The sequence below is a fragment of the Bubalus kerabau genome, chromosome 13 (assembly GCF_029407905.1).
Source record: "Bubalus kerabau isolate K-KA32 ecotype Philippines breed swamp buffalo chromosome 13, PCC_UOA_SB_1v2, whole genome shotgun sequence".
NCBI classification, from domain to species: Eukaryota; Metazoa; Chordata; class Mammalia; order Artiodactyla; family Bovidae; genus Bubalus; species Bubalus kerabau.
This window is the reverse complement of record NC_073636.1, coordinates 55,560,231-56,713,663: the sequence shown is the minus strand read 5'-3', so window position 1 is coordinate 56,713,663 and position 1,153,433 is coordinate 55,560,231. Positions and strand designations below refer to the sequence as shown.

The following is a 1,153,433-nucleotide window of genomic DNA, read 5'->3' as shown; positions in this document are numbered from 1 at the left end:
CTCTGGCCTTAAATCATGAGACTCCCGTGAGAACATAGAGTTCAGAGGTCTGGCTACCATCTTGGAATGAGGAATGAGAACCATGGGGAACAAAACACAAAATAATATCTCAGTAAATCACCCTGCCGTGAATAGCTCTCCAAGCCAATTAGGAAACTGTCGGTTTGAGGCCGTGGGGAAATCACAGCCTCTAAAAGTATGAGGCAGCATAGTTTCCAGAGCCAGGCAGTTTAGTCAGGTGCCATCCCTGCTTGGCACAGATTCCAAAGGAGGAAAGTGGGCAGAGTTGAGAAATAGCTGCGTGTGTGTGTGAGCAGTGTCTTCTGTCCTCCTGATTGACTTTGCTCTTGCCAGTTTTTAGACACAGTCCTTGATGGTGTGAAAGAGTCTTCCTATGAGCGAGCATTCTGTACTGTCTGCTCTCCATCCTGAAATGAAATCTGTAGCTAACACACTACCTATTACATATAATTTTAAAAAAAAATCACAATAAACCCCTAACTGTGCCATTAGGAAAACAGAGGAGCATAACGTTAATAAATTGGAGAAGGAAATGGCAACCCACTCCAGTGTTCTTGCCTGGAGAATCCCAGGGACGGGGGAGCCTGGTGGGCTGCCGTCTATAGGGTCGCACAGAGTCGGACACGACTGAAGCGATTTAGCAGCAGCAACGTTAATAAAATGACAGGTGTTCAATATTTACATGCTCTATATGTTGAAACTGAAGCCAAAAGGCCCCCACAAATTTCAAAATCACCTCCTGGGGACATCACCTCTGTTGGGAACCTGTGATGTTAATTAGGGCTAAATAGCAAAGTGGGAACCATCGCATGTGGCAAGGGGGCGCTCCTGAGGGGATTTGAGACACTGAGGGCCTTGACAGCATTCTCAGCGTCACTCTGAACACGTATCCTCTCCGACCTACACTTACCCACTTACCGAGTCATCGGCCTCTCCCGCCGCCGCCCCTGGAGGCTGCTTGTTCCTGCACCGGGTGTGAACAGGGAGGGCCCAGCATCCCCTTCTGGGTCTAGAGACTGAGCCCAGTCCATTCCAGATGGGGAGGCAGGCAGACAGTGACAGCATCCCTGGGTGGGGCCGTGGGAAGAGAGGTGGTCAGGATTCTTTCTCAAAGTGCCCCTCCATCCTGCCCAGCCCACATGGGAGGAGTGTTTCCCCGAATCCTCCAGTTTGCCTTCAACCGTTTGGGTCTTTGTCTTAAACCTTGCCCTGAACGCATCTCTTGTTCTCAGTCAGTTCACACATGTTTATTCAGGTTTCAGTGTCATTTTATTGACTGTGTTCTGCTTAGTAAGTGTTTACCGAGCTCTCTTTCTGAAAGGACATGGTAAGTGAGGATCCGAGGAGTAAGGACCTGTCTTGTCACCCTAGGAGGCCAAGGACATCCAGGAGGCAGGGCAGGCTGGAGAACGGAGGTGGGCTGGTTCCCAGATGGACTTGCCTGTCGGACAGCAGAGGTGCTTCAGGACCCCTGACTTGGGGGATGTTTCCTTGGGTTGGGACTAAGGGAATCTGTTTTGAATGAAGCAGCTTAATCATCCTCTGCCCCTGCCTCCCTTTTCCTTCATCCCTCCCTTCCTTCATTTTTCCCTTAGACCTGCCGTTGTGTTTATCTGACACTTCAGCTCAAAGCACGCCATTTTTATCTATTTGTGAAAGTCTTTTTTCTGATTTTATTTTCCCAATTACCCAATAGCTCCACCTCTATCCCTCTTCTCCTTTTTGGGACCCACTGTAGTGTGACTGATGCTGGTCCTTAAAACAGAAAAGTGTCCTTATAAAATACGCAGGGTCACTATGATGTGCCATTGTGCTTTAACTCTCATTCTGGTTTCATGTCTTTCAATCATGACAACATTTTATTTTATTTTATTTTTGAGGATTATTTTTATTTTTATTTTTTTCATATACATCCACTCCATTTTTATTTTTTTAATATAAATTTATTTATTTTAATTGGAGGCTAATTACTTTACAATATTGTATTGGTTTTGCCATACATCAACATGAATCCACCACGGATATACACGTGTTCCCCATCCTGAACCCCCCTCCCACCTCCTTCCTCCCGGCACCATCCCTCTGGGTCATCCCAGTGCACCAGCCCCAAGCATCCTGTATCATGCATCGAACCTGGACTGGCAATTCGTTTCACATATGATACTATACATGTTTCAATGCCAATCTCCCAAATCTTCCCACCCTCTCTCTCTCCCACAGAGTCCAAAAGACTGTTCTATACATCTGTGTCTCTTTTGCTATCTCACATACAGGGTTATCATTACCATCTTTATAAATTCCATATGTATGTGTTAGTATACTGTATTGGTGTTTTTCTTTCTGGCTTACTTCACTCTGTATAATAGGCTCCAGTTTCATCCACCTCATTAGAACTGATTCAAATGTATTCTTTTTAATGGCTAAGTAATACTCCATTATGTATATGTACCACAGCTTTCTTATCCATTTGTCTGCTGATGGACATCTAGGTTGCTTCCATGTCTTGGCTATTATAAACAGTGCATCAATCATGACAACATTTTAAAACAATATAACAGTGCCTCTGCATGTACATCCAGTCTGTTGCTTCTCACTAGGTCACAGCATCGCACATGTATGTCCTAAAATTGCACATGTGTGCATCCACAACATCACATGCATACGTATCCATGACATCACATGGCCCAACATCTGGCAGCTATTTGCCCTCGACCCTGGGGCTGTAGAGGCTGTGCCCTGCACATTTCTGGGCTGTTGTGGACCAGCTCCAGGGCAAAGTTCAAGGGACTGATTCTGCCCCACCTGGATCAGAAGAGCAGAAGGCCCAAGCGTGGGTGAAGCTGTTTCCTTCATGAGAAGAGGCTCTGTCTGTCCTCTGTTGATGGGGAAGCAAAAGTCTCAGACAAGGAGGAAAGTGAGTGTGAAGTAAATGTGCTTCATGCGCTGGTGGAAGAGAGGCAGAGCCGAGATGAATTAGGGGACGCCCATGTGTGGTGCCTGGATTCCCAATGTTTGAAGAAATGCATGCAGAACTCTAAGCAACTCTCCTATAAGTAGGGAGGCCGAGAGCACCGTCCATTCCTGAGCTCACATCCCAGGATGACGTTTGAGCAGCTGAACCCGCCCTCCCCTCACATTTCCATATGTCCACAGGCTCACCCTGTCCATGTCGTCCTCCCTTGGCTGGAAGGACAGCGCCAAAAAGCAGGATGGCGTCATTGCATCTGCTTGGCCTCCATCACAGGAGCAGTTCCCTTAACCACTAGACAGCTCTGAGCCTGAAACTGAACTGGTTAATGCCTTGCTGGCTCCACTAAGGAGGCTTTAAATGAGCTGCTCAGTTTCTTGTTTGGGCCGTCAGAGGCAAAGGTGCTAAGGGCGGAGGAACCATTAGGAATGACAGTGCCTGCTGGCCTGTTGGGAAGGGAGGGCTGGGCTGCTGGGCTGATCTGAAGGCTGGAGCAGTGTTTGCAAACAAGGTGGGGTCTGTTCAGGGAGTCCACCGCCCCACCCCCACCCCTCCACCACAGATGCTGGTCAGCCCAGGGTCCACTGCCCACCTTCCTTCCTGTGAAGTGCTTGGTAAGCCTGTCTCTATGGCTAATAGTTACCAGAACATCAAACTGCCACCACGTTAGGCCAGCTCCACTTCCCTGGGGACCTAAGAGGTAGACCCATCACTCAGTTCATTCTGTAGGGTTCTTCAGAGAAGGACAAAAAAAAAAAAAGCATGTCCTTGATTACCAAACAGTGTGATCTCAGTGGAGTTTTGAGTCCGAGGATGGTCTTTGTTGCCCTGTGAGGAGCTGGGAGCCTGCTCAGTCCCTTGGGTGTCTGTGCCTGTCAAGGACAGAGGAGAGCCCAGACTTGGAGGGGGGCATCTGTTCACAGTGGAGGGAACATCCCGTGGGGCTCCCTGGAGGACCAGGAAGGAGGCTGTGCTCATAGAGATGTTATTTTCCGTAACAGAGAAGAGAGAGAGGACAGGACGACAGGTAGACTGAGCACAAACCAGTGGCAAGAGGGGGGAGACAATGAGAAGGAAAACATCAGATAGGACCTGGGGTCTGTGGCCAAGGGTGTCCTGAGCCCTGACATCGCCTTCCCAGAGTCCAACCTGGGAGCGGGTTCATCTCACATCTGCTTCCTCTAAACAAGGATGGCCACAGACATCAGAGCCTTTTGATAGTGGTTTGCCCAAGGGAGGGCTTCCTTGGTGACTCAGATGGTAAGGAATCTACCTGCAATGCAGTAGACCCTGGTTTTATCCCTGGATCAGAAAGATCCCCTGGAGAAGGGAATGGCAACCCACCCCAATATTCTTGCCTGGAGAATCCCATGGACAGAGAAGCCTGAGCTGCAGTCCCCAGGGTGGCACAGAGTTGGACATGACTGAGCAACTAACACTTTCGTTGTCCAAGGAAGGCACTGACACTGGCTATCAGTGGAGTCCCCCAAGTGTCATTTGGAAGGCGGGGTGCGAGGGCTCTGTAATCAGCAGAAAGGGCCACATCTGATTCCAGCACTTAGAATGAGGCCACAGTCTGTGGCGATTGATCGAGGAGCCAGCAGCAGACCTGCTGGAGCGAATCGCACCTGTCAAGGTGTTCTGCAGGAAAGGAACGATGTGAAGAGTGCCAAGTCAACAGAGAAGATCTGGGTGTCTCCTGGGGTCTGGTCCAGGAAGACGCACTCTAACAAGCTCCCGAGAGGATTCTGGTTCTAGATGAAAGACCCTTTCCATCTGCAAGACCTCACCTCCTTCCAGGAAAAACGAGATTGTTTTGTTCCCATGTCACTCCCCTCTTATATTTCCCCCAGCAATGGATTTTTGCCGTAATCTGTATACAAGGTACACAGCCCTATTGAGGATTTAGCCAACTAATGAAACCCCAAATTCCATTCCAAATCTCTCTTATTTATTTGCTTTCAGAAAGCGGGCCCTAATTGGCTATTAGGAAAGCATGCCATCAGTTCCTTTATGGGCCGCTGGATTTATGGAACTGGCTCTGGAGTTGGAGGGAACATGAGGCTCTCATTCAATGTCACAGAGCATTTAACTAACTGTTTCATTTCTTCCCAGGCCTAAAGGGAAGAGCACATTTATTAAAGTATTTTGATCCTCTGGAGACAGATTAATATGACGCTCATGTCAGTTTTGCAGGATACACTGAGTCAATAAACAGAAATGCACACTGACGGGCGATCCTCTGAGACACAGGTGGCACAATGCACACGTGTGTTGTCACAGAGAAAGCATTACTTAAGAAAAGTAATCCACCATACTGTACTTCTATCACTGAATGGTTACTCTACATCTCAGACTCTGTGTGTGTGTGTGTGTGTGTGTGTGTGTGTGGTGTGTTTGGGGCAGGTCTATTTTTTTTTTTTTAAACTGACTATAGTGAACACATTTGAATGGAGGCTTTGAACTCAATTCAAGCCTTGAACTCAAATTCATGATGCCATGAATTTCTGTTTAGCCCTGCCATGATTTGAGAGGCCATGTGGTCTCCATCCAAACTGCTCATCTGTCACAGTTCTTGTGCCAAAGTGAACACAGTGTGTTAGTTGCTCAGTCGTGTCCGACTCTTTGCAACCTCATGGACTGTAGCCTGCCAGGCTCCTCTGTCCAGTGGGATTCTTCAAGCAAGAATACTGGAGTGGGTTGCCATGCCCTCCTCCAGAGGATCTTCCTGACCCAGGGATCGAGCCTGGGTCTCCTGCATTGCAGGCAGATCTTTTACTGTCTGAACCACCAGGGAAGCCAGACACCACATAAACACATGATATGGCTACATTTCAATAAAACTTTATTTAAAGTAACAGGAGGAGACTCACGGAAGCCCGGAGAAGCCCCATATCTGTCCATCCTAAGAGACGATCTGTTTTCATGTCTCATTAACAAAGGACTGTTGATTCTTTGGTGATCTATCCTGACCTTGTATTTGAGCAGTCAGTCAACTCTCAGGAACTAGTTCAGGAAGAATATTCTTGTAACTAGAGACTCTTCTTAGCAGATGCTTTCTTCTAATTTAAATGGTTTCTCCTTTTGGAATGACAGTTTAACGTGGAAATAGTGTAGATTGTACTTTGCAACCAGCACCTTCAACCTGAGAACAGCCACTTGCTTTAATTCAGACCTTGACATCTTCCACTGTTAAAAAAAAATTAAATTGGAGTAAAATTTAATTGTGTTGAAATAGAGATTAGCACCTTGGTTTAATAATAACTAGGAAAAGGTCTTTCGTTTTGACTAGGGGACTCCTGAATTCAATAAATGACAAAGTTAATTAGATAACAAGGACAAAAGTGTCTGTTCATTAATCCTGTAAGCAACATGAAACTTGATGGGAATGCTGGCAAATTGGTGTTTTTGAACTTTTCCCCCAAACCCCCCACTTGTGTTCCCAACTTGGGGGAAAAGAAACTCAGAACAAGTGTTCCTACAGAAACACCAAATCTCTTTCTCATTTTTCTAATAATGGATTATTACTCATGCTTCAAAGGCAACATTATTAACCTCTAAAATTACATGCACAGGAAGAAATGACTCCCATCGGAAACTGGGAGCAGAATTAGGCTCCGGTTACGGTGTCTGTGGCTTCTCCCGATAACCTGTCACCTTTCTAATTAATTAGCCTCTCAGAACCAGGTGTCGCCAAGTGGGAGGGCATGTGGGGAGCTTTCCCAGGAATGTGAGGCAAACAAGATGTCGGCCAATTATGGACTTCCTCCTAGGGAAACACAAGTGTTCACAGCCCCTGTCTGTGTTTACACAGGGAAGGAGAGGTTGGGGGGTGGGGGTAGACAGAAAGAGGGAGAGATTTCCAAAGGGGAAGCCACTTCTGTTTCTAGCTGGGAAAAAACACATATTCTGAAGTTTTCCTCCGTCTGTGCAGCAGAAAATTATGACAACAAATATTCTCCATCACAACGTGCTTTTATGTATTATCATCCCATCTAATGATCACACACACCTCGGCAAGTAAGTGCTGATAGACCGAAGTCACAGGTGAAGAAACGGAGGCATTTAGGACTTTTCCTGGGCTCATAAGGGAGATCCTGAAGAGTCTGAATGTTCTGAGTCCAGAGTGATTGGATGCACTTTCATCACTATTGGTTTTGGCCAAGGGTTCTGGAGGAGGAAATGGCAACCGCTCGGGTAATCGTGCCTGGAGAATCCCATGGACAGAGGAGTCTGGTGGGCTACAGTTGCAAAGAGTTGGACATGACTGAGAGACTGAGCACACTCCTCAGATTCAAGTGCACGTAGCAGAGCCCGATTGGAACACACCTCACTTTGGGCTTCCCAGGTGGCTCTGCAGTAAAGAATCTGCCTGCCAAAGCAGGAGACATAGGTTCAATCCCTGGGTTAGGAAGATCCCCTGGGGAAGGAAATGGCTACCCATGCCTGTAGTCTTGCCTGAAAAATCCTAGGATTTTCCTCTATGAAAATCCCATGCCAGAGGAGCTTAGTGGGCTACAGTTGCAAAGAGTTGGACACTGCGAGGCTGCCATCTCCCTTGGTTATTCCCCATGGGATTCATTGGCAAACGAAAAACAGGGTGAAAAGGAGTGATTCCAGCACCCTGCTCTCCATCTGTTCCTCTATGCTCAGAAGATTCCCAGCCTGAGATCTGACTTTGCTGAGAACCCAGTCCAGGGAGCATACTACCTGTTACATCCCCCCTGGGTGAGGCCACCAAGGATGGAGATCTTGGGTTGACAGGTGCATTGCTGAGGGATCAAGGGTGTGGACACTGCAGGTGAGCCCTGAACCCCTAAGGCACTTCCTTGGGAACAGACATTTGCTCTCTCCCATCTCGGCTTCCCCACAAACCAGACACAGGCACCGTGCTAACCATGGGGCCAACTTTGATTCTGTCACCACATAAAGACATTTCCTCATGACTTTCCTTCCTACTTGCTATAAAAGGACAACTAAGACAACAACAACACTGATGCCTCTATGGCATTTAATGGTGTGACAACAGAACACCGGTGACAATTAGTGTTAGTCACGCTCACCATCAACCATCCTCTTTCACCCATCCCGTCACGTCATTGATATTTGTAATGACCTTCTGAGGAACAGGGTGTGTGTGGTTATTATTAGAATGACCATATGGCCTGGTTCTTCTGGACGAGTCCCCTTCTCTGTTGCATGGCCTGCTTGTCCCTCACCCCCTTTTATTCCTGAAGTGTCCCAGCTTGACAACAGGATGCATGGTCACCCTAACTTTCAGGTCCACACTTTATGATTCTAGACGTTGAGACCTGGAGAGACTATCTGCGTGGGGATACTCGGGACAAAGGGAAGAATTGGGATCCAAATGTGAGGAACGAGATTTTCATGTGGACCTCTTGTGAGACTCACATGATAGCACTTGGCACATTGCTGACCACAGCCCTCCTGACTGTCTTTGAGCAGCTAAAGGCAGGCCAGAGGGCCTGGGAATCCATGTGTTAACACAACAACAACAACCACAATTTGTGGAAATTGAGCTTATGAGCGAAGCACTTGCAGCACCTGACTGCTTTTCCTTATCCTGAGGTTCAGCCTCAGACTCTGGGCTGGCATCTGCTGTGCACAGGCCAGCCCTGCCTGGGCTACCAGCCCGGTCAAGAAAGTGGGAACAAGGCCTTTAAAAGCTGTTTCTGTTTAATAGAAGCATAAAGTCATACTTATGAGAAAATCAGATTTTTGATGGACCTCCTTCACCTTCGTTGGCAGGTCTGCTGTTTTAATTTTGAATGATGGATGGGGAAGTGAAGGCACCACATTTTTTCCCCAATACTGTGGGTTCCACAGGACTTCCTGGGACTCGACCTCTGTCTTGAAGACAGAACATCCTACTGAGTGGAATCTAAGATTGTGTCTGTGTGTCAAGCTGAGGTCAACTAGCAAAGGCCCCTCAGACATCAATAGCCAGCAAATTGGTGTGGATGAGTGTCCATGGTCTGTCTTAGCAGAAAGAAGGATTACCTTGCATGTGTGAACAGCAGGACACCTAGTAGATAAAGGGTGTTTGGGAGCTCTCAGGCTGGGCCTCTGAGAGAAGGGCTCTTAGGACCAGACATATAAAGAAATGGGGCTGTGGGGCCACTCTGCTCCTGCCTTTGCATCCATAGGTTTGCATTCAGAACTGGCCTCTTGACAGCACTGGGCTTCCTGCTCTTGACCTGAGCTGCATCATTCAAGGATCATCCCTCCAGGAGGTGTTGGGACCTCCTATTTCCCTAAGGTTAGGAGGCCCTATTCACTAGGTTCTACAGGTGGTGCTAGTGGTAAAGAACCCTCCTGCCAACACAGGAGGCATAAGAGACACGGGTTTGATCTCTTGTTGGGAAGATCTCCTGGAGGAGAGCATGGCAACCCACTCCAGTTTTCTTGCCTGGAGAATCCCATGGACATAGGAGCCTGGTGGACTACAGTACATAGGGTCACAAAGAGTCAGATATGACTGAAGCGACAGCATGCGCACACAGCTGTAAAATCATGTGATTCTTAACTGGTTTTTACCTGGGAGCAATTACCAACATTTTGAATTTTGTGCCTAAATCAAGACCTTACTGATTTATATATTATTTTAATATTGCATAATTCATGTGCCAGTAAAACATGACCCCATGAAGATGGCATGAAGACACCATTTACATGGTCTTAAGGTGGTCTGAACTGATAGTGCCCATAGACATTGATTTTTCTCTGGGTAATTAGTGAATTGCTATGACTACTGCCAGCGAAAAAAACAAACAATAGGAAAAGAGCAGATAGAAACACTTCTTTTCAGGGAAACGTTGGGAAGCCTGGAAAAGAACTCTGAGTGGATTCCTTTATCTACTCATCCACAGATAGACACTTAGATTTGAGTCCATAACTTGGTGATTGTAAATAGTGCTGAGATGAACATACGCGTGCCTGTATCTTTTCCAATTAGTGTTCTCATGTTCTTTGGAAAAATACCCAGAAGTGGAATAGCTAGACCATGTGGTAGTTTTATTTTTAATTTTTTTGAGGGTTCTCCATATTATTTTCCATGGTGGCTGCATAAATTTACATTCCCACCAACAGTGTGTGATGGTGGAAACTAAATTTTTGGCAGTGAACACACTGTCATGTATACAAAAGTAAAGATACAATGTGCATGTGAAACATATAATGTCATTAATCAGTGTCACTTCTCTATATTTTTTTAAAAAGGGATGACCCTATTGATTTGGGGCAGGGTTCCATTGGCACACACAAAGCTTCCCTTCAAAGGCTCACCTCCCCCAATTTGGAAGACTGAGCTCTCTGCCCCACTCTACGTTCATGAACTCTCATGAGGACATTTCTCTGAAAGCGTTGACAGAACTGAATGCAGGTGTCCAGACAAAACGTTCACAGCAACAGTGCTCACAACGGCCAAAAGGTGGACAGAGCATGGATTTTCATCACTGGATGAATGGATAAACCAAGTGTGGTCCACTCATACAATGACATGTTATTCAGCCATAAGATGGAAGAGATTCATGTTACAACACAGATGATTCTCAAAGTCATGCTAAGTGAAATAAGCCAGGCACTAAAGAAGACCTATGGTATGATGCCTTTTATCTGAAATGTCCAGATGGGCAAATCCCTAGAGACAGAAAGTAGATCTGTGGTTGCCGAGGGCTGGGGTGAGGGTTTGAGGATGGCTGCTCAGTGGGTGCAGGGTTGCCTTTTAGGATGATAAGAACATTCTCGAACTGGGTAGAAATGATGGATGCACAGCAATGGGAATTCACCAAATATCATTAGTAGCCAATTTTAAGTTATGTGTGTTTTACCACAGTGGGGAAAAAAGAGCATTGGCAACCCAAAATATCCAAAGCTATTTTTCATGTCCCTCTAAACTGGGTAGCTCTCTCACTTTAATTTTTATTTTATTTGTTTACATTAAAAGCCCATCTGTGAGCCCCTGGCTTATTTTCCTTTGAAAATGACTAATTTCATATTTCATAAGTACAGAGTGAATGCCGATAAGTCTTCATCTGTCACAGGGTGCCTGTGATTGGAGCAATCATCCCCCTAATATGTCTTGCAAAAGAGTCAATGGATCCATTGTTGGTGACGGTTGCATGTAAAGCAGGCTTTGTCCTGCCTTGGCCCCGTCCATCTGGTTCAGTGACCTCCCTGGTACCGCAGGTGTGTCAGCGTGATTTACGCTCCTACTTCGTGTGGTCCTCTGCCTATCTAATTGACTGGCCGTTAAAGAGGAGGAGGAGAGAACTTTGGGCATCTATACACATCCATTTCAGGATATACAGTCCATCAGCTTCTGGTGGCTAAAATAATACAGATGTCTAATACCATTTTGAATATTAATATTCATCCCCAATTTTCAACAACATTATAATTTGGCAGTGCTCAGTGGTGCTTCTGTCTTTCTAGCCAAATGACATTTGTCACACTCAAGTAGGAACAATTATTAATAATTTTCATTTCATTAGAAGCACTACAATGAAATGTCAACAGCCTTAAAAGTGCATCAGAAGTGTACAAATTAATTTTGATTTTCTGAAGTGTAATTACTTTTGTAAGTACTAGACTGTGTAATCACTTTGGGCGTTGTTACTTGCCCAATCAATTATACTTAAATGCACTTATCTGTTTTCAAACATGATTTTCAGAGGTCACCTGTTGGTGCTTTTTGCTATGATAATAGGAAGTTCCTATAGTTCATAGTGGACATGCAGTAACAAAGGCCCGGTAAAGGTAGTGATGAGATGAACAGAAATACAAGAATAAAAATTGTCTCGGCAAGAGACCAGCCCAAGCCACATAAGACTCTGGGGCTCAGTTTTGATTTAATTCTGGCTGGGGGGCATATATAGTGACTAAAAAAACATTTTTACATGGAAAACTAAAGGTGGTAGTTCCTATCTATTTCAGAACATGGATGTTGCCACGAGTACATCCTGGCATATCCGTTTATTGTGTTGTTGTTGTTCAGTCGCTTAGTCGTGCTGCACTCCTTGAGACTCCATGGATTGCAGCACACCAGGCTCCTCTGTCCTCTGCCGTCTCCCGGAGTTTGCTCAGATACACTTCCATTGGGTTCATGGTGCTCTCTAATCATCTCATCCTCTGCTGCCTCCTTTCCCTTTTGCTTTCATTTTTTCCCAGCATCAGGATCTTTCCCAAAGAGTCAGCTCTCTGGCCAAAGTTTTGGAGCTTCAGCTTTAGCATCAGTCCTTCCAAAGAATATTCAGGGTTGATTTCCTTTAGGGTTGACTGGTTTGATCTCCCTGTAGTCCAAGGGACTCTCAAGGTCTTCTCCAGCCCCACAATCCAAAGGCATCAATTCTTCAGTGCTCAGTTTTCACTATGGTCCAACTCTCACGAAGAACCATAGCTTTGACTAAACGGACCTTTGTCAGCAAACTGATGTCTCTGATTTTTAATATACTGTCTAGGTTTGTCATAGCTTTCCTTCCAGGGAGCAAGTGTCTTTTAATTTTATGACTGCAGCCACTGTCTACAGTGATTTTGGAGCCCAAGAACATTAAATCTGCCACTGCTTCCACTTTTTCCCCATCTATTTGGTATGAAGTGATGAGACTGGATGCCATGATTTTAGGTTTTTGAATGTTTAATTTGCTGTTGACTCACTCATAACATGAAGGGTATGAAGCACCTCCTCCCATGAAGCACTGTGCCTGCTTCTATCATTTTGTCTTTACCGCACAGCCTGGTGCAGTAGTAGATGCTGCATAGCAAGTAGATGCTAAATAGTCACTGAATCACGTCTGACTCTTGTGACCTCATGGACTGTAGCTGTCAGGCTCCTCTGTCCATGAGATTCTCCAGGCAAGAATACTGGAGTAGATTGCCATTTCCCTCTCCAGGGGATCTTCCTGACCCAGGGATCTAACCCCAGGTCTCCTGCATTATTGGCAGTCTCCTGCATTGCCAGTGGATTCTTTACCAACTGAGCCACTAGGGAAACCTTAATAACTACTAATTAAGTTATTTAATAGTTACTAAACTATTAAAAGTTACCAAAGAAGTAAATGAAGATGCATTGATAAAAATTCAATGAGAAAACATAGGACATGCTGATTTGCTGTTACCCAGTATTGTTAATCATCATAATCAATATAGTATTAATAATGATCATTTCAATCTTGGAAAAATCTATTGATCCCACTCATTTTGGCCAGGAAACAGAGCCAAACTCAATACACCCTTGGAGAGATTCTATACATCACTAATAATTACATGAATGCACAATGAAACATCAGTTGAATACATTTATTGCTTACAAAACATCCAAACGAGAGGTGGTGGAGTGGCAGAGACATGGGCGCTTCCATACGCTGTTTAAAGGAACATAAATTAGCTCAACCTTCCTGAAGCACTGACTTGGCTAAATATATCACAATTAAACATGTACACAAAGCTTTTACGGAGGAATTCTTATTTTTGGTATCTAAGTTATAGAAATAACGTTTAAGTAAAAAATGATGTATACAAAAATGATTTTTGCAGTATTAAATGCATAAAACGGATACACCATAAATATCCATCAATAACATATATGTAAATAAGTTATGGTTTGCCTAAGATGGTGCAGTGTTAAAGATCCCTCTTGCCAATACAGGAGATGTGGGTTTGATCCCTTGATCAGGAAGATCCCCTGGAGGAGGAAATAGCAACCCACTCCAGCATTCTTGCTTGAAGAATACCATGGACAGAGGAGCCTGATGGATTACAGTCCATGGGGTTGCAAAGAGTTGGACTCCACTGAGTGACCAGGCACAACAGCACACTTGTCCAAGAACAAAATTCTATATATACATTGTTCTTTTTTTTTAATTTTATTTTTTAGCTTTACAATATTGTATTGGTTTTGCCATATACCAAAATGAATCCACCACAGGTATACATGTGTTCCCCATCCTGAACCCTCCACCCTCCTCCCTCCCCATACCATCCCTCAACATTGTTCTTTATAGCATTGAACTTTACTTTCACCACCAGACACATCCACAACTGAGCATTGTTTCCACTTTGGCCCTGCTCTCTTTCTGGAACTATTTCTCTGATCTTCCCCAGTAGTATTTTGGACATCTATGAAACAGGGGGGTTTATCTTCCAGTGTCATATCTTTTTGCCTTTCCATACTGTTCGTGGGGTTCTCAAAACAAGAATACTTTGTGAATTGACATATACATTTTTCTAATAGGGTTAAGTGATAAAAGCAACTTGCAATCCAACATGAATAGTATGCTTCTCTGTGTTTTAGAGAGTGGACTAGATTGCATAAAAGCTAACAAGAAACTGTAAAGTGAGTTATGATCAAACATGAAGAATTATTACCTTTTGGGGAATGGATTGAATGTGTGTGGTTTTAACTTTTATTTATTATTTCACATATTTTATGTAGAGGCATTATGTGTGGTTTTAATTTATTTTCTGTTGATAAGATAAAGTAAATGCATCACATTTATTTAAAAATAGTTTTAATCCTGTAAGCACGCTCCTGGTAAGTAACCAACTGAATCCATAAAGGATGGATAACCAAACCAAACCCATCTGAATCACCCCAACCTGGTCCATGTGGGCTGTGTTCCCAGGCTTGTGCCTCAATTTGCTGCCAGCTAGAACTGATTAGCAAGTTTACCAATATAAATGGAAGCCTCCTGAGTAGGGGTTGGTAGATCCCTGTAATTTATATGGAGAACCATTCACTTAAACTTCAACATTCTCAGGACCTTCCAGTAATATAACTCTGAAAGAAGGACCACTCTCAGTACTCTTCAAAAATATGGATAAACTCTCCAAATTATGTCTTTGTCCTCAAAATGATTTCCTTAGCTGTTAGCTAAATTTCTGCCAAAACGTCATTATACTAAAATGGTGAGGTCCCGCCTCCATGGAAATGAAAATAATGACTCTAACGCTGTGAATAGGAACTGAAGTGGTGATTTCTTGTCTTTGTTAGGATCCATTCCCTTTGAGGTTCATGAACAGTGTGTCCGCCTCACTTTTACCATGTTGATTTTTAAGAAAGAATCACGTTTTAAAACATCGTAGTAGTAAGTACAATTGTAATTACAAGAAAAATGATGAAATCATAAAATAATAAAGTAAGCCCTATTTTTTAAAAAAAATTAATCTCCCGCTTTAAATAAAATAAAACCTTGCATTGACCTGAGAACTTGGTTAATGAGGCATTTGCCAAGTTGTTTAGTTTTTATGGCTTGCCAAGTGTGTAATTACTTTGCTTGGCACTTTTAGAAAATGTTATTATAAACCCTTCTTCCAAAGAAAATTATGCAACATAATTATTAACTCTAAAATTACACACACATTTATCTGCTAGTATTCGCTTTCATGCTTCAGCTGTCACTTAAACATTGCTGGCTTGAATCACGCACCTGTTCACAATGATGTTTTCAATGTGTTTCTACTAATTTCCCATTATATGGTAGAAAGCCAAACACTGGGAAAGAGAAAGTAGCAAAAACTGGGCTTTAATAGAAAATCACTTCCCGTAACATCTGAGACCCTGGTAGCCTTCACACGGAAAGAGCACCACTGAACCCTTGTCCACAGTGATCACATTATTCATGTCCCCTTCTGTGCATTTTCACCCATTTTGAATATTTCAACCGGAAACAACAGCTCTTCTGACTCAGATGCACAAAGGCAGGCTGGATCATGTCAGGGCTAGATTCTGTTTTTGCTTTCTCTCTAAATCTACTTCTGAAAAGAAAGAAAAGAATGTCCCCCCCCCTTTTTTTTAATGAACAGAAGAGAAAATGTCCAAGGACAAAGTCTCATGAATAATACTTCCATTTCAAGGTGGTCTTTACCCAGATTTCATCTTTGAATTTCCTTTGTGTGAGGCATCTGCCATCTGCTAATGCGAAGCTCCCCAAGGACAGGGCTGAGTGTCATTACTGCCCAGTCTCAGCACCTGCTCAAGTTTGGGGGTCCCTCCCATGATTATTTATTAATTAACTGCTTTCCTTTTGCTTAAATCCATCAGTGATCAGAGCATAAGGACTAGTACAGATTGGACTGTGTGCCCCACCAAGTGTATGTTGACATCGGAACCCCCAGGACCTCAGAATGTGATGGTATTTGGAGAAGGGACATTTAAAGAAGTGTTTAAGTCAAATGAGATCATGGAGATGGGCCCTCATCCAATGTGGCTGATGTCTTTATTGGACGAGGAGATTAGGAAACAGACTCATACCCAGGAGTAAGACATGAGGAGAAGACAGCCATCTACAAGATGAGGAGAGCGGACTCAGAAGGAAGCAATGCTGCTGACACCAGGCCCTTGAACTTTCAGCCTCCAGATGATGAGAAAACAAGTTTCTTTTGCTTAAGCCTCCTCCCCTAGTCCGGGGTCTGTTTTCACGGCAGCCTTAGCAAGCTGATACCTTGCTCGGTTTAGGAGAGATCTCTATATGAGTAGCTATAGAATGTGTTCACTTGTGTGCTCAGTCGTGCAGTTGTGTCTGACTCTTTGCAGCCTCATGGAATGTAGCCTGCCAGGCTCCTCTGTCCATGGGATTCTTCAGGCAAGAATACTAGGGTGGGTTCCCATGCCTTCCTCCAGGGGGTCTTCCTGGAGGAAGACCCTCCAGAGGGTCTTCTAACTTAAGTTCATTCCATTGAAGCGTCCCTTTGAATTTCAAGACAGAAGAGGAATGGACTCAACAGTGGCAGCACGGTAGGGTCTGCCCTGGGGAAGTGCCAGTCCCAGAAGCCCGGGGAGCTTGAGAGTCCTGTTTTGCTGGGCGACCACATCCAGGGAGACTGGAAACTGCAGAGTTATTATATCTGGACAATTGTGGCTTTCTTTGTAAGAGGTTGTGCCAGCATTTGCCTGGACAAGAGTGGGCAGTTTTACTATCCTATTTTAATCCATTTCCATTTACAAACTTCCTAAATTGTCAGATTAAGGAGCCACTGTAAATTGCCGGAAATGTCATGATTACAGCGCACATGGGTGCTGGCCTTCCAGGCCCTGAGCGGCAGCTGTCATCTTCTTCTTGTGATGTCATCAAGCTCCAGATGTTGAGTAGTTGCCCCTTGCTCTGTAGAAACAGGATAGTGGCTCCAACTCCAGCTAATCTTCAGGGGTCCCCATGTCAGTAGAGGGTCTGATGCTGAACATGTTGCTATTTGCATGGAAACAGCTTTTATTGAAACTTTACACGTTGAACTAGGATGTATATCATTTGAATAAAAAGAAATAAAAAAACATGTTTAGCATCTTGAGGCACAGTGCTGAGTTATTCCCACCTTTACTGACCCTTTGTTGTTGAGTCTCTAAGTCATGTCCACCTCTTTTGTGACCTCATAGACTGTAGCCCACCAGGCTCCTCTGTCCACGGGATTCCCCAGAAAAGAATAGTGGAGTGGGTTGGGTTGTCATTTCCTCCTTCAAGGTATCTTCCTGACCCAGAGATTGAACTGGCATCTCCTGCATTGGCAGAAAGATATTTTACTACTACACCACCTGGGAAGCCCTTTACTGACCCTACACTTTCTAAATTGATTGCTTCTTTTGCTTCTGGTTTAGAAAGAGAGATTCATATTTATTTCTCTGTGGGAAAAGGACATAATACAAAGCTCTGAGAACATACATTGTTTTTTCCCCCTGTGATCACTGAGAGTTTATCTATTAATATAGACCCACGTGACCATACCCTCTGGGGTTTTATCAGATGTTATTTCACTTTTTGCTGGATGCCTCCTTAGAAAATCCAAGAGAAAAACCCCATGCAAATCTGCATGCTGCATTCTTAGAAAACATTTTTAGGTCCCATTTTAAAGAAAGAGTGAGACATATTTTCACTTTTACACCTTCTGTTCCCAAAGGAAAACATTGACTTCAAAGCCAGGCTTGCAAACAGCTTCCCACTTAAACAATAAAAATGCACTGAAATCTTTCCAGCGAGACCAGAAGTTGTGTGTAAGACATAGAATTCAGGTGTCTATAAGCATATAGAATATATGGAAATTCACCAAATGAAACCAGTGAAACATATTCCTCTTCAATTCAAAACTATATATGAAAGAATAGCAACAGTTTGTGTTGGAATGTTCACTTAGCCCTCATGGAAATACCAGATTAAACCACAGAGAAAAAGATTGTTCTGCTTATCATCCATTGGATATAAGAAAAGAATACAACCATATACATTGTATTCATGGGAGGACCTCTGTGTTTCCAGGAAGAAGTGACCCTCCAAATTGAGGGCAATGTTTATCATCACAGAGTTAGCTCATGAGAACAATGAAATGTTCAAATAGAGACCCCTAGAGCCTTAAAAAAAGCTAAGATATCACTTTGTCGAGAAAGGTCTGTATAGTCAAAGCTATGGTTTTTCCAGTAGTCATGTACAGATGTGAGAGTTAGACCATAAGGAAGACTGAGTGCCAAAGAATTGATGCTTTTGAATTGTGGTGCTAGAGAAGAGTCTTGAGAGTCCTTTGGACTGCAAGGAGATCAAAGCAGTCAGTCCTAAAGGAAATCAACCCTGAATATTCATTGAAAGGACTGATACTGAAGCTGAAGCTCCAATACTTTGGCCATCTAATGTGAAGAGCCGATTCATTGGAAAAGACCCTAGTGCTGGGAAAGATTGAAAACAAAAGGAGAAAGGGGTGGCAGAGGATGAGATGGTTAAATAGAATCACTGATTCAGTAGGCATGAATTTGAGCAAACTCCAAGAGATAGTGGAGGCTAGAGGAGCCTGGTGTGCTGCAGTCCATGGGGTCGTAAAGAGTTGGACACGTCTTAGAAACTGAACAACAATGGAGCCTTAACAACACAGATTTCATAGTGATTACAATTAGAAACCTGCACCGTGCATTTCCCTTTGCCAAATGTATTATTTTTTCCCTAGTGATTATCGGGAGGAAAAAGGTAAAGTCAGGCACATATTAACTTCCAAGTTCAAATAAAGTGTGACACTGTACCTGGCCAGGCTCATTTTAATTTCCACTTGGTAAGAGGACATTCTCTTAGATTCATATCTCACTGTTCTTTTTTATCATTTCTCAAAAGCTTGCCATGTGGGGAAAAAAATCCTGCTGCTTATCAGATAGATTTGCTCTAATATGTCAGCCCTGGAAACATCTCGCATTTATGCTTCATAAAGCTCATCACTTTTTAACTCTTTCACTCAAATCAGAAACAAAAAGATGGACTTCTTCCTTAAGTCTATATGGAGTTAGCAAATTTACCTTAAAACCCACTGTCTACAATAAGCAATGCATATATTATATAGTGAAAGTTAAAGTGTTAGTCGCTCAGTCTTGTAGCCCACTAGGCTCCTCTGTCCATGCGATTTCCCAAGCAAGAACACTGGAGTGGGTTGCCATTCCCTTCTCCAAGGGATCTTCCCAACCTAGAGATAGAACCCGGGTCTCCATTGTAGGCAGATTCTTTACTGTCTGAGGCACCAGGGAAGCCTGTACATTAGTAGTAATGTGCTTATAATCCTGGGAAAGCTTCTTTGTTTAATCAGCATAATATCGTTCAGAGTGTATCTGAACGATAAAGGGCGTTTCAGGCACACGAAGAGAATTTGAAGCTAACTCTTTCACAAAAGTCACATTTGCTGAAATTTTTCTGGTTTCCCAAACCATGTTGAGATCACAGGATTTTCAGGTAATACACCCAAACTTTCTTTTTACCAGAGCTCTTCGTTTGGAAGACACAATTCTGAACATCAATAGTTTGGTGATAAATTGATGTTTAGCTGTGGCCACCATGATTTTTCACCTTCTCAGAGGAGTGTGGGGATGGGAGGATTGCTTGTGGAGGTGGGGTCAGTGTCTGGGCTTGAATGCAGTGCTTTAACGCAGAGATGGAGACAAGATGTGCTGGGAGGGTGTGGGTACGTGATGCTGGGCATCTTAAGGTCAGAACTCAGCATCAGAGGTTCCCTCACCACGTCCTCCTGGGGGAGCCTCCCCATAACGTCATCACCGAACCTGCTGGGTGAGGACCTGTGGGTCACTCAGCTGCCAGAGTGGTTCCTTATGCCCATGAATTCTTTGTCCCGCATCTGCTTCACAGCATCGTCAGAAGCAGCAAGCAGGACCGCCTCGGGTGGCAGGTCGGCCATGCATGCACTAGACCTTGGAGTGTGAATGAAATGCAGCTGGTCAAATTTGCACAGAAGTGATTTAATCTTGTTCGTCAACCCCCCACCCCACCCCCACTCAGCAGGATGCAGACTTCCCATGATCACACCCTGGCTCTCCCTGCTTTAACTAGCTGCCCTGCGCTCATACCTGCCCCTTCTATGCGACACCCAGTTTCTCAGGCTCAGTTTCTTCCTTCTTCCTCTCCTCCAGATGGTGCCAGGGCAGTGGGGCAATGAAAGAGTGGGTAGAAGAGTCTTCTGAGGTGCCCCCTTGGGTCTTGGTTGGCTTTTGTGAAGGTGCTGCCCCTGGTGCTTGGCCAGGCCACTGTCCAGTGCCAACCGTCCTGTAGTCCATCTTGGGTCTCACTGGCCCTTTGGGATCTGGAACATACTCCATCCTTGACTGAATGGTTCACCTATGTCTCTCTGTATATTGTCACTTCTGAACACCTTTGAGGGGAGCCCAGGCCCTCCTCTGCCTCACTCTACCACTCTGATGGCTCACCCTGAATGGTATCTCTGTGGGGCAGGAGGGAGCTACCCCTGCAAAGGGTTGTCCTCCCAGGAGGCCATGGGGTGTCAACTCCCCAACACGAGACAAGCTAGTTTGGTTAAAAAAAAAAAGATCTCCAATTTGGATTCCTAATTGCCTGTGTTGGCCTCTGGGCCACTTTGGACCTGTGGGAACTCAGCCCAGTGATTTACATTTCTGCACTTCATCTACAAAGTGCAGATGACAAGAATAGCAGCCTTGTGTATTCAGAGCAGTGAACACCATGTCATTAAGCTTCAAGAATTTCTGGCATTATTGCTAATATACCTGAGTCTATGGAGGTAGATGAGGTGGAGTAGACTCAGTGCTTTACTATTGGGTCAGGATGGGGCTGAAGATACTTCACACACACACACACACACACACCCTACAGCTGGTAACACAAAGCTGCCTGCTCAGTGCCAGGGATCTCGATTAATGAATTGTAATGCCTGGAGAGTGGCTCTAATTTAGCCCAATTTTATAGGCAAACCAGATCAGAGAAATTATGTTACCTGCCCTAGGTAAAGAAATCTATCTTAATTTTAATTTGTAGTTTGACTTATTATCTTCAAATTAAGATGTAACTAATTCAGTGCACATGTGTGTACTCATGTATTAAATATATACATATATCTAGGCATTCAAATTGGCTTTCTGCATTCATTATGCTGAGATGTTGAATACAGATGGGATTTAAAAAATAGCCATATTTCCAGGAAATAATAAAGTACAGCCTGTCATCTTAAAAGGACAACATTATGTTGGCATCCGTATTAGTTCTGTCTTGCTCTGTAGCCCCCAGACTTAGAAGGTTAAAGCGACAAACATTTGTTAACTCCCCTGGTTTCTGAAAGTCAAGAATCCAGGAGCGGTTTAGCCAGTGGATTCTGGCGAAGGGTCTCCCAAGGTCGCAGCCCAACTATCAGTACTGTGTTACATGAAGGCTTCACTGGGGCTGGAGAATCCTCACCTGGGCGTGGGCGGGACGCCTGGGAGGCCCCACCACCTGATCTGTGCACAGAGGGGCCTGACAGCCTGCCGGGATGGCAGCTGGCGCCCCCTATAGGCTGATCCATGAACTACGCAGCAAACAAGAAGTGACCCTTCTTCACCTGGTCCCCACCATCACCTCTGTTTCATTCTGTTCATTAGAAGTGCATCAGTAAGTCCTGCTGTTCTCAAAGGGAGGAGAATCAGGCCCTACCTTTTCAAGAGAGGATTATCAAAGGACCCGTGAGTGTTTTAAAGCCATCACATCCTCCATTCATACTGTTTTACGCCCTAGTACCCCACTGCGGTTTGTCCATGGCTTCCTCGGGCATGCACATTATTATTGTCTAGAGCCACCACAGACAGGGCACCACCCGGTTGGCTGCTGCGACAGAGGTACCTGGCTTTCCACCTCTAGCCAAGGACCCATAGCATCCTCTTTCTAGATTGTAAGTGCTACGAAGGTGGCTTTGTTTTAAATGTGACCCAGCATCCAAAATCGTTTTTACCACATAGTAATTGCTCAATAAATAATAGCCTATTGAATGAATGAGAGAGTGAATCAGTGACCATACTTGTGAATGCCTCTGTGTGTATATGCTTCAGTCTGACTCTGTGCAACCCCATGGACTGTAGCCCACCAGGCTTCTCCGTCCATGGGATTCTCTAGGCAAGAATACTGGAGTGAATTTCCATGCCCTCATACAGGGGATCTTCCCGACCCAGGGATCGAACCCCTGTCTCACGTCTCCTGCATTGACAGGCGGGTCCTTTACCACTAGTGCCACCTGGGAAGCCCTGTGAATACCTGTGGACATTCAAAGAGCTGCATGCTAATCTCAAAGAAGGAAGAAGCCCTGAAGGGGAAGGGTGCCTTGAACACCAGTGGGAATGAGAATATCCAAAACAGTGTGTGTGTGTGTGTGTGTGTGTGTGTGTGTGTGTCTCTGTGTGTGTGTGTATGTTCAGGCATCTACACAGATTATAGCTAAGAAAATTGGGAGATGTCTATGCAGAACTTGTCAGCTTCAATCACATTTCCCTGAACTTGTAGCTAAAAGATAAGAGCATCCCGCATCTCTGTTAGCACTCAAAATTATTAATTCACGGGCAGGCACTCCGGATGAATTCTAGATGAGAAGCTGAATTTTCAGGAACACAGCAGGAAAACCATCACTTAGCAGGGCTGAGAATAGTTATCAGTGATTAGTGTCCCTGTGTTTGATGTGGCAGCTTTCATACCACATGCAGCGTGGGGTGAAGTGGCCGACTCTCCAGATAAGACTCTCAAGGCACCGAGACCAGCCGCGTGTTCGAGGGAGCCTCGAGCAAGCTGGTGTCGAGGGCAGATGCAAGAGGTGTCTTTGCCTGGGAAAGAAGAGGGCATGCTGGCCGGGGCTCCACGCCCAGGTCAGAACTTGTCCTTCTGGGAATCACAGGGTCATGGGAAGGAGACTGTGGACAGAGCACATTTCATACCCAGCTTAGTCTGTGAACAGATGGACATTTTTCTAGGTTGAGATGATTTGCTGCATGGAGCCAAGATATGCAGCTGAAAATTGAGAAGTGCTGCCTCTCAGAATGGAGGTTGGCTTCCATGGACTGGAACCACGGGTAATTGGCATTTGGTCTCGGAATTGGCTGTCGGCTGGAGTGTTCAGCTTCGTGCCACTAGGGTATCTGTGAGCCTCCCTCACTCCAGGTGCGTGTAGCCCTGGAACTCAGCAGGTCAACTGCAGCCTGTGCCATCACAGGAATTTCTCTTCAAAGATGCCATGGTTGGTGCTTGATTTCATCTAAAGATTGAAGTACAGAAGTTGCTCCCTACACGTGCATGCCTCACAGATTTCAGAGTCCATGAGTGGACATGTGGATCCCTGTATAGGATACCAGGCTCTCAAAGTTGATAGTAACCCAGTTTAGAGACTTGGGACAATGCACTGACTCTTTCCTTGGAGCATGAATTTCTGTGGGGAATGATCTGCAGAAAAGACAGGCCAGGGTCCCCGGGGGTGGACTATTAAAGAGGGGAGTAGGCATTTGTGACTCATTGGCAGTTGGGTGTGAGGATTGTAGCTAAGCTTTGCTCCATACTTGCTGGAGGCCTTCAGATCATTTATCAGACAACAAATCCACATGGCTTCTTAAAATGCCTCCTAATCTTCCATAAATGGTTTTTAAAATTATTATGTTTCATAAGCACAGTCAACTCAGTTGCCTCTAAAAATACATACACTGCAGAAATTTATTTGAACAATTGACAGTTTCTCTCAAGCTGATTCCATTTTAATATTTACCAGGGTCTCTAACCAGGTTATAAATAATTATATTCCCTGTAAATTTATTTGCCTCAGTGAAATACAAAATTTAGTTTAAATATCTCGAATCTGTGATTGCTTTTAGGATATAAATATTCTCTCTGCTATGAAATACGTATGAACCATCAGGTACCAGTGGAATATATTACACAGTCATAATGCATACTGCAAAGGTGACTGATGACTGCTTATCACGACTTCTTTGGTGAGGTATTAGGCATCAAATGATTCATTAGTCATCTTGCAGGAATCTGTTTGACTAACAGGATTAGTATCATCTGAGCATCACAGCCCACTCACATTACTTCCAGTGAAGCTGCTCCTGTCTCTTCTGCATGCACCTGATGAAGTCTGCCATCTTTCCCACCTGCAACATTGGACATGCTCAAATGACAGCAAATAATACAGATGCTAGACGACAGTTCCATTTTCTTATTTAAAAGATTTATCACTCAACACTGCGTGTGGCATTTCTTCACTCGCTCATAAATATTTTACAGATTTTGAGAGCATCAAACTTAAAATACCAATCAGCTAAATTAACAACCCAGATAATTGAAGAACAGTATCCTTAGAGTTCTGGGTATTTAATTTTCATTTTTGATAGTCATTGGATTTGAATTCTCTAAAATTAAGCACTGTAGAGAAATCTGCATCTGCAGGGCATGTTTAGCCTTCTCAATAACTTCTTTAGAATGGCCCAAACTTGGTTGCCTATAAGTATCAGAAAAAAAAAAATTAAGAATGCATCACTCAATATAATTGGTAAAGACATTATGGAAGCTGCCTTTCATATTCCCTCCTGCATCTCTGTGGTTACTGGCCATTCCCTCTGCTGGAAGCACCTTTCCACACATAACCACTTAACACACTTGCTTGTCTTCACCAAGTACTTGCAGTGATATTCACCTTTTCACTGTGCTCTACAGACTCCATGTTGTTTAAACTGGTAACACTTCCCATCCCCTCCCTTAGGCCTCCTGCTTCTCCTTGCCCTGGTTTGCCTTTTATGGCCCTTCTCACTTGCTGACATGTCATGTTACTATTGACTGGCCATCTTCTCGCACAGGAAGGGAAGCTCCATGTGGGTGCTGGGTTTGGTCGTCACTGTCCCCTTGACTGCTAAGAAGGTGCTTCTCCCCTCTGGACACTCAGTTAAAGCCAGCCATCTGGGGTGACCTTTATCTTCTAGTTCATCCGAGTACCTGGCCAGATGACTGGAATCTCCACCTCTAGTGATGCTTCTTCTCTGGATTGCTTGAATGTCTTACATTTTTAGATTGAGAACAGAAATGTGGAAGCTTAGTATCTGGGCTTCCCTGATATCTCAGTTGGTAAAGAATCCGCCTTCAATGCAGGAAACCCCAGTTCAATTCCTGGATTGGGAAGAACCCTGGAGAAGGGATAGGCTACCCACTCCAATATTGGGCTTCCCTCCTGGCTCAGCTGGTAAAGAATCAGCCTGCAATATGGGAGACCTAGGTTCGATCCCTGGGTTGGGGAAGATCCCCAGAGAAGGGAAAGGCTACCCACTCCAGTATTCTGGCCTGGAGAATTCCATGGACTGTCTAATTCATGGGGTCGCAAAGAGTCAGACACTACTGAATGACTTTCACTTTCAGTATCTGGTGAGGAGTATCCACTTCTATGTACTTCCCAGGCGGCTCAACTATTAAAAAAAAAATCTGCCTTCCAATGAAGGAGACACAGATTTGATCCCTGGATTGGGACGATCCACTGGAGAAGGAAATGATAACCCTCACCAGTATTCTTTCCTGGAGAATCCCATAGACAGAGGAACCTGGCTGGCTACAGTCCACGGGGTTGCAAAGAACGACTTAGTGATTAAACAACAACATTCCCTTCTACATTCTCCATCCTCAGAGTGCACAGCTGTCTCAAAAATACTGCTGTAACCTTTCTGTAAACAAATTCCTACCCAATGCCAGACGCTGTTTAGTTATGCTAAAATAGTAGATGTGAGTCAAATGGATTTATATCTCAGGTTATAAAAATGGAATTTTGGCATGATCTCAGCCTTTTCACAAAAGACAACATTTTTTTTCCCCTCTTGTTATTGTGGACAGATTTGGGTCTAGAACTAATCATTTTCAGACTATTATCATGGTCCTGGAATCAGATCGTCCTTTCCACACCTGCTTCTGTTGTGAGCATCCAGAGAAAGACACTTCCCCCAGTGCCTTTCCTCCTGTATTTTCATCTATAGCCTCACCTCTTTAAATGTATGAATTAACACCAGGATGTATGCTTAACAGAAAGTCAAGATAAACTCTGTATAAGATGGCTACCTTTAGAAATATTTTAAATACGTTATTATAGAATAATCCACTTTGTGAGGATTTTTCCATTAATAGATAAATTGCTCTATTTGAGGAACCTAAAATAATGCTTTTGCTTCCCCATAAAACTCTCTCTAATCCTGGCATGACTGGGCTGACCTGTAAAGATAATATTCTAAATCTACCTTAAACTTCTTCCATTGTGGTTTAATTCTGATTCCTTTTCCTGAAAGGCAACTTTTGTAGTTTCTAGGGGCTTCCCTCATGGAAGGAGACCACTTGCAATGCAGGAGACGTGGGTTTGATCCCTAGGTCAGAAAGATCCCCTGGAGAAGGGAATGGCAACCCACTCCACTATTCTTGCTGGGAGAATTCCACGGACATAGGAGCCTGGTGAGTTACCATCCATGGGGTCGCAAAGAGTCAGATATGACTGGACGACTAAGCACGCACTGGGACTCTTTAGAATCTTAGATGGTGTGCTCAGCCCTCTGTGTTTTGTTCTATCCACTTCCTGCAGGACCCTGGACCCCCTGCTTTGTAAGGTGCTCCTTAGCTCCCATCCTTTCTCTCCCTGTCTCTTCTCTCCAATCTACTCCACAACTTCTACCCAAGACTCCTTCCCTTGTGTTTCTAGATAAATCTTATTTACAGTCCCTTCTGAACCCTGAACTCATAAGCTAAGTCTAAATATTGGAAAACTGGACTTGCCTGGTGGTCCAGTGGTTGAGAATCTGCCTGCCAATGCAAGGGACACAGGTTGGATCCCTGGGTTGGGAGGATCTCCTGGAGAAGGGAATCCAACCCACTGTAGTATTCTTGCCTGGAGAATTCCATGGACAGAACAGCCTGGTGGGCTACAGTCCATGGGTCTCAAAGAGCCAGACATGACTGAGTGACCAAGTACAGACAGGGCCTCCCAGTCCTAACACTGTTGACATTTGGGGCTGGAGAATTCTCTGCAGGGGGGCTGTCCTGGGTGTGGTTACCACGGTGTTGAGCAGCATCCATCCTCAAGATACTAATAGCTTCCCTTTGGCTGTGACACTGAAATATTTCAAATGGACAGAACTGCCTCTTGGAGGCAGAATTACCCCCAAGGTGAAGCTCTGGGCTAGCCCACCTGCGATGTTTGGGCTCTCAGCTTCAATGCCACTCAAGGTCATCCTGAAGATGATCCCACGACCCTGGTTTTAGTGGCAGGGGGCGAACTAAATGTCTTTAAACTGACATCTAGCTCTGACACTCACAAACCTTTAATCAAGAAGCTATGACCTTGTGGAAGAGGCAGGGTGAATGCAGAGTTAGCCTAAGCACCTTTCTGCTTTGTATTCAAGTTTTCCCTCCTGGGAGACGCTGAATCAAGAAAATTGCAGGTCCTCTCTGTCCTGGAGAAGCAAGGACACACTTTTAAGGGTCCAGTTACCTCTGGCTTTCATGAGGACAGCCCATGAAAGGTCTAGCCAGTTCCATGCCAAATCTCCTTGGGACAGCCTTGCCCTTGTAGGGCTTACAGGATCCCTCAGCCCTGGGCAGGACTAGGTGGTGGCTTCAAGGAAGGAAGGCCTTTGAACAGGGGCCTGTCCTGGCCACACACCTGCCTGTCCAGTCGAGGGACCACCTGCTGGCTTTCAGCCTGACATAAGGCCCTCTGCAACCACCTACATATTCAGAAGATGAAACCAAACACTTGAGGATTAAGCACTTCGGTGAAACTGAAATCCCAATTATAATATATTTTTTAACAGAAGTGAACAGGTGGTGTTTTAAATCTATCCAAGATTAACCCATATTCAACATTTTAAGCACCAAGGCTACTGTAATAAACATTGTCTAATTATGGATTCTTGGGAGTGCACTTTATGTTGGGTTTTCAAATTGGAATTTGGATCTGATTGGAGTTATCTACACAGTGCAATTTTTGCGTATAATAAAGTAGGGATTCAAAATAGTCAGTCTTTTTTGAGAAACTCCACTTTGGGGTCTCCTTGTAGCTTCTCCCTAGAAAGGAGTGCAGTTGGTCTGTCTAGCCAAAGCTATGGTTATTCCAGTAGATATGTACGGATGTGAGAGTTGGACCATAAAGAAAGCTGAGCACTGAAGAACTGATGCTTTCAAACTGTGGTGCTGAAGAAGACTCTTGAGAGTCCCTTGGACAGCAAGGAGATCAAATCAGTCAATCCCAAAGGAAATCAACCCTGAATCTTCCTTGGAAGGACTGATGCTGAAGTTGTAGCTCCAATCCTTTGGCCACCTGATGTGAAGAGTTGACTCATTGGAAAAGAGCAAGACTGGGAAAAGACTGGGAGAAACTGAGGGCAAGAGGAGAAGGCAGCAGAGGACGAGATGGTTTGTTGGCATCTCTGACTGAATGGACATGGATCTGAGCAAACTCTGGGAGATGGTAAAGCACAGGGAAACCTGGCATGCTACAGTCATTGGGGTTGCAAAGAGTTGGACACGACTGAGCAACTTAACAATGACAACATAGGGTGGCACTGCAATTTGCCATCCTCGGTTTTCCTCCAAATTCAGCTTCTTCTCCATGTTTGGTGATATTATTAGAGGTTCATCATGACAGTGGGATTCTGATAGTTTTTATTTTAAACACAGAAGCAATACACTTACATCACTTAAGCAAAAAGCATGCTGCTGCTGCTGCTGCTAAGTCTCTTCAGTTGTGTCCAACTCTGTGAGACTCCATAGATGGCAGCCCACCAGGCTCCCCTGTCCCTGGGATTCTCCAGGCAAGAACACTGGAGTGGGTTGCCATTTCCTTCTCCAATGCATGAAAGTGAAAAGTGAAAGTGAAGTTGCTCAGTTGTGTCTGACTCTTCACGACCCCATGGACTGCAGCCTACCAGGCTCCTCCATCCATGGGATTTTCCAGGCAAGAGTACTGGAGTGGGGTGCCATTGCCTTCTCCAAAGCAAAGGGCATGGTCCTTCCTAATTTCTGCTTCAACTGAAGCCCATAGCAGTAGGTGGTTCCCAGGTGATAACCATAGAAGTGCCTTATTTTGGGGAGGAGGATAAGGTGATGCCTTGCTGGCTCCCACTCTTTTGGGAGACTTCTTAGCTCCACCATGGGCTGAGCAATATTGTGAGCCCAGCTTATAAACAGAATAGTTTGAAAACTATTTTATAACCCTTTCCATGACCACACTTTGGGGGCTTGCCTGGTGGCCCAATGATAAAGAATCTGCCTGCAGTGCAGAAGATGCAGATTCGATCCTTGGGTCAGGAAGATTCCCTGGAGAAGGAAACAGCAACCCACTCCAGTGTTCTTGCCTGGAAAATTCCGAGGACAGAGGAGCCTGGTGGCCTGCATTCCAAAGGGTCGCAAAGAGTTGGACACAATTGAGCAATTAAACAATAAACACAGCATTTTAATGGTCCCCTCCTGTCTTCCCAACATCCACTGGATCATTGAAAAAGCAAAAGCGTTCCAGAAAAACATCTATTTCTGCTTTATTGACTATGCCAAAGCCTTTGACTGTGTGGATCCCAATAAACTGTGGAAAATTCTGAAACAGATGGGAATGCCAGACCACCTGACCTGCCTCTTGAGAAACCTATATGCAGGTCAGGAAGCAACAGCTAGAACTGGACATGGACCAACAGACTGGTTGCAAACAGGAAAAGGAGTAAGTCAAGGCTGTATAATGTCATCTTACATATTTAACTTATATGCAGAGTACATCATGAGAAATGCTGGGCTGGAAGAAGCACAAGCTGGAATCAAGATTACCGGGAGAAATATCAATAACCTCAGATATGCAGATGATACCACCCTTATGGCAGAAAGTGAAGAGGAACTCAAAAGCCTCTTGATGAAAGTGAAAGAGGAGACTGAAAAAGTTGACTTAAAGCTCAACATTCAGAGAATGAAGATCATGGGATCCGGTCCCATCACTTCATGGGAAATAGATGGGGAAACAGGGGAAACAGTGTCAGATTTTATTTTTGGGGACTCCAAAATCACTGCAGATGGTGATTGCAGCCATGAAATTAAAAGACGCTTACTCCTTGGAAGGAAAGTTATGACCAACCTAGATGGCATATTAAAAAGCAAGGACATTACTTTGCCAACAAAGGTCCGTCTAGCCAAGGCTATGGTTTTTCCAGTGGTCGTGTGTGGATGTGAGAGTTGGACTATGAAGAAAGCTGAGTGCTGAAGAATTGATGCTTTTGGACTGTGGTGCTGGAGAAGACTCTTGAGAGTCCCTTGGACTGCAAGGAGATCCAACCAGTCCATCCTAAAGGAGATCAGTCCTGGGTGTTCATTGGAAGGACTGATGCTGAAGCTGAAACTCCAATACTTTGGCCACCACATGCAAAGACTTGACTCATTGGAAAAGACCCTGATGCTGGGAGGGATTGGGGGCAGGAGGAGAAGGGGATGACAGAGGATGAGATGGCTGGATGGCATCACCAACTCGATGGACATGAGTTTGGGTAAACTCCGGGAGTTTGTGATGGACAGGGAGGCCTGGCGTGCTGCCATTCAAGGGGTCGTAAAGAGTCAGACACGACTGAGTGACTGAACGGAACTGAACTGAACCTGTCTTCCCAACAATGCATTTCCTACCAGGAGCATCCATTGGGGATGGGAAAGGGAACCTGTTGGGATCACCTTTAAGGTCTGATTCACTGCCCACACAACCCTGCCCACTCCTGCCCTTGAAGTTAAATAACTTGGATTCAACTTCTATTCTGTACTTGGTGAGAGTTTAAAGCCCTCCCAGGACTTTTGCAGTTGTCCTGGGGTTGTATCTATGGAAATCATGTCTAGATGGGGGAAACTCGATTCCTTGAGCATAAGTTGCCTCACCATTCTGCATGGGTTTTCTTTAAACAGCTGACCCAAAGCCCAAACTAGCCCTTTCTTTGGCTTCCTGCCCCCACCCGCCCAGAGGAAGCCAATCAAGCTGCTTTGTGTCTCTAGTACATTTTCCTTGGGTTTGGAGTGACTGAGCCCAGGCAGAACTAAAGCTGCAGGATCTCACACTTTGGTTTTCTTATGCAGATTAATCTAGATTGTTTCCCCAGTTTAACTCTGGGCTGCTCCCAGTACATCCAATCCCATCTCAGAGCTCAGAGCATACACACTTTCTCCTATGAGAAGGAGGCCACCAAGAAGGTCAGAGAACACTCCTTCCCTTGTTGGCACCAGCCTTCTATCCTTCCTCTCCATGGGTTCTTGGCTTAAAAAACCCCCCAGTTCTCACAGGAGCATCAGAGCTCTTTCAGATGTCACAGGAGCTGTTCAGAAAACAGCCTCACCCAGGGGGGAGCCAAGGGCAATTCTCAAACTCTTATCACCTAGGACAGCTCCCAGGGTCTCCCCATGCTTAGCTGCAGAAACAAGAAAGGTTCCCACATTATATACAACCTGCATATTAACCAGGGAATGTCACAGGCCATGCTGTTAGCTTCACATGCAGCCATAGCTTGTTTTATCGTGCTGCTCAGATACTGATTTTTTTTTTCTACTAATTGAAACTTGTGACAACTCTCACTGTGTTGGCAGATGATGATTAGTATTTATAGCAATGAAGTTTTTTGTTTGATGAAGGCATGTACATTACTCTTAGATATGATGCTATCACACGCGTAATGGGCTACAGTCTAGTGTACACTAATATTTCTATGCACTGGGAAACCAAAAACATTCTGTGACTCGCTTTCTTGTGATACTTTATTGCAGTGGTCTAGAATCAAACTGGTGGTAACTCCAAGGTGTACCTGTCTAAGGAAGCACAGGATACGTTATGGCACAAGACTGTTATGGTCCTGAATTTGATGAAAAAGGCAGAGCAATGTGGACTGGGTTATAAGTTTTAACTTTCAGTGACCTTGGGGAGGTGCTGGAATTTCCCCTCCCACTGTATTTGAAGCGTCTCCATGCCCTGAGCCACCCCCCACCAAAAGGTCCCTACATCACCAATTGACTCCTCAGATGATAAAGCCTTTCCCAGTGCAGAACCCTTAGATTGATATTTGTGATCCATAAAAAAATCATGAACAAATACATTTGGTAAATTATGCATTACGTGAGATTATATAACTTTTTTTTTTTAAGAGCCCCATTGCCAGAAGTAGTTAGCATAACAATTGCAATTGGATTATTCAAAGGAAGTGTGAATGTGTATGTCTCAAATGTTTTAAACAGAGAATCCTTTTTCAGAGTGGGGAAGGATGATGTCCATTAACCAAGACCAGAGTTGTAAGGGCACAACTGTGGAGATTCTGGGTTTGGGAAGAAGCACATGTTCTGGAGGTGAGACTCTGGCTTCTCCAAACCAAGCAAGAGAACTTGGTCTAATCGTGTCCATCTGGCTCCACCTGCACCAGCAAGTGTACCATGCCCCTCTGCCTCATGGCCCCAGACATCCTTTCTCGCCCTCCCGCCCTGTGTCTGCTCCTCTCCAGGTCTTTCCTCCTGTGTCCCACCCATCCGTCACTGTCCCTGCCTCCTTGGTTTCAGCCTTGGCCCCCTTCTCTCTCTGGTCTTCAGCTCCTTCTCAAGGCCACCAGCTTGCATTCTCCGAGGTTCTTTGTTCTTTACTCCGCATCCTCGTGTGGAGTGTGGGGTAAATGAGCTCCTGCGAAGAGAACAGACATTCTCAACAAGGGAAGCATCTCACATCATCCTGCCCCCTTAATAAGCTGAAGTTCAGCAATGAGAAAATGTTCTGTGGATGGAAGTTTGTTGGACTCCTGGTTGTCAGCCTAGAATCCCCTTCATAGTGTTGCTGAAAGTGTTACTCAGTCACGTCTGAGTCTTTGTGAGCCCACGGACTGTAGACTGGCCAGGCTCCTTTGTCAGTGGTGTTCTCCGGGCAAGAATACTGAAGTGAGTAGCCATTCCTTTCTCCAGGGGATCTTTCTGACCCAGGGATCAAACCTGGGTCTCCAGAAGTGCAGGCAGATTCTTTACTGTCCAAGGCACCAGACTCCCAGTGTCATTAAGAACATAGATTTGGTGCCCTCAGGTCTGTATTCATTCTAGTGTCCACCCTCCCAGGCACTAAGGGTCTTTGGGTAAGTCACACAACCTCTCTGGGCCTCAATACCTCTTCTGGAAATTAGCAATGAGTCTAAAAAAATCCTGCAAGTCTTTCCTGAGATAGTACATGTGACATTCATAATCTCAATGTTGGGCACGTAGGAAATGAGGATTATGGATTATCTGATACTGTTATCATTATTATCATTCTCAATTGATTCCAATGCCAAAACCCAGAGGACCATCCAGAGACCCAGAACCTCCCCCCTCAGGGCCCCCCTCCCCAGTCCAGGCAGCAGAAGGGAATGGACTCCTCTCCTTTGAGTCAGAACCTGCCCTCCCTGGGGGTCTCTTGCAGTGAGCTGAATCTCTCCAGATTAAACACTGCCGGAGCTTCGGAGCACACAGATTTATTTGGCTGTCACATTTGTTGGGTTGCTCTGCAACAGAATGATTGCTCCTAATTAACATATCAACACGAATCATTTTTGGAGTCCTAGCAGCACACACTGCCCAGCTGCTGGTCACTTCTTCCAGGAGACAATCAGGGAAATATAACACGCCTGCAGCTCTCACCCCAGCTCTGCACTCCTCCGCTGCCGCCCCTGTCTCCCCTGCTGTTCCCGTGAACATGACAGGCGCTGTGGGATGGGACGTGTCACCTGAGAGTGGCTGGAGGCTGCAAGAGTGACTTGGTCCTTCTGATGACAAATGTTCTCAGCTGGTTGCGGGACCCTGAGGGGGCAGGGGAAGGATTTTACAAGAGTATTCTGTCTTGAGGACAGAGTTGAGTCTTTTATTATTAAGGAGGCATTCCTATGTATCTGAATTGGAGTGTTGGTTCAAGTCTCTCTCTCTCTTCCTAAGCTCGTGAACCAAGTCCTCATCTTGGCCTATGAAATGTGCCTCCATGGGATCAGACCCAATCAGCATGGCAGGGCTGCCCAAGACAGAAACAGGCTCCTGGAAGGGGCTTGGGAAAGAATGCCTTCACACTGAGGAAGGTGGTCCCCAGGACAGTTGTGCATCCACCTGACTCTCAAAGTGTGTGTCTCTGTGTTGGATGGTGATTAGAAAAGGAAGATGTGTTTGGGTGTCCATTCTTACATTTAAATTCCTCTAGGACAGTGGTCCCCAGCCTTTCCAGCACCAGAGATTGGTTTCGTGGAAGATAATTTTTCCATGGACCGGGGGTAGGAGTGGGGAATGGTTTTGGGTTGACTCAAGCACCTTCCACTTACTGTGCACCTCATTTCTAATCTAACACCGCCCTGACCTGACAGGAGGTACTGGTTTTCGGTCCGGAGGTTGGGGACCTTTGATCTTCTATTACAAGAGACACATTTCCAGCCAAAAATCTCATTTAGTTGCACTTGTCATCCAAGTACAACTCCTATATTGATCATCACAATTACATTTGTGAAGAGAATCACAAACCTGGCAACACAGTGGTTGTTCTCAAATCTGCATGTTGCTAATCGTATGCACCGTATTTCCATCCCTAGATTCTGCAACAGGTTATCCCTTATTTAAGTGAGTTCTTAGTACATTCAGCCCATGAAGACTTCTCCATCTGTAAATGACCATAGATATGTCAGGAAATTGGAAGGACTGATGCTGAAGCTGAAGCCCCAATACTTTGGCCACCTGATATGAAGAGCTGACTCATTGGGAAAGACCCTGGTGCTGGGGAAGATTGAATGCAGGAGGAGAAGGGGACCGCAGAGGATGAGGTGGTTAGATAGCATCACTGACTCAGTAGACATGAATTTGAGCAAACTCCGGGAGATGGTGAAGGACAGGGGAGCCTGATATGCTACCGTCCACGGAGTCACACACTGTTTAGCAACTGAACAACAACAAAAGTCAGAACAGTGATGAGTAATGCAGGATTTGGATGATGTCTTTGTTAACTGCAACTAATGAATCAAAAATCCTGTTGTAACTTCTAAATTATGTATTGGCCAGTGTATTTTGATTTATATTGATTTCCTATGGAAATTGCATGTTTCATCAGAACATAAATGACATCTGGCTTCATGATTCTGTTATTATAAACTCCAAGAGATCCTGATGGCTTCCCTGATGGCCCAGTGTTAAAGAATCCACCTATATTGCAAGAGATGTGGGTTAGATCCCTAGGTCAGGAAAATCCCCTGGAGAAGGAAACGGTAATCCACTCCTGTATTCTTGCCTGGGAAATCCCATGGGCAGAGAGGCCTGGCAGAGCTATAGTCCAAGGGGTTGCAAAGAGTCAGACACGACTGAGTAACTAAATAACAAAAAACAAAGAGGTCCTGAACCACAGATGTTTTTGTTTCTTATTGAGTCACTAAGTGGTTAGTACTTAGTGGATGGCCAATATATATTAATTAGTCAAATATTTAATGAATGTATGGAGAGACGGATGGATGTGGCAACATAGGGGCTTTGAGACAGACGCTGGGTTTTAGTAATTTACAAGGGACCTTTTATCCAGGAGTTTGGAACACAGTCATGTGGCATCTGCTAGACCTTAGTTAGTGACCACCATACCAGCAGTGTTTGATTTGAACATGTCTTAGTGAATGACTTTTTAACTGCCAGTCTCAGGCCTGGCTACTCACTGCAATCACCCAGGAAACTTTTGAGATGATGACAATGTAATTATGATGATAGTTGCTCTATAAATATCCCAAAGGCCCCTCAGTTGTACACTTAGAACAGTTTAGCTGTAGGAGATGTAAATTATATCTCAGAAAAGCTGTTGAAGAATAGTGAATCCCTCGAACAAAAGTTCACTTTCAATTGATCTGGAGTGCAGCTGATAATGTGTCCCCAGGGGATTCTAATATGCAGCTAAGATTGAGAATTACTGGTTCCAGTCTAGCCAGGACCCTGTAACAAATCCATTTCCACAGACACCTGGGAGCCCACCACTGATCATTCCATTTGCATAGATCTAGCTACCCAGGGGCCCACAACAAATATCTCGTATTGTCAATAGTGTCTTAACTCCATTGTCCCCATACCTGGCCAAGGAGTCGTACATCTCACAAACAGGGAGATTTTGTACAAGATAGCTCCCCTCAACCTGCATGCCAGCTTCCCAGATCACTGTCCCCAAGTCAGTACCTGGAAATCTGGGTCTTTAAGAGCTTCTCCACGGAGCACAAGGCCCTAATCAACATTCACGGGGCTCCTGCATGCACCAGGGGTGTTAAAATCAGGTACCCAAGACACCAGCTAAACAGCATGTGTTCCCAGAAGGGTCCTGTGAGTCACCTTGCCAGAAACTATTTGCACTCACAGTCACAGGCTGGAGCAGAGTGAGAATGCAAGGCCACGGCCTTGAGAAGGGGTCTGAGGACCAAGGAGTTGCAGGACATCTGCATGACCAGAGAGAGTCTCAACCAGAGAGAGACTCGCCCCTGCCACGTGTGGACTGTCCGACCTCGGGATGTGTCTTCTCACTGCCAGCCCTGTTCCTCCTTGTCTCTCATATGGTGAAGGCACCAACTCTCCTTACACTGAGGTCTGCTCTCTTGTCTCTGGTCTGAATCCCATGCTTCCATAAGACATATAAATTCTCATCAGCACTTCTTCCATCCCAGAACCTCAACTGCTCAGTAGCCATCCTCTCTTCCAGCTTGAAATCCTGCTTCTTTCCCATCTTAACAACTATCAAACTGAGCCTCTCCCCCTCCCTACAAGGTCCCTCCCCACCAGCTCTACCCCAATCCTGCCTCCGTTCTACATCCAGACTGGAGCTGCCATCACTCAGGCTCAAAGTCTGTGACTCAGAGACCACTTTCTGTCTGTGCCTCCTGGGTCAACACCCCCCACTGTCCCCCCTCCGCTGCACCCCACCCCACCTACCCAGCATGGACCCGACTCTCTGACCTGCCTTCCTCTTCCTGGCCTACCTGACTCCATTTCAGGCCTACCTGACTCCATTTCAGCCACTGGAGGCTCTGGCCTCATTCTTGATTCTTTATTTGTCTTACTCTTCATTTTTACTTTTATTTGTCTCTTAGTCTTTATTCTTCTCTAGAGGTTCTCATCCACTTTAGTGCTTCAAATCAGTCTATAAACTGAAGACACCCAGATGATTACTCAACCCCATTGAAAACTTCCCAGCGGTGCTTTTCAAATGCTTCTCGAATTCTGTATCACCTGCCGTTTTCCCTACAGATCTCTGTCTGTGGTCCCAGCCTCAGTGCCAAGCACCATGCTCCATCCAGTGGGTTAGCGCATGCTGGCACCTTGGTGTCTTCCTTCTTTATCCTTCTTCATCCTCCTTGATCAGTGTTGCCTAAGTGCTAAAGGTTTTACCTCCAAGTATGTCTCAAATCTCTTTGGTGTTCTTCATCTCTGCAAACTCTCATTATACCAAATTGTTCTTTCACAATGCAAGACTCATCAAGCTCTTTTTCCTAAAAAAATATCCATTAATGACTCTCTGTGGCTCATTGGATAAAGAACAAAATTTCCAACCACTTCATTTAAGACCCTGAAGAGGTTCACCCTGCCTCTCTCTCCAGCTCCTGGAGGAATGCTCCACCTGTGCTCCCTGCTCCCTATCCACGCCAGCCTCTACCCTCCGTGGGAAGAGAGAGAGAGTGAGTGTTGGGTTTTCTGATACTGATTTGTCAGTTCTTAGCACAGTTGCATCCTTTGATGGGCCCTAGAAGAATGGCTGAGGAAAAGGTGATGGCACCCCACTCCAGTACTTTTGCCTGGAAAATCCCATGGATGGAGGAGCCTGGTGGGCTGCAGTCCATGGGGTTGTGAAGAGTCCAACAAGACTGAGCGACTTCACTTTCACTTTTCAGTTTCGTGCATTGGAGAAGGAAATGGCAACCCACTTCAGTGTTCTTGCCGGGAGAATCCCAGGACAGGGAAGCCTGGTGGGCTGCCATCTATGGGGTCGCACAGAGTCGGACATGACTGAAGTGACTTAGCAGCAGCAGCAGCAGCAAAAGAAGAAGAATGTCTGTGTATCAAATAAATACTGAATTACCTAAGCCTTAGCCTGCCAGTACATAAACTGGAGCTGAGGATTGTAGCTAACATTTAGGATAACTTCACAAAGATGCCACATAATAACAAAGGTGAGATACTCACACAGTGTCCAGCACATCATTAGGGCCCTGACACTGAACACTAATGGTGATGATGATGGTGGTGGTAATGGATCAGGGGCATCACGTGGACAAAACTCAGCTCACACTAGATGATGAATTACAGCCATTGCCATGGAAGCAGGATCCTAGACGGTTTGTGGATGATATACAATGTGGGCTTCCATGTCCTCTAATGTGAAATGGGTGTATGGGTCTTCTACTTTGATCCCAGAGACTTTGGGTGTGGTCATGTGTCCTGCTGGGACAAGCTGAGGCTGGGGATTTGGGGGCATCAAGGGCAGCCCAGCTGCTTGATTCAGAGCCTCACTCATGTCTAGGCTTCCATGTTTCCTGGTGGTGATGCTTAACTGTGGGGTGGTGAGGTTTGAGGCTGTCAGATGCGTCTCTGCTATAAGCAAACAAAACTCAACACAAATCAGCCTTGCCATGAAAATATTGACAGCTGGGGTGATCTCAGATTCAGGTCCCTGTCTAGGTTCCTTGTTCTGCCTTCTTCTGAGATGGCCTCGTCCCAGCCAGTCTCTCCCATCTCCTCCCAGGAAGTACTGAGGGGTCAGCTGATGCCTCAGCTCAAAGCTGCCACCAGGTGAAGGGTGCATCTCTGAGGAGTCCTGAGGTCCATTCTGATGGGCTGACCTGGGTCACATGCCCATCCCGATCTGCACCCTTGGGACTACAAGGTGCTGATGACACCCCAGCCAGGTTGGGGTTCTGCACCCCACTTTTTTGGGTAAGCATAAAACCTCCTGTGAACAAGTAAGGGAGGGTGTCAGAAGCTTCTCTGAGGGAAGTTACAAAGTGATTTCTGGAAGGATAAAGAAATGCTAGAGCAAAATGCAAAGCTCAACATCCTGACGCTTAGATGATTTTAAATCCTCAGAAGAATCTAAATTCACTCAATCCATTTCGGCAGAAATTGCTGCTTCAGCTCCAGCTGCCAAATAAAACTCCTCGCTGACCCCCCAGCACCTCTGGACTATCTCTCGGACGAAAGAATTTAAACTACAGTCTCAAGGCCCTCGGAAAAAACCAACTGGCCTTCTCTTAACTCCAGCATCGCTAACAGAATAGTCAGGAAATGAACAAAGCTTGCCAGAGTGCTGGTGTCGGCAGAATTCCAGTTGTCACATCTTCCTTCCCCGAGCTATTTGCTCGGCTCTTATCCTCTCTATCTTGAAGATCTTGACAAGTTCCTTACCCATTCAGGCAGCTCCCTAGCCATCACATCCTTGCTGACCTAGAATATTAGTCTTTTGTGTGCTACTATATCAAACGCTTACTTGAAGTCCAAGTAAATTACAGCCGGGCTTTCTCCTGTTGACTCTTTGTGCTGTTCCTTGAAAAATTCTATCAGATCAACCAAGCATGATTTTCCTTGGTGACTTCATGCTGACTACCTGTAATTAAGCCAAGGCAAGGATGGCTCCTGCTTGCCAGGTGGGGTCATGTTCCTTGCTGGCTTCCTCTGAAGCCAGAGTGGTGCCCAGCAAGGTCCTGAGGAAGTGAGATGCTGTGGCTCTTTCTCAAAGAACCAGCCCAGGGCTCCACTTCTCCTTTCCTGTGGATATTCCCATCATGCCAGAGAAGGAGCATCCCAACGGTTGCTCATCCCATCCAGGAGGCAAAAAGCACCTGAAATTTGGAGGCTGATGATTACCATGTCCCTCCCAGCCCTTCCTTCTCAACATTCACCTGAGGCTACGGGCGGTTAATCTGTTTTCCCAACTTAATTTTATAGATTGAGTAACTGGTAACTGGCTGATATAGGATTTGAACCCTGGCATTCAACTCAAGCATCTATGTCTTATCCGTTCTACCATCCTGCATGCAAGGACACTGTGTCCTGGAACAATGGATGTTTGGGAGGGCAAGCAGAGGGGACTGTGCCAACCAGGATAAGGGAGGCTCCTTCTGTGCCCCAGTGTTGGTGGGGATGGGGGGGGCAGTGGAGATCCTGTGATGACCAAGGTTGAGTGTGCCTGCCAGGAAGGACGGGGTGGCGCAGCATGGCTGAAGTTGCTGTGAAGACTAAACTTGAGGTTGATCTTTCTTTTTTTAAAAAAAATTGCTTATTCATTTATTTTTGGCTGTGCTGGTTCTTTGTTGCTGAATTTGGCCTTTCTCTGGGGCTTCCCTCATAGCTCAGTTGGTAAAGAATCCGCCTGCAATGCAGGAAACCCCAGTTCAATTCCTGGGTCAGGAAGATCTGCTGGAGAAGGGATAGGCTACCCACTCCAGTATTCTTGGGCTTCCCTTGTGGCTCAGCTGGTAAAGAATCCACCTGCGAAGCAGGAGACCTGGGTTCGATCCCTGGGTTGGGAAGTTCCCCTGAAGAAGAAGGGAAAGGCTACCATTCCAGTATTCTGGCCTGGAGAATCCCATGGACAGTCCATGGGGTCGCAAAGAGTCAGACACGACTGAGTGACTTTCACTTTCACATTCACTTGGCCTTTCTCTAGTTGTGGCAAATGGGGGCTACTCCCTGGTTGCGGTGTTCATGCTTCTCACTGTGGTAGCTTCTCTTGTTATAGAACATGGGTTCAGTAGTTGTGGTGCATGGACTTAGCTGCCCCTCAACATGGGGAGTCTTCCTGGATCAGGGACTGAACCTGTATATCCTGCATTGGTGGGCGGATTCTCAACCCTGGACCACCAGGGAAGTCCTAGGGATTCATCTTTCTTGTATGAAATTCATAGGCTAACATCCTCCCTGATGCCTCTTCTGTCCGTTAGCCACTTGAGTTCCGATTTGTGAGTGTGGCTGCTCCAGGGGCCTCAAAGTCTGGCTGGAATGTGCCCAGTGTCTCTATCTCTGCAACCTTGAAAAGATTTGTTGATTGCACCCATAGCTGAAAAATATTGGTATCCTAAACTGAAAAATGGAGTATCCTGTTGCAAGAAATTATTTGTAAATGATCCTCACAGTGATAATTTTGGAAAGTGATAAATGCAATGGTTATAAAAATGCACACCTTATAATATATAAAATGCAGATTCATAAATACATGTGGAAAGTGCTTAGTAAGTTACTTGATGAACAAACAAGACATGGATGTTTTGAATTTTTCACTCAACTCCCACATCTTGCTTCTTCACATCCACCAAGATTTTCATGTATATTTTTTTCAAATCTAATGAAAGTCCTTTGTTTTGTTTTAAGTAACTGTGTCTTTGCTAAAGTAGTATGTGTTGTGTCTTATAAAGAAACATGTACACTTCTTTGAAACAAAATGAATCTCTGTACTCACTCTGAACAGCGAGTATTAATTCATTGCAGCCTAAGGAGGGGAAAAAAGAAAAGAAAATATATATCTTACTAAAATCAATACTAAGGATACTTCAGTAAATATGAATTCTGCTGCGTGTGGCTTCATCCTTGCCTCATGAATCGGCAGTCAGACCTTGGCCGTGGAACAGAAACATAGATTATCCATTGATTGCTGGCACTGTTTATGTTCACAAGAGGAATTCTTCCTACAGAGTGGGATTACAACACTTCTTGTTGATTAAAGGTCTAAGACATCATCTCAGAATTATCATGCCATCAGGCAGGCTAAGCTGAATTCATATAGAAATCCAGTCACCATCAGATTTGCAACTGTAAATATTTTGAGAAAGAATTGGGAGAAACAAGGGATACTATTTTTCATCATCTGCATGAACTAATGTGTCCTGTGTTGCAGAACAAAGTGTGTGGTAAGAGGAGGCTAAATGAAGCACAAAGAAAGTGTGTGTTTCATCCCCCACAAGCGTAGCGCGGGAGGTGTTCTGACACGGTGTTCCCATGGCAGAGAGTTCAGCTTTGGGCCACTTCAGCTGACAGCTGCCTTCTGAGCCCACAGCACAGCAGTGTCTCTGAACCCAGCCCTGGGTTTCTCAGTACTGGCAGGGCCAACATTTAGGGTCGGAAACGTCTCTGCTGCAGGAGGCTGTCCTCAGCACTGCGGGATGTGTATCAGTGTCCCTGGCCTGGCCTCAGGCATCACTAGGTGCCAGCAGTACCTGCTTGGCTGTTGCAACAACCAGAAATGTCCCCAGACATGGCCACATCCCCCTGGAGCAATATGGTCCCTGCTGGAGAAAGGTCTAGCCCCGTGTCCTCTATCTCCTGTCTGGTGTCACTGGCCATCAAGCAACAGCACTGAGTGTCCCCAAGTCCATGTAGAGTGAGCCTGCAAGGGCAGCCTGTACAGGCACGTTCCTGCTCAACACAGGGGTTCCCTCTCCTCCATGAGCTCCATGCCCTGCTCCAAGGAAGAAGGGGCATTGCATCAACTCTCTCCCCCATCACCTGTCTCTGAAACAGGGCTGTCCTCCCATCACACATTCAGCCAGAGCTGGCCAGCACTGCAGCAACTGACACAGCTTTCAGTGCAGCCGGACGGGGTTCCTCACTGTGATACCAGCTCCCAGTGCAGAATTCAGACACTCTGTGAATATCCTCTGAACCAATGTGGTTCCTGCAGGTGGTCAGGGAACTTTGGGTGCCCCTCTATCTCCCCTCAACCCTGGCCACTGGACAAGCATGCCACACTACTAAAAAGTATGTCATATATACACAATCTTATATAAGTTATGGGCTTCCCCAGTGGGTCAGAGGTAAAGATTTCGCTGGCAATGCAGGAGACACGGGCTCGATCTCTTGGTCAGGAAGATCCCCTGGAGGAGGAAATGGCAAACCACTCCAGTATTCTCGCCTGAAAAGTCCCATGGACAGAGGAGGCTGGTGGGCTATAGTCCAAAGGGTCTCAAAGAGACACGACTGAGCGACTGTGCACACACACATTCACACATATAACTTAGCAATTATTTGTGAAAATTTAACTTGGTACAACATTCCTGCTGAACCACCAAGAAATACAAATTAAAATCTATAAAAATGGTCATACCTTTTAACCCAGAAATTTTGCTTTGAAGATTAGATTCTAAAAACAACTGCAGAAATATAACATATGTATAAGGATTTATATTAGAAGATGTTCACTGCATCATTATTTATGATATAAACAAACAGAAAAGGCATTTACATATTCTTTACTAAGAAGTTAGTTAACTCCAGTATGACATCATATTGTGATAAAATACACATGAATCACTAGAAATAATGTTGTGTAAAAAAACTGTTACATTGACAATGCATGTGGTGTTTTGCTTAAAAAAATAAAGATAAGGAACTGTATTTATAGGATGGTCCATTCCAGTCTCGAGGTCCATAGAAATCTATAGAGATTATGAGTGGATTTTAATTTTACTTTTGGTATCTGTGTATATTCAAATATTTGTATTCTGAAGGAAAAAATATTTCAGAATGAACATGGAGGCATTCATGTCAGGCAAGAATCAACCTTCTTCTTCATTAAACCTCTCCCGGAGAAGCGACACTTCTCCTGTTTGCCCCAGGAGCTGAGCTGTGGGGGTGGGACGTGGAGGAGGCAGAGGCTCTGTGGACACCTCCAGGAGGTGACTCAGCTTCTGACTCAGCTTCTGAGTCACCTGGAGTCAGCAGCATCTTCTTTTATAGTGTGTATGGGGGTGTTTGGAAGTGGAAACTATAGGTGGGTTCAAAGTCTGATGTGTTGAATAAGTTTGATGTGTTCAAAGCAGATCAGTGAATGAGTCAAGGGCTGGAGGGCAAGGATGTCAAGCTTCTCATTCTGTGGGGCTTCAAGGATGCAAGAAAGTAAAGATGACCTTGAGTAAGGGGTGAGGGCAGAGGACCTCCCAAAGGATTCAAGGTGAACAAGTTTCCTCAATGGCTTTGGGCACTTGGGATTACCCTCCCTGAGAGCGCTGGCAAGTTCCCTCCAGCCCAAGGATTTTTTCGTCTTCCCAAAAGGTACACAGGGGGTCCCAAGCCTTCCCTCAACCTCTGACCCACCTCTGTCCCCGACTGTAACAAACTCTTCTTTGATGTTGCTCTAACAGCATCTTTGTTCTCTCCAAATGACCATCTTTCCTGTCTATATTTCTTCTTAGCGTGTCTTATGCTTTGTTGTTTATGCCCAGAGATAATGGTGGCAAAGTTTCCCCTCTGGTATGAATTAGCACAGGACCACCTGGGCTCTTCCAGGCTCACCACTTCCCATCTCCAAGGTATCGGGGCAAGTCAGTCAATGTTTCTGCCACATGTTTTCCTCTCCTAGAGAAGGCAGATGTGATAACTGCTTTGTAAGACTGGTTTAGGAATTAGAAGTGAAGCACATGACATCACCAGTGTACTATCTGGACTGAACATGTTTAATGATGATTCTTATTACCATCATTATTTCCAGATAAATGTCCAGCTCAATCTGGTATGCAAAGCTAGAAAAAAGTCTGACTATATCAACTACTTCAAGATATTTCCTCAAATGTGATTCATGGAGTATATTCATGGATGTTGCTTTGGGAGCAGTGGGAGGATTTATTGGGTTGACAAAAAGGCTCATTCTGGCATTTTCGTAAGACATTATAGAAAAAACCCAAATGAATATTTTGGCCAACCTAATACCTTCAACCTTTATTTTCAAAAAATACTTTTTAGATATTTGTAACAAGACAGAAAACAGTTGTCTATTACTATGTGATATCCTAAGAAAAATAATCTAATAACTCATGAATGGCATACTATGTGCAGGTACTATTCTAATGCTTTGTACTTCATCTTTAATCCTGTAAGATTCTTATTGTTCCCATTTGCTGAGGTTCAGCGACGTTAAAGCATTTGCCCCAACACTCAGCTGCTAAGGAGCAGAACCAAGATCTGGATCTAGGCATCCAGTACAGAGTCACCACATTCCATCCTCTGCCAAGTATCCAAGGCCAAGCCTCCCAGTGCGAAGGCAGCATTTATCCACTGCCCTTCAAGTGAATGCTGTCCACTGATTGGCCACTGCTTTGTGCTGTAGACTTTGCCTGAATATTTCAGCATCTATCTGTGACATTATTCAACATTTATGGTGCCTGAAATATTTATACTGCACAAATCGCTTCTGCATAGACCTGTGGCTGGAGGAAGGCAGTTTTATCAAAACAGCAATGATGACAAAACCACAGAAATTCACAAGGTTCTCAAACTATCTAGAATGTCTAAGGCGAAAGCTTTGAAAGGAAGAGAAAAATGTGCAGATTCAGTTTCTAAAATATCAAGAGCAGACCATGAATACGCACATCAAGGTGAATGATTTGCACAGTAACCTAATCCAGATGCTCTCGAATATTGTGAAAATGTCATTTACATGTGTCTTCCTTTGCCACATAATTTGTGGAGAAGCAGAATGGTCATATTCCACTCGAATTAAAAGAAAAGTGGAAATGGATGTGATCCTGTACCTCATATGGGGATGAAGTTCAGCATCATCTTCACAGATTTTAAGTAGCTGCGTGTTTCAGAATAGATCCCCAAAAGCACTATTTAAGAAAACATTTTTTGGAGCATGTCTTCTTTTATTAGAAAATGCACATGCAAAAAATTACTTTATGTTGACATATTTTATTCTTATTAACTTATGCCTAAGCAGATTTCTCTAATTTGTTTTTTGTTCTGTGTTAAAGCTAAGTGAATGTGAATCAAATTTTTATTATTTCTTTAAGCTATTAATTCACCTTTGAGAACTTTTTTTTGGTGCTGTCTACTTCAATCTAACCTTACATTTATATTTCATGAACTCCTCTTGGTGTCCCATCAATATATTATAATTTAAAAATGTTTCATGGTGGGTAAGTTTAGAAAATGCTGATCTAGAGCTATCCAAAAGTGTTTTCTTGTCATGTAGAAAAGAAGTAGGATTTTTGTACCTGAGAACAATTTCACCATCTGTTTTGATAATCTCTGATTAACAGTGGCATGAAATAGGCTATAGATATAAAAATGATTAATAAAAGGTACCTAGAAAGAAAATGGTGCCCTTGCATTTTACCCTTGGTAAAGCCAGAAGCCACTGGGTCATACGCTTCAGCAGAGAATGGACAGGAACTGACTCCTGTTTTGAAAAACCCATTCTGGCTTCTTTTTTTTTTTTTTAAATTGGAAGATAGTTGCTTTAGAATGCTGTGTGGTTTCTGCTGTACAACAAAGTGAATCAGCTAGAAGTATGCATATATTCCATCCCTCTTGAGCCTCCCTCCCATCCCCCATCTCACTCCTCCAGGTCGTCACAGCACACCAAGCTAAGCTCCCTGTGCTCTGCAGCAGCTTCCCACTAGCTACCCATTTTATACACACAATGCTACTCTCTCAGTTCATCCCACCCTCTCCTTCCCCTGCTGTGTCCACAAGTCCATTCTCTACATCTGCATTGCTATCTCTCTATCGCTGCCCTGCAAATGGGTGAAAGGGAAAGTGAAGGGAGGAGAATGGAAGCCCGTAGAGGGTGGAGGGTGGTGGTCACTGTAATAATCAGGCAGGAGAGGATGATGGCTTGGTCCAGGGAGGTGGTGGTGGAGATGGTGAGAAATGGTCAGATTCTGGAATTGCTCTGAAGGGCAGAATTTGCTACAGATTGGACATAGGGCACAAGAGGAAGAGGGGTGCTGAGGCCACCTCAAAAGACGTGGCCTGTGAACCTGAAAAGATGGAGTTTCTATTTGCTGAGATGGAGATGACTGGCTGAATTTTAGAGTGATGGGCCAAAAGTCCAGTTGGAACATTTTAAGTGTGAGTTGCATCTCATTGCACATGCTGGATGGGAGTTTGGATCATCAGGGAGAGGGACTGGCCAGAACTCAAAGATCAGGGTCATTAGCATATAGATGATTTGGCAATAAACTGGATCAGGTCCCCTAGGAAAGTGGTTTTCAAACTTGACTGCACATAGCAATCACCTGGGAAACCTCGAAAACATACTGATATTTCTGTTCCACCCAAGAGACTCTGACTGACTTGATCTCAGGTGCATTGAGAGTTTCCAAAGTGCCCCAGGTGGTTTTGGTGCGCAGCCAAGATTGAGAACCACTACCTAGGGGCCTAACAGAAATCAGGAAGTAGCAGAATGGCACCCTGAGCCATGGGTATCTCAATATTTTGATGTTAGAGAAATGAGGAACCAGTGATGGGGTCCAAAAAGGAATATTAGTGAAGAAAGTGGGGATTCAAGCAGAAGGCAAGTGAAGACAGGAGACCGTGCTCCACTGTGTCAAGTGCTGCAGACAAATAAGAAACAAGAGAACTGAAAACCACTGGGCTTAGAAATGAGGAGCATTTAGAGTCCTTCTCAGGGGCAGCTTTGATGAGTGATGGGGATACAGGCTCAATGGGTGGGTTCAGCAGAGAAAGGAAAGAGAGTAACTTGATACAAGTTTAGACAGCTCTTTGCAGATAATTAACATAAAGGGAAAGTTCAGTGAACTGGAAATAGATAGGATGGGGAAAGTTCAGATGTTTGTCTGTTTCTTAGGTTCAGACAGGAATCACACTACTAACAGATTTGCATTATGAAGATGACCAAGGGCATGATAAAAACTTATGGGTTGCTGAAGCTATGTCCTGGGGCACTTCACAGGGCAGAAATCCAGTGCCAGAACAGAGGGGATGGCAGCAGATGAGGGCACAGGCAGTTCCCTGGATGTAATGAACAGGAGGCCAAAGATACGGCTCTGTCTGCACGCATGCTTGTGGGTGAGATGGTGGCAGAAAGTGGAAGGCCTTTCCTGAGTGCTTCTGTGTTCTTCATGAGAAAGTATGGTCTTCTGCTGTGAACGAGGAGGGAGGAGGGGGATCACTCTTTCAAAGAGAAGAAAGGAGACGAAGGGGAGCATGAGCCCCAGCCTTGAGCACACATCCGGTGAACACTGAGAATGCCGGGCCTCCATCCCTGGTTCTGATTCAGGAGGTGGCACCGATGCTGCTGGCTGGGGACCACACGCTGAGGATCAATGGGTTAGAAACCTGTCAGGCTGCCTAGAGCTCTCTGGAGGTGAGCTTGTGATTTCTGAGAAGAGAGGCACTTCTTAGATGAAAATTGTGTGTGTGTGTGTGTATACTTTAAAATTTAATATATTTGGAGATCATACATATTTACATAATTTTGTGTGATTTGCATATATGTAAATTATGTCAAAATCAGTCATGGTCAGACTCTTCTCAGCTTTTAGATTGTACCACAAACATGCGGTCTCTGGTAAGTAAAAACCTTTGAATGAGTTTGGTTTTGCAGCCCTTGGCTCTCCCGGTTAATACCATAAATTATCAGATGGGATGGAGTGCACTCACTGCCTGACTCTTTAATGAGTTTCCCATAAATCTGGGCCATTCGGTAGAGGTCAAATTGATAACCCTGAAGAACGAATACCAAAGCTTCCCTAAGTTCTACACGGAATGCTGTGGCTGTAACCGCCGGATGGCTTCTTTATCACACTTTCAGGAAGATTGGTACTTCACTCCTAACAGCTAACTTGAAAATCAGAGATCATTATTATGTTCATTGGCAATGAATCCAGACATGAAATCCTCTAATGGCACACTTTAGATACTGGAGGACCAATTCTTGATTATTCATTGCTTTGGGTTTACAATTGAATTATTTCTCCCGAAGCCTTCCTGGTGACTTTTAGTCTTGGGTCTGAACTTTTCAGACTTTAAATACTCAGGAATCCTCTTGATTCCCCTTGGGTTATTTCCTGTTAAAAACTGAAGTGCAATGCGCTTAAATTTCTGGTCTTTGTATTGGATGACGTTTCTAGCTTTTCAGGAGTATGCCTTGGAGCTAGGATGTAAGAAAGTCTGGGATTCTCTCTGTGCAAAAAGTGATTTGAAGCCCCGGAGACTTTGGAACTTTTCTGCTTGATTTTTCTTTAACTGTATGAAACAGATTTGAGAAAACAGTCAGGCAAAGGAGCACCTTTGTCTTCACACTACTCTTTCTCTTCAGAGGCAAACACCGTTAACAGCTTGCTTTGAAACTGTCTCCTCTAACATTTTGTCTCAGTGATATGGTCCTCTTAGAAATCAGTTCTAAAACATTATGTATCTTCTCTACCAATAGGATGGAGAAATTTGTGCAGGAGAGGAATCCTATTTGTGATCCGACTTGCGATCCTATACAAATTGCAAGTTCTACTAGTAAGTATTAAGGAGAGAAGCTGTTGTTATTGTTGAGTTGCTAAGTTGTGTGACTCTTTGAGACCCTGTAGACTGCAGCACAGAGAAGGCAATGGCACCCCATTCCAGTACTCTTGCCTGGAAAATCCCATGGATGGAGGAGCCTGGTAGGCTGCAGTCCATGGGGTCGCGAAGAGTCGGACACAACTGAGCGACTTCACTTTCACTTTTCACTTTCATGCATTGGAGAAGGAAATGGCAATCCACTCTAGTGTTCTTGCCTGGAGAATCCCAGGGACGGGGAGCCTGGTGGGCTGCCGTCTCTGGCTTCACACACGGTCGGACACGACTGAAGTGACTTAGCAGCAGCAGCAGCAGACTGCAGCACACCAGGCTTCCCTGTCTTTCACTATCTCCCTGAGTTTTCTCAGATTTATGTGCATTGAGTTGGTGATGCCATCCAACCATCTCATCCTCCATTGCCCTCTTCTCCTTTTGCCTTCAATCTTTCCCAGCATCAGAGTCTTTTCCAAGGAGTCAGCTCTTCGCATCACGTGGCCAAAGTATTGGAACTTCAGCTTCAGTATCATCCTTCCAGTGAATATTCAGTGTTGGTTTCCTTTAGGGTTGACTAGTTTAATCTCCTTGCAGTCCAAGGGACTCTCAAAAAGAAGCTGGCTTAAGGAAGAGGAGGGCCCTTTATAAAGAAAAGTGAAAGGAAAATGACACACTTTAGATATTGGAGAACCAATTCTTGATTACTTTTGCTTTGGATTTACAATTAAATTACTTCTTCTGAAGCCTTTCTTGTGGCTTTTGGCCTTGGTTCTGCAGCCCTCAGGATTGCACTGAGTATAATAATGATAATTTGTGATTATAACAGTTGTGATAGGCTGTGTATGGCTCCCGATTATTCACAGCCCTCCCTGTAACAGGATTGCAGGACCTCGCCCCGTTAACACCAGGCTTGTCCATTGGACTTGCTCTGGCCAATAAAATGGGGTGAAAACGGCAAACGCCATCCCCCTTATGTCAAGTCCACAGTGATGCCTGAATCCCATGGGAGGCTCTGAGTTCCATTGTGCAGTCCCCCAAACACTAGCCTTAGAAAGGGAACCCTGGTGGCGAGATCAGGGAGCAGAGTCTCAGAGGCCCTTGTTACCACCAGGGCCTGAGATGTGGGAGGGATCTATCACCATGGCACAACCCAAAGAAAATTAATCTAGTACTGTGCATGCACACTAAGTCACTTCAGTCGTGTCTGACTATATGCAACCCAATGAACTGTAGCCCTCTAGGCTTCTCTGTCCAGGGGATTCTCTGGACAAGAATACTGGAGTGGGTTGCCATGCCCTCCTCCAGGGTGTCTTCCTGATCCAGGAATTGAGCCTGTGTCCCTTAGATCTCTTGTATTGGCAGGTGGGTTCTTTACTGCTGGGAGCCACCTGGGAAACCCAATCCAGTAATGAAGACTGTCTTTACTGAAGCATGCATTATTCCAAGTGCATTTCTTGTATCAACTCATTCAATTTTCACAAGAAAGCTATTATTCTTTCTGTTTTGGAGATGAAGGGAAAGGTTAAGTAACTCACCCCAGGTGAGCAGGTGGTAAGGAGAAACTGTCACCATGATGCAGGCTGGCGGACAGTCAGCATCCAGCTTGGTTATTTGCTTTGTAGCCTCAGTTCTCTGATGGGTTAGAGAACAAGTAAGAACTTTCCCAACTTTTCTTCTTATAAGTGTGGGGATGGTACTCTGTCCAGCTCTCCACACCTCCAAATTGGAGCTGGCATCACTCTGTCTTTTTAAAAGAAAGCACATCTTTGTTCCAGAAACATCAGGACAAGAGACCTGATTTTAATAGGCAAGTGGACAAATGCTAAAGATTATGCAGAAGGTTGTCCATCAAATATGATAACAGTGAGGCACTGGAAATGATGTGGATGGTCACAGATAAGAGGAGGAGAGACATGTTACAGTACAATGGTGGATTTTAATTTCCCTGTCACCCACAGTGGTGTGCAGCTGTGACCATCAACGTGGACAAGCACCTCAGACAGATTATTAAGTGAAAATTCAGACCCCAATTGCCACCTATTCTCCATTCCCCATTACTGTCGCTAGAGTAGGTTCCCACATGAATGTGCATGCACCTCTGTCCCTGGCAATTATTTGCAGAAATTGAAAGCACCTCCCAGAAATGCTAAGAGCAATTGCCCACTGATGGTGGGCTTCTAGAGAAAATCTTACTTTATGCTTCTCTTCACTGTTCAGATTTTTCAGAGTATGTATTTAGAAGTGAGGGCTTCCCTGGTCGCTCAGTGGAAAAGATTCCTCCTGCCGATGTAGGAGGCATGAGTTCTGTCTCTGGGTCGGGAAGATTTTCTGGAGAAGGAAATGGAATCCCACTCTGGTATTCTTGCCTGGAAAATCCTATGGACAGAGGAGCCTGGTGGGCTGCAGTCCATGGGGTGGAAAAAGATTTGGACATGACATAGTGACTAAACAACAATATTTAGAAATGATCTTGTGTTGAGAATGAATGTAGTTAGAGAAAAGCCGTTTTCATTTTCAAGAGGAAAGAAGGCAAAGCTGGAGACCGTTTTCATTTTGAGCAAAGGGCCCAGGAGTGGACCTCATGTTTAGAGCAGTGCCGGCCAGTGCGTCCTGGTTGTGATGACAGAGCCTATGATGACTTCCACAGCCTCTTGGGGTGAAGTTTCTAGAATCTCATTACAGATGGAGAGGCCATGCCACATCTTCACTGGGGGTGCAGGCCCTGGAGTGCCCCAGACCACGGTCCTCAGAGCTTCGATTTCTCATCCATAACTACTAAGAATCAGAAATCTTCTCGAAATTGCTGGGAGGGTTTAAGAAAACAGCCCGTGTTCATCCCTTGGCACACTACCTGCACAGAGTAAGCACCAGTAAACCATTCACATTAACCCCAGGTTAAGCCTGCGTGTGGTAAATACGGTTCTTGAGATAACAGGGGGTGGTCCGCCAAAGGGTGGATTTCCCAGCCAGATACTGGCTCATTCACTTCTGAAGGTTTCTGAAGACCCTCCATCGGACCCTGGCCTGTGCTTGAGAAGGAGGTTTTACCCCATCCTGAGGCTGCTGGGTCAGCCATGCATCCTCCCACCACTGGCTCCGGTTAGGGGTGTGGGTTCAGTGTCCCTCTTGGCCTGGAGGCCATAAAGAATGTCAGGCTGGGGAATAAGCACCCTTCATTTTCTCCCTTTAGGAGAGAAAGGGAAACATTCATGTCCCCTCCTGTTCCCAGAAAGAGAGAAAAAGTGATGTCGCTCAGTTGTGTCTGACTCTTTACAACCCCATGAACTGTAACCTGCCAGGCTCCTCCATCCTGGTATTTTCCAGGCAAGAATACTGGTATGGGTTGCCATTTCCTTCTTCAGGGGAATCTTCCTGACCCAGGGATCAAACCTGGGTCTCCTGCATTGCAGGCAGACTTTTTATGGCTTGAGCCACCAGGGGCTCCAATCCTGTCCCCAACAAGATATCAGTTAAACCCCACAAAACCACTTCAGGAAGCAAAGAGATCATTGGCAGCATTCAGGCCTAGACCCCTCCACAAAGGCCACTGTCCACAGTGACTTTCTCAGCCATACAAACATGGCTGAAAGACGTTGTACAGAAGAGAGTCATGGGGAAATGCGGCATGAATGAGGATTCAGAACTGCAGAAATCCACCACACAGCCTCTTGACATCCTCCATCTCACCCCCACATCTTCCATGCATGGCTTGACCCAGAAAACACATCCGAGAAAACAAATCAGACAAGTCCAGTTTGCAGGTGTTGCCCAAATATGGTCATTTGATTCTTTTTCCTTTGAAATCTAAGCAGCTTGGGGAGACAGCAGCACATATGATTGACTAATTTCTACATTGTGCTGTGCTGAGTTGCTCAGCTGTGTCCGACTCTGTGCTACCCCATGGACTGTAGCCCACCAGGCTCTATGGGATTCTCCAGGCAAGAATACTAGAGTGAGTTGCCATGCCCTTCTCCAGGGGATCTTCCCAACCCAGGGATCAAACCCAAGTCCCCCACATTGCAGGCAGATTCTTTACCATCTGAGCCACCAAGGAAGCCCAAGGATATTAGAGTGGGTAGCCTATTCCTTCTCCAGGGGATCTTCCTGACCCAGGAATCGAACGGGGGTCTCCCATATTGCAGGTGGATTCTTTACCAGCTGGCCTACCAAGGAAGCCCAATTTCTACATTAGGCATTCCCCAGTGGATTTTTTTTTAACCATTAATTTTTTTTAATACAGGTATAATTGACAAGTGAAAAGCTGTCATATTAAATGTGCATGCGTACTCAGTTGCTCAGTCCTGTCCAGGAAGCAGCCTCGTGTTTCCAACCCCTCTCTAGGTGATGTCCCTGTCATTTCCCCCTACTGAAGCGGGGATGGAAACAAGAGGCTGCTTCCTGGACTCCAACTTGGAGGTTGGGATGGGACTGGATCAGAGGACTGGACAACAACAGGATGAAGCCTCTGAATGCAGGGTGGTAAGTTTGGCCTCTGTCTTTCAGTCCAGGAAACAAGGCCAGGCAAGGAAAGGTCAGACAGCCTGGGTACAGGACAGTGAGGGAAGACGAGAGGAAGATCGAAGAGGCCAGACAGGTTGGGCAGCAGGGAAAGAGTGAACCACGACTCAAAAGTCACTCTAATTGCACACAAGAGCTGAGGAAAGAGTATTTCTCATATTTTGTTTGTCCTAAAAACAGACACACACAAGAGCCCTGTGCCTGTCACAAAATACAGTATCAGTGAAGAAATGCATGTTGACTGAAGAAGGGATTTGGGGAGAACACCCTTAAGACAGTTGTGTATGTTTAGAATCTTACAACACTGAACTGGAGTGAAGCACAAAATTCAGGCAAAGTGAAATTATGCAAGATTTCACTTTCCGTTAGTTTTTTTTTTTTTAATTCATTTGATCTTAGAAGTGAGTAAAACTTCAAATATTTTAAAATACTAAGTAATTTTTTTTCTTCAGTTTTCTTCCATTAGTCCCTTTTAAAAAGTCTAGTTTGTATTTCAGCCTCAAAAAACAGGCTTATATTTTTAATGTAGGATAAGAAGAATTGGCATCAGAAGTTTCTGCAGCTAAATGGCAGTAATGTCATATCTGGGAAAAAAAAAAAAAAAAGAAGAAGCTGATGTATTGCAGGCTGCTCCAAGCACCCAGCAATTTTGATGCAAAATCCCTCTTTCTGTACTGATGAGCCCTCTTGACTAACAGTATAGTAACTGTGCATGTGTTTTCAGAGAACATCTTGCACCAGCTCCTTAAAATCGTTAGGAAAAATGGGAGAAAAATGTTCATTAAAGGTGATGAGGAAATTTAGATAAGACCTGAAACAGCCGGAATGAGAAAACAGCAAATCAAAGAGATCAAAGTTATGGCTGGCTGCTCTCGGCAGTGATGCCGGTGGAGGTGCCTGCTCAGGTAAGGGCTTAATTAGCGCTGTCAGTCACTCTAATTGCCTGCGATTAAAGGCCTGAGTCAGCAAGGCTATGAGCTTGCCCAGTGATGGGCGTCACCCATGAACTTGGAAGGGGAATTGAGGATCACGCCTCCTCAAGGGGGCAAACGACACAGTCGTCTGTTTGAAGACATTTTCCATCAGCACCTATGTGGCTCATCTGCTGGTCTGCTTTCTCCGACAACAAGCACTTTGTTAAATCAGTATCAATTCACAAGCTGGAGGAAACATCCAAGTAGCCTTTATTTGATTTCTGTGCTTCTGAGTCTGGGCCAAGGGTGTCAATTATCAATGAACAAAGCTCTAGGCATTGACTGCAAGTGTTGTGCCTTGTAACAGTACCAGGTCCTCATGTCTCCCCTTGAACATCTTCAGCGTCCTGTCTTCACAGCCCAGGTCAACTTGTGCTTCTCAGATGGTTTCTGGGGAGGGCTTCTATTTGGGTCCCCCCTCATTCGTTCTATATTTCCGGCCATGGTTGTTCCTTGGCCAAGAAACCCTGCCCCACCACCACTTATCCTTACCCATCTCCTCTTTTCCAAGTCTAACCTTCTGATCCAAAGAGCTGACTCATTGTAAAAGACCCTGATGCTGGGAAAGATTGAGGGCAGGAGGAGAAGCGGATGACAGAGGACAAGATGGTTGGATGGCATCATTGACTCAATGGACATAAGTTTGAGCAGACTCCAGGAGAAAGAGGACAGGGAGGTCTGGTATGCTACATACTATGGGGTCACAAAGAATCAAACACAACTGAGTGATTGAACAACAACAACAAAACCAAACTTGGTGGTGGGAGAGGGGTGTCTATCTCAAATCCTTTCAGGTGACGACCCCTCCTTCTCTCCACCCCAAGGAGACCCTCCCCTTCTCTGGGTTCCTGGGCACTGTCTCCAGCCCTAATGCCCTCTACCCAGGGACAGTCTGCATCCTCCCCCAAAGGCAACTATTGCTGCTTGTATCCTCTCTGGGGTTGCCATGCTATTTTTAAAACACTGTGATTTCAAAAATAGATTAAAATACAGAGTAGATGGTCAGGAAATGTTTATCTGGTCAAAGGAAGTAAGTACTGCTGGATAGAAACAAAGGATCCAGGGAGGGAGGCTGCAGAGGAGCCCACTGCAGGGCAGCAGGGCAGTTTTCATCTGGATGGCTTGGCTAGGATACCAAATAAAGCAATAAAAATGCTAATCTTCCCAGCCCCGCCTTCTGCTTCAGGAGAGCCTCGGAGGCAGTGACAGCAATAAAGTAGGTGGAAAAGTTAAAGGGGAAAACATAAATTAGGTCATGAGAGGATAAAGAGACGGATTTTCAATAGGCTTCAACCTTCAGAGTTGGGAGGGCCTAAATTAAGTGGATCATACGAAATTCAATAAACAAGGATTGTAGACGGCAGATGATTTATCCCATTATAATTTGAATTAAATTCAAGCATCAATAACACCCCTGACCCAAAGGTTATTAAGAGATGGCTAATAACATGAACCAAACCAGCACATCTGTGTATTATTGCTGGAAATTCAGGGTCAGGGAATTGATTGCCTGAGAGATGAATTTCATCCCTGGCGCCATGGAGCAGGGCTCAGGAGGACAGGGCACAGTGGTGTCCCCCAGCCACCAGCCTGCAGCCCAGGACCCCTCATCTGTGACCAAGACAACCTGGATGATACCCTCAGCGTGGAGAAAATCTAGACACATTTCTTCCTAGCTGGAGGTTTCTCACCTCCCTTTGCTGACAGCGTTTACTTTAGAAAACTTGCAAGTATAAATTCTTTCTCTGACCCTTTGCAAATTTCCCCCCAGTGCCTTGCCTGTGTGACAACCCAGAGCCTATCTTTCTTGAGGAGGTGGGAGCCACCTCCTTGAAGTGCAGACAAAGGAGAAAGCACTGTATACCCAGACTCCACAGGAGAGAAGTAGCCTGACTTCCACATCACAGAGAGAAACACTTGATGTACCACACAACCCACTGGGTACCACCTGGATGGTGGTCCCCTGTACTTTCCACTGGCCCACCCAGGGCTTAAAACCCTCCCGCTTTCGGTGTCAGTGGAGTTGAGCTCAGCCCTGACTGCACTAGTCTTGAGTAACACCTAGCTTCTCTGTTTAATTTTGGTGCCATTTGGACTTTGACATGTGTCTGTGGGCATCAGGGAAACTGTTTGCTCCAAGCCCAGACAGCTGCTCTCAGAAGCTCTCTTCTGCCTTGTGTATAAACTCGTGAGTGCTGGCCAGTTAATCCAGGCCTGTTGCTTCTATTTGTGTTAGATGATTCAGACTGTGTTCAGACATGGAAAACACACCAAATCAATCACAGAACCGGGCCCAGCAAATCTCTGAGAACTGCTTGACAGACACTGGTGTCCCTGCACACTCCCTTCCCCACTCTGGTCTAATTGTGAGCTCCCTGACAATGGCTGGGTATCTGTCACCTTCCTCATGGGGTCTAATGGGGTTTTGCCTTTTAGCACCACTGAGGTGCAACGTCTTAGATTCAGGTACATCACACCAGTGTGTACTTGAGCGCCTTCACGCCCTTCATCCTTTCATCTTATAGGACTCCTAGGAAACACTGCTGTCCCTTCTTCACTGGTAAGGAGGCCAGACTCATGCAGCATGGACAGTGTCAGACCTAAGATGTGAACCCAGGCAGCCTGGCTCCCCAGACTGCAGGATTTCACAATGAAATATTCTTGCTGTTGTTGTTGTTCAGTTGTTCAGTCATCTCTGACTCTTTGAGACCCCATGGACTACAGCATGCCAAGCTTCCCTGTCCTTCACCATCTCTTGGAGCTTGCTCAAACTCATTTCCATTGATTCACAGATGCCATCCAACCATCACCTCTTCTGTCATCCTCTTCTTCTTTTGCCTCCAATCTTTCCCAGTGTCAGGGTCTTTTCCAACAAGTTGGCTCTTCACATCAGGTGGCCAAAGTATTGGAGCTTCAGCTTCAGCATCAGTCCTTCCAATGAATATTCAGGGTTAATTTCCTGTAGGATTGACTGGTTTGATCCCCCTGCAGTCCAAGGGACTCTCAAGAGTCTTCTCCAACACCACAGCTCAAAAGCATCAATTTTTGGCATTCAGCCTTCTTTCTGGACCAACTCTCACATCCATACATGACTACTGGAAAAACCATAGCTTTGACCAGACAGACCTTTGTCAGCAAAGACATATCTCTGCTTTTTTTTATATGCTATGTTTGTCATAGCTTTTCTACCAAGAAATAAGTGTCTTTTAATTTCATGGCTGCAGTCACCATCTTCCGTGATTTTGGAGCCCAAGAAAATAAAGTCTGTCACTATTTCTATTGTTTCCCCATTTGCCAAGAAGTGATGGGACCAAATGCCATGATGTTAGTTTTTTGAATGTTGAGTTTTAAGACAGATTTTTCACTCTTCTCTTTCACTCTCATCAAGAGGCTCTTTAGTTCCTCTTCACTTTCTGCCATAAGGGTGTTGGAATCTGCATATCTGAGGTTACTGATATTTCTCTTGGAAATCTTATTTCCAGCTTGTGCTTCATCCAGCCGGGCATTTTGAATGGGCTTCCCTCTGGCTCAGACAAGGATTTAATTGTATGGAGTAGGAATCCTGGAGGGAATGTAAACCCAGCAGGGATATATCTAGATTGCTGGCGGGGCAGCTGGATCAGAAACCAACTTCCTGAAAGACCAAAGGGCACTCCTGCTGGAGGGAGACCCCTCCTGGCAGAAGCACTGGAGGAAGGGGCTAGGCACTAAGTGTCCAGGGCAGGCAGCGTGTTGTCCGGGAAGTAAGGAGGGGATGGGTTATGGCAGGACAAATGAACTAAGGTGTCTCATTGAATTCTGCAAGACTACAGGACCCTGCTCTACTTGTGCAACACCAGGGGGACAGGGCCACTCCCTTCCAATGGAAGGGCATCAGTGAACCTTGGAACATCAAAGGGCTCAGAGCTTCAGCAGCTAGGAGAGAACCAGGGCTGCACAAATATGGTGGCACCATTGGTCAATAGATACGAGGATGAAGCAGCAGTGACACCTGTAGAAGGAGTCTTGTTCATGATCACAGGTGAGTGCCCACCATCTGTGGACATCCAGGCATTCTTGCAGAGGAATGTTCTGGGACTAAAAGAATAGAGGGGCCACTGAGTATGGCTTTCCTGTTGTCCTGGTCTCTCCTCCACTCAGTAGCCATTAAGGGCTACAATGCAACTCTACTGTCTCTTTATCAGCAGTTTCACCTCTACCTGCTGAGAGTGGGATGCAGCCAAGGGAATTTTGGCTGTGCCTCCCACAGGTCAAATCAAAACCGCCACCTCCCTGGTGCTGCCTTTATAGGCGCTGGGCGTGTGGGATCTGCCGATGGAAGTCGAAATCTGTTGGGAGAATTGCACATCAGTCAGTGAAACTATTACCTGTTCATTTGATAAGAGAAAATTAAATTATTCAGCTCTCAATAAAACAGGCAGCATCCCACCATAATAGTGGAGTAATTGTTTTACAATTAAGGCGTGCCCAGAATGTACATTACCGAGTCATTTTAATAATGTGTGCATTGAGTTGCTTATTTTTTTTCCCAAAGAGAGGCAATTCAAATAAGTAATTTAGTGGTAGAAGTAAACTATGAATTTAATTTATATGTTCATTAATTGTACAATTAAACAGAATACTAATTGACTGTAGAATTATAGCTAAATGGAACACTGCACCCGGATAATTAGTTCTCGTCCTGTTTTTCATTGTGAACATAATTTTTGGTGGTCTCATCCTACCCAATTAGGTTTTGTTTGGCTTTATTGGAGCATAAATCATTCTGCTAGCACAAGATTTAATCCCCCCAATACAGCTGGGGTGTTACTCCCAAAGGTTATCTCTTAAAAGAAAGGACATCAGGTTTCAGTGATCAGGATGGGCAGGAGATAAGCTGGGCTTCGATTTCCAGTGTGGTCTCCACAGAAGGACTGATGTAGGCAAAGCCATGGGTCAGAGGTGATAGCATCTTGGTTATGCCACCTGTATCTGGGAGGGGCTGGGAGTCTGGACAACCTGCTCACCATGTCTAAGGTTTTTACCTGGAATGGACATTTTTAAGCCACGGTCCCTTGGAGCACACATAGGCTACTGGCTCCAACAGGAGAGAGCCTGACAGGTAGGAAAAATGTGTACACAGGAAACGTGGTGTCTTTTCATGGACATGAAATGTCTGTGATAAACTCAGGGCCACTTCCCTTTCTGGGCTGTACCATTGGGAGTTCTCACCTGGAGCTGATGTCATGAGCCAGAGGGTCTGGTTGTGATCCTTGGTTTATCCTGAGATTCATGCAGGCCGGCTGTGCTTTCCCCAGATTCTCAGAAAGAAAAATGGAAAAGGGAAGATGTGAAGTGGTGACTCCCTAAAAACACAGGAATGTACCTTCTCCATGTGGATGGGAGGCCCGGGCAGAGCCCCGTGCACGAACCTCTGGAGATACCAGGATCTCTCAGTTGTTTTGGGCAGCAGAGGGGCCCTCCCAGGGCTGTTTAAACTTCAGGGGCTTCTCTCTGGCACAGTCCCCGAACGTGGCAGAAAGTCAGACATGAAGCAGGCTATTGTCAACATCTCTCCTTTACATAGAGCATCTGTGGGACCAAGTTTGCTCAAGTCATTCCACAAATATCAGGTGCAGCTCAGACACTGTGATAGGTAATTCAGTTCAGTTGCTCAGTCGTGTCCAACTCTTTGCGACCCCATGAATTGCAGCACGCCAGGCCTCCCTGTCCATCACCAACTCCCGGAGTTCACTCAAACTCACGTCCATCGAGTCTGTGATGCCATCCAGCCATCTCATCCTCTGTCGTCCCCTTCTCCTCCTGCCCCCAATCCCTCCCAGCATCAGAGTCTTTTCCAATGAGTTAACTCTTCGCATGAGATAATTGGGTACAGCATTAGACAAGCCAGACCCAAATACCTGCCCATTGGCTCCACGGCTGAGACAACGGCCATAGGGAATGTGACCCAGGGTCATCTGGTGAGTATCCTTGGCCATCCTGACTCAGCTTCAGGGGAGTCCAGACAGCGGTCCTCGTATTGGCCTCCTGTGGCTACTGTAATGAACTACCACCAACTTAGCAGCTAAGACAACACGAGCTAATCATCTGACAGCTCTGGGAGTTAGACTTGGTCTGGTCTAAGGTGGGTCTCCTGGGATAGGACAAGACCAAGGGGTAGGCAGCACTGGTTCCCTCTGGAGGCCTCTGGGGAGGCTTCCTTGGCGTCTCCTGCTTGAGAGGTGCCTATGTTTCTTGGCTCGTGGCCTCCTCCTCCATCTTCAGAGTCAGCAGTGGTGTCATTCCCACCTCTTCTCTGTCCTCACACCTCCCATTCTGACCCTCCAGCCTCCCTTATTCACCTAAAGACCCTTGTGAGGGATATGGGTGCATCCAGGACACACTTTCAGCTCCAGATCTTTAATTGAATCAAGTCTGTGAAGTCCCTGTGGCTGTGTTGTGTAGCCTGGTTCCAGGGATTAGGGTGATGACATTTTAGGTGGAGCACTGCTCTTCTCACCACTCTCCCTATGGGGAAAAGGAGTGCGGTGGTGCCAGGTCTCAGTTTCTGGGGGAAATAGGTGTTCCTTCTAAGAGGGTTTAGAAATACCCGGTGTTAACTGTTCATCTCACCCTCCAGTATGCTCCCAGTGACACCGAAGTGAGATATGTGACATCCAGAAGTGACTGGAACGCTCAAAGGCAGAAATCCTTCCTGCCAGTTGAGAGGACTCAGGTGGAACCCGATTTTGTTTTATGTTTTTATTGCATCATTTAAACCATTGAAATGCAAATCCCCACAGAAACAAATTGGTACAGGTCTGGAAGGTAGAAGGGTGGTCTCCCAGCTGATTCCATTGTCCAGAGAAAGAGAAATGGCTCGGAACTTTATGCACTTTGGGGCTTCCCCAATGCCACAGTGGGTAAAGAATCTGCCTGCAATGCAGGAGACACAGGATATGTGGGTTTGATCCCTGAGTCAGGAATATCCCCTGGAGAAGTGAATGGCAAGCTCTCACCAGTATTCTTGCCTAGAGAATTCCATGGATTGAGGAGCCTGGCAGGCTACAGTCCATTGGGTCACAAAGAGTCAGACATGACTGAGCAACTAAGCATGGCGTGGCATGGCCTTATGCACTGTACCTTGAGAGTGGTTAGGTAATAGGACCTTAAACTAGAAAACTTCCATTGTTATTAGTTTACATGGAATAAATGATTGTACACGAGACATACATAATCAGAGAGCTGTCGGTGTTGGTTCCTAAGCATCAGAAACTGAACATTTAATACAGAAGAAAGCAAGCTTACATCTTCGGAGTCTTTGTCATATACACACAGTCCCCAAACCTTACTTTCTCCCCCTCTTTGTTTTATTCCTAAATACTTCGCACCTTCTGATACTCGCCATAATTTACTTACTTGTTTGGTTTATCATCTGTCTCCCCCATTAGATCAGGGACTTTGTGTTTTGTTCTCTCTTCCAAGAACTAGAAAAGTGAATGCTCTGTCAAAGGCAACCAATAAATATTTATAGAATGAATAAGTGATTTATACCATATGATCAGCATGCTGTATTTTGCGTAAGGGAAATGATCTCTCTATCATAGAATTAAGTCTGAGTCTTAACTACTGTTTTGGGGATAAGATTTTTCTTAAGTGTTAGGTCAAGCCAAGATGCCTCAGGACTTTTCCAGGTTCCTAAGTCAGGCCATGTTGCAGGGATGGGTCAGCATCCTCACCTGACCCAGGCTTTCTCAGGTCCCCACTAAGAGATTCATGAAGGCACCGAGAAAAATGGAGAATTTGAGACAGTCTTGCACAACGCTAATGAAGAAGTTGAAGAGATAAGATGAGATGGTTAATTATAGATAAGAAAACCAGTGCAAGGAATCATAGCTATTTCTAAGGAAAATACCAGAATGACTGAAACAGAGTCAATTATCCATGACACAATCACAGAAAAATTGCTGGAAACGTGATAAATATCTCAGAGTACAGGAGGCAAATGTCCTCCATTTTCCAAGGAAAAATCAGTCAAAATGGACCAAAGCTAGACACATTTCAGCAAACATTTAAAATGATAAAATAAAGATAAACCCAAAGACTGGTCTTAGAAGGAAAATATATGGCTGCATGAAAACAAGCACAAACATGTGCGGTCTGAGATCAATGCCACACTCCTGCCAGAAGGAAGTACAGCTGAGCTGTCGTTTATAAAAAAAAGTGGAAAATCTAAGAGCTTTACACCCAGGCATGGACTTTCCAGGTGTGGGGTTGACACCTAGACAGTCTCTACATCCACCTGCTCATGAAATACACACCCAGATACATTTTCTTGAAAGTGTGACAGAAACTGTCTACTTCAGTGACTGTAAGAGATGATTTAACAATAGAAGATCCTCTGAGAGCCTTTTTGAAGAAATGCATGATATAAGCACCTCCCAGCGACTCAGATGTGCCATGGAATCCAGTTGGATGGTTCTCATGCTAAGGTCTTGGGCACCTTCTCCACCCCGAAAGATTAAGGCTCTGTTCTGCTGTCTGGCCAGAGAACCACTCTTAACAGCCAATGAACCCTAATTTAAATTAAATAACTTTATCATAAATTACTACCTCTCATCTGGAGAGTTGAGCAAAATGCACCCAAATATGAAGCTGATTGCCTCTGCCTACAGAAAGCTGGGAAAAAAAAAAAAAAAAAGCTTTCCAGGCTCTGTTCTCTTGCATTTTCTAGGTTTTTAAAAGAAAATGTCTTCCCAGTGAAAACAACCAAAAAAAAAGCTTCACATAAAGAGAAGAGCCAAGTTTTATGGGTCACAGTGACCTGATACTACTAAATTCTAACATTCAGTTCTAATTGGAACAGAAAATCCTGTATTTTTATCTGGCTTTTACAAACCTCTTCAAATGTGAACTTCCAGATCTTCTCTGAAATTTCCCTTCTGTGTCACATTTGGTCAAATACATCTTTAATAAAAAGACTGAAAATGAGTTTTTAATCCAAGAGACTCCTGGAAACTTTGGAAGTTAATTTGTAGTTGAGAAAACAAACAAACAGATCAGGTTTGGGCTTGTCTGACTCTGCTGCCAGCTGACCTTGAAATTCAGTGTAGGTTGCTTACCTGCTCCGAGCCCTTCTTTCCTCATCTTTGAAATGGAGATGATTGTATCTGCTTCAAAACAGCTAAGACAGAAATAGCACAATGTGAGGAAAGGTCAGAGACCCTCCCTCTTGCTTGTAGACTCCGGTGATGGTGGAAGAATTGTGGCAGATCTTCACGTGGGCATCTGTGAAAGAGGTAACTCTTCATGCTCTGTTAACCTCACATTTCAGCAAAACCAGTAAGCCAGCAGTCTTTTGCGGGTCAGGAGACCCCGCCCTCACGTTCAGGGATCCACTGGAAGCAGTGGATATGCACAGGAAAGCAGTCAGGAAAGCAGTGATATGCACAGTTATGGTTTATCACAATGTAGGGATGCAGGTAAAGATGAGTGGATGGAAGACAATCACAGGGAAGCCTAGGAGAGGCCAGATGTCAGTGGCCAGGTGTCAGCACCCAGGTGTGTTCCCTTAATAGAGTCACTGTGAGCATTTACTTTTCCCAGCAATGATGTCTGATAGAACTTCCCTAGTGGCTCAGCTGGTAAAGAACCTGCCTGCCAGTGTAAGACGGAGAAGGCAATGGCACCCCACTCCAGTACTCTTGCCTGGAAAATCCCATGGATGGAGGAGCCTGGTAGGCTGCAGTCCATGGGGTCGCTAAAAGTCAAACACGACTGAGCGACTTCACTTTCCCTTTTCACTTTCATGCATTGGAGAAGGAAATGGCAACCCACTCCAGTGTTCTTGCTTGGAGCATCCCAGGGACGGGGGAGCCTGGTGGGCTGCCGTCTGTGGGGTCGCACAGAGTCGGACACGACTGACGTGACTTAGCAGCAGCAGCAGCCAGTGTAAGAGATGCAGATTAATCCCTGGGTTGGGAAGATCCAGTATTCTTGCCTGGGCAATCCTATGGATAGAGGAAGCTGGTGGGCTACAGTCCATAGGGCTGCAAAGTGTTGGACACGACTGAGTGACTAATACTTTAAAAGAAAATTACTTCAATGAGCTGTAAATATTTGTGGCTTTGCAGGTCTCATGGTCTCAACTCAGGAAGAAAAAGAGCAGCTTTTGACAACGTCAAAACAAATGAAGGAGGCTGGGGTCCCGTACAACTTTATTTGCAGACACTGCAATGTGAATTGCAGAGCATTTTCACATGTCATGAAATATTATGATCCTTTTGGTTTCTTGACTGTGTTGATGCACAGGGTATATTAGGGAGTTTATGATACTATTCTGTATGAAACTATAATGGTGGATACAGGCCATTATGTATTATATTTGTCAAAACATATAGAACTATACAACTCAAAGACTGAACCTTAATGTAAATGGTGGACTTGGGTTAATGACAGTGCATCAGTCAGTGCTCACAGCTGTAGAAAATGAACAGTAGTATGAGCTGTTAACAGGGAGAAGAAGTGTGTCCCTGGGCTTAGTGAGGAGGGAACAGGCATATAGAACTCTATATACTAGCTTCTCAGTGATTCTGGAAATCTAAAGTGAAAGTGTTAGTCACTCAGTCCTGTCTGACTCTTTGTAACCCCATGGACTGTAGCCCACCAGACTCCTCTGGCCATGGAATTCTACAGGCAAGCATAGTGGAGTGGGTTTCCATTTCCTTCTCCAGGGGATTGTTCCAACCTGGGAATCTAACCTGGGTCTCCCGCATTGTGGGCAGATTCTTTACCATCTGAGCCACCAGGGAAGCCTCAGAACTATATGAAAAAATAAGGTCAAAAATGTTAAAAGCATTCGTAGTTTATTGGTCATAGGATACCAGAGGGAGGTGGGGTTTGGCTCATGACATGTCATCGCCAACCCACAGGCAAGCAGGGGGATAAAGCTCACACATAACACCAGGACGTGGGCATGTAAACAACCTGAGACTCCTACAGTGCACACTGTATGAAGCTAATGATTTTAGCTTCTGCTGAGCTGGGAGCAGCCACCATACGTACTTGTTGTCAGCTTAAATAGCTGTATTATTTGTAGTGGAAACTTGGAAAAGTGGGCCTAAAGGGAGATAGAGATTTCTTCAGATATTGTGCTGCCTGTAATAAGCTGCTCACCCTCCTTTTTTCTTAAAGATGGAACAATCAATGCAGCATCCCTTTAAACAGAATAATAAGCATAATTCATTTGGTAAACGAGTATTGAGTACCCACTGTGTGCTCGTTACCTGCCCGGGCTGCTGGAGCTGGTGGCAATTATGGCATGAAGTCGAAAATGGCTGGACGACATGTGCAAGTAAGAGAAAGAGCAAGTGGGGTCGGATTGATTTCATGAAATATTTGCTAATAAACACATCCTGACACTTCCCCACGTGGCTGCCCCATGCCCACTGGACTTCCATCTGTGGCTGTTCCATCTTTTGTTGTTGCTATTCAGTCAATAAGTCATGTCTGACTCTTTGTGACCCCATGGACTGCAGCATACAAGGCTCCTCTGTCTTCCACTGTCTCCCAGAGTTTGTTCAAATTCATCTCCATTGAGTCAGTGATGCTGTCTAACCATTTTGTCTTCTGCTGCCCTCTTCTCCTCCTGCCCTCAGTCTTTCCCAGCCTCAGGGTCTTTTCCAATGAGTCAGCTCTTTGCATCAGGTGGTCAAAGTACTGGAGCTTCAGCATCAGTCTTTCCAATGAATATTCAGGACTGATTTCCTTTAGGATTGACTGGTTTGATCTCCTTGCAGTGCAAGTCTTCTCCAGCACCACAATTTGAAGGCATCAGTTCTTTTGTGCTCAGCTTTCTTTATGGTCCAACTTTCACATCCATACATGACTACTGGAAAAACCAAAGCTTTTACTATACGGACCTTGGTCAGCAAAGTAATCTCTCTGCTTTATCTGTCTGCCTACATCAAATAATGAGAATGCATTTATCATCCTCCACTCGACAGGATATTCATTTACTGCCTCTAATATTCCTGTTACATCCTCCGAGGGCATGACCTAGTTCCTTCCTTAAAGGCAGCAATGAAGCAAGTTGCCCACAGGAGAGATAAGGACTGAGGCTCCCAACTCCCCACTTGGAGACAGTCAGCAGAAAGCCAGTTTCATCCTGAAATCTTGATTCCGGCATTCACATGATCCTCTCACTGGGATTCAGAGGAATCAGAGACCTAATTACAATTTCTACTCCCGTGTTGAGCATTTACTCCAATTACATGGTCAATAACTCATTGTATATGGATGTAAATGCTACCTGGGGACTCCATTTTTCTCCATTTCCGAGGCAGTGAGAATGGTGGTTTTGTCCATAGAGGCCCCTTCCCTAGAGGCTTCTAACTGCTGGCTTAGTCCTTCTGTGGAAGCCAGGCCTTCAAGGGAAGAACAAGACAGCTATAGCAGACGGCTAAGAGCAGAGGATCCCTGGTGGCTCAGATCGTAAAGAATCTGCCTGCAATGTAGGAGACCCAGATTCTATCCCTGAGTTGGGAAGATCCCCTGGAGAAGGGAATGGCAACCCACTCCAGTATTCTTGCCTGGAGAATTCCACAGACAGAGGAGCCTGGCAGGCTATGGTCTATGGGGTTGCTAGGAATTGGACACAACTGAGCAACTAACACTCTGAAAGCAGGGCATCCAGGTGAGACTGTGGGTTCCACCAGCATCCCCGGCTCCATGAACACACTTCCCATGCCTCGGTCTACCCCTCTGCAAAATGGGAATGACATCAATGCCTATCTGAAAAGTCCTTAGGGTGATGTCCAACGTGAAATGTGCAATAAAGGAACAATCCATAAAGAGATCACAGCAGTGAAAGCTGTGTATCTCTAGAGCATGTTTGGGGAAAAGCATGTCTGAGAAAAGATGAGAGGCAGCTGCTCTCAGTGCCAACAGCAAGAATCTCAGAGCTGAAAGCAAAGCCAGGACTCTGGTCCTGTGTTTAATCACCACAGGTGCAGAAATGATCCTGCCTTCTGTTTACCCATCTCCTCAGGCCACGGTACTTTCAATGTAGAGACTCACTGCCTCCTGGAAGATGAAGAAAATCCCCACCAAAGGGGTGTTGACTTAAAAAAATAATCACAACATAAAAGTTGAAAGTTATGTTTTATTTGGTGGGAATTTTTAGGACCCCAAGCCCGGAAGATAGCATCTCAAGTGCCCTTGAAATAACTGCTCCAAGGAAGTTAGGGGGAGGAGCCAGGTTGAATAGAAGCTGTGCAACAAAGGGCAGGTAGTTTGAACATCAAAAGATTATTGTTAAAGAAAACCAGATATCCCAAGTTAAGGAATTTAGCGCATTTCTATGTATGGGAAGACGCAAGAGTCTAGACTCACTGAAATCATTCCTTTCCTGTGCATCTCAGCTCTCTGGGGCCATTGTCCTGCGCTGTTTTCACATCCTGAAATCCCTTGGGCTCACCATAGGGAGTGGCTGCAGTCTGATGGCTGTTAGATAACAGAATTCTTCTCCTTCCTGAGTGCCCTTAGAGCTCAGAAATTCATATTTGGAGGGCCAGAATCACTGATGACTGTGACATTCTTGTTTACTGATATAGCAGGATATATTTCCTTTCTCGGGGGTGGGGGGGGGAGGTCTGCTTCGTATGTACTCAGAAACACACATTCATTAAGAACCAGGCCACATGGCTGTGACAGCAGATTGGGGCACATGGGCAGGTGGGAGCTCTATGTCTTGGGGAGGGTGTTTTTTCTCTGGGTGACCTGGAGCTCCAGGCCTGCAGCCTCCTTCCACCCCACTGAGTGGACATCACACCAGGATACCGCAGCCATGAACACAGCCTCTCTGAGACCCAGTCTGGCTCCAGCACTGCTCAGCAGCCTCTCACCTGCTATGAGAAGTGAGATGTGAGATGTGTTCACATCTTAGGAGAGTGTGGCAGACAGCCCACAACTCTGCCTCGGGATAAGCTGGGAGGAACCTCTCCCACTTCCTCTTTACTTTCATCTACTTCAGAGTGAAGAGACTCCAAGGAGCATCACACATTGCCCTCAGAGGTTCCTCTGGATGCCTGGAGTGGTTGGCGGGGTTCTCATTGGGTGTAGGGAAGATAAGCCTGCAACAGGTCTCCAAGCAGATGGATGCAGTGGACCATCAGTGGGTGCAGAGTGAGTCCCTGCTCTTTGAAGATTGTAACCGATTCAGCCAACATGTTGCTATCCAAGTCCACGTTCTAAATGAGGGTGGGCTCAGGCTGCCCTTCAGGGTTGCAGAGAAGCTCACGAGGTCCCTGGGAAAGCGAACATGCACAGAGGTCAGGGAACCCTCTCTGTTTCTCATCTTTGCTCCCACCAGCCATCACAGCCTTACCCGCCACTGAGCAGAAGGCAAAAAAAAAAAAAAGATGGGGTTTGTTCCTACCTTTGAAAACATCACAGAGAGTCAAAGGAAATGTTTCCAGGCTGAACTACACATCACTGAGTAACACAAGCAATAGGAAAACACATCAAGACCGTCAGTCACGGCGTTTGAAGAGCAAATGTGGTCCATGTAGTGGATGAGTGTCAGCAAGTCCCCACCATTGAAAACAGGTGCCCCTTTTAACTGGAGGTCTAGCGAGGGTCAGGCGTGTGGAGATCTTGGAGAAGGGATATCCTCAGGGAAAAAAGGCAGAGAAATAATGATTTGAATTCTGACACCAATTCAGTGTCTGTGGACCAGTTAGCAGCCAGTGGGAGCGATAGCTTCATCCACCCTCAGTCAGCAGTGGGAACTGTAGTTCAGACACCCATGTTGACCTTTACAATGGTTCAATGAGGTTTGAGAAAGCAGTTGTGACAGGGAACCAAGAGAGGACAACAGAGATCAATGACATCCTATTGAGGAATGGCATGGAATTGGTCAATTTCTCTTCCTCCCACCCTCCAGGTAATGACCACCAGTGGGAAGGATGAAACAGAGCTGGTACTTCCATATCACTCCCAACAGGACTCAATCCTTGCTGTCCTATCTAGGCACTCTTTGTATTTTGAGGGTTTGCATTGCTAAGTCAGTCTAAACTGAGGAGGAGAGACGTGCTGCAAAAGGATAATAATACTAATGAAAGGGAGAGTCAAGCAGGCAGCCATTATAATAATGTGAGGGCAGTAGGGGGTGGGTCTCAGTTTTATTATTTCTGTGATCTCCTATGCATGAATGGAAGGCTCTCTTGGGTGTGACTGGATGTTGACAGAGCCCCGGATCCTTCTGCAAGGACTTGGGTGCCCCATACTTTGCCATCAACACAGCGATCCATGGAGCATCAGTTCAGAGCTGTCCCCAGACAGTGCTGCAGAAATTAGGTCCTAGTAGGTGCTTTGTGAGGAAGTCTCAATGAACAAATGAACAATAAGCTTCTCCAGAAACATATTGTCAGGCATTGGCTACAAATCTGCTCTTTTCTTTTACAAACAATAAATCAAATGTCCTCTCCTCCCATAAGCTGCTTCAGTAAAGTCTGACTCTTTACAATCCTACGGACTGTAGCCCATCAGGCTCCTCTGTCCATGGGATTCTCCAGGCAAGAATACTGCAGAGGGTTACCATGCCCTTCTCCAGGAGATCTTCCCCACCCAGGGATTGAACTCCCATCTCTTATCTCTCCTGCAGGCAGGCAGGTTCTTTACCACTAGCGCCACCTGTGTGTGTGCTTAGTCATGTCCGACTCTTTGTGACCACATGGACTGCAGCCTGCCAGGCTCCTCTGTCCATGAGGATTCTCCAGGCAAGAATACTGGAGTGGGTTGACATGTCTTTCTCCAGGGGGTCGTCCCAACCCAGGGATCGATCCCAGGTCTCATGCATTGCAGGTGGATTCTTTACCATCTGAGCCACCAGGGAAGCCCATGAATACTAGAGTGGGTAGCCTATCCCTTCTCCAGGGGATCTTCCCAATCCAGGACTAGAACTGGGGTCTCCTGTATTGCAGGTGTATTCTTTACCAGCTGAGCTACCAGGGAAGCACCATCTTGGAAGCTCCAAGTCAAATGTAGGTGATGCCATTGACTTACCTGTAGCTTCAGGCCTTAAAAGTGTCATTTGCAATCTTTCTGCTCTGTCACTGGCACCACTTTTCCCTACAAGCCTCACTAAATGTGTGACCAACACCTGGGTGAAAACTCGTGATCTAAGTTAAAACGTTCCTCTGCCAGACCTCATTTCTGTATAGATTTAGAGAACTTCCACTTCAGGGCTTCACTCCTGGGAATGGGGCCCCAGTGCCAGCAGACTCCGTGTCCCAGGGGAGCTTGTTAAGAGTGCAGAATCGCAGGTCCCACCAGACCTGCTAACCCTCAGACCCCTAGGTGGTTTATGTGTTCCTTAAAACTGGAACCACCCTGCTGTCGCACAGAGAAGCCCAGCTGAGCCATGGGTGGCTTCTGGCTCAAATCATATCACTTCCAATCAAATGACCTCCCTTTCAGCAACGAGACACCCAAGCTCAACAGCCCATGAGCCAACGAGTTAGAAATCCATGGAAGCCAGTGATTCAATGAACAGCAAATCGTTGTCTGCAATGTCTCACTTTGGGGCACACCTTACAACACGCTCCCTCAGTCTCGAATCCATGAACTGAAATGCCTCACAAAAAGCCCTCTAAGAAAATTTCAGGCTTCCCTAGTAGCCCAGTGGTAGAGAACCCACATGCCGATATAGGAGACGCAATGAGGGTTTGATCCCTCGGTCAGGAACAACCCCTGATGGAGGGGATGGCAACCCGCTCCAGTATTCTTGCCTGGAGAATTCCACAGATAGAAGAGACTGGTGGGCTACAGTCCATGGGGCCGCAAAGAGACACAACTGAGCGACTAAACAATAAGAAGAAAGCTCCATTTTAACAGGGAGGAGATCAGAAAACCTGGGGAGAACGTAGCCAGGCTGTACAGTGCTCTCCTGCTGTCTCCTCCCCTGGCCTCCTTGCTGTCACTCTGATGTGAGCAGTGTTTTATTTAACATTTTGTCATCGCAAAATGCATTTATACTTTATTTATTGAGTGTCTCTCCTCCTGCACTCTCTGCCTGCTAAAGAATGACGAAGGTGATACAATAGGGAAGCTGCTGCTGCTGCTGCTAAATCGCTTCAGTCATGTCCGACTCTGTGCGACCCCATAGATGGCAGCCCACCAGGCTCCTCTGTCCCTGGGATTCTCCAGGCAAGAACACTGGAATGGGTTGCCATTTCCTTCTCCAATGCATGCATGCATGCTAAGTCACTTCAGTCATGTCCGACTCTGTGTGACCCTATAGACAGCAGCCCACCAGGCTCCTCTGTCCTCGGGATTCTCTAGGCAAGAATACTGGAGTGGGTTGCCATTTCCTTCTCCCAGTAGGGAAGCAGAGGAAATGAATTAGGGGTAATGAGTTTTCACTTGACATCAGATGCATGGTTTTGTTTTACTCTCCTGACGTGTACTTGGTTAGGTGGCCATTTAGAATTACCAGTAATATCAATACTTCCTACTAGGCCATTCAGGATGTAGAGCACCTTTGTGGTCATAGGTATGCTTCCGCATTTTATAATCAAAAGTGATAGAGGAGTGCAGCTCAGCTGTTTGATTTGTGCTGATGTTTATTCCACCTACAGCCAAAATGAGAGATCTTTTTGAGAAAGAAAGGCACATTTTTATTCTTTATTGAAACATGTAATCGAGTTCTTTATATATCAGAGGGGCCTATTCATCTGTATTGAATGGTCATTGAGATGTTCTGTGTATTCAGAATTCACACAGCTCACTGCAAATGCAGGATGGACTCTGGCGATACCCAGGAAAACATAATGCTTTTTGGAACAACAGTTTCAACTGATTATAAAGTTTCAGGTTGTTTGGACATATTCATTTCTGAAAAGATGATTGACAGAAAGTCCAAAGGATTCCTTTGGATTGACATGAGTGTTTTAGATGTAACTGGAGGTTCAGACAGCATGAAGAGAGGGTCCGGAGCTGTCAATTACCTGTTAAAGACAGACATACACTTACTTTGAAGTAGGAAAGTGTATTCTATGTAAATTAACTCGAACGTTCCAAGATGATGGTTCATGATTTATTTTCAAAATAGTTTATCTGTGAAAAATTAAGAGCCACAAGGATCCAATTATCTCAATGGCAGTCTCATTTACGTGGCACGAGGCACTTAAAAAAAGTCGGGAGGGATGTTTAGTAAGGCTAAATTGGTGTTGCCTTGCTGGATCACAGCTTGAAGTCTATCTGAACGACGTGGATCTCATTAAACATCATCAACTTAAAATCACTCAGATAATAAGAAAGATGAAGATGAAGATCAGCCCAATAGAAGCCTCCCTTTTGTTCATAAATGTACTTCCTCTTGGGAGCATCTCCGACATCCGCAAGCAAACAGCACTTTGCAAGACGAGCTGGGAAGGTAGGTGGGCTGGGAGCATCTTTCTGCCAAGACGCCCAGGTCTCTGGTGGCCCGATTGTGAGAGGGGAGTTCAGACCATCAACTCCCTTTGTCCCAGAGGCTGAAGTCCTGCCCGCTCGCTGATATTGATTTTGGAAAGGAGCTTTGAAATCGATCAATATCTGTTGGCAGCCGAAACCTTCAGATATTTGTTGAAGAAACAGGCCGTCATGTTTCTGTGGGCAGAGAGGGTGGCCAGCGTTCAGGGTTACATGATTAAATAACGCCTGGTTTAGCTGCTGTCGGTAAGTGACAGGTCGACACAGAAGCGGGCACTTCCTGTGATTAATCTAAGCAGGAACAACCCGCATTGACCTGTTCCTTTGGCACCCGCGTAAGGGAAGAATATTTGTCATTTGCTACTTTAGAAGCACTTTCTCCCTTCTAATGAGCTCTACAGACAGATGGGGGCGGTGGGGGAGCTCCGGTAAAATCCTGCCACAGAAGTGTAGGACCCTCGGAGCAAAGCAGAGCACAGCTCATCTCCCCAAGTGTTCTTCCTACACTCTGTAAGGGGTGTAGGAAACAAAATATCAAAGTCATTAGGCAACCATGGGCTGCAGCCTTTCACAGCAACCCAGAGAAACACAAAGACCATCAGTTCCCCACAAGCCTATGTCTTGGGGGTGCATATGTCTCTACAAATTTATTTAACTAGCTTCATCACCTAGTGGCACAAGAGATGCTGAATTCAGAGTGGGCATTAAAATGTATTTCTCTTGTAAGGAAGAATTCCTAAACAGGCCATTGTTTACCATTTCGTCTTCTATGGGCTACTTCAGGACACACTGAGAAAATACTGATACTCTGTAATTGGCCCTTCTGCAGCATCTAGGTTTGTCAACCCATTCTGGGGTGATTTATGGTTGGGGAGGGGTATTCACAGATGCAAGGGAGGCAATTTAAGATACCCTAAATGCAACCAAGTCAAGTGAAAATACATCTGAGTTCAGGCGAAAAAAAAAAAAGTTAAGATTCAAGAGAATCAAGGTACGATACGCTAAAGTCATGGGGGTAACAGAACACTCAGATTTCATGTACAGCTTCTGTTGTTTGTTAAGACTTCTGGGCTCTCTGAAACACAGCCTAATGGAGAAAAGAGGGTTTGAATCATCTCCCATGTGTGATCTCTGTTCAGCCATGTCTCAGGTAACAGTGTGCCCTGAGTCTTAGGCGACTTATCTCAAGAGAGAAATGATAACTCCCAACTTCAAGGACCCATGTGTGGAGTGCATGAGATAGCAGTGTGGTACCAGAGAGCAGCTGTATAACAAATTGTATCTGGAATGGTGTATTCCCCCAACAAGTATCTGTTTATTTACCACCTGGCTATGCTACACATGGGGCTTCCCAAGTTGTGCTAGTGGTAAAGAACCTGCCTGCCAATGCAGCGGACACAAGGGATTGGGTTCAATCCCTGGGTTGGGAAGATCCCCTGTAGCAGGGCGTGGTACCCCATTCCAGTATTCTTGCCTAGAGAATCTCCTAGTCAGAGGAGCCTGGCAGGCTACAGTCTATAGGGTCACAAAGAGTTGGACATGACTGAAGCAACGTAGCACACACATATGCTACACACACACAATGGATACACTGGTGCCTTCATCTCATTGTGTGTGTGCATATATCCACTCTCAGAAACTCAGCATCAGACGAGGCACCCAACAGACTTATAACAGAACTTATCTTTCTTCTTGATCTTCTGATCTGGCATTGACTTTCTCCACCCAGGATCCCATGTGGTCTTATCTGATTCTTGGGATGCATTCATCTGGAGTCAAGTCTGGATAATACATCCTTGGGGAAACCCCTAAGCAGATACAGGGTGGTTGTTATTCCTGGCATTCAGCAAACGCATCCAGCTTATTATTTTAAGGGCAGCCTCCCCTTTGGAGGTGTAGGCTCTCCCTGGCAAAGGCGATCCCTCCCAGGTTCGGGGCAGCCATCACAGTTTGAGCTGAACAGTTTACAAAGGGCTTTCACATGTGTGACTCAGATCAATTGCTTTCTGCCCGGGGGTCAATGACAAACTGCGTCAGGCATTTCAAAGCTCACCCTCACGATCAGCAAAACGTCTTCCTTCTCATTTATGACTAGGACGGAAGTCACGTGGGTCAGATTTTCATTTCTCACTAGGCCAGTGTCAGAGAATCAACCAATAGTTTTAGTGGAGGACAAGTAGAAGGGCACCTTGTAGGGGATGTGGGAAAGGCAGAGTCTCCAGGCATCAGTAGAAGGCAACCCTCTGAGAAGGATCCTTTCCCTGTGGTTTCCACATGAATGGACTGTGTATACCCTGTGACCTACTGAAGGACCTGTGAATGAAGTATCTTTTTTCACGTGAAAGAGGCCCATTACCATCAGATGTCAGCCTCCCAGGTGGCTCAGTAGTAAATAACGTGTCTGCCAAAGCAGGAGATGTAAGAGACATGGGTTCAATCTCTGGGTTAGGAAGATCCCCTGGAGGAGGAAATAGCAACCCACTCAGTATTCTTGCCTGGGGAATCCCGTGGTCAGAGGAGCCTGGTGGGCTACAGTCCATGGGGTGGCAAAGAGTCAGGCACGACTGAGCACACAGATCTGCACACACCATCAGGTGTCAGGACAAGTTATAGGTCAGTGCCAGAAAAAATCCCCTCACAGTTACTCTGCTTTCACTCTCAAAACCCCTTTTGAAAACATGCATTTTTAGCCATGATAAAGATTTCCATTTTCTTTGCAATGTTTGCAAGGTCAGCACCAGTGGTGCTGTAGATCAGATGTGTGTATACGTATGTGTGCGTCTATATTTGTGCACGTGTGTGTATGTCTGTGTGTATGTCTGTGTGTGTATGTCTATGAAAGTGAAAGTCACTCAGTCGTGTCCAACTCTTTGCAAACCCATGGACTATGGAATTCTCCAGGCCAGAATACTGGACTGGGTAGCCTTTCCCTTCTCCAGGGGATCTTCCCAACCCAGGAATCGAACCCAGGTCTCCCGCATTGCAGGTATACTCTTTACCAGCTGAGCCACAGGGAAGCCCCGTGTATGTATATGTGTGTCTATATTTATGTGTGTGTGTATGTGTGTGTGTGTGTGTGTGTCTGTGTGTGTCTATATTTGTGTGTATCTGTGTCTGTGTGTTTCTCCCAGCTCTTTGCTTTCTCAGTCTGCCTTGCTCTCACCTGTCAAGTCTGCTGAAATGTTCTCCACTCAGATGTCTTACTCTGTCTATAGAAGCCCCAATGCTGCACTGACCCCGCCCTGGTTTTCTCACATCCCATAGCCTCCTTCAGAGCACTTTTCAGGATTAGACTCTCCTCTGCCCCCAGGAGAAGGCAATGGCACCCCACACCAGTACTCTTGCCTGGAGAATCCCATGGACTGAGGAGCCTGGTAGGCTGCAGTCCATGGGGTCGCTAAGAGTCAGACATGACTGAGCGACTTCACTTTCACTTTTCACTTTCACGCATTGGAGAAGGAAATGGCAACCCACTCCAGTGTTCTTGCCTGGAGAATCCCAGGGACAGGGGAGCCTGGTGGGCTGCCATTTATGGGGTCGCACAGAGTCAGACACGACTGAAGAGACTTAGCAGCAGCAGCAACAGCTGCCTCCCCAAAGGCAGACATCCCATCACAGGTAGGAATCCCAGGAATTATTTCACCATCAGACCCCAGGCCCTGAGCAGCACGCCTGGTACTGCAGACACATGCCTGCCTCTGAAAGGACATGAGGCAGGCAGAGAGGGAGGAGAGAACAGCCATGCCCATCTCTCATTCCTTCTGTTCCTGTCCTGAGGGGAAGGGAGGTCAGAAAAGCAGAGAAAATGCTGAAGGAATGGGAGTCAGGGTCACTGAGCAGCTGCCATGTGGCTGGTACACCCGTCAGGAGCCCCAAGGCCTGAGCAGCAGGCGTCATCCCCCCCAAGTTCAGGGGTGGATTCCTGCTCAAGGCTGTTAAGCTGTTGTAAGTGGTCAAGTCATGATTCAGCCTCCTGGCTTTGCCCAAGCTGACCACTCAGAGGGACCTGAGTTCTCTGGGAGGAAAAGGGCACCCAGGTGTGAGCACGAGTCTGAACAGGTGCACAGGTTCCTGGATCCTCCAGTTTCACCTTCCTTCCAGTGAGCTCCGAGCCTGGATGCTGTGTCCTCAAAGGCTGCAGAGAATGAGGGCTGGTCTTGCCAGGGCTCCTGACCCCACTCCTGCCCAGGGCCCACCTCATCTTCCCTGATCACCCCAGGAGCTCCTTGCGTGGAACCTGTCTCCCAGACCATGAGCACAGAAGGCTCTTTGTAACGACCATGGTAATTAAAATGGAGACGCATTGCCATCCTTGGACACAGTATTTCTGCCTATTCTTTAATGAAAGAAACTCCAGTCTCTGTCCATTTCTTGTTACCACAGTTATAATTACTTCTATGGCTTTGTGGAGAGTTTTCTGGAAGCATAGAGGCAAAAAATCTGTTTTCATGAAAGCTCTTCCTTTTAAATGAGGCTGTTGTTTCTTGTGGCTCTAATGCTACCCTAATTGTCCTTTCTGGATTAAATGGCTCCCTCTTAATTGCGGCACTTGTGTCTCTACAGAAGGTACTTTCTTAGGCTGCCCACAAAGTGGCTGGTGTGCTGTCATTGGGCTCAGCTGGCTTTTAGCTCCATCCTGACCAATGTCCGTGGAGCAGGGACTAAAAGAGCAATTTACATGCCTCACCTTGTGACGGTCTCATGGTCATTTGATGAGACAGATACCATTGTTGTCCCCATTGCACAGATGCAAAAACCAAGGCCTAGAGACTGAACAACCAACCCAAAGACAGACAAGCAGTCAGTACAACCAAGAAGTATCTGAGAACGGACTTGAGTGTGTGTGGTGTGTGGGTAAACCAACTTGCTGGGGGAACAAAACAGGGAGGGTTGGGTTTTTGCACTTGCTAGCTTCCATATTGTAAATAATCCCGTCATTTGTAGTTATGGGTGGTTTAACAGCTCACTTGCTGAATTCCTGAATACTTAACAACCTGCTCTTGCCAGGCAGAGTGTGTGGGCTACATTCACCCTCATTACTGGACCTGGGACACGGGCCCCTGGGTCCAGCCAAGGCCGGGGCCATGGGTTGGGGGATCTTTAGAACAGCTGGGAACAACATCCACTTAGATATCTCTACATTCAGGGTGTAGGGAGAGAGGGCAGTGCCTCTCTGGATATCATCAGCAATACTATGCAGCTTATGAAATTTTCCAAAGCTCCTGAAAGGAAGCGAAGTCTAATTTTAAATCTAAAGGAGTCTATAGGAGAGTCTCAAGAGTCAAGCCCCTCACAAGAAAGCTCTGCATCTTTCCAAAGGTAGGAAACACCTGACCCAAATCACCTTCTTAGCCGGACCCTTCTGTTTTCTCTTTCTATTATCTCTGGTTTGAACCGGGGCTTCACCACAGCATCTGTTTTCTTGGCTACATGAGGTCAGGGCAGGGTCTATTTTGGAGGGCCTGGCTCATCAGCAGGCCCCTTCTCAGACCAGCCCCATGTTCCCCAACATCTCTTCCCAGAGGTTATTTAGATCCAAGTAATGCAATGCAGAACGGCCTCAGACCCCAACAGCATAGAGTGGCCCTATGCTCTAGTTCCCATGGAGAAACTTTAAACAAAAACTGGAATTTCTTTTCCATCTCAAACACAGATTCCAATGTTTTAGTTTTTTTATTTTTTTCTTTCTAGGTTGGTATAGAATGGGAACATTTCAGACAACATTATCCTGTCCAGGGGAGGCGGTCTCATTGGCTCAGTTTAAAAGCCTCTTGATGACAGTGAAAGTGGAGAGTGAAAAAGTTGGCTTAAAGCTCAACATTCAGAAAATGAAGATCATGGCATCTGGTCCCATCACTTCATGGCAAATAGATGGGGAAACAGTGGAAACAGTGTCAGACTTTATTTTTCTGGGCTCCAAAATCACTGCAGATGGTGACTGCAGCCATGAAATTAAAAGATGCTTACTCCTTGGAAGGAAAGTTATGACCAACCTAGATAGCATATTCAAAAGCAGAGACATTACTTTGCCAACAAAGTTTCGTCTAGTCAAGGCTATGGTTTTTCCTGTGGTCATGTATGAATGTGAGGGTTGGACTGTGAAGAAGGCTGAGCGCCAAAGAATTGATGCTTTTGAACTGTGGTGTTGGAGAAGACTCTTGAGAGTCCCTTGGACTGCAAGGAGATCCAACCACTCCATTCTGAAGGAGATCAGCCCTGGGATTTCTTTGGAAGGAATGATGCTAAAGCTGAAACTCCAGTACTTTGGCCACCTCATGTGAAGAGTTGACTCATTGGAAAAGACTCTGATGCTGGGAGGGATTGGGGGCAGGAGGAGAAGGGGACGACAGAGGATGAGATGGCTGGATGGCATCACTGACTCGATGGACGTGAGTCTGGGTGAACTCTGGGAGTTGGTGATGGACAGGGAGGCCTGGCGTGCTGCGATTCATGGGGTTGCAAAGAGTCAGACACAACTGAGCGACTGAACTGAACTGAACTGAATCTAGACACGGGAGGTCAGGCCCAGGCCCCGAGTCTTGGCTCAAGGAAAAGCATCACTTTCGGGAGAGGATGGTGCAGAAAATCTGAAAGGACTCACTTCTCCTCCTGGGCTATAAGGCAGGTCAGAGGTCATTCCTAAAAGCAATAGTCTCGGTCCCGGTTCTAGGGATGTTTGCACATCTCTGTGAATTCACTAAATACCATTTAGGTGTTCACTTCAATAGGTGAATTTCTTGGTATGTAAATGATATCTCAATAAATATGCCTTAAAAGGTACATGGCTGGGAAGGCCACTTCCCTCTTCTATAATGGTTGTATGCTACTTAAACTTGGGTTAAATGTTTTTAAAAAATCAGAGCAAAACATATTCTCACAAGAAGGGATAGAATTAGCTTAGAACTTGAAACATTGGACTTGGAACCTTCAGGTCCAGGTGGATCCAGGTGTTATTAAGGTTCCCTTCCTCCCCACTGTGGCTCTCAGCTTTATCTACCCTGGTCTCATCCTGTGGTCAGGGAGCCAGGGAAGTGGACCACTGCCTAAGACAGTGCTTCTCACTGGACAGCCATCCAGCTCCATTAGTGTTCCCTCCTCAGAGCTCACCACTGTGGCCAGGGCGAAATGTACTGATGGCTAGTCAGAAGTCCTCCCCCGTCCCACAGCCAGGCCAAGACAGAGTGCCATGGGCAATGAAGCCCAGCAGGGCTGTGTGGGTGGGCAGGGGGCGTTTGCCCAGACAAAAGCAAGGAGGGTGCAGTTGCCATAAGACAGACAGACAGACTGAAAGCAGCAGTGAAAAAGCAGAGCTACCTGAGGTCATCTACACCATAGACCACTGACCACATTGTCTGGTAGTCCCAGAAGGATGGTCTGTATATGCATCAGGTTTGGGCTGAACTCATAGCCTGGACCTGCCTCTAGTCTGGGTCAGCTAAACTGAGGTTGACCCACAAACACACGAGTGAGAAATGAAGGCTGGCTGCTGTGAACCACCTGGGGCCCCTTCCTCTGTCTTCAGAGCCAGCAGCAGTGGGTGGAGTCCTTCTCACAGCTTATTACCCTGACCTCTCACAGCTGCCGCCTTCTACTTTTCAGTACTTGGCAATCTGTTTCCTCTAGAGATGCTGGGGATAAGGATGGGGTAGTTTGTTACACAGCATCAGTGTGGTGATAACTGACCAATACACTCCCTTATTTTGTAGCACCAGGAATCAGTGTTTTCTCCCAACCAGGGAGCCCCACCCGCAACAATGAAAAGTGGGGTGAAATCCTTCACACAGCAGAACTAAGAAGACCTCCAGTCATTGAAGCCACGTCTCAACTTTTAAGAACAGGCCTTGAGGAGGCCGTGACAAAGACAGAGTTTATGCTTCTAAGTCACCTTTCCTGTCTCTAAAACAGGCCTCTGAGCCCACCTGAACAGCAGAGTAAAACTGTTGTCCTTGGAATGACCTGGGTCCATACCCACCTCTTATCTGTGGGGACCACACAGTGGTCTATCTCCCTCCACCATTCAGATCTTCACCTTCTCCAAGGTCAGCATTTATAGTGAATGGGATGCAGAAATCCCCAAGTCATGTTCCCCACTTCCCACATCTGTTTGGTAATTTATTTATGAGATTTCAGCTGTACCTGGTGTCATATGTCCTTGGGGCCCTAGTGACTTCATCATGCGTGATTAAAACAGGACGAAGGAATCAGAGAGAAAGGTCAGGAGTCTTCGTGGGTGGGTGTAAGTTATCCTATCTCCTTGGATGTCCTGTGGGGACACTTCTGGATGGCGTTTCTTTTTTGTGTGTGTGTGAGTTATTCTTTCCATTTTGAGAGAGTTTTAGAGCTAAGAAAATCTGCAAAGATAATTCAAAGAGTACCCATATACTCTTCACTTAACTTTCCCTTAGGTTAATATCTTACACAGTTTTAATCAAAATTAAGAAAGCATTCTCACTGTTTTCCTACTAACTAGAGTCTGGATATTCTAACTCATGAACTTCATAGTTTTTTCCTTAACCCTCTTCCATTCCAGGATTCCACATTGCATTTGGCAATCATGTCTCCTTAGTCTCTTCCAGTTTGGCGCCACTTCTCTGTCTTTCCTCATCTTTGGTGACCTGGCACTTTCTCTGTCTCTCCTCATATTTTCTGACCTTGACACTTTGGAAGATATTGCTCAGTTATTTTGTAGAAAATACTGTATTTGGGGCTTGCTGATGTTCGCTCACGGTGAGACTGAGGTTGTGTGTTCTTGGGAGAAACACCCAGAAGCAGCGCCCTCCCCCCGTGTGTCCTGTTGGGGTGCATGGTGTCCACGTATCATCCCAGTGAGGCTGCCTTGACCTGAGCCTGACGCACCTGAGCCAGGTTCTCCCTGAAAACCTGCTACTTTTCCTTTGGATTGAATATTTGGGAGGGTGGCAATGCATATATCCTGTTTCTGCCTAGACTTTGAATAGCACAAGCAGTGCATGAAGATATGTGGATAACTCTTCTGCTCCAATCTGTAAATTCAATTGACTGTGGTTTAAGCCAAGGAAACTGAAGTCTGTCCCGTGTCACTCCACCTCTTTCCATCTCCTCCTAGCCCTCCTGTCTGACGTCTCCTGGTTTACATGTCCAGCCTCCACCCCACCATTCTCCCTGCCAACCTTTTCCTTTCATCTCCCAAGAGCATTCTCGGGCACCTGCGCCTTGGGTCAGCACCAGCCATATCCTGAGCAGGCTCATGTCAGGAAGCCATCAGTGCAGAAGCTGAATTCCAGCTTCAGGAAAACAGCTCCCAGAACAGAGTGATGTCCAGGTTTGGCATTTCAGGTCTCTAAGTCTGTCTTGTGCCCTACTCGGCACACAGGGTCCTCAGACCCTTGGCCTGGCAGCAACCCTTCCCTACCCTCAACCCAAGACATCCTTAGGTCCCTGCAGCTGCTCAGCACCACCTCGCCCGGTGAGGAGGAGGGTGAGTTTGCAGGGAGGCCATCAGAAGATAGAAGAGAGCACCCTGGATTCTTCCCAAAGCCCCCAAACAGAGCCCTGGGCACCCCCTGGTTTCCTGGTAAATGTCACACACCTAGCGTTGGCTTCCTTGGCTGATCTGCTGTGACAAGCACAGTTGGCTGCTTGAGTTTCTCTCCTTCCTTTTTTCAGCTGAACATAAGTTAAGGTCTCCAAACGGAGACATTGATCCAGGATTTCATTTTCCTCCTCTGCTGTTTCGGCTTTATGAGGACCCAAGTGGTTACTGTGGAAACTTTCGATGGGCCCAGCAGTCTGGCAAATTAAATCTTGCAGCCCTGGCAAATCCTGCCCTTGTGTCTCCACACAGTCCCCAGCCTTTTCTGTGGATTCATCTTTCTCTTCTGGGACGGGTATTCGTTTACCCCCATGGGTGCAGGTTAAATAATAAAAAGGCTGAAAACAAAACCAGCTCATATTATAGGCAACCTACTGCTGCTATCGCTTTTTCATTACAGTCCAGAGAAAAGGGACTACTAAAGAAAAAAAAAAAAGCGTTCTGGAGGAAGGGGAAAAATAAAGGTGAAGAAGGAGAAGGGAGTTTGCAGGTGGGCAGCGCTGACCTGCCATGAGATCACTCAGGGAGGGAAGAACATAGTAGACTTTCCGCCGTGGATGGGCGGCAGGCCCAGGTAAAGCACAGACCCCTATGACCCCAAGGACTGGCAGGGCAGGCGGCCAGCCAGCTGGCAGAGTTGATTTCCTGTAGGGGGACACATCCTTTTTCATTCACATCGGCCTCACCGTTCTCAGTAGGGAGATAGAGCAGCAGCCTAAAAATAGCTGCTTGCGCTGGCCTCATGGCCCCAGTCAAAGCCAGAGGCGTCTCTCCTGTGACACATTCCCGCCACCTTTGGCCCCGGGTGGAGCGGGGCTGGCCTCTTGCCAGGCTTGATGTGAGGAGGTGAAGCCGAGGGTCCAGCTGGAGCAGCTGGGTCAAAGACAGTCACAAATCTGGATTTCCAGGTCATGTGGGGTCAGGCCAGCCGTGTTTTTATTTGTATTATTTAAATATATATATATATTTTTTTTTTCATGTAAAAATATGGATTTCTGGTGAATCTAGAGAAACTAGGCCCCAGCTGCATGGGGTGTCAAGGGGCTGAGCCAGCAGGTGAGGGGCTTTGTCCGGTGGGCCACCCTCCTCATGCTACCTGTGCTCCACTGTTGCCTGTCATCCTAAGGTGTGTCTGTTCTGTTCCCCGCAGATGCAGCTGAGGAAGCTGGTGACAGCTTGGTGGTGGCGTGACCCTCAGGGTGGACAGCCCAGCCCCAACTCCAATGGCTGCCACCCGGGGGGCCCTGGTGGGGGAACACAGGGGAGGACCGCTTCATCCAGGGCTAAGGGCGGTGCCTTCACTGAGCGATCAGGGACCTGCCAGTCCTCCCCCTGCTCAGAATGTGGGTGCCTGCGAGATCTCTGGGAGGCCTGTCTGTGGGCAGTGGGTCCCTGCCTTTTGCTTCCACAAGGCACTCCCACCTCCCTAGCAAGACCCTCACACACATTATTGTGTTATTGTAACTCACTGGATGGCCTGTCCTCCCCGCCACCCACCAGTCCCAAGAGACCAAGGCCAGCCTGTCCATACCCTTCCCAGGCTGAGACCAGGGCCTGGTGCACATCAGACACTCAGGACCGTTAGTTTAATGAAGGAGCCAGAGACAGGCCATGCCTCCACCAGCCCCCAGCCCTGGGCATTTGATGGCAGCTTCTTGATAAAATCTGAACAAAATTTCAATGGCACCTAAGCCCTGCTGGCCGGTTTGTACTTTAACAAGGGATGTCAGGGTCACACAGAAAAGTCACAGGTGCACCTGGGCCCTGGAGACGGCTGTGAGTGCTGGGCAAGCGGGTCCACGTCCTGAGCAGTCATCCTGAACTTGGTGGGTGCAGTCAGAGCCTGTTTTCTTGTATATCTTTTCATTTCTGCTCTACCAGTCAGAGCCAAGCCATCCCATCATGTTTCAGTCTCAAAAGTAAGAGAAGAAACACCAACATTCCCTTTCTTCAAAATTAGGACTTGGCCTTATTCAAGGAGAAGGCCATGATTATGGAAAAACCATTCATAAGTTAAAACAAAAATTAACAAAAGAAGCAATTGTCTGAGATTTGCAGTCCTTCCCACCCCACTAAGAGGAGGAATAGGGGGACATCTTTTCTGAAATAACCATTTCAAATGGGATTCAACCATTTTCACTTATAAGCAGGATGTAAAGTGACTTTAAGCCAGAAATACTTGGAAAATATTAGATGTTTGTGTTTGACCAAGTGATGATGAGTTTATAGATGGGGAGGGGCTGGGGAGTCTGTTGGAAGGTGACTGATGCTAAGTCTGCAGGGAAAAACAGAAAACTATAAACTGAAGGGAATCCTACACTCAGATGCATCTTTCTTTGTGCTCTGAGATCCCCACAAGTGCCTCTCAGATGTCACTTCTTAGCCATCCAGATTGAAATGTGTAAAACAGCAAAATATCAGCCACAACAGGGAAACAGCAAAGACTCAGGAGAAACAGGGCCTCAGTGACATCATAAAAGCACCTAGATCCAGCCATGCCTGAAGCATGTAAGTCTAGTCACCAAGCTAAGATATTGAATTGGCTTTCTGTCCCTAAAAGTGCCAAGAGACAACAGATATCAGTACCTTGAAGTGGAGTGTAGCAAGTGACAGTATAAAAGAGACTGAGGTGAGGCGGAGAGGGAGACAGTGATGTCTAAGAGCTGGGCCCTCGGTTATGCAGCCATGAAGAACTGAACACCCTGGGAAGCAGATACCAACTCCATGGGGGCTCATTGGCCATAGCCTTGGAAAACCCTGAACAGAGGACACAGACAGGCCCTGCTCAGACCCCGACACTTGGAAGCTGTATTGTAATAAGAGTGCTTTGTTTCAGAGCTGTGTGCATGGTACTTTGTCAGATGAGAATAGGAAACTAATACAGGCTTCCCTAGTGGCTCAGCCAGTAAAGAAACTGCCTGGAATGCAGTAGACCCCCTGCAGCATGGGAGACCTGGGTTCGATCCCTGGGTTGGGAAGATCCCCTAAAGGAGGGAATGGCAACCCACTCCAGTGTTCGTGTCTGGAGAATTCCATAGGCAGAGGAGCCTGGTAGGCTACAGTTCTTGGGGTCTCAAACAGCTGGCAAGACTTAGGGACTAAACCACCACCACCACAGGAAATTAATACCGAGCTGGAAGGATCTGACGGGGGCAGGATGGCGGAACCCTCCCTGGCCCTAACGTAATCAGTCTTACTGTGCAGTTCAGACCTGAAGCTGTGGGCTGGAAGGTGCTCGGAGAACCGCTGGCCCCAGGGTAGACCTCTCCAGGGAAACCGTCTGGACCACCTTCCACATCCGCCAATTTCATTCCTACTCCGAGCACCAGCAGGTCCTTCACACACGAGCTGCTCAGCCCGTGTCCGGTGGAATTTATGAAACATTCCCCATCCGAACCCCTTGTCCCCAACCTTGGCTCATGCCTGTTTCCCCACTTGGCTCTTGGGGAACCTTGGCTCGGCTCTACCAGGAAGCCTCAACTCTCTCTGAAACAGTCATTAACTAGAGTGGATGCAACGTTCTAATTCCCGTACTCAATTATGTTAAATTATACATCCCCACAAAATCTTTCCCTCACTGCATTATTTAAGGAGAAAGAGCTAAATAAAGAAGACCTCTATTTTTCATTCTTAATTCTCAGATAATTATAAATATACTGACTTTTTCCCCCTTTAATCATGGACTTTTATGGAGATGGTTTATTTTCTTTTTGGAGACTTGATTTTGACAGAAGCCCACAACCTGTAATGAAGCTCAGGCCTAATACACTTCTCTGTGTGCTCACAAGAGTATCTCACCTGGGCATTTCTATAGCAACTATCACAGCCGAGGAAGAGGGGTTTGCTGCAAGAAACCCATTTTTATTCTTGACCTAGCATGTCATCATGTGACCCCAACAAGTCTGAATAAGGGTGGCATCTGGGTAGGAAACCCCCTCATCATTTCACTCAGGAATTTACAAGGGCTCGTGAATGGAATTGTAGCAAATTGAATTCAGTTTTCCCATTTACTTGCATTGTGCTTTCCCAAATGAGTGTCCAGAGCGGTTGAATGAGTGATTTTCCCCATCTCTGCTTCCCATCCTAATTGTGATAAACCAACAAGGGTGATGTTCACTATTCAAAATTCCGAGTCAATTAATGTTTGCATGAAGTGCAGACCCCTTTAGTAATGCAAACTATCAGACAATATAGGGAAATAGCATGATGTGCCTGAGAGTGCAGACTCAGGCACCCAGCACCATCATGGACAAGCTCTGTGACCTCAGACAAGTGACTCAATCTCTCTGTGCCTCAATTTTCCCATCTTCAATATGGGATCAGAGCAGTGTTTATGTTTTGTGCTTTACTAATATGTAAAGCACTTACAGTGGCGCTCAGCCTGTGATGAGTGTTTAGTATCGTTATTGTCATTTGTTTTTGAGATGGATTTCCTTGGACACCACAGAAGATTTACTAATGATCTCATCCACTCATTCTTTTGTTGATTCATTCATGCTGCAAGCATTACTTCTGTGCTCCCAGGTCAGTGAGCTCTTGTGACTTAGAGATTCATTTTCCCATCACTCTTCTCATCAGTGGGGAAGAGCTCAGGCTCACTCCTCCAGCTTGAGCTGACTCACGTCTGCCAACACTGAGCTTCTCCAGTCTGTTCCTACCAGTGACCAGAGACTACAGTCGTCATTCCCAGGCTCTGGATGCATCTGTAGAGAAAAAGTCACACAAATGAGGCCAGCGGGGAGAAAATAAGCTGGATGCACTGGTGTAGGCGTCTTCCCATCCACCAGCTTTCTTGGTACTTTGGAATCTTGGCAATTCCTGGGTTTTGTGAATCAAATGAGCAACAGATTCAGGATTGTATGTTTCCTTCTGAGACCTTATTTCTGAGCATAGGTAAGTTTTCAGTGACCACTAGCCAGCATGTAGAGGGCATCCTGCATCTTCATCTCATCGGTTGTGCTAAATCTGCTTTAGCGGGGCAGAGATGAAGACAGACCGCTGCTAGGGTCATGCAGGTTAGCACAGATGCATGGTTAAGATGACATTAAAGCCAGAAAAGATGTAACCAGCCATCCACCCAGGCAGCATCGTTAATTTCTATCACACCACACTGCCTTCAGCCAGACACTGCTTCTTCTTCTTACTTGTGGCAACAATTCTTCCATTTGAGAGGAAGGGATTATCTATGCCACAGCCACTCCATGCAGATAATCAAATTATGTGTTTTCTTTCTTCTTAAAATATAATCAGGGGCAGTATCTGTCTATCCAAGATGAGACAAACGTGCCTGGCACCAGCCTTAAAGCAGAGGTGACCTCAGCAGTTCAGCAAGTACTTGAAGACGTCCATTAATTACCCCATCCATCCTGACCCGGCGTCCCCACACTCTAGAGAAATCACATTCAAAGGACACAGACTGAATGAGAGGAAGGCAAAAGTTTTTAAGAAGTCGCTTTTAGGCATATCAATAATATCTCTTTGTTGGGAAAAAACTTTTTAATTAAAAAACAAAGAAAAAAAATCTATCATAGCATTTAGACCCCACTCCTAAATTTGTGATAACTGATGCAAGGTGGTGGTTCTCAATCAGGTCAATTTACCCAGCTGGGCGATATCTGAATGTTTGGAGAGTCTGGCTGTTGCTATTGAGTGGGTGGAGGCCAGGGATCCCTCACAACAGAGAATTGTTTCCCTGTCTGTAGTACTGAAGTCTAGAAACCCTGTTACCACAATATGCTACAATACAATAAGCTTATTTTTATGCAACATGAAAACATCACCTGCTAGACTATCTCATGATACATATGTTGAAGGTACATGTATGCTCAGTAAGGTCTGACTCTTTGCAACCCCTTGGACCATAGCCTGCCAGGCTCCCTGTCCATGGGATTCTCAGGCAAGAATACTGGAGTGGGTTGCCATTTGCTCCTCCAGGGAATCTTCATGATCCAGGGATGGAACCCATGTCCCCTGCTTGACAGGCAGATTCTTTACCACTGAGCCACCTGGGAAACCCTGGAAGTTGAAGAGAAACATTTAACAAAGTGACGGTCTGCTGGTGAGGACTTGAGTTATCACCTATCTCACTAAAAACCACTAAACATTTTTCTCTAAGTAATAAAGCTGCCCGAAATCCTCATTTTGTGCCATAAAAGTAATTATCATTATTGTAAAAATAGACATAAGTATTTATTGAGCAATTGTTACTGTCCACAAAATGGGGGTGTGTGCGTCGCCATGGGGACTAATGCCAGAAGGCATGCGAAGGGCTTGGTGCGGGAGGGGTCCAGGCAACGTGTGCCGCCAGCCAACAGCAAGTGCCTGATAAACACCAGGTGGCTCTGGGTGCTTGTGGTGTGACCAAGACTGCTCATCAGGGCTCCGGGTCTTGGAAGGTCATCCAGCCAGATGGTTGCAAAGCGGAAGCTTGAGCCATGATTCTTCCCACCTCAACTCTGATCCACAGATGGATCAGCAGTCAGCATGGACCCTGGGGGATCCAGAGTGAAGGTAGAGCAGGCCTGGTGGCAGGGCCTGTTACGTCAGCCTGTTTGGGGTGATACTGGTTTCCCAGCCATGTGGTTGCTTCTCCATGGGGACACAGACCATGCTTACTCACCCAGAGGTAAGCTCAAAGGCCCCAGAGGCCATGGGGAAAGGCAGACCTTCTGCTCTTTTGAGAGACTCAGTCCTGCTTCACTTCCTGGATCTTCCTTGGAAAGTCGGCATGACTTTGTGCCCTCTTGGTCCAGACTCCTGCAGGGAAGAGGGGTCAGGGTACAGACGTGGAACCAGGGTCACCCCATGACCAACTTCAGGGTCCCTGTTCCCCATTTGTGAGGCTGTGCTTCATCTCTCCCAAGCCCCCACAACCTGCCCCTTTGAGCAATAAATCCCATGGCTAGAAGCCCTTGCTTCTCCCCAGTCTCCTGAAGGGGCTGAGAGACCAGGGAGGAGATGACTCAGGGAGAGAGGTGGCTGTGAGTGATGTCACACCATTTCCTGGTCTGGACAGTACCTGCTGAGGTCAGAGTAGTTCTCCCCACTGCAGGCAGGAGAGCTGAGCTGCAGAGAGGTTAAGTAGGTGTCAAGGGTCCTTGAACTCCTTAGTGAGAAACCAGAATTTGATCTACACGATTTGACAACAGAGCCCAAACCCTGAGTTGCTGGTCAGTGCTGGTCAAGGACTCTGGATTCGGGCAAACCCTCAGCTACTTCCTAGACCATGTGGGATTGACAGGGCAGCCTGTGCTCTTTGCAGATGACAACAGTCTGTGAGGTTCACATGGAACATCTCAGGGACAGGGCTCAACCCAGGGCTGGGCACATAGCGAGCATGGAGGGATAGTGGCCCTGTGACCACGACTGCTGGTCTGGCATCCAGTGACATCGGCCATCCAGAACCTCGACGTGCAAAGGACAACAACCCCAGTCCAGCTGTGAAAGCAGCTCTCCCAGGAAATGGGCAGAACCGAGCCACTTTTCGGTATAGGCGAGACGCTCCTCTGTAAATGTCACCCCACTTCCAGGAGATAGTACAAACATGCCCCAGATTGCCTGCCCTAATGCGTTTATGTAGTTTTCCCCAGAATGATGTTAAACAACACAACCTCCATTTCATACCTGAAGTGCGATTCTTCAGCCTTTTAGCTTGACCACGGTTGTGAAAACTGGGGCATGTTATCTGGCTGCCCATAGAAAGAGCCCAAACATCCTTTTCTACATGTGGTGAATTCCTGTTTAATGTAATAACAGGGTGACCTAAAGCAGCCTCATTTCTTTAATCATTCTAATTAACTAGCATATAGAGTTTTACCTAAATACGCCAGAAAAAAATGCAGTAATGACAGATACGGTAGGCAATTAACAACACCGAGGTCTCAGAAAGCTGATTGGAAAGCTGTAAGCACTTTTGTTATTTCTCCTTTCTTAAAATAGACTCTGGCCACATAGAGGGAAGGAGAACGTATAAACCAAAGTCAAGGCTGCCTGGCTCTGTGCATTCTTGTTAGTCTCTCACTCTGTGATTTATGATCTTCACTCCCACAAATGAGATGAAGACTTTAGATAAAGTACAAAGTGTGTGCGTGCTAAGTTGCTTCAGTCGAGTCCGAGTCTTTGTGACCCTATAGACTATAGCCTACGAGTCTCCTCTGTCCATGGGATTCTCCAGGCAAGAATATTGGAGTGGGTTGCCATGCCCTCCTCCAGCAGATCTTCCCAACCCAGTCTTTTATGTCTCCTGCATTGGCAGGCAGGTTCTTTACCACTAGCACCACCTGGGAAGCCCTAATGATATGTGTGATGGATATATGAACCCTCTGGTTCCCAGCACAAAGGCCATCACATGGTTGAAGTGTCCTGGGTCAGAGAGTCAAATGAATGAAGTTCTGACCTCATCATCCACTTGGGTGTAGGGGACTTGAACAGGGCACTCAATCTGTCTCAATCTTGGTTCCCCATCTGTGAAGTGGGGACAATGGAATGGACCCTTCAGTGCCCTTGAGAGAATTACTCCAGTGAATGGCTCCAGTACGTCACCATACATGCCTGCTAAACACAGGCGGCTTCCCATCTTTGTTAAAGGTAATGTTTCTTCTCTGTCCCAGGGTAGAAAGGGGAGGGAGAAGATGAAGAAATCCTAATATATATTTTTAAAGATTAATTTTATTTATTTATTTTTGGCTGTGCTGGGTCTTCCTTACTGCACATGGGCTTTCTGTAGTTGCTGGGAGTGGAGGCTATTCTCTAGTTGTGGCTCACAGGCTCTAGAGCACAGACTCAATTGTTGTGGCTTAGTTGCTCCATGAGCCGTGGGATCTTCCCAGACCAGGGATCAAACCCACGTCTCCAGCACCAGCAGGTGGATTCTTTACCACTGAGCCACCAAGGAAGCCCAAATCCTAATATTTTAACTCAGAGGCTGGGGCTCCTGGCTTCCTGATTTCTGTTTCTGGGTGAGGCTTTAAGGAAGAATTTTCCCTTTCAGTGGTAAATGCCCATTGTCATTTTCACTTGGTCCACTTTTTTCCCTCTTTACTATTGAAAATATTAATTCTAGCTTTTACTTCACAAGAAGAAAGGCTATTGCTGTTACAATGATTTAAATGGTATCTCCATTCTCTAACTTGTATGCTTCTCTGGCTTTGATATGAAGGATGGAAACATTCACAGGGTTTGATTACAGCCCTGGGCAGGCTCCTGAGTGATTCTTCTTTGCTCTGATTTCTATTGCTTTGCAGTAGCAGCAGGTGAATTGGGGGAACGGATAAGGAAAAACAAATATGGGTAAATAAAGGCAGGATAAAAGCACCCAGGGGAGAATAAAGGTTATTTACACTGTGCCTTTTTTATTTTAGTAGGCCATAAGAAAAAAAAAGAAAAGCTGCACTTGAAAAAATAGATTTGGAGCCTCAATCATCTATGGTGAAATAGAAAGTATATGAAATATTAAAAACTAACATTATCCCTTGATTGTGTTTGCCATGTCCAGGGTGTACCATGCTATCGTGACTGTGATCTTATTTTTCTTCTAAATGTTTCTGTGTGGTCAGTGTCATTAACTCTTTCATGGATGACAAATCTGAAATTTAAAGAGATGAAAGCATTTTCTCTCCACAGCCAGGTAGCAGTGCTGGCTGGAAACCAGACATTTTCACTTAAAGCCAGTGTCTTTTTAAAGACCCACGGCTGCTCTGCAAATGCCAGACCAATCATTCACACTGCAAGATTTTAAGACATGCCTTAGGTCAGGGGCCTGTCTTAGAGGGACACATAAGATCAAAAAGGTGTGTACCTTCCCCTGGAGGAAGGAGAACATAGCTTCCCTGGGATTACATAAATATGGCATCTCTGAAAACTTAGTCAGATCAGCTTTTCCTTATTCTTGGCTCCTCAGCCTTGACACTCTTCATAACTGGCTGATTTGGGGCTGGATGACTCTGCTGTGCACTGCGGAATTCTGGCGGCATCTCTGGTCTTTGCACATGAGATAACGGTAGTGTCCCCCTGTTGTGACGATTGAGAATGTCTCCAGACCTCATCACCTGCCCCCTCGGTGACAAAACGGTTCCAGTTGGGAAACCCTCCCCTTATCTCTAGTGAAGATACAACTTGCGATTACATGTTACTCCTTTTACTATTTAATTGTTTTTTAATGAAACATTGAGGACTTCCTTGCAATCTCTTGAGTCTTCACTCCAAATCTGAAGGAAAAGGAAAACACAAAACTTACAAAATTGGCATGCCAAAAGCAAATAACCATGATGCCATATGGGTTTATGTCTGGGTGCAGAATTTTTACAAACATATTTCTGATTCAAATGTTCAAAAATATCTTCCTAATGATATGTAGTCTCAGAGTAAACACTTCATTTTTCTTCTAAATGAGCATTCAGTTTATAGAAATGGAAAACTAATGTATTTTTCTCCTGCCAGAAACAATCTCCATGGTGTTGGGAGACCTTTGCTGATTACTTCTGAGCTACATGATGTTTACATTATTCAAACCAGAAGTACCAAAATGATGGGCAGAAGGATTATCTTGGATTTGATTCCTCGTCTGGATTTAAAATCCAGTTTCACATCTAATCATAAAATGAAAGAGAGGCATCTTGATAAAATGGAGAACTGATTGTAGATATCTTGTGCCATGAACCAAATTTCTGCTGAAAGGAACAAAGGGAAACCTCCAGCAGCATTGAAATGGGAAACTTAGGGCCAAACTGATGAGGACTTCCTGCTGTATACAGTGCAAGGGACCATAAAGAGAGGTGGACCATAAAGAAGACTGAGCACTAAAGAATCGATGCTTTTGGACTTTGGTGTTGGAGAAGACTCTTGAGAGTCCCTTGGACTGCAAGGAGATCCAACCAGTCTATCCTAAAGAAATCAACTCTGACTATTCTTTGGAAGGACTGATGCTGAAGCTGAAGCTCAAGCTCCAAAACTTTGGCCACCTGATGCGATGAGTCAACTCATTGGAAAAGACCCTGATGCTGGGAAAGGTTGAAGGCAAAAGGTGAAGGGGGCTGCAGAGGTTGAGATGGTTAGACAGCATCATCGACTCAAGAGGCATGAGTTTGAGCAAACTCTAGGAAAGAGTAGAGGACAGAAGAGCCTGGCATGCTGCAGTCTATGGGGTTGTAGAGTCGGACATGACTAAGCGACTGGACAACAACAGTGCTCAGGGAACCATGTAAGTGAAACTGAGAGCTGGACCACAGCCCAGTATCTAGAGACACAGAGCCTGGGTAGTGAAAAGAGGTGTGTGTGCCTGATGAAATTACATGAGATCCAGCCTGAGCTGAAGCACAGCCTTGCCTCAGAAACACTGGCCGTTCCACAGGGAGGTTCTGTGGGGTCTGCAGATGTTCAGGACGGGCTGTCTGGATGGTTGGAGGTCAGCCTCCAAATTGAAGGAGAGGAGAGCTGGGTCCTCACCTGGCACCAGAGCAGTCTCCAAGGAGCCTGAATCAGTGCTCATGGACCAGGAGTGAAGCCCCAACACACAGAAACCAGGACGCGAAAAGCTGCCTCTGAAAGAACATCATCTGTAAAACCAGAGAGGCAGTGGCATCTTAGACAGTTTTCTTGTTCAGCAGCCTCTCTAGCTTCTGGATATTTTAGCAAGAGATCAGGAGGCAGAACCCAGTAGAATCCAGGATGAGAGTGAAAAAATGAGAAATTGAGCTCTCAACACTGTTAGGGGGAAAATGTCCGAGATGGAGAGAGACCGTCCCTTGCTGTACAGTGTCCTGATACATAAAATGAGTGCCCTGTATCTGAGTTTTAAACACCGTTCTCAACTCTGTTATGGAAATTCCAACTCACGCAATAGTTGACTGGCTGATAGATTGATTTGCCTATTCTAAAAAGTCAAGAAAGATGACTAAAAACAGAGAAATAAGGAAGATCTGTAAGTTGAGGCTATTTACAAATAATATTTATGACAAAATAATAGTCATTTAACCTTACATGTCAGGCTTGGTGCTAAATACTTTATCTCTTTTAAAAATAGTTTTGTTTATTCATTTGTTTTTGGCTGGGCCGTGTCTTTGTTGCTGTGCAGGCTTTTCTCTAAGTCGCAGAGAGCAGGGACTACTCTCTAGATGTGGTGTGCGGGCTTCTCATCGCTGTGGCTTCTCTTGTCGCAGACAGAGCACAGGCTCCAGGGCACACAGGCTTCAGTAGTTGTGGCGCCTGGGCTCAGTTGCTCCACAGGATGTGAGATCTTCCCAAATCAGGGGTGGAACCCATGTCTTCTGCATTGGCAGGCGGATTCTTGACCACTGAGCTACCAGAAAAGCCCTATCTCTTTTAGTAGAATTCTACCTCATGCTAGCTGTGAAAACTCAACCCTCTGGGGTGCACTAAGTTGATTTTTTTGGTATCTGTGAGGACTTGCTTTGTGTCTTAGAATATACGCAGGGTGCTTGGAAAGAAAGTATTTAATTGTTGGGTTCATGGATCTAGTTTCCACTAATTGACACCCGTCTATATCCTTTTCATTTATTGTTTTTTCTATCACTTATTGAAACCTGCATTGCTTTTCTCATCATCATTGCTGATTTGTCATCCTCTTGGTTTTCTGTCTATATTATTTTTTAATTCATTTTGAAGTTATGCTGTCTGGTGCTACAAGTTCAGGATTGTGTGTGTATGATGTTTCTGGTGAATCACATTTCTCATGATGTTATAACCTTTTCATCCCTAATAACCTCTTTTACCCCAAAGCCCATTGTGTCAGATTTATGCTACCTTAGTTTTTTCTTTTGAATAGTCTTTGTATGGTGTATGTTTTTAAATCCTTTTACTTTGAATTTTGGGGGGCCTTAGATTTTATCTTTGTAAAGATATATTGGTTGGACTTTTTAATGCAGTCTGAAAATTGCTTACTTGACTAAACAATATAATCTATATTTACTTATTGTGGTTTTTGAAATATTTGGGTAAGTTTATATGATCATAATGTCTTGATGACTTTTCTCCTTCCTATGGTGTTTGATGGACTAATCTTCATTTTCCTTTTGATTTTTAACCTTTCATCAGATTTACCTTCTATTTCTATTCTTTTATTAGTAACCCTTAAAGATTTAACATTAGATATTTAACCTTCAAAGTCTAAAATTAATTAATGTGTATATTACCCTTTCAAAGAGCATATAGACCTCAGAACTCTTTAACTCTGATCATACCTTCCTAAACCTCCAATGTTCTTATTATTGGCATTTAATTTCCACCTTCTTCATAAGCCACCCAAATTAGACAATTTCCCAGAATGCACTACAGGGATTTATAGAGATGAAAAAAGAAGAGGCAGACGTTATGAGACCAGTAGGGTAAATTGAGTAGGTTCAAAAATACATCCAGTAGGATTTTCAGCTAGGGCAATAAAGAGATTGCAGGAGAGGCAATAATCAGAGCGTATGCTTCAGAAATTTCCAGAGTCAAAGAACAAGAATCTACACACTGACAGGCTCATAAATAAATAAATGTCAATTAATCTTATTGTGCAGAGACAGCAGGATGCCAAAGAAACTAAGGAAATCTCAAAAGCAATCATAGCAAAAATATTTTAAAAGAAACAACAATTAGGTACTACATGTTTTTCATCAAGCACACGATAAGCTAGAAGACAAAGAAAGCTTCCAATTGTGAAATCACAAGTTTCTATCAATGTGTACCCAGATGCACCTTTGTTTGAGGATGTGGGTGGATAAAGAACTTTTCAGACATAAAGAAACTACAAGTTTTACATTTGCAGATCCTCACTGAAGGAATGATGGAAGGATTAAATCCTTCAGCATAATCTCTGTATCACTATGGTTACAAATTACCCCTGACATCTCAACACCTTAAAAAAATGTTTCTTTTTCTTGCCCTGATTGCACTGGCTGGTATAAAACCAATGATATTCATTTTTCTGCTCACATGCCATCTACTGTGGATAGAGCTGCTCTCACAGTTCATGGAAAGGAAAGTCAAACAAACAATTTCCAGATAAATACCCTCCACCTCTTTACACTTGCACGAGAAGACAGTGTGTTCGTAGGTTTAGTGATGCATTTTTTAATAATATAAAATATTGAGAGCGATTTTTAAAAAATAATAAGGAAATGTATACAAATTCTGGTCTGCAATGGAATACTGCAGAGCAGACATCAGCAAACTCCCTGTGGCCACAAAGTCTTCCATACATACCTTCTATCCTTTAACAGAAAGTTTGCCAACCTTTGCTTTAGAGACTGAAGCAATTTGGTATAAATATTGATCCATCTAAAAAACATCAAAAGCATAAGGTGGCGTGGGATAAAAAGCTTCAAATGGTTATAAACGATCCGATACACTTTATTTTAGTTACAAATAAAACATATAAACTACATGTGATGGATACATACATATATGCTGCTGTGTCACTTCAGTTGTGTCCGACTCTGTGCGACCCCATAGACGGCAGCCCACCAGGTTCTGCCGTCCCTGGGATTCTCCAGGCAAGAACACTGGAGTGGGTTGCCATTTCCTTCTCCAATGCATGACAATGAAAAGTGAAAGTGATGTCGCTCAGTCGTGTCCGACTCTTCGGGACCCCATGGACTGCAGCCCACCAGGCTCCCCCGTCAATGGGATTTTCCAGGCAAGAGTACTGGAGTGGGTTGCCATTGCCTTCTCCAACATACATATATAAAAAATAGAAAAAGAAGCATACGGAGGAAACTGTCTTTGAACATCAGGACCCTGGTTACTCCTAGAGAGAGAAGGAAAATGAAAGGGGGAGAGTGGGCTTGTTAGTAACATCTTATCAACATTTCTTGTCCTTCCAAATCTGAATGTGCAGGGAGGTTAACACTCTAGGTCTTAGTGCATTGGAGCTACTCCACAATAGAGAATTTTAAAATTACAAAACAAAAAACAAACAAAAAAAAACCCAGTAATGACAGAGCAAATGCCCCAGAGGGAAGGCAGGCAATAAAATCACACGGGTGTGGGAGAAAAGTATATCCTGATTAATGCTGCTGCTGCTGCTAAGTCGCTTCAGTCGTGTCCGACTCAGTGTGACCCCATAGACGGCAGCCCACCAGGCCCCGCCTCCCTGGGATTCTCCAGGCAAGAACTCTGAAGTGGGTTGCCATTTCCTTCTCCAATGCATGAAAGTGAAAAGTGAAAGTGAAGTCGCTCAGTCATGTCTGACTCTTCGAGACCCCATGGACTGCAGCCTACCATGCTCCTCTGTCCATGGGATTTTCCAGGCAAGAGTACTGGAGTGAGGTGCCATTGCCTTCTCCGATCCTGATTAATAATCAATGACAAATTAATTTTTAAGAGGAGTATCATTTGCCTGGGTGAAGGCACCCTTGAAGTTAATACCTCTAAGTGTCAAGGACACGGGAACACGGCCACCACAATACTCTGTGTGCCCATTGTGTGTCATAACGTTCATCTTCGGGACTCTCACTGCCCCACCCCGCCCTACCACATATCCAGACTGTAAATTCTTCGTGGGCAAGTGCCACGTCTCTTTCTGTCTTTGAATATCTAGCACTTGTCACTGTATCTATGCAGATTGGCTATTTTTCATACCTGTTTTGAAATAAAGACAAGATTCTGTGTTCTCTGTGTTGGGCTTAAAATATTGATTTTGAAAAATGTCAGCTGTGCAGAAAAAAATACCAACCATCTGGTGCTTTTCATCCCCAAAGTTTAGAACTCTGGTGAACTCTCAAAGCAGGCAGGCTTGAGTAGAAGAATAGAAATAAGATCTTCACTCCCAACATGGGAGCAAGTGTTAGGAGACATTTGAATGGCAAACGGGTCAATCAGGGTATAATTGCCTCTGATAGACACTCCAGAAATCAGAAACATTCTTTACCTAGAGCTGAGTGCCACTTGAAAAGATGACAGCCTTTCCTGCCTTTGAAAACATCAAAGACAATCAAAGCATCAACTTCCAACCTGATCCTCAAGATCGAACGCCCAGCAGACGAGGCAGGAATGAAGACAGCAGCCTCGCCAGGAGAAAAACTCCGTTACAGACTTAAATGTGAGTCGCAGAGGAAGCAGAGCCTACTGCACCTCAGCAAGACCCTTGGCCAGGCAGCCAGCTGGTCCAACCTTGCCTGGATGTCAGCAATCCTGAGTTCAGACAGGACAGTGTCAGGTGGTTGGTAGCCAAGGGGCTCATCTCTGTGGGCTGGAGGGGCATCAAAGAAATGTCCCCACCTGTCTGTGCTTCCCCTAAAACTCCCCTTGGGATAACTTTAAACTTTCCAATGAAATGCAAAGAGTAGCTAGGAGAGGTAACACCTGACTTCGGATCAAACATTAACACCTAATCTGAATTAACCTCAGTGGTTACTTGGCCCAGAGCAGAGTTGAAAAGAAGTGGAACTATCAAGAAAGAACTTTTTTTTTTATCTCTAGTTAGAACTTGTCGTCACTTTTAAGGGCAGGTTTTGGAAGTTTCTTTTGTAGATAAATGCCTATTTGATTCTCAGAAATTAAGCTATTGGACTTAGTCTTACAGTTTGGCTTTTAAACTGTTGTCTGGTAGGAAAATTTAACATTGCCCTTTAGAGAAAAATTTGCCAATGTGTTTGTAATTTTATTTTAAGGTAATTGTGGATCCACATACAATTGTAGGAAATTGTAATGTAAGAGATTCTGCATACCCTTTGTCCAGATTTCCCTAGTTGTAACTAGGAGAAAAACATCTTTTTCCTCTACCTATCTTGGGTTCCTTGGCTGGGATGCTGCAAATTAGAACAATAAAAGACAGATTAACAAGAGAAAAACAAACAGAAGCTTATTAACATGTGCACAGCACATAGCCAGGGGAGTAATCAGTGGAAAGTAACTCTAAAAGGTGGTTAGAATTGGGTTTCTATAACATCTTAACAACAGAATACACTTTGTAAAGAAGTGTCAAGACAAAGGAAAAAGAAATTTGAATTTCTAGGAGCAGAAAATTGTAGGAAAATATTAATAAATATATGGCTTCCCAGGTGGCGCTAGTGGTAAAGAGCCAATTAGATGACGTAAGAGACACGGGTTCAATCTCTGGGTCAGGGAGAGCCCCTGGAGGAGAGTATGGCAACCCATTCCAGTATTCTTTACTGTAGAATCCCATGGACAGAGGAGCCTAGAGGGCTACAGTCCAAAGGGTCACAAAGAGTTGGACATGACTGTAATGACTTAGCATGCATGCATGCATGCATTAATAAATATATAAGAGAACTAGTGGAAGAAAAGATATATATGCTAATGTTGGTTATGTACATTCCCCTGCTGCCATCTCTGGGCAGATAATAGTCTCGAGTAGCCTCTGGTCATTGTTTTCTGTCCTTCCTAGATGATGGGGGGTGCATCTTTATAAACGTATGTCCTGCTTTTAGGGAAATAAAAGAGAACAGAGAGCCTTTATTGTATCTGCTGCTTCTCAGCTGCCTTCAGTTCAAAATAATCTCTTTACCAAAGTGGTATGTTTTGGAGTGCCATATTCTGCTACCCTTCAGTAACATCTTGCAAAATATAGTAAACTCACTGTCGAAATGGAGGCATTGACACAGTCAAAATTCAGAACATTTCCATCAGCACAAAATTCTCTCCTTTGTCCTTTCAAACCTCATCCCTTTCTTTCTATGCCCAGAAACAACCAGTTCCATTTCCATTTCTAATCGCTGTTGTCTCAAGAACCTTGTATAAATAGAATATGGAGTCTTATCTCTTGGCATTGACTTTTTTTCACTTAATTCCCTCAAGCTTCCTCTTAATTCTTGTGTGCACATCCATGTGGATGGACCTCATTTGTTTAATTATTTATCCACTGAAAGGCATCTCGATTGTTTCCACTTTGGGGATGATATATGTAAAGCTGTTATGAACACTCATGCACAGGATTTTATATGCATATGAGTGTTCATTTTCCTGGGGAAAATATTCAAGACTGCAGTTGCTGGGGTGTATGGTAGTTGCATAGTCGGTTTTATGAGAAATTACCAAATATTTTTCCTGAGTGGCTGCACCATTTTACATTCCCACAAACAATATTTGTGTGCCAAGGTATTTTAAAGGATTGTAAGCTTCATGCTCATTAGCCTAGGGGGACCTATCCTCAGGTGGCAGGTCATAATATGGAAAACAAACCAAAAAAAATTATATAGTTTACTATTTTGATTCTGAAAGTGCATCAGGCAAGTTAGATGGTTATTTTGTATTTAAGCCTAGGAGAAAACCAAGTTGAAATTATATTTATGGAAAAGTATAATTGAGTGGAAAAACATATCAGCCTGTGTTTCTCAGGCAACAATGCTTCTAATAAGCTATTTCTTTGGAACATATGGTCATACCATTAGTACTACTGAGCCTACATGCTCTCCAGGGAGGAAAGTAAATCTGGAATATTGGGTGAGAAAACCTTAACCAATAAAAGGTTAATTGAGTGATGAGAAGTAGTCAGCTATTAAAGCCTGAAAAGTTCCTTAGACAGTCAGACTGAAGTGAAGGGTCACCATGAGGCGCCTATATGTCTGTCGGGGAAGGGCACCACACGTGGGTGGGAAGGGAATGGAGGCAGAAGGAACTTTAACCCCGGCACGGGGGATTCGAGGATAGCAGGGGTGGAGAATTAGCACCTCCGTGTCCCTCGAGGCAAAAACTAAACCACAACAAAAACCTTTCTCAGAAATGGTGGGAATGCAAACTAGTACAGCCACTATGAAGAACAGCGTGGAGATTCCTTAAAAAACTGGAAATAGAACTGCCTTATGATCCAGCAATCCCACTGCTGGGCATACACACTGAGGAAACCAGAAGGGAAAGAGACACGTGTACCCCAATGTTCATCGCAGCACTGTTTATAATAGCCAGGACATGGAAGCAACCTAGATGTCCATCAGCAGATGAATGGATAAGAAAGCTATGGTACGTATACACAATGGAGTATTACTCAGCCACTAAAAAGAATACATTTGAATCAGTTCTAATGAGGTGGATGAAACTGGAGCCTATTATACAGAGTGAAGTAAGCCAGAAAGAAAAACACCAATACAGTATACTAACGCATATATATGGAATTTAGAAAGATGGTAACAATAACCCTGTGTACGAGACAGCAAAAGAGACACTGATGTATAGAACAGTCTTATGGACTCTGTGAGAGAGGGAGAGGGTGGGAAGATTTGGGAGAATGGCATTGAAACATGTAAAATATCATGTATGAAATGAGTTGCCAGTCCAGGTTCGATGCACGATACTGGATGCTTGGGGCTGGTGCACTGGGACGACCCAGAGGGATGGAATGGGGAGGGAGAAGGGAGGGGGGTTCAGGATGGGGAACACATGTATACCTGTGGCGGATTCATTTTGATATTTGGCAAAACTAATACAGTTATGTAAAGTCTAAAAATAAAATAAAATTTAAAAAAAAAATCACATTTTTTCAAATTCCGTTTGAAATAATGAGTTGTTGGCTTTCTGTTTGTTTTTTTAAAAGAGAAAATAATAACCTAACTAACTAGCATCAAGGGGAAAGAATTTAGTAACATTTCCCATATCTTTAGGGTCTTTGGAGTGTGTTGCTAAGAAAATCCAACATACAAAGAGATCAGAAGCATGAACACCTGGGTTTCGTATGATGGATCTGGGAACTGTGTTGCAGAAATGTGAATCCAATCAAATCTCAGTGCAGACTTCAGTCCACTGTTTAAAAGCACAAATATGGAACGATGCCCCTGTTAAACCCATTTCCTATGGAAATAGCACCTCCAGTGGAGTCTGTGTTCATGAGTGGCTACTGCTTCAAATGCTGGTGGAGAGTGGCAGGGGGTGTCCCCAGAACCTGAGGACACCTGGAACCCTGAGGCCTTTGTACAAGAAGGGATGGAGACACAAAATCATTAGATCTGTGGAAACCATTCCGGAAATCACGAAAATCTATTAAACCTCTTGAACTCTACCTTCTGCAGGTGGAGAAGGGAGAGCTACAGACTCATGCTTTGGAATTAAATGGACCTGGAAGGGAATCTTGTTCCTGCCACAGACCACACTACGGAGTCTGAGAGGTGCTGAGTGAGTCACTCATGTCACCCTGAGGAGCTTCCATTGGCTCACCTGGAAGTGAGGACCCTCCTACCTACTCACGGGGCCATCCTGCAGATCAGGTAAAGTTACCACCATGAACCATGTCGGCTGAGGCATATCTTATGTGCTATTGTTACATTGGTGGTGTAGGTTTGCTGGCTTGTTGCTGGAGTTTGACTGTTGTTGGTGGGTCTACAATCATGTTTTCTTTAAGATTAATTTATTGACTCAACCGGTATTTGTGGAAAGCCCATTAGGCACCAGGCAGGGTTCTCGGGGCTTGTAGACACAGCATCCAGGTCTGAGAAGCCCAGGTTTCCAGGGAGCAGACATTCTGGAAGAGAGGAACCATGCAAGCACACTGGCGTGATAGATGCTTAGAAGCAAAAAATAGGTGGGGCCAAGGGCTAGAGCATGAATGTATGGGTGGAGAAGGATGCTGTGTGTGCTCATGGTTGGTCAGGAATTGCCTCTGTGACAAGATGGGATTTAAGTGGAGACCCGGAACCAGAGAGGTTCCGGAGGGGATAGTCAGCTCTGATGTGATGGCCAAACACACTTTATTGAAACACTTCCTGGTGTGAGTTCTTGATTATTCCTGTTGACTTGATTGTATCCAAGGCTGATCTGGAAAAAGTTTCTAATGTGTTTCAGGCATGCTATATGGACTCTTTGTTTGTTTAGAGGGCATCAGACTGTCTCTCCAGGACCTTTGGGTGTGGTTTCTACCTGGGGATCACTCAGGTGCCCAGGCCTCTGGTGTCCACGGCCCACACCAACCCACAGGCGAGCTCCACATCACTGCTGGTCCTCGTCTACCCATCTGTCTCCTCCAAGTAGACCGCAGGCTGCATAATGTGGGGTGTGCCCATCGTTTTGCCTGAAATGTCTAATGTAGCATTTATTTCAGGGGAGAACCTTTCTCAACCAAAGTTAAGAGAATCACTGAGGTAAAAGGAAAACTATTTCCAAAGGAATAATTTTAGTTCAACTTCAAAAATGCATATACTGAAATTTTTAGGCAGTATATCCACAATAACAGACTTTTTTCTAAGACTGTTGAGCTAGACAAGATAGAATTCCACCCTAACTAGTTCAGGAAAAGGGAGGAAGGTTGTCTAATGTCCAGACAGTCTCCAGTCAGGCCCCACGGACTGGCAGTGGAAGATCAGGAAGTCCCCACAGCACACCCCATGGCTCCAGGGTCCCCCTCTCTGCTTCCTTCTTGACTTCTCCTTCTGCTATAAGATCCTGTAGGTATGTGGTACTGGCTGGCCAGGGCAGTGGCCCAAGCCCTGAAGCTCTGTGACCAGCCTGTTAAAGCCTCCTTGGTCTCACCTTCCCAATTTTCCATCCAGGAGGCAGACTTTGGCTGGTGCAGAGTCTGGTGTCTTCCCTGGGCCTCTCAGCTGTGGGCACAGGGTGGAGTCTACAGCCCCTAGGTTTGCATTTATCCATGTCAGCAGCAGATTTTTTTATGCACTGCTTCTACCAGTGAGTTCTGTGCTGGCAGGGCTGATGCTAAAAGCAGAGTTACCCACCATGCCTCTTGTTGTTGCTGTTGAGTCCCTAAGCCATGTCCACCCCTGCAACCCCTTGGACTGCCTCACACCAGGCTTTCCTGTCCTTCACTATCTCCCAGAGTTTGTGCAAACTCATGTCCATTGAGTTTGGTGATGCCATCCAACCATCTCATCCATGGTCGCCCCCTTTTCCTCCTGCCCTCAATCTTTCCCGGCATCAGTGTCTTTTCCAATGAGTCAGCTCTGAGCATCAGATGGCCAATGTACCTTGAGGGTAAAGGCTTGATCTGCATTCCTTAAGTGTTGATTTAATACTGAACATGTGAGAGAAATGATTAGGGTGTCTCCTATAAAGGGGAAATTTTATGAGAAATTTAAAGCATGTTTTTGTTTCCTTAACAAAGGCCCATTCTGCAGTTAATTACCTCCACACTGGCCTTATCCTTCTTTCCCCTCTGGATTTCTGCAAAACAACTAACCCTAATCAGGTTCCCCACTTCTGGGTGTGTACTGGGTGTGTCCATTCACGGAGCCTACTCTTCTTATCCATTTAGTGGAGGCATTACTACAACTCCTAATAGTGGTAATAATAGGAAGACTTACTTCATATGGCTCTTGTGAGGATTAAGGGAAATATGTGAGCAGAGTGATCAGCAGAGTATCTAGAAAAGCTTTCAACCCCAAATATGCAGATGCTGCAGGTTTTATAAACACTGATCAGCATCACCATCATCGTCATCCTCATCTTCACGAACTTCACCATCACCGTCACCAACAGCAGAAGCTGTGACACCAGCGCAAGCATCCTTCCCATCGTCACTCCTGCCAGTTGATAGACAGGTGCGGGGCCATCATTTGTGGCTTTCTGATACAGACAAAAGGATTCCACACACTCTATTTCTATTATTTGAGAGGCAAGATGAGGAAAGAACAAGCTGAACACAAATCATTTGGGAAAAAAAAGTTTGATATATGCCTGCAGTGACATAGTCACTTTTCAACTCTGTTCATTAGCTTGTGGATTCTCTTGTACCCTCGGCTCTTAAGACACAGTTCTGAGCCCAGCGAAGGTTTCAGCTCACCTTGGAAATGAAATGTGAGGCATGATCAAGATGAAAGACAGTTTGCAAGACACCTGAGCATGGAAATTGTCTGCAATTTAGCCATTCTTCATTCTCTGTGATTGGAAGCACTGGCCCACTTACAAATGACAATCGAATAAAGAGTTTTAAACAAGCATTTTCTAGAATGTTGATTTACTGGGGGAGGAAAAAAAAATGTTGTATGCTGCCAAATGATTGCAGCACCTATAAAATTGTAAGGTCATTTTTTTTTACTGCAGAAATGTCACAGTGAGATTTTTTAAATAGATTTCTGGTGCACTTTTAATAATGTTGAGGTTAAAGATAAGGGGGAAAAAAGTACTTAACAGTGAAAGGGAAGCAAAAATATTGATGTTTACTGTGGATTTGGAGAGTAGCCTTTTATTTAATCAGTGTAATAACATATAACCTTGTATCCTGTGAATATTTTTATAATTGTTTCATTTGTAATTAATAACCATCGGCTCCACAGCTCCAGGCTGATGATCCCTGCTCTCTCCTATTGAAAATCATAAAACCAGTCCCTGGAGAGACTGGAAGGAGGGGAAATGGGGAGGATGTGGGGCCTGGCAAGTACTCACAGTAAACACCTCAGAGTCAGGTCTGCAGTGGACACTTCTCAGAGGGTTCATTCAAGACCCCCCCTCTTTGACTGATGCCCACGATTCAAAGCCTGCCATGGTCAGGGTTGTTCTAAGTAACCCAGACCCAGCCATTCGTTTGTCCCTAGAATTAGTGCTGGGAAAAGGGCCAAAGAGATGGGCATAGACTATATTATGAGCTATGTGCCTAGGAGTTGAATTTATGAAATACTTGGATGGTGGAGTATCCCTTACAGATGTCGCCAGATGGTTCTCTTCCTCCAGCCACCCCATCCCCCAGCAGAGGACAGAAGTTCTGCTTCTGATGGATGAATGATAAAGAGCATCTCTGTGGTCTTAATCTGTACATTCTTAGTTACTAGTGAGTCTGCATCTTTTTCTGTGTCTACTGCTCATCTAGATTTCCTCTTCTATGGACTGTCTGTTTTCCATCGGTTGTTTGTTTTGTTCTTCTTCTGACTCTTAGTACCTTTCTCTTCATACTCAGATATTTCTCCCCCATCATTTAACAAACTATTAGCACATAATTCCGGAGAAGGCAATGGCACCCCACTCCAGTACTCTTGCCTGGAAAATCCCATGGACGGAGGAGCCTGGTAGGCTGCAGTCCATGGGGTCGCTAAGAGTCAGACACGACTGAGCGACTTCACTTTCACTTTTCACTTTCATGCATTGGAGAAGGAAATGGCAACCCACTCCAGTATTCTTTCCTGGAGAATCCCATGGACCGGGGAGCCTGGTGGGCTGCCATCTATGGGGTTGGACATGACTGAAGCAACTTAGCAACAGCAACAGCACATAATTCCAGAATGTGTGTCTTTGTTTTACTTAAGGTATCTTACATTTGACAGATACTTTAAATTTAAATGTAATGAAATGTGGTAGCATTTGTTTTGGTGGTGGTCTGTGCCTTTTTAGTCCAAATCAAGAAATTTGTCTCCATTCAAAATCATTAAATAGTCTGCTATCATTTACCTAAAGGGATTTGCTTTGTTTTGCTTGAAATGGTTTCACTTTTTCACATTTAAGTTTATAGTCAACTTTGAATTGACGTTTGAGTATGATGAAAAGTCAGGATGTAATAGTCCATTTGTCAGCCAGGAAGGTGAAGATGCTGGTGCATTTGTGTTAATAGAATGCCCATAACTTCTCCCCAACTTATACAGGACACTCCATCTCACGCCACTGCCCCATGACTGTTTTTATACCTGGACTTCCTATTTTGTTCCAGTGGCCAGTTTGTTTGACCCTGAACTAATTCCTCCATGGGTTTTTATTTTTACTTAATAAATAATGAGGAGGGAATTTTGCCTTGACATTGGCTGTAATCATTTCAAAACAGTCTGTATTTGCTTTGGGTTTTATTGTGTTAAGGGTATTCTCTTCTATTCCTAATTTGTCTGTTTTTAAAAAACTCATCTTTGTATATTGAATTATATTACCTAATTTTGTATATCTGTTGATATGACTGTTTTTTAAAAATGTGCTACTAAGTTGAATTGAATTCTTATGTTCCTTTATATTAAAACAACAAGTGGTAGATGAACACCTGTCTTATGATTCATAGAGTGTACGTGTGGGAGCATGCGCACATCCACGCTCTTACGTACCAGCATTCAGTTTGCTGATATTTGATCTTGGATTCTGTATCTATGCTCAGAGCGAGAGAACATATTTCTAGTCAATGCTATAAATAATTCCATCTTCTCCTTTCGATTCCATTGTGTTTGAAAGTTGATTGTGGAGTGGGGATGATCGACTGAATATGAAAATTTTTGTCTTTTCAAAGAGGTTATGATGTCTCAATAGGAATACAGTAGGTTTCCTGAGGCTTATTTCTACCCTTATTTTTGCAGTTAGTTTTCTTTGCCATGCATGACCAGTTTGTGGGGGAGCTGGGGTGTGTCACTCCGGGTGGTGCCCGCTGCAATCACAGTGGGTGGCTCACCTTGACACAGGAGCCAGTCTGTGCCCAGGGCCATTTCTGCTAAGAATGCTCGCATTTGTTTCTGTAAATGTCCATCAAACACTAGGACTGACCAACAGCTTAAAGGGAGGCAGGTGTCCTCTCGAAGCTCAAGATGAAATGTACACACTCCAAGTTGAGCAGATGGTAAATACATTGCAGACTCAGATTTTCAGGCAGGATTTTCTAACACTGTACAAAGGAAAAAAATAAATCACCAACAAAACCTATTAAAATTTCCTTAGAAAACACAGCTAAAGTGAAGTCAAATATCTAAAAGAAAAGATGGTCTCAGCAACTCTTATTTCAACACTGACTAGCCTTCTGGCAATCATAAAAGTTTTTAGCAATTCCTCAGCCTTGATCAGTTAGTAGCAGGAGGCTTATTGTGGCAATATCCTTCAAACAGGGCATTAATTTTATTTTATTTAAAGTTCAGTCCTAGAAGATACATAAGAGACATGGTGAAGTTAGGTGTGGAGAAAGAAGTTCAGGGTCTGGACACTTTGAGCAAAAGATGTGCTCTAAAATAAGAACATTGGTTTGTCTAATGTAATTTTTAAAATGGTTCTAAGGATAAAAAAAAAATTGGTCTAGTTGGAAAACATTCCAAGTAACATATTTTAGGCCAACATTACTCATTTTTATGTGCATTTTGGCAGGATCTTTTTTTACAAAAAAAATATTATTCCATTTCTTCATAATCACATCCTATGACTACAAGCCAACTGAGAAAATGATCAAAGGGGAATTAAGATATTTCCAGGGAGAATCAAGTCTCACTGAAGTCTTAACAGTAGCACCTAACTTTATAGTGCATACTCTGATAAGAATGCTGATCTTGTCTTGGGACTTACAGATGGCTGAATGCTGCTGCTGCAGCTGCTGCTAAGTCGCTTCAGTCATGTCTGACTCTGTGCGACCCCATAGAGGGCAACCTACTAGGCTCCCCTGTCCCTGGGATTCTCCAGGCAAGAACACTGGAGTGGGTTGCCATTTTCTTCTCCAATGCATGAAAGTGAAAAGTGAAAGTGAAGTCGCTCAGTCATGTCCGACTCTTAGCAACCCCATGGACTGCAGCCCACCAGACTTCTCCGTCCATGGGATTTTCCAGGCAAGAGTACTGGAGTGGGGTGCCATTGCCTTCTCCAAGATGGCTGAATGATGTCCCCCAAAAGATAGATCCACAGTGTGACCCCTGGGACCTGTGGATATTGCCTTATTTGGAAAAGGGGTATTTGCAGACATAATTCAGTTAATACCCCCGAGGTGAGGTCATCCTGGATTGTCTGAGTGGGCCCCCGATCCAGTGACAAATGTCCTTATAGAAGAGAAGAGAAGATGTGGACCCAGACAGGAGAAGGGGAGACCATGTGAAGAGAGGGGCAGAGACTAGAGTCATGTAGCCACAAGCCAAGGACACCTGGATCCCCAGCCACTGGGCGTTGTACAGAGAGGTGCTCTAGATCCTGCCAAAGGAGCACAACCCTGCTGGTGGCTGAACTGCAGTCCTCTGCCCTCTTGAAAAGTGAGAGAGCACGTGCCTGGTTCTGTTGTCTGAAGCCAACAAGTTCTAGTGACTTATTATGGCAGCTGCAGGTCACTAATACAGCTCCCACCCTGTTCCATATTGTTACCCAGGGTGATCTGGAGCCAGGAAGAACAATGAGAACTTTAGTTCATAGATCCTGAGCAAAAGAAAAAAAAAAAAAAACCAAGCCTACAATCTGAATTGTTGGGGTGGCTTTGCCAAGGAGATTTAGTAAGGACATGTAGAATTATAACCCAAAGCCAGCACAACAAAACCACACAAGCACAGGGCATGTAACCATGAAAACCTCTGAGGGTGACTTTAAAGCAAAAGTGATGCATATTTGAGAAAGGGTTTGCACAAAGGCTAACATGACCCTAAGGGACTTTGATATGAAAACAGATTCTAGAACCAGGGACATCTGCCCAGCCCTGACCCCACTTGCAACACCCTGCCCAGTTGTTATGGCTGCTATTCAAGACAGACATGTGAATGTGGACAGAAAATCTATGACAAACCTAGACAGCATATTAAAAAGCAGAGACATTACTTTGCCAACAAAGGTCTGCATAGTCAAAGCTATGGTTTTCCAGTTGTCATGTACAGTTGTGAGACTTGGACCATAAAGAAGGCTGAGCGCCAAAGAATCGATGCTTTTGCACTATGACTCTTTAGAGTCCCTTGGACAGCAAGAAAATCAAACCAGTCCAATCGTAAAGGAAAGCAACTCTGAATATTCACTGGAAGGACAGATGCTGAAGCTGAAGCTGAAGCTTAGGTGACTTCCTCACCTGGGACCATCCTGACCTCCATCCACAGCCCTTGAGAAAGTACTGTTTCCCTTTTCACCTCTCTAGTACATCTGTCCTAAGTATGTATGTGCCTGGGTTCCCCTTGTCCCCTGTACTTCCCTGTCTCCATCACCAACAGACATCACCAGGGCCCAAACCAAATGCCAATTTTCCATGAATTTTCCCCCGATGTCACCCTCCAGCCTAAACCAAGAACTATTAGGTTGTTTTTTTTTTTTTTTAATACAATTTATTTGTTTGTTTTTGACTGTGCTGGGTCTTTGTTGCAGTGTGCAGGCTTCTCACTGCAGTGACTTCTCTTGTGGAGCACAGGCTCTAGGGTCCATGGGCCTCAGTAGATGCAGCTCCCAGGCTCTGAGCACAGGCTCAATAGTTGTGGCATTTGGGCTTAGTTGCCCTGAGATATGCGGGATCTTTCCAAACCAGGGATCAAACCTGTGTCCTCTGCATAGGCAAGTGGATTCTTTACCACTGAGCCACCAGGGAAACCCAAGAAGTATGAGTTTTCCATTCCTTTGGCTTCATGGCATTGAATAAAGGAATGAGCCAGTGAAGAAAAAACGAATGGAGTGATTTGCTTTTGTGATATATGGAGACTCCTGACTGTGTTTCAACTCCACAGTTAAATTTGAGTAGTCAATATGTGTTGTAGACTGCAGAATTTATACATGTTTTAAAATATCGAAGATTTGCCAATTCAAGTAATCTCCCTCTGAAGCAAAATGACAGCTAGCTCTCAACTTAAAATCCTCAAACACAATACCTGCTTGTCCATAATAGCAAGAGGGAAGAAGGACCGTCTCTGTGGAACCTAGGAACCTTTGCATCTCCGAGGGCCAGTCATCAACCAGCAGAATTCTGGGGACACCTACATGATACCCCCACAGTTACATCCCCACTTCATTCTGAATATACTTAAGGAGGATTTCACAGCTCAGGAAACTGTGCCAGTGATATTTCTCTCACAAACAATATTAGTTACTAGAAAAATGGTGTCAGCAGAAGAAGGACACATACTGGACTGCTTTTTCTCAATGCATGTGGATTTTTATGGCCAACACTAAATAGAGGCTGATGGAAATACAAATTGCAAAACAGAATACAACACCACCTCTTTTCCTGATAAGAGATTGCATTGTAAGCATTTTTAGACCCTATGCCTCTGTTAGCATAGAAACCAGTGCTTGAGCTCTGGTTCAGTGATGGCAATGGTGTTCTTCTCTTTCCCACCCTCTCCTCCTGGAAGGTAAAGGTGATGAATGAATGGCCAAAGCGATCATACAGTAAGCTCTTTTGATCGGAGTATCCCTCGAGCTAAACGTGAGCTCAAGACAGCACGATGGAGGGTATTGATGACTAGTTTTATGACTCATTTGGGCAGATCCATGAAGTCAACTACTTTGTATGGTGGCATTTCATCATGCTGCCTTTGATCCAGCCTGACTGGCTCATTGATCAGCATTCGCCAAGGAAAGCAAGTGGAACAGTCTGGGACCCAAAACTGCTGACCATTGTATCTGGACTTCTCAAACGGTGTGTCCCACAATGTGTGTGTGACTCCCTTGGGCTGGCTTAATTATCCTGCCATTTGATAAGGTCGAGCAGTTCAATAGAAAGTGGGAAAAAATCCACATATTAGGCAGAATCTGTAATTCTTCGCTTCTTGTACGACTCATCTGGAACGGCCTCCCCACACACCCTCCCTTTTTATTGAAGAATCTGAACATTGAATCTAGACGCACGTTCATGCATCATTTGCTCGGCTTGGAGAAGTCAATTAAATTAAAGTCTCTAGCTGAAATATATATATATAATAGCTCTTCTGTACACACACACATACATTAGCTCTTCCTTTTGATATTTTTAGCTTAACTCAATAGAATTATATTTTGGTAGTTTCATTGAGGTACTGTAGGGCTATGAAGGAGAGGAACAATTTGCAAGTAGCAAATGCTGTGTGATTCCAAGCACACACATAATTGGAAAATTAGGTGCAAATAAAATATTTTTGCAAATTATGTATTTTTGCACAATGTGCTCTCTTTCATTCTCATGCAGATGCATAATTGATAGAATTTTGTATTCTCTCCACTACTGACTTCTGGAGGCTGCCCGAGGGTGGCTTTTCCTTCTCAGAAACCCAATGCAGTGAGACGCCCAGTGACACTTCCACCTTCGGAATGCAAAGTAGTTAATGCCAAGGGAGAAGCTTCTTTTCCAGGAAAAGAAGTCAGAGCAGGCAGGAAGCAGTTTCCTCCAGTGAGGGACTCTGGAAATTTCTTACCATCCCTGCCCACTTAGTTGGAAGGTGGAAGAGAAACACAGAGCAGGGAATCAGGGCTGGTGACTTGTTTCTTTAAATAAACATTGTTATTTTATGCTAAGAGATTTAGATTTGCAGGGGGGAAAAAAAGGAAGATGGTGCATAGAGTTTCCTATGTCCCATACCTACTTTCCTCTATTATTTTTAAATATTTTATTGAGATGTAATTCACACGCCACACAATTCACCCATACTAAACACACAGTCCAATGGTTTCTAGTGTATTTAGAATTGTGCAACCCTCACCACAATCAAGGAGAAGGCAATGGCACCCCACTCCAGTACTCTTGCCTGGAAAATTCCATGGACAGAGGAGCCTGGTAGGCTGCAGTCCATGGGGTCACTAAAGTCAAACACGACTGAGTGACTTCACTTTCACTTTTCACTTTTCACTTTTCACTTTTCACTTTCATGCATTGGAGAAGGAAATGGCAACCCACTCCAGTGTTCTTGCCTGGAGCATCCCAGGGACAGGGGAGCCTGGTGGGCTGCTGTCTATGGGGTCTCACAGAGTCGGACACGACTGAAGTGACTTAGCAGCAGCAGCAGCAGCAGCACAATCAATAGCAGACCTTTTCATGACTGCAGAAAGCCACCCTACTCCTAATATCAGTCATTCCCTTTTGCTCCCGACCCCCACCCCAGCCCTAGGCAACTACTGATCTGCTTTCTGTCACTATAGATTTGCCTGCTCTGGACATTTTCTATAAATGGGGTTGTATAGCATATGATTATTGTAACTGTCTTCTCTCACTTATCATAATGTCTTTAAGGTTCAACCATATTTCTTCTTGGAGAATTGATTGCTTTATCATCAAATATTGCTTCTATTTATCCCTATTGAACTTCCTACTCTGAACTCTGCTTTTTCTGACATTAATGTAGCTGCTTCAAATGTCTTTTGTGTTAGCAGACGTCTCTTTCTCCATCTTTTAACTTCAAACGTACCTGGGTATTTAACTCTAAAGTAGGTATCTATTAGATAACATGTAGTTTGGTCTTGGTTTTAATTTTTTTAATACCCTCTAATAATCTTTTCCTTTTAATTAGTGTATTTAGACCATTTGTATTTAAAATAGCTAATGGAGTGTACTCCCATTCTACCATATTTGAATGTGTTTTTTTTTTCATTGTCATTGTTCTGTATTTCTTTACATCCCCTTCATTTTTCTTTCTTCTCTGGTTAAATTGAGAATTTTATATGGTTATGTTTTATCTGGTCTCTTAGAAAATCAGTTATACTTCTATTTAAAATTCTTTCAAAGATATTTAAAGGATTTGCCATATATGTACTTAACTAATCTATATCCACCTTCACGTAACACTGTACTATATATATCTTCTAATACAAAATTCCCAATTTTCCCCTCACACACCTCATAGTACTGCTGTTATTTATTTCACTATCCATATGCTGTGATCACCCAATATTTTTGTTACTAGTATTAATTTAACTTTTAATTTAAACACAGTTTTCTGCTAGATCAATTTGGTGTAAGAAACATTTTATCTTCATTTATATTTTCTCTGAAGTTCTTCCATTCAGTATGTAATCTGAGTTTTGACCCTATATCAGTTTCTTTTTCTTGAAGGATTTCTTCTACCATTTCAAGTAAGGAAGGTCTGTTGGCAATGAATTTCCCATAGTTTTTGTTTTTCTTAGAAAGTATTTCTACTTCACTTTTGAAGGACAATTTTGCTGGATATAGAATTCTAGGTGTGTAGATGTTTTCTGTCAACCTTTAAAATATTTCATGACATTCTTATTTCTTACATGCTCTCTCATGAGAAATCCACTGTAAAGTCTATCCTTGCTCCTCTAGGGAGTAAAACCATTTTCCTTTGCTTCTTTAGGTTTTCTCTTTGCTCTCGATTTTCTACCATTTGAATTCATTATGCATAGGTGCATTCTGGAGTAGGTAGCCATTCCCTTCTCCAAGGGATCTTCCCAACCCAGGGATCAGACCCAGGTCTCCTGCATTGCAGGTGGATTCTCTACCAGCTGAGCTACCAGGGAAGCCAAAGAATACTGGAGTATGTAGCCTATCCCTTCTCCAGCAGATCTTCCCAATCCAAAAATTGAACCAGGGTCTACTGCATTGCCGGCAGATTCTTTACCAGCTGAGCTACAAGGTAAGCCCCCATGCATAGGTGTATATTTGTTGATAATTACTATGCTTGGTGTTGTCTGCGCTTTCTGGATCTGTCTTGGTATCCTGTCATTTATTTTGGAAATTTCTCAATTATTAGTACTTCAGCATTTCTACTGATCAGTTCTCACTTTCTTCTTCTTGTGGTTTTTCAAATATTCACATTTACACCGTTTGAAATTATCCCAGTGATCTTAGCTATTCCATCTAAGTCTGGGAAGTTTTCTTCTGACATGTCTTCACGCTCACTGACTCCTTCCTCCACTTCTCCAGTCTGTTTCTGAGCCCTTCAAAGGCATTCTTTTTTTTCTGTATTTTGGGGTTCTATCATTTTACTTAGAGATTTTTTTCAGTTTCCATCTCTCTGCTTACATTACCCGTCTATCATTGCATGTTGTCTATTTTGTCTAGCAGATCCCTTGACATATTAGGTATCACACATGTGTGTGTGTGCGTGCTCAGTTGTGTCTGATTCTTTGTGACTCTATGGACTGTAGCCTGCCAGGCTCCTCTGTCCATGGAATTCTCCAGGCAAGAATACTTGGAAAAATAAAACATTTGGAAATGACACAAACTATCTATTCCCTTATTAGAGACTCACTCTAGATATTAGTCTCAGTTCAGTTCAGTTCAGTCACTCAGTCATGACCTACTCTTTGTGACCCCATGAACCACAGCACACCAGGCCTCCCTGTCCATCGCCAGCTCCCAGAGTCCACCCAAACCCATGTCTGTTGAGTCAGTGATGCCATCCAACTATCTCATCATCTGTTGTCCCCTTCTCCTCCTGCATTGAGAACTAATTGAATGTTGAATTAATTTTAGAATTCTACATTAAAAAAACTAGTTCCAATCTGTCCAACAAAAAGACTCCTAAACTTATTTAAGGATAAAGGCATTTGTGAACATTTGTTAACACTACCTAAATCTTGCTTTCCCTGAGATATGCTTTGGTAAATAATACCATAATCTAAATGTGTTTCTCTACTTACATTATTCTTTTCTAGATTTCTTTAGACTATATATGTATATTTTGATCGTAGGTTATAAACATTTGCTTGATAGTTATTATGAAATTCCCTATGTAATTTTCCAGGAGATCTTAGGTGTTCACTAAGCCTCTTATTTGTATATTTTAGTTATTATTTTTAAAATCTGAGGTGCCCTAAAAAAAGCGTAGGACATCTTTACCTAGTCAGCATGTCTGGAGGCTCTAGTTCTCAGAGAAAACAAATGCCCATCAAATGACCCTTCATTCTTTCTTACACCAGAAAGCATCAGGCACCTATGTTGTGCCAAATAGAGTTGAATTCTCTGTTCCAGCAGAGGCAACAGAAAGTCTTTTCTCTGATGATGCTTATATTCCAAATATACACCTGTGAGGCGCTGGCTCCTTCCTGAGAGGCACACAAACTTTTGCTGTTCGCTTATTTTAAGGCCTATGAGTCATAATGAAGATATCAGGAGAAAGCTTAACAACCCTAATCTTTTCTTCGAACAAGTTGCATTTAAATCAGGGAAAACAAAATATACACCTCAGAGCACTAATCCCATAGATTGTTAATGTATGTAATCCAAAGCCCGTTTGAAGATCAAACACTCCATAGCACTTTGTATTTAAAGGAGTTAAGCCTCCTTTCTTACTGAAGGCTCTCTTGCCTTCTTTCTTTTGCCGTTGGGTCCTGAGTGAGTCTGTGTGTGTGTGTGACTGGTGGGGCAGTCACAGAGTTTCCCAAACTTGTTTCTTGCATCTCATGAATGTGGTGTTTCGTAATTCACATTTGGGGAAGTGCTCTCCTATTCCCTATCTGCATAAGAAGCGCCAGTGTACCCAGATAAGACATTTGTAAGTATGCTGATTTTAGATGCCTAGAAACTAAGGAAGAAGAAAGGAATCTCAGTGGGAAAAATGTCAAAGTAGGAATTCTGATTCAAAGCTGGCAGATGCTTTTTACAGAGTCAAAAAAAAGTAAATCAGAAAGGGAAAATTCCAGCCCTCAAGCTGAAAACAAGCTGAAACAAATGAACCTAATTTTATATCAAAGTAGTAACATAATAACACAGAGAAAAATTATTCCGTGTAATCTCTGAAAACAGCAACCTGAATCTAAATCCTTGGTGATTATAATTCTAAGGATAAAAAGAACTATAGAGAAACAGTAACATTCACTCAGTGTTTTTTTTTTTAAATAATAATTTTGATATCATAATTTTGACACCATTTAATGTACCTTTTAGAATAAACAAGTAACTTAATATTACTAGTGCAAATGTATACAAATATATATACATATATATGAAATTTAAAAAGACAAGAAAATAAATTCTGTGATGCTAAATTGAAATAGAAAATGAACACACACATCCTATTTCTCTCCAGTGAGAGGGTTTAGAAGCAGTATCTTGGGGCCAAAACTCAGATCTTGTTTTATAAATACCACTTCCATTAGAAGGCAGTAAGGTTCAAAGACATATTATCATGTGTCAAAAGCAATTCCATTGGCTAAATGTGGGATATTTGAGCTTCCCCTCAAACATATTTTTATTGCAAAATATAGAACATAAAATATGAGTCCATCAAGTTATTAAAATACAGAACAAAGTGCTAAGTTGCTTCAGTTGTATCTGACTGTTTGCAAGCCCATGGACTATAGCCCACAAGCCTCCTCTGTCCAAGGGATTCTCCAGGCAAAAATACTGGAGTGAGTTGCCACACCTTCCTCCAGGGGATCTTCCCAACCCAGGGACTGATCCCATGTATCCTGCATCTCCTGCATTGGCAGGCAGGTTCTTTACCATTGAGCCACCTGGGAAGGAGCACCCAGCCGTCAGCTCCCCCAGGACTGCTTTAAGTTCAGGGAGCCGTCTGGCTCAAGGTTATGCTCTAAGGGCGACAGGAGGGCTGGGTGGGGTGGGGCTGTAAAGGTCTAGCCACATCAGCCCAGTGGGGGCAGTTGGGCAGCTCCTAATTCTGAAGGACAGGGCTGGCCCCAAAGCCCCTCCATGTTAGACAAGGCTTCATCAACCTTTGCCCTGAGTGGTTTAACATCTTCCCCTGCCCACCCCTATCTGCCCCTTCCCTTCACAGGTATCTATCTCCAAAGAGGATCCTGCACCCCAAAACCCATCTCAGCATTAGGTTGTGAGAACCCCAAATCATGACATGAAGAAAGAAAGAAAGAATGCTGCTACTCAAAGCGACAACTGCAAGCACTCCTTACCCTGAAAATTGGAGTCTAATGGGAAAGCACTAAGCGTCCACCCAGAACTAGTTTATCCTTAGGAAGAAAAACTCCTCTTTACAGAGCAGTGGCAGGAGCTAGATGAGGAAGCAATGGTGGAATTAGGGAACTTCGTATTTGCAGCGCCCCCACCAACGCGTCATTGACCCAGGAATGTCAGGATGCCTATGATAATTAGAAAGAAGCTTCTCAGGGAAAGGATTTTGCTCAGTTCCTAACTACATGCCCAAACATCCCCTGTTACTTGTGAACAAGGAATACACATTCACGTGGATAAACCTTGAGGCCACATGCTCAACCAAGTGGCGAAAGTTACCATGACTGTCAGGAGGACAGGCCTCTAGTCTACACTTCCTAATGGAAATCAGTAAGAAGTAAACAGCATCACCGTGAAGCATTCTTGTTGAAAAAACATTCAGTCTAAAGTTAATCAATACTTTACACCTAGCTGTTAAATTACAGGGAATCCAGGGATAAAGGATTAAGCGTCCCAACAAGAATGCAATCAAATATTCCACAATTTGGGACCTTCTGTAAGCTATCTGACATCGTATCAGAAAAATCATTACTGAATAATGCAGGAAGAGCTGGGGAGGGGAGCTTTAGAACAAAGGTGACAAATTAAACAGATTCCAGTGTGTAAATGCTGACTGGTTCCTGAAAAGTGGAAAGCTGGCCTGCAACACCAACTCCCCATAAAGTTATAGCCATAAAACACCATGTTCACCATGCAGATATCTGCCAATGGTATGGTTTTCATCTTTATGCCCTCTTCTGTCCAGGGAAGTGGCTGGCATTCAAGATTTCTTTTTTAAATTAATTTATTTTTAATTGGAGGATAATTGCTTTACAATATTGTGTTGGTTTCTGCCATACATCAATATGACTCAGACACAGGTATACATAAGGCCCCTCCCTCTTGAACCTCCTTCCCACCTTCCACCCCATCCCACTCTTCTGGGTTGTCACAAAGCACTGGGTTGAGCTCCCCAGGTCATACAGCAAATTCCTAATGTATGTGTTTCAGTGCTAATCTCTCAATTTGTCCCACCCTCTCCTTCCCCCACTGTGTTCCCAAGTCTGTTCTCTATGCCTGTGTCTCTATTGCTTCCCTGAAAATAGTCTCATCAACGCAATCTTTCAAGATTCCATGTATATGATATTTGTTTTTCTCTTTCTGACTTACTTCAGTCAGTACGATAGACTCTAGGTACATCCACCTCATTATAACTGATTTAAATGTGTTCCTTTAAATGGATGAGTACTATTCCATCGTATATATGTACTACAACTTCTTTTTCCATTCATCTGTCCATGGATATCTAAGTTGCTTCCATGTCCTGGCTATTGTAAATAGTGCTGCAAAGAACATTGGTGTACATGTGTCCTTTAGAATTGTGGTTTTCTCAGGATATTTGCCCAGTAGAGGGATTGCTGTGTCAAATGGTAGTTTTATTGCTAGTTTTTTAAGATATTGAAATTACAGATTTCTTAATGGATGTTTGCCACCACAGCATGCCCAGTTCAGTCAGTTCAGTTCAGTTGTTCAGTCATGTCCAACTCTTTGTGACCCCATGGACTGCAGCACACCAGGCCTCCCTGTCCATCACCAACTTCTGGAGTTTACTCAAACTCATGTCCATTGAGTCGATGATGCCATCCAACCATCTCGTCCTCTGCTGTCCCCTTCTCCTCCTGCCTTCAATCTTTCTCAGCATCAGGGTCTTTTCAAAAGAGTCAGTTCTTTGCATCAGGTGGCCAAAGTATTGGAGTTTCAGCTTCAGCATCAGTCCTTAGTCCTGAATATTCCAGACTAATTTCCTTTAGGATGGACTGGTTGGATCTCCTTGCAGCCCAAGGGACTCTCAAGTGTCTTCTTCAACACCACAGTTCAAAAGCATCAATTCTTAGGTGCTCAGCTTTCTTTATAGTCCAACTCTCTCATCCATACATGACTACTGGAAAAACAATAGCTTTGATTAGACAGACCTTTGTTGGCCAAGTAATGTCTCTGCTTTTTAATATGCTGTCTAGGGTGGTCATAACTTTTCTTCCAAGGAGTAAGTATCTTTTAATTTCATGGCTGCAATCACCATCTGCAGTGATTTGGGAGCCAAAACAATAAAGTCTGTCACTCTTTTCAATGTTTCCCCATCTATTTGCCATGAATTCATGGGACCAGATGCCATGATCTTAGTTTTCTGAATGTTGAGCTTTAAGCAAACTTTTTCACTCTCCTCTTTCACTGTCATCAAGAGGCTCTTTAGTTATTCTTCACGTTCTGCCAGAAGGGTGGTGTCATCTGCATATCTGAGATTATTGATATTTCTCCCAGAAATCTTGATTCCAGCTTGGGCTTCATCCAGCCAAACATTTCTTATGAGGTACTCTGCGTGTAAGTTAAATAAGCAGGGTGACAATATGTAGCCTTGACATACTCTTTTTCCTATTTGGAATCAGTCTGTTGTTCCATGTCCAGTTCTAACTGTTGCTTCCTGACCTGCATATAGATTTCTCAGGAGGCAGGTCAGGTGGTCTGGTATTCCCATCCCTTTAAGAATTTTCCACAGTTTGTTGTGATCTACACAGTCAAAGGCTTTAGCATAGTCAATAAAGCAGAAATAGATGTTCTTCTGGAACTCTCTTACTTTTTCAATAATCCAACAGATGTTGTAGTATGCCTACTGAGTCCTTTTTCCCCTTGGAGGGAAAAGAGATGTCTGTGTTCCTTTGCTAAACTGACCATCACACACTCACAATCCTTAGCTTTGGGAAAAGGGAGACACAAATCCAACCCTAAGGATGATGTCCACTCACACCTGGGCATGCTAGACTCAGTAATTGAACGGTCTGCTAACATGACCTGCTGCTGCTGCTGCTGCTAAGTCGCTTCAGTCATGTCCAACTCTGTGCGACCCCATAGGTGGCAGCCCACTAGGCTCCTCTGTCCCTAGGGAGCCCATTTTTTTTTTTTTTTTAACTCCTGGGGAAGAGTTCTTATAAAAATTTAGTAAATGTGAAGGCTGTTAGCCTGGAGCTGCTCTGACCATCTGTACCTCAACAAGAGGGTGCCCTGCCAGAGAAAAGTGCAGGAAGAGCCAGAGAAGGGGGAAGACAAGAGAGGGGCACCATTTGGGCTGCCAGATCCAACCATAACTGAAGGCGATCCTCAGGACTTTCCAGAAAAAGGAGGCAGTAAATTCCCTACTTGGCTATAGCCTATTGGATTGTGTTTCTTACTTGAGCAACTCTGACAGCACTGAATAAAATACATGTAACAGTTAAAAATATGAGCAAATTTAGGTGTAAGTGTGTGGGAATCTTTTTTAAAAACTTAGTAGGCAAAAAGATGTGATATTTTATTTTTAAATTTTAATTATGAAACATTTCAAATAAGCATGAAAAGTACAGAAGATAATAGAGCAGATCACTCTTGCACCCACCTCGGAACAGACATTAACATTTTGTCCTATTTGCTTGCAATAAATGCAAGGGAGGAAAGAGTATATGATGTCCTATCCATCCTGTCTCCCAGGCTCCACGTCCTTTTCCCTCAAAGCAACCAGGATCAACAGTTCTCACCGTGTGCTCTCAGTTCAGTTCAGTTCAGTCTCTCAGTCGTGTCCGACTCTTTGCAACCCCATGAATCACAGCACGCCAGGCCTCCCTGACCATCACCAACTCCCGGAGTTCACTCAGACTCATGTCCATCGAGTCAGTGATGCCATCCAGCCATCTCATCCTCTGTCATCCCCTTCTCCTCCTGCCCCCAATCCCTCCCAGCATCAGAGTCTTTTCCAATGAGTCAACACTTCACATGAGGTGGCCAAAGTACTGGAGTTTCAGAAACATGCAAATGCAGACCCTAGGAATACATCTGCTCACAGATAATAGAGTTCACATACACTGACTCATCTTTGGCTTTTCCCACCAAATATGCATTGGAGATTGTTTCATATCAGAATATATAGGGCTTCCCTATTCCTCTAAGAGCTGTGAAAGGTTCCATGGAAGCAGACCTATTGATTTATGTTTAGATCCTGTTCAATATTTCACCATAGTGCAGGATACCATGGATGACCTTGTGCGTAAGTCATTTCACACAGATGGAGCTCTGTTTTAGCCCACGTTTCTAGGAGTGAGGAATCCAAGTCAAAGGTTTTGTATAATTGTAATTTTGATAGATTTGCCAAGTGTCCAACATAGAGGTCATACCAATTTGTGCTCCCACTGGTAATATATGAAAGAATCTAATCCACAAATTCTGGTCAAGTTTGGGTTATCACATTTTTGCCAACATAGCCACTTAAAAATGTCATTTCAAGGTTGTTTGAAGTTTGTATTTCATGTTGAGTATCATTTTATACATTTAAGAGCCACTTGTGTGTTTCATTTTCTGTGAACTCCCTGTATTGTGTGCCCATTTTTGCACTGGACTTCTTTTGTCAGCTGAACAAAATTATGTATTGTTCTATCTGCCGTTTTTCTCTCTCTTTCATTTTTTAAGAAATGGCCTTTAGTGACATAAATAGCAAGTATGTTCCACAATTTCCCACTTGTCTTTTTATTTTTCATAATTTTTATCATGCAGAATTAAAAAAAATTATTTTCATGTAGTCAAGTGTATCCATCTATTTTAAATTTTTGTGCCCTTTTAGAAAAGTTTGTGAGATGAATTGTATCCTCTTAAGCAGTACTTTGGCCACCTCATGCGAAGAGTTGACTCATTGGAAAAGACTCTGATGCTGGAAGGGATTGGGGGCAGGAGAAGAAGGGGACGACAGAGGAGATGGCTGTATGGCCTCACTGACTCAATGGACATGAGTCTGAGTGAACTCCGGGAGTTGGTGATGGTCAGGGAGGCCTGGCGTGCTGCGATTCATGGGGTCGCAAAGAGTCAGACACGACTGAGCGACTGAACTGAACTGAACTGAAGCTTCATATGATGAAGACTTGAGCCCCCAGAACTTCAGAATGGGGCTGTATTTGGGGGTGGGCATCTTCAAAAAGGTCATTAAGGTAAAATGGGGTGATACGAATGGTTTGGTATTCCATATGACTGGTGTCCTTATGAGAAGAGGAGATTAGGACCCAGAAAGACCCAGATGGAAGACCACGTGGAGATGCAGAGAGAAGATAGCCATCTGCAAGCTGAGGAGAGAAGCCTGGGAAGGAACCTTCCCTCGTGGTCCTCTGAGGAAACCAACTCTGCTGACCCCTTGATCGTGGACTTCCAGCATCCAGAAGGGGAGGAAAGAAGCGCCACTCAGTCTGTGGCCCTGCCTCATGACAGCCAGGTTGACTTATATGAGGGAGGTTTCTCACAACAGGATGCTTAAAAAGCAAAGTGTCCCATGTATCTTCTAGACGTGCAGATTATCTTATTGTTAATTTTTAAAGTGTATTTCTTCCCTTCCAAATCTTCTTCAGTGGATAAAGCCTGTCTCAGCAGATGGTACTTCCTCTCAAAGAAGGGCCGGGAGAGGAGATGCCAGCACTCATTGCAAATGAATCTCACTGAGTGCACAACTCCTGGCCCATCCTCACCATCTGCTCAGAGAGTACTAACCCCAGACAGGAGGCATGGGGACAGCAGCTACCATGAGCATCAGTTTGGCCCAAAAGAAAATAAAATGGGTTGGAGATCTGGTTGTTCAGTTTTACATCATAAAAATATGTCCATTAATGATCATCTCTCAGACATGGCAAAAGAAGTCTTCTTCAGAATCTGTTCATCAGCATGTCTGCAGCATCCCTGGGCCATGGACCATCCCCAGACCTGCCCTGCAGGCCAAGCACCAGTCATGATGCTCAATGACTTCTCATCACACCATATGCAAGTGGTCCCCAGGGAGAGGGCATGTTGGTAAAACTCAGCTTGAAGAGAATTGTGGAGACAGCCCCGGCTTATGTAGTACTGATTTGTTTTCTAATCAAGCTCTTGGGTTGAATATTTATTCACTTTGTCCTGCTCATAAACTCATCATGTAGCTTTTAAGCACAGGGAAATGTCCCTGTTCATTGAGAGTTGATACTGAAAGTATTTGATAAAAGAGCCTATTTGTCCTTTTTCCCATTGGATATAGATTTGAGCTCACAGGAAGTCACCGCTGAAGTAGCTGGTCATTCATCAAAGGGTTTAGATCTAATGGGCCTTTGAAGCGCTAGTGTAAACATGTGGGAATGACGTGATGAAGGAGCAGTGTTGCTTCAGAGTGCCATGGGGCTCTTAGGGCTATTAACAGTGTTTACGTTTTAAATAGTTCACAGAAAGTTCTTTCACCATCTCCCTTTGCTCCTCTCCCCACAGTTAGACCATAAGTAGGACCAGTCGGAATTGGACAAAGCATAGTTGTTGTGTTTGGTGTGCCGTGTTGCTGGAGCAGGGCACAAGAAGACCTATTTCACTTTCTAGGCCAAATACTTGTGGTAAGATGGACAGGACTGTCCTCCGTGCACTGGCTACCCTAGCATCCTTCCTTGTGCCGACAGATCACTGGAGCATGATGATATTTCTGGACTCATTTCAAATCTACCCTTCTAATGTGTTATAGGCACAAAGGTCATTAATTAACCTTGGGCACTGGAGGACTGATTCCACATGGCAAGACCTCTCTGGCTCACCACTGAATAGCCAGCATCTAACAGAGTTCCTAGCACAAAGTAGGACTCAACGTATCAGTATTTAATGAATAAAGGAACATTCTTTAAATGGTAGATTAAATGAAGGCTAACCCTCAAATTAGGGCAGCTAGAAAAAACATACAGCATATTAAAACATCTCTAAGAGGACAGCAGAAAGCTAACAAGATAGTGAGGAATTAGTGGGATAAGATGAAGGAAAGTCAGCTGAAATTAAGAGCTGCTTTTTGTCTAAGTTCAACTAAAATAAGCTAGACATCAACTGGTCACTATAACCTTTGCAGATCTAATAGTCTCAGTTATTGAACTTGGACTGAGGTGATCCCAAACATAAAATGAATCAAATAGGACCTAAGTCACTTACAAACAATTGTAAATGTGCAGTGACTGGCACACAGTATAAAATTACCAGGCGCCTTGAGATGGCAAGGCAGCATGTACAAAAGGCAGGAGACACAGAAAATAGAAACAAATGCACAGCAGATCCAGAAATGAGAGTCACTGGAAAAAAAAAAAAAAACAAACTATGACTGTCATGTTCAAGGAGTTAGAAGCCATTGAGAATTCTACAAAGAATCTGCAAATTATTAAAAAAGAGTCAATTGCAGAAAAACGCTTAAAATTTTAGAACAAGTCAATTAATGGAACATAAATGGACGCCGAAAGAATCAGAGAAGTGGGAGATGTCAATGTCAGTCGTGGTCATTGACTGACAAATCATGGGAAGAAGAGAATCAGGTGGGAGACACTCGGGGGTGCTGAAAGGAGGAGCATGCATGCAATCAGGATCCCAGAAGAGTGGAGAGAGGAAACTGGAATGAAGCAACATTACATTGGCTGGGAACTTTTCAAAGCTAATAAAACATGAAACTGACAGATCTGAGAAGCTTTACTAACCCAAATATAGTCATTTTTAAAAAAAAATTATACACTAAGTTACACTATAGTATGGCTACCTGGTGGTTCAGTGGTAAAAGAATCTGCCTGCAATGCCAGAGACATAAGAGATGTGGGTTCGATCCCTGGGTTGGGAAGATCCCCTGGAGGAGGGCATGGCAACCCACTCCAGTGTTCTTGCCTAGAGAATCTCCTGGACAGAGGAGCCCATCAGGCTATAGTCCATGGGGTTGCATAAAGCCAGACGCGACTAAGTGACTAACACTTTCACTTTCATAGTTTATTTTGGAACAGGAAATGGCAACCCCCTCCAGTATTCTTGCCTGGAGAATCCTATAGACAGAGGAGCCTGGTAGGCTACATACAGTCCACGGGGTTTGCAAAAAGTCGAATACAACTGAAGCAACTTAGCACACACACATGGATCTTTGCCCACAGAACATCACCAGTTGGACCAGCTTAGATTATTTTCATTTTACTGATGCCATATTAATATATTGTACTCTTCTTTTACTCTCAGTGACTGAGCAAGCTGGGAGTGGGTTCCAAACACTGAAGCTGGAAGACTAATTTGTTTCCTGGATGACAGTAGTAAAATACATCCTCAGCTCCTGTCTCCAGCCAATCTAATTTTGCACCGTGGCTGGTGCCTCCCCTTGGGGTTGATCCATATGTTAATCCCTTTATCCACTTTCACCAAAGGCTGTGTTCATGCTTGAATTACATGCCCTTACAATATTCTTTCAAAAGGACTGTGCCATTTGTTTCTGCAGCTCAGGAGGGTTGTCTAAATCCATTTCCACTGGGGTGGAGCCACTGGCTCCCAGATGCCCTACAATGTAGGTCCCTCCATATCATTTCTTTTCCAGCTTTAACTGTTTATTGTTTTGCAGCACCTCGATGTTAATCACTGAAATGCACAGACCAGCCTGGACAGAGCAGTCATCCTTCACCCACGTCATTATTGTAGCAACAACTGCCAGAAAGAACTTGGACTTCTCAAAATCTTGGGATCACAGCTTTTTCTATCATTTCAGAGTGATTTTATTCACTGTTGTGAAGAAATCTTCCCTGTTGACAACTCAGACTTTCACTACTTGAACCTCAGTGATGAGGGAGAGAATTGCCCAGAATTTCAAGTTCCTGAAGAGCAAAGACACCTTCTAATAAAAACAGTCATGCCTTCCATGTACTCCCTCCTATGGGCTTCACTGTAGCCTGATGAGGTGGCTTTGTTATTATACTCAATCTGAAGATCAGAGAACTGAACCTTGAGGAGGTTGAATCATACACTTTGTCAGTCAGTAAGAGATGGAGCTGGGATTGAAGCCCAGGACTATCTGACTTATACCTTATCCTCTTTATCACCATACAAAATAGTGTCCAGTAAGTTTCTCTAGGGTAATCTCCAGGCTTGATGCGCAAATACTCTCTATGATGTTTCTGTCAAAAAAGTTGTTCCACCTCTACTGAAGCTATTATAATGATGACAGATTCATTATTTCCTGAAGCACACGTTGCTTCATGGGCAAAGTGATCATTCTCCCAATGTGTTCCCTAGACCACTACAGATTCTGTGGCATATTCATACAGTTTCCTACAAAAAAAAAAAAAAACAGATATGCAAATATCTTTGAACAACACCAAATTAAACAAAGTTAGATGAATATCACCCCTCCACACCAATACAGGACTTTTCAGAGCCTTTAATATGCTAATGTGAGTTGTGAATCCTCAAGGACAGGCACTGCTCAGAATTTGCCAACAGTATTTCATGTGGCAGTTCTGAGACACAGTTCTGAGAGAGAACTGTGTTCGAGTGTCTCCTGTGGAGGTACGGGTCAGCAATGGCCTGCTGCAGGGGCAGGGGCTTTGGGTGCAGCAGACCTGGGTATGGCATAAGCCCTCTTGGAGGAGGTTGCCATTAACCCCACTATAGAGCCACCAGAACTTACACAGGACTTGGGAAACAGACTCTTGGAGGGCACAAATAGAACTTTGTGTGCACCAGGACCCAGGAGACAGGAGCAGAGACCCCACAAGAGACTGACTCAGACTTGCCCGTGAGTATCCAGGAGTCTCAGGTGGAGGCTTGGGTCAATGCTGGCCTGCTGCAGGGCTGGGGGCACTGAGTGTAGCAGTGCATGCAGAAGACTTTTGAAGGAGGTCGCCATTATCTTCATTACCTCCACCATAGTTTGTCCCAAAGTAAATAACAGGGAGGGAACACAGCCCCACCCATCAATAGAAAATTGGATTGAAAATTTACTGAGCATGGCCCCACCCATCAGAACAAGACCCAGTTTCCCCCTCAGTCAGTTTCTCCCATCAGGAAGCTTCCATAAGCCTCTCATCCTTCTCCATCAGAAGGCAGACAGACTGAAAATCACAATCACAGAAAACTAACCAATCTGATCACATGGACCACAGCCTTGTCTAACTCAGTGAAACTATGAACCATGCCATGTAGGGCCACCCAAGATGAATGGGTCATGGTGGAAAGTTCTGACAAAATGTGGTCCATTGGGAAAGGGAATGGCAAACCACTTCAGTATTCCTGCCTTGAGAACCCCATGAACAGTATGAAAAGGCAAAAAGCTAGGACACTGAAAGAAGAACTCCCCAGGTCAGTAGGTGCCCAATATACTACTGGAGATCAGTGGAGAAATAACTCCAGAAAGAATAAAGAGACGTTGCCAAAACAACAACAACAACCAGTTGTGGATGTGACTGGTAATGGAAGTAAAGTCTAATGCTATAAAGAGCAATATTACATAGGAACCTGGAATGTTAGGTCCATGAATCAAGGTAAATTGGAAATGGTCAAACAGGAGATGGCAAGATTGAACATTGACATTTTAGGAATCAATGAACTAAAATGGACTGGAATGGGTGAATTTAACTCAGATGAATATTATATCTACTACTGTGGGCAAAAATCCCTTAGAAGAAATGGAGTAGCCCTCATAGTCAACAAAAGAGTCCAAAATGCAGTACTTGGAAGCAATTTCAAAAATGACAGAATGATCTCTGTTCATTTACGAGGCAAACCATTCAATATCACAGTAATCCAAGCCTATGCTCCAATCAGTAATGCTGAAGAAGCTGAAATTGAATGGTTCTATGAAGACCTACGAGACCTTCTAGAACTAACACCCAGAAAAGATGTCCTTTTCATTATAGGGGACTGGAATGCAAAAGTAGAAAGTCAAGAAATACCTGGAGTAACAGACAAATTTGGCCTTGGAGAACAGAATGAAACAGGGCAAAGGCAAAAAGAGTTTTGCCAAGAGAACGCACTGGTCATAGCAAACATCCTCTTCCAACAACACAAAAGAAGACTCTACACATGGACATCACCAGATGGTCAATACCAAAATCAGATTGATTATATTCTTTGCAGCCAAAGATGGAGAAGCTCTATACAGTCAACAAAAACAAGACCAGGAGCTGACTGTGGCTCAGATCATGAACTCCTTATTGCCAAATTCAAACTTAAAGAAAGTAGGGATTCATTTTGATATTTGGCAAAACTAATACAGTTATGTAAAGTTTAAAAATAAAATAAAATTAAAAAAAAATAATAAAAAAAATAAAAAATAAAATAAAAAAAAAAAGAAAGAAAGTAGGGAAAACCACTAGACCATTAAGGTCTGACCTAAATAAAATCCCTTACAATTATACAGTGGAGGTGAGAAATAGATTTAAGGGACTAGATCTGATAGACAAAGTGCCAGATGAACTATGGACGAAGGTTCGTGACATTGTAAAGGAGGCAGGGATCAAGACCATCCCCAAGAAAAGAAATGCAAAAAGGCAAAATGGCTGTCTGAGGAGGCCTTACAACTAGTTGTGAAAAGAAAAGAAGTGAACGGCAAAGGAGAAAAGGAAAGATATTTGAATGCAGTGTTCCAAAGAATAGGAAGGAGAGATAAGAATGCCTTCCTCAGTGATCAGTGCAAAGAAATAGAGGAAAACAAAAGAATGGGAAAGAATAGAGATCTCTTCAAGAAAATTAGATACCCTGGTATCTTCAGATACCAAGAGAACATTTCAATGCAAAGAAGGGCACAATAAAGGACAGAAATGGTATGGACCTAACAGAAGCAGAAGATATTAAGAAGAGGTGGCAAGAATACACAGAAGAACTGTAATATATATATATATATATATATATCTTCATGACCCAGATAACCACGATGGTGTGATCACTCACTTAGAGTCAGACATCCTGGAGAGCGAAGTCAAGTGGGCCTTAGGAAGCATCACTATGAACAAAGCTAGTGGAGGTGACAGAATTCCAGTTGAGCTATTTCAAATCCTAAAAGAGAATGCTGTGAAAGTGCTCCACTCAATATGCCAGCAAATTTGGAAAATTCAACAGTGACCACAGGCCTGGAAAAGGTCAGTTTTCATTCCAATCCCAAAGAAAGGCAATGCCAAAGTATGTTTAAACTACTGCACAATTGCACTCATCTCACATGCTACCAAAGTAACGCTCAAAATTCTCCAAGCCAAGCTTAAACAGTATATGAACTGTGAACTTCCAGATGTTCAAGCTGGATTTAGAAAAGGCAGAGGAACCAGAGATCAAATTGCCAACATCCACTGGATAATTGAAAAAGCAAGAGCATTCCAGAAAAACATCTATTTCTGCATTATTGACTATGCCAAAGCCTTTGACTGTGTAGATCACAACAAACTGTGGAAAATTCTTAAAGGGATGGGAATACCAGACCACCTGACCTGCCTCCTGAGAAATCTGTATGCAGGTCAGGAAGCAACAGTTAGAACTGGACATGGAACAACAGACTGGTTCCAAATAGGAAAAGGAGTACATCAAGGCTGTATATTGTCACCCTGCTTATTTAACTTACATGCAGAGTACATCATGAGAAACTCTGGGCTGGATGAAGCACAGGCTGGAATCAAGACTGGCAGGAGATATATCAATAACCTCAGATATGCAGATGACACCACCTTTCTGGCAGAAAGTGAAGAAGAACTCAAGAGCCTCTTGATGAAAGTGAAAGAGGAGAGTGAAAAAGTTGGCTTAAAACTCAACACTCAGAAAACCAAGATCATGGCATCTGGTCCCATCACTTCTTGGCAAATAGATGGGGGAACATTGGAAACAGTGTCAGACTTTATTTTTGGGGGCTCCAAAATCACTGTAGATGGTGACTGCAGCCATAAAATTAAAAGACACTTGCTCCCTGGAAGGAAAGTTATGACCACCCTAGACAACATATTAAAAAGCAGAGACATAACCTTGCCAACAAAGGTCTGTCTAGTCAAAGCTATGGTTTTTCCAGTGGTCATGTATGGATGTGATAGTTGGACTATAAATAAAGCTGAGCACTGAAGAACTGATGCTTTTGAACTGTGGTCTTGGAGAAGACACTTGAGAGTCCCTGGGGCTGCAAGGAGATCCAACCAGTCCATCCTAAAGGAAATCAACCCTGAATATTCATTGGAAGGACTGGTGCTGAAGCTGAAACTCCAATACTTTGACTACCTCATGTGAAGAATGGACTCATCTGAAAAGACCCTGTTGCTGGGAGACAATGAAGTTGGGAGGAGAAGGGGACAAGAGAGGATGAGAGAGTTGGATGGCATCACTGACTCAATGGACATGAGTTTGAGTAAACCCCGGGAGTTGGTGACAGACAGGGAGGCCTAGTGTGCTGCAGTCCATGTGGTTGCAAAGATTCGGACACGACTGAGTGACTGAACTGATTTCATGCAGATTGTTTGTTTCTGAGTCATCGTATAGAGCTACAGGAGGTTACACTTTGAAAAAATTCTGCTTCAAGAAAAACAAAAGAATATGTAGTTGGAGTTCATAATTAATAACAGTAGGTTTCTTATAAATTCCCTGCAAACCTGGGAGTAGTGAATACTGAATGATGGCTAGTAGGGGATCGTGTATAGATAGAATATTCTAACTCTATATATTACATTTGTTGTTATTCAGTCACCAAGTTGTGTCTGACTCTTTTGGACCCCTTGGGCTGCAGCACACCAGGCTTCCCTATCCCTCACCATCTTCCAGAGTTTGCCCATGTTCATGTCCATTGAATTGGTGATGCTGTCCACCCATCTTATCCTCTATCATCCTCTTATTATATAATTATCTTAAATCTTAAAAACAATCCATCCTAGTACATTCTATTTTCTTTACTTTGTAAACAGCACCTTTCAGAAGTGTTAAGTAACTTGCCCAAGGCTGCCCCTCAACGGTGTCGGAGTCTGAATCCGAACCCTGACCAGATGGTCCAGAGCTGGACATTCTCGCACTCGTCTGCACTGTCCTTTCCAGTCTCCATCCATCCCCTGGTCAGTATCTGAGGGTCTTTTTTAGCTGCACATCAGCTGTGAACATGCCCACTGGTGACCCACATTTCTCACTGCTCTGCACACGTCTGCAGTTGACCATAGAAATGCTATAAGTATTGATTTGGGGGATTGCAAATTAAACATAATGAGTAGGCAGCTTCACAAACAGAGGATGCATGGATAATAAGAATCAACTGTAACTCACACTGTGTCTTCAAGAATCTTCATTATTGGACAAGCATTATGTAGGCACTCGTACCCATCTCCAACTTCATTTGTTACACTTAAGAGAGAAAATATCAAATGAAGAAGCTGGTCCTATTTATCTCAGTGAGAAATATTTTGTTTTAAGACCTCCAGAAGTCACACTCATTTTTCACATAGATTTTTTTAAAGTGTGTGAAAGAAACACATTTTATGACAAAAGAAAATATTAGAGTGCCTATCTTATTAAAACAGCAATTATCCATGAAAAGCAATCATAGTTACTTAGTTTGGTAAAAATAAAGGTTTATGCAACCCAAAATCATCTGAAGGAAAATCACTGGATTCTTCATCTCTTGCTATTCTTGGTCTTTTGAATAGTCAACTGTGAAAGTCTCCTGACCACGGGGGTCTATTGGAGTCTTGCCATTTGGGGCTCCCTCTCACTGGCCCCACAGGGGCAAGGACCACCTGTGTGATGCCGCTGTGGCCTGGCCTTGGTTCCTCACTTACCCTTTGCTTAAATCAGTGACTTGATCCACACACTTGCTATTTCCTAGGAATGTCTAGGGAATGGAAGGGGGAAAAGAAAATTTGTTTATGTTTATATCTATATATCTATATCTATGTCTATATCCGGAGAAGGCAATGGCAGCCCACTCCGGTACTCTTGCCTGGAAAATCCCATGGACAGAGAAGCCTGGTGGGCTGCAGTCCATGGGGTCGCTAAGAGTCAGACACGACTGAGCGACTTAACTTTCACTTTTCACTTTTATGCATTGGAGAAGGAAATGGCAACCCACTCCAGTGTTCTTGCCTGGAGAATCACAGGGACCAGGGAGCCTGGTGGGCTGCCATCTATGGGGTCACACAGGGTCGGACATGACTGACATGACTTAGCAGCAGCATGTCTATATCCACATCCCTAAAAATGAAAGGGAGAAGGAAAGAAGTGAAGCTGCATCTCCTTTGACTGGCACCTGACTTCTACTCCAACTGGGAGCGGCTCTCCAGCATGGTGATATTAAGAAAAGGGTGGGGACATTAACTGGGCTAGGGTGCTGTGGATTTCTGGCTGGTCTACCTGAAATGTTTCCTTAGCCCAGGACTCTTTAAGCCCAGTTTGAGAAGGACGTGGTCTACCAGCTACTCATTGTGGGATCTGCAGGCCAAGGGGGTCAACATCACCTGGCAGCTTGTGAGATGCACAACCCCAGGCTGCTGGCTCAGATTCCACGTTGTAGAGGGTCCCTGTGCGATTTCATAGAACCATAAGGCCCAGGAAGCACCTGCTTGGGGTGATGCTGGAGACAAAGCTCTGTGTCGCCCGGTGAACTGTTCAGTGCACATTGGAGATTAGGGCTTGGTTTCCTCTGCATCCATCCAAAAAGCCAGTGGTGGAGAGCAAGAATCACCATCGAGTCTTCTAAAGCAGTATTACAGGGAAAAACTATATTAATGAAGTTGTTCATTTATCAAGGGGCTTCCATAGGTGTTGGTACACAGACACCCCGCCTCCTTTCCTCCTGCATGTCCAGCGCTGGCAGTGCATGTGGGCTCCTCCTCAGTCACCACTGCTCAGAAGATGGAAAATGCAGATGTCCAGCCGTACCCAGAGCAGGCAGGTGGAATCTCCTAGAGTGGAGTCCAAGCACCACATATTTATAAAATTCCCCTGGCTGATGCTAAGTTGTGCACAGAAGTGAGAACCCCTGCCCAGGATTGGATTCAGGAGAAAGTGAATTCAGGGGAATTTGAAAAAAAAAAGGGGGGGGGGCTGCTTTTTTCTAAAACCCTCAAATCGACCAAGGTCTTTCACAGTTGTGTGGTTTTCATCAGCGTCCTAGATATAGTCGGCAGTTAGAAGCCACATGAGCCTTCAGAAGTCTCTCTTTTATATAGACAGATATAGACATAGACATAGATATGTGTGTTTGTTGCTCAGTCATGTCTGATTGTGCGACCCCATGGACTGTAGTCCACCAGGCTTCTCTGTCTCTGGAATTCTCCAGGCAAGAATACTAGAGTGGGTTGCCATTCCTTTCTTCAGGGGCTCTTCCTGACCCAGAGATTGAACCTGGGTCTCCTGCATTGCAGGTGAATTCTTTACCACCTGAGCCACCAGGGAAACAAATAGCTATAGGTATGGATATAGATGGAGATATTGGATAAAACAGTCTCAATCTCCACCTCAGCCCTTAACCTTGTCTCAATTTAAGAACACAAGTACAAGTCTAGAAGTTACCTGAACTGCCCCCTGCCAAGTTACAATATTCATCAGAGATCGGTTGATTCATTCCATTAAAACATTTTTTAGGACTCTGTTATGCATCCTTAATTTGAAAACACATGCATATTTAATTTTCTCTTCATTAGAAATGTATTTATACAAGTAATAATAAGCCACAGCCTCTGAAGACAGAAAAAATAAGACAGATGGGCAGGACAATGTCAGAACTCACAGACGGGAACCCCTTGTTGCATCTCATAAACCCCATCATGTCTTTTTCACCAGAACATGAAAGAGACCCTGTAGCCTCACAGGAAGTTATCACAACCCTAGAGCCATATGTAGCATTTCCATGACTAGGCATTTTCCCAGCATACCAGCAACAGCGGTGAACTTCTATAAAACACCAATGGAAATCCAAGCTTGGGGTGGTACTGAGTCCGCTGTGACCTGGGCCGTGTGCGTGCATGTGTGAGGTGAAGGGAGTGACAAGTGAGGTATAGGCAACAGAAGAAAGGAATTAGGATTGTTTTGTTATGATGAGGTACTCACGTCATCTGTGAAGCAGTGTACAATCACATAAACTATTCGATGAAAACTACGGAAGGCAGAGAAAGAGTGGAAGACAAAAATAGGAACAGACAACCAGGGCAACAAATAACCAACAGGAATGAACATGGTAGACATGAACCCAACTCTCTCACAAGTCACTTTGAACTGGTGGGAAAATGCACCAATTCAAAAGACAGAGATTGACAGAGTGGATCAAAACACGCAACCCAACTCTGTATTGTCTACAAGAAGCCTACTTTAAATATAAAGACACATGTAAAGAAAGCATGAATAGCTGCATTAATGTGAGAGAGAACGGACTTCAGAGCAAAGAGCGTTATCAGGGATGAAGAAGGGTTTTATGTAATGATAAAGGGATCGATTCTTATAGGAGACGTGACCATCCTCAACAGGTATGTGCCTAACAACAGAGCATTGGACTACCTGAAGCAAAATCAGATAGAACTACAAGGAGAAACAGATGAATCCACAGTTATATTTGGAGACCTCAGCACCCCTCTATTACAAACAGACAGATTTAGCCAGCAGAAAGGCAGTGAGAGCATAGTTGACCTCAACAGCACCATCAATCAAGAGGATGTAATTGACATCTATAGACAGCTTCATCCAACAGCAGCAGAAAACACATTCTTCTCAAGCTCTGGGCCATGAAACACACCTTAACAAATCTAAACAAATAGAATCATTGCGTGCCTGCTCTCAGACCACAGTGAAATCAAACTAGAAATCAGAAACAGAAAGATAATGAAAAAAATTCCAAAATGTATGGAGAAAAAACAACACAGCTCTAAAAAAAACACGGGCCAAAAGAGGAGAAAAAGAAAAGCCTCGAAGGAAATTTTAAAATATTTCGAACTAAATAAAAGTGGACCACAACTTACCAGAAATTTCTGGTTGCAGGGAACACAGGGCTGAGAAGGAAATGTGTAGCCTTGAGTATGTATATTAGAAAAGAAAAAGGCCTAAAATCAAGTCTGTTTCCACCTTAGCAAACTAGAAGAGGGAGAGCAGATTAAATCCAAAATAAGCAGAAAAAAAGGAATAAAAAGAGTTAGAGCAGAAATCAATAGAATTGAAAACAGGAAATCAATAGAGAAAAACAATGACGCCAAAAGCTGGCTCTAGGAAGAGCTCAATAAAACTGATAAGCCTCGAGACAGGCTAACTAAGCAAAAAGCAGACAAGGAGGGTGGGCAGCTATTAATTCAGAAACTACGCCTTGAGCAAGCCTGGCAGTATGCCAGGGTACCCTGTGAATAGGACAGATACCAGCTCTGCTCTGCCTGACTCTACATATCAGTGGCAGGTGGGGGGCATAGATAATTTGAGTAAATATCTAAATGACATCATTCCAGGTCAATTAAGTGCATTAAGGGCAACAAGTCAGGGTGTTATAAAGAATGGCAAGGTGAGTCGAGTGGTCAAGAAGGGCTTCTCAGTGGAGGCAATATTTGAGCAGAGCCTGTGAACAAGAGACACCTGGGCAGTCCGTGGAGGCTGAGTCACACTTAATGGCAGCTGGTGGGTTTGGAAGCCTGAGCAGGGACACATTTAGTGGGTCTGAGACCTGGCCAGGCGGGAAGATGGCAGGCAGGATGGGGGGAACAAAAGTGCAATCAGGCAGGCGTGCTGGATGGGCCGTGCTAGGGAGGCTGGGTGTTGTTACCAGTGCTAAGCGGAGCCACTGCAGAGCTTTAAATGGGAATTTATGTTTCAAAGGGTCTCCCTGGAAACACCCTAAGGATTGGATTGTAGAACAAGTGGGAATCAGGGAGACCCACCAGGGGGATGTTAGAGTCATCCCAGAGATATGGACATCAGCCCTGACCAGGGCGGCAACACGGGACTGAGACAAGTGGACAGATCTGGGGAACGTGGAGGTGGAGTCGCTGGCTGCAACACTGGTTCTGTTGTGGGCAGTGGGTGACGGACAGAGAGGTGATGCTGAGAGCTTTTGCCACGGTGCATAGTGAGTGTAGCATCTTCTGCTGCGCTGGGGGAGGTGCCTGGTGGTATGGCATGTGGCTGCTCCAGGAGGGAGGGATCAGTAGAAGGTAACCTGGGAGCCACTCCAAGAGAGGCAAGACAGGAGGGGTAATGGGGCTGGTTGGCTCATCTAAAAGAACTAGACACATCCTGTCAACAATCCTGTAGTTGACCCCGCCTGGTGACACAGTCTGTATGTTAAAGGGTCATTTTAATCCTGCATCACCACTTGAGGGGCTCAGATCTCTCTTCAGGCATCTTTAATGGACATGTCTCCGCTCTCTCCCCTGATCAGAACCAATGGTCTGGTTGTCCCAGGCTTGGTCCAGCACCAGGCCTCCCCTCTGTCAGGCCACAGCTTTGGGAGCAAGGCCTGCAGGTGTGCTCTGGACCCATGAAATCTAACAAGCTCTGGGAACAGAGTGGGGCTCAGATATGAAGCAGGAGCATCTAGACCTCTCTGCAAGGCCCAGGGAGGATGCTGAACTCAATTCAGAGACATGGCTGCACCTGGTCAGTCGGTCTATTGACAGAGGCGAAGATATTTCAGACAATGACACGCCTTCGAAGTAGCTGAAGAGCAAAAGGGTGGGTTTATTGGAAAGACATGGGGTTGTGTCACTGAAGCCACAGGCTGGACGTACAGTGGGTCAGGGGAAGGATGGAGCTGGACGTGGGGGGTTTGTGGCCAGGAGGCCTCCTCTGGACCACAGGGTCTGCGCCAGCCCTGCTCCAAGCCTCTGCCTCCACCTCCTCCCATCCATGTACTACTCTCCCCCTGAAGCTCTCTCTGGGCTTGGATGCAGCTGTGTGCCACCGTCACGTCCCTGCGTGTGTCCGGGAGTCTGTCCCTGTTGACCGGCCCGGTGCACGCCTCCATGAATCTCCTCTACTTGCTGAGTCCACGTTCTCCCACAAGGCTGACAATGGCCAACCCGACACACAGCCTCCCCTCTGGGCTAAGGGCCTGCAGTGCCCAATTCCAACCTGAGTGGATGAGCAAAGCTCTGTTCTCCACCCTGGTCCCTAGTGGGCGGCAGGGCCCGGAGGTCAGGGGGGGACGCCATCCTGACATGACTCAGCCCAATCCTGTGTCTGGGGGTTCCTATCAGTGGGAGGGTCGTGTGCCGGGGCAGAAGCTGCATGGAACAGTCCTGCTGGGTCAGTACTGCAGGATGCAGAGGGACCAGCATGGACTTAGCAAGTTCTGTGTTCAGTTCTCGGTCACAGGGTTCTCTCCAGGCTGCTCTGTTTCGATGTTTTACCAGCATCCGTGCTGAAGGAGATTTCCCCAAAGGGAGAATTACAGTGGTGGCGGACACACTTTCCACTTGCAAACTCTCAAACACCTTCTTTCTCCTGCTCTCAAACCACAGGGGACAAAGAGAAGAACACAGACAACATTGCTAGAAGCAGCCACGTGCTGAGTCTGCCAGGCACTGTTTAGGCATCTTTAGACACCGGGATGGGGTGGGGGGCTCCACCAGGGCCCCCGGCACACTCCCTCGTGCATCTCCTCTCAGACTTCTCCACCTGACACCCAGAGGCCAGGCTGCAATTGTGTCTCCACGCTTATTTACATGAGCAGATGGCTAGTTAATGTAAGTGGAACAAAATATTTTTAAAATAATATTTAACAGACGGGGAGAAGGAGGCCTCACCACAGTCAAACACCCATCTTGTCACTTGAATTCCACGAATCCTCCCTGAGCTTAAAGGCCACCCTGCCTGCTCCTGTGATGCGCACAGGGTTCCGAGTGTTTTACTAAATCCTAAATCAATCGGGGGGAGGAAAGCCCTGAGAGCATCTTTAGAGCCACGCCTCCTGCTGCCCTGGTCCCCGCGCCACGCACCTCCCACCGCCCTGCATCCCCCTCATTGGCACACACCCTCCAGGCCTTTTTTCCTTCTGTTTTTACATTTTTCATCATTCTGCCCTTTGTGGCCGTTTTCACCTTTGCCTTCTAGTCTACCTTGGAGCCACATTCCATAGCAACTTAATTAATTTGTGTCACGGATTGTGTGGATCTCATTTATTGCTTAATATTTGCCTAAATGCCTCCTTTCCCTTGTTTAGAATCTGTCCCCTCATGTCATGAACTCTGTCACTCGAGCCTCCAGGCCAAGGGAACAATTTTCCAGTGAATTGTTCCCAAGAAAGAAAGGTGGGAGTTCCTGCTACATCTCCCACTCTGCTCACCTTTTTTTGAAACAGAAGGAGAAGAAGGGGAAACGATTCCCACGCCTTTGCCCAGATTCAGCCACTTATTTCATATTACTTTTCATTAAACAAATCACCTTCCTGTTCTTAAAAAAGAAAATTATGTCACATGCAATGGAATATTAGCCATAAAAGGGAATAAAATTTGAGTCATTTGTAAAAATGTGGATGGACACACAGTCTGTCATAGACAATGAAGTAAATCAAAAAGAGAAAAACAAATATATATATGGCATCCAGGCTCCCAGCTCAGAGGAGCATTGTTGATGCCAGAATGGCATTGAGGCCCTGCACACAGACTGGAACTTTCTTCCCAGGTAATTGGAGGTTCCCCAGTGCAACTGGGCTGATATTTCATGCTTGTCCTTGTATCTCTGAGACCTTCTCTGACCTGCCCTCTTCCTCCAGGACAGCTGGGAAAGGACCCCGAATCAGGGCCAAATCATGGCCGTTTACTTCTGGAAAGGGCTCCTGCTGCTGCTAAGTCACTTCAGTCATGTCCGACTCTGTGCGACCCCATAGACGTCAGCCCACCAGGCTCCCCCATCCCTGGGATTCTCCAGGCAAGAACACTGGAGTGGGTTGCCATTTCCTTCTCCAATGCATGAAAGTGAAAAAGTGAAAGTGAAGTCGCTCAGTCGTGTCTGACTCTTAGCGACCCCATGGACTGCAGCCTACCAGGCTCCTCCATCCATGGGATTTTCCAGGCAAGAATACTGGAGTGGGGTGCCATTGCCTTCTCCAGGAAAGGGCTCCAGCCATCCCCTAATCCCTTCATTTCACACTTGAAGCTGTGAAGGTGCAGAAAGGTTAAGTGGCTTTTTGAAGGTGTCTCAGCTCATGGGTGGCAACGTGTGCAGAGCCTGGGTTCCTTAACCCTGACATCCTCCTGGGCAATGGCAATCAGCCATGCTCTTGGGTACAGGGTTCTTATGAAGCAGTGGGCTCAGGTCTAATTTTCAAGAGAGAGGGCTTTCAATACAGCCTGTTGTCTCCACCTGAGAGGCCGAGTCTGATTTTAAACATAGGCGGGCAAGACGGTGCCTCTACCAGGAGACCCAGGTGGCCAGGCTGGGCTTTCCTGAGAGCTTCCTGCTAGCTCATCCTCTTTTAAGAAGCAAGAAGGGACAGTCAGAGTTGTTGCATCAGATTCCTCAGAGTCCCGCCAGCCTGGGTCAGTGTGGCTTTGAACATCAGCAACCCCAGGATACTGGAAATGAAAACCCCCAGGAATTTTTAATCTGTCTGGTGTAATAGAGGCCCTTTGTGTTCATGAGATCATATGGTTGGAGCTTCAGAAGAGGAAAGGCTGATGAAGGCCAGGAAGGCAGGAAAGACGAATGCTCTTGGGACCCAGATCCAAGGGCCTGCACATCTGGTTACTGAATGGGAAACACAGCCACTCCTGGTCAGGACTGAAACTCACCAAGGGGATGCCCTGTCATGGAACTGGCTGATTTGACAGTGTGGCCTTGAGGGTCAGTTGGAGGTTTGCTATCCCTCAGAGAGCACAAGGCACCCGCGACACCGGCTCCCCTGGCCCCTGTCCACTCCCCTTTTCCCTCGGTTTCCTCCCCTCCAAAGTTCCCTTTGCCCAGACCTGCTGTACGGCAGGTGCTGAGTCAGGGCTGGGAGGATGCTCTGAGCAGGGCATTGAGGTGCCCTGGACTCTGGGAAGGCAGAGATGGAGCCAACCTGACTGGCTGGGGCTGCTCTTCAAGGTCCTTAAGGTCCTTACATTCTTCTCACAAAGTCCCTTGATGAGCGTTTAGTGTCTGCCCAACACAAGGACCAGGGTTCCTAATAATGTTTAGTAGAGATATGTTTATCTCTACTAAATAATGTTTAGTAAAGAATAATGTTTAGTAGAGAATATACAGTAAATACATACGGTGGGTACATGAAGAGTGAACATAGGGATGAAGGACTAAATGAACACATTGAATGTAAGAGGACATTGTAAGAACTTGGACCAGAAGACAGTCAGGTTCTTTCTAGTCTCTCGGCTTCAGGAGTTTGAAGAAAGCAGAAGAAATATTTTTCAAATCAGCTAGAGGGCCAAGGAGAGAGTGCAGCTCACTATGTGCAGACTCCGTGAGCCGAGAACCTGGGGTCTCTTAACCTCTGTCAGCGTTTCCTAAAGAGTAAAGCCCCTTAGGCACCAAGCAGATAAGACTCCTCACCTCAGTCCCAACTACTGGTCACCCCAGAGTCTGACAATTACACTTTCTTTTTTTCTTTTTTTTTTTTTTTACAGAAAGGCTTGGAAATTAATCTTTATTATGGAAAGATTTTTTTATAGAAAGACACAAGGATTAAGTGTCGCTCCAGTTTTGCACCCTTTCATCACATTATAAAATGTGCCTTACCGTTTCTTAATAGGTCAGTAGTCTGAGCCATGTCTTGACTTTCTCGTCACCCCCACTGTCATCGTCTCCTGATGCACATGAGGCTGGGACCCTCACAGCCTCCCCCAGGTGGCCTCTTCCTGCTGAGCCCCCCGAGGGAGCTGGCACCTTCAACCCCAAATGCCTGCAGAGGCTGTGACTATCCACCCTTCCCTCTCCTTGTCTTCATTTCAGAGCCATCCAATCCTCGCAGCTAGCACACTGAAATATTCATATTTCAGATGGGGGTGTGTGTTAAAAAACTCATTGACCAAAATTCAGTTCATCATCTTTAAATCAATCTCAACATTGTGATAAAAGACAAGTGAATAAAGAAGTTATTTGCAAATATGAGGTCTGTTTTGCTAGCTATTTCCCCACCCCTGAATTCTAATATATATATATATATTTGTTTAGAAAACTGGTCAGTAAACACTAATCGTGGTAAAGGGAAATGCATGCTACATAATTCATTAAACCCCACAGGCTTTCTGCAGCCCCACCTTTCAGAAACATGTTAACATTCAGAGTGAACGATTTTCAGGGTAATTAAGGGAATGAGTTGTGGCAACAGCGGGACTCTTATCACCAAACTTCCTTCCAGGCTTCTCCCGTCTTCCTGTTGTTTTTATCCTCAAATGTTACACTGTGGGGAGGGGGGGGGGAGTGAGGAGAGGAAGGGAAAAGACAGCATGGGGAGACCCCCAAAGAGTCAACACTCTAAGAAGCTGGATGAATCTCTTTCTTTTCAATTTTTACTTTATGTTGGAGAATAGTTGAAATTCCATGGATGGAGGAGTCTGGCGGGCTACAGTCCACAGGATCGCAAACAGTTAGACAAAAGTCAGCAACCGAGCACACACATAGTTGTTATATGGTGTGGTGCATGAGTCTCCTCTTCTGCCCCTAGAAGTGGTGCTCACTGGTTTTCCTTTCTTTCTTTCTTTTTGGTTGGTTGGCTTGAGTTCCTGGTTATTCCCCATTAAGTCAACAAACCATCTTCCAGAAAACGGAAAAGCCAACGTATCAACCCTCAGGAGATTCCATCTTTAACTGGTTCCTTACCTTGCACGATGGGCACAGTGATGTGAAGACGTATCGTGGCTTGGGCACCCATCTTGCACTTTGCTCTAGTCGGGTTGTCTTTATCTCCCTCAGATTCGGGTTGAAATCCTGACTCCCGGAGGTGATGGTGGTAGTATTGGTACCTTGGGCTTTATGGATGTTATTACATCATGAGAGTGGAGCCCTTGTGAATAGGATGAAGTGCCCTTATGAAGGAGCTCCAAAGGACCCTGGCCCCTTTGGCCAGGTGAGGACACAGAAGTTTGCAAACCCAGAAGAGGGCTCTCAGCCACGCAGTGCATCCTCTTTATAACCCGCAGCCGCTCCCTTGTGGCAGTTGCTGCAGCTGTAGTTGGATTGGATATATAGGCGGTTAGCGTCCGTCCCCCAGCGTAGTTCTGTGAGAGCAGGAGCTGTGGTTTCCTCCCCACTGCAGTGCTCGGTGTGTGTGTGGTGCCGGCCCTACACCCCGGGCTCAGTACATATTTGCTGCGAGTAGGAAATAATAAACAGGGCTTCAGGTGCTATGGACTTCTATGGGAGCCAATATAAGTGCTCAGACTTGGGGATTACGGGATGTACTTTCAATCACAGCGTGCTTTGCGACTGGGCAGACTGTGTCCTGAGCCTGGACTCTGTCCAGACCGTGCGTCAGAAGGCTCCAGGATGAGTCGGGATAGGAGGGACTCCACGGAGAGGAGGGTGTCGCTCAGAATGCCAGGGGAGGGGTCCTTGAACAGATGGCAGAGAGGGGCCCGAGGTGGCCCCCTGGGTTTGGGCACTTGTGAAGCCAAAATGAGTTCTTGTCACGAAACCTCACCGACAGTGAGCGGAACATGGCTCTCCTGCGCTGGGCTGCCCTGCTGTGCACAGACGTGCAGGAAGTCTGGAAAGCGTCATCAAGGTCCTCCATGTCTTTAGAGCCTAATAAAAGCTGTTATCTTTTCCAAGGAGGGTTATTAAAGGGAGCAGCAGCAGATCGGAGAACAAGCAATCAATTGTAGCCTTCACTGTGTCATCTGTAACCTCTTTGGGTATAGGTGGAAGGATACTGCTCTGCCTGGGGGAGGCGGGGTCTGTCAAAGATCATCCTCCTTCCATCCTTTCTTGCTTCTTCGTGTGACCCGCCTCTGCTCAGTACCTTTGTACCTTACAGAATTCACCCACAGCCTGGTCCAGAATTGAAACATAAAATGCCAGGTACCTCATCCAATTACCAATACCAGCTGGAAGCATGTTTAGCTATGAGTTAAAGAAATCTGAATGAATGATGGCTGAAACAATCAGGAGTTTGTTGTCTTACACGGTAAGCTGTCAGAAGGGAGTTGGCTCTCAGTTTAAATTCACTGGCTTACTGATGCCACTGAATACCCAGATTCGCTCTATCTTGGTTCCTGTTATTACTCTTCTGTGGACTGACTTTCGTCACATCTGTTGAACATCATCACAAGATGGTTGCCACCACACCAGCCATCAAATCCTTGTTTAGTGGGAAAGGGGCAGCACCGACAACATACTGACTTCTTCTACAAGACGGTAAGCTACATTCCTGGATGCCCCCATCACACGTCTGCCTTATTATTTGTCAGAACTTTGTCTTGTGGTCAGCCCTTAGTGTAGTGGAGTAGTGCGAAAATAAAAATTTAATTTTCAAGTCTTTGTGGCATCAAGGGAGAAAGGAGATAGAATGACTGTTTTATCATCCGAAGAACATTTTCTCCAATACCAGCCAACTTATTAATTCATCCACATACCCACTTTTGCCATTTTTTTGTCAAAACTTTTACACCCTGAGGGCATGATAATATCATTCATTTTTATATGTGAGTATCCCTTTATTCATATTACAAACATTTATGAGTTGCCTCCTACATTTCAAGTGCTGTCCTGGGCAATTAGAACACTGCAACAAATGAGACTCAGTGCCTCCTGCTTCAGTGTGGAGGCTGGTCACCTGCAAAGAGACTCTGGTCAGTTATTAACCAAGGTGATGAGGTCTATGGAGGAGAAAGACATGTGATGTGGGCTCCTAGGGGAGTAGACACATCTAGGTTGAATCATGTTAGATATTTCTCAAAATGGATCAAGTTTAAGCTGAGACCTAAGAAGCAGGCTGATGTGGAGAGTTCCCTCCACCCTGGACCATGGGGAGGAAACGTGGGGGACTCAAGAAGCAGGATAACTTCCCAGGACTTGAAATCACACATGGCTGGAGACCTGGAGCCTGAGAGCAGAAGCTGGTGCAGGACGAGGCAGCGGGAAGAAGTTGCAGGAAGCTGCTTCCATGCCTCCTACCTCCAGACATCCCTGCAAAGACTCCACTAAGAGACCGGCTTCTAAGGGCACCAGGGTCTCCACCACACCCTCTGGGAGAGGGTAGACATGCACGTATCCACAGCTGACTCTCTGTTCCCAGATTTCTCTTTGCATCTCCTGCTGGAGAGAAAGCTGTGAGAACCCAGCCTACTCCCAATCCCTGGTTTACCATGTCCCTCTACTGAGGATAGATGCTTGTTAGTATTTATGGACCTAGTTGGAATTGCTCACACAGTCCCTTAAAACAGGATCCCTAGCTTGTTGTTAACTTATTGATCTCTGTATCCTCATCCCTTTAGTTCAAACCTTCGAGGATGTGGATGCTACGTGCTCACTGGGCAGGAAAGGAGAAGTGAAACAGTTCTCTATCCCTCGGCAGCCACCAGGCACACAGGAAGGCCATATAGTCCATTTCCCCCTGCTAAGTCACTTCAGTTGTGTCCGACTCTGTGTGACCCCATAGATGGCAGCCCACCAAGCTCCCCCATCCCTGGGATTCTCCAGGCAGGAACACTGGAGTGCATTGCCATTTCCTTCTCCAATGCATGAAAGTGAAAAGTGAAAGTGGAGTCACTCAGTCGTATCCGACTGTTAGCGACCCCATGGACTGCAGCCTTCCAGGCTCCTCCATCCATAGGATTTTCCAGGCAAGAGTACTGGAGTGGGGTGCCATTGCCTTCTCCGCATTTCCCCCAGGCCCATGTTTATTTATAGCCATGCTGTGATACAGACCCCTCTGAAGAACCCATTAAAAAGGACTTCTGATTGATGAATTTCATACCATGGAGCAGAACCATGTCCCCGCCATGTCAAATTCCCCCCAAAACTCAGAAGTACCCTGCCAGCACATTTGTTCTAAATAACCAAACTCCAAGCTGCAATGAATGAAAAGACTGCTTTGGAGGCTGTGTTTCTAGCCAGCAGTAAGTTCAGAAGCAAAGTGCACAAGTGATGGTACCTCATTTCAAACCTGTGGGGGAAGCTGACAGATTTGCTGCAGACTGTGGGCAGTCCTGAAGATTTTGCTTGAAAGCCTCGGGGGCAGGGAGATCCTGGAATCCTGCATCAACCCCCGCCCACCCCCCGCCCCTGCCCAACCCCGGCTGAGCAGGAGAGGGCTCAGCATATGTCACCTGTCCGTCTCTGTCTCCTCCTCTGCCCTTCCCTCCCCTCCTCCTCCCTCTGATGGCAGGGGACCTGGAGACTGCATGGAGCCCTGGGCCAGGTGAGTGGGGAGAGCTCAAGTTGGTGGGTAAAGGGAAGAACCAAGACTTTGGGGTTGAATTAAATGACATCTCAGGTCTTATCTGTTCCAGCTGTGCCAGGCAGACCCAGGCTCCATCGCCCCGGAGCGCAGATTCTCACCTGAAGGTTTGGATGTTTACCATGGCGGGGTGTCTTAGGCATAAACTGGGAACCACAGATGCAAGAGCCCCTTCTAGTTCTGCTCCGTGGAGGGACCATCTATCCTCCTGAGACCCGATTGGCTTCCAAACTCCCCACACACCCCAGATCCCAGTGCCTCAACCTTCTGTTGCCTTCTCTCTCTCTCTCTCCCCCTGCTCCACCACACATTCACTCACACACACCACATCATGTCACATACCACAAACATACACACACCCCCCCCCACACCACAGCACAAATACAAGCACACCGCACATAGACCAACACAGGCACACCACACAAACACCACAGACCCACACAACACACCCACACACATACCCACACACATGATGCAATCATGCCTCCACACTTACTTTTCAGTTCACAACTTGGTACAAAATAAGGGGGATAGAGAAACCATGTTAAACGACACCAGGGAGATTGATCCAGAAGGCAAAACAAAAGATCCATTTTCCTCAATAAATAGACATCAGAAGTGGAGGGCAATGGAGGGCAGGCTCAAGAGAGGAAGATATTTGAGAGAAAGAGCAGCTTAGTACAGTGTAGAAGGGTTTGTATCTTGATTGGAACAAATTTATCATAAACACATGTGTGTGTTTAAGTTGCTCAGTCGTGTCTGACCCTTTGTGATCCTAGTAGCCCACCAGGCTCCTCTGTCCATGGGATTCTCCAGGCGAGAATACTGGGGATTCTCCTCCAGGGGATCTTCCCAACCCAGGAATTGAACACACATCTCTTGCATCTTCTGCATTGGTAGATGAGTTCTTCACCACTAGTGCCGATACTTTCTCCCAATTTGTGAAATTGGCTTTTGTCATTCAAATATGTAAAATCTTGTCATCAAATGTATCAATTTTTTATCAGAAATTTTTTTTACTATCCCAGTGAGATAAAGATATTATCCTATATTTTCTTTTTAAACATTTGCTTTCACATGTAGGCCTTTAATCCATCTGGAATATATTTTTGTGTATGGTGTTGTGTAGGGATCTAAATATATTTTTTTCCATATGTCCAGCCAATTGTCTGCATACCAGTTATTAAAAAGTCCCTCCTTCCCCATTGATTCGAGACTGCACTCCTCTCTCACACAAATCTCCTACAGCTCTTGTGATTGCTGCTGAGGTTAATCCTGCCTGAGTCTTTCTCACGATTGTCTTATCCATCTTTGGTCCTTTACTCTGTTATGTAACTTTTAGAATCAGCTGTCAAGCTCTGTTAACTTCTGAGACTTTGTTTGGGATTGCACGGAATCTATGCCTCTATCTGGGAAGAATTTCCATCTTCCTCATATCACCTCACTCACTTTCCTTTTCGTCTCCTTGGCTGGTTCTCTCTTCTCTCCCTTCCCTGTCCTCTAAGTTTCAGCAGGACCCAAGCATTAGTGCCTGGAACAGGCGTCTCTCTATCCAAGAAGAATCTTCTCCCTCTAACCAGAGCCGCAACCCCAGCATCCTTCTCAACACCCTGGAGTCTTATTAAACACAGATCTCAAGCCCCTACCCATGGAGTTCCTGATTCAGTAGCTCTCAGAAGTCCCCAGATATCTAGGGTTGACCCAAGAATTTGCAATCTAACAAGTTTCCAAGTTCTTCAGGTCCTGTGACCACTGTTTTAAAACACCATCATGTATTAACAAATCCTTAACTTGTATTTTTAGCCTAAACTTCTGGCACTTCCTTCTCAGTTCCAGAATTTCACATGCAACTAACAGCATGATAATCTAATTATCACCTGAAACTGTACAGATCCAAACCAACCCCCTGTAACACTTCCCCCTACACCAGTGTTCCATGGTCTTGTCCATTTCAGGCAATGCAAACACTCTCCTTCCAGTGTTTCTGGCCAAAACCTGGAGTCACCCCTTTCTCTCATATTCCACAGACAATTCTTCACCAAATCCTATTGGTTCTACCTTCAAAATGTATCCAAAACGTGACCATTTCTTGCCACCTCCATCACAATTCCCCGGATTCCTGTCCCATGGGTTATAGCAACAGTCCCAAACTCGGATGCAGGTGTCCACCACTGTTGTGGTTGAGTTGCCAAGTCATGTCTGATTCTTTGTAGCCTCATGGACTAGAGCACACCAGGCCTCCCTGTACCGTCTCCTGGAGTTTGTCTGAGTTCGTGTCCATCTTATTGGTGATGCCATCCAACTATCTCATTCTCTGTTGGCCTTTTCTCCTTCCGCCTTCGATCTTTCCCAGCATCTAGGTCTTGTCCAATGAATCAGCTGTTCAAATCAGGTGGACAAAGTATTGGAGCTTCAACTTCAGCATTGAGGGTCGATCTCCTTTAGGATTGACTGGTTTAATCTCCACCATTGCTCCCTTTCAATTTATTGACCCAAGAAGCCAGATGAGCCCATGGAACTTTTAGATCTTGCCAGCTCTTTATGTGAACATCATCCAAAGGACTGGGTTTCACTGGTGGCTCAGATAGTAAAGAATCGGCCTGCAGTGTGGGAGACCCGGCTTCTATCTCTGGGTCAGGAAGATCCCCTGGAGAAGTGAATGGCTACCCACTGCAGTATTCTTGCCTGGAGAAGTCAATGGACAGAGAAGCCTGGCAGGTTACAGTCCATGCGGTCACAAGGAGTCAGACACAAATGAATGACTAACACTACATTACTATACATTTATATATATATATATATTTCAAATCCTATTTCAAATCATAAGAGATGATGCTGTGAAAGTGCTGCACTCACTATGCTAGCAAATTTGGAAAACTCAGCAGTGGCCACAGGACTGGAAAAGGTCAGTTTTCATTCAATCCCAAAGAAAGGCAATGCCAAAGAATGCTCAAACTACTGCACAATTGCACTCTTCTCATATGTTAGCAAAGTAATGCTCAAAATTCTCCAAGCCAGGCTTCAACAATACACGAACTGTGAACTTCCAGATGTTCAAGCTGGTTTTAGAAAAGGCAGAGGAACCAGAGATCAAATTGCCAACATCTGCTGGATCATTGAAAAAGCAAGAGAGTTCCAGAAAAACATCTATTTCTGCTTTATTGACTATGCCAAAGCCTATGACTGTGTAGATCACAATAAACTGTGGAAAATTCTGAAAGAGATGGGAATACCAGACCACCTGACCTGCCTCTTGAGAAATCTGTATGCAGGTCAGGAAGCAACAGTTAGAACTGGACATGGAACAACAGACTGGTTCCAAATAGGAAAAGGAGTACGTCAAGGCTGTATATTGTCACCCTGCTTATTTAACTTACATGCAGAGTACATCATGAGAAATGCTGGGCTGGATGAAGCACAAGCTGGAATCAAGATTGCCAGGAGAAATATCAATAACCTCAGATATGCAGATGACACCACCCTTCTGGCAGAAAGTGAGGAAGAACTCAAGAGCCTCTTGATGAAAGTGAAAGAGGAGAGTGAAAAAGTTGGCTTAAAACTCAACACTCAGAAAACGAAGATCATGGCATCTGGTCCCATCACTTCATGGGAAATAGATGTGGAAACAGTGGAAACAGTGTCAGACTTTATTTTTCAGACTCCAAAATCACTGCAGATGGTAAAATATTTCATGGTGCAGCCATGAAATAAAGACACTCCTTGGAAAAAAAGTTATGACCAACCTAGACAGCATATTAAAAAGCAGAGACATTACTTTGCTAACAAAGGTCTGTCTAGTCAAGGCTATGGTTTTTCCAGTAGTCATGTATGGATGTGAGAGTTGGACTATAAAGAAAGCTGAGCACTGAAGAATTGATGCTTTTAAACTGTGGTGTTGGAGAAGAAACTTGAGAGTCCCTTGGACTGCAAGGAGATACAACCAGTCCATCCTAAAAGAGATCAATCCCGGGTGTTCATTGGAAGGACTGATGTTGAAGCTGAAACTCCAATACTTTGGCCACCTGATGAGAAGAGCTGACTCATTGGAAAAGACCCTGATGCTGGGAAAGATTGAAGGCAGGAGGAGAAGGGGAGGACAGAGGAAAACAGGGTTGGATGGCATCACCGGCTCAGTGGACATGAGTTTGAGTAAACTCTGGGAGTTGGTGATGGACAGGGAGGCCTGGTGTGCTGCAGTCCATGGGGGTTGCAAAGAATCGGACATGACTGAGCAACTGAACTGAACTAAACTGATATTTTAGTTTAGTTATTCTTTTTTAGATTCAATAGCTTTATTCTTAACTACCTTTTGGGAGTTTTGGTGCTGTGAATACCACTTTAAAATAGAACTTAGTGTAATGTTATTTTCTACTGTTTGTGCATGCCTGCTAAGTCATTTCTGTCATGTCCAACTATGTCCACTGTGATGCTGAATAATGTAGTGATAATCAGCAACCTTGTTCATGTCTGACTTTAATGTGGGGATTAAAACCCAAATCAACCTGCTGCATATTAGAATCATCGGGGAGAGCTTATTACAAAGCCTGACGGCTGAGCCCCATCCACACAGATATTTAATTAACAGGTGTGGAGTAAGACTGGGCACTAATATGGCTTAAAATCTCCCCAGATGATTCTGATTTGGAGCTGGCATTTAGAACCCCTGCCCAAGATTATTGAGACTGTCACCTGCCTTCCCTTCAACACACCAGGGTAGGAATGCAGCCATCTCTTCAGTTCTCTGTTTTTACTGCACCTACAGGTTTTATTTTCTTTCTTGCAAGAGCAGCTGTATATTTAAAAGCACATTGGTCTGTAATATTCCATTGGTATATGTACCATTATTTCCTTATCCATTCATCTGCCAGTTGACATCTAGATGGCTTCCATATCCTAGCTATTGTAAATAGTGCTGCAATGATCATTGGGGTACATGTGCCTTTTTCAATTCTGGTTTCCTAGGGGTATATGCCCAAGAGTGGGATTGCTGGGCCATAGTCTTTTAAGGAATCTCCATACTGTTCTCCATAGTGGTTGAATGAGTTTGCATTCCCACCAACAGTGTGGGAGGGTTCCCTTTTCTCCACGTGCTGTCCAGCATTTATTGTCTGTAGACTTTTTGATGTTGGTCATTCTGACCAGTGTGAGATGATACCTCACTGTGACTTTGATTTGCATTTGTCTAATAATGAGTGATATGTACCTATGGCCCATTCATATTGATGTATGGCAAAACCATCACAATATTGTAAAGTAATTATCCTCCAATTAAAATAAATAAATAAATAAAAAATGTTTAAACTATAAAAAAAAAAGCCCATTTGTCATATTCCATTTTCTACTTTTCAACTGGGCAGAAGGATGCGAGACCATCTACAGCATCAGACATTCCCAATCAAAAACTTCTTCAGGAACCTTTTGCATACTCAGCCGCACAGCAGCAGCCCAGGTGATGCACTGGGCTGCTGCCCTCCTAGGTGGTCATAAGAATCACCTGTGACACTGGTTCAGTCTACAGCAGTAGTTGTCAAACTTCTCTGCGTATTAGAATCACTCAGAACATAAAAAAAAAAGAAAAAAAAACTTATGCTCAGTTCATACCCCATATCAACTGAATTAGAATCCTTGATATTGGAGCCTAGGTATCAGTGTTTCAAAAACTCTACAGGTGATACCAACATGTGTCCAAGTTTGAGAACTAGAGTTCCCATCCCAGACTCAGGTAGAATTTCCAGGGGATGGCATAGAAAATTATTATGTCTTACTGAAGCAGAGCTGGATCTTATGGTTCTTGCCACCCCCAACCCGCCCCCCACCCAAACCCCTGCCATGACCTCAGCCTGCCTCTTGTCTGTGGAAAAACTTTAGCCAAAGAAGAAGTTTAATCAGAGAAATGAGAAAATGCAGAAACAAAGGAAAACAGTCAAAGGAAACCAAATAATAATGATGTACTCATTTAAGTAAAGTCAAGAACATTTAGTTCCTCCTCAAGGGCTATAGACAATATTCTGAGCCACAACCTGTGAGCTGTCTTGTAGATACTGAAGCCCACCAGCGCCTCTGTCCTTGGGATTTACCAGCAAGAATACTGGAGTGAGTTGCCGTTTCCTTCTCCAGGGCATCTTCCCGACCCAGGGATCAAACCCTTGTCTCCTGCATAGCAAATATATTCTTTACTGTCTGAGTCACCAGGGAAGCCTAATGATTATAATAATATACTCATTTAAGTAAAATCAAGGATCTTTAGTTACTCAAGGGCTATAAATAATATTCTGAGCCACATCCTGTGAGCTGTCTTGTAGATACCGAAACCCTCACCAGACAGAAGAAGTTAACATCATGATGATCAGACTGTAGCTACGGCATAAGCCGTGACAATTCTGAGAATTGTCCTCAAAGAAATGGGGGAAAAACTGACCCTGAAACTGAAGACTAACTATTTAAAACAGTCAAGATGATACTGATGAAACACCATGACCAATTTCAAGATGACTGTCAGAGATAAATATACTATTTCTGCACGTAGTCAGTTCCTTCAGCCTAAAAAAGCACTTGCCTCCTGATTGTCAGGGGTAGGGTGGTTGTGATGGTGGAGTTGGCCTTTGGACTGATATCCACCCCTTCCCTCCATCCCAGTTGCCAGCATCCAATCTAAAGCAAACTTTCCTTTCCACCAACTTGGCTTCAACAATGGCTTTCCGGCGGTGAGCAGACAGACTCCAATTATAAGCTTATCAGATAGTAAGTAAAGCCTGGAGCAGCCTCTGCCTTTTCCCTGGATGCCTGTCTCCTTGCCAGTGAGCTAGGAACTAAAATCAGCATTGCTGAAACAATACGCGCTCATTACAGCTTAAACATCCTAGGTCATCCATTGATTGTTTGATCAAATAACCAGAAATCCATGAATTCATGATTATAGAGGACCATTTGTTTTTGCTGTGAATTGGCTCACTCATCTACCCTTTTTATTTGTGGAACTTCTACGGAGCTCCTCCTATGTGTCCAAATCTGCCTTATTTTGCTTGCACAGAATCTGCCTCCCTAAGAACAGTTGAATTATTAATGTTTGACTCTCCCTACTTGAAACCTTCACGTCCACAGCCAAAAAAAAAGTTGAATTACAAGTCAAATTAGGAATTTTCAAATATATATAGTAAAAAAAAAAAAAATTGTGAGAAACCCATTCCCTGGTTTTCTATGGTGATGCATTCTGAGTTTTAATCCAACAAATAATGCCGTCTCTTCTGGATCTCACTGCCTACACACAGGGGCAAGATAAAAGATAAATGGTACTCATCAACAGACTAACAGCCCCCCAGGCAGCATCGAGGAGGCTGCTCTGCTGTGCGACGCCTCGTCCGGCATACAGCTGTTCCAAGCACTCTGTTTGCAGCGATTGCTTTGTTGGGATCTGACGTCTCCAAAGGGGAACTCAAGCATTCATTTCACCCGCTCAGGTTCCAGCGGATGTGTAGACAGCCACGCCTACTGCCCCCTTATTGAAGCCCCATGGAATTATAGAATTTCATAGCTGGTAGGAACCCTGGTGCTTATTTCATCTGTCTGCCACCAAGGAGGAAAAAGCAGCTGTATCTCAGAGATGGGAAGAGATGTGTTTCCCATCACACTGTGACCAGCGGCACAGCTGAGCCTGAAGACACACAGCCTGTTCTCTCTCCACCCCACCATGAAATATTGAGGACAGTGTCATGCTACCAAGGAGATGATTCACACAGTTCCTACCACACCATCCACTTCAAGCAGATGTGGTGAAAAGGCAAATACAAGCTGTTTGAGTTCTGCCAGAAAGCTCTGCTTGTGAGCGGTGTGAGCACACACCCTATGGAGACAATCATCTCATGATTTGTAGTTTTCTATACATGATCCTGTGGAGTTGAATTTACAAAATGCTAATGGCCAGGATGCCTATGTCATGACGGATCACTCATCACTCGCTTTTATATTTCTTCATTTCCCAAATGTGTATGACAATATTCCAAAATATAATTTTAAAACAGGGAAATATTTATGTCAGAGAAGGGTGTGTCTCCTTTTTGAAATGTCAGAGTTTATATAAGACATAGGGCAGGTGATTCACCAAAAGCGATGGAAGTGCCTGATGGGTAAATCGGAGCTGGGATCACGTGTAGGAAACAGTGATACCAGATGCTCAGGAAGGCAGGAGGTGCTGGAGGCTGGGGGCTGGGTGTGAGGAAGCCAATCTAGTAAGAGAACTTCACAGTTGGGCAGGATCACTGTGAGCATTCCCTCCACATGTTTCAGTTTGCAACTCTCCGGGTATAGAAAGTCCCCCCTGCACTACCATTATCCCAGAATCATCATCCTCTGGGCAGCATGCTTATGAGGCTTCTGCCAAGGCTGGCCCAAACCAAGGCTTTCTGATATTGGAAACACAGCTCCTCAACTCAGCTGACACTCAGTGCTGTCCCACCCTGCTTCCAGCCCTGTCTGGGCACCAAGGAAGAAAGAGAATAATCAGTCATAGGCTCTGCTCTCAACAGGCTTGTGGCTGTTAACCAAGATGGAGAAAACACGATGAGTATCAATGCCCCACAAGCACCGCTGGGATGGGGCAATGCAGGTGCTCACTGGACGGAGGGTCCATCTTCAGAGGAAGTGGAGCTGGAGGCTGAGTGACCATCTGGCAGATATGGTCAGCCCTGACCCTCCCACTGCCCTCGAGAAGACAGAAAAGTAAACCATGCCCTGGGGGAGTTGCCCACAGAAACTCGGACCCATCTCCTAAGATTCTGCCTCATTTTATTCTTTACTTAGCTCACTTCATCACTAGAAAATCCAATGAGGACGTTTATGAAGACACACACATAATTAATAGGGATAACTCATTAATTTACAAGCCAGCTAATCAATAATCAGGTTAATCTACTCAGGCATATAAAGAACCACAGTGTATCTCTATTTACATTGCTATTTACTCTGGTTCGACATCATCAGTTCTTTGGGGCGGCTATTAAGCTGACAGGGTTGGTCACCACATAGAAGCTGATAGATTAATTTCTGCTAACATGATATTCTTCCAGGATACGAATGGCATGTTAATAGCCCACGATCAGATGATGGCATTTCCTGTCAGAAGAAAGGATGTTATTTCTCTCTCTTTCAAAAGTTCTAATCAATCTTTTTTTTTCATTCTACTTGTTTAATTTTCTTGCTTGCTTTTATGTATGCCCAACATAAGGAAAAATTCTTTTTAAACTAATTTATTATTATTTAAATAATTTATTATCATTCCAAGAGTACTAAGGAGAAATAAACAAAGCATAGAGAGAGGTGTTTGGGTATCTCTCTTCTCTGGTTAGTTAGGAAAGGACTCTGTGCTGTGTCCATGCTTGTCTTGTTTACTTGTTTGTTTTTGGCTGTTGTGAGAAACTGAAATGCTGTCAATGGCTCACTTGGCAAAGAATCCACCTGCAATGCAGGAGATGCAGGTTTGATTTCTGGGTCGGGAAGATGCCCTGCAGGAGGGCACAGTAACCCACTGCAGTATTTTTGCATGGAGAATCCCATAGACGGAAGAGCCTATAGGCCATGATGTTGCAAAGAGTTGGACATGACTTAGCGCTAAACCCCCACCAGTCTCCCTCTAGCCTGGAGAGCTCTCTTTTCCTCTCTCAGGGCTTAGGGAGAGAGGAAAGTGTCAGATCCTAAGTCAGACCTACAAAGATTGTAGGAGTCTGCACCACCTTGTAAAGGGAAGAGGATCTACTCAGTCTCAACTCATGTCCTGGGACCTCACCTGTAGCCTGGTGATGTGCCAGGGGGCCAACACTAATGGTGCGTCCTGAGTGGGTAAGATCTTACAGGCTGTAGCAGGGAGCTGGTATCACCCATGGGACAGGAAGAAGGGGACGAAGGGAGTACTGATTTTAGGATTAATTTACCATTTTTCTTTGTTTGTTTGTTTCTGCTGCTGCTGCTGCTAAGTCGCTTCAGTCGTGTCCAACTCTGTGTGACCCCATAGACGACCGCTCACCAGGCTCCTCCATCCCTGGAATTCTTCAGGCAAGAATACTGGAGTGGGTTGCCATTTCCCTCTCCAATGCATGCATGCATGCTAAGTCGCTTCAGTCGTGTCTGACTCTGTGCGACCCCATGGACAGCAACCCACTTGGCTCCTCTGTCCACAGGATTCTCTAGGCAAGAATACTAGAGTGGGTTTGTTTCTATCTCTCTTTATCTCTCATTCACACACACACATACACACACACACACACACACACACATACATGCAACATACAAACACACCAACAACACCCCACACTTGCTGTTCCATAGCCTGGAACTTACTTCCCCTGATCTTTAGATGAAGGTCTCCTTTTTATCACTTAGACTTCTACTTTAATGTAGTAGTGGTTTAGTCGCTAAGTCACGTCCAACTCTTGCAACCCCATGGACTTTAGCCTACCAGGCTCCTCTGTTCATGGGATTTTCCAGGCAAGAAATACTGTAGTGGGTTGCCATTTCCTTCTCCAGGGTATCTTCCTGACCCAGGAATGGAACCCAGATCTCCTGCATTGCAGGCAGATTCTTTACCAACTGAGTCATGAGAGAAACCCTCAGCTTTAATTCTTCCCCTTAAATGATGTTTCTTAACCACGTTTAAAAACTACTTCCCTGGCACCACCACCAACCTCTATCCCCACTCTCTGGTTTCACATCTTTTATAAACCATACACTCTCTAATGCAACAGGATCTATTATAGCCACACTTCTTTCTGACTGCTTCATTGCAGCCTTGGATGCAGGCTCCATCACATCTGCAGAGATAATATAATTTGTATCTTCAGCACCTAGGACAGCATCAGTGTGTGTGGGTAGTCATATTGCTTGAATGAATGGAGTAGAATAGACAGATTTATAAATGTATCAGTTCTACTGAGCAGGGAAATTTAAAGAACATATAGAACAAATCAGGAACTTCTTTAGAAGGTGTTGTTAGAAATCCATACACATATTAATATTAAAGCAAAAATGCAACCTTTAACTGAAGCCAATACTTTGGCCACCTGATGCAAAGAACCAACTCACTGGAAAAGACCCTGATGCTGGGAAAGATTGAAGGCGGGAGGACAAGGGGACAGCAGAGGATGAGATGGTTGGATGGCATCACTGACTCAGTAGACATGAGTTTGAGCAGGCTCTGGGAGTTGGTGATGGACAGGGAAGCCTGGCTGCAGTCCATGGGGTCACAGAGTCGGACATGACTGAGCAACTAAACTGAGCTGAAATCTTAAGCATAAAGCTTCTGTTCTTTAGGGTGTCTGTTTCTTCAACCAGAAGACATCGCTTGATGCCCTCTGTGTAATGGGAAATAAACGTAGGTGTATACCAGTATTTATTGGTAGTATTAATATAATCTCCTTCCATACAGATATGGAAACTTTGTTTCAAATTCTGCTGATTAATGCATCATAAGGTGTGATTCTAAGAACAAAAGAGCTGAAAATATGACCAAATATAGTCATTTGATAAAAGGTAAGATGAGAAAAGTTTCTTATGTCACCTGACCATTAGACTGTAGAGAGCTGTAGAATTTTCGAAGGAATAAATCAAAGCCTCAAATGAAAGCTCCACATTCTTAAGATTACAACAAGGATAATAAATAGCTGTCATATACTTACTGTGTGTCACATGCCATCTGGGCCTCTAGCAGGTATTAATTCATTTAATTGATAATAACCCGGCAGGTCAATACTGTTAATAACTGCACTTTACAGATGAGGCAGTTAAAGCCCCTAAATGTCTCATGACTCTTCCTGGGCCCCACAATTACCAAGATGTGGGCGTGAAATTCAGACAGTCTGGCTCCAGAGTTGCCTTGGCTGTAAAGCAATAAGATTCCCCAGGGACTCTTGGGATGGAACAGGCAAAGAAAGTCATAGGAATATTTTGAGAGCTTTGTTTGGAAAAAGCAAGGCAGCTACTTTTTTTGTTTATTGCCAAAACACTTGAATAAAAAGGAAAAGTGAAAAGGGGAATCTGCCATCAGGACATGACAAAATTATGTTTACCATCACATCTGCATTTTATGCAGTTGTGCTTGGCTGTCAGATGTGGAGACAAAGCTCCCAAAGAGAGATTCATAAGCCGCACTTCCCTCACCTGGATCTAAAGACAGCCCCAAAGTTACAGAACATCAAGCCAACCACTCTGAGAGCATCACCAGGAATGTTAGGGACCACCCTTAAGAATCATTTATAATGTTTGAGATTGTTCTTGGCTTTCTAAGTTGAAAACAAATTAAGCTTTCTCAGTTTTACAGACATTTAACAAATCTTCGAAAGTCAGATGAGTGGGTTGAAATTTGACTTGAAAGAAATAAAACTTGTATGTACAGGAATTTAGTGAGAAATCAATTATTCCAACCAGGGAAATGTGATTCTTGACATGCCTCAACATCACTGTAAACTGTGGGATATTTTTACAGACGTCAAATCTAAAAGCTGGAAGGAATTTGATCATCGAACTGTTCATCTAGGAGGATCAAACTGATTTCTTCTGACTTTTCACTAAGGTGCCACTGAAATATGATTTATCAGGCTGTCAGTTTTGTTATTTCTGGAAGGCATTTCAAGACATCCTACAAAGATCTGAATTAATTTTGTAATAATGAGATTAAATCAGAATATGTATCTGATATTTTAGATAAGACTGCCCAGTGCTTTTGGTTATGTAGTCAATTTTGGCTGGATATTAGCATGCATTAGTAAGATCATAATGTCAATACATTTCATGGAAACACACATTCTCAGCCCTGTTCCTCCGGCTTGGAATAATTTTCATCTCCGTGGGATACTGGCCATGACTTTGATTCCGAAACAAGTCATAAAATTGAAACCTATTTCTCCTTTTCGCTCCCCCATTCTTTATTTCTTTTTTCTTTGCTAAAAACTTCTTAAATCTTTTCTTTGGAAGCACTTTTCCCAAGAGGTCTCATTTACTACTAAGAAAATTTAACTTAGTTTTAGAGCTGAAGGAAATGTCAACACAAGCAAGATTTTAATGATCATCGAGTTGCATTTAACATTCACAAAAAAAGCCTCTTGTTTGAGAAACTCACAATAATTGAAAATACGTAGTTTTTAAATTATGCATGTACTTCTGATGCTGAGGCCATGAGGATAAAAAAATATCCCCTGAAATGTTCTTCTTCCTACATTGAAGTTGGAAACATTTGAATTTCTACACAATCACAGACTGCTGTGCAATTTATAAGCAGGAGCAGTTGTGTTCCAACTGAAGGGGCTGGTTCCTCAATGGGGTGAAAAAGCTCACAAGTCCTGAGTGACAACCAAAGGAAAGAAGGGTCTTTGGTCCATTGCTTTGGAAACAGTATCCAGGGAAGTCCCATCACCGCCTTGACTTCAAATACAAGTGCTCATCCATCTAGCAGGACCAGAAAAGTCAGTGAAAATATGAAGGCTGTTCAGAGTCACCTCAAACAGTACCTGAGAGACAGGATCACACAGAATTTTCAGAATAGACTTGTGGTGTGCAATCTCAGCTTCCAGGGCAGTCGCTGGTTATTGTCACATGCCCAGTCTTCATGAGCCTGTGACTCTCACCTGTAACATGGATGTAATTCACTGAGCAATGATGAGTGGTGAGATTGCACATGCTTAATTAACTGTAAGCATTCTGTAACAATAATAATATGGTTCTTATAAATATTCACAATAATAATGATATTTTCTCAGTGGTAAAGAATCTGCCTGCCAATGCAGGAGACATGAGTTTGATCCCTGGATCAGGAAGATCTGCTTGAGAAGGAAATGGCAAACCACTCCAGTATTCTTGCCTGAGAAATCCCATGGACAGAGCAGCCTGGTGGGCTACAGTCAAAGGGGGTCATAAAAGATACAACTTAGCAACTAAACAACAACAACAACAAAATAATCATGTTTTTCACATTCATTCACTTTTACTGAGTGCCAATGTCTTAGCTCAGGCTGCTATATCAAAATACCACGAGCCTGGTGGCTTTTAAACAACAAGCATTTATTCCTCATAGGTCTGGGGGCTGGAGGTCTGAGGTCAGCCTGCAGGGTGGCCAGGCTTGGAGAAGGGTCTCCTTCTGCATTGTAGATCACTGGCTTCTCCTTTTATCCCAACTGGTAGGAAGAGAAGATGCCAACTCTCTGGCTTCTTCCTACAAGGGCGTTAATCTCATTCCTGAAGGCTCCATCATGACCTCCCAAAGGCCCCATGTCCAGAAATCATCCCATTGGAAGTTAGGTTTCAATGTATGAATTCCCAAGTGACACAGACATTCAGTCCATAATAGCCACTGTGCTAAGCACTATATCAGAGTCTTCCATTCCACTCCACAGGGTCCCAAAGAGGCATATTGTTTTGATCTTAGAGAAAGGGGAACTAAGCTAATCTGGGGAGTCAAGGGGTGAGTTTTCCAGACCACCCTTCCCAATAGCTTCTGGGTTGCTGTGGGCAGGTGACCTCCAGCCATCAGCCAGTTCAGGGACTGAGCACTTCCTCCATCAAGCACCCCTCCCCCTACAGTGCCATCTGATGACAGATGGATGCAGAAGTGTAAAGACCTAGTCATCTCCGCTGCAGAAGTGGAATCTTAGTGGGTTGATTTAGCACCAGAGCTGTGAGCAGTGGCTGCAGCTCCATCATAGCAGGTTCCTTAAGCTGTTTATGTCTTCCTGTCCTCCATCGCACTCCTCCTTCTGCACAAGATGGAACCTGAGGGCAAACCCCAACCATCATCCTGCTGCACACCAAACTCCATCGCAGCACCCTATCCTCCAGAACTTGGCCCATGGTTAGGAAAAGTGACCAGCTCAGCTGGATTGGCGAGAGGGCAAGATCCTCCCCTCCCCCCTCTACAGGCTCCCCTGACTCCTCTGAAGTCCGAGGACTCCACAATCTTCATGATTTTTCTTCCTCTCCCATATGTGTGTGCGTGCTCAGTCACTTCAGTCTTGTCCAACTCTTTGTGACCCTATGGATTATTGCCCACCAGGCTTCTCTGTTCATGGGATTCTTCAGGCAAGAATACTGGAGTGGGCTGTCATGCCCTGCTCCAGGGGATCTTCCCAACCTAGGGACTGAACCCACATCTCTTGTGGCTCTTGCATTGGCAGGTGGGTTCTTTAGCACTAGCGCCACTTGCAAAGACCCCCTGCACATCTTCCTCCCACAACGTCCTCCCTCCAACTCCCTAAGAAACAGAACTTCATCTTTACCTCCCATAATGTTCATGAATAATATAGTTTTTCCAGAATTGCATTTCCACTACATGTCTAAATGAAGGCTTAGAATCCTTTGAAGAAGAACATCCATGCAAAGAAATTCCACTAAATTAAAAGATCGGTGTTAATTAGTGAAAAATTCAGGATGTAAAATGTTTTTAGATGCCTGTTATTTTATTCTTCTTGAGTAAATATATCAAGAAACTAACAACTAAAGAGAGGAACTCAAAATAGAATTCTTATTTGTTCTCTTCCAATTCATCTGTTTGTGACCACGGTGACCTTGAAAGCAATTTGTTCTCCTACAGAAGCCAACATATACCTTCTGTAACCACCCCGGCTTCACAACTCATTTGCTGAACAATTTTTAACAAGGAGAAAGGAATCTTCCTTCTGACCCATGTCTGAATGTTCACAAATTTCAGGTTACCCAACTCAGAATTAATGAGCTTTTACGGACTCTCCTTCATTTGCCGTTTTTCTCTTTCTTTCGGCTTCTTCTTTCCTCCACATTAAAAAATAATAATAATACACTTTTGGTAATAACTGTCACTTCATCTCAAAGCCCTGGAGATCTGCAATCATTCTGGGGAAAAAGTGAGCCTTGTACCCACCTGAGCTGTTTCAGCAACAGCATGCTGGAGCATTTTAAGATCAACATGGTCATGTATACCCGTGGCGGATTCATGTTGATGTATGGTAAAACCAATACAATATTGTAAAGTAATTAACCTCCAAATAAAATAAGTAAATTAAAAAAAATTAAGTTTAAGTTAAAAAAAAAAAAAAGATCAACAAGGTCAGATCCAGCAGAATGTCATCAGTTCTTCCTGTTCAAACACTGCATCTTCAGAGTATCATATGGGTGCCTTAGGGAAAAACCCATGTGTCCCTTGGGTCACTGATAGTCCCTGTGGAAAGTGCCTTTTCCAGGAAGGGGCTCAAATTCTCTGGCCAGGTTTTCAGCCCCTCTGAATGCTCTCTCATGATGCAGCATTGCACATAACTCCAGCTCCTCTTCGTTGTTCTGATCCATCTCTTTGTAAATTGGTTTTAGTGGGATGAATAGAAACTGTAATTCATTATAATGATATGTGGGCTTACCAGGTGGCTCAGTGATAAAGAATCCACCTGCCAATGCAGGAGACATGGGTTTGAGCCCTGGGTTGGGAAGCTCTCCTGGAGGAGGAAATGGCAATGCACTCCAGTATTATTGCCTGGATAATTCTATGGACAGAGGAGCCTGGCAGGCTACAGTCCATGGGGTGGCAAAGCTTCAGAAATGACTGAGTGACTGCGCGCGCGCGCGCACACACACACACATACACACATGGTATGTGCTTTTTTTTTCAGTCAATATGAAATCTGTCTATGTACCAGTCTGGATCAGTGGGAGGAAAAGGAGCAAATGATTCCAGATCTCTGGCCCAGGGAACTCAGACTGAAGGAGAGTGAAAGTAACTGATCACCTAACCTGGGCCAGTGCAAGTTCAAGTGTCCTTCCAAGTGCTGTGCCAACACAGCACACGCCACCCTGAGAGGAGGTACCATGATCATGGCCATTTCACAGACTGGGACACAAGTCACACATGCCTCACAGACACCTCCAGTGAAATAGCAGAGCAGGTACTCAGTGGGTCGTCGACTAGTGGATGAATGAGCACATGAACTTGCAAGACAGTCTGCGAAGCAGTGGAGCCTGTTTTGGAAAGGACTGGTCACATGTCTGCTAGCTGCTCCATTGTTTTCAGCAGCTCATCTGACTCTCTGAGCTTCCAATAGCTTTCCTGTGTGGTGACCCTGAAAGTTGTTGCTCAAGGAGAAGTGATGATGTCAGGCATTTGCTGGTATTTGCGTCTTCACTCAGCAGGTGTTTATTGACTGGGACCCGGGGTTTGTGGAATGAAAACTGACATTTTCATTCAGTTTTCATTCTAATCCCAAAGAAAGGCAATGCCAAAGGATGATTAAACTACCACACAATTGCACTCCTCTCACAAGCTAGTAAAGTGATGCTTAAAATTCTTCAAGCCAGACTTCAGCAATACGTGAACCGTGAACTTCCAGTGTTCAAGCTGGTTTTAGAAAAGGCAGAGGAACCAGAGATCAAATTGCCAACATCCGCTGGATCATTGAAAAAGCAAGAGAGTTCCAGAAAAACATCTATTTCTGCTTTATTGACTATGCCAAAGCCTTTGACTGTGTGGATCACAATAAACTGTGGAAAATTCTTCAAGAGACGGGAATCCCAGACCACCTGACCTGCCTCTTGAGAAATCTGTATGCAGGTCAGGAAGCAACAGTTAGAACTGGGCATGGAACAACAGACTGGTTCCAAATAGGAAAAGAAGTATGTTAAGGCTATATATTGTCACCCTGCTTATTTAACTTACATGCACAGTACATCATGAGAAATGCTGGGCTGGATGAAGCACAAGCTGAAATCAAGATTGCCAGGAGAAATATCAATAACTTCAGATATGCAGATGACACCACCCTTATGGCAGAAAGTTAAGAGGAACTAAAGAGCCTCTTGATGAAAGTGAAAGTGGAGACTGAAAAAGTTGGCTTAAAGCTCAACATTCAGAAAACGAAGATCATGGCATCTGGTCCCATCACTTCATGGGAAATAGAAGGGGAAACAGTGGAAAAGGTGGCTGACTTTATTTTTCTGGGCTCCAAAATCACTGCAGATGGTGACTACAGCCATGATATTAAAAGACACTTGCTCCCTGGAAGGAAAGTTATGACCAACCTAGACAGCATATTAAAAAGCAGAGACATTACTTTGTCAACAAAGGTCCATCTAGTCAAGGTTATGGTTTTTCCAGTGGTCGTGTATGGATGTGAGAGTTGGACTATAAAGAAAGCTGAGTGCAGAAGAATTGATGCTTTTGAACTGTGGTGTTGGAGAAGACTCTTGAGAGTCCCTTAGACTGCACAGAGATCCAACCAGTTCATTCTAAAGGAGATCAGTCCTGGGTGTTCATTGGAAGGACAGATGTTAAAGCTGAAACTCCAATACTCTGGCCACCTGATGGGAAGAGCTGACTCATTGGAAAAGACTCTGATGCTGGGAAAGATTGAGGGCAGGAGGAGAAGGGGACGACAGAGGATGAGATGGTTGGATGGCATCACCGACTCAATGGACATGAGTTTGGGTGGACTCTGGGAGTTGGTGATGGACAGAGAGGCCTTGGTTGGTGGTTCATGGGGTTACAGAGTCGGACATGACTGAGCAACTGAACTGAACTGGGGTTTGTGGGAGCAGGTGGGGACACCAAGATCCCCGCCCTCATAGGGGCTATGGATTTAGCAGTTTAATGAAAAAAGCTTACTCAGTCGCTTCAGTTGTGTCTGACTCTATGTGACCCTGTGGACTGCAGCCCGCCAGGCTCCTCTGTCCATGGGACTCTCCAGGCAAGAATTGTGGAGTGGGTGGCCATGCCCTCCTCCAGGGGATCTTCCCAACCCAGGGATCAAACCTGCATCTCCTGTGACTCCTGCATTGCAGGCAGATTCTTTACCCACTGAGTCTCCTGGGAAGCCCTAATGAAACATGGTAGATGCTTGATAAATGAGCCTCATCAAGGCCAACCCAAGTGTACAGGAAGAAGCCCCCTCAGGACTGGGGAATGTGGAGGAGGTGGTATTTGAAAGGGACCTTCAAACTGGGCAGCGTTTTGACTTAGAGAAATCCCTGGCTTCCATCAGCCTAGAGTTTGGGCAGCTCCTTCTCCCCTAAGTGCCCTTACTGCAGTGGAAAGGACACTCAGGATGGGGGGATAGTCAGAGCCCTGACAGTCTGTGAGACCCCAGTTCAGCTTGACCAGGAGTCAGCCCCATTCACTTCCCTGTTAGATATGCTTTCGTTTTGGCCTCTTTTTCACTGAACAGGTCAGGACTGGAGGCATCTCTGGCTATGAAACACGGAAACACTCCTGCCAGCCTCGATTTTCTGAGCAAAAGAGCTCAAGCATTATTAGCAAAAGCTATCACTGACTAATCCTCGAAGTTGTCACGTGAATGTCTTGTCACTGTAGGTGGTCCCAGGTGACTTCTTGATACCTAGTGGGTGTTCTGTGAGTCATTAATGAATCATGCCTTGTAATGTTACTCGTGGGCACCCCACACTGGCTTGCAGGACTCTGATCTCCCCAGGGCTCTGAGGAACACACCTGGGAAACTAACAGCTGGTATTACTCCAGCCTTAAACAGGATTGCTTTGCTGAAGCACTTCCCTAGTCATTTTCTTAACTTTGCTTAACTTTTCCTGAGGCTGCCTTTCCTCTGCAAGGAGGTTAGGCAGGACTCGCCTCCATCCCACCTTGTGTGGCAGGCTCTGGGAATATGTGGGTCATCAGGGATGGGGGTAACTGTACTTAACTGTGTCAAGTGACTCTCCCTCAATGCATCATCCCACTGATGGTCTTGCCATCAACTTACCGTTGTCCATGTCTTAGATGAAAGGAAAGCAATGTGCCAGGCACCCTGACCAGATAGAATTGGGGCTCAAAGCTAAGTGTTTACATGCACATGGGCATCGTAGATAGCAAATAACAAAGAATGCTTTTGTGTCTCAGCAAACTCATGCTTTCATTCATCCACCTCACACGTGTATTGAATAAGTGAGAGTATGGGGTTCTTATTGCTACTGTAACACATTACTACAAGCTCAGTGATTTAAACAATACAAATTGATTATCTTAATGATGCTGGAGATCACAAGTCTGAAACGGGTTTTGCTAGGTTAAAATCGAGGTATCGACAAGGGTGCTGAGTGCAGGGGATGGTCCATCAGATCAATCCATCAGGATCCTGAACAGAATAAAAAGGAGGAGTTGGGACTTCCCTCTTCTCTGCCCTCAGACCTCAGAGCTTCTGGTTCTCAGGCTTTCAGACCCAGATCAGGCGTTCCATCACCATGTCATCAACTCCCTGACACTTGGGGCCTTTGGACTCAGGCTTATACCTTGACTCCCCTGCTTCTCCAGCTTTCAGAGAGCAGATCGTGGTTCTTCTCAGTCTCCATAAATATACAAGTCAATTTATCTAATAAATCTTTTTTATGTCTATCTATCTATCATCTATCCATCATCTATCTCTATCATCTATCCATCCACCCATCAATCTTATCATTTCTATTTATCCATCCATCATCTCTATTTATCCTATCATCTATCTATTATCTATTTATCTATCATCTACCTGTATCTATATAGCCTATCAGCTCTTTTTCTCTGGGGACCCCTGACCCATACACAGTGATTCTAGGAAGAATCCCAGTCCCTGGCTTTTCCAGCATCAGGAGGCTGCCCACATTTCTGGGACTGTGATTCCCTTCCATCTCAAAGCCAGCACAGCTTCTCAAGCCTCTTTCCTGCTGTGTCCCTCAGGCTCTGAGCCTCCCACCTCCCTCTCTGCCCACCTGGGCCCATGGAGATAATCCAAGGTTGTTGCAGAAACCAGTAATCAAGAAACCAAGCACCACACCTGGAGAGTTGGAGAACTTAGGTTTATTACACCGGCAGGTCCAGCGGAGTTAACACTCCAAGCTCTGAGCCCCGAACAAAGGGGTTACAGAGTTTTTATAGACAGACTATAGTGGGCAACACTAGCTGCTGATAGGCTGGTTTAAACTAAGGGTTTCACGCAGGCAGGAACAGTAGTCAAGACGGGGAGGGGGATGCCTGACCTTTACATGGACAGGCATGATTAAGCAGGTTTTCAGGGGCTGGGCAATTGCAAAGAGCAGGACAGGAGTGAGTGAGATAAGTTCCAGTTCCTAGTATTATAAGTCCCCACTTTCTGAGACTACATGACCTACATGATCCAGACTTTGCAAGGAGCAAGCTGAATTACAGAGGCAGAACGAGCAGGAGGTTTTGTAAAAATTTTAACTTTTCCTCTTCAAGATAACCCCCCCACTGCATCTCCAAATCCTTAATTTAATCTCACCTGAGAATTCCCTTTTCCAAGTAAGGTGACATATGCACAGGTTCTGCTGATCAGGGTGTGGGAGTCTTTCAGGACTATTATTCTGCCTGCCTCAGTGGTCTTCTTTTCCGCTTGAAGGAAACTAACCATCCTGTTATTGTGGTGAGACAGAAAACAGCCCTGTGCTGGTAAGGTATCATCCCACGACATGATAAGGGTGATCAAATGAAACCCATGTCAGGAAAGAACCCAGGCCCCCCTTGTGCTATTGCTCAAAAGTTGCCAAGGGTTATAGGATGACCTGTCTTCAGGGCTCTTTCCCATTGGTGGGCAGCCCCCTTTCCATGCTGCAGCCCTAGCCCAACATCAGGCAGTGACTCCCTGGAGCAGGAGGAGAAGCTGGTGCGCTCGAGGGACCCAGCATCCCTTGCCTTCAGCATCTTACGAATCTTGAGCACATTATAAACACCTCTTGACTCCTTGGAACTCACCTTCTTTATCAATCCTGATGATAAAGAGCATTGCTAAAGGGTAAGAACATTCTGGTTTAATTTTTCATGAGGGCAAATATAAAATATTCAAGCCAATACAACCCGAAGTGAGCACGCAAGATGCCAGCAAGCCCTGACACCTGCCTCTCAAAACAAGCTCCAGTGTTTCCTGGGTCCACCCTGAAAAAATGAAACTGACTTCAGCCCTAATTAGAGCCTGACTTCTTCTGGCCAGCGAACACAGGAACATGGCAGCCTGTACCTCCCTGCACGAGGGCTGGCAGGTCCAGGCACTTGTTTATCAGAAGGTCACTCCTAACAGTTTTAATTTAATTTTTTGGTTTTCCTTCATGAAAAATTTAAAAACTTTGTATTAAGGGTCATGTTAAAGAAGTTTGGATGAAGAACAGCCCCATGCTGCCTCATGGACCCAGACACTGTCTGCAGCATCTATCCCTGCAGCACAGCATGTGACAGGAGACCCACTGCCCCATGTCACCTGCCAGGGTCCTGCCCAGATGCTGGACTGCCCCCCACTCCACCTGCCAAGCTGATCTAAGCAGGTGACGGTAAGCTGCTCTGTGTGTTTCCTTCACAGATCCTGCTGAAAAAGTACGTTCTGATTTTCCTCCCCAGGAAGCCCCTGTCCCTAGAGCTACCACCTCCCCCAAGTGGCTGGGGAGGCACTGGGCAACCCTGAAGTCATGCAGGGACCTTCACCTGGGAGCCGGAGGCCGACGTGTCACAGGACCAGTCCACGTATTGGTTCCACATGATGAGGCTGACATGAAGATGACAATGAGAAAACAGGGTCTCAGGCAGGTGGTATCTGAGATACGTTCATGGAGAATGGGTGTCTCAAAGTCAAGCTTCTGGCAAGTCTTCCAGAATAACAGCATCAGGTCGGGTAGGGGCAGAAACACAGGGACAGGAGCAGGGCAAAGGTCATGGGTATAAGTGGCTTATCCCCCCCACTGGTGGATTCAAAGATGCTTCCTGGCCTTGATTCCTTCATTGAACCAATGATCATTACAGGGGTCTGGGACATAGCCGGGAAAGGCCACAGCCACTGCTTCCAGGGCTTCTGGGCAGAGGGCCAGAAGCTTGGGCTATGGCAGGGCATGTGCTCAGCATCTCTGGGCGATGTCTTGGGGTCCAGGTGAGAAGCACTTCCAGAGGAGGTGATGACTAAGCACAAATCCAAGAACAGACATACAGGAGGTGGCCAGAAAAAAGGAAAACTTGAGCAAAGCAGGGAAGAGGGGGTCAGCATGGGTGTCAGAGACCTTCTGTGTTTGGAAGAAAATGGAGGCTGCAAGGTGGGTACCAGGGCAGAGGCCAGGCCCTTGTGCTCAGCAGACTTGTTAGAGAATCTGGTTCTATTTTAGGAGGAATCAGGGGCCCTGGAGGGTTTTTGTTTTTGTTTTCTTTTGTTCTTTTTTTTTAATTTATTGTTTTCACATATAATAAAAACATCCATTTTAACTGCTCACGTCCCTACATTTTTACACATGTACACCCATGTCACCAGGGTGTGTGACATACGAGGCATTCGACATACGAGGCATTCCCATGGCCCCCAAAGTTTCATTGTGACCATTCCCTCTGATGCCACCCTCCCCCATCCCAGGGATTGAACACTCTGCTTTGGTCTCTATAGATCACTTGTGTTGCTCACGTGGAACGTGTGCATGCTTCTGTGTCAGGCAGCTTTCCTCTGTGTTGAGGTCCAGATCCATTACACAGCTGTGTTCATTTGTCGCTTCCCAGTGCTGAACTGTATCCCCTTTGTGTACGTATGACAGCTTTCTATCCATTCCCCACCTGGGGACACAAGGATTCTTTCTATTTTGGTGCTTATGATGCACATGGCTGCTGGGAACAGGCATGTGCGAGTGTGTGTGTGGACGCAGGTATGAGCTTCTGTCGGGTAAGCACCAGGAGTGGAAGGGCCAGATCATTCAGGAGCTGTTTGTACAACTTTGTAAGAAATTAACATCCTGCCTAAGGGCAGCTAAGCAGGGGCCTGAGATGATGTTTCAAGTTTTCTAGCTATAATGCAATGCAGAGAAAGAACGGGCCAGGGGAGATGGGATAGAATCAGTGAGGTTGGAGACTGCAAAGTGTTGTCAGGAGACGTGGGGGCACCTGGGGAGAGGGAGGACCATGGTTGGCAGAGATGGGCCAGTGGAGAGGCCCAGAGGAGCTGGGGTTATAGGACAGGTGCTGCAGGGAGCTTCAGGTTAAAGCACCTTAGAGAGGGCAGGATAAACTGTGCTAGAGAAGATGGTGAGCTCAGCCTTGGGCACAGCACGCCTGAGATGGCTGTGGAAAATCCAACAATAACAGGATGGACCCAGGAGAGGCTCTGGGGAGGGCTCTGGACAGGAAGGACACGTTTCTGAGTTCCCAAGGCTCAGCTGGCATTGAAGCTGCAGGAGAAATGTGTGCCTTGTGTGGCCTACGTGGAGCCACTGCCTGCGACTTCCAGGAGAGACAAGAGTGCCATTTGGCAAATCTACAAAGAATTTGATTCTCTAGAGACACCATGGAAACATGGTTAGAATTTGAGAATGACCCTCAGAAGTAAGTTAGTTAGCATATACAATCATCAATTAGGCAAAAGAGGCCACTCCCCTACATCAATGTGTGATAGAATTAATTTAAAAACCAGATAAAACCCAAATGTGCCCCAATTTTCCTCATTATCACCTCCCGACAACCGCTGGGTGGGGGGGATGGACACTCATGCACAGTGACTATAAGCAAAAATGTGCCCAGCTTTCCAGGAACGCATAAGGGCTCTTTTCCCTCTGCCTGGTCAGTTTCTTGGTAACAGAGAGGTTTGCTTTGCACTTGTCATTGTTCATCTTAGAGGATGAGTGTCTCGTTCCATGGTTCTTATTCAAGCTCCTGAGGGAAGAAATAATCTGCCCAAATGCTGGAAATGACCCCCAACACACAAAACAGTAGAACCACACAGCTTCCCAAAGCCCAGGGGCTCATGCGTACCTGGGTGGACCGAGCCTGTGTGCATAGAAAGATGTGAACACAGTTTATTTAAGGTATGTGAGAAAGCGCATGGCTGAGATGAAGACAGCCAACATTCACAGGCACTTTAAAGAGGAAATCTTCCAGGGCCATGGATGCAAACACTGCGTCCACAACAGAGTCCACATGTGTGTCCACCGGGTTTGCCGCTCATTACCATGAGTGTGCATGTTCAGTTGCTCAGTCATGTCCAGCTCTTTGTGACCACATGGACTTTAGCCCACCAGGCTCCTCTGTCCATGGGATTTTCCAGGCAAGAATACTGGAGTGGGTTGCCATTTCCTTCTCCCGGGGATCTTCCTGACCCGATATTGAACCTGAATCTCCTGCATTGGCAGGTGGATTCTTTATCATTGAGCCACCCAGGGAAGCACCCCGCCTTGTTACTGGGCGGGTGTAATTCTAAGGCTTCTGCTTTCACTATGTTGATGCACATCTGAAACAGAAGTTCTGCTCCTCCTTGTTTCTTGCCAAGATTTCAAGTCTTCATCTTAATAATGCCATCTCCAGCTCTCTGAGTATTCCCTGTGCCTGGAGGGAGCTTTTCAAATATTAGAATCAGGCTTGAGATTTCTGGAACACAATCTGTTTCTTTTGTATCCCTCCTGTGTTCTTCATTCCAGTGCTCCTACGCTGTCCTGACTTTCAGTAAGAATATGCATTTTATTTAATATGGAGCAGGCACTCTGCTGGGCTAGAGACACAGATCAAGGGGGAAGGGAGCTGCCCTCAAGGACCTCAGGACCCGATTGGGAAAACAAATAGACATAATTAAGCATCTTGCAGTAAGATGTGTGCAAAATTGAGATTTCACAGAGCACTTTGGGATTGTGGAGAGGTTGGCCCTGAAGGGCTGGAACTCCGAGGCTGTGCCAGCCTCTAACTGCTGAGCTGGGGGAATGTCTCTTGTTGGATTGACACAATTCCTCTGAAGCCCTGCTTCTTCCACCATTGGTGTCATCACACCCTCCATACCCACCAGTCAGAGCATCTGCAGTACTTGTACACGGTGACTGGTCTGGGGCCAGACACAAGATACAAGATTGATCCTGTCCAAACAGGTCAAGTTCTGTTGGGGAGAGGGGTTAATACAGATCCTGGGAGGAGAGAGATTGCTGCTTCTGGAGCTGTCCGTGCTCAGCTGCACAGAAGCCCAGAGCAGCCAAGACTCATCTTTGCTTCTTTTTGGAAACAATATACCAGAGGGTGGAGCCAGCAGAGAAGGAAGCAGCACCGAGAGAGAGAAAAAGAGAGAGAGAAAGATGAAGGCCCCGTAGTGCTGGAGCTCCTGGATCCAGCCACACCTGAAGAGAGCCCTGTTTCTTAGCATTCCCAATTAGATGAGTCAATAAACTACCTTGACAAAGTTGAAATGAGTTCCCTTCAATATGATATTTGAAGTGTTCTTACTCTGTGCACTTTGGGTGTTTTCATCCATTTAAAATTATAACGATTATAAATATAAAATGCAGCTTACTTAGGAAAAAGTACTTAAAACTAAAATTTTAGATTTAAAACCAAGGACAGTAATAATATGGAAACCATGATGGGGAATTACAAATAAAAATACACTGAATTTAAAATGTATTTTCTAGTCTCTCAACACCCATTCACCCTTCAGATAGACAATTGTAAAGTATTGTATAATTTTGATGTGTCATATTAAATTCTTTAGAGTTTTCATTTATGCTTTCTGCAGGTGACATGTGCATATTGTGTATTATTCATATTCCTGAAATGTTTGGAAAACTTTAAAATAAATCTTAAATTATGACAGAAATTAAAAAAAAAATAAACTACCTTGTTTGCCAGTCCTCTGAGTCTAGGCCAGCCGAGGCCCTCCTGGCCCATTTTACTACAAAATTATATAATTATTAGAAATTGTAAATGCTGCATAACTCTGAGGAACTGTTAACATATTTGTTCCAAAGTTCTGAATGACAGATTGAACTTGAAAAAATAATTATATAATTAATCAACCTAAAGAAACATTCAGATTATCGTCACAAAAAGAGGTCAGAAAACTTATAAGGCGACAGAATAAAATCTAACCTTCTCAGCCCAATAATCAAGGCCTCTAAGAATGAACCAAAGCTTCCTTCACACATCTGATGACGATATCACAGAGATTCAAATACTCACCATCGACCTGAACATGCCTCATCCTTCCTTCCCATCAGCCCTTGCTCCTGTGGCCCCCACATTCAGACAGGCCCCTCCACTGGCTGCTGAGGAGCCCACGTCAACCTGACCCCCTAGGAAGTGTGAGCCCTCGCCCCCACTGTGGTCCTTTCCTCTGCGTTTCTCTCGCCACAGTTCTACCTCCCTTGGGCTATGTCTGTGCAATTTCTTCTCCACTGAACTGTGATTGTCTCAAGAACAAGAGCTCAAAGCAATCCTGAGTCACCCTTGTATTCTTGGAAAAATCTGCATTGAATTCTGTAGAACCTCAATAAATGTCTGGTAGATGAAGATGTGAATACAGGAACAAAAGAGTAGTTATTTTTGGTGCAGATCAACGATAACAATTGGCCTGATATGGAAATATTGTTATCTTTCTGCCTGTTCCCACCCTCCCTTGTCTGTGTAACCATAAGGAGCATGAGGACTTTCTTCACCTCCTAGTTTTTTGGAACCAAAGTTGTTAAAAGTGTTGAACTTTTCAGCCCAGGCTGCCAGGGGAATGGCAGTCATGTTTTTCAGTGTGGTTAAGATGCAGTGCCCAGTCCTGTGCTGTGCTTAGTCACTCAGTCGTGTCCAACTCTTTGAGACTCGTGACTGTAACCTGCCAGGCTCCTCTGTCCATGGGATTCTCCAGGCAAAAATACTGGAGTGAGTATCAATTTCCTTCTCCAGGGGGACTTCCCAACCCAGGAATTGAACCAGGGCTCTTCTGCATTGCAGGTGGATTCTTTACCAGCTGAACTACCTATGAAGCCCTGGCTGGTCCTGTAATTTACACCAGACCCACTGGATATTCCCATGATGCTCAGTGATATTTTGTGTCTGGGGATGTGAACGTTGCTTGGCAATACCAGCATGTGGCGTGGACAGGGGTGTAGGTTGGGTATTACCGAGCCCAGGACAAGATCTGGGCCTTTGTCAAGGAAGGTTCTGTGGGTTATCACTAGCCATCCCCACTCAGGTCTTCATGCTTATTTTTGTTTTGTGTGTGTGTCTGGCTCATCTCCTCATCTGTAAAATGGAGATAGTTATTGTAACCACCATGTAGGGTTAAATGAGTTAGTAAGCATAAAGACAGTACAGCAGCTGACACCCAGGAAGTGCACAGAAATAATTAAGGTGATGCTAGTCTTTGCCAGTGCCCAAGTGAGGACACAGGATGTGCCCCCAGTAGATGTCTGGTGGATATGCTTGAAGGAGAGGTCATGTGCTAGATAAAATGAATGGGGTCTACAGAGAGCGACGGCCATGGAGGTGGTGGAGGTGGAGGTGGTGGCATGCGAGGTAGGTGGACACACACTCCTGGGTCATGTCCCTGCTGGTCTGAGGCAGAGCCTGGCCACAAGTCACATCCCTGCACCCCTCCAAGGCCAGGCTGGTGGGACCGGCCATAGGGCGAAAGAGCTCTGGGGAGCCTCTTGGCCTCCAAACCCCCTGGAGCCCACAGTGGGCTGGTGCCGCCTTTGTTCGTCCCCTCCTCAGTCATGAGCTTGCTCTGGGAGACAACCCCTCTAACTCAAGCTGTGGGCTTGGTGGCTGCTGACTCCAACCACCAAAGAAAGTGGCTTTAAGAAGCTCAGAAGGGAGGGTTCTTGGAAAACAGAACAAATCAGAGGAGGCATAAAGGGGGCTTTCTTATGAGGACCTGGCATGTCTCAGAGAGCCCTCGTGCCTGGACCAGCAGAGCGAGACCTCTGAAAAGAGCCAGACAGAGCCCAGAGGACCTTCCTGTCACTGCTGCTTTCTACACGGCAGCGTCTTCCTTTCTCTGGACGCTGGCTCCAGTTCATATGTCATTTCCTCCCTGACTCAGAGATCAGCTCTTTGCTTCCCACTCTGCATTCTGAATTCCTGAGGGCCAGAATGTAATTTGGTATACTGAGACTTCTAAGGTCTGTTTTTCCTTTGGCTTTGTCTGCATTTCCGGCCACCAGGGCTGGGATTTCACTTCTCAGCAGCATCTTGGAGTCAGGAGGCAGAGATGACCTTACCCCAACCAAGTCAGGACTTGCTGGGGACAAATAGTTCCTGGGGATGGAGAGTGTTCCTCTGGCTAATTTACATGCCACCTGGAGGGGACAGGCCAGGAGAAGGTACAGTCCATGCCGGCTGCTCCCTTCCACAGAGTTGATTGGAACAGACAGCGCTGTCTAGTGGAATTTTGTGTTTTGCACCCTTGCACCTAAAACTTGGTTTTGTATTTGCAAATCTGGACCTGACTATCACATTGCAAAACCCTCCCCCTGAAACCCAGAATGTCAGCAGGATTAATGCAAAGAGAGCACCACCTTTCTCCCTGTGCATTCCCAGCCCACTCAGAGGAGAATGTAAGATTTGGAAATGAGTCCCCACAGATTGGGCCACCATCTCTTTTTTGGGATCATGGTCAATCCTGGAGTGTGAGGTGGATGGTCAGGGTCCAGCCTGAAACCTTAGGATTAATTAGATTTAGCTGGACTCAACCTACACATTTGGCATTGGTGTTCCTCCCACAAGAGGAAATAGAGGTTTTGGTTCACGATGGCAGAGTAGAAGGACATGTGCTCATCTCCTCCTGTGAGAGCATCAAAATTGCAACTAGCTATTGAACAGTCATCGACAGAAGGATGTCAGAGAAACCACCAAAAAAAAAAAGAGGAAATACGGCATCATGAGGAGGAGGTGTCAAAAGTGCACTGATTAAAGTAGTTAAAATGTGGAGCTCTGTGTGACTCTGCGATGAGGTGTCATTTATTTCAGAGGGTAAGAAACATGTCTGTTCCTCTGCAAGTCCTGCCTGGACTCCTTTACTGAATTGGCTGCTCTGTCCACATGCCACACCCTCCTGGTGCTGCTGGATCACAGCTCCGGGCCGTGAGGGGGCAAGGCAGCAGTAGGAGGTGGGTCAGGATGGTTTCTACTTCTCTTGTGGTTTTCGGGGGGTAAAACAAATCACATTGCCATAGAAACTTCATCTTCTATTTTTCGAGGAGTTTCTCAGCTGATTTAGAAACTGGACCAAGATAAAATCAGGAACACACTTTAAATGGAGTTTAGTAGTCCGTTTATAACCCTGATCCATAGAAGAGATGAGTATTAATAAACCATCTCGGCAGGCCCCTCAGTTAACGTTGTTCCCAAACTTGTCCCAGGTCCAGTCGCCCACCATACATCACAGGACATTAAAATTCCCCACAGTGCCCAGGGCTGCAAATTTGCTTTGCAGAAAGTTGGATAACATCAAGTTTGCTGGCTCATTTCTGCTGGCTTGTTTCTCAGTGGGCGAAGCTGCAGACACCACACGATGTCTCTGGGCTGAGAAAACAGAGGGACATGCTGCTGCTGTTGTTGGCTCAAGATATAGCAGGGGTCATCTCACCTCTTCCCTGAGGCAGTCACCTCCACCACCAACAGGGGTGAATGGTCATCCCTGAGGATACGTGTGGTGCCCATGGGGTGTCAGGTCACACAGCCTCCTCTCATGGACTCGGTTTTTTATGACCTTGTACACAGCAATTTCTGTAAATATCCAGCACTGTCCTGGCATTTAATCTATCTTTTAATAGCTCAGTTAGAAGGGACATAAAGAACAATATTCAGTTCCACACAATCATTCAAATGGTCTCAACATTCTCTGGAACTGATTCATTGCTGCACTGTTTGTGGGATTCTTCAGACAAGAATGCTGGAAAGGGTTGCCATTTCCTTCTCCAGGGGATCTTCCTGACCCAGGGATCTGAACCTGTGTCTCTTACATCTCCTGCATTGGCAGGTGGATTCTTTACCACCAGCGCCACCTGGGAAGCCTAGATGAAGAGGAGGAAAAACCTATTTCCTCTATTTCTTCTTTAAATGATTCACTCTTCATCAAAGAGATGATTGTTTTAATTGAAATGACCTTGGGGCCAGCAGTACAGGTAGAACCCGTTCCTGTTTTCTCGCATGGCAGGAGGGTGGCCTTGACCTGCTCGAGCCTCAGACTTGTCATATGTTGGGTACAGATCATTGTAATAAACACTTCCCAGGAAGTAAGGCTGCCAAGAACGAGCCTTGTCAAGAAAAGGCATCCTCCCAGCTTGCCTGCACCCCAAAAGGGGCTTGATCTCTAAAGAAAAGGCTGGTATTTTATTTGAATATATTTCTATAAAAATAATCTAATGGCACGCTTCAAAACTTATCACGTTGTGTTTTTTAAATACTTTTTTGTTTGTTCTAGAATAGTTTTAGTCTTGTAGAAGTATTGGGAAGGAAAAGCAAAGAATTCCCATACACGGCTCACCCTATTTCCTCCATTATTAATATCTCACATTAGGATGGCCCTTTAGTCAATGAACCGATGCTGACCTGTTATCATTACTGGAAGCCCTTAGTGCTGCATTCAGATTTCCTCAGTGTTTGTTGAATGTCTTTTTTTCTGTTCTGAGATCAGATGTAGGACTCAGCATCACATTTGGTTGTCACGTCTCCTTAGGCATCTCTTGGCTGTGAAGGTTTTCCTTGTTACTGATGACCTTGACGGCTTTGAGGAGTACTTGAGGGACATTTTGGGGAATGTCCCTCAAGTGGGGTGTGCTTGATGTGTTTGTCATAGTTGGGTGAAGTATGTTGTTGGCGTTGAAGTCCAGTGAAGACCACATTGTTGGCTGTGAAGACTCAGCCAGGATGAAAAAATAAACCCTAGAAATTGGACAATCAGCATAGAAACAGGCAAAGCACCAATAGTGATGACGGATTTCTATTGGTCTTTGCAAACATGCAAAAACTGGAACTGATGGTTGGTCCGCAGAAGCCCAAACATAGAAGGGCTGTGGAAAACCATCTAAATCCACAGGACTCTTCATACTTGGTGCTTATCACGCTGGTTTCCCAGTGGGATGGCTCACAGCCCCCGAGGATGATGACCCAAAAGCTGAGACACTCCTGGCAAAGTGGGGGCTGCCTGGTTCACAGTGCTGGAATAAGTGGGGATACACCCCTGCAGCTGGGGTGAAAGGCTTTCCTCACCACACTGTGCTCTGCAGAGAAAGCAATACCCTACACCAGCCATCTGTGATGTGTAGCAAATTTCCACAGACCTGGTGCCCTAAAACATCACCCGTTGTGACCACAGTTTCCATGGCACAGAAGTCCCAGCACAACCTAGCTGGCCTTCTGTTCAGGGTCTCATCTGGCTGAAATCAACATTCTGGGTGGGGCCAAGGCTCAGGGTCCACTTCTGAGCTGGGATGGTTGTGGACAGACTCACTTCCTCCCAGCTCTAGGCTTCCTGGCTTCTTGCTTCTTCAAGTGAGGCAGGTGAGCATCTCTCATGCTTCAGTCCCTTTGATTTCTTCCCGCTCTGACCCCAGATCCTTTTCTAAAAGGCTCACCTGATTTTCCCAGGTCCACCCAGGATCAGCTGTCATTGGTGAATTCAGAGCCCCTTGATTGGGAACCTCAGTTTCATCATCTGTGGAATTCCTTCACCTTTGCAATGTAATGTCACCTAACCACAGAAGTGACAGTCCATCCTATTAATGGCCCTGCCTCTACTCACAAGCAGGAATCACCAGGGCACAGGCTCCCGGGGTGGGAACCTTTGAAGCCATCTCAGAATTCTGCTGACCAAGGCTGCCTCCTTAACACATGTATACCTGGGGCGGATTCATTTTGATATTTGGCAAAACTAATACAATTTTGTAAAGTTTAAAAATAAAATTAAATTAAAAAAGAAAAAGACCCTCTTCTGAGATTGTTGCTAAAATTCTAAACACTCATTTATTGAGAGAAAACACAAACGGTGTGGCCAGCACCCGGACCAGGATTACAGTGACTGGAGGGTTTGGAGTATTACAGTCAGGGGGCCTCGCTCACAGCTCATAGCCCTGATTTCTCCGTAGGGAAATCCCCAGGAGCTAATGGGCTGTAAGTGCATTTAGGAAGGGAGAATGGCCCTGAAGGAGCAGGAGGTAAATTCATCCAGTCACATCCTCTCTGGGTGCTCTGGTTTCTAGAACTCTCTTTGTCATTTTTTCCCCCCTTTTTAAGCATAGAGGCCCTTGACAGTTTTCAGATGTCCTGGTGAGAATAGAAGGGAAGTCTTACTGAGATTCTATTTTCCCATCTTTGTGCTATGAAACCAAGGAAGTCATACAAGGGACCGGGTCTTGAGCGTCTCTGCTGTCGGGCAGGGAAATGAGAGAGACCAGTCACAATGTGGCCTGGATCAGAACTCAGAGCCTCTGAGCCCAGACCTTGCCTCTAAATACCAGATAAGACTGCATGCGTCTGTGTCCGCCTCCCACAGTGTCCCCAGGTGGGGAAGTCCTGTGACTGGGATGGTGACACAGAGCTACCACCAGCATTTCTAGATCGTGGAAGAAACAGGCTTTCACCACTGAGGGTCCCCTATGAACCAAACTGGATATGATAGAAACTCAGGGTCTTACAATAACCTATTGTGACAAAGAATATACAACAGAATAGATACATATATATATGTATAACTGAATCACTGTGCTATAGTCTTGAAACTAACACAACTTTGTAAATCAACTATATTTTAATAAAATTTTTAAAGTAATTGTTGCTTAAAAAAAAGAAACTCACAAGTGGGCGCTGTACCTGCTGTTAAAAGGGTGCTGCTCTCTCACCCGCAGAGGAGGAGATGCATGTCTATTTAACGTTTTTAGGTTTTTTTGCATTTTATGAGCAGCAGTCACCCGTCTTTATCTGAGATAAAGTAGAGCCTCTATGTTGTTGTTTAGATGCTATGTTATGTCTGACTCTTTTGCGACCCTGTGGACTGTAGCCCGCCAGGCTCCTCTGTCCGTGGGACTCTCCAGGCAAGAACATGGGAGTGGGTTGCCATTTCCTTCCCCAGGGGATCTTCCCCACCCAGGAATCAAATCCATATCTCCTGCATGGCAGATGGGTTCTTTACCACTGAGCCACCAGGGAAGCCCATCAGTACATATGTGCAAAAAAAGTCACCCACAATCTCAATGGGCAGGTATAACCACAGTTTGTGCATGCGTGTGTGTTTTTATGATAATGAGGTAACAAGTTACATGTTGTTTTATAATCTGTTATTTTTTATTCTACCAGGAGCGTCAGAATTTTGTCCTGTGTTTCCAGGACAAAACATACTGCTGGCATGTAGCAACATGTAACATCTGTGGAATAAACTTGTCTGTTAATAAATATAGAACTCTAGCCTCATCTCAATTACTATAAAGTGACACAATGGAAGTTGTCTGATCAATATTTCCCAACATGCAATGTTTTCCTACTGCTAATTTCCAAGAGGACCTTAGATCATATATGGATAAAGATGCCTTAATCATTGTGTATTTTAATTTGTACTTAAAAAAATATGTAAGTAGCATATCAACCCAATGATTTCATAAAATTTTACTTTTGGAGGATTAGGCCTAAGCACTCTTTAAGAAAGAAAAATTCCTACATAATAATTCAGGAAGTTCTCAGATTCCACAAAAAGATTTTGTGGCAATTTAGAATGTAGAAATATAGTTCATATAAGCATCTACCTCTTCACCTACCTTATAGACTCTTTATCCCTTGCTTTTTGCTTTTTATGTTATAAAAACTGTGTGCGGAATATCTTCATACAGATATCTTTATACACCTCATTGATTATTTCCCAAGGGAAAAATGGCTAGCAGTGGAAATATTGAGTCACATGGTTTGAAACTTTTAAAAGCTGTTGGGTTATAACACAGAGAAATCGTCCCTGGAATCTGAGCTCGTATTGCAGTACTTGCCCCGCATCTCCACCCCCAACCCCAGCCAGTCAGGTGTCAATTCCTTTGTACTTTCAGAAGCCTCTGTAGCAGGAATGGGGGAAGCTTGATAAGTGTGCCCTGGATGAGGGAGGGGAAAAATGGGCAGCTCGTGGAGTCTGTGATCCCCAGACCTTCTCTCCCTTCCTCTCAATTTCTCATCCTTTTCTTTCCACCTCTAGAGAGAGCTGTGTGTAAATTTTAAATATAGAAAACAATGCAGTGTTTGATATTTTAATATTTATCATTCAAATTAAAAGACAGACGTGTGGGCTGATATTTATATTACTAATGAGGTATTTCTGAAAAGGGTTTGCTGTTTAGTTTAGAAACTGCCAATGAGGAGGGAGTGTAGGTGAACACTCCCGAGGAAATCCACAGCTGTCCCCTGACAGCCTGCATTTACCCTCCAACCACTCAGGCAAGAGACAGGCTATTCTGGAATTTCTGTCTCGTCCCTTGTGGATAGCATCGCCCTGTCCACCTGAGATGCAGCCAGGATGCTTGTCTCTTACCTTCAGCCCTGGGACCTCTCTAGAATGAAGCCAAATGGGAACCAATGGGCTGGTGGCCTCCATGGGAGATGTTTGCATCCTGCACCCACAAAACCATGTCATCACTTTCTGAACTCTTTCTGACTGAATCACCTGTGTCACTTACAAAACTTGTTTAAAAGAAAAGTGCATTATCTACTCTAAGTTTACGTCATTATCACTTGTAACAAGAAGATATGTGCATGCTCAGTCACTTCAGTTGTGTCCAACTCTTTGAAACCCTGTCGGTTGTAGCCTACCAGGCTCCTCTATCCATGGGATTCTCTAGGCAAGAACACTGGAGTGGGTTGCCATGTTCTCTTCCAGGAGATCTTCCAGACACAGGGATCGAACCTGTGTCTCTTATGTCTCCTGCATTGACAGGCAGGTTCTTTACCACTAGCACCACCTAGGAAACACTCTCACAGTCTTGCTTGATGCCAAAGTCATGAATGCCTCCAGCCCACCAGCCCTCTGCCCCTCGCAAAGGGGATTAGCAGGAAGGCCTGAGGTCTGATGAAGATGTTTCTGCACCCAGCAGCAGTCCCCAAGCACAGCCCGGCACCACTGGGGCCCAATCCCATCACATCCCAGGTTGTAGCAACCCTTCCCTGACATCTTTTCCTCCCCAATCCCACCCCCCGAGCTCAGGTTTCTCTTGCCTAATTTCTATATAAGGTTGAGGTTTGACCATAGCCTGTTACAGGCCTGAGCCCAGCCCTGGGTTATATGGCCCATATATGCTTAAAAAAAAAAAAAAAAGTATAAACTAGTCAAGTCAAATCTATTAATTTAGGTATCAGCAAGTGTCCACAGACCTTGCAGCCAAGAGAAATGATATTGGTGATCTTTTTGGTTTATCTTTGTGGACCTGAATATAAGACCATGAGGCAGAAATGGCCAGTCTCAAGCTAACTGCTCAATACTCATAGATGAATTGCTGATTTGGGCTGCACTTAGCCTCATGCAGTGTCCTGGGCTGCCCAGTTCAATTTCTGGGGAACAGACTTAACTCTCCTGGTGTTTCCTGGGATCCTCAGACCCCAGGCCCATGTAAACCCCAGTGAAGGATTCAGCAGCAGACAGTCGCTGCTACCTGTGCCAGAGAGTCAGCAGACAGAGCTTGAGAAAAAGAGGCATATGTATATTTCTGCCCATGTGTCATGACTCGAAGAGGAGGAAGATAAAATCATTTTAATCTACCTCAGGGCTTGCAATAAAGTACTGAAGGATCTAGGTTCATCCTTTAGGGCATGATTAAAAAAAAATCAAATTCTGGCTCATTCCTGTCATTTTTCCTTTAAGTTTGCTGGGGAGAAGGAGGGTGGCCTCCAGTGATCAAATTACCTGGTCTGGTGCTCTTCATCTGTATTAAAATGTTTTCTTCCATCAGCTCATTTTGCTCTAGAGAGTAGCACAAGTGAGAAAGACTTAGGAAAACAAAGAAATTCACTGCAGGTGAAAATATGCAATTTTTTAAAAAGAAAACATATATTTGTCTTGAACACATACGTGCATATGTTGTTTCAACATGTGTTATTTGCCTTTCTATGTAAAGCCATTACTACGTGAGGAGCAAGGAGGCAGAAGATGAAAAATAGAAAAGTGATTTCCATTTTCCTTCCATCCTCATGAATATGAATTCTCCTCTTGATCAAGACAAAAATAATTAGACGAGGTCTCAGGAGACCCAAATCCTCAGCCTGGTTCTCTCTCTAAATAGCTGCTTGGCCTGAAGCAAGTTACTTAATTGTTCTGAATTTTTGTTAAATAGTACAGAATGACTTAATATATGGACCAAAATAGACTTGTTACTGTTTAACTTAGAATCAAAATACATTTATTGATTTACATGGAAACATTTTTATTACATTCCAATATTAATTATTCTGATAATAAGAATTTTCAGTAAGAAAATCAGTACTGCTCTCGGGACCCTCAATGTTAGTATCTAGTCGACGTTGGATGACAGCACAAAAATTTCTAATACGTTTTCCTGAAAATGGACTTGAAGCCACAGTGTCCCTTGGGGGCCACCCATGTCCTATGTTGTAAGAACTGGACCATCTTAAAACCCTTCCCGTGTAAATTCTGTGTGTCTCCAATTTATCTGTCATGTATGGGTCTGTTTGGAAGTGTAATTATCTGTTCTACTTTCAAGTTTAGAAACAGTCTCTTGCTGTCAATAATGCTTGTCAACTTCAATTGAATGGCGCTTAAATTCACAACCTGTTTCTGGATAATAATGGGTCTGAAATTGAAAGTGGAGAAGTCAAAACATTATTAACGTGTAATCATTGCCACACGCACACAGACGCTCACACACACATGCGCACACAGACCCTCACACACACACGCACACACAGATGCTCACAGACACACGCAGTCAAAAGGCCAGGTAAAGGATTGAAACCCTCTTCAGTTTTCCAAGCAGAAACCATTGCCTTACTCTTCTGTGATCCGGAGCCTTTTCATTTATTCATGATCAAACATAAGGTAAGGGAGTTTCTCTCCCCAACAATTGTTTATTTCCAAGAGTTGCCAAAGCCCCGAGGCAGACCACTGGGTGTTTGCTTTCTGGGGCTGTGAGCTGAAATGAAAGGGAGAGAAAGGGAGCAGTCCAGTCTTGCTGGAATACTTATGTTGTTGGAGGTAACCTCAAGACTCCTGAAAACCCCAGGACCTGACCCACCTTCCATCCCCGCTTCCAACAGGAGAGGAAAGTGGATGAGCCTGGGAGGAGGGGACATGTGAACAGAGCCTCCTGCTTGGATCAAGGCTACAGAGGAGCTTTGTTTACGCATCTCTAGTTAAGGCCTTGCGTCCTTCCCTTCTCTCCACCTGCCTCCATCCTGGCTGAAACCTTAACATCGAGAATTCTGTTTCTGTTTGATTTCAGGAGAACAGAGCCAAATCTGCAGTATCTCACCAGCTTCCCTCATGCTCTCTGCAATTTTACAAGATACAAAATAGTGCATGCAAAATGCCCAGAACTGTAATTACGTTCTGTGAGAGAAGCAACAACAGAAAAACAGACCACCACATCTCACTCCAGCCAATCTCTACCTTTTATATGTTTTAAATAAATACACTTACAGAGAAGCATTTGCTCTCTATCTGTGTGTTAATCTGAAGTCACTTTTCTAATACCCCCCTGGAATATAAACCTTCTCTTTATTATTTTTAGAGCAAAGGTGTCGAAGTTTCCCATATGTTTCCAGGAACAGTTCCTTCCCAAGGGGAGGGAAGGCACGTAGTAGAAGCATGTGGTCAACTCATGGCTGACTGTTTCCCACGTGCGGAGGTGGTTCTGACCTGGGAAGTGTGTGCCTGGGAAGAGGGGAGGAGTCATGGCTGTGCTCGATGATGTGACAGGCCCTTGTTGGGAGGCGGGGTAGTGTCACATGGGTTCACGTCCTGGGACAGGCATCTTGAGTTCACGAAGAAGCTGTCTTCTGCCCAAACTGGGACTTTTGCTCCTGTTTCTCCAATTGATCCCATAATCATCCTTTGAGTGTCTAGTATGTGTTAGGAATTGAGCAAGGCTCTAGACACACAGTGAGAGATAACCCAGGGGCCTTGGTCTCCATAGAGTCAAAGATGGTACAGAGACTGATGAGTAAAAGGCCTGAGAATGGACAGCATCCAAGTGACCCCATGAGGATGCCCACATGACAGCAGGCAGCCCGCCTAGGCATCTCCCTCCATGCCAGCTCCAGTCCTGAGAACTTTGCCTGCGTTAACTCCCTTAGGCCCACAGCAACCTCATAGGCAGGACTACATCTGCAGGAAAAGGATGCCAAGGACAGGCAGGCTGCGAGGATTTCCCAAATCCACTCAACACAAGGCAGGAGACCCAGTTCTTGACACCTGATCTGTCTACTTTACAGACAGAATGCTCAGCCCTGGGCCTTCCACCCTGACTTCTTGCTGCACTGAAAAGTAAACAAGGAAGCAGGGTTTTAAGATGGTTGACGTGTATTTTCATCTCCATCAGCCATACCTGCTCATTTTTCCTAAAGATAATTAATGAAGAGCCTACCAAGAGATAGGCTGTTACAGGCACACAGATGTAAAAATGCATATATTAAACATACATGTGCCAGCTCTAGAGGAGAGAAGACCCCAGTGAGGTCTATGAACACTATGAAAGTGAAAATTGCTCTGTCATGTCCAACTGTTTGGGACCCCATGGACTGCAGCACGCCAGGCTGCTCTGTCTATGGGATTCTCCAGGCAAGAATACTGGGATGGGTAGCCATTCTCTTCTCCAGGGGGTCTTCCCGACCCAAGGATCAAACCCATGTCTCCCACACTGCAGGCAGACTCAACCATCTGAGCCACCAGGAAAGCCACTATATCTACCAAATAAAAGTGGAGGAGACACAGTCAATATTTACTCTATGTTATAGATTTATCTTGAGAAATGAACCATTTCCAGGCACATATAGACTAAGCATAATTCTGTGGTCTAGTCAGCTGTCCCCGACTTTATTGGCACCAGGGACCAGTTTCATGGGAGACAATTTTTCCATGGACCAGGGTTGGGGAGATTGGTTTGGGGATGATTCAAGAGCATTACATTTATTGTGCAATTTTTCTATTATTATTACATCAGGTCCACCTCGGATTATCGGGCATCTTGGAGGTTGGGAACCCTTGGTCTAGCCCAGTGCTTGTCAATCCATGGGGGCTGCTTTGTCCCCAGGAGATGTTTGCCAGTGTCTGCAGGCAGCTTTGGTTGTCATGACTAGGGTTGGAGGGAGAGGCTGGAGATGTGGCTAAACACCGTACAATGCGCAGAACAGCCCCCACACAACAAAGGACCCTCCTGTCCAAAATGTCAATAGTATTTATCTTTGGTTGGAGATCACTGGGTATCATTCACCACAATAGAACCAAGTTTCAAGCACAGCTCTATGCCTTGTGTGAATACAGGTTGACAAGACTGGCTTGGTCTCTCCAGTTTTGCATGAGATTTTTTTTTTCCTTCATCAAACTTGAGATCAAATGAGCAAATAAGCTGCATCCAGCTGAAGATTTCTCCCATATCCTGACAAGAGAGCTTCCTTACAAACCCTAAACTTTAGGTCCCTGTCCATCGACCCAGAGCTGAGCAGACACATTCTCCAAAGCACAATTAAAGAGATTGACTGCCTGTTAGTACCAAGCACCCTGGTATCAGCTAATCTGAAATTAAGTGGGAGATAGTTTGTTAGCACTGTGTTTTGTTAAGCAAGCAAAATGGAAAATCTTCCCCATCCTTAGTGATTGATTAATGACCTTTTAAAGGACCCAGCTAAATGGAACAATTGAAGAATATGGGAGCAATTAAGGTGCCTTTGCAAGGCAGTTCACTTATCAAAATGACTTAGACAAGATTTCAGTGGGATCACTGCCCCTTATACCTTAACCACTGTCAAATCACATCCAGCAACCCCAAGAAGACTATTTTAGGCTCTTCAGTGAAATGCCACCCTGAACTTTTAGCAGCAATTACAGGCGTAACGGATATTGGCCACAGAGAGAGTCAGACTGAAATTCTCCATGAGCTTCGATCCACATGCCTGGTCCCCAGAGATCCCTTACCTGCCTTGTATTACAGGTATTTGCTGGTCGGTCCCATTAGCATTTTCCAGATAAAAGGCGCTCTCTGGAAAGGGTAAAAGCCAGGGCTAGCTCAGACGAGGAGACACATTGTTTCAGGAAGGTTTTCTCTGAAACAGCAATTACTAACAGCACCAGGTAACTTAGGGAAAGTATGAAAGTGTCCGACTCTTTGCAACCCCCATAAGGTATAAGGAGCTGTAGCCCACCAGGTTCCTCTGTCCATGGACTCCACCAGGCAAGAATACTAGAGTGGGTTGCCATTCCCTTCTCTAGGGGATCTTCCTGACCCAGAGATCGAACCCAGGTCTCCCACATTATAGCCAGGTTCTTTACCATCTGAACCACCGGGTAAGGCTTATTTAGGGAAGCAGAGCTAAAACCACCTTGGTGCTTAGAACAGAAATCTCAGCCCAAGTATGTGTTGTTGTACCTTTTTCTTTCTCCACCTTTTTCTGTTTGATGAAAATGCACCAGCCCAGCCCTTTCCATTGCTTATGGCAGGAGTGTGGGGACCCTTCCAAGTGCAAGACATCAAGGATGTTTGCTGGGTATTAGTCTGAGCAGAGTGTATCCCAGTCTCCAGGCTCTCTGGGCTCTTCCTTTCTGGACCCAACTCTGCTCTCTGGCCCATAGTGGAAGAAAGAGAAGACTAAACATTCATTCAGACACATTTGCCTTAGAGGTCTGTTTTTAAAAGCACCACCTGCCAAGGACATCACGGAATTTGATCTCTCCCCTTGGAATGATAAAAGTGAGTGAACAGACTTCTGATTGCTTGTGATGGCAAGATTTTCATTTTTTAAATTCATGGACCACTTGGGAAGGTTGTGGATTGGGCTGTGTTCCAATATTTATCATCACCAATGGCCTCTGAGTCTGTATCAGTCAGACAGGTATGGTAAACGCCAGTTTCCTTTCTTTTGCCCCCAGTCTGAGGTTGTCCTCAGTTCCAGATTAAGCAGATGGAGTCCTTCACTGATGCAATGACTTTCTTTCACAGAAATTTTCAAGAGCAAAGGCGAAAGTGGTGGGATTCTGAGCTCCAACAGCACCTGGAGATTGTCTTGACTTTCAATTTCCTGCTTCTCCCATCCAGGACTCACCAGTTCCAAATGATCCCCTCCCCACATTTTGTGGTTTTCCAAATCCATTGGATAGCTGGGATCTTTAAAAAGTGCAGGGAAGAGCTTCATAACATTGATCTTGGCAATGATTTCGTGGGCATGACACCAAAAGCACAGGCGACAAAGGCAAAAATAGATATGTGACTACAGCAAAATCAAGAGTTTCTGCACAGCAAAAGAAACCATCAATGAGAGAAAAAGCCACATACAGAATGGGAGAACACATTGGTAAACCATTTATCAGAAGAGCGATTAATTTCCAAAGCACATATATAACTGTGTATCCTTAATTCACCTTGAGTCTGTGATAGCTTCTCAGGCTCTCCTTATTTATTTGTATGCCAAATAAGGTTCATCTGATGTTTTCTCATGATGTGAAAGTCGCTCAGTCATGTCCGACTGTTTGCGACCCCATGGACTATATAGTCCATGGAATTCTCCAGGCCAGAATACTTGAGTGGGTAGCCTTTCCCTTCTCCATGGGATCTTCCCAACCCAGGGATCAATCCCAGGTCTCCTGCATTGCAGGCAGATTCTTTACCAGCTGAGCCACAAGGGAAGTCCAAGAATACTGGAGTTGGGTAGCCTATCCCTTCTCCAGCAGATCTTCCCAACCCAGGAATTCAACCAGGGTTTCCTGCATTGCAAGTGGATTCTTTACCAACTGAGCTATCAGGGAAAACCCCTTCTCATGATGAGATTTCATTATATATTTGACTTTCAAATTTTAATCTAATCTCACATCCTATAACCTTTTCGTTCACCATTACTAATTCCAGGGTTTGGGGAGAGGGTGGTTCATTTGAAAAGACAATCTTGGCATTTATGAGCAAAGACAGTTTTACGTCTTCCTTCACAATTTGTACATATTCTGTTTCCTTTTCTCCTCTCACTGCACTGGCCAGGATGGGAACAATTTTGGATCATAGTGGTGAGAATGGGTGTCCTTGCTCTGTTCCTAATCGGAAATGTTTCTAGTTTCTAATCATTAAGCATGTCTGGGGAGGAAATTGCTTTATTTGGGGGTTTTAAAGATGACCTCCATGATTTCTGACGAAGGCGAGAGGCAGCTACATGGCACTGGAGCGGCCGAGAGAAAATACCCCACATCCAAGTTCAGGAATGGAGGCTGTGAGGAGATACCCCACATCCAAGGTAAGGAACAGCGGCTGCACTTTGCTGGGGCAGCCATGAAGAGATACCCCACGTTCAAGGTAAGAGAAACCCCAGTAAGATAGTAGGTGCTGAGCGGGGGCATCAGAGGGCAGACAGACTGAAATCACAATCACAGAAAACTAGCCAATCTGATCACATGGACCACAGCCTTGTCTAACTAAATTAAACCAAGCCATGCTGTGTAGGGACATTCAAGATGGACAGGTCATGGTGGAGAGTTCTGACAAAATGTGGTCCACTGTAAAAGGGAATGGCAAACCACTTCAGTATTCTTGCCTTGAGAACCCCATGAACACTATGAAAAGGCAAAAAAAAAAAAAATATATAGGACACTGAAAGATGAACTCCCCAGGTCAGTAGGTGCCCAATATGCTACTGGAGATCAGTGGAGAAGTAACTCCAGAAAGAATGAAGGGATGGAGCCAAAGCAAAAACAACACCCAGTTGTGGATGTGACTGGTGATAGAAGCAAGGCCCAATGCTGTAAAGAGCAATATTGCATAGGAACCTGGAATGTTGGGTCCATGAATCAAGGCAAATTGGAAGTGGTCAAACAGGAAATGGCAAGAGTGAACGTCGACATTCTAGGAATCAATAAACTAAAAAGGACTGAATGGGTGAATTTAGCTCAGATGACCCCTACATCTATTACTGTGGGCAGGAATCCCTTAGAAGAAATGGAGTAGCCATCATGGTCAACAAAAGAGCCCGAAATGCAGTACTTGGATGCAATCTCAAAAACGGCAGAATGATCTCTGTTCATTTCCAAGGCAAACCATTCAATATCACAGACCACCTGACCTGCTTGAGAAACCTGTATGCAGGTCAAGAATCAATAGTTAGAACTGGACATGGAACAACAGACTGGTTCTAAATTGGGAAAGGAGTAGATCAAGGGTGTATATTGTCATCCTGCTTATTTAACATATGCAGAGTACATCGTGATAAATGCTGGGCTGGATGAAGCACAAGCTGGAATCAAGATTTCTGGGAGAAATGTCAATAACCTCAGATATGCAGATGACATCACCCTTATGGCAGAAAGCAAAGAAGAACTAAAGAGCCTCTTGATAAAAGTGAAAGACGAGAGTGGAAAAGTTGGCTTAAAACTCAACATTCAGAAAACAAAGATCATGGCATCCAGTTCCATCACTTCATGGCAAATAGATGGGGAAACAGTGACAGACTTTATTTTGGGGGGCTCCAAAATCACTGCAGATGGTGACTGCAGCCATGAAATTAAAAGACACTTACTCCTTGGAAGGAAAGTTATGACCAACCTAGACAGCATATTCAAAAGCAGAGACATTACTTTGCCAACAAAGGTCTGTCTAGTCAAGGCTATGGTTTTTCCAGTGGTCATGCATGGATGTGAAAGTTGGACTGTAAAGAAAGCTGAGTGCAGGAGAATTGATGCTTTTGAACTGTGGTGTTGGAGAAGACTCTTGAGAGTCCCTTGGACTGCAAGGAGATCCAACCAGTCCATCCTAAAGGAGATCAGTCCTGGGTATTCATTGGAAGGACTAATGTTGAAGCTGAAACTCCAATACTTTGGCCACCTGATGACTCATATGAAAAGACCCTGATACTGGGAAAGATTGAGGGCAGGCAGAGAAGGGGACGACAGAGGATGAGATGGTTGGATGGCATCACTGACTCAATGGACATGAGTTTGGGTAGACTCCAGGAGTTGGTGTTGGACAGGGAGGACTGGCATGCTGCACTCCATGGGATCACAAAGAGTCAGACATGCCTGAGAGACTAAAGTGAGTGAAAAGATGACCTCCATGATTTCTGATGAAGAATCCTCATTCTCAAATTGTTTTCTCAATGTTTTTTCTTTCTCTTTATTTTTCAGTACTTTAAGGTGTGTCTGTGAGGTTTTGGTTTTGGGGGTCTGGGTTTTTTTTTTTTTTTAGTTTAGTTTTTAGTTTTTTAATCTATAAATTTGGCTTTCACCAAATTTAAGATATCTTCTTCTATCATTTAGTTAACTTTTCCTGCAATAATCTCTCCTCTCCTTTTGATAACAGACAAAAGGTTAGAATTTTGATATCATCCAGTAAATGCTGTTCATTTTTATTAAGTTTTTTTCTAGGTTCTTCAGATTGGATTTTTTTTTTCTTGGTTTAGCCTCAAATCCAATAGTTCTTTTTGTATTTGCATTTTATTTTTTTTATTTTATTATATTTATTTATTTATTTTTTACTTTACAATATTGTATTGGTTTTGCCATACATCAACATGCATCTACCACAGGTGTACACATGCTCCCAATCCTGAACCCCGCTCCCACCTCCCTCCCCATACCATCCCTCTGTATTTGCATTTTAATATTCTGCTCATCTAGTGAATTTAACTTCAAATTAAATTCACTGCTTACTTCTAAAATTTTTTTTTTTTTTTTAGTTTTCTGAATGTTGAGTTTTTGGTTTTTTTTCTTTTAATTTTATTTTATTTTTAAATTTTACATAATTGTATTAGTTTTGCCAAATATCAAAATGAATCCGCCACAGGTATACATGTGTTCCCCATCCTGAACCCTCCTCCCTCCTCCCTCCCCATACCATCCCTCTGGGTCGTCCCAGTGCACCAGCCCCAAGCATCCAGTATCGTGCATCAAACCTGGACTGGCAACTCGTTTCATACATGATATTTTACATGTTTCAATGCCATTCTCCCAAATCTTCCCACCCTCTCCCTCTCCCACAGAGTCCATAAGACTGTTCTATTCTTTTTATATACCACTCATTTCCCTTCTGAGAAATTTGTATTTCTATTTATTTCAAGTGTGTTTGTTTTTACTTGATAGAATATAGTTCAAATAATTGCTTTAATATCTTTATCTAGTCATTTCTGATCATAACTGGTAGTATTTTCCTTGACAATTGGTCATGTTTCTCTTGGATTTGTATATTAGGCTGTTCTGAATTGCATTCTGAACATTATGCTCTGACTCCTGTTACAATCCTCTGGGTAAGGTTTATTGTGGTTTGCATCATTTTGCCAGGTAATCAACCCAGTTAGGCTCAGACTACAAGTTCTGCTATGTAGTGTAAGTTCTGTAAGAGGTGGTTGCTATGTGAGTTTATTTTTCAACACCTCACTGTGAAATTTTGGTTCTGCTTCTTGCATGCACCCCCAGGACCATCTGCAAGTTGAGGTAACTCATATCATAGTTAAGTCCTTTGCATGCTGCTTCTGTTGTTTGCTGCACTTGTGCTGTTGGAGGGGAAGCCAGAGACTTGTGTTGGTTTATCCAGAATCTGGGAGACTCTTCTCCAGGCCTCTTCTCCTCCTGCTCTCTCTACCCTCTTGGGGATCCTTTCCCCAGTTCTCTGTAGGACTAAGGGGTTCTTCAGCATTTGAATTCCCCTCATTGCCATCACACAGCTCCAAAGTTGTAGCAGGGCTTGAGGTAGGGCTAGGAGAGAAAGAATAGAAAAAGAAAAAAGATTAATTTGTCTCTCACTCCCTGGCCTGCTGGGGCCCATTTTCCTGAAAATCTGACCACAATGATGGGGGTTCTTTTCCAGTTTTGGGTGCTCACGTGTGCTCACTGCTATGCAGAGTAGCAGCTGAGGCCATCCTGAAGTCAATGCTGGGAAACCAATCAGGAGAAAAAAAACAACAAAAAACTCACCTCTGCATGGGTCCGTTCTCACGTTTGACTTGCCATCCACACATGCTGGCTGTAGGTTACTCCTCCGAATTCTCAGGTAGCCATTATTTGTACTTTTTCGAGAACTTAAAATACCTGGAGAGTGGCTGTAGGGTTTACCCTGTGAAACTCTTTCCCCCCTAAGTTGGGGCTTTACAATGTAATATAGAGTTATTTAAACATCCCAAGATCTAGACCATCAATAGGCTAGGGATCTGCTTTCAGGGTTAAAAGTGATAAAGAAAATTTGATAAATGCAATTGGGCTAGAGCCGAATTTTTAATGGAAACAGTGTAAAACAACCATTAGCTGGCTCAGTCTTTCTTGAGGGATCCTCACACCCAGATCCCATGTGCCTAGGAGAGTGGAGGAAAATTGTCTCCCCTGCATATGTCTTCAGGGAAGGTTGCTAGGCATCCCTCCAAGATCTCGATATGACATGCATTAAAGCAAGGACACACACTTAACATGTAAGACATCGCCTGTGTACTGCCAAAATATCACTCAGTTTAAAATATCTTTTCAAAATGACAAAATTGCCCCAAGGACATGTAAAAGCTGATGTTATAAGAAAGCGTAGTGAATCTGGAAGGGTAAAGAAGGTCGATGGGTTTTGGACTGGAAAAATATATATCCCCAATCCCTGAGTTTGGGAGATTTAATTGTTGGCAATGGATCAGTTACTGCTAGATAAAGCTATGCAGGCGCGCACACACACAGTCACTCATAAAACCCATTCAGTACAAAACATTTCTAAATAAAATGTTAATAAAAAGCAGAATTCAGTGGATTGTGCACAAATTTATTCCATTCAACAGATAATAAAAAGCAATTAACCAACAGACACAAATAAGGCAGTAATGAACAAAGGATCCTGCCTGGCGTCTTGTTTCTCACGTCAAAGCTTAGGGTGGAAAGAGGGAAGCCAGAAACAGCAGACCTCCTCAGATATAGAGCCAGATGACTTAAGCTTCTCCCACCCCGTGGCTTCTCCCTAAACCCCCTGGGCTTAGACCACCAGACCCCACAGAAAGCCATAGCATTGGCCATGCTCTGGAGACCAAATATTTTCTTGGGCCACTATACAAGCACACATGCACCACCCACAATTTAAATCACCAGTCCATGGCCGGCGCTAGAAAGCTGCCAGTCAATTAGGAATAAACATCTCATGTTCTTTTTTCTTAGAGTCTAAACCTTTGTTTACCAAATTGCTTAAAACAAGGTTTATGGTCAAAAATATCTGATGAGTTTTGAGGAGAAAATAGGCCCTGAGATCTGAAAGAGAAGCTTGCCTGCCCTCTTCATCTAGATGTTGGGAAACTTTGGGGGAGAAAAGTGCTTTTTATCTGTGTTAATTCACAGACCCCATTAATAAGTTGCCTCTTGAACATGCTAATGAAGGTCAAGGGCTGGGCTGAGAATTAAAGTCCGTGGAGAGGCGAGTTAGCACTACAGCTTCAACTCTCTGCCCTACCAAAGCCTTTAACTTAAGCTGTTCAAAAGAAGAAAAATTATCTAATTCTCATTTTTCCTTTATTCCAACAACTCATTATTCCAGCAATAAAATTTATAAATTACATATTAGATGTCTGGTCCAAGGGAGTCCATGACATCAGAACGAATACTTGGGCTTGGGGGATCCAACAGGAGAGACAGTCATTAAAAAATAGTTAGACAATAATTATATAATTATCATCATGAGAGGTCACCAGCAAAAGAATGCCGGATGGGAGAGAAAGATACTTAACAGGGATCTTGCCCTCATTTGGAGGTCAGAAGGGCTTCCTTGAAGAAGTGACAATCAAGTCAAGAACTAAGGGTGTGCAGATATGATCCAGGTCGACAGGTGGGGAAGTGAGAACACCCCAAGGACAGAGTGTGGTTTGTAGCAGGGAAGCCAACGCATATGCTCGTAATAAAAGCCAATGACGAGAAATGCTTAGAAGAGCATAATGGAGCTTGAAGGAATATCCATAAGAAAAAATATTGACTTTGTATTCATTTATATTAATTAGTCTTTTATACTGCTGACCCAGTAACTTCTATTTCCTAAGCAGTTTTGTACATCTTATAATTCCCTAATGGCTCAGCGGGTAAAGAATCCACCTGCAATGAAGGAGACACAGGAGATGCGGGTTCGATCCCTGGGTTGGGAAGATCCCCTGGAGGAGGGCACAGCAACACACTGAAGTATTCCTATCTGGAGAATCCCATGGACAGAGGAGCCTGGTGGTCTACAGTCCATAAAGTCGCAAAGAGCCAGACATGACTGAAGTGACTAAACGCCGCATACTCCTCCCCAGCCAGCCATGGTCCTGCTCTTTGGGAGTTCGCATTCTAGTTTCAAGTTTTCAGAAGACTAAAGTCCTAGATTAGTAGCTTCTTTGGCCAAGTAGAATCTTAAAGTAAAAGAAAATTCTCCAAACATTTTGTGTGAAACATAGCATCAGTCAGAGAGCCTGGTGCTTATTGTCAGTATAATATAAGCCTGCTTTCCTCCTGCCCCATGGCTCCCATCTCCTCCCCAAAAAGGGCAACACCACCTTCATTTCGCATGTACCTTTTTGCCTGAGTGTATTCTTGGAGAATGCACACTGGCCTTTTGTCAGCTCTCCCTTTCTTGCATTACTTATCTCCATATTTACAGATCTATCCATTCGACAGGACATGCATCTCCTCTTTAAAGGGGAGGGTGTGCACCCACCACATTTTCCCTTCCCACTCCTGTGTGTGTCCCACTGGGAACCTGTGTGAGGGTTGCATCGGCAAACAGAACCACGGAAGGCATGGCTGGTTCTGAGCATATTCCTATGATCTGTTTGACTAAGTAATGGTTGGCTGACTGTCAGGGTATTTGCCTCATAGTTCCTGGTGATGTTAATGTTCCCCACATCTTTGTCAACACACGGTATCGCCAGATTTAAAATTCCTCCCCAGCTCCAGCAGTGCGACCTCATTTTATTTTGCATGTAGCTACTCACTGAATAATGTGATGTCCTCCTTGTATACTTGGGTGATTGAGATTCATCTTTTCTGAATCAACTCAAACCTGTTGTTCGTTCTTCAAATGGAGCTGGTTTTTACCTCAAGCTATGTTGTATATGTATACTAAGAAGCTTCAGTCATGTCCAACTCTTTGCAACCTATGGATTATAGCCCTCCAGGCTCCTCTGTCCATGGGATTCTCCAGGCAAGAACACTGGAGTGGGTTGCCATGCCCTCCTCTAGGTGATCTTCCTGACCTAGGGATCCAACCTGTGTCTTTTACATCTCCTGCATTGGAAGGAAGATTCTTTAATATTAGCACCACTTGGGAAGCCCCAGGAGTTGGTTTCTACTCTACACAGGAAAAACTGAGTCCCCCTGAATGTCATAGGAGGTTCTGCAATATCTGACCACATATCCCCACTGTCTCTGACTCACCTCCACCCTCTTTCCCCAGGTCCCACTTATTCCCAGATACCCATCGTCTGTCTCCCTAAAGTGCAGGTTCCAGGAGGACAGAGAGCATCCTTCAGTCCCTCAGCAGTGCCCACCACATCTTGCATGTGGCAGACACTCCACCATTGTTTGTGAAATAAACGGATGAATGGACAGCATTTGATATACTTGGCATATGGTCATTGCTCAATTGGTGCATCTTACATTCTTGTGTTTATTGTTCCCATCGTCACTGATAAAAAGGAGATTTGAAAAGAGAAAGGTAAGGGTACCATTGGCTCAGACAGGGGCTGCCTCCCTCCCTCCCTTCCCCCCACACACTGTGAAAATGATGTGATAGTAACTACCATTGTACTTCTTCTGCAACCTTGAAGCGGGTGGGCAACACTAAAAGAAACTCCTGAACTAAAACCTCCATGGGTTTCAAGATACAGTTTCTTAGCAGGCTACTGACTAAATAACATGTTGGCCTGTAGGCAAATAGTCAAACTAAAAATCATTCAGCGGGTATCGTTGCGTTACCCATCTCATCTTATCTCCAAAGAAGGAATATTACAATTAGCAACTCAGAAACTCTTTTACATCTTAGTAACCATGCATAAAAATTAATTCAAGCAAAACCTAATTTAGAATAATAATAACATGCCTTCCTAATGTTTCCTACATTAATCATGGTTAAGACAGTTACTATAGCAGCGCTGTTGGAACTTATTGAAAGTAACGTAATTCGCTATAGCGCATGTTCTCTTCTGAGAATGCTACTATTTGTTTAAGAAAGAGAAAGAAACAGCAAAGCACTCTGTTTCCTTTGAACTAATTTAAGGTTCAATAGCCGACACAGATGAAAGTAATAAAGTGCTGTTTGCTCTGAGAGGAGGTGGTGGTGACCTCTGATTTTTATGGTTAGACTAGTTTTAAATATGTTCTCTTGGTCTCATATTTTTTTCCCCTGTATCATCTTTTTGCTCAAACTAAGAGAAAAAAATATGGGATGAAGGAGTTGAGTTGAGGGGGAAGAGAAGTACCATACATTGGAGGGGAGCTATGCCGTCTCTGGGCCAGAGTGAAGTCAGCCTCACTTTTGTTGCTTGAGACCTTGCAGAGCCCAAACCAAACTTAAAGACAACAGTGAGGAGTCAATGGCCAGCAGAAGCCAAGGTGGAAATCTGGGGAGAGGTCTGGAAAAATGTAAACAGCATGGGATTATGAGAGAACTCCCCCAGGTCTTCAGCTCAAGGCTCTTGACTTTTGGTCCCCACGGTGATGACAGTTGGACCCCCCACCCCCAAATCAGGTGCTTCCAAGCAGCCGACTGTTCAAGGTTTTCACGCAGAGTCAGCAAAGTTGCTGTTTTTCAGAGCAGCTGCTCAGACCTGGGTTCAACTCTCTGCCATGCTGCCAACAGGCTGATCTCTGGCCAAGAGCCAGAGTGAACTGACTGCTCAGCAGTTGTTTTTTTGGCCACAATAGCTTCCCAATGTTGCACAGTTGACACTGGGATCACTTCCTGTTGTGGGTTCATCCTGTGTGGGGAGGAGGGGATGGCAGTATCGCTTGTCTCCTCCCACTAGATACTGGTAGCACCTCTGTAGTTGGGACAACCAAAAATGTGTCCAGACATGTCAACGTGTCCCCAGGAGGCCAAAGTCACCCCCAGCTGAGAACCACTAAACTGTAAAATAAAAATGGTTAGAGTAAGTAGCTCCTTACTATGAAAATGAAATGAGGCAAGCTTCCTGGTGGACCATGAACCCCATGAGGGCAGGCTATGTGCCGTGGGCTGATGGAACCTCAGAAGAGCTCTCGGGCAGAGTAAATCCTTGATACGGTTATTACAAAAGTCCCTCCTTGACCAATTAGAGAAAATTGACTTTCTTCCCCAAAATATCTAAACACCAAAATGTCTCAGTTAATAAAATAGAGAAGCTTTGTCTCAGAAGACCCATCACCATTTTCACCATAAAGGAGAGAACTTTGATACAGATGATACAAAGAACTATGTTTTAAGTCAAACTCTCTCAATATAAGCGAGACAATTTGTGTTTACTCATTTCTATCAAATGCATCTGGGTCAACTCCTTCCAGAAGGCCTCTTTCCATAAGATCTGTTTTCCTTGACTTTAATACTCATTTTGGTAGATAGCTTTTTCCACTTTCTTGAATTTCCTTTTCCTTTTTTTTATTCTCTTTGTCAGTCCCAGAACAATTTCAAAAACAGAATTTGCATTCTCCAGTTCACTGAAGACATATTTATTTTAGACCAGCCAGTTGTGCAGATTTCAAATATTGATTGGTCACATGTGAAAACCAAATTAGATTTCTTCTTGGATTCTCTTACTGACAGGCCTCTGCTTACACTTAGTTTCAGGGGGGTTGGGGTTCAAAAATGCTTTCATATCAACTGTGTAAAGACTCCTTATATCAGTGACTCTTTAAAATCGAAGGGTAGTTAATTTAATTTACACTGACGTGTTAGTTCAGGTGTTATCAGTTAGTATTTAAGTAATTAAATACTTTATTTTGATGTGGCTGTAGAGTCACATGCAGTTCTCTCTACTTATTAGTTTATTTATTTTGATTTTAGTTTTGGCTGTACTGGGTCTTTGTGTCTCGCGTGCTGGCTTTCTCTGGTTGCGGCAAGCAGGGGCCACTGGTTGTTGCGGTGTGCAGTTCTCACACCACGGTGGCTTCTCTTGTTGCTGAGCACAGATTCTAGGTGTTCAGGCTTTAGTAGTTGCCGCTCCTGGACTCTAGAGCTAGGGCTCAGTCCTTGTGGCACATAAGCTTGGTTGCTGCTCGGCATGTGGGATCTTCCTGGACCAAGGATTGTTGCGGTGTGCAGTCCTCACACCACGGTGGCTTCTCTTGTTGCTGAGCACAGATTCTAGGTGTTCAGGCTTTAGTAGTTGCCGCCCCTGGACTCTAGAGCTAGGGCTCAGTCCTTGTGGCACATGAGCTTGGTTGCTCCTCGGCATGTGGGATCTTCCTGGACCAAGGATCAAACCATGTCCCAGGCATTGGTAGGTGAATTCTTAACCACTGGGCAACCAGGGAAGTCTGAGACACATGAGGCTTTAAGAAAACACAGAAAGAGTGCCTGTTCTTTTTGCCCAGCTTCCCACAGTGGTAGCATCATGCAAATTTGTGGTAAGTCTCCTTGCGGGGCTCCGATGTTGATACCGTCACAGTACAGAGCATTTCCATGACCCTAAGAAACCTCATGTTGTTTTTTAATATCCACACCATCTTCCGGGCTACCCCTAACTTCTCGGTGCCTGGCAATGACTCATCTGTCCTCCATTTCTATAAATTTTTGTCATTTCAAGAAGCTTATATACATGGAATTGTTTGGAAGGTAAACTTTTGGGATCTTTTTCCATTCATCATAGTTCCCTGAAGTTTCATCTACCATTATGTTCAGTATTAATAATTCGATTTTTTTTTTGTTAAATAATATTACATGGTATGGATGCACTTTTCACTCATTAACACACGTGTGCTTTACCTAATTTTTTACTATTATGAGTAAAGCTATTATGAACATTAACACACAGGATTTATGCAAATACAAGTTTTTATTTCTCTGGCATAAATGCCTAAGAGTGCAGCAGCTACATCACTTGAGTTTTTCAGCACACAAGTCATAGGCACATATTTTTACATTTGTACCTGTTTCAACAATTGCAAGTAGTGTTGTAGTTTAATTTGATGTCTATGTGTTCATTGTCAGTCTTGTGTTCTGTATTTGATACAGAATTAAAATTAAATAAAATTAATTTTTACGTTTATCATGTATCCTGCAACCACAGTGAATTCACTCATCAGATTTGGAAGATTTTAAACATAGAAGCACGTGGGACTACATCAAATTAAAAAAAAAAAAAAGCTTCTGCACTATGAAAGAAACCATCATCAAAATGAAAAGACCATGTATCAAATGGGAGAAGCTATTTGCAAATCATATCTGATAATGGGTTACTATCCCAAATATATAAGGAAGTCATACAACTCAACAACAACACAAACCCAATTAAAACATGGGCAAAATAGCTCAACAGACTTTTTCTCAAGGAAGACATACAGCTGAACAACAGGCAGATGAAAAGATGCTCCACATCTTTATTATCAGAGAAATGGAATGAAAACCACAAGGCAGTATTACATCACACCTGTTTGAGTGACTGTTTTCAAAAAGACAGGAAATAACAGGTGCTGATGAAGATGCAGAGACAAGGGAACCCTCCTACACTGTTGGTAGGTTTTCACTAAACTTAGCAGAGGGATGGAGGCAGTCCATCTACTCCATCTTCCCCAAGGCAGAAGTCTGACCATGTTTCATCACATTCATTGAGACAATACAGACAGAGATGCCCAACCCAAAGGCTAGCTCAGCCATGAGCTTGGCAGATAATTAACTAATCCAAGCCTCAGTTTCCACATCTGTAAAAGGGGACACTCATAGCCTGCGCACTTGGAATTGTGCATAGGAACCTGGTACCCAAATTACTTCTATCTTGTTGACTGTGATTCACCATGACCAACATTGTCCCCAATACAGGAAGCATCTTCTCCCTGCTGAGTAGGTGATGCTTCCAGTGAGTGGCTGGGAGGAAAGGGACACCTACAGGGGTGGAGGTGCTCTGTCAGGAGGCGTGTTGTGTGCTTACTCGAGCTGGTGGGCTCAGCACGGTGATGACAGCAGCCTCTGCACCCCTAATAAGAAATGCAGAACCTCAGGGTTGGGGAGGCCCCCCTATACCTACCATGTCAAAATCTGCATTTTGACAAGATCCCTGGGGTTTTCATGCCCACCCTGCAATGTGGAAAGCACTGGTCTATACAGACTTTGTTGAGTGGAGCAGGATTGGAGCTTCTGAGGCTTCACAGAGATCACAGTCCTCCCTGGAAAAGACACAGCAGCTCCCTGGCGCAGCTTTGTGTTTGGACACTGGGAAGGTGAAACAGCAAAGGTGGAGGTCCAGAAAGCAGGCAGGGGAGTCCCAGGAGAGGCTCGTGTCAAGACTGGAGTTCCCCGTGAGTCAGGAGAGGAGGGGGAAGGCAGGGGAGCATCACCAACAGGGACGCACATGACCTCCCACAATCCTGTCTCCCATCTGGCCCCACGGATTCAAGGATACCCTCGAGCTCACTGTTTGCTGCACACTGCCTACCATGGCTTTGTCTGGCAATTAGTATGGATCCTTTCTCTGCAGCCAAAGCTCGTGAGTGACCTTAAGACTTGCCCCACATCTGTTTTGCGCTTTGACATGAATGTGAAATCAGTGCCTATAAAGAGATGGCTGCTCCCTGGGGGAGCAGGAATGTCCCTGGGGACCCATGCGGCCAGAGGCCACCGCATTTGCAAACCCCAAGGACCACGGAGGAGTTGCCCATCAAGTCAGGCTAACCTGGAAAAACAGAGATGGGGAAACAACCAAGGAGGCAGAGAATCCTCCCTGGCAAAGCATTGTAAAGAAGTAGAACAGAACCCAGTGCCCTCTGCCCCACCAGGCAGGGGCTTCACTCCTTCTAGGAGCGAGGTGCTTCCATTTTTTGTACGGAGAAACTAGGCCCACACACGAGGACTGCTGAGCCTCAGTGCCACAACTACGGAGATGCCCGCATGCTGCAGTGAAAGTCCTGGATGCCATAACCAACACAGCCAAATACATAAACAATGTATTTGCTTATTTGGGTCTTCCTGGGACCCACCCAGCGAGAGAGGAAACAATGCCCTTCTTTAAGTTGTGTGAGAAGATGTCAGAGGCTTAGAACACTGGCGAATAGCAAGCCTCCATGTCAACAGGAGTTGGCGCATCCCTGAGCCTGTCCCAATACATTGTACCCTGAGCAGATGAAAGCGGTGACTGCAGAGGGGAATGTGTCTGCAGCGACACTTCTTCCCTACGTGGTTTGAAACCAGCCATGTGTGCAGGAGATGGGATGGAGTTTCTAGACACCTGCTACCTTACACATGGGGATGGCTGTTTTCCTTTTTTATAAGGAATATCAGTGTCCTGGCTGTCAAATATAAACACAAGACATAAAAGAAAGAGCATGGGTAGAGGGGAGAGTTTGTAGCTGATCGCACGTTTAAATCCAAGAGCTTCCCAGGATCCCCTGCTCCAGTTATTCACCAGGCACTGCAGCCCACAATTTTTAAAAATTGCTTATTTGGCCGCACTGGGCCTTCATTGCAGCATGCAGAACTTTCATGGCAGCATGCAGGCATCTCTATAGTTGTGGTGCTGGGGCTCAGTAGTCCTGGTGCGTGGGCATAGTTTCTCTGCAACATGTGGGATCTTAGTTCCCCGACCAGGGATCAAACCTTGCATCCCCTACATTGGAAGGTGGATTCTTAACCACTGGACCACCAGTGAAGTTCCCACAGCCCACAATATTGTGTAACCAAACTCGCACCCAACCAAGTGCTGGGGGCTGGGGCCACATGCTGTGCGAGTGTCTGAGGATCAGGTGTCCACAGGGAATCCTTCCGTCTTGCAGACTCAACCTGCCCGGTGAGGTCACGGATGCTTGAACCATTTGGGAATTTGAGCTGCAACTACAATTGCCAAGGAATCATTCACAACACAATAAGTTAATATTCAGAGAAAAATAAACCAGGACAGAGTTTGGTTTGAAAAGCGATTTCCCTGTGATGGTGTGTACAATGCCATGACTGCATTCTCTGTTGGGTCCTTTTCAAAGCCCTCAGTTCAAAAAAGAAACAACAAAGAGCACATACACACACACAAAAAAAGAAATGTGAACTGGGGAGAAAATCTAGGAGGAAAAAGAAGGAAACACACCTCTGAAACATCTCTTTACTTGGCATTTCCTTGGCCTATGTCTGGATTTTATTTTCCTGGTGTCTCCAATTCCTGACATGTGTTTGTGTTTCTAAAGAAACAATTAAAAGGAGAAAGGACTCAAGCTCTTTCCAGAATTTTCCATGTTTTGGTTTATAAGGAGAAGCAACTAATTGTGGCTGGGTTCTATTCTCAGCTCCTCCTCCTTCTGACTCCAGAACATGGGTCAGGAATCAATCTTAACCATGTCCCTAACATGAGCTGGTCTATTTGTGAGCCAGAGACTGATTTATCTACCATCTCAGAAAACGGCCTCACTCTTCCAGGTGACATGGTGATCTGTCCACTGTTTCCCTCTCTGCTATTCAGATTGCTGTGTCTTTCATTAAAGAGATATCACAGAACCATTGCAGCCATGATTTTCTGGAGAGATAAAGGAAATCAACCTTGAATATTGGAAGGACTGATGCCGAAGTTCTAATACTTGGGTCACCTGATGCGAAGAGCCAACTCGTTGGAAAGACCTGGATGCTAGGAAAGATTGAAGGCAGGAGGAGAAGGGGGTGACAGAGGATGACATGATTGCATGCACCATTGACTCAATGAACAGGAGTTTGAGCAAACTCCAGGAGATAGTGAAGGACAGGGAAGCCTGGCGTGCTGCAGTCCATGGAGTCGCAAACAGTTGGACATGACTGAGCGACTGAACAACAACAACAACAAAGTTCAGAATATATATGATATTTAGTCAGAAAAGAAAACTCACAGGAATAGCCCTGATCCAAAAGAAAGAAGTGACAGCCCCAACTGAGAGAGACTGGGCGGGTGTGGTAGTCAGCTACTGGTTGGCCAGTCTGACAGACAAGCCACGGTCCCTGCCCACTGGCCGCTGGGATGGACCAGGGCCTTTGAGCCAGAGGCAGAGCTTTCATCTGTGTCCTCACCCCAGGACACTGCACACGTGATTAGAAGCTGACCTTTCCTTGGAAGCTCCAGCTGTGTGGGGCATAGCTGCCTCCATGCACCTCCGCCTTATCTGAGTCATCCAGGTGAAATAAACAAGAGCTCCTTCAAGAAGCAGACCCTCACCCCCATAATGGATGCCCACTGTCCCAGAACAGGAAGTGGGTGTGGGAAGGATGCAGAGACTGAATTCTGTACACGTGGGTGGTGATGGAAACGGCTCGGCCGTTACAGAAAACAGTGTGCAAAATTAAAAATAATTTTAATTTTTTCCTTGAAAAATTAAAAATAGAATTACCATGCCATCCAGCAATTGTGCTTCAGGGTCTACATCCAAAGAAAATGACAGCTGGGATTCAAACAGATACAAACACTCCGCTATTCACAGAAGTGTTATTCACAGCAGCCAGAGGTCAAAACAACCCAAATGTCAATAGACAGATGAACCGATCAAGAAATTTTGTAATGCATTTTAGGAAAGGGGAAAGCCTGTCACTTGCTGCTACATGGATGAACCCTGAGGACATTAAGCTCAGCAAAATAAAACAGACACAGAGAGTCAAACATTATATGATATGATTCCTCTTCTAGGAAGGATCCATGGTCATCAAAAGCACAGAAGCCCAGGAACTTCGCTGGAGGTCCAGGGCTCAAGACGCTGTGCTTGCAAGGCAGGGGGTGCTGATTTGATCCCTGGTCCAGGAATTAAGATCCCACATGCTTTGGGGTGTGGCCAACATTTTTTTTGTTGTTTTTTTTTTTTTAAATCATAGAAACTGAAAGTGGAGGAGTGATTGCCCAGAAATGAGAGAAAGGGGATGCGGGATTCGTGTTTAATGGAGAGAGTCACTCACCACTCCCTTGGCGAACGATGACTTTCCTCTAATGATACCCAGAAGCAGTGCTGCTTGCTAGCCAGCATCTGGGATCACGTGAAACACGTTTCAAGGTTCCAGCGAACGCTCTATGGAAGGTGACATCTGTGCTATCACACCTTTATTTGCATGCTAAAGAAATATTTTGCTGCTCCTTAGTCTTTAAAATAACTGCCTTTCAGATGTTTGCTGAAAAGGTGAATAGTCTGAGATTTATTTCGAGCATGATATGCTACAATTTTAAGTCTGATCTGCCAAATTGCCTTGTTCTATTGACAAACTATAATCAGCCACCAAAATAAATAAGGGCCCACCTGGAACAATGGCATGAGATGCACAGCCTTCATTTCCCACCTTTCGTGGCAAATACAACCATCCCCAGGTATGTTGGTAAAATAGCAGGGCCGTTAGAATCTACCATTTTAACTCAGAGGAATGCAGACAAACTTCCCTGCAGGACAGTCACCCTTCTGCTCCGTATCCCACTTGTGTTTGCAGATCCCTTTTCCATTCATGGTAGAAAAAAACATTAATAACTGTTTCTGCAATCTGTACACCAAGTTCTGTAGTCCTCCAAATTCACCCAGAGGGCCCTCTCACAGAGAAATGTGAGCATGAACAGTAACGGGACGACATCCGTGCTGTTGGATGGAGACGTGAGAGGATGCTGATTTCTGCAGCGGGAGCCGGCAGGGATGCAGGCATTGTCCGAGGAGAGGAGGAGATGGGAGGATAACACTGCCCTGGCCATCTGGCTCAGAGCTAAAAGCAGGCAGGGTCTAATCTCCATACCTCCAGTCCTTTGGATCATTCCCATTAAGACAAAATTCCCTGTGAAGAAGCATGTCCTCCAGAACCTGCCATGCCCTTAGGAATTACTCAGAGAATATGATTGCTCTGCAAGTAAGCATCATTCAAAGAAACTAATGGCCAGTCAGAGGGCCCTGCAGTCAGAGACAGGGGATACACACCCATCTCCTCCTCTGTGAGGCCTGCAGGGGAAGTGGGAGGGGATGATGTAACATGCTTGGAAAAGTCAAGAACATACTCCCTCTTGGTGGTGGTGGTGCTGCTGGGTTGTATGAACAAGTGCCCAAAAGTCCTTTAGCCCTGCTCTCAGCACACAGTGGGTGTCTTCTGCCACGCCTGGTGCCTTTTGCCTCTTTGGCATGGACAAGAACCCATCAAGATTCGGGAGGATTTCTCTCTCACGTAAACAGTGCCTTCTATTCCCAAGCAGTTCTTCCAAGCAAGACACAGAGCGCCCACACCCACCAAAGTGACCAGCAGAGGCCCTTCCTTGCATTCATTCTGTTGACATACACAGATGCTACTTCCAGTAGGGAAAGGCCACCTGCACGTAAACAGTTTATGTACAGCCCATAATGAAATGAAGGATACGGCCCGGAGCAAGATGGACTTTCTGCCGCCGCTTCCCTGCAAGGTAACGAGAAACATTAAAAATGCATTTGGCCCTGATAGGATGAATTCATTTTAACTGGCATAAATAGGACAGATGAGCTATTCAAATGTCTTCTGAGCACCATATAATGAAATATTGATCATTTCTCATGGCTCCACCAGGAGGGCAGACTCATTTGTTTTCTCTTGGCATTCGTATTTGGTGGCGCCCACAATGAATTCCATGTTGCGAGCTTGCATCCTGTGCCCAGTTTTATTTACCCATACCGTCCAAAGTCTCATGCATCAAAGTTCAAAGGGAGAAAAGATACAGCATTAAATGCATAAGCTTTAATGAACCCTGAATCGATACTGTGTTCATTCTCTGGGTATTGGTGATTAGGAACTCATTTTTTTTTTAAGTCTTCCAGGATTACCAATTGTTAAAAATGTTTATAAATTGTGCTTTTTGTTTTATGAGATCAGGGATATGTGGAAACTAGCTTCTCTATCATTTGCCTTTGAAATATGGTGTGGAGAACTTAGCCTATCTTCCGCTGCAGTGACATTGCTGGTGAGTTCTGACTGGACCAAAATTCAACAGCTCTCTCTATGGAGAAGACATGCTTGGTGTGAACTGTAGCTCATGAAGTTCCTTCAGAAACCCCAATTTGATGGGTTGCTCTTTTACTTCAAAACCAAAGAAAATGCATCGTCGGATGATAAATCTTCCCCATCTCTAAGATAGAATATGTGGATGTGCTTCGGTTTTGTTATTTTTTTCTCCAGAGAACTCTGAAGCTGTCTCTGGCACTTTGAACTTCTCGTTCATGTCAGAGGGGATTCTCAAATAAAAGGGCTGAAATCTCACCCAACACACCATAATCTCCTCTCTTTTGTGGGCTCCTCTCCTCAGACGCCCCTCCCCTGATTCTTCTAGTGCCTCTAGAGGGTCTCTCCAGGGCCCACACACAAGTCACGCTGTGGTCCTGATGGACAGCAGGTCCTAGATACTGTGTAGGTTCAGTTCTGGGACTTGCCTTCTGCACCAATGGGGAGAAGATTTTGATCTCAATGCTCTGAACCTTTCCGAGCACACAGGTGTCGTTCAGAACCCCTGGGTCAATACTGCAAATAGGATCATGTCAACCTCTAGGTCAGCCCATCTGGTGATAACCCAAGAAGAAAGGCATCGTTCCCTGTGGTTAGGATTTCTCTGCAATCATTAACAGTCCCCACCCAGGACCTACTGGTAACTGAGAACCTCAGACTGTTCTCTCAAGAACTTTTGAACCTTGTTCTCTACATCCCACTGTAGCCACCAGCCTCCCTCAGCCCCACCTTCCACCCCTGCACAGAGCCTGAGACCTTACCCCATTCTTGGCTCCTCCACCCATTCCTCAATCTAACCAGTATCATCTTTTAGACGCTTCAACCTGATAAAGACATTGGTCTATAAACCCTTTTAATGATTCCCCAAAGTTTAAAACTCTTACTATGGCACGCAGGCTGCTGCCCACCTCTCTGCCCAGGCTTGTCCACCCTCCTTCGGGAATAGCTCCCTCCTCTTCCAGTTCCTCTTATGCACTGTCAACGTGGTCCCTTCTGCCTGGCACCCTGTTCCCTGCACCTGCCATCATTCCTGTATCACCTTCACCTCCTCAAGGATGCAGCCTTCTCCAAAGCTCTTAGCATCCTCTGTCCTAAGCTCCTATAGGTCCTGGAACACTTCTCAGAACATATTTACATGCCTGGTCAATCCTGGTTCTCCCATGAGCATTGGCAATTCCGTGTGAGGTGAGATGCCCTGTGTGTCCTGTTCAAAGCCCACAGCAGGTGGGCTTTGACCCCACCTGGTTGTTCGCCTACAGCAATGCCAGGTTTTCTGCCCACAGCAATGTCAGACATGTGCTCAGTGCACTTATGCCAAAGGTAACAAATACACTCACTTTACACTGAACCCTGCCTATCCCAGCTCTAGAGAAACACTCTTCAGAGTATCTAAAGGAACGGAAATACTTTTTTAGACTTCTGCTAAAGTTCTCTTGTTGGCCCAAATACATGGTCAAAACAACTTAGAATCCACCAAAAGTTATTTTCTCCAAAGAGTTATATAAACAATAGATCAGCAGCTGAAGAGAGAGTGGCTGCATAGAAAAGAGAATAGAAAATGTTTTCTCACTCAACAATAACCTACAGATATTTAAAGAAATAGACTGATTCGAGAACCAGACACAAGGAAGCGTGGTTTGAAATGACAGCGAAGGCCCAGATGTCGGCCTTCCGCCATCAAAGTCCTCATGAAACCATTTGAACACTTTTCATTCAACTCACTGAAACCTATGTCTTCAGTCAGAACACGCTCCCAAGCCCCTCCTTCGCACAGCAGTGTGGAGCCTGGCTGGTGAATTTGCAGCTCATGCTTATCTGGATGCTTTCTCCTTAGGTAGAAGGTGCCAGGTGACTGCATCATCTCTTTGCTCCTGGTCTGTATTTGACACTGATGCTCAGGGTGGGGTAGCCTGCTGGGGACCCTAAGACGACAGATTCCAGAAGGAACATGTGTCGGGGGTGGGGACAACTCACAGCAAAAGGAAAACTCTAGGTCAATGGACTGACATGTAAGGAAGTAAAGCCCTTTGGAGGAACAGGAGAGGAGAGGTCAGGTCAGGGAGATTCCACAGGGAGAGGCCCTTCCTTGGAGGTGCAGACAGGACCCAAGGCCACAGAAAGAAATTGGGATTTAATCCTGGTGTTGATGGGGCTCTTGGTGATCAGAGAGAGTAACGTCGTCTTAGATTTATCTCAAAAAAAGATGACTTGGGTCAAAATATGAAAAAAGGAGAGCTTCCCAGGTGGCACTAATGGTAGAGAACCCGCCTGCCAATGCAGGAGAGGTAAGAGACACAGGTTCCAATCCTGCATCAGGAAGATCCCCTGGAGGCGGGCATGGCAACCCACTCCAGTAGTCTTGCCTGGGAAATCCCATGGACAGAGGAGCCAAGAGGGCTACATTCCATGGGGTCACACGGAATCAGACACTACTGAAGCAACTTATCATGTACACATGTAAACTAAGGGTGCAACCGTTAATAAAACCCTTAGCAAACGAGTGGCTCAGAAAGATGATAGTTTGGTTGTTGCAAGGCAAAAGGTGAGCTCTGCGTTCACTGAAGCTAAGGCTCTGGAAGAATCTCACACCTCTTACTCTTTCTTTATAAAGAGGTTTTCATCAGGTTGAGGAAGTATGTTAAAAGTTCATGGAAAAAAGGGCAAGTGTGTTTCTTAAAAGATCATGTGCACCGCCCAATTCTTTGACTTGCAATTGTGACCGAGGTCTCTGAGGTGGGGAGCTTTGGGACAGCTCTGCCCTTGCACACCGCCCTCTAACACAACCTTCCTGCTACCTGGGGGGTGTCACCTGCCCCCTAAATGACCTTCCCAGGGTGCTCTGGAGGGGGTAAGGTTGGCCTGGTATTCAGCCAGAGTCCCAGCAGATGGTGCTGTTCCCTCTGACTTAGTACCGGCCCAGAAGAGGGGTAGGCGGGTGGCAGGGCAGCTCAGTGCTGGGGAGCGCTGGGGGTGCTGGGGTCCTCCAAGGGTGCCGCGGCCCTGGCCTCCAGCAGCAAAGGGAAAAGATGTGCAGGCTGCCGCAGTGCAGAGAGCTGGGCACACGCTGCGCTCACAGAGATGATTCTTACGGATTGAACACCTTCACAGCGTCTTGCTTGCATTGCCAACAAATAAGACGGGAGATTTTGCCCAAGGGCAAAAAGGGAAGTTTCGTCAAATTCTTTATTTACATCTGTGATTTTCTAGAAGATTATCCAGATTACAAATTAGGACCGGGGCCCCTTCTTACAGTTACTGTGAAGATGAGATGAGACAGCACCCCGGTAAACACACGCGGGAACCGCTTAGACAGCACTTGGCATTGTTCTCGTCATTGTTATGGTTGATTATCACACCCTTCATGCAAATACCCGTAGATCTGTGGGCACAGGGAATCCCAGGCACTTATGACTCAGCCTCTAACTTCAGAAAATACACAAAGGACTTTTGGGGGAAAGGCAAGTCAACACAACAAAAAGCAGGAAAGTGGCAGAGTATGAACGAAACAGGAAAGGATGCAGGCCAGATTCCTAGAGAGGTGTGGGGAGGGGTGGGGGTGAGGGCCATGAGGCGAACAAGCTGGACAATCGACCTAAGGCTTGTGCAGAGAAGTAATGGGTGGACAGTGACAAAGGGGGGAAACCCAAGGGGAGGGCGGCCAAAGCAGCCCCCCAGATCCAGCCAAGGTGGTGCTGAGCCAGTCCCAGGCTGTCGGTTGGGGGACAGGACATACCCAGGGACTCTGGCATCCCAGCGGTCATCCACATGGGCTTGAGGGAAATATAGCCCCCTTCTCCCGGGTACCTCCTCCCTTCCAGATGTTCACCAGTGACCACCAAGGTCCGCAGGGCCACAGTGTCCTGTTGGCAGGAACAGGGATGGAAGGTGAGTTCCACCAGTGTGGGACACCCCCAGCGAGGGGCAGAGCGGATCCTGTACACCAGGAGCCTTTCCTCTGCTTCCCCACTCTCTCCTGGTGAATCAGTGTTGGCTTACTTCTCAGGGTTCAGGATTCTCTGCCTCTGACAGCAGAGAAGGCAACACTGCCTCCCTTGTGACACCAGGGCTCCATAAGACCATTCCTCCAAGTGAGCGCTCCCCACATCTTCCTCCTGCTTCCATGACAGGTGAAGTCTCCTTTTTTTTTTTTTTTTTTTTAATGTATTTATTTATTTATTTTTGCCTGTGCTGGGTCTTCATTGCTGTCCACAGTTCAGTTCAGTTCAGTCGCTCAGTCGTGTCTGACTCTTGCGACCCCATGAACCGCAGCACACCAGGCCTCCCTGTCCGTCACCAACTCCCGGAGTCTACCCAAACCCATGTCCATTGAGTCGGTGATGCCATCTAACCATCTCACCCTCTGTCGTCCCCTTCTCCTCCTGACCTCAATCTTTCCCAGCATCAGGGTCTTTTCAAATGAGTCAGCTCTTCGCATCAGGTGACCAAAGTACTGGAGTTTCAGCTTCAAAATCAGTGCTACCAGTGAACACCCAGGACTGACCACGGCTGTTCTTTAATTGTGGTGAGTGGGGGCTACTCTCTAGTTGTGGTATACGGGCTTCTCATTGCAGTGGCTTCTCTTGTTGTGGAGCATGGGCTCTAGGGCACCTAGGCTTCAGTAGTTGCAGAAAATGGGCTCAGTAGTTTGGTGCATGGACTTAGTTGCTCTGTGACATGTGGGATCTTCCTGGATCAGGTATCGAACCCATGTCCCCTGCTTTGGCAGGTGGATTCTTAACCACTAGACCTCCAGGGAAGCCTGTGCAGTCTTATTGACTGAACATTTTTTTGCAAATCAACCTTACATTGACTGCTTTCTAAAGATATTTACTATCTAAAGATATTTTCAAAAATAGCCTTAACTTGATAAACTATATACATAAAATAGTGGATTTGATTGTTTAGTCGCTAAGTCATGTCCAACTCTTGCAACCCTAGGGACTGCAGCCTGCCATGCTCCTCTGTCCATGGGATTTCCCAGGCATTAATACTGGAGTGGGTTGCCATTTCCTTTTCCAGGAGATCGTCCCAACTCAGGGATTGAACCCTGATCTCCTGCACTGCGGGCAGATTCTTTACCGACTCAGCTAAAAATAACACGTAAAACTTCTTTTCTCATACACAACTGCCACCCAACTCTTCACTTAAAGCTGTTTTCTCACATGCCACCTCTCCCCTCAACAATAACTTTTTTTTTTTTTACTTTTTTTTTTTAATTTTATTTTTAGACTTTACATAACTGTATTAGTTTTGCCAAATATCACAATAACTTTTAAAAAGGGAGAAGGACCACTAGGGGTGCCTATCCCAGACCCAGGGAATCCACAGGATGCAGCCAGGAACTGGGGTCCATCTCTGCCTTCAGCCTCCGTCAGGATGGAAGCTCAGGAGTTTATGCTACAGAGGAGGATGTGAGGCCTCACCTATGGTTTCAGCACTTCTTACGATGATGGTATGCTCTCACGTTTCAGAGGCTAGGACACCACTGCAGCTTTGTTTTTCTCATCAACCTCATCAGACACCACAGGTGCAGAATCTAGGCATCACGTGATTTGGTTTGTCTGGAGCTCTGGAGGGTGGTCCAAGCACACACAAGGCATCATCGGTGGGGAGGAAAAGCATCCATAAGTCCATGCTGGGGTACCAGCCCTGGCGCAGCCAACACCCTCTCTTGCCCATTAACCTCTGAGGAAGTGCCTCCGCTCCAACTAGAAATTACTTTAAAATAATACTCTCAGGGAGAATCTCCAGGAGATAAAATAGATCATGTCCAACAAGCCTTCCTTTCATATCTGAGAGAGCTGAGCCCAGGATGGCTACACAGTGAAAGCGTTTGGTCCAATCCTCAGCACTGAAGTCATTTTAATTCTGCACAACCAAACTTAAAGCCAATCATTTAAAAATAGTTTACATTAAAAAAAAAATAAAGCACTAAGTCCCCGATGCTATTAAGGCTGAAATAAAATGATTTTACCCCTTCAAGGCAAACAGAGAATAAGCCCTTTGGAAAGAAATGGATGCTCAACCCAAGGACTCTCAAGATTATCAAGACCTTGACCCAGAAATCCCAGCCCTCACCAATTATGCTGCATGCATAATTCAACAGCACAACAAAGATATGTACACAAAAGTATGAACTGCGGCATTGTCTTGAAAAGTAAAAATTGTAACTGCTGGATATGGTTAGGGGTATACCTTCAGAAATTACATCCATCAATATGAAAGAATATTATCTATCCATTACCATGATGATTATACAAACTATGAAAAAGCAAAATTACAAAATGACCAGTGTGTGTGGCCTGCAGTTCTGAACACCCCAACTTGTGGTTCGTAACAGGGTCAGAATTGGAAACAGAGTGTCTGTGGAAACAAAGTGTCTGAGAGCAGGCACTGGGCTCTGTGAGCTCTGCTCCACCACCTGGCTGGGGCAAGTGGGCCGCCTGAAAGAATGGGAAAATAGTATTGATCTGGGAATAGTTTCACCGCAGATCACTGGTGAGATAAAATGAGGGTGCAAGGCAGAGTGTACACACATCTATAAGAAAATGCACACACCCACACACCGCCACCCCCCCACACACACACACAGCTGTACTCAATTCCCAGAGACAAGAGCTGTTGACTTGGGCACTTTTATGTTTTTCTTGTGTGTGTGTGTGTCCTTTCCTGCATTCGATTATCCTTGAATCAAGCCCATGATGATAAAAGTATTGTAAAATAATCAACTGCCACAAGAAAATTTTGGATAGCTGTTTATCTTTTAAAATAAGCAGACACAGAGATCTCAAGTTTTAAATGAAAATATTTGTGCTCCTGTAATTTTTTTACATTGGGAGTATGAGATTTAATATTACTTTTTAATGTGAATTTTTAATTAAAAATTTAAAATGGATAATAGGCATTTTCCCCTCTCTTGAAAAAAAAAAGCCTTCCTAGGAGTTCAGATTATGCATAAACAGTGTATGTGTGTACATGTCAAGTACAGATAATTTTATTTGAATTAATGTAGTTAGGAAGCTTCTTTCACAAACAGTTATCACACCATAGTGAAAACATTCAGAGCATAAACAGCATAAATAAGCAAAATGAAAAAAATATTATTGTACTGTTTACCAACAGATCTATAATTACAAAATAAATTAACCATGAAATGAAACACTTTGAGTTTTCTGCAATATTGTTATGAGAGTTCGGGTGGGTTGTTGTTGTTTTTTCAAATTAATTCTGGGAAAGCTTGAAAGTGAAATATTGCAAGGAGCATTGTGATTATTTTTTAAATCTATCAGCACACATCAGTGCTGTTCAGAGACACCTGCTTTCATTTCCAGAGTCAAGGCTGCGAGCAGGGCGGTCGCTCTGAAGAGGCTGGCCGGACTCTGACAGGATGCCTTTCCAGGCAGGGGACGTCACAGCTGTCTTCAAGTGACACATCCAGGTCTGAAGAGTGATGCTTTCTTCATTCTCCTATAAAGCCAAGAGCCCTGAGATCTCAGCTCAGTTCCATGGAAACGAAGAGCAGAAAGATTGACCCGCCCTCCTCTCAAACAGTGGATTCCAGCGTCCAGCCAACCGAGATTAAGACCAACTTCCAGGGCCGGGTACCCCCGCTTAAGGGTGTTTATCTGTGCGGGACACTGTCGGGATGACAACATGTCTCCTACAGGAGACTCAGAGTGCTTAGGACAGATCCGTCCCCATGGAGAAATGCAGCCCCTGCTTCTTTGCTTCTAGGAAAGTACACAAAACAAAATTCATGGGGAAAAGATCCAACCTCCTCTCTGAAAACTCACAGTGTGTGCCACACCATTCATCGTTTCATTCTCTTCAGTCATCGGCCCATTTCTCTCTCTTCATACTTGGGTTTAAGGTTTATTTGGTGTCAGGCTTTTGTCTTTATTATGCAGGTGCTTTTTCTTGTGAGCAGTGTGCAGGAAACCCAACTGCACCCACTATTAGGAAGAAAATCAACCCCTGGGTGATGCTCCTATTTACCAGGGAGGCAGGAACCCTACACCAGAAGCTCTGCTCCAGGGAAGCCTCATCCCATTCAGACAGATGCCAAAGGAAATGACCAGAAGCACAGGCGTCTACAGAGAATGGCCACTGGTCACCACCACTGATTTCCAAGTGCTTCTCACTGCCAGGCGCTCAGCTCAGTGCCCCTAGAACATTATCTGACTTAATTTTCCCAAAAGGTCAGCAAAGAACTTGCTTTCTTCACCAACTCTACAAGGCGCTGTTGCAAGTAGGTTCATTGGAAAAGTCAGTTAAAGCAAGAACTTATTAAAAACTGTTGTTCAGTTGCTAAGTCTTTGAGACCAACTCTTTGAGGATCCATGGACTGTATAGCATGCCGGCTCTCTGTCCTTCACCATCATCCAGAGTTTGCTCAAACTCATGTCCATTGAGTCAGTGATGCCATCCAACCATCTCATCCTCTGTTGCCCCCTTCTCCTCCTGCTTTCAGTCTTTCCCAGCATCAGAGTTTTGTTTTGTTTTTTTCCAATGAGTAGGCTCTTCACATCAGGTGGCCAAAGTATTGGCGCTTAAGCTTCAACATCAGCACTTTCAATGAGTATTCAGGGTTGATTTCTTTTAGGATTGGCTGGGTTGATCTCCTGGCAGTCCAAGGGACTCTCAAGACTCTTCTCCACAGTTCAAAAGCATCAGTTCTTCGGTGCTCTGTCGTCTTTATAGTCCAACTCTCACATCTGAACAGAACAACTGGAAAAGCCATAGCTTTGACTAGACAGATTTTTGAGGGCAAAGTGATTTCTCTGATTTGTAATGTCCTTTTTAATACTCATTAAAAATTATACAATCTAAAAATATTTAACTTCAAATGCACACTTATTCGGAGAAGGCAATGGCACCCCACTCCAGTACTCTTGCCTGGAAAATCCCATGGATGGAGGAGCCTGGTAGGCTGCAGTCCATGGGGTTGCTAAGAGTCGGACACGACTGAGCGACTTCACTTTCACTTTTCACTTTCATGCATTGGAGAAGGAAATGGCAACCCACTCCAGTGTTCTTGCCCGGAGAATCCCAAGGACTGGGGAGCCTGGTGGGCTTCCATCTATGGGGTTGTACAGAGTCGGACACGACTGAAGTGATTTAGCAGCAGCAGCACACTAACTAGCCAATATTGTGAAATTTAAACCAAAGTCTCTTCTTCAAGTACAGTACCACCAATTGCACTTCTTAAGTGTTTGTCTTCCATAAACCTGTGACTGCCATCATAATGTGTGATTGTATGTGTGTGTGCTAAGTTACTTCAGTCATGTCCAGCTCTTTGTGACTTTATGGACTGTAGCCTCCCATACTCCCCTGTCCATGGGATTCTCCAGGCAAGAATACTGGAGTGGGTTGCCATGCCCTCTTCCAGGGGATCTTTCTGGCCCAGAGATCAAATCTACGTCTCTATGTCTCCTGCACTGGCAGGCGGGTTCTTTACCACTAGCTCCACCTGGGAGGCTAATGCATGGTTAATGTTGTCCAATCCCAGTTTCTTTAGAATAGAAAGATGGCTAAAGATCACTTTAGTGCACAATCCTTTTTAATACATACTCTTACCCAACCCGGTCTTTGACAGCTTCTGCTTCTGTGCCTGACTTGACAGCACTTTCTCTTTGACAACTCAGTCTCCAAAACATTTCCCTTCATTCTCATAAAAACAACCCCTTTTTGTGCTCTCATTTTATTGGCTCACACAGTATTTAGTCAAATTGCATAATTACGATAAGATGTACAATCACATAAATTAATGCTGGAGCAAACACAAACAAATCTTGTTCAGCAGGTGCTTCTGCTGGAAGATCGAGAAGGGCCTGAGTGACTGGGGGGTGGGCTGCAGGCTGTGGGCATTGGGCGGAGTGGGTGGAGCTCTTCCATACTTTTATAGAGAAGAGGAGTGTGCAGGTCACCAGGTGAATCAGTTAAGTGAAGAGCACTTAAAGCAGCATCACTGGAGTTGAAATTTAAAGGACTGCCCGTGAACCACTGAGCATCATGTTTATGTCAGGCCATCTGAATCATCCCTCCAGCTGCACATTCGGCTTGGAGTTCCCCTTGCTCTCATCATCACAGCATCAAGTGGGTCCTAGGGGGCAGTAAGAGATTTTGAATAGTAAGTTACTGTCCTGCCATCTGTTGCCTCTGCCTGATCCTTTTCCATGGGGGACAATGTCCCCCACCAAATCCACACGTTGAGACTCTGGCCCCCAGGACCTCAGATTGTGACTGTCTTTGGAGATTGGACCTTCACAGAGGTGATTAAGTTAAAATGAGGCAATTTGCTGGGCCCTAATCCTACCAGACTTCCCTGATGGCTCAGATGGTAAAGCTTCTGCCTACAATGCGGGAAACCTGGGTTCGATCCCTGAGTCTGGAAGATCCTCTGGAGAAGGATATGGCAACCCACTCCAGTACTTTTGCCTGGAAAATCCCATGGACGGAGGAGCATGGTAGGCTATAGTTCATGGGGTTGCAAACAGTCGGACACGACTGAGAGACTTCACATCAATCCTACCTGACTGGTACCCTTATAAGAAGAGGCAACTGGGACACAGAGACACCAGGGAAGGGCAGGGCCAGGCGAGGACACACCAAGAAGGCAGCCATCTGTAAGCTGAGGAGAGAGATCCCAGCAGAAACCAGGCCTACCCATACCTTGATCTCAGACACCAAGCCTCCAGAGGTGCCAGAAAGTACATTTTTGCTGTTGACACTGCCCAGACTGTGACATTTGATATTGCAGTCCCAGCAAACTCAGACTCCTTCCAGCACATGTCCTAGGCTCTAATCACCTGAGGTCCAGAGCCCCATCCCCTAGCTGAACGGACAGGAGAAACAGGGTTGCTGAGAGTATAACCCTCAAGACCTCCTAAGTGAGAACCACCCAGGGAGGGGGTTTAAAATGCAGGTTCCTGGGCTCCACCCTGACCTACCCAGTTGGACTGAAGCTCTGGAGCACTCCCTGTCAGAAGCTCCCAGGAGATTGCTGTGAAGATCGAAACGTGAGAACCGAGGCAGTGTCCTCCACACAGGTGAGACCACCTCCAGTTCATCCTTGGAGTCGGAGCACATCACCTGCGTGGACCTCACTTTTTCTAAGGAACCACTGGGATCTGACTGTGAAGGTCAGCCTTTACCCAACGAGGCAAGTGAAAGCTGAGTGAATAGAACCGTGCTCAGACCTAAAGCATCCCACTAATTCCAGTTACTGACAATAGTGATCGAAAAGTGGATATAGTGGTGACAGGCTCCAGGCTGAGGTCTGTCTCAGCTTAGATTCCGTTTCTCTGGCTTACCAGCTAGGTGACCTTAGCCAACTTCCTAACCTTTTTCAGTCTCTTTTCATCCATTAAAAAAAAAAAAAAAAAAAAACTACATCAATGTGTTGTGAAGATTGAAACCATAATACATGAGGAGCACCTAGCAGAGTGCCTGCACTTAGTGAAAGTGAAAGTCACTCAGTCGTGTCCAACTCTTTGCAACCCCGTGGACTGTAGCCTACCAGGCTCCTCTGTCCATGGGATTCTCCAGGCAAGAGTGCTGGAATGGGTTGCCATTTCCTTCTCCAGGGGATCTTCCCGACCCAGGGATCGAACCCAGGTCTCCCACATTGGAAGCAGATGCTTTAACCTAATAGATGTTATTAGATTACAAGTTAAACAATTTAAAGGATTACAACCACTGATACTGGCATAAGGAAAATTCTGTAAGATATAAATAGCTTATAAACCCTAGTATACAGTGAAAAGATCTTATTTGATAAGAGTAACTGCAAAGCTGTACAGAAAAGAATGGTCTGGAACAAAAGGCTAATCATAGGGGACAAAACGGGACACTTACTCATTTTCACTAAAGGTATTGCAAGGGAAACCAAAAGTAAAGGCAGAAAACCATTAGAGAACCGTACAAATTATGAGGAGTGAATGTCTGTCTGGGTCAAAACACGATGCCTTGGAGGAGATGAACCTTCTCTTTGGGTGCAACTGTAAACACTTGGATGAATGATTTTAGGGGAGGAGGGAGGGGAGGAGGGATGGAAAGAGGGAGGGAGGGAGAAAGGAAGGATAATGTTTGCTTTTTTCTTTTTAAACTCCCCTGTGTGTTTTCCTAGTTTGTACAATAATATTGCATCCATGATCAGGAAAAAGAAAGTATTTTTAAAGAAGTGAGATTAAAGAACACTTTAAAATCATTATTACCATCCATAGTCTTTACTTTGGGGAAGAAAATGTCTTCATAACCTGAAAGAAAAAATGCAACCATCCCAAGTTCCTTTCAGAAACATAAATTTCAAAAGTAAATTTTAAGCATTTTTGTATACAGAACAAAGCTTCTTATCAGTACCCACTGCTGGCCAAGAAATGTGAATCTGGAGAACATCAACAGAGAATTTTATGGTGAATAAGACAATTCTGTTGATAAATACTTATATAGCGGAGAGATTTTCTTTCAATAAATATTTGCTTAGCACCTACTCTATGCCTGAGACTTGCTGGCAGCAGGTAAATAGGGGAATAAAAAGAGTCCTGTGCCCCAGAGGATCATACAGTCTGTGAGGCATACAAACACCATCGGATAATCACAGGAATAAAAACACAACTCCTGCTCTAATACATGTGGCAAATGAGAAGAGAGTCATTCTGGGAGAAGAAATGACAGGCTTAAAGCCATTTCCCTAAATCCACAAAGCCGTCTTTGAAGTGGCACGTACACCTGCCTCCTCTCCAGGAAATCTGACACATATGTTTTACACCTGGTCTCTTCCTGCGTCTCTAGCTGCATCAGGCTGGGGAATGGATTTAATCGCTTCTGTCTCAGAGGCACTAGAATCCAGACCGGAGGTCCGCACCTGCCTGGGGCCCACAAGGTGGGGGTTAGTTTTCTTTTTTAGAGGGAATTTTTAGAGGGTACCTTTTTCAGAGTGACTGTCGCCTCCTGTCCGGGAGGTGGGAGGGGTGATCAGGGCTGGAGTGCTGGCCTGGAGGCCATCCCGTCAGAGAACTGCCAGGCAACCAAGGTTACTGACATCAACTCTGGATCCAGTAACTAAACTGACATATGTGCGTGCGTGGGTGCTCGGTCACTTCAACCACGTCCAACTGTTTGCAACCCTATGGACTGCAGTGCATCAGGCTCCTCTGTCCATAGGATTCTCCAGGCAAGAATACTGGAGTGGGTTGTCATGTCGTCCTCCAGGGGATCTTCCCAAACCAGGGATCAAACCCACATTTCCTGAATCTCCTGCACTGCAGGCAGATTCTTCACCGCCGCAACATTGGGGAAGCCCAAACAGATGTATACGTTTGACTTAATCTGTTCATTGGTTAAAATCTGCCAGGCCTGGCGCTGAAACGCAGTCTGTGCCCTTCTGGGTCTCACCTTAAGGGAAAGAACCCAAAAACAACAGGACCATGGCAATGACCTGCAGGTGGAGTGGGTGTCTGAGCTGTAGGGACATGACTTGGCAGATTTAGGGCAGAGAGGAGGGCCGGGCTGCATGGAGATGTCACCCTGCATCCTGAAGCCAAGAAACCAGGTGTGACCAGAGCTCTCTGGGTCTGGGGGGATAGAACGGGTGATGGAGTTCCTCTGTAAGAAATTTGTGGGACAGCTTCAAGGAGAAAGGAGTCTGAGTAGCAGAGTGAGTCCCAGAACCCAAAGGAGGTGGAGAAGCAGTGAGAAGACCAGGGGCAGATCTTGGGAAAGGAAGAGGGCGGTCACTCCCATCCATAGGCCCGGCCACTCACCAAGTTGAAGGTTCCAGTGAGAGACACGTCCCTTCTCTTCCAGGCAGCTTTTCCTGACTCTCGCCCAGTTGTATGAGAGCATCCATCCATTCCCCTCCCTGTGGTTCCTTGAGTCAGGTAATCCTTTGTGACTTCAGGTGATGATGCAAGCCACACACCTGCCCTGCACCTCAAGGGGCCTGAGACTTACTCCCCCCACGTAGCAGGGCCTAGAAGATGTCAGAATTGGCCACCCTAGTTACAGAGCCTCCATGCCAGTAACCACGGACCTGCATGCACTGCAGAGGGACCCTGGGATGGCCACATGCCCCAAACCATCTTCTCTGGTGACAGAGAACAGAAGGTGACAAAATTGGAGGTAAATTATTCAGTTTCTTCTCTTGGTCTCTGAGAAGGCTCTGTGCTGCATGGGAGCTCGGCGCATTTGTCCTGAGTCACTCGCCCCAGGCTGCCACCGCAGGCTGACTGACAGCCGGGTGACAGAACCCTGATCTGCAGGAACGGCCTCACTGAGCCCTGTGTCGACAAGCGGACTTTGATTCTGAGGCAGCTAATGTATTCTGAGCCTCAGCTGAGCACCGGCCAGGTGCTGGGTGAGTTCTTCCCAGGAGACTGGAGAGGCTCCATGCAATGCTACGGAGCTGGGAGGGTGGCCAGCACGGGAGGAAGGCTGTGTGTTTGCAGGAGCATCAGTGGGTGGTCCAGCACTGGGTGGTGAGATGGAGGAGAACTCATGTCTAAGGCCAGATATATCTCCAGGCTCCAATAGCAACGGAGGTGGAGGGCTGGACCTGCAGAGAGAAAGGGGAAGCCCTTTGGTCACATCTGGTCCATCTGGATTCTAACAAGCACAGAACAACTGAGGCCTCCTGGGCCAGCACACTTGAGCCTCTGCACGTTGAATGCTGAACCCACTCTGCAGGTGCCTCCCCATCCCTCCATCAGCCAGGTGAGCACATCTCAGCCTGGAAACAGGAAGACACCTTCATGAAGACAGTGCTTCCTGAGACTGAAGCACAGACTCAGGCCTCAGCCTATTTCCTAATAACTGGAATGCTCTCCACGAGAACTCAGACACACATGCCTCTGCTGTTGAGGTGACTCCTGGGAGCAGCAAGTACTCAGGTTTGAGAGAGCAGGTGTGGACACCTGTCCAAGCTGTCGAGAACTTCACTTAGGAGATTCTGCTGAATAAAAGCTACTGAGCTAAAGGGTCAGTGGAAATGACTTGGGACCCTAAATGATGCCCTGGGATCCTCAAGACCGACTTCTGTGTCACTCACCTGGACAAGCAGAAAAAACCCAGAGCCCGCCTCAGAGGGGGCCAGTGGTGACGTCATGATTTCCTGTATATGCCACACTCCTAAACCACTGATAACCAACTCAAGGAAGCCTGGGGGCGAGAAGAGAGCTCCTGACAAGCACAGGTGGCAGGCTGCTGCTACTGGAGCCTGTTTGTTTTGTTTTTTAATATTCCATCTTTTCCTTCTAAGATCTCTGCATAAAAACACAAAGGCCCCTGTGGTTAACCTGCATTCCTGCCTGCCAGTCCCTGCTTTGTGTTTCGTCCACTCCGGCCACAGTCAGAAGCTCATTTTATCTGGAGGGGTCGCTATAAAAATCTCTTGGAAAGTAACTCAGAAGGGTTTTCACAGTGTGGAAAGTCACATTATTTCTCTACCCTCAGCTGGGCTCTTGTGTTTTCAGAATAGCCCTTGGGCAAAAGCCCAGTTGTGTTTCCTTAGGAAAAATAGGTTCTAGAGACAAAAATAAGATGAAGATGGGGAGGGCAAAAGACCTCCAGGGGACCCCACCTGCCTAAAAGGTGTCCCCTTGGGTCTGTTGGGATATCCCTGCATTCCCTTCTAGTCCTTCCAGTCCTGACTGCCCCACCCGCACCTGACCAGAACCAAACTCAGTTCCAGGCAAAACACCTTGGCATTTATTACCACCTTCATAGAGAGAAGGTGAAGGACAGGTGAGCTTGTCCAGGGCAGTTTCATAAGACAGGAGTGTCCGGAGAGCAGCCAGGCTGGCAATGAGCCTTGCAAAGTCACTGGGCACTCTGTGAAAGAGAACTCTCTGGAAAGCCCGGAAGACGGACGTTCATGAGAGCCGAGCTCCCCATGAATGGAGGGCTATGCTGTGCTCAGCATCTGTTGCCTTATCTGATCCACACAGGTGTTAACATGCCCACACAGTTACCATCTGCATGCTCTAGATAAGGAAACGGAGGCTTAAAGAGGTCCAGGAGCTTGGCCACGGTCACAGCCAGGGAATGCACAGAGTGTGAGATCCCAGGGTCACGGGGCCATGTGCCTCTGGAAGCAAAGTGCACACACCCTGGAGAGTGCTTCGGATAAATTTCATCAACCTCGAATGGATGCAGAGTGGCTGTGAGTTACAGATTGTACAGGGCAGCCCTGACCTAGAATGTTCCCTGCTGTCATCCAACCAGGTGTTCTAATGTTTGGTCTAAAAAATCTGACGAGCATACTGCTGTGTCTTGGACCAGGGAGTCTGCCACCGAGGAACTTGGTGCTGACAGCAGGGAGCACAAAGGCTCCATGTCATTTGAGGTCCTGACACTCCTTTCCAGAAATTCTACTCTGTGTTCCTGCTGCTCCATTATGACAGCTTTATTCTTCTGAGCCTTGAAGATTGGTGTAAAATCTTCTCCAGAGAATTGCAAATGTCCCATAGAAGGGCCACAGTTTATGTCCCATTGGTTGATAAGATCAGTTGAGCCTCTTAGGGAGAGTGACAAGCTGGGCACTCAGAGGTCACTGGTACGTCCACAGTGGCTCCGGTCATGGTCACTGACATATTGTCTTCTGCAGGCCCTGTATTGGGGTCCACTGCCACCTGACTACCTAATTTGGGGGGATATGTGTTGGTTTCCTGTGGCTGCTGTAAGAAATTACCACAAATGTAGTGACTTCAGCAACATGAGTTCACAGTCTTACAGTTCTGGAGGTCAAAAGTCTGAAACCGGTCTCACTGGGGTAAAAGCAAGTTGATGGAAGGGTTCTTATCTCCTGGAGGTTCCTGGGAGAATCTGTTTCTTGCCTTTTCAAGGCTTCTAGAAGCCCCCCACCTTCCTTTGCCCAGGGCCCCTCCATCCATCTCCAAAGTCAGCAAAGGTGGGCTGAGTCCTTCTCACATCACATTTGCCCAACCTCTACTTCTGTCTCCCTCTTATAAGGATCCTGTGATGGCACTGGACCCACCCAGATCATCCAGGATAGTGTCCTTTCTCAAGGTCATTAACTGAGGCCTCAAAGTCATCTGCAAAATCTCTGTTGGGCTCTGGGGTTTAGGGTGTGGGCTGTTTCCTGCTGCCGCAATGTTTTGTAGGGGTGTGTGTGTGTGTGTATGATGGAGATAGTTAGAGATAACATTCTTTTTTTTTTTAATTTTATTTTATTTTTAAACTTTACATAATTGTATTAGTTTTGCCAAAAATCAAAATGAATCCGCCACAGGTATACATGTGTTCCCCATCCTGAACCCTCCTCCCTCCTCCCTCCCCATACCATCCCTCTGGGTCATCCCAGTGCACCAGCCCCAAGCATCCAGTATCGTGCATCGAACCTGGACTGGCAACTCGTTTCATACATGATATTTTACATGTTTCAATGCCATTCTCCCAAATCTTCCCACCCTCTCCCTCTCCCACAGAGTCCATAAGACTGTTCTATACATCAGTGTCTCTTTTGCTGTCTCGTACACAGGGTTATTGTTACCATCTTTCTAAATTCCATATATATGCGTTAGTATACTGTATTGGTGTTTTTCTTTCTGGCTTACTTCACTCTGTGTAATAGGCTCCAGTTTCATCCACCTCATTAGAGATAACATTCTTTACCTTCTACTTATTTGTTATTAAAATATATACAGTCTCGGCTTTGGTTGATCTCCTGGTTCTGGATATTAAAGAAATGTATATTGTAACTTTTGGGTCAACAAGAGGGGAGATGCTGGCCCAGAAGAGGATCCTCAGCTTCCTCTTAGCTTGGTACTGATACATCTCCATAGCAAGGCCTTGGGTATTCACTGATGAATTCCATGTGAGGTCTGCATTTGTAGGCTTGAACCTGCAGTGTATTTACCTGGTTAAGACTCCTCTCCTGCTTATCCTGCTGCTGCTAAGTCGCTTCAGTCATGTCTGACTCTGTGCAAACCCATAGACGGCAGTCCACCAGGCTCCTCCATCCCTGGGATTCTCCTAGAGTGTGGTAAACATGGAGGGGTGCTAAGAACATTCCCAACCCTACTTTTAGGAGCTGGACCTAAGATACTGGGTTAATAATCTCTCTGTGGTGTGTGCACTGGTTGAGGTCACAGCAGGTCCTTGATTCTTAGACAAATCTGATGGCCTCTTATCCTGATAGGCTTCCCTGGTGGCTCAGTGGTTAAGAACCCACCTGCCAATGCAGGAGAAGCAGGAGACTTGGGTTCCATCCCTGGATCAGGAGATGGCAACCCACTCCAGTACTCTTGCCTGGAAAATCCCATGGGCAGAGGAGCCTGGTAGGCTGCAGTCCATGGGGTCGCTAAGAGTCAGACACGACTGAGTGACTTCACTTTCACTTTTCACTTTCATGCATTGGAGAAGGAAATGGCAGCCCACTCCAGTGTTCTTGCCTGGAGAATCCCAGGGACAGGGGAGGCTGGTGGGCTGCCATCTATGGGGTCGCACAGAGTCGGACACAACTGAAGCAACTTAGCAGCAGCAGCAGTAGCCTGGGTCAGGAAGATCCCCTGGAGGAGGAAATGGCAAACCACTCTAGTATTCTTGCCTGGAGAATTTCATGGACAGAGGAGCCTGGTGGGCTACAATCCATGGGGTCTCAAAAGCATCAGGCACAACTGAGTGATCAAACAACAACAATATCCTTATGAGGCCATCTTGGAGAATCCAGTCAGGCTGCTAGAAGCCCTTCTAGTTCTAAAACATATCCTGACGTTTAGCAGGACAGAACTAACAAAGAGAGAACATAGAATTGGTTCAAGGGGCCAAAAGGAGATAGGCAGAGGACAGTGGAGGAAGAAAGGGCTGGGGGATAGTTGCATGGGGGAAATCCACGGGATAATTTTGCCATGACTTCATACTTACAAACCTGCTGGCATCTGCTCCCCAAAGGCTGTCTTACAGGGGAGTAGATGGCAGATGCTAGCACACCGAGGCACTTCTCCAGCTCTTTGCCCATCAAGGCCCGACCTTCTGGGCCTGGGCTCTGCATTATTTGAGGAAGGTGCTTGATGAATATCCACACACTTCTCCCAGTCAGCCAGCCACTTATTCAGTCAGCAAACTCTTACTGAATAATGCTGAGGAAAGAAACTGCCTGTTGCTGTGGAGATAAATTCACAGCACAGTCTCAGCTCTCGAGTCACTTGCCAAAATGTTGTCCTGATCTCACTAAGCATCTCTTCTGGTGAATTTTTATAACACTTATTGTGACTTAAGGAGTTGCTTTTGTGCCCATTTCCCATAATTGTTTTGAGTATTTTATCACTTTTATTCTTAAGAGTATTCTTTAAGGTTTCTAGTTAGAATGTTTGTTTAGATCACTGGGGATTGAGGCAAGCAGTAATAAAATAGTTTCTGGCCCCAGTTCTTTTAAAATGCTCTCTTTTCTTTATCCAATGCAATATTATAGTTTTATGAGGATTAAATAAACACCATCTTGGATGTTGTTAGAAAATTCGCATTTAAAGCATTAAAATGGGGTTCATCAAAATCACCCAGCCTTTGAGGATTCCATAGAAATTGGGCTGTTTTTCAATTTTTATTGAAATGTAGTTGATTTACAATATTGTGTTAGAAGCTTGGCTGTTTAATTTCAGGACCATGAAGAGGAGAGAGGAAGATTTTGCTTTCTCCAGAGTAAACACCCCAAAATTGTTAGCAGACTAAGGATTCCTTCAAGTCTCAAAATGAAATATGGCTTAAAAATATCGCTGATTCAATACAAATCCCAACCAGCCATATGCATCATTTCATTAAAATATTCATCTTTAAAATAATGCCTTAGCCAAAGGAATTCTGATAGGCAATGTGTCCAGCTGGTCCTGTTTGAACTTAGCAACAGACATGAGGGGCTGGGGACGGGGGTGGCCCCGCCAACACGAGTAAGTGAAGTGGTCTCCAATCCACCATCCCCGTGATGAAGCTAGAGGCTTCTCTGAGTTATGTGCTGCCAGCCAGCCTGGTTGGGAGCTGAAAGATCTGTTTCTACCTTTCCGAACTAATTTTTAGAATTAGGCTATATGCATGGATGTGACGGCTCCTCATCCTCACAATTACTTCTCTAACCTGACAGTGTTCTGCACTTTTATCATCTATCCATTTTTCACTTTTCTGAAAATTTGTCTCCAGATCCCAGCAATGCATTTAAAAGCTAGCTTAAATATTTCAACATTGACATTAAGCAAAATGGTGAGGATGAGCCCAGAGCAAGAACCTCCTCACTGATCTTCATTCTAGAAGGAACAAAGGGGCTTCTTCCTAGGCCAGGGCTTTCTGTCTGCCATGTCTGTCTCATCCTCTAAAACACAGCCCTCCCCTCATCCCACCAGGCCCCGGCTCCACGGCAGATCCATAGCCCAAGCGTCACCCACCCAGCCAGGGCCCGTCAGCGGCTAGACTCAACTAGTGCCATGACACCCTCATGTTCCCTAACAGGGACTCCCCTTACTTGTTGTCATTCTTCAGTCCCTAACTTGTGTCTGACTCTTTGCAACTGTAAGGAATGCAGCACGCCAGGCTTCCCTGTTCTTCACTATCTCCCGGAGTTTGCCCAAGTTCATGTCCATTGAATCAGTGATGCCATCCAAACATCTCATCTTCTGTTATCCCTTTCTCCTCCTGCCCTCCCAGCATCAGGGTCTTTTCCAGTGAATCTATTCTTTGTATCAGGTAGTCAAAATATCGGAGCATTAGCTTCAGCATCAGTCCTTCCAATGAGTCTTCAGGCTTGATTTCCTTTAGGATTGACTTGTTTGATCTCCTTGTTGTCCAGGGGACTCTCAAGAATCTTCTCCAGCACCACAACTCAAAAGCATCAGTTCTTTGGCACTCAGCCTTCTTTATGGTCCAATTCTCACATCTGTACAAAGCTACTGGTAAAACCATAGCTTTGACTATATGGACCTTTGTCAGCAAAGTGATGTCTTTTCTTTTTAAAACACTGTCTAGGTTTGTCATGGCTTTTCTCCCAAGGAGCAAGAATCTTTTAATTCCATGGCTGCAGTCACCATCCTCAGTTATTTTGGAGTCCAAGAAAATAAAGTCTGTCACTGTTTTCATTTTTTTCCCCTATTTGCCATGAAATGATGGGACCAGATGCCATGATCTTAGTTTTTTGAATGTTGAGTTTTAAGCCAGTTTTTTCCCTCTTTCACCTTCATCAAAAGGCTCTTTAATTCCTCTTCACTTTCTGCCATTGGGGTGGTGTCATCTGCATATCTGACGTTATTGATATTTCTCCCGGCAATCTTGATTCCAGCTTGAGCTTCATTCAGCCAGGCTTTTCACATGATGTACTCTGTATATAAGTTAAATAAACAGGATGACAATATATAGTCTTGATGTACTTCTGTCCTAATTTTGAACCAGTTCTTTGTTCCATGTCTGGTTCTAACTGTTGCTTCTTGACCTGCAAACTGGACAATGGGCTGCATTAAACTGCCTCAACATCCGCCTAACTTTCTCCAGTGATGGTTAGAACTCTGACCAATTCCCTAACTTTTCCTCATTGCCATTTTCCTTCCGTGTTGGGTGTGCTTTTGCACACGTGGTGAGTAAGTGCACTGCACTGTCTTATAGTGTAAGCATGTGCATACGTGTGGGCTGATAGTTCAGCGTCATATTTAGTCCAGTAAATAAACCTGACGTCAGCAACACTGCCCACATCACCCCTCTGTCCCCCTCAATCACCCAGAACAGTGCCTGGAATGTGACACAAGGATGGCATGTCACCTTCAGGAGCATCATCTTCAGCCTGGTCTCAGGATGAGAAAAAAACATCAATTCGAGCAGCACATGAATCACAGCCCCCAGTGTGTAACTTGATCGTTTTTGTGGTTATTGTTTCAGGACTATGTGTTACTGCAGCAAATTAACTACTACAGCCCTGATTCTTCATGGGTCTCAAGAAACGAGCCAAAGCTTCCCATTGCCCAGAAGGAGGTCACAGATGCCCAGTAAAAGTCACCTGAGCCAAAGGAGCTGGCAGTTTGCACATGGAGGGTGCATAGCACCTGGCCAAAGAGCCTTATGCAGCAGGACAAAGGGATATAGAGGCTGAGAACATCAAGTATTGTGATGAGGTGAGTTATATTTGGGACGGGAAGTGGCAAAGGGCAGTTGCAGAACAAGCACAGAAATCCACACGGGGTCCACTGGGGGACATTCCGTGGTCCCCAGGGACATAAATTAACCCTAGAAATGAGGAAGACAGAAAAACCTAAGGGGGCAACTTATAACCTTGAATGTGATGATATTTTGCATCTGAATTAACAGAGACATGACAGGGTTGGTTAGAACACCTTGCAAGTGACTCCATTAATTGTCTGTTATTAGAGGAAAATGTGGGCTTTCACAGACTCAAATTGAGTTATGGAAAATGTAATAAAGCTACCTTTTTACACACCCACGTTTTAAAAAGTTTTTTTTTTTTTTTTTGCTGTGAGTAACATTCATACCCATGACACACATAGACTGGCATATTTTTTTGCAAGCCCTTGGTCTGTGGTATTTGAAAAATCAAGGGCTCCAGAGAAGTGAAGACTCCCCCCTGGGAAATTGACACAACACATTAGAGATAAAAATCGAAGTGATTCTTCTTTCGGACCGAGTCTCCCCATGACATAGGTGTGAGTGCTCCACCTCGGAAGGTCCGCTGCCAGGCAGTGGCAGGCGCTGAATCTCCTTTTCTAAGAGGTACACTGATGCTGACAAATGCTCTTTTCAAATGATTGATTCCCCAACACGTGAGAATCTGAGTTAAGTCTGAACCTCAGAGCACGAGTTCAGAGCCGAGATAAAAAGCTCGCCAGCTCGCCCCGCTTGGCCTTCTGCCCGGCTAAAGAAGCTTCCAGTCTCGAGAGCTGCCTTTGTGGATATGGGGAAGCAAGGATGGTATTGCTGGCAGCTCACACAGTGGCAACGGGCCCCGTACCCACCAAGATGAATGATGTTTACAAGCTCTTTCAGCCTCGAGCGTGGGTTTCCAACATGGCAAGCCAGCCATTGGAGAACAACCTGCTTGGACATAGAGACTGGCCAATGGCTGTAACCAAAGGAACCATCTCACCTGACATAAAGAAGCCTTCAGGGAAGTCACCAAAGAACCACAGGATTGGCTTAGAGCCAAATATTTGCAAAACAAATTTTAGACTTACATGTTTTATTATTTCAGTGATGGTAAACACTTGCTGAGCTTGGGCATTTGAAGGGAATCATTCTTTTTTCTTCTTCTTTTTTACACTTTTTTAATTGGTGGAAAGTGGCTTTATAATTTTGTGTTGTTTCCTGCCATACAGCAACACGAACCAGTGATAACTGTACACATATCCCTTCCCTCCAGAGCCTCCCTCCCCTCCCCACTTGCCACCCCACTAAGTCATTACAGAGTGCCAGGCTGGGCTCCCTGTGTTATTTAGCAATTCCCCACTATCTGTTTTACACGTGATAGTGATATATGTCAGTGCTACTTTCTCAATTCTTCCCACCCTCACCTTCACCCGCTCTGTCCCTGAATCCCTTCTCTACTACGTTCATCAGTGTCATTTTTCTACATTCCATATACATGCATTAATATATGAAATTTGTTTTTTGCTGTGTCACTTATGCACGTCACTTAAGCAGTTTGGACTGTAGTTTTCTCTGGCAAGCTGGGCTGATTGGCTGGGATCGCCATGGACACCCACACATCAATGCAAAAATGTTTATGTGGCATCTGTTGTGTGGTGGGGACTGTGTAGTCATTGAGGATGCACAGGTGGGGCAGGAGATTTCTGTCACAGGAAGCTCATTTTAATAGGAAACATCACATAAATAGAAACGTATATCTGTAGAGGCCCTTCCATGCACCAGTCTATCTGCAGAGCACAGAGAGGGAATGGTCCCAGACTGCTGATAGGAATGTGTGGATGACAGATGAAAAACAAGCATGAGGGTGGAAACCAGCCCGATACGTGTGGAGAAGTTTACATAGATCAGGGCTGCTGGACCATCCGTCACGTTTAATTAAAGGATTCATTCATGGATTCATTCAACAAGTATCTACCTGAACACCTGTTATATGAGGGGCCCTGGGGAGTGAAAAGTCATACAGGGAGGAGGTGGGGGCTTGGAGCCACGTACCCTTCCTTGGGTCGCTGCCTCCATCCCATAATTCACAGGACGTTCCTCATCATGCACAGACATGAGAATTACCTGGGGCAGAGCGAAATACATCAGGTTTCTAGACATCTTCCTTGGAGATTCTGATTCACTCTTTTCTGTGTTGAGATTGAACGGTCTGAGCCATTAATGAGTGCCCTGGGGGATTTCCATTACCTAGAAAGTTTGGAAGCGATTTCAGGGGCAGTGTTGGGGCTGAGATATTTTTAGCTACTAGGAGGCATGTTCTTGGGGGCAGTACAGGGAACAAGGAGAAAAGAAAAGGCTGATGGATACAGAGAGAGGGATGCAGAAAGGGGGACTGATCAGAGAATGGGCTGCAGCTAAATTCACTGGCTTTGATTTCTAAGGCTGGGAGGAGCAGCAGGGGTCAGCTGCTGAGCTAGAGAACTGGGGCACAGAGACGGGTCCTATAGGGCCCCAGAGGGGCACACGTGGGGGCATTCTGGTTTTCAGTTGAGTTTGGGGATATCTTCAAATCAAGGCTGACCCCAAGCCTGTTCTATAGACCACCCTCTAATTATTTAATAATATAAAAGTTCAGGGCAGCAAGAATGAAAGATCACGAAAGACTTCCTATCTCTCTGAGTCCCTTTCGAGCGCAATCGGATAATAGATTCTACTCAGAGAAGATTCTTGAGAATCCCTTGGACAGCAAGGAGATCAAACCAGTCAATCCTAAAAGAAATCAACCCTTATTATTCATTGGAAGGACTGATGCTGAAGCCAGAGCTTCAGTATTTTAGCCACCTGATACAAAGGGCTGACTTATTAGAAAAGATCCTGATGCTGTGAAAGATTGAAGGCAGGAGGAGAAGGGGGCTACAGAGGATGAGATGGTTGGATGGCATCACCAACTCAATGGATATGAATTTGAGCAAACTCCAAGAGATAGTGAAGGACAGGGAAGACTGGCATGCTGCAGTCCATGGGGTTGCAAAGAGTTGGCCATGAATTAGCAACTGAACAACAGCAAAAAAGTGTCAAGGGTTACTATCTTAAAGCATGATAGGAAAAGCTGACTAGAATAGGCATGTACATGTAAGCTTATATAGGTATATATGTTCAATAACTAATATATACATATGAGCACATATAGTATGTATCAATATATTATCAGTTTATATTATTGTATTACTTTATTTTTAAATTTATTTATTTTAATTGGAGGCTAGTTACTTTACAATATTGTAGTGGTTTTTGCCATATATTGACATGAATCAGCCATGGGTTTACATGTGTTCCCCATCCTGAACCCCCCTCCCACCCTATCCCATCCCTCTGGGTCATCCCAGTGCACCAGCCCTGAGCACCCTGTCTCATGCATCAAACCTGGACTGGCAATCTGTTTCACATATGATAATATACATGTTTCAATGCTATTCTCTCAGATCATCCCACCCTCGTCTTCTCCCACAGAGTCCAAAAGACTGTTATATGTATCTGTGTCTCTTGATGTCTCGTATATAGGGTTATCATTACCATCTTTCTAAATTCCATATATATGTGTTAGTATACTGTATTGGTGTTTTTCTTTCTGGCTTGCTTCACTCTGTATAATAGGCTCCAGTTTCATCCACCTCATTAGAACTGATTCAAATGTATTCTTTTTAATGGCTGAGTAATACTCCATTGTGTATATGTACCACAGATTTCTTATCCATTCATCTGCTGATGGACATCTAGGTTGCGTCCATGTCCTGGCTATTATAAACAGTGCTGTGATGAACATTGGGGTATACGTGTCTCTCTCAATTCTGGTTTTTGTGGTGTGTATGCCCAGCAGTGGGATTGCTGGGTCATATGGCAGTTCTATTTCCAGGTTTTTGGTTTTTTTTTTTTGCACATTTTTTTTTTTTTTACTTTACAATATTGTATTGGTTTTGCCATACATCAACATGCATCCACCATGGGTGTACACGTGTTGCCCATCCTGAACCCCCCTCCCACCTCCCTCCCCATACCATCCCTCTGGTTCTCCACACTGTTCTCCATAGTGGCTGTACTAGTTTGCATTCCCACCAACAGTGTAAGAGGGTTCCCTTTTCTCCACACCCTCTCCAGCATTTATTGTTTGTAGATTTTTGGATAGCAGCCATTCTGACCGGCATGAAATGGTACCTCATTGTGGTTTTGATTTGCATTTCTCTCATAATGAGTGATGTTGAGCATCTTTTCATGTGTTTGTTAGCCATCTGTATGTCTTCTTTGGAGAAATGTCTGTTTAGTTCTTTGGCCCATTTTTTGATTGGGTTGTTTATTTTTCTGGAATTGAGCTGCAAGAGTTGCTTGTGTATTTATATATTAATATATCAATATCATTTATTAAGCATTGACTCTGTATCTGGTACCATGATCAGCCCATAGGATTATTATCTATTTAAATTATTATAACTATCCTCTATTGGAGAGTTGCTATATGCTCTATTAATGGAAAAACTGAGGGTTGGAGAGATCTGAGGACTTGCATAAGATCTCACAATTAGTAGGTATGAACCTTATATGTAAACCTGAATCCAAAAGAGTTCACAGCACAAACTCTAAACCAGTGTGGTGATCACCGCGGATGAGGATGACAGCGACGAGTGCACTGGTGACGGTGGTGGTGGAATGTTAGTGGTGACAGTTCTGCCTATTAAGCCTTCACTATATGCAGCGCTTCCTGAGTAGCTCAAAAGGTTGAGAATCTGTCTGTAATGTGGAAGATCCGGGCTTGATCCCTGGGTCAAGAAGACACCCTGGAGAAGGGCATGGCAACCCACTCCAGTATTCCTGGAGTATGCCTGGAGAATCCCATGGACAGAGGAGCCTGGCAAGCTACAGTCTATGGTGTCACAAAGAGTCAGACAGGGTGAGCGACTAATGCTTTGATATACAGAGCACTGTTCTAAGCACTTTAAAAGTAATAACTCATTCATTCTTCACAGTGAGCTATTTTTGCTCCCGTATTAGAGATGAGGAAACTAAGGTATACACAGCACTTATAATCTGTCTAGTTTACACAGCAGGTGAGTGCCAGAGAAGACATTGGAACTTAAGGGGCAGGTCCAAGATCTGGTTCAAATATCGTGCTTCACTTCCTCTCATAATACAAATTCATATTATATAATGGAAAATAGTATATATTATATATTTATAATGGAATGTTATTCAGTCACTAGAAAGAAGAAAATTCGGCCATCTGTGAATGGACTTTGAGGGCATGATAAGTGAAATAAGTCAGACAGAGAAAGACAAATACCGTATAATATCACTTATGTGTGGAAATCATAAGAGCTGAACTCATAAAAACAGATTAGAGTGGTAGATACCAGGCGTGGGGGCTGGGAATTGGGAAGATGTTTCCAGGTCCAAGCTCAGAGTGAGAAGATGAGTAAGTTCTGGAGATCTAATGCAGAGCCTAGTCATTACAGTCATTATAGTCAACAAGACTGTACTGTGAACTGCAAACTTGCTAAGAGACTGGATCCTAATTGTTCTCACCTCAAAAAAGAAATGATAATTATGTGATATGATAGAGGTGTCAGCTAACGCCACTATGGTGGTAGTTATACTGCAATGTATAAACACATCCAATCAATACATGTTACACGTGGGTGGGTGTGTGTGTGTGTGTGTGTGTGTGTATTTGTGTGTGCTCAGTCATGTCTGACTCTTTGCAACCATATGAACTGTATCCCACCAGGCCTCTCTGCCCATGGGATTCCCCAGGCAAGAATCCTGGGGTCAGTTGCCATACCCTCCTCCAGGGGATCTTCCTCCCCCAGGAATCGAATCCCATCTCTTATGTCTCCTGCATTGGCAGGCAGATTCTTGACTATTAACACCTCCTGGGAAACCCTGGTTCACCTTAAACTTACACGATGTCATATGTCAATTATATCTCGATTTTTAAAAATCCTGGTAAAATACAACAGGATGAAACAATGACTTGTTGTGAGAGGTTTGTTTACTTTACAAAAAAACTAAGTGAGGGTCTGGATTTGGAGCTCACACACCTAGTTGGGAGGGGGTCTTCCAGGAGAGGTGGAACCTTCAAAGGCTGCCCGTCAGAGGGCACTGTCTGGGTCCACCTGGGAGACTTGGAAGTTTTCCTTTCTGCTGCCCTTCCAAAAGTGGCTTTTGAGACAAAGCCCAAACTGGGGCATTTCCCCTACAGGGCCTCCCACCCAGGCTCCCATGTGCTCTGCAGTGACCGTGCCCACCCTGCATCACCAGAGGCAGGAAGTGCCCTGGAGGGGCCAAGCTAGTTACTATCCACTCCCCGCATCCCTGTCTGGGTGGAGGTGATAGAGCATCCACCCTTGCCCAGGTGGAGGTGATGGAGCATAGGCTCCAGTTCAAGAGGAGGGGTGGTATGTGAAGCCACAAGAGACCAATGAGGGAAAAGGCAGAGAAGGTCCATCACCATGGCAGCCATCCTCCCCATCACAGTGCTAATAGGACACTGGCCACATAATTCTCCAGGTGGCAAATTGGTGCCTTTGTGGCTTAAACTGGAGGGAGCACTGGTGTGTGTTCGTGTGCAACACGCCCTGGAACTCATATGAGCAGCTTCCCATGGGGATCTCCAGCTGTGTGAAAGATCCACAAAACTCTTATCGTATCCCTGGCTAACCTAGGCTTTGAGGGACAGGGTGTGGAATTTTCCAGTTAAAGAACTTCCTGAAAAATATTGCACATTCCTTTTAAAGTTTTCCAGGATTTTATGGCATTTTAAACAAAGTAACAAATGGCTAATAAACATATTTCAAAAGCGCAAAGAGGCAGAAAAACAATGAAAAGAGAAACTCACCCCTAGCAGCAGACAGCTAGAAGGGTCACGGGCATCTGGCATTTTCCCTTCCCGTCTATTTTCTGTTCATTTTGGTTTAACAACAGTTGTGATCAGAACAGAGACACGACTTTGCAACATGTCTTTCATTAGCATACCGCAAGCACTTTCTCAGTTGTAGGCTCCATAAATGTTATTTAAATATATTCTATTATTATGCCCATAATTGCATATTAACTCTACAGAAAGTATGAAAATGTTAAGCAAAAGAAAAAAAATAAAATTGAATTATAATTCCAACACTTAAAAATAAGCGCTATTTTCATTTTTGCATATATTCACTTAATATGCACAGAAGAAAGGCTAATACACAGATACACATCTATGGATGCAGTAATGGTTCACTTTACCCATTGTGTGTATTTGGGATGTAGGCAAAATGGAATCCTAAGTGATACACCATCTTTATCCTATTAAAATGCCATTAAATGTTGATTTTTGTTTATTGCCTAAGTTCCCTTCTATTTATATCAGGGAAATACAAAAAAACAAATGAGTAATTATGAAGGAGCTTGTTTGCTCCATTATCTCTCTCTCTATTCTATCATCTATCTATCTACCGTCTATCACTATCATCTGTCTATATTATCTATTTATCTATATCACCTACCTTTCTGTCTATCATCTATCTCTATCACCTGTCTATATTAACTATCTATTTTTCTATATCATCTATCTATATTCCTATCTATTATCTATCTATGTCTGTAATCTAAATTCTTTCAGGTTCCAGGGTTTAAGTACCAGTTCTCTCCCTCCTGCTGTGTAGACATTTTTCCCCCTCCAATGTCTCTGACACATAGGCTCTTTACTTGCAAGTTTCCCAACCCACACCCTGGGAGACGGATGTTAAAACTCAAGTCATCGGTCAGTACTCCACCCTGGGTCCCATGACAGGGCAGTGTCAAGCTAGAATTGATTTGTTTTAAAAAAGCCCATTTGGCTTCCAAACCTTGATTTCCCTGTACTTCTTCTTCCTTTATTCTGTTCTCCATCCCCTTTGCTCACTGGGTGAGAAATGCATGGAGTGTGCATTCTGTGTTACACACTCAGGAGATGTAATAAAAGGTGCCTCAAGCCATTGGTGAATGAATACTTGAAGTTGAAATTTACAACATACATAATTGACAAGGTATTAATATCGAGAATACAAAAGGAACTTTAGCAAGTCAGCAAGATGATGGAAAGAAGGCTAGTAAGGAAAGGGTGAACATTAGAAACAGCTGACAGGGATCAGAGAACTGCTCAGACACACCATTTATGCCCAGATGTCAGAAATAGAATGTAGGTGATTATCAGAACTGCATCAGGAGTGAGCACTGCGGCCACAGCTGTGAAAAACAACTGGGAAGTTTCTAGTGACACAGAGAATGTTCCTTCATTGTGACTGAAAATTTATCTTCCACTTTTGCTGTCAAGGAGAAAGAGAAACTTTGGCAGAGGCACAAACAAAAAATGAACACCAGAATGTCAATCGCAACATTACTCTGATAATAGAAGTAATCTATGTGACCAGTTGGAGAGTGCGTGCTTACTTGTTTTAGTTGTGTCTGACTCTTTGTGACCCCATGGACTATATATAGCCCACCAGGCTCCTCTGTCCATGGGATTCTCCAGGAAAGAATACTGGAGTGGGTAGCCATGTCCTCCTCCAGGGCATCTTCCCAACCCAAGGATTGAAGCCATGTCTCTTTTATCTCCTGGATTAACAGGCAGGTTCTTTACCACTAGCACCACCTGGGAAGCCCAACTAGTTGGAGAGGAGTGGATAAATTAAGTGTGGGGAGACCAAGAGCAGTGTGAATGCTTCCTATGGGTTAAAAGGAAGGACGACAAAGTGTGAATCCATATGGAGCATCCCCATGATACCAGGAAGAGAGACAGGAGGAACTGGATGGAATCACCACAAAATACACTTGATGGTGTTTAAACATAGGCAGTGACACCTCTTGGGAAGAAGAATGAGACTGAGCACAGAGGATAAAGAAATAAAAACAAAGACCTCCTTCCATGGCAGCGATGTTTTATCCAAACTGAGGGTCGTCGTCAATCCAGCTCTGCACATCTGAGGATCAAGGTGGAGGAGGTTCAGTATTGACACAGATTTGTTGTCTCTTTCCTCGCCTCTGCCCATGAAACCCCCCAGGTTTGCAAGCGCTGCCAAGGTCCTAATCATCACCCCACACCTAGGGCTGGATGGTGAATGCTGCTCAGTTGATATTTTTTTCTGCCTCTTTCAACCATCATACTTGAAGTTTCAACTTGACCTGTTATGTTTCCAAAAGAGCAATAGAGAAGAAAGATGGCAGATGAAATCACCGGTAGCTCCCTCAACAGATGCCGGGGCGCTGGCCGCACAGACGCCTAGGCGTCCATCTGAAAAGAGAACTAGGCGTTAAGGACTGTGATTTGATCCTGCTCTGCAGGGCCTGCTTATTGGAAGGATCCATCATACATGGAGATTATTTGTGCTTTAGCTGCAGGCCACTCTGCCCTCAGCATCCAGCAAGAAGCCCGGGCCGCCATCTCTTCTCACTTACCCAGGACATAAACGACAGCGTTACCAGGACAGATGAGCTCTGTTTGCCGGTTTCCATCTGGTTTTTAAATCACTCAAGGAAAGCTCTAAAGACATGTTTTTATGCCGCCTAAAATACACAGAGGAGAAAAAGGGCTTGAGCTTCCACCCATTTGTTATTTCATTATTTGTGTTGCCTCCACAGAAGAAAGATCACGAAGTCATTCCCCAATTTTTCTGACCTCCAAACAGTCACTGTAACCTCTTAAATTTGATGTCTTCTTCCTAAATGTTCTGTCAGAAATTGCCCGATAATTCACTCTTCACGCAGCTCTGACAGACAACGGGAACATTTCTGCTCCCAGCAGCTCAGGGCGGCTGAGGACGGAACTCACGGAAACAGGCATTGAATCAGTCTCAAGAAGGACATGTGGGGTCCAGGCTGGATTGCACTGCCCAGTACACAGGGCACTCTCCTCAGACCCACAGCAGTGACTCTCACATTCTTTGCTCCTGCCCCACATGCTAAATGGCTCTGTGATCTTTGTTCCAGTTCTTCTGCTTGAGCCAGAAGTTAGATGGCCCCCCTCCCAGGGTAAAGCAATTGGAGATTCATTCCCTTTGGACCACAACTCCAAGAGGTGAACAGCAGGACAATTAAGGGAGGAGACTGGGCCCTGCCCAGACCACATATTTCTCATTCCCAGAGTCAGGAGACCTCCTCGACCACATGTGTGCAGACAGACTCCTCAGAAGTCAAAGCAGGAGTAATGTCGAGGGATACTCTACCCATAGGCCTTTGCAGTAGAATCCATCTTGGTTAAGAGATGCGTGTGCCCACATGGGAGGATCCTGAGATATGCCAAATATAGACTGTGAACCAGACAAATCAAAATGATTGGCCAAAGGAAAACTGGGAGAAATGCCCCATATGAATGATTTATGACGCCTCATATGACCCTTCCACAAGGGTGCAACTCAGCAACTCAGGGACTGTCCTTCTGAATCTGCCCGAGTGACCATCCACACATATGGTACTCTTTTCTCCTCTTTAAATAAATACTTCATTTGCTTCACTACCTTCCATGTTTATGGAAATTCTTTTCTGCAAAACTGAGGGCCAGGGCCCTCATCGGTGACCACTAGGATCCTAGTGGCTAGGATCTGGTGCTCTCACCACCAAGACTCAGCTTCAATCTGGATCAGGGAGCCCCCTGAGGTCACCCTAAGCCCCATACCCCCTCCTGCTGATGGCCTAACCCCTTTCCTGGCCACCCTAGTCATGGCTGCTGAGCCTGTTGACAGAGATTCCTGAGTTTCTACTCTGTGTGGGGCAAGATCACGGGGGTGAGGCTCCCACTCTGAACAAAGGCATCTTCCAGGGCTCCACTCTCTCTGAGTTTCTCTTTGATGGAGGTGAGAGACAAATAAGGACTAAGCAAATGAAAGGTCAAGATCTTCATCATAAGCCATAAATGCTATGAAGGGAATAAATAAAGCTTTGGGACTCACGGAGAAAAGAAATAAGAAATAAGTGAAGACACTTTAGACCAGTGGCCAGGCAGGAAATATTCAAACTGGAGCCTCAAAGGTGAAAAGAAGCCAGAGTTGCAAAAACATGGGGGAAGTAGATTCAGGTAGAAGGCACAGCAAGTGGACCCGGCAAGGTGGAACCAGCATGGCACATTCAAGAAACAAGAAGGTCAAACTGGCCAGGGGGTCCCAGGTCCAGCAGCCCAGTTCCGGCCCCCTTGTGCATCCTCTGAAGCTCCCCAGTCTGGGATTATGACCCTGTGTGCGTGCACCAATGGCCTGGTTTGTTGAGAATAATAAAAATCCCCAACATGTATGGGGCAGTTGCCCAGGGCCAGACACCACACCTTTAACACCATTTTCTAATTTCATTCTCACCATCACCTTCTAATCCAAGAAGAGCCAAAGCCAGGGAATGTAAGCCATTGGACCACAGCATTGCACAGCTAGAAGGGCTGGAGTCTGGACAGAACCCAGGTTTACCTCCTGGGCTGGGTTCTCAGCAGCACTCCATGTGAAGAAGGAACCAGGCAGTCAAGAGGGAGCTGGGGAACCCCCAGAGCCAGCAAGAGGGGGTGGTGAGGAAGAACTGATCAATTTGCTGCTCGGCCAGTGCATCTAGTGTCCTTGACTTCCACTCCTGGTCCAAAGAGTTCATGTCCCTTGTGAGGTCAGCTCTGACAAATCCTGGGCCCCTGGGCCCTTTGGGTGAACAGGGGGCATGTCCTTGGAGACAAGCCTGGGATCTTTCACTGGGGTGGCATCCAGGCATGTGCAGAAGGCGTCCCTCTGAAGACTGAAGCCCTAGACCAGGACTTGTCAGTTTCATTTTCTATAAAGGGCCGGATACACCTTAGATTTTGCAGCCACTTGGTGTCTCCTCTCCATTACATCTACTACTACTGTGGCCAAGAATTCCTTAGAAGAAATGGAGTAGCCATTATAGTCATCAAAAGAGTCCAAAATGCAGTACTTGGATGCAACCTCAAAAATGACAGAATTATCTCTGTTCATTTCCAAGACAAACCATTCGATATCACAGTAATCCAAGTCTATTCCCCCACCAGTAGTGCTGAAGAAGCTGAAGTTGACTGGTATTTATTGGAAGGACTGATGTTGAAGCTGAAACTCCAATACTTTGGCCACCTGATGCGAAGAGCTGACTCATTTGAAAAGACCCTGTTGCTGGGAAAGATTGAGGGCAGGAGGAGAAGGGGATGACAGAGGATGAGATGGTTGGATGGCATCACCGACTCAATGGACATGAGTTTGGGTAAACTCTGGGAGTTGGTGATGGGCAGGGAGGCCTGGCATGCTGAGGTTCATGGGGTAGCAAAGAGTCGGACATGACTGAGCAACTGAACTGAACTGACTGACAAGACCTTCTAGAACTAACACCCAAAAAAGATGTCCTTTTCATTATAGGAAACTAGAATGAAAAAGTAGGAAGTCAAGAAATACCTGGAGTAACAGGCAAATTTGGCCTTGGAGTACAGAATGAAGCAGAGCAAAGGCTAAAAGAGTTTTGCCAAGAGAACACACTGGTCATAGCAAACAACCTGTGCCAACAATACAAGAGAAGACTCTACACATGGACATCACCAAAGTCAATACCAAAATCAGATTGATTATATTATTTGCAGCCAAAGATGGAGAAGCTCTATACAATCAGCAAAAACAAGACCGGGAGCTGACTGTGGCTCAGATCATGAACTCCTTATTGCCAAATTCAGACTTAAATTGAAGAAAGTAGGGAAAACCACTAGACCATTCAGGTATGACCTAAATCAAATCCCTTACAATTATAGAGTGGAAGTGAGAAATAGATTTAAGAGATTAGATCTTCTAGACAGACTGCCTGAAGAATGATGGATGGAGGTTCGTGACATTGTACAGGAGGCAGTGACCAAGACCATCCCCAAGAAAAAGAAATGCAAAAAGGCAAAATGGCTGCCTGAGGAGGCCTTGCAAATAGCTGTAAAAAGAAGAGAAGAGAAAGGAAAGGAGAAAAGAAAAGATACACCCATTTGAATGCACAGTTCCACAGAACAGCAAGGAGAGGTAAAAAAGCCTTCCTCAGTGATCAATGCAAAGAAACAAAGGAAAACAATAGAATGGGAAAGACTGGAGATCTCTTCAAGAAAATTAGAGATACCAAGGGAATATTTCATGCAAAGATGGGAACAATAAAGGACAGAAATGGTATGGACCTAACAGAAGCAGAAGATATTAAAGAGAGGTGGCAAGAATACACAGAAGAACTATACAAAAAAGGTCCTCATGACCCATATAATCATGATGGTATGCTCACTCACCTAGAGCCTGACATCTTGGAATGTGAAGTCAAGTGGGCCTTAGGAAGCATCACTACGAACAAAGCTAGTGGAGGTCCTGGAATTCCAATTGAGCTATTTCAAATCTTAAAAGATGATGCTGTGAAAGTGCTGCACTCAATATGCCAGCAATTTTGGAAAACTCAGCAGTGGCCACAGGACTGGAAAAGATCAGTTTCATTCCAATCCCAAAGAAAGGCAATGCCAAAGAATGCTCAAACTACCGCACAATTGCACTCATCTCACCTGCTAGCAAAGAAATGCTCAAAATTCTCCAAACCAGGCTTCAACAGTACTTGAACCATGAACTTCCAGATGTTCAAGCTGGATTTAGAAAAGGCAGAGGAACCAGAGATCAAATTGCCAACATCCGCTGGATCATCGAAAAAGCAAACGAGTTCCAGAAAAACATTTACTTCTGCTTTATTGACTATGCCAAAACCTTTGACTGTGTGGATCACAACAAAATGTGGAAAATTCTTCAACAGTTGAGTACACTAGACCACCTTACCTGCCTCCTGAGAAATCTGTATGCAGGTCAAGAAGCAACAGTTAGAACTGGACATGGAAGAACAGACTGTTTGCAAATCGGGAAAGGAGTATGTTAAGGCTGTATATTGTCACCCTGCTTATTTAACTTATATGCAGAGTACATTATGAGAAACGCTGGGCTGGAGGAAGCACAAGCTGGAGTCAAGACTTCTCAGAGAAATATCAATAACCTCAGATATGCAGATGACACCACCCTTATGGCAGAAAGCAAAGAAGAACTAAAGAGCCTCTTGATGAAAATGAAAGAGGAGAGTGAAAAAGTTTGCTTAAAGTTCAACATTCAGAAAACTAAGAACATGGCATTTGATCCCATCACTTCATGGCAAATAGATGGGGAAACAGTGGAAACAGTGACAGACTTTATTTTGGGGGGCTCCAAAATCACTGCAGATGGTGACTTCAGCCATGAAATTAAAAGACACTTGCTCCTTGGAAGATAAGTTATGACCAACCTAGACAACATATTAAAAAGCAGATATTACTTTGCCAACAAAGGTCCATCCAGCCAAGGCTATGCTTTTTCCAGTAGTCATGTATGGGTGTGAGAGTTGGACTATAAAGAAAGCTGAGTGCCAAAGAATTGATGCTTTTGAACTGTGGTATTGGAGAAGACTCTTGAGAGTGCCTTAGACTGCAAGGAGATCCAACCAGTCCATCCTAAAGGAAATCAGTCCTGAATATTCTTTGGAAGGACTGATACTGAAGCTCCAATACTTTGGCCACCTGATGTGAAGAACTAACTCATGTGAAAAGACCCTGATGCTGAAAAAAATTGAAGGTGGGTGGAGAAGGGGATGACAGAGAATATTATTGGTTGGCATCACCGACTCAATGGAGACGAGTTTGAGTAAACTCTGGGAGTTAGAGATGGACAGGGAGTCCTGATGTGCTGCAGTCAATGGGGTCCCAAAGGGTAGGACACAACTGAGCGACTGAACTGAACTGGTGTCTCCTCTCAGCTGTGGGTTTGGGAAAGCAGCCAGAGACCCCTAAATGATGGTGTGATGGGGCACCCATAACACTTGACTTGTACCCAAGGCTATGGGCGGATTTGGCACCCCAGGCCACAACCCTCCAACCCTGAACCCACAAAAGGCTCCCCCTGATGCCAAAGGATCCTGGCCTCCTTAGGACCTCATGGAAGGCCTGCTTCCAAACACCTGCACTGTAAGATTTACTTTCCTGGGGGTAGCTAATAGACAGCTAATGCGTTTGTATGTTAAGATGCTTCACTTGTGTCCAACTCTTTGCAACCCTATGGACTATAGCCTGCTGGGCTCCTCTGTCCATGATAGTCTCCAAGCAAGAATACTGGAGTGGATTCCTAGGGTTAACACACTGAAATTCACTCTAAAATATCATCTACCCCAATAACAATTTTTTTCCCTTTGATACCTCTTTTACTGTTCTGCAGTTTTTTTTTTAATTTTCCATCACACATGCATTTTTACTGATGTCATCCCTTGAGATCTGTTTGTTTGCTAGGAAGTGGTTTCCATTCTGAATGGCCCCCTTATTAGAAAACCATTGATTACTGGAAGGTTTCAAACAAGAAGAAAGAACATTTGAAACACTTCTTCCTGCCTCAGCTGATCCATTGGCGTGCCCTCTCCTCTGAAACTCACCATGTGTTTTCCTGTGTGACTATGTGCAGCAAATTATTACAAATAGGACCAAAGAGTAAAAAGCATGGCTTTAACTTTAATTAAATTTGAATTAAATGAGTTTGGTTTTTGCTGACCAGTTCATTTCTGCCGAGGGTCAGGGGGTTTCTGACCCACCAATCTAACAAGCAGCTGAAGAGTCCACGGGGAATATCTTCTAACGACGTGGGACCATTTCCACCAGCCGTAAACATGTCTCCTGGATCAAGAAGGAATTTCTAGTCCCCGGGGAGCTCCCAGGGTGCCTCAGGTAGAAAATATGCTTCTGTAAGTGAAAATCCAACAAAATTCAGAGAATCTATCATTTTCCTCATCCTCCAACTCAACTCCCAGAAGAAGCTGTGCAATTTACACCCACTGAAATGCTGGGGCACAGAGAGACTAGGGAGAAAATGAGAAGCTGGGTGAAGAGGTGGGGGAGGCTTGCAGGAAATCACTCATTCCTACCCACATGGATGTGGTCTACATGTGGCCTCTGAGCTGGGGACTTCAGGGTTCACTCTTCAGTCCCTCCCCACTCATCTCTGCATAACCAGGGCAGGTACAGCATGAACCATGTTCCGGTATCTGTACATCAAAGACCCACATCTTATTGTTTGGGGTTATTTTAAGTCTTTTGCAAAGCAAAAGAATTATTACCGCACCCCTCCCCCCAAAGATAATCCACATCCTAATCTCTGGAACCTGGGAACATCAAGATATGAGTGAGCTAACGATGCTGAGAGAAGGATGTCTTCCCGGACCATGTGGATGGGCCCTGAGAGCACACAGAGGAGAAGACAAGGTGAAGAGAGAGGCAGGGACCAGAGTGATGCTCCCTCCAAACCAGGAGCATTGGGCAACCCCTGGAAGATGGCAGAGGCAGGAAGGAGCCTCCACTGGCGTCTTCAGAGGGAACTGGGTCCACAGACACCTTGATACTGGATGTCTGGGCCCCAGACATGAGAGAGAATACAGTTTTGTTCTTTTAAGTCCCCAGTTTGTGATAATTCATTACAAGCCCCTGGAAATGAATGCACTCCTTCTCCAAAAAATGATTAAAAAGTCACTATCATTCAGTCAGTAAATGCGCTGATACCCTCTTCTTAATGAGCCATCGCTCCTTGCTGAGCACTGGCCCATGTACTGTCACATGTGATGGCATTCACCCCCCACATGGTAACCACTTCCAGCACCTCCTGTTTCACAGTCAAGGAAACAGAAGCTCAGAAAGGTTGGGTCACTTGCTCAAGGTCACCCAGCAAGAGTCAGAGCCCAGAGCTGGGTTGGCCTCTCTCCAAAGTCCCAGTGTTAGCCACACCTCTGGGGCTCTGGGCCCACGCTGGGCTCTAGTGTGGGTCCCCAGCAGGGGTCAGAAGACTGTGTACCCTGCCTGGAGCCACATTCAAGTCATTCTAGAACCTTGTTCCTTTATCCCAGTGTGCACCCTACTTGGTTCAGAGAGAAATGGGGAGCAGAACAAGAACACTCTAGAAAGGCCTGCTGTGGACATGGAGGAGGAGGATGGAGGAGATGGCCTATGACAATCTACTTCTCTTCCTCCTCTTAGCAAATGTCTTATCAAATGTCTTCTGTCTCTTGGGTGCTTTCTTGCCTCTCCAGGAGTCTCATTATAGAAAAAGACTCAGAAGCGGCTCGTGATGATTGTGGGTGTCTGGGGATTCTGTCAAGGTAGAAATTGCAGGGGGTTCCAGAGCCACTGGATCACGGTCCCTTCTTGTGAGCTGGGGTCCCCTCAGGGCATAGTGGGGACAGGAAGCTGGGCATAGAAGGGAAGCGTAGACTCTGGGTGAGGCAGGCAGGGTCCTTTCTGGCTCCCCTCCCTACCTGTCCATGTAAACTGCTTAACTTCTGACAGCTTCACAAAATGGGAAGAAGGACAACCTAATAATGTCATATATAACAAATTATAATGTGTATTTCAGGAGAAAACATGTGAAAATACAATTGACCCTTGAACACAGTTTGAACTGTGTAAGTCCGCACATATGTGGACTTTTTTCACTAAATGTTAATTTCACTGAAGTGGTGCTACAGTCTGGCTGGGTGAATACAGGGATGTGAAGCTGTGGATACAGAGGGTTGACTGTAAAGTTGTACAGACATTTTCGACCCTTTGGAGGTTTGGCATCCTAGCCCCTGCATTGTTCAGGGGTGAGCTCGTCTCCACACAATTTCAGGCACAGTGGGTAGTTAAGAAGCACCAGTTTCTTTTGTATTTTGAGCTTCCAGAGAATCAAAGTATTTTACATTTTATATTGAATTTTAAAGGACCTGTATTCATTTAGAAAGTAACTCCTGAAATAGTGTGTGGTGATGGGAGAGTATGATGGGAACCAAGACCCAATAATCCCCAGATCATTGATTCTCATCCAGTTGTCATGGCAACATAGGGTACCACAGCCCTCTCCAAGGGTGCACTGACAAACTTTGGTGGATACATAAAATTATCCAGGTGCATTTTTTTAGAGCAATTTCCATCAGGGCAGCATTGAGCTGAGAGCCAGGCTATATCTGCATAATGATGCCCAAATTGCTATAAGAGTAATGACGAGAGAACTGGTACATGGGTACCACAGAAAGATTGGAGTTGGAAAACTCTGCCTGGTAAATATGTAAATGAACACAGTCAGGAAAGGCCCTAATTCTATTAAAGCAGTGACAAAACTCGAAGGGCAGTCAATTTATTGCTCAGTGCTGTTACAGACAAGGTGAGGCACTGTGATATCATGGCAGAGATCCCATTTAATGCTTGCTGACTTCTTTAGTGATGCTTTGAGATTTCAGCTTCTCCAATGAAAGATACCAAAGCTTTTTGGCCCTCAAAAATCGTTCCTGAGAAGAAACCCTTTGAAAGCCTCTAGACTGGATTGTGAGTGTCATCTGAGCTGAGGGAGGTTTCCTCCAGTGATGTGCTGACAAGAGACATGAAAATACTCAGACCCACTCTCTGAGATGGGCCTGGGGGCAGTTGATCCACCTAGAAATACTGCTTGGGCTACTTCAACTAAACTCTTACTTGTTCACTCAAAAACAAGGACAGAATAACTCCTGGAATGGGATGGGGACTAAAGATGGAGCTCATAAACAGAGGCAAGATGACCATGCTCAAGGAGCTCCTCCAAACAATCCAGTTAGAAGGACTTTGATGTGTAGGATCAGAGCATACTTCCTGTAACAAACAAGTATAAATTCCTTAAGAGTTTTGTGTCAGATCAATCTATGTTTCCTGGATTAAACCTCATGGCCTTGAAGAGATCCCTTCATCTACTCAGAGTGACTGACTAGGATTAGCAATGAAGGACAAACCATTTAAATACCTTAAAAAGGAAGGTGGCAATATTTCAAACTGCTAGAGGAGTGTCCCAAGCAAGAAGAGTAGCAGTGAGCTCTTAGAGCATGCTAATGCCATTTGCTCCAGTGACCCAGTGATGGTGAGTGTGGATGATAATGGTGGTGATCTTGATGATATGATATAATGATGACGTAATGATGGTGATCACGACCATGATGATAACGATGGTTTGATGATGGTGGTGGTGAGGGTGATGGTGGTCATCTTGATGATATGATATAATGATGATGTAATGATGGTGATCACAGCCATGATGAGAATGCTGGTTTGATGATGGTGGTGGTGAGGGTGATGGTGATGATATTGATCATGTGATATGATGATGATGATAATGGTGACGGTGATGACAGTGGCATGAAGCTAAATCCATGGGAGACAGCCTCTAGAACAGGGGTTGGCAAACTATGGCCCATGGGCCAGATATGGCCCACTTCCTGTTTTTGTAGATAAAGTTTTATTAGCATACAGTCATGCTCATTTGTTTACATACTGTCTTTCGCTACCTTCACCCTAAATAACAATGAAGTTAAGTAGTTACAATAGAGACTATATAGCTCACAAAGCCTAAATGATTTACCATTTGACCCTTTTCAGAGAAGTATGACAACTCCTGCTGTAGAAGGAAGGGGAGTTAGACTTCATGTGTTCACCAGCCCAGTTTTCTTCAATCACTTGTGAGCATAAAAACCTCTTAGGAGCTTCCTATGTAGACTTGTGGGCAGGTGGTTTGTGGACAATTCATTGATAAACACTTCCCAGGGTCCATGTACAGGTCTTTGAAAACCAGACATGTGGTTTTAAGAGAGCTTAAGTGCCTCTAATCCTCTAGTCTATTAAGCAAGGATTATATATGTTATCTAGAGGTGTTGGGAACCTAAAGTGATGAAAAGTAGAAGAGTTCAACATTACATAAAGTTGAGCAGAATTAAGCCAGTTCAATCCTCCTGGAACAAATAAACATCTTCAAGCTTCTCACACAGGCCAGGATATAGTCCTTTAAGTTTGTCAGTTGTTAAGTGGACCCACTGGAGAAAATTTTACATTGCCTTTAAATGATCTATCACCATGATTTTGAGGGGAGCTTAAGTACTTACTATTGTCTCAGGGCAGTTAATACCCCAGTTTTTTTTTATTTTATTTTATTTTTAAACTTTACATAATTGTATTAGTTTTGCCAAATATCAAAATGAATCCACCACAGGTATACATGTGTTCCCCATCCTGAACCCTCCTCCCTCCTCCCTCCCCATTCCATCCCTCTGGGTCATCCCAGTGCACCAGCCCCAAGCATCCAGTATCGTGCATCGAACCTGGACTGGCAACTCGTTTCATACATGATATTTTACATGTTTCAATGCCATTCTCCCAAATCTTCCCACCCTCTCCCTCTCTCACAGAGTCCATAAGACTGTTCTATACATCAGTGTCTCTTTTGCTGTCTCGTACACAGGGTTATTGTTACCATCTTTCTAAATTCCATATATATGCGTTAGTATACTGTATTGGTGTTTTTCTTTCTGGCTTACTTCACTCTGTATAATAGGCTCCAGTTTCATCCACCTCATTAGAACTGCTTCAAATGTATTCTTTTTAATGGCTGAGTAGTACTCCATTGTGTATATGTACCACAGCTTTCTTATCCATTCATCTGCTGATGGGCATCTAGGTTGCTTCCATGTCCTGGCTATTATAAACAGTGCTGCGATGAACATTGGGGTACACGTGTCTCTTTCCCTTCTGGTTTCCTCAGTGTGTATGCCCAGCAGTGGGATTGCTGGATCATAAGGCAGTTCTATTTCCAGTTTTTTAAGGAATCTCCACACTGTTCTCCATAGTGGCTGTACTAGTTTGCATTCCCACCAACAGTGGAAGAGGGTTCCCTTTTCTCCACACCCTCTCCAGCATTTATTATTTGTAGACTTTTGGATCGCAGCCATTCTGACTGGTGTGAAATGGTACCTCATAGTGGTTTTGATTTGCATTTCTCTGATAATGAGTGATGTTGAGCATCTTTTCATGCGTTTGTTAGCCATCTGTATGTCTTCTTTGGAGAAATGTCTATTTAGTTCTTTGGCCCATTTTTTGATTGGGTCATTTATTTTTCTGGAGTTGAGCTGTAGGAGTTGCTTGTATATTCTTGAGATTAGTTGTTTGTCAGTTGCTTCATTTGCTATTATCTTCTCCCATTCTGAAGGCTGTCTTTTCACCTTGCTAATAGTTTCCTTTGATGTGCAGAAGCTTTTAAGGTTAATTAGGTCCCATTTGTTTATTTTTGCTTTTATTTCCAATATTCTGGGAGGTGGGTCATAGAGGATCCTGCTGTGATGTATGTCAGAGAGTGTTTTGCCTATGTTCTCCTCTAGGAGTTTTATAGTTTCTGGTCTTACGTTGAGATCTTTAATCCATTTTGAGTTTATTTTTGTGTATGGTGTTAGAAAGTGTTCTAGTTTCATTCTTTTACAAGTGGTTGACCAGATTTCCCAGCACCACTTGTTAAAGAGATTGTCTTTAATCCATTGTATATTCTTGCCTCCTTTGTCAAAGATAAGGTGTCCATATGTGCATGGATTTATCTCTGGGCTTTCTATTTTGTTCCATTGATCTATATTTCTGTCTTTGTGCCAGTACCATACTGTCTTAATAACTGTGGCTTTGTAGTAGAGCCTGAAGTCAGGTAGGTTGATTCCTCCAGTTCCATTCTTCTTTCTCAAGATCGCTTTGGCTATTCGAGGTTTTTTGTATTTCCATACAAATTGTGAAATTATTTGTTCTAGCTCTGTGAAGAATGCTGTTGGTAGCTTGATAGGGATTGCATTGAATCTATAGATTGCTTTGGGTAGTATACTCATTTTCACTATATTGATTCTTCCAATCCATGAACATGGTATATTTCTCCATCTGTTAGTGTCCTCTTTGATTTCTTTCACCAGTGTTTTATAGTTTTCTATATATAGGTCTTTAGTTTCTTTAGGTAGATATATTCCTAAGTATTTTATTCTTTCCGTTGCAATGGTGAATGGAATTGTTTCCTTAATTTCTCTTTCTGTTTTCTCATTATTAGTGTATAGGAATGCAAGTGATTTCTGTGTGTTGATTTTATATCCTGCAACTTTACTATAGTCATTAATTAGTTCTAGTAATTTTCTGGTGGAGTCTTTAGGGTTTTCTATGTAGAGGATCATGTCATCTGCAAACAGTGAGAGCTTTACTTCTTCTTTACCAATTTGGATTCCTTTTATTTCTTTTTCTGTTCTGATTGCTGTGGCCAAAACTTCCAAAACTATGTTGAATAGTAATGGTGAAAGTGGGCATATACCCCAGTTTTGAAATGCATTCTCTCCAAGAATCACCATTTTCAGTTTGTGATTTTTTTTCCCTGGGATTTTTCTAAGAAGATAAAGCTAAATTAAATTCTTCTTCATACCGTCCAACATGAGTTATGGCCTCAGTCTCATTTAGCAACATTCCCAATTTATCACCATTAAAAATGGTCTAAGAGGGCTTAATTTAGATAACATATTCCTTTGCTTCAGAATCCACTCCCCCGTGACTCAAATTTCTCCTTCTGGTGCCGCAAAAAGACATAGGTTCTCCCTGAAACAGACATTACTGATTCCCGAATGATGTTCCTGAAGTGTAAGCTGATTTCCACGAAATGAGACAGATGTGTGGAGCTACCACCAGCCACCTGCGATGGCTTCGGATCCACTTTTTATATGAGAGAGGGAAAGCATTCAGCAGAAATCCCTAGTTGTTCTTTGGGAAAGAGGAATCTTGGCCAAGAAGGCTACACCAATTCCACATGTTCAGGCTTCTGAAACCCACAGGCAAGGGGGAGATATCATTCTTGGATTAGTTGGCTGTAAATGCAGAGATAATGAGACATGTCTGAGACCAGAGAAGGCTGGTTTTGATACTTGTATCAGAACTGACAGGTGGTGAAAAATGGCAAACACACTTGGGAAAAACATCTCTCAATTAGATAAAGAGCTTTATGGAAAATAAGTTCAGTGTTTGAGGAGGGCAGCACAGTGTAGCCTGCAAGAAACAGGATTCCCACATCATTCACTTGCTCTATTTCCTGATATAATGCCCATCCAAGGGTCTTGTGGACCCCACCCTTGCTAATGCCATTTGAAGATTTATTTTCATTTAAGAGACTTGCCATTTCTGTGTATAAAACTAATGTGTCTTAACGGCAGTGTGTGCATTTATTCAGAAGTGACAAAAAGTTACAAAAAAGAAAATCAACATTAGATCCCCAAACTCTGAAACACAGACATAACCATATGAACATTTCAATTTTTATACCCATTTTGGCTGTGTCCAACATATGAAGAAATATGGGGTGTACATGAATTACAAAAGTAGATCTTGTGCTTATTAGCAACTAGCTTTTATCTGAAAAATACTTTGTGGAAACATATTCTAATCATCAGGTGTAGATATTCACAATCATTTTTGAACACGGAAGTGCTGTCCTATTGCATGAACAAATCCCAGCTTATATAATCGATTGCTTATTGGAGACATTTAGCATGTTTCCAAGTTTTTGTTTTTATTTACAAAGCACTGACAGGCCCCCTGATGTCCACCACCTAGACCCTCTGTCCAGTCCTTTTCTTATAAACACACCCTCCCCTCCCAGTCCCCTGTGGCAGATGAAGGGTTAAAGTCACACATTTAACAGGTAAAACTGGGAGCCATGCGTGCAGCTCTTTCCTTGGTTTCCAACCACCTGCCAAGGTGTGTCTCCTATGCTCCCCAGGAAGGAGAGGAGACAGTGTCCAGTGTCAGACAGGAGCCCAAGGCAGCCGGGCACCCAGGACTCTCCTCCAAAGATCACCAACCTCCTTCCCTCCGACACACTCGCTGTTCTCCAAGGCAAGGCCACTGCCGATGCCCAGCATGGTGATGTTCGTTCCCTTTGATTTTCCACTTTAGGGACTAAAGGGAGAATGATGGTTGGTGATTTAGACTTTCAGCCCTGGTGCGAGCTCACATTTAGTGAAAACCCAGTGGTCTCTGAGCAATGCTCTTTGACCCGTTTTCAGAAAGCAAACTGAGAACTTTAAAATTAAGTCTTTAAAAAGTGATTCAAATATAATCAAAGACGCTGGATAATGGGAACACAGGGATCGTTGAGCTATGCCTTCTACTTTTTTGTACATTTGAGATTTTCCATAGTAAAATGTTGACCAAAAAGGAACCCAAATGAACTTAGCTGTGAGGATGCAGTGTCCTCATGGATTTTAAGAGCAAGTCTACTTAAATGAATTTAAGTAACAATTCTACTTCCCTTATGGCTCAGAGAGTAAAGAATTTGCCTGCAGTGCAGGAGACCCAAATTCAATCCCTAGGTCAGGAAGACTCCCTGGAGAAGGAAATGGCTGCCCCCTCCAATATTTTTGCCTGGAGAATTCCATGGACAGAAGAACCATGGGGTGGCAAAGAGTCAGACACAACTGAGTGACTAACACTTCTACTTAAAAAAAAAAACCCTACACACAGTGAATTTCAAGTTGCTTAATAAAGCACACATGCCTTATTTTCTGTTCTCTGTTCCATCACAAAGATTGCTTTGTAAGTCCATTTTCCTTTTCCTGCTGGAGAAGATCATTCCATGGAAAAAAGCCCATTCAGCCATCAGTCCAGGGAATGGGGGATTTTCCAGGCAGTCATATTTCTTGGAGAGGAGGAGAGAAAATACATCTCACTTTTATCTCAGACAAAACCAGGGAGAGCCACATGGAGAGAGAGGAGGAAGGGCCAGGAATGCAGGTGTCCCCTCCTCAGAATACCCTGGCCAACTCAGCCCATGTGACTCTCTCCTCTTGCAAATGGTGCTCGAGTCGAGGTCATTAAAATGCTCCTGATTTATGGCAAGTTCATGGCAACTTTACTGGGGATCTCACAAAAGTTATTGTTGTGATAGTTTGAGCAGAGCGAGGGCAGGGCAACTGCATGGCCAGGCCCCCCACAAGCTGTCACCTCTACCCCCGCTCTCCACTTCCTGGAAGATGGATTATAGTGGCGCTGCTGTGGTTTCCCAGCATGACAGGAGCGAGCCGTGGCCAAGGTGGCCGCCTTCCAGAGCCACCTCGTGAGTTAACAGCACACATCAGGCAAGTCTCATCTTGATTTAGCTGGGAATCAGGAAGGCAGGAGCCGAGGGCGTGGCTGACAGCTCCCTCCTCCGTGCTTATCAACAGCCCCAACACAGTCAGCCCCTGACTTTCCTGGGGTTCACTCACCCCAAAGAGGATCCCTTTTCCAGATTTCATGCTGGGTAAATATCTGTGAGTACCAGTTTTCCATAGGTGGTTTACCACACACCTTTGCTATTGGAGAGAAGGTGGGAGGGACGTGTGCGGGACAGGAGCAGAGCAGCCCATCACCGTTCATGTGTGATGAGGCATTTTCAACCAAAAGAAAGATGGATTGTCAACCAGGCAACAGGATCTGACATGCAATTATGTCTGTGCACCTGCAGCTCGCCCCATATGCAAAATCCACAGGTGCAAACCTTTAGTCCAAAGACAGCCCTTTAAATCACCCAGCTCCAGATTCGCCAGTGGTTCCTGTCAGAGCAGGAAGGCTGCTTTCAGGGAAGAGAAACTGTGGGAGAAGCTCATTCAGGACTTCCTTCTCACACTTGGTTGTGCTTCCTTCATCCAGGGAGAACTTTCACCCTGGAGAAATTACAAGTCCTTCTCTGGATCATTTCTGCGGCTGGTGTCCTGTTCTCCTGCCCGACACAAATGAGGGGAGGAATGCTTGTTTTGTGCGTGTGTTTTTGAACAGCTAACACCATGCTGGTTCATCCATCTTCTCTGGGCATCTCACTTGGACACTGGACATCCCTGTGCTTCAGCATCCTTCTGCATTTCCTTTCAGGCACATCACCAAACCACACCTTTAAGACTACAGACACCCCCACCAGAAGCTTCTGTCCCTCCAGCACCTTCGCTGTCATCATCTTTGCTGCCTTCCAGGGATGAGCCTACACACAACCTCACCCTGAAGGCTATGTCCTCTCTGCCCCACACACACTCTCTTCTCTCTCACCTCTTTGAGCCCCAATTGTATTTTGTCCCTCTTTGTCACTTTGATCATTCTTACCATGTATTAAGGAGACCTGTGTACCTTTCTCAACCACGTTAATAACAGTGAAATTAGTGGCTTGAACCCTCAATGAGGGTGGTTGGGCTAACTGTCGTGCTTGCCTTTCCTTATTCAGTTCTCAGGAAAACCTGTGTAACAACTGCTATTATTAAGTCCATTTTACAGATGAAGAAACTGAGGCTCAGGAAGATTCATTCCTTTTTAACAAACATTTCTCGACTTCCAGGTATAAGCAGGTTGTCTCAGGCACTGGAGACATAAGAAGTGAAAAAAGAAAAAAACAGACAGAAATGCCGCTCTCATGGAGCACATGGTCTGGTTAGAGAAAAGCTGTCAACAGGGAACACATGACCAAGATAATTTCAGATGACAGTGCATAAAGGAAACAAAATCCATGAATACAATAGAAAGTCACTGGGTAGGGTAGGGGAGTGGGCAGAATAGGGAAAAGGCAGAATTCTAGCAGTGATCTCAAGGAGGAGGGGGATGAGCCATTCAAAGATCTTCAGGAGGAATCTCCAGGAAGAAGGAGCAGAAGATGAGAAGGATGAGAGTCAGAGAACATGGATATCCAGGGTGAGGGGAGCACAGAAAGCCAGAGAGAGGCAGGCAATGGTTGGAAGAGGGGAGGGAGAAGGGAGAGGTCCTGCAGATGCTTGGGTGGCCCCTGTATTCACAGAGGTGACCAGTCGGAAGTGGCAGTCCTGATACCCCACACCATTTCCCCAGCACCCCAGGGTAGGGAGCATGCACTCACTGTCTCCCACAGCTTCACGAAGTCCAGCACCCAGGTAGACAAACTCCACCAGATGTCTACCTGCACTCCACCTGCTGTGATGCCTGAGTTCTGCCAACCCTACACATTAGCTATTCTTATTATCTGCATTCTGCAGGCAGGAACCCAAGGCCCAGCAAGGTCACCAGGTAGTCATGGGGCCTTGAACACATGCAGTCTGGGTCCCGAGCACACCTCTTTGGGGCTAGAGCTTGTGGGTGGGTGTGCAGGTAACCTGCCTTGAGTGATGTGTCACCGAGGCCCCTAGGGATGTTCCAGGGTGTGGCCGCTACTCTCCATGGGCAGTGACCACCCTGCATAAGTATTTCTGGAAAGTCACTCTAAAGGGGATGCTATTTCTGAGAACTGAGCACAAATGGCCCAGGAATGGGAAGCCCTGATCAAGTGTATGATTTCTTCGCAGAATTCAACTCCTGCGCTATAGGAGAGACAAACCTCAGCCCGAGCTGGGGCACTGGTGACCTTACCCCCAGCCCCGGGCTTAGCTCTCGTGAACTTTACAGCGACACCAGATCACCCCTGCTTTAGCGTGGCCTGTCCCCAGATGCCCCAGCTGTCTGTCATCAGTAACAGTATCACCACATCAGGAGGGGCAAAGGGTGAGATCTCATGATGTTTTCTACAGATTTTGTTTTCCCAAGACTCTTTGCAAATGAGATGCTCCCATCACTCCTGACAATAGGAAAACAGAATGTCACACGATTATTAGATTTTATTTATGAGGGAAGGCCTGAGTTTGCTAAAGCCGTTGTTACACATGTATAAATAACAGTGGCATCTCCCCACGTCCACCTGGAGAAGCTGAGCTGGAGAATGAAAGCCGCAAGAATTTAAAAATCATAATAAAGTGATTGACAGAGAGGACACTTCAGGCTCTGAGTCCTAGGATCTGCTTTTAAATATTTGAAAAAGTATGATTTTATGCATAAAATAGGCTTGCCAGTTGGCGCTAGTGGTAAAGAAACTGCCTGCCAATGCAGAGATGTAAGAGATGCGGGTCTGATCCCTGGGTGGGGAAGATCCCTTGGAGGAGGGCCTGGCAATCCACTCCAATATTCTTGCATGGAGAATCCCATGGACAGAGAAGTCTAGTGGACTACAGTCCATGGGGTGGCAAAGAGTCAGACATGACTGAAGTGAATAAAAAATAGCCAGGAGGAAATATATCTCAAGAGTCTCAAGGGACCCAAGGAGATCAAACCGGTCAATCCCAAAGGAAATCAACCCTGAATATTCATTGGAACGACTGATGCTGAAGCTGAAATTCCAATACTTTGGCCACCTGATGTGAAGCAACTCATTGGAAAAGACCCTGATGCTGGGAAAGATAGAAGGCAGGAGAAGAAGAAGATAACAGAGGATGAGATGATTGGATGGCATCACCAACTCAATGGACATGAGTTTGAGCAAGCTCCAGGAGATGGTGAAGGACAGAAAACCTGGCATGCTGCAGTCCATGGGGTCAAAAAGAGTCTGACATGACTAAGCGACTGAGCAACAAAAGTGTTAATATTAGCAATGAGGGATTGTAGGTGGTTATTGGGGATTTTTTTTCCTCTTTTAAAAAGTTGTCTGTGTTTACTAAAATTTGACATAATATTTTCCAAAGAATTCGTGATAGGAGCATACACTTGTACATTCAACTCAGATGTCCAAGGAGCACATCGAATGGTGTGACAGTCCTCTCTTCCTGCTCCAGGCTGTCTTTGGACCTAGAAGAGGCCTTCAGCGCACAGGCACTGCCCTTCCTAGAGACACAGTTGCTCCATTGGTAATTGTTGCAGATGCATGAGTAGGTCTGGGTGTTTATTTGGCTGGCTGTCAAGTTTTGGTGACATACTGCCCAACCCTTTGAAAGCCCTCCTGAACTCAGCTGCGTGGAACCATTTCCCACTTTTGAGCCCTCTTTAGCCAAGATCCAGCAGGAGGTCCAAGTTGAGACAATCACACGGTCTCAGCCTAGAATCTGAGCTACAAGCAGAGAAATGACACTCCTGCAGGATCTCACAGATGAGGCTGTTAATTCGCCTCTGCCAGTAGGAGGACCTTAGCAAAACACTGTCCCCTGTACTGCAGGCCTTCTTCCAGTCAATTGTCACCATTTGTTACATGAACTCTGATTGGTGTTTTTGTTCTTGCCGTGCTCCTGGATTGAAGGCAGACCCCATTTTACGATCCTAACTTAGGCGTGAAGATTTTAAAGCCCCAAAACCCAACAGACACACCCAGCGGTCAATTTCCTTTGGTGGAGGTAAAGACTTAGTGTATCTGTCCAGACACCGTTGCATGCAGAGGGAATCAGGCTTGCAAAGAAGTACCATGAAGGGACTTGGCTGGAGTTGACCCATTCAAGGCAAGGGTCCTATAAGGACTTTATTCCCAGCCCTCCACACTGACCCCGAGGCACTGGCTACATGCTCTTTGCTGTCCAAATGCAAAGAATCAGTAACACCTGTGCCCCACAATCCATCCTTATTTTGCCAATGAGATTGAGACTATGGAGAGTCAGTCTGACAGGTGTCCCAAGCCCCCCATCCCTGTACGACCAAGTCACAAGCCTGTTTCAGACCTCTGTCTGCAGAGAACATAGTGGTCTGTACTTGTGCAGAGCCTCTCAGGCTTCACTGTGCTCTGAAATTACCTGGAAGGCTTGACTGTGGACACAGAGAGGGAAGGGGAAGGTGGGATGAACTGAGAGAGGAGCACTGACATATACACACTGCTGCTGCTGCTGCTGCTGCTGCTGCTGCTGCCAAGTCGCTTCAGTCGTGTCCGACTCTGTGCGACCCCATAGACGACAGCCCACCAGGCTCCCCTGGCCCTGGGATTCTCCAGGCAAGAGCACTGGAGCGGGTTGCCATTTCCTTCTCCAATGCACGAAAGTGAAAAGTGAAAGTGAAATCGCTCAGTCATGTCTGACTCTTAGCGACCCCATGGACTGCAGCCTACCAGGCTCCTCCGTCCATGGGGTTTTCCAAGCAAGAGTACTGGAGTGGGGTGCCATTGCCTTCTCCGGACATATACACACTAGCATGTGTAAAATAGATAGGTAGTGGGAAGCTGCTATATCCACAGGGAGCTCAGTTAAGTGATCTGTGATGACCTAGAGGGGTGGGATAGGGGTGAGAGAGGCTCAAGAGTGAAGGGATATATGTATGCATACAGCTGATTCATTTCGTTGTACAGCAGAATGTATCACAACATTGTAAAGCAATTACATTCCATTAAAAAAAAAATGCCCATACTGACTCTGTGCCTCTGAGATGGGGCCTGAGACTCAGCATTTACACTAAGATGGTGCTGATGCTGCCAGTTTGGGGACCTCAGTAGAAGACACAAAAGCCAAGATCATATTATCATTATAGCTGGCCTTTCTATGAAATCTTAATCCAAATGAGCCAATGATGTTCAAAGTGAGTCATGAAGTCAACAAATAATCCCTTATCCAGTGGATTTAAGGTGATAAGAATCAAGAAATTAAGATCTTCATATAATCTTGAACAATCTTCACCTTTCTGGACTTTGTTTCCTCATCTACAAAATGGGAACAATGCCAGCATTGACCTTGTACATAATTGTGGGGTTTAAATGACATAACACATGTAATCTCTGAGCAGAAGGTCATACTCAGGATAAGCACGTTGTACATGACAGCTGGGAGGATGACCGTTGATGAGAAAATGATGGTGATGAGGATGATGGCGGTGTGGATGGTGGTGCTAATGGTTGGTTAACTGAATATGATTTGGGTGAGGTCTGTAGTTGGGGTCCCTGCTAGAGCCACCATGACAATGACTCTGCAGCCAGAGCTTCAGAGGCAGAAAGGAGTGAGTCTGGGATTTCTCTCCAGAGCTGCTGAGCTTGATTTATCGGTTTGGCTCTTCGAGTACATTTCTTGGAGTTGATTTATTGAAGGTTATTTGTTGTCTTTTGTCAGAGAAGTCACCTCACAGCAAGTCTCCCTTCCAAGTCAGAGGGGACATTCTGGGCTTCCCTGCCATGTCTGACCCTGCAGAAATGATCTTCTTAGAAATCGAGGCATTAAATAACCTCTACAGGGCTGTTAGGGGAGTTCGACTTCTCTTTGTTCCAACCAGGTGCCTTTTTGAATTGAAAAAGAATTGGATTTCTTTCATGGAAGTGAAAATTAAAGAAATTGCACAAAAATTACTACAAGACCCCCCAAAAAACAGAACACTTACCTGCAGGTGACAGCAAAGTTATGTTCATATGTATTAAAACTATTTGATTACACTGATGGTTAAACACTCCCTGAAACATACGCTTCATTGTTTGGAGACGGGAAAAAATTGGAGGAAGTCTGTCAATAAGAAAACAGTTGATTTAAAACCTGTCTGTTTTTCTCAACAGAAGACCAATTTTCCTAAGAACTGCTTTGGTTTTGTCCTGTGGTTTTGGCATGGAAAACCAATTCAAACGGAACACCAGTTCAAAACTAAGACCAACTCAAATGGTCTTTTTCTCAATTGAAAAATCAATTCAAATGGAAGACCAATTCAAAATGAAAAAATATCTGTCTGAGATATATTCTAATGTCATGTAAATAGTATGGTAAAGATTGTACTGAGGAAAAGAATTCTGGAGATGTTTGGAGATAATGGTTTCACAGCAATGTGAAACATGCCACTTAACTGTTTTTTAAATGGTTATGATGGTACATTTTACATTATATGTATTTCACCACAAGACAAACGAAATTGTGGCCAAGGTATCAAGATACATACATATATATATATAGAGAGAGAGAGAGAGAGACTAACAGAATAAGAATCTATTTCAGCATAATAGAATTTAATTTATAAGAATTTGATTTAACAGCCATGTTAATGTAGGAGGCCTCATTACATTAATGGTGAGGGGATGAAGCAAGCCAAGCATTTAAGAAGAAAGAAACTCATTTCAGAATCTCATCCAGATTACAAACATTTTAATGTAAAAAAGAACAAAGTACGAGAAGAAAATTCAATTGCACCACATGCAGTCTTGCCGAGAGGGGGCATTTCACTAAGGATGACATTAGAAATCCCAAACACAAAATATTGACAGATTTGACAGAGTAAAAGCACATATAACACACGCACAAATACCCCAAATTGTAAAAGTTATAAGACAAATTTAGAACACATTTTGCATTGTACATAACAAAGGGTTAACAACCTTCTAATAGAAATATGCTTAACGTATGTTGTCCAATAGAAAAATGGGCAATGAACTCAAACATTTGTTTTACAAAAGAGGAAATACATTTAAACTATCAATCAAAATTAATCAGGGAAATGTAATGTCAAACAAAGTAAGGAAAGCCTTTCCACTGTATCAGATTGGACCAATTAAAAATGAATGAAAATAAGCTGGCACGCTTCCTTGAATGTGGTTTTGTAATACGCTATCAACATTGTAAAACATGCACGTATTTAAATAATCACATTCTGCATAGTCAAGGACAGATACAGAAAGAGATGGAGATGAAGAGTGACAAATGGAAACGATCAGAAAGAACATATGGCATTTTGATCCAAAGTTTCTGAAGTCCCTGAAGAATTTTGCCAAGAGAAAATTCCTTTTGCTGCATGTGCTTGTCTCCACGAACACAGGCTTGTTCTCTCCACATGTGCACAAGAAGAAACAGAAAAAAAAAAAAAAAAAAAGATCTTTCATGCCAGTTTTTGTAGTGAATTCCTTTGAGGCATGTAGAATCTCTGAAAACTTCCTTGTGTATGCACATTCTCAAAGACGGATTTCCATGAAACAAGCCTAAATTAAACACTGCCATACCACTATAGGATTTTCAGGGTAATCTTCCCACTTCACTCTTGTCCAGTTTCTCTATTGTTTTTATAGTCTCTATTTCATTTATTTCCACTCTAATCTCTTCTTTTTTTTTTTTTTTTCATTTTTAAAGTCCTTATTGAATTTGTTACAATTTTGCTTCTGTTTCACGCTTTGGTGTTTTGGGCCAGGAGGCACATGGAGTCCCAGTTCCCCGATCAGGGATCCAACCTGCATCCCTGCACTGGAAGAGGAAATCTTAACCACTGGGCCACCGGGGAAGTCCCTCCACTCTAATCTCAATCATGTCCTGCCTTCTATTTGCTTGGGGTTAGTTAACTTTCTTTTTTCTAGTTTCTTAAGGTGAAAGATGAGGTTATTGATTGAAAATCTTTCTCATGCAAAACGACCCTATTTACAAGTTGACTTTCCTCCTAAAAACTGCTTTGGCTGTATCCTCTGGTTTTGATATTTTGATTTCCACAAAAATTGAAAAAAGTTCCTCCTCAAAAGACACTAGCTACTGCGTATCAATTAACCTGAAGAATAGGATAAAATATTTACAAATCATACACCTGATAGAGGACTAACACTCAGAATATGTAGAGAACTAAAACTCAAGAACAACAACTCTATTCAGTAATAGACAAAGGGTTTGAGTAGACATCTCTCCAAAGATATACAAATAAACAGTAAGTACATGAAAAGTGTTTTTTAGCTGGCCAGTTAGTAGTTGAGCAGGTGTTCATAATTATTTTATTTTTTTTGGTGTGTTGAGATGGGCTTCCCTGGTGGCTCAGTCGGTAAAGAATCTTGCAAAGAGGGCGACCTGAGTTTGATCCCTGGGTCAGGAAGTTCCCCTAAAGGAGGACATGGCAACCCACTCCAATTCTTGAGATGCGTGTCACTTGCATCTGAGACTTGACTTCCCATACCCGTGCTCTTGCTGACAGCTTACCTGGCTCAGAAAAATTAGTTACCCAAAAAAATTTACCATCATCACCCAGGACCTGCTTTTCTGGAATCTAAGGGATAAGTCCACGCCTAGTACTCTGTAGGACGTAGAGACAAAAGGCCAAGAATGTTCTGGAAGCGGTGGTGTGGTCTCCACCAAGACAGCATCAGCATGCAACCGTTAAAAATGGCTTGTTCACAAAACACTACACAATAACGCTTCATCTACAAAGTCGCCGTGGCAAATATCTCCCCAGTGAATTAGGTGTTTGTGTGTTTTGCTGAAAACGGTATCTTTTCTAAAAGATTGCTACCTAAATGGAATGCTCTGGAGATCCTAATACGGAAATAAAAGGATGGTTCTGTCAACTCTGGTGTCTCTTTTAAGGAAGAGAAATGTGACGCTCTGAGCCACCTGCCTCCCATACATCTTTCTCCAGTCCTCTCCCCCTACCTCTCTCCCCTCCTCACTCCCTCCCTCTCCCTCCCCGGCCTTGTTTCCAGCGCTCAAACTGTCAGAAAGCCCTCAAATCTGTGCACTCATCCCAGAGAGCTCCAGGCTGTGCATTCTGCACAGAGGCTGTGTCATATTTACATATTTTAAGGGGGATGCACCACGAGTGCTCTCAATAGGGACGTGGTGGGGCTCTTAGCTTTCTAAGGCAACATCACCTATTCCTGGAAACAATTAGAGTCCTTCACAAAAGCCCCGATGCACACTGAACAGGTACAGGAAAATGAAAGGAAGCACAATACTGTCCTGGAGAGACAGTCTCTGACTCATTGCCTACCGTGGGGATGGTGGAACAAGCACCACAGTGATCACCTCTGAGGACTTGCCACGGGGAAGCTGACGGCCTCTTCTCTTACAGAGATGGACAGAGCCCTAGAAAGGCAGTGCTGTGTGGTGCGCTTTGTGTATTAATTACGTGGTGCTGATCAGGTGGGCTGGCTTGACCTGCTGCCTCCCACGTAGCAGCTGTGCCAAGTTGCGTGCAGCAGGTTAGGAAGCAGAGGGGGTTTGTTTTTGTGTTTGGATGCAGACGCATGCTGTGGGCACCACCCATGCGATAAAATCAAACTCATGTTTTCTTTTTGTGCAGTGCCCAGAGAATAGGACATACTTGGTTCTTTCAACAAGATGGGCAAGAGGGCTTGCATTCTGATGACCCCTCCCCAGTTCTCATACTCATCAATTTACAGGGTAGCATCTAGCTGCCAGGGGCTTCCCAGGTGGCGCTAGTGGTAAAGAATCCACCTGCAAAGTAGGAAACATAAGAGACATGGGTTGGATCCTTGGGTCGGGAAGATCCCCTGGAGGAGGGCATGGCAACCCACTCCAGTCTTCTTGCCTGGAGAATCCTATGGACAGAGGAGCCTGGCGGGCTACAGTCCATGGGGTCGCAAAGAGTCAGACACAACTTAGCTACTAAGCGCGCACACATGCATCTAGCTATCAAGCACCATCCTGGACCCTTCGTGAGCATTGTTTTTGTCTTTTTCAGAATCCAACCATTTAGCAGAATGATGGATTTAAAACTGGGAGGTTAATTTTTTTAATTTTTCTTCATTTGCTTATATACTTACTTACCTATTTGGTTAGCCAGGTCTTAGCTGCGGCAGGCAGTCACACAGGATCTTTGATCACGCGTGATCTTTCACTGTGGCATTGTTGTCATTCAGTCGTGTCCGACTCTTTGCGTGGCAGCATGTGGAATCTAGTTCTGTGACCACAGATGGAATCCAAGCCTCTGGCATTGGGCACACAGAGTCTTAACTACTGGACGACCAGGAAAGTCCTGGGAGCTTTTTACCTGCCTGTTTTTATTAGTTTTTATTTTATTTTTACCTCAAAGCTGTATAACTTGTGAGAGGCAGAGCTGAGGTAGGAGTCTAAGTCTCCTACCTCCAGAGGCATCTTCCCCAAGGAATCAGTGTACCAAGCACAGAATGGCGCCTGCACCAGCCCTGAGGGATGCCCGCATTCTACCCTGACACAGGCATCCTGTGCACCCTGCATCTCACAAAAGCTCCCCTGGCCCAGTCGTGGGCTGTCAGAGAATAGCAAGAGAATGGGTAAATGGTGCTACCTGTGTCAGAAACCAAGGGCTCAGAGTGGGCTGGAGACTGTTAGTCCTGGAGTCTGCATTTTATCCAGAGGTGGATGCTACTCCTTTGAAAATGGAGAGAACGGTCCTTCCACAGCTGTTCAGGCCCCTGGCTTCCTGAGAGCTGCCCTGTTTACCATGGATTGTTTTCATGAATGTATTCATCCCATGGGAAGAAGGTGGGGTTCTCTCTTCAATGTCTTTTGACCATGAGCTCTGACCTAGGATGGTGCTCAGCAGAGAGCAAATATATAATAAGCATTTGACAAATAAAAGAGGGAATTTATTACTTACATGTTCTTTGCACAGCATTTCACTAGGCATTGGGACTTTTTTTTTATATATATAATATAACTTATTTATTTGACTATGCTGGGTCTTCATTGCTACACAGGCTTTCTCCAGCTGCAATGAATGAGGGCTACTCTCTAGTCGCAGTACATGGGCTTTCCATTGTGGTGGCTTCTCTTTTTGCAGAGTGTGGGCTCTCGGGTGCACGGGCTTCAGTAGTTGCGGTTCCCAGGCTCTAGAGCACAGGCTCAGTAGCTGTAGTGTATAGGCTTGGTTGCTCCCAGGCATGCAGGATCTTCTCAGATCAGGGATCAAACCCATTCTCCTGCATTGGCAGGTGTATTTTTTATCACTGGGCCACCAGGGAAGCCTGTATTGGGACTTTGAAGCCCTCAAAATGGGTAATGATCAGTAGGAGAGGGTAAAACAAACTCACTCACAAATGAAACACCAGGCAGAATAATGCAAGTGTCACAAAACAAAGAAGTGCCCAGAGCACAAAGCAAAGACCGCGAGCGTCATGACAACCTCGTCTCATTGTTCTTTGCTCCACTCTCAAAGCTGGGAAAAGTGTGTGGCGTGTTTGTGGGCATCCAATAAATGCCAGCTGCATGATTAATAATCAAAATTATCATTTGTCTGAAAACTCTACCCAGCATTTGAGCAAAGTCTGTCTTGACTGTTTCAAATACAGAACATTTTTTTAATTATTTTTTAACCATTTATCATTTCTTAATTATTATTATTATTTTTTTTTACTTTACAATATTGTATTGGTTTTGCCATACATCAACATGAATCCGCCATGGGTGTACACGTGCTCCCCATCCTGAACCCCCCTCCCAGTTCCCTCCCCATACCATCCCTCTGGGTCGTCCCAGTGCACCAGCCCCTAGCATCCTGTATCATGCATCGAACCTGGACTGGCTATTCGTTTCTTATATGATATTATACATGTTTCAATGCCATTCTCCCAAATCATCCCACCCTCTCCCTCTCCCACAGAGTCCAAAAGACTGTTCTATATATCTGTGTCTCTTTTGCTCTCTTGCATACAGGGTTATCGTTACCATCTTTCTAAATTCCATATATATGCGTTAGTATACCGTATTGGTGTTTTTCTTTCTGGCTTACTTCACTCTGTATAATAGAACATTTTTTAAAAACATAGTAGACTTTCAGATTTAAGGGGAAATTGAGAAAATACTACAGAGAGTTCCCAAAAGCCCCATATCCAGTTTTCTCTTTTATAAGCATCTTATATTACATGGTATGCTTGTCACAATTAGCAACCAATATTGATGTATCATTAAAGTTTATGACTTATCCAGATTTCCTGAGTTTCTAGCAAACATCTCTTCTTTTTTGTTCAGGATCCCACTCAGGGCGCCTTGTTGCATTCAGTTTCTGGTCTCCTGATGCTCTTTCTGGTCATGGCAGCGCCTCCAGAAGACTGCCTTGATTGTGATGACCTTGGCAGCTTTGAGGTGTGTTGGTCAGGTATGTTGTGAGATGCCCCTCAACTGGAATTTGTCTGATGTTGTCTCCTGTTTATACTGGAGTGATGGGTTTTTGGAAGATCGCACAGGCCAAGTGCCCTTCTCATCACATCCTGTGAAGGGCATGTGAAATCAGCATGACCTCACTGTCTTGGACCTTAATCATCTGACTGAGGTCATGCTTGACAGATTTCTCTGCTGAAGTTATTCTTTCCTCCATGTTTCCATATTGTGGGCTTTTGGGAAAGAAGTCCCTGTGTGTAGCCAACAGGCAAGTAGAGGGGAGTTACGCTTCTACCCATGAGGGCAGAGTATCTATTGTACATATGTTACTTGAAATTCTGCTGCACAGATCTGTCTCATTTATTTAATCATTAATTTACATCAATATGGGCTGACATATTCATTTTGTAACTGGTATTATAATCCAATATTCCCTTATTTATTATGTTGCTTGTATTGTCCCAACTTTAGCCCCTGGGAGTTTTTCAGTTGGCTCCTGTGGTATTTGACATACTTTGATCAATGTGATTTTTTAAAATATTTTTTCAAGATTTTTTGATGTGGACCATTTTTAAAGTCTTTATTAAATTTGTTACAATATTGCTCCTGGTTTTTCAGCTGTGAGGCATGTGGAGTCTTAGCTCCCCGACCAGGGATCAAACCTGCACCCCTTGCCGTGGGAGGTAAAATCTGAACCACCAGACCACCAGAGAAGTCCCCATCAGCGTGATTTTTTTTGAGCACTCCCTTCTTTTCTGGCATTGCAAGATTCCCTAGGCATGTCTTGTATTGATACATTACCTATTCCATCCCTAGGATGAGCCACTTTCCCCAGAAGAACAGTGTGGAAACTAAGATCTGGCACAAGGAATGCTCGTTTCTCCTGTGGCCATTGTTTCCAGGCCTTCTCACCTGACCAAACAAGGAAATATGAGTATAGATACCAACTGATGTATATGAGTTTATCTCTAAATGTTTCCCAGAGTATTGGTTAGTATCTACATTAAGCTACAATGAGTTCACACTGGTGTCTCTAAGCCATGACCACATGGCTCATTCTGACCTTCCCTATCTGCAATCTCCTGCCTTTGCAGTAAACCACCTGGTTCCCATCAGCTGATACCCATTTACGTACCTTGCGTACAGCCGATACCCATTGTTAGTTTTAGTATAGGGATAGAATCTCATACCCTCTTGGGAAACAATCAATAGGAACAGACTTCTTCACCCCCATGCCCATCAGGAAACCTGTTTCCTGTAGCTGTAATTCACTTAGATTCTCCTGTAACAGTCTTCATTCCTTTCTGGAGTCCTCTAAAATGATCTCAAACAGGGGCTCTGTATCAATCTAGAGGGTGGGATGGGGTGGGAGATGAGAGGGAGGTTCAAACAGGAGGGGATATGTGTATACCTATGGATGATTCACGTTGAAGTTTGACAGAAAACAACAAAATTCTGTAAAGCAATTATCCTTCAATAAAAAAAATAAATTAAAAAGGAAAAAAAGAAAATGCAAAAAATAAAATGATTTTTTAAACATTTGCATATTAAGGTTTACTCTCTGCTTTGTTAAGTTCTATTTCTTTTGACAAATTCAAAATGTCCTGTATCCACCATTACAGTATCACACAGCATGGTTTATTCCTCTAAAATACTCAGACTTCATCTCTTCCTTCCTCCTCATCTTGAACCCCTGATTAATATTCTGTCGATGTGGTTTTGCCTCTCTGTAAAATATTGTATAATGGGAACCGCACAGTCTATTGTCTTTGCAGACTGGTTCCTTCCACTTAGCATCGGCATTTAAGTTTCTTCCATGACTTTTCACAGCTTGAGAGCTTATTTCTTTTGATCCCTGAGTAATATTCCACTGAATGCCACCGTCTGTTTGTCCATTGATGTTACGAGGGACGTCTTGATTGCCTTCAGTTTTCAGTGACTATGCATAAAGCTCTTGTAAACATTAACCATGCCCAAGTGTTTTCCAACAATTGGGTGAATAGGAGTACAGTTACTGGGCTGCATGGTAAGACTTTCTCTAGCTACCAGGCTGCCTCTCAAAGTGGCTCTAACATTTTGCATCCCCACCAGGAATGAATGAGAGGTTATGCTATTCTACATCCTTGACACATTTGTCATTATCTGTTATTTTGGAATTCAGTCATTTTAATAGGTGTGTGGTGGCATCTCCCTGTTTTAACTTGTAATTCCCAGATGAAAAATGACATTGATTGTGATATTTTTATATGCTTATTTGCCATCCATATATCTTTACTTGTGAAGTGTCTGTTACAATCCTTTACCCATTTTTTAGAATTATTTCCTTATTGTTGTAAGAGCTTTTTACGTATTTTGGGTACAAGTTCTTCATCAGATATGTGGCTTGCAGATGTCTCTCCCAACACTTGGCTTGTCTTTTTATTATCTTAACAGTCGTTTTCACACAGCACATGGTTTTAATTTTAAGAAAGTTGCTGCTATGTCAAAAAGAACTCAATGCCAAATCCAAGGTCACCAAGCTTTTCTCCAATATTTTCTCCTAGTTTTATGGCAATCTGTTTTATTTTTACCTTTAATTCATTTTATTCTTAGACCTATGATCCATCCTGAGTTAATTTTTGTGAAAGATGTAATGTAAGGTCTGTGTCTAGACTTATTTACTTTTTTAATGTTCACATACAGACATCCAATTGTTCCAGCACCATTTGTTGGAATGTCTAGCCTCACTCCATCACATTGCCTTTGCTTCTTTGTTAAAGATCAGTTGACCATATTTTGTGGGTCTCTTTCTGGGCTCTCCTATCTGTGTCACTGGCCCCGCATCTGTGCTTCCGTCAACACTACTCTGTCTTGATCTTTGTAGCTTATGGAACAACTGAAAGTGGGTACATCAGGTCTCAGCTCTCTTCTTCCTCAGCACTGGGTGTAGGAAGCAGAAGTGTAGGTCTTCTGCTTTCTACATAAACTCTAAAATCAGTTTGCTAGTTTTTACAAAATAAAGAAGTATAAATTAATGGTTGAATAAGGAAAGAAAGATGAGAGGAAGGAAAGATAAATGTGCAGTGCAGAAGAAATGACATAGAGAAAGATTGATGATAGATAAATATATAGAGAGATGGAGATGGAGATATTTCACCCTCAGGTAAGTGGAGCATAACCCCGTACTCCTTAAGTATGAGCCGTGCATAGTGACTGTCTTCTAAAGACTATGAAAAGCTGAAGGAAAAGTAATTTTGTGATGGAGAAACCCAATGAACACTAACTAAAACCCAACAAACACTACCACGGTTAACAGAGAGAGTAATAAGTCAGGTTGACAGCATGTGCCCTTGATAAGATGTGATGAGAATGACATTTTACCTCTGTGGTCTTCTTTCTCAAGACCCATAACCCCATTTTCACCCTGTGAAAATAAAAGCAGCAGACAGACCCAGATTGAAGGACTTTCTATAAAATACCTGACCAGCATTTCTCACTCTTTCGAGTTAATAAAAAATAAGTCTGAGAAACTATCTGTCTAAAGGAACTTAAGGAGCTGCAATGACTGAATGTAACGTGTTGTCCTAGGTGGCACTTTGAGACAGAAAGAAGGACATTGGGTCAAAACCAGGGAAGGCTAGCCAAAACCTGGGTACAAATTGATGCTATAAATGCATCCATACCAGTCGACTAGTTGTGATAAATAAAACAAACTGATGGAAGAGGTTAACTAGGAGTGGGATGTATGGGAACTTTTCTACTATCTTTGTCATTTTTCTGTAAATACAAAAGCATCATAAAATGAAGACTTTATTGAATAATTAAATGGGTGAGCAGCTGAGACTCAATTCTGCTGTGAATTCTAGGACTGAGTAGAGAACACAGCTCAGAATGACAATGACGTCACCTGAGGGATTAGGAAGCTGAGATATTCACCCTCCAGTTCACACCAGTTGTGGCTGAGGGCTACTCCTTAAAACCCCATGCATATGGGGGATGCAGGCAGGGGTCAACAATCTCAGCACCCACCTGCCGGGAGAGAACCTAGGTTCTTTTTTTTAATCAAGGGGCAACCTTGCTGTTTCTAAAATCTCTACAGGGAAGAACTTCCTGAAGATTAAAAAAAAGTTAAAAAACAGCATATCCATTGAGAAAAGGTGAACAGAATTATACATCAAGGTTTACAACTTGTGGAAACCTTATCATCGTGTTAATTTCAAGCCCAAGTTGTTCAACTCTCTCCTAGGAATTTGAAATAACTCTTGTGCCCCTTTAGCAAACAACTGGCCTTTCCACCCTGCCCAGGGCTGGGGAATGACAGCCGTCCAGCACAGCTGAGGAGCTTTCCAAAGGGGAGCTAGGTCCCGCCCCTGTAACCACCTGGCGTCTTTACCTGCTCAAGCAGGGGCTTCCCAGAGGGGCTACTGGGTTCCCAGCCATCACAGGACAACATTTAGAGCGGCAGAGGTGACCTCCCTGCTTTGTTTTACAGGAATAGCACTGACCGGCCTGCTTCTGAGCAAACCTTAGTAAGGCCGTGGTGAAAAGGGCACCTCGAGCTCTTTGGGAACATCTTTGCAGAGGGAAGAGCAGCCCCACTCTCAGGGAAATGTCAAGTGACTGATTTGAAAGCAAAATGGAAGCAAACTTTAATTCTCAGGAAAATGAGAAATTTGGAGTGGAAATGCTATTTTCTTTAGAATAGGCAAGTCTTTTCCCCTAAAATGCCTGCTCGATCTGAATCCACGTGACAGCAAGCCTACTCATCCAGCCACCGAAGCAGTTTCCTCCCAAACCATGACTTTCTGCTCCCTTTTAGATTTTCTCACTTTATCCCTCTTCTGTGTATGCATCTGTTAGTCGCTCATTTGAGTCCGAACCTTTTGCAGCCCCATGGACTGTGACTCACCAGGCTCCTCTGTTTTTGCTTTCTCCCAGAATTTAACCAAATTCATGTCCATTGGGTCAGTGATACTATCTAACCACCTCATCCTCCTCTGCCACCCTCTTCTCCTTTTGCCTTCAGTCTTTCCCAGCATCAGGGTCTTTTCCAATGAGTGGTCTCTTTTCAGGTGGCCAAAGTATTGGAGCTTCAGCATCAGTCATTCCAATGAATATTCAGGGTTGATTTTCTTTACTATTGACTGGTATGATCTCCTTGCAGTCCAAGAGACTCTCAAGAGTCTTCTCTAGCACCATAATTCAAAAGCATCAAGAAAACATCAAGCTTTGGTACTCAGCATTCTTTATGGTCCAGCTCTCACATCTGTACATCACTCCTGAAAAGACTGCAGCCCTGACTGTACAGACCTTTATCAGCATAGTGGTATCTCTGCTTAATACGCTGTCTAGGTTTGTCATAGCTTTCAGGGACCCTCCAAAATCCCCCTCCTGTCATGTCAGCACCACGCTGTCACCCGAACATGGCTCCTGACTTCCTCATGGCATTGATTCTTCTCTGAGCTCCCAGGTTATCCCTTATCAGGTCCAACACATCTCTGAATTACCCAATCCATAACACATCTGAACTCTTCTCAGCTGGATCCTGCAGGCCGTTTTCTCTTCCTTTGGTGACTGTGCTCCCATTAGTCTTACCTGCAGAAAACCCCACCCTCCCCACCATCCACATGCACCTGCCCTTCCTCCAGGTTCAGCTCCATCCTTCCCTAATCAACCCTCCTTCACACAGTGACTCAGCCTCCAAGCTTCTACAGAACTGACTTGGCACTGAAAGTCTTGATGCCCAGTGATCTATGGGTCTTTCCTTTAACTTACTGGCTTGATTTTGATCTCTGGAGGTAAATATGGGGAGAAGAACTCTAAGATCACCTTTGAGCTTACTGTACCAGTCAAGTGTCTGACACTCGTGAGCAGTGGTCCAAAGGGCAGGTGTCATTGATGTCTCTGATGAAATTGTTTCATATGCCTAAATCTTAAGTCTCATTCAATTATAAGCTCCTTAAGTTGATCATTCTGTAATACGTATTTTTTCCTCCTTCAGCCTCAACTTGGATTCATTAATCTAAACTTAAAGTGACTTATGAGGTTCGAATTCATACGTATTCGGGGAGTTAAGGAACCAACACCACTGCACCCTCTAGATCAGCTGAGAACGTGCCTGTATCTGCTGGTGGCTTATAGATGGTGAGGTTTGCCCCTAGAAATACAGGACTCAAACCATTTTCCATTCTGGTCTTTGAACCTTTGGCTCTATAGACCTTCATCTCCTGCCACATCACATTTTATTATTGACCCTCTAGCCAATTTTCTTTAGAATCACAGAATAAATCAAGAGGGAATGAGCATGTGCACTTGATCCTTCTGGCATATAATTTGAGCTGTTCTGGTAATATATGAACTGAAGTTGTCCTCTGTGCCTTGGACTAAATCCAGCAACATCAGTGGTCAATGAGATTTTATTTTTATAATAGAGTAGAATAAAATGCAACTGACTCCATGCTTTATGGAAAGGAAGGTTTTAATGGGCGAAAAATCATCACCATCACCATCTCTAGCAGATTCTTAAAGCTCTCGTGGTTTATGAAAATATGATTCATGATGATGTATTAAATATTAAAACCAATGTAAGACTTAATCCAAATTTATGGGGCAGCTTTGGTTAATTTACTGTCTTTTGCACAATTTCCTTTACAGATAACTTTTCGCACACTGCATCAATTATAAAACAGTGTCCATATCCTTGCACTGTTTGCACCGAGACCAGGATTAAAACTGAACTTGGTGACACTTAATTCTCTCCAAAATCATGTCTCTTTCTTTCTTCCTCCATCACTTCAACGGGGCTACCTGGTAATTCTGTCATGATTTTATGGATTCCTGTTTGGAAGCTGGAGACATTTTTCAAGGGTCAACAGAGGGTTTCACTTAATATCTGGCTTACCCTTGAATACTTTTTTGGTGGTAAAAGTGTAAGTATTCATCAAGGCCATGTTCCTAAGAAGACTCACAGAGAAGGTGGCAGAGAAGTGAGGATCTGGTCCTTCTCAAATTCTTCAAGACCCGTGCCTCTATTAATGAACTAAATTCAGTTCCATTTCAAATTTCCTTTGTCTCAGGTCTGTGTGTCAGGCTCCAGGAGGATGGAGGAGAGACACAACCTCAAGGGTCTCTCTGCTGGGGAGTGATGACACTCACTTGAACTTTTCCTCTTATTTAGAGGGTTGTAAGATGCCGGAACCCAGGAAGTCTCCTTGACGTGGGTTTTCCAGCCGGCAGTCAGCTCACCTGCAGACTGGGTGTGACAGAGAGCAGGTCAGGTGGCTCTGGTTATGGGAGAAAGAACGGGAACGGGGTGGGGGCGGCCCTGGGAGGAAGCAGAGGGAGCGGTGGGGGCAGGCTGACCCCTCCTTAAGCCTCAGGCAAGAGTAAGCTCAGCATGTCCAGGAAGCCCCCTCTCCAGGGTGACTCTGCAGGAGGCCAGCAGCCAGCACTCCCAAGGCGCCCTCGATTTCACGCCCCTCCTTCGCGTGTCCGTTCCCATCCACCCTGACCCTGAACATCTCTTAGCTGCTGTCCTCATCGTCCCTCCTGAGGCAGGAAGACCCTCAGGTGCAGGAAGCTGAGCCCTGCCCTGGAGGCGGAGGAGCAGCTGGCCTCTTTCCAGGAACTGAGAACGCCAAATCTTGTGTTCGCTTGTTTCTGTTCCTCTTAAGAAAGTGGAGTTCTTCTTGGAACACTTTTTTTTCCCCATTTACAGTGAAGTGCAGGGATTGTAGGCCTGGCCTCCAAGCCAGCCATCTGGGTCCTAATTCAGCTCTGCTGCTGATCAGCTGTGACATGTGTTGGGGACTCATCTAACATCTCCTATCCACATGGTGCAGGGGTCACAGTGAGTCCTACTTGACAAGGGTTTCATGAGAGTTAAAAGTCTGAACCTAAACACACTTTAAAAAGCGCCTGATATAAAACCAGCCGGCCAGGAGTGTCTGCAACGGTGATTTTCATGAGCTCAGGGACCAACTCTGAGGTCTCCGTGTCAGCCACTCCACCTCATGGCATCATCCAGGCCCGTGTCACACACAGAGCAGCACATGTGTGTGAGACAGAGCAGGGCTGAGAGAATGAGACACCCCACCACAATAAGACTCTCCTATCAGAGGAGAGGATGTCCAGGCATACAGGCATGATGAGGTCCCTTCATCCTGGCTCCACGTCTAAAGAAGGCTCTGTGGACATGCGTGAATCAGGAGAAGTACAGTGTCCTTCACAAACAAACCAGAATCAGGCCTCTTCTGTTCCCCGCCCCCCGATCTGCTCCTCCACAAACCCCCTTCTCTTCTTCTCAGGACTCATAAGCCTTCCCACAGAGATGAGATAACACAAGGGCATGCAAGGCCAGTGCTAGGCGGCCTTCTCCACACATCCCCATGTATCAGGGACCACCTGCAAACCAACTGCTTGACAAGCTGTTGCTCTGGTTTCATCTCTAATCAAATTGTACTTCTCGCCTCTATTCCCCAAAGGACTACGATTCATGAGCTTTCTGATAGAATAGGATAATCCTTTCTTGTTGATTCAAAGTAGGAAAACAGAGAATGGAGGACTTCTCACACCCAAGCCAGAGAACTCAAAGGAAGGAGGAAGTAGTAGGTGCGAGGAGGATGTTCTGGTTGTTGCACATTCCCTCTTGCATGGTGCTCGCATCTGCACCCTGATCTGAGGCCCAATTCCAGCTTCATTAACCTTCTACGAACAACTCACAGGAATAATAATCTATCCTATCACTGGAGCCCAGAGTATCTGAGCCCTCAGCACACAGTCTAGGAAATGCCTTTCATGCACAGCTGACCAGATTTTAGGCTCTCCAGGGTAGGAACAAAGATTTCTTTTATATGGTCTAGTGATAAAGGACCCATCTGTAAATGGATGAGATTCAAGAGATGCTGGTTCGATCCCTGGGTTGGGAAGATCCCCTGGAGAAGGAAATGGCAAACCCACTCCAGTATTTGTGCCTGGAAAATCCCATGGGCAGAGGAGTCTGGTGGCTATAGTCCATGGGGTCACAAAGAGTCAGAAATGACGGAGTACAGCAACAACATTAATTACAAATCATATTTAGCCTGAGAATTTTCAAGGAGACGGCCCTTCCAACACCTCATAACTTTGCATCCTTTTTCTTTTTTAAAAAGAAATATATATATATTTATGTGGCTGTGCTGGGTTTTATTTGCAGAATACAAACTGTTAGTTATGGCACATGGGATCTAGTTCTCTGACCAGGGATTGAACCCAGGCCCCCTACATGGGAGTGTGGAGTCTCAGCCACTGGATCACCAGGGGAGTCCCCTCCATGAACGTTATTAATGGAGTTCCATCAAGGAGGAGATAATTAAACAGGGAAAATGGCTTTGGCTTTTTCCTTTCTCACTGCAAATTATATTCCATGCTGGATTATTAAATCCTGTATGAACTGTTACAGCATATGGTCTATGTTGTATATTCTGGTGAAAAACAATTCAGGGGGTAATGGGTGCTATTGGACACCATCCAGACCACTGTAATAGGCTGGTGCATACCCCAGTGCTGGAAAAGTGGCTGCTGACGGCCTCAAACACCCCCATCTCAGAAGGCTTGGTCTTGGCAATGGCAGCTACCTGACATGGGCCTCCTTGCCTCCCAGGAGCGGAGATACAGACTGACAGGAGGTCCCTGACCATGGGCCAGGTCCAGGGTGCGTGTCCTGCTTGAGGGCTCAGGTGAGAGCAGACTGTCTCCAGAGTCTCCAACTAAGACCACATCCCCATCTGCACCTTCTCCGGCCCTTCTGGCTCCAGCCCTCACCTTCCTGACTGCCCTGAGGACAGGCTCCAAGATGAACAGACCTGGAATCTGGACTGGTTTCTAGCCCTGAGTAGCTCTGTAATCCTGGGCAGATCTGTCAGACTGGAAGGATATTCTTATTTCACATTTGTATAATATTCATAATCTCTGAACCTGCATCTCTTGTGTCTCCTATGTTGGCAGGCAGATTCTTTCCTGGTGGCTCAGAGGTAAAGAATCCACCTGCCAGTACAGGAGATACAAGAGATGCAGGTTCGATCCCTGAGCCTGGAAGATCCCCTGGAGAAGGAAATGGCAACCTACACCAATACTCTTGCCTGGATAATCCCATGGACAGAGGAGTCTAGAGGGCCACAGTTCATGGGGCAGCACAGAGTCAGGCACAATTGAGCAACTAAGCACTCACTGAACTTTCTGCACACATCCTGGCTCCTTGGTTATCATGATGAAGATAACAGAGCAGGAAAATCACCACCTCCAGTACAGAGAGGTCACAGGACCTTGGGCTGGCCACTGTGGAGCTGGGGGTCTACCTCCATTCTCCAGCTGCAAGTCCAGGGTGCCCACCTCCTGCTGTTGGGGATCCTGAGAGTCCTGGATGGCCAACTTCAGCACATGAGACACATTGCATAGCAGGAGCATTGGCATAAAATTTTAAATACATGGTAACAAGAGCAGAGGCACAACTGCAGACCTTGAGGGAAGAGCTTCAAAGAAAGGATCCAGTGTGAAGAGGCCAGGAACCCAGGGGCTGCAGGCTCTGTGCCACACTCCCCCATCATCCCAAGTGCCTCCACCATGTCCTGAAAAGGTTCCTCCTGCTCGCTCCCCCAGATGAAAGATCCTGAAAATTATATAAACGATCAGCTTGGCGATGATGGAAACGTCTCTGGCACTTGCTTCTCTCCTGAGCTCCATAAAAAAAATACCTTGAAGCAAAGAGATCCAAATTTGGGTAATTACTCACAAGGCCAAAAGGGATCCTCTGGCAATCCACCCCCAGCTTTCAGAAGAGGCCGAGGAGGATTCAGTCAGGGCATCTCAATCCTTTATAAATGCGCCTCTCCCTCTCCAGGTGCTTCTGTGTTTCCTGTTGTTTCCAGGACTGGCCCTAACTCATGTCATTAAGAGCCTGACTCTAATGAGGCCACAGACGGACAGGCGTCTTGCTCCTGGGTTTGCAGGTTGTTTCTGCATGAGCAAGGCCTGCCACAGCATCCTCGACTCTGGCCCTCCTCCCTCCTCCCACCCGCTCCTCCCACAGCATCAGCATTTTCTTCAGCATCCCTTTTACCATCATCCTCCTACTCTGTTTCCTAAGGCTCATATATGGTCATTCCAATTACCCTTTATAGTTGATTAAATTGCATCTAGTTTTCAGAAGACTGATCTGCTATTCCAGTCATACAACCACCAAGTAGATGCATCTAGGGTCACACTGGGTCCCCACTTCCATGCAGGTGCTGAATTTTGCAGCTTCTGGGACCCTCCCCAAGTTGTGCCAGAGAACATGCCCCTCGGCGGGAAACAGCTAGGGCTGGCTGGGGACAGGCTGGTGACACCAGCGAGCAGCCTGAACATGGTTTCTTTCCAGCTCTTCTACAAAGGCTTTGCCAAGACTTTCCCCAGGTTCCCTTACAGTTAGGAGCTCCCCCAAAAGGAAATCAACCCTGAATATTCACTGGAAGGACTGATGCTGAAGCTGAATGCCAATACTTCAGCCACCTGATATGAAGAGCCAACTAATTGGAAAAGGCCATGACACTGGGAAAGATTGAAGGTAAAAAGAGAAGGGGGCGACAGAGGATGAGATGGTTGGATAGCATCTCTGACTCAATGGACATGAATATAAGCAAACTCTGGGATATGGTGAAGGACAAGGAAGCCTGGCATACTACAGTCCATGGGATTGTAAAGAGTCAGACATGACTGAGTGACTGAACAACAACCTCCTGAGCCCCAGGCACAGGAGCCCCACACACGCCTTGCCTGGCATCTCTACGATGTTAATCCACACAAATCCTCTGATACATCCAGCCCCTTGCAAGGACTCTTTCCTGGCAACTGTCCACCAGGGAAGTTTAGGCAGCATCCTTACAGCCACGAGATGTGGAATAATCCCTTGGAGCTTGTCAGTAACGGACTGGAAAAGTGCAGCTGTGAGCATGGACACTCCACAGCCCTTAGCAATGAAAAGAGGTATTGACATGGGATATGGGATACTCTCCAGGCAAGGTTTTAAAAAAAAGAAAAATATATATAGACATTCATTTCTAGAAGGAACTACTAAAACAAACCAAAAACACCCAAGCTCTTAATAAGAGTCCCACTTAGGGAGAAGGATTTTAGGCAAGCAGGGGATGTGAACTTTGCATCGTGTGTCTTATGTGCATTTGTCTTTCTGAGCAAGTATTTCCTTTGCTGTTTCCCAACGGTGAAAAGTAGGGCAACTGGATTATGAACAGCTTATCATGTGTTTTCTTCTGTCACAATAAAACAAGAGTAAAATGCCCTGATAAAATTATTCTCTTTGTTTGATCTCTAACCACTGCTCCTCGCATACAGGCTGCTGCTGCTAAGTCGCTTCAGTCGTGTCTGACTCTGTGCGACCCCATAGACGGCAGCCACCAGGCTGCCCCGGCCCCGGGATTCTCCAGGCAAGAACACTGGTGTGGGTTGCCATCTCCTTGTCCAATGCATGAAAGTGAAAAGTCAAAGTGAAGTCACTCAGTCGTGTCTGACTCTTAGCGACCCCATGGACTGCAGCCTACCAGGCTCTTCCATCCATGGGATTTTCCAGGCAAGAGTACTGGAGTGGGGTGCCATTGCCTTCTTCTGCATACAGGCAAGTGGCTTCAACTTGGAGGTACAGGACTGGATGGGCAGGTCAAGCCCTTCACTTTGATGTTAAATTCCATTATGAGCTGCCCCACAGCAGTGGGGCAGGCAGGGTAGCCCCCTTGGCATAACCTATGTTCCTGATCCTGACTCATGAACCACATCCACCTGGAGCTATAAGACCGAGTTGCTGGCATTTGAAAGTTTAGATACTTAACTGCATTGCCTTGTGAAACTCACATTTCCAAATGATTCACATTTTAACCATGTCCAGAAGTTCCATCTTAAACCCATTTTCACATTTGTCTTGATGGTCAAGATAATTTTTCAGGCAATCTCAGTGTCAGTTGTAACATGGATGCCTCTGCAAAACTGAAAGGAGAGAAAAAAATCTTTAAGGGAAGAGAACGTTTCAGAGATGAGAAAGAAAGGCATATCACTCAGGAAAGGAAGGGTCACAGATTCCCATTTATCACATCCTCACGGCACACCTTCCATGAGCTTCTCCACACTTGGAAGACGTCTTAGAAACATACAGGGATCGTTGTAGCTTTGTGTGGGTCCCATGAGAGCAGCAGGGATTCTCGAAGGACCAGGAGAGTGCTAATGTGCATGAGCCACCACAAAGCCCCTATCATCATTTAATTTACAGATTAAAACAGAGACCCTAAATTAAATCTGCATTGCAGGCCCGAGACATAAATTAAATATGTGTCGTAGGCTGGAGACTCTGATTAAGAGATTTGTCATAATTGAAAATTGTGTGGGAACTTCCCTGGTGGCTCAGTGGTAAACAGTCCACCTACCAACGTAGAGAATCTGGGACCCCTGGTCCGGGAAGATTCCACATGCTGCAGAGCAATCGAACCTGTGCTCCAGAGCCTGAGAGCTGCATTACTGAGCCCACCTGTGGCGACTACTGAAGCCCAGATGCCCTAGAGCCTCTGTTCCACAGCAAAAGAAGCGACTGTAATGAGAGGCTCGTGCACCACGACCACAGTAGCTCCTGCTCGCCACAGCTAGGGAAAACACCCTCTCAGCAATGAAGACCCAGCACAGTCAAAACTAAATAAATAAACAAAATTATTTTAAAACAAAGAAAATTGGCCGTATGGTGTGACATCCCATAAGGGATCCCCCAGAAGTTACACATCGCCATCACACTTGTCAACTCTGAACAGCACGGCATGACAAGATGAAGGATTTTTTTTTTTTTTTTTTTTTTTTGCTCAAATTGGAAAAGACCACAGCAAGAGCGGCTTAAGGCACTGGGGTCTGATTTTGTAGATTTGAGAAGTTTGGATATTTTGGGAAAATAAATACAATTCCAGAAGTGTTTCCACTCTGAGGATAAGCCCTGAAGAGCCATCTCCTTTCACCACTTCTGTGCTTAAAACCCCACCCAGACCCTGATGGGACCGTGGGCTGCACCACCGGGTGCTGTGTTTGACTTCCCAGTTGTGCAAGTTCCCTGAAGTCAGGAACTTCTCCAACCAGCAGACGGGGATCCCCCGTGCCTGGCACATCAGTGCTTAATTATAAATAGAGAGAAGAATATAATGTGGATCCAGGTTTGATACAGACTCAGATACTGATGTGGATAAAGGTATGGATATAGACATCTAATATAGATCACATATGGGTATGAATCCAGAAAAAGATATACGTACACAGATGTTGTAGCTTGAATGAATGCGTGAAGGAGTGAGTGAATAAGCACCCCTTATCATGCACCTGCTTCCACACTTCCTCTCACATCCATCCCCACAGGGGCCTTGCCTAGAGATCCACCAGTAAGCCTCTATTTCCTTCTTTCTAAGGTGGGTGCTACCCTCCTTAGAGGGTAGATGGGCTATGAGGCGAGCACAGAAAATATGTCAGCTGGCCTTATGATTCACTGGGCTTCCCTGCTGGCTCAGATGGTAAAGAATCTGCCTGCAATGCAGGAGACCCAGGTTCGATCCCTGGGCCAGGAAGATCCCCTGGTGGAAGGAACGGCTACCCACTCCAGTCTTCTTGCCTGGAGAATCCCATGGACAGAGGAGCCTGGCGGGCTACAGTCCATGGGGTCGCAAAGGGTTGGACCGGACTGAGTGACTAACACTTCCACTTTCACCCCAAACCTGCCACATCATAAAAATTCCCAGAAATGTGGAATGAAATGCAGGCTCCAGTGCCCCCGACCCAGACCGATTCAGACTCTCCAGGGAGGGGCCCATACAGGTTTCACCTACATTCCAAACGATTCTCTTAATAAGGTGAGTTTGGGACACTCTGACCTGGCTCTTCACAGCTCCAGACCACTGGGAGGATGGGCTCCAGACCAAGAAACTGCCTGTGATTGGGGTGGTCTGAGAGTCTCCCTGACCTGTGTGCCCTTCACTCACCTCAGTGGGACAGGGGAAAGGAATCAGTCAGCATGAGCAGAAATGAGGGCTGCCTTTGGAATAGAAATGACCTGCTCCAAACCGCCTCTTCCTTTCCCAATTAAGCCTCTCCATGTGGAGGCTGCCGGATCACCGGGCGATGGAATGAGACAGAGCAGAAGCAGGCTGCCCGGAAAACTGCTGCGCTTCACTGTGGTGACTGCATACCCCCTCCAGCTGTAGCTGGCTTACCTGCAAAAATCATTAAATTCAAAATCACCATATATATATATATATATATAAACAGACACACAAATACGCTGTGCCTGCCGATAGCCAGCAGCAGAGCTAATCACACGCACTACACATTTCATGCAATTTCACACTATTATGAATCTCACGAGGATGCAAATAAAGAGAAATCCAGGAACCTGGGGGGAGCGGGGGTTACAGGGGAGGCATCACAGGGTGAGGAGGTCTCTGGTTCTTCCTAAGAAATTTTAAACCCCAAGAAACTTCCCAAAGGCCCTCAGCCATCATTTACCCAGGTGACATGCGCATCGGGAAAAATCATAGGTAGTACGTGTTTAGAACAGAGTGATCCGAGATCCAGAGGCACCACGGAGATGAGATGGAGCAAAGCCCCACCTGGTCCACAGAGCCCCCACCTAGAGCCTGCCAGCCCTTCCCCCACCGAGGTGGGCGTGCGCAGAGCTCCTGAAGGTGGAGCTCTGAACATCAGCCTCAGTCAGGTGTTCCTGCTGTCTGAAGCACCTCATCTGCAAAACAAGCATTGGGTGGATTTGATCTGAGCATCATTGTTTGCCAAGTCCTGGTCTAAGGGAGCTTTAGAAGGGTGTTCTAGAAACACATGATCACGTTGACTGTGGGATGCAGAGTCAAGTGGAAAAACCATGACGTCCCAAAGACGACCTCAGTGGGATTCATGGGGCCAGTTAAAGGAGTGACTTCCCAGACCTCTGTCTGAGGCAAAGGTCAACATGGAAGGCTGGACATAGGGACAGCCAGCCAGCTCTGAAACTCCCATTGCACAACTACAGAAGCCCACAAGGATGGTTATACCTCAGTTAACGGGCTGAAAGTGTTAGTCACTCAGTCATGTCCGACTCTTTGTGATCCCATGAACTGTAGCCAGGGTTCATTTGTCCATGGAATTCTCCTGGCAAGAATACTGGAGTGAGTTTCCATTCTCTTCTTCCAGGGGATCTTCCCAACCCAGGAATCGAATCTGCATCTCCTGCACTGCAAGCAGATTCTTTACTGCCTGAGCCACCAGGCTTAATGGATTAGTCCTTTGGAAATATAAATGATAGTGGTTCCCTGGAGCATGAATTTTAAGAGCTCCAGAAATACCCTCAGAAACTTCCCTCGGTTTGAATCTGTTCCATGTCTGTGTTTTCATTTCTGGGTGCATATGTACTTAGTTGTGTCCAGCTCTTTGTGACCCCATGGACTGTAGCCCACCAGGCTCCTCTGTCCATGGGATTTCCCAGGCAAGAATACTGGAATGGGTTGCCACTTCCTCCCAAAGGGATCTTCCTGACCCAGGGATCAATCTTGCATCTCCTGCACTGGCAGGCAGGTTCTTAACCACTGAGCCACCTGGGAAGCCCCTTCATTTCTGGGACCCAGAGTAATAATTCAACTATAGGACTATCCTTGTAAGCCAGTGTCCAGAGCCAGCTGGGTCTGTCTTGTGTTGGGCTTCTAGGGATCTCAGGAAGCAAAGCTTTCAATGTGACCTCAGAATGGATGCAAGGAGCCCAGAAGACCACTGAACCCACAGAAGGCAAATATCCTGTGACCACAGCATGCTAACACCCCAGGATCCCATGAACCACAGGACAGGGGAATGAGGTTGCAGCGATTTTACTAGTGGAGCTTGGGGCAAGAGTCAATGTTGTGCCTCATTTCTGGCCCTGTTCTTTTGTGTTTCTCGATTGTGCAGACTGGGTGACAACCCCCGCCACAGACTTATTCACAAATCCCTCACAGAGAGACTCCCAGGAGACTTCGTCACCAGCTAGACCATGGATTGAGTCTTGACAAATAGATTTTGTTTCCACCACCCACTTGAAAGTAGCACTGTTTCTGCTGCAATCGAATCAATGCACATATGGATTGCTTGTTCAATAAAAGAAACTAAGGAAGAGGTATTTCAGGAACTAGAGAAGTGGCCAAAAAATATAAAGGAAAAATGATTTAACTGCAACATATTGGAATGAACGTCTCAAAGCATGCATATAAGGAAAAGTTCTACAATAGTTATATCAATGAACGGGAGTTCCATGTTAAAGCCACTTTACTGGTTAAGCCTGGAAAATTTTCCTCTTTTTTTGCCTGACATCGCAAAATTTTTGGTTTGAACTGATTTATCTGATGAAATGCTAGACGTTTCCTGTTGGAATGATGTCTGTCTACTACTAGAAATCTGACAGCTGGGCACGTTATCCACTAGATGTATTTTCTGAGATGATCCCTGTGACGTCAGCCAGTCTGTTACCAAAACCGGTAGAAGACTTGGAGAGTATGAACCTGATCAAACTGAGACCAGTTCTCTGTTTCTGGAGACAGGGAACCCCTATCATTCAGCCTTCCTCTCTCCTCCCTTTCTAATTTCAGCTGCCCAGCCCCCTCTACATGCTGCTCGGGCCACCTGGTTTCCCCCAGCCTGTATCCCTAATGTATCTTGTTCACACCCACCCTCCTCAGCTTGGATTTTCTGCCCATTTTCTAGCTACACCCAGCTCAAGCCCTGTCTCCCCCAAGTAGATCCTCGTAACCTCCATAAACCCCTACCACCTGTAGAACGCTAACTGGTGCACTTTCCACAGTCAGTGTCACAGATCTTGGTTTTAATTCTCTGAATACATAGAGGTTGACTTTCCAAACCCAACACAGGTCCTAGAGGGCAGAGACAGAGTTTTATATATATATGCAACAAGTGTTTATTAACCAACAAATACAGCTATTTGCTAATAGCATAAATATCATGAAGTCAGTTGGCATGATTAAAGTTCTGTCATCTGCTGCACAGACAGCAGGGGTCAGACCCTGGTGACTTACTCTAAACACAATGCAGAGAACAGAGTTGACAGTGGCCCCCATCCGGGTCTTTGTTGGGGGAGCTGCCTGCCCACCATCACCGTTACCCTAAAAGGAACTGGATACAGACCTGAATCCACAATTTTGGAAAAACTACCAAACGCAACATTGAAAGGCCCCCTTCTACCTGTCCTCCATCTGTATCATCAGGATATGTCATTTTCCTTGTATTTTTTCCCCACCATAAAACCTTTGTAGGCCCTTCAATACAGAAGGCAAATAGAAGCCAGCAAAACAAAAGCTTAAATGGAAACTTAGGTACTTCCCTGGTGGTCCAGCGGTTGAGACTTCCCCTACTACTGCAGGAAATGAGGCTTCAATCCTCACTTCAGGGGGCAGGGTCAGGGGAGTTAAAAAACCAAAAACCAAAACAGAAACAACAGAAGCAATATTGTAACAAATTCAATAAAGACTTTAAAAAATGGTCCACATTAAAAAAAATTCTTTTAAAAAATAAGTGGAAACTCATGGAAGAATATCTGCAAAGAGAAGATAAGCATCTAAAAGATGGTCAACATCATTAGTCATTAGGAAATGAAAATTACAAACCACGACAACACCACCACATCCTACTAGAACTGTCAGATTGTTAAAAACTGGCAACGCTAGACACTGGCAAGGACGTGGAGCAACAGGAACTCTCATCTTTCGCCAGCGGGATGAAGAATGACGCAAGCACCCTGGACCACACATGCGTGCTTCTTATAAATTTAAACTTACCATACGAGTCGGACTGAGCAACTGAACTGAACCATGCTCCCCAACCCTAGAAACTTAGCAAAGTGAAAATAGAGACCTCTGTTCACACAAAGATCAAATCCATGAAAACAGGGATGGAAGTTTCATCTAAAAATCACCCCAAACTGGAAACAAACCCAATGTCCCTGAACTGGGCAACTGGTAGACAAACTGATAGAATGTTCGTCAGCACTAAAAAGAGAGAATTCTTGATGTATTCAACCACACGGAAGAATCTCAGATGGCCGGTGCTCCCTGGAAAAATCCAGACTCAAAACACTGCAAACAGTGTGATTCAATTTATATGAAAAGGAAAACCATTAGGGACAGGAAATAGACCAAAGCCATGGTTGCCAGGGGCTGGGGAGGGAGGGGGTAGGAATATCCCATATCTTGATTGTGCTTCTTAAGTGACTGTAGGCATTTGTCAGAACTCACAGAACTGCATACCAAAAAGGTTGTGATTTACTGTATCTAAATTAAAGCTTAAGAAAAAATATCTCCAAGTTGGCAGCTCTAACTTCAGGCCTGGACTCATCCCGCCCCAGAATCCCTAAACTGCTCCAGGTAGTTCCAGTGGCCATCAGGGATGCTCAGAGCCCTCAGAGCATAGCCGGGGGTTGCATCACAAGCCAGACCTTCACTGGGCTCCCCCTCACTCTCCAAATCTCTGCCATCTCTTGGGTCCTCGCAGCGAGTAGATGGTGCAGATTTGGGGGACCACTCACAAATGCCATCACTTTAATCAGCAAAACCATCCCCAGACTCCTGGTGTGTCCACTGGCCAGCCCCCCCAGCTGAGGCCAGGCACCCTCCAGGGTGATAGACCACCCCAGCTGACCTGCTGGGCTGTTGTCCACTGCCAGCCTGAGAGGAGGGTGTGCACGGGTGGGCTTGTCCTGCCTCTTGTCCAGGAAGCTACAGCTCCACGGCACTTCCTACCCATCACCCTGGTACTGCACTGTACCTGGAAGTCAGAGCTCAGATGACTCACTCCATATGGAGCTGCCTTTATATTAAAATTAACCCTAGACACCCAGTGTTTATTGCACCACTATTTACAATAGGCAAGACATGGAAGCAACCCAAGTGTCCATCAAAAGAAAAAATGGATAAAGAAGACCTAAGGTATATAAGGAGTATGTCAAGGCTGTATATTGTCACCCTGCTTATTTAACTTATATGCAGAGCATCATGAGAAACGCTGGGCTGGAAGAAGCACAAGCTGGAATCAAGATTGCCGGGAGAAATATCAATAACCTCAGATATGCAGATGACACCACCCTTATGGCAGAAAGTGAAGAGGAACTAAAAAGCCTCTAGATGAAAGTGAAAGAGGAGAGTGAAAAAGTTGGCTTAAAGTTCAACATTCAGAAAACGAAGATCATGGCATCTGGTCCCATCACTTCGTGGGAAATAGATGGGGAAACAGTGTCAGACTCTTTTTGGGGGGCTCCAGAATCACTGCAGATGGTGATTGCAGCCATGAAATTAAAATATGCTTACTCCTTGGAAGGAAAGTTATGACCAACCTAGATAGCATATTCAAAAGCAGAGACATTACTTTCCCAACAAAGGTTCGTCTAGTCAAGGCTATGGTTTTTCCAGCAGGTCATATATGGATGTGAGAGTTGGACTGTGAAGAAAGCTGAGTGCTGAAGAATTGATGCTTTTGAACTGTGGTGTTGGAGAAGACTCTTGAGAGTCCCTTGGACTGCAAGGAGATCCAACCAGTCCATTCTGAAGGAGATCAGCCCTGGGATTTCTTTGGAAGGACTAAATGCTAAAGCTGAAACTCCAGTACTTTGGCCACCTCATGCAAAGAGTTGACTCATTGGAAAAGACTCTGATGCTGGGAGGTATTAGGGGCAGGAGGAGAAAGGGACAGCAGAGGATGAGATGGCTGGATGGCATCACCAACTCGATGGACATGAGTTTGAGTAAACTCCAGGAGTTGGTGATGGACAGGGAGGCCTGGCGTACTGCAATTCATGGGGTCGCAAAGAGTATGACACGACTGAGCGACTGAACTGAACTGAACTGAACTGAAGGTATATATGGCGGTGGTGGTGCCCAGTTGCTCAGCTGTGTCCAGTGCTTTTGTGACCCCATGGACTAGAGCCCACAGGTTTCTCTGTCCCTGGAATTTCCCAGGCAAGAATACTGGAGTGCATTGCCACTTCCTACCCCAGGAGATCTTCCTGACCCAGGGATCAAACCTGTGTCCCCTGCATCTCCTGTAGGCAGGCATATTCTTTACCAGTGTGCATCCAGGAAGACCCAAGTGTACATATACAAACAATAATTTCTCACCCTTAAAAAAGAATGAAATAATGCCATTTGCAGCAACATGGATGAAACTAGAGACTGTTATACTGAGTGAAGTAAGTTAGAGAAAGACAAATATCATATGATATCATTTATATGTGGACTCAAAAAAAATGATACAGGCAAACTTGTTTACAGAATAGAAAAAGACTCATAGAATTAGAGGATGGACTGTGGTTGCCATGGGGGAAAGGAGGGGATGGGGAGGGATGAAATGGGAGGTTGGGATTAACATGCACACATTACTATATGTGCAACAGATAATCAACAAAGACCCACTGCATAGCACAGGGAATTCTACTTAATACTCTATAATAATCTATACGGGAAAAGAAGCTGAAAAAGAATAGACGTATGTATATGCATAACTAAATCACTTTGCTGTAAACCTGAGACTAACACAATATTGTGAATCAACTATAATATAAAATTTAAAAATTAAAGAAAAACGAGCCCCAGGCACAGAGCTAAAAGTCAAATGTGCATGATTCCTCAGAATGTTTTTAACATTTTCTTTTCTCTCTAATAAAGGATGGCTTCATTGTGAAAGCCATCAGCTGATACAGCTGGAGCACTGCTTTCCAGGCAGCACGCAGAAATATTCCTATGTGAGGTGGGGAGCAGTATCTATGGTAACAGGATGCAGAGGCCTTCAGCACCTGATGGACCGATGAGGACCCGTGGCTGTGGCTTGTTCCTGAGAGCTTGTGCCCAGCTCCAGGTTCCTGGAGCAGCATCAGCTGGGACCTTGCTCCTTCTCAGGAGGAATACAGCACATGGGTGAGGACTCAGTGAGCCAGGGTCTCAGAGAAGACTGTCGAGATTTGACTCCTGACACTTAACCCCCTTGAGATCATCTCTGTGAATGTGGAGTACAGCTCCTACCCTTTCACTGTGTGGAGATGAAACCACAGATGTGCGCACTGCACTTGGTTCCCTGCAGGCATGGCGAGAGCTCGATCAGTGACAGTTATGAACTTCTCATTTTTTATCATGTAAGAGACTTCAGCTTTATGGGCAGGAAAGGCCATTCTTGGCTTCACTAACAAAGACCCTCAAGACAGTTTCCCAGGATGAGATTCCGGTCCTTCAGTTCAATCAGGGTTCAGAGCTGAGCCTTGAGGCAACCAGCCCTGAGCAGGTGGTTGTTCCTGATATCTGCTCTTCTCACCTGTGTGCCCTGACCTGTCATCTCTGTAATTACACTGGAATACACTTCTCATCACAGGCACCAGGAGAACCCACAAGTGAGCAGGCAGCTGGTTAAGGAAGAGAAAAGCAAAGGTTGACCTCATTTGGATAAAAAGGGATCCACCCGAACCTTTCCCAGGCAAAGGACTTACCACACCAGTGCTCAACAGCTTGGCACAGACATGTTCTTTCCTTTCCTCTTTTTTTTTTTATTATGAGGATTTTTGTGAGTTTTGTTCTTTTCTGAATTCAGTAGAATAACACAGCTTGGAAATAACTGCAAGAATCTGAATGTTCAGCAGGAAGACAGCCTCAGGCATTGAGCGCTCTTGGAGCCTCTGCTCCGAAGTACAGGCCTGAACCCAACAAATCAGCAACTTCAGAGGAGCTGAGATTAGTGCATGTGAACCATGCAGGGCCCAGCGATGACTGAGAAAGTAAGAGGAAGGGTGAGCATGCATCCAGACAGTGCCTTCCGACAGGAATAGTGAGGACAGTGACCAGTTCAGGGTCACCAGCTGGAAAGGAGCAGCGAGAGTAGCAAGATGCCAGAACACCAGCTGGAATATTTGCAGGACAGGGGTGTGCATTTACTTGAACAGCAACAGTGTGGAGGAAAAGAGCCCTCTGTGGCTGCAGAGAATAGAACTCAGACTAAAGTGAAACATTTCACAGAAAGGCCACTGTGCATGTTTAAAATAAAATCTAAATTTGTCGACACCACCTGCATGGTCCTGTCTAATCTGACCTCTTCCCCTCTGTCTGATCTCGCCTCCCTCCACCCGCTGTTTGTTCCCTGTGCCCAGTCGGCCTTGCAGGACTTCCTCCAGCAGGCCACAGGACATTGGCACTTGCCATCCTCTCTGACATTAAGTGGCCTTTCCCTTCCTTGAGTTGGATCCAGTTTAAATACCATTTATTCAGAGAAGTCTTCCTGGACCTTCCCAGCTGACGTCGATGCCCAGAATCACTTTTTGCTGCAATAATTATCCAGTTTTATTTATTAATAAACCCTGGTGCTCATCATTCTCTAAAAGTAGTTTGTGTATTTGTCTGTGGATAAGGACTGTGTCTTTCTCTTACATTTGCCACCTATGCTCAGCTCCTGGGTGAGTATCTGATGAATAGGAGGGCTCGGCAGTGATTTATCAGGTGAGTGCACGAGTGTGAGAAGAACAAGATGCTCTGCTGGGTCTGAGTGGCTCTGTCCCTCAAGGAGAGGTAGAAGGGCCAGCAGTTCTGTCTTCATGCAAAGGAGACCATCTCTCCCACACCAAAGAGACAGCAGCCCTTCCCTCCCCACTTTCTACGCCTCACCCCAGTCTCCAGCACACAAGCATGCGGAAGCCAAATGGTGTTCTTTTCAATCACAGCTTTTGTTTTTGAAAATCCTGAGATTTCTGGTAATTTGATGTATCAAGCAATAATCAATATCTCTCTTTAGGGCACTTTTAGCCCAACTATATTTTTAACCTATTTTTCTCCAAACACAGGTTTTTCTCTGGACTGAAAATCCATAGCATTTCTAAATTCAGATCTCCCAGGGTCCATGTTTTCAACACTATGAACTCTAATCAACTGTGAGTTTATAAAGTGATAATTGCCTGGCACATCTTGGGAGGGTCCAAGAAAGTGCATCTCCAAGGGCTTATGCCCAGCAGTCCTCAAGGTCACCCATGGACAAGGCTGCCCTCAATGTTAATCCGGTGCTGGAGGGAGAAAAACGCTTATTTAATTGGGAACTACTTAATATATCATTTTCATATTAAAACAAACACAGCCTTGTAGAGTAAATTCACTAGATTTTTAAAGACAAGGCTTCAATAGTCAAGGGTGAGGGGGGTCACTTTTATGCTGTGTTCAGTTTTCCAGAACTCCGTGCAGCCAGGAGAGACCAGGTGACATAATTCTAGCCAAGGGGTTTTGCTCACAAGTCCAGCCTGTAGGAAGGATGTCACTTCTCGAATAAAATGACAAAGCTGTACCCTGCCTGAAATACAAGAATGATGGACACATGTGCCAGAAGGATTTTCCTGCCATGAAGGCGAAGGTCATGCCCAGAAGGAAAAGTGGGGAAGTGGACAGGCCCTGGCTCCTGGACCTCAGAACCTGCCGCCTAGATCCGCAAGACCTGTTGTATTGGAGAGAAGCAAAACCTTGACCAGTGCTAGAGTTAGTGCAACCCTAAGTGTGAACTCCTGGCTTGGCCTCTGTAACAGAGATGGTTAAACCTCTTTCTCCCTGGTCCCTGCCCGACCCTCAGCCTGACATGGCACAAGGCCCTGCTTGACCACTAGAGATACATTCCTGCATATGCAGCTTATCCCACCCCATCTGTCCAACCTCTGAGAAGCCTTCAGGGATTACCACCAGACCATCTTCCTCTTTTTTGCAATTGTCTTTTCAAATTAAATCTCTCCTAAGCAAAGCTCAGATTTGTTTTTGTTTGACAGAGGAAGCAAACACGTGGGGAGAAAGCATGGAATCTTACAGTCTCTGGGCTGTCAGGGTGACCAGAGGCTGTCAGAAATCAGAGGTCCAACCTTTTGACTTGGTTGTGAGTGAATTCAGTCCAGGGCAGAGGAAGTCATTTTCCAGGTCTGTGCCGTGGTAGTGATGGGTTTCAGGCCACGTCTAACCCCCATGTCCATGGCCTTTGCAGAGCTTCCCACCTTAAAGGGCAACCCTAGGTGAGTCCTATGCTTGACATTGGCCCAGACCCCCCATACACACAGCGTCCTGTATACACACATGCACAGGAAGCCACACACACATGTCTACATATCCTGGTCAATCAGATTGCTGCTGAGTTTTGCTTTCTTCACACCCCATTCTGAAGTTCAGTTGACAGATCAAAATGGAAATTAACCAGGAGGCCTCACAGTGCATGTGCTCGGACAGGCACCAAATCACCAGGCCTTGTGGAGGCCGCCTTTCTGTGTCTCCTTCCCTGGAAAATCATGCCACCTCTCCATGGCCACTCCCACCAGAGGCTGCCTTTCTTCTGCCCTGCCACCCATCAAGGTGATGTTGGAGCTGTTGGTAGTGTTGAGTGCAGACAAAGCATCCACTCTTCCTGGAGGAAGGAGGGAGAGGGGTTTTATTCTGAGAATAGATGTCTTAATGTACACAGTGAAACTCTCCTCCCATTGAAGAAAATCCTCCCAATAAACAGTTGCTGAGGACTTGCTTTGGGTCAAGTCACATATCAGGCACCTAAGACATGTTTCCACCTTCCAGAAGCTCACCGTGAAAGGGTACAGAAGTAATTACAGTGATGTAAATGTTGACAATGACAATCATCTAAACATTGTTGTTATTCAGTCGCTCAGTCATGTCCGACTCTTCAAGACTCCACGGACTACAGCACGCCAGGCTTCCCTGTCCTTCACTATCTCCCAGAGTTTGTTCAAACTCATGTCCATTGAGTCAATGATGTCATCCAACCATCTCATCCTCTGTCACCTCTTAAAAGTGTGTGATATATGCACATAAACACATAAATATATGTAAAATGTACATAAATAAATACATAAACATACATACTTCATGGGTATATAAATATTTTTTGTTCATAGGCTTCACCACACCAAAACCTTGGGACAGGACTACTGGTCAGGTCAGTCACCATTCCCTTTTTTACAAATGGAGAAACTAGGCTTAGAGCTTAAGTAAAGCAGAAAAAGACTTCTTCTTGAACAGAAGTCATGACTGAATGTTTCAAAATTTAACTCTAACTATCTTATTCCAGGGCTTCCCTGGTGGCTCAGTAGTAAAGAATCCTCCTGACAATGAAGGAGACATGGGTTCAATTCCTGGTCTGGGAAGATCCTCTGGAGAAGGAAACAGTGGTCAATTTCAGTATTCTTGCCTGGGAAATACCATAGACAGAGGAGCATGGCGGGCTACAGTCCGTGGAGTCACGAACAGTTGGAGACAACTGAGCAACTAAGCACATGCATACACATCTTATTCCAAAGCCAGAAAACTCAGTCATCTCCCAGCTTCACATAAGGTGGCAATTCCAGTGGACAGACACTGTTATGAAAGAGGTGTGCAAAGGTCCTAAATCCATCCTGAAAGCTTACTGCGAAATCACAATGCTATAATTGAATGACTCTCAGATGTAGGCCCAGCTGACTCATCCTAGAAGAAACAGTGTGAACTTTGCAGGTATGGTATGTTCAGTTCAGGTATGAACTGACAGATAATAGCCTAGAGCTCACTCTGTCTTACCCTTTGAAAATCTAATCTAAACAAATAAGTCGTAGGTGACTTTGTAGAAAGTGTCAGGCATTGGAGTGACTTGACTTCCGTTCACGGTTTTCAAAGCAACCCTATCAGAAAGAGACAACTGTGGACCAAGCTGACTCAAGTGGAAGGCCAAATTTGAAAAGGGTAATGCTGCTCCATAAGAGAGGCAGTCATCTAATAGTGGGGAACTTGCATCTGTGTGGCGTTCAGCTTGTTGTGAGATGTTACTTTGGGAGAGCTACATGAAAAAAAGGCACCCTTACACAGATATTTAGTTGGAAAAGGGAGAGGTATTTTAATAGTCTCTTTGGGTGGTTGTGGACATTCTTCTCTGATACTAAACCAAAAATCAGTAAGTGCTGGTTTCCCAAAGGTAAGGTACAATGCAAGTCTGAAATTTGAGCAAACTCTGGGAGATACTGTAGGATAGGGAAGCCTAGTGTGCTGAAGTTCATGGTGATACAAAGAGTCTGACATGACTTAGAGCTTGAGCAACAACAACAATTCTACATGGTACCTAGGTCTGAAAAACTATGGTTGACCTGTCAGATAATCTTTCAAGGAAAAATGCTGTTTCTGTGAAAAAAAGGAAGACAGTACATCTGGCAACTCAAACATCCTCAAGAAACTTTCCTTGAGAAAACGCTCGCGCTCTGGTTTGAACACAAGCGTTTTGTGCTTCCCAAGTCATCACACACAATATTTTTATCAGAGCATGCAGAAGTCACAGTGTAATAAAATTAACACTTTTACTGCTCCCTCAAGGAAATCCTTAAGTAAAACTGACATAGCTTCACTTCGCAGAAGTGCCTGGAGATGAAGATAGTAACTTCAGTACTCCCTGCCAGAGGTCCGGAATGCTCACCACCACAGCTCCTGACCATCAATGCAAACGTCATCCCAAGGCAAAATAAACACTGTCTTAGTGTAATTATGAAAATAATTTTGACTTTATAGACCCCTTAAAGGAGACTGAGGGTCCCCCAGATATCTGTGGAGTTCATGGCATGAAATTTTGTAGTCAAGGACAAACTTAGCTTCCTCCTTCCCCAGTTGACCTTGATTCCCCAGCTCTCAGAGAGACCCAAGGTCAACCTGCTCCATTAATCCCTTGGCTCTGCTTCAGCTCGTCCCATATCTGACACCCCCTGTCCTGGAACAATGGTCAATACACAAAGGGTATTGATGATGAGAGCCCCAGTGCCACCCCAGGTCCCAAGTTGGGAAACCCCAGTGTCCTCCTCCTGGTTTCTTTTTTCATTAATTGTCTCCATATCTCGAAAATGTGTCTATCTTGCTACTCATTAATTCATGAAGCACTTATTAAGCACCCTAATGAGCTGATCCCTGGGCTACTCGTCTTTACTGTCCTCTTCTTTAGAAAAGAGGAGATGCACCCAGACTTCCCAGGCAAAGCAAAAAGTTAACCCTTCCCCTGAGTCTCAAACATTTTATTTTCAGCTAAAGTTTATTTATTAGCACATATACACCTAGCTATTAATCACATTATTTTTAATTAAGGAATTTTCCAGGGTCAAGTTGCCAACTGAAGTTGCTAGGCAGTTTGCCCAAGTAAGGACTTCATTAAGAACAAGGCAAAAATCAAAAAGGTGCAGAGTTCAACTGGGAAGAAATCGCCTAGAGAAGCAGGACTAGCTGAGTTTTCTTAATTTACTTTCTCACCTCTGACTCTGTCTTTCACCCTCCTGGCCCCCAGTTATTGTGGATGAACAGGGGCCCGCTCTGTAGGAACCACAATCTTATCTCTCTGGCTTTGCATTAGAAGTAATTCCAGGAGGTCAAAGGAGAAATGAGAAAGGGCTGCCTGGGTAGAGAACTAAGGGTTAGTTGTGTGATTCTATCCATTAAGACATATTCAGATGTAAGCAACAGAATCACCAGCTAAGAATTTGTCAAACAGGAAAGATATGTAATTTTCTCCTGTAGCAGGGAGTTTGGAAGGAAAGACTCTCAGGTGTGGTGCAGTGGTCCACCAGGGACCCAGACTCATCCTCTTCTCTTCCTCTGTCATCTTTGCCACTTTGGGGCTGTTAATCCTGGGCTTATAGCCCTATGTTTGCATGTCCTTGAGTGACCCTTCCACCCATAACCATATTCAAGACAGAAGGAAGGAAGGAAGTATCAGCTTTGCCGTCTATCTTTCAACCAGGACATAAACACCTTTCAACCTTCTGCAGTCTCCCCATTGTGGACGACGGAGCCACTGCCACCAGCCCATCATGTGTCACTGGTCAGGAATGACTTCATGCCCATGAGTCACCTAGCCTGCAGCAAATGGGTGGCATGAGACCAAGATGGTGATGCTTGGCTATTCAAGGCATGAAGCTGCCTGAACACAAATGGGGTTTCCTAAAGTCAGAAGAGGAGTAACCATGCCCTTAGGAAGACAACCAATGGCACATTATGGGTTGTTAGTCTCAAAGCCCATTTCTTAGGGCAGCATGATTCTCCCACCCAGCTGACCATTATGAGTGGCACCTAAGGGGCAACAGTCACTCATGCTCTCTGGGAGTGAAGGACTGCTTTCAACTCTATCTAACAGTAGTAGGAGTCCCAGAGAAACAAAAAGACCCCCTCCATCAGTTGGGAGATTCCCTGGTAGCTCAGATGGTAAAGAATCTGCCTGCAATACAGGGGACCCAGGTTCAGTCCCTGAGTCAGGAAGATCCCCTAGAGAAGGGAATGGCTACCCCTTCCAGTATTCTTGCCTGGAGAATCCCATGGACAGAGGAGACAGGCAGGCTACAGTCTCAGTTTAGTTCAGTTCAGTCACTCAGTCGTGTCCGACTCTTTGTAACCCCATGAATCGCAGCACAACAGGCCTTCCTGTCCATCACCAACTCCCAGAGTTCACTCAAATTCATGTCCATTGAGTCTGTGATGCCATCCAGCCATCTCCTCCTCTGTCGTCCCCTTCCCCTCCTGCCCCCAATCCCTCCCAGCATCAGAGTCTTTTCCAATGAGTCAACTCTTTGCATGAGGTGGCCAAAGTACTGGAGTTTCAGCTTTAGCATCAGTCCTTCCAATGAACACTCAGGACTGATCTCCTTCAGAATGGACTGGTTGGATCTCCTTGCAGTCCAAGGGACTCTCAAGAGTCTTCTCCAACACCACAGTTCAAAAGCATCAATTCTTCGGCGCTCAGCTTTCTTCACAGTGCAACTCTCACATCCATACATGACTACTGGAAAAACCATAGCCTTGATTAGACGGACCTTTAAAGTTATGTCTCTGCTTTTGAATATGCTATCTAGGTTGGACATAACTTTCCTTCCAAGGAGTAAGCGTCTTTTAATTTCATGGCTGCAGTCACCACCTGCAGTGATATGAGGTTGCGAAAAGTTAGATCCGACTGAGCAACTAACACTTTCATCACAAGCTAAGACTCAAAGCCAAGTTGTCCTGAAACCAACACCCATGCTCTTGGCTCATCCTGAGGATGTGGATATTCCATGGACAGAAGAGCCTGGCAGGCTATAGTCTATGGGGTCACAAAAGAGTCGGACATGATTTGGTGACTAAACAACAACAATGTACAACAAAGAAGCAAAGACCTTTTACAAATAGGATAATTTACACAAATTCATGGCATTTTGGAGGATCAAGGATGAGCACAACCCACTGTCTGGAAATGTCAATCTTCTGGCAACATTAGGTGAAGGAAAAAACCTCCCTACAAAGGAGAAAACAGCTTACCAAGGAGATTTTTATATTATAACAAAGCATTTACAAGCTAAATAGCCATATTGGCAGTAGATTAGATTGAATGGATAGAAAGATAGATTGATAGATAGAGATGTATAGAATATTAACCTCATTGCATGTATGCTACTGCTGCTGCTAAGTCACTTCAGTCGTGTCCGACTCTGTGTGACCCCACAGATGGCAGCCCACCAGGCTCCCCCGTCCCTGGGATTCTCCAGGCAAGAACACTGGAGTGGGTTGCCATTTCCTTCTCCAATGCATGGAAGTGAAAAGTGAAAGTGAAGTTGCTCAGTTGTCTCCGACTCTTAGCGACCCCATGGACTGCAGCCCACCAGGCTCCTCCGTCCATGGGATTTTCCAGGCAAGAGTACTGGAGTGGGGTGCCATCACTTTCTCCGTATACCTACTCACAAAATTGGATAATAATAACATTCAGGAAATTCCTTGGCATCCCAGTGTTAGGACTCCAAGCTTCTACTGCAGGAGGCAGTTTCTATCCCGGGTTGGGGAACTAAGATCCTGCAAGCCATGTGGCTCAGCCAAAAAAATAAACCAAATTGCAAAAATAAAATAACATTCAGATGGAAAACTGAGTTACCAGGAAACTTGAGAGTATCCGAACTTTTCTAAGGGCCCGAAGCTACTCTCTGTGAGAGGTTTTCTTGGGTCAGCTCATTAGTGAGGCTCTTGGTCATTTCTGACTGTTCCCATACAGGTTTGAATCGCAGGGCATAACGAGATGGAATGTGAGTGAACAGTCTCACCTGCAAATGGGAACATAACTGAAGCCGCTTCGCTTGGGAACCCACCAGCCTCTGGGAAAGTAGCATCAGAGGTCAGAGTGGCACCTGTACTTGTCACCACCCAGAGGTGCCTGAGCTCACTGACAGCCTTTAAGTCACTGACTCCTGGGGGAGAAATCAAGACCTCCAGCCTTTTTAGTAAATCACTGCAGAGAAGGGCAGAGGAAAAGAAATGGAAATCTGTTCCTTTAGTTCCTCATAGCTTCAGAAATCACTCAGGGGGCTGGGGACATACCTAGATTGGTATATGATTAATAATTCAGGGGTCTCATTTGTGTAGAAGCGAAGATCCCCTGGAGGAGGTCATGGCAACCCACTCCAGAATTCTTGCCTGGGAGATCCCATGGACAGAGGAGCCTGGTGGGCTACAATCTATGGGGTCGCCAAGAGTCAGACACAACTGAAGCAACGTGGCATGAACTCATGCTTGTGTAGAAAGAATAGACATAAAGGAAGGTCGCTCCATCTTCTTTCCCATCTCATGCATTTTTCTTATCATGTATTCACTCTCTAGTGAAGGCAATTTGATAAATCCATGTTTTGTTTTCTGTGTCCTGGCCTGGAGCAGTCTGGGTCTGGGCCCCCACTCCACTCTGAGCACAGATGCCTGGATTCCATCACTGATCTGGTTGACTGTGACCCGGGCTCACACCCCTGGCTCTGCCACCCTGGGCAACGGGTCTCTTCTGGGGAAGCATCACTGTCTCAGGGCACAAGGCAACCAGCCTCCTTGTCTGCAAGAGTGATGGCTAATTTCATGTGCCAATTTAACCAGGCCACCACAGGCCCAGATGGTTGGTTAAAAGCCGTCGCTGGGTGTTTCCAAAAGATTAGCATTTCAATCTGCAGACTCTCCCCAGTGTGGATGACCCTATCCTGAAAGCCTGAGCAACACAAAAATGTGGAAGAACCAGGAATTCACTGCTGCCTGACTGTCTGAGTGGGACTGGGATCTTCTGCTACCCTTGGGCTGAGACTCATCACCTGGTCTCAGGGCTTCCAGGTCAGCCAACATCACCACCAGCTTTCCTGGGCCTCCAGCTGGTGGGTGGTGGACCATGTAATTTCTCAGCCTCATTAACTCCATGAGCCAATGCTTCAAAATGAATCTCTTTATATTTAAATATATAAATCTCATATAGAAAATCCCTAGTAGATATAATATATATCCTTTGTGTATAAGTCTCATATGAAAGAAAAGTGAAAGTGTTAGTCACTCAGTCATGTCTGACTCTTTGTGACCCCATGGACTGCCAGGCTTCTCTATGCATGGGATTCTCCAGACAAGAATACGGAGTGGGTAGACATTCTCTTCTTCAGGAGATCCTCCTGACCCAGGGATTTAACCCAGGTCTCCCACATTGCAGGCAGATTCTTTATGGTCTGAGCCACTGGGGAAACCCACAAGTTTCATATCAGATCAGATCAGGTCAGATCAGTCGCTCAGTCATGTCCGGCTCTTTGCGACCCCATGAATTGCAGCACGCCAGGCCTCCCTGTCCATCACCAACTCCCAGAGTTCACCCAGACTCACGTCCATCGAGTCAGTGATGCCATCTAGCCATCTCATCCTCTGTCGTCCCCTCCTCCTCCTGCCCCCAATCCCTCCCAGCATCAGAGTCTTTTCCAATGAGTCAACTCTTCACATGAGGTGGCCAAAGTACTGGAGTTTCAGCTTTAGCATCATTCCTTCCAAAGAAATCCCAGGGCTGATCTCCTTCAGAATGGACTGGTTGGATCTCCTTGCAGTCCAAGGGACTCTCAAGAGTCTTCTCCAACACCACAGTTCAAAAGCATCAATTCTTTGGCACTCAGCCTTCTTCACAGTCCAACTCTCACATCCATACATGATCACAGGAAAAACCATAGCCTTGACTAGATGAACCTTTGTTGGCAAAGTAATGTCTCTGCTTTTGAATATGCTGTCTAAGTTTCATATAATACATAATAAATCTAATCTGTCTAAAACACATATTTATATATAATATAATTATATATTTATAAATTATAAACAATTTTATTCAATTATATAATATATATTTATTTATATAATTATAAATATATAGTTTAAATTATAAAATAGAAGTATATTTACAACATAAATGTTTTCTATTTTAAACTATATATATATATGTTTCATAGCTCATTTCAGTTCACTTCAGTTCAGTCGCTCAGTCATGTCTGGCTCTTTGCGACCCCATGAATTGCAGCACGCCAGGCCTTCCTGTCCATCACCAACTCCCGGAGTTCACTCAGACTCACGTCCATCCAGTTGGTGATGCCATCCAGCCATCTCATCCTCTGTCGTCCCCTTCTCCTCCTGCCCCCAGTCCCTCCCAGCATCAGGGTCTTTTCCAATGAGTCAACTCTTCATATGAGGTGGCCAAAGTACTGGAGTTTCAGCTTTAGCATCAGTCCTTCCAAAGAACACCCAGGGCTGATCTCCTTCAGAATGGACTGGTTGGATCTCCTTGCAGTCCAAGGGACTCTCAAGAGTCTTCTCCAACACCACAGCTCAAAAGCATCAATTCTTTGGCGCTCAGCTTTCTTCACAGTCCAACTCTCACATCCATACATGACCACAGGAAAAACCATAGCCTTGACTACACAGACCTTTGTTGGCAAAGTTTTGTCTCTGCTTTTGAATATGCTATCTAGGTTGGTCATAACTTTCCTTCCAAGGAGTAAGCTTCTTTTAATTTCATGGCTGCAGTCACCATCTGCAGTGATTTTGGAGCCCCAAAAAATAAAGTCTGACAAGGTTTCTACTGTTTCCCAATCTATTTCCCATGAAGTGATGGGACCAGATGTCATGATCTTCATTTTCTGAATTTTGAGCTTTAAGCCAACCTTTTCACTCTCCTTTTTCACTTTCATCAAGAGGCTTTTTAGTTCCTCTTTGCTTTCTGCCATAAGGGTGGTGTCATCTGCATATCTGAGGTTATGGATATTTCTCCCGGCAGTCTTGATTCCAGCTTGTGCTTCTTCCAGCCCAGCGTTTCTCATGGTGTACTCTGCATATAAGTTAAATAAGCAGGGTGACAGTATACAGCCTTGAGGTACTCCTTTTCCTATCTGGAACCAGTCTGTTGTTCCATGTCCATTTCTAACTGTTGCTTCCTGACCTGCATATAGGTTTGTCAAGAGGCAGGTCAGGTGGTCTGGTATTCCCATCTCTTTCAGAATTTTCCACAGTTTATTGTGATCCACACAGTCAAAGGCTTTGGCATAGTCAATAAAGCAGAAATAGATGTTTTTCTGGAACTCTCTTGCTTTTTCCATGGTCCAGCGGATGTTGGCAATTTGATCTCTGGTTCCCCTGCCTTTTCTAAAACCAGCTTGAACATCTGGAAGTTCACGGTTCACGTATTACTGAAGCCTAGCTTGGAGAATTTTGAGCATTACTTTGCTAGCGTGTGAGATGAGTGCAATTGTGTGGTAGTTTGAGCATTCTTTGGCATTGCCTTTTCTTTGGGATTGGAATAAAACTGACCTTTTCCAGTCGTGTGGCCACTGCTGAGTTTTCCAAATTTGCTGGCATAGTGAGTGCAGCACTTTCACAGCATCATCTTTCAGGATTTGGAATAGCTCAACTGGAATTCCATCACCTCCACCAGCTTTGTTCGTAGTAATGTTTTCTAAGGCCCACTTGACTTCACATTCCAGGATGCCTGGCTCTAGGTCAGTGATCACACCATCATGATTATCTTGGTCATGAAGCTCTTTTTTGTACAGTTCTTCTGTGTATTCTTGCCACCTCTTCTTAATATCTTCTGCTTCTGTTAGGTCCATACCATTTCTGTCCTTTATGGAGCCCATCTTTGCATGACATGTTCCCTTGGTATCTCTAATTTTCTTGAAGAGATCTCTAGTCTTTCCCATTCTGTTGTTTTCCTATATTTCTTTGCATTGATCACTGAAGAAGCCTTTCTTATCTCTCCTTGCTATTCTTTGAAGCTCTGCATTCAGATGCTTATATCTTTCCTTTTCTCCTTTGCTTTTCACTTCTCTTCTTTTCACAGCTATTTGTAAGGCCTTCCCAGACAGCCATTTTACTTTTTTGCATTTCTTTTCCATGGGGATGGTCTTGATCCCTGTCTCCTGTACAATGTAATGAACCTCAGTCCATAGTTCATCAGACACTCTATCTATCAGATCTAGTCCCTTAAATCTATTTCTCACTTCCACTGTATAATCATAAGGGATATGATTTAGGTCATACGTGAATGGTCTAGTGGTTTTCCCTACTTTCTTCAATTTCAGTCTGAATTTGGCAATAAGGAGTTCATGGTCTGAGCACACAGTCAGCTCCTGGTCTTGTTTTTGCTGACTGTATAGAGCCTCTCCATCTTTGGCTGCAAAGAATATAATCAATCTGATTTCAGTGTTCACCATCTGGTGATGTCCATGTGTAGAGTCTTCTCTTGTGTTGTTGGAAGAGGGTGTTTGCTATGACCAGCACGTTCTCTTGGCAAAACTCTATTAGCCTTTGCCCTACTTCATTCTGTGTTCCAAGGCCAAATTTGCCCATTACTCCAGGTGTTTCTTGACATCCTGCTTTTGCATTCCAGTCCCCTCTAATGAAAAAGACATCTTTTTTGGGTGTTAGTTCTAAAAGGTCTTGAAGGTCTTCCTAGAACCATTCAACTTCAGCTTCTTCAGCATTATTGGTTGGGGCATAGACTTGGATTACTGTGATATTGAATGGTTTGCCTTGGAAACGAACAGAGATCATTCTGTCATTTTTGAGATTGCATCCAAGTACTGCATTTCGGGCTCTTTTGTTGACCATGATGGCTAGTCCATTTCTTCTAAGGGATTCCTGCCCACAGTAGTATATATAATGGTCATCTGAGTTAAATTCACCCATTCCAGTCCATTTTAGTTCACTGATTCCTAGAATGTCGATGTTCACTCTTGCCATCTCCTGTTTGACCACTTCCAATTTGCCTTGATTCATGGACCTAACATTCCAGGTCCCTATGCAATATTGCTCTTTACAGCATTGGACCTTGCTTCTATCACCAGTCACATCCACAACTGGGTATTGTTTTTGCTTTGGCTCCATCCCTTCATTCTTTCTGGAGTTATTTCTCCACTGATCTCCAGTAGCATATTGGGCACCTACTGACCTGGGGAGTTCCTCTTTCAGTATCCTATCATTTTGCCTTTTCATAGTGTTCATGGGGTTCTCAAGGCAAGAATACTGAAGTGGTTTGCCATTCCCTTCTCCAGTGGACCACATTCTGTCATGACCCGGCCGTCTTGGGTGGCCCCACATGGCATGGCTTAGTTTCATTGAGTTGGACAAGGCTGTGGTCCTAGTGTGATTAGATTGACTAGTTTTCTGTGACTATATATATATATATATATGAAATACATATGAAATATATATGTTTGAATGTTTGATTCTCTTTCCCCTGGAGTACCCTGACTGATACCTCCCAGTAGCCACAGAACATAAGTTGACTCCATGCAGCAGTTCTCAAAATGTGGTCTCAGACCAGCACCAGCAGCACCTGGGAACTTGTGAGAAATACAGATACTCAGACTCCACCCAGATAATAAGCTGAATCAGAACCCCTGGATGTGGAGCTGAATCAGAACCCCTGGGGAAAAGGCTACCACTCCAGTATTCTGGCATGGAGAATTCCATGGACTATGTAGTCCATGGGGTCGCAAAGCGTCAGATACGACTGAACGACTTTCACTTTCACCTTTCTTTCACTTTCAGGGTCCCCTGGAGGCTTCCTTAAGTGCACACCACAGGTTCCGTGTCCAGGGATTCTGATTCAGCTCAACATCCAGGGGTTCTGATTCAGCTGATCTGGGTGGAGTCTGAGTATCTGTATTTCTCACGAGTTCCCAGGTGCTGCTGCTGCTGGTTGAGACCACATTTTGAGAACTGCTGCATGGACTCAACTTATGTTATGTGGCTACTGGGGGATATAACTCAGGGTACTGCAGGGGGAAGAGAATCAAACATTCAAACATATATATACATACATATATATTATATATATATATGTATAGACTCTGAGCAATGCCCAACTTGGAGAATCATTCTTTAAAGTTGCAGGTGATGGGAACCAAACGGAAACTCACTAGGGCGCAAAACAGTAGAAAAATGCTGAGGGATCTGGCTTCAGGCTCCGCTGGATCCAGATGTCCAGTGTCATTCACTGACTCTAATTGGCCAGACCAAGGTCAAGTGATTACCAGGACCCTTGAGGACAGAAAGTCAAGGGAGGTGCGGTGTGTTAGAGAAAACCACAGCCAGGAAGAAAAGGGGAGAGCAACAGGAAAAAACAGAAATTGCAGGCACTCCTTCCACAGGTAACAATATTTGCCGTCCCCACATTTCAAATGAGCAAACAGAGGACTAGGGACATCAGGCAATGTTCTGAAGTTCCAGCCTGCTCCAGCTGACTCTGCATCTGCACAATGAGTCACCAAGGATGTCCTAGAGAATAATAAAGTGTGTGTGACCTCAGAGAGGGGCCCCAGGATGTCCTGGCTCAGCCCCTTATCATTCAAATGACAAGCTGTGCTTTTCCCAGTTCTCTATGAGTAAGAACTCTGGCCAAGCATCATTCATGTTCAGCCAACCCTCGTAGCTTTGGGGGGGCCTCTGGGGACAAGTCTGTCTTTGGGCATCAGCACGTGTGGTCCAGGTTATCTGCTTCCCCACACAAGCTCCTCCATGTGGAACTGCAGAGCCTGGTACAGACCCAAGCATCGCTAGCTCTGGTCATGGAGGAATGGGGCCCCTTCCGAGGGCAGCCTGTAGAAACGGCAGCAGCCTGGGAACCAACTTCTCTTGAATCAGTTGTTCACCCCAGCTCCCATACATCACGGGAGATTATTGGAGGGTCCATAATGAAGCCAGTGATTTTCATAATAAAGAGGTTCTCAGGAGCAGAGTGGAGGAGAGCACTCAGAGGAAAGTGCAGAAATGAGCTCTTGGTCAAGTGAGTGAGTCAGGACAGAAGCCAATTAAAGCCAGAGCCACTCAGGGGCCCCAAACTGAAACGTCAGCGGATTCCATGTAACTTGTTAATATAAAGGATCTAATTTAAGGCTAGAGACTTTTTCTCTCTTGGTTTCATTCTCTACAGAAACAATCATTCACTCAAAGCCACCAACAAGAAAAACTCTGTCCTGTCCTCTCCATCCCAGAAATGTACACAGAGATTCAAATATATATAAAAAAACAGATGTTTAAGAGATATTTACAGCTTCCCAGGTAGTGCTAGTGGTCAAGAACCCGCCTGCCAATGCAGGAGACATAAGAGTTGCAGGTTCAATCCCTGGATGGGGAAGATTCCCTAGAGGAGGGCATGGCAACCCACTCCAGTATTCTTGCCTGGAGAATCCCATGAACAGAGGAGTCTGGTGGGCTACAGTCCATGGGGTTGCACAGAGTCAGACATGACTGAAGTGACTTAGCTACGCACACACAAGAGATACTTACAAAAAGGAGCTTCAAATATTTTTTAGATATCACGCAAGGCTGAGGAAGGGGGAGTGTTGAGAAAAGCAGCTGTCTTGTGATAAATCCAATGAAAACACACTTAAAATAAGAAGTCCAGGGGGAACTCTGTCATGAGCAAACAGGCACCAGAACACCTGCAGAAATATTGAATTCAACATATTTGTAGAGGCATAGCCAAAATTTCTGTTAGAAAAGTTACTAAGTATCTGACTCACATGTTTATACTTAAACTTTTCTGGAAGAATCTGAATCAGTTTCATCCATTGTTTCTCTGCCCAGTTTTTGTGGGGAACATGAAAAATTTTTACCTAGTTCTGGTGATGTGTCTGGACTCTGGTCCTCAGAAGAGAGAGAAAACTACCCCTTATTGAGAAACCCTATCTGGTGAAGACAGTGATTACAGAATTAAAATGTGGTGCAAATAGTAAAGAATCTGCCTGCCAGTGCAGGAGATGCAAAAGATGTGGGTTCAGTCCCTTATTTCGGAAGATCCCTGGGGAAGGAAACAGCAACCCACTCCTGTATTTTTGCCTGGAAACCCCCATGGACAGAGGAGCCCGGCAGGCTACAGTCCATGGGGTTGCAAAGAGTCAGACATGACTAAAGTGGCTTACTGTTTTCATTGAAAAGCAAAGCACACAGATTCCGAAGCACTATTTACCTTGCTGAAAATAAGCTGTGTGGTTTCCAGGTATGTTAGGGCTTGCCTTATGTATGTAGGAGGTTTGCTGTCGTGACTTTTAAATGTTAGAACATTTCGTAAGTCAGCTCTTCTCAACCCTGTTTCAACACACACACACACACACACACACACTATAACAGTGTGATTATATTATCCTTCTGTCATGATTCTGATTTTACATATACAATGTGCTGGGTAGACACTAACATCTCCAGCTTCTCAGGATTAGTTTTGAAAGTTGCATCTCATTTCAAACGGAAATGACCAAAGGCTCATTTGGCTCCAGTTTTCTGCCCAGAGGTTAGTTATCAGCAGAGGAGGCCTGGAGAAAATCCTCCTGATTTCTCTCCGGTTCCCGTGGAAGGATTAGGAAAAGTCACGTTTGCTCCTGGAGCTTCCAGAAGCTGCTTGGCACGAGGTCTCATTACCGTGTCCCGGGACCAAGCAGGGTCTTCTCTGGGAGGCACAGAAGGGCCTCTGCACACGGATTGTGCTAGAAGGTTAAACCAATAATACTGATTTTCTTTAAAGAGGAATTTACCTTTACCGATGCAGAGATGCAAGTGAGTCGTGAGGATTTAGAATAATCTCCCTGAGAAACAAAAGCAAATACTGTACAAACACAAATGGGTGACACGTGCTCCGCAGGCCGCCCCTGAGCTGCTTCATTTCTCCCGATCCCTTTAACCCTGCGAGGGAATCTCGCCCGGTTCTAGAGCCTATTTGAATGTGGCAGTGACAATTTCCCTGCCAGGCAGCAGCAATAAGTCTTCTGTCTTCTTGTCCTTTTTATCTGCTTTAAAATATTAATGCACACTCTCTGAAGGCATTGCCAATGAAACGTAGATTCTGGAGTGAAATGCATTTGGCACGTGACTTCAAAAATAATTAATCTTGGATTATACTTACCACAGAAATAATTGACCGGCCCTAGATCCTCCCCACCACTTACCTACATTAAGGTTTTGTGAAAATAAGAACTAAGACTAATTGATATTGGGGATAAAAGCACAGCCCAAGGAAACAAACGTAAAAAATCACCAGATGAAAACAAAGCGGGAGTTCCCGGTGTGGCCACGTAGATGTGTTTGAAATACTTATGTGATAGAGTGGGCCCTTTTGTGTAATGGAACTCAGGGAGGAAGCTTTTGTGCAAAAGTCTCAGTCTGTACATCTTAATATTCCTTATTTTGATAGAACGTTCAGTGTGACACTCACGGCTACTGGTTAATCCCTTTGGTTGCATTGACAGCTGTTGTTCAGTTGCTAAATTGTGTCTGACTCTGTGACTTCACGGACTGCAGCACGCCAGGCTTCCCTGTCCTTCACTATCTCCTGGAGTTCAATCAGATTCATGTCCACTGAGTTGGTGATGCTATCCAACCATCTCATCTTCTGCAGTGACAGAAACTGAAGGAACCATTGACTCAGGTTCCTAGGGAGATGCAGAGATGGAGCCACCTTCAGGTACCACTGGATCCAGGGGCTGCATTGATGGCATGCCCTCCTCTCTGCACTTCCAGCTTGTTTCACCTCCTCTTGCTGTCATTACAGCTAAGGTTCCTGGGCTTCCTGTATGTGAGGGACTAAACGACCAACAGCAACCCAAGCCCCATCACCTCCTTCCTTTTAGTTCCAGCTGGAAAGGCTTATTGTGTTTCCAGCTGAAGGACTCTACCCTCTCTGTGGCCCCCAGCAGGAACTCAAGGCCCCTGGGAGCATTTTGCATCTTTGTAATTTTATTTACAAAATGCTGCACTGTCTCGTCTCTGGTTGTAGTGAGTGGGGGCTAGTCTCTAGTTGTGGTGTACAGGCTTCTCATTGTGGTGGCTTCTCTTGTTGCAGGGTCTTCCCTGGTAGCTCAGCTGGTGAAGAATCAGCTTGCAATGCAGGAGACCTGGGTTCGATCTCTAGGTTGGGAAGATCCCCTGGAGAAGGGAATGGCTACCCGCTCCAGTATTCTTGCTTGGAGAATCCCATGGAAAGAGAAAGCCTGACAGGCTACAGTGCATGGGGTGGCAAAGGGTCCGACATGACCGAGAGACGAACACTTTTGCTTTCTCCTGTTGTGGAGATCAAGCTCTAGGGCACACGGGCTTCTGTAGTTGCAAATGTGGGCTCAGCGGTTGCAGTTCCCAGCCTCTACAGCACAGGCTCAGTAGTTGTGGTACACAGGCTTGGTTGCTCCATGGCATGTGGAATCATCATAGACCAAAGATAGAAGCTATCTCCTGCATTGGCAGGCAGATTCTTTACCACTGAGCCAGCAGGGAAGCCCTAATTTGCACCTTGGACATCACAGCAATTGGAGGGTACTGCTGACATTGGAAGGGCAGTGGAGGGGTGTGGTGGCGTGGAGGACTCAAGGATGTCTGGCGTCATGCCGTGTGCCTGGGTGCTGGGCCACCCTGCACAGTGAAGGCCTGCGTACCATCCTCCACAGTGTTCATACGTCCAGCCAGATACTCACGGAGGAATAAGCTTGTTAACAATCATCTGAGCCTTGTGTCTTCATACCAGTTTGCAAGGAGCACAGACATTTGTAAGACACACTGAATTTTCCAGGAGCATAACTTCCATGTTTGCTTCTCACCTAGAGAAGATGGCACGGTTTTTCACCAGGGTGGGGGAAGCGTCACCAGGAGTTTCTCTCCATTTTACAGACTCTTGTCTCTGACACCCACAACACTGACAGGTTTGCATTTCCAAATAGCTAGTTTGCATCTGTTCAGCTTTTTTAGATCCTGTGTTCACCCATGGGAAGAACCAGCTAACTATCCACGGTGTTCCCCAGGGCAGTTTCTCCTGCACATTTACATTTAGAAATACGCATTTTATTATAAATTGCTTTCCTTTCCCTTGACCTTTATATTACAGCTAAGGCATAAAATTGATTTCTTATTCAATTATATGTGTAGGTAGGTTCTATTATTCCATTTCGGGAGTAACACATAAACTCTTAACTAATCACCATGTGATGCTACAGATGAAAAGGCAGGTGGGAAATAACTGAGTCCCCTCCCCAAAGCACAGTGAGTGGATGGTGGTTGAGCTAAGTTGTTTGAGTCGTGTCCAACTTTTTGCAACCCCATGGTCTGTAGCCCACCAGGCTCCTCTGTCCATGGGATTCTCCAGAAGAGAATACTGGAGTGGGTTGCCATTTCCTTCTCCAGGGGATATTCCAGACCCAGGGATCGAATCTGTGTCTCTTATAACTCCTGTATCAGCAGAAGGGTTTTTTACCACTAGCACCCCCTGGAAGCTCCTGAGTGGTCCAGAAAAGTGATCCTGGCCAACAAAAGCAAAAAACAGGCACAGAATCTACTGCAATGGTCAGGGCGAAAGTGAAATGAAAAGAAAAAACAAACAAAGAAGAAGCCTATGCAGAAATAAAAACAGGTTTAAAAATCAATCCATGTGTATTAGTCAGGGTTATCCAGAGAAATGGAACCAATAGAATCTGTATACAGAGAGAGAGATGTATTATACAAGATTTATTGCCGGGATTATGGAGGCTGACAAGTCCCAGGGTGTGTGGCCAACAAGCTGGGGACCCAGGAAAGCCTGTGCAGTGGGTCCAGGCTAACAGCCAGGTAGCCTGACACCCAAGAAGTGAAGCTCCTATTCAACAACAATGGTAGAAAAGACTGATTTTTCTAGTTCAAGGGAAGTCAGGCAACAGGCATTCCCTCTTCCTTGATGAATGTCAACCTTTTGGTCTATTCAGGCCTTCAACTGATTGGACAAAGCCCACCCACATTGGGGAGAGCAATCTGCTTTCCTCCATCAATTGGTTCAAATGTTAATCTCATCCAGAAACACCCACACAGACACATCCAGAAGAATGTCTGACCCAATATCAGGCACTCTGTGACCCAGTCAAGCTGAGATGGAGAATTAACTCTCACAACAGGTAAAATTAAAGTTGCAATATAGAGATGGGGGAACAAAGCTTCTCCTTATGAGAATCTGTACAACTTCACAAGAGATCCCACTGTTGCATCATCCAGGACCTTGATACTCAAATCAGACTTTCCAGGAAATTTTCCTGGAGTTTAGGTTTTTTAGTCATAAAGAGTACCAAGGGAACATTTCCTTAATATAGTGATTCTGAAGCCTGAGTTTGACTCTCAGGATGGATGTTCTGAGTCATATCTGTTCCAGTAAAATGTAGTCAGTTACTATAAGCTGGAGTTTCTCTTCCTCGGCACCACTGACATCCTGGAGCAGATCACTGTCAGTGGCAGGGCTGCTGTGTGCACTAAGGGATGTCTATCAGCATCCACTATACATCAGTAGCATCCCCTTCCAGGTGTGACAACACAAATGTCTCCAGACACTGACACATGTCCCCTGGGAGCAAACATGCTCTCTGCCTACCTGAAGCCAAGTGCCATAAAGGGAGCCCAACGAAGCACACAGTACCAGCTTCTGATATCATTTTAATTTAATGGGAACCACGGACCCCAAGCACCCTTAAAGACAGACAGAGAGACCGTGGATACTCTGCCCAAGAGACCCATTTCGTGCCCAGGAAGCTTTAGCATCATTGTGCAGGAGACCCAGGCTAACACATTCATCCTGCAAATCTCTACAAGGGTATCAGAATCAGCTCATCCTTCCCGTGGACTCAACGCCAGCTCTATGTGCAAGGAAGAACAGTATCTCTAGGAACAGGATGACTGGTTCAGCCTCCAGGGCAGGAAGAGCTCATGTCCTTAAACCCACCTGAAGGCATTTCCAAGAGCAAGTTTGATGGATGCTCATACATTCAACGTGAGAGATTTAAGACTCATGATTAAATCCAATCACATTAAAAGATTAATATAAAATTAGATTCAAAAATAGCTTTAACAGACTTTTACATCCAAAAGAGTTAAGCAGAAGCGTAACAGCAGAATTTACTCCAAGGGTAGTAACTGCTCTCCTTCTGTTTCTCCTTGGGCATGAAGTTCCCACCAAAGGCTGAAAACCTCTGACAAGGACAGACATCTCCTGGAGGATGCTAGAGGATGAAGAGGAGTCCAGGGGCCACAACAGAACAAAGAACATTTCCTAAGGGGCAGTGTGAGCTTCCTTGTTGAAAGCTTCTGCTCTTTCCGCTAGTTTAGGACACCACCTCTCCCTCTGTTTCCTTCTTTTCTTCTGCTGCAAGTACTGAAACCTCCCTGGATAGGAGGCCCTCAGCATGAATGATATCACTTACTGAAGGCTCACTGTCTGCCCAACACTCAGAGCAAAACATTATTCGGATGATTTCGTTTAATCCTCAGAAGAACCCCACACCTTGGGTTCACGTGTGTGTGTGCGCTAAATTGATTCAGTCGTGTCCAACTCTGCAATCCCATGGACTATAGCCCGCCAGGCTCCTCTGTCCATGAGATTCTCCAGGTAAGAGTACTGGAGTGGGTTGCTATTTCCTTCTCCAGGGGATCTTCCCGACTATGGGATCGAACCTGCGTTTCCTGGTTGGCAGGCAGAGTTTTTACCACTGAGCCACCAGGGAAGCACACACAGCCCATGGCTATTAACTAAGCTGCATCTCTAGTGATGTGAAGACTGTGCCCTGGAAGCTCACCTGAAACACACATGACCCAGCTCTGGCTTTGCTTTCTCTTAAGCCCAAAGCCCAGAGTGATCTTGTTCACCATAACAGGAAAAACACTCCTTCCAGCTGACACATCCTAGCCCAGAGGATCATGAATCCCCTTTCCAGCCCCTCAGGGTGCCCCAAGCTGCTTCCTAGACCCTTAACTGTGCCAGAGGATAAAGGTGATGACATATTGTGAGGTCAGAGAGATGGGTGTGAGCAGAACCGGTTGGAGTGGGAACTGGCAATCCTTTTCTGTAAAGAGCCAGAAAGTAAATATGTGTGCCTTGTGGGCCATATGGTCTCTTTCACAACTGTTCAACTCTGTCCTGCAGCACAAGAAAGTGGCACAGATAATGTATAAATGGGTGGGCATGGCTGGGTTCCATCTAAACTTGACTTACAAAAGCCATCTTCCCCAAAGCAGGCGTGGCTGGGCAGTAGCCACCCTGGAGCGCATCAAGGGAGGCCTCTTTTGGGTGGACCCTCCCCTTTGCTGACAAAGCACCTGGTCCTCCATGGGTTTGCAGGAATGAGCCCTGAACTAGGAAAGGGTAAATCCTTACCCACTGAAGATGCTGTTAATGTTGGTTTTCTGACACAAGCAGCTGGACCAAAGTCGGGCCGGTGCAAACCATTTTCCACCCCAAATCAAGAGTTCCTGGGACACAAGGGCCATGTCCTACTCATCTTGGCAGGTCTCAACCCCACAGTTTGCAGCTCAGCGCTCAGTGAATTTTGTCAGCTCGCAATGAGATATGACATCCTTTTCAGTCCTGCAGGCAAACAGTCCCAGCAGTCTCTTCTGTCTCCTCTGTGACGCCCACATGCAAACTGGCCCAGGTGCTATGAACACCGTCAATTGTAGTCAGCTCCCTGCAAAGGGATGAACCCAGTGATGACTGCCAGCAAGTAACCTTCTGCTCCACATGAGTGTATTTCAGTCAGGTTCCCTCTACTAACAAACAGGAGACCATCATCACAGGTGAATCCTGAGACCCCGCTCACCCCTAAAGGCAGCGAGGATGTGAAACCAGGGCACAAACATGGTGCCCCCAGGCCCGTGGCTGCTGTCTGAGCCAATGACCATCAGCCCATCCTTGTTGGCATCTTTGATGTGTAGCTTTTCAGAAGGTAATTGACACGTAGGACATCATCGGTGTTGGAACTGCAGGCGGAAACAGAAGACACGTAGCCAAGCATTTTCTGCCTTCTCTTCGGCACAATGGGAATCAAATTGTGGCATTATCTGATCTATCAAAATTTAAAAAAAAATAGTAACAAGGAGCTGCCAAAAAACAGTTCTGCCATTGGCTCCTTGTTGAAACAAATGCCCTAAAAAAGGTACCCCCCTTTCAGGGTAGAAGCAGCATTCATGCTCACTGGGTTGCGAAAGGCCCCCACCCTAAACCCTCACTCAGCTCTCTCTTTGTTGTCTCAGTGGGGCTTCAATCCTCCTGCTGTTTCGTGAACTGAAATGTGCTCATGGGTCCACCTTTTCCAAAAGAGCATCACTTATGTAGGACGAGCATCCAAGGAAGACCCATGAGGAGCTGACACTGCCCTGGCTTGTGGACAGTGGGGCAGTGGACTGTGTGCTCACAGCCAAGGTGGGGAGAGAACACGGGGCACGGTGGGACCTGCAAGAGTCAGAGAGCAATCCAGCAGTGCAGGATGGAGTCCCGGACATTAGGTTGTAGACCGCTGGACGGCTGTGGGTCCCAGGAGTGTGGGGGGAAGCATAGCAGTGCCAGGGTCATTTTCCAGCCAGAATGAGTGTGTAGATCTGAGAAATTGGTGTGGAGTTGGGGGAGGAGGGGAGGAATGAGGTGGGGCCAGTGGATCCCTTCTGTCCTGTCTGCTTTCTGGTCCCCTAGAGTAGGCAGCTGGCTGGATTTCCATACAATAGACATTCTTGAAAGTGCTAGAGCACTGCCCTGATTTTATGCTTCCTGGAGGCTTTTTAATCTATAAACTTATCTCCGTGACACACAGGGACTCAACTCCAGGCCACAGTGAATTTCCAGGACCAACATCCTGACAGAGAGTCTCATTCTGACATCACCCGAGGGTGTGGGAGAGAAAAGGTCACCTCCTTAGGAGACCACAGCAGCCTGTCTTCCTCAAGGGCAGGCCCCAAATCCATCCTCAAGCCCATCCATGGTGGACAATGGCCCCACATGGGGTCAGTGGCTTTTGACTGCCCAGCATCCCTGCCACTTTCTTTCACTAAGGTTCCAGTAGATGCTATCTTTAGGCCTTGCTCAGCCTCTGAGATCTAGGGGGAGCCCAGGCCTGTCACTCTCTTTTCTGCAGTCCCCCGGGGAAGACCCTGCTAGGCACAGCCCTCCTGGAGCACAGCCGAAGATGGGTCGTCCTGGGACTTTAACAGGAAGTCAATTCCAAAAGATTCCCCATCCTTCCACACTGCCTGACAGTATGATGCTGAAGAGGAAAAGTTAAAATTTTACATAACCTCCTGCTCCTTCTGCCTCTGTAACTCAGCTTGCTCCTTGCAAAGTCTGGATTACATGGGTCTCAGAAAGTGGGGACTCGCAATACTAGGAACTGGAGCTTATCTCACCCTTGTCCTGCTCTTTGCAATCACAGAGCCCCTGCAAACCCGCAAACCCACTTAATCATGCCTGTGCATGTATAAAAACTCTGTAACCCCTTTCTTGGGGCCCAGAGCTTGGAGTATTAACTCCTCTGGGCCCGCCTGTGTAATAAACCTGAGTTCTCCAACTCTCCAAGTGTGGTGCTTGTTTTCTCGAGTACTGGTTTCTGCAACAATGCCATCAGCCTGCTTCCCGAGGCAGCCCTCTACATCACCCCGGGAGAAGAGTTGAGGGAGGGGTACCCACCTATAGCAAACAAAGCTTCAAGCCTTGACATCTTTGAGCCCCCAGGTGGGGTGCAGTGAAAGGTATTTTGTTTGGACTCTTCAGTGAGAAGAATCTACGAGTTCCTATAATTCTCTCACGGTCACCACAGTCACTTGCCACAGAAAGAGTGCCATCAGGTTCAATCAGACCCAGCTGACCCCCTCGGTTTGTGTCCATTGGTGTCACTATAGTGCCCTGCCAGCCATCTGCTTAGGAGAACAGAGAACGTGGATTTCAGCATCTGGACAGTTACTACAAGGGAGTCACAGGATGCCTAGGACCTGGGGAGGGGGACCCATAGCCCGCCATCTCATTCCCAGCTCCAGGAACTGCTGGAGTCAGGGAGAGTGTGGGTGGATCTGAGTGGAGGAGAAAGAGACCCGAGGCCCCTACTTCAAACAAACAAGATGCAATTTCTCACTTACTCGCCCTTCTCCAGCTATTTCAGAGGACCAGGGCTTCCCCAGTGACTCAAAGGTCAAGAATCCACCTGCAATGCAGGAGCCTCAGGAGATGCAATTTCGATCCCTGTGTCTGAAAGATCCCCTGGAGAAGGGCACAGCAACCGACTCCAGTATACTTGCCTAGAGAATCCAGTGGGCAGAGGAGCCTAGCAAGTTACGGTCCATGGGGATCACAAAGAGTTAGACACAACTGAATTGACTTAGCACACATACACACAAGCATTGGGGCCCAGCAACAATTAGACACTGCTTAGCCAGATGCTGCCAGAAATCAAGTGTGTGCACAATTTTATAAGCAGCTGAGACTGAGTCAGAAAGCACAGACCCAGACCTTGCAGAACCTTAGTGAGAGCCCAGTCCACAGGGCTGACACCTCCATGGGCCACGGAGCTGATTTTGACAGTTCAGCCCTTCCCTGGGCCAGGCTGTCTTATCATGTGGGTCTTTCTAGCTCTTTGCTCCCCAGCATGTCACAGAGAACATTGTACGGAAGGAGCTCAATGTTTTATTCATTTTCTGGGAACATTCTCCAAATGATCAGGGAACTGCGAATGGCCCCCCTGCCTCATTTTTGAAGAAGGAGAGAGAATCACCCAAGACAACGAAAAAATGCTGCTTTTTATTTTCCTTCAGCTGCTTGATGAAGATAGATCTACATATCACACTTGCCCAGGTCAAGTGCACAGTTCAGTGATTTTCAGTGACTTTCCCGAGGGGTCCGACCGTCACCATTTGTCATTTCAGATATTTTCATCCCCCCAGGAAGACCCTCCTATCCGTTTGCAATCAACCTCTTCCTACCCCTGGCCCCAGAACACCACTTAATCCTATCTCTGACTCTATAAATTTGCCTTTTCTGCACATTTCATCTAAGTTGAATTGTAAACTATGTGGTCCTTTGTATATGGCTTCTATCACCTGCCATAATGTCTCCAAGGTTTATCCAAGCTGAACTCGTATCAGGGTGTCATTTCTGTTTGTGGAAAAATGAAACCCCGCTGTGTGAGTGTCCATCCCTCACCCACTGATGGGCAGTTGCAAAGTTTTCAGTGGAGGTTATTTCAAAGGTGGCTCAGTGGTAAAAGAATCCGCCTGCCAATGAGGAAGATGCAACAGATACAGGTTCGATCTCTGGGTCGGGAAGATCCCCTCGAGGAGGGCATGGCAACCCACTCAAGTATTCTTCCCTGGAGAATCCTATGGACAGAGGAGCCTGGCTGGCTATAGTCTGTGGGGTCACAAAAGAGTCAGACATGACTGAGCATGCCCAGCACTTACCTTTATGTAGACACATGCTTTTGTGTGTCTTGAGCAAATGCCGAGCACTGGAATTTCTGGATCCTACCGAGCATTGCAAATAGAAACTCCTCATATTTAAGGCCTTGGCATTCACAGCAGACACACAATTTGGGGCACAAGCTTTGAGCCTGAATCCTGTCTTGACCACTGTGTAAGCAAGAGTTATTTCAAGCAAATCACTCAAACCTCAGTGTCCTCATCTATAAAATGGGGGAGATATCAGCTTTGAGATATGAGATAAAGATGCTCTGGTTCCTTGTGGAGAGTAAGGGGACGGAGGGTGACCAGCAGCTGGTACCTGATCCCACAGCATGCGCCCAGGACCTGGTGCCGTTTCGATGACCAGACAGATCAGGGACAGAAGAGGGGGTGGAAGAGAAGACAGGGAGGGAGGAAGACGGTGCTTCCACCTCCTTTGTCATTTACACAACCTGCTGCGGGGCTGGCAAATGTCATGGCCACACCAGATACACTGCCCACTGAGTCAGGAAAGGCCACTTCCGAGCCATGGCTATTTTATTCTTTTATTTTATGGCTCATTCCTGCTTTGCCTGTCATCGTTTTGGAGGTTCCCAGATCTTTGGAAGCCCCCAGGTCCTCGCCCCTCACCTCCTCTCCTGCATCTCTGCCCCACCCCACCCAAGCCCTCACTCCAGCCGCCTCCCCATTGCCTCTCTGGGCTTGCACTTGGCTACCTTCAGCAGTGGTGTCGGGGGGAGACCTTGGCTTCCTCCTCAGCTGTTTTGTCGGTTGTCACGTTGTTGTCACTTCCTATTAGTCCCCTCCCTTTGCTAATATCCAGCCTGCATTCCATGTGATGCTTAAAAAGAAGCCCTCATTCTCCTGCAGCTGTTTCCCCTGCTGTTCTGTCTTTTGCCAGAGACTACCTCCCTGGCTTTTTTTTAATCTTCTTTGTATTTTTAAATTTTCAGTAACTGAATTTCAACCTCTATCTGTGTCAAAAGCAATACTGCATAAAAACGATAAGTATATGAATATCTTAAAACTTAACATTCCAAATACATTTGATGGAGCTGACCTACTGAGAGAAGAAACAAAGAGATGGTCAATAGGGACGTTGACAGAGAACCCTGTGTTCTCAGACACACAGGAAAGTGTTTTCATTCTTGAGTCAATCAGAAGCTGCTCAGATAAACAGCAATACGAACAACAAAGGGCAGGAGAAGGGGACAACAGAGGATGAGATGGTTGGGTGGCATCACCGACGCAATGGACATGAGTTTGAGCAAGCTCCGGGAGATGGCAAAGGACAGGGAAGCCTGGCTTGTGGCAGTCCATAGGGTCGCAAAGAATCAGACACAACTTAGTGACTTAACAACAACAACACAACCAACAACAAAAACTATTTCTGAGCTTGTACTGCATGCCCCACCCTGTTCTAAGCACCATATTCATTTTCACACTCATCCTACGACTCTTTGAGATAAGGACACTCATTATTCCCATTTTACAGATGACAAAACTAAGGCCCAGAGAGGTTAAGGAATTTGCCCAAATTTGCACAGCTTCACAGTCATGAAACCAGGACCCAAAGGCCAGCTGTCCCAGCCTGGAGCCCACTGCCTCACACCACCTGGAGCTCCCACACCCAGGTACCTCATATTCAGACAGAGGTATGGATATTTATGGACTGGAGTCTGGCTAACACTCCAATAACCCATTCCTAGCAAATGGTTAGCTTTTGTCAGAAAGCCATCATCTTACAACTGTTTTTAACTTAGTTTCTAGTTTTGTTGAAAAGCCCACATATAAAATAAACACGACTTTGGACAGACTAAACACCGCTGCACAATACGTGTGTATTCACTCAGAAAATATAATTTCATACACAGGTTAATTTCAGAAGACCAACAGCGTGACGGGGACTTCAGCTCTGATCTGAATCACGGGCCATTTTCTATATCTATCCATCTGTTCTTCCCTTGAATCAACAACAGCAGAGGTTTACTGGATGGTTTCCACGTGCCAGGAGCTGAGAAATGTCCTCTATTCCTTACACCACCCCAGCCCCTTCTATAAAGAGAAAATGGAAACTCAGTGCTAAGTGGGGAGTCAGGGGTTCAAACCAGGAACCTTGGGTCAGGGCCCTTCCCTTCCTCAAGCAGCTGAATTGTTCCACGGGAACATGGCACCTCCTTTACTATCACTTTTCCATTCAACACATACTTTTCGGTTCCCTGTAGGAGCCAAGCCTGTTGCTGGGGACCCAGTGGTGGACAGGCCAGCACTTTCCAAGTTTCCTGGGTGCCACAGCTGAGCAGGGGAACGTATTCTTTGTGTTTATCACAGCACAGCCTGTATGATGGGAGCTTCAAGGGGGCCCTGGTGCTGAAAACACACAGCCGGGTCTTGGGAGACCTGCTGGAGACTTGGGGACCTGCTGGAGACTCCAGTTGGGGCAGACGCTCAAGAGGAAGGAAGTGGAGCAAGATCTAGTTGTCTGCAAAGTGCCCAAGACCAGGCGGGATCAGCAAGCAGAAGGAACCACCAAGGGGCCAGGGCTGGAAGCCTGGAGACGGCAGTGGGGAAGCGTGGGGTGGGGTTGGGGGGGTGAACATGGGTGGGAGGTGGTGAGTGTAGGGTTGGGGGGCGGTGAGCATGGGGTGGGGGAGTCATGAGCAGGGGTAGCTGCTGGTGAGCAGGGTGAGGGTCAGGCTGGCTGCATTGCAGAGGATGAATCAGGGAACAAGAGCCTTGAAAGAATGGCCAGTTGGAGGCAGCCGATGCCTTGGGTAGAGAAGATGGGGGCTCAGAGGCCCATGGCAGGGGAGGGTACAGCTCCAGGGGCAGGTGGGAAACAGACTTGGTGGGAATTGGGGGGTTGGGTGGACAATGAGGAGGGAGTGAGGAGAACTGGACTTGGAAAGATTTAGAGACTTGCAAAAATGGAAAACAAGCAAACTACCCATTCCTCTTCCAGTTGTGCTCAGGTGTAATTTCTACCATCTTGGATTCCAAACCCAACTGGTCTTCTAAACTCAACCCATAGCATAGCCCAGCCCTAGGTCCTGGGATGACCTGGCATTGACCCCCAGAGCCCACATTCCTTAAATGTCCTTCCAGACCCTCCACACATTGCCCTTACCCTTGCCTTCTGTTCATCCATCTCTCCCTCCATCCGCCCATCCCACCAAATGTATATACTATACATCACAGGTCTGCTAAGAGCTGGCCATCCTGACTGGCGTAAGTGACATAGTCCCGGCCATATTAATTACACAAGCCAATGTGCAAGTTCCGTAATGGCAACAGCTGAGAACAAAAGTGACAGTGTCTTGGTAGTGGGGTGACTGGTCCAAAGGCCACTCCCACCAAGTCCCTCCTCACCCATTGGCCCCAGAGACACTGGGCTCTGTCCCTCAAGGCCTTGTGCATTTCTCATCCATGTTCTGCCTGTGATAAAAGGCCTGCTCTCATTCACTGGTAGATCTTTATTTCCTGGTCTGAAAACCCATCCTAGCTGATAGCATCCATCTCCACACCCGAGGGATGTCGTAGTCACGTGTCCGAGACGGGTGACCTTGGGCTAGGAATAGCTTAGTCTGAAGCTCCATTTCCTTATCTACAAAATGGAAAAAGCAAAAGGAACTTCCTCTCTTGAGTTGCTGTGATAAAAATTAAAAGGGAAAATGCACGTCCGATAACGCAAGTGCTCAGAAGACACGCGCTCTCGTTCTTTATTATGAATCTGCCCCCAAGTGGCACACAGGGCTGACGCCTTCAAAGCTCTGTTTCCTGTTTAGGGCACGTGAGAGCCCAAAAGGCAGGCACAGTGAGGGGATCTGGTTCATAAGAGAGGCCATTACAGACAGAGATGGTGTCCTGAGTCTTGGAAGCAGTCAGCGGGCAGCTTTCTCTTCAGAGGCAATTGATCACAGGGTCTGTGGATGCATCACACTCTTCTCCTAACACAGACTCCCATCTCCTACACTAGATTAAACACTTTAATTTACAGAGGGAGAAGGACCCATTTCAATTCTATCTTCCAGACTTCAGCTGGAGTTGTGATGCTTCCTGCCAGGACTCTTAGGAAATGACATGGTGGTTTTCCTCCTGAATCTCCCCACCTGCAGGAGCAGTGGGGAGGGAGTAGGCTGCCTCTCCCTCCCCAGGGAGCCTGGATGTCACTCACCTCCCCCAGGCAGCCCCTCACCCTCCTGAGCACCGGAGCTTGTGGTCAGAAAGGCAGGTCCACAGCCTAGGTTGAGGGCGAGGCTTGGGCGGGGTGGGGATGGAGCAGAAGTGGCAGGTGCCACCCCTGAGACCCAAGGCACATCCCATAGAGGACTCCACCACCTCGTGGGGAAGGGGTGTGCTCTGGTGGGGGCCCAGATTAGACATTATACTACAGTGTTTGTGGGGAGGTGGGGAGAACAGTTCCCAGGAAGATGAGCATTTAAATTGCGGACTCAGTAGAGCAGATGGTCATCCCAGTGTGGGTGGGTCCCGTCCAATCAGCTGAGGATCTGGACAGAACAAAGACAGAGGAAGGGAGAATCAGTCCCTTCTGTAAGCTGGACCCCTCGTCCTCTCCCACTCTGAGCCTGGACTTACATCACCAGCTCCTCTAAGTCTCCAGTTCCAGGCAGCAGAGTGTGGGACCCCTCAGCCTCCATAATCATGTGAACTATTCCTTATAATAGATCTCCCTAGATAGATGATAGATAGATAGGTATGTAAGTAGGTAGAGAGAGAGAGATTTAGATAGGTAAGTACATATGTAACAGGTAGAGAGAGCTAGCAGGTAGGTAGATGATAGATAAGGTAGGTAGGTGCAAGGCTAGACATGGATGGGTAGATAGATGAAAAATGATATGTTGATCAATCTATCTTATTATGTTTCTTTGCAAAACACAGATTAATACAATACTCAACTCACATTCAGCTTTCCTCGGATTGGTCCATCCATCCATCCATTCATTCAACAGGTAGTCATGGGTGCCTGCTATATGCTCAATTCTGCAAGGAGATGCAGGAAAAAAAATAATGAAGAAACATCAGATTCAAATCCTGCCCTCATAGAGTAGACTCTGTAGACTGTGGAGAAAGATATGGATCCAACAAGCACAGTGACAGAACTACCAAGGAGAGGAATGCGGGGCCCCCTAGGACACATAAAGTGGACTTGACCTTGTTACGGAGATCAGGAAGGGCTTCCTGGAGGAAGTGGTATTTGAACTGAGATTTGAAGAATCAGGAAGTATGAAAAAGATGAAGAAAAGAGGGGAAAACATTCTTAGACCAGTTTATTCAAAGGTCCTAAGCAGGTATACAGAGGGGCTGACCATAGTCATGGCTGGAAGGTGAGCTGGAGCAGCAGGCTAGTTACTGGACGCTTCCTGGTGGGTTGTGGAGATCCGGGCACTGGTGAGACTGGGGAGGATGTGCTAAGCAAGGAGGAGACATGAAGCATGTTTATTCAGCAAACATGCCAAGTGCTGCAGCTGTGTACCGTAAACTTTAGTGAGTCGCGAACCCAGGCTAGATTTAGTCTGCTTAAACCATCTTAAGAGTAGATTAATGTGCCTTCTAGTGACCCAGGTTAATAATACTGGATCTTATATTTTAAATCTGCGTAGAGAATAGGTCTCATCACAAGAAAAAATGATTTGTGGCTGTCTGAGATAATGATGTTAACTAAACTTACTATGGTCATCATTTTGAAATACATACGTATATTCAATTATCAGGTGGTGCACCTGAAACAGTATGTCAGAAATAACTCAATAAAATTGCATGAGGGGGGATAGATTAATTAATGAGCTAATTTTATAGACAACGAACCAGAGATTTGGGCTAAGTAATCTGTCTGTTTTCACAGATAGAATGTGACCAACTTCAGGCACAAATGAAGGACCCGCATCACCAAGCAGGTGCCTCCAGCACTTTGTCAGACCGTGTCCCTGGGCTCTGGCTGGAACAGGTAAAAGTGAGATGATGCTCCTTTACCTGGGCTCCCAGGGCAGCCATGGAAGCAGAAGCAGGTAGAGAAGCAAGCACGTACGGTTGAATGGGGTGTCCCCTGGGTCCTGGGAAGCTGGGCTGAGACCCAGTCTGCACACAGGATGCAAACAGGCAGGTGGACTCACCTTTTGCATCCCGAGGCAACCCAACCCTCCCCCTTTCACAGTCCCTCCAGGGAAGAGGCAGGAAGTGATGTCAGGAAAGGACCAGGCCTCAGATGAGAGGCCTGTCTATTAGCCCATTGCCTGCTGAAGGATTTTTCTCTCTAAAATATAGTGTTTCTGTTAGAAGGTACATATTTTCACATCTATTAAATTGCTTTGCATGAAAGTGTACTTTCCTGGTACCATAGCAACCGCGCTTCCTAATCTGATTTAAATTTTTTACCTTGTGCCGCAGAAGCTAATGCCACTTTCTGAAGTCAGAGGCTGTGCTCCGCTCATGATGTACAATTTTAGTGAAGAAAAATAATCAGTGGCTAAAAACCACTCCACTCTGCCCTGTCGGTGGGTGTTCCACACTGACGGTTACAGACATGGGTGCCAGCTACTCATCACTTCCTAGCTGGGAGATTCTGAGCAGCTTATTGAACCCTCCTGAAGCTCAGCTTCTTCATCTGGAAATCAGAAATTATAATATTCTGTCTCAAAGGGCTGCTGAAAGGATTAAATGACATAAAGCACATAAAGAGCTTAGTTCTGCGTCTGACATTTATTAAGTGCAAAGTAAACATTAACCAGGGATCTCGCCTCACACAATTCCATTCCTTTATTATCAGTAATTGCAAGTTTGAATCTCCCGGTAGCAACTGGAAGGCAGTTTGCCACTGACAGCTTGTCTTCTTCTCTGGGATGCTCCAAGGAGGGGCTCGGCAGTTCCGGGGGGAAGGGGTGAAAGTCAAGACGCAGCCTCAAGTTGCCCCATGCTATCGCGTGTGTCAGGCAAGGCTTCCTCTCCCCAAATCTGTACAATTGGTCCAGCTTTCTTGGTCTGACACTGCGCCGAATACAGAGCCTGTGGGAGGCATATACCATGGTCCTCCCTCCCAGGAGAGCAGCCCAGTCCTGGGGAACCCTTGGAAATGTTCCTAAAAAGGAAGACGTCACTATGGGGAGGATCAGGTGCACATCATGCCCCATCTCACAGATGAATGTTACATCCTTCACACTCAAAAAGGACAAGCAGCTTAGACAACTCACAGCTCACCCAGATCTGGGGCCAGGATGGTGGGCTCCATGAGGAGGGCTGAGAGCAAGGCATTCCTGGGGTTTCTAGACTGGCTGGCACATCAGAGTCAAGGTGAGGTGGGTTAAATGCATGTCCCAGGTGTCATGACTGAAATTGATTCTATGAGTTCAGCACGGGGCCCTGGAACCAGTGTTTTAATCAATTACCCCAGAGGTTCTCACACAGGCGCCTTGGGAAATGCTGCCAGGCATTTATACAGTCTAATGCTGTTGGAGTCATTTCAGAAAGTGTCCTGTATCTCTGAGCATTTAAAGGCAAATTATCTTGGGGCTTGGGATATACCTTAACATACCACAGAGGGACAGAGGGCCAGTGACTCTGGGAACAAAATGATCACCTGGGGACCTCTGATTGGCAATCCATGATACCACTTCTCTACTTTTCTGCACATTTGTAATTTTTTCATAAAAATGGATTTTTTTTAATGCTGTTAGAAGCTCAACATCTAAGAAAGTTGAGAATCCCTCTTATTTTTTCCAGTTATCAGCTCCAGCCAGAAAATCTGAAGTGTTGAAATATCCGTGTTCACCTTCTTTAATACATGAAGAAAACTCCGTATCTGAGAAATCTTCCCTCCCACCCGCTCCTGGAGCTGCCGTGGATAGTTCGTCCTCCCTTCCCGTTCCTGTCTCTCTGGCTGACAAGGCAAGTCGCGTCTGCCCAGGGGGACGGCAGCTCGTAATGGGACCTGACCGATGTCAGCTGACATCACACGCCTGGATGTGGTTCTGCCGCTGAGAGTTTTCGGGCTTTTTCTTCCTTCTCTTTCCATAAGCTGTGGCTTCTGGCCCCTCCAGGAGAACGTGGAGGAGGAGCACAGCCTCCTCCAACTGGCCAGGAGCTGCGGCTGCTGCCCCCACACTGGCTGTCCTGGCCTTCCCCACCCACTCCTGCTCCCAGCTGACAGGCTAGGCGGAAGGTCTCCCACCACTTCGAGGCACAGAGGTCGCAGAAGGAGGAGAAGGAGGTACGGATGATGTTCCCCTCTGGATGGAAAAGAAGCACAGTCAATCTGAGTTCAGAGCATTCAAATATTGAAATGTTAACAAATTGAAACCACCCAAACCAAAGCAAACCCCTCCTGGCCAGTTCACAACAGCCCCAGTAGCCTGCAAAACCCTCTTGCTTTCATCTTATTGTGAGTTTCCTATTCATAGTGCCTAAGTATTTATGAAGATACCCCAGTTCTCTGTACTAAGAAGCAGATTTCACAGCCTCCCTGTTCAAACCCCATATCTGTCGACAATAATCTGTCTAGAAACTCAGACGCTGGAATTCAAGCATAGATTTGGTTGGAACTGGATATCAGCTGACAGGCTAGCGGTGAGGGTACCCCAAGATGCATCTCCATCCTCTGGGGTCCAGACCTGGCAAGTCATTCCGCAGGGACAGGGGAACCTCAGCAAACACACTCCACTCTGAACAGCTCCAGCTGCAGCTCGGGTCCTGTTCATTCACCTCCCACTGGCCACAGCAAGTCCCACGTTGTGAGTCTGGATCAGGCACTGCAAACTGGGCACTGACTCATCCAAGGTGGGAAGTCCAGCCACGGGAGGGACGAGGAATCAGGGCCACCCCCTCCTCCCCCCAACACCCAGTGGGTACTCATCAAAATCTGTATTGATTTGGGATCTAAACCTTGTGTGATCAGACCCACACATAGTCCACATTTTGGAAAACTCGACTCAGTGTAGCCACAGAATGGAGCCCTTCATTCCGTCTTTAATTGCAACATAGACTCCTGCCTGCCCCACAAGAGCATCTCAGGGAGGGCAGGGACCATGCCTGTCCTATCTACATTCCCTTCTTCCATTAGGAGAGAGAGAACCCTAAATATCTGCTGATCAACAGGAATGGCTGCATGCTGCCGGGCCTGAAACATCTGCAAGCTCCCTCATGAGGAACTTTCCATATAGTACTGTTTTTCACCTTTTCATTGCGAAAATTCTAACACACTAAAAAAGAGAGAATGGCATCATAAACCCCCATATAGCATCAATTGCCATTTAGCCATATTTGCTTCAACTGTTTTGGGCTTCAGCACTTTAAAAAAAGGAATTCCTGACATTTCATCAATGAGTATGTGCTCTGTCGTGTCTGACTCTTTGAGACCCTATGGACTGTAGCCCACCAGCCTCCTCTGTCTATGGGATTCTCCAGGCAAGAATACCGGAGTGGGTTCCCATTTCCTTCTCCAGGGTATCTTCCTGACCCAGGGATCGAAACAGCATCTCTTGTATCTCCCACATTGGCAGGTGAATTCTTACCACTGTGCCACTTGGGAAGCCTAACACTTCAGTACTGCTCTCTTAACAGGAGACATTTACTTATAAACCACAGTACATTCTTAGATGTAGAAAAGCAAGTGTCCTCTTCTAACATCATCAAAAAACATTCATATTTAAATTTTTCCAATTGCCCCAATAATTTTTCTTATAATTGGTGTGTTCAGATCGAATGCAGACAATGTGCACAAATCACATTTGGTTGTTTGTTATGTCACTTAAGAATCTTTTAATCAAGAAAAATCCACACTTTTCTATGCCTGACATGGACGTAGGGATGTATCTCATTGTAATCTGCTCAACAGCCCTACAGCATAATTGTAATTACCCCCATTTTCTAGTGAAAACACAGAGGCTCAAAGAGTTGGTATAGCCCAAAGCAGCAGCTGATATTTATTGAGTTACTGGCATTAAAAGGACATTTGTTTTCATCTCAAAACCGTGCTCTTTTTCTGTCATTTCTGTGTGGAGGAGGAGGAAAGATCCTAAAACTTTTTCTTTAACTTTTTAAAAAGCACCTTTAATATTGATTTTCAACACTTTCTGACAGAGCTTGGCTGTTTCTGCAAGCAAAACAGGATCGGCAGAGGAAACGGTGACAATCCTACCCTGAGGGCAAAGCAGTGATATTTTCCCAGCTGAGATCTGTGCCAGGTAGGAACCAGTCACGAAGTAAATAGGCTGAGGTTTTTAATCTTCAAAAGTATAGGAGTTTTCAGACTATGCCAATGACCAAAATCAAAAGCCAGTCCATCTTCACTATTTACAAAATTGGAACACATATGGAATAAGTGAAAATCTTTCAGTCACGTCCGACTCTTTGCAACCCCATGAACTGTAGCCTGCCAGGCTCCTCTGTCCATGGAATTCTCCAGGCTAGAATACTGGAAGGGGCAGCCATTCTCCAGGGAATCTTCCCAACCCAGAGATCAAACCCAGGTTTCCCACATGGAAGGCAAATTCTTTACTGTCTGAGCCACCAGGGAAGCCCTATAGGATAAATGATCTGCAAAAAACAACAGAGCTACCTAAGGTCCACTTTGATATGTAAATGTGTCCCTGATGGTTTAGTCACTAAGCCCTGTCTGACTCTGCAACCCCATGGACTGTAGCCCACCAGGGTCCTCTGTCCATGGGATTTTCCTGGCAAGACTATGGAATGGGTTGCCATTTCCTTCTCCGAGGGATCACACTGACCCAGGGATCAAGCCTGGGTCTCCTGCATTGCAAGTGAATTCTTTACCAACTGGGTCACCAGAGAAAACCCCAAATGTGTTCCTGGTTCTCTCCAACCCACTCCCTCAAAAGGGCATGTGTCTTTTGAAATCCTTTGAAATGTAGGGAATCATTATGGAGATTGTTACCAGGAGTATTAAGGTTTACAAGGGCGAGTCCTTCCTTCCAGTTTTCTTAGGCAAGCTTGCTTTGCAGAGAGAGATTTGCTGAGCAGTTTCTCTATCAGCAAACGCTGACTGATAAAAGCTCAATAGCTCTGAGAATTGGGTTACAGGCTCTTTCCCTCTGCACTCACCAGGAGCACAATTGAGTTTCAAAATTTCTTTCCTTCCAGATTGCCACAACTTAGGAGATCATGTCTGAAATTTTGATGCCTGGCGAATGATTTTTTTAAATGCATGTTCCCAGAATATTCCATGGGTATTTAATAGAAGAAACAAAAAATTCCAAATCTCTGTAAGTTTTCTTTTAGCTCTGGTGGTAGGCTACAGTCTGTGGGGTTGCAAAGAGTAGGACATGACTGAGCGAGTAACACACTCCTTACACTGTACTCAGTTAAGTTATCCAAAAAGTCAGTCCACACAAGGACCTCAGAAAGGTAGGATGGAAGACCTGTGTACCAAGGAAGCAGCCTCAGGAACCTCAGAGATCTGAAGCGGATCGTGTGAACCCCTGAGAAATCAGGCTGAGAATTCCAAAATCTCCCCGCTCAAAAGACACTTTTAAACTATTCTTCAATTTTAGTTCAGATTTTCAAAATTCTTCCAAAGATATAGATTTTCTTTTATAAGTAGAAACAAGAATGTCATGAAAATCTGCTAAATAAAACTATAGAAGGGAGAAGGATAAATATACACACACTGCTGCTGCTGCTAAGTCACTTCAGTTGTGTCCGACTCTGTGTGACCCCACAGACTGTAGCCTGCCACCAGAGCTCCACCGTCCCTGGAATTTTCCAGGCAAGAACACTGGAGTGGGTTGCCATTTTCTTCTCCAATGCATGAAAGTGAAAAGTGAAAGTGAAGTTGTTCAGTCGTGTCTGACTCTTCAAGACCCCATGGACTACAGCCTACTAAGCTCCTCCATCCATGGGATTTTCCAGGCAAGAGTACTGGAGTGGGATGCCATGGCCTTCTCCAATACACACACTACTATGTACAAAATAGATAACTAATAAGGACTTACTGCACAGCACAGGGAACTCTACTCAATACTCTGTAATAAATAGAATCTAAAAAAGAGTGGATATATGTATATGTGTAACTGATTCACTTTGCTGTACACCTGAAACAAATACACCATTGCAAATCAACTATACTCCAATAAAAATTGAATTTAAAAATATGGAAAATAAGGGAAAATGTGTTGGGACCAACAGAAGTCTAATACGAAGGAACAGGTGTGAGTGGACATTCTGATGAGCAAAGCAGGGAGTCGCCAAGACAGAGCTCACCTGTGAGAGTGGTTCCCTTCAACTGGTAATGTTGCAACCGTGCATGTCCAATCATATGAGGGGACCTGACTTTAACTACTTAAGTTTCTGTTGAAGTTGGAAGATCCATTTCATTCTTCTCCCAACTTTACACCACAACCCATTTCCAAACAAGATCCAAAGACTAATATTCCCTTCACCAAAGTCTAAGAATTTCAGCCAGGAAATTTTTCCAGAACAGAATCTAAGAAAAGCTGAGTCAAGCCTTTAGATGCTCTGGGACAATTCCAGCTTTCCGTAACACCCACTCCATGGGAGATGGAGTGCTTATGTGTTGGAATTTTTCACTGACGAGACCTTAGCTGGCAATGACCTAAGTTTGCATGCTAAGTTGCTTCAGTCGTGTGTCTGACTCTTTGTAACCCGATGGACCATAGCCTGCCAGGTTCCTCTGTCCGTGGCATTCTCCAGGGAAGAATACTGGAGTGGGTTGCCATCTCCAAATCTAAGTTTGGGAAAAATCAATAATACTTGTGAATAATATGGAAAAAGCTTTGAGAATGCCCTGTCATCTGTGTTCACACTCCTAACATCAGAGTCAAAGCCTGACCTTGCTCTGAGATGGAGCCAGGCTTCCCTACTCTACTTGACACATAACCTTTTCCTCCTCCCAACAGCTGCACCAACATTCAGTCAGCTCTGATAGTGTGGGCTTCATCAGGAAGAGGAAGGGACCCCTCGAGTCTCCCCAGATGGGCTAAGCATTCCCTTCATATTATATTCCCATTCTGAAGACCAATCACTGGAAACACAACCTCAGATCCATCCGTGGAGAATTGATAACAAATCAGCAGCTATTCACTCAGCTTTATTGGCATAACCAAGTGAGGCAGCCAAAATCACCAAGAGTGGGCCAGGCAGTAGGAAACAAGCCACCTCTGGACTTCATACTCATGTGATAAATCCACAGACAACCAAGGATAGGACAAGTGGTAGCTCAGAAGGATGCTTCCTCAAGATGCAAAGTCATGTTTCACTTCACTTACAACTGATGCAGCTGATCAGTCTTCAGATCAGATCAGATCAGATCAGTCCCTCAGTCGTGTCCGACTCTTTGCGACCCCATGAATCGCAGCACCCCAGGCCTCCCTGTCCATCACCAACTCCTGGAGTTCACTCAGACTCACGTCCATCGAGTCAGTGATGCCATCCAGCCATCTCATCCTCTGTTGTCCCCTTCTCCTCCTGCCCCCAATCCCTCCCAGCATCAGTCTTTTCCAATGAGTCAACTCTTCCCATGAGGTGGCCAAAGTACTGGAGTTTCAGCTTCAGCATCATTCCTTCCAAGTAAATCCCAGGGCTGATCTCCTTCAGAATGGACTCCTTGGATCTCCTTGCAGTCCAAGGGACTCTCAAGAGTCTTCTCCAACACCACAGTTCAAAAGCATCAATTCTTTGGCGCTCAGCCTTCTTCACAGTCCAACTCTCACATCCATACATGACCACAGGAAAAATCATAGCCTTGACTAGATGGACTTCTGTTGGCAAAGTAATGTCTCTGCTTTTCCATATGCTATCTAGGTTGGTCATAACTTTCTTTCCAAGGAGTAAGCATCTTTTAATTTCATGACTGCAGTCACCATCTGTAGTGATTTTGGAGCCCAGAAAAATAAAGTCTGACACTGTTTCCACTGTTTCCCCATCTATTTCCCATGAATTGATGGGACCGGATGCCATGATCTTCGTTTTCTGAATGTTGAGCTTTAAGCCAACTTTTTCACTCTCCACTTTCACTTTCATCAAGAGGCTTTTTAGTTCCTCTTCACTTTCTGCCATAAGGGTGGGGTCATCTGCATATCTGAGGTTATGGATATTTCTCGCAGCAGTCTTGATTCCAGCTTGTGCTTCTTCCAGTCCAGCGTTTCTCATTGTGTACTCTGCATATAAGTTAAATAAACAGGGTGACAATATACAGCCTTGACGAACTCCTTTTCCTATTTGGAACCAGTCTGTTGTTCCATGTCCAGTTCTAACTGTTGCTTCCTGACTTGCATACAAATTTCTCAAGAGGCAGATCAGGTGGTCTGGTATTCCCATCTCTTTCAGAATTTTCCACAGTTTATTGTGATCCACACAGTCAAAGGCTTTGGCATAGTCAATAAAGCAGAAATAGATGTTTTTCTGGAACTCTCTTGCTTTTTCCATGATCCAGCGGATGTTGGCAATTTGATCTCTGGTTCCTCTGCCTTTTCTAAAACCAGCTTGAACATTTGGAAGTTCACGGTTCACATATTGCTGAAGCCTAGCTTGGAGAATTTTGAGCATTACTTTACTAGTGTGTGAGATGAGTGCAATTGTGAGGTAGTTTGAGCATTCTTTGGCATTGCCGTTCTTTGGGATTGGAATGAAAACTGACCTTTTCCAGTCCTGTGGCCACTGCTGAGTTTTCTAAATTTGCTGGCATATTGAGTGCAGCACTTTCACAGCATCATCTTTCAGGATTTGGAATAACTCAACTGGAATTCCATCACCTCCACTAGCTTTGTTTGTAGTGATGCTTTCTAAGGCCCACTTGACTTCACTTTCCAGGATGTCTGGCTCTAGGTCAGTGATCACACCATCGTGATTATCTGGGTTGTGAAGATCTTTTTTGTACAGTTCTTCTGTGTATTCTTGCCATCTCTTCTTAATATCTTCTGCTTCTGTTAGGTCCATACCATTTCTGTCCTTTATCGAGCTCACCTTTGCATGAAATGTTCCTTTGGTGTCTCTGATTTTCTTGAAGAGATCCCTAGTCTTTCCCATTCTATTGTTTTCCTCTATTTCTTTGCATTGATCGCTGAAGAAGGCTTTCTTATCTCTTCTTGCTATTCTTTGGAACTCTGCATTCAGATGTATATATCTTTCCTTTTCTCCTTTGCTTTTCGCTTCTCTTCTTTTCACAGCTATTTGTAAGGCCTCCTCAGACAGCCATTTTGCTTTTTTGCATTTCTTTTCTATGGGAATGGTCTTGATCCCTGTCTCCTGTACAATGTCACGAACCTTATTCCATAGTTCATCAGGCACTCTATCTATCAGATCTAGGCCCTTAAATCTATTTCTCACTTCCACTGTATAATCATAAGGGATTTCATTTAGATCATACCTGAATGGTCTAGTGGTTTTCCCTACTTTCTTCAATTTCAGTCGGAATTTGGCAATAAGGAGTTCATGGTCTGAGCACAGTCAGCTCCTGGTCTTGTTTTTGTTGACTGTATAGAGCCTCTCCATCTTTGGCTGCAAAGAATATAATCAATCTGATTTCAGTGTTGACCATCTGGTGATGTCCATGTGTAGAGTCTTCTCTTGTGTTGTTGGAAGAGGGTGTTTGCTATGACCAGTGCATTTTCTTGGCAAAACTCTATCAGTCTTTGCCCTGCTTCATTCCATATTCCAAGGCCAAATTTGCCTGTTACTCCAGGTGTTTCTTGACTTCCTACTTTTGCATTCCAGTCCCCTATAATGAAAAGGACATCTTTTTGGGGTGTTAGTTCTAAAAGGTCTTGTAGGTCTTCATAGAACCGTTCAACTTCAGCTTCTTCAGCATTACTGATTGGGGCATAGACTTGGATTACTGTGATATTGAATGGTTTGCCTTGGAAATGAACAGAGATCATTCTGTCATTTTTGAGATTGCATCCAAGTATTGCATTTCAGACCCTTTTGTTGACCATGATGGCCATTCCATTTCTTCTGAGGGATTCCTGCCTGCAGTAGTAGATATAATGATCATCTGAGTTAAATTCACCCATTCCAGTCCATTTTAGTTCGCTGATTCCTAGAATGTCAACATTTACTCTTGCCATCTCTTGTTTGACCACTTCCAATTTGCCTTGATTCATGGACCTGACATTCCAGGTTCCTATGCAATATTGCTCCTTACAGCATCAGACCTTGCTTCTATCACCAGTCACATCCACAGCTGGGTATTGTTTTTGCTTTGGCTCCATCCCTTCATTCTTTCTGGAGTTATTTCTCCACTGATCTCCAGTAGCATACTGGGCACCTATTGACCTGGGGAGTTTCTCTTTCAGTATCCTATCATTTTGCCTTTTCGTACTGTTCATGGGGTTCTCAAGGCAAGAATACTGAAGTGATTTGCCATTCCCTTCTCCAGTGGACCAAATTCTGTCAAATCTCTCCACCATGACCCACCCGTCTTGGGTTGCCCCACGGGCATGGCTTAGTTTCATTGAGTTAGACAAGGCTGTGGTCCTAGTGTGATTAGATTGAATAGTTTTCTGTGAGTATGGTTTCAGAGAGGAGATACCCAGCGTCCAAGGTCAGGGGCAGCGACAAGAGGAGTTACCCTACGTCTGAGGTCAGGGGCGGTGGGCAGGAGGAGCAACCCCACGACAGAGGCCAGGGGCGGCAGCCAGGAGGACCAACCTCACGTCCAAGGAGCCATGGCTGTGCAGGCGCAGGAGGGCCTAGAGGATCTATCCCACGTTGAAGGTCAGGAAGGGTGAGGAGATAACCCTAGTCCAAGGTAAGGAGCAATGGCTGTGCTTTGCTGGAGCAGCCCTGAAGAGATATCCCACACCCAAGGTAAGAGAAACCCAAGTAAGATGGTAGGTGTTGCAAGAGGGCATCAGAGGGCAGACACACTGAAACCATACTCACAGAAAACTAATGATCAGTCTTAATCTCACCATAACCGGGGAGCCCAGGAGAACCTTCCAGAAAGCACAGGCACAACTGTCTTTTGAACAGACTTGTGATTTCTGGGCACTAAAATCCTTTGGAGACTCTGCTTTGATTTGTGGGTTTGAGAAGTGGTTCATTTTCCAGGATACTTTTTCTGGACTCTCCTAATGATGCTTCAGTAATGGCATCCACGTTGCTATCAACGGCACCCGGGGTGCTTGTTGGAGCTCAGTGATCGCTCAGAATGGCTTTGGGGTTTATACTCTCCAGCATCCTGGAAAGGGAAAAAAGCTTTTGATGTGAGCTCACCATATGGTGTCATTGCAAACGCTAACATTTATTTAAAAACTCAAACATCGAGATTTCAAAAAAAACAACAACCCAGAATACAGAGAAAGAATGAAATTAAATCATTTCCTTTCCTTGAAATTCTGTATTTTCTGGCCACAGAATCACACTAACACTTTGGGTTTTATCATCAAGTTTAGAACAAATGCCTCCTGCAGCATGGAGATTACCTTTAAATGCCCACTTTGATGCTGAGATAAAGAACCATCCAGCTATTCAAAGGTTTCCCCCCTACATTTCCAGCTGTGTTTTATGCATTACAATTATTTGAAAACGACTGATGAGAGTCAGACATCATTCCGATTCTACTCTGAGGACCTCCCTGTCAAAAGCTGTGAAGTAGAACCCACAGGTGCCCGTTTCTGGGTCAAGTCCAAACTCCATCAACACAATGCATATTTCAGAAGACGGTCTAAGGAACCTGAATTGTCCTTGATTCTGAAAAAAATAGGTTATAATTCCAAAAATCTGTTTCTTACAAATAACACCACTTAAATAAGTGCAGAGTTCACCTTCTGAAGACAAAGTTGTATGATTTTGCCTAAAACAACTGGTGAACACAGAAGCTGGCCACCAGGGGACATGACCATCTGACCACACCACTTGGGACAGCCGGGTTGACAGCTGAGTGCACAGGAGGCTCCAGTGTGACGACAGAGAGTGAGGGCCAGTGGTGGACAGTTTGCAAAAGCGGTCCCAATTGGTGCTGTCAGGACACTCTCTGTGGGAACTTGGCCACCCCTCCAGTGGAGATAGGGAGCCTATATTCTCAGCCCTTAAGAGTAGACTGGAACTATAGCTGGCTGGGCCAAGAGGGGTTACACTCAGAAGCCTCTGAAGCCTTGAGAGACTGCTCGATCTTCTGGAACCTGGCCTGGCTAACAGAGCAAGCCTGTCTGGCTTACCAGAGGAGGAGAGATTGCATGGAGAAGATCCCAGGTACCACAGCAGATACCAGCCACCCAAAAGAAGGGGTTGCCTAGGCAACTGCAGTGGACCTCAGAGAGAAGAGAGAGCCCAGCTGAGAACACGTGAATCACCTAACTCAGCCCAGCCCCACAGCTGAGCCTCAAAATCAAGAGTTAAATATTATTTTTATGCTTTGAGGCAATTATTTTAAGTCACTAATTTCTAGTATGGTTTGTTATACAGGAGGAATTGACCAGTGCAGACCCAGTAATACTCACCTGTCTCTCCATCTCCCTGTCACCTCTCTGTCTCGGTCTCTCTTATCCCCCACCTCTCTCATCTATATCTCTCCATCAGCACCTCCATCTCCATCTCTCTCCACAGTCTTCTAAACCCACTGCTGTACCTCCAGGACAGAGGAGGTATCTGATCTGGGCATGAGATTGGAGGACACAATTTAGATCATGTTTGTCAAACATTAGAGTCTATGGAACTGTTTTTCCCCTTAGAAATGAGCAAAAAGACCCAAACTCTTCTGTGTGTCTATATGTATTTACCATATAAGAAATTAAAGCTGTTTGTTGTTGTTCAGTTGCTCAGTACTGTCTGCCTTTTTGCAACTCCATGGACTGCAGCACACCAGGCTTCCTTGTCCTTTACTGTCTCCTGGAGTTTACTCAAATTCATGTCCATTGAGTCAATGATATCATCCAACCGTCTCATCCTCTTTTCCCCAAGCCTTCAATCTTTCCCAGCATCAGGGTCTTTTCCAAAGTAAAGCTGAGAAGATTTTAAAACTCCAGAAAAAGCAATCACCCCTTAGCCGTCAGATGACATCAGTCTAGTTGTGGTGCACCCCCAAACCTCACTGTTCACTTTAAAAAGAAAGCTTAGAGTAAGGGAGACAAATAATCTTTAGTGTTGTTATGAAAATAAGGCTTTCTTCACAGATGCTGGAGAACCTCTGAGCTAAGCTGAAATAAAAACGAATCAGTGAGACCATCATCAAGGACATTCCCAAGATGTCACACTGCTTCCCAATCCTGTCTGCAGGATTGTGCTTGTGAAGATAATAACCAGAATATAAACATGAAAAGACTTGCTCATTAGAAAGCTCAGACATTTACTACACAATGGTAAATGCATACTGTTAATAAGCATTCATATAGGGTAAACACTCTAAAATTATTATAATCATGGCATCTCCATGGTAATATTTATTTATAATGAATTATATGCTTACAGGGGAATTTATTGAGCTAAGTGGAGAACTAATTATGGGAAGCATATTTAGATCTTAAATAAAGTAGCTCTTGCTTGTTCTAAATGACAATTGTTTGAAGATCATCTGCTATTTTTTTAAGTTACGGTTGGCACCCAGGTGTCTTCCCTGGGAAATGCCATGTCGTTCCTTTCCTGTTCATCTTTCACTTGGTACCTCCCTGTCAGCTATCATTCACACCCGCCACCATCAGCACCCTCTCAACTCCAGGTCACAGCCACCCTGCACCTCCACTATTGTAAGCGCTTTGCGTAGGTCACCACCTTGAGTCTTCACTCAGCTTGTGATTCAGACATTATCCTCTCAGCTGTACAGATGAGGAAACTGGCGATCAAGGTCATTGAACAACACTCTCAAAGTCATGCAATTGGAAAAAAAGAGAAAGAAGACATGTTTCATTAATTTATTCAAACATCCCTTCGCTGATCAAAAATGTTCTGTTTACTTGTTCTTTCAGGTACAGTGCTAATAAGTAGGAGTATAGAAATGAATTGATTATCTGCAAAGCCTGAAACTGCTTATAGCCTGGGGCTTCCCAGGTAGCCAACCCACCTGCCAATGCAGGAGGCATAAGAGATATAGGCTCAATCCCCGGGTGGAGAAGATTCTCTGGAGGAAGACGTGGCAACCCTACTGTAGTATTCTTGGACTTCCCTGGTGGCTCAGACAGCAAAGAATTTGTTTGCAGTACAGGAGACCCGGGTTTGACCCCTGGGTTGGGAAGATACCCTGGAGAAGGCAATGGCTATCCACTCCAATATTCTTGTCTGGAGAAGTCCATAGACAGAGGAGGCTGGAGGGTTACAGACCCTTGGGTTGCAAAGAGTTGGACATGATTGAGTGACTAACACTTTCAGTTTCCACAGCCTGGGAGAAGGAGCAGGGCAGGGTGAGATATCAATACAGAGACATGATTCCATTGTGCCATACAAAGATGCAGACTGGGTCTCCTGGAGCCCCAAGAAGGTGCCACACCTGCTTGTGAGAATGAACTTCCTGGAAGACTGAGGCAGATGGCACCTTCCATAAGTGGCTGCGGTAATAGCTCCGCACGTTCTTCTCTAAGAGAATTGGGGGTGGGGGGGGGAGCTTTATTTGTTTAAAGGTTAATGTTTGAATAATGGTGTGTGTATAAATAAGTTAAAATCACCTTTGAAAATACATTTTAAAATTCTTTCAAGATAATATTTGAAACAAAGCCATTTCATAAAATTCATCATAATAGATAATCTTCATCATGAAACTATTTGTAAACTGATTCGAACAGTTATATTTTGTCTTTGTTTCTGTAAAGTGAAAGTTGCTCAGTCATGTCCAACTCTTTGCGACCCCATGGACTACACAGTCCGTAGAATTCTCTAGGCCAGAACACTGGAGTGGGTAGCCTTTCCCTTCTCCAGTAGATCTTCCCAACCCAGGAATTAAACTGGGGTCTCCTACATTGCAGGCAGATTCCTCACCAACTGAGCCATCAGGGAAGCCCTTGGTTTCCATAACTCAGAGTCAATAGAACTGTAGCTTTATGCTTGGAAAACTGTTTAGCCCAGGGCTGAGATGAGTGTCTTGTACAAACTGTCCACAAACCACCCCCACCCTGTAGAATTGCTTTTCTTAAAGTCTTCCTTTGCAAGATAACATCTATTTACTATGGACAGAGGAGCCTGGCAGGCTACTGTCTACCGGGTCACAAAGACTGGAACATGACTGAGCAACTAACACTTTCACTTTTCTTTCACCATTAAAAATGTCTCCATTAAACTTATTACAAGATTATTCCAGATGGCATGCACCACATTTGTCTTTTGAGCTGTCTGACTTCCGGCAATGATTCGTGGAAGTCCTTTGTATACTTTGACTATGTGACCCTTGTTTGTTAAATATATTGTGCATATCTTTTCTGTCTCTGTGGCTTGCCCTTGCAGGGTTTTAGACTTGCATTTTTATTAAGATGCTTTCTTAATTTTAATATTTGTTTTATCAAGCTAAGGAGATTTTAAGGCTCCTCCCCACAAGTAGAAGGGGCTACGTTTCCTCCGTTTGAATCTGGGCAGACAGGTAGCAACAAAGAAGGAATGATCTGTGAAGTCAGAACCAGGCCTCAGAGGCAATTTCCACCCTGTCCTCTGGAGAGGCCCTCCCTGAGCCCAGCTGCCATGCTGTCAGGAAGCCCAGGTTGTCCATTGGAGGGCCCAGAGGTAAGACACCTAGACCAGGAAATTCACTTAATAATCTTGAGCCAATTTGTCTTTTAATTATATTAATAGCATAGAGGCAAATGCTGAAATAATTAAAAACTAAGACGCATGTGTTGAATGGACTTGTGTTTGTATTATGGCATTGCCATTACCCCCAAGGACCTTGAAAATTATTGAACATCACTCTGCCTCCTTATGTTCCACTGTGCAGTGATTCTGTTATTATTCAAGATTCCTTAAGGAGAGTTTTAGGTGAGTAGTGAGCCTTCAATAAAGATAGACAATCATCTTCATCATCGTCATCTACATTTTACTCCTGAGAAAACATATTGTGTACTTAGGCTTAGGTTCACCGGGAGAAAGCATTGTTTTCGAAATAATAGGAACTGAGTGACCCTCGTTCACTCTCTGTCCCCAAGACATTGCTGGCATTAACAACTTCGCTAAGACAACAAATTTGGGTGCTAACCCTTACTGTGAAGGGAATCTATTTTCATGGCGGTTCTATACCCAGGACGCAAATTTCCACCATTCATTTAATTAGAGCCCTAAATAATTAGGATGTTAGAAATCCATTTGTACCATTAGCTTTTATGGTGGATTTTTATATTTTTTCCCCTAGTCCCCATTTCAATTAAGAAATTTCAAGTTTTACAATAGATCAATGGGTGGGTCCCACATCATTAATTTAACGGGCAAGTTTATGTGAGCTTGCAATTTCTTTGTCAATTCCCTTTCCTTTAATTTGTAAAATTATTAGGGAAAAAAGTAAAACTCAAATGGAGATATAACATTTAAAATATAAAGAATAAAACTCTGGAGAATTAAACACACACAGCGGAGTGAGTACAGGTAAAATTGGAGAAGTCAGGTGAGATTAGTGGATTATATATATCCTTGTTGATGTCCTGGCTGTGATCTTCTGCTTGAGTTTTGCAACATGTTACCATCAGGGAAAGTTGGTGAAGGGCATATGGGATCTCTCTGTGGTATTTCTTATAATAGCTTATGAAGATACACATATGCATATATAGGAATATAAGTGCATTAGCCACTCAGTCGTGTCCAACTCTTTGAGACTCCATGGACTATAGCCTGCAGTTTCCTCTGTCCATGGGATTCTCCAGGCAAAAATATTAGAGTGGATTGCCCCGCTCTCCTCCAGGGGATCTTCCCCACCCAGGGATTGAACCCCAATCTCTTATGTATCCTGCATTGATAGGTGGGTTCTTTAAAACCAGTGCAGGCTGGGAAGCCCTTACCCCCTCATCCTGTTCTTTAGAGAGAGTTTTCACCAAAATCCTGGATGGTCACAGGCATCTGTTCTCTCCCCAAACACTGAAACATCCCTGGATGAGACTTCAGACCTACCCTCACCACCTCTGCGAATTAAGGTTTAGCCTTCCTTCATGTCTCAGTACAAAGGTTGTTTGTGCAGGGAACAGAGGACCAGATTCCTCTGCTACAAGTTTCCAGGGTCAAAGAACTTCCCTGCAGAATCCCACATACACACCTTTATCTATGTGACTGTCATTTTAATTGGGGTATAAATTACAGGCATTAACATGCACAGATCATAAGTGCCCATTCAATACGTCTGACAATTACACACACCCATCAATTGTATATGCCTTCCCAGGTAGCCCTGCTGCTGCTGCTAAGTCGCTTCAGTTGTGTCAGACTCTGTGCAACCCCATAGACGGCAGCCCACCAGGCTCCCCCGTCCCTGGGATTCGCCAGACAAGAACACTGGAGTGGGTTGCCATTTCTTTCTTCAATGTATGAAAGTGAAAAGTGAAAGTGAAGTTGCTCAGTCGTGTCTGACTCTTTGCGACCCCATAGACTGCAGCCCACCAGGCTCCTCCATCCATGGGATTTTCCAGGCAAGAGTACTGGAGTCGGTTGCCATTGCCTTCTCCCTAGTGGTAAAGAATCTGCCTGCCAATACAGCAGATGCAGGTTCAATCCCTGGGTTGGGAAGACCCCTTAGAGTAGGAAAAGGCAACCCACTCCAGTATTCTTGTCTGGAAAATCTCATGGACAGAGAGCCTGGTGAGCTACAGGCCATGGGGTCACAAAGAAGTGGACACTACTGAGCAACTGAGCACATATCAACACATCAACTGTATATACCATCCCAAATCAGCTGGAACACATCACTCACTCAAAAAGTTTCTCCCTTTCTCTTTTCAGGAGGCAAGCCCCACCCTTAGAAGCAACGGTTCTTGTGATTTCTGCGGATGAGTTTCATCTAGTCTCAAATTTCATGCAAGCGGAACATCTCAACCTACATTCCATTGTGTCTGGCTTTATCAATGCTGTTGCATATACCAGCAGATTCTTTCTCTTGAGAGTAGCATTCAGCTATACAATACAGCAGAATTCAGGTTTCCACCCTCCAACTGATGAACATTCAGATGCCCCTAGTTCCTGGTTTTTATGAATAAGCCTGCTATAGAAATTGTTGTAAAAGTCATTTTGTGGACATAGGTTTTCATTCCTCTTGGGTAAATAATCTAAAAGTGGAATTGCTGGGTCATACGGATGACATATATTTAACTTTACAAGAAACTGATAAACTCTTCTCCAAGGGGCTGTGTTATTTTGCACGCCTGCCAGCTGTGTAGGAGAACTCTGTTTGCCCCACATACCCTCCAACATTTGGCACTTTTTAAAAATTTTTTTACACTTTACCCATTCTGAAGAATGGTATCTCACTGTGGCTTTTATTTGCGTTTTCCTGATGGCTGATGACATTGGGCACCCTCTTCTCTGCTTACCACCCGTGTGTACAGCTTCATCTATGAAGTGGGTGTTAAACTGTCTTTCCCATTTTTATTGGGTTGGTTCTCTTTTGATTGCTGATTTGTAAGAATTCTGTAGGTAGTCTGGATATGAGTCCTTTGTCAGCTGGATGTATTGCAAATGATTGTTTTTCTATCTTTGTGAATTACCTATTTAATCTGTTAAAATTGTTTTTCTTTACTGAAGTATAGGTAACTTACAATATCCTGTTAGTTTCTGGTGTACAGGAATGTATATAAGAATATATATATATATATATATATATATATTCTTTTTCAAATTCTTTTCCCTTATAGGTTATTACAAAATATTGAGTATAGTTCCCTCGGCCATATAATAGATCTGCCTATTTATTCTCTAGAGAATGTTTTTTGATAGGCAAATTTTATCATTTTGATGACATTTTAAAAAATCAAGCTTCTATTCAGTGGTCAGTACTCTTTGTGTCCTGCATCCAACCGGTGTCCCAGAGCCACTCTCCCAGGTTTTCTTCTAGAATTGCGCTGCCCAACGTGATAGCCACTGGGCACAGGCAACACCAGTGCCCAAAACCTGATGACTTAACCCAAGCACTGTGCTTCACCGACGCTTTCGGTGAGGAAGGGCTTCACCCTCGCTGATCTACCTGGTGTCAGCTCAGACCCCCTTGCTCATCTGGCTCGTGAGGGCTCCTGGGCTCCCTTCCCTTCTCTTTCTCCCCTTCCACAACATCTCATCCTCCATGCAGCATCCCCATGGGCTTTTCAGAGCATGGTAGCCTCGGAGTATGTGGATATTTCACATGGTGGCTGGACATCTCCCCTGAGAAAGGGTTCTTCTTATAACCTGGCCCCAAATTGTCCTGTCCATATCATCTTACTGGTCAACCAAATCACGAACTCCCTGCAACGTTCAAGGGGTGGAGAGCCATAGACTTCACCTCTCAGTGGAGCCATGTCATAACACATGGTCGGTGGGGGGGGGGGGGGTGCGAAAATGGATGGAGTCATCTCAGAATGTCCCCACGTCAACCTTGGATCCCAGGACCACGTGAAATTCACTTATTAGTTTTGCTGCTGCTGCTGCTAAGTCGCTTCAGTATTAGTTCTAGTCGTCATTATTGTAGACACCGTATTTTTCCAATGTGCACAATGATGTCAACTGCTAACAGCAACAGTTTTGTTTCTTTATTTTCACTCTGTGTGTGTGGCTGTTTTTGTTTGTTTTTCTTGCCTTGCTTTACTGGCCAGGACTTTCAGTACAATGTTGGATGGACGTGGTGGTGAGGGACACACCATAGCCCAGTTCCCATCCAAGAGGGAGAATGTGCAGTGTCTCACCATCTGTGTGACTATCTGATTCAGGATCAACCCCACTAGGCTAAAAACCTCAGGACTATGAAAGAAAGTGGAAGTATTAGTTGCTCAGTCATGTCAACGCTTTGTCATCCTATAGACTGTAACCTGCCAGGCTCTTTTGTCCATGGGATTCTCCAGGCAAGAATACTGGAGTGGGTAGCCTTCTCCAGGGGATCTTCCTGACCCAGGGATTGAACTCAGGTCTCCTGCATTGTAGGCTGATTCTTTGCCAACTGAGCCACCTAGGAAGCTCATGATTATAAGAATCATGCCAATTTTGGCCCACCTGCACATTTCCAGAGCTTAGCCAAATGCCTGGCCACAGTAAGCTCTCAAAAAAAAAAAAAAAAAAAAAAACTACCAAAAAGTAATAATAAAATAAAAAAGAATCATAAATGAAAAAGAAACATGTGCTGAATAAGCTTTTTGCTATAAACCAGGGGCTTTGATAGCCTGCATTTCTAAGGCACAAATTGACAAAGAAATATACCCATATTCTAAATGTTTTGTTTTTTTCCACTTGAAAAGATACAGCTAAGAAGATTTTGTCTGCTCTTGCCTACCGCTCAGGAGGACAGACACTGCTTTCAGTCCCTGCTTTGTCTAAACACCAACCCCAGAGAAAGTATCCCCAGAGAAGGTCTCCCACTGTGAAGATAAATGTCTTTATACCTGGGTCTTGTTGAGACAGGCACTTGAGACGGCTCCCCGCTCGCTTGAGCCCAGTAGCCACATCAAATGAGGTTTGAGATGATGATGGAGTATGATGCCTTTTCTCACCACTTTTTTTTTTTTTTGATGTATTGAGATGTGAAAGTTATAAACCTCGTTGTAGACCCTGAGATGTCTATCAAGTGGGCACAAGACCCTCTTGCCCAGGCAGCCTTGGACATCTGGACTTCATCCTCAGGAAGTACATCAGGAGAGAGACATGAGCTGTCTTCCTAAAGGAGAAGGGGGCAGCAGAAGATGAGATGGTTGGATGGAATCACCAACTCAATGGACATGAGTTTGAGCAAACTCCTGAAGACAGTGAAAGACAGCCTGGCATGCTACAGTCCATGGGATCACAAAGAGTTGGACACAACTCAGCGACTAGACAGCAACAACAACAGTCTTGTTACTTCATGCACGTTAACGAACCTTTTTGAGCTTCCAGGTCCTTACCTTAAAATAAGGACATTTAGTCCTGCCTCAGTGGATTTTGTAGGGATTAAATGGCACCATCTTTGTTAAAAAACAAGCAAACAAACAAAATTCCAGCAATCACATAGAACATGTAGCAGGTATTCAATTTTGCTATCATTGTCATTATCAATATTAATTTACAAGTTGACCTCGGAGTCTCCTGCTAGGATTACATTGTTTTCTTCTTTCAATATCTCTTTGATGTGGAGATATTGGCAATCTGTGTTGTGAAATAGTTATGAGCCCAATTACCTTGGCTTCCCAGGTGGCTTAGTATAAAGAATCCGCCTGCCAACGCAAGAGATGTGGGTTCCACCCCTGTGTTGGCAAGATACCCTGGAGGAGGAAATGGCAACCCACCCCAGAATTCTTGCCTGAAATATTCTATGGACAAAGGAGTTTAGTGGGTTACAGTCCATGGGGTTGCAAAGAATTGGACACAACTGAGTAACTTACACACACACATACACAGAGTATTGAGTAGAGTTCCTTGTGCTGTACAGTAGGTCCTTGTTGATAATCTATTTTATATAGAGCAGTGTGTATATGTTCAGTTCAGTTCAGTTCTGAACTCTTTGCGACCGACTGAACTCTTTGTGTCCGACTCTTTGCGACCCCATGAATCGCAGCACGCCAGGCCTTCCTGTCCATCACCAACTCCCGGAGTTCACTCAGACTCACGTCCATCGAGTCAGTGATGCCATCCGGCCATCTCATCCTCTGTCATCCCCTTCTCCTCCTGCCCCCAATCCCTCCCAGCATCAGAGTCTTTTCCAATGAGTCAACACTTCCCATGAGGTGGCCAAAGTACTGGAGTTTCAGCTTTAGCATCATTCCTTCCAAGTAAATCCCAGGGCTAATCTCCTTCAGAATGGACTGCTTGGATCTCCTTGCAGTCTAAGGGACTCTCAAGAGTCTTCTCCAACACCACAGTTCAAAAGAGATACGTGTACCCCAATGTTCATCGCAGCACTGTTTATAATAGCCAGGACATGGAAGCAACCTAGATGCCCATCAGCAGATGAATGGATAAGAAAGCTATGGTACATATACACAATGGAGTATTATTCAGCCATTAAAAAGAATACATTTGAATCAGTTCTAATGAGGTGGATGAAACTGGAGCCTATTATACAGAGTGAAGTAAGCCAGAAAGAAAAACACCAATACAGTATACTAACGCATATATATGGAATTTAGAAAGATGGTAACAATAACCCTGTGTACGAGACAGCAAAAGAGACACTGATGTATAGAACAGTCTTATGGACTCTGTGAGAGAGGGAGAGGGTGGGAAGATTTGGGAGGATGGCATTGAAACATGTAAAATATCATGTATGAAACGAGTTGCCAGTCCAGGTTCGATGCACGATACTGGATGCTTGGGGCTGGTGCACTGGGACGACCCAGAGGGATGGAATGGGGAGGGAGGAGGGAGGGGGGTTCGGGATGGGGAACACATGTATACCTGTGGTGGATTCATTTTGATATTTGCAAAACTAATACAGTTATGTAAAGTTTAAAAATAAAATTAAAAAATAAATAAATTTAAAAAAATAAAAAAAAAAAAAGCATCAATTCTTCGGCGCTCAGCCTTCTTCACAGTCCAACTCTCACATCCATACATGACCACAGGAAAAATCATAGCCTTGACTAGACGGACCTTTGTTGGCAAAGTAATATCTCTGCTTTTGAATATGCTATCTAGGTTGGACATAACTTTCCTTCCAAGGAGTAAGCGTCTTTTAATTTCATGGCTACAGTCACCATCTGCAGTGATTTTGGAGCCCAGAAAAATAAAGTCTGACACTGTTTCCACTGTTTCCCCATCTATTTCCCATGAAGTGATGGGACCGGATGCCATGATCTTCATTTTCTGAATGTTGAGCTTTAAGCCAACTTTTTCACTCTCCACTTTCACTTTCATCTAGAGGCTTTTTAGTTCCTCTTCACTTTCTGCCATAGGGTGGTATCATCTGCATATCTTAATACCAATTAAATCTCCTCATTTATCCCTCCTCCTCCCCAACAGTCCTCATCTTTATGGGTCATTGTTTCTCAGTCTTTTGTCTTTTGAGGTGATAATTGACTGGTTATTCCATGTAAGCTCTGAAAATGTGGCCAGCGGCTTTCAAGTCAAGTGCTTAATGTGTTCCCTTGCCCCTCACACTCTCTCAAACACCCACTCTATTCTTGGGGAGCAACATTCAGCCCCACAGAACTCTTGTCTGGCATTGAAATATAAAGCAAATGCAAGTCCTCATCCAAGTCCCGGCAGCCAGGGTTGGTAGGGGAAGGGGAGACCACCTTCCCTGCAAAATCAGGGGCCAATGCCAGACAGGCAGTTGGGGAAGGTCTGTCAATATCTCTGTGGAACATGCCCACTTTTCCCCTGCAATGCCCACTGACACCTCCACTACCTGCATCACCCCCAAGCTGATCCCCAGCAGCAGCCCCCCCACCACGAGCACCTTTGTGAGAGAAGCAGATCCCAAAGAAGGGATCTCTCATGAATCCTGAATGCTGTTAACACAGAAACCTGGCATCAAGCCCGGACATATCCCCACGTGATCACAGGCCATGCGGCTCACTGCAGATCCACTCACCACCCTGCAGCCCTCCAAAGTCCAACTCCATGACCCCACAGTGCCCCAAAGTGCCAGAGCCCCCTATTTCCCCCAGGTCAGCCGAGCAGGAAGCAGAGCTCCCCAAGGCTGAGTCATTTCTAGGAGGGGTTACTGATTTGTGTCTTCCCTCAGCTATATTCCTGGGCAGAGAGATCACCTGGAATCACACCTGCCTCTTAAATATTATATGATACTGACAGCCACCCAGTCAGACCCCTGCAGACATTCCTGCCAGCCTCTGTGCCCACACGTATCTGGCAGATGCTGCCCTGAAAAGATTAGTCTTGAGATGTGTCTCTGTCACAGGGGGTTATTTATCAGCCACCGAGCAGCTGTCAAGACAGCCCAAATGGCCACTTGTGAGCCCAATATTCTTTGAGGTTATAACCTATTTATGTCCCAGTCTGTCATCTTGAGGGTGGGCATCTCTGGCTCTGTGGGAATGTCATGGGGTGTGGGGGACCAGGGGCATCTTTTTTCAAAAAGTGGCAAACACTTCTCCCCAACTGACCCCTGCTTGTCAGAGCCTCACTCACGACTTGTGGAGTCGGCCTTGCCAGCAACTTGATGAACAGGACACCCAGCTCAGTCTGACTTTTCAAGTGAACAGGAAAGACTTCTTCAGTGACTGTAGGACCCAACCGTAGGACTCATGGACCAGAGCCCTACAGATCCTCCAGCAAAACCTAGAGCGTCCACAAGACCTTGCCTGACACACACCACTCCCTCCTCTTTCATTATTTCTTCTTAGTGTATAAAGGTATGTGTTATAAGTAAGTACAGCTTACATAATAATGAGTATATGACACCTGGGCTTCCCTGGTAGCTCAGATAGTAAAGAATCTACCAGCAATTGAAGAGACCCCAGTTTGATTCCTGGGTTGGGAAGGTTCCCTGGAGAAGGGACAGGCTACCCACTCCAGTATTCTTGGGCTTCCCTATGGCTCAGACAATAAAGAATCCACCTGCAATGCAGGAAACCTGGGTTCAATTCCTGGGTAGGGAAGATCCACTGGAAGAGGGCATGGCAGCCCACTCCAGTATTCTTGCCTAGAAAATTTCATGGACAGAGGAGCCTGGCAGGCTACAGTCCATGGGGTGGCAAAGAGTCAGACACAACTGAGCAACTGAGCACAGCATATGACACCCATAGCAACTCCTCCAGTCATGGGAAAGCCAGCCTGCTCACAACTGCCCACAGGCCCCTCTGCTCTCAGCCCCCTCCTCCCAGAAGAAACCACCAATCTAAGATGCACTTCTCAGGAGCACTTCTCTGTTTAGGAGATAAGACGCTGCCCCATTCATGCAGCACTCAATAAAGTCAACTAGATTTTCAATTTAAAAATAGTAATGAACATAACAGCTAAATAAGAAAGATAAAAATTAAATAAAGCCGATCTTTATTTAGATCTTCCAAGTTAAAAAATAATAATAAATGAAGTGAAATGTGTGTTTCTCATTCTCTTCTTTTTTTAACCTTGCTATGCCTGGATGGATCCCTTGGTGTTTGCACAACCTTGTATGCTGTTGAACTTTCTGCTAAAAAGCACATGTCATTTCTTCTGTGACTTATGGACGTCTCCCTCTGGGGGCCGCCATGTTGGGGGTCCCCTGTGGGTCACACCACCTATCTGTTCATTTTGCTGCTGATGAACATCATCCCCAGTGTTCCTGCTGTCATTGATGCCCCAGAACATCTGCCAAGTTCATCAAGGTCACTGTGCCCCTCCTGTCACACGTGAGCAGGTGTTTGTTCCCTCCATCCAGGAGGCAACTGGGGCCTCAGTGGGGGGCGGGGCACCTCCACCACCCAGCTGTCCGCACGGCGTGGCCAACATCACAGCCGCCATCCTCGTCAGCCACGGGGGAGGAGGACTTGAAGTTAGATCTCACGGCCCCAGTCTTACTCTGCGTTCCTTTTGATTTTTCAGTAATCAATATTTTTCTAGGCATTTTCCCATGATTAAAGATTCCAAGAAAGATAAAAATGTTTTTAACTTTGTTCCATGAAAAGACAATGCAAGCTTGGTAAAGAACGACAAAATACAATAAAGTCATTGATAACATTAAGAATTGAACAGGAGACAGAACTTGAACCACAACACAAGTTTAAAAGAAAAGAAGAAAATAATGCAATGATTCTCCCCACACTGCTGAGCCCAGGTGGGCTTAATGATGCAGCTGTGGTCCAGACCCCCAGGGTCCTCTTCCCCAGGTTCCCTCCATGCAGTTCTACAGCCTGGATGGCAGTTCCTTATCTCCCCCCATTGTATCCCCAGCAAAGTCGGTCTTCTTCAGTTTCATCTCTGAGGATGAGGTCTTCCAGGGTCCAGCTGGAGGTTAGTCTCCAAGGTGCCATCTCCCATTCTGTGCACCCAAATTACAAAACTCACACACACACACACACACGTAATCTTCTCTACCATCAAACTCACTTGACCTCTGTCATCCTTTAACCTTAACTTGACTTATATCATTTAATCCTCAAAACAATGCTCTAAGGATCTATTACATTTACAAATAGGAAGATAGGAAGAAAATAACTCAGACAAAAGACTGGTGAAAAGCAAAACAGTCACTTAGGGGAGAGTGGACAGCCTGGTTCATCCAGCTTCCTGAAGATCAACTCTTCCAGACACACAGGTGCAGCTACAGGTGGCCTGGAATCAATCCAGCCAGTGGGAAAGAAAGGAGGAGATATAAGACAACAAAATCGGGAGCTCTCTCAGCAAAGAGACAGAGCCCAGGTTTTAACAGAAGAGTGGCTTGAGTAGGGTTTTCTCTGGTCTAAGGTCAGACCAAGTATGCAGGAGCCAGTGGCTCCAGTGAAGGGAAACTGACATGCAGTGTGGATCCCAGAGACAATGGGTGGGAAGGTGGCATTTCGGGCACGGGACCTAAGGATGCAGCAAGTTTAGGACTGGGTGGCAGGCAGGCCCACAGGAGAGAGATGAAACCCAAAGCTTTGAAACTCTCCTCTTACCCGCTCTCTGTGATCAGTGGGCATTGAGCCACGTGGCCAGTAAAGGATGTACTGTGATCTCCAGGTGAGGATTAACATTTGGCATCTCTCTCTGCTTCATCCTGTTCTCTGAGGAGGTCCTTGGCTTTGCCAGGTTTTCATTGCTCTGGTACCAATGGCCCACACTCTAAAGAGGGATGTTTCATAGGAAGATTCCCTGGAATTTCATATCCTAGGCCAAGTGTAAGTTCAAAACCCCCATGTTTAACCCAAAAGCTCTTCCTGGTTTTGTTTAAAACCAAGCAAATGCCACAACACACGACGGCTGCTTTTCTCAGAAGCCGTGGTTTTATTTACTGGTGAACCTTGCAACATCTATTTCTTTCTTTCCTGTCCTTTTCCATTTTTAACATTTAACGTTTTTTAACCTTGTTCTCTTGGTGTCCTCGCAAAATCCCATAACAAAGAATTACAGCTGTATTTCATCCTTTTATCTGCACCTAAGTACTTTTGATCTGTTACCTCGGAGGGGCTATTTATCCACCACCAGACCTCCTTGCGGGAGAAACATTCCAAGGAACTGGACTGTACCTTCTGGAAGGAGCCTGGCTCTCACCTGACTCCCCGAACAATTTGTGTGTTCTTTACCCTTCACTCTGCAGCAAAAATCTATTTCCTTCAAATGTTAGCACATTTTATCTCAAGAGAATATTTATCTTCAGGACTTCTGGGTACCTCTGCTCCCTGGCTTTGGTTTTAAGAATGCACAGGATGTAACTCCTTGTTGACAATAAGGATACCTGCTACCTCCAGGAGATGAAGGGGACGACATTCCCAAGGTCTTGTTCCTGGGCCCGTCCCAGTTCCTCAAGCTACCGCAGCAAGTCTATGGTGAGGCCGAAACCAGCATCACCAGCAGCCCCCTCTCAGGGCATCTAGTGGACATGGTGCTGGGGTCAGCTGGTCAATGAGTCCATTTGAGAGATTCTGGCCTGAGCACCCCCCACCACCTCCGCAACAGACACTTGTCTGGTCTCTTTATCTCACTAAAGGAGTTCTTTTCTCCCTTGCACTTACTTAAGTATCAATGGTAAATTGTCACTGAGTGCCTTTTGGGAATCTAGCCCTGGAGAGAGTTGCATGGGTCCAAAATGCGAAAACCTCATACCCATCAACGCAAACTTTGGGGGGTCATGCCTTGGTGGGTGGGGTTGGACCATAGCCTCAGTGCTCGGCTAAAATAGGTTGGGATCCTGAGGCCTCCGCCTGCTGGCTGTGAAATGCTTCTGGGGCGGAGGCGGGGGGGGGGGGCTTCATCTCCCTGTACCTCGGTTTCTGCATCTGTGGAATGGGTATCAAGGCAGGACCTGCCCCAGTGCTTCTATAAAGAAGATGCACGGCTGGAGGGAGGATCCGGTGGGCCTCTCATTTCCGGATACCCTCACACATACAGTACTTCCAAACTCAAGTCCAGCCATAAGCTATTTTGCTAACACGTCAGAGTAATCTGTATTTTTGTATGTGATTTCTACTTTTATAGATTTGTTTTAAAATAAAACATTTTTATAAAAATGAAAAAAAAAAAAAAAGAAGAAGATGCAATGGGACAGGCCTTGCCCAGCACACCTCACAGCCTCGCAGCGCAGAGGGGTTGGAAAGGAAGGGGGTTCAAAGTCACAGGGTCCTGAGAACTCCCTGGATAACTTAACAGCAGGCTGTGGAAGTCACTCTTAGGACCAGGCACAGAAAAGATGCGGGTACACTCTGAAAGTCTGGGAGCCCTTCATAGGCTCCAGTAAACCCAGGATGTGGAAGGGGCTTTGCTCCCCGACAACCTCAGAGAGGGGACCATTGCTGAGCTTCCTCTACCAGGGCTGGAAGGAGCCCACCCAGGGCGGGGGACACCCTCTGCCACAGTCTCAGCTGGTAGCTACCAGACAAGGTAAGCAGTTAGGGAAACTTGAGTAGTTAGGGAACGTGCGTCCTCATTTCCATCTGTCTGATCTCCTGTGCCATTCACATCCTATGCCTTAGGGTAGTGCCTGATTCCTAGTTAGCACTCAGGTGAGTAGCTTCTGTCTTTGTGATGGATTCCAGGGGCCCCTCGTGAACGTCCTAGCTCAGCAGAAAATCAAAGACTAAGGTATCCACCACTCCAATATAAGGACTTCCTTGGTGGCTCAGTGATAAAGAATGCCTGTGATGCAGGAGACAAGGGTTTGATCCCTGGGTCAGGACGATCCCCTGGAGAAGGGGATGGCAACCCACTCCAGTATTCTTGCCTGGAGAATCCCATGGACAGAGGAGCCTGGCAGGCTACAATCCATGGGGTCACAAAGAATCAGATAGACTGAGCAGCTAACCAACAATAACACCCCAATATAAAGCTCCAAGAATGGATTATTTCAAGCTACAGTTTTTGTTTTTGTGGTAGCTAACTCAAATGCTTTTTAAAATTCTCTTAAAAAAAGAGTTTATTCTGGGTCATTGCTTTATAAGAATTTAAAAGAAAAGTGACACCTTCATGTATTTATTTATTTGATTTGACTTTTTATGAAAGACTACCCACTACGACCCAATAACAGTGCTGATGGCTGGAGTTCTGTTTCTTTCCTCAGGACAATTGCTTCCCATGAAGAAAAACATGCTTTCCCTGCTGGGTGTTCTGGGTTTGGGCACCTGTCTGGCAGGTTAAACACACCTTGTACCTGAGTCCAGCACACCTGAGGAGCATTGTCCTCTCAAAACCCTGGAGCAGGACGGACTGACATCCTCTTAGACTCAGAGCTGAGCATCTGGTCAACATGATCGAATGTCAAAAGTTTTAAACAGTCCGTTTATTGCATGTAACCCGTCTGATTCCTTGCATCATTAAACACATTATAGTCAGGCTTTGTGCTATTTCAGTATTTTGGTTACTGTTGGAATGTCTTATACCTTGAATAGTGAAAGGCTGGGGTTTTTCACTACCTTCATCATTTGTCTCTTGATGAAAATTTCCAGGCTTTATCTCCTTCTCAAAGGAACATAATTTAAATATGAATAATGAAAAGTACTTTCAGAAACATAAATCCAATAATGTTTTCTGAGGTGCAAACTGCTTAATGTGAAACTCAGATGCAACACAAAAGAACTGAATGTTAGCAAATTATGCTTTCTAACTCTTCCTGGCATGAAATTCTCCATGGGCCTGGCATCTGGTGCCAGGAGGGTAGGTGCGGACGGAGGAGGCATGTTTTCACGCTGCAGGTGAGGCTAAGCACAGGCAAATTGTTCTGGCCAGACTTGGAGTTAAAAATGGCAATTCTAAGTACCTTTTAATATCTTTCATATTAATATTGGGCTTCCCTGGTGGCTCAGACGGTAAAGAATCTGCCTGCAATGCAGGAGACCTGGGTTCGATCCCGGGGTCAGGAAGATCCCTTGGAGAAGGGAATGGCAACCCACCCCAGTATCCTTGCCTGGAGAATTCCATGGAGTAGAGGAGCCTGGCAGGCTACAGTACATGGGGTCTCAAAGAGTTGGACACAACTGAGCAGCTAACACTTTCACTTTTCACTTTAATATTACACACATGCTTACTCTTGTGGAGATGAATTTTCAGAGAGAATGAATGTGTTTAAAAGTTGAAGTGTAAATTTATTCCTTTGCCATGAAAAAAAAAAAAACTTCACTTGCATATGAGTTTTTATGGGGAAATAAGGAATTCTGATGTAAGTGAAGCTTTTGTGTCTCAGCTGGCATCTCTCTCTCTTATCCCCCAAAATAATAAACACACTTGTGCTTTTCAAGCACACTATTTAATTCTACATAGAATGGAGGAAATGGACTCCTTTATAAGATCTTTTGCTTGTCAGGTTGCTGGTGTTATAAGACATTCCTGATAGAAAATTTTCAGGTCTTTTGCAGCTTGGCCATGAACCAGACCTCACATGGCACATGGGACATCCCTCAGGTGCTATGACATCCCCAGATTCCTGGGTCATTTGTCCTTTTTACACTAAAAGCAGAATAAGCTTAGACTGAACCCTAGTAAGTCCACCAATCAAAATATGTTTGCCATCACCGTCTTCTGAATTCAAGCAAAAGGAAGAAAACCCATGCTCCAAATATGAAACTGCCTGGCCTAAGTAGATTTAAGTGGCTGAGCAGAAGCCTTTAGGGCTTTATCTTAACAAATCTGCACGATCCTTCAGGCTCTTTGTCTGTCCCTGGTTATATGCAATCCCACTGTTTACTTAACAATTACGGCAAGAGGTTTTGTCTGGTGCTAAGTGTTTCACACCTTGGGTAAAGCAGTTAATGTTCAAATTCTATTTTGGGCTTTATTTATGAATTTTCAGCTTTCAAAGGGTTTGGCTAGGAGAGCAAGCTGTGGGCCTCTTCTTAACACAAGCCTCTTGTTGACAAGAAAGGTTTATTGGGCTCACACTGACTGTTTTCATTTTGTGTTGAGCAGCACAACTAACCACACTGCAGATGAACAATTCCCACTCCTCGCCACACACACACGTTTTCAGCTGGTGCAAGATGTTTGCTCAGAAGATGGATTAATTGTGAGACTTAAAGACTGAGTCAAAACAGTTTCGACAAGTTGGGAAAAGAGTTCAGTCTTTCCCAGCACAGAGCCGGGGTTTCTACTCTGAAAGGTGGCATCTCCACGGGTGATTGGCTCTGTCAGCTATCTGAGCTGCTCCAAGAGCTGCCACTTGGAGGGCAGTCGCACTTTGTCGCACTTTGAAGCCGCAAACTTGGATATGTACGAAGCTCAGCTGTTATGTGCCCTCTTGCAAATCCCCAGGGTCCTTTGAATTTCACAGGGATCCTAAGTGAAGCAAAGAAACTGGAGAGACCACCTGGCTTCAGTCTTTGCTGGCTATGGCTGGCATGCTCTCTGTCCAAGCCGGGAGATGAAATCCTGGGTACCACTACTTCTGAGCATCACATGGGACACGGGCACTGGGGCTTTGGACCAGGATGGCAGCTCACACCTCCCAGAGGTCCAGCGGTCAGTACTTCCCATGAGCTACAGCCCAGGGCCCTTGGTCTGTGCCCTTCCCCAGGGTAAGGTGGCTCCGTCTCTCTCTCTCCCTCCAGCTTAGCTCTCTCCCCCTGTGTATCTCTCTCTAACCTCCTCCTCCCTTTCTTTCTTCCCCTCTTTGCTCATCACTGGGCCGCCCTCAAGCCTGATCGAGATCCTCAGACTTTGATGCTGCAACATAAGCTGAATTGTCCTCAAATCCCTTCTGCTTTCAGCCGGGCTCATGGCCCTGGGTGAGCTGGACCAACAGGCCAGCTCTCTTCCAGGTCTGGGGATGTGATGTCCCAGTCATGTCCACAGAGGAACGTGCTGGCTTGTCATCTGCTACAGCAAGGGACATCGCACACCCAGGGGGTCCACACCCGCTAAGGAAGTGGGGTCTCACTCTGGATTAGGGGCAGTCAGAAAGGGGTGCTTCTGTTAAGGGGGTGGGGGGGCGTGGTCCTCAGGTGGTCGTTTCTATGGGAGGAAAGTCCAGGCAAGGATGAAGCTGTGCGTGGAGAGTGGCAGTTGCCTCTCGGTCACAAGGCCTCTGCCCTGACACCCTCTGCAGCGTGTCCATGCCCACGCCTGTGTTTATGTCCATGACCATGCCCATGTTCACACCCGCATTCACATCCGTGTTCACATCTGTGTTTGACAGAACAACACTGCCGGGCTGTAAGCATCTTACCAGCTTGTCACAATATTGAGGTCAGATCCATTGGGAACTCAGCACCAGCTGTTTTCCTTTTCCAGACTCAGGAATAGAAAATTCCAGAAACCAACACACACATTAACATCCCACCAAGAATCCCTGCTTTTACCTCTAGTAACCACTTTGCACGTTGAGGGTGAGCAACCTTCAAAAACCTTCAGTCCCCTTGGCTGGTTTTTTGTACAGCCGGAGAAAGGCCCAGGAACTTCCAGAAAAGACCCGTGCTGGTATGTTTAACCTGATCCACCTTTGGTTCTGTTTTCATCATAAGGATGAACTGTGATAACTATTGTAAAACATGTAATGATTTATAGTTACTATTGTAAAAATATATAGTTACATTATATTAATACATGGTTACTATTGTAATCATTTAGGATGAGATGGTTGGATGGCATCACTGACTCAATGGACATGAGTTTGAGCAAATGGGGAAATAGTGAAAGACAGGGAAGCCTGACGTACTGCAGTCCATAGGGTCACAAAGAGTCAGACACAACTTAGCAACTCAGCAACGGCGACAGCATTGTAATAATTTAGTTGAATAACATGGCTTGATGTCCCCACTCACAGAGGCCGCAGTGGGCACCAATGGCATTTGATGAATGTTGAAGTAGTTAAAAGTTATGGCTGATACTTCAGAGAAAATATTTTGGTTTTAGGATAATATATGGACACTTCCTTTGTTTCTCTGTTGCTTTGCTGCTGCTGCTGCTAAGTCACTTCAGTCGTGTCTGACTCTGTGCGACCCCATAGCGGCAGTGAAAATAATAAGATAAATGTGCCTGAACCCACTGTGTTAGGTTAGAGTGGATGAGTTTTGAGAATGTACAGCTGATTTTGGTTTTTAGTCTCACATCCTTAGACTATTATTTTGATGCCTCTTTAGGTCTTTATTCCCAACTTTACATGTTTTTATTCCTGACTTAAGTCCTTTCCATTCTTGTGCTCCCCAAGTGTGGTTAGTTATAAGAACTGTCTGTCCTGAGTGAAAGCATGCATTCCCTGACCCAGCCCAGACCCACCACAGAGCTAGGGTAATGTTCTGTGCGGCTCTCACGTTCCTGGTATTCATTCCAGCACACTGGCCACTGCCTCCAGCATGTGGACAGGCTGCCATTTTCGCAGGACCCCAGCCACCTCAGTGAGTGTGGCCCTTACCCCAGCCAAGGCTGAAGTGTGTCGACAAGCACTGTGACCCCCAGTTCTCAGAGACAATCCTTACTATTCTTCGGTGGCTTTAAATCCTCCTCCCATCAGAGAAAACAGCAGATTTTTACTCAGACTCATGAGTAAAGTCGATGAGTCAATGATACCATCTAACCACCTCATCCTCTGTCATCCCCTTCTCCTGCCATCTTTCCCAGCATTGGGGTCTTTTCCAATGACTTGGTTCTTCGCATCAGATGGCCAAAGGATTCAGCTTTAGCATCGGTTCTTCCAATGAATATTCAGAGTTGATTTCCTTTAGGAGTGACTGGTTGGATCTCCTTGCTATCCAAGGGACTCTCAAGAGCCTTCTCCAGCACCACAGTTCAAAGTCATCAATTCTTCAGCGCTCAGCCTTTTTTATTGTCTAGCTCTCACATCCGTACATGACTACTGGAAAAACCATACCTTTGACTATACAGACATTTGTCAGCAAAATGATGTCTCTGAGTACACCTTTTAAAAATTTATTTGGCTGCACCAGGTCTTACTTGGGGCATGCAGGATCTAGTTTCCTGACAAGGGATCAAACCTGGGCCCCCTGCATCGGGAGTGCAGAGCCTCAACCACAGGACCACCAAGTAAGTCCCTCCCTTTTTTATTAGCCAGTGCATTTTTCACATGATAACCATTCTTTGCTTTTCTTTAAAAAGGCAGAATGAAGGGTTCCCACCCCGAGGGGCCAGGAGGACACAGGTCTGGGGCTCTGGTCTCCCTCAGGTCCTCACCACAGCCAGAATCCCCCTTTTCAGACTCTACCTCCTACCCCCATGACTCCCAGGGTAAATCAGCCCCTCGCCCAAGAGCCCCTATCTCCACGCAGACCCTGAATCCCACCAGGGAGGCACCTCCATTTCCCTGTGAGTTCTGGGCCCACTGTCCTTTCCCAGCAGTGACATGACAGGTGCAGACGCGAGTGTCATCATCCAGAGTGGCGCCCTAGGCTTCTTCAGGACAGCACGGCCGATGCCCGGGGCAGCGAGCATCCACCTAGTGTCAGATTGGAGTCATCTGTCGAAAATAGTGGGACTGAACTGTGAGGTTGTTTGTTTAAACCTGGCTGGGAAGAAGGCCAGATCAGAGTGGATTTATGCCCCAACAACGAGACGCTGCGTGCAGCTGGCAAATTTTTATGTACATATTCTTCCCTGCTTGGCCAGCTCCAAGTCAATAAAGCAGACCTGGTATCTGAAAAGAAAAATGTATATACAGGCATGTAAGGAGGAGGAGGCTGAACCTACAGAGCTTGGCTGTGTCTGAGTTTATCCCACCAGGCTGAGCAAGCTGGTCTCGCATCTCGGGTTTCAGACATCCCTGCAAAGCTCATCATAGTGCCAAGTGGAGATGCAGGCTTTGCTCATCCTGGAAGGGGCCCTGTGCATCCTCACAGCCCCAGCCAGGCTGCAGCCTCCTGTGCGGGACCCGCCAGCAGCCCAGACCCATGGTGTGGCAGCAGGTCATATGGGCTGGAGTTGGGGACGGGGCAACCTTCCAGAATGGCAGAGCCTACCCCAGCTCAGGGGGCTGGCTCTCCTGGAGGACTGGAAGCCAAGAGACAGAGGGAGGAGTGGGAAGGGGCCCTAATGCTGGGAACTGGACTAGCCCCCTTGACATGTATTATTATACATCTCACGCATCTGAGTCCTGCAGGATTGAGTTACAGCTTCACTCTGACACCACTCTGTGTGTGACCAAAAACAAGGACACCCCCACATGCACACACTGGAGTCCCATCACCCATATCTGGACCAACCTAGGAGTGTTGGTGGCAGGGCTGGCTTTGTGATTCATCTGCTCCCCACAAATCCACCGGCTGAAGTCCTGCCCCCCAGTACCACTGGGGGTGACTGTGTTAGGACCTAGGGTTTTCAGACAGGAAACTGGGGTCAAAAGAGGTCTCTAGGGTAGACCATCACCTCTTTGACTGGTGTCCTCATAGGAAGAGGGGACTAAGACACAGAGCGATGAGGGATGCTGGTGCCTGAGGACACAGTGAGAAGACAGCTGCCTGCAAGCTGGGGAGAGAGGCCTCAGGAGGATCTGACCCTCAGACACTCTGATCTGGGATGGCCAGCCTCTGGAGTGTGAGTAGTAAACGTCTGATATCTCAGCTGCCGAGTCTGTGGCATGTTGTAGCACCTGGACCCAGGAATGCAGGTACTTAGAACATGGCTCAGAGCCTAATCCAGGGCCTTTCTCTTAGCATACCCCAGCAGTCAGTGTTCTCCTGTGGTTATAACCACGCACCATGGACAAGGTCACACCGTCCATTCTCAAAATCATGAACTGACCCTCTGCAGTGATGGGTGCATTCCTTTCATTCATCGTTTCTGAGTACCTAGCAACTGCCCAACAGTGTCCCAGACGGCAGGATGCCCACTGATGAGTAGACACTGGCAAATCACAGACAGAAGGGAAGAGTTTGGCTGGACAGTCCGTGCAGATGCTCTGGGCTAATTTCTGATGTCGACCTGTTGGGGTCCTAGCTTTCAAGCCCCGGATGATCCTGCACAAACAGAAGAAGCCCTTCTTTCTGCGTTTGGCTTCTGGAATACTTGGTCTCCACAAAGACTTTTCTCTCATCTGAAAACAAAACTGCCCTGCAGCTGCCAGGAATCTTAGCAGCGCTGCTTCTCTAAACAGGGTGGTCTGTTTGGCTCCTGTGCCCCTGAGTCCACTCCCACGCCCACACCCCTGGGTTCTGTGTGCCATCTTTTTTCACTTTGGCTCTTCTACTCTTGTGTGTTTGCCCAGTAGACCATCAGGTACAGAGGGCGTGTGCAAATGTAATTGAGAAAAGAGCCTCTAGTGAATGACAGCCCTGGGGACACGCTGCACCCCAACACAGCCCACCTCACCTGGACGATTAGTGATGCTCATGTTGGCTTGAGAAACATTCTGAGAAGTCCTATAGCAAACAGAGCTGCTTAACACTTAGTTTATACCAAATACATTCGACCAAAAGGTTGTTATTAAGACAGAAGCCTCTCCTTCTGCCTCACAGGCTGGTGATGGCAGTGTCCACTTGGGATGCGGTGTTTGCAGCGACTGAGTGTGACGCTGGAACCAGGAGGTGAGAATCAGAATGCTCTTCCTTCCCAGAGTCCAGCAGCCACCCTTGGTACCAGGCCCATCTGTGGCAAACTGCTGCCTCTCAGTCTCCTGGGGATCTGCATCCAGTAACCACATCTCTTTCCTGACTGACAGTAAACTGTATGAGGTCGGCAAGCTCAGCTTACCCTCCAGCCCCAAGCTGAGTGTAAAAATAAAAGATAATTGTTTAAGAAAGAACAGAAAAGTGGGGGATAGGGGCACCCTGTTGGTGCTGCTCCCTGAGAGGCTGCAATAACATCAGTTCTCACAATGCTGCGTATTCCAAATAGGGTCCCTGGGAATTCCATCAACGAGATTTCCATACAGCAGAATATGCTGGAGAAGCGGTTTCATCGGCGGAGGGGGCAGGCTCTTTCTGAATGTTTTTCAACAGAGCGCTGGTTTTCTGTCCCGGGAGACCTTGGCAATTTAAAGAGGCAATTGCTTCTCAGGCTCACCCAGCAAAATTGGAACTAATAGAGCCGCCGTCTCCATCAAAGTTGCTCTTGGGAACTGGATACAATCCAAGAAAGACTTATTCTGGACAACATCAATATTTGTCCCATTAAAAAGTGTGGTATAAAAATCAGTTACATTGTTGACAAGCTGGTCGGGTCCTCCCGGGCTAAGCCTGTTATGAAAGCTGGTCCCTCGCTCTAGCAAAGTGAACTGCAGGGAGGTTTTTGAAAGCCCATGCCTTGGCCTGTGGGCCTCTTCCAGGGTTCCATGTAGAAGTCCCGAAATGACAACGTCTCGGACTGACCTCATTTCAGCATTTTCTCCCCCCGCAGCATCGTTAAGTCTTCCCAGCACACTCGCCAATGCAAATCATCCACTTATGTTCTCACACAAAATCCAATTGCCAATTTGTCTTTTTATTCTTACACTTAAAGTGATTTGCCTTCAAATAATCTACGATGAATTGTTCATTTTACTACCGCAGGAAGCGATTGGTTCGTCCAGGGAGACACTAAGATTGCAATCATCACCAAAGAACTTGTACTTTTCCTGCATAACTATGCAGCAGCCAAGAGGTGCCTGTGGGGGCTGCAGGGCCGGTTACTACCGTGGTTCCCCATTTGCTGCCCCGCATCCACCACAAGGCCCTGACCCAGCCAGATCCACCCTGGCCTCCAGGTGGGGCTGAAGACAAGAGTCCAAGCTGGCTTTGAAGGTGCTGTGGGGACACCGGATGCTCTCCAGGAAGTCATTAATTAGCTCTAATCGCTTTGCAGGCACTGGCATTTGGCCATAATGGAGATGGATTTGGGCTTCATAATCCCTGGTGGAACTAGACATGAATGAGACCCAGAGGGAAGGCGGTGGTTTAGGAAACACAAGCCATCAAATGCAGGTTGGAATACTCCTCCCCCACTGGGCTCTGATCCGCCCATCACCTGTCCTTCTCCACCCCTGCTTCTCCAGGAAACTCTCACCAACCTTTGCATGGATCCGGGATGGGACCTTGGGCAGACCCTCACTCCCAGGTGTCACCCTGCCAGACCTCGGGAACCAATGCTTCTCCCTTTGCAAGAGATTCCTACCTTGCTTCTTCACGCCCCCACAAGCAGAGAATCTCATAGCTTCAGAAATCAAGAGAAATCCTGGGTTCAGCTGGAGATGGGACTGGTGAGGCACTGGTAGGAAAGAACCTTCCTTCTCGGGGGAGCATCTCCTCCTCTGTGGGCTCAGCCATCACTTCTCTTCCCAGAAAACTTGTGGCCTTTCCAACAACCATAGCTTTCCCTCCTGCAGGGATGTCAGGCACAGGATGAAGTTCAGAATAGTGTGAAAACTTCTGGTCAAGGCGTGGGGCTGCTCTTTCCCCGGATGACAGAGGTCCTTCAGCTGAGAAGATATTGTATAAAAAAGCAAGCAGTATAAAAAAGCAAGCAGTGGAATTTAATTGCCAATTAGAGATGGTGGTTTCCAGCTGGCCATGGCTCATCTTTCAAAAAAAGAAAATTGATCTTAACTCTGGAAGCCGGCGACTTATAGGGGGACAGGACCTGCTGGAAACCTGAAGCTGGAGCTGGCTCGGACCTCACATGGACTCAGGAACCCTCAGAAAGCCCAATGCATTATTTATTGTCATAAAACGCAAGTCTGAAGTTTTATCATAAAACGTATGTCTGCATAAAAGAACCTGACATGGTAAATCAATAAACAAGAGGATTGCTTGCTGGAATGGCCTTTTTTATTGTTTTTGGTTTTTTATCAGCATCAAGATCACATAAGAAACGATGACCCCCTAGAAGGCAGGTTGGGGAAGGCAGCCAAATGTGCTAAAAAGGGAGAGAAAGTGGGAGTGACTCGCCAAAATTAAAAAGCATAAAATAAGCGTTCCATTCTCCCTGTGGGGAGAGAGCAAGGGCAGGGGGACCTGCTTCCTTTCTGCCTTGGTGGGCGCTGCCAGACGGTTTATGCAGACTGAAGACATACAGCAGACGAGTGCCCGAACCCGCAGGAGATTTGCAAAGCACAAAACAAACAAACAGAACAAAGCGCACACACACTCTCTTAAGCAACCACCCTGGGCCTGTCCTTGGCTTGGTTTCTGGAATTTTCACGTACTCATTGCTTCATTGACACTTCACAGAGATTCCCAGGAGGCAATGGCCTGACACCCATTTGACAAATAGGAGCTGAGACCACATGACTGCAGGAAACCTGCCCCCTGCTTCTCTGGTCTGTGGAGACAACTGTGAGGGTCAATTTTTCTTCCTCCCTAGGACATCACAGGACACAGCAGTTTTGATGGAGAAACCTGAACCCAACCTGGCAGTGGCCTTGAACATGGACTTCAGAATCAGCCCCCTTGCTTCAGGACCCAGTCTCCTCTGACGGCCAGTTGAGTTTCTGCCTCCACCCTAGCCTTGCTTCCTGATTTAGATAAAGGAGAGACAATGGGTCGGCAAGAGCATGAGATAAAGAGCCTCATGGTGCAGGCACTTAGTAACCACTAAATAAACCATGGGTCAAGTGTGTTCCCAGCATCCTTGAGCCTGGGCTGGTCCACTGCTCAGACCAGGTCTTCACTAACCCCCCAGGGGCTCCCAGGATGCCTTTCACAGATACTTTTGTTTTCCACTGTTCGTTGTCTATCACCCCCATTTGACCACAACTTTTGTGAATGGAGGAAACTGATAGATCAATAACAGATTTGTTCAATAGCACTTGCTGAATAAATGAGTGAATAAATGCATGAAGATGGGCCTTCTGTCTGACTACATGCTGCCAACGCAGCTGGAAGAGAAACACCTAAGCCTGTACATGTGGGGTTACATGACAAAAGGGAATTGTAAGGTCTGATCAAGTGCATGTGGGCAGGGGCTGGAGGGAGCCAGCCTGGGGGCTCAGGACCTGAAGCTGGACTTTGAGAAGCAGCAGGAAGGGCAGGGAGGAAGGGTAGCCTCTGCTGTAGGGGGTGGCAACTTCACCAGGGCTGTTCTGCAGAGATGTGTGACAGGATGGCTCTAACATCTTTAAATGAATATAAACGGGCTTCCCAGGTGGCTCAGTGGAAGAGAGTCTGCCTGCCATTGCAGGAGACACAGGAGACATGGGTTCGATCCCTGAATCAGGAAGATCCCCTGGAGGGAGAAATGGCAACTCACTCCAGTATTCTTGCCTGGGAAATCCCATAGACAGAGGAGCCTGATGGGCTCCAGTCCCTGGAGTGGCAAAGAATCGGATATGGCTAAGCAATTGAGCATGCACAAATATTGCCATCAGATCAGCTGGGGTAGATCATGTGCCTCCCCATCACTCCAGTCTTGACCAACAAGGACCTCAGTGCCTCCGAGTAAATCCAGAAACAATGCAAAGGAGCACAGGACCCCCGTGCCAGGCATTTTGACAGTCTAGCAACATCTTCAGCCCAAAGAGGCACCAGCCGGAAGCCTCAGTGGCTCGTCACTAATGATCATTGAATATGTTTGATATCTGCTGTGTGTATACACACTCCCAAAGTAAATTGCATGTGGGTGTTTACATTGAGAGAGACTTTCTATGTTATAATTGATAGAACTTTAATTTCCATGTGGTTTCAACAGTAGACACTGTTGAAAAGAGCAAATGGCTCTTTTCAGTATTACCGAGCCTTAGTTATTTTTAGGGAAGCAAAATGTTTTCCTTTGACCACCCTGGTCTGAAGTGGAGGGAGAAGCAAATCAGATGGAACCAGGACTGGAGAAGCAGTGATACAGATGCAGCTGATTGCACATCCCTGGATCCCGCCTGCTCCCACGGCCAAGGCTGAAAGGAGACCATGCTGGCCCTGCTGTGTTTCTTGGTGTAAGTGTGAGTGCCTGTGAACTCAGTTGCTAAGTCATGTCTGACACTTTGTGACCCCCTGGACTATAGCCCTCCCAGGTCTTCTGTCCATGGGATTTCACAGGCAAAAATACTGGAGTGGGCTGCCATTTCTTTCTCCAGGGAATCTTCTCAACCCAGATTGGATATGTGTCTCTTGAATTGGCAGGTGGATTCTTTACCACAGAGCCACCAAGGAAGCTGGTAAGTGTGCGTGCTCTGTGCTAAATGAGGGGTCACTTCCTGGGAGATGCTAAGGTTTGTGTCTATAACGGAAATCAGGAGGAGGAGGACAGAGGAGGAGGCAGAGGTCTTCCAATCCCCTTGAACTTGCCCAGCAGTGGGGCGTGGGGCAGCATGAGACACAGCTCTGTGTGTGGGCCTGAACCCTGAATCCCTGAACTCTGGGCCACATGATCACCCTGCTTGGACTGGATTCTGGAAAGCAGGACCTCCCACAGGACTGTGGGAAGGAGATGATGTGTAGAGACCATCCAGACCAGTACTCCCCCAGGGGACAGAGGGAGGCCTGGGATCCCCACCAAAGGGCATGAAGACCAGGGTGCCAGCAGTTGGTACTGTTCACCCAAGAGCCAGTCATGACCTTAAAATTGTCCAAAAGCCTCGGCTAGTTCAAGACAGGGGAGCCAGGATCTTGGGCTCTAGAAATGGTGCCTGAGTCTCAGAACTGTCTGCTTCTCTCCACTGTTGGCCTCATTTCCCACCTGCCAGGAGGATGACCCCAAGACCCGTGTCCTCATCCTTGAATGACTACGAGAGGCATTGAATGAGCTGGCTGGGCAGCTCTAATTCACAAAGGGCCACAGAGGCCTCCGAATGAAGCTACCTGAGGCCAGACCCAAATTCTCTGTGCATGTCCACTCCCAGAACAAGAAAGTGACCAAAGGGATCCTGAGAAATTCTGGGAGATGTGAATCCCTGAAGATCTTACACAGAGAGCTGACATGGCAGCCCTCTCTTGTCAGCTTGAAAAAAGAGAGAAGAAAAAAGAAAAGATGAAGGCGATGGCTGTCACTTACCTACAGGCAGGTAGAAGGAGGTGATCATATTTATCCCTCTCACTCCCTGCCAAGAGCTCAGGATTCATGAGGAGTGTGTGAAAAATACAGATAAGCTGTGCTGATCAGTAAGGCTGTCTTAAACATCAATTTTTTAGAAACAAAAATAATCAAACTTGGGGTCATGCATGCTACATCACTTCAAAAAAATCAGGCTTGGGGTCAGACTGGCCTAAATCCAGCCTCCTGATGACGCTAAGATCTTAGAGCTCTTTCATCTCCTAAGTCTCCACATTTTCATCTGTGCAAGGGGATTAACAACACTGATAGAACCTGGTGGCTGCACAAAAGCTGATCCTTTCCCTTCATGGAATGGTCAACCCCTCTGCTCGACCCAAAAAGCCAGTGGTTATGGATGGTGGTGTCAGTTAAGGCAGGTGCATGCAGATGGGGCAGGGAATGGCAACCCACTCCAGTATTCTTGCCTAGAGAATCCCATGGACATAGGGATCTGGCGGGTTACAGTCCATAGAGTAGAAAGAATTGGACAAGACTGAGGAACTGAGCACACACACATACAGAGGGGGCTGTATATCCTGTTTGTTGTTTTCCAAAGCCCTTACACAGGGGGACGGAGTGGTCCAGAAGACATGTCCAAGGGGAGAGCTGGGCCTCCATCTCACTGCAAAATGGAGCATTTCCCAGACTGATGGGAGGAGGTAAGCTGGGGAAGCATGGGGGAGTTTGGTGGGACTGCAGTGCAAGGAGAAACTTTTGCAGTAGCCACATCAAAACAGGTGAAAAGAAACAGGCAGCACTAATTTTAATAATGTATTTCATCTAACCCAATAGATCCCAATACTGTTACTTCAAGACATAATCAACATGAAACATCTTCATGAGACATTTTTCAGACTTTTTTTTTTTTTCACCAAGTCTTCAAAATATGGTGTGTGCTTTGCTCTCCCAGCATCTCTCATTCTAAATGAGTCACATCTCAAGGGCCGCATAGTCACCCATGGCCATTGGCCACCAGATAGGACTGCTTAGGGGTGCCAAGGCCCTGGATCTGTTGCCTGCAAGTCAGGAAGGACCTGGACTGAGCCTGGGGGTGGGCCAGCCAAGGCCAAAGGAGCTGGGTCTCCTTGGAGTCAATTCCTGCCATGATGACCTCATGGACGTCCTTGGGATCCCACCACTGCCGGACTCTGCAGTTGATTTCAGTTTGAGGTGATGTTGTCGGTGTCTGATGCCCTTGTTCCACACAGCAGAAGTCACATAAAGTGGTTTAAGATTTCTGTAGCACAGTTAGCATTTTTAACATATCTGCAGTGAACTTTAATGGGATTCCCATAAAAACTGAACAGACCTCCTAACTAGCTGGAATAGTCAGTGAATGACCTTGGTGTTTTTAATTAAATCCAAAGTGAAATTTAAGAACGTGAGAGTTTTATGTGGCCGTCTACGCAAGATGGGACCAGGGAACGAATGGACCTCTCTACCTGCCCAACTGACACTGGGTTGATCCAGACTAGCTCATTCTCAGGTGTGGGGTCAAGTGATTACTCAGAGTGTGATGCCTGATAGCTCAAAAGTTTTCCAGAATGGCAGGAAAGACTTCTCCTTGATAACTAACTCCCACTCGACCTTCTGCCTTCACCTACGAGATCTTTTCTTGTTTGTGCTGGTGAAGGCGACACATATATTACTATAATAATTTGTTAAATCAGGTGCTTCCCGTGGAATGGTGAGCCCAGGTGAACTAGAGATGTATGTGTTCCTGGGATGAGGAGGAGGATGAATGCTAAGCAATAAGGACCAGTGGGAGCAGGTTGTCAATAAAATCTGTGAGTGGTCTATTTAAGGCAGAACCCAACCTGGTTTATAAAAGGATACAACCTGATTCCTTCTTGTAGTAAATCTATCTCATCATCCCCCTCCATCCCAGGAAATATCCACAACTCTCCCACATTCATTCATCAGAGGTTAATCAGAACAACTGTGCACAAACCAAATGTGGCTTGCACCCTAACCCCTCAGAAGCCTCCCTCCGCCCCTAGGCAAGGATGTGCTGTTAGTTCTCTGAAGCTATAGGTCATTGCTTCCTGACTTTTTCCAACCACCTATCACAAATATCAGAGAAGGCAATGGCACCCCACTCTAGTACTCTTGCTTGGAAAATCCCATGGATGGAGGAGCCTGTTAGGCTGCAATCCATGGGGTCGCTAAAAGTCGGACACGACTGAGCGACTTCACTTTCACTTTTCACTTTCATGCATTGGAGAAGGAAATGGCAACCCACTCCAGTATTCTTGCCTGGAGAATCCCAGGGATGGGGGAACCTGGTGGGCTGCCATCTATGGGGTCACACAGAGTCGGACACAACTGAAGTGACTTAGCATAGCATAGTATCACAAATATAATGCATTATGATTCTAAGTGTACTTGTATTGTGTCCCTGATGGATGAGAAGATTTTAAAACACAAGATCCAGGTTCATTTTCTTCCTGTCTCCCAGAAGTGCCCAGCACAGGATCACCCATGTACTTGCCTGCCCATCACTTCTGGTGTTCCCCCGCCCCCCGCCACCCACCACCAGCCCTCTGTCTCTTGGGTCTAGTTCTGTCAGACTATGTCATCTTTCTCTCTCACATTCCTTTTCCCTCTTTTCCTGCTTTTCAAAAAGCACCATGGAAGGCCTCAATTAACTGCTAGGCTGGGGCAAGATATTCTTGTTAACTAAATGAATGAATGATTAAAGTTAACTGAAGAGTCATCGCCAAGCATTTTTCTGGTTGCCATGAAAATCCTCATTGTTGAACATATTTCTAAATATAGAAGTGCCCATCTGTCTTAGGAGCAGCCACGTAAAACGTAACAGAACTTCTTGGTGGTTGAAGATCATTATTCGATCATCACTTCTCATGATGAGTCCTTTCCCAGGGTGCCCTCACCACCCTCAATGCCCCCTCAGCCTCCCACAAATTCTTCTCCTAAAGGATCATACGGCTGTCAGATGCCTCTTATCCTAAATCTAAGGCAAAAGTCACCTTCTTATTTTAATCCAAGATGCTATGAAGATGTGGAGTAGTGTGTTCCAAATTAAAGGACAAAATAATTCTATGAGATTTACTTTGTAAAAGCCAAAAACAAAGTTGGCAGATACCTCTGACCCAAAGCAGATATCTCTGCTTCCTTGCTTAGAGAAAAAAAAATATCTGTTTTGTTCATGCATAAGATGACTATAAATTTAAAGACATTGGGGACCATGCTCCAGCCCAGAGAGATGGGGTAGTTAAATCTTGATTAGTTAAACCATTCCTCTGGATGGTGATCAGTTTAAGAGTCCCTATAACAATTGGCCTGTGACCACAGGGATTGAGATTGAGGCATGAAGGACAGTCTGCTGGGGGACTCCTGGAGAAGGTTTTCTACCTCTTAAAAGGAGGCACAGGACTGTCCTCTCTTCCTGCCCTGGGGTGGTGTTTTCTGAGAATGAGAAGCTGGGTGCTACTGCAGCCACATTGTGACCATGAGGGGCAGGTCCAGGAACGAATGCCAACACAATGGCAGAGCAGAAAGGTGAAAAAATCTTGTCCTTAAGTATACCAACGGTCACCAGATCAGGCATCCTGGAATCTCCAGAATTTCCCACTTTGGTTTAAGATACTGAGTTAGTCTTTTGTGTCTCAGTGCTATAACTGTAACTGACGTGCACAGCTCTTACCTTCTAGTCTTCAAGCAGAGGGTGGTGGAAAATAAAGAGAAATGCACAATCTGAATAATTAAAGTATTCTAACTGGCGTGGTTCTGGTTAGTTATCATTTATTTATATTTTTAATATTTTTTATTTTCTAGGGGGACTCGCAGCCATGGATCCTTACCTGCAGGAAGCCTCCTGTACCTCCACAGGCATCTGCCTGGTTCTGCATTTTCTTAGCCTATTTTCTTCATCCCTAGACCTCTGAGCTGAAAGCTTCCTCGCAGAGGTTCACACCTGGATCCTGAACAAGCACATCTGTCTGCGCAGACCTCCACTCTCATCACAAGCTGGTAATTCCGTGCTGACTGTGAACATCCAAACAATCTCAGGGCCAGAAAGACAGCCTTGCAGAACGGTTACAGCAGGGAGTGAGGAGGCTGCTCCCCAAGGGTGGACGTCTCTACCAGTCACTCTGCTTAAACAGAAGGAGTTGGAAGTCCAACCAATCATAAATATTTCTTTCCCCTTTGTTCTTCAGTTTAATTTTGTTTAATTTGCATACAATAAAATTCACCTTTCTGTGTCGGATTCAACGAGCTTTTCCACGTGCATCACCTCTCAGTCAGGACGCAGGCAAATCCATCACCCTCAGCTCCTGTTTGTCCTCAGGACCTCCTCCTCCTAATCTATGGCACCTCTTCATTCCTACAGTTTCACCATGAGAGTGATGTTTTATAGGACGAAGCCTTTGAGTTTGGCCTCTTTCATTAACTACAATTAACTTAATGCATCTGAGGTTCACCCCTGTTGTTTTGAGTATCAGTTCAATCCTTTTAATTGCTGAGTAATATTCCACCATTTGGATGTACCACAGTGTGTTCATCCACCCACTCCCTCAGTGAAGGTCATCTGGACTATCTCTAGTTTGGGGTAATCCCTGCTATAAACATTCATGTACAAGTTTGACATGAACATTCATTTTTATTTGTCCAGGGTGACACCCAGAACTAGGAGTCCTGGATCAGTGCTCACTGGGTGTGTAACTTTTTGATGAAACTGCCAATCAGCTCTCCACCATGGCTGTTCCATTCTGTGTTCCCACCAGCAATGAACAGTGCCCTTGTGGCCCCAGATTCTTGGCAACACATTATTTCATCAGTGGTTTTCACTGTGTCCATCTGAATAGGTTAATGCTATTTCATCAAGGACTTAAAGGGTGTTTAACACAGGAGGTTAAGGGAGGGATGGTTGTAGAGAGCAGAGGGCCCTGGGCACTTCCCCATGGTGGTAGTACCATGACTGGTGGTGTCCCCTCGGAGCCTTTGACCAGCATCTTCTGGGTCCTGTCCTTGCCCCCGGTCCTTCTGGGAGACACACGCATGCACACACACACACACACACTCCCAGGGCCACACCCCATGCCATGCTTCCCTCTGAATGCAGAGGAGACCTCATTTCTCTGCACCTTCCATGCTCTCGCAGACGGACGTGATTTATGGTGCATGCCAGCACAGTCTCTCTGTGCATGGCTGGAGAAAACCGAATTGATGAGAGAATTGTCAGAAATTATTCCGCATGTGTTGTGGGGTGGATTTTAAAGGCAGATCAAAGGGGAAAGAACCATTTCTCTGAAATAAAATGTTCTCCCATTGTGATGTGTAATATTTCCCCAAGAAATAATCTCCCTAATTTTTCCAAATGAGATTTTGGAAATAAATCTCAGTTAGGTGACCAGGCAGTTCTAGGTAAGTAAGATATGTCAAGAAGATGAGTTTCTAATATCTGAGGACAAGAATGTGGTGTGAGAGCTCGAGGGAGGACAGGCCCCCGGCAGATGGCATTCCAGTTTTCAGAAAGCAGATGGGCTTGTAAGGGACTCCATCAGGCACTGAGGGGTGGATATGATGAAGGGACTGGGGCGGATGCACTATGGACCCATTGCCCGGATGTTTACACGGTCCCAGTGCCTGACCTCACAGTGGGTGTCTGGTAGGTGCACACCGTGATGGTTAGAGGATATGTCAGGTGTCTCCATGGCCTCCTCCATCTCAGCATCTGGTTCAGCAAAGTGGCTCCATCTCTTGGGGGACAGCAGGCAGAGCTGACTTCCCCAGGGGGAGGGAGGGTTCACCCAGTCGAGCAGAGCCCGCTGGCTACTTCAAAGCTCCAGCAAATGTGCCAGCATCTACTTGCAGAAGCCATCGGGTCCACTCAGAAACCCACCTTCCTGGTGTGGTGTTGGGGCCAGTGAACCAGGACCTCTGGGTCTTGGGGAAGGACTCATTTCACCTGTACATGGTAATGGGGTACTTTGAGAGTGTGGCTAATCTATGAATATTAAAAATAAAAAATGGCTGATCAATGAGAACTTTGTTTGCAGCAGGAGAGTGCTGGGTTCAGCCAGACCAACTCTCACAGCTTAATTACCATCATCAGAGTTGGTTTCACGACGGAGCAGGAGGTTTTGACATCATTGATCCACCATCAAGGTCCAAGGCTTTCAGAGACAAGTAGCCGCCTATCGCCTTTCAGGGCTGTATTGGGAACACGTCAGCGCCACTTCATATTGATACTCAGGGGAGATAAAAATGCCCCTGATGGTGTGATTGATCATCGCATATTAACTAAGGTTATTAGAAAAGGAAAATACAATGCTTCCCTCGTCTCCTCTTGGTGCTTTATCTGACAATCTATCTTCTTCCTGTCCCTGGGTCTCTGTTCTCTCTGGGCACGTTTTCTTCTCTTTTCTTTTCCTATTTTTTTCATCCTCAGTGAATTTCAGTCAATTAGATGATGAACAAAATGACCTTCCCAGGGTCTCCCAGGACACTTCCTCTTGGGGAGAGCTGTTCCAAAGAAAACCATAGCAGATTCACTCAGGAAAACCTCAGAGAACCATCAGAGGAGCCAGAGATGCCCCAGCCCCTTCTCAGGGGGTTCAGACTCTCACCCATTCCCGTGCCTGGACAAGGGTGCCCGTAACCTCCACTTGGTTTGAGCAAAGACAGGTCTTGAAACTGATCCCGTCTTCTGAATGTTTCTCTTGGTTTCTGGGATGGAGTTTCCTGGGCCCTAGAGGAAAGACAGGAAAAAACTCTCCACCCACAGGGCAGACAGAGGACGAGAAGCCTGAGTGTCACTATTCGAGCTCCCACCTTGCTAGCCTTGCTGTGTACCGCATGTTCAGCTTCCCTGGGACATAGCACAGCCCTGTGTTCTAGGAAGACTCCCCTGAAACAAAATGAAAGAACTCCACCTACACCTCATGTAGGACTCATTCTTCCCCATGGTGAGCATTTAGTGAACACCTGCTGTGTGCACGGGGCTGCAGGCAGGGCTGCGGGAATCTATTCCACACACACCCCCCACCCCCACCAAAGTAGTGGATGCAGGCTTGGGCACAGGAAAGAGATTTGCTGCCCCGGGCCTCAGGCTCCTCACCTGTCACATGGGAACAGGGACATCCAAGCCTCTCATGGGTGTGCACTTGATAAGAAACTCTGCACATAGAAGCCCAGCAATTGTCTAGGCCACGACAGTGATCTGGCCATTGAGCTGACAAAGTAGATGATCAGTGAGATGTCAGCTTGGTTTCTGCCACCTGGACACCCTGCCACATGCCTTGGGGGCCAGGTGGTCTCAGGTGAGCATCCTTGGACCCTGCCTCTCCCTTCTTGGCCAGATCTCAGGATGCCTGCAAGGCCAAAATTGTCTGGAAGCAAAGCCTACTCATGACCTGTGTGTATCCTGGGACTGCAGTGACCAAGGGCCGCAACTGGGGGCTCACACAGTAGAAATGAGCTCCCCCATCGTTCTAGAGAATGAACATCTGAAATCGGGGTATGGGCAGAGCCGAGCTCTCAGGTAGGGGGGCTAGAATCCTTCCTGCCTCTTCCAGCCTCTTATGGTTGCATCTTCATGGGGCCTTCCTTTCTTCCCTGTCTCTCCTCTGCAAAGGTGTAAAGAAAACTATGACTAGTGGCCCACCGACTCAAGAGAAAGAAACACTTGTTCCAAATTCTGGGTTCGGTGAAGGTTCGTTACTTGAGACTAGTGTAGCAGGTGCTGATGGATACACACGAGTCAAAGCCTCAGTAGGCTCACTGACTCAATGGGCATGAGTTTGAGAAAACTCTGGGAGATAGTGAAGGACGGTGCTGCAGTCCATGGGGTCACCAAGAGTCAGACACAAATGAGAGACTGAGCAACAAGAAGCCTGGGTAGTTCATAGGTATGGAATACACCTCAAAAATAGCATTGATGGAACATTCTCTGATCTAGAAAGAGAGTGCAGAGTGAAATTGAAAGTCAAGCTAGGTGATGCCATGCTGACCAGAAACCAGCTCCTAAACTGGTTCTTTACAATGTGGGGGAGATCTGAATTTGAGACAGAACAGAAGGCAGAACAGTCTTCTGATGAAATCTTTTGAATGAAATACCAGGATGCCTATAAACACATTTACTTCTCAACTTAACTTTTGAAAGATTTTTGCTTACACCTAATGCTTAACTGACATTCAATTGTTCATATCAATTCATAATCTGATAGGGTTGTTGAAGAATATTCATCTTACATGTAAATCAATTGACAAAGTGGGGTCCTTCCATCCTCATGTGTCTGCACCAAAAACTAGCTTTCCAAATTTAGCTCAAATTTGTGGATTAATTTTACTAGTGACAGCTCATCTGCTTTCTCTTTGTAATAAAATAATTAAATTATTTTTGCTCCCCTTCAGTTGTATTTTTTCAGGGTAATCCTTTCATTGAAAGCCATTTAATGTTTTTGTTCTATTATCTGCTATATTTCAACTTTTGTATTTTCTCTGCTCTCCTGTCACGTTTCTCATCAAATTTCCCCCCTTTTATTCTCTTGTTGTGATGGCTTTTAAAAGAATTTCCCCCCTTTGAACTTAAAAACCTGAAAACCATGTTATTTGGAATAAAAGAATCTGGAGTGTCACACATTTGCCAGCTAATGTGTTATTCATGTTTTGTTTTAATTTTCAGACCAATTGTTTATGAACAGGGTCTTTTGTTTCTTCGAGGTCGGTCTGGTTCTCTGGACTCATCCTTCACAGGAAATGATAATCCTCTGACAACATAATCATCACCATGGCAACTGGAGGCGATGTCTCCAACAGGATTATGACTTCAAGGGCCCAGATTTGCATTTTTACCTACTCCTGGAGCGGCAGGCGTGCACCTCTGCTGGCCCCACTCCACAGCATGGTGTATGAGAGGCTCTGGAGGGCTGAAGGACAGGTTTCCATGCTGAGAACAGGCAGTTGAGAAAAGCATTGTAGATTCAGAACCTGCTGCTGCTCCATCAGCATCAGACGCACTTACCAGGCAAAACAAACAGCTTTTCAATTTTTTTAAATCTGTGTTTTGCTATGTTATGCTGCCTTTTCCCACCACTCCCACTGAGGAGTGATGTTTTAAAACACAGATGAGCAATCCTTGGGTGATGGGCAGATAGCAGCTCAATTCCTAGAGCTTGTAACTCTTCTAACACATAGTTAGCTGGTCAATCTACAGTTAGGGGAGAACTGATAGACAAACTGATGCCATTCTAGGGTGAGAAAAGGATAGCTTTGCCCCTCCAGCTCAGCAGTCAGTAGCGTAGGGCTGACCATCTGCATTAAAAGCCCAAACTCTTGCATTAGATCAAGTGGGTTCCAACTTCTGCTTTTGAACTTTATAAGTTACTTAGCTGAGTATTGTTCAGTCATTAAGTTGTGTTAAACTCTTTGTAACCCCAAGGACTACAGCATGCTGGGCTTTCCTGTCCTTTGCCATCTCCCAGAGTTTGCTCAAGCTCATGTCCAATGATGCCATCCAACCATCTCATTCTTTGTTGTCCCCTTCTCCTCCTGACTTCAATCTTTCTCAGCACCATGGTCTTTTACAATGAGTTGGCTCTTCGCATCAGGTGGCCCAAGTATTGGAGCTTCAGCTTCATCATCAGTCCTTCCAATGAATATTCAGGGTTGATTTCCTATAGGACTGACTGGTTTGATCTTGCTGTCCAAGGGACTCTCAGGAATCTTCAATTCCACAATTTGAAAGCATCAATTCTTCAGCCTCAGTTTTGGCCACTGTTTAAAAAAAGAAATTGAGCTATCCAGCACTTTCAGGAGACCAGCAAAGGAAGCCCAGGGCTTGTACCAGGGTCCAATAGATATAAGTGCTCAGGAGGTCCACAGACATGGTCCACCTTCTCAGAAGCCCTGTCTTGGTTTTCCAGGTATTGCCAGCAGGAGAGGCAACTGCCCATTTCACAGATGTTGAAACTGAGGCTTATGGAATTTCCATGGAGTTCCAGGTCAGAGAGCAAAAAGCAGCAGGTAGTGGCTTAAATACAGACACTTCCACTCAGTCACTGGCCATGGCAAGAGACTCAGCAGACCCTGAAGGGCCACGAAACTGCAGGGCACAGGACCTGGAGGGCTGGTTGGCTGAGTGAAAGTGGGCATAAAGGAGATAATTCCCCGCTTCCCACCCCTTGGGGGCACTTAGTTCCCCCTCTGCCCCTACCCCCATCTTTATTCTCTTTTCCCAGAACCATCGTGACACAGACAGAGCTGCCAGGTTGGGGGGGGGGCGGTGGCGGGGGGCTTTTGCGTCACCCAAAAAGATGGCCAGGGACTAACACACTCCACTCTGCACAGAATCCAAGAACTATAATTGGTAATCCCCACATGCAAAATAAAAATAATCACTCCATCAGCATTTCATGATGCATGTGTAATTTTTTTTTATTTAAACATTTAATGTCATAAAACAAGCGTGGCATGCAGAGGAAACTATTGATTTTTTCCAAAGAAATGGTTCCCTTTTAAGTGAAAGTAGATATGAGTTAGGGCATCCCAGGGGAGGAAGTCAAGATTTGGGAGGCTGGTCCCCAGTTAGCTAAACCCAGCGATGATGCTCTCAAAATCAGCAGCAAAGGAGAGTTCCTTCAAGGGATAAGGGAGACTGATTTGTGGGCAAAAAGTCAACACGTTGTCCCCCCAAGCCACCCCCAGGTTAGTGACTTTCTGGGAAGGAAGAGGGAAGCTCGGAATCCAGAGAAGCTCTGAGAAGGACCCCCCCACACACACACCTTTTCTCAGGATCCTCCTCTTTTTAGGGGTTTGTCCATCACCCACAAGTACCACTCAGCCTTTGTTCCTCAATTAGCCTTTCAGTCCTGGGAGGGGGGCTGCCCGGGAAGACCCACTGTTTAGACTCTGAAATGAAGCAATTAACATCTTGGCAGTGGGCAGCATTAATCATTTGTGACCATTTTTATTGAACTTCTCCCCCAAACACAAGATGGAAAGACATTTATTAGTTTACACAAAAGGCATCTCTGAACAGCAAATGCTCAATTATTTCGATGTTTACTGTTGAGAAAACTGCAGAAGAAAAATGTACATTCAACAGACGCATTGTGAAAGGTCTTATATAAAGGAGGCTTTTCTGCCATTTCTAAGGCACATTCTATCATTTTGCTTGTTTTTGAGTCATTGCAGCCTTCTGGACTCCATATTCTATTCTGGTTTCCACCTCTTCAGGCTTACCTAGTCATCACAGTCTTCTGGTCACATTCATCAACTGCATGACTTGCATGTGCTCCCTTTCATCAAACTGGTTATCACAGAACCTCAGATCAGGATAAGGAGAAAGGACATGAAATTTGTAGAATATCTCCCAGTTCCAAGCTTTTCTCCCACAAACTCCATGACAATGTGGTTGCCTTCATGGCCCTAAAGTGGCTGCCTGTGCACCGTCCCATACTCTGTCCCAGGACTGTTCCTTCCTGTGAATGTTGGGCTCAGCCAAGTGACCTTTGATCAATAGGGTGTTAGCATCTGTGACTCAAGCAGAGGCTGGAAAAGTCATCTGGGCATCTCCCTTCATGGTTTGACCCTGCTACTCCCTGGAGCACATATTCAGGGTAACTTGTCAGAAAAAAAAGTGAGTGGAGACTGGTCCAGCTGCTCCCAGCCACCTGCAGCCAACTTCAGAACAAGCCAAGTCCAGTGAGTCCACTGAGCCTGACGCATATCAGCAGAGCAACCCAGTCAACCTGTACCCAGGTGGAAAAAGACTGTATAGTAGTTCCCTGGAGCTGTTACCTTTGTGATGGTTTGTTACACAGCATTGAGGCAGTAGGTAGCTGACACAAACCCAGCATGCTTACAGTTCATTAAGCACCTCTTGTGCATCAGCTGTGTCACCTGGTACTTTACAGGCTCAGCTCTGGTCTGAGTGTGATGCCAAGATGCAGTTGTCAGAATTCTTATTGGTGCAGATAAGGGTGTGTGCCTTACACGGGAGAGTCTATAAGCAGGACGAACTGGGTTTGAACCCAGGGCCATCTGCCTCCAGTCTTTTCTCTTCCCCCAAGCCATCTGTCCCCATGCTGCCAGGTGCTGCCTCCAAGCTTGAACAGGTTGGTCAGCCTCCATCCATTTGATTCCACAGGCTCTGCAATATGCCTCTAAGTTGCCAGTGCATCATGCCGTGTCCCCTGGAAATTCACTAGGAATGAAATGAATCTGAGTGTCTAAAAGAAAACACACAGGCTGGCGTTTTATTTGCAGCTGCCCATTCAGGTCTTATCAACCTGGCTTATCTTCCCATTAGGCTGTATAATGGGATCACTCCAAACAACCCGACATGTGGGAGGCTTAACCCACCACGCCTCCTTCGGAATTTCTGGGTTCCCACTACAAGCACTGACTATCATTCTCCATTGCAAGATTCCCAAGCTGAAATCTCTCACCTTGTGGCCCATACAGAACGTACCTGCCCTGAACCAAAATCATCCAGCTCCTCCCATTCTCAGTAGCCTCCTTGGAAAATGCCAGTCCCTTCTGGATGTATATGAAGGTGTCTAGATCTGCCCTGTTCCTCGATGAGCCACTGGGCTGATGTTGGTCTTCTCTGTCACCATATGGAGCATGGTAATAAATAGGAGGAGTAAATATTTGTGGATGAGTGAATAAAAAATTGTACACATGGGGAGATTTTCAAGTACAAGCTTATTTGTGTGTACCAGGGCTTCTCAACTTGGACTGAGTATTAGAATCACCCAGGGTGCTCTGAAAAATACAAACATTAGGGCCCCACCGTGGACCAATTAAACAGAGACCCTGCAAGATGCCTGGGTTCTTGTTTTAAAACTCTCTGGGTGAATTGAACGTGCACCCCAACCCCCACACACACATACACATTTTATTTTGAACAGAAAGATTCAACCAACTCTAACACTGGTGATGTCATCCCCCCAGGGGGCTCTTGCAGAGTGTCCCCAGAAGAGGGTCCAGTGAAGTGTTCTGTGAGTGGATGTAAGAGTTCCTCCCCATCCTCCATCCTGCCCAGAGTGACCTTCAGGGTCACCAGGAAGCTGGAACCATCAGATGTGAATTGAGGGACAGGCTTCCTGCTCACCTCTCAGCTGGGGAATGTCCCCCTAGGGTTATACACTGACTTGGCTTCTCACTGGCCTCGAAGGCCATCTCAAGATGCTGGATTGTCACCTCCAAGCTCAAGAGCTGCCACCCTTGCCTGCCATCTATTCATCCTTCTGCTAGTCTCAGAGCGCAACCATGGCCAACGGGACTTACCTGCATGACTGCACGTCGGTGATAGATATTGTCCCTTTCAGCCTAGTTAATGAAGGATCTGAGTCACGCCAGCTTTTATCTGTCAGAGAAACACCAGCAAGCAGAATACAGAGACCAAACCAAACCCCGTTTGGAAGCATGAACTTCACGTAAATCAGGAAAAAAATATTGTTGGGTTCCTCTAGTGAAGACTCATCACAGGAAAACAGCTGACCCTCTGCCGGAGTTTCAAGGATCTTAGTTTCAGATCCAGGGCTATTGGGGGCAGAGGTCAAGGCGTGGGTATTTCCTTGATCAAGGAGCCAGGGACTTCTGTAAACACCAGCCATACGTGTGCCCAGGTAATCAGGCTGTAGAGGGGAGTGTGTCTCCCATAATTCGTCAACATGCAGCGATTTTAAAGCACTAAAACCCAGTCTCATATGTTCCGACTTAAACAGGGGAAAGGATTGTCTATTTTATTAGAAACATCTCTCCTGAGGATGATGGAAAGATGGTTGCAGGTTTGGCTTTTGGACTCACCATCACCACTAACTAACCAGCCACATGACCATTCGGCTACTGAAAACCTTTGAAGTCAAGTTAGCCCTCTGGCCCAGTCTCCTCATCTGGGGAAAGAGGGCATCTGGCTGAAAAATAAAAATAGCTGATGCTTTTTGAGTATTTACCATGCTCTGGAAAATGTGCTAAGTGCTCAATTATTTTAAAACATTAATAATTCTATGGTTATCAGCTCTTCACCACACTGGGAGATAGAGACCATCATGATCCCGTTTATCAGATCAGGATCCTGGGGCCAGAGAGATGAGTGATGTCTATGTGGGGACTCCAGGACTGGACAGAGGGGCTGTGGGTTGCTGCTGTATTACTGATTCTAATATGCTGTCTTCTTCTGTGAACAGAAGGCTCCTTCCAGCTATAGGATGTGGCCTTGCTCCATTGACCTGGCTCATCTGCAGGGGCATTTGTAGAAAGCGGCCTCTGAGCCACCGCTTGACCTGCAAAGACCTGCTAGTCACCAGACAGGCAGGTAGGGAAGGCTGTTTGCCAGACTAGATCCACTGAAGCTCTTTGTTGTTGTGATGGGTGTTGTTTAATTTCCTCCTGCCCACTGATCGGTCAGTTGGAACGTGGTATCCATTCACACTTCCTTCTTGAGTGCTTCCTATCCTGCCAATGTGGATCAGCCAAAAGCTATATTTTCCAGACTCCCTTCTGCAGTAAGCTGACACTCAGGTGGCCCCAACAATCCCTTGAGCATAGCCTCCAGCCAATAGCCTGCAAGAAGCTAAGACCTCAGTCCAACAGCCCTGGAGGAATGGACTTGGCCAGCAGTTAAGTGAGCTTGAAAGCAGGTCCTTCCTCAGAAGACCTTTCAGATGAGACCCCAGTCCTGGCCAGCATGTTCTTTGCAGCCTCTAAAAAACTCCAAGGCAGAGAACCAAGCCAAGCCCCCTGACCCACAGAGCCTACAAGATAATTAACATGTGCTAAATTTATGATAACCTGTTAAACAGCAACCAGTCTGTGTGAGGTCACCAGCTTGCATTCCAGGAAGTGGTGGCCAGGATGAAGCCTGAGAATCTTGGTGGTTATGTTCACAGCCTGGCACCCAGATGGGGAGATCACACTCCCAAATGTCATCAGTAGATCAGTGGGTCTCCCGATTTCCCACCTTCCCAAAGGTAGGCGAGGTGGTAGCCCTCCGGCAGGTCATTCCTGCAGGATGTGTGGTCTGTGTTGGCTGGCTGGTCTGTGCATCACTAGCATTCACTTCCCTACCTGTCCAGCCAGTTCACCAACACCTGACTCCTCATATTAAGTCACTGTTTCCTTCTACCCCCTCACGTGGTCTTTATTTCCTGCCCGGAGCCCTAGCGGATCCACCTTGCTCACATACTGTTTCCTAGAAAGTAAGGAGAGCCCTTCAATACTCTCACCATGCTCCCGAGTGCTTTTTCTCTGTGCAAATTCTAGATGCCTTGAATGTTGGCCAAACATGAATTAGACGACATAATCCTACCTCAAGTACATATGAGACATAGAAGTTTAGCAAGCAGCACTACAGAAATCATGGCCTTTGTCTCTCAGAACAGCTCTCTGAAGAGGGTGTGCATCTCCCACCTGTTTTATAAACAAGGAAACCAAGACTGGGGGGAGTAAACATGTGGCCAAAGTGAGCAGGGGTGGAGCCAGGACCCCACCAGGTCCCAAGGCAGTTGTGGCCCCTTCCTCCACAGGATGGCGCTTCCCATGACTTATTGTTCTCCTGACTTCCTCATCCTTCAGGTTCTACAAACATGAACCCCAAGGTGAAAATGGCCATTAGATGCTATTTCCTCACATGTGTCCCTGTGATGCTTGCTTGTCCAATGAGCGTCCATCCCTGTTATGTGAGAATCAGCTCTTCCACTTGTTAATTTCCAGGACATCAGTGCCTGCTCTTGGCGAGATCACAGCATCATCCCAAAACCCTGACCATCAGGATGAATGGGGGTTGAATTTCCCCATGTCCTTGGTCTCCTTCTTGCTCAGCACAGAAATGCCTTTAGCTCAGCCAGACGCCCACAGGCACCTCCCAGAAGTGCCTTTGCTTAGCTCACCCACCTGGATGGATGCTTTTCCCTTGGCACAAAGCCACTGTATTGGCTGGTGGATTCCCGTCAATGCAGGGGACACAGGTGTGAACAGAATCTTTGGAGGACCTAGGAGTGTGTGACCAGCAACAAGAAGGCATGTCAAGGTCACAGATGTCCCTTCAAGTGCTTGAAATGCTCCCACTCTATAGAGTTTCTTCCCAGACTGTGTGTTGTAGAGAACTGAGTTAAGAGCAATGAGCAGAAATGTCTGGGAGAGAGACGTGGGGATGCCTGACAGTTCAGGGACTCTGCGAAGATCCTTCTCTGCATTAATAGGAGCCGTGTCTCTGAAGGTGGTGACCTCGGTAGGAAGTGGGGTCTTAGCAAGTGATGTCATGGGAATTTTCATGAGTCCCTCTTCTTTGACCCCTAAGGTCACCTTTCAGTGCAGTTTGTGACCATTGGGTGGTGAAATCTTTCTAAGACAACCATCCTCATCTTCATTGCCTTCCCCTTTGTGAAATGTATGACCCAAGCTGCCAAAGCAGCACCCTCGGTTCCCCACTCTGCAGCTGACCCGTGATAGGATACAGGGTGGTCAGGAGATATTTTTGTATTTTGTTGTTGTTCAGTTCCTCAGTCGTGTCTGACTCTTTGTGACTCCATGGATTGCAGCACACCAGGTTTTCCTGTCCTTCATTATCTCCCAGAGTTTGCTCTAACTCATGTTCACTGAATCAGTGATGCCATCCAACAATCTCGTCCTCTGTTGCCCCCCTCTCCTCCTGCCCTCAATGTTTCCCAGCATCAGGGTCTTTCCCAATGAGTTGGCTCCTCGCATCAGGTGGCCAAAGTGTTGGAGCATCAGCTTTTAAGTCCTTATAAGCAGGCAAATGTTGAATAGCAAAGATAGGGAAGAGATTCATTGTTAAAGCTAACGGCAAGAAGCCTCATTAGAACATATTGTGAGTGTTTTGGAAGCTCCTGGAATGTAATTCGGTTTTCTAAACACCATACCATTTGATTCAGGTTTGGGAGAGGTGATACAAAGTGGACTTGAAGTAAAAATCGTCGATTATGTCCTGCAGCTCAAGCCCAGTGCCAGCAAAGAAGCCTAATTACCCACTGAAGCTAATTGCTCCCATTTGAGCCGGCTGCTAGGACTCTGCACAAAGGACTTGGAAATGAGATGGATCAGAGAATGGCAGGCCAGAGCCAGGAGCCCAGGAAAGCAGGCCACGCTCACAGAAGCAGTACACAGGCGAGGAAGCTTTCAAAGACACTTCTCTTTGAGCTGCTCCATATGAGCCAGCCAGAGCGAGAGCTCTGCTTCCTCTGAAGGTGCCCAGAATGACTCGGAAATCTCGTTGAAAGTGGCAGGGGGGAGACAGGCTCTGGGATAACAGGATGCACACGCACGCTTTGATCTCCATCAAGCGCTCTGCAAGGAGAGTCCTGGTGTCAGGGCTCCAAGGAGCTGACACAAGGGAAGCCAGCCTGCTTCGAAAGGGAGCCCCTCCCCTCCCCTTCCCACCCCCTCCCCACAGATGCTGCAGAAGGCTGATGTCAAAGGGACCATGTCTGCACTCAGGAGCCTCCAGGGCTCCTCCAGGGGTCCATGACAGCTCCTCTTAGAGACCGAAGCCAGCCTCCCCATGGACACACCCACCCGTTCTTCTGCTCGGTCCCGGCTGTCCTGGAGATTGTCGTCATCTGAGGAGGAGCTGCACTTACCAGGGTTTGGAAACTCGGAGGCCAACATGCTCTTGACACTGGGTAAGAGGAAATGGATGTCCACTGCAGAACAAGCCCCCCAGATCAGCACTGACTCTGTCCCCTTCACCTCCTGTGAATCAGCTAATCTGGCCAGAATTATCTGAGAGACACATAGAGACTCTGAACACTTCTCATTTTTACTATTACTGCCCAGGTCCAGGCCACCATCACCTTGGCCAGGCCCAGAGCAGGCAGGAATGCAGTAAGATTTCATGGGCCCTAATTGATCAGTTTTGCCTCTCTGGTCCATTCTTCCATTATATCTGTCTACAGAGGATGAGGTGGTTGGATGGCATCACTGACTCAATGGACATGAATTTGAGCAAACTCTGAGAGATAGTGAAGGACAGGGAAGCCTGGCATGCTGCAGTCCATGGGGTGGCAGAGTCTGACACAACTGAGCAACTGGACAACAATAATCTGTCCATCTATCATCTATCAATCATCTATCTATCTGACATTTATCTGTCTAACTATGGCTTATCTATCTACAGTTGAATCTTTAATAATGTGGGTTTGAACTGTGCACGTCCACTTATATTGAGTTTTTTTTTTTTTTTTCAATGAACACATTTATTCCTACAGGATCTACGGCTGGTTGATTCCACAGAGAATCCAATACAGAGGCCCCATGATGGGACATGAGCATCTTGGGTCTTGGGTCTGTGGCAGGTTCTGGAACCACACCCCTGAGGTTGGAGAGATCTCTAGAAAGTCCTGCCCCCTTGTCTCCCCCAAGGTAGCCAACTAGACCCAACCCAGAGGGGAGAATCTCTGATTTTGCCAAGGGCCCAAACCAAATTACTCTGTTTTAGGCAAGGGATTTTGGGTCTCCTTTTTCTTTTAAACTGAGGGACAACTTACCAAGAGGGAGTCCAGAGCACTTAAGAGTCCCAAAACCTCGCTGGTGTACTCACCCCCCGCCCCCAGCCCCCAGGTGTAGACGGAGCATTTCCAGCACTCTTCATGCTCCTCTGTGCTCTGGGTGGTCAGCCCTCCAACCCTAACCTGTTCTGGAACTTCCCATCTGCAGACCCACACAGGATGTGTGCTTTCACAGCTGGCTTCTTTTGCTCCATGTTCATCATCCAGAAGTGACCGTGTGTTGTACACTTAAAGTTCACTCTCTATTCTTGTATGGTTTGCCTCGCTTATTTTATATCTGTCTGCATTTCTAGAAAGTGAACTGCTGTGTCTTGAAGTGGAACAAGCTGTGGTAGGTGGATGTGATGGAAACCACAAAGGCGGTGGATGAGTCATTCACATTGGAGGAAAAAATCATTCCCGGGGAAGGCAGCCGGTGACCAAGAATCAGGCTAGGAAGTCCCCAGATGAGGGTAGAATCTCCAGCTGGAGGGAATTACAACTGAGAAACAATGGTGAACTTCCTTCAGACGCCCTCAGACAAGTACAGCCAGTGCTGCACAGGAGCCGGATCGGCCTCCAAGGATTTCCAGGCACAGAGATGGCCAGGTCAGAGCAGTGACTCAGAGGGGACAAGGTAGTGCTGATGGGACCTGACCGATCGACTTTCCAGGTACCACTGAGGGAGACTGAGTGGGTCCAGGCCCCTGGTGATCAGTTCACTGCTGTGGTTGGCCTGGGGCTTCAGGTCCACCCTCTTCTCAGGTCTCCATGGAGTCCTGAGGCAGGACTTCCCTTCAGCTTCGGGTGGCCAAGGCTGAACTGGACACAACCGTCCCCACAAAAACATGCACACCCACCCTTTGATGTTACCATTTTGCAGCAAAAAAATAGACCATACAGAGCGGCTCTGTGGTGTGTGAAAACACATCTGTTCATTATTTATAATACTTTTAACCTCATCCCCTGTCCGCCCCTCCCCCCAACCCAGTCCCATCTTGAACATTAGGCAGGCCCCGCCCCAGTCAGAGCCCAGTCAGGTGCCACTCAGTGACCACTGGCTGGAAGGTCTCCGCGTCCATCACTCCTGAATTCACACCACTGCAGACCTGCTTTGTTGCTTGGTAACAATTTTCACGGGCACATGAAAAGGAGAGTTCTGAAAAGAGGCTTGCTTAAAGCCTGACAGCAATTACAGGCAAAGCAGTCAGCGTCTTTCATTTCAGAAACCAATACACAAATGGATCTTCCCATTCAGTTAGTGTTTTATTATTATTTAAACAGCCTCCCCACTCCACTCGAAGCCAGCTCTGTGTCAACACTGACTCCACACCCCTCACTTCTGAGCCTCTTCAGTCACTAAAGAGAGAAGATTCTTTTTCACGGGTGTTTGACTTCCTCTTGGCTTCAGCGTTTGTGGTGAACAACAAGGAATATCTCACACTCAGGTCGCAGCCCCAAGAGGAGCAGAGGTCTTACGCCCCCATGGAGAGAAACCATGCCCACAGCCACTTCTCCTTCTCCATCTCCTTACAAACAAGCCACCACTGAACTGCTAATTAACTGGCTCATGCATGAACATAGTGGGCTAATCTGAGACTCCTAAGGGCAACAGCCAAGTGTGAACTGATATTTTTTTCTCCAGGAAGCCTAAGGGAGTCCTAGGTAAAGAATTCTGAATAAATGCTTCCCCTCTTTTATGATCCATTGGTTCTTATACACAGAGGTGGTCGCAACCTTGGTTAATTTCAACCTCTCGAAAGGGAGGTTTTGATGACATCATCAAACTTGCAGAAAGACTTGGGCAGGCTCAGTTTGATATTAGAAAGTTCCCCACCATGTCCCCATTTTTTTATTATTCAACTAAATGAACTCAGGCTTCCCTGGTGGTAAAGAATTCGCCTGCAATGAGGGAGATCTGGGTTCAATCCTGGTGTTGGAAAGATCCCCTGGAGAAGGAAACAGCTACCCACTCCAGTATTCTGGCCTGGAGAACTCCATGGACTATCTATGGGGTTGCAAAGAGTCGGACATGACTCAACGACTTTCACTCACTTCACAACTGAACTCATTTAATAGAGTCTAATAGAAGTATGTTGAAACCCATGTCTTACTTTTTTTTTTAATTTTATTTATTTTATTTATTTTATTTTTTTTATTTATGGCTGTGCTGGGTCTTCATGGCTTCATGGGTTTTTCTCTAGCTGCAGTGTACAGACTTCTCATTGCAGCGGCTTCTCTTGTAAGGAAGCTCTGGCTCTAGGGTGCACGATCTTCAGTAACTGTAGTACATTAGCTCAGTAGTTGCAACTCCCAGGCTCTAGGGCACAGACTTAGTAGTTGTGGCTCCCAGGCTTAGTTGCTCTAAGGCACGTGGGATTTCCCTGGACCAGGGATGGGACCGGTGTCTCCTGCATTGGCAGGCAGGTTCTTTACCACTGAGCCACCAGGAAAGCCCATTTTTGATCAAGACCGAACTACTTTTGGCAAGTCATTCCATTTCTCTGCCCCCGAGATGGCGATCTTCACCTTCTGTGGTGACTCTCATGACCCCTGGACCTGCTGAAATGTCCCTATATCAACGGCGATTATTAACCTTCTCAGCATATTATCAACCACCTAAAATGTACTCTTTAACTTTTCTTCCAGGGAGAAGTCATCTGGACCAGTCATCAGAAACCCCATTCCTCCAGCCAACTTCCTAAGAACAGGGGGAGCAAACACACCACATCTGGGGGCCCTCCCATCTGTCCCAGAACTGTCTGCCTTAAGCTGAACAGGCTCCAAATGTCATCTCTGCTGCAGTCTTATCTTCCTCTCTGTCCACTATATAGCATCGCTCTTTTCTATTTCAGATAATTAATTATCAGAAATTGCCAGAAATAGCTTCAAATCTCACAGCAGTTACCCCTACCCATTAGCGAGCAAGTGGTTGCAGTCTCTCTCTCTCTTTCTGGGATTATTTGTGCTAAGAGGTCAAAGATGGCAAGAGAAATGAAAAGCCATTTGCTTTAGCACCATTAGTACACTTTGTAGATAATTATATAATTTTTCAAGTATTCCTGGGTATTCACTTCAGCTGCCCACTCTTCTGAGTGAACTTTGACAAGAGAAAATTGCAGGTAATTTCTGTTTGTTTGGGTACTGTTTCTATAGTAATAAGGATAATTATTAATAAAGGAAGAAAGTTGTATTAGATTTCAGTCAACAAACAATCTGAATTTTTCCCTTTTAAAAAAATTCTCACAATGCAGAGCTAAAGCAGGGAGAAACAAGGACATCTCTTAGTTTTGCTCGCTCCCTCTTTTTATTTTATTTTTTTTTTTTCACTTATCTTGCAGGTGAGATATCATTCTCAATTTAATTAAAGTCAGAGGAATAATGGCTACAGGGCTATGTTTCTAGCAGGGATCCCAAATGCCAAGGAGCTTGTGAATTTCTCTAACAAGAGAAGGGTCAAGATCACCCATGTATTTTAAAGACAAGTGTCCACCTCTCCTCCCCACCTGCCCCCACCAGTTTGTAAGTTCCATAAAAAGCTTAGAACATCACCCTCAGTCATAAAGGAAGAGAAAGTATTAAATAACAGTGCCTTCAGCAACAACGGTCTGTTCTTCCTTCTATAGGCAAACAGTTGGGCACAAGTAGGCCCCAAACCAGGGGGCTCCACAGGCCAGCCAGCATCCTGCGATTCTCTGGTTGGCTGAAGAGCCAAACAGGCACATGTACTTCTTCACTGGCACTGACTGAAGCTGAGCCACATGCCCAGGAAGGATGCTCTGGACCAGGGATACAGAAGCCAGCCTGGCAGGAGCTCGCTCCTGGTGAGCTCAGAGCAGTGACCACAGCAAGTTGATGAGGGACCCTGCCTTCATTTAGGCTCCCCCAGAGGCAGAGCCTAAGCAAGAATTCAAGGGTCAGATGTTTATTTCGGAGGGAGACCCAGGAAGAAGGGAGTCAATCAAGGTGTGCCATTAAGGCAGCTGCCACTGTGGGGACCTGGGATAGTCTCACTGGAGACCTGCACCTAGGAGTCATCTGTCCTGAGGGCAGAGGGAGCTGGAGGATTTCCTGAGTCTCCCAAGATAGATCGCTGGAGAGCTGCTCCTGGGCGGCCCTAGTTATCTGACACTTGGCCTGCCAGGCACACAAGTGAGGACTGTGCAGGACCAGGAGGGCCCTAGACAGAGAAGCACAGGCTGGCAGAGATGGGTCAGGAAACAGACAAGGAGGAGGTGGGGGTGTGGCGCCAATACGGTCCATGTCGGTCACCAAGGTGGATGAGGGGTTGGCGTGCCATGGAGACAGATCAACAGCTCCTTCACTGGCCACTGGGCTAGGGGAATGCTTCCTGGTAAAGGGAAGAGATGTCGGAAGTGAGCCTAAAAGATGGGCGGGAGCTCCCCTGGGGAGTGATGGCGGGATGCAGCATTGAACAGACCAGGAGGCATATGAAGACGGTGATGTCAGGACCCGCCCCCGGGGCCAAGGTTGAGAGAGGAGAGAAAGAAGGTGAGGCCAGGGAGAGGGGGGCTACCCAGGCCAGGCAATGAGAGATGCCTGTGACCACCAGGGGAGGAGGAAAGGAAAGGGAGGAGTTCAGAAAAGGGAGTGACAGTACCCAAGTTCATGCTTTGAAGGAACCATCTGCCCATGGTGTGAAGGGCAGTGTGGCATCAAGGAGGCCTGAGGAGGAGCTTGACAGCAGCTTGGGGGTGAAGAGGTAGGAGTTTGGGGCTGCAGAGAGGTAGTAGGCAGGAGGGAACTGATCAACTCCAGCTGCAGTGCTGTTGACAGGGTTGGGGACACACGGGCTTAGCCATTTCAAAGACAAGAGCCCAGCGCAGTTTGGGAAATGAGGGATAAGACCAGCCCATGCAGGTAATAGGTTGGACTGTAACATGAGGAAAACCAAATGCACCTGTCTTCTCAGGCCCTACCCTGTTCCCTGAGAGGAGGACACCGCAGATGTCAGGAGAAGAAGCAGGGAGGTGTCCCTAAAAACAGCCATCGGATGCTGAGGCTCAGCTGCTAACCCATCTTCCCTGCATGTTCTCGACTCCTGAAGCCATCTGCTCAGTCTCAGCCAAACGCACCTCCCAGACACCAGTTTTATGTTTAAAGAGATGATTGGAGTCACTGGAAATCCAGCCAGCAACTCTGCTCTGAACATCATATCACCTCCTTTCTCCATGCTCTGCAGCAGAAGTTCAAACTACCCTTCCTCCTGTGACACAGCCTAACAAGACTCTTCACTACCCCTCCCTATGCTCTGTTAAAGAACTATCGGGATGTGTTCCCTTGAAATGCTTTGACCAGACACTCTGTATACTAGTTGTTTGCAAGCTGCATGAAATGGTCCTTTAACTGGCTTATGGGAAACAAAAGACATCCCCATTCCCACCGGTTTCACCATCTCCCAGGCAATCCCTGTGAAATGCCAGCAGCCCACTTGTCGCAGCAGTCACTCTGCGGTGTTCTTTTCCTGCTGCCGATCGCTGTGGTGTGAATACCCCTGCTATCGACATGACAAGGTACGTGGCATCCTCTGTGCTCCCCGGTGGGTGTGCGGGAGGCAGTCAGCACACCTTTGGCCTCACTGTTCTGTTAGCCCACGTCAGAAGTCGCTCTGGTGGACTTGGTGGGTTCCTCTCACCTTCCATTAGAACTACCTGTCGCCTCTGGAGACACACCTGAGCCGAGGAACCAGCTCCTTCATGAACCAGGTGTCATGACTGTAAAAACCCAACAGAGAGAAAGCTACCTCCATATGGGGTTCTGAGCCACACAGTTCGGTCGGGGCAGACTCCAGGCCCAGAGAGCGCTGACGACTCCCTCTGCCCCATTGCTTCGGGGACCTCATCAGCCGCCCTTCTGGGCTGCACTCTAATTCTCTTATTCTCTGCAGACTTGGAAAGAGAGAACATTAAGAAGTCTTTTTCCCATCCATACTTTACATGCATCCAACTCTGCTCAGCTGCAGCTTCTCTGTCTTTGGGCATCTTGTTTCCCATCTCACATGTTCCCAGGAGTCAAGAACATGCAGGGAAGAGAGGTTAGCAGCTCAGCCATGTTAGATGCCAGCATCATTATGGCTGCACCCAGGTCACTGGGCATCCATCTCCGGGTGTCGTGACTCCCAGAATTTCTGGGGGGACTGGAGCATGGTCATCACCCTGCAGCTCATTCCAAATAAGAACTAGGAGCAGGTAATGGACTCGTTGTATTTTCATTTTTTTAAGGAATAATAATACCTGATAGGATATGAATTACACTGTTCTTTTTTTCCTTCTACAATCTGCATTTGCAGCATTTTTCATCAATTCGAAGCATTCAAATAAAGATCATCTAGCATGCCTGGGATAATTATGTCTATCAAAGAACACTCACGGGTGCACAAAGCTTGGGAAATGCTACGCCAATGATTTGTTTGAAGTGCAACCCAAGGAGAGGTGTATCTATAGTAACCACAGGCAGGTATTCAAATACCACTGTATTTCCTGATAATGGGTCCATTAATGAAATAGCAGTTTGATTTTCAATCGCACTTAATGATACCTTTTGTGTAACCAACATCCCTATGTGCCGACATGTTCAAACGGGCTGGTGCAAGTGAAGGGACAAAGTCAGGGAGGGGGAGAGGGGCTGGGGGACAATATTTTAGGCTCAGTCGGAAGAGGAGCAGCGCCGTCTCAGTTGGAGCTGTAAGGAACTGGCCGCCGACCCCCAGATCAGTCCTGGTGGTCTGATGGTTTGGAAACCCTAGGACTGCCTGCGTCTGCACCTTCCTCTCTTGCTGTAGACATTTTAGAAGAGTGTACATGGATACTAGTGGTCAGTTGAGGTCAGCACATCTCAGGTTCCTTGGATACTCCTGGCATCATGCCATCCAGACCTTGGGGGCATAAAGGTCCAAAGAGATTAGAGGAGCTGGAGGAGTCAGCCCTACAGTTCTGGCCATAGAGATAGAAGCACAGATGGTCACCTGGCCCAGACAGAGCCCGTCAGTGGTCCCTCTGTGGGACACGTCATTGAGGCAGAAAGAGATCTGTCCAGGCCTACCAGCGGCTCAGTGCAATGCAGGTAGAGAAGAGACTGCTAAGGATGCCACGTTCAGCCCCACACACTCGGAGAAGCAGAAGAAAGCAGTAGGGAATAGGAAGGAGAGGCAGAGACCCCAGGTTCCCTCAGGACCTTCTCCTGGTTACAGTCCCCCGTGGGACTCTGGCATCTTCAGATTCTTAGATTCCCTAACATCTCCTTCAGTCCTGATCCTAAGCTCACCTTTATTCTGAGCCACTTGCAATGGACCCCAAACAAAGGGATAGGTCTTCATGACACCAGCCACTTCTCATCAGCCCATCTGGTCCTGAAGAAGCATCATTTAAACAACCTTCCAGAAGAGACACGAGTTCTACCAAGATCCTCGCCCAAGAGCTTTGGGGTCATGTTCTGCCAAGTATTTCCCTCATCTGACCCTAAGTGGTTCCTCCAGCAGGTGGAGCTACTGGCCTGGAGCTGGGCTTACACAGGGACCACCCTGAGAGGCTCCATCTTCCCAGTGGACTTTGAGTGATTCTGCTGTGATTGTCCTGAAACCCCTCTGAGTCTAATCAGCTGGACACAGCATGAAACTGGAGAAGAAAACACTGATATTTGGAATGATGAGAGTTTTACTTTGGATCAATTTTTTTCCTTTCAGTTAGAAATTGACGTGCCACTCCTAACCTGTTCTCTCTCTCTCTTTTCACATCTCTGAAAAAGCTCCTATTCATCTGGAAGTCAGAACCACATCCATCCTGTTGTGATTGTCTGGAACCAAAGGCGGTGTAAGCCATTTACAAACCCCTTCTTTCTAACCAGCCTCATTTGTGGGCTCAGCATGGGCTCAACCCCCAGCTGGCAGGGAGCCCCCACTTAAAGGGAGGGTCAGGATCTGTCTAAGCCAGGCATAATCACGTTTCCCAGTGTCCAGTCTCTGAGACTGGAGTGACAGTCAGTATCACTCCATTAGAAACATCATTGATCTACTGAAAGGACATAGCCAGAGCCTTAGGTACAAGGATGGGCATTGCAACAAAATTAATGAAAAATTCCATACAGCTGAAATGCCCTACAAGAAGAGACCAGTTGTTTAAAAAAAAAATGATGCAACGGCCACATGATGAAATATGACACAATTCACCAATTTATCCTCAGAAAATATTTTGAGAATATGGAAAATGCTCATGCTTTTATATGAACAGAAGGGAAAAAGCAAGAGACAGATTTGTGAATAAAAGATCGGTTAAGTTTTGCGTTGCATACACACACACACACACACACACACCTATAACCCAAACATGGGCAGGAGATATTGAAAGGAAGCAAACAGGAATGCTAGGCTGACTGGAGACTTCAATTTTCTTCTTAATAATTTCCTATATTTTCCCAAATGTACATACAAACATGAATTTCTTTTTTAATTAGAAAATGTCATATTTATATAAGTACATAAAACACTGCAAATGCAGTACCACAGACTACGCAATCCAGAGATTAGCAACAAGCTGAAGAGCGGCCGTGAAGAGCTCAGAGCAGATACCTTCTTTGGCCCCAGGGCACCAAACATATCTTGGAAATCCATATGCATAAAGAACAGATTTTATTTTTTTTTTTTTTTTTTCTTTTTTTTTTTTTTTTTTTTTATTAATTTTATTTTATTTTTAAACTTTACATAACTGTATTAGATTTGCCAAATATCAAAATGAATCCGCCACAGGTATACATGTGTTCCCCATCCTGAACCCTCCTCCCTCCTCCCTCCCCATTCCATCCCTCTGGGTCGTCCCAGTGCACCAGCCCCAAGCATCCAGTATCGTGCATCGAACCTGGACTGGCAACTCATTTCATACATGATATTTACATGTTTCAATGCCATTCTCCCAAATCTTCCCACCCTCTCCCTCTCCCACAGAGTCCAACCAATACAGTATACTAACACATATATATGGAATTTAGAAAGATGGTAACAATAACCCTGTGTACGAGACAGCAAAAGAGACACTGATGTATAGAAGAACAGATTTTAAACTCAAATAAAACCTTCGTTCACTGATCATTCCCCAGACGCGCTTTTCACTTTCCCACTTATGTGGTTTCCAGTCTCAGGGTCCCCACCCTGGGGACAGGGCCATCCATCCATCCATCCATCCATCCAAGGGTGGGCTCCAGGTCCCTTTACTGCCCCTGGAGGAGGAACCGGGGTGGCCAGTGTCTCTCCACCCGCCCCCAAGTGGAGTCAGAGTCTAGAGAACACACTAAAATGACCCACAGAGTGAAGAAACTCAGCACATCCTCTGCCCAGAGCCCTCAGTCCCACCCTGGGGAATGGGCATCTCCACCCAGTGGATGGGAGGAAAGAGCAGAGGGTCAGAGATGCTCTGAGCTTCCGACAACACGTAAACGCAGCTTCTGCCATTTTCCTCCTGCCCGCGGTATTTCCTCATTACAACAAACTGACATATAAAGGAAATCAAGAAGGGAGTGAATGTGGAGAAACATTTAGGAACATGTAATCAGGGCACAATTTAAAATGTTTCTCTGACTCCAACTTAAGAGATACATTTATGTTTTTTTTTCTTATGCATTCAGGTAACTTTCTAATGGAGCCACCGTCTCACACAAAATTGGGTTCTCCTTGGATTAATATCTCTGAAAATTAAGTTGATTTATAACCAATTTTCTCCTCATTTAAACAGCGACCTGCAAGGGCTCCTCTGGGGAGCCCATGGGATCCGAGAAATGATGGGTTGCCAGGAAAGCTCAGTGAAGCAGAATCTCTGGAAACACGGGCACCTGGAGGTGGGTGCTCAAGGGAGCAAAATGATGCGTGTCCGTGTTTTATGTCCCTAAGTCACCTCTGGAGTCAGACGTGCACTTCCTGGGAACAAGGAAGCACTAACTGGGTAATTATAAAACAACCTCATCTGAATTACGATGGTCAAAACACAATGGTCAAAAGGCACCACTGTGTTTGCCTCCACTGTGTCCTCAGCCCACACCAACCAGTTTGCCCATGGCTCAGCATCTTCAGAACATTGGGGAGATGCCCCCCAACACAGGGACCCTGAGACAGGTCAGCCCCTCCTGAAGCTTTGGAATGACACAAGGGGGCCCATCTCCTGTAGCCAAGATGGAAAGGCCGGATGTATTTAGAAAGGTCCACCAGTTGTTCTGCTGCTAAATCACGTCCAACTCTGTGACTCCATGGACTGCAGCACGCCAGACTCCTCTGTCCTTCACTGTCTCCCAGAGTTTGGGAGACAGTGAACAACCACCAGATGCACCCACAGGGGCAAAATAAGCAGACTTGGTTCTCAGAGGGTGTGCCCATCTCTGCTGCTGAGAAAACACCATGCTTTGTTATATTTATGATCATTCTGAGTAAAATGCATCACCTATGTGCGTGCACATGTGTCTTTGTGGCAGGGACAGAAAGTGAGTGAGATGACTGTCCCTGCAAGGGGGTATAACCAGCTATGAGTGTGAGCACCCACTGTGTGCTGGGCGTGTGTCATCCCCCCCACCCTTCACTGGACTCCACGAGGCTATCACTCCATCAGCCCTTTATCCATGAATAAGGAAACAAGGTGACCTCTGTAAGGATGTCCCAGTGGAGGGCATAGCGTAGCCACTTGGCACTCCTTTCCATGGAAGCACAGCTTCTCATGCAGCATCCAACACGCTCTGTATTTCACCATTCACTCTGCTCACTGTCCATAAGTCCTGCTAAGGCAAGTGAATTGCCTCGCTGTTCTCTGTGTTGAAGGCCCTGGAGAGAGCAATGCTCAGTAAATATTTGCTTGATGGAAAGAGGCATGCATGCTCTTAGCCATCTTCTACTACCTGATCTAGTTGGCTCTGGCTCCTGGAACTCTTCCCAAACCAACAAATGACTTTCCAGAAGTATTTCAATCCAGGCTGCCAATATTCCACTGTTTTCAGAGGTTGGTTATGCTGCCCTTTCAGAGGCTCCCCTGTGCCCACCCGCATTCACGGAGCCTGAGAGAGGAGCAGGCAGGTCAGGAGTTCCTGCTTCTCTTCCATCTGTGTCTTCTGTTAATGTTCCTGATGACATGGATGTGTATCGCTTTTTAATAAGGGGAAAAAAGAAATCAAGGAAGTGACTGCCTTTTTTTTGTTTGTTTTAAAATTCTGGTCACAGTGCATGACATGGGGAATCTTAGTTCCCTGACCAGGAATGGAACCCACACTCTGTGCATTAGAAGGTGAATTCTTAACCTCTGGACCACCAGGGAAGTCCCACAACTGTCTTCTGATAACTCAAAAATGATGCCTCTGCACTTACAGCCCTGGAGTTCCTTTGTCTCAGGTGAGGAGGGCAGGGCAGACCCCCCCACCCCAGCCCTGCCCCAAGCCTGGGATTTTCCTTTCTTGCCAGATAGCAGAAACCCGTAAAGGCTAACAAAATCCTAGGCATGGGATACTGTAAAAAGTAGACAAATGACTCATGATGCTCAGAGCTCTGGTCCCACTGTGCCCGTTCCTGTTATTCCCAAGGGGACTGGGCTGATTGAAGGCTAATTGTGTTGTTATGGAGGCAAAATTGGGAAGGTTATTCTGCACTCAGAAGACACTGACTGGAGCCATGGGTTACCCCCTAGTTGAATGCTTCTTTGGACCTGGAACCCAGTACCTAACAGGGGTAGAGTGTCTCATCTGGCAATCTCTTCTTTGTGTTAAGCTTTTGTTGTTGTTCAGCCACTAAGTTGTGTCTGACTCTTTGCGATCTTATGGACTGCAACATGCCAGCTTCCTTGTGCTCCATTATCTCCCAGAGTTTTCTCAAATTCACATCCATTGAGTTGGAGATGCTATCCAACCATCTCATCCTCTGTGGCTCCCTTCTCCTCCTGCCTTCAATCTTTCCCAAATTCAGGGTCTTTTCCAATGAGTAAGCTCTTCACATCAGGTGGCCAAAGTATTGGAGCTTCAGCTTCAGCATCAATCCTTCCAGTGAGGATTCTGGGTTGATTTCCTTTAGGACTGATGGGTGTTAAGTTTATATATGCAAATTCTGTGGTGACCTGTAGTAGGCAGAGGCGTAGGTAGGGTTGGGAATCTTGATTCTAGCAACAGCCTGTGGGGGCAAACTGCAGCCAGCCACTTACTAGCTGGACTCTGAAAAAGACACTTGACCTCTCCTCACTGTAGAGTAGAGAAGTTGATGCTGCAAATGCCACATCATTCAAGATACTTCATAAGGGATGGAACGAAAGCAAGGTCTTAGCTCAAAGTAGGTGAGTTTCAGGTCTAGTCATGGATTGATCCAGGACAGGCATGATGCAATGTCATCACCCCCTGGGCAGGTCACTGTCCCTTGAAACACAGCACGGGCCCACCAGCTCACCCTGTGTGATAGCCCTGGATGATTCTCTCTGAGTGCCTGAAATGGTTTGAATTGTATGCAGGGCCACAGCGATGCTGCAGGAGCTCAGGTGCTAACCACAGTAATTCACTCCAAGCAGCCTGGCACTTGCTGCCCAGGGTGATAATGCATACCTTAAAGAATGCCCTTAATGAAAATGTTTAGGATATCAGATTCAGCCAGGACTCCCACAGGAAGGCAATTCCCCCCAGATGAGCAAATCCCGCTGTCCTGGGGCACGGGAGAAAAACACGGGGTGAGAAAGGGCAGGTGGGAGCCTGGCTGCCCATGGTGGAGGCATATTGACACTGCTTAAATGCATTCTTTTTATTTCTTTTTGATCTGGATGCAAGCAAATTGCTGGCCTGATACAGCCAAGAGTCTGGGTCCAGCAGGATGCCTTCACTTCACCAACAAATACCTACTGTATATCTGCATGTGTGCCTTGGTGGAGGTGTTGGGGGGGGATGGGTGAGTAGTGGGCTGCACAAACAGACCGAGCATCTGCTCTCACTGACCTTCCACACCTCTGGGAAACACGCAGCCCAGCCCCAAATGCCTAGCTTTTCACCTGGATAAATGTGAGACTAAGAGAAGGAAGACGGTGGGAATAAAGAAGAATGCTCTTGGCCGTGCGTGTCAGCGCCTCCTGCCCTTTGCCTCCTTGCCCTCAGCCCTTAGCTGGTCCCACTGTATTTTTGGAGGGAAGAGCGGAGAGGACTGGAGGGAAAGCTGTGGAGTACACACTGGACTCCAGCATCTATCTCCTGCGCTGCTGTAAGAAATCACAACCAACCTCATTAGAGCAACACAGACACATCTGCTCCCAGTTCTGGAGGTCAGAAGCCCAGAAACAAGGTGTGAGCAGGAGGAACGGCATCCTGCTCCAGGCTCCAGGGGAGAATTCTTTTCTGTGCCTTTTCCAGCTTCCAGGGGCCATTCACACCCCTGGACTCATGGACTTATCATCTTCAAAGCCAGCACGCAGCATCTCCCCATCTCTCCCTCTGACTCTGACCCTCCTGCTTCCCTCTTATAAAGATCCTATGATTACATCAAGGCCAGCAGATAACCTAGGATCCACTCCCATATCCAGGTCCTTAACATGAGCACATCTACAAAGACCCTTCGCCAAGTCAGGTGACACAACCGCAGGTTCCGTGAAATTGGACATGGACACCTTTGGGGACCACTATTCAGTGGACCACCATGACCCGAGGGAATCCTCTGGTCCTCTCGCTGCTTAGCTGAGATTCCACCTCTGAAAACATTGCTGTCCCCCACATCCTGTGGTAGGGAGAAACACATCATTCAGGGAATTTACCGTTTTCCTTGCTAAAAAGTTTGTGGGTTTTTTTTTTCTTTTTTAATGTGATGATTTAGGGTTGCTTTGTCTTAACAGCAAAGAGAATGAATATACTGAAGTGGTTGCACTGGGTTTTATTTTATCAGAGGTTGGAGAATCTTGGGCTTTAGAATGTCCTCGAGTCTTCTCTCCAGCTAGGTTCCTGGAACAGAAACTCCTGTTACTAAGATGCTTAGGATGACCAACGGGCTGGGAAAGGATGGGTGAGAGATTACTTTGTGAGTCTTGCTGCCTCGCTGCTTTGTCCCGGAGCCTCACCACCCACCAGATGTCACTGATGGGAGTGACACTGGGAAGGTCACTTTGTTTACACCATCTCCATGGGAACGACTTGCATGATGGCGGTTTTGAACCTCGGGAATATGAAACATTTTCATAAAACATCACTAACCTGCTCACAATTTGATGTGCTGCCATGAGAGGAGAAATGGGAAACTGGCGGCTGTGAGTTGAAGGGATGGGAGGAGGGAGGCAAGGAGATTCGGGGTAGGGGGGCCACCATTTCCTCTGGATGCTGCTGTGAAGGGCCTCCAGGGCACGTCACTCCAAGTGTCCCAGGTGATAAGCTTTGAAAGTCAGAGGAGGCCACAAGGGCCGGAGTGGTGCCCCCTCGGTCCAGTGCCCTTGTCAGAGTGGCCATCCTTCTCTCTCCAGTGCGTGCAGGGCTGAGCTTGAGCAGGACTCTGGCTTCAAAGACCTCAGGGAACCTGCAGTGGCTGCGGCAACAGCGCTCACCTCCAGGCTGACCCCCCTGGCCCGGGGGACAGGGATGGCTGGCAGGACCGTGGAGAAGCTGAACTCCCTGTCTCTTGCTTGTCAGCCAGGAGACTCGAGCCGAGATGCAGGCAACCCAAGAGGCTGCACCCGCTGCTCTGACCTCTGGTTGGAGGAGTGCATGGCCCAAGGCATCAGAAAGCAGTACCCAGGCCTCCCCAGCCCTCCGTACTCCTGCTGGCTTCCCCTCCTCCCTAGCCTTCTTGCCCTGGATCCTCAAAATCCTCTCTGAGCGGGAGGCAGGCAGGCTCTTCCTGTTACTTTGGGAAGGAAGATGCCCTGAACTTTGGGAAGGAAGGCTAGACAGATAAGCATCACCAGCTAAAATAAAAATACATCCCAAGATTCAATAATCAGCCTGGCACAGAGTCCAGAGGATGGGTTGAGTGAGGGCTTGGCTGCGGGTCTGTGTTTCTCTGGTCACCAGGCACTCAGGGAGATGGCTTCTCTCACCCTCCTGTTACCTCTAGTCCCACAGCCTCCAGAGGTGACCCATGTCCGCCTCCTGGGGTCTCTCTTCTCATTCTTTCAGCCTCTGATCCAGACTCTCCTCTGTGGGTCACATGGAAGGGATTCAGTCTTCAGTGGGTGCAGTGCAGGGAGCAGGGTACCTGGGGACCTTCCAGAAACCTGCTAAGTCATGGCTCCATGTGGCTCAGGGCTTGGCTTCTCCACTGGAGCATCCTGAGACTTGCTGGATTCCTCAGAGCTTCCCCAGGAAGGAAGGAGAGAATCCCCATGGGGTTTCAGGTGGGGGGCCCTTTGGGATCAGAGGGAAGAGGGTAATGCTGGAAGACACCGCAGCCGGAATGTGCAGTGACTTGAGGTGCGTACAGGTACAGGACTGCTTCTTCTGAGGGCCGTGAGAGAACATGTGCGCAAGGCCTCTCCCCACTTCCCGCTGCTTTGCTGGCATCTTCACTGTTCCTGACTTGTGCCTGCGTCCCCTGGGTCTCCCCTCCATGTTCGCAGAGCGTTCTCCCTGTGTGCCTGCTTGTGTGCTCAGTCGCTCAGTCGTGTCGACTCTTTGCGACCCCATGGACTGGAGACCCGCCAGCTTCCTCTGTCCATGGGATTTTCCAGGCAAGAACACTGGAGTGGGTTGCTATTTCCTCCTCCAGGGGATCTTCCTGACCCAGGGATCCAACCTACATCTCTCGTGTCTCTTGCATTGGCAGGCAGATTCTTTACCACTACCTGGGAAGGCCCCCTGTGCGCCTACCTCTGCCTAAACTCTCTCTCTTTTGGTAAGGACACATTGTTTTAGAATCTACCCTCGTGACTTCACTTTAACTCAGTTACCTCTATAAGGACCCCCTCTCCAAATATAAGCACATTCTCTGGTCCTGGAGGCCAGGACCCCAACATTTGGCTGGGGTGGGAATGACTCAGTTCAGCTGACAGTAGTAGACCAGTAGACCACCTCCTTTTATCCTCAAGACCAGAGAGTATTATTTTCCTCCATACACAGATGCACAATGTGAGGCTTAGAAAAGTGAGATAACAGGCCCAGTGCCGTAAGCCTTGTGAATAATGGAGCCAGGATGCAGACCTCAACAAGTTCCAAGCCTAACTACTCTCGCGCAGTTGACTCCCCTTCACACAGGACACTCTGAGTTATCAGCAACCTGCATTTCTGATGACGGCCAGCGTCCCTTCTGCAGAGAGACAGTGATTCATGTCACCTGGGGCTCCAGAGATGAGGCCAAGGCAGCTGTGCCAGGAAAGGAGAAATAGAAGGAGATTAACTAGGATTTCAGAGAACCCTGAGGGGCTGCGGCATCGAGTCCAGGATTTAAGACTCAGGATGCTTGAAAACCAGAGACTCACACGTCCGTGTCTCCAGGGAGAACACTGATGATGACAGTGTGTTTCTGAGCATGCTCCAATAGCAGGTGGAGATTAATTAGGATTTTTTGGTTACAAGAAATAGAAAACCTCTTGAGCTTGCCTAAGCCAGAAGAGGTGGAACAGGACAAAGATCCCCATGTCTCAAGGGACCCAGGGGTGCAGCATGCAGGCTGGGCAGAAGCAGCCCCTCCACCTGCCTCTCTGGGCTTCTGCACACCTAGATTCACTCCCACTCTCCACCTGATTCCCAGCCAGTGGCCGTACGCACAGTCACCTCTGACACCCAGTCCTGTCTGTTTGTATTGGAGAGACATCCATCTGACAGTCTCTTGGACCCAGGTCCAAATTCACAGGGTACAGAATCTGATTGTCCCAACTCAGGTCAAGTGTCCACACCATGGCCTACAAGTCTAGTCTGGGATGTGAGGGGAGGATGGAGTGGACCACGGTGCCCACTGAGCAAAGACCCTCCCATCCCCCAGCCCTTCCTTCCTCGGACATAAGCAGGTCTGGACTTGGCCTTCGTTCTTTCAGGACTGAGTGTAGAAATGAGGGGACCATGAAAAGGAGTCAGAGGAAGCTTCTTTGTTTAAAAAATGCCCTTTTTTTGGGCATTTTTTGGGTAGTTGGAGGGATAGAGCTGTGTTTCTACAAACCTAGCGATTCAAACCCCATGGTGAGTGGCATTTCCATGGTCTCCTCTGAACAGGCCTGCTGCTTCTGCATCGTCTCTTAGCAACTAAATACCTGACTAATATTCAATTTTTTTCCAAGGCTTTAAGAGCTGCAAGATATTAATTCCAAACAAGACATCCAAATTGTTACTCTGGAAACTTGCGTACATTCCCCTCCATAGATTAGATGATAAAATGCCACATTAAAAACAGCCCTGATTATTTCACCCTAGCTTCCCAGGAGCGGGATCAGAAGCCCTGTTCTCAGGCCCGTTTTGCTGGCTGCTGGCAGCTGTGAGCACCCCCGCACACGCCCTGCAGTGGCCCCTCCAGGAAAGCAGGCAGCTGGGCTCGTGTAGCACCTGGCATGGACTCCAGATGACCGCTTGCTGTCCAGGTAACTTTGAGGGGCCTGTGACCTCTCTGAAGCTCAGTTTGCTCCCCTGGAAGTTGGGAACCTTAGTGCACTCAGAAGGTGAGTCCCATGGATGACTAAGGATGTTTCATGTGATACAAAGAGCAGAGGAAGCCTAAAGATTGTGGGGAAGGGTCAGAGAGTGGGAACGGTCACTCTCAATGAACAGTAACAGACAGAGGGAACATGGTCCGCCAGCTGGGCCACTAGGATCTGTTCCAGTGATGCTCAGAGTCAAAGGTACGGATTTACAGGCATTTATCAGGGAAAAATATTTACCAACAAAGAACTGGCCAGATTCCAGTTCTACATGGAAGGATCTTGGGAGTCACCACTTCATACTAACAAGTGAAAAGTGAACACACTGAAAAATCAGCAATTCTTCTTGGCTCTTAAAATGGGAGACACAGGCAAATGCTGCCACCAAAGTTGAAGAGACGCACAAATGCAGGAAGTCCCAGAATCTCCAGGGCAGCAGCCAGCGCAGGGGCAAGAGATCCTGAGCTGAAATTCATGAATCGTGGGGTGGTTGGCCCAGTGTGAATGACACTGAGAGTGGAAACCCCAAGGGACCCGGTTATAGGTCCCCCACCATATTGTGAGATGCACCTCCAAGAACTTGACTATCCTCTTGTAAAAAATATCAGAGAAAAATCCCCTCATGCTTCCAGCAAGGCGAGGGGAAAAGGAACCATTTTTGACTGCTCCAGAGAACGCTGTTCTTCTTAACAGTATTAGACCTCAAAGGTAACTAGTTAACCAGAACCTACCTGCAGCGTTCCCAAGTGGTGCTAGTGGTAAGAGACCGCCTGCCAATGCAGGAGACATTAGAGACTTGGGTTCTCTCCCTGAGTCAGGAGGATCCCCTAGAGGAGACCATGGCAACCCACTCCAGTATTCTTGCCTGGAGAGTCCCATGGACAGAGAAGCCTGGAGGGATACAGTCCCTGGGCTCACCAAGAGTTGGACACGACTGAGCACTTAAACACACACATGACTAGGGAAAGGAAGAAACCAACTCCAATCTCTTCCTGCCACCCCACCCCTTTGTCTCTAACAAAGGAGAGAAAAAAATGAGAACCCTGGAGGAGTTCACAGTCTAGAGACAGAAGCTCATGGAAGACAGAGACCTAATCACAGGCTATAGGACCCTACCCCTCTCCCACTCCTCATCACCATGTGAAGAAAAGAAAGTGCAAGTTGCTCAGTCATGGCTGAGTCTTTGTAACCCCATGGATTGTAGCCCACCAGGCTCCTCTTTCCATGAGATTCTCCAGGCAAGAATAACACAGTGGGTGGCCATGCCCTCATCCAAGGGATATTCCCGTCCCTGGGATAGAACCCACATCTTCTGTGTCTCCTGTATTGCAGGCAGATTCTTCACTGCTGAGCCACCTCGAAAGCCCCCATCAAGTTAGTATCAGACAGCAAATCTCAGACCCAGGAAGCTCAGAGAACACCAAGCATTATAAACACTGGGAAAAACTACATATGGAACCTCACCATCAAACTACAGAAAATCAAAAATGAAGAAAAGACCCTGAAGGAGCCAGAGGGGAGAACACCTCACCCATGGAGGATTAAAGATAAGAATTACATCCAACTTCTCCACAGAAACAATTCAATCAAGGAGACAGTGGAATGAAATATTTAAAGTGTTAGGGAGAAAAAATCCCCACCAGACTAGAATTCAACCTGTGAAATTATTCTTCAAAAGTGAAGGAGAAAGAATGACTTTCTCAGTCAAACAAAAATTGAGGGCATTTGGGCTGGTAGACCTGCCTTGTAAGAAATATTAAAGCCATTCTTCAGAGATAAGGAAAATAATATAGGTCAGAAACTCAAATCTACATAAAGAAAGAAGAATGTTGGAAAGAGGATAAGTGAAGGTAAAAAAAAAAAAACCTTATTTTTCCAATTCTTCTTTGATCTAAGAGATAAAAGTTGCCCAAAATAATAATGGCAAAATGTATTTGATTTATGTTTGCTTACATATATATATTTGTAACTGCTAAGTCACTTCAGTCGTGTCTGACTCTCTGCAACCCTATGGATTGTAACCCGCCAGGCTCCTCTGTTCATGGGATTTTTCAGGCAAGAATCCTGGAGTGGGGTGCCATTTCCTCCTCCAGGGGATCTTGCTGACTCAGGGACTGAACTCACATCTTTTTTCTCTCCTGCATTGGCAGGCAGGTTCTTTACCACTAGCACTACCTGGAAAGCCTATATATATATATATGTATATGCTTGTGTGTGTGTATATATATATATATATATATGATGAATAGGAGCATAATATTAGGGATAAGAGAAAGGAATTAGAAATATTTTGTTATTATAAGGTACTCACACCGTTCATGAAGAGGTGCAGTATTCTTTGAAAGTGTACTTTGGTTAGTGGTAAGTGTATACTGAAAACTCTAGGGCAACTGCAAAAAAGTTTTTTTTTTTTTTAAAGGTATGTAACTGATATGCTAAGAAATGAGAGAAAATGGAATGATATTAAATGCTCGATTAACACTGCGAAAGGCATAAAAAGTGTAGAAGCAAAAATAGACTAACAACCGGTGCCACAAACAGGGAACAGTAGTGAATGGGGTGCACGTGCGTGTGCTAATTTGCTTCAGTCACGGCCGACTCTTTGCGACATCACGGGCTCTAGCTTGCCACTCTCCTCTGTCCATGGGATTCTCCAGACACAAATACTGAAGTGGGTAGCCATTCCCTCCTCCAGGGAATCTTCCCGACCCAGGGATTGAACTCACGTCTCTTGTGTCTCCTGCATTGGTGGGTAGGTTCTTTACCACTAGCACCACCTGAGATTGAACCCAGGTTTCCTGTGTTGCTGGCGGATTCTTCACCATCTGAACCACCAGGAAAGCCCTGATGAATACAGTAGCCAAATATTAATCCAGTTATGTCAATAATCACTTCGAATGTTAATGACCTAAATGCACCAATTAAAGACAGAGATTGTCAGAGTGCATCAATAAACAAGATCCAACTACATGCTGTTTGCAAGAAACCCACTTTATATGGAAAGACACATACATATTAAAAGCAAATGGATGGAGAAAAATCTACCAACTCTAACACAGAAAAGCAGGAGTCACTCCATAATTGCAGACAAAGCAGACTCCAGAGCAAGGAGAGTCATCAGGGATAAAGAAGGGCTTTACAAGATGATAAAGGAGTCAGTTTCCTGAGAAACGTAACAGTTTTTAACAAGTACGGGCCTAACAACAGAGCATCAAACTAACTGATAGAACTGTAAGGAGAAATAGACAAACCCACTATCATAACTGACAACTTCAACACCCCTCTCTTGGAAATGGACAGATCCAAAAGGCAGAAAATCAGAAAGGACACAGCTGAACTCAACTGGATGTAATTGCCATACAGAGACAACTTCATCCAACAATAAAAGGATGCACATTTTTCTCCAACTTGCATGAACATTCACCAAAATAGACCACACTCTGGGCTATGACACACTCCTTAACAAATCTAAAAGAATAGAAATGATACTATGTCTGCTTCCAGACCACAGCACACTAAACTCAAAATCCATTAACAGAAAGATAACCAGGAAATCTCAGAGGGTGTGGAAATTAAACAATGCACTTTTAAACAGCACATGAGCCAAAGAAGAAAACTTAAGAGAGATTTAAAAATATTCTTAACTAAAGGAAAATGGAAACACAACTAACCAAAATTTGTGGAAGGCAGTGAAAGCAGCATTTATGACATTGATTTCATGGAAGAGAAAAGAAGAAAGACCTAAAATCAAGAATCAAGAATCCACTTTAGGAAATTAGAAGTGAAGAAAAAATTAAATCCAAAGTAAGCAGCAGCAGAAGAAATAAGAATAATTAGTGCAGAAACCAATGAAGTTGAAAACAAGAAATCAATAGAGGAAAATCAATGAAAACAAAAGCTGATACTTTGAAAAGATCAAAAAAATCAATAAGCCTCTAGCCAGACTAAGAAAAAGAGAGAGGACACAGATTACTAATATCAGAAAACAGAGAACATCCCTGAAGATACCATGGACATTGTTAAGGCTAAGCAAAGAATATTATCAACAACTCTGTGCCCACAAATAGGAGAAAGTAGACGAAATGAACCAATACCTTGAAAGGTGCAACTGGTCAAAACTCACATTAGAAGAAATAGATTATATGAAAAGGCATATATATACATATGCTGCTGCTGCTGCTAAGTCGCATCAGTCGTGTCCGACTCTGTGTGACCCCATAGACGGCGGCCCACCAGGCTCCCCCGTCCCTGGGATTCTCCAGGCAAGAACACTGGAGTGGGTTGCCATTTCCTTCTCCAATGCATGAAAGGGAAAAGTGAAAGTGAAGTCACTCAGTCGAGTCTGACTCTTCACAACCCCATGGTCTGCAGCCTACCAGGCTCCTCTGTCCATGGGATTTTCCAGGCAAGAGTACTGGAGTGGGGTGCCATTGCCTTCTCCAATATACACATATATATATATATATATATATATATATATACATGCTCAATTGCTCAGCCATGTCTGACTCTAAGCGACCCCATGGTCTGCAGCCTTCCAGGCTTCCTGTGTCCTTGGGCTTTCCCACACAAGAATAGTGGGTTGCCATTTCCTACTCCGGTCAGGATCTTCCTGACCCAGGAATTGAACCAGCATCTCCTGTATCTCCTGCATTGGCAGGTGGATTCTTTACTGTTGTGCCACCTGGGAATGCCAATATCTAAAGAAATAAGTAATGACCTTTCAAAAAACAGAAAGGACCCAGATGAGATGGGCTCACTGTTGAATTCTGGTGAAAACCCAAAAGATGTCACAGAATTAATGACTGGAAAAGAAAGGAAATAATAAACTAGAAAAGCACAAGTTAGAGTTCATCAAAACAATCATGACCTTTTTGGGGAGTGGGGGGGCATCCATGCTCCAGACCTCCCTACCCCTCCCTCCATCTATCCATCTTGGATGCTGCTCGAACTCCTAAACCCCCAGCAAATGCAGCTGTTCAGGCACCCCGGACCCTTCCTTACCACCACAGATGTTTTTCTCAGCCTGTGCCCGCTCAGAACAACAACTTCCTTTTAGTCTCAGTACCTGGCGGGTGTGGGGAAAGGCTCTACCCTGGAAGAAATCCCGAAAAGAAATAATAAATGAGAAACACAAAGGATAGAATTGCTCTACAAAATCATAAGATGTTTGTCTTTAAAAAGAAAAAAAAAAAAACAAGTCTTGGGACTTTCCTGGTGGTCCAGTGGTTAATACACTGTGCTTCCACTGCAGGGAGTCAAGGGTTTGATCCCTGGCCTGTCAGGGAATTAAGATCCCTCATGCCAAGAGATGAGGCCAGAAAAAAAAAAAAGGAGAAAGATACAAGCCTGGGAAACCAGAAGCAGGATATATTGAAATAAAAGGACTCTATTTACAACTTAGGGCCTTGGCCATTAGAACTCCAGGTGAGTTCATTAATTTACAATTCAATACCTAGGCCATTAGAACTCCAGACCAGCCAGGGTGCTCTCTCACCCCTTGGTCCTTGCTGGGGATTGGGCTGAGGGGCATCCCAGGGGTGTGGAGCTGAGAGGTCAGTCACACAGGAAGATCCAGGACCCAAGAGCAGGAAACTAGCAGTTGGAGCCTCAAGTGCTACAGACATTGGTCCACACTGGCCTCACTCACTCAGCGTTGACTTAACACAGGACAGGTTTGAGTCCCAGCAGGCCTGGAGGGCGGGGCCCCCAGGAGCCAACTTGCTTTCTGCTGGAGAAACCTCACAGAGAGCCAAGGACATGGAGCCTCCCTCCCCAAGCCCACCAGAGCATTGGGAAGTGCCTGACTTCCACCTGCTGGGTCTTAAAGCAAGTCATCCCCACAAGGCCCTTCCTGAAGCCTCAGTTTTCTCATCTGTAAAGTGGAGTGGTATCTATAAAATGGGAACAATAATAAAATCACTCATATGATTATAATATATATTATTGTGGGGTAAAATAATAAGCCATCAGAATGGCTCACTGTATATGCTATGCAAACATCAGCAAAGGTTACTATAGGATCTTTTCTTCCTTGGAGTATAATTGCTTTATAATATTGTGTTAGTTTCTGCTATACAGCATCATGAATCCGCTGTATTTTTACACATATTCCCTCTCTCTGGAGCCTCCCTCCCACCTCACCGCCATCCCACCCCTCTAGGTCATTACAGGGCACCAGGCCATCTATTTTGCATGTTGCTATGTGTATGTCAATACTATTCTCCAGCTCGTCCCACCCTCCCCTCCCCCTACAGTGTCCGCAAGTCCGTTCTCTCTGTCTGTGCTTCTGTTCCTGCCTTGCAAATAGGTTCATCTATACCGTTTTTCTAGACTCTGTATATATGTGTTAATATATGATATTTGATAGTATACGATATTTGGTTTTCTTTTTCTGACTTGCTCCACTCTGTGTGCACTCTCGCAGCAACCTTTGTTTGGTGGAGCTTTCGTCATTAACACTTACTCACAGGTGAAGAAGCTGAGTCCTAGGGAAGGCGGGGGTTTGCACCAGCAAACTCTGTGGCCAGCCCTCAGCCAGACTTGTCTAAAGTTCTTGCAGAAAACAGCACACGGCGAAACGGGCCTTTCCGAGTGGCCCCGCACCATGTATGATAAAGCCGCTCAATTTGGCATTCTATCAGCTGGAAATCCTTATTAACTGGCGATTCTACCATACAGTGTTAATTGATATTCATAAGGAACTTAATTAAAATTAAGTTTAAAATAGCTTTAGTGTTAAGTGCATTTTAGTCTAATTCCTTGAAAATTGGTCATCTGTGTACAGTAGATGGGGCATCTTCAGTGGCTCAGCAGTAAAGAATCCACCTGCAATGCAGAAGACACAGGTTCAATCCCTGGGTGGGGAAGATCCCCTGGAGAAGGAAATGGCAACCCACTCCAGTATTCTTGCCTGGAGAATTCCATGGACAGAGAAGCTTGGTGGGCTACAGTCATGGGGTCGCAAAGAGTCGGACACGACTAAGTGACTGAGCATTCATACACACATGTCCAGTAGATAAGGTAACAAGAAAACATGCCTACAAAAAAGCATTCAGCCTGGAGCTCCCCAGATGCTGAAGCCCCTGTCAGAGAAGAGGGGTCAGTAGGGGAGGGTCAGCTCCTATACCCCGCAGCCACTGTACATGCTCAGGAAGCTGAACCACTCACTTCCCAGACTTTTCTCTACAGCCCCTAGGACAAGACAATGCTGACCCCTCAAGGGCACCACATCACCCCGCAACCTCCAGCCCCACCCAGTTTAGGAGCCTAGTGTGGTGGTGGTGGTGATTTAGCCACTAAGTTGTGTCCGACTCTTTGTGACCCCATGGACTCTAACCACCAGACACCTCTGTCCATGGGTTTCTCCAGGCAAAAATACTGGAGTGGGTTGCCATGCCCTCCTCCAGGGGATCTGCCTCACCCAGGAATCAAACCCGTGGACCCAGGTCTCCTTCATTGCCAGGCAGATTCTTTACCACTGAGCCACCAGGGAAACCCTTAGGAGCCTATGGTGAATCCCCAAATTACACCTAAGTCCTAATACCCAAAACCTGCAAATGCAACCCTCTCTGGAAATAGGGGTTTTGCACATGCAATCAGGTCAAGCATCTTAAGATGCAGTTGCCCTGGACGTAGGGTCGCCCTAAACCCAGTGACACATGAGGAATAGGAAGCAGGGTGGATCACAGAGAGATACTCAGAAGGGGGAAGGCCTGTGAGGACAGAGGCTCCAGGGAAGGGTGCTTCCTGCCTAAAATTCAAAATACCCAGGATGTATTTTTATCCTCCCAGACTGTTTGGAAATATCCTCAAAGGCTGTTGAAACCAGTAGCAAATGGAATTGCTACACATTTTATTAGCAGTTCATCCGGATGCATTTAGCACCTAGGTAATGCACCTAATTGATAAATTTGCAAACTGAATTCAGTGAAGTGAACTATGTTAGATTTCAGGGAGTTGGTCCTGCAGCAGAGTGTTCATTTGGGGAACGGACTGACCACGAGTTAGTCCTGCCAACCAGTGCTTCAGGCGCAAAGCTTTCTCTCCCTCAGCCACAGACCCTCTCGACCCTGTTGATCTTCTCCAAGGAGCTTGTCCTCTGCCGTCTGCAGACACATTTAGGCTCCATTGAGAACCCCATTTCTTTGGTTCAACTTTTCCAACCTGTGGGCTGAGCATGTAAATAACTCTGCTAATCATTGTTTCCAGCACCTCGGGGTTAGAGAGATGAGGTCAAGGAGCTGGTTCCTCCTACTGAAATGTGAAATGAGTGCTTCTTCCCTAAACCACAGCGAGGTCCACCATCAGACACCACTGTGCATGCCGCACTGTATAAACTCGGATCTGCATTTGGCTGCTGACAGACGCTTTCTGCCAGAGTTCACAGCCCATCCACCCACCGTCCCCATACAGATGTGACTTAGGCATCGAGAATCAAGCGCCACTTTTGGAATATCAGCTAGCAGATGTCCTCTTTAGAGATTCTAATGCAGACTGTGAGCCCACAGATTTCAGTGCCTTTTTTTAAAGAAGTGCCATTTGTCTGTAAAGATGCCAAATGGCCTGAACGTTATTTGGACACTGGGCTTATGGACAGATCTTCCCTGGACTAAATAAATGCATCTTGTGAGCAAACATGGGTAGGAGTGGGTGTGCCCTGGCAGAGTGCAATGCTGCAGACTGCAGCTCGAACCAGGGAAGTCATCCGGCGGCAAACATACTGCCGAGCATCTGAAATTAATCACTGTTGCTGGCACTTTAATAAACAGCTGCATCTGAAAGCGTTTTGGAATGAACACAATCCTGACCACCAAATCTTGTTGAAAGAAGTCCAGCAAGGGTTATATAAAGGGTTATAAAACCTGCTTGTTTGGGCAAGTAAAGAGAGAACAAACTTGCAAGTCACTCTTAACCAGACTCCTTCAGGAATGAGTACCTGACATGTGACCCTAAGCAACCTGTCATGAGATCAGACCCTGCAAAGTGTGTAATCATCTAACCCAGGCCTGCACTGATTCATCCTGTGGTCTGAGGGGTGTCTCACCTCCTCTTCAATAAAGTGGAGATGTGACAGCTCCCCGTCTTGGCCTTTGCAAACATCTGATGAGATGATGGGCATGGCCATTCCTTGAGCAGATAAAGAAGCCCCCAGAGCAAGTTAGCACAAGCTGTCACCACTCACATCCTCCAAAATAAAGAGAATTCTCGTAAAATTCAAACCCATATTTCTCTGCCTGTTTTCCCAGGACAGCAGTCCGCAGCATTTTGGGGCACCGGGGAGATGGTTTGAGGATGATTCAAGCACATCACATTTATTGTTTACATTTTTTCTGTTATTATTGCATCAGCTCCACCTCAGATCATCAGGCACTAGATCCAGGAGGCTGGAAACCTCTGTCCCAGGATAAGACTCTCGGCTGTCTTCGCCAAACTCTCACAGCGATAAAATCGAAGGCTGGAAATGATTCAAAACAACAGAAAGATAAAATGGTTCGCCTCCCAAGGATGTCCTCTGGTTGGGAAGGTCCAAGAATGGAAAGACAGGAGCCAAAGCCTGTAGAGCAGGAACCTAACCCACCGCCCTCCAACCACTGTGCCTCCCCACTCTAGAAATCTGTTTCTATTCCTCAAAGCTGACATGCCCCCAGAGACAGGAAATAAAAAACATTTGCCATCACTGTCAAATCTGGGCTGTAGATATTGGGAAATGTTTGTATTATTCTCTCTACTTTTGTATATGTTAGAAATGTTCAGTAATTAATGGCTCTTTTAAAAAAAATCTATAGAAATACCACACTCTTAGATTTTGATGTTTCTAAAAGTTAAGTGTTAAAAACCAATTTAGAACCAACCTTGATTGTCACTGATCCTAACCATGTGATTGACCCAGTGCTGGAGGGAGGCAGCTGGCTTTCCAAACTCACTGCCAGGACAAGGGTCCGAGAAAGACTGCATCAGGCTCCCAGGAGCCCCTGGAACATTGTGGTCTCTTACCCTCACCCCGCAACCCTGAAAGAGGCCCAGTATCCCACAGCCTTGCCACTTGAGTGGAGCAGGCCTTCTCTCAAGTTTTAAGAATGGACACAGTCAGCCTGAATGCATCAGACTCAGGTCATGTGTGGTCACAGTGGGTGCAGGGCTGGGGCACACACCCTGGGGACGGAGGCTGGAGGGACCCAACCACCAATGTACGCAGGACAATCTCCTCATTCCAGACAGACTGAGCCATCTGGGGACCTCACCTGTGATTCGAGCGGCCCCAAGCAGGAAGGATCTCAGGACCTTGATACAAGCCCTTCTGGGTGTGAATAGGAGAGTGACCAGTGCCATGGTATCCACCTGGCTTCCATGGGGACCAAACAGAGCAGGAGCCCAGAGGACCACTCACACATTAACTGAATCCCACCCACTCCATGTATCTTCTAAAAATGCCGACCGACATGCTCTTTCTTTCCAAGCATCTGTGGCTGTGTCTTAGCTCCCTACCCCTGATATGGCCCGAGGTTGGCTGCCCAAACAGAGGAATCGGAGGTCTGCCCCAGTGCTTTATCTGCTGAGTGATGCGGGTCAGCTTTCTCTTGATGCTCTGGCTGGTCTGTCCTGTGAGTACCACTTCATTCCTTAAGGGCCCAGGCTCTGAGGTCAGCTGCTGCCCTTCGGCGCAGTCTGTTTGTCCTCAAGGCTTCCCAACACTGGTGAATCATTCTACTTGCCAGCCAGCTCAATGTAGGGCCCTGGATGCAGCCCTCAGCCCCCTGCGATGAGGTCCAGTGCCTCTTGATGTCCAGGACCCAGAGCCTACTCTAAGGATTTTGTTTCCAAAGGCACATAATTATAATCAGGGGACTTTGATAAGGTGTGTGCATGAATGCTAAGTCACTTCAGTTGTGTCTGACTCTCTGTGACCCTATGGAGCCAACCCAGGGATCAAACCCACATCTTTTGTGTCTTCTGAACTGGCAGGTGGGTTCTTTACCGCTAGTGCCACCTGGGAAGCCCTCTGATAACACATTTCTGATTTAAAACATACAGAATCTCATCAATCTGTGAATGAGAAAGGCTCTCTCCTCCTCCTGGTCATGATGCTCTGGGCTACGTCCTGCAGAATGTGGCGCTGGCAGCATGGCCACGGGGACCTATGTGTGCTTGAGGGTCTTGACACAGGATATGCGAGGCTGGCCACCCGCCATCACCACCCACATTGCTTCTCCTCTTCTGGCTGCTTGATGTCAATTCTCGGATCTTCCTCCCTCCCTCCCTCACTTCCTTTCTCTAACTTCACCTGGGTCCGGATGCTTTAAACCTGGTGACTCTCACACAGGGCATCTTTGAGTCTACAGCTACAGTGAGATCATGGCATGTGCCTGTCAAGGAGCCAAAGTGGCTAGTTCCATGGCACCCACGGACACTTGCAGCCTTCAGGGTCTCCAGGGCCATAGTCGTACTTAGAGGGATCATGGCTGTTTATTTCACTTCTCTCCTCCTCCAAACTGTCCCCACAAAGGGTGTTAAAAGTGAGGCCATGCTTACTACCTAACTGGTATTACATAGCACTCCAGGGATGGACAGCTGATCTGGGGAGCAGGGTTATTCACCCCAAGACAGCCTCTGAGTTGCCAGAGCATTGAGCCCCATGCACACCTGCTTCTCTCCGAGATGCTCCTCTTGTCCAGGCACCTCTGCAGCTTTGCTGTCCCCTTTTCAAAAGCACCAAGAGCCATTTTGTTATGCTCGGACATTCATACTCAATAATAGAGCCAGCTGCACAATGAACAGCGTGGGTGCCCACATGGGCCCGGTTATTAACACAGCTAAGCAGGGCCCTCAAAGGTGTGATTAAGGCCGCCTTGGATGAAAAGAAATTTCAAAGGCAGCTTTCTCTCCCTGATTCTTTTGAATCTGCCTGAAAAAAAGAAAAAAAATCAGAACTTGATTCCAAGCTTGTTCTGGGGGATGGCAAATTAATGAACTGTCCTCCTATCGCTGAAGACTTAGCTCAGAACTTGGGTTGCCTGGTGGATCAGTCTTTATTAGTCGCCTTACTCTGGGCTCTTTGCGGTTCCAGCTTTTATTGTGGCTGTGGAGGGCGTTGTATGAGGCTGATGAGCGTTTGCTGTGCGGAGCTGAAGGAGAAGCAGAGATTAAGTGGCGTCTTCTTCCCACCCTACTTTCCTTTTTCCTGAGTCAAAAGAAACAGGAAGGCAGAATTCAAGTGAAAACTAATTGGTGTGTAATTCTCGAATGCAATCGTTAAATGCCCATAATAAGTACAGCAGCTATTAGACCGGTGCTTTTTCACAAAGGTTCAGTTGCTTGTCTTGCTTTTGAAAGGATCAGGTCCTTGAAATCTGACTTCGGGGGGATTCAACCCGCATGAATATCTCCAAGCTACTTTCCCTGTGAGATAGCTGTCGGCTCTTTGGAGCAAATCAAGCCATTTACAATGTGTTTATGCGGGGTCCACGTGGAGACAGCTTGAATGCCTTCATTGTGCCCCCTTCAAAGTGGAGTGATGAGGAATCAGAAGACATTTTATGAAAAGAGAAGAAGGCAATTTGGCTTCCCGTGACACCATTCACGCTCAAAGGATCCCAACAGCGAAAAACTGACAAGGGAGAAAGTGCTTCCACTTTGTAAGTGAGATGGAGCCATAGGGCTGGAAACGGAAAAAAAAAAAGACCAAACCGGGCATGAGTTAACCCAGACTTTAGGTGGGTCTCTGGGTACTTGGGAGCCCAGCACAAGGAGGGTAGACTCATGCAAACATTTTAAGTGGCCACAAGCAAGCCCTTCCAGAACTAATGCGGGCAGAGATAACTCTGCCGTCAAGTGCTTATTTGGGCCACCAGGACCAGACCTGTCACCCGCTCTATTTGTTCATGGGGTTATCATTCCTCTCCTTTACTTATTTTTTAATTAATTTTTATTGGAATACAGTTGCTTTACAAAGTTTTCTTCGTTTCTGCTGTACAATACAGTGAAACAGCTGTTCATATACATATATCCCCTCTTTTTTGGATTTCCTTTCCATTTAGGTTACCCTGGAGCACTGAGTAGGGTTCCCTGTGCTCTACAGCAGGTTCTCATTAGTTTTCTACCTTATGTGTGCATGCTCAGTTATGCAGTCATGTTGGATTCTTCACAATCCCACACACTGTAACCCACCAAGCTTCTTTGTCCATGAGATTTCCCAGGAATACTGGAGTGGGTTGCCATTTCCTTCTCTGGTCAGGTTCTTCCCGATGCAGGGGTCAAACCCATGTTTCCTGCGTCTCCTGCATTGGGAGGTGGGTTCTTTACCACTGGAATCGCCTGGGAATCTCTATTTATTTTATACATAGTATCAATGGTGTATATACATCAATTCCAATATCCCAATTTGTCCCCCTCTTGGTATCCATAAGTTTGTTTTTTATATCTATCTCTATTTATGCTTTGCAAATAGGTTTATCTGTACCATTTTCTAGGTTCCACATATAAATGATATTACACAATATTTGTTTTTCTCTTTCTGACTAACTTCATTTTATCTGGCAGTCTCTAGGTCCATCCACATCTCTGCAAATGACTATTTCATTCCTTTTTATGGCTTAGCAATATTCCATTTCATATGCATACCATAACTTCTTTATCCATTCTCTGTTGATGGACATTTGTTTCTGCATCCTGGTTATTATAGATAATCTTTTATTTATTAAAATGAATAATTTAAACAAAATTAAGATAACACTCATCTGTTCTTTTCATTTTTGCTCACTGACGTAATGTTGCTCCTTCCATCCTTTCTGGAATCCCTCTTGTTCCTGATTTATAAGGATGAACCATTACACACAGTCACATTCCTGGGTCAAACTTTGCATTGTCACATCCACCACCACCATAATCTGGGGAGCATGGCAGTCTCTGCGGGGAGGTGTATTTTGCTCAGGTCCTCTGGCCCCTGCAGGAAGAACCCACATCAGGGGCTGATTCCTAACTGTCTTTACTCCTACAACTTCTTCCTTGGAATAGGTTCCTGGGAGCTAAATATCTGGTGTCTGAGCCTGCTGATATTGTTATGTTTATTTTTATCTATCATCAAGCTGTTTTCCCAAGGAACTAGGCCAATTTATGGTGCCGTCAGAAATCCATGATTGTAGCACACGATGTCCCCAACAGTATTGAAGATGACAGGTTTGTAAATATGTTAATTTGATAGGTTATTCTTCAGTTCTTCACTACTGTTTTGTGCTACATCAGGGAGGTTGAACGCTGCTGCCTCTCTGCCAACACTAGGGCAGCACGTGGACTGTCCGGCTGGGGATCCCACCCAGCCTGCCCTGGGCCTCCCTTATCGAATGTCTCTCAACTGCATTAAGGGTGCAAGGACCCTGTTGTTTCTCTAATAATCTCACCTGCGATGTGTGTACTGTCTCTGCTTTTCCCTCCAGAGCACACCTGGGAAGGAAAGTTAAGTGTATTTTCCAACATGGCATGTCTGAGAAGGTCAGTCTGATCTTACAGCCCCCCTGGCTTGTGCTGGAAAGTTGCCAGGGAAGCAGTTCTCCCAGGAACTGGAGGCTTTGGGGCCAGGCTCGCTTCCCTGCATCAAGGGCATGTCAGATCCCTCTGCTCTCAGCAAGTCAAGGTCCATCACTGCCCCTGTCCCACCCTGCCTCAGCCAGATGGAGCCTGGTTCCCTGCCCAGTGTCCAAGGACCCACGGGGCCAGAAGTGCCCAGGGGTGGAAGGGAGAGGCCAAGGGCAGTAAGCCCAAGAATAGGGAGGCTGTGCCCTGTCCTGTCCTCACTCCACCCAGTATGCTAGCTGGAAACCTGTGACTCACCCGACTTTTCCAGAAGTGTGTTGTCTGCACGGGGCCCAAGTGCTCCTTCTCACATCACAGGTACAACTCCAGCTTGCCCTTGGTTCTGGGACACAAAATCAGCATGATATGATGATTCTCAGTTCAGTTCAGTCACTCAGTTGTGTCTGACTCTTTTTGACCCCAAGGACTACAGCACACCAGCCTTCCCTGTACATCACCACCTCCCGGAAATTGCTCAATCTCATGTCCATGTCGGTGATGCCATCCAAGCATTTCTTCCTCTGGCGACCCCTTTTCCTGTCTTCAATCTTTCCCAGCATCAGGGTCTTTTCTAAGGAATCAGTTCTTTGCATTAGGTGGCCAAAGTATTGGAATTTCAGCTTTAACATCATTCCTTCCAATGAATATTCAGGACTTTAGGATTTACTGGTTTGATCTCCTTGCTGTCAAAGGGACTCTCAAGAGTCTTCTGCAACACCACAATTCACCATCAGTTCTTCGGTGCTCGGCTTTCTTTATGGTCCAACTCTCACATCCATACATGGCTCCTAGAAAAACCATAGCTTCTAGGAGACCAGATAAAAATATTTGTAAAGGTCTATCTCCTTTGCTTGGGTGTCAGATGTTAAACAGACTGAGATTCTGGCTCTTCCTTGTTGAATAAGTTTGTGCGTGTATGTCAGTCTTAGCCTACATTTTAAGGAGTCACCTTGTAATGATAGAATAATGTGTTATTATCCTGAATGAGGCCAACCTTCCCAGGATATACTTTTTCAGATGGCTCTGGAAATCCTGGGCCAGAGAGTCAGCTCCTAGAAAAGAGTGGACCTAAGGGAGCCAAGAACCCTTGGATTCTGCCAGTGGGATCACGTCTCCTAACTCCATAACTGGGCCCTCTGTGATCCCACGGTTCAAGTCTGGACACCACTGGACTTGTGCTCAGCACCTCTTTAGAGAGGAAAAATCACCCTTCAGAAGAGAGGAGAGCCACAGGCTCCAGGACTGCTTAAGAACCCAGGAGGTTCTTAGAGCTTGACTTCCCCTGTCTGCTGGGAGCATCTCAGAGCATAGTCACCCCCAGGGATGTTGACACAGTCCTGCCATGTGCCAGAACCAGGCTTGGCAGGGCAGATGCAGGGATGGTGGGCACACCACAGCCAAGGGGCCTGGACATTCCATTAAGCACCTAGCAATCTTGCTGCATCTCTAGAACCCGGGGAGCAGTGGAAATTTTCAAGGGTTCAATTTGGTCCTGTGTGTCTTTGAACAGGCTACTGTATGAGCAGATGGGGAGTGGGGTGTGGGCACAGAGCCTGCTGCAATCATCCGAATGAGAAATGGTGGTAGAGGTAATGCTAGATGTGCATGAACTCTGCACATCAGGAGTCAGGGTGCAGGGCACGACCAGAGGAGCAAACCAAGATGGAGACACATCTGTCCACACATCATATGGTCTAGTCACCTGACCCCATGTTCCCCCTGGACTCTACCCTAAAAGTGATGGGAATCCATGATCGGATCTTAAAGAAGACAGCTGACATGATCAGAGTTAAGGCTTAGAACTTCATCCTCTGGGCCAGCAGGAGTGGAGGAACTGGGAAGGGAAGGTTTCTCGTGACTTCTGTAAAAACGAATGTGTCAAATCAGTTTCTTCATCCTTAAAATGATGTTAAAAATAACTCATCTGGTGCTTTGGGAGCATATGAAATATCCATCATCAGATCCATCATTCAGAGTTTACTTAAGCATCAGGCCAAAGACTTCACCTACAAAATTTCAAAACAATCTGCAGGATAGATGCAATGGCCTGGCTCTCATGGATGAGAGTACTAACTGTCCAAGAGTTTGCACATTTGCCTAACATGGTCCAGCTCTTAGGGCAGAGGGAGGCTTTGAAATCACAACAGTGGAACTGCAGACATCAGCATCTTAAACATCTCAAGTCCCATGCTGCGTGCGGACCACATCTCTGGAGTGTGAGCAGGATCTGTTCATATTTCACAGGTGAGGACAGAGGCTGGGGGAAACTCGACAATCTTGCCAGCCCCAGAAGAGCTAGTTTCAGCACCATACTTGTGTAAACCAGAAAGTAAGACACAGACGGCATATGCGGCTTCATCACTTACTCAGATCCTGGCCTCATCATCTGCTCACATCCCAGGTCCAGCAAGTGTCTTCAGATTCACGCCTTCACGTAAGCAAGACCTGGTGCAATTTGGAAGAGGGTGAAACATTTTTATTGTATAACAAGAAGACGACTCTGGTCACAGAATTCCATCAGAGAAGTCGAGTGCCAAGTCAGAGTGAGAGACTGGGCAGATGTGGGAGAGGTGGGAGCAGTGGGCCAGGAAGGACAGTGAGCAAGGTGGGGTGACCAGCTCCTGGAAAGTGACCGGATCACCACATCCCAGGACAGCCCTGTGTGACTCCTCCTTGGTGCTGGTGAAGGCTTTCTGTCTTCAGTGATGAGGCACTCCTCCTGGCACAAGGACCAGACCGAAAGGGGACCTATGGCTCTTAGAAGTGAGTCTTCCCAGTTTCCCTTCTGTAAGCCTCCTTGTTCTTGGGATGAAGCTATTTTATACAATTGCTGCTAACATCCATATTTCTAGAAAAGCCAAAGCAATTTATTTGGGAGACGAACTCAAGCCCTTGAACACACTGCACAGAAAATTGTGACCAAGACTAAAATTCAAGAAATGAAATGGCCAGTGGCATTTTCTAAGTCTGGGACTCTTTAAGATTCCAGTTGGCCAGGTGAGTGGGCCCCAGCAATTGGAATCAGACCCCCTGCATCCTGATCCCATCACCCTCTCCCCATCTTTTACAGAGTAGGGTCCTGGTCCTGCCAAAAAAATGAGATCCGGGTTACTTAACCCTCACTTCATTTGAAGGAATGACTCTAGTCATTGCAAATGACAGCCCTACTGGTCAGAAGTCATTATAAAAATGCTTTTCAACTATTTTGTTAAAGCATTCAGGTGAAAACAAACAAACAAATTGTTCCATTCTCCCTCCACTCTTTGACACCGTGAATTGGCAACCACACACTGTAAATTCAAAACAACTGTCTGGGAGAGAGAGGGCACCATACCGACTGTACTCTTTTATTTTTATGACACAGCCTAATTTCTGTAAAATACAATAAATAAAAATATCGATTTTTGAATTGAACCATAAAGAATTTGTCTAAAACTGCATTGCTTCCACGTTTTCTGTTAACATCGTGGTGAAATCTTTAAAGAACCTCAAAGCTTTTCCTTGAATTTTACCTTAATTTAACTTCCGAAAAATGTTTAGATGGTTGGAGACAATGTGAGCGTGCCACCTCTGTTCTGCTCCATGGCTGGGAGCAGGTGAGTATCTCTGTGAAAGTTACCCACAGCCAGAGCAGAACTGGAATCCAAGGATCCAGGATCCGTGTGGGATGCCCTTCTCTCTACTCACTCCCTATTTGTGGTTCCCTTGGACTGCAAGAAGATCCAACCAGTCCATCCTAAAGGAGATCAGTCCTGGGTGTTTATTGGAGGGAATGATGCTGAAGCTGAAATTCCAATACTTTGGCCACCTCATGCAAAGAGTTGACTCATTGGAAAAGACCCTGATGCTGGGAGGGATTGTGGGCAGGAGGAGAAGGGGACGACAGAGGATGAGATGGCCAGATGGCATCACCGACTCAATGGACATGAGTTTGGGTAAACTCTGGGAGTTGGTGATGGACAGGGAGGCCTGGCATGCTGCAGTTCATGGGGTCGCAAAGAGTCGGACACGACTGAGTGACTGAACTGAACTGAACTGAACTGCATGACCACCACGCCCTAAAAGATGAGGAAACCCACGCCAAAGCAATGACCTCAGGTACAGGCTCAGAAAATATGAGCTATAGGCATATGGCTTTCTTATGGCTGTTATAACAAATGAACACAAAATAAAAGGCATAAAACAATACAGATTTGGGAGGTGCCCAGTAAAAGAGAACCAACACCCAACATCCCAGCAGAGGCCAACATCACCCCTACTGTCTTCTGACGCAAGACATCCACCCTTCCCACAGGGGCCCCGAATAACCTCGGAGGGACCCCAGGCCTTTGTATCTCTACCAGGCCTCCACATTCTGGGCAGAAGCATCTCACCGGTTTTTTTCCAGCTCTGGGCATGGGCTCATTCAGCCAGGAGTGGGAGGAGACCTCCCCTCCCTCTGGCTAACCTCCTGAAGGGGTGAAACTCCTCATCCCATCTGTGTGGATTTACCAAAGTCCGAAGACAGTAAGAACATCTGTGTTCTTTGAAGCCAAAATGGCAGCTAGATTCCAGTTGACACTTCCTCATGGCATGAAATATTTTTCTAAAATGTAATTTTTGATAAATTCTTAGGTACAGATTAAACATTTAGATGATTTCTCTTTTTTTGTTATGTTAAACAACACTGCAATGAACATCTGTCCAATTAATCTTTGAGGGTATCCATGATTATTTCTTTAGGATGAAATTCTCAGAATTAAATTTGTATATCAATGGTGCTATATAACCAAAGAGATTTTGTCCTAGTTTGCAAACCCTGTATTGTTGAACTGGAGACAGACACCAACTTTCTTATAACCAACATACATTCATTCATATGAGAAATGTGCATTTGCAATTGTGCTATAGCAGCAAAAGTTTTAAAAAATTACTTATTAAACATCATGTTTCGCATGACTTCATCTGAGGTTCTGTGTTCCTTTTTCACTTTGGAGACATCGGTGCAGGAAATTAAAACAATTTCACACTGTGGCACTGCTATCAAGAAAGGTTATTATTTCAGTGATACATACTAAATGTTAACACATTTCTTTTGTGTAGCAAATGTATTTGGCTGCCCTTTAACAGGGCTTAGAGTCAGTATTGAAAACATGTGGTCCAGGAATGATTTGTCGCATTTCTTGTTAGCTTTCCAGCATGGATAATACAGTCTCCACGCGCTCCTTCACACACACACGCACACATACACACACACACACACACACACACACACGTATGTATGTATGAACAGATTCAAGCCGAGCTATTTCAAATCCTAGAAGGTGATGCTGTTAAAATGCTGCACTCAATATGCCAGGCAAATTTGGAAAAGTCAGCAGTGACCACAGGACTGGAAAAGGTCAGCTTTCATTCCAATCCCAAAGAAAGGCAATCCCAAAGAATGCTCACACTACCATACAATTCAAGTTCCAATTGTCCCCACTCTCAGTTAAAAGATTTCAGATCAAGAATGAGATGTGAGATAGACAGAAGTCCTAGGCCCACCTATAGATGTTGGAAGTGGGCAAGTGTCCACACAATCCCTTTACTGTAAAAACATTCTTTTTCTTTGGTCCTTACATATATAGTACCATTGTTTATAGACAACCCTTCTATTCTTTTTGCCTTTTCGACTCTTACCCAGTGGTTTTCTAGTTAATAGAGAGTGAGGTGCAATACAGCCAATATGCAGGGACCTCGGAGGGGAGGTTTTGTAATCGATGAAAAAACTCAAACTGAATTAGTATTAGAGTTTTCCTTATGTTTAATTAAGTCTAATTAAACAATGCCGACATCTTCCTGGCACCTGTGGTGAGATTATGTTAAATATTTAATGCTTGTGAAGGATTAGGCTGCGCTTCTAATCTATAGCTAACAATCTGTTCCCTCTCTGGAGTATTTTTTATTTAGTTCTGCTTCTGTATAATGAGTTACATTTCAAAGGAAGTGGTGAAGCACTAGAGAGAGACGCATCTCACCCACGTGACTTAGGAGCATGGCCTCTGGCCTTGATGGACCATAGCAGGGTGTCCAGAGAAGAGAGAAAGGAGAAAGCAAGAAGCATCAAGGAGGCCTCTGGGGGTTTTCCCAGATCCTTCTGGATCCTACCTGGCTCATCAGGTAAAGAATCTACCTGCCAATGCAGGAGACATAGGAGACCCAGGTTCAATCCCTGGGTCAGGAAGATCCCCTGGAGGAGAACATGGCAACCTACTCCAGTATTCTTTCCTGGAGAATCCCATGGACAGAGGAACCTGGTGGGCAACAGTCCATGAGGTCACAAGAGTCAGATATGACTTAGTGACTAAGCACGCAGCTCACATTGCTGCCACTGATTAAGGGCTTGGAGTGTCAGGACACCAAGTTCACATTGCAAACACCCTGGATGTTCTCGTCTGTTTCACAACTGCACAGTCTCCATCCCCCATTTCTCCAAGGGTGTCAGCTGTCTAGTGAGAAAATACACGTGTGTGTTTTTACCCCTCCACACTCCCCAGGACCCACACATCCTCCATCCCCTTGGAAATAAAGCTGCCCTACAAACCTGAGCTCCTCTTTCAAAGAACTCACTTCAAAGAAAAGGCCATGGTTATTTCTGGAAGCAAAACTACAAATGCTGAGTAAGGGTGTTTGTAGAATGCCATGCTTCTCCTCCAAAGGAGAACTGGGCCTCATTATTCATCTTGGCCTGAAATGCTTCTCAGAAAAGAAGTTCAGTGTTTTTCCTGCATATGTAACACTCAGCACAGAGACTAGGAACTTGCAGCTTTGTTTCATTCCTCTAATGATTCCTAACATTTTTAACATATTTGGGAAAGAAAGACAGATTTCTGTAATGAGGTTTCAATTGGAAGAATCTATATAATCAGTTTCTCAGGGTTTTTAAAGGTTTTCCTCCTTAGCAGAGCATCGTGGCAAGTAGGTTCTCCTTACTGACAAGTCGGAGAGAACTGCAGGAGCCCCACTTGTTAAAGCAAATGAACTTTTAATAATTGAACAAGCAAAGCTGATGTGTGTTCTGGTGGTGGATGAACTACCTTCAATGTTTGGGGCAGAGATGAAGATCAGTTTGGATCCTCCCTATTAAACTCCAAGACTCCTGAAAGAGACCCAAAGTTCCACAGATCCACACCCTGAAACTTGCAGCTCCTACCACTGTTCCCACCCTCAAGAATCCCTCCTGAGGCTGAGTGAGAGGGAGGGATGGAGCAGAAAGCCAGGAGCATGCTCAGAGAGCAAGCTTTATCCTGAGATGCTCAGAGAGTGGCAGAACCTCGGGAGCCTTTGCAAGCTACAGCTCAGCCTCCGCCATGTACTTCTGGGATGCTGAGATGGCATTCTGCTCCAGAGCGGACAGGCATGGGTGAGATTGAAAAATGGAGCTAGTGGTAAAGAACCCACCTGCCAGTGCAAGAGACATGAGAGATGTGGGTTTGATCCCTGGGTTGAGAAGATCCCTTGGAGAAGGAAATGGCAATGCACTCCAGTATTCTTGCCAGGGAAATGCCATGGACAGAGGAGCCTGGTAGGCTACAGTCCACAGAATCACAGAGTTGGACACAACTGAAGCAACTTAGCACGCATGCAATACTCCTTGGGAAGTGCCCCCCTTCTTGTAAGAATGCACTCCAAGTGAAAACAGGGTGGTGCCCTGTCCACAGGGAAAAAAATGAAGGAACAGCTGCTTGCCAACTGTTGAGAAGGCCAAGTCATGTGTATTCAGAAGTGTCACTGGATTTTCAAAAGTCACTTTGCACTTATGTAAAATTAATAGGGTATTCATTATAAAACCCGTGCAGCATCTTATTAAACACTTGCTGTCATTGGAAGCAGAGGTAGAGGCTCCTGAAGCTGGAGTTGTGTTGCCCTCTAGTGAAAGAGGTCAGCATTATGCATGCAAAATTATTTTGATCACTGCATAATTAATACTTATGGAGGAAGGGAGAAAAGATTCAAGCCCCAGTCTGTTCAGGAGGGCTAAGTGTTTACATACACATACATACATATATATACATGTATGCGCATATGTCCCCATCCCCCTAGACCAACCCCCCACCCCTCCCTTTAATTTGACTTAGCATATGGAAGCCATTTCTTCTTCCCTGTCACTTTTATGTCTTGGCATGCAAGTTTCATTTTATATGGCTATCAACAGGCTAAGATCCAAGCACAAAGCATAAATCAGCAGTGCTGATCGGAGACACAGAGCTTTAATGCATAAGTATATATTTAATGTGTCTGCTGAAAGAATGTCTAATTACCCTGTCATTGAACAAAGCACATGTTCAACTGTGATAAATTATGCCATCCTTTACTTCTGCAAAACATATCGAGATTAAGGAAAGCTGGAGAAAACCACAAAGCCATCTACCCAGTGGAACAAGCCAGTGCGCAGACCATCTCAAGAGGAGGGACAAGGGCAGGGTGACATCCCAAGGGCTTCACTGCAAACCCAGGCTGCCACGTGTAGTGAGAAGCAAGTCTTCCTTGAGTGGCATGTCCCTGAACCTATACTGACCCTTTTGTAGACTTTTATTGGGTTTATATTCTGCCCTTTTATTGGGACTTATTATTGAGTCTGTAGCCTGCCGTTGTGAATTCCACATTGCCACAGGCTGGATTCCAGTACCCCAACCAGTGTACATTTCAGAAAAAGGGAAGGGGAGGACCACACTCTTTTTGGAGTCATGACTCTTTCCAAGGGAGCAAGATCCAGACTCAGGGTGCTGAGTCCCCACGAATATAGCCCCCCAAGGGTAATGGATATAAGACATCAGCATGCTTCACTGAACCATGCTGGGCAGATTAATTTGAGGAGGGGATCAAGTGGGGTGAGTGTGGGTTATAAGAAACCAAGCACAGCTCACCAATGTACCTAGACCATCGTGGCTGGTCTGGGAACACTGAGGAATGCTCTAGAAACTGGGGATCCAGGGGCTGTTCCAAAGTGGAAGCCAAGCAGGTGCCTCCTGTTAATATCTGTCCAACACGGATTCATTTCACCAAGCTCCCTTCCCTATGCACGCCTGCCTCTGTCACCCCCACCCTCCTCCCTGGCTGAGTCTCGGTTCTGACCTTTCCTCCCCCAGACACAGGTCATCACAAGTCCCCAGACTCTTTGAAAGCCCTAGAGGGTGCATTGTCTGAGAGTCCCAGAACTCGGCAACTTTATTCTGCAGCGTCCGAGCAGGAACCATGCTGTGCTCTGTGATTTGTGCGATGCTCAGTCCCATGGACACAGAAGCACTAGATTTCTATTTATGTCAGCAAGAAACATAGCAAACCATAGAGAGAAAATACAAATTCATCCTGCCTTGGCATCTATGCCTTTCCTGAGAACCTGCCCAGAGCAGCACTCTGTTTCCTCAATGGCGATTATATTTCTTATTTCTTTGATTACCTCTTGTAATAGTATTCTTTTATTTACTGACATATAAGAGAAGGCTTTACCGTGATGTCTTCATTGTGTGTAAAACACAGACCCCAGAACATCAGTCCTTTTATTTGCTTTACTGAATTGTGATCTATAGACTGAAGGGCACATGAAAAATAGAGATAAAAAATCTATTTCTGATACCATATTGGCTCTGAAATGTCAAAGTCTTCTTTATTACTTTAGGAGATTTGTATCCTTATTTATCTTTCTCGGTTTATTTTCAAAGCCTGCTGTCTCCACGCTGTTTGACAGGCTGCTGTCTCCCTGTATCATCAGGGCCCTCGCTGCTTCTCGGGATCTCATCACTGAAATTGCCACTGAAGCCCACTGAGAAAGCAAAGCCAGGGGACTCAGGCCAGGTGGAAACAACAGGTCAACGGCACAGACATACATAGGCAGCCTTGGGTCACGTGCATGCAAGTTAAGCTCTTTTTAGTAATTTATTGAGGACCCAAGAGGCACTCCTATTCTTTGAATATTGACAAACTGATAGACACACTCACCACTGTACCTTTTCTTTAAATTAATTAATTTATTTTAATTGTAGGCTAATTACTTTACAATATTGTGGTGGTTTTTGCCATACATCGACATGAATCAGCCACAGGTGTACATGTGTCCCCCCATCCCGAACCCTCCTCCCACCTGCCTCCCCATCCCATCCCTCTGGGTTGTCCCAGTACACTGGCTCTGAGTGCCCTATTTCATGCATTGCACTTGGACCAGTCATCGATTTCACATAAGGTAATACACACGTTTCAATTCTATTCTCTCAAATCATCCCACCCTCACCTCCTCCCACAGAGTCAAAAGTCTGTTCTTTATATCTGTGTCTCTTTCGCTATCAAATATAGGCTCATTGTTACCATCTTTCTAAATTCCATACATATGCATTACTATACTGGTGTTTTTCTTTCTGACTTACTTCACTCTGTATAATAGGCTCCAATTTCATCCACCTCATTAGAATTGACTCAAATGCATTCTTTTTTATAGTTGAGTAATATTCCATTGTGTATATGTACCACAACTTTCTTATCCATTCATCTGCCAGTGGACATCTAGGTTGCTTCCATGTCCTAGCTATTGTAAACAGTGCTGTGATGAACATCTCTTTCAAGTCTGGTTTCCTCAGTGTGTATGCCCAGCAGTGGGATTGTTGGGTCATATGGCAGTTCTATTTTCAGTTTTTTAAGGAAGCTCTACACTGTTCTTCATAGTGGCTGTACTAGTTTGCACTCCCATGAACAGTGTAAGAGAGTTCCCTTTTCTCCACACCATCTCTAGCATTTACTGTTTGTAGACTTTTTCATAGCAGCCATTCTGACCAGTGTGAGATGGTACCTCACTGTGGCTTTGATTTGCATTTCTCTGATAATGATTGATGTTGAACATCTTTTCATATGTTTGTATATCTTCTTTGGAGAAATGTCTGTTTAGTTCTTTGGCCCATTGTTTGATTGGGTCATTTATTTTTCTGGAATTGAGCTGCAGGAGCTGCTTGTATATTTTTGAGATTAATTCTTTGTCAGTTGCTTTGTTTGCTATTATTTTCTCCCATTCTGAAGTCTGTCTTTTCACCTTGCTTATAGTTTCCTTCATTATGTAAAAGCCTTTAAGTTTAATTAGGCCCCATTTGTTTATTTTTGCTTTTATGTCCATTACTCTGGAAGGTGGGTCATAGAGGATCTTGCTGTGATTTATGTCAGAGAGTATTCTGCCTATGTTTTCCTCTAGGAGTTTTATACTTTCTGGTCTTACATTTAGATCTTTGATCCATTTTGAGTTTATGTTTGTGTATGGTGTTAGAAAGTGTTTTAGTTTCATTCTTTTACAGGTGGTTGACCAGTTTTCCCAGCACCACTTGTTAAAGAGATTGTCTTTTCTACATGTATATTTTTTGCCTCCTTTGTCAAAGATAAGGTGTCCATAGGCACGTGGATTTATCTCTGGGCTTTCTATTTTGTTCCATTGCTCTATATTTCTGTTTTTGTGCCAGTACCATACTGTCTTGATGACTGTTGCTTTGTAGTATAGTCTGAAGTCAGGCAGGTTGATTCCTCCAGTTCCATTCTTCTTTCTCAGGATTGTTTTGGCTATTTGAGCTTTTTTGTGCTTCCATACAAATTGTGAAATTATTTGTTCTAGTTCTGTGAAAATTACCATTGGTAGCTTGATAGGGATTGCATTGAATCTATACATTGCTTTGGGTAGTATACTCATTTTCACTATATTGATTCTTCCAATCCATGAACATGGTATATTTCTCCACCTATTTGTGTCATCCTTGATTTCTTTCATCAGTGTTTTATATTTTTCTATATATAGGTCTTTTTTTCTTTAGGTAAATTTATTCCTAAGTTTTATATTCTTCTCGTCACAATGATAAATGGGACTGTTTCCTTAATATCTCTTTCTGTTTTCTCATTGTTAGTGTATAAGAATGCAGGGGATTTCTGTGTGTTAATTTTATATCCTGCAACTTTACTATATTCATTGATTAGCTCTAGTAACTTTCTGGTTCACCACTGTACTTTTAAAGAAATGTTTAGAGTCTAGGTGGCTTCCCAGGTGGCACAGTTGGCAAAGAACCTGCCTGCCAATGCAGGAGCTATGGGTTCAGTCCCTGGGTTGGGAAGATCCCCTGGAGAACGGAATGGCAACCCACTCCATTATTATTGCCTGGAAAATTCCATGGACAGAGGAGCCTGATGAGCTGCAGTCCATGGGGTCACAAAAGAGTTGAACATGACTGAGCACACACTTGAGTCTAAAGTGATTCATCCAGAATTGAATGGAAATGCTTTGAGTTAGACAAAATTCCTCTGCTTGGAAAACAAATGTACCTCCAGGATGAGGCTCTGCTCCAGGATAAGGGGTTAAATGGAGCATGTGATTAAGCAGTACTTGAAACAAAGCAGGGCATTTGGACCACTCTCACTCCTAAACTTTAGAGTCTGAAACCCACAAGCAGTCTCAGCCTCACTAAGGAAGGAAAGGGAAGACCTCCCATCCTGAAGCCTTCAGGGGAACCAGAGCCCCTACCTGTCAGATGTGAAACTGTGCTCCCCTCTGGGGAACTCAGAAGTCAAACCGGGGTCTCCTGGATTGCAGGCAGATTCTTTACCAACTGAGCTATCAGGGAAGCCCCTGAGGAACTCACTTCTTTTTTTAATTTCAATTTTGTACAATGCTTAAAGGGTGTTGCTGTTGATGTTTAGTCGCTAAGTCAAGTCTAATTCTTTGTGACCCCATGGACTGTAGCCCACCAGACTCTTCTGTCCATGGAATTTCCCAGGCAAGAATACTGGAGTGCATTGCTGTTTCCTTCTCCAGGAGATCTTTGTAACCCAGGGATCAAACCTATGTCTCCTACATTGGCAGGTGATTCTTTACTGCTGAGCCACCTGGGAAGCCCCTCATTTAATCTTTACTCTTGTGCAAAATGCACCAATTCTGATCAGCTTATCTAGACAATTTCATGATAATTCTCTGACAGAGTGGATACTGCTGCTGCTTCCCAGTTTTCACATTAGACACAGGGGCCACCAGCCCAGGGGGGAGAGTGACCCATGTATCCAGCAATATTAGCCTAAGGAAATGCAGGTAAACCACCATTATCACTAAGCTTGGGTGGGTGCTCAACATTCTGTTATACTCTGCACTACCTTAGCTATTACCGTCCAGCAAAACCTTTCAGCTGGGAAATCACAGCCCTCCTGTTGGCAGTCACATACAGCCCATTCTGCTCCTCTCATCTCTGCCAGGAGACAGGATAAAATGTCCAGTGTTCTTTAAGAGATGGATGCCACCTAAATTTCCTAGCAACCAGACTATTGATAGAACAACTGGACAGAGTTTTTAGCCTAGAATAATCACAGTAAACTACCCTTGGCATTTTTCACTCATTGAGTAATATTCATAGAATTGCATTTACATTTTCTGGGTAATAAATCAAAGGTGAGATACTATTGTTTCTAATTTATCTTGTAGACTGAGCTAGTGATATCTTGCCGCTGTGAATATTTCTAATATTTCTTTAAAATCCTGAGATAAATGGATCCTGAATGTTGAATGTGGCGGATATCTTCATCCCCTAAAACTTTATTTCAGGAAAGCTGCTTTCTTTTCCTTTCAGTTTCTAAAGGGAGTATTATACAAATTATGTCAAGCAAGCATTAGCTATCAACATTAAAATATTGACGTTGCTCAAACCCTGTCTTACAAAGAGAAAACATTAACAATTGAGACCATCAGAAGACTGAGTGTACCAACTGTATGAATTATAAATCAAAAGAAAAAATGTGTTTTTTTCTCTTTTCTGCAACAGACATGGAACAGGATATTATAAGCCTAAGGCAAAATAAGTGTTTGTGCTCTTGACATATTTTACCTGTTTATTCAGCAAAATGAACGCACCTCCATTTGTTCTTTCTCCAAATATGTAAAACACAGAACCCAGCCATCCAGGAGTAACTGATTGGGTCCCTGATAACAACTCTAAATGATGGAAATTGTCACTAATGTGGACTCTGCTACTTCAGAATTCGTGATGCAGGAAAGCTTTGGCTTAAAACATTTCTTTATAGTCTTTAGGAGGAAAATTAGATTTAATGGACAAACCTCGGTACAAATATAATTACCAGGGACAGGCATTACCTGCTTAAGGGCACACACTGATTCCAAGCAGATAGGGGACATGCGTTTCCCTATAAATTCTTACTATGTACTAATTACAAACCGCATTTGTAAGAAAATAGTTCCAAACCACAGAAATAAAACATGAAATTCCCTTTGACCACACTTCTTTGCTGGGAGAAGATGGCTCACTGCTCTCCCCACCTGTTTTTAATAAGTGAATCCCTGTGGGCACTTTCCTGTGGGCTGAATTCAAGGTGAGGTCAACTTGGGAGTAATTGTAATTCTTTTAAAAGAACAGTCACTGGCTTAGAACTTCCAGTGAAAGTAGAGGCCAGGCAGCCATCCAAACTGTGCTTTCCGTGCAAACTGTGTGATGTCATGGGCATCTCACGCTCCTGTCAAAGGATGAGATTTTGGGGACTTGGCGTTTTTGTCTTCTCTCTGAGAATGCATGTGTGCCCTTGTCCCAAGGGCAGGGCCTCATGGAGAGGCTGCCTGGAGAACACGGGATTGAGGAGAGCTTAGATCCACTGAGGAGTCCCAGAGGAGATGAGGAGGAGCTGGTGCCTTTGAACAGGATGGAGACATTTGAATACAGGCAAAGGTATTGGAGTGGGTTGCCATTCCTCCTCCAGGGGATCTTCCCAACCCAGGGATTGAACCAGCATCCCCTGTGTCTCCTGCATTGGCAGGTAGATTCTTCACAGAGCCACCTGGGAATCCCAGGAACAGTTGGTGCCTTTGACCATGAGGAAGCAGAGCCAACCAGAAGATGAAGATGAAGATGGAGATGGCTTCAGGTCCCACCCTCACATGGGATGTGGCCCCAAGGATGCTCCTTAGGGATCTGAAGTCCAGGGAAGTTGAACTGAGCTTGCAGTGGAAGCTTCAGAGAGCCCCCTTCAGGGGACTATGGTCCCTGGACAAGAAGGTATGTAAAATGACCAATAAGCCCAGGTCAGGCGGTGGATACCCAGGTCTGGGGCCCTATAACCTCCACTCTATACACACCTTATCATGGACCTGGCATGGGCATGGAGTCTCTGCAGTGCTGCCATCAGATGGCCCACCCTGGAGGCTTCTGTTTATCAGGGTTCCCCAAGAAACAGACCAATGGGATGTTTAGAGAGAGAAAGAGATTTACTGTAGAGAATCGGTTCCCATGAGTATGGAGGTTAGGAAATCCCCAGATCTGCCATCAACAAGCTGGAGAAGCTGAAGTTTCAGCTCAAGCCTGAAGGCAGGAGAGGATAAGTGTCCTAGCTCAGCAGCCAAACAAAGGCATTCCTCTTACTCAGCCTTTTGTTTTACTCATGTCTTCAACTGATTGGATGTGGCCCACCTACACTGGGGAGGGCAATCTTCTGTCCTCAGTCCACTCAGCGCATCTCATCCAGAAACACCCTTGCAGATGCCCAGAATAATGTTTGACCAAATATCGGGGTGTCACCACTGCAAAGCCCACTAATGCATCCATGCCTCTCGAATGATGGCACATGCTCTATGTGTCTTACCAGCCCTTGTTTGCAGAGCGGGATTAGCCTTTTCACAGCAGCAAACGGATGTTACATTCCTCACATGTCATCAGCTATGGAAGTTGCGTCATCCTGTCCCATCATCCTCCTTCTCCTCCTATCTGTCCTTTGTGGAATCAGCTCACTGGGATCTGTTTTCCTGTCTCCAGTGCAAACTGTAGCAGAAACAGCCCTCTCTTTGCAAATCACCAAGCCAAGGATACTATGGGAGCATGTAGCCCACAGCTAGATGAAACACTAACAGTAAATCACACACTCTTTTTAAGAGTCATAAACATAAAACGAGTCAGAATGGCCTGCCCCAAGTTCTAGATCACTGCCTATTGATGACTGTAATTGGCTGGATGCCAAGCAGCCTATGACTGTCCAGAGGCTCCTCTTTCAGTTTTGGATGCTCTCTGTTGGACACAGGACCAACCTAGGAAGGAGGAATGTGTGCCATCATGCACCGCTGCCCAGTAACTAAATCACTCACTCGCTCAGTGACTGTTCACTCATAGACATGCTCCTGGACACTCCTGATGAGTTGAAGAGAAGCAAAAACGTCTTTGCCCCTGGTACCTAAATGATGGCCGACCCCAGAGTTCTCTCCTCCCATATGCCCCACAATAGAGCAGGAGCTCCTCCGAGTCCAGATGGTGGAGTCCAGTCCTGCCTCCCTGAAACATCTACCAGGTCCCTCCCCAACTCATCTGAGAGGCCTTAGGGTCTGGCTTGTGTTCACAGGACTCGTGTGGAGTTGGAGGAACAAAGACCCTTTATGGTGTCCTCAGGGCTGACACTTCTCCCCTGCAAAGGGGTGGAGTCCTGGTTCATAGTCAGAAATCCAGGCAACTGGAAGAAACATTTGGGGTTTGTGCTTGCTTCCAGCACCAAAGGGGACTGCCATGTCACCACTTGCATGACCCCCGAGCTGCCTGGGCTTCTCAGAGCTTTGCCTACTGTGTCCAGCCATGGAAAGGTGGTGCTGCCCAGACCTCCGTAGCACAGATGATGTCCAAGGTGCACGCCTGCAGCCAGAATGGCCTGGCAATAGCAAGTCCTGACTGTCAGCCACCCCTGCCCCCTGGTCTACCCAACTCACTTCGAGGGAGTGACCGCTGGCCTTTCTGCCCTCTGAGGCTTCCATCAAAAGGGCCTCACCATCCTGGCAGAAGACTGGCCCTGGGTCAGTGTGCATGACCCTTTCCAGTAACCGGGCACCTCGGAGATGACTCTGGGGTCACAATCCCAGCAGGCACTTGTTTCTCAAGAGAGAGGCTCCACCAAAGCTGAGGCTGTGGGCATCCTGATAACCGCTGCCTCCACTCCCTCTGCCCTGGAAGCCCCAGAGCACGTGGCGGCCAGGCCTGCATCAAGCAGCGGGCTGATCACACCCCTCAGGTACTGAGTACCTGGGGATGCTTCAAATGCATCCACTTATACAAGAAACCCCCACATTCAGGGCTCTTCTGCTGAAAGCCAGCTCATCTTATCTGCAAAACTGTCAGGAATAAGGTTTTTGAGCAGGATTCAGTAAAAAGAGAAGCAAGCTACTCACTTTCCCCCTAAGGTATTTCATCCATGATACATGATCGGACCAGGGCCCCAAGTTCTGCCCTGCCTGGTCACAGACACACTGGTGCTGGGGAGGAGGTGCATATGTTTTCCCAGCTGGCCAAGAGCATAGGTCAAAGACCAGAGCTCGAATGAGTCTGACCCTCAACCAGACACATGCAATCAGAGATTACTCCCCCCGGCTGTTGAGTGAACCCCTGGCTTCCAGGAGGAGCCCTCATTTCTTCCTAGGATGCTCTTCCTCCCAGCTCAAAGCCCCACATCCACTGAGAGGGAGAGATGAAGTTATCTCCTTCGCAAACATTGTTTCCTCTGTCATTAAAATGAAGAAGCGTCCTGGCTGCTGTCAGAGCAGGTCTAATCACCGTGCCAAGGCGAGGCCCCTGAAGAGCCGATAAATCACCACACTGGTGATGATTACCCTGATTAACAAAGAGGGATCCTAATTAAAGCCTGCACCGTGGCTGGACCCACGTCCAAAGTGTCTTCAAATACCCAGCGTCTCAGTGACAGAGAGGTTCTCATCCAGCAGGCTGCAGGTGAGCGAGGCCCTGCTTCTGGGACCAAGGAAATCAGCTCTGGGGTCTCGAGTTCAAGTACTGGAGACAAGGTCCTCTGGGAGCAGGGCAGTCTTTCTGGGAGGGGAAGCCCCAGAGTTGTACCATGCAGGCCATGAGGTCATTCTCCTGACCCCATCTCTATGGGGCCGGGTCTGCAGGGTCACCTGCCTCCCTCCAGCACGGTGGCACCTGGTCTTCTTTTGGGAAACCACCCTCCCCCTTTTCAATCCACCTGGTTCAGCTGTGCCCGCCTACCACCAGCTCCACCCTATATGCTCACACACAGATGCACACACTTACACATTCATGCACACACGTGTTCTCCCACACAAACCCACACACTCCACGTACTTCATCACCTTGGGCTGAGCTTCACATTTGGTCTGACAGGGAAGCCTTCCAAGCCACTGCAGCAGACTGTGAGCCCTGAGTCCTGGGAGTGAGGGGGTAGGGTGCTGGAGAGACTGGGAGAGCCAGGTCCCAGAGCCACCCTCACAGGTGAGTCTGGGCATCGTGAGACCCTGACTGTGTCATCCCCACTCACCTGTGGACCTTCCTCTCTGCATGTACCTGCCTGAGCTGGGTTCTCATCAGTTCCTTCTCCAAAGGCCTGAGGATTTGTGCAGACACCCGAGAGAGGAGGGCGGAGTCTCTTGGCAGCTGTTTCCAGCAGCTGACCCACAAGCAACTTCCCTGATATGCCAGGGCTCTGTCCATTCCCTCGGGACTCCAGCGCTGCCCATCCCCATGCTCTGAGCCCCTGCAGAGGTTCCCAGCCCCCCGAGTGGGAGAGGAGCCAGAAACATCTGAGACCAGACCTAGCAGCTGCAGGCCCTGGAGGGAAGGCTGCCTTGCTTTAAAAAGTGTTAATTCTGCAAAGTGCAGACAAACAGAGGGGAGGTGCCAGGAGTTACCTCTGGGCCCTCTTGAGTGTGTTCAGAAGTGACCCATGTGCGGCAAGGTCCACCCCCTTCCCTTCCCCATTTAGTTGCTTGGCTGGAAAACAAAAGGAAGCCGAGGAGAGAGATTATGATGATAGTGATGCTTATTATTCCTTCTGCTGATACAACAAGCTCCGGCTGTTGATTCTCAAGTCTGCAGACCCTCATACACTAAAGAGGGAATTCCCTCCCCTATGGAGCCCGGCGGCCACTGCCCGGTGGAAGTGGCCACCTCCTTCTGTAAAGAGCGGAGAGCAGTCCTCCCCAGACAGCGTCATCGGACACATCTCACAATGTGCATAGTTGCTCAGTTTTGTCTGACTCTTTGCAACTCTTTCAACTGTAGTCCACCAGGCTCCTCTGTCCATGGGATTTTCCAGGCAAGAATACTGCAGTGGGTTGCCATTTTCCTCCTCCAGGATATCTTCTTGACCCAGGGATCAAAACTCCTTCTCCAGCATCTCCTGCATTGCAGGTGGATTCTTTACCCACTGAGCCATCAGAAAAGACCAAATCTCACAATGGAGCTGGTTTAATATTTCCTCTCAAGTGCTTCACTTTCTCCCACCCCAAAAGGACCACACATTTTTTGTCCCTAGTCCTGTAGGTTTTTGGTTGTTTGTGTTTATTACAAAATAATTCAGGTCAGCTGTAACAAATGCAGAGAACAGTCATATATAGTGCAAGCCCCACCCAAATGCAAAGCTATCTATGGAGTGACAACAGAAGACTGATGCAGGCAGGAGTGGTTGTCCAGACACATTCTGTGAGGCATGAGCGCACACGTGAACACACACCTAAACTCGTGTACTCACATGCAAGCACAGAGAGACGCACATGCATGTACATCCACACATGTATGCACAGAGGCAGCGTATACTCAAACATGCACACAATGCACCTGTACACACATGTGCACACAGACACACATGTGAACGCATGTTCACACAAGTACAGACTTGCATGCAGAAAAAGAAACACGCACTATCACACACAGGAAACTTGGGTTTCCTACAATCTTTTTAACTAAACTAAGATTCAGCGATGCGCGTCAACCTACAATTTGCTTTCACACAGCAACATACTAGGCCCCTTCCCACATCAGTACACGGGATCGTCCCACCATCTCATGAGTCCATCGTACTCCATTATGAATGCACCGCAATGCACTCACCTGTTCCTCCACTCCTGCACTGTGAGATGGTGACTCACAATCCCCCAACACAAACCAGGTCACGCTGAACACTGTTTGTAGCACATCCCCTTGCACACTTGTGCTGGTATCGCTGTGGAATAGAATTGACCTGTGAACTTAAGGAAAAGACTGGCCGGGTAAGGATGAGCTTCAGAAAATGAAGCCACAGGAGAAACAAAGCATTCTCTTTGCTCTAAATTAAATTCTTCCAAAGAAATGGGCACGGATGTCAGTGCAGCCATCTGCATGAGTCTTATTGGAATGCCAGCCCTTGGAACGTTCCCCGTACCTGAAGGATTCCCGTCGGCTGTCTGCATTAATCAGCCTCCACGGATAATAGTCTGATGAGATACATGTTGTCATGATGTCTTCCGTACTTTGGGAGGAAGTGACATAATATTGTGACAATGTACTGTAACACTTATGAAATCTTAATAACCAATGCACGCCGAAGGTCATGAATTCCCATCCAAGCCCAGGCCCCACGCACTGTGGCATCTCTGCCAGAGACAGACTGCCTGTGCTCTGGAGGGGCTGCGGTTTTGAAGTAGACACTGAGTCATGGCACTTCTCACTGCACTTCATCTGTGAACAGGATATGACATGTCTCACTTTTGAGGTATCCAATTAGAAACAGAGAAAGAGGAGGTGCTTCTCTCTCTATTGGTGGCTCAGTGGTAAAGAATATGCCTGCCAAGGCAGGAGACAGAAGTTCAATCCCTGGTCCAGGAAGATCTCATATGCCACAGATCAACTAAGCACCCGCACCACAACTACTGAGCCTGTGCTCTAGAGCCCAGGAGCCACAACTACTGAAGCCTTCTCACCCTAGAGCCCGTGCTCCCCAAGAGAAGCCACCACAATGATAAAGCCCACACATCACAACTAAAGAGCAGCCCCCACTCATGCAATTACAGAAAAGCCCCTACAGGAACAAAGACCCAGCACAGCCAAAAATAAACAAACAAAATTAGTTTTTAGAAAAGGAAATATAGAAAGAAGGGAATTGAAGCAGGATCTCTCCAACTCTACATGCTTCTCCTCCCTTAGAAGAATAAAATATTCCAGTTAAAACTTGGTAACTAAATAGTATTGCCTAAGGAGCTACATATAAAGTCAAAGTATTCTCTTGCTCACCCTTGACAACAACAAAATGTACTTTTAACCTTAGTGATGAGAACTGTGGTGACTCTCTGACAGATACAGGGTTGCATGTTTTTTTCTTCCAGCCCACGAGACCCGGACGCATACATAGGAAACTTGATTTATTTTGCAAAGTGAGTGCCATCCAGAGCCTAAAGTGTTTAACAATCAGTCATTCCATCTAATTAGATCTCTCAACAGTTCTGGAAGTTAACTTCACACCCATCATGACACTAATGAGCTCTGTGATGCTGGGCGTGCTGGAGAGAACCCGCTGTGCAGGCACTGAGAGATCTGGGCATTTGGGTGGTTTTGGGGGGCAAAGACAGCTTTGTTTCAACCTCATTTTTGTGACTTAATTCAGGATCCAGGAGCCTCTTTTAACAAGACCATATGCATCCGAGGACTCTGGTTATTTAGTGTGCTCCATTTGGGGAAGAAAAGGGGAAAAATACAGCACCAACCATGACTTAACAGAACTGACATGCCATTTATTCCACTTTTTTCAAAACCCTGTGTTTGCAGCATCGACCTCATTAAAGAGCCTCTAAGCAGGATGAGGAGCTGGGTCCTGTATATATTAATAAAATCATTGATTTTCACTGAGCCAACTCTTTGCCGGCACCTGGAAACCTAACAACATGGTGTGGAAACATTGCTCATGTCAATTTCCACTGTATACTGTTAATATCCAATTTTGAGAGCACATCTTTTATTTGTAAAAGCAAATTGCTAGGAAAAGCAATTGCCACTGGCATTCTATGTTTGTAGCTCCAGCGTGTATCCTCATGGAAAATTTATAGGAAAGAGTTTCTAAGTTTCTCCATATCCCAAATAGGACTGGTGTTTATCATACTTTTGGGTACATATGTGGCTTGGTAATTTTTTTAAATGATGACCCATATGGATTCAAATTGAGATTACTTTCAAACACATACATTAAATAGTTTTGCCTTGAAGGATTAAAAATAAGAGGCAGAAAGAGAAGATGCTATAGACCTAGTGAAGAAACACAAGCTTGAAGGATCTTTAGCATTTTGTATGGGTCCTTTTCAGCCAACAGCTGAGACCCGCAAAGCTGTAACCTCACTAGACTGGGGAGTTAATACGAATGACTCTGGGAATTAAAGCAAGGAAATTAAGGACATTTGTGGGAGAGTTCAGGGAAACCAATTGTTCTCTGGAATTATTGATTGAATGGTAAGTCAAGAAATGTTAGCATCAAGCCGAGAGTGTGGACCAGAGCAGTAAATAAAAGAACGATACATTTTAAATGCAATTGTTGCAAAGGGCACTAAGTGATCACTGTATTAAATGACTTGCTTGGTGCTGAATGCATTTGAAGCTCCCAATATGTCTTTGTGCATGTATACTGCTGCTACTGCTGCTAAGTCGCCTCAGTCGTGTCTGACTCTGTGCGACCCCATAGACGGCAGCCCACCAGGCTCCCCCGTCCCTGGGATTCTCCAGGCAAGAACAATGGAGTAGGTTGCCATTTTCTTCTCCAATGCATGAAAGTGAAAAGTGAAAGTGAAGTCGCTCAGTCATGTCCGACTCTTAGCAACCCCATGGACAGCAGCCCACCAGGCTCCTCCGTCCATGGGATTTTCCAGGCAAGTGTACTGGAGTGGGGCGCCATTGCCTTCTCCTTGTGCATGTATAAAATACAGCAAAACAGGGGGGGAAATTGAGTAGAATAATAATGGGAGCAGAACTGAGAAAACCTGTCAAATCCAGCTGCTGATAATAATAATTTGGGTGACAACAGGTCGTGAGGCAGAGCTGTAAAGTGGGGAACTAGAAGTATTAATAAAAACAAGGTAAGAACGTGTGAGTATAAAACCATGATGTCCAGGACAGACACTCAGAATAATTAGCCTGTCGAGGATGAGATTCAGGGAGATGCTCAGATCCAACCTGACCTCAGAATGGAGCAGGAACACAGGCTGCAGGGCGCCGGCATTCATGGCCTGCTGGTCTGCTCTGCTTGGCCTGTGCGATGCTTTTCCTTTTGCTTTTTTAATGACCTGCCAATAGCTAAGGTGATTTCACATAAAGTGTCTGGATTCCTGGATTTTCCTGGGAAATTAAGATCTGACAGCATGGTGCCCCCTTCCCATGTGACCAGAAGATGCTAGAGCTACAGTGGGGATGGGGGAGGAGTTCCTTTCTCTCTTTACACCAAGTGTGTTTTACTTATGTATATGCCCTGCCCGACCACATTTGATTTTGAGGACTCTTGATCAAGTGTACATGTGATATCAGTTGCATCTTCTTCCCTAAGGGCTTCCCTGGTGGCTCAGATGGTAAAGAATCTGCCTGCAATGCAGGAGACCTGAGTTCGATCCCTGGCTCCAGAAGATCCCCTGAAGAAGGGAATGGCTACCCACTCCAGTATTCTTGCCTGGAGAATACCATGGACAGAGGAGCCTGGCAGGCTACAGTCCATAGTGTTGCAAAGAGTTGGACACAACTAAGCGACTAACACTAAATTCTTCCCTAATGGGCCAAGGAGAAATTTCAGTATCATTTGGTCCATGAGCTGGGAGAAACAGGCTGCCCTGGCCATCACAGGTTTATATACTGTGGCAGCCTTTTTTATGGACCTCTGTAAAGATTATATCAAGATTACAGGAGCTTGTGAGCTCCATGCTGTACAGAGAGAAGATAAATGTCTCATTTTTCTAAAAAGCTCACAATGCAACTGGAATTTCACTTGAACCAAGTAAACAAAATTGTCATCTAACTTAAATGGGGGAAAGAAGTGTTAGAAAAGTCTTTATCATTCTATTTTAAACTCTCCTATTATTAAGTTTGACTGATATTTCCAGGAACAGGATTGTAACAGGGCGATTTTAAAATGAACCCAGGAGAAACCACTCTTCAGGGTTTATAATAGAAACATTTTAAAATTTAAATCACCAGTGAAAGATTGAAACCATGCGGTTTGGAAGCTGTGATTTTTTTTTTTGGCCATTTATTTTCCATGCAAAGTGCAGCCTGACACAGAGCCTGCTGCTCAGGCTGGGTCTAACTGAATGACTGGTGAAGACATCGAGAAATGAGCAAGTGACCTTGAACGTGACAACATCATGGGAATAGACTGCCTGTCACCTGGGTATAGAACTAAGGTACCACACTGAAGATGTTGCTGAGAGGGGGGAGAATCTCTTTACATTTGAAGGTAAAGATAGTGTGCCAAGGGGCTTGGAGCCTGTCTCTCTTACGAAAGCCCCTCAGAGGGTTTGTCTACTCGGTGGGGAAAAACAGACTTCAGAAACCATCCTCTCGGCAGTGATCTCTCCCAGATGCTGACATGACTTATTGATCAGCAACAATTCCTGAGCACCCAGGGAGCAGTGACTGCACACATAACATGCTTAACACAGTGTCTGACACTCGGAACGTGGTGGGGAAGCTGCTGTTCAAGTTAACAATTCAAGTGCAAATCCTGTACCCCTATTCATTGTCTGGCAAAGTTATTTTATTTCTAGGCTTCACCTCTAACATTAGAGTAATAACTCCCACTTTTAAGAATTCCACAAGGTAACGTGAAAATGCAGCTCAAGATAGGCAAATAGACATTACGATTATTATTACTACGTACAGTCTGTTTTTCCCAGGACTTTCACGAATTGATTGCATGTGGCACAATAAACTGGATGGCTATTGGCTCTTACACTGAAAACTCAGAACAATTTTTCTCAAACAATGATTTAGGAAAATAGAGGTTTGTGCAATAGTTCTCATGGCCTGTCCACTTCGGGAACGGATTCAAAATATGCACATGGCCGTCCCTGCCAGAGGGTCAGGAAACCCAAGTCTTGTCCCAGCAGGCACCCGCCACCTGTTAGGAGACAGAGAGCTCACTGAACAGCCTGAGTCGCTGTGCTGTTTGCTCCCGGCATCTGAAGCATTTCACGAACTATTGTAAACTTTTACTTTCTTTTGTGGACTTGGTTATGATCACGATTCCTACTCTTGAGGAAGGGAATATGGATTTAACTAACTTAATAAACCACATGGAGATACTGCCCCCACAACCCAGAGGGGCACCAGGACTCGATTAAGGAGGTATTTATATTCTTGGTTTCCCATCCTGACCCTCTGTTGCCACAGCTTTGCCAGAGCTGCTACCTCACGAGGTTAATGTGGGCTTGTAGGACACTTGGCCCAGCCAGTGACCACACTGCTAGTAAAGGCAGTGGGATCTCCTTTGGAACAAACTACAGGGCATTCAAAGAGACAACAAGCACACTAGATAATCAGAATGTACAGGGCATCACTTTGCTGACAAAGGTCTGCAGAGTCAAAGCTATAGTTTTTCCAGTAGTCATGTACAGAGGTGAGAATTGGGCCATAACGAAGGCTGAATACTGGAAAATTGGTGCTTTCCAATTATGGTGCTGGAGAAGACTCTTGAGAGTCCCTTGGACTGCAAGGAGATCAAACCAGTCAATCCTAAAGGAAATCAGCCCTGAATATTCACTGGAAGGACTGAAGCTAAAGCTGAAGCTGAATCTCCAATAGTTTGGCCACCTGATGTGAAGAGCCAACTCATTGAAAAGACCCTGATGCTGGGAAAGATTGAAGGTAAAAGGAGAAACGGTCAGCAGAGAATGAGATGATTAGATAGCATCTCTTACTCAATGGACATGAATTTGAGCAAACTCCAGGAGATAGTAGAGATCAGAGGAGCCTGGCTGCTGCAGTCCGTGGAGTTACAAAGACTCGGACACAGCTTAGTGACTGAACAACAACAAGGGGATGCTCAGTGGGGCACCGATACCTGGAGGGGCAGCTCAGCCTTCCTTGAGCAAAAGCTTGGGGCTTGTGATTGACCCTGGAGAGGAAGAGGGGTTGCGGGTTCCTGTCTGGGATTCACAGCCTTCGCCCTCCAGCAGGAAGCCGAGTGCATCTCTTATTAAATGGCACACATGTGTCTTTGAATGCCACACTCGCCACCCACATGTCCAGGAAAGAGCCACCTACTCGAGCTCAGCACCAACGGATGGCATCTCCTCCTGTTTGGTCTCTCACCTTCTTAGCCAGGATCAAGACTCCTCTGGTCATTTGAGATGATGAGATTTGATCCAGTTTTCCAGCTGGCGACCTCATTCTTCAAGAGGAAGCACCCACAGCTTGAGCTTCTCTGAACGATGCCTGCAGTGAAAAGTGAGAACCTACATGTTCCAGCAACAAAAGTCCATGTCATAAGTTATCACTTCCTCAGTGTATTCCAGGGAAATAACCTTTCATCTGAACTCAGAATTTTCTCTGGATCAGCAAAGGGTTTCAGGCTTCTGGGTGGGTGGCGTTGTGCTAACAGGAGCCACCGAGGCCCACTCCCCTTTGCTCTCTTCGCCTGATCCTTATTTTTACAGACATACCATCTGCTTCCTGAGGCTCCAAGGGGATCGTACATGTCTTATGGGGTATTTATCATATGTTAGCCATTTCTGTGAGAGGCATTTTGAAAACTGCCAAGTCTACATGTATGAAAAATGCATTGAGGTTGCTGTTTGTCTAGGGACTGCAAGCATTTCTTACCATTTGTCTCAATTCATGCTTTGATTTCAACACCAAGCTCAGAAATCCACAGCGATGTTCTAAGCCCTGCACCCATCCCCTTTCATCTCAAAATCAAACTGTCCACCATTTATTTTCTAAGCATAGAAAAAGATGTCACTGCATTTGATCCTCAGTCTATAGAAATAAATGGTAACTTGTGGGAGCGGAGCCTAATTTTTACCAACATATCTCACACTCTAGCTATAATCTCAAATGGATAAAATGCAGTCTGCCATTCAGGATTCTCTTCATGTCTTCAGAATCCACATTTGGACGTGAATTGTTATAACTCTAGAGCAAGTTTTACCCCTGAGGGAGGAGGAGCCAAGATGGCGGAGGAGTAGGACGGGGAGAACACTTTCTCCCCCACAAATTCATCAAAAGAGCATTTAAACGTGGAGTAAATTCCACAAAACAACTTCTGAATGCCGGCAGAGGACATCAGGCACCCAGAAAAGCAGCCCAACTCTTCGAAAGGAGGTAGGAAAAAATATAAAAGACAAAAAAAGAGACAAAAGAGGGAGGGACGGAGTTCCTCCCGGGAAGGGAGTCTTAAAAAGAGAGAAGTTTCCAAACACCAGGAAACCCTCTCACTGCCGAATCTGTGCCGAGCTTTGGAAGCACAGAGGGCAACATAAAAGGGAGGGGGAAAAAAATAAACAATTAAAAATCGCGGATTGTGAGCCCTACGGTAACTCCCCCAGCGGAGAAGCAGCGCAGACGCCTGCACACGGCATTAGCAAGCGGGGGCTGGGCAGGGAAGTGCGGCGCGGGCTGTGTCCCTTAGAGTAAGAATCGGGCCAAATGTCCTGAGCGCTATCTGAGCGAAATAATTTGGGCTAGCAAACCAGACTGTGGGATATCTACCACGCGAAAAGCCAGCCCTAACCTAAGACACCGCCAGGCCCGCGCACAGAGCAAAGGACTGAACAGAGATAGCCGGCTGCAGACCTTCCCCCTCCAGTGACAGGCAGCCAGAGCCGGAAGGGGGCAATCGCAGCCCCAGAGAGACACTATCTATAAAACTGTAAGCAGGCTTCTTTGCTAACTAAAACTTCTTGGGGGTCTGGACGGTCAACATCTGCCTGAGAAGGTGCGCCGGTTTTACACCCAGATAACCGAGTGGCGGGGAGGCGATAAGTCGCAGCATTGGCGCCCGCCAAACACCTCATCACCTGAGCTGCTCGACCTGGGAAGAACACAAAACGCAGGCCCAACCGAGTCTGCGCCTCTGAGGACTACCCGAGTGCCTGAACCTGAGCGGCTTGGACCTGGGAGCTCAGCCCAGGGCCGGCCTCTGATTGTTCCCGGCGGAACAACCTAGAGCCCGAGCAGTGTGGGCAGGGAGGCTACACGCCCCGTGAGCGGGGGCAGACCCAGTATCTGTTTGCAGCATCCCTCCCTCCCTCCCCACAGCGCGGCTGAACAAGTGAGCCTAAATTAAAAAAAAAAAAAAATAGTGTCCTCAACCATCCCCTTTGTGTCAGGGCGGGAACCAGACACTGAAGAGATCAGCAAACAGAAGAAGCTATAACAGAGGGAAACGCCTTGGAAGCTACAGGCCATAGATTAAAACCCTGTGGTTACTACGGATTACATAGGAAGGGGCCTATAGATCTTGAGAAATATAAGTCGGACTAAGGAACTGCCAAAAATGAACTAAACCCACAATACTCACAACAAAACCAGAGAAAGACCTAGATATATTTTTACTATTTTTACGATCAATCTTTCTTTCTTTCTTTTTTTTTTAATTAAAAAAAAAATTTTTTTAAGTCCTCTATTGTCCTTTAATTTTCACTTTTATAAATATTACTTTGCAAAAAAAAAAAAAAAGACCCTATTTTTTTTTCTTCTTCAGCAAACTTCATATATATATTTTATAATTTTTTGACCGTGGTTTTTTTTTTTTTTTCTTTTTTCTTTTTCTTCTTTTCTTTAACATTGTATTTTTGAAATTCCAAACTCTACTCTAGATTTTTAATTTTAGCCTTTTGATATATGTTATCAATTTTGTACCTATAGTTTTTTTCATAATTGCTGTGACTTTTTTTTTCCTCTGTTTCTTTCTCTTCTTCTTTTATATAACATCGTATATCTGCAATTCCAAACTCTACTCAAGATTTTTAATTTATGCTTTTTGGTATTTGATATCAATTTTGTACCTGTATTTTCTTTATAATTTTTGCGACATTGTTTTTGTTGGTTTGTTTGTTTTCTCTCTTTCTTTTTCTTCTTCTTTTTTTTTTTTTTTTTTTTAACGTTGTATTTTTGAAATTCCAAACTCTACTCTAGATTTTTAATTTTTGCTGTTTGGTATTAGTTATCAATTTTGTACCTGTAGTTTCTTTATTACTTTCACGACCTTGTTTGTTTTTCTTTGTTCGTTTTTTCTCTCTTTCTTTTCCTTCTCCTTTTCATTAACATCGCATTTTTGAAATTCCAAACTCTACTCTAGATTTCTAATTTTTGTTTTCATGTATTTGTTACCAATTTTGTACCTTTAAGAACCCAATCTTCAGGACCCATTTTTCACTAGTGTACGAGATTACTGGCTTGACTGCTCTCTCTCCCTTTGGACTCTCCATTTTCTCCACCAGGTCACCTGTATCTCCTCCCTAACCCCTCTATACTCTACCCAACTCTGTGAATTTCTGTGTGTTCCAGACGGTGGAGAACACGTAAGGAACAGATTACTGGCTGGATCTGTCTCCCTCCTTTTCATTTCCCCCTTTTATCCTTCTGGCCACCTCTGTCTCCTGCCTCCTTCTTCTCTTCCCTGTATAACTCCATGAACATCTCTGAGCGGTCCAGTTGTGGAGTGCACATAAGGAAGTGACTACTGGCTAGCCCACTCTCTCCACTATTGATTCCACCTCATCTCATTTGGGTCACCTCTAACTCCCTCCTCCCTCTTCTCTTCTCCATGTAACGCTGTGAACCTCTCTGAGTGACCCTCACAGTAGAGAAACTTTTCATCCTTAACGTAGAGGTTTTATCAGTGGTGCTGTATAGAAGGAGAAGTTTTGAAACTACTGTAAAATTAAGACCGATAACTGGAAGTAGGAGGCTTAAGTCCAATCCCTGACTCAGGGGAACTCCTGACTCCAAGGAACATTAATTGACAGGAGCTCATCAAACGCCTCCATACTGACACTGAAACCAAGCACCACACAAGGGCCAACAAGTTCCAGGGAAAGACATAACAAGCAAATTCTCCAGCAACAAAGGAACACAGCCCTGAGCTTCAAGATACAGGCTGCCCAAAGTCACCCCAAAACCATAGACATCTCATAACTCATTACTGGACATTTCATTACACTCCAGAGAGAAGAAATACAGCTCCATCCACCAGAACATCGACACAAGCTTCCCTAACCAGGAAACCTTGACAAGCCACCTGTACAAACCCACACACAGCGAGGAAACGCCACAATAAAGAGAACTCCACAAACTGCCAGAATACAGAAAGGACACCCCAAACTCAGCAATTTAAACAAGATGAAGAGACAGAGGAATAGCCAGCAGATAAAGGAACAGGATAAATGCCCACCAAACCAAACAAAAGAGGAAGAGATAGGGAATCTACCTGATAAAGAATTCCGAATAATGATAGTGAAATTGATCCAAAATCTTGAAATTAAAATGGAATCACAGATAAATAGCCTGGAGGCAAGGATTGAGAAGATGCAAGAAAGGTTTAACAAGGACTTAGAAGAAATAAAAAAGAGTCAATATATAATGAATAATGCAATAAGTGAAATTAAAAACACTCTGGAGGCAACAAATAGTAGAATAACAGAGGCAGAAGATAGGATTAGTGAATTAGAAGATAGAATGGTAGAAATAAATGAATCAGAGAGGATAAAAGAAAAACGAATTAAAAGAAATGAGGACAATCTCAGAGACCTCCAGGACAATATTAAACGCTACAACATTCGAATCATAGGGGTCCCAGAAGAAGAAGACAAAAAGAAAGACCATGAGAAAATACTTGAGGAGATAATAGTTGAAAACTTCCCTAAAATGGGGAAGGAAATAATCACCCAAGTCCAAGAAACCCAGAGAGTCCCAAACAGGATAAACCCAAGGCGAAACACCCCAAGACACATAGTAATCAAATTAACAAAGATCAAACACAAAGAACAAATATTAAAAGCAGCAAGGGAAAAACAACAAATAACACACAAGGGAATTCCCATAAGGATAACAGCTGATCTTTCAATAGAAACTCTTCAAGCCAGGAGGGAATGGCAAGACATACTTAAAATGATGAAAGAAAATAACCTACAGCCCAGATTATTGTACCCAGCAAGGATCTCATTCAAGTATGAAGGAGAAATCAAAAGCTTTTCAGACAAGCAAAAGCTGAGAGAATTCTGCACCACCAAACCAGCTCTCCAACAAATACTAAAGGATATTCTCTAGACAGGAAACACAAAAATTGTGTATAAATTCGAACCCAAAACAATAAAGTAAATGGCAACGGGGTCATACTTATCAGTAATTACCTTAAACGTAAATGAGTTGAATGTCCCAACCAAAAGACAAAGACTGGCTGAATGGATACAAAAACAAGACCCCTGCATATGTTGTCTACAAGAGACCCACCTCAAAACAGGAGACACATACAGACTGAAAGTGAAGGGCTGGAAAAAGATTTTCCATGCGAATAGGGACCAAAAGAAAGCAGGAGTAGCAATACTCATATCAGATAAAATAGACTTTAAAACAAAGGCTGTGAAAAGAGACAAAGATGGTCACTACATAATGATCAAAGGATCAATCCAAGAAGAAGATATAACAATTATAAATATATATGCACCCAACACGGGAGCACCGCAGTATGTAAGACAAATGCTAACAAGTATGAAAGAAGAAATTAACAATAACACAATAATAGTGGGAGACTTTAATACCCCACTCACACCTATGGATAGATCAACTAAACAGAAAATTAACAAGGAAACACAAACTTTAAACGATACAATAGACCAGTTAGACCTAATTGATATCTATAGGACATTTCATCCCAAAACAATGAATTTCACCTTCTTCTCAAGCGCACATGGAACCTTCTCCAGGATAGATCACATCCTGGGCCATAAAGCTAGCCTTGGTAAATTCAAAAAAATAGAAATCATTCCAAGCATCTTTTCTGACCACAATGCAGTAAGATTAGATCTCAATTACAGGAGAAAAACTATTAAAAAATCCAACATATGGAGGCTGAACAACACACTGCTGAATAACCAACAAATCACAGAAGAAATCAAAAAAGAAATCAAAATTTGCATAGAAACGAATGAAAATGAAAACACAACAACCCAAAACCTGTGGGACACGGTAAAAGCAGTCCTAAGGGGAAAGTTCATAGCAATACAGGCACACCTCAAGAAACAAGAAAAAAGTCAAATAAATAACCTAACTCTACACCTAAAGCAACTAGAAAAGGAAGAAATGAAGAACCCCAGGGTTAGTAGAAGGAAAGAAATCTTAAAAATTAGAGCAGAAATAAATGCAAAAGAAACAAAAGAGACCATAGCAAAAATCAACAAAACCAAAAGCTGGTTCTTTGAAAGGATAAATAAAATTGACAAACCATTAGCCAGACTCATCAAGAAACAAAGGGAGAAAAATCAAATCAATAAAATTAGAAATGAAAATGGAGAGATCACAACAGACAACACAGAAATACAAAGGATCATAAGAGACTACTATCAACAATTATATGCCAATAAAATGGACAACGAGGAAGAAATGGACAAATTCTTAGAAAAGTACAACTTTCCAAAACTCGATCAGGAAGAAATAGAAAATCTTAACAGACCCATCACAAGCACGGAAATTGAAACTGTAATAAAAAATCTTCCAGCAAACAAAAGCCCAGGTCCAGACGGCTTCACAGCTGAATTCTACCAAAAATTTAGAGAAGAGTTAACACCTATCCTGCTCAAACTCTTCCAGAAAATTGCAGAGGATGGTAAACTTCCAAACTCATTCTATGAGGCCACCATCACCCTAATACCAAAACCTGACAAAGATCCCACAAAAAAAGAAAACTACAGGCCAATATCACTGATGAACATAGATGCAAAAATCCTTAACAAAATTCTAGCAATCAGAATCCAACAACACATTAAAAAGATCATACACCATGACCAAGTGGGCTTTATCCCAGGGATGCAAGGATTCTTCAATATCCGCAAATCAATCAATGTAATACACCACATTAACAAATTGAACAATAAAAACCATATGATTATCTCAATAGATGCAGAGAAAGCCTTTGACAAAATTCAACATCCATTTATGATAAAAACTCTCCAGAAAGCAGGAATAGAAGGAACATACCTCAACATAATCAAAGCTATATATGACAAACCCACAGCAAACATTATCCTCAATGGTGAAAAATTGAAAGCATTTCCTCTAAAGTCAGGAACAAGACAAGGGTGCCCACTTTCACCATTACTATTCAACATAGTTTTGGAAGTTTTGGCCACAGCAATCAGAACAGAAAAAGAAATAAAAGGAATCCAAATTGGAAAAGAAGAAGTAAAGCTCTCACTGTTTGCAGATGACATGATCCTCTACATAGAAAACCCTAAAGACTCCACCAGAAAATTACTAGAACTAATCAATGACTATAGTAAAGTTGCAGGATATAAAATCAACACACAGAAATCCCTTGCATTCCTATACACTAATAATGAGAAAACAGAAAGAGAAATTAAGGAAACAATTCCATTCACCATTGCAACGGAAAGAATAAAATACTTAGGAATATATCTACCTAAAGAATCTAAAGACCTATATATAGAAAACTATAAAACACTGGTGAAAGAAATCAAAGAGGACACTAACAGATGGAAAAATATACCATGTTCATGGATTGGAAGAATCAATGTAGTGAAAATGAGTATACTACCCAAAGCAATCTATAGATTCAATGCAATCCCTATCAAGCTACCAACAGCATTCTTCACAGAGCTAGAACAAATAATTTCACAATTTGTATGGAAAAACAAAAAACCTCGAATAGCCAAAGCGATCTTGAGAAAGAAGAATGGAACTGGAGGAATCAACCTACCTGACTTCAGGCTCTACTACAAAGCCACAGTTATCAAGACAGTATGGTACTGGCACAAAGACAGAAATATAGATCAATGGAACAAAATAGAAAGCCCAGAGATAAATCCACGCACATATGGACACCTTATCTTCGACAAAGGAGGCAAGAATATACAATGGATTAAAGACAATCTCTTTAACAAGTGGTGCTGGGAACTCTGGTCAACCACTTGTAAAAGAATGAAACTAGAACACTTTCTAACACCATACACAAAAATAAACTCAAAATGGATTAAAGATCTCAACGTAAGACCAGAAACTATAAAACTCCTAGAGGAGAACATAGGCAAAACACTCTCTGACATACATCACAGCAGGATCCTCTATGACCCACCTCCCAGAATATTGGAAATAAAAGCAAAAATAAACAAATGGGACCTAATTAACCTTAAAAGCTTCTGCACATCAAAGGAAACTATTAGCAAGGTGAAAAGACAGCCTTCAGAATGGGAGAAGATAATAGCAAATGAAGCAACTGACAAACAACTAATCTCGAGAATATACAAGCAACTCCTACAGCTCAACTCCAGAAAAATAAATGACCCAATCAAAAAATGGGCCAAAGAACTAAATAGACATTTCTCCAAAGAAGACATTCAGATGGCTAACAAACACATGAAAAGATGCTCAACATCACTCATTATCAGAGAAATGCAAATCAAAACCACTATGAGGTACCATTTCACACCAGTCAGAATGGCTGCAATCCAAAAGTCTACAAGTAATAAATGCTGGAGAGGGTGTGGAGAAAAGGGAACCCTCTTACACTGTTGGTGGGAATGCAAACTAGTACAGCCACTATGGAGAACAGTGTGGAGATTCCTTAAAAAACTGGAAATAGACATGCCTTATGATCCAGCAATCCCACTGCTGGGCATACACACTGAGAAAACCAGAAGGGAAAGAGACACGAGTACCCCAATGTTCATCGCAGCACTGTTTATAATAGCCAGGACATGGAAGCAACCTAGATGTCCATCAGCAGATGAATGGATAAGAAAGCTGTGGTACATATACACAATGGAGTATTATTCAGCCATTAAAAAGAATACATTTGAATCAGTTCTAATGAGGTGGATGAAACTGGAGCCTATTATACAGAGTGAAGTAAGCCAGAAAGAAAAACACCAATACAGTATACTAACGCATATATATGGAATTTAGAAAGATGGTAACAATAACCCTGTGTACGAGACAGCAAAAGAGACACTGATGTATAGAACAGTCTTATGGACTCTGTGGGAGAGGGAGAGGGTGGGAAGATTTGGGAGAATGGCATTGAAACATGTAAAATATCATGTATGAAATGAGTTGCCAGTCCAGGTTCGATGCACGATACTGGATGCTTGGGGCTGGTGCACTGGGACGACCCAGAGGGATGGAATGGGGAGGGAGGAGGGAAGAGGGTTCAGGATGGGGAACACATGTATACCTGTGGTGGATTCATTTTGATATTTGGCAAATCTAATACAGTTATGTAAAGTTTAAAAATAAAATAAAATTTAAAAAAAAAAAAAAAAAAAAGTTTTACCCCTGAGTGTGAATGTTTGTCCCAGTAAAGGATCTGAATATTCACATTACACCGTGACTATGAAGCAGAGGGAGAAATTGAATAGTTGCTTGAAGTATTCATTGGGTGGGGCTTTTCCTGGTGGTGCAGCATTAAAGAATTCACCTGCAATACAGAAGATGCAGGAGACTTGGGTTTCAATCCCTGGGTCGAGAAGATCCCCTGGAGGAGGGCATGGCAACCCACTCCAGTGTACTTGCCTGGAGAATCCCATGGACTGAGGAGCCTGGTGGCCTACAGGCCTTAGGGTCACAAAGGGTCAGACATGACTGAAGAGACTGAGCCTAACACAGCACACAGCGCACTCGCTGGATGTAGACAGCCAAACCCCAAATCCATGTGCTTTTCCTTTTTTCTCTTTAGTGGTCTGGGTTTTTTTACACCGTGAATATTTTTCATTTTGTTTTCTAATTGGCTAGAAAATTCTGTCTTCAGGTCCATAATAATTGCCTGAAATCTACCCTTTTTTGGCAGACAGCAACCAAGAATTTAACTGCAACAAGGCAGGTATTGAAACAGCTTCTTCCCAAATAGTTCTTCCCAATAGTTCTTCTTCCCAAATAGCTCAAAGTCTCCTTGTCACCGAAATCTCAAACTCTATCACGGTAAAAAGTAATATAAAAAGGGAACTGGCGTATCCATTTCCATCTGTTTTATCCTTTCATTATATCTTGTTATTTAAAGGGAACATGATCAAGCCACATGACTTATGCCTGACAGTAATACTGCATGAGTGAAGTCCCACCAGAGAAGTTGAACAAAGAAGATTATTCCTATTAACTTATCAAATTGCACCAATAAACCTGCATGGCTCTCAGGTGTCACTAACAGAATTAAATGAGAGTTTAACGGGTTAAGAGGGATCCAGTGGTGTCTGTCAGCCATTGAAAGGGAACCGGGGGCATAGGAGGGGCACTTCCCTCCCAGGTCAGGCCACCCCTGTCTGTCAGACAAATACAATAGGAATTACTTAATTTAACACCATTTCAGTTCTAATTGAATTCTATTTTCTAAATCCTAAATAAATACATTACAACTGCCGCTTTGGTCAAATGGAGAGAAAGAGCCATCTTTTAATGACTCCCCTGTGGATTTAATGCCTGTTCTATCTGTGAGAATGATGATTCCAACATCCCTGGAATTCATTGACGGGATGACGGTTATTTAAACGCACTAAGTCTTTACAGAACAGATAAGTATTTGAATTTGCATTTATGAAAATCACAAGGTGATCTGGGGAAACAGGTATCAGGCTGTGACTTCCCAGGCCCTGGGAAACTTGGAGTTTTGGACCAGGATGTGAAGAGTGGGGAGCTATTCTTTCCAGGACTTTCCACCAGCCTGTCTGTCCCCCTGCCAGTGGACTTTAACACAGCACTTCTGAAGGCCCACCTGCCTGGTTTACGCCCTCAGTGCTCCCTGTCACCCAAAGACCTAGCCTGGGTGTCATAGCCAGCTCAGCTCTCCGGCCTCTCCACCCCCACAGCCTGGTCACTCTGTCCCTTTCTGCCGGGAAAGGTTCACTTGCACCCCAGGACTTTTGCACATGCTCCCTTCTGTCTGTAAAGCTCCACATGCTACAATTTGCAATCACCTAATTGTTGATGCCATTATTAGATTCTTTCTTATCTCTCCCGCCAGGCGTAAACTAGGGCCCTCATCTAATCTGTTCAGTTGCAGCTCCAGCACATTTTGCCCAGCACGCAGTGTGCTCTCCATAAGCTTCTGATTGAATCAATGAGTCACCAATCAATCAATGCTCTACTTTACAAATCGTGTTGAGCCTAAAAATAAATAAGCCATTTCATCAAGCTCTTTCTTGGTTATTCCCGTAATCCAATACTTCCCATATTCAGAACGACTACATGTTCATTAGCATCCATGGTCTCCCCTCTAATCTCCCTTTATTCCACTCCTATTTTCAGAGGGGTTGTGTGTCACTTAGTTGTGTCCGACTCTTTGCAGTCCCATGCACTGTAGCCCACCAGGATCCTCTGTCCATGGAATTTCCAGAGAATCCTGGAATGGGTTGCCATTCCTTTCTCCAGGGGATCCACCCAACCCAGAAATTGAACCTGCATTGCTCGAACTGGCAGGTAGAATCTTTACCACTGAGCTACCAGGGAAGCCCCTTCAGAAGGGAAAACCCACTACAATTTACCCACCAGGCTTTGGACTTCTCTAAGCCCCTCCATGTTCTGCTCTTGTGTCTTCTTCCTAGGCTGCTTCCAGTGCATTGCAGCTGCTACGTGTCCCTCCCAAGGTCTACGTGTAGCACATACTAGGGGAGGGGCTTCCTGAGACGCAACCCACATGGGGCTCCTTCCGCCCCTGAGGCTCCCTCCTGATAGGTCTGTGACCACCTAAGCTCTTTGCAAACGTGACCCTGGGTGTTACCCCCCATCCAAGCTCCAAGGGATGCCCAGGGAGATGACCCAAACTGTAGAGACAGGCTGCTCCTTACCAACAATAGTCAGCTGCATGGGTCAGGAGTGGGGGGGCAGGCAGTGGCAGGGGAGACGTCGGGGACAGAGGTGGCCAACCAGTGTCAACATCCAGCTTTCAGGAGACAGGGCAGGAAGCTCTGATTTGCAGGGTTCGCCGATTTCCACCATGTAAACACCCCCTCTGTGGTCATTGGTGACTCTGGGACAGGGCATCCCAAGCTTGGAGGGGAATGAGATGAGCACAGTCAACTGTCGTGAGTCCCAGGACCTCTGGGACATCCTAGAGACAGCAGAATTCATGGGGGAGGGTCAAGGAGCTGCCAGAGCTCTGTCCCTTCTGCCCAGCTTGGTCCTTACCCCACACCCACCCTGTCACATCCTTCAAAGCGCTGACCCCACCCTTGAAGTGATGTCTTGGTTCCCCGGCAGGCTGGTCAGCATCCCTGGAGTGTGATGGACGCTCAGAGGTCTTGCTTGTCCTCCTCGGGGGAAGCCCTTCCCATCACCCAGTCTTGCTCATCACGTCTGTCTCGATTTCCTCCTGAAACAGAAGATGCATTCCTACCTCCGGCTATCAGAACCTGCAAGAAGAAGCAAGACGCAGTCTCATTTCTAAGTACTCCTGAGCTGTTTTCTTCCCCGAGGTCTTTCTGAGTGTTTGCAAGTGCACCCCGAAGTACCTAATGAAATGGATTTTAAAAGCCTGCACACCTAATTCAGATATTTCACAGAAGACATCGCCACTGCTCTAGAAACTTCCCTTCAAAACATAAGCAGCATTCTAGAATATCAGGATGAAAATGACTTCCTCAAAATAAGAATAATGGTAAAGTGAGCAAATGTAGACTAGGGGCCAAAACACACGAGAAACATGGAATCTCAACTTTCCTTTACCTTCCATCAGAACCCAGGAAACGCATCCCCTTAGCCTGTTGTCCAGTCGCTCAGTCGTGTCTGACTCTTTTTGACCCCATGGACTACAATGCTCCGGGCTTCCCTGTCCTTCACCATCTCCCAGAGTTTGCTCAAACTCATCTCCATTTTGTCAGTGACATCATTCAAACAGCTCATCCTCTGCCACCCCCTTCACTTCCTGCCTTCAATGTTTCCCAGCAGGGTCTTTTCCAATGAGTCGGCTCTTCGCATCATATTTCAAGTTCCAACATCTTCTACTGGTCCTGCCTCCTTCTGGCAGCCCAGGAGACATGTCTTTTCAAATAAAAACCCACTTACATCCTGTGAAACAGGCTTCAGAATCAGACTCCAGAGCCTGAGGCCTCAGCAAATCCTGACAGCCCCACCTGGAAGCCCCAGAGCCAGATCCTCCATCTGCCTTGAAGAGCAGACGGAAAGGATTTGTGGACAGTGGAAGGAGAGGATCCTAGGCTTGCGATGTCCACCAGGAAGTGACTTTGTTCTGTGTTGGTGGTGTGGAAAGGAGTGGTGCATGTCAGGGAGAGAGACAGAGAGAGAGGGTCCTGGTGAGGGAAGAGGAAGAGCCTCCTATTTGCTGATGAGCTGTACTGCAAACAGCGAGACTGGAAGCCCAGCTGCTTATGCAAATCTGCATCTCACAAATCTGAGCCATAGGTCAAGTACAGGCAGCAGAATCACGCTGGACAAAGATGGAAACAGCCCCCTGCCGAGAGCTGGCCTCTGGGCAGTGGGCAGTGGAGGAAGGGCTCTTTCTGCATGGACAGCTGAGGGTCTCCATCTGCCGTCACCTCTGACACTGAGCACAGGAGCCCGGTCTGTGTGATGCTGCAGCTTGGTGGTGCCCCTGCCCGACCTCACGAGCAATTGTCTGAAAATAGAGCTCGTCTTGACAGTGGTAATTCCTACTTGTCCTTTTATGAATTGAGCTACTTTTTAAAGGCATGATATTGCCACCTCTCCTATTCATGGGTCCCCCTGGGAACTGCCTCCAAGGCAGCGTGCCCCAGCTACGCCCCTGCCCTTTCCAGCCTGGGGTCAGCCACCCTATCATCCTTAAGGGAAATAGAGGGGTTGTCAGCCATATTATTTGGATGCCATGCTGCTTAGGGTGGTGGGAAAGAGTAAATCTGTGTGTGAGAGAGTAAACCCACAGAACATCTTTACACTGTGCTTTGTTTCATTTGGTTTCTTTTTCTTTTTTTTTTTTTTAACTTAGCAGGTCAGTTAGACCATATCTCTTAGAAATTAAAACATGCATCTCCTTTGATCCAGTTCCATTTCCAATTCAAGCTGTAGAAATAATTGCCTAAATGAACAAAGACACACACACGTGAATAATCACAGAAGACTGGAAACAACCTAAACACTTACCAAAAGCAGTCCGTTTAATCTGAGGGACCACTCCAGGGGGCACTGGTGGTAAAGAATCTGCTGCCAGTGCAGAGAGGCCTGTCCTATCCCTGGGTCAGGAAGAGCCCCTGGAGAAGACTATGACAACCCGCTCCAGTATTCTTGCCTGGAGAATCCCGTGGACAGAGGAGCCTAGTGGGCTAAAGCCCATGGGGGTCGCAAAGTCGGACTCGACTGAGCAACTGAGCACAGCACACTGTGCAGTCCATATGGGGTTGCAGATTGAAATATAATGAGGGAAAGAAGCCCACCAAGGGTGTTTTAAATCTGTCTTACTGAGGTATAATTGACCTTTAATAAGCTTTACGCATTTAAAGTGTGTGATGTGTTACATTTTGACACAGGACACACTTGTGCAACCACCCCCCAATCTATTTATATATGTTGGACCACATCCCCATCTGGGGCGCCCTCCTGCCCATCTGCATGCCTTGCTCTCCGCTCCCGCTTCTCTGCCCAGGCAACCACTGCCCTGCTCTCTGTCACTGTAGATTAATTTCCATTTTCCAGAGTTTCATGTAAGCGCGAGCACACAGGGCATATTCAGTGCTGTCTGGCTTCTTTCACTCTCATAATCGCTTTCACCTCCATCCACATTGCTGCTGGGCCCACGGGCTCATCCCTTTTTATCACCACAAGTTTCCATTATATGGATGCCTGGCAGTTTAACAGTTCTTCTGTTGATAGACATTTGGGTTATTTTCATTTGGGGGCTAATACCAATAAAATGGGGCCTTCCCAGGTGGCACTCGTGGGTAAAGAACCCACTTGCCAAAGCAGAAGACACAGGACACCTGGGTTCGATCTCTGGGTCAGGAAGATTCCCTGGAGGAGGGCATGGCAACCCACTCCAGGATTCTTGCCTGGAGAATCCCATGGACAGCGGAACGTGGCAGGCTGCAGTCCACAGGGTCAAAAAGAGTCAGACATGCTTGTGACTGAAAAGCAACAACAAATAAAATACCTATGACCAGTCATCTATGTGTTTTTGTACAGACATATGCTTTTCTATAAATACCTAGGAATAGAAAGTCTAGATCATATGCTAGTTGTAGGTTTAACCTTTTTTAAATGAGATAAAACTGACATATAAAATATTAGTTTCAAGTGTACCATATAATAATTTTAGATTTGTATAAGGTTTAGCTTTTTAAGAAACTGCCAAACTGCTTCCCAAGATAATTTCCATGTGTATATGCAGATATATATTTATACATTTATATCTATCTATCTATCTATATTTGTTTACATGTGCATAAAACACCATGTACATTTGTATATGAGTGTATGTAAGGCGTGTGTGTGTGTGCATCTGCATCCTCATCATGTCTGAGAATTCACATCAAACACTCAACCACAGTTACTTCCACAAGGAAAGATGTTAGGTTGCAATTGTGTTTTGGACAACAGCCTGAGAGCACCATTTCTAAACAGTATCAGCTCCCTTCTCTTGTGTGTGCTAAGTCACTTCAGTCCTGTCTGACTCTTTGTGACCCCGTGGACTGTAGCTCACCAGGCTCCTCTGTCCATGGGACTTTCCAGACAAGAATACGAGAGTGGGCTGCCATGTCCTCCTCCAGAGGATCTTCTCAACCCCAGGGACTGAACCTACGTCTCTTACATCTCCTACAGGTAGATTCTTTTCCACTAGTGCCACCTGGGAAACCCTTTCCTTCTCTTGAATTAACCTCAAACTCTGCATTTTTGAAAGGCCAAATTTTAAACAAATGCCTTGGGGAAAGCTTAACAAACACCATGGACAAAGGTTCTGAGCTGCACCTCTGCTGAGTGCCATACCCCAGCTCCCAACACACCACGTGGCTTACTGATTGGGATGCGTGGAGGCGAGGTAACACTCAAGGGGAGCAAGAGGGGTCACAGCCTTTGTGCACAGGGCAACGCAGGCCAGGGCTCCTTCCAGCCTGAACAAATCCCAAGAGTCTGAATATCTGTGTTGGGATTCATCACTGCTGTCAGGAAAGAAATGCCCCTCTAAGAACCAGGACCTTGATGGGGGAGAGACCAGACACTCTTGTCTCAGAAGACATTGGTTATAGTCATGGTTCTGCACACTGGGCGGGAGCATTGAAGGGTTACCAGAATGATCTTTGGGCGTTTTCACGCATTTAGTTAAATATTAATGCTTCAGCGTAGAATTGAGTTGTTAGTGTTTCATTAGTACTGTTTTTTAATTTTTAATAATTACTGGTCCCCATTTGTAATATAAACTCAAACAAGCAGTTTTATAGATTTCTATAAATAGATACACAACTTACTTTACAACTTTTGTAAATTAGTAGGCATCTCTAGGTCTCAATTTTCTAATCTATAAAACAAAAATAATAGCACCTGCCTTACAGGTTTGGCATGTGTTAAATTACTTAATTAAAGCAGTACTGAGCACAGGATAAGGGCTACAGCAGTGTTGACTATAAGAGTTCCTATTATTTCTTTCTGAATTTGGATCCCTTCTTCTGCAACATAAGACTCCTGTTATTACTCATTCATTCATTCATTGTTCATTCATTCATTCATTTACGTGACCAATATTTATTGAGTGCCTCCTGTAAGCTGGTGGTGAGGTCTCAGCTCGTTGTGGTAAACAAAATAGAACTAAAAATCAGGGTGCAGGGTGCAGGATGCAGGTGCATCAAGGGGAAACAGCAGGGACAATGGTGGGAATCAGAGGGTGGAAATCAGCATGGGCTTGGTGTGGAACCAGGAGTCCCTTTAAGAAAGAACCCTTGGCAGAGGAGCAGGGAACACTGCATAGAGGACCATTCGGGGGTGGTTGCAGTCCTGATGGGAGGATGACAGTGGTTTTGGAACCAAGGCCAGTAAATGCAGGAGAGTCAGGGAGATGACGTTTGAAGATGGATTGAAGAGAGTGAAGCTTAAGGAATGGTTCCTAGATTCTGAACTTCAGTATCAGGGTAGATGAAGGGGATGTTGGCTAGAATGGAGCACATTGTCCAAGAAGCAGTTCTGTCCCATGGAGAGGGAGGCAGGGGATGAAGACACAGCTCTTCTGGAATCGAAAAGGATTGAATGCTTCATTGGCATTTACTAAGACTCTTTCCAAAAAACCTGGACTCGATGCTTCTATGGAGTTATTCAAATATGAATTATCTTATAGGAGTAACTCTACAACACAAAACCAAATGGTGGCTGCCTCAGTTGTCATTTATGTGAAAGGAATAATGTATAATTACACATAATCTCCCCACTCAGGAAGACCTAGAGGGATTTAAAAAATTGACTTTGTCAAAAAATGACTAAAAATGACTTTGTCATTCAAGGGAAAATGGTGGAACAGGAATTTGAACCCAGATCTGGCTGATTCCAGGCTTTTTGCCATCCTAAGGGCACCTTGCAGAATTCGTGGGACTTCTTTTGTGAAAGTGAAAAGAATGAAATATTGGAAGTAATGGAAAGGTGAGAGAGAATCCTGCAGATTCTAGTGTGAGATACAGTTGGTAGGTACTCAGGAGCCTTGGCAGTTAGGCTGACAGTTTCTTAGAAGATGCACCAGTCAGATAGCCAGATAAGATCAAGTTTCTGTAATGGAATTTTTGTTCACTGAGAGAGAGTGAAATACAATTCAAGCAAAGTGGAGTCAAAGACTCCAGATTTTACTTCAGGGATGGAGAGACCTGGGGCAGATTATTGCTTCCATCTTTATAACAAATAAAGGACCAGGCAAACTGCAAGCCACTAACTTTTCTTGAACCCTTCAAAGAACCTAGACTGCAGAGCAAACAAAAAAGTCAAAACCTGGAGAGAGACAGCATGCAGGGAAAAAGAAGTTCCACACATTTGCTTATGCAGAGCAGATGTCACCTCATATCTTGTATATATTGTAATAAAATTCATATATATTATAATAAGCATATATTGTAATAAAATTCAGCTTTAAACTATGACCAGCCTAGACAGTACATTAAAAAGCAGAGATATTACTTTGCCAACAAAGGTCTATCTAATCAAAGCTATGGCTTTTCCAGTAGTCATGTATGGATGTGAGAGTTGGACTATAAAGAAAGCTGAGTGCCAAAGAATTGATGCTTTTGAACTGTGGTGTTGGAGAAGACTCTTGAGAGTCCCTTAGACTGCAAGAAAATCCAACTAGTCCATCCTAAAGGAAATCAGTCCTGAATATTCACTGGAAGGACTGATGCTGAAGCTGAAACTCCAGTACTTTGGCCACCTGATGCGAAGAACTGACTCATTGGAGAAGATTCTGATGTTGGGAAAGATTGAGGGCAAGGGGAGAATGGGGCAATAGAGGATGAGATGGTTGGATGGCATCACCGACTCAATGGATATGAGTTGAGCAAGCTCCAGGAGTTGGTGATGGACAGGGAAGCCTGGTGTGCTGCAGTCCATGGGGTTGCAAAGAGTCGGACACAACTGAGTGACTGAACTGAGCTGAACTTAAACTGTTAATTAATTGATAAAGGCCAAGCATGGGTGAGCATGAGCATGGAGAACATGTGACTACAGACACAGGTAAGGGCTTGCATCGTCTTACAAACACACCAAGCATCACATGTTTGTATATAAATGTGAAACATATGACAAGGATGACACAAAGGATGGGAGGGAAAAATTAGGAACATATTTCTGTAAGTCTCTCACACTACATATGAAGTGGGCATCATATTTCTTGAAAGTGAACTTAGATTTTTTTTAAGTCAATCGTAAATATTAAGGCAAACATTAAAAACTGAGATGTATAAATACATAGTAGAAAAAATAAAATGTAATCAAGAATCGTTAGTTAAATCTAGAGAAGGCAGAGAGAGGGAGAAATAGTTTTAAAAAGTGAAATAAACAGAAAACAGCAAACAAAATGGTACATTTTCATCCAATTTTGTCAATGATCTTTTAAATACAAATGGTCTAAATGAAAGACAGTTAAAAGACAGAGACTGTCAGGTTGGATTTTAAAAAAGGGAAGACTCAAACGTATTCTGTCTAGAAGAAATTCATTTAAAATATAAAAACATTAATATTAAGTTTTTAATACTTGTATTAAAATAAAAAAGGAGACATAAAAAGGAGTGAATCACAAACTCTCAATATCAAAATTGGAAGAAGGATCATCTTTACTAATCACAAACTATCAATATCAAAATTAGAAGAAAGATCATCTTTACTAATCCCCCAGATATTAAGAAAAGGAAGAAAATATTACAAATAAAGTTATGATGATAAATTCAACAACTGAAATGAGATATACCAATGTCTTGAAAGACACAAAAACAACCAAAACTTGGAAAGAAATAGATAATCTAAATAGATCTATATACATTAAAGAAATTAAATTAGTAGTGAAAAATCTTTTAAAATAGATCCAGATAGCTTCACTGGCATATTCAATAAATATTTAAGAAAGAAATATTACCAAATCGGGATACATTTTCCCAAAAAAAAAATTTTTTTTGAGTTGGATATAGTTCTCTTTTTTATTTTATTTTATTTTTAAATTTTACATAATTGTATTAGTTTTGCCAAATATCAAAATGAATCCGCCACAGGTATACATGTGTTCCCCATCCTGAACCCTCCTCCCTCCTCCCTCCCCATAAGAGAGCACTACTCAAGTTATTTTATGATGCCAGGTTTATCCTAATTCCAATACCAGACAAAGATATTACCAAGAAGGAGGAGGGGGAGAGAGAAACAAATGTATATTCTTAGTTTTTAAATATCTGGAAGACATAAAATATTAAAATTCTAGAAGGAAACATCTTCTAGAGATTTTCTAGGGAGAAAAATCTACCTGAACTGAGTTTGACAATGAGTTTATGGCTATGACACAGCTTAAAAGGAAACAAAAGAAAAGTAAATTGGACTTTTTAAAAACAAAAGGTTTTACTTTGTGAAAGACACTGTTAAGAGAATGAAAAAAAAAAAAACATGCTACACACTTGGAAAAAATATTTTCAAATCACATATCTAATAAAAGACATATGTTTTGTATATGTAAGATCTCTTAAACTCAACAACTCAATTAAAAGTGGGCAAAGATCTGAGCAGACACCTCACCAGATAATATATGAATGGCAAGCAAACACAGATTCCTAGATCTCATAGGAATCTCAGCATCATAGATACTCAACATCATTAGTCATTAGGGAGACACACGCTAAAACTGCCCTCCTCCTTGGCAATCATGGGTCTATTCTTTATATCTGCAAGTCTATTTATAAGTTTTATTCTTTTTTTTTGCATTGTTATTTTTTATTTTTTAATTTATTTTTAATGTAAATTTATTTATTTTAATTGGAGGCTAATTACTTTACAATATTGTATTGATTTTGCCATACATTGACATGAATCTGCCACGGGTGTACATGTGTTCCCCATCCTGAACCCCCCTCCCACCTCCCTCCCCATCCCATCCCTCTGGGTCACCCCAGTGCACCAGCCCCGAGCATCCTGTATCATGCATCAAACATGGACTGGCAATTCGTTTCACATATGATATTATACATGTTTCAATGCCATTCTCCCAAATCATCCCCCCCTCCCTCTCCCACAGAGTCCAAAAGACTGTTCTATACATCTGTGTCTCTTTTGCTGGTCTCGCATACAGGGTTATCGTTACCATCTTTCTAAATTCCACATATATGCATTAGTATACTGTATTGGTGTTTTTCTTTCTGGCTTACTTCACTCTGTATAATAGGCTCCAGTTTCATCCGCCTCATTAACTGCCCCAAATTGGAAACAATTCACATACGCATTAACAGGTGAATGGATTATCAAACAATGGTGTATCTGTGAAAAGGAATAATACTCTATTGGGCTTCCCTGTTAACTCAGATGGTAAAGAATCCACCTGCAATGCAGGAGACCCTGGTTCGATTCCTAGGTCCGGAAGATCCACTTGAGAAGGGATAGGCTACCCACTCCAGTATTCTTGGCCTTCCCCTGGCTCAGCTGATAAAGAATCTGCCTGCAATTCAGGAGACCTGGGTTCTATCCCTGGGTCAGGAAGATCCCCTGGAGAAGGGAAAGGCTACCCACTCCAGTAGTTTGGCTTGGAGAATTCCACGGACTATATAGACCATGGAGTCGCAGAGTCAGACACAACTAAGTGACTTTCACTCACTCATATAAAGGAATGAGTGATCAATTCACACAATAGTATGGATGACTCACATACCTTTTGCTAAGTGGAAATAGCCAGAGTCTAGAGGCAATATACTGTGTGATTCCATTTATGCAACATTTTGTTTTTGTTTTTCTTGTTTTGTTTTTAATTTTTACTGGAGTATCAGATCAGATCAGATCAGTCACTCAGTCGTGTCCGACTCTTTGCAACCCCATGAATCGCAGCACGACAGGCCTCCCTGTCCATCACCAACTCCCAGAGTTCACTCAGACTCACGTCCATCGAGTCAGTGATGCCATCCAGCCATCTCATCCTCTGTCATCCCCTTCTCCTCTTGCCCCCAATCCCTCCCAGCATCAGAGTCTTTTCCAATGAGTCAACTCTTGGCATGAGGTGGCCAAAGTACTGGAGTTTCATTAGGAATGATTAGCATCATTCCTTCCAAAGAAATCCCAGGGATGATCTCCTTCAGAATGGACTGGTTGGATCTCCTTGCAGTCCAAGGGACTCTCAAGAGTCTTCTCCAACACCACAGTTCAAAAGCATCAATTCTTTGGCGCTCAGCCTTCTTCACAGTCCAAATCTCACATCCATACATGACCACAGGAAAACTCATAGCCTTGACTAGACAAACCTTTGTTGGCAAAGTAATGTCTCTGCTTTTGAATATGCTGTCTAGGTTGGTCATAACTTTCCTTCCAAGGAGTAAGCGTCTTTTAATTTCATGGCTGCAGTCACCATCTGTAGTGATTTTGGAGCCCAGAAAAATAAAGTCTGACGCTGTTTCCACTGTTTCCCCATCTATTTCCCATGAAGTGATGGGACCGGATGCCATGATCTTCGTTTTCTGAATGTTGAGCTTTAAGCCAAATTTTTCACTCTCCACTTTCACTTTCATCAAGAGGCTTTTGAGTTCCTCTTCACTTTCTGCCTGGAGAAGGAAATGGCAGCCCACTCTAGTGTTCTTGCCTGGAAAATCCCATGGATGGAGGAGCCTGGTAGGCTGCAGTCCATGGGCTCACTAAGAGTCGGATACAACTGAGCGACTTCACTTTCACACATTGGAGAAGAAAATGGCAACCCACTCCAGTGTTCTTGCCTGGAGAATCCCAGGGACAAGGGAGCCTGGTGGGCTGCCGTCTATGGGGTCGCACAGAGTTGGACACGACTGAAGTGGCTTAGCAGTAGCAGCATACATATATCCACTATTTAAAAAAAAAATTTTCCCATATAGGTCATTACAGAGTATTGAGAAGAGTTCCCTGTGCTATACAGTAAGTTCTTATTGGTTATAGGAGCATGCCATTTATGGGCTTTCCAACTGGCTTAGTGGTAAAGAATCTGCTTGCCAGTGCAGGAGACACAGGAGACTCGGGTTCAATCCCTGGGTCAGGAAGATCCCCTAGAGGAGGAAATGGCAACCCACTCCAGTATTCTTGCCTGGAGAATCCCATGGACAGAGGAGCCCGGTGGGCTACAGTCCATGGGGTTTCAAAGAGTCGAACATGACCCAGAGGGATGGGATGGGGAGGGAGGTGGAAGGGGGGTTCAGGATGGGGAACACATGTACATCCGTGGTGGAATCATGTCAATGTATGACAAAACCAACACAATATTGTAAAGCAAGTAGCCTCAAAAAAATAAATTAATTAATAAAAAAAAAAACAGAGTTGAACATGACTTAGCAACTGAGCATACACACACTCACACACATGCAGTGTGCTATTTATACAACACTTTGGAAAAGTAAAAGCACAGAGTGGAAAAGAAATCAGTGATGGCTCAGATTTGGGGCTGGGGTAGGAATTAAGTCCAAGAGAATAGGGCATTAGCATAGCCTCAGTACCTCTCCCCAAAGTGTTTATTAATTCCTGGAGTGGGTTGAACATATGTCCACACTTTCTTTAATATTCCTCCTTCCAGGAGATGGAGCTTAATTCTCTCCCTTGAGAATGGGCTGGTTTCAGCAATTCACTTCTAATGAATAGAGCTTGGAAAGGGAAAAATGGTCACTTTTACAGTGGAGAAATCTGGGAGACCAGACTTGTAAGATGTTACAAGTGATCAAGGTTCCCATCATTCATAACAAGTCATGCCAATAGCAGGTACCCCTGCATGGTGTGAGACAACCTGCCTCTGGGGTTGCCTTCTCTCAAATCCATAGCCTGGATGCGAACATGAGAAAACATCAGACAAATGCAAATTGAGAGACATTCTAGGAGGCATCTGGCTGATACTGGCCAGGATTCTTGGCCTTCCCCTATCAATAGGCCAGGCAGGAAATTCAGGTAAGGTTTTATTGGGGCCCCTGCTGCAGCAGTGGGGAGTGAGAACAAGTAACAGGGCCCCATGCCCTGTTACACCCTGTAACACCTGTTACACCTGTAACACCCTCATTCCCCGAGGGTGGCGGGGGGTGAGTTTATTCCTTACATGGGGTGAAGTTAGGGGTGTAAGCCTGGGTCAGGCTGGAGGGGGGCTTAGTGGTTCACCCACCCTTTAGGTGGTGTTGAGTGCAGAAGGCTTGCATAGTACCCAGTTTTTCTCCTGATTCTTCAAAAGTGGCAACTAGCAGGGGGGTGGAGAGGTCTTGATCTTTGTACCTTGTCCATAATGTGCCCCAACTTTGCACACACAAGATTATTTTTATTCCCTTATAACTTCTTTGCATTTTATTGCTCAATGAGACATTTGTCCAGGTGCAAGCTCTGCAGCAAAGAGTCCCAGGTCCCAGCCTGTCTCATGACCACTGCTCTTCAAACATTTCTAGGTCAAGAGAGACAAAGAAAGATTGAGAGGTTGTCACAGATAGGAGGGGACATGGGGACCTGGGAGACTAAACACCATGCTTACATCCATCCTGGTTCTGACCAGGAACAGGGGGTACTGAGTGATGTCTGGAGTTGAGTTATCTATATGGCATTAATGGTTCTCATTTCTTTATTTTGATAAATGCCCGTGGTTTTGTATTTTCCAGTAGTCATGTATGGATGTGAGGGATAAAGCTGAGTGCCAAAGAATTGATGCTTTTGAACTGTGGTGTTGGAGAAGACTCTTGAGAGTCCCTTGGACTGCAAGGAGATAACCAGTCCATCCTAAAGGAGATCAGACCTGGGTATTCACTGGAAGGACTGATGTTGAAGCTGAAACTCCAATACTTTGGCCACATGATACAAAGAGCTGACTTATTTGAAAAGACCCTGATGCTGGGAAAGATTGAGGGCAGGAAGAGAAGGGGACAACAGAGGATGAGATGGTTGGAAGCCATCACTGACTCAATCGACAAGAGTTTGGGTAAACTCCGGGAGTTGGTGATGGACAGGGAGGCCTGGTGTGCTGCGGTTCATGGGGTCTCAAAGAGTCAGACATAACTGAGCAACTGAACTGTGGTTTTGTAAGAGATCTCTGTTAAGTGATGCTGGGTGACAGATGGGCTGGGGAGTGGGGGGCTCTCTGGACTCTCTTTGCAACTCTTTCCCAAATCTAAATTATCCCAATATAAATCCTTCAAAAACTGGGCTCAGCACAGTAGAGCAGACTGGGCGTTTCCCATTTACCACTTGGGGTATTGAGCAGGCCAGGGAAATGAAGGAGAGGAGATCAGGCAGAAGTTTCCAGTCCTCACAAAAGTCAGCATTTGAAGAAACTTGGGACTCCCTCCCAAGACCTTCAGACACCATCCTCTGTCAGCACCCAGGCAGCCCAAATGCAGAAAGGCCATCATCTTGGGCAGTGTGGCAAGCTAGAAACTTCTACATGAGGAGGTAGACACCTTGCTTCTCAGAGTGTGGTCCAGGGGCCAGCAGGCTGGGCATTACCTGAAAGCATGTTGGAAATGCAGGGCCCCAGGCCTTGCCCCAAGCCTACTGCACCAGAGTTTGAATTTCAACAAGACTGCCAGCTCCTCCTCTGCCCCTCCGTGGCGGTGTCCACTCCTCCCGTCCTCCATCAGGCCCTCCCCAGGGGTTGTCTCTTGTCCTGGATCAGTCTTCCAGCCACACTTAGTCTATTTTATTCCTTACAAGACCGAGCTTTTTCTGGCTAGGTCACTTGGACCAGAAATAGTGCTCAGACACACAGTTACAAACACACACAGACTTACAGCCATGCACACGTGGATTCAGGCTACTCACACACAGACCACACACACACACACATTCCCTCACTCACATCCTACATGCACCCTCAGCTTTATCTCTTGCTGGCTTGTTCGTATGTCTGCTGCTTGTGGCCGTCACTGTGGTCCCAGCTCTGGGAGGGACCTTTGGCTCCATGTCTCTCACCATCTGTTTGCCGGGCACCCAGCATAGAGACTGGCATGATACAGAGACTCAACAAATGTTTGTGTCTGAAGAGGAAAGAGAGAGGACCCAGGTTCAAGGGAAAGGGCAGGACATAGAGATAAGAGACTGCAGAGGAGAAAAGGTTGGTCTTTGCTGACCACGCAATTCATCTCTGCATCCTGATACTCCTCTCTCACACATGGGTCCACAGGTCCCCTTCAGCCAGCCTTATTAGATGAAACTCCACAGCTCTGATTTAAGACACAGAATATGCACCTGCCTTCCTACAAGTTATGGACTCGGTAACCAGCCGACCCGGGTTCTGCTCACGAGTTAAGGATGTGTTTCCATGGTGACCCTCTGGTAATTAACTCCTTGGAAGGTATCCAAGGCAGACCAGCATTATCCAGAATTGGGCACCACTGGGGGTCCATCCTGCCCAGGGCTACTCGTGGTAGAAAATTAACCTGCATGTTCAGGTTGGGGGAGGGACATTTGTTCCCCAACGAATGTCATCAACACTTCCTCCTGTATTTTGCAGGAGAACCAGCTGGTCCAATGGTTCCTGGGAGCTTTATCAATAGACTCAGGTCTACTGTGAAACCCTGGAGACAGACCCAGAGAGAAGTGTGGGATGAGCCATTTCTAAACTTTCATCACTGTTGGAATGATTTGATGATGACCAGCAGTTTCTTCTGCTTCCCTGGTAGCTAAGTGGTAAAGAACCCACCTGTCAATGCAGGAGACATGCATTTAATTCCTGGGTCAGGAAGATCCCCTGGGGAAGGAAATGACAACCCGCTCCAGTATTCTTGCCTGGAGAATTTCGTGGACAGAGGAGCCTGGCAGGCTGTAGTCCATGGGATCACACAGAGTCAGACATGATTGAGCACCCGAGTGCGCACACACACACACATACACATACACAGCAGCTCCTTCTAACAGGCTGTTGAAAGAAATGGGAGAGCTGGGTGGAAGACTGAAGACCGACCTTTTTGTATCATGTGTTGTTGGATGGATGTTTCTTGCCAACATTTTGAAATTCTTTGTTTAGCTTCTTTATGCTCAAGGCAAAACATGAGAGACAATGATAGCGCATCATTGAAACAATGGTGATAAATCCTAAATAGCTATAATTACCCTGTGGCTTGAAAAGAGACTTGCACACAATTAATATTGAAATTTGGCAACTGCAAGATCTAAAGAAACATATAATTTATCAAGTAAGGAAATTTTAGGGCCAGCTATCACATAGCCCGGGCCATCACGTAGTCTTCAGAAAGGAAGTAGCACCCCACTGCAAAGGAGATCCACAGAGCAAGGATTTTAAGCAGTGGTGCCCACAGCTCACAGTGCCTTTTCCTACCTTTCTAACCCCAGTCCCAGTGCCACGCTGAAAAGAATTCTGAAGCATCGGTGGGAATGTGTGTGCTCGAGGAGACAGACCTGCTTGCAGCACAGACTGTCAAGCTGCTGCTGTCACACACACCACAAGACAAGGAGATTCAGTTCTCCCCAAGATCTGGTACAGACTCTTTTGATCTGGAGGGAAATTTCAGCTGCATTCCAGCACTTTGAGCAAGGTAACGGACACAGAGGAAGCAGCGGGCAGAATCCGGGCTCTGGCATCGGTGTAAGCCACACTCACCTGCTCTGCACCCTTCAGGGGGCACCTGGGAGTTAGGTATGTGGCTTCAATTAGACCATCTCCTCCATCCTTCCATGCTTCCACTGATTTGCTTTGATTCTTAAGTTTTGTGAACTTTCTGAGCCCTGATCTCATCCCTGTAACACCCACCTCCTAGGGTTGAAGATAAAATGAGGTTAGCAAAACTCCCAGCGCATAGTAGGCACTCAATAAAAATTGGCTCTGATATCTGCAGAGTCGCTGGGCACCTGGATCCCAGATCCCATCAGGCATTCAGGTCCTTCTGGGTGAAACATAAATAAAAGCAACAGTTCACCCTGAACCCACGTGGTAAGCATTCAATGGGACTTGAGTTTCCATCACCAAATTGGAGAATGCCCTAGCCATTCAAACCACCTGGGATCCTGTTCCTGAGTTTAGTTCAGTTCAGTTCAGTCGCTCAGTCAAGTCCAACTCTTTGAGACACCATGAACCACAGCATGCCAGGCCTCCCTGTCCATCACCAACTCCCGGAGTCCACCGAAACTCATGTCCATTGAGTCAGTGATGCCATCCAACCATTTCATCCTCTGTTGTCCCCTTCTCCTCCTACCCTCAATCTTTCCCAGCATCAGGGTCTTTTCAAATGAGTCAGCTCTTCGCATCAGGTGGCCAAAGTATTGGAGTTTCAGCTTCAACATCAGTCCTTCCAATGAACACCCAGGACTGATCTCCTTTAGGATGGACTGATTGGATCTCCTTGCAGTCCAAGGGACTCTCAAGAGTCTTCTCCAACACCACAGTTCAAAAGCATCAATTCTTTGGCACTCAGCTTTCTTTATAGTCCAACTCTCACATCCATACATGACCACCGGAAAAACCATAGCCTTGACTAGACAGACCTTTGTTGACAAAGTAATGTCTCTGCTTTTTACTATGCTGTCTAGGTTGGTCATAACTTTCCTTCCAAGGAGTAAGTGTCTTTTAATTTCATGGCTGCAATCACCAACGGCAGTGATTTTGGAGCCCAAAAAAATAAAGTCAGCCACTGTTTCCACTGTTTCCCCATCTATTTGCCATAAAGTGATGGGACCAGATGCCATGATCTTCATTTTCTGAATGTTGAGCTTTAAGCCAACTTTTGCACTCTCCACTTTCACTTTCATCAAGAGACTCTTTAGTTCTTCTTCACTTTCTGCCATAAGAGTGGTGTCATCTGCATATCTGAGGTTATTGGTATTTCTCCCAGCAATCTTAATCCCAGCTTGTGCTTCCTCCAGCCCAGCGTTTCTCATGATGTACTCTGCATATAAGTTAAATAAGCAGGGTGACAATATACAGCCTTGACACACTCCTTTTGCTATTTGGAACCAGTCTATTGTTCCATGTCCAGTTCTAACTGTTGCTTCCTGACCTGCATACAGGTTTCTCAGGAGGCAGGTCAGGTGGTCTGGTATTCCCATCTCTTTAAGAATTTTCCACAGTTTATTGTGATCCACATAGTCAAAGGCTTTGGCATAGTCAATAAGGCAGAAATAGATGTTTTTCTGGAACTCTCTTGCTTTTTCAATGATCCTGTGGATGTTGGCTGAGATTAGCATGCAAATAGAATGCAGGAGTACTCAGGTACACACACACTTGGACTTACATACCTTTAGGAAAATTAATTTCCCTGAGTTTGTTATTTCATCAGAAGGATGGAGAGGGAAGTCCCAGCTGGGCAGTTCTGAGGCCTTCCCCCAGGTCAGGCTGTCCAGGATCCTCCCCCGGGGCAGACTGTCTGGGGCCCTCCCTGGGTCAGAGTGTCCCGGGTCCTCACTGAGTCTTCTGTGTCTGCAGCACCTGATGACCCAGCGCATCCTGCTCCTCTCTGGTCCTCTCTCTCCTCGATACAAATTATAGACATTTCTCCAAAGAAGACATAAAGATGGCTAACAAACACATGAAAAGATGCTCAACATCACTCATTATCAGAGAAATGCAAATCAAAACCACTATGAGGTACCATTTCACGCCAGTCAGAATGGCTGCAATCCAAAAGTCTACAAGTAATAAATGCTGGAGAGGGTGTGGAGAAAAGGGAACCCTCTTACACTGTTGGTGGGAATGCAAACTAGTGCAGCCACTATGGAGAACAGTGTGGAGATTCCTTAAAAAACTGGAAATAGACATGCCTTATGATCCAGCAATCCCACTGCTGGGCATACACACTGAGAAAACCAGAAGGGAAAGAGACACGAGTACCCCAATGTTCATCGCAGCACTGTTTATAATAGCCAGGACATGGAAGCAACCTAGATGTCCATCAGCAGATGAATGGATAAGAAAGCTGTGGTACATATACACAATGGAGTATTATTCAGTCATTAAAAAGAATACATTTGAATCAGTTCTAATGAGGTGGATGAAACTGGAGCCAATTATACAGAGTGAAGTAAGCCAGAAAGAAAAACACCAATACAGTATACTAACGCATATATATGGAATTTAGAAAGATGGTAACAATAACCCTGTGTACGAGACAGCAAAAGAGACACTGATGTATAGAACAGTCTTATGGACTCTGTGGGAGAGGGAGAGGGTGGGAAGATTTGGGAGAATGGCATTGAAACATGTAAATATCATGTATGAAATGAGTTGCCAGTCCAGGTTCGATGCACGATACTGGATGCTTGGGGCTGGTGCACTGGGACGACCCAGAGGGATGGAATGGGGAGGGAGGAGGGAGGAGGGTTCAGGATGGGGAACACATGTATACCTGTGGTGGATTCATTTTGATATTTGGCAAATCTAATACAGTTATGTAAAGTTTAAAAATAAAATAAAATTAAAAAAAAAAAAATAATAAAAAAAAAAAAAAATTATTCCAGTAGGAAACAACGCCCTCTCCCCCCATCAAAAGCAGCTGTTTTATTTCTGATTGACTCTCTTTTGAGCAAATCCTCTGGAATCAAGTTGCTTGAAGGGTAATTGTTCCCAACAAATACGTTTTTTCCTCTGTGCAGCTGTGGTTATTCAATCTGTTTCACCATTTATTGACGGGCGTATTTATTGCTTGACTTTTTTCCCCTCCATTTATTGTGGTTCTGTGTTGTTCTCTTAGTTTGGGGGATTGTGTTCTATGGGTTTTAGATGAGGGTTTATGTCTTGCTTTACTGTATTCCAACTATGTGTGTACCTGCATGCTCAGTTCTATCCGACTCTGTGACCCCATGAACTGCTGCCCGCCAGGCTCCTCTGTCCATGGAATTCTCCAGGCAAAAATACTGGAGTGGGTTGCCATCAACCCACTCCAGGGTTTCTTTCTGACTCAGGGATCAAACCCATGTTCCTGTGTCTTCTGCACTGCAGGCGGATCCTTTACCGCTGAACGACCAGGGAAGCTGGCAGAGTATAAGAAATGTTCATTTTTTAATTAAACTACTTTAAAATCAAGTATCTCAATACAACATTCTAAAATTTTGACATGAGTTCATTAACCGGCAACATCTATTTTTCAAGGGATAAGAAGCTTATGGAAGCTGGGATGGGAGAGACTGGCTGGGGAAAACTGGGTCTTGTTCTGATAAGCAGGGCCATGCTCAGTAATCTTTAATCCAATTTTCTGTTGATTGGGTGCGACAGTGTTCCCTGCCTGTTGTTTGACCTGAGACCAAACTATGGAGATCAAACCAGTCAATCCTAAAGGAAATCAGTCCTGAATATTCAATGGAAGGACTGGTGCTGAAGCTCCAATACTTTGGCCACCTGTTGCCAAGAACTGACTCATTGGGAAAGACCCTGATGCTGGGAAAGATTGAAGGCAGGAGAAGAAGGGGACGACAGAGGATGAGATGGTTGGATGACATCACTGACTCAATGGACATGAGTTTGAGCAAGCTCTAGGAGTTGGTGATGGAGAGGGAAGTCTTGTGTGCTGCAGTCCATGGGGTCCCAAAGAGTCAGACACAACTGAGCAACTGAACTGAATGTTTCAGGAGAAACTAACCAGTCTCAAATATTCAAAAATCACCTTTACAAATTCTGGAAACATGTCAGTCAGTTACATGAAATCCCCCATAAGGATTAGATTTCGTACACACATGCTTATTTTGTCCATCACAAAAATGTCTAGGAAGTTGCCATTGGCCTCCTGAAACTGTTCAGGACAGAAGTCCCATAATCTCAGCTGACTGGTAACAGCTCCTGGGGTTTCCTCCAGACCCTAGACTTCTAGAGCATCCTTGTAGGGGAACAGCATCCTCTGAAGGGAAGAGTTCACCACAAGGAGCCAGGCCATGTGTCCTGGAATCAGGACTGGATTGAAGGGATAAGGTGGAAAGTGGGTACCAGGATACCCAGATGGGAAAGCATTGACAGTCTTCCTGAGCACCTAGACTGCTGACTCCATGTCCCCAGCAGGATTATTTTGGATGTACCAAACCATCAGCTCCCTCGCCACAGTCCTGTCTTGGAGAATCTGCTGCCACTCAACCCCAAAAGGCCACTTACACAACACTGAACCCTCACCCCCACCACTGGTTACAGGACCAGGAAGGAGTCAGAAAGCAGTGCTTGTGTGGGTAAGGGGATGCTGAATGGCCAGAGAGACGGGGGGTTGCAGGGCACAGAAACAAGCAAAGAGAAGAAGAAAAGGCAGAAAAGAAAGGAAAGATGATGGATGCTTGAGAGACAGAGGAAGTGGCCACATGTCCTGACCTCCCGGGTTCTGCCTCAAGCCTGGGCCCAGCTTCACATCACTTACTTGGTTCTCGTGGTTCACTACAAGCACTTGTGTGTGTGCATAGCTCAGTCGGTAAAGAATCTGCCTGCAATGCAGGAGACCTGGGTTCGATTCCTGGGTCAGGAAGATCCCCTGGAGAAGGACATGGCAATCCATTCCAGGATCCTTGCCTGGAAAATCCCATAGACAGAGGAGCCTGGCGGGCTACAGTCCATAGGGTCGCAAGAGTCGGACACAACTTAGCAACTAAACCACCACCACCACTTTCCTCTGAGTCAGCAAAGCTCAAGGTCTTGTGCCCAGGACACAGCTCTGCCAGGCCTGGCACCAAGGGGCTCCCAGAATAAACAAATGATGAGCTTTGGGTCCAGAAAGAAGTGACAGGTCAACTAAGAACCCACAGCATGAGGGTCAATGCACAGGTAAGAATTACTGCTGCAATTTCAATGAAACATGTAGGTAAATATATCAGAGGCAAAAATTCCTTTCTTTAACCTTAGAATAAAAAGTGTTTGATAGTGGTGTGATTATTAAATTGTGAATTCATGTTTTAAACAATAAGTACCTTCCCCCCAGGATTTATGCAGGACACTGTGATCTGCCCAGGTTTTGATCCAGATACTAGTCTTCTGTAAGAGGAATAGAGCTCTTCAAAGAGCCATTGATCTGATGTCCTGCAGGAGAATAAAGTCAAGATGGTCCTGGAACATCTTCCTGCCTGAGAGCAAGAATTCTTTCCAAAATGTTTGGGGAAAGTACTAAAAGGACAAAGGAAGCCAGTCCAACAATCTGTGTGTCCAGTGGACACACTGTGACAACAGGACCACGCAAAAGAAAGGTAATGATGAAGAACTAAGTCAGTTCAGTGAAAAGCGAGGGGTCCATTTGTTGTTGTTTAGTACTGGCTCTCTGCTATCCCACAGACTGTAGCCTTCCAGGCCCTTCTGTCCATGGGATTTCCCAGGCAAGAATACTAGAGCGGGTTGCCATTTCCTTCTCCAGGGGATTTTACTGACCCAGGGATCGAATCGGCATCTCCTGCATTGGAAGGCAGATTCTTTACCACTGAGCCACCAAGGAAGCCCCGTAGGTCCATGCTGACACCCAAAATGGTGCAAGTTAGTATAAAGTTTGCAAAGCTGTCCAGAAAAGGTTAATGGGGGTTGAAGATGTGTCAGTGCCAGATTGTAACCCCACAGGTTCAGTTCAGTTCAGTTGCTCAGTCATATCTGACTCTTTGGGACCCCATGGACTGCAGCATGCCAGACTTCCCTGTCCATCACCAACTCCCGCAGCTTGCTCAAACTCATGTCCATTGAGTCAGTGAAGTCATCCAATCCTCTCATCCTCTGTCGTCCCCTTCTCATCCTGCCTTCAATCTTTCCCCACAGGTTACTTGCTGGTTAATAGAGGAAAATATAAATACACAATGGAGGGATCTGGAAGCCCCCTCTTTATGCCAACATGAAACTTACTGTCATTCATGATAAAGCAGCCCGACATGCATGTGTCCCCAACAAGACCCCTCGTACGAACAAATCTGCAGTCAGTCAGTCCCCCACTCAGACTTCTCAGTTACATGAGCTGATAATCTCCCCAAATGGTTTGCACCAGTTTGAGTTGGATTTTTAGTACAGATCAGATAAGAAGCAGCAAGTAACATAGAGCCAAAGGCACAATTTTTGGAGTCCTTGGGAAAGCTCCTCCTCCCTTCCTCCTGGTTAAGGAAGAGAATTCAGAGATCCTGGGTGTCCTGGTATTGTGACTACAACCCACCTGATGGAGTTAGAGCATCCGTGCCTTTACGAATCACCGAGAAGCTTCCCTCTGTCACCTCCACCCCGCTCAGCTTCACCCACAAAGTGTAGGAAGCCAGGTTGGAGTGCAGTGTTGTGGTCTGGCAGGATTGCACAGAAAGGCACACTGTTCATCACTGGGTCTTCCTTCTATTCAGACTGAGCTTCCAGACAGATTTCCCATTCTCTGAAATCCTTCTGGGTACCTCGGGGATCTCAGGGTCTAAATTCTAAAGACATTTCTTTCTAACTCCCATTAACTCTGCTTCTCAGGGTGTCCCTTCACCTCCTAGATCTTAAAACTGCTGGCAGAAAGCGATGCCTCCTTTGGAATGGAATGGTTTTGCAGGGCCAGTAATATCTATAATTATCCTGACCACATCTGTGATGAATTTAACTGGCCTTCCATGGGAATCGTTAGTGGAAATCATGGTATCACATTTCTCAGCAATGAAAAGGTTTTCTCTCTATGAGGGGCTTAGGAGGCAGCAGTCTCCTCATTATTTCATTAACCTCCCGAAATATGTCCAGGCGTGTGATGCTGAACTTGGCGCGACCGGATAGGTGAGCTGGCGCTGAGGCTTTGCTGCCTTGGTTTCTCCTCGCACCTTTTTTTTTTACTCCTGATGCTGAAGCTCCATTCTCAATGTTCCTCAAAAGCTGAGTTTTTAACAAAGACTTCTTTCCACAGTCTCCACGGTATTCAAAGAATCGAGACATACATGTCAAATATTTTAAGTCATTTACAACAGTATTGAGATTTCCTAACGTTCAATGAGCAGAGCGAGGCCGTGGATGGCAAAATTACCAGTTGCCGGCGGTAATTCAGTGGTTGTCTGTCACCCACTCGAGACACAGTGGAGAGGAGGCCGGGCTGATTCAGCGACTCAGTGGATGCATCCAAAAACACCACTTAGAACTTAGTATTTATTTTCCATAGAAAAGAATAACGGCACTGTTTCCTGCTGGGAAATTTACTACGCCTCTCTTCTGTTTAATCAATAATACCTTATGGGTGCTGCAAAATTATATTCACTTAAAGATCAAACAGTCATTTTCATTTGTCCTGACAGAAAAGTGTAAATTGCAATTGGGTCTACAGAGCCCAGGTTCAGTCAGGGTTTTGTTAGAATAACCACAGCCACCACCACACCCACTTTTGCTCAAACTCTCCAGGTTCCTGCCTGGTGCTAACTCTCTGGTCAGGCCACGCCCCTCGCTGGGAAGCTGCTCCTGGCCAAACCCTCCTTCTCCCTGGAGGTCCAATTTTAGTTCTCTCTTTCCATGGATTTCTTTCCCGACTTGTCTGCACTGACATGGACCCCCATGGTAGGTGGATTAATCTCAAAAATCCATGCCCTTGCTTTGTAGCTTTCTAGCTTTTTAAACTGGAGATGCTTAAAAGATGCTTGCTCCTTGGAAGAAAAGATATGACAAATCTAGACAGTGAGAAAGTAGAGACATCACTTTGCTGACAAAGGTCCATATAGTCAAAGCTATGGTTTTTCCAGTATTCAAGTACAAATGTGAGAGTTGAACTATAAAGAAAGCTGAGCACTAAAGAATTGATGCTTTTGAACTGTGGTGTTGGAGAAGACTCTTGAGAGTCCCTTGGACTGCAAGGAGATCAAACTAGTCAATCTTAAAAGAAATCAACCCTGACTATTCATTGGAAGAACTGATGCTGAAGCTGAAACTCCAATACTTTGGCCACCTGATACAAACAGCTGACTCATTAGAAAAGACCTTGATTCTGGGAAAGATTAAGGGCGAGAGGAGAATGGGTCAAAAGAGGACGAAATGGTTGGATGGCATCATCCACTCAATGGACATGAGTTTGAGCAAACTCAGGGAGATGGTAAAGGACAGAGAAGCCTGGCACGTTTACCTCCACACAATCCCTTCACCCTGTGTCTGCAGCTAATTTACCCTGTGAGAAGACACTCAGAGAGGGGAAGGGCTCCTATGGTCCCTAATGTCTCCATCATCCCAAATTCTGCATGTTCCCAAGGATTCTCTTGTCTAAGGGTAGGAAAGTCTGTTTGTTGTTTGCTCCCAAATCTGCCAATTATTCCCCAAGTCCTTTTGTTTGCCTAGGGACCTAGACTTTTGAAATACAAAACCCAGGAACAGACTCTCTGTTTCTGTACATTCTGATGTCACTATCCTCCTTTCAGTCAAGAACCACAGACTACAGTAATAAGTGCTTGTTGATTTTGAGGCAAGATAACATTTTGGAGAGGAATGAAAGAAGCAGTTTGTGTTTGTTTATTTGTTCACAGAGCTTATTATTTGGCTCAACAACAGTAACATAACAAATAAAAGAGCAGCTAATTAGTTTAATTAGACAAATTTCACTGACACTAATCTCCCAATCTCAAATGGAGACTTTTATTGAGGTGTTTTTTTTTTTTTTTTTTTTGCCACGGTTTTAGTAGAAGTCTCTATAATACAACTGGTGTTTGGTTTGTTGCTCTGTTTCGCTTGTCCATCTCAAAGTCACTCAACAATGACAACAGAGCTCTTGACAGATAAATCTTCAGTTCATTGAAAGTTAAAAAAAGGAGAAAATGCAGTGATGCAGAGCAAGGAAAAGAGCAAACCATCTCTGCATGACCATTTTTGATCCATTCAGCCTGGGTTATGTTATCAGCCTTGGTTTCACTTCAGAATAAACCGAGGAAATTCACAAAAAGAGCATCTTGGAGGGTTCCCAATTGGGAGTTCCCCGTGAATATTCAGCTGAGTATTGTAATAACACACAGGTAAGGGACTTACCTGTGGCTAAAGAGAGAACTACTTCAAAGGATGGAGGGAACCTTGGCAGGTGTCTACCTGGGGCCAAGAATAATACCTCTATCCCCCAGCCAAGTTGAAGAAACTCAGGATTCATTGGGTGTTTAACAAAGTGTTCAGAAACCTTTGCATCAATAGAAGTAAAAAAATTAGCCCTAGACCGAGAACAGCTCTGAAGCCATCTTAGACATCATTAAAGATTCAAAAGGACTAAACGGTCTCCAAGTAACTCAATTGCACTATAAGAAAAGAATACTTAAAAATATTAATAAGAGGCTGTGGCGGGGGGAGGGGGGGGGACATTCTCAGACTAGATCTTGCTGGCCCCAGGTCATTCTTCTGGGTAGGAATCAGCCTCTTCTCTGGTCCAGACCTCCACAGGTGGGGTTTGAAGCAATTACATCAGCTATGGCCAGGGTGGCCCATTCATCAGAAATGTTCCAACCCTCCCAGGAATCTCCTTGGCACAAACACAAGGTTCTAGCTAATTTTAAATGTAATTAAAATATTTTCTTCCTTTAAAACTAAAATAGATTTTTTAAAAAGAATATAAAAATATGCAGCTCTCAAAAAGATAAAAACACACAAGTGTGACATGTAAACAAAGATTAACAGACTTGCAAAAAGGCAGCAAAACATTACCCATAATGAGAACAATTCATTAAAACCAGTCTAGAACTGATGTTAGAATTAGCAAAGAAAGATGGACATTAGTATGATTATTATAACTGTATTCCATAGGATCAAAACATTATAGAGAGATATGTAAAATATAAAGAGACCTGAGAAGCTTTTGAAAATACTACCCCCACACAATTAAATCAAAATATCCAGGAATAAATGTATGAGAGTATTTTTTTAAAGCCACTCTGGTGAGTTGAGTTGAGAAGCACCACACTGATAAAAATATAACAGGACCAAAAGGCTCCTAGCTTTGAAGAACCTCTTATTTGCCTTCAAGAAGCCACAGAACACTTCCCAGTTACTGATCACTGAGGAAGATTCCTCTAAAAGAGATTGAAAGACTCATGGCCCGTGTGTGTCCTCCCCACAAAGCCCCCGACACATCATAAGAGGAATACTTCCTATCATGACATTTTCCTACCACAGCAAAATTAAACATAAAACCAAAGAACAAATCACAGGTTCTGGGAAAGCGTGTGCAATGGCTGTGACCTGTTTCTGTAATGCCCGTACGTTTAGCAATTTCTGTAACACCTGACATAAATCTTCAGGTTTCAAAACATCCATAGGTTCAGTCTCTCTTCATTTCTTGCTCACTCCAGAGCACTTAGTGGACTCAGAGCTGTGTTTCTACCAGACATTAAAGAAACACTTGCTGGGGACTTCCCTGGCAGTCCAGTGGTTAAGCATCCACCTTTCAAAGCAAGGGACGCAGATTCCATCTCTGGTTAGGGAACTAAGATCCCACATGCCATGGGACAACTAAGCCTGAGAGCTACAACTACTGAGCCCAAGCCCTCATACCACAACTAGAGAAGCCTGTACACCACAACAAAAAGTCCATGGGCTGCAACTAAGAACTGATGCAGCTAAATGAATAATGAATAAAAAATAAATATTTTTAAAAAAGAAAGGAACACTTGTTGAATTGATTTAAATGCGGTCCTGTAATACATGGAGAATTTTCTTGTAAACTGAGCTATCTTCAATTACCACCACGTATACACACAGAATTACAGGCCGTGATGGGTGTTTAGACAATCGGTACTCTGTGTAGAACTCTGAAACATTGGGTGCCTGGGAATGGGCTCCATGTGGGTAGTTTTTAGAAACACCCCACATGGTTTCAGGAAGCCGCTGAAGTTGCACAAGTGGGAGCATGTGGGTGAATTTTGGTACTGCAGTTATGGATGCTGAATAACACTGAACGCATTCATTCCTTTGACAACTCAGGCAGAAATCTTCAGTTCAGTATTAGTAAGCCTTAAAGGTGAAGGTGTGAGCTAATGAGTCATGTCCAGCTCTTTGCAACCATAGACTGTAGCCCGCCAGGCTCCCCTCCCTGTCCATGGGAATCTCCAGGCAAGAATACTGGAGTGGTTGTCATTCCTTCTCCAGGGGATCTTCCCAACCCAGGGATTGAACTCGCATCTCCTGCATTGCAGGCAGATTCTGTGCCAATTCTTTACCATCTGAGCCTTATTGTTGTTGTTTTAGTTGAAACATATTTGACACATACTGCTATGTACATGTAAGGTGTCCATGTTAATTTGATCACATACATTGTATTATAATTGTCATTGTAGTGATAATTAACTCCTCTATCAAGTCCCATAATTATCATCTGTTTAGTGGTAAGAATAATTAAGATCTAAGTTTGATTATTCTGATGCAATATTGTTGTCTGTATTCACTATACTGTGCCTTGGATCTCTAGGACTGGTTTACCTCTCCTTTCAAGTTTGTGCCCTGACATAAAATCTATCCTATCACTCATCTTGTCCCTAGTAGCTACCACTTTACTCTGTTTTTATGAGTTTGGCTCTTTCAGACTCCACTTTAAGTGATGTCATACAGTATTTGTCTTTTTCTGTCTGACTTGTGTCTAAGTTTCACCCATATTACAGCATATTGCAGGATGTTCTTCTTTCTCATGACTGGGTAATATTCCTCTGTGTGTATGTGTATTACATCTCCTTTATCCACTCATCCATTGATGGACACAAGACATCTCTATATTTTGGCTATTGTAAATAAGGCAGCAATTAAAGAACCTGCCTGACAATGCTGGAGTCCTCAGAGATGTAGGTTCAATTCCTGGATCAGGAAGATCCCCTGGAGTAAGATGGCAACCCACTTCAATATTCTTGCCTGGAGAATCCCATGGACAGAGGAGCCTGGTGGACGCATGCAGTCCATGGGGTTGCAAAAAGTCAGACATGATTGAGCATGCACACACACAAACATCAGAGTGCATGTATCTCTTTGATATTCTATTTTCATTTTTTTGGATATATACCCAGAAGTAGGATTGATAGAATATATGGTAGTTCTATTTTTAATTTCTAAGGAAACTCCATGCTATTTTCCACAGTGGCTGAACCAATTTACTTTCCCACCCACAGTTCACAAGGGTTCCCTTTTCTCTGCTTTCTCACCAACTCTCACTATATTTTGTATTCTTAACTCTTGTTAACATGTTCCTTTGACATACAGATCTCCAACCCAGAGCCTGGGAAGACAGTGGTATCTTTTTCAAATTCAATTATGTTTTTCTGGTTCACTCAGATTCCTAGTGGCTTGAAAGAGGCAGAGCTAAGATTCAAGTCTTGCCATGTCTGGCATCAAAGATATGATTCTACAGTTTTTAAAGATGTAAAAAGTGATATAATGACATAACTTACATAACTTATGGATTATATATTGCGTAGCCTGAAGAATTAAAGGATTAATTGATTTCTTTACAGAATTAAGGGAAATCATAAAAGAAACATATTTGAGGTGAATCTTGATGATGCAGTCTTTCTGGGTGCAAGGGACATATATTTAAAGCAGAAAGATCAGGAAGCAAAATTTCAAAGGATGTTTCAGGAAAAACTTGGTAGGTAGGAATCCAGAGTAGAGATAGATAAGTGATGGAGCTTCCAAAAAATGGTGACAAGCAATTGGCTTCTCCTGCAGAAAAAAATTACACCTCTGATTCATATCATATGCAAAACCAATCCAATGTGGATTAAAGGAATACATGCAAAAGGCAATTCTTTTTGTATATTGTAGGAAATTGTCAGGAAGACTTTGTACAGTCACAGTTGACAAGCCAATCAATTGCCTATTAATTGTCATAAATCTATGGGCAATCTGTCTTTTCTCTCTGGTTGCTTAAAGATTGTATCTTGTCTTTCAGTTCAGTTCAGTTCAGTTACTCAGTTGTGTTCGACTCTGCAACCCCATGGACTGCAGCACGTCAGGGTTCCTGTCCATCACCAACTCCCCGAGCTTGCTCAAACTCATGTCCATTGAGTTGGTGATGCCATCCAACCATCTCATCCTTTGTCATCCCCTTCTCCCCCTGCCTTCAATCTTTCCCAGCATCGGGGTTTCTTCTAATAGGTCAGTTCTTCACACCAGGTGGCCAAAGTAATGGAGCTTCAGCTTCAGCATCAGTCAGTCCTTCCAATAAATATTTAGGACAGATTTCCTTTAGGATTGACTGATTTGATCTTGTCTTTAATTTTCAACAGTTTCCCTAAAATGTGCTTGGAATTGTGGGGGGCTTTTAAAATGTGTTTATCCTGATGATAATTAATTGCACTTACTGAATCTGTGAATTGGTGTCTTTCATCAGTTCTGGAAAATTCTAGCCATTGTACAGACAATTATTGTCCCCACAATTTTACTTCTTTCCTTTGTTTGGAACTCTGAGTACATATGTATTGGCTTTGGCCATTCGTGTTTCATGTCCGTTTTCCTCTCATATTTTTCCATCTCTCTGTCTAGCTGGGCTAGACATTTTGGATAATGTTTTCAGATACATATTTCAATAAACTAACTATCTTTTCATCTTTGTGTAATCCACTCTTAAGCCCATCTGCTGAGTTTTCACTTTGATCCTTTCTCCTTTTTCACATTTGTAACTGGTTCTTTCCTAAATGTGTCTGGCCATTTTATATTCTCTCACTTTCCCCGTATTTGCAAACCTTTCATTTATTTCCATAAACTAACTAAATGAACTCCCTGAATACTCTATACCTGGTAACGTTAATATCTAAAATTTACATAGTTATTACATTGTCTGTTGTTTTGTTGGTCCTTGTTCATGGAGCCTGGTGTCCCTGTGAAAGTACAATTTTTTAATGAGTTCATATTTATTTAGGACTTTATTGATGGCAGTTCCTTGAGCTCGGTGTTGAAGGTGACATGACTTCCTTTTGCTTCTGCAGATTTTCGAGAACATTATCAACCAGGACTACATTAAAGTACACTCTCCATTTGAGGTTTTACAGATTAGATATTAATGTAAATTCAGCCCGCAAAGCTGAATTCTCAAGTTAGCAATTTCAGGATAGATTTTCTCTTTCTCAAATCTACCTTGAGGTTTGAGAGGACAGAGGCCATGCAGCCCCCAAGGATTTGTTTCCACCACCCCTTATATTGGGTGCAGGCCTTTGAGGGCCCAGGTTCACATAGAAGGAACCCTTGGTGACTTAGCACCTTGGACAGAGCCCGAGCTTTGCTCTCTCTTCCTTCCCTGAGGCTCTAAGTGAAGCTCAAATGTGCTTGGTTGTCAGATGCCCTCCAGGTAGAACCAGCTCCATGCTCTTATCGCTTCTCTGGGTTCCCCGAAATAATCAGTCCCTGGCCTCTGAGTATAATTTACTTTCTTGACGGCACATCATGCTTTTTTTCTCTCTCTCTCTAATCCAGTAAGTTTTGGTCGGTTTCCGTGGGATTTGTCATATCTAGCCCACCATTCTGCCAGAAGGCAGTCTTTGTAATAGCTGCATTAAATTCCATATTATAAATGTTCCACTTTTTACTCTTTGATGGATGGATAGCCAGTTTATTTTTGGATTGCTTTGTTTGTTTTTGACCCAAAAAGAGTCCTTACGAGTTCTTATGAGAGCATGCTCTCATTTCTGAAGGACTGGTTCAGAATACCGGAATGCCTGTATCCACCAGAGTGCTGTGTTTGTAGACACACAGATTCACACACATACCTGCAATATCTCACAATGTGCACATTTATCTCTTCTTTTGTCCCAAATTTTTAGATTGAAAAATAAACAGTTGCAAAACTAGTACAAGGAGCATAGTGCACACACACAGATATTGATCTGTGTTCTTATAGTGTAAATTGTTTTATTGAACCATTGGAATCATACAGCTATTAGGACATTACTACTAAATATATCAACATGCATTTTTAAAAAACAACCACATAACTACAACTTTGTTATCACACACAGGAAATGCAATGTTAATATCATCTTATTATCTAAAATGCTGTCCATATTCAAATTTGTCTCGTTGTCCCAATAACCCCTTTTATAGATGTTTTATACTTTAATCCAGGATCAATTGAGGATCACAAATTGTCTTTAGCTGCAAAATTCCCTTAATCCCTTTTTAATCTGAAACAGTTCCCTTGGCTTTATTTTTATTTTTGTCTCTCAAGGCGTTGATCTTTTCATAAATCCAGGATAGTTATTTTTCAGAATATCCCTCAAATGTATTTACCTGATTATTTCTTTGTGATTTGATTCAAGATCATCATTTTTGGCCAGAACCTCTCGTAGGAAAAGTTTTCCTTCACTGGGCATATGGGCAATTACTGTTTCTTGTGATTCACCATGTTAAGCTTGAGCATTTGGCTGAGACAGTGTCCCCCAGTTTCTCTCCTATCAACTTATCCTTTTCCCATTGTAATGAATAAGTGATTTATGACACAAGACTTTGAGCATGTGGATACCCTCTTCACCAATGATCTTTCATTCAGTGATTTTAGCATCCACTGATGATTCTTACCCAAATCAGTAGTTATTATGGTGGCTGTAAGGTGGTAATTTCCTATTTCTTTGATTCCTCTGCATTTAGTCACTAATATTTTTCTGTAAAGAAAGTGTTCCCACGTACCCCAACTTTTAAAATGTTTGTTCATTCATTCATTCATTTGCGTACATATGGACCCATGGAGTCTTTCCATTTTCTTCTTACTTGATATGTTATAACCCATTTCCCAGACTGGCCATGGTGTTCTCTTCTGTTTTCTGTCTCTAACAATTTTTGAGCACTTGCTCAATTTGAGCACAAGAAGATGTTCCCATTTCATCATATTCTTTCTGTCCCCAGACCCGTATTCATCAGGTCTCACTGGCCCTGGCTCCTTTTGGAGGGAAGACTATTTAGAAGCCTGCATCTCGCCCTTAGTTTCTGACACTCTCCACCCATCACTGCCCCCCAGCCCATTGACTTTTACCACTCACTTCCCCAGCCCCTGCCACCCCTGGGCCTGTTTTGTGGACTTGTCTTGTATGCATCTCTCTGGTGTTGGTCCTTTCCATGACACCAACACAATGTTCTTCTGGTCTCTCCTTGGATGACTTCCCCCATTCCCAGGGTTTAATAATAATTCATATGCTGTCAATTCCCAAGCCGCCATCTCCCATTCTAGCCTGTCCACTATTTACAACTAAATCCTCAACTGCCACCCCAATGCCCTGCAGACATTTCCAGCTCACTCACTTCACTTTCAATTAAAGGCATCACCACCCTCCCCATCTTCCAGTCTTAAGTATGTCACCTCCTTTCTCTGTCACCCAATCTCTCTATTTAGTAACCAGATTCTGCCAGGTCTACCCCAGAAACATCTTATGCATTATATTTTCCTCTCCAATCTCAGTACTATGTAAATATCGACTCTCACTGGAATGACTGTCTCTTGTTCTGCAATCCTTGTGACTTGTCTGACTTCTATGTCAGAATTACCTCCCCCAGGATAAATGAGATGACATGTGTGGTATGCATTCCTCAGCCATACCCTGTTCCTTTTTAGGAAAAAACCTGATGTTGATCAGCACACATAGACACCTAAACACCTGGCCATGTTCTCTCTAATGAGACACAAGCAAGAGCATGATGTGGGATTTAATGAAGGACACCCCTTCTTCCCTCTCTAGTTTCTTCCAGCCCACAGCTCAGAAGGCTGCTACTCCAGCAGCCATCTCTGCCTAACAGCTGGTCTGGAAGATGAACTCCGTGTGTTGAGCTGATGGGCAGGAAGATAAAACCCCAGAACACAGGATGACACCATGAAACTGTTTTCTACCATAGCCTGGATGCCTTCCTCCAAGTTTTTGCCTGCAAGATATCAACTTTGATCTTTTATAAGCCATTGTTTTGGGGTGGAGGAGATTATATCTGTTATGAGCAGCTACCCTGATCCCAGCCTACACCATGAGGTAGAGTGGTGCCACACATCATCTTGGGAATTAGACAGCACTGCCCTGAGAATTGGGCTTCCCAGGTGGCTCAGTGGTAAAGAATCTGGCCCTTTGGTCCTGTCTCTGACCTTTGACCCCTTACTTACCTATAACTTAAAGGTCTCCCAGACTGGCCAATGAAGTTCTGCATACCCAGGACCATCCACAACAGGATACATACACAAAGCTCTCACCAAATATTCGTAAACACACTGCTGAATTGAAATTCTTTATGCACAATGTGTACCGTGTATGTGGGGCCTTTAAGAATTGACTTCCACATGCCTGATTCCAAATGCATGAAATCATGCTTCCTTTATTTAGTCTGAGACAATTTTCTTTACATTGCTCAAAAATACCTCCTGAATTTGGGAATTGGGATTTGGAAAACAAACTCTCCTCCCTCCCTTCATCCTTCACAAAGAGAACACATTTCATCCACGCACTCTGACCTTTCCATCTGGGGAGTGATGCATCCTCTGGGCGTGTTTTGTGGGGAAGCCAAGGTCTCCATTCCATCTCCTTGGGGACACCCCGAGCCACTCCGACCAGCACCCAGATGGTGTCCAGCTGCAGAGACCACTACCTTCCTGAACACTTGGATGAGAAAGAAGACAAAGCCTCAGTGTGGAAAAGAGAGAAGTGTATTGAACTTACGTAATGATCATAGTGGGCTTCCCTGATGGCTCAATGGTAAAGAATCCACCTGCAAGGCAGGAACCGCAGAAGATGCAGGTTCAATCCCTGGGTCAGGAAGATCCCCTGGAGGGGAGCATGGCAACCCACTCCAGTATTCTTGCCTGAAGAATCCCATGGACAGAGGAGCCTGGAGGGCTACAGTCCATGGGGTCGCAAAAAGTCGGACAGGACTGAAGTGACTGAGCACACACAGCTGCCAACCAAGGAGTAAACCATGTTGTTAAAACACATCATCGCCAGACTGAGACCCCGGAAAGCGAGGAGTCCTACCTATTCCCCAGATTTACATTCCGAGTGTGAAAGTCAATAAAAACTAATTAGATGTTTACCTCATTTCCTTGGTAATGACCCTTAAATGCCGCTGATTGTCAAACTGAATCTATATTGAGGCACTGCCTCTCCCCGGGTCAGGGCTACTTCTGCATACACAAAGAAACACTGCCACGGTTATTTATTTATTCCTGGGCCCAGTATGTTCTGTGCAGATGCTGGTGAGCTCATTTCCATAGGAGGAGGGGCTAGAGGCAAGATTTGAGTGTACTGAACAGGGAATTAGGTATGCAGCAACCATTTACAATAATGAGAGTTATGCACCTAATTCCCCAGCATCATTTTAAAATTTGTTTTATTAAATAATGCTGTAATGTTATGTTAAGTAATGCAATGTTAAGTAACATTGACTTCAGCCTCATTAAATAATCTCCTTAACTATCATACTGGAAAACTAGTATCATTAAATAAAGGCAATTTGTCATCAGCCATGATGTAATTGTTACAGAAGGTTCCAGGCTAAGGAATTAATTAATAAAGGTACCACATGTATAATGCCATCAATGTACAGAAGGCAGAGTGGGCAGATCTGAAACATACCTTAGGAGAGAGAGAGAATTCATCACCTTCCTTGATCATTAGCTCAGAAAAAGGAGAACACCCTAACCACCCACTTTGGTCTTGCTTCTTCGTGCCTGGCAAAAGGACCAGCATCTGGGGGAGGCATTATCGTGATGTGTTTCTGGAGAAGAAAAGAAACATGACTCAGTTGGTTCATTTGTCAATTTTCCTCTCCATTAGTAAGAAACTGGAAAAACACAATGGGATATCCCTCAACCTTTTTGTGTCAGGATGGTCCATTTTCCAATGAAAGGTATGACACTGCAAAGTGTAACACTGAGATTTCTGCTTGTCTTTCACTTCCCCCTTAGAATGATATCACCCTCCCAAAGACATTATCAGAATACCGTCCCCCCTCCCCAAGATGTCCACATTCTAATCTCCCAATCCCACGAATATGTTAGCGTGCAGGACAGAGAAAAATTAAGGGTACAAATGGAGTTAAGATTGCTAATCCGGGGACCTTAAGAGAAGGGGAGGGTCTTGGGTTACCTGAGTGGCCTCAGTGTAATCACCACAGCCCTTAGCAGTGGGAGAGGGAGACGGGGCCAGAGAAAGAGAGGTGGAGAGGGAGACGGGGCCAGAGAAAGAGAGGTGGAGAGGGAGACGGGGCCAGAGAAAGAGAGGTGGAGAGGGAGACGGGGCCAGAGAAAGAGAGGTGGAGAGGGAGACGGGGCCAGAGAAAGAGAGGTGGAGAGGGAGACGGGGCCAGAGAAAGAGAGGTGGAGAGGGAGACGGGGCCAGAGAAAGAGAGGTGGAGAGGGAGATGGGGCCAGAGAAAGAGAGGTGGAGAGGGAGATGGGGCCAGAGAAAGAGACGTGCCATGCCAACAACAGAAGCAGGGCCTGAGCCCCACAGTGGGAGAGCTCAGCCCTCACTGACAGCTTTGAAGATGGAGGAAGGGGCCCCATGCCAAGGAATGCAGGTGGCTTCTGGAAACTGGGAAAGGCAGGAAAAATCAATCTTCACCAAGAGCCTTCAGAGAGAAAGGCAGCCCTTTCCACATCCAGGTTTTAGACTCGTGAGACACAGGTCAGCTTCTGACCTGTAGAACTACACAACGATAAATGGGCTTTTTAAGTATGGGCTTCCCAGGTGCTCAGTGGTAAAGAATCAGCTTGCCAAAGCAAGAGCTGCTGGAGACGCAGGTTCAACCCCTGGGTCAGGAAGATCCCCTGAAGGCGGGCATGGCAACCCACCCCAGCATTCTTGCCTGGAGAATCCCATGGGCAGAGAGGCCTGGCGGTCTACAGCCCATAGGGTCGCAAAGACTTGAGCCTGGCTGAGCACGTACGCACCCCAGTGCGTTAATGCGCTAGAGCAGCAGGAGAGATCAAATGCATCTGCTACCTGGAACAACTCCCTGCACTTCCCAGAAGTAACTGGACAGATAACACACCACCAGGAAGATGCCCCCGCCCACGAGCCAGCTCCGTCAGTGGCTGCTGAGACCTGGCTGCCTCACTATAGACATTTCAACATCAAAAGAGAAAGAGTTTCAGGAGAGCCAGACAGGCTGACAGACAAACGCCCTGCGTCTGTCAGAGCACAGGGCACGAGGAGAGACCAGTTCCCCAGGGGCTGAGCCCTCCCCAGGCACTCTCTCCACCCGCAACCTCTTCTCACCCAGACTTGATTATAAGGGAGGACATGCTTGACTTCGGAGCTGAGGAAACAGATATTTAGCTGGTTCAACCAAAGTTCACATGTCTTCATAGTACAAATCTCAAGAGCATGGCTTGAACCTCTTGCGCTTCAGCTCCCAAAGCCAACCTGCCCACTGCCCTGTGATGTCCAGGGTACCAGTGATCTCCAATCAGCTCCTCTCAGAGAGAGGAGACTGCAAGGTCAGTGTTCTGTGTGGGAAACATATACTCCAGTGTTTGTCTACTTCTTGCCTTGTCCCTGTTTAGGGACCTTACAAAGGGACCTTGAATTTACCTCAAATTCTCTGGGACAGAAGCATTAACATGAGAGCACTTTATCACCCCACCAGGCTCACGGCTGTACAGGTTAATATGACAGAATGCTGATGGGGGTGCTTGGCTACTAAAGCAGCCTTTAACATGCAAACAGAGGTACAATTCACCAACTGCCCACTGGCCAATAACCATTAGCTCGCGGGGTAGGCAGGGGGGCCAGTCTTTGGCCAGAATTTGTGCACACATAAAAGCATTATTCGCAATTGCCCATTTTATCACAGTCATGGAAGATACAAGTGCAGAGATTCAAAGAGATAATAAAAAGGCATGATCGGGAGTGCTGACCCTTTCTGTCCAATAGAACTTGGCCATGCTGGAATGTCCTATTCATGATCCATCCAGTATGGTGGCCTCTGGTGACAAGCAGCTGGTGCAGTGAGACTAAGGAAGATAAAAGTTAGGTTTGTTTCAGTTAGTTTAAACTTAAGTAACCATCTCTGACTCTTGTACTGGACAGCACAGAATTGAAGAAACATGTGTGAACCTAAAGTGTGTCCATGACACTGGCCTTGGAGTTGACCACTGGCTATTGACCTTGGGGTGGTCAGCCTTATGGTCAGGCTCATCCCAGTCTCCAGGACCTAGAAGTATAATCCTTCCATGAAAACATGTGCTCGCCTATCCATCACCCTGTCATTAAAAAAAAAATCTTCAGTCTGTATGCCCTGTATCTATTTCTTTGGCTACTGTACCTGACAATTTGCATTACATACTGTACCTCAACTGAAATGCATACCCCAGGGTGGCCCATGTGTGGTGCCTTTTTGGTGCACATGTGGAATTACTACAAGGGCTAATGACAACCATCAATTAAAATGTTGCTCATAATAAGAAAGACCATTGAACTTTATGGAGTGAACAAATCCCCATGTAGACAGATGTCTGTTGAGAAGGGAGGGTCCTAGCGCAGCTCCCCAGGTTCTTCTCCCTGGGGGAGGTGATTTTTCTCTCGTCCTCGAATCCCGTGACAAGCCCCGTAGCCACTCTCACTAAGGCACGATAAAGACCATTCCGGGCTCACATTTTTCAACTTCACTTTAGCAGTCACAGACATCTCCTGATGCGTCAGAGCACCCAGACCATAATCCAGAGTGAATGACATTTTTAAACGAGGAAAACGAGGTTTATAGATTTACTTGCCAGTGTCGGCATTTTGATCCTCATAGTAAGAACCCTACATTTGACAAGTGTTATTTAGGATGCTGTCTGATTGGGCTTCCCAGGAAAATGACAGCCTGAGAGTCTCTGGCCCGGCTACAGGATGGCCAGAATTAGTTGCACTCGCCCCATGTCCCATCGAACTCAATGGGAGGATGTTGTCTTTGCTCCTTGAACACTCACATCCTAGTCCTCATACTTGCTATGAAGTTATTGAATTGATCGCAGGGGATCGGCAATCCTACTGAAAAGTGATCTCTCGGAGCCAGGCCTGTGCCAGCGGGGTGTGAAGCTCTTAAATATTTGCTCAGCTAAGGCTGAGGCTGCTCATAAGCCAGAGAAAGGGCAGCGGGTAAACACCACGAGCTGGCCACATGCTCTCCCAGGCACTGAGAACATCATCTGGGGCAGCTGCACAGGGAAGGGAAATAGCACCCTGTGAATTCCAGCAAGAAGTCAACACTCATCACTCCTAAGGGAAAATGAAGAGACCACCAGCCTCCTACATGTAGGTAAATACCAATTCTCAATGCGTGTTCCTGGGCACACTGCTATAATCCATAGGGTTCTTGCAAGTCAAGAGATTGATTCCAACCACCTTAAGGGGAAGAGAAGGGATTTATTTTGGGAGCACTTGTCTCTACTCTGGCTACATATTAAATCATCTGAGATGATTTTTAAATGCCGATACCCAGATCACAAGAGTCAGTTAGTAAATAATACTTTCTGTGGAGTTGGGGTTGTGAATTAGTACTTTTTAAAAACATCACCAGGGAATTTTAAGGTGCAGTAAAATCACTGGCGGTCTGGTGGTTAAGAATATGCCTTACAATGCAGGGAACACAGGTTCAGGTCCTGGTCCGGAAAACTAAGATCCCACATGCCATGGAGCAACTAAGCCCACAGGTCACAACTAGAGCTAACGAAGATCCCAGGTGCTGCAACTAAGACCCGATGAAGCCTAATGAATAAATAAAAACTCATTAAAAAAAAAAAAAAAAAGATGTAGTCGGGTTGGACGCCAGGGACTGAGGGGTCTGGAACATTCCCAACAGGAAGGCAGCTAGAGAAGCAGACTTAGGAAGCTCCTTAAAGTCATGAGGAGGGTCCCACAGGCAGGCCCCACCATCCCTGCCACCCTCAAGCCATGGGCTCAAAGGCCAGAATTCTCAGAGAGCAGGTGGATGGACTCAGGTGTGGCCAGGCCCTTTGATGGCCCAGGGTGGAGGGAGGAGGCAGTTGCCCTGTCCCTCTAGCCTCCTGGGTGGGAGATGGGCACTGGGTCTGCTCCTGCCAGGGCCCCACGTGACGAGGGTAAGGGTAATTCCCCAGAAGGGAGCTGGAGTAAGGCCAGGAGGGGAGCGGATGCTGGGCCCCCAAGTGACTCCTACAGCTATCATCTCTGTCATCGGTAGGTCCGTATTATGGGGCAAAAATCACGCGTATTAGCCTGTAGGTTAAAAAAAATTATACAACCTCTTTGAACGCAAGAAGAGGCTATTGCACATTTTTTCCAAGATATTTTTAGTAACCACAAAGCCCTTCTCCCCATCATATGCTTGAAATTTACTATTTTGATCATTTTAACAACAGTGTAGTGGCATCAAGTGGAACAACCCCTCTATGACGTTCTAGAGCTGGTTCACTTGATTGTCATTTGTAGAGGGTCTGGGGTGGGCCAAGCCCTTCACAAGACACCAGGAGCCCAAGAAGGTGGCTCCCTGGGTGGGGGGAGGAGCAGATGCATCTTAGAGCATTGGTTCATTTTCCCAGGCGACGGGCAACGGATAGGACAATGGCTCTGCCTGCCCCGGGCTCCTGTGTCTCTTGGGGTTGGCGGGTGACCCTGCCTAACTTTAGAAGTTACAGCTCCCTGTGTGGGGCATAGCTGAGGTCAGTGTAGCTTGTGGGGGATGCGTGTGTGCCCTGCCCAGCAATGAGCTTGGACGGGGCCAGGAAGGGTAAGTCTGGTATAGCCTGGGTGAGTGCTATTCAATCACACACCTCCTGCCTGACTGTGGCCACACCAGTCCCCCAGGCTCATGTGTCTCATGGAAGAGACTGGGGTGCTTCCCACATCACGGGCTGCCTGGCAGGTTACTTACATTAAGGGACTTGCAGGGTGTTAGCAGGTGAGCACTGCTGTGTCCATTTTGATTACGATATGTCCTTCATCCTAACACGAGGTGGGCAAATACATGAGAGCAGTTTGTGTGCCAAGTCCATTATGTTACTGCAAGGGATTAATTTATTCTTTGTTTTTTTTTTCTGCAGGAGTTTAAGCTGTTAAAGCAAAACAATTTATGAATGAGGGTAAGTGTTTGTGTATCTGCATGTGTGTCTGCGTGTGTGTGTCTGCGTGTATCCATTCTTGTGTCTGTGTTTGTGTCTTTCTGTCTGTCTGTGTCTCTGTGCAAGGTAAAAGGACTCATACTGTGTGCATGTCTTCTGTGTGTGTGAGCAAGAATGAAAGGGGACCCACAGAACACCACTCTGGGCATTTTCTTTGCATGTCTCTCTCGGCAGGATTGATCTTTCCTGAAACCTTTTCACCTTTATACCTCCAGAACCTAGTGTGCTCGTGGCGAAAATTGGCACCAGGCAGCCACAGGTGGAATTCAGCATCCTCAGGTTGCAGGAGAGTGATCGAGAATAAATATAACTAAAAGAGGTGGAGCCGAAGGCTATAAAAAAGGATAAAATACTGTCATTTGCAGCAACATGCATGGACCTAGGGATTATCCTACTGAGTGAAGTAAGTCAAAGACAAACACCATCTAACCTCACGTATAGGTGGAGTCCAACACATGCTGCCGATGAATGTGTCTATGGAACAGAAACAGACTCACAGACACATAGAACAGACTTGTGGTTGCCAGGGGCCTGGAGGGCTGGGGGGAGGGATGGAGTGGGAGTTTGGGTTGAGCAGATGCAAGCTAGTATATATAGAACAGATAAACAACAAGGTCCTACCATACAGCACTGGGAAATGTAATCAGTATCCTGTGATAAACCATAAAGGAAAGAATATGAGAAAGAATGTCTGAGCATAACTGAGTCACTTTGCTGTACAGCAGAAATTGATACAAACTTGTAAATTAACCATACTTCAATAAAGTAAGTTTTTTTTAAAAAGGTAGAGCTGAAGGCTATGTAGTTTCCCCGCATGTAACAATTCCCTGGGCTTCATGTCGGCCGGAACCCACACGTCCTGGGGAGAAGCCCAGGAATCTGTGTCTGCTTCACACTTGGGGCAACGCAGACCAGCTCCTGAGCTCCGGCCAGGCTGCCTGCACTCGGTCCCACCCCAGCTGTCTCTGGCCCACCGTGGTGGCCCCTGCTCTCCATGTCAGCATTTCATAGTCTCTACCCGCCGAGGGAAACAGCAGGACTCAGCTGAAGGAGGGTGCATGTTCAGATCACCATCGGCCCTCTGTCCACCAGGCGTAGGCTCTCGCTGCTCACTGCTCAGAACACCTCAGGGTCCACACATCAATTTCAGTTTAAAAATCCATCTCACACACATTCTGAGCAAATTACATCAGATCAGGCAGAAACTGCCTTAAAAGGGAGTTAATATTCTGGCTAAAGTTCCTGCATAAGATGACCACACTAGTCAGACCGGCTGTACTGAACCAATTTTCTGGGTCAGAGAAGTGAGCACATCAGTGGTGGGGTGTCTTTTTCAGAACTGGCCCTGGGAAGCCCTCTCACCTTGCAGCTCTTGGTTTTGATTTCTGGCAGGGGTGAGCTGTCCCTTGGTGGATGGTGAGGGGCTCTGAATGGGTGTGTGTCTGTTCAGAATGTGGAAAACATTGTTTGGGGAGTATTTAACATGGAGGCAACGATTTTTACAGCTAGAAACTGGAAAACTCTCAAAAGCCAATGGGAGGGAGTAGAGAGGCAGATTAGGAGAAGTGAAACAGAAGTGAAATCGCCATCAGAAATGACGGCTGTAAGGCTTATGCAGACAACTCCGGGCAGCTGTGGGTACCTGCGTGCAGCAGAGTACTGTCCCCACAAATGTGCCCACATCTGAATGCCCCAAACTTATGAATTTGCCTTCCATGGCAAAAGGGGACTTTGCAGCTGTGATTAAGATTGTGAACCTTGGGGCTTCCCTGGTGGCTCAGTAGTGAAGAATTTGCCTACTGATGCAGGAGATACAGGTTCCATCCCTGTTCCTGAAGATCACACATGCTGAGGAGCAACTGCTCTTGTGCACCAGAACTATGGAGCCTGTGCTCTAGAGCCCGTGCTCTGCAACAAGAGAAGCCACAACAACGAGAAGCTTTCACACAGCAACTAGAGTAGCCCATGCACAGAAACGAAGACCCAGCACAGCCAAAAATAAATAAAATTATTTTTTAAAAACGATTGCAAACCTTGAGCTGGGAGATGATCCTGATTATATGGGTGAACCCAAGGTCATGGTTCTTTGCGAGCAGAGCACCAGTCTTCACTGTGGTCACAGAGAGATGTGGTGATAGAGGGAGTGACAGACAGATGGTGTAGAAAGACTTGACCCACTGCTGATGGGTGTGAAGTTGGAGGAGGGGACCAGGAACCAAGGAATGTAGGTGCCTTGAGGAGCTGGAAAAGGCCAGGAAGTGGACTCTCCACTGGAGTCTCCAGGAGGACACAGCTATGTGGACACCTTGATCTTAGCCCCGTGAGAACGATATCAGACTTTGACCTCCAGACTGTGAGGTAACACATCTCATTGTTTAAAAAAATGTTAGTCGCTCAGTTATGTATGACTCTTTGCGACCCCATGCACTGTAGCCTGCCAGGCTCCTCTGTTCATGGAATTCTCCAGACAAGAATACTGGAGCGGGTTGCCATTTACTCCTCCAGGGGATCTTTCCCACCCAGGGATCGAACCCAGATCTCCTGCACTGCAGGCAGATTACCATCTGAGCCACCAGGGGAGCATTTGTGGTAATTTTCTCCAGCATCGAGAAGAAAACTAACACAGCTCTGCCATCGGGCTGCCCCAGTAGTTTGGACCGCCCACATTCACTCTTGCAAAGTGGAGGCAGTGAGTGTGTCTACACAGCAGGACTGGAGGGTTAAATGAGATATTGCATGAGAAGTGCTTGCTCCGGTGAGTACTCCCTGTTGCTCCGGTGAGTACTCCCTGTGAGTTAAGCTACAATGTAGAAAGGAAGTTTAAAAAGAAAAAAAAAAAAACTTAAAAAGTTTTTAAAGGAAGGGCCTATATACCTTAAAATGAACAATGTAGAATTCATAATACTAGGAAGGTCTTCAGTCCTGATTGTGGAGACAGCAGGCTTATTGCAGAGTTCTCTAACAGTTACAGATTTTCAGGTCAGTTATTCCCTGTGAGTGGAGCCGAGGAGAACTTTCTGCCTCAGCCTCTGCACCCCTGGCTTCACTGTAGGTCCCGGGCTCCACCCTGGCTGGATGCTGTGCAGAAAGGCCTCACTGATCTCCATGCAGTGCCCAGGGCCTCAGCTGATGGAACAGACACAAAATATACAGAGCAACCAAGGGAGAAAATAGCCTCGGCCCCAATCTGAGGTCAGCCCTCTGCCGTCTCTTGACAATGCTGGAAGCAGCGGCATTGTTCCCTCCACGAGAAGGAAAGATGTTTCATTCCCACGCGCCTGAGCTTTGTGAAACGTGAACTGTTCTGTTTTCTTCTCACTTCCTGGAGATAAAAACCAAAGGCCTCGTACCGGGGCCTCACCATCTCTGCACTTTATTTGCCCTTCGCCGCTTTTTGCAAGTCAATTCCTGCCTCTGCTCGGTTTCTCTGCAACCCGCGCCCCTGTGCATCTCGTGCGTCTTCATTTCCTTTGAGAACTTCCTCCTGCCGCCTCCTGTCTGGCCTGACTGGGACCATCTCTGCTGGTCTGATGATGATGCCCAAACCTCTAACCCCCTGCCAGGCCAGGCAGCCCCTCCAGACCCAGTTGAGCTGCACATAGCACCACTTAGTGGCTGAGAGCCCCAGGCGCACCCTTCTGCCCAGTCTGGCGAGGCTCCAAGACTTGGGGAGGATGCTTTCATTGAGGTCCTACGTGGCAACCCCAGAGGGACAAGCCACATCCAGGCTGAATGGACCAGGTCTGGACTGAAGTTATCCCTCTGATGCTGAGTGATTGTGACGCTGTCACTGACTGAGTAGGGTCTCTGGTGAGTGAGGGGTTGGAGCTCAGGTCCTGACTCACCAACAGCCTCCTTTCTTCACTGCATCACAGGGCAGCATGAACCAAGATTCACAGTAGTGAGTGGCGGGGTGTGTGTGTGCACGTTCCGATTTTCCCAACAGTGAGAAACTCATCACTCATCACTTCCAAGGCAGGTGCCAGGAGGCTCCAACTGGGGTGTAGCAAGCTAGGCCACCCAGCATTTGCCCCCCGGCATGCAGGTCCCCCGGGCTGCCTGCACTTTCAGAGCCCGGGAGTGAGGGCTGCCACACACCTGCACCCTGGGCACCTCCCTGGCCTCACCTGGTCCCAGTCCCGGCCCTCAGTGTTGCACTCATGGCCCTCGGATTCATATTCATCCCAACTGCCCGAGGAGCCCCTGGCATCTCCCACACCCAACCCAAAAGCTCTCCTGGGTGCATTCAGAGAAAGTGTGGAGCCCCAGGAGAAACACCCAGTCCAAGAAGCCTCAAGGGAGGGACCTCCCTGGTGCTGCATGGCCACGACTCCATGCCCTCAATGCAGGCGGCCTGAGTTCGATCCCTGGTCAGGGAAATTAGATCCCACAACTAAGACCTGGCACAGCCAAACAAATAACATATATTTTTAAAGAAGCCTCAAAGGAGGCTGGACTTGGAGGGAGTGAATGGTCAAACTCAGGCCAAATCCAGGTCAGCTCAGGTCAGTGCAGGCCACACCAGGTCAGTTCACTCTGAGTGGCCTTCAGCAACTTTATCATCAAGTGAGTAGGTCACTGAGTTCCAAAGACAGGGGAAACTGAGGGTGCAGCCCAATTCTATCCTGTCTGAGGATCTCTGACTGCTCATAAAGAGTACATCTTCCCCAACAAAATGCTGCCTGCTGAAGGGTCTGACAGAGATGGGCGCCCAGTAAGCGCCAAAACAAAGGCCCCACCAGGCCCACACTCTCAGCGCAGCTGTTTGACAGCATGTCTGCCGCAGCATCATTACGCTGCCAGCAACTTGACATCACTTTCAAACCATGGCTTTATTTCAATAATTATAAAGTGTTCTGGCCTCTGACAAATTAATGGGAGGCCTTCCTGCGTGCCAGCAGAGCAGGGAGAGGCAGTGTTACTAGGGCTGGGCCGCGCCCTACCACCCACTTTCTGTTCATTCTAATTTGTGTTTGCCCAGAACCACGGGAAACCCAGAGACTGGCAGACTCATTACTCAGTTTTCACCCCCATCAATCTAGGGGAGGTTTTACATGATTGGATATGAGTTTGGGGTGAACTATTCAGATCTCATATTTTGATGAATGGGGAAAAAATTGCCCAGAGAGAACACAGAATCATGTGCGTTTGCACATTTCAGGAAAACAAACATCACCTTCGCCAATCCCTATTTCTACCTGCTGCAAGAATTTTCTGCAAATCTTCAGTGTTTGGTGAGCAAAGATCACCGAATGTGTGTCCTGTCTGCCCCGAGCTCACAGGGAGAGACTTGTCCATCTCTAAGCATCATCTGCCTCCTCAGTAGTAAAGAATCCACCTGCCAACACAGGAGATGCAGGTTTGATCCATGGGTCAGGAAGATTCCCTGGAGGGCATAGCAACCCACTCCAGTAATCTAGCCTGAAGAATCCCACAGACAGAAGAGCCTGGCAGGGACTACAGTCCATGGGGTCACAAAACAGATACAACCAAGCATGCATGCACACCCTGAACTGTGGGAAGGTTATTTACAATGTGTACCCTCAAGGACCCAGGCAGACCATCTGCCTGGTGGCGGGGCAGGAGCCTCCCCTAGCACTGTAAGGGTAACAAGGTCTTGATGCTGAATGAGACTGGAGAGCTCCTCAAATCTCACAAAGCTCAAATGGAGCTGTGGACAAGCATCAGACCCCTGAGGGCTCCAAGAACCACAGCTGTGTGGCTGTTCTCACGTGACAGCTCAAGATCACCAGCCCCTCACACTGTCACTTCTGAGAGGTGGGAGCTGTGCCCATGGATGCCATGGCTAAGTTTTTCCATCCGTAAATGAGGAGCAGCCTCGTGGTTTTATGTCAGCCTCCTTCGCCAGAAGATGGGATGGAGGGATGCAATTTTGTCTGATAACTTCCCCTCCTGGAAGCATTGACTCAAACTAACCACCTGCAGAGACACCCTCTCCTCTTCCTAGCCAGGTAGCCCCAGAGTGTTGGGGTCAACTGGCAATACATCGCAGTTGTTAGAAATCTCTGTCTCCTGAAAACTAATCTCTGGTCTCCAAGCTTAGCCAGCTTCAGCGATGTGCTATTACTACACCTCCTCCACCTCGTATTATTAATTTCATTTATAGCAGAACCGATAACTCACACATTCAAGGCAGTTTGTCATGCATACCTGTAAATAGATTGAAAGTCTACTGAAGCATGCTGGGTAAACACGAAGCCAGTCTGCTCATCTCCTGGCCCCGCGCCAAGTGCTTTAGAGCCAGGCGATATTTTCTGTAATGTGTGTGAATTTATGCCACCCCCGGGCCCCCACCTCCGTCACCCCTGAAATTCCATTTAGTCTTGGCGTTACTGCTCGCGCTGCTCTGTTGGAGCCGCACCCTGTGAAGGTGAAAAGTCTCACACGTCATCTTCCTATTGATTTAGAAGAGACACCTCCACGCCGCCGTCTCCGCTGGTCGCTGCTCAGTGATCTAAGCTGAAAGCTCTCTGCCCTGTAGGAGGGGCGCGCATGCTGCTAGGCTGCCTGGGCAGAGGGGATGGGGCAGCAGAAGTTGCAGAGCTCGGGGGATGCGGGGGTGCACCCCTCCACGCTGCCCCAGGGCAGCCTGGAGTCATTGTCACAAGGAGGGTCCTCGATGCCGCAGTCTGAATACTTAAACTGGTTCTGGCCAGAGAGGCAAGCTGCTTGCTTAAAGCAAGTCTTTTATTTTTTTCTTTTAGGGCTTCAACTAAAAAGAGCAAAATGGACCTCTAGGTATTTTACAAATATATGGACCTTTTGACCCCTAGAGCCTGTACTCTGACATTTACCCCATAGATATACTCGTATATACACTCACAGTGGACACACCTATGTGGTAAGGGCTGCCTTGGGTTGCGAGGGAAGGACTCTAGGCCCAGGCCTGAGCACTAGGGCTCAGAGCTACTGTTCTGTGAGTGTCTGGGTCTCCCGTTTCCAGCATCTACCCCTCTTCTCCTGATAACAGACTCTCAGTGTTTACTGGAGGTAATCTTCCCATCAGTGAGATTCAGATGCTCCTGCCTCCGTGTGGCCACATGACCCAGACCTGGCCAATCAGAGCAGTGAGTCACCCTGGCACAATGACTAGTTCAAGGAGCTAAGATCACCAGCTTCGTCCAATGTGGTTCATTGTAGGATTCTTGCTGCTGTATTACGGGAAAGGCAGGGCATACACGTTGAGCTGCTAACATAAACAGTAAACATCTTGCTACTAGAAGGAGAAAGCCTCTTTCAGAATGAAGTTGTATGTACAGTACAGAAGGGGACAAAGCTCAATGGTCAAGCAAAGACTATCCATCACCTGGATCCAGCCATGCCTGAAGCCATTTATGTCTTGGTTTATGGGTTACCTGAGCCAACACATATTTTTCTTAAACATAAGCCAGTATGACTTGGGATTCACTCTCTTCTGATTAAAAAACAAAACTCTGATAATACAGCTTAGAACCCAATCACCAAGCATCAGAATTTCCCCAACCCTTTGCTATTGTTTTAATTTCCTTGCAACCATGAGAGTCTAATTCAAAATTCTTATAGTTTTAGGATTCCTTCAAGCGCTATTGTTTGTAAATCCAACCTCTCAGGCAGTCGGAGTGAAAAAGGATCAGTGTATATGGAAGAAATGCATTGTTTTAAAATGAAAAGGGGAAGCAGGTTTTCTCCATGGTCTTTTCTTTGCAACTGTGATCACCTATACCTCTCTTATCCCCAACCCACTTTCTCTTGCTTTAGAGGTAACCCAACACTCCAATAGCCTCTTAAAAAAAGTGAAAGTGTTGGTTGCTCAATTGCCTCTGACTCTTTGCGACCCCATGGACTGTAGCCTGCCAGGTTCCTCTGTCCATGGGATTCCCTGGCCAAGAATATTAGAATGGGTTGCCAGTTCTTTCTCCAATTATGGGATCAAATCTGGGTTTCCTGCATTGCAGGCAGATTCTTTACCCTTTGAGTCACTGGGGAAGCCCATCCTAGCCTGTAGATTTTATTTCCAATTCTCCCAGCTCCTGAGCTTGGATTTGGAGAAACGGGCAGATGACTGAACTCTCAGCCCAGCGGGCTACCACTGGCCCCATTCTCCCAACAGAGGAAGCATGTATGAATACTATGCGTGAATGCACTTAAGTTGAACTATTAATGTGCTCTTTTTCACATAGCTGGAGTCCATGGCATTTTGAACACAATAGGAAAATCTATGTAAGTAAGCACACATAATTACACAGAAGGCCACACAAACACGCCCCTAGATGCGGCAGGTTCGTCTCGAGTCTTGTGACACAGGTGGCCCCAGTCCTGACTCTGTTCTAACCTCAGGGAATCAGCCGGAGCTCAGAAAATATTTGGGTTTCTCATTACAGTGAAAAACGCCAGCTGGGCTGGGGGCCCGTGGCTCCTGATGAATGGAAGACTTCCTTGATTGAGAAGAGCCTAGAATGGAAGAGGCCCAATGTCAGATGGCGTGTCCGACTCTTTGCCACCCCACAGACTGTAGCCCACCAGGCTCCTCTGTCCATGGGATTTCCCAGGCAAGAATGCTGGAGTGGGTTGTCATTCCTACTCCGGGGCACCTTCTTGACCCAGGGATCCAACCTGCACCTCCTGCATCTTCTCCATTGGCAGGCGAATTCTTTACCACTGAGCCACTCGGGAAGCCACAATGTCAACGGAGTGGTTAGTAAACCTGGATTTGCACTTTTAACTTATATAAATGTGGCTTAAACTTTCTGTTTGCCTCTGCCACACTTTTAATGAGTTTCAGTGCAGCCAGCAACATGGTTTTGCAGAGTCTATTGTTTTGGTTGTGGAAGACACAGGGCCAATCTCTCCTGATGCAGAGATGCACCTAGGGAGGAGGTCCCACTGAACATCCATGTGGACCAGGTCTTGTGTCCTCTAGTCGCAGCTGGATTCCCTGAAAGCAGAGCCTGAGACAGAAACTAAGGGGCAGACAGTTAATTTAAAGATGGTCTCTACTTATTTCTGTATGTTGGGCTTTTTTAACCCTGCAAGTTTACTGAATTATTCATTCTAACATGGTTCGTGTGTGTGTGAAGTCTTCACAGTTTTCTACAGGTAAAATAATGTTATGTACAGAGATAACTTTACTTCTTCCTCTCCCTCTTGGATGGCTTTTCTTTCTTTTTCTTGCCCAGTGGCTCCGTCCAGGACTTCCAGCGCTGTGTTGAATGGAAGTGATGAGAGTGGGCATCTTTGTCTTGTTCCTGATTGTGAAGGAAAAGTTTCAGTTTTTCACCCTTGAGTATGATGTTAGCTGTGCGCTTTTTATATATGGCCATTATTATGTTGAGAGGGTTTCTTTTTATTCCTAGTTTCCTGGATTTTTATCATAAAAGGATCTTGAATTTTGTCAACCACTTTCTCCAAATCTACAGATAACAATCATGTGATTTTTTTTTTACCCTTACTTCTGCTAATGTGGTTTTTTGTTGCTGTTCAGTCCCTAAGTCATGTCTGACTCTTTGCAGCCCACAGGCTTCCCTGTCCTTCACTATCTCCCTGAGTTTGCTCAAACTCATGTACATTGAGTTGGTGATGCCATCCAACCATCTAATCCTCTGTCGTCCACTTCTCCTCCTGCCCTCAATTTTTCCCAACGTCAGGGTCTTTTCCAATAAGTTGGCTCTTTGCATCAGGTGGCCAAAGTATTGGAGCTTCAGCTTCATCATCAGTCCTTCCAATGAAAATTCAGGGTTGATTTCCTTTAGGATTAAGTGGTTTGATCTCCTTGCTGTCCAAGGGACTCAAGAGTCTTCTCCAGCACCACGGTTCAAAAGCATCAATTCTTTGGCACTCAGCCCTCTTTATGGTCCAACTCTCACATCTGTACATGACTACTGGAAAAAACCATAGTTTTGACTATAGCTTATAGAGGCAGCTATTGGGACAAACCACCTCCACAAAGTCACGCATGGAAGGTTTCCTTCCTCAACTGTGCAACTGGACTATTGGGTAGCCAGCCTCCCAGAGGTCGCCCCTTCAATCAGAGGTCACTCTTCAGGGGCTGGGGCCAGTGTCATAGGGTCTGGCCTCTGATGTTGGGGAAGCAGGGCATTTCAGAAGGATAGAAACACATCCCTGGCTTGGTTCCTACATAAAGACTCTTTTATGCCCCACTTTCCCCAACAGATTTTCCTCTCTGGAGCACATGTCTATGCATGGAGCAACAACCAGCAACAAAAGTCCCCAGTTTCCTCTGTGCTTGCTTCAGACCCCACTCACCACAGCCGACCCTTGTCTCCCAGAAACCAAGGGGCTTCATCTCAGGCCGCTCAGGACAGAGTCCCAAGGAGGGACATGTAGCCAGTATTTATTCTCTTGAAATGCGCTGTTTCACTTTTTTTTTTTTTTTTTGGTCTTTCCACCTCCTCCCTGTCTCCTTCTGGGGTTGGAGAAGACATGAGCTGAGATGCACAACTCCCGTTTTGCTTCCCCTGCAAACAAGAATGTGATCAGAATAACGCCTTCCATATGTGAAGAGCGGGCATGAAAGGGCTGGCATGTCGAGCTGAGGCTTCCTGGGAACAGCCACTTCCTTCCAGCTGCACGAGGAACACAGACCTCATTAGGGGCACAGTCGGACATCCAGGGTCCAAGTCTTGTGATTATGGCTGAGGGGCTGAGAGGCCGGGCTGACTTGGCTGTCTTGGACTGGCTGTCCTCTGCGGGCTGTCCCCTTCCCCCTCCCCAACAGCATCACAGGGCGGCACAGCCTACGAGCTCACGTGCATCCCGAGTGTGGACGTGTGGGTGTGTCTCACCCGCGAGCAGCTCAGTGAGCCGGCGCTGCAGGCAGTCTCCCTGCCTCCGCAGCAGGTATGTAACCGTTAGCTAACCACCACTGAGTAACAAGTCACCCGTGCCTCAGTGTGTTAAATCATGCACCTCACGTTGTACCTCACAGTTTTGCAGGTCAGGAATTCAAACAGTAATTCTGCTCCATGTGATGTCAGTGAAGGTCCCTCAGCCGTAGGATAGAGTGCTGCATGCTCAGTCACTCAGTGATGTCTGACTCTTTTGTGACCCCGTGGACTGTAGCCCACCAGGCTCCTCTGTCCATGGGATTTTCCAGACAAGAATACTGGAGTGGGTTGCCATTTCTTCCTCCAGAGGATCTTCCCGACTCAGGGGTCAAACTCACGTCTCCACATTGGCAGGCAGATTCTTTACCACTGAGCCACCTGGGAAGCCCTAATTTGGTGATAAAAAGACATGGGGGAAATGTGACCATGAATGCATGTTGCCAAGTGAAAGAAGCCAGTTGGAAAGATTACATTGTGTCTGATTCCAGTGCCACCTCCACCAATCCATCCAGCACCTGCCTCTCCTGTGAACAGCCAGTGACCAGTCCTAGGAGCCTTGTTCCTATGGATCAAGTCTACAGAGTTTAGCTTTAGAGCTGAGTTGCCTGCTGAGTAGACCAGTGACCATGCCTGTACTATCCTGCCCTTTCTTTCTTTTCAGGGCTCTTCCCATTGCACACACAGAGCCCAGCAGCCCTGAGACCCTCCCGGTCATTCCGAGAATCCCCTGCCACACCCCACCTGAACAGGTGACCTCCCTGCCGCCTCTGGACCCCTGGCCACATTTCTCTCCCTCAAATCAGGCAGTCGTTTGGCCAACCCATGGGAACCAAATGAAGTCACAGTAAATCATTCAAGATGGAAACATTCAGAAGTGGTCTCACGCCTTACCTAGCTGGGGAAGTGGAGAGTAGAGTACCTGATATTCACTAAAAGGGAATTTCTGGGGCTGGCTGGGGTCCACCCACAACCCATATTTTAAAACTCTTGTCAGGAGGTTCGATGGCTTACCTAAAGAATCTGGCTTTATACCAAAGAAATACGTCTCTAATGGAGGTCATGTTTTTGGGGGGCAGGTGGTTCATCCATCTGCCTCTGCAGCCTCCTCTCCATCAGAGCTTCCAACACAGACCCAGAAGGAAAGGCAAGTGGAGGGCTGGCTCCCTGAGGAGAGGACAGTGTCCCTGGTCCCCCACACTCAGCAGGGTGTCTTCAGCCGTGGGGGGTGGGGAGGCGAGGGGGGCGCCTCCAAGGGACATCTCCCAGCAACTGCGCAGAGTTGACCAGGACTGTCACCATCCCCACAAGAAATACAGGCACCTTTTGACAGACTTGCTGGTATTCCAGAGAAAGTGATCAGTGGTAACCCCTCAAAGTTCAATAATAAAACCAGGTTAAATATAGCTTGAAAGGATCTGACCAGTGACTGTAGGCGGAAGCCAGTCCCCCCGAGAGCCCAGACAGCCTGAAGCCAACAGGACACCCTCCAGTTCAGAGAGGCTCATAATTCCAGGCAGATGTTTTAACTTGTAAAGCCATTTCCCATTTCCTTTCCATTTTCTTGGTCTCTCTTGTTTTATTGCCACTCTCAGTCTACTCATATTTCCAACATCTCCCCCATTTTCTCCTTCCCCTTGAATCTCATATTATCTATTTTACCATTTAATTGGTTTCCTCTCCTCCGACATTTGTTTCTATCATCCTCCCTGCAGCCCCTCCCCCACCCAACCTCCAGACTCCTTGCTGCCTGCACCTTCCTGCTGGACCACCTCCTCTGGCCCAATTCTCCTTCTTCTGCCTGGAGTTTAGGAGATGAAAGAAATCACCCGCGTTTGCACTACCAGGAGTGGGTAATGCGAGGGTTCGGGTTCAGCATCACGGGAGCCTCCCCTCTCCTCCGAGGCTGCCCAGGAGATGCTCCATCCCTCCCAGATTTCCCATCATCTGCTGAACGTTCACTTTTTCAGAAATTTCCTGAAGCTGGTCCAGGGCTGGGGAGAGCCAAGGGTCAGGTAGAGGTGCCCCCACCCCACTGCAGACATGAGATAAACTGAGAATCAGGTGCGAAAGGTCCTGGCTAAGTGGGAGGTGGTTCAAGTCCTCTGCTTGCTCCAGGCCTTGGTTTTCCCCTCTGTCTAATGGGGGCATGTAGGAAGGCACCCAGGGGCTCAGAAGAGCTGCTGATTCAAGCCAATTGTCATCACTGCTTCATTCATCCAAGCCCTGGGGACAGGACCCTGGGTGACATGGGAAGGAGTGACTACATTGGGCCCCTGCCCTCAGGCTCTCAGAGTGCCCTGTGAGCGGGGATGCACACAGAAAACAGCTTCATGACAGTGAGACAGCATGAGGTATGTGCGAAGTCAGAGGGAAGCCAAAGCCAGCCCCTCACCCCTGAAGAAAGGCTGACTGAGATAGAGAGGCATCACCTCCCACACAAAGGCTGATGGGATCCAGACAGAGGGCATGGTGGGGACACAGGCCCAGGAGCTTGGAAGGATGCCTGAGCTCCTGGTGGGGCCAGAGATCAGGTTGCTGAGGGGGAGGGGGCAGGCGGTAGGCGGGGCAGGGGTTGGCATGACTGAGCCCAAGGCTAGAAAAGGAAGAAGATGGGGTGAGGCTGGAAAGGGACAAAGGGACCTGTGCAGCTTTCCTCTTGGGGTTCCTGCCCCGAGAGCCGCCAGATCATCTCACTGGCTTCGGTCCACTGCCTGGAGTGGAACTGCAGCCTGGCCACCCCACCCCCACCCCCAGCTGTGACCCTGGACAGGCTTGCCCACATCTGTGACAGGTGGGAAAGACCACCTCCTCCATTCGTGAGGATTACAGGAGATAAAGTTCGAAAGCCCCCATGGGGGCCACCTGGCCCACCCTGCATATCAACATGTGTTAAGGGAGAGAGATGACATCAGTGAAAACAAAAGCAGTAATAGCAGGGGCCTTCCTCTTTCTTCCCAGTCAGCAGGCTCCAGGGTTAACCTCCGTGGACTCGAATGTGGAGGTTCCTTGTGCTGGCCTGTCTGTTTCTTGCTTTTTCCTTTACAATTGTTCTGGCTTCCATGCGGGGAGATTTCCTCGAGCAGGTGGCAGAGCAGGCTGATCGCACTTGTTTCTGTAGTGCCCAAACATCTTCAGTCCTCTGCAAAGAGCCTGCTTTATTCTGTGGACCTGCCTTTTGCTACCTTCTCCCTGCTTTCTTTACAAAACAGCTTTTTGTCTAACACTGAAGTGTCTATAAGGATAAATGGAGGAAAAACAAATTAACATTAGACGACAAGGCAGGGAAACAGTCCCCATGCAAGCATTCAATTGGCTTCCAAAGCTGACCTTTCCCCAAGCATCCTCAGCAAGTGGGAGAGAGGTGTCTTCAAGAACATCGACAGCCCCACCACAGTCGACAGGGGATCATCACTCACAAGCTATCATCCCCAGGGAATTCTCATAATCTCTCTTAGAAACAAAAGCATGCTCTTCTCCAGGGTTCTTTACCCAGCAGCCTGAGGGCATAGCTCCTCCTCCAGGTGGGCTCAGCCAGCTGGCCAGAGTGGGGCTGGCTGGAGTTCCCCCTCAGGGCGGGCTGTGTCTCCAACCTCCCCCCTGACCTCCCCCCACCACCCCGGTCTGTCCTGTGATGCCCAGATTCAGTAGGTCCAGGATGGAGCATTTATACGAGCTTCCAGGAGATGCATATGACGCGTGGGATACATGAGGGTTTCTAAACACTAGGGCCCAAGAACAGTAATCCAAAAGGCTGTTAAAAGGCCGGGTCCCCATCCCAGTGGTCCAGTGGTTAAGAATCCGGCTGCCAATGCAGGGGACATGGGTTCAATCCCTGGTCGGGGAAGATCCCACATGGGGCAGAAACTAAGCCCATGCACCTACTGCTACTGAAGCCCGCATGCCCTAGAGCCTGTGCTCTGCAATGAGTGAGAAGCCACTGCAGCGAGAAGCCCTGGCACCACAACCAGAGGGTAGCCCCTGCACGCCGCAACTAAAGAAAACCTGCGGAGCAACAAAGACCCAGCACAGTCAAAACAAAAGGCCAGGCCCCAGGCTCCATTCCCCAAAGCTCCAAGTCATCAGTCTTAGGTGGACCCTGGTGGTGGTTTAGTTGCTAAGTTGTGTCCAACTCTTGCCACTCCGTGGTCTGTAGCCCACAAGGCTCCTCTGTCCCTAGGATTCTCTAGGCAAGAATGCTGGAGTGGCTGGCCATTTCCTTCTCTAGTGTATCTTCCTGACTCATGGGATCAAACCCAGGTCTTCTGTACTGCAGGCACATTCTTTACTGACTGAGCCACCAGGGAAGCCCTAGGTGGAGCCTAGGAATCAGTATTTTTCATGAGCCTTGCTAGGATGCTGAACCAGATCATCCGAAGACAGGAGGGGTGAAGGGAGGTTTGGTTCCCCTGCAGACTCCCACTCGATGGTCTGGGGTGTGGCTTGAGGGTCTGTAATTCCCACAAGCCCCCACAGGGAGTCGGTGCTGCTGGTTCGAGGATTGTTACCTGGAATTCACTGGCCTGTGCTTCAGACCATCTTTTCCTCCCTCTCGGTGGATCATCTCTGCTTCGCTCACAGCAAGTCTGATAAACCAATGCTCTCTGCTGGACCTGCTTCAGCTACTGCAGTGTTTCTGAAACCATATTCCTGAACATGTGAGTTCCCATAAGACATCATATGTTGAGTACCAGGGCTCCTCCAGCAAATGAGTTTGGGGGAAAAATGCTACCCAGGCCAGGTAGGCAAGCCTGGGATGAGAACACAGGATCCTGCCACCTCCGTCTGGCCTCATCCCACCTCCCCCTGCCTGGGGGAACAACCAGCAGGATGACAGCAGACCCCACACTGGAGTCAGGATGGCTCTGTGAGTTAATCCACACAGAGCTCCCTGATGTGTGCCTCCCCCAAGGCTGGTTAGAGGCAGAAAGGACCTGCTGGGTCTGCAAGTCATCACACCCTTCAGCAGACTCAAGACTGAAACACTCAGCAGTAGGAGACGGGGAGGTGTTTCCTCTGGTATTTGGGCCTCAGGACCCCCCCCAGCCCCTGCCAACATCACTCTCTTTTTTAATTCAAGTTGGCACTCATGTTGGCACTGAGCAGTTTTGGGAAGCACAGCAGAGCAAGTGCTGGGTTCTAGACCCCTTTTCTGAGAACGATCTCCATCACACTCGGACCTTCTGAAGACAAAGGCAGGTCCTAGGGACAGACATTTCAGAACAATAGCAAGGGCCACAGCCGGCCCCTGTGAACCACCTGTAGTGATGAAGCACCCTGAGTAAGGGAGGAGTTGGAGGGGTGTTTGAGAGGTGTGAGCACAGGGCTGAGGGTGGATCCGTCCATGAAACCTCACTGGCAACAAAAGACTTGTGCCGAGTCTGAGCATAAAGATGAGTTGGGCACACTAGGCACATCCAGAGGTACCCTGGTCCTGTCCCAAGAGGACAGTCTGGGGATAGTTGGCTCAGGCCAGGTGTGGCAGGCCAGTACTGATGTGGTGTCCCCTTTAACTGCCACACAGGTCCTGGGTAAGAAGCCACAAGTTGACCTGTGCTCTCAGATATAGAACTTGCCTGCCCCTCTCAAGTTTTCTAGAATCTGACTTCCTTTAAAGCAGCAAGCTAACTAGCAGGCTGCCCAGCCCAGGTGCCAGGGTCCAGGAAAGGCAGAGAGCTGTGCGACCGCTCTCCTGTCCAAGTCGGCTCTGACCTTGGAGCTCAACTATGTGCTCTGCTTAGTCGTTCAGTTGTGTCCAACTCTACGACCCCATGAATTGCAGCCCACCAGGCTCCTCTGTCCATGAGGATCCTCCAGGAAAGATTACTGGAGTGAGTGGCCATGCCCTCCTCCAGGGGATATTCCCAACCCAGGGATCAAACCCAGGTCTCCCGCATTGCAAGCAGATTCTTTACCCACTGAGCCACCAAGGAAGCTCCAACAGTTCACTCCATCTTCTTTCCCCTCCTTGGCAGTGTATTTCTTAAACCAGAACTAATGTATTCTGGACACAGAGCCCTCCAAACCAAGACAAAGAACATTTGCAATATCTGAGCAAACAAAACCACTTTTCTTAAAATCTCCAAACCGAAAGGGAATGTACAGAAACATCTAGTCACTTATCAAGCTGTACCTGTTGTTCACTTGATGAGCCCTTAAAGAAAGGTCCCCTCAGTTCAGAAATCACCCAAACCAGTCCGGCTGACCTTCCTGACAGCTCTTCTGTGAGGGAATTTCCGCCTTACCTTCTCAAGTCCTCCAATGTCTTTTTTGGCTTCTCAGGCCTCACCAGGTATTTTGATGCACGCACAGGCCCCTTCCTTGGTCCTGATCACAGCCAGGGCCCGGACCTGGAGCTTTTCCTCACCCTGGGGGTCTATGCAGCCTGGAGCCCCTCCCTCTGTGCTTTTCAAATCCACTTGGGTCCCAAGGCTAACTCCTGAGAGGCCAAAGACTTTGCGAGGCCAGGAGGTGGGTCTGGGTTAGCGGGAAGACACCCGAAAAGTACAAGACTGATGGGCGTTCCCAGCCCGCTGTGGCTCAGGCCTCAAGCTGGATGAAGGCAGCAGAGGGTCTCCGTGCAGATCCAGAAAGCTTTCCCATGGTTTGGGAGCTGGAACGATCCTGCCTTGTTCAGACCTCAGCAGCCTCCCCCGCCCCCACCTTTTTCCCTGTAGACTTTATGTCCTCGGCCCCTTCGGCTGACCGGGGCTCCTAATGCGCTAACCGGGGCTCCAGATGCACTGTCCGAGCTAGGTGGTACCTTGGGGCAGGTGGCTGGGGCGGGCACGTGAGGGGCGCGGGTGAGGCGCTGGGGGCGCGGCGCCTTTAAGGCCCGCGTCAGGCCGAGCGAACGAGCGCAGGGGCCGGGCGGCGGGGCGGGGCCTCGGCGGGGCTGCCGCGCGGCTTCACCTGCAGTTGCGAGCGCGCGGAACAGAGGCGCGGGCGGCTGCGAGGCCGGCGGACGCACCGGCCCGAGGGAGCGCGCCGCCCGCCGGACTTGGCCTCGCTCCCGGAGCCGGGCGGCGGTCGCGGCGGCGCAGCCTGGCCGGAGGCGCCGGGCCCGCTCGAGCGGCGGCGGCGTAGATCAGAGCAGCGTGATCCGGACGGCTGCGGGGAGCCGGCTCCGGGCGCCGGGCATCGGGCGGGCGCCGGGGCGCGGCGCGGCGGGGAAGATGACCGCGGGCTCGGGCGTGCTCCTCGTGCTGCTTTCGCTCTCCGGCGCGCTCCGGGTAAGTTGCCGCCTCCCGTCCCGGCCGCCCGGAAGCCCAGGCAGCGCGGGGCCACTCCCGGAGCCGGCGGGGCTCGCACTCGCCCGGCGGGGCTCTCCCGGGCTTCCCTGGCCCGCACCGGGCGCCCCTGCCGCGCGCACCGCTGCATCCAGCCTGCTCCCGCGCTCCACGAAGCCGCCTGCGGTAGGCAGGAGCGCAGAGCCGCCGGTGCAGCGGGGAGCGGCGGTGCGGAGCGAGGTGGGAGTATGGGTGAGCGGTGGACGCAGAGAGCTCTACCCGAATCGGGACCCGCCGGGCATCCCTCCGTCACCCCAGGTCCGCAGCCGCTGCCCCGGAGCTCGGCTCGCCGGCGCCGGGGCAGGCTGCCCGCTGGCGGAGCCGGCGCGCCCTCCATCGCCGGCTCGCCGCGCTCCTCCGGAGTTGGCGAGCCCAGCCCTGGCCGGGGCTGCGGACGAGGGGGGCTGGCGGCAGCCGGCCGGACATCAGGGTGCTGAGGACACCCGGTCTGGCCGCCCCTGCTGGGGACTGGGTGCTCGAGACGCGGCGCCGCCCCCATCCTCGTCCTCTGACCGCTGGCAGGTCCATCGATGCGGATGGGCAACGGATGTGGACCGCTGGGCACCCTCGCCCCGGACTCCCGGCCGCGCCGGCCGCAGCCAGTGTCCGGCGGGGCCCTCGCCGCTCGGAGCGGGGTCGAGGAGCCAGGGGCCAGTCAGGAGCAGGGTGAGGTGTACTGGGAGCGCGGTCCCCGCGCCCGCCTTCCTCCTGCGGAGCCCGCGATCTCTGTCCCCAGCCCAGCTCCTCGTCCGCTGGGTGCAGGGCCGAGGGGGGCGCCGCTCGGGGAAGGCAACGGGGCCGCGAGAGTTGCAGAAACCCCCTCTCGTGGCCGATCGGCCTCGCTGCTCCTCCCGGGCCGCGCTGTTGTAACCTCGGAAATAAACAAGTGCCCGAGGCCGGAGGCCGGCTCTGAGGTTCGGGGCGCTCGGGTGCATTCGACCCACGCTCGCTCGCTCGGGCGGGTGGAAACTTTCCTGGGCGAGTTAGCTTCCCCCCGTCCCCGCTCCCCGCTTTTTCCAAATAGCTCCCCGTCCTATTTGGAGCTCCCTTCCCAGGCACGGGGCCGCAGTTTGGAGCTTTACGCGAGGAGTGACCCCGCGCCCTGCTCTTCCTCCCCTCCGTGATTTTCCGTGGGGGCGCCGGGTCTAGGCCCGCGTCAGGGTGCCTGGAGCTCCGGGTCGGGGCGGCCTCCGGAGCCAAAGACTGGCGGGCGGCTGCGCGCCGACCTGGTGGAGGCGGGCGGCGGGGAGGCGCGTTCCGCTCGGCGGCCCCGCGAAGGCGCGACTGTGGGGTGGGTGCGGGCTGCGCCCCTGCTCCTCGCGCTCCAGGGAGCCGGCGCTGTGGCGCTCCTTCTGTCGCAGGGCTGGCTTCCCCGTTGCGCACGCAGTCTCTCTCTCCATTTCCCATCCCTACGGCTGACCTCGCTGCCACTTCCCGAAGCCTGGGAGGGGCCCTTCTCCCACCCTGCCTTCCGGGCGCCCAGGGTTCTAGACCTCCCACTGGGCAGGATGCCCCAGAGTGCTGGGGTTGGGGGACAGGACACCCACCTTTTTTCGGTCAATTACGGGAACTCTCTAGCCTGGTTAGGCTGGAGATGGGGGCTCCAAGAGTAGGCAAGCCTCCAGGAACTGGGGGGAGAGGACCGGATGGTAGAAATCTCCCCCACCTCCCTGCAGCCTCTCTCAGAGCCAAACTCAGAGCTGAGTCTCTGAGTATCTGCTTTCACCCCTGCCCCTCTCCCTCCTCTGCGGCACCACAGGGAATAGACAGCCTGCTCCACCTCACCCAAAGCCTGAGCACTGGGGTGGGAGGGGACATGGCCCTGGCAAAGGCCTGCTCCCTTGGCCTCCCCTCCTCCGTGTCTTCATTGACTAACTCCTGGCTCTCTTGCCTGCCTATGATGAACAGTCGTTAGACCTTCCCTTCTGCCACGTGCTGGTGAGGCTCCATCAGGCCCTCCGCCCTGCCATCCCCCAGTCTGGCCTTCCTGTTGCATGCCCCTGTCGCTGGCTAACATGGTGACCACAGGGACAGACCCTGGGTTATGTCTGAGTGGAGACTCTGGTGGACCAAGGCTTGGCATAATGGAGCCCTTGAACACAGCAGGCCCTACTAAACTTGGGTTGGATGCAGTTTCTATGAACCTGTGTTTTTCCTAACCTCACTTACTTCCATTCTCAGGCCCACAATGGGGATCTTACAGCCAGGGAGACCTGCAAGGCTGGATTCTCTGAAGAAGATTACACAGCATTAATCTCCCAGAATATTCTGGAAGGAGAGAAGGTCCTCAAAGGTAAGGTGGATGTGGGAATGAATTCGCATACTGCACTCTGGACTAGGGAGACATTGCAACCTGCAGAACAAGAGGCAGGACTGGCTTTGAGCCAGGCTCTATGCGAAGCGAAGGTGGAGAGGTCAGTGGATGTGCAGATCAGTCGACCAAAATGGCCTTTTGCATCACAGGTGAATGATCCCTGTCATTTTTGAGTGAGGTGAATCATTTCCTGGGCAACAAATTGGAATTCGGATCTAGTGTCACCCAAATAATGTGCAGAGAGAGACTTTCTTACCAAGTATTTTTGTGTATGAAATTCTGGATTCTTAAATTATCCCTGCTTTGCAATGCATGATAAAGCAGACGATGTTGTTGGGGATGCGGTAAATAAGCCCACAGACGTTCTGTTCACAGACGTGGCGTGCGTTCTCATTACTGTCCCACTGACAACACGGAAACGCACGTGCAGGAGGGAGCTGCCAGTTAGCTCCATTGTCACTGCGGGGCAACACCCACACTTGTGACGGGGAGCTCAGGGGCAGCTTCTGAGCTCCAGTGATGATAGGTCCTCCTGCATAGATCTGCTTCCCTCTCAAGACAAACTAGTTGAACTTTTTATTCACGTGGGAGGGGAAATAAATCAATTCTTTCTTCCTTGAGGTTTTAAAGTGGCACGGCGAATACCTCGACCCTGTGCCTCCCCTCCCTGCATCGGTTTTCCAGAAGCAGATTTCAGCCAGTTTCAAAGTGACAGAGGGAACGAACTTTAGCAGAAGCATCAAAGCTGAGTTCAGTATCCATGACTAAACCACACTCAGGCTGCTGACTTTGTCCCCAGTTTTCCGTTTTAGGGAATTCAGAGTTTCTGCCCACCCCCACCCCCAGCAGATCCTTTGTTGGGAGGGACTCTCACAGAGTGCGGGAATTCTTCAGATCCTCTCTGTGGGGACAGCTCGTTGACTTACAGGGTGTGCCTGGTTATATGAATCAGGATCTTATTTTGCACTCAGTCCAACTTTGCTAACTTATTTGTTGTCATCTGAGTTGACTGTCAAAATAGGGGATGTGATACTATTCCTTCTTTCATTGATTATCAAACAACAAAAAACAAAACAAAACAAAACAAAAAAACCCCAGCCTCTTGGCTGTGGGCCTAGAAGCAGGATGGGTATGCTGCAGGAGTGGGCGTCTATGGGAAGAGTTTTCAAGAGATGCTCTGTTAATTGCACGGTACATGTCATTTTAGAAAGTGTGGACCGCCTTTCAGGGTCTGTGGGTTTATGAGAATCCCTATGTATGCACGGAGAAGGCCCAGAAGATTCTCCCACATGTGCATTGTACTGCAGGCAAAACAGGAGCAATTCACTGTGGTCCAGCTGTTTGAGTGTCCAGAGGCTGGCATACTTGCCACCTCCCCCATACGGAGCTAACCTTGATAAGATCCTGCAGCATCAGTTTTACTCAGGAATGTAAGAAAAATAGCCTCTGTCTCTGTAACAGCAGGTGCTACCACCTGCCATGGAAGAGAATGACACATTCTCATGCTTTTCATAATAAAATGAGAAATTTCCAGCTAGCATCATCCCTCTCTCCTGGTGGACTGCGCAGGTCCAGGCTGACTTGACCCTCTGCCCTTGACCCCTGTAGTAGGGAAGCCTTGGTTGCTGGCTGGGTGCTGGCCTGCCCCATATGCCCCAGGAGTCCATCATGGTAGGTGAACTTGGACCAGCTCATGGGCTTCATGGATACACAACTCATAGTCCAAGTACTTACCCCTGAGATGAGTGTCCCAACCCAAAAATCACAGAGCATCTCCTTTACCTGTGAGTGCCACCTCCTGTCTGTGCTCAGGGACAGAGAGGTTTTATATCTTAGAAATAATTTTACACACATGGAGGCAAAAGCTATCACTGCATACACTCGAGTTAGGGCAGATAAAAATTTATTTACATAGAAAACTTTGCAAATGATGGGACCACAGTGAAGATGCGTGTGTCGAAAATAAGTGGCACAATATTTCTGTTATCCTGGTAGAAATCACGCTAAACAGATAATGACTACTTATAATTGAGTTATTCCAATGGAGAGAGCTTAACTTTAATTTGACAAGTGAAGCTTCACGGAGTCACCGTTTTATTCTAAATGCACCGTAAGCCGTTAACAACTACCTCGAGGCTCCTTCTCTGCCCCAGTCAGCTTACCAGCAGCCCTGAACATCCACATTCCAGAAGGAGAGATTTGTTACACAGTAATTAACTTGTTTATGATAAATGGATGGAAGAAATGTCGTGGCATTTTGCTTTATGTCTAAATGAAAAGCATTTGCATTTGAAAAATTTCATGCTAATTAGGCTTAAAATAGTTTTCCCCAATAGGGTAGCAAATACTATGGAATTGAGAACCTCTTGAATGGCGGGCTGAGTGCTCCATGGGGCACATGGGGCATCTGTTTAGCTGCTGTGTAATTCCTGGATCCACTCCACCTCATGGTTCTAGTCCGTGCCTTCTCTGGAGAGCACTCAGGGGTCATTGCAAACACTCTTACTCTGTAGATTCATCTCCAGGATTGTTCACTGATGGCCATGATCACGGGTGCATGGTCGTATCTAAAATAGGATTGTTAAGCCCTTTTCCTTTGGCTTCAAGGAAGTGTTCTCCATGCCATAGTTTAGCATGGGGTAGGAGCTAAGCCGGTGTCTTTTTCTCAGCTTTGTTAATAATGAATGGTCAGCCAGGCTCGAGGCTGCAGCTGATGCACTGCCCTGCATTGCTCTCTCCTGGCGGGCAGAGTTCTGCAAAAACCCAGACCCCCTTCAAAGCCAAAGCCCCCAAGGATGGGAGGGTAAGGGGTGGCTTAGTGGGAACCCAGCACATGTGGGTCATATGTCTCTTTGCTCGTGGAGAAGAAGGCCACATGTGAGTGAAAATGCTGTCTGCTGGGTCGGAGGAGGGGGATCTGAAAATTATCCCATGAATTCAGATAATACAGAAAGAAGAGCTTTGTTTCTGATGGCTTCATTTAATGCAACTACCTCAGAAAAGCCTTCCCTCTCCCATATTCAGGTCAGTTCATGACCATCTTGTGCCTTTAACCATACTCTGCTTCCTTATTAGAGAATGTATATTATCTGAATTTATATTTTCTCTCTTACTTAAATTGTAAGGCTCATGAGGGCAGCAATCCTGTCACTCTGGTTTAACATTTAGAATGTTCTCAGCCAACATTAGGATAAAACCCAATTAACAGGATCTTGAATGGAGGTTAATTTTTCTCATATAACCATGAAGAGATAGGTAGTCAAGGGATAATCAGATCACTAGTACCAATCTCATGCCTAATGTTTATTCTTATCATCCTACCATCTTAGTAATAGTTTGTCAGTGTGTTGCCTCATCATTGCAAACTGGCTGCTGTGGCTCCAGGCATTGCATTTGAGTTTGTAGCAAGCAAGAAAAAGGAAGGAGCAGTAGCACCATCTGCATCTTTTCCCTGTATAAAGAAAGTACACACTTTCTCCGAACCCTTGCAGAAGTTCTCACTGGGGACAACTAGGTCATAGGCCACTCCCCGTGGATAGAGGTAGGGAGGCTGGGAAGCAGAGAACTGTGTGGTCTGACTTAGATCTATTATGCCCATCGCTTGGTACATGAGTCAGTTGCTACCTGGAGCATAATTGGGAGTCTTAGGAAGAAAGAAAGGAGAAATGTGTGCCAAGGAGGCAAGTGTCAGTGTCTGCTGCATGAGGTTTCTCTGGCCTCCCTACACCTTCCCTGAAGCACAGTGACAAGTAATGCATTGTCAAATGATTGACTCATTTGAGTACCAAGGCACACAGAGGGGGGGATGGCAGAGAAGGGACCAGATGCATGCAGGAGTCTGGGATGGGTATGTAAGAACTCGCCATGATGTAACTAGTGTGGCCAGATGTACTGCTATCTTATCTTCACAAGTATGTTGAAAATAGCCTCTGCATCCTCCTCTCTGAAGACGGGTAACTCTTGCAGGGTGGAAGGCATCACAGGATGTGTAGACCAGATGCTGAGCAAGTCTGACGGTACCCATCACCCAGTGCCATGCCTGCATTGTGGGGCGGTGGGTGTGCAACCAGCATTGTCGAATGAAGTCATGAATGAGCCAGAAAACGCTGACACTGCAATGTTTCTGAGTCCCCTCCATCAAATCAGATCAAGCAGGAGCTGCTCTGAATGTTTAAATAAACGACACAAATGACAAACCAACTGCGTGTGCTGAGCATCACTGGCACTGCGAGTTGCCTGTCGGATACCCTTTCTCTCCCTCTTCCTCACTAACAAAACCTCTTCTCTCCTCATCCATTTGGCCCACACTGAGACCTGTTTAAAATACTCATACCTCCAGTAAACTCTTAAACCAAAGTGGCAATATGGCTTTTCTCTGGTCAGCAGAATCTACCTGTATTATTCTGTTAGATGAGATATGTGAGAAAGCTGGTTTTTTTCCTGATGAAGAGGAACAGACCTCACTGGCCATACCTTCTGCCTTTTGCCCTTAGCTTTTTCTCCCGCCTGGAATATGGACATAATGTCTAGGGCAGAGCAGACATCTTGTGACTATGAGGATGGTGGAGTAGGAGCCGGATCTTAGGTGGCATCCTTGAACACTTGCAGACCTCTGGACTCATTGTGCCCTGAGAGATGAGAAAAATGAGTGAGATGCCACAGTTGAGGCTTGTGGCATGCAGCCAAATGCATTCCCTGCTTCAGGGAGAACAAAAGAGCTATGCATGCTAGCAAGGGCCTGTCTTTCACTCTGGAAGCTCATAGCTTGTTTCATACTCTGCCTTGAGCCTCTGCTCATTCTGTGTTCCCTGGGCCTTGTCCTTACTCCTGCTCTAGTAGCCCTTCATTCCTTTCTGTCCGATACCCTTTCTCTCCCTCTTCCTCACTAACAAAACCTCTTCTCTCCTAGTTAGTATCCAGACCCAGCACAGTGGATTGCAGAGAGCATGTCTGGGAACTCAGTAAATATTTTACAGGTGACGTCAAGAATCACAACTTCAAACTCTCTCTTTGGCCAGGATATGACTGAATCATTATATATATTAACCTAGGGCTGTCTATCTGATCTGCCCATCACAGAATGTGAACTCTCTCCTGACTCTCTTAGCCACCATCTTTCAGGAAGCCAGGAGATTATGCCCTGGGAATCTTGGTCTCAACAAAGATGTAGAGAGAGTGGAGGTGAAACAGGACTGAACCCCAGTGGCTGGCCTCCCCTGGCTTGTGGCCAAGACATTCCTTGCTCTTGAAGCCAGAGGAGGCTTCTCTGAGCACCCAGCCCTCACTGCCTTCTGTCAGTGATGCCTCTGGGGCCCCTGAGAACGACTTCCAGAGCCTGTGGTGGAGATGCTCAGGCTGTCTTTGGGGCAGGCCTTACCTTTTCAAGGGCCCAGTTTTTAGGGTTTCTTAGCAGCCTTTCCCTGCTGTGATTCTGCCTGGTCACAGAGTTAAGGGATTTAGAAGGGGAAGTTTAGAAAGTGGCTTCTGTCAGATAAGAGGGGAGACCAGCATAGTGATAAAGCATGGAAAGTCTGCTTTATGCACTGCCCACAGGCCAGAGCTCGTGCAGATGGAGGGCCCTGATAGCCGTGTTTAAATCCAGAAGGAGGCCAAGGTCTGCGGCCCCCGGCCCTTGGCTGCCACACCGTGTGCAGGCCTAGCTCTGCTTCCATTGCTCCCCATGCAGCCTGGAGGGAGGTGTCCATGCCTGGCCTTCCACTCTAGATCCAGAAGGCCATAGATCAAGAGCATCCCGCCCCTCTTGTCCCTGCCCCTCTCACCCCACCCTCTCACCCCTGCCCTTCTCCTGTCACCCCCCATTAAATAAAAATCTTCATTGCAGAGATGCCCACACCAGTCAGACGTGAGGATGAGTGCCTCAGCCACACTGCAGTTTAAAGATTAAGAGTTTGCATTTCAGAAATATGTATTTTAATGGAGTTTTAAGATGAGGGAATGTGAACCTTTATGTAATTATAATCCTGAGTCCCAGCTAGATCTGTGACTGGGTGACTCTGCAAATGTCTTGTGGAATTCTCACAAAAGCCTGTCGGGGAGGTGGAGTTATTCCCATTGTATGGATCAGAAATCAAAAATCGGAGGTTTAGAGATTGCCGCAAAGGCATGCAACTTGTCTCTCTTCCCTCTTTGTCCAGGCCCACACCCACTCTCAGCTCATTTACATCTCCCTCTGTTGTGAATGGGTTGGTTTCTGGAGCATTTGAGTTACAGGCAGACAAGAGAACACCCCAGATGTTCCGGGCACCATCGTAAAATCAGCAATTATCAGGCATTCAGACGTGCTAATTGTTTCTCATCTTGGACGTTTGGAACAGAGGCCTGGTACACCCAGAAGTGCTTGATTGTGGCTGCTGATGTGTGAGGGTCCATCTGAAGTGGGTCCAAACTCGGTGGGCACCGTGGGCTCGCACAGCTGGCCCTGGGATTAGAAGAGCCAGGGTTCTACAATGCCAGCAGGAGCTTTTGATTCCAGGCATGTGGCAAACAGTCCCTGAGCTGCACTGTCATTCGGCTTCCAGACTCTGCCCGCGTCCTGGACACAGCAGAGAGCCGCGAGGAGCCAGGAGCTGAGCTGAGGCTCGGGACTGGCTTCATAAACCACTCTTGCTGCTTCTCAGAGCCTGGGAGACATAGATGGGCCTCCTGAGAAGAGCTGAGGACTCTGGTCTGAAGGAGCCGTCCACCTGCCACAGCTGATCTGCCTACACCATCTCCTGGGGGTTGTGCCCTCCATCTGTAGGTGGCCCTTTTTGCCTAGGTCTGGGGTTCTGGGTGTTTGCTGCTGCTGCTGCTGCTAAGTAGCTTCAGTCGTGTCCGACTCTCTGCGACCCCACAGACGGCTGGGTGTTTGCAGGGGGCTCCAATTCCAGTTTCCTCCCTCCCTCCCTACCTACCTTCTTCTTTCTTTCCTTCTCTTCTTTGGAGCATGGTTAAGTAGATGCCAGAACTAACCACAAACTGTGAGCAAGCGAGGAAACCAGCACTCATCTTTTCAGAGAATGTTTCTGTTATTCTGACTGTCTGAAGGAGCAATTCTTACTCTGAGTGAATTCCACTATACAAAATAACCATAAGCTGCGTGACTTTCTTTCCATCAAGGCTGGTAAATTTCTCCCCAGTGTGCTCTTGTAAAACCTCTTGGCACTTCCTTTTTCTTTTCATCTTCAGAGGGAGCTGTGCTATATTATAAGATGGGCTGGTAAAGTGTCTGCTTTTTATTTAAAGACTGGTAATTTGGGTAACTTATTGCCCAGATTCTAGGCTGCCCTCTCCTGGTGGCTTCCAGTCCTGTCTTAGTCCACCCACCCCTGTTTTTAAACAAAAGAGAACAAAACAGAACAAAAACCTACTTCTCTTTGACTAGTGTATGCTTGGAGAAGGAAATGGCAACCCACTCCAGCGTTCTTGCCTGGAGAATCCCAGGGACAGGGGAGCCTGATGTGCTGCTGTCTATGGGGTCGCACAGAGTCAGACATGACTGAAGTGACTTAGCAACAGCAGTGTATGCTACCAAAGGCCCTTTCCCCTCCAGCCTCCATCAGGGCTGATGTTTATTGAGGACTTACCCTGTGCTGATGTGGACTCATATTTCATACCATAGAGACACCTGTGGGCTCTGCCAGAGGCCACACCCCAGATCACCAGGTCTGTCTGGTCCACATGACTTTCCACTCCCATGATGCTTTCCGCAGGGAGAAATTTGCTTAGTTTGTGGATTGTAATCGTTTCTTAGTGTGGTATAAAAATGTAGCAGCTTAAAAGATGCAAATTTATCAGCTTGCTCTTCTGGACATAAGACTTCAACACGGGTCCCCTGGACTAACATCCGGTGTGGGCAGATCCCCCTGGAGGCTCCAGGGAGGAGGGTGGGGAGGAATCCATTTCCTGCCTTTTCAGCTTCCAGAGGCCCCCCTGCTTTCCCTGGCTCACAGCCCCTTCTCCTCCTCCATACCAGCACCTGGCCAGCACGGACACCCGAACAGCTCCCCACACCTCTTCCTCCCCCATCACATCACCTTTCCTGACTACTGCATCTTCTGCTCACAAGGCCCCTGAGACAACCTTGCCCCCCACCCCCCAGATAGTCCAGCATCACCTCCCATCTCAGGTGCTGAACTTGACCACATCTGCAGAGGCCCTTTTGCCGTGAAACTGACAAACTCGCAGGTCCTTGTGCTGAGGACATGCTGAGTCTCCAGCATCGTGCATATTCTTCACTAAGCTCCTGTGGACCCTCGGTCATTCTCAGGGAGTAAACTGAAGCCCTGGGCGATTCAGTGACCCAGCATAAGTCCTGGGTTAGGGAGGCTGTTTGCACACAAAGCTGCAGCCCTGACCCCTGGCCTATGTGGCCTTCCTCCCATCCTGCCTCGTCCAGAAGCTCCTGCCTGCAATACCCAATACCCATATCTGTAATTAGGACCCTGGCTGGCAGCTTCTTCCTGGGTCCTGAGATGGAGATTGGCCACTTTGGAGACTGAAAGGGGAAACGGTGACTGCAGAGCCCGCAGCAGCTTCTGATCTGGTACTTTCACTGCGCCTCGTTCGGCTTCAGTGTGTTTTCTTGCTGACAGCGTATGGGGATTTAGGAAGGATTAAGGTAAGCCTTCAGTGACAGATAAATACATGCAGGGCGGGAGATGGCCACCCCCTGCCTTGCTGATAGGAGGAGGGTCCCCCTGGACGAGGGAGCTCACCTGCCCAGGGAATGGCTTCAGGAGAAGCTGCAGGCTCTCCTGGCCTAGGACAGGTGCGCTTTCCATTTGGAACAGTTTAGTTCCAGCTCCCAGGATGGGCGTACAGACCCCATGTCCATCCAGGAAGGAGACCTCTCTCTCTGGTCTTTGAGCCAGATGGAAAGGAAGTCTCACAGAGCAGACCACGTTCCCCCTTCAGGTGTATGCACCCAAATTTGTGCGGCTGACTTGGAGATATGAAGGAGTCTCATTGGGTTTTGCTGCCCAAATGTGAGTTTGAACACTGTTGATCTGCCTGAATCAACAAACACAATTTGATCTGCCTGGAAAACTGAGAGGGTCCCTTGGTGTGCACTTGTGCTAAGCCCAGGACAGGAGCGGGTGGGGAGTGCAAGCTGGGCCCACCAACAGGGTAGGGGTGTTCCTGGGAGAGGAGTGAAATTCATAGTGGGAGCAGAGGGGAGCATCCTTCTCTGGGCCTCTTGTTTCCTGACCTGCAGTGAGGCAGGAACTGCCTGCCTGGGCGACATGGTTAAAACCCCACAGGCTGCTGGGTCCCCTCTCACACCTACTACAGCTGCTTGGACAGTGATGCAAAAGATACACCAACCCAGACCTGTGACCTTGATGGTGTTTGGAGAGAGGGTCTTTGCCGGTTCAACTAAACTAGGGATCTCAAGATGGGATCATCCTGGATTATCCTGGGCCCCACATCAATGACAGGTGTCTTTTTAAGAGACAGAAGAGGAGATGTAGACACTGGGGAGAAGCCATGTGACGATGGAGGCAGAGGGATGTGGCCACAAGCCAAGGATACCTGGGAGACCAGAAGAGGGAAGAGGTAGGACAGACCCTCCCCTGGACCCTGTGGAGTGGGTGAAGCCCTGCGACCTGGATTGCAGACATCTGGCCTCCAGAATGTCAAGAGAATAAGTTTTTTATTATTATTTTAAGTCTGTGGCCACTTGTTATAGCAGCCCCAGGGAACTTACACATTCTAAGTCACTTCATTTATATCCAACTCTTTGCGACCTAATGGACCCCAGGTCCGACTCTTTGCAACCCCTAGGAGTGGGTTTGTCTTGCCCTCCTCCAGGGGATCTGCCTGACCCAGGGATCAAACCCACGTCTTTCATGCCTCCTGCATTGGCAGGAGGGTTCTTTACCACTATCGCCACCTGGGAGGCACTGAATCAGAAATCTTGGGGCTGTGGCCTGGGATTCTGCCTGCTTAATTCATCTCCCAGGGAAGTTGATGTTCCTTAAAGCCCAAGGGCTTCTGGTCTAGAGGATTTTTAGCTTCTGAATTCCAGTGGTCAGCATCCCTCAAGGGAAAGTGTGTTTTCCATGAGGGCATCAGCCAGCAGGTAACCTGCGTCTTTCAGTGCCGCTCAGTTCGGCGATGGGAAGGATGCTGTGGTTCCAGTCTCCCCAAAACAGTAAATGGAGCATTTCAATACCGAAATGTAGCCTCTCATATTATGAAGCCTGACACAGAACAGTTTCAATGAAATTAAATTCATTGAAATTAAAATGTATGTGAACATTTGTTCTCCTCCCATTATCTTTCCCGGTCAAATGGAATCTTAACAAGGATTATAGCTCAGATAATATCTCATAGATACATTGTAAATAGTTTGTTAATCTGAAGGTCCACATTTGGGAGCAGATCGTTTAACTGCCGCTGCTGTGACGTGGAGGCACCCGAGAAGGAGCGGGCGCGCTCCGGCAGGAAAGCATTTATAGAACATGCCTCTTCTCTCCCCAAAACTGCTTTACTCTGCAAATGCAAAAAGGCATTATTTCTGGCTCCCAGCATCTCGTTTCTGTGTTTCAAGCAGGCACGTTTTTGCTGCCTGGCCTCTGAGCGCTCCTGCAAGGTGAGCAGGTTTTCCCTAGGAAGCAGAGGAAGGCAGCTGCTCAGCTCAGGTTCCTGGGCACCCCTCCCCCCGGGGGCCCCCTGCACACCCCACCCCATCCCGGCTCCCTCCCCTGGCCCTGGACCTCTGCGGCTATGTTGCAAGTGGACTCCTCACAACTGGCACTAGACTGCTGGGTCTGTGTTGAGGGGGAGACCTGAGTACCCCAGGGGGCTCCATGTCTTACTGGGAGTGAATGGCTGCAGCCATCCTGTCTTTCTGGGTTGGGATGCACAACCAACCCAAAGGCCAGTGACTAGCATGGAAATGGCCCTGGCCCTTCCAGAGCTTGACCACTGCCCTGAGCACCAGGATTCTCAGGCCCCTGCACTGTTTGAGCTGGCCCTTTGGGCGGCATAGGACATGAGAACCTCAGGACGGCCGGAGCAGAATGGGAGGGGCCCTCAGCTTGGAGGATTCTGGATCAGCTGTGTGGTCGCTTTCTCCTGATGCTCGGTCTGTTTGTGCTGCTCTGGTTATGGAAGCTGTAAATGAGGTGACCTACCTCACACAACCCCTGCAGTGAGCTCCAGGCTCCCATGGGTACCCCATCCCATGCCTGCATCTGGCCGCATTTGAGGAGCTGGTCAGACAGTTGTTCTGTTTTCCAGTCTGTGGATCAAACCTTCATCTGGCACTGTACCCAGCACCTCTTTGGTGCCAACTACCACCCTCTAAGGTTGCCACATAGTTAACCCTCTTTTATGAAGCAGGGGACGCTGATGGAAGATGGAAGATGACATAGGGACACCTGTTTAACGGGGTAGTCTGCCTCCTGAGACCCTCACTTGCTGAATCCTGTTCATCACCTTGGCCCTGATTCCCCCCCAGGGAGACCCAGCACCCCAAGGTGCAGGGTCTGAAAGCTTCGGGAGTGCAGGGCCAAAGTCCCCATCATCAGCTCTGTGGCACTAGACATGTGCCATGGCCAGCGTGACCTCTGAGGCTGCATCCCCAGGGGGAGAAGATGGTTCACTGCCCAGGCTGGTCTTGAGGACCCAGTGGGATGGACATGTGGCTTTCAGGGAGCCAAGTCTGCCTGGTGGAAAGCAACCCACTGCCGGCCTGCACCGTGGTCACTGGCCTTATTAGCGGATAACCCAGACTTTCCTCTCCCTGGACCCCCTCCCCCAAGTTGTGCGTTGGCCTTTCCAGGAGTGATTTTTCCATTAGACAGCAACTTGATTGGCTATTCTTTATGGTTTTCTTTGGGGACTTTTTCCCTTCTTGACCTTTATATTCTTATGTGTGGCCAGAGACCTTTTGGCAAAAGACATGTTTTTAGAATTGAATAAATAAATGATGGAGAGGTTTATTTAAAGCTTCATAGGCTCGTGGGGGAGGGAGGCCGCCCATAGACATAATTTCACTACCATCGTTTACTAATAGGATTGGGTATGATTGGATTATGTCTTATCACATTTAATAATGTGGCGTGATGAGCTGCTGGAGTCATTGGGCAATGAGTGTCCAAAGGTAGCCATCACCATGCTTCAAGGCTTCTTGCTGTTTAAAGCTTTATTTTCATCTTATCTTATTCTTTCCCACCTTCCCTCAGATACAAAGAAGGGATTATACCACTTGTCTTATGTAGTTATGTAGTGTAAGATAAAAATTGAAGACCAGCAAAGGGTTGAAGGCAATAAAATTGTGATCAGAAGTCCATAAAATTATAGAACTATGTTTTCTTAAGAACAGAGAGGCTTCACAATCACTTTTTTTTTTTTTTTAAGAAATTGGACCCTTTAAGGATTTATCTTGGAGAAGTGTAAGATATACTTCCATGTAAGGGAAAAAATACGTTACATGCTTGAAAGGTTAATGACTGGTAAACGTCAATTTTCTACCATCCTGGCTAAAAAAAATAGCCTGTAAGACATAAGATGTCATGCCGCCAAAATCACAGAGCCCTCTGAAATCCACTTTGAAGCCTGGGATCCCGTGGGAGTGCCGAGGGCAGAGGGGACGGGCTGAAGGCCAGGCGCCTCTCCCTCTTGCTGAGCCACAGCACCTCTGCTAGAAGGGAGAGTGTCTCACAACTGGTGGGAGGGTTTCTCCTGTGTATTTTTGGTTTAAAGACTTAATGCTCTGGATTCCTAGTCCTGAAAACTGCAGATGCTTGACAGCAGATCTGTCCCCCTTGATAAACCTGTATTTGTGAGTCTGTGATATGGGCATCCTGGGAATTTGCATTTGAAATACTATAAGCATGTTGTTGTTCGATCGCTCAGTCGTGCCCGTCTCTGCGACTCCATGGACTGTAGCACGCCAGGCTCCTCTGCCCTTCACCATCTCCCCGAGTTTGCTCAAACTCATGTCCACTGAGTCGGTGCTGCTATCCATCTCATCCTCTGTCACCCCCTTCTCCTCCTGCCTTCAGTCTTTACCAGCATCAGTCTTTTCCAATGAGTCAGTTCTTCGAATCAGGTGGCCAAAATATTGGAGCTTCAGCGTCAGCATCAGTCCTTCCAATGAGTATTCAGAGTTGATTTCCCCTAGGATTGACTGGTTTGATCTCCTTGCAGTCCAAAGGAGTCTCAAGAGTCTTTTCCACCACTATAGTTCAAAATCATAAATTCTTAGGTGCTCAGCCTTCTTTATGGTCCAACTGTCACATCTGTACATGACAACTGGAAAAACCATAGTTTTGACTGTATGGATCTTTCTCAGCAATGTGATGTGATTTTAAATATGACAACATCGATGGGACTTCCCTGTGGTCCAGTGACTAAGACTCTGCACTCCCGATGCAGAGGGGCCCAGGTTCAGTCCCTGGTCAGGGAACTAGATCCCACATGCCTCAACTAAAGATCCCACATGCTGCAGTAAAGACCCAGCATAGACAAATAAATAAATAGTTAAAAAATAAAATACTTTTCTCCTGTAACATTTTGAAAAAACAATTAAAAATACAATGACTGTGGCAGGCTTGTGTTGCAGCCCCGGGGATTAGAATGCGGTTGTTTCCACATTTTGGAATTCCAGCACACAGAGATTCTGGAACTTTCTAGAGTTTCACAGGGACAGACTGAGGGATGGAAGGGGAAAACCCTCTGAATTGTGCCCCTCCACCTCTCTCCAGGTGTTCTGTGCTGTGTCTGGTAGGCGGGTTTGCGAGGGCAGAGCAGATGCCCTGCACTTAGAGGAAACAAGTAAAGAACCATCCCTTTTGTGCTAATTTCCCAGTGTCTTCTGGGTCCAGCATCTTCTGCGGGATTAAACGCAGCCCTTGATAACGGTTCTCCTTCGTCCTAAGCGAGGGAAGACTGCCCTCACGTCCAGCCTGGCTGACTCAGCAAAAGGGAGGAGCCAAGGGCTGCCTTTCTGATTTCTCTGCAAGCAGGACTGAGTTCCCCATGGGCTGGCATGAAGCCATAGGCCTGCTCCAGCATCTTACATTCTGAGACTCCAGCCTGGAGGGTCGCGTGTCTGCGTTTAAATCCTGAGAATCCTCCGTGCTCACCTGACACAGCATCGGTAGTGCTCACCTGTCAGCCTCACGCAGTGGGCGAGGTCACCTGAACCTAAAATAGGAATTTGCATTTTCCAGCACCATCAGCCTGGAGGTTGTGCCTTTCCGCAAGTTGGTTCCGTCATGGCATGAGGGAGTCTTGGTTTTGCCTTTTCCTGATTGAAAGATGAACTTGAAGGGTGACAGATCTCGCCTCGATGTGCCCAGGTTTGGTTTAGAAGCAGGTGGGGGTTTGGGAGGCTGTGTTTAAATCAGGCAGCTGACTGGGGGCAGGGATGGGAAGGGGTGCCAGGCAGAGAGAGAGGGACCAGAAGAGAAGGGACCTGGGAGTGGACTTGAGGACTTGGTGGCTTCCTTCTTCAGTTAAAATTGTGTCCTGAGTGGCCTTTCCTCTCCACACAAAACAGGCACCAAGAAGAGAGCTCTTTTCAAGCTGTGCCTCCATCCTTCTGGCTGCCCCGACTGGCACTGAGGACTGTAGGAGACATGCTCCATTGTTGAGTTCTAAGAGGCTTCTGGAAAGATAGTATTCTGTGCTGTGCACAGACAAAGTCCCCCAGTTGGTCTGAGGTTGCAGCTTCAAGGAGGCACTAATTAATCACTTTCTCCAGCCCCAGGGGAGCAGAGGGGCTGCTCCCTAAATAAGGAGGCTGCAGCTCCCCCCTCATCTAGCTGCTTCACTCAGTGGGCAGAAAATGGCATTGTTTTCTCACTTTGAAAGGTGGTTATTCTATCAGGAAGGCATCTCTCCTGCAGTTACCTAAGCACTGTCTTACTGCATTTCTCTCTCATCAGTTCTGAAATCTTCTTTCCTTCTTGCTTAAATGCCGCACCTGCAAGTGGACACTTCTGTTGCTGGGAAGGAGCATTGTGGGTGAGGGTGCTATTTTTCCCGGAAGTTCCCGGTCTCTCTCCTGGATGGTGGATGCTGACAGCGAGACCATGGGTGACTCCGGACACTCGCCCGTGTTTTTTTCTGAAGGAGCCCTGAGTCCTGAGTGTCAGCCAGCAGCCGAGGAGGCAAACGCTTATCTGTTTATTTCCTACCATGTTGTGCTGTGACTCTCAACTCACCGTCTCCCAGTGGAATGGCCCCTGGTGTGACTATAGCCTCTCCCCGGGAAGTTATTTCATTTTTGATGTAACGAGAAGGATTAATGCAGTTGGGTTTTGATAAGGCTGGCCGTCTAGTGTGGCACAGACTCGCTTGTCCCAGCCATATCACTGACAGCCAGATGGTTATGCAGGAGCACTGCAGAGCCATGATATGGGCGTGCGGAGATAATTGTAGTTTTGCTATTTAAAAAATAAGTCTAGTGCTTTACAATGTTACAATGATAACCTGTTTAGGGAAACTCACAGTGCCGGGCTCTTGGCACAGAAAAACCTCTTCTAGCAGCTTGACTTGGATCCTATTAATCTATTTTTATTTTCCCAAGCATAAATTAAAGTCTCATTGCTGATTGAACTCATAAGCTCAGTTCAGTTCAGTCCAGTTGCTCAGTAGTGTCCAACTCTTTGTGACCCATGGACTGTAGCACACCAGAGCTCCCTGTCCATCACCAACCCCCGGAGCTTACTCAAACTCATGTCCATTGAGTCAGTGATGCCATCCAACCAATCTCATCCTCTGTTGTCCCCTCTCCTGCCTTCAGTCTTTCCCAGCATCAGGGTCTTCTCCAGTGAGTCAGTGCTTTGCAGCAGGTGGCCGAAGTATTGGAGTTTCAGCTTCACCATCAGTCCTTCCAATGAATATTCAGGACTGATTTCCTTTAGGATTGACTGGTTTTATCTCCTTGCAGTCCAATGGACTCTCAAGAGTCTTCTCCAACACCACAGTTCAAAAGCATCAATTCTTCGGTGCTCAGCTTTCTTAATGGTCCAACTCTCACATCCATACATGACTACTGGAAAGTAATGTCTCTGCTGTTTACTATGCTGTCTAGGTTGGCCATAGCTTTTCTTCCAAGGAGCAAGTGTCTTTTCATTTCATGGCTACAGTCACCATCTGCAGTGATTTTGAACCCCGAGAAAATAAAGTCTGTCACTGTTTCCATTGTCTCCCTATCTATTTGCCATGAAGTGATGGGACCGAATGCCATGATCTTAGTTTTTTGAATGTTGAGTTTTAAGCCAGCTTTTTCATTCTCCTCTTCACTTTCATCAAGAGGCTCTTTACTTCCTCTTTGCTTTTTGCCATAAGGGTGGTGTCATCTGCATATTTGAGGTTATTGATATTTCTTCCTGCAGTCTTGATTCCAGCTTGTGCTTCATCCAGTCCAGCATTTTGCATGATGTACTCTGCATATAAGTTAAATAAGCAAGGTGACAATATAACAGCCTTGATGTACTTCTTTCCCAGTTTGGAACCAGTCCATTTTTCCATGTCTGGTTCTAACTGTTGCTTCTTGACCTGCATACAGATTTCTCAGGAGGCTGGTAAGGTGGTCTGGTGTTCCCACCTCTTTCAGAATTTTCCATTTTTTGGTGATCCACACAGTCAAAGGCTTTAGCGTCATCAATGAAACAGAAGTAGATGTTTTTCTGGAATTCTCTTGTTTTTTCTATGATCCAACGGATGTTGGCAATTTGATCTCTGGTTCCTCTGCCTTTTCTAAATCCAGCTTGAGTGTCTAGAAGTCCTCAGTTCATGTACTGTTGAAGCCTAGCTTGGAGAATTTTGAGCACTACTTTGCTGGTGTGTAAGATGAGTGCACAGAGAAGGCAATGGCAACCCACTCCATTACTCTTGCCTGGAAAATCCCATGGACAGAGGAGCCTGGTAGGCTGTAGTCCATGGGGTCGCTAGGAGTCGGACACAACTGAGCGACTTCACTTTCACTTTTCATTTTCATGCATTGGAGAAGGAAATGGCAACCCACTCCAGTGTTCTTGCTTGGGGAATCCCAGGGATGGAGGGGCCTGGTGGGCTGCTGTCTCTGGGGTCGCACAGAGTCGGACACGACGGAAGCGACTTAGCAGCAGCAGCAGCAAGATGAATGCAATTGTGCAATGGTTTGAACATTCTTTAGCATTGCCTTTCTTTGGGACTGAAATGAAAACTGACCTTTTCCAGTCCTGTAGCCACTGCTGAATTTTCCAAATTTGCTGGCATATTGAATGCAGCACTCTAACAGCATCATCTTTTAGGATCTGAAATAGCTCAGCTGGAACTCCAAGCATAAATTAAAGTCTCATTGCTGATTGAACTCATAAACTAGTGTTGACTTAAAAAACAGTCACAACCTAAAAGTTGAGAGTTATGTTTTATTCCACATAAATTTTTAGGACTTAAGCCTAGGAGACAGTATCTCAAGTGACCCTGAGAGAACACCTCCGAGGAGAGGGAAGGGTCAGGTTATATAGAAATTTTTCAATAAAGAGCAGGTAGTCTGAACATCAAAGGATTATTGTTAATTAAAGAAAACCAGACATCCCAAGTTAAGGAATTCAGTGCTTTTCTATGTATGGGAAGATACAAGAGTCTGGGCTCAGTGAAATCATTCCTTTCGTATGAATCTCAGCCATCTGGGGCCAGTGTCCTGTGTTTTTCACACCCTGAGTTGCTTGGTGCTCACCGTAGGGAGTGGCTACAGCCCAGTGGCAGCCACATCACACAGATTTTCTTCTCCTTCCTGGATGCCCTTAGGGCTCAGAAGTTCACATTGGGAGGCCTGGAGTTGCTGATAACTGAGACATCCTTGTTTATTGATAAGGCAGGAAATGCTCCATTTCTCACTAGAATGAAGACCAGGAGTGTGTATCTCCAGTTTTGAACTAAATATCATTCCATAGATTTTATATCTGTGATGTGTTTATGCTTTTGCTTTTAAATGATCTGAAGGGTTGAGATTAGATGCGCTTGATTAGATGGGTGAATGCCTTGATCTATGGGGTGATCTTGATCCAGGTACCAATTCAGTGTTGTACCTGGGGTTTGTGGGGAGAGAGGATTAGCAGCCACAGTGAAGCAGTAGAGCAGCATGACCCCATGCTTCTGCCATTTTCCTGTCCCCACCAGGAAAGTGACAAAGCTGTGCCCGTGCTCCTGATGCTCTTGTGCTCAATTCAGATGTTTTGATGATGATGGGGACATCTGTCCATCCCAGGACGATGGACCTGCTAATCTATCACAGTGGCTCCAAGAAGGCCACAGGGTCAGGGGACCAGCGAGGTGCACACTTGTCACTATGCCATCGTGTTGTTCATTTTGCCATTGGTGGTAGGGATTCACTTTGTGAACTCTGTGGGTCTCTGGATTCCTAGATTTCAAAGTGACTGTAGCCATCCTTGACCCATTATCAATGGATCCTAGAGAGTCTTAGGCCCTCCATGCTGCGCTGTCCGCAGCTCTTCCCTTCTCCCCCACAGCGCCCTGCCAGGCAGCAGCACTGACTCACCTGCCCACATAGCACAACCCTGCCATCCCTTCCTTCCCTGCTCCGTCCCTTTGTCCTGGCTGCCTCCCTTCCCGTCTTGCCCCTGCCTCTAGGGGAATCTTCCAGAGCCTCCTGATCCAAATGTCATCTCTCCACTGGGCTCTTTTTGGCTGTCATCTCCCTCCCCTTCTGCCTGAGCTAAGTGAAATTAATTCCTTCCACCTCCCTTGTCTCACAGTTTTATTAAAATGTGCAATGACATAATAATGTTTATCGTCCTCTCCTCCGTGGCTGCCCCAATTGTGGTCTTACTCTGAGTGTGTTTTCTGGGTAACAGAGAAGTGAGGGGAGGGTGTGTGCTGGGGGCTGGAGAAAGAAGAAGTTGGCCCAGCACACACCCAGGGAGGGATCTTTGCAAGAGGAAGGAGATAGCTCTGCCCACCTCTTGGAGGAGGCAGAGGCTGGAGCTGACAAGCAAGGAAATATGAAAGTGAGATAATTAGAGAAGGAGGGGCATAAAATGGAAAAGCCAAAGTATTTTTCATTTGGCACCTCAGTGTTAGGGCTCACTCAGTTTATTTATTAAGCCGTTATCAAAGTAAAGTGAGACAAGTGGGTCTCAGTCTAATGAAATTGCCCCTCTGTGGGCCGTGTGAGCTTCAGGTATCCTGAGCATAATTGGATAACAATGACAATTATTGCACCGGGAGTTTTAGTGCTGGCTAGCCTCTCCCTTTGTGCTTTTTCTGCACAGCGGCTCACAGGCCTTTTGATGAAGCCAGAGCAGGGCTGACCACTCCAGCTGCAGTCCCCACTGGGAACTGCACACTGGGTGCCCGTCAGGCCCACAGACCTTCACATTTCAGCTCCTGGCGCTCTTCTCCATGTTGGAACCTGGATGAAAAGCCCCCCTTGCTGTCATCTGGTGAACTACTGAGCAGGCACCTGCAAGGTTGGCGGTTCCTCACCTGGGGGTCAGGGTGCCAAGGATGCCCACCCACCAAAGACTTCTGCTTTGTTTTTAAAATTATTTGACCCATGCCCCATCCCTACACCTCCATGCCTCCCAGTTAGGCCTGTATCATTGCACTGCTGAGAAGGGGCATCTCTGTAAAATTGTATTGACCTGAGGGGATCAAGCTTCGAGGTGCTTGTGTGCTTAAATGTGCAGGAATCAAACTGCTTGGCTGATAACACGGTATCGATTCATCTCCTTCCCCTGCTTGCTGAGCCTGAGGCCTCCCCAGATGAGGTAGTAGGTTATGGTCATATGGGGAAGTTCTCATTCTCGGTGCCAAAATTATGTGTCAGTGGGCTGAGGACTGGGTCTTCATCAAGGCTCAGCAGACAGGGACTCCAGCAGCAGCCCACCTGGCTGGAGGTGTGGGGAGAGGTGGAGAGGAGGGAACTTGAAGAACCAGAGATTCTATCCTGGGGTTCAACCCCCGAAAAGTAGGTTAGGGCTTACAGTTATTGTTCCAGGAGGAGAACAATCAAAGTGCAAGAGAAATAGAGGCGATTCAGGAGGAAGGGAGTGTGGGAGGGGCTGGAGGGGATCTCCAGGAGTGTTCTGTGTCCTCTAGGAGCAGGGAGTCATAACTCTGCTAGGTCACCGCTCACTCCTCTGAATGTGAGCCTGTGCAATGCCTGAGGTTCTGAGGGAGAAGGTGCACCTGGGGACTCACCTGCATGCTCACTTTTGCTGTGATCTGGAAGGTGTGAATCTGACCAGCTTCACTTCTTAAGTGGGAGCTGGCTTTAGGTCCTGACAGCAAGGATCCGTCCACGTGGAGGGTGAGGACTGACCTGAGGTCTCTTCTACCTATGGTAGCAGGTGCCCTGGGAGCCCCTGGAGGAGATCAAGGGGTGGTAAGCTTGCTGGGAGCTGCAGTCCAGAGTGGCTGCCCCGCCTCTCTCATCTGAGCACCGTCCACGGTCCTGTATTTCTAGGGATGAGAAGCACATGGCCATGACTGCCCATCCTCGAGCTGCCCTCTAGGTCTCTACTGCAACCAGGAAGCATGGAATGCACATCCAGGAACACTCTCTGGGGTGTGCGGGCAGGGGGTGCCAAGCACCTGGTCCTCCTGCCCAGGTGATGGTTCAGCCCTTGCCCAGACCTGGCTGTGTCTCGGTGCTTGCTTTCAAATGCACCCTTTGCCAAAATGCCAAAAGGAGCTGGGGAGGCAGAACCGCAGCCGCCCCAAAGCCACGTGTCCCCCTCGTCCTGTCCCCTCCCAAGCTCCTGACTAAGCCACATGCCTACTGCTCCTGGTCCTCTTCACACTTGTCCCAGGGCCTCTGCTGGGACCCTCTGCATCTGCTCTCACTGTGCTTCCTGCCTGGGGCCCTTGGCTCTTGTCCCCTCCCTGGGGGTGTCCCTGCCAACTGTTGCCCTCCTAGTCTCCCTGCTCCATCTGCCTCGGGGAGCAGCACGGCTGCCCAGAGCCCCTCCCTGTTATCCTCTCACCCGTCACACCTGCCCTGACTGCATCGCAGTTCCAGGAGCACCCAGGCCCCAGGGCCTGAGCTGGCCAGGTTCAGAGGGACACTGAGGGCCGGTCACCAAGCAGGTTGTGTCCCCACTCTGCTCTGATTCCCCCCCCCACCGATGTCACCCGCATGCAGGTTCTCATGACTGTCACCCTCCTTCTTATCCCCTAGTGCAGCTCCCACCCCTGTGGCTGGAATTCTTTGGCCCTTCATCCCTCTCCTCTCTTTTCCCGGGAAGTTCCTATGTCTTGTCACCTCAGGCAGCAAGTCCTGTTGGAGGCCCCCTGCCCCTCCTTGGGGTCTGGCCCCCCACCTCTCCCCTGCCCCTTGGCAGGCACTGCTGCAGGAGCCATCATGTGACTCAGCCCAAGGCGCTCAGTCAGTGGACCTCCCATCCCCCCAGTGCACCTGCTGGGGCCAGTCCCCCATGGGTGCTGTCCTCCTGGGCGGAGAAGGATCCTGCCCCCAATGCTGGAAGCTGGGTGCCCTCAAAGCCCCCAGGGGCTGGGGCAGGGGGGAGATAGTAAGAGGCGTAGAGGTTTGGGCGCCTCTGAGGACAGTGCACTTATCTGAGCCCTGGGGGACACAGACTCAGCCTTGTTTCCAATTCAGACATGTGGCCAGTTTGGACGCTGGTGAGAAAATTCCCTGGTCTAACGTTCCAGGAGCCAAACACAGCAGAACTCTGGGCCGAATCTCAGGCCAACAGTCCATGACTACAGGTCTGACTCTGCTGTAGATCATGCAGCCATGCGTGGAGGCCGCACTCAGGTGAGCCTGTGACACCTCTGGAAGCTGGGCCACTGGAGAGGAGGGGACACCTGAACCAGGGCCTGATGGCTGCAAGGAAGAAAGCCTCCTTGAGAGAGTGGAGACAGCCCGGCCTGGCATCTTTGGAACAGGGCTCCATGCTGACTGGAGGCCAGAGGAGGGCAGAGTGGACAGCAGTGCCCAGGGCCACCAAGGCAGGACTGGGGACACGCCTGCCTGCCCACCCTCACCTGCCCCTGAGCCTTGGCTGCTGGGGCTGTGTGTGGTCTCTGAGCCCAAGCTCATGGTCCTGGAAGGAGCAGGGTGGTGCAGGTAAGCAGTGCAAGTGAGGACAGCTTGTTTTGACCAGAAACTCCCAACAAGATGGAAAAGTGGATTTTAACTGCACTTTGTTCAGACTCTGCAGGTCTGTCAGAGCCCACAGACTCCTACAGCATCAGCTCCCCAGTGCCCCCCAACATGTGGTCTGTGGTGCAGCCAAAAGAACCCTCAGTTTCCTCCTCACTCACTCAGAGGGACACTGAGGGCCAGTTGCTGACCAGGTCATGTCCCCACTCTGCTCTGGTCCCCGCACTCCCCCCCCCCCCACTGACTGACATCACCTACAGGCCCCATGAGCAGGTTCTCGTGACTGTCACCCTCCTTCCCACCCTCTAGTCCAGCTCCCCACCCTTCCCACCCCCTCCCACCCCCACGGCTGGAATTCCTTGGCCCTTCATCCCTCTTCTCTCTTTCCCCGGGAAGGTCCTACCTATGTCTTGTCACCTCAGGGAGAGTGAGTCCCGGAAAAGCGACCTTTACATTCTCTTCCAGCATCAAGGCCTCAGGTGGGAGATGGGATGTTCTTATTCTAGAGAATCTCGTTTTTTCACTGAGGGAGCTAGCACCAGACTTGGAGCAAGAGTTTAATGGCATTATTTTGCGTTTAGTGTGCTTATTTACAAGCGAGATATTAGCCAGCGATACACATTTCCCTTTTAAAGGCACAAGCTTCCATAAAATCGCAGAGTCCATTAAAACAAAAGCCTTGGGGTGCCTGCAACTGGGTGACTCCATGGTGTCCATGTGTGCGGTGTGCCCTTGCCACCTTGATGAGGACTTGGGGATGGGACATCCTTGGCTGCTGTCCAGTCATGCTGTGCCCTATAGGAGGGCAGCTATGTCCAGGTAAGATCTCATAGCATTGCATCTTCCAATGTTTTGGACAGTTGCTTCTCTTTGTGGCAACTTTGTGGGGTTTCCCCAAGGGCTCAAATGATGAAGAATCTGCCTGCAGTGTAGGACACATGGATTCGATCCCTGGGTCGGGACGATCCCCTGGAGGAGGGCATGACAACCCACTCCAGCATTCTTGCCTGGAAAATCCCATGGACAAAGGAGCCTGGCGGGCTACAGTCCATGGGGTCACAAAGAGTCGACATGATTGAGTGACTAACATTTCCACTTTGCTTTCTCTTTGTGGTAAGTGCTACCAGTTTTCCATTTTCCCTGCTGATGAAATGTTTCCCCTGGAAATGATGAATTTTTTTTAGAGAAATGGGAAGGAAAATGGTAAGATGGTCCACAGACGGGGCCAAGAGCCTGGGCTGGGCCAGCTGCGGATGGAGATGCACTGGAGTCCAGGACAGTCGAGCGTGTGGTCGGGCCTCTCCTCCCTGCCAGCTCCAACATATACCAACCCCCAGCAAGCCCCACATATACCAGACACCCTGGTGGGAGTCCACACAGCCAGCACTGAAGCCTATCAGAGACAGAGCACAGAATATGCATCTGTCCTGAGGAGACCCAGTCATCTCCTTGTCCGCCAGCCTGGCTACTACCATTAAACACAAATAAAACACCAGAACCTGCAGAGTGAGCGAGCTCTGGCCCCATCTGGGTCTATCTGGATGTTTTGTTGAAAATTCCAACTGCTGTGGAAGTAGCCACGCAGAGGAGAAAGACAACTGAGGAAAAGGCTGATCAGGAGCCGAGTTATGAGGACATGAAGCAAGAGTTAACCTCTGGGGGCCTTGTCTCCCTCCCCACACAACCACCTTTAATCAACTAGCGTGTGTGTGCATGTGTGTAACCATGGTGTATTATCATATGGAAACACACTTGTGTGACTTCCCTGGTGGCTCAGATGGTAAAGAATCTGCCTGCAATGTGGGAGACCTGGATTCAATCCCTGGATTGGGAAGATCCTCTGAAGGAGGAAATGGCAACCCACTCCAGTATTCTTGCCTGGAGAATCCCATGGACAGAGGAGCCTGGCGGGCTACAGTCCATGGGGTGGCAAAGAGACACAAGTGAGTGGCTTTCACTTTCACTTCACCACACATGTGCACAAACATGCAAGTGACTGGTATGATATGAGCAGGCTGTAGCATGTGTTCATATGTACACACGTGCTGGGTGAGAGTGGTGCATACATGCATATAAGCACGTGAGTGGTGTGTGCATTTGTACAGGCATGGATGTTTATGCATGTGTGTGGTGTGCACATGTGTGCATGTGTGTGGCTTGTGTGCATATCCGGTAAGTGTGGTGTGCCCGTTGGGTGGAGGAAGAGAAGGACAAGTCCTGTTCTTGACTGCTGAAACAATGGATGCCATAAAGAAAATCTGTGTAAACCTGTCTCAGGGCTCATCTCTCATTATTTCCTTGTGATGACTCACTAGAGGCGGAACTCAGAGTCTCTGTTTCCTTACATGGGCCTGGATCTATGCAGCTAAAGGATATTTCAGGCAAGTGGTGGCGGTTTGTGTCCCAGCCAGGACTTAGGAGACCCCCTGTTCCCAGCCTCCTCACCCCGAGGCCTGTCACATGGCCAATCTTTTAGAAGTGTTTTGCAGCCTGACAGGTGTAAGACGCTGTCATTTAATCTTGCATTCATTTAATTGGTGATTAGTAGAGCAGTAGGGAACTTTTTAAAAAATCTGCTTTTCCTTCCTCTTTTTTGCTTTTGCAAATAAAGTGTCCGTGTTTGTCAGATGTTCTCTTAGGGGTGATTGGAGTGGCCCCTACAAACACAGATATTCATTTATGAGAAATCCGACATCTGTCTTCAACCTGTAAGCCTGTAAGCCACGGACATCCCTCAGGAAAGTTCTGTAGATTCTTCCAAGTAGCTCTGGTGTCTTCCTAGAGTTTGTCCATGAGTGTAACATGTGTACATGTGCGAGCAGTGTGTCTGCAGGGTGGAGTTGCTGCTGACGTGCACTTGATGGAACCCAGTCTAACCAAGGACCGTTATTTACCTTAATAAGTAAGCCAAGTCCATGCAGTCTGGAGGAAACCCAGCAGCACAGATTCTTTGCAAGGCAGAGGGGCTTTCTGAGAGCCTGGAGTCCAGGTTTGAAACCTAAGGCTGCCAGGACAAGGCTGGCAAGCTTTCTCGGTAAGGGGCCAGATAGTAGTTATTTCAGGCTCTGCAGGATGGGGCAGGCAGGACCTGCCCATCTCTGCTTCTATAGGACAGGCGCAGCTGTGGACAGTTCACTGTGCGTGGGGGCTGTGTGCAGGTGAGCTTTATTTACAGCATCTGGCACTGGACACCTGTGGCCTCCTGAGGCGCTCCTGCTGCCTGGTCTCTTGCACTTCCGGTTCTGCACACTCCATCCAGGTCAGGGGTCAGGGGGGGTGGGCCCCGGCTGGGTCACCTGTAAGAGCACAGGGCAACATTTTAAGCTGAGGAGGCATTCCTGCCTGTATCCACCAGGCGCAGAGACGGGCCTGGTCACTCATCCATGGGCAACATTGGCATCGCATCTGCTTCCCTAGAGCTCACGTCCTCCCCAGGATGAACTGGACTCTGTGAGGGATGCTCACCCAAGTTTAAAGTCAAGTGGGTAGAAGACTTAAAGCCAGAAAAGCAACTTGTGGCGTTGAAACTTGTCTGACGTCGGTTTTCCCCATGGTGCCTCCTGAGCTGTTGGGTTGGCGACTTCTCATGTTCGGGGGGACCCGGAACCAGAGAATGAAACTGCCAGTTGGCAGGCCCCATGCTGGTGCCCTCTGCACCTCAGTCTTCCTGTCTGAGAATTGGGTAAGAGTTGCGGCTGCCCCCTAACCCATGTCCTGAAGGGTGAGGCGGGCGTACGTGGCCAGTGACCTTGCAGGCAGCTGGCAGATGAGGGTCGCTCAGCCTGCAGTGGCTCTTGGGGGAAATAAGCTCAGTGGAGGGCACATGTCGGGTGCGGGAACCCAGGTGACCTCCCACCTCAGCGAGGAGATCCTCCCAGTCCCTCCTGAGGCTCCCAACTGGGTCAGAGCCTGAGTCGGGGACAGTCAGGGACATGATACCCAGCGGCTCCAGGGCCCACCTCATCTGCACAGCCTCCCTGCACTCACGGATGGTGGTGGGGAGGCTGCTGGAGGATGCGCTGGGGACTGGCCTCCCTCTGGGTGAGCATCCTAGCATCCAGCTGGCTCCTGGGCAGTTGAGGCTGTTGGTCAAACCCCAACACATGGCATCCCACGTGGAGGGCACAACTGTGACACGGGCCCTGGCTTCTGTGGGGAAAGACAGTCCAAGCCCAAATGTCTGATGGTCACTCTGCCATTGACCTGTGTCTCCTGGGAAGCGAGGCTTTGCTGTACCTCCAGGGAGGGCGTGAATCCATTTGGGGGTAAAATATTGTCAGTGATACGGAGTTTCATATGATGAAACACAATTATAACCAATAGGATTCTGAGGACACTGATGAGGCTTTAACTTTATTTATCCAAGTCCACTTGATGAGGGAAGTCACTGGCCTACTTCTATCCTCATGGTGTTATTTTTCCCGAATATTCTTCCGTGGAGTTCTGTTACACGTTTCCCCAGAAAGTCTCCTTTCTTGTGATGGCCATACTTCCTGGCTGATCCATAAAAATGGGATTTTCCTGTCTTTGGTTCAGGCCCCTAGTGCTGGACTGTGTAACCTATTTTAGCTGAAAAAATCGCATTTGTCACTCTTTTTTTTCCCTCACATTTGTCACTCAACTGACAGCCAAACACCCTCGCTCCCAGCATTTGCAGGGTGGTTCAGCCACCTGTGGGGACAGTGGGGACCTCTCCTTGGGGCTGGGGTCAGGGTGGGAGAACAGGCAGGAGCTTGCCTCTTAATTGCATGATCTGCTCATGCTATCATGAGACCCAGGAGGGGAGTGGACCCTGAGCAGTCCCTGATGAACGAGCTTGCATGTTCAGCAGCCCTGGGGCCCGGGCTGTGGTGAGGAGGTAGAGCTGTGGTCAGCTGCCAGAGCCCTGGCAACCACTGCTGCAGGTGAGGAGACACCACCAATGATGGGTTCATGAGACCCCAGCTCTCCCCCGGCCCAAGATGGCCCTGCAGGGGCTGCTGCGCAGAGGAGACAGGAGGCCCTGCAAAGAAAACATAAGCAGTTTCAGCTTTTCTCTGTGCCTGAGGGTCAAGGTATTCATCGTCTTCAGCAGTAATAAAATCATCATGTTCCAAGGTAAAAGTCACAGACTCAGGCTCCTGGCAAGTAAACTGGGGCTTTAAGGAAAGTGGCTTTTAGAGATCCTATTAGGAAAGGACAAAAAACATTTAAAAAGCCGGGAATTCATTCTCTCTCTCCAGCCATTATAGTGGGAAAGTGGTTTATGCAGCACACACCTGCTTCAGAATAGAGCAGTTGCTTTTGCTCCCAGGCCAAGTGAAAAATTCAGAGATACTCCCATGTATTTCTGGGGAGACAGGGGTCCAGGGAAGGGGTAACTCCACTGCACCCCACCCTACTTGGTGTGCCAGCTGTGCTCAGGGCCTCCTCCCCACCTGCCCCACCATGTGCATGCCCAGGCTCAGGGTCACAGTGACCAGCAAGGAAGGACCCTCTGGCTTTACAGAGGACCCTCTGCAGCCACCCATCCTCCAGAACAGGTCAACCATGAACTCTGCCTGCTTTGGCTCCCTTGCCTTCCCATGTGGGAGCTGAGCCCCACCAGCTAGCAGCACTTGGGAGGCGCCTCCTTGGTATGGGTTGAGGCAGCAGGTGCCTGGCGAGGACAGCCACACCAGCAGCATTCCAGCCTTGCATGAAACAGGCTCGGTGGTCTCATGTGAAACAGACAGTGACACCAGAATACCCCCAAAGCCAGCAGGGCTCCGTGGGTTTAAGTGCCACAGAAACGCAGCTCAACGGATGTGGTCGCTGTGACAGGGACAGTGCTGTGTGTTGGCCATGTCCTCTGGTCCTCCCATGGGCACAGGTGCAGAGGGGAGTGGCAGTTAGGAGCTGGGGAGGGGGGAGGCTCCTCTTGGCCGATGGAGAGGTGACAGAGTTGCAGATGGACACAGTCTGGTCCCTGCATCACAGAAGGGAGAAGACCGAGCAGCTAGTGTGGGCCGGGGCGTGGGCTGAAGGAAGATGCTCTGGGTTTTGAGATGCAATTAAAGCAGTCCCTGCTTCGTGGAAAGAGTCTAAAGTTTGCTTAGGTTGGGGCATGTTTATCGATGTTTTAATGCATGTTTTTCACAGAGACCTGGAGTTGTAAGTCTCCCCGTGGGGCTCTGGAGTCCGACAGCCTGGAGGCACACTGATTAAGTCTGTGGCCTCAGACAGGGCGCCAGGCCTGTTGTCTACATAGGAGGGTCATGGTATTCCTCTCCATCCCCTCCTAGACTGTTGCGATGATAAGATGCTGTCGTAAATGCAGATGTGTTTGCAGACCCAGAAACCTTCCCTGAAGGTTGCAGAGTGGACCTAACAGCAATGGTCAGAGTGTCTCTTTGGCTTTTGGAGTCTGTGATTTTGATGCTTGAGCTCACAGGACGTCAATACTAATTGTAGAAAGTTGCAGATTCTCATGTGGCCTTGGGCACATCCTGGGGTGCTTCTATTTACACAGATGAATAGCATGTGGCCAAGAATAAGGAGACAGTGGTCCAGAAGGTCCCTCATCCTCAATCTAGCCTCTCAGGCTGGGGTCACCATACCTGACATCCACTCGCCCACTCCTCGGAGCTGCAAGGAGTGGTCCTGTGGCCCCTTGCGGAGCAGGGAGGTAGACTGACTCCCTTTATCTTTAGCCTCAGTTATTGTCCCAACCACCATGTCTGGATTCCTCGCCCCCACCCCAGCCCCTGTTCTTGCTTCAAGCACATCATCTGCCCATCTGGTACATGGCTCTATGGTCACCTTTGCACTAGCATTGGGCTGGACTCAGAAAATAAAGCAATAAGCACAGCACCTTCCCTCTGAGTCCAAAGGGACAGATAAACCAAAGGGCAGCTGTCAAGTGAGAGAGGGCTGTGAGACTGAATGAGTGGGGGCAGTAGGAATTTGTGGGAGGGGGTCTACACCAGAACACAGGAGGTGGTGGGTGTAGGGGGTCCAGGAGGATGATGGCTACACTGAGACTAAGGGATAAGCCAGAGTCTGAGGGGAGGAGAGAGGAATATGAGCAGCAGGTAGACCAGATGACTTGTCTACTCCGTTAAGGGGTTTCCATGCTGGAACCTTTAGGGATCATATGAAATAAGGGGTGTGTGTGTCTGTGTCTGTGTGTGTGTGTGTGTCTGTGTGTGTGTGTGTGTCTGTGTGTGTGTCTGTGTGTGTGTGTGTCCATGTGTCCCCATGTCCCACCACCTGCCACAGTTCCCAGCTCTGGAGCATTTGGAGATAACAAAGCGATAAGGTTCCTACATTCATGAAACATACAGTTCAGATGAGGTTCTCAAAGCTTTTTGACCATGACTTATAGAAAACAATGACTTTTAAAATGTAAAGCAGTAAACAGCTCCCCCATACACACATAAATAAAATCTCATAGAACAGTATTTGCCTTCCTAGTAGAGACATAATTACCATGGATATTTTCCATTCTGTTGTATTTTGTTTTAGAAGCTTCCTCATGCTCTCTAGGTTGTTGGCCACAGTTTGTAAAGCACATTTTTAAAGTACAGTCAGGCATTTATTTATTTATTTGGCTACACCACAAGGCTTGTGGGATCTTAGTTCCCCAACCAGGGATTGAACTTGTGCCCCCTGCCATGGAAGCATGGAGTCCTAACCACTGGACTGCCAGGTAATTCCCTGTACAGCAAATGGAGCACAAGCTCTGGGTGGGTATTTGGACAGCATTTGGGAAAGAATAGGTTTGGCTGAAGATCCCTAAACTGGGTATTTCAGGCCAAATCAGATGAAAGGATAAGTGGATGGATGGATGGATACATAGATTCATGGATGGATAGATTGCTGGATGGATGGGTGGATAGGTACATTTATAGGTGGATGGATAGACTGATAAGTAGATGAATGGATAAGTGTATTCATAGATGGAGGGATGGAGGGTAGATGGGTAGGTGGGTGGGTGTGTGTGTGTGAGGATGGGTAAAGGGAAGGGTGGATGGATTGAGTTTCTTTCATAATGGTTATTACTCAGCAGACTTTTTTCTGGAGCTGCGGGGTGTTTTTGGCAGGACTTAGCTGAGTTAGACCTGTTTGCCTACGGTATATTATGGTATTCCTAATGTGTGTCCTTCTTTTTAAAAAACATGAAAAAACACTGGCTTTGTCATGCAAAGAGCATCTGTGTTTGGTATAAAGCAGTGCCATGGGTGAAGGTCTTGCTCACCATAAACATCCATAGAAGGTGACTTCTGGTGATCAGCTGGTGCCTTTGAGCTCATGCACGTCACTCCACTGACAGGCCAGCTCTGCCGGGGTCTGTCTGCCTCAGTCACTGCTCTTCCCAGGGCCAAAGACAGTAGACGCTTGACTACTTGTCCACTGAGTGGAGATTCGTGTCTTCCTGCCTTGCTGCGAAGGCCATGAGCACGTTCTCTGCTTCCCAGGTCTCGTGTGTGATAGAGACATTAGTGCATGTCAGACCCTTTAGCGGGTTTCCCGTTGTTTTAGTGTGTTCCTTTAATCTAGTAAATATGTGCCCTTGGCTGAACTTCCCTGAGTCTGTGGGGAGACCAGAGAGAAGGCAGGATGATGGTGTGGCTTGAATGGCAATCAGGAGGTGCTTCTTATGCCGGAGGAGGCACCCTCACTGTTGGAAACTGCTCCACTTTCTTCTGGGTTTAGGGGTTCAGGCTAGCTCTGGGGGAACACTGTTCTGCTTTGGGGAACCCAAAATGGCTTTGGCTCTCACGGGTGGTGATTTCAATAATCCTGCCATTCAGGGAGCTCTCTTGGTGGGGCTTGGAGAAATGGGAGAAGGTGATGCCATCGAGGTGACCTGTCCGAGAGTGGGGCTCCTGGCCGGTGTTTGGCGGCTGCCTGACCTTGGACACCAGCAGAGTGTGTTGGTCCTAGGCCACCCGCATTCCTCTGGGCCACAGGCTCTGAACTGGCAAGAGATCAATGAAGTCATGTGTGTATACATTTGCTGGGATTATATTGAAGTCCGTGTGCTTTAGTGATCAATCATCCTAGACAATGGAGTCCCCTCTGAGCACCGAGTACCCGCAGCCTGGCGAGGCCTGGCTGAGTCTCTCCCTCAGCCCCTCCTCTCGGCTTCCCCACCCTCCTCTCTCCCGGGTTGTGTTTCTGGAATGTTCTCACCAGCCAGTCCTCTTCGGTCCTCAGAGTATTTCAGGACAACAGGCTGGCGTTTGTTGCCACAAACCATCAGAGGATCAGTTCCTGGTGTTGACCTGTCAACACCGCTTCTCCTTTGAGAAATAACAGTTTACTTGTGGCAGACACTCAAAGCCTTCTGGCACCCACAGGACCCTCAAATTCTACTACAATCATCACCATCTTCTCTTGCCAAAAAAATAATAATTTTAAAAGAACATGTACTAAAGAAAATTGTTTCCAAGTTGGGCTGCAGAGGAGTCTGAAATTCATAGCTGCTGAGCCCCCCTTGCTCACAGGAAAGGCAGAAGTAAGAGCAGGTCTTTGTGTGTAGTGAACATGGTGCTTGTCTAAATCCAGGGCCTAGAGATGCTCTGAAAGAACAGAGTTGGTGTCTGAAGACCGTAAATTTGCAGCCCCAGTGGCAGAATTTTGAATATCACTGATTATTCGGGGTTGAATTGTGTGCCCTACAAACATATGTTGAGGTTCTAACTGCTTGGTACTTTGAGTATGGCTTTATTTGGGGGGCAGGGAGGGAGGAGGTCTTTGCAGATGTAATCAAGGTAAGTCAAGGTCACATTGAATTAGTGTGGGCCCTAAATTCCTTGACTGGTGTCCTTGTAGGGAGGAAGAGGACCTTTAATCCAGTTTTGGGTAAAGACCCACAAAGGTGGGGTGGACAGTGCAGGCAGAGTGGGGTGATATGTCTGCAGGCTAGGATGGCCTGGGTGGGCAGGAGCCGCCCTCCCCACATGCTCCAGAGGGATCCTGGCCCTGTCCACACCCTGAGAGTGACCTCAGTCCTCCAGCCTATGAGAGAGTCAAGTCTGTTGTCTAAAGCCCCCCAGGTGGTGGTCCTTTGTTACGGGAGCCCCGGGACTGGAATACGCTGGGGATACCGCAGTTGTGCAAAGCCACGAGGAAACCACAGTGGAACAGAAGTGTTGGTTCAGCTGCGTGCTGGTAACTTACCTTCTTGATGACACCCAGGAGTGACTTTTAGGGAGGAACTTGAGCTCTGGGTGAGTTTCCTGTTCCCGGCTACGTTGATGATGGATCAGTGGCATCACTCCAGACACGCAGGGTTGGTGTCCAGAGTCCGGTTGTCATTTTCCTGGCATCCCAGTGGTGTGTGATTCTCTCCTGAAGCCCCTCAGACACTCGCAGCTACCCACCAGCCCTCTCCACATCCTGCCTTGTGAGAGTTCAGTAGGACCACATTCCATTTGCAGACAATGATGAGGCCTAAAGCCAAAGAAAAGAAGCCTGTAAAAGGGTGAGGGGCTTTTGAAATCGGCCATAAACGTCAGCCCACGTCTTCTCTTTGGGGTGGGTGCTTGCAACAAGCATCCCAGGCTGCTGTTTTGCTGGTGTGGTCATTTGAGATGAAGCTTTAGAAGGAGGATCCGGTTTGGGACCAGTTCATATAAAGGAGAAGGCAATGGCAACCCACTCTAGTACTCTTGCCTGGAAAATCCCATGGACAGAGGAGCCCCTTAGGCTGCAGTCCATGGGGTCTAGCTAAGAGTCGGACACGACTGAGCGACTTCACTTTCACTTTTCACTTTCATGCATTGGAGAAGGAAATGGCAACCCACTCCAATGTTCTTGCCTGGAGAATCCCAGGGACGGGGGAGCCTGGTGGGCTGCTGTCCATGGGGTCGCACAGAGTCGGACACAACTGAAGCGACTTAGCAGCAGCATATAAAGGAATGTTATTAAAAATAGCATTCTGTGGAAGCATGTGTGTCTTAATTTGTTCAGCAAACAAGCATGTCCTGTTCTGGATTCTGAACCTGGAGCCTGCCTGTCTCTGTAGTTGTTCCCATAACTGCCCCCCTCCAGGTCACTGTTATACGGATGTAGGAGTTGGGGAGCAGCCCATGTGCATTTTCAAGGGCGCCTATGTCAACACACTTCAAGTACATTGACCCGCCCCACTTGGGAAAACAGCCCCAGGGCCCAGAATCAAATGTGGTTTAATTGAATCATGGTCTGCCCATGCTGGCTGCCTGGAGGGAGCGGGGGATATTTGTCACCAACGTTGAGGGCAGACCTGGTCTGCTGAGTCTGTGCTGTTCCCCCCTGCCCCATGCAGACCCCAAGGGAGTCTTCCTGCTTCTCTGCTAGTTTCCAGAAATGATACTCAGGCAATAAACTTCGTCTCTAAAAATAGGGCACATCAAGGCCTTGATGTTTTTTCTAATTAGTGTAAGAATTTATTGAATATACATCATACGTGTAGATCACAATATTATTAAAATTACTAATAAGACTTTACACATCAAAATATTCCAGGCAGTTGGGGACACAGGAAGCCTGATGCTCCCTGAGAACCGTATCTGCATTAGCAAGATAAAGGATAATTTAGGACGATTACAAAGGCGATGATTTAGAGTACAACATAAAACTCTGCTGAGAACTAATTCGTAATGCCAGCTGCTGCTAAGCTTCTTAATCTTTATCTAGTTCAATTAAAATCTGAATGTTTGGGATTTCATTAACAACTAGGGGTTTGGAAACTACACGCACTCTTACACTGTGTTCCGTTGCTGACGGACAATACTGGAACCTTCCCAGAACATCTTCAGGTAGACTTAGGTGTAATTAAAACTTAAGTACTTAAAGGATAACTCAGAAGAAAGCAAAGACTAGTGTAGTTTTTCAGTCAGATCCAAGTGACAAGAGTAAGAAACCCCATCAAAAGCTGTGCAACTTTTGTTGGGGAGAGAAGGGTATCAGAGCCTGACTGAGTTGCTATCTGCGCCCCTTGGCTGCAGGGTGCTTCAGGGTAAAGCCTGGGAGCTGGTCTGGGTGACTTTGACCGTGCAGGTGGGGGGACCGTGCCAAGTTTCTGCTCCTGCACCTTGCACTGGGTCCATACTCCGCTGCAGGTGGGTTTGCTGTCTGTCAACTCATTATGCAGTTTCCAGACCTTTACAAGCAGGTCTTTCTAAAGTCGAATGAGCTAAAGTGATGAGCCAGCCTGATGTATAACTTCAGATTGACAACTAAAAGCAGAAGGAATGTTTGATGTGTGTGTTTTCTCTTGACCTCAGTGTCAAGTCTGTTGTCATGAACCTTATTCTCTCAAGATCGGTAGGGTCCCTTTGTCCTCCTGCAGAGGTTCTGACTGAGATCAGGGCAGGGACAGGGGATCTGCATTATTAAACTCCCCCCCATGCCATCGTGAGGCAGGTGGTCCCCTCGCCAGGCCCTGCGCACCCCTGATGGAGAGTTTAAGGTTTGGGACATACCTGCTGTCTAGACTCAACCTGGATATCTGTGTGTAAGGGGCTGAATGATGCCCCCAAATATGGCCATGTCCCAATCCCCAGGACCCGCAGATATGTCACCTTGCATGACAAAAAGGGGCTTTGTAGGTGGGATTTGGTTAAGGACATGGAGGTGGAAGATGATCTCGGAGGACCGCTTCTGACTGGAAGGAGGAAGGCAGAGTTAGTAGTGGGTGTGGCGGTGGAAGCAGAGGTTGAAGTGATGAGAGGAAGGGGCCATGGGCCAAGGAGTGTGGGCTCCTCTAGGAAGGGGCAGAGCCTCCCACCCCCCCAGAGTTCTTAACTCTCCTGCCTCCTCCCTTTGGTCTGAGAGCAACCCAGGTATTGATGGACACAAGTCTGCACCTGCTGAGGAGCCTGGCTTGTTGCTCACCCACAGTGAAGTGGCTGCTTAGCATGTCAAGAGGAGAATGAGCTGCCGCGATTAGGTGCTCATTATGGTCACTTGTATAGAAGAAGCAGGTGAAGGATGCCTCCACATCCCACATGGATTCAGCCAGTGTCCACCAGGTGGGTGAGCTCAGAGCTCAGGGTAACTGGCAGGATGGTATGTGTCTATGCATCTAGATTCGAATGAGAAAATCGGAGCCTCAGATGGATCCTATGGGGCCAGAAATATCTATGGCCTATAGTGCTCTTCAACATGATAAGCCTTCTGAAGGCACCCTTTCTGTTTTCACTCTAGGCCCTTCAGTGTTTTTATGAACAGCGGCCACACTAGCACAGCTCAGGGAATGGCCCTGTCTCCTCAGTTCCCGGCTATCCCCCATGAAAAGCTGGGAAGCTTCCCCACTTCCCTTTGTTATGGAGGATTTTAATTTCATCTGTTGACTTTAAGGGTTTTTCCAAAGTTGTTGGGAAGAATGATGATTGAGAATCTCGACTCAGCAAGTTGCTTTAGAATATCACAGGCAAAACATCCCAGGTTCCTTCAAAACTTCCATTTATACTCCTGGACGTGGTTGATTGGCTATGTTGCTGCAGTGCCATTTAAAAACTTTTTATTGACCACATGCAGAAAAATCACATCAGTTGTGAGCATTCAGATGGCAAAACTTTTTAAACTGAGCACATGGTGCCAGCAGCACCAGGCTTATTACCAAGGGACTGAGTGGAACCCGCACTCCGAGGCCTTTCCTAGTCGTCACTCCTTCCAAAGGGGCTGGCTGCACGTCCTATTTTGCCTGATTTTGGACTTCAGGTCACTGGAATCCTGTAGCATCTTTCTTCATGCTTCTAGCTTCTTTGGTTAAGCTCTAAGTCATCGGATGTTGGCTTCCCCGTGGCATGCTTTTCCACCTCCATTGCGGCAGAGCTCTCCTTCCTGTGCATCTCCATATTTTATCTGTCCAGTCTACACTGATAAGCACTTGGGTTTTTCTGACAGTGCCACACCAGATAGTGTCACATAGGGCCCACCACACAGCCCTGTGCTAAGCTTCTGCACTAAACATCTGAAGCACAGCCCTCCTTGTGTTCGTGTAAGGACAGGAATTCTCATTTACAATGAAAGGTGGAAACGGTGGAGTGTGTCAGGTCTGAACTCAGCACCCAGATTGTTGTTCACTTGCTCAGTTGTGCCTGGCACTTTGCAATTCCGTGGACTGCAGCACACGAGACTTTCCTATCCTTCACTGTCTCCCAGAGTTTGCTCAAATTCATATTCATTGAGTCAGTGATGTTATCCAGTCATCTCATCCTCCCTCACCCTCTTCTCTTCCTGCCCTCAATCTTTCCCAGCCTCAGGGTCTTTCCCAGTGAGTCAGTCCTACACACTAGGTGGCCAAAGTATTGGAGCTTCAGCTTCGGGCCTCAGTGCTTCCAATGAATATTCAGGACTGATTTCCTGTATAATTGACTGGTTTGATGTCCTTGCTGTCCAAGGGACTCTCGAGAGTCTTCTCCAGCACCACAGTTCAAAAGCATCAGTTCTTTGGCACTCAGTCTTCTTTATGGTCCAACTCTCACATCTGTACATGACTACTGGAAAAACCTTAGCTTTGATTATACAGAACTTTGTCAGCAAAGTGTGTCTCTGTTTTTAATACACTGTCTAGGATTGTCATAGCTTTTCTTCCAAGGAGCAAGCGTCTTTTAATTTCGTGGCTGCAGTCACAATCCGCAGTGATTTTGGAGCCCAAGAAAATAAAGTCTGTTACTGTTTCCATTTTTTTTTCCATCTATTTGCCATGATGTGATGGGACCAGAAGTCATGATCTTAGTTTTTTGAATGTTGAGTTTTAAGCCAGCTTTTTCACTCTCTTCTCAGCACCTGGGGGGAAAATGCAAATATTCCTGTATCATTTACTCCATTCCTAGTGAGCCTCCTGGTTCTAAGTGTACCTACGGTGTTTTCACACAAGTTTGCACTGCCAGGGGCAGTGTGATATTCCAGGGCTCTGCAAATGAGTATTTTGGTATTAAACACCGTGTGCTTGCACACTTACCCAAAGCTGTCACAGAACCGCTTTGAGCCGTGGGGCTGAGTGAGTGGAACTGGTTTTGTGCAGTTGGAACTGGTAGGATCCAGTGTCTTTTGTGGGAACAGGGAGGCAGGGAGCTGTGAAGTCCAGTGGCACCCTCCTTCGAGCTGCATTGTGCAAGAAAGCTTCGCAGACAATTAATCTTTGTCCACCTGCAAATCCTGGCAGAAGTCAGACACACCAGCAGCCTCTGAGATTTTTTTTCTGCTGAAACGGCTGCTGCTTTTGTTCATCGAAATAATTGCCTATGCTGGGGGCTGAGGGAAGGGGGGGAGCTGGGCTTACCATTTGGCACAAACCAGACAAAATGTGAGGTGCCTCCAGTTCTCCAGTGTGCGTGGTTTCCCTCTGCTGATGGGGGTCTGTTCAGGCACCACCACCCCCACCCTGAGGTCTTGCCTCTGATGATTTCTGGTAAGGAGATTGGGCACCTGGATTCTGGAGCTTAGATTTGCTGCCAGAAATCTGTCTTGGTACCTGAAATAGCCCTCTCCTGTGCATCTGAAGTTGCTCAGAACACGTTCAAAGGCTGGCCATGGGAGCAGGGCTTGCAGCCCACAGTTGGCGGGAGGATGGATTCCTGGCGATCTGGATCACAGCAGGTGAGCCTGTGCCCAGACTGCTCTGCTCCCACCTGGGTCGGAGCCGGACTCCGACTGCAGATTTGCGAGGCCCAGTACGTGATGAAACTGTGGGGCCCCTTGTGCAAACATCGTGAAGAGTTTCAAAGCGGTGGCAGCAGAGCACTGAGCCAAGCGTGAGCCCCTCCCGATGCGGCCACCTTGTACCTGTGAGGGTTGCACAGCCCGAGGCCAGCCCTGCTGCAGGGGCAGCTGTGCCACAAGAGCCTGTGACCTCCTTGGAGCCGGTCCTGAGATCAGCTGAGTGCTGGGGTGGGAGGCCAGGGGGTTCCCCATCCTTGGCAACTCAGGGGAACACCTCTCCTGAACCCCCTGCAGCGTGAGGAGGGGCTCTCAGAAGGGACCTCTCCTGCAAAGCTGTCCTCTTCCCTTTCAGCTGCCTTGGCATGGACACTGCCTTCTCTGCTCTGGACGTTTATTTGAGATAGTTTGTGTCAAGCTGGGTGGGTGTTGTAAGTAGACAGCAAAGTAACAAAAGGAAAAACACAGATAAACAGGAAGAAAGAGAAACAGTTGAGATGTTATAAAGCTTCCAGAACCATTTCCCCAAATCATTTTTCATGCCTCTATTGGAAGGAAACACGTGACCTTAATTATAATATTTAGTAGAACATTTGAGCAGTGGAAGGATTGATTTGTGTACATTCAAATATTTCTTGACTGTGTCCAGGGCCTGGATGTAGCAGCGAACAGAACAAAGTCCAAGAAAGATTTAGGGAATTTAGACGTGGTGAATGTCTTCCATGAAGATATTGGAGTTGAATGTGGCTTCCCTGTGTCAGGAAGATACCCTGGTGAAGGGAATAGCACCCACTCAAGTACTCTTGCCTGGAGAATGCCATGGGACAGAGGAGCCTAGTGGCTACAGTCCATGGGGTCACAGAGTAGGATATGACCGAGCAACTAACAAATTCACTTTCGTCCAGATCAGTTTTGAAAAGTCCTGTGTCTGTGGTGGGGGTGGGGGACCTTCCTCCTGCTCACAGAGATAACACAGTCATCATCCAGGCTCGTGCCTGTGGGTTGGCTCAGGTCACCTGCCCTCCTCTGCTGACCCCCAACTTTGCCAGCACAGGGCCATCTACAGCTGGCTTGGCCTCAAAACAGCCAGGCCAAGGTGATGGACAGACCCCATGCTCCAGCCATTGGGCGCTTCTCACTCCAGTGGGCAGGTCCTCTCCCACCAGCCAGATCAGGAGTCTTCCTATATCCATCTGCTCCGGCCACCCGCTCATCATAACGAAGGACCACAGACCAGATGAGTTTAAACCACAGAAATGTATTTCTCTCAGTTCTGGAGGCTGAAAGTTCAAGACCAGGTGCTCAGCAGTGTTGATTCCTCCTGTGGCCTCTCTCCTGGGTTTGTAGATGGCCATCTTCTTCCTGTACCCTCACCTGGCGGTCCCTCTGTGAGCTGTGTCCTAACCTCCTCCTCTTAACACACACCAGTTCTCTTATCAGGACTAATGACCTTATTTTACCTACACTACTTCTTCAAAGGCCCCTTCTCCAAATGCAGTCACATTCTAAGGTAATGGGGTTGGGACTTCAACAGATGAATTGGGATGGGAGGTACACTTCATCCCAAGGTGCCGCCACTGGGCTTGGAGAGAGACACATACCGCCCTCCCCCTGCCCCTACCCCCACCCCCGTCAGAGCTGGGCCAGACACAAAGGAGGAGGGGGAGGAGGAGGGGCAGCCTCAGGAGGCTTAGGGTCTGACCTTCTGGGTGAGCTGAAGAGCTAGTTGAATCCCAGCTGGGTAGGCAGATACTTAAAGTTAGCCCATTAAAAGACAAAAACTAGATAAAAATGTGAAGGAGTGAGTGTTTATCTGAGCTCTGAATAGCAATGGGAACATGCTTGCTGAACAGAAAAGCAGGAGGTGAAATTAGAAAGGAAAAGATGGCTGGATCTGAAAAAAAAAAAAAAAAAAAAAAGAATTAAAAAAAAAAAAAGTTTACAATAAAAGCCAGATTGGGAAGAATCACTTTGATAAATAGGACACAGAATTTCTCACCTTTAAATATAAAGAGGCAATATAGATTGGTGAGAACCATCCAAATTAGAAAAGCAGACCAAACCTCTTAAAGAGAAAAATCACACAACAGCAGATATTTAATAAACATAGTGAAAAGTGTTCAGTTTCACAAGTAACCAAGGAAATGCCCTGAAAACAGTATTTTGCCACTGTTGTCCTACCAATTCTACAAAGTTTTCTTTTTCTTTTAAGCGATATTACTGAAAACTGGCCCAAATCTGTTGAGTTAGCATTTTTTTATACTACATTCAGAAATGTTAAATTGAAATAGAAAAGAAATTGACAAAACATGCCAAGAGCCAGAGAAATGGTTTTGTGCTTTTATTCAGTGATTCCAAACCTAGTCAATACAAAAAAAGAGAAATCCATGGGTGTAGGACCAGCCCCCTGAGCAGGGCGGGGGCGCCTGCAGGCAGCCCAGAGCTCTTTGCTCTGGCAGTGTCTGTGGTACCTGCCCCGCCCCGGCCCACAGAGTCAGGAAAAGTCACTGTCCCCTGGCTGCACAGTGACTCTTCCAGCCTTGGCCTTTTCTTCCTTGTTCTCAGGGCTTCCCTGATAGCTCAATTGGTAAAGAATCCGCCTGCAATGCAGGTTCGGTTCCTGGGTCGGGAAGATCCCTTGGAGAAAGGATAGGTTACCCAATCCAGTATTCTGGCCCAGAGAATTCCATGGACTGTACAGTCCATGGTGTCACAAAGAGTTGGACATGACTGAGCAACTTACACTTTCCTTGTTCTCACGTCTCCCCTTCCACCTGCACCATGAGCTGGGAACCCTGGAGGCAGGGCCACGTCCCTCGGTCCTGTGCTTCCCATCACACATAGCAGACACTTGGAGGGATGGGCCAAGGGTGGCAGCATGCGACCAGAGTGGACCTCAAGCCCCTGTAGTGATGGGACACCTTGGGTGGCCAGCACCCCCCGGCCCCTCTCCTGTCCTTCCTCTCAACCCAGCAGTTCCTACCCTTATCCTCTGCCTGCTCTTGACCCCCCAGTGCAGAGAAAGAGCTTAACCCCAGGCTATATGGGAGCTGACCAGGCCAGCACTTCCCTCCCTCCTTCAATATTCAATCGGCCGCCCTCCCCCGACATACACACAGCCTCACTCCCCCGGGAGTTGGGGAGAGCATGGTGTTCTCCTGCTGAGCCCCCACCCCTCCACAGTACCCAGGGTAGTGCCCACCCCCCAGGCCTTCAGAGATGAGACACCAGCTCCTGCACAGTGGACACCAGGCCGACAGCTCAGGGAGGGAGTTCTTTTTTTTTTTTTTTTTTTTAATTTTATTTTATTTTTAAAAATTACAATATTGTATTAGTTTTGCCAAATATCGAAATGAATCCACCACAGGTATACCTGTGTTCCCCATCCTGAACCCTCCTCCCTCCTCCTTCCCCATACCCTCCCTCTGGGTCATCCCAGTGCACCAGTCCCAAGCATCCAGTATCGTGCATCGGACCTGGACTGGTGACTCGTTTCATACATGATATTATACATGTTTCAATGCCATTCTCCCAAATCTCCCCACCCTCTCCCTCTCTCACAGAGTCCATAAGACTGATCTGTACATCAGTGTCTCTTTTGCTGTCTCGTACACAGGGTTATTGTTACCATCTTTCTAAATTCCATATATATGCGTTAGTATACTGTATTGGTCTTTTTCTTTCTGGCTTACTTCACTCTGTATAATAGGCTCCAGTTTCATCCACCTCATTAGAACTGATTCAAATGTATTCTTTTTAATGGCTGAGTAATACTCCATTGTGTATATGTACCACAGCTTTCTTTTTTTTTTTTTTTTTAATTTTATTTTATTTTTAAACTTTACATAACTGTATTAGATTTGCCAAATATCAAAATGAATCCGCCACAGGTATACATGTGTTCCCCATCCTGAACCCTCTTCCCTCCTCCCTCCCCATTCCATCCCTCTGGGTCGTCCCAGTGCACCAGCCCCAAGCATCCAGTATCGTGCATCGAACCTGAACTGGCAACTCATTTCATACATGATATTTTACATGTTTCAATGCCATTCAGGGAGGGAGTTCTTACTACAGGCTGGCCCTAATCCAGTGTGACTTTCATGTTGTGGCTTATCAGGGCCTAGTCGTGCCTAGAATCTGCTTATTCCTTCCTCCCTAATCCCGTGTTCTACACCGGCCTGGTTTAGCCAAGAGCAGGGATAACAGTCCTTGCTGCTGTTCTGTGGTGACTTTCCCCTCCACCCTCGGGCCCGGGGCACCAGCTTGTGGGGAGAGACCAGGGCCAAAGACCAGGGGCCAGCAGGGAAGTGGGCTTAAGGGGGTGCCCTGGTGAACACGGCTTGAACACCACTGGATTTCCTAGTGGAGGACGCATGTCTCTCTGGGTTCTCGGCTCCTGCTGGGTTGCCCTTGGCACCTTTGTTTTAGTGCAGACAGGCCTGCTGGGGAGCCAGCAGTCACTTCTCAACGGTGCATGGACCTTGGGTAAATATGTTTTTAGAACCAAGGGGAGGGAGCTGTTACTTTCACGTGGGAATGGAGGCCCCTTTGTCTCAGCCTGTGTGAGAGGAGCTAGGACTGTGCCCCTGCTATGGCCTGGGCATGTCCCAGAAGTGGTTTGTCTCTGTTTTTTAAGTAGATCTTTCCTCCCAGGTAGATCAAGCACATAGAAGCTGATCGCTTGTGTGAGGGAAGGGCCCTCCATCATGGGGAACTCCCCAGACCCTCTTGCAAGCACAGTGGTCAGCCTGTCATCTCTGCTGATCTGAAGGACAACCTCAGAAGAAGGAATTAACAGTTACCAATGCTTGGGGTCAGGGGCCTCAGGATGCTGTGCCTTGGGCATGCAGTGAACTCATCCCTTGGACCTCAATGTGAGGCAGCCTGGGCAGCAGAGGGATCTGGTTTGTCTATCTGTCCATCCCTCACCCATTCAGGGATCTTTGGTAATAGAACCTCCATTCATGTCTCGTGTCTGAGAAAACTCCTGTGTGCTCTGCAGAGGGTCCTTCCAGACTTAGGGTATATGGGGGCCATGGGGACCCAGCCTCATTGGCAGCACCTCTCTTGCCTGGGTCCACAGTGATGATGTGGGGGTGGGCTTGTGATCAGACAGGGCCAGTGAAACATTTGTGACTTTCTGGGTTCCTGGGCAACAGAAACTTTTCCTGGATGCCTTGGAGGAGTCTGGTATCTGGAAGGAAAAGTGGTGCTTCCAGGGAGCATAGAGCCCAGAGTGGAGGGAGGAAGCTGTCCTTGGGATCAATGACCCCACCGATGAGAATATGGTCAGACGCCAGCTGCAAAATCATACAAGTCCCACTCTGACTTAAATTACTCGGAGTCAGGTTTTCCATCTCCTGCTGCAGAAAGAGAGGTAACAGGGACAAGGGCTTAAGAAGGAATGATTCTAAGAACTGGTGGAGCCAGGCAGCAGGGGCGGGATGAGGGGAGAGTGCACTGGACCTGGGCCTTAGGACATCACTCTCTGTCCTCGGGGTGGGTTAGCAGGGAGCAGGTCCAGAGAAAGGTGGGCTTCCTGAGGCCTGGGAAGGTGGCCTTGGCATGCAGGTCATCCCGGGGGAGGGAGATCCAGGCACTTCCCCACCTGCATGCCCACACCCAGGTCCTCTGGCCTCCCCACTGCTGGCAGGTTTCTTTGGATTGGATCTGCCTGTCTCTGGGAAACCTGTGACACAGGAAATAGAAGCTCATTTTCCAAAGGGAAGGGTGTTTTCAGAGAGGCTTTTTTGATGGATCTGCATTTCTCAAAATCCATTCCATCAGGAGAAGTTAAGAAAAGAAAAATCTGATTTTCTGGAACATCGGAGATGGAAGAGGCCCCGCTCCTCGCAGATGGAGACCAGGCTTAACTAAGTTTATAATCTGAAGGCTCTAACGAGTTTGAAAAAGTCCCCTTTCCCCTTAAATCAGGTTCAGATGGCAAAACCGATGTGTTATCCAGCAGAGGTAGGATAAACCTTTGGCTGGAAAGGAGAATAAAGCCATCAACTCCTTCTTATCAGATTTCTGCCGCTTGCCTCTGCCCGTCCACCATATGCCGCGTTCTCTGAGCAGGATCACTTTGCCCGTTACAGGAAAAGTGGTTGCTTTTCAGCACAATTAATTTAGTAGGACACAAATGCTGCTGACGGCTGGGAGTAAGGTTTGATCAAACAGATTGGCTAATTGGTAGCAAAGAAGTGTTGACCGTGTAAAAGAGGATGAAAGCGAAGTTGGACTCCGCTGTCGTCAGGGTGGCCTTGCCTCACATAGTGTGCGGAGGTGGGGGTGGGTCTCTGAGTGGGTGCCCAGAGCTAGAAGCCGTCCCTCTCTTGTTCTATAATCATTTGTTCAGGATGACAGTCAGAGCTGAGGTGCAGGCCAGAGGGGGAGGTGCACCAGGTGGGCGTGGCCACCTCAGCTCTTCCGGCACAGCAGCCTTCAGAGCACACACCTTGTTGTGGGACTGTAAGTCTACCATGCTCTCCGTTATTTCTGAAACCCAATAAATGAAGGTGCCGGAGCAGCCCGGCCTCCAGGCGCCTGCTCTGTAATTCTATGGAATCAAGCTTGAATTGAAGTGTTTATTAGCAAGTCCTGGCCACACAATCTGGTGAAGGCAGGAAGGCTGCAGCTGTAGGGCATCCCACTGAGGTCCCGTGTGGGGTCAGGGCCTCCTCTCTTTTTGCTCTAGACCAGGTGCTGGGTACCCGACTTGGGTGCCACTGGGTGGTTCTCTGTTTTAGGGTCTTTGCCGTGCACTGTTAGATGTCCAGCAGCATCCTTGACCTCCACCCACCCCATGCCAGTAGCACCCAACCAAAAGTGTCCCTAGATCATACCAGTGTCTCCTGTTTGAGAACCACAGCTCCAGACAGAGGGCTGAAGTTGATTCAAAAACTGATCCCGCACACAGAGGGCCAGGGATGACCTGAGAACGGGGCAGTCACTCCAGATGGATGGGTGACAGGTTCAGCAAGCAGAGCACTTACGTACGAGGCTTGACCTGGTGCCACAAGTTGAGTAGCTCTCCACGCCACCCACCAGAATCTTAAAGTGTATGTAGCAGACTTGACTTGGTTCAATGAGTCCACTGTCCACAGGGTCTCAACCGTGTCATCACACAGGATGCAGCTTTGCCTTGGGCTTTTTTAAAAATATGTGTGTGTTACTTGCTCAGTTGTGTCTGACTCTTGAGACCCCAAAGATTGTAGCCCGCCAGGCTCCTCTGTCCATGGGATTCTCCAGGCAAGAATACTGAAGTGGGTTGCCATTTCCTTCTTCAGGGGATCTTCCCAACCCAGGGATCAAATCCACATCTCATGTCTCCTGGGTTGGCAGGCGAGTTCTTTACCACTAGCACCACCTGGGAAACCCTTTGTTAAAAATATAGCTGTATTTATTTTTATTTGTTTGGCTGTGCCGACTCTTAGTTGTGGCATGCAAGATCTTTAGTTTGCCTTGTGCTTGATTTCATCTAGGACCTACTGCTTTGCATGATAAAAACCTAAGAATGTAAAAATTTCTGAAAGTAATGCTCTTTTTCCCTTCCGTTTTACTCATTTGTTTGCTCAACATGTTCAGTCATGTCCAACTCTTTGTGACCCACCAGGCTCCTCTGTCCATGGCCTTCTCTGGGCAGGAATACTGGAGTGGGTTGCCACGCCCTCCTCCAAGGGATCTTCCTGACCCAGGGATTAAATCTGCATCTCAAATCTCCTGCATTGGTGGGCTCTTTACCATTAGGCCTCTTGGGTAGCCCACATGTTTGTTTCTCTCTTAGCATTAATATTGACTCTCTCTTAAAGAAACCTTGTCCACTCAACAGCTTCATTAATAAACCATGAATCAGGACATCTGGGGGGGCTGTGATGTGGGTGTGTCCTCTACCAGGCACAGTGAGACAAAGGAATTGGGATGATTCATTCACCCCAGCTTACACACTCAGCTGAACATTGCCCCGATGAGAAAACTGTAAGCTCCATGAGGTCAAGAAGTGTGTCCTGTTTGGCTGGCCTTTGGCATAGAGAAGGAACTTTGCGTAGTCATTGACTGAACCAATGAGCTAGTCTGCTGCTTGCGCTGCATTATGTTTCTTATCTGTTCATTCACTCAACAAACATGCTCATATTCCATGTGCCTGCCACTTGCCCAGGCTCTGAGGGTGGAGGGCTAAGCAGAAGACCCCTCCCCAGCCTCCAGCCAGTGTCTTTGGCCATGGCTGGTTCTGTATACAGGTGTGGCCGTGGGTACAGGGGGAACAGGATACATTGACGTTTCTGATACTTTCCAGATTGGAAAATTCAGCTGTCAAAAATATCCTTCTTTATTGTACCAAGAGGTAGGACTAGCTTGCATTTTCACTATTGCAGATTTTAAATTGCCTGTATCCATTCATCCATCTGTGGACACGTGGGTTGCTTCCGCCTCTTGGCTGTTGTGAACAGGGCTGCACAGACGTGCAGATGTCTCTTTGAGAGGCTGATTTCAGGTCTGTTGGGTGCATACCCAGCAGTGGGCTCACTAGAGCATGTGGTGGGTGGTTGCCGGGCTGGGAGAGTGGAATGGGGATGAAGTGTTGGTTGTGCAAGGTGGGCATCTCCTAGAACTACCTGTCCTCCATACATAGACAGGTGCCGCCAGTTTGTTCAGTGAGAAGATCTCCAGTTAAATGCTCTTACTGGTTCAGTGTCTCTGAGGCAGGGCTCATGCCTGGATTAAATGCTCCTATTGGTTCAGTGTCTCTGGGGCAGGGCTCATGCCTGGATTGCTCTGGGGCCCCTGTGTTGCTGGTACAGCAGCACCTAAGGGTGTCCAGGCAGTCCGTGAGCAAGTCTCTTCCTGAGCATCTCAGGTGCGGACATGTGTGTGTTCTTCTGGTTCCCTATTTCCTGTTTTTGTCATGGCCATTCTTTCATTCAGCCAACATTTGAGGGCATCTGCTGCTGCTAAGTCACTTCAGTCGTGTCCGACTCTGTGCGACCCCATAGACGGCAGCCCACTAGGCTCCCCCGTCCCTGATATTCTCCAGGCAAGAACATCGGAGTGGGTTGCCATTTCCTTCTCCAATGCGTGAAAGTGAAAGGTGAAAGTGAAGTCGCTCAGTCGTGTCTGACTCTTAGCGACCCCATGGACTGCAGCCTACCAGGCTCCTCCGTCCATGGGATTTTCCAGGCAAGAGCACTGGAGTGGGGTGCCATTGCCTTTACCAGAGGCCAACTGTGTTCGGCACAGGAACTAATGTGCTAGTTCTTGACCCCAGTGGGCCAGTCGAGAACTCCAATCCCGTGACCTTGGAGAAGAAGGCAGGAGCAGCGGTGGAGGCCAGGGGAGCTGGGGTGGATGGGGAAGGACCTCTGCAGGGTGGTCTCCGGCCAGGGCTTGTCTGCCCCCATGAACCTGGAAACCCTGGAGACATTTACATTCACCACAACTAGAGGAGGGGGTGACGTTCACATCTGATGGGTAGAGGCCAGTGATGCTGATAACCTCCTGCAGTTATCAAGGCGGCCCCCTCAGGACAGAGGATTATCCAGCCAGAATGTTCCTACTGCCGGGAAAACCTGGCTTTAGCTGAGATCTGAGCAGTGAGCAGGAGCCAAGAAGACAAAAGAGGGAAGAAGGTAGGGCAGGAGGAGCAAGGGTAAAGAGGACCTGGGAGAGGCCAGGGCCACAGGGCTGGCAGGACAGGGCTGGAGAGGGGCACTGGGGTTGGACGTTGGCCTGGGCCTGGCTCCCTTCGTGGGGCAGGGCAGGCATTGTCTTGCTGCCCAGCATGGGGAAGTGGCCTGCGGTCTGTCTCCAGCCCCTGAACCACCAGCTCCTCCAGGCTCTCCACACTTGGATCCTCCTTGGGGCAGCGTTGACCTGGCTGGTCTGGCCTTTGGCCAGTGGCCAAAAAAATGAAACCAGCCCCACTGCACATTTCCAGGAAGACAGGGGCTCCGTGGGTCTCGTTAGTAGTCGATTGAGGTCAGAGGGCTCTGGCGGTTATCTAACTCTGCAAATTAGACCAGTTAATTGCCTGAGAAGTGAGTACATGGTCTCATTGATCTGGGAAAGGCCGGTTTCACCTTAGGAGAGTGGGGGAGGGGAGGCAGAGCCGCTCTTGTGGATTCTGAAGGTGAGGTCACCTTTCAACCAAAACCCTTGATCCTCTTTGCTTTTTCTTTTAGTCTTTTTTCTGTGTCTCTTAAAATGAGAGCCTTGGAATGCTGAGGCTAAGACTTTTCCTTAAAAAGATATGAGAAGTTGCATATGCATGTGTATGTATCTCAGTGTGTCCTCACATGTATCTCTGTATATGTGAGTGTGTGTGCACGTATGTGTGTGCATGAGGGAGTGCATGTGGGGAGCAGGCTGTGGGGGACAGAGTTCAAGTTCCTGGAGTAACGGCAAAGCCAGGAGCCCTGGTCTAAGTGGAGGGTTTGACAGTATGCTCTGTCCTCAGGCATGTTGTGGGTTTATCTGTGTAAAGGGCTCCATGCTGTGAGCTTTGGAGGGCAGCCCCCAATGACTTTGGCCGTTTTTGCCCTTGGACTCGCCCAGTTGGCCTTGTCAGCACAGCACCCTGTTCCCACACCTCTCAATATCCCTTATTCCACGCCCATCAGGAGATGAGAAATCACCATTCCTAATACAGATCATCCTCAATTTACGTGGGATTATGTCCTGACAGATCCATTGTAAACTGAAAATATTTTAAGTGAAAATGCGTTTAATGCACCTGACCTACCCACCTGCCTTACCCACCTTAAATGTGCTCAGAACGCTGACATCAGCCTGTGGTTGGACCAAATCATCTAAATCAAAACCAGTTTATAGTCGTTGTTCAGTCACTCAGCTGTGTCTCTTTTCGATCCCATGGACTAAAGCATGCCAGGCTTCCCTGTCCTTCAGTGTCTCCCAAAGTTTGCTCAAACTCATGTCCATTCAATCGGTCTTATAGTAAAATGTTGCGTATCTCATGTTGACTGAATGCTGTACTGAAAGTGAAGGACAGTGGTTGTCTGGGTCCAGAGTAAGTATAAGTGTGTTGCTTGTACACCCTCCTGGTCACGGGACTGTGGCATACCACCAACCTGGGAAGTCACAATTCAAAAGCCTCTGGTTTCTACTGAACATGTATCCCTTAGCACCATCCTAAAGTCAAAACATCATAAACTGAACCGTTATTAAGTCAGGGGCCATCTGTACACAGGCTGATCCCAGAGATGTATGAAGTTGATTGGAACTGATTGTAACTGTTTTCCCTTCTGTTTTCAGACACTAACTTCAGGTGACAAATATAGTGAAGGAATGAGGTGATTCTTTTTGAGTTTCCCTCATGGAATCTTTATTTAGGCAGGTAATTCATAGTTACTCTCCACACACTTCTCCACTTAAGTGACTTGTTTTAGGAAGAGTTTAGCCCAGAGTGGAGTTCACGGTAGGTTTCTGTGAATATATATCGAACGAACAAATGAATGAGTGACATGTTTTGAATGATATTCGCTCACGGCTGCAAAATTGCATTCATAACAGGAAGCTTGCTTAGGGGGAAGAAAAGGGGTTATTCTTATGAAATGCACGATTTTCTCCCCAATGTGCAGTAGGAATCTCCTGAAAATTCACAGCACACCTGTTGTCTGGCCAGCTCAGAGGAGTAGAATTTTGGCTACTCAGATGGGGTGGGGGCCTGAGTGTGTTACTATATACACAGTAGATGACCGGTTTTCAGAGACTGAGTATAAGAAAGTATTAGTAGCATTAATAATACACTGCTTCATGGATTTCAGTTACTCCTTGACCCAGAAGGCTCACACGCATTGTGCAGGGGTCTCTGGGACCCTGTGTCCTGCATGTTGGAGGGGCTGACTGGCTGCCCAAGAGCATTGGGGATGAGATTCTACAATTCAGAGGCTTTTCTCTTTTTTCAAACTTTTTATTTTGTGTTAACAATGTTGTGATAGTTTCAAGTGGACAGCAAAGGGACTCAGCCATACATATACATGTACCCATTCTTGCCTAAACCCCGCTCCCATCCAAACTGGCAGGTAACATTGGGCAGAGTTTCCTGTGCTACACAATAGGTTCTTGTTGGTTATCCATTTTAAATATAGCAGTGTGTACAGGCAACCATGAGTTCATTCTCTAAGTCTGTGAACAGAGACTTTTATCTCTCAGGTCACATCCATCTGGAGCACAAAATGAGTTGTTTTTCATTCTCTTAGAGAAAAAATTTATTTGGTTTTCTGTGGAACGAGGGCACAGGTAAATGCAAGCCATGCTCCTTCTTATGACTTTCCATCTCAGTGACCCTGAAGCATCTGAAGAACCAAGACACTACAGCCGTGGAGTCAGCGAGATACATGAAATAACCATTTCTGGTGTAGCCTTCCTGAATGTCATTTTCAACTTGTTTGCCGGGTGCATTTTCACTGGCTGTGAGGTTTAAGAGCTACCCCCATGAGCAGGATCAAGGTGTCCTCTTCATCCGTATTCCCAGAGCAGTCCTGTAGCAGAGGAGGGGGAGGGGGAGCCCTGGGATTCTGTGAACATCACCTGAAGTGGTATGCTGGAAGCAGATAATTGCTTTGAAGTTTCATACTTTATCTGAAAAATTCATGTGCCCAGAAGCCATATAAGAAAAGACAGCCGTGTTTGACCATATAAAAATTAAAGTTCCTGACTGTCAAAGGCATACCATTTAAATTTTGTAGGAAAAAATAGAATCCTAGGGAAAATGGTTTTATGTGTTTGACAGTTTTCCTTAATAAATAAAGAGCTACTTAAAATCAATGGGACAAAGAGCTCAAACTGATGGGGAAGGGAGGCAGGGGTGTTGAACTAAATTATGTGATTTTATAGCTATATTATGTGAACAAGCAGTTATGGGAGGAAACGGATTTTAGATGATTGAGAAACATTTTGAAGGCACTTGCTCACTTTCATGTAAATGCAAAATAAAATTCTGACCTACAGTTTCACCGCTCAGATTGGCAAAGATTAAACAACTGGTGCACAGCTCTGGGAGGCTGGGAGGACTCTGGCCACAGCTGGTGATGGGAGATGTGTATTCAAGTTATGGATGGTCACTTGACCACATCCATCAGACGTAAGGTGGGCACACTGCTGAACGACTTCACTTCTAGAAACTTACTCTATATCTATACAGCCAGGTGTGCAGGTGCATTCACTGAAAGGTTGTTTATTATAGGAAACTGGAAACGACACACTCTTTATCAGTCGAGAACTGTCTCTAGTACAGAACAGAAAATCAGCCAGCCTTTATCAAAGATGAGGTATAATTCTATGAATGGCCATGGAACTTTGGTTCATAACTGACCTTATGTGATAAACAGCAAATTTGCAAGACGATGCATTCGTTAGGACCCTGTGTATGGAAAGTAGGGGACTCTGTTTGACATTTGTGCTTATGTTTTAATATATCCATAGAACATTTTTGGAAGGGTTGATAGATAACATGTTCTTCTGGGGAGGCAGGGGGTGGGGGCAAGAGGGAGGGCCTTTTGCTTCCTGTTGTGGATTGTTCATAGTGGACTTGGTTTGGTTTTTAATAGAATTGCTAATTTTTTTAATATAAATTTATTTATTTTAATGCAGGCTAATTACTTTACAATATTGTATTGGTTTTGCCATACAGCAACATGAATCCACCATGGGTGTACACGTGTTCCCCATCCTGAACTCCCATCCCACCTCCCTCTCCATCCCATCACTCTGGGTCATCCCAGTGCACCAGCCCCGAGCATCCTGTATCATGCGTCGAACCTGGACTGGCGATTCATTTCCCACATATTATACATGTTTCAATGCCATTCTCCCAAATCATCCCACCCTCGCCCTCTTCCATAGAGTACAAAAGACTGTTCTATACATCTGTGTCTCTTTTGCTCTCCCGCATAGAGGGTTATTGTTACCGTCTTTCTAAATTCCATATATATGCGTCAGTATACTGTATTGGTGCTTTTCTTTCTGGCTTACTTCACTCTGTATAATTTAGACAACCATTTGCTCAAGGAGGAAGCTTACCTTTTCTATTAGCTGTTGATAGTGATCCCATTTCCCATTATATGTTAAAGTAGCACAAATATGCACAAGCACTTTGTATTCTAATTCTCAGTGCAAATTGTGACCTGGGTGTATGTACAGGAGGGTGATGGTCTTGCTCCCGTGCTAATAGTCTCACATGCTCTCCTGCCTTCAGACGTGTGCTCACCTCCTGGAAATTACCCCCTCCCATCCCACAGACCCTGGACCGTCATTTAAACTGTCAGCAGAGTGACCTGTGCTTTGGCTCAACAAAGTTCAAGCTGTTGTTGCTGTTCCTTCAAGAATACCTGATGTCGGGAATTCCCCGGTAGTCCAGTGGTTAAGACTTCTTGCTTCCACTGCAGGGGACATGGGTTCCTTCCCTGGTCAGGGAACAAGGACTCCATATGCCACATGGTGTGGTCAAAAAAAAAGGTCAAGAAAGCCCTATGTCTTAGCCTCAGCTGCCTGACTTCTGGGCAGCACCACTTGCTGCCCGTGGTGGGACCCTGCAGGTGTCCTCAGCCCTGCCCACCACTGCACAAGCCCCTGTGTTTAGGATGTATTTAGGATTCTGCACTTGTTGGTCTGAAAAGGTCTTTCTTGACAGATCAATCCTGGATGGAAGCACAGATCCATATGGAATCATGTCCTCCACACTGAACAGAGCAGGCCAGAGCAGGCACTGCCCCCACAATTATCTCCATCACAGCAGAGCCAGTTGGGATGTAGGCTTGTCTTGGTGGCTCTTTGGAGAGAACCTAGAACATGTAAATCTGTGTCAGAGTGGTGATGCAGAAAGAACCCAGAGTTCCTGGGCACATCGGTTTCCATCATGGTTATGGGTTCAGGGCCAGCCAGGTCCGGCTTCAGCCCTGAAGAATCCAGGGCACATCCTGGGATGCAGTGCTGGTGTTCAGGTCACAGTCCTTCCTTAGAGATGTACCCCTGCCCCTACCCCCGCCCCGCCCCCAGCAAGTGCAGGAGCTCAGAGGCCCCAGGCCACCCACATGGGGCCAGACATTCCTGACCCCCTGGGAAGGGCGCTTTCCTGCCCTGGGGTCTCCTTCCTCTTCTCACTGGCCCTGGGGGATGCTTGGTGCGTCCCATTGTCCTGCATGTGTCAGAACTTCTCCAGCCTGGCTCAGACCCTTTCCTAGGTGGAGGGAAGGCTATGGGTTTCCCTCTGCCCTGGGTTGGGGGTGGTGATCCAGGGCTCTTCTTCTGCCTGCACACAGTCCCGCTCTGGGCTAACTCAGAGGCTGACTTTCCATGGTCCCTCCCCTGACTGCGAGCACCCTTGACTACACTCTTGGCTCTTACCTGGCATCTCAGGGTAAAAAATCTGCCTTCTTCGCAGATGCTACCCATCGTGCTCACAAGGCCCCGGCCCCTCCTGGGCCCCACCCTGTTCCCGGCTATTTTGGGACTAACCTGCTGTCTTAGTGTTTGTCCCGTGGTGGCTTCCTCTCTGCCCCGTGGGGGTCTGGGCCCCTCCCGTCCCAGACCCAGGTCGCCTTAGAACCTTTTCTGGAATAAAGCTTCAGCCACACCTGCCCCAACCTGGAGTCTTTATTTTTGGACCAAGCTGGGCTCTGTTTTTGTTTGTGAAGGGAGGGGCTCTTCCCCTCTGAAGAAGCTACCTGGGTGTCCACTGCCAGCTTGGCCTTTTGAGAGCAGGGAATTATTTTTAGATGCATTTCAGCAACTCTTGTAAAGAAAGAGGCAGAAGTAGGTGCAACAGACACTCCAATCACATACACACCTTGGCCAGCCTGGGGGTGGGGTGGTGAGGTTCTCTTTTCTAGACATTTGGCAAATCCCAAGCTGGCCTCCTCCATTTGGATGTTGCAGCGGCATGGGATCTAAGGAGAGCTCATGCTCTGGCTTACTGAGACCCCGCAGGTGCTGTGTACCACAGAGGTCGCCAGGTGGCCAGGCTCTGAGAAGTACTTCAGCGCAGGGGCCACGCCAGTGACCAGTGTGAGTCCCGGTGGTGGATGGTGGAGGCCCAGGGCCCCAAGGGCTGTGCTGTAGAAGGGGAACGCAAGGCTGCTCTGGGTCAAGTGGTGAGCAGAGCTGTCTTCCTTCCGTGGCTTCCACACACCTGTGCCCAAGTCCCAGGTTGACATTTCAGGCCAGTAATAGAGAGCTTACGGTGCCTGTGGCAGAGTGGCTCGAAATTCAGCTCTGGGCTGTCTGGGAGACCTGCTGTGAGGGCATGTTCCATGCAGCTCCAACGTTACCACTCAGAACACAGTGCTTCTGAGGCCCCAAGAGGCTGGGTAATGTGGGGAGGGGTGTGAGGCAAGTGTAGAAGACACTGGATTCCTGAGTTGTTGCATGGAAAAGCCCACACGACTCCCACTAATAACCTTTTGTGCAGTGTGTGTGTATAAACTAATATTTTTTTGCTGTGTTGTAGCCACGCATTCCAGGAAACAAACTCAGAAGGACAATGCAGATAGTGGTGTGCAGTTTATTACACTGGCGGGCCCAAGGCAGAGTCTCCTCTTAGCCAAGGGCCCCCAACCAATTTTTGTGAAAACCTTGTATACCCTAAGTATGTAAGTTTCCCAGAAACTAGTCTGAACAAAGGAAAAAGAAGTATATAATCAAAGTTAACCCAGATCGTATGCCTTAAGCCTCCGTAGTTCACAGCGGACAATTATCAATAGGCCTGTGGTCATACCCCAATAAGCATAATAGAAGGTATGGTTCTATTCAGTTACACGGATAATTAGGGTATTCTTTTAGGTGATGGAGAGCCCTGGGGCTCTTCCTTCCGGGGGCCTGGTTTTCCATAGGGTACATCATTTCCATAGATACTGGGCATATAGCTCAAAGTCCACAGTCCAGCCCAAGATAGAGTCCTGCTTTCAAGATAGAGCCTGTTCTGTTTCCTCCTTCAGCTGTATTGGATTAAATAAAACATATTAGGGAAATCAGTTTCCCCTCTATTTTTACTTTTCTAACCTGGCACTAGAGGTTTAGGATTGCATTCTCTTCCCACTGGATGGAGCCCCCTTTCAGTTCTTTCTTCCTGAGTAGCCGGGGGAGGGGACTTGGGGTCCCTTTTTCTGTGGTCAGTCCTAGGTTGGGAGAGGACTACCCACTGGCCACTCCATTTGTGAACATGACTGTGGATTCCCCAGGTGGGAAGGACTTGCCTCACTGGTTATGAGGGTGAAGCTCCAGCCTGCAGGTGGGTGAACTGCCCGAGCCCCTTTCTCGGTCTCTCCCCTTGGGACACCCACACGCTTTTGCACCCTCTCTGTCCTCCCTGCCCAACTCCCAGCACTGTGTTCCCTCAGCCTGTGTCTGCAACCCTGTGTCTCAGTCTAAGTGTCCTAAAAGTCCTGGGCTATTTAGGAAAAGGCTCAGCTGACTCAAGAGTCGATAGCTCCGTCACCCAGCAGATCATGGGGGCAGAGGTGGCTCCTGCGACCTGGGAACATCTCATGGCCCCAGAGCATCAGTTTCCTGTCTCCACGCAGCCCTCCCCCACTACGCTACCTGTCCTGCCCTTCCAGACCACCCCCCCATGGTGAGTCACCTCACTAACAATTCTGCAGGTCCCCGTGTGCCCAGGCTCATTCACCTCTCAGTGCCCTCTCCTGATCTCCCGTGTCCCCAGTATGTACCTGTGGTCTGAAGCGGGTGGTCCTCAGCACCTCCCTCACTCCCGCTTTCTCCGTGCTATGCTCTTCCTGCGTCCTCACAGCACTCACAGGCTCTGAACCCACTGCTCCTCTCCATTGGTTTGTTGTCTGTTTTCCTCCATGAGACAAGATGCTCTGTGCTCAAGAGGCAATCTTGTGCTCTGTGCCTATGCCTGGCACATAGTAAGTGCTCAGACCTCCCTGGATGAGCAGGCACTGAGCAGAAGCCTCATCCCCTGGAGTTCCCCATCTGGTCTTATCAGGGGCTCTGAAACCCCAAATGGTTATGGGATGAAGGCCACCCACTGGGATGGGAGTGAGACCCACCTTCTGGGTGAAGAACCAGACAGCGTGCAACTCCCAACAATGAACCCTAGAAAGAGAGAGGAGACATTCCTTCTCACTTGTCAAGATGAAGCCCCCAGACCCCCTCCCTGGTGGAAGCTACTGCAAAGAACTGGCGGAGCTTCAGTCACCATTCAGATCTCAGTGTCCCCTCAGCAGATGTGAGAGGCATTGTGTGTCTTATTAATAAGCACGATGGCAGCCCTAATGGTACTACAGGACGCTAATGAGAGAAGACATCTGACAGCTCCTGGTAACGTGGTGGCTCTGTCTGGTGTCGGACAGGCAGCCCTGCAGAGGTGGGTGTGGGGGCCTGGACAAATGATGTCCAGTGTCTGCATTGATTCTGTCCTTCCCTGCCCAGCCCAAGAGGACAGAGGAGCCGGGTCGGATCAGCGGTTTCCTCCCATGTAACAACGTCACAGTGTTTGTGGTCCAAGGGACATCGGAGGTAATTATATTCACTTTGTTCAAAAATTTAGGAATGAGCCACACATGAAGCTTTTAGAGATTTGGGACACGTGGATCTGCTATTTAAAGCATCTAATTGCACCTTTTTGTGATGCTCAAAGTGTGATTATTTCACCGTGGATACTGCACACCTGGTGTGGACGCCCACTTGCTGGTTACTCAGCCAGGCAAGGGGGGTCTGTCTGCTCAGAGGTGGTCCTGGCAGGACCCTAATTACACCAACGATTGTTCCTGAATATCCAGGATCAGATTCCTGTGAGAGAATCTGCATAAAATTCACACCGAGATGGGGTTCATACATTGTGCGTGCATGCGTGCATGCTAAGTCGCTTCAGTGATGTCTGACTCTTTGCAGCTCCATGGACTATAGCCCCCCAGGCTTCTTTGTACATGAAATTCTCCAGGCAAGAATACTGAAGTGGGTCGCCATTTCCTCTTCAGGGGATCTTCCCGACCCAGGGACTGGCATCTGCTGCACTGGCAGACGGGTTCTTTACCACTAGCGCAACCTGGGCAGACTTGGAGAGCTCCCTGCATGGAGGTCATCCAAGCAGAGACTACAGTAGATCTCACAGGGCCTTGCCCTGGCCAGGAGCCACAGAGCAGGGTGTGGTCCCCGCGGTGGCTGGGGAGTGAGCTGTGCAGGGCTGTTACCTTCTGACGGGGATGTTTACAGAGTGACTGTGCTAAGACTCGCTCACTCAGCCTGGTTTTCTCATCTGTACATTGGGGTAAGAGCAGCCCTGCCTCACTCAAGAGTCATGTCAAGGATGCAGTCAGATGGCGTGTGTAAACATGGCACCTAGTGAGGTTGTTAACTCCTCCTCCATCAGTAGCATCACTGCCGTTCAGAGTGTTTCAGTGATTCTCCTGTCCTGTGACCTCCTAGGACTTGGTCCCCAGCACACTGCCCAGTCTTCTCTCCATTCCTTTTTGTTCTTTTCCAGGAAGGCCTTTTGTGGGCCCCTTGCATTCTCCCTTGCATGTGTTGTGCTAAGTCACTTCAGTTGTGTCCGACTCTTTGCAACCCTATGCACTGTAGCCCACCAGGTTCCTCTGTCCGTGGGATTCTCCAGGCAAGAATACTGGAGTGGGTTGTCATGCCTCCTCCAGGGGATCTTCTCAACCTAGGGATCGAATGTGCATCTCTTTAAGTCTCCTGAATTGGCAGGCAGGCTCTTTAGCACTGTACCTCCTGGGAAGCCCTTCATTCTCCTTTGGTCAGTGCCAATCCTGTGCCCACAATAGGTCCTCACTATGTGTTAGAAGTAAGCCAATGCCTGCCACATCCAGCCCTTTGTGTGTATAAGGACCAGCTTCTTTTTAATTGAAATGGAGCAGGTTGTTACTTAGAATTTCCAGTCCTTGCTGCAGAGGACAGGTGGCCCAAGTCCTTGAGAATCAGATGGGAATCAGTCCTTGAGAATCCCAGCCCTGTGGGCCTGGGGCATTTCTGTTTGCCCTCCTCCCTGCACTGGACCTTCCAGGGATGGGTCTCTCTTCCTTCCCTGCCTCTCTTCATGGAAACAACACCCAGTATAGAAACACATCCCCTCACACAGGGCAGTGAGGACAGGCACTCCGGGTGGCAGTTAGATTTCAGCCTCGGTCTGGCTGATTGGGACAAACCATGATCCTTCTCCCCACGAGGCTCGTGGCAAGAGCTCGAGAAAAACAGGTCCAGGCTGGAATCCTGACTCGGTGCTTCTCGGCCCCTTGACCCAGATGTTACTGTTTCTCTCTGAGTGGCAGGGGCTTTACTGTAAAGTAGGGGGTATATTCGGAGAAGGCAATGGCACCCCCCTCCAGTACTCTTGCCTGGAAAATCCCATGGGCGGAGGACCCTGGTAGGCTGTAGTCCATGGGGCCGCTAAGAGTCGGACACGACTGAGCGACTTCACTTTCACTTTTCACTTTCATGCATTGGAGAAGAAAATGGCAACCCACTCCAGTGTTCTTGCCTGGAGAATCCCAGGGACGGGGGAGCCTGTTGGGCTGCCGTCTATGGGGTCGCACAGAGTCGGACACGACTGAAGCGACTTAGCAGCAGCAGCAGCAGCAGCAGCAGGGGATATATTCTTGAATGTGGCTGGCAGAGTGCATTGTCAGGTGATGATAACAATGATGCAGGTAGCGATGAGGAAGAAGATGATGATGGTGAAGATGATGGGGATGAAAGTGTTGATGAAAATGAAGAAAATAATGGTAGTGAGATGATGGAGCGGACGATGATGATGATAGTGATGACGGTGGTGATAATGATGAAAAACGGTGATGATAAAGAAGCTGATGATGGAGATGATAATAATAGAGGACTGATATTAATAGTGATGCTGCTGCTGATAAGAACGATAAGGATGATGATGATAAGGAAGAGAGGATGATGATGATACTGGTGATGATGGCCCTGGGCAGATACACTCTGGGTCGAGTCCTTAAAGTTCTCCAGTGCTCACATTCAGGAGTCTAGGTGGTTTGCTTTCAAAGCCTTCTCCCTGAGGATGTCCACTTGCACACTCACACCATTCGCACACCCACACCGGGCTGCCTCGTCCTCCCCATTTGGAAGTTTGACATCCCGTTCTGTGACCTTTGTCATCTTTAAGATTTCTCTGTCTTGGAGCTGAGGTTTTTTTTCTTTACTGTGCTTGCTTTTCCTGCTTTCAAAATGGTGCCACGCTACCGAGCCGCACCGCTATGAAGATAGAAATGGCACTTCTTCCTTCCTTCTCCTGGTAATTTTGAAATGTGTGAATTTCTGCCCTGGAGTTTTTAGTTTTCTCAGACAGCAGGGGGTTAATTAGTTTGGTTATTTCACAATAGCATTTACCGTCTTCTTATTAACTGGGCAGATACCCAAGGACGCTTTCTCCTCGACGAGGTTCTAGTCCCAGGGCTGGGCAGCAGGGCCGTGGGCTCACAGATCCTCCAGGGAGGGGGAGAGATTCGAACCTCCGGAATCACTGCTAGCTGTTCCCAGAGAATTATCTCTAGCTGTTCCCATAGCATCACCTCTAGCCGTTCCCAAGAAAATCGTGAGACTGGGTTTGCCTTTTTGGTCTGACCCAGGAGAGAAATGTCAGCCATTTTGCTGACCCTGGCTCAGCTGTTCCTTTTCTACAGATGTTGCTTCAAAGCACTTGAAGAAGCTTGTTATCAAATACTTTAAGAAGGGAGATGGGGGAAATGCTGAGGAGAAGAAAACCAGGGGTTTAGAACCAACAAAAAGGCTTTTCCTGCAACTAAACATTTCAAAGGAGAACATTCTGTCTTGGCAGATTGAGCAATTGTAAATAAGGCTTGGGCGAGAATGGGGGTGGGAGGATGAGGCAGGCTGGTTTTCTCACCATGAAGACGTGTTCCCTGGAGAAGGGGAATCAGAGAACCAGCAGGCAGGCAGCTGGGCTTTAGGACCGGGCTGTCACCATTTCTTCCACCCATGCCCTCGCCCCTCCTGCTTCTGTCTGGCCCTCTGACCCTGGATCAACTGCCCTGCTCTCCAGGAGTAGACCTGACCCTTTATCCTCAATGGCCCCTGATCAACTGTTATTCTTTAATTTCAACAATAATGTCAAGCACTTTCCCAATGCTAAGACTTAAGATGGAATTGATAGGGACTTCGTCATTATACTAATGTCTCTCTGAAAAGTGTTTATTTTTCAATTGTTTAACAATCCTTAGGACCAAGATAGCATCATCTTAGAAAATCTTAGAGAAAATCCTGTCCTTCATTTTATGTTTGTGGATGTCCTAAAGTGAATTTACTGTCTATATATATATCCCCCAGACACATTCTTGAACATGTCCCCAAGGAAAATACACAAGAACATTGCTGTCAAAACATTCATAATGGCAAAAACAAAGCCAAAAAGTCCAACGATAGGAGAATAAATGTGGCGTATTCAGTCCAATTCTGTGATGAACTATTTCTCTCTATGTTTATCCCCATGGATAAATCTCTAACATAATGTACACAAAAATTGCAGTGATATTGAGTAAGTGGAATCATTAACGTGATGTTTCAGACTGCCCTCAAATACTGTATTTTCATATGGAATGAAAGCATAAACATGAAGAAATCCAACATACCAACAAAATTTCAAACAGTGGTAACTGATATGAAGGTAGAGACAGGATGCAAGAGGGTGGGCAGTGAGGGCTTCCACTGTAACACGTGAATGTCCCAAAGATTAAAAGCCAACCTGGTTGGGACTTCCCTGTTGGTCCAGTGGTTAGGACTCCATGTTTCCACTGCAGGAGGCAGGATTAGATCCTTGGTTGAGGAAGCAGCATCCCATATGCGGTGCAGCCAAATTTTTTTTTTTAAATAGCCAATGTGAGGGCTATTGATTGTTAAATTTAGGTGGTCTGTGTGTGTGATTATTTTTGTAGGTTATGAGATCTTTCATAGTTAAATAAACACTGTTGGTCATGTTGTGTACTTTAAGGGATTCTACATAATTGTTTTAGAACATCAGAACCTCAGAAGAGGTGGAATTCTTGGGTCTAGTTGAAAATTGGGGTGTGCTGAGTGCACAAAAGACATTACAGGACTTTGTAGAGGATTTCAAGACAGGTTGTGACACATGTTTTCTGCCTGCTCCTTGCCTTTCCCAGACCTATGACATGGACACTCTGGTATTCTTGCAGCTCCTTCCCCTCCCAGGCATAGCTGGACATCAGATACCTTACATGGATTCATTATCTCTGAGAATTTGAGAAGGGACCCTACACAGGCTCAGATCAGAGCAGTGAATTCAGAACCCCATATAGAGCAACCAATTTAGAATGTTTGAAGGGAAAAGCCCTCTGAATTAGTCACTCTCTTAAAGAGTTAGTTACTTGCACATTTTAAATGCCATCTCATTGCTTCCAAGTTCATTTTACGAATATAAAGAGCATTCTGAGTTTAAGAAGATGAGTTAATTAAGAAATCATAATTCCCAGAAAGCCTCTTTGACATAATTTAAAAACCCAGGTAAGTGTAATCCCATCATTTAAAACCTTTAATCAAATGAGAGAGTAGAAAATACCATTTAACTATACTGGTAATCCCAACAAGAGGGTCCAAGGCTAGGGAAGGAATGGAGGTTGGCCATTAGGAGATGACAGGTGGGTGAGGAAGGACACTTGTTCTGATCCTGAGGCCATGAAGCCAGTGGGGCATTGAGGAGACAGTGTCCATGAACATATGGATGTGTTACCCATGGCTGGAACCTCCAGCAGTGGCCACCAACCAGCATCCCTCTGCTTGCTGCATAAGGGAGGCCACCTTGGGTGGATAAACACAGGCAAGGCATCCATCTGTCACGGATCTTGCCAAAGAGAGAGTGTTTTGAATTTTCTAGATCAGATTCTACGATGACTCCTATTAGAGTTATTCCTCCTAAAGTAATCTCCAGGTCAAGAGTTTAGAGCATGCTGTTAAAACAGATCGTCCTTTCTCAGCCCTTTGGATCTGCATTTGATTTTGTTTCCCTGCAAAGCCCCAAATATTGTGGCACTAACCATCACACGGGGCGTGTGCGCAGCACAGAGCCTGTTGGCCAGATGCGTGATCACAGCTTTAGAATTAACGCTAAGATGCATCCTTGTGTGCCCCGTGGAACTGAGGGCAACCCTTCCACTGAGGAGGTGGGGCCTGATTCCCTCCGACATGAGGATGGAACCCCAGACCTTACCTCATCAGACACAATCCTGTGTGCCGCAGTTAGCCGCTGGCCGGCTTAGAGTCCTGGATGATGAGCACCGGGCAGGTGCATCCCCGCGTGCGACTCTGGCTGTTCTGTGCACCTTCCACTGTTTCCATGGCAGAATTCACGTGGTAGAAGTATTGCCCTTGTCTGTGCTTCAAACAGAGGTGAAGTGAGTCCTCAACACAAAATTCAGTCCATGGCTTGATCTCAATAAATGCTAGTCATTGTTATTGCTACTATGGAACTTTTGATTCAGCTATATAAACTCAGGGGGAGAATAAAGGACTCCAGTGACAAAGCGAACTATGTGGCCAGCAGTGACCAAATTTGGAAATTGTGAAGCAACCCACACACGGCATTCCCTTGGTTTGATGGAAATGCCTGGAAAAGATTACTTAGCTTCATTCACTTGATGTGTGCACATCTTTATTTAAGACAAGCTGGAACTGAGGAAGGAGATGGGGATCTCAACTCTTAGCCGTCTTGGAAACTAGCAGTGAGAAGATGAGTAAATAACGTGATTCCTCAGCCAGAGCTCCTTCTTCTAAGATGGTAAACACGTTTGTTGGTTAACTGCCACATGCTACGAATAGGAAGCTGCATCAGTGGAAGTGACTGATGAAGGGTCTTGTAGACGCATGTTTGTCACATTTTTATGTCCCATTTCGGTGCATAAGGATTAGTGGACAGCAGGGAGATGCTGAAGCCTGGGTGTTTAATCCAAGGTCTAGAGCTCATACAACTCTTTAGAAATGCACGGGCCACTGTCTGAGAGGCCTGCTGGCTCGAGTGACACTGACAGGATCATGCATCTCTGTCAGTTGGTCTGAAGATTGGCGAGCTTGGACTTCCTGGAAGAGCACAGGTTGTAAAGACCCAGCTGCATAATTGAGACCGTCTGTTCTGCAACGGCAGAGGAACGTGGACAGTGAATGTGGACACCCCCTGCACGACCACTTCCCTGGTTATCTTATTGACTCAGCAGTGTCTTCCCACATATCACCGAAGCTTCAGGAGCCGGATTAGGGACACCAGATGGAGTCACAAATGGAAAGTGCTCTATTTTAAAATTCTGCATGGCAATTCTGGCCACATGTAAAGGTGGCATCTCAAACGAAATTCACCCAACTGTACCATTTAGCCTTAAAAAAAGTAACACAAAGAAGTTGAAGAATCCTAAATATTTGAAGTCATCCAACCATGGCCTGTCGATAGTACCTTTCCTCTGACCCTCACAAATGACCTCACCGTTAGGAAAAGGCTGCTCTGCCTGACTTCTGGAAGTGTTTCCATGATTATCCATCCACAGGACTTTGAGTGCCTCATGGTGTCATCTCTGAACTCCGCTTGCTGGGGAAGGTGGAGGATGCTCTTTGTGCTGTAGCCTAGGAAGCGGGCATCTGCTCATACCTCTTGTGGAATTTGTTATGTTCCTGAAGAGTTTTTTCACTCAGCCAACGTCACGTCGACCTGAGTAGATGAATATCTGTTTTGGGCCAGAAAATGAGATGTGAAATGATTATGAATTAAGGTAAAAGGAACTTCAGGTTCATAGTCCTTGCCAAAAAATAATTTCCATTCAGATTATATCAGAAGGTTGGCTGGGAGCCAAGAACATAAAAAGAACAATATTTAGCTAGAATTTTTTAACGTTTCTGTGGGGATATATGTGTGCAGGCGTGTGTATACGTTGCGTCTCCGTGTGGGAACCCAGACAGATCTCAACCCGCAGTTGGGATATGTTTAGAGGACTAGGTCTGTGGAAAAGAGTCCAGCAAGAACTCATGTAACTGTTCCCCTGTCTGCTTGTCCCTCTCTCCCCTGTGTTCCAGCAGAAAAACTTTCCATGTTTCTGGAATCAGTCAGCATCGGTTAAGTTACGAATGCAGTAACAAATGACCGCAGGCTCTCAGTGACTTCTGGAAAGGTCTTGCTCAGAAAACACTATTGTGGGTTGGCTTAGTGACTTCTTTATTCTGGAATCCTGGCTGAAGATATGTGATGCTCTTCAGGCACCTGTGCTTTTCTTCAAGGCATTTTTCGGAGCTCATGCTATAAATGGTTAGAACTTTTGATGCATAACTGTCAGGCTCTCAGGTCCAAGGCGGCGTGGGCCCCTGTGTCAGCACCATAGAGCAGAGTGCCCATCACGGTGATGACAGCCAGTCATGTCTGCTGGACACTATTGTTGTTGTTCAGTCGCCAAGTCATGTCTGACTCTTTGCAACCCTATGGACTGCAGCATGCCAGGCCTCCCTGTCTCTCAGCATCTAGTTTGCCCAAGTTCATGTCCTTTGAATCAGGGATACCATCCAACCATCTCCTCTTATGTCACCCTCGTCTTCTGCCTTCAGTCTTTCCCAGCATCAGGGTCTTTTCCAATGATTCAGCTGTTTGCATGAGGTGGCTTAAGTATTGGAGCTTCAGCTTTAGCATCAGTCCTTCCAGCAAATATTCAAAGTTGATTTCCTTTAGGATTAACTGGTTTGATCTCCTTGTTTTCCAAGGGACTCAAGAATCTTTTCCTGCACCACAGTTCAAAAGCATCAACTCTTCAGCATTCTGCCTCTTTTATGGTCCAACTCTCACATCTGTAAGATGGACACAGTAGGGCTGAGATAAAAAGTGAATAAACAGTGAGAGACTCCCTGAGAAGTTGACTTGTCTTAGACCTGAAGGACTGTATCTCAGTGAAGGATGAAGAAGGCACATTCCAGAGGAAGGAGAATTCTGGACAAACCTTGGAGACATGACAGATCTTGACACGTACCAAGGTCTTCCTGGAAGTTTCCTGGGAGTGTTCAGTGTGAGGCATAGTGGTGCCTGATGGGGAGAAGGAGGCGGGTCATGCTGGCCTCGTGGGTTCAGAGGACAGTGCTGGCCAGTGCTGACAAGGACACCTCCCTCTTGGTGTATATTTTTCTGCTTTTCTTGGAAGGAACCTGCTCTAAGGCTTCTTTCCCACTAGGATCACATGAGCAAGAGTATTCATATGCCCTCAGTTCATGTGTTTGGAAATTGCTTAGCTACTCTGTTGAGTTTTTCATATTTATTTGTTTGTCTTTATTCTCTTGATCCACACTTAAAAGGGATTTGAGGTAATTTTCAATAAAATACTGTATACACTAAGTGGTAAGATGGAAACAGCGAGAGGTAACGCATTGAAACGTCTGTTCCTTTCTTATGGACGCCCTCAAGTATCTTTGTTTTCCAGATCTGCCATTTTCCCCAGTGACAAGATAGCCAGAGGTTGACCTACCATTCCTTAAGAAGCAAGGAGTTGCTTCTCCCTGGTACTTACTAATTTACAAAATTCTATTCATTTTTACGTTTCTTATGTTAATTTTCCTTATAAATTTCAGCTCAGTCCTTATTTTTCAGTGTCTTCTATTCAACTTTAATATCTTAATTTTTGATGAGAACTATAATGCCAGCAAAAATTCATAGACACACACTCAAAATAAGACTTTCCTAAGTTTAAAGTTGACTATATGAAATCACTCTATAAAGGGACAAAAATCAGCAGAATTATATAACAATGAATCACTGGATTCTGAGGTGCTGGGTATATCTCCTTTGAAACAAAGTAATTTCATTCTCTTACCAGTTGTCTGTAGCATTGGTGTCTAGGACTCTTTATGATACTCCATTCTGTGGTGTGATGAGTAGAACTGTAGCAAGGATCTAAGGTAAGAGTCCTTATGCTCTGATAATGTTAGGGGCAAAAATGCTTTCATCTGATTCCTAGCTGTCCCTTCTGGTAAATGATTGAATTCTACCAAGAGCACTCTCCTAATGAGAAACTTGAGTAGATTGCTATGAGCATTTGCTGCCAGTTCTAGTTTGTTTCCCTCATTGTTGACATATTCGTTAGATACGTTCATCTATAAAAGTGCTGTTTCTCCCCCAGTGAAATGGAGATGGATAGCATGCCATTTCTTCCGTAATTCCTTACCTGGAGTAGCTCTGAAACTTCACGTGACACCCCCAGGCAATTATTAGCACAGTGAAATCCAAACCCTCCTGTTCTTAAAAGCAGTGTTAGTCCCTGTAATTAACTAGCCAAGTTTCATTGGGAATATAATGTTTCATTGAACAGTCAGTGTTTAATTTTTACTCAGCTTAATATAGCGTGGGCTAAAAGAAGCCCGCATTGATGAAGGAGCCGTGCCTCTGTGGGATGCCTGGGTGTCGAATCTATAATAACCACAGAAGGCAGCCTAACTGGGACACTGCTGATCACTTATTCATCTTATCCAACTGAGCAAGTGTGGCGTAAACTGTCAGGCTCACTGTCACCTTTAACTGCAGTTGGGAGAAGAGAGAGTTTGGTAGATGTCCGTGTGCTCAGCACCTGAGTGGAAGCGGGAAAGGATGTTTAAGGACCATCTACCACCCAGTCCTCAGGAGGAGACCCTGTGCTTTGAGTCACAGGCTCTGTGCTGGGCGGGTGGATGCCCTGCTTGCCTGAAGGGCAGGAACTGTGTGGAGTGCTGTCCAGGGTGCTGTCCAAGGTACTGTTTCTACCCAGTACATTTTCAGGCACCTGCTCTGGACCTATTATTTCCCTGGTCATTTCAGCTCTAAATTCTCCTTCCCTCATGGGGATCATGCTCTCAGGGAAGAGGCAAAAAAACACACCAGGTAGTACCTGAGCGAGGTGATTTCATGCAGGAGGGCATGATGAAGGAAGCAGAGCAGGTGATCTGACTGAAACTGCCTGCTGCCTCAGATTGAGTGCTTGCTGGGGCTCTGGGGGTGGGGGCGGGCGTGGATTCGGTCAAGCCGTAGGGCTGTTTCTGGTAGAGGGGGCAGCAAGGGCAGAGGAACTAAGACAGGGACGGATAGGAAATCCTAAAGGGACAAGAAGGTCCTGTGTCTGGGGCACAGTGGGTCGGGGAAGGAGACGGTTTGTGAGTAGAGAGGTTGGGGCCATGGTGAAGAGCCTGGGTTCCATTTTAAGCAAGTGGGAAGGCTTTGGAGGGTCTTTACCAGGGGCTGTGTGTGGACAGTGGGTTATGGGAACAGGAGTGGAGTAGGGGTCAGGGGGAACCAGTACTGCCGCTATGCATACTGCAGGGGAGAGGCCGTGGGGGGTGCCTCAGGACAGGATGCAAGTTCTTCTGGTTCCATATCCAGGTGGCGGCCTGTCTGTCCCCTCATCCCCATCACACACCCACAGACAGGGCAGTCCACCTGCTTATCCTGTTCCCTACCGATTGGCACATGCACCTAATCAGCCACACATCACATGATCCTTTACCTTGGTTACCTCTCTCCCCTCACCAGCCCGTGGGTTCTTCATCTCCAGGACCCCATGTAGATCCTGACCTCACAGCACCCCCAACTCATATAACTTGACCTTCATGAGGTCAGCCTTGTGCTTCATCCCCTGTGTAGCCAAGACCTTACCTTTAATTTAAAAGAACCGTTTCCCTCCTGTGCTTGACCTGGCAGGCACCAAGCAAGAATGCTCCGTGGACCTGTTAGTTCCTTGTGGTCTGTGTGTGGTGGCTGACCTGTGTCTTTAGCAACAAGCCTGTGATCAGGTTAGAAGAACCTTTTGTTTTAGATTATTCTAAATGTTCTTGCTTGGATTTTGCTTAAAGGGGAAAAAAAGTCAACACATTTTTCCTACTTCATACTTTACCAAAGGGAAAAAAAAAGTAGCAGGATATGGACCTCCCACGATTCTTCCTATGATGACTAAATATAAATATCTATGACAAATCACAGAAGGAATCATTAATGGCAGCTGTCCATGTTATTTAAAATGAATTAGACTTTTTGGTTTCCCCTGTAATGAACGCCAAGAGATACTGTGAAGGTTGTTGCCATTCATCATACACCTGGATGTATTCCATTCAGCTAAGTCAGGAACCACAGACACTTAACAAAGCAAAATACACCCAGCTTGAGTGCTTGTGATGTCAGCTCACTTCTCTTTGTCTTGGATAGACAGTCTTTGTCTTGAGTGGGTAGGCTTTGCTTTCTTGGTTTGGATCAAGATGTCTGGCTCCCCAGCTCCAGCTTACATGGCCAACCAGGGTATGTCTTGGGGTTGATGTCTTGGGGTATGTGAAGGTAAGCTTTGGAATTACTGACTTTATCCTGGGACTGTCAAGTCTTTCCCACCAGAGTGAATGGCAATTTTGTAAAATTAGGGATAGCCCTTTCCATGACTGAAGAAAACTCAAGAAACCCACAACTGTGTTTATCAGAGAAAACTTTCTTCTGTGTAGTACAAGTGAGCCCGGTGTACAAGTAACATGATGATGTCCACTGGGCTATTTTCTCACTGTAATAGTAAAAATTTCCACATTTAAAGTGACAGAGTAAGGAGACAGGAGGACATCGTTTGCCCCTCAGACCAATTGAACAACAGCCCCCTCGAACAATTCTCTTTAGCAAAAATGAAGAAGACTGATTTCTGCCCCAACTTTCTCTAACCTTAAAATTGAATTTCCAGTGAGAGCATTGTCTTTATTCTATTCAATTTTCTTTTTCTTCCCATGGTTAAGTAATCCAGAATCAGTTTGCAGTTGGTGGTCTCTTCTTTTGACGATTTGGCTGAATATCTCCAAATGCCTTGGAGGTTATGACTCCCCAGCAGGACTGACAGGTGTGAAGTGAAAGTAAGACTTGGAAATACGATTTGTCATTTCAAAAGTGACTTTCTTCCTGGCTTTGAAAGAAGCAATCCGATGACAGCTAATGACTGCTCCTCATTTCCTATAAGGAAGAGAAAACTGTTTGGATTTTTAAATATAATTAACACAGGGTTTCTAGAAACTCCTAGTTTTTGCTTTTTGTTTTCAAACTAAAAATTTTATTGGAATTTAGTTGATTTACAATGTTGTATTAGTTTCAGGTGTATAGCATCTCTGTCTCTCTATACATTATATATTTATACATATATATTTATATATACACACACATATATATATATACATATTATATTCTTTTTTGGATTCTTTTCCATTACAGGTTATTAAAAATATTGAGTACAGTTCCTGTGCTATACAGTAGGTCCTTGTTGTTTATCTATTTTATATACAATAGTGTATATGTTAATTCCAAACTCCTAATTTGTCTCTCCTCCCCTCCTCTTTCCCCTTTGTTAACCATAAGTTTGTTTTCTCTGTCTGTGGGTCTGTTTCTATTCTGTATATAAGTTCATTTGTATCATGTTTTTAGATGCCACATATAAGCGATATTGTAAGTCTTTGTCTTTCTCTGACTTACTTAGTCTGATCATCTCTAGGTCCATTCATGTTGCTGCAAATGGCATTATTTCATTCTTTTTTCTGGAATGAATATAATATTCCTTTGTATGTGTGCACCACATCTTCTTTATCCAGTCCTCTGTCAATGGACATTTAGGTTGCTTCTGTGTCTTAGCTATTGTAAATAGTGCTGCTATGAACATTAGGATGGATGTATCTTTTCTAATTATGGTTTTCTCCAGGTATATGCCCAGGAGTGGGATTGCTGGGTCATATGGTATCTCTGTTTTGAGTGTTTTAAGGCAGCTACATTTTTTTATATATATAAAAAGCCCAAAGATGCCCCACAAGCCTCCACCTCTGTGAAGGATACAGCCTGGGTCCTTTCTTGGCTGTCCAGGGCTTCTCTGGCTGATGAGAGGTGAAGGGTGGCCTTGCTTTGTCCGGTTACCCTGTAATGTGCTTCGTGTCTTGTTTCATGCTGTGTAGCCATGGTGTCCAGGACTTTGTGCTGGGAACTCACCTTCTGTTCTGGTTTGAGTGCTTCTCTGGGCACTCTAGGGACAGGTCATAGACCCGATCTCTGGAACCAGCCTGGGATCTAGAGGACAGGTCGTCATCATCACAAGCAGCTGGTGGGGGACCCGCTGGTCTCCAAGAGCACCCTGCCCACTCTGACCAGTGGTTGCTTTGTACCAGGAGGGGATGGTGGTTCGAGGTGGAAGGCAGAATGTAACCCGGGTTCGTCCCCGTACTCTCTGTGGGTGAAATGTGCTGTATCTGCTCGGATAACTGGTAACTCCAAGGAGTTACCCTCTGGAGCACCAGCTCATGTTTGCAGTGAACTGAATCCTGGGGAAAAAACAGCCACTTGAAGTGTGAGCCAGTTAATTTACAAGGTCGGTGAGGAAAAATCTTCCAAGCAACCTTGAGTGAGGGCAAGCAGAGTAGTTTTCCACCATCTTCTACCTCCTGTCAGCTGAGCATGGTTGCTAGGCTAGGGACAGGTGCAAACACACTCTGGTCAGGGGGCTGGTGGGGTCAGCGACCCCCAGAGCCCCTTTCCATTTCAGGAGCTCAGGGGTGAGCCCCTGTTGTTTTGAAGATTAGCGACAGTTGTATCTATAAACAGCTTACAGGGAAAGTCTTACCCATCTGTCTACAGTAAAGACCCTCTCAGAATTTAAGCATGAGCTGAAAAGAGGGAGACCAGGCACTTACTCCAGGAGACCAACAGCAGCCAGGTTGGGGTCATCTGCCCAGCACCCAGCCCCTTTAAGCCCAGAGCAGGCAGCATTGCAGTCCGAATGGGCAGCCTAGCAGCAAGCACACCCCAGTATTGTGAGCCAGAGAAGCCCCTGCCCAGATCTCGACCCTGCCCAGTTTGGGGACAGTCATGTAGGAAAGGGAAGGGACCTGACCACACCCACCAGTGCAGCCGGGAGCCTATGGCAGGATTAGACTTCTGACCCTGAACAGCTGTGGTCTGTTCTTCCTACTCCTCTACTCCCGAGGTTGGTGGAGACCCCAGCCAGGTGCATGAGTCGGGCGCTGCAGCTGATGCATCCCTGCCCTCCACTCTGGAGCCGTCCCCTGCATGTGGCCTCAAGGGAGAGGCTCAGTTTTAGGCAAGTAAACCTTGTAGTCTCAGAAGAAAGTTATGGAATTGGAAACCCATGCTTCCCTTGGAATTACTATTCCATTAACATGTTGCTTTTCTTTATTTTTGAAAAATAATGTTGAAAGGAAACATTGTACAAATCGGAGACTGAATCATGAAAGACTCAGAATCTGCCCCAGGCTGAGCAGATATGAAGTGAGACCAGGGACCCACTGCGGCCCTGAGTGCAGACCCACCTGCTGCGGGAGGAGTCATGAGCCCTGTGACTGTCCCCACCTGTGTCATGGCAAGGAAGTGTGCTTTCCAGGAGGGGCAACAATTTCTTCCAGGTTCCAGGCCAAAGGAGCTCAGGTCCCAGAGGAAGGCACTGCTGTGTGGGCCATGGGCGGGCCTTTCTGCCAGCCAACACCCACTTTAGTGTGAAATACACTGAATTCTAAATGTGGCTAAAGAAGCCTCAGTGTCGCTTGAGTGGGTCTCTGAGGTAGAGAAAGCAAATGCTGAATGAAGTCTGTGCTATTCCACAAATTCCCTTTCCATCCACCATCTTAAATTTTTTTAATTATTGCTCATAATTTTACCCGTTCTCTCCTCCACCCCACAAATCATTCGTGACTCTGTCGTTGTCACAGACAATGGGGCAAGTAACCAGCAAACCCTAAGGGCCCCCGTTCACCCCTCCTCTCTCGCTCCGCTTGGCAGAGATGACCAGAGGCCACTTTCCAATGCATTTACATAAAGAGATGAACCTGTGTACATCCTACTCTAGGATAAATGGAACTTACTACACATAGATTTCTGCAACTTGCTTTTTATGCTTCATTTTTATTGGAATACTTACCTTTAGAACACATAGTTTTCCCGATTTAAAAAAAATAATAATTTCACCATATCCCATGAGTTGGATGTCCCATTAATTTATCTATTATTGATGACATTTAGATTGTTGCTGTGTTGTCCCTTATTACAACCAATGTCCTTCTACACTGTCGACAACACATCTAAAGATGTGAGAAACTCTGATAATTCCTCTTTAAAAGTGACTCCCCCTGCTCACACGCCCCCCAAGGATGCACAGTGTGCCCTTTCTGGGCTACCCCTCCAGTGCTTGTCTTCTTAGCCCTTTGAGTTTCTGGCCATCTGGTAATTAAGGCATTGTATTCTGGTTTAGTTTTTATTTCTCTGACATCCAGTAGGGCTGAACGTTTCATGTCTTATATTGACCATTTATGTTACTACTTGAATATATTCAGGGGAACAGCTTTTTCTTATTGATTCACAGGAACTCTTTATATACGCTAAATGTTAATTCCCTGTCTGTCACACATGTTCACTTTCTGGCAGTCCATTACCTGCATTTTTCTGCTCTTCTGAGTTCTTCTGAACAACACAGCACTAACCTGACACCCTCTGAAGGGTGACATTCAGAAGGTGAGAAATGGGGCCAGTTTTCCATTCTCACCTGGCACAGAAGGTCAGGGGACTCAGGAAACCTTGAAATGTTAAAGCACAACAGGCACAATCAGTTTATTCTACCTGAGTCCTGCCGGACTCAGGCCTTGGGGGAACTTGCAGCTGGCTTTCCTGCTCCCTACCACTTTGTGGACAGAAGCCTGCTTTTCCTCAGCTCCAAGTTGAAGTAAGGAGGAACTGGGTTCTTTGCTCCCCTGGTTTCTGACCCCTGACGGGGTGGCCTCACCTGCCTGAGTAACCCCCTACTTGTCTTGCCCCACACACCCCAGTTCCTGAGTTTGATTTGGTACCGCACAGATTCTGTGGAATTAAATGGCAGGTTTGATCCTTCCTCCACTAAAGCCAAGCTTGGTTAGAAGGTGGGGGGATCTAAAGGGCGGTGCAAAGGCACCAGGGCCTGGGACCTTGGGCCACTGTGCGTCTCCAAGGCAGCCTGACTCCCAGCTAACAGTCACCTCTTCCATTAAAATTAATGTCAGAGTCTCCAGCGAGATGCCAAGTCATGGAGATTGCATAACGCCTGCAGTTCTGGCCTGTAAATTCACTTCACCACCGTTATCTAACCATCTCCCTTGTAAACCATCTTAATGTACTGATGATCCACGGAAGACAGTCTTCACAGGAAGCCGGATTTTATTCCACAGCCTTGAGAGTGGATACGGTTCAAATTAATCACTCTTCTTGTAGCCTGGCTTTTAATTCTGCTTAATTCTGTCTTCTTTGTCTTGTTCTTTTTTTTTCTTCTCTTGGCCTGTGAAAGTTGATGAGAGTGCAATATTTATGATCTGTCCTAGTTCACCTTCCAACAGACGAGTCAAAGCCTGGGGTGTGCCACTTTAGGAACATCTAAACATGAAAACTGTTCTTTCACTTGGCTACATTAATGAAATTTATCTTTGGGCACAATGGAGAATGATGGATTTTCATCTTGCCTTGGGTTTAGAGGACTTATTTCCTGTGTCAGTGTTGGAAGTCTCTGTTTTCCTGTTTCGAGGTATGGGGAGTTAGTAATTTAGAGCATGGGTGGTGATTCTGAAGACTCTATGGCCCCAGTTTTCAGCTAGGGGTGATTTTGCTCTCAAATGTCTGGGAATATTGTTGTCATGACAGCAAGGATGTGAGTAGAGGCCAGGGGTGCTGCTCAACGGCCTCTAGTGCCCAGGAAACCTCAGACCACCAACAGGGACCCCAGTGTCCACGGTGCCGAGGCTGAGACTCAAGACTCCATGCCCCACAGGCTCCATGCCGGTGAGAAGGACACGGTTTTGCCAGCAGGCATTCTACTGAGCTGGGGTCCCCTACTTGTTGTGTTTCAAGCCTCATCTCTTAATAGCAATTTATACTCTCTGAACCCCAGCTTCCTGATATGTTCACTAGAGGTGGCTACCCACTCTGATAGTGGGCCCTTATGAAGACCTGTTAACAGGACAGTTCATATTTAGAGCTTAGCAAAATACTTACAAATAACAGATGTCCAGATGGAACTTGCTGCTGGTTCTGTGATATAAATCACTGTCCCAAATTTGATGACTGCATTTCTGGTCAAACTATTGAGTTTGTGATGCTGGCCAGGGCTGCATTGGATGGGGAGGGCAGCAGAGCCCAGAGCCCCTGCCTGACTGTGTTCAGACAGCTCCCACACCTAAGGATGCCCGGTTAATTAGGAGCCATGCATTAACATTTTATAGGCCATTTAGTCATAAAGAAAAGCAAAGCCAACTTAATTCTTGCTGGCTTTGAGGTTTCAGCTTCACACTCAGCACATCCAAGGCAGCTGCTGCGGGAATAAAATTCCTGAAATGTGGCCGTGTTCACTGAGCAGGGAGGAAGGCACTCCACTGTGGTCCCTTTGGTGGAGAACCCAAACCCTTTAATGTCCAGGCAGTAAACACTGAACAGGCAGTAAATTCTTCCCTGGAGAATTGCGCGCCCTGGAGAAGCAAGAAAGCAGAGTGTAAGGAAGACTTGGGCTCTTCTTCTGTTCTGCCTTTGCCATGTAGGAAAGTGTGTAGTGAGGCATGGTCGTGCAAAGAGCTTCAGATGTCCGCGGGACTCTGAGGAAGGGACTTCGGCAGGGCTAAGGAGGTGGTGGGGAGGGGATGCAGGTCAATCTTCCTCTTGTGGGGACTTTCAGATATAAGAGAAACACTAAAAATGAAGCAGAGGCCACCTGCATCCAACATGGAAACCTCAAAGTCCATCAGAGAGTGCGGAACTTCATCTAGAGACTATTCAGCTGTAGCCACATAAAGCCGTCTGGTCTCCTGGTTTCAGGCAAGAAACATAGGGCTACAGATACACATTGGGAAATAGGAGCTGATGGTTAAGACACAGGGAAACACGTAGAGATGCATACATCTATGTGTGGGTGTGTACACGATCTATGTGTTATATCTGGAGAAGGGAATGGTAACCCACTCCAGTATTCTTGCCTGGAGAATTCCTTAGACAGAGGAACCTGGTGGGCTACAGTGCATGAAGTCACAGAGTCAACCACAACTGAGTGACTAACACACACATGTGTGTTTTATGTGTGTGTGTGTGTGTGTGTATATATATATATGTATATAAATGTATATATACATATATATATATGTTTGTGTATCTATTTATCTAACCTGTATCTATCAATCTGTCTGTAGAGGATGAGATGGTTGAATGGCATCACCTGCTCAATGGACATGAGTTTGAGCAAACTCCAAGAGTTAGTGAAGGACAGAGAAGCCTGGCATGCTGCAGTCCATGCTGCCGTCCATGGGGTCGCAAAGAGTCAGACATGCCTTAGTGACTGAGTAACCTTTATCAGCACACACATATACATGCAAACACATAGCCATCACAAGAACTGAAAAGCATTAGGAAATCTGGAAAACCCCTCCCTTCTTCACAGCCCATAGAGTAGGAACCAGATGCTGATAGATTGTTCTGGAAATAATCAACTTGTCAGGACAGCATCCTAGGGTTTCAGAAAGCAAGAAGCTTACCGTGCAATTGCTTAAAAGTTTGTTTCCAGCAAGGATAAATTATTTTTCTTGCTATTTTTCACTTCAGGGATTTGACTTTGTTGATCAGGGTGTTCCACTGAGGTGGAATGAGCAGTGACATTTATGGAGCATTTTTGGTATGCCCGGTGGGGCATTGGGACCTGCCGTCTCTCGCTGGGGACTGTCATTATTCCCACTGAATAGATGGGGAGCCCATCTGTGTAGAGGGTCCAGCCTCTTGCCCAGGGTCCTGCAGCTGGAAGCTGGCTCAACTGGTCTCTCACCAAGTCTGTTCCCTGATGGTGCCCACCCTCTCCAACCGGGCAGCATGGCCATTTCTGAGTTAAGAGCCACCGTTTCCTGGGAGACCCTGGGCAAATGAGTTCTGTGTGAACCCCACCTGTTCCAGCCAAGAGCCCCAAGAGGCTTTATGTCCAATTGTTTATGAGTTAAGCCAAGCGGAGAAATGCCACGGCCCGGACTTGCATTAATCCCCTCACCATTAATTGTCTGACTACATTTTCTTCAAGAGGCAACAAAGAGTGAAAGCCATGCAGTTGCTTTTCTGTTTAGCTGGTTGTAAATATTCAGCCAGAATTTGATTGGCAGTGCAATATTATGTTCCCCAAAGCTTGTGCCGTATGTGAATATTTTAATTAGGATTGTAACAAGCTATTGAGAAAGTTTGAGCTAAATTGGTTCAGCTGTTTTTGCATTAGTGAAGCATGAAAAGGAATTTTTTTCCATCTATTAGAAAATATCCCTTTAAAAAATTAAGCCAAAGCAACTGAAAATCAGCCAGTTTTTGGAACACTTATGTAAAGTCAGGAGACTGGATCAAGGCTGGGATTCACTGGACATATTTTTAAAATGTAAAATGAAGTTCAAAGAGGTTATTCCAATTCAACCTCTCCTTTGGCAGCTGCTTGGGAGGAAGAGGTGGTTCTTTCAAGGACCCAGTGTTCTAAGAAAGGAAGGGTCTGTTGGCCAGTTAGCTCAGATGGTTAGAGCGTGGTGCTAATAAAAGAAGGCCACCAGCAGGTTTGGAGGAGAAGGCAGTGGCACCCCACTCCAGTACTCTTGCCTGGAAAATCCCATCAACGGAGGAGCCTGGTGGTCTGCAGTCCATGCTAGATGTTGGACACGACTGAGCGACTTCACTTTCACTTTTCACTTTCATGCATTGGAGAGGGAAATGGCAACCCACTCCAGTGTTCTTGCCTGGAGAATCCCAGGGATGGCAAGGCCTGGTGGGCTGCCATTTATGGGGCCACATAGAGCTGGACACGACTGAAGCAACTTAGCATCAGCAGCAGGTTTGGATTCCACAGGGTATCCTCATCCGCAGAGGAGGTCTGCTCCCCATGGGGTCCTGCACTGGGTGCTTGCTCAGCACACAACCCCCACCTTCACCCGACGCCCCCTCCATGTAGCACACCGCCAGCAGTGAGGCATGGGCAGCCCCACCATCATGAAATCCTGTCCCGCTGGGTGGAAACCTGCCTTCCTGTTCATGCCACTCCTTGGACTTTGAGCATCACTCTTGGCTTTGGGAGAGGTTGTGTGATACAGGAAGAGAAGGGCATGACTAGCCAGTATCTCATGAGAATCCCACACATTGTCACTTACCTGTGCTATTGGGCAGCCTCTCAGCTTCTCCCCCTGCCTCCCCCCAAACCCCCACCAGAAGCCATCCCTCCCTCTCTCAGGTCTCAGGTATGAGGAGCTGTCCTCCATGCTGGTGGTGGTCACCTCTTCTCACCATCATGGTCCCATTTCTGCAGTGACCAGACGGTGCCCTCAGGAGAACCACAGATTCTGGGCAACCCATGACCCACCCTACGCTCACTCACAGCAGCCCTGAACATGGGCCCAGCATGGATGACCCATTCTTCACACTTTTCAGAAGACAGAAATCTGGAATTGAATGTGAAATCTCTCATCAAATATCGACAACTAATTCACCTGTTTTTAAAACACTATGCAGTCAGTCAGTCAGTTCAGTCACTCAGTCGTGTCTGACTCTTTGTGACCCCATGGAGTGCAGCATGCCAGGCTCCCTTGTCCATCACGAACTCCCAGAGGGTGCTCAGACTCATGTCCATTGAGTCGGTGATGCCACCAACCATCTCATCCTCTGTCATGCAGAACACTGTGCAGGCCCCATGAAACAGACCCCCCTCCAGCAAGAACTGCAGGCCCGTTCATTCTTTCCTGTCTTAATGCAATGACACCTGAGAGCAAGAACCATGGTTTGGTTTGGTTTTTTTCCTTGATGCTCCCTACAGGACCTATGTAACTGAACACTGGTGGTAGTTAATAATTTTTTTTTTAAAAAGCTTTTTATGTTCAACATTTAGAACAGTTTTGCTGACACTTTGCCAACAAAGATCCATATATTCAAAGCTATGGTTTTTCCAGTAGTCATGTACAGATGTGAGAGTTGGACCATAAAGAAGGCTGAGCACCAAAGAACTGGTGCTTTCAAACTATGGTGCTAGAGAAGACTCTTGAGAGTCCCTTGGACAGTAAGAGATCAAACCAGTCAATCCTAAAGGAAATCAACACTGAATGTTCATTGGAAGGACTGGTGCTGAAGATGAAATCCCAATCGTTTGGCCACCTGAAGCAAAGAACCAACTCACTGGAAAAGACCCTGATGCTGATAACGATTGAAGGCAGGAGGAGAAGGGGATAACAGAGGATGAGATGGGTTGGATGGCATCACTGAATCAATAGACATGAGTTTGAACAAACTCTGGGAGATAGTGAAGGACAAGGAAGACTGGCATGCTGCAGTCCATGGGGTCGCAAAGAGTCCTACACGGCTTAGTGACTGAACAACAAGTGTTTGTAGATACTAGCTTTGTAACCGTTAGTTCCAGTAAGACATGTTCATGCTAATAAACGAGAATCACCCCCATCATCCTCTGCTTGGATACACACAGTCTGAGAGGATCCCATGAGCTAAGCGGCAGAGCTGGCTCTGGCACTCAGGCTCACACCCCCAGCCCGATTCTCTTCTTGAGCTGTTAGTTTGGGATGGGCAGTGGTGCCATCCACCTCTCCCACCACCCACCAAACTGTGAGCTCAGCAGGGTCATCATCCTGCTGCCCCCTTACTTCCCAGAAGCACTAAGCCCCAAGCCCAGCACATGGGCCATCAGCTAAGACTTATTCTCACTGCCCAGTGGTATTTCCCTTGAACCGTAAGTGCCAGGAGGGCGGGGCACAGGCCTAGCTGTTTCTTCAAATATCCCCAGGCAGAGTAAACATTCCATAAACATTTGCCAAATAAAGACTGAATGAGTTATGGGTTGCCCATCCGCTCCCTTACAGTTTCTCTGCTGTCTAAACCAGGACATTTAAAATCTTCAGCCTTACACTACTGATTGGTGAAACCTGAAGTCCTTGTGAGCAGATGGCCCTGTGTTTCTCCAGGAGAGGGTCAGTATATGACCCTTCCCAGTTGCAGACTCACACAGACATTGTCTGGGGAACGCGTTCACTTATGTTCTTAAGGGCTGGGTGCAGAGACTGAAGGCAATGGTGAGCCTGGCCTCAGGCCGAAGACAATAATTCTTACCAATGGGAACAATCCCATTAACACAGGAGCTGAAGGAGAAGAAACCACATAAAACCATATAAAACTGTGTCCCACAGGGAGCTGTCCTGCCAAATTCGCTCTGTAAATTTTAGCCAGGGGTGGGAGAAGGACAAGGCCTGCTCCGTGTGTACCCGGCCTCGGTGCGCCCCACATAGGACACGGCAGAGGATGGGCCTGTATTCAGAGGGTGCACCACACTGACATCCTCAACCTGTCAAGGTCAGGAGGGGCAGCTGGGGTGCAGAGAGCAGGCAGAGGTGCCCGGAGAGCAGCCAGCAAAGAATCAAGCCCATATTTCTCTCTCTGGCAGCCTGAGTTCATTAATTCCAAGGGAAGTTTCTGGGTCAGTGACTTATCTTGGCTTTCTTTTCGTAAAAAAACAATGAGCTCACGCACCACCACCACAGGAAAGGCCCTCTTAAACCCAGTGAGTTATTTACTCTGTGTCCTGGGCTCACTTTCATAGGCAGTGAAAGAGGGCTCATTATGAGGGTCACTCTGCACATTCCCCAGAAATTATGTGTATCCCTGTGTGTCTCTTATGTCTTTTGTGCACATGTGCATGTGTGTCTGTGTGCAGGTGTGTGCCTGTGCTTGTGTGTGTGTGTGCCCATATGTATCCTTGGGTGCACATGTATGCGCATGTGCCTATGCCTGTGTGTATGTGTATTCATGTGTGTACATGTGCGTGTGTGTGTCTGTACTTGTGTGTGCGCTCATGCGCATGTGTCCATATATGTGCATGTGTCCGTGTTTGTGCCTGTGTCCATGTGTGTGTCCGTGTGTATGCATCCATGTGTGTGCATGCCTGTGCTTATATGCATGTGCATATCCTTGTGTGTCCATGTTCACGTGTATGTGTGTGTGCCTGTGCTTATGTGTGTGTATGTGTGCCCATGTGTGTCTGTGTATGGTGCTCCCTTTCCCTTTCCCTGGGAAAACCTGCAATAAAGTGCATGGGCGTCCAAGTGCCAGGTTCACTCGAGAAACGTGTGCCTTTAAAATTCCCAAGTTCCCAGCGCTCAGCTGGCCCGGGTGATGAGCCTGGCTTGTTCTCACCGCCCCCCGCAGGGTGGGTTTGAAGGGCTCCCGAGGGCTGGGCCGCGGCCTTTGTTCTGCCCACAAAGCGGTAAATGAAGCATGTAGCCTGCGGCCCTGGCACTGGCAGACCCTTGGTGCCTTTCTTTGGGGGGCGATGGATTTGGAGCGGTTGTCGCCTTTCCCACATGCTTCATTTTCAGCATTAGTGAGAAAGGCAGAGGGAAAGAGGAAACCTAAAGGCTTCGTTTTGCACTAACTGCTCCCACCAGAGTCTGTAGCGGGTCCTGATGAAAGTGCTTGTGATGGAGGGAAATCAAAAGAGGAAGACAGCACTTCCACCCCGCGAGATGGCACTTTAGAGGGAAGGCCTGAGAAAGAAGTTCTTTATTGAGCAATTAGCCATAATAAGCTGCAATGAGACAACAGATCAAACACATCCTCTGGAAGGAATGTGAACAGAGAAGATGACTTTCTGGAAGGAACAACAAATAACATACAAAAGCTGAAATCTGGAACTCTTGGCAAGATCCTGGTTCTGAAGAGAAGTAAACTTCCACACACATTTTTCTCTTCCCATCGAGCCCAAATTATAACCAGAGGCGTTCAGATCGGAGCGAGGCCGCCTCGGAGACAGTGTCTGTGTGTTTAGCGTCCTGGGGGACTGAGACTCTGGATTTGCCGGGAAGAGCAGAGGACACTGACATGTGCCCTGTGGGTGCAGCATGACCAGAGTTGTCAGACAGTTATGAGCTCCTCATCCTCAAGGATATTTCAGGGTGGGTGAGGGGTACAAGGAGGAGATGAGAAGGAACCTTCGGTGGGAGGAAGCAGAAAAGATGCCATTGGGGCTGGCGTGTGCTGTGGACGGGCTACTGGAGGGAGACACAGTCAGGATCTTTGGGTCTTTTCCTGGTTGGATCCCTCCTCCCATTATTCACTCGTTCCTTGGTGGTTCCCATTTATTTGTTTGCTGTGAGCTAGCCTCAGGGCTCTGCCCAGGGTTGCAGAGATAAGACCCTCCCTGTCCTGGAGTTCGGGGTCTAGGGTGCCATAGTCAAAACAGGTTGTGATGAACACAGTGATGAAGATTCATTTGAGCTGTCCCAAGACCAGAAAGAGGCTACCTGGGGAAGGAGTCCAGGAAGAGGTGAGCCAGAAGAACTAAAATATTCGTTAGGGCTCAGTTCTGGACCAGATACTGAGGCTTGTGGGTCATGGGGTTTTCTGCATTTGACACAGAATAGAAAAAAGTCTTGACACAATCTATTGAAAAGGAGCCAGAACAATCAAAGGCATATAGATCAACTTTGGGAAGAAGGTTTTGATAAGTAAGACCAGTACACCAGTGAACTGGTGATTGTAAACCTGCTGCCCAAGAAGAAGGAAACCTGGATGTCCCCACCTCCACAGAGTTTTATCAGAAGGAAGGGAGTTAAAATGCAGCAAGAGGGACTTCCCTGGTGGTCCAGTGGTTAAGAATCCATCTTGCAGTGCAAGGGACACCGGTTCAATTCCTGGTCCCAGGAAGATGGCACGTTCCATAAAGCAGCTAAGCCCGTGCACTGCAGCTACCACAGCCCGCGTGCCTAGACCCCATGCTCTGCAACAAGACAAGCCGCTGCAGGGAGAAGCCCTCATACCACAACCAGAGAGGAGCCCCCGCTCGCCACAACTGGAGAAAGCCCGCTGGCAGCAATTAGGACACACCACAGCCAAAATGTAAATGAAATCATTTTTTAAAAAGGCAGCCAGAGGAATTCTGAGCAAGGTATTAGAGAATTTAGAGTCCAGGAGAGTGGGGAACCTGTGAGCTCTGGCCTAGCCTCAGGAGATGAGAGACTCAGGGAACGTGGGCAAGAGGGTGACCAGCGTCATAGAGTTTAGGGGCGTCAATGTTGAGGCTGAAACTCTGCCTGGGGGTCTGGGGGTGTTTGTCAGGCTGAGATTTGGAGACAAGAGGCCGCTGAAAGCTTCCTGTCCATCAGCATGGAGCATGGGGCTCTCCCAATGCTCTGGAGCCCCTTCCAGCCCCTTCTAGACATGTGTGCGTACAAGCTTGGGAGTGGGTTGGGGCAGAGGAAGGAGGAGGAGAAATCATATCTTAGCTTTCATGACTGTATGTGTCAAAAAGAGAAGAGTGAACTTGAGGAACTGGGAGATGAGACAGAGTCTTGGCACCTAGTGTTGTGAGTATTGGTAAGTCCCTCCAGGGTGTGGTTTTCCAGGGGGAGGTGGGAACAGCACTGGTGATCAAAGCAGATGAGTCCCAGACATGGTGCTGGGACCTCCTCCTAATCCGTGCGGCATCTGTCTGTCGGCTTTTGGAAAAGAAACGCTCCCATCCTAACTTGGTTTCTGGTGACCGCATTTGGAGGAGGCCGGCCCAATTCCTCCATGAGCGGATACCTGCTCATCAGCAGGTGCCAGGCCCACAGGAGCATAGGGTCCGAGAAACAAAAGAGCCAGTGTCCAGCCAGGAAATGGTGCAGGTGCAAAGCGAGGAGAGAAGGGGTTTTGCAACCGTCCGCCGTTCTGTGTGTCCAGCTCCAAGCCCCCAGTCTTCACGGCAGTGTCCAGGGCATCCGGAAGGGGTGCTGAGGGACCAGTGGTGTCTACCTGTGGGTGGGGACAAGGCGGCAGGATCCTCAAAGCCCTCTGCCCTCCATCTACTGATGCCTCCGAGGGCTCTCCCACCTCCAGATCCAGCATTTCTGAAGCCCTGGGAGCCTTGTAGCCTGGGTGGGAGGGGCCCCTCCAGCTGTTTCCGCAGGGTTCATCCTGGGCTTGTCTCTGTTCTACAGTCAGGACAGTGCTTCCAGGGGGAGCTTGGGGCCCAGTCAGCCAGCTCATAACTCACCATCTTCCCGGACTAAAGGCTTCTGTGGGCCTTCTCATGGTGTACGTGCTGTCCACAAACAATGCAGGAATGTGCGCACACTGCTGTGGTTTAGAATCTGAGGATGGGGGACCTGACCTACTCCTTGCTTCCACCGAGTGGACTTTGAAAAAAGAGAAACTTCTCTGGTTCAAACCTGAGCAATGTTGAGGCTGTTTCCGGAGATAATGAGGAACACAGAGGCTCATACGATTCCCAGCAGTTCTCCAAGTGTGGTCCCCAGACCAGCAATGTCAGCATCACCTGTTAGGAACTCAGGTTCTCATCAGACCCACTGACTCGGACTCGTGGTGTGGGACCCGCGTGGTGTTTTAACAAGACCTCCAGGGGTTCTGATGCAGGGTGAGGTTGAGGACCCGCCGCCCTGGGCCACACACACAGACCTGCCCCATCACAGTCATCCGCTAGTATGCCTGTAAAATCACCTTCCAGGCTGGATCAGGGGCCAGGCTGGCGAGCTTCTCTCCTTTGATTTCATCTGTGTGGTTGTTTTTACTTTAGCTTTTTTTCCCCTGAAATGGCTCCTGAACAAAATATGAAATATTTCATGCCAACAAAAGTATATGAGTATGTTTTAAAGAATAGAAAAATAAGCTCCCAACATAAAGCCATGGTTTTTCCAGTAGTCATGTATGAATGTGAGAGTTGAACCATAAAGAAGGCTGAGTACTGAAGAACTGATGCTTTCAAATTGTGATGCTGAAGAAGACTCTTGAGAGTCCTTTGGACTGCAAGGAGATCAATCCTAAAGGAAATCAACTCTGAATATTCATTGGCAGGACTGATGCTGAAGCTGAAGCTCTAATAGTTTGGTCACCTGATACAAAGAGCCGACTCACTGAAAAGCCGACTCGTTGGAAAAGACCCAAAAAAATTGGGAAGGATCAGGGGCAGAGGAAGAGGGCAACAGAGGATGACACGGTTGGATGGCATCACTGACTCATGGGACATGAGTTTGAGCAAACTCTAGGAGATAGTGAAGAACAGGGAAGTCTGGTGTACTGCAGCCCACGGGGTCTCAAAATGTCAGACACTACTTAGCAACTGAGCAACAACGATAAAAACAGACAGTTACCCGCCCAGTAGAATCCCCTGCCTGCCTATGAGTGTTCTGTTCATCATTTCCCATAACACTCATTGTTTTGTTTTGCTTCTTGATTGAGCTTTATAAAAATGGAAAACCGTACCAAATGCTCTCTGATCTGGCTTATTTTCATTCAGTGCTGAGAACCAGCCTAGAAAACAATTAACTGTGTAGACTCTGGAGCTGGCCACTGGGTTCACGTCCCAGGGCGGCCCCTGTGGTCTGGGCCTCCACTTCCTCATCTGGAAAACATAATTCTGATGTTTTTACAAATGGCAGTTGTATGCATCTGGTTGTACCTGCAGTTTTTTTGACTAAAAATATACATGTTTTATGTGACTCCCTCATGTTGTAGCTCTAAGTTATTCATTGTTATAAAAGCCACAGTTTGTATGAATTCAGTGTAACATATTCACCTGCCTGTTGATGGTCAGTTGGCTTGTTTGCAGATTTTTTCCTTTTATGAATGATACTTCTCTGAACTTTCTTATTTCATGCTCTAGTGTCGACATGTAAGAATTTCCCTAGTTAACAGACCCAAGATGGAATTGCTGGCTTGTCAGTTAAGACCAGCTCACTTTCCACTTTAATAGAAGACATCACATAGTTTTCCAAAGAGATTGGGAAAAGGGATATTCCCTCCCACCAGCAGTGTATTAGAATTCCTGTTGCTGCAAATACTTTTCAGAGTTTTTGGTCAGATGTTTAAAAGATGTTTGTTTTGCTATTGGGTGATATTTCCCATTTCCAAATTTTGTAATGAGGCTGAGCAGCTTGTCCTGTGTCTGTTTGACATTTTTATTTCTGATGTTAAGCTTTAGCTTGGGTCTTTTACTCATTTTTCTGCTATCATTTTCTTGTAGATCTATAGTTGTTTTTAATATACTCTAGATGCATGCATGCTAAGTCACTTCAGTCGTGTCCGACTGTTTGCAACACAACAGGTTGGGGCCCGCCAGACTCCTCCGTCCATGGGATTCTCCAGACAAGAATACTGGAGTGGGTTGCCATGTCCTCCAGGGAATCTTCCCGACCCAGGACTCCAGTCCAGGTCTCCTGTGTCTCCTGCACCGGCAGGCAGGTTCTTCACCACTAGTGCCGGGAAGACCATACTCTAGATCTAGTTCTTTATTATTAGACTTGTTTGGGGAGCTATTTTCTCCCTATCCATGTCCTGTCCTTCAACTGTCTCTACAGTATCCTTTGGTAAACACAAGTTCTTACTTGGGTGCTGGGGAAGGTATCAGTAGTCTTCTGTGTATATTGATAAGTGTGTGTGTGTGTCCTACTTAGGAAATTCTTCCAAGGTTGTATAAATACTCTGCTGCATTTGCTTCTAAGTTTTCTCCAAAAGTTCATGTTTAAGTTCCTCAACCTTTGGAAACTGGTTTTGTCAGCCATGTGAGACAGAAATACAATTTTACTTCATTCTTTGTGGAAGTTGATTGTTCCAGACTGTGGATCAGGAAACTGTTCATTTCCCTTCTAATTTTCAATACAAGTTCTTTATGTGGAAACTTTTCATACATGCATGGATGTGTTTCTGGGTTTTTTATTTGTTGAAACCCACACCAGTGCCCCCACTACATTAACAAGGCCCTATTCTGAGTCTTGGGGAGAAGGCAATGGCACCCCACTCCAGTACTGTTGCCCGGAAAATCCCATGGATGGAGGAGCCAGGTAGGCTGCAGTCCTTGGGGTCGCTAAGAGTCGGACACGACTGAGCGACTTCACTTTCACTTTTCACTTTCATGCATTGGAGAAGGAAATGGCAACCCACTCCAGTGTTCTTGCCTGGAGAATCCCATGGATGGAGAAGCCTGGTAGGCTGCAGTCCATGTGGTCGCACAGAGTCGGACACGACTGAAGCGACTTGGCAGCATTCTGAGTCTTGGAGTTCTGTGGGCACATTCCCACTTCATTCCCACCCAGACTGTCCCGCTTGTTCTCCATCCTTTGCTCCTCTGTAGAAATCTGGAACCCCCTCTATAAACGATTCTGAAATTCTGATTAGCATTTCTTTGAAGCCAAAGGCCAATCAAATGTGAACTAACATATTAACTCTAGAGATTTATTTCTACATTATGCAAATATTCTATTTTTTTCTGTAATACTGTATAATTTTCTCCCTAAAGTCCTTGTATGTTTCTTCTTAGAGATGTTCATAGTTACTTCATATTCTTCATGTGGTTAGAAACACCATCCCTTATTAAATGAAATGTTCTACCCGTTCTATGGTACTGAAAAGCAATGAACATTTGTAAAAGTGTATTTAGCAATCTGTTCAGTTTCTTATTTCTAATAAATTGTAGATTAATTGGGGTTCTTCCATGTCGTTAATCATATCATCTATGAATAATGCAATTTTTAATTATTTCTTTCCCATCTTTGTACCTTTGCTTGTCCTTTCGTGTCGATCCGTCAGTGTTAACTGCAGACATGAATAACTTTGTAATTTGGTCTTGCTCCTCATTTAAAGGCTCACGGGACTCATCATTAGATGGTGTTTGCTGTTGGTTTAGAAGATATTCTTTATGAGGCTTAAGGAAGTTCTCTTTCAATCCCAGTTTGCTATGACGTTTTATTGGAATTTTTTCCTTCTGCTGAAATAATCTTGTCATTTTTCTCTTTAATCTGTTCACATGAAAATTGCATTAATAACACATTTGCATCACAGAGATAAACTCTGCTTGGCCACAAGAGACAACTTGCTGTATTTAATTTACTAAGTTTCACATCTTTATTGAAGAAGATTAACTGAATTCTTCCTTGTCCTTTTCTGGCTTGATTTGGGTATCAAGGTTTTGATAGTTTTGTGAAATGAAATGGGGAATGCTCCCCCTTTTTCTACTCTGTAGAAAAATTGAATAAAATTAAAATTCTCCTTTGATTGTTTGGTAAAACTTAACTGTAAAACCCCCAGGCCATGTTTGTGTGTGTGCACTCACCTGTGTGAATGTGTATGCATGAAGGTGTACACATGCGTGTGTATCTGGGAGCACGAACACTGTTGGTGACCAGCTTGTTTTCCTCGGCAATTAGAGGACCAGTGGGTCCAACGTGTGACCCTACTGACTGCTGAGCTCCTGCCTCAAGTTCATCTCCAGCAACAGTCATGTCTGTAGCTTTGGGGGTCATCTCAAAATGAGGTTCCCGTCTTGGCTTAGCATCCCCTACAAGTAGAGCCTGCCACAAGGATGAGGTGCAGGCAGCTTATTCAGGGAGTGAGGCCAGGAAGCTTAGGGAGGGGTGACCAAGCAAGGAGGAAAACCAACAGAGGGCATATTAATGGGGGTCACGGCCTTGGGCAGCTATGGTTCAGTCCCCCTGGGCGCCCTCTAAGAAGCCACATAAAACTCACTGCAAGGGGACTTCCCTGGTGATCCAGTGGTTAAGAATCTGCCTTCCAGTGTGGGGGACAGAAGTTCAGTCATGTGTCCAGGAAGATCCCATATGCTGCAGAGAAACTCAGCTGTGCACCACAACTACCGAAGCCCACATGCCTAGAGCCGATGCTCTGCAAAAAGAGAAGCCGCTGCCATGAGAAGCCTGAGCACTGCAACAAAGATGGCCCCCCGTTTTCACAACTAGAGAAACCCTGCACAGCAACAGAGATCCAATGTGACCAAAAAAATTATAAAAATTAATTAATAAAAAAAAGAACCGCTGCCAGGAAGGAGGCCAGCTTTCCCTCAACACCCCACTCTTTCGTCACTGGCGGAGGTGTCCACTCAGCAGGCCCTGTCTGCCCAGACGCTGACTCACACGTGTGCAGGCGTCAGACTGCCCATCAGAGCACCTGTCACATGGGGACCCAGTGTTAGTTATAGGCGGGGCTCCTGAAGTAGTCCCTAAGGTTTCTGTGACTACCTGCTTCCTCAAGCTCGCTGGATCTAAACAGATCTGATACTTGTCTCTGGTTAACTGCTCTCTCTGCTCCAGATGGTGAAACAGTCAGTAAATAAGAAGGCAGCATTCCAGCTACGTCTAAGGGAGCCGATTTAAGAGGAACAATGTGTACAACAGGGGGTGTGCTGAAGAGACACAGGACCAGCCTTAAGGGGCTCCTGCTGGCCCCTTCTAGGATATTTGAGAATCAGAAATAGATGATGACAATAGTGGGTTATAGCCTTTAGAATAAAGTAAGAATCCTGGAGTCCAAAATGACAAAGAAAAGGTGGTGGGGAGGGGCAGAGCCTCCTTACAGCAGAACGGCACCTAATGAGTGAGGAGTGAAGGAACCAGAAAATCACCGTTTGACAAGCGCATAATCACAGTTGATTCAGACAGGAAGCACCAGTAGATGCTAATCTAGTTGATGAAAGTCAGGGAACAACAGGATGTGTATATAATACCTCCCTGAAGTTACTGTTTATAAAATCAATAGTGAGTTTACATGAGAGAAACCTGGCTGACACGGACTCGTGAAGTGACTGAAGTTAACACCAGCAGAAACGGAGCAAGTGGAGACCACTGAGAAGGACACAGCATCATTCTGTGATGTCCTTAAGCATCCTGGACTTATTCCTGGGGAAGCATCACTGAGCTCAAACTGGGGAACATTCTACAGGAACTGGCCTGTGCCCTTCAAAAATGCCCACATCGTGAAATGCAAAAACTGATTAAATGGGCAGGTTAGAGAAAATGTGAGTGAAAAGCAACAGAGTTCAGTGCCTGATCTGGGATTTTTTTCTTTTTTTTTTTTTTTTTTTTCTTTTTGTTTTTACTAAAGAACTTCCTTGGGACAGCTAATGAAATATGGGTAAGATCTGTAGACTAGACCATAATATTGACTCAACATTATCATCCTCATCTTGATATCTAAACTGGGATGTGTAAGAAGGTGTCCTTGGTTCTAGAAAACATACATTAGAGTCATTAGAGATAAAGCAAATGGGGTTGAGGAAATCTATGTGAAGGGAATATACAGGAATTATTTGTCATATTCTTGTAACTTTTCTGTAAGTCAGAAATCATACTGAAATAAGAGTTTAAGAAAGTACATGAGCAATGTCAGATTGAGAGAGATGGGCTCCAGGGAGCTCTTTAGATCAGATGGTCAGAGAGGACCCCTGCAGAGGCATCATTTGAGTTGAGACATCAACGAGGTGAAGGTACCGGCCACAGCCACACATATTAGAGACAGAAGAGGTGCAGCTGGCCACAGCGGGAAGCTTTTCAGAGTCCTGGGGACAGCAAGGGGCCGCACTTTATCTCAGGCTGGGGGACCGTGGGGAGGGGCAGGATTCAGAGCTCAGGTAGGATGTGGAGTCTGTCCTGGATGTCAGGGAACCTGGGTGTGGGTTCCAGACAGCACAGTGCCATAACCACCTGGGTCTGGAGCATAAGTTGTCTGCTGCTGATGGGAGAACTGATTGGGGATCAGGCGGGCTCTTCCAGCTGGGAAGGCCATTCTGCCATCCAGATGGGGCTGCCGTGCATGCTGCAGGCCCCACTTGGCAGAGCGAGGGGCAGGGGGGACATGAAGAGGAGTGGATGGTTCAGATATACTCTGGAGATGGATCTGGGGGTCCAGGGAGAAGGGAAGCTCAGAGATGACCCTGTCCTTTCATCCTGAGCACCTGGGTAGAGACCTGAGATGGACCCTGAGTCTTCAAGAAGCTCCTGGCTCCAAGATGAATGAGATAGTGGTATCTGTGATGCCTTCAAGATGGGAGGGGGCTAGTGGTAGGTTCCAGGGAGCAGGGGGGCATTCCCCAAGGCCAGGCCATCCAGAGGCCTTTGCACCTCCCATAACCATGCCTGCTCCCACTGACTGGCAGGCCTCTGCCCTCATGTGGGTCACTGCACCAAGGCCGGGAATTTCATCCTCAAAGGTCAGAGACCATCCTTCCATTGTTTCTAAAGTCCTGGAGAAGGAGTCAGACGCTGCCAACCTGGGCTTGTGACATGACCACGTTAGGGTAACACAGGTCATTCTAGTGAGCTGTTTAAATACTGATCACATCTCTTACTTTGTAAATAGCTCAATGGTAAATGTTTACAATTTTGTTTTTACAGAGACTCTTAATGAGAAAGCAGTTCCCCCCACCTCCCCCATCGCCTGAATATTAAGCCCTTTAATGAGAATACACAAAATGACCCCATAAAACTTGGGTTGGAGTGGGCTGCAGTGGGGCTCAGTGCTGTGCCCAAGTCGAGAGGGGTCTGGGAAATAATGGTGACCCTCCTGTCCAAGTCAGGAATAACAGAGTGCCCGCTGCCCCCTTTCTCTCCTCCTCACCCCGCCTGCACCCCAAGTATGCCAGCTGTGGGGGTGGTGGTCACTTCCTGGGAAAGAGTGGAAGTGTACAGCTTGGGGGTTTAATTTGGGAGCCTGCCTGCTTTTTAATTGGCCTTGGTGTTAATGAATGGCTCCGTTCTGTGTGCGGCGTGCAGGGCTGGGCACCGGAGCGTGTAATCTGATTGCAGCCTGGTGCTCAGAGCACTGCACAAGGCTCTGGAGCGATGGTGCAGTGTGTGCTGGGGAGGCGGCGGGGGGGTCAGAGGAGGTGCTCTCAGCACCAGCGGGCCTCCGCACTGAGTTTGGAAGTCTGGGAGCACTTTAGTCACCTTGTGGCATCTCCCAGAGACCACCTCAGGGCTTGTTGTCCTGAGAAGGTGGCAGAGAGACGGAGACTCTTCTTGGTACACCCCCAACACTGGCATCCAGGAGGCATCAATAAATTCACTGCTTCCTAGTCCGGAACTGGGGCACATGGGGACATACTTCATCCTGCCAGGCCTCCGTCCACCGGGAAATGCCATCCAGCTAGCATGGTGCAGACCAGCCACCTGGTTGCCCTCCAGACTCCTCTTCTCTCTTTGGGGCGTTTCAGCTTTGTGGCCCATTCTGTGCTTGAACAACACCCTGGCCCCCACAGGGCCTGGGAGGCCTTTGTTACAGGGCCCACCCCTCACCACAATGGAATGTGTACCCCTCCAGCTTGGTCATTGGAACATGGCCCTGAGAGTGGGGGCTGTGCATTCCCAGGGGACCCAGGGCCATGCCCAGATCTGCTCTGTGGGAGCCCAGCCAAGCCTCCTTGCAGGAAACAGGCTTCACGCAGAGTTGGGCACATCTTGGAGGCAGGTTTGGAGTCTGAGCTTGTCCCCTGCCATGACGTGGCTCAGTCTTCCACCTCTCACCTCTGCCAAGGTTCATCTGGGGACGCACACGGGCCAGTCTCGTGAAGATGACTCACAGTGGGGTTTGATCCAGTGTCAGGCTGGCAGCTTGTGTTTGTAAACACACTGTCCAGTTCAGGTTAAAGAAATCACTCTACATGAATGCATATCTAAATTCAGTGCTTTTGCTCCACGTCTGGGATCTTGTCTCCACTTCACACTTCTTATTGGCCAGGCATTTTGGCCCAGAAAGAAGCATGTGACCAACTTGGCTGCCCTATCACCCCTGGGAGCCAAACGCCACGTCCTCCCAGGCCCCAAGCCTCGTGTCTGGCTCAGCCCCATCCTGCAGTCACACGGCCACGACGTGGCCCGAGTCACACTCGGCTGTGTCAGGACCCGGCACCCCAGCCCTTCCTGCTCCCGTGATCACATCCAAAGAAAACCAGCAAGGCCGGCACTCAGCCACAGACTCTGTCTGTCAGTCAAGGCGGCCTTGCTGGGCGCTGTGCCCTGAAGGCGCTATGCTCCGCAGGCGCCGTGCTCCCTACAGTTTCACAAAATCTACCTGCAGATGCAGTGGCTTCCCCTGGACCAGGGATGGCAGGTGCCTCTCTCAATAAATAAGAGCAACCAGGAGCAGCTCCCAAACTGGCTGGGCCTCTGGCATCTTGGGGATTCCCATGGGCCTGGAGAGATCTTGGTCACCCTGGCATCATATCTGCAGGATGCCCAGGCCAGCCCTCTGCACCTCCCACCCCCACCACATTGCCTCAGATGAGGAGGAAATACCTTGTCCACCAGGCCTTTGCCAGGTGGAAGGAAGGCCAGCTCCTTAGCAGTAGGATGGTCACTAGGTTAGACTGTGACATTGCCCATCTGGAGTGAGGCCAGGAGCTCGCTGCGTTCCTGGAACCCTGCAGCATGAAGGAGCAGTCGGGCCCGATCTGCGTTTTCTATGTGGCTTGTGCTTCAGATTTTTGTTTCTTCATCAGATGTCAACACTTAATCATATTTTTTGTAAAAATCATGATTTATGCCTTGTTCTCTAACACAGTGGAGGCTTTGGCTGTAGGGCTTGTTCCTGCTGGCAGGGGTGGCCCAGGGTGGGGCAGTGGTGGCCGTGGGTTGGGTGGGTTCCCTGTATTGTCACCGCTCCCACCCAGTCCTGTGGCCCAAGATAAAGTCATGTGCCTTTGTGCATGTGACAGTCAACACCAGCCAAGTCTGGGACGCAGGATGGTCACAACTCCAAGGGGACGGCTGGCACAGATTGGTGAGCAGTAAGGCTGGCTGCACTCCTGTGCATCCGATGAGTAAAGCGGGCTGTGCCCTTTAACCACCCATTCTGAATTCCTGGAGACTTGTTCAAAAGCTCCTTTTATTGTTCTAAAAACAGCAATGATATTCTTTGTTCTTCGCAGATAATGCAGCAGGGTCTCTCCTATTACATTTCTCATAATGGATGTCGTCCTGGGCCTCTCAGGACCACTTGGACTTAATAGAGAAAAAGCAGCAGATAAAACTACAGCAATCCCATACCACCTCTGACCTCCCCGCCAAACAGGATTAGAAACCAGACAGCAGGGCCATGGGTTCTCATGCCAGGCTCACATCTGAATTGCCAAGTGACCTTGGCCAGCTGTGTAGGGGTATATCTGGGGCTGTTTTGTCAACTGTGACATCACACTCACAGTTCTCTTTTGGGTACTATTGAAAACATGGAGGGCAACACGAGTGCCCAGTGTAAGTTATGCAAATGCATGGTGGCATGAAGAGGTAGAAATATGTGTGTGGCTGTGTAAAGTCTCTGGACTCACATTAACCATGTGGGACAACCAGGCCTCTGCAGAAACAGGTGTGGAGACTGCTACACCCAGAGCAGGAGGTTCCCTGGGTGTGCATGTGGGTGCCTAGGGCTGGGGTGCACGTCAGGGGTTTGGGAGAGCCTACAGCTATGAAGATATGGCACCCCTGACTGTAGGGAGTCAACCAGCTTTGACAGATGAGCCCTTCTGGGTTTTTAAACATTCACCAAACACCTGCTGTGGACCAGAAATGGTGCACGGTGCTGGTCGTCTGACAGTAGACCTTCCTGAGGGGCTCACGGGTTGACAGGGGAGAAAGATTTAGAAGAAGAGCACAGCACCATGCACTACAGAGGAGAGGTGCAACCCCTCCAAGCATAGGATCCAGGGAGGCTGCTCGGAGGAGGTGATGGCCAAGGTGGGACAGGGAGAGGATGAGCTATGGGATCACCGAACAGAGGGGCAGGTCTGGACAGGGCAAGGGCGTTTCCCAGGGAGTCCTGAGAGTGGTGGGGGCACTTGGGATTGGGAGTGCTGACTTGAGTCAGACTGTCCTGGCTCCACCACTTACTTCCCCTGTGGCCTTGGGTGAGTGACTTCAGTTGTCTGGGCCTCTGTTTTCTGGGCTGCAAAATAGAATAAAAATACCCACTTCACAGTGTTTTCATAAGATTGGCACTGGGTTAGCCAAAAAGTTCATTTGTTTTTCTGTAAAATGCTATGGAGAAACCCAAAGTAGTTTTTTGGCCAACCCTATGATTAAAAGCACTGGCTTCCCTGGTGGCTCAGATGGTAAAGAATCTGCCTGCAATGCAGGAGACCTGGATTCAACCCCTGGGTCAGGAAGATCCCCTGGAGAAGGAAATGGCAACCCACTCCAGTATTCTTACCTGGAGAATACCATGGACAGAGGAGCCTGGTGGGCTACAGTCCAAGGGATCGCACAGTCAGACATGACTGAGAGACTAATGCACATGATTAAAAGCATATGCTTCATGTCTATTTAGTGCCCAGTAAAGTTAGATGTTGGTGGTGGTGGTGGTGGTCACTGTGATAGAGACGATACTAGGTGATGGTGGTAACCGTTATGCTGGTGGTGGTCGTGCTGGTGGTGAGGGGGTGATGACCACAATATTAGTTGGGATGGCGGTGATGATTGTAGTTCATAGTGGAAGTGATGGGAGTGGTGACGATCATAATATTAGTGGTGACAGAACCGGTTTGGGGATGGTATGGTGATCATAGTTCATAGTGGAGGTGATGGTGGTAGAGATGGGATTGGCGATGGTGGTGGTTGGGTGATGCTACTGATATTAAATACTGGTCCAGGTGGCGACTGTAGTTGTGTGTTGGTGGTAAATATGGTAGAGAGGCTGGTGATGCTCTGTCGTCCGCATCCCCATGGGGTTGGTGAAATGAGCATAGAATCCATGAGAAAGTGGCCACAAGGAAGAACTGCCCTGGGATTCCGTGGCGTGGGATTCTGTGGTGCGGAATGTGTGTGCTATTAAAAAAGGTCTCCAGAGAGGGAAGGCCATAGCAGGGGTCAACCTCCTCTAGTGTGTGAGGCTCGGACCAGGCCTGGGGAGGGAGGAAGGCCAATTCTCCTAATCAGACAAGCAGCCCAGTGCAGGGGTGGAGGCAGGACAAGCCTGGGGTCCTAAGACAGAGACAGCAGGAGCAAGGGGATCAGGTGGAGGCGTGGACTTAGGCCTGATAGTCATGGAAGATGCCTACCAGGGACAGAGCTCAGATCAATCGTGGGGGAGGGGCTGGTATTGGATTAGCCCTGTCCTGTGTGTTCTTCCCTGTGCGGCTGGCATGGGCCCTCCTTTCTACATGACCAGCACAGACTTTCAAGTAAGCCCTGGGGCAAGGGTGCTGAGACTTCCACATCAGGAATGTGACAAAACTTCTCCAAGTCTTCCATCTTTGTGCTCCCAAGTCAGGGCTGCAGGCAGCGTGGGACACCCCCAACACCACCTCTTCTTCCAGAAGTTTCCATGTCTTCCCAGAAGACATCCTTGCAGGGTGTCTGAGTCCCACTGGCTTCCTGGATGGTCCCCATGAACGGGCGTGCTTCCCCTCCCTGTAGGGCTGTCTCATCTCCTTCAACCCTACCATGAGCACCAGTCAGGCGAGCTTGGAGCAGTAGGACGCTCAAAATGCTCGTGTGCGCCCACCACCAGTACGTGACGGGCGGCTGCTGTCGCTCACTCTGTGTTGCCAAGGCAACTGGGGATTTGGAGGGGACGCTGGTGACATATTTTGCAAGCAGCGCTCTGCAATTACTGAAGACTTTGTGGCTCGATCTAAAACTGAGGAAGAAGCTTGAGGAGCATGGTTGTTTCTCGTGGCCTGCTCTCTGCTTCTGCTTTTCCCACTCCCTTTAAAAACTGCTGCAGGTGGGGGCTCCTGGGCTTTGGCAGGTCCCCAGGGTCTGGCACCATGTATTGCAGTCAGTGGCTGAGCTGTCAGGTGGCCTCTGCCCTTCCGTCCCCTCCTCTGCCACTTCATCCCTGGCCTCAGTGCAAAATCCTCTGGCACCAAGACTTTGCCAAGTGCCACTTCAATGAGAAGTGATGGTTAAGGTGACCTTGAAGTGTCATTGACTCCAGGGGTGTTTGGGACGCTCTGGATGGTGCTGGACCTCAGTGTCCTCCCATCCCACCTGGTGGGGATCTGTCGCTTTGGCCTCCCCAGTGGGTACAGGGACAGAAACCATCCCCATATTGAAGTCTGGAGGCCCCTGGAGGGTTTGAGTAAAACTGACCTCTTGCAAATTCTAACAGCCTTTGGAGCTTTTGTCTGGGAGGGAACTTGGCCTCTCTCCTCTCAGCTCAGATCTGAAACAAAACCACCTGCTGATGGCTTTCTGTAGCTCACTGGCCGCTGCCACTTCCGAACTTTACCTTTAATCAGGTCCCACAAGTGTGCACTGAATTCCCTGAAAGAACTCCTTGTTGAGCTCATTCAAGTCCCTTTCAGAAGCATCCAGGCTGCTATGAATTAAGGAATGACGGTCTCAAGTTTAAGGCACCCTTTCCGCACCCTGTAAATGGCACTACCGTTCCTCCTTGTCTGACTTCTTCAGGTGGCGCCCACAGGGGTCTAAAACCTCGCTGGGTCCGCTCCTGTGGCTCAAGAGCAGTCAGTCCAGATCCCATAAGGAGTTGGCAGGCAGGTCAAGGGTCCTCCATATGTGCCCATGCGTGAGCAATACTGTGGCCACTGTACTTTTTTAGTTCTTAATGTTGTGTCGGTTTTCTTGATCCGAATCTGAACAGATACATTTGGGGAAATGGTTCTACATGTTTCAACAGGATATAGAGCGCCTTCCTTTTAAAGTTGGAGAGTACAGTGGATTGTGTTCCTACGGCTGCTGTCACAAGCAGTGGGCAGAGTCGTAGTCATATCAAGGACACTTGTCATTGGATTTAGGGCCCCACTAGATAATCCAGGGGGAGAAGGCGATGGCACCCCACTCCAGTACTCTTGCCTGGAAAATCCCATGGACGGAGGAGCCTGGTGCGCTGCAGTCCATGGGATAGCTAGGAGTCGGACACGACTGAGCGACTTCACTTTCACTTTTCACTTTCATGCATTGGAGAAGGAAATGGAAACCCACTCCAGTGTTCTTGCCTGGAGAATCCCAGGGACGGGGGAGCCTGGTGGCCTGCCATCTATGGGGTCGCACAGAGTCGGACACGACTGATGCGAGTTAGCAGCAGCAGCAGCAGATAATCCAGGATATTCTCTTATCTCAAGATTCTGAATTATGTCTGCAAACTTTCTTTTTCTAAATAAGATGACCTACACAGGCCCCAGGGACAGAGGAGCCTAATGGACTGCTGTCTATGGGGTCACACAGAGTCGGACACGACTGAAGCGACTTAGCAGCAGCAGCAGCACAGGCCCCAGGGCTTGACATGAACATATCCTTCTTTTGGAGAGGGGGTACCACTCAACCCTCCATGTATAGTTTTGAATAGAGGTATAAAAAGATGGTTTAATGTAATTTGTACACTTTTAATTTGAGGTAAATTATAAATTTACAAGGAAGTTGCAAAGAGAGTACAGAAAGGTCCCTTTACCCAATGTCCCCTACCTATAACCTGTCACATGACTCTAGTATCAGTTCAGTATCCCAAGCGGGAAATGGGCACTTCGTACAATCCTTGTATTGGAGGCATAATTTTCTTTTTTAATTTTAATTTCTTTTTTAAATTTGTGGCTGTGCTGGGTCTTTGTTGCTGCGAGGGCTTTCTATAGTTGTGGTAATCGGGGGCTACTCTCTAGCTGCAGTGCACGGAATTCTCACTGTGAAGGCCTCTCTTGTTGTGGAGCATGGGCTCTACATACACGGGCTTCAGTAGCTCTGGTTCTGTAGCACAGGCTAAGTAGTTGTGGCACATGGGCTTAGTTGCCCTGTGGCATGTGGGATCCTCCTGGACCAGGGATTGAACCTATATTCCCTGCCTTGGCAGACAGATTCTTAATCATTGGACCACCAGGGAAGGAAGTCCCAAAGGTATAATTTTCATTCAAGGCTGCATTTCAAATCAGAGAGACTGTGTTTACATCCCAGGTCCCCCTTCATAGCTATGTGACTTTAAGCAAAGTTTCACCATCCTGAGCTCAGGGCTGTTTTCTTTTGTTTTATTTTCTTTACTTATGAAAGGAGAGTTTGAGAATGCCGGCTAAGGTGGTTGAGAAAAGTAGGAGCTCATACAGATGCCGGGGCCTTCCCTGGTGGCTCAGTGATGAAGAACCCATCTGCCAAGGCAGGAGACACGGGTTCAATCCTTGGGTCGGAAAGATCCCCTGAAGAAGGAAATGGCAACCCATCCAGTATTCTTGCGTGGAGAATCCTATGGATAAAAGAGCCTGGTGGGCTACAGACTATGGGATCACAAAGAGTCGGACACGACTGAGCAGCTGAACAACAAGAACAGTGGCTACCTGGCTGCAGCGTCTTGCCTGCCCTTGGCATGGCGGGGTGCTTCCTTTTGACAGATTAAAACTGGAGCTTGGAACATGTGTGTTTCAGCATCTGCTCCTTCAAAGGGTCTGGAGATCAGATGTGGAACATGCCAGTGATTTCAGAATGAGCCCGTTGCCTGGGTCTGGGGGGCTGCAGCAAGAGCTCTGCTCTCTTAGCCCCTGACAGACGAGCCTGCAGGATGGAGCTGGCTTATTGGGCAGTCAGCCAAGTGGCATATTCCTGCTCTTCTCCCAGCTTACCATGCAGGACGGAGCAGTTACATCCATGATTGTTATAGTTATCAGAGTTGGTCCAGTGTTTACATCTGTGTAGGAAATTCTGACGGTCATTAAGCAAATTCAGAACTTCGTCTCCCGAGGGAAAAGGCGTTGGGTGGGGGTGCTGTTAGTGCTGGTGTTTAAATACTCCGCCCCTCCCTGCAGTTTATAGCGTAACTGCCACTGCTTGAAACCTAAAATGGAGAAAGGGATGCTCTTACCTTTAAAAAAAGAAAGAAAAAATGATATTCCAATGCCTCATTTAAGTGCACTGATTTGACTAAGCATCCTTCTAAGTAAGGAGCAACAGAAAAATCGCAGTGGCATTCTCTCCTGTTCTCACTGTTTAACCAACTCCACTCACTGCCCCTGTAGTGGAACAGTCTTTGTTTAAGTCCCCACTGCAAGTTTTAGAAGTGAAGTGTCAACTTTGGGAACATGAAACAAAAGAAGAATCACTCATAGCAGGTAGCACTCCTCGGAGCAGGCACAAATCACTGAAAAGGAAACCAGACTGTAATTGGCCTTTGTTTGAAAGGGAGAGTTATGCAGATAAGGATTGTGTAGATAATTTGTGGCAGACTTTTTTTTATAACACGGACTAATTTGATATTGTCCTGGGAAGCCATCCCTTTGAATATTCAACAAAAGCAACAATGCACCCGGAGAGAAGGTATTAAGAGTATTATTTTTGTGTAATTTATATTCGGTGACAGACATCGCCTGCTTCACTCCATCACACATTTACGGGGAGACTGGTCGATGCTTCCAGTCTCATTAAGCTATTTATTCATTGTAATGAATGATTTTAATACACTGCATTAAGGTTATACCACACTGAACTGTTAAAAAATCCATCTTACTATACATACGTTAATGTTTGAAGCTAATTAATACCTTTATCACTGCCTCAGTGGTTGGACGGACACCATGCCGATTAATCACACCCCCTCCCTTGTTCTGGGCCTCGTCACAGAGTTGCAATCATCTCACGGACTCCATGCCTGTGAACAGATGCGATGTCCATTTTGCATGAACTTCCGAGATTCAGGGGCTCCTCTTTGCAGACTCTCCTTCTCCTGTGCTGCCTCCCACCCACATAAACCCATCTTGGGTCCCTCAAGATGCTGTTGGCAAGTTGCAACGACAGGAAGATGCAGTCTTCCTGAGGATGGAAGGCAGTTCTAATAAAAAGCTGTCATTCACAAATCCAGATCCACTGTCACACGACATGCATTTTAAAGACCATATGAACTGTTAAATGGCTCAATATGGGCACGGTTTTTACAACTCAGAGATTTTTAACAGCGAGAAAACGGGGTGGGGGCCCACCACAGCTCTGGCCAAGGAGAAGCTTGGGGCTCTACAAGGAAAGATGGCATCTGGGCTCCGTCAGAGTTTTCACGGCTGCACCTGCTTCAGAAGCCACCAGCACTGATCACCCGGGGAGGGGGAGACGTGGGCAAGTGTGTGTGTGGTGACAACACTTCTTAGTCTTTTATAATCTAGCAAATATTTGAAAACTACAAGCCGTGCCAAGTGATATCGCCACCGTCTGAAGGCGGCAGATGGAAATTTAGAATGGTGCTCTCTGCAAGGAGAAGGTTGGGCAGGCCTCAGCATGGAGCATCTTAAGTGTGGAGGGGGAGGGAGGGTCTGTGATCCCAGCCCCCACACCACCACCCCCACTGGATGAGGCTCCCTCTGATTTATCCTTCCAAGGACCCTTGAGGGCAGAAAGGTCACTAGGACGTTTGTGATTGACACTGGATACGAAATCCTGCTCGTTTTATACATGACATCACCAGAGCCTAATCAGAAACTGGGGTTTTGAAATTTAAGAGAGAAAAAAACACATTCTTTGGGAGAAAGCAAGTGCAGAAAATTGTAGACAATTACTCTGGGCTTGTTTTAGGCCGTGCGGAAATAATTAGTCCATCGCACATGAACCAGCAGATGATGATAAACAAAAACATTCACTGGTGAGAAGATCTTTTAGAGGAGGAGAAAGGAGGGGAAAATGTGCTTCAGCACTCCCTCCCAAGGTGGACTGAAGCTCAGAACAAAGTGGCATCATTACTAAGGGGCAGTCCAACAGAGCCAGCAGGGCCTGGACCCTGGAAAGTCCCACTTTGAAAAGTTGAGCCACCCACCCACCCACTCAAAGGAATGTAAGTTATTTACTTCTTCTTTTTTCCCCCCAGTTTGAGTTTTACATAATCAAGTAATGGGAAAACCTCAATCAGAAGATGTCTTTCAGAGAACTATTTAAAAACATGGCCATTATCAGCAGAAATGTCTAATAGAAGGCGTATCTGATCCCTCTGGCCAAATCTTTCCTTTAATTAGAGGCGCAAATACAAAACTAAGAAATGAGAACTGGAAGCAGAGTTCACTTGTTAACTATCTAGATGCTGAATGGAATTTTCAGGCTTGGTGGTTCTAACTTACTGTGTAAAGACCAGGCTGGGGTGTGAGGTCACTTTCACATCAGGATGATAATAAGAAAGAGAGATGGAGGCTCTACAAGGGGTGCAGGTGAGCAAGCAGACAGGAGACCCTGGTGTGGAAAGAGGCAGCCCAGGCATGGAGCAGGGGGCATGGGTCTGAGCAGGTTGCCAGGGTCTCCGTTGCCACCACATAAAGAGGCGGAGGGCGTGACAGTGTGGTTTTCTAGGGTCATGACCAATTACCAAGTGAGTGGCTTTGTAACAAGAGGGCATCCTCTCCCCATTCTGGAGGCCCGACACCTGAAACCCAGGTGTCGGCTTGGCCAGGCTTCCTTTGAACGTCTAGGGAGGGCCCTTCCAGCCTTTTCCAGCTCCAGGGCCCCAGGTATCCTTGGCCTGTGGCCACATCCCTCCAAGCTCTGCCTTCATTGTCACATGGTCTCTGCGTCCCACCTTCTGTCCTCTTATAGGGACACTTGTCACAAGACTTAGGGCCCACCCCAATCAGGACGGTCCTCAGCTTTGTTACACTGGCAAAGACCCTTTTCCCAAATAAGGTCATATTCACAGGATCCAGATGTGGCTTATCTTTTGAGGGGACACCATTCATCCCACTACGTGACCCCAAGTAGGGGCAGTGGGCACCGTGGCAAAGTGGATGGGACTGACACAGGGTCGGAAACATGAGGCTGGAGTCAGGGTCACTCCACAGTGTGGGAACTGGGTCAGAACCAAGCCCCATGTGGCCTGTACTGAAGAGCTGGCCTCTCATCCAGGTCGGGGGATAAAGGAGCCCCAAGCCTGAGAAGGGCCTGGGGGTCAGTGTGCTGCCCTCAATCTAGGAGCTGGCCGGTGAGCTGGAGCCCCCAGAGTGTCCTTGGGCTTGTGTCAAGAGGTCTCGTGGCTTCTCCCTCGATCCCCATGCCTCCTGACCTTCTGCCTGACCCTTTGTCTCTGCAGCATGTTCTAAATAATTCCAGCTCACTTTGTTCTCCCACCAGCCCTCCTACAGCAGTCCTAGCATACTCAGAGCCCATGCTACACCACTCCTTTGGGAGCACAAGAAAGGAGGGAGGGTCTCGAGGTCTCCAGTGTGACAAGACAGGGTGGTGCTGTGGGGCCACAGGGACCGTGGTTTCCCCGGTTCTGCCCTTATGTAGAGGCTCAGATAGCTTCTTTCACTTTGGACATGTCTTACTTCCCCCTGGGGATGAGGGATGATGCGTGAGCCCTTGGGATCACTGTCAGGGTGATCTAGCTTTGCTGAAGCACCCAGTCCAGTGCCTGGTGCATAAATGAAGAGCTCAGGTAAAGAAACCGTAGTTATTGACCTTGAAATTTTGTATATCCAGGAAACACAGTCTAGAACTGCAGGCACCAAAGGGCTTCTTAGGAGAAGTCAAAGCTAGACTCTCCAGAAGACCAGGTGACACCCGGAGGAGGGAGCGCTGGCCCTCCTGGCAGTCCATGCCCATGTGACCTGAGGGGCAGAGCCCACCCAGCCCTCCTGTGACCAATTTTACATGTTCTTGTTTGGGTTTACATTGCTAGGTGGAATTCCTTTTAAATTGTGCTATTTTGTTAAAAAATAATTATAAAATGAAAATATACAGATGTGAGAGTTGGGCTGTGACAGAAGGTTGAAAGCCGAAGAATTAAAGCTCTCAAGCTTCTCAAGAAGACTCTTGAAAGGAGTCAAGACTGAAAGGAGATCAAACCAGTCAATCCTAAAGGAATCAACCTTGAATATTCATTGGAAGAACTGATGCTGAAGCTGGAACTCAAATAGTTTGGCCACCTGATGTGAAGAGCCAACTCATTGGAAAAGACCCCAATGCTGGGAAAGATTGAGGGCAAGGGAAGAAGGGGACAATGGAGGATGAGATGGTTGGATAACATCACCAACTTAATGGACGTGAGTTTGAGCAGACTGTGGGAGATGGTGAAGGACAGGGGAATCCTGGCATGCTATCTATGGTCCATGAGGCTGCAAAGAGTCAGATACCACTCACCAACTGAACAATAACAAATACCCATGGTTAGAAGAGAAAAGAGAAACCTTGCAGGTCAGAATGATTGAAGGTGAAAAAAGATGCATGCCCCACCCCATCTCCAAGGCTGCTAGTGCACCCTGCTGACAGAGCAGACAGCCCTTCTAGCTGATACATACACTAAATTAAGTACAGCATTAAATCAATGCTGGCACTTGGCTCATGGCACATTCTCATTTTTATAAATTCATTTTTAGTCATAACCCCCTAAATAATAAGATCATAGATGTTTGTACCCACCTTCATGGCTGCTCCCCCACATCCTATCCTCACCTCCCACTGCCCTTGCCCCCAGAAGACCACTGTCCTAAATCATGCTATCTCTTCCCAGTTAGCCTTCTCATATAGTTTTATTACATCTGTATGTTTCACTGAAAAGTATATGTCCTTTGATTTTGGTTATTTTAATTTTAATAAATGGGGATCTTTGTATGTAATCTTTGATCACTGACTTTTTCGCTCAAAATTATTTTGGTAAGAGTCAGAAAGTGTACATTTGACCATCTAAGGCTCTGTTGTATGAGTCCGACACTTTATCCATCCCCCAGTGTGTATTCATCAGACACCTTTGCAGTTGTGAGCTGTGGTCTGCATCTCCATGGGCCCATAGGTGAGTTCTCTCGCTTGGGTAGAGGCTGAGGAATTTGAAAGTTCTACACGTGGCAATCGTGCCTGATTGCTCTCCAAAGTGGAAATAACAAAATGCACTCCCAGGAACCCCAGCTGAGAGAGCCTGACCATCATGCCCTCTCCCAATCTGGCGATGCTGGGCTGCTAACCTTGTGCACTGAACTGGGTCAAGATGATCCCGTGACTTCCGATGTCCGTGTTATAGACAGTGAAGGTGGTTTACCATCTCGTGGACCTAGCACCACCCATATTACTTATGATGCTCCTAGTCATCTCTTCTTCCCATTTTTCTATCTTGTCATTTTTAACACAAATAGAACTACTGCATACTCTGCTACAACTCAAATTTTAAATGTATCATGGACAATTGACATGATGTTTAAACATCATGACAACTGATGGATGTTGCGCATTTATAAACACACACTCTTATACAGGCAGACACGTTTTACACTTTTATGATCTGCTTTTTCTCATTTAACAGCATCTCCTGAAGCAGTTTCATAAAAACAAAATATTCCAAAACATAACCTTAATTATGCTATTGTGTGAGCACAACATACTATATTTAACTAATCCTTTATATTTGGACTTGAAAGTTGTTTCAATTTTTCACAATTATAAACAGCTTTGGGATAAACAGCCTCAGAGTTAAATCTTTTTACATTTGAATTTCTCTGCCCTTGGGAGATATTTTAAGTAGTAGAAGTGTCGAGTTGAGGACATACTCTAAAAGCTTTCTAATACCTATGGATAAAAGAATGGAGGTTTTTTGGTGGCGTTTATTTTTGTTTTCAAAGAAAGAAAATGACCAAAAGTTTGCGGGGAGAGCAGAGTCAGCCATGGCCCCCTCCAAACTGTGACTGTGCTCTGAGTGTGGCTTTCTGCAAGGAAGACACAAGTGGAGGCAAGTTTGGGCCTCTCTCCCCATCCCCGCTATCTGGCTGACTCCACCCTCTTCCTCTGGCGGACTCCACCCCTTTATCTGCTGGACTCTGCCTCCTGGTACAGCATGACTTTTCCACATTGATCTGTGCCAGAGACCTCATTATCCTGTGGTCCCATCAGTGTCCCAGGGAGCATTTCCTAGCACTTGGCACAACGTGCAAATATGTTTATTCCCTTAAAAAAAGTGAGCTTGTCTTTCTCACCAGAGTGTCTCTCTCACCTCACTCCAAAGCCCAGCGCATAGTAGATGCTTCACAAATGCCTGTGGAATGAATACTTTTAAATTTTTGTTTATTTATGGCTGCTCTGGGTCTTGCTGCACGCAGGCTGTCTCTGGTTGAGGTAAGCAGGGGCTACTCTTTGTTGTAGAGGGTGGTCTTCTCATCGTGGTGGCTTCTCTTGTGGAACACAGAGTATGGAGTGCGTGGTCTTCAGTAGCTGTGGCACACTGGCTTAGTTGCCCCACAGCATGTGGGATCTTCCTGGATCAGGGGTCAAACCCATGTCCCCTGCTTTGGCAGACAGATTCTTAACCACTGGACCACCAGGGAAGTCCGGAGTGTTCTATTTGATGAGCATGTGGAGAAAAGGTGGGAAGAATGCCAGCCAGCATGCAAGGGTGGTTGTATAGGTCAGGACATCCCAGCTGGGCTGAGGGACACTGGACCATGTCTGGAGACATTTTTGTCACAAATAGAAGGGAGAGTTGCCGCTGGCATCTAGGGGGTGGGGTCCATGGATGCTTCTAAACACCCTCCAAATGCACAGGACAGCCCTCCCCACACTGACACCTCCCCACAGAGAAGTATCCGTGCAGAATGTCAGCAGCACCAAGTTTGAGAACCCCCATTCTAGTCACAAGGTCATTTCTTCCTTTTCATTGTGTCAGTTTCCCAAAGTCTCTAGAATCATTGTGTAATTAAAACTTATGAAAGAGGTATTATTAACTGATATGAGCTGAGAGGGAGCAGTAGGGACTCTCAGGAATCCTCTGTCCACAGCCTCCAACCTGCTGGTTTTGTTCTCCATGGGAAGTCTCTGAACATTCTCTCAGGCCCTGGAGCCTGTGCAGGCTCAAAGAATATTCTAGAAAACTCCCCTGAGATGTGCCCATTCTGGCTTGCCACTAAGTGAGCTGAGGAAATCAGTAATTTACCCAAAGGGCCAGAACCAGCATCATTTAGGGAGAAGGGCTGAACTGTAGCGCTGTATCCTGGGGCCCGGAAGCAGGTGGGCTGGACAGGGCTGTGCGGGATGTGGGCAGAACACGCTCAGCCTATACCTGCAGCATCACTGGTGCACATCAGCCAGGGCAAGGGGTCACCCCCACACCATTCACCCCCTGAACCCCTCTGATGGACTGACTGAGGGCTATGGTCAGGGCTGAACACAGTCCCCACCACTCTTAAGGGCTGTTCCTGCAGCCTTGCAGGAAAATCCCATCCCACGCATAGGGCCCAGGTGTGTGAGCTGAGACAGCGCAGTGTGGTCTACATCCATCCTCATTGTTTCCTGTGGGAATCAACCAGTTCTGGCGTATCTGTTCTGGCTGGTTCCGCTCCTCTCCTCCTCTCTCCCTTTGGGGACGTAAGCAGAAAGATCCTCAAGGTAAAAGATGGGTGCCCTGCATCACACTTCAAACTCCCACTGGCTATCTATTTTACATATGGTAATGTATATGTTTCAGTCCTAATCTCTTAAATCATCCCACCCTCTCCTTCTCCCACTGAGTCCAAAAGTCTGTACCTTACCTCTGTGTCTCCTTTGCTGCCCGGCATGTAGAATCATCCATACCATCTTTCTAGATTCCATATATATGCGTTAATATACATTATTTGTCTTTCTCTTTCTGACTTATTCACTCTGTATAATAGGCTCTAGGTTTATCCGCCTCATTAGAACTGACTCAAATGCTTTCCTTTTTATAGCTAAGTAATGGCAAAAACCATTGTACAATATTGTAAAGTAATTATCCTTCAATTAAAATAAATAATAAAAAAAGATAGGGAGATGATATTTTTGTGCTGGTGGACTGCCCTCCTCTGAGCCTGGGGGTCAGGCAGTCACGGTGGAGGACACAGTCTGTCCCTAATTATCCGACTTGCTGCATCCTATTTGCTGCGTCAGGCAACTCTCCTGGGCCTGCCAGTGTGGACAGAGAAGTGGAAAGGAGAGAGACACCCTAGCTGCAGGTTTAGAGGGATGATTTCTGCCAGGCACCCTCCCTCTTCCTGCATCCCGTAGAAGGTGATGAGGAGCCAGAAGCTGCCCTCTGCAAGTGGAGAACAGAAGTGACCCTGGTAGACAGGGAAGTGAGGAAAGTGGACAGGCCCCCAGCCTCCCCCAGACCTGGCATGCACGGAAGCTGTCCTGGGAGCTCAGGATGCATTCTAGGGCCTGAATGTAGGTGGGGGTGGTTCAGTTGCTAAGTTGCGTCTGACTCTTTGGGACGCCACGGACTGCAGCACACCAAGCCTCCCTGTCCCTCACCATCTCCCAGAGTTTGCCCAAGTTCATGTCCATTGAATTGATGATGTCATCCAACCACCAGGGGCGGGGTGGAGCGCAGTGAGCATGGCTTTAATCTTCACAGTGGGCTTTTGAAAAATGCCCAGAGAGCCTTGCAGCTCAAATGACTTTGGGTGGAGACCTCCGGGCTGCAGGACAGTCCATGGTGACAGAGCTGCTGTGTCTGCTGAGGGCCCCACCTCTGCAGAAGCAGGTGCCCACATGTTCTGAGAGACTCCGAGTCACCCGACTCACTCAGTATGCGCCCTCACGGGGAGCCGCCGGCATGGAACATGCGAGACTCTGACGTTATTTTCCAGAGAACTGAGTTCCTTGAATATGAAAATTAACCTTTTTTAATAACAAAATGATATAGTCCATTGAAGTAGGGCTGGATTTATCTTGTGACAGCGCTTGTCATGGCCTTGAGTATTTATCGAGTAGTTTTAAAAGTTCATTAAACTCCAGAGATTAAGTGTTGCCCTGAGCAGTGTCCCATAAAGGGGAAATATGGTCCTATTACTTGGTAAAATGTTGTCCTCTGTTGTTAATTCAACTCCCCTGAGCTCCCATCTTCTGATTCAAAAGACATTTTCCTGTGCTGTTAAATTTGACATTTTCAAAGAACCTGGGACTGTTTCTCCCAGCACTTACCAAAAACTCAATATTGCACATTTATTTCATGGTGGGGGGCAGGGGTGAAGAAACATCAGCCCCCCAAGATTCCTGCAGAAATGTCAGATGCATTAGCCCTCACTTTTCCCCACTGCTGTCTTCCTGTGTCACCTGCCTCAGAAATAGCGTTGACCAATACAAAGGCTCCTCAATGGGGAACAAGGTGCAAAGACCTGTCTGTCCCTGGAGAGGCTAGGAGCCCTGGCTGCGGGTGCCTGTATCACCCACTGAAGGACCAAGGGGACAGAGGGTTGGAGTGCTGACACATGTGCCTCCCGCTGGGCCCAGTCTGTGCTTAGTGCAATTCATTTTGCTTCTAATTTCTTTCTGAGTCAGTTCCCGCTGATTTTCCATAGGAAAATCCTTTTTATTATCTTAGTTGACCTGAGGCCTTTGTTTGCTTTCTACAGCGAGGTCTTGGTGACATTGACAATGCTGTTTAATTGGTCTTCAAATGAGCCAGCCTGGGGCGGCTGCGTCTCCCTGTCCCCTGATGGGGGACCCTGAGTCCCTCGAGAGAAAAGCCAGAGCAGCACTTGGCCCACCAGTGTGTGGGGCTGGGGGCCTTCCTTACAGAGTATCTGATGCGGGGATGATGAACAACCCCTAGCCCCTCTGATCCGGGGGACGCCCAGGCACTGGCAGAATTAACCCTGGAAGCTCTGATTGGCCGCAGAAAGGAGCATCTTGAGAGGAGCTGCTGTCACGAAACTGAGAGTTCTGAGTTAGTGAAATCTATACCCAGCACATCCATCCCTGAGCAGGTGTTTGCTGAACAACTACTGCAGGTGAGCCCCATGTTAGGTGTCTGCTCCATGCCTGTCATGTAAGGAAGGCCTGCGGCAAAGCAGAGTGCTAAGTCGCTTCAGTTCAGTTCAGTCGCTCAGTCGTGTCCGACTCTTTGCGACCCCATGAATTGCAGCACGCCAGGCTTCCCTGTCCATCACCAACTCCTGGAGTTCACTCAAACTCACATCCATCGAGTCGGTGATGCCATCCAGCCGTCTCGTCCTCTGTCGTCCCCTTCTCCTCCTGCCCCCAATCCCTCCCAGCATCCGAGTCTTTTCCGATGAGTCAACTCTTCGCATGAGGTGGCCAAAGTACTGGAGTTTCAGCTTCAGCATCATTCCTTCCAAAGAACACCCAGGGCTCCTTTAGAATGGACTGGTTGGATCTCCTTGCAGTCCAAGGGACTCTCAAGAGTCTTCTCCAACACCACAGTACAAAACCATCAATTCTTCGGCGCTTAGCTTTCTTCACAGTCCAACTCTCACATCCATACATGACTACTGGAAAAACCATAGCCTTGACTAGATGGACCTTTGTTGGCAAAGTAAGTCGCTTCAGTCATGTCCAATTCTTTGCGACCCATGGGGGACTGCAGCCCACCTGGCTCCTCTGTCCATGGGATTCTCCAGGCAAGAACACTGGAGTGGGTTGCCATGCCCTCCTCCAGAGGATCTTCCCAACCCAGGGATCGAACTCACATTTCTAAGTCTCCTGCATTGGCAGGCGAGTTCTTTACCACTAACGCCACCTGGGATGCCCCCAGTGGCAGAGTCGAGCCAGCATGGATTTGGGGGGTGCTTCCCGCTGCCTTTTCCTACGACTCTGGGCCTCTAACTTCCCCATCACATCAGGAAAATAAGAGTGCAGCTTGCTGGGCTCTTGTGAAGATTAAGTGAACTAATGCATGTATGGAAGTGGCCATTATGCCAGGGATAAATGCTCAATAATTAATAAAGATGACCACCACCACCACCAGCATCAATGCCAGCCTTCATTAAATCCTCGCATGTGCTGGGCAGTGGTCCAAGCAACACTTTACTATTAGCATATACAGTGTGCAGAGTATTGTAGTTACTCTTAGAATATCTCTAACAGATGAATAATGGGCTCAGAGAGGTTAAGTAACCTGCCCAAGATCATACAGCTAAGAAGCCGCAGAGCCTGGATTCAAACCTAGGCTGCCTGACCTGGAGATTATGCAGTGTCAGCTGCTTCCACCCTCACTGCCAAGACAGACCTGGGCTGCAAATGCACGGAGCTCCTGTCACCTGTCACATGGGCCTGTAACACTCCTGGCAGAGTGTGCACTCAGTAAGAGTGAACCGGTCACTGTCCAGTCATCATCATGACCAATACCATCTTATCACGTTCACTCAGTGTGCTGATGTTAGTCTGTGCATGTGTCACACGTTGTTGTTGTTTAGTCGTTAAGTCTTGTCTGACTCTTTTGTGACCCCACGGACTGTAGCCCACTGGGTTCCTCTGTCCATGGGATTTCCCAGGCAAGTATGTTGAAGTGGGTTGCCATTTCCTTCTCCATGGAATCTTCCCTACCCAGGGGTTGAAACTGTGTCTCTTGCATTGGCAGGTGGATTCTTTACCACTGAGCCACAAGGGAAGCCCCTGCATGCGTGCGTGAAAGCCACTTCAGTGATATCTGACTTTGCAGCCCTGTGGACTGTAGCCCACCAGGCTCCTCTGTCCATGGGATTCTCCAGGCAAGGATACTGAAGTGGGTTGTCATGCCCTCCTCCAGGGGATCTTCCCAAACCAGGGATTGAATCAGAGTCTCTTTAAGTCTCCTGTGTTAGGCAGATGAGTTCTTTACCACCAATGCCACCTAGGTAAGTCCATATCATAATATAAAATACTTACACAAGCGATCATGTTGTTATTACCGTTGTGGTTATTACTGTTACTGATCTAACACTGTGCTGTGTGTTCTGATATATGTGAGCAAGAGGGGGGATTGCCCGTTCACCTGGAGGGGTTCCCAGGTGCTGTTGTTGGTTTGCATCTCAGGTGAAGCAGGCAGTTTCCGGAGAGTCTCTGTCCTCTTGAACCATCTCCCCCAGACCATACCTTCAACCTCAGGTCCCTCCATCAGGTGCGTCGTCTCCCCCTTGATATCTTCTCCTTCGCTCGTCAAGACTTGACTCAAGGATTCATTCCCCACCAAAGTCTGTCCCACCCCTGCCTGCCTCTCTCGGCAGGTGAGGGGAGTGGCCCTGGGGTCTGGAGGTGGCTGCATTTCCATGAACAAAGGTTTTGCTCACTTGGACCTCGAGAGCCTTGGCCTCCCATGTTCCCACTCTGATGGGGACGCAGAGGGACAGAGTGAGACGCTGCCCCTGAGCACTGCTGTAAGGAGGGGGTGGGGTGGAGTATGGGGGAGGGGTGTGGTCTGCAGCCAAAGGCGACATGCCTCATCTGAGCAGTCAGCCCCTCCCCACTGCAGATCCTTGAGTGAGAACCACCACATTGACCAACTTCTCTAAAGGAGTCAAATCCATTTTATGGGAAATCTTTCCATTTTTAAATGTTGGAAGCTTCATATTAAAAAACGCAGAAACCACAACAGCCACTGCGTGGGCCAAAACAAACACTGGTGTACTTTAGGAGCCTCAGCAGCCACTGAACTGCAAGCCCCTCAAGTCCCCTCCCTTCACCTTCCCCATGCCCACAGTGACTGCAGCATCCCCAGGGCACTCCATGAAGATCGGCCCCTGGGCTCAGAGCCTGCAGGATCCCCAGCCATGGCTCCAAGCCCGGAGGTCAGCATCTCCCAGTGAATTAGGAGTGGTCACCTCTCCATCTGAAGCCCGGCTCTGCCCCTCGACCGGGAGGGGCAGGACGTGACAGAGCAGGGCTGGACCTTTGGAGGGCCCAGGGAGGGTCTGCCTTCAGCTTCTAGGGCCTTCGCCTCTTCCTGGGCCTGAAATTTCGAGGCTTTGTCAAAAAAAGACATGCTGGGAGTTCATCACTGATCAGTGCTTCTCAAACCCAGAGGTAAAGACCCAACCACTTAGCCCATATTTGTCATTTTATAAATTATATGCGGGAGCTCCTGTATTATTGTTGTCTAGTAAAAACACACAACATAAATGGACACATTAAAGGATGAGAAAGACAGATATTTACTTAATTTGTGAACAGTAAAAGAACCTTTGCTTGTGCGTGTGTGTGTATATATACATATATATATGAAGTATTAATAACATTACTAATGTTCTAAACACAGCAGTTGAAGGCCTTGCTAAGTCAGCTATCTGCATGTCTCCCGGCACAAACACCTAGGGCGAGCTCTGTCACAAATGAGGTGGGGATGAATCCGTATTAAATCCAGAGAGTCTTATTAATTTCACGTTTGGGACGATTTCATCCAATCTGCTTTGTTCCTCCATGGAGGCTTTTGGCAGCAGGCCTCTTTGGAGTCATTGTTGCAATCCTTCAGACCTCCTGAGTCAAGATGCCTGATTGGATGGTCTGTGTGGGGGGAGCTGTGTCCCACTCTTACTTATTTGTAGTTTTCCCGAGATAGCCGGAGCAGTACCCCTTCAGCTTTCAGGGGTCTTGGTGTTCATAATGTGGCTAACAGATAGGGCTAAAAGTGGGGCCACTCTATCTGGCCCTCTGCCTGAATTTATAAATAAAGTTTTATTGGCACACAGCCTATTGTTGGGTATCATCTGTGGCTGCTTTTACACAATAGCAGAGTTGAGTAATTGCAGCAGAGGCCACATGGCCCTCCAAGTCTTAAATATTTACTCGGTGGCCCTTTCTGGAAACGTAGTGATTCCCAAACATGAAGTGCACCACCTCTGAACCACCAGGGGCCCTTGTTGACTATCTGGATCCTGACTCCTCCTCTGCAGATCCCACAAGCGGGACCTGAGGTCTGTATTTTAATGAGCTTCTTCAGATCATTGGGAAGAATCTAGAACACACTCTGGTCTCTCAGTGATATCTTGTGAGGGTCACAGCTGCCAAGGGCTGAGGGCTGTTTCTCAAGGCCACCTGACCAGGGTCTCTCCAGGTACATCTGGCCTCAGACCGCCCGCATAGAAACAGCTCACCTGGGTGCTCACAGCAGGTGCATATCCTGCCCCCACCACTCTGCTGGGTGGGCAATCTTGTTTTAACCACATCTGAACCACAGACAGGCTGTGTGGCAGGGTCCATGCCTGGCACAGCCCCAGAATGACTCACCCTGTGTGCTAGTCTCTCCCAGCTCAGTCCTTCCAGGTTCCTCAGGCTCAGTGCCCTGAGTGCCATGCGGAGGCACCAGAAGGGTATTGGTTCCCCTTTATCCCTGTCACTGTCTCACCTGTAACCCCATCTCAGCCCTGGAAACAACCCCCGGTGGCTGATGCCATAGGACTGGGAAGGGGTGATAGGGATCTAGTAGGTTTCTTTAAACTAGTTGAAAAGAATTTTGATAAAAATACATATTGAAATCGGAAACATCTGGGAAGTCTCTGAAAATACAGCCTCTTCTGGGGGTGATTCCTTTGGGAGGGGGAGTCCAGGCAGTTCTAGGGGCCTTCTCCCACTGAGCATGGGTTTCCAGATGGGTTCACTTTGTGAAAATCCATCAGTCTGGATGTCCTGGCCTTCTGCATGCCTTATATGCTTTCCTGAACGCATGTGTTTTGAAATAGAGGCTTTAGAAGGTAGGCTCAAGGTGACCTAGGGTCACCTTGATATACTGACGGAACTGAACTTGAAACCTGTATCTGGTTCCTGGGTGTCCCCTGCATTGCCCTTGGAACTGGTAATTTGTATAGGTCTTGTCTTGCTGCATTGTATATTTTCTTGTTTAAAATGTTGATACATGAAGTATAAGCATTTAAATTACAGTTTTTGTTTGGAAAAGAAAGAATTTCTAGGACTTCCCTGGTGGCCCAAAGGTTAAGAATCTGCCTGCCAATGCAGGGCATACAGGTTGGACCCCTGGTCGGGGAACTAGGATCCCGCATACCACAGACCTACAGCTACTAAGCTTGCGCACCGCAGCTAGAGAGCCCGTGTGCTGCAGCAAAGGTCTTGTAAGATGCAACTAGGACTCAATGCAGCAAACAAATAAATGAAAAAAATTTTAAAAAGAAATAGTTTCTGCCTGAGTAGGGACCACCATCCAGTTGGCATCTGTGTGGGCAGTGCCCATGGGCCCTGCACCTGCCTTAGGAAACTGGTGTTGTGTGAGTGGAGGAAGGAAGGATGAGATTCTTCCACATGTCAAAGTTTAGGAACCGGGCTACAAAGACAATTCTGTAAGGGCCTGGCTGTGCTGAGGTTGCTGTTTTTAAGCACCCCATCCATGAAATGGATATTTTAGGGGACAGGGACCTTACTTGTGTGACAGAGAACCAAACGTTGAGCAGCGGCAGCTCCGCACACCTTGTACTGTTGGGAGGGTGAGCTCACAGTCATCCTTTCTGCAGGATTTGCTCGCTGCTTTCATTTACAGACCCATGTTCTCACATTAGCATTGAATGAGCATCCAAGTAGATCAGCCTGGCTTATTTATCTTGGGATTGATGATGTACCATGAAAGATTTTCAGCTTTAAATATTTACGGAGGCTTGATTTTGCATTATGATAGATTTGCATCCTGGATTCTTGCAACTTAAGTAGAGGAGAGATGATGTTCCCAAGAGTGCTATTGACAGATAAAGAAGAGGAAGAAAAGACTAGAATCATGTTGCTTGAGACTTGTAAGGGTAAAGGGAGCATGAGGGACTTTGCATTAGTAACTTCTCCAGAGAAAGAATCTGTAGGATGTATAGATGGGGAGAGAGGGATTGTAAGGCCTTGGCTCACATGATGGGGGAAATCTGCAAAGAGGGCCGGAGACCCAAGGAAGAGCTGATTTGATGGTGTAGTTGTATTGGAAGGCAGGAAGTTTTCTCTTTGTTGAGGCACTGCAGGCTTTTCTCTGTCAAGGTGTCACCTGATTAGACAAGGCCCACCTGGGTTATGGAAAGCATTATGCTCTATTCTGAGTCTCCTGATTTCGATGTTGATTTCATCCCCAAATACCTTAGGTCACCTGCAGGCTACTATACCTAGACAGAACATAGGGCCCAAGCTGACCCACAGCATTAACCATCACAGACCTGGCCATGGGTGAAGGAACCACCTGCCTCTTGAGAGAAGCAGGCTATGTTCTGCATGAGCCACTGAGACTTGACTTGATAGGAAGAAAGGTGCAATGGGCGGGCAGGAGCTGCACTTGCCATGCATCCCTGGCAACCCTGGCGTTTCTCACGGAGAGGAAGCCAGAGCGGTCAGAGGCATGAGGATGGCCAGCCTCCTCTGCCTGCATCTTCTTATGAATCATGTGCTTTAACCTCCCCAAAGCCTGGGGCACGGTGCCCAGCCCACCCCCCACAGTGACCCCAGTGGCCTTCTCTATAAACTGGAAAGGCAGGCCCATCCAGGATGCACACCCCTGCCCGGGACCAGTAGACTCCAGCTGAGCGAGGATTGATTTTGACATATTTCTGGGGCATCGTACATTCTGTGCTGATGTATTCAGATGCAGGATCCAGAAAAGCACTAGATTTGGACACGTTCCAGACTGGCTTTCTCATTAAGATTCTCACCAAACGACATCCTCGCTCTTAGAAAAGCTATGAAGTGTCCATTTTCTTGCTTGGTTTTCTTATCAAAACTTGCTGCACAGATATTTGTTTAGAAGTGACCTGGAGCTGTGGCTGCAGGTCTCGACCATGACAGTTTTGGTCAGTGAAGCCAGTCCCTCCAGGCCACTCTGTCAAGGTGACTGGGATGGCCTCTCACTCTTTCTGGGTCCCCCAGACCACCTCAACTTGGCCGCCAACCCTTCATGAATCAGGATGACCCTCAGACACACAGTCCACTCTTGGAACTTGGTCTACAATCCCTCCTTTCTTCCACCCTCTGGCCTTTTTCTCTAGAACAAGGAAGAGGAACCACATTTATATTTGTCATGAACAATAACTGGTGCCTTATTCAGTGCCTGCTTGCATGTGTGATGCTGAGCCTTGGAGAGGCTACAGTGAAATGAACTCTGCTCCTGCCCTTCGCCAGCTCCCAGACAAGTGGTGACCGTGACTTGTGCCCCTTAGGGTGAGGGAGCTGTGAGCACACGGGGCCACCCCTGAGCCCAGTGGTCCCAGTGGTGCTAGACACAGCATTCCAGATGCCAGAGGTGGAGCGAGGGTTTGCTGGGCAGCCTCCCTGGACCCCTTTCTGTCCTCTTTAGACAGGTTCCCATGCAGGGACAGCCCTTGCTATGGTGGATCATGGCCTGACCTCAGAGGACATTGACATGGAGTATAGTTCACCCTACTCTCACAGCCCTGGTGACAAAACAGAGCAAACCCCATCTTCAGGGGTCTTCTCCAGGAGGATTTCACCCCCTCAACTTTAGAAACCCTTGGAGGCCAGAATGCTTTTCTATCTGTCCAGCACAACTCCCCGGGCTGAAGGCTGCTGAAACCATGCTTGTGACCAACAGTGTCTCCCAGAAGTCACAGTTGAATCCAGAAGTGCTTGTTGAAAGGAGGGAGAGGACAGAGCCCATTAGTGCTGATCCAAGGCGGGTGAGGGCAGTACTGAGCTGCAGCAGCCCAAGGAGAGGGATGCAGCCCTGAGAGCAGCCTGGACAAGCAGAGGGAGCTGGGGTCTGTGTGAGGGACAGGCACCCCCCAACATCAGGATTAATATCAAAGGTTATGTCTTTTTGGAGGGCTCTGTTCCACACAGTCAGGCAGGGATCCAGGCTGTCTGCTCCATCCGGAGCCCAAGGACTCCTTAGTCACCATTGCAGGGACCTGCCCACTGGGAGGAACCCATGGCCAGAGCATCCACTGGCCAAAACTAGACTCACGGCCACCCAGAGAAACTGGCCTTTCCAGGCAAACTGAAGCCATGCAATATGGGCGTAGGGGCAGGGATGGTGGGACATGGGATCACCTTCAGGTCTGGTGGTGGGACGGCGTGGCTCCTGCATCATTGATACAGCTCTACCTCACAGATGCATGGTGGGGGATCCAGTGGTGTCAGCTGAAGTTTGCTCTGGCTGGAAATCTCCCTTATCATGTCTGCCCTGGTTATTTAGCTCTTTGGTGCAGAATGGATTTTTTTTTAATAATGAGTGCTTGCAAAGAGCTTTAGCTTTAAAACACATACTTGTCTTACCTGAATGTGTGTTAGACCAATTTACAGATGAGAAAATAAGAAGGTTAAGCCATGTTCTCACTGGTTGCCATGGTGGAGTCTGTTGGAGAACATCCCTTTTCCCTTTCTTTCTTGTTTACAGATCCACAAATTTACTCAGGACAAATAACCTACCCAGACAAAAGGCTTGTTTCCAGGCTCCCTTGTCGCTAGGTTTCACCAGACAATTAAGTTCTCACCGAAAATATTTCGTGGGACTTAAGTTTTTTTTTTTTCCTTTTGCAAAATTTTCCTTATACCTGCCCCCGCCCCTCAACTTCCTTCTTTCCTTGTTTTATCTTGTATGGAACATAGAAGTGATGGCTGGAGGTCCAGCAGCCACGATGGACCATGAGGGGACTTTGAGGATGGAAACCACAGGTACACAGGGCAGATAAAGAGGAGGCTGAGCCTGCATCATCCTGCTGGCCACTGTAATCGCCTGGATTGCACACCCCTGGCCTTCAGTGACATGAGCAAATACACCTTTACAAGTTTGAGGGAGTGTCTGTGTGTCCTGTTAAACCTAACGCAGTTTTTCCTGCCATATAACTTTTATTTTTTCTGGACATGATGAGTCAGGGGCACGTAGTACTGGCCCCATTTGCTGTCATGCTCTGTGGCTTCTGGTCACCTCTCTAGAACTCAGGGCACTCTGGAAAGTGGCCACTTTGTGCTGCCCTTCCCTGCTCTGGGTGCAATGACTCCAACTAAATAAAGTTATGGTAAATATGTAAGCCGGATCCAGACAACAGGAAGTGATCCATTTCCACCTCACTTACTTCTGCCCAGATCTCACAGCATCACCTTCTGAACTGTTCTCCAGGTGCTCCACCTCACATGTTCCCACATCTGCATCTTTCTTCAAGCAGCTTCTGCCTATGCTCATGGCTTCACATGGGACCCTTGTTCTGCACAAATAATAGTAGATCTTAAATTCTCTTTGTCTCCTCAATCCAAAGGGCAAATGGAAACCACCATCTTTAACTGTGAAATTGCTTCCCCCTTCAGCTAAATACAATGAGAAAGTGGATGGCAGGACACAGCTTATCAGGAAGAATCTAGAAATTGCAGTGTGTGATCTTCAGCACATGGAAATATCTCCACATGTTATTCTTAATTAATTATATTTTACTGAAGCAATTAGGTGACTGACAGCCTCAGTTAAGGACTAACGAGAGGACCATGTCTTTTCACGTGCTGCTGATCAGAAAGTGCAGCCAGGAGTCCCAGGGGCCACGTACCAGGCATGGAGGGTGGGGAGGATGCCAGACACTGCCCAAAGGCCAGGCAGGCAGGGCTGTAGGACCACGACCCCCACCGTCTCTGGTCCCGTGGGTGTTTCTCCTCCCGGCTCCGGGAATGAGGCTCTGCATTCCCCACCTCGTTCCTCTGCTCTTTTTGCTCTCTTTCTGTTTGTTTTAATTTCTGAAAACAATGAGGACAGCTGTGAAGTCCTAAACAATGGCACTTCTGGGGAAAGTTGGGGTGATTAGTCTAATTTTCATGCGTTTCGCTCTCCTCCCCGATGGTGGAATGGTTTTATGTAGAGGCATCAGATAAATTTCATGCTTCCTGCCTTTTCTGAAATATCCAGTGGCACCCAGTGCCCCTGGCTCAGACCAGGGCTCCAAGACTTACCGGTGATCGTGACAGCCACGCAAGGAGATGATGGTTCTCCACACGGCCGAGACTGAGGAAGAAAGCCACGTGGGCAGGGGTTTGGGTGGAAGTGACACCTTGTTCCCGTAAGGCCAGGTCTCCTGTTAACCTGCATCCTTTCTTAAGGGAAATGCCCAATATCCAGGGCTTTGAGGACTTTCAGTGGGGGAGGTCTTGTCATTTTTAGGAAGAACATTGTCAAGAAAATCGTGGGCACAGTTGAGACACGGTCTAAACACCTTCTCCGGGCTGATTTTGTTTAGGGCCTGGCGACCACAGTTAAAGCTGTCTGTCCTCCATCTTTTGCACCTGCCTCCCCAGGAGATGCAGGAGCTCTGGTCCCACTCCCCAGAAGCCGCACCAACTGCACTCCCCTCCTCTGCCCTCCTCGGCTCTGGCAACTTACCTCTCTCTCTGCCCTAGGGACACCTTGCTGCTACCACTCCCGTCCCACAAAGAGACCCCAGGCTTTATAAAGTGCCCTGGAATCCACCATCCCCACAGCACTGACACTTCCCAGCATGGGCTGGGTCCCACGTCTTAGAGATGGACCTGGGTGCCCACACAGGATCTTAGGGACCGTGTTCAAAAGTGAGGAATAAGAAATCAGAGTGGCTGAACCACATACATGTAGCTATGGCCCTAAGCCCCTGTGTTCATATTATTAAAGTAGTTAATATTCTCACGTCTGTGGCTGAGAGCAGGAGAAACCAAGACTGAAATAGAAGTATAATCCAAGGCCCTCAACCCCGAGTAATCATTCAGATGAGTCACTTTTCAGTGAAAAAGTGGTGAAGTTGTTGATTACAAGTCATCGAATGTGTGGAAGAATTGTACTCTTCTTCATGGCTCATGAATAGTGGTGGAGATCCGTGCAAACACTTCACACAAGGGTTGGCCAGCTTTCCCCAAAGAGAGACATAAACTTTCTTATAAAGAATTTCTCTAGCAATTCTACTCCTGGGGATATTCACAGGAGAAATGAGTGCATATATCACAACAAAAATGTAATTTAAAAATGTTCAGGCACGTCCCCAGAAGCTTTATTCATATAGGATCAACACCAGGAGGTGCCCAGGTGCACACTCAGAGTAAAGTGGGTGAAAAGACCGGGGCACAGGTGTACCTCAGGATGCAGCACATAAGTGGAGGGAAGGAGCTATTCATCTGACATGCATGAGGGTCACCAGCAAGAGAAGCAGACCCCAAAGAGCACACACCGACTATTCCAGTTGCATGACGTTGATAAACAGGCCAAACCTACTGTGCTAGCTTCCTATGGCTATAACAAGTTAACAGACATAGCTTAAAGACCTAAATTCACCCTCTTACAGTCACAGGGGTTAGACGTCTAAAGTAGGTCCTTGGGGTCCTGTTCCTCTGGAGGCTCCGGGGGAGAGTCGGCTTCCGTGCTTCTCCAGCCTCTACAGGCGCCACATCACCCCATCCTGGGCTTCCATCATCACCTGTCCTCCTCTCACTCTGACCTGCCTGCCTCCTTCTTACAAGGACCCTTGTGATTACATTGGGCCCACACAGAATCCAGGATCATTCCCCATCTCAAGGCCCTTAACTTAGTGGCCTCAGCCAAGTCCCTCTTGTCATGTAGTCACATCTTTACAGGTTCTGGGAACAGGACGTGGACATCTTTGGGGACCGTCCTTCTGGCTCCCACACTAATTGTGACAGTAGAATAGGAGGGGAGGTGCCTTGGTGGGGAGGTGGTGCTTGTGAATGGACAGGAGTGCTGGCCGTGCTCAATGGTCTGCATCACAGTAATGTTTACACAGGCACCTGCATCTGTGAAAATGATCAGGCTGTCACCTGAAAACCAGTGCACATTATTACTGTGTATGAGCACACATCAGTACATATTTTTTGAAAGAGAAAAAAGTTAAGACCAATCACCTGACAGACACTGCACTGTCCGCGTGGCACTGACACCCCCACACTCAGTGGGATAAATAAAGAGCCAGATTCTAGTGTTGGTTCGCCATGATGGCATGTGAGGCCTGGAGCAGAAGGTGGGTGGACAGAAGCCCTGTTTTATGGACCTTCTTGGATCCTGATTCATTTTGCATACAATGCCCATGGAAGGTACATACTTTTGGAGGGTGGAATAACTTTGTTTTTTAACAGGGCCTCTGACAGTCTGTGGGCTTCCCAGGTGGTGCTAGTGGGAAAGAACCTGCCTGCTAATGCAGGAGATGTAAGAGATGTGGATTTGATCCCTGGGTCAGGAAGATCCCCTGGAGAAGGAAATGGCAATGCACTCAAGTATTCTTGCCTGGAGAATCCTATGGACAGAGGCACCTGGCGGGTTATAGTCCATGGGGTTGCAAAGAGTCGGACATGACTGAGCACGCATGCTAACAGTCTGCAGGGTGGGCTCTTCCAGACATCTATGGGATGAAGCTCTCTGTGACCACTGGTGCCCTGGTCCCTTGCGTGTCCTCAGGTTGCCCTCAGACAACTACCAGGGGGACAGGTCCACTGGGGCCACCCAGAGTGTGTCCATCTGCTTCTTCACTCCCGAGTGTGACGTTTAAGCTTCTGCAGGCTGAGCAGCTTAGAAAACTGCCAGGCAGTTGTGTCAGAAGGCAGCACCGTGGACATTTGCATGGTGTATTCGGCTTCCAGGGCCCAGCTGGGCTGGCCCCCACAGGGACTTCCCCATCTACCACTGACCTCAGAGAAGCCCATGCCAGCCCTGCAGCCACCACAGCGAGCATGGCCCTGACCTTGAGCTTATCCTTCATCCAATACCAGAGTCACAACAGGCGAAGAGACATTGAAACAGCTGGGATTCAGAGAGAGGCACGCCACACCCCCATAACGCCCTTTAAATACCTTCTACATAGAAAGGCGTTCCCACCCTCCCCAGAAGGAACTAAAATGTGTTCTTCACAGATAAATATTTCAGACCAGACCAGCTCATCTGGATCAAATGTTACCTTTTTAAAGATGCAAATTGAAAATTAGCATCAAAACATGAGGGTTCGCTGGGGCCCAGGAAGGGCTTCATGCTCAGCAGAGCCCAAGCACGTCGGAAATCAGGCCCCAACCACCTCCAACCTGAGGTGGAGCTCGGTGTGTGCTGCCACTTCACTTCGTGTATTTTAGAGTTATTTTAAAAGGAAGCAGGATAAGAACTACTAAGCATGTCCTGAGCAGGCAAGAGCTTCTGTATATGAGAGATGTGAGCCCCAGAAATCATTCTGAAAAGATTTTAGGGACTGTTCTATAACACTGCAATTTCCCCGTGGCCCTGAAATGTCATTTATTTTTTAATGTTCCCAGTTTAGAAACTTTGAAAGGGGATCAATCAAAGCTACCAAAGATATAGCATTAAGTAGCTGAGAATATTCGGTGTTTTAGAACACTAATAACCGTAGTTCATGTCTGGGGACTCAGACCACAGGCCGTCCTTGCGCAGACCTTAGAAGGAATGTCATTTCACCCTCTTTTCCCTCATGAGAACTAGGAAACTCAGAGAAGTCAAGCAACCTGCTCGAGAGCACACAGCTCAAAACTGAGCAGGGATCTCAACCAGCAAGTCTGAGTTCTGGGATCAGGCAGCTTCTACACTGGGACAGGACAGCCTAGAGTTGTAGGGAAGCCTGGTGACACTTCAGTGCCTTTGCCAAAAGTTGTTATAAAAGAATACCTTGTGACCATAATCCATACATCCACTCAGCTACCCACTTATTTATCCACCCACCCACCTATAAATCCATTCCTCCATGTAACTATCCATCCACCCACCCCCCATGCATCCATCCATCCAACACCCACCCACCCACTCAGTCATCCATCCATCACCTATCTATCCATCCATCACCCCACCCACCCATGCATCCATTCTTCACCTATCTATCCACTCACCCATGAATCTATCCATCTACCTATCCATCCACCCATTCATCCACTTATCCATCGATCTATCCAGACATCCATCATTTATTTATCTATCCAATCAATATATCTGTCATCCATCCATCCATCCATCCAAACACCCATGCATCCATCCATCCACCCATCCACCCACTTATCCATCCATCCATACATCCATCTATGTAAACAACCATCCATCATTCATCCATCCAGTGTATCCCTCATATATAACATCCATCTACTCACTCATGTATCCTTTCTTCCATCCATCTATCCATCCATTCATGCCTCCATCCATCCTGGATTGTGGGGATCCTGCAGTCAACAAGGCTGAGAGAGTCCTTTCTTTCATGAATCTAACATTCTTACTGTTCACTCTTCACCATCCTGTACCACCATCAGAATAGGAGACTGTGTGGTGTCCTGACCAGGGCCCCCAGAGATCCACCTTTGGGCTTATCTAGGGCGAGTCTGATCTCAGAACTGCATTAGTCAGTCCCTCATGCGAGGAAAAGCTGCCTTTTGAGATGGAAAGACCTCAGAAGAGCTTATGCCTGGATAATTGCCTTGGCACAACCTCAAGTGAGACTCTCTCATCTTCTTTATTTTAGTTTTTACACGGGCAGCTTTCCCACAGGGTCAGACGGCCCAGCTCCCACACGGAGGCTCAGCTGCCGGCTGGGCGCACTGTGCCACAGCCTCAAAGATGCCGCCAGCAGCCACCCCCCGACGCGGCCCACCGTATGCTCTGCATCTACACCAGGCAGCTCATTTCATGGAACTCTGGTGCAGAGTGAGTTTTCAGCTAAAAAAGTTAAATGAAAATAAAGTGAGCAGTGAGTGCCAGACCTGGAAGGCAAGCAGCATGTGGATGGTGGGGCATGTGTGTGGCCGAGGTGCATCCACACGTGGGCAGACAGAGCAGGCGGCCAGCGGGCATGGTCAGGGTGGACCATGCACTCGTCAGGCCCACGGGGTGTCTGACCAGCAGTACACTCACTCCTCAGCCTGACCCAGCAGGGGGACCATGGATGAGGCCTCATCTCAGTGTGTGACCACAGGTTCATCCCTTCCCTTCTCTCAGCCACCTGCCTTGTCTATAAAGAGGTGAATGAGAACAACCCCCCACCCCCACTACCCTTAGAACAGAAGAGCTAGGCCCCCTCCCTGTCATTCTGCTCGGCAGAGCAGACAGAGGATGCTTTCCTTCACTGAGACAACCGACCATCCCCTGCAGGCGCCAGACACTCTCTCTTCTGGGGTTGCCCAGCCTGACTCACTGCTGAATCCTGGTAGGCAGGTGACTATCTGTCTTCAGTCCAGTTTGTTGTTGTTTAGTCACTCCGTCATGTCTGACTCTTTGCAACTCCATGGACTGTAGCCTGCCAGGCTCTTCTGTCCATGGGATTTCCCAGGCAAGAATACTGGAGCGGGTTGCCATTTCCTACTCCAGGGGATCTTCCCAACCCAAGGATTGAACCTGTGTCTCTTGCCAGGCAGGTTCTTTACCACTGAGCCACCAGGGAAGCAGTCTAGTCAAGCCTAAGAAAAACAAGGGAATTTCAGTGCGTGTTAACAAGAAAATCTGTGTGCAGGGCATGAACCAAGGGTGACTGGGGCTGGCTCACAGTGTAACTGAAAGTGAGGGCCGGCTGCTTGCCGCTCAAAAGTCAATGAAGTGGCCAGGTTGGTGGACAAGATAGTTTGCTGTATTTTGGATGTCAGCAACCTAGGGGGAGATGCTTGTCCTCAGGCCCCACATGGGTATCTCCTCTTGGGCACCTGGGTCTATAGCAGCCTCGTCAACTTCCTCATCTGGAAGTCTCCTTTCTATGAGTTTGACTTCTCTCAGGAACCCCTATAAGTAATTGTCTTTTTGTGACTGGCTTATTTCACGTGGCATATTGTCCTCAAGGTTTGTTCACACTGTGGCATGTGTCAGAATTTCCTTCCTTTTAAAGGCTGAATAATATTCCATTGTGTACATACACCCTATCTTCTTTACCCATTCATCTGTTAACGGCACTTAGATTGCTTCTATGTCTTGGCTCTTGTAAGTCTGCACTGGACATGGGAGGCAGATATCCTTTCCATATCCTGTCGTCACTTTCTTTGGATAAATACCTAGAATTGGAGTTGCTGGATCATATGATTGTTCTCCTTTTGACTTTCTGAGACACCTCTATACTGTTTTCCACAGGGGCTGCACCAGTTTACATCCCCCACAACAGTGTACAAGGAATTCCTCTTCTCCACATCCTCACCAATGCTTGTTAACTCTTGTCTTTTTGATGCAGCCATCCTAACAGGTGTGAGGTGACATCTCATTGTGGTTTTTTGATCTGCATTTCCCTGGTGACTAGTGATGCTGAGCATCTTCTTATGTACCTGTTGGCCATCTCTATCTCTTTTTTTTGGAAACATGTCTACTGACGGTCCTTGACTATGTTTAATGACTACATTATTGTTATTTAGTCTCCTTTGAGTGTTTTCCTTTGTTTCCACATTTCTCACTTTTCTAATTAAACTTATTCTTTGAGTAAAGTTTTCCACAAACAAAAGGCAGGCAAAGGACCTGGAGGGTAGAAATGAATGATAGGGCCCTGATCTATTTTAGTTTTACTTCTTTCTAATTCAGAATCCTGCTATTTCTTTCTCTTGCCTACCTTGCTCTGGCTAAGACTTCCAATACCATGTTGAATGAAGGTGGTGAGAGTGGGCATCTTTGTCATGTTCTTGACCTTAGAGAGAAAACTTTCAGCTTCTCAACATCTATTGTGATGTAAGTTGTGGGCTTGTCACATGTAGTCTTTATTATGCTGAGGTACGGTCCCTCTATGCCCACTTTCTGGAGAGCTTTTATCATGGATGGATGTCAGACACAAAGTTCTGAATTGATTTGAGGGATACGGGTTTATGCATTTTAATTTAAGGCAGTATTTTTAAGGTGGTAAAATCTGGACTGTTTTGTCCTGACTCACTGCCCTTGGGGAGGATTGAACGTCTGTGCAGACACAGGGGTGCACATCTCTGGGCTGACCCACGTGTTGGATGGAATGACTGTGGACCCAGGGAGAGGCAGAATTGAGAAGGTGTTTGGAAATTCTCGTTTTGAACATGCAGGACCAGCCCAGCCTGGCGTTACTGCTCAGTAGAGAAATACAAGGCCCACAGAGCTGACCACAGCGCTGTGGGTGAGACTCAGACTCTGCGGCTCAGCTCCTTCTCCTAAAGGAAAGGCCTCTCTTGGGGGTCATGTAGTCCAGGCCCCCCTCCCTCCCTCCTCTCCTTCCACACCAGCTCTCCCCTTCCCCCCTTTCCCCCACTCCCCATACCGCCAAACCTGCTGAGGTCACTGTTTCTACCTGAACCAGCTGTGGGGTGTAGGACATGCACCAAAGCGCCAGCCATTTCCTCTGGAAATATCGTGGGTGCAAGCGAGCGCTTCAGGAGTGACCATCGGGCCATCTGCACATCCCCATCTGAGCTGACTGTTACCAGTAACTGCCCCACACACCGGCTCGCCTCCAGCCACAGCACGTTTATACTTTGATACCTGAGGACGCTGAGATGAGCACCATGCACCTGGGAGGCACCTAGTTGCTTACTTCCCAGAATGTGAGTCGGTTTCCCCAGACTCACACTGCTTGTTTTACTGCTGAAACAGTTCCGGGGGCAACTGGAGACGCTGTGCGTGTGCAGTGGGGTGGGGGGGCACACATCTGGACCTGACCCTATCCCTGAGGCCCCTCAGAGGTCATGCTCAGGGAGCCTCTGTTCTGAATGTGTGCAGAGCCCCGGCTGTCCTGGTCCAGCAGTCAGGCCATAACAGCCGGCCATCTTGATGTTCCTGATGTTTGGGAAAGAGAGAACCCTCTACCCACTAGGCTTCCAGTCTGGACACTTCCTACCCTGTAGGAAACGTGTGAGTCTGACCCTTCCACCTTTGTTCCCTGCTCCACAGCCCTGGCTATCTCTCTGTCTCTGCCCCTGGCCTTTGGCCCTGCTGTTCCCCTTTGGCGAATTCCAGCTCCAGTTGTGAATTGCAACTAGAGATGATCGTACTAAGTGATGCAAGTCAGACAAAGACAAATACCATATGGTATCATTCATATGTAGAATCTAATTTTTTTTAAGATACAAATGAACTTATTTACAAAACAGACTTATAGATATCAAAAACAAATTCACTGTTCCCGAAGGGGAAACATGGGGTGGAGGCAGATAAATTAGGAGATTGGAATTGACATATACACACTGTGAGTATGCATGCTCAGTCACTTCAGTCGTGTCCAACTCTCTGTGACCTCATGGACTGTAGCCCACCAGGCTGCTCTGTCCATGCGATTCTCCAGGCAAGAATACTGGAGTGGGTCGCCATGCCCTCCTCCAGGGGATCTTTCTGACCCAATGATTGAACCCACGTCTCCTGCATCTCCTGTATTGCAGACAAATTCTTTACCACTGAGCCACCAAGATGCTCCACATATACACTACTATATATAAAATTGGGCTTCCCCAGTGGCTCAGTAGTAAAGAATCTGCCTGCAATGCAGGAGACATGAGTTGAATCCCTAGGTTGAGAAGATTTCCTTGAAAGGGAAATGAATACCCACTGCAGTATTCTTGCCTGGGAAATCCCATAGACAAAGGAGCCTGGCGGGCTACAGCCCAAGGGGTTGAAAAAGAGTTGGACATGACTTAGCAACTAAATAACAAATAGATAAAATAGATAACCAACAAGGACCTACTGTAGAGCACAGGGAACTCTACTGAATACTCTGTAATGACTTCATGGAAAAAGAATCTAAAAAAAAGAGAATGCTGTGCTGTGCTTAGTTGCTCAATGGTGTCCAGCTCTTTGCGACCCCATGGACTGTAGCCCACCAGGCTCCTCTGTCCATGGGGATTCTCCAGTCAAGAATACTGGAGTGGGTTGCCATTCCCTTCTCCAGCGGATCTTTCTGACCCAGAGATCAAACATGGGTCCGCCCCAGAGACTGAGTCAGCAGACCCCAGACAGGTCTTGGGATCCCAAATTCCTCACACACTCCCAAGAGGAGCTGCTCTGCTCAGTTTTGGACCACACTGGAGATGCCAGGCCCGGAGCGTGGAGAGCTCTCCAGCACCCTTGTGCCGTGGCTCTTGCAATGATACTTGACAATGTTCCTGTAAACCCTCTGTTAATTGGACTAAGCAGAGCTAATGAGGGAGTGATTTCTAGGGCATGTCTTAAGGGCTCTTGGACTGGGCGTGTACACGCAGAGATGGGAGTGATGCGGTTTTTCCGTAGCTCACTCTCCACTGCCCCTGCCCTGAGCGTGAGTCTGCACTCCGCTTTGAAGCCCGCTCATCAGTGTGCCAAGCGGCCTTCTGCCTCCAGGCCATTTATAGTGCCAAAGCTTGTGAAGCTAAAACAGTTTGATGTGTAATTGCAGCAGGAAATGGGGAGCCTGCTGAGCATGGCAGGATGTAGTGCCTTATCACCCTTTATGTGCAGCGACTGCTCGCCGCAATTGCCGGCAGATCCGCACCATCGACACGCCGGTGACATTTTTCATGGGCCGCCGTGTTCTGAATCAGCACTGCAGCCGTGCGATTAGAGGAGCACAGAGAAGGAAACAACCGCCGACAGATGCGTCCCAAGGCCCGCCCCCCTTCTTAGTGCCTGCTGTCTGGTGTGATATGCAAAACGGCTTCTCCAGAAACATTTCACCTTCCCATCACCTGAAATTGAATTTTATTTGGTGGCCTACATACAATTCATAACACTTCTCCAATACACTTCAGCTCTCATTTAGCTAAAAGTGTATTCTTTATTTCCTTCCTTCCAAAAGACAGAGAAAGATGCCCGAGAGCTCTTGTGTGCCAACGACCCCCAGGCCCCAGGTTCGCTATGGAACTGGGTTTTAAACTGTTCTGTCTGCTCAATAACGAGAGGTGCCCACAGCCCAGAACACCCTGAGATGAGATCCCTGCTTGTTCTGGAGCCGTGTTTTTCTGCTCAGCTATAACATGCCGCTTCCTCATTCAGAAGTGAAATTGTACACGTGCTGGGGATCACCTGCCAAGTACAGCACATCCTTCAGGGGTGGATGGACCTCAATTTTAAAGGCTCATTGAAGTAGTTCTCTTTTAAAGTGTTAGTCGCTCAGTCATGTCCAACTCTTTGCGACCCCATGGACAGTAGCCCACCAGAATCCCCTGTCCATGGGATTTTCCAGGCAAGAATACTGGAATAGGTAGCCATTTCCTCCTCCAGGGGATTTTCGCAATTCAAGGATCAAACCCAGGTCTCCTGCATTGCAGGCAGATTCTTTACCACTGAGCCACCCCGGAAGCCCAGTTTTCTTTTAAACAAACAAGCAAAACCCCTCTCCCCCACAATTTCAGGTCATAAAGTACTGAATGGGAAAGAGCTCCTCGACAAACCTGAAGTTCCAATGTAGGAGTAAACCTTGTTTGGCCAAAACTATTCTTTTAAAAAAAAATTAAGTTTACTGAGATAAAATTTACATACAATATATTCTGATCCTTGAAGTGTACATTTCAACGATGCATTTTGACAGATGAACACGCTCGTGAAGCCACCACCATAACCGAGATTTAGAGCATCTCATCCCGTCTGAAAAGCTCACTCTGCCACTCTGCAGTCAGCCTCCTCTCTGCCATCCCCTAGCGACACTAATCAGCTTACTGTCACTATAGATTAGTTGGCATTTTGTATAATTTTATAGAAATGGAATAATTTGGTGCCTGGCTTCTCTCCCCCTGTTTAATGACTCTGGGATCTGTCCGAGTTATTTGTGAATCTGTCATTTTCTATTGCTGAGTAGTGTTCCCACGTATGGAAACACACGTGGTTTATCGTTCACCTGTGGGTGGGTGTTCTGCATGGTTTCTCAGTTTCTGCTGGGGTGAATAAAGCTGCTCTGAGCACTTGGATCCAAGCCTGGTATGTTTTAGCCGTCCTGGGTGAGCCCCTAGGAGTGGGACAGCTCCTGGTAGGGGTTATGTTCAACTTCCCTGACAGTTTCCCAGTGTGGTTGGGCTATTTTATATTCCTGCCGGCAGCCTGAGAGTCCCACCCTGCAGGTGGTATGGTCAGTCCTTTAAATTATAGCCTTTTTGATGAATGTGTCATGGGAGACCTGGGTGTTTAATTCTCATTTCCATGTAGACTCAGGAGGAGAACTCCAAGGACTGTAGCCCAGCAGACTCCTCTGTCCATGAGATTTTCCAGGCAAGACTGCTGGAGTAGGTTGCCATTTCCTACTCCAGGGGATATTTCCATCTAAACCCAGCTCAAGTAGAGACCCACCAACTTTGTGTTTCAGTGGGTATTTCTTGGGTGGTATGGCTTTTTTGTGTCAGGACCATCAGTCTCCTGACCCCTGAGAGGAGATATCTCCCAGGGAGTCTGGTTGTACTCTCTATGATCAGTCATTCTTCAGGGATGTCCCTGGGTTGTTGTTGTTCAATCATTAAGTTGTATCCCACTCTTTGCAACTCCATGGACTGCAGCATGCCAGGCTCCCCTTTCCTTCACTATCTCTCAGAGTTTGCTCAAACTCATGTCCATTGAGTTGGTGATGCATCCAACCATCTCATCTTCTGTCATCCCCTTCTCCTCCGCCTTCAATTTTTCCCAGTATCAGGGTCTTTTCTAATGAGTTGGCTCTTCACATGAGGTAGCCAAAGTATTGGAGCTTTTGCTTCAGCATCAATCCCTCCACTGAATATTCAGGGTTGATTTCCCTTAGAATTGATTGGTTTGATCTCTGTGCAGCCCAAGGAACACTCAAGAGTCTTCTCCAGCACCACAATTCGAAAGCATCAGTTCTTTGGAACTCAGCCTTGTTTATAGTCCAACTTTCACATCCATACATGACTACTGGAAAAACCATAGCTTTGTCCCAGGGTGGATGCTACATAAGTCTTCTTCAGTCACTTGTCCCTACAAGTGTCAGATGTCTCATCAGACAGTAACTCATGAAACTTACACTTGACCCCTGGATACCTGCCCAGTCAAGAGCTGGCTTGCAGTTCATACTGGCCATGGTTCCATGCTGGTTCCGAAGGTCCTCATCAGATTATGCACTACCTGATTCAGCTCAGCTCTGAGAAGCGCTGAATGAGCCCAGGCTCTCTCTCTGCATTTGAGAGAATAATAGATCCATGGGAGAATTCATTTGTAACTCTAAGCCCCGAGTTAAAGACGTCTCAGGGGATAAACGTGGGTGATTTGTGGAACATTGCAATGCATTTATGAGATAGATGGCACGTTCTGTGTGTGCAGTGAGACTAGATCAGGTTGCATTAGAGACGTTGGGCTCCTCCCCACCTAATCCACTCTCCTGGGGGAAGAGGAGGCCAGCTGTACAGAGCGCTCAGTGTGAGATATGGCGGAGGAAATCACCTCCGTGGCACCCGTCCTGGAGCAGGTACTTGTTTCTCGTGCATTTAAGCGCATTAGGGGACTTGATGAACTCTTACGCACTTCAAGGGATGCTTAATTTCCAGGCCCAGCCCCACCTCCTCACCCTCAGGGCGCACATCTTGTGAGTGATGGCAGGAAGGTAGCGCCGGGCCCACAACAGCCTCCAGACAGCCTGCGTGATCCTGGGGGCTCCTTCCTCCATGGCTGCCCCTCGTTTGGGCCCCAATTTCCTTTTCGTCTTGTTAGGGTTTCAGGTAATTTAATCCTTGGCTTTTTGGACCCCCACTCCCCCCCGCCCCAGCCTCCCATGACACAGCATAGATGAAATGTGAGTTGGTTTCCTTCTCTTTTTCTCGGTGCAGCCTTTGCCCCCACCACTGCCCACACGTATGAAGCTGGATTCTCTGACTCTTTGCTCAAGCCAAATTGTATAGGCAGACATGATTTTTATTCTGAAACCATGGGGCTGTAGGATTCATAGGATTAGTTTTTGAAGAAACTACGGCATTTGCATCTGCATGATCTGTGTGAACCTTCAAGATGCCCAGGTGTGGATTTCTCTGTGAGCCCATTTCTAGCAACCAGGTCTGGCCATCAGAGGCAGAGGAAGAAGGATTCAAACCTGCAACTGTGAGACCTGGTATGTCTCCTGCCCTGAGCATAGCCCCAGGCTTTCACTCCTGAGGCTCTTACCCAGGACTGGGGTCCCCAGGAGGGCTCTGCTGGGCCCCTCACCCTCCAGGGATACCCAGTCAAGCCTCATCTCATGCCCCCACCTGGTGCACAGAAGAGTGAAGGGATGAAGGACAGAAAGTGAGGCTTCATAGACACGAATGGGAAGGGACATTAGACTGAGGGCCCGGGAGGAGGGAGCAAGCAAGGTGCCAGGACAGGCCTGAGCTGACACAGGCCCTGCCCTGTCCACATGAGCCCTCTCCTCTCCAGGAGGCCCAGGCAGCTCTTACTCCAAATGTGAGGTGAGACCTGACAGCCCGGCTCAGCCCACAGGACACAGCTGGGCTCCTCTGTGGCCTCCCTGACTTTGCTCACTGTCTGTCCCCAGACAGGTCACCTCACTGTCCTGGTCACATGTCCTGGTCACCTCATGGCTCTTGCCCACCCCCAGTCCCTGCAGGGCCTGACTGCTGAGCCCGTCCTTTGGGTGAATTTGCCACTTTGTTCTGGAGGCTTGTGCGTGAGGACAGTAGTCACAAGGATGTGCCAGAGGCCGTAGGTTCTCACCGTGGAGGGAGGAGGATCCAGTGCACCCATCTAGGTGTGGGGAAGAGTCCTTCTGCACCTGTGGTGCTAGTATGGGACTCTCTGACTTCTGGGCCCACCCCCTCCCTGACCTTCAGGGCCACCCCCTCCCTGACCTTCAGGGCCACCCCCTCCCTGACCTTTGGGGTCACCTCCTCCCTGACCTTTGGGGTCACCTCCTCCCTGACCTTTGGGCCATACTGTCTCTTCTCAGTCCTGCCCCAGAGCTTATGCACAAGCTCTTCCTTCTGCCCTTTTTTTGGCTCTGCTCACCCCTCAGGTCCTCAGGGAAGCTGCCCTGACCTCTCCTTCTGGGTCAGGCCCCCCTAGTCTCAGGTCTGACTCACCTTGTCCCCTCTCTGCAGCCCTGTCACCAGCACTGTTCACACAGGTCAGTGTGAACCACACTTCAGCTCAGCCCAGCCCACACCAGCCAGGGGTCCTGCGATTCCATCCTGACACTACCCACCAGAGTTATCTCAGACTCCACAGGTCAAGGGCAGATTCCTCTTCTTCTGATGCCAGCCCCAAGTCCTGAGGCATCTCCAGGCTGCCTGCATTTCTGGCCAATTGGGATATAATTACAGACTCCCCATGTCCCCATCCCAGATTCAATATTCAGTAGAAAGACTTGCAGAGCTCAGGCAGGCAGCGCCTGGGGTTACAGCTTTACTATGAAGAGTGTGTGTGGGGTGAGGTCTAGGAGGCTGGGCATCCTGTCCAGCCCCGTCCCCTCAGATCAGGGCACCCCTCCCCACAGATCAGAGTGTTCACCAACCAGTGAGCTTCTGTGTCTGCATTCCCACTGGGGCTCATGACCAGTGTGGTTGGTTGCATCACTGGCCTTGTACTACCCGCCCCAGAGGTCAGGCTGGCTCAAACTCCCAGCTCTCCAGGCCTGTGGTTCATCCTTCTGGTGACCAGCCCCCATCCTAAACTAGGGCCCACAGTGAGTCAGCTCATCAGTCTAACAAAGACACTCCATCACGCAGGAAATCCCAAGGGCTTTAGAAGCTCCCTGCCAGGGACCAGGGACAAAGGCCCAGTTCTTACTACACAACAGTGTGCTTGTTCCATTCTTGTCTGCTGCCCTCAGCGGGCTCGGAATGGGCAGGGCCTTGCCTGTTTCTCCTCTCTGCTATATCTTAGCACCCCGCACAGTGCCTAGAACACAGGGGCACTCCCCAAATATTAATACTGGAAGGAGGCAATCAGTCTGAGTGACAGGAGCAGAGCCAGTGGCAGACTTGGGAGCAGACAGGAGAAAAACTGTCCACCAAAATGCATCTTTGAAGATCAGAGTGCAGGACCCCCACCCTACGAGCACCCCACCACCACTTCTGTCTCTTGCTCTTTTTAACTGTTTCTCATCCAGAGAAGACATCCTAGGCCCATGAGAGGAATCTGTTTATTTACCTTGATGTTGTTTTTTCCCCCTTTTTGGTGTGTTACTATTTTCCTCTGGCAAGATCCTTATTTTCTTTGGAATGGTGCTTAAAATGATAGCATTTAGCTGCCGTAATAGCAGCTCTGCCAGCTTCTTCCTGTGACACAGCAAAATCGCTGTGACCAGCAGAGACGCCCCCTCCTCCTCGGCAGAGCAAGCTGCCACCCGGGCACTGATTGCTAAGTGAGGTTTCGGGGCCGTTCCTTTCATCCTGAGTGCAGTTGTAATCAGAGTTTCAGAAACACGGACCACACTGCAGGGAGAGAGAGCCCACCGGCCAGGCTGACTTTTAAAAATGGGTCTTCGTGTATTCAGGTAACAAAAAAATGAGAGGGTTTTTCTTCTGCTCCCGTGTCACTGCCTGGTGGTTTCAATTGTGAAACTCGGGTCCGCTGCGCCCCATCTAAGGGGGATTAAGTCGCTGGGGTTCATATAGTGATGACTCCGCCATGCACCCTCCCATTGTGCAGACATTCCCCCGAGACTGATGGGAAAGTCCACTGGTGCCGTCCCCTTAGAAAACTGAAGTCACACTTGGAATTCCAAAGGGACTGGCTGCTCTCAGTTAGTTCAAGTGCACGCTCGTGCTTAGTCACTCAGTCATGTCCAGCTCTTTGTGGCCCCATGGGCTGTAGCCTGCCAGGCTCCTCTATCCATGGGATTTTCCAGGCAAGACTACTGGAGTGGGTTGCCATTTCCTCCTCCGGGGGATCTTCTCTACCCAGGGATTGAAAACCATGTCTCCTGCATCTCCTGCATTGGCAGGAGGATTCTTTACCACTGAGCCACATGGGAAGCCCCAGAAAACATCCTCCGTTAAGGAGGGACCGTTCATGCCTTCTGCTTTGTGCCCCCGATGTGCATCATGGCTACTCAGCTCTGCCTCAGGACAAGGAGACAGCCACAAGTGGACATCTGGATTCCAGCAGCAGTTCTTCCCTACAACAGTCCAGGCCACTGGGCAGGAGTTTATCAATACCTGAGCCAGTCTCTTCAACAGTTCTGCTTCAGTGTCCCAGACTAGGGACTTCCCTGGCTGTCCAGTGCTTTGCAATGCACAGGGGATTCAGGTTTGATCCCTGGTCAGGGAACTAACGTCCCACATCCCTTGAAACAGCTAAGCCCATGCACTACAACTACTGAGTCTGTATGCCCCAACAAAAGATCCTGCGTGATGGAACTAAGACTGGACACAGCCAAATAAATAATAAAATAAATAAGTAATTTTTTTAAATGCTCCAAACCAGACAAAATTTCCATACATTTCCCTAATTTGTAGATCACATTTTACCAATTATGGCTTACATGAAAGGCCCAGCACTTGAGAAGATTTACTGTTTCTTCAGTTTATTCTTTCATGAAGATAAACATCCCCACCAGTAGGAAAACGCAGCCTCCGTGAAGAAATCATATTAGAAAATATGAAACCCATTCCCCCCATCTTGTGAGCCTTAGTCCTCTGAAAAGCCAGGAAAGCTTTCTTTACATCCCGGTTTTATAGCATGTGTTTTGTTCTCCTACCAAAGACCTCATAAATCAATTGGACACATTTTGCTCTAAAAGAAATATTTTCTGTGTGAATTATTTTCTTCAAGATTTTCTTTTTTATCAGGGGTTTGTAAAAGTGCAAAATGACACATGGATATAATTGGTTGGCCATAGTCCTTAACTATGTGTATCTTAACATCTCAGCTTATGCAAAATTTGAGTGTCCGAACTTTAAGCGAATAAGTTGGGGAAGCTGGCATGAAAGCATTATGTATCAGGGAGAATGTTCTGTGCTTCAAAAAAGCTTTTGGTGAAACTTTGCAAGCCTGTTTGGATAAGACGGGGAAGCAACTCACCCAGAGGATAAACCCAGCCCTGTCCTAAAACAGATCCTCAGCAAAATATAGATGCTGCATCTTATTAAATCAACAGCATCTGCAGTGACCTAAGAGCAGGAGTCCAGTCCATTTCCAGTGCCCCAAACAAATAGTACAAATTGGTAAAACAAGCAAACACGGAACTCACTTTAAAACACAAAGAAAACAAAATTCCATTATTATACACACAGCGGAAACATGTCGGGTGAAGTGTTTGAACACTTATTTTATTTTTTCCTCTCAGCATAGCGTTTGTCTTCTGTGTTGACTGTTCTGACTGAATATATTTTTAACTTTTAAAAGACTTGTCTCTTAACTGGAAAATAGTTTGACTTTTTGTCAAAATGGTCAAAACAATCTCGGCGCTTGAAGTCGTGTTATTGAAGATGCGGGCCTGTCTATTAAGAGCGAGGCTCAGAAGAGTGTTGATGTGTGCGCTTTGGTTGTCTGATCCTACAAACAAAGCTCCACAGATGCAGAGGCCCCGAGACACAGCATCCTCCTCGTCCTGTGGGACTGTGGCGGGACGCCCAAATGTGGACAGGCTTGGCTGGACGGTTCACCGTGGGGGCTCCCTGGCACCTGCAGTCAGATGGTGGTTGCAACTGGGGTCTCCCCAGGCTGTGAGTCCAGACATCCAAGATGGCGCACGCATGGTCATCACCTGAGAGATTGGCTGGGGCTGTGGGTTGGAGCTTCAGGTTTCTCACAGCTTGGAGACTAGGTTCATAGTGGGTGTCTGTGTCCCCAAAAGACAGCCTCACCAAAGGCCTAGATGGAAGTTGACTCCTGAGCCGGGCACCCCTTGCCCTGCATTCTGTTGGTCAGAGCAGTGAGTGGCCAGTCCAGGTTCAGAGAGAGGGGCTTAACATCCCCGTCCAGGGAAAGACCCTGATGCTGGGAAAGATTGAGGGCAGGAGGAAAAGGGGGTGACAGAGGATGAGATGGTTGGATGGCATCACCAGCTCAATGGACATGAGTTTGAGCAAGCTCCAAAAGATAGTGAAGGACAGAGGAACTTGCGTGCTGCAGTCTATGGGGTCACGGATAGTCAGACATGACTTAGTGACTGGACAAAAACAACAGCTAGGAGGGAGAGCAGCTGGCAGGTACAGAGAAGGGAGGATGAGTGGTGCCATCCTTGGGGACCACCCACCACAGCCCCAGTGGGTGGGCCCTCACACCCCAACTCTATTTCCCCCCACCCCCCCACCCCCGTTACAAGGCTTTTGGGGGCAGAGAATGTCCTCCTTGTACAGAGCGCTTGTGTGCTGAGTTCCTCTGCTGGTCACTGCCTGACGACCTTCTCCTTAGGTCGGTCTTAACTGATTGCCCAGTGTTGCAAGTGGCCCATCAGTTCAGTTCAGTCACTCAGTCATGTCCGACTCTTTTCGACCCCATGAATCGCAGCATGCCAGGCCTCCCTGTCCATCACCAACTCCCGAAGTTCACTCAGACTCACATCCATCGAGTCAGTGATGCCATCCAGCCATCTCATCCTCTGTCGTCCCCTTCTCCTCCTGCCCCCAATCCCTCCCAACATCAGAGTCTTTTCCAATGAGTCAACTCTTTGCATGAGGTGGCCAAAGTACTGGAGTTTCAGCTTTAGCATCATTCCTTCCAAAGAAATCCCAGGGCTGATCTCCTTCAGAATGGACTGGTTGGATCTCCTGGCAGTCCAAGCGACTCTCAAGAGTCTTCTCCAACACCACAGTTCAAAAGCATCAATTCTTTGGTGCTCAGCCCCATAATAAGTGGCCCATAATAAACCATAATTGCAATGTAAGTTGATCAGAAAATGCAGTGCAAAATAATGCAAAAATGCTGCATTTCATGAAGATGATGAGAGTGCACTTCAGGAATTACACTCACAATTATTGACAAATGAAAAGAAGGCGAAGTTCAACCAGAAAATCACTGAAGAGGCAACGATTAGCTTTCTGCCAATGATAGAACATGTTCATCCTGAGAACTGTTGAGATGTTAAAGGATTAAGAGAGCACCTTCGGGAACCAGGTGTCCTACGTTGCCATGTGCTTTGCTGACACAGGGTAGGGAGTGCGAGAGGTGTGGTTCCATGTCAGGAGACAAAGAACTCCCCCTGCAAGGATGTAGTTTTGGGGAAGAGCCAGGTGAGCACACCTGCAGGCACCTGTGAAAGACGTGCAGCTATGGGCACAGAACTGAATATGAGACGGAAGTTTCTGTTGCGTTCACATAGAACTGCAAAGACTTTTCTTTCTCTAGCTTCAGTCTTGGAGTGAGAAGATATGGTTCTTTGCACTTCTCAAAGTAGGGAGCACCTCCTTGGAGTGTGCAGGCCTGGGCTTGGTGACTTGAAATGCAGCGTCAGGGCAGAAACCCTGGTGGGGTCCAGGCCTTCTCATGAGCTGAAGTGTGTGTCCCCAGGCAAGGTGGAGAGAGACAGGGCTCAGTCTAGAATTGGGGATTTTACAGGGAATGGTGGACAGAGGCAGCTTCCTCACCGGCCCCTTGTTTCCAAATGAGTCTGCCATGCTTGGGGACCACCCATCACAGCCCCAGTGGGCAGGTCCTCACACCCCAGGGCTGAGAGTGGCGCCAGGACCACATGACGAGCTGACCAGAAGTGGGCAAGGCCCTCATGGCGGGTCAGCAGCATGAATTGTATGCACCAAAAGAGAGAAAACCTCCCTCTTCCCACTGCCATTTTATCACCATTTGGTTCATAAGAGTCAAAAAAAATTCATTTTGCAGTGTGTTGACCCAGGTTTCCTGCCCCCGCAGCCCCCGCCCCCGACTGTCGTCAACTAGAAAATGTGTCCTCAGAAAACACAAGCCCTGTTCAGAGACAGTCCTGTGTGTCTGGGTGTCCTTATGAGCAAAGGCCCGGAGCTCACCTCCGACCCCCACAGGGGACCACCTAGGAGCAAGCGCAACCTGGCTTCCAGACACAGTTATTACTGTTTCACTGCTACTAATTACCAGAATGGATTTTATCAGTCTTTGCTAAATTGAGCAAATAAATGAGGGTTTATTCAAGATGCCTTTAAAGGCATGTTAGTGCACTTTTTGCAAAGACCACAAGCAGGGAGAGCTGGCTGGTGCTGGGTGGAGAACCTCATGTCACCGACTTAGATCGAACATGGCCCAACATGAGACCCTCCCAATGCCGTACCTTTGGAACATATTGTTAAACAAACATCATCCTTGTCAGATCGATGAAAGCTCTCTGTATCCTTTATGCTTATCATCCTGCTGAGAAAATGTTTGTTCTGAAGGTAATAACAGATTTTGAGAACTCCAATAAAATTACTGCAGAACTAACCACCATTTTAAGTAAAAGTGGCATTTCCACCAGGCCCACTGGGGCGTTTCAGGGCTTCCCCCCTCTGGGGGCATGCATGCACCTGCGTTTAAGCGGCGTGCCTTTGGATCGGCAGTTTGCATTCCAGAGACTGAGATACAAAATGCTGGACATTAACCCGCGTTCACCGCGGCCTCAGCCACTGTCAGTGACTTCCAGATAGAAGTAAGGGGGTCCGGGCAGCCCAGGGGTTGTGAACATGTAGTCCCTTATAGAAAATAAGTAGCAAAGAAGCTTTTTAACCATCTTCTTGCTGATTAGAAGAAACACACACTTGTGGCAATGCGTTTTCTGGGTTTCAGCCCTGTGGGGTTCCTCAGCCTGGATGCTGTTGACACTGGGGGCTGGATCATTCTCTGCCGGGGGTGGGGAGGCATCTGTGCACTGGAGAGTGTTCAGCAGTAGACCCCGCTCCCACCCACCAGATGCCAGCAGCACCGCCTCCCCCTCCCAGGATATGACAATCAAAAATGTCTCCAGACATTGCTTGGTGTCTCCTGGAGACCAAACAGCCCCTGATGGAGAACCACTGCCTTAGTAATATGCCTCTTTTAAATGGACTTTATTCCTGTGAGCCATGGTTGGAATGGCCCAAGCCCTACTGTTACAGGAAGTGAAATCTGGCCACTCACTGCTCAAAAATGATTAAAGAGGCCAGGTTGGTGGAAAGGAAAGTTTGCTTTATTTAGGATGCCGGCATCCAGGGTGGGAGTGGGGGGGACGGATATCTGTTCAAAGGCTGACTCCTCCCACTGACAATCAGGGGATAAGAGCTTTTATAGACAAAGGGAGGGTACTCATGAAGAAACTGCATAGTCAGCTCTGACAGTCATCTTGAAATTGGTCATCAATGGTGTGAAAAGTGTCATGTTCGTTGCTTTAGGTACAGTTAATCTTTATTTACAGTTTGTTCCCAGTTCTCAGAATTGTGGCAGTTTCATGTCACGGCTGCAGTTCGGTCATCCTGTAGTTAACTTCTTCCACTTGGTATTTAGTACCTGAACTAAAGGTCCTTCACTGTGCTTAATGACTGCATTATTATTATTTGGGCTCCTTTGACTGTTTTCCTTTGTTTTTGCATTTTCTCACTTCTCTGATTATACTTAGTTTTTCCACGGACAAAAGGCAGGCGGAGGACACGGGGTGGGGTGGGGCAAGGACCATCCGCTTCACTACCTGTGTGCAAAGCACCTGGATTTGCTGAAGTCTCCACACACTGAAGTCTACTCCCCTGGACTGTGATTGCCACAAGAGTGACTGACACCCTCTAATCTGTGCAGTAAACATTCCTTGTTATGCCAGAGTCATTTGGAAATCAGCTTTGGGACACGGTTGCTATTTTCAGGATCATCACACATCATCTGATGTTTGGTGTCAAACCCGGAGCCGTGTTATTTAACACTGATTAATAAATGGCAGGTTGTCAGTACCGGTTGTGAAGACACTTCAAGGCGCCATTGTTCTTTTAAATTAAAACATTTAAACATTTAAATCCAGGGCTGGTGCTGGTGGCTCATGGTAATTATTCCTTTTGTCTCTGCATACCTTTCTTCTCCCGATCACACAGCTGTCACACCAACGGTACCTGGAGTCGGGGTGCATGACAGCCCTTTCCTATTAACTGCCATTATTTTTACAAGAGAAGCTGAGAGCCTCTGGAGCAGATACTAATTTTGAGAGAGGACTGCTGCCTCAGTTATTAACATGAACGTATCTGAAGGCTACAACTCGTTCCCTTTCTGTTACAGGCCAGGCTTGCAGAACTGGGCTGCACGTGGGGTGTGGTGCGTGTGCTGTGTGTATGTTAAGGAAGCATTCTTCACACCCCTCTTTGTGCCCAGAATGCTTCATCCCATTCTTTTCTTTCCCTCCACTCCTTCCTGCTCCTGACTGTAGGAATTACAAGTGACTCTGGCATCTCTAGCGAACAGAGAGAGTATGCAAGCCATCAGGGGCTGTGGAAGCAGCAGGGGTTGGCCTGGCTTGTCTGGAGCCTCACAGTATGCCCACAACCCTCCCACTCAGGCACCAATTAGTACTCAAGACTCCATCTCTGGAGGAAGGGTCTGGCTGGCCAAGCCCAGGCTGACTACCTGGTCACCTGGGACCAGCCCCTTCCAGGTGGGCAGCAAGAGTGCCCATACCAGGACTGAACTGACAAGGGTCCCTGAAAGGCAGTTGTTGTTCAGTCACTAAGTCGTGTCCAACTCTTTGAGACCCCAGGGACTATAGCACACCAGGCTTCCTTGTTCTTCACTATAACCCAGACTTCATTCAAATTCATGTGCACTGAGTCAGTGATGCCATCCAACCATCTCATACTCTGTTGTCCCCTTCTATTCCTGCCTTCAATCTTTCCCAGCTACAGAGTCTTTTCCAATGAGTTGACCCTTTGCATCAGGTAGCCAAAGTATTGGAGCTTCGGCTTCAGCATCAGTCCTTCCAGTGAATATTCAGGATTGATTTTCTTTGGGATTGACTGGTAGGGACTCTCAAGAGTCTTCTCCAGCATCACAATTCAAAACCATCAGTTCCCTTGCACTCAGCATTCTTTATGGTTCAACTCTCATATCCGTGCATGCCTACCTACTGGAAGATGGAAGTGCTAATGACAGAAGGGCCGGATTCTGAGAGATAGCTGTTGTGTCCCCGCCTCCTTCCATCTTTTCCTCCCCATCCCTCTTTCACCTGCCTCCTACAAGTCAGCACTAGGCTCAGGGACCATGACGATGTCAATTTTAGCTCCAAAGATGCGGTTTTCTCACCATCTTCAAATCCACCTGGTTCGTGTTATATTTAGCTTGTTCTAAATTTTTTTTATGGGGGGGAAAAAAGACACAATGCAGAAGTAAGCTGCTGCAAAATGCAGGGCATTCCCCATGGATTATGTACATGTTCCTTGAGTCTGGTGTTCAAGGCAGTGACTCCTGGCTTGACTCACACCTTCGGGATTCGATGTAGGGGCGGGTAGCTAGCCCTACCCCTTGTCTCTGATGGAGGGGGTCTGGGAAAATCCTTGGCATCTTTCTCTTCCAGAAGAACGCTTACCCCTGCATCTCATTCCCTCTGGCACCTGGAGATTCATTACAATGTATCAGACAGACAGACGAATTGAGACCAGGGGACCTTGGGCAGCTTATTTACAATTGCTTAGTCCTAGGACCAGCTGAAGAAAACATTTCGAAAAGTGAAAGTGTTAGTTGCTCAGTTGTGTCTGACTCTTTGCAACCCCATGGATGCAAAAAGAGCCTGCCAGGCTCCTCGGTCCATGGAATTCTCCAGGCAAGAATACTGGAGTGGATACCTATTCCCTTCTTCAGGGGATCTTCCCAACCCAGGGTTTGAACCCAGGTCTCCTGCATTGCAAGCAGATTCTTTACCATCTGATCCACCAGGGAAGTACATTTACACTTTAAATATATACAGCTATATTTGTCAATTATTCCTCAATAATTTTTTAAGAGATAAAAATAAAAACATTGGAATCCATATGTCTAAATAAAAGAGAGACAATAAAATGCAAATATATTTAATAAAGTTTGTCACTGCGTACAGGACTATAAAAAGAGAGAGAAAGAAATGAAAGATGCTAAAAATGAAAGATGACAAACTCTCAGACTTTTTTAGGAAAATGATATGGTTCATATTCCCCACTTAAATATGATTACAGTGTAAAGGTTTTTTAAACTGGGAAAGTAGTAATTTTCATAAACAAAACAATTAATCAGATATTGACTTACAGAACGTAGAAAAGTGTGATCTTATGCACACCCAAATAGATCAGGAAGTGTGGGTGATGTTTAGAAGGATGAGTTTTACTGAGATTACCTAGAAACACAGACTCTCATAATTGAATTAGGGAGGAGAAAGATTGCCACATACCAGGCACCACTGGCCAAGAGGATTAATTATAAAAGATTTCTTAGACCTAATAGCCAACTGCTATTTTTCTGAAAACTACTTTCATAAATTTACCTTGTTTCAATTATATGTTTAAAAAGACATCATAGAGCAAGATTTAATACTATGCAAGTAAATATTTGACTAATTATTTTGCCTATGAAAGTTGAGATCACCTAAGTGGTGCTGGCAGTAAAAAATTGTCTGTTAATGCAGGAGACACAAGAGACATGTGCTCAATCCCTGGGTTGGGAAGATCCCCTGGAGGAGGAAATGGCAACCCACTCCAGTATTCTTGCCTGGAGAATCCCAGGGACAGAGGAGCCTGGCAGGCCACAGTCCACGGGGTCACAAAGAATTGGACATGACTGAGCGACTTCACTTTCACTTTTCACTTTTCACTTTCATGCATTGGAGAAGGAAATGGCAACCCACTCCAGTGTTCCTGCCTGGAGAATCCCAGGGACGGGGGAGCCTGGTGGGCTGCCGTCTGTGGGGTCGCACAGAGTCGGACACGACAGAAGTGACTTAGCAGCAGCAGCAGCAGAGCGCACACTATGAACATTAGTTTTCCAATGAAAAAATTTTACACTTTAATTACACCCATAGTTTAAAACAATTTTAAACCAAATCAGGAGTTACCCTTTCAAACAAACATTTTGTTCAGCTCATCTCACATTCCAGGTCATCAAACACTCATAACTCCATAAATATTCCATCATATGGATTATTACTGTTTAAATGATTCACCTTATTCTAGAAAGTTAGCTTGTTTCCACTTTGTTTTAGGGAGAATGGCAATCCTATGCATGTTTTCTGTGAGTTTCTGATCATTTCCCTGAGGTTGAGTCATGGCGCTAAAGATTCAGAATATGTCTAAGGATTGTCACACCTGTTGCTGAGGTGCCCTCAGAAAGCCCAGTAGGTGTGAACATCCACTAACTGTAGGAATCCCAGCATGTCGGGGGCACAGGTAGGATACATATCCATTAATAAAGATAGACCCACTTCTGCCCAGTTCACTAGGGGAAGACCTGTGATGTAAGACAAAAGGTTTATTTACATTTTTATGTGCCATCATTACTGAAGATGTATTGCCACTAATTTATTGACTATTTGTTTTTTCTTTGTAAATTAGGTATCTTTTTGGATTTGCTTATTTTTTCCCACCAAAGTACATGTGTTCTCCTGTTTGATTTGTGTGAATTCTTCGGTGCTGTTCATGAGCCTTTCTGCCTCCGGTGCCTCCTGCACATCTGGCTCCTTCTTTCTTTGGTCTTTGGGCTTTAGTCACGTTTTCTGACTTAGAGTTGCACTTATTTTGTTGTCCCATCTCTTCCCACATCTTTTCCCAGGTGCCTTTTTCTCATTCGCCCTTCATCATTCAGTGTCTTTAATGCTCCCCGTTTCATTCTCCAATCTGTTTGCGTCGCTTGTTCTTTTTACTTTTCACCACTCTTTTTTCCCCTGGTGTTCCACTTCCCTCATTTTTCTACTTCCCTTGTTTTGTTGTCACCAGGGAGTAAACTCCTTTTTCTGAAATCACCTGCTTTCCTGAGTTTCTGTCCTCATTCTATGTTCATACCCCTTCCCTTCACTTGACACTGATTTCCCTGTGTAGCCAATTTAGCAATGGACCTGAAGGGTCTGAAAAGTGAGTGGTCCAGTGCCCATCCCTGAGAAGCCTGGCACCTGACCCCTCCATGTGTCCAGGGGCGCATCACTGAGGGGCTTGTTTCACCTTCCGCCGACTCTGAAGAAGGTGCTTTCATAGTTTCCATGAGAAATTTTTTATTAAACAAACCTGCACTCTCCCAGACCAGAAAGGCATTATGTGAACGTTTTATGAGCCGAATGTAGAAATTAATGGAGGAAAAAAAGAAATGCTAGAAATGTGGGCTGTTCGTCGTTGTTTGCTGCTCACACCCGACAGAGCACGGTTAATCATACATCACATCGCAGGCTCCTCTAATCTCCTCCAGAATGTGTTTTTTATTTCCATTTGTGTTGGGGGTTCCGTACAATAAACACCTATTGTGTTCTCTGGGACGATAATGGGTGCTTTAAAAGGACAAAGGCATCTCTGAGCTGCTATAGGAGCTGGAGGGATAGTCAGTCCTGCCTTATCACCGTGCTGCTGGGAGGAACTGACTCAAATAGCCGAGCCTCGGAGACCATGATTGTGCTGAACCTCGTTGTGGTGAACTTTCCCTGTGTGCCTGTGCAGCTCTGCTTAATGAATATACAAATAGACACTCCACACACACCCGAGGGTTTTTTTGTTGTTGTTGTTTTTGTTTGTTTTTGGTACTCTGGAAAGGCTATTGTCTTTTTTTTTTAGGTCAATCTTTGAGTTTAGTGATGGAGAAATAGCAGTAATAATAACAACAACAGCACACACACACACAAAACATCATCAAAAAGTCCTGAAATATTTAAATTTTCACTGGGAGACAGCCGCGGTGACTTGATTATGCAGCAGGTCATGTGAAAGGTCTGCTGGGTCATGAATATGCAATGGTTTTCTCCACCATTTTTAAAAACCTGGGTTCTCATTAACTTCTGTCACTTCACACACAGCCTCCTGGGAAGCCAGTGGGATCAGGATGGCATCTGCCCACAGTGGTGGGCTGCATGGGGGCTGGGGGACATCCAGGCTTAATATTCATTGCCTTGAGGGGCACCCGAGTTTTAACCTCAGCCAAGGCTGTCCTCAGAGGCCTGCAGTCTGGCACACTCATCTCCCCTGAGGGAGGGACCTGGCAGCAAAGGTCAGTATGGATGGCCGGGCAGGCTGCCACCAAACCCAAGGCAGGCAGAAATTAAAGCCATTCATTTACATCCCCTTCAGTTCTGTTTTCTCCCAGCTCTCTGAGCAGCTAATCTTTACACTGCCTGTCCCCCATGTCCCTCTGCTAATAAGGATCCTCCATCCTGCCTTCTGAGTCCCAGGCTCCATCGCATGTGACCTGGCAAAGACTTCTTAATTGAACCTAAAGTCCATCTTTCTTAAATGATAATTTTTCACAGTCTCCTAATAAGAGGAAAAGGAAGGATTACAACAACTTTTATTGCTTTCTAAAACTTATTTTAATAGTAATATATATCGATGGTAGAAAATTTTAATAAAAATGGATAAGAATTAAGAATGTAAAATCACCAATGATAGTTTGATCTACAGATATCCTTTCTAGGCTTTTTCATTAAACCTACAAAAGTGAAATTATTCCACACCATTTTGGTTTGCCCCGACTCATCTATCAACTGTGGCATTTTCCCATCTTGCACATAGTTTTTGACATCCATTTTTAAGAGCTGCCTAGATTCTGTGGTAGTCCATAGTAGTTTATGAAGTAATTTCTCTAATCAGTTCAGAATATGCTTTATTTCAGTGTCCCTGTCATTAAAGGGCAGGAACTGTTTAGGCTTTGTTTTGAGGGGTGAGCAGTTTGCAGTAGGGCTGGTCGTTGACTGACCCACCCCCCTATTTAGACTGGGAAACCAGGGTGTGTTGATTTCTACAGTGTTGACGATGATGCCATTATGACTGAGAGTGTCTTACTGGAATCTTGAATGTTTTCCAAAATAGTCCTCTGTGGCCGTGTTTGTTAATGTTGAACCTGAGTCCGTGAGTCAGGACTGTCTCTGTATGAACTCCATTCATGGGATCACCACCCTCCTCAGGACTGGGCCTTTGTAAGACCCCAAGCTTCCATAGGGTCACACCTCCCCTGCCCCATCAGGACTGGGGCTTTGTGAGACCCCAAGCTTCCATAGGGTCACACCTCCCCTGCCCCATCAGGACTGGGGCTTTGTGAGACCCCAAGCTTCGAACTCTAGACCAGTGGGGTTGGGGAACTGGTGTTTCCCAGGGAGCCTAAACAAGACCCAAGAATGCAGACACACAGGCCTGAACCCAAAGCAGAGACCCACCCCCAACCCCATCATCCCAGGCAAAGGATAGAGCACAGATCCTGTCCCCAAACACCCCTGGTGCTCAAGTAAGTCAGTTTTCCCTGCGATGAAGTGTGGTTTGTACCCGCCCCTAACCTCTGAAACATGACTGTATCACTAGAGGATCAGAGGGACATACGTGTGTCTCCTGGCCAAGGGTCCTATCGCAAGGACAATTCCTGGGAAGGACCTGGCCTGAGCCCATGATGGGAGCTCCTGCCCCAGCCCTCCCCCCCGCCCCCACCACCTCTAGCCTCCAGGCTGGTCTGCTCTCCCAAGGGTCCATCCTCAGAAGAGACTCACCCCCAGGTGACCAGGTCTTCCACTGCTGCTTGTCCCAAGACCTGACCTCCTCCTCTAGCCTCTTCCTCACTAATGGGCACTTAGATGATTTAGGCAGAAGCCATCTGAAAATTAATTATCCAGATAATTGCCCAACACTTAAGTTCACTTTAAAAAATGTAAATTCGATCATCAGCCTAACATACACTCATTTTGCATCCTCCAGAAAATTGCCCTGGCCCTGGCCCAATGACCAGGCACCCTTGGACATCTAATGCCACTTGTTTATTTGTTTGTCACTGGCTCAGGCCCCACTTAGAGCTCTGTGGCTATCACTGTTTTGTGCCCAGGTTGCAATCAAATGCACAGCTCTTCGTCCTGCCAGGCTGAGCCCACAAACCAGTGGATGAATTTACACGTTGAGCTCCAGGCGTCTTTGGAATTAATCTCATGTGTCGGAAAATTATACAAGATGATGCCTGATTCCACTGGCCTGTAACGGATCTTAGTTCCTCATTTAGAGATTCCCTTACACTGCCTGATGGAGAAGAAAAGCCAGACTTTAAGTAGCTTTACGTGTGTCGTTTGATTTCTGAAAAGATTGCTAATCCTAGTGGGAGTTTATGTAAAAGCACTCACACCCTGCAGAATAGGCAAGGTTTCCATATTTATCAACGCGGCTCTTCTCCTGTGAATAATGCATCCTGGGGCAGGCTCAATAAGGCGCCTTGGTTAATGAATCTCAAAGGTAGAGGTGGTTGTTGAAGCATCTTACCGGGTGGGCTTGCTGTGTGTGTGTTCTGATGTATCCCATTTCCAAATTTCCGCAGTTGTGAAAGGGTTTTCCACCTTCCCCATGAAGGAAGGCAGGGAAATCAGGGATGTTGCTTGGCTCTTTCTTCACAATTAATCCTCAGCTACATTCTTTTGATACGTGCAAAATCTTTGCTTGTCATGCATACACGGTACGTGATTCAGGAGGTGAAACCCTGAGAAAGCAGACAAGACAGAGGGAGGATGGGGTGTGATGAAAAGAGAAAAACCAGGAACTCTTGTTTCTTTCCATTCTTCCCCTCCATCTATTCACACCCCAGCTCCCAGCTGAAACTCACTTCCTTCTGTAATAATACATGGCAGCAAACACAGAGCTGGCATTTAATTTAATCCTGCAACATCTTCAAGTTTGACTCACGATGTGTCCTCTCCCAAGCTAACTGTATAGAAAAGGGTTTTATTAAGAAGCAAATGAAGAAGCGAAGATCTAACTTACTGGGAAGTAATTATCCCAGTTTATAACAAGCTGTAAGACTTTTGAAAGGAAGAGGGGGGGGGAAGCAATGAAAGAGTATATTGAGGATATTAAATTAAGTAATTTTAATGTCATCATTTGATATCTAGGAACACGAACAATTTATAGTTCTCGAAATTGTCAGGTTGAAGCATTTATCTTTCAGGGGTGGGATCGTGCTGTTAGTGGGAGTTGGAGAGCCAGGTTCACAGCGAGGGAACTCAGATTTCACTTTGGAGGGGCAGGGGGGGAGGGGAGAGAGCCAGACAGGGTGGCAGCCTGTGGTGTCTGTGTTCATACCCCTCCCATCCTGCTCACCATGAGGTCCTGGGTGAGTAGCTGGCCCCACCCTTGTTTAGTATCCATCTCAATTTGAGGAAGATGCTAATAGCCCTGGCTTCATGGGGTGCCCATGTGGGGCCAGGTCCAGGAAAGCACCTGGCACCATGGAGGAAGAGTGTGCGGACTGTAGGTTTGTTTCTATTATTTAAAAGCCAAGCAATTTATCTGTCTCCCTTAAGGGGATTGTGGGATGCAGTCTGAAACATGGAAAAGTCCATCCAAGTGGCCTGCATGTGGTCCTACAACTCTCATGGGAATGACCCTGCTTGTGGTTACAGCCAGGGACTAACCAGCCAGGCACCTGGTTTCTCTCCCTGCCGAGGACTTTGCAGGGAAGGATCCATCTTCAGGTGAGGACCCCCTCTGCAGCCTGGCCTGTGGCTAGGGTAAGTTCAGGGCTTCAGCTATACCATCTTCTTCATCTGCCCCCTGAGGACCCTGCCTTCCCCAGGGCATCACACACTCATTCAGAATCACCCACCTGTCCCCTGGGGACCCTGCCCTCCCCAGAGCATCACACATTCATTCACCCACCAGATCAGCCACAACCTCCCTCCGGGCCTCTCGAATTTAGGTGTCATCCAGCCCCCATGTGGTTGTGAGAAAGAGTTCTGGGATGGACCCTGGCCATGGCACACCCTGCCCCCACCCACTGCAAAAAGATCCTTGAGCCAGAGTGGTCCTGACATCCCAAGGTGGTGGAAGCAGAAGGCGGGGCCCCCAGAAGCCAGGCCAGCATTTAGCACTGGAGGCAGCAGTCTCAGCAGTGACCATATTCAGGGACGTTCATTTTGCGTAATTGGAAAAGGCAGATTGGTGATGGGCTCAGAATATACACTGTAGATTTTTCATCATTTTCTCCCAAATAAGCTCTCTGCTTATGGCAAGGAGGTCTTTTCCCTGAGAGAAGCAGGGCCTCACCTTTCCTCAGGCTCCTAGTACAGCCCCCACCCTCTGCCCACCAGGCACCTATAGGGCTTCCTTTCCTCTCCACCTGGTGGAAGCTTCCAGCCCCAGGGCTATGCGACCCTCTCTAATGTTCCATCCACTCAAACATTGTAAAGGAGTGTCCAGTCAATGGCAACTCTGCATCAGACCCTCAGGAGGTAAAGAAGGTGAGGCGAGGGGCCTGTGACTTGTTTGTGGAACCCCTGGGAGTGTGACAAGGGCAAATGTCTCTGGACATGGGCATGTTTGATGGTTGACACAAGGGCCTCAGCTCGACGTTGATTTTCTGATGGTGAAGAACTCTTGGAAAGTTCTGACAACCCAAAGGACAGCCTTCCTTCTGTTTCTGTGGCAATTTCACTCCTGAAAAATTCATTGTAGTTTAAAACCCTGCCAAACCAGGTGATGTTTATAAGTAAAATTAAACTCTAGGCTCAAATAATTCTAGACTTGCAGGATATGACAGTGGGCCATGCCACTATGCACAGACAGAACTTCTCAGGCTTTGCAGAACACCTCGACATCCAAGTCCTTGCCCACAAACTGCTCAGAACAACCAGACATGGGATAACCAGAATATGCCCCTATATTTCCAAAACTGTTCTTTGGGATGGTACCACCCCTCAGATAGCCACTGTGCTTAACTGTGAGTTACTTCCTCAAGACCTGTGTTTAGTCCTAAATTTCATCTGAAGCATGAGTCCTGGCAGGTGTGAAGTAGCCAAACAGACATGTGTGGATGAAGGGTGGATAGGTAGATGAGGGATGAATGGATAGATGAACAGGTGATTGATGAATGAAGGATGGATGGATGAGGGATAAATGAATTGATGAATGGATAATGGGTGAATGGGTGAAGAATGAATGGATAGATGAGTGATGAATGCATGGATGGCTTGATGATTGGATGAATGGATAAAGGATGGGTGGATGAATGGAGAGATAGGGATGGATGGATGGATGGATGGATAAATGGATAGTTGGATGGCTTTAACATCACTTACTGGGAAAACCCTCAGGAACCAGCTGCCCAGCATATGTGTTGACTTCACCATCTCTGGACTTTAAGGATGAATGGACCTTCCCACTTCTAAGTAGAATGTGTTGATAATGTGTGGGTGAAAATCATCATTTGGCTGTTGTAAAATCACCAAGTTATGTACGAATGTGAGGTTTTACTGTAGGTCAGGTTCTCAAGAGCTGATTTTACACCCCCCACCCACCGCCTCAACCGGGGATTGTTTGGCAATCCCTGAGAACATTCTTGGTTGTCACCTTGGGGACGTGTGCTACTGGCATCGAGTGGGTAAGAGACCCAGGACACTGCGAAACTTCCTAGGAGCACGAGGCAGCCCCCACAATAAAGAATGGTCCAGCCAGATGGTCAAGAGTGCTCAGCTGAGAAACTCTGCTGAAGGTGCTCAGCTATATAATTTTTTAAGTCACCATAATGTAAATTAATGGACTTTGGAATACTAAAGAGCCTCGAGCAAAGTGGATGCACACAGAGCTTGTGCATCTACAGAAGACAAGACACGGGGGAGGCAGCTCCCGAGATGAGGTCTCTGAGGAACTTTCTCCAGGTGTCCTTAGCGCAGAAAGTGCACCCTGCGTGTGGCAGGTACTAGTAGTGTGATTATATACACTTATGTGAAGACACAGTTGTTCTTTAAATGAAGCGACACTTCCGAGAATAATAGGAAAACTTCTCCTAAGAGTGAGCAAGTTAACACCCAGAGAAGGAGAAGCCTGGATTCACAATAGGGTAATAAATGGAAACTCACTGCACAAAGGAAAATCGGTGTTTTAATTTGTTAGAAAATTACTGACTGGCAAGAGGCTCTTTGTACCAGAGTTCCTCTTTCAGAGTGTGAATTTTCTTTAAAAGAGGGCAAACACATGTTTACAGTCTCTGCCAAAACAGTCATCTGAAAGCAATTGGTACCTACATGGAGTTCGTGGACCAGCCTCCCTTGTTGCAGTCACCATGCGGCTCGTCGAGAAACAATTAGTCTTTACAGACTCTGCAGCCATGGCCACTGCAGTCCAGCTTCTCCGAGTACCTTGGAGACTGACAGCATCTCCTTTGCTCATCAGAGCTTCACGTCTGCCAGTGCCGGCTCTGGGGGGAGGGGCGGCATATTTATGCTCCTTCAAAGGAGCTCTGTTAAAGGTAGCAACCAATGTGGAGAAAGCCAGAGACAGGAGCAGAGACAGAGCCACCATGAGGAAATTTGGTGATGGCAGTGATGTGGCGATGACAGTGGTGGGATGGTGATGGACAATGGCAATGGCGTGACGATGGAGGCGGCAGCTGCGATGGCGAGGTTGGTGATGGCAATGGCACCGATGCGATGGCGGCAGCGATGGAACAAGCCTCGTCAGGGTCAGCGCAATGGTCCTCTGACCCCGTGTGCCCCGCAGTGATCTGCACTCCTCCCCTGCACACCTCTTGGCCTCGGAACTCTGACTGTTGCTGATGATGGTGATGATGACAAGAATGGTGATAATGATGGCTACTCCAACAAGCCTGGCCTTGTTGGAATGGCCAGGGTATCTGAGTCCCAGTTTTGTCTTGAAGGGATGCAGTATGCAAATCCCTAGACTCGCCTGCCTTGGGAGCAACCTGGTCTGTATGTGGGGACAGAGCCTGCTGGGATTCTAGAGCCCAGGCAGCCAGTGTCCTGTGTAAACAGAGGTGTCCCCAGGCACGGGATGGAAGGTGGCCCTGTAGGAAAGGCACAGGTTGCATGGGGGCCTCAGGGACCCCTGAGAAGAAGCTGAGCTGGCTCTCTGGGAGAGAGAGGTCTGGCCATGGGCGAGGGGGCAATGGGTGCTGAACTTGGCTGCAAGGAGACAGACCTCAGGGGCTGGGGAAGATGGACCATTGGGGGAACCCCTTCCACTGAGACCCCGACAGGAAATGTCCTGCTCCAGTCTGTTTGTGCCTGTTCCCAGAGACATTCCCTGTGAGAATTCACCGAGGACCCTGTCTCTAACACAGAACTGGGCTGTATTTGTAGACGCACGCATCTAAATTCAAACTTTAAAAAAATGAGTGTTGTACCACCCACCCCACCCTTCCAATTTTATGCAAAATATCTTTTAAAAATATTGGCAATTTCAGAAGCAAATTATATTAACAAATACAAAATCCCTTGGTCTGGAATTTTGAATCAGGAAGGAAGATAGCATTGCATACAGCTCCCCCCACTGCCCCCCCCACCCCAGCTTTTCTTGCAATTAAAAAGGGTATGAAGAAAAGCAAAGCTTTCCAGCACTCTCTCTTAATTGTCAGTTGTGCAGGGTTAATGAACTACATTAGTTCATTGAAAAATAACATATTGACTGTCAGAACTTGACATGCCAGCCCTGGGATGGAGCCTCTGTAGAATGTCTCTATAGGAAATTAGAAGTGACTTTCCTTCCTCTGAAAGGAGGAGACTGAAGGCCCAGTGAGGAGGTGTCTTCCCAAATGGTCCTCTTAGGAGCCACGGGCTCCAGGCAAAGGGGAAGTATGCTCCCAGGGCCAGTCCAGATGGATGCCTGGGAGAGGCAGAAGCCCCGGGTAGGGAAAGGTGATGCAGGGGCGGGGGCTTGATTACCTCCCCCGTAAACTGCTGCCCTCTGGAATTGGTGTCTTGTCCTCCTGTGTCATTTCTGCATTTGTGAGGCTGTTCACTTAACCTGTGCACTGACCTGGAATCGTCCCCACCGGAGACGCGTGCTGTTTGCAGAGGAATCTGACGGAACGAGCTCAGATGCTCTTTACACTTGACTAGCAAGCGAAGAGAGAGGGATCACTCAGCACTTTGCTGCCCAGAGCACTGGAAGGCTGTGTGAGCTCCCAGGGCCAAGGAGTCAAGGCGAAACCCGGTGGCAAAGTCCATGAAAAATTAAGACGCCATTAAAAATTGAGTTGACAAAAGGATTGCCACTGTTCATACTCCCGGTTCGGGCTCCAGGGTGGCACTCGCACATGCTTGAAATCATTGAGTGACAGTGAGGCTTTTTGATGAGAAAATTGTCAAGGAATAGGTGTTAGCCGGATTAGTGAATAAATCTGAAACTAACCTAGGAGTGCTGCGGCTTTGGAAGGCCAGCTGATGAATGCTCTCCTCCATCAGCCTTCCTGAAATCTCGTTACAGATTAGAACTTTCGGTTGAAATTCTGCTTTCATTTCCACTGAGGACATGAAGACAGACATGCCCTGAGAGCTCAGTGATTCAGACACCACTCTGAATCCTGCAAAGTAACACACAAAGGTCCTGCCCAGGCACATGCATGGCTGGGGTTTCCTTGGAGTCCTCCGAGGGGAAGGAATGATCTTCAAAGGTGAAAGAGACACATGTATACCAAAGGTTGAGATTCTGAAAAATAATTTATTCTTACCTGTTTGTTAAATCAGAGGACCCAACAGTCCTCATTCTAAGGATTCTCTAGTCTTTTTCTGAATCTGTATTCTGAAAGTAATGAGATTACTTTAAGTAGCCATAATATCGGGCTGTTGCCTCAGTTGGTAAAGAACCCACCTGCCAATGCAGGAAACCCAGGTTCAATCCCTGGGTCAGGAAGATCTCCTGGAGAAGGGAATGGCAACCCACTCCAGTATTCTTATCTGGGAAATCCCATGGACAGGGGGAGCCTGGCAGGCTACAGTCCGTGGGGTTGAAAAGAGTGGGACAGGATGTAGCAATTAAACTACAACTACTATAACCATAGGTGTCCTGCCAGGTTGCCAAGCATATTTGTTCAGAGAGTCTGCCCTACCTTCTCCCTTCTGAGTCCAGGGCTCCAGGCACCCCACTCAGTCCTCTCTCTCCATCATCTGGCAGCACATCTGGGCACGTCAGGGACCCATCCATCTCTCCCTCCCTTATCCCACCGGCCCCTGAGTCCTGTGACGGTTTTCCTGCAGTGAGTGCCCCACCCAGCAGGCCCCCGGCTCCAGCTCTGTCCTCCCTCCTCACAGTGATACTGACCTTCCACAAACCTGGAGTAGAACCAATCTGTCCTTTGCTGTCTCCCTGCCCTTTCTCTATTGAAGTCAGATAAGTCTCAGCAGAACCATGCCAAAGAGGAAGGAAGTGGGCATCTGGTACCATCAAAATGACACAGAGTCTGCAGAGGAGGCTGTCAGGAGGGTGTCAGAGTCCCTGTGGGGGACAGAGGCACCAGAGTAACAGCAGTGAAGACAGTCTGAATGCTGTCTGCCTGGAACAGCATCTGCTAAATCCCAGTCCATGGAGAGGCAAAGAGTTGGACTCAACTTGGGAACTGAACAAAAACAACAACAAAAGCACCAAGCACCAAAGTTCAGCCCTGTGAGAGCTCAGTCAGCATTTCCCATTTCTAAACCAGTGGTTCTCCTTAAGCAAATATACCCAAGACTCTAACCCACCCCAGGAGTGAGCTCAGAATCCTGAGAATCAAAACTGTCCTGCCCATGCCTCAAATGGACTGCCGTCCAGGTCACTGGCCCAGGATTCGGACTCATCAGTGGATCGTGCTCAGGCAGGAGGGAAAACAGAGGCTTCAGGGATGCAGCCCCAGGTCCTGGGTAAGAGAACTCGGATCCAGTGATGAGTCCTGTCCTGTCTGAGTCACAGCACCCAAACCAAAGAGAAAATTGCACCAGGAGAGTGAAACAGGCAAGGGAGACTTTATTTGAGACTCTTGTAATAGAGAGAGATTTGAATATAACTCTGCTGGAACAACAGCGGGGGCGGTGGCAGGGTCCTGGAGAGCTCTGGGGCTAAGTGGGCATTGTGAGTAGACCACCTGGGTGTGCTAATTGTCCCTTGTGAGAGTTAGGTGACTTCTGCCCACAGAGACCAAGCCGACCAGTCTTTAGTGATTCATTTCAGGTCCTTGGTAAAGTCATTCCTGTTCTGTCAAAGGGACAGAGAAAGAGTTTATAGTAACAAGGTTTCTAAGTAGATGCTCTAAGGAAGCAGAGGTTGGGAGCCCATAGTCAGAAAGAAATTTGCCTAGAGTTTGGTCCATTTGAGGGGAACATTGCAGCAATCTTGGTCAAAGGGGAAAGGACAATTCGAAGATTTGAACTTGAGCCTTTCTCACTATAAGCCCACGGCAGTGACCCTCCCCTGAACAGTTAATTTTCCATTCTAATGTCACTATGCCAAGAGCTTATGGTTAAGGTAACAGAGTTAAGGGGCTGTTAGTTTCTGGGTTACTTGACATGTGGGGGCCCTGATTGGTATTGGGGAGAAAGTGCCCGGTGGATGGGGGAAGCCCTGCTGCAGTCAGATGGCCGAGCAGAATATGATGTGTTCTAAGGCACAATAGGTTAGTTTCCAGGTGAGCTATTCAGGAGGTGATCTCACTACCTTCCACATGCAGTCCAGATTAAATGTAAAGAGTGAGTTTTTGAAGCATATTCCTGGCCATTTTCAGCTCAGAGGAGAAAAGAGGTTAATGCCTCCCTATAATTCAGTCAAGAAATGACCATCCAGAGCTGGGCTGTTGATCAGAATATGCTGGGTTTTTATCACCACTGAGGGCCTGGCCAAGCCCTCATTTTGCCTGTGCACATAGCATTTTGTCCCTGAGTAGGGAGTAACACTCAAGAAGGTTAATTGATGTGGGCAAATGTGAACACCAACAGCTTCCCTGGATCTCGGCGTTGAGTTTAGAGCCACCAGCTGGACCACGAGGTCTCAGGGATCCAGCTTTATTAACAGTCCACTAACTAACTTGATGTATCCACTGTTCCCTGGAGGAGAAGCAATTCAGTCTTCCCGCTCCCTGAGCCTAGGCCCCCTCCCAAACAGAGGGGACCCTCTTGCCAGTATCCACCAATGGTGGAGCGGTGGGTCTCACCACCAGCTGTGGACTCAGAGCTGTTACCAAACTAATTTTCACTGAGAACAAAGAAGCCCAGTAAGGAGAATGGCTCTTTTATCCAGGTCATGCATTTTACATTTTCCCTGTTTAATAAGCTAAGAGTCTGAAAATGCTGAATTTGGATCCTTTATTAAGCAAGTCCTGCGTGTGTGCAGAGACCTTCAAACGTGTGTGTGAGTTTCATATGCCTACACATTTAGAGGCTGTGTTTGAACATCCCAGGTGACCGTCAGCAGGGACTTTGATCAGACAGAGAGAAAGCTGGAAGGGGTAGCGAATTGTGTGTTTTTCCATCCCTCTGGGAACGAGGAAGGGGTTTGTTGGAGAGTCTGTGTTTTGATTCTATGAGACTAGCTAACCTGCGGCTTTCCAATTTTTATCAGAGCATTCAGGAAGAATAGAATTTCTGTTGGAATTATGCATTTAAACAGAAAACTTTCCAGGGAGGTGTGACAGTGGCGAGGGGCAAGTGGGAATCAAACCTGGTTATCTTTTTATAAACCTCTGCTATATTCCCTCCATACAAACATGTTCAATATTTCATAGCGAAATATATTCATTATAATAAAGTTATCCTTTTATTGTCTTAAAGATGACTATACTTGGGGAGGGAGGCTCCATCACCACAGTGGGTGACACGGGCACCTCTCTGTAAACAGCCCGCACATATTGACTTGACACAGCCAACCGAGTGCATCTGAAGAATGGCATCTCAGTGAGCATGTCTCTGAACTGTTGGCGGTGTGAAGTTCAATGGCTTTACTTGGATTTTGAATATTTATCTCCTGGTTTTTGTTTCTGTCAATCCTTGAACATTTTTTTTTAATTTTATTTTATTTTTAAACTTTACATAATTGTATTAGTTTTGCCAAATACAGATCACATTGTTAGAGACTATAAACCAGAACGACAAGCTCTCAAGTCTAGCATGTTCCTTTATAGGGTAGAAAATACAGCCTTTTTCCTGTCCTTTACTTTTTCGGACAAATGTTGACTTCCCTCTGTTCTCCGGTTTCCAAGTGACTTTGCCTGCATGAGTTCACAGGTGGAGGAAGCGTCTTGTTTGGAATGGTGAGGAAATAGGATGGAACCAACCCTTGGGACAGTCTTTAATTGTGAAATTGCATCACATTTAGCTCAGTGTGTGGACGGCATGTAACGTGATCCTGTCCACCAAAGGAGATGCGAGTTTTCATTTATTTCTCTCTGTAGCTACCCCCATACCTCCACAACATCAGGCTGAAAATTTAAAGATTTAGTCAGAGATTTGCAAAGAAGCAAGCAGCGTTTGCATTCATGCAGGCCCAGACATCCGACGGTTTGACTCGAATGATTTTTTTTAAGCTTCTCTCCAGATGTCTGACAATATGTGAACACAGCTGGATTATCTTTACCAAAATAGTTTATTTTGCTGCAGTCCTATTCAATGACATTTCCTTCCCATCATTTTTTTTTTTTTTTCCTCTAAACTATGGCTAAATAGGGAGAGGCTACAGCACATAAGAGAGCATAACACAAAGTGTATCTCATAACCAAGAGAAGAAAAGCACAGCAGATGACTCGGTACCATGTCAGAACCACCATCCAGGACCAGAAAAGGCTTTTCATAAATTACAGATTGCAGCATCCCGCTTACAGTGGCAATGTTGTTTTTCAGTTGCTAAGTTGCATCCATCTCTTTGCAGCCCCATGAACTGTAGCATGCCAGCCTTCCTTGTCCTTCACTATCCCCCTAAGTTTGCTCAACTTCGTGTCCACTGAGTCGGCAGTACCATCTAACCATCTCATCCTCTGTTACCCGCTTCTCCTTCTGCCTTCAGTCTTTCCCAGCATCAGGGTCTTTTCCAGTGAGCGGCTCTTTGCATCAGGTGACCAGAGTACTGGAGTTTCAGCTTCAGCCTCAGTCCTTCCAATGAATATTCAGGATTGATTTCCTTAAAGATTGACTGGTTTGATCTCCTTGCAGTCCACAATGAACTGAGAATTAATCCTATTTGAGAAGCAGGGCTCAGAAAGCTGACCAGTCAAATTGTTGTTTCTTAACAGTTGTTGAAAACATTCATTCAGGTTTGAAATTCCTGTCTCTGTCCATGTTTTCCACCAGAGCAATGATATTCTCAGTGATGTTAATAGTATTTGCCGTGTGTGAGTGTTTGCTCTGTGCCAGGTTCTTCAATACACCATCACAGCGTTATTTCCTTGTAAATAACCATGGGGGAAATTGGACTCCTCTCTGGTTTGTGGACGAAGAAACTGGCCTCGGGGAAGGGTCACATTCTCCTTATTACAGACTCTCAAAATTACAACCAGTTCACCTAAATTGAGCCTGAATCAAACCAATAAAAACCAGCAAAGGAAGTCTTACACATTTAACTCACTCAGCTCCCATGTGTTAAATATGAAGTACCAAGTTTCCAATTCAACTAGTTCGTTTTGAAAGTTTTCCTTCTGAGCTCTTGAGTCTTAACACTTTCCATTTGTTGAGGAACTCTGTGGTCCATTATCTGAAACATCATCTTGATATGAAAAGAATGGGTTGAGAAAGGTTACCCCTGATGTGTTTGACTCTCAGTGACACTTTCTACACCCTGCCACCCTACTGAGAACAGGATTGGTGGAGTCTATGGCTCTCCGCGAGCCATGCTCACCTTTTCAGTCCTGTTGGTGGTCTTTGTGAAGATGGCCAGCTGGGAGGTTAGAGGGGACAGATTCCCAGACCACCCTCACTTTGGACACCAAGTGCAGAGTCTGGGAGCCCCTGGGACTAACCTCAGGACACACAGAACTTACTGTCCTGCTCATGGTTACAGTTTCTAACCTCAAAAGGACAGATTAAAATCAGTCCAGAGAAGAGACTCATGGCAGATTCTGGGAGGGTACTGAGTGCATGGTTTCTCCGGGGAGACAGAGCAGGGCTGTTCTCCCAGCGTCACTGAGTGGTACGTGGAATAGTGCCAACCTGGGAAGCTCACTTGGAGTCCAGAATCTTGGCCAGCTCCATCACATGACTGCCCAGTGGCTGACCTCATCTCTAGCACCCCCGGCAGTGACCCAAAGCCCCCACCCTACTCGCGTTGTTACTCTCCGGCTAGTCCAAGGCCCCCAGGCAAAGAAAGACTCCTATCAGGGAGGATGTCCCAAGGGCTTAGAGAGTCTGAGGCCAGACCACTCCCTTTGTAAAGTTCTTGCCTTCTTGAAAGTGAAAGTGTTTGTCACTCAGTCGTGTCTGACCCTATGCACTGTAGCCTGCCAGGCTCTTCTGTCCGTGGAATTCTCCAGGCAAGAATGCTGGAGTGGATTGCCATTCCCTTCTCCAGAAGATCTTTCCAACCCAGGGATTGAACCTGGGTCTCTGAGCCACCAGGGAAGCCCTTCTTACACAGCTTAACTGTTGGAATTTTTCAAATACTTTTATAGTCATCACTTTTCCACTTCCCAGGAAGCCACCATTATTCATGGAGCCTGTTATGGTTTGTTCTGTTAAGTCTACAACATTGACTGATGAATTTCTTTAGCAAACAATACCGTTGGCTGATATTTTCCCGGTAAGCAGAATTGAATAATGTTTGCTTTGTGTTCAAGTATGAATCATCTATTTCCCTTTTGCAAGAAAAGAGACTTGGCGAGTCCCCTACAAAATTAGATTGCATGGAAACTTTGCTTTTACTTAATTCTCTTCCAGTTAAAAAGTATGACGTGAAATTGATAAGCTGTACCTGCAGTGTTCTGGTAAATGGTTAATGACATCCTCATCTCTTAGGACTGAAGAGGTAAGAGTAGACAGAATTTTCTGGTTACCAGGTTGTCATTTTGTAGTCTGTTTCAAGCTACAACATGACATTGTTGAGGAATAATTGCAAAGAGATGAAAATAGCACATCATCATATGATATTTCTACCTTTAGATAAAATAAACTGAAATAACCTCAGTAGGATAGATATTAGTAGAAAATAGTGAAGTTATTAAAAAGAAATGTTGAGTATTCATTACTGCTGTTTTTAATATAATGTATTGTGAATTCTCCAGACAAGGGAGTACTGGAGTGGGTTGCCTTACCCTGAAGAAGGAAATGGCAATCCACTCCAGTATGCCCTTCCCTGAAGAATTCCATGAACAGAGGAGTTGGGCAGGTTACAATTCATGGGATCACAAAGAGTTGGACACAACTGTGTGACTAACTTTCTTTTCCACATACTGAGTTTATACACTTTAATATGCAGAGGGTACTAAACTGGGTCTTGGTTGCTACATACAGGCTTTCTCTGGTTGCGGTGAGCAGGGGTTACTCTCTAGCTGAGGTGTGGAGACTTCTCTGCGATGCCTTCTCGTTGCAGAGCACAGGCTCCAGAGTGTGCAGGCTTCAGTAGCTGTGGCCCACAGGCTCAGCTGCCCCATGGCATGTGCAGTCTTCCCAGACCAGGCATTGAACCCATGTTCCCTACATTGGCAGGCAGATTTCTTAACCATTGAATCACTGGGGAAACCCTGTACACTTAAATTTTTAACAGTGATTGTGATTCACAATAGGCTGACACATTTTCTAGATATTTATCAAAGAGCTCCATCGTGTCTGTAGAAGTTCACTACACACAGCTGGCTATGCCCCACCCGAAAGGGCTGTGTCCAGAGAGCTTGTGGGCCCCTCTTATGATGAGCCATGGATCTCCTGCCTTATCTCAGGCAGAGTGTTATTTTCTCCAACCTAAGGCTTTGTTTCTAGAAATAACCTACTTGTGGAGCTCACATTTTAACCAATAGATACCATAACTTAACTCATAAGCAGAAAGTTGAATTTCTGCTTCATTTAGCAGATTGCTTTTAGTTCTCGGTTCTCTGCCCTTGTAATAAAATACATTGTGGGAGTAAAGTCCACCGAGTCTGTATGATTTTGTTAAAACAACTTTAATAAGGCAGTGAGCACGGGATAACTAACACAGGCACACAAGCACACGCATGTGTGTGCGCGCACACACTCACACCCCCACCCCCCCCCGACCTCTTTTTACATCCACAGCAGGAAAAGACAATCGTGACTTTGGAGATCAGCTTTGAATGCATAACTATGTACTGGTGGGTTTTTCCTCGCTTCTTTGCTACACACCAGTTCATGTTTTTATGGCTCTTCTTCTGGACTCTGTTGTAACAAGCACCACAGAGTATTGGACCACTCTGGTTCTCTGTAAAGATCCAGGCTCTTTTGCTGAGGGTCATACAGGATGAGTTTTAAACTTCCTCTGCTTCCTGGGTCTTCAGAAAACATCCATTCGGTGAGATGTTCTTTTGTAATGGAACAGTACATTATTATTAGTGTTCCTTGATACAAAAGAAATGCAGTACCCTCAGGTTGTAAATAGCATTGATTCACAGAGGTTGGGAGAGATGCAGCAATACTTTTTAGATTATTAAGAGGGCTCCTCTTACCTGAGATCGGAGGAGAGATGAGTTTTATAATCACTGTGCCCTGGGTGACTTGGTGAAGCAATCAAACCCTCTCTTTAAGACATAATTATGATTGCTTTCAACATTCTCTTTTCTGGAAATATCCTTTTTTTTTTAACTTTATTTTGATCCTGCCTGGGGCATTTTTATATGTTCTATTAAGAAAATTCCTGCTGTGGCAGATGCTACCAGCAAGTACTCTAGAGCAGTCTAAGGCTTCTGCCTCAGTGAGATTTTACAGCATTATCGAGCATTTCAGAATGTTTTATCAGTAGTGCAGGCTGCAGGGTCTGGTTGTAAACTTAGGGCTTTTCGTTGTCCATTTAGAAACCTGTTTCCTAATATAATTTATTTCCACCATCTCTGGATAGATTAAAATTCCCGAGGCAAATACAGCAGAAGCAGTGTCTTCTTATTCACTTCTGATTTGTGATGCCGTTTGATTATAGCAACCCCCACATAATTAATGATGTGCTTTATCTGAGAAGCCTGCAGTGTATAAACCAGCCTCGGATTCACTGCACAAAGGAGATGTGTGTGCTGTGAAGTCCGATACCGCGCGGCCACTTCTTTTTCCCCATCACTTTGAGCCCAGGACCGAAAGGCACTCAGGGACGTGTAACTGTCTGCTGACTTCATACCTGGAGAGAAGACTCAGCTGAACCACAGAGGTGGGGTTTAGAAATGCTTGCTACCCCCACCCCCAGCCTCCTTCAGTCCCAACCTCCTTCAGACACCCAGACCTGCAATTCTGCTTCACCGAAATAACTGCCTAGAAATGCGGGTGTTCTGAATTGCAGCTTCAAAGACTTGCCCCCCACCCCACCCTCACTCTGTCCCTGTAGGACTTGTCTCTCCCTCGCCCTACCTCCCACCCCCACAGCTCTGGACTCTGAGAAGCTGCAACTAAGCTTCATGCCTGCCGATAAACCTCCTCGCTGCTTCCATCAGGGCCTCTGAGTGCCTGTGCATTGCTGTTTCATCACAGATTACAAATGAACACTGCTTGTGAGATAAATTTGCAAGGCGTAGGTGTACTGATTTTGCAAGAAATCTTCCTTGAGCACTGTGGCTTCTGTATCTGCCTTTGAGTATTGTAGCCAGAGATGGAATTTCAGGTGATGTCAGGATCATGAACCCAGGCTGGGCAAGGGGCAAGCGTGAGTCTTAATGGCCAAAGGGATCTGGGTGTTGTCATCCCGGGAACACTAACACTAATAATTAGTGTTATTGGATGGACTATGCTGCAGCTCATAGCAGTGATATAAACACACTCAGTGCAGCTTGGTTCTGGTTAATGGTTCTTTGCTGGAATATTACTCAGACTTAAAGACCAACCGCATAATTTCACATTAGATATAATTTCGACTTGAGTTTTAACATTTTGTTGCTGTTTCTTTGAGTTCTTATTCAACAAGTGTTTTGTTAGATTCAGTGTTGTGTTGAACCTTGAAACAGGAAAAATTCTAGTAAGTAGGGAGGTCTGAGTCCTGGTTTCTGTCCTTGGGAAGATGGAAGTCAGAGTGAAAATTTCCTTAACGTTCACTGCCTGTCCAGCTGATCTGAAAGTGTGAGTGTTTGTGTGTGTGTGTGTGTTTTGAATATATGCTCCAAACATAGAGGTGTGCATCTATTTTTTCTGAACAAATACACGACATGTATGTATACGAATATAAACACATGAAAATGGACAATGAGACACGGGCAGTGAGGGGCTCCCCACCCTGTCCACCTAGCACCAAATCTGCAAAAATCCTTGCAGATTTTGTCAACATAGCCGGATGCCCGGGGGTTAAGAGTGGAGCATGAGAGGCAGCAGGTGCCCAAAGCTGCCAGAAAGAGGAGGAATTGAGATGCTGGTCAGGACAGCTGTGCCAGTAACAGGTGTTTACAAGAACCATGCTTGAGAACCAGTGCAGAAAGGACTGGAGTGGGTGCTAGGTAGGGGAGGTCAGGGACAGCGTCCTCGGAGACGGATGTGATGAGGCACCTGCTTCAGGGAGCGGGGAGGTCCCTCCCACCCACCTAGTTCCAGAGGCGGGAAAGTGGAGAGAGCAAGGAGCCTGGGAGGTGAGAGAAGCAGGCCTTACACCTGGCACAGCCTCCACCCCACCTGCTCTGATCTCAGCCAACAGACCTTCCCCTCCCAGCGCTGGAGCCACTAGCCACATGCGGCCACTTAAATTAAAGTGCTCCCAGTGAGCGGGCACTTTCTCGGTCACACAAGCCATGTGTCAAGTGCTGAGCTCCCACTTGTGGCTGCTGTGTTAGGGCAGATACAGAACATTCCCATCACCAGAGAAAATTCCACTGGACAGCCAGCACTGGACTGTGCTGTTTCATTGTTCAAGTGGCCTCGGAAAGAATGAATCTCCAAGGTAGGCAGTTACATCCAATGCTCTTCACCTGGGAAGCAGTTTCTTAGATAAAAGCAGAATTTCCAGCAATCACATACTTTCACATTTACCCAAAGGAGTTGAAATTTATGTCCACACAAAGTCCTGCACGTGGACGTTCATAGCAACTTTATTCATAATCTCTGACCCTCGGAAGCACCATGATGTTGTTCAAGAGGTGGTGCATCCAGACAGTGAAGTATTGCTCAGCAATAAAGACACATGAGCTGTTGGCCGTGAAAAGACATGCAGGAATCTCAAATGCACATTAGTGAGTGAAAAAGGCCAATCTGAAAAGGCTGCAGACTGTGCAACTCCAACTCCATGACATTCTGGAAAAGGCAGAACTATGGAGACGGTAAAAAGATCAGGGGTGGCCAGGGAGTGGGAAGAGGGAGGGATGAACACAGAGGATTTTTAGGGCAGTGAAGCTACTCTGTATGATGGTATAATGGTGTATACACATCATTGGACATTTATCCAAACCCACAGAATATACAGCATCAAGAGTAAACTCAAATGTAAGCACTGGCCTCTGGTTGATGAGGATATATCCACACAGGTTCATCAGTTGTAACTAACACACCATCTGATGCAGGATGTGGGTAATGGAGGTGGTTGTGATTGTGAGGGGGTAGGGAGTATAAGGAGAAGGCAATGGCACCCCACTCCAGTACTCTTGCCTGGAAAATCCCATAGGCGGAGGAGCCTGGTGGGCTGCAATCCGTGGGGTTGCAAAGAGTCGGACACGACTGAGTGACTTCACTTTCACTTTTCACTTTCATGCATTGGAGAAGGAAATGGCAACCCACTCCAGCGTTCTTGCCTGGAGAATCCCAGGGACAGGGGAACCTGGTGGGCTGCTGTCTATGGGGTCGCACAGAGTCGGACATGACTGAAGTGACTTAGCAGTAGCAGCAGCAGGGAGTATAAGGGGAAATCTCTACCTTCTTCTCACTTTTGCTCTAAACCTAAAACTTCTCTTAAAATAGTCTGTTAATTAAAAAATTAGAGCAGGATTTCATGTACAGTACTTTTCCAAATTGACTGACCCTCACTTGGTCTTTTAAAATCCATGTAAGACTTTTGGGGTGGAATGCAGGAGAGCAGGATCTTCCCCAGTGGCTCAGCAGTAAAGAATCCACCTATAATGCAGTTCGATCCCTGGGTCAGGAAGATCTCCTGGAGGAGGGCACAGCAACCCACTCCAGCATTCTTGCCTGGAGAATCCCATGGACAGAGGAATGTGACGGGCTACAGTCCATAGGGTTGCAAGGAGTCAGACACGACTGAAGTGACTAAGTACACATGCACACAGGAAAGAGATTTGCATGGATTGGCACGTTACCCCATATGCCTTTGTTTTAGTCACCAGTCTTTCCTGAGCGGGTCCCCCTCTTACCCTGCACTTAACACCCAGTGAATGACTCATCCAGCAACTGTGAGTGGAACTCAGTTCTGCAGCAGGAACACCCTCCCGGGAGCAGCATTCCCTCCTTCCATCCCATTGCTCATAAAAAAGATTGCAAGGCTCTCTCCCAGGGGAGGGCAACTCCCTTCCTGGAGCAGTTTACGACTCTGTTGCTGGGTGAAAGCTTTAAGAGAGAATATTCTCAAGCAGAACCTTTCAATTCTGTAGGAGTTTTCATGGGCTGGGAAATAATTCCTTTCTCCCAGTCCTACCCCCAGACACAGAGCTTTAGTTGTTTAAAATAAAGCACGAACATCGTTTATGAGATGTAAATATAACTCCTGTAAGACGGGAGCTGATGCTGTCTGTAATCATACAAGGAGTGACATTTCCTCCCGTCTGCTGGCAGGGATCGGAACTGCTCAGAGCACAAAAATATGCCTCTAAATTGAGAGCCATAACTGGCACCCCAGACAACAAAGAAGAATCTCCCCAAGTATTTGGGTCCAGACATCCAGATGCCACGCCCACTGCTCACCACGAGCCTGGTGTGCACGGGAGAGCAGTCGAGTGGGAGAAGGAACGTTAGGAGCCACTGTCTGTGCCAGGGCAGGAGAATCCAGGCAGCCATGCAAGAGCTGGGTGTTCATCCTCTGAACTAGTGCCCAAGTGGCCCTCAGCTTGGGGACAGTTGTGGACACAGTGGAGCAGTGGGGATTCTGCTCTGTCTCAAACGTGACAACAGGACATGTCGTTTTATATGGATCTTAGTGTGTCCAGGCTGTGGTAACAAAATACGATAGACTAGGGCGCTCACACTGCAGACAGTTTCACACAGGTGTGGGGGCTGAAGTCTAAGATCAAGGTGCTGGAAGATTGGGCTCCTGGCGAGGACTGTCCTCCTGCCTTGCAGATGCGAGTTTGGGGGCATGTCCTCACATGGCGGAGACACAGGCTCTGACGTTTCTTCCTCCTCCTATGAGGATACTAATTCCATTATTAGGGCACCTCTTCAAGACCTCATCTTAAACCTAATGATCTCCCAAAAGCTTGCCTCCAAATACCATCACACAATATACATCATAGGGGTTAGGAGTCAGCCCATAACAATGTGATTGGTGGATACCCAGGGCTGAATCTGCTTGCCATCCAGCAGATCATCCAGGTGTGATGCATCATGTATTACTGTTGTCCACAAGGATGTGCATGGGTCCTGCACCAAGTGTATGCTAGTGTTCTGTGCTGTGCTAAGTCACTCCCAGTCATGCCTGAGTCTTTGTGACCCCATGGACTGTAGCCCACTAGGCTCCTCTGTCCATGAGGTTCCCCAGGCGAGAATACTGGAGTGGGTTGCCATGCCCTGCTCCAGGGGATCTTTCCAACCCAGGGATTGAACCCGAGTCCTTATGTCTCCTGCATTGGCAGGTGGGTTCTTTACCACTAGCACCACCTGGGAAGCCCCAAGTGTGTGTTAGTCCATCAGACTTTTTTTTTTTTAATTTCTAATAGTAAATTTTTTTCCTTTTTTTAAAATTTATTTATTTATTTTAATTGGAGGCTAATTATTTTACAATATTGTAGTGGGTTTTGCCATACATTGACATGAATCAGCCATGGGTGTACATGTGTTCCCCATGCTGAACCCCCCTCCCACCTCCCTCCCCATCCCATCCCTCAGGGTCATCCCAGTGCACCAGCCCTGAGCACCCTGTCTCATGCATTGAACCTGGGCTGGCAATCTGTTTCACAATATGATAATATACATGTTTCACTGATATTCTCTCAAACCATCCCACCCTCGCCTTTTCCCACAGAGTCCAAAGGACTGTTCTTTACATCTGTGTCTCTTTTGATGTCTCGCATATAGGGTCATCATTACCATCTTTCTAAATTCCATACATATGTGTTAGTATACTGTATTGGTGTTTTTCTTTTTGACTTACTTCACTTTGTATAATAGGCTCCAGTTTCATCCACCTCATTAGAACTGATTCAAATGTATTCTTTTTAATGGCTGAGTAATATTCCATTGTGTACATGCACCATAGCTTTCTTATCCATTCGTCTGCCAACGGACATCTAGGTTGCGTCCAGGTCCTGGTTATTGTAAACAGTGCTGCGATGAACACTGGGGTACACGTGTCTCTTTCAATTCTGGTTTCCTCAGTGTGTATGCCCAGCAGTGGGATTGCTGGGTCGTATGGCAGTTCTATTTCCAGTTTTTTAAGGAATCTCCACACTGTTCTCCATAGTGGCTGTACTAGTTTGCATTCCCACCAAGAGTGTAAGAGGGCTCCCATTTCTCCACACCCTCGCCAGCATTTATTGTTTGTAGACTTTTTGATAGCAGCCATTCTGACTGGCATGAGATGGTACCTCATTGTGGTTTTGATTTGCATTTCTCTGATAATGAGTGATGTTGAACACCTTTTCATGTGTTTGTTAGCCATCTGTATGTCTTCTTTGGAGAAATGTCTGTTTAGTTCTTTGGCCCATTTTTTGATTGGGTCATTTATTTTTCTGGAATTGAGCTGCAGGAGCTGCTTGTATATTTTTGAGATTCTTTGTCAGTTGCTTCGTTTGCTATTATTTTCTCCCATTCTTAAAGCTGTCTTTTCACCTTGCTTATAGTTTCCTTCATTGTTTATTTTTGCTTTTATTTCCATTACTCTGGGAGGTGGGTCATAGAGGATCCTGCTGCGATTTATGTCGGAGAATATTTTGTCTATGTTTTCTTCTAGGAGTTTTATAGTTTCTGGTCTTATGTTTAGATATTTAATCTATTTTGAGCTTATTTTTGTGTATGGTGTTAGAAAGTGTTCTGCTGCTGCTGCTGCTGCTAAGTCGCTTCAGTCATGTCTGAAAGTGTTCTAGTTTCATTCTTTTACAAGTGGTTGACCGGTTTTCCCAGCACCACTTAAAGAGATTGTCTTTTCTCCATTGTATATTCTTGCTTCCTTTGTCAAAGATAAGGTGTCCATAGGCACGTGGATTTATCTCTGGGCTTTCTATTTTGTTCCATTGATCTATATTTCTGTCTTTGTGCCAGTACCATACTGTCTTGATGACTGTAGCTTTGTAGTATAGTCTGAAGTCAGGCAGGTTGATTCCTCCAGTTCCATTCTTCTTTCTCAAGATTGCTTTGGATATTCAAGGTTTTTTGTATTTCCATATAAATTGTGGAATTATTTGTTCTAGTTCTCTGAAAAATACCATTGGTAGCTTGATAGGGATTGCATTGAATCTATAGATTGCCTTGGGTAGTATACTCATTTTTCACTCTATTGATTCTTCTGATCCAGGAACATGGTATATTTCTCCATCTATTTGTGTCATCTTTGATTTCTTTCATCAGTGTTTTATAGTTTTCTATATATAGGTCTTTTGTTTCTTTAGGTAGATTTATTCCTAAGTATTTTATTCTTTTCATTGCAATGGTGAATGGCATTGTTTCCTTAATTTCTCTTTCTGTTTTCTCATTGTTAGTGTATAGGAATGCAAGGGATTTCTGTGTGTTAATTTTATATTTTGCAACTTTACTATATTCATTGATAAGCTCTAGTAATTTTCTGGTGGAGTCTTTAGGGTTTTCTATATAGAGGATCATGTCATCTGCAAACAGTGAAGTGTCTGATGTGTGCCAGGTCCCATGTTTCTGCTAAGGATATAAAATGAATATGCATTACTTTCCTCTGTCTGGGTGTCAAAGACCAGAATCAACAGACACAGAAGCAAGAAACCATGGTGATGTGATAAATGCATAACAGAGATAAACTATATTTTGTTTATCATTTAAATAGAGATAAAATTGGAAGAGCTGTCTCTTCTGCTTCCCATTTTGGGGGCTTGTCATTCCTTTGTGTAAATCCAGACTTCTATCTTGTGCCATTTTCCTCTGTCATGAGGACCTCCTGTAACATTCATTAGGGTGCATTTCTACTGGTGATGAATTCTTACAGCATTTGTATTCTAAGGAAATCTGTATTTTGCCATTTTTGCTTAATGTAGAATTCTAGGTTGGAAGTTGGGACTTTTTTTGGTCTTTAAATACTTGAAAAATACTGTCCCAAGGATTTCTGGCTTGCATCATTTCTGACAAGAAGTCTGCCATCCTTCTTAACTTTGTTCTAATCTAATGACATAATGCACTAACCCCCCCCTCACATACTTTTAAGATTTTTCTTTCAAAGCAGTTTGATCATAAGCTTCCTTGGCCTAGTTTTCTTGATATTTCTTTTGTTTGAGGTTCTTTTATTGAGCTTCTTGCATCTTTTTATTTACAGTATTTATCAAATTTGGGAACTCATAGTCATTATTTCTTCAAATATTCTTGTCCCTCTGGCACCATCTCCTTTGGAGAGTATAATTACATGCCTATCAGGCCACTCAGAGTTGTCCTATAGCTCATTGACTCTTTGTCCCACTAATTCTATTTTTCTATGTATTTCATTTTGGATACTTTCTATTAGTATATCTTCAGGTTCAATATTTCTCCCATGGTGTCCAATCTATGCATCCCATCAAATACATTTTTTCATCTCAAATGCTGTAGTTTTCATCTGTATAAGTTTGATATGGGTCATTTTTGTGTCTTATCATGTTTATGCTTTCCTCTACCTACCTGAACATGCAGGATAGAGATAGAGCTTTTTACTGTCCTTATCAACCAGCTCTCACTTTGACCTCTTTATTGATTGCTTTTTCTTCTTATTATGGGCCATATTTCCCTGCTTCCTTGTATGTTTGGTATTTTCATTGGATGCCAGATATTTTGAGTTTTGCTTTGGTGGATGTGGGCATTTCTGTGTACCTATTAATAATCTCGATCTTTGTTCTGGTGCACAGGTAACTTATCTGGAAATAGTCTGGTCCTTTGTAAAAGACAGGACTAGAGCAATATTTAGCCCAGGGCTAAGTTCATCCCACTCCCGAGGCAGATTTTTTCTGAGTTATCCTTCAGTTCCCCAAATGGATGAACCCAAGTGCACACAGTCTGAAAAACTTGGCCAGAGGTCACTATAAGGCAGTGACCACCTTGGTCTAGAACTCAAGTCTCTCAATGCCAAATCTCTACCCCCAGACACAGAGCATCATGAGTAAACTCATGCCATTCTCAACTGGAGTTTTGCCCCTCAGGAAATGTTTGGCAAGGTCAGGAGGCAGTTTTTGTTATTACAGCTGGGGGTGGAGTGGCAGGCTGCTACTAGACTCAGGGTGGGGTGGCCAATGGAGGCAGGATGCCCCCCAGCAGAGAGTGATGTGGCCCCAGAGTGGAGGAATGGGGTTGGGGTGGAGAACCCTTAGTCCACACATTCCTGTGAAAGTGCTCCGGAAACCATGAAGTGCCGTGCATGTAAAAATCTCATGATTCCAGCCCGATCATGCAGTAGTCGTCCAAGTTCCTGGCTCTGATGCCCTCACACATCTAAAGGAGGTGCATCTCTTTAAACCCCTCTGCTGTCCAGGCACTCACACAGGTGCATTACAATGATGTCCTAGGTGTATACAGTAGGCATGTCCTTCCAGGGTGTGCAAAGCTTGAGTGAGCAAAAACCACACCATTCTGTCAAGCAGCCTCCCTTCTGAAGCACAGCCTAGGCTAAAATGTGCTGGCTGTCGGCATCCACAACAGCTTAGAGGGCTAATTTGATGCTAAAATGCAATAGCAAGTTAAAACAAGACATATTTTGTTTCTCATTCTAGCTCTCTGTGCATTTCTGTGTGTAAAAGAAAGCATTAAAATGTTTTTTCCCCTCCCTAGAAACCAAACTACTTCAGCAAATGCTTTTCAAATCCAGTAAAGTGCTCATGCATTTTTAGTTATACAGTGTTCTCAGGTGATTCTTCTGCAGGTCCATCCATATCCATGACTCTGTCTCCTTGCTCGTCTCTTTTTCCATCTCCCTCTCGAGGTCCAGCTGGCTGGTCCCAAGCAGGGGTCTGAGGCTTTGTTTTTCAGGAACTGAGCCCGTTGCTCCTGAGCCTCTGGAATTCAGCTTCCTTTGGCCCCATCACACCTGCTTATTCCAGTGGCTGGATCCTCTTTGCCACTGCCGCCTGTGCGGCAAAATGCAGATTAACAGAGGAAGGATTCTGCAGGGCCCTGAGCATGCCAGGTGTTATCAGAGATCTGGCAGCAGAATGACGCCGAAATGCACTCATACCAACACTTCTCAAAATATTTGTGTGTGTCCCCAGTTTGCCTTTCTTTTATTCATAAGGAGATGCTCATGAAAACAACTGGTCTGTTTCAACTTCACAGAGCAGTTGAGATACGTCACACTACAGGGAATGGCCAGCCAACAGCCTCCACATCTGTGCTGCTCACGACCCCACTGGGCTGGCCAGTCCAGCGTGGCCTCTCCAGACAGTAGCCCCCACTGCATCCTCCCCTCGAGTAAAGCACTGCCACCGTGTCTTCTTTCACCCTAGTATTCCTGTTTCCAAGCTGTGCACTCTTGTCTTTCCTGAGGTTCTACTAACTCTTTAGACCCACTCAGCTCCCACCTCCTCTGTACAGCCTTTGACGACCACCCTCCTGGGCAGTTCTGCTCCTCTGGACCCTCAGCTCAGAGCGTCCACAGTGGGGGAGTCCTGCCATCACAGTCCATTCTGCTCCCTTTTTCATCATCCCTGCTCATCTTCCACTAACTTGCCACCATGGATGCTCCGGCTTATGTTCCTTTTGTCACCACCAACAGATAGTAAGCAGCCTGAGACCCTGGAATGGCTTTGCCCATAGTCTGTCCTCAGTAATTTTAGTCGCCTGTATCTGCTGGGCACACCTGCCCTGGCGGGCACCCTGGAAGGGTATCACATCCATTCTCATGAAAACCTGAAGACCAACCCTGGGAGAAGGGTGTCCTGATGCAGCCCACTGTGAGCACAGAGAGGTGAAGTCACTTGCAGAGCAGCACAGCCAGGATCTAAGCTCTCTTCCTCACAGTGTGGAGCCAGCTCCTAATCACTGCCCCTCAAAGCCTCCTGGCACCTATCTTATCTCTTCTCTTTTCAGAGCAGATCTGATCAGATCAGAGCACAGAGTAGTCCGTGCTTCCTCCTGGGGCTAAGAAAAGACTCTTGGGGAGTACCCAGGAATTAGGCATGAAAAAATAAATACGGTAGAACAGACTCTGCTAAGATATAAGTTCATCCTTTTCAAGTGGGTGGCTTCCTTTCATGAAATGAGTTGGCACACCACACTCCATTTTGATGGTTTTAGCCAAGGATTTGTGTTCTTCACAATTGAAGTCAGCACCCCTGTTTCACACAGGATGTGGTTGGCAGCCTTGAGCTTCTGAAGATCTCCCTGATGGGGACTGTGTTCAGTTTACTTCTCTAACATAATTACAAGGTGACAGAGTAGCCTACCCATTTACTCTCACTCTGTCCCCACTCTCTCTCTCTCTCTCTGGCTGGGTCTTAAATAGCTACTGTGGATCACAGCCCCACAGCCTCATCCAGAATATCCCATGGCATGGAAGTTGAGGCTAGCACACCAGACTCTTCATATTTATGGATCCCACCCGCAAATGTGCCTGAGCCTGTCCACTCTGCTGGGGACTGTGTTGGGTCCTGGGAATGTACAGCTGGGGGAGCCGACCTCAGGGGATAGGTTTCCACTACACACGGCCCAGGAGTGAGCATGTGCGAGATCCCCACGAGAGGGCTTGTTGTCCAGGGCCTCAGTGAAACTGCTCTGTGCCGATGTTCAAGGAGACCGCTGGCTGTAGCCAAGGGCAGGGCGGCTGTGGAATGAATTAGAATGGGCTGCATACCGCTGCCCATCTGGGGCCGGGCAGCTGTCCTTGCCTCAGTGCCCAGGGCTGGACCCCCTTTCTCTCACCAACTGCCAAGTGGAGGTTTCAGCAACATCCCCCCTGCCCACCAGCCACGGTCACTGGAAACAGCCACTGGATTGCTCCCCTGTCAGTCCTGGACCCCACAGGGGCAGAGACCCTAGGTTCTCTCCGATCAAGGAGATCAACACAGGAACTCAGCATGGTTTCCTCTGTCTATACCTGGACCTACAAACCACAGATGCACCAGCTCACGTGCTTAAATAATTCTCTCTGAGGATTGAGGCACAGAAAGCCAGGGTGTGCCACTTTCCAAAGAGGAATGCCAAGTATTTGCCTCCATGATGGGCAGTTCTTTTCATTTGTGAAATTTTATGCACCAGAAAAATCCACAAAACACATTGAAGAAACCCAGCTGAAGGCAACACGTCTAATTCTGCTGTGTTCTTTCATTCTCCTTCTCCCCCATATCATGCTATAAAGTTCATACACCACAGATATTTCCTGGAGCTAAAAACAGGCTTATCTGCACAGCAGCCCCTCAGCCCAGGTTTGGAATGGGTCATCAGGCTGTGATGGGTCATAGTCACTTAACATCCAACCCCTGCTGGGACCCCCACCCACCCTCCTGTTACCACAGTGGAGAAGGCACATCAGATTGCAGCTGGTAGGTCAAATGCAGGACTCTAATGGTCACTGACCTAATGCAGACAAAAGCGGTCTTGTGCCAACCCCTGGACTTCACTGAGGCTCTAGTACTTTGGCCACCTGATACAAAGAGCTGAAAAAGACCCTGATGCTGGGAAAGATTGAAGGCAGGAGGAGAAGGGGATGACAGAGGATCAGATGATTAGATAGCATCACCGACTCAGTGGACATGAATTTAAGCAAACTCCAGTAGATAGTGACGGACAGAGAAGTCTGGTGTGCTGCAGCCTATGAGGTCACAAAGAGTTGGACACACTTAGTGACTGAACAGCAACAACATAAACGGGAGCAAGATTTTAGGGAGACAACCCAGAGAGCATGTCTCAACTTGCCTTTTTTTTTTTTCTTTTTCCTTGTCTGTTGGATTTCAGTTGATTCACAATGTTGTGTTAGTTTCAGGTGTACGGCAAAGTGACTCAGTTATACATATACATGGATCTGTGTGTTAATGGCTCAGTCGTGTCTGAATCTTTGCAACTGTCAGGCTCCTCTGTTCATGGGATTCTCCAAACAAGATACTGGAGTGGGTTGCCATTTCCTTCTCCTTACATATATCTATTTTTTTTCAAATTCTTTTCCCATTTAGTTTATTGCAGAATATTGAGTAGACTTCCCTGTGCTCTACAGAAGATCCTTGTTGTTTATCTATTTTATATATAGTAATGTGTATAAGTTCATCCCAGACTCTTGATTTAGGTCCACCTGCGACTTCACTTTCACTTTTCACTTTCATGCATTGGAGAAGGAAACGTCAACCCACTCCAGTGTTCTTGCCTGGAGAATCTCAGGGACGGGGGAGCCTGGTAGGCTGCTGTCTATGGGATCACACAGAGTTGAACACGACTGAAGTGACTTAGCAGCAGCAGCAGCCCTTTAAACAGAAGAAGGACATGGCACCCCACTCCAGTATTCTTGCCTGGAGAACCCCATGGACAGAGGAGCCTGGTGGGCTATGGTCCATGGGGTCACAAGAGTTCGACATGACTTAGTGACTAACCCACCCGACTGCCCTTTAAACAAGACTTCCTAGGTGGCGCTAGTGATAAAGAATCTGCCTGAAATGCAGGAGACGCAGGAAATGGGTCCAATTCTTGGGTCTGGAAGATCCCCTGGAGGAGAAAATGACAACCCACTCAGGTATTTTTGCCTGGAGAATCCCATAGTCACATAGGGTCACAAAGAGTCAGACACAGCCAGAGCATCTGAGCACACACACACACACCCTTTAAAGAGCTGAGCCTGCCGTGCTTTCCCGACCTTTACTCTTCACTGTTCCTCCCAGGACAAGCCTCAGAGGGAAACGAGCTGCTAGCTGACACGGCAGGCCTTTGGCAGTTTAATCTGCCCTGTACCCTCGATTTTCCAGCCAGAAATCCACCTTGAAATGCTCATCCTCCAACAGCATTCGTCAAAACCCAGCATCTGGGTCTCCCAGCTGCCAGGTCCACCCAGTAAGGACTTGTCAACATGCCTGTCCACTTGTAATTGAAGTGCAATTCAAAATGGCTAAGCCTCGTGCACAGGAATGACTGTGTGTTGTCAGCCACTTGTGGGCCTGAAAATGACTAGTAGAGATCAGCTTTCCCAGTGGGAGGACACGGGGATGCCCATGTCCTTGGCCATCATCAGTGTGTCCACGTTTGCTTCTTACAGCCCAGATCAGAAGAAAGCAGTCTGGTCAGTGGTACTGGGGGTGGCGGGGGGCGGGGCAGACATGGTGATTTGGCAAATTCCATGTGGTTTACTTCCTCCAGTTTGCAGAAGTACTCACCACTAATATGCACCTCGTGTTAGCACGTGTGACCGGAGTTTTTGAAAAATGGATCGACACCTGCTTCCTTCGCCATAGTTCACCTCCCTGACCTTCTGCAAGGAGCAGGGAGTGAGTGAACAAGCCGCCATTGCCAAAACTCAGAGTGTTTTAATAGAACGGAGCCGTTTTTAATTTCTTTAAAGAACCTTCCAAATTAACTCATGTGTTGAGTGCTTCTATAAACAAACGCTTGGAGTTCACATGGATCCCCCTGAAATGATCCTTCTAAGTGGATTTGGCTAAAAGATGTCCTGCAGGGGTGATTGCCCTGAGATCGCTTCCATTGGCGTGAATTATGCTGGCGGCAGAAAGTGTACTGGGCTAATTTATTTTAAATTGTGGGATAAATTCTAAAGTACAAGCCTCCATAAAAAGCATCCTGGAGCCTGATTGGTAGCGGGAGGGCTGGCTGAATGAGGAAAGACCAAAAGTAAGAGAAGTCAGCTCCTGGGCTCTTGATGTTTGAGGAGCTTGTCCCTCACTTTCCCAACTTATGAGGCTGAAAACGTCTGCAATAATTTTTAAAGAAATCAGAAAGCACCCTCCTGCTGGCTGTCTTCTGGTCCTTGAGTGTTCTCCAAGATGGTGAGAATTTAGAGGTGCACAGCCACTTTTTGAGTGTGTCTTGGGACCAGTGTGACCCGAGAGTGCTTATGTTGTTTAAAGATGCAAAGACAGGGTATTGGCTTGTCTGGCTGTTGTATACATCTCAAGTTTCCTTTCTATATTCATCCATCAGTTTGGGAAAGGAAGCTGTTTCATCACTTGGTGCTTTGAGGTGCTACCTTGAGATCCACCCTTGGTCTCCCTGCTGAAGATCTTTGTACTGGGCCTCCAGGCATCAGTTTCTTGTCCTTCTCTGGTTCCTTGTGGGTCTCTAGTTGCTTGACAGCCATTACTCCAAGGAACTCCCTGCATCTCCTGGGAGTGCAGACAGAATCCAAGTGGACCTGGGCACAGCAGAGTGACGACTTGGTTCACAGATAAAGTTGTGACAAAGTAGCATTGAACTTGAAACTACTCTCATGTGTTCCTCCCTATTCCCCAAGGGTTGAGCACCGAAAGCCAATGTCACAGATGGGGTTGAGCTGAACCCTTGACCAGGGCTGAGTGGATAAATCACCTGGTTCTGTTAATGTAACCGTGTGTTCTGTGCTTTGTGGTACGCTAAGCACTGGGCATCCGGTCCTATCACTTCATGGGAAATAGATGGGGAAACAGTGTCAGACTATTTTTTTGGGCTCCAAAATCACTGCAGATGGTGACTGAAGCCATGAAATTAAAAGACGCTTACTCCTTAGAAGGAAAGTTATGACCAACCTAGATAGCATATTCAGAAGCAGAGACATTACTTTGCCAACAAAGGTCCGTCTAGTCAAGGCTTTGGTTTTTCGTCATGTATGGATGTGAGAGTTGGACTGTGAAGAATGCTGAGCACTGAAGAATTGATGCTTTTGAACTGTGGTGTTGGAGAAGACTCTTGAGAGTCGCTTGGACTGCAAGGAGATCCAACCAGTCCATTCTGAAGGAGATCAGCCCTGGGATTTCTTTGGAAGGAATGATGCTAAAGCTGAAACTCCAGTACTTTGGCCACCTCATGCGAAGAGTTGACTCATTGGAAAAGACTCTGATGCTGGGAGGGATTGTGAGAAGGAGGAGAAGGGGACGACAGAGGATGAGATGGCTGGATGGCATCACTGACTCGATGGACATTAGTCTGAATGAACTCTGGGAGTTGGTGATGGACAGGGGGACCTGGCGTGCTGCGATTCATGGGGTCACAAAGAGTCAGACACGACTGAGCGACTGAACTGAACTGAACTGAAGCACTGGGCATTTATGAAGTTTTCGTGTTCCCTGCAACCCTAGGAAGTGGTCACTACTGTGACTCTCAATTTACAGGTTAAAGTACTTGCCAGTGCAGGGTGGTTAAGTAACTGGCTTTTGGAACCCAATCCAGCTGGTCTCAGAGTCAGAACCCAACCCAGCTGAATGGCCAGTGGTCTCCAAACATGGCCCCTCATCAGAATTATTTGGGGAAACTTCTGAAAACTACAGCTCCCTCGGGCCCCTCTCAAGGAGCTCCTGAGTCAGTGGGTGGAGGGCCAGGAATCTGTGTTAATGATGGACCCCACTTGAGAACTGCTGTTTCACCCACAAGTTCCTGATGGATAACAGTCATGTTGTTATCAAAAAGAAAATCAAACCCACACCACCCTTTGGCTCAGTTTTTCTCTCCCAGGGGTTATCTAAGAGGACCAAAGGCTTATAACAGGGTTCACAGTACGCCAAACCCACAGCCCAGGTAACCAACACCAGACAGGTCTCTCTGTGTCATGGAATTCTATTCAACAATGAAAAGGAGCAAGCTGCTAACACAGGCAGTGGATGAATCTCGAAAGCATGCAGAATAGAAAGAAACTCACATGACAGAGGACATGCTTAGTGTACAATTCCGTTTATGAGACATTCCAGGAGAAGCCAAACCAATGGACGGTTGGAAAAAATTATCAGGGTGTTTGCCTGGCTGGTGATGGGAATTGGAGTGGGCAGTGAGGGGACGTCTGGGGCATGTTCACTGTCTGGACAGGGGACTGCCTCACACAGGGGTGTGCCGTTGTCACACCTAAGATTTTTACATTTCACTCCATATTAAGAAAGAAACATAAATGAAATATAGAACTCTCATTAATGGCATGCATGGTGAAATGTTTAGGGACAAAGCACTCCGAAGTCTGTAGCTACTTTGATGTAAGCCAAAATGAGCTGGATTGATGGGAGAGGGGAAGGATCGGTGGATACATGTTAGAGCAAATATAAGCCGTGATTCGGATGATGTTAACTATTATCCAAAGCAGCAGCGAAGGGGTCTCCCCCTGTGGAGCTGCCCCAGGTGAAGAATGCTCACTCATGACCACCTCCCTGTCTGGGTCTGAGGGGTGCTCATGTACCGAGGATTCCAGCCGTTACCGAGATGCAGGAGCCCAGTGGGAATTTGGATTGCAGTTCATCACCGTGAGGCTGGATGGGAAAATGGGGCTCCCTGCCCTCCCCTTGGAGTCCTAACTTTGGCCCCAGGCTGGAGGACTTGCGTTCTTTCCTGCTTCCAAATGGCAGGTAGTAGAGAGAGGAGGCAGTCAGGTGACACCTAGGGCCACGACACCTAGTTGGCCTGGGCACCGAATGGGCGCAGCCAGCACAGTCCAGCAAGGACCTCTTTTCTTCTAGATTTGTTGTTTAGTCACTAAGTCATGTCTGACTCTTTGCAATCCTCTGGACTGCAGCCCACCAGGCTCCTCTGTCCATGGGACTCTCCAGGCAAGAATCCTGGAGAGGGTTGCCATTTCCTTCTCCAGGGGATCTTCCCAACCCAGGATTGAACCCTGGGTTTGAGTGTGAAGGGTGACAGCAAGTCAGGCAGGGAAGGGTCACCTGAGCCCAGGTCACACTGAGATCAGATTCCACTCACCTGTGCAGGCGTGTGTGCTAGCTCGGCACCAGCTCCAATGCAGGGTGTCACCCTTCACTCCTGCGGCTCCTACCTTTCAGGCAGATTCTTTACCCTCTGGGTAAGGAATCAGGGCTTCCCTGATTCCTCCTGTTAGAGCCAAGTGCTATTTGTCTGCTAAAAGATGCTACCATTTTGTAATTGTAGCAGTTCTGAACAATAACAAGGATTCCTAGGGTTTTCCTTTAATAGGTCACCGTAGCGTATTCTCCTAAGCTTGCCCTGCATTTCATCTCCTATCACATCCTGCATGGGAGCTAATGCTGAGCGAGCACACGCACCTGTACAGGTGCGTGGGCTCTGATCTCAGTGTGACCTGCGCTCAGGTGACGCTCCCCTGCCTGACTGGCATCCCCCTTCACTCTCCGTGACCTCTCAGTGTCCAGGGTGCGTCTGATGTCGGGTCACTTACCAATGACACTTCAGGAATGCCAAGAAAACGAGACTCTAGGTGTGTGTTGCCAAGACAGTTCACAGCTAAACTGCCCGGATGAGACATGGTGAGGGAGGAAAATGGCCGTCAGATTGTAGCTCCTTACTGGTAACTCGATCCCGGAGCCGGTTGACGAGAGTGGTGTCTGGACTGGTCCTTGCACATCGTGCATAGTCCCCATGAGTCCCAGGGGCCGCATGCCCCTACCGTCTGATCATTTTAGAAATCACAGCTTCTGTTCATCCCGAAAGTTTAGAGAAGTTTTGTGTACAATTCCGCCTTCATCTTTGCTATTTTTTCTAAACTTGATAGCAAAATTTCCCTCTCTGCCCTCACATTCTGTGTGCAAATCATAAAATCTATAAACCTTGAATAGACTTAGAAAATCACACACTGCTATGAAAGGAACAGTAAATGAATCTTCATATTTGAAGTTTTGTCATTTAACAAATGCATTGTTACCCATTATCCTTTCAGTACTTAACAAACAACTTATAATGAGATACAAAAAGACACAGTTGGAAGGGCTTTTTTCCCTTCCTTTCTTTCAAAAACAGCTACTCCCTTGCAGGTAGTAATTTTGCTTTAAGAAGAGGGATGGTTAGTGCTAGGCTTTTTAATAAAATATGTGTGAGAGAATAATTCTCCTAAAACATTCTGTATCTACAAAAATCTATATGTGGGGGAACTGGAATTATTCCCTAATAGATTTTATTACATAGCAGTTAAGAATTTTTCTAAGAGACATCTAGTCAAAGCCATCAATTTGGGGGAACAAAGCATAGGAGAGAAGGAATTTATTGAAAACTGGCGTTATTCCCTACTTGATGGAATTCTTTATCTGATCTCCGGCTTCATTTCTTTAGAAGGTGGAGCCCTCTAGGCTGTTAGGTTAGCATGATTAACCACAAATATAGGATTGACATTTATTCACTTAATCCACGTTCTCTGGACGTGGTCTGTCTGCAGATGGAGTGTCTACACCAGGGAAGCTGAGGCAGGAAGGGGGCTGCCCAGGGAATACACCTTGAATGGCTGAGTTTATAAAGTGAGGCGTGGGGGCCCAGGGTGGGGAGACCCACGGAGAGGGTATACCTGCTGTTTTAATAAATTAACACATGATCCTGTACACCCCAACACCAGTCATGTAGAAGTGAGATTTAGAGAGAGAGGGTGATACATTCATTTGTTTTATTCAAAACTGATGGTTGCACACCTTTTATGTGTCAGGCGTGGAGAAACACAGCCCCAGGCCCCGGAGACACAGAACACCACTAATTACAAAACACAGCAGGAAGCGTGGGACCAAAGTGCCAGGGAGTCTAGAGCCACGGACAGAGGAGACCAAGCCTTGTCCAGGGAGGCCACCAGTGGCCCCTGATAACACAGCACTGGAGGGCTCGAATGGTCAGGGATCCCCTAGGTATGGGGAGGCTGAGGGGACCTGGGTCCAGGAGACGGACAGCCAGGTGGAGTGAAGGAAGGCTCGAGGGGTGGGCAGGGCGCCAGGGGCTGTGAGCAGGAGACAGAGAGAAGAGAACATGCCAGGCACCTGCTGCTTAGGGGAAGCAACTCCAGGGTTTCCCTCCAGTATTTATGAAGCATTTCCAACTTGCAGAAAAGGTGAGTGAACTCAACAGTTGACAGAAGTGTACCCACCACGAAAATCCTGCACAGAACAACCGTGTAAACCTCACACTTCACAGGCTGCCGGTTAGCTTCATCTCAGCCCCATCCCCTTTCCATCCGTACACCCATCTTGCTTCTGATGGATTTCACAGTGAAATCAGTGTACGTCCCCCCAAAACTCTTCAGCAGGCATCTCACAAAATAAAGCTCATGTTTGTTTACATGTCGAGGCAAGCTTTCACAGAGAGAAAAATGCATACTGTTTAACTTTGAAGAATGTGTTTGCCCGAGTAACCCAAAGTCCTGTCAAGGTCTAAACCATAGTCCCCACCAACCTTTTCGGCACCAGGGGCCGGTTTCCTGGAAGACAACTTTGCTACAGACCCCAGTGGGGAGGGATGGAGATAAAGTATACATTACACTGATCATGCACTTTGTTTCTATTACTATTATATCAGCTCCACCTCGGATCATCACGCATTAGAGCCTGGAGGTTGGTCTAGAGCATCGTTTTCCAGAAATTTTCTCACCCCTCCCCCCACCGGGTCCAGAGGCAATCGCTGTTTCGGTTTTTTCATCATACTTGGCCCGCAGTGAGTCCACTGGTCATGCCCCCTGTTTGGGATTTGGGGTCTAGCGTAGGCTTCGCCTTTTACCAGTAGAAAGGCTGCAGCCAGTCTGGGGCAGCTGTGAAGGGAGCCGCTGTGAACACGGGTGCGTCTGCTGTTGATGTGGACAGCCCTGCTCCATGACACTGATGTCTTGGCATGGACAGCCCTGCTCCGTGATGCTGATGGAGCGGCCCCCGCCAGGCACACTCACTGCAGCCTGGTGCTTCTTCCCATCTACACTTTGCACCCAGCTCTGTCTGTAACGGGAAGCTCCTGGGGATAGCGTGCTTTGGAAATGATCTTGATTTTTTCTCTTTTATGACAACTTCAATAGTACATGAACCAAGAACTTCCAGATGTTCAAGCTGGATTTAGAAAAGGCAGAAGAATAAGAGATCAAATTGTCAACATCCGTTGGATTATAGAAAAAGCAAGAGAATTCCAGAAAAACATCTACTTCTGCTTCCTTGACTACACTAAAGCCTTTAACTGTGTGGATCACAACAAATTGTGGAAAATTCTTCAAGAGATGGGAATACCAGACCAGCTTACCTGCCTCCTGAAAAATCTGTATGCAGGTCAAGAAGCAACAGTTAGAACTGGACATGGACTAATGGACTGGTTCCAAATTGGGAAAGGAGTATGTCAAGGCTGTATATTGTCACCCTGTTTATTTAACTTATATGCAGAATACATCATATGACATGCCAGGCTGGATGAAGCACAGCTGGAATCAAGACTGCAGGAAGAAATATCAGTAACTTGAAATATGCAGATGATACCACACTTATGGCAGAAAGCGAAGAGGAAATAAAGAGCTTCTTGGTGAAAGTAAAAGAGTAGAGTGAAAAACCTGGCTTAAAACTCAACATTCAAAAAATGAAGATCATGACATCCAGTCCCATCATTTCATGCCAAATAGATGGGGAAACAATGAAAACAGTGACAAGCTTTATTTTCTTGGGCTTCCAAATCACTGCAGATGGTGACTGTGCCATGACACTTGCTCCTTGGAAGAAAAGCTATGACAAACCTAGACAGCATATTAAAAAGCAGAGATATTACTTTACTGACAAAGGTCCATCTAGTCAAAGCTATAGTTTTTCCAGTAGTCATGTATGAGAGAGTTGGACCATAAAGAAAGCTGAACACTGAAGAATTGATGCTTTTGAACTGTGGTGTTGGAGAAGACTCTTGAGAGTCCCTTGGACTGCAAGGAGATCAAACCAGTCCATCCTGAAGGAAATCAGTCCTGAATATTTATTGGAAGGACTGATGCTGAAACTCCAATACTTTGGCCACCTGATGCGAAGAACTGACTCTTTAGAAAAGACCCTGTTGCTGGGAAAGATTGAAGGCAGGAGAAAGGGACAACAGAGGATGAAATGGTTGGATGGCATCAACAACTTGATGGACATGAGTATGAGCAAGCTCTGGGAGTTGGTGATGAACAGGGAAGCCTGACGTGCTACAATCCATGTGATCACAAAGAGTCAGACACAACTGAGTGACTGAACTGAATTAATGACAACTTCTGTCTTGAGCTTGGAGTGTTTGCTCCCTTTTGGTTTCATGACTGATGGGTTTGAAATTGAATCTATAGCTTGATGTTTGTGGTTTTAATTTCATGTCCCTTTATGATTTCTCTTTTCCTCCTTATTTACATTCATTGATTTTTCTAGAATTTAATTTGCAGTTCTTTATTGAAGTTATGGGTTTCCCCAGTTATGGCTCAAATGGTAAAGAATCTGCCTGCAATTTAGGAAGGGTTGATCAAAAGCCCGTGGGTTTGATCCCTGGGTCAGGAAGATCCCCTGGTGGAGGAAATGGCTACTCATTTCAATATTCTTGCCTAAAGAATCCCATGGACAGAGGAGCCTAGCAGGCTACAGTCCATGGGGTTGCAAAGAGTTGGACACGACAGAAGCAACTTACACACATCAGAATTTTAGCTCTCCCTCTGCATGGTGTCACAGGAATTGTTCCAGGAATCTCTGAGAAAGCAGAATCTGTTCCAGGGGTTGTTAAAAGGCAAAGTCAGGCAGCAGCCGTGGGAGGGAAAAGTGGATGACATGAATAAGGCATATAAGTTAGCAGTCATCTGATGTCAGCAAGCTGGTTTCACAGTTAGCTGAAGGAGGACCTTAAGAATGAGCTGGCCTAGATGACCGAAAATATACACTCAAACTCTCCCCACTTTGTAAATTTATTGACATTTTAATCATTAATGGTAAGCAAACTCAGGTGACAGTATGGTTCAGGCTTCTAATTATCTCTTTGAAAATAATTCAATCTAGGGAATTCTCTGGTGGTCCAGTGGCAAGTCTGTCTTTCACTGCCAGCGGCGAGAGTTCAATCCCTGGTGGGGGAACTAAGATCCCGCAGGCCATGCGGCCAAAAAAATACATAAAATTGTGATTCAATCTTATAACCACTGAATTTTTAAAACCACTCTTAATATAATTGGACAGTTGCCAGAGGACCTCCCCAAAACCAGACTCAGTTTTTAACTAGATCCTGACTACCCCAGCTCTCTTCCATAAAGGAGACTCACCTGGAGTTCAGGCTCTGGGGAGCTGACTCCTCCTGAGGACACCCCCGCTGAGGTGTGGACAGAAGCTGTGGGCACTGAGCCCAGGACTGCAGTCACCACACATGGGTATGGGGGCTGTGGCATGGGGACCAAGTCTCCAGGCTTGCCCAGCATGGCTAGGGGCAGCCTAGCAGTCACGACACATGGGAAAGGAGTTATAGGCAGTGACATCCTATGGACACCCTGGTCCCTTGGGAAAAACCCTGAACTTGGCTCAAGAAGCCAAGCTGTTGTCATTGTATCTGAGGTCCCTGAGGTCACCCAGCCGAGAGGTGGCAGAACCAGAATTCAGTCTTGGCCTGCAGCCACCAGCATCCTGGCAGGGTGCCCTCCTCCTCTGTGCACAGGGCCCCGGGCCTCATGCTTAAATCCCCTCCCTCTCCTGTCCCCAGGAAAGCGGTGTTGAGGGACATCTGGAGGCAGAGATGGACCTCATGGGCAGGGGCTGCGTGAACCCATCCAGGCCCCAGGTCAGATGCCCATGATTAGCCCTGCCCCACCCCACCCCTGGGACCTTTGAACCTCATGTGTGCTCAACCCCCAGGCCCCGATCGTGGGTGATGATTCTGTCTGCTCCACGGGTGGTGGGGGCTCTCCACAGGGAGTTCTGTACAGCTCCCATAGGACAGAGCCAAGCCGAGCTCCAGGGTCACTGAGTTGTCACCTGGGCCATTATAACTATTATTATTAAGTTTATGAGCATTCTTGTTGCCATGACGATGGTCATCCCTGGGAGGTCAGTCACTCTCCTCTCAGGAACCTCCGGTGTGTCCTTAGAGAGGAGAGGGTCGCCCAGCTGGGCGGGGCCTCCTCTGGCTTTGTCATGGGGAGGAGGGGTGTGTAATCCATTCACATCCCTGTTGTGCTTGTCAAATAGTGAGGGTATTATCAGCTGTGCTCAGAAATGGAAATTAAATTTATAATAAGAGATATAGTCATAATCGGAAAGGAGGAGCACAAAGGAGGCCCCTTTCACAATGATTACAAATCATGAAGTCGTTACTCACACTTGCTTCTCTGAACTAGAAGCTTGTTTGGGAGTAAAGGCCACTCATGGCACTTGCTGGGTAAAGTTCCGCCTTGTCGAGTGGGGAGAAGTGAACGCCCGGCTCCCCGTCAGCTCAGCGTCCACCTCCCTGGGCTTCATCTCAGGCCATGACAAAGCCGCCCCAAAGGGACTTCCGTGACCATGTCCACTAGTGATAGCGAGAAACACCGAGAGAAGTGACCACATTCTGTCGCGTGTTCTTCCCCCTGGAGACGTGGAGAGGAAGGCCTGCAAGGCCCTGGGGGCTCAAGGGCCATAAAGCGACATTATGATGAGGAGAAGGGCTGCGTGGTGGTGTTTCTGTGATGTCAAGCAGAGGCATTTCTATCAGTGTTCGTAGTTCATCCTTACAAGTCCTGTCTCAATACCATGGGCCCATTAGGCACGTGACCAGCAGCTTCATGGCCCCGAATCCTGAACCAGCCTGGGTGCTGAGTCGGTGGGTCGAGGTCCCCGACACAGGCCGTGTGGATGACCACATGGACTCTCTTGCCTTGGAGACGGGAAGGCAGACCCACTATGCCTAAGGTTCTGCAGCGTGTACTTCTTCTTACAGCAGGCACTGAGTGTGTCTCCAGGAGGCTGTTACTCACATACCCATGGCGCTTGGGCCCTGATTGTGCTCCTGGTGGTGGGAGAGAAGGAGCCTCCTTCTCCTGGGGAAGGTTGGGTCAGTGTCCTCTCCCAAGCCTGGCCAGCTGGGCCTGCTTGTACAGAACCAGGGTTAGGGAGGTGGGCCCACAGCCTGAGTCTTCATCCATACTACTTCCCCACATCTGATTCTTCAGGCTTCACTGTATCGACGTCCTTGGTGGTTCCCTTAGCCTGCGGCTTAAGGTCAAACAGATGACACATTACCGTATCTGCCTTCCGTGCACAAGAATGGGCTTCCCAGGTGATGCTGGTAGTAAAGGACGAGCCTGCCGATGCACGTTGGCATTGAGACATAAGAGACACAGGTTCAATCCCTAGATTGGGAAGATCCCCTGGAGAAGGGAACGCCAACCCACTCCAGTATTCTTGCCTGGAGAATCCCATGGACAAAGGAGCCAGGCAGGCTGCAGTCCATAGCATTGCAGAGTTGGACACAACGGAACAGCTTAGCACAAGCACACACAAGCACAAGAACACTTACAACTGATGGAAAACAGTGCCTAGAGAGATGAAATGACAACATCCTTAGGAAATGCCGCTGATTATTTATACTTACCTGCATACCTGTCCAGTCACTGAGCGTCCCCTTAGGAATAATTTGTTGATGGAGGTGTTATTGGAGAGAGGACTGGCTGAAAGGTCAGGAGCCCCCCTCAGTGACTGAATCTCAACACCTTTGAGCCTGTGTCTCCCACCCTCACCGCCCGACAGCTGTCATGAGGCCTAGAGCACATAGAGGAGCAGGTTGTGAAAGCATGCCGTGCCATGCAGAGTGCAGAGGCTGCTGGGGTGCTGGTTCTGGTAACTAGGGTCCAGCTTGCACACCAGTGCCATGTGTGCTGGGGAGGCTCTGGGCTCAGCTAATGACCTTTCCTCTTCTCTCCTCCTAGGTAAGTGATCCCGCTGCTCATGCACACGCGTGTCCTCACATGCCTGTCTCACCTACGAGAACCTGTCTCTACTCCCCGGCTCCTCTGCAGTCTTCCCGGGAAGGTGTGAGCCGGGTGGACCCGGTGAGATGGAGGGTGGGCTCACATTTCCCGGGCCATGGCGACATGATTCCTCTTTCTTGGCCAAACTTGTGCTGATGAAGGAGGGGGTGAGTGGTGAGACAGTCACGTGGGAACCAGAAAAAGGGGACCTGACGTGGACTCTCTAACCTGAGAAGCCAGCCCGGACAGTGATTCGATTCTGCTCTGACACAAGTGAGACTCAGCATCTCAACGTGAGCTTCCAGATACTCTCGCCGTGAGGTGGCTTTCCTGTCCGAGTGGCCTGGTGGTGTGCTTTGTCTTTTTTCTTGAGTCTGACCTGGAAGCACCCATTTCTCAATTCTGAGCACTTTCTGGGGAGTCAGGTGGTCCCTCTCCCAGGTTGTCCTCGGGCTGGCTTCTCGGGAGACTAAGGTTGTTCTTGTGGTTTGTGGCAAAGGGTTCAAAAGTGCTTTTGGTTAAGGAAAATGTTAAAAGTAAGTAGCTGAGGATTGTTCTCTGCTCTCAGAAAGACAGCTGTGGGTGCAGCAGAAAGTGTAGTTGGTTGAGAATAACGTTGAAAGCCCAGTGAAAGCATGTCTGTTGTCCGAGGCAATTTGGCCAGATGGATTTTCTTTTCATGGCTTGGTGGGTCCCAGGGGAAACTTGTGCACCTGGAGAAGTGGGTGAGACAGACCCTGGGAAGGTAGCTCCCTGCTGAAGCATGGGTGAGAATGGAGGGGGTGTTGTCCTGCATGAGGCTGGGCTGCGGGGTCCTGGGGTTTGGGGATGGTAGCAGGACACCCACGACCAGGTGGGGCCCTCTGGGGAAGAGAAAATGCTCCCTGCAGGTGAACAGAAGGCCGTCCGTCTTGAGCTCTGCGTCTGGAGAGCCTGATCTCAGGCTCTTCAGCTACAGACTTAACTGCAAATAAACAGGACTCTGTTCTCAAAAAAGACAAAGAGGAACAGAAAAAAGATCATAAGATAACTATATCACTAAAAGGGAACCTAAAATCTCTTGAGAAAGTGCTGTTTTCTTGGACAAGCTCACTGATGGGAGCATGAATGTTGGATGTTTTTGGGTGCAACCCGGATGTTCCAGATGTTGGGGGGTCACCCCCCTGCCCCAGCTCTCCTAGAGTCTGTGGAAGGATATAGGTCGCATGTCACAGTTCGTATATGGTAAGGACACATGTCAGGCTTTACCTTGAATTCAGGCATAACGATTGGCCTCAGGGTAATTGAATCCAGGGTAAAAGGACCCACATTCTGAATGAACTGGCTAATTCTTATTTGTTATTTGTGTCATGTTATTTAACGTGTCTCATAAGTGTGGATAAAATGGGCATGGTTTTTTTTTTTTTTTTTAATTCCATGTGAGTATTGGCATTTATTCTCACAAGGAAAAGTGTTTTACCATTTGAACTCGGTGTGTCTTGGGCTCACCTCAGAGGGACAGAAAGTGACTGGACAGGTGAGCCAAGAGCCCTTGTGTGTGGCCAGGTCTCTGTGGTGTGTCCTCTCCTGCTGTCTGCCTGAGCCCGGGGTTTGAAACTGGGGCTGGACACACTCCCCTCCCCACTCACCTCAGCTGCCGCCCTGGGCTGTGGTGGCCTCTCCTGTGTTCTAACCTTGGATCGGCTACTGCTGTCCTGGGAATGGAGACGTCATCACTCCCTGATACCCTGCAGGGCACTCTCTCCCCAGGGTCACGGCACCCACTGCCCCAGGTGGCACTGAAGAATGGAGCCCGTTCTGGTGGGGACCTCTGTGGCTGACTGGCGATTCTGTCCAGGGTACTTCTGCCTTCGTCTGACCTGAGACCGACTGAGTCTGAAACTCTGTGAGTCCCCATTCAATATCTGATTTCAGACCTGCTGTTCACCCCAACTCTCTGCAGAGACACATTTGCTACTGAAGCAATGCTCTGACTTGGTCCTTAAACACCGTCTTAAAAGGATTTCTACCTCTGGGTTATTTATGTGACATCTGGGCATTCCCCTTCTTTAACTCAGTGTTTCCCTACGGGTGACTGACCCCGGGGGTGTTTGGCAAAGTCTGGAGGCATTTGGGGTTCTCACCGTTCTATATGAAGACACACTGTGGTGTCAGCTCGGTACAGGGAGGCACTCAACATGCTCCAGTTGCACAGGACAGCCCCTCAGCACAGACTCATCCCACCCCAAGTGTCAGTAAGGCCGAGGATGCGAGACCCCGAGTTCACTGATGATAAAAAGCTTCGATAGTAACGCTACATAAACAATGATTTGAGAGTGAGGTACAAACTCTCTGTCCATCAATTCTAATCCCTGGTTCCATAAGGTGCACATGGTTCTCACCCTCACCTTGCAGATGGGGAAACAAGGCCCAGAGGGGTTAGGCGGCTGCCCAAGATCACACAGCAAGTCAGGGGTAGAGCCATTCCGTCCTGGCTGCACAGTCCCTGCTGTGTCGCTTGGCTGCATTTTCTCACCCAGACAAGAGTTGGGCTGGTGGAGACCCCACATGGCATGAGGGGTGACCCTGTTGTCCCCAGTGCAAGCACTCTCCCAGCCTCCTGCCCCTCCATTTAATAACCGGCCATGGGCATGATCTGTTGTTACAGCCCCGGTGTCTCTGCCCGTGGGAGCCTGATTAATGACCTAAATGGTACCAGAAGCATGGTTCTGGTTCTGGGGTTCTTTTGTGACAGCTGTAGGTGGTGACACCCCTTGATCCGGGTGCAGAGCGAGGCAGGAACACACGCTCCCCCTCCCATCCACACGGTGCTTTCTCATCACTTCCCCGGTTCCACCCCGAGGGCTTGATTTAGAAGAAGTGTCTGATTTAATGGGGAGAAAAAGATGAAACAACAAAAACAGGCCATTGAAAGCCCTCTGAGTGTGGGGAAGGTGCTTCTCTTCCATTACACAGCTCAGCATTCTTTGTTTCTCGTTTTAACATTTTGCTTAAGATGTAGGGCTGGAGGCTGTGTTTCTCCTAGAAATTATTTTCCAATTCGCACTGCTTTTATTCACGTCTTGGAAGGAAGGTCTGTGACGGGAGGTGTGTTGGGCAGATTTGATGCGGTGCAGGTGTCCTGGAATTCACCATGAGCTGGTGGCTAAGGAGCCAAATGAAGACTAGAACTGGGGAGGCAGGCATGCCAACCGGCGAGATTTTCTGCTACTGGCCAGCTGAAGGGAGGGGGGTGAGAATGAATCCTGGATTCCCGACCATGAACTTCTGTATGTTCCTCACCCACCGGAAGTGTGTGGTTACCCCAGGAGAGCAGGCTTTGGGGTCCAATCAATAGAAATGGGATATGACGTCCAGGGGATATGAAGCTCCAATGCTTTGGCCACCTGATGTGAAGGGCTGACTCATTGGAAAAGACCCTGATGCTGGGAAAGATTGAGGGCAGGAAGAAAAGGGGGCAATAGAGGATGAGATGTTTGGATGACATCACCGACTCAATGGGCATAAGTTTGAGTAAACTCTGGGAGACAGTGAAGGACAAGGAATCCTGGTGTGCTACAGTCCATGGGGTCACAAAGAGCCAGACACGAGTTAGCAACTGAACAACAGCAGTGAGGTCGAGGGAGGGGACTTCTCCTGGGTGACGGAGTCCCGTCCCGACTTTGGGCTGTGCAGTTGGCCCTGTCTTGTTCACGGGGCCACATGGACCACGGATCATGAGCCTGCTCTCGCCGGTCCTGTGAAACACATCAGCCAGCTTGTGTTCACCAGTGACGGTGCCAGGCCTGGGGGAAGTGATCTTGTTGGTGGCACTGGTTTTGTCCTTCTATGTGTCACCCACACTTGGCATCCTGCCTGGCATGCGATAGGCCTTTAATTAAAGTGGGCAGAAAAGAAGAAAGTAGGAGAGTGCGCTGGGAGAGGATGCCTTCACTCCCAAGAAACTCAGGGTCTGGTGTGTTTTAGTGGAAGCCCGGTCATCACACTGACGAGCACACGGATGAACTCTGTCGCTGCTTCTCCCACAGCATACCCAGGTCCACACGGAGGGCCCTTCCTTAGTTTCCATTCTTTGTTAAATCTTCCCTACTCTTAAAGGTGGGCAATCTCTATTGGTAAGTTGAGGAGGAAACTTTTATGCGTATAAGTGGGCCAGGTCCATGAGAAGTCCAAACATGGTGTCCAAATCTAGAGTTAGAATTGGGCACATGCAATTGCAGCTTCATAAATGAACCTCATACCACACAGAATCTGGGAGTCATTTGCTCCCCGGTAAGAATTCTGAGTGCGAATAGCAGCAAAAAAAAAATCAAGTGACTTTATTATTAGTGTTAAATATTTACATAGTTTATAGAGGGGTGTAAACAGAGGCTGACACATTATGATAGAAGCGAGTCTTTTCCAGAATTACGAGTTAGGAAACGTTTGATGGAGAGTGAAGAAGCTCACGCATTTTATTTTCAGATATGGTGCAAGCAGGAACCGGAACTCCAGACAATTCTCTGTCCTTATTAAAATCCAATTACAGTAATAGCTCAGCCTTAAACTTGAGGTATTATGGATGCAACATAAATGTTTAAACAGCTCGGCTGTGTGTGATGGTTCTCCAGTTCACATTTCTCACCACTGGTGAGCTGCTTCTCATTTGCAGCTGACTTTCAGGGGTTTGTTGGGTAAAAGAAATGTGAGGAAGGAAAAATTGCTGAAGCATTCAATCCTACCAACATTATTTTTCCTTTTCCCCTTTAGGATAAACCCTCCATTTTACTAAGTTGATGAGTTAGCCTAAAACATATCAAAGAAATCATTCAATGAATATTTATATGGCACCTACTAGGTGCAAAGACTTTTTCCCCCTGGGTGAATAGAAGCCTGAGCCTACCTGCAAGATTTGGGGAAAGAAAAAGGCTTTGTGGACTCCCCATATGCAGTGCTCACAGCAATTCAAGAAAGGCTCCCTGGGGCCCCTGAGGTGAGGAATATCCATCAAGTCTGCTCTTCTACAGAGAAGGCAATGGCACCCCAATCCAGTACTCTTGCCTGGAAAATCCCATGGACAGAGGAACCTGGTAGGCTGCTGTCCATGGGGTCGCTACGAGTCGGACATGACTGAACGACTTCATTTTCACTTTTCACTTTCATGCATTGGAGGAGGAAATGGCAACCCACTCCAGTGTTCTTGCCTGGAGAATCCCAGGGATGGGGGAGCCTGGTGGGCTGCTGTTTCGGGTCGCACAGAGTCGGACACGACTGAAGCAACTTAGCAGCAGCAGCAGCTGCTCTTCTAACTCTGAGCGGGATGAGGGGTGGAGGGGTGGGGCCACGATGTTGGTTAGGGTTTAGGTGTTTTATAACGGAACCACAGTCTGTGTCGGCCAGGAGTTTCTATATACATAGAAGCCGTCGAAGCCCACCATCAAACATGAGGCTGTACACGCCCCAGGCCACTGCGAGAATAAAGAAATCACTCAACTCAGTGGCTTGTGACTCCTCCAGCTTTCTCAGGACTCAGCTTTAGGGAAAATCTGTCCCATTTGAGAGTTCAGGGGCTTTTCGGTTCTCCTAAGTGACTCAGCCTCACGCCGTGTGAGTTTGTATGGCAAAATATAGTTTTTCAAGTCAGATGCAACAACTCAAAATAAATATACACACACTAGAGACACTAACAAATACATACATTTTCTCCAAAGGTAATTTTTCTAAAAGCCAGGGTAGCTTTTGGTACCACATCTAATTATGAGATTGTAGAACAACGCACAACCATCTTGATTATAATAACCATCTTCAGATAATGCTCTGTTAAATTAGCTCACTGAACATCTATTTTGTAAGTAGATTTGGTTTATTTTTAGTCCTTGTTTGAAGCCAGGAATCCAAATGGAGATGAAGGGTTTTCAGCAAGCAAGGAAACCAAAGAGTTGGCTGGTGGCACTCAAGACTTGGCCTTTTCAGGAGGAAGTTTGAAAAAAAACCCACAGTGATGGGGGGGTGGGGGGGTGGCTCAGTATGTCTCAGAGAAGCTTCCCCTCTAGAAAAACAGACAATGGTGCACTCGGAGATGAAGGGTACGTCCTGCAAAACACCTGAGAGGTAATATCTGCAATCCATGTATCAGGTTAGGGGTTAATGCCGGAAATGCATGCGTAACTTCCAGAATTAAACAGCAAACAAAAACAGCAACAGCAGAGAAACAACAATGAACCTAACAGGTTAAGCACTTGAACACGTGTATCTCTGAAGAGAACGTGCAAGTGATAAACAGGCGTGTATGAAAAAGTTCAATGTCAGTAACTTCAGGGAAACACAGGCCAGAATTCCAGGGAGATGATAGCTCACAACTGTCAGGAGGGCTGTGACCACAGAAGAGCACAAGAGTTGGAAAGGATGTGGAGAAACCGTCTCATTTACACAGTACTGGTGGTGCAGCCCCTACGGAAGGAAGACAATATGGAGATTCCTGCAGAATTAAAGACGGAACTAATGTGTAACCATCAACACCACTGCTGGGTGTTTATCCAAAAGAGTTGAGATCAGGACCACAAAGCCATGCCTACATTCTCAATAGACCATCTCTCTGCCTCCCAGACTGTAGCCAGGCCACACATCCACAGGTGCAAATCCATGATAGAGAAAATAAGACGGCATCTGGCAGGCTGACCATTTCTATGACATAAAGCTGGGTTAGGCAGTGCCCATGTGTGTGATCACTGGAATTATTCAGCGGGTGGTAATCAGCACCTAAGAAAAAATGATGCTCATATCAGCACTAATTACTTTAGTCATCTAGTTTGTTCCATGTTAATGAACATCAAGGTTTTCCATAACCCAGACTTCCATAACCTAAACTATGAATCTCCCAATATTTCCATACATATTCACTGAAAAATTCCTAGTCATGATTGGATTTCATCAATATTTCTGATGGTTGAAGCCAGGGACTTAGAATCTGGAGAATAAACACAAAAAGGGAGTACAGTGGAAAAAACAAAGCAGAACTGACTTGTAATCCTCCAACTACCAAGGAAAGTCTGAGAAACTGTCACAGACTAACGGAGCCTAGGAGAGTGACGACTGACTGTCACATGGGATCCTGGGCAGAAAAGCGCAGTCGGAAAAAACTAAGGAACTCTGAATAAAGTGTATCGGATCGGTCTCTCAGTCATGTCCGACTCTTTGTGGCCCCATGGACTGTAGCCCACCAGGCTCCTCTGTCCACGGGATTTCCCAGGCAAGAATACTGGAGTGGGTTGCCATTTCCTCCTCCAGTGGTCTTTAGCTAACAATAATGATGTATCAATATTGGTTTGTTAATGATGACAAATGTACCTGGTGACAGTGAGACATTATCAGTAGGAAAGAGAGGCTGCACGCTGCGTAGCTCTTTGTGCTGTCTTTGCAACTTATCAGTAAATTTAAAACTATTCTGGGACTTCCCTGGTGGCCCAGTGGCTAAGACTCCAAGCTCCCAATGCAGGGGGCCCAGGTTCCAGCAACTAAAAGAAGCAATTCATTTAAAAAAACCAAACTATTCTAAAATAAAGAGCCTGTTTTAAAAAATGTATAAACAAGATAACGCAGAACCACCCACTCTTGCACCGCTGGGAAGAAACGTCGCTGTCAGTATCTCGGCGTCTTCTGCTGTTCCTGTGAACACTGCCTCACAGGGAGAAGCACACCAGCACAAGGGTCCATATCACCAGCTTTTCCCCTTAAAGATGCAGCAGTGTCAGAGCCATCCCTGTGTCACTAAAAGTGATTTGGTCCCTCGATATATGAATAGACTCAGTCTGGGGGCACATGACGTCATCCTGAGACTGGAAGTAAATTCAGAAATGGATTCTATGTCACAAGACATTTGCAACCCCAGGCAGCCCATGGGCCCCAGTGCTGGTCTTAACGCTCCAAGTTGGAGGCTGAGCTCTGGAGAAGCCGCTCTCGTCTCCTGGAAGCTGGAGGCACCACTGAAAGCTGCTATGTGTGGGGCGAGGGGAGTAGAGATCAGCCAAAGCTTCCTGGAGGAGGTGGGCTTGAAGGAGGATGAGGATGTGAGTGATGAGTGATTGGGACCTTCCCTCCTAGGGCCGAACGGGGAGAGGCAGCAGGTGGGGAGAGAAGGGTGTATGAAGAGCCTGGGGAGTCATTTGCAGGACTGGGAGCCAAGTGAGGTCAGAAGCTGGAGGGTGGGAACCTGGATGGGGTGGTGGAACCGGGAGGAGCTGACTTTCAGAGACTCCACAGGCCTCTGCTAGACACCCCTAGCCTCAGGCAGTGTCAGCCACCACATCAAAGAGGAAATCAGGACCACTCAGATCAGGTCTGAGGAAAGACAGCTCACGACCACTCACAGAGCTGACAGACAGCTCACTCGCTGCTCACAGCTGGTACCATGATGCTAAGGAGAGGAGCGTCATATTTTAGGGGTAAAAAAGGAAGGAGAGAGAAAAAAAGGGGTGGGGGGATCTTTCCATATGGTGAAGGTTCTCATTAAAATCAATTGTAAACTTCGCTAATGGCTGGGTTAACATCATTTGGAAATCATTTGTAAATATCAGCTGCATCTATATTCAGCATTTGAAATTTCCTTATTGAAAGCCTGTATAGCTTTGCATGTGTTTTTCAGTAGAATGTTATTCATTTAAAGTTGTTTGAAAATCTGATCAGAAAGATCTCCAACCCAGAAATTTAGTGATTTGAAAGATGCTACACTCATGTCTCTCCTCTGAGGTGCTCCTTCCAAGTGATGCTTAGAAAAAGGACAACTAAGAACTGTATCCTTGGGGGACTTCCCTGGCTGTCCAGTGGTTGGGACTCAGTGGTCTCACTGCCATGGGCCTGGGTTCAATCCCTGGTCAGGGAACTAAGTTCCCACAAGCCGCTCAGAGCAGCCAAAAAAAAAAAAAACTATCCTTAACGTGTGCTGTGTGGTGTGTGGCTGTAGACAGGTTGTGACTTGAGTTCTGTGAGTTTGGATTTGGCCTTGAGGACTGTGATTTAAGGCCCGAGGCTGGTCCCTGGGAAAGCATGGGGCAGAAGTTTACAGTGGACACTAGGCCTCACCTGGCCTCTCCCCTTCACTCCCATCCAAGGAGTGGAGGGCTCATTTATTATCTGACTCTGATCTGCCAGATGGGGTGATGGCTTCCTCTGAGATAGACAAGCATCCTGCTTAGCATTCCACCGTGGTCACTGATGGAGGAACGGCCTCCAGGGTCCAGCAGGTGGCCGCCCCACCTTTCTCCCTGTGGTTGCTTTGTCGTTGGCCATCCACAGCAGGACTGTTTGAGAGATTGCATGAATGAGAAAAGTGGTATAAACGTGTGTCCTAAATTATTTTAGGGGAGGTAGGTCCCAAGTATCTCCTCCCTGGTGGCTCAGACAGTAAAGAATCTGTCTGAGATGCAAGAGACCTGGGTTTGATCCCTGGGTAGGGAAGATCCCCTGGAGAAGGGAATGGCTACCCTCTCCAGTATTCTTGCCTGGAGAATCCCATGGACAGAGGAGGCTGGCAGGCTACAGTCCGTGTTGCCACAGAGTTGGACATGACTGAAGCAACTAACACTTTCAGGTCCTAAGTGCATGGGGTGGAATACACAAGTCGGGCAGAACATACTGTTTATTCAGCAGGAAGTGTGTTACCTTCCTACTCTGCTGCTGGTGTGTGTGTGTGCATCAGGCTCGCCTGGGGGGCCCCAGAGCCTGAGCCCCTTCAGTTTTCACAGGTAGAGCCCAGAAGTCCACCTTGGGGACCACTGGCCTGGAAGGCATCTTCCATCCCTCCAACCTCCCTCGTATTCCATGGCTTGTACTGTAGTTCTCTTGTCCACTTACAGAAATGAAGAATTCGTTTAAAAAGTGCTTCTGCTCAATCAGATTAGCTTGGATGAGACTGTAGACTCAGAAACACACCCCTCCCCAGCCACCAAGAAAAGGCCTAAAGAAACATTGCTTCATTTTGACCAGCACATGAGCTACTCTCCAACATTTACTGAAGACAGTTCGTAGCTCTTTACAAATCTGCTCATGAATCATAAAACAGGTTTCTGCATTGAATCATAAAACAGGTTTCTGCATTAAGTGAGGTGCTGACCGTTGTGTAGATGGAGGAATTACACTCAGGGAGTTGAGGAGCTCCGCGCTTCCTAATCAGAAACAGAGCTAATCACTCTGCAGAGATTAAGTCACTGTGGACGCTCAGCACTATTTCCTGCCCTGAAGACATCGATATGCTGAACTGTGAGACTCTTTTTTTCTGTGGCTATCCTGGAGAGTAAATATCTGGGAAATTCCTGTGCTGCTGATAAGATGCCTGTGGATAAAGAGCTCTCTTTATCTGCTCTCAGGAACTATGAAGCTTGCCTCCTGGGACACTGGCTTTTCACAAAGAACACCTTTCATCTGTACTGATTGCAAACGTGGTAATCAAGCTCGCTGGACTTCCTGGGAGGTGAGGGAGGGCACTGACTCCAAACAGGAAATCAGAACTAGTCTCTTGTCCGTGGTCCAGCCTGCAGTGTCCAATGCCCTCTCTGACTCACACCCAGGCTCCACGACCACCACTTCAGAGCCCCCACAGTGGTGATCTGAGTGTGCATGTGTGTCTGAATGTGTGAGCTGCTCTAAAGACCCCTTGAGGGACTTTCCTGGTGGTCCAGTGGTTAGGACTCTGTGCTTCCACTGAAGGGGGCTACGGGTTCAGTCCCTGGTTTGAAAATTAAGATCCTGCATGCTATGCTGCTAAAAAAAAAAAAAAAGGAAAAAACCTTGAGTTTTTACAGAGGGATCCTCAGATACAGGGAAACATGAGCCGTGATCATTTAAAGTGACCGTTCTCTCCTCTGAGTAACCTGTTTGCAGATTGAATAATAAGCCTTGGCTTGTCTCAGGCCCAGAAGAAGGGAGATTAAATGGCTGAGTCTATGAGAATATGCATCACCAAAGCCTCCCTCCTGTCATGACCCAGTTCTCCAAGTGCTGGCTTATGAAAGACTGAAAGTAGGTCATCAGAGGGAGATGGAGTGGGTGAGGGGGAGAAATTATTCCATGATAGTCACTTAAATGTGCCCATGTTGCTTCCGAAGGTTAGCTGAGGGCTGGAGCCAGCTCCCAGACTCGCCTCGTCCTCCTCTGGTGGTCCAGCCACCTGCACAGAAGCCCCTCAGGAGCAGGTTGCTGGTGACATGGAGCCTGTGGCCAGCAGGCCGGTCTGTCCTCGCCTCCCCCTGTAAACTCATTGGGTTCACGTTCCTGAGAGAGAACACTGCCTGCACGGGGACAGTGTTGGGGTTTTTGTAATTCAGGTTTTCTTGTTAGTCTGTTTTGGCAAATTATAAATTCAGTCCATCAAAATCGGATGGGTTTTTCAAAGTAGAATCTGTTGAGTTGAGTTCTTTTTCTCCACAATTAGAGCGTTTAAGTGACCCTCCCCCCTCCCCCCTCCCCCTACCCCCACCACCTCCACCAAGGGTGAAGCCCAAGAGGGGAGCCACGCCATCCCCTCACAAGGCAGCTTTGGACATCCCATAGGACCAGCTTGCTTCCACTTGAAGAGCAGAGCACTGTCCTCCTGGAGCCAGCCCAGGCCTGGCCTCTTCCTGCCCCTCTGGCCACCTGTTGTCTCTGCCTAGGACAAGGTCCCCAACCTGTGATATCACAGGACGTGGGAGGATGAGGAGGGAAGGGGCAAGGGTCTCAGTGGGGGCCAGCGCCCAGGGCCCAGGATGGGGCTGTGGCGTCCACTCCTTCGTCGGCTCCACAAGAACACAGGCTGGGGTTGGGGGATGCACATCCTCAGACCTCCTGTGCATTCTCTCATTGCAGCCCAAGGCCATGCTGTACTTACTGCCCCCTCATCTTCAGGGAGAAGGCAATGGCAGCCCACTCCAGCACTCTTGCCTGGAGAATCCCATGGATGGAGGAACCTGGTGGGCTGCAGTCCAAGGGGTTGCTAAGAGTCGGACATGACTGAGCGACTTCACTTTCACTTTTCACTTTCGTGCATTGGAGAAGGAAATGCAACCCACTCCAGTGTTCTTGCCTAGAGAATCCCAGGGACGGGGGAGCCTGGTAGGTTGCCATCTATGGGGTCGCACAGAGTCAGACATGACTGAAGCGACTTAGCAGCAGCAGCAGCATCTTACAGGGAAGAACCCAATGCTCAGGAAACGTGATGTCAGTAACCACGATGCACACACGTGGCCACTGTCGTGTCCACCTTCAGCACGCCTCCCTTCCCTTCAGCCAGATCTCATTCCTGAAATGCAACCAGTTTTCTTTTCTCTTAAAAACATTGAAAAGAAAATCTGACAACTCCAGGCTGCGAGTCCCCTTCTTTTCCCCTGTCACCCCTCCCTGCTGTGCAGGCTAGCCTCCCCCTCATGACCATGCCCGATCTTTTCTTTGTCATGGGTCCCTGTAAGGGCCATAGGTGTTAACTGAGTGACCAGGTCTTATCGGAGCCAAGTAACCCCTGGGCTGAAGTTGGCTGGTAATGCACTAACGTGATCCTCGGCAGGGAGCTGTATGGAGAGCCATAGATTTATTTTGCCTCAGGAAAACACATATGAATGTGGCCCAGATATTCATCATTTCTAGAGCAGCCCCAGAATTGTGGTCAAGAGGGTTTAGATGGTCGTAAATACGACGTTTTCTAGGAGTGGTGACGAGAGGCACTCAGAAGGCCCCTGGGGTGGGAGGGGAAGGGCCCCTCTAGAGCCTCAGCACAGTTGACCTTGGTCCTTGTGTGGCCTTGGGCCTGGACACGGGCCGGGCACCCCGCTGAGCCTGGACTCTTCACCTGCAAACAGAGGCTTCCTGTCCTGGAGGCGCCATCAAAGCATCAGGCACAGCACAGGCCCTTAATCACAAATGGAGTTGAAAGAAGAGGAAACGGGAGCTCTGTTTTAATGTGTGATTGGCTTTCTTTTACATTTTGCAAAATGGTTGAAAAGCTTTAAAGTCTCTGCTTGGTCCAGACCCCACGGACCTAGCCACTGCCCACCTCCCTTTGAGCTTCCGGTTCTGGGACATCACCTGGTGATGTGGGAGGGCCACATCCCAAAGGCCCTGGATTAACACAAAAGGACACTGCAGTCCATGAAGGCTACTGCTCTGCTGGCCGGTCCGAAGAGCCATCTGATTAGCTGAGATTGTGTATTTCCAGTGGACGCAGTGGAGTCCTCCTAAGACAGCTGCAGAGTGACCGACGGCCTGAGGTGCTTCCTTTCCTGTTTGAGTTGACACACTGCATATCAGGAATGGGTTCTCTGGCTCCCTCCCAGGGCCCTCCCTGAAGACCCACATGGACTGCAGATTCCGTGGAGTCCAGGGGTCACCCTGCATGGAAATTGTAGCAACTCCTTGGACCCTATGTTGCCAGCCCATCTGCCACTGCATCCTTGTTGCTAAGATAAGATTATATTTGTCCAAACTATGGTGAGACAATGAAAGGGATAATTAAATGTTCAAATGGGCACTGGATCTTCATCTGTGCTGGAGGCCAACAAGGAATGGGGGACACGACTTCTGAGGGGCAAATAGAATTGAGATCATGGTGGGAATGCAGGAGGCTCTTCCAGACCAGAGAAGGGCCTGCACCCCATATTGGGGATCAACTGTGAACCCCAGCATGCTATCTGCTTTGATTTTAAGAACACTAACAAGCTGGTTAGTCTCAAGTTCATCCCCATCAGAATGGACTTCTGTTCCATCAAAGCAGGTCTCCTAGATTTCTTCTTCATACATAGTTCTCTCAGTATGAGTAACTGTCGCTGGTTCCCAGGGCCACCAGGAACGCCATGTGTCAGCACGTTCAGCAGAACCCCGAGCTCCTACAGGGCCAGGACGGCCTAGTCCCTCCTGTACCTTCAGCATCTCATGCTGCAGAGTGATGGACATGGCCTCTGAGACCAGGAGGTACATCAACAGCACAATAACACACTATTTTCTAAAACTGCCTCAAACGCTTCTCTCAGGAAACCCATCAAGGAAGGGAGAAACGAGTCCGGAGGGACAATGATGAGAAGGGGTGGGGGGTCAGTCTCACTCTCATCGTTATCTGAGGGCGTCTTAAGCTAAGCTCCAGATCAACACATCACCATGTGTGCTGGTGGTGAGCACGTAGCGCACACCTGCCCCACCTCGCCAACCTTCTAAGGACCTCGAGAGGATGCGCACGTGCCCACTTCACAGAGGGGGAGCCCCGGGCGCAGCACGGGAGGATCAGCAAGGTCTTGGAGTGGCCAGGATGTGAACCCTATCTGCACCATCAGTGAGCCACATCCTGACCTGCCAGATCCGGATTTGATGATTGGACACTGTGTTCCCAGGGAGCCGCGTGGGTCAGTAGACCAGAGCACTAGGGATGCGTTTCCCGCTGGAACACTGTCAGCTCTCCAGGATGCCTTAGTGCTCGCATGAGCTCAGGTCAAGCCCAGCCATGATCCTGCGGGGCCTTCCTAGACCTCCCCTCTCCCACAACACGCAGAGGGTGGGCGGGTCTGGGGACTGTGCTTCCAGTCTGGGGAGGGGAGGGAGACCCAGGAGGGACAGCCAACCCACTGCCAGGCTAGCAGGGGCGCAGGGCAAACCCCCTCCCCAAAGGCGCCTCCCCACATCTAGAGAGTTGGTGTCATTGGAGTTGCAGCCTGGCGCCGTGCTGATTCTGACACCAAGTGTCGCATCCATTAAAGTTTAATTTGATCTTTTTTAATATCACATTAAAACGTTTCCATCCTGGAATGGAATGGTTATAGCGAGCGTAAATCTGCCATACGCACGGTGCTTCATTTATATTAGCTTTTATTTAACTTGGTAAAAGGTAATTTGTTTTTATTAACTGATTCATTTTCCCCCTCCAGTCAGGCAGGCTGAGGCCCCAGTGGCGGGGTGAGGTGGGGGGGCCTGTGTGCAGAGCCGCTCCCTGCTGAGCCCCAGCTGCCCCTTCACCTCAATGCTGGCCGCTGTCTTCCGTGGAAACTTTAATTGACCGCCCAGGTGCCTGTGTGTCTTGTTATCCACTCCAGGGCCTCACCTCTCCCTTTAATTTTTTATTGTTGGGTTATCCTGTACAACTGATTAGTCAGGCACTTGCTGCTGAGGTGGGCTGCAGCTTTACGGCATCTTCTCTAAGCAAAGTGGAAAGGAATCACACAGAACTGTCAACTCACGAGCCCATCTGGGCCACCAAGCTGCATTCAGAGTGCGTGTCTTGTGGTCAGGCTAGCCAGCTCCACCCACCACTGATGCCTTGAAATGAGATGCTGCATAACAAGTAACCTGATTTGGCTTCTGTCTGAACTTTGCTGCTTTTCCCTCAGCCCAGGTTACGGGTGGGTGACTCCAGCTTCCCCAAGCTGGCTGGCTTTGTCCATGCACCTGCCCACCCTCCAGCCGTCTCTCTAACCTCGGGTGCCTGGGCCCAGTTTCCTCATTCGCGCTGGAAACTTTCAGGCAGCTTGGGAAACACTCTAAGATCACAGCCTGTTGAGTCCTCAGGTGAATTCCTGGTTGGACTGGAGAATGCTCTGAGGACTATAAGGTTAATCCAGTGCAAACATGTTTAGTCACTTCAGTCGTGTCTGACTCTTCAGGACCCCATGGACTGTAGCCCACCAGGCTCCTCTGTCCGTGGGATTCTCCAGGCAAGAATACTGATGTGGGTTGCCATACCCTCCTCCAGGGGATCTTCCCAACCCAGGGATCCAATCAGCATCTCTTCATCTCTTATATTTCCTGCATTGGCAGGCAGGTTCTTTATCACCAGTGCCACCTGGGAAGCCCAAGATTAACCCAGAGCCCATGACAAGTCCACCCCTGCCCATCCTTCTCTGCCATGGCCTTATAGAGAACACCCTTTGTAAAGTATTTCTGCCTCCAGCAGCCTCTCAGTTGAGAGCCGTAATTTTCACTAGCATTCATTTATAAACACCTCGGCTGATCACAGGTGTTCTGTGGGGAGTGCCATGGACAGTGGTCTCAGGGCTTCTCAGGGCCACTCGCCTTTGGCAGGAACAGCCAGGGCAGGAGTGGACACTCACGTTTCCGCACTCCATCAGGTTAGGACGTACCATCCATCCGTCTCCCCCACCATCAGTGCAGACAACATGGCTTTCGTCACCTGTAAGCACTGAGCTCTCCTCCTTACAAGAAAGATATGCACCCATTTCCTGTATGGGATACTAGTGGCAAATGTTGCTTTTCTATAAAAGTAAAACTAACACTGGTTAATATTTAGGGAAAACTGCTTACAATAACCCAGAGCTGCTGATGAATGTGTGCCAAGACAAACCAGTCATTTCACTTGGGTTTTCTCACATGAAGGGAGCAGATATCAACTCAGCTCAACTCTGTCCACCTATTAAAGAGAAAAGAAGTGCTCTTTGGCTTGAATTTCAAGGTGGACTGTCTCTGCAGCACTGGCGTCTGCATCTCACTCACACTTCACTTTCTTTCGATGCAATAGCGCATGCAAGAGGGGTTTGTAAATACCAAAGCAGTACATGCACACGCCTGTCATTACTTACCCATGCAAATAGCCCATGATTATAATTGGCACAAATTGTTTCCCAGGTTTCAATATGATATTTTATATGTGCATAGTGCTTTAAACCCTTCTCAGAACTTTTCTCCATATCCATTATGTCATTTAACCAACTAATTGAACTGGAACTGGAACAAAGAAAAACACTGATAAATTAATTAAATCCAGACCTTTTATGGGGGAGGAGAAAAGGGGTGGCAAAACACAGCTGTGTCACAATTGGTTTGTGGACATCTATTACAATGTGATTTTAAGGGGGAAACAAAACAAAATCTACATCCTTCCCTGCTTCAGAGTCTTCAAATGAAAAAAAGAGAAAAAAAACCTGATTCCTTATTTTTTTTCTCATTCCTGGGGCCCAACTTGGACTCAGTGGGAACCACTGAGTGTCCAGGAATCTGCCTTTATTTATTGTCTGTGCCATGAGGCTTGTGGGATCTTAGTTCCCTGACCAAGGATCAAACCTATGTCCCCTGCAGTGGATGTGCAGAGTCCTAACCACTGGACCACCAGGAAATTCCTCAGATTCTTATTTTAATATCATGAAATACTTGTGCATTTTTCTTATTTTTTTATCTGACCCACCACCCTAAATAATTTTTTAGGATATTTTTATTTTCAAAAATACATATTTCTGAAAGCTTAATGATAATGCTTTTTTATAAGAACTCCTAATAAGAAATATTTGCTTAAGAAAGCCAGTGTTTCTCAACCTGGACACTATGACCTCGGGGCTGGGCCATCCTCTGCTGGAGTGGGGAGTGTCCTGCATGCAGTGGAGTATCCGGCAGCATCCCTTGCTTCCAGCCCCCAAGTTGTGACACCCAAGAAGTCTGCAGACATCACCCTGTGTCCCTGGGGTGGGAGTGGGACAGACCAGTTGCCCCAGTTGATCGGGCTGCAGAGTATCTGATGGGCCTGCAGAAATGGCATCTCAGTCCAAGCTCAGCTCATGCGTGTTGGTCTGGCATCAGGCGCACTGTCTGCCAGGAGTGGCTCATCCTTGGACCAGAGCGTCAGGCCATCACCCGGACTGTCACATCAGCTCCTGCTCATCATGGCCATCAGTGACCTCCTCTGCCTCCACGGGAAGAGCCCGCTGGGGCTTCCAGGGCAGGGAGGAGGCCGAGGTCCAGGCAAGGCTTCATTTTCCAGAAGTTCACAGCATCTGGGGAAGAAAACCAGAATAATACCACAGGAGCAACAACTGAGAAAACGTCTAGAAATTGCTTCTTGTATCAGATTGAGCCCTGAGGTTCATCTGCCAAGCCTCCCCGCCACCACCCGCCACCCACCTCTCCGACTTTAATGAAGATGCTGTGTGGGAGCTGTGGGGGTGGCAGGGGCTTCCTTCCCTGGGCTGTGAGCCTTGTTAGGGGCTCCCAGGAGGAGGCTCGGGCTTATTGAATCATGTCGCTTCAATAGCATGGCTCCTGAGAGGGTCTGCCCCATGTGACACCGAGGCTAGTGCTCTCCTTTCACAGGAGGCTGCAGACGGAGAATCCTCCCTGCAGTGGGGGCTGTAGCCCAGGTGAGGGCAGTTCCCCACACAAGTCCTGGGCAGTTGTATGGGTATTTCTCAGGGCTGCAGGAAGAGAGTGATGGGAGCATAGGTTCAGACACGGGGACACCTCACCTGTGATTCTGCACCTCAAGCAGCTGCAACAGGAGATGGAGAATCTGACTTAGAACATGGCCCAGAGGAGGGATATGATGGGTTCTGCTTGCCCTTGATGGGCCTACATGACAAAATGGGTCAGCTCAGACTTCCCCAGCACCCTGGACATGCACACCATGTATGGACACGTATATGCACATGCATATACACATTTATACACACCTACTTGTGCACAGGTTGCAGATACATGCACATGGGTACACACATGAGTTTGGGTGAACTCCGGGAGTTGGTGATGGACAGGGAGGCCTGGCATGCTGCAATTCATGGGGTCGCAAAAAGTCGGACATGACTGAGCGACTGAACTGAACTGAACTGAACTGAACACACAGAGTTCTTTTCCTGTAGTAACTCTCCAGGAAATCCTTCAGAGCTAGGAGTCACTTAATTGTGATGATGAAAAGTGATAAGAGGCTTAAGGGCTAGAGCAACCCAGGGAGGGGCCCGCTGCTTTAGCTGAGCACCCAGAGAGACCCCGGAGCTGCCCCCTAAGCTGCTGAGACCTGAAGGAGGAGAAGGGGAGCAGATGCAGACCCCTGGGCACAGGGAGGCTGGTGCAGAGCCATGTTCATGTTGTAAATAGCATGATCCTGCTTGTTTTCCAGAACCAGCACCGAGGTTTTTGAAGAGCTCATCTCGAAATAAGAGTTATTAATCAGAAGTCAGCTCTTTGCCTTAAAAGAGGGGAAGGGTGGCAGAATCAAATGGGGAGGCTGGAGGGCTGGGCGTAGGGGGAGGCTCTGCAGGCCATTTCCTTTCTAGAGGGTTCCCGTGGCCCTGCCAGTAGGGGAGAGGGGACTCACACAGGGGGGCTGTGAGGTCCACCAGGCTGCTCTGTCCCCCGAGTGACAGGGGAGGGGAAGTGTGCGCTTCAGTCAGGCACCTGGGGCCTCCCTGTGCCCAGCAACAGTGTATCAGCCTGTCCCTCCGTCACTCTTAGTAATAATAGCAGTAGTAGTGTTAGTCACTCAGTCGTGTCTGACTCTTTGCGACCCCATGTACTGTAGCTCACCAGGCTCCTCTGTCCACGATATTCTCCAGGCAAGAATACTGCAGTGCGTTGCCTTCTCCATGGGATTGTCCCATCATTCTTAGTGCCATTTATTAAAGCTACAAAGAAACAAAGTCACTGAAACTCAGTAGCTGCTGTAATCAGTTGTGCTACTTTCTGTTTATGCTGGGGGAGCTGGAAGAATATTGCTATGAAACAGCCACATTCCACTTGGAACACCTCTCTGTTGGAGGAATATGTTTAGAATGGAGCCCATGAACTGCATCCTCTTAAAAATGAGGACACATGGAAACTGGTGAATCTGACCACCGTCTGCCCTGGGGTCCCTCATGCTGACACTGTCCTTGTTCTCCTCCAGGACAAGGACCCGTTATGTCGTGTCGTCAGGGAGCTAGGGGAGGAGACTCGGGAATTCTCTGCACTGAGTTTGCAACTTCTGTGAGTCTTAACACTATTCCAGAATTAAAATGTAAACAGCCTGCATTCACCACTTCCAGTTCTCATCAGATGATACCTCTGTAGATAGGCTTCTTGGGTTGCACGAGAAACAAATTCTCCAAACTAGCTTTTAATGAAAAGAAACCAGAATCTCACACACAAAGGTGGCTTCTCTCTACCTCCTCTCACCTCCCTGCCATTTAAAAAATAATCCTTCTTTCTAATGTGAACGTTGAAAATAAAAATTGCAAGACTGGTTCCAATGCCAGCTTTCTATTCCCAAGTCAGAAATGACTCAGAGAGGTCATTTTCTGAATGATCGCTGTTGTTATTAAGCTCAAATGGCACCTTAGTCAGACATCTCGTGGGCAAATTCCCTGGTTCATCCCAGTGCCCACTTGCTGGCTCGTCCCCTGTGTAATTTAACACGGTTGGAAGTTTCTGGTGATGGGAAACCAAGCTAGAACAGTGGAGGAGCATGGGGAGGTGAGCTGCTGCAGCTGTGGATTTGGAAGAGCTTTTGTGGTAGTTTTACTGGGAGTGAGGATGTTTGTGGGTTCATTTCTTCTGCCTCACTCTTGGGTTTGCACTGGGCATCCTTGGATGGTTTCCATCACCTGGGGGGCAGTGCACACACCTGGGAAGTGTGGCCCTGGACACTTCTTGCAGACACCTCTGCAGGATACTAAGGGTGCTTTGGGGGTGTCTGCAGCCTTTTCAGAAATAGCCATGACCCCAGCAAGTCTGTTCTTTGTATCCAAGATACACTTCAACTGAACCCCCTCCAGAGGCAGGAACCAGCAACTTGCTTATAAGAAGACAGAGGAAAGCAGAGATTTGTGGAGCATTTGCTGTGTGCTTCGTGCCACACAACGGCCACACCCGTGCTCTCTGCAGTAGTTGCTGTGGCCTCATTGACAAGCGGCTACAACCAAGAAACCTCAGCTCCCATGCCCCTTCTCACTCATGGCTCAGAGCTCTGCTGAGGTACCCCACCCAGCATCACACAGAAACCAAGACTCCATCTGTCTTCAATGTCCAACTTGCGCTGGGTCCCTGGAGTTCCCTCTATCTAACTGCTGGAGTTGAGAGAGACTAAGGGTGGACAGGCATGCGTCTGCAGGATGGAAGAAAGGCATGTCCCCACGTGGGCGCCTGCTCCCATGGAGGGCACACCTGCTGGGGGTCAGCCACCTCACTTTGTACAAAATTAACACTTGCACTACTTCCATTTTACAGATGAGGAAATGGAAGGTCCAGGAACAGCCATCTTGCCCCAGAGCACATGGTTAAGTCAGGGGAGGGGACTAGGACCCAGGCCATCCATTCCCAGGGGTCCCACTGCATCCCACCACACAGTCCCTCTTGTCTGATGTGCACCGACCATCCAGGGGCTTCTGTTCTGACTCTGCAGAACAGGACAGGACAGGTCGCAGTCGAAGCAGGAAGAAGGCCATCTTTTCTTCTCTTTGTAGGAATGAGCATGGTCACTTAGCATTCATGTCACAGGTTACACATGGGACCTTAGTGAGGGTTCCCAGGTGGCGCTAGTGGTAAAGAACCTGCTTGCCAATGCAGGAGATTTAAGAGATGCGGGTTAGATCCCTGGGTTGGGAAGATCCCCTGAAGAAGGGCATGGCAACCCAATCAAGTGATCTTATGTAGAGAATCCAAGGACAGAGGAGCCTGGTGGGCTATAGTCCATGGGGTCGTAAAGAGTCAGACACAACTGAAGTGACAGCACACACGTGCATTGTGAAGAGGGAAGCAGAGATGTCCCTGAACCCATGTCCTGTGGTCCCCATGCCCACAACTCCTCTGCAGAGCAGGCTTGCTGCTTGGGTTCCGAATGCATCACCAGAGTCGCGAGCTTTAGTCCCACGAGAGTCTCATTTTTTTTTTTTTTTAGTTTAAATAAAGACCTCAGCCTCATTTGTTTTTCTTTTTAAATATTATGGAGAAAGATGATTTATTTCATGATTCTTAGATACGAATGATGGAGCAAGTGGTTTCCATTTCATTATTTGCAGTTGTTATATTTCAGAACTTCCTAAATATAGCTTTATTATGGGGAAAAAAAAGCCTACAGCCCTACATCAAGATAAAAAGGTTTCTGTCAAAATCAAATGACATGTCAATTTTAATGAGCAACTGAAAAATTAACAAATGTAACGTTCTAATCTAATTATGTTCTTCCGGAAAGCTCTTTGAAAATTGACTCAAGTTTTGATTGTCAAGTGCTCTGCCCTGAGGCAGCAGCGACAGCATGTGGCAGACTGGAGAGAGGCCTCCCGGGTGCTCAGAGGGGCTCTCTGCCCCTTGCGGTACTTCCAAAACCAGGAATGTTGGCTGACGTTCTCAAACTTCTCATAAACTACAGCACATACAGAAAAATGAACAAATTGCAGGCAGTGTCCCTCTGAACATTCACAAGAGAATGGCAATCACAAAGCAGCACCCCAGATACCCGCTTCCCATGTTTTCTTTTAAATAAATAAAAGCTTCTTTTTAAAATTTTTTATTTATTGTTATTTTTTGGCTGCATGGTATGTGGGGTCTTAGTTCCCCAGCCAGGGATCAAACCCCAAGCCCCTGCGTTGGAAGAGTCTTAGCCAATGGAGCACCAAGGAAGTCCCTAAATGCATGGGATCTGTGCCCCTCACCCCCACATTTATTGTATGATTGGTGTACAGAACTCTGTGCATAATGAATGCATGTAGTTTAATGAGTGTTGACATACGTCTACTGTTACCATCATCAAATCCAGGTCGTGAACATGCCCGTCACCACCAAAAGCTTCCATGTCCCTTTGCTGTGGTTCTTGTTTGTTTGCAGTAAAAACACGTAACATGAGCCCTACCCCCTTAACAAGATTTCAAGTACCTGACTCCTTACCATTTGTCTGTTGTTTAGTCGCTAAGTCCTGTCCCACTCTTTTTTGACGCCATGGACTGCAGCCTGTCAGGCTCCTCTGTCCATGGGATTCTCCAAGCAAGAATACTGGAGTAGGTTACCATTTCCTCCTCCAGGGGATCTTCCGGACCCAGGGATCCAACCTGTGTCTCTTTTGTCTCCTGCATTGACAGGCAGGTTCTTCATCACTAGCACCATCTGGGAAGCCGTAGGTGCGGTCCACATACGTAGGGAGCTAGACATTTTAGAAAGATTTCCATTCAAGGCCCAAGTAAACAGGGTTTTCTGGTGCCATGTAAAGTCTCCTACTCCTAATAAAGATTTAATCCTATGACTGAATTTCATATCCGTCAGAAGGAATGGCCATTTTCTTGGCAAGACATTCATATTTGATGCCTGAAACCCAAAGCCACATTTTTAACCTTCTCTTGAGATCCTTTCTGACTGTATAAACTTTGAAATTCTGAAGATCTTTGATATCAGGAAGATAAATTTACATAGACATATACCATAATTCTTGTTCCTCATATCTTTCATATTGCATCATTTACATATGCTTTAAATATCCAATGAATGGTAATAAATGGAAACTCATAATAAAACTGGTAATAAAATGGATTATTCAGGTAATGCTGTTTTATTACAGTCTCATTATGATTATATAATCCTTATTAAAATCTGGATCAAAGATGAATTTCTCACTGGAGGCGCTTCACAAGCACTTTAATAAATTCTATTTATTGCACAATCCCAAGATGGATATTGGTTTTTATAATTTCATACAAATGTGTCATCATATGACATGGAATCTATCTACAGGAAATCTATGGCCTGATTCCTTGAGAATTTACAGCGTATTTTCATGTTCTGACTCTAGATTCTTTTATTTGAAGAGACATTTGCTGCATGGAATGTGTTCACAGCATTATTTTTCATCTCTGACTGTTGTGGGTGTTGCCCCAAATTGCCCGTCTCTTAGAATCTCTTTCCGACAACATCTGGGGTCCTCTGGTGTTGATGAAGCTGCATAGGGTGGGTGGAGTCAGGCTACGTGGACGCTGTCTAGTGAGTGATGGAGGGACCCAAGGGTTTTCTCACTGGAGCCCACGCCACCAGGAACACAATGCCACCCCTGACCTGGCACCTCTAGGTTAACTAGATGAGACACAAAGCAAGGCAGCAAGAATGGTCCCAGGAAAGAGCCAGAGCCTCACAGAAAACAGAGCCAGAAGGAAGATGCTTGGCTGGGAAGAGGCTGCATCAGGAGAGTCCCACTTCATGAAACAGATGGACCTTCTCTACCGACCACAGTTTGCTGGTCCAGGAGGCAGGCCCAGGAGCATGTACGCTTGACCAGTGAAGGGGGCCTGCCTTCCGCTTGACCTGACAGCGGAGACATTACAGTCCATCTGTTGCAGTCGGGTCCATCCATTGGATCCATGTCTGGGGCATGGCGCTGTCCACAGAGGCAGTGCTAAAAGATGGAGCTGCTCTTCCTTGTCAGGACGATTAATATTCGTGTCTAGAGGTCGAGGGAGAAAGCGGACTGGACAACCTCAATATCATTGGAATCACTGCCCGAGGCTGCCATCTGAGAGGGGCAACTGTGTCTGAGGTTCAGCTCCAGAACTCCCCACTGGGTGACCACCTCTTGCCTCAGTTTCCCCATCTATAAAATGGGCATCGCAGAGGGCTCTTCCTGTGTGTTGTTACAGGGACTGAATGAGTGAATATGAAACCACTAGAGGGCCTGGCACATCACAACGTGTGTGGTAAAATGTTTCCTAAATAATATAAATGAAAAGACTGTTTCAAATGGGTGGGCTGGTGGAAGGCAGGGGTTGGGCTTGTCCACAAGAAGCCAAGACCCTCCTCCTCACTCTCCCAAGTGGCCCCTGGATGCTGAGGGCAGACAGTGGAGGCAGTTTCACCCGGATCCCCACTTGTGGAGACCAGGTGGGTCTGAGACAAGCCTCGGGAAGGGTGTGGAGCCCAGGGGTCACACTGTCCAAATGCAGCCTGGAAATTAGATGTTGAAACGCTTCCACCAGCGTCAGACTGGGAAGCCCAATTTTAAAGGCAGGATTTAGATAAAACTGCTTATTAGTAAAGTGAGGATTATCCGGGATTTTAAAGTTTGTTTTCATCTTCTGTGCCACTCAAGTGTGGGGACTTGAGGAGATTTGGGCCCCTGGTCAGAAGCCTGAAGCTAGAAAAAGCACCAGGCAATCCTGCAAAAATGGCCCCTGCACTGCCCTCTGGCTTCCTGCCGCCCTTGGCAGAGATGCTGGTGGAAACCAGTGCTGGCGAAGCCAGAACCAACCGCCGGGCCCCACCTCTGTGCCTGAGGAATCCGCCCCTTCAACCCTGTCATGATCACCCTGAAGAACGGACCCCAGGCGGTCCCACAGGGAACCCAGTTCCACGAGTCCCCAGGTGACAGGTTCCTCTCTCCATCCCCCGACCCCAGGCAGCACGGAGCCCAAACAAAATCTCTGTTCTCACCTTGTCTTAACACATAAAGGACATCCCAGGTGGTGTCGTGATTAGTCCAGCACCCTGACAAGCACAAGGGGCAGATATCAAAATGGAGACTCGTCGTCTAGGCCAAATGTTCAAACGGATCGCTAAGTCTCAGTCCCCCACCCCCACCCCTCCCGTCAAATGCAGCTCGTCAGTAGGAAGACCTGCTCTACATACAGATCAGTGCAAAAGAGACAACACAGCAGAAGTAAGTGGAGACGTGGGCAAAAGACATAAATGGGAAAACACACAAGAAAGTGGTAAACATATAGAAATGGTTTGCCCACTTAAAAACAAACCAGAGTGCCCCACATGCGAGTCTAATGGGCAGAAATCAGTGCTGAGAAGGCCCTGGGGAGACGGGCCCCCCCCCAGAGTTCTGTGAGGAAATACGGGCCCAGTCTGGGGGGCGGACAGGCAGACAGGTGCACACGTATCAGTTTTCTGCTCCGAGGTCACTGGTACTGCAAATGTGGCAGCTCCAGATAAGACCCATCGATGCACCCCAACCTGTGGTCACAAGGCTGCTCCACTTTCAGCTCAGGGTCTCACGGTGCTAAGAGCAGGGGCCGGCTGGGACTGCTGTTCCGGTCTCATTAGGGCCAGGGTCCCCCAGGCTCACCAGCTGGGGTGGAACTCACTTCTTTCTGTTTCCCATGTGGTTTCTTCTACAAGGAAGACCCCTGAGTGAGGTGGGAGGGACGAGGTGGAGAGGGCTTCAGGACTAGGCCCCGGGAGACTGTGGGGAGGCTGCGAGGAGGAGGTTCAGCCGGGGAGGACAGGCACGGTTGGAACCTTCACCGAGCTCAAGGTAAAAGCACATTTTCAGGGAAGGGGGATCCACAGCAGCTGATAACATTGGGGCAGGCAATGCAGGGCAGGCCTAGGGCCAACAGGTGAGGGAGGCCACGTGTGTGCAGACCCCCCAGGGCTGTGGCTCCACAGGTGCCCCAGGCTGAGTGGGTGTGCCTGCCGCTTCCCTCTGTCCCCAAGAGCAGGCAGACCCCTCAGCACAGACAGGTCAGAAAGCCACGCCGGACTAAGTGCCCCAGGTCAACCCAGGCATGGGAAGACCCAATGCCCCGAGAGGGCAGCTTGGAACTGGGAACCTCAGCCAACATGACCCCTGTTAGAGGCTCCCTGGCCACCCTTCCCTACAATTAGAGCTGCTCCATGTGCAGAGACGTGAACAGGGCCGCCTCCTGCTGCATTATTGAGTGGGTGTCCCGGGGGCCAGAGCAGGCCTCCCAATCTTCAAAGAGAATAAATAGGGTGAAGACATGACCGGGGTTGTCAATGATGGGAGCCTGAGCACTGCAGACCTCACATGCCTGGGCCTAATCATCCCCCTGCACTATGGAGGAGCCAGGAGTCTCACTCACAGGCATGGTGGGACCAAGGAAGCATCTGGAAAATTAACTCCATGTCTCCTTGAAGGAGGAGAACAAGCCGTACCCAGGTTCCCCCAATCCCCCCATGAGCATCTGGCTTTGCTGACTTTCCACCCAAAATGTATTTGGGGAGCTTTTTCCTCACCAACCTTTTGCTTTTCAGATAGTAATCCCCACCTCCTTCTGTTTAGGGAGACAAATTGACTGAATACTAACAAATATGTCCTATTAACATATTCAGCGGTAGGCAGGCATGAGATAATATAACTCAATTTCTATCTTAAATCATTGTTTTAATCTCGCACTTGAATATCATCATTTAATTTGTACATCCAGCTGGAAATATTGATTTTCAGAAGCATTTATTCCGTGCATTATGTAAAATTCTATTTGCACTCTGCTATAGAAATATTACTTTGTGGCTTAAAATATTATTGAGATTGTTCGATTTTTTTTCCCTTCATTTCCCACGTGTTCTTGCATCTCGTGCAGCTGGGGCAGTGAGTGACTCCCCCTGGAGCTGGGAGGGGTCCGTGTGGCAGTGGGTAGGCACCCACCAAGCCCCCTGAGAAACGTCCACAGGCACCTGCTCTGGGGACGCTGAGGTCATTGTCGGGTTGTTCCCGGGGCCAGGAGCTGCAGAAGTAGCCTTGGAGTCTGCACTCATCAGATTCTCTTTCTTTTGGGGTCTTTCCCCAATTTGTGCCTTGTCTGGTCTCCCAAGACCTCTTCAGCGGGGATACCATAGAGGTGGCATCCTGTGGGCATGGTAGGAAAGGGACCTTAGTCCAGATTCGCTCAGAAGTCAACCTGCCCATCTGCTGGGGCAGTCAGATACCTAAAGCCTGCCTCAAATGGCAATCTCCGTCTTATCCGTACAGACAGAGCGCCTGCCCTTAACTGAGCCTTTCATCCGAGGGGCATCTGTGGCCTCTCACCCAAGCCCCCGTTTTCGTTGATATAAGGACCCAGGCTGGGTGGGTATAACGATTCTCATTTCACAGATGAGGAAGGTGAGGCTCAGAAGCATGAGCTAATGATTTACTGACTTCAGTGGCAGATTAGAGTCAGTTAGACAAGGAGCGGCTCCAGTGGACTCCTCTGGATCTCCAGCAGCCCCATCAAGGGTGCACTGAGTCACATGGGGGCCCCTGGCCATGGGGACAACCCCCCAAGGGCCCTTTAGGGCTCGACCTTGGATGTGCCGACCTAGTCCACAGGCTTGTTTGTTGAAAATGGCTGCTGATCCAGAGCGGACAGAACTGGATTTAAAATAATGGTCCTAATACCAGGCTTAGGAAGAAAATCAATTTGTAGTCATCCAGAAAACCTTTCAGATATAATGTTTTTAGAAAGAAATTATATGTGGAGAGAGTCAGAGCCAGAACCATAACTTGGGAGATCCAGTGCAGAATGAATGAAAACATAGGCCCTCCTTCGAAGGAGTATTCAGACATACAGGACAGCACAACTGGGCAGTAAGTGCACCAGGGCCCTTGGAGTTTAGCTGCAGGAGCCAGGGGTGACCGGGGGAGGCGGGAGGGTCTCTGTACCGGCCCTCCCACTTCCCCTCCCCCAGTGAAGCCTTGAGGAGCAATTTCAAGCCTCCCACCCCCACTCCCCGCGCATTTCCCTGCAGAAGACTCTAAGCAGAGGCTCCTGGGGAGTAACCAGCTGTGCCTTTCAAAATGGAAATTGAAAGAGACTCACAGAGCGGCTCTGGCTTAGATCTGGAGAAAAACGGTCCCCAAAGTGGCAGACATCACAGCGCCTTGAGGGGGCTGCCGGGCCAGTCCAGTCCTGTCCGCTCTTCCCAGTCCTTTCTCACCGTGTGGGCATCCTGGTGCCACTACCAGCTCCTCCTGGTTCATACCAGCCCTGCCTCATTGCTGTGAAGCCTGGCTGCCCATCCTTGGAGAGCTGTGGCCTCCCCACCCCAACCCCACCATTCTCATGGGGCAGAAGGCAGCACCCGGGGAGCCCGCTGGGGGTCAGGGACAAGGTCAGCACTGGTGTTGTGCAGAGAGTTCAAGTGTCAGAGAGACCCCGACACTGCAGAGCCAGGGAAGTGGCACCTCCAGTTACCCGGGCATCAGCAGGTGCCCGGATTCCCTACAAGTTTCCTTGGAGTCTCTCCAGGTTCAAGGACATGGGGAGGACTAACTTGCTGGTTCCCTCTGCTGCCTAAAATAGCTTATTGTGTGGGTGCTCAGTTGCTCAGTCATGTGCAACTCTTTATGAACCCATGGACTATAGCCCACTTTGTCCATGGAATTTTCCAGGGAAGAATATTGGAGTGGGGTGCCATTTCCTTCTCCAGGGGATCTTCCCAGAGCAGGGATCAAACCTGTGTCTCCTGGATTGGCAGGTGGATTCTTTACCACTGAGCCACCTGGGAAGCCCCTAAAATAGCGTATCCTCTGCCATTTACCTGTGTGCCCAACAGGTGTCATAAGGGAATTAGTGTCTTTGTGCCTTTCCAGAAAATAGTCAAATACCCCAGTCAACGCTCATGCCATAGGTATTTGCTCAGGTTATTAATCAAAATACAGAACTCTCCAACAGCTGCTGTCAAGCAACTGGAGTCCATACCTTATGCTCATGAGATACTGTGTAGAGAACATTAGTGAATGTGAACACCCGGGGTGGAGGGAATAAGACAGAGAGTTCACAGCTCGGAACAGAGAGGAAGCGCCAGCCCTGGGTTTAACCTGGCCACCCCTGGGCTCTGCTGTGTCCTCACTTCTGTCACCACGTGGGGTGTGCTTCTCTTTTTCAGTAAGCACACGGCTCAGCTTTGTATCTGTCCAAAGGATCAATACAACACTGAAAAGTGCAAATGCCAGAGCAAACACAGGCCGGGCCACGGTCCAGAATTAATAGGTGTTCATAGACACTTTTCAGTAGTCGTGTACAGCAGTGAGAGTTGGACCATAAAGAAGGCTGAGCGCTGAAGAATTGATGCTTTTGCATTGTGGTGCTAGAGAAGACTCTTGAAAGTCCCTTGGACGGCAAGGAAATCAAACCAGTCAATCCTAAAGGAAATCAGTCCTAAATATTCACTGGAAGGACTGATGCTGAAGCTCCAGTACTTTGGCCACCTGATGGGAAGACCTGACTCATTGTAAAAGACCCTGATGCTGGGAAAGATTGAAGGCAGAAGGAGAAGAGGGCAATAGAGGATGAGATGGTTGGATAGTACTACCAACTCAATGCACATGAGTTTGAGCAAACTCCAGAAGATGGTAAAGGACAAGAAAGCCTGATATGCTGCAGTCCATGGGGTCGCAGGGTCGGACACGACTTAGTGACTGAACAACAACAAACAGGCCTCTTACAGAAATAAGATCGTTACAGGAAAGGTGACAACCCCTTCCGTCCCCAGAAGCAACACTTCTGAGTGTGGCATCTCTCCATCCATACTTCTGTACTTTCTCAGTATCATATGTGTGCAGAGATTATGCTGAATTTTTATGCCGACTTACTTAGCATGTGTGTATGTGGCATCGCACCCTGTCATTCTGGAACTGGCTTGCTTTGTGTGATACAGTTTCTGAGATTCCACAGTGTCCGCCCTCTGCTCCCTCCAGAGCACCAGACACGGTTGCTCCAAGCTGCCCCTTGGAGTCTGATGTGGCCAACGTGCTTTGGGAGATGAAAGGTGAGCGGGATCCTGTGTGTCACACGAGTCGCCACACCCGTGAGCAGAAATCCTCCAACTCAGAGTAGCTCAGAACACTGAGCCAGCATCTACAGGGCAGTAGGTCTTGAGGGCTGCCTAAGCTGGAGATAAACTCCTTGCATGGGGCCAAGCCCCTGAGACCTGGGCTGGTTGTTAGCATAGCAGAAGCCGCCCTGTTTGGACTCATCGGCTTCCGGTCCCAGCTTGTGTCATCATAAGCAGCCTGGTAGTGAGGAGCCTCGTGCATCTCCTGGTCCAAGTGCTCTCTCTAGAGTGGTTACCTCAATTTTTTGGGTCAACAGGCAGTTGCATTTTCAACTTTTCTGGCCTGTCTGACTCTCTGTCCGCAAAGGCTGAACCAGTTTACCCTCTCCCCATGCACAGTCCTTCCCTCCGAATGACCCCAGCACATTATAGACATTGCATGTTTGCCAGACTGAGGAGTGTGAATTTTGCTGTTCCATTGCTTTAATTTTCCCTAGAAGCCCTCTTTCGGAGAAGGCAATGGCACCCCACTCCAGTACTCTTGCCTGGAAAATCCCATGGGTGGAGGAGCCTGGTAGGCAGCAGTCCATGGGGTCACTAAGAGTCGGACACAACTGAGCGACTTCACTTTCACTTTTCACTCTCATGCATTGGAGAAGGAAATGGCAACCCATTCCAGTGTTCTTGCCTGGAGACGGGGGAGCCTCGTGGGCTGCCGTCCATGGGGTCGCACAGAGTCGGACACGACTGAAGCAACTTAGCAGAAGCCCTCTTTACAGATAGAGTGTATGGTGTCAGTCTCTGAAATATTAGAGATCCCCATGATTATGTAAATAACAACCCTGTCATGCGTGAATGCATGCATGCTCAGTCGCTTCAGTCTTGTCTGACTCTTTGCAACCCTATGGACTGTACCAGGCTTCTCTGTCCATGGGATTGTCCAGGCAAGCATACTGGAGTGAGTTGCCATGCCCACCTCCAGGAGGTCTTCCTGACCCAGCGTTTGAACCTACGTCTCTTATATCTTCTGCATTGGTAGGTGGGTTCTTTACCTCTAGTGCTACCTGGCAAGTCCAACAACCCTGTTAATAAACAATAATTCATATTTTGCACAATATTGGGACATTTTCTATGTTGACATAAGAGAAAAGGAAGCTCTTAAACCAGCTCAGTGAACTTGTGGTACCATACAAGGGATATTTCATAAGCAGAGCATCTTAAAAGGGTCTTTCTGTTCTTTTTAATAAATGACTCTTGCATTGGAAGGGCCATCATTCAGCTCACAGCTCACATCCTGTCACTCATAATGAGGGCTGCAGCGGCTTCAGCCCTTGGGAAGGTCCAACGTGATTCTGCAAGTGATGTTTCAAGTTCTTGTGGTTTGGAAGAATGACAGTTTCTTGTGTTCATAGAAGCTTGGAATGCAGGGTTGGGCTGATACTCAGAAGTGTTGCTAAATTCACGGATGTCACAGCTCGCTAATTTCACAACCGTAATAGGTTTCATTTGTCACTTGCGACACTGCCAAACCAAGCGCTGTTTTCTTTCTAACTTCGGTTATAAAAAGTTTTTTAAACCCAAAACGCTAAGGGTACATCTGAACTATGTTGGTGCTGAGACGAGGCAGAGACTGAAGAAGCTGCACAGCCAGCAAACACACACAAATCACACGCTCACAAATCACAGCTTTAAAACGCCAGCATCCTGAACACCGCCTGACTACCCATGATATGAGGGTGCTAGTGGCCCTTTGTTGTGCATCGCAGAATTGGTACCTTCTCTGCCCTAAAGCTGCTAAGAGACAGGCAAGCTGAAGGCTATTTGTCCCGGTCACATCACCTCCTCCAGGGCTGCAGAAGAGGCTCAGACACTGACCTGGGCTCTCCCTGTTGTCAGCAAGGATGCTCTTTCAACTGGGCTGAAAGAATATGGCAGCATGGCTAACCCTCGCTCACCACTGAGGCCCGAGGACCTCAGGAAGGGCCCACCTCCTCCAAGACCCATGCCTGGCTTCTAGGGACAGAGACCCAGAGGTGTGGATCCACCTGTCAGGGCATCTCTTCAGATGGGCGGTTCTCACCCAGGGGCAATTCTGCCCCCTCCCCCAGGGGACATGTCACTTGGCTGAGCAGCCTTGGGTCAGCATGGCATTAACTATTCCCACATGGGAACAAACAGAGCCTTTCTAAAAGGCCAAGTCAACCAATACACTAAAAATTACCTTTAAAATGCTGAAATTGCAGCCATGTCCAGCAAGTGTACATTTGGGAAGTGGTGGGAAACTCATGAAAGAGCAATTAACATCCATCAAAAGGCTGTGGGAAATTTATTCCAACTGCAGAGGCCCATCAGAGGTAAAAGTCTTTTCCCAGGGATCATGGCTGTCAGTCTGTCATGGGCATGGGAGGGATGCTGACCGCCCACTCACGCTTCCCTGGCCTCCTGGGCCTGCGCTGGAACCAGGCCCTGGTGTCAGATGTTGAGTCGTCCACCTGGATGCTCCCACACCGACCCCATCCTCCCCTCTCTTTTCAGTCCAGCTGGTGACATGGGTCCCACTTCATAATCGTGGTTCAGGTCCATTTCTCTGGTCCGCCCTTCCATTTCTCCTGGAGCCCTCAGAGATCAGCACCACCCATGCTCAATGCTGCATGGAGTGTGTGCACTTGTGTTTCATGGTGCATGTGGACACTATGCGTGATACAGTGTGTGTGTGACATACATGGAACATATGTACACTTGGCATAAACTTCAGAGGCCTGCACTCTGCATCGTCAGCACACACAAGCTCACGGCATCTCTGGCACATATGACCTCCGCTGTCTGCTGCATGTTTGAAAAGTCTCACCCCCAGAACTCAGTTAATTAAGGTGCTAAGTCCTGCCTGCTTCTCAGGGGAGTCTTCACCTGAATATCTGAGTAGGTCGGGGTATGTGCTGGTGTGTGTCTCTTTGTTACAGCAGAGAAGAGACTAACTGAAAACAGAGCTGGCCGGGCACTGAGAGTGCTACCTGGAGGTCCCGGCCTGAACAAGGTCTCAGAGAGGCTGAGGCCTGGAGAGTGGTTCAGGGTGGCAGTGAAGAGGCTGCGTCCAGCCCCAGGCTCGGCCACTCCAGGCAGGAGCCCTGGAACTCTCTCACCATCCCTCCCGCTGCTGTGTCACCTCCCTCGTAACACACTCCTGCAAGGGAATGTTACGGGACTGGCTGTGTGTGCACACGCACATGTGTAAGCTTCACGTACACACAAATCTGGGTGTGTATACACACATACATACACGCTTAAATACATGCATGTGTGTAACACCTGTTCATATACACATAAAATGATAACCCATGGGGTTGTTTAAAGGATTAAATATGTGTGTGTACCTATATGCACCTATGTGCCCATGTGCGTATATGTGTGTATATATATATGTAGAATATGCATCTATCCACACAACAAGCATACACATTTACTTAAATGTATGTACCTGCACCAATAACATACACACACACACGTGTGTGCGCACATACATCAGTGTGTACATGCATGTGTGTGTGTTTGCATTTTATACACAAGTGTGTACACATGTCCTATACTTTCATGTGCCCGTATGTGTGTGAACACATGCACATACTTAACCTTGCACCTGTGTGTGTTCTTGTGAGACTTGGAGCAGGTGTCTGGCTGCTGGGTGGGGGTGCTAGCAGGGCTCTGCCGTCCTCTGTGCCAGAGCTGCAAGCCGGGACCCGGTATTGACAGACATCGAGTCTCCAGGAACGGCGGTCTAAGCCCCTCCCACCAGCCTGTTTATAGACTCAAGAGGAGGGCTACCCTGGTGATGCTGGGAGACAGATGCAAGTGAGAGGCAGCAGTGACAAAAGGTGGTGGGCCCCGGGGCAGGGATCACCCCTTCAGCTGGCTTCTTCAGGGGATCCTTGCCCTCAGAGTCCAGCCATGAGCCAGGCAGAGCTTGCAGGGTGACCCAGGTGCTGGTTGCCTAGGTTAATATTTGAAAAGCCTTCAGACAGCATCCTGGCATAGAGTAAGCTTTGTATAAATATTTGTAAGATAAATAAAACACAACGTGCCATCTGCACTCAGGGAAGGGATGTCTTGCTTCCCTGATGTGTTCTGTCTCCTGGGACGGGGGGTGTCTGCTCTGTGGCACAGGGCTTCTGGTCAGTGTGGGGCCCAGTGCACCCCACCGGGGAGCAGGCAGAGGAGGGGGCGGTGAGGTGAGTGCAGGGGCCATGCCAGTGATGCCAGGAGTCCAGACCCAGGGGGATTTTTCTATTCTGTCTGTTGGATGTCTGTTCTGCTTCTAGTCATTTCCATGACTAGGTGGAGCTGACCCCCCAGGTGGCCATTGGACTGACCAGAGCCAGAAGGTAGCCAGCCGCCTGCAGGGAGTGTGGGGTAAGGCCAGCCCCAAAGATGAGGCCTGGGCTTGGAGGATGTAGGGTGCGCCAATCCCTTGCCAGGGACACCAGGGTCCATGGGACACAGTTCTCTGTTGCTGCGACCGTGAATGGTGAGGCTTGAGAAAGGGGAATAGAACCGACAGTGTCTCCTTCCAGCCCGCACCCCAGCACCTGCTGCCATTTGCTCTGAAAAGGATAAGCTTAGCACTGTGTTTAGCTCTGGGACCCAGCCTGGCTTGGGGATTTGTTTGAACACACATTGCAGAGGAGGTGGGTTCCTCCACGCCCTCACCCCCATAACCAACCACATCATTATCCCACCTGAAAGGTTCTCAACCCGTCCCCTGGTCCCCTGGGTGCTGCAGTCATGTCCACACACCTGCGGTTCAAATGTCATCTTTAAAAATGGTTCATTTGAGTTCTGATCCAGATGGGTCCACACTGTGTAAAGTGCTCTTTGATTGATGGTTTCCCCTTGTTCGTGGCTGAGGAGGTGGCAGTCTGCCCTTAGAGGTCCAGCTCTGGGTTTGCATCTTTACCTCCAGTGTGGTGTAACAGGCTCCTCTCCCCGCACCACGTGCCCATCAGTGGGAGTCACACCAGAGGCCTGAGCAGGTTTGCTGTGATTTGGTTTGAGGAAGGATCCAGCTTGCTGAAGTGGCCAGGTCATCCATCAGGGCACATGAGGTCAGGTCCCCTACGCACTTTAGAAGTAAGAGATGATGAGAGATGCAGGGAGATGGAGATGCAGTGGGAGAAACACTCCAGGACCCATACCGACCACTGCCCAGCCTTTCAGGAGTGCAGGCCTGCTGTCGGAGGGTCCTGGGAGCTCCAGACTCAGGCTTGGATGGTGGATGGGGGCAACAGAGGCAGGCACCAGGGTCAGCCTAAGAGGAGAAGGTGAAGAGAGACTCAAGATCCAGGGACAGAGGAACAGAGCTGGTGTGTTTGTGTGTGATGTTCACATTAATCCCTCCCTGTTACAACTCCTGAATAGTTTACATTTTAATTTTTGAAACTATTAAGTTCTTGGGGCAACATTTTTATTCAGACGGGTTGCCTTTTGGTGGCTTAAAATGTCTATTAAAAAATTAAAGTGTATTTACAGAAATTTAAATTCTCGGAGTGCAGTAAACAAATTGCCTCTAAAAGCACCCGTTTTAAGCAATTCAGAGAGAAAAGGCAGAGATTAGCAGCTTTTGATTGCATGGCCCAACCTTGTAAGATTTTAAAGAAGAGTTAACGGTACACCTCGATGCTTATTCTTCTAAAAAGAACCGTCACCGATTAGGAGACGGGAAAAGGGGGAGTTGGGATATTACAGGAATTGGCAAGTGATTGGAATATTATCATCCAACTAATGGATAAAGGTGGCTCGTTCAGGAAATGAATTTGGAAGATTACGGAGCTGAAACCTTCGGCAAGAAAAGCCCTGTGTCTCATTTTGTGAAATTACAAATGGCTCCAGCTTTTCGGGGGTGAGGCAGGTGGAAGCCTTGCAGCTGGGTGGGGATAGCAGAGGTAGATTAAGGCCCACAGGAGTCATTTAAGCAGCATTGTCAGTCATGCCAAATCTCCACTTGCAAACACGTCTCGGCCCAGGAGACAAACAGCAATATCTTCCCCATTTTTTAACGTCACAATGAGAAACCATCCTCCTGTAGTCTTGAAAAACAGAGCTCCTGACCCCAAGGTTGAACCAGTAGCCACTGATGTAACATACGTATTACAGTCGCCGGTCAGAGCACCGTGAGCTCCACACCCAGGCAGGATAACGGAACACACTGATGCCAGAAAGGAGCATGAGGAAGGCTGCTAGAAACTACAGACACCATCCTGGTGTCTATCCAAGAAGCAGACTCAGCTCAGTGAGGCAGACGTTGGTATTGCTTTTAAAGAACAGTTCGGTGCTTTGAAGGAAGGGGCAGGGGCAGGGCGCGCCTGAGGCAGAGGCTTGTCCGCGGTTGCTTCTTTGTTGACAGACTCAGTAATTCAGGGCTTTCCTCGTGTGCTTTAAGGGTGTGCAGCCTTCTCCATGCATCCCCTCATCCTGTTCACTGCGAAGGCATCATCCGCACTCGTCCTTAGCATTTTCTCAATGCTGACAGACAAATAGCCAAGCTTCCAGGCTGCAGAGGGCCAACCAGCTACGTGGCTCAGCTTCCAGACGGCAAGTGCCGAGCCGCCTCCTGCCTCGAGGGGAGCAAGAAAAGTGAGGAGGGGAGTGGGCTCCGTGGTCAGACAGGACATTGGAATCCAGGCTCTGCTGCACACCCATGTGATATGGGGTTGATGGCTTCACTTCAGATCAGATTCCTCACTTTCATATATACACACTGTATGTATGTATGTATGCTCAGTCGCCCATTTCTATCTGACTCTTTGCAGCCTCATGGACTGTAGTCCACCAGGCTCTTATGCCCATGAGATTCTCCAGGCAAGAATACTGGAGTGGGTTGCCATTTCCTCCTCCAGGGGATCTTCCTGACCCAGGGATCAAAACCTCATCTCTTATGTTTCCTGCATTGGTAGATGAATTCTTTATCACTGAGCCACCTGGGAAGCCCGCGTGTATACACGACTATGTGCAAAATAGACAGCTAGTGGGAGCCTACTATAAAACACAGGAAGTTCAACTTAGTGCTCTGTAATGACCTAGAGGGGTGGGGGGGGGGGATAGGAGGGATGTTCAAGACGGAGGGGATATATATATATATATACATATAGCTAATTCGCTTTGTTGTACAATAGAAACTAACACAACACTGTTAGATAATTATACGTCAATAAAACACAATAACGTAATAAATTGGATTCCTCAGTTACAAATGCAGGTAATAGTAGTTCCCTCCCCGTTGTTGTTGTTGTTCGGTCACTAAGTCGTACCTAACCCTGCGACCCCGTGGACCGCAGCATGTCAGGCTTCCCTGTCCTTCAGCATGTCCTGGAGTTTGCCCAAACTCATGTCCGTTGAGTCGGTGATGCCATCCAACCATCTCATCCTCTGTCCCCCTCTTCTCTTCCTGCCTCCCATCTTTCCCAGCGTCAGGGTCTTTTCTAATGAGTTGGCTATTCACATCAGGTGGCCTTTAGGTATGACCCTCCTACCAAGGGTTTGTAAAGACGTAATGAATGGAGGTGTGTCAACATGGAGGCACTGGAGTGTTGTTAGCTGATAAACATGGTAATTGCTTTGTGAATTTCAGGGCACGGCATACACGAGGTGCTTAGTGTGCTGGAGGAGGGAGTACCTCTCCTCCTCGTGCTGTCTGAGCCTTCATCACATCAACTTGGTCCTTTTATTTTATCTGGCAAATTCCACAGGGTACAGAATAGTTCAGAAAAGTGCACAGATCACGGGATTGCCACAAAGTGAATTTGCACATATGACCAGCAAGTGGATCAAGGGGCAGGCAGGACCTTTCCTGCATCCCTGAAAGCCCCTCTGGCTCAGTGAGTCCCAGCCCAGGAGGCAGCCACTGCCCTAACCCCTCTCAGCACAAGTGACCCATGTTGTTGGCAAGTCTTGTGTGTGGGGAGCACCCAGCACTGTCCATGTCAAGGCCGCTTCCTTCATTCACGCTGACGTTTGTGAGGCTCACCCAGCCTGCTGAGAGGGGTAGCCTGTCTACCCTCCTTGCAGGACGGTGTGCTGTCGTGGACACTCTGACAGCCCTGCCTGCCCCACCCAGCTCCCCCTCTGCCTGGAGCACCAGGCCCCACACTCAAGGACAAGCTGCTTTCCATCTTTCTGATTATATTCGCCTCTGGAGCCATTTGTGCAGAGACTGAAACAGATTTGATGTGATGAATCACAAAATCGCACCCTTTACTCAAAAACTCCACATAAACAGCAGTTCCGTTTGGGATGAATTGGACCCACACGATGAGTTACGGGCTCATTAGACTGGCAGAGTGCCTTCCTTTATCATATTAAGTTTACCTAAATCACACAGAGCGTTCATTTTTAGAAACAATTCCCGCCCACCTCAAGGAATCATCAGCATTGCTACAGGAGGTATGACACAGTCCTGTTTTTAGCGGGAGGCGCATGCTTTGCAGTTGTGTGACAACTCGGTTCTGTGATGCCTTCTCCATGGGGACAGCCCATAGAGATTGATGACACACCAAGAATGGTGTGAAAGAAAGAGACAGCCTGTGTCTGCGCCTGCCTGCAGCGCCAAGCAAGGTCCGCACCCTTCTTGCTCGGACACCCTCCCACCATGTGGTGGGATGGCCCACGGCACCCCTGCCTCCCGGGGAAGCACACACACGTCCCTCTGCCTCTCTCAGAAGAGCTCTCGGAACCCCAGCATGTGCTCTGGTGATGAGAGTGTGCATGAGGGCATCACCAAGTCCTCAAAGCTTGGCTCTCTTCTAGAAAATAAACCCAGGATGATGCGGGCAGACACAGGCTTGGTTCTCTCACAGTGTATATGCCCCTAGGATTCAGAAAGGAGTGGGTAGCCACTCAGACCTCTTTGTGATTGAAAAGAAAGAAATCGCAGAGTGAGAGGCTCTGGAGTTGGGGTGGGGGCCATCTGTCCTCTGTGCAGAGACTGTGTTCTCAGAACCGCCAGGACCCCTGGGTGCTCTTCCCACTTGTGTTAAATGCAAAGAGTCCTTCAAGTGAAATGGCCAGAGTCCATATGTGAACTGGAATGTTTCTTAACTGAGCCATGGTTGAGAACAAATGGACCCAAGGACCCCTCCCCTTATCCATCACAGGGAACTGCTGTGAATTCAGTTTCCCACTTCAGGTAGCATGCCCTCTGAACACATGAAGTCTGCAGCTTGCTCACCAAGCAGCTCTGTTCCCAGAGGTCACATGTGTAGATCCTTGAAATCCCGAAGCCTCGGGTCATACAACCCTGGTGTCTGCCCTGAACAGGTGTGCAGGGGCTCGGTTCTGCTCAGGGGTGTCACAGAAAAGAGGCAGGGCACAGGGCACCCTAGTCCTCCTCCTGGGGCACTGGTTCCTGCCTCAATTTGGGGCCTGATGAATAGAAATGTCACTGGAAATTGATTTTCCATTTAATCAAAAGAGAAATTTATTTCTGGGTCTTTCCAAATGTAAGGTCAGCCGTTGATGAGTTGGTGAAAATTTTATTAAGTTTTATCCTTGCTGTTGGGTGTTTCTGGGTATTGCGTTCATGGGTGAGCAGGTACCCTACGAGCCATGAGCTGATCACTACAAAGGTCAGAACTGGCCCAGTGGGGACAGAGGACAGAGAATTGGACTGGCAAAGGCACCCTCATTTCCCTGGCTCCTCCATCTCCAGGCAGCTCACTCTGGTTTAGAAGTTTCTGTGGTCTAAGCAGCAGTCGAGATATGTTTTCCACAAAAGGGCCAAAATGGCAAATATTATAGGCTTTGCAGCCATGGAGCTTCTATCGTGTCAACTCCACTTTGAGACCCAAAGCAGCCACAGACAGTAAATATACGCATGGGGTGGCCACCTTCCCACAGAGCCACTTACAGAACCCGGTGGCGGTTCCCATTTAACTATGGCGGCAGGCCATAATTATTGACTTTTGGTCCAAGAGACCTCTCATTCCACGTAACTTGACCAAGACAACACTGGTTGTGCAAAAGCAATTCAGTTCCAAGGTTGCCTTCGAGTGGAAGTAAATTTTATGTACAGCGAGACCTGGATCTACTTACGATAGATTCTGCTTATATATTAATTGAGTTTCTTAATGTGATGGCTGTTATCCGATAGCTTAGAGGGAAAAAGGGAGATAAAATTCATGAGTAAAATTGCCCCTCATTTACAGTCCTATTCTGAATTGAGCCTTTGTTCTAAGGGAATCGCTGCACTCTTTGGATGCACTTAAATTTCCAGGGTGGGGGCAACCACAGAGAGCGCAAGTATTGTTTGTGAACTTCTCGGATGGATGGCCCTGCTGGAATCCAAAAAGTCTTGTTAACAACATTAATGTGTAACTACCTGCGTTTTAATCACGTGAAGACAAACTCAGGCCATTTTGTTCTGGTGGAGCATCACTAATTCTAGTTATACAATGACTATGCAACACTGGATTTTAGAAATTAGGCCTCCGAGATCCATTAGCGGTGTGGTACGCCTTGCTGAATGGATGTCTATATTATTATCAAGGTAATTCAGAACAAATTTCAAGCTGTGACAATAAAATGGTTCTTGTAGTAGGTTGGGGTTTATACAGAAATTGCCAGTTATAAGGAGAATGGTTATGTTTTCAAGTTGGAATTCTGATGGACTAGTTTTACTTTTACTCACTTTCATTAAATTCTGAACTTTTTTTTTTTTTTAACCAATGTGATAACAGCATACCAGGGCAAACTGCGATTACTGGGTAATAATGAAATGGTATCTTTTTCACCCCATTCAGCCCGTGGTGGGTTTTGGTGTAAGATTACGCAGTTCTCTTCTATGTCCAGGACAAAGGAATTCTCAGTCATTCACACCAGGAATGCTGTCCCAGGAAGGAGTTGGTCCTGAACCCTAGGACCATCCTTTTGAGAGCCTCACACTGGCTGTACCTGGTTCTCAAAGCCCTCTCTCTGATCCTCTCACCCATTTTCACTGCAGACGGCACAGACGGAGAAGTTAAGTTCTGGAGCAGCACCGTGAGCAGTTAGGTTCCTCTCCAAGCCTTTCTCTTGCTTCAGTGCTGGAGGGGTTGGAGAAGAGTATGCTTTGGTCATCTGTGATTATGGGACCATCCTCTGTCCCCCGTACTTCACTGTATCCCCACCATCCACCTTCCCTTCCCCCTCACAGAGCCTCTCACAATGTGGTAAATGTGAACAAATGTGAAACGAATGAGGGTCACAGTCAGATCATGTTCTGGGGCCCCTGAGGATGCCTTGATGAAAGCACAGAGCCTGAAGAGCCAGGGATCAGGTACCACATGCTCTCCCTTTGCCCTCTGTCAACACATCGTCTTCATCGTGCCATCACCATCATTGATCTAATGTCTCCCATGACTCTACTTATCGTAATTCATCAAAACCTCATCACAACCTATGGGGCAGATACTATTACTGTCCCTTTTCACAAGTGAGTAAGCTGAGGTGCAAAGGGGGCAAACCCATAGAGAGAAAGTCAGAATCGGTATCAGTCATGTAGAAATGGTGGGAAAACTTAATGCTGACCCACATGCCCATGACACAGGGAACGTCCTCTGACAGGCAGGGCAGTGTCGTTGCCTCCGGAGCCACCGGAGAGCAACGGTCCCCGTGGAGACCGCTGCTGGGCCTCCGAATGGGCTGCTGGCTACCAGTTGGCGCCAGCCTCGCGTTCCCCCCACTGATGAGTCACCAACTGTGCTAAGTGGCTTTAAAGACTAATCCTCGTCTCCCTGTTGGGCAGGCCTGGGGGAAGCTCGACAGGGAAAGAGCATCTTTGCTCGTTGGAACATATGGTTTGTTCAGAGAAGGGAGGATCCATGTGTCACCCGTGAAAGCCAGCAGACTGGTCAGAGAGGCAAAGTGGTGGCATCACCTTCCGATCCTGCTGTTAAAGATCACCCAGAGTCTTCTTGGGGGCTTCTCCATCCTTTTTCTCTGTCCCAGGGGCTGTGCAACTGGCTTCCGAGGGTCCCCCCGCTTGCCAAGACTCAAGCAGATGCTGGCCCTCTGGGAGCACTGAGATCCTCAGCTGCACACACTTCAAACACAAACACCACACATCTGAAACTTTCATCCATTGACATCAACTCATTTATTTTCTCAAACACCTACTCACCTCCCTCTCCTGCTATCAACTGTTAAGTGTCCTGAGTCCCCTGCAGTGTTTGCAGAGAAGAGATGAACTGAGCTGTATGGGGACATTGGCTTTGAATATCTGGTTACTGGGTGAAGCAAGACTGGGTGGCTGACAACCTTGGGAGCCCTCTTGGCATCAGCACCACGGACAGAGACTTCTTGCCCATGGACTGGTTACTTTTATCAAGACCAGGGTAACAGATTCTAAAAGTATGCATCTTTTAAAGATATATATAATGTTTCAGGAGCAACTCAGTTGATTCAGGTTTATAAGTGCACGTAACCATCATAGTAAAAGCTGTTCCATGGACGTTTCCAGGTGTCATTATATCCAAGTAGTTACAAGTGACAGCTTCCCTTGTCTGGGTCCAGGCTGCCAAGTACCAGTTCCTAGAAGGTTGTTTGACCCTCATGTGGAGCATGAAGATGACAGCACCTCCCACCCTGCAGGGCCTGTAGGGACTATGCATACCCTCCCCCAGGTCCCGCCTGGATAAGTCATTGGAAGCCCTTGCTTTTGCTTCTGGACACAACTGCCCCTCCAGCCACCTCCACCCCTGAGCCCTGGGGTGCGTACAGACTCACAAATAAATAATTATTTCTTTTCTGAATGATAGTAAAGGTAGGAAATCAGATATCAGTTCTCTTTCCATCCTTTGGATCCAGCAACTGTACATAAACCACACCCAATTGGCAGGAATTGAAGCAGCGGCTGTGTTAGGGGCTTCTATGGACTTAGTTCACTTTAGTCCTCTCTGCACCCCTAAAAGGAACCATGCTGTTACCCTATTTTACAGATGAGAAGCTTAAACATAGGGCAGGTAAGTAATTGCTCTGGGCCACACAGCTAGTGGGACCCAAAGCCACCACAGCCTCATGCCTGCCTCAGCCTGCACCTGGCCAGTGGAATTAGGGAAGGGATCCTGTTCCTTAGGAGTGTCCCATGAAAAGTAATGGGAGTGGGACTCCCCTGGTTGTCCACTCTTCCAATGCAGGGGCTGTAATCCCTGGTCAAGGATGAACCCACATGCTGCATGACACAGCCTAAAAGTAAAAAAATAAAGCAAAATAAAAAGCAGTACTAAGGGCGGGTCACCATCTTTATTCTGATGGGCCCTGGCAGGGACTGACCGTGGCCCATGAGCCCAGCCTGGCCTGCTTCCTCCTCTTACAACATTGTCTTGGAAGACACACTGTCTGACCGTTTTATTATTATTATTTATTATCTCTGCTCCTTTCCTGCACCCACAGGAGAGCTGAGTCATTGTGAAACAGTCCTTGGTGCCCACGGAGCAAAAACTAGTTACTCTCTGTCCCTGCTCAGAAAACATCTGCAACCCCTGCTCTACTAACCTGGGCAAAAAAAGAATTTAAAAAACACGCACTTTTAAGCTTTCATCCTCTGGCTTAAGGATCAGCTCTCCTCCAGGTCTAGCTGATGATACTCCCTCTTTCTGGGCAAAGTCCAGGCCCAGGATTGTGGCAATGCCATCCCCATTCCACTTCAGAGAATTTCAAGATTCCCTGGAATCTTGACCCGCTCAGCTACTGGGGCCTCAGTGTGGGGGTGCCCAGTCCTTCCCTGGTTCTCAGGGCTATCACCTGAGAACTGGGGGGATCTGGTGGGGGCCAGCCATGTGCACCCCACCCTGCAGCGTCTGGCAAGACCAGAGCCTAGGGCATCCCTTGTGGTTGGGCTGGCAGAGCAGCAAGAGTCGCCATGTACCACGGCCACTCAGACCTCAAGCAGTGTATAAGGGAGGGACCCAGAGTCCATCTAGCTACTTTCGCCCTCCCACAGGAATGGCTCTGATTTATTGGTTTAATTAGGGGCTTTTAAGCTTTAATTTGAAAAGTTAAATAAGCTGTCATTCTGTGTAAACTGTGGCTGAGCAAATTATCCCAGGATAAGAAAGGAAGGGTCTCACCAACCTGAGATTGCGGCCCTGCCAGGACCGCAGGCCCTAGTGGGATCCCCCACCCATGGGCAGCTCAGCTCCAATGACAAGGCCAGCTCCTCTCCCTTGGTCAGGTTTGTTCCCACCGGCTGCAGGCATAGCCTGTGTCAGCCCGTGCACATGGGCACGAGCTTGTGGGAGCCTCAGCTTGGCCATGCATGACAGCAGCTCTGTTTTACTCCTGCCATCCTTTTGTGGCTCCAGGAGAGAATGTGCAAATAGCCATCTTCAAAGGCAAACACTCACTGTGTTACGACACGGCTCCTGACTGCTCTGGGAAGCACCTGGGAAGAAGGTCCCGTGGACCCACAGAGCCAAGGCTGGGGTTCTGAGCACACCTGGTATCCCCCTGCCTCTGCTCATTGCATCTGAGATCTCACTGTTGGCCTCGAGGAAACATTTGCTCCTGACAGTTTGCTGCCCTTTGGGTGGTCTTCGCTCTCTTGCACGCAGGCCTGGCTGCAGGCATGGGTGGTGGGCCCTGGCAGCCCAGTGCTGTTGCAGCCTTGATCTGTGCTGCGTCTTCCCCAGGATCTTCTGGGGCCACCCTGAGGATGACAGTGAAAAGGTGGGTGACAAGAGGTAGTCTGTTTTTGGTCTGGGCGTTGAGTCCTGTGCTTCCTGAGCATGGGTGCTGTGGGAGTAGGGGGAGTGGTGTGTATGGACGACTGTGTTTGCAATGCGTCATTGGGCTATTGATCTGGAACTCCAATTCCAGGGAAGTGATGCCAAATAAAGTGGGTGCTTGACTGGGGGAATCAGATGTGGGAGAGGAGCTTCTTGACCTCAATATGTGATGATGCTCCTGTAATAAATGCTAATCACCTTTCCACCACACCCTGGGGCTGCTGGTGTTTCTCCCACCTCCAAGAGAATTGTATGCATGTGTAGTGGCTGTTGAGAAGTTTGAGGTCTTCTCCTAAAAAAATGAGGAGCCCAGGTGCATAAGTGTGTCTGTGCTAACGCAGGAGGCAGGGAGACTGCATTGAGACTGGAAGATTCTCATGTGTTTTGAGGCTGCAAAGTGAGGGAGCCTCCCCCTACCCGACCTGCTGCCTCTTGCTTCTCTGAGCAAACAGGGCTCTGCATCCCTGACCTGAAGCTGCAGGGTGGCTCAATACCCAGCCTGCAGGCTGCTTTCTGACAAGGTGTGGACTTTCATTCTGGAAACAACAGCTTCCAAGGAGGGTGTGTCGGCTGTCTTCTACCAACGAGCGTTATGTGTGGTCTGAACAGGAATTTCGACCGCAGTCTTAACAGGACCCCAGGGTTTGCTATCCGTGGCCACAGCAAGTATGCAGCCTCTGTCAGTTCAGAGATATTTATCCTGAGCTAAGGCTGCATCCATCTTTCATCATGGTCCCCCAGAGGCCCAGGAAAGAGTGGGGCTTACCCAGAGCAGAAGGGCTGGAGGCTCCGGGGCTGCTGGAGCAGAGGGTGGGTGAGCATAAAACCAGCGGGGAGCAGGTCCCCCTGGCTTCAGCAACCTTAGGACTGGGCGTTTTCCCAGGTTCCTATGAGAGCCAGAAATGCAGGCGGGCATCCCCACTCGACAGGGAGGCCCCTTTGAGACCCTCTGCAAGGCAGTTGCAAGGCAATGCCTACCTATCTTTCTACAGGAGTCAGGCCTAGCTGACCTAACCTGGGGTCTGGGCCAGTTCACAGGCGTTCAAGAGCTGCAGCTGCAGCTGAGGCTTTAGGAGCTGAAACCAGGCAGTTTCGCTGCTGCAAGGAACTGGAAGGGCTTTCCCGTTCTCCCGAGCACCGCCCCCGCGCCCTAAGGACCTTTCAGAGTGACACCTTGTACCAAGCACCATGCCGCTACTGGGGAGAAGACTGAGGCTCAGACTCACAGGGTCCCACCGTTGGAAGATGACAGAGCCCAACAGTGTATTCATTCATTCATTCATTCAGCCCCAGGTGTAGCTTTCCCTGGAGCCAAGCCCTAAACGAGTGAAACAACAGGCTGGAACTGGTAGTATTTCTCATTCTAGGGCCATGGCTTCCAGGAAGCAGGCTTGATCAAAGAAGGAAATGGACATTCGGGTGGATACCTTGCCTGAGCTTGGGATCAGTCACGTGAGCTCTGAGCTGAGCTGACTTTGCTTAAAAATGGGCTTTTCCTATGTCTTTGATGCTTGTGTGTCCCATAGATTAATTGTGTATATAAGACACATGATAATGTATATGATACACATCCATGTGTTTCATTCTCCACAATGAAGGTCTGAGGTTCCCCCAGGTGTTCCTGCAGGGGGGTGGAAAGGCAGGACACAGGTCAAGGGAGGGAGGGGTGTTCACTTAGATGGGATCCGGGGCTGACCTGGGTGCAGTCATCTGAGTTGTGAGGCGAGGGGACCCAGGCATGGTGTGAGCCTGAGAGGTGGGTGGGAGGCTTCAGGGCAGCAGCAGAGGCACACAGATCCTGCCGGTCATCCTCAGGCAGCCTTGCCCATCCACACGGGAAGCTCAGACCGTGCACTGGGATCGCCCCTGGGCCCTGGGATGCCGCCCCACCTCCAGGTAGAAGGCCCTTCCCCACGTCCTTGTGTGGTTACAGTTTTCTCGCCTTGGTTTGCACCGCTCACTACAGAAGCATCATTTCTGTGCACAACACTGCAGGTGGCCACAAGGAAGGAGACCTTAGACACCTGGGAACCAGAGCTGGAGTTTTCTTCCTCTTCCAAGTGTGTTGTGTTTGACTGTGTAGTGGCTGTTGAGAAGCTCCCTCTTCTTGTAAGATCCCACTTAGAATGTATACCCTATAGTGCTTCACAGACAGAAGTGGGTAAACAGACTGTGCGCTGGCCACACATCGGAATATTAGTCAGCCTTTTAAAGGGAGGGGATCTGACATCTGCCAACATGGATGAACCGTGAGGACAGGACGCTGCCTGAAATGAGCAGTCACAGGGGGACAAATGCTATAGGATCCCACTTATCTGAGGTCTCCAGGAGTAGGAGCATGGGTGCCCTGGGCTAGGGGTTGAGGGGAAGTCAGGTCATCGTTCAGTGGGAACCGTTTCTGTTTTGTAGGATGAGAAAATTCTGCTCAGTGATGGATGTGTGGAGATAACACTGCTGTTCACTGGAACACAGTGAAGATGCACAATTTTATGCCATGAATTTTCAACCACAATTGTTTTTTAAGGTCCCTGTTATAGACAAATGGCTGAGGACAGGAGCCCTTCCTGGCTGGGGTCATGGGGGCTCCACCCGCAGTCCCACCTGTGCACAAAATTTGCCTTTAGGGAGAGCGAGCTGACTGGGGAGGGGGTTCCAATTTCAGCTGAGCTCCAAACCTGGGAAATGAGACCCCCATCAGAGAGGGACCCCATCATGGCGGGACCCCCATCATGAAGGGAGGTGGAGGAAATGCCATCCTAGTAACTGCAGGGAGGGAAGGTGGAAGTCCTGTTACTGGTCATCCCCTGAGCCCCGCCCAGTGCTCAGGACTCACTTTGGCATTTACCTTGAGATTCATTTCAGGAACAAACCAAAAAAAGTGGAGGATTTGAAGATTTCTGGGGAACTGTCCCTGGATTGGCATTTGGGGAGATAGGCTGGATGCTGTTGAGAGTGAAACTGAGGTCCCAAGAGTACGTCATGACCCTGGAACCTGGCTTCAACCCTGTGGAGTCCCCCTGGTGTGTGGTCACCCATCACAGATCAGGAGACAAGGCTGGTGGAGGGAGTTGTGAGCATGCCTAGGGCCACATGGGAAGCCTGTGTCTTCCGGCCACACAGAGCTGCTGGCACATGCCATTCAGGGGGCCCCAGGCCCTGGTGCCCACTGAGCCCTGAGTCAGCCCTCCCACACACCCTCTCGCTAATACCACCCTTTCGTTAGGATCAGAAGAGAAAGTGGCAACAGCCTCTGTGTTCTGGGTGCTCATCTGGCAGAAATTCCCTCATATCACAACTGTGATTGTGTCCGTAAACTGCACACGGACACAATCATGACACACTCAAACCAGGACAGATGGAAGGGAAAGCTGTGTGCAGATAACATCTCGAGCACAGCCAGGAACTCCGTGCCCCTCCCCGCGCCATCTCTTCCTGCATCCTCGCACCCTCACCCCCACCCCCACCCCACCTCGGAGGAACAGCAGGCAAGAGTTTTAATTGCTACAGCTCCTGAGTCCCACTCAGCCTCGGGCTGATTGATGGGGCACTTGTGGTGGCACAGTGAAGCCAGTGGTCTGCAGGTGGGCATTCCAGCCAATTAGTCCCCCACCCTGGGCGGTGCCCCAGGAATCCACTTCTCACCAGCAGCCCCAGCTGACCCCTGTGGCCTGGGGCCCCTCCCTCACTGAGCCCTCAGGTTCCCACTCTCCTGATTGTGGCAGTAAAATGCCCTCCCCTCCTTTTCAGCTCAGTAGCCCAGCCCATATGTCAGACTCAAAAGAGCATCTCCTCGCTTGTAACCATGCCAAGATTAATATTTTCACTGGGGATCTCACGCTATCGCCATCCGAGCAGACAGCTGCATGCGTGCTCCACCAAGCAAGGCTGTGCTCTCGTGAGGCGCATGAGCCCCAGCGAGGAAAATGAAATGAATACAGATGCAGGTATTTTGTGTAACGGGGGTGCTGTGGAGTACACCAGGAGTGGCGCCCACTGCCTGCACATCGCTGCGGGGAGATCAAGGTCACACACAGTTGCATCCTCTGGTCCCGGCCAGCTACTGCCCCACCCACTTCTGTCTCCAGGTGTGCATGCCACTGGAACCTTGTGGATCTTATTTAACTTATTAACTTATTTAACAGAAAAAAATGTAGTTTCCAGTTTGAGTTTAAAAAAGATAACTCAGAGCCTCGGCAAACGACCCAAATAAGAGAAACAGAGGTTTATGGCCAGATGAGCAGATTCTGATCCAGCAGTCACAGGCTGAGACCCCTGCGATGGGAGCCCCGTCTCTTCCACGGAGGGATGCGTTCACAGCTCTGCTTAGGAGCTGGTTGTGCGCTCTAGTCTGCAGGCTCTGTCCTCACCCATAAGGGCTTGGGGCCAAGTCCAAGATTCTCATAGCTGTGCCAACTGCCATATGCCCCAACGGTAGCCAGTTAAACACCTGGGCATTGTTCCAGTGAGGGGAAAACTAATATGGCAGAGCCTCAGGATAGATCAGGAATAACCACAGCGCAGCTCAGATGCCTATTAGTGAACTCGTGGAGTGTTCCACCACATTAAAAACTAAGGCACTACAAAAGTGTCAAAATGAGGTCAGAGCTCCATATTTCCTTAATCAAATTCTTCATTTAGGACTCTTCCAACTGTAGGTGGCCACACTGAACTCAACGTAACTAACATAAAAAAGTATCAGAGAAATCCAGGCAATACCTTCAGTTATGGCTTGATCCAGGGGCTGAAGATGTTTTGTTTTGTTTTGTTTTTTAATTATATTTTATTTTTAAACTTTACAATATTGTATTAGTTTTGCCAAATATCGAAATGAATCCACCACAGGTATACCTGAACCCTCCTCCCTTCTCCCTCCCCATACCCTCCCTCTGGGTCGTCCCAGTGCACCAGCCCCAAGCTTCCAGTATTGTGCATCGAACCTGGACTGGCGACTCGTTTCATACATGATATTATACATGTTTCAATGCCATTCTCCCAAATCTCCCCACCCTCTCCCTCTCCCACAGAGTCCATAAGACTGTTCTATACATCAGTGTCTCTTTTGCTGTCTCATACACAGGGTTATTGTTACCATCTTTCTAAATTCCATATATATGCGTTAGTATACTGTATTGGTGTTTTTCTTTCTGTCTTACTTCGCTCTGTATAATAGGCTCCAGTTTCATCCACCTCATTAGAACTGATTCAAATGTATTCTTTTTAATGGCTGAGTAATACTCCATTGTGTATATGTACCACAGCTTTCTTATCCATTCATCTGCTGATGGGCATCTAGGTTGCTTCCATGTCCTGGCTATTATAAACAGTGCTGCGATGAACACTGGGGTACACGTGTCTCTTTCCCTTCTGGTTTCCTCAGTGTGTATGCCCAGCAGTGGGATTGCTGGATCAGAAGGCAGTTCTATTTCCAGTTTTTTAAGGAATCTCCATGCTGTTCTCCATAGTGGCTGTACTAGTTTGCATTCCCACCAACAGTGTAAGAGGGTTTCCTTTTCTCCACACCCTCTCCAGCATTTATTGCTTGTAGACTTTTGGATCGCAGCCATTCTGACTGGCGTGAAATGGTACCTCATAGTGGTTTTGATTTGCATTTCTCTGATAATGAGTAATGTTGAGCATCTTTTCATGTGTTTGTTAGCCATCTGTATGTCTTCTTTGGAGAAATGTCTGTTTAGTTCTTTGGCCCATTTTTTGATTGGGTCATTTACTTTTCTGGAGTTGAACTGTAGGAGTTGCTTGTATATTTTTGAGATTAGTTGTTTGTCAGTTGCTTCATTTGCTATTATTTTCTCCCATTCTGAAGGCTGCCTTTTCACCTTGCTAATAGTTTCCTTTGTTGTGCAGAGCTTTTAAGTTTAATTAGGTCCCATTTGTTTATTTTTGCTTTTATTTCCAATATTCTGGGAGGTGGGTCATAGAGGATCATGCTGTGATGTATGTCGGAGAGTGTTTTGCCTATGTTCTCCTCTAGGAGTTTTATAGTTTCTGGTCTTACGTTTAGATCTTTAATCCATTTTGAGTTTGTTTTTGTGTATGGTGTTAGAAAGTGTTCTAGTGGGGCTGAAGATGTTATCATCTGGGCCTGGTGTCTCTTATTTCTGCCTTCTCCAGTTTGGCTCCTTTCAATCAAGGCTCTCCCCTCAGGGAGACAAGCTGGCAATGATAGAGCCAAACCTACCTGTTCTCCAGTTTAAGGAGAGGAGGAAAGAGGTTTTTCCTGTCAGTGTTAACACGACTCTCAGGATATGTGCTTATAGCTTGCACACAGCTCCAGTGCCAGGCTCAGTGCCACATTTCACAAGCATTCATCAGATGGGCTATCATAGTGGTGTAAAAAAAATAAAACACCAGTTTGTACTCCTAGAGTTTGAATCTGTTAATGAAAGACAGACAATCGAAACTTGGAATGAAAAAAAGAGCAGTGAGAAGAAAGGAACATGACTCTACAGAGCAGGGGTCTGCAAGCTATGACCCCCTGCCTGTTTTTGCAGATAAATTTTTATTGAACACAGCCACGTCCATCATTTATGTATTGTCTATGGCTGCTTTCATGCTACAGCATCAATACTGAACAGTTGCAAAGTGCCCGTATGCCCTGCAAAGCCTAAAATAGTGAGTCTCTCAGCCCTTTACAAAAAAAACTGCTTGCTGACTCCTACAGAGAAAGGAATAAAGGAGCATGGCCTGATGGATGCAAGCTTCCCTAGGGACATGTGAACTGAGATCTCGGGAATAAATAGGATTTAATTCAGCAAAGAGGTCGGAGTAGGGAGAGAAGCTATGGGAGGGGCTGGGGAGATGGTCAGGGCTTTGGCTCTAAGACACTGCTCCTCCTGGGATCAGCTTTTATGAGTGGGATGGTTGGGGGGTGGGGAGGGACACGTGGAGGAGGAGGTGAAGGATGGACCCAGAGGGTGTGTGCTTCCCTTCTGAAGCAGCGGGCATGGCAGTGAGTTGAAGCTGCAGAAGGAACTGGAGCACAGCTCCTGGGAGCTCGGCTTCTCAGTGCGGGTTGCATCTTGACATTTATTACATTTGTGCGCGTGAACATAAAACAAAGCTTCTTCCTCCAGCGAGACGACACTTCAGACCCATCCTCACTGGGTTAAGCGCCAGTGGTGCTGTTAACCCTCTCCACCTCCATCCTTCTTCCAGACGGTGGTGTTTGTAGATGGCACGTCAGGGTTGTGAGAGAATAAAGAACCTCTTGGTGCTGAGAACACCAAGCTTGGATGGATTAACCTTGTTCTCTAACGCATGTTCTTGGCTTCACTGGTGCCTGTCTGACCAGCCACTTGGCTTAGCCATCTGCTCAGCACCTGGACAGCACCATGCATGGATGTCGGCTGGTGAAATGATGGCATCTGTGCAAACCCCTTCCTGCCTCACCTGAGGCAGACATCACTAATCAATCCCAGCTGGGTTAGATGGAGACTTGTGAACCTGCTCAGCTCAGAGCCCTTGGCAGCCACTGCGGTCACTCAGCACCCAGAGAAACCCACATGTCACCCTTGTCCTGGGTGCTTGAAATGGTGAGAAACAAAGAGGGCTTGTCTGAAGCACATTAATTTATCTGTGCCCCTAAGCAGTTCGTCTGTAAGATTGAAAACGCAAATCCACAATTAGCCCCATTAAGCCTTGGGACTCTAGGGTCTTGGGAGATTTATTTATTTTTAACGCCAGACAAGAAAGTCATTGCAAGAGCCATAAAGTGCAGTAGAAAATTAAAAAGCAGCCTTGAAAACTCAGCTGATGGCCGCAAGAAGCTCAAGGAGATATTTACCTTTGTTGCCAGGCAAGTTTCTTGCCTGTTGATGATCTGTGTGATGGAAGGACCCCATCACGGTCCACCACAGCTCAGCCGAGTCTCTCTTCTCCCCACACATGCTGTGAGCTGGGGTCTGGGTCTCAGGGAGGACAAATGGGGCTGGTGAGCTGGGCGTGTGGGCAGCATGTTGGGAAGAGGCCATTGTTCTCGCCATTCTGGAAGCTGCCTTTGTGGGAGGAGGTGGCTCCACCTTGCTGATTAAATCTTCCTGGTGGTGGCCCTGGGCAGCCCCAGGAGGACACGGGGAGAGGTGTGTGTCTTGACATAATTAACATTTCTGATCAGTGTCTTCCCTACTCCTCCTGTCTTAGGAGCAAACTAGCCTGAGGCAAAGCTGTGAACAGGCAAAGCTTGTCTTCATTTCTCTCCCATCTTATCCTTTAAAAAAAAAAAAAAACACGGCATGCTCTTAGTTCCCCAACCAGGGATCAAACCAAGCCCTCTGCAGTGGAAGCACAGAATCTTAACCACTTGCCTCCTTCCCAGCCCCTGTGTCTGTGCAGCCTCCCCACCAGGCTGGGCCTGACTCCCGGGGTGGCCGTGACACTTAGGATCCGCTGCCTGGAGAGCAGAGGCCGGTCCCCAGCCAGACAGGATGCCATGCTCACGGTCCACTGGCAGCAGGCAGGCAGGCGAGGGTGGGGCCGAAGCTCCGTGTGAGCGCCGTGTGGGCCTCAGCAGACTCGGCTCTCTTGAAACGGTGTCACTTTTTGGGTTTGTCAGAAGGTTCTATACCACTATGTTCTGTGACTTCACTGGATGTAGCTGCCGACTTCCTCTTCAAATTAATGCAAAGGAGCTGGGGATGTTCTGGTTTCCCCTCCCGGCCTGGGCTTAGAGCCATGAGCGACAGGTCCAGAGAGACTGTTCACAGCCCAGCAGTCAGAAACAAGGTCTGCAGCTCCGCATTCACACTCTGACCTCACGGGATGGTCCTCGGAGGTGGCAGCTCGAGGTGTCCCTCTGCCAAGAGCCTGCTGCCTGTCGGGCCACCTCCTCACGAGTCATCCTCTTCCTTGCTGTGCAACGTCTGGGTTATGAGGGACTCACAACCAAACCCAGCATTCATCTGATGAGAGCTCATGTCATCACAGCATCGTTTCTTCCTCATCCTCCCATCTGTTTCTGGTCCTTCCTGTACCCGGCCTCCGGCAGGTCCCATCCTCACACCTGCAGTGAGGTGGTGCCTGCGTCCCACCCAGTGGAAGAGAGGACAGCGTCCACCTGTCGGGTCTGTGAAGGAGAGGGGACACTTTCTCTCCTATGTCCCTTGGCAGGACTGGGTTCCACCCCAGAACCACTGTGGCCAAGGGGCAGGCAACGTGGGTCCTCTCTTTGGGGCCCAAATATGGCACCAGGGGAGAGGGCCTGTCCTGCTCAAACCCACCTGAGATGGAGGTCAGGGGCTTCCCAAAAGAGATGGTGGGTTCCAACTGGCAAATATGCATTGCACTCGCTCCTCCCAGGACTCCTCAGACTCGTGTCTACAGGACCACACCCTGTCCACAAGAGAGAATGGGAGGACCAGGAACACCCAGGTGACCAGGGAGTACTTCCCTCTGAATCCCTCCTGCCTTAGCACGAGGTCCATGAAAACAGAGCCTCGGTCTGGCTCACTTCCCTGTCCTCCGCCCCCACGCCCAGTGCAGAGCACAGAGGGGGTGCCTGTCGTCCCTGGCACGTCTCCAGGCAAGGCCAGATGACATTTGCCTTCACGATGAAGGTCCAGTCAAATCGAGGTGAGCAACTGTGCTGCTCACCAGGAAGGTCCCTCCCCCTCTACTGCAGTCATTCAGAAGCTCTTGGAGTCAAAATGTACCTTTTTTTATAAAATAAAGTAGCTAATTAAATTGCACACACTTTCTGAATAAAAATAAAACTGTAGAGTAAACATCTGTGCACCTGAGGTTCATCCAGCCCCTCCCGTGCATGTTGCATCTTTATCAGCTGGAGAGCAGCCCTCTTGCGGAGAAAACCCTTTCTGTTTATAACGCAACCCAGGGCAAAGGCCTTGATTTACAGACTTGTGTTAGTGTAAAAAGGGGAGAAATCTGCATAAAGTCAAGGCAAATTCTATTTTTTTTTTAATGTTTGAGTGTGTTTTCTTACCACTTCATGCGTGTCTGGGTGGTGCCTATGCAGCTCAGACCTCTCGTGCCTTAATTAGCGGAGTACACAGCTCATTTCGGCTGCGTTGCCCGTACAGTGAAGGCGATTCATTGATTTTGAGCTGAGACTCAAGAAGGGAAGTCAGTCTATTGTGTGTCTTCTGCAGGCTGAAGCCGAGATGCCTTGTGTAGATGACTCTGCGTCTCTGTCTGCGGACCATGTCTGTGAAAGTGCAGGAACATAGAGTGAGGTCATACTGGCCAATGTCCAGTGGGGTGCAACCTCCCCACCGCCCCCCTTTGTTCATATCAATGGTTTAGCACTAGGACTGTGACTCCCCAAAAAGTCGAGGTGACCCTGAGCCTCACAGAGACCCCCTGAGCCCTGAGCCACTGTCAGTGACAGGAAGCAGCCTGTCTGGGACCCGAGGGCCTGGGGAAGTCAGTCACCAAACGGAGTCTGCCCAGGGCCTAGGTCCCGGCCTCTTGTCCATGAGGACCTATCTGCAAACCAACGGCCAGTGAACACACCCCAAAGCCAACCATGACCCAGAGAGCAGCTTCTCTGCTAGAATTAAGGGAAGGGAGGCAGGTGAGTCTTCCTCCAGGGTCATCTTGCTCTTTTCTGGTCTGGTTCTCAGAAGAGACAGAAAGCATGAGAGAGAAATGGGGCATGGACAAGGGAGACCCTCAGAGCTGTCTGTCTAGCCTGGCTCCAAATATCCAACAGTGGACATGTCATATGTATTCACTTCCTCTTGCTGCTGTAACGAAGGAACAGAGAGGGTCTTAAAATCACAGATTTATGATCTCACGGTTCCGGAGGCTGGAAGTCCAGATGTCAGCAGGTGGTTCCTCACGATGGCTTCATGATAGGATCTGGATCCTGGCCTTTTCCGGCACCCGGGCTCCTGGACCCCCGGCCCCTCCTCCGTGGTCAGGGAGCAGCAAAAATCTTCAGTCATCACATCCCTTCTCTGACCCTCCCACCTCCCTCTTAGAGGACCTGTGACAACACTGGGCCCCCAGGGAATCCGGGGTCACCTCCCATCTCAGAGTCCTTAATTAATCCTATATGCAAAGTCCCCTTTGCCTTGGAAGGTGACATCATCACAGCATCCATGGGTTTGAACATGGACATTTGTGGGTGCATTACTCAGCCCCCACAGTATGACTCTCTCCAATACCTGAAATCAATCCTTGAGGCTGATGGCCATGGGCAGCATCAGGCCCCTTCTGTCACCCTCCCCAGTGGGGCCATCTCAGAGTCCTGGGGTCTCGCCAGTGTGTGGACCAGCCTGTCCTTGGGTTGTCTTGTCATCATCATGGGACGCCACCCTGATAGTCCTCCCAGCATTTGTCATTCAAATCTCAGCACAAACATATGTACCTAAGCTCCCTCCTCAGGGAAGCCTTCCCAGCTGCTTCATGGCAAAAACCAGGCCCCCACCTTGTGTGGGAGCGTCTGGGAGAGGAGAAGGAACAGGTGGACCTGCAGGGGAGTGGATGAGGTGCCCCCTCCTCTCCGGGCAGCCCAGCCTCTCTCTCTTCTCACTGAAGTCACATCAGCATCACCACTTCCCCTTCTTTCCACATTTAAGTGTCTTGTCTGTGACATCATGCTGTTCAGGCTTTGTGTTTGCTGCTGTATTACTCAGGCTTTAGAAGCACCTCCCCTCGCTGACTTCTCCCCCCCTTACACCCAGGTTAGGACAGCACTTCACGTGTGCAAGCCTTCCAGACAATAGAGGGACCTCTAATAAGCACAAGGTCAGGATTCTTTCTGCTAAGGTCCTCCACTGGCTTCACCCCTGCTCTGGGAATAAAATCCCTATGCCTCTAGATAGCCTGGCCTCAACCCCCCTGCTCCTGGGCCTGGGGTGTCCTGTCCTGGTCCCTGGGTGCCCACGGCAGTGTCCACTCCTTCTCAGCAGATCTGAGAAGCCCCTTCCACCCAGAGAGACCTCTCTGACCCCCTTTCAAGTCAGAGTGCCTGCTCTGCCCACTGCCAGATCACTCAGTTTCTTCCACGCTCTTCAACTCTGTGATTGCCTGTCTTTAGTGGATCAGATTAGTCTATTTCTCCCCCTAAAAGCCCCAATCTTGCCCGCTGCTCTGTCTCCAGGGGCAACACGTTGCCTGGCCACAGCAAGGTGAAGGTTTTCAGGGTATCCCAGTAGATTTTCACTCAGTCCTGTCCAACTCTTTGCAACCCTATGGGTTGTAGCTGCCAGGCTCCTCTGTCCATGGAATTCTCCAGGCAAGAATACTAGAGTAGGTTGCCATTTCCTCCTCCAGGGGATCTTCCCAACCCAGGGATCGAACCTGCATCTCTTAAGTCTCCTGCATTGGCAAGCAGATTCTTTACCACTAGTGCCACCTGCGTAGTATGATTTTCACTCAGACGATGGTAAAATATAATGAGTTAAGGGGAAAAGAACCCCCAGGTGACAGAAGCAGTGACCCAGAACCCACAGAGGCTACCAGCTCCAGGGCGATCCATGCCATGGCTGCCCAAGGGAGGTAAAGAGCGCAGGGCACCCAGCCTGGCCGCCAGCTCTCCCACCCATGGGACACTTGCCTGCCATCGGGTCACCATGAGACATGAGGGGATGAGCCTGTCGGGACAAGCCTGTCGGGAGGAGCCTGATGAGCAGCTTCCCCATGAGGAGTGATGGCATTTTCCTGGGAGGTCACCTTCAAGGGTGCCACTGACAGCCTTCCATTCCCTCTGCATGCCTTCAGTCGGTCACTGCTGTGTGCAGAGCCTGCCATGCCCCACCCCCACCCCACACCAGGCTCCCTGCTCCTCCTCCTGCACAACACAGATAAGGAAAATGGGACCTGAAGCTCAGGAATCTTGGCTCAGGGTGGCCAGCGTGGTAAGTGGCAGTACTGGCACCCAGCCACAGGTCTGCTCTGAAACATTCCAGCAACGCGATTCTGCCGGGAAACGCCATCTGCACAGCTGAGTGCTATATGGAGCGGCATAGGCTCAAAACTTGGGCTCCTGTTCATTTCCAGCCAGCTCCCCTTTGACTGGCAGAAGTTCTCCTCACCCTGGGTCTTCCCTGACCTGTCATGCATGGCCCATTTCGTCCTCCTGTCCTGTCAATTTTAAACCCACCAGCAAATCACTCCTATTTATTAGGCTTGTTTAGATGCAGATCTCTTCTTTATATGTTATTTATGCATCCTTTCCCCCTCAATTTTCAATCTTCATATTCAATGGAAGTTTTCTCTTTCTGATTATTTGCCCAAATTCAGCTCAATAGGATTTCACTGGATATCTGTTGTGGGACCCTCCTGAAATTTGGTGGAGCTTTAGAGATGATGATGATAATGATGGTCATCATGATGATGGTGATGGTGATAGCGACGGTAATGATGATGATAGTGAGGGTCCTGATGGTCGTGATAATGGTAATGATGGTCACGATGATGGTGATGATAATTGTGATGATGATAATGATGGTCATGATAATGGTGATGATGGTCATGATGATGGTGATAATGGTGGCAATAATGATGATGATGATAATGATGGTCATGATGGTCATGAGGATGGTGATGATAATTGTGATGATGATAATGATGGTCATGATAATGGTGATGATGGTTGTGATGATGGTGATAATGGTGGCAACAGTGCTGATGAAAATAATGATGGTCATGGTGACGGCAGTTATGATGGTGGTGGTATGATGACAATGATAGTGATGGTCATGATGATGATGCTGATGTTAACGGTGATGATGATGAAGATTGCAGCCAACACTCTTCAGCACGGATGGATTCTTTGGCACAGTCCTAAGACCTTCACACACATTAACTCATTTGATGCTCTCAATAACCTTATGAAGCATCTTCCTTCTGCAGACAAGGAATATGAGGCACAGGAAACTGGCGTGACCTCCAGAGTCACTCGGGCAGTGAGTGGCAGAGGTGCAGTCTGAACCCAGGCTGCTGGGCCCACAGGTCCTGCTCTTAGCCTCCATCTGTGGAGAATGCACCAGTTTGTGGGAGACAAGACACACACATACACACATGCACACACGCATGTACACGCAACATGTGCACCTACATCCTCAAACCAATCAAATAACAGTTCAAAAATTGTCCACTGTGGTTCAATCATTAATTTATTCATTGAAAAAACATCTGAGTGCCTATTGTGTGCTAATAAGCCTAAGGATAGAAGTGTGGATGAAGCGGGTGTGGTTTATGAAGCTTAAGGCGGGAGGGGGAAGCTGTCCTCCTCACTGCTGTCCCAGGTGCCCCATGACTGAAAAAGAAGGTGTGGAGAAGGATGCTGTGGGATTCAGGGTGCAGAGATGATGCAGGGACTGGAGAAGGTGGCCAGCTTCCCGGCATCAGGGTCTTCATCTGATTGCTGTAGAGATATCGAGAACCAGAGTGAGCACAGGGGAGGACGAGGGGCAGAGGAGGAGTGGGGAAGGGACCCTGTGGAGACCTGGCCTCCGGGCTCCTGGGTGGCAGGAGGGAAAAACCCCTGAGGAAGGTGAGGAGTGCTGCAGCTTGAAGTGGGGCAGAGAAGGTGGGGCGTGGACACTATGATGAAGCAGCATTTCCTCCTCCAACTTGGCTCTTGTCTTTCTGCTCACTTCATCATCCTTGGAGACCCCCATTGGGGGTGGGGGCACAGCATCTCCTCCACTGGACTTTTACACTGATTCCCAAGTCAGTTTAACCAAAAAAACACTGACTCTGAGACTGGGAAGAAGGCTTCCATCTTCCTGTTATGGTTTTGTCTCAGCTCAAAGAATCAGGAGAGTCCTGGTCAGAGAGCAAGGGAAGCGGGATTGGGGGGTGGCAGTGGAGGTGCTGGTGGAAGAGGCCCACATCCCCAACTGACCCACCAGCAGCCGGGCCACCAGCACCTTCCACGGCACTTTGTTTCTGGTGCACCAGCTGGCCCTGCCTGGGGGGTTGAGTGTGGAAGACCCCAGCCCGGACGCGGGGAGGAGGAGGTAACCTGAAGACTGACAGCCTCCTGGTAGCCCACCCAGTTCTCAGCGTCTTTCCTGAAAGAAAACTAAGCAGCAGAAAGCAGCCACTTTCTTTGGCATCTTCTGTTTTAAATTCATTTTTAACTGCATGAGTTATCACATGAGTGATTCCCTATCGTTGGAAAGTCAAGCCGTGCCACTTGAGTAGCACCAGCCCCACATTCAATCGATTCTCCCCTGGAGTAACCATGTTTCCTGCCTCGTGCGTTTACTTCCCTGCACAGTTAAAAACATACATAAGCGTGCACAGATTTGTCTTCCATTTTAGAGACATAAGTGATGTTACCATGCTGCTATGAGAACTTGCTTTTCTAGCTTCAGGGATCCTTCTGGGGTGTGGAGCCTGAGAAGTACCTACCCAGATGCCAGGATCATGGCTCTTCTGGAAGTATCACCTATTACTTGCAGCAAGCCAGAGTTGGGAAAGAGATGGAACTGGGGCTTGCAAACTGGGAAAGCTCTAGATTTTTAAGTTCCTTTCCAAAGTGGTTTAACAGAGTTAACACTGAACCCCAGGACCCGAGAGAGGACCAACTCCTTCCTGTAGCCATCAGTCCAAGGTTCTGTGGTCTGAGGTGTCAGCCTGTTTCCAGAAGCAGAGTCTGGGCAGGAAACCAGGGCAGGAGGGCTCTGTTCTCTTCAACTCACACCGAGGACCAGCCCTGCTCTCCGGCAGTTCCAGGCCCTCAGCAGGATGAGATGTGCAGAGAGAGGACCCTGAATTCTACGTGGAGGGACCAGTCCCAGATGCCAGTGGCCACCTGAGCAATGGCACTTCCCCCCGAGGTGAAACTGAGTCATCCGTTTAGACCTGAGGTGCAGGTTCTTGGCTTTCTTACCTGGGGGCTCTGCTCCTGGGGGCCCTGCTCTTCCCGCCCACAGCCGGGCCCCAAGCAGACCCCCACCCACTGGGAGATCTCTCTCCCAGTGCAGGGCACTTGTATCTTTTATTCAACTTTCCTCCTGGAGCTCACTCGCCCACGGTGGTTCTCAGTAAGCTGGCCCTCCTCTCAGTTCTGCCTTTCCTGGAAAAGCCAACAAACCTTGCACCTCATAAATTTTAACAGCCTTCTCAACTGATGTATTTCATGTCTGAATTGTTTTATCTGCCTCACTTTGATTGTAGGCCCTGAGGGCTGAGACCTCTTCCTGTTTCATCTTTTGTGCAGCTCCGAGCACACTCTTGGCATCCCGCTCGTACAAACACACAAGAAGATAAATATATGCAAACATCTCTAATTGTTTTATTTAGAGCCGTTTGACAGTAGATCAGAGATGTGTGTGTCCCTACACATCTGAGACTGGAACGCGACTTCACCACATGTCTTTATCTGCTCCTTGGGTATTAGTAATTTATAAAGCGTGATTTATTTACTTAGAATTTCTCTTCATAATTTTAAATGTGTGCATACTATAAAGGAAAAATTTAATCTCCAATGTCTGATTAACTTTTGCCAAACAAGCTTCTTAGAATTATCTGTGCTACGTGGAGACTTAAAAATAAGACTCAAATCATTTGTCTTTAAAAACACAAGTCTTCCTCTGCCTCAGCATTAAGTGATGTTAAAACAAAAAGGCTCCATTTGGATTTAAGACAGATGCAAATTAATCAGGAGTGATTTCTTCTTCATCTGAGTTTTTCAGTGTTTGCGGAAGGGAAATAATTAAGCTGGGCTTGTTTTAACCTTTCCATTTAACTTTGTTTCTAATGTATAAATTTTCAGGTTCTTTTTTTTTTTCTGCTGGAAAATTTCTGTTGGTGAATATAAGATGCCTGTAGCTTATATAATTAAACAAATGACAAGCAGAAACAGGTGAGTCCACAGGAGAAGCCAAAGCTCTCCTGAGTCTTCCTTTCAAAATGCACTTGTAGAATACCTACTGTGTGCCAAGTAAAGTGCTAAATGATGAGAATTCAGGGGTTAAACAGAAAGACAAGATTCCAGCCTCAGGGACCCCCAGACTTTCGGGGAGAGGCAATTAAAAGCAGGTAAACCAACACCATAAACAGAAACTGTAATCAGCAGCACCAAGGGGTCCCCTGGTGCTGAGAGTGGTTCTTCCTGAGAAGGGGCAGCCGGGGGGCATCTGAGGTTCCTCCTGCAGGAAGGAGGGCTGGGAGGGAGCCTTGGGCAGGGGAGGAGCAGGTACAAGGGCCCTGGGGTGGGAGAGAACCCAGTGGCCCCACAGACAGAGGCGCTGGAGGATTTTATACCAAGAACCCAAGTAATTGATGAAATGCTGGCTGTGTTCACTCAGCTGCTGTGGGCAGACTCGTGTGAAGGGATCAGAGGGAGAGAGGTCAGCCCTGTGCAAGATTTACAGACAGGGTGTGGCGAGGGGGGATGCGATGGGGCCGGTGTCCAGACTGACCTGGCCGGAATGCTGCCTGAGCCAGGCACCCTGGAGGCAGGCTTAGGCTTGCTTTACATGTGATTCCAGGAGCCGTGGTGCCCTCTGGGCAGGAGGGGACCTTCCTCGCAGCCTTCAGGGCCTCAGCACCCCATGGGCAGGGAGATACGGTGTCCACCACACCCTGGGAACAGGGTGGCACTCTCCCACCATGTCAGCAACCGTAGATTCAGGCCCACACTGACTCTCTGGCAAAAAAAAAAAAAAAAAGAAATTTGTTTATAGAAAATGAATAGTCTCTTTGCACATTATAAGAACAGAGCATTTGGAATCAATAGATTCTGGAATGCTTCACCTGGAGGGGGTTCAGGCAGGACACAAAGCCTTTCCCCTGCCAGGTTCTGATCATGGGGCAGCCTCCTGGCCTGAGGGGCCTCCGGCTCTGTGGGCCCCAGGTCAGAGGCAGGACAGCAGTCAACACACTGTCCACTGTCCTGATGTCACTCTGGGTGTTGAGCTACGATCCAGATGCTTGTGGCTGACCGCTGGGGGTCCCTGCATCTCCAGGCTCCACTCTGAGGGATAAGGCCCAGCCTCGCTCTGTCTGCGATGCTCTGTCTGTGATCGGGTCTGCACGCTCCCATGGGACACGGCAGTGGTCCAACAGATCGTCTGCCAGGGTCTCGAGGACATGTCTCCCCAGGCCTCAAGGCTGCCTCCAGCCTGCACCACCTGCCCTGCCCCACTGGCCCCTTGCTCCGCCTGAGTTCTCTCTGTGCTGCACATCTGTCTGCCATCCGCCTCCCCGCTCTGGTACATAGCTCTGCTAGTGCGTTAACAGTGCGTTAACAGTCAGTTGTGTCCCCAGAGAGGTGCCCAGCACACAGGAGCCACTCACTGAAGACCTGGTCAAGGTATGAGTGGCCCTGGTGGGTCCTCTGGGATCCCGCTGGTGGTTCCCTGTGAACAGCCCTTGAGCCCTGCACACTCCCCCCCACCGCCAGCCTGCAGTCTGTGATGAATGTTAAGACAGCCCTACTCTGACCGCAAACTGCAAGGTTGTCAGTACACAAGGGCTACAGAGGTGCCAAGCCTGGGGAGGCACCCATGGGAAGCAGCATTTCCTCTGTGCTCAGAAGGGAGAGGAGGCTTTATTCCATGTCAAGAAACAGCCTGTGGGGAGGATTGGGATGGGCCAGGGTGGGGGCACATACATGAGGTTGCCCATTCCCACAGTCCCTGTGGGTGTCAGCGGGAAGCTGGCTGAGCCCCGGAGAAATGGGTACCTCCCTAGGGCAGGAGGTGGAGTGGGGACAGGGCATGGCGGAAGAGAGGGCTTCACGGGGAGCTGAACCTGAGCCAACCCTTGCCACCCAGGGAGCCTGTCACACAGGATCGGCGAGGACCCCGAGCTGCCAGGACCTGGGGCCAGGACGCGAGAGTGGAGGGTGACAGTCACCTCCTCCTGTCGGCAGCACAATGATGCCATCAGGGAATGTTCTAGCAGGACAATTCTGGCAGCTATGAGACCAAATTCCTGAGATGAACACGTTAAACCCAATCTCCCCTCACTGCTTCTCACACGTCCAGACAGCAGGGCAGCTCTGACAACGTGGGTGTAGCGGTTCTCTGGAAACGAGGGACCACCTGTCTTCCAAAGTAACGGTCCCGAGGAGGCGTGAAGGGTCTGCCGGCAGGCTCTGGAGGGGTTGCCGCTCTCCTGGCAACGTTTCTCGTTGCTGGTTACAGGGTGCTCAGATGTTTATTCGTTTTTTCGTGACTTGGTTTTGGTAGGTCAGATGTCTCTAGCAATATATCCACTTCTCCCAGGTCATCCAGTTTGTTAGCTCATCATTGTTCATGGTATTTTCTTATAATCCCGTGTATTTCTGCTGGCATTGGTGGTAATGCCCTCTCTCTCCTTCCTAATTTTAGTTATTTGAATCTTTTATCAGTCTAGCTAAAGATTCATCACTGCAAAAAAAAAAAAGTCTCAAAACATAAAATAAGTCAGTAGGAGCGGGAAAGAGAGACAAAGAGGGAAAAAACATACAGAAAACAGTATAAATGGCAATAGTAAGTCCTCCCCTATTGGTAATCACTCTAAGTGTAAATGGATTAAACCCCCCAATTAGAAGACACACAGTGACCGAATGGATCAAAAAAGACAAAGAAATCCAACAATATGCTGTCTGCAAGAGATTCACTTTAGGCCCTAGGACACCCAGAGGCTGATGATAATATATGTTGATTGCCTTCTTATCCCCCTTTGTGTCTATTCCGTTGATGTTTTCTTTGTGGTTACTGTTGAAATTACATAAACCACATTAAAGTTGTAACACTCACTTAAACTGATACAAACTTAGCTTCAATCACATATGGAAACTATCCTTTACGTGCCTGCAGCCCATTTATCTTACTGTGACACATATTACATCCTTTTATACTGCATGTTCATTCACAAAGATTTATAGTTACTCTCTATGCTTTTTAAAAAAAAAATTCTACACTGTAATTAAAAGTGATTTATACTCCAACATTATGATGCTACAGGCATTTTATTTGTCTATATAGACACCTCCACCAGAAGGTTTGATATTTCATATTATTTTGCGTTGTTGTTGAGTATCTTTTCATTTCAACTTGAAAGTCTCCGTTTAGTGTTTCTTGCAGGGCAGATCTAGTGATGAACTTGCTCAGCTTTTGTCTATCTGAGAAAGATAATTTACCTTTAAAAAAATGTATTTATTTGACTGTGCCAGGTCTTAGTCGCAACATGCAGGGTCTCTTACTTGCAGCATGAGAACTCTTAGTTACAGCACATGGGATCCAGTTCCTTGACCAGGGATCAAATCTGGGCCCCCTGCATCAGGAGCGCAGAGTCTTAGCCACTGGACCACCAGGGAAGTCCCTTATGTTTCATTTGTGAAGGCAGTTCTGCCAGATGCCGTTTTCTTGGTTAACAGCGTTTTCTTGAGCACTTGCTAGTCTGCAACGTTTCCACTGAGGATCCACCGACAGCCTTACCAGAGCCCCTGTGTGAAATGCTGCTTTTCTCCTGCTGCTTTTAAGATTCTCTGTCTCTGATTTTTAATAGTTTGGTGTCAGTATAGGTCTCTTTAGATGTAACATAGTTGGAGGTCTGTGTGTGTGTGTTCTCAGCTGTGTCTGACTCTTTTGTGACCCATGGACTGTAGCCCACCAAGCTCCTCTGTCCATGTATTTTCCAGGCAAGAATACTGGAGTGGGCTGCTGTTTCCTCCTTCCTGATCCAGGGATCAAGCCTGCATCTGCTGCATTGGCAGGCTGATTCTATACCACTGAGCCATCTTCAAGCTTTTTGAATTAATGTATTTGTTTCTCTACTCAGGTTTGGAATATGTTCACTGACTGTGTCTTCAAATAGGCTCTCTGCCACTTTCTCTTCTCTTTCTTAGATTCCCATAATGTCTAAGTATTTCCACTTGATAGTGTCCTGTAAATCCCTTGGGCCCTCTTCACTTTTCCTCATTCTGTTTTCTTCTTGCACCTCTGACTTGACTATTTTGAATACCCTGTCTTTAAGTTCTCCAGGCTCTCTCCTGCCTGGTCAGGTTCAAGATTGAACTCCTCTAGTGAATTTCTCGATTCCGTCATTGTGTTCTTCAGCTCCAGAGTTTCTGCTTCTTTCTTCCTCATAGTTCCTCTTTGTTGATACATTATTCTGTTCATGCGTCATTTCCCCAATTTCATTTAGTTGTCTTTCTGATATCTTTTACTTCCTTGGCCAAGCTTATGATGGTTATTTGGGATTCTTTATCTGGTAAATCATTTATTTCCATTCCTTTAAAGTTGATTTTTGGAGATATAATTTGTTCTTTTTTCCTTGGGTCATAGTTGTTTTATGATGTTGTATTAGTTTCTGCTGTACAACAAAATGAATCAGCTATATGTATACATATATGCCCACCCTCTTGACCTTCCTCCCAACCACGCCCATCCCACCCCTCTAGCACTGAGCTGAGCTCCCTGTGCTGTACAGCAGCCTCCTACTAGCTCTCTATTTCATACACACATCAATCCCAATGTCCCCATTCACCCTACCACCACCACTCCACCACCCCTTCCATCCATTCCTTACATCTGCATCTCTAATCCTACCCAGCAAAAAGGTTCATCTATATTTCCATGTTTCTTTGCTGGGACTTACACATTTGGAGAAAAAAATGACCGTCTTTCTCAGTCTCTATAATCTGGCTTATAGAGACAGACCTTCACCAATCCACCAGTTAAAGATTCTGGAGACCTCTTGAGGCTTTTTCTAGTGATGGTATTCTCTCTGCTGGTTCAGGTAACCTCCTATCTGAGGACCACCTGTTTCTTCTCAGGACTTCTCCCTAGTTTCTGTCTGTGGCATTTCAGCCTCTCTGGAGCTGGACTGCCATGGAATTCCTTTTGTTCTCAGTGGCCCCCAACCCAGCTCCCTTCCCTGTCAACATTTAGGTTCAGCCAAGGCAGAAGCTAGTCTCTGCCAGCCCCCTAGAAAGTCAGAGTATTGGCCAATGTTTCACGCTTCTCTTTCCCTCCCAAGGGAGCAGCCAAGAGTTGGGAATTTTTGATCAATCATATTCTTCTGTGCTGGGGGCAGGGCTAGGATAAGTAAAAGTCACACATTTTCCTGTCTATTTTGATGTGGTTCTTCCTGGTTCGTCTCAGATGCAGGACTCTTTTAACTGGTTTCTGGATTCTTCTCAAAGTCAATTGATCTATGTATTGTTACTACATGATTGTTCTCGTGAAAGAAGGATTTGGGGCTTCCTACCCTGTCACCTTGCTGATATCACTCTCAGTTTTGAAAACTCTGCTTGAGGGACAGAATTGTCTTCTGATCCACACTCATCCCCATCATAAATGCCAGGGGTCTGCACACTTGTCCTCTCAGGGGCAGAGTGTAAATACTTTCAGCTTTGCTTCCTGTACTCAGCTACTCAACACTGTAGCCTGAAAAGCACTCATAAACAATATGTAAAAGAATGGACATGGCTGCATTCCAACTGAACTATTTTCAAAATCAGTTGGTGGTGGGCAGGCTGTAGTTTGCTGACCCCTGATCCTTGTCCAACACAGCTAAGGGATCAAGCCAAAGCCCAGGCCAGGTCCCATCACTGGTCAGCCCCCAGGACTCCAGAGTCCACTTTTCGCTCAAAGCAGGGTAAGGGCTTTGCAGCAACCACCCTTGTCACCACTTACCTTCTTCCTTTAAAAAAAAAAAAATTCTTGGCCACACAGCATGTGAGATCTTAGTTCCCTGACCAGGGATTGAACCTGCGCCCCATACTTCGGAAGCATGGAGTCCTAATGACTGGACCACTAGGGAAGTCCCCACCTACCCTCTTCCCACTCTTGCCATCATTCAGTCCCAGTCACCAATGGAGCTGTTACTTAGGCACTTTTACTGTTGCTCCCTGTTCCCACTACCCAGAATGCCCTTTCTCCTTCTATCCACCTGCTTCACAGCTCCACAGCTTTTGTATGACTCTCCCAGACCTGCTTAGGCTGCCACAACAAGATACTGCCATCTGGGTGGCTTAAACACAGAAATGTATTGTCTCAAAGTTCTGGAGGTTGGATGTCCAAGATCAAGGCTTGGTCTTCCCAGGCCTCTCTCCTTGGCTGGTAGATGGCTGTCTTCTCCCTATGTTCTCACATCCATCAGCTCTCTTCTGTGTGTTTAGTTCAGTCATTCAGTCATGTCAGACTCTTTGCAACCTCATGGACTACAGCATGTCAGGCTTCCCTATCCATCACCAACTCCCAGAGCTTGCTCAAACTCATGTCCATCAAGCCAGTGATGCCATTCAACCATCTCATCCTCTGTCATCCCCTTATCCTGCTTTCAATCTTTCCCAGCATCAGGGTCTTTTCCAGTGAGTCAGTTCTTTGCATCAGGTCTTCAGCTTCATTATCAGTCCTTCTATGTGTATGTCATAATCTTCTCCAAGGACACCAGTCATATTGGATTAGGGCCAACCCATACAACTTCCTTTAACCTTAATCACCTCTCTAAAGACCGTGTCTGCAAATGCAGTCACATCCTGTGGTGCTTGGGGGATTCAGCTTCAGTGTACGCATGTGAAGGACATAGCTCACCCCACACACTCCCTCTGAGGCCTGCCCTGACCACCCTGTCTGGTCAGCAGCCTGTCTCCTTGCCTCAGTGCTCTGAATTTCCTTATCCTGCTCTCTCCCCACTTAGCACCACCCCTGCCTACATCCAGCAGGATCTACCAGCACTTCTACAGTGTTTTGTTCTCTGGGCTCTTTTATATTCTGAAAAATTATTCAAGACCCAAAGCGTTTTTGTGCATATAGGTGAAATCTTTCCATACTTACCACAGTAAACATTGGAATGGAGATATTTGAAACTAGTTGTTGATGAATTCGTTTAAAAATAAGAAAAATAAACCCATTACATTGCTAACATAACACATTTTATGAAAAGTAACCATATTTTACAAAAACAAAACCAAATTAGTGACAAGAGCGGCAGTGTTTTACATTTTTGTAAAACTCTTTTAATGTCTGGAAAAAGACTGCTATATCTGCTTTTACATTCCCTATGTGATGTGTTGTTTGGGTTGAAAAATATATGAAAAAATTTAGCCTCACTCAGATTTGTGGAGTGTATTTTAATCATCTTTTCAGATAATACTGGACACTCTTCTTTGGTATTATACCAAAGTTTGATGTGTTAGCTTCCCAAAGGTTAGTTGCAACGTGGGAAGCTGAGACTATCTCATTGAACTTCTCATACTCTATTAAATTAAAATCCATGGACCTGTTTTGTGTTTAGAATGAGTCTCTAACCGATGAGTAATTTTATAACATCATGGATTAGTCTTTTGAAATTGTTGTTTTTGTGCATTATGTGTAGCTTCAGTCATACCATATTTTAAAAATCACGTTTGTTAATACCGCCAAGAGTCTCATCTGAAAAGTCTTTCATTGTTGGGACACTTTCAATCTCACAATAACAGACACAAATTTTCTGAAATCTAATTTTCGCTGGAAAAAAAGCTCTAATTTTATCACTGGCAACAAATGTTGTCAGTTGTTTTCCTCAAAGTGACAGACTCACTTTGTTCATCTTCAGGCAAATGTCTGCCAAACACTGGGACATGGCACACTGTGGTTTGCCTGTCAGCTGTTCTTTTAAAAAGTAATAATTTTCCATGAAAAAAAAGTGGCTAGTTCAGCTGGCAACTCAAACAGTCACACAAGCGCTTCACCTCAAGACAAACGCTTCCCTTTGGTATTTATCTGAACTTTCCCTTTCATCACACTGAATAATAAAAAGAAATATATTAAGGTTTAATACAATTAATTCTGCTTCTGCCTCAACAAAGACATTCTTTAATGAAACAACGTTTTTCCCACAGTGAAGGCTTGGTGATGAAACACATGATGACTTCATGACCCTGGTTTTTGCCGAGGCACTCACCATTTTACCATGGTATTACGATAAAATTTATATACCAAAAAATTCATTCTTTCAAAATGTAAAATTCAGAATCTTCAGTATATTCACAGAGTTGTGCCACCATCACCATTAATATAATTTTAGAACCTTTTCATCACCCCAAAATAAACTCCATACACATTAGCAGTTGCTCTGCATTCCCCTCCTAACCTCCCACTCACTGCACACACACACACACACACACACACACACACACCCTAGACAACCAACCACCAATGTACATTCTATTTATATACATTTACCTATTCTAAATGTTTTATGCAAATGGGATCATATAAGATGTGGTTTTTTGTGACTGGTTTCTTTCAATAGCATGCTGTTTTCAAGGTTCATGGATTTTGAAGTTTTATCAGTGCTTCTTTCTTTTTCATTGATGAATAGGTTTTCATAATATGATATCATAAACAGAACAATGGCCCCCCAAAGAGGTCTACTCCTGACTTGGGAACCTGTGACTGTATCACTGCATATGGCACAAGGCACTTTGCAGGTTGATTCAATTAAGGACCTTGAGGGGCTTCCCTGGCAGTACAGTGGTTGAGAATCCACACTTCCATTTCTGGGGGTGAGGGTTCAGTCCCTGGTCGGGGTGCTGGGACCCACATGCCGCATGGCACAGCCACAAAAAACAAACCAAAAAAGGACCTTGAGATAAGGAAATTACCCTGGATCATCCAGGTGGGTGCAGTGTTATCACAAGGGCTCTTATACAAGAAGGAGCCACAGGTCAGCATCAGAGAAAGAGATGTGGCAGTGGAAGCAGAAGTTGGGGTGATGTGGGGTCAGGAGCTGAGGAACGAAGGTGCCTCTAGATGCTAGAAAAGGCAGGGAAACGGGCTCTCTCCTTGACCTCTAGAAAGAACACAGCTCTGTGATCTTTTTCAAATTCCAGCCTTCAAAACTGTAATGAATTTGTGTGGTCTGAAGCCATTGAATTAGCAGTCACTTGTTAGAGCAGCTGCAGAAAAGTAATGCATGTGGATCTATCACATTCTGTTTATTTGTTCTTCCTCGATAGACACTTGGATCACTGCCACCTTTGGGCTTTTAAGAATAAACTATTAGAAATATTTGTGTACACATTTTTGTGTGGACATATGTTTTCAATTCTTTGGCATATACACCTAGGAGTGAAATTGCTGGGTCCTATGTTGAACGTTTTGAAGAACTGCCAAGTTATTATTTTGCAAAGCAACTACATCATTTTCAGTCCATCACCAATGTATTAGGGTTCTAATGCATCCACATATTCATCAACACTTGTTGTCTTCTGGGTTTTGTTTAAATAATTATTACATCCATTCCTATTCATAGTAGATGTGAAGTGGTAGCTTACTGTGGAAAGGCTGAGGGCCAAAGAATAGATGCTTTCAAATTGTGATTCTGGAGAAGACTCTTGAGAGTCCCTTGGACTGCAAGGAGATCAATCATAAAGGAAATCATTCTTGAATATTCTTTGGAAGGACTGATGCTGAAGCTGAAGCTCCAATAGTTTGGCCACCTGATGTGAAGAGCTGACTCACTGGAAAAGACCCTGATGTTTGGAAAGACTGAGGGCAAGAAGAGAAGGGAGTGACAGAGGATGAGATGGTTGGATGGCATCACCAACTCAATGGGCATGAATTTGAGCAGATTTTGGGAGATAGTGGAAGACACAAGAGCCTGGCATGCTGCAGTCCGTGGGGTCGCAAAGAGCTGGGCATGACTTAGTGACTGAACAACAACAAACAGCTCATTGTGATTGTGATTTGCTTTGGTTCTGATGGGTCCACAATAATGATATTGCTCATCTTTTCATTCACTTATCTGCCATTTGGGTCTCTGGAGAAATATCTATTCAAGTCTTTTGCCCATTTTTAATTGGGTTATCCATCTTTTTGCTATTGAGCTGTAAGAGTTCTTTATGCCTTCTGGGTACAAGTTCATTATTAGATATGTCATCTGCACATATTTCCTCCCCAGATGCTCAGGTCTCTGATCTATGAGTGGTGCATGGGGGAAGGGAGCCCCAGACCTCTCAGCCATGCTGGCCTGGAATGGCCATTCCACACCACAGAGCTTGGGGGAGGTTTGAGAAATGCTGGAGCCCTACTCCTCCCAGGGAGAACCCGCTGCCCTAAGCAGGGAACTGAAAGGAGGGAGCCCTGTCTTCCTGGCCACACTCACGTGGAGTAGGCTTTTCCTTTGGCTGACCTGGAGGGGTGGGGTTAAGGTTAGGGAGCAGGCGGGCTCAAAGACTCAGACTCACACTGTTCCTACTGTGATTTAGGACCTTTGCCTGGATGAGTCTTTCTCCACTTGCTCTATGCCCTTAGGACAATTTCCAAAGATGCTGAGTGATTGTTTATTAAATACTTTTACCAGTTACATTTGTTTCTCTGGGGAAGGAGTCTGTGGGGTCCTCACAGCTCCATTCCAGAACTCTCTAGGTTCAACATCTTATTATCATCATAAAATCACTGGACATAGCAGAGCCCCTGAAAGGGTGTTGAGGAATCTGTGAAATCACAGGAAATGGCGTGCCCTGTGGAGCAGAAGCATTGCAGGGACTTGCATTGTTTGCTGATGTCTCCCAAGCACACAGCAGACCTGCCTGCCTGCTCACTCAGTCATGTCTGATTCTGTGCGACCCCGTGGACTGTAGCCCGCCAGGCTCCTCTGTCCATGGGATTCTCCAGGCAAGAATACTGGAGTGGGTTGCTATTTCCTCCTCTAGGGGATCTTCCCTACCAAGGGATGGAACCTGTGTGTGCTGCATTGACAGGTGGTTCTTTACTGCTCAGCCACCAGGGAAGCCCCCATGACAGACATTCTGTATTTACTGAAGGAAGGAGCCAGTCCAGGTGCAGGCTCAGAGGTGCGAAGAACGGCTGGGGTGGGGGTGGGGGTGGAGGTCATCTGCAGCCCTGGGAGGAGCCAGACCCCATGGACACCTGAGAAGGGACTGAACACGGGGTCATCTGCTGTGAGATAATCTATCTCAGTAACCGCCCCGTTGCTGCTCCAGCAGGAAAGAGCCCTCCTCTGTGTATTGACTCACCTCCTCCTGCAGCAGGAGGTTCCAGAATGGCCGGTTCCCTGAACTGTAAACAGGCTCAGGGAACAGCCCACTGTGGCTCAATGAGCCCCTGAGCCCCTCCCAGCCCTGAGCACCTGCTGCACTGGCGCTCTGGGCCCCAAGGACAGAGCACAGCCTGCACTGTGCTTGTGTTTGCTTCCTACGTCCTGCATGGCACCAAGGAGCCTCATAGAATGCTCTTGAATTGATAAAATTCAGCAGCAAGAGTAATGTGCTGCTTTAGGAAAGGACCTCAACGCTGATGCCAGGTGCTAAACACAGCCTGTGTCAGCTGAGCCCTGGGCCCCAGGGCCGGCCACACGGGCAAAGTTCCTTTTCAAGACCAATAAATAGGATAGAGTTAATAGCTAGTATCCATTATTTCACTAAATCTTCACTGTGGATCCATCCATCCATTCACCCAATATTTATTGAGTACCAGCTGTGTGTCTGCATTGGCCACTCACTGGGGACATAAAGCATGACCTGCAATTTGGGGACTGTCGTTAGGCCTGAGTTGCGTAATAGGAAATAGGTAAAGGGAGGTCAGTAATGGTTTGAATCGGCTCCCTGTGACCTCCTGGTCCTCTCCTTCACAATTAGGAAACCCAAATGCCATCGTCTTCCTAAAAGCATTCAGGGATTAATCAACCCCCCTGCCAGAGTCCACTGTGTCCACCCACCCGGCCTACCTCTCAGGCTCTGCACACAGGAAGGACTGGGTGCCAGGCAGCCTCTCAGCCCCATCCCGAGTGTCCAGTCTCATCAGAGAACCACAGGAAGTTCTACAGGCAGACTCCCTCACCGGAGTGTATAGGCAGGCACCTTTCTGAGGCCTCATGAGCTGTCTGTGTGAACTCCGGAGGCCATTCCCCACAGAGAAGCCCAAGAAGGGAGGAAGGGGCTTGTGAGGACCCTGTTGAGTCATGGGAACCCCGTTCTGCCTCGATGTCCCATAGAACAAATAAGAAGCACACAGGAGTTAACCGTTCTTTCTCTAAGGAAAATGTTTTTATTGATTCAAGAGCATTCTATGAGGCTACTTGGCACCATGCAGGATGGAGGAAGCATCATTCAGATTCCAGAGCTGTCCCTTCTGTCTAAGCCGTGTGGTGCATTGTACACCATAGACCTGTGCCACGTGGATTAATTCTCTGGGCTGCTTTTCAGGAGCATGTTGGTGGAAAAGATTGAACTGTTGGGGACCAGGCTCTGCCTCTGACTCAAGGAGACGACCGTGGGCTGGGTTGATGGCAACGTTTTCCATAACGGCTTCCCATAAACCCTCCTGGTATAATGTCTCCCTATAAAAATTCAATCTCTTGGCTCAGGGCAAGGAGAGGCCACTCATTCCCCTCCAGAATGTGTGAGCCTGCAGGGGGAGGGGGTGGTCCTCTGGGAATATGCGGGCTCTCTGTTATAGCGACAGCCTGGAACAAACACATCTCTCAGCGAGAGGGCAAGTTTGCCTGAATTGAGCTGAGAAATCTCCAGGGACCAGAGCAGCATTAAGCACTGGGGGTAAAGTAACTCTGATCTCAACCTCTAAAATCTTCTCCCTCCCTGCCAGCGACTTCCCACCACCGTAAAACAAAGGAATTCAAAGTGTTTATGTTGACAAGCAAAAGAGCCTTCTTACAGGCGCTCCTGGTGGGTTATCTTTAGGATTTTCCAAGGCCAAGGCGCATTCTCTGCTTGTTGAAGGGGAGGGGTCCTGATCCAGTAGCTCTGGGGACACCGGCCGCACCTGAAGGTTGACAGCTCATTGCCACAGGAAGTGGCAAGTCCCAGTGGCTTGAGGGGATGCAGCCAGGTGGTTCTCAAGGGAAGCCCAGTCTTCCCCGTCATCCCAGTGCCCCAAGTGTCCATAGGAAACACTAACTGGAGAAGCAGAGGCACCAAGTGTGCTGTTGGCAATAAAACCTGTAGCTGCCATTTAGTTAAAGTTGTTTATCATTTAATTTGAAAACATTAAAGTCATAACCTCTTCTTGGGTCATGAGCCCCAGGTCTTGTCTGGGTCTGGGGACACAGTGGTGAGACCAACAGATGACTGACTGATGTCCCAGGAACTCTCAAGTTTAGTAATAGTGATGATGTGTGATGTTACTGACCAGGGGTGGTTAAGTCCCCGGTGGGGCCACCTGGGCTTCCCCTGCTTCCTCCGTGTTCTCCCGCCCCCAGCCGCCATGTGTCTGTTTCTGAGGTATTGGTATCCTTGATCTTGTTGCCAGATGAGTGGAGCTGTACTGTGACCCCCCCTTTAACAGAGCAATGTTTCCAAATGCATACAATGAAATTTGCTGGATCACAAAGGCAAGCAATTATATTGGAATGTGGTTATCAAAATGTGAAAAACAAGTCTGTGACATAGAAGTGTATATTTTTATTAACCTGCTAAGTAAGAGTATCCAGCGGTGGCTCTAACACATTCTGAAATTCCCAGTGGTGCTGACATCCGCAGTCCCTCAGGCCACCCACAGCTGTAGCTCGAGATACAAACCTGGGACATCATGCAGGGCGCACTGCTCACAGGCACGACGGAGGGGAGTGCCAGCCAGGCTGGGGTGGGGGCTAGCTTGTGCTCCACGTTCATGGACTCCCTGAGCTCCAGGCACAGCACATAGGGCCAGGACCCCTGGCCTGGAAGGCCCTTCCATCTGCTCTGCCCACATCTCCGTCCACTCCTGTCCTTCTGCTGGCCTTGTGTGTGCATGCTCAATCACTTCAGTTGTGTCCATCTCTTTGCAACCCCATGGACTGTAGCCCACCAGGCTCCTCTGTCCATGCGATTCTCCAGGCAAGAATACTGGAGTGGGTTGCCATTTCTTTCTCCAGGGGATCTTCCCAACACAGGAATGGAACCCACATCTCCTGCATTGGCAGGCAAGTTCTTTACCACTGAGCCACCGCGGAAGCCTTCTGCTATCGTTACTCCTGGCATTTTCTCAAGCCCTGGCAGCTTCTGGCCTCACTGTGTGGATCTTCTGCAGCCCCAGGCCCTGCCTCCTCCTACTAATGCCTGGATTTGTTCTCCCCTGTGCATGGCCATCTGGTCCTGCGGGGCGGGGCGGTGTCCAGGCAAGTGGAGCCAACAGTGGACATGAATGGGGTGAGTGTGGGGGCAGGAAGGGCTCTCATGGGGCAGACATGAGGGCTACAGAGTAAGTTTTAAGTGGACAAACTGACCTGAGGCTCAGCCCCAACCTGGCAGGGCAGGCATGCAACAACGAGTGGTGATGGGATTGGTGGCGTGGATGCTGTGACCCCAATTTGGGGACATGTTGGAAGGCACTTCCAACCACATTTTCCCTCCAAGAGGGCAGGCTCCTGTGAAGCAAGCCCTGAGCTAATGGCAGAGGCAGCAATGGATAAGCACCTGGAACCTGCTGTGTCCCTCCTTGATCACCTGCCACAGCCACATCTCCTTCCCTGCATCAGCCGGACCTCCCATCCCTCTTCCTCCTCCTGACACTCTCTCCCATTTCTGCTAAAGCTGAGCCCCACATCCTTGTGCCTCGCATGACACTGTGCTCAGGAGTCCCAGCCACAGGACAGAACATCAGCCTTTCCAGAGAACCACTGTAGGAGCTGAGCTGAAGTGACAGGCATTCACTCAGGTTTAATAATGGAAGGTGTGAGGCTTTACTGTAATTTAGCAATGCTCTCTGGTCAAGTGGATGGCCTGCCTATCAAGAGATGTTTCTCAAGACCAGCTGGCTCCCAGAATTCTGCTACGAATATGGGGTAGGGGTGAGGGTCCGGGGACATGTAAGAGCACAGCTGAGGTGCAGGATATGCAGTACTGGAAGGGTGGGGCCGTGACCAGGTGAGGGGGGCAAGAGTTGCATGAAACCACAAAGGTTATGTTGAATCATTTAATTTTTGGCCAAAACAACATGAAAGAGGATGGCAGTGGGATCGACCATCAGTTCCTGGATTCATTGCTTTCTGAATGCCAGCACGTGGCACTCCCTGGCACAGGGAGGATGGGACCTACTCTGCAGCCATGCTGTCTTCAAGCGGCACATACGCATGTGGTGATTGAGGACACAGACTTCAGTGCCAGGCAGGGTTCCTCCACTTCTCTGCCACAAGGCCTTGGGCTGTGCCTCAGTTTTCCCATCTCTGTGGTGGGAACCCTGATGGTGCCCGCATCACCAGGCTGCTCTGAGAATCTAACAGAGTAAGCACTCAGCCAGAGACTTCTGTGTTAGTTACTTTAATATAACCTCAAGGACAATTTTTACCCCAGTCACCTGTTGGTGAACTCCTACTCATCCTTCAACATCCTGCTCATTTGTCCTTCCTTGAGGCAGCTCCCCTGACTTCCACTCCTCTCCTGCTCCAAGTTCCTGCACACTCCTGACCTGTGACCCGACATCTGTCTTGCCCTCCCGACGCCCAGGGCACAGTAGGTACTCACTGTTCAGACTCTGGACAACCCTTGGTGGCTGGTTCAGATGTCACTGCCTCCCTGTGCCTGCCTAGGTGCCACCTCACCACCTCTGCCCACATCCAGCCACACCATCTGGAACAGGGGTGGAAACAGAGGTTGGACCTCTTTGGAGCCTCTCTCTGGCAGGGGATCCTGTCTCCCAGCCCCTTCCTGGCCCCTCAGGGCAGAGTTCCCAGTGTGCAACATGCTGGGGACACGAGTGAGACTTCCCGGAAGAGGTGGCATTCGAGCTGCATCAGGAAAGCTTCAGAGGAGTTTCCCAGATAGAGAAGTAAAAATTCCGATTCCTGTGATCTTTTTTGAGAGTTACTAAGACAGACAAGACAAGCAAAGCCTTTGGTACAATAGTATACTTCAGGGATGTTGGTATATGCATGTGGGTGTGCAGCATACACACTCATCCACATGTGAGCACACACGCACTCACAGCAACTTCTCCGCATCCTAGCAGAGACCGCAGTGTTCACACAGTCCACACTGATGTCACTGCTCTCTTTCCAATTAACTCTTGTGTCGGGAGCCAGGAACACATGTCTTTAAGCCCCGGAGGGAGACTCCTGAGACAGTGACTGTCTGACAGTGAGGCCGAGAACTTGCGCGGAGGGGGTGGTGCAAACGTAATTGCGGCGTCGCCCTGCGGCCCTGCGAGGCCCTGTGCCACTAATGAGCCTTCCTGGACAGCGAGGCTGGTCCCCGGTGAGGCCCGGTCCTGGGAGGCAGCTCCAATAACTGCAGGTCAGCACAGGACGCGGAATGGGAGGCATCTGGCAGTGTAAGGAAACGTTTCTCTGGCCTCGACCTGAACGTGCTCCTGGGCAGGAGGCCAACCTGCCGACGAGCTGGGAGGACTGCTCCTGGCTCATCCAGGAGTCCAGGCGCCCCATGGTGAGGGACATGGAGGGGGGTGGTGGGGGGAGCCCTCCTTCTGTTTGGCATTTGTTCTTCCTGACGCTCCCACATACACACACACACACATACGTGAGAGCATGTCCGCCCTCCCCCCACACACACATGTGGATCTTTCATTTTCATTTTTTGGGCAGGGTGTTTAACAAATGGCTGCTCCCAACCCAGTGGCTCACGCTGATGGCCTAATTACGGAGCTCTCAGTGGACATTGCTATAGGCATCACTTCGGGAGAAAGGGAATTAAGCTGGGATGCCCGTGTGATTGGGGGAGATGGCGGGAGGGACTGGCCTGAAAACATAGGTCTCATGGCCCACATGGTCAGGGCTGGACTCAGGCTTCCTGCATCCCTAGCACAATTCCAGGGTGTCTGCTGTGAACACATGCAAGGTGGGGGCATTCCCCATGCCTGTGTTCGCTTCTGCATGAAATGGGGAAGACCAGCCCATGAGGTCAGGCAATGGGCCTGGAAGTGACGCATCCTAGAAAGTAAAGGAAATGAACCTCAGATCTGACTCAAGTTAAGTGGCTCTGGTGGCCTTATTTGGAGAGGCTGGTGGGGAAGGGCATGAGGCTCGTATGCCACCACCTCCAGCTTGGCCTCAAGGTCCCTGCTGTGATACCTTGTTGAGGGCGGGGGAGGGGGGGCGGTGGGGGAGGGCTGGGGTGTCCAGAAGAGATTTTTCTCACTGGCCTTCAGGAAACTGGTCCAGAGGCCTGACAGGCAGCTTGAGGCAGGACAGAGAAGGGACAGAGCATGGGGCTGGCCATGGCCAGTGGCAGTAATTTGTCCATTTCCTGGTCTGTTAACCTTTACAATCTTGTTTTAACACCATTGCTGTTTTAATTTGCCTTTGTCACTCGGCCCCAAAACACAGAGGCTCAGCTGAATATACAGACACGACAGAAAGCAAACAATGCTCAGCTGAGGGCCGGGGGCTTTCAGTGGACATGTCCACGGAGGTGGAATTGCCCCTGACCCAGGAGGCACTGGCCAAGATGTTTCCCTTTTTAACATTTGTCTGCTTTCTTCCTTTTGTAAAAGTGCTCAGTGATATCACGATCTTTTGGAATGCAAAAAGACTAAAAATTGGAAAAACTTTTTGATTCCATTTAAGAAGAAATAAAGTCCTGTTTCAAAAACACATTTGATGACCCACACTGTTTATGATTTTCTCATGAATTATTTTCCTCACCATCTCTTTAAAAATGGGCATAAAACCTAAATAACATGGTCATGCAGAAATGGGGGAGATGACATACAGTATGGTTGGCAGCCATGAAATCTGCGTTGATGTAATAAGATTCAGTAAAATGTGTGTGACTTTTTGGGCTTCTCAGGTGGCTCAGCTGGTAAAGAACTGCCTGCAATGCAGGAGACCTGGGTTCGATCGCTGGGTTGTGAAGATCCCCTGGAGAAGAGAAAGGCTACCCACTCCAGTATTCTGGCCTGGAGAATTCCATGGACTGCATAGTCTATGGGGTCTCAAAGAGTCAGACACAACTGAGCAACTTTCACATACATACACATGATAGGCAGCACTAGTGATAAAGAACCCACTTTCCAGTGCAGGAGATTTAGAGACATGAGTTTAATCCCTGGGTCGAGAAGATCCGCTGGAGCTCAATCCCTAGGTTGGCAAGATTCCCTGGAGCAGGGCATGGCAACCCACTCCAGTATTCTTGCCTGGAGAATCCCATCAACAGAGGATCCCAGCAAGCTACAGTCCCTAGGGTCTCAAAGAGTCAGATACAACTGAGGCAACTTAGCTCGCTCACTCATGTGATTTTTTGAAGTTTTTCTGCAGGGGGACTCATGAAAGCCTCTGTGGGAGCCAGAGTTGGGGAGGGACTGGCAGCCTGGATCCTCTCTGGGAGAGAGTCCGCCTTACCTGGGCTAGGGCCCTTGAGAGCCTTCTAAATCCTGGCTGAGTTTTCATCTGGGCCACTCAAGGTGCCTCAGGGAGGCTTTCATTAGGAATAAGAAAGGGTTTTCATTGGTGGGTGCCTGGTGCTATGCATTTGTCTCATGGCCGGTTTGGAGCACTGGCCCTGGTCCAAGTCTGACCTGCTGGGTCCGCCTTCCTCCCAACAGGACCACTCAGTATACACCTGCTCCATCCGGCTTCCCTCCTGCTTTTCCACATTCCAAGAACTCTCCCCTTGTTAGGTTTCAAGCAGTACTGGTGTAAAAATGAGCCTTCTCCCTGCAAGTCTGTCCCTCTCCACCTCTGAGTGGCTGCTGTGTCCTGGTCTGGAAGAGAGAGATCCAGCCTTCTTTGTGCAGCCCTCTGTAACAGACACCTGGTCCAGCACACACAACTTGGGGAAGAGTAGATTTATTTTTAAGCCACACCGATTGGCAGGGAGATGTCTTGATCATGTCTAGAAAGTGCTAACAATAAATTTACCCAATGGCTCCAGTCAAATGGGAAGTGCAGCTGTCATTTTGAGAACAAAGAATATCAATGGGTCCACTAAGAGTCCTCCCTGCCAACAGGCTGGCCCACTGTTTGTCCAAATGGAGCAGGCCCAAATGCCAGCGGGTAGTTGCCAGCGCAGACCACTGCACCCAGGAGTCGTCAGCACCCTGGACAGAGCTCCCCAGCCCGCAGCCAGGGGTCTCAGTCTCTGGGACTCCTGGCTGGACTGTCACTGTCCCCTCAGCCTGTGGAGCTGTGGCCTGACTCTGGAGCATTGTTGTTTCTCACGTAGTTTTGCTCTGTGATGTATGAGTGTTTGACATGACCCATTGCGGCTTTCCTCACCTCCTCTTATTTTATTCGGCTTCCCTGCGGGCTCAGTGGTGAAGAATTTGTCTGTAATGCAGAAGACCCGGGTCCAATCCCTGGGTCAGGAAGATCCCCTGGAGAAGGAAATGACAACCATCTCCAGTATTCTTGCCTGGAGAATCCCATGGACAGAGGAGCCTGGCAGGCTACAGTCCATAGGGTCACAAAGAGTCAGACACGACTGAGCGACTAACACTTATTTTATTCAAGTGGTGAATCCTGCAGACCTGCATGCAGGACACTCGCTCTTGAACCACTGGACTAACCACCTTTACTGCATCAACCTCACTCTGTAATTGGCCCTCATGGCCAGCAGGACACCAGCATCACTGCTGAGGGTCCCTGGAGGCATTTCCCCATGAAGCCATCATGCGTTCATCCAGATGGGAACAAGCAGGACCTCAGGTCAGAGAGTAGATGTTCATGACCCGTGCAGGGCCAGGCCTGGCTGCCAGGGTCAGAGGCCACCACTGCCGCATTGGCTCTGCAGCAGCTGCCTCAAGACCCGTCCAGCAGAGCCAGCTGTGCAACCCCATGCCTAAGCACAACGCTGGACATTGAGAGCCATGCCCAGTTCCTCCAGCTTTTGCTAAATCCCACGCTACTTTCCCCTCTCAGGCTTCAGAGCTCCATGGACTCCTCAAACGTCAAGTGTCCAGGGCATGCAGTTATGGCTTTTGAAATTAGTCCAGTCAAGCCTTTATAGAGAGAATGTCTCTTTCTGTCTTATTACTTTGACACCAAACACATATGAGTGTTCTAAAGATTCTCGTTGCCTTCACTAGTACCTACTGACATGACTGCTGCAAAGACTTGGTTTTGCCTGCTTTGGAATCACCTCTAGGGTTTTCTCCACTGAGGAACCTTTGTCTGGTGCTTGTATGGGGCCTTGTACAGGCTCCTGACCTGGGAGATAGAAGGCTGCCTCCACCTGGCACCTTGCTCTCTGTTTGGTTTATTTCTTATGTACTTTTTGGCAGTGCCTTCCAAGTTGAAGCTGGAGAAGGCAATGGCACCCCACTCCAGTACTCTTGCCTGGAAAATCCCATGGGTGGAGGAGCCTGGTAGGCAGCAGTCCATGGGGTCACTAAGAGTCGGACACAACTGAGCGACTTCACTTTCACTTTTCACTTTCATGCATTGGAGAAGGAAATGGCAACCCACTCCAGTGTTCTTGCCTGGAGAATCCCAAGGATGGGGGAGCCTGGTGGGCTGCCGTCTATGGGGTCACACAGAGTCGGACACGACTGAAGCGACTTAGCAGCTCCAAGTTGAAGCAGATGTGAAAAGAAGAGTTTGGTGATGGCCCTCCTCTGAGGAGATCTATTTTAATGCAGCAGTAGAGGTGGGGCAGGAACTGAAGGGGAAGAGAAGGAGAGGAAGACCCCGAGTTCTTATACTGATACATAGAAGTCTTGTCCTGTAGAAGCCAGATGTGGAACAAGCACGGCAGGGGCCAGGCTCAGGTACCTCTTGTGTTCTTGAATCCAGTGGGCACTGGGGGCCTCTTTCTGCTTTGATGAACATTTCTGTGATTCACATCTTCTCACATACTTAGTTCCCGTTTGACTTACACCCCATCTGTGAATTCTCTACTTGCATCCTTTGTGATTTTAAGAATTTAGTTGGTCCTGTCTTTTCCTTGTGGTTTTGCAAAGGTTTCCTAGGTAGCATTCACATTATTGATTCTACAAGGTGGAATGTCTCCAACTGGGTATACATAGAATGACTTTGTCAATTGTGGATGTTACTGAAGGGAAGTCCTTCATTCTGTTGTCATGTTTAGACTCTTGAGTGTTATTTAAAGACTCTCTCCTCATTCCCAAGTCACAAACAGCCCCCTCCATCTTCAATCATTGATGTTATGGTTTTGTGTGTTGCACAGAGCTCTGTGACCCTTGAGGACTTGGCTTTTGCATTTGGTGTGAGGAAGGGGTCACACACAGACTTCTGTCTCCAGGCTCTCCTTTCTCTTGTCTGGTGCTTGACCATTTCTTCTTCCACCTCATTTTTTATACAGAGAACTCAGCATTCAGAAGCCTCTACCACTCCCTCTGTGCTGTGTGTGAAGCAGAAAATGACATGGGAGCAGCCCTCCACACCTCTCAGAGGGCAAGCAAAGGTGTGATCAGAGGTCCTGCTTGCCCAGGGAGATGAGTTTTTGAGCTCATGCTTCTCATACACCCATTTAGAGAAGGTTAATCTGTTCTCCCCTCCAAGTGCTCCCTCTTGAAAAATACAGGGTTTTCCTTCTCTCTCCCCACCCCTCACTTTCTGTCTCCATTTCACTGTCCCAGCCTCATTACCAGAGCCCCCAGTCTTCACCTCAGTGCTTCAAAAAGCAAACACACCTTCAGAGGGGTTTAGAAATCAGAGACAGCTGCCCTCCAGGCAGAAAGAACCCAAGGCTGCAACTCGAGTATCCAGAATAGCTCCTCTTGAAGTGCAGGGACCCCTGCCTGCATCACAGACCCGACCAGACAGTCAACGATCAGCTGCAGAACAAGTGCAAGGTGGCAGGTCCCCATTCCCTGAATTCCCCTGGAAACACGCCAGCATCAGGGTGAACATGCATCTCCTTTCATCCTCTCCACACTGGTGTTAGTAAGAGTCACTTGTAAACTGTCCACCTCTGAGCAGAATCCGGGATGCGACACTAGAAAAACCGGATAAAAGGCTTCAAAAGAAAAGTGACTCTAGTGACCTGGATGCCTAAACCACTAGGGAAATAATTTATTCCAGGAGATGAAAAGGAGAGGAGCGGCCCAGCTGGGAGGTCCAGCCAAGCGTGGCCCCACCCCTCCTGTCAGCATCTTGGGCTTCCTTGTGGACAGGTGTGTGTGGCCAGCCTGCTCCCAGGGCCCAGGATGCACAGTCTATGGGCTCTTTGCAGCTTGTTTCCAACACCCTTGAACGCTCAGATCAGGGACGGGGCAGTGGGAGAGGGGCGCCTGTTTGTTTCCCCATGGCAGTTGCTGGTGCTTGATTTTCCAGATGTGCTGCAGTTTAAATGTGTGCATGATTTGGGGTCCCTGTGAGCACTGAGCCCGTGAGTCTCTGATACAGCTGTCTCATCCTATAGAGGCAGGATCTGCTGGGAGGTGGGGACGGCCGAGAGGAGGTGAGCAGTGAAATAAGAAATACATTTGAAGATGTCCCAGGTGGTTCATAAGACTCCACATTCCCAATGCAGGGGGCCTGGGTTCAATCCCTGGTCAGAGAACTAAATCCCACATGCCACAAGTAAAGAACTCACTGAGACCCAGCACAGCCAAATAAATAAGTAAATAAAAATAAATGTTTTTTTTTTTAAAAAAGAACTATGTTTGGTCTTTGTCCCCAATTCCTGGCACAGGGCCCCTGGAAGTCTTGGAACCTCCTAAGTGGTGGGAGTAACTTTAGATCCTCATAAGGACCGTTCTCCATCCCCCCGAGACTTAGTGCTGGTCCCTGGAGAGCCTCAAAGGGGCTGCTCACCAGAGAGAATGAGTGTTCTCTCCAAACCCAAACAAGGGTTCGGACTTTCAGCCCTGCCCGTCCACCAACCTCCAAGAGGGGAGCGGGTGGGGCGGGGGTTGAACTCTATTAAAGACTCTGGGACCCTGAGATCCTGAGAGCTTCCCAGCTGTGCGGGAAGGATGGGAAGCCCAGAAACAGCGTGAAAGTTCTGCCTCCACCCGTACCCTTGCCCTGTGCATTTCTTCCATGTGACTGAGCCTGAGATGTGTCCTTTATAATAAGCCAGCAAATGTATAATAGGTGACGTTCTAGCAAATTATTGAACCTGAGAAGGGGGTCATGGCAACCCGCAGTTGATCAGAAGCAAGGCAACCTAGGACTTATGACTGTGTCTAAAGTAGGGATGGTCTCGTGGGACTGAGCTCTGAACCTGTGCGGTCCGCGTTCTCTGTTGGTAACTAGTGTCCAATGGAACTGAGTGGTTGTATATCAGTTCTGTTGCCCGAGAACTGGTTGGTGCCAAAGAAAACACTCCAGAGGGTGTGAGCAAAAAGCTACGGAAAAGTTAAACCCTCTTGTTTGGGGAGGTGAGTGGAGCGAGCACTAGGTTCTCATGTTGTGAGGGGGCGCTGTTCTCACAGACCCCAGGGATGGGCCACCTTCCCAAACCCCACCCGGGGCACTGTCCCTCCCCACCCTTTCTCAAGTGAGAACTCCTACTGCTGGACGCTGTCTAGTGACCAATTCAGTAAGAAAACGCTGACTTCTGCCTGCCCAGAGTGTGCAAGAGCCAATGGGCACCCGCCTCTTGCTGGAAGAAGCCCTTCCACAGTGCTGGAATTCCATGCTCTGGAAATGGATCCACATATTTTGTGTGTTTTCATAAGTGAGCAACTTCCCACAATGGAAAACATTTATGATCAGTTAAACCTCAAAGTGCAGCTGATGTACGAACTTTTAAGTTTCCAGTATTAATATTTCGTAAAGAAAAATAAGTAATGGATGACGGATAGTTGGAAAATTTTCTGCTGAAGACACTGCCTGTCAGCTCCCTGAGGATCCTCCGTTAGGTGTTTCCTCTTGTCTCTTTGCAGTGTCTTAAGGAAAAAGCATGTATCTGGGCCCAGCCAGCTCTACATTTCCCAACAGACCTTGTAATCATTAATGTAGGGAAGAATTAACGATCTCTTTAAAGATCAGTGTGCACGAGAATGAGGGAACTGCAGCTTGCACTTCCAGACTCAGGGTGACGGTGAGGTGTGGTCCATCAAATCGGGGGACTGTCTCTTTCCTGATCATGGCCCCTGTGTCATCACCCCTCCTTCTGGCTGAGTCGGGGGCCATCTCCTTTCCGAGGTCCAGGAGTGCAGGACTCGAGCATCTCCATCAGGGAGGAGGGGAGGATCCCGAGTTGTCCCCATGGCCACGGCCCCACACACACAGCTCTGTCGTCCCATGGAGACTGGTACCTCAGAGACCCAACAAGCAGAGGCAACCAAAAGCTGAGTGCCCGACAGAGGGGTGGGCTGTGTGACTTGGGGGCCACAGAAGTTTCTGTGTGAAGAAACATCTCAGATGGAACCTTCTCTAGAAAGACACAGGCTGGCATGGTGCTGGGGCAGGACTGTGGAAGAGCACGGAGCCCCTCGACTGCAGGTTCCTGGGCATTTCCTGCATACTTTCCAGGATGCCTGGTGGAAAGGTGGCTGCAGCTGGTGGCGGCCCTAGTCCAGAAGTCAGGAGGCGCCGGGCAGGGAACCACAGCTGCTGTCAGGCTTGTCTTCCTGGACATCCTTGTGACTGAACAAGCTCAGAGGAGGAGGGCCTCCTCATGGGTGTGGATGTGTAAGGCTCTGGGCCATGATAATGTTAGAGAAGATGGATGGATGGGTGGATGGATGAATGGACTGACAGAAAAGGAGGAAGGAAAAGGAATTAAGGGGCAAGGGGAAAGATGGATGGATGGGTGATGGATAGATAGGAAAAAGGGAAAAGGAAGAAAGGAAAGGGAAAGGTGGATGGGTACATGATATCTAGCAGATGATACATAAATGATAGAAGTAGATACAGATAGATAGATGATACATGTGATAGATAGATGGATGGATGAATGGATAAATAGATAGGTAATGGTCAGTCAGTCAGTTCAGTTGCTCAGTCATATCCAACTCTTTGCAACCCCATGAATCGCAGCACGCCAGGCCTCCCTGTCCATCACCAACTCCTGGAGTTCACCCAAACTCATGTCCATCGAGTTGGTGATGCCATCGAGCCATCTCATCCTCTGTCATCCCCTTCTCCTCCTGCCCCCAATCCCTCCCAGCATCAGAGTCTTTTCCAATGAGTCAACTCTTCACATGAGGTGGCCAAAGTATTGGAGTTTCAGCTTCAACATCAGTCCTTCCAAAGAACACCCAGGACCGACCGATCTCCTTTAGAATGGACTGGTTGGACCTCCTTGCAGTCCAAGGGACTCTCAAGAGTCTTCTCCAACACCACAGTTCAAAAGCATCAATTCTTTGGCGCTCAGCTTTCTTCACAGTCCAACTCTCACATCCATACATGACCACAGGAAAAATCATAGCCTTGACTAGACAGACCTTAGTTGGCAAAGTAATGTCTCTGCTTATGAATATGCAATCTAGGTTGGTCATAACTTTCCTTCCAAGGAGTAAGCGTCTTTTAATTTCATGGCTGCAATCACCATCTGCAGTGATTTTGGAGCCCCCAAAAAATAAAGTCTGACACTGTTTTCACTGTTTCCCCATCTATTTCCCATGAAGTGATGGGACCAGATGCCATGATCTTCGTTTTCTGAATGTTGAGCTTTAAGCTAACTTTTTCACTCTCCTCTTTCACTTTCATCAAGAGGCTTTTGAGTTCCTCTTCACTTTCTGCCATAAGGATGGTGTCATCTGCATATCTGAGGTTATTGATATTTCTCCGGGCAATCTTGATTCCAACTTGTGCTTCCTCCAGCCCAACATTTCTCATGATGTACTCTGCATTGAAGTTAAATAAGCAGGGTGACAATGTACAGCTTTGACGTACTCCTTTTCCTATTTGGAACCAATCTGTTATTCCATGTCCAGTTCTAACTGTTGCTTCCTGACCTGCATACAGGATTCTCAAAAGGCAGGTCAGGTGGTCTGGTATTCCCATATCTTTCAGAATTTTCCACAGTTTATTGTGATCCACACAGTCAAAGGCTTTGGCATAGTCAATAAAGCAGAAATAGATGTTTTTCTGGAACTCTCTTGCTTTTTCCATGATCCAACAGATGTTGGCAATTTGATCTCTGGTTCCTCTGCCTTTTCTAAAACAAGCTTGAACATCTGGAAGTTCACGGTTCACGTATTGCTGAAGCCTGGCTTGGAGAATTTTGAGCATTACTTTACTAGCGTGTGAGATGAGTGCAATTGTGCAGTAGTTTGAGCATTCTTTGGCATTGCCTTTCTTTGAAATTGGAATGAAAACTGACCTTCTCCAGTCCTGTGGCCACTGCTTAGTTTAAGTAGTGGAGGTGATGGAATTCCGGTTGAGCTATTTCAAATCCTGGAAGATGATGCTGTGAAAGTGCTGCACTCACTATGCCAGCAAATTTGGAAAACTCAGCAGTGGCCACAGGACTGGAAAAGGTAAGGGTAGATAGATAGATAGATGTGCAAATATAATCAGAATAATAGAAGTAGAGGTTACTGTTTGCCAGCATGTTCCATAATTCATTAGCAAAGATATTTAAATTATTTTCATTTTAGTCCATTTAATTGAAACCAGCATCTTCCATTTCCCATTGGACTGCTTGGAAAGAGTGTTGTGGTAGAGAGTGGTCTGTATGTTGTGACAGATCAGACACAAAACTGAAGCATCCCCTGGGCACCCCAGCAGCTGGTGGGGGGCTTCAAGCCCCTCTTCCCAGCCCTGTCCTAGTGAGGGGCCTTCTTCCAAGGAGCAAGGTTCCACTTCCCTGTGTCTGGGTTGGTCCCCACTCAGTTTGGCCTCTGTCCATCACATCTGTGGATTTGTGGACCTCTCTCTGTTTCCATGCGTTCAGGGAGTCCTTGGCATCTGTTTCTGTTTTCCAGTCACACTGTTAATATTTGCTCTCATGCATTTCTTAAAATGGCACCGCCAACATTTCTTTAGTCAAAGGTCAGCACTGGAACTGGGGTTTCTTTAGGAAAAGTCGGAATGTGAGACAGGAGCCCTCAAATGGGCCACGATCCCAGATGGGGTGCTGGCCCCCGGGGCCCCCCGCACTGCCCTGCCTGCCCCCTAGCACAGAGCATGGCTGCTGAGTGTGTCTGGTGTCCTGTGACTTCCTCAGACAACTGCCCGTCTCCTCTGCTGACAGGGAACATGCCTCAAATGAAAGTTCATTAGTCTATTGAAACATTACAGTTAATTGTGAAGCTAGTCCCCAGAATTGTCAAGTTCGTATTTCCATCTGTGCCTGAGCACAGCAATAAAGAATGTTTTTGGACAGGTTAATTTGCCTAAAATACCATGCAGTCAATCAGAGTAACAAAGTTGTTGATGCCCGCATCTGTCAAACGGGGCTTTCATCACTGCCGTCCTCTGGTTGCACAAGTTGGCAGAAATACAATGAGCGAGAGTGCCAGAAATGCCGTCCAACCTGAAACACCCAGCAGCTAGGGGCTGTGCTGGCGAGGAGGGTTCTACCGTTCAGGGTCCTTTTTGGAAGTAGTATGTAGTCACTGAGGTTAGAGACGGCTTTAATGTTTAATTCAGATTGCTGGTATTATTTACATGTGTTAATTTTCTATTTTACTTAATTCGTTGCAGATGAAACCTCTCTTTCAAATGAAGTGTGTGTGCTTCTGTCTCACATAGGTGTTTACTTTAAAAATAAAGATAGTTCGTGTGTATCCATCCTCAGTCACTTCAGTCGTGTCTGACTCCTTGCAATCCCATGAACTGTAGTTCACCAGGCTTCTCTGTCCATGGGATTCTCCAAGCAAGAATACCTGAGTGGGTTGCCATACCCTCATCCAGGGGATCTTCCCAACCCAGGGATCGAACCTGAGTCTCTTAGGTCTCCTGCATTGGCAGGCAGATTCTTTACCAACTAGGACCACCTGGGAAGCCCAGATTACATGTATACACTATAATTATTAATATTAAAGCAGGGTCTCCAAGTTCCCTGCTGGCATTAGCTTGGGTTAGTCATCTCACAATTGGGTCCTGTCCTCTCAGGGAAGGACCAGCCCTCCAGGACTTGCAGCAGAAGAGGTGGAAAAAGAGAAGTTTGACTGTGACACACGTGTCCATAGTTTCACACAGGAGAGCTGGGAGGAAGTGATGGATGGGTTTGCCTGTCTCAGTCCTGCTGACCATAACAGATTCCACAGACAGGCGGGTGAACAACAGCATTGATTTCTCACAGTCTGGCAGTTGAAGTCCAAGGTCAAGGGGCCAGCAGATTGGGTTCCTGGTGAGGACTCTACCTGGCTTCTCACTGTGTCCTCATGGGACAAGGGACAAGAAAGGCAGGAAGCTTCCTCGTGTCCCTTCTAATGAGGACGCTGATCCCATCGTGGGGGCTCCATCCTCTGACTTCATCACCTCCTGAAGGGCTCTGCCTCCAAACACCATCATGCAGGTGGGTTGGGGTTTCAACATACGAATTCAGTGGACATACGCTCAGTCCGTAGTATGCTGCATTTAACACAACACTACACTCTGTCAGCCTGTGCATTTGTAGAGGGAACACACTGACATCAACAACCAAGTTGTCACCTAAAGTGTCTCCAGACATTGCCACTTGTCCCCTGGGTAGGGCAGAATCACTGCCAGTTGGCACCCTTTGTTCAAGTTAGAAGTGATGAGCAATGGAAGCGGGCTGCAGGCGGAAGAGCCAAGTACCTCGGGGGTTCATTGAGGAGCTGGACCATGAGGATCGGGGGCCGTCTGTCACTTGGAAGCCACTTGGGCCAGTGGGACGAGTCTGAGCTTTCAGTGTGGACCACAGTAAAGTGTCTAATCTACTTTAACCAACTAAGAGGCACGCCTCTGGAGCAGACTGACATCTAGACTAATGACACAGGTATTTGGGTTAAGGGGGGACACGGGGTCAGTAGGGTCAGGTGAGAGCTTGAACTTCGGAATGGAATGGACCTGCCTTCACATTCCACCCAGGCCCTGGGCCAGTTGGTGGCTGGGAGATTATGGAACATATTTCTGAGACTCAGTTTCCCCATCTATGAAATGGAGCTGGGTTGATGGGAGGATTAAACAGAATCACGCCCATGGCAGAGTGTGGAGGACACCTTGTCGCCAGCAGGCCTCTTGTCCTCCTGTCCTGGGACACGGAACCTTCCTGGGAGAACCTTGGGGTTTACCTTTCTCCACACCAACTGGAGCCCCCTTCTCAGCTCCCTTTTAGAATAAATATTGAAGGTGCTAATTCCACATGTTTCTTCCTTATGTAGATTCCTCCCTTTGTCAAAGTGTTTAGGACTCCCACTACAATAGAAGTGATTTCAAGAAAAAACCAAACATCTAAAAATGCACAATTGCCTGTAATTAAACCGCAGAAAGAGAGCCCTATAGGCTAATTGAGAGTCCTATCTGATGGCTGCATTTTCTATTCTGTACATCAGCACCGTTTGTTGAAAGTGTGTCAGAGCTGATCTGTAGGGACATTCTGACCTGTCACCGTGCAGCCCTGGGGACCAGCCATCAACAGGAAAAGCTGTTTTAGCAAGTCATTGAGTGTAAAGTGTTTTGTAAACAAAATAAAATCTAATCAGGAAACATGGTTTATCCACTGTCTTCAGGAAATCTGACCCTGGCAGGACCTACTCTAAGAGGTCATCCCCACCCCAGTACAGACCTCATTGTAAATGGCTCTGGAACCAAACAACTTGAGTTCAAATCTGGCCCATGTCCTCACTCTGGGTCTTGGGGCAAATATTAATGGCTTCTTCTTCCTGCTGTTGCAATGGGGCTTCCCAGGTGGCCTTAGTGGTAAATAACCCACCTTCCAATGCAAGAGACGTGGGTTCGATCGCTGAATCTGGGAGATCCCCTGGAGGAGGGCATAGCAAACCTCTCCAATATTCTTACCTGAAAAATTTCATGGACAGAGGAGCCTGGCAGCTACAGTCCATGGGGTTGCAAAGAGACACGACTAAGTGACTTAGCATGCACACACACCTGCTGTTGTGTTTTCTTATCTGTAAATTAAGGGTGATCAGAGTCTTATCTTGGAGGATACAGGAAGGATGAAACAAGAATCCCCAAGCTCCCAGTAAATGTTCCATGAAACCATCCTTCATCATGCTGCTGTCACCTCACGAGCAGGGTCCAAACAAAGGAAAGCTATTATCCGTCTTTCCTAAAACTCATCCCTAAAGCCACATCAAGGAGTTGTGGGCCCACAGTGCCCTACCGTCCAAGTCTCAGCATCAGGCAATGCTGACTTTGGGCTTCTTGGTCTTCAAGTGCTTCAATGGGAGGCAGATGTAGCCCACATCTGGCAACCTTGCCCTCTCCCTTCCTGACTTCCCGGTAAAGTGGTTCCAGACAAGGTTGAGGGTGTCTGGAAAGGACAGTGTCCATCAGGTGGAATCCAAGGCCAGACGGGTAGACTGTGAGGCCAACCCCCTGTGCCCACACCCAGGGGTGTGAGGATGGGGATTCTCAATGCAAGGATAAGGGATAAGAAAGGAAAAGACAGTGTCAACTTCGAGGGACAGAAAATCTCTCAAAAAATTGCCCAGAAAATGCCAGGAAATCACCCAGAGGGAGCCGTGGGATCTTCTCTGATGATGAGAAAATGAAACCAAGAGCTTAGAGACGTGTTTGCAGAATCGGGAGAAGTAGGTGAGGCCCAGGTAAGAGGGAGCGGAATGCTGGCTTCTTCCCAGAACTGATCTCAGGAGATCAGCACCAATCCAGGTGACCGCAATGAAGCCATCTGCAGAACCACAGCAAAGGAGGCTGAAAGAGGGTTGACCAGTTGGTCAGGGCCACACAATTAATAAGTTGAGCTCAGTTATATATAATTGTGCACTGTGAGGGAGAAGGCAATGGCACCCCACTCCAGTACTCTTGCCTGGAAAATCCCATGGATGGAGGAGCCTGGTGCGCTGCAGTCCATGGGGTCACTAGGAGTTGGACACGACTAAGCGACTTCACTTTCACTTTTCAGTTTCATGCATTGGAGAAGGAAATGGCAACCCACTCCAGTGTTCTTGCCTGGAGAATCCCAGGGACGGGGGAGCCTGGTGGGCTGCCGCCTATGGGGTCGCACAGAGTCGGACACGACTGACGCAACTTAGCAGCAGCAGCAGTGCGCTGTGAGGTTCCACTGAGCAGTGGGTGCTTTTGTTTCTAGGCCATGGGGCTGGGGTCTTCCTAGGCCGTCAAGTTGCCTTTTGAGGCTCATGCATCATTGGTGGGATGTGTAAGCATCTCCAGGACAAGACCCACTGAGTCTCGAGGACCAGAGAGGAGTGCCACTGCGTGGTGCCTGGAGTCCCCACAGGACTCCCCTGGTGGTGCTGAAATCCCCAGAGGCACCCACCCTGGGCAGAAAACATGAGAAGGGCCACTTTTAACAAATTTGTTTCTACTCTGCGTGTTTAATTAGTAATTCATTCAACACGCAAATATTTAATAAGAACTTTTCCCTCTTCTGTGACATCAGAAATCTCTGACATTTGCTGAACTGACTTGGCATCTTTATTAAGGATTTGTATTGGAGGCGTCCACAGTTTTGAGCAGTCTGTGTGAGAGTTTGTTCCAAAGAGATTGTGTGGGAGTAGGAAGCAGGGAAAACACAGGGCTATTATTAGGGTCAGAAATAATGATCATCTACTTATCAGGAGAACCAAATATCAGCAGATCAACCACAACAAATCTGAAAGCCGTGAAAACAACATCATTTTAAAGAGGAAAAAAAAAATGGGGATTTTTGTCTGTTTGTGTTTCAGGGTCTTTCTTTAGACTCAGCTATCTAGGCAGACACTCACTCAGGGCCTCCATACATAAGAAGCAGAAGCTGTCACTCACAGACTCCAGCGGGCATCACCAAGTGCTCGTCCTCTAAACGCTGTGCTCGCCCTGATAACAGGGCAATTTTGGTCTCATTGCCCCATTTTTCAGATAAGGAAATCAGGGAATGGCTCCTGGGCCACTCAGCTTCTGCAGTCCCATCAGGGGTCCCTGTCACACCTCCCCACGCAGCACAAAGGGGGTTTTCATCTCACTTTTGGGCCCCGGTGTTTCTCTGGCCCCTGGAACGCCTGCCTTCCTTCCAGCATCTCTGAAATTCCCCACCGCCACCCCCACCTGCCCCCAATTCCCAGAGATCTGTGCACCTCTCACACATGCAGTGTCCTCACCCCAGGACCAAGGTCAGGTCCTGTGCTCACTGTAGAGAGAGGCTCCACTCACGTCACATTCTGCTCCTTGTCCCCGACACTTATGCAACTGGACACCTTCCCCAGACAGGCCCTCTTCAGTGACAGCGTTGCAGGCTTGCTCATCGGCATCCAGCTTCCCCACTGGCCTCTGAGGTCTCTGGTTCATTTTGTAGTTTATCTGTTTGTCTATGTAACTCAGGCTTCACGAATTCATATTTTATTTGTATGCACTGAAGGCCGAGCATGGGTGTGAGTCCTCCTGCCAGGAGCCTGGCTGGTCTTCCAGGTACAGGAGAGAGAATACCATCCACAGACTGGGAGGACCCCCAGCCCCACAGTCTGTGTGTCCAGCCTAGATGAGAGTGGAGCTGTTCAGGCCCAGTACTGGGCTTTCACACTCAAGTGTGAGAAGCAGGGATACACTCACACTCACCTCTGCATCCAGACCCTCTCGGTGTGGCCACTTGACCACATCCCCAGAATGATGTGTGAGGTCAGGAGTGGACAACAGACCCCACACGCCCCTCACCTCCCTGTGGGGTGGGATGGTGTCCTGGACACCCTTCACCCTGGTTCTGGGCAGGGCACTGCATGCAGGGGGGCTTAATAAATGCTTCATGAGTGTCAGCTTGCGCTTCTCCGCCAAGGCATTGCAGACATGTCTGGGATCTCTCTGCGAGCACCTCTGCTCCTAAACCAGTGGGCAGCATCTCAGCTGGGAGCCCGAGGCTTGTATGCAGAGTCCAAGGTGCCCACCTTGTTTTCAACCATGTGGGAAGCAGGAGCAAGGGGCTGGATGGGTGGTCACCCTGCTTGTAGTGAGAGAGCAGTGGCCGCCAGAACTGAGGAGCTCCCTGGCTGCCCGAGTCCCATGGAACAGCCACCAGGGGCTGGAGTCAGGATGCTCTGGGCTCTCGGTGGTGCCAGAAATGAAATAAAAAAGATAATTCAGAGCAGGGTCTCAGGAGTAAATCTGCCAAGACAGATGAGTCGCAATCAAAGGCTCGGCGGGTCCTTATCTGTCCCCCACATGTGTCACTGTGGTGCTTGGGGTTGGCTTTAATTATTGATATTTCTTTTTAAGTTAAAGATGAATTTGTGACGGCTGCAAACTTGGAAGGTTTATCTTCCAATTACAGGGAGACCTATTAAGAATGATCACTGGAGTCAGCCATGTTCCCAGAGGTGGCCGAGGCCATGGGGAAGATCCAGGAGTGGGGCTCCCCAAAAACCATGCTGCTGTCCACCCTGTGTCCTGCCCACGTGGAAGTGCCGGTGCCACGTGTATCCCCGAGTGCCCTTCCTCATCGCAGCCAGACAGACTGAGCCCCTCCAAGTTCTCTGCTAGAAGATCTCGGTCTTTACACAGGACTCTGCTTCTCCTGTTGGAGACGAATGCACTTTGGGGTGATTCCAGCGTGGAAATTGGGAACACATGGGCCCTGGGATAGGGAGCCCTGTCTCATCCCAGTGTCTGCCTTTCTCTGGGCTGCAAGGAGGGTGACTGCCTCTGACAGAGCTCTTGGTGCCCACGGAGGCCTGGAAGGAGACAGACTCAGACCAGGACATCCTGCAGAGTGAACTCTGAGGCAAATTTGCCCCAGACCCTGGAGACCCCAGCCACCATCCCCAGGCTTCCTCACCAGCCCAGAACACAAGGATTCCAGATTCAGCTGCAGTCCTGCCTCATCCACCCATCCCCCCATCCTCCCAACCATTGATCCATCCATCTACAATCCATCCTCCCATCCATCCACCATCCATCCTCCCATCCATCCACCATCCACCCATCCTCCCAACTGTCCTCCCATCCATCCATCCATCCATCCTCCCAACCACCATCCTTCTACCTCCCATCCATCCATCCTCCCATCCACCATCCTTCTATCTCCCATCCATCCATCCTCCCATCTATCCATCCACCATCCATCTATCCACCATCCACCCATCCATCCATCAGTTCTCCCAGTCATCCTCCCATCCATCCAGTCTTCCACCCACCCTCCCATCTTCCCAACCATTCATCCATCCACACACCGTCATCTACCATCTACCAACCATCTATCCATCCATCTACCTATCTATCTATCTATCCTCCCATCCATCCATTCTCCCACCCATCTTCCCATCTTCCCATCCATCCATCCATCCTGGGCCCAGTTGCCCAGGAGGGATATGTTGTGGGTCTTCACTGTCATCCCCAATGAGGCTGAACCCAAGGGAAGCAGCTTTGGAATTCCTGAGGTCAGAACACAAGGAGGAGTTTTCTCCAGGGGCTCCCCACTTTGCACACACCTGGGACTCCCTTCTTCTAAGCAGTGGAATTGAGGGTACCATCTTTCTGGCTCCTTCTAACACCCTTCCTTTCTGCCCTTCTAACACCCTCCCCATATCCCCAGAGCTACCAGGCTGTAGGCTACCTCATAGACCTCAGGGCAGGTGGCTGGACAAAGAGAGGCCTCAAAGCTGACACAGAGGTCTATTTCTCTGCTTGGAGATGTGGAGGCTTTGGGAGTTCTGCCAGGGGCAGGGGAGGGACTTCTCCTGAGCCCAGAAACCACATCCTACGACTGCCATGCAGAGCCAGGCCTCCCAGGCACAGACAGCCACGCCCACTGCTCTGCTCATCAGAGCTGGCCTCTGCCCCTGAATGTGAACCTTGGTGTCACTCTGTTATTTTTCTCTCATCTCATTTCCAGTGTAAAAAGCCACTATCCCTCATTTAGATCCTCGCGCTAAGGGCCACTGCAGAATTGCAGAGGCATTGACCCTCTGCCTGCCCACTAGGAAGGGGCTCCAGGGGACCCTGAGATGGAATGTGGGGAAATCAAAACCTTCGTAAAAAGTCTATTTCTATTCAATCTAGGAGACTTTGGCTCAAACCATTAAAAATGAGAAAAAGAAGTTTCTCTTTTGGAGAGAGATCTGCCAGGGCTCTTATTACATTAATAAGTCAAGTGTGGTTTTTAAACTGGGATTTTTGCTTGAATAATTAGTTTTCTCATTTACCAACTGAAATGGAATCTCCATCTCTGTGGAGTTCGTTCGTCTCCTGTGTCTCCTGTTAGACCCTGGTGGCTCCAGATCATCTGAACACATTTTTCTGTCTCTCCCCTCTGAGCCCTGTTTGCAAGTCTTCACATAGTTTTCAGCCCCTGCTGCACTCAGGCTGGAAGGCAGGGGATGGTGGTCACTGGTCCCCACCACTGCCCCCCTCCCTCTCCCTCCACCGTCTCCCCCAGGGCCTGATGCTCCCAACTCCGAGCCCACCCCTGACCCCTTAGACATTGAGACCTTCAGTCACTGGACGTGTTGGGGGCCAACCGCCTGAACTCATAATGTGATATGTCCAGCTGCCCAGGAAGCTTTGTCCAGGCTTTACCGGAAGAGTCTACAGCTTGAGCCTGAGTGGAAGGGGTGCCAGCCTGGGGGCAGGGACAGGATTCCAGTCACTCCTTGGCCAGTCAGCTAACCTTCCGTGGGTGACCCCCGCACAATCTGGATTGACCCCCCGCACCCCACCCCTGGATTGCAGGGAGAGATTCTGGACTCTCATCCACTGTAGGCTCCCGGATCCACCCTGGAGACCAGGGTGCACTGAGTCTTCCTGTGATTTTGCAGTTTGTCTTGACTTCTTTTGATTTTTGCTTTTCTTTGTTTTTGTTTTAATACTTTTCTAACTTTTTTATTTTGAAATGGTTGTAGATCAGTGGAAAGTTTCAGGGACAGTACTCCCCACCTCCAGTAGCTAACACCAGCCACAGCTGTGGTACACAGTCACAACCCAGACATTGGCCCAGTTCTGAGCTGTTCATCATACATGTGAATTCATGCAGCCCCACAGCAGACACAGAGCTGTAGCAGGGCCACAGCCACCTTCCTCCTTCTGCCCTTACAGCCATACCAGCAAGGCCATGGATCACTCACTTCCCACCCAGTCTCCTCCTGTAGCACGTGGGAGGCCGCATTGCACACACGCCCGCACTTTCTGCCTGACCTTGGAGCTTTAGTTCTTCCTAGTAACCACGACTCTCTTCCTCTCTCACCACCCTGTGTCAACCTGTCTGCTAATTCACCTTCTTCCTTTCCTCTTTTTCATTTTATTTTTCTCCTGTGTACTTTTCCTCACATCTTAACAAGCATCTAAACCTTACAAACTACTAGCTTTGTTCTCCTTCAGTATAGAGCATCTCTGTCATTAGAAGAAAAATGACATAAAAATAAAAACCATATTGACTAAATTTGAATGGCTGCAAAACAAGGCTGTCCTGAGCTGGGAGATATCAAGTCCCGTTGGGGGAGTAAATCGATGACAAATCATGGATCGTAAAGCCCAGGAGATGCCTCCTGAGCTCACAGTTTACTTCTTTGTTGCTCAGATGCTCTGAATGGCCCACCATTTCCTTCACAGCCTCTGAATTCCCTGAAATGTGTGCATGACAACATATAGAATCAGGTTTTCAGGCTGGATTGGTTAGGTTTGGGGTTTTTCCCTATCTGAATTGTGGATAACTCTTTTCACTTAGACTTGGTCTCTCGATCTGGTTGGCAGCCTCCCCTCCCAGCACGTGGACTCAGGGTCTCACTAAGAATCAGGACAGTCACTCAGCCCTTTCCTTACCCTCGGGTCACCTGTCATCTCTCAGTCGATGTCCTTAAATGACTTTGTCTGAAATGGACCAGGTTGCTCTCCACAGCTCTGAATGGTCCGTAAGAGTCATTCTCTGATTTACCCTCGTGTAAGTTCTCAGGCCACACTGGTAGCCCGTAGGATGGATCCTTTCTTTGGTCATTGTCAGCCGTCAGCTGCGGGTAGAGGGGATGGGTCCTCTGGGCTTCGGGGCACACCCTCCGCTCACCGTGGAGACCTGGTCCAGCCTGGTGCCCAGGCCAGTACAGCAGAGACGCCTCACATTCCCTTGAAATGCACTGCCTGTGCAGACTCCCGTCTCCCCTCTCCGCCCTCTTGAGTTCTGTGCTTCCAGAAAGGGGTGGTTTAGGGTGTTGCTTTGACATTTGGAATGATGCAGTGCAGAACAGAGGCATACTGTGGATGTGGAAGCAGAGGGGACCCTGAGAACTGAACCCCCCTAGAAACTCTCAGAGATCCGAGAGCGGCTCTGAACTTCCACAGTGTGTGATGGGGGTTGGAGCCAATTCAGGTTCCAAGTGACAGGATGATAGGAATTATAAGCATCTCGTGGTGTCATCATGGGAGTGATGTGAACAGTCTTGTGTAGAGCATGGAAGGGGCATGGAAGGATGTCACAGGTGTGGCTGCTGGTGGAACAAATGAACAGACGCAGGAATGAACGCACGAAGGAGACCATCCACCTGGATCATGCTTCTGTGCAGGACATTCTACAGCATTTGGCAGCCCATCTGAAGCTGAAGCAGGGCAATGGACTGAAAATGCAAGAGGGGCATGAATTTATAATACAGGTACCTGACCCTGCTTCAGTGGTAGTCATCAGTGCAATTATGGTCTGTGCTGTTAAGTGCCCACGGATCACACGGGCCTCCCAGAGTGCTCTCCATCCCATCTTCCTCCCAAGGGAGCCAGCGTGGGCCAACCGCTCGCTCCCTCTGCCAGTGCTGCAATCCAGCCCGGCAAGTACCATCAAATTAATTGATTCCTTCCCCCAATTGTGTCAGATTGCTGCTCTGTCATTTCCTTTGTGTGCTCACTAACTATCCAATGCTCACAGTTCCCAACCTGAAATAAAGCCATTGATGATATTAATTTAAGCACATGGCCTCTTCAAAGACATGATAAAGAAGTCGGGTGGTAGGTCATCGTGATTAAAACTGGAGTTTAACATGACGATTGGGGGTCAAGGATAAATTGAGCTTCTACTTGTCCAATATGGGCCATAATCCTGCAAAATTCTAAAGGAGAAGAGTTCATTTTTCCTTAAAGATCCATCTCGGTCTCCACTGGCAATTTATATTCTCAGCGCGGAGCTGAAGGCATGAGCTTCTCAGGACCTCTCGGAGCTGTGAGCAGCATCTTTATTTCTTCGTGGACTGGGGGTTAGCTGGCCAATTATTTTATGTCCTTTTTTTGTATTAAGGATACCACTGTGAACAAAAGACGGTCTGGTTATCTGGCAATGAAAATGCCCATCTTTGTCATCTCGGAGCCACTTTGTCAGATGCTGAACCCAAACGCAGCTCTGTTTAGTCATAATTGCCTTCTGTTCAGTTTTGAAGTAATTACTTTCTTATAGGAGTTTTTGCCATTTTATCTTCGTGGATGGTTCACTTGGGAGAGCTGATGGGAAAAAGAAAGCCATAGATCTGGCGTCCCCAAGAAACGCCGCAGCTTTTGATGTTCAGTGTAGATTTTGATAGAAAATCCCAGAGAAAATAGCAAGATCTCTCTTTAGCCGGAGGAAAGCATGTGCTCAAAATCGTTTACTTTTCTCGCTCTTTGTGACATCTGAACAGGAAAGCCAGGCCAGCTTTCCTGCACGGAGAGATTTAAAGCCAGCTCATCAGAGCACCAATAATGATTTCAGTTGTGTCTCTGTGGCCAAGCTCACCATGACCCCCTAAACGGCCCTGCTCTGTCCCCAGTTGCGCCAGTCCAGCCTCCAGAGGGGAAGACGAGCCTACACTGGGCGAATGCAGACACCACCCCGAAGGCAGCGTGCTTCCAATGGTGGGCCAGCCACCCGGCCCCATGCTGGCCGCTAGGGCCAGCGCCATGTCTGCCCCTGTGCGAGCGGATTGTTGGTGAGCTTAGACAAGCGCACAAGCCGTCCCACCATGAGGAAGGTGAAAGTAATCTCTCGATGCGAGTCCCCATCACAACCCAGGGGAAGATGAGGGATACCCCGGGGGAGAGGGATCTGAACTGCTCTGTCAGACTTGGCAGGGATCTGCCGGCAGAGTCATACAAGAGCCTTGAATCCATACGTGTTTTTCCTACTGATAGAAAATTCTGCTTTCATCACCCAGCAAACTCAGCGCAGATTAATTAAACATGAGATGGTGATTAATGTTTGAAGAGGAGCGGGAGTTTGGGCTATGCTGTTGGTCTGTCTCCAGGTGAGTGTTGGTTCTGCTCGTACTAATGACTCCTTACGCTGCAGGTTTCAGCTCCGGGTTCAGGGACAGGGGTGAGAGTCCATGCTGGACACCTGGCGAAGCAACCACTCAGGGGATGTTTCCTGTGCATGTCCATCTCCACGAGGAGCTCGGCGGGCAGCCTTGAGTCTGCTCCCCCGAGGCTCACAGGTCGTACCAGGAGGCCCATGTAAGTGGGTGTTCAGGTCTGACTTGCCTCTTGCCTGTGCTGCATTTTCAGGTGACTCGTCTTGCTTCATTCCATTCCTCTGAGACTGGTGATGTGCTCTGGCAGCTGTGATGCAGGGGGTCCTGGGAGTGGGTCCTGAAGCATCAGAGGGGAGCCTGACAAGGAGGCAGCTTGACAGGGGAAGGTGCCAAGAGCAGGGCTTGCTGGGGCCTTCCACCTGTGGATGAATCTGGGGACACTCTCAGGCTTTCCCCCATTTCATGATGGGTGATTTGGGTTGTTATTATTGGCAGTAGTGGCCCTTCTCTCTTACCAAGCAGGCGACAAACGTCTGGTTGTGAGCCCACCACTGCAGATTTTCTGACCATGTTCTCTGACTTTGAACCTGCCCTTTCCTGATCCCTCTGCGTTTTTCTCCCTCATTTATGCTGTTCGCCGACATTGTAACACTGTCAGTATATTGAGCCCCTGCTATGTTGCAGAAGTTAAAGAGAAAACGTTATTCTGACACTCGTTAAAGAAAGCAGAGAAGACTCTGCTGGATTCAATTGCAGAAGGGGAGGCAGACCGACCTGACCTCTAAATGCAGCAGGGAGAGCTGGGGATGCACAGCCTGCGGGCAGAGTAGGGGATGATCACAGAGAGGAGCTTGATGAGATGACAAGGGTGGGGGTTCTTGCCAAAGGCAGGCCAAGGAGTCAGATACCAAGGGTGAGGTTCCGGAATTGTCCATAAACCACCCAGCAGGGTTCTCTGATGAAACCTGGGTTTGGCAGGCCAAGGTCCAGGCCAAGTAGAGAAGAGGGCTCAGAGGACCCTGATGAAGGTTTGGTCAGAGGGAAGCCCTGGCCTCAGGTGTGCATTTGAGTCCTGAGAACAGACCCTGTCATCGCCCCTGCAGATGTAGAGGCTCACACAGAGCCATGGGGGTTGGGGAGCAAGGGTTCAGAGCCGGCCGTGGTGACCCCATATCTCAAACCTGGCCACTGACCATCCTACCCTTGAAGTGCTGGTCCCAGATCTTGGTAAGGAGTCACTTACCGAGCCTGTCCCCTCCCCCAGATTGCATGAGAGCTCTGTTGATGAAGGGGAACCGGCTGGGCTTGGCATGAGTTCCAACAGAAGCAGAAAGGAGAGATCGTCACCCAAGCAGCTTCAGCAGGTGGGGAGGTCCCACCAAGACCCCACTGAAAGCCAGGGAAGCCCTAAGCAGGGCAGGAACTGTGTTCCTCACCTCTTCCTGTGGCCCGGATTACTCGCCAGTTTCTGAGACTCTCTACATGTGAATAGGCAGCCTCCCACCTTCCAGGAGCAGCAGACCTGACAAGCCAAGGTGAAAAACCAGCCTCCCCTGTCCTGCAAACACTCCAGAAAACCGGCACTTGAAGCTGGATCCCAAAGACAGAGGCACTCAGGGAGGACTGCTATGGCTCGGACACTGCGGAAGGGACTCCCGTCAGCCGATTCGAGACTGGTGAACCTAAGGTGCTCAGTGTTCCTTCAACCTCCCTCTGGCTTAGGAACCCCCCTCCACCTCCTGAAGAGCACCTTCAGAACAGCTGAGGATTGCTAAATGCCATAAAAGTATGTGCAGCAGGAAGCGAATGCCTTCCAAGTCAATAGACAGCAGTTCAAGACAGCCACAGTCTTCATTAAGCCCAGAGAGAGGTGGTGTCAGACAGGAAGTGTCATGTGTCAGAGCAAAGTGGAGGCGTTAAGGGTGACTTAACCAATTGCCTTGTCATGAGGAAACCATGACTGTCCCACCAGCAATGAGAACATCCCGGGGAGGTTCTGCTTCAATGGTGCAGAAGGAAGGACAACGCTTGATCCTCAAAGAGCCCTGAATCCCAGGAGGGGCCCCATGCACAGAACACCCACCCCACAGCAGCTCCACCCCCTCAGCTCACATCACTGATTCATTCCCAGAGGCAAGGAGAACTCTACGAGCTCTACAGGTGTGCTACTGCCAGGCGTGTCCCTGACATTGGGAAGCTCCATTGTGTATCACAGCCACATGCCAGCTTTGATGAGCCTTTGATGTTGTTCAAAGCAAATTATTTTTAAAATAGAAATAAACCTAAATTAAAAAGACAAAAACGGATACGTTGATACAAGTATGTATGTGCACGCTCAGTCATTCAGTTGTGTCTGACTCTTTGTGACCCCATAGACTGTAACCCGCCAGGCTCCTCTGTTTATTTACTTTTCCAAGCAAGAATACTGAAATGGGTTGCCATTTTATTCTCCATTGATTCAGATACACTTTTCTTTAAGAACCCTCAATACAAAAAATATACGAATGTATACAGGGGATACACTGCATGGTTTTTTCCTATTTATTTTACAAACAGAGCTTTCACTGCATTAGTCTGCTCAGGTTGTCATGACAAAATACACAGACTGAGCAGCTTAAACACAGAAATTCATTTCTCATCATTCAGAGGCTAGGAAGTCCGCGATCAATGTTCCAACGTGGTAGGTTTCATGGTGCAGCCTCTCCTCCTGGCAGGGTAGTAGCTACCATCCTGCTGTGTGCTCACATGACTTCTCTGAATACAGGGAGAGAGAGAAAGACAGAGATCACAAGAGCTCTGGCATCTCCTCTGCTATGGAGACTAATCCCTTAGGTCCAGGGCCCCACCAATGTGACCTTATGTAACCTTAACAACATCCTTAGAGGAACCATCTCCAAACACCGTGACACTCAATTTACACCCAACATTTCTGTCCCTTCAACTCAACTAGAGTCTTTGTGCCCTGGTGCTTCTCTTTTTCCATGTTTTCTATAATTTCCGTTGCCGGTCGCAAAATGCTGTAACCATGTGATCAGGGTCCACTCTTCATTACATTACTGTTGCAAGGCATTTCTAGAGGGAGCTCACCATGAAGGGTACTGCCTGCCTCCCTCTGAGGACGGTCCAAGTATAACTGTGGTCATCATCGTGCTGACTCACCGCGGTCACACCAGCCCGGCCACTGGGATCCACCCTTCTCTGTGGCTGCCACCAGATCTGGACAAAGCCCATGGGACACAGGGACTCGCCTTTTGCATTCAACCACCATCCTCTGGCTGGAGCCCAAAGTCATGGGGTGGGAGGTAAGGTCAAAGACATAGGCCAGGCTCGGTGCTTCTGGGGCCTCGTGTGCCAAGAATGCAGCCTGGATCTTGTCCTGAATGCTTTAGCTCTCTTTCTCACTTCTTCTTTTTTTTTTTTTTTTAAGAAAAGCCTTCTTCTTGCTACTTCGTTGAACTGAATTTTGAGATTCTATAAGTTGTACATCCAGGTCACAGTTTATAAGTTGTCAAAAAACTCCAGTTGAGAAGTGAAGAATTGATATTCTTGCCTGCAGTGGAGACAGGGAATCAAGAAACTGCATTCATTACAATACCTCGCTTCCTGCAGGGAGAGTCTTGCAGGCTTGGCACCTGCCAGGAATGGCTCAGACTTCAGTTCCTGCTGGAGCAGCTGAACAGGGGCTCCATGTCAGTGTGGGAAGACAGAGTAGCAGGAAGTGTGGGAGAACTTGAAGGAAGCATCTGAGCTTGCGATTGCTGTTTTGTTGTTTTGTCACTAAATCGTGTCCGACTCCTTGGGACCCCATGGACTATAGCCCACCAATCTCCTCCATCCATGGGATTTCCCAGGCAAGAATACTGCAGTGGGTTGCCATTTCCTCCTCCAGGGGATCTTCCCAACCCAGGAATCAAACCTGCATTGTCAGGCAGATTCTTTACCCCTTAGCCACCTGGGAAGCCTTTAGTGCAGCTAATTCAGGGGTAAGTGTCCTAGCTGTGTCCTCCTGGGGGGCTTATACCTTTCCCGGTATTATGGTCTCATGAATCACTTATGCTTGCCTCTTCACCTTCATTCTCCACACAGTCGCTGAACAATATTTTTATAATAAAAATTAGGTCAATCACAGCTTTGCTCAGAATCCATCAATTGCTTGGCATCACATTAGTGAAGTGGGCCCTGGGCTCTTCAGCATGGACTCCAGGCCCTCCATCATCTGGTGGCTGCACTCAGGCCTGTTCTCCAACATGGTCACAGTGTCTCCGATTTCTCTGAGCAGGCCAAGTGCCTCCTAACCTCAGAGTCTATGGCTCATTGCTGCCAGAATGCCATTTCTCCTGCATTTCACCTGGTAGGTACTTCTCTCTTCAAGATGGTCACCCGCTCCAAGAAGCCTGCCCTGACCACCTCAGTGTACGTTAGACCCTTCCCGCCCCACTGTGCTCTTTTCCCTTACAGCCCTGTCCTTTGCTCTGTGCGTTTCCCCATTCAGTAACTATATGTATTACAATTATATATTTATCATTCACGATGAATCTCTTCACCAGGCCATAAGCTCCATGAGGACCAGTACTGGGTTTTATTTACAACTGAGTTCCTAATGCTTAAGATGATGCCTGAAACATAGTAGGCAATCAGTATATCGGGAAGATCCCAAAATGGCAGCCCATTCCAGTATTCTTCCCAGGCAAATTCCATGGACAGAGGAGCCTGGCATCGATAGTTGGACACAACTCTGCAGCTGAGCACGATTGCTATACAGAAAAACTATATGAATCAGTGTATACCTGTTGAATGAACGCTGCGTTTGCTATCTATGCTGTGACACGTGTGTATAGATGTCTATGTACTGGGGTATGTGGACACATGGACAAATGCTGACTGACATTGTCATTAACTAGTTCATTTAATATTAGCCAGGAAACTTTATTATTAAATATGTCATCCTTTTTCCCCAAAAAATATTTATTGGACATCTACTGCATGTCAGCCACTACTCCAGGCAATGGGATGTAGTCTTGATAAGAGAGACTAGTTGTCACCTTTAAAAAAAAAACTATCCTTTTGTATCAATCTATGATCATCCACATGCTATGTTTATACTATATTTTCAGAGGTTTATTTCCATACTTAAAGCTTTAGTGCTGCTAATTCAGAAATAAGTAGTATTTTGTTAGTTTTTCCAAAAGCTAACAATTAACTTAGGCTCTGTGGCTGGTGTAAAAATTATTCCATTTAGATATCAGCAAGGGTTTTGATCAACATATCCATACACAGACTGTCTGCATAATTATGTTCTTAAAGAGTCCTTATATTTATTTCCACCCAAGACTAACATCAGACCTTTACTGAAGGAGGTGTTAAAACCAGTAACATTCCAGAGAGGACATTTGGGTTCTCTTCCAAGTTAGAATTGTGGTTTGCCAAGGCAGTGACTTCTGACTGTGTCTTCATATTTGGGGAATGACAGTTGCATTTTGGTGGGTGTTTCCCAGACTCACAGGTGTTGATCTTGCTTGGGTCTCCCCACCCTGTGTGCAGAGCCTCCCAAGAACAGGTGGATGCACTTGTTACTGCCCTGGTTTCCTTTCTGCAGCTTCCTTACCTTGTCACTTAAGACCAGCAACTTATCTTAACAGGAGCCCTCGGTCCAGTCAGCCCCTCACCTGGTCAGTGCATGGGTGTGGACTCAAACCTCTGGTGTTCTGGTGAAGTCAGAACTCAGGCTTCACCTCGTAAGAGCCCTGTGACCTTGGAGAGGTTGCCCCACCCCACAGATGAACTAAGGGCCATCTGGTCAACCCCACTCTAGGGACCTCCCACCAATCTCCTCTTCTCTAATTTAGAGAATCCTACATTTTTATCTATGCTCATTCATTTTCCAATGATTTAGTGATTTTAGTACCTCTCTCAGGCTTCTCTGTGTTCCCTTAGTCTTAAACACAATTGTGAAAAAGGATATTCCTCTTTTAATTCACTTACCTTTGTGATTGTGGATGGCAGGTGTTAAGGGAAGAGACCTCAGCTCTGGGGTGAGAGGCAGATCCCAGTATCTGCTGTCCAGATGATGCTCAGAGGAGAGGAGCGTCCCGCAGCAAGGGGTGACGCGTGCTGGGTAGAGAATAGCAACTGACCTTCCACTTATTTACTTAGAGGATGTCCTTGGTTAGGACTGCAGCCTACAATCACAGAGAAGAGAAAAAGTGAACTGAATAATATGAGGTTTGAGTCAATGTCAACATTTTTTAATGTCACCATTTCTTTAACCTTTTTAAAGTACATAATAGACATTCATGGTAGAAAAAGTGAAAAATACAGGGAAAAATCATCCATAACTCCAGGATCCATGCAAAACTACTTTTACATAGTTTCTTTTATATATGTTCTTATTCCCATAAATTACATATATATATATATATGTTCATTTATTGCAGTGGGGTGATACTCTCTATGTTAAATAGTTAGGTGCTTGGTTCCTCAATAAACCATGTGCAGCTATCCATGTTATAAATTTACATCATCATTTTAAATGACTGGATACACTACTATGAGGAAACTGTAATATGACCAGTCCTGTATGACTGATGTTTATGTTACTTTTAATTTTTCAATATTATAAATAATGTGATAATAAACAGTCATTTTTGCATTTGTCTGTTATTTCCTTGGGATAAATTCTGAAAAATAGAATTATTGGGTCATAATAATGGACATTTATAGTATTTTTTAAGTTCTATCATATTGTCCTTTAGAAAAAAACTGACTATCTGCATTCCCATCATTAGTGTTTGAGAAAAATTCCTTCAAATCCACAGAATCTTGAAATTTAATTTTACCTGATGATTGTTCCCAGGCTAATGCTTGGCATATTAATTCATGGGGTGATTTTTCATTTGAAAAAAATGCATATTTGTTTCCTATAATTAAGCCAAAGAAAGTTCAAGAATTCTATAGAAGCTTTCATTGTAAATTAGTTGTGAATTTATATTGTGTGAAAAGCAATGTAATGTTTTTTTAAAAGTCATATGCATAATTATTTGATTTTCAACTGGCTCTTTTGTAATTTATTACACAACTGTATTTATTAGATGTGTGTTAATCCATTATTGAGTTTCATTTGGCATCTATAACACTTACTAAAAATGTTTACCAAAAATGACATAAAGCAGTTATAGAATCAGGTTGAATAATAAAATCAGCAGCTAAAGTTTTATAGGGAGTGTGACCCACCCACAAAAACCTTGACTAGAAAGGTCTTCAGACCAGAGGACTAGGTGCTCTAGATGGATCCCCCAAGTGGAGCAGCGGCCACCCTGGCCGGCAGCTCCCAGCCACCTGTGGAGACAGGTGACTGGCTTGGGGAGGCAGGCAGGAACCAGGGGCACCAAGAAGGGCTTTTCTTTTTATTACACTTATTGAAGCTTTGATCCTTTCCTTAATAAGAATAGCACATCTGTCATTGTGTAAGGCAGCGTGCATGTGCGCACTATGCACTCGTGTGCATCTCAGCTTAGGCCAGCAGCCGGGAGCAAACAAGGAAACTCAGGCAAGGCTCCTTGCTGGTGAGTGGCTTCAGGCTGTGTCCCATCTGCTTTGTAACCATGTGTGCCCTCCGGTTTTTAATAGATAGGTTGCTGTAGAAGTGTGACCATGATTACGGTACACACGCACACATGCACACACATACACACACACAAACTCTTCCCTTTTGGCCTCTGCACCCAGCACAGGCACTAGGGACCCAGCTCAAAGAAGTGACCTATGTCCCAGGCACTGCCTGGCCTCTCTGACCACGGGCGTGTCCCCCTCTCCGGAGGTGAGGCCCCTTCCCTAGGCCCAGCCTCAGCAGAAGGTCTCAGCCAAGCAGGGAATCTCATCCTTTGTCCTCCCATGGGTTTGTGCATCCCATGAGCACGTCGGCTCTGGAAGTGGGCTTGTTTGCTCACCTGCTCATTCCTTCCTTCACTCGCTCATGTGCTGACTCTGCTCTAGGTGTGGGGAAGGGAGAGCACAGGGAACAGCCAGAACGGGTCCCTAGCATCCCATCGCAGGGTCCCCGTGAGCAGTGGGTGCCCAGCACAGCACACATAAAGGCGGGCAGCTGATAAGAGGAACCTGGGGCCAAGAATGCACCTGCCTGGACCAGGTGACCCTGTTCCTGTTTGGAATGACTCTGCTCCAAATGTCCGAATGTGTGGGGCCTAAAAAGTGTGGCATCAGCCCTCGTGACAGTCACGGGCAATGGGACATCCTCTCATGTGAGGGCCGGGGAGGTTGCAGGGGCTGCCCTCCAAGCACAGTCCTCCCTCAGTGGAGTGATGGGCCCACTGGGAGGGGAGGACTTTGGAGAGTCAGACTCCCACAGGCCCTCTCCTGGGCAACGTACCCACGGCAGGGTTTGCAGGTTTGGAGACAAGGCCCTGGCAGGTAGACAGGGAGGTGGACCAGGGCTGGGGTTGCTGAGCTGGCCAGCTTCTCCCTCCATGCTCTCCAAAGGGCCACGGCGTAAGAATGCAGCGAGTTAACTTAGCCACTGATTTCCAGTGCCTCTTGTTGTTTCTAACCCCAGAAACACTCACTGGAGACCTGCCAGGCACGGCTGACAACAGCCAAGTCCCACTGAGGCTGCCAAAGAGACCCCCAGCATCTAGAACATTCTTGGACCAGAGTAGGGCCTGACAGATGTATGATTGAATCCATTTACAGGACAAGTGTCTCAGGGACATGTGGTCAACCATGGATCCTTCCGAGGGCCGCACTCCCTGCAGCCGGACCTGGTGGACAGCCCTTTTCCTCCATCCCACACCATGACTCATGAACATGCAAACCTAACTGCTGACACCAGAGCCAGCTCCTCTCCATGCTCTGAGTCAGAAAGGAGGAGGCTCGTCCACAAACAGGCTGCTTCAGCAGGGTCTCACACGGCTACTGGTGCACGTTTTCAGGAGTGTTTCTGAGTGATTCGAGGCATTGGGGGTTATAAAGATAAACCCACAAGATGACTTTCAAAGCAGCTTACAAACGCCTATCTGATGCTATTAGTTTTATGTCCTTTTCTCTCGCTTATCAAAACCCATTCTGAAGCACCTCTGATGAGGCAGATAAGTTGTTCTCTAGTTTCCCAGATTAGGAAAATGTAGGACAGGGTTGTCTGTGACTTCTTCAAGGTCACAGTAAAGGGAAAAGCAAACCAGTGCTGTGGAGATCATTCCAGAAGGCTCAGAAGTCTGGTCTCTGCCTGTGTGCATCCAGGTTCTGTGTGTTGCTGGAGGGACATTGAGCAGAGGGTCTCGAGATGAAGATGTTTGCAGAATACTTAGTAATATAAACGTGGCCTTCACCTCATAGTGGAATGTAGCATGGCGTGGGATTTGTGATGGACCAAAACCTGTAGTGTTAAATCCACGCTGGTGAAAGAAGCTAATCCTTTAAAAACACACTGATGTGCCCTCCTGTGGTGACGGTAGGTGCCTGGCTGTGGGCAGGATGCATGGACAGGATAGGTGGGCAGCCCACCCACCACCGAGTTTCTGAGTCAGTAGGTTTGGGAGGGCCAAAACTGTGCGTCTGTCAATTCCCCGGGGCTGGTGGCCTTGAAGTCACTTCAAGAAGCACCATCTCAGTCCACAGTCGCTCTGTTGGTTGCTGTGCAGAATTGAGACAGTGCATGCGAGAGCTCTGAGCACAGGACCCAGCCACAGGCAAGGACTCTCAGATCCTACTGGATGAGTCCCTGGAGGCACCTGTCTTTAAAAGCTTGCAGAGGGACTTCCCCAGTGGTCCCATGGCTAAGATCCTGCACTCCCAATGCAGGGGGCTCAGGTTCAATCCCTGGTCAGGGAATTAGATCACACATGCCTCAATTAAAAAGTTCACATACTGGACCTGCAAGAATTCACAACTAAGACCTGGCAAAGCCAAATCAATAAATATTTTTAAAATTTTAAAAAATAACGTTTTTTTAACTTGCAGAGAAGATCATGGCCACCTGCCTTCCAAGGAGCTTATCCCCTGCAGTCAGCTGAGCAGTGGGGTTGCTCACCCCCGGGGAGGTTGGTTTCCACAGGCACAGTCCTGGGGGCCCTGGGTGAGGGTCAGCTGTCTACACAGAGCCCCAGGGATGGGGTAGCTGCTGGGGATGGTATTTGCCAAACCCACCATCAGGGGGACCTCCCAGGGAGGCTGGACATGAAGGAAGCTGGGGACCCAGGGAGCTGAGGCTACAAGGGGAGTTGTGAGGAAGACCACAAAGCCAGAGAAAGAGCATCTTCCCATGAGAGGAACCAGAATGAGCTACAATGGCTGTCTCCTTGGAAACCTCATAGTGACATGCTTAAATTGTGGGAAGGTTGACCACAGCCGCGTACCTGGGTTTGCCACAGGTGGGCACACACGTGAGTTTTTAAAGCCAGATTCTCCTGGGACTTACCTCCAAGGAGTCACTTCCATGAATGACCCCTCCCCCAGCATACACACTATTACAGAACCCCCTCAGGGTCTCCCCAGTCCCCCGAGGTCCCTGTCTCCTCATGCAGAGCCGTGCCCACCTGCCCCTTCCATGTCTCTTCTACCAGGAGCCCCCAAGGAGACCCCCAGCCACTGTCTCCCTTTATATCAAAGGCCACCCTGGACCTCGGTGGTCCAAGCTGGCAGATGATCATTGATAGAATCTGCAGACACATCAGTGGCCGGGCTAGGGCCAAGTGTCTGGAGGGAAGGACAGTCACCCTCGGAGCCCCGTGGAGCAGAAGCCTGGCCTGAGTGAGACAGGGCAGATGGGGACCATTTGGAGAAAAGTGTGACTCTTCCTTGGTAACTCCCAGAAGACAGGGTAAGACTCCAGGCTGTGAACCAACCCTGGAGGGGAAGTGGGATCTTACAGGGTGGCCGACTGCCTATGCGCCTCACAGAGGCACCCAATATTGAGCACTTAACAGAAGTGTCCAGTGCGAAGTACTTAGATGTCCTGAGCACTCCATAAGGGTGTCCAATCTGAGTACTTGGGGTCCTGAGTACTTAGCAGAGTTAGCCAGTACAAAGTACCTTCGGGTCCCTGAGTACTTAGCAAAAGTGCCCAGTACTGAGTACTTAGGAATACCTGAGTACTTAGCAGAGGGCCCCAGTACTCAGTACTTTGGGGTCCCTGAGTACTTAGCAGAGGTGCTCAGCATTCACATCACCCCCTTCCCTCCCAAGCCCACCCTTCCCGTGACTGCCCTTCTGCAGGGGGCTGATGGTAAGTCCAGACAGGGAGCCTGCGTCACTCTGGGTAGATGTGAAGACACCAGCAGGCTCCGTGCAAGGCGTGGTGAGCGCACACAGTGGGAGAACCCTCATGGCCCAGGGGCCATGGTGATGAATAACTCAGGCTCTCAGAATCTGTAAATAGCCTCCCACCTGGGGCTGCCTTTGATGTTTCATTCAGGAAACTCTCGCTTGGTCCAGGCCTGTTTTAATTTGTCTCGTTCCCCCCGCTCTGCTATCACTTCCGTGAACACGGGCTGGAAAAGCTGCTCATTATCGAGCTTGAAAAAAGTTATGTCTTGCACTGTCTTTGGTACTCTTCTTGGAAAAATCGTTTTCTGGCCGGGCAGCCTCTAGCTCCAGGCTCTGGCGAGTCTGGGCCTCCTGGGTCAGGGGTGTGAGGCTCCCTCATCAGCGAACCCGCTTCCTGGAAGCAATCAGAGGACAGCAGGTGGTAGGACTTTCTACCTGCACAACCATGGTCTGAGGAGTTTAATTACATGTGACAGCAAACAGGGGCTCCTGCATCTGGCACTCCGGCCTCTGCAGGAATTAGCATTTGCAAGCAAAACCCCCTTCTCCTTCCTCCTGGTGTTCCAGGATGGCCCTGGAATACCCGCCACAGGTGGCAGAGAGAGGAGCTACGGCAGGTTCTTGGGCATCTGTGCCCCCAGGCCACTGGGCACTGCGTGTGGCCCCTGCCTCTTCTCACCGCCCTGCCCTCTCCCATGTTTGGGGAACATCCCGAGAGGATGAACTGTGAGGAGTACAGGAAGGGCAGGACTTCCAGGACCCCCCACCCTGCCAGGACACACGCCAAGGTCCAGACTCCAGGGTGGCCCTTGCTCCCTGAGCTGGACGAGGACCCAGGGGAGGCGCACAGAGTGCAGGAGCGCAGATGGAAGAGCCTTGGAAAGAAAGAATCTGCTTTCTCATGCCAAGGCTCGCCTATCTCTTCTGACCACCTCAAGGAGAAAATGCCAGTTCTCAACAAATGTGTCTTTGATTCTTCTAATCTCTTTCAAAGAGCAGAATAGACCTCGGGCACAGACCTTCAGCCAGGAAGGAACCATCACAGCCCCAGTAGTGACAGCAAGAACAATAACAAGACCAGGAACACTGTCTTTTAGCAGACACTGCACTCAGCCCTTTGGGGACAAACCCTTTAGTTCACAAGACCCTGTGAGATGGGTTATTTTCTTACCCCCATTTCATAGATGATGAAACTGAGACAGAGAGGTGAAGTCACTTGTCCAAGGTCATACAGGAAAAAAAAAATCTCCAAAGCGGAATTTCAGCCAGGCAATCCAGTCCCAGAGCTCCTGTTTGTAATCATCATGCACCCTGCCTCCAAGCACTGTGTACTATCGGCCAGAACATAGTAACATTCTTTTATTTCTTAAAATGACCCATTCTTTATAGCAAGTGATGACGGTTTTCTACCAAAGAGAGATTTAAGGACTCGATGGAAAGGATGGGTGTTTGTGTGCATCTGTGCATACACGTATACGTGCACATACATGTGTGTGCATGTGGACACACCTACATGTATACATGTGTGCATCTATATATGTAATGCATGAGTGTGCATGCATGTGTGTGTATACACACTTACCTGTGTGTGGGTGTGTATGTGTATGGACAGTGATAAACTGAGTCAGTGCAAAGAAAAATAACATCATGCTGATGGTGTGGATGCTGTAACACAATGAGATACCAGGGGTGATAAGAGAAAGCAGGGGCTTCTGGTGGGTAGAAACCTTTCCGGAAATTTCCATGGCCACCTCTGTTCTCTGTGCACTTGGCAGGCAGGCCATCAGGAAGTAAGTGACACATCTAGCGAGTCTCTCTCCTGCCGTGCCCCACCCCCACCCCCACAGGGCCCTGACCCCTCTGCCCCTCCCTCCTCTAAAGTCCAGCTCCCACGCTACACCCCACCTGGTCTGCATGGGCCCTCCCACACCCAAAGGTCCAGACAGATGGGCCTGAGGCCCCAGGTTCTGTAGGTGACCCAGGAAGCCCTCCGGGCCTTTAGCCATGAACCCGTCAGAGTGCACATGTCAGAGTGCAGACCTCAGGGCTAGTGTGAGTGGAAGAAGCAGGATGGTGGATGAGTAGTGACCTCCCTGGCGGGCACCATGCTGGTGGGCATGGTGATTGAGGTCTGCAAATGCTAGACCCCTGCTGCCCCTGAATGAGTGGTCCTGGACCCCCCAGGGCCACCTTGGCATCTGCCCAGCTGAGATGCCGTCCACACATGAAAGCACAATGACTCCCCCAGAACCATAACCAACACACTGGGAGAGCAAGGCCCAGAGGGACCCTCGTTGCTGCCCCCCCATCCCGGGCTGGGGTCACACTTGCCTCTGGACATTTTGGTGGTGGCTTCAGCCACTGAAATGAGCCTGGCCTCTTTTCCTGTCTGCTGTGAGTCAAAAGCCAGACCAGAACAGCCTGGGAGGAGGCAGAGGCCACAGCTCGGGCTGGAGGGTGAGCTGGTGCCCCCTTCCCCTGACCCCCTGCCGTGCTGGCCACGCACCACATGCCCCTGACCAGCTTGTTAAAATGCCACCACCAGCCTGAGCTGGGAGCTGGGCCCAGGCATCCCCATAAACCCGTGTTCTGAGACAGGGAAAGGCAGGGCCCAGCCTCCTCGAGTCAGGAACCCTGGACACAGGTCTTCCATCCAAGACCCAAGCGCCCCATCCCCGAGATGAATCCTACTGCGCAGACAGAAAAGGGTTTCCTTCTTGGGAACCTTTTCTGAAATCCACAGATACCTCTGATCGGCCCACCTCACTTCTAACCCTCTGTTCCTTTACTCCCTGGAAGTCATCAGACACCCCCAAATGGAGACATCATACCAGATTCCACAACGATGTCTCATCTTTTCCGTGTTTGTTTGGAGGGATAAGGCAGCAGGAATCAAAGGAAGTTTCTTGAAATTAACAAGTCATCAAATCAGAACAAAAACAGAAAAGAGTCTTCATAATTGAAAGTATTTCTACCAACCCATTCAACTGGGGTTGAGTAAATAAAAATCTTTAGTTGCTAAGAGATGGAGATCTCCAGGCAAAGATGTCACTGGCGGTAATGGCTGGTGACCGACGGTCAGGAGGTGGGACGTGTAGGACAGTCCTACCTGTGTATGAAGGCCGGGGCGCACGTGCTCTGCTGAGCTGATGAAAAGTCTTGGTCGCACACCGTAAGCCAGAAGGCAGTAGCATCCCCCAGGGGCTTGTGGAGTCTTGGCTTCCAGATCCGAGTAGCTGCCATCTGGGCGTCTCTCACTGTAACCTGGATGCGGTTTGTGCCGGGCACTGGCCATGCCAGGCAGCTCACTCCTGAAACGGACCCAAAACACTCTGATCTTCCATCAGTTCGTCATCCTCATTCCGTCGCTCAGTTGTGTCCGACTCTTTGCAACCCCATGGACCGCAGCACGCCAGGCTTCCCTGTTCTTCACCACCTCCCAGAGTTAGCTCAAACTCATGTTCATCGAGCAAGTAATGCCATCCAACCATCTCAGCCTCTGTCATCCCTTTCTCCTCCTGCCTTCCATCAGTTACATGACATTAAAAACAAATTGGTCTGGGTTTTCAGCCATGGGTTTAAGAGAAAAGCCTGTTTACAAGCAGACCAGATGGGGATGACTTCACATTTGGGATTCGCTTTGGTGAGTCCCTTTTCCAAATTCTGCCTCCACCAAGGTGCAAGATCCCTGTTGGGTCCGCCGAGTGAACTCCCGTGAAGTGTGCCAAGCAGGGCTCATGGGGTCTGGAAAGAGTGCTAGGAGAGCTCTGGGATGACGGGGAAGCAAGTAGGTGATCCCAGACAAGCTCCTGTTTGTTCATTTTTGATGAGGTGCACGTAGCCAAGGGCAGCCAAACCGGCTTATGATACATGGGGGTCACATAACATCAGATTTATCTCTGACCTTTGAGTGTCTGACGAGCAGGCTGGTGGCTTGCTCACGCAAAGCTTATACGGTGCTCTGACATGCAGCGGGCGAGTTCGTCAGACTGTCTGCATCTCAGTGATCTTGACTGACGACAGGGAGCAGAGAAAACAGCAGCAGGAGTGAGGGGTTCCCAGTGGCTGAGTGTTAAGGTCACATCCTGGGAGGTTTGTTCAGGGCAGACAGGGCAGAGGCCAAGGAGGGGAGGGTCTGAGAACCACATCCAGCCCACTTGAGGTGGACCCTGTGGCCTGGGTACCAAAGCGTGCAGACAGGAACCGCAAGCCATGTCCCAGGCTTGGCTGGCCAACCAGGTGCTTGAAAGAGTGAATGATAGAGTGAGTGAGAAGTCGCAGGTCACAGGAGGGAAGCTGTGGTGCAAACGTCATGCTTATTCTGATCCCACTGGGAGCCACTGAGAGTTCTATCAGGAGGGTGGAGTCTGCATTCAATTGCACTTGAGTGGCCTCTGCTCTGGCTCCTATTCTCAAGCCCAGAGGAGCTGGAGAGTAGCAAGAAAGTGAGAAAGGACAGCCCATCAGAAAGTTACCCCAGGTGACATGTTCCCAGAGAAAGGCCCTTTCCTGAAATTCGAATCTACCTCTGAGCTGAAGCGATGCTTCTCCCACTAATGCTCTTCCTTTTCCACAAAAGGAGGGTCCACATGCCCCTCCCCTCAGCCACTAAAGGCTCTAGTGAAAATAACATGTGACAGCCGTGTTTATAGACAAACACTAATGTGGAATGGGGTGGCCCCGACCCAGGTCATCCGGAGAGACCAGCACCTCTTGGCTTGGGCAGCACCCTTCCCAGGAGGAGCTGCTCTCACCACAGTACGGACACGCGGCCCCAGGAGGTGGAGCTGGCAGCAAGCGGGTGTCAGCAGGCTCTTCTGTTGAGGCAACCAAAGCACAGCCCAGAGCAGCCTAGCGAGCAGGGTGGCTCTCCTGGCGACTCCCCGGCAGGCCTCGCTGAAGGAACTGCAGGACCCGGCATTCGGGAGGTGCCCAAGACACTCTGGCTGCTTCCCCTTGGTCACTCCATCCTCGGCCTCAGGCAGGCCCTGCCTCAGGTGGGTCCCACCCTCCTGAAACTTGCATCCTTGGGCTCCAGCCACCCCAGCGTCAAGACAGGAAGACGCAATTGCCCTGGACAGCCAGTGCTGCCCACTCCTGGTTCAGCCAGCATCATCCACTCTTGCTGAGGAGCAGGTCAGCCAGGAATCTGCACCACCGCTGTGGCTTTTAAATGACACTGGGAAGACGCTCTGTGGAGCCAGAGGTGGTGACTCACCAAGTCAGAATCACCCTCCCCAGCCACCATGGGAAGTTGCTGGAGGAGGTGTGAGCTGTCCTGATCAGAGGCTCGAAGGGAAAGAGCCTCAGAGTGAAAGAACCAGTTCAGATGCCCACCAGGACTCTGAGAATCACCATGAGGAATGGTTCTAAGGTTCTAAGACTTGGGATCCTTCCCGCGTGAGAATCCACCAGTGACTCATCAGCCTGCACTGTCCTTCTGAGGTTATCATGCAGATCTCTCCCACTTACCGAGCCATGAGTTGAAACAGAAGTCACCATTGTGTGTGCTCAATCAGTCGTGTCCGACTCTGCCATCCCATAGACTGTAGCCCACGAGGCTCCTCTGTCCATGGAATTTCCCAGGGAACAAAACTGGAGTGGGTTGCCATGCCCTCCTCCAGATCTTCTCAACTCAGGGTTTGAACCCACATCTCCTATGTCTCCTGCATTGGCAGGTGGATTCTTTACCACTCAGTCATCCTGGGAAGCCCAGGAAGTCACCACTGCAGATGCTTAAATCAGCCTTTTCAATAAACGGATAATCAGCTGTTTAAAGACAGGGAGAGAGACTTCTTGCTCCCCTGTGGTTCCAGAGTACTGGGAATGACGTCATCCATCAGCCTCAGCAGGGTGTCATCCCAGCCCGGGCAGTGGAGACTCAGGCCCTGGGGTGGTTGGATGGTCCAGACAAGGATCTTGTGTCCCCAGTGGGGCTGCGTGTGGAGTTTCCCTCCCGAGGAGCTCCACCAAGACAGGGAAGAGGTTCTGTCAGCAGGAGAGGGGGAGCCGTCGAGAACAATGTTTATCCAGGAAAAGGTGGAGGCCGATGGAGCTGCTGAGGAAGAGCCAGGCTGTGCCCGTGTCCCTGCCGAGCTGGGCTGTCTTCTCAGCTGAGTGGGTGGGAGGTGAGGGGCCGAGGAGTGAATGTGCAACCCGAGGAGGAGAGGGTTCGCTGTACGGGGTGGAGGCTGCGAGGATGTGCGGGACGAGGCAGCAGTGTGGTGGTCAGGACCGCGGAGAGCAGAGTGGGTGCAAGTCACCCACCTTGCAGGGAAGGAGTGTCTCAGTAGTTATTTCCCTCAGGTTATTCTAGTCTTCTTGGAACTAGAAAAAACCCAGATGGCACCTCGGCGTTGTGTCCAGACTCAAGCTCAATGCGGTACTCGTGGCAGACAGAACAAGGGCCTTCCAGGAGGTAAATCTCCTGACCCCCAGAACCCGTGATGATGTCACCTGATGTGGCAAAGGGGACTCTGCAGGTGGGAGTAAATTCAGGAGATGATCCTGAATTATCTGAAAGTGCAAGTGTTACTCACTCAGGTGTGTCTGACTCTTTGAGACCCCATGGACTGTAGTCTACCAGGCTCCTCCGTCCATGGGATCCTCCAGGCAAGAATACTGGAGTGTGTTGCCATTTCCCTTTCCAGGGGATCTTCCCAATCCAGGGATCCAAACCACGTTCCCTGCATTGGCAGGCAGGTTCTCTACCACTGAGCCACCTGGGAAGCCCAAGTAAATACTTTCAAAGTCACAAACAATGTAGATAAGCATTATATACCATATATTGTGGTGGATGTCTCAACATCTAGTAGCCAGGAAGGAGCCATTCAGTCAAGCAGTTTTGGGGTCTATATGAGTTTTTCCTGGGCTGACACATGGAGAGTTCTCCCTCTCCTCGCCGCTCAGCCTGGTCACCCATCTCCCGGGGGACAGTTCCTCTCATGGAGCCTCAGCATATGCTTATAAAGGACTATGGCCTCTGGGAGTTGGGGAGGTAGCACCCTGCCTCTGGTGCCCTCCTTCCTGCCCCACTTCTGTTGGAAAACCAGTGGGTCACGTTTTAGGGGGGGGAAATGTGCTTGATGTGAAGTGGCCTCTAAGACCCATTCAACCCGAGCATTTATTAACCAATCTCTTGGCCATGAGACTGAAGGGAGAGAACTCAGACCCCTAATGTGCTTTAAGGAGACTTCACAGGGTGGAAAAACACCCACCCTCACATCCTCACTGCTTTTCCCCTCTTGGAGCCACACACAGCCAAATCTGAGACATAACTGGGTGTGAATTACCTACACATTATACACAGCACTTCACCACTAAGTAGCTTTCTGCAGGGCTCAGGATGCATTTTCCCTTTTGTCCAAATCATACAAAATACTCTTTCTGAATTGTTAAGATTTTCTGCCACGCATAAAAATGAGGCTTAAATCACCCAAAAGGCAGCCAAAATGCAGTAGATAATTCTGAGAACTTTACACCTGTGCATATGATTTGAGGAATCTGTTAGTCTCCCGCCCCTGAGGGGATAACGGGGTACTGACCTGGGCGTGGAGGAAAGCCATGGTCTAAGCATCCTTGCCCAGAGGTTCAGGGCTGTGGCTGCCCCTACAGAGCCCCCCAAAAGAGCCTCGTGGGTGTAAAGAAGGTCAGGGCCCTTCGCAGCCTCGAATGGGGTGCAATTGGTGTGACTACACTAGGGAGCTCTCTGTCTGCTTCTGGAAATGATTTCTTCATTAACGACTCTGTTTTCCTTCCCGAGGAGAAGGCAGAGAGAGATTTGAAGTTTGCATTTTGCAGGTGTGGGTGACATTGGGAAGTTGAAGCCTGATCATGTGAGCCTGTGTGAGCCGCCAGGGGTGACAGAACTGTACATCTGTGTCCCCGACACAGGTGAGTCCCTTTCCCCAGTTCTGCCTGGCTGGTGGGGCCAAAGACCAGGCCCCCAAATCTCCATCAGCACTCACCCCCTCACACACAAGGGGTTCAAAAAATAGGCAAACAAAAGACAAAGAGGCCAAGTTGAGGTTTAAATTCATAGACACCACAGTTTGGGGAGATGAAGGGACCAAGTGAACGCCACCCAGTGCTGGGCAGCGAGGACCCCAGCCCCAACTCCACGGGGCAGCGGGGCCACCTGAGGCTGTTGGCACAGACCTGTGGCTCCATCCCTGGGGTTTCTGACTCAGTAGGTCTGAGGTAAAGCGTGACGATTCTCATTTTAAACAAGTCCCAAGGTCTTCCCTGGTGGTCCTGTGCTTGAGAATGCACCTGCCAACGCAGGGGACGTGGGTTCAATCCCTGGTCAGGGAAGATTCCACATGCCACGGGGCTACTAAGCCAACATGCTGCAACTCCTGCAGCCCACCCACCCACAACAAGAGAAGCCCCCAAAATTAAAAATCCATGCACCGCAACTAGAGAGTAGCCCCCTTGGAAATTTCTGGTTGATTCTAATTTGTGCAACACTGTATTACTCTCAAATTTGTGGGGTTTATGGCATTTGTCATCAGAACTTCTTTTTTAATTGTGGGACAATATGGCCATAAACAAATATACTGAAAGTGGGTATTAGCTGCTCACCCAACCAGCTTCACCCTTTCTTTGAAAAAAAAATGCACTGTGTGAAAAGATGCATAAGAACAAATTGTGAATGGCTCTCTCTTGGCCGGTTTTCTAAAACTCCAGCATGTTTTTCTATAGCTGGAAATGACAGATGGGAGTCTATTAAAATAAATACAGAGTCACCATGCCATTCGGGGCTGGCAGCAGGACTCACCTCCTCTGATTCCGATGCACTATTTTCTCCCTGGAATGTGTTTGTGTGAATTTATATGCTGGGTATAAATATGCGGAATGTGAGCAAGTACACACAGCTGTATTTCCACGTCTGTGTGGTATAGGGCATATGATAAATCTTGAGATCCATATGTTAGTCTTGTAAAATCCTGATCTTTGAAAGCAGTGAGTAATAGACATTAGGATGGCAGAGGGGAACCGTAGTCACAGAGGAAATAATCTGTTTCAGAGACTGTATATACAGCACAGAAGGAAGATCAGGCAAAGCCTCTCTCCCCCTGCACCGAGCAGCGTGGGTTGACTTTTGGCAAGTGGTCCCCTGCATCCTGGCACCCTCACACTGCAGATGCTGGACTCAGAAGGCACATGTCCCGAGGAGTATGGACTGGAGGGGGTGGGAGGGCAGATTCATGCCCACCTGTGGGCTGGGGAATATGCAACACCAAGTTTTGTGACCGTCCCACAGACAGGTCAGTGGATCAGAACCTTGCTTGTAACTCGTCAGCTGCCAACATAGTGGAACACATACTTTATGTCATCATTGTTCAGTCGCTAAGTTGTGTCCAACTCTTTGCAACCCCATGGACTGCAGCATGTCAGGCTTCTCTGACCTCCACTATCTCCCAGAGTTTGCTCAGATTCATGTCCATTGAGTTGGTGATGCTATCTGACCATCTCGTCCTCTATTGGCCCCTTCTCCTCCTGCCTCAGTCTTTCCCAGTATCAGTCTTTTCCAGTGAGTTGGCTCTTCCCATCAAGTGGCCCAAGTATTGGAGCTTCAGCTTCAGCATCAGTCCTTCCAATGAATATTCAGGGTTGATTTCCTTTAGGATTGACTGGTTTGATCTCCTTGCTGTCCAAGGGGACTCTCAAGAGTCTTCTCCAACACTACAATTGAAATACTTTATATAATGAAGTGTAATCTTCAAGTCAAATATTAAAATGTGTTTGCTTGCCCATAAAGTGTAAATCTTTCTGGAAAAGACTGGCCTCGTAACACCAGCGACTGGTCACAGGCCTTTTGCCCTGAGCTAGGCTCTGTGCTGAGTAAATGACCCTAATTAACAGCCCTATTTTCAAGAGAAGATTTTCTTGCTTCCTTTGGGTGTGACAAACGGGGGCCTGGCTCTCATCCACAGTGGAGACAGAGAGAAGGCCGTCTTACCTGGCAGGTGTCTCCAGTGGGGCTGGGACGGTCTGCCCGGCAGCCCGTGTGGGATGTGTCCACCCCTCCTCACAGATTCCTTAGCCAGGATGACTCACACCTGCTGTTTGGCAGGGATGTAGACAGAGTCCTTCCAGACAAGACCCCCATCCTCCGACACACAGCGCTCTAGAAACCACCAAACAACTCTAGAAGCCACTGACTTCTAAACAAAACCAGCAAGACAGCCTGGGAGGGTCCTCAGAGGGCCCCCAGCACAGCCCCTAGGAGTTTCCAGCAGTCACTGAACTCATGTCTTTGAACCTCCTAATCTTAAACACGCCCATGAAGTAAGTCTGATTTAATATGAATGTGAGCGGGGGTGTTGCTGGCTGAGCCTGTCTCAGATCCTTTTACAGAATATACTTTATCACCCCAAAAGGAAAGCCTGTGCCCACCACCCTCACTCAACAGCCACGGTAACTTCGGTCTCTTTATCTGTAGAGTTCCCATTTCTGGAGATTTCTCCCAAACGCAGTCATGCAACATGTGCTCCTTTGTCTCCAGCTTCTTTTCATTTAGCAGAATGTTTGTAAATCTATGTTTTAGCTAACATCATTTTCTGAGAGCCGTATATAAATTCCCACTGACTTCAAAACCTGCCTCCACCTACTGATCTCTGAAAGCATCTGCCACCCCAGGTGTGAAGTGGGGGTGACAGCCCCCCAGCACAGGGTGGGAACTGAAGGAGAAGACCGCACACCAAGCCGTTCCTGCTCTGCCTGCCTCTCCTTGAACTTGGGACGTGTCAGGCCTCCCGGGAGAGAGCACCTGCTTTCATTGCCCCTGCTTACCTGCCACCTGTGTAGACAGTGGTCCTTCCTACCACCTTACTTCCAGCCTGGACACAGCCTGTGCAGCTTGGGGTCTTGCAATGGTCATTTCCACCTTGGATGGTATGAGACCATCTTCTGGACCCCCTTCCACTGCCCTGACCTGTGTCACCAAGATGCCAACCGTCTTAGAGCTCCAAGATCCAGCCCTCCCAGGGTAATCCCTCACCCACTTCAGAAGCCTCAGATGCTCCAGTGTGTAACCCTTCCCTTATCCTGGGCAGTGCAGATGGCCCTCTGGATACCAGTGGGATGGCACCCTCGGGCCATTTGACATTCCAGATGGCAGCATTCTGGGAGAAAAGTTTTTCCTTCCAAGCCCCTCTCCCTCCTTTTATCAAAGGAGATTTTGCAGTTCTTAAAGATTCTGATAAATACTGAAGGCAAAAATAAGACCCATTCTAGCACCATCAGAGGTGGTGGGATTTTTTTTCCAGTGAAAATAGACCAGTGGCGTCTGTACTGATAATTTTACATATTTTTCTGCCAAGAGAATAAGGGTCCTGCCAGCTTTTCCTAAAAGAACCAGAATTTCCGTGAAACTCCTGGAGTTTTACAAACTGCTCGTGAATTTGATGACAGGTGGTCTCCCTGCTGGGCCGTCTCCCTGGTTAAGTGTTTGCCCATCCCCACAGCTGCTCAGCTCAGGAGACCTGCGAGCCTGCTAGAGACTAAATGTGTGTATCTCCCCCACCCCCAGTTCATGTGTTGAATCCTCACCCTCAAGGTGATGTGTTGGGAGGTGGTCTTTGAGAGGTGATGAGGTGGTGAGGGTGGAGCCTTATGAATGGGATTAGAGCCCTGATAGCAGAGGCCCCATCCACCACATGAGGACGCAGCAGGCAGATGGGCCCCTGGGAACCAGACGCTGAGTCGTCAGTTGTGGATGTCCAGTCCCCAGAGCTGTGAGGAATAAGTTCCTGTTGTTTATAAGCCCCCAGCCTGTGATATTTTGTGATGGCAGCATGAAGAGACTAGGCTTAGAAGCACTGTCTGGGAGTGCACTGTGTGGGCATGTGTGTGCACATGTGTGTTGTATGCAAGTGTATGCATGTGTATGCATGTGTGTGCTGTGTGTACACACATGTGCAAGCACCAGCCGGTGGTGGTGAGCTAACTACTGACCCCTCTGCAGCTCTCAAGTCAAATTAAAGCCTCCTTTTGAAGCCCACCAGGGGTTCTGCTCCCTCCCCACTGACAAATTGCCACCTGGTCTCACCATTTCATGACCCAACGGCTCAGCACTTCCCATGACAGTGACCATAAACGGGCATCCTTTTCCTGACCAGCCCTGCCCAGTGTAACTGGCAGGAGTGATGCTCACTCGTCCAGCTCTCCCAGAAGGGAAGCAGCGCCTTTCCCAAGAGCCTCCGCCGTGACCTTCCCTCCTCCTCGGGCTTCTCTCCCTGACTGTATTTCTGACACCAGACATAATCCCCCAGACAGAACTGGACAGTGTCTTTCTTCCCCTCCTCCCCGTGGATGTGACTTGTTAACTACAGTTTCTTCCGAAACCCGGAGTCTCCTATGTGGTAACTGTCTGTACCTGAGGCGGCCTGGGACAAGGAGGGAAGAAGTGTGATCGTCAGAGATGCAGGCGCTGGCGAGCAGCCCGCCAGCCCCTCCGTCCGTCCGCCCATGGCCACGGGGAGCAGAGGGCACCTGCTGACTCAAGCCACCCTCTAACCAGCAAGCCTGCTGTAATTCCACCAAACAGCCAGGGAGTTATTTTTAGGAGTAGTTTTAAGCACAAAGAATAACTCTATTTAAAAATAGTTTTGACAATGTGAAATAGGGGAGGGCTTCCCTTCTGGGAAACAAACTCACTTAAGATTCCTTAAATTCCCAAGTAAATGATTTGGAAATTCTTTCTCCCTTAAAGCCTGATCAGAGGGACAACTTGACAGGTAGCATTTATCTCAGGGAGCATCTGCTAGTCCTCGAGCACCTGATGAGGGAGCATTTATTTGAAAAATAGAAATGCAGTCTATAGTCTCTGAGCGTCTGGAGCATGGAAATATTTTCCAGGAAAAAGGCTTAGCCCCCTCGCCACCGTGGGAGGGGTGTGGGGGTGTTGTTTGAGGTTGGATTTTGTAGTATCTTGTCCTTTATTACAGAGCTTCCCACGTGGTGCTAGTGGTAAAGAACCCACCTGCCAATGCAGGAGACACAAGAGACGTGGGTTCGATCCCTGGGTCAGGAAGATCCCCTGGAGGAGGGCATGGCAACCCACTCCGGTATTCTTACCTGGAGAATCCCATGGACAGAGGAGCCTGGCAGGCTACAGTCCATGGGTTCACAAAGAGTCGGACACGATTGAAGCGACTAAGCACACACCCACTTTCTTAAAAGGAAATTAACTCCGGTTAGTTAAGGGCTATCAGTTTGGCTATTACTTACTTTCGATATTGCTAGTGGTTCATTTAGGTCATATCTAAGTTCAGCAGACCAAGAACTGGACAGAACACAGGACCTGCTGGCCGAGTTGTAACTGAGTCTCAGAAGGCCAGGTCTGCAACCCAGGGGCCTGTCCTCCAACCTGGGAGTTCAGAGACCCTCTCCTGAGCTGGACTGTTGCCTTAATTCTAGCGGTTGACATGTGGCCTGGAATATTCTCTTCTTTTAATTGATTGATTGCCTGTGCTGGGTCTTCATTGCTGCTTCAGCCTTTCTCTAGTTGCAGCGGCGGCTGCTCTCTAGTTGCAGTCACTTCTCTTGTTGCAGAGCACAGGCTGTAGGGCATACAGACTTCAGCAGTTATAGCACACGGGCTTAGTTGCTCTGTGGTATGTGGGATCTTCCTGGATCAAAGATGGAACCTGTGTCCCCTGCATTGGCCAGCAGATTCTTAACCTCTGGACCACCAGAGAAGCCCTGGAATATTCTTATCCAACACTTCTGTCTCTCCACCATCATCAAATCAATCACTGCTGTGCAAATAGCCACCAGATCAAGTTAAACTGACCTGCTCTGGTCCTTTTCTCCCTCCAACCTCTTCTGCCTCCTGCCTCCCTCCCCCCTCGTCATCTCCCTCTCCATCTCCCTACTCCCCCCTCCATCCCCCTTGTACTCTGCCCCTTCATTTGACCCCCTCTTGTACCTACCACCCACTGCTAGGATGAACTTAGTTCTAAGTGATGTTTGCTGAGCACTTGTAGAACAGCTCTCATTCTAATAAAAATCATAAGACGGTCTTACCCCACCAGCAGTACTCTTCCCTAGAGCCCCGTGGGCAAGGCCTGCATCCTCACCCCCATTATCCTGGGGCTCAGCATCAGCACCACCACAGAGGCCTGTGTCCCAACCACTGCATGGCCCCGCCTCTTCCCAGTGTGCCTAGAGCCTAGAGCTCAGCAGCACCCTCAGGACCAGTTCAGTTCAGTTCAGTCACTCATTCATGTCCGACTCTTTGCAACCCCATGGACTGCAGCATGCCAGGCCTCCCTGTCCATCGCCAACTCCCGGAGTTTACCCAAACTCATGTCCATTGAGTCCGTGATGCCATCTAACCACCTCATCCTCTGTCATCCCCTTCTCCTCCTGCCTCCAATCTTTCCCAACATCAGGGTCTTTTCAAATGAGTCAGTTTTTTGCATCAGGTGGCCAAAGTATTGGAGTTTCAGCTTCAACATCAGTCCTTCCAATGAATATTCAGGACTGATTTCCTTTAGGATAGACTGGTTGGATCTCCTTGCAGTCCAAGGGACTCTCAAGAGTCTTCCCCAATACTGCAGTTCAAAAGCATCAATTCTTCAGCACTCAGCTTTCTTTAGAGTCCAACTTTCACATCCATACATGACTACTGGAAAAACCATAGCTTTGACTAGACGGACCTTTGTCAGCAAAGTAATGTCTCAGCTTTTTAATAAGCTGTCTAGGTTGGTCATAACTTTTCTTCCAAGGAGCAAGCGTCATTCAATTTCATGGCTGCAGTCACCATCTGCAGTGATTTTGGAGCCCAGAAAAATTAAGTCAGCCACCATTTCCACAGTTTCCCCATCTATTTGCCATGAAGTGATGGGACCAGATGCCATGATCTTAGTTTTCTGAATGTTGAGTTTTAAGCCAAATTTTTCACTCTCCTCTTTCACTTTCATCAAGAGGCTCATTAGTTCTTCTTTGCTTTCTGCCATAAGGGTGGTATCATCTGCATATCTGAGATTATTGATATTTCTCCCAGCAATCTTGATTCCAGCTTGTGCTTCATCCAGTCCAGCATTTCTCATGATGTACTCTGCATATAAGTTAAATAAGCCAGGTGACAATATTCAGCCTTGATGTACTCCTTTCCCAATTTGGAACCAGTCTGTTGTTTCATGTCCAATTCTAACTGTTGCTTCCTGACCTGCATACAGATTTCTCAGGAGGCAGGTCAGGTGCTCGCGTATTCCCATTTTTTAAGAATTTTCCACAGTTTGTTGTGATCCACACAGTCAAAGGCTTTGGCATAGTCAATAAAGCAGAAGTAAATGTTTTTCTGGAACTCTCTCACTTTTTCAGTGATCCATCGGATGCTGGTAATTTGCTCTCTGGTTCCTCTGCCTTTTCTAAAACCAGCTTGAACATCTGGAAGTTCACGGTTCAAGTATTGCTGAAGCCTGGCTTGGAGAATTTTGAGCATTACTTTGCTAGCGTGTGAGATAAGTGCAATTGTGCAGTAGTTTGAGCATTCTTTGGCATTACCTTTCTTTGGGATTGGAATGAAAACTGATCCTTTCCAGCCCTGTGGCCACTGCTGATTCTTCCAAATTTGCTGGCATATTGAGTGTAGCACTTTCACAGCATCATCTTTCAGGATTTGAAATAGCTCAACTAGAATTCCATCACTTCCACTAACTTTGTTTGTAGTGATGCTTCCTAAGGCCCACTTGACTTCACATTCCAGGATGTCTGGCTCTAGGTGAGTGATCACACCATCAAGTGTGTCTCTCTAACCCCATCTTTCCTGATGACATATGTAATGCCTGTGATGCAGGGAAAGTTCAAACATGGGGACGTGTCATGTCCATGGGGACGTCTCTGTCATCCCAGCTGAGTGGAGAGCAGCCACGTGCCAGGCGACAGTCCTCCGAGAGCTTGTCTTCTGCATAAAGTGAAATATGCACAGAGATCACATGTTTTATTCTTTAAGACTGAAATCCCTCTGGCTGTTCCTTTTGATTCACTCCCAGCATGACTTGTGCCGTTGCCCAGGGTCTGTGTTAGCTGAGTTTCTCCTGCCTATGTGACCCATGTGTGAGTGGCCACCACTACCCCCACAACCTAATCAGGACACCCAGGTGTCACTTTAGCTCCCTTGACTGAGGACCAAGGCTGGGAGCTGAGTGACAAGCAGGTGACAAGGGTGAGAGGCCGGGAGACCTCCAGGAGGTGGTGATGGTGGGTGTGGCTGGGCTGGTTGGGCAGGTCTGTGTCCTTGGAGGCTGGTTCTTGGTGTGTGGCATCAGACCCAGGGAGGGGCAGTGACAGCCAAGGGTAGAGGAAGGGCCGTTGCACCCTCCTGTCCTCCTGCCGAGGCTCCTCCCTGCAGGACCCCATGGGTCTCCCTGTTGCTGCTCCAAGTCACTGCGAGCAGCAGGACTGGAGGGGCCTATCCAAGCGCACCTGGTTCAGGGAGTGAAGAGCCGTGATGACCCTGGGGACCCCTCCCGAGACCACCCCATCTCCCCGTGAGGATGGCTTGCCATACTCATAGCCCTGTGCTTCGCTGTCTACGGGTCTGGCCTGACAGAGGAGACACGAGACACTGGCTGCAGGTTTTCAGGTTTTAAGGACCAAGTGGCGGTGTTGCTACAGATTCTGGGAGGGGCCACACTCCCCAGGTCTCGGCCACAGCCACTGCAGGGCTGCTGTGGGCCGAGCTTCTCTCCCGGAGAGGAACCTGCTGGACGATTCTCAGATGATGACTCTGCCTTCTGGAGGGTTCCCGTTGCGACAGCTGCAGTGGGAGGAGGGAGCAGGCCCCAGCCCCCCTCACCCACTCGGCAGCGGGTATGAGTGTGTGTGTCTGTGCAAGTATGTGTGCGTGCACGCTCAGTCACTCAGTTGTGTCCATCTCTTTGCAACCCCAAGAACTATATGTAGCCCACCAGGCTTCTCTGTGCATGGGTGTCTCCAGGCAAGAGTACTGGAGTGAGTAGTCATTTCCTCCTCCAGGGGATCTTCCCAACCCAGGGATCAAACCCAGGTCTCTTGCATTGGCAGGTGAATTCTTTACCACTGAGCCATGGAAGCCCATGTGTAGGTATAGATATAAATATATAAGTATGTGACTCCTAAAAATAAATTAGAACCCATTACAGCCTTCCTAGAATTTCTAAGTATAGTGTGCATCTGCAAAGAAATACTTTTGTTTCTGCCAAGGAAAGGAAATTCTTCACCTTGTCCTGGTGTAAGGAAATTTCTAGATATGAGGGAAAATGAGGTCCATTGGGAGATAAAGATGTGTGTGTGTCTATAACTTTTTATATTTGCTTTCACCACCTGTGTCCTAAAGTTTAATCAAGGAATTTAAAAGGGGTATTTCTTTATTTCCAGGGGCATCAAAGGCATTTTATTTCCTGTCTGATCAACATATTCCTAAAAGGATCTGTTTTAAACAGACAGGCTGACCTCACACGAATCTCCCTTTAGGCTTAGAAGAGGAAAATAAGATGAGAAAAAACTCGGCACCTGTCTACAATCACACACATTTGCTTACCGTGGGCATGTGTTATGCCACGTTTCCTAATAAGCATTTATTGATCAACCAGGATATTTTCTCAGATACGCACCTTCACCAGCAATTCCCTGAGCGTCTGAGTGTGATGGGGCAGGGGGCAAATTTATAACAACTTTACACCATCACAAAAACCCATCTGTGCTCCCTAAGACTCAATTTGCAGCCACTTACACACATTTCTGCCGCAATTGATCAGAAAAATTGATTCAGATTCTATTTTAATGCTCTATTTTCTACCAGCGAGTGAGTGTTGGTTTTTTTTTTTTTTCTTGCTAGATTGGGCCTCAGAAATGCCCACTGGATATTGGTCAAAACTTAACACACTTTCCTCAAAGCCCTTAAACTAAGAGCATTGGAAGGTTTATGAAAGGAGGATTTTTTTTTCAGTTATCTAATTAAAATGAACCATGAGGGCAGCCAGCCCCAGGGAGACTAGGAAGAATGGTGTTGGGGGTTCTCAATGGCTAGCTGGGGACCTGGGGGACCCTATTAACCCACCTCCAGATCTGCTGGTCACTCACTGGGCACAGCAGATAGGACGGGAAGGGCCCTGCGATGGGGTGGGTCACTCATTCAAGCCTCATGTGGTCATTCTTTCCTTTCTGTGCTCCATTGTCGCCTGCTGTGCCAGACGCTGTGTGAGAACGTCTGCCAGGAGCTCAGAGAGTGGGCAGGAGGGGCAGCCAGGGAACTGGGCTTGGCCCACCATCCGTGGAAGTTTGGGGTCTACTTGTGATGAAAAGGCTTGGGATCCTCAGAGCAAGGGTAGCAAAGAGTCACGTGCAGCTTCACCCGGGCCCTTGGGCACACAGGCATCACCGTCATTCTCAGCCTCTAAGGGCCCCTGCTCCATGTTAGCCCCCGGGTCTGTCCACCCACGCTGTGTCACTCCCTGGGATATTGACTTGGGGTTTTCAGCTTCTCCAGCTAGAACGTTGGAGAGTAATAGCCGTGCCTGGCCTGTGTCCACTCCCACACACAGACAAAACCAACGGGCATAAGGTGCCCGATAGCACTCAGACAGTGCCAGCTCCCCATAACTGCACCGGAGGGGCAGGATCCAGTGCTACTGGTGAGAAATGAAAACTGTCGCTAGCAGCTCCGAGTTTCCTTCCAACTGGAACTGCTTCTCAGATGCCCAAGATGGCATCCTGTTGTGAACTTGCAGAACAGGAAGACAAGCCAGCTTCCATGGGAAGGAAACTCAATTGTTCTGCATTTTTTTTAGGATGCTGTATTTTGCAATCCTACCAGCCTGTTCCCTGGTGGCTCAGCGGTAAAGAATCCACCTGCAATGTGGGAGACCTGGGTTCGATCCCTGGGTCAGAATGATCCCCTGGAAAAGGACATGGCAACCCACTCCAGTATTCTTGCCTGGAGAATTCCGTAGACAAAGGAGCCTGGCGGGCTGAAGTCCATAGGGTCACAAAGAGTCGGACACAGCTGAATGACTAACACTTTCACTTTCACCAGCCTGTTCACCTTCCCAGTATTGATGCAGAAGACTAATTTATTTCTCACTTAGGTCAAGGTGAAAATACCAAGAGGGCAATGAGGAAGTACCAACATTTAAATCGTTTTTCCAAACAAAATGTGAACCAGGGTTTCAAACTAGAAAGTCAACATGCTTTCCTGGAGGCCATGCATCCTCGGATCATCAGGGGCCCCCAGACTCACTTGGAGGAGGGTTAAATCAGGACCCTGGGATGTAAGAGGCAGGGCCTCCACAGAGACCACCTTGCGTCTCACAACCTCCTGCATCCTTTTGGGACCACAGTCCACCCCACCCCACCTGACACCATGAAGAGATTAGCGGGCAGTTTTCTCCTGTGCACGGAACACCCTCAGAAGTCTCCGCAGCGCACGGCGACAACGCGCAGGGATGCTGCTGACAGAAGCTAAGTGAAATGTCATACTTGCAGATCCAAGGCCCCGCGTAAGAGCTGGAGTGGGGCTGGTTGTGCCTTCGGAGACTGACAGCTAAATCTTTCATTCTCTCAGCTCCCAACATATGGCACGAAGCAGGGTGTGAAAGATGGATTTCTTCGGAGAGGTGCGGAAAACACGTGCACCGTTCCTACTGCTCGGCTGCAGAGGAAGATCAAAACCAGCGTGTTTTCTGAGCAGAATTTGAATGCTTTGAAGCCAAGTCTGCAGATTGAGAGTGTCAGCACAGAACTAATACCCACATAGAGTAATTAGCTCTTTGCACGGTGGGCGGGGTCGCCCAGCAAGGAGACACACACTCCCTCCACCAGAGGTCAGCGGGCAGCCTGGAGAGGCCTTTCTACTTGGAGGCAGTGCCAGCTCAATTTTATGCCAGTCACTGTCCACATTGCCCAAGGGATCAGAAGTTCTCAAGTGGCCCCGCAAGCTTGCACCAGGCCCCACTCGGGGCTGCGGGAAAAGCCCTGAGGATTCACAGTTTGGGAGAGATTGACCCCTGATCACCATCCAGCCCCCATCTTGGTGCTTCTCATCCGGAACCTGAGCACCACGGGTGGCGGTGGTCATGGAGTTAACGGAGACCCCTAGTCAGCTCCAGGCCCTGCGAGGCAGGGTGTGGGGCTGCTGTGCGTTAGGGGACCAGAAACCAGGGACACTCAGGATCTCAGAGCAGCACCTACAAAACGAATGGAAGAAGCCAGCAAAGAAGCCACAGCATCTGGGAGAGGAGTCAACGTGGAAAACAACTGACCTGACACCTTGCCAACCCGAGAGCTCTTCTCCTCTGTCTTCACAGTGACCTCGCTTCTCTAATCCCTCTCTTGACAAATGACACGTAAGAGCCACAGGGTTCCCACTGTCCTGGGCATCAGCCTCGGGGTTTTCTCAGACACACTCCAAGGGGCTCCCAGCCCCAGTGCTGCTGACGCAGGGGCAGGTATCCGTTGGCTGAGGGGCTGTCCTGGGCATCATGGGATGAGTAGCAGTGTTCCTGGCCTCTACCCGTAGAGGCCACTAGACCCACCCCAGCAGTGAACCCCCAAAACGCCCCAGACACAGAGCTGAGAACTCCTGTCCTGGGGTTTGCTGTTGTTCAATCGCTAAGTTGTGTCTGACTCGTTGCAACTCCATGAATTGCAGCACGCTAAGCTTCCCTGTCCTTCACTATCTGCCCTGGGTAGACATTAGGAAAAGGAAAGCAGCTTCTTGTCAGGTCCCCAGGGACGCTGGTCCGCACTAGAGCCAGGAGCTAAGCATCTGTAATGGTTTGTTAGCTGGTGACCAACGGAGGCTGGGTTGAGAAACTGCCCTGCTAGTGCATCCTTGCAGGGTTCGAGGATCCCAGGGCCTCTGGGAGGGGGAAACACACCCCACTGAACACCCCCACTTCATGCTCTGCAAGCGTAGCCTCCGAGTTGTGTTGGGGGACCGTGTGTTTACCTGGTCTTTATCTGCAGAAAGGTGACTCTTCCCTCCTGATTACAGCCTCAGCCATGGCGTGATTTATCAGAACCTCAGTTGAAAGCATGAAGGGCCTCATAGATGCTCTGACCTTCTCCGCGCTCCCGAGTCTAATTGGCTGGTCGCTCCTTCCTCCTGAAAAGGTCATCGTGGCTGGAAAAGCAACAACCATTAAGGTTGGAGCAGAGAGACCAGTCCCCGAGGTCCACGCATCACCCCCATGGTCAACCTGAGTCCCATCAACCCCCAGGGTGGGGCAGCCCATGACCCCAGAGGGCTTCAGTGGCGGGGGTTGAGGGGCCTGGGGGGATTCATCTCAGCCTCTGGACAGAATGGCAGCCTCTCATGCTACAGGCTGCTGCCAACTGCAGACATTATTATTTTCTGCAGATCAGGTGTCACTAGCACCCTGGCTGAGTTATTTTCTCCAGCCCCACCCAATCTTTTCAGCTCCTTCCACCCCAGGGTCTTCATGCTTGTCTCTCAGAAGTCACCCAGTCATCAGGCCTTAAATTGAGATCAGAAAGTGAAATCGCTCAGTCGTGTCTGACTCTTTGAGATCCCATGAACTCTAGTCTCCCAGGCTTCTCTGTCCATGGGATTTTCCAGGCAAGAGTACTGGAGTGGGTTGCCATTTCCTTCTCTAGGGGATCTTCCTGACCTAGGGATCGAACCCAGGTCTCCTGCATTGCAGGCAGACACTTTACCCTCTGAGCCACCAGGGAAGCCCAACTGAGATCAGAGCTGAGGATAAATCAGGAGGAAAGAGCAGACTTGCGGAAGCGGGTCAGGTGGGAAGGGAGCAGAAAGCCTGGGGCTCTGTGAGGCTTCTGTGATCCTTATGGACTCAGGCGGCCTGGGTGGCAGCTTAGCAAAGGTGAGTGGGACAGGAACAATCCCAGCAGAGCCCTCTGACCTCCAGAATATTCCAAACCCCTCAGAGCCCCACTGGGACAGGAAAGCAGGGGCCATGCTCCCAGGGCAGGGCAGCAAGCATGGCCAATTCAGGTGCCAGTCTCTGCATTTTGTGTGTAGCTGTGAGTCCTCAGGCCCATTTCAGTGACACTGCAATTGTTCTGCAACCTTGATTCAGAGTTAAAGCAACAAAAAACAGCATCTTGTTGTTAAACACGTTCTTATTTATCTGAATGTGCATCTCAACACCACGAAGTCTGTCTGTACCTGAGCCACAGTGTTCCTAGTGCTCTGTGGACTCGGAGAGGGGCAGTACAGGCTGGAGAGGGCCCGGGCATGTGTGTCCGCCTGCCTCAGCCTGGTGTCTTTTCCAAAACTCCTTGAAAAGTTTGGCAACTAACTGTTGTCAAACTTGATGGAAATTTAGAGTTATTGATCTACGTCTGTCACTTTCCTCCAAGCAAATCAGTCCTGGTTTTCCCAACGACCTGCTCATCGTGCGAGGTGTTCCCCAGGGTGTGTGCGTGCACCATGCAGAAGGCACCTAGGCTCTTTTCTGCAAACTGGATGTATCATTTTCTATGTGTCTTGGTCAGTGCCAGACATTGGGGGAGAGCACAGATCACGATAGATATCGCCCCTCGTTGCTGATGTCTGGGCAAGCGGAGCATACAGCTCACAGAGCTACCAGGGCCATTGGATGCTGTACATACTACACAGACCAGGCTGAGAATTGGACATGAGGCCTCCAGGCCCCCATCTTCTCCTTCCTCCTGTATACCATCCACCCACCTTTGTGCTGAGTCTGCTCTGCGTGCACGAACCATGATGTCACGGGGCTTCTTTCCTAGTTTGAGGAGCCAAGTAACAAACACACACACACACACGGATGAAATGGACGGTGGCTATAACTGTTAATGGGGTAAGTGGGCCTGACGTAGATGGAGGTGTCTGTGAAGTGGAATTTCCATTGAGTAGGAGCTAGGGGGACAATGTGGCTGGGAATGGGGGTGGGGCATGACCTTGCATTTGCAGAGCATTTAACCCAGTCTTGAAAAGATGCCATCTGTGGGCACCCACAGATCAGCAGGGAAAGAGAAGCATGGCCGAAACAGGTGGGTGCAGCCATCTGGCCTACTATGCAGGACTCTGGAGCCCCTCTGGGCCCCGACTGGACTGTGCCCCCAGGCCCTGTGTCCTTCTTGGCCTCCTTCCCCCAATCCTGTCCTTCCTGTTTTTACTTTAAACAGATTGGATGTGGATTTAGACAATATTTACTCAGAGCCACTCTAACTTGTGTTTTTCATTTGGAAATATTAATTGTGACCTTTCAGAACTCCCAATTAAAGTTTTACAATAAAACGAAAAGGTTGAACAAGCATGAGTCCGGGTGAGGCAGGGCAGATTTGTGTAGTGGGGACACTGTCCACTGAGTCCTTGCCCCTGGAGTGGACAGGCAGGCAGTCACGCCCCTCAAGGTCTGGGAACCCTGGTCTCTGTCCCAAGTGGGGAAAAAGCTGAGTCCTGTGAGACCTATCCTCGCTCATTTCAGCCTTGGCCTGCTGAGCCTGGAGATGCACGTGGGCTTAATGGCTCCCTTATTTCCTGGTGTACCTGGCCAGTCACTGCCCTCCTGCCAGTCCCGCTCCCTCTGCCTGGTGACACCTCAAGCCCAGAGCATCCCCCTGCCCCGCCCATCACCACTTGGGCTTCATACCTAAACCTGGCCAGCTGTGGGCAGACCCACCACGAGCTCTGGGGTGTGTCTTCACACAGAAATGCTTGTTCCCATCTTCTCCCCAGACTCCCTCCAGATCCTCAGGTGGGGCTGTTATGGATTCCGTGAAATGAGCAGAATGCCGTTCAGTCAGCTGGAGAGGCCATGCCCCTTCCAGTCAATGGGGGATGTGGCAAGTACCAACCAGGCTGGGGGACCAGGTTCACCCCACATCCCATGAACAGTCAGCCTTTCAGCTGCGGCTTGCATTACCGTCCCACTCCCAGGCCCAACTCACCGAGCAGCAGGAGCTGCGGTGCTCAGTGGACTGTCCCCGGCAGCATCTCCATCAGTCTTGGAGCCCGTGGCCAACAGCTGTCCATGGAAGCCGAAGCTGTGTCCTCTCCAGACACTTCAAAGGGACCCTCTGTCACGACACCCACCCTCATGGGGCTGGCTCTGACCCTTGCAGGTCCAGTCGGGGCGGAAATAACAGGCGGATTAACAGTGGTGTCGCCTGGCAGCTCACTCTGCCCAGGCTTGTGATCCAGCATCTGGGTCGTCTCCAACAGCAGACACTTCAGCAAAGTTTTAAATTAGGCAGAAGCCTGCAGAGCCACTGGAAGGCTCCATTTGCTAGGGGTTTGCTGGGCTCTCTTGCACACATTTATGTCAACAATGAAAAAGCACATCACCAATGGCCAAATCAAATACCCCAGTTATGTCAAGATTCCCCAGATGTGACGTGCAGAGCTTGCAGCCCCTTGTAAATTCCACGTTGCTTCCTCCCATTAAAGATGCCTAGAGATTTCTCTGCCCGGAGCACTGGCTCCTTGGAGTCCCTCTCTTCCCCTCGAGGCAGAGAGCAAGTCCTCCCATGGCCTGTATTCACACCTGGGGGCAGTGAGAGCAGCCCACTGGGCTGCTGCTCTTGCCCAGAAAACCTTCTCGGGTGATCTGCTCTGCAGGAGGGGCCCAGGACCCTATCTCAGAGCTGGACAGTGTCAGTCCTGCCTTTAGATTTCCTGCTGATTGAAGGATGCTAGGGGAGAACAAGGGGATAACACAGGCACCAGCCGTGAAGCTCTGACCATTGGCAATAGCTCAGTCGGCGTCATCTGCAGGAGACCCACATCTCTCAACGGTAACACAAGTTTTCATAGATACAATGAGGAAGGGGAAGGCATGCGACGAAGGCTGGTTCCTTGGGAGCAGAGAAAGTTTAGGCACACCACAGGCTCTAGGGGAGGAAGGACAGAGGGAGGGGCCAGTCCAACTAGGCTCTGGGTTTCCAAAAGCAAAGACACAGATTGTGAGGTCTGCGAAGGGATGTGAGCTGAGCCGGCAGAGCCCATCTTCCCTCCAAGTTCACAGAAAATACATTGGCTCCCTCGCATTTAGCAAACGCGGAGCTAACGTCCCCCCAGGGTGCTGTGCTCACAGGTCAGATGAACAGTGAGCTTCAGCGGAACAGGGTCAGGCAGCTGTTAATGATGAGGCTCAGCCCCGGAGCAGTTTCATCTGGCTGTCAGCTCTGGAGTTTCCGTGAACTAGGTAACCCAGTGTGGACTTGGCTTCATAAAGGGAACCCGTGCCTTTTATAAAGACGAAGGACATCTGAGCCCAGGATGGCTGGCTGCCACGAGCTATGATGATCATGTATCCCCCCACCCCCACTCATGCTGGGTGAACCTGTAATGCGGGATGTGTAGAGTGATGTAAAAACAAGTCAAAGGGCAGGATGGTGTCCTCGCCTGCATACAGCGCACAGCATCCGGTCCTGGCAGGCAGGGAGAAAGCCACCCCATATAAGGGGAAACGAAGCAAGTGAGGTGAGCATCCTTCCTGTGCTTGGTCGGAGGAAGCTGGTGCCCCAAGGGGTCAGGACTGGGCTTCAAGCAGATGGAGCAGGATGGAGGTCCTGCTGCAGGGCTGGAGGCTCTGCAGAAGACAGCCCACCTCTCTGAGCCTCAATGTCCTCCCCTGGAAAAGGGACAGAAGCCCTCTTTGGAGGCTGTCGGGAGCTTTCACTGAAGCATCTGCACTGGGACTGAGAATCCGGCCACCCCGACCCGGATAGGGGGTCACGTGTTCCCTGGGGAGCAGCAGACTCGGCCACCGCGGCCAGTGGACAGGAAGCTGGGTCTGTGCGCGTCTCCTCCCAAGGCGACAGAGTCGGGGAGCCCAGAATCAGCGCCCCACAGCAACGTCTGTGGAGCCCTTGTCTCGCCCACATCCATCTGCAGCCTGCCCATGCCCAGAGTGGGTGATCAGCTCAGCAGATCACTTCCTGGAGGCCCCAGAGGCTCGGTGAGGGCAGCAGCCCAGGTAAAGTCTGCATCCTTGGTGTCCAGCTCTGCTGGCCACAGGCAGTGGATGTCCCAGGGCTTCCTGCTTGAATGTTCAGAGCTTCTGTTTGTCCCTGCCTCCTGGCGACTCAGAGCAGGCACCCGAGAGGTGTTTGTTGGCTGGAGTGTGGGGGAAGTGTCCCTCAGGGACCACCTGCCTCTGGATTGAAAGGTGTGACCTGCAGACATGTTGGGTAGATGGCAACCCAAGCTGGCAGGAGCCCAAGTCCAGCAGGTCCAGGCTGGCCTTCCAGCTCCTAGACCATGTGGCCCTCCTGGTCCCCTCTTGGCAGGAGTGGGGACCCCCTCTCACACCGCCCCCTTGGCAGAGCTGGGACCTCTCCTGTGCCCATCATCATCCCACCTGTGAGCAAATCGCAGGAGGCCTGCTTATCTATTATTTTTCATAAATTATGCCTTTGGTGTTGTATCTATAAGTCGTCACCATACCCAAGGTCACCTAGCTTTTCTTCTGTGTTTCCTTCTAGAAGTTTAATAGCTTGCATTTTACATTTAGGTCTGTGACCCGTTTTGAGTTAATTTTTGTGAAGCGTGTGAGGTCTGTGTCAAGATTTTTTTTTTTTGGCATGTGGGTGTCCAATGGTTCCAGCATCATTATTGGAAGAGATATCTTTGCTCCGGTGTGTTGTCTTTGTTATTTTGTCCAAGATGAGTTGACTGTGCTTATGGGGGTGTATTTCTGTTCCATCTGATTTTTCACCAGTACACACAGTCCACCAGCGGCTCGGCCCCTTCCGCCTCCTGATCAGGCTGGAATGCCCTCCCCTCTTTTCCCTGCCTTGGCCTGGCTTGAAGCCATCATTGTCCCCTGCCAGGTGATGGCAAAGTCCACCATCCTGCAACAGTCAAACACCCTGGGCACACACTGCCACCTGACTCCTCGCCTGGGTACCTCTTGTCCCAGCTCCCACCCCAGCCTCACAGGCCTCCTCTGCGTGGAGCCAGCTGCTTCCCCATAGTTTGCAGCCCACCCCTTCCCTTTGTGTCTCAGTGAAATGCTGCCTCCTCCAGGAAGCCACCTGGAATCCCCCAACCGAGGCCCCCTTGTGCTTCTCCCTGGCTGCACGGCTGTTCGCCCCAGCCTCACATGGGGTGTTGCTGCCTTTTGCTGTGGGCACTGCTCAGAATGGGGTCACAGATGGACATGGGCCCCCAGACTGTTTGTTACAGATCGGGACTAGACGAGCACAGAAATCACGAGTGAGCACTTAGGAACCTGCAGCAACACCCTGCCCACCATCTTCCACAGCAGTTCATCTTTACTGTATGTTACAGAGGCATCAGCATGTGATGGAAACCAAATTAAAAAGCAAAACACTGGGCTTTCAGCAGAATGGACTGGGCGGCGGGGAGTGGGCTTTGCCTTAGGAAGAAGGCCCAGGGCACCTGAGAAGACATGGGCGAGACAGGATTGAGTTCATGGATAACCCCAGAGTCCATCACCCCTGCACCTGGATGCTGCGGCCGGCTGTCCACATTATGAACTTGGGCGCACCTCCCTTCTCCAGGAACTGTGAGCGAATCTGCGAGGCTGTGGCCAGACCTAGCCGCTTACCGGGAAGCTGCTGTCCACAGATTCAGCTGGGGCTGTCGGGGACTTCCACTTAGTACTTCCTAGTGACGAGTCATTATCGCCAGCTCCTCTCAAGGTGAAAGAGGAGCGTGGCAGAGGCGCTCCTACAGTTTCTTGAGTGAATGAGGGCACAAGGGTGCTGGGAACTGAACTGTGCTTGGTGCTGCCCCCCCGCCCCAGACGCTCCCGGCGTCTTCACGAGCCCAGAATAGCAGGTACGGCAGGGAGGGGGGCCTGTGTCTTTTCTTTTCCCACAGATGGCACGCGCTAATTACCCTCATTTGTGTGGCACCTTACACCTCTGTAGGCTTTTTTCCAAATGTTGGGAAACAGATCATCACGTCTGTTTCCATAGCTGTGTGAGAACTTCTCCATTAACAGAATTGGGCAGGACCATCTGCATGTTTAGTGAGAAATTCGCCACCAACAATGAGTTTAAAACTTTGAAAGGAGGACTGAGTGGGATGTTTTCTCACCTGTGTGTGGGCTGCCAGAGAGGGGCGGGGATGCAGAGACCAGAAGGTCAGGTGGGGGGGCCCTCCCACAGCCTTCCTCACTTCTCGGCCAGCTCACCTGATCTGGGTGATGTGCCCAGCCCAGGCTGCTGAAAACCAAGCCAGAGAACTTTCCAGAAAAAAAAAAAAGTGGTGGCAGAAAGCTCCTCTACTGCCAGCTGGTCTTCAGGCAGGTGAGCTCACTTCGGGAGCCTCAGCGTCCGGGAGAAGCTACAGCCGCTGGGCTCACAGGGGTCCAGTCTTGCAGAGTGACTGTGAGGGCCTTGCGACCTGACAGAAGGTTCCAGAGGACGAGTGGCAGCATAGGAGGTCTGCAGCCATGCTGGGCCCTCAATCCTTGTGCAGCTCCTGAGTCCTCTCTCCTGTGGCAGAGAGGCCGTCTCAGCTAGCTTCTAGTGCCAATTTATATGATTTGCAATTAAAGCAACACAAGTTGCTGAGCAAGGACAAGAGAACTCACAGCCTGCCCATCTCTGGGTCCTCAGGCAGGAGGGCTGTGGGCTGTGGCACTGAAGAGAGGGCCTGGGTGGAGCTGGTGTGGACAGAGCCACGCTCATCCAACACATTTCCACGGCGCTGCAGATGCAAGCTATGCGTCAGACTAACAGGGCACCAGATGATCATTCATTCACTCAACAAATGTATGCTGAGAGCCCGCTTCGTGCTGGAGACGTGGAGGCCAGGATGGCAGGCCTGCCTGCAAGGAGCATGCCAGCCAGTGGAGGGCCAGTCAGACTCCCGGGGCTGCTGTTACAAAGCACCACCAACGTGGTGGCTTAAAACCACATGAACGGGCCTTCCCTGGTTGTCCAGTGGTTAAGAGTCTGCTCTGCAATGCAGGGGACATGGGTTAAATCCCTCATCTAGGAGGATCCCACATGCGGTGGAGCCACTAAGCCCATGCATCACAACTACTGAGCCAGATCTCTAGAGCCTGAGAGTTGCAACTGAGCTTGCAACCAACAACTACTGAGCCCGTGTGCCTAGAGCCCGAGCCCTGCCCTGAGAGAAGCCACCGCAACGAGCAGCCCACACACCACAATTAAGAGTGACCCCCGCTCACTGCAACTCAAGAGAGCCCGCATGCAGCACTGACGATCCTATGCAGTCAGTAAATAAAGAGATTTTTTTTTTGTAATTCACATGAGTGCTATTACCTGGCATCTGTGAGGTCACTTGTCCATACCGGGGCCCTGTCCCCATGCAGCAGGACTGGCTACTTCTAGAGGCTCTGGGGTGGCAAATCCTTGCACTGCATTTTCCAGCTTCTAGAAGCCAATTCTTGGCTCACGGCCCTTCATCCGTTTGCAAAACCTGCAGCACAGTGTCTTGCAGTCTCTCTCTGACCTGCTTCCCTCATCACATCTCCTTCTCCGGCTCCGACCTCCTGCCTCCCTCTCATCAGGACCCTGGTCAACACACTCAGGGCCACCCGCGTGACCCAGGATCACCTCCCACCTCCAGATCCTTAACTAGAAAACATCTGGGATCCCTTTGGCCCTGAAGGTGAGGTATTTTCCGGTTCTAGGATTAGGTTCTGGGAGCCGAGGGGGTGGGCAAAGTGCAGAGGGGCCGGGAGAGGTGCTGGGAAGCTTTCAGGGGCCCTGACTGATCCCAAGCAGGTCCAAGCCGGCTGGCTGCCCTGGAAGCCCGGGGAAGGGTGAGAGGGCAGAGTCAGGGAGCATGTAGGATGGGAAGACCCCCCCCCCAGCTCCCCCTCTCCCCCACCACCTCCACTGCCTCCTGGCAGTTTAAAGCCTGTATCAGACCCACTGTTGCAGAAACAGTCCTGCCAATCCACCCCTGGCCCTGTGGGAGCGTCCACTCCCAGGGACAATCCCTAATCACAGGCTGAGCCTGAGTGGTCAGAGAGGCAGCAAGCGTGGGGGAGAGACTGGGGTAAGGGAGGAGGCCCTCCTGTCTAGTTGCGTGCTGGGCACCACTTCCAGACACAGACACGGTGCCTGGAGTCCCCAGCCCCTGGCAACCCGGAGAGGGAGCCTCTTAGCTTCCAGCCAGGGCTAGAGGCCAGAATTCCCTGTTGAACAGGCAGGAAGTCATATTTTTTTAATGTTAATGAACTAATGGAAGCAAACAGCAGAACTGTCCCTGACTCACTAGGGATGGCCCTGGGACTTGTGAGTGAGCAATGAAGGACAAGAGAGGTGCTAGAAAATTCCGTGTCGCAGGGTCCACTGAACAGCCGTTCTGCTCGCAAGCCTGCCCTGTTCTCTCATCCTGACATCTCAGGAGACCCTGATCTCACCTCTATCTGGGCCTATGCACAAAGAATGGTCCCAAAAAGAAGCTTTTTTTTAATATAAATTTATTTATTTTAATTGGAGGCTAAGTACTTTACAATATTGTATTGGTTTTGCCATACATCAACATGAATCCACCACAGGTGTACACGTGTTCCCCATGCTGAACCCCCCTCCCACCTCCCTCCCCATACCATCCCTCTGGGTCATCCCAGTGCACCAGCCCCGAGCATCCTGTATCATGCATCGAACCTGGACTGACTATTCGTTTCACATATGATATTATACATGTTTCAATACCATTCTCCAAAAAAATGCACCCTGTGCAGCCTGACGAAACAGCCTGCACCCTCATCCCCAGTCATTGCTGGGTTCAAGATATGATTTTAGGATGCATCTCAAAGTGCCAAGCTGGGGGACCGCCCTGTCACAGGGAAGGAAGATTGGGTCCTGCACTGAGCAGACAGTCCCACTGCCCCCTTTCGGGATGAGAGGAAAGGGGCTGATGCTGCCTGGGGTCCTGGAGAGGCACCAACTTGCCCCTTCCCCAAATCCTGTGCCCCTTTCCTCTCTCTGTTCTTCCCCAAAAGGTGGGACCATGGGGACATGGGATACCTGGGTGCTTGAGGAAGCCGCTCCGGTGTGACCAAAGGAAGTCTCTTCTCTGTGTCGACCACCAAACGCAGAAGGAGGGACTCAGCACCCTCTGCTGGGGCAACACCTGGACACCTCACCGCATATCCCGGGCTGCACTGTGACACGCACGCTCGGGTATGGAAGCACCGCTGTGTCACCTGCAGGGGTGTCGCCCGATGACCCAGGACCTCAAGAGAATATTCAAGTTAATCCAAACAAGAGCGGGTACCAGCACTGTGCCACTTGCCCCATTTAGACAAATGGTGTCTGATGCTGGAGTCCACGTACCACCCACCTCTCTGCTCTCTCTGCAGCATCCATGGAGGTCAGATTTCATTGTCCTCTGTCTCACCATCCCCTAGAAGTTGGACAGAAAGTGAAGAGAAATTAAAGAGCCTCTTCTTGAGGGTGAAAGAGCAGAGTGAAAAGGCTGGCTTGAAACTCAACATTAAGAAAGCCAAGATCATGGCATCTGGTCCCATCACTTTGTGGCAAATAAAAGAGGAAAAAGTGGAAGCAGTGACAGATTTTACTTGGGCTCCAAAATCACTGCAGACTGTACTCATGAAATTAAAAGGCACTTGCTCCTTGGAAGAAAAGCTATGACAAGCCTAGACAGCATATTAAAAAGCAGAAGTATCATTTTGTTGACAAAGGTCTGTATAGTCAGAGCTATGGTTTTTCCAGTCGTCATATACGGATGTGAGAGCTGGGCCATAAAGAAAGCTGAGCACCGAAGAATTGATGATTTTGAATCATGGTGCTGGTAGATTCTTGAAAGTCCCTTGGACTGCAAGGAGATCAAATCAGTCAATCTTAAAGGAAATCAACCCTGAGTATTCACTGGAAGGACTGATGTTAAAACTGAAGTTCCAGTACTCTGGCCACCCGATGTGAAGAGCTGACTCCTTGGAAAAGACCCTAATGCTGGGAAACTTGAGGGCAGGAGGACAAGGAGGAAACAGAGGATAAGATGGTTGAATGGCATCACTGACTCAGAGGACATGAATTTGAGCAAACTCAGGGAGATAGTGAAGGACAAGGAAGCCTGACGTGCTACATTCCGTGGGGTCACAAAGAGTCGGACGCGACCTGGGGACTGAACAACGGGAACAACAAGTTGGGCAGCAGGTGAAACGGTGAAGTGCTGCCCGCCCCCCGGAACTCACACGGTCCCATCTGGGCTCTGACCCCCGTGAACCCCGAGTTCCGAAGGTGTGAGAGACAGTCCCTGGGAAGAAATTGAACATGGAGGAGGGCCTTCTGATAGGAAGGGCCGAAATCAGGGTCAGTACCCACGGCCTCAGTGTCACCTGCAGCCAAACAGGGAGCTTCTGTGGGTTCTGATCAGAGACTGCTTTTGAGTGTTGGCCATTTTTGTTTAATACTAATTGAGAAAAAGACACAGCCAGATCTTCGGCGTCTGAATATAAAAGAACAACACCAAGCTGACTCCTTGTAGAATCTTCCAAGGTACAAGTCAGCCACAAGGCCTGTTAGGTTTTTATTCCTTGCTTTCAAAAACACAAGCTGTTTCTCTCCCGGAAGAGCATGTAATGTGCGAAAACATTAGGGATATTGCAAAACGGTTGCATGAAATAACTGTGGAAATATTTCACCAAAGCATTAACCTTCGCCTGCTGCCCTCCCCTCCCACCCCAAGGAGAGATAAGTTTTCAGAGTCTTTATCTCAGGCCTGTATATAATTGCTGCTTTAAATCACAAAAGCCTTTAGAGACTTGAATGCAGGATGCACAGGGCTGTGTTTAGGCTGTTCTCACCTACAAAGCCACCAGATCATGCCCCGCCCCCCGCCCCAAAGAGAAACAATGGGAACCAGGCAGGACGCAGGCATCTTCATCCCCCGAGTGTCTGTGAACATCCGCAGGAATGTTGTACCACAAGCGGGGGCACGTGTCTTTCTGTCGGGCTCTTTGTTCTTTCTTTCTGAAGAATGGATAATTCCTGGGAGTTTGTGTTTCGCTCATAATTGTTTTTTAAATTAAGATACACTTTGCAGCCCCGACTGCTGAGATAAAGATGTGGCTCCTGGGGAAGCACCTTGCTTTTGTAAAAGGAAGCAAAGTGATAAGACCTTGCGTTCTGGTTACTTGCAGAGCCTAGAAAACAAAGTTACCCCTTCACATCTTGTTGTAAAAGCTATTGTCTCATTCTTTCATCTTCCTTGCATTTCTCCGGCACAGAAGAGGGGCTGGGAGTGGAGAGCAGACCCTGGAGGGGTGGGAAGATGCACGGAGTCTTAGCCAGCTTCCTTCTGCCTCCGGGCACAATTGTGTGGGGCTTGTTCTGTGCATCACCTCATTGAATTACAGCAAAACCCTTCAAGGCAGAGGTTGTTATTTCAGCACGGCATCTCTTTTGCTGCAATGAGTCCATAAATCTGACTGTGGCTACAGGCGCATGCCCCGTGGTTTGAAGGTGATTGTGCTGGCTCAGGTGTGACAATCAGAAAGGTTTAGCAAGTGCTCCTAAGCCGCACAGCTCATGCCACTGGCTCCCAGGCCTCAGCTCTCAGCAAGGCAGCTCATCACACTCTTTCGCACCTGCCACAGTCGGTGCACATAGTAGGTGCTGATCACATAGTAGGGACTCAGTGAGATGAACTGCAGCTTCCTGTATGTGACTTTCTCTTTCCAGCAGCCAGAGGAATCTAGTCCAAAGGCTGCGTTTCTCTGAAAGATGGCTTTACAAGGAAAGTCCAGAACCTTCTTTCACAGTCGTCTAACATGCGTTGGGCAGGGAACAAATCGAGTTTGGGCCAGGGTGGTGGGCTGGATGGCAGGACAGCCCCCTGCAGGCAAACACTCAGCAGGTGTGGATGACACCAGGAGCTCTCCCCCTGCCTCCAGCCTTCCCGGTTCTCATGGTCTAAATCATCTGAAACGAAATCATCCCTGGTTCATTGACCTTTCTGCAAATTTTAATTTACACTCAGAAGTAAAATGTCACATAATTTTTATGCATTTGGCTGAGCTTCTTTGCCGCTATGTTAAAAAACAATTCTTTATCAAGATTTCATGTCAAATTTGCACCAGGGGTAATTACCCCAGGATAAACGCTGCATTTGCACAAAGATCCAGGGGCAGGGCCTGGGAGGGAGCATTGGGAGCCTGGCAAGGACTGCGGGCAGGGCCAGGATCCATCACCTCCAAATCGACTTCATTAACTGGCTGTTCTCCCTGCGGTGGTCGAAGCCCCTGCAGTGCTGCTTAGATAGGGAGCAATCTGCAAAGATTCCTGCAAGACCCAGCCCAGCACACAGCTCTCTCCTCCACTTTGGGATTTAATGGCCAACACACTGTTTCAAATTGTGGTGCTGGAAAAGACTCTTGAGAGTCCCTCAGGCTGCCAGGAGATCAAATGAGTCAATCCTAAGGGAAATCAACCCTGAATACTCACTGGAAGGAACCGATGCTGAAGCTGGAGCTCCAATACTTCAGCCACCTGATACGAAGAGCCAACTCCTTGGGAAAGACCCTGATGCTGGGAAAGATTGAGGGCAGGAGAAGAGGGCAAAAGAGGATGAGACGGTGGGATGGCATCACCGATTCAGTGGACAAGAACTTGGGTGAACTCCAGGAGATGGCGAGGGACAGGGAGGCCTGGCACGCTGCAGTCCATGGGGTCGCAAAGAGTTAGACATGACCGAGCTAGGGAGCAACAGCAACAATTGTCCAGTGGCCTCCACCAGAGAAACGGGGTGCAGAAGCATGGACAAACCTCCCGGAACCTCAGTTTTCTGCTCAAGGTGAGAACAGTAGCAGCATCACAGATTCCACTGACAGGAATCTCACCCCTGACAGGAGAGGAAGAGCAAATGGAAGGCAGGGAGGTCAGGAAGCCCTTGCAGGGGCACATTCAATTCACGCCCCAGGCTGAGATGAAACGGTAGCATCCCACCGTCTCATCCTCTATTACAACAGTTTCCTTAGATGCAGGACTTGCTTTGGACGTTTATCCTTCTAATCGCCATTGTATTTGTGGTAGAAAAGATATCACACTTGTCGTGAGGCATCCACAGAACAGCAGTGTCCCCGAGCCACGGTCCTTAACTTGGTCACTACGTACGTGTTCATGTGTTACTGACAGAGCCCACCCTTCTTCCCTCCGACGCAGGGTATGCTGTGGCTCCCTCACTCCTGGACGGTTACCATGTGCCCTGCTTTGGCCAGAACTGGGAGCCAGAGCAAGGTTCTCCCAGGAGGAGACCCAGGAGCCAATGAGTCCCGTTTCTCAGCAGCAGGAACTCCTTGCTCAGCAATCATGGGAGCAGAGACACCCCTCTCAGCCTTGGGTCCAACCGTCTTAGGCTTATAGTCCCCTGGCCCTCACAGACTTCCCAGGCCCCTGTGCCTCTAACGAAGATTGCAAGAGGGAGAAGCAGGGAGCATGGCGGCCACATTGTGAAGCCATGTTCCTGCCCCGCTCCTTCCTGGACCTGTGGTCCTGGGCATTCTGTGGACGGTGATGTTGTGAACGTGCTCCTGCTTCCTTGAGCTCTGCGGACACAGGATTAGGACCAGAAACAACACAGATGTCTCGGGCCTTTGCTTCCTTGGGATGATCCCTGGCTAAGGAATGAGATGCTCCGGAAAGACAGGTGACAGGAAGAATTGTGCTTTTTCTCTCCACGTCCGGGTTGATTTCACTCTTTACCAACCGTTCCTCATCATGAGCCTGGTGAATGTGTCTCCAGGTCCCAACCATCAGAGCCCAAAGTGAGTCAGAGGGAGGCCCACCCTGGAGAGTTGAGAGGGCAGCACGTGGCCACTCTCTTTCCTAAGAACTACTCTGTGGTGCAGCCCCACCTGAGCACCTATTTGGTTCTTCCCAGGGGTCTCCCCTCTTTGAAGAACAGGGCCTCCTCAAGAGGTGGGGGGTGGGCCCAGCAGAGAGCAGGGTGTGAGGGGTGAGCCAGGACAGTCAGTATGTGGATGGACAGTTGGACAGATGAATGGATGCAGATCAGAATAGACAGATGGACAGACACGGAGCATGTATCTGCTCCTCTCTTCATGATGCTGGGTGTGTGAGGAGCCCCCGCACCCCGGGGCTGGGAGGGACCATGGCCAGAAGGCTGACCCCACCTCTCTGAGCTGGAGTCTCCGGAGTCACCTGCCAGACTGAGGTCCTTGTGTCACCTGGAGCCGCCCTCCCAATCCTCAGCCCAGGTTCAAACAGCACGTCCCCCCTAGATGGTAGGAACAGTTTCTGAGAGCTTGGAGAGGAGAAGGAAGCTGTGAGTGGATGGATCTGGGGATCGGGAATGTTTGCAAGTGCTTTTAAAATACAGAGAACACGAAACAGTCTTCCACTGCCCCTCGGTAAAATGGAGTAAAATCATAAACCAGGTCTGGGGCCCAGCCAGGGTCTCCCCTTCCTCCTGTCGGCCTCACCTGCAGAGAAGACAGGGGGAGTGAAGGAAGAGAGACAGGGAGGTGGGGAGGGGAGAAGGGAATAGAGAGGGGAGGAGGTGAGAAGGGGAAGGGGGAGGGGAGGTGGCCCCTGAGGACAGAAAGCACCTCCTCTCTACCTGGGCCTTAATTGTGAGTGATTTCATTAGCTTCATCCTGATGCACGGAAGCTAATGACAGAGGCTGACAGTTCTAAAAATAGCCGGTCCTGCTCCTTGGGTTGTAAAGTGTCCCCCATGGCCTGCCCTCTGGCCTGCCCCTGCCCCTGCCCCCGCCCCGAGCCTGCTGTCCGCCCCAGCACCTACCCCTTGCCCCCCACCCAGTTCAGATGTGATAGGAGCCCTAGAGGGGATGGAGCCTGGCCCCAGACCACTGAAGCTGGGCCTGCAGAAGGCGAGGCTAGAGGACGGAAGGGCCGTGGAAGGCACTGCAAACCCACCCTGTTCTCACAGCAACAGGCCTCTCTGGGGCAACCAGGCACTGGGTGGCCCCACAAAGGAGACTAAGGCAGAAAAACGGCCAGGAGCTCACGGGGTGTCCGCCAGGCAAGCAGCTGACCCCTGAGCCCCACCAGGGGAGCAACCTCACACCATTTTCTCTCGGGAACCCCCGCCCTAACACTCTCCAAACAGAGGCCAAGTGTGAGGGTTGCCTCCCCACCCTCACCTGTAAAACAGGTGACAGCTGTCCCTGCCAAGTGGCGGGGACGCCGTGTGCTCTGGGTGTGGAGTTGGCCCAGAGCCTGGCAGGTACCGAGACCTCTAGAAGCAACCGCAGTCCTTACTATTACAATGATCACCTGTGTTAGCTGTAACCAGGGCCCCTAAGAGATGTGTCAGCTTGTATTTGTGCAGCTGAGCAATAGTCATTCATTGCCAGCAACACCAGTGACAATGACGTTCCCACGCCTGGGATAGAACAAGGAGCCCCTGGGCAGCGCCCTGGGTGTCACAGAGCCTGTTCAGAGAGAGCCCACCGCCTCCTGCCTGAGGTCTAAGGATCGCCCAGGCCTTATCCTCTCTTCCTGACCATCCTCATCAGAAGAGCAGGAAAGGTCTACCCCAGGCCAGCCTCACTATAGTGCACAGAATTACAGCCACAAGCCTGAAGCGCCCTTGTAGACTGTCAAGACTGTCCATACATGTGTAGCCATGTCTCTCGCGGTGGCTTAAAATGTAGTCATGACCATCTGTTTGTGAATGGACACCTGGGTGTGGTTTTACGTGTCAAGCTCTTGGTGGCAGGACCTGATGGAAAGAATCGGGGGAGCCCTGGAAATAACTGAGGAGTGGTGCTTCTTAAATGACGTCTATGATGCCCTTGGCCTGGTCTGTGTCCCTGGGGAAGGGCCCCGGGGCAGGGACAACCACGGTCATGTTCACACCCCAGAAGGAAGAGGGCACTTCTGACACAGGCTGGAAGCCAGGAGCCCCTCCCCATGAGCCCTGAGCTCTGCCACTCGCCGGCCATGGGCCTCAGTTTCCTCTCCTGGACAGTGTGGAGCACAGACTTCCGACAGGTTTGTGAGATTCATATGACAATGAGCTCCAGGAGCCTCTCGGGACCCCTGAGTGACGAGCACAGGAAAACTCACAGCATGTTCATTAGTTCAGGAAATGTTAGTGCAGATCTCCAGTAATGTGATAGACTTCTTTTTTTATTATGTATTTTTGTTTATTTATTTGGCTGTGCTGGGTCTTAGTTGTCAAATGCAGAATCTTTGGTTGCAGCATGAGAACTCTTGGTTGCAGCCTGTGAGATCTAGTTCCCTGACCAGGGATCAAACCCAGGACCCTTGCATTGAGAGCATGGATTGCTTAGCCAACAGACCACCAGGGAAGTCCCCATAGACTTCTTTTGTATTGCTTATTTTTCTTTCTTTATTTGGCTGTGCCAGGTCATAACTGCAATATGCAGAAGTTTTAGTTGTGGCATTCGAACTCATAGTTGCAGCATGTGATATTTAGTTCCCTGACCAGGGATCAAACCAGGCCTCTTGCATTGACAGCATGGTTTGTTAGCCAGTGGACCACCAGGGGAAGTTCCCATAGACTTCTCTTCTTAACAGTCAAAAACCACCTCCATTTTTCCAAAGAATCAAATGGACTCCAGGAATCAGGAGAGAGCAAAAAAATCTGGGCAGGGCCATGCCTCTAGGGTCAACTCCCAATTTCTGGAGCACCCCTCCCCCAACATCCTTGGCTATTAGCAAGGCTCCTACATTCTCAAGATCAGATATGGACCACAGGGCCCTTTCCCCTTCCCCATTCCCCCAAGAGCCCCCCCACCAGGCTCTTGGGGGAAGACCATCCCTCATGGCCCAAATCTCTAAGCATAGGAATGGCACGGGCGTGGTCAGTCACTCATCATGCCGTCCTCCGGCTGTGATCTGGGCATCTCCCACACCTGGCACTCTGCAGGCCAGTTGGCAGGTCTGCGGCCAGATTCACCAGCATCACCCCTCCTGGCTCCCTGTGAGTGCAGGCAGAAGGACCGCCAACCTCCTCTTTCATCAGGGTTGGGACTGCCTCTTTCATCAGAGGACCCCCCAACCTAAGGGCCTTGCGCTCCATTCTGATGGGGTGTCAGTGGGATTTACTAACAAGGAGCTCAGACCTCAGTTCTGACGATCACTGCAGAAGGAACGTCTGTGTAAATAACCTTCCTGGGATCTGGAGTTGCTGCCTTCCCCCACCTCCCCAAGCCCTCTGTCTCCTGAGACACCTGCACCTCTGTCTTCCTCAACAAAGGACTGTTAAGTAGTCCCACAACCTAGAGAAGTCCCCTCCTACTTGGGCTCAGAACCGTTCTGAAACTGAAGCCTTGTGACGCAGTCCCAGCTGTGGCAGGCAGTGTGTGGGGAGACAAGCTCTGCCTCTCCCACCAGCATCCCTGGATTCACAGGGTGTGTGAATCCTCACTTAGGACACCGGGAGCTCAGCAAAGCAGTACTGCGGTGGAGGTCACACTGGAAAACACAGTCACCCAGACCAGGGAGCACGCTTGTTGCCACTTCCACTGATGTTTCCTGGAGAGAAAAATGGATGTGAAGTCAGGGTAGCTGGATCGCTGCGCTAGACTCATTATATAAGAAACCTGGGGCAGAGGCAGGTTTCACGTTGCCTGCTATAGATGAAATGGCATCAGAGAGGTTTTGGTGTTTTATTTTAAAATGGGATTTTTAACATCTCTGAGACAGAGTGTTTCCTCTGGAGATGTATCTGATGGAGAGTGAATATCCATTTTTTAGTAGACTTTATATTTTAGAGAAGTTTTAGATTCTTGGGAAAAGAGCAGAAAACAGAGTTCCAGACGTCCCCTCCTCCCTGCAGTCTCCCCTGCTATTAACACCTCCCCAGGACATTGTTACAACTAGGGGTTTCCCTGGTGGCTCTGAAGGTAAAGAATCTGCCTGCAATGTGGGAGACCTGGGTTCAATCCCTGGGTCAGGAAGATCCCCTGGAGAAGGAAATGGCAACCCACTCCAGTATTGTTGCCTGGAGAATTCCATGGACAGAGCTTGGCAGGCTACAGTCCATGGGGTCACAGAGAGTCAGACACGAATGAGCAACAACACTTTCACTTATTACAATTAGTGCCAGACATGGTTACAGTGGATGAACCTGCACTGACACCTCCCATCACCCAAAACCCACAGCCAGCCTTAGGGTTCCTTCCTGCTGCTGCATGTTCTTTGGGTTTGGACCAATGTGTGATGACATGTATCCACCATTACAGTATCAGAGTATTTCCTCCACGTGAAAAATCCTCTGTGCTCTTTTCCTTTCCATCCTTCTCTTCCTCCAACTGCTGGCACCCCCTGATTTTTTTTAATATTTGTTTTTATTTATGCATGTATTTGACTGTGCCAGGTATTAGTTATGGCATGAGAACTCTTAGCGGTAGCATGTGGGATCTAGCTCCCTGGCCAGGGATTGAACCCATGCCCTCTGTATTGGAAGGCAGAGTCTTGAACACTGGACCATCAGTAAATTCCAGCCCCTGATGGTTCACTGTCTCCATAGTCCTTCCTTTTCCAGAGTGCCATGTCGTTGGACTCACACAGTCTGCAGCCTGTTCAGATTGGCTGCTTTCACTATAACATGTGTTTATGCATCCTCCATGTCTTGTCATGACTTGGTGTATCCCTGGATTCCCATTTTTGAAGCTAAGGGGAATGGAACTCGTGCATTTATTCCGATAGCTTTTAGAGGAACCCCGTGGCAGGTGCTGGAATTCACAGTGAGGAAGGCAGGCCTTGTTCCTGGGGTCCCAGCATACTTGACATAAGTAGTTGGAGCCACATGAGCAGGGCAGTGGCCTTGGGGGCACAAAGGATGGTCCCCCATATCCTGGGGGACAGGGAGTCCTGAGGGGGGTGATCCCTGGGCAGGAGAGAGCATTCCTGCACACGGAGTGGAGGGAAGCGAAGGGGGTGCAGGGTGGGATGGAACAGGCCTGGGTGGCTGACCCTCGGACCACAAGGAGGGAGACCATGGGCAGCTTAGGTGGCCCCTGGGGACACACTGCACACACAGGACACCTCAGGATTGGCAGCCACTTGAGCAGGTGCAGCAGGTGATGGATGGGAGGAGGGAGAGAGGAGGGAGGCAAACGTATTTACTCCTCAGCACAGGCCCAGCTACGAGCTCACCTCTGGCTCATTTGATCTTTCTCAACTCAACTAACAAGAAAAATAATAAAACTAGAGGTTTCATAACCGCGGCTCACGTCTCCAGCCGGCAGACTCGGGGAGACGCAGCCCGCTGCCCCCATAAATGTCAGCACGCTGGTGCCGGTGCCAACAAGGAAGCAGATCGGGGGTCGCCCGTTCCCAGCACACTAGCGCCCCCTTCCCTCAGGGAGCGAGCAATTAAAAATGATGAGGGTAGGGAGTTAAATGAAACCCTCCTGGTTGCGGGGGCTGCCGTGCCTCCTTTCGTGGGTGCCATGCATTCTCAGCAGATGCTGTGGATAAGCATGGCTGCACCTGTCTGCTGTGAGCCAGCAAGATGGGCATGGGGGAGGGAAAATTCTCCTGAGAAAGGGTTTTGCACCATCCTGGAAAAAGAAAAGCAGCTCTGCTGTTTAGCCCAGGGCCTAATTAATGGGGCTGCACACACAGAGCAACTTGGATTCACCAGAGCCAGGGCCCCACACTGCTGAGTCCAGCTTGTGGAATGTGCAGTTTTGACCTGTGAGATGTGCACCAGCTAAAACATTACAAATGCCTTGCGTTTGGGGTGTTGGTTAGCTACATTATAAAAGTACCCAGGGCCCGGATGGGAAACGCTGGCATATGTAACGACTCGGAGCCCATGTAGCACTGGGCTTGGGGAGGATCTGTGGAATTCCTGGAGTGAATGAGTCATTCCACAATGTCGTCTTCTCCCAGCAAGAGCAGTTTGCTTGTTGATAAAATGAGGGGTGGGATAGATGGCTTCTGGGGCATGTTCCAGTCCTGACATCCTAGAGATCTGAGACACCCCTTGGAGATGCTGGCGACACGGGGATGCCATTGCAGGTTCTTGGCAGGGCGTGGTACCCAGAACGTGGACACGTGGCTCACGCACGCAGGTGGCTTCCAGGAGGGCAGCCTGAATGCCCCCTTCATGGAGCCTTTGCCTTCCTCCCGGGCTTAGGTGTGCTCTCCCCTTCTCCCAGCTTCTCCACTGAGGACAGTAGCCCCTCACCCCACCCTCCGCTCTCTCTGATCTGTGCTTGGGCCAGGAAGGGAGGGGCCCTGAGGAGGGGAGCTGGGGTCCTGGGGCGCGGCTGTTTTTACAGGCAGGCTTTGTAGAGCTCTGGGCATGCAGGGCCTGGGGGACTGGGGTTTCCAGAGGCAGAAAGCAGAGAGACCCTTCTCCCTGTCCTTCCAGCAGCCAGGAGGCCATGGAAACTGCTTTGCAGTGAATTCATACACCATGAATTTCACCATTAACGTGAGCAACAATCCAGTGGCATTCTGTACATTTGAGTGTGAAGCAGTCATCGCCTCTCCCTAGTTCCAACACTTCTCATCCCCCAGAGGAGACCCCATACATACTGGCAGACACTCCCCAGCCACCGGCCACCACTCGTCTGCATCTGTGTCCGATGGCTGCAGCTCCAGCCCTCCGGATGGGCAATGGCAGTGATAACGGTCTCTCGGGGACCCGCAGTCAGCAGGCAGCACTCTGAGGGATAATGGGAGACCCCACAGGGACACAGCCATGCTCAGTAGATGACCCATGAGAGACTCCCTCAGGGTCCCGGGACAGGGGAGCAGGGAGTCCTGAGGTTGTACAGGCACTGCCAGTCTCCTCTCTCTCCCGCCCCCCACCATGGAGGGCCTCCCTACACATCTCCCTGGTGATACATCCTTGCTGGGTGGGTGGTGAATCACCTATTTTGCAGAAGCCTCTCCTGGATTCCTCACTCTTTTTCTTCCTTTTCTCTGTCTTTTCCTGGTTCTTGAGTTCCTCTCCTGCAAGCAGACATGTGTGAAGTGGGTACAGGGGATACTATGATCCACTGTAGCTAAATTTTGTGGATGTACCTCTGAAGTCACAGCAGTGGGCCTCTAACTCAGTTCACTGGGTGTTTCTATGGCTGGGAAAGGTTGTGATCCTCTCTCAACGTTGGCTCCAGGAGAGAGTGTCACGTCCACTCAGGACACCCCCTCAGCCTCAAAGGCCACTGGACCTTCCTAGAAACCCCCAGAGTGCGGGGGCAGAGTGGCTCTTCCCTCCAATTGTGCTGCATGTGTACTCAGTCACTTCAGTCGTGTCCAACTCTTTGCGACCCCATGGGCTGTAACCCACCAGTCTCCTCTATCCATGGGATTCTCCAGGCCAGAATACTGGAATGGGCTGCTATGCCCTCATCCAGAGGATCTTCCTGACCTAGGGATCGTGCATTGGCAGGTGGGTTCTTTACTAACAGGTCACCTCGCTGGCTGAGCACCTTCCTGTGTGTCTCTTCTGACGCTGGTTTACCTGGCAGCCCAGCTCCCACCACACCAGCTCTCAGTCCTTGAGATTCCGTCCTTCCCCCATCTTTGCACGTGCTGCCCGCCTGGAAGCCCTCCCCAGCCCAGGCCTCCTGGAGACCCTTCCATCCCTGGAGCTTGGCAGAGGCACCAGGTCCTCATCCTGGGAAAACACTCCCCGCTGTGCATCTGGGTCGGGCTCTCTCAGAACAGAGCTCCTTCCTCCATGCAGAGCCCCCCACCCTCCACCCCCTGGGAGCCACACCCCGGGTGATGACCCACCCCCACCCTGGGCTCCATCTGGCAGGGATGTGCTTCTTGCTGACTGTGGCATCTGTAAATCCGCACAAACGGATGGATGGATGGCGCTTCCCATGGGAGCTCTGTGTGTGCAGCTGCCTTCTCCAAGGGCCAGGGCCCTTCCAGGGGTGGGCAGAATGCAGGCCGCCCTGGGGCGGGGGAGGCCATAGAGATTCCAGCAATAACTCAGTGGGCCCACAGTGGGCGTGTTGGCGGGGACACCACTAAGATGACAACCTGAGACTAACATGCACACAGCACGAAGGAACATGCCTCAGTGACACGGCTGGCCAGGCGCATCCCTGCTCTTGGTCCCAGCCCCAGGACAACCAGCCCAGGGTGCCCATCAGCCTCCACTTCATTTTCCCGGCTTCCTGGTGAGGATCAGAGAGGGGAGGCCCCTGGAAAATGAAATCCTGCTCTTCTTGAATTTCCTGGTGTCCCGCCTTTCCCATCGTGTCCAGCTGGACAGTTTCCTGGGTGTTGGGTTCTTGCATGTGCTTCTCAAATAGCCATTGACAATGCTGCTGCTGCTGTAAACGCTGGGCCTTCTCAGCATTAAGTTACATTTCAGGAGCAGAGTGGATGCTGGCGGGTGTATGGTCTCAAAATAAATAGGGCTTGGAAATGGAATCCAGTCTAAAGGGAGAGGTAGGCTCTGGGGGGCCAGGCCAGCTGGGGAAGGGGACCTAGGCTCCCAGTCATGCAAGATGGTCAGAATGTCAAGGGCTAGCTGACCCCACACCTCCCAAAGGGTTCCCCACCCGGGGGCCCCCCAGCTTGGCCAGACCTCTGTTAGATTCCACCATCCCACTGCCATTTCCCAGTCACCTCCCACCTGGAGCCTTCACTCTAGGTCTTCCTGGGTAGATCCCCAGAGCCGGGCGCCACGGGCCCATGAATATGTTTGTGCAGTGAATGACCGCGTGACTTTGGCCAGTGCCTTTGCTCCCCATCTCCTCGGATGGGTGACATGCCGGGATGTAAGATGAGTTGGGTTCATCCAGCCTCTGCCTGCGCCAGCCCTGGTTCACCCTTTTCTGCTGCTCCCAAAGCCAGTGCTCAGAGCACCTGCTGCTGGTCAGGTCACAGACCCAGGGTCCCAGGTGCATCCCCAGGAGGCTTGCCAGGGTGGGCATGACTGCAGAGTTCAGCTACACCCCACGCAGGCCCTCCACACCCTGGCATCCCAGCAGGGGCACACACATCACCTCCAACCCCAGCCCTGTCCCTGGGCAAGTGGCTGAGCCCTCCCCCCAGGACCACCAGGCCTCCCACAGCCCACCACACCTCCAAGGGGACAGAGGCAGCGGGGGCTGTGACTGTGCGTGTTTCATCAACTGGACCTGATTTCTCTCAGGAATCCTTCTGCCTCCTGTCAAGTTTGTTTAAAACTAATGGAAGCAATTAGCAGGCCTCGGAGATGTGTGGCTGATCTGGGTTGCGGGGACCAAGCACCCCGGGGGTCCACATCCCAGCCATGGATGGAAGGACATGCAGTCACCTCTCCAGGCAGGTTTCTCCAGTGGAGCCTGGAGGAGGTCATGACCCCGGTGCCTGCAACTCTGCAAAGGTGTTTTCTTCCCACGAGGCTGCAGGACATTCTCGGACACTCGTGCTGGGGTCACAGCACCCGGCCTGGCCCGAGAGGAGTCCATGGGTGTGCAATGGCCCGGCAGCTTCTGACCCCTAAAAGAGAAGGACTTTACCTGCAGAGAGGAGGTAGACCCCAAAATGAAAAGGAACAAGAGGAGGGAAGTAGGTTGAAGAGGAAGCAAAGAGAGAAAATTGGGCAGGATACCCTGAGGGTGGTAAATGCCTCCGCTCGGCTAGCCCCCGGCTACAGCGCCAACTCTGAGCTTCCCAGCCGCCAATAAAGAGGCAACCGCCTTGAGCAACTCTCCAGGAAAATAAAATGGGCTCCTTGGTGAAGCATCAGCTCCTGCCCAAGACCCCAGATGTGTCTCAGGGGAGTCTGCCCGCTCCCCCACCCACCAAGAGCTCATTCCCCATTTTTATGACAAGATGTAGTGTTTGTAACCTTCTGAGCAGTGTTTGCATGTTGAGAAATCTAAACCCACATTTCTTAGGGTTTCAGATGGGCGCTCACTTATTCAGAGCTAAAGTGCCATGAATGCCCCTGGTGTCACAAAGAACAAGCCTTTCTGATCTTTCCCTTTGACAGAGAGACAGTCACCCAGCAGTGCCCAGGAAGGCACTGTCCTGAACTCTCCTTCTGAAAAGCCAGCTCCCCAACTCTGTGTGCGCTCGGAACGGCCCCCAACTTCCCACAAACACATTCCAGCTCCCGCCTCCTCACTGACATGGGCTCGGAGGTGAAATGAGCCATTGGGTGGAGCTGATCATCCAGCCCGCAGTGACACAAGCCGGAGGCCAGTTCTGTGTTGTCCCAAAGCCCATGTGATGGACAGGGAGGCCTGGTGTGCTGCGATTCATGGGGTCGCAAAGAGTCAGACACAACTGAGCGACTGATCTGATCTGATCTGAGTCAGACCCCGGGGCTGAAATAGTCTTAAAGGCGCCTGCATGGAGAGGCTGGCTTTATCATTGTAGATCGCGTCTGGTAGTGCCATCTTCAATGTCCTGAGGGTCTCCCATCCATGGAGGATGTCCAACCCCTGCAAGTTCCCTTCTCCTGTGGACGGTGCCCCAACCTTCCTACTGGGGCAGCGCCTACGCAGGTAATTTTTTTTTTCTGACATCTGCGTCCACACTTCCCTCAAATGCCGCCAAAGCTCTGCACTAATTAAAAAAAAAAAAAATACAGCGACACCATCACTTAATCTGGAAAAAATGCAAACTCCCCGCTGCTGTCCAGTCCCATTAGTGATATTAGAAATTTGCTTTCAGAGAACAAAGGGCTTATTTCTGTACTTTGTGCTAATCTCTAGCAATCACAGCATTGTCATTTTATCTTTGTCAAAGACAATTGGGCGTCAGAAATGATTGATCCATTCAGTTTGTTGCTGACTTTAATTTGTATACCGTTGGGCGATGGTACAATGGAAGCAGTCTAGCGTTCTCCTGTCACTTGGGAAAGAATGTGACTATTCCCTCCCCGGGGGGCATTTCCCTGGAGCCTCAACCCACTCGTCACCCGGATTGCCCTCTTCCACCCGAGGACCTCGTCTGTGAACCCTGGAGTCTGTGCACACACGGAGACGCCTGGCTCCATCACACTGAGGAGCATTTTTGTATTAAACCCACAAGTGGGAGGTGTCGGTGACTGGGGAGATGTCTGGAGTGAAGTATTTGAAACGAGGGAACGTTCATGTTATTTATTATTTCAAGGCAGCCAACAATAAAAGGTGAACCCGGGGGAAACACTTTATCAGAACTAACAGTGAGGAGCTTTTTTTAGTTTCTAGAATAAATAGTAATTAAATCATGTAAGCTGTGACAGTGAAATTGCTTAAAAAACCAATCCTCCCACCATAATTGCTGAGATACCCACATTTTTATAAATCCTAGGTAACTTTATCCGTTACTTTCATCAGCAGAATGTGACACTGGCTGTGGGTGCCTCGTAATTTACCGTGGCTTCAGGTGGCAGCTGCAGAAGTACACGGATACAAAGGCCCTGGTGTGGCCCCAGGCAACAGGCAGCTTCCGCTGTGTCTTCTCCTGCAAGGAGGGGGGAGGGGCACAAGTGGTCCAGCGATGGAGTCACGGGAGGCGCCTAATGGATGTTTGGGGTCAGTGGACTGTCCACCTTACACTCCTGCTTCCAGGTCATGAGAAAGCTCCAGCTGCCCGAGGTCACTAGAGAATCCATGAATCCTCCCGCCTCGACTCAGACTCCAGTTGAGCCCAGAGGTGGTAGTTAAGTGGGGGAGAGCGGGATACGTTTGCAGAGGTGAGAACAGCTGTGCTTCGGAGAGAATGAAGCAAGTTCCTTGTGTTTTGTCGTTGTTCCTTTTTCTAAAGCCCCAGCTGATTCCCAGGAGGTAGAGATAAAAACCCCTGGACTTCCCTGGAGGCTCAGTGATAAAGAATCCACCTACAATGCAAGAGAGGCAGGTTCGATCCCTGGGTCGGGAGGATCCCTGGAAGAGGAAATGGCATCCCACTCCAGTATTCTTGCTCGGAGAATCCCCTGGACAGAGGAGCCTGGAGGGCTGCATACAGTCCATGGGGTCGCGGAGTCAGACACAGCTAAGTGCACACACAGAGATAAAACGCAGTCCCTGGAGGTCAAGCAATCAGTTAAACAACCGCCTTCTCGCCCATATTAGAGACCGAGGACCGCAGCTGAACTCAAGCTCTGAGCAGACGCCTGCCCGCCAGGCTTTGCCACCCACCCTGACCTTATCCCCCTTCTCTTGCAGTCAAGTTCAGCAGCTGCCTGGGGACCAAGGGGACGCACTACGAGACCAACAGCATGGACTTCAAGGTCGGGGCCGACGGGACAGTCTTCGCCACCCGGGAGCTGCGCATCCCCTCCGAGCAGGTGGCCTTCACCGTGACGGCATGGGACCACCAGACGGCTGAGCGCTGGGACGCTGCAGTGCGGCTGCTGGTCGCCCAGACCTCGTCCACGCACTCCGGACACAAGGTAAGGCATGACTGCACGCAGGGAGGGGCTGGGCGCATGTCCTTCCTCCTCAGGTGGCTGAGCGGAGCCTGGTTGGCAGAGGCAGACACCTGAGTGGGTGGCACCGGGCTTGGGGGCGACCCCTGACCTCCCGCCTTCCCAGGCAGAGCTGCCCACAGGCCCCCATCAGCTTGGTGCACCGTCATCAGCACCCTGATGGTCAGTTCCTTTGCGAACAAGGGCCTCATGGCTCCATTTCTCACTGGGCGCCTCTCCTGCTTGTAGCCCCCCAGCCTGGGGGCTCCCGAGGCCTAGAGGAACGAGAAGTAAGACAGAGGCCACATGGCTGGCCAGGCAAGGCAGGCAGGGTAGCTGCTGTGAGACTGATTCAGAGAAAGGGGAGGGGAAGCAGAGGGGGTCGGGGAGGGGGAGGAGCGGGAGGAGGGAGAGGAGGGCGGGCATACTTCACATAAACACACACCAGCCCGTGTCCCCAGGCCCGAGCCTCCCTCTGACTTCCCCTCTAACTTAGCTGCGTGGCTGTGTTGATAGGATGGGAGGGGTGAACTCACCTTCCCCCAACTGCCCCCCCATCCTGAGAGACCTCTCCGCCCCATGTGCCCCAGGACTCCAGGCCCAGACCCCTCAGCCCCCAGAAATGCCCACATTAGGTTTCTTGAGTCTGAGGGGACCAGCTCTGCTCACCTTGGCCCGTGTTTCAGCAGCTGTGTTGGCCTCAGGCTGGGGCCTGCTAGGTCAACAGAGAAATTGCGGCCCAGAGGACCCGCATGGTGGGTCCAACTGCACGTCCATCTACATGAAGGTGGACCCGTAGGGAGGGAGAACCCTTGGGAGGCTTTGTGGCTGTTGGTGTTATGATATGCATGTGGCTCACTAGAAAAGACGCACACCAGTTAAAGCAGGACAGGCCGTCAGGGACAGCATCCAGGGGTATTCCTTCAGGAAGGGCCCACAGGAAGTGGAGGGTTAGACCAGACTGATCAGATGCCTTTCTGTAGATCTCACAGAACCTCACAGGACTAAAGTGCTCAGCAAACCCCAGTGGGACACAGTCCGCAAGTTTCCCCAAACCTATTTGACCAAGGAACCTTCTTTACGGGAAATCTTTCAAGGCAGGTGTTCTGAGGAACTCACTTTGGAAAACTGGGGCTGTGTTTCATTTTTGTCTTATTTTTAAGCCATATTGTTAAACCACTAGGCAGTGATTTAGGTTAGAAAATCAGTGACTCGGTGGCTAGCCTTATCCTGGGAGGGGGGCTGACATCTTGAGTGCCCTCGGGGTGTGCTGAACTAGGTATTGAAACACACTTCTAACAGGGGTGCCCCTCAGATCGCGCCTCTCACCTTGAGGATGTTGAAAATCCTGAGATGAATGTGCTTTTCCATCCCTTCCTGAGTGATCATGACCAGCCATGCCATGGTGGGCAACATGGCCCTCGTGGGGGCCCCACCCTGCCAGGGCCGAGCCAAGGGCAGCAGTGGAAGGCTTACATCTTGATTGCAATTGCAATACAGAAACGGAAACGGTGCCTTGTGGCCAAGGAGCAGGGCTCTCTAAAGCCCATGGATGGCCTCAGATAAAAGGCACTAATTAAAAACATAATGACACCTTTTGTCAAGCATGTTAATGAAGTGATTTCTGAGGCAGTTAATCCCCAGATCTTCCAAGAAGGTGACTGCAATTAGACAATCCCCAGGATGCGTGCCCCTCCAACCCCATGGCAGGCGGGGCCAAGAAGCACCTGATCTGCAGATTCCATGTCCCAGGTTAAGGGCATCGGTGGGGTGACTAAGGGGCCACACCGGAACACATGGCACGTGACCGTGTAGGCAGTGGGCACGTCCCTGCAACCCTCCTGAGCCGGTCCTTCCCTGTCTATTTCCCATCACCTTCGTTGCTAAGGGCTCCGTGCCTCCTATCTTCAAACCCAAAGAGCCCTGCCCTGACTTTCTAGGACCCTCCCCTAAGTGTGTCCACATCGATCCTCACAACATCTCCAGAAGTGGGCGCTGTCATGTCCCCGCTTTACAGGTGGGGAAGCTGAGCTGTGTGACTGCAGCCTCTTGCTGCACGGGAGAACTGATGTTCTGGAAAGGAGTAAATAAGGGACTTTCTAGGCACAGCTGAGCCCAGCATCATAACGGAGCCTGGCTGCCCTGGATTGTCTGTTTGGATCGAGCTCCTCCAGCTTACCAGCTGATGTTCTGGGACAAGCATACAACCTCTCTGAGGCTTATTACTCTGGAAAATGGGACAGCAACGCTGCCTACCTCCCACCCAAGGTTGTTAAGAGGATTACGTGGGATGATGTGAGGTCAGGCAAGGTGCAGACTCTATGAGAGCATTGTCCCCAAAGAGGTGAAAAATAGTAGATCTTATTGCTATCATTGGCATGGTCCCAGCCCTCTGAGTCCTTTGTTTGTCTCAGCCACTGGGTCCTCACAAGGGTGGTGCCTGGGAGGACAGGGAGGAGGCCGGTGTGGGACACTGGCTGATGCACCCTTACAAAGCAGTGCCGACTTTTGAACAGTGTCAGTCTGTGTAAATGGATTAAGGTAATCCAGATGGCTGGTGTCCTAAGTCACCTCCCAGAAGCAAATGTCAATCTTCTCCAGGGGAAGGTATCATGCCAGACCTCAAATTATATCTGTCTTCTTTTGTACATTTCTAGCACTCAACCGAAAATGACTGGAGGAACAAAATAAGATAACTAAAAATTAAAAGGAAAAGCAGATGATAATCAAAGACCCATGGGGTAGATTTACAACTATATTATTAATTATAATCATTAAAAATAGATTAACTCTTGTACTTGGAAAAAAACAAACTGACAATATATTTTTCAAAATCTATCCTTTTTTTTTTTTTTTTTTTTCCATATGCAGCTTACAGGGCTTCCCTTATAGCTCAGTCAGTAAAGAATTTGCCTGCAATGCAGGAGACTTTGATTCAATTCCTGGGTCAGGAAGATCCCCTGGAGAAGGAAATGGCAACCCACTCCAGTATTCTTGCCTGGAGTATTCCATGGACAGAGGGGTGCCTGGCAGGCCACATTCCAAGGGGTCTACAGTCCATGGAGTCACAAGAGTAGGACACAACTTAGCAACTAAACCGCCACCACGCAGCTTACAAAAGATATGTCTAAAAAGCGTAAGGACACAGAAAAGCTTGAAGTAAAAGCATGGGGGCAGGGAAATACCAGGCAAATAAACAAGTATGAAATTAATGGTAAATTTTAACTAACATCTGTGAGTAAACAATAGAACATGCAGACAAAATATCAGTAAGGAAATAGAAGATTAGGAGCACAGAATTAAGAAGTCTGACCTTGGTGAAATGTACATAAAGCACAGAAACCAACTGCTGCTAAATACAGATTGTTTACAAGTATACTCAGAATATTTACAAAAATTAGCCGAACGTCAAGCAAACTTCAAAATGCTTCAGAAGTTTAGAATCAAAATGTAGTTTCTGTTCTTCTTACCACAGAACAATTAAACTAGAAATCAATAAAAAAGAAAATTACTGAAAAATCCCCATAGATTTGGAAGTTAATTAGATGCCTTCTTATTAACCCTTGGGTAAAAAATAAATCACATGGAAATGGGAGAATATTTTGAACTGAGTAATAAAACTAGTTGGGATGTATTAATCAGTGAAGTCATGCCAGATGGAAATGTTTAGCTTTAAATACATATATTACAAGATAAAGAATGCAGAAAATCAACAATTTTAACACTTATCTCAAGAAATTATAAAAATGGGGAACGAAATACAAAGTAGAAAGAAGGGAATAATAAAACAAAGAGGAGAATATAATGAAATAGAAAATAATAGAATCAACAAAGACAGAAGTCGGCTCAGCTTAGTAGTTTAACCACCAAACTGTAGACTAAGAAAAAACCTGAAAATAATTCCTATCTAGAATGACAAGAGAACCTCATGACCAATCACACAGACATTAGAAAGGTCCCTTGAGGACATTATATATAATTTATACCAATATATTTGAAAACAAAGATGGAATAGGTAACATTCTAGAATATAAAATTTACCAAAATTAACATGAAAGGAACATCTGAACTGTTTTATTATTGTGAATAAAGTTTTAGTTCAGATTTTTATCACACACAAAAAATTCCTCTCACCATGAGGGCTCCACTGGTAAGTTTTACCCAAGCTGTAAGGAGTTAAAACTCATCCCACAAGAGGGATGGCTTCCCCAACCAAATGGGGACCATGTTGAAACCAACAGGAACTTTTCCCAAAGCCAGCAAGGACCTTGAAAGAACAACGAGAGAGAGGATCGTTACATGCCTGTCCACTCAGAATAGACGGGAAAAAATCCTAAGCAAAATTTTAACACACATGAATCCACCCATGTTTACATGGGCTAAACAATGGCCACATTTGTCTGTTTCAAGAAATCAAGATTTGGTTTAACACTTAAACATTAACCCAAGTAATGCAAAATAGAATAAACATCACATGATCATCTGAAGAGTAATTGTTAAATTTAACTTCCATTCAAGATGAAACTGTTCAGCAAATGAGGAAAAGCAACCATTCTTAATTTCACAAAGAGTATCTATAGCAAACATCTGAACTACAGTTGGAATACTCAAAGCCTTCCTTGACTTCAAAAATAGGACAAGGACACTCTTACATCACACACCAGAGCCTCAAGCCAGTGAGTTTAGGCAAGAAAAAGAAATCGGAATAAACAGAACTAGCATTATGTGTAGCTTATATCGTGAATGTAGAAAATCCAAAATAATCTCTGGCTAATTTATTGGAATTAATGAATGATGTTAGCAAGGATGCTGGATGTAAAAGTGATTGCATCTTTACAGACTGCAGGAGATAGTTAAGGACAGGGAAGCCTGGCATGCTGCAGTACATGGGGTCGAAAGAGTTGGACACGACTGAGCAACTGAACAACAACAACAGACCAGGAATAGTTAGAAAATAAAGTCTGAACCAGATACCAATTACAATAACATTAATTATACAAGACCCTTACATATTACTGAGAGCAATTTTTTTCTCTTTGGCTGCACTCTGCAGCTTGTGGGATTTTAGTTCTCACACCAGGGATTGAACCCGGCTCCTTGGCAGTGAGAGCATGAAGTCCTAACCCCTGCATCACCAGGGAATTCCCTACATATTACTGAGAACATTTAAAGATCTTTGAAAACAGAGGGATACACCCTGTTCATAAGAGGCTTAATGTTATGGTGATGTCAATTCTACCCAAAGGTTTCTATAGATTTAACACAATCCCAGCAGAAATCCAACATGTTTTTTCTTTGCTTTTCTATAGAAAGGCTAAGAGCTGACTTTAAATTTTTAAACAGAAATACAAAGGGCTTCCCTGGTGGCTCAGTGGTAAAGAATCTGCCTGCGATGCAGGAGACAAAGGAGATGTAGGTTCAATCCCTGGTTTGGGAAGATCCCCTGGAGGAGGGCTTGGCAACCCACTCCAGTATTCTTGCCAATCCCATGGACAGAGAAGCCTGGTGGGCTACAGTCCATGGGGTCTCAAAATGTTGTACACAACTGAATGACTGAGTGCACATGTGGGAATAACCTAGAATGACACAAAAATGGGAGGGCTGGGTGTTTCAGACATTAGGACTCCGGATAAACCACACCAGTTTCTCAGCCTTACCACTGCAGGCATTTGGGGCCAGATCATCTCTGATGTGGGGCAGCCCTGTGCACTGTGGGATGTTTGCCAGCATCCCTTGCCCACTCCAGGTGCTAGCAGCACCCCACCACCCCTGTTTGCAACAAGGCTGTCTCCTGTCATCGCCAGATGTTCCCCAGGAGCCCCATCTGAGAGCCGCAGAACTCATTAGATGGTACTGTCTGAGGTCAAACAAATGGAACAGAATCGTCCAGAAAAAATATTTAACATTTTGGAAAGTCTTATCTTCATGGAAGGCTTCCCTGATAGCTCAGTTGCTAAAGAATCCGTCTTCAACACAGGAGACCCCAGTTCAATTCTTGGGTTGGGAAGATCCTCTGGAGAAGGGATAGGCTACCCACTCCAGTATTCTTGGGCTTTCCTTGTGGCTCAGCTGGTAAAGAATCCGCCTCCAGTGTGGGAGACCTGGGTTTGATCCCTGGGTTGGGAAGATCCCCTGGAGAAGGGAAAGGCCACTCCAGTATTCTGGCCTGAAGAATTCCATGGACTGTATAGTCCATGGAGTCGAAACGAGTGGGACACAACTGAGCAACTCACTTTCACTTTCATCTTCATGGAGGTTTAACTTGTATACAACACAATTCACCAACTTCACATAAATGACTTGATTTACCTTGTCAAATACACACAGTGCCAACACTGGATTTTTCATGAGTGGCGCTGGATGGCAGAGGCCAGTAAACTGCAGCTCACAGGTCACATCTGACCTGCCACCTGCCTGCTGATGCCTGCAAGCTAAGAATGGCTTCTGTAATTTCAAATGGTTGTATAAGCACTTAAATTAATATCCTCGACTTTGCTTCTTGACCTGCAATGTCTAAACTATTTAACTGTGTGACCCTTTAACAAAAAAAATTGCCAAGCCTACTTAGAATAGTGGAGAAGGACTGTCTTTTCCATAAGTGATGCTGGGCCAATGGGGTACCCTAAAGGGGAAAAGTCAAGTGACCCCTGTGTTGTGCTTAGTCGCTCAGTCACGTCCGAGTCCTTGCAACCCCATGGACTGCAGCCTGCCAGGCTCCTCTGTCCCTGGAGATTCTCCAGGCAAGAATACTGGAGTGGGCTGCCGTGCCCTCCTCCAGGGGATCTTCTCAACCCAGGTCTCCCTCATTACAGGCAGATTCTTTACCATCTGAGCCACCAGGGAAGTCCCAAGTGACCCCTACCCCCATGCTACATCCCGATCAGTTCCAGGTGAATTGTAACTCTGAGTGTGCAAGACAAAGCAGACAAATAGAAGAGGATTGGAAGTGGTGTGTGGGGAAAGCTCTCATATGTGATGAAGTACAGAGACTACAGCAATGGTTGATGATTTGACTTCATGAAAAATGAGAATCTACTTATCACTACTTAAGAAAGCGGAAAGACTGGAAAGCAATTATCCTTCAATTAAAAATAAATAATTTTTTAAGTGAAAAGATAAACCAGAGATGAGAGAGGATATTTGTGACACTTAATGATTGACAGGGCTTCCCTGGTGGCTCAGATGGTAAAGCGTCTGCCTGCAATGCTTGAGACCCGGGTTCAATCCCTGGGTCGGGAAGACCCCCTGGAGAAGGAAATGGCAATCCACTCCAGCACTCTTGCCTGGAAAATCCCATGGACAGAGGAGCCTGATAGGCTACAGTCCATGGGGTCACAAAGAGTCGGACACGACTGAACGACTTCACTTTCACTTTCAGTGATTGACAAAGAGGCACGTCCTGAATATAGATGAGTGTGCAAGCTCGGTCGTGTCCGATTCTTTCTGACCCTGTAGACTGTAGCCCACCAGGCTCCTCTGTTCGTAGGGTTTCCAGGCAAGAATACTGGAGTGGGTTGCCATTTCCTTATCCACCTGAATATAGAGAGAGCTTCAAATCACTATGTAAAGACAGATAACCTGATAGGAGAAAAATTAAAAAACAACAAGCTGTCCGTGAAAGACCCACCTGCCTGGTGGTGGGTCAGTGTGAAGACATGTCAACCTCAGCACGGCAATGCAGATAAAAGCCAAAAACCTACCAGAATGACTAGCCTTTGAAAGACTGGCAGTACCAGTTCTCACATTGGTGAGAACGTGGAGAAGTGGCACTCCCATGTGCTTGGTGGGGATGCATTAAGGTACAGCCTCTCCAATAGCAATCAGCTTTTCCATTTAAATTTGAATATACCTTGGCCTAGTTGAGAAGAACTGTTCCCCTTCTCACACCTCTGACACCAAAGCTGTAGGTTTTCTACCCCAGCCAATCCTCTGCCTTTCCATGGACACCAACTGGGTGTTCTCTAATTTAATTCAATTCTGACCCTCACAGCCCGGAGTCAGCACAGACCGTGAGGCTCAGGGCTCAGTCCACAAGCCTACTTCCTGTCACATGTGGGTCACAAGTGATGAGTCTCCTCCCGGTTACTCGCTTCTGTCCAACTCAGTTCTCACCGCCCACACCTCTGGTCAATCATTTGCTACAAAGGTTGGCAGAATTGGGGGCAGCACACACTTACTCTTCCTGGTTTATCATGAAGAAATGTCCAGGTCAAGCACTACATAGGGGGAGGTCCAGACGGATCGCAAATGCAAGGGCTTCTATCCCCGTGGTGATGGGTGCACCATCCTCCTGCCACATGGATGTGTTCACCAACCCAGAAGTTCTCCACACCCCAGAGTTCAGGGATTTTTATGGAGGCTTCATCCCGCAAGCACAATCCATGAACTCAACTTCTCAACTCATTCCCTCTCCCCTCCCCAGAGGATGGAGTGGGCAGGGGGCTGACAGTTCCAAGTTCCTAATCATGACTCCAACTTTCTGGTGACAAGCCCCCTCCAGCAGCCCACCCAGAGTCATTTCATTAGAACAAAAAATGCTCTATCATCCAGGAAACTCCTAGGGACTTAGGAGCCGTGGGTAAGGTACCCCGTCAATCCATCACTGCAGAGGTTGCAAGGGTTTCAAGAGCTCTGTGTCAGGAATGAGGAGCAGAGACCAAGTGTGTATTTTTCATCATGCCGCTGGTCATAGGTACAAGCCCAAAGGAAGTATGTGCCCATTCATACCAAGAGCTCTGCACCAGAATCTGATGAACCTGAAAAGAACCCAAAGGCTCATTAGCATTAGGTTGGTTAAGAATCTGGTGGTGGCTTCCTGCAGTGAAATTCTGTGTAGCAGCAAAAATGAACAGGGTAGGCAAATCCCACAGACACGCATCGAGGGATAGAGGGCCGGGAAATGCAGATGTGGTCCAGACTTAGACAACATGGAGTATGTGTACAACCTCACAGAGGAAGCAGGAGGAGGCAGGCCTAGGGGGCTTTGAGGAATGAGTGGGGGGACCTGGGCCAGGTGTTCATTCTGTTCTCATTCCTGTGTTTGTTTACTGAAGTTGCAAGCACTTTCCCACATGTCCTTTATACTTCACAATTTCAAAGCATCTTTTCAGTGCATGCAGAGGGCTTTCTGGCTGGGTTTGGAAAGGTGGGGAGTTCAAGGGGGACACCGCAAGTGGGAGTTCTGCTGGTAGAAGTTTCTAGAAACACAAAGGGAAAGTGTTAATCCCTCAGTCATGTCCGACTCTTTGTGACCCCGTGGACTGTAGCCTGCCAGGCTCCACTGTCCGTTGAATTCTCCAGGGAAGAATACTGGAGTGAGTTGCCCATGTCCTTCTCTAGGGGATCATCCTCACTCAGGGATCAAACCCGGGTCTCCTGCATTGCAGGCAGATGCCCTGGTCTGATCCACCAGGGAAGTCAAAGGGTCTGCTTCAAAGGAGCCATTTGTAGCGTTAAAAGTCCCAAGAAACTCTCATGAAAGGAAACTTGAAGCGAATCCCCGGAGGAGGGCGCAAAGGGAGCCCCTAATTTCCCAGTTCGGTAAATCCCTGCTCTCTCGCGTCAGGTCCCATCAAGCACGGTCTCCCTCGTCCATCATTTCAGCGACTCTCAGGGCGTGAGCAAAAGCAGCTTTACGGTCAGGTGAACCATAAACTCCTGGCAACTTCTCCCTTTCCTCTCCCTTCTTAGCAACCATTTAAAGGCGGTCTTTTTGTGGGTAATACCAGCAGGGCTGGAATCTGGAAGAAGGTTTTTGTGTGCAGTCTTGCAGGAAAGCTGATAGCAATTCAATTAGAAAATGCAAATGAGGTCACATATTTCCCACGGGAGAGCTGCATCGCCCCCAAGGAATTGGAGCGATGTTTGGCCTCACAGTCGATAGTGAGATCAAGTTCTCGCACCCTTGTCATCTGGCTGGCTGTGCAGCACTTGAAAGTGTCAATGGGACCTGTGGGTATACTTTGCAAAAGAGGAAACTGTTGTTTATGAAACTAATATTAGATTGTAGAGTGTGTCAACGTCTATGAAAGATAAACTCAGTCGCACGTTATCCCGTGCCCGGGCCCAGATGCCAAAGCGCCATCTTTCCCCGGGATTTCCACCTCCCCAAGTGTTGGGCTGAACTGTGCCCTCAGCGTTTCTGTGTGGAAGTCCTAGCCCACAGTTCCTCAGAATGGGACCAGGTTGTCAGATGTAATTAGTTCCAGTGAGGTCCTCAGGGCAGAGGGACCCTAATCCTACAGGACTGGTGAACTTATTAAAGAGGAAATTTGAACACAGACACAGTCCTTGGTGCTTCCCCTATGGTGCAGCAGTAAAGAATCTGCCTGCCAATGCAGGAGATGCAAGTTCGATCCTTGGGTCAGGAAGATCCCCTGGAGGAAGAAATGGAAACCCACTCCAGTATTCTTGCCTGCAGAATCCCATGGACAGAGAAGCCTGGCAGGATACAGTCCTTGGGGTGGCAGAGTCAGACGCGACTGAGTGACTAAGCACAGCACGACAGCAGTCCCGGGCAGAACCTGTGTGAAGATGAAGACAAGGATGGAGGTTGCCTTTCTGCAAAACAAGGACACTGCCCACCACCAGGCTCCAGGAGAGGGGCCTGGGGCGAGCCTCTCACTCGGCCCTGCGGAGGGACTGCCCTTCCCACACCTGGTCTTGGCCTCTGGCCTCCAGAACCATGACATGAGTGTCTGCCATGGAAGCCCCTGTCTGTGGTGAGCCCAGGACAGTCAGTCACTGGAGATGTCTCCAGTGCCTTCCAGCTGAGGTGGAGACCCGACCCCAAGGGTGGAGACACACACCATCCGTGTAGCCTCCTGAAGGTGGATAAGAGTTCAGAGCTTCCAGTCCTCTTCTCGCCGCTGCTCGGGTCTCCAGTCCCAGCGAGGACATCTTGCCAAGACCACAGGTGTTAAAGCCCCACCCCCACGGTCTGCCTCTGTGAGTAGAAGGAGCCCGTCTGTATCACAGACACCCAGATCTGTGACAGGACACGGAATGGAGAGGACCTGGCTGAGAAGCAGTTTCTGAGACACACCCCACCCCCGACAATGAGGCCCCCAAGGAAAGGCTGGCCCCCGAGCAGCCCTTCATGAGCGCCAGAGGACCAGCACCCATGCCTTAACCCCTACGCTGCCCACTTGGGAGTTTTAACCAAAGGGGGCCAGTGGAGCTTGCCACGTGCAGTGCTACCTTGGGAAAGCATGTGAAGGCCATCAGGTGGAGCCCTGGAAGCAGAGTGTGCACGCACCTTCAGAAAGTAGCAAGACGGTCCTTATATGCTTTTCCAAAAGGTGGCCCCCACGTGACAGAAACAGCGACTCCCGGTGTGGCCAATATGGGAAAGTACGGCTGGCGAGTGAGCAGACTGCTGTCCACGTGCCTGTTCTCCGGAGGCTGGCAGCCACATTAATGCGTGATGACGAGCTCGGTACTTCAGGCACAGGCTTGACTGCCTGGGAGAACCGAGTGTCCATGTCACAGACACACAGACTGTCAGGAAGGAAATCCATGGTGACCACAGCCGAGTGGCCCCGCCAGCAATGGGTGATCAGTGTTAGACCTCAGTGGGTGCACAATGCTCCCCAGAAATCCACAGCTGTTAACTCTGCAAGAGTTAACTCCTGCAGAGGCAGGAGTGAGTTCTAACCCCTGGAAGCTGCAGGGGGAGGGCTCCAGGCTTCCCCGGGGTGAGCAGGAGTGACACGGTGGAAAAGGGCCAACTCAGACCACATTTCAGGCTGCTGACGTCCTTGAACGAGTGTCAGGGTCTTCATTTTGCAGAGGAGAGGTGCCCGGGGTCCAAGCCCAGGGAGAAAGGCATGACCATCATTGGTCACTTTCCCTGGCCTTTCTTGGGAGTAGGGAATGGCCCAGGGCTGGGCCGATAGAAGGCAGAGGCTGCTGGTCTGTCCAGGGAGCCAGGAGTGCGACATCTGAGTCGAGACCGGAGATAAGAGAAGCAGGTAGAGATGGGAGCACCCTCGGGCTAAGGGAGCACCCTTAGGCAAAGCCCAGGTCAGGTGGCCCTTGGAGAGGCATTTGTGTCTATTCTAAGATGTGTCGGTTTTCCAGGGGGCCTGAGAGCAAGGGTGGGAGGGTGAGGCTTTTTCTGCAGCAATCTTGTCTTGGCCAGCACCATGCCCGGCCTGCTTCCTGCTGTGTCTCTGCTGCGAGAGAGGCAAGGAGTGGGCGCTAGTCAGGTCTGGTTTACTAAGCAGGATGAAGGCCCCCAGGGGCTGGCCCGGCTGCCTCTCCCACCCCACGGGGACCATCGTGTCTCACCACTGTGCTCCGGACGGCCACTGTCCGTTCCTTGCTCCAGGAGGTCCCACCACCAGTACCCACCACCTGGATCCTAGCACCTCCCCCTCTCAGCTTCTCTTTTTCCTGAAAATACAAAAGCCTCAGAGGGTGGAAGCCATCCCCACCCAGCCAAGTCCACCACTCTGCTTCCTTGTTCCCATGAGGGGACACCTGTCACTTCTGCAGGACACACCCCGGCATCCTTCATCGCCTCTCCTGCAGCTGTGCAGGAGCCAAGCTGCAGGTACAAACAGGAAGAGACCCTCCCTCACCACCCACACAACGCTCATCCTGACCGAAGCCTTCCAGAATCACCCACGCTGACGAAACTGACTGTTTTTCTCACTAATTGACACCAATGTGAGCGATTCCAACCAGTTCCACTGCTTGCAACTCCAGGAAAAAGTCATACATTTTGGCTTAACTTGCTAATTTAATTTATCTTCTCTTACTGTAATTGTACTTCTTTCTGTAAACTAAAGAGTAATTTCATTTATGTTGTTGCTGGCAAAACATAATTGTCCTAATTCTCTAGAGCAGGTCCCCAAGCAGGGCTCTTGGAGGAGAAGCCTGGAGTTTGGGTTGTCACAGAGGGTGGGGGTGCTCCTAGCATCGCGTGGACCTGAGCACCCTACAAGTGCACAGGACGCCCCCCAGAGCACGCCCTGCTTCCCAGGTTGGCAGTGCAAAGAGCCTGGTTTAGAGCCAGGTGGGATCGGGGGGTACTTCTCAGGCCCTGGGAGACACATTATCTTGTGTCTTCGTTTTGCTGGGGACACGAGGCTGCAGAGGGCAAGGGGTGTGCTGTGAGCGTCTGTTAAGAGAAATGAGGTTTTCAAACTACTTGAGAACACAAAGCTTCCCTGAGGATGATGGTGATGGAAACAAGTTGCCTGAAGAACCAGGGCTCAGTGGTTCCCCAGGGATGCGCCCACCCCCACAGTCCCTGACCCTGACCCTTAGGAAACAGCAGCAGTGGGGTCAGGCCCGCACAGCACGGCGACATCCGCCCTCCGTGTCAGGGCTTCACCTTGCGAGTGAGGAGCAGGGAGGCCGAGCTCAGACCCAGTCGCCGTCACAGCTGTATGAACCTGGCCAGTCCTCGGACCTCTGCCCAGATATGAGTGACGACCGTGTCAGCCTGTCCCTTCCTGAGTTGTTCTGGGTACAAGTGAACGAGGCCGGGGGTTGGGGAGTCCATCCCATCCCCCACTCCACCCCACCCCCGCATCCCCCGCACACCAGGCAGCGAGTACAGAAGTGTTAGCTTCAGACTTTCCTTCCAAATATGGATACACAAAGAAATAATCATGTTGTTTCGTGCAGGAGACCTTTCTTTGCATGACTTTTATGGGAATTCTCAAAACAGTCTCCCCTTCTTAGAAGAGATGGGAAGTAAGAAATACCATAGTTGCTTTGAGGGGAGGGGGTGCAAAGATAGGGCACTGGTCTTCCCCATTGTGTTGTGGATGTAAAAAAAATTCCACTAAGTGCCTTTTCAGAACCAAACTCATGCAAATGTTTGTTTAGAATGGCTCCCATGCTCTATTTGTTAAAGAAGGGAGCTATCTTTCTGTTGTTTTATTTTGTGTTTGTTAAATACCATTTTATTCTGTCGGTCCTTAGCTGCCATGGAAACCAGCCAGAAGGCTGCAGACAGAACCCTAGTTAAATATTTTAAATATACATGCTTGCAGGCAAACAAAATGTACCATTTTTCAAATGTATATTGAAAGGGAAGTCGGAGGTAGAGGAATGAACTATCTTATAGATTTTGGTGCCTCTCTTTTTTTTCTCATGAAATCTAATTATCCTCAGTGAAAATCAGTACTAGACCTGACATTTGGGGGAGTTGGGATGGGTAGGACGCTGTTTCCTTATTTGAAGCATGTTTAACCCAAAGCTGTAAAGAAGCAATGAAAACAGGAAGGCTGGTGAATCAGAGACCAAGGAGAGACCCATAAATAACACTGATACTTGAGGGTGAATCTCATGCACCTGTGTTCCATCACACACAGTGTGAGTCCACACGCAGACAGAGCGTGTCATCCCCTCATGTCTCATTCTGAGCACAGACCCACAAATTCTGTAACTTGGGAGCACCAAGCCCTACATCGGTCATGTTTCTGCTGGGATGGGCCACCCCCTTCCCCAATATCAGGACCACCGAGAGGGTCTGATGAGACTGCGAGCTATCACGGTCACTCTACGTAGGAAGGTGCAGGAGCAGGCAAGGCTGGACACTGGTTAAAGGAAAGGGGTGGATACCCAGAGATGGTAGTAGAGTGAGACTCACAGGCACAGGTTGACTTCTGTGATGAAAGAGAAGCACCCCCAGCCTAATCAGGGCTCCCAGGGCCTTCCACCTGAGGACTTCCTCTCCCCACATCTCCCAGGAAATTCAGTGCAGGTTCTGGTCCCAGACCTCTGACCCTCAGCTGTGCGTCCACCACCCAGAGAGGTGCTGGCACATGGCTCCCAGGCACATGCCCAGCCTAGAGACCAGAGAGCAGGGAAGACTAGCAGGTTAAAGAACAGGATTCCCTGTTGCCTGTATCATCCCTCCATTACCTGCTTATGCAAATTGCAGCCACAGGCTCCAGCCTCACAGAAGCCTTGTCTCTCGGCATTAAGCGTCCCGGGTTGCACTGCCCATCAAGGTGGTGGAATGTGTGGGGCACGTTCCCCAGGAGGAGCTGCCCAGGGTGGTGAGAGCCCACTGTCACCTCTGGGGGGAGGGAGCCCACCCTGCACCCCTTGATTAAGAAGCGTCCTTGTGGACATCAGGGTTACCTCACCTGGTGGACAGGTCCCACAGGGAGCTAGCTTGAACATTTTCTGATAAATTTAGCTTTTATTGAATCGCGTGGACTTGTGCTTATGCTATTCTCTCGAAAGTGGGGGGGAGGGCTTCGCTAATAGCCCAGTGGTAAAGAATCCACCTACCAATGCAGAAGACACAGGTTCGCTCTCTGGTCCATGAAGATCCCACATGCCACGGAGCAACTAAGCCCATGTGCTGTAACTACTGAGCCTGTGCTCTACAGCCAGGGAGCCACAACTACTGAGCCCATGTGCCCCAACTACTGAAGCTGACATGCACCCTAGAGCCCGTACTCCCCAAGAAGAGAAGTCACTGCAATGAGAAACTCGTGCACCGCAACTGGAGAGTACCCCCCCACCACCACCTGCCACATCTAGAGAAAAGCCCGCATAGCAATGAAAACCCAGCACAGCCAAAAATAAATAAATAACTTTTTAGTGGGGGAAATTTATGGCACTGAGGCAGAGCAGCCTGGGACCCAACAACTTCGTGCAATGGCTGTGGGGGCGTCAGGCTTCATCTGTGACCCCGTCCTTGAAGGGTGGGGTGACTGGGCACTCTTAAGAAACACACCGTGGTCTGGGAGTTTTTAAGCCACCTCCAGATCTGCGTCGTCCCCTGAGGGCAGAGGCCTCTGGGGAGCCATCTTCTCTGGAGGACAGTGGAGCTCACTGCACTTTGCTGAAGGGCCAGGCACCCACGTGTGATGACCGGGGCTTGTGTCCTGGGCCCTGCTCCCTGTCCACCTGCTCCAGTCACAGCCAAGGGCCCCAGGACCCAGACTGGCTCATGGTGGGACCCTCACCTTCACTCCCATCGCTGGGAAAGGTGAATATTCTCCACTTACCCACTGCTAACCAACTGACACCATCCTCAATCCAGAACAGCCAAGAAGGAGTTTCTACACCGCAGACACAGCCTGGGTTGTTTGTATTCCCTGCTCACTTCTGAGTGTTCTATGAGTCACCTATTTGCTTATACTTGGCTCTTCATAGTTCTGTGTTCCTACTAGTGAGTGGTTGGATAACAGGAACATATAACCAATTATAAGTTTTTGCATATAGATCGGAGGAGGAGCGTATGACTACCGTCCTCCCCTGACACTTTCCTCTCTCTCATTTTTTTCTTTTTGAAAAAAAAGGAAGGGAAAAAGAAGCGATAATTTAAAACCTGCCCCAGGATAGTTTTGCATTATTCATCTTTCACTTGTGAACGATGATGGGAGGGAAATGACCCAGCTTCTTCCTGATGTCGGCAAGTCCCTGAAGACCTCACCGGGGAGTCTCTCTCAATTACGCTCATAATCAGACTCAGAGGACAACCTCGTTGAAAGGAGAGCAGAGCTGGGCGGACGCAGGGCTGCAGGAACTTAAGAAAATGAGACGGTGTGCCGGTGAGGAGCTGGGGAGAAAGCCACCTCGGGGAGATGGGCACAAGGGTCGCTCCTGGGCTCCAGGTTTGGGCTCAGTGCAGGGAGAGGGTAGAAAGTGATGATTTTGGCGGGGGACATCATGCAGCTTGTCTGTGGACTTGGGGCCGTGGCCTTCCCTTGAGAAAGGAGGACAGTCCTTGTCCTCCTGCATCCCTTTCTCTCCTGAGTTCATTGAAGTGTCTTCCTGAGTGTGAGGGTGCATCCCTTTATTCCTGGACAGAGGATGCTACACCTGAGATTGGTCCAGAAACCCTGCCAAGAGAAAAGCACTGAGCCCAGAGACAAGGTGACCTGGAAGGATCTTAGGCCCTGTCCTGGGCACCCCAGACCCCCAAGAGCCACAGGCAGAGCAGGGCTCACACCCCTCCAGGGGGACCAGCCCAAGCAGCCACACAGGCATTGCATGTTTTCTTTACAGAGTGCGTGTCTGTTGAGGATGCGACCCTGTAGTTCACCTGTATCGCTCAGGAGTGAGACCACCTAACCTCCCCGGATTGTGACCTGAGGCAGACACTCCCCACCTCTGGCCCACAGCCCAGCTGCCCCAGAGCTCGTCTGGCCCCTGGAGAGGGAAACAGAGGCCCAGGGGAAGTAAAAGACTCACTCAGGGCCCAGGCCTGGTACAAGGACCACCCCCCCACCGGCCCTGGGGAAACTCCTCTGGGTAGCTCACCATTTCAGAGCCTCCTCAGCAGAAGAATCCAGTGCTGAGCCTGATCGATTAAGGCTCAGTGGGAGAGGCCATCTCAAAGAAGAGACGCTTTGTAAATAAGAGCCAATTAAGGAGCAGGCAGACTCAGGGCTTCACAAAAGAGCGTCCAGTCTCTGCGTTGTCTATGCCTGGGAGCCATGGTCCCCACCCTCATCTGCCCTCTTGGGGAAAGGCCATACCTGCGGGCAGAACAGCCCTACCCCCTCCAGATGTCCCTGTAGAAGCCCACCTGCCACCCCATCCTAGGTCAGGGCTCTAAGGGTCCCCAGAGCCAGCAGACTCCACCCAGACTCACAGGATAGAGGTGCAGGGGGTGATGTATAGAATTCAGGGGAACCGCGTCAGGATTCGAATGCCACCCCCCCCCCCCCCCGCTGCACACCATCCCCGCAGCCGCCAACTCTGCAGGCAGGTGGGCTGGATCGAGGGTCCAACCAGACCACCAGGCGATTTCCTCAGTGCTCGCCATTCTGCAGACCTGCAGAACGAGTGTGGCCGAATCCAAGGCCAGCCCAGCAGTCAGGAACCTCCCCCTACCAGTTACATGGCCTCTGACTTAAGCTGAAGTGTCTGTAAGGAACCAGTGATGTGGGCTTGGTCACCGGGTCAGGGTCGGGCTGTTGGTTCTGAGAAAGTTGTGACACCTTATATACAGAGAGAGAGAGACATACAGAGCACACACATATGTACACATGTACACATATACATACGTGTCCATGTCCATACATGCATGTGCCTATATAGGCCTGGACATGAACACACATATGTGTGGCTTTTAGTAACGGGAGCACAGAGGCCACATTCATGTCTCACCCGACATCCACCATCGTGGCTCAGAAGCACTGGTGACCTTGGCGCATGGGGAAATGCCTGTTATCCGCTCAGAGATGCTCTCCAGAGCGGCCACAGCGTTATTTACCACCTGTGTGATTGTGCATCTGGGTTTGCAAGCCATGATCTGAGCGGCCCAAGGTCATTGCGGGTCCAGAAGCGAGCACTCGCCCGTGGGCAATGGCTCGTCCATGTTGGCGTCGGCGTCCCTCCCCCAGAGGAGCGGGTGTCTTCCCGTCCCAGCATAGCTAGCTCAGGTCTGGCATCGATCTTCTCCAGATTTTGTTATTACATTTGTCTCACAGCTTTAAAATAGTAGCAAATATGTGCAATTTATTTAAACAACACTAGGGAAATTAACGCCATGGAGGCGCAGCCTCAGCAAAGGAGGATGAGGCAGGTTTTTTAAAGGAGAATAGAACAGCTCGATGAAAACCTTTCAAATCCTGAGTCAGATTCAGAGGCTCACGTGAGCCTCAGCAGGTGCCCAGGTAGACCTGTGTTCTCTGCACAGGGAGACGTGGGGGGGAGCCCAGATGTCCAGTCCTCACCTCCCAGAGGTTGTACCTGTGGCTGGGACCCCGGCCCACCAACCCCCACCGTGGTGCGAGGTGAATCTGGCTGATTCCAGCTGCTGCCCTCATGCCAACAAGCTCAGAACAAACACTGTCATGCTCCCGTCTCCTGAGGCAGTTGCTGGGACAGGTGACCCTCATTTCCTGAGGGGTGAGGTCTTGCATCTGTGGAGAGTGACAGCTCCCTGGTCCCCTGGAGGGCTCTGTAAACACACACCACAGGCATCACCCCAGAGGGCATGAGTCCGGGCTGGGATCTTACACTTTGCATTTCTAACCTGCAAGCTGACCTACGGGGAACTCAGAGATAAACCAATGCCTTTGGGCCTCTTAGATGGGAATGTCCCTGTCTAACCAACCCACTGCATGCTGACATGAGGACTCCTAGAGGGGATGTGACCTCATGAAGAGACCCCAGAAGTTAGGGTGGCATGCAGCCAGATGCTCCAACCTTGAGGCCTGACCCCCGGCACTCAGATCCTGGCTCTGCCTAATGAGCTAAGAGGACTTCGGAAGCGACTTGGCCTCTCTGGGTCCCCTGGTAGAGAAGGGATGACCTTCCTGTGGCCTTGAAGGGAGGAAGGATGCAGGCAGAGACGGTGCAGAACGTTCAGTGCCCACGAAGTGCCCAGGGCACATGGAGAGCAGTCATCTACATCCTGGCTGCCAGGGACTTCCCTAGTGGCTCAGACAATAAAGAACCTGCCTGCAATGCAGAAAACCTGGGTTTAATCCCTGGCTCAGGAAGATTCCCATGAGGAGGGCATAGCAACCCACTGCAGTATTCTTGCCTGGGAAATCCTATGGACAGAGAAGCCTGGTGGGTTACAGTCCACGGGATCAAAAAGAGTCAGACACAACTGAACCACTAACACTTTCACTTTCTGGCTGCCAGGGAAGGGGCAACGTGCAGCTAGGACCAGCCTGAAAGCTGTTCTGTGATGCTCATCAAGGAGCCTAGAGACAGCCCCGCCCATCATCATGAGAGACGCAGGGTTGGTCACAAGGCTGGGAGGATGTCAGGTTTCCGGAGAAATCAAGGCCTCGGGATGCACACACCTAGCACAGATCCTTCTGATGAAGGTGGGACGCACCTAGGGAACCTTTCGGTTTTTAACTGCTGCAGACTCTTAAGTGCAGGAATTCAACACGGAAGACAGCTGGGCCCTGGTAGGGAAAGTCCCAGAGAGGGTCTCAGTGGAATACGGTTAGCCTAGATAGGTTTTTCCACTGATGTAGCTTTAGGTTTTGCCTACAAAGGTCTGTACAGGCAAAGCTATGGTTTTCCAGTAGTTGTGTACGGATGTGAGAGCTGGACAATAAAAAAGGCTGAACACCGAGGAAGTAATGCCTTCGAACTGTGGTGCTGGAAAAGACTCTTCAGAGTCCCTTGGACAGCAAGGAGATCAAATCAATCAATCCTGAAGGAAATCAACCCTGAATATTCATTGGAAGGACTGATGCTGAAGCTTAAGTATGAATCCTTTGGCCACATGATGTGAAGAGCCAACTCATTGGAAAAGACCCTGATGCTGGGAAAGATTGAGGGCCTGAGGGGAAGGGGACGACAGAGGATGAGGGACTAGATGGACATGAGTTTGAGCAAACATCAGGAGATGGTGAAGGACAGGGAAGCCTGGTGTGCTGCAGTTCACCGGGTCACAGAGAGTCGGACACGACTGAGCCACTAAACAACAACAGAAAAATCAACATTAGGTTTGGGGAAGGATACAAGTTGTTTTTGTTGTTAAATCAGTTAGTTTTGTCTGCATGTGTCTAACATTTCTATGCAAATTTTGCAAAAGGGAGTGAGGCAGGCTCTTCTGTCCACAGCGGACAATACCAAGACCAGTGGGTTCTCACTGGGTCCAGAGCTCAGCTGAGGGTGGAGACGACGCCGTGACTGGAGAAGGGCCATGTAGGGCCAGGTGCCTCCAGCCAGGCTTGGGCTATCCTGGTCTAAGGTCTGTCTCCGTACCATGAGTTCCCGTGTGCTCCTGGCTCTGAGGCTTGGAGTAAAAGGAACATCAACTGTGGAAAGTGCAGAGGCAACCACACGGGGCGCCGTGAAAGTGAGCCTGGAGGCCACGCAGGTGCAGGCGCCACAGGTACACAGGAGTTCTTAGTTATAGAATTCCATGCACATTAGAACATCCCGAAATACAGAAAGGTAAAAGAAAGAAAGTGAAATAAAACTCACTGGTGACTAGAGAAGACCAGAGTTCACATTTCTGTGTGTTTCCTTCCAGCCTTTTCTCTACCCTTTAAAAAATCATGGGACTCATATCGCCTGTAACTTTGGCACCGTTTCTTCATTTACTATTATCGTATGGAATTTCTTCGTGTATTCAAAGAGTAACTTCTCATGACATGTAATATCCCAAAATATGAATGCAGTGCAATGCATTTAACTACTATTTACTACTATCAGAATTCCAGAATTTTTTCCTGATATTTTTACTCTTATATATACACACTATTATCATAAAGACAACTACAATGAACGTCTTTATTTGTAGGGTTTTGTCCACACAGTTTCACTGGGACAGGTTTTGGCTCTGGAGTTATGGGGTCAAGAGCAAGGACCTTTTCTGAGGCCCTTGAAAGTCACTGGCTAAATGCTGGTCCCAGCAGTGACGAGGTCCATGACTTCAGAACAGCCAACATCCAGACCCACTGGTTCCCATCAGGCATGGGCTCTTACCAGTCTAATATCCATAGCAACTCTCTGAATTCAGTCCTGTTATACCACCCCTACTTTATAAAAGAAGCAGCTGAAGCTTAGAGAGATTGAGGGCCTTCCCCACGTCCACAAATCTTTGGACGAGGGTCTGTGTGACGTCAAATCCCACAGCCTCAACCATCAGCCCTGCTGACTCGCAGCATACACCTCAGTGCAGAGGGCTCACTTTGTTTACTCCTGTCACTGCGATGGTGAGGTAGATACACCACTTTAGTTTGGTTTGATAACTGGAAGATGTGAACATTTTTCATGAGTTTATCAATCCTTTGTATTTATTTTGCTGTAATTATCTATTTGTGGTCTTTTTCCTGTTATAATAAAGTTCCATTTTATTGATTTATAGGAACTCTTTATATAGTGAGGTTACTAACTCTGGTCATATTTGTTGTAAATTCATCCATAAATAAGGGTTTTAAATTAAAGTATATGAGTACTTTCCTTTGTCATTTTTTCCCATTGTTTTCCTCTTTAAAAGCCCTGATCTACTTGTCAAATGGTCATCTGTATTTTCTTTACCCCCACTCAATCTGTAGTCCATTTCTTTGTACAGACGAGAGGTTTGCTAGAATTTTTCCCCCCAGCATATACACACACACACACACACTTTTCCCAATACCATCCAGTCTTTTCCTGGATCTAGATTCCAGGGGTTTCCCTGGTGGCTCAGATGGTAAAGAATCAGCCTGCAATACAGGAGACCAGAGTTTAATCCCTGGGTCAGAAAGATCCCCTGGAGAAGGAAATGGCAATCCACTCCACTATTCTTGCCTGGAGACTTCTATGGACAGAGGAGCCTAGCAGCCTATAGTCCATGGGTTTGCAAAGAGTCTAACACGACTTAGTGATTAACACACACACACAAATACAAGCACAGATTCTAAGTGATGCCTTTTCCTCTGCAAAACCTAACCAGGCTCATCTGCCTCTTTTCTCCCTTTCTGCAGAAAGGAAAGAAGAACACAGTCCCGGACCCCGTCCAGCCTCCAAAAGACACGCTGCTGCCATGGCCACAGCGCCAGAGCTCCAACGGGCTGAGAAGGCAGAAACGGGACTGGGTCATCCCACCCATCAATGTGCCAGAGAACTCGCGCGGACCCTTCCCGCAGCAGCTGGTGAGGGTGAGTGGAGAGCCTCCTGCCGAGGGGGCTGCTCTCAGCTTTATCTAGGCTTCTCCTCCCAGGATGTCAAGAATTGAGCCTGATAGGCATGTTTCTGGAGCCTGGGATGGCTCTGCACTGGGTGTCTGAGAAGATCAAGATTTCGCCTTTTCAGTAACAAGATCAGTATTGCACAGAACAGAAAAAAATCAGAAGGGCGGTCGCATCCTCCAGGGTAGACAGGCCTGCTCGCTTTGGGTCCTCTCTCTCCGGTCACTGTCAAGTGACGACTCTGGTGCTTGGGAGGAGATGGGACAGGAACCTGGGTCGTGGCCCTTGACCTCTGACATCTTCCTTTGATCTGTTTGTTCACACTTCTTCCCCATTATGACTAAGATGCTAAATGGAGAATGATGGCTTCTCTGTGCTGACAGTGACCTTGGTGAAGTCAGAGAGCCTGAGAATGAGCCTGGGGTGCCAGGAGGAAGCTCTGTGTCTTTTCCCTCGGTGTCATCTGCTCCTGACAGCCACCATGAGGTTGCTTTTCCTGAAGGAGGGAAAGACTCATTTCACAAATTCATGTTTCAATAATCAAGGCCATCAACTAGCATTTTCTTCTTCCCTTTGAATGAAAATTGCAACCCAATATGAGCAATAATTTGATAAAATGGTAGTGAGAATTCCAGTAGATAATGCCATCCATGGAGAGTGCCTTGCCCCACTCTGTTATTAAGGTGTCATCTTCATTTCTTGGCCTGATTTGCCTGTTTTGTTTCCTATTCTGTTTGACGCAGAAAGGGAGGGTGGTGTTTAATATGCAGAGATGAAGCTGCAAACTTCGCAGGGACCCCAGGTCAGACGCCCCACCACACACACATCACAGCCACAGTGACGTGTCATGAACATCATCCTGCCTTCTCCACACGTGATGCTGTGACTTAAGAAATATATAGTTTGGTGTTCATCCCCGTTATTCACCAGAACCCCTAAAGCCTATGCAGTTTCCTAAAAGATAAGAGTGAAAAAGATGTCTGCAGACATTCATAGCAAACCCTGTCTAGCACAGCTGAGTTTATGCACAAGGGGACTTTTGGAAAGCAGGGGACCCTTGTCACCAGGGGGACCAACCCTGAGACCGGAGGGCTGGTACCTGTACTTCTGTCACCCCTACCTCCAGGATGGAAAGGGGACTGGAGGTTGAACCAATGGCCATGATTTCATCAATCATGCTGATGTGATGAAGCAAGCCTCCATAAAAACCAAAAAGGATACGGTTCAGAGAGCCTCGGGGGGTGTGCACATGGAGATCTGGGGTGCCCCTTCCCCGCCTCACCCCACACCCCTCTTCCATCTGATTGTTCCCAAGTCACAGCCTTTACAATAAACTGACAAGCCAGTGAGTGCACATTTCTGAATTCTGTGAGCTGCTCTAGCACGTTAATCCAACTCAAACCCGAAGAGGAATTGTTGGAATCTCAGATTTACAGCCAGCCACTTAGAAGCACTGCTGGAATATTCTGCTGCCCTGGTTCCCAGTCTCCCAAGTTAATGATATTATCACCTGACACATGGAAATTCCCTCCTCTGTCTCACAGGCTGCACATAGGCTTGTGAAAGGCTCTTCCATGGGCAGAGCCTTATCCTGCGAGGGTCCCCAGGATCTGCTGGGTCCGTTGGTCCTGCCGTGTCTGTCCTCTGCTGGACGATGGAGGAAAAGACACGGGTGTGCTTTCCTCCTGACCCCCTCCAGGGTCCCAGGGACAGAGAAGTTGTGGCTGGTGATGGCAGGGGGAGGGCTGGCTTCCCCTCACTGGCAGGGGCTCACCACCCCACTGGCCCACGGGCATATTGATGGGGACATGTCTTCTCACAAGCCACAGTGATGTCTACATGCTCCAATGGGGGAAAACACGCCCCCTCCCAAGTTAACACAAAGCTTGCTCATCGGGTAGGCAAGCAGCAGTAGGCAGAGGCTCTCAGGCCCTTGTAGACGCAAGCTCCGATGACTGGCCCTGCTGGTGACCAGGTGAGGTGTCCGGCGTCAGGTGAGCAGAGCTGCACATTCCACATGCCGGAAGCCAGCGGTCACAGTTCAGAGTCACTGGGGGGCAAGCTCTCCTGTTTTCTAGTCTGAAGTGTTGCTGTGGTTTGGAGAGTGTGTCCTCTGCTCCTCAGACGTCCAATGTGTCTGCAGCCCTTGGAGGGAGGCTACCTCCAAGTCGATCTCTGCTCTGACGCAGACTGCAGGAAGAGAGGGTGGCTTAGGGTGGGCTGATGCTATGACAAGCTTTCCCACAATTTCAGAAATGTAACTCAATACATGCTTATTTCTTGCTCCTGGAACAGTCACTTGAGGGTGGTCACTCGGCTCCAGAGCGAGGGGCACAGGATGGTTGGGCCTGGACATGGCAAACACCAATTGGGCCAGAATCCCATTGGCCAAATTGCAGGGGAACAGGGGTACACAACCCAGCTCTGCCCCAGGAGGAGGGCTATGTGTGGGGAAGCACTGGGCGCTGACCCAGCAGGTTTCCCCGAGATGAGAATGGTGCATGTCCTTTTCTCTCTAAGGGTCCCTCTGCTCCAACGAGAGGGTGGCGGGGGTGAGCGATCGGACCTGACTTACTGCCCTTCTCTGAGCTGGTCTGTCTTTACCCTGCTGTCCTGCTGTTTGTCCTCCATACTTAGTATGCTCCGACATCATGCTCATTATTTACTCATCTAAGGACAGGCCTCCTGAAGGCCCGGCCTGCCTGCATCTCTAGTGCTGTGAAGAGTAGGCACTGCCTGTGTTGAATTGAATGCATGAGTGAGCAATTGGAGCCACGCCAGTGGTGAACACTGTCCTGGGTGCCCATGGTGGTCGAGACACAGGGCATCTGGGGGATCTTGGCACTGTTGTCCTGACTCCTCCGGGGTCAGACTGCTTCCACCACAGTCAGGCGTCCAAGTTGAGCTGATCCTTTTGGGGAGATGAATCTTCAGCAGATGGAAAATAGAGTCTCCGTTATGGTTTCTGTACAGTATTTGTGTTTTCCCAATGGATTCCAAAAGGCTTTCCTGGTGGCTCAGATGGCAAAGAATCCACCTGCAATGCAGGAGACTCAGGTTCAATCTCTGGATCGGGAAGATCCCCTCTAGAAAGAAATGGCAATCCACTCCAGTATTCTTGCCTAGGAAATCCCATGGACAGAGGAGTCTGGCAGGCTACAGTCCATGGGGTCTCAAAGAGTCAGACACGACTGAGTGACTAACACACACACAGTGGATTTCAAGTCTTACGCGAGAACTCAGCCCAGAAACTCATGCATACAAATGCACACACACACAGGTGTGCACACACCCGTTCCCACTTCACGCGCAGACCCACACTCTCACGTGCTCACTGTCTGCCTCCTCCTGCCCTCTCTCCCTCTCTCCTCCCCCATTTCCTCCTTAAACTCTTAAGTAGCACAGACAAGGGTTTGGGGTTCTTTTCTGACACATTTCTGTCTACAGGAAATCGATGAGTTTCCTGTCAGTGTTTTTTTTGGGGGGAGAGGTGCTCCTGAAAGAAGCCCCCAATCACAGTGAGCGTGAATACAGCTTGATGGGAGCGGGAAGCCGGGTGCGGACCATGGAGGTGCAGCTGGGATCAGCTGCAATTCTGTGCTCATTAAGGCATTTCATTCTGATAAAATATGTTAAATGAAAAAGTGGGAGGGAGAGGAGCAGGCAGAATGTTCTTCCCAAAAAACCTCCGTTAATTACAGGCTTTTTCCTTGGAAAGGATATCATGTTTCTTCACAAGCCTTCCTTCTGCTGCGCCAGGAGAAGAGATAATAGGTAGGCAGAGGGGAGTCCTGGGCCAGGAGAGGGTTGCTGTGGCTGGCGGGGCTGCCGGGAGCTGTGATGGCCGTGGCGAGGCGTGGAACAACTCAGGGGCTGTGCCCACCCAAATTAAATCACAAGCTAAATTAAGTGGTGAGTGAGGAGATGCAGCCACTTCCTGGAGCTCCCACTCGGAAGATCCAGGCTGTGCTTCCTCTCAGAAGGAAGGAGGAAGCAGTTCACACCATTAAGCCAACCCCCTAGGAAGCTGCACAGAGGCTCTTTATTATCCAGGATCATGGAAAATGCAGGAGGGGGCCCCCTGGCAAAGGGTAACAGGTGACCTTCCTGCTCCTGAATTCCAGCTCTGTCTGGGCTCTGGATGGAATGGTTTGGGGCCACCTGTGGGTGTCAGGCACCATGCAGGCTGAAGAGTCAGAAGAGAGAAAATACACAGCCCTTTTGTGGCCTCAAGAAGCATCAGGCATCCATTTCCCACTTGTCATCCAGAGTTTGGTCCCTTTACTACCTCGGTTAGGACTCCTTCACATGTAGATTAGAGGAGGGTTTTGAAAAGACACTCGCTTTTCTAGCGTGTATGTTAGGTTTGACTTCTGGCAAGATTCAGAATGAGGGTAAAATCAAACTTTTAGAAAGAGGACACATTTCTTAGCTGAGTCTAATAAAAATTCAGAACTGGTTAACTTGAGAGGTTGTCCAGGGCAACCGTAGGAGTCGGCTCAAGATGACGAGGAGGCAGGCAATGCTCTTGGGAGACAAGTTCTTTAATTTTGGAAGTTGGCATTTTAATAGACAACGAGTCATCCAAACCCATCCTCAGAGCCCTTGCCTGAGAGCCGGCCTGGAGAGGGAGCTCTGAATAGAAGGCTCCAGAAGGAAGTCCTTACATAATTGCTCTGTGTGGAAGATGGCCACGTGGAAAAGATGAGCCAGAGACTCACCTAGAGTAGGGAGAGCAAGAACTGGGCCGCAGGTGGCTTGGGAAAGGTCATAAAAACCAGCCCCTTGACATCAGATAACCCAAATGAGCTTCAACCAACTGAAGTCAAAGGTTTTCTTCACATGTTCCTGACAGTTTAGTTCCCATTTTGTGCATGTGGACCACACAGCCTCAGGTCCACCCACAAATGTTTACAGACCTTGGTATAAACAGAGGATGACCTGGGATTGGGGAACAAGGGCTCAGGAGCCGGTTGTGGGATGAAAAGTGCCCTGGTCTTGGGTCTGCATCATGAGATGTGTGACAGGGAAATGGAAGATAACCCCAGATCTGCCCAGGATAGACTCTCCATAAATGTTCATCAGATGTATGAATACATGTGTTATCCTATACATGTATGAATTCTGTGTTATCCTACAAAACATGTGCTGGGTGGCCTAGCAATGTAATTGTCACTGAGCCTACCTCAGAACCTGGCACTCTGAAGGCATCCATCCATTCATGAATGATGGATGTGGTATGCACCTTCTCATGGAAGCCAGGTCAGCTCTCAAAGCGCAGTGTGCATGTCTTGTCCCCCTCCCATCATTTCCCTGTCGTCACCAGGAGAAAACCTAACCCCCAAGCATGTCTTATGGGACCCCATGATCTGACTCTGCCCAAACTCCCACCATGCTGGGCCACGCGCAGCTTCCATTTCTGATCACATCCTTCGTTTCCTGGAGTCCTGTGTTTTCCCTGTGTTTTCGCCACCCCAACCTGCCTATTTCCTCTGTTCTCTGAGAATGCTCCACATCTCAGGACTAACACAGGCCCTCCCCCATTGTCTGCGTATGTGGCAGAGTTTTTTTTTTTCAGTGATTATCAGTCTGTCTCCCCAGTAAACACAGAGGTCCTTGAGAGATAGTTCACCTGTCAAACACAACAATGGGGACAGAACAGATGTCATTAAGTACTTACTGAGTGAATGAATGATTCAACTATTGTGCCCAGATCTAGTCGTCCGCTTTTCATGATCATTATGGAGATTGTTGGGTTAGATAAACAATACTTGGAAATAATGAACCTGGAAGTTCTGTTTCTGGCAGTGCAGGAGTAGTGGATATCAGACGAATACTCCTCAAATAACAGTTGTAAACTTTGGGGAAATGTTTTTGCTAAAAACTATTTGAAGTTGCTTGAGAATGATCAATAGTAGGCAGAAACTGCTGAGGACTCCACCCTTGAAAATAAAACAGAACTGAGTGTGACCTGTGTTTGTGTGTCTTTAACAGCACCCCCAATCTGTCCTTGCATCAAAATGTAGCTAGATCTCACCCAGAAAACCAGTCTTACTGGCCAGAGGAGTTGGAAGATGGGATTTAGAACTGACAAAGCAGCTGGAATGTGAGGGGATAAATCCTGTAAAATATGTAGCCAGAGGTGGAGACTCCCAGAAATACTCATAAATTCTGTCCAGTTCCTCAGCTGCCCCTTGAAATGTACATGCACATGGAAGATTCCAGAGAATCCAGAGAAAAGCAACAGCTAGATGATTGAAAGAATCAAGAAGAGACTCAGCAGGCAAGGTAAACAGATTTAAATTTCAGTCCAGCCAAGTCAACACCCTTTAGAAAAAGACAGCAGAGCCAGCTTCTCTACAGTGTATCATCTACAATGATTACAATGACCAGAATACAAACAAAAATTACTAGACATGCCAATAAAGGAAAACGTGACCGAAAATTAGGCAAAAACTGCTCATAGAATCTAACCCAGATATTGGAATTAGCAACGGGGCCTTTAAAATATCTCTCACAAATATACTTCAAGGACTTAAAGGAAAATATGGTCAGAATGAATGAACACATTGAGAATCACAACAGAAAAATGGAAACTCCAAAACTACAACCAAATGGAAATGGTAAAACTGGAGAGCATGGTGTCTCTAATGAAAAACTTACTGGATGGGCTTACAAAGTAGATTGTAGAGGGCAAAAGAAAGGTCAGTGCATCAATCAGTAAAAATTATTCAACCTGAAGAATGGCAGGAGAGAGAGGATTGAAATGCACCGAGTTTTGATACGATAAGATCAAGTGGCCAAATGTGTGTAACTGGAATCCCAAAGAAAGAGGAGAGAGGTGATAAGATAAGAAAAATGCCTGAAATTTCCCCAAATTTGGTAGAGAGACAAACTTACAGATCTGATAAATTCAGTGAATCTTGAGTAGGATAAAAACAAACAAAGCCATACCTTAATTATTGTCAAACTGCTGAAATTCTAAAACTAGAGAGAAAAATTGTTGAAAAAGAGGAAGAATGAAGCACAACAAGGACCACAATGAGAGCAAGGGCTGGATTCTCTGTAGGAGTGATGGAGGTCTCTGGGCAATGATGTTTTCAAATTGCTCAATGAAAATAAACCGTCAACCAAGAATCCTATATCCAGAAAAAACATATCCCTCAAAATTAACGGTTAAATAAAGATCTTTCTGATAAACAAACTTAAGGAACTCCTTACCAGCGAGCCCACATTAAGCAGTAAATGATGTCCTTTAGGCTGAAAAGAAATGACACCTGTTGGAAATTCAGATCTACAGGAAGATATGGAGAACACAGGAAAAAATAAATGTGTGGGTTGACATAAAAGACTATTTCTCCTCTTATTTAAACAGGCAGCTGACTATTTAAAGCAAACATATCGCAGTATATTGTGGGTTTATAATTTCTATAGTTATAACAAATATGACTACAACAGGACCTGCTAGAAAGACCACTAATGTGGCCCGAGCTCTAGACTCAGCCTTGCCTGTCAGGGTGATCGTCTGACGCACACAGCAGTGTAACTGGGACTTGCCCCTGTGGCTATGCAACTTCTACAGATGCACAAGACCCTCCTCTGAGGGCACAGGACCCTCTGCCAGGTGGATGTTGCCCTCCGAAAGCTCAGTGTACCTCCCTTTCAAGGAGTCACCTGGGAGCAGGTTCTGGGCAGAGGTGGCTGCTTTCTAAGAGGCAGAGCCTTCAGATGCTCCAATTCCTAGCCTCTGTAGTGGGTCTTTCTGGCCTATTCATCAAAGCCAGAAATGCGTATGGGTGAGTGAAGAGGAAGTGGATTTTCTCAGCCTCTGGGAAGAAACAGAGCAGGGTTGCTCCGGGATTTTGCTCGTGTCTGAATTTCCTTTGCAAGTAGATCTGAAGAGATTGCAGAAGTGTCACCTCTGCCTCCACCACACTTTCCACTGTTTCAAGGGTCGCTGAAACGGAAGGAGCTGGAGCAGAAGGAGCTGGAATTAAAGGAGTTGAAATGATTGAAGAAGAGAATCCACTGGGCATCTGCTTGTCCACACCAGGAGACGCACCTCCACCCTCCACGAGAACATGTTCAGTATTGGGAGTAACAGTTTCAGAGAAATAGCAGGACTCCTTTCCTGGTGAGGTGGAGCGGCAAGAGTGCCCAGCACCTGCAATGCGGGGTCCACCGTCTGCCCAGCCCTGGTGGGGAGGGTCCGCACTGTCAGCCCCCAAGTCAGTTCTGAAAGCACAGCCCCCACCAAGCGTGCCTTCGGGGCTCTTTCGAGGCAGCCTCCAGGCCTCCCTGTAATTACTTGAGGGGAGCATGCATTACCCTCACAAAAGCCAGAGGGACCCGAAGAAAGCGTCGTTGAATGCCTCTGCACTGTGGGTTCTGTGATTTAATCAATCATGCAGAAGACACGTGCAAGTCCCTTTGTGTTTACGGCTCCCTCATCTGAGTAGAGAATGATCCCTTTCTTGAATTGCTTTAATGGCTATATTTATGCAGCTGAAAGTTCCTTAAGAAATGAAAGTAAAATCAAATTTCTGTAAATGCTCAGATAATTTATTGGAGAATATTCAATTAGAATATATTAATATTTTAGGTTTCCACCATTAATTTAATATTCAGAAATGTAATTTAGTCGTAGAATCTCTGGATCACCCTGGGTGGATGGGGTTTAGGACGTGGACTCAGCACCTGCTGAGAATGGTCAGCTCCCAGGGCCTTCCTCTCCCTGACCGTTTCCCACCAGCCAGGGTTCTGCCGCAGCCCCCAGGCCACATGTCCACAGACCAGATGTCCACAAGTATGGACACGACCTACATGTATGGTTAGGGCTCACTGTGGACACCAGGGAAGAGCACAGGTGGGGCTCATCAGAGCTCAGAAGACTCCAGAACTTGGGGAGCAGTGGCCAGTAATTGAGGGAAGAGGTGGCTATGTGGGTGAAGCCTGCTTCTTCCCACACTCACACTCTCCCCCCACCAATCCTTGTGGGCAGGACTAGTTCATTGTTCTTTTACTCCTAAGTCACCTCCAGGACTATGTGGACATTACCAGAGAAACTGACTTCTGACCCTCATTCCCACACTGATGAGTGGGGTCAGGGGGGCTGCTGCAGGGTGGGTGGCCTGCAGATAAGCTTGAGGATGTAGAGACTTGAGGGTACCTCGGGGAAGGGCTGTCAGCCGTCCTTTCCTGGAATGGGTGCCCTTCATTCTGTGGTGTGCCCTCCTTTTTTGTATGAAATGATGACAGGCCACGGTGAAGGTTAAGCCTGGACATGTACACTGAGCATCCCCTCTGCTGTTCCAGGCACAGAAGACATGCAAAGACACGATGAGAAAGAGCCCAGTCACCCAGAGTCTACTGTTCAGGGAGAGGGAGAAGCAAACTGCTGATTATGTATTGGGGACCAGGAGATGTGGGGTGCGAGGGTGTTCCCATCAAACAAGGCAGCCTGGAGAGCCTTCCCTGGTATGAGCGTGAATACAGGGGCAGATGAACCAGGGTGATACCAAGGGGAAGAGCATTCTAGACAGAGGGAACATCAAGTATAAAAGCTCAGTCTCGAAGAAGAGCCAGGAGGTCAGAGTGGCTGTATGGGGATGGGCAGAGAGAGGGTGAGGGTGATGAGGCAGGGAGTGCCAGGGCCAGGTCACAAGGGGCTTGCCCATCAGGATGACCCAATATGGTGCTAATGATCCCCGGGGAATAAGGGGCTCCCTTTAGTCACTCTGTCCATCCGTGGCCAGGGGGCCCTGGAGCTTCTGACCCTCAGTGTGCACGTGATGGGAGCAGCAGTTGCAGGGCGACCACCAGAAGGACACATGAATCCAGGGTGGTCACAGACGGGGGTCCCTGCAGGCACTGAGGAGGGAGAACGCACAGTGCAGTCTTTGTTTTCTGAGATGCCTCCAAGCTCAGGAGGGAGCAGATGGCAGAGGACACCGCTGCTGGTGTCCAGGGGTCGTCCAGGTGTCCCCTGGAGCCTAGGGAGAGAAGCCCACTGGCTCCTGCCGTCCTGGGACAATGACAAGAAACCCCCAGAGTTACCACGGTCCTGCAGGAGACACAGGTTTGTTTCTGATACTTAGTGTCTCCTGTTAATCACTTCCAAACCACAGACATTTTATTTTGAAGACTCTTTTCCTCCAAATTGTACAGAATCAGATCGGGGGCTCGGCGGGGGTGGGGAGCGGTGCAATCCGTGTCCACAAAGCTCCCAGCTGAGGATCTGACTTCCCCCTCCCTGGAACAAGAGCACAGAGATGCCAGCTCACAAGCAAAGCCAGTCAGAACAGAGAGTGTCTGGGGAGGGAGCTCAGGCCGCCTCTAACCTAGAGAAGACAGCGGCAGACGGTGCTGCGGTTTCAGCCGCCCCCGTGACGCTGGAGCAGTCAAGCCTACGTCTCCAAAGTTATTCTTAAAAATGACACCCCAGAGACAGACTGTGTTGACGGCTGGACTTGCAGCCAGACTGCTCTGAGCTTTGTTTACTTCTGGCTACAGTCCCGTCCAAGAGCGGCTGGGTCTCAGGCCACCACGGCCCTCGGCACAGGACCCTCTCCATCTCGACTACCAGAAACAGCCTCAGCACTGGCCCTCACTTAGTCAAACCCAAGTCCAAAGAGGCGTTTGCACCTACACTTAGGTGTTCAGCCTCCCAGTCTGCTTGGCCATTGAGTTACCAGCTTGATTTGGGCTTTGGGGCTTCTTGAGCTGTAAAGGCTTATTAAGTCAAGAAGCTGATTTCATTTCCCAAAGAAGGAGGTGTTAAGAACAAGAAAAGCCATGGAGCCTCAGTGTCTGTCTGTTAAAAGCAAACTTAAGCAGACAACTGAGCAGCGTCTCATAGAGGCCTGGGCCCTCCCAAGCCCCCCAGGTTGTGGAGGTGCCCCCCGGGACAAGGTGCCAGCAGCCTGACCCACACCTTCACGCCCCTCCTCTATCCCTGAGCAGTGCATCATGAGGACGAAGCGGGTTACCTCAGTCGTGGCTTCAGGAACGGTCTACACATGTGAAACACATTAAGGGAGCGGGCACGGCTGGTGTGTCCCATGTGCTGGCAGAAACCTGCTCTCCATGCTCCGCTGGGTTCTGAGGCCACCTCTGTCCCCCGCACTTCATCCCCGCAGCCCAGGGAGCTGCATGCAGGTTGGAGCTGGCCAGGGCTCAGAAGCACAACGTTTTCAACTTACCTGTTGCCTCTAGGAAGCGGAACCAACAGAGAAGAGAGAGAAGAGGCTTGTTTTCCGTGGCCAAACAGGGAGGTCCCAAGCCTGGGCACTTTGTCTCCGGAAATCAGCACCCAAATCAACGCTTAGGCTTCCTATTAAAAAGAATAGAATCCTTGGGACTTCCCAGGTGGTGCAGTGGTTAAGAATCTGCCTTGCAATGCAGGTGACATGGGTTCAGTCGCTGGTCGGGGAACTAAGATCCCACATGCTGGGGAGCAACCAAACCTGCTCACCACAACTAGAAAGTCCATGAGCCACAATGAAAGATCCACGTAAGGCATTGAAGATCCGCGTGCCATAGCTAAGACTCGACACAGCCAAACACATAAACAAAAAGAAGAGAATCCAAAAGTAAACTGGGCTGCAAACTTACCCTGTAGATTTGGACAGGGTTGGTGGGAAAGCATGTCGGGGTGACTAGTACATCCGTAACCTATAAGGCCAGTGACTGTCCATCTGTACACCTATTCCTCCATCCCTCTGTACATTTATCTGTCCGCCTCTCTCTCCATCCATCCATGTCCCTATCTGTCTGCCCACGCGTCCATCTATTCGTCCATCCATACACTCGTTTGTCTGTCCATCCATCCATCTCTCCCTTGCCCACCTACCCGCTTGTCTACCTAGTGTCTGCCCCTCCATGCTGGCCATCCAGGACTCTCAGCGCCCTGCACACTATAAGGCAGAATCTGCCGTGACCACAGCAACACACACTCCATCTACTTTCTCAAAACTTAGAAGGCCTGCGAAGTAAAGGATAAACTGAAGAAGTCAAAAACCCCACATGGTTAGTTGGCATCATTAAAATCCTTTCAGCATTGAAGGCTCCCCGTTGAGGACAAAGGTAATACATTTTTGATAGTGGTGGGAAATCCTCCCCCAGGTTTGGGGGAGAGCCATCCATTTGGCTTAACTATGAACATGACAAAACTACTGGACTCGATGATGATGCCGATCCCTGAGGAAGACTTTAGGACCAGAGAAAACATCTTGATTGCTTTCTCAGATCATCAACAGCCAAAAAATGTGGCTTATATGAAAGAAGTGTGTTTGTTCCTCCAGATTCCTCCTTAGAGGGAATTTCAGTTTTTTTAGGGAGAAGTCCAGTTTAGGCTGGAAGGAAATAGTGACCTAGTCAATCAGTTCAAAGACATCTATCCAGCATTGACTCTGAGGTCAGCACTGAGCCCCATAGTCGTGGTCCCATCCTGTTCTGGAGAGCTTACGTGCTGGTGGTAGAGACAGACAAGAGAAAAGAGAGGTTCAGAACATGGAAGGAACCATGATAAAATCAAACACAGGGATGAGACGGGCAGGGACGGGCCAGTTGGCTACAGAACTGGTGCATCAGGTGGGGTGTGTCACCCAAGGCCCTTGAGCTCCTACAGGGCTAGAAGCCAGCTGTGCGAGGATCAGGCAGAGAGAACAGCAAGTGCAAAGGCCCTGGAGCAAGAATGAGCTGGTACACAGAGGGATGGAGGTCTGTGCAGTAAGAATGTGGCTAGCACGGGCAGGAGGTAGGAAGGCTGACCAGGGAGGAGAGCAGGAACTAGGTCCCTCAGGCCCTCGGACCCAGTGGCAGGTCTAGGTGATGCCTCCCCCCCACCGCCCCCCTGCAGGAACGCTGTCTGATTTGTCCTCTGTGATATGCCTTCAGCTGCAGGCTGCATGTGAGAGATGGAACGTTAAGGATGGGAGCTGCACCTGAGCTCCAGGATGGGGGATTCAGCCCAAGGGATGGTGACATGGGCCTGGTGGGACAGGAGGGGAGACGGAGGAGGAATGGGAGCGTGCAGCCTCCTGACTGGCTGGTGTGAAGGGTGACTGCCCATGGGATGCCCCTAACCCTGCCCCAAGGTAGGGGACTCACTGCCACAGGGCACCCTCCCTCCTGGCTGCACGGGAGGTGGGCCCCAGCCCAGGGCCGAGGCGGGCGTGCTTTGCTCTGCAGCCTGGTATCTGGGGGCCAGAAGGCCAGTCAGTGAGGAAGCCACGTGGGTCCCTCCCCTCCATCTAGCATTGAAGGGACACTAATGTCACCACCAATTAGAAAGAGTTCACACCATCCTTTCTTCTTGTGAACCATGGCAAAGCCCAGGGCAAGAAATGACCACGAAAGAGCCTAAAGCATCATGACAGAGAGGTCAACGTTTGCCTGACAGCGGAATGTGTCTGTCCACAGCCCAGGTTTGGTTTGGTTTCAGCTGCACCCAGTCTTAGTCACAGCATGAGGGGTCTTCAGTCTTCACTGAGGCACATGGGATCTTTCTAGTTGCAGCGTTCAAAGTCTTAGATGCAGTATGTGGGATCTAATTCCCTAACCAGGGATCGAACCGGGGCTCCTTGCATTGGGAGAACAGTCTTAGCCACTGGACCACCAAGGAAGTCCCAGCCGAGGTTTTTAAATTAAGCAAGTTCTGGTTTGTGTGAAGCTCTGATTGTGTTTAGAAATAGTAATACGCATCTGGGCTTAAAACGATGCTGGTGCCAGGCCTCTCAGAGCCTGGGGTTCAGATCAAGAAGGTCCAGGTGGAATCCAGGCCAAGCCTCTGTGGTTGGGGGGGAGGGGGTTGCTGTGGACCAGGACACACACCTCCCATGGGGCCAGCTGTGGGCCCCAAAGACTCTCACACTGGGAGGATGTTTGCTGAAGAAAACCAGGCTGTTTCCAACCTTTTGCTTGGCTCCCAGGTTGGGGAAGCCGATAAAAACTAACCCTATTGACCCATCTCGTTCGGAGCCAGAGGTCGCGGGGTGGCACATCCTTCCTCGAAATCAGGTCCCCGGAGATTGTGCTGAGCTCTAGCCCCTCTTAATGCAAATTTTTAAAGCTTTTAATGTAACGTTAAGTACATACCAGCTACTTGTCAGAGCTGTAGTTATTGAGGGTTACTTTTCTAGCGGCTACATTCCTGATCAACTGTTACTTATAATTAGCCCCTATAAATGTTTCTAAATACTCAGATAATATTTGAATAGTTTAAATAAACTAAATAGCTGTTTTTTTGCTTCCATCGGGAAATCACATTTAAATTGGGAACTTTACTGGGGCAGGTCCATGTATCTGGCTGCTGTAAGTGTAGAGTTGGTTGACACCCAGCTGTTACACTCCAGGGAAAAAAACAGTTTAATATGTTTCAGAGTGTAAGAGGATTATTTTTAAATAGCCCCATGAATATCAGGAGAATTCGAGCAAGCCATAAACAGCCCTGAGTCAAAATTCTCTTAAGGCTGGCAGGGATTTTGCAGGCTGACTCTCCTTCCTCAAAGTCAGCTTTCACGTTTGGTACTTGTGCCCGGCAGCTTCAGCATGGGTCCCCAGTTTGTTCTGCATTGACCCTCATGGTTTCAGGGGGCAGAGGCTGGCACACCCCACGAGATACCTGTGGGCCCCTCCCAAGACAAGGATGCTCGGTTTGGGGGTCCTGCTGGGGGCCGACGGCGGGGTTTCTGCGAATGTTGTCTGCTGAGCTCAGCAAGGTGCTCCCAACACTGTCTCCTCTCCCTGCAGCCCCTCACTCCATCCAGGAGCATCCTGGAGTGGAAGGAGGCCCATTGCAGTAGCAGCGGATGCCCCCAGGCTGCCCTGCTCCCATCCTTCTGCCAGCCCTGGGGGGCAAGGTGTGCTGTGTCTCGTACCCCCCTACAAGCCCAAAACATCCTACTGTACATGCTCAGGTACCCCAGCCAGACACTGCACAACTCGTGGCCAGGAGCAGGGACAGAACACGACAGACCAAAGAGGCCTTTCCGGGGCTTCTTGAGCTGCTGGCAGCAGAGGTGGGTGTGGGAGGGGTGTGTTCATTCACAGGCCTGTGGGGGAGGGGCAGCAGTAGCTCTGGGACATTTATCTACCACCTAGGAGGGGTGCCTGGAGAGACCCCTCTATGGGCATCCTGTGCTCAGAGGCCAGTGAACCCTGACTCAGGTCAGGGATTTCCCAGGTAACACAGCTTCACCCATGTGACCTCTTTCTGAGCACCTAGTCTGTAGCTGGACCCCACAGGAATTCTCCTTCGGGGACAGCCAGATGGAGGGCAATCGGGGGTCAGCCTTGGGATCTGGGCCACCTCTAGCCCTTCCTAGTCGAGTCTTGGGGCCGGGAGTGTGTCCTCAACATCCCTTGTGAAGCAGAACCCTCCAAAGCTCAGGACAATCCGTGTGAACTCTTGATGCTGCTCCGGCACCTCTGGATGCAAGGAGTGCGGGGCCCCTCTTCCTGCCGGTCCACAAGCTCTGGGAGAATCCTGGCTGTTTCCAGCCTCTGGAGGCACCTGTGTTCCTCAGCCAGCAGCCCCTCCTGCATCTCCAAGGCCAGCATCACAGCACCCACCCCTGGCTGCTCTTCAGTCAAATCCCCTCTCCTCTGCCATGTAAGGACCTTAGGGCCTCCTGGCTGATCCAAGATCATCTCCCAGCCCAAGAGCCTGAATGCAATCATGCCTGCAGACTCTTATTTGTCCTGTGAGGTGACACTCATGGACTCCAGGGATCCAGACCCGGACATTTTTGAATAGGACACATGGCCCTGTTCAGCCGGTCAATTCCAAGGCAGGATGTGGGGAGCCCTGTAGGTGGGGGGAGAGGAGGTGCTGTCTGGTCTCTGCCCCCTTTCCCGTCATGCTGTGTCACCTGCTCCCCCAGAAACAAGGATGTTCACAGCAGCTCACCTTTCTAGCCTCCCTAGGGGCCTACTGCAGGTGACACCAGCCCCGCTCAGTTCAACCCCTGAGCCCTGGAGGAGAAGTGGACTCTGACCCACGTCTGTTCCCACCAGAGGCATCAGGCTCAGAGAGGCCAAAGTTCTCACTGGAGGTCACAGCTCAAAGCACAGAGCTAGGCTGGGAAGCCACAAAGTCTGGCAAAGCATACTGGGAGCCCAGAGCGTCCAGGTCCGGGGGTGGCCATCATCCCCATTTTTACCATCTCTGGATTAGCAGTAAAGGCATTATTTCTGCAGATTATCTCTTTGAAGGAAAACTTACTCAGGGAAAGAAAAACAAGCTTCTCTGTTGGAGGGAAGGAAAAATAGGAATCTTTGGCTTGTGTTTTTCACTTGCTGCTTCATACTATTCAGCCATACCAGCTCCAGGATGGCTGAAAACAAGACAGTGACTAAAGCAAAGCAAAGCGAGATCCGTGGAGACCCCTTGCACGCCCCGGGGCGGCGAGGGGCTGAGGACCTACTGAGCAGAGATGCTGCCGCGGGTGTGGATGTGGGTGGGGCAGGTGACCAGGGCTGCCCTCCACTGACTCCCAGGCCTCATCACTGGGGGCCACTGGTCCGGGGAAGGCACCCTACGTGCTGCAGGCTGGGTCCTGTACTCCTCACCCCGCCTACCAGTGCTCACAGACTGAGTCTGGCTCGGGTATTTCTGCCTTGTCATCCATTTGGAGTGAGTCTGGCATCCTTGGGCGTGGGCAGATGGGGAGGCAGTCGTGTCTGCGATGTCACTGCTGGAATCTGACTAGTTGTGGACCGCAAGGAGCCTCCTCTTTCACCCCCACCCCCACCCCCACGCTTCACACAACAACCCACTAATTAACCACCTATCCATGAGCCGTCCAGTCTCTTCAGTGAGGTGTCTGATGGCATCTACCTCACCCGTGTGCCCGTGAAGTGCTGCGGGGTCCCCTCTGGGTGGCCCCAGCAGATTCTGACCTCCCAGTGCTTATGGGCCAGCAAGGAACTCGCAGGTACTTGGCATGCCGGTGGCAATCCGTCCAGCCAGCAATTACCAATGCCACCGAGAGAGATGTGCAGGCAAAGAGTCTGTCCAAACCAATTTCCCTGGGCTGGTTATTTCAAAGTCTGAAAATCCCTAATTCCGGGAGGCAGGCGGTATTTAAATTTAAGCTCGACTCCCAAATGAGATCTTTGCGTTCGCCTGTTCAACTTTATTTGGAACTGTGAAACGGTAACTTGATTACACGTTAAGGAAGCTTTGGCTGGGAGATTGCAGCCAAAGTCTCTGCTCCTCTGAGTTTATCCCCCTGCTGATGGAATCCACTCAAATGGGGGGCTCCGTGCCACTGCTGTGAGGAAGCATGGGCCAGGCTCAACCCAGGCATTCTCCAGGTGGGGCGTCCTGGGGCGACAGTTTCAGGGTGTTGTCCGTGGGGCATCCTGGGGCGACGGTTTCAGGGTGTTGTCCGTGGGGCGTCCTGGGGCGACGGTTTCAGGGTGTTGTCCGTGGGGCGTCCTGGGGCGACAGTTTCAGGGTGTTGTCCATGGGGCGTCCTGGGGCGACGGTTTCAGGGTGTTGTCCGTGGTCCTAGGAGGGGGACACAGTAGCTCCCTGCTTGGCCACAAAGGAAGGGCCATCTGTAGAAAACCTAGTCTCCCCAGTCTCCCAAGCCGCTGGATTATAAAACTGTCTAGATAAAAATTCATTATAAGAAGAGCTTAGACCTGGCCACCTCTCACCTGGGGGCAAGTTCAGCTTCTGGTGTATTGGGGTCAAGCTGGGGGGCCCAGAGTGGGGACCCAGCAGGTGAGCAGGGGCAGCAGACTCAGAAACTCAGGGGGGAGGAAGGGTCTCAAGTCGAGGGGCCAGCGTGGAAGCCACCATCACCTGAATATGAAATGCCGGGGGCCGAGGTCTGGAGTAGAAGAGTCAGGATTCTGCCTGCAAATGGCAGAAGTCCACTCAAACTCAGGGTTTATGGCTCATGTAGATGAAACATGACAAGCTGTGTCAGCTTCAGGAATGGTAGGATCTAGGCACTCAGGCGAAGTCTGTCATCATGTGGCTTTCTTCTTGTCTTGTGGATCTGCCATCCTTGACATTAGCCCATCTCAGCAGCGCCCCTCAACCCCAGGCATGAGCAGCACAGAGCACGTACCCCCACATCCCCAGTTCCATGGAAGGAGAGAGTCTCTCTCCACCCAGTGATTCCAGCAAATTCTCAGGAGCAGCTCATGAATCTGATTAGCTCCTATACCCACCCAGCAATGAGGTAAAAAGACACAAAAAAGCCCCTAGGCAGAGGGACCAGCGGCTCCAAACAAGCCACCCAAGAGCACGTGTGGTCCGTGGGGGGCAGTGTGGGCAGGAGTGAGGCCAAGGGGCATGGGGCTGGATCCTGGGACCCCACAGGGTCAGGCCATTTTAAGGAGCCACAGCTGAATTCTAGAAGTGGCAGGGAGACCAGTGGGCAGCATGGGCCTAACTGCGCTCGCTTCTCAGGGAAGCCCCAGTGACCGCCCCATAGACTCTGCTCGCACTGGTTTTGGGACAGCTGGAGCCCTGGGGATGTTCAGAAGCTGCCCAGGTGACCCTGGTGCATGGCCAGGGTCTGGTATCCCCAGGCTGTCCCAGTGCCTGCAGACTGAGCCATGTCCGCATTGTAATAAGACAAGGGTGCCAGGCAAGCTCCCCGCCCCCCAACCTCCCATCATCCTGGCAGAGATCCACCCCTCTCAGAGGAGAGGGAGTTGCATGGGAACCACAGGTCTCTGATGGGACTCTGAGCCTTTGGTTTCTCATCCACAGTGAAGAAGAAAGGCTGAAAATCCTTGGCAGTGTTTTTGTGGGAAGCAGACGTTCAATAAATGAAGGAGCAGAATGTCACTCACCTTCCCCCACCCCCACCACCCCTGTGCTCAGCCCAGGCCCCAGAGGTTGGGGAGGGCAGGGGGCTCCATGTCCAGTGCACCCACCCGGGGCCAGCAAGGTGCAGGGCCCTCTCCAGAGGGCCTGTTTGTTCCTTCATAGGTGCCAGGAAGAGGGGTGTCCTCATTCCCTCCCCAGGGCTGAGGCGTGCACCTGAGGTCTCATGCCCAGAACAGAGACCAGGCTCCACTTACACCCATGGTTTAGAACAGCACAAGGTCAGTCTACACCCCTGAAGGTGGGTGCCAGAACCCACCCACATGGGTCTATACCCTGATAATTCAGAAGGTGCTCTGCTGCCATGAAAAACTATAATGTGGGGTTGGGGGCAATCCACACCCATTTGAGGGTCTGAGGGTAGTTCCAGACCCTTTCCCCAGAGAGATGCTCACACACACACACACGTGCACATATACACATGTGTGCACACATATGTGCATACACCTGTGTACATGTGTGTGCGTGCCATGCGTACATATATGTACATGTATGTGTGTCCACCTGCACGCACCTACACGTGTGTGCATATGTTGTGCATGCATATATGCATGCGCAGGTACACCCACATGCACACATGTAAGCACACAGATGCCCGCACACGGGCCCCAGCAGAGCTGAGGGACACTCCTGTTAGAAGTTCACCACCACAGCAGAGTCTAGGCACAGACCAGGCTAGAGTTGGGGCCATTGGAGAAAGACCGCACAGCCTTTCACTCTGACAGCTGTTTAATTTCTGGAGGAGAGTGGAGACAGTGAAGGCAGGCCCCTCCATCCCCACCACTGCCGCATCCATCTCAGCCGCATGCATGTGTAGCACCTCTCCACGTCAGCACTCCGTGAGGCCAAGTGGGATGACGGAGGGGCCATCTGCCACCCCTCCACCCCTGGGAGCAATGCAGGGCCAAGCTGGCCCCAAGGACACGGTTGAGGGCCGCCTTCCGCCAGGTGACATGGATGCCTGGCACAGATTGGATCTGGGCTTCTTGAAACCAGAACCACAGTTTTGAGAGAGGCAGAGCTTATTTTAACTGCCAAGAAGCCCTCTAATAATGGGTTGCTAAGAAACCACCACAGTAGACGATTTTGAAAACGAAGGAGACATTTCTTCTGATCTATGAGTTTCCGAGACCATGGAAACACCCCCACCACACACACGCCCGCCCCGGCTGACGCACTGCTATGGGGGCGTGGAGGGTCCTCTGGGAGGGTTCAGGAGCTGCCTGGTGGGGAGAAGCTGCCATGGGAAGAAAGTGGGTGATATTGGAAGAAGCAATGGGTATTGTCAAGCCCACGGTCACTGTATTCCAAACCACAGGGTGGGCCAGGCTGGCTCTGCCTGGCTGGTGTCTTTGTGGAGGTTGAGGGCCTTAGAATGGTCAGGATGTTGAGAGGACTATCTGTTCTATGGCCTCTCTCTGAGCACCTGATAACAGGGATTCAGGATACCTACCGTGTCTGAGTTTGGGGCTATTCAGGCTAAATCGATCGGGTCCAGAAACCTCCTTCTCATCGACCCCCTCTGCTGCCTGCAGGGAGCCTGGGATCCTGGCCCCGCCTGGAGGTCTGGCAACTCCCACCATCCAGGAGGGAGGGCAGCCTCTGGCAGGTCTTGTGCGCCGTGATAAACCGTGTGGAGCAGCCACACGGTAATTGTGCTCAGGAAATAAGCAGAAGCAAGAGGACAAGACAAGCTGAGAAATTACTGACAACTCTTCAGGCGCGAATGACATGGTGGAACAAGCGGGGAAAGTGTCTTGTATCAAGAGGGCGACCAGGTACCTTGGGATTTTGCCCATAGCACTTTATCAACCCCCAGGGTATCTGGGGTTGCTCAGCAAAGACAGAACACTCACAGCCAATGATGTCATCGCTGTTACCTTAAATAATATCGGCCAAGCAGTGGGCTGGCAGGCATGGCTGGGATGTAGGCACCAGACGCTCCAAAACCATGCTGGGTGGACTGGGCTGGGCTGGGCTGGGCTGGGCTGGGTTGAGCAAGACCCGAGGCTGAAAAAGGCCGGTCTGCCAGCATGCCCCAATCCAGACAAAATTACGCCTGAGACTGACAAAGGCGGTGAGACGTACCCCGGCCGTGTTCAAGGTGTCTGGAAATCACCTGTGGCTGCACGGACCTGGGCCGCAGTGACTCGGAAACCTTGCCCCGACAGATGAGGGGACAGGTACCACTATGGGTGGGGACAGGGCTGCGAGAACTCTCTTCTCACAAAGCTCTGGGTCACCCAAGAGTCTGCACTTCCAGAACTGTGACTCTGATCTCAAACCTAACGGGTACATCTGTTTTCTTGGCCTCATTTCAAATGCAGCAACGGCAGCTGCAAAAAACACGGCTAAATCTCCGTGCAAAGACACATTTATAACCACCGTGCCCTGTAGTCAGAAAAAAGGCTCCATTTAGACCTCATTTCAAGACCGTGGGCACATTAAGGCCCGGCTCTAGATCTTAATGATGTGTGGGGCTTCCTCCACCCTGCTTTGCCCCTCCTAGGGCGAACTTGTCTCAGAACATTAAGGGGTACTTGCAGGATCCTTCCTACCATGATTAACAACAGAAGAGCAGTCGACTCTGCACCTCAGAGCAGCTTCTCAGCTTTGCCTCCTCCCTCCCAGTGTTTGCAGCCTCCCTTTTGCCTTTCAGATGGGGACGGGGTGGGGTCAGGACGGTCGTGGGGTCTGGGTCAAGCCCCTGGGGTGAGCATTTCATGACCCCACCTCCATACTTTCTACCTTCGGTTGGAATCTGCATATGCTATGGTTTCCCTGATGGTGCTGTTTTAATCAGCTCACTTTTCCTATGAATTAAGTTTATTGTTTAATTAATTTGTACTGGAGTATAGTTGCTTTACAATGTTGTTTTAGTTTCTGCTGTACAACAACGTAAAACAGCTATATGTATACACATATCCCCTGCCTTTTGGATGTCCTTCCCATTTAGGTCACCGCAGAGCACTGAGTAGCGTTCTCTGTGCTATGCAGTAGGTTCTCATTCGTTCTTTGTTTTATTTTGTTGATGTTGTTGTTTAGTCACTAAGTTGTGTCTGAGTCGTTGAGATCCCGTGAACCGTACCTCTCCAGGCTCCTCTGTCCATGGGATTTTCCAGGCAAGAATACTGGAGTGGGTTGCCATTTCCTTTTCCAGGGTATTTTTCCCAACCCACGGATCGAACTCACATCTCCTGCATTGCAGGTGGATTCTTTACCACTCAGCCCCCAGGCAAGCCTGTATATATGTCAACCCTAACCTCCCAATTCATCCCATCACCACCCCCCTCAAAATTACGCAATCATTGTTTAATGAAAAGCCCCCAGCACTAGGCCTAAGGAAAACGGACCCGCCCTAAAAAACGGCAGCAAAATGATGTGATTGTTTAAAAGCTGTGTTTGTCCATCTGCCCCTGAAAACCAACTGCAGCCCCAGCAGGAAGTCACGTGCTACTGCTTGGGAGATGGCAAGGTCATTGATGGCAGCCGTGTGGAGCGTGCTCTGTGGGCTTGAGACCTTTAACTCGGAATTAATGCAGATGACCAGTCCCACCAGTTGAGGCTTCTCCTTTCTCTGGGGCTGTTCGGAGGTGTTTCTAAGACTGGCGCGCTGTCACAACCAACCCGTCTTTCCAGGGTTGGCCGGCCGAATGAACAACGGGTGTGACATGCCAGCACAATTCAGAAATCAAATTAATCTAGGATCTTCAGTGTTGTGGCAAATTGTAAATGACACCCAGGAAGACCCGCTCACCTGTCATCTCCGCCGTTTACATAACTAAAGCCGATCCCCAGCGCGGAGGCACCTGGCAACGAGGGACCTCTCGTCAGCCATCAAGGTCCTGAGAGCCAGTGATGACTGTAATCATCGCCGCGTGTCCGTGACACCAGGACTAATTAGCTTTTGCAAGGAAGAGGGAAGGCAAAGCTGGCACGTGCGGAGGTGCAAGCTTATCCAGTTGGAGGTGATGGATGAGGAGACCAGAGCAGGAACTTGGGTTTTAACGCATGAGGACTTGTGAAGGAAAGCAGGCCTTCTCTGGCCGGAGCTGTTTTTCGTGGCTTGGTTCTTGAGGAACAAAGGCAGAATGCTGAGTGCAAACGTTACAACCTACATACAAGACAGACAGGCGACTGAGGAGCAAGGGCAGAGAGGCCAGAGAGGGGTGATGGGAAGCCTTCAGCTGAACCCAGAGGCCACGGGGAGGTATATGGGCATTCCCAGGGGCGGTAGGAGTTTTATAGGGAGGAGTGACCTGAGTTTTATTTGAAAAGACCACCGTGTCTCTTGCTGCGGTAGTCCTCACCACCCTAGCAGCTATTGCTCGAGCCTGGGGGCTTGGTGGGGGTTGGGCTGAGCGGAAGGCCTCCATCCTCCAGCAGGAGCCAGGCTGGCTCTCCAGACAGAAGCAGAGAAGCAGAAGGCAGCCAAGACCAGTCACTGATGGCCCGCTGGCCAAGCGAGGCGCTGGTTGACCCCAGCGAAGAAGGTAGGGTGGTGGGTGTGGGGGGGACATGGGGAGAAGCTTCAGGCTGGGTTGGAGTCCGCCCATCATCATGCGACTGCATCATCATGCATCATCATGCATCATCATGCATCATCATGCATCATCATGCATCAATGCAACTGCGCAGGCTGTGCTGCAGGTGTTAGTCCTGTCATCCTTCTGCCCCTGTGGGCACTTAGTGGTTTTGCTTGTGGGCAGGTTCCCAGAATTCTTGCCAGTAAAAACCAGCTCCAGTCAAGCACGGGGAGAGAAGGGGGAGTGATTGGTGTTTAGTGGGCTCAGAGTTTCAGTTTTGCAAGTTGGGAAAGTTCTGGGGGTCTATGGCCCAACAGTGCAAATCTGCTTAACAGCAAATGTAGAAATGGTTAGGAGGGTAGATTTAACATAGTGTATCTTTTTACCACAATAAGAGAGTATTGCTAAGCAAAGCAATATAATAAAGTGAAATCTAAAAACACTTTATTAAAAAAAGAAGAAGAATTTGTCTTTTAAATAGAAATGCTGAGCCAGACTCAGAGCTCTCTCTCTAACTTGGTGAGTTTTTCTAGAGTATATTTCACCGTGACTCTGACCTGTAGTGATGCTATAGCGTTATATTCCTGTGCTGTGCTGTGTCCTCAGTTGCTTAGTCATATCTGATGCTTTGTGACCCCATAGACTGCAGCCTGCCAGGCACCTTGGTCCATGGAATCTTCCAGGCAAGAATACTGAAGTGGGTAGCCATTCCCTTCTCCAAGGGTTCTTCCCAACCCAAGGATCCAACCCACACTTCCTGCATGCTCTGCATTAGCAGGTGGATTCTTTACCACTGAGCCACCTGGGAAACCTCGTTATATTCCTATTTTCATTCAAGATCGATTTTTTAAATGAAAGTAAGTGACACCCACAATCCCACAGTCAAGATCATAATCAAATAGAAATTGAATGCAGCCTGCCCCGGGTATGTGCCTCCCTGGATTCTCAGACCCACATGACACCCGGGATCCCTCCTCTGTTCACTCAATGTGGAGAGTTATCAGGAATCGGAAAATTGGAGCCACTCCCACTGGAGATCCAAGTCTGCCTGTGTTCCCCGGGGTCCCTGCCCAGCCCCTACCCTGTTCCCCTCCACCTCCACCAAGCCCCCTCCCATGCCCCCTGCCAATTCAAGAGCAACCCCAAATATCATAAACCCATCAGCTCTCTACAGAACCAATCGGAGGCCACTGTCCCTGAGAACTTCTGTACCCCAGGCCCTTGGTCAGCCTGTAAGTCTCAGAGCTTCTCAGCAAAGCTACTGCCCCCTACACCTCCGCTGCCCCCACCCTCCACTGCTCCCTGGGGTGGGACCGGCAGGAGCATGCGGCCTCTGGACTTTCTAGGCCGGGCTCACTGGGGGCTGGAGACCCTACATTACCCTGCTCTGCAAATTATGCCACTCTTGTAACGGGATTTGTAACCTGAGCTGGAAGGGAGTCAATCACACGAGCTCACGCACCTCGTCCCTGCAAAAGTGCTGGTAATGCGCTGACAGCCGCTTCATCAGCAGCCGGCTCCTGCCTGTCAGGCACACTGCTCCGGAGGAACCTGGCAGAAATCACGTCTCTAAAAACCACAAACATCCCCAAACTCTTAGGGAGAAAAAAATGCACTCCATGCTGAGGATGTGATCCAGGTAGAAGTGAGAAGTTGCTGGAAGAAAGATCCGCAGGACTCAGGCTTAAGAAACAAGGTTTTCCTGAGACACAGGATTGGCATGCCAGCACCTCAGTTAGGCCTTAATCAAGGCCGTGCATTAAACGCATCTGCTGGTCTCACACAGAATCACCCAGAAGGGAAAGCAGTGACCATCAATGGCCTGTAATAAAGATCAAACTTTTAACGATCTGAAGCAAGGAGAAAAAAATAAATTGCTTTCATGCCTTTGCCGTGAGAAAAGGATGCTCACCATACTGTCATGAGCAAAGCAGATGATATCAACCAGTTGAAAATGAAAAAGCAAAATGGGAAATGGTTGTTGCCTGAGCCAAGAGGTCTTGGGATTCCTAGAGCCCTGGCCTCGCCATCATCCTGGCGATAAGCCCAGCAGGGGGCCCTCCCTGGCAATCTGCAGCCCAGATTTTCAGCTTGCACTCTGCATTGAAGCCCAGGTGGTTCTGCCATCCACCACCTGCATGTCTTCAGCAGTATCCCCCGCCGGGGGCCTCCAGAAGCGGCTTCCTTCCTGCTCGGTTCATCTGCTTTCAAGGGTTGCTGCCTGCACTTAGCTGAGGTTTCCTGCAAGCAGAGCTGAGGCTGGGGTTTAGGTGCATGTATGGAGGTTGAGTGGAGAAGGCAATGGCACCCCACTCCAGTACTCTTGCCTGGAAAATCCCACGGGCAGAGGAGCCTGGTAGGCTGCAGTACATGGGGTCACGAAGAGTCGGACACGACTGAGCGACTTGACTTTCACTTTTCACTTTCATGCATTGGAGAAGGAAATGGCAACCCACTCCAGTGTTCTTGCCTGGAGAATCCCAGGGACGGGGGAGCTTGGTTGGCTGCCATCTATGGGGTTGCATAGAGTTGGACACGACTGAAGCGACTTAGCAGCAGCAGCAGCATGGAGGTTGAGGGGGTAGCGTTATCAGGAGAAGAGGCAGGGAAGTGGGGTGGGCAGGGAAGAAGCCAAGCAGAGAGTTGGATCCAACTGGAACCCAGCCTCAGACTGGTCCCGGGAGCCAAGGAGGAGAGTGGCCCCCAGCCCCACCCACCCTTGTGCCCACAGCCTTCATGGCCATGGCTGCCTGGGCAGGGAGCAGTAACTTCCCACGGGAAGGGGTTCACTTGGCCAAGGGCAGCTCTTCAGCCCCCCCGCCCAGCAGCTGGAGGAGAGGCTGCTGCCCAGGGAGGTGGGTCTGGGCAGAGCCCTGGCCACGTGCACATCTGCTTCTCTTTGGTGTGCTTTCAAATGTCCCAAGAGGATTTCTCCTACTCCACATGGCCTAGACCTTAAGTCAAAACATCCCAAACATAGCATTGAAACTGGGTAGGAATGTTCCCCACACTTGATGTATAATTCACTCACCAACCAACAGACGTGTATGTGAATCTCTGTCGTATCTGAGTCTTTGCGACCCCACGGACTGTAGCTCGCCAGGCTCTTCTGTCCACGGCATTTTCCAGGCAAGAATACTAGAATGGGTTGCCATTCCCTTCTCCAGGGAATCTTCCCCACCCAGGGATCAAACTCAGGTCTCCTGCACTGCAGACAGATTCTTTACCATCTGAAACAGGGAAGCAACCAACAGATAGTCTTTGTATTTCTGTAGAAGGTGGTCTATTACCAGGCCAAGCCCCCTGGGGGGATCCCAGGAGTTAGGATGCGGACATGTGAATTTCTCAGGGTTTGCGTCAAGTGCGGAAGGCACACAGCCTCCTCCACCTCCCCACCCACTGCACCCCAGATGTGTCAGAGAAGCCCTTGGTTTCAGAGCAGCTGCTCTGCTCCCCAGGCTCAGAGAGGAGCCTCTTCAGGCAGGTCATCTGCGCTTGCAGAAACAGACCGAGAAAAACCACAGCCTCCTACTAACAAACAGGCCTGACGTGCTGGCCAGCAGGTCAGCCCTGCGGCCCAAGGCTTGAGTCAGGATCCCACTGCAGCCGCTGATGCCCGGGTTCCAGGGGCTGCAAGCACTACATAGACTAGAGCTGACCCAGATTCACAGTATGCCTCCCTTCTCCAACAGAAAGAGCTTAAATTATTGCTGCCGCAGATTTCAAACAGAATTTCTAAGCATCCTCGGCAAACCCGTTCAGTTTTGAGAATTAACAGAGTAAACAAGATTGCAAGGGGGATGTTTAAAATGTGCTTCCCGCTCCCTCCAGCACTTGGGAGGCCCCCACCCTCGTTCTGGCCAATCCGCTAATGAGCCAGAGTTCTTATCCATCCTCCCAAGCCTCGCACCCTTGGGAACCCACTCTGCTTCTGGATCCAGCATCAGGTTTGCCTGGTGACGACTGCACCCTCTTGCTGGGACACTCGGGGGCCAAGTTAATCACTCAGTCATGTCCAACTCTTTGCAACCCCATAGACTGTAGCCCACCAGGCTCTTCTGTCCACAGGATTCTCCAGGCAAGAAAACTGGAGTTGTTTGTCTCGCCCTTCTCCAGGGGATCTTCCTGACCCAGGGCTCAAACCCAGGTTCTCCCACATTGCATGTGGATTCTTTACCGTCTGAGCCACCAGCGAAGCCCCTCAGGGGCCAAGTGCTGCACTTCTCACCTGGTTCCCGCCTCCCAAGGGCGGATGGAGCGAGCGTGTCCACGAGGACTCGTGATCCTTCTCTTTTCACAGATGAGGAAACCGAGGGTCAGAGAGGCTTAGTCACCTGCCCAGGGTCCCACAGCGGAAGGCAGCAGCTGCAGTTCCAGGCCCACCTGCCTCCAAGCACCCCCACCCCAGTACCTGGGCCAGAAGAGCTGCCCACAAGGGCAGGGAAAGCGCCCAGCCTCTTCCAGCTCCAGCCAGCCTGTTTCATTTCCTCCACCCAGTGTGTGACTCCCGTCCCTCCCTGGCTACCTGGGGCCCCCAAAATCTGGTCCACTGTCCTCTCCAAAATGGTGGGAGACAGTCACCACTGACACTCCACCACAGCCCCTAGCACTCGTGGCTAGTGGCCCAGAAGAACCCCCCAGGGGAGGGCCCAGCCTCTGGAGCTCGAGCTCTGGGTTCACATCAGGTCCCCCTGTAGCATGTGACTGGGGGCCACCGGCCTGCCCCTCTGGGTCCGCTTGTGCATCTGAAACGTGCTCCCCCCACCCCCGCCGTAGGCAAGGACTGACTCCCCACCCCGAACATCCCAGGAGTTATCTGCTTTCATCCGCACTGTCACCTCAGTTCAGGGACAAGCAAAGTGAGGCACAGAGACTGTCGTAAGTCACCCGAGGTCACACAGCTGGGACGTAGGGGCAGGACTGGAACCCAGGCTGGAGAAGCAATCCTTCGGACCTTCCCCAGGGGTTCAAGGGAGGCAGCTGGGAGCCACATCCTTGCTGACGTTTGGTTTGGTTTCTGCCGCCTCCAGCCTGTGAACTGGTGCACGCTGCCCTCTCACCTGTGAGCTGGCACCTCCCAAAACAACTGGCAGAAAACTCCCTGATGCGAGAGACCCAAGGCAGAGCCCCCATTCTGAGGGAATGTTCGCAGCAGTTAAACCCTGCTTTACGTGATAGGAAAATGAGCTCTCCCCACCCCACCGCCACACCCTTAAATACATCTCTAGGATGTTGGTGTGTCTGTAAGTGGTCCCTCATTAATTCTTGCTCCCACTCATTCCAGTGCTTGAGCATCTTCCTTGGCGGGTGATGAGCACTTTATCACCAGTGTCTCAAGTCCTCCGGGCCAGGCAGCCCCTTCCAGGTAAACATTTTGAAGGAAGCACATTCTCATCCTGGGGCTTTGCCGTGGGTGGGGCGGGATTAACACTGACAGTTCTTTGCAGGAAGCCCCCCGAGGGAGGTCATGCTCCTTTCTGCCCCTACTTACCCACAGGATGCTCCCTGCCCAGCAGCCTGGGCCACCTTGGTGCTGCACAGGGCTTTGTGATGCCTGTGTGACCTCAGTTGTGGGTATTGGGAGGCAATTCCTGAAAAAAACTCAATTTCTTCCCGTCTGTAAACCAAGGATCCCCTGCCTACTTTTGCAGCAACACAGGAGCTCTGAAAGTATTCACAGGATGCTGGAAAGTTCTGCACCTGGGTGCACTTGAGTTCCAGGGATGTGTGAGCTGGACAGAGTGCATGCCCTAGGGTGCAAGGCAGAGGTCAAGGGCTAGAGAAGGATGCGGGCAGAAAGGGCATATGCCCCATAACCCAAGATGGCCTTCTGACTCGAAACCACGGTCCCAGCCTGACACCTCCTCCTGGGAGAGTTGTGGTGCCCATGTCACCACCCTGGCCCTCCTCCCCCGGGCAGTGGGGCCACATGTCCTGCTCTGTGGCCCTTAGGTGTCTGTCCAGGCCCAGGAGGCCCCTGCAGTAATTCCAGCACCTTCTGCCCTCATGAGCTGGGAGGGTGGCCCACTGCTGCTTCCGGAGCAATCTGAGTTCCTGACCTGGTGTTCCCTGACTCCAGGAAAGTTCAGAATTTAGCCTTGATCTTGGACTTCTGGAGGGTAAACAGTCTGTATCCAAACTCCTCGGTAATCAGGAGTCCTGAAGACCCCCAAGAAGCCCCTAAGAATGGGGTTTATCTTTGCAGTAAAGGGGTGGGGAGGGGGCATGAAAGCTCAGAGATTATGTTCTCAGGCCTTGGAGGCCGCAGCCCAGGGAATTCCAAGCTGGAATGAAAATAAACCAAAGGAACACTGGTTTTCTGTTTCTAAGTCTTTGAAACTGTTAATCCTAGCTTATCAAATGCAAAATACGCCCCGATCAGAAATGAGACGCTTGCAAAGGAGGGTTTGGAGCCGGGAACTGGGTTGTCTCCCACTACCTGGAAAGCCTGTGCTGACTTTAAACCCCCATATCTCTCATTTACAGAAGAGCTTTCAGCAAGAGCTTTCTCTTGGCCTTGGCACAGAGGAGTCTAAAGTCACCTAAAACCTGGGAACTGAGTGTCTCCACTTGGGGAGCAGATGGGAGCTCCCCAGGGCGGCCCCCTGGGGGTCCTCCCCAGACTGTCACAGCTTCGCTCTGGAGCAGAATCCACTCAAGGGCAGTCGGAGGCCCGGGTACGATGGGGAAGTCTGTCCTGCAGCAGCTTGCGAGAAAGGAAACTCGAGGACAGGAGTGTGGGGGCGTGGGGGGTGCAGCATTTAGGAGGTGCAGCCACTTTCCCGACCTGAAAACCCTCCTAACATGTTAGTTTGCTGTCATCGTTGTTTGCCTAGAGCAATATCTCCCCAGTGTTCAGAGGGGTAAAAATACACAGCAGAGGGAATTCCCTGGTGGTCCAGGGGTTAGGAATCCACCTTCCAATGCAGGGGGACACAGGTTCAATCCCTGGTCAGGGAACTAAGATTCCACATGCCAGGCAGCGTGGCAAAAAAAAAAAAAAAAAAATTTTTTTAAATACACAGCTGAGCAAACAGGTCTCTCAGTGGCTCCCTGACTTTCTAAAAACAAAAGTAGCAATCCTGATGGCCACATTAAGCTGAGATTCTCAGGGGGAGAGGATGGAAAATTCTATTTTCCACTTCCTTAAACACCAAATTTATTTTCTTTTATCCTATGAGATGTTAATTTTCATAATAACAGGCCATGTTTTGCCAACCGGAAACGTAAAATGTAGCCCCTATTATAGATGGAAACCGTGCCCTCGGCTCTTCGGGACTTATGCAAATGACCATTTAAAGCCAAATGTGACCTGTGGGTTTCCTGCAGTTGGTGAGCTGTTGGTGAAGCATGGAAATCTGTCCACAGGCAGATGGGAGCTGATGGAGTCTAGAATAGGGGATGATCTGGTCATCTCAGGTTGACAAAATGCAGAAGTTCTCCTAACGGACGGCAGGTGCAGCCACTCCCGGGAGGCACGGCTGTGACCTCGCCAACTAGACACTCACCCACAGGCTGCCCCCTGGTTCCCACACCTTCCACTCTCACCACGGGGTCTGGGCTCGTTCCTGAGCCTGTCTCTGCCACCTGCACTTGCTTCCATAAGTGACTTCTGCATCATAGCAGCTTGTTCAAGACAGGCACCAGAGTCACCCCAGAACAGGTCCTGCAGGGCCAGGGAGTGTCTCAGACCCCAGTGGCATCTCCTGGGGACCCAGGACCAGACGGTGCCCAGACCTGCTCTCTGCACATCTTCACCTCCCAATCATCCAAGCAGAAGCCATGTGTGTCATCCCAACTAATGACACAAACAGCTGTGGGTTCTCTCAGCTTCTCCTTCTTGCGCACAGCCCTCGCTGGTGGGTCTACTTAGGATGAGCCAGGGAGAGCTGTCAGGGGACCTGCTGGAACTCCCTGAGGCTAGCATTGCAGCAGGAGCCCCGTGGCTGCACCCCAAGGCACTCACTGCCTTCTCCTGCCTGAGTGGGCTTCTGGGTTCCCTCCGCTCTTCTCAGCCCCACCCCTGAGGTCCAGGGTCTTTGCACCTGCAAGGACTTCATCTCCACCTCCCAGCAGGACCTTCCCTCAAAGAGCATCTTGGCCAGGCCCACTGGGGACCAAGTGAACTTGAAGGAGCATCAGAGGCAACCAAGGGAATATGGCATTAGCCTTGAAATTGTCCCCTTCTGAAAGGGGGACACAGAAGGAGTGAAAGCACATATCGGTATTTGCACCCGCTGTTCCTCTCAGATGCATTCAAACACATCATCCATCCCCCACTGCCCGAGGAAACCTGCAGACGCATTTGTATTCTGCAGACCCCCAACTCTGTGATTGATCACGTCTCCTCCAAACACACCATCAAGAGGATCTCCATGGTTTCTGACGGCAGCCAAGTGGGAGCACAACTCTCACTTTATGATGACACCCCCGCCCCAGCCCCACACGGTTCTGCCAGGATCCCGTACTTGTGTGCATCAGTTAGGGAAAGCACCACTTTCCATCCCCTTGTGGGGTCTCTTCCCTCTGCTGCTGATTGGTATAATTTATATGAAGCGATGAGCCCCCACCAGGCTGGGACTGCTTGTGATACACGTATAATTACCAACCTTCTCCCAGCTTTGTGCACTCTGAGGAGGAAAGATGTTTCTAAAGGAGCTATTTTAGTTGTACTGATGAAATGCATATTCATTTATGGGGCGAGGGGGCTGGGTTAATTAGCTATTATTGCAAGGCACACTGGGTTCTCAGGGATGGGACGCCAGGGTGGGGACACGCATTACCAATTTGACTCTGTGACCTTGAGCTGTGCCAGACCTGCTTTGAAATGTCTTGGGTCAAGTCCTCAGGCACTGATTCCTGGAATCTGGGGTCCCCCTCTCCCACGAGATCTGCTGGTTTCCTCTGGGGAACATCTCCGACTGACTTCCTCCTCCTTCCCTCCCTTGGCTGCACCTTGTTCCAGACTGGGGACCCCCATCTCCTCCCAACTCCATCCTGTCTTCACACTCACCTCCCCCAAGCCTTCCCTTCCCCACAGAACCCCAAGGTCATTTAGGGTCCCCAGGGCACTGGGCCTTAGGAATAGCTGCCATTTCTCAGGGAATCCCATGTGCCCGGCGCTGGGCTCAAATGCAAATTCTAGGATTTGTGGGGCAGTTGTTGTTGTTGTGTTGTCACTAAGTCACGTCTGACTCTCTGCAACCCATGGACTGCAGCACGTCAGGCTCCTCTATCCTCCACTGTCTCCTGGAATTTGCTCAAACTCACGTCCATTGAGTCGATGATGCCATCTGATCATCTCATCCTCTGTTGCCCCCTTCTCCTCCTGCCTCAATCTTACCTGGTATCAGGATCTTTTTCAATGAGTCAGCTCTTCACATCGTGTGGCCAAAGTATTGGAGCTTCAGGTTCAGGCAGTGTCAGTCCTTCCAGTGAGTATTCAGGATTGATTTCCTTCAGAATTGACTGGTTTGACCTCCTTGCTGTGCTTATAAGGCAGTAGCTGTTGTGAAAGAACCAGAAACCGCACCCCCCCCACCCAATCAAGTTCCACCTTCTCCTCCTCTGTGACTCAGCCCCACTCTGTGCTCCCTGTGATCTTTAAGATGGGTTTGCAATTTGAAACAGCAAAGGAAAGAATCTTATCATTGTAATTCAGTTCAGTTTTGCCAACATTTAGCAGGCCCTCTGTGACCGGGCACAGTGTACCTGAAGAGAGACCCAGAGAAGTAAACACCCCAGAACCCTAGGAAACAAGCACGAATCCAGCAACCCCAGCAACTCAGGGCCAGAGGAGAGACGCAGGATGCTGCGGGGCCACACCCCCAGCTCAGAACGTCGCTCTCCAGAGATAACGGGCAAACCTCACATGAAATTCACATTTTCTACCAGCCACATTTGGAAGAGTAAAAAAAGAAGATGTGAAACTGAGTTTTTATTGTTGTCAAAGACACATGACATAAAATCCTCAGTCATAGCCATTTTAAGTGCATGTTTCAGTGGCTTGAAAATGCATTTATAATGCTCTGCGGCCATCACCTCCTTTCTTCTCCAGAACTCTTCTCATCTGGCAAACCTGAAACTCGGTCCCCCTTAAACACTAACCTCCAGCCCCTGGAAAGCCCCAGTTCTGCTTTCTGTCTGTAACCTTGACTCCTAGTCTAGGGACCTCATAAAAGTGGAATCATATAGAGTTTCATTTTGTGACTGGTTTATTTCACTTAGCATAATCTCTTCAAGGTTTGCCCGTGTTGTAGTACGGGTCAGAATTCCCCCTTTTTTTTTTTCCTTTGAGAATTTTTTTCTCAATTTTTTGAATATTTATTTTTAACTTATTTATTTCCTTGGCTGTACTCAGTCTAAGTTGTGGCATGTGAGATCCTCTAGTTGAGGTATCTGAACTCTTAGTTGCAGTATGCAGGATCTAGTTTTCCATGCAAGGAACAATGCCCAATCTACAGTGGCCTGGACACAGTCTTTATTTCATGTTATGAGAAGCAAAGTGAGTTGGTGCCAGTTCATGGGCTCATCAATGTCTTCAATGTCAAACCTCCTATTTCCTTACTCCACCACCCTTAGCTATTGGTGTGTCCTCGTGGTTGCAAAAGGGCTGCCAGTGCTCCTGCAATGTTCTCCACGTCAAGAAATGACAGTAGTAACTATCTTTTCATGCTTATTGTCAGGAAAGGAAAGCAAAAAAAAAAAAGCCCAGGATTTCCCCTCCAGACTTTCCCTCATATCTCACCCTTCAGATACTGTCAAAGATCCTCTGAACTGCAAAGTCTGCTGTGACCGCAAATGGTGGCAAACCCCAGCCTCCGCAGTAGGAGGCAGGGAGGGAGAAGGGAGCTCCCTGACTGGGATCAGCTGCCCTCCCACGCATGCTCTAGAGCAAGGAGGCACTGCCACAGGTCCCTTCCCAGCTCCTCCAGCTTGAAGACTTACTAGAATTTTTTTTTTCCCCTTCTTTATGGAGGAAGGTGGGGCTTTGCGATTTTATTTTTAGATTTCATCTCATTAATAATTTACTTATTTGCCATGACTGTGCCTTCAGACTGCAAGGCCAGTGCTCTAATGTGCTGGTGAATGATGTGTTCATTACGCGCGTGAAGCAGAAAGAGCGTCTCGATGCCTGGAAGAATCACTCATGTAATAAAAACCTTTGTCATTTATTCATTTTAATACAATAACCGTCTTCCCTCGTGTTGTGAGTGTTATTACGGCACCTCTGATGACGGCAGTAACATGAGGAGACAGTCGTTTTATGGAGCAGACTTATTGCCATGTTTAGATTATCAGAATTTTTATTATGGTGTTAAAATGAAAACTGATACAGGAAAAAAGTGGGCTGACATACCTGTAGTTCCCAGGGCCTGGGAGGCAAAGGGCTCCCCCAGAGGTGTCCTCACTCACCAAGGTGGGCAGTGGCAACACCCTGTGCGCGGCCCGGGGGGCAGGGCTGGGGGGTAGAAGGCTCTCTGAGGAAGCACTGTGTCCCCCCAGACCCCCGCCTTCCCCACAGAGGATGTCACCGGGCTTCAGGGGGTTTCAAGCATGGCTGACCAAAGGCCACTGGACTTGGCAAATCAGCTAGCTGCCCAGTTTTCCTTCTCCCCAGTTGGACCCTGGACATAACAGGAGGCTGCAATCCACCTATAATTTTAGTGAGTTTGTTTTAACTTTTTTAAATTTATTTATTTATTCTGGCTGCACGGGATCTTCGTTGCTGCACATGGGCTTTCTCTGATTGCAGAGAGTAGGGGCTATTCTTTGTTGCCCTGACTTCTCATTGCGGTGGCTTCTCTGTTGCGGGAGTGTGGGCTCTAGGCACACAGGCTTCAGTAGTTGCGGCCCTTGGGCTGGTTAGTTGTGGATCGTGGGCTTAGTTGCGATGCGGCATCTTCCTGGACCTGGGATCAAACCATGTCCCCTCACTGGCAGGTGGATGCTTATCCACCAGAGAAGTCCCGCCTGTGATCTCCGGACATAGAAGTACCAGAGCAGCAGGTTGAAGATCAGCATGCTCCCAGCCGGCAGCTGGCCCCCTGTGCAAACTGCCCATCCAGTGTGGGAGACGGGGTGTATTTACCAGGCTTATTCAGAGAAACAAGGCCAGTAGGATGGATTGTTGTTGCTCTTGTTGCTCAGCTGAGTCCCACTCTTTGCGACTCCATGGACTGCAGCACGCTAGGCTTCCCTGTTCTTCACCATCTCCCAGAGCTTGGGCACATTAGGGGTATGACCCGGCCAAGGCAACACACTTCGTCACAGAGCCCGCCCCAGGGTCCCCAATATCCTGGCCAGGACCCTAAAGGCATCTCAGCTATTCCAGGGTCTGGGACTTCATTTAGCAACTTGTTCAGTCGCTAAAGAGTGTACTACTCTTTGTGACCCCATGAACCACAGCTCAGCAGGATTCCCTGTCCTTCACTATCTTCTGGAGTTTACTCAAACTCATGTCCGTTGAGTCAGTGATGCCATCGAACCACCTCATCTTCTGTCATCCCCTTCTCTCCTGCTGTCAGTCTTTCCCAGCATCAGGGTCTTTTCCAATGAGTCGGCTGTTCACATCAGGTGGCCAAAGTATTGGAGCTTCAGCATCAATCACTCCAGTGAATATTCAGGATTGACTTCCTTTTGGATGGATAGATGGATAGATGTAAAAAAAAGAGACTTATGATATAAGGAAGTGGCTCACACCAAAATCAGCAGGGTAGGCTGGCAGCCTGGGGACTCAGGAGAGCTGCCCATCTAGAAAAGTCTGAAGCCATCTGCTGGAGAATCCCCACTTGCTTGGGGTCAGTCAGTCTCTTGTTCTGTTCAGGCCTTCAGCTGTTTGTAGGAGGCCCACCCATGTTAAAGAGGGCAATCTGCTTTCCTCAAAGTCCACTGATTTAATGATCATCTCCATCAAAAATGCCCTCACAGAAACACCCAAAAGGAGATCAAATCTACCCACATGGATACTAATAATGGAATGAGGATTTGAACCCAGAACTATTTCACCCAAAACCCATGCTTGTCACTGTCGACATAATATCTTCACCATGAATTTGTGTGTTTTGTACCCAGCTGAATTGCTAGATCCCTTGATGTCCACTTAAATTATTTATTTGGAACCACGAGAATAAATACATGTAGCACATTTATGTTGCCAGTTCATGCAAAGTCTTAAGAAAACAAGACACGCTGTTCTGCATGAAGTAAATTTACATCTAAGTAAGGTTCAGTCAATAAATACTCTGCAGCGGAGCCACGTCATGGGGCAGCTTTCTTAGGTGGAAATGGTGTGTTTTGTTGGAAAGATTGGAAGAGACAGTGTCTTTAGGGTGGGGAAGCAGTTGCTGAAGGAAGCAAGTCTCTAAGGACCGTTACTCTGTTTGCCACAGTTGAACACATCAGCTTGTTTTCCTTTTCAGTATAATCTTCCAGCAGATGTCTGGGAGTCACAGGTCCCCTAGGGAGAAATCCCGTGATGTTCTGCAGCTTTCATTTCTGGGCTCCTCGGGGTGGTCTCATCATGTGTCCAAAGGCATCTCCACTGACTGCTGTCCTGGCAAGTGTGGGTTGCCACTGGGTAGCTGGATCCCCAGGTAACTGGTATGACTCAGAGAGAAAGGTAGCTCCAGAATCTCATAGAGGTGGATAAGGATACACAAAGGATGCTCTCCTGCCTCTGTGATGTGAATTAAGTGAACTGATGATGTAAAGAGGGGGAAGGAATTAAAAAAGAGAGACCCCTGGGGAGTAACATCACAGTGTCCTGGGTCTCACCTAAGGAGGCAAAACTCCCCTCATTTCTCTCCTGTGCCGAGCTGCCTGCCTCTGTGATGAGAGTGTGTGTGTGCACGTGTTCATATTTCTAATACTGATCTCATTAATTTATTTGGAATTAACCAGCATGAAACCTTCCAAGAAAAGAGGTCTTGATAAGAAATAGTAAGCCAGTGCCAAACAAGAGATCCAGGTCAAGTTTAATCCAATTGTAGGGATATTTAGAAGGAGAAAAAGAATCCTTTAATTCGAAGGCCTTCTTCATCTAGAGCCTCTTCTCTCTTATTCTATAAAAGAACCATTAAATTGTGCAATAACATTGGGGCCATGTGCATTGTAAGAACAGGCTTAACCCTTGTAAGATTACAAGATGAAGCTACATTTTCTGAGTGTTGGCAGCACAAACACAAAGATTCCTCAAGAAGGATGTTTAAGCAGTGGGTCTCTCCAAACCCCACGCTTCTCCTAGGACCCAGTAGCCATTTCTTTCATCTCAGAGTTACATTTAAAATGTTTGCATTTACAGCACAAGAGTAGATTTTTCTGACTTGACTTGTGGAGTCCAGAGTTGGAGGCTATTTTTTTTCTTTCTTCCCTCCTTCATACCTTTGTCGCCTGACTTGAGAAATTACCTATGTGATGCAAAGTAAAAGTTTTTATAAATCCAGCCTCTGGCTCTTGCCTTACCACAAGGCTCGCTCATAAGAATTCTGAGTGCTTACTATGGACAAAACCCTGTCCACATGCTTCACATACAAGATCTCATTCAAAATTCACCCTTGGGCTCACATCTGGGCCTCTCCCCAGCTTCATCCGTGGTCTGGCTGCCATAGCCTCCATCCCAGAGACTGGATCTCGTCTGGGGTCATGTTGTCAGAGACCGTGTGTGCAGGGCCTTCCAGAAATGGGCAGGGACACGCATTATGTATTAGTGAAGAAGCATTCCTGGCAAGACGTTTGACTCTTTTTTTTTAACATTTATTGATTGATTAGGCTGCTTCAGGTCTTAGTCACAGCATGCAAGCTCTGAGCGGCAGTATGTGAGATCTCATTTCCTGATCAGGGATCAAACCTGGGATTGAACCTGCATTGGGAGCGCAGAGTCTTAGCCACTGGACCCCCAGGGAAGTCCCGAGACATTTGACTTTTCATATGGGGACCAGAAATGACACTAGGCAGGACGCGGGTGGCTGACCTGAGAGTGCACTCCAGCCACGGGTGCCATCTGCCCTGGGCACCCCATCTCTCCAGCTCAGGCAGAGAGTCCCATCCATGGGCTCTGTTCCCTGACACACAGGGGTCCAGCCAGGGGGCTCAGAGGGAAAGCTGCCCCGCTCTGGCTTCTGTGTAATGGCAGCCCTTGGTAGCCGTTAAGTTCAAGAACCTGCAGGGAAGCCCAGACTGTGCTCAGAGCCCTTGCTCTTCAGGGAGGTGGTCCCGGTACTGTGTCTCCTGAACACCACTAGAGGCCGGGTGCATGTGAGTTAAATTACAGTTTGCTGAAAGCCACATGACCCTCTCTTCTGAGCACCTCCTGGACAGTCCAGTGAGGGAGACAGAAAGAGGCCGGTCAGCAAAAACATAGACAAGAAAACGCTGGCCATGTAGGGGCTGGGGAGGTGAGGAGGCAAGTATAAGAGGCCCACTAAAGCTCCCTGATGACTGGCTGGACACCTCAAGAGAGGACAGACCCCTCCTCACCTGGGCAGCCCCCAGAGGCCACCTCTTTGCCCCGAGACTTACCTCTCCACACTGCAGGGTCCCCCGGGGGACAGGGCTGAAGCCAGACCCCAGGCCAAGCTGTTCCTCCAGGCTCTTTGCAGGTGACCACTCAGATGGGAACCCCATCCCCATCTCTACTTGTAGGGACCCCCACCCCAAACAGGATGGAACGGTCAGGTGGGCCTCCAAGGGGACGGGGTGTAGGCGGAGGCCTTGGCACCTCAGGGATGCTGCCCACTGCTTAGCACTTCCCAGCCCGGCCCCTCTGTCTACATTTGGGTCAGGCAGAGGTTTAACCTAACACAACGGGGGGACCCACTCAAGTCCCTCTCCCCAAGGAACATGCCAGGAGTGCCTGGGCTGCTCACGAACGGAAGGGAAGGCCGGCCAGCAGGGGGCCAAGTGCTCTGGTCTTGATAGGGAGATGGCCCCACAGTGGGGGGCTCCAGCCACATTTTCTGGCCCCGACTCTTTCTTAACTTAGCGTCCACACTTGAGAGACAAGCTGACAGGCCAGCTCAGCTCATGGGCCTGCCTGTTGCCCAGGCGAGGGCAGGGAGTCTTGACCAACCCCCTGACTTGACTGATACCTTGACTTGACCGAGACAATGGGGAACAATGCTCCCCAAAGAAAATCAGGCCTCTGTTGCCAGAAGAGCCGGGAGTGGACCCTGCCCTACTCCCATCTTCAGCAATAATGTTTTAGTTGTCCCATACCCAGAACTAAGAAGCTACCTGTCTTTGTTAATTTGGTACAACCTGAAGGACACTTTTGAGAAGCATCGAATTCACTCTTCCCCACCAGGCAAATTTTGTAAGAACATATTCATGGTTGTTATTAATATTCATACGACTTTGAGGATTTTTTTCATGATTTGTAAAATTCCAAGTAATTGTGAATGGAAATGTATAACAATGTCAATGTTACACAACAAATGCCTTTCCCCATCATATTCTGGGTTTTTCTGCTCATTACAAGAACCTAACTGAAAATAATTGAAAGCTGAATTTCACTGTGCATGGAAAGTATTTTGTAAAATGCGAGAAACACAAACATTGTCAAGCCTCTTAAAGTCATGTTCATGTATCAGGGAGGAGTGCAGAGTGGGGGGAATCTGGACTCTCACTCAGCCCCGGCCCCAGGTCTGCCCTATCACATGCCAAGAACGGTTTTATCCTGGCCAGATCTCACTGCTCACCCAGCGCCAGGGCAGAGGGCTTTTCAATCAAACTTTGCTGCAAGCTAACAGTGCCTCTTGCAGAACTCAGCTACAGTTTCATGATTGCTTTCAACAGCAGCTGAAGTCAGGTTCCAGTCCTGGGCCTTAGAGCCACGGTGACTTTTTTTTTTAATTAAAGGATAATTGCTTTACAGAATTTTGTGGTTTTCTGTCATACATCAACAAAAATCTGCCACAGGTACACCCGTGTCCCCTCCCTCCCAAGTCTCCCTCCCATCTCCCTCCGCATCCCACCCTCAGCCTGTCACAGAGCCCCTGTTTGAGTTCCCTGAGTCATACAGCAAATTCCCATTGGCTATCTATTTAACAAATGGTATCGTAAGTTTCCATGTTACTCTCTCCATACATCTCACCCTCTCCCTCCTCCCCTCCCCGCCGTGTCCACAAATCTGTTCTCTATGTCTGTTTCTCCTTTGCTGCCCTGAAAATAAATTCATTAGCACCATCTTTCTAGATTCCATACATATGTGTCAATATGTGATATTTATGTTTCTCTTTCTGACTTACTTCACTCTGTATAATAGGCTCTAGGTTCATCCACCTCATTAGAACGGATTCAAATGTGTTCCTTTTTATGGCTGAGTAATATTCCATTGTATATATGTACCACAGCTTCTTTATCCAGTCATTTGTCAATAGACATCTAGGTTTCTTCCATGTTCTAGCTATTGTAAACAGTGCTGCAATGAACATTGGGGTATGTGTGTCTTTTTCAGTTTTGGTTTCCTCAGGGTATATATATCTAGGAGTGGGATTACTAGGTTATATGGTGGTTTTAATCCTAGGTTTTATTCCTAGGCTTTTAAGGAATCTCCACCATCTTCCATAGTGGCTGTATCAGTTTACATCCCAACAACAATGCAAGAGGGTTTCCTTTTTCTCCACACCCTTTCCAGCATTTACTGTTGGTAGACTTTTTGATGATGGCCATCCTAACTGGTGTGAGGTGGTGTCTTTTTAAAACACACAGCATTTCAGCAATTCCAGCAGATTTGCAGAACTAACCAGAGTGAGCACAACACCCAGGGTTTGAGTCTGCATTGGGGGTCAAGTGACCCTAGGGAGACACAGAGACCTCCTGGGCCCTCTGTCCTGTCTGCACAAGTGGACACAGCTTCCTCGGCCTCACTTTCTGCCCCATGAAGCTCCCCAGGAAGGCAACGTGACCAAGACTGGACCTGAAACTCTGCCCTTGAATCTCGATGGCTTGTGAAACCTTCGTCCAGTCCTCAGCCTCTCAGGCCCTGGTCTCCCTATCTGCAGAAGGGACTGGACCCGACGGTCAGGGGCCGACATCCTGGGACTTCCCTTTACTGGTCCCTAAGGAGCTACAGGGGTGAGGAGGGGAGATTCCTGGGCCCTGCTCTTCATAGGGGAGCTCGTCCCAGATGCAGGCGTTCGAGATAAACACAGTGGAGGGCAGGCTGCCACCCCATCCGCTCACCCCACCCCACCCCAACCCCCCAACACTCGCCCCATCACTACCACCTCCTCACCCCCCACCTCCCCACCTCCCCTCACACACACACACCTCCCTCTCCTGCCAGAGGCGGGGATCAGGTGGCACCACGCCCCTCATCCCCCTGGTGTCTCTAGAGCAAAACCATTCTGACCCCTCCTCCAACCCCGAAGGGGGACGGAGTGGGGGTGGGCCTCCCCTCCTCCTTGGTGCCTGGGGAGGGGTGGTCAAGTCTCTCCTGACTCTCCCTCCTGCTCTTCTCCCACTCCACAATTCCCTGCTGTTTCTTCACCATCAGACAGTAGGCACAGGACTGGCTGGACCTTCTCCCTCCCACCCAGGATCTAGAACCCTGCCACGCCGGACACCCCCTCAGGCTCCCCTCCCCACCTTTCCCTCTGCACCCAGTGCCTCCTCCCTCCAGGCTCAGAGAAGACATTTCCCCTCCAGGAAGAGGGCCCCCCACCCACTTTGGTTTCCCAAAGCCCCTGGCTGTGACCCTGGCCGTCGGTTTGCCCGTCTGCCCCCACCCCCCGAGCAGCATGTCCTTGTTTCATTTCTTCGGTCGGTGATTTCTGTGTGCGTAGTGCTAGGCCTGTACCTGCCATCCTTGGGGTCAGGCAGGGTGTCTGTGTTCCCATGGCCCAGGAGGATGTGGGGCAGCCTTAGTGCTCGGCTGCAGGGGACGGGGAGAAGGAGATGGGAGACAGGGAGTCATCCCTGCAAAGCAGACAAGAGGACAGACACAGAACCTGAGAAAATGCAGATTCTCTGTCAGCGTGAGAATCCAGGAGTCCCAGCGTCAAGAGCTGGCATGAGGACCAGTGAGGCCACGAAAGCTGAAATGCGTTTAGGTGTAATCATGTTCTTACCTCTGGACTCTCATGAGAGTCAGATTTTAAAAGAAATTGCCTCTCCTGGCCAGCTGCAGTCACGGCCAAGTTCAGATTGGCCTGCTTCAAATCCGAGGTAGGTGGGGAACGAAGCATCTGTGGTCACGATTCAGGGCTTTTCACTCTGCTGCTGCCGGCAACTCGAAACTCCCACCAGGTAAAGAAAATGAGAGCTTGCAATCTGCTTTCCTGGGAAGATCCCTGGGTTTAATATCACACGAAGAGAAAGAGCTAAAACACTTCACCAAAGAATTACATCCTCGTGGAAGATCCTGATCCTAAGGATTTTGAGAGCATCTTTTAAAACACAGAGACGGGGTCAGGGAGGCCTTATTAGTGGCAAAGCCATTAAGCTGCAGAATAACCTCGCCTTCCAAGAGGTTTAGAGCAGAAAGGTGGGGACATCCAGTCATGTGCATGCATGTACACACACGTGTGTATCGGTGTATGTATGTGTACTTATGCATGTGTCATTTGTGCATATGTTTGGGTGTGTTACTCTATCTGTGTGTGCCTGTCCAGGAATCACATACCACAGTAGACAAAACCACACAATTCTAACTGGACTTTCTCAAAGATTCCCTCTGCCCTCAAGTCCTTCCAGAGTCTCTCACAGACCCTGTTGTCTCCCCATTTCATAATTGTCACCTTATAATTCTGCACTGACTGGCTGTCACTTTTTAAATCTAATCCCTCTGGTCCATGAGACTTCCCAGGTGGTGCTAGTGGTAAAGAATCCACCTGCCAATGCAGGAGCCTCAGGAGATGTGGGTTCAATCCCTGGGTTGGGAAGATACCTTGGAGGAGGAAATGGCAACCCACTCCAGTATTCTTGCCTGGGAAACTCCATGGACAGAAGAGCCTGGCATGCTTCAGTCCGGGGGGCCACAAAGAGTAGGACACAACTGAGCACCTGAGCTCACATGCAGTCTGGTGCATGAACCATGTGAGGCCAGGACCATGTCCGTCCAGCGCAGGGGGGCCTGGCGCACAGCACAGGCCGTCTGGGCCGAGTGACGACGTTGTTGAAACAACTGGGGTGGGGAGTGCCCAGCCAACAATGAGGGTCCCAGGGATAACAGGTTCCTTCCCTTCCTGGGACGAGATTTTCTCTGCATCCATAGGACTCTCCACTCCTTCAGTTCTTGGGATAAACCTCCAAGGCCTTTGTAATTCACAAGACCACACAGGGTGACTTTTCTCCAGTTTCAAGTTCATCTGAAATTAGGAAAATACCCCCTCCTTGGGGGAGATTCTGCCGGAATCCTGCCATCCAGGCAGCCTTTCCGGGGGATGGAGCCGGCCCTGGAACGAGGTCCCTGGGTGAGCACAATGGCCAGGCACCATACGTTATTTTAATGTAGACATCACTTTAAACTAACCTTTTACCATCTGTTCTGTCCTTTCATAACAAATGCAAAACAGCATGATTCTCGATGGCGTCATAAAACCAGGACGGGTGATGGAAAAGCCGTCTCCACTCTTTATTCACGGCCCTGCCGGACGCCGCTGGGATGTTTTTCTCATTTTCCAGCCACAAATCAAGGAGAAACCGCTCTCACCTGATCTGATGAATTCATTCACACAGTATTTCTTTTTAACACGGTAAACTATGGGAGAATTGAGGGCATCCTGAGAGCCCCGGACGCACTCAACGTGTATTTCAGGAGGCGCCGCTGATCGGCACCTGGAGAATTAAGGGAATGTGGCCTGATGGTCAGGATGTAATGAGATTCCTTTGCTAAAAATCAAAATCTTTAAATATGTGGTGGGTTCTTTTCAGCAGTTTCATAATTAAATTTCCCCGTGAAGGATGGGCAGTCCGACCGGGAGGGTGCAGGCCGGCGGTGTCTCTGCAGGACCGTAGGGGCTCACACGCCCCTCTCTTCATCCAGTTCAGCTCAACCACTGTCCTCGGGGGCCCTCCTGTGTACCCCACATCCTCTTCTCTTAAGCTAAACTCAAAGCAAGCCTGTGAATTCACCAGACTTTCTAGAATCTTCCAGGCTCCTGGGAGGAAGAACTGGTTTGCGTTTCTGCCCAGTTTCTCAGTTCCCTTCTGCCCTCAGTAGATCAGGCGCAGGTGCCTCCCTGACCCCAGATCTGGAGATGAGGGAGCTCGGCCAGGGAGGAACCTCTTTCTACAAACCGACTTCAGGGAATGGAGCCGAGTCGAAACTCCTCCCCGCTCAGTGCCTCGGACAGGGCTGGTCAGATGTGGTTCTGCCTGAAGGACCATCCCTGGTGGACAGAGAGGGGGTGTGTGATGCCGACAGGCCAGAGCCTCGTGTCCGGGACGCACAGCACTGGGAGCCAAGGAGCTGGCAGAAGGCGGGCAGCCAAGACCTCTCATCTCTCTCCAGCAGGAGGTGGGGCAGCACTGATTGAGTGAGGGGAGCCCCTTGGAGTCTGGGGGTACAGACAGGCGTCCAGCTAGACCATGGTCAGTGCTCCTGCTTAGGGCAGACAAGGGGCAGGAGAGCCTGACCTGATGAGAGGGAGGAGGAGCCCAGAAAGCCATAGTGAAGACATTCCTCACAGACTTCGAGGACCCATGTGTGCCCAAGTGTGCACAAGCCTGTATGTGCGTGCGTGCCCATATGCGTGCATACCGTATGTGTGTGCGGCCCGTATGTACATGCCCATGTGTACACATGTCTGTTCCTCTCCCGGAGGCCCTGATCAACACCCAAGCAGCCCAGGTCACTGACGCCTGTGTGACGAGGCGTCACCTCCTTCTTGCTGACTGTTCCTGACATTTTCTATTCCCCGTCCTCCAGTGTATCAGGTAGGAAGCCACCATCGTGGTCAGGGTGGCCAGAGTCCCTACCCCCATGCTGTTGCCCTGGTGGGGTCGCCTCCGATACGTAAACAGTCACTGCCGGCTTAGGAAAGTGGTTCTCTATTAAGCCGAATTTTCTCAGAAGCAGAGTTTTCTGGGGGATGGCCTGTGCTGACAGTCCAAATTCAGTTAGGAAGGATGTTCATTATCAAATCTCTGAGACACCTCCATGGAGACCATCCTGTGGTGGTTGTCAAGCTACAGAGATCAGCTGCCCAAGAAAAAGCGGTCCTTCATTTCTGAGCTAAATCCTACTAGGCGTGTTGGGGAGGAAAAGCCAGCTTCCCTCCCCTTTGTGAGCTCCTGGCTGAGACCCCTGTAATAAAAGATAAACAAGAGGAGAAAAAACAAGTTTGTTAACATGCGTGCCTCGTGTACACGTCGGGGAGACCCAGGGAAAAATAAGCAGCTCCCCAAGATGCCTTAGAATTCAGGTTTAAGAGGAAGTGAAAGTGAAAGTGTTAGTCACTCAGTGGTGTCCAACTCTTTGTGACCCCATAGACTATAGCCCACCAGGCTCCTCTGTCCTTGGAATTCTCCAGGCAAGAATCCAGGAGCGGGTAGCCATTCCCTTCTCCAGGGAATGTTCCCAACCCAGAGAAAGGGGGAGACGAAGTGACTTGTAGGAAAGACGATGGCCCTCGGAGGAGAGCTGGGAGGTGTGGTCATGTGACAGGTCTGCCCTTCTCCAGGCCCCCTTCCAGGACTAGTGGCAATGATGCTCCTCGATGGATAATCCCCTCTCCGGGGAGGGGGGCTGTGACACCTGAGCCCCTCTGAGGCTCTTCTCCAGGTAGATGAGGGAACTCAGAGAGAAAGCCCCTCCTGCAGCTGCTGGTTCTCAAGTGCCGGCAGCAGAAACGTCACTACACCCAGCAGCACATGGTAGGGCCTCGCGCTAACCCTCATCCCTGCCTTTGACGCTCCCCCAAGCAGTTTCCAGGCTTGCAAGCCGGGCTGGCAGGCTGCTCCATCTCCCTAAACCCATCTCTCAGTCCTGAGAGGAGGTCCATTCAGTAAACAGTTGTCTCATTTCAGGGGGCGGGGTTGCGGGCAGGCTTCAAGGCAGGCGCACCATCAGGTTACGATAGGAGGCATCTCTACGAAAGCCAAAGAAAACTAGTTACTGGTTAGACCAGACCTGTTTCCGAGCCCTGGGGTGGGAGGCAGCCAGTCGAGAATATTTCTGGATGGCGCGCTCACAGCATCTTTGTGGTCTGGATGCCTCTCGTGGGATCGTGTTTTGTCTGGGGAATCGTGTTTTGTTTTGAGTGGTCATTGGCATGGCAGCAGGCATCCAGGCTGTCTGTGTGTGAGCTGTTTCAGGTGCTTCCCTGAAGTTCATTCCCACTCATCCAGCCTTAGTTTGCAGGGCTTTGGGGAAAGGGTAGCTTTGCTTTTAGTGTTTCCCAGTTGGCTCAGCGGGTAAAGAATCTGCCTACCAATGCAGGAGACTTGGGTTCGATCCCTGGGTTGGGAAGATCTCCTGGAGGAGGAAATAACAGCCCACTCCAGTAGTCTTGCCTGGGAAATCCCACAGACAGAGGAGCCTGGTGGGCTACAGTCCATGGGGTCGAAAAGAGTCGGACACGATGGAGCGACTGAGCGCAGCAGCACAGTTCTTAGTGATTCCAAGTCAGAAGGGCAGGAGGATATTGGAAGCATTGGTCTGGAACCATGTAGCCAGATATTTGAGGAAACTAGAAGTTAAATCCAGTCCACTTACAGGTAAGAGCTGTAACAGTTACAGGTAAAAAATAAAACCTCAAAGACCACAAACAGGACTAGAATCTCAAGACACAGAGTTCTACCGAAACCTAATTTTTCTCTCTATGATCATCCCCGTTTCTAAGATAATCAGATAATCATGGTAAAACCAATTTGTTTGCAAAGGAAGTCTGGTCTCATTTGACGTGACTCTTGGGAGGTTGCTGGGCGGTAGCTCCTAGCCAGGACTCTCTCTGGTCACCCTGGCCCCTCTGCTCAGCTGATGAAGGCGGCTCTGGTGGGTTGACCCCACCCGCTGGTGTCTCCATGCTGACCGTCACACCTCCGCTGGCCTGGGGGAGTGCTCTGCAGTTACCTTACTTTGTGGTCTTAGGAGAATGGTACCAGGGAGGATTTGCAAAGCCAGGGCGGGTGTTTTTTCTATATGTCCTCTTCTATGGAAGACTTTAAACACCTCCTAGGTGAGCTCCCCTGACCCTCCAGCCCTTTGCCGAGGAATTTCCTGAAGAATTAGCAGTCTCTTCACGTTTGTTCTTCCTTCAGCCAACTGTGAAATTTTATATTTTCTCAAAAAATAACCCGTTCATCAGGATTTTCAACTTGGCTCGCATAAAATATAAAGAATAAAATAGATTTCTTAAGTCTTTTTTTTCCCTCTTAAGCTTGCCAAAGGTACATCTATTTCTTATGAATTTTTTTCCCCCAGAGTACAGCTCTTGCATCTATTTATCAATCCTTCCAACTTTTCTGTTTTCAGATTCAGAAATTTCTGCATTCGTCTTAATTACCCGGGTGTTCACCATATCCTGCTTTGTCATTCCTTTCCTTCTGGATATAAATGCTCAGTTCATTCACTGTAATTCTGTTTTAATGATGAAAATATTTGATTCAGTCTCTGGCCAAATTCCTTGGGTTTCGCTGTTTCATTGTCATTACTATTTTTAAATCACCTCTAAATGCAGTTTTGATTCTTAACCTGTGGTTACTTCAGAATGTTTTCTAAAATATCTCTTTAAAAATCATCTTTAAATTTTAATTGTATTATTCTGGTAAAAAGTCCTTGTCAATTTTGCTTTGTGGAATTTTTCTGAGGTTTTTGTTGTGGTCCATTTTTTTGTAAAATGTTGCCATGGTCCCCTGGGCTTTGATTTTTAAAAGTTGTCTTTTCTAAAGGTGTATTCAGAGTTTATGCTAATCTTAATTTGGCCCCATCAGCTATTCCTTTCACGCCCCGGTGGCTTATTTACAACCTCTCACCATCGGAGAAGCTTGTTGTCTTACACGATATCCTGCCCGTCAGCTGCCCCTTGCGTGCCCAGGACCTCTGCTTCACCTGAACGAAAGACGTGCTCCTTGTGTGCAATTCTGCAGGTGTCCTTGCCATCTCCTATAGTCGTGCATTTATCTAACGATCTGGTCAAAAGTGAGGTGCTGTCTGCATAGTCCGCCCCCAACCCACGTAAAGCACAGAATTGTGCATTTTTTTCTCTGTTCTTTCCGTTTCTTCACCCAACTCTCAGGCTTTGCTAGCTTACTTTAGATGTGGGACCCAGATCACTATTACTGGGGGCTTCCCCGGTAGCTCAGACAGTAAAGAGTCTGTCCGCAATGCAGAAGGCCCAGATTTGATCCCTGGGTCGGGAAGATCCCCTGGAGGAGGGAATCGCTACCCACTCCAGGATTCTTGGGCTTCCCTGGTGGCTCAGCAGTAAAGAGTCTGTTCGCAATGAAGGAGACCCGGGTTCAATCCTTGGGTTGAGAATATCCCCTGGAGGAGGGAATGGCAACCCACTCCAGTCTTCTTGCCTGGAGAATCCCATGGACAGAGGAGCCTGGCGGGCTACAGTCCATGTGGCCACAAAGAGTCAGACATGACTGAGTGACTATCATTTTCACTTTTCACCATTATTAAGTTGTTGTTTTCCACAATATAAAGTTTCCGTAAACACTGTTTGTGCCTGTACTCAGCTCTGTAACCATGTTGACAACATCTTTCAGGGCTGTGTTTCTGTGTTCAGATGCTGGTAGGGGGTGCATTTCCGAGGCAAGCCCTGTTCTTGAGGTCTTTGCTATGACCCCCCTCTCAGGGCAGGTCTGGAGGACCAGAGCAGGAACAGGGGACATTTTCTGTGTCTTTGCACATCCAAACATGTCCGCTGCCTTTCTGCACAGATGATCGCTCGGGGGCACAAGTGTCTTGGGCCCTGACCTTTTCCCTAAAAACCCCATGCAGTAAGCTGTGTCCTCACCCCCGTCTTTCCAGAGGTTTGACGTGAGGGCCATTTGTGCCAGGTCCTCAGCCATTTCAGACCATCACTCAGGCTCTACCGTGGGCATCTTCACCTCTGCCGAGCTCCCTGCCAAGCTCCTTTCCTCTTGGAATACTGTGTCCCCTCCTCCCTGTCATCTGGTGGGCTCACCGGACATGTAGTGCAGGCTCTCAGTGAACCCCTGGCCTCACCTGCCCTTCTGGTCCCCAGAGTGGACCAAGCGCTGGCTGTGGCCTCACATGTCCCTGGGAGAGACGTCATGTGAGGCCATCCAGCGGGATGAGCTTAAGGTCTGGGTAAGAAGCCTGACCTTCCCCTGCCCCGTCTGCTCCCCCTTCCAGATCCGGTCCGACAAGGACAACGACATCCCCATCCGATACAGCATCACAGGCGTGGGCGCCGACCAGCCCCCCATGGAGGTCTTCAGCATCGACTCCATGTCCGGCCGGATGTACGTCACGCGGCCCATGGACCGGGAGGAGCGAGCCTCCTACCACGTGAGTGTCCCTGGACTCAGGCTCCTAAGGGTGGGGGGTTGGAGGGGAGTGCAAACCCAAGTCCATATCAGAAAAGCCCACCTGCCTGCGGGGTGCCTCCCCGGGCTGTGCAATTCACAGAGCAGATGGGCCGAGAATGTGCTCTGGTAACGTGTCCCTGGTGATGCCTGGAGGGTCTGGGACACACTGGGGGCCCACTGGTCAGAAGCCGTGGACCCACGTGACCTGCTGGGAGTTCTGCTGGGGACGGGGTTGTGCAGCTGCTGTGTCACTGCCACCTCTCCAGTTCCGGACGCGCATCCCCAGCCCCTCCGCCCCTTCCTCTGAGAGCAGAAAGGCAGCTCTGAGCGAGCGTTGCTACTTTCATGGGGAGCTGCCAGTGGAGAGGGAAAAACCATGAGAAAGTGAAGGCTGCAAGGCTCAATTAAATGGACCGTCCACCACTTTCCACTTGGCCTCCTGACCTGGCGGCACACAATTGGCCCTAGAGCTCGGTGGGCGCACGGCTCTCACGCCGCCCGCCCTGGCGTCCGACCCACTTTGGGCTCTGCCTCCTCGTTGTGGGATGAGCGTTTGCACCTGCGGGAGGCGGGGGCTGGAGCCAGACCTGGGGGGCAGGGGTGGGCAGCCCCACCCAGCAGCTGAGACCTGCGGCCTTAACCCCTCCAACCTCCATGCTCTCCTGCAAAGGGGAAACAATCAGGCTGCCTCAGCGTGTGTTCTGAGGACTCAGGGTGACATCCCTGCAGTGTTCAGGACAGAGCCCAGCACGTGGTAAGGCTGCCTCTGTGGCTACAGCCAGGGCGTCGGAACTCCCAGCTCCCGGGTTGTGTTCACAAAGACCTTCAGGTGAGGGGACGCACTCACAGCCTCCACCCTGTGTCATCTATGGACCGGCACTGACCTCACTTGGCTTCAGCCTGCAGTGCCAGATGTGAACCCTGAGAAGGGAGGCTCCACGCGGGCAGGCTTGTCCATACTGCATCCCCTGGTGGAGAACAGAGCCCACCACTGGGGGCGGGTAGGCCCCTCTGAGTCACAGGCTTTGCTCTCTTTAACTGCTCAGCTCCTAGCCCAGGATGGCTGCAGAATTTCTGAGTCCAGCACAAGATGAAATGGGGGCCCCTCTGAGCTTACTACAAGTTTTACGATGGTGATGGCTGAGAGTTAAACCATACACAGACCCTTCTGTGTACAAGGCCCGAATGACTATGAGGGTCACACACTTGCCTCCTGTGAAGTGGGACGGACAGGAGGCTAAAGCTGGAGGACTTGTGGGTCTCATCCCGGGGCCGTCTGTGCCTGCCCAGCCCCTTCTGCACCTCGGTGCAAATGGCTCAGAACCACACCCGAGTGTCACTGTGCACTCTGAAGACCCCCCAGCCCTGGGCACCCCAAGAGCACCTCGATTCCAAGAGCGCCACACACCCTCTCCCTGCACTGCCAAACCAGACCCTGGGAAGGCAGGAGCCACGTTTGGGAAAAGGAGACCCACTTGGCTGTGGACTGAGAGATAGCTCCCCAATTCCTCACCTGCCATGGGCCAGAGAATCACTTTGATTTTAGAGTCCATGATTTTAGTGGGGCTCTGATGTTAGTTACCTCTGTCCACCCAGATAGTCTCCGTGCCACTAAAGTCAACCCCCGACATGATGTGACTCAATTGTGGGGTGATCCCTGTAACCTTCCCACCTGGAACCTGCACCTCACATCCCAGAGTCCTCTCTGCTCCCCCAATGGGTGCCGTTTAATCGTGTCCTGAGTCCCACCGTCATCATGGCTGTTGAGGGGGTGGGGCAGCATCTCCCACCTGAGAGGGAGTTGACAGACCGTGGACACAGGTCACTGGACGTGGCTGCACGAAGCCTGTGATCACGAGACAGACGAGCATCACTGCTCTGTGAGGCGATTCCCCAGAAGGTGCCTTCACGGCTTCCTCAGGAAGCCTTGCTGTTGGGGCCAGGGGCGGTCAACTTGGGCAGGATCTTCCTGAGCCTCCTTTGCCCTGCCTCTGAACAGAGATCTGACAGACCCATCTCATGGTTCTTATGAACAGTGAGGTGAGCCAGCGCCTGTGGAGGTCTCGGGGCACTCCCAGCCAGAGCCAGCGCAGGGCTGATGGAAGACAACAGGATCCCGCACACGGCAGGCACACACAGCGCATCGCAGGAGATTTACTCTGTCCAAGACACCCAGATTTGCAAGTCTCAGGACATTCCTTATTGCCAAGTCACAAAGCATTTCTTGTCTCCAACGCCAAGACAGACCCCCAGCCCCAAGCCTGCAGCTGTATGTCCAGCCTGAGAGATGGAGGGGAGGGGTGGGTGGGCTCTTAGAGATTTCCAACAGAATCTATCAAATGTTGTTTTAAGCTTTTGGAGGGGGATGAGAAGACCCTGCCAGCCACTTTCCACTTGGTCTGCTCCTGCTGCTAAAGATAGTGGCCCAACCAGGGTGTCACTTTAGTTAGAAGATAATAACTTTAATTTTAGCTCAGAATTACTTTTTTCAAAGCCTCCTCAACCTTTGGCTCGGCGCCTTATTGCCTGGCCGCGTCTGACAAGATGAAGGATGGCCCAGCTGCCCGTGGGAGGATCCCCTGGAGGAGGGCACAGCAACCCACTCCAGTATTCATGGGCTTCCCTGGTGGCTCAGACAGTAAAGAATCTGCCTGCAACGTGGGAGACCTGGGTTCAATCCCTGGGTTGGGAAGATCCCCTGGAGGAGGGCATGGCAACCCACTCCAGTATTCTTGCCTGGAGAATCCCCATGGACAGAGGAGCCTGGTGGGCTACAGTCCATGGGGTCACAGAGAGTCAGACACAACTGAAGCAACTTAGCAACACACACTGGCCGCCCACGGGAGGACTTCCACAGCAGGGAGGTGCAAACTGGGCTCCAGGAGCGGGGGCCTGATGGCGGGGGGTGTTGGGGGGCAGTTGGCTGGGAGAAACAACCGCACAGCACCCCATCCTGAGATGTTTAAACATGACACTTCAAGCTGATCTGTCTTGAAGGGGGCAGCTGCATGGCTCTGCAGGCTGCACCCCCAGGAACCTGAGCTCGCGTGTCTCCTTGTGATGACGTGGATCTTCTCCTCCATGAAGCCCGCCTTGAGCTCCCCCGAAACACATGGTTTCAAGGGGAAAATTCTACATAGGGCTGTCAGCCAAGGCTGCGGAGAGGTCAAGGCCCCTCCTGCAGTCATGGATGGCACCCTCCCCTCCCCCAAGGCTGGCAGATCCGCTGGGGATGCAGGGCACCAAGGGGATTGCCTGATGACTGGGCGGGGCCCCCAGCTCAGAGACCCCTCCTGCTGGAGGCTCCTCTGGGCACCCTTGACTTGGCGCTGTCTTGGCATGAGGACCCTGTAGTCCAGTGTGTTTGGTTTCGGGGGTGACATGGTTTCCACAGAGAGATGAGGGCACGGCTGTGTGACAGTCACAGTGTTGGTCTGGAGAGACAGGTCGGTCCCTTCCACCTCCAAGTGTGGTTTTCCTGTCTAGTCTCAGGGCCCCGTGGCCCCACTCCAGCCCGCTCTGCTGCCCATGGGGCTCAGCCACTCTGCATCCGCCATGCTTGCTGTCCTCTGGGCCCCTCAGCCAGGGCTCAGCTCCAGCATCAGCTCCTCCGAGAGGCCTGCCTGGCCTCCTCCCCACCCCATGGGCCACCGCAGCCACATGTCTCCTCAGGGGCCATCTCCTGCATGAGAAGCCCCAGGGCAGCCCCGGATCCCATGGAGCCATGGACTAGGGCGCAGCCGGTGCTGCCACAGGTGGGCCCTCAATGGATATTGATTGAGTGAATGAATTAATGAGTGAGTGAATGAATAAAAGATAAAAATCCAAAATCGAAGAGGGGCGTCTGAGCAGCCCCTGTGGGCCCTTCAGCCCAAGTTGGGGTACCTACCCTTTGTACCTTGAGTTGTTCCCAGATGGAGCTCCCTGGAGCCCCTTCCCCATCAGAGAGGGGCCTTCCACCCCAGGGCCTCTGGACCCATTTCCTCTCTGCTGTCCCAAGAAAGATAAGCCAGGGTGTGACTGGCCAACAGGGTAGACTCGAAGTGGATGCCCCAGTTCAAGGACCCGCTGTGTCTCCTCTCTGGGTCTCCCCCAGGCCTGGCCTCCTGGCAGCAAGGGGCCTAAGCCCCCACCCCGTTAGCACACATGGCCTTCCTGCAGCTGCTCTAGGTAGACATGAGTCCTCAGCATCAGTGGTGCATGGATGGATATCAGCGTGGACCCTCGGGTCAGCCTCCAGGTCCCATGGTCACCCTGTTTCACCCTCCCAGGACACCTCCCATTTCCACAGATGAGAGAACCCAGGCTCATGACGTATCCCAAGCCCACCCCACACTCCCCAGGCTGCCCCTTGAGGGGTCCCTGAACTGCTCTGTTGCCCCACCCCAGGGCTGTAGGTCACAGGAGATCTGTTCTTGGTGGTTCACAAGGCTTCAGGTCAGGCACATCCCCACTGGGGGCAGCTGCTGGCCCTGACAGCATGTGTTGCTTTCTTTCTAGCTCCGAGCACATGCTGTGGACATGAACGGCAACAAGGTGGAGAACCCCATCGACTTGTACATCTACGTCATTGACATGAACGACAACCGCCCCGAGTTCCTCAACCAGGTGTACAACGGCTCCGTGGATGAAGGCTCCAAGCCAGGTGAGCCCTGAGCCCCGAGGGAGGGACATTCCCAAGGAGGGACACGCAGCTCCCGCCGCCATGATGACACCTGGGACTCATCGCCTATGAGTTTATTTTAGCACCCACTGCATGCCCTAGGGAGTGGGCATCCCTGCTCCACATACCTCACAGTCCAGGGCAGGCACAGACAGAGGGGCTGAAACAAGGTAGCAGAGCCCCTGCAGTGACGATTTGGCTCAAGAGACCCCTGGGCGCTGAGTCATGGGGATGGCTGTAGATTAGAGAAGGCTCCTCTGCAGAGGTGACCTGTGGGCCAGGAGCTGACTGGAAGCAGTACTCAGACGGGCAGGGAGGGAGTCTGGTGGCAGAGAGAGCATGTGCAAAGGTCCTGGGGCTGGTCAGGGAGGAGGCTGGCCATCTGAGGCCTTCTGGGCACATTTGGGCACAGCAGGAAGCACCTGAGAAGGCTGACTCCCTCAGCCTGAAGAAGTGAGCTGTGTGGCTGAGGCCCTTGGTCCCCCTCAAAGCTGACCTAAGAGCTGACCCGTCTTCCCAAGGACTCCTGTCCAGCATAAATGATAACGACCGCTTTACAACGTCTGGTCTCTGGATCCCATAATGACCAAGAAGTGGGCGCCTCCCTCCCACTTCAGCTCAGACAAGACTCAAGGCCTGAGGAGGTGGAGCAAGCAGTCCCAACCCCTCGGTGTGGACATGGGCGCTAATCCCCAGCGGATGCGGGCACAACAGCTCAGAGATCCCCCAGCATCACCTGGGAACGTGTTATAAATGCATAGCTAGTGGCCACCCGCTGATTCAGACTCTGCAGGTGGGGCCCCGAGGAAGCAGCCAAGCTCCAAGTAACTCCGCACTTGCTAAGGTTTAAGAAACCCAGCCCCACACTGTCTCCTGATTTGGGGGAGGGTGGGGGGCAGTTGTCCTCAGGACAACTACTCAGCTTGGGGCAGGCAGGGGCAGGGGGCAGTGTGGAGCTGAGCCAAGCACTACTGCTGAGGCCCCTGCTAAGGGCTGCTGGAAGCTGCCACTAAAATTAGGACTCAGGTAACATTTGAAATTGAGAGAAACTAAGGGTCATTTTGAAAAATTCATGAGTGATGCCCCATGCAATACTGGGAACATACGCACAGTAAAGGTGTTGCCTGTCATCTGAACATCACAGAGGCTGCCCCTCCCCAGCCCCGGTGGATGCCCATCCTGGGAAGACTTCCCGGGCCTCTGAGGAGGGGTCAGCAGGCGTCCAGCATGCGGAGGGACAGGAAAGCAAACATTTATCATCTCTTCTCCCTGGAGGCAACTGTCACAGCTCCGTCTCCAGGGGCTGCTGCTTCCATAAGGTGAAGTGCATTTACAACTGATTGTCCTCAGAATCCGAAGGCATGGGCCAGCCCAATGTCAGCAAAGGGAAAGCAATGTGACGCAGTTTCTGCAGAAACCTCAGGTGGCTGGGCCCTGCAGGCCCCTGAGGGGCAGGTGGGTGGCCAAATTAGCTACAAACAACCAAAGAAAGAAAATAAGGACTGCTGACAGCCAGCTCTTTATGGAGCAGAGTGGAGAGTGGCTGTCGGGCTTGGTGGGTTGTGGGGGGACTTTCTTGTTAACGGAAGCAGCAAGTCCTCTCTCCCCAAGACCCAGGACACTTTGTGAAGGTGCCTCAAATCAAGCCTCCCACATCTTATTTTCAAACAAATCAATGAGACAGTTTTCCCAAACGCATGACTGCCTTTACTCATTAGGATAACAAAAACAACAAACTGCTTCATCTTCCCCTCGAAATCCTGATAAGCCTTTAAGCCAGGACATTCGAGCATCCTCGGATCGCAGGACATGGCCCGGGAGGGCTGAAGGCTGGCCCTTTATTCCCTGGGCACTCAACACCTTTCTGTTTGCACTAAATGTTGGGTGACTTTCGGAGCCCCTGGGTGCCCTCAGCTCCATTTCTGGTCCTGGACAACCATCAGAGGGGACCAGAGATGTGACCTCTTTGCGCAAAGCCAGGATGGAGCTGCACGGTGCCTCGTTGGGCTTAGCTTGACGCCCTGGTCCAGGGCGAGGAGGCCATGTCCAGACAGAGCAGGGCCCACCTCCTCGATGCAGGAGGCTCCCCAGGATATGGAAGCAGTCTCTATAAGTCCTTTGCTCACCCCAGTAAATTACAATAATAGAAGGTTTTACACAGTGCTTTGTGGGATAAGGAAAAACTACCGCCAGAAATTAGTCATTATTCTCTGGAATGATAGGCTAATGAAGGGTTTCAGACACATGTTCTAATGGAAAACAAGTGAAAAGATATATTCAGTATTGACTCAGCCGGGTAGGAGTCAGCTAAGGTCTGGGAAGTTGCGGTGGGGACATCAGCCAGCCGCTGGGGGCCAGATCCCAGGTTACCCCACATCCTCCCTGACCCCCAGGCCCCTCCATGTCATGAAGCCCTCTCTGGCTTTGCTGAGTCGCAGGGGCCTCACACACAATTCTGGTTCATACAGCTGTTCAGTTCAGTTCAGTCACTCAGTCATGTCCAACTCTTTGCAACCCCATGGACTGCAGCATGCTGGGCTTCCCTATCCATCACCAACTCCCGGAGCTTACTCAAACTCGTGTCCATAGAGTCAGTGATGCCATCCAACCATCTCACCCTCTGTGGTCCCCTTTTCCTCCCGCCTTCAATCTTTCCCAGCATCAGGGTCTTTTCCAATGAGTCAGTTCTTCACATCACGTGGCTAAAGTATTGGAGTTTCAGCTTCAACATCAGTCCTTCCGATGAATATTCAGGACTGCTTTCCTTTAGGATGGACTGGTTGGATCTCCTTGCAGTCCTAGGGACTCTTAAGAGTCTTCTCCAACACCACAGTTCAAAAACATCAATTCTTTGGCGCTCAGCTTTCTTTATAGTCCAACTCTCACATCTAGCTGAGCAGCTGAATTTCTCGTTGTATTTCATATAAATGGCCACGTGGGGGCAGTGGTTGCCGTGCTGAGTCCCCACCCGGGTGGGGCCGCAGCAGCAGTCACTCCCCATGCCTGGGACCTTCGGGCCCCTCCTGATCATGGTCCCAAATCCTGGCGGGAACTGGCCAGGGGCCGCCAAGAGCTGGGAGACTGCATGCGAAGCTGCAGATGAGAAGGGGAGACACGTCCGCTGGCCGCCCTCTGAATGTCGCGCCACTGGAGCTTTGCTTGGGTGCGTGCCCCGCCGCTTCCAGGCACACACCCCACCTCTGCCTTTGCAAACTCTGCCCTTTTGCAGAGCCCACCTTTATGTCCTCCTGTTCTGTGTCCCCCACATCTTCTGGGCCCACCCCTGGAGGGGACCATCTCATGCCTCCAGGCAGAAGCTGCACCTGCAGGAGTGGCCGCACAGTGCACAGAGGCGAGCGGGTTCACCGGCTCCGTGCACTCCCGCTGTCAGGACACGTGGGCACTGGATGTACATCCCTGTCCAGCAAAACCGGTCTTAAGGAAGCAGTCTTTTCCATCAAATCCTCTTTCCCTAGCTTTGAAATTGACCCCGTGCTTGTGAGTTCAGATTAATAATAATTATAAAAAATTATGTCTGTAATATGGATATTTTCCATAAAGAAATAGAATTTCATTTATTTCAAGTGCACCAGAAAGTGGAACCAAAATTAGAGTTTCCCAGAAAAAGGTTCAACTGAGATGCGACAAGAAGAAACCCAAGAGGACTGTGACCTGGTGCTTACTGAGGCCTGGGGTAACAGAGGCATCTCTGGCCCTGGGTGGGCAGGAAGCAGGAAGGCCGGGCTTTGGGCAACCTTGACCCTCCTAGGCAAGCACCGCTCCAAGCAACTCTTCAATGTGCTTCCTGATAGGGTCTCATTGGAAGAAATGTCTTTTTAAGATATCTTTTTATTTTGACATGATTGTAGACGCACATGCAGTTGTAAGAAGTAATACAGAGACATCCCACAGACCCTTCCCCTGACTTCCCCCAGTGGTAACATCTCACAGATGCAGGGTCACACCAGGGTGTAACATTGGTGCAAGCCCTGGCTCAGACTTCAGCACGCGGGTGTATGTGAGTGCATGTGTGTCCATGCAGTTTATCATGTGTGCAGATTCGCATGACCTCCATGGTCAAGACAGTAACATTTAAGGCTAACACCCATCTCCCCGCTCACCAATCCATCTGCCCACCGTCCCTACCCTGGCAACCATTGACCTGCTCTCCATATCTGTGATTTTGTCATTTTAAGACTTTCGTATAATTGTGACCATAGCAGTATGTTACCTCTGAGTGTGCTCTCACTCAGTTGTGTCTGACTTTTGTGACCCCATGGACTGTAGACTGCCAGGCCCCTCTGTCCATGGGATTCTCCAGGCAAGAATACTGGAGTGGGTTGCCATACCCTCCTCCAAGGGATCTTCCTGCCCTGGGGATCAAACTCATGTCTCTCGCATCTCCTGCATTGGCAGGCAGATTCTTTAAGGAAATCAGTCCTGAATGTTCATTGGAAGGACTGATGCTGAAGCTGAAACTCCAATACTTCGGCCACCTGATGCAAAAAACTGACTTATTTGAAAAGACCCTGATGCTGGGAAAGATTGAGGGTAGGAGGAGAAGGGGACGACAATGGATGAGATGGTTGGATGGCATCATCAACTCAATGGACATGGGTTTGGGTGGACTCCGGGAGTTGGTGATGGACAGGGAGGCCTGGTGTGCTGCGGTTCATGGGGTCGCAAAGAGCCAGACACGACTGAGTGACTGAACTGATCTGAGCACCACCTGGGAAGCCCATGTTACCTTTGGGGGCTGGGTTTTTCCATTCAGTATAATTCTCTGGATATTCAGGCAAATTGTGTGTCCACTCCAGGAGTTGATGATGGACAGGGAGGCCTGGCATGCTACGATTCATGGGGTCGCAAAGAATCAGACACGACTGAACGACTAAACTGAACTGAACTGAACTGAAGCTCATTTCTTTTCATTGCTGAGTAGTCCGCAGTGTGGAGTCCCTACCCTCATTCACCCTTTGAAGGGCGTTCTGGTTGTCCCAGTTTGGGACAGTAATGAAGCTGCCAAGAACTTTCACTCCCATGTGGACTTTCATGTGAATTTTCATTTTCTCGGGGACAAATGCCTGAGGACTCAATCACTGGGTGGTATGGGCACCAGGAAGTGCCACACACTCTTCTGATCTCCTGTCCCACCGTCTGAGTGGCCTGGCTTCTCCGTGTCCTCACCGCATTTGGTGGTCATCATGCCGTGTTAGCTGTTCTGATAGGTGCGCAGTGCTACCTCACTGTGGTTTCTATTTCTCTTTCCCTGATGCTAACTGTGGTGGAGATCCCGTCCTGTGCTTGCCATCTGCATCTCCTCCTTGCTGAGACGTCTCTTCATGTCTTGTGTCCATCTTCTAATTAGTTGCTTTTTTAATCACTGAGTTTTGAGAATTGTTTATTTGAGATGCAAGCCCTTTGCCAGATGTGTGGTCTGCAGATAATTTCTCCTACTTTGGCACTCATGTTTTTCATGCTCTTCAGGGGGTCTTTTGGGAGCAAGAGTTTTTCATTTTGATGAAGTTCAATTTTTCACTCTCCTTTGATGGATTGGACTTGGGTATTGAGAACTCTTCCCAAACCCTGGGTCCTGACTATGTTCTAGGCTTCATTCTAAAGGTTTTAAGTTTCACATTTTATTTTTCGTCCTTGGTCCATTCCAAGTTAATTTCTTTTTTCTTAATGTTTCAAATTTGTTCATCTATTAACCAAGAAAGGCACTTCCCCCCCCCCTCCATTATATTCACATTTCAGGGATGCTATAGACTGTTCAAATTCACTTTTGGACATTGAGTTAATTTCTGTGTGATTTTTATAGAAGGCGTGAGACTTAGTCTGGTTCATTTTTTGCTTATGGATGCCCAGATGCTCCTGCACTGTTTGTTGGAAAGGCTTTCTGTATTTCATTGAATTGCTTGTGTACCTTTGTCAAAAATCAGTTGGCTTGTTTATGGGTTTGCTCTGTGTTCTCTGCTCCCATCCACTGATCTGCCAGCCCCTTGCTCCCTGGATGTCGGTAGCTCCATAGGAAACCTTGAATGGAGCAGAGGTAAAGGCTGTTTCAGACTCCAGCTACCCCTTGTCCTCACGGGGTGGGACTGTGCCCTTGGCAGGTGACATCGTGTGGCACTCAGCCACTCATCTTAGACTCCCAGTGGCCAGCTGTGGCCAGCATGGCGAGGCCTCGGCCGGCCACTCGTTCTGTCTCATCATTAAATGGAGGTGATTGTACCACCGACCTTGGGGAATCAGCTGAAGGCGTCCACCTGAGGCAGCTGACACCTGTGCTATTGTTAATGGTGTAATTACTATTAACGGGTATTAACTTATTACTATTGTTAAATGTTCTTACTCAAAATATCGGTTCATTTTCCCAACTCTGGTAGCAAGTTACATTGTCAGATGGAATCTCAGATTGAACCATAAATCTCGCTTAAAACCAGCTGTCCTCTACATTACGTTCCTGTGTCCCTCAGGTCACCTGATGGCCGAGCTAGACCTCAGACGTTCTGAATTATCACAAACTCCCCATTGGCCACGGCTGAATGAGGGGCTCGGCCAGCCAGAGCCAAGCTGAGGCCTGGTCCCAGAGCTGATGGGAGGATTGGGCCCAGGTGCTCCTCCAGGCCCTGCCCCCTTCAGGAGGATGCGCAGGAGAGGGAAGGGGAGGGGCCCTCCTGGGTGAGGCCACAGCTGGGCCTTGGCCAGTGGGCCGCAGCAGAGGGCGTTCAAGAGGAGAAACTGATGGGACCCCTGTAAGCCCCAGCTTCCAGCCGAGCAGGCTTCCCCATCGGGCCCCTATTCACCCCTCCGACCCCAGTCCTGTTCCCAGAGTTGCATAGGGTTGGGGGGGTGGCACTGCAGAGCAGAGGCTGAGACCCTGGGAGGCCCTCGGCCAGGCCAACTGTTTTCTTCACCAGAAGCAAGCGCTCTCCTGCACCTCCGGGTGCCCCTCCAGGGTGCAGGAGCATCTTTAAAAGGTCAAGTTCAGCTCCTTGGAACTTGGCCTCTTTGACAAGAAGGACAGATTAAAAACCTCTGGGGCCCCTGACCTGCAGCTTCTGAGCCCAACCACTTTCCAGGCTCGTGAACCTGGCCAGGGGAGGCCCCACGTCTCTGCTGGAGGCCTCAGGCTCCCCCACAGTGGGCTCACCTCCCACTGATGCTCTGACTACGCGGCCATCATGGAAAGAGCACTGACTGGGCCGCTGGGGGCTGGGCACCATGTTAGGGCCTCCAGACAGGAAACCTGCTGAATCGTGTACAGCCCTGTGACAGGCACTGTGGACAGGAGGGAACAGAGGCGAAGAGCAGGTAAGAAGAGACACAGCGGGAGCACGCGTCACCGAACCAAACTCCCTGGTGCGGCGCTGCCAGTCCACCCACACGGGGTGTGGTTGTGGTGAAGGAACGTGTGTTTACTGAAACGGCTCCAAACCAGGACAGGCGGCTCGTGCTCAAAAGATCCAAACCCTTCTTGCAGGGGGTGGAGGTGTGGGGGGCGAGCGGGGGTGTGATGATTAGCTCATGCACAATTCTCTATTTGGTGGGGTCGCGGGGGTTAATATTATCAACTCTTAGGCGCCTGTAGGTCGGACCACACATGCTCAGAACTCATGGTCATCAAGTAGTTAATGTGCTCCACGGGGTGGTGGTCTCAGCCTTTGTTAACCCACCCATGAGACCAGCATCAGATGCTGTTATCAGGGTATTTCAGAGAGGAGCTGGTGCAGAGGACATGCAGCCGGGGGGCTAGTGTGGGGGCGGGGCCAGTAGGGGGAAGTAGGGGCAGAGGCCCCGGAGTGTCCTGCTTCGGTTCAGGTGGGGACAAGAGTTAAACCAGGTGATCTGGCTCGTGAGCTGCAGTTCTAACCATGGAGCTAAACTGCCTCCCCTCCCCAGCCTGGGTCAGGAATAACGATGGACGATGGACGCAAGTCTCAGAAAACCCAGCTGAAACAAGTGGCGTTTTAGATGAGCGCATGAAGCCGGCAGGCTCCCCATCTCTGTGCCCTTTGCCTCCCTGATTTCTCACCACGAGGTCACAACATGGCTGCTGTACCTCCAAGCGTCACATACACTATCAGGGGAGAAGTGTTAGGGAACCATCCCTCTGGAAAAGCACACACAAAAGCTGTGTGTGAGGTGCCCCTTCTCCAGGGTGGGAAAGCATGAACTCCACTTCCAGGAAGCCCATTGTCCAGTTGAGGAACCAAAAGACAGGTGTGCTAGGTAGGGGCCTACAGATGGTATATGATGCACATGTGGGCAAAGGCCATTAGGATGGGAGGAGTCTTTCCTGCCCCAGGGCCTCTGCACGGGCTGCGCACGCAGCCTGGCCAGCCTCCCCCTGACTGCTAGCACACTGGCTCCTCCTCGCTTCTCCAGAGCTGTCTTCCCCACCGCTCTCACCAGCAGGCCCTCCCTGCACACAGATGCCTCTGGTCGTATCACTACTGCATCCTCTCAGTTTGTTGTCATCACTGCTTTTCCCCTTTGCAGGGCAGAGACCCTGTCTGTTCCATCACTTCCTCCATCACCATCATGTGCCTGAGCAAGGGTGGGATTCAGTGACAGCTCAGCCTGAGCCACGGGCCAGCTCGGGGGTGGGGACCGCACCTCCGTGCCCAGGCCCCCACCTCCCTGGAGCTCCGAGGGTGCACAGCAGTTCTGTGAAGGCCTCCTGGAGGGTCCACACCTGTGCAGAGGGAGGCGGCCAGGCCTGCAGTGTGCCCCAGTGGCCAGCAGTGTCTGATGCTATGTGCCTCAACCCCTGGTCAGGTTTATCCTGCTGACCCTCCAGTCTCACACTTACTGCCACCCTGCCCAGCCCCCACTTTTCAGGAAACAAGCTCACAGGGCTCAGGACAGACCTCACAGCTCCATCCTCATAGCTGGACCCCCCCCTTCCCCTCTGCACCAGCTGGGGGTCCATGTCCTTACAACAGCCCTTCCCTCTGGAAATCAGAGTCGCCGTGTGCTCTCCTGCCTGGAGGCAACCAGACGGGTTTCATGGCGTCTCTCGAGCCTCCCAAGAAAAGATGCCTCCGTATTGATTATTTTTACTAAAAAAAAAAAGCTCTAATTGGAATCTCTGCTTTTCCTAACCCCTTGTAACTGCATGAGGGCCTATATTATAAATTTTGAAATTAATGTCACTTTAAAATATTAAATAGCAGAGAAATCTACATGCTGCAAATGAAGTCAAAGAAACCTTCATCGATATAATGCAGTTTTTGCTTAAATAGATTATTCTATTAGTCGGCCCTGTTTATTTATTTATTTTATTTCTGTGCCGGTGGAAGTCCCCCTGAGACTAATGCCACGGACTATTGCACAGATGGCACCAGATACTTGAAAGTCATCCGAATATTAAGAATTTAAATCTTTAGCCTCAGTGATTTGAGCAGAAAGCCAATTATGGGGCTGAATTAGTTTTCAAATTAAACTGCGATTTAAGGCTTGTGAAATTAATCCTTTAAGGCGCATGGCAGCGTTTGTACATGAACTCCTCGCAAGAACCCAACCTCTGTCTTCTCCCCCTTTTCCTGCTGGCCCGATTAATAAAGAGATGTCCAGCATCTCAGGCAGCAGACGGCATGCCCTCTTAGATGAAAATGCAGAGTGATGTTCAGTTTCCTTTGTTAAGATGAAGTCAGGCCTTTCCACTGGGGAGGGAGGGAGACCCAAGGAGAAAGCCACAGAAGGTGATTTCCTCCTGGATCTCACAGCCCAGCTGGTGGGGAGAGGCTTAACTCCCAGGTTACAACAGAGGCTGCTGCAGTGAGCAGGCCCAGCAGAGCGCACAGCCGGGTACCACGGTCAAATCACTGCCTCCCATGGGTGGCCCAGGCTGCCTCGGCAGGTGCACCATGACATTGGGGCTACTGGGTGCTTATGGCTGCCCGTGGACCAGACCTGCCCCACTGGAGAAGGATCAGGCTTAGCCGGGGAGGACAGGTCACGCCTTCCCAGGCACTGGGGGCCAGCCCTGCTCACACCCCAAGGTGCTATGTAGCCGCTGAACACTTGCTGGAGGGTTTAGGAAGGGGCGCCCTCGAGTGTGAGGAGAGTGAGACATGGGTCAGGGGCAGAGATAGGGTGCCGCCCAGGTAAAGGCCTGGCCCCCAAGTCAGGAACCATCTCTGAGTGCCCACTGGGGGTGGCGCTGGGGCTGGGACGAGTGCCCGGAGCACAAGCAGAGGCCGTCTCCCCCAGGCAGCTCTCCAGGTTTCAGAAAGAAGCTCCTTACACCTCTGCCCCACCCTCTTCTTCTAGGAAGGAAGTGAAAATAACCCTGAGGCCTAGATCAGTTCCAGGGCCCCGAACACTTATATTTCGTCTGGGTTTGTTGCCATGGCAACCCTGCCCTTGGCCTTTGGGCTCAGGGCACTTGGGCACGCCTGGGTCACCTGACCACAGAGCAGTGACCATGGACCCGCCAGGTTTTCAGAATCTGTTTTGAAGGAAACCAAATTGTGATTAAGGCTGAAAAAAAGTCCCATCAGTTTTCCTTTTTTAAAATAACATTTTACCTTCTGATCATCAAGTGATAATCTTTGGAGGAAACTTGGGAGATATAGAGAAAATCACAAAGAAAAAAACGCCTTCTCCCATCTTGCCTGCCATGCAGATTGCTGTAAGCACGTCTGTCAAAGATTCCCCTCTGGTCTCCTCTCTGCATGAACACATTGTTATATTAAAGAACGCAGTTTAGAAACGATTGTTCTCAATTTTGCTGTATATCATGAACATTTCAAGTGTCATGAAATATTCTGGCTTTAAATGATTTCCATTGTGGGAACATACCACAGTTTATTCAGCCAGTTGTCAGACTTTCAGCATCAATTACTTATTTTTTTTAATTTATTTATTTTTGGCTGTGCTGGGTCTTCACCACTTTGCACGGGCTTTCTCTAGTTGCAGCAAGCAGGGGCTACTCATCATGGTGTGCGGGTTTCTCACTGCGGTGGATCAGCAGGGGCTGCTCATCGTGGTGGTGTGCGGGTTTCTCACTGCGGTGGATTCTCTTTTTGCAGAGCACGGGCTCTAGGGCATCCGGGCTCAGTATTTGCAGCTGGTGGGCTCTAGAACAGCAGCCTTCAGCAACGGCCTTAGTTGCTTGGCAGCATGTGGAATCTTCCCAACCAGGGATAGAATCCTTGCCCCCTGCATTGGCAGGCAGACTCTTTACCATTAAGCCACCAGGGAAGTTCTCAATTACTTATTAATTGTGCTCCTTGTTTGCACTGCTAGGTGTGAGCTTCACAGGTCAGGGACATTTTTCTACTTTTATTTGAGACCATTGTTGATGCACACGCACTTGTACAACAGAAGACACACTGAGCCCGCATCCACCTTCCCTGACAGTATGTGGAAATAAAGACTGGCAGATGGGAACCTGCAGAGGCTGTGTGTTCAGAGCACGGGGTGGGGTCGGGGGGGGGCGTCAACAGCCACCATCACAGGCAGACTAGAAGGCGTGCAGAGGGGCTTGGGCATGCCCCAGTGAGGGCTGGGGGACTGGCAGTAGGGGCCTAGTGTGGGGCATCCTATGTGGTTGACTAAGGGTGCATTTTGACTTTTCTGGCAGATTTGGGTTTTGTTTTTATTTGGCTGCATCAGACCTTAATTGCGGCACATGGGCTCTAGAACACGGGCTCAGTAGTTGTGGCACACGAGCTTAGTTAACCTGCAGCATGTGGGATCTTGGCTCCTGTGTTCCCTGCATTCCAAGGCAGATTCTCACCCACTGGACCACCAGGCAAGTTCCTGGCTGATTTGTTCTTAATCTGCCTCTGATGACTCAGTTATCAGAATCTCCCCTGGTCTGGTCCTGGTCAGTTCTTTCGCTGTTTTCAGACAGGTTTTGTCTTCCTATGTGCCTGGTTCATCATGGGCAGAGCCCTGCGTGTGAACAGTTGCCGTGGTGACTTGAGGCTGTGTGAGATGGTACCTGTCTCTGTAGAGGATGTGCTTTTGCTCCTGCTGGGGACGCTGGTAACCTAAGTCACCTTAACTAGAGCTGTGCTCCTGCGAGGCCATCTCTTTCCCATTCACCCTCACCCCTGGAGGTGCACTGCCCTTCCAGATCAGCCCAAAGACTCAAGCGTTTTCCAGGTGCTCCCCGACACACACCCACGGCAAGCCCTAAACTCAGTGTTTTCACCCCATTCCCATCAGTCTGCTGAAAGACCCATGTACCTCTTTGGCTGTCAGAAGCCAATTTGGAATCAGCAAACATCTCGAGAGGAAAGACAGCCCCGGGCCTGGGCTCCCCTTTCCAGCCAGCACCCCCCAAGTCTGTGCCGCTGGTGTCTCTCTGCCCTGAATGAGATGCTCTTATTGCATGTGAAGTCCAGCTTCTCTTGTTTTCCTCGGGAGGAAGATTGGTTTAAAATAAACATTGTCCACCATTTGTTAAAAACAGGACTTCCTGGATTTCTTTTAAATACTGAATGCCTCTGGGGAAATTCTACTGATAATTAAATTCATTAAAATTGGGTTTACACACAATTCTTTGCGAATAGCCATTGCATGAAGCTAGGTGGGTGCGTTTGATGGACTTTCTTCCTATGGCTTTCAAAACACAGGAGTTCTGTATGTTTCCCCTAGAAGACAGTCGATAAAGACATGTGGAATGAAGGAATGAACATCCTAGTGGGTGCGCAGCATCTTGGTCTGACTGCAGCCAATTCCCTCTGAAATCCAGTGAATGAGTTCTTGTCCTCCCTGCCACCCTCGCCCCCGCCCCCCCACTACTTCCAGCTGTGTGCAGCCTGTTATCTGCATGTCTTTTGTTTTGTTTAATGATATATTTTTTAAGATTGATTTCCTTTTTTTATTTTTTGACTGTGGTGGGTCTTCAGAGTTGTACATCAGCTTTCTCTCATTGTGGCAAGTGGGGGCTACTCATCATTGTGGTGCCCAGGCTTCTAAGGTGGTGGCTTCTCTTGTTGCCGAGCACAGGCTCTAGGCACACAGGCTTCAGCAGTTGGAATGTGTGGGCTCAGTAGTTGTGGCTCTCAGGCTTAGTTGCCCTCAGTCATGTGGGATCTTCTGGACCAGGGATTGAACCGGTGTCCCCAGCCCTGCATTGCAAGGTGGATTCCTAGCCACTGGACCACTAGGGAAGCCCTATGTCTTTAAGACATACATTCGACCCACTCTCCTGATGAAAACATCTCCCTGTGATCTTAGAACTAAGTCCAAAATTCTTGCCGTGAGCCCAGCCTACCTACAGCCCCATCACATGCCCTCACCTCTCTTTTCCTCAAACATCCAGAGCTCTTCTATTCCCCAGGGCCTTTGTCCCCACTTCCTAGAGTCCTGCCCCCTCTTCCCTACCCCACTGACCTCATCTCTCAGGCCTGCCCTGCTTCCTCTGTAGTTCCCTCCCACCTGGTTACTCTGCATGTTCACACAAGCATTCTTACCCACTCCAAAGCCCTTATCCCAGCTGCCGAGGATCTGTCTCTCCTGTGTGTTCTGTCCCTCTTCACTGGCCTGTTAGGGGTGGGACCACGGCCATATGGTTGTTCTCTACACACTGAGCACAGAGTCTGGTGTCTGCACACAGCAAGTGCTCAGTCAGTAACTGAGGGGCAAGTGAAGTGAAGTCAAAGTCACTCAGTCATGTCTGACCCTTTGTGACCCCATGGGCTATAGCCTGCCAGGCTCTCTGTCCATGGAATTCTCCAGGCAAGAGTACTGGAGTGGGTAGCTGTTTTCTTCTCCAAGGGATCTTTCCGACCAAGGGAACAAACCAGGGTCTCCTGAATTGCAGGCAGATTCTTTATGAGCTGAGCCACCAGGGTAACCCAAGAATACTGGAGTGGGTAGCCATTCCCTTCTCCAGGGGGTCTTCCCAACCCAGGGATTGAACCAGGCTCCCCTACATTGCAGGCGGATTCTTTACCAACTGAGCTACCAGGAAATTGAGGGCTAAGCATCCCCATACACTGGAATATTATTCAGCCATAAAGAGGAATGAACCCTGAAATCATTAGCCTCAGAGAAAGACACCAGATGCAAAGGCCACGTGGTATATTATTTCACTGATAAGCCATGCTCAGAAGAGGCCGATCCATAGAAACAGAAAGTGGATGTGTGTTTCCAGGGGCTGGGAAGGAGGATGTGGGAAATTCTTAGTGGACACAGATTTCTTTGGGGGGATGACAGAATGCTCTGGAATTAGATACTTTCTACTGACAATGCACAACAACTGAATACGCCAGAATACACTGACTTGTGCACTTTAAAAGGGTGAATTTTCTGATGCATGGATTCAGTTCAGTTCAGTTCAGTCATTCAGTCGTGTCTGACTCTTTGCGACCCCATGAATCACAGCACACCAGGCCTCCCTGTCCATCACCAACTCCCAGAGTTCACTCAGACTCACGTCCATCGAGTTGGAGATGCCATCCAGCCATCTCATCCTCTGTCGTCCCCTTCTCCTCCTGCCCCCAATCCCTCCCAGCATCAGACTCTTTTCCAATGAGTCAACTCTTCGCATGAGGTGGCCAAAGTACTGGAGTTTCAGCTTCAGCATCACTCCTTCCAATGAACACCCAGGACTGATCTCCTTTAGAATGGACTGGTTGGATCTCCTTGCAGTCCAAGGGACTCTCAAGAGTCTTCTCCAACACCACAGTTCAAAAGCATCAATTCTTCGGTGCTCAGCCTTCTTCACAGTCCAACTCTCACATCCATACATGACCACTGAAAAAACCATAGCCTTGACTAGACGGACCTTTGTTGGCAAAGTAATGTCTCTGCTTTTCAATATGCTATCTAGGTTGGTCATAACTTTCTTTCCAAGGAGTAAGTGTCTTTTAATTTCATGGCTGCAGTCACCATCTGCAGTGATTTCAGAGCCCAGAAAAATAAAGTCTGACACTGTTTCCCCATCTATTTCCCATGAAGTGATGGGACCAGATGCCATGATCTTAGTTTTCTGAATGTTGAGCTTTAAGTCAACTTTTTCACTCTCTTTCACTTTCATCAAGAGGCTTTCATGTTGATTAAAAGAAAAAAACTATAAATCTGAGGATTATATGAGTGGACAGCAAGGGCTGCAGGCCTGGAGCTCCTTGCCTCCTGCAGCATCGAGCCCCACCCAGCGAGGATGCCCTGTCTTTCAGTCGTGAAAAGGCGGGTCCTGAGCCCATTCGTCTCTGGTTGGAGGATGAGGATAGAAAACCTGAGCCCTGTAAAACAGATTTCTGCCTTCCTCTTGCTGTATGCCTTCTTTTCTGTTCCCATAAAATGCATCTGCCTTGAGGAACTTTTTTTCAGTTAAAGTCAACAGCAAAGCTGACTCTGTGTCAGGCCCTCCCTGCACGGGGGGTAGAAGAGGCTGGACAGGCACGTGAGAGGACCTGCCAGGAACACACCTCGTGCAGTGAGACACTCTGGGAGCATGCAGGAGAGACCCCTTCCTCAACCATGGAAGTGTCTCCACCACTGTCCGCCCAGCTCCTCGTGCAGCACCATCCCAGAGCAAATGCCTAGCATGTGTCTGATGAATGAAGCCCCCTGCCTGTTACCACCCTGGATCCCAATAGGCCTGGAGGCCCCCCCAGCCCCAAGCCAAGTTCAGCCTCAGCATAAGCCAGCACCTTTAAAAAGGACCCAGTGGAGGATGGTGCCCACACTCCCTCACCCCTGTGGGCCCTCGACAGCACACTGCTCCAACCTGGGAACAAGGAGCCGAACCAAGAACATGCAGATGAGGACAAAGGCAGCATGCCCCAGGCCCCAGGGGCAGGTGCAGGGCTGGGAGCCCATGCCAGTCAGAACTCCAGGTTGCAAGCAACAAAGGTAGTATAGGATTAGTTCAGTCATGTCTGACTCTTTGTGACCCCATGGACTGTAGCCCGCCAGGCTCCTCTGTCCATGGGATTCTCCAGGGAGGAATACTGGAGTGGGTTGCCATTCCCTTCTACAGGGGATCTTCCTGAACCGGGGATCAAACCCGGGTCTCCTGCATTGCAGGCAGATTCTTTACCATCTGAATCACCAGGGAAGCCTAAAATAGCATAAGACAAGAAGGGGAATATGTTCTAATATTGGTTCAGGTGTACAAAGCATCTATAAGGGACCTTCCCCTCAATTTTGCTGTGAACCTAAAACTGCTTAATAAAGAAAACTCTTCATTTTTTTCTGTATACAGATAAGAGCTTCAGGGGCAGCTTGACCCAGGGGCTGCCCAGTGAGAGGTGGTCACTTGAGCCTGCTGTGGCTTTGTTTCCTCTGAGATGGCCCTGTCCTTCAGTTTCTATCTCTGTTGCCAAAAAATGACCACAGCCTCCAACCTCACATGCTGGCCCAGCCAAGTCCAGGGGCAGGGATGGCACACTGAATTCCTAGAAACCCCAAAAAGCATATGCCCTTGCTCCCAAGCTCTGACTGGTCAGCCCACTGCTGATCACCGTGGCCAGGGGTGGAGGGCATGCTGATCTAGCCAGGGCCTCCCAGTGGGGAAGGGCAGACACCAACAGGAACGCCACACCCCGCTCTCAGGAGGCAGGGGACTCTCCCAGGGTGTCCTCTGCAGACCTCGACCCTGGCGCCTGGTGGGGAATGGGCGCTGAGCTGGGGGAGGGTGTAGGTACTCACCACCTCTGGGCTCGCACACCCCGAATTTACTCCACCTGCCTCTGCATCCGTGTGCACAGCATCCCCTCTGTAGGGTCTCTTCTCACTTAGCACCCTCGAGTGCCTATTAGGCACCTTCAGGATACAGCCCTGTTTCTTTACTATGTGCTGAGTCCCCACATGCCGGCTGGAGCCTTGGGCTGTGTGGCTCAGGAGGGAATGTGCTGAGTTTTGAGCCGGAATTGCGGGCTGCGCTAACCCTGGGTGGCTCCCTCTCCTGACAAAGTCAGAGCAGTGACATCAGAGCAGACTTGAGCTTGGGAAGAAGGCCCCACCCCCATGGTTCTGCAAGGGGATATGGGGGTGGCGGGAGGGACAGACACATTCCCGAGGGCCTGGCAGCAGTCCAGCCCAGGGGTGAAGGATGACACGCACCACATCCGGCCTCCAGGAAGATACGACTGCGGGAGACATCTGCTGGGGTGTGTGCGAGGGGCAGTGGCGGGCGTGGCAGGCGAGTCCCACATGAGCTGCCATCTCTGTTGCAGGCACCTACGTGATGACAGTCACAGCCAACGACGCGGATGACGCCACCACGGCCAACGGGATGGTGCGCTACCGGATCGTGACCCAGACCCCGCAGAGCCCCTCCCAGAACATGTTCACCATCAACAGTGAGACGGGCGACATTGTGACAGTGGCCGCTGGCCTGGACCGAGAGGTGAGGTGGGCGCCGTGGGGCTGGGGCACAAGCTCCCCACTGCAGTCGGTGTGGGAGAGGTTGACCCAGAGGGAGGTCGCCGTGGGCCTGGGTGGAATGGTGATGTTCGCTGCTGCTGCCCCCAGAGGAATGGAGGAGGGGGGATCATGTGTATATGCAGTGGATGACATGTTTATGGTGTGGATCATGTGTTTATATGATGTGGGTCACATTTATATAAAGTGGATCACGTTTATATGATTGGATCACGTTTATATGAAGTAGATTGTATTATGTGGATCGTGTGTATTATGTGGATCGTGTGTTGATATGAAGTGGCTCATGTTGATATGAAGTGGATTGTATGTATATACAGTGGACCGTGTGTATATTCGGTGGATCACATGTATAAGAAGTCGGTTTCGCATATATACATAGTGGATTGCATGTGAATATGGAGAAGATCACGTTATGTACAGTGGATCGTGTGTTTATATGCAGTAGATCACGTGTGTGTGTAGTGGATTGCACGTGTATATAGAGTAGATTATGTGTATATGCAGTGGACTGCATGTATAGGCAGTGGACTGTGTCCACAAGGTGTCGTGAATGGATGAGGTAGAGCTAACTATGAAGAAGTCGGAGGCTTCTCAGAAGAGGTGGCCTTGCTCTGAGCCTTGGAGGTTGATATAATCAGTTATATTTCCTCCTCTTTGGGACTAAAGACCCACTTTTTCTGAACACTGCACACAAGCCGTCTAACTGGTTCTGAGCAATCACAGATTCCCACCCCACAGACTCCTCCTTTCGATCAAAAACTTTCACTGAGCACCAACTTTGTTCTAGAAACCACCAAGGGTGCCAGAGAGTAGTGGACAGGGTGAGTAGTGACTGCTTGTGTGGGGCTGACTCCACAGGAGGGAGGAGCGGGTGAGGGGGGACAATCCCCACAAGATAAATGAGTCCAGGTAGTGGCATGGCTTAAAGGAAATGGCATCATGTGGCATCCACAAAGGATTTTGGGGGGGTGGTGTCCAGGGAGGCCCTGTCCTCAGGAAGGGTGCGTGTGACTGTTCCAGGGCTGTCCTGACAAAGGAAGTGTGTCCTCTCACAACGCTGGAGACCATGAGCCCAAGATCCTGGCAACCTTGGGCTCCAGCCCGGCAGAGCAGAGGGGCCCACCCACCTCCCCCAGGGCACAGGTCCACTCCCCACCCAGCACAGCCTCGCTGGCCTCCACCACCTCTAAAGAGCCCCTGCTCATTGCTAGATGAGCCTGGACTTCAGGTGAAGGAAGCAGAGAGGCGGGAGCAGGTGGTACCAGCCCTTGGCCCCGATCGCCCGGCCTGCTGAGCCATTGCCTGCCCTGTCTGAGATAATGAGCAGCCCGCGGCACAGTCCTGCTGGGAGCCTGGCTGCAGTTTCAGGCTTGGAGGAGAGAAGAGGTGTTTCTGGGGCCTCTGTCCCGAGGAGAGAGGGCAGCACCCAGGGGACCTTCTGCAGAGCAGGGAGATCCCAGCTGGGAAAGCTCGGGGAAGCTGCTGGTTCCGAAGGCACAGAGCGGCTCTGAACACCATGCGCCTGCTTTCCCCTGTGGCTGTCCGTGGTTTGCCTTTACCTACGAATAACCGGGCAGGTGTGGAGTGGGACAGACAGAGGACGGGTGGTCAGCCAGAAGCAGGAGGAGGTGTGGGCATGTCTGCTACTTGTGCAAGCGTGTGCTGAGCTCATGCATGGCAGAGCCTGTTCCAGACAGTGGGGCACCCTGGGGACCCCAGCACGGGCCAAACACTGTGTGCATTGTCACATCCTAGTCCTTGAAACTGCCCTGGGGGGACTCCTGGAGCAGCATTTCTTTCCAGATGAGAAAGACGAGGCTGCAGGGCTCTTAGTTGCCCAGGGCCATGGGGTCTCAGAGCTCAGGAGGGGCTCGGCTGTCCATTGTTGTCTGAAGTTCACATTTAACTGAGCAGGCTCTGTTTTTGTTTGCTCTGGCAACCGACCCTGAAGCAGCCGCCCACTCTGGGCCCAGGTGGGGGCAAGGGTACCTCTTGCAGAGTTCAGTGTGCGTACCCCCTCCCGCATACCCCCTCCTTGGGATCCGCAGCACCTGGCTGGCTGCCCGGCACGCGATGGACCAGCCGGTGTTCTGGGACCAGCCTGGCTTTGAGTTCTCAGCGACCCAACCAAATGGGAAGAAACAGCCTGGGCGGTGCTCGGCCCCATGTCCTCTGGCCTCTGATCGGCTCAGTCCCACCCCTGAGGCCAGGCCTCTCCTTTGGGACTGCTCCTGGGTCGGTCATAGGCACCTCACTGGCTGCCCCCCCCCAAAATCTCCTCCCCCCACCTCCCCCCAGAGCAGGTGGTTGCTGAATCTTAAGCGGGTCAAGTGAAATAATTAAGCACAAGCTGTCTGCACTAATTAGCGCATCCAGGGACCAGCACTGCGACTATCCTGAGACAGCTGCTGGCCACTCCTCCCACCACTGCAGGAGGAGCCCTCAGGTGTGCGGGGGCAGCCTGGGAGGGCCCAGCCCAGGCAAGGGCAGCCCCGCAGACAGAGGGAGGGGGAGGGTGGGCCAGGACAAGGGCAGCAGGTAGCACGCCGAGGCCCCCGCATCTGAGCTCCTTGGCCCTGGTATCCCACCACCACCATCACCATGCAGGCTTCTGTCTCCACCCCTCCCCTCTCCTGCCACCGGACTCGCGGGCTTCTCCCATCTGGTTCTTCCCACGTTCTCACCAGATGTCACCTCCTCAGGGAAGCCCCCCAGACTCCTCTCCTCTCACTGAACCTACAGTTCCTACAGAGCCCAGTGTGGGGCAGATACTCTGTGGACTTTTCTTCTTTGCTGGGGGTCCCCTCCTGTGGGCCTGCATGGCCCATGTCATATGCATGAGCCTCTCTCTCAGCACCCCTGCACCCCACCGTCAGGGCAGTGTCCCCACAAGGAGACGTGACCCAAGGCGGTGGCCAGTGTCCCCAGCTCCAGTGAGGGACAGGGAGAGACTTGGTGAGGGGCCGAGAGAAGACTCCATCCCCAGGGCCCAGGATAAGGACACAGTGTGGATGGACAGGTGAGCTGGAGGCTTGGTGGCCCAGAGGGAGGGACCACAGCCAGCCTGTCTGGGGCCACACAGGCACCTGGGACCAGTGGGAGCTGGGGGCACAAGGGTGGTGGCCTGGGGCTTGGAGCCGCACAGGGGGTGGATCAGAGAACGTGCAAGGGTTGGGGGGCTCGCTCTGAGCCTCCCCCAGGGAGATGGTCATTCACATGGGCAATGGGGAGAGGGAGGGAGCAAGGTGGTGGTCACTGGGCGCCTACTGTGTACCATGCACTCCCAACACTAACTGCACTAAGACAAGCCCCTTGGGGCAGCCAGTGCCCGGTTGCTGGGGGCGCCATCCACTACACTGTCCGCTTTCTGTCCTGAGCTGCCTGCTGTGGGTGGGATGCCAGACTCCTCTGGCTGGCAGTGGCCGGTATGTCTCCACTTAGAAACAGACCTTGCAGGGCCTCGGCTGCACGTGTGGAGGGTGCACCCACGCTGGGTGGGAACTCAGCCTGCCGCGCCCTGCCGTGTGGTTTCCCAACACAACCTGTGGCTTAGGCATACAAAGGACCACAGACAGGGCCTTTCTGCTCTCTTTGAAGGATGCTGACCACCCCCAACCCCACTCCTGTGGACACTGCAGATACTTCTTTTAGAATGGGCTTCGTGTTTGCAGAGTAAGTCGTCTTTAGAAAGGAGGAAAATCCACAAGCGTAATTGCCACTGTGTCTAATTAGGCAGAGCTATGTAAATCGAGCATTTCTACATGATTAAAATGTCAGGAGAGCCGAGGTGACACAGGAGCGGCTGAGTGTCTCTTGCATCCCCATCATCGGAGGGGCCCCTCTCGCTAATCCTGCTCATCTGCCTCCCTCCTAATTAGAATATTTATGGCCTGATAAGCCAGGCAGGTGGTGCTCTGGAGGGAGGGTAGTCACTGGGCTATGGGATCTGCCCATCCAGCTCCATCCTTGAACCGCTGACCATGGGTGGGTCACCGTCTTGAAACTTCTTTCTCCCAAAGGTGGGCCAAATTCACCATTATGGTTCATAGGACTTTTAAGAAAGCAACTCCAACACCTTTCTATATTTTTCAAGCGTCTCCACCCCATTTGGCCATCAGATGAGATTTCACAGAGAGCCATGCGTGATAAAGATGGCTTATCCCCAGGCCAGTGATGACCGTGACCTCCACTAACTTTACAGATTCACTCATGGGACTCAGCTCAGGCGGAAAACAGTCTTAGTGACAAGACCAGCATCCCCACCTTGCTCACAAGAAGCGTCACGACAGGCCATGTGGGAAATTCCAAAAACTTGTTTTCCTGGAAAATGAGCTCTCTGTAAGACTATAGTAGGCATCAGGGGGAGTGGGGTCAGAGGTGGTCTTGGGCCAGGCAGAATTGGGTGTGTGTCATTTAGTCACTAAGTCATGTCTGACTCTTTGTGACCCCATGGACTGCAGTGTGCCAGGCTTCCCTGTCCTTCACTAATCTCAGAGTTTTCTCAAGCTCATGTTCATTAAGTCAGTGATGCCATCCAACCATCTCATCCTCTGTTGCCCCCTTCTCCTCCTGCCCTCAATCTTTCCCAGCATCAGGGTCTTTTCAAATGAGTCAGTTTTTTGCATCAGGTAGCAAAAGTATTGGAGTTTCAGTATCAGTCCTTCCAATGAATATTCAGGGTTGATTTCCTTTAGGATTGACTGCTTGGATCTCCTTGCAGTCCAAGGGACTCTCAAGAGTCTTCTCCAGCATCACAATTCGAAAGCATCAGTTCTTTGGTGCTCAGCCTCCTTTATGGTTCAGCTCTCACATCTATACATAACTACTGAAAAATCCATAGCTTTGACCATACAGACCATTGTTGGCAAAGTAATGTCTCTGCTTTTTAATATGCTGTCTAGGTTGGTCATAGCTTTGCTTCCAAGGAGCAAATGTTTTTTAATTTCATGGCTGTAGTCAACATCCACAGTGATTTTGGAGCCCAGGAAAATAAAATGTCACTGCTTCCACTTTTTCCCCTTCTTTTTGCCATGAAGTGATGGAACTGGATGCCATGATCTTAGATCTAATCCCTTGAATCTATTTGTCACCTCCACTGTATAATCATAAGGGATTTGATTTAGGTCATATCTGAATGGACTCGTGGTTTTCCGTGTGTGTGTGTGTTAGTCACTCAGTCATGTCCAACTCTGTGACCCCGTGGACTGTGGCCCACCAGGCTCCTGAGCCACAGTCAACTCCAGGTCTTGTTTTTGCTGACTATATAGAGGTTCTCCATCTTTAGCTGCAAAGAATATAATCAGTCTGATTTCAGTGTTGACCATTTGGTGATGCCATGCGTAGAGTCACCTCTCTTGTTGGAAAAGGGTATTTGCTATGACCAGTGTGTTCTCTTGGTAAAACTGTTAACCTTTGCCCTGCTTCATTTTTTACTCCAAGGCCAAACTCGCCTGTTACTCCAGGTATCTCTTGACTTCCTACTTATGCATTCCAGTCCCCTGTGATGAAAGGATATCTTTTTTGGTGTTAGTTCTAGAAGGTCTTGTAGGTCTTCATAGAACTGGTCAACTTCAGCTTCTTCGGCATTAGTGGTTGGGGCATAGACTCGGATTACTGTGATGTTGAATGGTTTGCCTTAGAAATGAACAGAGATCATTCTGTCGTTTTTGAGACTGCACCCAAATACCGCATTTTGGCCTCTTTTGTTGACTATGCTGCTAAGTCACTTCAGTCGTGTCCGACTCTGTGCAACCCCATAGACGGCAGCTCACCAGGCTCCCCCATCCCTGGGATTCTCCAGGCAACAACAGTGGAGTGGGTTGCCCTTTCCTTCTCCAATGCATGAAAGTGAAAAGTGAAAGTGAAGTCACTCAGTCGTGTCCGACCCTCAGCGACCCCATGGACTGCAGCCTTCCAGGCTCCTCCGTCCATGGGATTTTCCAGGCAAGAGTACTGGAGTGGGGTGCCATTGCCTTCTCCGCTGTTGACTATGAGGGCTACTCTATTTCTTCTAAGAGATTCTTGCCCACAGTAGTAGATATAATGGTCACCTGAATTAAATTCGCCCATTCCAGTCCAGTTTAGTTCACTGATTCCTAAGAGGTCAATGTTCACTCTTACCATCTCCTGCTTGACCACCTCCAATTTACCTTGATTCATGGACGTAACATTTCAGGTTCCTATGCAATATTGTTCTTTACAGCATTGGACTTGATTTTCACCACCAGACACATCCATAGCTAAGGATTGTTTCTGCTTTGGCCTAACCACTTCATTCTTTCTGGAGCTATTAGGAATTGCCCTTCACTCTTCCCCAGTAGCATATTGGACACCTACCAGCCTGGGGGGCTTATCTTCCAATGTCGTGTCTTTTTGCCTTTTCACATGTTCATGGGGTTCTTGGGGCAAGAATACTGGAGTGGGTTGCCATATCCCCCTCCAGTGGATCATGTTTTGTCAGAACTCTCCACTATGATCCATCCATCTTGGGTAGCCCTGCACCCTTGAGTCACCATAGCTTCATTCAGTCACACAAGTCCCTTTATCATGACAAGGCTGTGATCAATGAAGGGGGTTCAATATTTCCCACTGGCAATTCTTGAATCATTTTTGCCAAACACTGTTTTAAGACACAGAATGTGGCTTTGTGGTCTCAGAGAAAAAAAAATTGCCCATTGAATCCACTGACTCCCTCACTTTGGGTCCTCACCCCTGAAGTCATTGCACCCCAAAAAAAAAAAAAAACAGAAGAAGAAAAGTGATCCTAGGAGGGCCTCAGGGCTCCAGCTTGCCTCCGAGACTGGCCTCACCCGTGCCATCCAAGAGTCTGCTGAGTCACAGGATCATTCTGTCGTTTTTGAGACTGCAACCAAATACCGCATCTTGGACTCTTTTGTTGACTATGCTGCTAAGTCACTTCAGTCGTGTCCAACTCTGTGCGACCCCATAGACAGCAGCTCACCAGGCTCCCCCATCCCTGGGATTCTCCAGGCAAGAACACTGGAGTGGGTTGCCCTTTCCTTCTCCAATGCATGAAAGTGAAAAGTGAAAGTGAAGTCCTGCAGACGTGGGGGTCTAGCAGCGAGCAGGGCAACCCCTCCAGGACCCACGGCCCGTGCATCCGTCTTCACGGGGACCCTCGATACCACACTCCCGGCCACACTGGGTCCAGCTGGTTCCCAGGGCTTTCCAGATGTCACCTCCCTGCCGGCCTCCACTTAATGTTGTCACAGTGGGAAATCAGCCCCAGGGAAAGCAGATGACAGCACTTCCTTTAGAGAAAGATGAGAAATGCAAAATAAAAGCCAGGGTCTGTGCTGAGTTCCCTGATGGATTCTCTCCTTGCGGGACGGAGCCATCAAGACCACAGAGCATGCCCGGGAGTGGCTCAGGCCCTCAGTCCCATACCTACTTTCTGGGGCTTAGTTGCCCCGAGGCATGTGGAATCTTCCCATACCAGGCTTTGAACCTGTGTCTCCTACACTGGTAGGTGGATTCTTTACCACTGAGCCACCAGGGAAGCCCTGGATTCTCGCTCTTGACAGTGGCCTTTAAGAGAAGCAGCAGCAGACCTGGGGCCTAGAGTCTGGAGCCACCAGGAGGATGGACTGGGGTACCACCAGGAACAGGCCAGCTTCCCATCCAGGCCAGGGTGGTGCCACCTGGCTGAAGCTGTGGGTGCGGAATGGGTGCCCTGTGAGGCTGTTCAGCATGTGGTCAGCCTGCAGGCCCAGCGTGGGATGTGCGTGCCTGGGGGCCCCACAAGGCAGGAGTGGAGTGTTGGCACCTGGAAATGTCATTTGGGTTTGCGAAGCCTGCTGTGTTCATGTGGGTGGGTTGGCGGTGTTTGGCACCTCTGCAGCGCTGTGCTCCCTCCCCACCCCCAGGACCACTGTCTACCTCAGGGCCTTTCTAGCCCTGAAGGATACCTGGGCACCAGCAGTGACTCCCCACCCTCAGCCCCCCAGGCCCAGCCCCTCTAACCTGCCCTCCCAGTGGAGCAGCCTGCTTTGAGTGTTTCCTACAACCTGTGAGCCTTTACAGGTCTGGCCGTTCTCACTGAGCATCTAGCGTTCAAGCTTTGTCCACGATGTGGCTGGGGTCAGTGCTTCTCCCCTTTTCACGGCTGAATCGTATTCTGCTGCAGACAGGCACATTTGCTCGTCCCATCGTCAACTGGTGGGCGTTCAGACCACTCCCCATGACAGGCGCTGCCGTGATCACAGATCAGCCACTGCTTGGATGCCTGTTCTCGTCCTCTTGGGCGTATGCCTAGACATGGACCTGTGGCCAAAAGGTGACTGTGTAAATCCCCAGGACCCACTATTTTTCCACGGTGGCCACACCTTTTGGAACAAGTCTCAATGCGCTTGCCTGAACAGGTCATCAGCCTTGTGGCTCGCCCCATGCCCAGGGCCCACCTAGTGGGTCCCCAGTTGTGTTCTCAGGCCCTGAGGACACCCACGGGCTGAGCACATGAGAACCAGACACAGGCAGGCAGTTAGGCTGCACTGTCTCCAGGGACAGGCTGGCCCAGTCCCAGGAGCAGCAGAGTCCGAGCTGCGTGTCCTAGCAGCCCCAAGTGGAGAGGGCCGAGAGTGGAGAGTGCAGGAATCTTTGATGCTTTTCTGGGGCAGGCTGGACAGCTGCATTATTGATAGATGTTCTGCAAAATTTAAATGCTGAGCTACGGGGAGGTGAGTGAAAACCCCAGAGACTCCCGCTTGCAGTTTTCTTCCCTCCTCCCAAACCTGAAAATGGTCAGATCGCATTTTAATGAATTCACTGCAGCACTACCGCTGCCCGGCTCTGGGGGCTCTGCACCTGGCAGGGGCAGGGGGACTGCTGGGCAGCTGCCAGGCTGGCGCCTCCTGGTGGCCGCAGCTATCACCATCCTTCAGCGGGTGGCCCACGCCCCCACCTCCCTCTGGCTCCGCTGGGGTGGGCGTCACAGGGACAGCAGAGGTGGAGGAGGAACGCTGGCCGTTGACTGGTCCAGAGCTGGGCCCAGGGTCCTCTCTGAGTCCCAGGGGGGGCCAGGAAGAGGGTTGCTGGAGTCCAGGATCCAGCCACCACATGGCTCACCAGTTCCGATCTGAGAACCCAGTTTGATCACCTGCAAAGTGGGGATGGTATTGCACCCTATTCCCCAGGGCTGGCTGAAGGACGGGTGGGGATACTGCGTGTGGTCTGTGGGTCTACCAGCAGGAGGCACTAGAACCACCCTGAAAATGGCCCCACGCAGTCCACCAACTCCACGGCCCCTCCCCGGCCTCACGCAAATGGTGACAAGCATTCTAAGGCCACGGAGCAAGGCCCAAGGAAGGCTTTTTAAATAAAAACATCAAATATCTTACCCATGCTAGACCCTCCCAACAAGTAAAGCTGGAACATTTGCAAGAGGGTGTCTGTCCAGGGACATTTCCCAGGTTCCACCTGGGCCCCACTACCTACCCTCGGATGACCATTACAAAATCTAGAAAGTATACTTTCTAAAGCTAAAGCCACAGCAGAGCCTGGCCCGCATTCCCCGTGCCCCCACAATGACCTGTCTGAGCTCAGCAGGGATGGCTGGATCTCAGAGGCCCCACCCATGGGGCCTCTGGATTTTCTTCCTGCACCCCACACTCCCCTCACCCCCGCACCACACAGCCTAGAAACACCCCACCACCACCTGGCTCCCAAAAGCAGGACCGGTATGCCCTCTAGTGATGGCTGTCTGTACAATACACACTCGCACAGGCACCAACGTGCACACACTCCCAGGCACGCACACACAGACACACCGCACGTACACACATACACATGTACACATGCCTATATACGTGTGTGGATGTGCACACACCGGTATACACAAACATACACATGCATACATACGGGTCCAGAAACACAGGCATACACACAGGAACACAAGCTTGCACACGCATATACACCCATGCAAACACACACGTGAAGTGCCCCCATGTCCCTGAGATGGTTTGGTTCTCCAGTGTCTTCTTAGGGCCTCAGCCCATAATGTTCGCAAGGTAGAGGTGGATTCCACCATTAAAGAGATAAGAAAGATTGGAAGGGTGCCTTCTTGGCTGCAGTCAGTCACATGACAGCAGTGAACATGTGAACTCGTTCCCTCCTCTGCTCTAGTTAAATCCCTCCCTTTGCTGTGGGGTCCCAGGAGCCAAGTTGGGGTGAAGTCCCTCCTCTCAGCCTTCCAGCCTGGGTCTCCCTCCCTCCCTCCCTCCCACCAGGCAGTCACACGGACAGAGTCCCGATGCTGAGGCCATCGCAGGACAGCCTCTCCCAGCAGGAAGGCCAGCGGGGGGATGGGGCTGTTTCGGGGGCCTCGGTCCCACCAGTGGCCTGGGAAGGGCAAGCTGAGGCCTTGGTTCCTGGGGTGACCACACACTGTGTGCCGTCACATGACAGCTGTTGGGGACAGGGGTCCGAGACCAAGGCTGGGCCGTGCTGGCTCCTTCTGGAGGGTCGTGAAGCACTGCCTCTGCATCCGCTGGCTTCCAGTCATGCTGCAGCCCTTGGCATCCTTGGCTTGTGGTCGCTCCAGCCTCTGCCCCGTCTCATGTGTCCTCTGCCCTCATCGTCTCTAACTGGACACCTGTTGTTGCACTGGGATGCCCTGACCCAGAGGGCCCAGGTCCATCTCGACCTTCACTTTATCTAAAAGGCTCATGATGGACTTGGGAGCACAACTTAACCAATCACCAGGTTGTCCTATCATCTCTTTACTGTCCCTGAAGAATGACCTCTGCTGGCCACCGAGAGCAGCGTGGGAACAGAGGTGGGCAGCTGGGGCCCAGGAGCCAAGCGCCATCTGTCTCGGGCCGGTCGTGTGGCCCACACGTGACCCGTTTAGTGAGGGGTTGCCTGCACTGGACAGTGGGCTCCTGAGCCGGGTCTTGCATGCCATCTTCCTCACGATGCTCATGCAGAGCAGGGCCTGGGCAGGTCAGACGGGAGGCCCCGCATCTCCTTCCTGTTCCTCATCCCCCAGGACCCCAGGTGGCCAGAGCTTCCACGTCGGGTTGGCAGAACCCTGGGGGTGCCCCACAATGGGACTCTGGACGCCTCAGCCCCACAAGGTCACCAGCCATGAGGTGGTCTCCATTTAACACTGACCCCAGGAGCCCCCTCCGTGACTCTGCCTGCCATGGTTTATGTTGTGAGAGATCCAGAAACATCTCTGCAGCCAGGCCTGTGGAGGGGGTCAGCCCAAGGGGTGTCCCCAATGCCCATGCCCCTCCTGTGCCAGCTGCTATAGGACAAGCCTGTCCGAGGTATGCCCCCGGCCTGGCCACCATCCTCAGCCCAGGCCAGCGTCTAGCACAGCTGGAATCAACTAGCAACCGACCAGTGCCTGCAGAGCCAAGCTGTGACGCAGACGGTCACCACGGATGCTGGGGAGGGTCTCCTCCGCCAGTGACAGTGTGTACACGTGCTCTAGATGCCAGAGGGAGAGCTCTGACCACAGAGTCCTGGGCTCTGGAGCAAGAACATGCAGAGGGCTGCCGTGTTGATGCTGAGAAGAAAAGCAGGGTCTCAGGAGAGTGGGTGTCTGTCAGGGGAGCAAGTGCGCACTTGTATTTTATTCGAGGAGGGAAGGCCTTGCTGATGGGCGCAAGCAGTGTCAGGGCAGGCAAAGCAGCCCTGTATGACCCTGGCGGGGAGGGGAACATACGTTTGAGGAGCAGCAAGGAGGCCCCGTGGCCACAGCAAAGTGGACGAGGCAGGAGGGGAGAGAATGAGGCCGCTGAGGCCACCACCTGCTCCTGGGACCCGTAGCTCATCCCCAGGGAGCAGAGGTGAGCCCCAGCTCTGGGTTAATCAGACCCGCCAGGTGAGAGGGGCAGGGTCTTCTCGGCACCTGTATGTGTCTCTCAGCCTCCGTTTCTCTGCGTGATGAGAGGTGACAGGAGGCTGCTCAAGGCTCTGTCGGCCTGGGTGCCCCCCCCTTCCCCATACTTTGTGGGCTGGGCCTAGATATTCACAGAGCTTTAGAAATAAACAGTCATGTTTAGGACTAATTTCTATTTACGGCAGGTGATGCTGGTTTGCCATTTATAGCAGTGGCAGAAACTGCTTTTATTTTTTAAAAAACTTTCTATTTTGTATGGGGGTTAGCCAACTAACAGTTGTGATAGTTTCAGGTACACAGCAAAGGGGCTCAGCCATACATACACCTGTCAAACTCCCCTCCCATCCAGGCTGCCACGTAACACTGAGCAGAGTTCCCTGTGGTTATCCATTTTGAATATAGCGGTGTGTACATGTCCATCCCAAGCTCCATAACTATGCCTTCCCCATCACTCCTTCCCCCTGGCAACCGTAAGTTCATTCTCTTAAGTCTGTGAGTCTGAGAAACTGCTTTTAAGTGTGCTTACTGAAGTACAAGAATGTGTTTGCTGTCAGGGACAACCTGCAGACAGAACTGGAGCAGGGCACGGTGTTAGTCTGCACTGTGGGCGTGACCAGCGTGTCCAGAGCGGGAGCCCCCACCACAACCACCCCAAGGCCACGACAATCGGGCCCTGAGTCTGCCCTCAGGCCAGCGGTGCCCCAGAGGGTCAGGGTCAGAAGTGCTAGAGAAACATCCGTTTATCACAGGATATCGAATCCAACCCCCCGTGCTCTGCAGCAGGGTCTTATTGTTCATCTGGTTTGTTTGTAGTCCTTTGTATCTGCTAATCCCAACTCACACTCCACCCTTCCCTCACCACCCTCCTTCCCCTTTGGTAACCGTAAGTCTGTTCTCTGTGAGTCTTTCATAAATTTAAGTTCATTTGTGTCATAGTTTAGATTCCACAGTATAAGTGCTATCATATATTTGTCTCTGACTTAACTTCATTTAGTATGATAATCTCTAGTTGCTCCCACATTGCTGAAAATGACATTATTTCATTATTTTTATGGCTGAGTAATAGTCCACTGTTGTGTATATACCACATCTTTATTCATCTGTTGATGGACACAATGCCTTGGCTATTGTAAGTAATGCAGCTGTTAACATTGTGGTTATATGTCTTTTCAAATTAAGAGTTTTCTCTGGATATACACCTAGGAGTGGGATTGCTAGAAAATATGCTAAGTCTATTTTTAGCTTTTTAAGGCACCTCCATACTGTTCTCCATGGTGGCTGCACCAATTTACATTCCCACTAACAGTGGAAGAGGGTTCCCTTTTTCCACATCCTCTCCAGAATTTATTGCTTGTAGATATTTTTGATGATGGCCATTCTGACCAGTGTGAGGTGATAATTCATTGTGGTTTTGATTTGCATTTCTCTATAAGTAAGGGCTTCCCTGGTGATTCAGTCAATAAAAAAAAAATCCACCAGCAATGCAGGAGACCCACGTTTGGTCCCTTAGTTGGGAAGATCCCTTGGAGGAGTAAATGGCAACCCACTCCATTATTCTTGCCTGGAGAATTCCATGGACGGAGGAGCCTGGCGAGCTACAGGGGTTGCAAAGAGTCAGATGTGACTAAGGGACTTAGCATGCACAATTATTAGTGAGGTTGAGCATCTTTCCATATGCCTGTTGGCCACCTGTATATCTTCTTTGGAGACATGTATATTTAGGTCTTCTGCCCATTTTTTGATTGGGTTATTTGGTTTTTTGTTATTTATTTGTATGAGCTGTTTGTATACTTCAGAGATTAAGCCCTTGTCAATTATATCATTGGCAAATATTTTCTCCCAACCTGTAGGTTTTCTCACTCTGGTGTGCAAAACTTGTGTTTATTTGTGCTTCTATTTCTATTGCCTTAGAAGACTGACCTAAGGAAAAAACACTGCTACGTTTTATGTCAGACAATGTTTTGCCTATGTTCTCTTGTAAGAGTTTTATGGTGTTGTGTCTTATATTTTAGTCTTTATGCTCTTTGGAGTTTCTTTTTGTGTATGGTGTGAGCGAGTGTTCTAACTTCATTTACATGCGGCTGTCCAGATTTCCCAACACTACTTGCTGGAGAGACTCAAACATCTTCTGAAAGGGGCCAGACAGCAAATGTTTTAGGCTTTCCAAGTAATGTAAGCTCATCACAGCCACTTAGCTCAGCTGTTGTGCAAAATCAGCCACAGACAATGTATAAATAAATGAACCTGGCTGTGTGCCAATAAAACTTTATTTACAAAAAACAGTGGCAGACAGATTTAGCCCATAGGCCAGAGTTTACTGACCCCCAAAAGCCCCTTGGTGACTCGCAGCTACCCACGAAGGTGCAGACACCTTACCGGGCACTGCTGTCTCAGGGGTGCTGCATGGGCGGCTCCTGCCGAGGTCTGGCTGCAGAAGGGCTGGAGAGCCCCTTCAGTGCCCAGAAATCCACTGTCCCCATCCAGCTTTATTTGCCTCCTAAAACCCACACCTGTATCCGAATACTACCCGCTCCTTCCAGGCAGCATGCAGACACAGTCTGCTGGTGTGCAGGTAACAGGGTCGGGGGCTCAACTTCACTTCTCCTGTTTGAATTTCTGACACTGAAGATGCTAAAGAAATGAGGTCGCTGCAGACACACATCTGGGTTCACCTCTCTTTGCACACTTCCACCCTGATTTTACAAACCTCAGTGTCCTCTTACAGTCCAAGCCCCCTTTTCCTTCCTTCTAGTTCAATCCACACCTGTGAAAGCCAGGTGCTGGGATGAAGGCAAAGACCTTGCCACTCACTGTGAATGAGGAAAATGTTCTTCCTGTGGCCAACACCCTGGGCAGGAAGGGGACCCAGCAGCAGCTGAATCCATCCAAGGAGTATGTTTCTTTGAAGAAAGTATAAACAGCTAAACCCAAGCTGCTGCTCTGTTCTTCCCTCTTGTCCCTTCTAGAAAGTCCAGCAGTACATGGTCATCATTCAGGCCACAGACATGGAAGGAAACCTGAACTACGGCCTCTCCAACACAGCCACCGCCATCATCACAGTGACGGACGTGAACGACAACCCACCAGAGTTCACTGCCAGCACGGTGAGCGCGTGTCCCTCCCTGAATCTGGAGGAGTTGGCCAGTGGCGTTCAAACTCCAGGGAGAGGCTGAAGCGTCGGCCACTTTGGGGTGTGCTCAGCAGGACAGGCTGGGGGCTGCAGGGAGACATACATGCCAGGTCCCTCTGGCAGGAGCCTCCACAGCCCACCATCAGCAGGAGGGCAGTGGGGGACACAATGTGTCCTGCCCCTTCAGGGGGAGGTGCGGCCTGCGGGCTGTGACCAGGCCACGAGCCAGGCTGCCCACAGACCTAAGTGCCCACAGGAATGGCCCAGTGGCACAGCCGTGGGATCACAGAGTCACGGGCTCCCAATTCCTCTGGGTTCCCAAGGAGCTGTGTCCTTCGGTCCACTCACTCTGGCGTGGAGGTGCTGACAGGACAGGAACCTACACCCACCCCGCAGCTGCCTGGCCGGAAATGGGGGGGTGGTGGGAGGGTGGTCAGTGAGGGTTCCCAGGGCACCGAGTAGATGAGAGAGTAACTGCAACAACAGAAGACCTGGGGCACCACCAGGCCCCTCTCCCCCAACACCAGCCTGGGCCTCTGGTCAACCTTTGGTCCCCACCAACCCCGTGAGGCTCAGGACCCAGTTATGGGTGAGGAGGCTGAGGCTCAGAGAGGCTAAGTCACTTACCCAGAGCCACAGAGTCCACAAGGGGAGCAGCTGGGAGTAGGCCCCAGAAGCTGAGCTCTCAGGGGAGGAGAGGGGAGCCCTCACAGTAAGCCCATGAAGCATCCCCTCAGCCTGCTTCCCCACGGCCCCCACACCCTTTAATCCCAATCTCGCAGCCCTCCATCCTGCATCCTAGAGTCCCAGGCTCTAGGTCCGGGTGAGCCAAGGCGGGAGGAGGGCAGTCCCAGCCATGAGGGCGCAGTGCCACCTGGTGGGCAGATGGCAGATTGCCCTGTGGGGTCAGGGTGGCATAGCTTCCATTCTGTGGGCTCTCCACGGCCAGGGGGCAACGTCCAGGGAGTCTGGACATGAATGAGACATCCCCCCAGCCTGCAAGAACCCCAGGCCCATCCCCAAGACAGCCTCCACCCTTATGGGATTTTTCTGTTCTCTCCATGGATCCCTGGAAACTTTCAGGAACAAATTTTCATTGTGTCTCCCGACTTAATCATTCTCTTTTAACTTGAATTTTTGTTAGATCATTCACACACACAGCACAGCAACTTAAAAGTTACAAAATGACTTACTTTGAGGAAGAGGCCCTGGTGTTCTAATACTATCCCTTGCGCCATTTCTAGTTTTCTGTTTATGATGGGTCCTTAAGACATTTCCACATCCAGATTCCAAATGGCCTTGGAATTTTTTCAAAATGTGTTTAGAAATAATTTCAAGTTCACAGAAAGGTTGCAAGAATAGGAATGGGGAATAGAACAGCCTCACAGAGAGAAGGCAGGATGGTGGAGTAGAAGGCCCTGAGTCCATCTCCTACCACAAAACTCAAAATCACAACTGCTGAACAGTCCTCCATAAAAAAGACTGGGACTTGCCAAAAGAGATTTTCTACATCCAGAGATATAAAGAAGAAACCACAACACGATGGGAGGAGAGCACTCTCACAATGTAATCAAATCCCATCCAGGAAAGGTCAGTTAAACTAAAAATTGGTTCCTTGAGACTACTGCTGCTGCTAAGTCGCTTCAGTCGTGTCCGACTCTGTGCGACCCTATAGACAGCAGCCCACCAGGCTCCTCTGTCCATGGGATTCTCCAGGCAAGAACACTGGAGTGGGTTGCCATTTCCTCCTCCAATGCATGAAAGTGAAAAGTCAAAATGAAGTCGCTCAGTGGTGTCCGACTCCTAGCGACCCCATGGACTGCAGCCCACCAGGCTCCTCCGTCCATGGGATTTTCCAGGCAAGAGCACTGGAGTGGGGTGCCATTTGAGACTACTACGGGCAACTATATGGCAATAAATTAGACAACCTTGAAAAAATGGACAAATTCTTAGAAAGGTACCATCTCCCAAAACTGAACCGTGAAGAAACAGAAAATATGACCAGACCATTAACAAGTACTAAAGTTGAATCTGTGATTTAAAAACTCCCAACAAACAAAAGTTCAAGACCAGATGGCTTCACAGGTGAATTCTATCAAACATTTAGAAAAGAGTTAACACACATCTTTTTGAAACTATTCTGAAAAATTGCGGAGGAAGGAACAACTCATTCTATGAAGCTACCATCACCTTGATACCAAAATCAGGCAGATGCTTCACAAGAGGAAAATTACAGGCCAATATCACTGATGAACATAGATGTGAAAATCCTCAACAAAACACTAGCAAACAGAATCCAAAAACACATTAAAAGTATCAATCAATTTAAAAAAAGACTGGGACCTCCAGCCATGAGCAAGGAGAATTCATCCCAGGGATACAAGGATTTGTCAACATCTGCAAATCAACCAGTGTGATCCACCACATTAACAAACTGAAGAATAAAAACCATATGATCATCTCAATAGATGCAGAAAAAACTTTTGATAAAATTCAACACCCATTTATGATAAAAAAAAAACAAAACGTCCAGAAAGTGGGCATAGAGGGCACCTACCTCAACATAATAACGGCCATGTATGACAAACCCACAGTTAACATCATACTCAGCTGTGAGAAAGGGAAAGCATTTCTTCTAAGGTAAGAACAAGACAAGAATGTCCACTCTTGCCGCTTTTATTCGGCATAGTTTTGGAAGCCCTAACCAAGGCAATCATAGAAGAAAAAGAAAGAAAACTTATCCAAACTGGAAAAGAAGAAGTAAAACTGTCACTGTTGGCAGATTACATGATCCTATACATGAAAATCCTAAAGATGCTACCAGAAAACTACCAGAGCTCATCAATGAATTTGGTAAAGTTATAGTATACAAAATTAATGTATAGAAATCTGTTGCATTTCTACAAATTTACAATGAAAGATCAGAAGGGAAATTAAGAGAACAATCCCACTTAACATCACAACAAAAAGAATAAAATACCTAGGAATAAACCTACCTACGGAGACAAAAAACCTGTATTCAGAAAACTATAAGACACTGATGAAAGGAATTAAAGACATCACAAACAGATGGAGAGATACACCAAGTGGATTGGAAGAATCAATATTGCCAAAATGACTATACTACCCAAGACAGTCTACAGATCCAATGCAATCTTGATCAAATTACCAATGGCATTCTTCACAGAACTAGAACAAAAAATTTCACAATTTGTATGGAAACACAAAAGACCCCAAACAGCCAAAGAAATCATGAGAAAGAAAAATGGAGCTGGAGGAATCAGGCTCCCTGACTTCAGACTATACTACAAAGCTACGGTCATCAAGACACTATGATACTGGGACAAAAATTAAAATATAGACCAATGGAACAGGATAGAAAGTTTAGAAATAAACCCACATACACCTGTGGTCACCTAATCCATGACAAAGGAGGCAAGAATATACAATGGAGAAAAGACAGTCTCTTCAGTAAGTGGTGCTTGGAAAACTGGACACCTATATGTAAAAGAATGAAATCAGAACATTCTCTAACATCATACAAAAACTCAAAATGGATTAAAGACTTAAATATAAGACCAGATACTGTAAATATAGGGAGGACACTTTGACGTAAATCACAGCAATATATCTTTGGATCCATCTTCCAGAGCACTGAAAATAAAAACAAATAGGGACTTCCCTGGTGGTCCAGTGGCTAAGACTCCTCACTCCAAATGCAGGGGCCCCAGGTTCAATCCCTGGTTAGGGAACTAGATCCCACATGCCTCAACTAAGACCCAGAGCAGCCAAATAAATAAATATTTAAAATAAATTAAAAAAAAAAACAAATGGGACCTAATAAAACTTTAGAGTTTTTACACAGCAAAGAAAATCGTAAATAAAAGGACAACCTATGGAATGGGAGGAAATACTTGCAAAGGAAGCGACTGACAAGGACTTAATCTCCAAAATACACAAATAGCTCATATGGCTCAACATAAAAAAAACCACCCAATCAAAAAATGGGCAGAAAACCTAAGTAGACATTTTTCCAGAGAAGACATAGAAATAGCCAAAAGGCACATGAAAAGATGGTCAACAATGCTAATTAGTAGAAAAATGTAAATCAAAACTGCAAAGAGATACCACCTCCCACCAGTAAGAATGGCCATCATTTAAGTCTACAAACAAATGCTGGAGAGGCTGTGGAGGAAAGGGAGCCCTCCTACACTGTTGGTGGGAATGCAAACTGGTACAGCCACTATGGAGAACAGTATGGAGTTTCCTTAAAAAAAAAACTGCATACAGATCTAGATATTATCCAGCAATCCCACTCCTGGGCATATATATCCAGAGAAAACCATAATTTGAGAAGATGCACACACCCCAGTGTTCACTGAAGCACTATTTACGACAGACAGGACATGGAAGTAATCTAAGTGTCCACTGACACAGGAATGGATAAAGGTGTGGGACATATGTATAATGGAATATTACTCAGCCATAAAAAAGAATGAAACACACTGCACAGCAACAGGGATGGATGATGATCCACAGTAAGTGATCACAGAGATGATCATAGTACGTGAAGTCAGACAGAGAAAGACAAATACAGTATGATATCATTTATATGCCAAATCTAAAAAACGATACAAATGAACTTATTTACCAAACAGAAAACAGACTCATGGACTTAGAAAACAAGCTTATGGTTATCAAAGGGGAAGTGGGCAGAGGAGTTAATTAGGAGTTTTGGATTAACTACACTACTATATATAAATAGTATAAAATATATATACACTGCTATATATAAAAGAGATAATCCATGAGGACCTACTGTATACCACAGGGACCCTATTCAGTATTTTTTAACCTATATGGTGAAAGAATCTGAAACAGAATATACCTATATATGCATGTAACTGAATCACTTTGCTGCACACCTGAAACTAGCAGACACTGTAAATCAATTAGACTTCAGTTAAAAGAACAGCCACTCACGAGACCCCATCAGCACCATCCTCCATCCCTGCCGAGACCTCCATCCACCATCCCTCCATCCCCCGGAGACGGGCCCACAGAATTCCTCTGAATGGCTGGACAATCAGCCATACATTGTGAAGCCTCGTGTTCAAACACCTCGTCCTAAGAGGAGGGTTTTCTGTCAGGGAAATGGCTGCTGCTCTTTTCCCACCTGAGGCCCAGAGGGTGACTTCTGGGCTACCCGAGGTCCCCTGCTCTCCTGGCCACCTGCTCACCATACCCCTGTCCTTCAAGACCCTCCCAGCTCCCGTGTCCTCTGCACCTGCCAGCCCTCCCCACCCCGGCTTCTGCAGCTCCAGAGGGGGCCTCGACATGGCCCCTACACCCAAGCTCCTGCAGGGCGGGTCCACAGGGAACCACTTCTGTCCACTGTCCCGAGCCCTGGTCTGGCTTTGATAGCTTGGCCTCCTGTGGCTCTTCATGCTTCTCATCTTAACCTCATCTGCCCTTCTACACACCAGCCACACTGCAAACACCCTGAGCCCCCAGAAAGGCTGGATGCTGGGTGACCCGCAAGGAAGCAAAGGGGAGGGGGACAGGAGGGGAAGGAGAACCATCCTGACTCCCTGTGTGCAGCAGGGCATCTGCACAAGGGCAGGGGGATGACCAGCAAGATATCCCCAGGTCCATACCCACCTCTGAAGAGTGGGCAGCCCAGGAATTACACTGAGACCCCGGCCAGGGTGCGCACATGACCGAGGAGGCACCCTGGAGCATGTTCCTGGGGCCCAGTGGCAAGCAGGACCCCAGGACACGGTCTGCTGGGCTCAGTGGGGGCTGGCCACACCCCCACACACAGCTGGGCTCTTTTTATCAAGTTTAATCAAGAACAATCAGCAGAAGCTGAAGAGATGGGAGGGTGGATTTGCATGATCCGATCCCTAAACGTTAATTAAAAGTCATTTTCCCTTTGCCTGCTCTGGGCCTGCTCTGCTTGCTACCCCTGCATGGCTTTCCTGCTGTCAGAAGGCCACTGACCTCAGCACTCCCTGGGGAGCAGGGTTGAGCCCTCAGAACACGGCCCCACACCAGGCCCCGGTCCTGGACCAAAGCCCCAAGACCCAGCCCCCTCACAACCACACACAAGCCCACAGGAGGGTCTCCTGGAGTCAGGAAACCCCTGCTGCCCCCAGAGTCCCTCCTGTTGCATGACCTTGGGCTGATGGCCAGACCTCTCTGAGCACAGGAATGTCTTCCTCTCTTTACACCTGAGTGTTACACAGCTCAGGGTGAAGCCGGGAGCATCCACCGAACTACAGGGAAGTTTGTTCTCTGCCCTAAAAAATGCCACCGGGTGGTACCTGACCTCCATCACAAGCGGCCTGACCTGGCAGTTGAGCAGACAGGGTTCCAGCTCTGTCTTCAGCGGGGGAGAGGTCAGGATGGAGGCGCGAGAACGTTCATCCCAAGTCCAGTTTCCTCATCTGTTAAAAAAAAAAAAAAAAGGATGGTAAAGGAGGTGGTCAGAGAAATTCTTATATGTTGATACAATGAAATACAACAGAACCGTTTGAAACAAACATGACGTGATGTGTCATATTCTAATATGGAAAATCCTCCAAATAGATTAATCACTGGAAAGCCAGTGGACAGGACAGGTAAAGAGTAGAACGATCCTTTCCTTGTAAATAAACTGTATTATATAAATACCAAAAGAGGAGGCCAGGGTCCTGCAGGTACGTAGGTGCAGACTGTGATAGGTTGGTTTTCACCGTGTATTTGACTGGATGACCTATTCCCCATCCAAGGCAAGTGTGAATGAAATTAGGTTAAATATTTTTAAAAGGGGGACTTCCCTGGTGGTCCAGTGGCTAAGATTCCACACTCCCAGTGCAGGGGGCCTGTGTTCAACCCCTGGTCAGGGAACTAGACCCCACATGCCACAACTCAGAGTTCCCATGCCACAACTTAAAAGATCCCACGTGACACAAAAGGTCCCACGTGCCGCAGCTAAGACCTGGCACAGCCAAAAAAATACGTATCCTTAAAATGGAGGGTGAGCTTCTGGCGGTTCCCGTCCCAGGGTTCCCTGAGGATGGAAGAGAGGACAAGCGCCAGTACCCCCCTTTCTGGAAAGGGCGTGACCAGGCCTGCCTGTGAACCACAAAGCCAGGGAGGGGCTTCAAGGTGTCTTATGGCTGAGGGTCAGGTCCTCCCCTGAGCCAGTGTCACAGAGGCACGTCCCCGCATTACTCACGAGCTCCTACCACAGCACTGCGAGGAGGGGCGAGGCTGCAGCGTCCCACCCGGTCCCGGGCCCCAGGCTCCTCCCAGAGGTGGAGGAAGATGGACGTCAGCCCAGGTCTCACCCCGCTATCATGAGCCACGGCTCCCACCTGTCAGCTCCCGATTCCAAGCTCGGCAGCCAACAGAAATCGCCGCAGTCTCACTGGACAGAAAACTAAACTTCAAAGATTAACATCATTGAGACATTGTGCCGCCCCCACCTCCGACCCCTTGCACCAGCCACCCAGAGCTCCATCCCCCTCGGCCCATATCCCTGAGCCAGGACTTTCCTCCCTGAGGAGCCCCCAGGGCCTCACATGTGGAAAAATGAAGAGAGAAGAGGAGACTGGAAACCCCAACTGCAAATAACAAAGAAACTGAAAAAACATATATTAAAATTATTGGAATGTCACTCCCCAACAGAAGCCAACTCAGACCCTCAGGCCCCAAGGCGGGCAGGGCTCGACCACATCCTGGCTGGACAGGGCTGCCAGGTCAGATCCCCAGGCAGGGGCCAGGTTGGGGCAGCCCCTTACAGTTCACACCCTCGGCCATACCAGGTTCCCGGGCTCTGGGAGAAGGTGGCAGGAGTGGGCAGGTCCTCAGACCTGAGCCGAGATAGGACCAGTCGTGGCTTGAATAGGGGGCACAGAGAAACATCTCAGGGGCTTGGCGTCCCCCAGGGAGCGGGGGGCAGGCTCTGTCATCTCCATCTGCTGGGCCCAGATGAGGAGTCACTAGGCTTCCCTGTTTTCCCAACTCTTCTGCTACCGTGACCCTCCCTTGAGAGGAGCTGGGATTGTACTGGAAGGCCCAGGCATGAACAGGAAATCCACCTGCCCCTGGGGTGGGTAGATGTGAGTTCTGGATTACCAATCAGCAAGGCAAGAAACCCCATTCCAACGCTCCTTAAATCCTTCCTTTCCTAAATATCTGCCTTAGTATCCCATGGGGCATGGGGGAGGCTTTCCCTGTGCCTGAAAACCCCAGAAATTAAATTAAAAACTCATGATGGCTAGGGGAAGTCTGACAAGAAAATCCTAAATCAGACTTACCAGCTTAAGGCCCTTCTTTGTGAACCTTTATTAAACCTGAATGAATTAAAATACCCTTTTCCAATAAATTTCACCCAGAAGTCAGTAACCACGGTTAGGGCTGCGCTGCTGTGAACACAAGGAAGCCAGGGCTATTTGTCCAGGTTGTGCCCAGCTTTTGTGGCTCAAAAGCACACTGCGCGGTCAAAGGACAGTCACGTGACTTGCAGGTCCAGTGTAAAGTAAGAATGCAGGGCCCTCATTCACAAATTAGGAAGAATTTCAAGACTGACGCAGAGCGTAAACCCAGCTCACGGCTCTTTTGAGCTGGGCCATGTCTGCACAGCAGTGATTCTCACTGGTGAGAGGCACTCAGCTTTCTATCAGCACCTCAGCAACAGCACCAACAGCCACGCACACTCACACGCACTTTGCCTGCCCACAACCACTGCTGCTATGTGAACCACACTCGCTGACGGGGATGGCTCGAAGCCCTCACTGAGCTGCGACAGGAAAAAGGGCCAAGGCTCCGTGTCTGGTCACCTGCCCAGCCGCAGCTGCTGACCACAGGCCCCAGGGACCCAGAGGCAATTCAGTTCAGGAAGCCCTTTGTAGCTGCTGCCCTCTCTTGTTCATTTCCCGTCTCACAAGCACATTTTACTCTCATATAAGCCCCAAGTACGGGCACTGGTCCTTAGCTGCACGGAGCAGGGCAGCATGAGGGGGACTTAGGGGAGCAACCTGGCGTGGGGGTGTCACAGGCAGGGCTCAGTATGCAGACAAGCCTGGACCTCTCTTGACACCCCTGGGTCGGCGGAGACGTGGGACGGGCCGACCCCTGGGGATCACCGTGTGGAAGCAGCTGGAGGCAGAGGGCAGCCCCCCGGGTGGGCAGAGGTCTCTCCGGCCTTTCCAGGCCTCCATGTGAGTTCCTTACACTGTCTTTTCTGACACCTTACAGTACGCAGGGGAAGTCCCAGAAAACCGGGTGGAGATGGTGGTAGCGAACCTCACAGTGATGGACCGAGATCAGCCGCACTCCCCAAACTGGAACGCTGTCTACCGCATCATCAGTGGGGACCCCTCGGGCCACTTCAGCATCCGCACGGACCCCACCACCAACGAGGGCATGGTCACCGTGGTTAAGGTGGGTGCTCCCTCACTTCCCGCCCCAAGACAGACGTAACGGAAACGATGTCCAGGTTCAGTGCCTGCACCCCCAAAAGCCAGGGTCAAAGGCAGCCTCACAAGGACCGGTCACATGACCCCCAGGATGCTGCCAGCCTGACCTGCCATCCCCCGCCCCACCAAGAGAGAACTTTCCCATCTTCTCCCCACACCCAGCCCAAAGCTCTAGAAGCTCGAAAGCTGAGAATCGGCCCCTCCTGCTTCCCCTCAGGAGGCAACAAGCCTCGTCGGGGGCAATGAGCAAGCTGTGACCCAGGTGCCCAGAGGAGGGTCAGGGAGGAGGGAACACCGTGGAGCAGGCCAGCTCAAGGGTTGGAGTCCCTCTAGCCCCGCCTCCCCCTGTAGCTCCCAGAGCAGCTTCCCCTGGAGCCTCCTGGCCATGGGGGCAGTGCGGCTCCCGGGTTCCCCACAGGCTCTAGTGCCCCCACCCCAAGAGCCTGCACCCACACTGGGCTACTCCCTCTCGGGGCATAGACCAGCCCCTGGGCTTTGAGCAAGGGGTCGTGGCCATGTCGGGGGGAGGCGGCCAAATAGAGACCAGCTGAGTGTGTCAGGCTCCGATTGAAGGGTTGGAGCAAATCATATGTTGATTTCCCCATTACAACTAACTATTGATTCCCCATTACAAACATGCTTTCCTTTCCCTCCTGTGGACTTTACCAGCCACGACCGTCCTCTGGACAGCGTCTTCGCTCACATGGTGACACAGTTTTAACACAAACGCAGCATTATCCCACGTCCTCCAGGGACACGACCTGACACACATGGGAGAAAGAGCACTTCCTCCAGTGACTTGTTCACAGACGAGACCACTGTAATGCTATGAAACAGTGTATTCAAGCAGAGTGGCCCCCATTTTACTCAGGGGGGCCCTGGTGGAGGGGCTGGAGATCCGGCAGCTGCACAGGTCTTGGGTGGGGGCAGGGGGGCCTCGGCCATGAAGAGGTTAAGTGCCATGGAGGGATGGGGTGCCTCACTGGGGGCTCTGGGAGACACCCCTTCTATTGGCAGATAAGACCACACCTGCAGAGGATAAGGGTCCCCCAAGGTCATCGGGGGTGGTGAGGGGACAGTGGGAAGATGAAGATGTCGGACCCAGAACCCCGATCTCTGCTGCGCCTCTAGGCCCTCCCGTGGGCAGGCACCCTCAGCCCCCTTTCCATGCCCACCCAGTTAGATTACTTCTTAAACTCCTTCCTATACTCACTCACTCCATAGCTTGTTTAGTAACAGAGGCTGAAAAGGTATGGGTTTGATGTACCAGGCATTATGACTAAACGCTCACAAAAACCAAGGCTGAGCTGCTTTGAGAGCCCAGACAGGGCGGGGGCACCTCAGCTGGGCAAGCAGGGGCCCGCCTCCAGCACCCACTGGTCTCACAGGACCACCAGCCCCACGAGGCCATCAGTTCCCCTCTAAGCAGGGATGTGTCGCAGTGCTTATCACAGACGCTTCCAAGGGCACTTAGCCGTGAGAGAGACAGGAGTGCCCGCACCTGGCACTGCAGTTCCCTGGTTACTAGTGTTGCTCTATCCATGCTTCCAGACCTCAGGATCCCCTCCTCTGCTCTCCTAAGTATGTACCGCTACGGCCCCTGGCACGGCCAACCACACCTCTGCAGTCTCCAGGATGTGACCACACCTAACTTCTCTCCATTTTCCTAAAACCGTCTCTTTGCTGTGCCGTTTTTCGAGTCTGGATCCCAAAAGGATCCCAGCGCTGTGTTCGGTTGCACCATCTCTTGAATTTCTCAACACCTAGAACATCCCCCCCCCACTGCCAACCTATCACAGACTCGGGGTCCGTGGTGCCAGCTCTGTCGATGGCTTCCTCATGGTACATCTGGTCCCTCATTTCAGAGCACGTGCTTCCTGACCATCTCGAATCTTTCACCCATTCATCACATGAACACTTCATCCAAACTGAACGTGGGATGGTTTTACTTAACTTTGTTGCTTTTTATACTTGATCTATTCTCTTACACTGAAACTCTTGGTTGGCTCCAAACAATGTTAATTGCTAGTTTACTTGAACCTACAACACACAGTTGCCCCTCAGCATCCATGGGGTGACTGGTCCCGGCACCTCCAGCTCAGGGAGACACCAAAATCCACAGATGCTCAAGTCTTTCATATAAAATGACACAGTATTTGCACACAACCTGCACACACTCACATATATTTTAACTTATGACACCTAATACAATGCCAACGCTGTGTAAATAGATGCCTGTGTGTGGCAAATTCAGGGTCTGCCTTTTGGAAATTTCTGGAATTTTTTTCAAATATTTCCACTTGGTGGTTGGTTGAGTCCACAGATGTGGAACCCATGGATATAGAGAACCGACTGTACATAAAAAGCTTAAAAATAACAAACCAAACATCACTGCCAACACCAGGAAGACCAAATGAATTTAAGACTTTTCTGCAATAACTGTTGTCCTCAGAATAAATCCCATGAAGGACTCACGATCTTAATACTGTCCTAGTCACTAGAAATCATTATTTTCTTGGGAGTTGTATTACCATTGAGCATCATGACTCAATGGACATGAATCTGAGCAAACTCCAGGAGACAGTGGAGGACAGAAGAACCTGGCATGCTGCAGTCCTAAGGGTTGCAAAGAGTCGGACACGACCTAGCCACTGAACAACAACAACAAGACTTTATGTGGCTCCAAAAATCAAAGCTATATGGCAAAACATGCAGCAAACTCATGTCCCCAGACTCCCCTCTACCAGGTCCTTCCCTCTGCTCAGGGGTGACCATTTTTAAGAGGTTTTTTTCCCCTCTTTTCAGCATTTCTTTCTACAAATACAGGCAGGTGCATACACAAGTCCACATTCCTCTCCCCCTTTTACACAAGAGGCAGCAAACGAAGGATGTTGCCTTTTCGGCTCACCAATCCATCCTGGAAGTCTCGCCACTTCCGTGTGCGTCACCCTGGTTCTTACAGCTGCAAATGTCCCCACTGTGTCGACACGGCTCGTCCACCCACCAGTGCGTGGAAACCGTGGCATCCTCCATGAACAGTCTGCATCCTCCATGAACGATGTAGATGATGCTGTGGTGAACGTTCTTGGGCACATGCTACTTCACATGCATCCAAGCAGAATTATTCAAGTGCAGTCGCGGTGTGACGTGCTGCTTGTCCAGTGAGACTGCTGTGAGCTCTGCCACAAATAATTACACGTCTTGGGGCCCCAGGTAGTTCTGTGCAGCTTTCGTCCTCCTCAACACGTGAAGATGACCCCGCAGGCCAGCCACACCCTGCAGACCACACCAGCACTTGTCAGTCAGGGTCCTGACGCCCCAACATGAGTGTGAACTGGAAAGAATGTTCACGCAGGGGCCCACACAGAGGTGAAGGGCCTGCAAGCCCTCAGGGGCTGGTGTCCTGTAACTCATCCCTGACCCAGTAGTGACAACAACTGAAGGACGTCCTCTTGCAGCTCTGGGAGGGCTCCCCCAGCCACGTCCAGTTCCTGGCGCTGTCCTTGGCTGGATCCATACCACCCCACCTCCGCCTCTGCGCCTTCACCTGGCCCCTCCCTACGTCTCAAGTCTCCCTCCCCTAACTCCCAGGCACCCATGGTTGGACTGGGGGCCACCTCAATCCAGGGCAACACCTCTCAAGACCATCACCTTCATCACACCTGCAAAGACCCTATGTGCTCAAAGGGCACATTCACAGGTTCCAGGTGGACACATCCTTGGGGGCCACCCCTGCAGCCACCATAGCACGTGAGCAGCCTGGACAGACAACAACCCCCTAGGGCATCAGGAATAGGGTGGGGACTCCATACACCCAATGCAGGATGAGAGCTGGAGGCCTGGTTGGGGGGGGGAACCTGGGGGAACTGTGGCCTCAGGGAGCCCAGCTGCTGCCACTCCATGACGTGGGGGTGGAAGGTGAGGTGTGAGGTCCTTCAACCCCACTCTCTCTCTCCTCCCACTGCCCTAACCCCGCAGGAAGCCAGACACAGAAGCTGGGGGACGGCATTCCTGGGGACCGGCCTCTGGGGCCCAGAGCTAGCAGGTGCAGACCAAGCAGTCCCGTGGGCACTAAGCTGGCTGCCCCACTTGGTGCCTCTCATTCCAGGCAGTCGACTACGAGCTGAACAGAGCATTCATGCTGACCGTGATGGTGTCCAACCAGGCGCCCCTGGCCAGCGGGATCCAGATGTCCTTCCAGTCCACGGCAGGGGTGACCATCTCCGTCATGGACATCAACGAGGCCCCCTACTTCCCCTCCAACCACAAGCTGATCCGCCTGGAGGAGGGTGTGCCCACTGGCACTGTGCTCACCACATTCTCAGCAGTGGACCCCGACCGGTTCATGCAGCAGGCTGTGAGGTAGGCCCACAGAGCACTCTCAGGCCCTGGGAAGGGGGTGCCCCGTGCTTCACAGAGAAGAGTCCTAAAGTGCCCAGTGAAACCTGAGACCTGGAAAGTCCTGGATGGGTGCTTAGGGGCGCCCCCAGGCAGGGAGGCCCAGTCCGGGGACAGCTGGATCACCAGCCACCAGACTGCCCTCCCACAAGGTGGTGGGAAAAGCTTGAAGGACATTCATCCACGTCTGGCATTAGACTGGATCCAGACCTCACCTCTAATTCCCAAGCTCTGTGACTTTGCAAGTCACCAGCCCTCTCTGCTCCCCCGTCTCCCGTCTATAAAGGGGGCTGATAGGAGAACCTGCCTCCCAGGGCTCTCGTGAGGTAAAGTAGCCCGTCCTCCTCAGGGACTTCCAGCCACTGCTGTCACCGGCCCAAGTGCGAGGCCCCAGTGAGCTCAGGGAGCAAGCGGGCGGACAGGAGGCGCTCCCCCAGCCCCTCACCTCACCCCTCCTCCTCCCTGCAGATACTCAAAGCTTTCGGACCCGGCGAACTGGCTACACATTAACGCCACCAGTGGCCAGATCAGCACGGCGGCCGTGCTTGACCGCGAGTCTCTCTACATCAAGAACAACGTCTACGAGGCCACCTTCCTGGCAGCTGACAACGGTGCGCCCGGGGGCAGGGAGATGTGCTGGGTGGGGGGCTGTGAGCTGGGTCCCCTCGGCCACTGGTGCCCCAGAGCCCCTCCCTCATCCATTTGAAGCCCGCCTCAGCCAAAAAACACGATTGTTACTGTCAGGTTGGAGATGCCACCAAAAGGCAGGACCACGGTCAGCAAACAGAGGACAGAGGGAAGAGCTCTGGCCAGCCAGCACCAGTCCACCCACACCGTGGGCCTACAATGAGGCAGGGGCTAGGCTTGGGAGCTCCAGGATGACCACACGGTTGCAGGCGTGTGCCATTCATACATGGTCTGCAACTGAGTCGCTGTGTATATCACACAGCAGAGTCAGTGTATGGGGCCATGGGGTGTGTTCTGGGCAGCCCTGTGCTCGTGAAGCCCAGGAGTGACCGCGTGACTGCCCATGTCTGACCCACAGGGATCCCCCCGGCCAGTGGTACTGGGACCCTCCAGATCTATCTTATCGACATCAACGACAACGCCCCTGAGCTGCTGCCCAAGGAGGCACAGGTCTGTGAGAAGCCCAGCCTCAATGCCATCAACATCACAGCGGCTGATGCTGACGTGGACCCCAACATCGGGCCCTACGTCTTCGAGCTGCCCTTTGTCCCGGCGAGCGTGCGCAACAACTGGACTGTCACCCGCCTTAATGGTGAGCCCACCGTGGGCACCTGCCCACCGGCTGCCCGGCTGCCGGGAAAGTCAGACCGAGTCCAGAGGGCAGCCCCACCCGGGCCTGTCACCTGGGAAGCAGGAGCAGTGGAGTCAGGAGTCAGTCTCACAGGGGCCACGCAGCCCTGTCCTGCAGGGCAGGGGCCCTGCCGACTCCAGGGCTCAGCCACCAAGGAGGCCCCAAAGCACGCCCCAACCTTGTCCTTTAAAGAGCTCCACGTGACCATTCTGCCACTGTAACCACACATGACTGAGACCACTCCCTGAGCCAGTCATCAAACAATGGGGACCCCAACACCACCATGTTCCCTGAGGCACTTTCCTAGCCATGGCCTTGGTGGACAGGGCTTCCAAGTTCTGGAGTTCTGATAGCATTTACTTGTTCCCCAAACCCTTGCCAACACAGCATTATTGTTTTAAAATCATTTTTCCAATTTCTTAGCCAAAATCACTGTTTCCACTTGCATCTTATAACTACCAGTGGACATTTTTTCATCTACTTGCCATTTTTTTGCTTCTGTGAATTATCTGGTCAATGTCCTTCACTATTTTTCTTTGGAATAGGTTTTTTTTCCCTAATTGACTTGGTAGAACCCTTTCCATATTAAGGAAATAATTCCTTCATCCTATATGTTGCAATTGCTCTATTCCTGAATTGCCAAGTCTCTTAACCTTACAGGATGAGAGATGGTGTGTGGTATGTGTGCATGCATGTGTGTGTGTGCCTACGTGTGTCTTAGCCAGACAGGCCAAGCCTTTGCCTATTTGCCTGCGTTCGTCTCGCTCAGGAGGGAGGGCTGGCTGCCCACTGAGCAGAGCGCACCCTGCCCCACCCAGGCGACTACGCCCAGCTCAGCCTGCGTGTCCTGCACCTGGAGGCTGGGGTGTACGACGTCCCCATCACTGTCACAGACTCGGGGAACCCGCCGCTGTCCCACACGTCCATCATCAAAGTCAAGGTGTGCCCGTGCGACGACAACGGCGACTGCACCACCGTGGGCGCAGTGGCGGCGGCCGGGCTGGGCACGGGTGCCATCGTGGCCATCCTTATCTGCATCGTCATGCTGCTCAGTGAGTGCGGCCGGCGGGTCCCGGGGGAGGTGGGGCGGGCGGCACCCTACCCACCAGAGTCTGCCACAAGCCGGATCCAGACTAGAGGCGTGGTAATGGACACAGGCCCTAGTGGCCACACGTGCCCGCCTTCCACACACACACAACCTGCTCACAGCAGCCCATCCCGCAGCCATGGTCCTGCTCTTCGTCGTGTGGATGAAGCGGCGGGAGAAGGAGCGGCACACCAAGCAGCTGCTCATTGACCCCGAGGACGATGTGCGGGACAACATCCTCAAGTACGACGAGGAAGGGGGCGGCGAGGAGGACCAGGTGAGGCTGTGCGGACCCTCCCGGCCCCGCCGAGCACACCCATGGGGGCCCTGGGACCTCCTCTCCTCAGCCCTGTGCCCCCACCCGCACCTCCCTCAGCATGCTGGGGCTCATTGAGGGGGACCTGGGAGCTGCTGGGTGGGCCTCAATGGGGATTTGGGGTGAGTCTTACCAGGTTCAGCTGGTCAAGAATCCACCTGCAATGTGGGAGACCTCGGTTCAATCCCTGGGTTGGGAAGATTCCCTGGAGAAGGAAAAGGCTACCCACTGCAGTATTCTGTCCTGGAGAATTCCATGGACAGTATAGTCCACGGGGATCACAAAGAGTCAGACTGAGCAACTTTCACTTTACCCCATGAAAGCTCAGGGATCCTTGTGAAGTGGGGTAACACCGGTCCCAGGTCAGGGACGTGGTACAGAGCAGGTGAGGGGTGGACCCGGGTTGGGGAGGGCTGGGGGCACAAGCCCCACGTGTGCCTTGAGGACAGACAGGATCTGATGGACAGAGGCAAGGCAAGCCTTTCAGGAAGGACAGACCAGGTGACAGAACCGGACAAGGATGCACCCCATCACCCCATGGACCTCCCTGGTGTCTCTGCCTGCTGTCCCCCACCCCTACCCGGGCCCCCTCGCTGACTCCACCACCCCCCCCCAGGACTACGACCTCAGCCAGCTACAGCAGCCAGAGGCCATGGAGCATGTGCTGAGCAAGGCCCCTGGGGTGCGGCGGGTGGACGAGAGGCCCGTGGGCGCCGAACCCCAGTACCCAGTCAGGCCCGTGGTGCCCCACCCGGGAGACATCGGCGACTTCATCAACGAGGTGGGTGGTCCAGTGGGGGGACAGGGTGGGCACACGTGCTCACACGGACCAGAAAAGCTCACTTTTTGGTGAGGGGGATTGGCATGAGGAGGCAGATTCAGACCTGGGTTCACTGAGCCCTGCCTGGGGGTATGGTGGGGGAGCAGGTCAAGCCCCTCCCCTCAGCATCCCCACTGGGAATGGCCTAGGAGGTGGGCATTCATCCAGAGCGGCCACCTGACCACACACTTGAGTCCCCCTCCTGACATCTGGGATCTGAAGTTCCAGCCAACAGGGTCCCTGCCTTTGCTCATCCCCCCCCAGTCTTGATACTGACCCCAAGGTGCCCACCTGACAAGTCCACAGGCGTCAAGGGTGCACCCCACCTCTGCCGCATCTTCCTTTGTGGGAAAGAGGGGGACAGCGAAGCCAGTGTGTGGCTGCCTCCCCACACCCCGCCTCCCCTGCTAGGCCAGTCTGTAAACTTTGCTCTACTCTGAGCTCTGAGACACCTTTCACGGACATGCGGGAGACTGCATGCAGGGCCCCACCCCACATCTCCAGCCCCCCGCCCGCACTCTAACCCCGTTTCTGTGGCCCCAGGGACTGCGCGCAGCCGACAATGACCCCACGGCACCCCCGTACGACTCGCTGCTGGTGTTTGACTACGAGGGCAGCGGCTCCACAGCGGGCTCCGTCAGCTCCCTGGACTCCTCCAGCTCCGGAGACCAGGACTATGACTACCTGAATGACTGGGGGCCCAGATTCAAGAAGCTGGCGGACATGTACGGAGGCGGTGAGGAGGATTAACGGGCCTCCCTGCCGGACGCAAGGATGGATGGACGGACGGACGGACGGACGGGAGGAGCAGGACTGGAGGAGGCAACGGGCCTTCCCGACCCCCAAGGCCATGTCACTTTGTGGTGGGGGTCCCCGCCCTGCCCCCGGCCCAGCTGTCTGGCATGAACACTTGACCCGCGGCTGACTCAGCACTGAGGAGAGCAAGAGGCACTCTGTCTTAACTTGAATTTCTTAGGACAGAAGCACTGTTTTAAAAAAAAAAATGAAAGTGCCTTTTGGTACATGTATCAGATTCCCTCAAACTCAGGAGCGACTAAAAGCAAGCAGACAGACCCCCCACCCGGTCCTGAGCACCCCCAGCCCTGGCTAGTCCCAGCTCTGAAGGCACCAATTAAGGAATTGGAAAGAATGTGTCCTTTTTTCTTTTTTTTTGATCTTTTATCAAGAAAACAAATGGGTGACTCGCTTGACAATTGACAAAGAACAACGGGTCCAAACCCCATCAGCCCCTCTGAGTCCTCATGCTTTGCTGTCCACAGTCAGGGTCTCCTACCCCATGGGGTCCCCAGGTCAGCTCAAAGACCTACCTTCAGCTTCTGCAGCAGCGAGTCCCCTGGGTATGGGCCAAGCCCATGGACCCAAGACCCACTGTGCACTCTGACTTTTGCCCTGACTCCCAGAAGCTGGAAACAGCTGGGGCCGTCCCTGATGTCCCCCATGGCTGCCCAGGGCCCCCCAGTCAATCATTAGGCCTCCCCCAGGGCCAACTGTGACCCTGAAAGACACCCAGGTCCCCACTATCTTTGGTCCAAGAGAGTACGGTGTCCCAAGAACCCACAACCAAAACCAGCCAGCATCCCACCAACCCCTGGCATGAGCCCTCCACCCTTTCAATAAGACTTCAAAGAGACCCCAAGTCAAAGGCCCCCAAACACTCACCAGTCCAGCCCCCGAAGGCTCTGGATGTCTCTGGCCACTGGCAGGGCTGCACCGACCACAGGGAGAGCTGACGCTCACTTGGGGTCCAGAAACCAGCATAGCCAGCGGGAGACTCTGGGGTCTGCCCCAGCTCTGCCCCTCTGGACCAGTCTCTGGAGCCCGGGAGCTGACGAGGATGGCAGAAGTCTGCTCCAATGACGGGACAGTCTCATCGTCCGTGCAGTCCATCCCACACATGTCTGGGCCACGCCCGCCGGGAACAGTCTCCTTTCCTTTGGACGGGTATCAGCCCCCAGCAGCTGCTGGGCCAGTTAGCTGCTCAAGCTCTCACACCTGGACGTGCCCTCTTGACGGGCAGTGTGACTCTCAAGCCAGACTCCAGGCTCAGTTCCACAGGACAGCAAGAGGCACCGCGTCCCAAGGACCCACCGGAGCCCCTGCTGTGTTTGCTGGGGTTGCGGGGGGTGGGCAGCTAGAGGGAAACGGGTGAGAAAATGCCCTGGGGCAGCTTCTCCCCCAGGGATCACCCAGGGATAGCCTGTCTGGTGTGAAGGCATCTGGGCTGGCTGGAGAGGCCCCTCCAGGGGAATCCTCACCTGCTCTCGGCTCCCCAGCAGGACTTGGCGTCAGGCCTGCCCTGGAGCCCCACCCTGGGTCTGCTCCTGGGGTCAGGCCTCCAGAGGACCTGGGACAGGGGTGCACATACTCCCCATGTTCTCCATGGAGAGGGTCTTTAATCCACACCCCCACCCATGGCCTGCCCCCAATGCCATGGTCATCCTCTTTTCTAAACAGCTTCAGCCTCGAAGATGAACTTGAGTGTACACGTGTGTGTGTGTGTGTGTGTGTGTGTGATCCGCGTGGGTGTGTCCCCGCTGGACGTCAGGGTCTTCCCCAAACTCCTCGCTGACTCCATCCACTCTCCCAGGGCTGAGGTGAGCTGGGGAGGCCACTCAGCTTGTGGCCTGAGGGAGGCAGGTCCATCCTGACCCCGTCCACAATGGCCCAAGGAGGGACGAAGGGACAGGTAGACAGAGGCAGCGACCGCTTGGGTCAAGTGCTGATGCCCCCAGGCAGATAGCCCATCTCATAGACCTAGGTGGGTAGCCTGCCGAGGTGGGGGATACCCCCTTCCTGCTATGCAAATCGCTCGGGTTCAGACAGCCAATGAGGACTGTCCCAGCACCTGGAGGCGTGGCCATTTGAGGACTGCCAGTGTCCTCAGGGTTGGTGAGATATGAGCTGGAATCTCGCGTTTGTTTTTGCAGTCAAAGTTGTAAGTATGAATATGGGGTGGGGGACCCAGACAGCTGTAGACTCTCCCCACTGGACTCCTGAAGCCTCTTTGGGTCCCCAGGGTCCTGGGCTCACCCCAGGGATGGGGTGCCAGGCCCAGCCCACAGCTCGTTGTCCTGAACACCAGCCCCCCAGCCTCCCTGCAGCTCCTCTCCCGCTCCTCTCCTCACTGCCAGGCCCCCACCCCACAATCTGTCTATGTTACACAGGCCCCATCCCTGCTCCCAGGCAGCCAGAGAGCAGCCCCTCCTCACTGCCACCCCAGACAGCCTCTGGAGACCCCTACCCTCTCCCAGAAACATCTGGGAACTCTGTCCCAACCAATGGTTAGCATTAGCTACACAGTCAGTGTCAAACGTTTCTCACATAGCTTGTAGATGTGACAGGTCCAGACCAGGGGGTGCGGCCAGAGGAGGCCTGGACTCGGTGCGGGCAAGGTGCTCAGGCAAGTCCTGTGCCTGCAGAGATTTTTGTTCTTGTGACCAGGACCCACCTACAAGGACACTCCAGTCTAGGGCAGCAGGCATCCCCAGCCCGGAGCCCCAAGCCTATCAGGCCTTGGCAGCCCTTCCCCATGGCCCAGCTGGCCTTCCCCTTCTCGTGTTCTCAGAACACCCAGGCGCCAGGCCTTCCACTGCCAGAGTGTCAGGGTACCAGCCAGCCACCAGGCTTCCCTACTGTGAGCACCACTGACCCACCCGGGCCTTCGAGACAACTCTGTTCTCTCTGAGGGGAAATGTCAGGGAGGGGAGTCTTGGGTTTTGTCACAGCTGAAAGGAACACCAAAAAAGCAAACACAGTCTTCCCCACGAAGAGCGCCCTGTGAGACAGCCCCCGGCCACGTGGTGTATATACGACAGGCCCCGCAATGCCGGGATCCGTGGGGGGACCACCTCTGTGTATAATTGGAACGCGTCTCGCTTTTCCTTTCTCTCTCCTTTTCCCATTCTGATCTTTTTTTTTTTTTTTTTTTTTGCATGTTTCTTTTTGACAATGGACAACATGTGTAGCAGCCCGCATGACTGTGGTTGTTCTGGGGAAAGATACTGGAGTATGATGTATTCTCACTGCAACTGAGCATCGCGCAGTTAGACAAATGTTCCAACTTTTTTTGTAATTGTCAACAGCACAACTATTTTGTATTGTTGTTTGTATCATTTTGTACCAAAAAAAAAAAAAAGGAAAAAAAGGGAAGAGCGTTGATGTTTTCAATGTGTTTTTAGTGCCAGGCGGTCTTGGTTCCACACTGAGCAGTGGCTCCGCAGGGTCGTCGTGTGCGGGAGCGGACGCTGCTGCAGGGGAGTAAATAAAGCCCCCCTTTTACACAGTCGGCTCACCTTGGTTTGTTTTTCTTCGAGTGTCCCTATGAACGACAGATGGATGAACACAGGGGCTTTGGTGTCAGGAGTGGGACTTGCTCGCTCGGCAAACATCTCAGCACCCACTGTGTCTCGGGCTCCATTCTGGGCTCCGAGCACAACACTCAACAGAACCAGGCTCCTCCCATGGGTCAGGCCTAGGGGTGTGGACAAACAAGACCCAAGTGCCACACATCTAAATATGGTAACGTTCCTAGAAGGTATAGACCAAGCTAACAAACTGCTAAACAAGGTGCGTCCCACCTCCTGCCTTGGCAGCCATACCTTCGTAACAGCAGGAAAGGCCTGGGTCAGGTTTAGGATTCTCCTGCCCCTCTGATTCTCTGTGTGCCCCCCACCTTCTCCCCACCACAGGGGCTCTTCATTCCGGCCCAAAATACACCCCCAGCCCCATGCCGGCCAGAGACCCCAAGGCAAGTGGGTCGAGTCCTCAGATGCTCTCACAGCGCAGCCTGCACTCGACTGCTGGCCTGAGCCAAGCTGCACTGGCTCACAGTTTGCTGGTCAGAGAGCCACACAGGGGGCCCTCAGGGACACTGCTGGACTCGCGGGGCTCTGCCAGCCTCAGGGAAGCAGCTCGGAAAGGCTGAGGGGTGCCCAGCTCAGCCAGAACTAAGTGATACAGTCAGAACCCACAGAGGGAGCCCCAACCACCCCCACCAGGCCTTTCTGGGGCTCAAATCACAGCTAATCACAGGTGCAGCTGACAATCACAGGCACGATTAACACTTGCCTCTAATGACATTCACAATTAGACAACTGCTGTGGGCCTGGGATAGGCAGTCAAAGAGGGGTGGGGCACAAACTCCTTGTAATCAGACCCCTGGGGTAAGGGCCGGGGGCAGGGCTGGGGAGCGGTCATTCTGCTTAAGGTCACTCCTCCCAGCTCCCCAAGTGGCTCAGTAGATTCTTTACTCAGCAGGTAAAGAATCTGTCTGCAATGCAAGAGACCTGAGCAGGAGATGAGGGTTAGACATGGGTTTGATCCCTGGGTGGGGAAAATACCTTGGAGGAGGAAATGGCAACCCACTCCAGTATTCTTGCCTGGGAAATCCCAACCCATGAGGTTGGAGGCAGAGGCCTGGCTGTCCCCAAAGCAGAGGCCTGGCTCAAACAACCACAAAGGCCAGCCTGGGGTCTCTCGGAAGCCAGGCAGCCCCTTCTCTGACCCCACGGCCTATCCTTGGGTCATTTTGCCAGAGAGAGGTCACTCTCCTCGCCTACATGTGGACACAGGCCCAGGAGGGCAGGCAGAGCAGTCAGTTCACAGGTGAGCACTGGCAAAGCCCCTGGGGCCTCAGCTGCTCCACCAAGGAGGCCAGGTTCAGCTAGCAGTTGGGGAAGGGGCAGACTCTGGGACCAACGTGCTGGGGGATGCACACAGGAGGCCACGGGAGGCAGTGATACAAGTTGGCCCTCCATATGCCCCAGCCACATGGCAGCCCGCCACCACAAATCCGATGCCCACCCCTGAGAAAGCTTCCTTGATGAGAGAGGAGCCTGCGCAGAGGAGGAGCCAAGGCTCGGAGACTGACAGAGAACAGGGCCAAGAGACGAGGAGACGGCTGTGTGGGTGAGGGCAGGATATGGGGGGGAGGTGGTGGACTGACCCTCATGGAGGCCCTGTTCCAGCTCGGCCCAGGCGTGGGGAGGACCCGCACTCAGCTCTGGCCACAGGGCTAGATGCCCTGGGACGGCAGCAAGACGGTCTGGAGCTCAGGGAGAGGTCAAGTGGGATGGATGGGGGGTGATCAGGGCACAGTGTAAAGTGGACACCATGAGAGGAAGCAGTCACATGTCCCAGGAGGCAGTGATAAGGGACAGAGCGGAGACTCAGGACTAAGTGAGAACCCCCAGGTTGATGCTGGCGGGCCCTATGGATGGACAGACTGGTGGGCAACTGCACCCCCGGGAGCTGCTTTTGGAACCCAGCAGAATCCTGTGCCCCTCCTTCTCCCACCCCACACACACACACAAAGGCCCCTCCACACCCCCTGCCTCTCTCTGTGGAAAAGCTGAGTCTCCCAGACCTCCCAGAGTCACAAAAGAGTGGCTCCAGCAGCTAATGAATACTACATAGTCACAGACTCAATGTTGACGCACGATTAAAATTGTCAGCAAAGAGATGCTACACACCCATGTCAACAGCTTCCACTCTGAGAATATGGCGCCCTCTGTCAACATGCAGGGCTTCTCTGATAGCTCAGTTGGTAAAGAATCCGCCTGCAGTGCAGGAGACCCTGGTTCAATTCCTGGGTCGGGAAGATCCGCGGGAGAAAGGATAGGATACCCACTCAAGTATTCTTGGGCTTCCCTTGTGGCTCAACTGGTAAAGAATCCGCTGGCAATGCAGGAGACCTGGGTTGAAAAGATCCCCTGGAGAAGGGAAAGGCTACCCACTCCAATATTCTGGCCTGGAGAATCCCATGGACTGTATAGTCCATGGGGTCACAAAGAGTTGGACAGGACTGAGCAACTTTCACTTTCACTATGTCAACATACAGAAGTTACACAAGATGGACTTCACCCCTGATCCCACAGAAATGGAATAATTTTCAGACAAGTGGGGATTTGTAAGCAGCTCTTTGCAAGAAAGAGCTCTTTGCAGGAGGCCCTTGTCACTTTAGAAATTTATATTGTCACTAACCTCAAACCAGGCGCCCCCATGCTCTGCTCATCTCTGGCCCAAGCACACCTTTCAAATCTTTGATCACACAATCCCTGGCCTAACCTGTTGGGTCTCTCCATGGATCAAAGACATAGAAAGGAAGACTAAGCAATTAATAGATAACCGGGACTCTATCCCAGCTTCCCCCTTCAGTAATCTCATGAACAAAGTGCATGAACAAGACAGCAACGAAGGAAAGATCACAAAAAGCCAAAAAGCCTGCAGACAGTGGGGTCCGGCCCCCGTCTCCATGATTAACTGACCTCACTTCCTCTTTCCCCCTTAAAACCCCTCATGACCAAGCAGAATCTCGGGACTCCGTTTTGGGGGACAGAGTCCCTCCTCCCCAGATTGCTGGTTTTCTGATTAAAAGCACCATTTCCATTCCTGCCAATATGTGCCACTCCAGTATTGATTTTTAAGCAGTGAGCAGCTGGACCTGAGTTCGGTAAAATTTTCATTTAAGAAAAAAAATAAACTTTCACCCTGAACCCAATTTTAACTGATAAACACAAGCTGGGTGCTATCTCACAAGAGCCCAGAGCACTCTCAGCTCTCCTAGGCTCTCCTGGCTATCCCTTCCTGCTCTCCCATCCTCTCTCAACCCCTAAGTGCCCTCTCCCCCAACACACAGTCCTCCCGCATCTGCTCAGGGATATGCCCCCGGGAGCTGCCCACCATCCCAACAGCCCAGAGCCAGGTGAGGGAGGTGGAGGAGGGCTCAGTTGCCACAGATCTGCCCCAGCAGGCCCGTCCACAAGGGCAGGGGTGCTGCCAGCTCACTGGACCTACCCCCATGGCGCCCAGGGCAGGCCTCTCAAGCACAGCCCTGAAGCACCTCAGTCTGGGGAAGAGGCGTAGTGCATGGGCACAAGCAGAGTTCTCTCTCGACCCTCCATGCTGCAGCTTGAAGCAGCCTCATCAGAGACGGAAGGGCCCCTGAGCAAAGGTGGGGTAAGTAGTTCAGTCAGCCCCCTTCGGAGGTGAGGCTGAGGCCCAGAGGTTCCCAGGGGGGCCCACCCTGGAATGAGAGGGCCTGATGACCACCCTGCACTCCCTGCACCTTCTACCCTGGCCGGCAGCTCCCCGGAAGCCTGAATGGCAGTAAGCTCATCCTGACCCAGGCCGTCAGGGGTTGGATGGGAGTGGGGGACACTCTAAAGCCTGGGGGCCTCCTAAACACTGACTCACCTGGACAGCATCAGGCCTCACCAAATAAGGGTCCTCAAGGTTGACCCTGAAGAAGCAGGAGGCCCTGGATACTCACTAAAGGGCCAGGGGATGGCCAGGTGTCAGGGTCACTTGCCCACAGCCTGTCATGTCCACTCCCTCCGCCCTCCCTCCCAACCCACGTGCTCTATCACCGCTCCCACCCAAACAATGTCCACCAACCCTGTCCCCACCCCGCCCTACCACACACACACAGAGCTATCCTGACTCACATGTGGCTGAAGGGCGCTGTCCACGGTGCTGACTTTTAGCTGTCTGGCCCTGCCCTTGTGGCCTCAGGAAGCGCCAATGGGAACTTCTGCCTGTTTGGGAATAAATCACCTGCTTGGGAACTTACCTCAAAGGCAAGAACTGCGACAGAAAGGAGAGAAGAGGTCTGGCCCTGCTGAGCTCCTGCCACAGGGACACCACTTCTCCTGGCCCTCCCCTTCTGGGCCAGGCAGTGGGGAGGGGCCCAGCAGCTGGGGCTCCATGTGATCAGCCCGCCGCCTTGCACGCTTGGGAGGCTCTCGTGGTCCTCAACCCTCAGATTCCTCTGTGTGCAGAGCTCCCCACACAAGATGGTCCTTCAGTTCTCACCATCTGCCTCCTTATGGGATTCCTTCAACAACTTCACTACCGAATGTTCATGGGTTTTACCTCAAGTTTTCCCCCAATCTGTCTCTACATCTTGGCAGGGCAGTGATCACCCTGGCTGTCCCCACTGTGCTCCAAGCAGCAAGTGTGGCCTGACCCAAAGGAGCTGGCACCCCAGCTGACAAGACTTGCTAACCAGGCCCCCCCGCCTCCCTGGGGCAGCAGTGAGTGCGTAGCCAGAGCCTGGCCAGAGTCCAGTTTGGCTCCTCCTGGAGCTTCTGACCTTGGATAAGTTCCCTAAAGGTCTCTGGGCCAACACCACCTGCCCAGTGGGTGGCTGGGAAGATGAAGATGAACTGAGAGGAGATAAAGTCCAAGTGCCCATGAGCACTTCAGAGTGCCCAGGGGCAGGCAGGCACCCAGGGGACTCACACTGCAGGGCAGGCCCCCAGGGATGAGTGCTATGGTCAGCAAGCAAGCACAGTGTGCACAGGGTGTGCGCATGTGTTTGTTCACCAGACAGGCACCATCTCCCTTCACCAACCAACCAGGCAGCTGGTGGGCACTGCACCCTGGCCTCCACCCACCACCAAACGCTGTAGAAGACTCTGGGGGTGACTTAGGGAGGGGGCAAGAAACTTCCAGAAGCATGCTGGCCCCAGTGGCCAAGCAGGGGGTGGGAGGTGAGCACTCTGCACCTGGAGCCAGGACTGGGTCTGTGCTGGCAGCCTAGACTTTCCCTTCCTTTTAAATTTCTGGAACGGTTGCCATGGAAACTTAGAGGCTGGCAGTCAAGAGCAGCTGAGGAGAAGGCATAGTTGGGCTCCGATCAGCTGGGCCTGCGGCCAGGCAGGGCCAGTCACCTGCACCCCACCCCTTCAACTCTGCAGAAAGAAAGAAAACCTGGATTCTCAGCCTCTCTTGGGAAGTTACAGGACTTCTCTCTGGGTTGGGGACCAGGCTACAGGTATGGAGGAAGTCGGGAGAGGATGCTGGACGTGAAGAGCCAGTGACTATGCCTGGAGCAATCCAGCAAGTCTTTCACATGCTCTTTGCAGGATGGTGGGTGCCAGCCCCTGCCCTGCCTCATTCGGTTAGCAGGAAGGGGGTCCCTGGTTACCCCGGGCGGCTGGTCAACTACAAGTGGTGAACAGAGATGGGCCAGGCCATTTCAGGGCCTGAGGACATATCTCAGGGTATGTGTCTGCTTTCTGCCTGCTCAGCTCGGGCCCTAGGACTTCTCAAATGGGAACCCAGGAGGCCCGTGGGAAGGACCTTTGGGTGGCCCAAAGGCTTGACTACTGTTAACAGGGCCTGGTCCAGTAACAGCACATCGAGTGCCCAGCAACATAATCCTCACCTGACCAGAGAATGAGCACAGGGGGACAACCTGGTCATGAAATGCCTCCCAACTCTGTGTAGCAATTCAGGCCGAAAGGGAGGGGACTGTACACAAAGGCCCTTGCCCGCCACCCAGTCCTACAAGAATCAAGTCACCAGCAGCACAGTTGCTGACTTGCAGCACAGTTGCTGACTTGCAGCACAGCCCAACAGGAATTCACTTCAAAGACCAGGGCAAGGCGCTCTGTGCCCTGGGGAAACTGGCAGGACTGGCCTTCAGGTAGTCAGGTATTTTTAGGAAAGACTCTTAGGAACCCAGTTTCTTGCCTCTTCCCATACTGAGAAAAGCACTAAAACCATTAACCAGAGACCTACTCAAAGACAACAGTTACCTCCCACCAAGCTGTGTGCTTGGCTGCCTGCACCCCACGAACAAAGTCACATACATGGACTTCCCTGGTAGTACAGGGGATAAGACTCTGCCTGCCAATGCAGGGGGCACAGGTTCGATCCCTGGTCTGGGAAGACTGCACAAGCCACAAAGCAGCTAAGCCCGTGGGCCACAAATACTGAGCCTGTGCTCTAAATCCATTGAGCCGCAACTACTAAAGCCCATGCTCCGAGATGAGAAGCCACCCTAAAGAAAAGACCAGCCCACGGGCATCAACAAAAACTCAGTGCAACCAAAAACAAATAATTTTTTTAAAGATCACTTATGCTGCCCCTCCCCTCATCTCCTTGAGACATCCTCAGAGCCCTTTGAGAAGCTGCCTCCTAGATTATAATCTGCAGATTGGCACAAAAACTTCCCATTTCTTTCTCAGACTTGACCAGTGTTTTCACACACAGTTGCATGCCCATGCTTTTTCATAACATTTTGGTAGCTTCACTGGAGCATTCTGGGGGAATGGAGAGGTCCTCCACTCCCACAGACCTCGGGGGCAGGCACACAGCTGCCCCTCAGGCAATCAGCTTAGTAATGGGCCCTCTGGGCTCTAAACCCAGGGCGCCAGCCAGGTTTCTGCCCCTCCCCGGGGAAGTGAAGATGGAAACCACACTCTGAATAGGTGGGCTTCACACCTGCCTTGGTTAACCCTCTCAGCCACCCTGGGGTTGGGGGTGGGGGTGTTACTACTGTCTTCACTTTAGAGATGAACAAACTGAGTCCCAGTGGGTGAAAAAGCTGCATCCAGAGGAGGGGACGCAAGCCCCAACTCCCTAGGCCAACCTTGCCAGGAACCCAGTGAGGGCAGATGAGGTGGGGTGAGGCCAGAGGACCCCACCCCTTCTGCAGGTGCCCAAACGAGGGGCCTGGGTCTGGTGCTGTCGCGCCTCCCCCGCCACCTCCTTCCCTGCATGACTCCCTTCTTCCCCAGGCTCGTCTCTTCCAGAAAACCCTGCATGCTCTCACCCACAGTCGGCAGAGGACCCCCTCCCAAGGGGCAGTCCCTCCCCTCCTCTGGGGGGGAGGGGTCCTTGGCCCAGCCAGACTTGCGGACTGCACCTGGCTTCCTCGCCGAGTTTCCCCTGGGAAGGGGAGAAGGGCAGGGACCATGAGGGTGGGAGTGAGGAACACTTAGGCTCCTTCCAGGGTGTGGTCTGTAACATTGGGGTGGGGTGGGGGTGAGGAGGTGGTCTTCAGTCCTTCCCCAACCTCCTGGGAACTGGTTTTCAGGGCCTGGCTGCTTCTGCAGGCCTGGCTGAATTGACAAGTGAAATTCTTGCCACCACCTTGCCCTAGCACCTCCGAAAAAGGCTCACTACTGGGCCGTCAGGCATGGCTGGATCTAGGTGCTCCAAGAACACCACTCTTTACCTCTGTACTGGCCTCGGTTTCAGCCATGCTCTCCAGAAGTAGCAGCCAGAGCCGACTTCCTACCAGCCCCCAAACACATAGAGCTCCTTTCTGTAGACTGCCCACAGGCCTCCCCTGCACCCCTTCCCCTCTCCCACCTCCTCTGCTCCCCATCCCTACATCCCCCGGCTGCCCCCTGCTCACACCCTCTCACTTTTCCTTAGCGTGCGCCATCCCTCCACCACTGCTTGAGAGTACTGCCGCCAGCACCAGCAGTCCCTCGGGGTCATCTCCCATCTTTAAAAGGCCCGCCTTCAGCTCCTGCCCCTCTTCCCACACAGTCTGTTCCCAAGCTTATATACACAGCTCGACCCCCAACCCATCCTCTCTCCATCATCCCCTCCTCAGCAGCATCCCACCTGCAGGGCATCCCTGGGGGCAGGGCAGCTGCCCACCACTCTATGGCGCTCCTTGCCCCCGGCCTGATGATTAACCGTGTGCTGGCCTGAACCTTCACGTAGCACTGGCGACTCTGCAGCCACATAAACTGTGCCATGCCCCTGCCCTGGGCGTCACTTCCAGACACCATGGGCCTCCCTGGCCTTCCCTCTGCTGACAACTCCTCACCTCAGGCCCAGCACCAGCCTCTATTCACCTGAGCTAATGCCCCAGGTTACTGACCTCGTCAGTATAGTAAGTACCCTACTTACAAATGAGTCCCATTCCAAGAGCACGTTCATAAACCCAATTTGTCCAAATTAGCCTGGGTACCCTTCTACAATGGGAGACCTCCAGATCTGCTCAGAAGACCGAACCGCTCAGAAATAATACAATCGGCTATATAGTACTGCACTGTAATAGGTTTACAACACTTTCACACAAAGAACACATAAAAAACAAACACAAAAAATAAAACTTTTAATCTTACAGGACAGCACCTTGAAAGTACTACAGCTGGCATATAGAGGCTGGCATCGCGTGAACAAACAGGGAGAGTTACTAACTGGAGCAAGGAAAGGAGGTGGGAGATGGTGGAGCCAAAAGATCGTCAACAATAGGAGACGGAGGGCAAGTTGCAATTTCACTCACATCTGACATTGACAGAACGCACATTAGCATCGTTGAAAGTTCACAACTTGAAGGTTTGTATGTAGGGGACTTACTGTAGCTGGTTCCTTTTACTCCCGGGTAGTACTGCATTGAGGGCTTCCCAGGGGGTGCAGTGGTAAAGAATTCACCTGCCGATGCAGGAGATATGGGTTTAATCCCTGGGTTGGGAAGATCCCCTGGAGTAGGAAATGGCAACCAACTTCAGTATTTTTGCCTGGAGCAATCCATGGACCAAGGAGCCTGGCAGGCTACAGTCCGTGGGTCACAAAGATTCGGACATGACTAAGCACACACGGAAGCACAGTTATTTCACTGAATAAATAGCCTCTGGTTTGTATGCGTTCACCTTGATGGAGTATGTTTACACAGAGTGACACAGTTCCTCAGGTGTTCCCGCCATGTCACACAACGACAGCACGTGTGAAGTTCCACCTGCCCAGGGCACCCACAATGTGATGCCATTGATCTTTAGAGTTTGAGCCAATGTGGGCACCTGTGACAACTTGCTGTGGTTTTCACTTGCTCCTCTCAGATGACCAGTAATGGTGAACACCTTTCCATTCATGTATTGGCTCACTGGCATGTCTTCTATGAAGCACCTGTCCAAGGGTCTCGCACATTTCTTACTGAGTTGTCTTTTGACTGCTCAGTTGTGAAATTCTTCTATTAATGTATTCTAGACACGAGTCCTCTGTCAGGAGTACACACCACAAATGTCTTCTGGAAGTCCTTGGCTTGGCCTCTCTCTGTCACAAGAGCACCTTTTGATGAGCGGATCTGTAAGTCCCAATTTTCCAATCTTTTCTCTAGAGTTTGTGCCTTCTGTGCCCTTAGAAATCCCTGCCCACTCCAAGGTCACAATGATCTGTGACATCCTCCCCCAGAAGCTCTGCAGGGTTAGCCCAATTTTCAGGCCTATGGTCCATCTCTAAGCCACACATGTGGTATGAGGGTAGAGTCAAGGTGCACATCCCCCATCAGGGATCCGGTTCACACCAGCAAAAACCTAGTGACCATAACGTATGGACGCATTTCTGGACTCTATTTCGGTCACGGATCCTCTATCTGTCTTTACACCAATACTGCCCTGTCCTGGTTATTTTCTCTCTGCATAAAGTCATGAAATCCAGGGGTGGAAACTCTCCAATTTTGTTCCACACTGTCTTGGCTCTTTTCTCCTCTGCAGCTTCTGGAATCAGATTCCAGTTTCTATGAGAACGGCTGGGTTGTGACTGGGATGGCACTGACTCAGTCTGGACAGAACCACTGTCTTCACAATACTGGGTCCCCTCCGAGGGCTCAGGGAATTTCTCCCTTTAGGTCCTCTTTCATCTAATTTCAATGTTAAGATCTTAAACTGCATATATTCCGAGGTACCCCAATGTTTTCGGTGGTGGTGGTAATGCTCTCTTTCCCACTTTCTACCTTTCTGCTTCTGGTGCATGGGAATTACATTATTCTGGATACTGACCTTGTACTCCAATATCTTACCAAATACACAGCTCAGTTGCAATGTGTTTGTAGATTCTTCTGGGATTTCTGTGCCCGTGATTGTGTTGCCTAAAGTCCTGCCTTCACCTTCTTCATCTCCAAACCTCATGCCTTTCTCTCCTCTGCCTTTCTGCCCAGCGGCCACTGTAGTTCCCTGGACGATGCACATGGTCAGAACAGACATCCTGGTCATGGTCCTGGCCTAGCCCAACAGCTGTCTATCCCAAGCCCACACAGGAATGTGAGTCGGACTCGAGACAACTGCTAACGATTTTGCTGAGACACTGAGCAGTACCCAGTGCTCACAGGAGGCATAAACACAGACATGTTTGCCTCTGAGCTGCCGGCCACAGTTCTCTCGGGGGTCATTCCTAGGTAGGGAGCATCAGTCTGCACCTGGGCGAGGCCCTGGGCAGGACGACCAGACCCTGTCAGACGTACAGGCAAGCTGGAACCAAGGCTGCACGTGCAGAAACGCAAGTACCGCCGCCCTTCACTGGCTGAACTAGTTCATCTCAGGGCCAAGAACTTATCATTGTTCAGCTGCTCATTCACATCAGACTCTTTGCAATTCATTGACTACATACAGCATGCCAGGCTTCCCTGTCCTTCACTATCTCCCAGAGTTTGCTCAACCTCATGTCCATTGAGTCGATGATGCCATCCAACCATCTCATCCTCTATTGCACCCTTCACCTCCTGCTCTCAATATTTCCCAGCCAAGAACTTAGTGAGAACAAAGTATTAGTCGTGGGGGAAGAGTCCAAGTATGACCTCAAGTACTCAACCACCTCTGGCATTCTGGTAGAGAGAGGGAAGATTGGAAATCATGCCCTGGTGTTTCCTTTGCTAAATGTTAGTCACTCAGTCCTGTCCGACTTTTTGTAACCCCATGGACTTGTAGCTGGCCAGGTTCCCCTGTCCATGGAATTCTCCAGGCAAGAATACTGGAGTGGGTTGCCATTCCCTTCTCCAGGGGATCTTCCCAACCCAGGGATCAAACCCAGATCTCCTGCATTTCAGGCTGATTCTTTACTGTCTGAGCCACCAGGAAAGGCTCTAAAAATTCACATCTACCCTCTTTCATCGCCAGCATCACAGGTGTTATGGGCTGAACTGCCTCCTCCGCCCAAAAAGGATCACGTTGGGGGTCCCAACGCCCCAGGAGCTCAGAACTTGACCTCAGAACGTGGCCGGGTCCTCAAAGAGGCCATTAAAGCTCAAATGAGATGACTAGGGCAGGCCCTCACCCAAACGACTGGCATCTTATGAAAGGGAGAGATTTAATCACGGAGACAGGTGTTCACACAGAGAAAACAGCCCGGCAGGCAAAGAGCGCCGCTTCCACAAGCCAAGAAACAGCGGCATGCGCACAACCGCCAGGAGCCGGGGAGGCCTGGGCGCGCCCTCCATGCCACTGCCTGCACCTGGGTCTCGACCTCAGCCTGCAGCACGGAGACCACCAACCGCAGTGCTGCGTCACTGGGGAGACCGACACAACATGGGTCAGACTGAGGCTGTAACTTGACAGAAACCCACGGATCTTGAGGGACCCAGCAAACCAGCCAAAATCAACACGAGACATGGACGCCAACTGCCATCACACCAAGGAGGCCGGCGGCGGCTCTCGCGAGACCCGGACTATCTAGACCCGGACTATCGTGAACTTCGCAGCCAGGCGGAGGCCCCCTCAGGAACCACTACGCGTTGAGGCCAAGCTGTCACTCACCGCCCGACAGGGCGGGGCCTCCAGCGACCACACCCCCCCCCCACCACCACAAAGGTGGGTCCGCGTCAGGGCTGGGGCCAGGACGCCCACGTGTCCCTACCCCCGCCTTACCTTCCCTCTCCCAGGGGTGCCCCAGGCCTCTGCACGGACAGCAGCCCAGCGTCCACTCTGCACGAGTCCATCCGTGTCCGAGGAAGAGTGGCCCGGCAGGGAGCAAGGCCTGAGCTCAGCTCCTGGGCCCTCACACGCGACACCGGGTCTGACTCTGGAGACAGGTCCTGTCCTCGGAGGTGAGGCTATTTCTACCGGACTTGCTGGGTTATAGACACTGACTCCTAACAAGTGGCTCATAATGACACACCTCAGCGGAGCCAGAGCTAAAATCTCTGGCAGCAGAATCTACAACTGGAAAACTGGGAAAAACAGGCAAAACAGATACAGATAAATTTGTTTTTAATAAAGGAGTTAATTTTCTTTCAATCCTATATAAAACAATAGCAATTAAAAACTTCATTTTTGAAAGTAAAATATTTACATATGAACAAGTAACTGTGCAAAATTTACATGAAAAAATGGAAAGACAGGGATTTCCTAAAAGACAAAATAAAAGGTGTAACAGTTTTCAGGTGTCCATAAAAAATACTGATCAGCATTCAGTTCACACGCGCGAATAAAGTCTAACATGAGAATTCACACAGAGAAAGCCAAAGTATTTACAGTCATAAAAGTACTATCAATAGACAATTTAATACAATAACCTCTGAAAATATAAAGAACCAATTAGTATATTTGTAATAAAAAAATAGGTACAAAGAAGGGGCTTTTGCTCTGGACATCTGTAAAGTGGGCCCACAGCTTGCATACAGTCTCTTAGCAAAATAATTATAGTTACATAGCCATCTTCATGTTATGTGCCAAAAATTATGTACAATTACTGACAAAATACACCAACCATTTTTCAACACTTGATTCACACTGAGAAACAGTCTTTTGATGATTCTTCTCAACTTTGATTTTATTTCATCTAAGTTTTCACTTTTAGCTAAAAAACACAGTGCAAGTAAAATAGATTTATGCTGAAAAGGTTTTCATTTCTTTTAACTTTACAGCTTTACAAACAATAGCAAATAAAATGCATTTGTACAGATGCTGACCACACATTCAGAAGGAGCCACGTCACCGGGGCCCCATGAAGCAGAGAGGGATGAGCCCCAAGGCGCAGGCGGACGGTGGGCTGCCTGCTCCTTGAGGATCCTGAACGGAGGGGCGGGGGAGGGAGGGAGATAAATAGTCTAAAAAATCAGTTTGCTTTGCCAACTGACTAATACAAAAATAAAATAAGTGAAATGAGGTCACTGGCTGTAGACACACACCTACGCAGTAAGCTGGGTTGAACTAAACCAAATGCACAAACGATGGAGAAACCGCTATGAGGTGACAAGAGGGCAGCTAGTTATTTGCTAAACGATTCCATCAGTTTTTATATATGGCTTGTTTGGCAAGAAGGCCACTCAATCAAAGATGAGTTAGGATTTAATTGTCCTGTAAGAGTACCCGCAGGCCTCTGTGTTCTCTGTTACAGAAACATGTTTTCCTCCATACTGAAGAGTTGACTTAGAAACAGGAATATAAAACTGTTCCATTGTAAAGAGGTGGCTGTTTTTTAAACAATATCCCATTTGCTCGTTACAAAAAGGCGTAATCTGCAAATATATAAAAAGTCCCCAGGCGTCTCTGCTAAGAGGCCGCGTCCGTGCTACTTAAGGAATGCTTTGTACAGCAACAGTGAATGGCTTGTCTCACGTTCATTTTCTAAACAAAATATGAGGTCCCTGAGGTTGACCCGCGTGATCCTTTGCCGCGTGAACTGTCTGGGGGTTCCGACGCCGGAACTGCCTGGGACCGCCGAGCCTGGGCCCGAGCCCTGGTGACGAGAAAGGAGAAGACAGCCGAGTTAGTGGAGCGCAGAGGTGGGCAGGACCCTCGGCGCTGGAAGGAAGGGGCAAGGCCAGGTGCTACCCCAGGACCGCAGGCCTGGGGGCAGCGCACGGTTCCCTACAGGTGTCCCACGGAACCCGGCTATGGAGGAAGCCGGGCCTGGACAGGCTTAGGCCAACTGCTGGAGCTGCGGTGCTCAGCCAGTCCCTAACAGAAGGGGTGAGAGCAGGAGGCACGACCCCGCGCCCACCTCCAGGCCTGGTGCGCTCAGGCACACACTGAAGACGCTAACCCTGCAACTCCCCACAGAGCTCAGACTCTGGCCCCGGGCACAGAAGGAAAGCGTGGCGGCTCCTGCCCCAAAGGGACGCAGAATGGCTCCAGGGCTCGTGGCTGGCATTGCTGGTGTCCAAGACTCAGGTGGGCTGGCACAGCACCTGCGGTGGCCATGTCACCCCCCACTTCGCCAACAAAGGCACGTTCCCAAAGCCGCAAGGTCCAGGCTCGTGGGCTGGGCGGGCTGGCAGTCGGCGAGCTGGGCTGCAGGACTCTTCGGTCACCGTGTCATCTGCGGCCTGGAGGGCGCTCCCCACTCCCCTGGGCTGACAGCGGCCTGCACTGCTCAGCACCCAGTTTGGTCAGCCTGCGGGGGGATCCGGCCGAAGGTGTGAGCTCTGGCGCCTGCCTGCTTGCAGAGCTGGGGTTCTGGGTGCCTTCCTGCCATGTTGCCGCCCCCCCAGCAGCAGCATCCATGATTTCAGCACGTCTGTCACCGTCTCCATCCGACACTTGTGGACACAAACCACACAACTTCCAACTGGACAGGTCTTCGTTTTCCATTCAGAATGAACAGGAAGTGTCTGTATTCTGATGGTTAAAGTTGCTCATGTGTATTTCAAGTGCAAAACTTACAATGGAACTTTTACAGTGTTTTCTCAAAGTTTAAGAAAGTGGGAGCCATGAGTCCTGTGATGCTGGAGGAGGCCGCAGTGCAGCAAGCGGCCAGCAGGTGGCAGGCGAGGCATCCCATGCATCTTCTGTTACTTTAGGAGTTCCTTACACCCCCCTTCGGAACCTTAATCACCAGTCCCTCCTCCAGACAAGTCATCTGGTGACTACTTGTCCGTGTTTGAAACAACTACTTTAGGTTTTCTTGCCAGTTTTCCCTGAGTCTCCGTAACAGCCCTATAGGAGCATTTTGGGTACAAAACAAACAGTGCTCCTGAAAAGGCGGTGATGAAAACACACAGCTGAGAGGAACCAGGAAAACGAGAGCTGGCCTGCGCCCGGGGCCCTGGGGGTCTGCACCCTCAACATGGGGAGCCTGCAGAGGCCAGTGTCTGCAGAGACAGCTGGGAGGGGCGGGCGGGGCCCCACCTGACCTCGAGGCTAGCGGAGAACAAAGCGCTACCTAAACCATGGGCCAGGCATCTTCTGTGACTCTTGCTACAATTCTGGACCATGTCTAATGCTCTTACTTTCAAAACAGTTCAACCACCAAAACCAGCTAGAAGGGTGAGGAGGGCTCACTTCAGGCACAGAATGTAAAGGATGCTGAAACTCAGAAATCAAGGTAAATGATATTTTAATGAAATCTTTTTTAGAAGTCAAAAGTGGCTCCAAACAGGACAAGCAGGCGTTAGCACAGCCCTCAGCGGGACTCCAGGGCTGTGGCCATGCTGGCCACACTCATCATGTCTCAGGCTCCAGTGGTCACGAGGTGGCCACATGTCCCTCTTTCGTGGACTTTAACAAGAAGGCTGTGCTCAGAGGCCTCCTACCTGACACTAAATGTCGTCCGATATCATAGGGTGAGTGCCAGCCTGTGACCGACTGGCTCTGGGTGTCCTGGCCACAGAAGGTGGTCACAGGAACCCAGTGCCCAGCCTGCAGGAAGCGGCCCTGGGTTATCGGCAGTGACCTCAGATGACAGAAAACTGCACGGCAGATGCCAGCGTCCACGTTCACCAAGAGGCTCAAGCACAGAGGATGATGGGTTTGCTCTGTTTTGCATTTGCAGGCATTGGGGTTGAAACACAGCAACCTTGGACCCCAGCTCCCCTCCTGAAAGCACTGTGTGAACTCAACCTGTCCCATTCCAAGACTGTTGTGAGATCAATGAAAGGTTATCCCCTACTGTCTCCTTTGAAGGCAACCTTAACACTGTCAAAAATGCCACAAGCAACTTTGACAGGCAACAAGCACTCAATGTGGAAACCAAGTGGAAACAATCACCTTAGCCCCAACCTGCCTGGCTCACCGGTCACTTCACTCAGGCCCCCAGAGCCATGCACAACCGACCATGGCACCTGGTTGCAGCTGCAGCAACTTGCCATGGGCCCTCACCAAGGTGGCAGAGAGCACCAGCCTCTCGGGGACTGTCTGGGGGAACTCACGTGGGGGGCCTTACTGCCACTCCCCCCACAGCCCCTACAATAGTAGCAAGAGGTCCACACCCATGAGAGGGTGCCTGAGTGATGCCCCGTGTGCTAGGTGGAGAGTAACATAGGTCAAAGTACCAAGAGCACAGACACCCCTGGCTCATTCTGGACCTCTTCACACCAGTGCAATTCCCAAGCTTGTCCACGCCTGAGCTCAGGCAGCTGGAGGGCGCCAGGGACCCCTGGCACTTGGCTGAGGAGAGCCAAGGTCACCCTCGTATCTTCCATCATCTCCCCCAGGGCTGTCCAGAACAGGGAGGGAACACAGCATCCACAATCCACACAACATGAAGACGCAGCCCGGGCTCCACAAAGACCGAGGAGGCGGGCTGTGCCCCCATGACTCCAAGCAGCAGACACAGCAGCAAGAGCGTCCTCCTCCCACCAGATCAGGCCGGGGGTGCCTAAGTGCACATCAAGAAGTGAGTGGGGGGGATGCAGGGTCCAGCGGGCGCCACCAGAGGACCTCAGCCCTCCTCATCAGGACAGATACCAGCTAAGTCACTGGGCTCTGCCAACAGTCAGGAGAGGGCGCCATCAGACCACAAAGCTTGTCAACATCCATGCCACAAAATTAACAAGAGGAAGATCAGCAAGTCCACCAAGAACCACCAGAAAAAGTCAGAAAATGAAATCCCACACGTATCAGGGCCAAATGCAATCTAGAAAAATAAGCCACTACAAGACAACACTTTCAACAAAAAAATGTACTTACACATTTGAGGGTATGAAAATCACCTTGAATCAAAAACTCAAAATATAAGGGCAAGATGAATTAAAAGCCAGAAAGAAACAAGAGTTGACTGACTCAAGAAAGAAATGAGAAAAAAAGACAAAAGTATCTCATACACGAATATAAACTGTAAGGTGCTCAGGGGAGAAAAAACTCGAATAAAAATTCCTAAGAATTCAGAAGAGCAGAAAAACAGAATAGAAAGGAGACAAAGAAAAAAAAAATTAAAGGGCCAGGAAAACAGGGTAAAGGAAGACACGGAAGGAGGACACGCGCTGAGCCGTCAGAGCCCCCAGAGAGGGAGGCACACGTGAGGGCAGGAGTAATATACTAAACCATAGTCTGAGAAAACTTTCAAGAAATGGAAACCAAAAAACCAAACCTACGTGGACAAGCCAAGTGGGCACCTGGGAAAATTAACCCATAAAACCAACTTTGACGAAGCCTCATAAAACCGTCACTTTTCCAAGATAAATTAACCTGGAATCAGGCTTTCCCAAACCCATGCTGCTGCTGCTAAGTCACTTCAGTCGTGTCCGACTCTGTGCGACCCCATAGACAGCAGCCCACCAAGCTCCCCAAGTCCCTGGGATTCTCCAGGCAAGAACCTGGAGTGGGTTGCCATTTCCTTCTCCAATGCATGAAAGGAAAAGTGAAAGTGAAGTCACTCAGTCGTGTCCGACTCTTCGGGACCCCATGGACTGTAGCCTACCAGGCTCCTTGGTCCATGGGATTTTCCAGGCAAGAGTACTGGAGTGGGGTGCCATTTTCTTCTCCTTCCTAAACCCATACAGTAAGCCAAAGTGAAAGCTGGTCGCACAGTGTCCAACCCCATGGACTACAGCCTGCCCAGCTCTTCCATCCATGGAATTCGCCAGGCAAGAGTACTAGAGTGGGTTACCATTTTCTTCTCCAGGGGATTTTCCCGACCCAGGAACTGACCCCAGGTCTCCTACACTGTGGGCCGACTCTTTAGTAACTGAGCCGCTGCTGCTAAGTCGCTTCAGTCGTGTCCGACTCTGTGTGACCCCACAGACGGCAGCCCACCAGGCTCCCCCGTCCCTGGGATTCTCCAGGCAAGAACACTGGAGTGGGCTGCCATTTCCTCCTCCAATGCATGAAAGTGAAAAGTGAAAGTGAGGTCGCTCAGTCATGTCCGACTCTTCGTGACCCCATGGACTGCAGCCTACCAGGCTCCTCCGTCCATGGATTTTCCAGGCAAGAGTACTGGAGTGGGGTGCCATTGCCTTCTCTGAACTGAGCCACTAGGGAAGCCCATATACAGTAAGCAACGAAAAGCATTAAAAACATCACTGAAAGCAAGCATGAACCAACATTTTTATATCCAGCCTGACCGCCCTCCACATCCAGGCCACAGGAAAACCGTTTCAACTCACAGTATGGCGGGGCATTCTGCACCTGAGCTTCGTGAGAGCTCAGACACAGGTCAGGGTCATCCCAGTGAGAGAGGGCAGAGATCCGCAGAAGGGAGAAATAAGTGCGACAGCAAAACCGAGGAAGTGGCCAGGAGATGACACTGTATGCCATGACAAAGTAGAAATGACGTGACAAAGCGTGAGACGGAAGGGGTCACAAGACCCACTAGGGAGGCCGTGTGGCCGCCTGGGGCCAAGGAGAATGCAGACATGACCTAAGAAGCCCAACAGGAAACACACGTGAAAACCTGGGGTAAAGACACCCAAACACTTACATACAAAAGTGACCACTAGAGCAGAGTCACACACCTTCCTAAACACAATCATCTTAATTAAGGAGCAAAGACTACACATCACACCAGAACACACAGCAACTGTAAAAAAATAAAATGATCATAATCATAAGAATCTGTGACAGACTCTGAACCCACATGTCAGCTGTATCAACACAGATGATGGGCTTAACTCGCCTGTGATGGAAAACCACTCACCAGTGGGACTCAGAAGACAGGCCCCTGCCACACACTACACAGAGGGGCAGCTACAGGAGGGGCCACGGGCCCAGGAGGAACAGAGGCTCCAGACCAACGGAACAGGAGAGCAGGGCAAACAGGCCTGACTGAGGACAAGGGAGACACCAAGCCCATGGGGCACAGACCGATCCTTTGTGATGCTAAAAATCGCAACAGACTGTGAAGATACAGCACTTACGGATACGTACATATCAAATACCACAGCAACCCCCAGAAAAGCAAAACCTGCAGGAGATGCAAGGAGATGAAGACAGAGACACTGACAAGGGTAACTGTGGAGCTCCACATCCAGCAAAACACACCAGGTGGATGGAGACAAGCCGAGACAGTCGGTATCATCCATGAGGTTCTGTAAACCCTATGAGAGCCGATACCCTGTCCTGAGAACGAGCACCCACAGCGCATTCACAAACACTGAGTACCCCTGCTGCCCAGCAGGTCTGCAAAACTCAACAGCATGGCAACACATGGTCCGACACGTGTCCCAGCAAAAGGAACCACGGCTCCAGGGAGACACGGCCAACCCCACAGTTAGAGCAGGAAGACGTGAGGTGAGCCTGGCACGTCTGTGGTGCGGGAAGGTGAGGAACCTTCCAGAGGCTGCGGGTTAAGTGAGAGGATAGAGAAGCCAAGCACAAGGGGCCTGTGGTAACTGAGCAGGGCCAGGACAGGAGACCCCACTGCAACCCCCCCCGTGACAGAGGCAGGTAAGGAATGGAAGAGGTGGAGCTAGCAGATTCCCCCAACAAAAGCCAAAGGAGAGCCCGAGGCCCCGAGCAGGCAGCAGTGACACCAGCTGGGAGGAACAGTGGTCGGGGGAGCACAGCCCCAGAATTCCCCACAAGACTCTCATTAAGAGAGGAAACGGATTTTCCAGCAGGGACACCTGCAAGCCCACCTGAACCACAACACGCAGTGGGACTCCAGGGTGTCACCACCTCCTAAGATGACGCGTCGAGGACACAGCACGGCTGGGGCAACACTCCAGCCACGTTATATCACCTGGATTTCACTGAGAAGAAACTGACAACGCACCCAGAACGAGAGACCGTCTACCAAATAACTGATAAACACTCTTCAAAGTGTCAAGTCAGGAAAGACAAGGAAGCACGGAGGGCTACAGAGACAGAACGCCAGGACCGGGCCCTGCAGCATCAGTGGAGAGCAGGAACCATCAAATACAGGGGAAATGTGCAAAAGCCACATTGGACTTAAAAAATAAAAAATCCAAACTATACAAAGAACTCTAAAACCTCAATAACAAGAAAACAAACAACCCCATCTTAAAAATGGATCAAGGATCTTAAAAGGCACCTCACCAAGAAGATATGTAGATAGCAAACAAGCACATGAAGAGATGCTCCACATCGTATGTCATTAGGGAAACGCAAATTAAAGCAAAGACGCTACCACGTAACTGTGAGAAAGGCCCAAACCCAGAAGACTGCTGGGACGAGTGCTGGTGCGGTGTGCAGCAGCAGGAACACTCGTTCAGCGCTGGTGGGGACGTGGAACGGTACAGTCACTTGGGAAGACAGTAGGGCGGCTTATAGCAAAAGTAAACATACTCTCACCACACAAAACTGTGTCCCTTGGTATTCACCTGAATAAGTTCAAAACTCACATCCACACAGAAACCTGTACACAGATGTTTACAGCAGCTGTATTCATAACTGCCAAAACTCAGAAGCAACCAAGATGTCCTTCGGCAGGTGATGTTTAAGTAAAATGTGGTGCACCTAGGCAATGAAATAGCACCAAAACGAAGTGTGATATCCAGCCATGAAAAGACATGGAGGAACCTTACATACATTCCGCTATGTGAAAGATGCGAGTAAGAAAAGGTAACATTCTGTCCAGTTTCAACTCTATGACACGGGGAAAGACAGAACTATGGAATCAGTAAAAAGATCATGGGTTTCCAGGGAGTGGGGGGAGGGAGGGATGAACAGGCAGAGCGCAGAGGATTTTTAGGGCAGTGAAAATGCCCTGTGTGTGACGCTATGCAGGTGGATGCATTATTATATACATTTGTCCAAAAGCACAGAATGTACAACACAAGAGTGAGCCTGATATGAACTGTGGGCTCTGAGCGGTGATGGGTGTCAATGCAGGTTGGTCAGCTGCAACAAATGCACCATCTGGCGGGGATGTGGATGATGGGAGAGGCTGTGCCCAAGGGCGGAGGGCAGAGGCTCAGGGAAAACTGTACTGCACCTGCAATTTGACTGTGAACTGAAAACTATTCTAAAGTATGAAGTTTACTTATTTTAAATTAATTCTGAAAGACAAAATCCAGTAATGTCTTGAGTTCACAGTTATCACACCACTACTCCACATCAGGAAGTTGAGTAAGGGGTACACGGAAACTGTACTCTTTATGTAACTTTTCTGCAAGTCTAAAATTGGCTCATAATAAAAGTTCTTAAGACATACCCTTAAGGATATAATCCTAAACTAAAAAAAGAAAAAAATTAAGCCTTATCTCTGATGAAGAAAAGCACTTGAAAGACTTTTTTAAGTTCCAGATTTTGTGTTTGTTATCACACACAAAACTCACTTTTCCAAAAGTCCAATATCAGGCACACCCACAATACATGAAACCATGCCCCCTGGGCCTTCAGTGACGTGTCTCCACTGTCTCCTCGAGGTGCTCTATCCCCCCCAACTCCACTCTCCTCCCCACACCCACACCCTCCCCGCTAGTCTCTACTTCGTAGATATTTCAATGCCTAAGACAGAACTTGATCAACATGCCCTTCCCCTAGGCCCTCCCCTCCCAGCACAGGGACCCCAGTGGCCAGAGTGGTTGTAGGATTGGTTACACTGAGAAAAAACAAAAAAGAACCAAATATTCTGAGACGAATGGGAACTTGATGTCTCAATGCCTGTGAAGGGACTCCTAAGGAAGGAAGGGGAGGAGACTGGAAGAAGCCCTGAGGTCCTAGACTAGAATTTCAGGATCCACTGGAATGTGTAGGGTCATTCTAGACACAGAGAGGCACATACACGCACACAACTGTGCACAAACACACGTTCCAGACTCTGACTGCTGAGGCCTCAGGGGCCTGGGGCAGGGACCCCCCTGGCGACCAGCACACACAGTGCTCAGACACTGGTCTCCAAATATCACCCTCCACTGCAGGGAAGCTCCCAGGTGCCACGTGGGGGAGGGCAGGGGAGGCACCCGGACACCTCTCATGCTTACAGGTTGAGGGCAACATTTCAAAAGGATATAGAACCAGCTCGAAGAAGCTTCCACTGATCAATCTAGAAACAACGAGAGCATTGATTACACCCCCTGAACACAGCAGGATCCATGTGTCCACACACGGTGATGAGTGGATGGATGGATGGAGGAGGGTGGGAGGGAGGCTCTTCTTCACAGCAGAAGGCAACCAGTAAATGTGGGGGCATGATGGACACAGCGCCACAGCCTGGCCCCTACCCTGGAGGTCCTGACGCAGCGGGAGCCATGCGTGGGTGCTGAGGCCAGGGGAGGGGTGACAGGGACAGAGCAGTACAAGACCCTGGACCCCTCCTCACACAACACTAATAAACACTAAGGGACTAGACAACTACACAGTGGGGAAGGCGGCTTTCTTAACCAAGCACTCAGTCAGGGAATCAAGGCTAAGGTCACCAGCAGCCAGAAGTCCATACTGTCGGCCTAATGACATTGAGGATCGCCCGACAGAACAAGAAGCCTGTCCTCTCTAACACTGTCAAGAATGCAGGCATCAGGCACAGGCTCACAGCACGTGCCAGCTGGACACTGCACACACCCTGGACAGGTGGTGAAGCGCAAGCAAGTCTGGGAGCCTGGGCCATGGGGGTGTGATGTCCTGATTGCGGGGGGAGGGGGGTGCAGTGGTAACGTAAGAGCGTGTCCAGCATCATCAGCATTTTAGGGGTGATGGATATCCATCGGGAAAAGATTTTGTACACATCATGTATAACACACAAGTGCACAGGCACACTGCGTGTGTAGAGAAGAGGTGATGAAATAGAGGTGCTAAGTGTTCAGAACCGAGGATCTGGATATGAAGATTCTCACACTGCTCTTTCAACTTTTCTAAAGATTTGAAACTATTATAAATTAAAAGAAATATGTTGAAAAATGTTAATCAATACTTTCTGGAAAGATGGTGCCAGCGGCATCAGAGGCTCTTAATCTTCCCAAAGGCCAAAGAAAACCCAGAGCAGCTAGGAAGCAAAACCAAACGCCAGCAGGCAACACATAGAACAAAACCAGTGGAGACGAGCTGCAAGCAGCCACAAGCCTGGAGACTACCTCAAAACTATGCGCAGAAAGCTGCCGGGCACCTTTGAAGTCTCAAACCCTCAGGGTCTTCACCAAGAAGAAGGGCAGGTTCACCTGAGAGCGGCCACTAGACCGGGCTGGTACTCTGACTGTGGCCTTGCCACCAGGAGCTCTGCCTGTGACCAGCCAGGGGCCCACATGGAGGGGACTCTGTGAGGAGCGTACTCCTCTGAAGCTGAGCAGGACAGGACAGAGGAGACAAAAAGGTCCAGCTAAGAGTCGAGAGGGGCAGAGCCAAGAATCATGGACAGCACACGTGTCACCACATGGAAACAACGGAAGAGGAGCTCAGTGAAGCCAGCACATCTTCAAACTGCCTCCTCCTGAAGGTTTAAGACCGCACGGTTCACACAAAAGTGAACCACGAAAAGGCTGGACCTCAGACAAGCTGCCCTAAGGAAAAATGAGAATAAGGAGCAGAACACCACCCAGAGAGATAATGGAAAACACCAGAGACACAATCAAGAAGAAATCAAAACTATCATGTCTATTTCCAAACAGAGACACTGAGAAATGATAAAATGCATGAAGAACAAGGTAAATCAGGATTAGCAAAACTTGGAAAATGAGCTGACAAAGTCAAGGAAAAACTAGAAACAAAAGAGAATTTCAGTTGAGAAATGAAGACTACACTAAAAAAGAGCACAGGAGCAAATAAAACAAATAAGGAAGAAAGAAGACAGTGAGGATGATAAAAAGCACCAAACTTTTTAAAAGAGAGATGAAAAGGATCTAAGAGAACAGGCAAATACTGACGGTAGATATGAAAGATACAACATATGAATAACAGGAATCTCTGAAGAGGAAAACAAAAACAAAAAAAAGCATTCAAGAAAATGTTCCTGAATACAAAAACATTCAAACTGCATGTTGAACGAACACAACCTCTCCCCAAGAACAACAACCTAAAAACAGCCGATTCCAGGTAAAATGCTTGGCTTTAAGGGAAAAGAATTCTGTGGGCAACTTTGGGCAGAAAGAACATATGAAACACAAGAGAAATAAAATCAGACAGTCATCAGACGGACAGCAAACCTTTTACACCAGGAGAAAACATCTAATGTAACTACTTACTCAAGGAAGAGTCTCAAGCAAAGAAAATGTGAGCCAAGGATTTTACAGCTATCAAAACTGTCGTCAACGTGCACAAATCTGGGGAACTCAGCCCCCAGGAAACATCCCAGAAGAATCCAACAGAGAATAAGATTTGGAAAACCAAATGACTAAACAGATATCCACACAGACTAGTCAGTATTAACCATCAAGTTACTTATGGAACTAAGACTACCATGAAACAGCCGTGTGACATAACCCACACGCGCGTGACAGTCCTTGCCGGAGTACAGCCCACTCTACATCCTCACTCCCTATGTCCAGCCAAGAGCCCAAGGCCTTTCCTAGGAGTAAGGATCACACCCCATGCAAGACCCACCCTGAGCTCACAAGGAAGGCAAATGTGCTGACTGAACCCCGCTGGGTAGGATTCCCACAGACCCTACTGAACGCCAAAGCAAGACACAAAACACACATGTTCAAGATGAGCAGCTGGTTGCTGAACTTAAACAAGCATTGACACTCTTCAGAGGATGATGATATATCGTTCACAACGTCCAGCATACAAGTGACAATGACTAGACATGCAGAGAGACAGGAAGCTGTTACCACACTTGCAGGGAAGAGCAGTCAACAGAGATTGAGTCAAGATGACCCAGATGTTGGATTTGACAAACCATCAGAGCAGCTTTTACAAAGAGGTTCCAAGAATGATGGGAAAATCTGGCTTCAATAAGAAGCAGACAGGGAAATCTCAGCAAATAATTAGCAATGATTAAAAAAAAAAAAAAAGACCTACGCAGAAATCCCAGAGCTGCAAATATGTCAACAAAGGAAAACTTCACTGGACAGGCAAGATGACAGAGAATCTGAAGATAGATCAGAAGAGATTATCCAGTCCCAAACAGAGAAGAAAGTGATTACAGAAAAACAGGTACAGACTCAGAGACCCACAGGGCACTATCAAGAAAACTAACAGAGGTATACCTGGGAAACCCCACAGGAAAAGACTGAAACAGAGAAAGGTTTGAGGAAGTAAAGGCCAAAGTGCTGCAAATTTGAGGAGAAACAGTGACCTACCGACCCAAGAAACTCAGAGAAGCCCCAGCAGAGGTCAAGAGAACCAAGTCTAAACAAACAAAGATGACAAACTTCTAAGAAGCAAGACAGTCATCTTGAAACTCATGACCACCAGGAATCAAGGATCGAAATCACAGTGGAACCCTGAATACTACGTAACAACTTCCTTCAGGATGCAGACGGTCACACGTTCATGGCTGTGTTCAGGTCTAAGAAAGAGTAAGAGCTCTGTAATTCTGCAGAGCACACTGGGACACCTCCCATCTTCTTTGTGAGCTGGAGCAAGACAACATGGCTAAATGAGAATAGGAGCTCCCTCAGAAAAGAGAGAGACACCAACACTAAACTGGGCCTCAGGAGATAGGGAAAATGTAAAGGGAGCTAAAATTCTCAGAATCGCTTATCCCTGTTCATTTGTCATTCTGTTAAATTTAGTTATACGTATCTGGATTTGCTTGGCCTATTCAAGAAGGTGACAGAAATTAACTTTAAAAAAACAGAGCTGAAAGAAAAAAACTGTGACTATTCAGGGAAAATTTCATTCAAAATTTTAAGGAGGAAATTTAACCACTTTCAAGTAAACAAAAGCTGAAAGATCCCATCACCACGCAGACTGCGCTACCAGCAACACTAAATGCTGTCCTTCGAGCCAAAGAGAAATACTGGCCGATGGAAACGTGGAACTCGGGGAAGGAGCACAAAACATCAGAAATGGCAAATCAGCACGTAAATATAAAAGACAATGTTCTCTTTCTTTCTGAGATTCACAACCGGCAGTTTAAATAAAAAAATCACGATACTTTAAAGGAGGGTTTGTAATTACATATAAAGATACAAGAGCAAGCAAAACAGGGAACTAACAGAACGTGGACAAGCAGAACCAGGCCACAGCTTTCCTTCGTGCTGGGATCTGGGCTCACCTCACGTCCACACTCAATGAGGACAGTCACTTCAAGGAAGGTCACTCTGCTGATTGACTGCCCCGCACGGCCTCCAAAGTCAGCCTAAACCTCACTGTATAAGCTACAGAGATCAAACCTCCTCCTGCAAAGGGATGGCTCAAGTGACATCCACAAATAGGTTGATTTGATATAAAGCATCAAATGTAAAACGTATTCTGAGGGCGGTGAGACAACATGTAAATGGTGCGAAAGCCCGACTCCCTGGAGGGTGAGCGGGAGGCTGACGCCCGAGGCCCTCCAGCCCCTGTCCCTGCATCCGAGCGGTACCTCTGGTCCCGATCCCGGTCCCGGGGAGTCCACTTTCCTCTTTTTCCGGGGCCCGATGGCGGCTAGTGCTGTGAGGTTGGCATCTCGCTGCCTCATCTGTGCCAGTTCTTGTTGCTGCATCTTTGTTTTGAAAAGCAAACAGAGACCATCATTTCACGCACCTTTTTTTTCTTACTACAAAAGTAATACACAGACACCAAAGGGTTTTCCAAATTAAACTTTTAGTTTGACTTTTTTTTTTAAACAGGAAGTATATTTTTCAATCATAAAAGTAGTAAAGCAATAATAAAAAAAAATTTTTTAAAGCTCAGAAAACATGAGCAAATTTTGAGAGTATAGAGATCAGATGCCCCAAATGAGAAATTACCATGAAATGTAAAAGCAGGACACAAACGGTTTGCACAGGCAAACACCTGGAGAGGTGTTAGTCGCTACATGGAGGGCCACTGCAGGCATGCCTTCACTTGCTCAGCCCCTCTCTCACCCATCAGCGCTCAGGCTGAATACACACACACTTTCCGCTGTACTGTGCAGGTTCTTGGACTAGAAAAGCTTACCTCCTTTGCCTTCTGTTTCAACCTTAACTGTTCTGGATCTTCTTGTCTGGATCGAGACTATTTTTTCAAACAGGTAAAAAAGAAAAATAAGTTATGACCTAAACATTTCTCATCCAACAAACATGCTATCTTATTCATGACATAACAAAATCTAAGTCTTACAACAGAAAATGTCAAATTTTTTAAATGCTTCTAGCCAAAAGATGAAAATTTATCATCACAAAAAACAAAACATTTTTGAGAAAATCAATACCACTTGGACAGAAGAACCATGGTGTGGCCTCTGGCAGGTCTGCCAACTGCAGAATCTGATGTGATATGACACGAGGATGTGGGTGCAGGCAGCCCACAGGGCTCCACTCAGCTAGGGACCTACCCACAGTGAGTGACTGCTGCTGTTCAAATGCTCCCTGCCCCATGCACCGTGTCATGAGGTCACCCCCAAATACTGCTCGGGCTCCTGGACACCCCAAGCATGTGTATGAGCGCTCGGGCTCCCGGACACCCCAAACATGTGTGTGAGCGCTCCAGCTCCTGGACACCCCGAATGTGTGTGTGAGCACTCCTGCTCCCAGACACCCCGAGCGTGTGTGTGAGCGCTCGGTCTACTGGACACCCCGAACGTGTGTGTGAGTGCTCCGGCTCCCAGACACCCCGAGCGTGCGTGTGACCGCTCCAGCTCCCAGACACCCCGAGCGTGTGTGTGAGCGCTCGGGCTACTGGACACCCCGAACGTGTGTGTGAGCGCTCCGGCTCCCAGACACCCTGAGCGTGTGTGTGACCGCTCCGGCTCCCGGACACCCCGAGCGTGTGTGTGAGCACTCCGGCTCCTGCACACCCCGAGCGTGTGTGTGAGCGCTCCGGCTCCCGGACACCCCAAGCTTGTGTGTGAGCACTCTGGCTCCCAGACACCCAGAGACTGTGTGTGAGCACTCAGGATGGAGATGGGAAAGCTGAGTGACCCGCAAGCACTTGCCTTTGCTGCCCGCATTAAGATCTCTCTTTCCTGTTCGTCTTTTCTCTGCTTTTCAATTTGATCAAGCTGTTCAAAAAATTTGAGCTGAGCCCGGACATCACTTGCCTGTTCGTATCTGTCATCATCCTACAAAAAAGTGAAAACACTGTTTGTGATAAACCTGGGAGCCCAGCCAGACAGTCGGCGTACCACTTCCAGCCTCCCTCGGCCCAATCCCCAGGCTGGTGCGCAGACTCCAACGTCCCCCCTCCACCTCCCAGCTCCACATCTGATAAGTGCTCTGGATGCTCACATGCCGTCACAGGTGAGTCTCCTTGGGGCTCACAGGGAAGTTTTCATTTTACACACTTTGGCATCACTTGATTTTTTTTTTTTTTTTTTTTTTTGGGTGCCGAAATCCAGGACTGAACATCACCTGATTTTTTTTAAGTAACAGCTAAAAGTTTTATAGCAACATAAAAAAACTTTTTTTTAAAGCAAACGGCTACATGCTTTTATTCCAAATGCTGCTCTGAAGGCAGTGCCTGGTAAGCAAGTGCTCAGCAAGCACCTGGCTGCTCCACGGTGCCCTGAAAGTGGCCCTCCACAGAACAAAACGGAGTGCTGCTCCAAGTCACAGGAGGGCGGGACCCCCTCGGGTCTGCAGGGACAGCTGGGGCCTCAAGTGCAAGGACTCCAGGGGAGTGGGGAGAATGGGTAGCAAGACTCCACCCACTGCAGAGCTGAAGAGGCCCCTGCCTGGACCAGCAGATCAGCTCTTAACCCAGAGGCCAGGTCCCCTCGGGATCCTCCTCCCCAGCCAGGCAGACGGCACCCAAGGGCGCCATGGGGCTGAAAGCAGTAGCTTCTTCCCCAAATCCAGTTCTGGGAAAACTCGAAACAGGCTGGACACTTGGCTGCCTACCTCTGCACCCTCCCCTGGGGACGGACAACAGGGAGTGTCCCCCAGGGAAACGGCAGTTACCTTGTAAGAGAAGTTCTTCTGCTGGGCCGTCTCCGATATCTTCTCCACCAAGTTCTGCAGCCTCTGCTGCGTGGCATGTGACACATAACTCACCACGTCTGGGTGCAACTCCGTGATGCCGTGTTTCTTTCCTGGGGACAGGCAGCACTTTACCATCACTGGAGCTCTGTTCTTCCCTTCACTGTCTTCCTCTTATTCACTGGTTATGGCTTTGTGCAACCCGAGGGCACCCCAGGCAGGCCCGCAGGGGAGGGGGTCTACACCTGCTTCCCTGAGACCACCACTGTCAACCCCAGGGAAAGCACAGCCCTGGCAAAACAGGTGACCAGGAACAAGGTGTGTCCCCCAAGCCCAGGACAGCTCCACACTGAGCATGCAGCTGTGGTCCACGCCAAGCCTACACGGAGGGCCCGACATCCCAGGGCTGTACCTATTTCTAATATCCTTCTCTGCAGAGGTGCCGGGAGTAGGAAGGTCTCGTCTTTGCAGGACCTTGTCAGGGTGCCCACCAACTCGGAGTTTGTGGCCAATATCCTCGCGCTTTCTTCTGACAGGTTCACTCCAGCCATGGACGCTACGTCATTGATGTCATCGTCATCCCTTCAGGAAACAAGAGGCGGCAACTCTTAACTCAATGAGGGGTAAAACCGCGAACTCTGACCCTCGAGCACTGCTTTCTAACCACTGGAAAGGCACTAACTTATCCTGCATCCTCCTGACCCCCGCCTGGAACCTGCAGCCTCACGAAGCGCCTGGTCACTGTGGAAGAATCGGTTCCAGACAACAAGACCTGGGCGCTGGGCGCGCTGCTGCCACTGTGTGTCACTGGTCCCAGGCCCCCAGGGCAGGCAGGCAGCCCCAGCCATGGCTTTCCCGGAGCTGTCACTTGAGTGTTCAGCCGGGACCCAACCCCACCAGGCCGATCTGCTTGACTTGCTCTGCATATCTGGTTCCCTCACCTGCAGAAGGAAGCGTGGCCTCTGGGAGCCCTCGTTTCTTTCCTCTCCGACCCGCCGGTGGACGTGTCTCCCACCTCCACAACCTCCCTCACCCTCGTGGGCATCCTTCCCCCCCTGCCCGACCCCCACCTCCTCGCCCTGCCTGGAGCCCAGCTCTGATGTGGGCCCCGAAGGCTCCCAGTGCTGCCAACACCAGGCCTGCTCCCTAAACCGTTTTTGGGCCGGAGCATCTGTGAAGGGAAGGACCAACAGGCCCCCAACATGTGCACACTTCACTACCTCTGGACTGAAACCAGAGGAGATACCACAGCCATTCCTAGGGCAACACTCAGACCAGCTGCCCGTCAAAAGACCAAAGCACAGAACCTCTAAAGGCTCTGAAACTGATGGAAGGACATGGGATGCGTCCTCTATGAGGACCATGATGCACTCAGAAGGCTGAGCCGTCATATCTCAGAAACAAACCTCCTGCCAGCTTGCACAGAGTCAGCTGGCTTGCCTTTCCACCCTGTGTCTGCAGCAAACCTCCCCGAGTTGCTTAGTGGGAAAACACACGCATGGAGATCAGAGCTGAGCGTGGAGGGGACGCAGAGTCAAAAGGTGCCACGGAGCGCTCCCTCCTAGGCACAGGCCGGCACCCATGTGGCCTTCCCTCTAGCGCCTCTTGTGCACACTCCTTACCGAAATGAGCCTCCCCCAGGCTCCTTGAGTTTATTTTTCTGTGCAGCAGCAGCTTGTGCGGAGACAGTAGAAAGAGCTTTGGTTCCAGGTAACACAGCAGGTTTCACCACAGGGACTGCAGAGCAAGAGACAAGGGTGTACCCCCTGCACAGACTTGTGCCAGGGCTGGGTGGGCCGAGGGAGGCCGTTACCCCCAACCCGCCACGAGGAAGATTCCTAAACAGTAAGAAACACCACGTTACTAACTCTAAACTAGAGTAAAAGTGCAGGCAGCCTCTCTCAAGTACGTATTTTCCTGCATTTCATCAAACTTTCTGAGGTGTAAGAATGACTGATGGTAAGGAATCCAGTCCTCTAAAAACCATGCTGCCAGGATGGGGACTGAAGGGCACAGTGAAGTAGCCAAGCTTGAGCTGTGAGTCCCACAGTGACGAGGACCACGCGGACAGGGTCAGGCGCTCACCTGGCTGCAGCTGGTTCAGCTGGATCTGCTGGGGCGTGGTGAGCACAATGCGGTTGTGGGGCTGCCGGAGCGCGACCATGGGCGTCTGCGTCAGTGTCACCTGCGGCGGCCGGATCAGTGCTCCGGGCTTGGGCGGCGGCTGGATCACCTGGGGAGAGCCCGCGGGGCGCGTGAACACACACCCACACCCCGAAAGGGGCTGCCGGCACCTGTCCCCGGCCCAGGGTCCCAGCCATCCCAAAGGACAGGGCAGGTTGGATGCTGCTCCAGGTCTAGTGCCTCCACACCACCTCGAGCTCCTGGAGCAGAGCCGCACATGGGGCCCTGAGGTCAGCACCCAGGGGACAGGGTCCAGAGAGCTCCTGAACCAGCAGAACAAGCGGCTTCTCCCCAGATGCCAGCATGGGTGCCAGGGCCACCTCAGACCCACCACAGCCTCAGGCCAGATGCTCAAAACCTAACTTCTGAGTTTTACAACAGTCACCTGGGGGCTTGCCCTGTGCTCAGGCACTCGAGGAGGGGGCTGGGGGGGTGCCCTGGACCACATTATCTCTGCAATAAATCCTGTGGAAATTCACGCCGTCCGGAAGAACAGATGCACGATGGCCCCCGGAGGTTCAGGCCACGTTCTGGCACAAGCTCAGGGAAAAGCCTCAGGGTTTCCTGTCCCCACAGGCTTCAGGGACAGCAGGTGATGATCGCGGGGCCTGACTCTGCGTCTCGTCCTTCTGCTGCAATGAAGCAGGACCAAGGCAGAGCCCTACCCTTGAGGAGGGGCACAGGGAGCCCTGCCCTCACACTGGCACATTGGCTCAAGGCACACCGGCCCCAGCCGTGGCCAGCAGACACTTCTCCATCTCTGTGGAGCCCATCTTCGTCACCACCAATGAAGGCAGAAATAAACACAGATTTCAACTTGAGCAGGTGAGAGACCAGCACTCCCCTCATGACTCTGATGACCCACCTGAGTATCACTTGGGCGTTATCATAAAATACACATTCTACAACCTACGAAAGTAACACAAAGACCTGCATTGTTTTATTAAATTTTTTAACTGTCTATAGGAACATTCAAAAAATCTAAGATCATGGCATCTGGTCCCATCACTTCGTGGCCAATAGATGGGGGGAAAGTGCCATATTTTCTTTTCTTGGGCTCCAAAATCACCGCAGACAATGATTACAGCCATGAAATGAAACGACGCTTGCTCCTCAGGAAAAAAAGCTATAACAAACCTAGACAATGTATTAAAAAACAAAGACATCACACTTTGCCAACAAAGGTCTATATAGTCAAAGCTAGTTTTTCCGGAGTCATGTACGGATGTGAGAGTTGGACCATAAAGAAGGCTGAGCACCGAAGAATTGATACTTTTGAACTGTGGTGTTGGAGAAGACTCTTGCAAGTTCCCTGGACTGCAAGGAGATCAAACCAGTCGATCCTAAAGGAAATCAATCCTGAATATTCATTGGAAGGACTGATGCTGAAGCTGAAGCTCCAATACTATGGCCACCTGATGTGAAGAGACGACTCGCTGGAAAAGACCCTGATGCTGGGAAAGATTGAAGGCAGAAGAAGGGGACAACAGAGGACAAGATGGTTGAATGGCATCACTGACTCGACGGACATGAATTTGAGCAAGCTCTGGGAGATGCTGAAGGACAGAGAAGCCTGGCGTGCAGCAGTACATGGAGTGGCAAAGCGTTGGATACCACTGAGCAACTGATAAACAGCAGCAGGAACAAAGGACCTTCCCAGGTGACTCAGCGGTAAAGAATCTGTCTTCAGTCCAGGAGACACAGGTTCAATGCCTAGGTCAGGAAGATCCCCTAGAGGAGTAAATGGCAACCCACTCCAGTATTCTTGCCCAGAAATCCCCATTGACAGAGCCTGGAGGGCTACAGTCCATGGGGTAATGAGTTGGACACGACTGAGCACACACACGCAACTTAGGAACAAAACCCCTTTGAAATTGGAGGGGGGAAAAAAGAACAGCAACTGCCTTTCTATGCTTGGCGAACTCCACCTGCCTGCTGGAGCAGGTTCAAACCTCACTCTTTCCAGCAGAGACGCCTTCTCCACAGCTGCACAACCAGAACCTGGATCGGAACCACACCACACCACCCGGATCAGTGCCAATCCACCATCAGCAGCTGCACACCTGGGAAGGTCAAGGCCCCAAACCATGGCTGCAGAGCTGGGTCCTAAGCCATGAAAACTGACGTGCCCAACGCTCAGCACTTGCGTTGGTTCTGTGTGTTTGGGCCGTGGCTGCTGATTGAAGACAACGCCCGGCTGAGATGCACACACACACGCTGTGTCCACTTAACCCAGGGACACACTGAACCGGCGTACAGATAACGGACGTGCCTGAGGGTAGAAGCCGACAGGCTTACTTTGCTTTACTGAGAAATAAACTACGAACCTGCAGGGCCCTCATCTCAACCTGACAGTTCACTACTCAGGACTTAACACCCCAGACTCCCCCTGCCAGTTTCTCTGGGCCGCAGGCAGGTGGGCGGGTGGGGAGCAGGGCAAGGCTCAGCCTTCATACCAGCGGTGTGGGCTGCCCCTGCTTGCTGACGCCCACCTGTGTGGGCTGCGTGAGGCTGATGACAGGGGGCTGGAGGGCGCTGGTCACGGTGGCCGCCGTCTTCCCGGCCGTGCGCTGGACCGAGCCACTGAGCACCACGGCGGTGAGCGCGGTGGTGGCCTGTGAGGCCGGTGGCTGCTGCTGGCTCTGCTGGATGAAGGCCGCGGAGTCGGGGGTCAGCTGTCTCAAAGCGGGCAAGCTCCTCTGGGCGGAAAGACAGACATGGGGTCGGCTGGCAGCACTACCCCTTCCTCTGACCCAAAAACACACGACCCTGAGAATACGCCCCAGCATCGGTGTGGGGCTTCAAGGGACCCAAATGTCAGCACCCCACACTGTCACTGCCGCTGGGCAGGGTCACCCTCAGTGAGAACTGGCTGGAAACGTTTAAACACCAACCAGAAACGGCATTTCTGACAGCCGGGTAAAGCGCATTAGGGCAGCAGAGGCTGAGTGCGTCTGAGTGACACCTGCCTCCCAGCAGTATGGCCCCTTCAGCCTTGGGCACACGGGCCACCCTCTAAGGGGACAGGGCCCTTCTGGATCCTCAGGTGCAACACAACATTGTAGTCACAGCAGTGGGGGTCTCGAAACTTACAGAAAAGCCTCCAAAGAGAAAACTTAACAGTCTGTATCAGGGGCTTGAAAGCTGCAAATGCACCGGTGACAACCGTGCAAGTCCACCCCTCCCCAGAGGAGCCCGCCCCACCCCCAGCCAACACTGGGCGTGCGCAGCAGGCTTCGGATTACCTTCAGGAAAGGCACAAGGTAAGGTTGAGGTGAAGAATTAAGTTCTCGGTATAACCTACTAGTGAAATCTTCTGCTTCAATTTTTCCATCCTTAAAGACAAAATTCACATTAAAATTCCTCTGTGAATACAAGTCTGCACACATGTATCTTTATTCAGTATTTCTCCGGGTCTTGAGTTTTACAAACAGTTATTCCTCCCTCCAGGCTGTGGGCTCACTGTGCCTTTCCTCAACTTTCTTACTACCACCGCACATCAGGCATTCTGCCAGGAGACAGACAAGCCTAAAAGTACCCTTGAGACCAAGTTAGAAGGTAAGGCAGGCCAGGGACAGACACCCTTCCCTGGAGAAACCACAGCTACACTGAGACCCCAGAGCAGCTGGGGCGCCAGAGAGAGAAGCGCATGCCCAGATGAGAGGGGCCACAGCAAGCGGGCATGAACCCGGGAGAACCAGAGGTGGGCAGGAACGGGGCAGCACAGGTGCCCTGGAGGCGTGAGCACCAACCCAGCTGGCTCTGCCCACACCCAGGAGTCCTATGAGACAAGGTGCCTACCTGCACCCTCTCACGCGGTATCACCTCCCACCAGCCTCCAAGCCCGGGGCTGACTAGGCCCAAGTCAAGGAGAGAGCAGTCAGGGCTGCAAAGAGGGCAGGACGGGGGTCCCAGAACCCTGAGAAGGGCACAACACAGGGGGATAGCGCTGGGCTCTTCTGGGAAGTGAGATGGTGAGATGAGCCTGTGCTTCCAGTCCCAGGAGGGGCTGCAGACAAGAGGCCGTGGGAAGAAAGAACAGCATGTATTTTACTACAAATGTTCATTAGAAGGTAAACTGTAACTGAAACAAACAAAAAGCTGGGAGTTCTTGTTCCTCTCAGGAGGTGAGACTGTTTTTCAATCTCTTAGTTTCCTAAAAATATTTAAGGTGCATATGAAGTGATCATTTCTGCTGTGAGAGCACAACTTCACTCCTTTCCAGCCCCAGACCCACATGTCCAGCACAGGGGCGGCTCCCCTCCAGCTAGAGCCCGTGGCATGAAAGGGAGGCTGCAAGCGGAGGGTCAGCGCTGACAAACCCAGCAGCAGCACGACAGAAATGGCCATCAGCCTGTGTGCTCAACCACCAGGCTTCCTGGACAAAGAAACCGAGAGCAAGGAAAGAACGGGAAGGAGGGGACCCCAGGTTAACAGCGACACAGAGGCAGCAGCCAGAAGTGAACCTCACAACCAACCAAGCCCTGCAGGTGACACTGGACTCAGCTTCCAGAAGCCTGGGGGCTGCGAGGATCCCCAGGTTCCCAGGTTATGTCCAGGAATCGGGGCTTGATACCTATGAGACTGGAGAGGGGCTGTGGGCAGCAACACGGCACAGTAGACAGAAAGCCAGGTAGGTAAGAACTCAGGGCCTACGAAGCCTTCAGCTGGCCTGCAAGGGCTCGTCACTCTGCCTTCTGCTTCCATGTCACTCAAAATCCTCCGTGGAAGACGTGGAGGAGTGAGAGGGAAAGCCCTTAAAACATCCACCATCTCTTTGGTGAATTCACATCAGTCCTGTGTGGCCAGCATGTCAAGCGACTGACGTGGAAAAGGAGATGCTCGGAGAGCTGTCCAGCTGCGAGGCTCCGAGAAGGCAGGGGTGAGAGTGTCAGGGCAAGGGGAGAGGGGCCCAGACTGCGGTTGCCGCCCCCACCCCGGTAGACTGCGGCCGCCGCCCCCGGTAGCCAAGTACTGCGCTCTAAGGCAGGGGCCGGCATAGCCAAGTACTGCGCTCTAAGGCAGGGGCTGGCGTGCGGGCTCTTACCAGCAGATTCTGTACCAGTTCTTTCACGTTAGCGGCCGTCTCTGTAGACTGTTTACCAGACGAAGCCAGTTTTATTAACGTAGATAAAAAATTTTTACATTTCTTCACGTTTTCCATAGTTTCCTGGATAGAAATTAAGAAGGTATAAGTGAAAAACTCTTACAAAGCAGACTGTTATCATAGCCTTTGGTCTAACTAAGATGCTGTGTATCATACAAGAAATGTATATTTCTTCTCTAAAATGTCTTTCAGGAAAATGCAGTTACTCTCATCGCCTGATGATGGGAGTATAAGCCAAAACATGTGCTCCCAAGGCACAGATCAAATTCACAGCTCACTCAGCCCAGCAACTCTTTCAGAAATGTAACTGATAAATGCAAAAAGACAATCTACAAGACATTCACTGTGATGTTTCTCATCATAAAGAAAAACCAATACCTAAGTGCACAATAAAAGGAACAGAATCATGACACAGTTACTAAAAAAGATGCTGAAAAACACTCAGCAAAGAAGCATGAAAAAGTTTTAAATCACAAACAGAGCACAATCCCACTGGTTTAAACATTCATCCGCATGTAGGAAAATTGCTGGAAATAAACTTGAAGAGGACGATGCCACTGCTCTGGCAGGCTACAACTGCTGTGCAGGCCCCATCGTCCCTGAATGCAGCTGGTCTGGGCTTCATCACAGACATTCCCACAGCCCGAAAGCCTGATGCAGGATGCTGGACCCTCCCTGCGGCCCTGCAGAGGCCACTGCCCTCAGACCCCGTCACGTACGGGGCCATGGAGACTCCATGGGCTCCCCACGTGCACGCTGGGGCAGCATGACCCCAACACACAGCCCCGTGGCTCCCGCGAGGCGGCTCTCACCGTGGCAGCTGTCGAGGTGGTGGTGGCCCCTGGGACCGTCCGCTGAGGTGTCGCCGTCTGAACAGCTGTCGCTGTCCCAAGTGAGGTTGTCTGAGCAGTGCCACCCAAAACAAGTTGAGGCTACGAGAATCCAAAGCATGAGGTAAACAGATGGCCTTCGTGAGACTCCCTGCAACGGGCAGGCCCCATAGGACCTGCGACCTCGAGGGACCGTTTCAGCCCCATGGCTGACCGTGTCCCCGAGAGCTGCCATCCTGAGCACCAAGGAAGCAGGCCTTTGCACCTGTAGCAAAAACTGACAGAAGCAAAGCCGCGGCCAGAAGGAATCTGGCCGTTGGGAGCCAATCCGGAGTGTCCCAGGGAGGCCAGGACAAGTAGCCTTTCACAACAACCCAGATCACATTTCAGAAGTTAAAAGGAAAAAATATGAAAACAGAGAAACAAACTGAAAAGCTCATCCTCTGGCTCATGCAGGGAGGCTGGTGGTAAGAAAGCCAGTACGTTACACAGGCAGGCCCCCACAGAGCAGCACTGGGACCCACTGGGACCCCGGGCTCCCCCTGCTGCCAAAACACCCTTCTCTGCTCTCCCAAAGCGAGTCACATCCAGAAACGCTCTGGAAATGGTTTTTGACCAGGCAGGGGCTCCATGTAGTTGGTGCTGAGAGGGAGGGGTGACTTTGCTCAACAAATACATTTAAACAAACGAACAACTAGACACCAAACAACTGGGCTCGTCAAACTCTCGCGAGTTCTAATCCCATGTGAGCAATCGTGCAAATGTTCACTGCTTCTCTATCGTAAAGTAGCACTCTTCCAATGTAAAAATCTAGACTTCTCCAATTTCTCAAACTTTCTTATGACTTTGGAAGGTAGGGGGCAGTATAACCCTGAGCATGACTCGCATGCGGCTGCTCTCAGCAAAGCAGGTCCCGGTGCCTGCCTGCTCCAGGAGGTGCTCCGATAGCGCTGCTCATGGGGGGCAAAGGGACAGGGGGGCCCTGGGCAGACAGCTGTCTGCAACCTCAGGCTGTAAACGCTGGTTTCCCAGGAGAAACGTCAGTCAGAAGAGATGGTGGGCTTTCTTTATCATTGATGTTTTCTTTCACTTGTAACATTAAGCACTTATTACTTTTGTAACAAGAAAGTAGCAAATAAAAAACTTCAGAAAGAAAAGGGAAAGAACCAACCAGTAGGCATAGTAGAGCTGCTTCTGGACAATCAGAAACAGCCAGGGCACATCCAGTTCTTGGAGGTTTTCATTTCCATCAAAATGCTCCCCTCACACGTGCTCCCACTAGCCCCATAAAAACACCTTCCACCTGGATTAATACTGAGATGGCAGACAGAACCTGTTCTGATAAGCCTGGTGCAAAAGCTCACTATGAACTTCACTACCTTCTCAGAAAAGGCTCTTCTCTCTACAACTGAAGCTCAAGACACTCCAACCAGGCTGAACTTGGTCAGACGACTCCCAACCCCAGGAAGCGCCACTGCCGTGCAGCTCCTGTAGCGGGAAGAGACCACCGAGCTCGTCTACTTGGGACCAACTGCTCCTCCAGCTGCTCTGAAAGCAGTGTCACGGCTGCAGGCACCAAGAGACAGATGAGGACAAGGCCAGGGCAAGCAGGGAGACGGAGGCGAGTGAGGAGGCCAAGCTGGATCAGGGCCAGAAGCCCCCACACCGCGCTGCCGGCACCCACCAGGGAGGGCACTGTGAGAGCTACACACTAACGGACCCAGCGAGGACACACCCTCCTCGGTGCCGCACACAGGCACTCTGTAGACTGTTTCTGCTTCAGGGACACCGCACCATCAAGTGTCAGTAGGGGACATTTTTTAATTGCGCTTCCGGCACAGTGGGAGGCTTCTGAAAGTGCGGCTGGTGCTAAACTCTGTAGTTTTAGAGAAGCCTGGCCTCCCCTGCACTGGTGGGCAGAGAAAAGGCACTTTATTCCAAAGCATCTCCTGCCCCAAATCCCGAACCCTGGCATCCAGCACCCAAACTCGTGAGGCCCGACCCCTGACCCCAGCATCGTGGGCACCACCCAGCCCCCAGCTCACCTGAACCCCGGGCGAGCGCTGCAGTGCGGTGCTGGGCTGTACCGTCGTCTGGGCCTGAGACACCTGCTTGATTATGGTCGTTGGGGTCACCTGCCGTGCAATAATGGGGGTCCCGGGTGCCTGAAAAACAAGGAGTTGTCGCCTAAAAGGAGGGAAGTGAGAGGCGGCACACCACACGGTCCTTCCTTCAGCACAGAGAGCACCCTGGGCCCCCAGGGTAGGCGCCAGAGTCAGCAAGGCCCCCTGATTGTCACCATATAACTGTAACACTCCTTAGCAGAGCCTCCCACGTGGTCTTCGAGGGATGCGTGTATCTGGGAAATCAACACTTTGATTTCCTGTAATCACACAACAGTCAAAGTGAACATCTTACAAACATCTGACGGAACAGACCTCCACAGACCCTGCGAGCTGCTCAGGGCTGTTTCAGATGCTCAGGGAGGGGCCCCTCTGTCTACAGCGCAGGGACACCAACTCCAGGGGATGCGGCTGAAGTCACAGGACAACAGAGCTGTCAGGACCCCTCTAGTCTCCATGTCAGTCTCTGACCAGTCAACCAGCTCAGAGGGGGCAGAAAGGCACCGGGAGGCAGAACCTGAGGGAGGGGCGAGTCCGAGGCACTGAACCTGTCCTCCTGTCACAGCCTGGGGGAGGAGGGGGCACAGCCTCGGGGTTGGGGGGGGGGAGGTGCCCACAGCCTGGGGGTGGGGGGAGTAGCACCCAAGGCTCACACATCTGTGTGTGGTGGTGGGGCTGTTAACATAGTTCTGCAAAGCTCCTCTGCACCGCCCTGGTCACAACAGCTAATGAGGCTCAGGGCTCACTGGGTCCCGCGCTCAAGTGTCCTAACCATCCGTCATGGCCCTACAGGGCAGCAGGATCTGCACTTTGCAGAGGAAGAAACGGAGGCGCAGAAGGGGGGCTGTCACAGGAGGGTGGGCAGCAGAGGGGTGCAGGTTGGAGACCCGAGTTCCTTCCAGGGCAGCCTAGCCGTCCCACCCCCAACAACTCCCGCAGGCTGGGCGCGTGCTCACCTGCACGGTGGAGATCTGCACGGGAGGGGCACTTGTGGGGGTGGCCGGGCGCGGCGCCATGGTGGTCTGCGGCTGCGCCTGGGCGTGCGCCTGGGCCTGCATCTGAGCCAGGGCCTGCTGAGGGATCATGAGCAGCTGCCCATTCTCGCTCCGCACGAGGACCATACCTGGGGGGCGGGGGAGGGGGCTGGTGTCAGGAATGCGCCCAGGGCCCGACTCCACAGGGAGCCAACAGCCCTGAGGAGGAAAGGGAGCCGCTACGAAACACCCCCCCCCGCCCCCCCACCCCCCCCCCCCTCCCCGTCCCTGAGCTCTGAGCACACCTGCCGGCAGACACGGTGCACAGGACGACAGAGACACGAGAGGAGTTTTCACCCATTCGAGGAGGAGCCGTCAGCCAGGCAAGCAGAGCTCCTCACACCCGGTCCACCCCACAGCACACTGCGCCGGCCTGCAGGTCAGGAGGCCAGGGAGCCAGGGCCTGGCAAGAGCCCTCACGGCCAAGTGTGCTCCCCACACAGGCTGCCTGAGTGGCCAAGTGCACAAGGCTGCAGGTGTCTCAGAAGAGGTCGCAGCTGGAGCCTCAGACTCGAGCCCTGCCCAGGAGCAGGTCACCTCCCAAGCCCGCCACTGACTCTGGGGGAGGCAGCCTGGCCTCGTCTCCCATCAGGTCCCCATCCCTAGGTACTAGGCTGGACCTTGAGACAGGGTTGCCCACCACTCACATGCCTGGGGCCATGCCTGGAGTGCCCGAAGCCCAGACACTCCTTCCAGGAACAGGACCCCTTGTGTGTCCATGGTGACCTGGGACCCCCCTCCCCCACAGAGACACAAAGACACGGAGGACCACTCACCCTTCATGGGGCTCCAGCTACATCCCTGGAAACCAAATCCTAGCAGGGAGTGTGACATTAATTCTAGCTTCAAAAACCAGGACCAATTACATCCTAGATTCCCTTAGAAGCAGTAACACAACTTTCACACAATTGCCCATGACGGATTAGCGATGGGGCTGAAAGGGAGTCCTATGAACACCTCGCCCCAAAGCCAGGCTCGCAGAGGGTGGGCACAAGGCACCCCATGGAAGAACTCAGCCGGGCAGAGGTGTGGCCCAAGGAGCCCACTGAGTAGGAAGCCCCACAGGGGCAGCTGAAAACTTCAAGGCCAAGAACCTCCTGCCAGCCATCACAACAACAGGCGTTCCTTGCTGAGCCAGACGGGAGCTCCATCCAACGTACACGTCTGAGAAGTCTTTGGAGCTGCTGGTCCCGGCTCCTTCAACACCCATCATCACATCAGGAAATACAGCCTTTCCCCAGGGTCACATCTGCAACTCTCGATCAAGAAGAACCACTTGTATGTGTGCCCATTATGAGAGCACCCTCCAAGACAACCCTTTCAAATGAGCCATGCTGCAGCAAAGGAAAAAAGCAAAACAAAAAGACAACCCACAGAATGGGAGAAAATGCTGCCCAACGATGCAACCTACAAGGGATTAATCTCTAAAATATGCAAACAGCTCATGCAGCTCAATATCAAAAAAACAAACAAAAAATTTTTAAATGGGCAGATCTAAACAGAGATCCTTAAACAACCAAAAACAAATTTATCACATGATCTAGGGATTACTTGCTATCCCACTCCTGAGCACATATCCGGAGAAAACTGTATTTTGAAAAGATACACACACCCCCAACGATCACTGCAGCATTATTTACAACAGGCAAGACAAGGAAGCAACCTCAGTATCCACTGACAGATGAGTGGATAAAGACGACGTGATACATATGTACAATGGGATATTACTCAGCCATGAAAAAGAATAAAATAATGCCATATGCAGCAACATGGATGGACCTAGAGATGATCACACTAAGTGAAGTAGGTCAGAGAAAGACAAATATCATATGATATCACTTGTATATCTAAATCTAAATAAATCTAAATCAATATATCAATATCTAAATCAATCTAAAGAATTGATACAAATGAACTTATTGACAAAATAGAAATAGACTCAGAGACTTAGAAAGTAAACTTACCGTTACCAAGGGGGAAGGTGGGAGTTCAGTTCAGTTCAGTTGCTCAGTCATGTCCGACTCTTTGCGACCCCATGAATCGCAGCATGCCAGGCCTCCCTGTCCATCACCAACTCCCGGAGTTCACTCAGACTCACATCCATCGAGTCGGTGATGCCATCCAACCATCTCATCCTCTGTCGTCCCCTTCTCCTCCTGCCCCCAATCCCTCCCAGCATCAGGGTCTTTTCCAATGAGTCAACTCTTCGCATCAGGTGGCCGAAGTATTGGAGTTTCAGCTTCAACATCAGTCCTTCCAATGAACACCCAGGACTGATCTCCTTCAGAATGGACTGGTTGGATCTCCTAGCAGTCCAAGGGACTCTCAAGAGTCTTCTCCAGCACCACAGTTCAAAAGCATCAATTCTTCAGCACTCAGCTTTCTTATAGTCCAACTCTCACATCCATACATGACCACTGGAAAAACCATAGCCTTGACTAGACAGACCTTTGTTGGCAAAGTAATGTCTCTGCTTTTGAATATGCTATCTAGGTTGGTCATAATTTTCCTTCCAAGGAGTAAGCGTCTTTTAATTTCATGGCTTCGGTCACCATCTGCAGTGATTTTGGAGCCCCCCAAAATAAAGTCTGACACTGTTTCCACTGTTTCTCCATCTATTTGCCATGAAGTGATGGGACCAGATGCCATGATCTTCGTTTTCTGAATGTTGAGCTTTAAGCCAACTTTTTCACTCTCCTCTTTCACTTTTATCAGGAGGCTTTTTAGATCCTCTTCACTTTCTGCCATAAGGGTGGTGTCATCTGCATATCTGAGGTTATTGATATTTCTCCCGGAAATCTTGATTCCAGTTTGTGCTTCTTCCAGCCCAGCATTTCTCATGATGTACTCTGCATATAAGTTAAATAAGCAGAGCTGCTTTTTTTTTTTTGGGGGGGGGGGGGGTGCTGCAGAAAGAATACTGGAGTGGGTTGCCATTCCCTTCTCCAGGAGATCTTCCCGACCCAGGGATTGATCCTAGGTCTCCCACATTATAGGCAGATGCTTTACCATCTGAGCCACCAGGGAAGTCTCACTAATCATTCAGTTCAGTTCAGTTGCTCAGTCGTGTCCAACTCTTTGGGACCCCATGAATCGCAGCACACCAGGCCTCCCTGTCCATCACCAACTCCCGGAGTTCACTCAAAAACTCACGTCCATAGAATCAGTGATGCCATCCAGCCGTCTCATCCTCTGTCATCCCCTTCTCCTCCTGCCCCCAATCCCTCCCAGCATCAGTCTTTTCAAATGAGTCAACTCTTCTCATGAGGTGGTCAAAGTACTGAAGTTTCAGCTTTAGCATCATTCCTTCCAAAGAAATCCCAGGACTGATCTCCTTTAGAATGGACTGGTTGGATCTCCTTGCAGTCCAAGGAACTCTCAAGAGTCTTCTCCAACACCACAGTTCAAAAGCATCAATTCTTCGGCGCTCAGCTTTCTTCACAGTCCAACTCTCACATCCATATGAGAAGGGTAATTTAGGAGATTGGGTTTAACATATACACACAGCTACACATAAAATAGATAACTGGGACTTCCCTGGTGGTCCAGTGGCTAAGATTCTCTGCTCCCAATGCAGGGGGCCCGGGTTCAACCTCTGGTCGGGGAACTAGACCCCACATGCCACAACTGAAGAGTCTGTATGCCAAAACTACAGAATTTTAATGTGTACGTACATGTGCTCAGTTGTGTCTGACTCTCTACGACCCCAAGGACCGTAGCACGCCAGCCAGGCTCCTCTGTCCAGGGGATTCTCCAAGCAAGAATACTGGGTGGGTTGCAATTTCCTCCTCCAGGGGATCTTCCTGACCCAGGGAACGAACCTATGTCTCCTGCATTGGCAGGCAGATTCTTCACCACTGAGCCACCGGGGAAGCCCAAAGAGTCCAAATGCCACAACTAAAAGTGCCTATAGGCTACAACTAAGACCTGGCACAGCCAGATAAATGAATCTTTTCAAACGGATAATCTGCCAAGGATCTATGGTACAGTACAGGGAACCCTGCTCAATATTCTGTGATAACCTAGATGAATGAATATATGCATAACTGAACCACCCTGCTGTACACCCAAAATCAACACAATACTTTAAATTAGCTATACTCCAACGTAAAACTTCAAAACTTATAATAAATTTTAACATAAAACTAAAATAAAGACAATAATGCATATTTAACTTATATGCAGACTACACATGCAAAATACCAGGCTGGATGAAGCACAAGCTGGAATCAAGATTGCTGGGAGAAATATCAATAAACTCAGATATGTAGATGACACCACCCTTATGGCAGAAAATGAAGAAGAACTAAAGAGCCTCTTGATGAAAGTCAAAGAAGAAAGTGAAAAAGTTGACTTAAAACTCAACATTCAGAAAACTAGGATCATGGTTTCCGGTCCCATCACTTCATGGCAAACAGACAGGGAAACAATGAAAACAGTGAGAGACTTTATCTTCTTAGGCTCCCAAATCACTGCAGACGGTGACTGCAGCCATGAAATTAAAAGACACTTGCTCCTTGAAAGAAAAGCTATGACCAACCTAGACAACAGAGACAGTACTTTGCCAACAAACGTATGTCTAGTCAAAGCTATGGTTTTTCCACTGGTCATGTATGGATGTGAGAGTTGGACCATACAGAAAGCTGAGAGCTGAAGAACTGATGCTTCTGAACTGTGGTGTTGGAGAAGACTCTTGAGAGTCCCTTGGACTGCAAGGAGATCAAACCAGTCAATCCTAAAGGAAATCAGTCCTGAATATTCATTGGAAGGACTGATGATGAAGCTGAAACTCTACTACTTTGGCCCCCTGATGCGAAGAACTGACTCAATGGAAAAGACCCTGATGCTGGCTAAGACTGAAGGCAGGAGGGGAAAGGGACAACAGAGGATGAGAAGGTTGGATGGCATCACCGACTCGATGGACATGAGTGTGAGCAAGCTTCGGGAGTTGGTGATGGACAGGGAAGCCTGGCGTGCTGCAGTCCATGGGATCACAAAGAGTCAGACACGACTGAGCGACTAAACTAAACTGAAAGACAATAAGCCATATTTTCAAAACAAAACAAAACACAGCTGCTGCAAATAACTCACTGTTTTGAAATCTGTAAAACCTGGGAGCTTGTGAAAGCACTGAGGGGAGAAAGGCCTGGCAGGCTGGCAGCCGGAACTGATGTCCACGCCCTGAGAAGTCTACACCACGCCCAGGACAGGCTCAGGCCACGGGGCAGCTCAAGGGGGTTACACGGTCATCAACCCTGGCCCATGCTTGTGCTGAGGGCCCCAAAAGAGGGGACCTGGTGACACTCCCAGCCACTCACTCACCAGTTCGCTCAGGCACCATGCAGAGACCCCACTCCTTCATCACAGGGACTCAAGGGAGCAGGGCAGCCCAGCAGGCCCCGCAGTTTCCACAGCTGGACACCCCAGTTTCAAACCGATGCCTACACTTTATCGAATACTTGCTTATTTGCTTAAAAAATGATATTCACAGAAATTCAAAGGACTATTTAAATAACCTTCAAAAAAAGCAATGTGATTAATACGCCAATCAAGTGACTGGTCTTTTGGACACAAAAGTCTAAAAAAAACAGACTGGGCCATGCAATGTGCCGATAGTGAGAGTGAAAGCTGAGGACAGAAGCAAAACTCCTGCCAAGAAGTGACATGGGACTCTCGCAGTGACGAGACCTCTCAGCAGCATCAGCAACGTCTCCAGTGGGAACAGACCCGGGAAAGAGAGAACCAGGACAGCTGTTCCGGGCATGAGGGCCACGGGCGACACCAGCCAGCAGCTCTATGGGTGGCAGCTCCAGAAGGCGTGCCAGCTTACCTGGGTACCACACATACAGCCACTGATTCCGAAAGAAGTGGAGTCAGGCATGCCTGTGACACCTGGGATAATCTGCCACACAGTCATTACATCATCACACTCTCTGGACCTCATAAACTCTGGTCATAATGCTCATTTCTAACAGATGACTCTGCAGTATCACTCAAAGGCAAAGAAACACAACTGTCTCAAAATGTAACTTAAACTTTAGATAAAAGATCACAGAAAAGCAACCATCTGTGTTCACAACAGCAGCACCCGGCCTGGGACTCCCAGCACCCCGGCCCCAGGGGGGACCAAGGAGGCCATCTGAGCCGTCATCCCTCTGCCAGCGCAAGGCCAGCTCTGGGAGCGGCCAGGGAAGGGCCCCTGCAGGCGCCACCCTCCTGCCTTACAGACACACGGCCCCCAGGTCCCCCGCACATGCAGTCTAGCTGCACCATGGACCCCACCAGGCCCCTCCCTCCACCCTTCACCCCCCACTCAGAGTGCTCTGGAACCAAAACCAGCCAGTGTGCACAAGCAACAAGCATGACACGGCGAGTTCACACAGCACAAACTCAAACTTCCATGTTAAATAATGTTAACATCTTTCTTAGTGCAGAGACAAGCGTTCATGAGAGCAGACTTGAAAAACGCAGAGACCAACCCGGAAGACAGAACTCTCAGGAGCCCGCCCCCTCTGGCTACAAGACTCTGAGTTTCTTTCCACCCTCTGTTCTATGAGCACGTGTACAACATATGTGTTTTGATAACCGTAAAGAAAATTGGGGTAATTCTGTTGATATTCAGCTTGGTGTTTTCTTTTCAAAACCATAATTTTCAGTGGCTCCATATTTCATCCAAAACGTATTTATAATTTCTTTATTGATGAAGGCAGGCAATTTTCTACTTTTTTGTCACTGTGAGAGCTCAGGATTTTACAGAAAGACACACAGCATAAACCCACAGCACCCATGTTAAGGCCACGCTGCATGTACTCATACCTAAGACAGACACAACACCGCCTGTTTGGGAGGCTGGGCGCCCATGGGCACAGAATGCAGTGAGCTCTGTGGGGTGGGGTGGGGGGGCCATCTCCCCCTCACAGCCCGAGCACAACAACAGTCCTTAGGACTAAATGAGCCCCACCCCTGCAAGAACCAGAGTTCAAGATCAACTCCAGCATTTGTACCCAAGGTTACAGTTTCCCTGATCCCTTTCATACCAACATTTTTCACTGTATTTTTAACCAAAATGTAGGTCAGCCAGAGCTACACGACAAATTAAATCGCCGTTTTCCACTCCACCTGAGATCCTCCACCTGGAAGTCACCACTTCTGCAGAGACAGTCTCAGCATGGCCTTCAGTGCTCAGCCCCGCCCTTGCCCCCAGGACACAGGCATGTCCTTCAACCTCGGCTGGGGGCTCCCAGGCCTGGCCAACGGCCCAGCTACACTGGCACAAGCAGGGAACAGCAGTTGGGTTGGAGGGGCCAGACCCTTCCCTGCCCTCCCACCCACCCCCAACAAGCATCGCTAGCACCATCACCAGCCAGATGGCTCGGAGAGTCTGCAGAGATGGTGCGATGAATGGCAGACCCTCCATAATCAAGATACAAAACAAAACTGCCCCTGAACCCTGCATAAACGCTGAAGAAGCCAGAATCGGACCAGGAGCAGAGGAATGCAGAGAGGTGTGACACAGCTGGAGAATGAGAGAGTCATGCAGGGAACCTGGGAGGGGCTTCAGGACTGGACCATCCAGACCCCAGCCCACAGCAGCAGCAGAGGAGCCTGGCCTCGTGAAGCATCTCTGAAACCCACGCCCAAGAGAATAGCCACTGGCCAGGGTGTGGCGAGGACCTCCTGCCACACCACCCGCAGTCCTGCCGGGGGCCCCTCCAGCATGTTCCTGTGGGACGGGGTCCCCCAACTACTCTACCAGAAGCAAACTCAGCCAGACAACAGCACAGATACCAGTGATGCTGACTTAATTACGGCCTAAACATTCTTTCACTCTTAGGGCTGCTTGCCTTTTAAATCACCTAAAAGAAAGTGCCTAAACCCACAGAGCTGTGACTCCAGGAAGGCTGGTGGTGGGGTCAGACGTGTGGGAGGCGGGGCTCCTGTGTCCTGGCCTCACCTCAGCCTCACAGGACCTGAGCACTGAGGGCAGAGCAAGACTGCTGCAAACGTAAAGAAGTGTGTGCCTGCCTGCACTGTCAGTGCTTTCAAAGCTAAAGGTGAGGAAACACACCTGAAACCTTCGATCAAAACAACAACAGGGCTTCTCTGGTGGCTCAGTGCTAAAGAATCCACCTGCCAATGCAGGAGACACAGGGTCGATCCCTGAGCTGGAAGATCCCACATGCCTGGGAGCAACTAAGCCCATGCACCACAACTACTGAGCTTGTGCTACAGAGCTGGGGAACCGCAACTACTGAGGCCCCTGTGCCTTAGAGCCCGTGCTGCGCAACAAGAGAAGCCACCACCATGAGAAGACGGCGCACCGCAACGAGAGAGTAGCCCCTGCTCGCCGCAACTAGAGAAAAGCCCACGCAGGAATGAAGATTCAGCACAGCCACAAATAAATACGTAAATAAAACAATTTAAAAAACAACAACAAGAAAAGCCCTGGGCAGGCAGACCCCACCCACTTCTTCCAGCTCCAAGTCAGGTTTCCCCCACACAAACATGGCTCAGGGTCATGGCAGAGCACGGCTGCAGATTCAGGACTCCACACCTGATTTTCACTTCACATCACACAGTGACTTCCCAAGTTTTGATGAAACCAAGCATCGGCTCTAAGTAAGGCATCACTGGGCCTCAGACGCTGTGCCTCAGAACCTCACTCCCAGAGTGGACATACATGTACTTACGGCTGATTCATGCTGTACAACAGAAAGCAAACAACACTGTAAAGCAACTACCCTGCAATTAAAAATAAGGAAAGGAAAGAAGCTCAGTGCTGTGCACACACACAGCAGCAGAGCTGTCCCCACAGGACAGGCTAGAGAATGAGAACCAGGACGAGGTGGGCGGTGGGGGGTCAGGGCTGGAGGGGGTCTTTCCCACACCAAGCACGTCCACATAGGCTGAAATCCAGAAGTGGACCTGCTTAGAGTACAACTTCTGAAAACAGAATTTTACGCCAAACTTGACTAAATAGTCAGTAACCACAACTGTCTTACCTACTTTAAAAATTGACCATAAAAATGTCCATCAAGCAACTCCCAAAAGTGACACAAAGGGCCAAAGAGCAGATGCTCAACCTCACTTATCAGCCAGGAGAGGCAGGTTTCAGGCGAGGACCGTCCCCCAGACGCAGCTCAGTGTCCTTTCTACCTCCAGCCCTGGCACGGGCAGGGGCGTGGGGCAAGCACCAACACCGTGGTGTGTGCCCCTGGACCCGGCCACTGCAGCGCGGGGTCCCTGTGCGGCGGCACTCGCCTTCAGGGCTCAGGCAGCCACACCCCTGCTGCACGTGTCCACACGCAGTCCACCTGTGCGCTGGCAGGGATGCGTGCCTTGGACGTGCGATGGGACGGGATGTGAGAAGACAATGGCACCACAACACACGTGACCAGCTCACGGAAAAGTCACGTGTGCGCACTCGGTTATGTACCTGAGAGATAAGAACCCGGTCTAGACACACCTCGGGGTATTGTCCTCCAGGGAAAGACCCAGGTTCACAGTTGTTTAAACTAGCACTGGGACCGCCCTGTCACTTCAGTGACACCCCAGAAAGGAAGACAACACCATGAAGTGCCGGGGTGCCGGAGCCCCCAGCCCCGAGGTCCTCTCAACCCTTGGGGCGGCCTCCACTTCCCTCCTCCCCAAGGCCCTTCTCCCCAAGGCACACCACCGAGGGTGCCACCCGCGTGCCTCAGCAGGCAGCGCTGCCCCGCCCCGTTTCGGAAGCTGCACTCGCCTCCTGTGTCCTGGGCTGGCTCTGTGGCTCCGAGTGCCTGTCACCTCGCTCCTTTCTGGGTGACAGAGGGAACACAATGCCACAGAAGGACATGGCGTGTGCCCCTAAGGGCACAGCATGACGGAGGGAAGGTCTCCCTCCAAAACTTGACATAGGCCTCACCCGACACGGTGGCACATGTCCACGCATCTGCCCAACAAGGCGCCTTGGCCCAGTGGCCTCACCCCCGCATGTCCACGCACAGCAAACAGGAAACGACCATGTGACCAGGGGGCCTCCCCACGCACCTGTGGAGGACGTCTCTGTGTAGTGCGCCGCTGGCCCAGATACCCCTCTGCCTCTCTGCTGTCCTCACCTTAGTCAGCCCAGAGCGGTTCTCAGCCCCTCAGGTTTCAAGAACCCTGCAACCCACAGGTCTCAGAGGCTTCCCCAAGCTCCTCTGGAGGCCCTGAACCACCCTCCCCACCCTGGAGCTGGTGCCCAAAGCCTGTGCCCATCGGCTGCCAGGGCGGCCATGCTAGGAGGTCAGTCAGCGTCCCGAGGGCCTGCTGCCCCTGCCTGCAGCCTCCCCGAACTTCTGGAAGAAAGCCAGAATATGACTGTGACCCACATCCCGAGTTCTGAACACTCCATGCTAGCGGACAACTTGCATCCACGCGTGATTCAGCACAGTCCCTCTTGCTCGCAGATCTCTGCTCCCTTCACTTTGACTGGCAGCAGCCAGTCTGTGCCCCTACCCCCACACACAGCACCGAGAGACCCCGGGTGGGCACTTCTCCACTCAACCCAGTCCACCCTATCTTTTATCTTCCCTTTCCTCAAACTTTCCCTTAACTTATCTTCTGTTGTTTTTATTATTCACTTTCTGTTCCTTCTGGGGGTAAGAACGTGTGTAAATAAGTAAAAGAACCAGCAGATGCTCCTCCCAGAACAGGGGAGGGGGTGCAGTCAGGAGGCAGGGACCTGAAGCACCCTCTACTCTCCACAAAGCTGTGTGTGTCGAGAGCCGCGCCAGAGACAGGGCAGGAGGGGAACACACAGGACGCTCTGGAGGAACCTTCGGGCCCTTCTCAAGGTCAATAAGCAAAGAGATGAGAACCCCTCTTCCAGACAGTGTGCTCAGCAAGCTCTGACTCTGAGGACGCGTCAGTACCAGCTTCTCCAGCCTGAACGCCACAGATGTGTCCATCTCCACCCTCTCACGTGTTCAAGGGCTCAGTAAGTCAGCCTTCAGCCAAAGAGACCACAGCAGAGGGGCTGCTCTGATCTGAGAGCCGAAGGCGGGAAGCATGGCCCACTGCTCCGACCCCACCCCACCTTGGGCTCCGCATCCAGGCCGAGGGCGGCACAGGGCCTGGGTCTGCGGCAGCCGACTGAAGCCCAGGGTGGGTCTGCGTGCTGTGAGACATCTGGACAGCGCAAACCAGGCACGGTTTCCAGGGAACCAAGGTCAGGTGGCAGACTGCGGGCACGGTCCAGGATTCATGGCAAACTGTAGCCACCTGCCCTCACTCATCAGAAGGCCCGAGAGGAAGAAGCAAAACCAGAGACTGAACCACCTTCATTCATTCACTGCCGCCAACACTCACTGAGGACCTAGTCATGCTGGCCTGAGCGGGGCCCTGGAGAAAAACCAGAAACGCACACTGGCCAGGGGCTTCCTACACGGGGGGTGAGGCAGGCACTGGCCATAACCCACCGCCTCCCATCAATGCAACCATCTATCAGTTAAGGTGATTGATCCGTCGATGCCAGTGCCATGCTACAGGGGGAAGGTGTCCAGTGCTTGGTGCAGCCAGGGCACACTCCTGGTCTAAACTGAAGGGCCCCAAAACAAGCCGGGAGGGAGGAGAGGGGGTCAGTGTCAGGAGGGGTAAGGAAAGGCACTCCACATTGCAGCACAGCAGGCAACGACCACCCAGAGCCACACCAAGGAGAGAGCCAAGGGGACTGAGGGCTGAGGTCCAAGACCTGCAGCCACCTGTCAGGAGGGCCCTGGGCCCAGGCGGGGGTCATGGGTCTGCAGAAGCCAGAGGACCAGGAAGGTGAGGAGCTGACGAGCGCACAGCTGGGTTTTAAATAACTGGAGGAACCCCAGAGTAGCAGAAGAGGCATCTGATAAACTCAAAATCCACTGGACTAGAAAATAAATATCCTCCGCCAGGAAAAGCAAACAAACGGTCTTAAAAGACAAGGAACCTCACTAACTCTCTGAAATGAGCCTCCAAACTCCCACCCCCAGTGGTATATCCTCAGGAGCATTTCCTTTGGTATCAGGAACAATTCAAGGGTGGCAGCAGTACCCATCTACCCAACACCATACCAGAAATCCCAGCAAACCCCACAGACCAGAGAACGGGTCGAGAAGCAGGAACATGAGGACTGGGATGAAATAAACCTGTCATAACTGCATACAACAGTATTCTGTACATATAACACCCCTACCCCAAAACCTGCATATGCATTTTTTGAAATATTTACTCATTTTATTTTATTTGGTTGAGCTGAGCCTTAGTTGCAGCAAGCGGGATTTAGTTCCCTGACCACGGATTGAACCCAGGCCCCCTGCATTGGGAGCGGGAGTCTTAGCCACCAGACCACCAGGGAAGTCACTGCACATACATTTTTAAAAGAAATGGCTCAATAACATTGCTACATTTAAAATCAATATCCAAAACTCAGCCACAATTCAACATTTCATCAATTAAGAATTAGAAAAATGCAATTTTAAACTACTATTTACCATAACAGAATAAACTTTAGAGTGTCCTAGAATGAATCCAACCAAACATGCATGAGACCTATAACAGAAAAAAATTATAAAACTTGATTGAAAGACATAGAACTAAGTAGAGTGATATGCCACATTCATGAATACATACGTACTATTTGTGGATGGCAATCCTCCCCAAATTGACCCACAGATTAATACAATTCTGATCAAAATAACCTGGGCCTCGAAGAGTTGATTTAAAAATGTACAAGCAAGATCAAAATACCAAGACAAGCACAGACAATTCTCAGGAAGAACCTAGGGAGACACTGGCTCCACTGGACACCAAGAGTCAGATGAAGCCACACTATTCGTGGCCATGACGGCACTGATGGAAAAACAAATGAAGAGAAACAGACCCCGCATAAGATGAAAGCAGAAATACTACAGAAGGGACATGCAGACCACCGACAGGGACGGTCACTGCAAATAAACAGTACCAGGACAGCTGTTTATCCAAATGGAAGAAGAGTGAAAACAGAACTCTCACGTGCCATATGCACATGGGATTCCAGAAGGTTTAAAGACAAAAAAGTGGAAGTAAACACTAAAGCTTTAGAAGAAAATACAGGAGACCACACCTATGACCTCAGGGTTAGAAAGAACTTCTTAAACATGACTGGAAAAGGTATTTGACATAAAGAAAAAAAACAGATTTCACTACGTTAAATCAAGAACTCCAGTTCATCAGAAGATACCATAAAGAAAGTGAAAAGACCAGCCATAAACCGAAAGGACAACTGGTCACTTACATGACCTATAAAGGAATCGTAAGCACGATACAGACAGAAGTCCTACAGATTAACAGAAAAATTCAAAAGAAAACTGGGCAAAAAGACATAAACAGACATTTCACAGAAGGATACCCACGAACAGCAGTGTACAACATAACGTCAACTTCCTCAATACGGAAGGAAAAGGAAATGAAAACTAAAACAATAATGTGGCAGCACTTCACACGCACTAGGTTTGAAGAACTGAAGTCTGACAACACCAAGTGCTGTCAGGGATGCAGACCTGCAGGAGCTCTGCACGGAGGCAGGCAGACTGGAGTCGCCAGCATCACTCAGGCACCAGCGCCAGAGAGCGATGCTGCAGGAAGACAACACCAGCAGCCCTCACAAACTCACAAAAACCCCAGCAAATCAAATATAACCGCACACAAAATGATACTGCTTCACGGCCAAGTGGGGTTTATCCTAGGAATGCACCATGGCTTACCATTCAAAACTAAATCCATGTAATCCCTTATTAACAGACCAAAACACACACACACACACACACAACATCTCAATACACGAACATGGAAGGCATCTGCCAATTAAACATCCATTCAAAAATTCTCACCAAACAAGGAAGAGAAGGGAGTTCCCTCAACCCAGTAAAGGACACCTATGAAAATCCTACAGCTAATATCATACATTTAAAGAGAAGAAATCTAATACAACCCCCCCAAATCAGAAACAAGGCAAAAATGTCCCTTCCCATTGCTTCTATTCAACATTATACCGGAGGTCCCAGCTGGTGCAATACAGAAAGAAGAAAAATAAAGGTATGCAGATCAAAAAGGAAGAAGGAAACCTCTCTGTTACAGACAAAACAGTTGTCTCTGTAGAAAACTCTAAAGAATCCATAAAATTGCTAAAAGAACTAATACATGAGTTAGGCACAGTCACAGGATACAGGTCAATAAATGAGCAATTTTATTTCTGAATACTAGCAATAAGCAACTGGAAATTGCAATTTTTAAGTACCATTTATGTAGCTTAAAAATATGAATGCTTAAAGATATGCTTATTTAACAAAGTATGTTTAAGACATAAACACTGAAAACCATAATTCTGAGAGAAGCGTTTAAAGACCTAAATAAATGGAGAGATATTCTATGTTCATAGATCAGAAACCAATGTCTTTCAGATGTCAATTATCATAAATCTGGTTCACAGATTCAATATAATCCCAGGCAAGATACCAGAAGACTTATCTGTGGAAATGGATAAGCTGATTTTAAAACTTATATGGAACTCCAATAAATTCAAGTAGCCCCAAGGACACAGAGGAGCCTGGCATGCTGCAGTCCATGGGGTCACAAAGAGGCGGACACAACTTAGCGACTGAATAAGTAGCTCCAAACATTTTTGAAAAAGAAGAGCACTCAAGAGTATTGATGCTACCTGAGTTAAGGGCTTACTATGAAGGAGCTGAGCTAATCAAGAACTGTGGACAGGGATAAACAAATGGGACCAGAATACAATCCATAAACAAAGACATCAAATAGGTACCACTGAATATTCTATGGGGAGAAAATTAATCTCAACCCCCTACCTTACCAATATCCCAAAGTAACTTGAATTGGATTGAGTAAAAGCTAAAAATATAAAAATCCTATAAGAATACATGGCAGAGAATCCTTGTGCCCTGGGTCAAGCAAAAACTTCTTTGATAAGACATAATGTGAATTCCCACGTGAGCTATTTCAAGTCCTAAAAGATGATGCTGTTAAAGTGCTGCACTCAATATGCCAGCAAATTTGGAAAACTCAGCAGTGGCCACAGGACTGCAAAAGGTCAGTTTTCATTCCAATCCCAAAGTAAGGCAATGCCAAAGAATGTTCAAACTACCACACAATTGCACTCATCTCACCCGCTAGCAAAATAATGCTCAGAATTCTCCAATCAAGGCTTCAGCAGTATGTGAACCAAGAACTTCCAGATGTTCAAGCTGGATTTAGAAAAGGCAGAGGAACCAGAGATCAAATTGCCAACATCTGTTGGATCATAGAAAAAGTGAGAGAGTTCCAGAAAAACATCTACTACTGCTTTATTGACTATGCCAAAGCCTTTAACTATGTGGATCACAACAAACTGGAAAATTCTTAAAGAGATGGGAATACCAGACTACCTTACCTGCCTCTTGAGAAATGTGTATACAGGTCAAGAAGCAACAGTTAAAACCGGACATGGAACAACAGACTGGTACCAAATTGGGAAAGAAGTACGTCAAGGGTGTATATTGTCACCGTGCTTACTTAACTTACATGCAGACTACATCATGAGAAACGCTGAGCTGGATGAAGCACAAGCTGGAATCAAGACTGCTGGGAGAAATATCAATAACCTCAGATACACAGATAACATCACCCTTATGGCAGAAAGCAAAGAAGAACTAAAGAGCCTCTTGATGAAAGTGAAAGAGGAGAGTGAAAAAGTTGACTTAAAACTCAACATTCAGAAAACTAAGATCATGGCATCCAGTCCCATCACTTCAAGGCAGACAGATGGGGAAACAATGAAAACAGTGAGAGACTTTATTTTGGGGGGCTCCCAAATCACTGCAGATGGTGACTACAGCCATGAAATTAAAAGACGCTTGCTCCTTGGAAGAAAAGCTATGACCAACCTAGACAGTATATTAAAAAGCAGAGACGTTACTTTGCCAATAAAGGTCCATCTAGTCAAAGCTATGGTTTTTTCAGCAGTCATGTATGGATGTGAGAGTTGGACCATAAAGAGAGCTGAGCGCGGAATTGATGCTTTTGAACTGCGGTGTTGGAGAAGACTCTTGAGGGTCCTTGGACTGCAAGGAGATCAAACCAGTCAATCCTAAAGGAAATCAGTCCTGAATATTCATTGGAAGGACCGATGATGAAGTTGGAGCTCCAATACTTTGGCCAGCTGATGCAAAGAACTGACTCACTGGAAAAGACCCTAATGCTGGGAATGATTGAAAGGAGGAGGAGAAGGGGACAAGAGAGGATGAGATGGTTGGATGGCATCACCGACTCGATGGACATGAGACTGAACAAGCTTCAGGAGTTGGTGATAGGGAAGTCTGGCATGCTGCAGTCCATACGATCACAAAGAGTTGGACACAACTGAGCAACTGAACTGAACTGAATGTGAACACTGAAAGAAACTGATAAGCTGGACTTCATTAAAACTGAAAACTTGCTCTTTGCAATATACAGTTAAATGAAAAAGCAAACACAGGTTAAAAAAAAAACTTATGAAACAATTCTATCTGATAAAAGACTGATTGTATCTATGTTTTTAAAACTCTTACCAAACCAATAATAACAAAACAAACAACCCAATAAAAAAATACAGGTGAAACAATTGAATACACACTTCAGGAAAGATAGGAAAATGAAAAATAAGCACACGAAAAGATGCTCAAAGACATTAGTCATTAGGGAAATGCAAATTAAAACCATAATGAGATAGCTCACACACCCAAGAAACCAGCTAAAATTTAAAATACTATAGTAACAGCAATGATTTGAAACAACCATCATACATTGCTGGTGGTAATGTAAAATAGGACAGCAACTCTGGAAAAGAGCTTGGCAGATTAAAAAGTTAACAATAACTTAAATATCCAACAATCCCACTCCTATGCATCTGCCCAGCAGAAATTAAAACTCACGTCCATACAGAGATTGACAAGTTTATAGAAGCCATATTATTTTTTTCTTGTGTGTGTCCAATTGACAATACTGTGCTAGTTTCAGTTATTCAGCTTCACAGAAGCACTATCCTTAATAGTCAAAAGCGGGAAACCCAAATACCCACCAAATGGTGACTAGACAAATAAAACTCCATATCCATCCACAGCATGGAATACTGCTTTACAACAAAAAGGCATATATCAATATACGCAACAGCCTGGAAATTTTCACAAGTATTCTGCTAAGTAGAAGCCAGACAGAAAAGACTATCACTGTGTAAGTTCATTTATATAAAATTCTAGAAAAGGCAAAATCATAGAGACAGGGCAGATGACCAGCTAACCACCGAGGCAAGAGGCAAAAGGAAAAACTTTTTCAGCCTTTGGAACAACTCTCTATCTTGACTGTGGTGATGGTTACATAATTTATGTTTGCTAAAACTCACAAAACTATACCTTGAGAAGGATAAATTTTACTGTATGAAAATTATGCCTCAATAAAAGAGACTTTAAAAAATAAACACAATGAGATACCACCACACATCCACTGGAACAGTTAAGATGAAGCAGCCTTCCCATGCCAAGCCCTGGCTGGGACATGGAGCAACAGGAACTCTTGGAAATTCACACAACCACTCAGGAAAGCAGTGAGGTGGCCTCTGATGAGACTGAACATACGCTTCCATACGACTCAGCAATTCCACTCCTAACATTCATGCAGGAGGAGAGCATGTCCACGCACATGTCCACATGAAGCCAGGGCACTAATGTTACAGAAGTGTCGATCGTCACAGTCAAAAGCAGCAAGTGACCCACCACAAACGGATGAACGTATGGCATGTGTCCAAACGTGCAATGCTGCTCAGCACGATCAATGCATCACTGGCACACACAGCCACGTGGGTGAACTCAAACCACGCATGGAGGGAAGAGCGACCAACACCAGAAAGCACATGACGCATGATTTCATACACAGGAAATATTAGAAGGCAAAACCAGACGGCAGTGACAGAAAAGCGAAAAGGACATTTGTGTGGGCCCAGGGTGACCTAGGGTAAACGAGAGTCCTGCGTCTTGTGATGGGCGACAGACAGGGCATCCACTTCTCAAAATTCAATCTGTGTACTCAAAACAGATCCACTCTGTTGCATGCAAATACCCGCAGAAAGATTTTAATGTGTGCTGATGAGTGTTTCAAGACGAGCCCTGTCAACCCTAAAGCACCACAGACCAGACTTCCAAGTCACCCTGGAAGCTGAGGCCGCACTCCCAGTGCACAGCAGACTGGACCAAAACCACGGGGCTTCTGCCCTCCACAGGTAGGACCGCCCTCCACCTCCAGCCCAACACTTGCCGGCCGACCCATGCTGATGGATCCTTTGATCATTCAGGGAAAAGTAAAACGTCATTTTCAACTGTCGCCCTCCAAACCTACTTTAAAGTTTTAATGTTTGAACATGCAGAAAGGTATCACTACAAAAAATGATTTCTCCTCAGAGTATCCTAGATATAAAATGTAGTTTTTCAATCAAAACGTCACTAGATGATGATCTCCAGGTTACGCTGCTAAAAAAAGAAAATCAAGATTCAAGTCGATGTATATGCCACCTGTAGAAAAAAGAGGGGAAAGAAGTGCACATATTTATTTTTACAAAAAGAAATACTTGAAAAGATGGGCCACAGACTAATACAATTTATCCCTCTGGGGGAAGGGAAGAAAGCGGACTCAAGTTGAAAGTCCTAAAAAGCTCAGCATTCATACAGTGGAAATGTTCAAAATACAAAATTACAACAAACAAAAAAATAGGAACTAAAGTTTAAAACAAAGTAAAACAAAAATAGAAAAAAAGTAAACTATGTATCAAATTGGTAGCCCAGAACAAAAGAAAAGATTATTTTAATGGAGTCTTGAACATATAAAGAACTGCAAAGGGCTTTCCTGGTGGCATAGTGGGTAAGAATCCGCTCTGCAGTCCATGCGCCACGACCACTGAGGCCATGCTCCACAAGAGAAGCCACCGCAACCAGAGAGTGGCCTATGTGCATCATGAAGACCTAGCGCAGACATAAATAAATAAAATCTTAACACTATAAATACATACACAGTTTCAAAGACTTGGCGGGTAACCTGTGTTAGAAATACCAAGAGGAGGCCCTCCCCTCAAAGACTAGGCACAGCCCCTGGCTTTTCCAGGGCCATTTTCCTCTAAAGACCATTCCCCATCTTGCTGGGAAAAGTTCATCTCCAGGCCTGGGACCCCGAGAGCACAGGACACAGTGAGTGCTCACAGCCCAACAGGAAAGAATGAAGAGCCATCCCCACCCCACCTGGCCCCCGGTGCAGAGACAGGGGACAATGAAGAAAGAGGCACCTCCAGAAACACTGTGTGAGCCACTTGCCTTACAACACACAGACCAATGCCAGACACAGCCAAGACCCGAGGAAACACACACGAGAAGACGCAGGTAAGCATCTGGGTCGCTCCCACAGCAAGAGCCCGCCCACATAGGCACGTGAGGAACTCATCCTCCAGCAATCACCCCACGCACGCTGCTGCCCACCACAGCACGTCTTCCCTCTCTGCAGGGTCCCATCATGCACAACAGGCCTGGCCCAGAGCTGGCAACAGACCAGTACTGAAGAGTGAATGACGGGTCACTTAGGTGTACACCCATTAAGATCATGTTAACCAGAGCATAGTTAAGGACCTGGGAAATCCTGGACATCAAGAAACAATGGGTCAGAGATTATTATAACGACCTCTTGGTGACAGAAATAACAGTACACATTAATAATAATCATTCCTTTCCCGCACTTTTTTCCTATTCATCAAATTTTCTACAATGGAAATAAACTGCGAGACCAGATCTTACCTGGTTTGTTTGTAAGCTCAGATGAGGAAACATGTACCTTACCAAGGCCACTTCTGAACGACCCCCACACATCCGCCCGCTGGAGGTGCGCTCAGTCCTTTTCACTCTACCTGCCTCAGTGGGAGTGGACGGGGTGGGAGGACCCCACAGGGGCCTTCATCAGAACTCCTCTGATGACTTTTCATGTGTTTGCCAGCCATTTTCAACACTTGTCTTATGTCTATTCCAAACTCCTGCCATTCTGAACAGAGCTGTCTCCTTACTGCTGTGCTCAGCCCTGAGGTGCCACCTTCTCAGAGTGAAGCAAGCAGGCACTGAGAGCAGGACTTCTCCTAAAGATAATGAGCATTCATACTCATTCCCAGCAAGGGTGACAGTCTAGAGATCTCTAGACGTTCACCTGACATTCCTATCCCTAAAACAAGAACCCTAGACGTGAACAGGAAACTGTAAACTCAGGCACAAGTAGAGAAGACCCTAACCAAAAGAAACAGGACACTGTCTTCGGTGGATCCTTGGTGAAGCTGTCCTCAGGGAGACCTCCAGAGGCACAGCCTGGCTGTAAAGATCCAGACTCACAAGTGGAGGTGATGACATCTCACAAGACACTGAGAAAACAAGCCCTTCTCTCTGCTGTGAAGGCAGCGCTCACACCGTGCAACCACGAAGTGCTTAACCTGCACAAGCCAGGCTCTGCCATAAGAAAAGTGACCCCTGGTCTCCACACTAAGAGTGTGGGGAATACAAACATCCGCCATCAAATTCTAGTCCTGTGGAAAATGACATGTCAAGGGGACCAGAGATCTATCATCTCAATACAGCGCCCGGACTCCCTTACCAGGACACTCAGACGTGGCTGCCTGATGGACAAGCAGCACCCACACCACTGTTTCCTGGGATCCCCCAGACTCACTCTTCCACCTACCTCACAGCCCTTCATCAAGGCTGACCCCCACCCCCACCCCCCAGCCACCCAGCAGGCACCTCCCTCCTCATTACCCATGGGGTGCGGGAACCAGCCCACCCCCAACCCAGAGCAGGACACCCCAGTTGGGGAGGGTCGCTTTCTAACACAAACACCCAAATTCACCCTTGAAAGTCCCAAAAGCCCTTGGGGGCTCAGGTGGGGCCAGGTCCCTTGGGCTGCAACACTGGCCCTTGTCACCAGAACCCCAGACCAAGGAAGGGACTCGCGTTCCAGAAATGCCCTTCTCAGGACCCTGGATTCGCTCAGGGACAGGGACCCAGACAGGATGGGGGTCTCCCTCAGCCTTCCCCTGTCAAGTGTGTGCCCCTAGCGTACCATGGAGGCTCCCCCAAATACTCCCATTCATAGTAAAGTCTCAAAACAGGAAAAAAGATCAATTACCTCAACTTGATAATCTACAAAAAGTCAACAGCTAACATCATACTGAATGGTGAGAAACTCAAAGCTTTTCCACTAAGATCTGGTGCGAGCAAAAATGCCCCCCTCTCACCACCGCTTAAAACTGGAAGTCCTGGCCAGGGCAATAAAAGGAAATAAAGAGTATACAGATTGGAAAAGAAAAAATAAAACTGCCTTCGTTCACAGATCATATGATCATCTATGCAGAAAATCCAAAAGAACTGACCAAAAAACAAACAACTCCTTGGAACTAATAAACGGTTATAGCAAGGTTGCAGGATACAAAGTTAATACATAAAATCCAATTGCCTTCCTATAAACCAACAATGAATAAATGGAATTTGAAATTAAAAACACAATACCATTTATGTTAGCATCAAAAAAATGAAATACTTTGTTATAAATCTAACATAATGCCTACAATGATGAATTAAGTCAAAGGAGAACTCAATCAATGAAGAAATAGATACTCCACATTTATGGAGAGAAAGGCACGATACTGTCTAGATGTTAGTTCTTCCCAACTTGATCTGTAGACTCAACACATTCCCAATCAAAATCTCAGTGTGTTATTTCATGAGTATCAACAAGCAGATTCTGAAGTTCACATGGAGAGGAGGCCAAAGACCCAGAATGAGCCACAGAACACTGAAGGAGACCAAAGCTGGAGTGATTACCCAGCTTCAGGACTTACTAAAATGCTACAGTAGTGAAGACAGAGTGGTTCAGGGAAAGAACAGACAAACAGATCAATGGAACAAAACAGAGAGCCCAGAAACAAACCCCCATAAACACAGTAAACTCATCTTGGACAAAGGAGCAAAGCAACACAACAGAGCAAAGACAGTCTCTTCAACAAATAGTGCTGGAACCACTGAACACAAAGACAAATCTAGACGCAGACCTTACACCCATCACAGGAATGAACTCAAATGCATCACAGACCTAAAATGTAAAGTGCAACTAGGAAACTCCTAGAAGATAACACAGAAAAAAACCTAGGTGATGTGGGCACAGTGATGCCTTTTCAGATACAACACCAAAGGCACAGTCCATAAAAGAGAAAACTGACAGGCTGAACTTCATCAAAACTGAAAACATCTGTTCTACAAAAGACAATATCAAGAGAACGAGAAGACAAGTCATAGACTGGGAGAAGAAAATACTTGCAAAAGACACATCGATAAATTGTAATCCAAAATATGCAAAGAACTCTTAAAACTCATCAAGAAAACAAACAACCCAATTGGAAATGGGCCAAAGACCTAAATAGGAATCTCAGCAAAGAAGTACAGAAGGCAAACAAGCACACGGAGAGACGCTCCACGTAGTATGTCATCAGGGAAACCCCAATCAAAGCAACGAGATGCTACCACATCCAAACAGGAAGGCCGAAACCCAGAGCACTGAGGCCACGGAGTGCTGGTGAGGGTGTGGGGCAACAGGAGCTCGTTCCCCGCGGGCGGGCATGTGAGACGGGCAGTCACTCAGGAAGACCGTTTGGCAGTTTCTTACCAAATGATGCAGCAGCTCTTGCTCCTATTTACCCAAAGGAGCTGAAAACTTATATCCATTCAAAAACCTGCACATGGATGTTATAGCAGCCGTATGCATAACCGTCAAAACTTGGAAGAAACCAAGATGTCCTTCACTAGGTGATGGATAAACAAACAGCAGTGCACCTGGACAGTGGAACGTTAGAGTGATGGAAAGAAACGAACTATCAAGCCATGAAAAAGACACGGTGAAAGCCTAGGTGTATATTACCAAGTGAAAGAAGCCAATCAGAGAAAACAACAATAGTGTATGATTCCAACTATATGTCATTCTGGAAAAGACAAAACTATGGAGAGAGTGAAAAGATGAGTGGTTGCCAGGGGTTGAAGAAGAGGGACAACGAGGTGGAGCACCAAGCATCGTGAGGGCAGTGAAACACTCTGTGTGACACTGTAATGATGGAAACACACCATCACACGTTTGTCCAAACCCACAGAACGCACAACACAGCAGTGAGCCCGGACATAAACTGCGGCCCCGGAGAGGTGATGACCTGTCAGGGCAGGCTTACCAGTTGTAACAAATGCCTCATCTGGTGGGGGTTGTGGATGATGAGGGAGGCTGTGTGTGCTGGGGGCAGGGGTGTAGGGAAAATCGCTAGATTTTCCTCTTAAATTGATGTGAAACTAAAAATGCTTTTTAAAATTTTATTATTTTTTAGTCTACTTTTGCTAGCATGGAATTCCAGTTGAGCTATTTCAAATCCTGAAAGACGATGCTGTGAAAGTGCTGCACTCAATATGCCAGCAAATTTGGAAAACTCAGCAGTGGCCACAGGACTGGAAAAGGTCAGTTTTCATTCCAATCCCAAAGAAAGGCAATGCCAAAGAATGCTCAACTACCGCACAATGGCACTCATCTCACACGCTAGTTAAGTAATGCTCAAAATTCTCCAAGCCAGGCTTCAGCAATACATGAACCATGAACTTCCAGATGTGCAAGCTGAGGAACCAGAGATCAAATGGCCAACATCCACTAGATCATGGAAAAACCAAGAGAGTTCCAGAAAAACATCTATTTCTGCTTTATTGACTATGCCAAAGCCTTTGACTGTGTGGATCACAATAAACTGAAAAATTCTGAAAGAGATGGGAATACCAGACCACCTGACCTGCCTCTTGAGAAACCTATATGCAAGTCAGAAAGCAATAGTTAGAACTGGACATGGAACAACAGACTGGTTCCAAATAGGAAAAGGAGTTATGTCAAGGCTGTATATTGTCACCCTGCTTATTTAACTTCTATGCAGAGTACATCATGAGAAACGCTGGGCTGGAAGAATCACAAGCTGGAATCAAAACTGCCGGGAGAAATATCAATAACCTCAGATATGCAGATGACACCACCCTTATGGCAGAAAGTGAAGAGGAACTAAAGAGCCTCTTGATGAAAGTGAAAGAGGAGAGCGAAAAAGTTGGCTTAAAGCTCAACATTCAGAAAACGAAGATCATGGCATCTGGTCCCATCACTTCATGGCAAATAGATGGGGAAACAGTGGAAACAGTGTCAGACTTTATTTTGGGGGGCTCCAAAATCACTGCAGATGGTGACTGCAGCCATGAAATTAAAAGACGCTTACTCCTTGGAAGGAAAATTACGACCAACCTAGATAGCATATTAAAAAAGCAGAGATATTACTTTGCCAACAAAGGTCTGTCTAGTCAAGGCTATGGTTTTTCCAGTGGTCATGTATGGATGTGAGAGTTGGACTGTGAAGAAAGCCGAGCACCAAAGAATTGATGATTTTGAACTGTGGTGTTGGAGAAGACTCTTGAGAGTCCCTTGGACTGCAAGGAGATCCAACCAGTCCATTCTAAAGGAGATCAGTCCTGGGTGTTCACTGGAAGGACTGATGCTAAAGCTGAAACTCCAATACTTCGGCCACCTCATGCGAAGAGTTGACTCATTGGAAAAGACCCTGATGCTGGGAGGGATTGAGGGCAGGAGGAGAAGGGGACGACAGAGGATGAGATGGCTGGATGGCATTACCGACTTGATGGACATGAGTTTGAGTAAACTCTGGCACTTGGTGATAGACAGGGAGGCCTGGTATGCTGCAATTCATGGGGTCGTAAAGAGTCAGACCCGACTGCGTGACTGAACTGAACTGAACTGGACAGTCCAGGGTAGAGCCCCAAACCCCACCTGAGAAACAGCCTCTGAGTGACTGGCTGATAGTGGAACAATCTCCTCCCACACCAAGACCCTCTAAACCAAGAGTAAAGGAACCTAAGAGGTACTAAGCTCACAAGAGGAGAGAGTAGATGGACAGGAGGTTGCGGGAATCCCGGCAGTCCACTGGCTGGGACGCATGCTGCCCTCTCTCCTCCACAGCATCCTTCGTGGACTCCACCTGTTTCACCGTCCAGGGGTCACAACACCCAGAACCCGTCTCTGGCAGCTTCTCTTCTCCCCGCTATCCTACCCTCCCCCAAACCAGGTGAGCACACCGTCCCTGTGGTGTGAAGAGCAATCCCCCTTTTAAGAACACCTTTCTAGGTCCCAGCCCTGAAGCCACTTCCTGACTCACACTCATATGGGTAGACGACCCAAACTCAAACTTCTAGAACCAAGCACGTGGCTTTCCTAAGGGAGTCACTGGCCTGCTCACAGGATGTCCCACACGCTGCTGGGAAGCGGCAATGCTTCCTGGATGACAATTCCTCTCACACCAGGCCTGTGTCCCCTGCTCCCCTACTGGAGACCGGGGCAAGGGTCCCCACGCAACAAAACACCACCCACCCTACAGGAGCACCACCCCTGCACCATAACACCCAAGGTCCCAGAAAATGGCCCATGGCACGGCTCTCCCTACAGAGTGACAACAAAATCCAACACATGGTTCGGCCACATATAGCAAGATGCCCCGAGCGGGTAGGAGGGGAAAACGAGGGTGTGGTGACCACAAGTGGGGACACGGGCTGCTGCGGCTGGGGAGGTAGGGTCCAGACAGGCACACGGGAGGCAGGCAGGGACCCAGGTCTCCTGCCAGGGGTGTCACAGGTGATTATTTAACTGGTAAACGACCGGAGACTGTGACTAATTCAACTCTACACACCTCATATCCAAACACACATCCTGCCCTCCACTGGTCTCTGTCTCAACCAATGCTTCCTGAAGTTTCGGCCAGTCTGCTAAACAATGGACTGTCCATAAACACCCCAGGTCTCCGGGACTCCCCACATAAGCGCCATGCCAACGCGGAAGTCGAGGCAGAGCAAGGCCCAGGCACCCTGCTTCACTGATGAGCCCACAATCGAGACCCACGGGTAATTCCCAGGAAGTCCCACCTACACAGACTCAGAACACCTACCCTGCTGGCTGCGGCTCCTGGAGACAAGTCTCAGGGAGAGACCCATGGTCCTGAGGAAGGGCCTGCTCTGCTGGGGGCCGGGGTTCAGAAGCCACACCTTCAGAGGGTTAAAGCCCATCCTCTGGACAACTGCCCTCAAGTGAAGGAACACACGACAGGGGGGAACACACTGATCCCAGCAGTGTCCCTGCACAGCCATGGAAGTGGGCTCACTCTGGGCCCCCCTCTCCCTGCACACGGGGTACTCGTGCTGGCCAACCGTGCTGACTCAGGGAATGGAGCCCAGATGCTCAGCTCTGCTTGTGCCCACGCGTCTCCACACGGCCTGTCTCACCTTGCTGAGGCTAGGCCGGGACAGGACACTTCTCTCTAGGGTGGCAGGTCCCCAGCAGGCCGGCAGCCCCCAAGGTCACAAAGCCAACACTACCCCCAAGCGCAGCCTCAGAGACATTCACAGAGGCGTGTGGTTTCCCAACTGCTCAGCGTGGAAGAAAAGCTGTCGGCCCACGAGGGCCCAGGCCAGGCTGCCAAGGCACACAGAGGTTGGGAGCCTTGCCTGGACCCACATGATCCCTAACCAGCTCTTTGCCCATCATTCCCGTGGCCCAGCTGGAGGCTGTCTTCATCACCCGAGGACTTTCAAGGTGGACATTCTGAACTGAGTTTAACTGCAAAACACGTCACTAAGCGGCATGAAACCTGACTTGTTATCTAATCAGTCCAAAGCAGCAGAGGGAACTGCGGTGCATCCAGAACTGAACAGAACAGGCAGAAAGCCTATTTTGAGAAATTACACCAAGGGAGGGAGTGACTAATGACACGGCAACTCAGAAATGACATTCCACTCGCCCCACCCCCACTGACCTGCAGAGGTTCAGCCATTCCCCGCCCATCAGAAGGGCACTCCCTGAGGGCAGGACAGTCCTGCTCAGCACCAGGTCGGACTTGAACTTGGTGCTCAGTTCATGCTTGCTGATCGATGAGCGGCCAAGCTCTGGAACCACCGACCTGGCCTGCGGGGCCACGAATAGGGCCACTGACTGTCCACCAAGACAGCTCTATGCCTTCAGGGCCCAGCTGGAGGAGCCGCGGCCTCTGCCCCTCGAGGCCAGGGTGCCTCCGGACGGCTCACCCTCCCAGTCAGCAGGGTGGCCTCAACCAGAGCACTTGCAGGGGCCGTGACGGGCCTTTCAAAGCCAAGACCATGGAGCACAGTTCCTGCCACCAGGAGAAGCCCACAGCCGGGCACTCCACGCCCTGCCACACCTGCTTTCCAGACAGGAAGCGAGCATGCTCCCTGGGACAGCCTCTCCACATGCGGACTTTCCCTGCGCAAAGCCTGGTCCCTGAACACCAGCTGCTCCAGTGGGCACAGCCCAGAGGGCGTACTGTAAGGAGGGCAGCACCCTGGATGCCCAGCCCCTTGGTAAGTGGCCATTAGGTCCTTGAAAAGCGACTCACCTCCAGTCTCAGTATCTTCAAAGGAGGTCATCTGCAGGGGACCATCAGCTCCAGAAACGGACAGGCCCCTGAAGACCTACAGATGCCTACCCACTGGCATGTGGCAGGAGTCAAGGACTGCACACACCTGGGCTCATTGACTCGAGCCCCACAAGGAGAGCACTGACATTCATTCTAAGGGGTTTTCATATAAGGCAGAGAGGCCAGTGGACAGCACTTCCCCAGTGACAAGCTCCAACGTCACAAAATACTCTCCCCAGAAGGGCTGGCAGCATTCAGACACCCCCCTTCCTCCTCACCCTCTGCCCAGCAGGGTCTGCCCCTCTCCACCTTCTCCCAGAAGGCAGCCCTCTCTCTCTGGATCTGCACTGAGGCTCCCGTGGGGGTGACCCCACGACTAAAAATTCCATCAAACACCACGACTCCCACATTCTGACCTCTTCTGACCTCTCCCTCAATCTTCTGCTTATATTCAACTCCCTCCATTTCCTCCACAAACAGGCATCTCAAATTTAACATGTCCAAACAAGCACACTTGTGCCCACCCCCACTGGCCCCCAGGGAATGTTCCACCTTCTTTCATGCCACCACAGTCCCCAACCTCACTCCCCCCAGGATGCCCTGTCCTTACCCCTGACCTCCAAACTATCAGTAGGTCCACCATGCTCCATGTCGACACTGGCGTCCCAGGCCCGACTACCTGCGTACGCCTGGCTGCTGCCCTGGCCACCACCAACCCCTGCTGGCCAACCTGCCTCTACCTACCTCACCCCTGTATTCCACACACAGAAAGTGCTCTCATAACACAGCTCAGATCCAACCACCACCCTGCTGAGAACCCTGGAATAAACTCAACCCCCAGCACTTCTGAATGCACAGCTCTGTGACCAGCCGGCCCCCAGCCAGTTCCCATGGCTCCCCCAACTTGGGCTCTCCTCCCTGACCTGCTCTTAAGTCCCTGCACTGGCCCCTTCCTCTCCTGAAGCCAGGTCCCCGGCAGCATGCAGCTCCCTTCTCACCACCCAGGCCTCAACTGCCTGCTTGGAAGGCCTTCTGGTCCCTTGTCCACACCATCAACCTGGGGTGAGAAACCCGCAAAACCAAGCCCCCAACAGCAGGGGCTCTGTGGGTCTGGGGCCCCAGCCTCGAGCCGGCATCCACAGCAGCCTGGCTCACTGGCTCAGTCCATGCCTGGAAAGCAGGACACGGTCTCCACCAACACCTCCATCAACCAAGGGCTTAATTACCCTCACATGGTTTAAACATCCAGCCATGAAACCAGATACAACTTGCTAAAGAAAATCTTTAGAACACTGCTGGTTTCTAAAAAGTCACATTTTGGCCATGTTTCTAAACACCACGGTTTTAAAAGCGTAAACAGTCGAGTCCTTCAAAGGACACCAGTATCAAAGACTTGAAAACGTTCAGCACAGCAGGCGCGCAGAGTGGACGCGGGACGGCCACGAGAGGCCAGTGGCCACGAGCACCACAGGTGCCACGGCGCTGATGTGCGGCCCGAGGCAGGGAGGCACCAGGCGGACGCAGGGAATGTCCAAGACCACCGAGGGGTGGGAGCCAACCCAAAACAGGCAGGAGAAGGCGGCCCTTATGGGGTGACCCCGGCTCCGCAAAAGTTAGAAGCACTTCTGCACCCGACACGGGCTGAGATGACATCGTCAAAATGAGACCTGGCCGACAAGTGAGGTTACAAGTGACGTCTTTTTCCCTCCTTACACTTTCCCTTTCTTTCCAAACTTCCTATAATGAATAAAACTAATTTTATGATCAGAAAAAACAGGTGGGTAAAGAAATCATTTTCAAGTGACCAACAATTTGTATAACATATTTATTTTTAAAAAATCAAGAACATATTCCTTTTTAACTCTTCGAATACTTACCTTGATACGTACGACACTACTATTTTACAGCATTTTTACAAGATCAAACAGGCTAGACACAGGCCTGTCTCTTCCGTGCCAAGCTCACTAACGCCTGGCGTCCATCTGAATAAACTTCATGAAGACGAGCCCCACTTTGAGAGCTGTATAAACTCCTTTAACCACCTTTCCTGAGTGGCTGTCCACGTACTTCAGCACAAAGAGCAGAAAAGCTGCCTTCTCCCCCCGACCCCGAGACTCAGGTGTAAGCACAGTATACACTTCCTCCCCAAAGCCCGCGGCCTCCTTGCTGACCCCACCGGCCTCTTTCTGCCTGACCAGCAGGCCGGCCGTGCCCAGCACTGGGGAGGGGGCTGAGGTCTCTGAGTCCTGCCCTGTCCATTCAGTGTCCACTCAGGCCACTGACCCCCAAAACAAGTCACTCACAAGGTAGAACCTTCTTACCACTTGCCCCCAAGTTCTGAAATCCAACATCCAATTTGAAGAACTGTTTTAGGATTTCCCCATCTCTGGAGCGGGACGATACTCAGATGATACCAAGCCCTCCCGGACACAGGTTCCCCAGCATCAGCACCGACCCCCTGCACCCTCCTCTTCACCTGGTCACGTACCTCCCAAGTTTGGGGCTCAACATCAGCAGGCATGTCCCATCCTCCCAGGCCACGTGGAAAACAAAGAAAGGTCCCATCCAGGCTCTAACTTCGGGAGGGAAGGACAAATGTCCGACCCAGCTTCACAAGCCCGCAGGGCTGCAGAGGGGCTCTGCGCTCACAGGCCTGCGTCACGTCCATCAGGAAGCCCACGCTGGGAGGGTGGGGGGCTCCCCCCTCCACCCACGCACGGCCTCCACCCACCCCCAAGCAGCAGCGCAGCCAGGCAGGCAGCCAGACAAGAAACAGGTGTGGCATCCATGCGCTTCTCAAACTGGGAGCAAGGGAGGAATCTAAATTGTGGACAATTTTGTCTTCTGAAGGTTTTAATTTCTTGGTGTAGCTATTTGAGGATATGTAAAATTCAAAACTGTTAATTTAAAGCTTGCATGGCCCTATCCTAGAAATATAAAGTTTCCAATTTTCAAACATAATTTTATAGCACTTAATCTACTTCACTCGGCGTTAAAGAGCAATTATTCTAAGATGGTCTGAAGTGCAGTGTTTGTAATTTACAGACCAGGAGCCATGACCCCTCAGGCCCGAAAGGAAACAGCGCAACGCAGTCACCTGCCAGGCACACAACACCCAGGACGGAGGGTCCTGTTGCAGACAGCTCCCCTCTCCCTTGTTTTTCTTTCTCAGTTTGTCCTGTTACTATCAAAAGCCTGATTAAATAGCCTGATTAAATAATAGGCTGCCAACCTCCAGCCAAAGACAAACCTCAGAGGTGAGAGCCCCAAGCAGCGACTGAGTCAGTCAAGACAATCTGGAAAACCTGAGTCTCCTGCTTGTTATCAACTTGAAGACACGGAAAAGTGCTTTTGAGAATGATGCAAATTACCCCAAAGCTCAGGCAAGTTTCTCCAGAGTCCTTTCAAATCTCTGCTTCAAGATTTTCAAAAACAGTTTTAATTATGTTTTGATCAACTCACATGCAACTAGTGATTTATAAAAAAGCTTTCCTCAGACCTATCACTTAAGATGAGGAAAGCTTACATTTACACACTGCAAACGGCTCAAGAAGCACGTCAGAACCACCGTCATCTCATTACGATTTCAAAGAAACAAACAGGTGCACCCGCCCCTACTGCTCTCTCCCACTCCTGAGCTAGGGCAGGGCAGAACTGGCCAGTCCTGTTCTGATCCCACCCCACCGCTGGGGGCCCAGCGCCCACCGGTCAGCAACTGTGAAGGTATCTGAGGAGCCCAGGCTCCACCCCCACAGTCCAGGGAGACAGGATGGCTACCCACCAGCCAGAAGACCATCTTCCTCGCTGCTTCCTTCCAGAGCCCTAACAGATAAGGGCTCAGCCCTCCTGCAGCAGGACTGGCTGTTGTCAAACTTCTCAGACTCCGGTGACTCCACCACTAGGGCAGGGTTCACTGCCCGGGAGCACAGTGAGCAGTGGGAAGAGACATCCCCAAAAGGCCTGGGGGTACCTTTCCGGGTTGCTGCTAAAATGTGAGGATCATCAGTCCACAGACACCCACATGGGCATAGGACATCATCCCAGACCACGTCACCAAGACAGCTATGTCCACACTAAAGAGACAGGGACAGCCAGGACAGAAGGTGGGGCAGAGAGCGAAGAGCAGGGACCGCCTGCTTGTCCACTGAGGGCCTCCCCCAAGCTGGCAGCGGGGAAGTGACTCAGAGACATCACCTCTTCTGTCGCTGAGCAGAGCATCAGAACCAAGCTCCCCGGGTGCTGAGAACCTATCCCATCTGGGCGCAGTTTTGATGGGAATAAAGCCATCCTGTAGACTCGGCTACATCCATAGGAAGTACTGCTTGAAGCTGATGACAAAGGCCAGGGAGCTGAGACAGCACGTGAATAAACACCACTTGACAGACGTGCATGGTTCATCCCAATGCAGTTTCACAGCCTTCACAACGGGGCCAAGCCCACTTTCTACCTGGGGAAACGGAGGCCCAAGGACCATGTATTCTGTCCCAGGTGAAGAGTGCCCTCAAGTGACAACATATAAACTCCTAAGGCTATCCCCTGTGCCAAACACTTCTGCAGAAGTCGGCCACCAGAACATCCTGAGCCCCAAGCCCTACCATCCTGCTCAGGGTCCGCCATCCCGGAACTCAACCCAGTCTACACAGCAGTTGGCCCCCAGACTCTTCCTCTTTCCCCACCATCCAACAGTTCCATTCACCAAGGATGGGAACCCTACCCTAGACCTCGCCTTTCCAAGCGCAGCCACCTGAAGACTGCTTATCTTAAGTCAGCCCCATGCAATCGTCCCGAAGCCAGGGTATGGAGGAAAGGCGTTCTCTCCTGGAATGAGAACTGTACTTCAGCCAAACCTGAGCATCACAGGAGGACAAATTCTCCGTGAAAGCAGAACAGACAGAGACACACACTACTGAAAATGCAAACTTGCCAACGAAAGATAACCTTTAGAAACGAGCATCTCTAATGTAACACCTATCTGAAAAGATCTCTTAAAACCATTTGCGCACATGATAATTTTGGTGTCATATCACTTTTCTCTCCTTTCAACCATAATCATAATATTACTTTTATGACTACTCTAAGCTGTACAGAACTAACTAGTGCTCTTCACCGTTCTTGGGACCACCGCCTTTGCTGCAACAATCTCTCTGAAGACTTACATGTTCTCAATATTCCCCACAGCAGATTAAAACTGAGACTCTGGTACCTTCAAACAAGTAAATTAATCATAATAACATCAACGTCTCTTTACAAAACCATCCTGACAAAGACATAACAACTGAATCTGCTGAAACCAAATTCAACAGGAACTCACAGTGGGCTGGGAGGATGAGACACGCAAGGCCTGCCGGCCCTCAGGGACTCAGTGAAGCCTCTGTCCCTGTTTCCATCACCACCACCCCCGACGGTGGGGCAGGCCCCTCTCACCCATACTCCAATTGCCAACAGTCTGTTATTTCACTTGACACCTATGTGTAGCTTTGAAAACCCTGCCCACCCCTAACCCCTGAGTACTAACCAGAGTGTATTATCAGCCAGGCGATAGGTATTTTCACAAGTTAATTCCACCTCCGCTTTATACATTTTTATGATGACAGCTTTCAATAAACAAGAGACCTCAAGTAGAACTTAGTATCTTCTGATCGCTCAATTACATGAGATAACTAGAATATTCATAATCTTTCACTTTGATTTATAGAATTAATTTGTACTATTTAAAAGAAAGTACTTTGTTGTGGGGAATTGGTAGTAGTTTTAACTATGCTTTTTCTGCTCCTGCTTTTCCAAATTAGTGGATCGACTGTGGGGGTAGGGGAAGCATGAAGAGATGGATGTGAGTTTTTTATTTTCTAGAAAGCATTTGGCCCCTTTAAAGCACAGCTCTCCACATTTGTCACCCAAATGTCAACATGAGCTGTTCTCTGCTCTCTCTCTCTCACACACACACACACACACACGCACGCACGCACACACACGGGACTACCGCAAAGACTCATGAGAACTCATGCAAAGAGTCAGCGCTTTTACAGTTTTCTTCAAGGAGTCGCCTACTTGTCACATGCAGACATCCTTAACACCGCCGGTAGAACAGGAGATGAAAGCGCGTCCAGGGTCAATCATGACAGAGCTGACAGAGGCGCCCTTTCAGAACCACAGCTTCCTCCCCCAGAAGGCGGCAGGCAGTGCAGGCTGCACCTATGCAGAGGCGAGGGGATCCAGTCAGCCCCAAACCGCCACACCTACAGGCATCACACGAGTGCCCCGGGGGGCCTCCTCCCCGGGCACAGCGCCAGCCTCACCAGCTCCACTGACTCACAAACTTCACTGACAGTTTTCAGAACAAAAGCGTCGTGCAGGGAACTGTCCTGGCCAGGAGTGGGGCAGGTGCTGAGGACCACTGAGAAGATACTTTAATGAGTAACTGAAAAGTATTTTGACGTTTTACATAACCTGCTACCACTATGACTTCTCTTTTTTAAGCGTCACTAAAGATCAAACGTATTTTCCACTAAAAGGTCAAAATACACATAATGAGCAAAACAGAACCTTTAATGAAACCCTCCTACAAACTCTAAAACAAAGCATGTTGTAAGAGGCACCCTGCACCTCTCAGGTACCTATTTTACATCACCTCCTTCTGGGAGCAGGGCAGACCTCACGACCACCCCCAAACACAGCACTCTTGGCTGGAACCTTGCCTCCTCCCTGAAGTGGTGTGAAATCAGATCCCTGCCAGGTGCCGCCACCGCTCCAAACCTCACGGCACTGTGACAGCAAGACCTTCCTTCTAAGACGCTGAAATCCTCTCAAGGTGACCAACGGCTGCTTCAGAAAGCACGAGGGGACGCACACACAGGCGGTGCTGTTTCCACTACTCCTGCCGCCAGCACATGTTACTACACGGCAGGGGAGGAGCGCTCTGCGTCCACGCAAGCGAGGCCAGGGATGGAAGCAGAGACTGGGAGCCTCCAGTGCTGGGGTTTCTCTCTGCCCAGGAAGCCCGAAAGAAAGCACTGGGACACACTTAATGCCAGGGGACCTAGAAAGCCTTAAAAAGCTGCCCAGAGGACAGAAGATGGAGTGTGGGTTCCGAGACGCTGCCTGTCCTCCTACACCATCTGTACCTCCAAAGGACTCACTGACCGGGGAGCCCCAGCCCACCGCTGCTGACTGCATCGGTAACAATCAAAGTAGCCGGGCGTCCCCCAAGTGAGGACTCCGTGCAGAACCACACGGCCACTACGGGAAGTGCTGAAAAACGACTGCAGGAGCCGCGTGAGGCAAGGGCTGTGACCAGGAAGGGTGTGTGCCCCGGGATCCCTACAAGCTCACCTGGGAACTCTGCCATCCTGGTGTCAGCAGGGGAGCAAAAGCTTTCCACGCAGGCTTGCCCAGCCTCACGGAGGGGGCGTCACTCCCCTGACCTCACCGGGAAAGGGGGTCCCTAGACCACCAGAAGGGGACACCAATCACAGACCAGCCCAGTAACAGAGCATAAGAGTTCAGTGAGGACACAAACCATATGCCTGATCCCAGGAACCAGGGAGAGAAGAGCCAAGCATGGGGAAGTCACCGGCCCAGAGTGAATAACCCAGCAAGTTGTCCCCAGCTGCTACTGCTGTCCACTGTGGGGGCACCGGGCAGGGACACACAAGGCAGGGAGGAGAGGAGAGGGCCCACTCGGCAGAAGTCCCGACAGAGAAAGTTCCCCAACGCAAAGCGGTGAGTAGAAGCCAAGCCCAGCACAGCTAAGAGGCCCCCGCAGCCACATCACGCAACACTCGAGCACATACAGGCCCGGGACCGGCCCGGACCGGGGCAGAAACGCACCAGCAGAGCTCATGACCTCCGCGTCCTGCCAGCCCGACAACTTCCTGGACTCCCGGCTGGGGAGCACACACACAGCCGCTCGGCGGCGCGGCCACTCACCTGGGGGCAGCTGGAAGTTCTGGATGTTGGTGGGGTTCTGCGGCGGCTGCGGCAGGCGTGGGGCGAGGACCGTGGGCGTCAGCGTGGCCCGGATCCCCCCGGTGGTGGCCGAGGGCGTCCTGGGCAGGCTCTGGGTCACCGCGCTGGCCGAGCCCTTGGGCAGCCCGGTGGGGGTGCCCGGGGCCGGCGGCGGGAGGCCGGCGGCGGCGGCGGCGGGCAGCGCCCCTTGCATAGTTGGCCCGAGGATCATGCCGGACCCCGCACCGGCCGGGCAGCTGGTCGCCAGGGTCTGCGGCGGCGGGGGCGCCGGCTGCAGCGCGGTCTTGGGCGAGTCGGCCTTGGCCACCTGCGCGGGCGCGGCGGCGGGCCCGGGCTGACTGTTGGCGGCGGGCGCCGGGGCGGGCGCGGGCGCGGGGGCCGGGGCGGGCGCGGGGGCGGGCGTGGGGGCGGGCGCGGGCGCGGCGCTGCCCCCGTTCTGCGCGGCTGCCGGGGGTCCGGCCGGGGGCCCGGGCGGCCGGGCCAGGCTGGCGGCCGCGGGCGGCGGCGGCGGCGGGGCGGCGGCGGCGGGCGCGGGGGGCGCAGGGGGCGCGGCGGGCGCAGGGGCCGCAGGGGGCGAGGGGGCGCGGGGCGCGGGCGCGGCGGGGGCGCCGAGGAAGGGCGGCGTCTGGATGACAGTGGCGGCGGCAGGCTTGGGCGGCGGCGGCGCGGGCGCGGGCCCGTTGTGGAGCAGGCTGACAGCAGGTGCGGCGGCGGCGCGGAGCGAGTTCCCCAGCGCGGCGCTCCCATTCAAAGTTTGCGCGGCGCCGGGGCCGCCGGGCGGGCCGTTGCGGGCGGCGGGCTTGGCGGCGGGCTCGGGCGCGGCCGCTGCCGCCGGCGGGCAGGCCCCGGCCGCGGCGCCCGCTCCGGCTCCGGCCCCGGCGCCCGCGCCGGCCTCGAGCGCGTTCAGCTTCGCGGCGGGCCCTGCGGAGACAAGCGGGGCGGCGCGGTGAGGACGCGGGCCCGGCCGGCGGCCGCCCGCGCTCAGGCCGCGCCGCGCTCTACCTGCGGGGGGCGGCTCCGGCGCCGCTGCGGGCGCGCCCTCGGCCGGCACGGCTCCGGCTCCGACATGGTTCCCGAGCGCGCCGGCGGCCGCGGCCCGCGCCTCGGGCGCGCGGGGCGCGAGGTGGTGGTGGTGGGCCGCGCTGGCCGCCAGCTGCGACTCGAGCGAGCCCACCAGGTCGCTCACCACTTTCTCGTCCACCTCGCTGTTGAAGAAGACCTCGTCCAGCAGATCCGAGCCCGCCGCCATCTTTCCTCCTCGGCCCGCCGCCGCCGCCGCTCGGCCGGCGCTGGGCGGGGAGGAGGCTCCGCGCGGGCGGGCGGGCGGGCGGGCGGGCGGCCGCGGGGGCGGGCGGGGGGCGGCGCGCGCCGGGCGGGGCGGGGGCGGCGGCCGGGCGGGGGGCGCGGGCGGCCGGGCGGGGGGGAGGGCGGCGGCAATGCGGTGCGCAGGCGCGGCGGCGTGCCCGCCCCCGCCCGCCGCTCGGCGCCTCACCATTGGCCGCGGCGCCCCCCCGCCCGGCTGCCCGGCGTCCCGCGATTGGCCGCGCCGTGCGCTTAAAAGGCGCGGCCAATGGCTGCGAGCGGCAGAAGCCGGGGCGCGGGCGGGCGGCCGGGGGTCGCGGGCTAGTGGGCTAAGGGCCTGGGCGTCCTTGGGCTGGCGGGGATGTCGGGGTCCAGGTTGCCAGACGGGCCAGAGGCCGACGACCCAGAGGACAAGACGGGCGGGGACCGCGGCCGGGGCCTGGTGGGGGCGGCAGCAATGACTGGCTCTTTGTCTCCGCTTGCTCCAAAATGGCTGCGGCCAGAGCTGACGGGATCGCCGGGCGGGCGGGCGGGCGGACGGGCGAGGGAGCGGGGACGCCTATATCGGCGCTAAAGCCGCTGCAGCCCGCGGGAACCCGGCACCCCGTGAGGGCACTGCCTGGGGGCCGGATCAGCGAGGTAGCCTGGGCGTCGTCGCCATTGTTCCCGGGCGGGCGCAGGCCCCGAAGCCCGGGGCACCGGGCGGGGCGAGCGCTGGCCTGTCCCCCGGACCGGCGCCTCGGTCCGCCCGAGACCGGGCGTCTCGCGCCTTGAGGTCCGCAGCTTGGGCGACGGGGGCGGGGCAGGGGTCGGCGCCCGAGGCCACGCCAGAGTGACTCATCTCCTCCGGCGGCGCGGCCCCTGGCCGCGAGTGTCTGTAAATCACTGGGTGAGACGGTGGTGCCGGCTGGGACCAGCAGCTTGCGTAGGGAAAGGGAGCGTCCAGCTTGGAGGTCTTCCTGGGGTCCTTATCTCCCGTTCTGTCCTTTTGATGAAGTAAGTTATTTAAAATAACCTTACGAGCACCTTCTCTGTAGGAAGAATTCACGTGAAATTCTCTCCTGCGTTTTTTGTTTTTTTTTTCACCGAAAGATGGTATTCTAGGACATGTCTAGTGGTTTCTTCTCTTTTTGGGGGGGGGTTGGGGGGGGAGACCCAGAGAAGCGCCTCCGGCCGAATAGGCCGCGCCGCAGTCACACGGCCCGCAGCACAATGCGGGAAGCTGTTGACACACAAACGATCTTTTCTACCCGCCTAACAAAAGAGCCGTTGGCCCCCGCGAGCCCAGCTCCCGGGGCGGGTTCAGACAATGAGCGCGGGGGTTGGAGCCTGCGAAGGGGCCTTCCCGGACGACCGTGTCGGGGAAGTCCTGCAAAGAGAGAATCGGAATTTTGCACCTGAAGCTGACTACCCAAAACACAGGAAAGAAAAGTGGTGGAACAAACCTGGGCTGGGGGTACCTTGAACTCGGGGTGCCTGGGTCCCATCCCCACCGCGCTTTGAGTCCAGCGGGGGCCGACGATCTGGTTTGCGAGCAAGAGCAGAAATGTGGTAATTTGTGTAAAATCTCATCTTTAATGTTGACAACTCATCAGAAAATGTTACGTGAGCCAAACAAAAGCAGGCCCCAGGTGCCGTAGTGGGAAACAGAGGTACACCGTGGTCTGCACTCAGAACACCCAGATCGGAGTCGGGACAGAAGAGTAACAGCCGTGCTACGAGGCAAATCACTGACTGACGCGAGACGGTGAGGCCCGGGGGGGTGGGGTCCCTCTCGCCCGCCCCTGTAGTTACTGTGATCTAAAGTGAAGGGAGCAGGTGGTACCGTCTCGGGCCCCTCCTGCTTTCCCACAGAGGCCCGCCCGCCAGGACCCCTCCAACCCTGGGGCCCCTCCCCCGCCCAGGCCTCCTCGCCGCAGCGGTGCTGACATCACCCCCAGCGTCCTCCGGGGCGCCCTCCGGTCCGGCAGGAAGTGGGAGGTGAAGCGTCGGTGCACCGTCTTCCCTGCCCACCCCGCTCCGCCGCGACTCCGCTTCCAGACCGGGTCTCTACGCCCTAAGGGAAGGTGGGGGCTACCGACGGCTTAGGCAGCTCTGACGCCCTGCAGAGACCTGCCCCCCTGGAGAGTGGGGGAGGGGCGGTAGCCACGTGGCTCCTCCCCTCCTCCCTATGGGGGGCGGGGAGATGCTGCCAGACTGTTAACCTTGGCCACCCTGGGGACTGGAGCATTTTCTTTGAATATCTCTGCGTGGTTTTGTTCCCACAAGAAGCTTCCGTATGACTTACGTAGTTTGAAACAAAAATTCCACCTAGCATGAAAAGAAAAACGGGCCTGAAAACGAGTGTCAATATACAAACCAGGTTTAAACATGGAAAAATGTTTGCTGTTAAGTGAGAATTCCAGAACCCCAAAACAGTATATCATTGCCACCCACAGCGGTGCAAACGTCCAAGGCCATGAGCAAAAAGGAGACCTCCCAGGCTGGCAGCTGTGTGGGACTATCGGGTTTATTAAGGGGTATATTGTCTTTCCAATAAAATAGAGAAAATACCAGACATGCTCTCTTAAATATAAAAATAAACAACCACAAGTCTAATTTCAGTGTTGCCCTGGATTTGTGAAAGATGTGCAGCATTTGTTATATTACCTATGCTTTTATTGTCTGCCTGAAATACCACACAATAAAACAAAAAAAAGACATACAGCCAGGTGGCAGCTGGTGACCCGGCCCTGGTCCCAACCAGCAACACAGCCTCAGTGGGCTGTGCTCTGGTCAAGAATAGATCCACATCCCAGGGGCAAGCTCAGGAACACATCAGATCAGATCAGATCAGATCAGTCGCTCAGTCGTGTCCGACTCTTTGCGACCCCATGAATCGCAGCACGCCAGGCCTCCCTGTCCATCACCAACTCCCGGAGTTCAGACTCACGTCCCTCGAGTCAGTGATGCCATCCATCCATCTCATCCTCTGTCGTCCCCTTCTCCTCCTGCCCCCAATCCCTCCCAGCATCAGAGTCTTTTCCAATGAGTCAACTCTTGGCATGAGGTGGCCAAAGTACTGGAGTTTCAGCTTTAGCATCATTCCTTCCAAAGAAATCCCAGGGCTGATCTCCTTCAGAATGGACTGGTTGGATCTCCTTGCAGTCCAAGGGACTCTCAAGAGTCTTCTCCAACACCACAGTTCAAAAGCATCAATTCTTTGGCGCTCAGCCTTCTTCACATAACTGAATGTAAATGCAGCTCCATGAATCTCTTAGGGCCGCTGTAACATTATCACAAACTTGAGGGCCTAAAAACAATAGAAATTTGTTCTCACAATTCTAGAGACCAGAAGTCCAAAATCAAGGTGTCAGCAGGGCCACACTCTCTGGAGAATGGAGGAAGAATCTCCTGCCTCTTCCAGCTTCTGGTGGTCGCAGGCATCGTTAGCTTGAAACAGCATCATCAAATACCCTGATACAGAACTAAGAAGGAAGGGCACAAGACCTACAGACCAAAAAATTGTAAAACATGATTGAGAGAAATTACAGAAAAAATAAATACATGGAGGGATATACGAAGTTCAAAAATTGAAAGACTCAATATTGTAAAAATGTCATTTCTCCCCAGGATAATCTAGATTCCATACAAATGGATTTTAAGATCCTAGGCAAGATCATTTCACAGAAATGGACAAGCTAGGCTTCCATTTCCAGTATGTAAACTACTGAACTGACCTCCCATAGCACTATGAACTCTGGACAAAATACAAAATAACACTTAACCTGGAATCCCTGTCATGAGCACAGGCAGATGCTGGAGAGGAGTTAACACTCAGGAGAAGAGAATGGCAGGGTGAGCTGCCTGTTTTCACAGCTTCTAGTCTAACTGCAGATTGTTGTTGTTCAGTCACTAGGTCATGTCCAGCTCTTTGTGACCCCATGGACTGCAGCACGCCAGGCTTCCCTGTCCTCTTCTATCTCCCAGAATGTGCTCAAATTCATGTCCATTGAGTCAGTGATGTTATCTAACCATCCCATCCTCTGCCGCCCCCTTCACCTTTTGTCTTCAGTCTTTCCCAGCATCAAGGTCTTTTCTGAAAAGTCAGCTAGCTCTTCCCATCAGGTGGCCAAAATATTGGAGCTTCAGCTTCAACAGATAAACACCAAGGAAACACCTCCAGGCCTGCTGGCCAGAGAGCCAGGAGATAGAGTTGGGGTAGTGACACCCTATGGCAAGTATTTGAGGGCATCCCAGAAAGGAAGGAGTGAGAGAAGGGGAGACCCCAATTCTACTTATAATCTGGGCCTAAATCTCCAGGTGACATTAGAACACAGGTATAGGACAGACTCTAAGCATCTTGGCTAAGAATGAAAGAACTGAGATGAGATCTGAGCTGCTGTCCAAGGGAAAGTGTTTGCTGTCAGTCCCACCAAGTCATCTGCTGTGTGCTAACACAAACACAGAAATAATAAAATCAACACTCTGAGTTAGTGTAGGAGAATCCAGTGTCAACACAAAATAACACAATATCTAGGACACAATCTGAAATTACTAAATAAGGAGAATGTAAGCCATCCTGAAAAAAAAAAAAATAGGCAATTGATCCACGATATGACCCAGATAACAGAATTAGCAAAATAAAATTTTAAAGTATTATAATCACTCACGTAAAGAAAAATATACTTTAACAAGTGAAAAGATATTTTTTTTAAACTCAACGACACACGGGACGTCCCTGGTGGTCCAGTGGTTAAGACTCTTGAGTTTCCACTGCAGGAGACACAGACTCGATCCCTGGTCAGGAACTAGAATTCCACATGCCACATGGTGAAGCTAAAACTAAATAAAATAAAAATAAAAATCACAAAAGAGGACTGGAAAATATATTTTATAAAGGAAATTCTATAACTGAAAGTTAAAATTTTCTAAACATAAAGTCGGGCTTCCCTGGTGGTTCAGATGATAAAGAATCTGCCTGCAATGGGACACCCAGGTTCCATCCCTGGGTTGGGAAGATCCCCTGGAGGAGGGCACGGCAGCCCACTCCATTCTTGCCTGGAGAATCCCATGGACAGAGGAGCCTGGCAGGCTACAGTCCATGGGGTCACAGAGAGTCAAACACAACTGAAGTGACTTAGCACACACATACACAAACGTATGGTTAACTGAATAAGCGAAACAGAAAAGTGGAATGATGGAGGGAAATAAATCAGTAAACTTGAAGGTATATCAATAGAATTTATTCAATCTGAAAAAGAAGGAGTGGGGAATAAATTAAAAGAGCATAAGGGATCTCTGTAATACTGAATAGTATCAAAATATCAACATCTGTGCAACAAAAATCACAAAAAACAGAGGAAAGGATAAGGCAAAAAAGAGTATTTGAAGAAATAATTTCCAGAATTTTCTACATTTGGTGAAAGGCATAAATTTATATACTTGAAGAATTCCAGAATTCCCCAACTAAGATAGAATCAAAGAAAATCATGCACAAGCACAGCACAAACAGCTGGCAGCCAGGTGTAAAGAGAAAAATCTAAAGAGCAGCTGCAGGAGAGGGCTTCCCAGGAGATGAGCGTTCGATCCCTGAGTCAGGAAGACCCCCTGGAGAAGGAAATGGCAACCCGTTCCAGTATTGCATTCTTGCCTGGCAAATCTCCGGATAGAGGAGTCTGGCGGACTACAGTCCATGGGGTCACAAAAGAGTCAGACACAACTGAGCAACTAAAGAACAACAACAGCTGCAGGAAGACAACACATCTCATGCAGGGAACAGTGCGGTGACACTGTTGACTTCTCCCCAAAGCTAGGAGACCAGAAGGAAATAGACCAACGCCTTCAAGTATGGAAAGAAAGCCCATGAACCCTTTTGTAGAACGTCAAATTTTCAAACTGTCCAGAATGAGGGTAAATAAAGATATTTTCCTATATAAGAAAGTTAAGAGAACTCATCACCAGCGGACCTGAACTATAAGAAATGCTGAAAGAAATTCTTCAAACTGAAGGAAGGTGATACCAGATAGACAGTGGTCATCAGGAAAGAATGACAAGCATCAGAAACAGTAAATACCAGAATAAATATGAAAGAATATTTTTCCTCTTCATTTCTCTAAAATACATGTCTATTTAAAGCAAAAGTATAACACGGAATTGTGGGAGGTTTTCCTGCATTTAAATATACTATAGGAAAGCTATAGAAAAAAATGGACCGAGGCTAGTGAAAGGGTTCTACGTTTTATGTGATGTGGTGCAATGTCAACTCAAAGAAGACTGAAAAGTTAATGATATGTATTGACATACCAAAGCAACCACTAAAAAGTTTAACTCAGAGTCACAGTTAAAAATCTGATCAATAAATAAGAATGTTGAAAATATTCAGATAATCTAAAAGAAAACAAAACAGCACATTTTAGAAAGAACATAAACAGACAATAGACCTAAATCTCACCAACTTCACCATCATATTAAATGGTAAGCATTAAGCACTTCAATTAAAAAGATAGAAAAGGGAGACTCAGCCATATGCTATTTTTGAGAGACACTTCAGAAAAATGTATCATGCTAACAGGTTAACAAGGCTAGAGAGGCTGTATTAACATCAGATAAAATGGACCTCAACACAGTGCTTGTCGGAGATAAAAAGAGTCACTGGAAAAAAAAAAAAAAAGAGTCACTGCCCTAATGAAAAATGGTTAACTCATTAAGAAGACAAAAATCATAATTTATGTGCCTAATAGCTTCAAAACATATGAAGCAAAAATTAACAAAATTAAACAAAAAATTCAACAGATAATTGAACAATTGTTGGAGTTTTGTTTTTGTGGTTGCACTGAGTCTTCAGGGGCTTTGTGCTGTGCACCAGCTTCTCACTGCAGTGGCTTCTCTTGGGGAGCACAGGCTCTAGGTGCACAGGCTTCAGTAGTTGTGGCTCCCCAGTTCTAGATCACAGTCTCTATAGTTGTGGTGCATGGGCTTAGTTGCTCCCCGGCATGTGGAATCTTCCCCGACCAGGGATCGAACCCATGTCTCCTGCATTGGCAGGCAGATTCTTTTTCACTGTCCCACCAGGGAAGCCCCCATTGTTGGAGATTATAACAGCCATTGAATCAATGGGCAAAAATCTCAGGATGGACACTAGTGATCTGAACAACACTGAATTGTCTTGTGAAGTAAAAGTGAAAGTAGCTCAGTTATGTCTGATTCTTTGCAACCCCATGGACTATATAGTCCATGGAATTCTCCAGACCAGAATACTAGAGTGGGTATCCTTTCCCTTCTCCAGGGGATCTTCCCAACCCAGGAATAGAACTGTCTTGATGTGCTATTTATCCAACACTACATCCAACACATTCCTCTCTATTGCACATAGTATACTCAGTAAGGTAAAGCAAATGCTGGGCCACAAAACAAATCCAAACAAATTTTAAAAGGTTGATATCATGCAAGAATATGTTTTCTGTTTATATTGGAATTAAAATCAATAACAGGGACTTTTCTGGCCCAGTGGTGGCCCAGTGGTTAAGACTCTGCTCTTCCAATGCAGGCGGTTGTGGTTTCAATCCCTGGTCGGGATAGTAAGATCCCACATGCCTCATGGCATGGCCAAAAAATAAAAACAAATAAGCTAACAATAAGAATAATAAAATCAATAACAAAATGATGAAAACTCCAAATATTTGGAAATATCTAACTAACCCATGGGTCAAAAAAATTCACAAGGGAAATCTGAAAATACAGCATTATCAAAATGTGTGGGCTGCAAGATAAGCATTGCATAGTGGGAATTTAGTTTGTAATGCTTATTTTAGAAATGCAAATGCCAAATTTTTTATAATTATCTATTTATTTGTTTTTGGTTGTGCTGGTCTTCGTTACTGCTTGGACTTTTCTCTAGTTGTGGCGAGCCAGGGCTACTCCCCAGTTGTGGTGTGTGGGCTTCTCATTGCCGTGGCTTCTCTTGTTGCGGAGCATGGGCTCTAGAGCACAGGCTCAGTAGTTGTGGCACACAGGCTTAGTTGCCCCGAAGCATCTGAGATATTCCTGAATCAGGCTGAACCCATTTGTCCTACATTGGCAGGCAGATTCTTTACCACTGTGCCACCCGGGAAGCCCTAAAATTTATATGGAAATGTAAAAAGTCAAATACAGCCAAGGTAATCTTGAAGAACAACCCTGGAAGGCCTTCACTACCAGATATCATAACTGTGATAGTAATTAAGACAGCGAGGGGTTGGTGCAAGAATAGATGAATAGGCCAGATGAATACAGAGGCCTCAGAACAGTTCACATGTGTTTAGTCAACCTGCTTATGACATATCAGACAATGCCTTGAAGCACAGAAAGGATGGTCTTTTCCACCACTGGCCCTGGGACAATGGCTCCCCGTAAGGGTGAAAAACAAACCTCACACCACACAAAAAAATCAATTCCAGGTAAATTGAAGAGCTAAATGTGAAAGGTAAAATAATAAAACTTATAGAAGGAAACGGGCTTATAACCTCAGAACATGTAAAGTTTTTGTCCATTTCTTGGCTGTGGTATGCAGTTTATGGGACCTTAGTTCCCCAAACAGGGATTGAACTTGGGCCACAGCCGGAAAAGCACCAAGTCCTAAACACTGGACTGCCAGGGCATTCATTTTTTCATTTTTTTGAAGGTCTTTTTAAAAAATAAGTATGAAAAGTGCTGAACATTATAAAGGAAAGAAGTTGATAAATTGGACTACATTAAGAACTTCTCATCAAAAGACATCATGAAGGAGCTTTCCTAGCGGTCCAGTGATTAAAGAGCCCTCCTTGCAGGGAACACTGGTTTGATCCCTGGGCCCACGAAGATCCCACATGCCTCCGAGCAAGTAAGCCTGTGCACCACAACTACTGAGTCAGCGTTCTGGAGCCCGTGTTCTGCAACAAGAGAAGCCACCACAGTGAGAAGCCCACACACCGCAACAAAGAGTAACCCCCATTTGGCACAACTAGACAAAGCCCGCTCCCAGCAACGAAGACCCAGTGCAACCCAAAATCACTAACTAAATAAATTATAAAAAAGACACCATTAAAGAATGGAAAGGCAGCCCACAGAGTGGGAGAAGTTACATGCAATATAGAGAAATGGGCATAGGACTTCTGATGTATAAAAGACTGGTTGGAATATAAAAAGTGGCCAGCCTCATCGATCACCAGGAAAATGCAAACCAAACCCACTGTTGACCTGCCGGAAAGACCATACTCAAAAGGACCGACACCATCTAGTTGGCAAAGAGGAGGAGTATCTGCAAGGGACAGTAGGAATTGGTTCAACCACCTTATAAATTGTTTGGCAATTTCTGCTTAAGCCGTGCAGGCATTCAGCCTGGGGCCCAGCGAGTCTCCGCCTGCACCCAATAGGTGAAAGTCCTGTGTGCCCCGTGGAAGAACCAGAACAGTCTGAGCAGCACTGTTCGGATTCACCCCAAACTGGAATCAACCCAAATTTCCATCACCAGTGAAATGGATAAACAAATGGTGGTCCACTCATTCAATGGCATTACATGGCATGTTTGGTTTGAGAGAATGTGTTGACGTGTGGAGTTTTTTTGTAAATGTCACACTTGAGTGAAAGTCAATGAGGAAATGTGTGAGGCTTTGCATACTCAGCTTTCCAAGCTGGAAAGACTTAAACATACCCCTCATTCTCTGAGAGACAGAAACCAGAGCCCAGCAACAGCAAGCGACTTGCCTAAGGCCACCAGGAAATGGAGACATAGAAGGAAACACAAAGTTCCTAAATCCCAGGCCAGGACTGTCCCCAACACAGCAATTTGCTCTCATCAAATCCCTTTCTTTCTGCCCATTTCTGGTGGACACTTGCATTGTTTCCACCTCCTGGCTACTGTGAATAATACTGCTATGAAGACAGGTGTGCAAATATCTCTTCAAGCCCCTGCTTTCAGTTCTTTTGGATAAACTACCCGGAAGTGACCTCATCAACATTCTCTAGTTATTTTATACTTGTAGGTTTTACTACCCCAACTAACCTGAAGGTCCTAGAAGCCAAGGATCAATCATTCAGTTAGGTGTTGGTGAGTATTGTCTCTGCGGTAAAGAACCCGCCTGCCAATGCAGGAGGCACAGGTTCTATCCCTGGGTCAGGAAGATCCACTGGAGAAGGGAATGGCTACTCACTCTAGAATTCTTGCCTGGAAAATGTCATGGACAGAGGAGCCTGGCAGGCTAGAGTCCATGGAGTCACAAAGAGTCGGACACGACCGAGTGAGCACACACAAGAATGAGTGTTTAATAACCATCTTCCTAAAGGGGAACCCCTAATTTGTGGTGATTGTCCAGCAACTGTAGTGTACAGACCTGGTGCTGGAACTTGGGCCCTGCTTGACAGTGTCCAGAGCAGAGGGACCCTGAGTTGCCACCCCTGCCCTACATGGCCAGGCAGCATTCCCCTCAGTCCTGAAGAATTGAAGCCAAAGACACCCCAGACTCAGGGGCAGGAGCCCAGCACAGTGGAGGGGGTGGATTGAGTGAAATTCCTTCCACTGAAGAAGGTTCCCAGGCTTGAAGGTGCTAATGTTGCCCTACTCTTTAGGTTGGATGGTGGGGACATGGGCGCTCACTTTCTTCTTGTTAGTTAAAAGATGCATTGTGATATGTGCTAAGTCACTTCAGTCGTGTCTAACTCTTTGCGACCCTATGAACCATAGCCCTCCAGAATCCTCTGTCCATGGGGATTCTCCAGCCAATAATACTGGAGTTAGTTTCCATGCCCTCCTCCAGGGGATCTTCCCAACCCAAGGATCAACCCCACATCTCTTAGGTCTCTTACATTGGCAGGTGGGTTCTTTACCACTAGGGCCACCTGGGAAGCCCTGCATTGTGATATATACACTCTTTTATATGCATGAAACACTTAGCATTTAAAAAGTAAAACAAACACCCACACAGGCTCACATGGTGCATGCACCTGCACAGGTGTGCATTCAGGTGCATCCAGCCTCTCTCTGGGAGGTGTGTCCACAGGCTTTGGGTGGGATGCAGCCACCTACATTCTGAAAAAATCATTCGAATGAAGGTCTTTCCCACTGAGGTTAAGACCTGGTGCTCTCATACAAAAGATGCCTAGGATGCCCGTCATTTCCCTCAGATTCCCTAAAACAGGGAATAAGCGAAATGAGTCACTGGCTCCTTTCTAGGGAAAACAAAAGGGAGTCGCACGTGCAGAATGAGGTTAGTGGTCAAGAACAAGCCAGCGAATCGCATCTTTGGGAGAGGCTCACACATTAAAGACTTTCCCAAATTCATGCCAATATGCATTTATTTGGGCTTCCCTGGTTGCTCAGATGGTAAAGAATCCTCCTGCAATGCAGGAGACCTGAGTTCAATCCCTGGGTCAGGAAGATCTGGAGAAGGAAATGGCAACCCACTCCAGTATTCATGCCTGGGAAATCCAATGGTCAGAGGAGCCTGGCAGGCTACAGTCCATGGGGTCACAAAGAATCGGACACAACTTAGCCATTAAACGATGATGATGCATTTATTTGCCAGTCATATTTTTTATCAAAATGGACTGTGTCATTCAGAAACCACTTGCAAAATGAATGTCCTGCCCCAAGAACCCACATGCTATTTTTTTTAAAGCTTATAAAGCAAAAAGGTAGCCCAACTCTTGAGTGCAAAAGGTTGAATCTTTTCATTAGGAGCCTGACGCCCCATGGGCTCTCCCTGATGAACCTGAAGGCGTGAGAAAGAATCAAAGCAGGAACTTAAACCTAAAAGACATGACCTGGAGACCAGGAGAGAAGGCCTGCCCCCAGCTCTGGAACAGCTCACCAGGTCCAGGTGGGCTTGATCCATCCGCCAGAAACCACAGAGTTTCACCAGTTTCACCAGTTTCCAGCTACCGTGCTCCAGCTGCCCTGGAGCCCCAGGGCTGTCTGCGAAAAGACTGGAAAGGTGGTGGGGAGCTCAAGGTTGGTTCCCCTCTCCTCTGTGCTTTTTCTGGAGTTTCCACATTTTCTCGAATGGATGTATTGTTCTTCTATCATTAAAAAGAGAGAAGCAAAAAATAAAAAAGCAAAAGAGAAGCATTGCTTGAATTTTCATCATTTAACTTGTGCTTGAAGAAAAAGACACACACTTTAAAAAAAAATGCACAACTCATTGACTTCTCACACTGACATGCCCACATCACCAACAGCAGATCAAGGAGTAAAACTGTGCCCACTACCCTGGAGAGCCCCCTCCCAGGCTCCCCTCCCCTAAGTGACCACCACCTGAGTTCTCATAGTATGCACTCCTGCAGCCAGGTTGGGGACCTGAGGCCAGTGGAATTACACAGACTTCTCTCTTTTCCCAATGTTTTATTTTGTGTGTGAAGGTTAATTTTTTTTTATTGTGGTAAAATTCATATAACATAAAACTCACTATTTCAACCTGTTACAGTGTAAAATTTAGTGGCATTTAGTGAATTCACAGTGTTGTACAACCATCACCCTTACCCAGTTCCAGAATATTTTCTTCACCCCAAAGGAAAACTGTAAGCAGTCAGTCCCATCTCCTATTTCCTCAGCCTCTGGCAACCACTAATCCAGATTCTCTCCCTATGAATTTACCTAGTCTAGACATCTCACATAAATGGGATCATACAAAACATGTCTTCCTTCGTGTCTGTCTTCCTTCACTTAGCATCTTTTATTGTATTTATTAATTTTTAGGCTGTGCCATGCAGCATGCAAGATCCTAGTTCCCCAACCAGCTATCGTACCTGTGCCCCCTGCAGTGGAAACACAGAGCCTTAACCACTGGACCACCGGGGAAGTCTCTCCCAAATTGATTTTTATTTGCATTGCCCTGATACCATTGGTATTTCTGATGCAATACAATCCTTATCAAACTCCCAGGTGACTTCTTTTCAGAAATCGACAAAGGAATCCTTAAATTCATATGGAAATTCAAGAGACCCAGAATAGCCAAAACAATCTTGAAAAAGAAGAACAAGGTTGGAGGACTCACACTTCCCAGTTTCAAATTTATTACAAAACCACAGTAATCAAGACAGAGCAGAACTGGGGTATGGAGAGACAGAGACCAATGGAGCAGAAAAGAGAGCCCAGAAATAAGCCCTCATATGAATGATCAAATGATTTTTGAGAAGGGTGCCGTGACAATTCAATGAGGAAAGGACAGTCTTTTAAACAAATGTGCTGGGAAAACTGCATACCACATGCAATGCAAAGGAATAAAACTAGACCCCTCTCTCACCCTAGACACAAAAATTAACTCAAAATTGACCAAAGACCTAAAAAAAAAAAATAGTTAAAGTGTTAGTTGCTCGGTCATGTCCGACTCTTTGTGACCCCATGGATTGTAACCCACCACCAGGCTCCTCTGTCCGTTGGATTCTCCAGGCAAGAATACTGGAGTGGGTAGCCATTCCCTTCTCCAGGGGATTTTCCTGACCCAGGGATCAAACCCAAGTCTCCTGCATTGCAAGCAGATTCTTTACTATCTAAGCCACCTAAATGTAAGGGCAAAAACTGTAAAACTCTTAGTTAGAGCGAAGTACACATATAGACCTCGGATTGGGTGATTTTTTTTTATATGAGAGCAAAAGCACAAACAACAACAGCAAAAAAAGATAACTTTGATATCATCAAAATTTAAAACTTTTGCACTTTAAAAGACAAGAAAATGGGGAAAAAGTACAGAAAAAGTTTAAATCACACTTAGAGGAGAATTGTATCTAGAATATATAACAAACTATCACAACTCAATAATAAAAAGACAAATAACCCAATTTTAAAACAAGCAAAGGATGTGAATAGACATTTCTCCAAAGGAGATATACAAAAGACCAATAAGAACATGAAAAGATGCTAAACATCTGGGTGGGGCTGCATTTCACAGAAAAGGCCCAGGACCATGCCAGTCTCCCAAAGGGAGTATGTTACTCTTGACAAGCCAGCCCAAAGTGACAAAGCTGAGGGTTTTCCCAGGAAAGGATGGATTCTTGACACCCTCTCTGTGCAGGTGCAGAGATGCACTGCTCACAGCCCTCTGGGAAAGGACCACAGCCCAGCTGCAAGGAGCAGGATGAACCTAGAACCTCCAGCCATTAGCTGCAAACCCAAGTCACTCTCTTCTCAGGTGATCCCAGCCCCTGCCAGCTATTTCTGCTCAGCGTGGGACTCCTACAATGGGCCAGTGCTCCCAAGCCACCCCCTGGGCTGGAACATCACCACTGGTGGTCCCTCCTGCTCAACCCTAATGCCTCCCTTTTCCCCTCTGCAGGTATTTCTTTCCAAGAAACCTTTGCACTCCCAACTCCACTTCAGTGTCTGCTTCCTGGAGAAGTTGAGACTGGGAGTGGAGCTGTCCAGGAAAGAAGGCAGCAGGGTGGACTTGTGGATGGGACCACTCACTGTCGGGGGCAATGAGAAGAACCCTATCCCTTGCCCAGGGCCCAGCTGTGGACACTTTCCCCAGGGATGGCTTGAGGGTAGGGGCTGGGAAAGAGGCTGGTGGAGGGGGCTGCACTGCCTTATCTGGTGGAGGGAGGAGATAATGGAACCTTCCTCACTTAAGTTGCTGACTTTGAGACATTGACATTAAGGTGATAATGACAGGCTGGGGGCAGTTAAATAATTGAGAACAGAGTGTGAGGAGCAGCAATCTCATTAGCAACTTCAAAGCAATCCCCATCTCAGGTCCAAGAGCAGAAAACACTCAAGTTCAAACAAACGTGGTGGCCAGAGAGGCTGTACTTCAGACGGTTGAGTGCTCACCTGAGGCAGGACTGTTCTGCCTACATCAGGACCCTGGTTGGGACCCCGGGGACCCCTAGGGGGTGGGGACCTGAATGTGTGCATGCAGAATTTGACTCCTCAGAGGCCTTCCGCCACTTGAGCCTGCAGATGTGGCCCCCTCCCCAGAAATGATGTGGAACTCTCCCCTACAAGACAGCGGATGCCCGTCCCACACGCTTTCCGGGCCTCCAGGCCTGTAACAAATGTAGCTGGGACAATTCTGGAGGAAAGGGACTGCAAGGTTTGACTGACATATATTGTGAAGTCTGCAGGGTGGGGAGTGGATTCTGAGGGTGTCCCTGGCACCATGGTGCTCCCCACATGACCTTTACCGTGAATGGACAGAGCAGTGTCCCCAACCTGAGAAGGAACAGAAACTGGGGCTCAGACCCTCTGGAATGAGGGTGAGGGTCACTCCCCGAGGAAGATCCCTAAGATCTGCAAAGGTGACAACGAGGAGGGTGTGGGCTAAAGAGTGGAGAGTGGAGACCAGAGGGGCTGAGCACCAGCTGAGGCCCCGAGACCAGTGGGGGCACATCCACCTCCCTTTCTCACCCAAGAATCCCCAGGAAGAGAGGCTGGAGAACCCCTGGTGGAGCCCTCATGTGCCAGGGAGCGAACCTGTTTGCCCAAGAGTGTGGACTGTGGTCACACAGATCTCCCTTCCTAAAGAGATGCACTGCCCCATATAGGAGCGGGGCCAGCGGGCTGCCCGCAGCCATTAGAGGCTTAGGGTCTGCCTCAGATTTCGCGGAGGTGGTGCCTTTCTCAGAGTGGCTGCAGTCAGCTCCCGAGCGGGGCTGTGTTCCGAGGGCCTGGTTGCTTCTGCCCACATGGGACTCCTCACCTGGGCTCCAGAGTTCTGTTCAGCAGGGAGACTTGGTCAGGTCCCAGCCTATGCCAACTTCCTCCACTTCTCCCCTCAGAGGCATTACCCACCCCAATACCCTTTGAACCCTCATGAATCTCAGCATCTGCTTCCCAGAGACCCTCTCACCTGGCCATTATGTGATGACAAGCAGGATGACCAGGGAGGGTTGGTTTATTCACTCAGCAAATGTTTGGGGTTTGCACCTGGCTCAGCAAGAATCTGTCTGCAATGCAGGAGACTCAGGTTCGATCCCTGGGTCAGGAAGATCCCCTGGAAAACGGCGTGGCAACCCACTCCAGTATTCTTGCCTGGACAATCCCATGGACAGAGGAGCCTAGTGGGTTACAATCCATGGGGTCACAAAGAGTTGGACAGGACTGAGCAACTAACACAGAGCTAGAACGGTAGGTACATTCTCTAACTGCCCTCATCCTCACTCTCCTGTCTATAAAATGAGATAATTGTAGAGCATTCCACCCCCCAGAGCACTGCTTCAAACATCAAACGTGTAGATGGAAACTGCTTGGTACACTGGCCGGCACACACTCAGCAACTGTGAACTTCAGCTGCTGTCCTTTTTTCTGAGCACTCCTTCAAAGTGTTTGCTCCATGGACCTTATATTTCTCTGCAGAAATCAGAATGCACAGTCCAGGCGCTCATCTGAGCAGGGAACTGCCTTTCATCCCCAAATGGAAGGAATAGCCCTGCTGAGACATGGACACCCTGTCCCCAGATAGCATCAGACAAGGACCGGCTGCCCTCACACGTTGCTGTGGGAACAGAAAGACGTGCAGCCACTTTGGAAAACCGTCTGGTGGTTTCTCACAATGTTAAACATAGACTTACCATATGAGCAGGCAATTCTACTGAGGTATATACCGCGGGAAATGAAAACATATGTCCACACAAAGCCCTGTACACAGTGTTTATAGCAGCGTTATTCACAGTAGCTCAAAGGTGGACACAACCCAAATATCCATCAACTAGATGAACACGTAAGCACTGTCCTACAACAGAATGTTATTCAGTTACAGAAATAAATAAGTACTCATACACACTGCAACCTGGATGAGCCTTGAAAACACTTATAAACGTTTGCATAGTGAAAGCAACCAGTCACAGAAACCTACACAGTGTAGCTTCCATGGATGGGAAATGTCCAGAACAGGCAAATCCACAGTGGTTCCCTGCACCTTGGGGGGGACAGTGCAGTGGGAAGTGGACCCTAATGGCTACAGAGTTTGGGGCAGCTGTGTTGACCTTTCTTTTTTCCCTTTGGCTGCACCTCACAGCATGCAGGGTTCCCCGACCAGAGATCAAACCCTTCCCCCTGCAGTGGAAGCTCGGCATCCTAACCACTGGACCACCAGGGAAACCCCGGTTTGAAGGTTTGGAATGTTCTGGAATTATATAGTGGTGATGGCTGCACCACTCTGTGACTATACTAAACATCTCTGAACTGAACACCTTAAATGGGTGAATATTATGGTGTGTAAATAACACCTCAATAATGTTTCTAAACAAAGAAATGAATAAACAGACGTGAGTTCGGCACAGCCCAGTGTAGAGAGAGACCAGACTCTAGACCGCTGGCCCTGAGACTCCAGGGAGCATGATGAACACTATTTGTGAAAACACTTCCCTGAACCCAGGGAGACTCCCAAGGCAAACACGGTTCCCATGCTTGCTGCTTGGGAAAGACAAATATACACTCGTGGACGTCTGCGGTAGCTTGTGTGAGCAACTCCAACCATGGGAGTGTGTTTTTGGCACCGCCCACCCCCGCACACACCATCCAGCTGCTGGGACCTCCTGGAAAACCCAGAAGCAGCTCTGGGTAGAGGCATCTTCCTGGAGGAGAGCCTCCTCCTCAGCCCGGCCCATGGGCTGCCCCTCCCACCACACGCCTGCCTGCCTGGCTTGTGTGCATCACAGTGAGTGTCTGCCTCAGGGCCCAGGCTCTCCACAAACAGGACTTCTTGCTGCCGAGCCTTTGTGTTCAGGGAGCTTCCAGCAGCCACAGAAGGGAAGGTTTGTAGTGTTAACAAAGTGGACCTTCATGAGCCAAAGTACCCATGGGCCCGGCAGGATGCTTCCCATCCACACTCCAGCCCCTCGCTGGGTAAGGGTGTCAGGACACAGCCGAGAAGCCCTCGGCTTGGCTCCAGAGCCCTGCAGTGACCACAGGCTTCAGGGGCTGGACCGTCTCTGCACGTGTGCGCAGTTGCGCTGTCTAGTCTGACTCTTGGCAACCCCATGGACTCTAGCCTGCCAGGCACCTCTGTCCCTGGGATTCTCCAGGCAAGAATACTGGAGTAGATTGCCATTCCCTTCTCCAGGGGATCTTCCAGTCCAGGGATCAAACCCCACCCCCATCCTCTGCGTTGGCAGGTGGATTCTTTACCATTGAGCCACCTGGGAAGCCCTCTACTGCTTATTTACACAACTTCATTCCTGGAGCTGTGGTTGTGTCACACCCGCACTCATGTATCATCAGCAGGTGCAAAGAAAAGCAGGTATTCAGCCTTGGAGTTGACGGGCGTTCACATTCTAGGACGCTCCCGGGAGGTCTCTGGGTTACTGTGGCAACGTCCTGGGCCGGCATCCTGCACTCTCTGCATGGGGTCAAGAGAGGGAAGATGAAGGAATGCCTTCCCCCCACCCTCTGCCAAGCTTCAGCTCAGGACAGCCTGCCCTGGGCACAGGCACAGCGGTTTCCTTGAGTGAGGAGAGGGCATCTGGTCTCTCCCCGGGGGGCTGAACAGGGAACGCCAGGAGGCAGGGTGTACATTCAGAAGCTGGAGGCTCAGATCAGAACCCCAGCCCGGCCACTTACTAGCCTGTTACCCTGGCTGAACATCTAGCCCAGGCTGGGTTCATCATCATTAGGCACCCCCTAGGCTGGGGGACCCCATCCTGACCTCCAACAGCCTGTGTGCATCGTGCAGGCCTGTGACTCCATACAGAGGATCAGAGCGTGGGTCCTTTGAGTCTCTTTCTCTCATGGCCCCGTCTATGTGACCATGGTCTGCTTACGTGTGGTGCCCAGATTGACCCAATCTCCTGCCAGCAGTCACCAGCTCTGCTGTGAGATCGCTCCAGAGCATCTGCTGCTAGACAGACACATGCATCACCATTGGGCCCTTAGAGACCTACTGATAAATAAAAACACCCCTTGCCATGTGCTCAGGGGAACACAGGGGACCCTCCCTACAGCCCCCTGCTCCACTGCCCACATCCCTTTTCTGAGCTCCCCTTGGGAACCACCAGGAGGCCAGGACTGGGTGGCTGGCATGGAGCACTGGCAGGTTCCCTACAAGCTGAGCCGGACAAACAGCAATGGTGCATGGGCCTCGTGCCAAACCTGCGTTGGACCCAGAGCCTGGCATAGGGCTCTTAGGGGATGGGGACAGGCCACCTGAATCGTGGGCCTGCCCATCACTGTGGCCGGTGGCTCACTACCCCAGAAGAATGTGGGCAGGAGATGCCCAGGGCACAAGGAAGGTGGTGATGTGGGAGGCACCAGGAATGGTGCCTCAGGGCTCTGCTTCTGGACAAGTTCCTTCTCCTCTCTGAAACCTGTCTTCCTCTCAACCTGCTCTCAGGAGTCAAACGCTCACCACTGACTTCTCCGGCCTGGACACCTCTTCTTCCTTGAGGTTGTGAGGGAGCCCAGGTGTATGGAAGGGGTGGGGGTGCCTTGTGGGATGGGTAGGGTGGGCCCAGCTGCTGATGCAGGGAGCCCGGGGACCTCAACCTCCTTCCACCCTCCCTGTGTGCATGGTGGGCCCTGGTCCCTAACAACCCTTTCTATCACCCTTCTCAGGGAGGCTCTGAGCATGCAGGCAGACGGGGGTGACCCAGGATGAGGTGTTACGAGGGTCCCTCCTGCTTGCTGGCCTGGTGCTCACACTTTCCATCCTCAGAACATGAGCCACAACCTGGTCCCCACTTTTCACTAGAATGCTGGAGTCGGAGAGGTTAGGAGAACACAGCCAGGTCTGCCTGACCGGCCCTGAGTGGTGAGGGTGGCTAAGGGGTCCCGGGATGTGCCCCCTAAGTCGTCCCTGGGTTCTTTTTTTTTTTTTTTTCCAAGTTTGCTGTCTTTTTTTTTTTTTAGATTTATTTTTGGTTGCACTGAGTTTTCATTGCTTTGTGCGCGCTTTTTTTAGTTGCAGTGCACGAGGGCTTCTCTTGTGACTGAGAAGAGGCTCCAGGCACGCAGGCTTCAGCAGCTGTGCTGCACAGGCTTAGTTGCTCTGAGGCATGTTGAATCCTCTCAAACCAGGAATCGAATCCGTGTCCCCTGCACTGGCAGGTGGACTCCCAACCACTGGGCCACCAGGGAAGCCCGTTGATACTCAGGGACCAAGTGTCTGGGTCTGCCAGGGTCTCAACTCTGCTCACTGTCCCACCCAGCTGGACCTAGAAAGGCGGGCCAAGGCTGCTTAGCTAGGTCTGCTTCTTAACACATTATTTGGCTTTACTGGGTCTTAGCTGCAGCATGAAGGATCTTCAACCTTCACTGGGTCATGTGAACTCTAAGTTGCAACTTGTGGAATATAATTCCCTAACCAGGAATTGAACCTCTGCCTCCTGCATTGGGAGCACAGCATCTTAGCCACTGGACCACAAGGGAAGTCCCCAAGTACACTTCTGTTTACTCCCCACAGCATGCCTCATCACCAAGAGACTCAGCTGGGTAGATGGTAGGCTGCGAGAGGAGGAGAGGAGATGGGGAAGGGGTGGGGAGAGGGAGATGGAAGAGGAAGGAAGGGATGAAGGAGAAGGGAAAGGAGGGCAGGGGGCGTCCAAAGGTGAATGAACCTCAACCCACCAGAGCTCTGGGAGCCTCCAGGGAAAACAGCCCTGCAGGCCCCGGGGCAGGGAATGCACTTCCATTGGATTCACAGAGATGAGAACTTGAGGACGCCGCCTGGCTGTGCAGGATCAACCCTGCTCCTCTTGTCTTTACTCCCAGACCACAGAGGCCCTGAGCACACCTGTCCGGGGCTTCCCAACCCCTGGAATACTGCCTGGAAGACTCCCAGTAAGACTGCAAAACTCCCAAAGCCAGCCCCCTGCCCCTGACCCAGTCCACCTAACTCCTCAGCCCCCTCCTGGCTCCTCACTCTCTCTGAGCAATGTCTCCCTCTCAGAGGGTGGACATCTACCCTTCCCATGCGTGCATCAGGTCCTGGAGGAGAAGAGGGGACAGGCAAGGTCCTGCCTTGCTGGCACGTTCTCAGCTTCAGACCATAGACTCGATTCCTGCTTTATCTGTGACCACCTATCTATTACTAACAACTCATCTGTTCTGTTTTGCTGCTACTAAGCCATGTGCATGCGTGCTAAGTCACTTCAGTCCTATCTGACTCTGTGACTCCATGGACTGCTGCCCTCCAGGCTCCTTTGTCCATGGGATTCTCCAGGCAAGAATAATGGAGTGGGTTGTCATGACCTCCTCAGGGGAATCATCCCAACCAAGGATTGAACTTGTGTCTCCTGTGGCTCCTATATTGCAGGTAGCTTCTTTACCACTGAGCCACCGGGGAAGCCCCTACTAAGCCATAATACCTGTGAGGTCAGTGGCCAGGCCAGGCATTCTTTCTCAGTTGCCTATCAGTCACAAAGTGGCTTTCTATGGCAACTTGCCCCTCACCTGCTGCAGGACACAGGCGCCAGTGGAACCCTGGGCAGGGTTCTGTGCAGCTTCACACTAGTCCTTAGTAAGCGACATGTGTGTGAGCATGCTGAGTTTCTTCAGTCGTGTCTGATTCTTTGCAACCCTATGGACCACAGCCCGCCAGGTTCCTCTGTCCATGGGATTCTCTAGGCAAGACTACTGGAGTGGGTTGCCACGCCGTTTTCCAGGGGATCTTCCTGACCCAGGGATCAAACCTGCATCTCTTGGGCATTGGCAGGCAGGTTCTTTACCACTAGCGCCACCTGGGAAGCCCTTAATAAGGGACACTGTCCTCCAAACACCAGGGCTTAGTGTGTGGCTCGTGGGTGCAGTGGAAACCTAGCCAGCCGCTTCTGCAGAGCCCCAGCACCTACCAAAAGCCCATCACAAACACCATTTTCTGGGGTCCTCACAGGCTCCTAGTGAGAGGAGCAGGACAGCTGTCATTTCCATCTGGCAAAAGGAGAAACTGAGGTAGGGAGTCCAATCTACCCAGAGTCTTCTGGGTTCTAAGCTCCTCTCTCTACATCCCAGGCTTCCCAGGTAGCCCAAGTGGTAAAGAACCCACCTGCCAATGCAGGAGACATGAGATGTGGATTCAATCCCTGGGCTGGGAAGATCCCCTGGAAGAGGAAATAGCAACTCACTCCAGTATTCCTGCCGGGAGAATCCCATGGACAGAGGAGCCTGGCTGAAGCGACTTAGCACGCACTACATCCCCAGGCTTGGGAGCCTAAGGCTTGGTGATGACTGAGCAGGTGGGCACTGTGGACCACTATTTAGGGTCGTGGGGCTGGAGGGGTGTGTCATTACTTGAGAAACAGACCATACTAATAGACTCCTGAGATATGTGCAGGCCCCACACAACTGCTCCCCCTCTCAGTCCTTTTGCAAGTGCCCTCCACTGTGGGCAGGATGCCAAGGAATGAATGACACAGCCAGCCTTCCTGGACCTGTGCGCCACGTGTATTTTTAGGCTCTGCCCTGCCATTTGCAGTGACTGATGTCCTCTGGGAACCAGCCGGCTGCACACTGGGAGCCCAGTTGTCTCTCTGAGGTCTCGGGCACTGCCCCTGCCCTGACCCTGGAGCTCATGACCTAACCCCCTGTCCACGGCTGAGTTGGCTCCTGATGGTGAATGCAGCCCCCACCCCTCCGCACCACCCCCCCACTTCCAGCTGCCCTGCACACACACAGCTGTGGCGAGATGTGTGAGCCACAGAACCTGTGACCTGGGGCAAGTCATGTTCTGGACCTGGATAGTGGCTGGGGGGGCATCAGCTGCACAGGGGACCCTAGGCCATATGGTCACTGAGGTGCTCAGGAGACCTGGGGGGCACTGTAGCACACAGGCACGCCCTGGGGAAGACCATGCTGTGCTGAGGGAGAGCCCTGTGTCACGCCGATGGGCAGATGCCTCGAGGCCTGGAGACCTTTCTGGAGCTGGACTAGCCCAGGGGTCACCTCACCAGTGCACTTCCAGGAGCAGAGAAGCGCAGCTAAATCTCAGCAGTTAAACTTTGAATACTTTTTCATCTTGTCTTCTGCTTCTTCTCTGCTCCCTTTTCTCCAACCTAATACTGTTCTGTTGCGGGGTGCCTGTGGGACCAGGGGGTTCACAAGGGCAGGAGTCTGTGGCATCTGCAACCTCCGGGTCGCGTGGCCCTCCCATGCGGAGGCTCGGTTTCTTCTGTAATATGGGGAGTCAGAGCCGATGTGCATGGTGTGGTAAGGGGTTCACTGCGGTGGCTCTCACGTTTTCATTGGGCACTTAGCGCAAGCAACGCACTTTACATCTTGGTCAAGTACCCACTTAAATACGTGTACCTGAAATAAACGGTTCCCAGGGCCAGAGCACTCTTCCTGAGATGCTCTCCGCCTCATTCTGTTTCGTTTTTATAAAATGCTGGTCACCATTCATTAAGCTTTTACACGACCCAATACTGGCCTCTGATTTGATATCAAGAGAGACAGACCAAAAAAAAAAAAAAAAAAGCAAGTGCAGACGTAACCACCCATGGAGTACAGGGCTGTGCAGGGAAGAGGGGTCTAGCGAACAGGAGGGGCGACCCGTTCCCCAGTTCACTGCGAGGCCTCCAGCCGGAGCCGGACAAGGCGGCAAGCAGGCCAGGTCAGGTGGGGCTCGGAGGCCCTGGTGGCGCGGCTGGGATTTATTTTAAGGGACACGGAACGCCACCGCAGGAGAGGGGGAGGGGCGGGATTAAAGGAGAAGATGCGCTCAGCATGTTATATTTAGCGGCCAACGCGCCGGAAGCGCTCGTTACCCGCAGTTACTACGGCGCCCCACGCGCGAGGGGCAGCCCCCACCCTAACCTCCTCGGCGGTGACCTTGATCCCCTGTCTTCTTCCGCCTGGGGAAGAGACCCTCCCCCTCTACCCTCCGCCTCCACCCCGCTGGCAATGATTATGGCCCGGCCTCCTACCTTCTACCCTCAAGGAAGAGACCTCCCCGGCCTCCCACCTTCACCCCGCGGTCAGTGACTCCGACTTCCGTGGTCAATGACCTCGGCCCCCCGTCACTCCCCGACGAAGGGAGCCCCCAATCTTCGCCCCTGGGGAACGGGAGAGTTGGGGCGCACGCTGGCCTTCCCGCCCAGGGCCGGGGAAAGATGTCCGGCAAGCTGCTGTAAAGGGGAAACAGCCGTGAACACTGTCCATTGGTTCCCTGCCCCTGGGTGGCGAGAAGATTAGCACGCGCGGCAGGCAGAACTTGGCGCCCCGCCCCTTCGCCACACGTGTGCCCCGCCCCTCCCGCGCACGCGCGCTCCGCCCCGGCCGATTCCCACCCCTCCCCCAGTCCTGCCCGTCGTGTCTCGTGCTACCACCCTGCGGGGGCCCGCCGGGAGCCAGCCGAGAAGTGGGGCGGAAAGCAGGGGAAAGCCCGCCCGGGCTGGCGGGGCTGGCGGCGCTGGCTGCGCAGGCGCAGATCGCGGGCCCGCCCCCAGGCCGGCGGCACGGCCATATTTAAAGGGAGGCTGGGGAGGCGAGCCAATGGGGGACGAGCGTGTGGGGGCGGGGCGGGGCGGGGCGGCGCAGGCCCCGGATGTGGCTGCTGTGGCCCCTCCTCCCCCGCGCTCCCCTCAGAGCCCCCGGCCGCGCGCCGCCGCCGCTGGCTCGCAGGTCCCCGCGCAGGCCCTCGCGCGGCGGTGAGGCGGCGCCGAGGCCGAGGAGAGGGCGACGAGGCGACCGCGCGGAGGCGAGCGGGCCAGGCCCGGCTGGGCGGCCGCCGCCATGAGCGGCTCCTCGGGCACCCCGTACCTGGGCAGTAAGATCAGCCTCATCTCCAAGGCGCAGATCCGCTACGAGGGCATCCTCTACACCATCGACACGGACAACTCCACCGTGGCGCTCGCCAAAGGTAGCGCCCCGCGGCCGCCCCAACCGTCCGGCCCCCACCCCCCGCAACAGCCGGGCCCGCGCCCCCGCCCTACCCCCACCTCCGCCAGCGCGCCCCCTCCCCAGTCCCGCCTCACCCCCCCTTGGCGCCCCTCCCCCGCCCCCTGGCGCGCCCCCGCATCCGGTCCGCGCCCCCTGGGGCGCCCCCGGCCTCCGCCCCTCTCCCGTCGCAGCCCTCCGGGGCTGGACCCGCACAATGGGCTCCCCCGGCCCCGGAGGCGGCGGAATTGTAAGCCGCAGCCCAGCGCTGCCCGGAGTTGGGGTGGGGAGGTGGGGGCGGGTCCAGCACCCGCGGCGCCGCCCCCCGTTCTCCTTGGTGGCGTAGCCCACCTCTGCAGGTGGGGGCTCGGCGTTGTTGGGGTTGCCTGCCCTAGGGCCGAGGGGGCCGCGGGCGCCGAGAAAACCTAGTCCCTGGGGGGAGGGGAGGGGAAGGGAGGGATGGGGGGGCGGGCAGACCCTAGTCTCCCCGGGCCTCTCCGGGACGCTGTGGGGGCGGGGGGTAAGAAAACGACTCCTGCAAGCCCTTCTGGAACCTATTAAGCAGCTGGGGCCTTGAGCCTGAACAAATACCACGTCTTAATGGATTCTCCTGCCAGGATAAGAGCATCGGTTGGCGGCTAGGTGCTCCGTTTGAAAGCGCCTTCCTACTTTAATTCAGACGTTCGGTCTGTGGGTTTATCCTTTGGTGACAGACCCCTCCCTGCGGGCGCTGGTATCCCCACTGAAGTCCTGGGAGACTAGGGAAAAGATGGCTGCATTGTGCCTCTGCTGGAGCCCAGAGTCTTTCTGAGTGTGTTGAGGCAGGAGATGGCCTCAAAGTTCCTTTGTCTTCATTCTCCGGGAAGGTAACTAGTGTGGTTCCCCTGCCTCTTAGAAGTGCTGCGTGCAGCCAGGTCTGCAGAAGCCCCGTGTGGTTGGTGGGTCTTATTAAGCCAAGGACATTGTGCTGGGCTTCAAGGGTCAAGGTGCAGCGCCCACGCTCCTGTGTTAGAGCCCCAGGCCTTGAGGTCGCAGTCAGTTCCCAGCTCTGGGAATAGCTTCTCTAAAGACTGGTAGTTAAGTTTTTGGATGGACGCGTTGCTCCAGGAGGTGTTGATACAAGTAGTATTAGTATTGTGTTAGTATAAGTACTAATTTGTAATAGTACTAACTAGTATTAGTATTATAAGGTTATATTGTCATTTGTACTTTTGACTGAATTTGGCCTGAGACCCTGGTTGGAAAACCTGAGGCCCAGAGTAGTGCCTGGTCCTCAGTGTGCTCAAATTAGTTAAGAGGCAGCCTCAAGCCCATCTGTGCCTCAGAGATCCCAGGAGGAGACACTTGCTTGGGCTCCTTGAACCCTGCCATTAGGGGTTAACCCCCTAGGAAGTTGCTCTAGGAGACAGTGACACTGCTGGTGGGCGTCCATGTTCAGGGCCCCCCTCTCCCATTGTTTCTCTACCAGCTCCTCCCAGGCTGGTTGTGGACAGAAGGGTGGGGATAGCACTCAACCCACAGCTTTTCTCCGTTGAAAACAGACTCCCCTGGGCTGATGTGAAGTTTCAATCAAAAAGCAGCTTTGGGGCCGTTTAATCTGCTAAGTCAGATGTGAATGGGGGTTCTGCAAACCAGACGACTCATTTTGTGAGAGTGCTGGCTTGTATTTGAAAGTGAGAACATTGAGCTTCATGAATCTTTCCTTGTCCTTTGTGACCTAGAACTTTTTGGAGCTTCGACAGCTGGGGTCTTGTCAGTTGATAATGGGGTCTTCTCCATTGATAATTGCGGGTGGGTATTAGTTGAAACGTGGAAACTGGGTGCTGTGGATGGCTCCTAGGAGGGGACTGATTGAATGCACTTGGTTGAGGACAACAAATTAACCCTTCTTTTTCTCAACCCCTAAGTGAGGTCCTTTGGTACTGAAGACCGTCCCACAGATAGGCCTGCTCCCCCTAGAGAGGAGATTTATGAGTACATCATCTTCCGGGGAAGTGATATCAAAGATATTACTGTGTGTGAACCTCCGAAAGCTCAGCACACGCTCCCTCAGGATCCTGCTATCGTTCAAGTAAGTGCCTCTCCGTATTTCTGTTGTGGGCATTGTTTCTAAGAGCTGCTGGTTTCCAAGTGGAACTTGGTGTCGTCTGGCCAGAGTGTTCAACTCAAAGAATGATCTTTTTATGAAAAGTAGCTGAATTTTCGTCTAGGCGGTTGGTGTTCTGTGGGAGGTCTTAACCTCCTCTAGCACGCAGTGGGGTGTACTGAAGAGGGAGGCGGGTGTGCTGGGAAGGGTGGGGGCGAGATGCTTCTAGGGGAAATTACTGATATGCACCTGGGGGCTTGTCCTTAGTGTCGGGTTGGGTAAGCCTGTAGCCCCAGTGGCGTGCTATGAGCAGCAGAGACGTTTGGAGGGACGTGGGTCAGCGGAACTCGCTCTTTCCACACTGTCCAGGCGTTGTATTCAGAGTTGCAGAACATTGACGTTGCAGGTCTCACACCACATGCCTGCCTGCTGCGTTAGGGCATTTGCCCTGGATTACTAGGGAGCCCAGGGGTCCCTAGTAATCCCTTTCTTGACTTGTAAGAAGTTTACAAGTCCCTTTCTTGATTTGTAAACTTCGACAGTCACTGACTCTAATGGGGTTCACACTGCAGGAGGCTCTGGGGCTGAGCGTGCCCCCTGGGAGGTAGGAGCTTGCACTCTGGGCTGTGGAGCCCGTAAAGAAGCCCCAGGCCAGACTTTGGAAAGGTTTGGAATGAGCATCCCTAGGAAGCTGAGAAGAAGAAAGTACCTGAGCAAGTCCTGAGAGACAGCAGGGCCCAGGCACCAGTCTGCCTGAAGGTGGGGAGCCAGAGAGGAGACGTGTAAAGACAGTTCCCTAGTAGCACAGCTGGGCCCCTGAATGTTGGGGGAAGGGCCTAGTCGATGCCCCTGGTCCTCTGAGTTTCTGGTCATAGGCAGCGGGGGGCCATTAGAGGGGTTCATAGCATTAGGAGAAGATCGTGTTAGAATTTCGTAGACTGGTGGAGCTGGGGATAAAGTATGGAAAGGGCAGTTCTGAGCTCCCTGAGGCCATCTTGGAGGCTCATGCTCCTCGGTGCCACCTCAGCCTCTGCGAACACAGGCTGACAGCCTGGCTGCCTTTGCTGGTCTGCACGGTGCTCTCCAGGCAGGGTGACGGGAGGCCTTGTGCTGCTCTCACCTGTGTGTCTCGTTGCTCAGTCTTCCCTGGGCTCGGGCTCGGCCTCCTCCTTCCAGCCACACGTGCCTTACAGCCCCTTCCGAGGGATGCCGCCCTACAGCCAGCTGGCCGCCAGCTCCCTGCTTAGCCAGCAGTATGCCGCTTCCTTGGGTTTAGGTGAGTAACCTTTGCCACCTGTGAACTGCCTGAGCTGTGACATCCAGGAGGTGGGCACAGACCCTGGTGGTGGGGACACTGTATTCTTGTCACATGCAGATTGTAGTGCACACTGCGTAATGAACCTTTCTCAGTGCCCCTTCAGCTAGTGAGAAATTAGTAATTCCTCAAATGAGTGAGAGAGGCAGCAGTATGAGTTTTGAAACAGATGAATTGAATCAGAATTCCTTTAGAATAGCCTGTGTCTGGGTGGAAGTTGTGGTACGTCTGCTTCAAGGAAGAAATAACTGATATGTGTAATTACAGATGAGTTCTAACCACTTACACATTTGTCAGCCTATAAATATAAAAGTTAAGTGCAACACCCACCTATTCTATCCTTTTATCATTCTCCTGTCAGTGCTTTGCTCAAAAAGTGAAATTTCCCCCACGGCTCAGTAAGTTCTCCTCTACACGCATAGACTGAGGCTTACCTGGCCATAGGTTTGCAGTGTATTCAGACCACAGAGTTGCAGGCATTGCCTGCTTCGCTCATGAGTCACGCTTGTAAGAATCCTGCCGTCTTGACCACTGCTCCTGCAGTGCAGGAGCCCTTCTCACCTGGCTTCCTCTTCTAGGTGAGGCTTGTGTGAACAAAGTGCCCTGTGAAAGAGCCTGCTGGGTGCGAGCGGAGTCTCTCCTTACTCACCTATGTGCTTTCTTGTTTGCTCTTGTCTCCTTTATCTTCTTTTAGAGAAGTTGGTAAGCCCTCCAGCCTCAGCCGCGGCTTCCAGCCCTAGTTCTTCTCCATCTCCACAACCTGTTTCAGAGCTTGACATGTCCTCAGAGCCACACCAGCTCACTTCCAAGGGTAACAGCAGTTTTGGAGAACTGCATGCCGTGTTGCGAGCTAAGAGCGAGGGGTAAACCAGTAGTAGCCCAGAATGATGGTAGCTGTAGCAAATAACTTGCTGAGCCCATGGGTCAGTTCAAGTGCTTCTGTGTGGTTCTGCACGCGGTCCTGGAGTAATGACTCCATGTTTTAAATGACTGATTAGAAAGAACCGGCAGTGCACTTTGTTCACTTGTCCTGAGTCCAGGGCCTGTTTTCACCTATTCCGTATTACCTCTGCTCAGAAGGCCCTTTTCTGGGGTTTCTGTTGGGGAAGTCTGCAGGGCGATCGCCTGCTGCTCTGGGATCCGTGTGGCACTTTCCTCACCACCCAGGGCATGAGGAATCGGGGGCCTCAGATATCTTTGGGGAAAGAAGCACCATTAAAATTGGGTGGCCAACCTGAGCTGTGGACCAGGTGAACAGTGGGCCTGATCCCTGGCTTATTAACACTGGTTGTGCACCCTGTCTGCCGGGTGCCTGCACATGTGGGAGCTCCTTGACCTTTCTGGGTCTCCTTCACCAGCAATCTGACTCGAGAGCGCTGTGTGCCACCCTCACCATTGCAGAGACTCGGTCCAAGATGGTACCTGGGGCTTCCGTAACAGCCCACAACTACTGTCAGTCTGTTAACCTGCTTGTGTTGCGTTCCTGCATGGATGCCAGAGGATCTGAGCTATGGCTGCAGTGATGGTTTTTCTCCATTTAAAAATTGCCTGAGATAGTTGGTGGTTGTCGCACAGAGTCAGACACGACTGAAGTGACTTAGCAGCAGTAGCAGCAGGGGTCTTTACTCAGAACTGCTCTAAGGGCAAGATAGTTTGAGTGGTCTGTTTTTGTGAAAGGTAAACAAGCCCAAGGTTCTTGCCCAGTCTGGTTACAGTGTGAGTAGGACAACAGCTGTGTCTTGTTGTGGGAAGGCCATGCTCAGTGACGTGATTGTCAGAGAAAGTGGTCTAGGTTAATTAATGCCATCACAGAGAACACTTAGAAGTACCGGCATGGAGACTTCCCTGGTAGTCCAATGGTTAAGAATTCGCGCTTCCCCTGGAGGAGGCACAGGTCTGATCCCTGGTCAGGAAACTAAGATCCTACATGCTTTGTGGTGTGGCCAAAATAAAAAGTACCTGTGTGTAGGGCCTGGCTTCTGAGTACTTCTGATCTTTACAAGGAATTTCTCAGTCGTTTCTGTTGTGTTTGCAACAGAAGGTAGACTGTCCTGTGTTCCCGTGTGCTGGGCTGCTCCTCCGAACAGTTACTCCATAGTTAGGATTCATTCTGTCTCAGAAGTCTGTGCACCTCCACCTAGTCTTCAGCTGTCTGTTGCAACAGTGCCCACAGGAACGTGGGAGGGGAGACGGCCTGACCTCCCCCTCTGGCCTCCTCTTATGGCTGAGCCCCTCCTGTGAACTGGGAATTCTGCCAAGACTGGCTTCCGAGGCTTCTCTTCTGCCCTCAGGCCTGGGGATGCCTCGGGGTGGGGAAAGATTCCTGCAGTGCTTGCTCCAAGGGCAGCCTGGGAACCCTGGGGGCTCTTAAAACGAGCCTTCACGGGAGGAGTGCAGGCTGTCACTTCTCTGTAGTCAGCTCTCATCGCTTCATCCTTATTTTATTGTGCCTTAAGCAAAAATGACCATGTTCTAGCATTTTTAACTTCAAAGGCTGACCATTGCATTTTGTGGAAGATGCCAGACTGAGATGGTTCTTGTCCAGGAGGGCCCAGAGTGAAACACATTCTTAGACCATGAATTCACCAGTATCTCAGGACTGTCGAGCCCCCATGGGGTTAGAGCTTATGTGGTTTGGGGGAAGCGTTTTCTAAGGCACTTGAGAGGTGTTCGTGGTGGTAGGGGTTTCCCTCCTCGGGGTGCCCTAACTAGGGGAGCCTGCTGGCTTTGTTGCTGCCTAGACTCAGTGCAGGGAATGGTACAGGTCAGGGCTGTGCTGCGTTTGGTACAGTTTCTCAAGGCGGTTGCCTTCCTCTCCTGCCTTACTCGCCAGCTGGGAGACAAGTATCGGGGTGTGGGGTGTGAGGTTTGCTCCTTTTCTCCATTTTTAAATCCTTGTCTCCTCAACTCAGGAGCCAGCTTTCCGTCTGTCTCAGTCAGCAAGAGCCCCATGGTGGAGCAGGCCGTCCAGACTGGATCCCTTGATAACTTGAACTCCAAGAAGCTGTTACCTGGCAAGGGCACTGTGGGCATGCAGCTCAACGGGCGCCCGGCCCCACCCAGCACCAAGGCCACCACCGGTACTTAACTGCTCTCTCCCTTGGTCTTTATTCATGTTCTCATAGGCACAGTGCTTCCTGGGGGGGGGGTCTCTATTTTTTTAACTAGATCCCCCAGCCCCTCACCTCACAAGCCCTATAGGCTTTGCAGGGCAGCCTCTTGCCACATGTCCCCTGGGGGTGCCGCCTACATCCCTTGCTGGGCTTTGCTTCTGCGGGCGCTGGCCTTAAACTCTTTCCTTTTGCGCCTTAGATATAGCTCAGCCAGCAGCTGTGCAAACTCAAGGGCAGGTGAACGACGAGAACAGAAGACCTCAGAGGAGGCGCTCAGGTAACAGCTGTTGCCATTTAGAGTTCTGGGGAGCCGTGCTCTGCTCGCTGCTCCTGCCTGCTTCTCGTGGGTGACAGTTTCAGGGGGCCGGGTTCAGCGGTGGCTTCCATGTATTCTGTCCCTCTTGGTCTACTGTTTGACGTTGAGCAATGTTGGGTTAGTGGCTTACCAGCCAAGGCCACCCTTTCTTCTCACAGGGAACAGACGAACAAGGAACCGCTCCAGAGGGCAAAGCCGTCCAACTAACATCAAGGAAAACACAATCAAGTTTGAAGGTGACTTTGATTTTGAGAGTGCAAATGCCCAGTTCAACCGAGAAGAGCTGGACAAGGAATTTAAGAAGAAACTGAATTTTAAAGGTCTGAAAATTTGCCCTCCCCCCAGGACTGTCCATAGAGTGGGTCAAAGAAAGACAGCTGGGGGTAGGGGGCAGCTGGGAATGGTGGTCAGTGGGAAAGCTTGCCTGTCATATAAGGAATTCCTGGCAAGGAGAGGAGTCTGGAGCGGGGACAAGAGCAGATTGCAGGGCCTGAGGCAGTGCGGGGTGAAAGAGACCAGCCCTGAGGAGCAGAAGAGCTTTAACTCAGTGCAGAACACTCTGGGCGTTTCCCCAAGCCTCAGTCAGCTGGAGTGGCCCAGTGGGGATCTGTCCTGGGAAAAGGGGCTTGGTTTGCTCCCTGGCATCTCAGCGTTCTGCTTCTCTGTGCAGATGACAAGGCTGAGAAAGGGGAAGAGAAGGACCTGGCCGTGGTGACCCAGAGTGACGAGGCCCCTGCTGAGGAGGACCACTTGGGGCCCAACTGCTACTATGACAAATCCAAGTCCTTCTTTGACAACATCTCCTCTGAACTCAAAACCAGGTTGGGGATCTGAGGGACCAGGCAAGGCCTCGGGGAGCTGGTGTGGAGGTGGTGTACCTGTGCCCTTGAGACTGGGGCATGCTCCCATGGAGACCAAACCCAGATCTCAGGTTCAGGGCAGATCTCTGGGGCCCCCATTCACAGTTTTACCATCATGCATACAGTAGCCCCAGTGGCGCCATCAGTAGATGGGGGCCTGGGAGCCCTGGCGGTCACTGGTGCTAGAGTGATCTGACCCAGGTCCAGGCCCCTCTTTGCTCAGCTGCCCTTTCCAACCATCAGGGTGGGAGTGGAAAATGCTCCCCACTGGTACTGCTGATGTTCAGTTCTGTACCACCTTGCCTGGGCCTGCTTCCTGGTCTGACCTTGCTGGCTTGAGGCCTTTGCCACCTAGGCAGCTGGCATGGGTGTCCACGGTTTTCTTAAACCTGATGGCTTGAGGCCGGGGACTCGTATGTGCTTTGTTTTTAGTACCCAACTGCTGATGTCTAGGTGCTGCCCAGGAACATGCTAGACAGTAAATGGAGTCTGTAGGATGAGCATGGTGTGGACACTCAGGTCCCTTCGTTACTCAAGTGGAGTAGTGGGCGCTGGGGGTGCAGCAGAAAGGAAAGGAAGAGGTTCTTGTCTTCCCTCACCCTGAGCACACAGCAGTCTTGTGCTGGCCTTAAGAGGTTGCAGGTGTGAGAGACCCGTCCAGTGGGAAACAGGCCTGGGAACCCTTGCAGTGCAGAGGCTCCGGCTCCACGGTCCTGACTGGATTGCCGCTGCCCCCACCCCCCCGCCCCCCATGGCTCCAGTGATGAGTCACCATCTGTCCTCCTTCCTCCCCAGGCTGTGTGAGGAGCTGCCTGCTGCAGTCAGTTTCACGTTCTTTGTTTGTGGTTCAGTTCCAGGCGGACAACATGGGCTGAGGAGAGGAAGCTCAACACGGAGACCTTTGGAGTGTCAGGGAGGTTCCTCCGAGGCCGTAGTTTCCGGGGTGGATTTCGAGGGGGCAGGGGCAACGGTGCAACCCGCCGTAACCCGACTTCCCACAGAGCTGGGACCGGCAGGGTGTAACGAGGCAGCCAAAGGTAAGTGAGGGGGCTTCGTGATCCTTTAGCATCATGGCCCAGACTGGGCCCCGTAATCTTAATGAATCACTTCGGGGGCTCTTAGGGACGGTGAGACTCAGGCCCCAGGTTGTCAAAGTGAGGGTCCAGGCACAGAAGGGTGGGGTGTTTCCTCCTCTAGTGTGGTCAATCAGGAGAGATGATTACAAGCTGGGACTAGCCCCAGCCTGGCCCTGCAGTGCCCCCAAGTCTGCATCTTTAACTAGGTCAAGGGATCACGTGTGCCCCTTGGGGTCTGGATGGCATGTGAACTGCAGGTGGGACCTGGAGCTGCCTCCCGACCCCCAGTGTGGACAAAAACAATGACCTCAAGTTGTGTTGGCTGACATGGGGTCGGGGGAAGGTTGAGTAGCCCATTCTTCATTGGAGGCCAAGGTGTGCTGGGCTTGGGCTGGGGAGCTGCCTGGTAAGACACTAACCAGGTGTCATGTCTTCTCGAAGGCTCTTGCTGAAGCGGCACGGGTGCCAGGCCGTGTCTACGAGGACGATGGAGAACGCTGCACTTACTGGGGGAGACGTGGTCACTTCGTTTACTGAGTTTGGAAAGTTCCACACTACTTCTTAAGTTTTGGACTGAACTTGGATGTGGTCTGGGTTAGAACCTCTTGTTTGGGGAAGTGTACATGGGAAACCGCTTTGAGGTGTCCTAGCCTATTTTTCCTTTTAGTTGTGCACAGCCTGATTCTAAGGTTTTGGTGTTCTGCAGAAAGGTTCTGGAGCGAAAGCGTGATGCTCATTTTGTGACCTTTCTTGGACAGCTTTGACTTTAAGGTGGAACCAAATTTCATTTGGCAAATGCAGCAGCCAAATGCATCTCTGTAACTCAACTGGCCACAGGTGCTGTTGGCCTGGCACCCTCACTGCCACAGGTGGGGCCCAGGAGCCGGGCACGGCCAGCACAGGGGCATGTGGGGGCGGGTGGGCCTAGGGCAGGGGAAGTGCGGTGTCCCACAGATCATGTTGTATAAGCAAAGCAGATGACCCTGACATCCCAAGGGGCAATGTCAAGGTAGGGGCTGGCTGGTGGGGTTGGGGTGGGGGGCTCCTGGTGGTGAGCTGTCACTTGGAGCATGGCTTCTGTAGGAATCGGGGTCGGGGTAAACACCCAGGACAAGCCCCTCGGTGGCGTGCCTGTCCTCACCAGACCCTGACCTGGGCCAGTCAGTGTTGGACTCAGGCCGAACGCTGTTCGGTGTCTCATCCACTTGGAAATGAGCCAGTCTTTTTTTGCGAGGTCGATTGACCGAGAGCATATTTCTTCTCAGTTGTAAATAGTTCCATGTTTTTGTTTTACTGGTAGGTGGAGGGGAGGGTGGGAAATAAATTCGTTGCATGAGACCTTTAGTAGAAGCATGTTCCCTCTGACAGGGCATTGTGATGAACATAAGCACCTTGGTAACTAAATCCCTTTAAGTAGGTATAAAGGTTTTAGTTCTGTATTACGTTACTGTAAAAGCTTAGGTTTATTTTTGTAGGACTTCATGGCTAAGAATTAGAGCATAGCAATGGGGGTTGCTCTGTTGGAGTAATGTAAACTTGTAATTATAAATAAACACGCAAACCTTTAAAACTCTTCTCTTGCTCTAGAAATAGTCCTGTTGACTCTGTTGCCTAAATTACATCAGGGTTAACATGCCTGTCCCACATGCATGCTGTGCGTGTGCGTTCAGGCCTTGAGCTGGTCAGGTCTCTGGGGACACCTGGTGCTGTGAGCAAGACCTGGTCAGTCTGGGTGTGGGCTGTCAGCCAGGCCCTTCTGGGGTGAGTGATCCTGCTCTCTGGACACTTGGGACACTGGTTTAAAGAACCAGCTTCAGAAAGCTTGCTACCTTAATGCAGCTTCCACAGCCCCAGAACTTCATGTTGATGCTTTATAACGTGTTACAGGGCTGGACCCTTGGACCACAGAGAAAAGCAGAGACCTGGCCACTTCCAGATGGAAGCGCCTCTCGTCACTGTTAATGGGCATCCAGGTGGTTTCTCAAAGGCAGTCTCAGGGCAGGGCCAGGCAGCAGGTGGACCCAGCCTTGTGTTTTGGCCAACGTCCTCTTTTGGGAAGTCCACCACTCCTAGCAGGTCCTGAGCCCTGGTGGTAGTTGCAGAATTTGAACAAATTCTTGGAAACTTTCCATTCGGGCAACTGACATCTTTCACCAGTGGAAAATAAATACCTTCCACAGTTGACCTGCTGGATACAACCAGCCTAAACACTAGTTCTAAACTAGGTAGGTGACTCCACACTCAAGCTCAACAGGTATTTCTCTGCTAGAGATTCTAAATATAGTTAAGTCAGTTTACCACCTATGATTAACCTTGCTATCAAAAATTTAAACTGACAATCATTGTGACACTTGAGGCTGAGTTTACAATGTATCTAGGCCTTTTCACTGTTTTGGCTGTGCTGTGTGGCTTATGGGATCTTATTCCTGACCAGGGAGTGAATGAATGGGGGAGGGGGGCTCTCAGCAGTGAAAGTAACAAGTCCTGCCCCTGGATCACCAGGGAATTCCCTGTATTCTTTAGAAGTCTGATGGATGGATATAATCCATTGAACCGAGATTTCAGTTCAAGAAAAACCACAGACAAGACGAGTACTACCAATGCAGTCAGAAGAGACCACCAGCCCAGAGACTCAAGAAAGCCCTCTGGGTTCTTCTGTGGTACCAGAAGCCAAAAGGCAATGCCATCGCTAAAGCTGGTGGCAGAGCCCATAAGAGGCAGAGAGCTATGCAGGCAAAGTGGGTGGTAAGGGTTTTTCTTCTGAGGCAAAGTTTAGGACCATCACTTACTCTGTAAGTGGGCTGGAAGCTAAAAGAAGGATAATCTTTTTGGTTAAAAAGGGAGAAGGGGGTAGGGACCAGAAGTCTTAAGGGATCAAAACAGGAGGAATGCTGACCTGATTTACTAGAACCAGAAATTCAAGACCAATTCCAGAGCTGAGCTGCAAAGTGAGCTCCAGGTTTAAACTGAGCACAGTCTGTCCTTGTGTCCTGATTTCATACATTCATCAAGGACTCCAACAAAGTGTGAGAAGAAACTCATCCTGTGTCTAGAACCCTTAAACTGGAGAAACCCCCTCCATGGCACCTCTTGTCCACTGCCCTGTACAGCCTTTCCACAAATCCCAAGGGAGGGATCCCACTCAACCATCACCTTGTCTTAGAGCCTGGTGAGGAGGAGCAGAAAGGAATGCTCCAGAGACCCAAAGTGAGCAAGTTCCCTAAAGAGCTATCCATACACCTAAAAGATGCATTCACCTCTGAAAGAAAGGTTAAAAAATAGGCAAATTTATTGTGGGACACTTGGACAGTATGGATAAGTGGAATGGAAACGCATATGTATCCTTTTGGAAATCAGCCATGATTTGAATTTAAAAATCGTTACAAGCAAAATTTCATTTCATCATGATGCTTTCTTTTGTTTCTTCTTTTCATTTTCTTCTTTTTCTTTTTCAATCTCAGCAACGTATTTCTCAATCTCTTCAGGATTTAAAATCTACCAAAGGAACAGTGTATGGTTAGCCACACAAGGTGCCCCCAAACCTAAGTCCCAGATGCCCCCTCTGGCTGCTTCTACAGGAGAGCGAAGCCACATGTGGCTGACCCAGGGGACAAGCTGGAACCGACGTGTAGTCAGTCAATGTGGGAATGCTTTCTTTTCCTCTCATGTGGGGACCCTTGGAAAGAACATTTCTTGGCGCTAGAGCAGTTCTGAACGTGCACTGCCCCCTGCCCTGACCACTGGGAACGCACCCAAAGAGGACAGCAAACCAACTTGGTGATTACCTTGAGAGGTTGATCTCGCCTCATGACAGCAAGCTCTATGTTTTTGCCACCTGACTGAACCACCTTCGAGGGGAGAAAAGAGCATCAGACACCTCACCCACCTCGACCAGGCTGGGTGCCCTGTGAACCTGAACCCAGAACTGCTGTACAAGGGGAGGGGTGGACATGGGGTGCCCCGGTTGCACGCTGATACGGTCCTGTGGGGTATCTGCACTCCTCGATCCTGGGACAGCTGGACTCAGGGCCCTGCCAACTGCTCGCGGCCTGCCCCATCACCAAGGCCTGACACCTGGGCCCCAGCCTAGCCTTAAGCTGTAATCCCCCTCTGCCTCTTTGGCTTCACCCCCAGCACCTCCAAGGTCTTGACAAAGTCTTAAGACCTCACAGCTCCCACCCATTATTCCCAGTTCTTCTAATTCTGACTCGAGCAATAGCTTGAGCCTCAGAAAGTCTGAACTCTAGGCCAACTTAGCCACTTGGTACCCTGACTGCCCCAGAGGTAGAAGGAGCTGACAAAGCACCAAAGTGGTGCCTGGTGGTACCGTGAGTGCCTGCGCCTCTCCTTGTTGCCTATACATTAGGCTGTTCCATCCCATGCTGTCCATTCCCCAGGCCAAGTACCACCACCACCATAGTATGGGTGTCTTCATCTTGCCCAGGTTTCAAACACAAACTTACTTCCAGAAGGGCCTTGATAACCAGCTTAATAGTCAGATCATCTGTTTCAATGGCTTCATCGGTATAATTCTTCTCCAGGAATTCACGCACTGACTTGGCACCCCGGCCTATAGCATTGGCCTGAAAGAGGGATGTGTGTTACATGGCATAGAATGCAACGATCCAGAGCCAGCCAGTGCCACCCTGCTCCTGCGTGCTGTGGAGAGGCAGCCGGGCTGGGGGAGGCCTTGCCCCATGGCTTCTTTTTGCAAAGGGCTATTTGGAGTTGGTGCTCATGCCCACTAAGAATGGGATTCTAATGAAAGACACACGGGCATCTTGCATACGCCAAATGTCCTTAGAGCTCACTGTCCTGTGCTCCCAAACATCAACACTGAACAACTTCCTGGCTTCCACATCACAAGTGTCATGAGCACACAACGTGTGTAATGCGTACATCCCTCTAAAGGATGAAGCCAGCTCAAGGTCCCAACAGCCTCCAAAACTGCTTCCAAAGGCAAAACGGCCCCAAGCCCCTTTTTTGCCAGGGACTCACCTTCCAGGCATGGTATGTGCCCGAGGGGTCAGTCTGATAGAGTCGGGGGGTGCCATCAAAGTCAAAACCCACAATGAGGGCAGAGATGCCAAACGGCCGGCGCCCGTTGCTCTGCGTGTAGCGCTAGCGGAGAAAGAGACACAGTGACACTGCAGCCTCCTCACAGAGGCTGCCCAAAACCCACTGCAAATGAAACACGCCATGTTCCAAACACAGATTATAACAAAAGGATGAAAATAAATTAAGCCCACGTTCGGGTTACGTGTAATTCAAGTGAAAAATGAAATGAGCCCATGGTTTTTCAGCATTCCTCCTTCCTGTGCTACATTTTCATTCTTAGATCAGAACTCCATCACGGAACGTGGCTGGGGTTCCTTGGAGTTACTTTGACAGCAGACACAATCTGGCTACATACCAGGTTCACAGGTGACTAAGATTTCACCAAGAGTGGGAGTGGCTTTTAGCCCCCTCACAACTGTCTGGTGACCGGTCATTCAGAACAAGACAAAAACTACATCGTGTCCCTCTTGAAATGTGAATGTGGACTACTCCAGGCCACTAAATAAGAACACCACAATGCCAATGAAAAGGATACACAATAGTCAAAGTGCAGATGAGGAAGTCAAGGTTAGGACTGTGCCTGTGGAACCAGTGCAGTTTCCCGATTTGCCCAGAGATGTCCCGTGGCAGGACGCCCCAGAACACAGCTCATCACCAGAGCTGAGCCACAGCAGGAACACCCACCTGCTTCAGACTGGCGATATAACGGGTGATGTACTCCACGGTGACCGGGTCCTCCACGGTCAGTCGGTGGCTCTGGCATTCCACCCGGGCCCTGTTGATGACTATTCTTGCATCAGCAGTGAGGCCTGCAAGGATCACAAAGACAATGCCCCCTAAGCCATGCCTCACCTGGGCAACTGTCAAGGATGGCGCAGACCACATGCAAGGACAGCAGATAACCTTGGGCAGGTTCTAAAACCAGTCCTGATAGGCAGCACCAAGGTTACTCTGAGAGCCCCACAGTGGAACCAGCAGCCTCTGTGAAATCCTCTGAGAAAGCTGCATGGTTAAGGAGCTATGGGTGCTAGGCTACACACACACTAAGTCTTTGACAAGTCAATCTCCAGGGGAACCGGGATCTTCCTGCTGAAGGAGGAAATGAGTGAAACCACAGAAGTGCAAGAACACTGCACATCCCGAGAGCAGGGCGCTGTCCAGCTCTCCCCCCTTCATAGGTACACGGTTAACTGTGGACAGCTGACCTTTCTCCTGACAGCAGCAATAAGGAGACAGCACAGCCCCTCTTTTTGGAACTGTTTATTCATTTAGCCCTTCTGCTTCAGCCTCCTGGGGAGGATCGTACCCCCGAAACTGAGGCTAGCCCTTTTCTTAAAAGCCAAATCTTTAAATGATTTCGGTTTACCCAATCACATGCCCCCCATAGCCCTCTCACTAGGTAGGCCTCCAGACGGCCATTCTTCCAAGACACAGGGACACGGTGCTGGCCCCAGACTCACCGGCGAATGCCATGCAGACATTATCATCCAGAGCACAGATCTTCCGCACTGTCCTTTCATCCTGCAGTTTGGCCACTGACTTCTTCTCCACACCAAGAACAACAATGTCTTTTCCTCGAACACCGACCTTCAATAAATATCAATGGGGCACTTACGAAACTGACCAGAGGTTTTGCCACCAGAGACACAGCACTAAAAGCAGATGTCAACATGGTCCTGTGAACATCCTTGGTGGGGGCACGCACACCCTGCAAACTGTGGGTCTCGATCCACTTTTGGGAGAGCTAGCCCAGGCATCACCATCTAGGCAACTAGCCTTGTGCCTTAAAATACTGACATGTAGTTTAAGTTACAAAACAACTAAGGAATAACTGCTATATAATCCATGTGTTTGTGAACATGTGTCATTTCAACCCAGTGAATCAGAGTCTCTGTAAAGCTTGAACATGAGTCCCTAACAGTGAAGTCAGGTGTTCCAAAAGCAGTGTTGCTGTGATTATGAAACTGTACCCAAGTCCTTCCCTCTCTCTCCTGTGCACTTTTTTTCCTTCTTCTTAGATTATACCATCAGGCTCAAGGGATCCTAGTTCCCCGACTAGGGACTGAACCTGGGCCACAGCAGTGAAAGCACAGAGCCCTAACTACTGGACTGCCAAGGAACTCCCCCTTCTGCACTTTTGAAACCAATGTGCACAGCGGTGGAGAAATGCCTGGTATGGTATTAGGTGAACAACATATCAACTCTTACTGGGAGGCCCATGGCTCTGCTTATGGCTGACATTATAGCAGAAAAAAAGATGTTTTAAATACATGGGGGGGGAACCACACTGGCTGCCAGTTAACCCACTCAAAGCACAGCAGACACAAACAAGACAATCACTTGTAAAAGCAAACTTCTCTCAGTTTGGACAGGGTATCTCAGCCTTGGCCCTACAGGCACCTGGGCCAGCTAATTCTTCAATGTGGGGGGCCAGGTCCGAGCCCTGTTGTATGTTTAGAAATCTCCATGTCCCGTGCAAAGAAGCACCGGGTGGAAGCGTTTCAGATTTCAAGGAGCTTTCTCATAAACTGTCTGCAACGGCCAGGCCCAGAGGCAGCAGTCAGGGCAAACAGAGGCAGACACCTGGCTGGCCCACCGTGGAGGCTTGTCAGGTGACATTCCTCCCAGTAGTCTTCAAGCTGAGCTGAGGTAGGTCAGAAAGTGGATTTGGGGGCCTTAATTTCGAGATTCATGAAATAAAAAATACTTCAAAATTCACAGAACCGTGTGTTTTTTCTCTGCCTACTCAGGCCTCTGAAACACTAAATGGGAAAAAACAAAATAAAACAAAAAAACCCACAAAAACCCATCATCCAGTTTGACCGATAAACTCACAGGTATCTTAAAGACAACAGGTATTCACACCTGAAACAGCGGCCTAAATGACAGACAGCTCAGGTGCGACGAGACCCGAGTCGGGGGCAGGGTCCAAAGGGCGAGGACTCAGCAGTAGTACCCAGGAGGGAGCCTGCCCGCCGCGCCGGCGGCCCGGGAACTGCAGGGCCGATGCGACACCGGCCGCCCTTTGTTCTCGAGATCGCTCTGGGCCTGGAGGACAACTACTTTCTGGGGGCGGGGGACGACAGGGAGAGGGGAGTCGGCTACCTGGGAGCTGTCCAGACTCCGTCCGCCCCCGCCTTGCCGGGCTCCCTCAAGGAGCGCCCGGAAACTAGCAAGGGCCGAGCCCTGCCTAAGTTCCGCGCCCTCGCACCGCCCCAGGCCCCCCAGGCCTGCGCGGGGGCCCCGCCAAGATGGCGTCGGCGGCAGGCGCGCGCTCGGCTCCGGACACGGCACGGGGAAGCGAAGCCCGCAGCCAGCAGAGCCCTTGTCGAGGCACCAGTAGCCCCGCTCGCCCGTACGCGGAAGCCGGCTCCCGGAGAGCCGCCCGGCCGGCCCTCGCGACCGCCGCCCTCGGCGCTCCTTTCTTGCAGCGGCGCCCCAGTCCCAGCTTCCGTGTGCGCCCCAGGCCACCATGCCTCCTTGGGCCCCGAACCACCGCGCGCCAGTCAGCGTGGCCCCCGGGGAAGCGGATCGGTGAGACGCACCCGGGCCCCACCCAGCCGCCCGGGCCTCTGCCGCCCCCCGCGCCCCGCCTCCTCGCTCACCGCGGTCGAGCCCTTCTTCACGGCCTCCTGCGCGTACTCCACTTGGAAAAGGTGGCCGTCGGGCGAGAAAACGGTGATGGCGCGGTCGTAGCTCATGCCTGTGGGACGACGCGGCCGGGCCCGGGAAAAGCGCACACTCACGGCCGCGCAGCCGGCGATTCACAGCGTTGCTGCGCCGGCGCCACGCGCGCCCGCCCACCCCCGGCGCCCCCGATTACGCTACCGGCGTAAGGCGGCGTCCCGGGGCGTCAGGCGGCGCCGGGCTGACGTGCGCGCGCAACGGGGCGGGGCCCGGCCGAACCACCAGCGGCCGGGCGCGGGGGGTGGCGCGGCAGCGGCGGGCCGGGCGCGGGGCGCGGAGCGGTCTCCCGGGGGCGCCTTGCGGAGCTCCACCTTGAGCTGAGGCGCCGCACGAGACAGGGGCGCGACGGGCTTCAGGGCAAAGCGGAAGCGGCGTGGCGGACGAGCCCACAACGCGGCTCCCCCCCCGCGCCCCCCGCCCCCCAGCGACTGCGGAGAATGAGCGCCTCCGGCTGCCTATCGCAGCCGGAGAATAAACCCCAATGATCTAGGGCTGATCCCGCGCCCGCTACCATGTCGGTGGCTTTCGCGTCCGCCCGGCCGAGAGGCAAAGGCGAGGTCACGCAGCAAACCATCCAGAAGGTGGGCTGGGGGCCCCGGACTGCGGCCCGGGAGCTGCGGGGTGCGGGCGGGCGCCGGGCCGGATCGAGGGTAGCCGGCGGGCGCGGGGCGCGAACAAAGCCGGGGCGCAGGCGACCGCAGCGACCCCGCCGGGGCCCCGCGCGCGCTTGGCCGCCGACGTGCGCCAGCTTGGGCGGGGGCGAGCGTGGGCCATGAGCAGGGCGCGGGGCGGCCCACGGGGTGGTGTCGGCGGATCCAAGCCGGGAACGACCGTGGGCCACGCCAGGCACGGTGGGGACCCGCCGCTTTCGAGACCAGGGGCCGCGGGCAGGGGCGCAGGGTGGCGGAACAGACTGCCCAAAGGGTGGTGTCCGAAAGATGCTGCTCGCGGGATGGTATCCTTGGATCCAACCCGGGATCGATTGCGGGCTGCGCGGGCACAGTGGTGACTCACCATCTTTGGGGCCACAGTCCGTGGGTAGGGGTGCAGGGCGGTGGGACCAGGCGCCCACCGAGTGGTGTCCGCCGGCCATCCCGCGCGCACAGGGGATCCGCTTCGCTGGCGAAAGCGGTGGCGCTGCGTGATGGGCGGCCCTGGCCCCTACGCGCACCTTGACTGGTCGAGGGGCGCACGGGGCGACAGGAATAGGTCCCAGCAGCTGGCCCCTACCGCCGCCTTAAGTGCTGGCACTCCGAGGCACAAAGGGGCGCATCCAGAGAGTGGGACGCAGTTCCAGCAGCCCCGCAGCCCTTCAAGGAGCGCGCTACACCCTGGGGCCGACCTGCCGGCCAAACCTTGCTGCCCTTATTCGCATGTCAAATTGTCTTTCAGCGTGACACCTAGCCAGCCTCTCACCTAACAGAAACTTTACACATTCGCTTTACAGCCTTGCCCACGTTCTTTAAGTTCGGTCTTGTGGTTTTCTAGAGATACCTTCCCGTTGGTTTGGGGGCACCTTTAACAAAGCCTTAAGCTGTGAAAATGAAGATTTCAGTTTTCCTACTGTTTTTCCTTAGAAGATAAGCTCAGAAGAAACAGGGTGTTAGTCATTCCCGCTGGAATTTTTTTGATGTTTTTAACAGCTATGTTACTTTCTTTTCTAACCTGCAGTCCTCTGCAGTATGCCTTGGTTTCTGTGAGCCTGTTTTTCCCCTGAAGGGATTCACTTTGATGGCCGCGGCCCTTCTTCCTTGATGACCTGCGGGGACCTGGTGGACTTGTTCTCAGCCTCTTGACTGTTTGAGACGACTTTTGCCGTGACTGGTTTTGACAAACGAGGAGCCTCATAAATGCTAATTGGGGAAGAGAGGACTTAAGAAGCAGGAGAAATACAGGTTTAAAAGTAGAGCATTCTTATTTGTTTGGTTAACCCTTATGGGGTGCTTACTGGCCTTATTCTAAGGGCTTTGCAGGTCTCAACTCGTTTAATGTCTTGAGTTACTATCATCCCCATTTTACAGATCAGGAGACAGGTATAGGGAGGCTGAGTGCCTACTGGTACACGGTAGAGCCAGGAGTCACACCTGGACAGCAGCTCCAGGGTCTGCCCTGACAGTGACACTCCATGTCGGACTCTTGGTTGGACAGAGAGTCAAGCATGTGACCCAGACGCGCATGTTGGCAGCCCAAGGGGCTCTGAGGACCCTGGTTTTTGGAGCTAAGTGTGACGAGTATGGTCACTGTTCCTAAAGCTGCCTTGGCGTCAGCATTCATCCAGTTGTTTGCACTTTGCAAGTCTCTGGGCAGATGTGTGTGTTTGAGCACTGCTCCCAAACATCAGATAAGAGAGACTGCATCGCAGGGCAGAAGGTCTGCATGCTGACCATTGGAGATGGGTCTTCGGCTTAGGCTGTCATCTGGTTTGACCTTTTAGGGCTAGCAGTCTGTATAGTCACCTTAGTGTTTTGTCAATGCATATATGCAGGGCTCTCTTACTGGTATTCTGAGAGGGCATCAGAGATACATGTTCTGCACTCATGAGCTGTGTCCACAGTATGTGCTCATGCTCAGAGCGTTGAGAAAAAGCCAGGGGTTCCTTGGAAGCCTACTTGGTAGTGAGACAGCAGGGAGTACACTCTTGTCCTTAGAGTATGTTTGGATGGGAGCTTGCCAGGCAAACTCCTACTCAACCTTCAAGGCCCCACTTGGCAGTTATGTGGTAAGTCCAGCATTTTGACATGTCACTTGGACTCCCAAGTTTTGTGTTGCTGACCGGTTCTTGTTGTGTCCCCAGGCTGGCACAGTGTCCAGCACAGTCAGTGCCTAGCATGTGCTGGAGCATCTGTGACCCTGGTCCCATCAGTCGAGCGTTTGGGACGGGCAGTTGTAGTCACTTCCTACAGCCGTCATAACAGATTACCACAAACAGGGTCATTTAAAACAGCTGCAATTGATTTTCTTACAGTTCCAAGGACTGGAAATCCAAAGTCTTGGTGTTGGCAGTGTTGCTTCTTTTCTGGGGTTCTGAGGCAGGATCTGTTCCAGGCTTTTCTTTGAGTTTCTGGCGATTGCTGGTGGTCCTTGGAGCTCCTTGGCCTGTAGACGCATAATCCTGACCTCTGCCTCCATCTTCACCTGGCCCCCTTCCTATGTGTCTATGTCCAATCTCCCTCGTCTCATGAGGACACCAGGTGTGGGATTTAAGGTCTGCCCTAATCCTTCTCTGTTGGCTCAGATGGTAAAGAATCCGCCAGCAATGCAGTAGACCTGAGTTCAATCCTGGGCCAGGAAGATCCCCTGGAGAAGGGGATGGCAACCCACTCTAGTATTTTTGCCTGGAGAATCCCATGGACAGAGGAGCCTGATGGACTACAGTCCATGGAGTCACAGAGTCAGACGCAACTGAGCAGCTAACACATTAATCCATGTGATCTCAAATATAAGTTGATTACTTTCCCAAGGCCCCTATTTCCAAATAAGGCCATGGTCCCAGATACTGGGAGTTAGGACTTGACCAGGTAATTTTGAGGGGTGCAGTTCAACTCCTAAAGGAGGACACATGGGGCAGGGGCATATCAGATAGGGAGGACCAAAGAGTAGGGATAGTAAGGGTCTCAAAGGTTGAGAGTCACCAGTGGTCCCGCCTGTGGTCTGCAGGGAGCAGAGCAGGTGTTGTTCAGTGGCTCAGTCATGTCCGACTTTTTGTGACCCTGTGGACTGCAGCATGCCAGACTTCCCTGTCCTTCACCATCTCCCGGAGTTTGCTCAAGCTCATGTCTGTTGAGTCAATGATGCCATCCAACCATCTTATCCTCTGTTGCTGCCTTCTCTGCCTGCCTTCAGTCTTTCCCAGCATCAAGATCTTTTCCAATGAGATGGCTCTTCGCATCAGGCACCAAAACTGGTGGGGCTAGAAGGGCCAGCCTGGTTAGGGGTGCCTCAGTCATGCACTCAGTAGTCTTGCTTGCAGTGACTAAGCATAGTGTGAGGGGAGGTGCAACCCAGGTGAGAACCATGGGGGACATGATTTGGCCAGAGGGTCTGAGCTGGAGGTGGGCAGTGTCCCCAAGAAAAGCCAGTGACTCTGTACCTGGCCAGCTGACCTATAGGCCAGGACTTACCCTGAACTGCTGTTTCCGGCTGGGGAGCCAAGACCATGCTCTGGGTGTCACTGGTGGGGGTTGGGGTGCCGCTGTCTCCGCAGCCTGTGTGGCTGTGCCTTGGCCGACGTGTAGGTGCCTCCTTGCTGCTTGGCACATAGTAGTTGCTTAATAAATGTGAGTTTTATCATCACTGTTTATATTGGTTTCCTTAGCTTGTTTCCTCAGCTGAAGAGCAGGGGTAGCATCTTGTTCCTCTGCACCCGAGCACCTTCTGCGGGGGAGACAGGCTCTGTGGAGCTTATAGAGGGGTGGGCAGTTGGCGTGTTTGCTGATGCGGGTCAGGCACGGGAGAGAGACCAGTAGGGTGGCTGCCTGGCCCCAAGGACCTCAGTGCCCAGGGGCAGGGTGGGGGCACAGGGGTAAGGGGTGACCCATTGTGGGGGGAGTGCCCTGTGCTCTCTCAGACCTGAAACTTGCCTTAAAAATGTAGGCTAATTCATGGGGGAGGTAGATTGGCCATTTTAAAATTCACAACTGAGAGGGTCTTGGGGACTCGGAGCCTCCTGTGAACTTTGCTGTTGATCATCTCAGGCAGTAATTACTGAAAGCACTTTCACCCCAGTGAGCAGAGGCCTGGGAAGGGTCTCCCGGGGTGGGAGTGGTGGTGTCCTCTCACTGTGGTCTCTGGGACCAGCCCTGGGTGGGGAGGCAGGGTGCTGCCCCTGAGCACACTTGAACCTGTGCTGTGGAGGCTCTGAGTGCAGCCCCTATGGGTGTTATCAGGGAGAGAACAGCTACCGCTTGGCCTCTGCCCTTCTGCCCAGGCATTGCCCCAACCCAGGTGTTGTCCTGGGAGCCCCCTGGTGGAGGATGGAAGCCTCTGGATAAAGTACAGGCCGCACCCCCCGCCCCTCCGCAAGCCCGCCTCCTCAGGGCTGTGTCTCTCTTGCAGAGCCTGGAGGGGGAGGGAGGGGGAGGCAGCCAGGGGTCCTCTGACACTCACTTGCAGGTGTCCCCACTGTGCCCTGCCCGTGGCCCCAGCCCTCTGCCCCAGCCTGCTCCCCAGGCCCGTGGGCCCTGTGCTGGGAGTTGGATGACAGCATCCATGCAGTCCCCAGGCTTTGAGTAGAAGCCGCCCTTCCCTGCAGTGAGGGGACCTAGCACTGGTGTCCCCAAGTGGCAGGACCTGGGCAACGTCGGGCCAGTCTGGACCGCCTGATCTGTGGCAGGCACCATGACCGTGTGCCCTGCTGCGCGAACATGACAGGAGTCAGAAGGCCCCAGGGCAAAGGTGCTGGATGTTTGTGCAGCTGAGGCTCCTGGAACGTGGCCCCAATCCCTAGGCCCGCACGGCTCCTGAGCAGATGGGTGACTGCGCCGGGACTGCAGGGCTGGTGGATGGCAGTGGGCGGTGGGGTCAGCAGTGAGGGTGGAGCTATGGCAGCTCACAGCCCAGCGCCCCCACCCCCACTGCCACCCCCAGGCCTCGGGTTCCTTGTTTTAAGGAAGATGACATGGTTGGATCCTTTCAACGGCACTTGTGGTAACACGTGATCATCTGGTACAGGAAGGCAAGTCACCTTGTAAGTAAGTGATGGTCTCAGCCTTTTGATGGTATTCTTGACATTGAGCAAAAGCAATGAGTAGATTCTGAAGGGCAGGTGATCCCAAACTGTAGGAGTCCAGGGTCCTGTGAAGAGGGAAGGGAGCCAGGCTCACAGGGGCGGAGTGACAGTGACTGAATAATGTGGGGACCCCACATCCTTAAGGAGGATGGACATATGTTTGCAGCTGTGTGCACGTTAACATGGATAACAACAAACTGTGGAAAATTCTTAAAGAGATGGGACTACCAGATCACCTTACCTGCCTCCTGAGAAATCTGTATCCAGGACAAGAAGCAACAGTTAGAACCAGACATGGAACAACAGACTGGTTCCAAATTGGGAAAGGAATACATCAAGGCTGTATATTGTCACCTTGCTTATTTAACTTATATGCAGAGTACATCATGAGAAATGCTGAGCTGGATGAAGCACAAGCTGGAATCAAGACTTCTGGGAGAAATATCAATAACCTCAGAAATGCAGATGATACCAACCTTATAACAGAAAGTGAAGAGGAACTAAAGAGCCTCTTGATGAGGTGAAAGAGGAGAGTGAAAAAGCTGGCTTAAAACTCAGCACTCAAAAAACTGAGATCATGGCATTCATCCCATTACTTCATGGCAAATAGATGGGGAAACAATGGAAACAGTGACAGACTTTACTTACTTGGGCTCCAAAATCACTGAGGACAGTGAAGTCACTGCAGCCATGAAATAAAAAGATGCTTGCTCCTTGGAAGAAAAGCTATGACAAACCTGGACACCATATTAAAAAGCAGAGATAACACTTTGCTAATAAAGGTCAGTATAGTGAAAGCTACGGTTTTTCCAGTAGTCATGTACAGATGTGAGAGTTGGACCGTAAAGAAGGCTGAGCACCAAAGAATTGATGCTTTTGAATTGTAGTCTGGAGAAGACTCTTTGGAGTCCCTTGGACATCAAGGAAATCAATGCAGTCAATCATAAAGGATATCAACCCTGAATATTCATTGGAAGGACTGATGCTGAAGGTGAAGCTCCAGTACTTTAGCCACCTGATGTGAAGAGCCGACTCACTGGAAGAGACCCTAATGCTGGGAAAGATAGAAGGCAGGAGAAGAAGGGGATGACAGAGGATGAGATGGTTGGATGTCATCATCGACTCAATGGACATGAGTTTGAGCAAACTCCAGGAGATGGTGAAGGACAAGAAAGCCTGGCATGCTACAGTCCATGGGGTTGCAAAGAATTTGACACAACTGAGCAACTGAACAACCACAACCATGTTAACGTGCCTTACCATGTTCTTAGGGTCTGAACACACGTGTCAGGCACAGAGGGAGGGCCTCAGGGCGGGGCCAGCCCTCCCAAGGACACCATACGAGTAAGGTTTGGGGTTTTTTGAAACCCACACATCCGATTCACAGATTCACCCATCAGGCAGATGTTTGTTGGAAGGGGTCCTGTCAGCATCCATCAGCAGGGTCTGTGGCCTGGGGGATCCTAGTTATCCTCTGGGGTGGCTGGTGGCAGCTGCCTGTGTGCTGGCAGGAAGGAGCCCTGATGGATTAGCAAAATGTTTGCCCTGAGAACCATGGTGGGAGGAGGGTCAGCTACCCGGGGACACTTACCCAGCTCTCCAGTCATCCCTCCCACAGCTCAGATGGCTCCCAGGAGTTATCTCATGTGGAGTTGGCCCCACGTGTGGAGGCGTGCGCTGCGGTCTCTTGCAGCCACAGAAGCCCCTGAGTACCACGTGTTTGTTTTGTGGAATTCTCTGGTGCTTAGGAAACCACGAGGGGGGAACTTTGTGGCTGAGACAGGGACGGTGAGAGACCAGCGGGACGGAAATGTTCCCCGTGTGTGCACAGCGGGCACGGGGAGATGCTTCCAGAACCAGCTGAGGTTGGCTAGAGTGGCAGCCAAGGGTGGGGGTTTGGAGGCCCACCCTCCCCCTGGGCTCGCCTGGACTTCAGCACATCCGTGAATTTCTTCCCATTTCGAGGGCACAGCCTTACAGGCACAAGGACATTGTGAAGGGTCTTTCTGCCCATTGTGGGGTGACCTGATTCCCCCCTCGGCAGCAAGTTTCAGGGCCTCCAGGTCCCTCTGTGCCCCTATTCCAGGGTTCCCTGATGGCTCCAGTCCCTGTACCCTACTCTCTTGTGGGCTCAAGGACCCCTAGTTCCTCCCCTTCCCAAATTTCTGATATCCTCAATCCCTCACCCACCCAGTCAGGACCCCAAGTGTGGTATCAGTGGCGCCCTGAGCCCGACCCTGCCTCATCACCTGTGTCCTCACCTCCAGGCAGCCCCATGGGCAGCAGAGTGCCAGGTCAGTCATCACCTCCCTCGAAGCCAGGTCCAGTCCCTGGTAAAGCCTGTGGTGGATTGTCACAGAAACAACAGCTGAGTGGGGCCACCCCAGCTCTGAGCCTGTGTTCCCACCCCTACGGCAACCCCGGGCTTTCCTTCGTGGTGCTCTGACCGCTGAAACAGCGGCCAGCACAACAGAGTCTTGATGAGACCTGTGCTGTCTGGCTACCCACTGGGGCCTGAGACCACCAGGGTGACCACGTGCCAAGGAGGCCCCACTGATGCCAGAGCTGAGGCCAGGAGAGACCTGCGGCAGACCGCCCCGACAGCCCAGAATCATGAGATCTAAGAAGCCGCTGTTTTCACCATGGGTTTGGGGACGTTTGTGACACGCAGCAGGTAACAGCTGTGCCCTGTGTCCCATGACCTTGGTCCTGCTGGCCTCTGCAGTCCATCCAGGCTGCGGTTCAGCAGGTCACCCTCTGCTGGGCATAGGCCTCCCCCTCCCCCAGCCGCTCCATGGTTCTCCGTCTCCACCACATCCTCTTCTGCACATTCCTAAAACTTCTGTCTCTGCTTTCGGATGTGCCGCACCTTTGCCTGGGCCATCCATGCCACTCAGACTGCCCTACCTCCATCTCCACCTGTGTGTTCCTGGTCATCTTTCCAGCCATGGCTCAGACATTGCTGAGTGCTCCTGGATCCCTGCTGTCAAGATCACAGTTGACACAGCCGCCTTGTGGCACCAAGCAGATGTGTGCCCATGGCCAACTTGCCCTGACTCCGGCCGCCTACTGCGCACTCCCATCGCAAGCAAGGGTGGGGTCTGGCTGCCTCCTTGTCATGCTCACCTGGGTCTAGGATAGGCCTTCAGAGATGGGATCTCACCATGACTTGGCAGTCGTGGCCCTCAGTGCTGAGCGCCAGCTTCTCCAAATGGTGTTGCCACCTTCTCTACTGTCTACCCCAGGATTCTCGCCTCCAGAGGCTCTGGGCCATGCCTTTCACTTGAGTTTCAGCTCTTATTTTTCATGAGTCTCCAACTCCTTTCTCTGTGACATCACCTGCCCTATCCCCCTGAACCTATGAAAAACCGGGCTTCCCAAGAGGGCAGAGAGCAAGGGGCATGCCCTCTGGTGCAGGAAGACACAGAATCTCCTGTGAGAAAACTCAGAAGACAGCAATAAATATGTGAAGTAGATTGTTAATCCCCGTCAGTGTAAGTGTTGTCTTTATTTTTCAACTTTGTATTAAGGATACACACTTTTTAGACACACACTAGGTAGAGAAAGGGGCTTCCCTGGTGGCACTAGTGGTAAAGAATGCCCCTGCCAGCACAGGAGATGCCTGAGACAAGCATTTGATCCCTGGGTCAGGAAGATCCCCTGAAAGAGGAGATGGCAACCCATTCTTTCCTGGAGAATTCCTTGGACTGAGAAGCGTGGGGGGCAACAGTCCATAGGGTCGCAAAGAGTCAGACACAACTGAAGCAACTTAGCATGGGCACACTGGTAGGAAAAAGAACAAGTGAACCCCTGGACCCTCCCAGCCCCGGCAGCCCCAGACTCTTTAAAATTACCTTTTATACAACGTAGTAAATCATTTATACTCCAGTATAAAATAAAAAATTTTTTTAAAGAAAAAGTTAAATAAAAATTTAAAAGATCAAAAAAAAGAAGCTTAAAGATAATAGAATCATCTTTTAAATGGTAACAGTAACAGATGCCTCTCTTAGAAATTTTAATAAACACATATAGGGAATAAGAAGGAACTGATTCACAGATAACCACCTTTAGTTGGCAGGATATGAACCTGCTCAGGGAGACCCCAATGGATTTCCAGTCCATCAGAAAATATCAGGGCTTTCCAGACAGCTCAGTTCGTAAAGAACCACCTGCAATGCAGGAGACCGTGGTTCGATTCCTGGGTTGGGAAGATCCACTGGAGAAGGGATAGGCTACCCACTCCAGTATTCTTGGGCTTCCCTGGTAGCTCAGCTGGTAAAGAATCCGCCTGCAATTTGGGAGACCTGGGTTAGATCCCTGGATTGGAAAGATCCCCTGGAGAAGGGAAAGGCTACCCACTCCTTACAGAATTACATGGACTGTATAGTCCATGGGGTCACAAAGACCCACAAAGTCGGACACGACTGAGGTGACTTTCACTTTCATAGGAAATAAAATCTGTTTGTAATCTCCAATCTGGAGTGAGCCAGGGTTGCCCTCTGGTCATTTACTTCTTGTTTTAAGGTTAGATTTTACACTCATCAAAACCACACCTGCACATAAAGAATCAAATCATGCTGTGGGGCTTGTATTAGAAATTTGGGGTCATTCTTCCACCCCCATGCTGGTTTCCACCTCCCAGCAGCACCACTTGCCCTCACCATTGCTAAACCAAGTGGCTGCTTCTTGAATGATCTTAGCTTTAAGCACTGTCTGTTGACTCAGTCCACTCACAGCCTGGAAGCTGAAAGTCTGAGACCAAGGTGGTGGCAGATTTGATTCCCAGCGAGGACCCTGGTTCGTGGACGGCCGGCCACCTTCTTGCTGTCATCCCAGAGGAAGCTCTGGTGTTGTCTTTTTCTTCTCACCAGGGCAGTGATCTCATTATGGGGGCTCTGCCCCCATAACTTTATCCAACCCTGAACACCTCCCAAAGATACTGCCTCCAGACGCCATCACACTGGGAGTTAGGGCTTCAACACAGGAGTTTTAGGGGGACAGCAGATATTCAGTCCCTAACATTTGCTTTCACATGAAGATGATGGCAAAGGGGGTCCTGGCTCGTTTTCGTGCTCCCTCTTCTACCACACACAAGTGCTCCTATTACCCCAGGATGGCCCCGTGGTGGTTGATCCACCTCTGGTTGTGATAGTATAAATATTGTTCCATGCACGATCTTGTATGTGATCATTTTTCCTGTCCAGTCTTTTTTTTTTTCCCCTGGAGTTGGCAATCTCACTTTCTTTTGAATCATTTCTCACTACTTTATCCTAGACTTTCTCCCAGTCATGGAAACCTCAGCTCAGGTAATCTGTCAGGTTCATGGTCTCAGGGCTACTCTTCTTGGGGCTCTCTGGGTCTCCTCCACTATGGTCCCCATTCTTTAGGCCTCTGTGTTGGTCTGAGATCTTCCCCTTTTGCCATTTGCTCCCTTGTTTTATGGGACCACATCATTTTACAGATCCTGAAAAAAGGTTTGTGGGACAGGAACCTTTAAAAGAATTCCCTTATTCTCTTCCCCCTGATTTCCCCAAGTCAACATGTTGCCTCATTTGCTCTCTCCTCCTCTCTCTGCCCCCCTGCCCTGTGTATAAATATTATTTTTTCCAGAATCATTTGAGATTTGCAAACTGACTTTTACTCCCAAATGTCCAAGCATCACTTTCCTAAAGACAAAGATATAACCACAGAACAGAGATGGGAATGTGGGAGCTGACATGGACACAGGACTGTTATCTGGTCTGTAGACCTAATTCTAATTCCCCATTTATGCCAAAAATGTGCTTCATAGGAAAAGAAAATCCCAAGTCATGTAAATTCAGTTTGCCAGTAAGGAATTCTTCCATCTTTGTCTTTAAAACTGACATTTTGAAGATTATGGGTCAGTTGCACTCAATAGGGCCTCTGTGGTGGCTCAGATGGTGAAGAATCCACCTGCAATGCAGGAGACCCGGATTTGATTTCTGGGTTGGGAAGATCCCCTGGAGAAGGGAATGTCAACTCACGTTAGTATTCTTGCCTGGAGAATCCTGTGGACAGAGGAGCCTGGCGGGCTACAGTCCACGGGGTCGCAGAGAGTCAGATACAAGTAACACAGACACATTGCGCTCAATTCGGGTGGAAGATGCCTTTTCCTTTTTGTGTTAAGAAAATGTATTAAGTCTCCCTTGGGATTGGGTTGTTGCTCCCCAGGATACTTTGGGATTGCCTCATTTCTTCTCAGAAGTGCCCCTTCAGGATCTAGTTATCTCTCCTGGGAAGACACCCCTCAGTCACTCCTCTGGCAGGCACTGTCAGGATTAGGTCATCACCTCTATAAGTCTCCCAGGCAATTGGTCGTCTCTCTTCAGAAAGTCTCCCTAAGGATCAGGTAATCCGTCTCACAACGTATACCTCAGGATCAGGTCATTCTAACTCTGATAGAGTCTCTTAGGGCTCATAAACTCCCTCAGATAATATGCCTCAGGATGTCTTCAATCCTCAGGAAGTCTCCCTTCAGGTGGGCTAATCCCTCCTGAGAGTGCTTCCCTCAGGATTGAGTCATCCCTCTTTTGAAAGACTCCCCATTGGCTCATGTCTCATCCAAAAGTCTCCCTCAGGGCCAAATAATTCTCAGAAGGTCTCCCTCTGGATCCAGTCATCCCTCCTCACAAAGTCTCCCACAGGATCGGATCATTCCTCTTGCAAGTCTCCCTAAGGATCAGATCATCTCTCCTCCAAAGGCTTACCTAGGATCAGGTCGTTGCTCCACAGGAAGTGTTTCAAAGATCAGGTCTTTCCTCCTCAGAAGATCTCTGTCAGAACTGAGTCATCCCACCTCAGGAAGTCTTTCCCTGGGTCTGATTATCCTCATCAGAAGAGCTCCTTCTGGATCAGATCATTCCTGCTCTGAAAGTCTTCATGAGGATCTGGTCATCCCTCCTGAGACCGTATCCCTCAGGATCCCAACACTCATCCTCAGATAGTCTCTCTCAGGGTTAGGTCATCCCTGCTCAGAGTCTCCCTGAGGATCAGGTCATTCCTCCCCCAAAATCTCCCTCAGAGCAAGTCGTTCTCTTCAGAAAGTCTCCCTGGGAGTTGGGTAATCCCTCCTCAGAAATCCCTTTCATAGATCAGGCTGTCCCTCCTTAGGGAATCTCTGATTTGGGGTGTTCCACTTAAGAAAGTCTCCCTTACGATTGGGCCATCTCCCCTCTGGAGTGTCAACCACCTCAGGATCAGGTCATCCCTCCTCAGAACGTCTCAGTCAGAACTGGGTCATCTACCTCGGGAAGTCTCTCCCAGGGTCTGATTATTCTCCTCAGAAAGTCTCCTTCAGTGATTTCCCAGGTGGGCCACTGGCTAAGAATCTACCTGCCAATGCAGGAGACATGGGTTTGATCCCTGATCCAGGAAGATGGAGCTGCTAAGCCTGTGAGACGCAACAACAGAAGTTGGCCTCCCTTAAGCCCATTTCTTTGCAACCCCATGGACTGCAATGCACCAGATTTCTGTCCTTCACTATCCCGGAGTTTGCTCAAACTCATGTCCATTGAGTGGGTGATGCTATCTAACCATCTCATCCTCTGCCTCCCTCTTCTTTTGACTTGAATCTTTCCCAATATCTGGGTCTTTTCCAATGAGTCAGCTCTTCGCATCAAGTGACCAAAGCATAGGAGCTTCAGCTTCAGCATCAGTCTTTCCAATAAATATTCAGGGTTGATTTCCTTTCGGATTGACTGGTTTGATCTCCCTGCTGTCACAGGGACTCTCATGAGTCTTTTCTAGCACCACAGTTAGAAAGCATCAGTTCTTTGGCGCTCAGCCTTCTTTATGGTCCAACTCTCACATCCATACACGACTACTGGAAAAACCATAGCTTTGACTATACGGACCTTTGTCAGCAAAGTGATGTCTCTGCTTTTTAATACACTGTCTACGTTTGTCATAGTTTTCCTTCCAAGGAGCAAGTGTCTTTTCATTTCATGGCTGCAGTCACTGTGCACAGTGATTTTAGAGCCCAAGAAAATAAAATCTGTTGTTGCTGCTACTTTTTCCCCTTCTGCTTTCCATGAAGTGAGATAGTACCTTGTTTTTAAAAAATCCTAACAGTGTAACATTTTCTTATAGTTATGAGAACTACAAAAATGTTTGTAATAGCTGGTTAACGTCTCATCCTATGGTTTTCCTGTCATTGCTTAAGTTGTCCCAACAGTGAGCACTTAGCGTCCCCTGTTTTCTGAGCAGGTAAGAAGGATGCTGAAATGGATTTATGGTTCATGTGAAGCGTGTGACCATGGGAGAGGATTCTCGCCCGGCAACAGGAGCCTAGGAGGTAGAGCCTGTGGTGCCTTTTAGGGGCAGCTCTGAGAGGGAGAGGACATGGCCTTCTGTGGTTGTTTTCCTTTCTTAATTAATCTGAGAAAGACTTCCTGGGCAAATGGCAGGGATGCCCAGTCCCTGTTGGTCTAGCAGCCTGCCTGCGAGGGGCTCCGCAGGCAGCCCCGCCCCACAGCGCCCCCTTGTGGCTCCCCATCTCGGGTCCGCTCCTCCGCCGGTGTGGCAATGGCAGAATTTGGCACATCATCTCTAGGGTGGCAAAAACAGCCCAGCAAAGAGGAGGAGGTTGTAACAAAAAGCCAAGCAAGAGAAACCAAGCCCAAAGGCTCAGGGGCTGAGTGGGGAGGGCGAGGCCCTCAGTGCTTGGGTCCCCCATCTCCGCCCCACGTCCTGATGGGAAGTATCCACTCAGGGCCTCCTGGTTGGTCTCTGGGAGCCCCTCCCACGCTCCCACGTGGTGACCTTTTTTGCAGCCTCTGTGGCCTCCTGGTCTCCAGGGCTACCCCAGGTGCTGTCCCCAAGTGGCCATTTTGGAGAAGGCTCCCCCAGGCATCCCCACTATACGGCCATTACTTGTGGGTCTCACGTTCTCCAGACTCCAGTCCACCCTCAAGGACCCTGGAAAACAGGTCCTGCAGGCTGTGGGTTTTCCTCTGCAGATAGAGAACCTGGAACCTGTCTGGGTGGGGCTGGGTGCGATGGACCCTGGCCCTGCAGGGCTGCGGGCTTGGCCCAGGGATGTGGAAAGTGCTGAGCCCTGCTGGCTCGGGCTGTGAAGGGGCAGCTCTGCTGATGGCACCACTGGGCCTCATGAGCTGTGGGATGGTGCCCTGGAGCCCCGTCAAAGACCACCCGAAAACACACCATGTTCCCGTGCTCACGTCTGCTTCTCCTTCAGATGCTGGACGAGAACCACCACCTAATCCAGTGCATCCTGGACTATCAGAGCAAGGGCAAGACAGCTGAGTGCACCCAGTGAGTGGCCACACCGCCTGCACCCCTCCCAGCTGCCTCGGGCTCAGTGGCCTGAGAGAGTGGGGCCTTGGGGTTAGCTAAGCTGCTGAGTCAACTCCCCCTGGGTGGCTCCCCACGGAGAGGTGGGCGGGTTTGGAGGGAAATGCGAGTGTAGGGGAGAGTGGACCGCTGTGGGGCCCAGGGCTGGGTACAGAGTGAGCTCACGAGCTGCTCTCTTAGATGCTGTTGCCTCTTCGAGGGCTGGGGTATCAAGTGAGCCCAGTGCCAGGGTCCACCAATGAGGCTCAGCCCCTGGCAGACCCTCCTATGTCTCCCTGGCCCCCACATCCCTCTGACCCACCTCCACATCCATCCTCTGAACAGACTCAGTGGTACCAGGTCAGGGTATCCCTCCCCACCCCTGGCCCTTTCTGGATTGCAGAGCGCTGTGCCACCTGCCCATTCCCCCCACCCCAGGGCTTGGCTGCAGGGCTGGGCAGGCTCCTCCCCTCACCTATGCCCCTGCCTGCAGGTACCAGCAGATCCTACACCGGAACCTGGTCTACCTGGCCACGATCGCAGACTCCAACCAGAACATGCAGTCTTTGCTGCCCGCCGTGAGTGCCCACCAAGGCTTGTGGGGGGGGGGGGGGTTGGTATAGACACCGTTGGTCCAAAACTGTGGGGCTGCTGTCTGGTTCAGATCTGGGAGATGAGGGTGCCCGGGTAGGTAGGGGGTCACTTGGAAGCTCCATTTTCAGTGATCAGAGGTGGGCCTGGGGGTGGAGGAAGAGCAGGGCGCCTGGCAGCCTGATACTGTAGCACAGGACAGGCTGTGCAAGGGCTCGAGGCTACCAGGGACAGAGACCCCGGCCAGCTGAGACCAAGGAGGGTGGTGGGGAAGGGTGTGGAGAAGGTGAGGTGGACGCAACTGGGGCTGGTGAAGCAACTCCCTGAGTCCCAGGAATGGGGGGCCCAGCTTTGAACCTCAAAGTGTGTGTTGAAAAGCTCGGGGAACACTTGGAGTAGCATTTCTGTCTTGGCCTGAGCTGTCCGGCTGTATGAGAGCGGTGGTCTGTCTTAGAGGCTTTGCCAGGCAGCCAGCAAATGTGGCTGCAGGTCTTGGGGTGGCTGAGTCCCTGGATGAGATAGTCTAGAGGCTGTTCTTCGCGTTAACTCTCCTCCCGGTGACCTTCCTGTTGCCACAGCCGCCAACGCAGAGCATGACGCTGGGCCCGGGAGGGCTGTCCCAGAGTGGCTCGGCCCAGGGCCTGCACTCTCAGGGTAGCCTCAGTGATGCCATCGGGGCCGGCCTGCCACCCTCCTCCCTCATGCAGGCCCAGATCGGCAACGGTGAGCAGCCCTGGCGCGTTGGGCTCGGGTTGGTTCCGGGAAACAAGCGGGTCACCGACTGGGCTCCTGAGTGTCTGGTGCTGCAGTGGAGACCCCCTCTTCCCAGAGGCCCTGCTGCAGGCACACGTGCGCAGGTGACACGGGGGGGTGGGTAGGGCCCTTGTTGCAGCCCCAGATTGGCTGCGACCCTGAAGATCGACATGCATCACCTGGTGTCACCTGAGTGCACAGGTGTCCTGTCCTTGGGTTGAGAGTTGGTAGCAGCCATTGGGAAGGTTGATTAATGTGATGGGAAGCAGGCCGTTTCCTTCTCTGGTTGCGTCCTTGACCGTGGTCAGCCTTCCCCCTGCACAGGCACCTGAAGGAAGCTCGGGGTGGGGGGGCCTTTCAGAGCGGCTCTTCCGTGGGTTTCACACCCCCTCACCCCCCACAGGTCCGAACCACGTGTCCCTGCAGCAGACGGCGCAGAGCACGCTGCCCACCACCTCCATGAGTATGTCGGGCAGTGGCCACGGCTCGGGGCCTGGCTACAGCCACTCAGGCCCTGCCTCGCAGAGTGTACCCCTGCAGAGCCAGGGCGCCATCAGCAACTACGTGTCCCGGGCCAACATCAACATGCAGTCCAACCCAGGTACCGCCCCGTTCGGCCCATGGCCCCCTCCTCTGGCAGCTTCCCGAGGGGCGAGGCTGGTGGGTACAGGCCTGGTGGGTGGGGGCCTTGGCTGTTCCCACGGCAGCTTCAGGGGAGGCTCTGAAGGGTGGTGGCATGCCCCTCCTACCCCGCACTGGGAGGACAGGGAAGGGCTCCCACAGGCAGGAGGCAAGCAGGGCATGCTGAGGAGTGGCGGGAGCCCCGCTGGGCAGCTTGGGGCCTTGAGCACTCAGGAAGCGTTGGGTCCAAACTGGGGTGCCCCGTGAGTTTCAAAGCTTAGACAGAAACAGAGTGTGAAATTACTCCTTGCTTCTCGTTATGTTAATTACATACTGAGAACCTATTTGGGATATATTGAGTCAAATAAAATGTTGCTGAAATAGATTCCACCTGTTTCTTTTCACTCTGTGATGTGGCTCGCATATCTTGTGCTGGACAGTGCTGCCTGGAGGGTTCCGAGCAGGGGGGCAGGAAAGGACAGGCAGGCGGGGCCCCCCAGGGCCCTTTAAGGCTACCGTCTGGGGAGGGCAGGGCAACAGGCTTCTCTGGGACCAGCGGGTGGGGGCCGTATTTCACATTTTATGAGTCACCCAAAGGCACTTTGGCAGGAAGGGTGACGTGGCCCCATCAGGGGGGCCTTGTGGAAGCCGCAGCCTGGGGTGAGGGTGCAGGCTGGTCTGGGGGTGGGGGAGGCACCACCTGGGAACCGCTTGGGTTACTGGGGTCTGTCGTGTTCCCCAGTGTCCATGATGCACCAGCAGGCAGCCTCGTCTCACTACAGCGCAGCGCAGGGCGGAAGCCAGCACTACCAGGGCCAGTCCATGGCCATGATGGGCCAGAGCGGGCAGGGGGGCGGCGTGATGGGGCAGCGGCCCATGGCGCCCTACCGGCCCTCCCAGCAAGGTGAGGCCGCCCTCGGTACAGGGAACCGGTGGGGGGAGGGCCGCTGTGGGAAGCCTGGCTTCTGGGGGCTGGACATGCGGCAGGGCCCCGTGTCCCCTGGGTGGGCCTGGTGGCATGTCCACTTAAGGGGCCCGCCTGGGAGGTTCTGGGGCTCGGAGGTGACGTCAGCACTGTCCCCCCAGGCTCGTCCCAGCAGTACTTGGGCCAGGAGGAGTACTACGGCGGTGAGCAGTACGGCCACGGCCAGGCCGCTTCAGAGCCCATGAGCCAGCAGTACTACCCCGATGGTGAGGCCCGCTTCCTCGGCATCTGTCCCCACTCCCCAGTTGTTCCCAGTTCAGTCCCAGCGCTCCCGCCAGCAAAGCACCCAGAGTCCCCTTCGAGGGTGGGGGCTGGTCTCTGCTGAGAGAAGCTTCCGGCACTGGGCTCCCTGGGGCTGGGGGCACAGTCCTCTGAATGGATGGACATAAATGTCTGAAGAAGGGCAACGAGCTCATGGTGAAGTGCCTTCAGGAAGGTGACGAACCTGAGCCAACTGTAGGTCCCGTAACACCCACCTCCCAGCTGCTCAGTTACACCTTCTGCAGGTTATTTTCCTTTTCCGTGTCACCATTCCGGCATCTTTAAAATCAGGATTTGTGGAGATGGCTTAAAGTGACTGCAGAGGACGGGTGGGATTTGGGGAGGACCCCATGCAGGGATGTGTGACCAGGTCAGGCAGTGGGTGGTGGGGAGGTGGCCAAGACCAGAGGGGTCACACACTCCCATGGGAGCCGGCGGCGGGATGGTGACCACATAGCGACATTAAGAGCTAATGGACACATGTGTGCCAGACATGGGGCACCAAGTATGCCCTGTAAACCTTGGCTTGTTGGCCCCAGGAGCAGGTAGCCGTCTGCACTTTAAAGGAACCTCGGCTGCCAGACAGCAGGAAGAGCCCCCACAGGCTCCGTCTAGGACACGGGACCCACATCCAGTGGCAGGCCATCCTGACCTGATGGCTGAGTCCATGTGGTCTTTCCCGGGACTAGGAAGCCAGGACCTCCGCTGACTGCTAGGCGCCCCGTTTCCTTGCAGGACACGGCGACTATGCCTACCAACCGGCGTCCTACACAGACCAGAGCTACGACCGGTCGTTTGAGGACTCCACGCAGCACTACTACGAGGGCGGTAAGGCAGCTGGCTGTGAGCTCCAGGCCTAATGTGCACAGAGCCTGCAGAAATGGGGCAGGTGCTGATAGAGCTGCCAAGGTGATGTCACCAAACTGATTGGGTGCCAGCTGGCCCTGGAAAGGACTTCCTGCTGCCCCCAGGAAATGCTGAGAGGAGAGGGGCCACTAATAAGCTCATGGGCGATGGGATCCAGGGCCCCCAGTCTGCTGGTCAGGAGTGGGGACAACGTCAGGGCTGCCAGTGGCCCAGGAAAGAAAAGACAGATAATGCAAATGGAACGACTGACTAGAAAGTGTCTTTTGGGGTGACCTTTTTTAATTGTAAAAACATGTAGTGTTGCCATTTTAGCTGTTTTTAAGTGCACACTCCAGGGGCACCAAGCACGTGCACGTTGTGCGGTCACAGCGTCGTCTCCAGAGCCTTCGTCTTCCTGAGCTGCCCATCTGTCCCCAGTAAACGCTCCCTCCGTTTCCCCTCCCTCTCCGGGAAAGCTGGGCTCAGCCTCCTCCGCAGGAAGAGCCCCACGCTGCTCACCAGGGTGGGCTTGTTGAAGTCTCAAGTGCAATTTGTACCCTCGCTTTGGGTTACAAGCATCCCCCTCCATGATTGATGAGGACTTTGCTAAGACGTCCAGTGACTTCTTTTAGGGCAGGTGTGGCAGACAACACGGTTTCCTCCTGGGTCTGGAAACGTTTTGTTCTACCTGGTTAGTGACCCCCGCACAGGACCACACGGTACTGGCCACGCCTCAGTGGGTGGCCTGCCTGGTCTTTTTTAGCTGGGAGGTGGGGGTGTTTCTTTCAGAGGAGTGGTCTGTGCCCTGAGAAAGGCAGGGGTGTTGGGTGGGGGCGATAAGGGGTGGCTTGAAGCCAACATAAAGGACTTTCCCATAATTAGCTTTGTCCCCCAAGGGAATGAGGAACCTCAAGAGACACAGGTGGCTGGTCCTGGTATTGTTCACAGGAGGTAGGCGCCCTGCACATTCCCTGGAGTGAGAGGTGCAGAGAAGTGGCCCAGGGCACAGCAAACCCAGATGGGTGGGACAAGGTTGCTGTCGGGGCCACTGCAGAGCCCTCCATGGAACCTTGACATCCCACTGGCATTTCCTCTCCATGAGGTTTACAGGAGCAGAGGCTAGACACAGCCAGTGTCCACTGTGGCATGTCCCCTGGGTCACACCAGGTGCACAGCACCAGGGTGTCTGGATGCTGCCTTCTGTGTAAAACAGCGAGTGCTAAGAGCACACCCACCCACCATAAACAGATGAGAAATACTGGGGACAGCGATGGAAGTGACTCGGGGGTGATAAGGCCAGGCCGGGCGGGTGGTGCAGGCGGGCCCTGGGCCTCTCCAAGGTGGACTGGGTTTGTTTTTAGATTTCAAATCGCATCAATGTATCTGTCCATTTAGAAGTCAAACTTCGAAATAGTAAACATTATTGGCTCTCGTTGAAAATCAAAGCGCTAATCCTGCGGCTGTGCAGATCTGCCCCCAACCCCCAGTCCCCGGGTCAATTCTCAGTTTCTCCCGATGGTAGTGGTGACTGTGGGTGGGCATTCGGGACAGCAGGGCGGCTCTGCCCCAAACAGCTGCCACTCAGGCCCCGAGGCTCATCTGTGCTTGACGACAAGTTTTATAGACAAGTCACCATCATGGGTTTGTTTCTTTGTTTTGTGGCCACATTCCTGCCACATTTATTAACACCAGCCTCTTCTTTCACCAATGAGTGTTTCTTTTTTTCATGGCCACGTCATAGACTGTTGCAATTCTCTGATGCACTTCTCAGGAGACACAAGGACAGTGAACCCACATCTCCACCAGTTGCTGACACCTCCTTGGCCATTGGCTGTCTCATTGGCCATTATTGCTGGGACTGGCCATGGTTGTGAGGAGGGAGCAGAGGTCAAGATGTTTCCTTAGACGGTGATCAATCAGAAAGACGGAGGAAAGACTTCCCTGGTGGTCCAGTGGCTAAGACTCCACACTCCCAGTGCAGGAGACAGGGTTCGATCCCTGGTCAAGGGACTAGATCCCACCTGCCACAACTAAAGATCCCACATGCCACAGCACAGCTAAGAGCTGGCTCAGCCAAATAATAAATAATTTTTTAAAAAGACGTGGCAGGCTCCTCAGAGTCCACCTTGGAGAAGAGTTTGCCCATATTACAGAGCGTGTTCCTTTTCTTTATGTACAGCTGGAAATGGACTTCCTAGTGGGGTTTTAAGCCTTTCCACATGAATTTTCTCTCAATAAAGCTGTTATTTTTAAATGTACGTTATCAGAATCCCAGTTTTTAAATACTTGCAATTTATAATTCCTAGAAGAGGACAGTTATTTACAACTGGAAAAATAATGTAGAAAAATGGGTTATTTGGATTCCATTGTTCATAACCTGGCCTCTTGTCACGGTGCCTCTGTCTCTTACTTCCAGAATATGTTTTGATTAAAGAACAACAAAACAACAAACAGCTCTCCTTTCTGGGCAGGCTGTTCACTGGCTCTCGGATGCCACAGAGGAGTAAACACTCCTGGGCCCCCGGCCTCCAGCTGCTTCTGCTAGAGGGTGGGGTCTTATGCAAAGTAGGACCCGACTTACTGTAAGTTAAAGGGTACGCACTGTGGTGTTGAAGAGCAAAGCCCTATTTGAAAGAAAACAATGAAACCAGACTTAAATTGGTCTTTGTATAAAGGCACTACGAAAACTGAATTGGAATTTAATCTCTACACCAATCTAAAACTCTTGTGACCTGCGTTAGGAAGACTTTGTAGAAATATTTTTGATTTTTAAAATTTTATTTAAATATAGTTGATTGACAGTGTTGTGTTTCAGGTGTACAGCAAAGTGATTCAGTTATACATATATACATATATTTACATATGTACTTTTTTTAGGTTCTTTTCCGTTGTAGGTGTAGGATTTTTAAATGGTTGTTAACACTCGCTCTTAACCCTTGATAACTATTTGTTAATATGCTTCCACTCTTTCAACTTTTACTATGAGCTTTCTTCCAAAAATGAGGCTTTTAGCATGGGTGCTGGCTGGCTAGTTAAGATTTTTGAAAATGAGAATTAAGACATTTTCTTTGGAAAAAAAAGAAAAAGTGAACCTAAAACATCTCTGGGACTATACCCACATATAGATGAAGAACACAGAAGCAAATTTCTGCATCTTTTCATCCATGAAGTACAGGTGTGAACTGGCTTGCACATTTGCCTGTAAAACGAAGGTGCACTGAAACGTGTGGGGTCCCTTTGAACTGTGGGAGTCACACAGCCTTTCCCTGTGTGTCCAGATCTCCTTCTTATAAGGACACTGGATTAGGGCCCAGTCTAATCCAGTATGGCTTCCCCTTAACAATTACATCTGCAAAGACCCTCTTTCCAAATAAGGCCACAGGTCCCCGGGGTCAGGACCTCAAAGCCCTGGTATCAGGCTTTGTTTTAACTGCAATAGTCTTTTCATTTTAGCTGTATATTTGTATCTCTATCAGATAGTAAGAGAGAAGTATAATAAAACAATTTGTATTGATTGTTGTGGAAAAGAAAAGGTACTGGAGCAATAGAGTCAAATCTATGGAACCCAAAGCAGCCCATACCTTGGGGGACAACGGAGCTGCCATTGTTCTCTGGAAACAAGCTCACGTCTACTTCCCTCTGCAGGAAACTCACAGTACAGCCAGCAGCAGACAGGGTACCAGCAGGGCACGGCACAGCAGCAGACGTACTCCCAACAGCAGTACCCCAACCAGCAGAGCTATCCTGGACAACAGCAAGGCTATGGTAAGGTGGGGAGGGGGGGGGTTGCGGGAACGTGGTCATTCAGTGGGTGCCTGCACACTTATTTTGAAACAGCTGTAGGTTTCCAGAAAAGCTGTGGGGAAAGCTGATGGTTCCCCGTGGCTAACCTCTTCTATTCCCAGCGGCCCGTGGGCACAGCTAAGAAACCAGTGCTGGTGCATGGCCGTGAACGGAACCCAGTTTCTTCAGCTCTCACGGACCTACCTGCGTGTCCTTTCCTGTCCTGGACTGTCTGAGGTCCCACAACTCCTTGGGTTGCAAGTTGCCCGCACTTTCTTTGTCTTTCCTGACCTTGGCACTTTGAAGTGGGCTAGGCAGGCACTTTGTAGACCCTCCATCAGGCTGGGTTTGTCTGGATTCTGAAAAAAAGACCATGGTGGGGAAGTGCCTTCGTATCCCCTCCCGTGGGTGTGACTTGCCTCTACTGAGGCTGACAGTGGTCATGTGGTCCACGGCGCCTGTCAGGCCTTCCCACTGCCGCACGCCCTCCATCCCCTCCTCCAGACTGTGGTGTCACTGGGTCCATCCCCACCTGAGGGGGCATCATCCACATAGATTGTCTAGGAAGTCTTCTCCAGGGAAGATAGGTGTCTTCTCCCCTGTTCACTTAGTTATTGATCATATATTTCTATTGGTAGGTACTCACAGGTACTGATGTTACACATCAGGTTATGATCCAAACTTCTTTATTTTATGGTTCAAGCTGTCTCAGCCCTGCCTCTCGGGAGCTTGGGTTGGTGCCTGTGCCCCTTGGACGTGCCCCCTGCTTTTGGCTTTGGGCATGTGCTTCTTTCTGGGACCACAGCATTTCCCCTGTCCCAGCCCTTGAAGCAGCTGGTTTTGGAAAAACCCCTCAGCCTTTGTCAATTCCGCCTATCCTGTCCACTTAGGCTTCGAGGCACCATCACTGTCTTGCGTGGTTTTCGCCATTTGCTGTGCATTTAACTCATGTTTACAGTGATAACTGTGACTGTGTAAACTGGTCCCAAGAAGCAGGTCTAGCGCTCTTACAGCAGCCCCCAGTCCCCGTCTGGATGTTGCGGGGGGTGGTGCGCATGGCTGGAGCCATGGGGGCGTAGCAGGGTTGGCTGCCAGCTGTGGTGCTTTCACTGCTCAGGTTTAATGTGGCGGAAAAACAGGTGCTGATGTCTCAGGGGCTTCCCCAGTACCTCAGCTGTAAAGAATCCACCTGTAATGTAGGAGCCGCAGTAGATGCAGGTTGGATCCCTGGGTCGGGGAGATTCCTTGGAAGAGGACATGGCAACCCACTCCAATATTCTTGCCTGGAGAATTCCATAAACAGAGGAGCCTGGCGGGCTACATTCCATGGGGTTGCAAAGAGTCAGACACGACTGAATTAGCAGGAACGCACGTCTCAGGGGCTTGGGAGGACCTGTGGGAGAGGGTGTTGGGGGGTGGTCTCACAATCCTGCTGTGTTCTAGGACCTGCCCAGGGTGCCCCCTCACAGTACTCCAGCTACCAGCAGGGACAAGGCCAGCAGTACGGAAGCTACCGAGCATCTCAGACGGGCCCGTCCGCCCAGCAGCAGCGGCCTTATGGCTACGAGCAGGCAAGCCTTCTGCCCGTTTCCAGACCCACGCCCCACCTTGTACATCGCATGTGACAAAGGTTTCCCCTATGGCCATGAGGAATAATAAAACGGGACAGGCTGGCTCCCTAGGTTCCTCTAGAACATGAATTCTCTGAGCCTGTAAGGTTTTTAAAAATTGCCACTTCAGTCAGACACAGCTGGCTCTTTGTGTCCTAAACTCGCCTAGAGTCTCGTCTTTCACACCTCGGATGTCTCCCTCATGCCTGTTTCCCTCATGTCTGTTGCATGCCTGCAGGTTACGGCACCTAGGCAGATTGTAGAGCTTGCATCTTGCCTGGCACAGTTGGATCTGTCTGGGGCAGGAGCAGGGTGGTAGGCGGGAGGAGATGGGTCCTGGGCACTCTGGAGTTTCCTTGGAGGACAGTCCCGGGCAAGAGGTGACTATCCATCAGTGACTATATGGTAGGTCAGAGGCACTAATGACAATTTACATGGCTAATAAAACCTTAAGGCACTGTGTGGATTAGGGATGTTTTTCTCTTGGTACCTGAATAGGTAAGCTCCTGTATCTCATTATTTAAATACTTCTCACCCTGCTCCCTAAAGAGAGATAAAGAATGAGCCAGTTTTACGTAGAGAACGAGTTTTCAACAGGACGTACACAAGCCCAGGGCAGAGTTATTAGGGGAGCAAAGCTTTTTGGTTTTTGGAATGTTCCAGTGAGTGTGTGGGAAGCAGTGCCAAGGGGAGTGTGCCTGGGGAGCCCATCCCAAACCTGCTCACGGCAGGGTCAGGTGGGGATGTGACGGGGGTACCTAGCCCAGGCCCAGTGCGGTCAGCTGCTGTGTGACCACGTGAACCAACCTCTTCCACCCACTGACCTGTCAGTCATCTCAGCCTGGATGGTGGCTTCCAGAACATCAGCTACCCACCTGCCTCAGGACACAGGCTGAGGCATTTGGTCGCTGGCCAACCATGCCCGTCCACCTCTCATCCTGGGTGTGGGCTGGGGTGGGATCTGTCTCATCCTCAGGTGTGGACCCTCCTACGCAGGCCTGTTGGGGTATAATCTGTGTCTTGCTCTCTTGCAGGGCCAGTACGGAAATTACCAGCAGTAAAGGACCCGCGTCTATGAGGAATCCTGAGGCGGCATGTCCGCCCAAGGATGGACAGGCCAGTGACAGTTCTGAGGGGCTGTGACCTGTAGGCTGCCCCTCGCCTCACGCAGCGTCTGCTTGTGAAGCGCGCACATTTCATGCGGGGTGGGACAGCAAGCGTGCACGCTGGTGCCAGATGGCGCTTTGATAGTGTGACATATTTGGTGCTGTGTATAGTATTGTATGTCCATACAACGGAGAGGTTGTCCCTTTTTGTCCTGCCCTCCATGTTTCTAGCTAGCTTTAGGGGTCCCTTCATCATTGGAGTCTTCTCTGCCCAGTGATGGGACAAACCTACCAGAGGCCACAGTCTGTGTGCTCTTATGAGCAGACCTGAGGTTGACTGTCCTCTCATGTTTGTACTGGGGGTGTAAACTTGTCTCTCACTGGCTGCACTGCCCCTGGATGGCAGCCTCTTTCTTCCTGGGCCGCCGGGGAGTTGGGGAGGCATTTTCTGTAGTTTGCATCAGTCTCTGTTACCCAATGGAAAGGATAAATAAGCTTCACTTGGAGAGGCTGTGAACCTTTATTTCCAGACCTCGCTCCTTACCTGTGTCTCTGGTTCTGTTTATCCAAAAAGTTACATGTTTTTGTATTACAAAGTAAAGAGGGATCAATGACTTTGTTCCAAATAAGTAGGAATCCAAGAAGGCAACTGTGATCAGCCTCACCCAGGGAGAGCAGTATTACTGAAGGAAGGAGAGGGTAGTCCTCTGGAATTACTTTGGGTTTGACCCTTGTTTATCGGATGGTCGTTTCTGGAATTTTAATATGTAATATGCTCAATTCTAAATTCATAATTTAAAATAGTGACACCAAATTCTCCAAAGATTTGGCAAGTTATTTTATACTACTTCTTCCAGGACCTGCTTATTCAGATCGCCAAGCGAGCATTCCTTTTCATTTAGGAATATCTGAAATTCATATCTTATTTTTAAAGAGAACACCACTGATTTTACTGTGTTCTTCCTAAAAAGAAGGAAAGCTCTTACGTAGAGAAATTTGAGTCATTTTTACATTCGTAGGACATTAAATGCCATTTAAATTCTGCACAAATGTTAAAGATAGCTCATGTGGAAAAGTCAGGTCAAAGGAAAAATTCTACATTTCACTAGTAAGTCATACAGACATTTTATCAACCTTTACTTGGATAATAATACCTATATTTATTATGGCCCCTTTAAAAACATCTTTGGGTAAATGCTGACATATTTCCAAGAACCAAGAAAATACAAAAAAAAAATCCAATTCTTGATATCTCAAGTCTACTGACGGTGATGTTTTAATGAAGTCTTATGTTTTAAAATTTTAAAGTAGTACTTTATCCATAATTGGATGCTTTGCAGTCTATAAGACATTTTTAATGTGTTTCTAGCAGAATGAATTCCGTCCCCACTGGGAACACGGCGACAGTTACTGTTGCTGTTTTACAGAGGAAGCACCAGGGCTCTTTGAAGGGACAGCTGGGGTCCAGGGCAAGTCCTGTTCTAGGACGTTCTGCCCTCTTCTGTGGAGGCAGAATCACACGGACAGTGGGATAGAAATGTTTATTTTGTAGACTTTTGGGTTTTAGAAACCATTAATACTAGTAAGGGCTTAAAAAATACATCTCTGTATTAAATTACTTAAGTGAGAGCCCTTAATTGCTAAATGACACAGACATTAGCAATTTCAATTTAGGGAGTCATTTCCCTTCATTTTGTTCTGTTCTTTCCTGACAATTTTCATAGAAGTAATTTGCAAACTCAATCGGGGATTAAAATTTCCCGTTGAAAATGTTAAAACATTTCAGAGAACTGTGAAAATAGTTTATTTTTCTTCTTTGCCAATATGGGAATATGCCTTTTGTGTGTGTGTGTGTGTGTTTTTAAGTGCTGTATTAATACTTTTTGAAGGAAAAGAACACTTGAAAAAAACGTATTCCAAAACTTCAATCTGAAATGTCTTACATTAAGAATTTCTTGAATGTTGTGTATATATTTTAAAAAGCACTTTGTGAAATAGTTTGTACATTTATTTCCTAATTTATACATGATTGTTGGTGTTAATATATTTAATGATTAATAACAAAATGTTTATTTAACGTGCCGTCCATTCTTATGTAACGTGGGGAGTGATGCCAGCGGCTCGTCACTCTCTTGTGTCTCTTCTGTCTGCGGAAGCTCAGGCCGAAGCGAGTCGTCCGCGCGGCGTGGTCCGTGCAGCCTGGTCTCCCGGCTGAGGTGCGGGCGGCCGGGCGGTGACGCCGCGTCTGGACTCGGCACCTCCAGCCCGGCCCGGCCGACCGAGCATCTCTCCAGCGCCCAGCCGGAGCCTCCCCTCGGGGGTCGCTGAGCGCCGGCGGCCGCTCAACCTCGGAGCCAGAGGTGGGCGTCTGACCGTCCGGCCGTGACCGGGCAGGTGGCCCGGTCTCGTTCACGAGCACACGCCGTCCTCGGACAACCGTCCTCGTCCGCCGTTTCTCTCTTCAGTCGGACTTTGGCGTCTTGTTTTATGCCTTTGGTGTGATTAATAAACTGGCTCTTCGAGAACCGACCTGAAGACTGAGTTTCCGTGAGGTGATGGGGAGCCGGAAGCCGCGGTGGGAGGGGGTTGCCCGGCCCGCGGTGTCGGAGTCCCTGGGTTCAAAGGAAACACCCGCCCACTTGTTGGAAACCCTCCTCGGCTCTCCCCGGACGCCCGTAGCCACTCCCCCTCCCGCACATGCGCGCTGAGGAACCCTGCGCAGGCGGGGCCGGTCCCGGAAGTGATCCCTGGGGGCGGCACCGGAAGTGACGTGCCCTCGGGGTGGTGAGTGTGGGTAGTGTCCGGGCACCCGTGGGAGAGGGTAAGGGGACAGGCGTGGGACCGAGCGCGCCCTCGAGTCCCTGGCCCGGGCTTCCTGCTTCCCTTTAGCCGCGTGGGTGAGCTCCGGCAGGCCGGAGACGCCCTCTGGCTGAGGTCCTCGCGGTGTTCTATACTTGCGGTGGCGCGGTCGCACAGAACAGTGTGAGCGTGAACACGCGTGTAAACAGTTCTGCAGAAGCAGCGTCCTGCTCTGAGGGCAGCTCGGGGCAGGCTGGACCTCTCAGACTCGTCCTGCTCGCAGGCCTGTCCGGAGGGGCTTCCTTCTGTCGAGGACCCTTCTCGAGACACGAGCAGAAAGGAGAACACGATTTTAAATGATAGTTCTCAGGCAGATTTTAGCAGCGGAAACGTGTCCAGAGTTAAGGAACACGACACTGATTCTTTAAAAATGACCTTTGCCTTGGTGCCCTGGACGGTGGTCATGTGTGTGTCCCGCATTTAAAGAACACTGCTGTGAATCACTGGTGCAGTGAGGATACTACGTGAAGTAGGCAAGTGACAGCCTCTCTTGAGTCTCAGCCTCCACTGCTTTAAAATGGGCGTGCAAAATGTAGGGGTCCGAAATCCTGGCACCGTCTCTTGAGACAATTTAAGGAGGATGTAAAGGCCCCCATTTGAAGGGGAGCATTCAGGGAAACAGCAGAGTTGGTGTTTTTATCTGGAGCTGGTGACAGTGGCATTGCTTCTGCTCCTGGACACCCGCAGGGTAAGGAGAAGGACCAGGACAGAGGAGTGTAGACATGGCCTCCTTGGCTGGTGGTGCAGCCTTCAGTTGGTATCCAGCTCTTCTGCTACTCCATCCAGTCTCTGCCCAACAGCAAGGCAACTGAGGGTGGTCCTGCAGGGTATTCTCTTGAAACAGAGCAGGGTGGGAAAGGAGTCTCGAAAAGCAAATGGGAAAAATCCAGTATGAGGTGTTACCCCTCATAGGGTTGTAAGAAACAAATGGGTTTGTTTTGGGGGTTTTTTTTGGCCTCAAGACTTATGGGCTCTCAGTTCCCTGGCCACAGAGTGAACCTAGGCTTCTGGCAGTGAGAGCCCAGAATTCTAACCACCAGGGAACTCCTTCCAAGTGGCATATGGGCTAAGAGGGCCTGACTCAGGTGGAAAGTGGTGAGTGAGATGAGAACTTCTTTCGTGGGCTCATTTATTTCAGAAACCTACATCAGGATTTTTCTGGCCCAGGCACCCACACTTCTTTAGTTTTGATTTCATGTTCAGGTTTAAACCAGATGTCTTATTTTACCAGTTTGCCTTTTGTTAAGGAGTCATGATACCTTCAAGGCTTTTCTCAGCGAGACCCCAAGCGGTGTTGGAAGGTGTGGGGTTCTGGATGCTAGCAGCCCGCGTGGTCCCTGGGCCCAGCTGCCGCCTTCTGCTGCGCACTTCTCCCAGGCTGCTGTCAGTCAGCTGTGCGGACTGCACCAAGCACCAGGAACCCCCCAGGAAGCAGCCACTCTCGGAGAAAAAACTGGTGAGACTTCTAGAAACCCTGAAGGGATTTGCCTCCAGTTTCCTCATTGGAAGTCACAGGGTGTTGTTTTGAGCTCCCATTACCTTGTCTTCATTTATCCTTGAAAATGAGGACATGAGATGAAGGCCTGTGGATACCAAATACCGTGCTGGCCAAAACTGTGGTGGCCCCAAGGTGGTGCCCAGTGTGCTAGAAGTGATGACCCTTCTGGATATTCTCTCCCTTCACCAGGAGGGTGCCCAGGCTCCTGTATTACTAGCTTATGTGTCTGAGATAAGTATTATATATATTCTTAAATGCGTGGAGAAGGGAACGGCTACCCGCTCCAGTATTCTTGCCTGGAGAATTCCATGGACAGGAGAGCCTGGCGGGCTGCAATCCATGGGGTCACAAAGAGTCAGATACAACTGCGTGACTAACACTTTCACTTTTCACTTTCATATTCTTAAATATGTGTGAATAGTTCTTAATTTATAACATTGGAGAGGGGCGCATAGACGTTTAGTTTTATAGTTCTCAAAGTCTTACGCTTTTTTTGTTCTTCTATTTACCAAAACCTATTTAAAATATGAATGATCTTTAATTAAATTGAAGAATGTACGTGTTTAAGACCACTTTGCTTTCTCCTAAGTAGGGGGTTCCACATGAGGCTTATTAGGGCAGAGAGTACTTCCTGTGGAAAAATCACTTTGGCAGTCAGCAGGTGTACTCAGATGTGTCAGGTTTCCAGGGGTTATGTCTCCTGCCTAGAATGTAAACATTGACTTTGAGTTTTATCTTCTGTACAGTGCTCATCAGTTGTGCTTTTTTCCCATCAGGTTGCTTTCCATCATGTTCAAAATTATGCACTGTGTTTTTGACTAGTAATTCATGGTTTTTTCCATGTGGTGGTGCCAGAGCATCTTAAAATATTTGTGTGTTTTCCTTTTTTAAAAAAAGATCTGCTTATAGAAATGCAGGTGCTTTGGTCCCCACGGAGGGGCTGTGTGGGCGGCCACATCTGCCTGTGCGCTCCTGTGGGAAGCAGGCAGGCTTCTTGGGACAGGGCAACTGGGCTGGGGTGGTAGCCCCAACTTGCACCCTGATACCTCGGGCAGCTGGACATCTTGTGTTAGTGAACATTTATTAAACATTAGTCCAGTCGGTTAGTTAGTTCTAATTCTTTAGGTCAGTTGTAGCTCCCTTAGGGACCTGGAGAAGAACTTCTCACAGATTAGAGCTCTGTTTACATCACCACATTTAAAAATGTGGACCTACTCAGTTGGCCAGAGAAGACTTCTGCTCTTAGCAGGAAGCCTGGCAATGGCCCAGGGACTGTCGCTCTCAGTGTCTCGTGCTGAGGAACAGAAACTTCATTAGTAAAGGTCTGTTATTTCAGTAGTGTGTTTCTGTTTGAAAAAATCTAGGAAGACGCTGTATTTAAGGAGTGTCTCCTATGCTGTGCTGTATTTAGGTTGTTAGTGTTGCGTTTGTCTCTGGGGTGTGTATTCCACGCTGACCACTCTTTACATCTGCATTATAGATTTACATTTGCCTACAAATAGCAGTGACTTCTGGGAACTCTTTCTTATATTTGCATTTTAGGGGAGATTAGCAATGTTAGTATCATTAGCATCTAATTTTAAAGCTCTTCCTAGGTAGAAAAGGTACCTTTCAAATGGCTACTTAGTCCTTGGAAGGACTGCGGAGTTAATACCAATCAGGGCACCCTGTGCTCTCTGCAGAAACGGCATTTTGTGGATCATCTCCGAGTGCTCGTCCGAGGGGGACACGGAGGCAATGGGGTGAGCTGCTTTCACAGTGAACCCCGGAAGGAGTTTGGAGGCCCTGATGGTGGTGATGGAGGCAACGGGGGCCATGTCATTCTGAGAGGCAGGTGCCATCGGGCCGCTGGGGAAGTTCACTGTGTCTGCCATCTCTGGATGGGGAGTTTGCACCTTCTTGCCCTAACAGGAATTTCAATTCAAAACCCATGTGTGGACATCATTTTATTAAATTACGTGGATGTTCACATTTAGAAATTTCACCCCAAACCAACTTTCAAACCAACTTTGATGGTTTGTTGTTTTTTTAACATTTCAGGAACATAAAGACTATCAGGGAATCTAACATTCTGGGACCATATGTCCAAGGGTTAAATCTGTTACTGTTACTATCCCAGTCAAGTGCTGAAAGGGTGTTGATCGCCCCTACACACGTGGAGCACAAAGGCCTAGCAAACTAGTCCACTTGGAGTTAGTAGCCATTCACAGCACGATAATAAAGTACAGCTATTTTCAAACTCCCAATGATATTGTGGGTGGTTGTGAATTTTTTGGAAACTGTAGTATCTTTTAAAAGAAAATAAGAATTTAGCTTTTTCAAAAAGTCTCATTGCTGGTTTGGTAACTTTTGCCATGACTTCATCCCACGTGTATTCTTAATCTGAACAAGAGAAACGACGAAATGAGATGGGTCTGCCTTTAATGCAGAGGGCGGTAACGCTTCCCGCTTTGACTTCCAGTTGACCAGCAGGTCAAGTCTCTGTCCTCTGTCCTGTCGCGGTACCAGGGGTTTGACGGCGAGGACGGCGGCAGGAAGAACTGCTTTGGGCGGAATGGCGCTGTCCTCTACATTCGGGTAGGCCAGGCGCGGAGTCCCCTGTCCACCCTGTGGGCCGTCAGGTTCCCAGGTCCTGCGAGTGGTCCAGAGGGGCCCGTCTTCCACGGAGCAACCCCAGAAGGGGACTCTGTGTCAATTTCATACCATATGCACCTGTGACCTGTTCACAGTCACGAGAAGATTCTGTCTTCCAGCGAGGGGACCCACGGGTCCGCAGTCCCTATCTGCAGCCCCGCAAGCCTCCCCTGCCCTACCCTCCTGGGGCATCTCCATGTGAGCAGTGGGTTCATGCCCTCAGTATCACTGTCATTCACAGATGCTCTGCTCATCCTGATGCTATAGAAGCGCTACTGGGAGAAGCCGTTGTGCAGCCTGCCCCACAGAACCCTGAGGGCCCTCCTCCCTCTGGGAGCTTGAAAGTACCCCCTTCTCTAGAGCCCCTAAAAACGCTTTGTTGTGTTTCAGGTCCCCGTGGGCACTTTGGTGAAGGAGGGAAATGAAGTCCTGGCTGACCTCTCGCACCCAGGAGACGAGTTCATTGCAGCAGTGGGCGGGACAGGGGGAAAGGGTAACCGCTTCTTCCTGGCTAACGACAACCGTGCGCCCACGACTTGCACCCCCGGACAGCCAGGCCAGGAGCGCATCCTCTTTCTGGAGCTCAAGACGGTGGCGCACGCTGGACTGGTGGGTGTTGTGCATCGCAGCGGCCGAACAGCCCGCTTTCTCCTATCAGATCCTCTTGGCTTCATCAGGAGCCCTACTCTTGCTTGTCCCCCGTTCCCAACCTGAGACTCGCTGACCCAACCAGTTACAGACTGGTCTTCACTGTCTTCCAGGTTGGATTCCCCAACGCAGGGAAGTCCTCGCTTCTCCGGGCCATTTCAAATGCAAGGCCTGCTGTGGCCTCCTACCCATTCACGACCCTGAACCCCCACGTGGGGATTGTTCACTACGAGGACCACCAGCAGATAGCAGGTAGGATCTCTCAGAGGATTAGGTGATGGTGGAATTCAGAGCCATGCTTATGTAACTTACATGCAGCCTTATTTTTCTTCATTTAAAAATTGTAGTTCTTTATCAAAATCGGTTTAGATTTGCTTCCCACCCCCTCCCCCAGGCATCTGTTAGAGGCAGTTCGGGAATTTGAGTTTAAATTTCAAACCTGAGGAAATTACTCCTTTTCACCGCCTCTATTCTTCTCTTCCATCTACGGGGAATTCGGCAGCATCAGTCAGGTGGACAACATGTGATTTTAAAAGCTTTCCCTGTACCATTTTGAGAAGAAAACTTTTTCCAGAAGATAATGTACCCATTAAAAATAGTAAGCCTGCTGGCAACGTGGTTTGTATAGCACTTTATATTTTCAGAGGACTCTATCATAATTTCTATCGGTAATCAAATTATTAATAGATTACAGGAAGCCGTTTTCCCCTTTTTTGAATCACTTTTGAAGCCAGAGAGATTGGAATGTGTTAAGTAGTTCTTATTAGACTGATCTGTCATCGTGCCAGTCACCCAAATATTTCAAAGCATTAGCAAGACTGGAAGCTGCAGTGCCTCAGATGGAATCGGCCTGGTGAATCAGCAAGGCGGAAAATTGAACGACTTCACTCATGAGATATTCTTTGGAAGGAAAGTCTCAGTGCTCAGAGGCCCCGGGCTCCCCTCCTGACTGTCTGCTTGTCTTCTCCACAGTGGCTGACATCCCCGGCATCATCCGGGGTGCCCACCAAAACCGGGGCCTGGGCCTGGCCTTCCTCAGGCACATCGAGCGCTGCCCCTTCCTCCTGTTCCTGGTGGACCTCTCGGTGCCAGAGCCCTGGACACAGCTGGACGACCTGAAGTATGAGCTGGAGCAATACGATGAAGGCCTGTCCAAGAGACCCTACACTGTCGTGGCAAACAAGATCGACCTCCCGCAGGCCAGGGCCCGGCTGCCCCAGCTGCAGGCCTGCCTGGGCCAGGAGGCCATCGCCCTGTCGGCGGCCACCGGGGAAAACCTGGAGGAGCTGCTGCTGCGTCTGAAGGAACTGCACGACCGCCATGTGGCCACCGAGCTGGAGCACGGCCGCCAGCCGCTGCGGTGGTAGCAGAGGAGGCAGCACCTGGCAGGCCAGCTGCGACTGGAGATGAGGAAGGAGCCCCAGGGAATTGGGAGGCCTTGGTGCAGGGGCCTTCCTGCCAACCCGGGACTCCCAGGCAACACAGCCCCTGCCCTGGGACAGGACCCCTTGGGCAGCGGACGCTCCTGCCCCCGCCAGTCTGTCCCCAGTGCTTGCATGCCTGCCTGCGTGTGAGTGACGTGCTGCAGTGGGCTCATCTGTGTTAATCGGCCCCTAATTATTAATAGTAGGGACTACATGCTGGCTGACGTCACCAATGGGCACGTGGACAGGAGCCCGCATCAGCAGCGCTGACTCGCAGGTGGTGGCAGCTGAGGCAGAGGTGGGCCTCTGATGCCACAGCTGTTGACACCTTTCACAGGGATGCTCCGTCTGCTACATGAGGCAGGGGGCGAGGAAGCTTTGAAGCAGGTGCCCAGCTGTGAAGAAACAGGGAATCAGTGAGGGTGACGTCCGCCCTGTCATCCCAGACAGTGTTGTGCTCTGTGGAAGCTGAGCTTCACGACTGAATGCTCTCAATATCCGACCTGGGCCTCACGGTGGGTTATTAACTGCGGGCTGCGGGCAGGGTGTCGGCAGCCTGAGCCCCAGGGTGGTCAGGGACAGATCTGTGTTTCTAGGTGTCACTGGGAGTTGTACCCACACCTCAGAGTCCTCCAACTACAGATACCCTAATGAAGACAAGGCCATGTATCGAGCAAAGTGGTCTTAAACTTCTGTTTCCCCCAGCTAAAGGAGGGAAACAGTCTGATGCCCCTGACGTGTCCCTGAGGGGTGAGGGAGGGCAGGGGAACAGGCTCTCTGGGAGTTGGCCTCAGGGTCTCAAGGCATCTGAGCCTCTGGATCACTCAGACCCGCGTTGTTTCTGCATGATGGGGGCTGGGCAGACCTCAAACAATAAGCCAGCGCCTCAGCTTTCAGGAGCAATTCCGTTTTGATCTAACATCAAATCTGCAACAAGAACAAGAGTTCTTTACCCGAAGCTTTATTTTAATGTCTTGTAATTTCAGAGGTCCTTGTGTTCTGGAAACCAGAGATGGGTTTTGCATCTATTTGTTCTCTCAGGCCACCACAAAGAGTAAAGCCAGGTCTGAGTAGCATTTAATTATCAACGGCCTTTCATCTTGCTCACAGGGCCCCCGCCACGCTCACTCTTCAGAGGCAGAGACGCTCAAGATGCCTGTGTAGCTGACCTGCCAGGGGCCCCCCTGCAGGGGCAGCGGCTTGTCCAGTTCTCGCTGTGTCCCCCAGAGCCTCAGGACCTGACCCTCAGGGGCACCAGTACATTTGTGGAATGAGCAAGTGTGTGGTGGCAGATATTTAGTGCTTTTAGGTTGCTTTTAAAGACATTTAAAAGACCAGGTGGACACCAAGCCAGAGCCCCTGTCCCAGCTCCCCTAGACCTGCCTCTTCTGGCCGTTTTGCTGAGTGACCTGCTCCGAAGTCTGAGCAGCTCTTACTACCTTGATTAGCCTGGAGCATCACCTGTTGATCTCTGGCCCCGAACAGGGACTTGCTTTCTCACGCTTTCTCCCTGTACCCTCCCTGGGTCTGCGTTGGGCCATCAGGGCGTGGGCTGTGGGGTCCTGGGTTTTCTTGCGGCTTTCTCCCTCCTCCGTGTGGTGTCTGTCCAGTGTCATCCCTACACACTGGTTCCATCTCCCCAGAGGTCAGCCACCAGCCTCCCCTGAGGTCGTCTCTCCACTTCCTCGGCCTTCTGTTCCCCCGTGGATGACAGTGGGCTCAGCACCTCCTGGGCCAGGGTGGCCGCCGCCTCCCTGCTCTCTTCTCCCTCCTGCTTTACTCTCGATTCATCTGCAAAGACCCTGTTTCCAAATCAGGTCATATTGTGAGTTTCCAACTGATGTGTATTTGGGGTCCTCTTCAGCCCCGTCAGCACCCTGTTTCATACCGAGCTGATGCCCCCTCATCTCCCCGTGCAGCAGCCTAAGCGGCCCCATCCTTGTATGCACAGATCCTTGCCCCACCCCTGCTTGGTGACCCTCTCCCTCGCCTGGCCTGAGTCCCCCCGGGCCCCCGGGCCCCCCTGCTCTATCACTCCAGCTGTTTCCTTGCAACACCAGGGACCCTCCAGTAAGGATCCTCTGGGAAACCAGGCTTCTGTGCTGTCAATGCCCTTCCTCAGACACCCTATGAGTGCCCCCCAGCTGGTGGCCCCGCAACCATGAGATCAAAGCCAGTCTCACCTACATGGGCCCTGCCCTGGGCCTGTCTCAGGTATGAGGTCCCTGGTATGTTCATCAGCCGCCATGTGGCTCTTTGAGACACAGCTCATTGGTTTGGGTTGCATCCCAGGGCCAGGACACCAGAGGAAGGAGGACAGACTTGCTGGGCCCATAGTAGTTCGGGTAAAACACACGTGTGTGGGGATACACACCAGTGTGTTTACAGATTGTCGGGGGGACATTCAAAGGTCACGGAGAGGCGGGCACCACCCCTGAGGGTTTTGTCCTGATGGGTCAGTGGTGGTCAGGCTTGGGGGTGGAGAGGTGGCTGAGGCTCTGAAAGCACGTGAGATGCCTGGTCATGTTATCACGTGACGAAGTCACACAGAACTTGAGGTTTGATGGGTGGACTCAGAGTCTGGGAAGGCGAGAAAGTTCTGGAGGTGGATGTTGGGAATAGTTGCACGACTGTGAATGTGCCTAAGGCCACTGAGCTGTGCACTTCAAATGGTTCAAAGGGTAAGTTTTACATATATTTGACCACAGTAAAAACACACAACTAAGCACACGCACCTGTGTGCACACGTGCAGTTACATGCGCACACGTGGCAGGTGAGCACGCGCTAGGCACTGTTGACACCATCCGTCTCGTCGCAAGGTGGCTGTAATGCTCAGGCCCACCAAGGCCAGGGTGTCTCCTCTCGTGAAAGGGCAACAGGGCAGACGGAGCAGAGGGGCCACACGGGCCTTGGGTGGAGCCAGACCTGCCCACAGGAGTGTGAGCACCCAAAGAGGGCACCTGGAGGGGTCTCTCTGTCTTGCAAACCTTTAATTCTCTGGAGAAAAAAAAATTTTCCGTGTCAGAAGTAGCCAGGCACCAGTGGGTCGGTATTTTTCCAGAGCCAGGAGATGTCTCCACTTTCTGCTATGGTCTTGGAGTGGAGATGGAGGTGAGGGGCAGGCTTTCTGCCTCACTGTGGTCTGGGTGGGCTGCCTAGCCCATCAAGCCCACTACACTTGGCACTGGGATATCGCAGGCACTGGGATATGCCTGTCACACACGCCTATTGCCTGGTTTTATCATCTATATGCCTGGGACACATCTGTAAGGTCCAACGGAGTAGAGACACCTGTGGTCTGGCCTGCGGTCTTAAACTTACTCACTTCAGCCCCACCCTGGGTACACAGACCCTTCCCCATGTGGGATCTTCTGGGACCCATGGCCAAGGACCGAGCAAGCCTTGGAGTCTAGAGGGCCATGCCCCCAAGACGCTAGCATACTGTCCCTGGCCAAGCCTAGGGGTCCGGGCCACAGGCAGCTACCGGCCGCCCACCCGCAGGCCCTTCCCATAGCTTCCAAAGAGCTGGATGGATCCTCAGAGCTCAGCCCCTCCCCCTCACTGTCCATGAACACAGGGAGGGTCACCACCTCTGTGAGATTTGAATTTTAGACTCACAACAAAGAATGCGGTACTTAGCCACCAGATTATTTGTTGTGACTCTGAAATCCAGGTTGCACTGAGCTGTTTTATCTGATGGCAGAAGTGAAGGGGTGAAGCAGGGGGAGGTTGCGCAAACACATCCCTGTTGACACTGGCCCTGGAGGGAGGGCTTTGGACTGGGCCACCTGGGGGAGAGGCTCCACCCCACCAGGGTCCTGCCTTCTTCCCATCCCTGGAGGGGCAGAGGGCCCACCCCGATGGCCTATGCCAGGGCAGCACCAAGTGCTTGCTTTCAGCCAGCTGCCCTCTGGTGTCCTTGGGCGGCCCAGCAGTTGTGACGCTGGCACCGCCCCGCATGGCTGCCTTCTCCTCATCAGGTCGGGCCAGCCGGCTCATCAGGACCACAGAGGGCTGTCTGCAGGCCATAGCTGATGAGTGGGCCTCCGGGGAGCACCCAGCGCTGGTCCCAGGAATCCTCCGTGTGGGCCACAGAGCTGCTGACCCAGCATGGAGGTTCCATCCAGGAGCTCGGACCGAGGGATACTGACTTCTTTCAATGATCTGGGATCCTCAGTGACTTGGGCTTCTGACTTGGCCCCATGGGAGCTCAGGACAGCGTGTAGACACCATCCATCCTTAGTCCTTCCCCACCCGGAGTGTCTCGCAGTTTAAAACACTTGGGTTAGAATTTGACTCCTTTCAATTCAAAGATGGTCCTCTCTTAAAGTGCACATCTCCCCTCTCTAGAGTAGTCAGCCCATCACACTTTAGTATGAATTAATAGGTTTGAGGAGCTGGGATGAGGGGCAGACAATTCCCAGGCAGAGCAGAGCCTCAGCTGACACAGAAAGCCCTGGGCCCTGAAGGGCATCAGGGAGGGGCCAGCAAGGAATGGTCCACCCACCTGCCCACCCCCGTGGCTACTCGGGAATCTGGGGTTCTGCCAAACTGGGGCCCAGGGTGGAGGGCAGGCCAGTCCCTATCCTATACCTCTGCTCAGAACCAGGGCTTGCTGAGCCCTTTGAGGACTGTCCAGCATTTAAAGCAGAGCGTTTACAGATCACCCAGTTTGACGTGTTTGAATTTGGAAGCCGGTGACTCTGGAATGTCACAGATGCATTTTTAGCCCAGCACTGCCACCCCCTCCTCCCCTTGCTCCAAACCCTCCCTCCCCCTCCTTTCTCTCCTGTCTTTCTTCTTTCTCTTTTGAAGGATATTTTTGTGCCCCTCTGAGATTTGTGTCTGACAAGCTCCACAGCAAGGCACCTCCTCTGGACACAGAGCCTGCCACCCTGGGGACAGGACCCCAGGTACTGTGTGGGGTACCCTGTTTAGTGGAGAAGGAATTTAAGCCAAGGCAGAGTGCCTGGTGACCTGTGGATGGGAAGTATGTCACAGGCCAAAAGCCTGGCATCCTGCCCTTCCTTCCTTAGAGCCGGTATGTTAACATACCAACAGTCATTATTTCCTACCACCAATCATGACATTTTTGAATCACATTGTAAATCAACGGTTGTGTTGTGTGCTCAGTCACGTCCGACTCTTTGTGACCCTAGGGACTGCAGCCCACCAGGCTCCTCTGACCATGGAATTCTCCAGGCAGAAATACTGGAGTGACTTGCCATTTCCTCCTTCAGGGGATCTTCCTGACCCAGGGATCGAACTCTTGTCTCTTGGGTGTGCTGCATCGGCAGGTGACTTCTTTACCAACTATGCCACCTGGGAAGCCCACCATCATCACAAACAACTAATTATTTACTAAATGATTAACTCACTTCCTCATTTTTTATTAAAGACAGAGCCATCTCATGAGCAGGAATGTTTCCTTCCCCTCCCCCACCCCAAGACAGAGGGATGCCAAGCTGAGCCATCACATTACAAAATGTTATTTTGTGCTGGCTTTAGGAAAAGAGGGGCATTTGGTGACTCATGAAACCAAAAGGTGCTAGCTTCAGGCCAGGCTGGATCCAGGTGCTCAGAGAGCAGCAGGTAGAAGCCATCTGCCAGCTCTCAGTGTGGCTTTCTTCTGCCTTGGCTGCAGCAGGCGTGCTCCCTCCATGGTGAGGCCTCTAAAGAACAGTGTTGGAGGCCACCAGGCCAGCAATCCCAGCTGCAGGGGAGCATTGGCCTCCCAGGGCCCCCAAAGTCCCAGGACGGCTGCTGTCTGGCCACACTGGGGATGTGCTCTGCCCCAACTTTCCCCAGGTGGTTCTTACCAGCCACACCTGGGACCCATAGCTGTCCTGGAGCCCAGGGATGGTGTCAGCCCCTGGACCCACTGGAGTGAAGGGGGGATGGTTCCCAAAGGAAAAGCAGGAGCTGCTGCCACCAGAAGAAGGCATTGGGCTTGGGCAATGAGAGGCCTTGGGCTTGCTCAGGAGTGTGTGTGTTTCCAGGTGCCCAGAGTAGGGCTTGGGAGAGGAAGAGAAGGTGGGAGAGGGCGGGGTGTCCCCTTAGCCTTCCAGAGGGGCAGCCCCCTGCCCTGGCCTCAGTTTCCCCTGAAGCACATTTTCCACATGACCTGGGTGGTTGGGTCCAGGTTCCTCCACCCTCCTTCCTACCTCTCCCTACTCTCTCCCACTTTCTTGGCTCCAAAAGGGCAACTTCTCCCAGCTCCTGTGCACCACACACATAACATACAGCAGGCGCCACTGTGTGCTTTGGGTTAAGATCAGCACAGTTGAGTTCATCCCCAAGGCTCACTGGAGCCCTTCCCAGATGCATCACCAGGCAGGTTTCTCCACTGTACTTGTCATCCAGGGATGCAGGTGAGTCCCAGGAGGACACAGTGGGGCGGGGACCCACTCTCACACCACACCCCCCGTGGTGCCCAGAGGGACCCAGGGGGCGGGAGGATAGAATGCTGGCCCCTACTGGCTGCTGAGTGTGGGATATGAGCCAGTTGCCCAGCCTTCAGGGCCCCAGCTCTCAGGGTCTACTGAGTGTTGAGCTGAGCCCACCCCTCTGTGGGGAGTCCCTGAGGACACAGGCTCCAATAAATGTTGGTGGAAAGGTTCCTGCACCCCCTGAGCCCAGCCACGAGTGTCAGGATGGGAGGTGGAGGCAGGGGCTAGACAGGGTGGGTCTCCCCATGGCTCAGACCTCCAGAAGCCCTGCCAGCTGATCCCAGGTTTCCCTCATCATGACCCTGATGCCCTAAAGGACTGCTGAGTAGAAGGCCTTTAGTAGAAGGATGGGAGCTGCCTGCTGGGCTCCTGGGAACTCCACCCCAGGGTGGGAAGGACCCACACCCAGCAGCTGCGCAGAGTCAGTTCCCAGGGTGCTCTCCCAGAGCCAGCACCGTGGTGGGAGGGGTGGCCAGACATAGGAAGCCAGTGCCAGCCTGGGGAGGCGGGAGTCCTGGAGACCTGTTGGCCCTGAGCCCTGCTTCCCTGAGGGCCAAAGGCTGGCCCTGAGGGGAGCCAGGTCGCCCATGAGTGCCCAGGGCAGAACCCTGCCTCAGACCTTTGCCCAGTTCTTCAGCTGCCTCTGCCAGTCTCTGCACTTGTCCTCACAAATCCCCCAGGTACCCATTATTAGGGCTGGGCTGACACAGGCGGGCCACCCAGACTGCGCTCCATCCTAGGGCCTCAGGCTCACTCTCTGGAGGCCTCGTTGTCCTCAGAAGCAAGGCCACCCTCCTCATCTCGGCCTCCAGGCCCAGGGGCATCAATGCCGCCCATCTGGGCCCCTTTCACTTGCATGCCCTTCTTTCAGCCCACGGGCTCAAACCCACCACTAGGCTCAGTGGAAGTCTGTGGAATAAAGGAATGAAACAACAGCTCTGCAGACAGGCTCCCTGTCCACATGGCTGACGAGCCAGGTGCCCCCTCCTCTTGGTCCCCCCAGCCCCGTCTTCCACCCCCGTGGGAACGGCCCTGCTTATGGGCCAATTGTTTGTCTACCCGCCTCCCACCAGCCCGTGGCCGGCTCAGAGCCCGGCACACAGTAGGTGCTCAGTAAACAGCAGCTGCCGATGTGGGTGGCACCCGCGGGGGTGGCAGCTCCTGCCTCTGGGCTCAGCTTTGTCTCTGCTCCCAGCAGTGGATCCGAGGAGAAAGGCCCCCTTGGCGGGTTTGTTTGTGGCAGGACACGACCCAATAGACTCTGTGTCTTTCTTCTCTCCTCCTCCACCCCTGCAAGGGAGCTCGGGGAGCAGCAGTTGCCAGAGATTGAAGGCAAAATTGCTTGAAAGCCTGCACTTTTATCCTCCAATTTGTAGCCATTTAGCAGGGCCGGGCTGAGGGGCAGCATGGGCT

At 48.4% G+C, this 1,153,433-nt stretch overlaps 6 protein-coding genes and 1 non-coding gene across 14 annotated transcripts; 5 read left to right on the top strand and 2 right to left on the bottom strand.

Annotated features, from left to right (window-relative positions):
* Positions 1 to 510,296: 510,296 nt before the first annotated feature.
* CDH4 (cadherin 4) lies at positions 510,297 to 990,799 on the top strand. 2 transcript variants are annotated; one of them, XM_055544529.1, is made up of 16 exons: positions 510,297 to 510,580; positions 512,819 to 512,930; positions 859,900 to 860,126; positions 882,515 to 882,688; positions 932,370 to 932,525; positions 937,046 to 937,190; positions 954,359 to 954,531; positions 969,402 to 969,539; positions 978,812 to 978,997; positions 983,141 to 983,394; positions 983,899 to 984,041; positions 984,476 to 984,709; positions 985,567 to 985,800; positions 985,973 to 986,112; positions 986,768 to 986,932; positions 987,515 to 990,799. In XM_055544529.1, the coding sequence occupies exons 1-16, from the start codon at positions 510,524 to 510,526 to the stop codon at positions 987,719 to 987,721; spliced, it is 2,745 nt and encodes a 914-aa protein (XP_055400504.1). In that variant the 5' UTR covers positions 510,297 to 510,523; the 3' UTR covers positions 987,722 to 990,799. The 2 variants fall into 2 exon arrangements, with proteins under 2 accessions (XP_055400504.1, XP_055400505.1); XM_055544530.1 differs by lacking the exon at positions 510,297 to 510,580 and adding an exon at positions 510,657 to 510,817.
* Positions 973,245 to 973,317, top strand: TRNAW-CCA (transfer RNA tryptophan (anticodon CCA)). Its single transcript has one exon. It is a non-coding gene; the product is annotated as a tRNA-Trp (tRNA).
* Positions 990,800 to 1,003,702: 12,903 nt separating the features above from the next.
* On the bottom strand, positions 1,003,703 to 1,068,614 carry TAF4 (TATA-box binding protein associated factor 4). Its single transcript, XM_055544528.1, has 15 exons — positions 1,067,327 to 1,068,614; positions 1,031,749 to 1,031,915; positions 1,030,715 to 1,030,834; positions 1,028,652 to 1,028,771; positions 1,027,780 to 1,027,902; positions 1,025,978 to 1,026,067; positions 1,025,189 to 1,025,431; positions 1,022,634 to 1,022,781; positions 1,022,171 to 1,022,285; positions 1,020,961 to 1,021,130; positions 1,020,531 to 1,020,661; positions 1,019,567 to 1,019,692; positions 1,018,591 to 1,018,647; positions 1,018,034 to 1,018,153; positions 1,003,703 to 1,005,190 (listed from the first exon to the last, which is right to left on the bottom strand). The coding sequence occupies exons 1-15, from the start codon at positions 1,068,612 to 1,068,614 to the stop codon at positions 1,005,023 to 1,005,025; spliced, it is 3,186 nt and encodes a 1,061-aa protein (XP_055400503.1). The 3' UTR covers positions 1,003,703 to 1,005,022.
* A 24,459-nt stretch (positions 1,068,615 to 1,093,073) lies between these two features.
* Positions 1,093,074 to 1,103,739, top strand: LSM14B (LSM family member 14B). Of its 2 annotated transcripts, XM_055544524.1 has the most exons (10): positions 1,093,074 to 1,093,383; positions 1,095,308 to 1,095,471; positions 1,096,627 to 1,096,762; positions 1,097,496 to 1,097,612; positions 1,099,714 to 1,099,881; positions 1,100,114 to 1,100,191; positions 1,100,389 to 1,100,550; positions 1,100,901 to 1,101,051; positions 1,101,942 to 1,102,127; positions 1,102,608 to 1,103,739. In XM_055544524.1, exons 1-9 carry the CDS (start codon positions 1,093,257 to 1,093,259, stop codon positions 1,102,111 to 1,102,113), a joined length of 1,275 nt encoding a protein of 424 aa, XP_055400499.1. In that variant the 5' UTR covers positions 1,093,074 to 1,093,256; the 3' UTR covers positions 1,102,114 to 1,102,127; positions 1,102,608 to 1,103,739. The 2 variants fall into 2 exon arrangements, with proteins under 2 accessions (XP_055400499.1, XP_055400501.1); XM_055544526.1 differs by lacking the exon at positions 1,097,496 to 1,097,612.
* A 1,693-nt stretch (positions 1,103,740 to 1,105,432) lies between these two features.
* Positions 1,105,433 to 1,111,068, bottom strand: PSMA7 (proteasome 20S subunit alpha 7). Its single transcript, XM_055544527.1, has 7 exons — positions 1,110,830 to 1,111,068; positions 1,108,685 to 1,108,811; positions 1,107,909 to 1,108,033; positions 1,107,165 to 1,107,287; positions 1,106,630 to 1,106,749; positions 1,105,952 to 1,106,014; positions 1,105,433 to 1,105,661 (listed from the first exon to the last, which is right to left on the bottom strand). Exons 1-7 carry the CDS (start codon positions 1,110,923 to 1,110,925, stop codon positions 1,105,569 to 1,105,571), a joined length of 747 nt encoding a protein of 248 aa, XP_055400502.1. The 5' UTR covers positions 1,110,926 to 1,111,068; the 3' UTR covers positions 1,105,433 to 1,105,568.
* Positions 1,111,069 to 1,111,337: 269 nt separating this feature from the next.
* Positions 1,111,338 to 1,139,032, top strand: SS18L1 (SS18L1 subunit of BAF chromatin remodeling complex). Of its 3 annotated transcripts, XM_055544521.1 has the most exons (11): positions 1,111,341 to 1,111,492; positions 1,125,857 to 1,125,933; positions 1,126,445 to 1,126,529; positions 1,127,121 to 1,127,265; positions 1,127,699 to 1,127,896; positions 1,128,659 to 1,128,820; positions 1,129,003 to 1,129,107; positions 1,129,898 to 1,129,990; positions 1,133,654 to 1,133,773; positions 1,135,235 to 1,135,362; positions 1,136,436 to 1,139,032. In XM_055544521.1, exons 1-11 carry the CDS (start codon positions 1,111,424 to 1,111,426, stop codon positions 1,136,460 to 1,136,462), a joined length of 1,209 nt encoding a protein of 402 aa, XP_055400496.1. In that variant the 5' UTR covers positions 1,111,341 to 1,111,423; the 3' UTR covers positions 1,136,463 to 1,139,032. The 3 variants fall into 3 exon arrangements, with proteins under 3 accessions (XP_055400498.1, XP_055400497.1, XP_055400496.1); XM_055544522.1 differs by lacking the exon at positions 1,135,235 to 1,135,362 and having other exon boundaries at positions 1,111,339 to 1,111,492; XM_055544523.1 differs by lacking the exons at positions 1,133,654 to 1,133,773; positions 1,135,235 to 1,135,362; positions 1,136,436 to 1,139,032 and adding an exon at positions 1,131,750 to 1,133,069 and having other exon boundaries at positions 1,111,338 to 1,111,492.
* A 223-nt stretch (positions 1,139,033 to 1,139,255) lies between these two features.
* Positions 1,139,256 to 1,152,333, top strand: MTG2 (mitochondrial ribosome associated GTPase 2). Of its 4 annotated transcripts, none has more exons than XM_055544519.1 (7): positions 1,139,256 to 1,139,839; positions 1,140,614 to 1,140,822; positions 1,142,547 to 1,142,694; positions 1,143,326 to 1,143,441; positions 1,143,889 to 1,144,107; positions 1,144,260 to 1,144,398; positions 1,145,119 to 1,152,333. In XM_055544519.1, exons 2-7 carry the CDS (start codon positions 1,140,619 to 1,140,621, stop codon positions 1,145,511 to 1,145,513), a joined length of 1,221 nt encoding a protein of 406 aa, XP_055400494.1. In that variant the 5' UTR covers positions 1,139,256 to 1,139,839; positions 1,140,614 to 1,140,618; the 3' UTR covers positions 1,145,514 to 1,152,333. The 4 variants fall into 4 exon arrangements, with proteins under 4 accessions (XP_055400494.1, XP_055400493.1, XP_055400492.1 ...); XM_055544518.1 differs by having other exon boundaries at positions 1,139,256 to 1,140,054; XM_055544517.1 differs by having other exon boundaries at positions 1,139,256 to 1,140,054; positions 1,140,598 to 1,140,822.
* Positions 1,152,334 to 1,153,433: the final 1,100 nt, after the last annotated feature.

Excerpts from the sequence above, each read along its gene's own strand:
- MTG2 (XM_055544519.1), top strand. The coding sequence starts at position 1,140,619 with ATGATACCTTCAAGGCTTTTCTCAGCGAGACCCCAAGCGGTGTTGGAA. Across the intron at positions 1,143,442-1,143,888 it reads GCGCTGTCCTCTACATTCGG|GTCCCCGTGGGCACTTTGGT; the intron begins GTAGGCCAGGCG and ends GTTGTGTTTCAG. Across the intron at positions 1,144,108-1,144,259 it reads CGGTGGCGCACGCTGGACTG|GTTGGATTCCCCAACGCAGG; the intron begins GTGGGTGTTGTG and ends ACTGTCTTCCAG.
- PSMA7 (XM_055544527.1), bottom strand. The coding sequence starts at position 1,110,925 with ATGAGCTACGACCGCGCCATCACCGTTTTCTCGCCCGACGGCCACCTT. Across the intron at positions 1,106,750-1,107,164 it reads GCACATACCATGCCTGGAAG|GCCAATGCTATAGGCCGGGG; the intron begins GTGAGTCCCTGG and ends TCCCTCTTTCAG. Across the intron at positions 1,106,015-1,106,629 it reads TTATCAAGGCCCTTCTGGAA|GTGGTTCAGTCAGGTGGCAA; the intron begins GTAAGTTTGTGT and ends CTCCCCTCGAAG.
- SS18L1 (XM_055544521.1), top strand. The coding sequence starts at position 1,111,424 with ATGTCGGTGGCTTTCGCGTCCGCCCGGCCGAGAGGCAAAGGCGAGGTC. Across the intron at positions 1,125,934-1,126,444 it reads AAGACAGCTGAGTGCACCCA|GTACCAGCAGATCCTACACC; the intron begins GTGAGTGGCCAC and ends CCCTGCCTGCAG. Across the intron at positions 1,128,821-1,129,002 it reads CTACCGGCCCTCCCAGCAAG|GCTCGTCCCAGCAGTACTTG; the intron begins GTGAGGCCGCCC and ends CTGTCCCCCCAG.
- TAF4 (XM_055544528.1), bottom strand. The coding sequence starts at position 1,068,614 with ATGGCGGCGGGCTCGGATCTGCTGGACGAGGTCTTCTTCAACAGCGAG. Across the intron at positions 1,022,286-1,022,633 it reads GCTGAACCAGCTGCAGCCAG|TCCCTGTGGTGAAACCTGCT; the intron begins GTGAGCGCCTGA and ends CTTGCTCTGCAG. Across the intron at positions 1,005,191-1,018,033 it reads GACCGGGATCGGGACCAGAG|GGCTCGGGCCCAGGCTCGGC; the intron begins GTACCGCTCGGA and ends TCTCGTCACCAG.
- LSM14B (XM_055544524.1), top strand. The coding sequence starts at position 1,093,257 with ATGAGCGGCTCCTCGGGCACCCCGTACCTGGGCAGTAAGATCAGCCTC. Across the intron at positions 1,097,613-1,099,713 it reads ACACCAGCTCACTTCCAAGG|GAGCCAGCTTTCCGTCTGTC; the intron begins GTAACAGCAGTT and ends TCCTCAACTCAG. Across the intron at positions 1,101,052-1,101,941 it reads TCCTCTGAACTCAAAACCAG|TTCCAGGCGGACAACATGGG; the intron begins GTTGGGGATCTG and ends TTTGTGGTTCAG.
- CDH4 (XM_055544529.1), top strand. The coding sequence starts at position 510,524 with ATGACCGCGGGCTCGGGCGTGCTCCTCGTGCTGCTTTCGCTCTCCGGC. Across the intron at positions 978,998-983,140 it reads GCATGGTCACCGTGGTTAAG|GCAGTCGACTACGAGCTGAA; the intron begins GTGGGTGCTCCC and ends CTCTCATTCCAG. Across the intron at positions 986,113-986,767 it reads GGGGCGGCGAGGAGGACCAG|GACTACGACCTCAGCCAGCT; the intron begins GTGAGGCTGTGC and ends ACCCCCCCCCAG.